Raw genomic sequence first — 1,138,486 nt, 5'->3', positions numbered from 1 at the left:
GGGACAACTGACGTCAGCAGTCTCCGGGGCCCTAGTTGGCTGCATCCGCCAACCCTAAAGTGCGATACTTAGGCACCCAGTTTAAGGGGTTTCCAGCTGTAACTGAAGTTTGCCTAGAGATGCTTGCGATCCCTGATGCCCCGTGTTCCTTTTTGGAGTCATACATTCGCTCAACAAGTATCTAGACAAGTATCCTGGGACCCATACTAGGGCCCGGTGCAGTCGCCCCTGGCCCTTTACACCTCTTACAGTCTCACGGGGGAAGGCAGACGCCTGCAGAGGAGTCTTCTGTGAAAACGCAGACTTGGCCACCTTAGGCATCCTTCGGATCCCGCAATGCTTCATGCATTCCTAATTCAGCCAGGGCCCCCTACAAAAAGGTGGCAGTGTCTGCACACTGCCATCATTTAATAATTATTGAGCGGGAGAAAACAGACCCTCCCTGGTAGAGCTTACGGTGTACTGGGAGATGCGGACAGGAATCAAGTAACATTCTAATAAATACATACAAAATTACATCTGTCTCAAGTCCCGTGAGGCACTGTTGCCCAGTGACATGTGTAGGGAGTGTGGCCCCCCTAGGGTGGGAAGCTTGTCTTCGTACCCACTGTCCAGCCTGGGGCTGCAACAGATATTAGCCCAACTGTCACATGACTGAATATATGGGTACAAACAGAATTAGTGCTTGGGGGGCAAGTAAGACATTTTTACAAGAAGCTGTAACGGGAGAACCTACTTGAAGGTGGAGGAAGACAAAAACGGGGTCAGGGATCTCTTCCCTAAGGAGTGATACTTGAACTGAAGTCCAGCGATGATTAGGAGAGGGGGTTGGAGTCCGGGGATGGCATTCCAGCCAAGGAACAGCACGTGCTAAGGAACGGGGCGTGGTGCCTTCCCAGGATTGACAGGTGGAAAAGAGAGAGTGACCACACCAGCTGAACAGCATCAGTCGTGTAACTGGGGTCTGATCCCCAAAGCAATGGGAACCACTGAGGGGCTGTAAGCAGCATGGCAACATGCAGACCCACATATCGGAATTAGGATCACTGGCTGTCGGGCAGAGCCTGAATCCGAAAGGGGTCTGCGTGATCATAGGAGGCCAGCTAGGAAACTCGTAGACCAGGCCAGGGGCTGAATTAGGGAGATGGGGAGAAGTTACGGGAGTCAAGCAATATTTATCTCAGACAAAGACGTTTACAGACGCATTGCTGGCGGGAATGGAGAACGCTGCAGCCCCTCTAGAAAGCAGTCTGGTGGAAAACATACGATCATCTGATTCAGCGATTCCACTTTTCGGTCTATACCCACGAGAACTGAAAGCAGGGTCTTTAAATAAATTTGTTTATTTATTTTGGGCTGCGTTGGGTTTTCATTGCTGCACGCGGGCTCTCTCTAGTTGCAGCGAGCGGGGGGCTACTCTTCGTTTCCATGCATGGGCTTCTCATTGAGGTGGCTTCTCTTGTGGAGCACGGGCTTTAGGCACGCGGGCTTCAGTAGTTGCAGCACGTGGGCTCAGTAGTTGTGGCTCGCGGGCTCTAGAGTGCAGGCTCAGTAGTTGTGGTGCATGGGCTTAGTTGCTCTGCGGTACGTGGGATCTTCCCCGACCAGGGCTCGAACCCGTGTCCCCCGCACTAGCAGGCGGATTCCTAACCACTGCACCACCAGAGAAGTCCCGAAAGCAGGGTCTTGAAATGACATCTGTACACTCACATTCATAGCAGCGTTGTTCACAATATCCAAAAGATGGAAACAAGCCAAGGGTCCACCGACATGTCTGATGGGACATTATTCAGCCTTAAACACAAAGGCAGTTCTGACACCTGCTACAACGTGGATGAATCCTGGAGACATGGGGCTAAGAGAAATCAACTGGTCACGAAAAGAGAGGTCCTGTACGATTCCGCTTATGTGGGGTCCCTAGGAGAGTCAAGTTCACAGAGACAAAAAGTAGAAGGGTGGTTACTTCCCAGAGGGACAGGGAATGAATGGGGAGTGAGCGTTTAATGGGGACAGAGCTTCCATTTTGCAAGATGAAAACGTTTTGGAGATGACGATGGTGATGGCTGCCAATAATCTGAATGTACTTGACGCTACCAAACTGTACACTTAAAATAGTTAAGATCGTAAATGTTGGGTTACGTGTCTTTTACCACAATGTTTTCTTTAAAGAGAGAGATTTACATAAAACCTCCAAAGTTCTTTCCTCTGGCTCATCTGGGGTGACTTCTCTCTTGTTAATGACAGGTCTGTTTGAGAACAAGAGGGATATATGTGCTTCCACGGCCCTCAGGCTTGACGATATTAAATGTGAAGACTTCTGCGCATACTGACAGACCTGGACAGTTCTTTTCCTGACCAGCAAGAACCTGTACGTGACAATAGCAGGAGCTCCCAGGGCTGACTCACGATGACCCTGCAATCCTAGACACCCACTGAACCTTGCAGTTCCTTTCCTCTTAAACAGCAAGCCTTCGATACACTGACAGCTTCAACAGAGAGGTCCAGAAAGGGGGCAATAAAAAGCCATTATAGAACCAGAATCGGAGAAAGTGAATTCTTCTCACACTCTCTCCGGGTCTAGAGGGCCTGCTAAAGCTGCTTCACGATGCATTCGCTCAAAAAAGGAAAAAGAAAAAATTTGCGAGGGAGAACCCAGTCAACTGCTGGGAGCCCACGACACCCAGGCTCTTACCCTGATGGAAGCCTCTGGAGCTGGTCGCAGGAACAAAAAGGAACAGAATTAACTACCAGACACTAAACCGTTTACAAGAAAAACACACCGTACTGGGGGGTGACGATGAAGGCCATGTTAAAAAGAGGCCATGAAATATCTGGAGAAACAATCCATTAAAAACAAACACACGTGGGACTTCCCTGGTGGCGCAGTGGTTAGGAATTCGCCTGCCAATGCAAGGGACACGGGTTCGAGCCCTGGTGCAGGAAGGTCCCACATGCCGCGGAGCAACTAAGCCCGTGCGCCACAACTATTGAGCCTGTGCGCCTAGGGCCTGTGCTCCGCAGCAAGAGAGGCAACCACAATGAGAAGCCCGCGCACCGCAACGAAGAGTAGACCCCGCTCGCCGCAACTAGAGAAAGTCCGTGTGCAGCAACTAAGACCCAACACAGCCAAAAACAAAAAAAAAAAAAAAAAAGATAATTAAAGTCTTAAATACAAAACAAAAAAAACCACATGAACAGATCCTTCACTAAAGATACAGGCGTGAAAAACAAGCCCAGGAAAAGATGCTCAACGTCATTCATTGTTAGGAAGCAGGATAAAACCGCGCTGGGATTTCTGGGAAAATTGATGAGAAGGTCTGGAGTTCTCCCACGTGGCTCGCAGAAGTCAAGACGGTACTGCCACTTTGCAAGAGTCTGGCAGTTCCTCATACAGTTCAACGACCTTACCGAATGACCTGCAACCCCATCGCTAGCTCTTTATCCAAGTGAAATGAAGACTTGTGTGGACACAAAAACTTGTACGTGATTACCTGCAGTGGCTCTTTCCCTAAAGACCCCAAACTCGACAACCCAACAATCCAAACGCACCTCACTTGGGGAGTGGAAAACAAGCTTAGGTACAACCGTGCAAAGGAACATCACACAGCACTGCAAAGGAGCAAAGGACGCATACAGAGGACAACACGGAGGACCCCAAGGGCATCCTGTGTGCTTTCATTTGGAGGACATCCTGGAAAAAGCAAAACTAGAGAGGCAGAAACAGATGAGTGATTCCAGGGACTGGAGGTCTGCGGAGAGGCTAGCTACAAAATGACACGTGGGAATCCTGGGTGGGAGGTGATGGTTGTGGTGGTGATTATATGACCCCACGTATGTGTCAAAAGAAGCAGAATTGTACCCAGAAAAAGTGAATTTTACTCCGTGTACCTTTCACTCTATGTGCATTTAATTTAAAGTTAAAAAAAAATATATATATATATACACATCTCTAGAGAGTTTGTGATTATAGACCCAAAACAAGGATTAAGGGCCATATCGTCCAATTCAGAAGCCGCTAGTCACATCTGGCTATCTACACTTATACTCTAACGAAAATGAAATAAAATGAAACCCTTCCTCGTGAAACGTGGCACGAGCCACATTCCAACAGCTGGATCTGGAGACCCACGTGGCCAATGGCTGCTGTACAGAACAGTGCAGGTGAAGAAAGTTCCCATAACTGTAGAAAGTTCTGGACAGTGCTGCTCTGGGGGCGGGGTGTGGCTGGGCTGCGTCTGCCCCCTCCTCCCCTCATCCTCCAAAGTCAGGGAATCACACCAACGTGGTCCGGGCAGAGCCGTACAAGACCTCCGCAAAAAGCGCCGACGGGGTCACCCTCCTGCCCTGAGCCGAAGGGGTCCTCGTTTGGCCTGCTGTTCCCCATCACAAGACAGGGGCCCGGTGGAAACCCCTCCACCTAGTCCTGGCTGGGCCTGAAGGTGGGCGGATGGGCTGAGAAGCCTCAGAATCTGAAAGCGGCGGGTCCACACTCACAGCTTCGAGGGCCTGAAGCTCGACGTGCACCTGGCAAATGAGTGATGAGCCCAGAGCATTCTCTGTGTTTTCAGCGTCCCCTTCCTTTTCCTGTCTGCTGAATGTCACTTCCTGCTGCTTCGATATCCTTCTCGGGTCCTCTCTGCATCCCCAATGCTGCTTCCTGTCTGCTCACTGAGTCCCTGGGGCGTTACATCACACAGTGATGGGCCTCTGACCACTACCGAGAAGGACCGCATTTTTGTATCACTACAGAAGATAGAGACAGACAGACAGAATGATCCTCCAAGAAACTTCCTCACCCATTTGAGGCCCCCCAAACCTGAGAGAGACATGGCCCCTGTGCCCTCAGCTCACTTGGAACAGGTGGGCTTTTCTTTTGCAGCCTCCCCTGGCCACCCTGTCATTTAGAACCGATCATATTTCTTAAACGCTAATTCAGGAAAAGACATGTCTGACTTCGACACCACAGGAAACTTGTTCAAACAAAGCCGGGGTGAAAACTACTCTTGACAGAACACTCGGGTGTTGGCGCTCAGGAAAAAAAAAAAAAAGATGTTCTGTGTGTTACTCATCCATGGCTGTGTAACAGCAAACGGTTCCAAAACGTAGCAGCTGAAACCAATCAACGTGTACCATCTCACAGTGTCTGTGCGTCAGGGATTTGGGGGTGACCCAGTGGGGTGGTCCTGGCTCGGGGTCTCTCGTGAGACGCTGGCAGGGCTGCGTCTTCCAGACGTTCGCCTGAGCCTGGAGGATTCTCCATGTCAAGACAAAGCGGAACGAAGGTGCCGGGGGAGGGGCGCCAGCCCCACTGCTAACCAGCTCTGTGCCCTCCAACGAGTTACTTGGCCACTGGGCCTCAGTTTCCTCTGCTGTGAAATGGGCTTAGGGCTGTTGGAGGACACTGAGAGAGTCACTCCTGTGACCTCAACAAAGGCAGAGTGCTTTGTAAAAATAGACTTGGAAATAAGGAAAGCAAGACTCTTAGCCCGAGGGCCAGCTCCGCAGAAGCCCCCAGAAGCTGCTCAGCCAGGCGAGCCTCACAGAGGATGGAAAGAATGCACGATGCCTGTTTTCCTCCCCTGATGGAAGGAAGCTCAAGGGGATTTGGTTTTTTCCTGATCTTTACTGTGAAAACCTGGCAGGGCTTCGAGTGGTAAAACTCATGGCAGTGTCAGGGCCCCCAGGACGGGTGCCCAGGGGTGTGTGATCTGTCCACCCAGCCCTAGATCCCCCCCACCGTTTCCTGTTCTCTGGCTTCGTGCATCGTGACTCTGCATTCGTCCGTCTGTCCAAACAACCTAGGGCGGTGGTTTGCCCTGTGACCTCACTGCTCTGGCAGATCTAAGACGAGTTTTGATTCTTCAGCTCGTCTAGCTTTTTTCTTGCGTGGCTGGGAGTGGTGTGTTATGGACCAATGCAAGCTCCGTGCGTGCAGGAATGGAAACAGAGGTCATTCCAAGCAGTAATTCAGCAGCTCTCTTTCTGCTTCTCCGCAAAGGTTTCTGTGCTGTTATTGCCACCACAAACAGGCTCAATCCTCTAAGCGCTCAGGGGCCCGCTCTTCTGGAGAGACATCCGATGGGCTGCATAAATCACCTTTGTACCCGGTGAACAGGTCACGCCAGGTTTTTAAATCAGCGGCTTGAAGTCGGGCCCTCCGAGCGCCCAGTCAGTGGTGTCATCCCAGTGGAGGGTCCCCACTAGCAGACAAAACCAGCCCCTGACTGATGAGCCACTGGGGTTGTGCCCTCGGCGGGAGCCTTTGCTACAATCCTGATGCAGCTGGGCAGAAGTGATGGTCCTTCTAAGGCTTCACGATCCAGAATACACGCAGAAACCCCAGACGGATAATTTATAGCCGCTTTATAGTTTATAGCTCTTGAGCACAGGAAATATGACTCAGCCAAAGTGAGATGTGCTGTCCGTGTAAAACACACTACACACCGATTTCAAAGACCTAGTTTAAAAAAAAGGGGCAAAAGGTTATTAATAGTATTTTATATATTTATATTGGTTATAGTTCGAAACGATAATTTTTTGGATATATTGGGTTAAATAAAATGTACTACCCGGATTAATTTCACCTGTTTCTTTTTACCATCTTAATGCCGTTACTAGAAAATAAAAAATTACCTCTGTGCCTCCCATTTGTGGCCTATACTATACTTCTATCAGACGGGACTGTTACAGACCAAGGTAACTTTTTTGTCCCAATAGATGTTTCTGTCTCAATTATGACGGTGCTCTGAGTTTGTGTTTTAGCAGAGCTCGGGCTGACCCCTGTCAATCTGGTGTCTTTGTATCATGTGGATTCCTTCCTCTTTGGTTATCAGAGCACTCTGTGGGAGTTTTAACGTCCAAAGGGTCTGTGTTTGTGGCTGGATCAGACAAGGGAGGTGGAGAGATTTAAAAGCGCACATCGACCACTTGGTGAGCTTCGCTGTCTCCGCCACTGGGTGCTTCGGTTTTCTGCCACGGAAACCGACTCTGGCCAACTTCAACAAAAAGGGAATGTGTTGGCATGAACTGGAGAAAGCCGAGATCCAGCTTTCAGAAAGGTCTGGAGTCAGAGCAGCCCTGGGGATTTAGCTGCAAAAACCGCAAGGCTGGTCTCCCAGGATGCCCGCGCTGGGATTAACCAACTCCAAGCTTTCCCCTTTCTTGCATCATTCCATAGGAGATTGGAATTCCCAGGAGAAAGCAGCTGACGGGTTTAGGGAGGCTCTGTGCCCGGGCCTGGGCCAAAGGAGGGCAGGCACCAGGCGGGGCCGGCCCTGGAAGGCGTCATGCAGCCCATGCTGTGGGGCTGGCCCGTCCACGAAGCAGTCTGGTTACTGTTAGCAGAAGGGGCGGGGACGCAGAAAAGGCAAACAATAGATGTCCACCTCCTCATTCCAACTGGATTTCGTCAGGGACCCGCCAAGAACTCAGCCAATTCAGCATTTTTTCAAAGACTCTTGAGCTCATCTTTTAAAACTTTTAATTGTGGGAACGTTGAACACATAGACAAAAGAAGACAGAATAATACAACATACCTCCATGTACCCAAAACCCAGCTCCAGCGGGGATCCGTATACACAGCCTTGTTTCATCTATAAGCCGCCCAAATCCTCTCTTATTATTTTGAAGCCAATCTCTCAGGCATTATATCATTTCCTATAATTCAGTGCGTATCCCTAAAAGATAAGAGTTGGTTTTAAAAAAAAATCACCACAATAATCCATGAAAGAATCCTAACCCTTGCCTTAACAGTATACAATTTTTGGCCAGTGTTTAGATTTTCATCTTTTCATAACCTTACTGAGGGATAATTTACCTCAATTGAGGTATAATTCACATACCACAAAATTCACACACTGTAACGTAGTTGGACAAATTTTTGGAGAATTGCACATTTGTTCAATAATCACCCCAATCCAGTTTCAGAATATTTCTGTCACCCAAAAAGTTCCCTCACGCCCATTTGCAGTCAATTCTCACTCTGACCTTCAGCCTCAGGCAAACACAGATATGCTTTTTTCTCTATGGTTTTTCCTTTTCTACCAATTTCCCATACACAGAATCACACACTATGTGGTCTTTTGTGTCTGGTTTCTTTCATAAAGCGCAAGCTTTTGGGGTTCATCCATGTTGCACGGATCAGCAGTTCATCCCTGTTATTGCTGACAATGCTTTGTTGTATGAATATACCACCGTTTAAAAAAAGAAATCAGTCCACAAGTTGAGAGACACACGTGTTGTTTCCGGTTTGGGTTTTAGTAAAACTTCTGCTATAAACTTTTATGTACTACTTGTTGACATGTGTTTTCATTTCTCTCCAGTAGATTTATAGGGGTGGAATTGCTGGGTTACACGCCGAATGTATACTTAGCTTTTAAAGAAATTACCAGACCGTTTTCCCAAGTGGCTACAGAATTTTATGTTCCCAACAACGAGTGAGGATTCTCTTAATCTCTTTTAGTCCATGTTTTCCCTCCACCTCCTTTCTTCCCCCTTTCGATTTATTTTTAAAAACGGGGTCACTTGTTCATTAACGTTTCCCAGAGTCTGTTTCCCACTTTTGCTGATTGCATCTCATGGAATCTAAGTTCATATGAGCTAAAACAAACAAACAAACAAAAACAAGATTAAGCCGCACGTACAGTCAGTACACAAAGTGCAAACCTTAAAGTTTAAGAGAGTTGGTAGAGATAAATCCCGGTTTTAATTCTGAGCTTCCTAACCGCCCAAAGAAGGAAGGAGGTTTGGTTACAAGAGTCACTGTCCATAAGATAAAAACAAACTGATTGCTCTGAGGAAGCTGGCATTTTTCCTGCCAGAGACGAAAGAGAAATTTCCACCATCATTCCCTCTTCCTTATTAGGGACGTGGTAGGAGTTCGTGGGGCAGCACCCTGACTGGTGACCCAGCCAGGGCACGACAGTGTTCTTTGTCGGAGGATGTCAATGATTAAAAAAAAAAAAAAAAAGCCAGTAGGCTCCTTTGGGATCTGATGAGGTAACATAACAAGTCAGACTCCCAATTCCAGGTCAAAAAAGGCAACTTTTTTTTTTTTTTTTTTCCTTTTTTGAGGTACGCGGGCCTCTCACCGCTGTGGCCTCCCCCATTGCGGAGCACAGGCTCCGGACGCGCAGGCCCAGCGGCCACGGCTCACGGGCCCAGCCGCTCCGCGGCACGTGGGATCCTCCCGGACCGGGGCACGAACCCGCCTCCACCGCATCGGCAGGCGGACTCTCAACCACTGCGCCACCAGGGAAGCCCCAAAAGGCAACTTTTAACCACAGAATTCAGGTCCTCACCTGAGTGTCCATCATCCAAGCCCCAGTGCTGTGTTGCTGGGAAGAGAAAGAAACATTGTTATAACATAAAGATAACTCCCAACAAAGTACCTACTATATTAGCTGCCCTTTCAGGTCTGTACCAAACCTCCCCACAAAACACAAAAATACACGAACAAAAACAACCCACTGTCAATTCATCTTTTTTTTTTTTTTAAATTCATGTAGAGTTGATTTACAATATTGTGTTAGTTTCAGGTACACAGAATAGTGATTCAATTCTTTTTGATTCTTCTCCATTATAGGTTATTACAAGATATTGAACATAGTTCCCTGTGCACTAAAGTAGGTCCTATGTTGTTTATCTATTTTATACACAGTGATGTGTACCTGCTAATCCCGAGCTCCTAATTTATTCTCCCCACCCCCCTTTCCCCTTTGGTAACCGTAAGTGTGTTTTCTATGTCTGTGAGCCTGTTTCTGTTTTGTAGATAAGTTGATAAGCAACCTTTAAATGAAGATCGTAAGCACAGTCCTCTGTGCCCATTCTCTCACCCTCAAGTGACAAACGGGCAAGTGTCTGAGATGTAGGGGGACAATGCCCAGCAGATAAGTGGCACCTTCCTGAGGAGGGTGACTTCCTCGACCAGCTTCCCACGCGGTGGACCTGCCTCTCCCCACGAGGCCACATTTGGCCAGCTTATCTCGGAGGCCCAAGAAGAGGCCCCCCCCAGTAAAGGAGACGTTTGGCCCTGACCTTGCTTGTTGCAAACCTGGCTTAGATAAACTCACGTCCTTTGCATCCTGTTTTTCTTCTAAGTGTCAGCTGTACATCAGGGTCCATCTCAGCAATTTTCTCTCCCTCCTTTCTCACTGCCCACGTCACGCCTTGGGGGTCTCCACGGTGATGAAGGGCACTGGACAAGAGCGACTTTTCACCCCAAGAAACTTGAACATGGAGTTGCTGGCTTACTTGAAGCCTCACTGTTTATTCCAAGTCCGGACTTCCCGGCAGGAGCTAAATAATTTCAATATCTTATGTTTTTGTAGCAATTTATAAATGTAAGATGTGAGAGAATGAATTCGAATCCAAGCCCCAGGAGGGCGGGGCCCGTCTTTTGTTTGCTGTGGCTTCCCAGCACCCATAACAGAGTTCGTGCTCAAACTGTTGTTTGAATGCATGCATGACTCTGAATGTACAGCCATTCTACGGGATGTAGGAGATGTCCCTGTGTTTCTACAAAATTTAAAAATAATTCTTTGAGTGCAGAGGGGGTGCAAAACTCAGTTTCTCTCTTGCTGGCATCCTCCCTCTAACCCGGAGGTGTGCAGAGGCCTAGATGTCCCGCAGGAGGGCTCAGGCCTTTAGCCCACACTGAGCTTTGCTGATACGTCCTTTGACCAAGACCAATGCGCTCAAGGACCCCGCAGCTTTGTGGCCAAAGTCAGACACAGCAATTTCTGCAAGGCTGGAGGCCTGGTTTGTGGGGTCCAACCTTCGCATGTGTGGCCCTGATCCCTTCTTGGGGCTCTCCAAGAGAGCAAGACTTGGGTCCCCGTGGCTCACAGCACCCCAAAATCTGGCACCTTCCTTGATCTTGGTTTGTGACCCCTCCTCTGGGAGGGGCTGGGAGCCACCGCTTCTGGGAACTTTTCTCTCTCCTTCTCCCTCTTCGGAGGCCCTAGCATAACCCCTCATTGAAAACTTAGGCTTCACTTCTGCAACCCAAGCTCACCTAGAACAAGAGGACGCAAAGCCTGGCTACTTTCAAAGATAAACACAGAGAGGACAAAAATACAAATTTATATATCAGGAAACACCCTGCCGCAGACATTTTGAGGAGCCTGTCTTCATGTCTTATCATTTTCAAAGTTGCTGTTGTTCTTTAAAAAAAATCTGATTTGCTCGCAGAGGCCAACACAGAGGGAGGCGTCATCAGTTCCATTTTACAGGCTGGAGGCTGAGGTTCCAATAGGACTGGTGGGGTGCCCTCGCCTTGCAGAGGTGGGCCTGCAGCCCAGGGTTCTCAGGGTCTTTCCCACCCTCATGAGGGGATTAGAGACTGCTGTCATGGCCACGCAGGCTTGAGTCTCATCTAACCTCACAGAAGCTGCTAGTGAAACATTGACCAGGCTCGTCCCCGCAGATCTTCCCCTACCAGAACCCCAGCTCTCCCTTCTGGGTCACAATTTACTTTAGTTGACATTTATTGAGCACCTATTGTGTGCCAGGCACCGTGCTGGGAGTCTTGGGTATATTATTTAATTCTCCAAGCAACCCGGTGAAAGGCGTTATTAGAAGCTCCATCCCAACAGGGCCCAAAAGTGAAACTAAGATCTAGAGAAGGGAAATGACTTGCCTGAGGGCACGCTGCTGGTGGGACAGGCTGAACTGAGGCTTAGCTCTCAGGCCATCTGATGCTAAAGCCCCCTCCAGCTCTTGGTACTCCCTGCTCTTTGCAAAGGGATGGAAACAATTAATTGGAGGAGAAGTTACTAAAATACTTAAGCAAAAGCTTTCCCTTTGTACTTTCTACAAAATGCTCTGTAACGCATGCAGTTGATACTATGCCTGTGTCCTCAGGTTAATGGAGCTGACGGCACACGGGTGTGTTGGGTGCATGGACAGGCCCTGGAGTCAGAGCCCCTTAGGGTCCAAATGCAGCTCCAACACTTAGTAAGTGCAGGGCCCTGGGCAAGGCACTTAGTCTCCACAGGTCTCAGTTTCCCCTCTTCACACGAACCTCCAGACCACAGGAGGGCCGTGCGTCCAGGGCATGGTGCGTAGCCCACAAGGTAAGCAAGCTCTCCACACGTGCTACTGAGTGTCAGGACGACCCAGACGCAACTGCCGTTCAGAACTGGGCAAACGCGGTCCATCGGATGGTGTTCCTTTCACATGGTTCAACCTAAACCTATAATCGAAACTGAAGTTGAGGGTCTTCCCTGGTGGTGAAGTGGTTAAGAATCCACCTGCCAATGCAGGAGACATGGGTTCGAGCCCTGGTCCGGGAAGATCCCACATGCCACGGAGCAACTAAGCCCGTGTGCCACAACTACTGAGCCCACGTGCCACAACTACTGAAGCCCACGTGCCTAGAGCCCGTGCTCCGCAACAAGAGAAGCCACTGCTATGAGAAGCCTGCACAGTGCAACAAAGACCCAACACAGCCAAAAATAAATAAATATAATTAAAAATTAAAAAAAAAGACTTTGCCTTCCAATGCAGGGGGTGTGGGTTCAATCCCTGGTCGGGGAGCTAAGATCCCACATGCCTCGCAGCCAAAAACCGAAACATGACAGAAGCAATATTGTGACAAATTTAATAAAGACTTTAAAAAATGGTCCACGTCAAAGAAATCTTAAAAACAGAACAAAACAAAACAGAAGTTGAAACAAATAGGCCCAAGGGTGGGAGTTGAACTGGAAATCTTCAGAGCTCCAAACAGGGAAGAGGATGAAATAAAGACAGTGAGAGAAAACGAAATTGGGCTTCGGTGACTTATGCGCTGTAGGTAGGAAATGCTCATTTCTCATTCTGCTCTAGGTATATACGTTCCTAGTTTTGAAGTCGGAGAAAAGGAAAAAGCAAATGTAGCTTCCCACATCTATGGGGAAACCTGTATCCGAGAGAAGGCAAGGGAATCCAAGAAGTCCTAGCTTTCAGCCCTGCTCCGGCCGTGTGTAAGAAGAGCAGTTGTACTAAACACACACGGCGCTAGGGTTAGGGAAAGCAGAAGAGACGCGGCCTCCTGTTTCGGGTGGACCTTGCGGATACCTAAGCATCGTCTCGTCCCCATGCAGTTTAACCTACCCATGCTTCAAGGGAAAGAACAAGTCGGCTAAGAGAGTCTTACGAAGTTTAAGTTAATCGAAAGATCAAAACGTCAGGACACAATGTCGCCTCCCTCTTTTTATGTTTTTTTGTTGCCATAAAGAACAGGCAGCGAGCTGTTGAGATTCAAGTGAGTCAGCATACTGACTTACCGGCTTTGAAATCCTCCCTAGCAAGTGTTTTCCTACCAAGCCAAGAGTAGTAAATGCAGGTACCGAAGGATATTTACAATAAACCTAGGATACGATAATTTCCATCTGAGAAAAGCGCCAAATACATATAAGATTTATTAAAAAAGAAAAGAAAAGAAATACAGGACCCAAGATTCCTGAACCCCTCTCAAAAGTAAGAACTGAAAACCCCGATTCCCACTCGTGTAGAGCCTTATTGGACTGTAAACACAGAAAGGAAAATAAAACTTATGTAAAACTGCCACGTCTCATGTGGTGGGAGGGGTCACTGCCCAGCCCCTCGGCTCTAGGATTTAAGTAGCCCCTGAAGATTTGAAACACTGAAGGATGGGCGTGATTCTCCCCTTCGGGCTGCCAGAGAGGAATCACTGTTTGAATGAGGAAAACAGGCAGCATGCCCTAAGGGAGACCACCGTCAGAGGACGGCTTCTCATCACAACCCTGATGACAGCTGTGTCTCAGGCAATGCTCGCGGGCAGTCAGTGGTTACAGCCTGGAGTTAAAAGGGCAAAACCACCAGCAGCCTCCCCTATGGCCATTCTGCCCTTTTCCCTAATTTTTCCTGGGATGGTAATGAGCCCAGCTAAAAAACTACATTTCCCATCCTTCCTTGAAGCCAAGTGCGTCCATAAGACGTAAGTAGGGTTAATGCATTTGATGAAGACACAGGGTTTAGGACGACCAACTCATTGCCTATACGTTCTGAATTTCAGCCACGAAAACACTGCATCCCGGGAGACTCCTCAGCCCTGGACAAACTGGGACGGCTGCTCATCCCAGTCGAAGGCTCTGTGAAAGGCGAGATGGCAGGTGGCACGTGCCGGCTCCCGTCTGCCCATCCCCGCTTGATGCACGGGGTGTGGACTCAATCCTAGAGGTGACGATGAATCGACAGACATGAAGACAAGAGCCACCAAGTTATGTCAGCAGCAAGAGCTTGACAGGAAGAACCGTTAACTAGGTCCAAAGCTGTTACCAGCTAACGGAAAGGGGACAAAGAGAACTCTGTCTCTTGGGAGGTCGGGACTAAACGAGGTGGATAATTTGGTGGTGGTGATGGGGGCACGACAGGAAGGGCTTGGGATTATGGAGATGTAGGAAGTCAGAGGAGCTGAAACTCTGGTTCCCGAGGGGTGGGTGGGCTGGCTGTGCTGGTGGTCCCGAGGGGTCACAGTGAGTCGTTTCCATAGGCGTTCGAAAAGCAGAAGACAAGAAGCTGCTGCTACCCAACGGAACTGACGATGCAGCAGTAGAGAGGCTTTGCTAGAACAGAGTTTATGGGAGTAAGGAGCTGGTGCAGACCTAACGCGGAGGAACCCTTCTTTCCTTCCTCTTCCCTGCCTCTCAGGCTTGGTCTAGCGCCACCTATTGGCAGATCCTGCCAGGGAGCCGGCTGGCTAAACAGAAGCATGGTGTGCAGGTCTCAGCCGCAACTCCACAGAACCCCAGGCTAGGACGATGGGTTTGGGGCTGAGAGGCCGTAACTTAATAACTGGCACCCCTCCCCCGGGCACATCACCTCCCCTCCCCCCCAGGAGGAAGCCACGGCACCAACTTTTCAGTTGTTTTCTTGCTGTTCCTTAGAGTTTTATCACATACCCATGCAACCCTGAATGACCTGGCTTGATTTTCCTGTTTTTAAACACTTAATGATGGGAATTCAACTGCCTATGATCTATCCTGTCTGGCTTTTTACAGTCAAATTGGAGATGCACCCGTATTTTGCAGGTGGGGGTAGTTCATTCATCTCCAGTGCTTTACCGGATTCCGTTGCGTGAGCGGGCCGCACTTTATCCATTCAACTGTCGATGGACATTTTTGGCTACGACTCTGAGGACAGTTCCTGTACGTGTTTCCTGAAGCCCGTGAGCACACGTTTCTCCAGGTGGTTCCCAAAGTGTGGCCCCCAGGTCAGCTGCATCAGCGTCACCTGGGAGGGAACTTGTTAGGGATGCAGATCCTGGAGCCCTACCCCATACCTACTGACTCATTCTGGGAATGGGGCCCAGAAGCCCTCTGGGGGATTGTGACATCGGCTAACGTTCGAGAACCACTTTCCTAGGTTACACATCCAGAAGTAGATTTGTGAGTCATCGGACGTTTTTCTAGACAATGTCAAACCATTTTCCAAAGTCACTGTGCCAGTCTGTGCTCCCACCTGTGCTATCTTAGAGTCCCCGTGGCTGTCTTGTCTTTGTGACCACTTGGCTGGGTTTTGCCAGTGTGGAAGGTAAAGAGGTCTCTCACAGTTTTAACGGGCACTTGGGTAACTTCCAATGAGGGTGAACACCTTTCTCCAAAGTTTCTTGGCCCTTTGGATGGCCCTTTGTGTGAAGTGCCCATTTTTTCCTATGGGGTTGTCTATTTTTCGTTATCAGTTTGAAGTTCTTTACATATTTGGAAAACTGGTTTTTCTTGGTTATATTTGTTGCAGGTATCTTCTACCGCTCTGAGACTGGCCTTCTCACCTCAGTTTTCTCTTTGTTGCCATTCTTTGATGAACGACTTCTTGATTTTAATTATCGCTATTTTTATGATGAATGCTTTTAATGACTTAAGAAATCATTCCCTACCCCCAAATCCTGAAGATGGTCTCCTTTAATGTCTTTTAAAAACTTTGTAGCTTTGCCTTTCACATTTAATTCTTTTTTTTAATAAAGTATTTTTAAAAATATTTTTATTTATTTTTGGCTGCGTTGGGTCTTCGTTGCTGCACGCGGGCTTTCTCTGCTTGCGGTGAGCGGGGGCTACTCTTCGTTGCGGTGCGTGGGCTTCTCATCGCGGGGGCTTCTCTTGTTGCGGAGCACGGGCTCTAGGCGCGTGGGCTTCAGTAGTTGTGGCACACGGGCTCAGTAGTTGTGGCGCACGGGCTTAGCTGCTCCGTGGCATGTGGGGTCTTCCCGGACCAGGGCTCGAACCCGCGTCCCCTGTGTTGGCAGGCGGATTCTCAACCACTGCGCCACCAGGGAAGCCCCACATTTAATTCCTGAATCCATCTGCAATTGATTTTTGCGTATGGTGTGAGGTAGGGGTTCCATTTCGTTCTTTTTCCATGTGAATACCTAATTTTCTCAGCACCATTGATTGAAAACTACGCCTCTGCAGTGCCACTTCTGTCGTCGTTTATGCACATGGATCTGCGTCTGAGTGCTCTGCTGTTTCACTGGCGTATCTGTGTGTACTGGAATGGATACCACGCTGTACAGGATACCCTGTCGCCTCCTCTGCTGCCGCTCTCCGCAGAAGGATCCATCCTCTCAGAGGAGCTCGATGCCCTCAAGTTGAGTTGTTCCTTTGTGCCGATATCATTACACCCGGATGAGGTTAACAGCGTTGTCTGTCATTTTGCTTCTGGCTCACACGTTTCCGTGGGTGTCTCACGCCCTCTCCCCACACGGCATCCCTGGCTTGTTGACACCCTACCTTTCCTCCAAGGCCCCTGCAAGGCCGACACCGCTGATCACCTGCGGCCAGAAGGGAGCCCTTCCTCCTCAGACACACCTGCAGTAGGACGTCTGTGTGAGTTTGCTGGGGCTGCCGTAATAAAGCACCACAGACAGAGTAACTTAAACCACAGAAATATATTATGACGGCGCAGTTTGGGAGGCCAGGGGTCTGAGATCAGGGTGTCGGCAGCGTCGCGCTTCCCCTGCAGGCTGTAGGGAAGGGTCTGTCCCGGCCTCTCTCCCAGCTGCTGGCAGTTCCTTGGCTTGTGGCAGCCTAACTCTAGTCTTCCCAGGGCATCCTCCTGTGTGCCTGTCTGCCTCCATTTCCCCCTTTATATGAGGACACCAGTCATCTTGGATTTGAGGCCCACCCTCCTCTGGTACAGTTTCATTTTAACTAATTACATCTACGACCACCCTATTCCCAAAGAAGGTCCCATTTCGAGTTACCAGCAGTCGGGTTTCAACAGGTGAATTTTTCAGGGACACAATTCAACTCGTAACAACAACTGATCATCTGAAACCGGGACACTCTGGAGAGTGAACCGGGACACTCGTGAGGATTAATTATCCCAGGATCACAGCTTAGACCGTGAGTGCTGGGGATGGTCCACGATGCGTGGGTTACCCCACGAAGGGGGAGGCCAGGGGATCCCCATCATGCGAACCTTCAGCATCGGCACTGGCTCACGTGGGAGGCTTTGACTGCAAATAACAGGAAGCCCAGCTTGACGTGGCTCCAGCACGGAGCGGGATTATGACCTTACAGACGAGAACTCAGGAGCAAGGGCGGCCCTAGGATGACTGACTCAGTGGCTCAGGGATGCCATGAAGGACTCAGCTTCTGGCCAGCACGTGGCTCCTTTGTCCCTGATGGATCGACTCTTGTGATTTTGACGTGGCTGCAGGGGCCTGAGGCCCCTCATCTTCCCAAACCAGGATCTGGAGACCGTCTCTGCTTCGTGCATCTCTTTTCTAGGAGCAAACACTTCTCTCGGGACCTCCCTCCCCCAGCCCACTTCCCCTCACGTCTCATTCGCCGAAAAGACACCACATGCCTGTGTTTAAACCACTTCCAGGCAAGGGGTTTGCGACCACCATGCTTTTCTTAGCCCGATCATGGGTTTCTCTTAGGAGCTGGGCCCCAGCTCTCCTGAAGCCGATGGAAAGATGGTACAGGACAAGAATCTGGGTTCTCGCGGCAGGAAAAACAGAAGGGTGGAGAGGAGGCTGCTAGGTTGGCACCTACAACGCATTTGCTGCAACAGGAGAGAGAACAGCGTCCCGGAGACCAGCAGCATCTCAGGGACAGGTAGGGGAGGTTTTCACGGCTGGGCATGGCAGCGGAAAGCCAGGAACCATGGATGTTTAAGGCGGTGTTCTTTCTAGTGCATTTATTAAATGTAATGTTCGGGGAAGTTGGCAGCAGTACCCACGTCTCCTAAGGTGGAAAGTGGGATAATTGAGGTCAGATCGTGTCGTTCATTGCCCTGGTCTGAAATCATTTCACACCGATTTACTATGCAATTCAGCGTCACTACAGAGTACCAATGAGGAAAAGGCAATCCGTAACAGTGACTGTTACCAAGCAACAAGCAGCCGTAGCAAGAATCAGATAAAAGGAACGTAAATGGACCCGTCAACTCAATCACCAGAAAAAGGCAGCATACGGCAGGAAAAGAATAGGAGCAAGTTTTTCCAGTTTCTGTTCAATTTCATTGAGAAAAACGACATGCCACGATGCGACATGCGGTCGCTGCAGGAAATTAGGAAAATATGTTTCAGAAAGAAACTAATCACAGGCATGACTTTACCACTGACGGCTTTTAAGAGTTGGGTGCAGTTTCCTATCTCGCTTTTTCCACTTCACTTTATATAGTGTTTCCCCACGTTATTAAAAATCCCTAGTGGACATCATGTTAAGTAACTGCATAGCACAGGCATTGATCCATTACTCTTTGCAAAACACTATAAATTGGTGCTTTGGAAGGACGGCGCAGGGGAAAGGAGGTGAGTTGAGAACCTACGCGCCAGCCCTTCCTCACTGTTCTCCTTGTAAGGCCAACCGGCCCGAGGCAGGGGAACAGGTTGAAACTGCCCTGGAGACTTTCCACCCGGCCCAGCCTTCCCGCCTTTCGAGGAGCGGGACTAACGCTCCCCCACGATACCCGAAAAGACCACCAAATAAGGAATAATCTGCGCCCTCCCGGATTCGCCACACGCCTTTCCCTTCTTTCCCTATAAATTCTGCCCAAACCCTCGTCCGGGGGCGACTTCTCTGGCCCCTTTCTCTCGGACCAGTGAACCTCGCCCGGGAACGTTCCCAAATAAAGCTTGTTTGGGCTCTCCTCTGTCTTTGGTGCCGTTCCTTACACTCCTGTGCTGAGTTCTGACGTTACGTCAAAGGTGTGACATCTTGCTAACCTCCAGTTTGGGAAAAATAAAAACCTGCGCTGGGGATGGGGTGGGAGGGAGGTCTCTGAATTTTTGGGGGGCACCCCGTGCATTGCTTTGTGCGGCAAACCATAAAGCCAGTACACAAAACTTTCCAATTATTAGTGGCATATATATATATTTTTTAAGGTCAGCCATCAAGGGCCTCAGCACTCCCTGGAATCACAGCCTTCAGCTGTACCTTAAATTTCCTACCTTCACTGGTGTGATGGCTCCTTCGGAAGCTCTGGAGAGCTATTATTATAATCATCTCTCCTGTTAGAGGGTCATTTTATTTAATTAAAAAGAAAAAAAAAAAAACCCTCACAATAGCGAAGCTCCAGAAGTACTTTTTAGCCGCCATGCTGGCAATTTCCCCCGCTGCGTGATTACAGCGCCAGAGCCAGGCAAGATCGTCCACATTCTAGTCACTCAACTCCGTTAACCTCTGAGGGATGAGCAGGCATTACCCGTCGCAAATCAAGTCGCAGAATCTGCCTCTCAGGTTTTTCTTTCTGAGAAGAGCGCTGCTAACCCTCTAGGGTTGGAGCAGTGCCTTGGTGGTGTCACGTGAGACTGTGCTCCCCTGGTCTCCTGGGCGGTAGCGCGTGAGAAGCACCCGCCCCCGCGTCCCCAAGTGTGTTCTCGTAAATTATCCAAGAGGCCAAGTTCAGGCGAAGGAGCATGGACTCTGGAGCAAGACAGACCTGGGTTTAGATCCCAGGTTTACGCTAAGTGGCCTGTTCTCGTGACTAGACCAGGGCAGCTGCTTGGCCCCTGGGAGCCCTGGTGTTTGTTCTCACCTGTAAAACAGGAAAAGAATACAAGCTCCACGGAACCCAGAACTCAGCAAGGGCTCAGGACTGGACGAAAATGGCTAGTGGGAGGCTTCTGTGCTCAGAGCCCAAGGTCGTGTTCAAGGTGAGACTGGCACGCATAGGGAGGCCGTATCCCGGGCAGGCCAAAATCTGTACCGTGAATCACACCCCTGCCTTGCGAGGCCAAGGCTGATGCTTTTTCAATAAACTGCTGTCTCTTTATTCATCTGCTTTTCCAAGCTCATCTCTGCGTTGCTTTTGGACGGACTTCTGCCCTCAAATCTAAATGGATGACATGCCGATGCTCTTTGAGCCAGCTTTTTTTCTTTCCTTTTTTTCCTTCAAATTAAATTTTAACAAAGAGAACTTGCCTGCACTCAGAGGCATAAATGTCTAGGACTGTCGCTCCTGCCGCCTGATAGGGGCCCAGCACCTGAATAAAAAGGCCATTTCTCTCTGTAACAGGACAATTCGGACACAGACACGGGACCAGAGATAACATGCCCCCTGGTCCCTGGGGGGATGAGGGCTTGCTGGGGAAATGCCTGCCTGGTGTTCTGGCCTGGGCCTTCTGTTTAAAAAGAGAAGCCAGGGCTTCCCTGGTGGAGCAGTGGTTGAGAGTCCGCCTGCCCATGCAGGGGACGCGGGTTCGTGCCCCGGTCCGGGAGGATCCCACATGCCGTGGAGCGGCTGGGCCCGTGAGCCACGGCCGCTGAGCCTGCGCGTCCGGAGCCTGTGCTCCGCAACGGGAGAGGCCACAACAGTGAGAGGCCTGCGTACCGAAAAAAAAAAAAAAAAGAAATGAGAAGCCAAACTTCCTACTTATAGATGAACGAGTAATGCAGTATCAGTTATTGGTTAAGGCAGGACAACAACATGGGAAAAAAATAGACAAAGGGGTTGAGTTTCAAGGTTATGTCGGAGAAAGAAAGCAGATGGGATTTTTTGTTTCATCTCTCCCATCCTCCTAGTATGTGTCTACTTTTACAAAATACCATTTAATTGGGTCTTGTTGGTTTCTAAAATAAAACAAGGCAGGGGCTGCGTGCAGGTGAGACCCCTCGCTGGCCATGCCTGCACAGCCTTTTGGGGGCACAGGTGCAACCGGTTGAGGTCCAGACCCCTCTCCAGGCGGCTCCTGTTCGTGTGTGTGTGTGTGTGTGGGTCCGGGAGGCCGCGGCAGGCGTCTTGTTAGTGTTACGCTGGTGAGAGGGGCTGGGGACTCTCTCTGTTCAGTTCTTTCTCTCTCTCTACAAAGCTCTGTCTGCTTAGAAAAGAGGTTTTGTTCAACTCCTTTTTTGGCCTTGGAGGCACCAAAGGGAGTGATTAATAGGGAACCACCTCGAGGTTTCCATAGGCCACAGCTAGAGCTCCAGGGTCTCGGGGCCTTTGTTCCCCGGGCTGCGGCCTTGCGCTTCGGGTGGGCCCAGGGGGCGGTGGCTGGGCCTCGCCAAGCGCTAGGGCCCGCTGGGGCCTGGAGACCAGGGTTTCTCTTGTGAAATCCAGCAGACAGGAGGCAGGGCTGGAGACGAACCTACCGATTCCCGGGGGGCAGGTTGCAAGGAGGGCTCCTCGGTGGAGGCGGCATGGCGGTCTGGCCTCCAGGCCTGGGGACAGGGACGCGGCACTGGGCCAGGCTCGGCTAAGCTGTGGGCAGGCTGAACGGGGCTCCTGTGACCACACAAAAGCAAGGCAGGCTTGGGATGCAAGCGGAAGGTGACCAGGCACAGGGCGGGGAGTGAGGGGGCGGGTTAAACGGAAAGGAAAGCAGCCTGGCCTGCCCAGGCCTGGAAACCATTGTCCCTGCGGCGAGGGGGCACATGGCTGGATGCTTCCTGGGATTGCGTTTGTCCCCGCGGTGGAGCAAGGGGATTAGAAGGTTCTCCTGTGGAGGTTTGCCTTCCTCAGGCCCCAGGCCCCAGGCCCCTTCCCTTCATTCATTTGACAACTGCCAGGCCCCCATTAGGATGGGAGCATCCTTGCAAACTCAAGCCGGGCGCCTGGCAGCATCTGTGGAGACTGTGCCAGGCCCTGACCACGTTCGCAGGCACAACGCAGAGGGGAAACGATGACACGGCTGACGGCGACCTCCCTGTAGCACGGAAGTGTTTCACGGCATGTTTTCAGAGGAGCTAGAGCATGGTTGATGCGGGGAGTGTCTCAGTCAGCTCGGCTGCTGTAACAAAGACACCACGGACTGTGTGGGGCTTAAGCAACAGACATTTATTTCTGACAGTTTGGAGGCTGGGAAGCTCAAGACCAAGGTGTCAGCTGATCAGATGTCTGGTGAGAGCTTGCCTTCTCTCCGTGTCCTCACGTTGCATGGTGAGAATGAGAAAAATTGCTCTTGTGTCTTTTCTTATAAGGGCACTAACCCCGTCCACGAGGACTCCACCCTCATGACCTGGTTACCTCCCAAAGGCCCCATCACACTGGGGATTAGTGTTTCAACAAATGAATGGTGGGGGTGTGTGTGTGTGAATAAACATTCAGTCCACAGCAGGGAGTAAGGCTACCTGGGTGTGAGCCCTGGCACTGCTCCTTATAAGTCACGTGGCCTCGTGCAAGAGGCATGGCCTCTATTTCAGCGTCCTCAGCTGTAAAGTGGGCGTTTGTTGTGGCTGAACTGCATTTTCTCCAAATTCATATGTTGATGGCCTGAGCCCCAGTGCCTCAGAGCGTGACCTTATCTGCAGACAGGCCTTTACAGAGGTGAGTAAGGCAAAGTGAGGGCACAACATGGACCCTAATCCCATGGGACTGGTGCCCTTATAAGAAGAGGAGGTCAGGACACAGACACGCACAGAGGGATGACCATGTAGAGACACAGGGAGAAGACGACCATCTCCCAGCCAAGGAGAGAGGCCTCAGAGGAAACCAATATTGATCTCAAACTTGCAGCCTCCAGAATTGTGAGAAAATAAGTGTCTGTTGTCTAAGCCGCCCCATCTGCGGCATTTATTACAGCCGCCTGAACTAAGATGGGGTGATAACAGTACCTGCCTCCCCCCAAGGCCGTTCTGAGCATCAAGTGATGGAACACCTGGGGAGCAGCTGTAGGCGGCATGTCGCACGCCACAGAGGGCTTCAGCCCTGAAAACATGCGACCCCTGTGCCACGCCCGCCCATGTCTAGGCGGAGCTGCAGACACAGCATCCAATGGCCACTGTCCCTCGTCCCCATCCCCGTGTACGGACCTGGTTAATGGCTTTACATGGCGAATGAATCAGGATGCGGGTTCAGCCCATCAGGCACCACAAAACCCAACTCAGGATGGTCTAAACAATGGCGAAGCGTGTCAGTCACATACCTGGGATCTGGGTACGGATGGCATTTCGGTGTGGCTTGACCCAGGGCTCCAGCTTCCTCGGTTGATGACGACGCCGGAAGCCTGATGGTTGCAGCGTCCCAGGCTCTGCACTGCTCATCCTCTGTCACCGTCCCTGGAGGGGAAAGGCCATTTCTTCTCACGGCTGCCTCGTCGAAGATGGGAACGTTTCTCTGGAAATGCCTACCAAATGCCTGTTTCAATTGGACGCCTGATCTTTCCTGAATGGCAGACGGTGACTCAGAATCGTTTGCTGGTGGGTCACCCTGTGTGGTGTAGACTCAACCGGACCCACCCCAGAGCTGGGGTCAGCACCTCTTGCCCCTTGATGGCTCTGTAACGGGTGAGGGCTACAGGAACGCTGGCCACTTAACGATGTGATCCGCTGAAAGGGGCCATCTCACCACATCCTGACGCTGTCCCACAAGGCAGGGACCACTGTCATCTCCAATTTAAAGGTAAGGAAACAGAAGCTCGTGGACACAGGTAGGCAGGAGGTAAAAACTCAGGCACTGGAATCCAGCTCTCAACCTCAGACCCGCTTTGCAGTGTAGACAGGCCACAGAGTCAGGACAGTGAGATCACAGGGGCAAACAAACCCACTAAGACCCACTGCCAACCTTCCTCAGAGTCAGACTATCCGAGAGCGTTCTGCTGCAGTTATTTCCTGCTATTTTTATTGTACTTACATTTCCTCCCCAACCTTTAAAAATTGAGACATGTAACTCACATACAAAAAGACACATACGCGCAGTGCTGCAAAACAAAGGACCAGGAGTTTAGCAGCTAAAACGTACACACATTTCCAACCTTGGTGTCTGTGGGGCAGCAGTCCCGGTATACTGCTCAGCTGGTCCCACGTGGCCACAATTGAGGTGCTGGCCCAGCTTCTTCTGGGCTGCTGGCTGCCCTCAGGTCCCAGAAGCTCCATGGTCCCCTGCCAAGCGTCCTTCTCTGGGGCCGTTCACAACACGGCTGTTTGCTCCTGAGAGGCCAGCGGGAGAGTCTGTCTCCAGTTGTCATGGGGTCCTGGGAGTGATGGGCGTGACATCCAACTCCCTTTACATACGATGCGACCCGAAGGGAAGGGATGACATCACAGTCCTTTCACCAAATTCTACTGATTAGAAGCACATTGCAGGCCCCGCCTACACTCATGGGGAGGTGATGATACAGGGCATTGACTCATTGTGGGGGGGGGGGCAGGGGTGTTTCACCTTCCCATGTGTCTAAGTGTAACCCAGAAACAGAACATCGCCTACCCTCCCAGAAGCCTGGCTTACCCACCCCCAGGTCCACTTAGAGGTTAGACCAGTGTGGAGTTAGAGCCAGTTAGAGCTGATTGTTAAATATTCAGGAATTCCATGAGCTAGCTGTTAAACACAGATGTTATAAAAAATTGAATTACATAAACTTAGAGTGAAATCAATTCTATCAAAAACAAGGTCTCAAAACTCACCGCTTCATGATTACTTTACTAAAACCCGTGCTTTTGACGTTACTCACATCTCTTGTACCTGTATGGTGAAAATACTTTCCCTAACTGTGCATTCAAGGTATTTCAAGTTGGTTCAGATACTCCCAAGTTGGCCATTAGAGAAACAGTTACACTGTGGAACTCTGAAAATGCTACAATTCAGAGATTGAAGGCCAAGTGAGGCCCTTGCTCAAGCTAAGAATGGCTTTTACATTTTTAAAGGTTGGTAAAATATAAAACAAAGAATATGCGCTAGAGACCACTGGTGTCCGGCGAATATGTATCTGGCCCTTTGCAGAAAACATTTCCCAACCCCTAGCCTAATAATGGAGAAAATTAACAGCGCAGCTAAACTTAAAATTGTGTCCAGTTTTTAGCCATTATATTATGACTGGCACAAAACATTCGTCCAGTACTGGAAAAACGATCCAATACGGCAAAGAAGTTGCCCACATCACTGATGAACAAAGATCTATGTCTTTTTGGTTCATTTCTGTCTCACTCACTGATGTGATTAAATCAACCAAAGTTTGTATCACATATTACACTTAATGACAATAAATTTATCGGAAAAACAGTGGGTTGGGAGACAACTCAATTTGATAGATTATGATTGAATTTTAACCATAGGCTGGCCATGGATACAAGAGTTCAGCAAAAATAAGAGCAACATCTGAGAATCAAATGGCTCCAGGGAATTTACAAGAAAGAGTACTGTGTTTTCCCATTTTTGGTAGGCTGTGTACTGCACATGCTTTATACTAGTTAAAATTCATAATAAATGTATGTGTCTACATATGCACTCCTCCCCCTGCCAGCTGTTAAACATGTACCATCAGCCTGAACTGTGGGCGAGAAACTTCCTGATTTCCTTTATAACTTAACCACTTTTAGGTTTCCTCTTACCTAGGTGTGGCCCATCTTCCTTAGGACCTGTGGCAACGTCTGGTACATACTAGGTATTTTAAAAATACGGAAGTGGGTAAACTTCTGAGAAACACTAATTTTACACAGCAACCAGCAGTGGCAATGCAACTGTGAGCCTTTAAGATAAAATGGCAGGAAAAAAAGGTGGAAAGTTTCTTTGCTTTTCAATCTCTATAAGGCCCTGCTCAAATCTTTTTTTTTTTTTTTTTTTGCGGTACGCGGGCCTCTCACTGCTGTGGCCTCTCCCGTTGCAAAGCACAGGCTCCGGACGCGCAGGCTCGGCGGCCACGGCTCACGGGCCCAGCCACTCCGCGGCATGTGGGATCTTCCCGGACCGAGGCACGAACCCGCGTCCCCTGCATCGGCAGGCGGACCCCCAACCACTGTGCCACCAGGGAAGCCCACAAAGGTTTGTTTTTTTTAAGGCCCTTTTCAAATCTTTTTATACTTAACGGAATAAAGTCAAAGGCCAAAAAAAAAAAAAAAAAAGGCAACAGCCATAACAGTAACTACCACAAACTCCTTGCTTACTATGGGCCCAACGGTGTTTCTCACGTAGAATCCCATAATTCACCCTCCGTTCATTTATTTCACTAAGCATTTTACAGCGCGCCTATAAGAAACCAGCGGTGTCGGCCCTCTGGGAACTTAAACTCAGGCTGGGGAGGAGCAGCCGGCCTGCAGCCACCCCCCCCCCGGCCCGCGCGGATGCCCCCAACGCGCGTCACAGCCCGGCTGCCGTGCACGTCCGGCCGCGGGCCCCACTTGCGCGGGGCACGGTCTCAAGCCTCCGCCAGCCCCGCACGTGTGCCCCCGGAGGCTCGCCCCGCCCCGCCCCCTTGGGGACCGGGGCGCCGCGGACCCGCAGCCGTCACGAGGACGCAACGGACCTACGCCCGGCTCCCGCGCAGACCGGAAGGCGCGTCGTGACGCGTTGTGCGCAGGCGCGACGTGCAGCGCACAGCACCTGGCCGCCGCTAGGGGGCGCTGGGGCCGCCAGCGCCTTGGGGGAGGGGAGGCCGCCGTGCCGGGACCGGACCACGTGCGCACCACGTGGCGCCCCCTGCAGCCCCGGACTGCGGTAGGGTCGCCGGACCGGCAACGCCGCGCAGCCAGCAGCCCGCAAAGGCGAAGGGCTGGGTCTCCCCGCCGGCGCCCCCGTTGACCTCTGACCTCTAACCTCACTACCGTTAGGGTCACCCCTTGCCGGTGGCCGCGCGGTGTGTTTATAAACAGAACTCCCGGCGGGGCCAAAACCCCGGATCGCGGATTCACGCCCGGGGGAGCGGAGCTTTCCGTGCCGTTTGCCTTCTGCGCATGCGTCCTGCGGGGCGCCGGCCTGTTCCTCCTGCTTTTGCGCACTGGCGGGCGGGGCGGGCCGCCGCGCCGGGCGGGGTCGCGCTGCCGGGAAGAGCTGGATGAGGCGGCTGCAGCCCTGCCCCCGGCTCTGCCCGGTCCTTCCCCACCCTTCCTGGCTGTGTGACCTGGGCAGGCCGCCTGCCTGCTCTGAGCCGGGTCCTCGCCTGAACGGCGGGTCACAGATGGGTGGTCGCGCAAGTGAAATACTGACCTTCCCTGGCTGTGTCCTTGGCCCGTGTTGACCCCTCGGGGCAGTGTCGCCTGGCCCTGAAGCGAGCCTTAAACATTTCCGTCCACCCGTGTTGACGAGTGGGTGAACAAAATGTGGTATCTCCCCGCAGTGGAATACTATTCAGCCTTAAAAAGCAACGGAGTAAAATTTGTGTTATGCATATATATATATAATTTTTTTTTTTTTTTTGCGGTACGCGGGCCTCTCACTGCTGCGGCCTCTCCCGTTGCGGAGCACAGGCTCCGGACGCGCAGGCTCAGCGGCCATGGCTCACGGGCCCAGCCGCTCCGCGGCATGTGGGATCTTCCCGGACCGGCATACGAACCCATGTCCCCTGCATCGGCAGGCGGGCTCTCGACCACCGCGCCACCAGGGAAACCCTGTGTTATGCATATTTTAACCACAGTATGACATGTGCTGTAGAACATGGGTGGATCTGGAAGAATACTCCAGACACAGAATGACACGTGCTGTATGATTCCACTTACAGACATCTCTGGAATAGGCAGATGCACAAGTAGCCAGGGGCTGGGGAGGGGACCAGGGAGTATTGATAGGGACAGAGTCTCAGTTTGGGAGGATGAAAAAGTTCTGGAGAGGGATACTGGTGGTGGTTGTACAACAATGTGAATGTACTTAATGCCCCCGAATCTACACTTAAAACCGGTTAATGCGGTAAATTGCATGTTACGTGTATTTTAAGCCCCGCCCCCCCATCAGTTCACGTTGTGCTTGAAAATATCCTTCCCATGTTTTAAAAGGCCTGGACCTCTCTCACCCTGCCTGTGTCATTTTGAACCCCTCTAGCCTCAACCTGGTGCTTTTTTTTACCTGGAACACACCACCCTCCTCATTTCTTGCGGTTCTCTCTGACAGAAATGTTTGTCCCTCTCATGGATGTGTCCTTCTTTGTATATTCATTCGTTTAATCAACATGTATCCATGCTTACCTTGTGCTAGACTTTATACAAGGAGCAGGGGACACACAGGTGATCAAAGCAGGGAAGGGCTTTCCTCTCACAGACTTTGTATCTGGCAGAGGGCATAGTCAATAAACACAAACAGAAAAATATCAGATGGTTGGTTAAGTGCTTGTGATGTGATAGCAGCTGGGGATCAGAGATTTAATCTAGATCAGGTGGTCCTGAGGGGCTCCCTGAGCGCTGACTGTTTGAACTGAGACCTTACAAGATAAGGAGGCGGCCATGGAAGATGCGGGGAGGGAGGGGAATTTCCAGGGAGAGAGAGGAAGCTAGTGGAAAAAACCCTGAGGCCAGAACCATTTCAGTGAGTTTTAGGAACTGAAAAAAGGTCAGGTGGTAGGAGCCCGTGAGCAAGGGAGAGGTTTAAGAAGTGAGGGCAGGGGCTTCCCTGGTGGTGCGGTGGTTGACAGTCTGCCTGCCCATGCAGGGGACATGGGTTCGCGCCCCGGTCCGGGAGGATCCCACATGCCGCGGAGCGGCTGGACCCGTGAGCCATGGCTGCTGAGCCTGTGTGTCTGTTCGCAACGGGAGAGAGCGCAGCGGTGAGAGGCCCGCGTACCAAAACAAACAAGAAAAAAACAAGTGAGGGCAGAGAGATAGGTGCACCCATTACTAAAACCATGGAACAAATTACCCTCAAACTTGTAGTGTAAAACAACCAACTTATCTGACTCACGATGGCTCAGCAGTTCGTTTAGGGCTCAGCCGGGCAGTTCTCGCTTGGCGGGGGTGGGGTGGGGTGGGGGGGTGGTCTATGCGGAGACCATGAGACAGTGGTGAAGGCTGGACGGGGCTGGATGTCCCGGTTGGCAGGCGACACTGGCCGTCAGCTGGGAGCTCAGATGGGGCTGCCCGTCTGTGAATGCCTCCACGTGGTGATCTGAGATGAAGTGCTCTTTTCTTGCAAAGCAAGGTTACCAGGGGAACCAGGTGGAAAGGACACCGACTTTTTTTTTTTTCGTTGCGGAGCACAGGCTCCGGACTCGCAGGCCCAGCGGCCATGGCTCAAGCCGCTCCGTGGCATGTGGGATCTTCCCGGACCGGGGCACGAACCTGCGTCCCCTGCATCGGCAGGCGGACTCTCAACCACTGCGCCACCAGGGAAGCCCCTAGGACACCGACTTTTAAGACTTATCCTTGAAAGTCACGTAGTCTCATTTTTGTTATACTTGGTCGGAGCAATCAGAAACCCACACAGTTTCAAGGAGAGGGGGAAAAAGAAAAGATGACATGAATGCATTTCTACCCTAGATTCCTAGATTCTCAAACCAGTCCATAAGCACCCTCTGGGAAACGTACGGACTGATCGTCCTCAATAATGGTTAAACACAGCTGTACCCAATCTAGCATTATGTATTTACTCTTTTAGACTATAACTAATTTAGTGTTACTTTAATATTGCTTCAAGAATAGCTCACGTAATGTTGGTGGAGATAGGGAAAAATAAATAAATAAAGCAGAGGGGACGGAGACCCCACCTCTCAGCGAGAGGAGTGTCAAAGATTTTTGGAGCCAGGTTTTAAAATCACAGCACAGGTGATCTTAGCTCTTTGTACAGGTGGAGAAAATGATGCTTCCGGGCAAAGTGACTTGCCCCGGGGTTACAGGACAGAGCAGGGCTGGGCTGAGTGAGCCAGGCCCCTCCCACATCTTTCCGACCCTCCTCGGCTCTAGCCACAGGGAAGGGAGGCTTCAGGATCAGAGTCTCACGACCCGGTTTTGGCTCAGACGTCTCCTCAGAGAGGCCTTTGGAACACTGCCCCGTTCGAGTAGCGCACGGCCTTCTGGTTCATGACCCTGATTTAGTGCCTTCACAGCCCTTATCACTCGGATTATGGGTTCATTGTCTGTCTCGCCTGCTCCCGGGAGCCTCGTGTGTCTCTCACCGCTGCCTTTGCAGCCTCCAGCCGGGGCTTAGCCCGCAAGAAGCATCGATGAAGCTCCCGCAAGGAGCCTATGGGTTTAACGCAGGGTTGGCTCAGCCGGTGCACCCGGCCTTCCTAACTGCCGCCTGAGACAGCCATATAGACATCAACGTGGTCCTCCCAGCAACCCTTAGGCCCATTTTATAGAATAGGAAATAAAGGCTCTGGAAGGGAGAACCAGGATTGGAGCTGCGGACTGGATCGTTTTTCCACTGACGACAGCCCTCTCCCCTTCTCCCAAACTTGTCACGGGTTAAAGAGGCAGTAAGTGGGGGGCTTTAGTCAACTGTGGGGTCCGACGGGGATGGCTGTGAGCGGTCTTTATTAAAATGTGTGTCTGGGGACTTCCCCGGCGGTCCAGTGGTTAAGACTCGCGCTTCCACTGCAGGGGGTGAGGGTTCGATCCCTGGTTGGGGAACTAAGATGCCACGTGCCCCGCAGCGGGCCAAAAAAAAAAAAGAAAAAAAAAAGTGTGTCTGTTTACATCACATCTTATCTCTGAAAGGACAGAGGCTTGCCACACCCTTTGGTGGCATCGCCTTCCTCAGTGGCACCAATGGTTGATTTTAGAAGAGGACCCTCGGGGAGTCTAACTGCAGCGTGTCGGCAAGTTTCATCACTGGCCAGCAGGATGGGTAGGCCCGGCCGGGCCCATGGTCCCCAGGATCCGGCAGGAAAAATCCTCGGTCTCCCTACCTCATGTGACTTGTCCCCCTGCCAGCAGAGTGGAGCAACTGGCAGAGTCCCAGACACCACTCCTCTGAGTGTGCCACAAACAGCTTGTAAGACATGCGGGGGCCAACGCGTGATTACGGGATCCCAGACCTGGAGACAATTCTGCTGGTGCAGGAGCTGTGAGGCCACTAATGCCACTTGTGACACGAGTCCACAGTAACAGGAGACAGCTTCACTGAAGCATCTATTTTTAAAAATTTAGCTTTCCCTACCCACCAAATTGTAATTTGTTCAGAATTTTTTTTTTTTTTTTTTTGCGGTACGCGGGCCTCTCACTGTTGTGGCCTCTCCCGTTGCGGAGCACAGGCTCCGGACGCGCAGGCTCAGCGGCCATGGCTCACGGGCCCAGCCACTCCGCAGCATGTGGGATCTTCCCGGACCGGGGCACGAACCCGTGCCCCCTGCATCGGCGGGCGGACTCTCAACCACTGCGCCACCAGGGAAGCCTCAGAATTTTTAAACATTATTTTTTGGCTCAGTTTTCTCCGGCTCTGCCTCACTCCCCCAAATTTGGAGAAAATCTATGAACTCCTTCAATATCAAGGTATATATCTATCCCTGGAATGGTATCCCTTTTTTCTGATTTTCGACAGAAAAAGTCCATTACACTTCACACACACACACACACACACACACACACACACACAGTACAAGGTAACTTTGCATAAGTAGTATGATCTTGTAGTAATAAAGAGTTCGGTTGATGAACATGTGAGAACACATTGTAGGGTATAGGTTTGGAATTCTAACATTTAATAACGTTGGAGACAATGTCTAAAGCAATGATCCTCCAAATGAAGCCTGAGGACCACTCCTGGTCTGTCCAATGTTTAAAGGACAGAAATCGGAAATAAGCATCTAGAAACTTCTTTAGCAATTTGACCTTTTAATGACATCCAGGAGTGGATTCTGTAGACGTCATTTATTTTACAAAACACATTGGGAAGAAGACTGAAGCCTGGTTCTTCAGCACACATAGAACTCACCTAAAATTTTTCGTACATGATGTGAGCTCTACCTAGAAACCCAAGACAGTTGGAAAACTACCGTAAGAAGGGTGGGTACACAGCATAAAAAAAAAAAAAAACGACAGAAGCTCTATATACAAATAATACCTCCTTATAAAATAGAAGATCCCTTTTACAGTAGAAGCTAAAATGAAAATATCCAGGAATAAATGAAGAAGTGTGCAAAATCTTTATGACTGATTTTTCTCCCTTTAAAAACCGGAAGACACAAGGAATTTTCTTGACAAAATTGAGGTGTTTTAGCTGATTGAGTAGGACTCGGACCACTTTGCAATAGTCCAAAAGAAAGCCAAGGTGTGAGTCCAGGAACTCATGGCTTCTTGAAGAGACTGAAAAACACACGTCTGCCACTATGAATGTGCCTATTCCAGATGTTTCATGTAAAGGGATCATACGCTATTATTCTTTCCTGTCTAGCCTCTCATTTAGCTTATAATGTTTTCAGGGTTCATCCGTGGTGTAGCACGCATCACGACTCCATCCCTTTTTATGGGCGAATAATATTCCATTGTGTGGACAGACCACATGTTGTTTATCCATTCATCTATTGGTGGACACTTGGGTTGTGTCTAGTTTTTGGCTCTTGTCAATAATGCTGCAATGAACATGCATGAGCAAATATCTGAATTCCTGTTTTCAATTCTTTGGAGTGCATTCCTGGGAGCGGAATTGCTGGGTCATATGGTAGCTCCATTTTAACTTCTGGAGGAACTGTCAGACTGTCTTACAGCATTACACCATTCTACGTCCCATCGGCAATGTGCGAGGGTCCCAATTTCTGCCCATCCTCACTGGCACCTGTTACTTTCCACTGTTACCATGAGATCCATCCCGGTAGGTGGGAGGTGGCATCTCACTGTGGTTTTCTCCTGCGTTTCCCTACTGATAGTGAGGTTGAGCGTCTTTTCCTGTGCTTGTTGGCTATTTGTATATCTTCCCTGGAGAAAACAATCTCCAATAGATATTAAGAAAAATATTAGCAAAACTTAATAAAATATTGATAAAGTATTCTTGTAGAAAGCAAAGTGCTTGAACTTTTCTATTAGAATCACCTGGGGAATTTTTAAAAATCCCTGATATGCAGGTCGCAGCCAGTACAGATTAAATCGGGGTCTGTAGGGATTCCCACATCAGCAATTTTTTTTTTTTTAAAGCTTCCCGGGTGGTTTCAATGTGCACCTGAGCTTAAGGACCATGGTTCTTGAGCAGAGCATCTCAGACTTTACCATGTCTATGAATCATCTACAGATCTGGTTCAAATGCAGGTTGTGATCCAGAAAGTTGGGAGTGGAGCCTGAGACTCTATTTTTTTTTTTTGCGGTACGCGGGCCTCTCACTGCTGCGGCTTCTCCCGTTGCGGAGCACAGGCTCCGGACGCGCAGGCCCAGCGGCCATGGCTCACCGGCCCAGCCGCTCCGCGGCATGTGGGATCCTCCCGGACCGGGGCACGAACCCGCGTCCCCTGCATCGGCAGGCGGACTCCCAACCACTGCGCCGCCAGGGAAGCCCCTGAGACTCTATTTTTAACAAGCTCCCAGGGGGTGCTGATGCTGTCCAAATGGGGACGGCATCATGAATAGCAAAACCCTTCCAGGAATGCTGATGTCGAGGCTGCTGGCCTTGGACCACATTTTGAATATAGCAGATGGACTGCTGCATCACACCACAGCACCAGCATCTGGCATTTGCTAGGAATGCAGACTCTCAGGCCCCACCCCAGGCCACTGCCACGGAATCTGCATTTTACACGATTCCGGGTGCTTGCCGGGCGCGTCACCCTGGGATCAGCGCTGATCTGGCGCTGTGGTCTCCCCAGCTGGTGGAGTAGGAGGCAGGCAGTGGGTGTCACCACTGCACAGCAACGATGAGCAAATGCTTCTCTAGAGCTCTGACCTTTCTCGGATCAAAAGCTCTGATTATGAGGGTGATTTTGCGGTTCCAGCCAAGTTGGCCGCGCCCTTGATCATCTCGGAGCGCCCTGGTGCCCTGGAGATGGCACTGCAGGACGGGAATTGAACAGGACCGAGCTGAGAAGAAAACGGCAGCAGCTCCTCCCTGACTTCTTGCCAATCGGTGCAGCTGTAACTGCCAGGACTGGCCGGGGCTCTTCCGGGGGGTCCTCCCCTGACCTCTGGCTTCCCAGATAAATGGGGAGTGTGAGTCACCCCAGCACCCCTCCCTGTGCGATTCTCTAACAGGACGACTTGGACGGACCCTGGTAGGAGGTTCGCGTTTATTGGCTGGAACCGGAGAGCGTTCATTCAATTACTCAACCAGCATTTACTGATTGATTACTGTGTGACGGGCAGCCTGCTAAGTGCTGGGGACACAGATCGAGGGCAAAGAAAACAGTCGGGGACGAAGCGTCACCCAGATGCATGGAAACTATGAACAAGTGCTACCGAGGAGAGCCGCCCGGTGCTCAGAACGGAGAGAAGAAGGGGCTTTGACCTTGCCTGGGAGGAGAGATCTAAGGGATAAACAAGCAGACAGCTCTGCGGAGTGGGCTGGGCAGGAAGCAAGTGCAGTGATTGTAAAACATAAAGCACGGCTCTGTGTGTCTGTACGAACGACAGATTTCCTCAGTTTCCCCTTCTCCCTGGGGACAACGGGTCTTGGCCAAGCAAAGCTGGAGTTTATGGGCCACTGCGTCACTCGGAAAGTGCCATAATCTCTTCTATAGGGATGGCCCCAAACTCCGGGGCAACCCCTGACCTCAAAGCAATCAGCATGTGCTCCCTGAGTGTGTATCTTGTGCAAGATGTGGCTCCGGGTCACCCCAAGAAGCGCTAGCTGGGCTCTTATCTGCAAAGAGCCACTGCTTTTATTGCAAAGGTTGGAAACTACCAAGGAAAAGAACAGGAACACGCAACATGGTTTACAAAACGGCCGCTTTGGGAGTTCAGAGGAAAGGAGGTGCTGAGGGAGAATGGAGTGGTCTCGTGGGGTGGGGGGGGCAGGGTGGGCCGGTACAGACAAGAGGACTAAGGGGGGCTGTGAGCCTGACCCTGGAGGGAGGGGTGGAGTGCCTTGTCTCAAATGCACACACCTGCACAGGTGTAGAGATAGATGGGAACCCAGGTACGACTGGCTGCAGGGACCCCGTTCCTCCCACACAACCAAACTGCTCAGTTGTACACATGTTGAGTTTGCCAAGATGGCGGGCTTCTAGATGGATACGTCCAAAGGGCGCTCGCAGATGTGAAGGGATTGTAGAGGCTGTTGTCGTACCCTTTCATCCAGGACTGGACTCTTGTGTTCCCGTTCGTGGAAGGTGGTCATCCAGGGGCTGCTCAAACACACCCGGTGATGGGATTCCCCACCACAAAGGGCCTCCCAGTTCTTCTTTCAGAGACGTTTCATTGCTTAAGTTCTTCTTTATCCTGAGCCAGTATCTCACTGCGGTGGCTTCTCTTGTTGCGGAGCACGGGCTCTAGGTGTGAGGGCTTCAGTAGTTGTGGCACGTGGGCTCTAGCGCAGGCTCAGTAGTTGTGGCTTGCGGGCTTAGTTGCTCCGCGGCATGTGGGATCTTCCTGGATCAGGGATCAAACCCGTGTCCCCTGCATTGGCAGGCAGATTCTTAACCAGTGCGCCACCAGGGAAGTCCCCCCCCCCCCCGCTTTTTTTAATGATAAACAGGACAGAGCCAAGAGGAGACCCATGAGATCTCACGACCTTTCTCTGGCTTGATATCAACCCATTCATCAAAACTTTGCATCTAGTCCTTCAGCGTCTTCTCAATCAGTCTCACTCAACTACCCTTGGCCCACAGTGGTCTAACCCGCCCAGAGGGGCATCAGGAGGACCTGTGTCAAATGTCTGGCTGAAACCCAGACATGCAGTCTCTTTAGTCTTATCCTAAAGGGAATAAGGAAGGGGAATGAGTTTCCTCTGGTATGAACAGTCCCTGTGGATCCAAGCAGTCTCCCAGGGACCATCTATCTGTGCCTTCTCCCAGAGCCTACAAGAGTGTAGAAGTTTTGCCCAGCCAGCCGTCCAGCTGTGCAGCTTCTAGAATCTACCCTTCCTCGCTTTTTGGCAAAGTGCGACAGCTGTCTGTTCATTTCTCCTCTCCTGGCACCTCCCCAGCCCTCGCGGCTCTCTGAGGATGGGGACTACATCTGTCTTGGTCACTGTCCTGTTCGCTGCAGCGCCCCCAGAGCCTGGCAAAGAGAAGTGCTCAGTCAGGGTGCGGTCCGTGCTGAACTGAACAAGCTCCGATTCTGCAATCTCGTTCCCGAGTTCTGTCCATCCTCACCTGTCTCCTGCTGTTGCTCTTCTTAAAAACAAAACAAAACGAAAAAAACAACCAAACAAAACCCAGCATACTCTCTTTTGTACCTAGACGAGAAACACATGCCCGCTAAGGATCCTAAAAATAACCAAACAAAAATCATCCACAGTTCAATGCTCAGAGGTTATGACTGCCAACATTCGCTTCCTGAGTTTCTGACTGAGATTTCCAACTGCCGGTAGAATACTTCCATCAGGATGTCTCTCAGACATCTCAAGCCCTACCTGACCCCAATCAACCTCATCATCTTCCCCACTCACACTGCTCCTGAGTTCCCTAGATTGGTGGATAGCTTCACCATTCACCAGATCACCCAGGACAGAAATCTCGAATTATTTTCCTTTTGACCCCCAACATCCAATTATTCATCGAGACTTGTCCAGTCTAGTTCCCTGCAACGTGGTTTTGCGTTGTTAGCCCGGCTTCCCTGGTCTCCAAAGCAGTCCCTTATCGTGGCTCATCTGAATGACTGCAACAACATTCTTACGCGTCTCCTAACTTTTAACCTTTGCCACTGGGGCAATCTAATCTCTACACAGCTGCTGAGATAAGACCATATTATCTCTCTGCTCAAAAGCCTTCAATGACACTCCATTTTCCAAAGGAAACTTCAGCATGACATTCAAAGCTCCACATCCTTTGGTACAAATCTCTGTCTTCATTCTCATCTTCTACTCAAATGTCACCTCCTCCAGGAAGCCTCCTCTGATCTGGAGGGTCAAAAGTAACAACCCCCTTTCTCTGTTCTCCCATGGTGCTCTGGTCGGGTACCTTTAATAGGTCTTAGCAATCATCTTATGGTTTATCCCATGTATATCTTGCTCCCCCTCTAGATGAGGGACTCATTGATGCTGGGGACCACTTCATTTATCTTTGTGTGACCTGAGAGAACCACAGCGGTGTTCAGGTTGATTTCAAGATTCATCTGGGCATGAAAACTTGAACTCTGTAAATTTTAAATTAAGTTTTCTTTTTTAAAAGTTTAATTTAAAATTTGCACATTAAAATGTTTTTAAATATATCTATTTCCCAGGTATCCATTTTCTCTGATCTCCCTTGAGGAATCGCCAATCCCTTTCCCATTGGATACAGTTCAGTGGAGGCGGGGTGGAGTTTATAAATAGGAGTCTGCCCTCCCCAAAAAGGGAGTCTGTGACCCACGCTAGACCCAACTAGACTCTTCTTCCTCTGGAAACTGAATCTGGGGCAAAAGAATGAAGAGGATAAAAGTGAGTGAAGTTCTTGTCCGTCCTCCCCGGCTCTCCTTGTGGGACCTTCTGTCTTAGGGTTAGGGCCCCACCCCTTGTACGTTAGGTCACACTCTGATTCTTTTGCTAAGTACCAGATGGAAATTCCAGGACTCCAGAGGGCTTTGCCATCCACCCATTCCCTGTCAAACACTACGTTAAGCCACATTCAGATCTACCCCGTAGTACTTCCAGTTCTGCCAGGGACAGGCTTCATCAACTTGTCTAAACATCCTGGACCTCTGAGCTGGCAAGGCTCACCTGGTGGAGGTGTGGGCGCCAGCCATTGGTCACAGTGTACAGTTCAGCACAGTGGAGAAATCGTTCACAGTGGAGAAACGTGGGCACATCTATTCATAGCACTTGTCTTACTTGAGACACTGAGAGGGTAAGTTTCTCTCTGGAAATATAACAGTAGGCAAGCAAAATCTCCCAAGAGGGACCTTTTAGAAGGCTAATTTATAGACTGGTAAGTTCTCTCTCCTCAACCCAACCTATAGCTTAGCTTCCAGGAAAGGGTGTGGTTTGTTTTCACATACCAATGACTGTTTACTAAGCCAGCTGCTCCCTGGAGAAGGAGAACCACGTGATGGTGATAAGATCACCCATAACTTTGCGGATATGGTTCTCGCTTCTTAACTCTTGAGCCGCCTTGGTTCTTGCTCATTTCCAGGCCTGGTTCTCCAGATTCCTACTGCTCCTCTGAGCCCTGGATTGGTTAGGGATGAGTTTGCAGGCAGCAGAAAAAGAGTGGCTTAAATGTCAGAGGTAGACAGCCCAGGTCTGGTCTGTAGCTCCACAGAGTCACCAATGTTCCAGACTCATCCTCTCTGCTCCAGCCATCCTCAGCACGTGGCTTCCATCCTCAAGGTCTCATATGGTCATAATTGCTGCTGTGGCACTGGCCATCACAATGATATTCCATACAGGAGAAACAAGGAAGGGAGGATGGTCAAAAGCACTTTGCCAGCATGGCCAACCACTTAAAAAAAAAGCTTTCCCAGCATTCCAACCCAGTGATTTCCATTTATATCTTATTTGCCATAACATGACAATCCCTAGTTTTAAGAGAAACTGAGAAGGCAATTTAGCTGGACACATTCCTAGCCTGAAAATCAGGCTTCTGCTAGGAAGGAAGAGGTAGACGATGGGCGTTGGGTGGGCAGGTCTTGCGCTTTGTCTCAGCCTCCCATATTCTTCCTTCTTTTTGCCTAGATTAGAGTTACTTTCCATGGTTTTCAAAAGAAGGCTCACACTATATTTTCCTTCTTATAGAAACAATGCATTCAGATTTATTGTGGGAAAAAACAGGTTAAAAAAAAAAAGGAAGATCAAAATCACCTATAATCCCACTATTCAGAGATAAATATCATAATATATTCATATTAATAAGTATTCTACTAACTAGTGGTTTTCTAGCTTGAAAAAAAATAAAATCTTAAAGGGATGCTCAGTTCACAAAATAGATAAAATGGAGCTGCTCTGGTCGATGTTGGAATGGGAGGCCCAGACCCCTCCCAGTGAGGCCCCTCTCCTCTGGCTAAATTTTGGATTTAGCTGGGAAACGACAGTTTTAAAGGACTTCCCACTGGCCACTGCACGGATACGTTGTCATTTACTCAATCAGTCCCCTATTGATGAGCACGTAGGTTGTTGCCAGTTTTCCATCGTTATAAACAAACTTTGTTATAAACAAACTCTCTGAACTTTCCTTTCCAGGTAGCCAGGTTTGTTGGAGCTCATTTACTGCCTTGGAGAAGGTGGCAGGACAAGGGGAAAGATGAGTCCTTCTTCTGCTTCTTTCTCTGCCATCTAGTCGCCTTACACCAAGGAAGTGTGTCCCTTTTCTTCCCTCATTTCCATCTTGACAGGCACCAAATCTTTTCAGTGCATCCCCTCCTGGGATGCAGCCTTCCATGACACCTCCATTCAGTTTCATCCTGGGGTCTGTGAGAGGTCTATATGCGCCAGTATGGGGGTGACCACGCTGGCTGTGCCTGGGCTCTCTTCAGACTGGTTAGCGTCCAGGCAGTACTGGCTCTTCAGCTATTTTAAAAATGCTTTTTATTTTTAAGTTGTTCTAGATTCACAAGAAGTTTCAAAAAATATGCAGAGGTCACTTGTTCCCTACCTCCAGCTTCCCCCAATGGTAACATCTTGCATAATTATAGTACAACGTCAGAACCAGGAAATTGACATTCGTACCACAGAGTTTATTCAGATTTCACCAGTTATGCGCGCGTGTGTGTATAGTTTTATGTACTTTTGACCGCATGTGTAGATCTGCATAACGCCCACCACAATCAAGATACAAAACTGGGCTTCCCTGGTGGCGCAGTGGTTGAGTCTGCCTGCCGATGCGGGGGACACGGGTTCGTGCCCCGGTCCGGGAAGATCCCACGTGCCGCGGAGCGGCTGGGCCCGTGAGCCATGGCCGCTGAGCCTGCGCGTCCGGAGCCTGTGCTCCGCAACGGGAGAGGCCACAACAGTGAGAGGCCCGCGTACAACAACAACAAAAAGATACAAAACTGATCACCGCCACCACAAGGATCCCCCTAATGGGAAGGATTGGGAGTTTGGGGTCAGCACATGCAAACTCTTATATACAGGATGGATAAACAACAAGGCGCTACTGTCTAGCACAGGGAACGATATTTGATATCCTGTGATAAACCACAATGGAAAAGAATATGAAAAAGTATATATATATGTATACATATATATGTATAAAACAGAATCACTTTGCTGTACAGCAGAAATTCACACAACATTGTAAATCAACTATATTTCAATAAAATTTTAAAAAAAGTCTCCCTTGTGCTGCTCCGTTATAGCCTCCTATCCGCTCACCCCCACGCCTAACCCCTAGAAACCACTAATCTGTCTCCATCACTATAATTTTGCCATCTGAAGAATGGTATATAAATGGAATCATATAATATGTAACCTTTTGGGACTCACTCCTCCCTTCCCCCCAACATAATCCCCTTGAGATGCATACAAGTTCTTATGTGTATCAACAGTTTGTTCCTTTTTATTGCTAAGTAATATCCCTGGTGTGGATGTAACAGTTTCCTTAAAGGCAATTAGGTTCTTTCCAGTTTGGGGCCCTACGAATAAAATTACTCTGAACCAAAGTTTCTGTGTGCCATAGTTTTCATTTCTGGGTAAATGCCCCAAAGTGTAATTTCTGGGTTGTATGAAAAGTGCACATTGAGTCTTGTAAGAAAGTGTCAAACAGGGAGTTCCCTGGCGGACCAGTGGTCAGGACTCAGCGCTTTCACGGCCGTGGGTCCGGATTCAACCCTTGGTCAGGGAACCAAGATCCTGCAAGCTTCTCAGCGCAGCCAAAAAACCAAACCGAAACAAAATAACTGTCGAACGATTTTCCAGAGTGGCTGTACCATTTTACTTTCCCACCAGCAATCATGTACAATCCGGTTTCTCCACATCCTTGCCAGGTTCGGGCGCTGTCCCTATTTTTCATTTTAGCCGTCTGGATGCAGTCACACCCCACTGTGCTTTTCATTGGCATTTCTCCTGTGGCTGACAATGCTGAAGTCTTTTCATGGGTTCATCTGCCATCTGTATATATTTTTCAGTGAAATATCTCTTCATGTCTTTCTCCCATTTTCTAATTAGGTTGTTTTTTACTATTGACTTTTTTTTTTTCTTTTTTGCGGTACGCGGGCCTCTCACTGTTGTGGCCTCTCCCGTTGCGGAGCACAGGCTCCGGACGCGCAGGCCCAGTGGCCATGGCTCACGGGGCCAGCTGCTCCGCGGCATGTGGGATCTTCCTGGACCGGGGCACGAACCCGTGTCCCCTGCATCGGCAGGCAGACTCTCAACCACTGCGCCACCAGGGAAGCCCTACTATTGACTTCTGAGAGTTCTTTTTTTTCTTTTAAATAGATTCTAAATACAAGTCGGTTGGTAAATAAATGGTTTGCAAATATTTTCTCCCACTTTGGAGCTTGTTTTTTATTTTTTAAACCTCTTAATGGGGTGATTTTTGTTTTCGATTGAGATGTAATTGACATACCATAAATTCACCCTTTTAAAGTGTACAGTTGGGTAGATTTTAGTTTATTTGCAAAGTCGGTGTAGCATGTGTCACTACTGCATTCCCTCCCATGGCTGGATCGTACCTCATCGTGCAGATACACCACATTTCATTTATCCATGGTTAGGAGTTGAATTGTGTCCTCCAAAAGCACAAATGAAACCCTAACCCCTAGTTCCTCAGAAATGTGACCTTTTTTGGAAATAGAGCTGTTACAGAGGAATTAGTTAAAATAAGGTCATCCTGGGGTGAGCCCTTAATCCACGATGACCAACGTCCTCACAAGATACATAGAGAGAAGGTGGCCATGTGACAACAGAGACAGAGATTGGAGTGACGCAGCTACAAGCCCAGAAATGCCAAGGATTGCCAGCAAAACCAGAAGCTGGAAGAGGCAGGGAAGGATTCCCCTACAGGTATCAGCCCTGCCGAAACCTTGATTTCAGACGTGTGGCCTCCAGATCTGTGAGACAATATGTTTCTATTGTTTTAAGTCACTTGGTTTGCTGTAATTTGTTTCAGCAACCCTAGGAAACCCAAACACCCATTCCTCACGTGATGGTTATTTGGATTGTTTCCACCTTAAGGCTGTGGGGAATCATGCCGTTATGAACATTCCTGGGCAGCTTTTCGTGTGGACACGTGTTTTCAATTCTCTGGGCTCTACACTTCAGAGTGGAATCGCTGAGTCATATGGTAACTCCAGGTTTTTGCACAGCAAAATGCACACAACATAAAATCTCTCATTTGAATCATCTTAAAGGGTACACTTCAGTGGCATCAAGTAATTCACAGTGTTGCGAAACCATCGCCGCTATCGAGTTTCAGAACTTTTTCGTCACCCCCAACTGAAACCCCACCCATGAAGCACTCACTGCCCCCCAGTCCCGTCCTCCCCCCTCCCCCACACCCCTTGCCCTCCCGGCCCCTGGAAATCATTCACCTCCTTGCTGTCTCCGTGGATTTGCTATTGCACTATTTCACAGAAATGGAGTCACACCACTGTGTGTCCTTTTGAGTCTGGTTTCTTTCCCTTAGCATCCATCATGTTTTCAAGTTCAACCACATTCTAGCATGCATCAGTACTTGATTCCTTTTATGGAGGGATAAAATCTACTATACGACAAATGAACGTAGCTACGAAACGGAAACAGTCTCACAGACGTAGAGAACAGACCTGTGGTTGCCGAGGGGAAGGGGCTGGGGGAGGGATGGATTGGGAGTTTGGGATTAGCAGATGCAAACTCTTATACGTAGAACGGATAAACAACAAGGTCCTACTGTAGAGCACAGGGAACGAGATTCAACATCCTGTAACCAGAATGGAAAGGAATATGAAAATGAATATATGTATATGTGTAACTGAATCACTTTGCTGTACAGCAGAAATGAACACATTATAAATCAAGTATACTTCAATCAATTAAAAAAATCTACTGTATGAGAGTGAAATAAGTCAGAAAGAGAAAAACAAATACCATGTGCTAACGCATATATATGGAATCTAAAAAAAGAAAAATGGTTCTGAAGAACCTAGGGGCAGGACAGGAATAAAGACGCAGACGCAGAGAATGGACTTGAGGACACGGGGAGGGGGAAGGGTAAGCTGGGATGACGCGAGAGAGTGGCATGGACATATATACACTGCCAAATGTAAAACAGATAGCTAGTGGGGAGCAGCTGCATAGCACAGGGAGATCAGCTCCGTGCTCTGTGACCACCTAGAGGGGTGGGATGGGGAGGGTGGGAGGGAGACGCAAGAGGGAGGGGATATGGGGATATATGTATATATACAGCTTACTCACCTTGTTATACAGCGGAAACTAACACAACACTGTAAAGCAATTATACTCCAATAAAGATGTTTAAAAAAATCACATTTTGTCTATCCATTCACCAACAGATGGACACTTGGGTTGTTTCCACCCTTCGGCTGTTGTGAATAATGTTGCTACGGCCATTAGCGTACACGTTTCTGTTTCAGCTCCTGTCTTCAGTTCCTTTGGGCACCTACCTAGGAGTGGAATTGCTGGGCTGTGTGGTCATTCTAGTTAAAGGCATTTGCAACCTAGAAGAGGGTCCTCACCAGAACTCGGCCATGCTGGCGCCCTGATCTGGGACTTCCAGCCTCCAGAGCTGCGAGAAATAAATTCCTGTCGTTCGCAGCCACCCAGTCTGTGGCGCTTTGTTCGAGCAGCCTGAAAGGACTAAGACAGTTTTGCCTGTCTTTGAACTTGATCTGAATGGACTCGTACAGTACATACACTCTAACTTTGCTCAGTGTGGTGTATGTGAGGCTCACACATGTTGTCGGAATGGGCTTTGTTCACTCTCACTGCTGTATCGTATTTCATTGTTACAGCCTATACACCCATGCTACTTACCCATTCACCGTTGACAGACATTTGAGTTGTTTCCAGGTTTTGCCTGTTGTAAGGAAAGCTGCAGTGGCACGCTTGAATGGTCCTTTGGGTGGGTCCATGCCCTTCTTCCTCTTGCGGATTAGTGAGCTGGCTGGGGCATGGGGAACGTGTATAATTAGCTCCGGCAGGCACTACCAAACAGACTTCCCATGTAGCTGTACCGTGCTGTGCTCCCATGTGATGGGAGAGAGTTTACTTTTGCCCAACCTGGTATCGCATTGTAATTTTTCTTGGCGTTTCTTGGATGGTTGGTGCCGTGAAGCACCTTTCCATATGCCAATGTCCCATTTAGTAGTATCTGCAACGCTCACTATAATCCTGAGAGGTTAGTGTCCTCGGGGCCATTGCACCGAGGACAGAGGCCGGTGGCCTGTCCGAGGGTGGGCAGCTGGGAAGCCCTGGATCCCGGGTCTATTCGGATAACAGAGTGAGTTCTCACTCTCTGTCCTGTAGAGGAGCCTTGATTCCAGGAGAGGACAATGTTCTTTTCCCCCGTCAAACTGGAGGAAGAACTCAGGTGAGCACTTGACAAATTCAAGTTGGGCGATGCACGGGATAAGAAGGCTTTTCTGGGGAGCGGGCGTGGTCAGCGGTGGCATATGGATACTGATGTTAGCCGTCGCTGTTATTTTTATGGGAAGATGCATCCGAGTTCCACGCTGGGGACTAGAAATGAAGCCTGGGGTCTGGCCTGGGGGAGCACATCTGTGTTCCCAAAGAAAACAGCACAGCTTGAGTAAGAGCAAATCCTGGAAATGATGACAGCCTCTCGCAAGCTTGTTGCAAGCGACTCGCTCTGTTTGCAAAACCGGATCCACAGGCATGTGTGGAAGACAGGAGGCGGGCAGCTCTGGGTCTCAGGTTTCCAAAGCTCCAAGTTGATGGAATCCATTCTCTCCTCCGTTTTAGGTCCGGGTCCCCAGAAGCAAACCCTGAGATGAGGGTTTATGTGCAGGTCATTTACGTGGGTCGTGGTCCCAGGGAGGTCTGCAGGGGAGACCCGGAGGCCAAGCGGGCCAGGTCTTCTGGGCTGGCGTTGGCAATTCGAAAGCATCCTTGGCCTCGTTTTCCAGAGGAAACCAAAGCGATCAGCACATCGTGTAACGATTTATCAATGCCTTGGAGCCAGATGAAGTTGATGTGTGATTCCAGCGAGGCGGGCAGCCTCCCATCTCCCCAGTTCTGAAATGGAGACGCCTGGGAAAAGCTAGGAGGTCAAAGTCTAGACTCGAGGTCCTCATGTCGCAGTAGGGCGAGGCTATCCGAGCTCCCCCATGTTCCCGCCACCAGGTCAAGCACCAGAACCTTACCAGCACCCCAGCAGTGTCCCTGTGTGCCCTTCTGGTCACCACCCAGGCACCCCCAAGTGCTACCCGGACCTCTGACACCATAGCTGAGCTTTGCCTGCCGTTTACATTTCACACAAACGAAATCACACAGGACGTTCCTTTTTGTGGCGGCCTTCACGAACCTAATATTACTTTCATGAGGTTTGTCCATATCCTGGTTCATTTGCGTTGCTGTCTAGTATCCACTCTGTGAATATACAGTTTATTTATCCTTTCTGTTACTGATGGACACTGGAGCTCTTTCTAGTTTGGGTTCTTACAAAGGGCATGCCCACCGATGTTCTAGAACATGTTTCCGGGTGCATGTATGCATGTGTGCTGTTGGGCACACACCTAGTGGAATTGCTGGGTCACGGGTATTTTTTTTTTAAGTTTTTTTTTGATGTAGACCGTTGTTTAAAAGTCTTTATTGAATTTGTTACAGTATCGCTTCTGTTTTTTTAAAAAATCATTTATTTATTTATTTTCGGCTGTGCTGGGTCTCCGTTGCTGTGCGCGGGCTTTCTCTAGTTGCGGCGAGCGGGGGTTACTCTTCGTTGCGGTGCATGGGCTTCTCACTGTGGTGGCTTCTCTTGTTGCGGAGCACAGGCTCCAGGCGCGCCGGCTTCAGTAGTTGTTGTGGCGCACGGGCTTAGTTGCTCCACGGCATGTGCAGGTCATTTACGGACCAGGGATCGAATCCATGTCCCCTTCATCGGCAGGCGGATTCTTAACCACTGCGCCACCAGGGAAGTCCCATTGCTTCTGTTTTATGTTTTGGTTTTTGGCCACAAGGTATGTGGGCTCTTAGCTCCCCGACCAGGGATCCAACCCGCACCCCCTGCATTGGAAGGCAAAGTCTTAACCACTGGACCACCAGGGAAGTCCCATGGGTCATGGGTATTTGTATGTCCAGCTTGGGTAGATGCTGCCAAACAGTTTCCAAAGTAGGGGGTGTATCCATTCTCACCCCGCCCCCGCTCCCCGGTAGCGCATAGTTCCTGGTTTCTCCATAACCTCACTGACCTTGGTATTTGGAACTTCCATTCTGCAACCCGATCAGAATAGATGGGATCTTTCACTTGAGTATTCTGCACCCTCAGGGCTGCTGCTGGTCCTTACATCCCTTTTGTATGAATTAGAAGAAGGACATCCCTGCCTTAAGACACTTTACATCCGGCTGTTGAGAATTTTTGTGAGGTGCTGTGTTTTCAGAGCGTGACATGCTACTGCCCTCTGCTGGACAACGGTTGACATTCATAGTACAAATCTTGGATGCCTGGGATAGAAAAGGCAGCCTCTCAGGTGGGGGGCCCTTGGGCAGTGCACTCCCTGGACGACCGCACATGGTGACCCTGGCCACTCTCCTCTCCTGTTCACACATGTTGGAGGTGATGGTGAGGGCTGGCTGGAGAAGGCTTAATGAAATCTCACAAGGTGATAGCTCGTGAGCTGAATCTGGTGTGCAGTTTGTTTTACTTGACTCAGTGTAAAAAAAAAAAAAACAAGCTAAAATTATTTATTGATTTTAAAATTTGGGGGATTTTAAGTAACAATCTGAAAAAAATCAGAGAAACTAGAAAAAGTGGGCCCTCATCCTCAAATTATGACCTAGAGGCAGATCTGCTCGGGTCTCCAGTTAGCCTCAGTCTCTACCACGCCCTGCTGTCCTCAACCCCAAAGCCTCTGTCAGTTGGCAGCAGCGAGACCAAAATAGCAAGCCAATGCAGTGCCAGATTCCCAGCCCCTCCACCCAAAGCGCTGTCCCTCATTTATGGTAACTGCCTTGCTGCTGTGCGGATATACCTTTGTGATCACTGTTTTGACATCGATAAGGGAAGGAAAACCATCCCAAGCTGACCATTAGAGTGTGAGATAAAATAACTCCACTCTTCTGTGAACCGGAGTAAAAACCCCCTCTGATAAGGTCTCTATGGAACAGTAGGGTCTTAATGACTAGAGTTTACCGACAGCCCTGCCCAAAGGGGCTGGTGCTTTATGAGCCGGTGGCCAAGGAATGAAGCACGAGGGGTGGGGCAGGAGGGGCTGGGATGAGCAGGTGAAGGGTGAGCAGATGGCATCTAGAACTTTCTCAGAAAAGCTCTGGTGTCCCAGGAATCAGGGCTGGGGCGGCAGCCTAGCAAGTTAGGGGGCTGAGACTGAGTGGAAAATTCTTTATCTGTATGTTACATAGTTAAACTAGTTTCTTGATTAACTCAAGAATTTTTCACTTAATTGTATATCTCAGCAATGTTTAAAATCTAGTGTCTAAACCAACTACCTGTGAAGTAGCTGTCTATCAGTTTTGTTACACGTGAATGATATCACCCGTGTTTATTGGGCATTTACTCTGTACCACGTGCTGTATCACCTCATTTAATCTTCACAATGATGCTCTGCGCCCTCATGCGGATACTATTACCAGCTCCCTTGTGTAGACTTATTTTACAGACAAGCCAACTGAAGTCCGAAGAGGTTAAACAATTTGCCTAAGATCACACCGCGTGGGAGGGTCTGGGTTTGAGCCCAGATCTTCCTGATTGCAGGACTCAAGCTCTGGACGCTTCTGCTCAGACGCCATCTGACGTGGAAGGAGAACCTCTTCCTGGGCGGCGCCAGATAAAGTCTAGGTTGGAAACCAGAGCTTTGTGACCATTACAGACGTGTTAGTGCGTTGTCTCTGCCCCTGTAACGTCTTTCTCGGAAACGCGGGTCTTTCTGATCGTTGAGACCTCGTGGGCGGAAGACCACTGATGTGCTAGCCCATCTTCTTCTTACAGGAGGCCCCGGGGGGCAGGGGCTGAGGCTCTGTACAAGGTCACAGGGCCCGTCCGTGGAGGAACCCGAACTGGGAGCTTGGGTCCTGACTCATGGATTTCCCCGCCCCCCCCCCCCCCCCCCCCCCGCCATGCTGAGTCTCAGAGCACACGCAGCTCTTTAGAAAGGAGGGAAGCAATGACATCCCCACCATCAGGACGCGGGCTGCCCCTCCCCTCGAGAGGCCGTTGTCACACTGGCGGATGCCAGCAGCCCTGATCCACGCGCGGCTTTTCCACGTGGTCCGTCTGCCCGGGGAGCCTCAGCTCGTGTCTGATTCCGGCCACGGGAGGCGGCCCCCGCCCCCCTGCACACTTGCTCGGGTAAATACACTCCTGTCCTGCCGCTGGGGCTCAGCTGGGATGTGGCGGGATGATCAGAGCTGCATTCCGCCCTCGCAGGGGGTACGGTAAGGATCACAGGAGAGTTTTGGAAAAACAGAACAACTCCGGGCAGGCACACAGCGTTATGAGGACAGAGGAGAGAGGCGGGGAGAGGCAGGTGGGAGGGTGCTTTGGCTTTTCCTGAGGAGTCGTGTCCAGAGCCCAGCGGCCTCCGCTTCTCGCCCCTCTCACCCTGCAGGGGCTCACGGCTTCTGGGCCAGCAGGTGCCTGGGTCCTGAAGCTTCGCTGCTTCACTTTTATTTGCACCGGCGCCTTCCATTTAAGACAGCTGCCGCCCAGCTCAAACAAAAGCTTTTCTACGGCCACGAGAAAGTGATTATTTGCATTGTGTGGGAGTGGCCATCCATGAGCACGAGCTTTCCCTCTGAGCAGAGAATGAGAGACGTCTGAGCCTTTGGAAGGAGGGGGGCCACTAAGTGTGCGAAATCCTCCCGGGGGCAGAAGTCGAAACAGGTCGGATGTGCTTATTCATTTATTTCCTCCTTAAAAAAAATCACTTATTGATCACATACCTTGTCTTCTGTATGAACCCAACCCTCGGGGCCCAAAGTATAGGCAGAGATGGACACTCATACTAGTGACAAAGTACTGTAGGGGCACAGATGCGGGAAAAGCCGACCCTGCTGGGGAGGCGGGTGTTGGAATGTTCTGGAAACCAGGTAACATTGCACTAGGTCTTAAAGGATGTATGATTTTTTCCCAACTAGACAAAGAAGGGACGGCATTTATGATGGAGGAACAGCATGTGCAAAGGCCCTGAGGCTGGAAAGTGCAAGGAGTTTGGGGGCATAAGGGTCACCTGGGTAACTAGAACATGGGGCGCTTGGGCAGAAGAGGGGCAGCCCCCTGCAAGGGGGGAATTTTTCTCCTAAATTGTAAAAGTAGAGTCTTAAGTGTTTAAAATCTGAGTGAGGCTGCCAGGCACATAGGTGGTGCTCAAGAAATATTTACAAAATAAATGAATGAGGAGAATTCCCTGGCGGTCCAGTGGTTAAAACTCCGTGCTTCCACTGCAGGGGGCCAGGGTTCAATCCCTGGTCGGGGAACTAAGATCCCGCGTGCCTCGTGGTGTGGTGAAGGCAAAAAACAAAAACCCAAACAAACAAAAAAGCTCCACCAAAACAAAACAAAAAAACTCCAAACAAACAATCAAAACCCTAAAAAAAAATGAATGAGTACATAAGTCTAGTCTTTCAAACCTGCCCAGGTTCAAGAGGAAGGGACACGGCCCCCATCACTCCACAGGAGGAGTGTCAAGGTAATATTTTAAGAAGAGCAGTTGGGATGGGAGATACGGCTGTGGCCACTTTTGGAGAACAAAACCTGCCGTAACACTGGAGGGAGGTAGTTACATGAGGGGGCCAAAAGATTTGGAAGAACCCTCTGCCAATCCCAACGAGGTCCCGTGTTTATGATTTATGTAAAGAGAAGGCAGGAGAAGGAGTGTGGTCAGTGGTCTAAATCCCAGCTCATTCACTTATTCCCGGAGTGACCTGCATCTTCTCGCATCCATGGCAACCTGCGTGTGTGACGTGCCCAACCCAGACGGGAGCTCACGGAACAGTAGTTAGGTTGCCTGTTAGTGTCACCAGGACTGGTTACAGGCGGTCGGGTCGGCTGCAGAGCGCTTTGCACAGCTTAATAGTTGGGTGTGTGGTCTGTACCCCACGCATCCCACGTTGCTCTAAAGGCTGACCCTGTTTGGTGCTGACTTTGTGTGCTGGGACAACGTATTTCCAGAAAAGAGGAGAATCTGGGACAGCCCAACAAGCCAGAAGCCCTGTGTTTGTTGAGAGAAAGGTTTGGATCCAGAAAGCTATTGGCGGTGGTGGTGGTGGTGGTGGGGGGGGGGTTGGCTGGGGAAACAATGCCCAAAGGTGCCCCCGTAGGGTGGGTCTTGTCTCCAGACCTGCCCCTGGGTGGGAGGGGGTACTGTGTGCTCACAAAACCATAGTCAGGGGACTTAGCAAAGGCAGCCTCTGGATTTGGAGAAATCCCTTACTTCTCTCCAGGTAAGCGCTGTGTGCTCATGACATTTCCATCTTTGGTCATTTTCTACCCTAACCCTCAGGAAGAGTCTCTTGTGTTAAGTGGGGAGGGGGCCGATTTTGTGCTCCACCTTGTGAAGAGAGAGGTCCAGTCTGGCTCCCACCCAGAGGTGAATGGGGCTGACTCTAGATTCTCCCCGGCTTGGAGGGGGCAGAGGCGGGAGCAGTGGGGTGACGGGGCCACACCCTTCTTGGGATACGAAGCTCTGAGCTGAGCTTTGGCCAACGTTCAACGCCATCTTCCGTGACTTGTGCCCTGCACAGCGTTTTGTCCCGATATTTATCCATCTGCAAAATCTCTTTTCCTTCCCTAACTACCTCCCAGGGATATAAAATACCTTCAAGGTACATTTTTGTTCATCAGACAAAAAGAAAAAAAAAAAAAAGGCACCACTGAAATAGAAGAGATTACTACTACTGTACGACCGTAAAAGTGGTGATCAGGGAATTGGGAATTCAGGCGTGATGGGACAGCCGCGGTAGTGAATATTTTAGAAATAAAACATACATGATAAAAGAATGATCAGAGCGGACTAATTATAGAACGGAGCCTATTAAAGGAAGCGAGGAAAATCTATGCTGAGGGGAAAATGGGGAGGAAATGGGTGAGCAGAGAAAGTAGAAAACGGAGCGGCAGGGAGATATTTGTGTTCGCCGTCTTTTACAGGAGCGGCCTCTGAAATGGGACGAGTGAAAGGTACGGGAGCATTTGAAGAGGAAAGTGGTCATTGTTGAAATGACCGCGAATGATTTATTCTATATTTCTGTATACTGAAGGCACTGACGTGTAATTTACACCGAGTGAAATCCGTCCTTTTCAGTGTGCACTTCTGTGGATGCTGACAGACAGATGGAGTCATGGAACCTCTCCCGCAATGAAAATCTAGAACACTCCATCACCTTCAAAAGCTCCGTCTCCACACCCTCCTTCCCGCCCACTCCTCAGGCTACCACAATCCATCTTACTGGCCCCCCGCGCCCGGGAAGGTTCTGCACAAGCCCTGGGATAACTTTTTTTTTTTAATTAATGAATTAATTTATTTTTGGCTGTGTTGGGTCTTCGTTTCTGTGCGTGGCCTTTCTCCAGTTGCGGCGAGCGGGGGCCACTCTTCATCGCGGTGCGTGGGCCTCTCACTAACGCGGCCTCTCTTGTTGCGGAGCACAGGCTCCAGACGTGCAGGCTCAGCAGTTGTGGCGCACGGGCTCTAGTTGCTCCGTGGCATGTGGGATCTTCCCAGACCAGGGCTCGAACCCGTGTCTCCTGCATTGGCAGGCAGATTCTCAACCACTGTGCCACTAGGGAAGCCCTGGGATAACTTCTTGATGACCAAATCCAGGAGCCATATTTGAGACACTTCAGATGTTGATTCAGCGGAGTACGGTCCAGAAGGAGGTGTGACGGAGGCACAGGTGTGGGTGCAGGTAGAGGACAAATGGCAGAGCTCAGACCTGCAGGTCTTAATCATCGAGGTGAAGGCGAGGAGTCTGGGGCATCGGATGACGGTCTTGACGGGAGCGGTGAAAATCAGGAAAGATCAGGAAGAAAAAGAGGGAGATTAGAACGAGTCTCCGGGTTCCCTTTACTACCTTTGAGATGTCGTCATGGAGACGGAGAGGCCCTGCAGGGGTGGGTGTGGGGCAGCTACCAGTGACTGAGTCAGCTTGCCCGCCTGACTCTTCCCTGTCGGGGGCTTTCTAAGTGCAGTGGGGCAGCGCAGGGATGGGGCTCTGATCCTCAGCTGTGCTCTCTAGAGCCTCTTTTGTTGGCTGTTCAAGTTCACCCTGAGCAAACGGTCCAGCGCACCGCTCCCTCTGCACCCGTCTCATGTCCCCTGGGGGTGAGCGGACGTGTGCGCCCAGCTCTGACAAGGTCACGTCCAGCGTTTTCTGTCTGCAGACCCGAGTGTGGTCTTCCGCTCCAGGAAGGCTCAGGACTGAGTACAGAAGCCAGGCTTGAGCCTCCCTGTTCTGATAAATTGAGACTCCAGCTTCTCCATCATTTTCTGAACTGGCAGGGCGGCTCCCACGTCTGGGAGATCTGTTTTGCCTCCACAGTGTTGGAAGGAAAAAGAATCCCCCTGGCATCTGACGTTCGCTTGGAGTCTGCCAGGAGAATGAACGGACCATGAGATAGAGTGTGAATGAGGGTCCTAGGATGGAGGCTGAACTCAGATGACCAAGCATCCCAGGAGGACCTGTGGAGTCCTGGAGGGACCTGGTGAGAGATGACGTTGCTGTCTTGACTCTAAGACTGGAGAGCTGCTGACTTCATGGGGGAATCAGGCAGCTTAAGAGCAGAAATACCAAACGGTCACTCATTTAAAGCGAAAGCTCCAGGTTTTATCTCTCGTTGTGCTGGCCGCTCTGGACTAGGACCCTGCCTCTCCTGGGGGTTTGCACTCACCCTTTGCCCTTGGGGTACCTGAATGAAGACGTTTGAGAGAAAGGGCATTTCTGCAGGGACGTCGTATCTGTCCAAGGGCCGCGCACATCTTCAGCAGAGGCTGCAGGGGACGCTGCGTTGCTCAGCCTTTATCCCTTGGGGTCCCGGGTATGGTTTGACGGGTCCCTCTCAAGATCTGGTGCACCTGTGCCCTTCTGCAGAGGGCGGCCTCTGGGCCACTGGAACTGCCCCCCACCCCTGCCCCCCAGGCTTTACTGAGCCCCATCCCCGTCTCTGCGCCCCCTTGCTCCCTGGCTTCTTCTGAGAGAGAGTCCTTCATGTGTCCTCCCGCTTGACCGAGCTCTTCACTGGTCCCTCCTCACACCCTTGACCACAGAATACCGGCATTTCCCACCGCCCGGCCTTGGCCTTGCTTTTCCACTTACACTCCCTTCCTTGGTGATCTTGGCTACACTCAGAGCAGATGTCTGTCCAGCTAGAGTTCTGTCCAGTGCAGCTCCTGAGAGCATCTCCCCACCCGTGCTCAGGCTCCCCTGCCGGATGCCTTCACACCTGTCCACCCCCGACCTGGGCCCCTCTCCTGTGTCACTGTCACACCTGTGCACTGTCCCCTTCCCGGTAGATCTTTGTGACGCTACAGGGATGCCCTCCCATCCACCTCAGCAGAGAGGGTTCACCAGGTGTCTGGGAGGCCAGGCGGGTCAAAAATCCAAGGTCAAGGTAGAACTGTCCCTTTGAGCCTCGTTCAAACCAGGTCATAATGAAAAAGAGCCAAACTGACAAATGACACAAAGCAACTTCCTGCAAATCAGACTCAGGGCCACTTAACTAACGTTCCTTGCCTGCAAATGTCTATTAGGATACATCAGTTTGATCTTAACTACTTTTCACAGACAAATGATATAATGTAGAACAGCGTTTTGTTCAGTTTTAAACAGATTGTTTAGTTTATCTATAATTCAAAACACTAAACAGATTCAGTAGGTGCCACAGATTCAAGAATCCTTGTACCATTTGTCCAAGTAGCACAGCCTCTCCTCACACAGGGGATGGTCAGCTTCACCTTCGAATTACAAACAGCTCATACTCAATGCAAAAAAATTCAAAACCAAAACAAAACAACCAACACACAGAAAACACAAAGATTAAACATCTTTCATGCATCCTGCCTCTCAGAGATAACCACTACTAATATTTTGGTAATGATCTTGTGGTTTTAAACATATGTATATACCCACCCATACCCACATAAACTATACGTATTTGTAACTTGTCAATGATTTATAGATAATTATAAAATTATATATTCGTGTAAAACTACGAAGTACACACATTTACAAAATTAGTGCCATGATCAACAGCCCACTTGGATACTCCTTTTTTCTCTTTGCGGTATAATACGAACTTTTTTGCATAATAAATATTCTTCCTCAACACCTTTTTTTTTTTTAGTGGAATCGATGATGTGAATTGCCCAATTTTTTTTTTTTTTTTTGGTAAAGGGAGATTTTCTTGTGCATTCTTTCTGTCCTTGGGCATGTTCCCAATTCCTATCTCATTAGGTTCTCATAGCAGCCGGTAAGGAACTCTTACTGTCATTTTGTAGGAAATGCACTCCAGTGGGCACGGGTGGCTCCTGAAAAGTGGTGTGTGTGACTAAGTAGCCTCAGAGGAACTGGGACGAGGCCACAGGGGCTGGAGCAGAGGGGCCCCACAGCCATGGTGAGGATTTTGGACTCTGTCTTAAGAGAAATGGAAGCAATGCACGGTTGTAAGCAGGGGAGCTGGAAGGATGGAGTGGGAACAGAATGTGCATGCGGAAACTGGTGAGAAGGTCCCTGCAGTGGGTCAGGGAGAGAGGCGGACGACAGCCCAGGCCAGGATGCCTGGGGAGACAGAGAGAGGCCGATGGGGTCTGGAGGTATTGGGGTGGTGAAATCAACAGGTCTTGGGGTGGGTGTGGTTACCCTGATTTAGTGAGAGGGGATAAAAGCGCTTTGTAAATGTTGAAACTGAACCGAGATCATATTGATTATTATGAGAATTGGGGGGGGGAGAATCTTAGGGCAATGAATCTTGCAGTCGTGTGTGTTTTTCCTACAACCTCATGAGAAAACCAAGGCAAGCACAGCTTGCGTGTTTAGATGGTTTTATGAGTCAGCATAAGGACCACTAGCTGCTACAACAGATAAAGCTTGAGCAAGGTTCTCTCTCCTTCAGGTCACAGACGGATGTAAGCTGGGCAGCTTTCTGGAGTCAGGTGCCTTGTGGAGGGGCGGTTCTGTTGAGACAGGGTGCCTGTCTTGGGCACGCTAAGGCCAGGCGAGGTGACCCTTCAGTAGAAGCTGGTGTGACACAGCAGGTTTTCCAAAGATGCCCCACGTGTTCTTCTAGAGCCTTGCTTCCTTCCTCAAGGTCCTTCCCCCACTCCTGAGCCCGGACAGACCCTCAAGACAGCCTCAACCAACAGAGCAGAGAAGTGATGCCACGTGACTTCTAAAGCGGGGTCATAAAACTACGGTGCATCTCCTCCTTGTTCCTGTGGGATGCTTGTGCCTGGACGTAGCCACCATGCTGCGAGGAAGCCCAAGCAGCCACACAGAGACCTTGCAGAGATGCCAGCCATACCTGTTCCATCGACGGCTTCCTGAGGTCAGAGCCAATAGACCAACCGCCAAGATGTGACCGAACCGAAGAGGATGGTTCCAGCCCCCTCAACTCCTCTGCCACCTCTTTTGGGTGAGGGAGCCTGTGAGGATGGCTGCTATAAATGGCTTTATTTATTTATTTTTTTTTGGCGAAACGTGGGCCTCTCACTGCTGTGGCCTCTCCCATTGCGGAGCACAGGCTCCGGACGCGCAGGCTCAGTGGCCATGGCTCACGGGCCCAGCTGCTCCGCGGCACGTGGGATCTTCCCGGACCGGGGCACGAACCCGTGTCCCCTGCATCGGCAGGCGGACTCTCAACCACTGCGCCACCGGGGAAGCCCCCTGTTGGAAGATTTTTAATCACAGTTTCAATTTCATTACTTGTGATTGGTCTGTTCATATTTTCTATTTCTTCCTGGTTCAGTCTTGGAAGGTTATACCTTTCTAAGAATTTGTCCATTTCTTCCAGGTTGTCCATTTTATTGGCAGAGTTACTTGTAGTAGTCTCTTAGGATGCTTTGTATTTCTGCAGCGTCTGTTGTAACTTCTCCTTTTTCATTTCTAATTTTATTGATTTGATTCCTCTCCCTCTTTTTCTTGATGAGTCTGGCTAATGGTTTATCAATTTTGTTTATCTTCTCAAAGAACCACCTTTTAGTTTTATTGATCTTTGCTATTGTTTTCTTTGTTTCTATTTCATTTATTTCTGCTCTGACCTTTATGATTTCTTTCCTTTTGCTAACTTCGGGTTTTGTTTCTTCTTCTTTCTCTAGTCCCTTTAGGTGTAAGGTTACATTGTTTGAGATTTTTCTTGTTTCTTGAGGTAGGCTTGTACAGCTATAAACTTCCCTCTTAGAACTGCTTCTGCTGCATCCCACAGGTTTTGGATCTTCGTGTTTTCATTGCCATTTGTCTCTAGGTATTTTCTGATTTCCTCTTTGATTTCTTCAGTGATCTCTTGGTTATTTAGTAACGTACTGTTTAGCCTCCAAGTGTTTGTGTTTTTTACTTTTTTTTTCCCTGTAATTCATTTCTAATCTCATAGCGTTGTGGTCAGAAAAGATGCTTGATATAATTTCAATTTTCTTAAAATGACTGAGGCTTGATTTGTGACCCAAGATGTGATCTATCCTGGAGAATGTTCCATGCGCACTTGAGAAGAAAGTGCAATATGCTGTTTTTGGATGGAATGTCCTATAAATATCAATTAAATCTAGCTGGCCTATTCTGTCACTTAAAGCTGTTTCCTTATTTATTTTCATTTTGGATGATCTGTCCATTGGTGTAAGTGAGGTGTTAAAGTCCCCCACTATTACTGTGTTACTGTCGATTTCCCCTTTTATAGCTGTTAGCAGTTGCCTTATGTATTGAGGTGCTCCTATGCTGGGTGCATATATTTTTATAATTGTTATATCTTCTTCTTGAATTGATCCCTTGATCATTATGTAGTGTCCTTCCCTGTCTCTTGTAACATTCTTTATTTTAAAGTCTAGTTTATCTGATATGAGTATTGCGACACCAGCTTTCTTTTCATTTCCGTTTGCATGGAATATCTTCTTTCATCCCCTCACTTTCAGTCTGTATGTGTCCCTAGGTCTGAAGTGGGTCGCTTGTAGACAGCATATATATGGGTCTTGTTTCTGTACCCATTCAGCAAGCCTGTGTCTTTTGGTTGGAGCATTTAATCCATTCACATTTAAGGTAATTATTGATGTGTATGTTCCTATAACCATTTTCTTAATTGTTTTGGGTTTGTTTTTGTAGGTCCTTTTCTTCTCTTGTGTTCCCCACTTAGAGAAGTTCCTTTAGCATTTGCTGTAGAGCTGGTTTGGTGGTGCTGAATTCTCTTAGCTTTCGCTTGTCTGTAAAGCTTTTGATTTCTCCATTGAATCTGAATGAGATCCTTGCTGGGTAGAGTAATCTTGGTTGTAGGTTCTTCCTTTTCATCACTTTAAGTATATCATGCCATTCCTTTCTGTCTTGTAGAGTTTCTGCTGAGGAATCAGCTGTTAACCTTATGGGAGTTCCCTCTTATGTTATTTGTCGTTTTCCCCTTGCTGCTTTCAATAACTTTTCTTTGTCTTTAATTTTTGCCAATTTGATTACTATGTGTCTTGGCGTGTTTCTCCTTGGGTTTATCCTGTATGGGACTCTCTGCGCTTCCTGGACTTGGGTGGCTATTTCCTTTCCCATGTTAGGGAAGTTTTTGACTATAATCTCTTCAAATATTTTCTCTGGTCCTTTCTCTCTCTCTTCTCCTTCTGGGACCCCTATAATGCAAATGTTGTTGCATTTAATGTTGTCCCAGAGGTCTCTTAGGCTGTCTTCATTTCTTTTCATTCGCTTTCTTTATTCTGTTCTGCAGCAGTGAATTCCATCATTCTGTCTTCCAGGTCACTTATCCGTTCTTCTCCCTCAGTTATTCTGCTATTGATTCCTTCTAGTGTAGTTTTCATTTCAGTTATTGTATTGTTCATCTCTGTTGTTTGTTCTTTAATTCTTCTAGGTCTTTGTTGAAAATTTCTTGCATCTTCTCGATCTTTGCCTCCATTCTTTTTCTGAGGTCCTGGATCATCTTCACTATCATTATTCTGAATTCTTTTTCTGGAAGGTTGCCTATCTCCACTTCATTTAGTTGTTTTTCTGGGGTTTTATCTTGTTCCTTCATCTGGTACATAGCCCTCTGCCTTTTCATCTTGTCTTTCTGTGAATGTGGTTTTTGTTCCACAGGCTGCAGGACTGTAGTTCTTCTTGCTTCTGCTGTCTGCCCTCTGGTGGATCAGGATGCTTTTTAAAATCCTATTTACCCTATTCCCCCAATCTCTATCTACATATGAGAGAACTTTCTAGGCTTCTGGGGTCCAGGTTTTTGAAACCAAAAGCCAAGAAATGACTGTCTTAGTCTGATCAGGTTGTTATAACAAGACACCACAGCCCCGGTGGCTTATAACATCAGACATTTATTTCTTACAGTTCTGGAGGCTGGAAGTCCGAGATCAAGGCCAGCATGGTTGCATTCTGGTGAGGACCCGCTTCCTGGTTCATAGCTGGAGCCTTCTCAATGAGTCCTCACGTGGTGGAAGGGGCAGGGGATCTCTGTGGGACCCCTTTTATAAGAACCCTAATCCCATTCGTGAGGGCTCCACCTTCATGACCTAATCACCCCCAAAGGCCTCACCTCCTAATACCATCACCTTGGGGGTTAGGGTTTCAACATATGCATTTTGGGGGGAGGGAAACATCCAGACCACAGCAATGGCTCATTTTCTTTCTGCACTTCTGCTTTGCATTCTTTCCTTGAGGCACCACAAAGCAAGGTCAAAGGAGATACCAGGCATGAAAAAAAGCCAGTTACGATTTGAAATTAGAGGTGAGGATTGTACAACGTTGTGAATGTACCAAATGCCACGGGACTGTACATTTCCAAAAAGAAAGTTCATTTTGTGTTATGTGGGTTTCGATAAGAATAAAGAATAAAGAAAAAAGGAGGAGTTAGTTAATTGTTCAAAGACATGATCACACTGCATTACAGCATCATCTCAGAGTCAGGTGGAGGGTGAACTCAGCACCTTTAAATCTGTGCTCGCTAATTGGAGTGAGCTCAGGCTTCTGGCAGTGGCGAACGGACTCTACGTGATTAATTCAGCAAATGTCATGGTCAAGGGGACAGGCTGTGGACGAGACTGGGGGCCAGCGCTTAGGGTCCACTGCCTGGCTCTGCCACTTATGAGGGGTGTGACCTTGGCAAGACTTTTAATTTAAAAAAATTGTTCATTTATTATTAGTGGCCCAAGAGGAAATAGGTGACAATGATCCAATATTCTATGTTTAACTTCTAATGTCTTGTGAACTTTCATCCAAGGAAATGTCAAATCCAACCATGGAACATCCAAGAAAGAGGGTAATCAGAAGTCACAATGTCCCCAAATGTTTCCAAATGTTAGAAAAATGAATCACGGAGGGACTTCCCTGGTGGTGCAGTGGTTAAGACTCCATGCTCCCAATGCAGGGGGCCCAGGTTCGATCCCTGGTCAAGGAACTAGTTCCCACACGCATGCCGCAACTAAGGAGCCCACATGCCGCAACTAAGAGCCAGCGCAACCAAATAAATATATTTTTAAAAAAAGGAAAAATGAATCACCGGCCGACTTTACAAACACTTCTTGGAGTCACAGATACTTAAATTCTCCGTGCTTTGGTGTCTTTATTGGGGAATCGGCAGTAATGATACCACCTGTCTGGGTAAGGGTGTGGTGGGATAAAGGTTGTGTAACACCCAGCTCGGCAGATGTCAGCTTTGCTGCTGTTGTTGTAATTATTACTACTTTTAGTTCACCTATTAGTTCTGTGCAAGTTCAGTGACGGCGGGAAACGTGCACCGTAGACTTGGCCATGGATAGCATGCCCAGCACTCAATAAATAGTTCAATGGGTAACTGAATGAATTACATTCATATTCAAAATCCCCGAATTCTATGTTCCTTGGAGTTTGAGATTGGGTCATACCCTCTGCTGTGCTCATTCTTGGGTTCCTAACCCCTCATGGTGCCCAGTAGAGGAGCCCCCCGCAGGAGGCTCTAAGAACATGTTTGCTGGATGAATGGCCACATCCCAGAAACTGATTCGGGCTCACTAAAGGTAGGAGATGGTGACGAGCATGACTGTCATGGTCGGAAAGAAATCTCTCCTGGGAGTTGAGCTTGGTGCCCTAGAGCCAGCAGTGCTCAGGGTGAATCCAGGAGACTTCGGGTCCGGTGGAATCCGGCCAGCTTTGGTCAGCAGCAGCTTGAGGAGGCAAACAAGGCTAACTTGCTCCTGTCAAGTCCCGTGACTCGCAGACCCAAGTCAGCCAGAGCTGGCGGGAGAGGAAGAGTCAGTCTCTGTCTTTGATCTCTGGCCGACTCATCGGAACCCTGCAGCAGGAGTCAGTCCACAATGTGGAATCCTGCCTGATCTCAGGGCTTGGCCGAGAGGGCCAGCCTGGGTAGGGTGAGTCAGGACTCCTGACTGGCGGCCCACGGGGGCAGGAGAGCTCCGAGGGGCCAGTCTGGACCAGGAAAGGCTGTGGCAAACCCGTGGCTATGAGCATCTGTAGCCAGGAACATCCAAGCAGATGAAGCTGGTGACCCAGCAGGACCCATGCAGGGAAGCAGCCGGGGTGGCTGACACACACGTTGTCATCTTCTGTTTGTAAACCAGTCTCTACCTCCTACTCCTTCTGTTACTGCCATAAGTCTGACTCCTGGGGCCCCCCACTTTCAGACATGACTCAGGGGCAGCCCTAACAGACGTCCTTCCCCTACAGTGAGTCCAAACGTCCACCTGTCACCCAATCAAATGACCTACTGCATGCCAGGGGCCCTGCCCGGTCATTCTGGGCAGTGCCATCTTTGTTTTCTGACCAACAGGGCATGTTTGACCAATGATTTGAACACCTTATTGCATTTTGCCCTAGTATTTCATGATAATACTCTTGTAATTCTGTAGTGCTAAATCTAGTGGTAAGAAGAGTGTGGAGGTGACCCAAATTGAGACGAAGAGAGAAAGCACTGAGTATGGGGAAAATGGTGATCTTTTCCACAGGTGGATTCAACTGGGAACAAGAAAAATATGAAAGAATGTGTAAAATGACCAGAGTCTAACACTGAGGGTTGTCTCGACAGGGCCTTCCCCTTCAATTTTGCAATTATGCTCACAGTTATGGTTTATTACAGTAAGAAGATACCGATTAAAATCAGCAAAGGTAAAAGAATCACAGGACAGAGTCCAGGAGAGACCAGGAGCAAGCTTCCAATTGTCTTTTCCCAGTGGAATGGTACAGACAGCTCTTAATTCTCCCGGTAATGATGTGTAATGACACCTATGACATATTGTCATCCAGGGAAGCTCACCCAGGCCTTGGCTTTCAGGTTTGTTACTGGGAGTCAGTCACATAAGCACGGACTGTCCATGTGGCTGACTTTAGCTATGCAGTCTCCAGGCCTTCCAGAGGTCAAACTGATACAGCAGGGCCCAAGACCCCAACCATGATTCACACTGTTGGCATAAACTATCTGGTGTGGCCCATGGTCCCCATGCAACACAAAGACACTCTTATCAGGTAAGATATTTCATGACCTTAAAGGTTATCTCCCTGGAGCTGGTCAGGACCAGTCCTTTCTTTGCAAGGTGCAGGGTTTGGGCATCTCAGGCCTTCTGAGCAGTCATTCAAGACCCAGTACATGGGAAAACTGTAATTTAATTACATATAAAAGAATGAATCTAGAACATTCTCTAACACCATACACAAAAATAAACTCAAAATGGATTAAAGACCTAAATGTAAGAGTGGATACTATAAAACTCTTAGAGGAAAACATAGGCAGAACATCCTTTGACATAAATCGCAGCAGTACCTTTTTGGATCTACCTTCTAGAGGAATGAAAACAAGAAAAATAAACAAATGGGACCTAATGTAAAAGCTTTCTCACAGCAAATGAAACCATAAACAAAAGAAAAAGACAATCCACAGAATGCGAGAAAATATTTGCAAACTTTGTAACCAACAAGGGATTAATCTCCAAAATATACAAACAGCTCATGCAGCTCTACGTCAAAAAAACCCAACCAAACAACCCAAGCAAAAAATGGGCAGAGGGCTTCCCTGGTGGCGCAGTGGTTGAGAATCTGCCTGCTAATGCAGGGGACACGGGTTCGAGCCCTGGTCTGGGAGGATCCCACATGCCGCGGAGCAACTGGGCCCGTGAGCCGCAACTACTGAGCCTGCGCGTCTGGAGCCTGTGCTCCGCAGCAAGAGAGGCCGCGATAGTGAGAGGCCCACGCACCGCGATGAAGAGTGGCCCCTGCTTGCCACAACCAGAGAAAGCCCTCGCACAGAGACGAAGACCCAACACAGCCAAAATAAATAAATTAATTAATAAACTCCTACCCCCAACATCTTCTTAAAAAAAAAAAAGTGGGCAGAAGATCTAAATAGACATTTCTCCAAAGAAGACATACAGATGGCCAAAAGGCACATGGAAAGATGCTCAACATCACTAATCATTAGAGAAATGCAAATCAAAACTACAATGAGGTATCACCTCACACTGGTCAGAACGGCCATCATCAAAAAATCTACAAACAATAAATGCTGGAGAGGGTGTGGAGAAAAGGGAACCATCCTACACTGTTGGTGGGAATGTAAACTGGTACAACCATTATGGAGAACAGTATGGGGGATCCTTAAAAAACTAAAAATAGAGCTATCATATGATCCAGCAATCCCACTCCTGGGCATATACCTGGAGAAAACCATAATTCGAAAAGATACATGCACCCCAATGTTCACTGAAGCACTATTTATAATAGCCAAGACATGGAAACAACCTAAATGCCCGTTGACAGATGAGTGGATAAATAAGATGTGGTACGTAACATACAAGGGAATATTACTCAGCCACAAAAAAGAATGAAATAATGTCATTTGCAGCAACATGGATGGACCTAGAGATTATCATATTAAGTGAAATAAACCAGAAGGAGAAAAACAGGGACTTCCCTGGCAGTCCAGTGGTTAAGACTTCACCTTCCAATGCAGGGGGTGTGGGTTCAATCCCTGGTCAGGGAGCTAAGATCCCAAGTGCATCAGGGGCCAAAACACCAAAACATAAAACAGAAGCAATATTGTAACAAATTCAATAAAGACTTAAAAAAAAATGGTCCACGTCAAAGAAAAAACTTAAAAAAAAAGAGAAAGACTATATCATATGATATCACTTGTAACAAATTCAATAAAGACTTAAAAAAATGGTCCATATCAAAGAAAAAGCTTAAAAAAAAGAGAAAGACTGTATCATATGATATCACTTGTATGTGGAATCTAAAAAAATGATACAAATGAACTTGTTCACAAGACAGAAAGAGACTCATAGACATAGAAAACAAACTTAAGGTTACCAAAGGGGAAAGGTGGAGGGGAGGTATAAATTAGGAGTTTGGGATTAACAGATATACACTAGTAAACATAAAATAATCAACAAGGACCAATAGGTGTTAATAAACTATACTCCAATATAAAATACAAATTAAAAAAACCCAAGACCTAGCACAAACACGACCTCCTCAGAGAAGCTTTTGCTGACCAGCCATCCTGAACTACCCTCATCACTTCCTATCGTTTTGTCTAGGTCTGTTGTCATCATTGCTCTTGGTCATATTTTTTCTTGTTTGTGTATCGTCTACCTTCTCCGCTAGAATACAAATTCTTTGAGGGTGGAGACTTTGTTGCTCATGCTGTATCTGAAATGCCAAGCACAGAGAATGGCAAAGAACAGGCAGGTAATAAACACTTTGATGAATGAAGAAATCTGGACCACCACGGGCTGATTTCTAATATCTTTTCTAGCTTTAAACAACCATTAATCAAGTTAATGTATTCATATTTTTTAAAATAAATTAAAAAATTTTTTTCTTTATTTATGGCTGTGTTGGGTCTCCGTTTCTGTGCGAGGGCTTTCTCTAGTGGCGGCGAGCAGGGGCCACTCTTCATCGCAGTGCGCGGGCCTCCCACTATCGCGGCCTCTCGTTGTGGAGCACAGGCTCCAGACGCGCAGGCTCAATAATTGTGGCTCACGGGCCCAGCTGCCTCCGTGGCATGTGGGATCCTCCCAGACCAGGGCTCGAACCCGTGTCCCCTGCATCGGCAGGCAGATTCTCAACCAGTGAGCCACCAGGGAAGCCGTGTATTCATATTTTTTAAACTAGATCTCTAGTTCTTGTGGAGAAAGACTTTTTCCTGTGATTTTTCTACCTGAAAGTTCTGAAGGCTGTTAGGCAAGAACAGGTGCTGAGAAATGCTTGTTGAATGCATGACTCTTCTTTCCTTGAATGTCCTACACCCTCATGCTATCCTGGGGTTTCCCCTTCCTCGCCTTCCTTTCTCTTCCCCCGTTTCGCTAATATGACTTGTGAATCGGGCTGCTGACCTCACCTGTGGGTTCTCCCGTTATTCGGGGCTCTTTGGTAATGAGTTGGCACTTCCTGAGATGACAAGCATGTCTCTTCCTTAAGAGCTGTGCTCTCTGACAACTTCACTCCAGCAGGAAGTTCAGAAGATGCCCAGTGGAAGCCAATCTTATTTGAACCCTCTTATTTTCTTTTTGCCAGGTTTGGATGGCACGCGTATTAGTGCCCTAGGGCTGCCCTAGCAAGTTACCAGAAGCTGGTGGCTTAAGGCAACAGACATTTATTCTCTCACAGTTCTGGAGGCCACAAGCTGGAAGTCAAGCTGTCAGCAGGACCACCTTCCCCAGGAAGGTTTAGGGGAAAATCCTTCCCTGCCTCTTCCAGCTTCTGGAGGCCCCTGGCATTCCTTGGCTTGTGGCTGCAGCACTCCAATCTCTGCCCCCATCTTCCCTGCATCTCTCTGTGTCTCAAACCTACCCCTTCTTTCTCTTCTAAGGACACCGGTCTTCGGATATGGGACACACCCACAATCCAGGATGATCTCATCTCAAGATCCTCAACTTAATTACATCTGCAATGACTCTATTTCCAAATAAGGTCACATTCACAGGTACTAGGACTTAGCACTTGGACGTATGTTAATGGGGGATGCAATTCAACCCACAGTAACACTCACGTTGCCTACAACAAGGAAAGCACCTGAAGAGTCCTCTTTCAGTGTCTGGCTGGCAGCTGGGTCGAGCGGGCTGGAATCATGGAGCTGCACAGACGCCAAACTTCCGCCTAGGATTATGCCCACGACTTCGGTCGGCTAATGGGGTCTTCTTCCCCACCTTGACTGTCCTGTTTATAAGCTTACAGATGTCTTTGCAGAAAAACCTCGGAAAATTAGCTGGAAATGAGGTGGTTGGAGAACCCAGGAGCTGGTAGGTGACGTGGGGTGGAGGGGCGGGGAGGTTGGGGTGCATCCAGCGCTGGGAAGCGGGCGTCGGGGCCCCCTGTGCAGAAGGCGTGCGCTCAGCCCCTGGAGGTGACTATGAACATCTCACCGGGAGATCCAGGATTTCTGTCATCCACACCATGGAACGCCGTCTGGTAGAAGAAAGGGATGGTGGTGGACATGTACCCAGGAGTGAGAGGAAGTCTGGGGGACAGATGATTGACGAAGAGATATTGGTCAATTCCTTCCTTTAGCTGAAGCTAAAGTTGTTACAAAGCCAGAGGCTCCTTCCCTTCCTCACCTACTCCTAGGTCATGGTGATCTTCATGTTTGTGTCTCAGTGGCTGACTCATTCTTGATTCTTCGTGAAACACCATTCATTCAGGAAGGCCTAATTTGGTTATGGCCTCTATTCTGTTATTGAAATTTAGCCCCCCTTGCATTTCATTCGGAATTCAGAAGGCCAGGTAAGCTATACACTCCCAGTCCTGCCTTTTTTGCTTTAAATTTACTGTCAGATACAGCAAGAGAGGATGCAGCCTGCGGATCCCTGCTCTCAGCCCCAAGGCTCTGCATCAAAGTTCTCAAAAGTCAAATTCAAGCATCCGCTCTCCAAATTCAAGGACAGTGGCCTTGAGCAAGCCTGTCATCTTGTTTTTACAAGGCTTTATCTAAACCTCAGACTCGGCAGAACATTTTTCAGATTATAACTCTAAAATATGCTTCGTATGAAAATCCCTTTTTTATATCAAAATATTATACATATTTATAATTATTTTCCTCTCTCCAGGAAGTCGCTCCCATTTCCCTCAGAGCTCACAAATGTTCAGTTATTTCTTAGGTTACACAAATGCATCTCAAATTTTGTGTCCCCTCCCCCCTCCCATTTTCTCATATATTTTTTTGCCTTTTATTAATGTTGGTTCTCCTCCTGAATCTTCCACACCCACATGGGCTTTATTTCTCTGCCTCGAGCCATTATCTCTGAGCATTGTACTTTTTCCTTCCCTTCCCCATTTCCCTTTGGGAAAGGCTCCTAAAACTGTTTCTCAAGGCGTGACTTGTCTACTCTCTCTTTCTTGTAATTTTCGCTAACCGGCTTCCACAGCCCATTTATTGCGAGGCTTTCATGGACCAGACTTGGTGATTCCCAAAGAGATACTAAGACCACTTAGAATGAAAGACGCATGCAATAAGAAGATGGGAAAAGAAAAATAAATCAAAACCATAAAAAGGAACAAATATCGTCTTTCTAGGACTAAGTTACTGGGATGCAATTTTACCTTTGGCTCTGGGATTCCCGTTGGTCTGGGCATTGAGGGAAAGAGGGCTGCCTAAGTTACACTGTTTAATACGGAAGAATGCTGGTCCACTGGTTATTAAAGATGTTTTCTGGTTTTAAACTACAAAAGGAATTTTTCCGGTGGGTGTCATGCAAGGGACACTGACGTAATGGACGAGGCAGAGATTATCTTGACCTAGAAGATTCCTGCCCCTCCAAACAGGAACCTGGGCATGCCCTCCTCAGCATGCTTGTGTGTGACTTAGTTACAGAATGCCCCCATGGGACTGAACAAGTTGACCCCCTGAGCAGAGGTGAGAGAACTGACCATCTCCTTGCTGGAAAGCACCCGCCCAGGTCCTACTCAGATGCTGGTGTTGATACAGGTTCTGCTGTGCTATTCACACTGCTTGTGTCGGATTCCCAGCCAATTGTTTCTTTTTTAAATAATTAATTAATTTTTGGCTGCCTTGGGTCTTCGTTGCTGCCCACAGGCTTTCTCTAGTTGTGGCGAGCGGTGGCTACTCTCCGCTGTGGTGCGCGGGCTTCTCATTGCGGTGGCTTCTCTTGTTGCAGAGCGTGGGCTCTAGGCGCGCAGGCTTCAGTAGTTGTGGCGTGCAGGCTTCAGTAGTTGCGGCTTGCAGGCTAAGTAGTTGTGGCTCGTGGGCTCTAGAGTGCGGGCTCAGTAGTCGTGGTGCACGGGCTTAGTTGCTCTGCAGCATGTGAGATCTTCCCGGACCAGGGCTCGGACCCGTGTCCCCTGCATCGGCAGGGGGACTCTCAACCACTGCGCCACCAGGGAAGCCCTACCTCACCTTTTCTGAGAGCTTAAGTCGTGAGTCACTGGGCTAAGTGTTGGTCATGTGTTTTCTCATTTAATTTTGACAACAGTCTCATGAAGCACGTGTTGTTATCATTTTGACCTTCATGACCCAGGAGATCGGAGGCCTAAGATCTGGCTGGGCTGGACAGTGACCATATTGGCGTCCCAGGGCTGCCGTAACGAAGCTACACAAACTGGGTGGGTTAAAACGACACACATCTATTCTTCCATACTTCTGAAGTCCAAAATCAAGAACTTTGATATAGCCATCCAATTTTGTTGAACACCTACTGCATATCCAATGCTGCTTCAGATATGAGGGCAAACTAGACAGACGGGGTCGTGCCCTCGAGGGGCCCACATCCTCGTGGGGAGAGAGAGAGCCAACAGGAGGACAAATACAGTAACTACACATTCACTTAAGAGCCAAGACGGAAATGAACATGGTACTGAGATGGCAAGTAACGGGGGACACGATTAGCCCCGATGGTCAGGGGAAGCCTCTCTGAGGAGGCAGTATTCTGAGCTGAGACATGAAGAATTAGGGGAGGAGCATTCCAGGTGGTGGAAACGGCAAGTGCAAAGGCCCTGAGGCAGGAAACGTCTTGGCTTTGTCTGACAATAACAGAAGACCAAGTGTCTGGAGGGCCACGAGTGAGGCAGGTAGTAAAAGGAGATGAGGCTGGAGGGGTGGGCAGGGACCTCAGGGGCCAGTGGCAGGAGGCTGACTTTTAATAAGTGCATCTGGAACCCACCGGTGGGTCTTTAGCAGGAGAGCAACACAGGGTGCTTCCCCTGCAGGGGCAGTGGGGAGACTGGCCAGGAGGGGGCAGAGTGGAAGTGGGGGGCTGGCTGGGAGCTGCCCAGGTATTCAGGTGAAAGATTCAGGAAGTGGAGGTGGTTCAGAGCACAGACAGCAGAAATGCATCCTGTGGGAGGAATGGACAGGCCTTGAGGATGGACTGGAGGTAGGGGTGAGAGAGAGGAACCCAGGGTCCTGGCCTGGGCAGCCTGTCGTCACTCACAGTGGCTTCCCTTCCGGCCTGTGCCATACATACCTGCTGTGCTTTGGGGACTCAGGTCTGACTCTTTGGGGCTCCATTATGAGAGATTAAAGCTCAGAAAAGCGGAACAAGAGGCCAGACAGGGGAACTGGATTGCCCACTTCATGCCTTGAAGTGATTAGTTAGTGGCTTCTCAGCCTCGGTTGGGTAACCCGAGCTCTTTGAGTTCAGTCTTGGCAACTGACTCATCATTTCCCAAATCCTCCAAGATGATGTCTGGTGTGTAGGGAGGGGTTGGGACTTTTGGGAATACGCAAGTGGGCCTCGCAGGCCTCCATGGTAAGGGGTGACGTTCACTCGAGCTCTGCCCTGGGGCTTCCACCCTGGAGGGAGGGTCCTCCAGGCTGCAGGGGAGGTGGGACACTGAGGGTCCTCACTTAGATGTCTCGGTGGGGGAAGAGGCTGCTGGGCAGGGTGAGCCCCGGCTGCACCGAGACGTCTGGAGTGTGGCCCTGCACGCAGAGCCTAGTCTGCAGAAAGCCCACGGGTCTCCCTCCCCTGCTTGCCCCCAGGAACCTCTGCTCCAAGTGTGGTGACGGGGGCCCAGAAGTGCCCCCCGGGGGAAGAGATGTGGATTGGCTTGTGAGGACTGTCATAACCAGTCTTGCCCAAGGTGAGAGTGCCGGAAAGGGCAGAGCCCTCCAGACCCGGGGCCTTAACCGTTCAGCTGTGCCGTTTCCAAACGACCTCATTCGTCCCCCTGCTGGGATGAACCACCCAAAGGGCAGGGGGGGCTTTGAGGCTAATGTTGGCACCGTGAGTGTCCTCTCAGGGCCCAGCACACTGCAGGCCCTCTGCAAGGACAGCTCCCGGCTGTTCGTGAACCACCTGATGGACGCCCGCAGGCACCGCTCATCCTTATGCCATTTGGGGACTTCCCAACACCCCCCTATCGGGAGTTTCATCTGAACCTCAAACACTTCGGGGAGTTCAGCAGGGGGTCATGTCCGGGCTTCTGTTTGGATCCACAAAGACTTCCTGGGCACCTCTCTGGGTCAGGCATGAGACACTTCCGGTTTGGTGGGGAAGCGTCAGACCCATGAGCAGACTGGTTCAATATGGCGGGAGGTTGGTCCCAGTGCTTTAGGAGCAAGAGACGGACCATTTAATCCCAAAGGGGTTTGGGAGGAGGTGACAGCTGATCGGGGATTTAAAAATTTATTTAAAAAAAATCAAATTCATATCGTACATGCTTGCAAAAGTGGAACAGTCCTACATGGTTTACAACAAAATTAGTGGTGCCTTGCTCTACCTGACCCCACTCTAGTTTTTCCCTCCAGTGTCCATTTTCAACCCATTTAGAAGTTTCTTCTGGTGTTTATAACCGTGTTATTAAATGACACACTTATCCTACTGTTTCCTGATGAGAGTTCAGGTTTCTGACAACCTCCTTGCCTCACAGCCACTTCCCGCCTTCCCAAATTGACCTCGAAAGGAAGGATTCCCGTTTGGCGTTTGCATTATCATGACCTAAGTTCTCGTCATTCACGCTGGAGCCACGCACGCTTCTATGCTTCCGTTTCTGTTCTTGACATTTTTTCATTTTCTCTGGATTCAACAGTTCCTTCTGTAATCTGATGAGTTCTCTCTGTTCCATCATCTGTTTTCCACCAGCACCCTGGACCTGGGCACCTTCTTCTTTTTCTTCCCAGCTTTACTGAAGTATAATTTACAAACAATATCGCGTAGCTTTAAGGTATACGAGGGGATGATTTGACACACGTATGTCCTGTGAAATGTTTACCTCGGTAAGATTAGTGAACACGTGCTTCACCTCCCATCTTGCAGCTTTCTGAGGGATGATTTTGGATAGGGATAGAATTTTTTAAGCTGTGTACACTACAGTCAGGCTTTCCTGTTGGTAGCACGAGCTCCGGGTAGCCTTTTTTCCCCTTCCTCCTGGATGGATCGGAAATTTCAGTTTCTAAGGCAGCCCGAGTATTCACCATCGGGTAGCTTGCACACACTTGGATTCTCTTAAGAACTGCTAATGCCTGCAGTTTTTTCCACCATCTACTCCACCACTTGTACCTGTGACATCTTTTGGGATTTGAGAGGCGGAACAAGAGATTTCTGCTTTGCATCTGTGCCATCAAAGGAGGCACCTAGTGTGTGCGTCAGAGCACGAGTGAGTGTAACTGAGGCAAGGTGGTGGTTGCCTATTGACTTCAGATGTTTAACCACTAAATAAATTGTGTTTTCCTTTTTTTTTGCGGTACGCGGGCCTCTCACTGCTGTGGCCTCTCCCGTTGCGGAGCACAGGCTCTGGACGCGCAGGCTCAGCGGCCACGGCTCACTGGCGCAGCCGCTCCGTGTCATGTGGGATCTTCCCGGACCGGGGCACGAACCCACGCCCCCTGCATCGGCAGGCGGACCCTCAACCACTGCGCCACCAGGGAAGCCCTGTTTTCCTTTTTTAAAGAACAAAGCAGAATCATTTATACGAGACCACTAGAAAGGAGATGATTTGACAAAATTATTAAACATTTAACTGAACGGAATGTACTGGGTGACACTGAATCTGGACTGAGCCTTTGTGGTTCACGATGTCTCCTCCAGGGGCTGGCCCCTGAGCTGAAGGTCATGAGCTGCATCCAGATGACCTTGCAAGCAGGCTGCTCTCTGCCTCGGATTTCCTTTCCTGCAGATGTGGAGCTTATATCTCAGATCCTGATTCTCCCGACGGAGGTCTTCATTGTCTCCTTACTGCCTAAGAACTTCCTGAACGCTCTCCCCTCTGCAGAAGCAATAATTTCCTCTCCACCTTTTCCAGAGGAACTCCTTAGTGGATGCGCACCAAGACCCACATTTCTGGGACTCTCTTTTCCAAAGTTAAAGCATCCAATATCACAGCAGAAACTCAGCGACAAGATCTTTTGTTTTTTAAGTTACAATAGTGAAAACTCGGGGTGAGTGTTTTCATCTGCACTGTCGTTTGCTGAGCGTTTGTGGCGTCTCCCCATCTTTTCGGGGTTGAGCTGGAAAACTGGAAGGGAAGTCCGCTCTGTCACTCACTCACTCACCACACACCCCTGAGACTTCACATTTGCTAGACCAAAAGAGGCCACGGGTACTTTAACTTCCTAATTCTGCTAGAATTCAAGAGAGGGCTCATGAGATAAATGAAAAGGTTGCTTAACTAGGAGATCAAAGTGTGTGCGGGCCACGCTAATTTCCCCTCACCTGTCCATGCAGGATTAACTGAGAAGGTTATGACATTTTAGAGATAACACAGGCACAAGCAAAAACCCTCCAGAAAGACAAGGAGCTACTCAGTATTCATTGCCAAGGGTGAGTGTTTAGTACCTACAATACTCAAAGAAAATTCAAGAGTGATTTCAAATTCTGTTTCAAACATCTCCTCTATTTTCTCTCCTTTCCTCTAAGCCATGTCTGAATAAGAGCTTCCCTCCAACTGCCAGGGAAAAAGAGTAAGTCTGATCTCACGGGAGTCAAGTCATTTTTGCCCCTAGTGGAGGTAGCGTTCAGGACGTTTAGATAAGTCAATTTTTATTTCGTTTCTGCAAAATTTTATTTTGCAGAGTTTTGGGGATTTTTGACAAGAAGTGTTTTAAAAAGTATAGAAAAATGGACCTAGAGATTACCATACTAAGTAAGTCAGAAAGAGAAAGACAAATACCCTATGATATCACTTACATATGGAATCTAAAATATGGCACAAATGAACTTATCTATGAAACAGAAACAGACTCACAGACATAGAGAACAGACTGGTGGTTGTCAAGAGGGAGGGGGGAGGGAGGGACTGGGAGGCTGGCGTTAGTAGATGCAAACTATAATATACAGGATGGATAAACAACAAGGTCCTACTGTACAGCACAGGGAACTATATCCAATGTCCTGTGATTAACCATAATGGGAAAGAATATGAAAAAGAATGTACATATGTATAAATGAATCACTTTGCTGTACACCAGAAATTAACAATGTAAATTAACTATACGTCAATAAATTTTAAAAAATGTTTGGGAACATGTGGGGGGTCAGTATTCTGGAAGCTTCCATCACATAGACTTGTTACGATGTGGCGCCCCCTTGTGGTGTGGAGGACCATCTCAGGCCAGAGCTTCTTGAGATGAAGCCATCTATCGTAAAGCTTTGGAGGCTTGTTCTACCAGGGATCCCGGATGCCAGCAGGTATCCAGGTCCACAGCCTGAATCAGGCCTGGAGAGCTACAGGTCATCACTTTTCTCCAGACTTTGAGGCCCAGGGACCCCTGGCATCACTTTCTGTCCAGTGTCTCACTATTCTCCTTTCCTCCATTTTCCTCCCTTAGGGCACCTTTAACTGCATAAAATGCATTATTCCAGAACATTCTAATATGTGCTCATAAATGCCTGCCATTACCCCTTTCCCACGTGATCCATTTCTAATTAAAAGCAACAGCCCTTCTACAGTAATCACAACAGTATGGTAATGGTGCACAAACAGATATATAGGTCAATGGAACAGGACAGAAAGCCCAGAAATAAACCCATGCACCTATGGTCAATTAATCTATGACAAAAGAAGCAAGGATATACAACGGAGAAAAGACAGACTCTTCAATAAGTGGTGCTGGGAAAACTGGACAGCTACCTGTAAAAGAATGAAATTAGAACATTCTCTAACAGCATACACAAAAATAAAGTCAACATAGATCAAAGACCTAAATGTAAGGCCGGACACTATAAAACTCTTAGAGGAAGACACAGGCAGAACACTCCATGACATAAATCACAGCAATATCTTTTTGGATTCACCTCCTAGAGGAATGAAAATAAAAACAAAAATAAACAAATGGGACCTAATGAAACTTAAAAGCTTTTGCACAGCAAAGGAAACCATAAACAAAACGAAAAGACAACCCACAGAATGGGAGAAAATATTTGCAAACAAAGTGACCAACAAGGGATTAAACTCCAAAATGTACAAATAGCTCATGCAGCTCTAGGTCAAAAAACCAAACAACCCAATCAAAAAATGGGCAGAAGATCTAAACAGACATTTCTCCAAAGGAGACATACAGACGGCCAAAAAGCACATGAAAAGATGCTCAACGTCACTAATTATTAAAGAAGTGCAAATCAAAACTACAATGAGGTATCATCTCACATCATCCCAAAGTCTACAAACAATAAATGCTGGAGAGGGTGTGGAGAAAAGGGAACCCTCCCTGTTGGTGGGAACGTAAATTGGTACAACCATTATGGAGAACAGTACGGAGGTTCCTTAAAAAACTAAAAATAGGGACTCCCCGGTGGCACAGTGGTTAAGAATCCGCCTGCCAATGCAGGGGACACGGATTCGAGCCCTGGTCCAGGAAGATCCCACATGCCACGGAGCAACTAAGCCTGTGAGCCACAACTACTGAGTCCGCGTGCTGCAACTACTGAAGCCCGCGCGCCTACAGCCCGTGCTCTGCAACAAAAGCCACCGCAATGAGAAGCCTGCGCACCGCAACGAAGAGTAGCCCCCGCTCGCCGCAACTAGAGAAAGCCCACGCGCAGCCACGAAGACCCAATGCAGCCAAAAATAATTTAAAAAAACAAAAAAGAAAAGAGTTTAAAAAAGACAAAATAAGCCCCCCTAAAAATAGAGCTACCATATGATCTAGCAATCCTACTCCTGGGCATATATCCAGACAAAATTATAATCCAGAATGTCCATCAACAGAGGAACGGATAAGGAAGACGTGGTACATATATACAATGGAAAATTTCTCAGCCATAAAAAAGAACGAAATAATGCCATTTGCAGCAATATGGATGGACCTAGAGATTATCATACTAAGTCAGACAAAGGAAGACAAATACCATGATATCATTCATATGTGGAATCTAATTTTAAAAAATGATACAAATATTTACAAAACTGAAAGAGACTCACAGATTTTGAAAACAAACTTATGGTTACCAAAGGGGAACTGTTGGGGAGAGGGATAAATGAGAAGTTTGGGATTAACGTACACACACTACTATATATAAAACAGATAACCAACAAGGACCTACTGTATAACACAGGGAACTCTACTCAGTATTCCCTAATAACCTGTATGGGTAAAGAATCTGAAAAAGAATGAATATATGTGTATGTATAACTGAATCACTTTGCTGTCCACCTAAAACTAACACAACATTGTAAATCAACTACATGCTAATAAAATTTTTTTAAAAATAGCGAAAGTCCTTCATTTAAATTTTGGATTTAAGATGTCCTTTCTAAAGAAGGCCTTGGGGGTTTAGGTAAACAGAAGGGGAAACCATTTCTGCTCAGTTTTTGTAACTTTCTCTGCAAGTGTGGAGTTTGCTTCTTTCAATTTTAAGTGAAGACTTTTCAAAAGAAGTATAAACAATTATTGCTTTATCGACGCTGTTCCTCTGACTTTGAACAGACGTGGGATATTTCTAACCCGGAGTGTTTCCGGGGGGCTGACGGCCTTGATGATTCTGTAGAGTGACCTCAGCTGACCGCAGAGGCTGCTCCCTTTCGGAGCTGCCGCAGGTCTGGTGAGCTCAGGGGAGAGGTGTGATGTGGTGCCCGTTCACTAAAAGCCAGTGGGAGGAGGTTTTACTTCCCTTCACCTTTTCATCTTTGCTCAGTGGACAAAGCTGGGGAACCGGATATGTTTAAACAGAACTGAGAATAAAAACATTTCATTATCTATCCACATCCAGTGATGTAGACAAGCTTGTTCTCAAAAAAAAAAAAGACCTGATGTATAGCTTATTTCTGTGACATAAATACTCTCATCACTATCAATTTCAAGCTACCAGTGGTTTGGCAACCAGCTCACAAAATTCCTGAATATTTAACAATTGGTTCTAGAGAATAGGGATGATATATTTACAACATACCACTGTCTCTCTCTTTTTTTTTTTTTTTTGGCAGTACGCGGGCCTCTCACTGTTGTGGCCTCTCCCGTTGCGGAGCACAGGCTCCGGACGTGCAGGCTCAGCGGCCATGGCTCACGGGCCCAGCCGCTCCGCGGCATGTGGGGTCTTCCCGGACCGGGGCTCGAACCCGTGTCTCCTGCATCGGCAGGCAGATTCTTAACCACTGCGCTACCAGGGAAATCCTGAAGAGAACATTTGGGATGACCCCAGTTCCAGCCTGTCTGCAACCACATGGCAGACCCCAAGCAAGAGCTGCCCAGCTGAGCCCTGTCAATACCAGATTCATGAGCAAATTAAAGGTCACTGCTTTGGGTTGGTCTGTGAGGCCACAGTAGACAATTGGAAGACTCCTCCTTCACTTCAGAGTAAGAAGTGTAGGGCCTAGAAGAGAGAGGAGGACAGAGGGGACTGGAGGAAGTGATAAACCTTCATATTTAACACTTGATGGAGGCAGCAGTGGGGTAGTGGGTCAGCTCGGAGGAAGGAGTGACAAGGTCTAAGCAGGGATGACCCTTGAGGGTCACACGGTCAGGACGAAAGGGAAAGAGAGGGTACTGACTTTACTGAGTACCTATCATGTGTTAGGGTCCTTCACCCCAAGCCTTCTACCCCTAGCAGGGCTTCCAGTAGGGCAACACTGTGGCTCTAGGCTGTGGCAGCCGGCTTTGAACAGCACCCCAGTGACTCTCTCCTCCTGGCATCTGTAACAGGGAAGAACCTTCGTATTCTATTCCAAGCTAATCACCAAAGGGATGTTGCCTATAAGCTTAAATGATACATAATGGTCCAGCTCTGGGAGCCCTGCTTCCCAGGTAATGAGCATTACGCTGAAATGCCTTTGATGAGCTCATGGGAAACATCCTGACCAGGCCCACCTGTGAATGACTGCAGGGAGGAAGAAATTAACACATCCCTTCCGAGGCTGATGGAAACCAGGAAGTGCGTGACTTTACTCTCTCCCCTTTTAGTACAAAAGGAGCCTGAATTCTACATTGGGCAAGATGGTTCTTTGGGACGTGAGTCTACCATCTTCTCGGTCTGCTGGCTTTCCAGATAAAGTCACTATTCCTCACCCCAACAGCTTGTCTCTTGACTTACTGGCCTGTCATGAGGCAAGCAGTACAAGCTTGGACTTGGTGACACATTCACACCCTTGTGTGGTCTCCTCCCACATGGTTAGGGCTGAGCTGTGAAGCCACAGGGATCCTGTGGACATGGTGTTCGGTGACCACTGGGGCTGAGTCAGAAGAGACACTGATGCTTCCACCGTCCTCCCTCTGGGGGGTGAGGATCTCAATATACACATTTTGGGGGGACACAAACATTCAGACCATAGCACCGTCTTACTAAATTTAGAAGGTGGTCTTGCAAAATGGAGATGATTCCTTCATTCCCGATTTGCTTCAAAATCACATCGCCTGCTGGGGCACGTGCAAGACCCCAGGAATGTAGAAATGAACACACTGCGGTTCCCACCGAGGAGGATCTCACGTTTAATGAGAGAGAGACGTGGAAATGTTAACTACTGTACAATCACTGTGACGAATGTCACCGGAGGTACATTCATGAAACGCCACCAGGAGCTCAGAGGGGGAAGTCAAGAGGGGCTTCCCGGTGAAGGGGACATAAACTGCTCCCCTCTGGTCCCATCCACTTAGGAAAGGGCCCACACGGTCATGTGCTAACGGCACTTCTCCACCTGAGTATTTTGCTTTGTGGGATGTACCAGTGAACAGGGATAGAATTAACAATCCCATGTCATAAGAGATTGTGGCTTGATGTTTCGAAGGCGTTTTTGAAATATCAAAAAAACAAAGAGGGGCTTCCCCGGTGGCGCAGTGGTTGAGAGTCCGCCTGCCGATGCAGGGGACGCGGGTTCGTGCCCCGGTCCGGGAAGATCCCACATGCCGCGGAGCGGCTGGGCCCGCGAGCCGTGGCCGCTGAGCCTGCGCTCCGCGACGGGAGAGGCCACAACAGGGAGAGGCCCGCGTACCGCAAAAAAAACCAAAAACAAAGAAAAAGGTAACCAGCACTATGCCCTATTTCTCAGAATCCAGAATTTAAACCATTAATATGTTGTCATTTTTATTTCAAATCACTATTTTTTAACATTTAAAGGAGCTAGAATAATATAATAAAGATGAAGTACCCCGTGTATCCATCCCCAGCTTCAATCTCCTTTTTCTCTCCCCAGAGGCAATATTATCATAAATTTGGTATGTATTTGTCTAGTCTATTTAAAATGAGTTTATCACGTTTCAATGAATATATATCTCTATACCATATTGCAGGGTAGCATTTTATGCATTTAAAACTTCTACAGAAGTTCTATGTTATGCATCACATAACATCCTGAAGCTTGATTTTTTATTCAACATTATGTTTTCCAAGATATAGCTGTCTTGATACATATATGAGCTTATTAATTTTAAATGCCGTAGGGCATTCTTCTACGGAATGACCATTCCATGATTTATTTACACACTTTCCTACCGATGAACATTTAGGTTGTTTCCACTTTTTTGCTCTTTCCAACAATGCTGCAAGAAGCCCTGTGTACACATCTGGTAGAAAACTGCAAACATTTTTGGATTGTAGACTACAAGCATCACCACATAAAGCCAACTTGCTCACCAAAGTGGATGTACCAATTTTCACTCCCACCACCATTTAATGCATCTTTATATTAAACACTCAGTATTGCCAGGCTTGTTGATTTGCCAGTTAGTTGTGTGAAGTGGCATCTCACTGCCAGGCATGCGCTGGAATTGGTTTGGGCTGCTCAGGAGAGCTGATCGCATGCATCTCTTCCCAGCTCTGGGTTTGGTGACATCATGACATTAGCTTGAAATGAGCCAGGATGGGAGTATTTACACCATGGAAAGTGGCAAACACGACAAACCAGGATTGTCCCCTGGAGAGCAGTTGTTAAGCGTGTACGGGCACACCCCTGCTTACAGCACCCCTGAGGTCCACTTTCCTACCCTGAATTCAACTCACAGACTCCCCGGGTTACCAGATTGATGCGATTCTTACCGTCTGTGGCTGTAAGTCTTTCACAGGATAGTTGAGGCAACTGTTGCTGTCATGGAATTTAACATGGTCTTAGATGTTCCAGACTCAAGGGGGCACCAGGAAAGAGGCGCTCCTGTAAGCAAATTTAAAAAACATCTGTGAACTTCAATGGTTTCTTTATTGAGAGGGTATGCAAACAGGTATTTAAATACATTAATACATTCTATTTGTATAACTTTTGGGCAAAATGTCTATTCAACTCTTTTACTCATTTTCAGTTGGGTTATAGAAGGTCCTTAAATATCCCGTTATAAAATGTTACAAGTTAATCAGATACATGATTTGCAAATATCTTCTCAGTCTGTGGCTTGTCTTTTTGCTTTCTTAATGGTGTCTTTTGAAGAGCAAACGTTTTTAACTTTGATGAAGTGTAATTTATCACTTTTTAAAAAAGATTATGCTTCTGTTGTCGTATCTAAGAAAGTTTTGCTTAATCCAAAGTCACACAGATTTTCTTTAATGTTTTTCTTCTAGATGTTTCATAGATTTAGCTCTTACACTTAGGTCTCTGATCCATTCTGGGTTAATGTTTATATACAATGTGAGTCAAGGATTAACTTCTTTTTTTTCCCCTGTATGGATGTTCAATTGTTCCAACACTATTTATTGAAAAGGCATTCTCTTTCCCTTTGGGTTGCCTTGGTACCTTTGTAATGAATCAATGAACTGTGCATATGTGGGTCTATTTCTTTCTTTCTTTTTTGGCCACAACCCATAGCATGCAGAACTTCCCTGACCAGGGATCGAACCTGCACCCCCTGCAGTGGAAGTGCGGAGTCTTAACCACTGGACCGCCAGGGAAGTCCTGTGCATCTATTTCTGAATTCATTTCCTCCTTCTATCTATATTTCTATCCTTTCAATAGGTTCTTAAATATTCCTGGGGATATCACTTTTAAAAAATGGATTTCCTTGGCTGCTTCCTAAAGAATCTCTTTTTCTTGGGAATCTGGCCGAAGTATCTTTTTTTTTTTTTTTGCGGTACGTGGGCCTCTCACTGTTGTGGCCTCTCCCGTTGCGGAGCACAGGCTCCGGATGCGCAGGCTCAGCGGCCACGGCTCACGGGCCCAGCCGCTCCACGGCACATGGGATCTTCCCGGACTGGGGCACAAACCCATCTCCCCGGCATCGGCAGGCGGACTCTCAACCACTGCACCACCGGGGAAGCCCCCCCTTTTTTTTTTTTTTTAATGAGTATGGACTTGACTGACGTCTGTCAAGGTTTGATTCTTTGGCTATCAACAAGTCAGTGAGGATCATGTCCGGATCCTGAACTATCAGGTGGTATTTTCGTTACAGATCTCACCAGATGTGTTCTCTTGCCCTGGCCAGCGTCCTGACTGCTGCCGCTGCCGTGCGCCTCACTGTATGGACCCTCGCCTCCCACTCCCACCCCCTGGTCTCCTGCAACCACGGACCAGGACAGCCTGTCAAACAAAGGGAGGACAGGAGGGAGCAGATGAAAGTGGGGAAAAATGAACTCATTTCTGAGGTTTCCACTGAAATCTGGGCCCTCCTGTTCCCTTTCTGTCTCTCCATTTTCCTTCCGTGTGTGGTGTGCGTCCTTATCTCCCTCTCATCGGGTTACAGGCTTGGATGTTCTTGACAAGCTCACGGGCTGTTATAAGGATCAGATGAGATTAGAGATGGGAAAGCACTCACGTCTGAAACTGCTTCATCAATGTACAGGATTATTATTAATCTCCCATTGATCTCTTAATACAGGGAAAAAAATACCCCCAAAAAACAACTAACCTTCTCCCGTGGAGTTTCCACGGCAGAGAGATGGCTGTGCCTCTCATCTGCCCGGCCCCTCTCCTCCCTTTCTCTGCTGGATCCAAAGTCCCGGCCCTGGAAATTTCATCACCCTTGTGACTTACCACTGATCAGCCCTCTCCGTAAATCAGGGGTTGCACGTCGGTCCCGAATCAGGTGCATATATTACTTTTGCTTGGCTCATAGAAGGTTTAAGAATTATTTTTATTTTGTGGGCAATGTACAGAAATCAGGAAGAACAAGAATTCAGGTTTCTGACTTTTGGGGAAAAGTTAAAAGGCTTGGCTACTCTGGGAATACCTTTCTACCTGCTAACAAGGGTCCTCTCCCCACCTGCCTGACTCACTCTAGGGATTTCAACTGCAACTCTGATGGGACCGAGTAACCCGGTGTGACGATGGCAGGAATCAAACGCACCAATACTCTCTTTTGGGAATTCGTGAGCAACGCTGAATGGATTTGGAGAATGTTTGATTTGGGGGTGTGTTTGTGTCCTTCCCGGGGCCTGTAAAATCATCACCCCATGCATGTGGCCATCCTCCCCACATTCTGGTGAATTAAATCCCTCCACAAAGCCGGGCAGGAAAGTCCATGGGTGGATAACAGTATCAAGACAGGGAGACTTTGAAAAACTGCGATTCTAAGTGTAAGCCTACGTGTGTTCTGTTTTAGGATGAAAACATCCCAGACGAGCATGACGTGTAATCAGATAAAAAGATCCAGCATGATGGATGAGGAGATCTAGAACCAATCTATGAAATGAAAAATCCCGGGGTGCCGTCAGCAAGATGGCTGAATAAGACGTTCCTCACGTGTATCCTCCCACCTCAACAACAATTTGGGGTCCATCCACCTACAGAAATGCTCTTGTAGGAGCTTTGGGATCCAGGTATGAGACTGCAAAAGCTCAATGCAGTCCTTGATGAAGGAGAGGATTCTGAGAAGGCAGGCTCGCATTCCGGCAGCAGATTTGCTGACCACGGTCCCAGCTACAGACCCAGAGACAGCTCTGTATCCCCTGAGGACTCGGCTACAGCCCCGTTTGGTCCTGTCATCGGCACCACGTGCTAAGGGAGGAACCGGGCCCACCCACAGGTCGGGTGTTAGGTGTACAGACCTTGGTCCTGGCTCTGGGCCCTGAAGTGGCCCGTGAACTGGTCCCAGCCCCTCTTGGCTGTGGTCCAGGAGCCCGTGGAGATGCGTCCTCTAAACTAAGTCAGACTGTAGATTCTGAAAGGGCCCTGTAACTGGGCTCCAGAAACAGAAAAAAAAAAACAAACCTAAAATTCATATAGAAGCACAAAGGATGCTGAACAGCCAAAAAAATCTTGAGAAAGAAGAACAAAGGTGGAGGCTTCACACTTCCTGAGTTAAAACTATACACAGGGCTTCCCTGGTGGCGCAGTGGTTGAGAGTCCGCCTGCCGATGCAGGGGACACGGGTTCGTGCCCCGGTCCGGGAAGATCCCACATGCCGCGGAGCGGCTGGGCCCGTGAGCCATGGCCGCTGAGCCTGCGCGTCCGGAGCCTGTACTCTGCAACGGGAGAGGCCACAACAGTGAGAGGCCCACGTAACGCAAAAACAAAACCAAAAAAACTATACTACAAATCTGTAGTAGGTCAAACATATGGTTCTGGCATAGAAACAGCCACATAGACTACGGAGCGGAATCTGGAGCTCAGAAATAACCCCACACATATGTGGTCAACTGATATTTGACAAGGGAGACAAGGATACTCAATGGGGAAAGAAAGGATTTTCAATAAACTGTGTTGGGAAACCTGGATATTCACATGCAAAAGAATGAACCTGGACCCCTATCTTACACCACTCACAGAAACTAACTGAAAATGAATCAAAGACTTAACTATAAGACCTGACACTGTAAACCTCCTAGAGGAAAACAGAAAACGGTCCTTGACATTGGCTTTGGCGATGATTTGTTTTGGATATGACACCAGAAGCATAAGCAACAAAGGGAAAAATAAGCAAGTGGGGCCTACGTCAAACTAAAAAGCTTCCGCACGGCAGAGGAAATGATCAACGAAATGAAGAGGCAACCTATGGAATGGGAGAAAATATTTGCAAACCACCTAGCTGTTTAGAGGTTAATATGCAAAAACATATAAAGAACTCAAACAACTCAATAGCAAAAACCCCAAATAATCTGATTAAAAAAATGGAGGAAGGACCTAAACTGACATTTCTCCAAAGAAGACATACAAACGTCCAACAGGTACATGAAAAGGTGCTCAACATCACTAATTACCAGTGAAATACAAATCAAAACCACAGCGAGGTACCACCTCACACCTGTTAGAATGGCTTCAAAAGACAAGAGATAACAAGTGTCTACAAGGATGTGGAGAAAAGAGAACCCTAAAGCCCTGTGGTGAGAATGTAAATGGGTGCAGCCACTACGGGAAGCAGTATGGCAGTTCCTCAAAAAAATAACAGTAGAACTAGCACATGATCCAGCAATCCTACTTCTGGGTATATATCTGAAGGAAATGAAATCACTGTCTCAAAGAGATATCTCTACCCTCATGTTCACTGCAGCATTATTCACAATAGCCAAGACATGGAAACAAGTGTCCATCAACGGATAAGTGCATAAAGAAGATGTGTACACACACACACACTTCGGGGTATTACTCAGCCATAAAAAAAAAGAAATTTTGCCGTTTGCAGAAACATGGATGGACTTGGAAGGCATTATGCTAAGTGAAATAAGTCAGACAGAGAAAGACAAATATTGTATGATCTCACTTATATGTGAAATTTTAAAAAAAGTGCCGAATTCATAGAAACAAAGTAGAATGGTGGTTGTCAGGGGCTGGGGGTGGGAGAAGCAGGGATATGCTGGTCCAAGGGTACAAACTTCCAATTATAAGATGGATAAGTTCTGGGGAATCTAGTATTCAGCATGGCAACTGTAGTTAAGAAAACTGTATTACACACTTGAAAGTTGCTAAGAGAGTCGATCTTAAGTGTTCTCACCCCAAAATGAAATAATTATGCAACTGATGAATGTGTTAACTAACTCTATTGTGGAAATCATTTCACAATATATACTTCTATAAAACATCACATTGTAGGGCTTCCCTGGTGGCTCAGTGGTTAAGAATCCGCCTGCCAATGCAGGGGACACGGGTTTGAGCCCTTGTCCAGGAAGATCCCATGTGCTGTGGAGCAACGAAGCCTGTGCGCCACAACTACTGAGCCTGCGCTCTAGAGTCCACAAGCCACAACTACTGAGCCTGCATGCCACAACTACTGAGCCTGCGTTCTAGAGTCCAGAAGCCACAACTACTGAGCCTGTGCGCCACAACTACTGAAGCTCGCGTGCCTAGAGCCCGTGCTCTGCAACAAGAGAAGCCACTGCAATGAGAAGCCCGCGCACCACCACGAAGAGTAGCCCCCGCTCGCCGCAACTAGAGAAAGCCTGCGCGCAGCAATGAAGAGCCAACGCAGCCAAAAATAAATAAATTAATTTAAAAAAATCACATTGTATAACACCTTAAACTTACATAATGTTATATGTCAATTATACGTCAGTAATGCTGGAAAAAATTTTAAAAAATCTTTACCCAGTGTGCTGAATAAAACCTGATTCCAGACAAAAATCAAAACATACCTTTCAAAATTTTTGTTGTTTTGGTGACTTTCCTGTCTTCCAGTAAAAATGTGGCTAGTCCATGAGTTTTTGGTTCATTCTTACATGACAGACATTCCCAGGTCAGTTTAAGAAGCAAAAGCAATCTCAGATCAACATATCCGACTTGAGATATTCATCAAAACTCCAAGCCTGTTTTAGCATTGAATCTCCATTCTGGTTTGGACCTGCTTCAGGCTGGGGGCCTGACGTGGAGACCCGACTGGTCTCATCTGTTCCCTGGCCTGCTTTCTCACAACAAGCTACCTGTAGCTTGGAGAGAGACGAGGGGAAAAAGGCGAGAGCTGGTGCTATTGTAAGCCAACTCTGTCCTCTCTAAGCCTGTTCTCTAGGTCCACACAGAATGCATGTTTCCTTTGGGTGGCTGTTCCAGTTATCCGTTGTTAGTTAACACATTAACCCCTAACTTAGCAGCTTACAACCACCATTTTATTTTGCTGGTGATTCTGTGGGTCAGGAATTGGGGAAAGGTTGGGATGGGCGGTATTCCCTGGAGCCTTTCGTGGGGCTGCCGTCACATGGTGCAGGGGCTGCATCATCTCCAGGATGGACCAGGATGGACATCCAAGATGGCGCACTCACACAGCTGGAGCTCAGCTGGGTCTGTGGATTAGAGCGCCCCCAGGTGACCCTTCAAGGTGCCTGGGCTCAGAGAGGGGTGTCCAGGAACCAGTGCTGAAGTCCAGAGATCCAGATGACCTAGTTCTTCAGATTCTCCAGCACATAAGTCAACCAGCTGGAGAGTTAGGACACACCATAGTCACGAGAATTGCTGGACCCACCTCCCCCAGGGGATTTCCTCTTGTTTTATATTTTTTTCCCCAAAGACTGTCTTGGCAAATATTTACCCTCTGCATTTCCACATAACTTTAAGAACATTGTTAATTTCTACAAAAATTGTAATTTTGATTGGAATTCGAATCTGTAGATTCAACCAACATCTTTGTATTGAACAAAGGCAATTGTAACAGCTTTACAATACTGAATTTTCCACTCCATGAACATAGTATTTAGGTTTTCTTTACTTTTTCTCAGTAATACTTTTCAGTTTTCTTTAGAGGTAACCTGTATGACATTTATAAGATTCATTTCCAGGTATCTGAAATTTTTGTGTTATTAAAATGTTATCTTTCTACAGGCTTTATTTTCTTTTTGTTGCTGGTATGGGCGAATAGATTTTTATGTATCGGCCTTGTTTCCAGCAATCTCGTTAAGCTCATTTACTGATTGTAATTATTTTCTGTAGACTCTTCTGGATTTCTACAAACCACTGATCTGTGAATAATGCCCTTTTTGTTTCTTCTTTTCCAAGTCTTATGTATTTTGTTTCTTTTTCTTGCCCTATTCTTATCTCACAGGATCTTCATTATAATGTTGAATTGAAGTGACAGCTGGTATTCTTGTTCCTGTCCTTAAAACTTTTTTTTTTCAAAATTTCATTAAGTATTTCATGTAGTTTGGTATTGCTGTAATTTTTTAAAGAAATATATCCAGGATCATATTGAGGGAGTTCCCTTCTGTTCCTAGTTTGCTGAAAGTTTTTAAAATCACAAACAGATGATAAATTTTATAAAACTTTCTGCATCTATTGAGCAGATACTATAGTATCATTCATTGATTTTTTTTTTTTTTTTGCGGTACACGGGCCTCTCACTGCTGTGGCCTCTCCCGTTGCGGAGCACAGGCTCCGGACGCGCAGGCTCAGCGGCCATGGCTCACGGGCCCAGCCGCTCCGCGGCACGTGGGATCTTCCCGGACCGGGGCATGAACCTGCGTCCCCTGCATCGGCAGGCGGACTCTCAACCACTGCGCCACCAGGGAAGCACTCATTCACTGATTTTTGAGTAGTAGATCCACATTGCATTCCTGGAATAAACCCAGCTTGGTCATTAACTGTTATTCTTTTTGTTTTTCTTTTTATTTACCACTGGGATCAATTTTGATATTTTGCTTCAGAATTTTGCATTCAAATTCATGAATGTAATTGGTTTTGTCAGGATCTGGTATACTAACCTCATAAAACGAGTTTTGGAGTGTTCCTTCTTTATTCTATTCTCTATTAAAGTTTGTATAAGATTTGCATTATTTATTCTCTAAACATTTCATAGAAATTCTCAGTGAAAACAATCTGGGCCTAGAGCTTACTTTGTGGCGAGTTTTTAAATTATAGATTTAATTCATTTAATAGTTATAGAACTATGCAGATTTTTGATTTCTTCTTGTGTCAGTTATGTTTTTCTAGGTATTTGTAAACATCTAAATTTTGAAGTTTATAACTGCTCATATTAGAAAATTTGCTCTTATTTTTATTTTAACATCTAAATATCTATAGAAATGTTACCTTTTTCTCTATTTATTCCTTCTCTTTTTCTTGCTAGAGAACCACTGATTTTATTAGTCTTTTCAAAGATACAACTTTTGGCTTTTTCATCCTGCCTATTGTATATTTGTTTTTTAATGTCTGCTCTTTAATATTTCCTTCTTATCTACTTTCTTTAGTTTATTTGCAGTTTAATTTTTTTTAAGTTTTTGAGATGATTAGATGATTTTTGGTCTCACTGATTTTTGGTCTTCGTTTTTAATTTTGGACTAACATGAACAGGTTTTAAAGTTATGAATTAGAAATATTTCCATCTTACTCCACATGTAGCTTAAGTAACACACAGTAATTACCTGTTTTCTTAAGGTTAACTGGAAGCCATCTTCTTGTCATCTCTTTATTTTCAAGCTTTCTGTGTCATTTGTTTCAGGTGGTTTGTTTTAACTATATGTAGCTGACTATCGTTTGATACATTCTGAAAATGTTTGTCTTGTCTCTTAACAGAACTTAACTGGTTTTTTACTTGTGATTACCAATATGTTTTAATACATTCCCCTGTCTTATTTTATGTTTTATTTCCTGTCTTTCGAGGATTGATCATGTTATTGTTTTATTATTATTCCTCCAGCAGTTTGAAATCAAGTTATATGTATACTTCTATTTTTCTACTAATTTTTCTTAAATTTAAAAAATGTCTAGAGTTAATCAGAATTCTTATTTTCTCCTAAGACAAGACCTTTCATATAATTTTACTGCCCTATTTTCCTACCAGGCTTCCCCCTCTTCTTGCTAACACACCTTTCCCAAGTTGAATTCCTTTGGAATGTTTTCAGCTTAAAGTTTTCAATAACACATTTTAAAATATTATGCATCCTGAATTGTCAACAGATAATTTTTTTCTCCCCTCCATTCTCTCAGCTGTCTCCACGTGAAACTCATGAGATGACTGTTAGAGTGACTTTATTTTTTTTCTCATTTTGGTTACTTGCATCTTAGGTCGCCTACTTAAATTCATTATTTTTGTCTGTTTTGGTGGAGCAAATCCTTAACTATTTGTTCAAAAAAGATTTATTGGGTGGTAAATGCTTTGAGTCCTAGTATGTCTGAGAGTGTCTTGATTTTGATCTCACATTTAAGTATTAGCTTTGGATGGTGTGTAAGATGCTGGATTCAAAGTAATTTTTATCCTTAGAGTTTTGAGGTTGCTGCTCCTTTGTCTTCTACCATCCACTGTTGCCAACAAGAAGGCAGAATCCAGTTCCATTTTTGTTCCTTTGCGGGCAATCTGTTTTCTTCTCTCTCTCTCTCTCTCTCTCTCTCCTGCTTGCTTGGTATCTTTTAGGACTTCCCCTTCCTCCTCTTGTTTTGCTTATCTGTCTCACTCATTCTGATCAACTTTCAGTGAACCTATTCAACCACAATCCTTGTGTCTTTTTTTAACTCTGGATAAGTTTATTATTAAATTTTTTCCTCTCCTCCATTCTTTCATTCTCTACTTAGGAAATTCATCTTGGAATGGTTCGATTATTCAGGAAATAATCAGTTTTTAGCTCCATCAATCTACTATTCATTTGATCTGTTGAGTTTAAAATTTTCAGTATCATATTCAATATTTCTAAGACTCCTCATCGGTTCTTTAAAAAAAAAAAGTCATCCCCCCTCCCCCCCGATCTGCTGTAATCTCACTAGGCATTGCTTTATCTGGGGCAATAAAATACTTCAGGAAAAAACAGAAACCTTGTCAGTGTTACCCAGTATTTCAAATGGCTTGAAAACTATGCATTCATAGTTGACCTTAACCTTGGTCACGTGCAGAAAGATCTGAAGAAAGTAACACATCCACAAGTCATACTGTTAAAAACAAAATGACTCCTGTCAAGGGTAAAGTTAAAAATCTTGAGATTCATTTTTTTTTTTTTTTTTTTTTTTGCGGTACACGGGCCTCTCACTGCTGTGGCCTCTCTCGTCGCGGAGCACAGGCTCCGGACGCGCAGGCCCAGCGGCCATGGCTCACGGGCCCAGCCGCTCTGCGGCATGTGGGATCTTCCCGGACCGGGGCACGAACCCGCGTCCCCTGCGTCGGCGGGCGGACTCCCAACCACTGCGCCACCAGGGAAGCCCCTTGAGATTCATTTTAAACCAGAGCAACACGGACTTACTGTATTCCCCAAAGCGGGACAAGCAAGCTGAACAGACACTGAAACACTTTAAGAACTCTGCCATTGCGATTCTAACTTGTCACAGAGCCTGATCTGTAGCCCTAAATTTAGACCATTCCTTGTTATGAAACCAGGACATTCCATCTTTGTTCAAAAAGGAATGAAGCAGAAGTCAATTCAGCTGCTTTTAATTCATGAAACAGATTTAAATTCAGCTGAGGACACAAAGATGTTAATTACGGTATTATTGATAATAGCACAAATTGGAAACAACCCAAAACGTCAAAAAGGAAAAAAAATAAATCATAATCAAAGTATATTATGTAGACATTAAAAACGATAGTTATGAAGATTCAGTGGCAAGATGGGAAATACGTTATATAAGGTTAAATGAAAAACAGGACAAATTCGTACGTGTATTCCTCTTACAATCATGCATATGTAAAATATACCTGAAAATAGGAAAATATAAAAGAAATGTTATTTGTGGTAATGAGCTGGGATGCTTTTTCTTCTTTTTGTTGTAATTTTATTGTTATTTGTTATTATTATTTTCTTTTCCATTATGGTTTGTTACAGGATATTGAATATAGTTCTCTGTGCTACAGAATAGGAACTTGTTGTTTATGGGATGCTCTTTTATGGGGCAACTTTTCTGTTTGTTTTTTAAAGCCAAAGTTTTGTAACTCGAGATTACTCTTAAAATATTAAATTATTTAGGACAACATTTGGCAGAGATAGGGAATGTGATGGAGAAATCAGTGGACAGAGCCAGGAGTCCTGGGTTCTAATCACAGCTCTGCTCTGGCCTTGGAGCATCCTGGAACAACATCACCTTTTCTGTTGCTTTTGGGCTGTTATTTTTGTTGTCTTTTCTCCCTCCATAGATCATATCCTGTGTACTTTCCTACTTCAAAAAATCTTCTAGTTGGGGAGGGAAGGATTGGGAGTTTGGGATTAGCAGATGCAAACGATAATATACAGGATGGATAAACAACAAGGTCCTACCGTACAGCACAGGGAACTAGATTCAATGTCCTGTGACAAACCATAATGGACAAGAATATAAAAAAGAACGTATATATGTATAACTGAATCACTTTGCTGTACAGCAGAAATTAACACATTAGAAATCAACTATACTTCAATAAAATTTAGAAAACTCTTCTACAGTCTAGTACTATTATATATTTGTTCTCATTAAAATTATATTTTCTGCCATTTTACAGAAGTTGCAGTCAGAGGAAAGTGATTCTTAGTCCAGCATTTTGTTATGTCTCTGGTGTTTATCTTTTGTTAACTAATCAATAATTCTAAAGACATGCTTATTCACAATCTTTGTTCTCCTCGTGTTACTTCTCCCTTAAATCTTTGTTAACCAGTAAATCTCATCCAGTTGTTTCTAGAAACTTAATCCATGAGGCTGGCACAGAATATCGTATGTTAGTTCTGACTAACCTTTAAGATTTATTTCAGGCTTTAACAATTGCTTGCCTCTCAGAGTTAAATAAACTTCATATCACTCACGGTATTGATTACGGATCTCGCATCTTGCCCCTTGCTCTGCTGAGCTTGCTTGGGAGGAAGTGTTTAGCATCGATTATGTAACATCGCATTGAAAGTCACAATTCATGGGCTCTGCTTTCAGCTGAGCCTCCAGGTTATGGACCAACTGAATCTGTTTTATTTGCTTGATACATATTTCATTATGCACCATCACCTGTGCTGGTCAACCTGGATCCGTTCATAAAACAGCACCTGTGGGTAGGTATTCCTGGTCGACTAAACTACGAGTTATTAAGATGGCATCCCAATAGCTGCCTGCCTTTTAAAATGTGGCCACTAGAAAATTTAAAATTACACACATAGCTTACATTTATAGCTTGTGTTATATTTCTACTGGGCTATGTTGGAATAGAGTCTAGAAATAGATCCATGCATATATGATTAATTTTTGACAAAGATGCTGGAGCAAATCAACGGGGGGAAAAGTCTTTTCAACAAATGGTGTTAGACCTACAGACACAGAAAACAAACCTATGATCACCAAAGCGGAAAGTGGGGGAGGGATACATTAGGAGGTTGGGATTAACAGACACACACTACTATATATAAGATAGGTAACCAATAAGGACCTACTGTAGAGCACAGGGAACTATATTCAATATTCTGTAAATAACCTATAAGGGAAAAGAATCTGAAAAACAATATGTATGTATATATATATCTATATCTGAATCACTGTGCCGTACACCTGAACCTAACACGACACTGTACATCAACTATACTTCCGAAAAAAAGTTGAAGAAAAAATGGTGCTAGAATAACTGGATATCCATGTGGGGAAAAAAAAGCATCAACCCTTACAGAAGGCCACACACAATGTTAACTCAAAATGGAACATACAGCTGAATGTGAAAGCTCAAACAAAGCTCCTAGAAGAATGCACGGGAAAAAGATATTTGCAACTTAGGGCATGCAATGATTTTTTCTTTTTTGAGATGTGTATTATGATTTCCAGTCAGAGAAATAGCAACGCAGTGAGACCTCATGGAGAATGGGGAGTTTTAGATACATAAATTTCATCAAACAGATAAGGAGGCAAATAATATATTGAGAGGCAGCAATGTACCGGTCCATTTTTTTTTTTTTTTTGGCCATGCTGCGTGGCTTGCGGGATCTTAGTTCCCTGACCAGGGATGGAACCTGCGCCCTCGCAGTGAAAGCGCGGAGTCCTAACCACTGGACCACCAGGGAATTTCCCATGCAATGTAGCAGGTCCTTGCTGGCTGCACTTTACGTCTGTGACGTCATCCCAGCCTCACAGCACCCCTGCATGGTGGGAAGGATCGTCTCTGCTTTATAGAGAAGACAGACAAGAAAACGGAGTGACCTGCCCACATCACTTAAGCGTAAGACGTGAATCTGGAATATAAACCCAGTCTGTAGCCAAGTCCTATCACCATATCATGCTGCCGCCTTTGAGCTACCAAATTTTTTTCATTCAATAGTCAATCATTTATTAGCCAATAAATGGTCATAAAATGGGAATGAATTTTAGATGTGAATTTCCTTTTATTTTTTTCCAAAGAAGACATACAGATGGCCAAGAGGCACGTGAATAGATGCTCAACATCGCTAATTATTAAAGAAATGCAAATCAATAAGGTATCACCTCACACCAGTCAGAGCAGCTATCATCAAAAAGTCTAAAAATAATAAATGCTGGAGAGGGTGTGGAGAAAAGGGAACCCTCGTACACTGTTGGTGGGAATGTAAATTGGTGCAGCCGCTATGGAAAACAGTATGGAGGGTCCTTAAAAAACTAAAAATAGAACTACCATATGATCCAGCAATCTCACTCCTGGACATATATCTGGAAAAGATGAAAACTCTAATTTTTTTTTTTTTTTTTTTTTTGCGGTACGCGGGCCTCTCACTGCTGTGGCCTCTCCCGTTGCAGAGCACAGGCTCCGGACGCGCAGGCTCAGCGGCCATGGCTCACGGGCCCAGCCGCTCCGCGGCATGTGGGATCTTCCCGGACCGGGGCACGAACCCGTGTCCCCTGCATCGGCAGGCGGACTCTCAACGACTGCACCACCAGGGAAGCCCGAAAACTCTAATTTGAAAAGCTACATGCACCCCAATGTTCAGAGCAGCACTATTTACAGTACCCAAGCCATGGAAGCAACCTAACCGTCCATCAAGAAATGACTGGTTTAAGAAGTTGTGGTGCATACATACAGTGCAATATTACTCAGCCATAAGGGAGGAATGAAATAACGCCATTTGCAGTAACACAGATGGACCTAGAGATTATCATACTAAGTGAAATAAGTCAGACACAGAAAGACAAATATTATATAACTTACATGTGGAATCTAAAACATAATACAGGGAGTTCCCTGGTGGCCAAATGGTTAGGATTCTGGGCTTTCACTGCTGTGGCCTGGGTTCAATCCTTGGCTGGGGAACTGAGATCCCGCGAGCCAAACAAATTTATTTACAAAACAGAAACAGACTCACAGACGTAGAAAACAAACTTACGGTTACCAAAGGGGAAGGGAGGCGGGTAGGGAAAAAAATAGGGAAAAAAATTAAGACTATGGGATTAACATACACACACTATTATATATGAAATAGATAAGTAACAAGGATTTACTGTATAGCACAGGGAACTGTATTCAATAGCTTATAATAACCTATAACGGAAAAGAATCTGAAAAAATATAAATATATATTTAACTGAACCACTTTGCTGTACACCTGAAAGTAACACAATATCGTAAATCAACTATATTTCAATTAAAAAACCAAGAATTTCTTAAATAGGATACAAAAAGCAAATTATAAAATGTTTTCAATTGATAAACTGGACTTTACAAGATGTTGAAAATCTTATTGAAAACATCATTAAGTATACAAGAGAGCAAGTCACATAATTGGATTTTTTTTTGTTTGCCGTATCTGTAATACACGTATCTTGCAAAGGACTTGTATCGTATATATGTGGATAAGAAGAAGATGAATGGCCAAATAAAAAATGGGCCAAATGTTTGAAAAGACAATTCACAAAAGATGATACCGTTGGAAGACAATTCTCCATGGATTTCCTGTATGCTTGCAGGGTCCGGGCCTTCTGAGCAAAGGACACATTTCAACAGCGAGCCTGTACTGAAACCTAGAGCTAGAATATTCCACCAGAGAAATTTAGAGGAGTACCTTCCTAGAGATGTCCCAGGGTCATCAAGATAAAATCTCCTTCCTCTCCTGGAAATATCTGCTTGCATCCCAGGGTAGTGATTAATCTCCCTCTCCAGAGGGGAAGGCTAGCAGATATGCCAGAAATCCCGTAAGAGTTCAGAATCTCCCCATGTTAGGGTCCTGGGGTGCACCCCACTGCCTGTACAGGTGACATCTGGCCCTTCACGCATGGTGCTGTGGGGTTTCCGGTGCGGGAGAACACATGAGATGCCACTCTACTGTTTGTGCCATGAGTGAACGTAAGTCGTGTCTCTGACCCATGTCTAGGGATATAAAACGGTACATGAAATGGTGGGCAGCTAAATCCTTAGCGCGCTGGTGGGGAAAAAGCCCAGGCCCTTCCCAGATTCTCATTAACCCTTTTGGTAACGAGGCTGGGGTCCTGACCTGGCCTCCTGGACACGGCAGACGAGGGGCCCAAAGACCAAGTAATGGGACCTGAGGGAAGGTCATGGGAATCGGTACTTGACATGTTGGCCGAAGTCCACGATCAGCTGGGCCGTACGGGCTTCTCCACTCGGTCGCCCGTTAGTACTGTGGCTTGGGAAGGAGGCTGTATGGTCGAAACAAGTAGTCCAAATGGTGATTTTGGGTTTTGCTCTCTCCTCCAGGTGGGAGAAGAAAGGGTGCTGAGCCCCCAGAGCTGGCAGAGGGCTTGGGGTGGACTCGTGACGTTGGAATGTTGTTCACTGGACCACGAGGAGAGGCTGTCACGCTGCTGAGACCTGCGCGTCAATGTGACTCACACACAGTCTCTGGGTCCCGCTCTACAGCTTTCAGGATTCAGGGTGAGGCCGAGTCTCCCTGTGCCAGAGGAGGACTGAGCACCCCGGACGACTGTAAATACGTTGGGAGGAAGGACCTCAAACGTCGATTTCCCCATTGGATACAGGTACCCAAGTGTGTCCCTCCTACCTGGTCCTGCGGGGGATGGGACGCTGGGCGCAGCGGGGGGAGGGGTAAACGTACTGCGAGGGTTTATTTTGTGCGTCACCTTGGAGGCTGTTTTGGAGTGAGATGAACGTTTCAGTTGGTGAACTCTGAGTTAGCAGACTGGCCTCCACACTGTCAGGGCTGCATGCGGAGAGCCGGAGGGGGTGGGCTTCCCTACCATTTGCTACCACTGATGATGGGTCAGGATTCTGTGCGGGGCCCCAGCACCCTGGCGACCTCTCCAGATGCTGGAGGCTGAACAAGCATGAGGCTCTTGCTTAACTGGAGCCTCTGGGCTCCACAGCGAGGCAGCCTCCACCAGGAGGTCCCTTTGGGGTTTATGGACTTCTTTTGACACAGCTGTTAGATAACATGACTTTCAAAAAGCAGGTACTAGCTTGCTACCGGGCTCTTGGTGAAACAGAGGCCTGGGTCGTCTGCGTGATCTTCCCATTTTGGGGGAGTGGGTGTATTGGACTCTATGACTGACTGGTGGGAAGGGCCCAAGAGCCTTTCGTGTCCAGTGGGCCCGGCGTCTTGGGGACTGTAGTCAGCCTGGCCCCAGAGCAGCTCAGCTTTACAGGAGAAAGTGGCAAAGCATGAGTTACTCGCTCTTAAGGGTCCTTCCTTCACAAAAGTTCCCCTAAATGCCTGGGCCCGGCCGAGCTGACACCTATGCCGTCTGCTCTGGCCGGCCAGCATGCAGGGCTGGGATTGGACAGCCTGCTCAGCGGGGGGGAGTGCAGACCCTCAGACCAGGGAAGGTCAAGGACACCCCTCTTTGGGGCCATGAAGTGTGGAAACAGATCATGGCTGCTGACTGAACGGACCGGCCACGGTCACGTACGTGGCATGACAAAGGCGGGGTGAGGCCGTGGGTAACGAGGGCTGCAGTCACTGGATGCCTGCTCTGTCCTCTGAGGGGACCCAGGGGAAGCACATGGCCGATGGGGCCCGAGAGCTGTTTTCAACTTTTCACCAAGTCGCTACGAACATCCAGGCACATCCCTTCTTACACACGAGACAGGTGGTGGCAGGTGGATGTCCAGGGAGACAGAACTCTCGCATCGGAGGGTGTGAGAATTCAAAACGTTTACGGATGCTGACAGATCGCCTTCCAAAGCAGGATACAAGTGACAAATGCTCTCATTTCCCTCTACTTTTAATACAGAGTTTAGAAAATATTTTAGTAAAATACAGAGCATCTGGCTTTATCATGCTGTTTTTGTTTCAGAAGCTCTAGTTCTGTCTAGCGCCTGAGGCTTTTCACTGGGAAACACATACGGGGCGCCCACTCTCTGCTCTAGGTGTGAAAACACAGCCAGAAGCAAAGCAAAGCCCTTTCCCCATGGCTGCAGCTTGGAGGGGAAGAGACCGCAGCCCAGCCGACAAGCACACACAGAGTAGGGTTAACAGGCGGAGGCTGCAGAGCAGGGGGTGGGGAGTGGGCGGGGCCGGGTGTGTGCGATCCTCGATCGGATGATGAGGAAAAGCCTCTCCAACGCCGATGCCATTTGAGCCGAGATCAGGACGAAGCAATCCGTATCAGGGGATCAATAAATGTTGACTAAGTGAATTGATGTCGTATATAAAAAATTTCCACTCACGGCACCGCCTGGCCGGATCATACAACTGGTCCTAGGCTACGGCTGCTGCTGAAGGACCACGTGTATGGACTGACCCCTGACCCCGACTGGCCCAAACTGAAGATGTTCGCAGGACCCGTGAATGACAAGACTCGTGTTACCCCACTGTGCACACACCTCTGGACTTGTTCTGTTTACAATGGTAGCTGTCAATCTTTAATTAGCACAACTACCAGGGTCCCCTCTACAATCTAAACCGTGCATTTCTTTTTTTTTTTTTTTTTTTTTTTGCGGTACGCGGGCCTCTCACCGTTGTGGCCTCTCCCGTTGCGGAGCACAGGCTCCGGATGCGCAGGCTCAGCGGCCACGGCGCACGGGTCCAGCCGCTCTGCAGCATGTGGGATCTTCCCGGACCGGGGCACGAACCCGCGTCCCCTGCATCGGCAGGCGGACTCTCAAGCGCTGCGCCACCAGGGAAGCCCTAAGCCCTGCATTTCTGCTCAGCACTTTTCTTCAGGGACACCTGCCCCTTTGTCTGCACTGGAATGGACTCGGCTTTGCGTGTCTTGTCTAAGCTCTGATCATCTTTATTCTTTGACGGCATCCATTCCGATCAAAATAAGTATATAAAGAGTCAGAGATGTGAAAAGGCCAGTGAGGATAAGTTTCACTTTGGTTTATTTGCCGTCTATGCACTGTTGCTGATACCAAGGAAATGTGGCACCCAGGGACCCTTACATCTTTGGTGCCCTTACCCTGAAACTGAGCCATGAACAATGACAGCAGGGAGAAAGTCACTCCCAGAGGACTTCATGCAGTGGAAGGGCAGGAAAAAAAAGAACTTTGAAATTCAGGAAGCAGGACGGAATTTACTTTCCCTAGCAGGTGAATCGCTGGAGATGTCTCCTGCCCTTTGGGCCGTCTAGGTTTCTAAGGATGGTTATTTTGGTGCTGATCAAGTGTCCAGTGGGCTGCTCTGGACACTCAGTGAATGGAAATGTATGAAGGTAAGAGCTGAGCCATCGCTCACCAGCTTTTGTTTAGGACGCTGACAACCCTGGTTAACAGAATCAAGGATGCAATTCAATAAAGACATAACACGTACAAAAGAATACGGTCTGATGCCTTGTATTCTTCAAAGTGGAATCCATATACGATACTACACTCTAATGTGAATTACTACTGACGTATTATGTCATATGTAAGTATAATATAGTAGAGTATAATATAGTATGATATTATTATGTCATAGGATGACTCGGTTGTCTGATCTCAGTCCTGGATCTCAATCCTTGGAGGTATAGCTTTCGATCAGATTAAGCAGAAACTCAATTTGATTGTTAAAAGAGCTAGGATTCAATCCACCGCGACTTTCCCCGCTAATGAGGTTGGAACAGTGCTTAATGTCCATATGAATCAATGGGGATCCTGTTAAAATGCCGAGTCCGATTCAGAAATTCCAGGGCGGGACCTGGGAACCGGCATTTCTGACCAGCTCCCAGGGGATGCAGCCGCTGCTGGCCCGGTGGACCCCAGTCTGAGCAGCGGGGGTAGACAGTGGAGGCACGGTCTGCCAGGCGTGCGCCCCAGGAGTTAAAAGACGTCGCCCTCTGCAGACGGGTAGAGCCTGGGGCAGCCTGAATCTCTGGACTGGTTCCCTCTAGCCAAGAACAGCCTCATACTTTTACTCCAGTGGTTTTTTTTTTTTTTTTTCCTACACTTACCGGTACGGGGTACGAGCTAGCTTTGACTTTATAGACCCTGAACTATCTGTACCTGTTCAAATTCTTCAGATTTCTGGGGACGAAAACCCACAATCCAAAATGACTCTGACAAAAAGGAGATGTATTGGTTCGTGTACCGGGAAAGTCTAAGAAGAGTCCTGGCTTTAATGACTCAAATGACATCACCTGGACCCACTGTTTTCCTATCTTCTCTGGTCCCACTCACCACCAAGGGGAGGGGGGTTCCCTCATATTCTTGGACTCCTATTCCCTCTGACAGGCCGGAGAAGGCTGGGGCGCCACCAGACCTCATATCCCCTCAAGGTCAAATCCAGAATTCTTAGCTGTAATCTCGCTGCATCCGATTGGTTCCTACTGGGTCACACGCTCATTCCTGCATTAATCACTACTGTCAGCGCCTGAAGTACAGCTGAATTGTGCTTCCCCCGGAGATGTTGCAGTCGTGACCCCAGCACCCATGACGGGACCTTATTTGGAAATAGCATCCTTGCAGAGGATGAAGTTAAGATGAGGTCATTAGGGCGGACCCTAATCCACTGTGATCTATATCCTCATTAAAAGAGGACATTTGGACACAGGGACAGAAAGGCACACAGGGAGAAGGAAGAGGTCGGGGGTGATGCATCGACAAGCCACAGAACGCCAAAGACTGACAGCAAACCACCTGCAGCACGGAGAGGAGTGCAGAAAGGACTCTCCCTCGCAGCCTCGGAAGGAACCCACGCTGCCCGCACCCCGATCACGGACTTCTGGCCTCCAGAACTGGGAAACTACAAATTTCTGTTATTTCAGCTGCAGTCATCGCTTGGGGATGGCAGCCCCAGCAACCCATTGCCCCAGGGTCACGCAGTGCCCATCTGTCTCTGTTTACGCTGTTCCCTCCCCCCAGCTCACCCCACCCATCACCCCGGGAATGCCCATCCTTCTCTCCTCTACAGACTGTCCTTCTCCAGTGACTCTCCAATTTCAATCACCTGGGGGGCGGGGCTTGTAAACAAATGTGTAGCTGGGCCCCATCCCCAGGGTTTCTGATTCAGCAGGTCTGGGGTGAAGCCCGAGAACCTGCATTTCTAAGTTCCCAGGGGATGCTGAGGCTGATGGTCTGAGAACCCCCTGCTCTGATCCATCCTGTTTTCAAGCCTCCCTGAGAGGCTCTAGATTTTCCCATTCACTGCTTTGTATTGTTTTTTAGACTTTCCTGTTTTCCTCTCATCCCGGCCACATTTAAGCCTCAGGGAGTTCTGTGTGCCCCTCCTCGTTTAGGACACAATAGACACGCCAAGTGCCAACTGGTGTCTAGACTTGGGAGGAAAAAGAAGAAAGCCTCCCTGACGTTTGTCAGTCACCAAAGGCTGCAGAAGTACCGTGTCGCTCGCACTTTCTTTCCTTTCAGCTTTCCTAATATTGTCCGCGTTTGTGTACATCCTGATGTACACCTCGCCACAGTCCCCAAGAACCCAGCCTAAGTTAAGACTTCAGAGAATAACACTGCACACGCTTTTCTTGGAGATTTAAAGCAAGGAGTTATTGGTGTGAATGCTGTTGCTACCCAACAATTCAAGGGACATGGAAATACTCCTTGGCTGGTGCCCAGGCAGAGCTGCAAACACGGGGCCTCCTCCTCTTGCTGCATGTCATCTCACTTGGAGGGAAATGGACTCTAGTCTCCCCTCAGCCCCCAGGACGCTCCCTGTACACGCTGGGAAATCCCTTTGTGCCCCTACAACTAAGAGATGAGAAAAGCCATGCCTACAACAGCTTGGAGAGTGCCCTTCCCCGCCAAAGAACCTCCTAAGAGAATAAGGCCTTGGTCAGTTGAATAACTGGTTATGGTTTCCTGTAATGCACCCTTGTGTGGGCTTTCCTGCCCACGGTTGTTGGGCATTGGCTTTGGCCAGTGGGATGACACAGGCAGGGATTCAAAGTGTGCTTGCAAGGCTGGGCATGTACTCTTGACCTTCTATCACTGACAAAAGAGGAGCTTCCCCTGAATAGCTTCTGCGTCTTTAACCTGGATCCAAAGTGAATCCACACGGCACAGACTAGAGTCTTAATCCTAGATGGGGAAGGGGGAAAGCCGAGCTAGACTCGTAGCCTGAAGCAGCAGAAACCCCCCAGATGAGCCCAGACTAGATCAACAAACACATGCAATTTTTTTTTTTTGCCGCTGAGATTTTTGTGATTATTCCTTATGCAGCGATAGCTGACTGATGCAGAAGGCAACGACAATGGTGAGGAAGCTGGGGATGCAAAATATACTTTTCTCACCTCAAAGTTGCCCAGCTAGGCCCTGCTCCTGGATCAGAAATCACAGGTCCATGCATGGCTTTTTCAAACACCTGATTCACTTTTGTCTCCCTCGTTATGATTTGCAGAAAACGATATCGTTAAACATCTTTAAAAACTCTTCCATTAGTAGAAGGCTGGGATCATAATCAACACTTTGGCAAGATTTCAAAACTGAAGGAGAGTTGTGGGGTGGGTTCATTTATAATAAAATGAAATGCATTGAACGTTTTAGTTTTCAATTATGAAAGTTCGAGTGCCAAAGTCTCAGCTATGCAGTTCAGTTCTTAGCTATTTTCACTAACATCTCCTCAGCCCTTCACATCTAAATACCCAGTCAGTCAACAGCCATAATGGAGTTGTTACCTGCAGGGCTGTGTATGGAGCTGCTGGGAGAAGAGAAGAAAAACACTCTCCCACGCTCTGGGAATTTATAACTTAGAATTATAATTAGTTATTTAGTGAGCCAGTAAATAGATCAATTATTCATTTAAATGCCAAGAGAAATTTATCAATGCACTCTTTAGTAACTTTACTTTTGTAAGTTATTATAATCATTTGTGTTTACTTCAAATACTTTACAAAGTATGAGAAACAAAGAAAAAAATACATTGCAAGTAATCCTAACTTTCAAATAACCATTCTTCACATTTTGATCAATAACCTTTCAGACATTTTTTCCAAGGCACATGTATTTTCTTTAAAGAATTTTTTTGACGTGGACCATTTTTGAAGTCTTTATTAAATTTGTTACAATACTGCTTCTGTTTTATGTTTTGGTTTTTTGGCCGTGATGCATGTGGGATCTTAGCTCCCTGACCAGGGATCGAACCCACACCCTCTGCATTGGAAGGCGAAGGCTTAACCACTGGACCACCAGGAAAGTCCCAAGGCATGTGGATTTTCGTACACATATTTCTTTTTCAAAGAAAAATAATATCATATTGCTTTTTTCACTTAATATTACATGGCCAGCCTTCCATGTCAATGATTGCTGAACTTCAACATAATTTTATAGCTGAAAAGTATTCTTTGCATGGCTGTGTCGTGACTTGCTAATCAAGTTTCTATCAATAGTCTTTTAGGTTATTTTCTCATTTTCTCTAATATAAAGAGTAATGCAGGGACTTCCCTGGTGGCGCAGTGGTTAAGAATCTGCCTGCTAATGCAGGGGACACGGGTTTGAGCCCCGGTCCAGGAACATCCCACATGCCGCAGAGCAACTAAGCTTGTGCGCCACAACTACTAAGCCTGTGCCCTGGAGTCCACGAGCCACAACTACTGAAGCCCGCGCGCCTAGAGCCCGTGCTCCCCAACACGAGAAGCCACCGCAATGAGAAACCCGTGCACTGCAACGAAGACTAGCCCCCGTTCGCCCCAACTAGAGAAAGCCCGTGCGCAGCGACGAAGACCCAATGCAGCGCCCCCCCAAAAAAATACGATGTAACATTAAAAAAAAAGAGTACTACAGTTAGTAATATCATATATTCACCTACGTCCAACGGTCCCCTTTTGACCTTAAGACAGGTTCCTATGTGTGGAATTTTCAGGTCGAATGTATGCTTTTTGAATAAAGCACTTGATATATTCAGGTAAACTGACTTCCAGAGTTTCAATTTTAAATGTCTTCTCTAACACTTTAATTATTTTGATAAGATGATCGTGTCACCATTGAAACATATACTGTATCTGAGTCTCTCTCTTGATGTTAAAGGCTATTATTTTCAAGTCTGTAAGTTGGTTCTAAAAGCTTGATGGCCTTGTGACTCAATCAAAAACTTTGAATTTTGGTCCTTTCAACTCAATGTTCATTAGAGGGGAACATCTACACATATGCAGGAAAAAAAAAGAGAGAGAGACGGTGCTACTGCATCTCTCCTGAGACTCAGCTCTCACATGCTCTGAGTACCTTACTCATCCCCTCCCAGCTCAGCATCCCTACGTCAATAATTGCTTCCAACAAACCAGTACCGATCTCCAATCACTAGACACCTCCCAACGGCTAGGAAATTCCACGAGTTGGAAACTGGCAGCCTCTAGGTGGGACCAATACATCTGTTCACATAGTCTCCACTGTTCCCCAATGATTAAGCCTGGTTGCTTCACTTACTTTCCCTTCCTTGTTTCTATGGCCCTATTGGAGCAGGACCCTGTGGGGCTCTTGGGCACAAAAGCCTTTCTGTGTCCCCCGTTTCTTGTTTTTAGGAAAGAAGCTTCATTCAGCTTCCAGGACCTTCCCTGAGTTCCGAAGGGCAGGTTCCAACAGTGGCTAATCAGGGAAGGGAGGGGATGCGGAGACAAGGGAGGAAGAGTCGAGAAACAAGAGTGCAGCCTGGGGGCGGGGTCCTGTTCCCCTCCAGGGATATACATAGTACCTTTGAGCTGTTCTGCAGATACTGAAACTCCCACCAGGTGGAAGAAGTTAACTGCATGCTGCCCACAAGCACGTAGACCCCAGACCAGCTGGAACCAGAAGGTTGATGATGCCGACTCCCAATTACCTCACCACCGACCAATCAGGAGAATGTCCATGAGCTGACCACGCCCTCCTCCTTGAACCATTCCTATAAAACTCCTCACTACCCGCTCCAGGTCGGGACACACAGTTTTGAGTGGTTAGGCTGCTGTGTCCCCCTTTGCCTGGCAAAGCAATAAAGCTATTCTCTTCTACTTCACCCCAAACTCTGTCTCCGAGATTCAGTTCAGTACTGGTGTACAGAGGCCAAATTTTCGCTACACTCTGAATTTTGTTCTAAATCTCTTCTGGTTTAGAAGAAAAGGGTCTTACATGCAAATAAGGAACTTGTGAAGTGACCTCACGTGAACCCTATTTCACAGAGCTTGTAGAAGGAATGGACCTGGGGAGGGGGCACTTTCTGCCCAGATTGGGGGGCGGGGTCGCTTCCCACTGGCTCTCTTGGTTCTTCCTTTCTCTGTGGGTCCCCTTCTGCCTCTGGTCCCCAAGTCCCGTGTCTGACCTCATGGAAAATGAAGGCAACTAAAAGAAGTCAAAATATAGGAAAAGGAAAGAGACTGAGCTGCCGTCTCCTTCGGTCTCCACCCTTCGTGTGACAAATGGGCTCCTCTGGCCCTTTCAATGGTGCACATGAAGCTGGCTCTTCCCCAGCCGCTCCTATGATTCCATCTGGGAAGCCAGAGGGCAGGCTGGGGCAGGAAGTGAACCCCTTCCTTCAATCTAAGCAGTGTCTGCAGAAGAAGTCAGGGATTGTATAATTTGCTCTGGGAGAGGGGAGACGTTACTATGACCCCAACCATTCTCTTCTACCCCCCGTCTCTTGTTTTTAAGAGGTACATCTAAAGCAAAAGGCATGCAGAGGTCGAAACTAGAAGGATGGAGCAAAAGACCCGTCAGTAATATGCTACCCCAAAGACCGCTGCTCTTCAATATTAGACGGATTAGTCTTTAAGACATAAAGCGGGATAAGGCATGGCGCTGGTGTCTGCAAAATGGTAAGAGGTTCCATTTGGCGAGAAGATACGGCTGTTCAAATCATGAATGCACCCAACAAAATAGCCCTACACGGAGGAAGCTAAAAATGGTTAGAACTGCAGGGGAAATGGATAAATCCACCCTTACAGTTGTTTCGGTTATTGATAAGGTAATCACACAAAAAATGAACAAGGATTTGGGAGATCTGCACAAATGACAACATTGGCTGAATGGACCCACGTGGAATCCTGCATTCAGTGCTAAAGATGGACAGGACCCTCGGGCACCCACCAATGTTAGCAGCGTCATTACCAGGCCACACAGCATCCTCTGTAAATCTCACAGGATAGTTTACATACAGCCCTCGTTCTCTGATCACGTATTATTAAGTTAGAAGCTAATGTGAAAAGACAATCAAAAAATGCTCAGGGGCTTCCCTGGTGGCGCAGTGGTTGAGAATCTGCCTGCCAATGCAGGGGACATGGGTTCGAGCCCTGGTCTGGGAAGATCCCACATGCCACGGAGCAACTAAGCCCGTGTGCCACAGCTACTGAGCCTGCGCGTCTGGAGCCTGTGCTCCTCAACAACAGAAGGTCGCGACAGCGAGAGGCCCGCGCACCGCGATGAAGAGTGGCCCCCGCTCGCCGCAACTAGAGAAAGCCCTCCCACAGAAACGAAGACCCAACACAGCCAAAAATAAATAAATTAATTAAAAAAAAAATGCTCAGTAGTTGGGAATTTTAAAGCATGCTGCTAAACAATTTGTGGGTTAGAGAAGAAATCTTAAAAAGCTGAAAGTTGATTCTTAAAAAAAAATAAAACCCAAACCAAACAAACCCATACAAAGTTCTAGCAAGACCGATCGAGAAAAAAGAGAGGAGGCCCAGATAAATAATGTTATAAAGGAAGAAAAGAATCATACGTATGGATAAAGTCGAGATTTAAAAGAGAACACTATTACCAAATACAGTTGATTTTTGTTACTCCTGGCATCTATGTTTTATAAAGTCACCACAAACTCTGAATTAATAGTTGCTCCCGGGAATTTTGGGGTTAAGTTCCCGCCAGCCTCTGGTCCCAGCATTTTCATCAACGGATCAGTACATAACTTTGTTTTATGTGTGTTTCTGTTAAAAGATACCTTATTTTATATTACTGATTCATTAATATTGAACTCACAGCCAACCGCGCTGCAACTCCGGCATTCATGAAGCTCATCTAACACACGTGTTTTCTCTGAAACGCACATCACAGCCTTTATACCCTTAGGAACCCTAGACCACACTCCAGCACCATGCTTAGGGGGTATTTTCAACAGCAGAGAGCATAAAAATGCAAAACATGGCGTAAACGTACCGCAGGAAGATTGCCTGTTTACAGCACAAGAACTGGAACACGAAGGCAAAGGGTCGCATCGGGTGCATCAAGTTTTTCTCTGCTTTGCACGGCAGCCCTGCAAGTGCTGATACGGGGATTACCAATAAGTTTTAGGGTGAAGGCACGTTCGGAATTATGGAACCCGCGAATAGAAAGCATCAGTTGCAGCTGCCGGTGGTTTTTTTTTTAAGACTTGATTTTTTAAAAAAGCAGTTTTAGGTTTATAACAAAATTAAGGGGTAGGTACGCAGATTTCCCGTTTCCCCTACCCCTCACACAGCCTCCCCCATTATCAACATCCCCAAGCGAATGGTACATTTTTTACCAAGGATGAACCTACATTGACACATCATCACCCAAAGACCACAGTTTACATTACTGTTCACTCTGGGTGCTGTACATTCTACGGGTTTGGACAAATATGTAATGACATATATACAGCATTATAATACGATAAAGAGTATTTTCACTGCCCTAAAAATCCTCTGAACTCTGTTTATTCATCTCTCCCTCACCCCAGAAACCAGTGCTTTTTTTTTTTTACTGTCTCCATAGTTTTGCCTTTTCCTGAATGTCATATAGTTGGAATCACACAGTATGTCCTCTTTTCATGAGTTGATAACTCATTTCTTTTTAGCACTGAGTAATATTCCATTGTCAGGATGGACCACAATTTATTTATCCACTCACCTACTGAAGGAGATCCCGGTTACGTCCAAGTTACGAATAAAGCTGTTATAAACATCCATGATGCAGGTTTTCGTGTGTACGGACGTTTTCCACTCCTTTTGTTTGCAAACCAGGTTCATTTTGCCTGCCGCGTAGCAAGCCACAACGCTGAGAAGCCAAGGTTTGCAGCAAAGGTCACCTGACACTGGCACATGCCTGACTGCAGGGTGGGTGGCCCTATCCAGTCTTAACCAGTCTTAACCAGCTCAGCTCGAACAAGACACAGCTGACTCCAAGCGCCTGGAAAACAACTCCAGGCAAACACCTTGTTGTTTAGGCTTCGTGCAGCTTGGAGGACGTGCAAGTCTTTTGCAGCAACAATTAAAACGACCTTGATTGGTGAAGGCGGGTCACAGGTGAAATGGATTTAACTAAAGATTACGCATGGTTTCACTTTGGGTAAAACCAAGAAGCGCCACTGCTGGATTCCCACGGTACTATGGTAAAAGTATAGTTAAATTTTGTAAGAAGTCATCAAACTGTCTTCCGAAGCGCTGCACCATTTTGCATTCCCTCCAGCAATGAATGAGTTCCTGCTGCCATACGTCCTCCCCAGCATTCGGTGCTGTCAGTGTTCAGGGTTTTGTCTGTCCTAACAGGTGTGTAGTGGTATCTCACTGTTTTAATTTGCATTTCTCTAATGACATATAATGTGGAGCATCTTCTGTACTATTATTTGACATCTGTATATCCTCTTTGGTGAGGTGTCTGTTAATATCTTCGGCCATGGTCCACTCTTTTTTTTTTTTTTTGCGGTACGCGGGCCTCTCACTGCTGTGGCCTCTCCCGTTGCGGAGCACAGGCTCCGGACATGCAGGCTCAGCGGCCATGGCCCACGGGCCCAGCCGCTCCGCGGCACGTGGGATCTTCCCGGACCAGGGCACGAACCCGTGTCCCCTGCATCGGCAGGCGGACTCTCAACCACTGCGCCACCAGGGAAGCCCCTATGGTCCACTCTTATAGAGACAAAGTGAAGCACAGAGCTGAGATGATCTGAAGATTCTAATCTAATTCCTGCAATCGGCTAGAATGTAAACTTAATGAGGCCATCAACTTGTGTTTCTAATCACTGCTAAATTTCTAGCACGAGAACGGTGCCTAGCACATGACAGAAGTCCTGTGTTTGCTGAGTGAATCATCGAATAAGACATTTGTATGGATTTGTTCAAGAGTCAGCAAATGTGGTCTCTGGGCCAATGAGGCCCTCAGCCCATTATTATAAATAAAGTTTTATTGAGATACAGACACACCTGTTTATTTACATAGTCTAAGGCTGCTTTTGCATTATAATGGCAGAGTTAAGTAGCTGCAAATGAAACCATCTGGCCTGAAAAGCTGAAAACCATTTACTCTGCGGCCCTTGACAGAAAAGGTTTATCCAGCTCTGGATCAGGTTGTCAGTTTACCAGTTGCCCAGAGGACAGCGGCACTTCGGGGCGGGGAAGGACATCCTTTGATTCCTCAGCAGTACCTTTAATTTCATTCAGCATTTTCTTGGTCACACATTGTACTGAAGCTTCAAATTTTATGGATGGCTGGGGAGCCAGTGTCTCCCATCCTCTGTTCAGTCTGGTGGGGTAGCAAGGTATGTAAACACAGGCGCGTAATCCTTACATGCCGCTCCAAAATTCAAAAGTTCTTCAGAACCTGACCTGACCTGATGAGAGGCTATTTATAATCATTATTTTCCCTGCTTAGTCTGACTATTCATGTGCTTTTCCGGCAGAAATATTAAATGGGTTTGATTACTGGTTGCCGTCCCTGGATCCTTCTGTGTCTTTAATGGGACAGAAAGCCTCGGCCGTGCATTCTTTGGAAAGCTGCAAAGTTCTCAATGCGAAAGCACGTACGGCCCCAAGGGTGTTGGATAAGGCGCGTTGGCCTCTCCTGGTGCTATGACACGATGCAGTTTCAGTTCAGCCTACAAGCAGAGTGCTCGACTCTGGGCGGGGGAAGGCGAAGGGCTGGGGGACTCAGGTGGGCAGCGCTTCGTGGGTATCTGGTAGCAAAGCCGGGGCCATAGACGTTCATGAGGCACTCGGGGTGGTTTGGGGAGAGGGAAAGGAATGATGGGAGAGTTCTAATGAAAGCAAATTTCTAATGGGCTGTCTCACAACAGGAGGTCCTGATAAGGAACGTGGTGCTGCCCCCGAAAACTACCCAGGAGAGTTCGGGAGGGGCCAAAGGAGGGAGGATACGCCAGCCCATAATATACCCTACCAACCTCCCAGAATCCTTCACGCTGGGATCCATCTTGGCTGACAGATGCACGTGCCACCGGAAGGACCCTGAATCAGACCAAACATGGGCCACGCAGGATGGCTGGCCAGAGATAACCTGGAAGCTAAGCCCGATAGCGTACAACCGGAGGCTGCGAGCCACGTGGCAGAGTAGATCTCCCGGGTTCCCTCACCCTGCTGCTCTCCGCCCGGGCGCCCCTTCCCCGTAAAGTCTTTTGCTTTGTGAGTGCGTGTGTCTCCTCGGACGATTTGTTTCTGAGTGTTAGACGAGAGCCCGCTCTTGGGCCCTGGAAGGGGTCCCTCTTCCTGCAACACTTGTCTGATTTTGAGCTACAAGGGAGGCTGGGAAAGTGAGTGTCTGGCGTCTTCAGCCCTGGGCTCGAGAGCTGTCTCTTCCACACCCCCCCACCCCAAACACACACCAAGAAGGGGCCCTTGACTGGAAAACAAAACGGAAGTAGAAAACCAGTGAGATCATGGAAATTCCTAAATCGTCTATCATTTGGTTTGAGTTTTTTTCCTTCTCATGGATGCCAATCTTTGCTTCCCGCCCTCCTCTTCTCACTTGAAATCAAGTTATGCTTTCAAAAACTAGTCATTTTTTGTGGACTGATTGAATGACTTCATTGACTTGAAAGAACTTTCTGCCAACTGCCTTTAATTGATTTTTTCCCTTTAAGTCAAAGGTGCTTATATTCAGTCCTGGATCTGCTCCAAATTAAGTGATTATATGTTGTCGCTGCCACACTCTCTCTAATTTCTTCAGAGTAAATGGACTATTCACATCCCTGCCGAAAAGTAATAATCCATTCACAGAGGGAGCACCTGCCATGGTGGGTGCTTGGTTTCCTGGGGAGAGGTGAATTTTCTCTGGCAGGCAACCCCCTTAGAAATCTTACAAAAAGAGCTAAACGAAAAGGAAAAGGTAGAAAAAAATAAGGGAAACAGTTGATCTCCAGGATGACAAATTAAGAAGAATGGTGACTGTGATTGAGTTGCTTTTCTCATCTTTGGATTTGAGTCATTAAAACGTGGGAGGGACCGAACACCTCTTCTGTGCGGAGTGCTTCTGCAGAAGCTTTTAGGAAAGACCTCTGTGGCTTAGGGAAGAGGACGGTACAGGGGGGAGGCACAGCTCAGCAAAGACACAGGCAGCGATGAAAAAAGGCATGATTGGCTCTAATTCTGATGTCCCAAGCGGCCAACATGAGGTCTCTGGACCCATGCCAAGTTTCCTACTTTCTGTAGGAATAGCTTCCTGTGACATACAAACCCTTTGCAAATTCAGTTTCTGGGGCACCTGAAAAGCAATGATACAAGTTGCAATCATGAAATGGAATCTAGTTAGAATAAATTGCCCAGGCATGAAGGTGAATTAGCTACGGAGGCACTGACGGGCAGGGACGGCTGGATTTGGTGATGGCCATCTGCTCAGTTATCAGGGTGATAATTATTTGAAACGACCTTTCCGCCCATCTCTAGGCTAGTACAGAAGGGTAAATGTATTCCCCAATCCATTAACTGTGTGTATGTGTGTGTGTTTTTAATGTTTGTGTCTTTGTTCAGTTTGAATGAAGGGAATCCAGAACAAATTGAGGTGGGGGTGTTTAGGAAACACACAACTTTTCCTAGATGTGATGACTTTGATAAATGGGATGCAGGAGAGAAGAACCCAGGAAGGCACTGCAGAAGGAAGGAAGGGAGGGGAGGGAGGGGAGGGAGGGCGAGGGAGGGAGGGGGAGGGGAGGGAGGCAGGGAGGGAGATAGGGTCTCTCTGGTTTAGCAAGGCCACCTTCTTCTCTTTTTGTTGGTTTGCCTCATTGCTTTTGGTTTTAGAAATCAAAACAGAAAATTCTGTGAACTCCCACATGTGAATCTAGCAAGACTTGACCTGCTGTGTCTGGGGCTGGGGTGAGGGAGGGGGGCTGAAGCCCCCCAACGTGGTCCCCTTCCCCGCTCATCTCCATTCATTCACTCAATCACGTGTTTATTCCTTATCTATTTATTGAGCATCTACTATGTGCTAGGCCCTGTGCAGTATGCCGGGGAAACAGTGGTGAGCAAGCAAGCAGACGTTATCCCCGGGAAGCTTCCAGTTTGGAGGAGGAGACAGATAAGGATGTAACCATGAGTGTGCATCGTGTCATTACAGATTGTGAACAGGGCTACGAAGGAAACAGAATTTGGTGAAACAGACCAACAAAACGAAAATACCTTACATAGTTGCTCAGGGAAGATCTCTCAAGCCAAGACCTGGAGGATGAGAAGGAGCCCATTCTGTAAAGAACAGATTGTTCTGAGCAGGAGAAAAGGCAGGTGCAAAGGTCCTGAGGCAGGTCGCTGCTTGATGTGTTCTAAAAGCTGAAGACAAGTAAATATGGCCGCAGTGACACTTCTGAAGTGCTGGATTCATCTGGAACTCATTTCTTCTGTGGCTGTAAGTTCCCTGAGCATAAGGGTTGGGTCCAGTAATTTTTTAGAATTTCTCAAATAATTTGCCATAGCAGGAAGAACACAAGGTGGCGATGAGGAAATGCTCGTGGAAGGGAATTGTCAACACCTTCTCAGAAACTCGAGGCCATGACTTGGAAGGCTGCCAGGCCCACCTTTGGCTTTTCCCGAGGGTGAATGATTTTTCTTGTTTAAGTGTTGGAAAGAGAAAGAAATCAAGTTAATAACCCCGCAGGAGCATGCCCCAGGCCTTATGGTTTATAAAGATTTAACATCACCCATTTATAACGACTTCATTCATTTATGAGGTTATAATAGTGCTCTCAGTTACCTAAAACCCTTTTAGGAACATCGTAGGATGTAAATAAATAAGTAAATAATTACAATGATAATGTCTTCCGAACCTGAGGGCTGTGAAAATAAAGCATCCGCTGTCGCAGGCTGTTTGCTAGGCTGGCTGCAAACTGCTGCTTCGTTGTTAATAAATTCGATCATGGAAGACTTTGGAGGTGTCAGAAATCAAACGCCGCGCTGGGTGGAGAATTTCATTTAACGAACGACATCACGTACCACGGTGGTGAAGTGATCGATAAGTACACTATATAAACGGACGCAGCGTTAAAGGTGGGGTCTCAGAGGCAGACACGTCTGTCCCGCTCGCTGCCCTGTCATCCTCAGCTGTTTCAATTGAGGAAATCACTTAATATCCCCAGGCTCAGTTTCTTCATCCACAAGGGGACGATTACGGTATTACCGCCTCCTGGATTGCTGTGGCCTTTATATGGCTTAATGGGGCCTGTTGGCTAAGTCTGACTCTACCCATACAGCCTGTGAGCTAAAAATGACTTTTATATTTTTATTATTTTTAAATTTTGGGGCTGTGCCGCACGGCATTGCGGGATCTTTTTTCCCCGACCAGGGATCGAACCCGCACGCCCTGCATTGGAAGCGCGGAGTCTTAACCACTAGACCGCCAGGGAAGTCCCTACCTTTTTAAATGACTGCTAAAAAAATAAAAATAAAAATAAACACCAAAAAACCAAACAGAATAATATTTCAGGGCACATAAAATTATGTGAAAATCAGATTTCGATGTCCATAAATGTATCACTGGTTTATACAACATCTCTGGCTACTTTCAGGCTACACAGCAGAGATGGGTATTTGGACAGAGACCACGTGGTGGCCAGCAGAGCCTAAGCTAGTTTTTATCAAACCCAGTGGTCCTGTCACTTGAAGTTTCTAACCAGCATTGTGCTACCACGTAAGCTGGATTTCTATTGACAAATCTCTTTTCGTGCCACTCAAAGCTACAACAAATGTCGATGTACAAATCATGTTGTGAACGTTTAATTATCATCAACACAATAAAGGGTAAGAATCACGCCAGGAAAAAAAGTAAACTTGAGAAAAATACATGTATGGATTTAAATAGAAATATAAATGTTAATTCCAAATAATTTTCATGGGTTCATTAAATCAAGTTCAGTAGGGCTTCTGCTGTTCAGTGGTTGCTTACTAAATGTATATCCTGTTAATATAACCACATCTTCCCCTAAATAAATCAGAATGAAACTTTTCATTGCATCAGGACCTACCTTTCTTTCTCACCCATCCTAAGCACTCTTTGCTACATCATTTAGCATTTATCTGTTCTGTAGATGCTGGAATGTTATTTAGAAGTTACCTTTCAGGTAACTCTATTTCAAGGTTATGAGGCAGAGGTAGTACTCATTTCTGGTATTTTTGCCACAACTTTCTATTCTTGGGTTTTTCTTGACTTGCAGGAATGCTACCCAGCCCTGTAGGACATTCAAAGGTGGGTATCACTGGGGTGAATTTCTTTGATGCTCTTCGAACTGTAATGGCCTTTCAATAACTTAGGGCTGGAAAATTTCTCCTTCTTTCCCTAAAACACGTGTTAGGTAACTCATGGGCTTGTGTTGGAAGTTTGAAATTCTATGATCTTAGGTTTTCCAAAAATAGGTTCACGGCCGTTGCCTTTCAGCAATCTGGAGGATGTGGGACTCATTTGAAAGAAAGAGTGGTTCTGCTGCTCTGGACAGTTATGTCCTTTGAAGGGTTATTTTCTTAATGTATATGCTCTCTGGGGTTTTGACACAGATGGGCAAGTCCCTTGAGCATTTTAAAGTATTCCTAATCAGCCAGAAATGGTTATAAGATGCTCATGGTTACATAGTTCAAGATGCTAGAATTTCTACTGTAGAAGAATCACTGTCTCCTTTCCCACATGGCTCACAGTTCAGAGGGAAAGAAAGGGTACAGACGGACTTTATTCTAAAGAATAAGTCATGGAGTTGTCCCAGGACAGTGACCTGGAAACCTGTCTGTCTTGGAGTTTGGCAGGGAATTTGTTACGGGGGCTCAGGAGACTGGAAAGGGAGGGTTTCTTTGGAGGGTGCCTTTGAGAGAACACTTTGGGGACTTGCCATGAAGCCCGTGTAGTCAGAGATGGAAGGCTTGGGGATCAGACTCATTCCGAGAGCTGTAAAGGTGGAGGGCTGTGTGGAGCGCCCCCTGGTGGCAGCGTAAAGAAATGAAGGCTGCCTTGGGAACAGGCGGCACCACCATCAATGGGACCAAGTCCTTGTTCTGGCGGTGATGGGGGAGGGGCGGGGGGAGTGACCAAATGTAGATTCCAGGCAGTGAGTCATTCTGAAGGTCGCTCCCAGACTCTAAAGACTGCCCCGCAGGCAAAGTGACTCAACTGACCTGTGAATTGCAAGAAGCCTGGGATTGTTGAAAGCAGTCAGATGAAGGAGGTACCGCTTTATATCTGGGAAATGTAGTCAGATTCCCAGCAGGGATTACCTAGGGGGACCCCAAAGACACCAGATCACAAGTGCACCAGCCAAGTGACATCTCCTCCCTTGTCCTCCTTCCCTGCCTGACCCTGGGGATTCCTCACAGCAATAGCTACTGAGTGTAGGAAACAGAAGACCATTCTCCTTTCCATGGGAGGTTTCTAGCCCCAAAGCCAGCCTGAGCTGATGGAGGAAAGAAAATTGGAGATTTAATAAAATTAGAAAATTCAATCCCTGAATACGATACTTGTCTATATTTTCTGGAAGTGATCCAAACATCTCTGTGATCTGCCTGAGATTTCATTAAGGGGTGAGAAGAACTGGTGAAGAAAAGGGGTGTGAAGAGTCAGTAGCGGGAAAGAAAAAAGGTGATTTGTTTGCTACTCAGAGGCCAGCTCTGTTGATAAATCTCTTACGTGGGTTTTTCTCAAAGGAAAGGAAAGGTTAAGCCAAGTCAATACTTCATTTTCCTAATTCAAGAGTCACCATCACTTTCATGGCTTATCTCAACTCCTCAAACATCTACCTTGAAAGGCAAACTTTTACCACTCCATATGCCTAATAACGCCCGGAGTCCAAGGAATTTTTGAGAGCTTTACTCACAGGAGGATTGGGTGGGGATTTTAACACTGGGGGTTGTGTCTCTCAGGGTTTTAGAGGTACTCCGAATTCCACGAAACTGCAGGCAAAATTATAAGTGTTTATGTACATTTTTCTGGGGGGAAATGTAAGCATCGTTTTTTCGAAAGGGTTTTGAAGTTTCTAGGCCCAAGAGAGCGCCATTCCTGTCCCCGGATGCTGTGTCAGCAAATGGAAACTTAGGTAACTTTTGTGTCCCGGTAAATGCTCCCCTTGACCTGAAACGCCAGTCCACAAACGCCAAGAAAATGTCATGATTTCCTTGCTTTAAATAAGTCCAAATGTGCAACCCCAGCCAATCAAGCTTAAGCCAAGTTCTCTTGCCTTATTCCCTGAGCATCCAGCCTTATGAGGAAGGAAATCCCACCTCCCAGCCACCACTGCCAGCTTCCATTGCTCCATAAACCTCATGCTTGCCCAAACCCCTCGGGAACGGTGCTCCCCTGCTTGTGAGGCGCTGTACTCCCTGAGTCCATGCACTGTTTTCCTTTGAATTAAGGAACACTGAACTCACTACTAAGTTGGTTTATTTTTGTCATTTGGCGAGGGTCTCAGACCTAAAAGAGGTCGCGAACTACTGGTTAGACTCTTGGGCTCTGATGAACCATTTAAGAGAACAAGGGCTTCCCTGGTGGTGCAGTGGTTGAGAGCCCGCCTGCCGATGCGGGGGACACGGGTTCGTGCCCCGGTCCGGGAAGATCCCACATGCTGCGGAGTGGCTGGGCCCGTGAGCCATGGCCGCTGAGCCTGCGTGTTCGGAGCCTGTGCTCCGCAACGGGAGACGCCACAACGTACCACAAAAAAAAAAAAAAAGAGAACACTCCATCCCAGCACCCAGGCGAGCGACTTGGGTTCTCTGGAAGCTTGAGTTGGAGATGGATACGTGGGTGGCGATGCTCATTAGGGACCAGTTCTGGAGAACAGAACGGGAGGAAGCAGGAAAAAGTGACGCTGCCCAAGAGGCCAACCAAGCCTCAGCCCGCGCAGCCGGGCCCTGCAGTCAGCACGTCCATCAGATGCTATTTCAGAAGAGCCTCCAACCCTGGTCCGGGAAGATCCCACGTGCCGCCGAGCAACTAAGCCCGTGCGCCACAACTACTGAGCCTGCGTGACACAGCTACTGAAGCCCACATGTCTAGAGCCCGTGCTCCACAGCAAGAGAAGCCACCACAACGAGAAGCATGTGCACCACAACGAAGACCCGACACAGCCAAAAACAAATAAATAAAATAAAGAATGCTAAAGATGTGGAATCTAAAATATGACACACATGAACTTATCTACAAAACAGAAACAGACTCCCAGACATAAAGAACAGACTGTAGTTGCCAAGGGGGAGGGGGAGTGGGGGAAGGATAGAGTAGGAGTTTGGGATTAGCAGAGGCAAACTATTACATATAGGATGGATAAACGACAAGGTCCTACTGTATAGGCACAGGGAACTATACTCAATATCCTGTGATAAACCATCATGGAAAAGAATATGAAAAAGAATGTATATATATGTATAACTGAATCACTTTGTGGTACAGTCGAAATGAACATAATATTGCATATCAACTATACTTCAATAAAACAAAATTTTAAAACAGAAAAAAGAAAGAAGAGCCTCCTCTTCTTTAAAGAGAAACAAATCTGACGTCCAGTTGGACCTTTGTTACGATTGTCATTTCTGGAACTTTTCCATCACAATTTCCGAAACGCCCACGTGACAAACAAAAGAACACAAAGAGTAGTCGACATACTGTCAATAAAGAAGCATCCTTGGCGCCCGTCTACACCGACTTGCTCAGCCACTGGTAAGGGGAACCGTGCTGAATTTCTGGAATCGGGCTTTGTTACCGAACCAGATTTGTTTTGCCCGCGCACACAGCAGGTCAAAACGCTGAGACGCCGAGGTTTGCAGCAAAGAGGGGCGTTATTTGCAAGGAAGCCATGCGAAGAAGGAGAACAGGTCCCAGATCAGCCTCCCTGAAGCCAAGGGTCTGGGTACATTATGGGATGAAGCATAAAGAAGCAGGGTGGTCGGCGGCCGTGGGGAGCCTGGGGAGAGGCCATGGGAAAAGGTGGGGTCGAGGTCGTTCTGCGCAGGCGTAACTAAGCCACGGCCCTCAGCACGGCCTGAGGGTGGAGTGTTCCGTCCTCTGACGTCAAAAGGTCACGGAGCGGACACTCGCACATGCCCAGTTGGAGGGTCGGTGGTCCTATCCAGTCTTAACCCGCTCAGCTAGAAGCAGACACAGCTGACTCCGAGCTCCTGGACCACAACTCGGGGAACGCCTTATCGTTTAGGCTCCGTGCTGCTTGGAGGACGTGCATCGTGAAGGCCTTGATTGGCGGAGGCGGGTGCGACGGATTCGGCTAATGTTCGGCTTCACCTGATCACACCACCCTCCCAGCCTTGCCCACCTCGCCCCTTGGCAAGTTTTACCTTCACAGACTGGAATCCTCTAAAAGATGAGGCTCGAACCACCCAGAAGAACGCTCACCTTTTCAAATGTCAAGCTCTTAGCTCCCGTTTAATCCCTTACAAGTTGCAGAAACAGGAATGAAAAACAGGTGTCCAGCGGGCCGGGCGGCTCTGTGTTGGCAGCCCCGGACCCTTGTGGCTATTTCCCGCAATTAGAATGTTTTCTGGACAGTTTGCTTGAGAACTAGGTCATAACCTGTTCAGCTTTCTCCATTTGAGAAGTCCCACTGATGCTCTCTGTGTCTAAGTGTTAAAAAAAAGTCCCTATTGTATAAATTCAGCTCGATTCAACTCTGGAAACACTGAGTTTATCCAAAGAATATGCAACATAATTACTTTCCTAAGTGTATTTATGACTCAAGTAGTTTATCATGTTCAAGAACAAACAAAGAGACAGGAAAAGATAGGCATTAACTTGGCCCTTGAGTTTTTAAAAAGGTATAAATCCATCTAAAGGAAAAAATACAAAAGTGAAGTCCGGGAATTTTCAGTTTTTTTGAATTGGAGATGAATGGAGTGATCTGGAGCTCACTGGAGAGACTGATCTCTAGATGGCTTTGTGATAAAGGTCCCATTTTGATCAAGTACTGCCGATGTTTATTCTGTTGGGGAACAGATGTTGATTTTGCTGGAGGGCAGCAAAAAAAAAGTCCCCGTCTTAGATGAGCTAGGATCACAGGGAACAATTTAGAAGATGGGGTTTGTGAAATCTGCACCTGACTTTGGGGTCAACAGGGGGCTACTTGGCTACCGCATTGTCTCTTCAAGGCCACTGTGATGATGCTTCCCTAAAGATGGTCTTTGTGGATCCAGCCCTCCTCCACTGGCGCTCAGACACAACTGACAGTACCCTTCCCAAGTAACTCCTAGGTTTTGGTACTTAAGACTGAGTTCTATTTTGTAAACAAGTCCATCTTTTTTTTTTTTTTTTTTTTAGATTCCACATAGAAGTGATATCATGATATCTGTCTTTCTCTGTCTGACTTACTTCACTTAGTATGATAACCTCTAGGTCCATCCATGTTCCTGCAAATGGCATTATCTCTCATTCTTTTTTTACGGCTGAGGAATATTCCATTGTATATATACATATACCACATCTTCTTTATCCATTCATCTGTCAATGGCCATCTAGGTTGCTTCCATACCTTGGCAATTGTAAATAGTGCTGCAGTGAACATTGGGGTGCATGTATCTTTTCCAATTATGTATAGCACAGGGAACTATACTCAATATTTTGTAATAACCCATAAAGAATATGTATATTATATATTTATATAACTGAATCACTTTGCTGTACACCTGAAACTAACACAACATTGTAAATCAACTTATACTTCAATTAAAAAATAAATTAGAAAATACTGAAAGGAAAAAAAGAGACTGAGCTGTAATTGGTAAGACTTATAACCACTTCTTCAGGAAATACTTGTAGGGCCTGATTTCGAATGTTCCACTATGAAGGTTGAACATATGTGTAGGGTAACCTCTGTCTTCAAGGGCTTTGTATGCTCTCAGGGAAGATAAGGTACGACTGCAAATAGGTATTACACAAGGTGGCATGGGACAGATACCAGCAGAAAGCTGTAAGTGTTATGGAAGTTTGGGAAGGCAGCGCTAACATCTAGCTATGTGCAGTATTTGTGTGCATGGACTCTTACGTGATTACATGAGGGGTGCATGTGAGCCATGTGATGGTATCTCATCAGGAAACGACTCTGAGGGCAGAGGGACAGGATTTACTGATGAACCCGCATTCTGGGGCCTGAGCAATGGGAGGACGGTGTTGTAGTAACTGAGACAGGAGCCCAGCGAGAGAGAGCTGAGGGGCAGGGCAGCCGAGGGTTCCATTCTTCAGCCCCATGAAGGCGGGGAAGCCTGTTAGGCAGTGGGTGGGGAGAAGGGAGTGGGATTCTGAGCCCGAGGATTGGGAGAGGACCGGGCTGCGGATGTACACTCGGGGCCATCAGCTTCAGCCTGGAAGAGGTGACGGCTAAGGGACAGAGCCCTGGAGACTGGAGGGAGGGGAGAAGAGGAGGAAGCAGCAAAGGGGTTCCAGGGGAGCAGCCAGAGAGGTGGGAGGGAAACCCAGAGGGTTTGGCATCCTGAATCCGAATGAAGGAAGCAGCTGGATGTCTCAGCAGGTGATCAGCTGTGTCAGGTGTCACTACCTGACACCTGAACCAACAGGATGCAGGCTGAACACCAGGCGTTAGATGGAACAGCGTGGAGCTCTTGGTGGAATCGACACGGCGCCGTTGAGACGGAATGGTCTTGAAAACTCTGATTGGAGTCTGCCTGAGAGATCTTAGAAGAGGGCAAGTGCAGTGGTTCCAGAAGCAACATCGGGACCAACGGGTGATGGTTTTGTAAGAAAGAGCACCAGGCAACTGGGGTTGCCCACGGTGGACGCTTATCCACAGGAGCCTCCCCTCTATGGGAGCCGGTCCAAGGAAACAGATCTGCACATTTATCAGGAGGGTTTCTACCGCACGAGGAAGGCCGCGTGAGACGATTTATAAGGTCACTTGCAGCTCTAAGACCCCATCGTTCACTTTGCCGTGGGCTCTGTGACAGTCAACCGTGGTCACATAATCTGAGGGAGTGAGCATACCTCATCCTGGTGATAACATCAAGGCAGACAGATGCTCCAGCAGGAGACCTGTCTTTCCATCGTGGGTTCTTTTCCTTTTCACAATTGTATTCACATTCCTAGCCCCTCTTCTTACAATGTTGAATATAGACCACCTCCCCAGAGAAGTCCGAGAATTCTTCATAGGATCAATGAGCAAAATTGAAAGAAAACTGTTAAAAAGAAACCTGCACAGGAAGCAGGGCCTCCCCATGGAGAGGGAACACATGTTCTTAAATGAATAATGATCATGAAACTCATTCATAAATAATGCTTCACTGGGTGGTAGAGTATAAAGGGCCTACAAAACTTTGTATAAATGAAAGGGACATTCTGGGTAGTGGATAAGCACAGTCTCAGGAGGGAAGCAAAGTCACATGATCACTTTCAGTTAGGAAGCAACCAGAATTTTGAGAAAAACACTTGGTTCTCAGTATCATTTTTCACCAGTGTTATTTTATATTTTGGCCAGAATGATTCACATTTCCGGCATCACTCTCTACCTCTTTACACTCTTCTAGTTTCTCCACGGTGTATATCACCATTTAAAACCATCATGTTTACTTAATTGCATACATGTTTCTTGTCTACTTTCCTTGAGGACTGGAATCTTCTCTGTCTCGTACATTGCTTGGTGTTTAACAGATGCTCAGTACGACTGTGTTTACTAACCCTGACTCTCTGTGGTTGTGGCTATGACACCAACCTACTTTACCAGTGTTTGGGAGTCGCTGCATCTCTGGCATGAACCCTAATTAAAATAGATGTTCACTGTCAGACAACAACCATCCCCAGCTCTCTTCCCTTTTGTTTACCTTCCACTTGAGAGAATGTAAAATGGCCAGATGTTTGCTTTCCCGGGTTTTTGTTTGTTCGTTTATTTTTGGCCACAAGGGATTGTCATATATCATAGTCCCAAGGGAACGTGCTGAAGTGCTTCAACAAAAGTTTTTCTGTTGGTGATAGTAAAAGAGAACCACTAGAGAAAACGACCTTTTGCCACTGCACCCATTGTTTCCTGATTTCAAATAAGGCAACAATGCCTGGAGCTGCAGCAGCCATCTTGTGACCATGAAGCAACAAACATCAGATCAAAAAGCTCACGTTGTAAAGACTGAAGGAAGCAAAGAATGGAGTGATCTTGGATCCCTGACAACTCTTTTAAGCTAAGGGCAGTCACCACCTATCTCCTTGCTAAGTAAGCCTCTATGAGTTCAGTTTTCTGTTACTTGCAGCTAAGGTGCTCTAAATGATACCATAACCGGCACAGAGTATCACTAAACACCTGTAAGGTAAACACTTGGTTTTCCAGACTGTCTCCAGGATGTTAATGAGTCATGTTCATGGTTGATTCTTGTCTCTCCTGTATCTGGCGCCAAACAGAGTGAGGCACAAAAGAGTTTACTAACTTGTTTAAGTTCACCTAGCTAGGACTGGGGCACCAGAACTTGGACTCAAACCCAAGTGTTCCAATTCTAAGACCTCTAGTTCCCTCTATACTCTCCACCCATTGGAGGGAGCTGATGAAGGCAGTGCAAGCCTAGTGGGTTGGGTGAACGTAGACTTTAACAAACTTACGGGAACTGTTTTCCGAGGCATGGTTTACTTAGTGACAGCTACCTGTACTATAAAGAGATCTGTAAGTAGTGTGATGTAGTGATAAAATATATGTTACTTTTAAGAAATTTTAGAAGTGATAAACCTCAAAGAGACATTTTCCCAAAACATACTTGTTCACGATTAGCATTATTCAGATCCCTGGTGATAAAACACTGGCTGGACTTTGGCCCTCTAATAAAATACTCACTCACCCCTTAAATTTTTATTTCTTGTTCACTGATTCTACAAATAAAATAGGTCATAGTGAAATTCATGTTCATTGGCATGGTAAATCTAGAATAATTATTTAAAAGTTTATGACATGCTACATCAGCTAGGATACTTTAGCTACAAGTAACTGAAAACTTGATTAAATGAATAGGATGTTTAGGATGACTAGGGTTAAATGATACAGGAGTTGAGTCTCTCTCATTGGAAGAAGTCCAACAGTAAGTTGTTCCAAGACTGGTTATTTCAGTGGAACCATGAAGACATCACAAACCTGGGTAGTTTCTCTCTTTCTGCTCAGTCATCCTCAGCTTTCTCCCGTAGATAATTTTCCTCATGGTCACGAGATGGCTACCACAGCTCCAGACATCACATCTTTACCCACTCATGTCCAAAAGAATAAGGAGGACTTAATTCTCTCATTTCCTGCTTGAACAGGGAATTTCTCTCAGCATATGTCCTCTGATGATCCACTGGACAGGAGTTGGGCCAGCCTAGCTGCAAGGGAGGCTGCAATGTACATGTTTTTCACTTTCAGCTGCTATGGCGGGAGGAGGCTCTGCCAGCTGGGAAGAGGGCGGAGGAAGGAACGGCAATAAAGTCTGCTCCACAGGCCCATCTGCACAGGACAATATTGTGAATTGTCATCAAGGGGCTGGGAAAGGAACAGTCTTCACCAAACAATCTCAGAATTTGATGCAATCACTCTTTTTCCACAGGATGGCATTGCAGGGAAACAAGTCACCATGATACCTTTCAATGTGTACTTTGGTTTGAGACCGTAGGGACCCGCTCGGGGACTCCTGCTGGTATCCTTGTATATTTTTTCTCCATTCATTTCAAAAAAGGTTTTAAGTTAAAATGAAATTTCCCTCCTATCACATCCCCCAGTCCTCCTCCCTAGAACCAGCCTGTTACCAGCTCCCTGTGTATCTTTTTAGAAATATTCTGTGAATCTGCAAGCAGACACACATGCACCTCGCATAACGATGCCTCAGCGTACGAGCTTTGGCTGTGATGGCTCTCGGGAAGTTACAACACTTTTTAAACAATGATTCCTTGTGTGTATATATGTGTGTGCACCATGACTTTTTCACTAAAATCGCACTAAATAAATATGCTATAGAGATGCCATATTTTGATATGACAGTTTCAAGCAAGGACATACAACTTACTTGACCCAGTTTCTTGATGGAGAATGTCTGTATAATAAACTTTAGGGACATCCCTGGTGGTGCAGTGGTTAAGAATCCACTTGCCAATGCAGGGGACACAGGTTCAAGCCCTGGTCCAGGAAGATCCCACATGCCGCGAAGCAACTAAGTCCGTGAGCCACAACTACTGAGCCTGTGCTCGAGAGCCCATGAGCCACCACTACTGAGCCCGTGTGCCACAACTACTGAAGCCCGCACGCCTAGAGCCCATGTTACGCGACGAGAAGCCACCGCAATGAGGAGTCCCACGCACCGCAACGAAGAGTAGCCCCCGCTCGCTGCAACTAGAGAAAGCCCGCGCGCAGCAACCAAGACCCAGCGCAGCCATAAATAAATAAACAAATAAATTTAAAAAACCACTTTAATTTCATGCCAGCGTATTTTGCTTTCCTATGTACGCCAGCTGAGAGGTGGTATTTTCAACAAGCCTTCAGTCTGTTTTGTGGACGCCCTATTTCCACATTTTAGCTTTGAACACTTCTCTGTTTTGCCTTTATTTGGCCCTCAAGGCGATTTTATGCGTCGTTATTTTTAAGTTCGCTTTGAGTCACCAGGCACTCCCCCAAAAGCTTGAAAAATTGGTGAAGGAAGTGCTGAACACAAAAGAGCAAATGCAATAAAACTTTATTACATTTTATTTTATGGCCAAACTCTATTTACTTTAAGAGCGTTACTATTTATGACCTTGTTTTCCTTGCTCAATTTGTATTTTATCTGTGAAAACTGTTTGGATATTTTAAGTCGGGATGGAACACATCACAATTTTTACTTTGAATAATGGAAACATTTTTCTCACTTAATAGCTCTTCACTCAGGGGTAGGGTTTTTCAGAAGTAAATGAAGATTGCTAAGTGAGGTGTAGATGTTATAGATACATATTGCTTCTTAAACCCACAAGAACTACACATTTTGCCTCTGCTCTTAACCACTTGCTGATTTATTCAGTGGGCTGAATAATGGCCCCCCCCCCAAACAATACTGACATCCTAATCTTGGACCTTTATTATAACGCTTAGGTATGCAAGGAAGTTGTGTATATATCGGACTTTGATTTTTTTAATTGAAGTATAGTTACTTTACAATGTTGTGTTAATTTCTGCTGTACAGCAAAGTGATTCAGTTATACATATATACATTCTTTTTACATATTCTTTTCCATTATGGCTTATCAGAGGATATTGAATATAGTTCCCTGTGCCTATACAGTAGGACCTTGTTGTTTGTCTATCCTGTATATAAAAGCTTACATCCGCTAACCCCAACCTCCCAGTCCATCCCTCCCCCAACCCCCTCCCCCTTGGCAACCACCAATCTGTTCTCTATGTCCGTGATTCTGTTTCTGTCTCATAGATAGGTTCATCTGTGTCATATTTTAGATTCCACGTATAAGTGATATCATACGGTATTTGTCTTTCTGACTTCCTCACTTAGTGTGATCATCTCTAGGTCCATCCATGTTGCTGCAAATGGCATTATTTCATTCTTTTTTATGGCTGAGTAGTATTCCATTGTATATATGTACCACATCTTCGTTATCCGTTCATCTGTTGATGGACATTTAGGTTGTTTCCGTGTCTTGGCTGTTGTGAATAGGGCTGCTATGACATAGGGGTGCATGTCTCTTTTTGAATTAGAGTTTTGTCTGGATATATGTCCAGGAGTGGGATTGCTGGATCATATGGTAGCTCTATTTTTAGTTTTCTGAGGAAGCTCCATACTGTTTTCCACAGTGGCTGCACCAACTTACATTCCTACCAGCACTGTAGGAGGGTTCCCTTTTCTCAGAGTTTGATTTTTATTTATTTATTTATGGCTGCATTGGGTCTTCGTTGCTGCACGCGGGCTTTCTCTAGTTGCGGCGAGCGGGGGCTACTCTTCATTGCGGCCTGCGGGCTTCTCATTGCGGTGGCCTCTTTTGTTGCAGAGCAGGGGCTCTAGGTGCGCGGGCTCCAGTAATTGTGGCACGCAGACTCAGCAGCTGTGGCTCACGGGCTTAGTTGCTCTGAGGCATGTGGGATCTTCCCAGACCAGGGCTCGAACCCGTGTCCCCTGCATTGGCAGATGGATTCTTAACCACTGCACCACCAGGGAAGTCCCTCTCGGAGTTTGATTTTAAAGTCGGTAAGTGTGGTTCAGTCAATAGTATGCTTGGAAATGTCCTACGTGAGGGTGAGTTTGATGTGTCAGCCTGGCGGGGCTACAGGACCCAGGTATATAATCAAACACTAATCTAAGTGTTGTCACAGAGGTTTGGGTAGTTGTGGTTAATATCTAACAGTCAGCTGACTTTAAGTAAAGGAGATTATCCTCCATCATTTGGTCGGCCCTCTCCAATCAGCTAAAGGCCTTAAGAGCACAAACTGAGATTTCTTGGAGAAGGAGAACTTCTGCCTCAAAACTGTAGTGTCAATTCCTACTTGAGCTGCCAGCCTGCTGGCCTCTCCTACAGATTTTGAACTTGCCAGTCCCCACAACTGTGTGAGCCAATTCTTTAAGATAAATATAAAAACCAGTGTATCTTATATAACTGTAATTTGCATAATCAATAATGCATATACGTAAATGTAACAGTCAATATATTATTTATAAAATGATACTAACTCTATTAATTACATTGTATATCATATCTAATGTACGTATAGTAATATACCCATAATTGATAACATAGTATCCATGGTTTCATGTACACACAGAGTGGTTAGCATGTGCAGGCTATAAAAAATAAGAATCTTTAAAAGTGAGGATCACACCCTCTCATAGTTGGCTCCACTACCGTATGAAGGCAAGTGTTCGTAGGACGCAATTACACTGTTTCCCAATCTATTTGGTCTCAGCCATCTATTGAGTTTCTATCCAGTCACAGGCACGGGTTGGGTTCTGAAATGTTACGGTGACCAGGAAGCAAGTCCAGGGAAAGTGCACAAGGCGTTTATGCCGCGGTCTCAGGGTAACAGAGTTGGGTGTCTTTGAGGCACGGAGAGCCCCCCGCCCCACCCAAGAATTCCTGCAACCAGTGGGACCACACCCTGGACAAGCAGCCCCTTGTCACCACCAGTCCAAGCTCCTCCCCGGTGAGGAACTGGGAAGACGTGGGAAGCAGTGCTCCCTACATCCTACAGCCTGGAATCTTCTGGTGGGCTTTACTGAGAATGTCCCTTGAGCTTATTACAGAAAATGTCAACTTCTAAAAGATATATGTGTCAGAGAACTTATTTTATCAAACGTCAAACCCAGTCCTCTGAGGAGCTACTTCAGGGACTAAATTAACATACTGCAACCCTGAATCATTCTCACACATCTTTGTCCCCAGTGAACAATGACAACAATGACAGTTCCTGCCCTGTGACAAGTCGCACACAGAGGGGCACCCATCTCAGCCTGGCACGCAGGGAGAGAGATGCTTCAGAAGAGGACTGATGTGAACAGGTGGAAGGGGGAGGAAAAGGACAGACATTCCAATTCCAAGTAGAGGTAAATGCACACGCACAGGCTCCTGGAATGTTCCAGCAGCTGCCAGGAAGTGGTGCTTCTTAAAATCTGCCACAGAGGGAGGGAGATGCAAGAGGGAAGAGATATGGGAACATTTGTATATGTATAACTGATTCACTTTGTTATAAAGCAGAAACTAACACACCATTGTAAAGCAATTATACCCCAATAAAGATGTTAAAAAAAATAAAACAAAAACAAAAAAACTGCAACAGAACCCTCCTGCACTGTTGGTGGGAATGTGAATTGGTACAGCCACTATGGAGAACAGTATGGAGGTTCCTTAAAAAACTACAAATAGAACTACCATATGAGCCAGCAATCCCACTACTGGGCATACACCCAGAGAAAACCATAATTCCAAAAGACACATGCACCCCAATGTTCATTGCAGCACTATTTACAATAGCCAGGACATGGAAGCAACCTAAATGTCCATCAATAGAAGAATGGATAAAAAAGATGTGGTACATATATACAATAGAATATTACTCAGCCATAAAAAGGAATGAAATTGGGTCATTTGTAGAGATGTGGATGGACCTAGAGTCTGTCACACAGAGTGAAGTAAGTCAGAAAGAGAAAAACAAATATTGTAATATTAACTCATATATGTGGAATCTGAAAAAATTGGTATAGACTATCTTCTTTACAAAGCAGAAACAGAGACACAGACGTAGAGAACAAACGTATGGATACCAAGGGGGAAAGGGGAGGGGGGGATGAATTGGGAGATTGGGATTGACATACATACACTATTGAAACTATGTATAAAATAGATAACGAGAACCTACTGTATAGCACAGGGAACTCTACTCAATGCTCTGTGGTGACCTAAATGGGAAGGAAATCCAAAAACGAGGGGATATATGTATACGTATAGCTGATACACTTTGCTGTACAGTAGAAACTAACACAACATTGTAAAGCAACTATACTCCAATAAAAATTAAAAAAAGAAAAGCTGCCACAGATTTCTGTCCAGATAGGGAAATGGGCAGTGACTGGAAATAGCTCAAATTTAAAAATCACAGTTTTTTCCTAGTTGGTGCAAACTGCCACTCTTTTTGTCTTGGAGCTGTGGAGCTGCACGTGAAAATCTTTACCAGTTTGCCTCTTTAGCACCTCTGGCAGCAGCCTAAATGGGCCAAGTTCTTCTGCTTAGGAGAGGGAAATATTTATACTCCTTGAGGGGAAAGCAAACAGTTAGCCAACACCCGACGCAGGTCATGAACAGGTGATGCAAAGGGAAACGGGCACTGCACCTCGCGGGACGCTGATGGGAAGTATGCACAAAGAGTCCACCGAGAACATAGGTGAATGTTTACTGGGGCACCTGGTGCATACTCTAGAAAACTTGCAGGCACAGGACGAGCAGAGGGTGCTCCAGACTCTCACCTTCCCATTTTCCAAACACGCCTGCTGCAGTGCTTCCCGCCCTACGTGCTCCCCTTACCACTCTTCTGACCAAGTGGAAGGATCTGTGTCCCCTCCTCTAGAACCTGGGTGGCTCCTGGTACAGCCTCCACCAACGGAGTACAATGGAAATGATGCTCTGTGACTCCCAAGGCTGGTTCATAAAAATGCTTTCCTGTCCTGGAACCTCAATCTTGGAACCCAGCCACCATGCTTAAGGAAGCCCAAGTAGCCTACAGAGAGAGGGAGTGGGAGAGGGAGAGGGAGTGGGAGTGGGAGAGGGGAGGGGAGGGAGGGAGGGGAGGGAAGTGGGAGGGGAGGGGAGGGGAGGGGAGGGGAGGGGGAGGGGGAGGGGAGGGGAGGGGGGGAGGGGGAGGGGAGGGGGAGGGGAGGGGAGGGGAGGGGAGGGGAGGGGAGGGGAGGGGAGGGGAGGGGAGGGGAGGGGAGGGGAGGGGAGGGGAGGGGAGGGGAGGGGAGGGGGAGGGGAGGGGAGGGGAGGGGAGGGGAGGGGGAGGGGAGGGGAGGGGAGGGGGAGGGAGGGGGAGGGAGGGGAGGGAGAGGGGAGGGGGAGGGGAGGGGGAGGGGAGGGAGAGGGGAGGGAGAGGGGAGGGGGAGGGGAGGGGGAGGGGAGGGGAGGGGGAGGGGAGGGAGAGGGGAGGGGGAGGGAGGGGAGGGGGAAGGGGAGGGAGAGGGGAGGGGAGGGAGAGGAGGGAGGGAGGGGAGGGGAGGGAGAGGGGAGGGAGAGGGGAGGGGAGGGGAGGGAGAGGGGGAGGGGAGGGGAGGGGAGGGAGGGGGTAGGGAGGGGGGAGAGAGCGCACTTGGAGAGGAACCAGGACCACCTCGCCCCCCCACTCCCCAACAACAGCTCTGGCTGAGCTCCCTGCCAACCACCAGCCAGCACCTTGACAGCCATGTGGCTGTGCCATCTTGAAAGTGGACCCTATGGTCCCCAGTTGAGCTGCCCTAGCTGAAGTATTTGGAGCACAGATGCGCTGTCTCCTCTGAACCCTGAGGATTGTGAGCAAAATAAGTAATTGTTAAGGTGTTAAGCGTGGGGTGGCTTGTGGGGCAGTAACAGATAACTGACTTTGAAATTAACCTCCCTCTTGCCACGACATCATCTCTCACTCCATGTCCTCATCTTACAGTTTGACATTGAGGCTCTTCCATCAAGTCACAGGACCTACGTTCCCTCCCCTTGAATCTGGGTCTGCTTGTGACCACGGCATGAGTGACACTACGTGACTCCTGAGCCTAAGTCCTGAAAAGTGACACAGCTTCCTGTTGGTCTCCTGGGGGTGCTCAGTCTTGGAACCCCGCTGCCATGCCACGAGGAAGCCCAACTAGCCCATGCAGAGAGACCCCATGGAGAGGTCACCCAGGCATTCCAGCCACCAGCCCAGCTGAGGTTCCAGCTGACAGCCGGCGCCAACTGCCAGACGCATCAGCAAAGTCGACGCTGTATCTGTGCTATCCAATAGGGTGGCCATTTACACTGAAATTAACTGGAATTAAACAAAGTTTAAAATTCAGCTCCTCAGCTGCCTTAGCCCCATCTCAAGTGCTCAAAGGCCACATGCATACAGTTAACATCTGAAGGTTTTTCCTTCCATGCAGATATTTAGGTGGTTTTTACAAAATTAGGATTATACTCCATATCTAGTTCTGTGATCTGTTTCTCTCGCTTAAATATATATTCTACTTTCCACGCAATTTTCTTCTAATTCAAATGAACTTTCTAACCTGAGCTGAAGAAAAGAGGATGAATTATCAGTGTAATTTATGTTTATTTGCTGGTTGAAATTTTTGCATTTATGGCCTCTTAGGTGAGTGTCACAGGATACAAACCTATTGCCTGAAAAGGTGTTGTTAGTTAGAGGATTTAAATAGGTTAAGCAAGAGAAAGAACTGACAATGTGTGTTTCTGAAGGATGTTATCTGTGAGGCTGGGCCAATTCTAAAATGACTCTTTGAAATTAACCAAGAGTCGTGAATTTAGCTGATGGAAGCAAAAGGCAGTCTATTTATAGTAAATGTTATCTCCAGGATCTCTTTATTGCAATTTAGGAAATTTTGGCTGGCTCCCATGGGGTTTAGACCCTGGCATTTGGGGATGGGGGTGAGGGACATCCATGATTAGTGGTTGCTATGGATTGAATATGTGTTCCTCCCGATTCATATGTTGAAGTCCGGAATGTGATGGAATTTGGAGATGGTGTCTTTGGGAGGTGAGTAGGTCATGGGGTGGAACCCTCATGGATGGGATTAGTGCCCTTACAAGAAGAACAGGAGATAGTCTGTTTCCTCAATCTCTCTCTCTCTCTCTCTCTCTCTCTGCCATGTAAGGACACACCAGGAAGGCATCCATCTGCAAACCAAAGAGAGGGCTCTCCCCAAGAACCCAACCATGCTGGCACCCCAATCTCTGACTTCAGCTTCCAGAAGAGTGAGAAACCAATGTTTGTTGTTTAAGCCATCCAGTCTATGGTATTTTTGTTACAGCAGCCTGAACTGACTAAGACAGTGGTAACAAAGGTTATGTAGGAGTAACAGGACCTCAGTGCATCTGCAGCCTGCATTCATGCTTCGTATGTGTGCACTGCATGGTGTGAGGTCCAGTGCAGGTTTCTGCCAGACCATCCTCAGGTCCAGTGACTCACTAGAAGGGCTCACGAACTAGAAAAGATGTTATGCTCACAGTTATGGTTTATTATAGCAAAAAAAAAAAAAAATAGAGGTTGGAGTGAGCAAAGGGAAGAGGTGTGTTGGGTAGAGCTCCATCCCCATGGAGGCAGCAAGGACAATACATATGGAGCACTGCCAACCAGGGAAGCTCACCCACGCCTTGGTGTCCAGAATTCTTACTGGGGGTCAGTTGCAGAGGTGTGGCTGACCACTCGTGTGGCTGAACCTGGTCTCCAGTCCTTCCAGTGGTCAAGCTGATACTGTGTGGCCTGAAGTCCCACCCTAAATCACATCACTAGCGCAGACTCTCTGGCACAGTTTAAGGCCCCGGATAAACAAAGGCACTCATATCAGCTAGAACATGCTAAGGGCTTAGACCACATCCCGGGAGCCAATCAAGAGCCAAACCGTTAATGTGCAGGTTTAGACAACTTGGACCTGCTGACTTAACCCTTTGCTGCCCAGACTCCCTTTCACCAACAGTTACCTATTCCTTTAAACTGTGATTTAAACTCTGCTGTGCCATTTGTGCCCTTGATCTGAAGTTCATTCCGGGGCTGAGATGACACAGAAGAATGTCCTTACCTGGATTCCCTCCTGCTCAGCTGCTTCTCTTATCTTGCTCTTAAATCTAATTAAGAAACTAAGAAGGGGTTTATTTATGACAGATGGTGATGTTCTTCCTGATATGTTGACAGTGGAAGAAGAGATGGATTAAAAGGGAATGCTAGCTACATATGACAAGAAAAATCTTGGATTGTCATCAAAGTATAAGGTAACCATTCAGAATCTGATGGAACCATGTAGAACCGGTTCTGTTTAGACTCCCTAGGTAATTGCATGGTTTAACGAATACAAAAGTAGGTTAATATTTAATAACAATGAGATTTCAGTAAATGTGAAGGAATTGTGATGGTCGTATTGGGGGACATGACTATTTTTATCAGGATGTTATTATTTATAACTTTAGTATTACAGTGGCTTGAGTCATTATGAGGGTCTCCAGAAAAACACTATTTAATAACTGTCACAAATAGCTTCCCTAGGGAGCTTGAAGAATTCTGCTTGACAAAAATCCTGAGAGTGAACAAAGGCTCCCCCAAACCAACACACACCTTCCTAGACCACACACATGGACACAGGGGCTTAAGGAATTAAGCATTCAACAACAGACTTTATTTAACAGCTTTATTGGAGTATAATTGCTTTACAATGTTGTGTTAGTTTCTGCTGTATAACAAAGTGAGTCAGCTATATGTATACATATATCCCCATATCCCCTCCCTCTTGCGTCTCCCTCCCACCCTCCCTATCCCACCCCTCTAGGTGGTCACGAAGCACCGAGCTGATCTCCCTGTGCTATGCGGCTGCTTCCCACTAGCTAGCTATTTTACATTTGGTAGTGTATATATGTCAATGCTACTCTCTCAGTTCGTCCCAGCTTACCCTTCTCCAGCCCTGTGTCCTCAACTCCATTCTCTACGTCTGCATCTTTATTCCTGTCCTGCCCCTAGGTTCATCAGAACCAGTTTTTTTTTAGATTCCATATATATATGCGTTAGCACACGGTATCTGTTTTTCTCTTTCTGACTTACTTTACTCCATATGACAGACTCCAGGTCCATCCACCTCACTACAAATAACTCAATTTCGTTTCTTTGTATGGCTGAGGAATATTCCATTGTATATATGTGCCACATCTTTACCCATTCATCTGTCGATGGACACTTAGGTTGCTTCCATGTCCTGGCTATTGTAAATAGAGCTGCAATGAACATTGTGGTATATGCCTCTTTTTGAATTATGGTTTTCTCAGGGTATATGCCCAGTAGTGGGATTGCTGGGTCATATGGTAGTTCTATTTGTAGTTTTTTAAGGAACCTCCATACTGTTCTCCATAGTGGCTGTATCAATGTACATTCCCACTAACAGTGCAAGAGGGTTCCCTTTTCTCCACACCCTCTCCAGCATTTACTGTTTGTAGATTTTTTGATGATGGCCATTCTGACTGGTGTGAGGTGATACCTCATTGTAGTTTTGATTTGCATTTCTCTAATGATTAGTGATGTTGAGCATCCTTTCATGTGTTTGTTGGCAGTCTGTATATCTCCTTTGGAGAAATGTCTATTTAGGTCTTCTGCCCATTTATGGATTGGGTTGTTTGGTTTTTTGATATTGAGCTGCATGAGCTGCTTGTAAATTTTGGAGATTAATTCTTTGTCAGTTGCTTCATTTGCAAATATTTTCTCCCATTCTGAGGGCTGTCTTTTTGTCTTGTTTACAGTTTCCTTTGCTGTGCAAAAGCTTTTAAGTTTCATTAGGTCCCATTTGTTTATATTTCCATTTCTCTAGGAGGTGGGTCAAAAAGGATCTTGCTGCGATTAATGTCAGAGCGTTCTCCCTATGTTTTCCTCTAAGAATTTTATAGTGTCTGCCCTTACATTTAGGTCTTTAATCCATTTTGAGTTTATTTTTGTCAACACCAGACTTAAAAAAGAAAAAAGAAAAGGCATCTGCTAGACAAAAACATATGAACACATGATCAACCTCATTAGTAATCATGCAAATGCAAATGAAAGCCAGAGTTAACCAGGTTAGCAGTACTTAGAAAGGCTGACTCTAGGAAACGTTGGTGAGAACGTGAATCAGTAGGAATACTCGTATACTGCCGAGACGATGACAGTAAGACACAACGGTCCTGGAAAGCGATCTGGCAATATCTGGTGCTGTTAATGACACCTGCCCTCTGCCAGAGAGCAATTCCAATCCCGGGTACATCCTAGAGAAAACCTTGCACAGATATTCACAAGGACTTGGTTGAGAACGTTCATAGCAGCAGCGTCTATAAAGACAAAATGATGGGAATGACGTAAACAACTGTCACCAGGAGACCAGACGAATGCACTATGCCACACAACGGATGCCATCTTGTGGGCACGGACCCCCAGCTTCCGACTGAACCTGTGATGGGAGCCTAATCAACCCTTGTCCAGCAAGGCTGGACGTTCTGGGGTGTTAACAGCCCCCAGCCCCTGAGAGCCATCTTCAAACAATGACTGGTGGAAGCTGGTGGGTAACTCACTCTGGCTCCATGATCCCTCTGAGGCCTCTCCCAGAGCCAGGAGGAGAGGACACTCCCCCTCCAGGCAGTCTCCCAGAGTCCTCCAGTGGGATGGAGCCCCAGGGTCCATGATGTAAGCTGCTTTCCTTTCCACGGTTTATTTGGAGGTGGCCCGAAGAAGCAAAGGGATATTTATTATCTACTATTATTTTCACATTTCCTTCCAGGAAGATGATGTGGGCCCCAGTCCTTGCCTCAAGGCTAGCCTTCCGGGGAAACCAACTCTAAGACTTGGCTTGAAACAAGCTATCTTTGGGAACAGTCCCCAAATTCTTTGTAAGTGTCCCAGCAGGCTTGCCATCTCTCCAGTGGTAGCAAGAAGCATGAATTGTCCCTTTAATTCACTCATTTCTCTCAGCTGACTCCCTGTACCCTCTTCTCTGTGGCTCACGGGAAAGAAGGAAAGGCTCTGACCTCTGGGATATGTTCTCATCGGTTTCCCAATGGCCTGGCTAACTCACTCGCTGACCGTGCTGAACAAAGTTTATCCCCATAAAATGCCTCTTCTAAATCTCAGGAGCTCCTGCTGTCCTCACACAACTCATGCCAGAGGACAATGAGAGACAAGATTCCCTTTCCCACTCTCAGACTCTGAGATACCTTAAAACAAATTGGACTTTTTTCTGAACAAAATCACACAATTCTACCCAACCGTTTTGATAAAGGACTTTGTTATACACTTGTCTCCCCCATCGTTGTATTCTGGAAGGTCATGCTACCCTACAAATCGGGGTGGGGTTCCAGTAACTGCTGGGTTGATTGACCTTCAAATTAAAAATGTATAAAGTAAGCTACCTGAAGATGGACGTTCTCTATGCTATATATGTAATTTGCTTCTTGGTAGGAAGAAGTAGTCAGATAAACGATTAAATATGAAATAACATAAAAACGATTTAGTCCCCCTAATTTTATTTACCATAAAAGCTAATCAAGGTAAAATCATTCTAGCTTGAAACTGGTTACTTTAACTAAAAGCAGGATAAATCCTGAAAAGAGCTTTAAGCTCCCAAAATCTTTAGTGAGGTTTAGTGATTTAGTAAAGTTAAAAGGTGGGATGTTCCATATCTTTTTATGTTGCCTTAAATCTCTTCCAGAACAAGAAAGGTTACAGGATGGGGTTACCATATAGTTTTTTTGGTCCCAACTGGAAAATTTTTGAAGCTAAAAAGTGAAGCTAAAATATAAATAAGTTTAAAATTATTTATTTATTGACTTACAAGTTGGTTTCATGATATTGGTACAGCTCTAAAGTAGTTCTTTCAAAAATAAATATTTAAAAAAGTAACCAAAATCTACATGCATTAAAGGAAAAAGAATTTTAAAATGTTTATATTAATCATCTGAACACTAGATAACAACATGGGAAGAATAATTATTCTTGGCAGCTATTCACGTATTCCCTCAGTTTTTTTCTTTTTTTCCTTTTTTTTTTTTTGCAGTACGTGGGCCTTGCTGCGGAGCACAGGCTCCGGACACGCAGGCTCAGCGGCCATGGCTCACGGGCCTAGCCGCTCCGTGGCATGTGGGATCTTCCTGGACCGGGGCACGAACCCGTATCCCCTGCATCGGCAGGCAGACTCTCAACCACTGCGCCACAAGGGAAGACCTCCCTCAGTCTTTTTAGCCATCTCTACTTCTAACACCATCTCACTGGTATTTTTCTGAAAAAGAAAGTTTTTCAATATTGTTCTATTTTATTTTTTATAAAATTGCCTGCAATCTTCCTCAAAGTGGTTTTTATGACTAATGCATTTGAAATCGCTGACACCTTCCATCGATTTTTCTCAGTCAATCATACTATTTTAAGTTACAAAAACATTCTTCTCTACAGGTGCTGAGGTATCTGGTAGGCTCAGAACAATTCTGATAAATGGAGGTTATTATCAATTTTATTATTTTTGTGTTAAAATGTGTAACTATTTCAGTCCAAAATTTTACAGAGCCTGTCTTTTTTGCTTCCATTCAGAATACCTTCTGTTATTGAACGGTGAAAAGCTGAAAGCATTTCCTCTAAGATCAGGAACAAGACAAGGATGACCACCCTCACCACTTCTATGCAACCTAGTTTTGGAAGTCCTAGTCATGGCAATCAGAGAAGAAAAGGAAATAAAAGGAATCCAAATTGGAAAAGAAGAGGTAAAACTGTCACTGTTTGCAGATGACATGATACTATACATAGAAAATCCTAAAGACACTACCAGAAAACTACTAGAGTTTTCAATGAATTTGGTAAAGTTGCAGGATACAAAATTAATACACAGAAAGCTGTTGCATCTCTATACACTAACAACAAAAGATCAGAAGGAGAAATTAAGGAAACAATCCCATTTATATCACATCAAGAAGAATAAAAGACCTAGATATAAACCTACCTAAGGAGGCAAAAACCTATGCCCTGAAAACTATAAGATGCTGATGAAAGAAATCAAAGATGACACAGATGGAGAGATATACCATGTTCTTGGATTGGAAGAATCAATATTGTAAAATGACTATTTTACCCAAGGCAATCTACAGATTCAATGCAATCCTTATCAAATTACCAACAGAACTTTTTTTCTTTTTGCAGATCTAGAAAAAAAATCTTAATATTTGTATGGAAACACAAAAGACCCTGAATAGCCAAAGCAATACTGAGAAAGAAAAACGGAGCTGGAGGAATCAGGCTCCCTGACCTGACTATACTACAAAGCTACAGTAATCAAAACAATATGGTACTTGCACAAAGACAGACTTATAGATCAACGGACCAGGATAGAAAGCCTAGAAATAAACCCACGCACCTACGGTCAATTAATCTACAACAAAGGAGGCAAGAATGTACAATGGAGAAAAGACAGTCTCTTCAATAAGTGGTGCTGGGAAAACTGGATAGTTATATGTAAAAGAATTAAATTAGAACATTCTCTAAAAACATACATGAAAATAAACTTGAAATGGATTAAAGATCTAAATGTAAGACCAGATACTATAAAACTCTTAGAGGAAAATACTGGCGTAACACTCTTTGACATAGATCAAAGCAATATCTTCTTGGATCCACTCCTAGAGGAATAAAAATAAAAGCAAAAATAAACAAATGGGACCTAATTAAGCATAAAAGCTTTTGCACAGCAAAGAAAACCATAAACAAAATGAAAAGACAACACACAGAATGGGAGAAAATATTTGCAAACTATGCAACCAACAAGGAATTAATCTCCAAAATATACAAAACAGCTCATGCAGCTCAATAAAAAACAACCAAACAAACAGACAACCCAATCAAAAAATGGTTGGACATCTAAATAGACATTTCTCCAAAGAAAACATACAGATGGCCAAACGGCACATGAAAAGATGCTCAGCATGGCTAATTATTAGAGAAATGAAACTCAAAACTACAATGAGGTGTCACCTCACACCAGTCAGAATGGCCATCATCAAAATGTCTACAAACAATAAATACTGGAGAGGGTGTGGAGAAAAGGGAACCCTCCTATACTGTTGGTGGGAATGTAAATTGGTACAACCGTTATGAAGACAGTATGGAGATTCCTTAAAAAACTAAAAACAGAGCTAACATATGATCCAGCAATCCCACTCCTGAGCACATATCCAGAGAAAACCATTCTTCGAAAAGATACATGCACCACAATGTTCACTGCAGCACTATTTACAATAGCCAAGACATGGAAGCAACCTAAATGCCCATCGACAGATGAATGGATAAAGAAGATGTGCTGTATATATACAATGGAATATTACTCAGCCATAAAAAAGAATGAAACAATGCCATTTGCAGCAACATAAATGGGCCTAGAGATTATTATACTAAGTGAAGTAAGTCAGACAGAGAAAGACAAATATCATATATCATTTATACGTGCAATCTAAAAACAGATAGAAATGAACTTATTTATAAAACAGAAACAGACTCACAAACATAGAAAACTTACGGTTACCAAAGGGGAAAGGCTGGTGGAGGGATAAATTAGGAGTCTGAGATCAACATATACACACTAATATATATAAAATAGATATTCAACAAGGTCCTACTGTATAGCACAGGGAACTCTACCCAATAATCTGTAATAACTTACATGGCATAAGAATCTGAAAAAGAATGGACATATGTATGTGTATAATGGAATCGCTCTGCTGTACACCAAAAACTAACACAACATTGTAAATCAACTCTACTCCAATATAAAATAAAAATTAAAAAAATTTCTGTGAAGTTTATTCTATTTATGACTCTCTTAAGCATGTCACTAATCAAAAATGTTGAGAAATTGTAAGTACTGTCACTTTATCAAATGAAAAATAGAAGCTCCATCAGAAGATTCTTTCTGCAAGTCTAGATATTTCCAATCACAATTTTAGAATTTTAAAATTAAATCCTGTAAATGGTTTGAATTCTCACATCATTTATTTCCTCGCTTACTTTTGTGGCAACAAATTTCAATACCTTCCTGATTGCAGACTTTATTTTCAATAATTGCATTTGGCTAAGATCTTCAAGTGCTGAAGATCTCTTGGCACTCCATGATTACTTTAAAATTTCCAACGTATTTGGAAAAAAATGGGCCCCAAATTTGGAAGATTCATTTATAAAAAGGCAAAACAAACGAAAAATATCACTACCATTGCAGGATGCTTCAATGAGATAGTTTTCTCTAACAGTGGAAATGTTTCTAAAATGCATTGATGATGGGAAGCAAAGATAGAAAGTGTTGAAATTTTTTCTTTAGAATTTAGCATCAACATCATTTAAATAATTTTGTAGTTCAGTTACTCTGTGCATAAAAAGCTATCTGTAAATGGTGACAGGCAGAGTTTCTGTTTCTACTGTTAGAATCTTACTTCATATTTGGGAACAATTATGTGGGCACCACAACCAGTTCCAAGTATGTTTTTGCTCCACAGATTTTAATAATTTAGTAAGAATGCTATTTTTATCTCAACAATTTTCTTCATAAAATTTGGTACTGTAGGATTACAGTTCCCTAAATTATTTTATCTTCAATACTGAACTTTTAAACTGAATTTTCAATAGTATTTATAACACTTTTAGAGGTTTCACCTTCAAATAGATGAATTTTCAAAGGCTTTACTTTGATAATGTGAATTGGATGAAAAAGATCACACTATTACTGGAATGAACTGATTTTCTACTAGTAACATCTCATGATGTTGATACAATACTGGCATCATTTAACTGTTTGTGAAATTCTTCTGCCAATGAAGTTGACAACTTAACAGCTAATTCCTTCACGTTTTATACATATGCAGTAAAATTTGGGAGTAAAATTTGGGAGTAAAATTAGCAACACTGATTTAGAAGAACAGTCATTTGATCTAAATGAAAAGTCATGCTCCATGGAGTGCCATAGAAATGGACCTTCTGCAGCTGCACGTTTTGTCGTCATCTTTGTCATTTTAAGAAGGCTGTGCTCGGGCTTCCCTGGTGGTGCAGTGCTTGAGAGTCCGCCTGCTGATGCAGAGGACACGGGTTCGTGCCCCGGTCCGGGAAGATCACACATGCCGTGGAGCGGCTGGGCCCGTGAGCCGTGGCCATGGAGCCTGTGCTCCGCAACGGGAGAAGCCACAACAGTGAGAGGCCTGCGTACTGCAGAAAAAAAAAAAAAAAAAAAAGAAGGCTGTGCTCAATTAACTTTATTATAAAAATTTTTTTAAAAAATCATGTCCATTTTAATTTATTTTTGGCTGTGTTGGGTCTTTGTTGCTGCACGCAGGCTCTTCTCTAGTTGCAGCGAGCGGGGGCTACTCTTTGTTGTGGTGCGTGGGCTTATCATCATGGTGGCTTCTCTTGTTGCAGAGCACGGGCTCTAGGCACACGGGCTTCAGTAGTTGTGGCTCGTGGGCTCTAGAGCGCAGGCTCAGTAGTTGCAGCGCACGGGCTTAGTTGCTCCGTAGCATGTGGGATCTTCCTGGACCACGGCTTGAACCCATGTCCCCTGCATTGGCAGGTGGATTCCCAACCACTGCGCCACCAGGGAAGTCCCTCAATTAACTTTTAAAAAATTTTATTATTTGGCTGTGCCAGGTCTTAGATGCAGCACCTGGGATCTTTGTTGTGGCATGTGGAATCTTTATGTGGGCTCTCAGTTGTGGCATGCGGGCTCTTAGTTGTGGCATGCGGGATCTAGTTCCCTGACCAGGGATCAAACCCCAGCCCCCTGCATTGGGAGCACGGAGTCTTAACCGCTGGACCACCAGGGAAGTCCCTCAATTAACTTTTGAAGTAGATACTGAAGCATCTTCAGGAGGTTGGCCTTTCTCTGGTTTTCGTTGGGGGGAGTGCTATCCCCATGGCCCCCGGGTGAGTGGTAAATGTCAACAAGCATTTTGTGCCAATTATGCATTTGTCATCAATTTTCTGGAGAAATGGAAATTCAGTCCTTAGTTCTTATTAAACATGCACTTTTGCTTTTCATTTCCAGTTTATTACTACTGTAGGAGTTTGTTGTGAAATAAAAAGGCATTATCTAGCCATAAAATACATAACTAGCTGTTGATTTGCTCTATGCAATAAATGTCCGTACTACTACAGCAAGAGCGTTCAGATGTTTCTGACACACTCACCAGCAGGGGCTCAGTCTCTATTTCCCACATAAATTCCACACGCACCTACACATATTTTGCCCCGTTGCTTACCAGCCTCACCAACCGCTGGCCTGGTCGTTTCATACATTTTGCAGGTCAAAGCACAGGCAGCTCTACTGAATACTTCCCCCTCATTCCCAAACTGGAAGGAGTTAGCCGTGTCCAGCCTCTCCTGACTTCACACCATGGGTCAGCAAGCCTGCTTTGTTTTCTCAGTGGGTCCCCTACATGCTGTCCTTGAAAGACAGGGATCCGTTTCTGTTGGAAATACGGGGAAACAAGGGATGGGTGATCTCAGTTTAGCTTTCAGATTTCGTCACATGTGAGAGTGAAAACTCCATCTCCTGCATGTATATCACACACACCACCAGACGAGGTGAGGGCCGAAGCTCCACGTACACAAAGAGTGCTTTCCATCTGGGCTTACGCTAACGTGGTGATTACAGCCCTGGGCGCTCAGAAATGAGAGATCTAGACAAGTGCTGACCTGGAACACAGGCGTAAGCTGGTACTATTTCAGGCAAGTCGGGAAGTTGGGTCACTCTAGTGATGGTAGACAAGAGACTGATCCATATCTGTATCTCTATATCTATGATAAATAGATAAGTGATAGATGATATATACACAGATGACAGATAATGAAACCAAGTCCCTCTAAAGCCCAGCTCCTCTGCCGAGGTTGTGATTAACCTCTCTAACCAAAAGGTTATTCTCTTTCTCGTCCAACACCTGTTCCCCTCTACATAGAGGAGAGTCAAAGAAAACGGGGGACTGAAATTGAGCAGGACCCTGTGGGGCCCTCCCTGGCATAAAAACCTTTCCACGTCCCCCGTTTCTCGTTTGTAGGGAACAGACTTTCAGCCTCCTAGACCTTCTCTGAGCTCCAAAGGGCAGATTCAGTTACCAATTAGGGAAATGCAGAAAGATGCATCTCCTGGTTCCTCCTGTGGGCATGTGCATGCCAGTCTGATACGTGTCTCTGAGCTCTTACACAGCAACGAAGGCCCTCACCCAGGTGGAGGACGTTGCTTCAGGCTGAGCGCAAAGACGGGGACCCCAGACTGGCTGGGACCAGAAGGCTGATGATTGAGGTCCCTGTTACCTCACCACCAACCAACCAGAGGAGGGTTACACACCCTGCAGCCCTCCCCCCAGATTTTGCCTATAAAAAATTCTTCCCTGAACTCATCAGGGATTTCAAGTCTTTTGAACATGAGCTGCCCATTCTCCTTGCCTGGTCCTGCAATAAACCTGTCTCTGTTCCAAACTCTAACGTTTCCGTTTGCTTGGCCTCACTGTGTATCAGGCACGTGAACTTGGGTTCAACAGCAACGATACACAGATGACACACAGATAAATGATAGATAGACAGGTGATAGGTAGATAGAGAGAGATGCAAAGTGACAGACGATAGGTAAATAAATAATAGATAACACATAGATGATAGATGATAAATACATGATTCATAGATGACACATATGTCCAATAGATAGATGATAGTTAAGTGATAGATGACAGGTAGATAGATGATAGAGGATGATAAACTGATTGTTTTGCTAATTGTCAACGAATTTTAGAGCCAACAATGCTCAGGCTGACCACTCATATCCGGCAGATTTACTATTTCGTGAAATGTTAGGTGCAGCGTGGTTCGACTGTGTACTGGGAAGCCTTCTACTCTGGGAACTTAGAATTAATCTAAGTTTTAGTTTCCTCATTTTAAAAATGAGGGTAACAAGCACTTCTGGCTCATAATACAAACGTGGGATATTGAATAAGGTGGTATCTGTGAGCACACTTTGAAAAATGTGAACTAAAAGCACCGTCTTTTCGTTAGAGAAGGATCTCTGATGTAAAACTCAAGTCATTCCAAACTGCTTCCGAGTTTCTGCCAGTTCCATCAGGGAAGAAAAATACATTATTTCTTCTTCTGGCGAGATAAGAGACATGGAATAGTGATGATAGTTTATATTCTTATATAGATTTTCTTTTCTTCCAACTAAAAGGTATCACTTATTGTGTTTGATTTTCTAATTAAAAATATTTATCAAAGTATCATGTGCTGTATTAAAAAATCAAATAGTATCACAAGGCTTATAAGGAAAATCAGTCCTCCCATCCCCAAGTCTACACTTCACAGATAATTGCTTTTAACTTTTTTTTTAATGGGGGTAAAATATATGCACCACAAAATTTATCATTTTAACCACTTTTTTTTTTTTTTTTTGGCGGTACGCGGGCCTCTCACCGCTGTGGCCTCTCCCGTTGCGGAGCACAGGCTCCGGACGCGCAGGCTCAGCGGCCATGGCTCACGGGCCCAGCCGCTCCGCAGCATGTGGGATCTTCCCGGATTGGGGCAAGAACCCGCGTCCCCTGCATCGGCAGGCGGACTCTCAACCACTGCGCCACCAGGGAAGCCCCATTTTAACCACTTTTAAGTGAACAGTTCTGTGGCATTAAGCACACTCACGCTGTTGTGTAACCATCACCACCGTCCATCTCCAGAACTCATTTCATCTTCCCAAACTGAGACTCTGCCCCCCATTACACACTGACTGCCCCTGCCCTCCCAGCCCCTGGCACCCACCCTTCTACTTTCTGCCTCTATGAATGTGACTCCTCTAGGGACCTCACAGATGTGGAATCCTGCAAGATTTGTCTTTTGTGTCTGGCTTATTTCACTGAGCACCACGTCCTCATGGTTCATCCATGCTGTAGCAGGTGGTAGAATTTCACTGCTTTTTAAGGCTGAGTAATATCCCATTTACGTATATCTTCATGTGTAAACGGAATACGCTATTAATAAAATACCATATATAAAACGTATAGACCACTTTTTGGTTATCCGCTCATCCGTGGCTCGGTTACTTGGGTTGTTTCAACCTTTTGTCTATTGTGACCAATGCTGCTCTGAACGTTTAGGCTTACCGGGAAGCGCTGCACTTGAAAACACCGTTCTCGCTAGAGCCCTCCCACTGACAAGGTAACTATTCTTTCAATCCCGACAGAAGCTGATGCTTGGACACCCAGCCTTGCTTATTTGGCTGCCTCTGCAGGAGAATTCGTTACTGTGAACAAAGCCCCATTGCGGTAAATTAATCCTTGCCGAGAGGTTGGCAGCGTCAGGAGGTGTGAGTCTAGGTGGAAACTTCTAGTTGCTTCGGGTGAAGAGATCAATCTACTGGTCACTGACTTCCCTTTCAGGTGTTGGAATCCTACCTCCGAGGTAGGAACCCAAGTGGTGCCGTCGAGACTCTGCCTGCGTGGCCCCTCCACCTGCTGGAAGACAGAGACATGGAGAGAGGACGCGGTGCAGCCGTCGGGGAGACCAGCGAGAACACTCCCTACCCGCGGGGCTGCGTGTGCCGCCTCGCCCGGGAGCAGAGTCTGAGGAGATGCACAGGACCACTCCAGCTTCAGACACGGGGGGCAAAGGATGTTGCCAGCCCTCCCTTCTGCCCTCTGGTTTCCAGGAGCAGCCGCGGCGACACCACCATCCGCTTTGCAAGATAAAGCTCGGTGGGCAGTGGTAATGCCACCCTGCATTTCCAAGAAGAAACCCCTTCGCCGATGAGCCGGGGAAAATGGACTTGGAAAGGCCAGGGAAGCTCTGATGCTCGGAAGACAGAGGCGTCGTGAGCTGGGTCTTGAACATCCGAGAGGACGAAGACAGGGAGTCCTTCGTGGGAGGTGGCAGAGGACGGATGCTGGGGGCCGGGCCTGGTGCCTATGAGCACAGAGGGCATGGTGACCCACCGATCCCTCAACAAGAACACAGTGTTTCCAACCCCCCTGCAGAAGTGCTCCTTGGAGCGATGGCAACCGTGGTCAAACAACAGAGACGTTTTCTCCTGGAAGCTTCCTTGTCTGTTGGCTTCTCAGCACCATCTTCCACAGCATCTCCCACCGCATCTCTGTGCCTTTGCCCGTCCCTCCTCTGCAGTGCATCCCTTAGACATGGGTGTTGCCCATGGCTTGGGGCTCGGATCTCTTTTCTTCTTGCTCTGGTTATGTGGTATCCCCCAACCTCGGTTACCCCCCAAAAAAAGAAAAAATGTCCTAGGGGAAATGAATGTAGGCGGGAACAGTTACACACCGTAAAGGCAGTTTTCCCCGCAGACCTCCATCTGCAGTGCGAACGCTGAGTGCCCCCTGGAAGCAGCCTTCAAGGAACCAGCTGACCCGGCAAGCCCAGTGGCCACTCGGACAGTCCCCTGTCCCTGACTCTGGGTGCCCCCATTCCTGCCTCTCACCCTTTTCAGATGGACTGTTACCATGTAAAACCTGCAGCGTCTCAGGTGTGACCCCTCTCAGATGTGGAAATGAGATGCAGCTTCTTTGTTTCCTACCACGGGTCTCATTTTCCTTATTAGGTGCCCCCCCTTGAGGATGGAAGGGTGGGAGGGAGACATATTTGCCCAGTCAGCCTTTGCTACCCCAAATACCATCTTTGGGGCAAACATTCAATCTCCCGGCATTCAATCTCCTCGCCAAGGAGGCAGCTGTGGGTCCAGGGGCATCCACGTCCTTAGGGCACTGGGTCTGGGAGAGCCTCTGGCCTCAGACAGGCCGGTCTCCAAGAAGAGGGGCTGCTTTGTCCTTTGTGGGTCCTCTGGCTGCCGTCCACTAAGTGGGGTTCCTTGTCCCATTCCTGGGTGTGTGAAGCTCCTTCCTATTAGGACAACCATGGTTTGTTTTCTTGTCCCCAGGAAGCTTGGCCATTACTAGCAGGGTCCCGCCTTGGTGGTGTTGGTGCCGAGGACGCCAGACGTGTGGCCGAGACCCCCCACCAGATGTTGGATCCTAACAGCATCTCCCTTTGACATCACTTGCTCCAGGAACTTCTTCAAAATCAACTTATCCGAACCATGGATTTCCCCAACAGACCCCTTCTAGGACACGCGACTGCTCAAATGGGCAGAGCATTTGCCCACCAAACAACTGTGTCTTTATCAAAACTCCTCCTAGATCCTTGCCTTAGTGGCCCCGTCAGACCTAAGCTGTTATAGTGAGAGTTTTGCCTGATCGCGCTATGATCTCCCCATTGAAAGACCCACCTTAAACCACTGGTGACACGTAATGGGCTGAAGGGTGCCCCCCCGCAAAGATACGTCCAAGTCCTAACCCCTGGACTCTGTGATTGTGGCCTTGTTCGGAAAAAAGGTCTTCGTAGGTTTATTAAGGATCTTGAGATGAGGAGATCATCCTGGGTTAGCTTGGTGGCCCCCAAATCCAAGAGACACAGAGACAGAAGAGGCGGGAGCAGTGTGACACGAGTCAGAGGCTGGAGTGATGTGGCCATAAGCCAAGGAGCACCGACAGCCACCGCAGGCTGGCAGAGGCAAAGAATGGATGCTCCCCTGGCACCTTTGGAGGGAGTGCGATCCCACCAACATTGAATCTGGGGCTTCTGGCCTCCAGAACCGGGAGCGGAGAAATTTCGGTTATTTTGAGCTGCTCAGTGTGTGGTGGCTCGTTTACGGCACCCACAGGAAACTGACACAAGCCTAGACCTCAAAACCGTACACACGTCAACCCCTGACCCTCTCCCCTGAGAAGCAGTGAGACTCCGACGAGCTGGGGTCAGACTTAACCGCTGTGGGTGAGAAGCCCAGCTCTGCTTGGTCAATGGGTAAGTCGTCTTCCGGGGAGGTGACAGTCAATACCTCTCTGCTCTTGGGTCAGACTCCTTCCCTTCAGCACTGTGTTACAGTGTCTCCCCAGATTCCGCAAAGAAAATACCCAACAGTGGAGTGAAGGGCTCTCTCTCTCTCCCTTCCTCCTCCTCTGTCTCTGTCTCTCTATCTTTCTTCATCTCTCTCTCTCCAGCAAGCATGAACGCCTTAGGGTCACACTTTTTCATAAGGATTCTCTTCTTGGGATATGTGGCGTTTGTTCTGTGGCATCTTGGCCCAGCAAACATTCATTTGTCCGTTCTTCATGCATTTGCCGTATGTTTTTTTTGTTTACATAGTATTTTTACCAAGGTCCTTGGGAAACAAGAGTTAGTGCAGAAAAATTGTCGATAGCGCGTAGAGTGGGGAATACTGAAATAAAACAGATTAAGTGGGAAGAAAATACACATCTAAAATGTGTATTACAAGTGTTTAATGCCCTACTGCTGTGTTAGCATTGATGCTTTACCCAGGACGGAGCCAGCTCCTGCTAATAGCAGTCACTCCAGACGACAAAAGAATTACAGCATGCTTAAAAATACATAGAAAAGGAAGAAGAATCACATTTAATAGTACTCAACATGGATGCAATTGTATTAGTATTGATAAAGCCAGCGTGGCACCTACGTGCCCCGGGGTTTACAGGACAGCTCTGATTTCAAATATTCTGGTTTTTGCTCAGATTCTATGTTGTAATTTGAGCACTGAGCTACAGGGACAAGACCAGTCAACCATGAAAGCTATCTGTTCATCTCTTCAAGAAATAGCTGAGTGACACAAAGTGGAAAATCACAGATTTTGGACTCAGGTACCACAATACCCGTGGCCTTGGGCAAGTCACTTCACCAGTCTCTGCACCCATTTCTTCACCTGTAAAGTAAGGATGGTAACTAGTAGGGAGGAAAGGAGATCATCCAAGTTTGGGGGCGATATTGTGAAGAATATACCATGTTCTTTTTTTTCTTCTGTTAAACCCTCAATGGCGTCACTTGTAACTAGAGGGCTTCCCTTGCAGCCCTCAGTCCAAGGTGGGGGGGACAGGAACACCAAATCAAATTACTGAATTTTAAGTTTGAAAGAACCAAGGCTTAGATATAAGACAGAGAGTTTTGGTATAAGCACTGTGGCATCAACACCCCCAAACTTCATGTCACTCCAGAGGAAATAAATCTTCCCTGCATTTGTGGAGGAGGAGACAATTGGAAAGACAGCAAAAGTTTAGATGCTGGCGAGATTCCTGCCCCCTGCCCCTCACCAGGTGAAGGCTGCAGGAAGTGGGTGGAGGGTCTGCATGTGTGAGCTCAGCAAAGAAAGAGGACACACCATCACATCTTATTAAAAACTCCCTCAGAGCACAGAGATTTGAATTTTAGATATTGCCTTTTCAAAGGGCTTACCCCACCCCACCGTGGGAACACTGACCACATATAACAAAAAGAATATGGTCATTGCAGTCAGGAAAATTCAGGCTCAAATTCTATCTACAGTAGAGAGAGATACTGCACCAAGCTGGCCTGGGGGATTAGAACACAGCAGAAGTGATGGCTTGTCACTGTCTAGATCAGGTTATAGAAGACACTGCCTTTTCCATCCTGATCTACCCCTCTGAGATCCCACACGCCGGGGGAAGCCAGCTGCCTTGTCTTGAGCAGCCCTTTGGAGGGTCCCACCTGGTGAGGTGCTGAGGCCTCCTGCCAACAGCCATGACCAAGAACTTGGAAGCCCATCCGCCAACCCAGTCAAGCCTTCAGACAACTTCAGCCCTAGCCGACAGCTTGACTGCATCTCATGAGACCCCGCCCAAGCAAGAACCAAGCAGCTGAGCCACTCCCAGATTTCTGATCCTTAGAAACTGTGTGAGATAATCAATGCAAGACGCTTAAAGCTTCAAGGTTCGGGGATAATTTGCTACGTGACTTCTACACCATCTCTTCCAGGTACTGTTTGGTAACCTTGGGCACCTTGCTCCCCGTTTTTCACCTGTAAGACAGGGACTGGGCAGTCAGTGCCCACTCCCATCCCCTTAGTTCTTCCAGAGATCCCTGAAAGGGGGGTCTTATACACACCAGCAGCTCCCCATGTCTCCTGCCAGAGTCCATTCTCTGGCGACGGGAGCATCCCTGGCCCGAGCGTGGAGGCCAGGCTGGAAGTGCCAAGGAGTTGATACCCCGGGAGAGACCCTCCACCGGTGCAGAAAGGGGCTAGGAGGACAGATACCCCAGCTCCCACGCCCATGTGAGAGGGCAGTTCTGAGTATCCTACACTGTCTCTCGTGGTGATACCCTTCATTTCCCTTCCTCCCTTCCCCGTCTCATCCTCCCACGACCTCACTGTGCTCCCTGGGACGGCTCTCAAGGACGATGCTTTGTACCCACGTCCTTGTCTCAAGGTTTGCTTTAGGGACAATCCGAACTAAGACAGGGATAATATTAACTAAGTCAGCTTCTGGGTGGCCAACCTGATGCACTGGGGTGCCTCCTTTTCCAGGAGACTTGCAATGAGAACTTCGTCGAAATACCTCGTTCAGAGGTGCTTCATCCATAGGAGGCTTAGTTATGGATTATTCGTGGGACACAGTCTTCCTTCCTTCTTTACTTCCTTCCTTTTTCCTCCCTCCCTCCCTCCCCTTCTTCCTTTTTCTTTCTTTCTCTTTACATCACGTACTTTTTCTTTCTTTTCTATGGAAGAAATAGTACATAAACATAGATCTTCCAATCTGAATGACAATTTGATGCGTAATTACCATGAGCTCAAGAGACAGATTCTAAAATATCTAAAATTAAAGCCCCATCTTTCCTTGGTGGTCCCTCTTCTGAAGAAACATCCTGGACCTGAATGACGGTAGAGAAGGCTTTGCAAGCTCCATGAAGAAAGTTATGAAAACATCTGGACACCCAGGCCACCCCATGGTGAGGAGAATTACCTCAGGGGGCGGGGGAGGAAACAACTAATAGAATAAGTAAGCTAAAGACAGGCCAACGCAACTCCTTCAGACCAAACTGGGATCAAGCTTCGGTTGGTTTTAGTTACTCATGATAGTTACATCCTATAAACTCGCCGCGAACGTGGAATTAGTGAATATGGAACCATTTCTCACAGGGGAAATACAGGGTCAGGTTCCTATGAGCCTGCGGTCAGAACACTCTTGCCAAACCATCAACACGTTCCTTGGTTTCATGTGTGTTTCTCCTTCAGGACACCTAATTCAGTGATAGTTTTGATTCATTAACGTCGGACTCACGACCAGCAGTGCTGTAACATGCACCTGAACATAGCTCATGTAACACGTGTGTTTCCTCCACGGGGCCCATCACAGCCTTCCTGGGCTCGGGAATACCAGCCAGCCCTTCAGCATCAGACTTGGGGCCTTTTTCAACAGCAAAATCACCACCAGAAAGCACAGAGAGGTGAACAAGCTTCACTAGGTAGACCGTGGGAGGCTTGTTTGAAGCGTGAGCTGAACGGAGAAGGCACAGCATCACCTGTTCAACCTCAGCTGGAAACGTGTCACCAGGTAACCAGCCTGGGCTGAACTGTGTCCTCTCCAATCCACGTGTTGAAGCTCTAACCCCTGGGACCTCAGAGCGTGACTGTATTTTGAGATGGGGTCTCTAAAGAGGTGACCGAGTTAAAATGAGGTCGTTAGGGTGGCCCTAATCCAACAGGACTGGTGTCCCTATAAGAGGGGGAGATTAGTATGCAGAGGGACTCCAGGGGCACTTGTGCCCAGAGGAAAGGCCAGGTGAGGACACAAGGAGAAGGTGGCCGTCTGCAAGCCAGGGAGAGAGGCCTCAGGACAAAATAACCCCGCCAACACCTTGATCTTGGATTTCCAGCCTCCAGGACTGTGAGACAACAGACTTCTGTCATTTCAGCCCCCAGCCTACGGTATTTGGTTCTTGCAGCCCTAGTAAACTAATACAGAGACTCAAGTTTTTGCTGCTCACAATGGCCGTGAAAGCACTGCCAGTACTGGCCTGGGGTTTCACGTGCATCTTAGCGAGTAGGCAAACTCCCAAATACTGAATCCATGACGTGGAGGGCGACTAGACTGTCACCAAGCCCAGCGTCTGGTCTATCCCTCACATCTACAATCAAACATCCGGATTTTGATCGAATCACAGCCCCACCCTGCGGAGAACAGGCCCTGCATCTCAGAGGCGTAAGTGCGTAAAACAGAGACTGAGGAGAGAGATGTCTCACCGAGAACCCAGCTCTGTTCATGCTCTGTGGGCCGACGTTTTCTCAACTCCGTTGTACCTCAAATCCCTTACACAAGTTTCACTGGCTCCTGGTTTTAGTGCCGAACACGTTAAGAAGGCTGACGGAAGCAGGGAGGATGACCGGAAGCCACTGGGGCTGCCCGGGCTTTGCTGCCTCGCTGTGTGAACCGGTGCCCTGTGATAGATCAGTGCTGCCGTCGCAGAATGAAGCAAAGCCCATTAAAACCGTGACACCACTGACCCACATCAGTGGGACCCAGAGCCTCTGTTCTTTTGCCAGTAATGACCAACGATTTACACTGAGACATTTGCCCTCTTAACGGGCGACCCCTTGGATCACTGGCTGGGATTTAAAGGATGGCTGGAAGGGGTGAGCAGTCCTTCTTACAATTCCCCGAAATACTGACCTCGTGACACTGGCCTCGTTAGCAGCATGCCGTAAAACCAAGGGTGTGGCCCAGACAGAATCCCTCCTTAGCAAAAACTGACCATTACATGTCCCGAGAAAGTGAAGAGGTGTTTCCTTTATTCCTCCTGACACCACCTCTTAACACCGGTTTTTGATAGAATGGTACCTAATGTTTTAATTGATTATTGGGAAGTTCATGGATTCTCATCCATTTAGTGAGGGTCTCTTTTATGGAAATCATTATGAACGATAATTGTTTCACAATCATGGAGATACAACAACCTTAAATATATATTTTAAAGTTAAAACTTTTTCCTCTTCGAAGTTGATAACAGCTTTCTCTTTTTTCTTTTTTCAGCGGCCATGGCTCACGGACCTAGCCGCTCCGTGGCATGTGGGATCTTCCCGGACCGGGGCACGAACCCGTGTCCCCTACATCGGCAGGTGGACTCTCAGCCACTGCACCACCAGGGAAGCCCGATAACAGCTTTTTGAATAGATAATACATTTACGTGGTTCAAAATTCACAAGCTACAAAATAGGACAGAGTGAAAATCTTCCTTCCACGCCCGTCTCATGCTACTTAGTTCTTTTCTCCAGATGCAACTTATCTTATTTGTCATCATACACGTGTACGGTCAGCTCTCCGTATCTGCGGATGCAGAACTACAGATACGGGGGCCTGACTGTACAACAGCACTTATACAAGGGACTTGAACATCCGTGGATTTTGGTATCCTCCGGGGGTCCTGGAACCCATGCCCCGTGGATACTGAGGGACAGCCGTATAGATTTCCAGACATATTTCCTATGTACAACCAACCAGGTGCATGTGTGTGTGTGTACACGTGTATACGTATATATGTGTGTATCCACGTATGTGCATGGAGATATATATACACATGCATACACGTGTGCATATAGTGGCGGGCAGAGGGGTTGGGCTGACATTGAGAACGTGCTGGTGGGAGCTGGTGGGAAGGAGACCCTGGCTCCGGGCTGGCAGAAAGCTTAGCCGAATGGTTGCTGTGGTAACATGGGAAACAGGAACTGTCTGTAATGAACGGATGGATCTGGCTAAGATTTCCAGGCAGAATGGCAAAAGTGTCTACTGGTTTCTCTGCACTAAATTTCCTCTTTGAACTGTCTCTTCATAGCCTTTGTCCTTTTAAGGTTTTTGTGACTAGTGTCTTCTTATTAGGGAATTTAGACCCTTGGGATACAACTTGCAAATATATTTCTAAGTTTGTCTCGTGAGTCTGCTTAGGGTGGACTGTCATACAGAAGTTGTGATTATTATTATGTGATCAAATCTGTTTTGTTCTCTTACGGTTTCTGAGTTTGTATCGTAGATATACAGCTCCCCAAATCCAAGATTATTTTTTAAACCTAGAGTATTATTCTTTATTACTTTTGTGGTTTCCTTTTAAAAAATAATTTAAACCTTTGTTCTAACGTGTTATTTATGTGGATGTGAGAACGGCTGTCCAGTTGTTCTAAAACCATTGATCGAGATGCCAACCTTGTCATAAATGAAATTCTCATAAATGTTTGAGTCTATTTCTGGACTTTTTATTCTGTCCCATTGATTTTTCTGTCCATTCACGTGTTAGTGCCACACGATTTTAGGGAAGGTAAGTTTAAAATCTGTTTTAATATCTGGTAGGACTGATTTCCCCCTTCTTTTTCAGATGTTCCTGTCTGCTTTTACCTGGTTTTCCACATCAACTCGACATCAGCTGTGTATACTGGACACACGCACACACCTTCTTGGTATTGTTATTGGGGTTATGGTAGATTTACACACTAATTTTGGAAGTATGGGCATCTTTTTATGTAGATCTTCCAATGTACGAATGTGATATATTTTCCCATGTATTCGAGGCTTACTTTGTGCCCCTCAGGAGCATATGAAAGTTTTCTTCATAATGACCTTGCATATTTTATCCTTAGGTATTTTATCTTTGCTGTTGACGTTCCTGCTTTTTTTAGGGAATTACTTCTTCTGTTATATAGTCTAACTAGTTGTTTTACATGTTAAGACATTTTTAACGTATTAATACTTTTTCTTTTCTTTTTGCCTGCAGTTTTATACAAAGCAAAAGTCTCTCTTCTCTTTGTGATTTCCACTTTGTCCCACCTGCCCCGCTTCTCGCGTTCAACCTTCCCTTTCAGGGGGCCCTCTGTCTCCAGGGCAGGTACCTGATTTCTGTTGCTGCAAACAAGGGAAGGCCCCGCTTTTGCCAGAAGTGTTCTCGGAGGCTCCTCCTGTACCATGCAGCAGCTGTTGCTCAGATGTCTAGTTATTTGCAGTCAAAGACGATTCTAGTCAATAGAGAAGATAACACGGTCAAAGTAGAGCTTAGCAGTGGAGCCGGGCTGGGCCTGATGACACCAGCCCTGGATCAAGGTGAGGTCTCCCCTTGGATTTTTGGTTATACAAAGCAATAAATGCTGTTTTGTAAGAAGCCAGTTTGACTTGAGTCATCTGGCCCCAGATCTTCCCCTGTGACTCAGGGAATGACCCCCCTCTATCTTCTCAGTCACCATTCACTGAGTGCCACTTCATGATGGGCACGTGTCACGGCCCATGGACATCCACGGTCAGACACCGGAGATTTATTTTGTTCTCTTGTTTTCCTGATTCTTCGTGTTGCTTGTAGCTTTGAATCGGTGTCTGCGTGTTTGAAGAAACAGCCGCCTACCTCAGGTGTTATGGACTGGCTTTGACCGGTAAGACCTTTACCGGTCAGCCTGGTAGAGATCTGGGCCTTTGTTCCTCACTGCCCAGATGTCCTGTCTTTTTTTTTGAGGCGGGGGAGGCTATAATCTCTCGTTCCGGTTGGTGTCCGACTGCCAGCTCGGCCAGTGCCTCGTATGAGGCAAGGTAGAAACTGGCCCCTCAGGTCCCCTGACGGGCAACCGGAGCTCGAATGACTGTGGCCATCTCTCCTCCGTCTGCTTTGTCAGTCGTGGAATGACTCAGGCCGCCAAGGCAGGCTTGACCACTATAAAGCTTTAAATGGTTTTAAAAGTTTTCATTGTGTAATTTTACATGGCTGTTGTCCTTAGCCACAGCTTAGAGCATACACGGACCAGACCACTGTTCAAAGATGGGATGCATACTGAATGCTTAATTTTAAACACAAGTTAAATAGGAGAATAAAAAAGAAACAGGGAGACTTCCGATTTGTCTCTAGATGACACTCGGTAGCTCCTTACAAGAGCCATAAATTGCTATCTTTGTATCGAAAATGACACAGTGAGATTCCTTTCTCTTTTAAAAACGTGTCACAAAGAGTGAAGCAAGAGTCCCGCCTGCCTTGACTCTTCCTGGGAGAGTCTACCCATCTCTCTCCGCTGTGCTCTTTGTGAAGAGATGCCAGCAGCAAGCACCTGGAACCATCTCTCTCATCTTTTCACTTGGAGAAAAGGGAACCCTCTTGCACTGCTGGTGGGAACGTGAATTGGTACAGCCACTATGGAGAGCAGTATGGAGGTTCCTTAAAAAACTACAAATAGAACTACCATATGACCCAGCAATCCCACTACTGGGCACACACCCTGAGAAAACCATAACTCAAAAAGAGTCATGTACCACAATGTTCATCGCAGCTCTATTTACAATAGCCGGGACATGGAAGCAACCTAAGTGTCCATCATCGGATGAATGGATAAAGAAGATGTGGCACATATATACGATGGAATATTACTCAGCCATCAAAAGAAATTGAGTTATTTGTAGTGAGGTGGATGGACCTAGAGTCTGTCGTACAGAGTGAAGTAAGTCAGAAAGAGAAAGACAAATACCGGATGCTAACACATATATATGGAATCTAAGAAAAAAATGTCATGAAGAACCTAGGGGTAAGACAGGAATAAAGACACAAACCTACTAGAGAATGGACCTGAGGATGTGGGGAGGGGGAAGGGTGAGCTGTGACAAAGTGAGAGAGTGTCATGGACATATATACACTACCAAACGTAAAATAGATAGCTAGTGGGAAGAAGCCGCATAGCACAGGGAGATCAGCTCGGTGCTCTGTGACCACCTAGAGGGGTGGGATAGGGAGGGTGGGAGGGAGGGAGATGCAAGAGGGAAGAGATATGGGGACATATGTATATGTATAACTGATTCACTTTGTTATAAAGCAGAAACTAACACACCGTTGTAAAGGAATTACACTCCAATAAAGATGTAAAAAAAATAAAAATAAAACGCCACCCCCCAAAAATAAATAAATAAAACACAAAACTTGTTTTTAAAACCGTTAACGAGTTTGAAATCCAAGATTCAAGAATTTCAAACATCCAGCCAACTTTTGTCCATTTTTAGGATGTAACAGGTAGTTGAAATTCAATGTAGATTTCAATATTCATTTTTTATTTTAAAATTTTAAGTAAACAAATCAAGCTTTTTGTACAGCTTATTGGAAAACCCCACCTACTTCCCTATATTTTATGAAATAAATGTTTATAAAATAACTTGTGTTAAATATGCTTTCAAAATTATACTGACCTAGCTCTCCATGAAATTCCCAGCCAAGTCTGCTAAAGTTGCCACGTGTGTTTGACTTCTTTTATTTCCCCCAAGGACCCACCTTGCCCACTGCTCCGTGTTCCGGGGAAACTGCTGATTGACTTTTCTGTAATCTCCCAGAAGCACCTTCCAAGCCTTCACTTCCCAGGTGTGTAAAGGTCCAACGTCCAGAATAAACCCCTAGTTCCAAAATTCTCATAGTGGCCCTGCTTCCCTGATTGAACCCTGACAGATACACCAAGAAAAAGTTCTGAAATGGTTAAGACCCCTGCAATGGTTCTCACGGTGACATAATACTGTGAAAAAGGCTGGTATTCAGAACACACAGGGAAACCCTCAGGTAAATTCATAACTAAATGCGATTTTGTTTTTATCCCTTTGTATGATACTTCTACAAACCCCAAAGCAGCAACACCCCCGACCCCCAGATCCCACAAAGCCACATTTGGAGGAAAACATGGTCACCGTATCTGTATTTTATTCTCAAGACCTGGCACAGATGCTTCACGAATACTTTGAAGCCAGCTGGTACCTCCTGCTCTTGCCTTTTGTGTTCTCCCTCCCAAGGTTTTACAAAGCCTTTCCTAGTCTGACTCTTAATGCAAAGGAGGCTTTGGGATTCCTGGTAAAATCTGGCTCTTTCTGAACTCCTATGCTGTGGCGAGCCCTTCCACACCCCTTGGGATTTAAATGAAAACTTTCAACTGCCGGCCAGCAGTTGGGACTTAATCTTTCCGGGTTTTTAACTGGACACATGCAGTACTTATCTGTTGTTTGTTTGTTTTAATTTGAATTGTCAACAGCTTTTACACAGCTTTTAAGTGAATCCTGATTTCTGACCCCTCCGAAAACAATCAGAAGATGTAGCATTACAGGGTCCTCAAGCCCGCCTGCCCACAGGTGGGTGGGTTTGAGCAGCAGCTGCCCGTCTGGGCTGTGAGCCCCAGTCCCCACCAAGCCCTATTGTCCTAACCTGAGCCTGCTCCCTGCATTTATTCTGGCTGCCGGGCTCCCCTGGTGGGTGGTGAGTCTGTGCCTCGGTCCTTCCCATGGACACCCTTCCAGGCGTTGACCCTGGACGTAGTGAACTGCAAGGTGCTCTTCTTGGGCTGCAGGATCCTTCAACATGCTGTCCTGCGACCAGCCCTGGGAGCTCTTCAGCTACTTAACTGCTGTCATAGACGAGACAGGGTGAGCAGGGGACATCGCACCCAGCATGCAGAAGCTTAGATCTCAGTCAACTGACACTTTTTCTGTCTGGGAGATTTCAGCCCACTTATAAAGCTTTTTATCCTTTTGGTGTTTTCCTCCAATTCTTTGTTGACTTTCACAGCCTGTAGGTCTGGATGACATTTTCTGCTTCCATGACCCTCAGTCTGTCCATCATCAGGCATAGCTGAAAAATCAAGTCTCATCTGGAGATGCCAGCATTGTCTAAGGTTGCTATTTCATTTATTATTATACTCATTTCACATTGAATTTTTCTTTCACTATTTCAAAGTCTCTTTTTAATCATTTTCAGGTCTTTACATCAGATTTTTTCCACAGGACTTTAGAAGCGGCTACTGGTCTGGTTGCAATGGGTTGCAGTGTGGTGTACAGGGCCCCAGTTCTGGCCCCATTTGTCAATCTACCTGCCCCTAACATCCCATACTCTGGCCAGACTGAACGCCAGCAGACCCACGGACACTGCACCCACTTTTTCTCTTTGCTTAAAAGCTCTTTCCCCTCCCTTAGTTGCCTGATAAATCTCAGTTTGCACCACCTTCCCAAGGAAGGGTACCCTGATTGTAACAGGGAAGAACAAATCTGACTCCATACTGGATCTGTTTCTTTCAATTTAACCTTTGTACCCTATTGCTCTAGCTTCCAGTTAAGAATGTTGCCTGTAGCCTGAAATACACAGGAGAGCCCATTCTCAAGGCTCTGACCTTTAAGGGTATAACACTTTTCCATTTAGATCGAGATAAAAAGTTGCAGAACACAGAAAGATATTCGTCCTGTTGGAGGTTTACAGGAACGCGGTGACCTGACCTACGTGCACGGATTCTCGACACCAAGAAGTCTGCCGCGACCAGCCACATCACCTTCCCTTTTTAGTATAAAAGGAGCCTGAATTCTGACTTGGCTAAGATGGTTCTTTATCTTCCAGATAAAGTCGCTCTTCCTCGCCCCAGCAACTAGTATCTTGATTTACTGGCCTGTCGTGTGGTGAGTAGTACGAGCTTGGACACGGTAACGTGATCTCTTGGAAGGAGCACAGCACCCTGCCCTGCCTCTAGGTTCCTACGACCCTGGCTCATACATTTGTAATAGCACCTCTGTCCGTTTTGCATCAGTTTACAAGCCTGCACCCCTCACTCGACTTCAAGCCCCTTAAACACTGGGATCTTCTTTTATAAAACTTTTTTCATCTTTGCACCCTGAGTTTGAGAGTACTAAAGGAGTGTATTGGTCCGCTACTGCCACAATAACGCTGTGTAACAAATCAACCCCAAACTCACCGGTGAACAATGGCAAGCATTTAACAATAACAAGCACTTATTTCTGGCTCCCATGTCTGCCAGTTGGTGGGGATTTGGCTGATCTAGGCTGGGTTTGGCTCTGCTCGGCCAGAGCTTGCCTGCTCTGTGCTTCCTTATTTGGGGATTAGTAGGACACCAGAGGCATGCAGCATGTAGCCCAACTGGATGAGCACATTTTAAGCCTTAGCATCTCGCCTGCTAACACCCTATTAGCCAAAGCATGACATACGGCCAAGGCCAGTGTCCAGTGGTGGGGAAATACTCTGCCCACCATGACTATTTGGATGTACAATACAAGGGAGGGAAGAATTCACACCAGTAATTCAGTCTACCCCAGGGTATGTAAATATTTGTAGAATCAGCAAATATGGTCTATTCAAGAAATTACGAAAGATTCCTCGTTAACTGTGTAGAATTTAGCAACTGCATGTTAACTCACACGTGAGAACGAACTTTGGGAGGCTGCTTCCCACATGTGCCTCTACGTCACCCCGCCCATTTTTAAAAGCAGCACCGACTGTTTCAAATCCACCTGGAGGGTCCACGTCATAAACGGACAGCAGCCTTGACTGGGATGTTCGGTTTCCTCGTGACCTGAGGCAACACGGGGCCATCTGGGTGAACCCACCTCCGGTCCCCATCCCCGTCTGCTGTATTAACATTCACTCACGCGTCAAAAGGGAGCAAAAGGCTGAGACCTTATGAAATTCTTGTCGACCGTCGTGTTTTATTAAACCAGCACTGTAGGATGAGCGTGGGCGTATACACGGGAATTATTAACAAAGCTTATGAAGGAGGAAATATTTTGGCCCATTATTGTGCCTCATGTTTGTTCTTTTGATTATTTTCTGAATTTCATTACAGAAACCCGAGGGAGATGGGCCCTTTCCAAGCTCTTGCCCATGGAAGTTAATCCTGGGGATTTTTATGCAGTGAAATTTGTTTTCAAGGTTCGTCTTTGTCAGGTTGGTGCAGAATTTCCCTTTAACATTTGAAGAGAGGCAGAAGTCAGGAATAATGTGCGTAAGTATTTGTTTCCTAAACAGTTAATTCCTTCCCTTAAGATGATTTGGGAAAGTGGAGGGGAATAAATTTTCATTATGTAGCAGAGAACGTTGAATAATTTAATGGGCATTTTCGAATACCTGCCTGTGAAATAAAGGCGAGGCACAAAACGTGAAGGGATGCTTGGAATCGTTCAGGTAGGGACATGTACCCAGCACAGAGGGGGCAGGAGAGCGACAGGAAATGACAGAAGGGCACTGACTCAGTGAGGGACTGTGGTCTGCAAATCCCACTGACCTGGCTCTTATCACCCAAGGCTGGAGATGCTGAATTACATGTGGGCAATCGCACTGCTAATCACCGTTGATAGGAAGTCCTCACTGCCATCGTGGCTTGTGTACTTCATACTAGAGGGCAGCTCTCCAACGCTCGTGTATGGAGATGAGGTTTTGCTGAGAAATGTCTCATCATCGTCATTTTCTATAAAAACCACACGCCTTGTTCTAGGGCGCGCTCAGTTCCAGTGATAGGTTTCGTACACTGTATTTGCCTTCTCCCTGGTTTCTCAGCTTTGGCCTCACTGACCTTCTTTGTTGTGGGGTGTCCCGTACACTGTCGGATGTTCAGCTGCATCCCTGGTCTCTGCCCACTAGATGCCAGGAGCACTGCTCCCCCAGCATGACAACCAAATGTGTCTCCAGACTTTGCTACGTTGTTGCTGGAGGGGATACAGTCACCCCTGGTTGAGAACCACTGCCTTCATCCAATCCACAAACAATTATGTGGCTTGTCATCCAGGGAAATGGAGATGAAAACAACAATTCAGAACTGTTTTCCTCACGAGATTTGCGATAGCATCAAGTTGGAGAACTCAGGGTGTTGACAAAAGAACAGGGAGACAGGTTCTCCTAGGGGCGTGTTGGGACAAGCACTGGGGAGGAGGGGGGCAATTGTTAGATTCTATTCAAACTAAAAATGCACATTGCCAGTGACTGAGACCTCTTTCAGAGTCCACCCAGCAGAAATCGTGGCACTTTTACAAGAGGAAGCGTTTAAATGATGTCTGTAGCAAAATGACTTGGTAGAGTGAAAAATGGAAAACCTCCTATGTGCCCATCAACAGGAGAGGAGCTCATTAAGCAGCAGTGACTGGGACGCAGGGCGATTTTGCAGCAGCTAAAAATAATTAAGTGCATCTGTGTGTACTACTGTGGACGGACCACTGAGACAAAGCGTTAGGAAAATAAAAAGCAAATTACCATATGAAAGGTCCAGAATCATTTCATCGGTGTTTCCCTCTCACTCCCTCTCTCTCATATAAACACAGTGTTTCTTTCAGTTGCACGTTTGTGTATGTAAATAGAAGTACATAGAAAAAGGTCTGGAAACACTGTCTGCGAGCGGCAGGGCCACTGTGACTCCATTCTCCCTTTCCTCAGGGCTTGGCGGGGGCGTTGGTGGTAACTGGGCTGGGAGTCTGGAGGGGATAGAAGGACAGGGTGGAGGTGAGTGGAGAAGTGGCACCGGCCAGTGTTTGTTCAAAAGTAGGGCGTCTACACGTGTGTTCACAGCGTCGTTAGTTACAACCCCAAAGGTAGATAAACCCAAGTGTCCAACAGATGAGTGGATGATATAGTTACACACCCAATGGAATATTATTCATTCATACCAAAAAAAAAAATACTGATTCACACTACGGCATGGATGAACCTTGAAAACATGTTAGGTGAGAGAGGCCAGACACAAAAGGCCACATATTATATGATTCCGTTTATATGAAAGGTCCAGAATCGGCAAATCCATAGAGACAGAAAGCAGACTAGCATCTGTCATGATCTGCTGGAGGAGGGTTCGCGGTGGGGGTGGGGGAACGGGGAGGGACTGTTTAAGGGGACAGGGTCTCCTTTTGAGATAAGTTCTAGAATCAGAGGTGGTGGTTGCACAACCCTGTGGACGTACTAAATACCACTGAACCGTTCATTTTAAAGTGGGCAATTTTATGTGATGTGAATTTCACCTCAATAAAAAATAAATTTTAGGGCTTCCCTGGTGGCGCAGTGGTTGAGAGTCCGCCTGCCGATGCAGGGGACGCGGGTTCGTGCCCCGGTCCGGGAAGATCCCACGTGCCGCGGAGCGGCTGGGCCCGTGAGCCATGGCCGCTGAGCCTGCGCGTCCGGAGCCTGTGCTCCGCAACGGGAGAGGCCACGACAGGGAGAGGCCCGCGTACCGCAAAAAAAATAAAAAAATTAAAAGAAAGTAGGGCAGCACTTCTGAGAACCAGGCAGAATCAAACGTGAGCACAACTGCCCAGATCTGTTCCTCCAGAAACGACTCTTCGTCATGACACCAGGGCCGGGATGACCCCTTGACGAAGTGCGTGTCTGCCGTCAAGGACGTGGGAGAATGTTCACTCCTAATTGACGAAAGTCAAATACTTGGATTTGAGACAAAACGCTAAGGTAACAAGTCACCTCTGCCAGACACTTGGTATAAAAATACGAGGCGGCACTGAGCTGGCCCTCAGGGCCTCTCGGAGCCGAAACGGTCCCCAAACAAATCATTAATATGTGTGAATCAGTGCCAGAAGGATGCTTACCATTTGGGGAAAACACAAGGAAGGGAAGAAGCACATCCCTGAGATGGTGGGTCTTTCCGGCCCCACTCCCGACAGGGGAGGGGAGCTCAGGAGGAAGGAGCCTAAAGGCACCTTTAAGATGCAGATAAAGGGCTTCCCGGGTGTCCAGTGGTTAAGACTCTGCGCTCCTAATGCAGGGGGCCTGGGTTCGATCCCTGGTCGGGAAACTAAGATCCCACATGCCACACGGCACGGCCAAAAAACAACAAAAACAGATGCACATAAAGATGCCCGTTTCCAGAGGGTGTGAGGTACAGACTTGCTGCGTCTGCACGCGGCCAGCATGACCAGCTAAGGACCAGGCCCTCCGTGCCCCCAGCACGTCCACCAGGTCCTCTCATCAGCTCCCGTGTCTGTGATCCCATGTTTGCTCTGACTCTCAAACCCCGCATCCTTCCCCCCCCACCACCCCGCCCCATTTTAAGACAATAACTTTGCATCCTTCTCCACCTAGAAAACGGAAGCCGCCAGTGCGAGACTCCTTCACTTTCCCAGGCTGTGCCCACAAGGGCCCTACACCTGGGCTGCCTCCTCCTTTCCAGCTGCTGCCCCTGGTGGTGGGGGGAGGCCCAGATCAGGGCCTGACCCTCCCCTGTGCCCTTGAGCCCCTCCTTCATTCCCCCCTGTTGTTTCCATCTTATCTGTGCGAGATGTGTGCTACAACTGATGGACCAATATTGCTGCCTCGTCATTAACTGAGTGCACAGTTTCACTGTGTATCAAACAATCCATGGGTTTTGACAAATGCATCCACCGTGACTGTGTCGGAGTCCTCTCCCTGCCCTGAAGTTCCTCTGTGCTCACTTATTCATCCCTCCCTCCTTCCTGCTCCCAACCCCTGGCAACCACTGATCTTTCGACTGTCTACAGAGTTTCACTTTTTCCGGAATGTCATGCGCTTGGCCTCACCGTCTGTGGCCCTTTTAGTCTGGCTGCTTTGGCTCAGTGATACGCATGGAAGGTTCCGCCACGCCTGTCCACGGCGTGACAGCTCATTTCTTTTCTGTGCTGAATAATAATCCGTGGATTGGATGAACCATGTGTATCCATGCACCTGCTGAGGGCACCGTGGCTGCTTCCAATTCTCGGCGACTTCGGTGAAGCTGCTGCGAGCATCCAGGGGCAGGTCTTTGCATGTAACGCAGGCAAGTCTCGACGCCTCATTCCGTGCCCTACGGCTCCTTCTCCATTTCCTTCCTTGTCTCTGCCTTTCTTCCCTCACCTCCCACTCGCTTCTCAACTCAACCCACTCTTGCTTCCTTTCTCAAAGCTGTTAGCCGACTAGGTTTGTTTTGCCCGCGCACAGCAAGCCCAAACGCTGCGGTGCCCGGGTTTGCAGCACAGACAGGGTTCTTGGCAAGGCAGCCAAGCGAGGGGACAGAACAGGTCTCAGATCAGCGCCCCGAAGGGGAGGGGCTGGGGTGTCTGTGGGACGAAGAATGAAGCAGCAGGGCAGTGGAGGCGTGGGGAGCCTGGGGAGAGGGGACGGGCAAAGGTGGAGTCGAGGTCGTCCTGCGCAGGCGTAACTAACCACGGCCCTCAGCACGACCTGAGGGTGGAGTTTTCGGTCCTCTGACGTCAAAAGGTCACGGAGCAGACACTCGCGCATGCCCAGTTGGAGGGTCTTAACCGGCTCAGCTGGAACCAGATACAGCTGACTCCAAGCTCCTGGACCACAACTCCGGCAAACACCTCATTGTTTGGGCTCCGTGCTGCTTGGAGCCACCCCAGACCTGCCGAGTCAGACAGTGGAGTAGAGCCCATCTTCTGCATTTTAACCTCCCTGCGTGACGCTGACGAGCGTTCAGGTTTGAGAACGGTAGCACTAAACCACAGCCCTGGACGGTCCTGGCATCTCTGAGCTTCAAAGCACTCAAAGACAGTGGGATACCCCTCACACCCTCCAGAACAGGTAGATCGAACAGTCTGACGACCAGTGTCCACGAGGGTGCGAAGAGGCTGGAACCCTCATCCACTGCTGGTGGGAACGGACCACGGTGCAGCCGCTGAGGCAAACAGTCTGGTGGCTGTAGGACGGACCACAGTTACCGTACGACCCGGCAGTTGCACTCCTGTAGACCCATAAGAAATGAAAATGTACATCCACATGAAAACTCGCACACCCGTGTTCACAGCATCAGTCACGGTGGCCTAAAGGTAGAAGCAACCCAAGTGTCCACTGATGGATGAAAGGATAAACAAAATGTGGTCTATTCATACGACGGAATATTATTCAGCCATAAAAAGGAATGAAGAACTGACACACGTGCTACAACACGGATGAACCTTGAAAACGTGATGCTCACCGAAAGAAATGTCATAAAGGACCGCACACTGTATGATTTCATTTGCAGGTAATGTTCAGAATAAGCAAATCCATAGGGATGGCAAGGAGATTAGTGGTTGCCAGGGGCTACGATGGGGGCGGGGAAGCCATTGATCCTGTACACTTTAAATGGATGAATTGTAGCCCAATAAAGCTGCTTTGAAAAAACACACAGGGATTCCCTGGTGGCGCAGTGGTTAAGAATCCGCCTGCCAATGCAGAGGACACGGGTTCGACCCCCGGTCCGGGAAGATCCCACATGCCACGGAGCAACTAAGCCTGTGCGCCACAAGTCCTGAACCTGCGCTCTAGGGCCCACGAGCCACAACTACTGAAGCCCAAGCGCCTAGAGCCCGGGCTCCGCAGCGAGAAGCCGCTGCAATGAAAAGCCACCGCAACGAGAAGCCCGCGCTCACCACAACTAGAGGGAGCCTGTGCACAGCTACGAAGACCCAGTGCAGCCAAAAATAAACAGATGAATTTATATACGCACACACACTCCATCCCGTTGCTTTTACTATCAAGTTAGGAGTCTTTCCAGCAGGCTACGGAGCCCTGAATGGCTACAGAGTGACCCAGGGGAGGCTGTCTCCCCACTGCGGTGCTTTTCGGCGCTCAGACTTTCTCTCAGATGCAGCTCACGTGGGTCTCCGCTTGGGTCTGCCCCTCCCCCAGCCCCACCCTCTCAGGGTGCCCTGGCTTTTCCTTCACCAGGCTTATCACAGTTTGTGAAGCATCTTTGTTTTTGCTTCATCGGGCGTCTGGTTCTCTCACGAGACCCTAAGCTCCACTAAGCCCCGCACCAGATCTCTTCTGTCTGCAGCACCGAGCACGGGGCCTGGCACAGAGAAGTAAATATTAATCACGTTAACTAATATTAATGGAAATGCTAATTAGCTTCCATACACCTGTGGGGAATGCATCAATATTCAAATGCATGCAAAAATCATTATAATTGCTTTTCTTCTTAGCTGAGCATAAATTTCGTATAATTGCCCATCTCTTTTGAGTTGCAAGTAAACTTGGAGAGGTCGCTGGCGTTGATTGCATTAGGTTAAAAAGCCCATAATCCCAGCTGACCTTTCGTCTATCAACCCCTGCTGTTGGCGGGAGGGGGAGGATTAAGTCAGAAGCTTCGTAGAAACCCAGACAGAACTTGGGAAGATCCACCATCATTATCCTGTCTGCAAGGCAGGCCTCTGTCGGTATCTTGACATAAATTTATCCAAGTTGTCCACTCATGTCAGTCTTGGGTTTCAAGATATTTATTATTTCTTTAGGGGTTTGTTACAAGAAGGTCAAAGGAAAGCATGACAGTGGGAGACTGATGTGAGGAGAACAAGATTCTCCAAGGATGCAGCCAGGTGATGCTTACCAATGATGTTCTGTGACGGGGGCCCCGCCTGTTTGTTCGGGCTCAGACTGGTGGCTGAGCCAACAGAAATTGATTTCCTCACGGTTCAGGAGCCTGGAAGTCCAGGGTCAAGGTGTCAGCAGGGTTGGTTCCTTCTGAGGCCTCTCTCCTCGGCTTGCAGATGGCCGTCTTTTCCTCGTGTCCTCACGTGGTCACCCCTCTTTGTGTCTGTGTCCTAATCTCTTCTTATAACCAGTCACAGTGGGTTAGGGCCCATCCCAGTGGCCTAATTGTACCATCACTGCCTCTCTAGAGACCCCGTCTCCAAATACAGTCATATTCTAAGGAACTGGGGGTTAGGACGCCCCAATTAATTAATATGTTAATTAATTAACATATTAATTTTGAGGTGGGAGCGGAACACAATTCAGCACATCACACCATCCATGTGAATAAAGGACAAGTTCAGGAGGACTCAGCATTTGTAACTCTTTCCAGAGTAGTAATGCCAACGTTAGATATTCTATGAATGATATTTTGATCAAAAGTAGAGAAAAACCACCATTACTCACAAGGCACACGCTCTCTTATCAGTATCACGTTTACTTATCGTCTAAACAAATTTGAGACTAGCTCTCGCAGTTTTGATAAATCTGACCACATAGTCCTGGCACAACACAGATGCTTAGTGATGACAGCCATTCCAGCAGGTGTGAGGTGATACCTCCTTGTGGCTGTGATTTGCATTTCCCTGGTGATTAGTGATGCTGAGCATCTTTCAATATGCCTGTGGCCATCTGGATGTCCTCTTTGGAACAGTGTCTATTTCATTCTCCTGCCCATTTTTTTTTTAATTTAAAATTTTAAAAATTTATTTGTTTATTTTTGGCTGCATGGGGTCTTCGTTGCTGTGCGCGGGCTTTCTCTAGTTGTGGTGAGCGGGGGTTACTCTTCGCTGAGGTGCGCGGCCTTCTCATTGCGGTGGCTTCTCTTGTTGCAGAGCACGGGCTCCAGGTGTGCGGGCTTCGGTAGTTGTGGCATGTGGGTTCAGTATTTGTGGCTCACGGGCTCTAGAGCACAGGCTCAGTAGTTGTGGTGCAGGGGCTTAGTTGCTCCGCGGCATGTGGGATCTTCCTGGACCAGGGCTTGAACCCGTGTCCCCTGCATTGGCAGGTGGATTCTTAACCACTGTGCCATCAGGGAAGCCCCTCCTGCCCATTTTTAATCAGACTTTGTTTTTTGTTATTGTTCTGTAAGTTCTTTATCTATTTTGGATATAGTTATCTATTAACTCCTTACCTGATATATGGTTTTCAAAAATTTCCCATTCTGTCAGCTCTCTTTTCATTTTGTTAATTGTTTCTTTTGCTGGGCAGAAGCTTTTGAGTTGGATGTAGTCCCATGTATTGATTTTTGCTTTTGCTGCTTGTGCTTTTGGAATCATGTTAAAGAAAATCATTCCCAAGACCGATATAGATGAGCTCTTCCCTACATTTTCTTTAGGAGCTTTCATGGTATCAAGCCTTACATTTCAGTCTTTGGTCCTTTAACGAATTAATCAAAGCTGTTTTTCATCAGCAGCTGTTTTATGCTATTATAAACAAAGACTGCTCCTCCCTCATCTTATGGTAGGGCTTGATGCAGTCCTGTTCTTTTCCATCAGGCATTCTCATGTACTTTTTTTTTTTTTTTTTTTTGTGGTACGCGGGCCTCTCACTGGTGTGGCCTCTCCCGTTGTGGAGCACAGGATCCGGATGCACAGGCTCAGCGTCCACGGCTCACAGGCCCAGCCGCTCCGCGGCATGTGGGATCTTCCCGGACCGGGGCACGAACTCGTGTCCCCTGCATCGGCAGGCGGACTCTCAACCACCGCGCCACCAGGGAAGCCCCTCTCATGTACTTTTAGAGACAATTCCTCCCTCCTTACTTTTTAGCCCACTGAGTGGTGAGAGTTTTCAAGCCCTGAAGATTGACTAAGAGATATTTTTGGGCAAACGGGGCCATTGGACTTGCCTTTGATCTTTTCTCACCAGGATCCTAAGAGCTGCCTTCATAAATAGCGCTTCATCTGGCTAGTGGCTGGGGCTAAACTACCTTACATGACATGTTATTAGTTGTTTTTTTAATAATAATTGTTCTTTTTAAAAAATAATTAATTCGTTAATTTTATTTTTGGCTGCATTGGGTCTTTGTTGCTGCATGCAGGCTTTCTCTACTTGTGGCGAGCGGGGGCTACTCTTCATTGTGGTGTGTGGGCTTCTCACTGCGGTGGCTTCTCTTGTTGTGGAGCACGGGCTCTAGGGGCACAGGCAGATCACTTGCTAGAACTCCCGCATTGTGAGGTGAGGAGGCCCAGAGACATTAAAAACAAGGATGTCGTTTTGTTATTGACAAGGATCTCGTTTTTGACATCTGGTTATTGACAAGGATCTTGTTATTGACATCTCTGCCACGCTACCTTCAAACCCAAGGGACCAACCCTCAAAGCAGAAGAGTGTTCTGGGTGAGGGGTCTGACTCACAAGCAACAGAGACGGAATCTGGTTCACGCCCCGGAGGCTGCTTTGGCGATAACAACACCCCAAACTCCAAACAGCAAGGACCTCCTGACAGCACAGGGAACTATATTCAATATCTTGTAAGAACCTATAATGGAAAAGACTCTGAAAAAGAATATACGTATATATAACTGAATCACTTTGCTGTACACTTGAAACTAACACAACACTGTAAATCAACTCTACTTCAATTAAAAAACAAAAACAGGGCTTCCGTGGTGGTGCAGTGGTTAAGAATCCGCCTGCCGATGCAGGGGACACGGGTTCCAGCCCTGGTCCGGGAAGATCCCACATGCCGCGGAGCAAGTAAGCCCACGCACCACAACTACCGAGCCCGCGCTCTAGAGCTCGCGAGCCACAACTACTGAGCCCACGTGCCACAACTACTGAAGCCCGTGCTCCTAGAGCCCGTGCTCTGCAACAAGAGAAGCCCGCGCACCGCAACGAACAGTAGCCCCCGCTCGCCACAACTAGAGAAAGCCTGCGCAGCAACGAGGACCCAACGCAGCCAAAAATAAAAACGAAAATAAATTTAAAACAAAAAAAAACAATGCCCCCAACTCGCACCGGAAGACGCCAAAGTCCCCACGCTGGGGCACTGCTTGGATCCCACACGTCGGGGTTGCCTCTGTGGTTGGCTCCGGACACTGGACAAAGCTGCTCTACCGTGGCCACTCTTGGCAGGAGGGACCCAGGACGTCCCTTTTCCTTGGCCTCCTGGCATCGACTCCAAGACTAGAGAAACTGCAGCCCAGGCCACAAGCCCTCGCCCACTTTCCAGTCTGTCTGCGGGAGGTCGAGGCCCTGTGCCCAGTTCCCCAGACACACAGGAGAGGCGCAGGTGGGGCGACCAGAGTTCACGGCCATGTTCACCGTGAGAAGCGGGATGCGCCCATGTGACACAGTGACAAACACAACTATCTTCCTCAACTCCAGGCAGACCCTGGAGCGACCGCGGTCCGTTCCCGACCACTGCAGTGACGCACGTCACACGGACTCCGCGGTTTCCCAGGGCACAGAAAAGTGATGTTTACACCACACTGATGTCTATCAAGTGCAAGAGCATTACGTCTAGAAAAACAATAGGCATACCTTAATTTAAAAAATACTGCTAAAAAATGCCAGCCATCATCTGAGCTCTCAGCGAGTCCTGAAGTTTTTGCTGGTGGGGGGGGTCTTGCCTCTGCGTTGGTGGCTGCTGACTGATCGGGGTCGGGGGGCTGCTGACGGCTGGGGTGGCTGCCGAAATTTCTTAAAATAGGACAACAGTGAAGTTCGCCGCATAGACTGACTCTTCCGTTTACGAACCATTTCTCTGTAGCCTGCAGTGCCGATTGAGAGCATTTTACCCACAGCAGAACTACTTTCAAAATTCAATCCTCTCAAACCCTGCTGCCGCCTGATCGACCGAGTTTATGTAATATTCTAAATCCTTAGCTGTCATCTCAACAACGGATTAAGTTCAGCCTCTTACACGGGCACGGTTCCTGGCGCCCCACAACTATGACAATAGTTAACATCGAAGACTGACCACAGATCACCGTAAGTACAATAATAATAAAAAGTTTGAAGTGCTGCCAGATCTACCACCATGTGACGCAGGGACACACAGCGAGCCCACGCCATTGGAGAAATGGCACCAACAGACTTACGGGACTTGGGGTGGCCACAGACCTTCGATGTGTGAAAACCCACAGTATCTGCAAAGTGCAATGACGCAAAGCCCAATAGGACGGGCTGTGCCTGTGCAGCGTCGGTGGCGTCCTGCTCTTACACTAAAACTCAGAGCATCCCTTGTAATGCAAACCAGAGTCCCGTCACCCGGTGACGGCTCGGGGTGGGCTCCAGCCGGTCTGCCGGGGCTCACCTCTCGCTGGCACCTCCCACCCTCACTCTGTTCGGCTACAACAGGCCACTTGCTCTGCCCATGCTCAGCCCTCACGCTCCCTGTTTGCTGCTGCTGCTTCTTTTTTTAGGTAACATTTACATACAGTGAAATGCACAAGTCTTAAGTGTTAGGATTTGAAGAGCATTGACAGGTACACACACCTGTGTGAGCCAAACCCCTCTCGAGACAGAACTTTCCATCACCCGGTCATTCTCTCAGGTCCCCCCCCACCCCCGTCTCCATCCACCCCCAGAAGCAACTACTGATTTACTTCTGTCACTCAGGATTTGTTTGGCCCGTTCCAGAATCTCACATCAGTGGATGCAACAGTATGTCCTTTTGGTGCCTAGCTTCTGTCACTTGGCAAGACGTTCGTGAGATTCATCGCTGCTGCTGTGTGAATTAGCAGCTCGTCTGCGACTTCCACTCACTGCGACAGGATCAAGGGGTCCATAATGGACCCACAGAGAGCCTGGGAAATTCACTGCTTTGAACAAGGATTTTTCTGATCCCGGAGACTGGCTGAGGAACGGGGGATGGGGGCCATTGTGCCCTCCAAACCCATTACAGTCAGACCCACTTTCGTCTCTTTTTACACAGTGACGCTTTGGCTAAGGCTGTGTTTCCGGAGAAAAAGAAGAGTTTCTCCTCCAGAACATCATTTGAGAAACACGGACTGGAAACGTCAGGTCAGCTCTTTTTCTCTGAACCAAGCACATCCTCCAGCTAGAAACCATTTCACAGTCAAGAGCTTGAGATTTTAGAAAATCAACGAACAAACGTCTGGCCGCCCAGCGTGGGCGCAGAAGCCAGTGAGGCTCAGCGGAAGGTCCCCCAGACCCCGGCACAAGGCTGTACCTGCAGGGGCCGCGGTCCGGCCGGTGACGCCGCTGCCCGGAATATTGCTGCTTGTCCCTGGCGAGCTGCACTCGTCCTGCTCAGAGAGCTCATGTCTCGCGGAACATTCCGGAAGCCTGAGGAGCCCTCCCGGAGCTGTGAGATGGGAAAGGCGGGGAGATTAGAGGCAGCTGACAGTGTAGTGTTCACAGCGCGGGTGTTGCAGAGGAAACACTTGCGCGTTTCTAAACAATTTTGAGGCTTTCTGGTCAAACATCTCTGAAACCTGGGATCCTGATTAAGAACAAGCTTTGGAAGTTAACTGGCAACTGTGTAGAGGGTGAGAGTTTCCCCTAATCGTGCAGGGGGAAGAGGCGGGCTCCAGGACCTGGAGACGCTGGGCTTCCGTGGCTCCTGGAGGGGGGATTCCACGCAGAAGGGCTGGAAGGAGGACCCGGCTCGCCCCACGCCCCTGGGGCCCCTCCCAGGCACTATCCGAGGTTTTCGCCATGGCCGCACCCCACTTTTGGGTGCACACTTATATTAAGGATGTATCACGTAGGGTGTGGGCTGAGGATACAGGAAGCATGGCTCCCGTGAGGGTCTCTCTTACACAAGAGTCCGCGGCTATCAGTCCTGGCTGCTGCTGGGGGGTGGGAGAGTTCTCCATGCTCCACGACGTCACTCGGGACCCAAGGTCCTTCCGTTCTGTTGCTCCCTTCCCCTCAGATTCCGTCCACATCCAATACCGTGGAAGCGGCACTGCTCCCACGTCCGCTTCCCTGCCTTTGGAGAGGAAGGAAAAACACCAACCTCCGAAACAGGTGCTTTGCCTTAGGCCGGAGCCATGCACGCCCCTTCTGCTCACACCCCATTGGTCCCTCAGAGTCACATGACCACGTGGAGCTGAAAGGGAGGCTGGGAGGTGTAGTCTCCGCGGGTGGCCATGTGCTCATGGCTAAAGCTCCGTTTACACGGGAAAAGGAGAGAGAATTTGGGGAGACAGGCAGCGGTCTTTGCAGGAAGTCCTTGAGGGACGGCCGAACGATGTCAGCCCCAGGCAGGTGTTTCTTCTCTCCTGCCAGAGTGAAGCTACTTCTTATCCATTCTTTTTTTTTTTTTAATTGAACGAAAGATTCTTTAAATTCTACAGTGCTTTACAATTTTCAGAAGTTTCACCCAGATGATTTCATATAATCTCATAATAACCCCTTTTCCCTTCTACCCCTATACTGCTCCTCCCCCTTCCCTCTCCTCACTAGTAACCACTAGCTTTTTCTCTCATCTGTGAGTCTGTTTCTTGTTTTATTCACTGGTTTGTTGTATTTTTTAGATTCCACCTATGAGCGAGATCATACAGTATTTGTCTTTCTCTGTCTGACTTATTTCACCAAGTATAACGCCCTCCAAGTCCATCCATGTTGCTGCAAATGGCAACATTTCATTCTTTTTTTATGGCTGAGTAATATTCCATTGTGTGTATGTCCCACACCTTCTTTATCCGTTCATCTGTTGATGGACACTTAGGTTGTTTCCATCTTGGCAATTGTGAATAATGCTACAGTGAACGCTGGGGTGCATGTATCTTCTCAAATTAGAGTGTTTGTTTCTTGTTTTCGGATACATACCCAGGAGTGGAATTGCCGGGTCATATGGTAGCTCTATTTTTAGTTTTTTGAGGACCCTCCATAGTTTTCCACAGTGGCTGCACCAGTTTACATTCCCACCAACAGTGCAGGAGGGTTCTCTTTTTGCCCCATCCTCTCCAGCATTTGTTATTTGTGTTCTTTTTGATGATGGCCATTCTGACCGGTGGGAGATCCTGTCTCGCCGTGGTTTTGGTTTGCATTTCCCTGCTTCTCACCATCCTTTACAGCCCTGCCTCCTCTGCTTCTCTGAACAAAACTGGGGCTGAGGGAGCTTCCTCCACCGCCTCCTGCCCCAGCTCCCATGCTCACTGTTGCCAACATCGGTGCAGCTGTTGTGTTTCAGGGCGAACCCCTCATCTTAGGGGTGCATTCTGCACAACTGGTGCATTCCTCCACTGCCCCTGGTGCCCCCGCACTTCTTCACTTCCTTCCCTCCTGTCAGGTCCTGCTCAACCCCGGCTGCTTTGTCAGTCTGTACACGTACTTTCAAGTCTGTGGACTGTATCTATTTTCTGGTTTCTCCGAACGTGGAGTTTATGGGGTTTTATAATTCTCCTTGCTCCTTATGCATGATTTCCAGGAGGAGATGCAGAAAAATGTTCTTATGCAACCATGTTCATTCTGAAAGGCAATGGGATAGTTTAACAAGTCACTTTATTCTGGTTCGAAGGAGCCAAGGTCTTGGCCTCTTGAGAAACGGCAGTAGAAGGGATTTCTCTGGAGGGCAAAGAGACGGTGGCAAGTAGCAATATAGGCCGGTGACTGAGAATCAGCTTGATTGACGACAACAAGAGCAGATGAGGAGGATAGGATGCGTCTGGGTTTGTGCCTCCCTGACTGCCAGCCCCGGGCACAGCCTTGAAAATATTGCCCTGGGCAAAATATAAGCCTGGGCTCTCCACAGACAATGGCCCAGACGCACTCTGGAGGTGGGTACTGATTCTACAAAAAAAGGAAAAACTCCAAGGAAATCAATGTTCAAGTGCCACTGAGTAAATGCAAAGAGGGATGTCGGTGGGCACAGCCGTCCCCTGCTGGGCATCGTAACCACGGGAGGTAAATGAACTGAGCACAGAGAGCTGACAGAAGTGCTGTTAGGGCTGTAAGTCTGCCTCCATCTGGGGTCTCCAGCCCGATAAAGACAGAGAAAGTGCCGCTCACTTCACCTCCTTACATGATTGTGACTTGCAGCACTAAGGTTTCTCTGGAGCATCCAATTTTGTTGTTTTTTCCCTTTTGAAGCAGATTGCTGGTCTCAGAGCCAGAACTGTGAACACTTCTGTGTCCCCACAATGTAACCCATCACCAGGTTAATTCTGGACAGTGTGTGATGTATTTGGATAGAGGACACGGCCAGGCTTTCTTCCAGGGATGCCTTCATTCAGGACATCCTTCGAAACCCAGCCACCCTGTTGGGGGCTGAGGACATGGTGTTGTTCCGTTTCATGGACAAAGAACAGGCTCACAGGGCTCAAGGGTCTTGCTCTACGTCATTAAGCCATAACCTGGTCAGGTGGCTCGAGTGGACACTGCTCACTGGACACCTAAAACTTGTCATCCCATGCTTCCTTGCTAAGAGGAACTTCAGTTTAATACTGCAATGCACCCAGCCCCAAGTGATGACTTACGAGACATGATTAGCTAAGATGATCATGGGAATCAGCTGTTTCCCAATCCCCCAGCCTCTCCTGCAGCTAGGGGAAGCCATGTGATCCAATTCTGACCCATGAAACCTAAGGAGAGGACTGCTACATGGACATCTGGGAAACCTTTTGCTTTTTTGTTAAAGAGAAAAAAAAAAAAAAGGAAAGATGTGGCTAGCATGACTTCTCAGGCTTCCTCCCTTCTCACTGCCTTGTTAGCAGAAGTGATATCTGGTGCTACTGCAGCCATTTTGTGACCCTGGGGCAAAAAAAAAAAAAAAATCACGAGTCTAGGAGCTAACATAGCCTGAGCCCCTGATGATGTTATTAAAGCAGCTGAAGCAATGCCAGCAAAAGCCTACCTCCAGATTTCTGTGAGAAAAATAATTCCCTCTTTTAAAAACCCTGGTTATTCAAATTTTCTCTTAACTGCAGCCAAAACGCATGCCTGATGAAGTAGCAGAGCAGAGCTAAAATGTTTTCAGAGCTGTGTGCCTCCAAAGTCCTGTGGTTGTCACTTTACCATGGAAGCTCCTTGGCAAAAGCCTCCTTCCCCAAATCCAATGGAATACGGCAAACACGTCACGCAATGAGGTCGGGCATAAGGATTCACACGCACGATGCTGAGTCTCACCTCGCTGGGCGAGAGTCATCTGTGCCCTTTCTGCTCATGTGCTGCCATCAGACGGTGGGGATGTTCAGTTGTCTGGGGACTGGATTGGGATGGACTTCCAAGATGGCGCACCCAAGTGGCTCGCCCATGGTCTGGTGGTCGTCGGGGCCGGTGGCCTCTTCAGCCTGGTGGAGTTTGTCCTAACATGGCATCTGGTTTCCTCTAGATGCCTCCAGAGCAAACGTTCGAAGAGAATGGTCTTTTTCTGCCCTGACCTTGGAAGTCACCCAGCATCACTTCTGTTTCGTCACAAAGAACTCACCAAGGTCAACCTCGTTCGTACCGGAGGGACAAGAATCAAAGAATTCTAATGAAGTGTTTTAAAGCCACCACAATCATCTGGAAGGAAATCCTGCTAGAGAACCACCTAGGGACAAGAATCAAAGAATTCTAATGAAGTGTTTTAAAGCCACCACAATCATCTGGAAGGAAATCCTGCTAGAGAACCACCTAGAAGGGCAGCGTTCTGCCAGCCACCAGTGCTGTGTTGGAGGCACAGATGCCAGTAAATTGTTGACCATTTTTTGAGCAGCTGTTGCCTCTTTGCTGATTAGAAAATAATACATGTTAATGGTAGGAGCTCTGGAAAGCAGAGAGAAACCTGAAATCATGCCATATATCATCTCATCAGAGATAAGCCACCATGTTACCAGTGGTTGTATTTCAGTTCTTTTAGTTTCAGATCACACTTAGTTCTGTGCAAGAAATGGAACAGGATAAGGGCTAGAACAGGCCTGGGGTCTTGGGATGCACTGGCTTAGATGGGGTTGTCAGAGAGGACTCCCAGAGGGGGTGATGTTTTTACTGAAACCAAAAATGGCAAAGGACTTGAGGAAAGTGCAGTCCCGAGGAAGGAGTGAGCTGGTGCAAAGGCCCTGAGGTAGCAAAGGATCTGGTACGGCTGTGGGTAAATAGGGCGTCTGGTGAGCCTGGAGTGTACTGAATTTCAGGGAGAGACAGAAAATGGGGTAGATGTCAGCAAAGAGCAGGCTTTGCGGGGCTTGTCTGCCTTTGTAGGGAGGGTGAATTAATTCCTAAGTAAAATGGTAAGTTTGAAGTGGCAGGGAGAAGGGATCTGATTTAAAAACCGTTTCTCTGGGTGTATTAGTTTGCTAGGGCTGCTGTAACAAAATACCACAAATTGTGTGGCTTAGTAACAGAAATTTAATCTCCCCCAGTTCTGGAGACTCCAAGTCCAAGATCAAGGTATGGGCGGGGTGGGCTCCTTCCGAGGCTGTGAGGCACCGTCTGTCGCAGGCCCCTCCCTGAGCTCCTGGGGTTTTGCCTGCAGTCTTTGGCGTTCCTGTAGAAGCACCACCCAGCTGCTCTCCACCTTCGTCTTCACATGGAATTCTCCCTGTGTGCGAATCTGAGTCCAAATTTCCCCATTTTATGAGGACACCAGTCATATCGGATTGGGGCCCCACCCTAATGACTTCATCTTAACTGGATCCTCTGCAAAGAACCCATTTCCAAATAAGGAAATGCACCGGGGTTAGGACTGTAACATCTTTTGAGGAGGAAAGCACAATTCAACCTGTAACATCGGGGCTGCCTGGTAGGTGAGTTTGGGACCAAGAGTGGAAGGCAGAACTACTGACTGAGTTCACGGAGAAAGTTCTCCGCCCTTCCTCCAGGGTCTGAGGCCCAGAGGTGGGTGGAGTCCCTGCCCTAGGCTGTGGGCATCCCCATGGCGCCCTCACCCCCAGGCTGAGGTTACGAGGCTCCTGCGAGCAGATCGGGCCTATAAAGGTCAATATCCATCACCTGCAGGGCCGCCCAAGGACCCGGGGTCCAGGTCTTCCAAGCAGACGTGGCCTTGTTCTGGTCCAGCCTGGGATGAGGCTGCTTTTCCTGGTCTCCCCAGTGACTGACTTGCACGGGAAAAGATGCCCGACGCTTTGCTTGGACGTTTGTTTTGTCTGCTTTGCTTGAGATCGTCATCTTCATTATGGGCCCAAACCTGGTACCCTGATCCCAACTCTGATTAGAAGGAAGTCTGTTCTGCTCACACTTAAAATTCAACACAGTAGCTCTGGGAGGGGGAATATTAAGATCCTGACATCTTAAATTGAGACGGTAAATGCACGTGGCTTAGCAGGGACTTGAGGGAAGGGACTGTCATGGGTTTAACTTTGTCCTCCCCAAATTCACATTTTATGGTCTGAATCCCCCAGCATCACAAAATGCACTGGTATTTGGAGATGGGGCCTTAAAAGAGGTCATTAAGGTAAAATGAAGTCATTGGGAGGGCCCTAAACCAGTAACATGGGTGTCCTTAGAAGAGAAGATTAGGACACAGATACACACAGAGAGAAGATGGCGTGCAGACTCAGGTCGACGACAGTCGTCTGCAAGCCAAGGAGGATGGCTTCGGAATGAATCAGCCCTGCCGGTACCTTGATCATAGATTTCTAGCCTCCAGAACTGTGAGAATATAGCTTTCTGTTGTTAAGCCACCCAGTCTGTGGTGCTTTGTTATGGTGTCCCCAGCAAACCAATACGGAGACTCAAGATGGAGAGATTTGGATAAGAAAGGTATAAAGAGGTTTAGGATACAGAATTCCTCCTCATTATTCACGGATTCCAGTTACAAATTCACCGACTCCTTAAAATTTATCTGTAACCCCAAAGTCAACACTTGCGGCACATTCATGGGGTCATAAATGGCCCCAACCTTGGTGCTTGTCCCATGTTCCTAAATGCAAGTAGCATATGTTAGGTGAGCTTCGTCCAGGCATGAGATAGAGGGCTGTTGGCCCTCTATTCAGTGGTAATGAATAAACAACATACGCGGATTAAATAAGGTGTCTTTAAACGGAAATGCACCTACACTAGGTTTTTTGTTTTTATAAATTTATTTATATTTTATTTTTGGCTCTGCACTGAGTCTTCGTTGCTGCGCGTGGACTTTCTCTTGTTGTGGCTCGAGGGCTCTAGGTGCTTGGGCTTCAGTAGTTGTGGCGCACGGGCTTAGCTGCTCCACGGCATGTGGCATCTTCCCGGACCAGGGCTCGAACTCGTGTCTCCTGCATTGGCAGGCGGATTCTCGGATTCTTAACCACTGAGCTACCAGGGAACTCCAAAGGCATTCTTTTTTTTTTTTTTTTTTTTGCGGTACGTGGGCCTCTCACTGCTGCGGCCTCTCCCGTTGCGGAGCACAGGCTCCGGACGCGCAGGCTCAGCGGCCACGGCTCACGGGCCTAGCCGTTCCGCGGCATGTGGGATCTTCCCGGACCGGGGCACGAACCCGTGTCCCCAGCATCGGCAGGCGGACTCTCAACCACTGCGCCACCAGGGAAGCCCTACACTAGGTTTTGCATTGATCTGTTTTGCATATGCTGTGTCCAGAGGCTCCCTGGGGATGGCATATTGCCCCTGGGAGCGATGGTTCCATACTGGCGGAGACTTTACAGGACGTAATTACTGGGAATGATGAGAATCAGCTGTAGATGCTTCTAGGCTAAGTTGGTAAGATGCTAACGGGGCAAGGGTTTGAGGGGCACCTTAGGGGTGCTTCTGCTTAATGGTTTTTTGGGAGTTGGGCCTCAGAAGGTGGAGATAGGATTAGAAAAGGGATCAAGGGGCATCTCGTGACTCCCGTTTGTGTGCTGATTTCATCAACCTTTCTTCACGGCCACGGACAACCGAGATGGCAACTTCCCCTTCCTCCCCATGGAGTCTAAGTCCCATGACCAACATTTTGGGCTTACCTAGTGGCCTTCATTTTCTCTTAATGACCATTAGTGGAGGATAACTCTTGCGCCAGGCTGGAGGCGGGCACATCTTCATTTTCAGGTGGCCACGAACCCATGGCACTGCATAGTACATTTGGGGAATAAACACCCGAAGTTCTGGGAAAGTGGAGGCACCTGACACCTATTCTCTTTCTAAATCGGACAAAAAATTATTTTCTCTTTAAGAAAAGGGGTTTTGGGGGGAAGTTATTTGTTTGAACTTGACTCTTACTTTTGGGCACCTGGAGGCAACGTTCTATTTCCATAAGATGAACCATATAAATTCCCAGAAGATGGAAGACACGTAGCAGATTTCTGGAAGGGAGGGCTATTTTAAAACGAGGAGGGCATTTCATTGAAAAGGGATGGAGAATAAAGTCCTTTTATCCGTACATTAACTCTAGATTCTGAAGTCTGAAAAGAAAGTACCGCCAAGGTCTCCCCATCTCTCCCAGATAAAGGACCGGGAACCGCATGACTATTGATTACAGACCTTGGCCAGACGGGGAGGGAGCTGAAAGTCAAAATGAAGGAAGGTCCAAGAAGGAGAAATACATTTTTCCGCTCTGTATTTTAGTCCCGCACTCCTCTGGAGACATAATTAACATTGCGAGGGAGGACAAGACAGATCACAGCAAAACGATTCAGCAGAAATCAGAGCTGGTTACTGACCTCATAAGGGGAGAGAAAAACAATCAGGGAGGCTGGTAGGAGCCAGCAAGTGCAGGGAGCCTCCCAGCCCCCCGCCCCCATATGCGGCCCTCCACCTGGGAGAGCAGTTGTCCATCGGCACGCAATAAAATAAGAACCGCACATAAACAATACTCATATCTTAAAAAACGAAACCATTAGTGTAACTGCTTACGTTGCTCATCCTTCCCCTCCTGAAACATATGAAAAATCCCTTCGCCGGGGCCAATTAGGATCCTCCACTGTCTGCGCAAGCAAAGCCACTTATTATAGGTGACAGCAAAATGCTAAAAAGACGCTTAGACATAAAACCCAGGCTGTAATCATTTGGCCGAATAAGACTCCCTTGGCTTTGGCAGCCTTGTACATCTGCTAAAAATTCTTCTTTCCACAAAGGTTATGTCTCTGTTTACTATTTATTATCGTGCGGGTGGGGCTGGGAGTGGGAGTCTGGTGGAGGGGAATCTCCATCCACCGCTCGGGTGTGCCAGAAATGTCTATGCCTTCAGGGTCTTTACATCAACTTAATTTTGCCTATGAGTCTCCGTCCTGCTTGGCTGGGTGGGAATACAAGAGGCGCTTTGATGACACGCTCCCACCCGGGCTTCTTTTGGAAATTGAGCCTAGGATTTGGAGTTCCAGTTGGGGCAAAGACAGCTGGGGTGTTGCTTAAGTCAGAGACGGGTGAGAAGAGAGACCCCCCAAGTACCAGCTCCTATGGACCCTCCACGTCTGGAGCTCTCTTTGCTGCCTCTGAACCAGGTTTGGGGAAGCTGGGGGTCCAGGCTGAGATCCACACCCCAGGGATATCGTGAGGCCGTGCCTCTGGGGTCTGGGCACCATTTGGGGTATAAAGGTCTGACACAGGCCCCCGCTGTTGAGGGGAACTGTAGCCACTCCTGCACATGCCCAGGAGCTGCTGCTTTTTTATCTGAAACGCTCCCTCTGCTTCTGTGTTTCCCCCAGAAACTCACTTCTCTCTTCAAACTATATTATCAATGAGCTTAAGCTTTTGAAACTAAACCAGGAACAGAGAGAATGTATCTGGCAAACACCTCCTGTCTCCCTCCCTGCCCCAAATCTTCCGAGGCTGATAGCATCAATAAGGGGAGAAAATCAGTATTTTAAACAATATTCTCTGACGTTTGACTGGGGGAACTATGGTCTCCGCCATATGAATTCTGCATTTCGGTGAGGTGAGGGCTGAGCGAGGTGAGCGAGCTCTCCTTGTGCCTTGCTAGGCCAACTCTTAAAGAATCAAGAGGGGGTATCATCCATATGCCTCTAATCAATGTGATTTCGTGTTTTAAATTCATGTGTTTGGAGTTAGCCTTGCCATCAACTTTATCAATCATGGAACTCAATATTTAAGACAGTGGGTTGAGATAATCCCTGAAGAACCCCAGCCGTAGAAATCAGAAGAATCCTAGAGTATGCGGGCTATGAAACATCTTTTAAAAGAAAGTCTCCAAGAGTCATTTATTTATTTATTCAACCTAGTCTAGGAGCAGCTGGAAATTTCAATGAATTTGAATATTCTTTCAAATAAGGCAAAAATAGATGAAGATATGCTGGGGGCATAAGATTTAGGTGGTTAACGAAGCTGTCCTTTGCAGGTGAAGATGACGTTGTTAACCTACCACCAGGAAACAATGCACTTAATTATCTTTCTAGTAAAAATAGTGGATTTGTGCTAATCTGTTTTTTTAGTTTTGGTTTCTAAAATCCAATTCGGATTCCAGTTCTGGATACGACAGAATAATATCTCACCCCTATTTTCCACTGTAGGTAATTATAAAACCTGGACAGAATGCAGAGCAGCTACTGGAGGACTTTGAAGAGAAAGCAGTAGCCGTCAGGTTGGGGAAGAAGACCAGAATTTAAAGTACCACCAAAGGGGTGGTGGATTTACCATTTTCCCCCTCCAGTGTCCTCAGCCTGAATTTAATGCAGCTGTAAACCCAGAAGTGCGCTGTGGGGAGAGGGGGATGGGGGGAGGGGAGAGAGGGGGGAGGGAGAGGGAGGGAGAGAGGGAGGGAGGGAAGGAGAGAGGGAGAGCGAGGGCGAGGGCGAGGGCGAGGGCGAGAGGGAGGGAAGGAGGGAGAAAGAGAGAGAGAGAGAACCCAGGGAAAGTGGCTGATTCCAGCTCAAAGACAAAACAGGAACTCCTATCCTCAGACAGAGAGAGAACATAAATCCCCAGGGTTTCCTTGCCTTCCTTCTCCCTTGTTTTCTCTATCCTCTCACACCCCAGCTCTCAGACAGCCCCAGCGGGAGCCGAGACTCCCGGAGAGGGGAGCTTCTGTTACAGAACCAGCTTCGTTTCGCCTGATGCCAAGATGCCCACGTTTGCAGCAAAGAGACGGGCTCTTGGCAAAGTAGCCAAGCGAGGAGACAGAACAGGTCTTAGACCAGCGCCCCGAAGGGGAGGGGCTGGGGTGTCTGTGGGATGAAGAATGAAGCAGCAGGGCAGTGGAGGCGTGGGGAGCCTGGGGAGAGGGGATGGGAAAAGGTGGGGTCGAGGTCGTTCTGCGCAGGCGTAACTAAGCCACGGCCCTCAGCACGGCCTGAGGGTGGAGTGTTCCGTCCTCTGACGTCAAAAGGTCACGGAGCGGACACTCGCGCATGCCCAGTTGGAGGGTCGGTGGTCCTATCCAGTCTTAACCCGCTCAGCTAGAAGCAGACACAGCTGACTTCGAGCTCCTGGACCACAACTCGTGGAAACGCCTTATCGTTTAGGCTCCGTGCTCCTTGGAGGATGTGCATCGTGAAGACCTTGATTGGTGGAGGCAGGTGCGATGGATTCGGCTAATGTTCGGCTTCGGCTTCACTTTCCTCTACTTGGAGGTGTGATCCTAAGAGGAGGAACCAACCAGGATTATGTGTTTCTCTCTCTGTCTTCCCACCACTTGGGTCCAGATGCAGACCTGGTCACAGAAGTGCCCAGCAGATGGTTGTGCCTGGAGCCTTAAGCTCTGGACAGAGGACCTATAAAGGCAGCAGCAGGCAGATGTAGGAGCCGGGAAGTGTCTCCAGTACACTGTGAGCCCCAGGCTCCCCTCGGGGTCTGTGGGGGGATGCCTATTCCTAGTTAGCATATCCCAAAACCTGAGACGTGAACTGGTGGATAAGCCACCTTTCAGGCCCCAGACTGACCACCCGGGGGGAACACACCCAGGACAGACAGACGACGTGAAGAGCATGGTGAAGGCTTTGAAAGCTGAACGACATCGGAGCTGTGGCCCCCGGAACTTGCATCTTGAACCTCATGAGGCTGGTTGTTCACTGAGCGAAAATATCAACATTCTCCATAGGATTTGAACGAATCCAGAGTCTCACAGCTTATGGTCAAAAATGTCTGGGATATAATCCAGAGTTATTTAGAGTATGAAGAACCACAGAAAGTTCAACTCTCATGATGGTCAAATGAGCGATCGCAAGTATTCTTGGAATATATATTGAAATAGAAAGTCTCAGTAAAGAAATAGAAGACATTTTAAAAAATGGAAATTTTAGAAATGAAAAAGTTACAGTCACTGAAATAATTTCACTGGGTGAACCCAGTGGCAGAACGGAGATGACGGAGGGCTTAATGAACTGAAGATAGATCATAGAAATAATCCAATCCCAGCAATGGACAAAATAAAGGGTTGGAAAAAAAATGAATACGGCCTCAGGGACCTCTGGGATAGTAACATGTTGAACATTCACGTCATCAGAGTCTCAGAAGGAAAGGAGAAAGAGGGTGGTTGGTGCTGAAGAAATATTTAAAGAACTAATGGTTGAAATTTTCCTAATTTTGGAGAAAGACAAACACCTACAGATTCAAAGGCTATGTGAGCCCCAAACAGGATGAACCTGAAGGAATTCAGACACATCATAATTGAAAAACCCCTGAAAACTAAAAACAAGAAGACACGTTGAACGTAGCCAGGAAAGCCAACAATAAAACAATGCAGGGCTTCCCTGGTGGCGCAGTGGTCGAGAGTCCGCCTGCCGGTGCAGGGGACACGGGTTCGTGCCCCGGTCCGGGAAGATCCCACGTGCCGCGGAGCGGCTGGGCCCGTGAGCCGTGGCCGCTGAGCCTGCGCGTCCGGAGCCTGTGCTCCGCAACGGGAGAGGCCACAACAGTGAGAGGCCCGCATACCGCAAAACAACAACAACAAAACAACAACAACAAAAAAAACAATGCAATACCTATAGAGGAAGAAGGATTTGAATGATGACAGGTTTCTCATAAGAAAACATGGAGGCCAGGAGAAAGGGCCAACACCTTTAAGGCATATTGCTGAGCCTACGGTATATACGAATACGGTGCATGTAACAGCAGCAGCACAGGGGAAGCAGTGGGAACCATGCTGTACTGGGGTAAGGAAATGGCACCAGGTGACACCATGAGACTGCAGAAGAAATGAAGACTCGTAAGTGGTAAATAAGGAGGTTACTGTCACAAACTCCATAAATATATTATTGATTCTCGAAGTTTCTTTAAAAGACATACAACCACAGAGAGTAAAAATTATGACAATGTTCTGTGGAGTTTATAACACATATAGACACGGTGTATGTAATCATAGTGCAAAAAGAGGGGAGAGAGATTAGAACTGCATAAGAGTAACATTTCTGTATCTCAGTGGAATTGTTAGTATAAATCTGAAGTAGATTCTGATAGGTTAAGATGTAAGCCCATGAGAAATCCATACGAAAATAACTTTAAAAATTGGGTAAAAATTTCTCAAAGGAATTAAAATATTTTTGAAAATATTCACTTAACACAAAAAAAGGGGGGGGAGGAGTAAAGGAGTTTAGTGGAACAAAAATACAGATGTATAGAAAACAAAAATCAAAATGGCAGACGTACCCCAATCATATCAATGATAATGTTGACTGTTAACGGATGACGCAAGCCAGTCAAAAGGCGGAGCTTGTCAGACTAATATACAAACAAACAAACAAACAACAAGCTGTGTTCTCAACAGGAGACATATTCCAAATCCAAAGATGTGAGAAGAATGAGAATAAAAGGATAGAAATAGTAATACCATGCAAACAGCAAGCACGAGAGCTGGAGTGACTATCCTAATAGATAAGATAGACTTTAAAACCAAAAATGTTACTAAAGATAAATAGGGACGTATTATAATGATAAAATGATCAATCCACTAGAAAGATATATAAAATTATAAACATATATGCTTCTAACAAGACAGAGTCTTAAAATATATGAAGCAAAAAATGATAGAATTGAAGGGAGAGGGACTTCCCTGGTGGCACAGTGGTTAAGAATCCGCCTGCCAATGCAGGGGACACGGGTTCGAACCCTGGTCTGGTAAGATCCCACATGCCGTGGAGCAACTAAGCCGTGCGCCACAACTACTGAAGCCCGCACACTTAGAGCCCGTGCTCCACCACAAGAGAAGCCACTGCAATGAGAAGCCCACGCACCGTGAGTAGCCCCCACGTGCAGCAATGAAGATCCAAAAAAAAAAAAAAAAAAGGGAGAAATAGATAATTCAACAATAATAGTTGGAGATTTCAATACTCTGCTTTCAAAAATGGATAGAAAACTAGACAGAAGATCAAGGATCTGTAAGACTTGAAAAACACCATAAATCAACAAGACTTGACAGATATCTATAGAACACTGCACCCAATAGCAGCAGAATAGACATCCTTCCCGAGTACACATGGAGCAGGATCCAGGATAGACCGTGTTCTAGGGCATAAAACAAACCCCAATACATTTAAAAGTTGCACTCATACAGAGTACACCTTCCAACAACAATAGAATCAAACTAGAAATCAATAGCAGAAGAAAATTTGGGAAACTCACAAAGACTTAGAAAATTAAAAACATACGCCTAAATAACCAATGGGTGAAAGAAGAAATTAAAAGCAAAATTAGAAAATACTTTAACATGAATGAGAAAAAAATACAACCAGCCAAAATGTATGAAATGCAGCTAAAGAGGTGTTTAAGGAAATTTACAGTAGTGGGCGGGTCGGGGGGAGAAGAAAGATTCAAATCAATCACTAACTTTTCAACCTTAAGAAACAAGAAAAAGAAAAGCAAACAAAACCCAAGGCGAATAGAAATAAGGAAACTATAAAGATTAGAGTCGAAATATGATAAAGACGAGACATCAATACAGATTACCAATGGAACAAAAGTGGGTTCTTTGAAAAGGTCAACAAAATGGACAAAACTTTAGCTAGGCTGACCAAGAAAAAAAGAAGTCAAATTCCTAAAATCAGGAATGAAGAAGGGGATATAATTAGTTCCTCACAGAAATGAAAAGGATTACAGGGAATTCTATGAATAATTATATAAATAACCTAGATAACAGGTGAAATAGAAAATTCCTAGAAAGACACAAACTACCAAAACTGCCTCAGGAAGAAATAGAAAATCTGAATAGACCTATAACAAGTAAAGAGATTGAATTGGCAATAAAAACATTTCCCATGAAGAAAAGCTCCTAACCAAATAGCTTCACTGATTAACTCTATCGAACACTTAAAGAAGAATTTACACTAATGCTTACCAAGCTCTTCCAAGAAACAGAAGAGGAAGGACACTTACTAATTCTGTGAGGCCAGTATCACCCTGATACCAAAACCAGACAAAGACATCACAAAAGGAGACCAACACTACAGACCAATATTCTTTATGGGTAGGGACGCAAAAGTCCCAAACAAAATATTAGTAAATAAAGTCTAATAACATATGAAGAAGATTATATACCTTCACCAACTGGGATTTACCCCCAGGAATGCAAGGTAGTTTAAGAAATGAAAATAAATCAACATAATAAAAATATTAATAGACTCAAGGACATAAACCACGTGATTACCTCAATAGACACAGAAAAAGCATCTGACAAAATCCAACACCCTTTCATGGTGAAAAAACTCAAGAAACTGGGAATAGAAGGGAACTTCCTCAATCTGATGCAGAACATCTATGAAAAACCTACAAGTAACATCATAATTAATGGTGAAAATTTAACGATTTCCCACTAAGATCAGTAACAAGACATGGATGCCTGCTTTCACCACTTTTGTACCATTTTGTACTGGAAGTTTTAGGCAGGGCAATTAAGCAACAAAAAGATACCAAAAGCATTCATGTTGGAAAGTAAGAAGTTAAAGTATCTCTATTTGCAGAGATATAATCTTGTATTTACACAATCTCAAAGAATGCACTTAAAAAAAAAGAGAGACCTATTAGAATGAATGATGAAGTTAGCAAGGATTCAGGATAAAAATCAACACACAAAAAGTCACTTGTACTTCTACGTTGTGACTATTCCTTCAGTTGCCCAAACAAGCCTCTGAATCATTTCATTTTAAAAAATTTCCATCATAGAACTGGCCACTTTCTAAATATGTCAAAGTCTATTGTTTTTTATTAGTGTTACTTCAGCCTTAATTCACATTCTTACCACTTTCCTCCAATTACTGCAATAATCACCTGAATGAGTTTTCTGCCCTATTCCACTTTCTCACTTGTATTTCTATATACTAGCAATGAACAATTCTAAAATAAAATTAAGAAAACATTTCCATTTACAATAGCACAAAAAGAATAAAACACTTATGAATAAATTTAGTAAAAGAAGTGCAAAACGTGTACACTTTAAACTGTAAAACATTGTTGGAAAAAGTTTTAAAGATCTAAATAAATAGAAAGACATCCCATATTCATGGACCGGAAGACATGTTGTTATGACGGCAGTACTCCCCCAACTGATTTACACATTCAGTGCCATCCCTATTGAAATCCCAGTTACTTTGTTTTGCAGAAATAAACACACCAATCCTAAAATTCATATGGAAATTCAAGGGACCCCAAATAGTCAAAACACTCTTGAAAAAAAAGAATAAAAATGAGTAGTAACACTTTTTCACCTCAAAGCTTACTACAGAGTTACAGTAATCAAGATAACGTATTGGCATAAGGACAGACATAACTCAATGGAATAGAACTGAGAGTACAGAAACAAATCCTTACATTTATGATCACTTGATGTTTGAAAAGGGTGCCCCATTATTGCAACGGGAAATAATAGTCTTTTCAATGAACAACGCTGGGAGAACTAAATAGCCACAAGCAGGAGAATGAAGTGGACCCTTGCTCACCATCATACATAAATATTAAACCAAATGGATTATAAACCTAAACGTAAGAGCTAAAATTATGAAACTCTTGGAGGAAGGCACAGGAGTAAATCTTCATGACCTTTGGTTAGGCAGTGATTTCTTAGACGTGACACCAAAAGCACAAGCAATAACAGGAAAAAGAGATAAATTTGACTTTGTCAAAATTAGAAACCTCTGTGCTTTAAATGAAACCATCAAGAAAGTGCAAAGACAACCCATAGGCTGAGAGAAAATCTTTGTAAATCTACATCTGAAAAAGAAATTGTATCCCAAATACGCAAACCTCTTACAACTCAGTAATAATGCTTTAAAAAAATAACACAATTTGAAAAAAATGCACAAAGCATCTGAATAGACATTTCTCCAAAGAAGATATATAAGCGGCCAAAAACCACATGACGTGATGATGCTTACCGTCAGGAAATGCAATTCGTAACCACAAGATACCAGTTCTCACCCTCTACTATGGCGGTGATCAAAAAGACCGACAATAACAAGTGTTGGTGAAGATGTGGAGAAACTGGAACCCTCAAGCATTGCTGGTGGGAACATAAAATAGTCGCATCACTTTGGAAAACACCCTGGCATATCCTCAAAATGCTAAACGTGTGACTATCCTATAGCTCAGACGTTCTACTCCTGGATACAGACCCAATAGAAACGAAAACACAAAAACTAGTACATAAATGCTAATAGGAGATCATTTGTAATAGCTGATAAGTGAACACAACCCAGATGTACATCAACGGATGATGTGTTCAACAATGTGTGCTATAGTTATGCAGTGGAGTGTTTTTCAGCAACAAAGTGGAATGAATTACTGAAGCGTGCTACAGTACGGGTGAACCTTGAAAACACTATAATAAATGAAAGAATTCAGTCACAAAATACCACATATTGTGATTCCATTTATATGAAGGGCCCAGAACAGGCAAGTCTATGGGGTCGGAAAGTAGATTAGTGTTTGCCTAGGGGTGGGGTTGGAAGGGAAATGGGGGTGGTTGCCGACAGGTACAGTGTTCCTTTTGGGGGTGACGCGACTGTTCTACAGTTAGATCTGTTGATGGTTGCGAAACTGTGCCTCTATTCAGAACCATTGAAAGAGGAGAGGAGAGGGATAAATTAGGAGTTTGGGATTAAAATATACAAACTGCTATACATAAAATACATAACCAACAAGAACCTACTGTAGAGCACAGGGAACTCTACTCAATATCTTGTAATAACCTATACTGGAAGAGAATGTAAAAGAAGAATATATATATGTATAATTGAATCGCTTTGCTGTACACCCGAAACTAACACAACATAGTGAGTCAACAATATTTCAATAAAAATGTTTTTTAAAAAACCCGTTGAATTGTGCACTTTAAATGGTGAATTATATAGCACATAAATTATATCTCAATAAGGCTCCTAAAAAAAAAAAAGACTCAGCACACGATTCTAGCTGATTCACGTGACCACTCTACTGCTGTCATCTCTGACACTGTTGTTTGTGAGTGTTGAAAGGTTGTGATGTTCTGGGGTAAGTTCTTCTCGGTCAGCTCGTAGTTTGGTGTGTGTGACGTTGGCTTTGGCCCAATGTACTCATCAGAGTGGAAGCCTCAATCCACTTGAGAGCCAGAGTCAAGCCCCAAACACCCCCAAACCCTACCCTGGTTTGACGTGCCACCCCTGGAGATGGACATAAGCACAGACGCCAGCTGGAATACAGGAGTCACATCTTCGGGCTGTCCTGAGGCAGAACTCCAGGGGGCAGTGTTCACAGTGTGATCTATGTAGAGGGTGCCCTCTTGTGTGAATAATTCCCCCTGGAGTGGTGCCAGGCGTAGAAGCTCACGAGCCGTGCTCTTACACACTCTCCATGAATTCTCACAGCCAGCAACGGGGGACACTTACTTATTCCTGATAGTCCGGTGGCCATTCCACACTGAAAAAAGGAAGACAGGAGACTATATGAATGCTCATGGAGCCTCTCCAAACGGACGATTCCTGAGGACGACTCCTCAGATTGCCGTCACCCAGCAGTGCTGGGGGCTCCTCCGTGAAAGGTTCTCATCTGCACAAAGAATGAACAGCATGAAATGTACTGAGTGCGTCTCCCTCTGGGGGAGCTCCAGTCCCCACCAGGTATCTCACCAATGCCTTTGGGGCTGGACCGAGTGTGTGAATGTGGGAAGCAGGCAGACAGAAGACCAAGCCCCAGGGGAACTGCAGGTGAAGGGTCCACAGTCACATTTGGGTGGCCAGCTTGCAATGCCCTGTTCCGGATGTCATATGGGGCTCCTCCCGGGGAGACGTGCACAAAGGGACGTAGGGAACCCCTACTTCAGCACCAGTATTTGTGTCAAATCTGGCTCAAGGTCCTGATCTTCAGGGGCACAAACAAGCACCTGGAGCAGAAGGAAAAACGCCACCTTGCAAAGAGATTGCAACCCACCAGCAAGCCTCGCTGGGAGCCACAAAGAGGTGAGATGCCAGTGGTCTACCAAGCATCTCTTTGAAGTTTAATTCTGACACAGCCCTCCCCCAGGGTGGGTCTCGCGAATGACCCTGATTTGTCACCCCCTAGGAAGAAGGCTGCCTGTTGCTATGCTATTTTACATTTCCCCAAATATCTCGGCTTTGAAACCGTAGTTTTAGGACCGTGAATGTAAATCTGAGTGGAAAGAATAATCTTCTGGAGTAGGTATCGGGATAAACGAGACAGAATGACTCTGGGTTCATACAGCAGCTCGTCAGTATGAATCACATTGTTTTGTTTGGCTCAAAAATGATCCCAGATCTTCTCTATTATCTGTGCCTCAGCTGCTCTCCAGAGACATTTTAGCTGCTCTTACAGGCAGATTATGAGAGCCTGGCTCTCCTACCTAAGAGGGTTTTAGGATTTCACTGTTACATGTTTATATCTCTACTCCCTGGAAATCTGGGTCATTTTGTGCATTACTAAGGACTTTCGCTGTCCGTGTTCATTTGCTGTGGTTATGCTGGTGGTCAAAGGAATCCAGCCAAATTCACAGGTGGAGGAAATGGTCTCTGTCGAAGGCGACTGGCCTTGGAGGGCCAGCACCTGCGCCGTGTTTTACACAGGGGCACACCTGCCTCTGAAACACTCCTGTGATTTCTGACAAAGCAACTGCAACCTCCCACCTCTTATGAGCCACGAGTGACAACCTGTTCTGATGACAGGGACAGTCAATTATGGACTGGGCCTCAAACAGTAAAGAAAACCCACTGAAATGTTTTTGTTGTGGGTAACAGTTTTGGCTTTTACTCCACACAGGGACAATGCACTGAAAATTCACTCGAAACTAATTTTTTATAAATCTAAAGGGTAAAGAGACAAAGAGCGAGTGTCCTTCCTCTGCCCCATCCTCTCTCTGTTCCGCTTTTGTTTCGTTTGAACTTTTGACTGTGTTCACCTCCTTGTTAAATATTTCACTTGACATCTCTACAGCCTTTTGTGCTCGAATTACTGTTATTTTCTGATTATAAGGTTGATTCATGTGGATTTTAGCAACTTTGGGAAATGCAGAAAAATCATGGACAAAACAAATACCACCCCAAATCACACCTCCCCAAAGCCGGGCCTCGTATCTCGATGTATTTGTTTCATTAGAATTTTCAAACGTCCCACTGTATTACTGAGAGCTGACTATATGTCGAGTACTGTTCCTTTCAGTACTTTTTTCTGTGATTATATGTCTCTGTATTTACGTATTTCAGAATTAAGACGTACTGCACTTTTAATTTTGTATCTTGCTTTTGTTACCTAATGTTTTAGTTCTTGCATTTCCCCATGCCATTCAGTAGCTCTTTAACTGGCACATATAATTTGTTATACAAATTTATCATGGTTTATTTAACGGTTTACTTATTTGTACATATTTAGGTTTCTGGCTGTTATAAATGAATATCTGTATATAATTCTTTGTGTGTTTATTTAACTGCTCTTTGAGAATGAATTGTGAAGTAAGATTTGTAGCCAAAGGTATAAATACTATGTAAGTTTTGGACGCTTTTTTCTAAATGGTGCTCCAGAAATATTGGGAGATTTTCTCTTCTATGAAAAGTTGAATGGAAATGTCTAGTTCATAGTTCTTATACCAACACTGTATGCTATTTGCAGGAGGGAGCTCAAATATTGGATTTTTAATACCTTATTTTGCAGTGTTTTAAGTTTTTGATGAATAAGTCAGCTATTGTGTATGTTTGATAGCTAGTTATTTTTCCAGTGTCAGAACTTGCTTTCAAAGCCAGTTTTTCGTACACATTGCAAATATTTTTCCTAGTCTGCCTTTCCACTTTTAATTTTGCTTGTGAGGTTTTTTTTTTCTATTTTCAGTATATTAGTATGATTTCATTCATCTCTGTTGCCGTTTCTTTCATGTTTTTATACCCAGAAAGTCCTTTCTACCTTGAGACTCCTTGTATTTCTTTCTAGTTGTTGGCTCGGTTTTTAGGTTTAACTCTTTAAAGCACGCAGTTTGTTTTAATATATAACGCAAGGAAGGAAACTCTTTTTATCCAATTAGTTAATAATCTTGCTTCATTCCTCAATGAGGAGTGGGTGGTGTGAAATGCTCTTGGAGAAACAGAAATTATGAAACAGAATCTGGGCTTCATCTCCTGAAACTTCTCTGTGCTTTGGTCTCCCAACCTCTAAAACGCAGAGAATAGTAAACTAGTTTTAAGCATTAAATTACTATTTTTAAACAGTTCTGCTTTCAGATGTAATTCACATACCTATAATTCACTGGCTTAAAGCATACCATTCAATGGTTTTTTTTTAGTATATTCACATTGCTTTGCATCCAGCACCGGGAACATTTTTATCACCCCAAAAAGAAACCCTACACCCCTTAGGCAACCACTGACCTACTTCCTGTCTCTATAGCATTGCCTATTGTGGAGAGTCCATATAGATGGAATCACACAAGAGGTGGTCTTTTTGATTAGTTTCTTTACGAAGCATGTTTTCAAGGTTCGTGCAGGTTCTAGCATATATCAGTATTTCATTCCTTTTCATGGCTGAGCAACATTTCATTTCATGGACAGACCACGTCTCATTTATCTGTTCACCAGCTGATGGACCTTTGAGTTGTTCCTGCTTTTTGGCTCTTATAAATTATGCTGCTGTGAACATTCCTGACAATTTTTGTGTGGGCATTTTTTTTTTTTTTTTGGTACGCGGGCCTCTCACCGCTGTGGCCTCTCCCGTTGCGGAGCGCAGGCTCCGGACGCGCAGGCCCAGCGGCCGTGGCTCACGGGCGCAGCCGCTCTGCGGCATGTGGGATCTTCCCGGACCGGGGCACGAACCCGTGTCCCCTGCGTCGGCCTGGGCATATGTTTTGAGTGCTCTGGGGAGAAGCATTCTCTCCACTTTCAACCCAGTTTGATTCAAAAGAACCATGGTCTTTGGGTTGTGTCTGCAAGAAGCCAGCCACTTTGGAGATGCAGGTTAGGGAAGAGTCCCTAAGACACCCTCACTTTCGACATCAGTTGCAAGTTCAGGAGTCTCTAAGACCACCTTCGGGTTCCATGATTCTCTAGGACTCACAGGACTCGATGAAAGCTGAGCTCTGGTTATGGTCACGGTGTAGCAGTGACAGGATGTGGACTGAAATCAGCCAGGGGAAGAGGTGCCCAGGGCAGAGGCCAGGAGAGTTCCAACGTGGCCCTTCGAGGAACGCCAGCGCTACTTTCCCGTGACAACACACACAGAGCACTGCCAGCCCGGGAGGCTCCTCTGAGCCAGGGTTTTCACCGGGCGCCAGCACGTGGGCTTGCGACTCCCCGTGTGGCCGAGCTCAGCCTCCAGCCCCTCTGGAGCTTGGACTAACGTCACAAAACCCAAAGCCCCAGGCCTAATTCATATTTTGACTACTTGCTGTGACCCAAGACCCCCAGCAAAACAAACACTTCCATCAGCCATGACATTCCAAGGGCTTTGAGATCACTTCCCAAAGCTGAGGGCAAGGGTCAGACTTCTTTGGGGGCAAGGCTAAAGTCTCTATGACACAGTGAGGGACCCACACAGATTTCCTAGAAATGAACCTGGAAGACTCCTGTCTCATACCCCACATTGCGAGGTAAACCTGTTACAAAATACGGTCTAAAATCTGGATACATCATGCCCCTAATCGTAGGACTTTGGAATTTGGGAAGAACTTTAGAAACCAACATTATTAGCCATCAGGGAAATGCAAATCACAGCCACAGCGAGGTACCGCTTCACACCAGGTAGGATGGCTAGGATCAGAAAGTCAGATCGTAAAAAACAAGAGTTGGCGAAGATGTGGAGAAATCAGGACCCTCATACACCGCTGGTGGGAATGGTGTAGATGCTGTGGAAACAGTCTGGCGGTTGGTCAGACAATTAAACACAGAGTTACCGTGTGACCCAGCCATTCCACTCCTAGGTATATACTCAAGATTTCTGGGCCTGTCCTCTTTTCTTTTCTTTTTTTTTTTAAAATGTGCTTTTTATTTTTTTTATTCTGTTCTTTTTGGGCACGCCGTGTGGCCTGCGGGATGTCAGTTCCCCGAGCAGGGATTGAACCTGGGCCCTTGGCAGTGAAAGCCCAGAGTCCTAATCACTGGACCGCCAGGGAATTCCTGGGCCTGTCCTCTTTTCACTAGAGCTGTAAAGAGAAGTCTCCATCCTGGGGTTCAAGGTAGACAGGAGGAATGTCTCCCTACCTGTCATGACCCGTTATTGCCCAGGAGCATGGAGGGAGGAGAGCCATGTTTGCCAAAGACCACACTTAGCAATTCTGTCTTTACCATGAGTCTTGGCCTCAACTACAGATGAGGCAGAACTCATGTGTAGACTTGTCTGGGCCACGGAGCTGACAGAAGTGGGTACGCGTCCAGGAACAGGCTGGAGCGGGGTCAGGCTGCATCCTGCAGGGGCCATGTGCTCGACTGCATGGCTGCTCTGACCAGGGACAGGCTCTGCTCCATCCTCACTCCAGGTGGACACAGGATGAATTCCTGCTGTGCCCGAGCTGTGGTGAAAAGCCAGCTAGTTAAATAGGTTCCAGGGGATTCTGCTTCCCTTGATTGTGCCCGTGAGGATTTATGCAGAGGACGCAGACTTCTTGGGGGCTGCGCTCTGTACAGATCGAGCCACGCCGGGGCCGCTGTGTCCTCCCCGCTCTGACGCGTCCTCCAGGCCGGCCTCATTCGTTGGGCTGTGACCCCATAGTGAATCTGGAAAACGGCTTGCTCGTAACCACAGCTGGAAATTTAAATTTTATTTTCGACACACCTTTACCCTTCTTGCTGCCTGATGTGTCTGGCTCCCAGCCAATCTCCCCACGGCTTTGGTTTTAATATGTGGCGATAAACCCCTCAGTGTTACAGCCGCTCTAAGTCGGTCCTGGTGTCACTTTCCTCAACTCAGTTAATTGCGAGCACAGCGTGCAGATGGAGATGATAGAACCCCTTGGCTGGAGAGAGTGGGCTGGATGCATCTGGGCGAACACTCGAATTATCTTTCTACAATGGTGTCAACACAGAGTGGGCGGAGGCCATCTGGGGTTGGGTGGGAAGTGGTGCTTGTACGTTCCTTTAAAAAATTCTACGATGTGTCCACTTCTAGAGATCAATGCAAGAGAAATGGAGACGTAGGTCCACAAAAGGCTTTTTCAAGAATGATGATAGCAGCATCATCGGTTTTAGTCCCAAACAGGAGACAACGCGAATGTCTGCCCACAGGTATGTCTGCCACAGTCCATACCGGGGACTATTGCTCAATAGTAAACGGGAACAGACGACACGAAAAGTACATACTGGATGATTCCATTGTTTGACATCCAACGGCCAGTAAGACTAATCTATAGTCACAGAAATCAGAACAGTGGTTCCTCATGGGGGTGTGCAGCCTGGCTTGGAAGTAGCACAAGGGAACTTTCCAGGGTGATGAAAATATTCCATACCTTGAGTGGTGCAGTCGTCCCATTGGTATATATGTTTATCAAAGTGCATCCAAGTTTGCGCTTATGGCCTGGGCGTTTCACTGTATGTAAGTGTTATCTCATAATCAAAAAAAGTTCCAAGATGATACACCCCCGAGAGTTACCAGAAATTTGAGTGTCCAGCCCGCTTACCTTTCAGAATGGAACTCCTCAGGCTCCGGCCAGTGCTTGGGATCGGGGTGAAGGATGCAGATGGGGATCATTAACAAGTGTTCCCTTGGGGAGGGTCACCCCGTGGATCTCTGGAGTTTTCTTACAGACCCTCTTGAGACGTCCGCTGAGGAGTAGAGCCTGAGGAGCTCATTCACCTCCAGGGGTCCACCTGCTGGAAAGAAAGGTGTTTATTGAGTGGTTACAGAATGCGTCCAATGCTGGACGCTAAGAAAAATAACTCTGTCTTTCAGAATTCTACTAGGCACCTCTGCTTGCTCAGGGCCAATGGAATGACCGCCACAAGAGAAGATGCTGTGAGCTGCGGTGAGATCGGGCTGGACCGTCCCGTACGTCATTGGCTGTCATCATGTATTTACCACCGTGTCTCTTGCACTGGGCTAGGGGTGGTTACTTTTAGGCTTCTTTTAGCGTTGGTATAACCTTTCCTTTCTCAGAACAGACCGTGCCTGTATGTGTATGGATATCCGAAGTCTACTGGGATTGCTAACTCAACATGGTCAAACAAAATTCTCTTTCCCCACCAGACGGTTCCTCCCGACTCCCCTCCTGTCTTTCTGTCAATGGTCCTGCCCTCCACCCACTTGCTCAGACACAATCCCTAAACATGCCCTTGGTTCTTTATTTTTAAACACACCCTGTCCAGTCCAACAGCAAATCTCATCCATGTCACCTCCCAGATCTCTCAAATCCAATCAACTTCTCAGTGTCCACTGCTGTCCTCTTTTCCACCTGGACCTCAACATCCTCACTGGCCTCCCTGCCTCCGTTTTTGCCCCGTGCATGTATCCCATCCCATCCCCCCCCACCGCTCGGTGGTTTCCCGCTGCAGAGAGATCAAAAGCCCAGCTCTATCCCATCCACAAAGCCCTATAGGGTCTGGACCCTGCCCTCCTCCCCGGCCTCCCCTGAACTTTCTACACTCCAGTCACCCTGGCCTTCACTCTGGGCTCACGGAGCCCATCGCTGCCCCAAGGCCTCTGCACCTCCTGCCCCTCCACCCGGGACGCTCTATCCTAAGGCTGCCTCCTTGGAGATGCCTCCCAGAACACGTGACCCCAAGTGTAACCTCCAGCCAAGCCCGTCCCCACCCCCTCCCCCGCCCCCAGTCCCTAACCTGTGGTCCTCCGTGCTGCCTTCACCGAACGGCTCACTGTTTGCGTTAATCTTGCTTCTTTGTGGGTCGGCTTGTTTGCTGCCCTTCTGCCACCTCCCCACCCAGAAGCACTTACACAATTTGCAGGGCTCAGGGCAAAATGGAAACGCAGGTCTCCTTGTTCAAAAATTAATAAGAATTTTAAGCAAAACAGCAAATCAAGCGTGGGGCCCCGTGCGTCTGCCCAGGCCTCCCACCTGGAAGCCAGCCCGTGTCCGCCCATCACACCTGGAAGGGGAGCGTAGTGAGGCTACAGCTCTCACCCTGCTTGTCCACCGCTGGACCAATGGCGGCACAAGGCAAGGGAACACCCTAGAAGGAATGGAAAAAGGACACGGTCGGGAGACCCCTAGTGCAGTGTGGCAGCCGGAGCGGGATCCAGCCCTGTGACATGATCCCTAAATGTGCAGTCAGTCCCCCGGGGTCTCCCAGCCCTGACCTCCCCAGCTTTCCCGCAGTCGCCCACGATGCCCATCTACACAGCTGGACGTGTCGCCACGCTTCACGGCCTGGCCCGCAGGTGCCTGGAGCCGCAGATGACTGAGGCCTCGGGTCGTAACTTCCAGCTCCATATTTTCATACCGGTTCTCAATTCACGTGGGCTCTGGGCCTTTTAGGCCATCCTAATGATGTGCAGGCCTGGGAAGAGGCAAATGGGGCTCACCTGGCTTCCCATGATAGTCTATAAAAAGAAGAGAAAATCGTGATCATTTATGCCCAGGCTCCTGGACCAGAGCCCCTTCCATCCACGTGCTCCAGCTCTAGGACTCTCTCTGGAAAGACCCAGATGCTGCCTCTCTCCTCCCCAGCGGTCACACGACGCTTCACCCTCTCCAACTCTTTCCAAGCCCCTTCCTTCCCAATGTTTTGCACCAGAAAGTCTCCCGGGCATTGGACAAGGGGAAACGTCTGAAGCACAGTCACAGCCATTCAGTGTTTAGCCATTGGTGCAACCAGTGCCCAAAAGACATTTGGGTGCATCTAGTACAAAACCTCTGTCGACCAGAATTGCTGAAGCATGGAGGGTGGGGACTGGGGTAGGGGCTGGGGTTCGGGTGAACCGAAAGAGGCAGGAGATACTCTGATCACTTAAATTGAACAAGAAAAGGACTTTCATTTCACGATGCTTCTAAAAATGTTTCTGAAGCTTGAATTGACTTTCCTGTTTTTGCAGGTCCGGCCTCTGAATATAAATCTTTCTAGGACTTAAAGATCATGATAGTTGAAGCCATCACCGTGCAGGAGAGGAGACTGGCTTGAATTCTAGGTGGAGGGATATTGTTGCTGGGCAGGTACTGACTCTCCAGGGAACAAGCTCTGGTTCGGGGTGTTCACCAGTTTCCGTGGTGTGAGTCCTCCTTCGGGAATGACCTCCGGCCGCAGTGTGACATCCCTGAATGTGACATGGGGGTGAGTTTGGCACAATTGGCTCTGACAGGGGGTACAAGCCAGTGGTTACACTCCCAGGAGACCTTTTAGTTTTACTTTTAAAAATTTTCAGCTGTGTGTTTACTCTGCTATCTTTGGCCCCTTTTGCCTAAAAGGCAAGTGCAGGTGAAAAATTGAGGGATGAGAAGGTCCCACGTGGGGCCTCCCATTGCCAGGCTCCGTGTCACTGGGACCCGTCAGCAGGGTTCCCAAGACGCCACTTCCCCATGTCCCTGCTGGGGGGTGGGTGGGAAATGGGACAGATTAATAGCCAAAGGTAGAAATGTAGTTATCATGACCAGTGGACAGGAGAGAGAGTTTGGGGACAGGTCTGCCTGGGACCTCTCACATCCCCTATGTAGGAGGCTGCCTGCTGGTGAAGGCCTGTAATCTTACACATGGAACCCACTCAGATCCTAGCTGCCTTGACATATGACTATTTTAACTCCAGCAAAGAGAAAAATCGTGTTACTCTGGGCGCCACCATTGGGTGCAGTCATCTTCCACATTAACTTACCAAAATGATCGCCAATTCCCAGGCAAATTTTCCACGTCTTAGATGCTGGCAATCGCAACGAGACAAAGCGTATTTTTCAAAGCCATCTGAGTGTGACGTGGACAATGAATATGAAGAAGGGCTTTGAGCCTGTTAGCTGCCGATCATTCCTGTCTCGGGTCTAGAGGGAGGGAAAGGGAGTTGCCGGCTCACAAAGCCCGTGTTGAACTCACTTCTGGTCAAGAACACGAAGGGAAGGAGCAACTGCACATTGGAAACTACCCTTCGGTTGGTACAAAGGGTGCGAAACTCCTGCACGAGAACTTACTTGATGAGGACAGGACCCAGGACGACCTGGACGGGCTGTCTGCCTTCACGGATGCTGCTACAGACACAAGACCAAAACAAAACAAAACGGGCAATGGCTATTTAAGAAGCCGAGATGTCCCGGTTGGCGAGCCCGGCATTTCCTCTCTGAGCACTTTATGATTAAGCAAGTCCCCCATTTCTTTTCCCCCTTACAGTATAAAAAACCCGAGTATGAATTTTAAGGGCACCACCTGATAGGATTTCTTCCACGATCTTACCTCCACTCACCTCCCCAGTGCTTTAACAAGCATCATGAAATCTTTAGTCTTTGCTGTATCCAGAATATTCCTGGGATTCCGCCCCCCCCCCCCCATTCTGCTTTGGGACATGTAATCGGAAGAGTTCAGTTTTGAGACTTTTGGCAGCTGTGATCACCGCCACCCAAAATAAGACGCGGACGTGTCCACCAGCTAGAAAGTTACGGTCAGTTTGCCACTCAGCTTCCTACCCCCAAAACTACCTTCTGATTTCGACCACCATAGATTCATTTTTTTGTCTGGTCTTGGACTTCAAAAGGCTGACATCATATTATACGTATTCTACTGTGTCTGGCCTCCTCTGTACAACGTGATGTTTGTGGGATTCACGCACGTTGGTGAGTGTATCGATAGTTTATTTCTTCTCATTGTTGAGTAGGATTCCATTGTATGGAACGTGTCCGTTTTCCAAACTAATCCATAATTTGTTGATCCATTTTGTACTGATGAACATTTAGATTATGAAGGAGCCTGCTGTGAACATTCTTGAGCGAGCTGTTTGTTTTTGACACGTTTTCATGTCTCTTGGCTGAATACCTAGGTGAAGAACTGCCAGGTTACAGAGTAAATGTAGGATTAACTTTATAAGATGCTGTTCTCCAAAGTGGCGGAGCCATTCTACACTCTCACCAATAATGTGAGCATTCCAGTTGCTCCACATACTCACCAACATTTGACGATGCCAATCTTTTCTATTTTTAGCCATTCTATTGGGTGAGAAATGGGTTCTCTCCTTTTCTGTTTAACCAACTCCTATTTGCCCTTCAAGTGCTCAGACACCACCTTTTCTATGTGGCTTTGTCTGTGTTCCCCGTAGAACTAGAATGGGCTTCGTGTTGACTTCGAATCATCTTTCCTTCATGGAACCATGGGATCCCTAAAGACAGAAGTTGTGCGTCGTATGTCTCTGCCCCTCTAGTGCCTAGCACTGTGTCTGACCCACAGCAAAAGCCCCCAAAGAGTCTGATGAATGAATGAGAAGCAGAGAAGGGGTTCGAAGCTGATTTCTGGTTTTGAAGTCTTGGCATTTCTGATTCTTTTAAAATGGGAATTTCAAGAGACGTCGAGGTCAAACCGCATAAAAGTGTTATCAAGACACTGATGGATGGTGTCCTATATCATGTCCCCTGCCCTCAAATTTCTTAGCAGAAGACATCGGGCAGCAGCACTAAAATTTGTTTTGCTTGAATCCTGAGAGGATAGAGGGAGAAAGGGAAACTGGGGCAGGGCCAGGCACAGCATACGAAACGTTGCCTCGGTTGTGGCTCTCACAGGGAAGGATTTTAAGAACATTTCCGCCGGGACCTGGGCACACACACTGGAGAAGGGGGGTCCTCTTGGCTGCAGGGAGTGGCGGCTTCTGCTCATCCTTGAGGTCACCCGGGGCCAGCTGGGCTCCCGGCTCACTCAGCACCCTCTGTATCCCGCCTCCGAGTGCTGTATTTGCGTGGCGCCATCTTCCCCAACGGACTCCAAGATTTTCTACGTTACCAGCTTCTACTTACTCCTACGAATTTCTCAAGACCTTACTCAGATATCACCCAGTCCAAGAAGATTCTGGAAATATGAGCCCTTGCCCTGTACCTGATTCAGGGTCCTGCACGCAGTTGTGGTCCAAATACCGGCTGATTAATTTTCAAACTGAGGAGGACACGGCAATGCCTCTGCATCCCCTGTATGAGTGAGACCAGGGTATTACACAGCAGAGACGACAGTGGCCACTGTGCTTGCACTGCGAGTTGGACAAGGCCCCGCCCACCTTATCTTGCTGCAATGGAGGGAGAAGGAGTCACGGTGAGAGGCTTACCCCATATTTTGCCGTATTTCTTAAAAGAGTTCAGATTCCAAAATCCCCCACAGAAGAAGGAAGACCGGTTAGACAGGTGATCCCCTGCTGAGTCCCCATGGCTCAGACACTCGGGGACCCTTCTCCGTCTCCCCATCCACTGTTTCCCAAAGTGGCTGCAAGATGATCTGGGTGGTACATGGACTAACATCCATTAGGTTAATAGTAACTATTTTAAGGTAAGTTAGAAAAACATACAGCTAGTACCTGTCGTCCAGAATTTCGAAGCTATTATTTCATAAGATAAAGCTACATCGATTTAGGTTTAAAAAATGAAAGGTCGACTTAAAGAAAATCAGGTAGCGAATTATAGTACAGATAGTATTTGAAGATGGGCAAAAATAGTGATGATAGTAGGTGAATGTCAAAAATGTGGAAAAACACTGAACTACCCAAAGCCCCTGTCATGCCCAGAAGGAGCTCAGGCATGAATGGAAATCAGCAGATTCCCACCCAGGGACTAGAAAGGAAGTGTTCTCCAACAGTTCTCTGTGAGGTCTGGCTACTTTTCAACCTGAAAAATTAGCACCAGTTGGCACCTGCATTTGCAAACTAGTCCAAGAAGTGGAACTGAGCTGCAGTGGACGGGTTTATCTTAGAAACGATCTCCACGCTCCTGGCTGTGCCTCTGCGTTCTTGGTGCCGAGACAGCTTCGGATGGAAACAAAATGCTGTCTCCCCAGAGCACAGAGGACAGACATTGCTTTCAGAAAATGAGAAAAGACAAACCCTGGAATTCCAGGGTGTGGATCCACCTGGGCCAAGGGCTTGGAAAGGCACCATGTTTCCATCTCCAGCTGGTCAAACCTTCTTCCCCTGCGGAGACCCGATAACCACCTCGGGTCCCAGTTATGGCTTCTTTCCTCTTTGCCTTCCTGACCCCACCTCCCCATTAGAATTAGGTGGACAGGCCAAAGGGTCCCAACCACTGGGGGAAAATGACTCTGAAACACACTCACCTTTCAATGTTCCAAAAATGTCCCAGTGAATGATAGAGGCCTGGGTCCAGGAATACCCAGTTTCTTAAAAAAATTATTCACCCATATCCCACACCTGTGATGGAGAGAGAGACTGTATAAAAAGGTGTTCGGTCCAACAGAATTTCCCCGGTGATGGAACTGTGCCATCATCTGTGCTAATACGGTGCCCTTTACCCACATGTGGTACTGAACCCTCGAACAGTGACTAGTGTGACCGAGGAAGTACATTTTAAATTTTCATTAATTTAAATTTAAGAAGCCCCATGTGACCGGTGGCTTCTGTGCTGGAGAGCACAGCTCCAGACTGAATGCATTTAAGGGCTAGTGAAGTGAGTCAAGACACCCCCTCCGTCCATCTGCCCCCTTTCTTCCTCAGCAGTGAGGAATCAGGGGGATTTGTGGACATGGTAGTGTCATATGGATGCAGAGAGAGAGTGGGATTTGAGGGAGGAGAGCCAGTTCTGTCTAGGCGGTGGGTGCGTGGGGAGGGGGCATGAAACCAAAAGTAGGGAGGGGTATGGTCATCTGTCAAAACTCATCAGCCTGCCCACGATCGGGTTTTCTCAGCCCTCAGTGAAGCGCACGTTCACCCGACAGAGAAAAACCCCTAAGATGTCACATTAGAAAGATGAATGTGGAGGTGAAGACGTGCCGCTGTCCAGCTGGTGCCTGGGAGGCACGGGACACAGAGGCAGGTGAGTTTTCAGGCGTGTTGTCCCCTGAGGACGGTGGTCTCTCGCACATCTAAAGCCACATTCAAAGTTCGATCATCTTTTCTATTTCAAAGACAGAATGCGTCCCATCTTTCAACTGAAACTGCCTCTCAGACGTCCTTTGAAGAAAGAGGCGTTCCGCCTTCATCTGTGTTTTCGGCCCCATCGATGAGAAACTGGGAAATTACTTGTGTGCTGAAAGAGAGGCGCTTCCCTCGAGGTCTCCTGGGCTCGGCCGTCCTCCTTCTTCCCTGGCAGGTAACCATTCCCAGGGAGCGATTTGGTCCACTTCTCTGGAGGTGGGTGGGTCACGGGCTCTGAAAATCAGGACCCTGTGATTGCTGTGGTTCCTCCGGGGCCGGGAGCCGGAAGGAAGGGCTGGGGTTTGCTGAGGCCTGGACTGTGAATTAAGAATATGGTAGGAATGAAAATTCCCCAATGGGCTGGAAGTTCCCAACTTCTTGACATGATCTGGGGCTGGGGAGCGAGATGAACTTCAGCCACATCACTTAAAAATTTGAATGTTGGGACGACAAAAGAAAAAACCATGAGAAAGGGCATCTCTTGCACAATCTCCCTGCCGAACAAGAAGAGGGGGAGGGTTTGCACCCTCTCACAGGCGGGATGTGTGCTCTGGTTTCAATATGCTGGGCTTGTCCCCGAGGCAGGAAGCGCTCGATGCCAACAGCCCACCCCAGGGACACCCCTGAGTCCCGTGAGGACCACACGCCTCCTGCCGGCCCGCAGGTCACAGGGCCCTGAGGACCAGGCTTTGCACAGACCCGCTGTTGCTGGTTCCCCGCTAACAGGACCACATACAGCATCTCGTGGGCAGCGTGGTACCCACCTCCCTCGTTCCCACTCTCACCTTCCTTCCCTCCCTAGGGGTGTCCCCGGGGCATGAGCACGGGTCTGTGCGGTTAAGAATGACATTTTTACACGTCAATGCGCCCTCCTCACCTTCCACCTTCTCCCGTTTTCACAGCGGCTGCCAATCGTGACACAAGAGCCGGGTGGGCAGAATGTCCGTGGGGAGAGTGGCTCTCAGAGGTGGGGAGGTTTGAAGAGGGATCAGGGCTCTGGTCACATGGGACTGGCTCCCGGAAAACAGGGGGGAGAGATGCACCAAGGACCCGAGCGCCGTGGAAGTGGCCCGTTAACGGGCAGAGCTCACACAGGGGCGGCCACCCAGCCCATCACTAGGAGGAATGGTACTGAGGCTTCCCTTCAGTTACAGAGAATAAAGTTCCATGGTGGCCCCCGTCCTTTGCAGCTGCCACTCTGAGGTTCCGACCTCTACCCGATTTACAATTTGCCAGTGACCTCAGGGCCACGCCTCGGGCCACAGAATTGTGGTGGGCAGCCTGGGTGGGAGCAGGGGGGTAGGGGGATGCCACCCTGAACTCTGATCTAGCATCAATTCTCCCTAAAACATATCTTCTTCCCCCACTTTTTACCACTACACATATAATCCATAAATATATTTTCTGTTTTTCAATATGCAGCAGCTTTATTGAGGTATAATTGACATACAATAAACTGCATGTATTTAAAGAGGACAATTAAGAGATATATACACATACACATGAAAGCATCACCGCAATCAAAATGTTGCCCCCCAAACTTTTCTCTGATCACTCCCTTCTGCCCTCCACAACCAAGGACCTGCCTCTGTCACTCGCCTGCATTTCCCAGGATTTTATATAAGATGAAACCATATGGTATGTTCCTTGCTCTGTCCGGCGTCTTCATTCACGGTGCTTTTGTGGTTCGTTTGTGAGGTCCCCTGTATCAGCAGAGTCCATTTTGTTGTTTTTGTTGTTGCTGTGCAGCCTTCCACTGTATGAATGGATACATTCACGGATAATTCGCTTTATCAATTCCCCTGCGACGCACATCAGGTTGTCTCCTACTTTGGCAACTGCAAATAAAGCCACGATTAACATTTATATATAAGTCTTTGGATAGGCACCACCTTCCATTTCTCTGGGGTAAATACCTCGAGTGTAAGAGCTAAATTACACTGTAGGTGTACGTTTAACGTTTTAAGACCCATGCTGATGCCAAGGGGACACCCCAAGGGAGGGAAGGAAGGCGAGAGTGGGGACAAGGGAGGTTGAAGTTCATTTTGGCGTGTGGATGTCTAATGGCTCCAGCACCATTTCTTGAAAAGAATTTCCTTTCTCCATTGAACTGCTTTTGCACTTTGTCAAAAATCAGTTGGCCACACAAATGTGGAGGTATTTACGGGTCCTTTATTCGATGCCATGGATCTATGTATCTAAACCTCTGTCAATAGTACACTGTCTTTTTTTGGCCATGCCTGTGTAGCTTGCAGGATCTTAGTTCCCCTACCAGGGATTGAATCTGGGTCCTTGGCAGTGAGAGTGCAGAGTCCTGACCACTGGACCACCAGGGTAGCATGCCATCTTGATTACTGCAGCTATATAATGTCTTGAAGACACCTAAACTGGCTCTTCCTGTTTACTCTTTTTCAGAAACTTTGTGATCTGGGGCCGGGCAACGAGTATTTTAAAAAAATTTTTTAGTCATTTATTTATTTATTTTTGGCTGCATCGGGTCTTTGTTGCTGCGCGCGGGCTTTCTCTAGTCTCAGCGAGCGGGGGCTACTCTCCGTTGCGGTGCATGGGCTTCTCATTGCAGTGGCTTCTCTTGTTGCGGAGCACGGGCTCTAGGCGCATGGGCTTCAGTACTTGGGGCGTGCGGGCTCAGCAGCTGTGACTCACAGGCCCTAGAGCACAGGCTCAGTAATTGTGGCACACGGGCTCAGTAGTTGTGGCGCACGGGCTTAGTTGCCCTGTGGCATGTGGGATATTGCCGGACCAGGGCTCGAACCCACGTCCCTTGCATTGGCAGGCGGGTTCTTAGCCCCTGCGCCACCAGGAAAGTTCCTGGGCAACGAGTTCTTATGTAAGACACCAAAACCACAAATGATAAAGGGAAGATAGGTAATTGGACTTTATCTAAACTAAAAATGTTTGTGCTTCAAAGGACATCATCAAGAAAGTGAAAATACAACCCCAGACTGGGAGAAGATATTTACAAATCCTGTATCTAATAAGGGACTTGTATCCAGAAAACATGAAGAACCCTTAAAACTCAGTGATAAAAGGAGAAATTGCTGAATTTAAAGTTGGGCAAAGTATTTCAATAACCATTTCTCAAAAGAAGATGTATGAATGTCTAACAAGCACATGAAAAGGTGTTCAACCATCAGTCTTTAGAGAAATGCAAATTAAAACCACAAGATACCACGTTTAAGATGGCCAGAATGAAAAAGACATACAATCATAAGTGTTGACAAGGATGTGGAGAAATTGGAACCCTCGTATTTTGGTGATGGGAATGTAAAACGGTGCAGCCACATTGGAAAACCGTCTTGGCAGTTCCTCAAAACGTTAAATGTAGAGGTACCATATCACCCAGCAATTCTACCTCCAGGTATATACTCAAAAGAAGTGAAAACCTATGTCCACACAAACCCTGGCAAACGAACGGTCATAGCAGCATTATTCATAGTGGACAAACCCCGAGACAATCCAGTTGTCCCTTAACTGCTGAGTGGATAGGCAAAATGTGGATGTCCATACAGTGGAATATTATTTGGCCAAAGAAAGGGAATGAAGTACCACTACATGCTATATAGCATGGGGTCCTGAAAACGTTATGCTCAGCGAAAGAAACTGGTCACAAAATTCCATGTACGGTATGATTTCATTTACATGAAATGTGCAGAATAGGCAAATCTGTGGAGACAGAAAATAGATTTGTGGTGGCCCAGGCCGGGATGGGGGCGGGCTCGGGGAAAATGGCGGCTGACGGCTAATGGCACGAGATTTCCTTTGGGGATGAGGCAAACGTTCTAAAATTTGAATAAGGTGATAGTTGTGGCTCTGTAAAGGGACAAGTCAGAATCGCTGACCTCCACGCTTTAAACCCACGTGAATTATTTCTCCATAAAGCCCTTAGAAAAACATTAAGCGGCAGTGGGCGGCACGTGGCCTGTGGCTGCTGTCTGCACCTCCTGGGACCACCCTGACCCCACTGGGCAGTGGTCCAGCCTGTGTCCCACTCTTCCTGGAAGAAACCTCTGTCTCAAATTCTCAGGGTTTGTTGTACGAACCAAATAGCACAAGAACTATGCCCCGGATTTTCAAAGGTTTTCTCTAAAGGGCCATATTTACCTTTTCCCCACTCCTGAACTCTGTATTCTGGAAGACTGTATCTCTGTAGCAGATTCGTTTACCTTTCCTCAAAGAACAGCAGCTCCTTCAGATTGTTGGCGGGAAACCACTCTTTCACCGAGGCCTACACTCACCACCTTAGTTAAAGTGACAACTGCCCCCGCCTGCCCCCACCTCCCCTCCCCCGCTCTATTTCTGCTCGTCTTACCACCACCGAGCAGCCTACACACTTCACTTTTAATTACATCTACTGCTCATTCTTTGCTCCCCTTACTTCAAAGTCAATTCCAAGAGGGGGGCGGGTTGGTCTTGTTTGTTCACGGATGGATCCCAAGTACATGGACCGTTGTAAAGAGCTCGACACTGATCTCCTGAATGAATGAATGATTACTAAGAAATACTTAGCTTTCCTTTCATTAATATTTTAGGAATCGGGTACAGTAACAACAGCTACCATCTAGAGTATTGTAAGTGTTTTACAGACGGGAGAACTGACCCCAGGTCATGCAGCCAGTAAGGATGGGTCCTGGGTGTGAATCCGGACAGTGGCCTCTGCAGGTCCCAAGGCGGCGGCCCCGGCTCGGGGCTGTAATTTCACACCGATGTTATTTCAGTGGAAAGCAGAGAGACTGTACAGCCGAAGTTAGGGGAAACAGATGACTTTTTGTTGGGCATATTGAAATACTGAAAATATCTTGCGAAATCCCCTCATGGTACCTCTTTGGGCCCCTGGACGGGCTGGTGAGTAGAGCTTCCAGAAGCTCTACTGGAAGGTGAGAGTATACGGCTGTGGAGAACAGAGCTCAACGCGCAGGTGCATTTCGATTTAGAGAAACGTAAACAGCTAATCTACACGCTCACAGTCTACCCTCGTAATCATCTGGTGCAAGCCTGGGGGGTTCTGATAGCATCTGATGTGGGATTTTAGCTCCAGGAGATCCGTAAACTGGGAAGACAGCCATGCACAGCCCGTGCCTCTCAGGGACACAGACAGTCCCGCACAGCCTGCCGTGCCACTGTCCTCTGTTTAGCTGCCTCCTGTTCAGCTGTCTCTTTCCTAAGCCCTGGCACGGTGATCAGTCTCTCTTCCCGTCGGCCGGATGGAAGCGGCACGTCAACGAGGGCAGACACACTGGCGGGTGGTCGATCTGGCTGAACAGCCGCCTTTCTGAGAGCAGACATGGGCATCGGGAGCTGTGATGACCGTGAACTCATCGAACGTGAGCTTTCTCCTGCCCGACGTTCATCTTCCTGCTTTCCGGTCATCTCTGCTGACAGCCACCCGGACTCTCTGTAGTCTCATTTTGATTCCAGTGTGTTTCCAGTGTTAGCACAAGCTGGATTCTGATTCACTCGGAGGCAACAGAAAATTCAGACAACAAATTCAGTGGTGATTGTCCTTGACGTGGTGGAAGACAGAATGAAAGGGTACTCAGGAAGCCAGGATGTGATGGGCCAAGAGAAGAGACAGGGGCTTAGCCCCTTAAGTTTTCAACTCACGAGCTAGTTTTCAACTCACGAGTTAGATAAGTATGTATTTCCAAAACTTCAAAAATAATTTTAAAAAATGTGTGACACTTCCCAGTACAGACAGGATTCTGAATGGAAGATGGGACTGCCCCAAGGCACAATTTCTTAGCCAAAAGACTGTTAAGTTGCCCCGAAATGAAACACTGACCGCGGTTCAGTTTCAGTGGGAACTGGCTGAAACCAGCGTAGTGAATTCTGTTTTGAATTGGGCTACTTTTCTCTAATACCTACGAGCAGGAATGGCGTGTTTGAGGTGGGGAGCCTGGGCCTGTCTTCCGCTTCGGTCCCCCTGTGAACACTGGGCGGCCAGGCCGGGACGGCTCGCACACCCTGGGGTTGGCCTCCGTTTCTCACTCAAGGTGCCCTGAGATGGTGGCGGTGGTGACCACGGGAATAAACCGACCTAACATATCTTTGGAGTCCGCAAACCATCTTCCCACCCATTCTTCACTTAAGCCTCAAAATAACCCAGTTATATTAGGAAAAAACAAAAACAAAAAACCAGAGAGGATTAGTGAGTTTCCCAAGAGCACACAGCTAGGAAGTGGCCCGTTGTCTTCAATGCCTGTTGACGTCCGGCGCCCTGATGCCGAGAGAGAGTATGGGCCCTGGGGAGCGGGGATGGGGAGAGGCCCAGTCAACTCAGAGCTCCAGCACTGCTCCATTGTTCTCTTTTTTACGTGAAAAGATAATATATGTACCTGGTGAAAAATACAGAGGGTGCCAAGGTTAATCTCACTCCACCCTGGTTCCCCCCGTTTTCATCCCCTCTTTAGAGGTAACTGTTACCAAGTTCCTGTCCATCTTTCCGGAGACAGTCTCTCCACGTTCTGCACCGGTGTATGTGCACGTCTGCACGTGTGCAAACACACACACACACACAAAGTGGGAGCATACTTATGTTTGCACAGCATGGTATAACTTGGAGATTGCTTTGCACCTGTGTGTGTAATGTCATCTTGTTGCAACAGCTGCGTAGGCTCCAGTGTGCGGACGTAGCGGGATCCTTTTCCTGCTTGGGTGAGTGGGTGCCACTGAGGTCGATGATGAAAGGGGGGCTCCCTGAGATGCAGACGAGGTCCCCCTCGCTGGGGTCCCCACGAGGCTGTGTGGCCCCCTTTATCCATCACAGATGCCCCTGGAGGGCTTGCTGGGTTTCTGTCTGGTTTCTGTCACCCCTCATCTCTGGAGCTGCAAGTCCCCAATCTTCCTGCCCTCGACATTCTCGAAAAAATGTTCCCGAAGACCGAGAGGGGTACAGGACTGTCCCCCACAGGCTCCGGGGCTCCATCAGGTTTCTTCTTGGGCTCCCTTTGGGGGCCCCATGGGGCTGTCTGGACCCCCAAGTCAGCAGACCAATTATGCTGTTTGCCGGTTGGAGAATCCCACAGAAACATTTTCAGGATGCCTTAGAAATCGGCATTTCTTAATGAAAATATTTGAGTCTGGATTAGATTCAACCCCATAATGTCGTTATTTGCTTAACGACTGCAGAATATTGTCTTATCTGAGGAGAAGCAGGACGTTTTTAAGACTGCAGAGCCCAAAATTAACAGCTTGGAATTTTCGCCCATGCTGGCTGTTAACTGACTCCAGCTACTAAAGGGAAAGAGACTTTGGCAAACCCTAAGGTCCTTGCACGAGCAAAGCCACGGACATGTTCAAATCATTTAAAAATAGGCGTCTGGCGAACCGATCGTGTTCGGAAAACAGGCCGGTTGATCAGAAGGTTTGCAAAAGCTTCTGCGGCTTCCAAATGAAGTATGTGAACATGGTTTCAGTTCACGCCAGAACGAAACCTCTAAAACTTACGTGCCAACGCCACAGAAATTGGCAACAACCACGTCAAACTTCAGTTTTCTCCCGGGACGTCCGGGGAGGCCTCGTCACCAACCTCAGAGCCCCTCGTCGCTCTGCCTGTTCTTGGTGCTGGGGGGTCTCCGGTGCCCACAGGCGGGTGCTCTGGGAGATTATCACTGGTGGAGGAAGAGAGAATCACTGCCTCCGTCCGGGGAGGAGGGTTCGGCTGCGGTGGAGGAAGGGGCACGTGTACACAGGGGGCAACGGGTCCCTGTTAACCATTTACCTGATGTTCTGGGTGGGTGGGCACAGCGATGCTGACTTAGAGGACACTTCAGGCTGGGCCGTTTAAAGATAGTTCATGAAAACTAAAAACAGAGCTACCCGATGACCCAGCAATCCCACTCCTGGGCATGTATCCAGACAAAACTCTAATTCAAAAAGAGACATGCACCCCTATGTCATAGCAGCCCTATTCACAACAGCCAAGACATGGAAGCAACCTAAATGTCCATCAACAGAGGAACGGATAAGGAAGACGTGGTACATATATACAATGGAATACTACTCAGCCATAAAAAAGAATGAAATAATGCCATTTGCAGCAACATGGATGGACCTAGAGATTATCATACTAAGTGAAGTAAGTCAGACAGAGAAAGACAAATACCATATGATATCACTTATATGTGGAATCTAAAATATGACACAGATGAACCTATCTATGAAACAGAAACAGAATCACGGGCATAGAGAACAGACTGGGGGTTGCCAAGGGGGAGGGGGTTGGGGGAGGGATGGAGTGGGAGGTTGGGATGAGCAGATGTAAGCTTTTATATATAGAATGGATAACCGACAAGGTCCTACTATATAGCCCAGAGAGCCATATTCAGTATTAGATACACCACAATGGAAAACAATATTATAAAAAAGGAATGTAAAAAAAAAAAGTAAAGAACATCAATCAATCAAAAAAAAAAAAGGATAAAATGTAGTTCATGATTTTCACAGAGTGTTTCCCCCCCCCAGAAATGCTTTGTTTTGTGGAAAACACACGTAAGGCGACGTCCACAGCTCGCCGTGCACTAGCCCTTGCCCGCTTGGCACATCCTGTCTATAATGGGGACCGTCCCTTTGTCCCAGCTGGAAACCAGGCCGTTCTGATTTGCTCCTGAGCCCAGGCAGCCGAGGATGTGACTGCTCCCCTGGGGCTGAGGGCCCCCAGGTGTTGCTGCAGGAGCCCCCGGGGTGGCCTTACAGGCGCCCAGAGCTCGGCCTGGGGACCAGGACCCCTCCAGCTGCCAGCAGGGGCGTGGTTAAGCTAAGTTAAACAGGGGAACTTACTGAGAGGCTGTTGGGAGCCCTGGAATTGGCCAGGAAGCAAGGCTGCTCTTGCAGACGGGAGGAACCTCAGAGGCGCCTCTGCTTCTTCCCCTGCTTGGGGGCCTCATTCCCAGGAGGGGCACCTGCCCCCTCAGCCCCGCTTGGCTCACCTGTCTCCTGGGAGGTCGTCCTGCCCCAACAGGATCGCTCGGGGGACAGGCAATGCCCCAGGAGCAGCGAGGGTGCGTAGGGCAGGAGAGACACGTTCTAGGGCCCCCTCAGCCCCGAGCTTGCCCTGGGGGCCCAGCTCGTCTCAGAGGTGCCCTGCTGAGGGCGATGCCCGGGTCTTCACCTGCTCATGGACTGGGCTCTCTGTGGAGGAGAGGACCCAGACCTCCAGTTCCTTCCAGAAGAAACCCGACCTCGCGGAGACGCAGGGACCACCAGCCCGTGACGCCCACCTTCCACAGTCTGGGCTGGGCTCCGCGGGACTCAAAGCCCGGGAACAACGTGTTTCTCCCAGGAAGGCGTAGGCATCAAGGTGATGGCTCCCTCCCCTCCTGCAGAGAATGGAGAGGTCACACTGAGCTCACCCAGCCGGCTGTGTGCAGTGAGGGCTCCCCCCGAGTCATTTTTCCTTCTTGGGGAGGTCCATCTAACTGTCATCCAACAAGGTAATGGAGATTTCTTTCCTCTGTGATCACTGGCTGCATTTCTAAAGTTTTTACATTAACTTTTCAGTAATAACAACAGTAACAGTAAGAACGGCCAGGCTTTGCCTAGAACAGGCCAGATTGTGCAAGTGAACTCCTGCTTTTCTCTTTACTAACAAAGGAGAGACCCATGGGGGGGAGAATAACTTCTGAGCTCCATGCCTTTTTGTGCAGGTGTGGTCGCCACGCTGGACCCTGTGCTGGGCCCCTGCCTCCCCGAGGCCAGCTGTCCCTGATGGGAGGAAAGCTTGGGGAAGGCAGATGGCCTCTGGGAAGGCGGGCCGTGCAGCGGTTCTACCTGCTCTGCAGCCCTTGACCACTTGGTCTGGACCCTGCCTCTGCCCCGTGTCCACCTGGGGCAAATGGCTTCACCCTGGGTGTGTTTCCTCGCCTGCAAAACGGGATCCTGACAGACCCACAGGGCACCTGGACCCTGCGGAAGGACGAAAGCCGAGCAGACTGCGCCCCCCGGAAATGGCACCCTTCACACGGCAGCTGCGGTGTCCAAAATACTGCAACGTGGGCTGACCTTAAGTGCATATTTATGGGGGCGGAATGTAGGCAGACAATGTGGAGAACAGAGAGAAAATGAAACGTTCTCACCTCTGGCTTGTCAGTGTTTGCTTCTGGAGCAAAAGGGCCAAGTCGGAAGCATAGGCCCCCTTCTCCCTCCTTCGACCCAGCCCCCGGGCCCCATCCTCGCAGCGCATGTCCTCCTTGGTGGCACCTGGAATCACTTGGGCAGCTTTTCCCCCGAAAGTTGGATGCCTGGGCCCAACCCCCAGAGGTTCTGTCTTCCTGGGCCTGGGTGTGGCCGAGCACTGGGATTTTTAAGCACCACGTGGAGAGTCGCGCTCTGAGGCTGGGAGGACCTGAGGCTGAGGGCAAAGCCAAGCCCCTCCTGGACCCTGGCACCCACGGCACCTTGGCCCCAGGGCACACGGGCCCAGCTGGAAGGGGCGGGAAGGGCCTCAGGCTCCCGGAACCTGCTGGGCCTTCATGGAGAGGGGAGGGGAGGGTCCACTGGAGTGGGCAGTCTCCCCCCAGTCAAGGCTAAGTTTGGCAATGAGCGAGCAGTCTCCCCTCCAGGCACCTGTGGAGTCTTTGTGGGGTACTCCAGGCGGTGGGGGGCTGGTACTGAGGATGGCTGCTGGCCATGCCGGGGTGTGCGGGCCCCAGGCTGCTCGCCTCAGGCCCCTGGCCACCTGGCCGGGCTGCTCCCCGGGAGATCTAAAACTGAACCCCTCTGACCTCACCTCCGCTGTGCGTCCACACCTGCATCTCCAGGAGGGGCCAGCGCGGCACTGGGCTGACGTTTCAGTGTTCGATCCTACAGCCCTAGAATTCATGAGTCACTTCATCAACACTTGCTGAAGAAAATCACAGGCGCGTAAGGAACAAAATGATGCTTTTATTAAAAATCGTACCCATAGCACCTCCCTGTCTTCCTACAATTTTTTTTTTTTAAGGAGGTCTCGTTTTCTGCACAATTCCAGAAAATTGCCGGGAAGACTTCAGGACTGACCTAAGCCCCCGATAAACCAGCACGCACAGCAGACCAGCTCAGTTCCTAGATTTCTACCTGCTCCCACCTTCCGGAGGGTCCCCGCTACAGGGATGCTGAATCAAAGAGCCGCATCTGGATACGTGGATATGACCGCTCACTGGCACAAGGACTACAGTGTGCCGGGAATTCGTAAAAACGGAAAACCATGCTACAAACCCTTAGAAACATTATGCAAACACCATGCTTCAGTCCCGGCGCGGTCCAGGGCAGGCACAGCGTCACAAGGGGTTTACGGAGCGCGCGCCACCCTCCGCGGTCTCCCCCGAAGCTGCCCCACATCACGTCTCTTCCGCGACGACATTTACCGAGCGCTCCTTGAAAGCATGGCTGAGAAGGGGAGGCCTTGGTTTGGACCCATTTATTCAGAGGAGGAGGTGCAATCAAGGAGATGTGCCCCGCGGCCCGCTAACCACGGGGACGGCCCACAGCCCCGCCCGGCCGCTCACTGGCCTGGAAACCTGTGCGCGGAGTCCCCAGTGGGGACGGGAGCCCCGCGCAAACCCATCCCTGCCGCTCAGACAGAGAGCGCGGCCCCGCGGCTGCTTCGCTGCGGGTCCTCACGCGGAAGGGGCAGCTCGCCTGCCCATCACGGGGCCTTCGTCGGGGGACTCAGCGACAGCTGAGCGCGAGACACCTGAAGGGCACCATGGCTCGGAAGGCGGCAGGATAGAACACTCCTCCTTGCCTCGGTTAGAGAAATGGTGCTCGTCCTTTTTTTCAGAGCCGAGATTAAAATCCAGTATCCATTTTCCTATCCTGTGATTTTCTTTTTTCCTCCCTAAAGATGAGAGGTTAGGAATCGACGCTTCTCAACGCCCACACTACCTGGAGGCTGAAACCTAACCAGAGACACCCCACTCTTCCTCTGGTCCAGTAGCTCCCACGGCCCACAGCGCCGGTGCCACTGGGCGGAGCGCGGACGCCAATGCCCGTCGCCGCCTCGGACCGCCTGTTCCGTCCCAAAGAAGTTCGCTCAGGGCAGAGAGAACACAGGAAGTATAATGAGCCTGGGGAAAAAGGCGTCATGTTGTCACAAAAGCCCAAAAGCCAGAAACACGCCTCAAACCAAGCCGTCCCCGCGCTACGACGTTTCAGCACTTTCCCGTATATAAAGCAACGGACGTATGGCTTAGAGAGCAGAGCGCGGAAGGCAGTGTTTCTCCACGTTCTCTGTCCGTCGCTTGTCTTCCGAGAAATTCGAGCTGCAGCTTTGGGGGTTCCTGTCCACTTCCCCGTCTGGGACCGAGAGGACCGAGGTGGCTGGTCCTGTGCCCTGGGTGGGTCCCGTCCAGGGAGCGATTCTCATGCAAGAGAGGCTTTGGGCAGAGCGTCTAGGATTTTTGGTTTAGAACGTTTCCCCTCTACACAGAAAAGGAAGGAAGGAACGGAGGGAGGGAGGGAGGGAAGAAGGAAAGAGAGAAGGAAGGAGGAGGAGAGAGAGAAAGGAACCTTTCCACACCTCCTACTTCTACTTTTAGAGAAACTGAAAGGGTTTTTTTTACCCAGCACAAACTCTCAAACAGAAGAGGCCTTTTCTCAGCAACACAAAACTCTCCTTGGTCTCCTGGGGATACCGCACCCAGCAACTCTGAAATCAGAGGGTTAAGACAGCCCTCTGCCCGGAGGAGGCGTGGGAAGAAGGGACCCCACAGACCGCGTGACCCGCGGGTGGCCACGAGACTGGCTCCCCGCGGCGTGGGTGGCTGGCCCAGCCCTTCCCCGCTTGGGGACCTGCAGGCCCGTCCTGTGCCCTGGGGGGTGTGGACAGGCTCCGGCTGACCGGGCTGCCGGGGGCAGGGTCCTTCTGCAGTGCCCACCCCCGGAGGGGTGGGGCACACCCCCCGCTGACAGCAGCAGCGCTCCCGGTACATCTGGCCCTGGGACCACGGCTTGACCACGTGTACCTCACACACCTTTTGCAAAAAATGATGTGATGGGCTAGAGGCAGAGCTATGGTTTGGAGTTTCAAAATAGTTCACGCTATTTCCATTTAGCTAAGAAACGAAAACAAAACAGTAACAATTAAAGTAAAAAACGGTTTCCAGAAAATCCATTAAGGCTAAGAGCTGGCCTGGGGTCGGGGAAGGGACAGCCACACCAGTCATGGCAGCGGCGGGAACCCGGAGGCCCCAGGCCGCGCGCGCTCCAAGGAAAGCCGCGGGCCAAGCGCACGGCAGGGCCTGGCAGGCACGGGGGGCGGGGGGAGGGGCTGGGGACCCCGTCTTCTCAGAGCCGTTTTGCTATACTTGGAGACACTGTCGTTCTTCGTCTTTCCCATGTACAAAGCTAAACAATTAATAAAAAGGCACCTGGAAACAGCTGAGACTCATTCATTTCATGTGACATATTTTAAAAAAAGATAAAAAGATTTTAAAAATACTCTGGTTAACAATGCACACCTCTTAACACAGCGAGCGATTCTGCAGCCGCTGCCTCGTTCGCTCGGGTCGGCGGGTGGGCCGTGTGCTGTGCTGTCAGGGAAGGAGCGAGCTTGCCGAGGGCCACGGCGGTGCTGGGAGCAGGGGTGCTTCCTGCTCCTGTGCTGCGAGGTCGAAAGGAAGAAAGGAAGGGGGAGCCCCGAATATTTCACCCCTGGAAGGACGCCGAACGGAACCTTGGAATCTGTGGCCCCACGGCCTGGAACCTTAAAGCCGATTCCTCGCCTACAAACTGCCGAGTGAGGACATTTCAGAGATGGACGCCCTTGGGTCCGGAGGCCCTGAGCCTGGGTCACACACATGCTCTTCGCACGCCGGAGACGGAGACAGTGGGATGGAGCCCCAGGCGGGCCGCTGGTTCTCAGGCAAGGGTTAGAGAAGAGAAGGGAGTGGCCTGCAAGAGGCGCGGCCTCCCTGGACCCCCGTCTCTCGCCACCCGCCCCCGGCCTTCCTAGTCGGCGCAGAATGGAGAAGCCCGGGACCCGAGGGCTCAGGTCTTCCCAGGTCGGGGTGACGAACCCTTGCACCAGTGAAACACACCTTCTCGTAAAAAGAAAAGAAAAACAAAGAAACCCGCTTCCTGCAGCGATGTTACAAAAAGCCAGTAAAAAAAAACTTTCCTAATTGCAATCTCGCGTTCGCAAGTGGGTAAAAAATCAACCATCAGGCCTCAGATCCTCTTAAACCCAAGCTGGAGCCCAGTTCCCGGAGCTGTCTTAACAAGGGTCGCCGCGGGGTCGGCGCCGCTCACACGAAGGACGAGAAGCCGGTGAGCGGAGTCCGGGCGCCGTGGGCGGCGGGCGCGAACACGGCGCTCTGCGTGGTGACCACCGCGCGCGGGGCCGGCCCGGCCTCGGCCCCCGCCACCGCCTCGTACCTGTGCGGGGCCGCGCCCGCGCGCCGCTTCCAAGAGTTGTAGTAGGTGGGGTCGCTCAGGTAGTGGTTGACGAAGGAGTGCTGGGGGAGCGCGTCCTCGGACTCGGACTCGGTGCCCTGCGGACAGACGGATAGACAGCGAGGCGTCAGCCGGGGGGCTGGGGGGCTGGGGGGAGCTCAGGGGGCCCGTGGACACGGGGGGTGGAGCTATGCGGGAACGTGGCCGTGGGCAGCAGGGCTGAGCGGGGAACAGGAAGGGCCAGGAAGGGGACCAGTACTGGCCGCCCACGGTGGGATGGTGCCGGTCACCTGTTTCCTCCCGCTTCCCCCACCCCAGACCTCCTACACTCCACACAAGCCGCGCACGGAACCCCCGGACCACCCGCCAAGAGACCCAGGTTGAGCTTGTGCCAAGCCGGGCAATGTGCTGTCTCACTGCCCTTGAGCCTCTGCTCCCCAGCCCGTCACTGTGCCTGAGCCCGTCCCAGGAGGGTCTACATTGCACTCGTGCTCCAGGAGAGGTCTACACTCCATCTCCCACCCCAGGAGAGGTCTACACAGCACTCCCACCCAGGAGAGGTCTACACAGCACTCCCACCCAGGAGAGGTCTACACAGCACTCCCACCCAGGAGAGGTCTACACAGCACTCCCACCCAGGAGAGGTCTACACCCCATCTCCCACCCAGGAGAGGTCTACACCCCATCTCCCACCCAAGGAGAGGTCTACACCCCATCTCCCACCCAAGGAGAGGTCTACAGCCCATCTCCCACCCAAGGAGAGGTCTACACTCCATCTCCCACCCAAGGAGAGGTCTACACTCCATCTCCCACCCAAGGAGAGGTCTACACAGCCTCAAGGGGATGGTGTGTATCCTCGCAGTGCAGAGTACAGAAGAGCACGGGGACGTGGAAGGCCTAGGGGCCACAGCCGGCCCAAGACCGTGACGCAGGCTCCCACAGACCAATGGGATCCCATCCTGAGCTTGAGAGGGGGTGAGGAGGAGGTCTGTCCTTCATGGGACACACATTTCCAGGGAATGTCACGTCCATGCCGATCTCCGAGGGGAGGTTGCCAGGAAAGGACACCGTAAATGAACATGGTGTCGTGGTGTCTGAAGTGCTACGGGCCCCTCCCTCTCCAGGCACTGAGGGACCTGACCCCTCACCATGCGGCCCCCGAGCAGCTGGTGGAGGAAGTGGGCCACCCATTGACGGCTCAAGATCAGTCCCTCTGAGGGTCTTTCCCCGCTTTTCTTTCTACAAAACCAAGCAGCAGTTTCTAGTAAGAGCATTTAGCCCGCACAGTTTCTATGTTCATTTTCTTGAAGTAAAACTCTATGCCGTGTACTGTGTGGTCCTGGGAGCGGATTTTCAGTGCTGGAAGGTCGGCTGATCCAGACAGTGGAGGCCGAAGTGTTTTCCCAGAGCAGGGAGGGCTCCCGGTTCCCCTGTCCCAGACCTGCCAGGTGGTCCCGGGGCCCCTCCCCTGAATCCTGGGAGCTTCCTGCCCCCTGGTGGGTGGGGATGGCACCCAGGCTGGCCGGGCTCTGCTGTGAGGACCCACACCCAAGACGCTCCCCAGACCCTGAAAGCACAGGGGTTCCTCCCCGCGCCCGCTACCCCGGACATCAGAGGCCACCTTCCATGTGCCAAAAATGGGTCTGCAGGCACGGTGGCTTCCGGCCTTTCAAGTTCAGGGAGGGGACAGGAATCGTGGCCGAGTAAAGCCCCTCCCCTCGCAGGGCACCCTGCCAGGTGAAGGTCACCGTGGGCAGTGGGCGGATGACTGGCTGGTCCCTCACACTCCAGCCGCCCACGGGCAGGGCGCCTCCCCCCTGGGCTCCAGGGCCGAGCCGTCAAGGGTTCAGCCACACCTGCCCTTTTTCCTCTCCCCGGAGGGTGACGGAGGCCTGGGTGGTATAAAGGACTGAGTGTCCCCCTAATGCTGGCTCAGAATCTCCGGGGAAGTCTTGGAAGAGCACAGCGTCCTGGGCAGCGGCTCCCGCTCTGCTCTCCTGACTCGGTGGGTCTGGGACGGGGCCCTGGAACGTGTATTCCCTGGAGGCTCTGGGAGGATTCCGAGCAGTGGCCAGGCTGGGGTGGGGGCAGGGCAGGGCAGGAGGGGACAGTCGCCTTCCGGTCTTTACCTGGGGAGCAGCATTCTGTGGTGTGAGAGCGGGCGGCCTCTTGGCTGTGCAGACACCCCTCGTGTACATACGGTGGAGCCAGAGGCTTCTGGGATTTTTCAGACACAGACTGAAACCCTTGCTCTAAATGGAATATTTACATAAAGTAACGACGGTGAGTCACAGGTCTGGGAATTCTCAGGACGTTAAATGTAAACCATTTGTGTTGTGACATCATACATGGCTGAGGCAGAGCTCCTGGAAACGGGGGCTGACAAAAATGCCCTCCCAACACATCCCGGAGGTGGAGGACGGCTCCTCCATCACTGGACAGCGATGCCGAGAGGTAGCCCAGGCTTCTCTCTTGTGGACACTGCTCCCAGGAGTAGCCTCGTGCCACCTCTGTCGCTGCACCACGATCCTGCGAGGTGGGAGTTAGGATTCCGGTTTATGGATGAAAAAGGGCTGTGTGGGCCCTGGGCGGCGTGGGAGCCTCCCCTGAGCCTGGCCACCCAGGCCTCGGGGTTCCCGGCTCCAAGCCCCTCCTGCACGGCAGCTGAACAGGCTCACCACCCCCTAGTCGTCAGTCCCATGATGCTCTGAAAACCAAAGCCTGTTTTTGCAACTTGTTTGGAGGCAGAGCCTGACCTGCGTTGAGCTAAAGCGCGGCGGACCCCGAGCTGAACTGCTGGGAGGCCACCCGGTGTGGATGGCCTCAGGGGTTGCTGCAGAAACACGAGTGGGTTCCGCGAGAGTGCCCCCCTGGCCCCGCTGGGGATGTGACCCGATACAGGACTCAGCCCCAACCTGAGAAACGCCCAGTTCTTGAAAGTGTATCTTTTTCAGATAAGAGATCAGGTACCTGCATGTGTGGCTGGCGGTTAAGGTTTATCCTTCATCTGTTTCCTAGAGGCCTTGAGGGGCTTACGAGGCCAAGCTCTGTGTAAACTCAGAGAAAGGAGGACAGAGATCATGGAGAGAAGCTGAGGAATCTGTTATCAGTCCCTGAGTTGGGTCTGTCACTTCTTCAGACACTGATTTTGGTTCTAAATTTCCTGAAGCTCAGGGGAAGGAAGACACCGGAGCCCTCTTTCCTCATGAGGAACTCACGGAACGTTCAGGATGGGACGACAGCGGTATGGCTCCTGGTTTCACAGACGGGGGTCAGGGTTTATGACGATCTGAAGACAACTTTAAGATTCAAGATTTCACCCTTCAGTGTTTGGGGTCCTCCCCACCCACCGTCCCAACCACGTGAGGACGAACGTGAGAAGTCGCGATTGGGTTCCATCTCATTTTGTGCTGGAGAGAATGGAGGCCCCCAGAAGCAGTGACCGTGTCAGGGTCACACTGGCTGGGGACAGAGTGGGGGCAGACCCAGCTCTGGCATCGCAGCCCAGGTGGCAGAGACAGAGGCGTCTCAGTAACCCTTTGGGGCCACCTTCAACCCCAGCTGTATAAAAGGTTCGAGACACTTCAACGGGTGGGTCTCACACCAGGTCTCTCCAGTGATGGAAAGGCCATCATTTGCGGCGGTCACTCGTTTTATAAACACGTCCCACACCCAGAGGATGTCCCGGGGCACTTCTCTCCTCTCTTTCTACCCTTGTCCCCCCTCCTGCAGCTGTTCAGGATGTGGGGAAGCCGGGTTCGCAGTCACCGAGGGACCGAGGGGCGGCCTGGAAGGGGGCTCTGAGTTCTCGCAGGAGCCAGCACTTCTCAGAGTATGTCCAGCGCTGCTTCGGGAATGAACACATCACGTGTCCCACACTCGTGTATGTTCACGTGATTAACAAAATGTAGTTTCACTGGAGACCTCTTAGTAGCTATGTGTCATTATGCATTTTCTCAACCACAGATCTGTGTCCTCTAAGCCTGCGACAAATGTGGGCACTAAGAGGCCCTGGCAGGAGACAGTCGGGGTTGGCTGTCCAGCTCACAGTGATGTCCCAGTGTTTGCGTCTGAAATGTGACCCTTTGAAGGAAGTGACCCTTGTCCCACCTTTCCCTGTGACACGGGCTGAAGGGCTTGACCCTCAGAAAGCAGTGACTGGCTAATGGGTGGGCACGGGACTTAAGCCGAGCCAGTCTGAACCTGCCCTGGGATTTCTCCCACTTCATCTGGAGAGCAGAGGGCTTCATGTGGGGACCAAGCTGGGCGGCTGGCAGCCTTGAGTGGCAGGGCTGCAGGTCCAGCCGAGTGGTCCCAAAAGCCACTGTGAGAGAACAAAACCATCGTGCAGAAAGGAGAGGAGAGACTAAGAGCTGCTCCTTTAGCTTCTTCCTGTTCATTTAGGGAGAGTGAGAGCGTACCCAGGTCTCATGACACACGAGGGCGGGGGCGGGGGCGAGGGCGGGGCGGGGGCGAGGGCGGAGTCGGGGGCGGGGCCGGGGCGGGGCCTCCTGGCTCCTGCTCAGGTCTTGCCTTTGCCTTCACAAGAAGGCACCGAATTAAAATGCCATTCGTCCTTCTGCTGCCTGCCCTGCTTATTGTTTATATGACATTATTATTTTTTCATGAGGATGTATTTTAGTGATTTAGAATTATTGACACAAAGGAAACACTGCAGGGTCTTTTTTTTAAGCTTCCTGTGTGATAATGAAATAGCGTTGTGTGTTGGTTTCCCAGGGAACCGTAGAAGGCCAGCCTGTGATTGGATGTGCTGGCAGACGGACTGTGAGAGTTTCTAAAGGTGCATGGATGCCTGGCAAGCTGCTAATAGAGATAATCCCAGCACTTTGGGTACTATATGGGCAAGATGAAAGACTCAAATATTATTAGGGAATTAATTAAGCAGGAGGGGGTTGGTCTAAGTTGGTTGGAGGAGAGATCTTGAAAACTGTTTCTTTGGATTTCGAAAACAATTTTTAAGATGCGATTTGAACAGTAGCCCTGGTGTAATTCATGAGCATCTGTGCGATAAAACAGAGACAGAGCCTCTTTTTCCTAAACAGAGGTACACAGAGAGCCACAGCACGTGTCATGTGGCGCTGACGGCCTCATTCAGAGCAACCCGCATCAGTCAGGTCGCTGTGCACCTGTGAACGGATTCTTAGAATTTTCACTTGAGCAATGTTTCTGCAAATTGGGAGAAAAGGATGGCATCACTATTTTGTTTTAGTGAAATATTAGCTTCGCAAAAGAGCTTCCGGCCAAGACCTCATAGGGTTTCTGGCTCTGGAGGAGCAGGTGGACAGGAAGGGAGGTCAGGAGACCCCGCCCCAGTCAACCAATCATCAATACAAAGATCCTTCCAGGACGGTCACGGGAGCCAGCAGGTCCTCTCCCTAGTGGAACAATGATTTAACTGGGGAAAATTATCTTATAAACATTTAGAGTCCCTGGAATTGGTGCCAAGGGCATATAGCAAAGGGGGGAAGACTTACTCCAGAAAATCTAAAATCACTAAAGATAGCAAGCGTCTGAGCCATTTGACCTATGACTTGCCCCCCCCACCCCGCCCCTCAGCCCAGGGTGACAGAAGCTCCACTCTGGGCACATGTGGCCAAGAAGACCCAGCCCCCTAGTCCAGCAATTCAGTTCGACCTGGAGCAGGAAGCTGCCGGCATTTCTCATCCAACTGCCCGCCCCCAGCTCCACAGTGCAGAACTCTATTCCAGGCAGGTATGGCCAAGAGAACTGGGCCTCCTTCCCTCACGCAGCCTTTGCTGGGAGGCTGGACGATGTGCATCAGGCACAGCAGGTCGAGAATACTGAGCCCTGATCGCCCCCACCCCAGCTGGCTAGGACGGAAGAAGTTCCACACTGCCCAGAAGACCAGGGGCTACCGTCTCCACCCAGCGCCCCGCTGGTTCAGCAAGTGCGTCACTATGGGGAAGAGGGCTGTTGGCCCCACTCCAGCTTTGGTGCTGTGACACAGAGGTCCTGCTAGGGGGAGAGTCAGTCCTTAAGAATAGAGAGCTCCCCTGCTCTGCCCGAGGGGAATGGCTGTATTTGGACCGGAGCAGGCCTAAGGGCATTGTTGGAAACAATGGCGACCACAGGGGTGAGAAATTGAGAGGAAGCTGGCAGCTCCACGATAGCAACAAGTGAAGTGATAATAAACCGCCCAGAAGTTTAGCAGCGAGAACCAGGCAAAGAGACAGCTAAGGAGAGCCCTCTTGGGGGTTAGAGAAAAACTCAAAGGTTAACAACGTCCTGCCACTGCAAAAGGGCTGGGCTGTAACTGGATCAAACTATGGAGTAATTTATACCCTGGAGCACTGTCAGAAATGATAGAGCTAGCAGGTAGTGGAGGTTAACAGCTGGGTGTGGTACCCGTGGTGGGAGACAATCCAGAATCCTCACGAGAGACAAGGGGACCCTGGCTAAGACCGGTCATCCCTGGTTGTCAGGGAAACTGCACGTGTGCCCAAGGCTGCACCTGTGAGGGGTGACATCGGAGGGTATACACTGCTGAAGGAACGGACGTCCCTGGACCAGTCCAGGCAAGTCACTAAACAAATAAGCAGATAAGCAAACAACAATGACAACAACCAGCGGGGGCTGAATATCAGTATTCTAAGTTGATACAATGTATTATCGAAAATGAGCTCTTTTCAAAAAACAGGAAAGTGTGATCCATACGGAGGGAAAAAAGCAGGCAGCCTCTGGGGAGCCCCAAATATTGGCAGACAAAGACTTTGAAAGTAGCTATTATAATATGTTCAAAGAACTGAAGGAGGTTTTCGAGAGAAGATGGCAGAAGAGTAGGACGTGGAGACCACCTTCCTCCCCACAGACACACCAGAAATACATCTACACGTGGAACTGCTCCTACAGAACACCTACTGAACGCTGGCAGAAGACCTCAGACCTCCCAAAAGGCAAGAAACTCTCCCACGTACCTGGGTAGGGCAAAAGAAAAAAAAAAAAAAACAGAGACAAAAGAAGGGACGGGACCTGCACCAGCGGGAGGGAGCCGTGAAGGAGGAAAGGTTTCCACACACTAAGAAGCCCCTTCGTGGGCGGCGACTGCGGGTGGCGGAGGGGGAAGCTTCAGAGCCGCGGAGGAGAGCACAGCCACAGGGGTGCGGAGGACAAAGCGGAGAGATTCCCGCACAGAGGATCACTGCCGACCAGCACTCACGAGCCCGAGAAGCTTGTCTGCTCACCCGCCGGGGCGGGCGGGGCTGGGAGCTGAGGCTCGGGCTTCGGTCGGAGCGCAGGGAGAGGACTGGGGTTGGCGGCGTGAACACAGCCTGCAGGGAGTTAGTGCACCAGGGCTAGCCGGGAGGGAGTCCGGGGAAAAGTCTGGAGCTGCCGAAGAGGCAAGAGACTTTTTCTTCCCTCTTTGTTTCCTGGTGCGCGAGGAGAGGGGATTAAGAGCGTTGCTAAAAGGAGCTCCAGAGACGGGCGCGAGCCGTGGTTAAAAGCACGGACGCCAGAGACGGGCATGAGACGCTAAGGCTGCTGCTGCCGCCACCAAGAAGCCTGTGTGCGAGCAAAGGTCACTATCCACACCCCGCTTCCGGGGAGCCAGTGCAGCCCGCCACTGCCAGGGTCCCGGGACCCAGGGACAACTCCCCTGAGAGAACGCATGGTGTGCCTCAGGCTGGTGCAACGTCACGCCGGCCTCTGCTGCCACAGGCCCGCCCCGCATCCGTACCCATCCCTCCCCCCAGGCCTGAGTGAGCCAGAGCCCCCGAATCAGCGGCTCCTTTAACCCCGTCCTGTCTGAGCGAAGAACAGACGCCCTCCGGCGACCTACACGCAGAGGCGGGGCCCAATCCAAAGCTGAGCCCCTGGGAGCTGTGAGAACAAAGAAGAGAAAGGGAAATCCCTCCCAGCAGCCTCAGGAGCAGCGGATTAAAGCTCCACAATCAACGTGATGTACCTGCATCTGTGGAATACCTGAAGAGACAACGAATCATCCCAAATCGAGGAGGTGGACTTTGGAGCAAGATTTATGATTTTTTCCCCTTTTCCTCTTTTTGTGAGTGTGTATGTGTATGCTTCTGTGTGAGATTTTGTCTGTATAGCTTTGCTTTCACCATTTGTCCTAGGATTCTGACTGTCTGGTTTTTTTTTTTTACTTAAAAAATTTTTTTTCTTCATAATTATTTTTTATTTTAATAACATTTTATTTTATTTTACTTCTTTCTTTCTCTCTCTCTTTCTTTCTTTCTATTTTTTCTCCCTTTTATTCTGAGCCTTGTGGATGAAAGCCCTTGGTGGTCAAGCCAGGAGTCACTGCTGTGCCTCTGAGGTGGGAGAGCCAACTTTAGGACACTGGTCCACAAGAGACCTCCAAGCTCCATGTAATATCAAATGGTGAAAATCTCCCAGATATCTCCATCTCACCACCAGCACCCAGCTTCACTCAATGACCAGCAAGCTCCAGTGCTGGACACCCTATGCCAAACAACTAGCAAGACAGGAACACAGCCCCATCCATTAGCAGAAAGGCTGCCTAAAATCATAAGGCTACAGACACCCCAAAACACACCACCAGATGTGGACCTGCCCACCAGGAAGACAAGATCCAGCCTCATCCACCAGAACACAGGCACTAGTCCCCTCCACCAGGAAACCTACACAACCCACTGAACCAACCTTAGCCACTGGGGACAGACACCAAAAACAACAGGAACTACGAACCTGCAGCCTGCGAAAAGGAGACCCCAAACACAGTAGGATAAGCAAAATGAAAAGACAGAAAAACACACAGCAGATGAAGGAGCAAGGTAAAAACACACCAGACCTAACAAATGAAGAGGAAATAGGCAGTCTACCTGAAAAAGAATTCAGAATAATGATAGTAAAGATGATCCAAAATCTTGGAAATAGAATAGAGAAAATGCAAGAAACATTTAACAAGGACCTAGAAGAACTAAAGAGGAAACAAGCAATGATGAACACAATAAATGAAATTAAAAATACTCTAGAAGGGATCAATAGTAGAATAACTGAGGCAGAAGAACGGATAAGTGACCTGGAAGATAAAATAGTGGAAATAACTACTGCAGAGCAGAATAAAGAAAAAAGAATGAAAAGAACTGAGGACAGTCTCAGAGACCTCTGGGACAACATTAAACACACCAACATTCGAATTATAGGGGTCCCAGAAGAAGAAGAGAAAAAGAAAGGGACTGAGAAAATATTTGAAGAGATTACAGTTGAAAACTTCCCTAATATGGGAAAGGAAATTGTTAATCAAGTCCAGGAAGCGCAGAGAGTCCCATACAGGATAAATCCAAGGAGAAACACGCCAAGACACATATTAATCAAACTGTCAAATATTAAATACAAAGAAAACATATTAAAAGCAGCAAGGGAAAAACAACAAATAACACACAAGGGAATCCCCATAAGGTTAACAGCTGATCTTTCAGCAGAAACTCTGCAAGCCAGAAGGGAGTGGCAGGACATATTTAAAGTGATGAAGGAGAGAAACCTACAACCAAGATTACTCTACCCAGCAAGGATCTCATTCACATTTGATGGAGAAACTAAAACCTTTACAGACAAGAAAAAGTTGAGAGTTCAGCACCGCCAAACCAGCTTTACAACAAATGCTAAAGGAACTTCTCTAGGCAAGAAACACAAGAAAAGGAAAAGACCTACAATAACAAACCCAAAACAATTAAGAAAATGGGAATAGGAACATACATATCGATAATTACCTTAAATGTAAATGGATTAAATGCTCCCACCAAAAGACACAGACTGGCTGAATGGATACAAAAACAAGACCCGTATATATGCTGTCTACAGGAGACCCACTTCAGACCTAGAGACACATACAGACTGAAAGTGAGGGGATGGAAAAAGATATTCCATGCAAATGGAAATCAGAAGAAAGCTGGAGTAGCAATTCTCGTATCAGACAAAATAGACTTTAAAATAAAGACTATTAGAAGAGACAAAGAACACTACATAATGATCAACGGATCGATCCAAGAAGAAGATATAACAATTGTAAATATTTATGCACCCAACATAGGAGCACCTCAACACATAAGGCAAATGCTAACAGCCATAAAAGGGGAAATCGACAGTAACACAATCATAGTAGGAGACTTTAACAAAGAACTGAAGGAGACCATGCGTAAAGAATTAAAGTATGCTGACACTACCACACCAAGTAGAGAATATCAATAAAGAGACAGAAATGACTTAAAAAGAACCTAATGAGAAGTTCTGGAATTGAAAAATATCATAACCAAAATAAAAAAGTTTACTAGGGACACTCAATGGTAGATTTGAACTGACAGAGGAAAGACTCAGTGCACTTGAAGACAGAATGATAGAGATTATGCAATCTGAAAAACAAACAGAAAAAAGAAGAAGAAAAAAAAATAGAACAGAGCACCCACCAAATGTGAGGACGTACTGAGTGGACCAACATAAGCATAGTGAGAGTACCAGGATGAGAAGAGAAAGAAAGAAGCAGAGAAAATACTGGAAGTAATAATGACTTAAAACATCCCAAATTTGGTAAAAAAAAAAGTCTACACACCTGACAAGCTCAATAAACCACAAGTAAGAAAAAAGGAACAAGATTCACACCCAGACACATCATAGTTAAAATTCTGAAAGACAAAGACAGAAAGAAACTCTTGAAGTCAGCAAGAGAAAAATGACTTAACCAGAACAACCGAACTCAAATAATATTAACAGCTGACTTCTAATCAGAAAACATGGAGGACAGAAGACAATGGGGGTCACACATTCAAAGTGTTGAAAGAAAACTGTCAACCAAGAATCTTATATTCAACAAACTATTTTGAAAATGAAGGTGAAATAAAGACATTCTGAGATAAACAAAAACAGGAAAATTCATTGCTAGCTGACCTGCCTCACAGGAAACACTAAAGGAAGATTGTCAGGTTGAAAGCAAGTGACACCAGAGAGTAATTCAAATCCACATGAAAAAACAAAAAGCACCAACAAAGGTAATTACATAGGGAATTGTAAAAGACAGTATAATTACCTATTTGTTCTCTTTTCTTCTCTTATCTGATTTAAATAGCAATTTTATAAAGTAATATGTATATAATTGTATTGTTGGGCCTATAATATATAGAAATGTAACATACTTAACAATAGCTGTGCAAAGAGGCATAAAGAAATGAAGAGAACCAGAAATAGAAAATAAAAAGGTTAAAATGGTAAACTCTAAATAGATACTTGCTCACCTTTCTTCTCTCAACTTCTTTAAAAGACACAAAATTCTATCAAAGGATACCTATAAAAATGCATTCTTGGGGTTGCCACATATATGGACTTAATATGTATAATAAATAACACAAAGAGGGGAGGAGGGAATAGATCTATACAGAAATATAGAGATTTAGTATAAATCCGAAGCACATACTGATACTAGGGCAATCACTATAAACAATAACTGAAAAAATATATAGCAAAAGCAAAACAAGGGAGTTAAGATGGTACACTAGAAAATACCCACTCAAAAGAGAAGATGACAGCAAAGGAAAAAGAGAGAAATAGAGATATGAGACTTATAGAAGGCAAACACCAAAGTGGCAGAGGTAAATTCTGCCTTAGCAGTAATTACATTAAATGTGAATGGATTAAACAACCTGGTGAACAGGTAGAGATTGGCAGAACGAACAAAATAACATGATCCAACTATATGCTGCATGCAAGAGACACATTTTAGATCCAAAGATTCAAATAGGTTGAAAGTGAAAGGATGGAAATGATACACTATGTGAACGGGAACCAAAAGAGAACTGGAGTTGGCTGTACTAATATCAGACCAAATAGACTTTAAGACAAAATTGTTACTAGAGACAATGAGGGACACTCCGTACTAATAAAAAGGGTCTATCCATCACGGAGATACAACAGTTATAAACATATATGCACCTAGAAACAGAGCCTGCAAATACATGAAATTAAAACTGACAGAAATGGAAGTGAGAAATAGACAATGTTAACAATGATAGTTGGAGACTTCAACACAGCAGATGGCAGAAGATTGGAGAGAGTGTGGAAGCCTTGAACAGACTATAAATCAACCAGGCGTAACAGACACACACGAAACTCACCACACAGCAACAGCAGAGCTACACGCCCTTTTCAAGTGAATTCACAGACCAGATGCTATGCCATAAAACAGGGCTCAATAAATCTGAAAGGACTGAAAATATACAAAGTATGTTCTTTGACCACAATGGAATAAAATTAAAAATCAGTAACAGAAGAAGATTTGAGAAGCTCATAAATCTGAGGAAACTAAAACACACACATCTAAATAACCAATATGGCGAATGGGTGACTTGTGTGGTATGTGAATTACATCTCAGTCTGGTTGTTTAAAAGATGTGGTTGAAAGGAAATGTTCCCATTGGAGCTGGCACTTCCAAGATCCCTCTGTTGGGATCCCACGCATCTGCCTACAACTCTCCCAAATCGTAAGGGTCAATGTCGGGACCCAGCAAGATTATAGAGCACAGAATTCTGGAAGAAAGATGGGCCTCATCCTATCTACCTGAGAACCCAGGAGCACACAGAGAGCCCAGACACGCGAATTCTTAGCCTGGACTCCACGGGGCCTTCACTGGAGGCGACCACCACAGGCTTCAGGGGGGCCTGGAGCCCCAGATTCAAGGTGAAAATCCTGGGTGGAGAGGGCATCCACACCTTTGATCAACTTTCTTGAACCAAAAAGCATTAGGACCCAAAAAGCATCTGTGGGAATCAGAGAAGGAACCCCTTCCTCCAGGCACAGGGCTTGCCAAGGCCCCTCCTTCACTCAGCCACATGTCCCGGGGTTAGTTACCACAGCTCAGCTCTGCACAGCAGGTCTGGCAGGAGAGACAGAACTGCGAGCCCGAGGCCCATCAGTGTGTGTCTGGGGAAGATGTTCAAAAGCCTCGTCAAGGGCTTCCCTGGTGGCGCAGTGGTTGAGAGTCCGCCTGCCGATGCAGGGGACGCGGGTTCGTGCCCCGGTCAGGGAAGATCCCACGTGCCGCGGAGCGGCTGTGCCCGTGAGCCATGGCCGCTGAGCCTGTGCGTCCGGAGCCTGTGCTCCGCGACGGGAGAGGCCACGGCGGTGAGAGGCCCGTGCACCACACGTACACACACACACACACACACACAAAGTCTCGTCAAGCCTCGGCTCTGATCTATTACGTGAGGATCTGAACCACCTCCTGGCAGGACGTACTGTGGATTCCACGTCCCTCTCCTCCCCTCCCCCGCGTCGTCCTCCCTCCCTGCCTTCTTCCCCCACGTGTGTACACGTGTATGCACTTAGGAATGCGTGTACGTGTGCACGTATGCATGTGTGTATAAGCCTAGCTCAGTGCCTGCACGCATTTAATAATCCTCCATGCAAATCAGCTGAAATCTGAATCTCAAAACACCCACGTGTGTGAGAGGAGAAACAGACTGAATGCCTCCCAGCAACCCATTCTGAGAAGGCTTTCATGAACAAAGAGTCCAGAACTGATGAATCCAGTCCTGGCAGCGCTGGGAGTGGCCACAGGTGCCTGGGAGTTGGGCTGCAGGAGATGGTGAGGGCGGGGGTCAGTAAGCTCTGGACACATTCATGGGGGGGGGGGGGGTTGCGCGGGTGCGCGTCCAGCCTCAGCACCTGCACGTGGGACGACCTTGGCCTCAGGCTTGTTGTGTGAACAAGGACGAGAACCGCTCTACCTCGCAGGGCTGGTGTGAGCGTTGAACGAGCGTGCCCGGCCCAGAGCAGGCACCCAATTAGTTCTCAGCACACGCGGAACCGTGAAGAGCGCAGCCTGCAGAGCTAATGCCCAGTCACTGTGAACACCACCCGTGAGGCCTGACGGTCTAAGAGCCGCAGGCCCAGGAACCGAGGACAGATCAAGGCACGTGCTGGTGACTGTCTCTCATCGCTGCCCCTTCCCAGTGAGCTGCTTTTGGTACAAGCTGCGGCTTCCTTATCAGGAAGGGGCAGGTCGGTGTCTGCAGCTTTTCACTTGAAAATCTACAGCCCCTCAACCGTAGACAAATGTTCCTTCTGAACGTGTGCAGTGCTGCTTTTGCTGTTTTCCCCGTGCCCACGGCTACGGTTCTGACGGGGGACCCGGCGTCCTTGTCAACAGAGCACATGGGGCCGACGGAGCGAGCTGGTGCCACCCTGCCATGCCCCTGCTGTCCCGGTCCCACAGTGAGCTCATACACAAGCCACAATTTAAAAGAAGCCGTTCTATTGAGCCTCAGGGCTCAATAAGGCCTGAATTCAGATCAGAATGAAGGTGAGACTTATTTTAGATTAAATATTGATTTAGAGTATGAACGCCAAGGGGTGGGGCGGGCCTGCGTGTCCATCAAAGAGCTTGGTGAATTTCATCCCTGTCAAGGCTCAGCACCGCTGAAACCAAACAGTCCAGGACTGACCGGGCCCCAGCTCTCTACCGGCTGCTTCAACTGGTTTTGTTCGTGAACGTGAGAGACTGACTGGGGCGCTTGTGGGGGAAGCGGGGCCCCTCCTGGAGACGCCGCCACGGCTGCCTCCAGGGAATGCCCCCCGCCCACCCCCGACGGAGGCCTCACCCAGGACTCGCTCAGCTCCACGGAAAGTGCCCAGGCGCAAAGGAGGCCTGAGACGTGCAGGGCAGAGTCCCGGGGGTCTCGGCTGGAGGCTGACAGCCCCTCGGGGCGTGGTCTCCCTGGTCCCAGGGCTCCCGTGCTGCTCACCTGACCCTGTTAACTGACCCAGCGACGCTGTGACCACAGTCCCCTCTTGAGCAAAAGGAGGCAGGCAGGGAGGCTGGCGGGAGGGGAAGCCACCACCCGGGGTGGGGGTCCCAGGCAGTACCAGTCGGGCAGGCTCGGGGCCCCCCTTACCCAGCCGGGGTCTAGAGGCCACCAAGTTCCACGGTGACCTCCAGAAAACTCTGGGTCTCTTTCTGAAAACAAAATGGAACGAGGATGGTTTGCGGATCTGACGTCCACTTTGGGCGAGTGACTGACCTAGGAGCCAGCCTCGAGCCACGGACCTGGGGGCCAGAGACGAGCGAGGACCTTCCTCGTCGGGGAAGGGGAGCCGCTTGTCCCGGCTCTGCCTGCCCTGTGCGGTCACGGGGCCCCCGGGGAGGGTGGGGGCCCCGTGGAACAGGCACCCACCTCAGACTCCGTGGCGTCCCCTGACTTCTCCTGGAGGGTCGCGCCCTCGGTCAGCGCGGCACCGTTGTACTTGTTGCAGATGTCCTCATCTGAGTAGTGTAGCCCGCCGGGGCTGGGCCGAGGCGGGGACCTGGGCGGGACGGGGACACCAGTTACCCCCCGACTGAGGCCTCCCGACCCACCCTCTGGCCTGCTTCGAGGCTGAGTGGGAGAAACCCGCCGCCTCTGGTGCCATTTTGGCCCCCAATGCGAACAACTCGCAGTCCCCCTGCGGCTTCGCGTGATGCCTGCCCCGTCTGGGGCCGGGAGATCTCGCGAGACCGCGTCCCTGCACCTGAGACCCGCCCTCTTCTTCTGTCTCTGGAAATGTCTTTACAACATCCCTAACTCCCCACCACGCTGCCCCCCCCACCCCGGCTCGGCGCTGCCCCACTGGGGGGCCCGTGGGCGTGGGCCCGGCCGAGCGGGTCGTCAGGGGGAGGCAGCGCCGGGGGCTGGAGCTGTCGCAGCCCTACCTCGTCCCGTTCTTCTTCGAGAAGGTGTTCTTCACGTTGAGGTGGCGGCTGCTGAGCTCCAAGGTAGCAAATCCCCCGTTGTCCAGGGTCACGGACTCCTCCATGTTGGAGATGCTCTTACCTAAAGCCGGACGGGGAAACGAGCACAGATGCTTCAGCAAGCTGCTCCCCGATGGCCTGCTGGACGGAGCCCGGGGCCGGGCCGGCCTGCGTCAGCCCACCAGACAGGCAGAGTCAGGCTGCGGAGAGAGGCTGCACGTCAACCCCGCAGCAAAATGGCGTTCGCAGTTTGGTGTTTATTCTTCTTGGCACCAAACTCCGAGTATTTTGATCCGTATTTTGTTAAAGAGCACTCAGAACACGTGAACTCTGTAAGCCATTGAGGACATTAAAGATTCAATACATTTCAAAATAAAAGCCTCACAGTCCTAGAACAAGACAGCAAGTGGAGAGTAACTGTATAAGGGGTGATAGCTAGAGGGTGCAGGGTTTCTTTCCGCGGTCATGAAAATGCTCCAAAGCTGACCGTGGTGATGATGGTCACACGTGTCTGTGAATGTAACTGAAAACCACTTAAAATAAGTCTATAAATACATATCAAAACATACTCTAAAATACATCAGCCGGCCAAAGTTACAAGTAACTCGAGGACAGGAAGAGGTCCCGGTGGCTCCGACCTCGTCTGGCATGAGAGTTGGTGTGTCCTCACAGCTGTCCCTCTGCTCGGGCTGGTCTACCCGCCTTCTCCCTCCCCGACCTTGGGAGCCCCTCCCCCAGCCATCTTCCTGACTTATCACGCACCCCCTCCTTCAGGTCACAGCTCAAGGGTCGTGAGACCAGAGAGAACTTTCGGACCCTGAAGTCTTCGCCCTGTGTTTTTTCTCTCCGTGGTGCCGTCACCACGTCTGCATTTTTCCTGTGCTGGCTTGTTCTCTGTGGTCATCTGTCTGTCTTCCTTACCGGACTATAAACTCTTGGAGCACAGACCCAGTTATGCTCGCACAATTACGCTCTTAGTTACGTCCCAGGCCCCGGGACGCTGCCCGAGCACACACCGGGGGCTCCCCGTGTGTCTGTAAAATTCATCAGCCTTTCTAAACCGCAAGGGTCCTCTCTGCTGGGGATCCCACAGCCCTCACCTCACCTTAACGTACTGCTTGTGTGCAACGGGGAAAAGCCAGCAGAACACACAGAGTGGTGAATGCAAGATGAAGCTGCTTGCGAGTAGGGATTTGGGTTGATGGGAGGGGAGCAGGTGGAAACCGTGATCGGAAGGGGACTCTGACGTCGTACGAGGCGGCATGGTCACGCAGCAGGGTTAGAACGAGGCTGCAGCGGCAAAGGTTTAGGTTCTGTGCGTCTCCTGGGCAGGCAGGGGGACATGCTGGTAGACAAGTGTTTCTTTTCTTTTTTCTTTCCCCCTGGGCGTCAATGATGACGTTAAATTAATGCTCCAGGGTGAGGCTGAGTATCAGAAGCTGCAGGTCAGATCGGACTTTTCAGGTCTGTTTCCCAGATGGAGAAGGAGAGTGAAAGCGGGGAGATTTTCTCTGCACCAGACATAGGATTCTGGAATAGCATTAACTCAGTAAAATGACATGCCATTCATACACCGTAAATCCCGTAGGAATAAAATCTGATTTACGGACACTTGTTAGAAGTGAATGTATACAGAAAAAAATAAATCCTTTCTTGGAGGGATGAATGGCTTAATGTTACAAAAGCAAACGGCAGGCACGTCAGGTGCCTGGTTTTATGAACCCTTTTGGTGCCGTGACAATGGTGCTGGGGGCTGGGGTTGGGGGATCTGCTGGCCCCCGCTTCACAGAGGTATCAGAGTGTTCCCAGCACCCCGTAAGGTTCCCTCACGGACCCTCGCTGCTTATACTTCTCCACTAAGAACACCCACCATCCTGCCTTCTAGAAACATCCATTCATTAGGTTGTTCCTGACCTTTCTGCAAACGGAGTCACACTGTATGGGCTCTTTTGCGGTCGGCTTTGCCCAAGTCTGTCCATTTCTCTAATGACGGTGACTCCTTTAGCAACGGACGCTTGCACCTACTACACGCCACGCCAGGCTGTGCTGGGAACACCGGGGACCCAGCCCACAGAGGGCTCAGAGCTGCGATGCGGGACCTAAGGCAGGTGCTCACCCTGTGTTAGTGAGAAGCGCTGGGCCACAGACACGATTCTGTACCATCCCCGAGCCACACCGAATGCCTGAGACGTGCCCCACTCACTGTCCTCGTGATACTGGAGTGAGATTTTTCATCTGTTTAACGCTTTCCACTCTCTAATCATCGCTTAACAAAATACGCCTGCATTTGAGCAACAGTGCAGATGAGGAAACAGACTCACAGAGGCCAAATGACCCAGAGGCCCACTTGAGGGCGGAGCTGGGACAGAATCTGGTGGCCGAGGTCCAGAGCTCCTGTTTCCCTGCACCCGCTGCCTCCGAAGGGATGTCTGTTGTGCCTGTTTCATCGAATGAAATGGAATGTGGATGTGGGCACCCCGGATCCAGGAGGGAAGCCCCAAACATTTCAGCTCCAGAGTTCCCCCGTGGGGAGACGGGGAAAGGCAGGCGCTGTCCCACCTGGGCCGCAGCTCCCGTACTTCTTGTTCTGGCCGTGCAGGACCAGGGTGAACGCCACCAGCAGGATGCCGAGCAGGCTGGACAGCGCCATCACCAGGAGGAACCACCACTGCTCGTAGAACGGGGCCTCCACCTGAGCTGAAGGGCGACAGGGTGCACGGTCACGTGGGACAGAAACTCAGTCCCTGCCGTGAGCGGGGGAGGGGAGGGCTCGAGGGGCAGCCCCAGGCACGGGGAGGGTAAAACCCCCTGCCTGGGCTGGGTTGTCACGGGTAGACCGACCCAGAGACAAGGCTCTGGTTCCACCGTCTCTTTTGGGCCCAGGGTCCTGTCACCACCTGACCCCCCCCGCCCCCCGCCCCCCGCCGCTCCCACCCCAGAGACTTCACTGTCCTGGACCCTGGCCATCGTGTTTATATCCTCTCAATTTCATCTGCTTACAAATGTCGTCTGGGTTAAAGGGAGGGAGGAACAAAAGCGCCTGGGTTTGCTCGTCTCTCCCAGTGCCGGGGCTTCCCTCCCAGACAGCCCCCAAGTCCCCCGGCCACCTCCATCCCCGCTGCCACCCCCCGGGGCCACCACCACCGCTGCCCGGGCCACCGGAACCACTGCTCAACTATGTCGCCTCTTCCCGTTGTGCTCAAACCCTTGACATCACAGAGAGCGTTCTCAGGTGGGAAGTCGGCCCCTCCTAAAAGGCCTCAGTGCTGCCCCTACTGGCTTCGGGGTGCGGTCGGTCTAAGCCTGGGAACCCCGTGACCCGAGCCCTGCCCATGCCGAGCACTGGACCCTTCCACACCTGCCCGCGAACCTCTGCTTGCACCCTCCGGCTGGGTGGGCCTGCCTGACTACCTGTCAGCCTCCTCCGCTGCATCCGGGCCCCCAGCCCCGGAGGCTGGGCTGTGTTTTATTTATTTCGATCCTCCCGCAAAACTGAGCCGAACAACGGGCCCCCCTTAGATAACGTTCTCCCAGAACGAACAGAAAAGGTTTCACTTGAAAGCTGCTTTGAAGAAGGATCGTCTTCCTCATGTTTTATTCTGTTTAGCATTTATTCTGTTTACCCATTTACGAGAAAAATGGGAATTGCTTCTCGGTAGGTGTCGGATGGCCCTGGGGTCCCACTCGCGCCTTCCACGAGCTTCCCTGTTTCAGGGCATCGGACGTGAGGGACGGAACAGGAAGCCCATTACAGGTGGAGCCCAAGGTCTGGCTCCCAGGAGCAGAAACCCCCAGAAAACACCTCTCCCTTATGCTAAATACCTCACTGGATGGATGCGAAGTGTGTGCACCCTGGGAACGAGGGGGACGTCTGCTCTGGATCACGTAACGGCACAGGGAGGCTTGACAGGTGACAGCACTTTAAATCCAAAATACATGAGCCGGATTTCGGGCTGTACGTTAAGTCTTCCATCTAATAAGGCCAACACGTCCAAGCCGACCTCTGGGCAGTGGCGCAGAGCAGGCCTGGGCAGAAAGGCCTGGATTGGGCTACAGGACTCCGGCCCCGGGTCGGGCTCCCCAAGCCCGGTCTGCACAGCGGGGCCTGAGGGGTGCCGGCAGGGGACGGCCTGCTGGCTTCTCGAAACCATGAGATGAGCGGACTGCCGACCAGCTGGAAGCCGAGGCCAGCGCGGGGATGCGATGGATTTCAGAGGAACGGTCCAGCCACGGTGCCCCGTGACCTCAAGGGCCAGATCCGCGTGCTTATGTAGGAACTAGCCTTTGCCACCGGCTGCGCGTGTGCGGAGCTGAAAGCTCTGTGCATTTGGAATTGCTTTCTAGTGATTTCTTGCTCATGGACCGAGGGAGGCGTATCTCGAATTGCTGAACTGGGGTGATGGGTGCTGGGGGTTCCTTATTCTATTCTCTCTACTTCGGGGTGTGTTTACAATTTTCTTAATAAAGATGAAGGAAGCGAGGAAAATTTGACTTTTCTACGGACTGTTCGTTAAACACGCGAGTGGTGCCCGGGTCCTTCCTGCGGCCCCTCTCACTGAGCGCCCCTGGGATTCATGCTGCTCCTAGACCAGGGGCCTGAGCACCCAAGACGCTACCCTTCCCCCAGACTCACGACCAGGAAAGGATGAAGGATGCTTTCAATCTGAACAAGTGCAGTCAGCGGCTTGAACAAATGCGACTGCAGGGAAGGGAAACAGATTTGTCTTGATTGGAAGGAAGGCTCTCGTGGCTTCTGGCCCGGACTTGGCCTGCTCCCTTGTCCAGATGACCTCCAGTGGCCAGCCCTCACTCAACCCCTCTACAGCCCGGCTCGCAATCCTGGCTGCATGGAAGGACCGCTGCGGAGCTAGACAATCATCAAGCCCAGACCTGTGCCCCGGGCGATGCAGTTGCTGTCCAGGGTGGGGCCCTGCGTGGCTGTTTTCTAAGCATTCCCGAGGGGTGACCCTAAGGTGCAGGCGGGGTGGAGACCCGCTTGTCACGCGTACCTGGGACCAACCAGCCTCACCTGCCCTCCCCTCCCCACCCGCTGGTCCTCACTGGGCTCCTCACCCGCTACTTCCTCTGCCTCGTCCCAGGCTCTCCTTCCCTGCAGCCGCCCCCCTGCACCCTTCAAGACCCAGACCCGGGCTCCCTCCTCCGAGAAGCCCTTCCTGATTTTCGGGCAGTCACTTTGACCCCCAGCTGCCACACCCCTTGCCACGTCACTGGTGAGGACAGAGTCTGTCGCCGCTGACACTCGAGCTCTGGGAAAGGGAGCCTGGCCTCCCCGTGTGCTCTGCTCCACCCAGAGCAGGGCGGGGGGCGGGCACCTCCCACTTCAGGCGCAGGGCTCACTGGGGCCCCCGTCGGACACGACCGCGTGTCAAGGTCTAACACACCCCCCGGTGGCCGCTGGGGGCGATCTTTGCTTTTCAAAACCGGCCCGTGGCTCCACAGTGAGGTCGCGTCCCCTCATGGAGGGTCTTGGGCTCCACTCTGCCTGGGAAGCCTCCTCCCCGCGGGGACCCTGCCTGGCTGGAGCTGGTGGCTCCGGTGCTCAGGGAGAGAGAATTCAGAACGGCTGGAGCACAGCGTGGTCGGGAGTGCGGAGCGCGCGGGGCCCGCGCCGTCCTCCCAGCTCCTTGGGAGGCGCGCGCCGGTCCTCCTTCCGTCACCGTGGCTCCAGGTCACCCTCCCTGCCCCCGAAGGAGGGGCATCGCCCCGGGGTTCCTGCAGGGCTCCTACCTGACACGGCAGCAGGGGGGCTGCTGGGCTCCCCGTAGCCCACCTGGTTCACAGCCATCACCCGGAACTCGTAGGTCACTCCTTGCCTGAGCTTGTCCAGGCTGGCGGTGTAGGATGTGGCGCCCCGAGGAATGTCCTTCACAAACATGTCCCACAGGCCTTCATCTGCAGGGCAGCGAGAGCAGAGGTCAGGGCGCCTGCGCGTGGATGCCCACCCTGCCCTCAGCTCCCAGCTCCCTCCCCTGCGGACGGATGTGAGCCGGAGGCCGGGTGAGCTGCGGGGGCCGGGGGCACAGGCAGGAGAGGGGCCTCCCCCCAGTGACCAGACTCTGCTAAGGATGCAAGCTGGGCGGAAGCATTTCCCCCAGTGCTCCCCGGGCCTCTGGTTTCTGACCGGATCTCACCTTTGGTGTAGGGTTCCGGCTGCCTACCGACCACCTCCTGCCACGTGTCCCTAAGCCCACCTTCCAGACTCACCGAGGACACCCGCTGGCCCAGTGGCGCCTGCGCGCACCGGCCACTGACCTGAGTTCTCAGTCCCACTGCTTTCTAACTGGAAACGACAATCCCGCCCGCGGGTCAAGGAGAAAACTTTGAACGACACCTCTTGTGCCGGCCAGCTTGCCAGCCGCGCGGTGACGCTGCCGCGCTGTCCCCACCGCCTGGGGTGGTCGCTGCAGTGTGCTCGGCGCAACTTTCCATAATCGATAACGGGTCGTGTGCTCTCGTGGGGTGAGGGCGCCGAGTGGCAGCTGGCATGGGGGTGCACGTGCTCCGGGACAACCCGGCCGGGGCCTAGTTCCCTCACCCGGGGACCCTGCCTTAACCTGCCAAACCGAACTCCCGAAGTGCCGCCCTTGAGTCTGAGCATCCTTTGGAAGCGCTGCAGCATCAAACCTGCCCTAAGACCAGTAGTTATTTAAGCTATGCCCAGGTGCTACCGAATACAGGTATACATTAAAAAATATACTGCATTTTGAACAGACACCGACACATCTATGTCCATAGAGCATTATTCACAGTAGACAGAAGGTGGAGGCAACGCAGATGTCCATCAACACAGGAATGGATAAAGAAAAGGTGGTCCGTCCATACAATGAAATATGATTCAACCTTAAAAAGGAAGGAAACTGATACCTGCTACAACATGGGTGAACCCAAGGACAGGATGCTCAGTAAGTCAGAAACAAAACGGATAAATACCATATGATTCCACTTACAGGAGGTCCCTAGAGCAAATTCATAGAGACAGAAAGTAGCAGGGTGGGTGCCAGGGGGCGGGGGAGGGGGGTGGGGGGTTAGGGTTTGACGGGGACAGAGATTCAGTCTGGGAAGATGGACAAGTTCTGGAGGTGGTTGGTGGTGATGGTTGCACAACAACGTGGATATACTTAATGCTACTGAACTGTACACCTACAAATGGTTAAAATGGTAAGTTTTATGTTATGTATTTTACCACAATAAAAATACATATTGGATTTCTTTAAGCCCTGACGTGTAGGAAAACATTAATAAAATTGAAACTGAAGCCAGAAAATCAGGTGCAGGGAAAAAGGAAGAAGCTAGACAGCCTTGGTGTGAAGCCTGCCTCATCGCACATTAGCTGTGTGACCTCAGGGAGAGTCCTTAACCTCTCTGTGCCTCGTCTGTAAAACGGTGACAACAAAGGGCACCTACGTCACAGGTGTGTTGTAAGGGTTAAACAAGTTAATATTGATAAAGTGCTTGGTAAGCAGTGCACTCCGTGAGTGTTTGCAAAATAAAATATAAATCCAATCTCTAAGGAGGTCTTTCGGTAAAAAGTGGGCTCAGGGCCCAAAACGTTCATTTGAAATAGTGATCCTTCATGAATTATAAATTCTTCTATAGGCACAGGTTTGCGATCTTTTACAAACAGCAGGAGATCTGGAGAGGAATCTCCATGCACACTTGAATATGCGTACATACGTGCAGACAGCTTTACGGGGGCGGGGGGTTATCTGGAAACCAACCTTACCACACACCTTGGAACACCAGGTATGTTTGAGAGGATCACAGTAAACAGAAAGAGACAGCTAGTGTGTAAGTTGTATTTGCATAGGGTTTAGAGTTTGCACCGGTTCAGCCCTTGTAGTCACAGGTTAATGAAGGAATGGATGTGAATGAGACCTGAAAGGCATAAATCTCCGTACAGGCAAAAAGGGGGTACGACGATTAGCTATTGCTAAATCTTCACACTTATAGTAGTTTCTCACCAAGCTACCCATTACCCCTAATAATGTCCAAATGGCAAGTCATGGCTTAAGCCTTTCTTTCCTTCTAAAAATATTAAGGTTTACACTCGTGACTGTCATATGTGATTTATTTCTGGTTTGGCAAGAATGATCGGGGAATAATAGGCACGGAGGGTGCGTTTTCTCTGCACGTGCCACTCCCTCTGCCTGAAGTCCCCGGCGTGGTGGCGGGCATCCTTCCCCTCTGCCCCCTCTCACTCATCCACGCATTCGATCCACAAATACTTAATGCTCCCCCTCTTCCGTCAGGCCCTGTTCCAGCCAACAGGGGATCAGATGAGATTTCTGTTCTCAGTGGGCTGTTTATAAGTCTATGGGGGAGGGGGGTGATGGAGGAAAATCAACAAGCTCATTGCACCCTTTCAGACTCATCTTTCTGAGGCCAGCCTTGACCCTCTCCTACACCCCTTCTGCCAATGGGCCTCCAGAACACTTCTTCACATCTACCTGTCTGTTTAAAGCCATTGAAATTAAGGGACTTACGAGTGCGAAAGGCATTCCCAGACCATCTGCAGCAGGCCCGAACACTGCTGCAGTGGGTTCTCTGGATGGCTTCTACACTACTGTTTCTGTAATGCTTTCCTGCTACTGAAGAAGAAGAATTACTTCCCCTGCCTCTACTGTCACCTAAAGTCCACCTTTTATTTTAAGCGCTCTGTCACAGCTCCAGGAATTACGTGCATTTTTCATAAAAACATTTAAAAATTTTGATACAGAATCTCAACACACGATTTACTTCACACTGAAAAGCGCTGCGAGGGGAGGAGTCATACCAAGAGAATTTCCTTCTGAAGGAAGTTCGCACTTTTATTCTGCTTAATTCTGCCTTTCCAAAATTAACATACGCAGCATTTCGGGCTGCACTTGTGATTCCCCGGGCCGTTCATCCACACTAATATTCACACCGCGATCACGGCAGGCAGGAAACCCTGGCGGCTGCCGGAGCACCCGCTCTGTCTCCCCACTGTGCATCGTTTTCCTCGCTTGTATTATGTTGTTAAATATCTCAATAAATCAATGATGGAGAAAAGTATGTCTACAAATTAGGGGGAAAAATAACATTACAGAACTATTAAGCATAATGAGATTTGTGCAAGTGATTTTCCACGCACCAGGATAATCCCCGGGCCTGGACTTACATTCTCAATCAATACTTGAGGGGAGTGCGGGCGCTTGTGTTTTTCTGGGGATGCGTTCAGCCGGCTGTCAGACTCCAGGCGAGGTCACCCTGCCGGGTACTCAGCAGACCCCAGCCTGCTTTCCCTCCCCACTGGGGGCGCTCCTACCCCTACATCACCCCCGTGTGGGGAACTCGTGATTGGCCCGAGGAGAGCAGTCGCTCGTGTTTCCCAAAGCCACATCCCTGGATGGCCGATGCCAGAGGTCTGAGGACCAGCCCTGCGGGCGGTGCCAGGACTTCGACCTTCCTGGGAGTCACGTCGACCTTCAGGCCAGGGCCTCTTGATGTCTGTGGCGGGGTGTCCGTGGCATCTGGCTGGGCTCGGTTCCCCTTCTTGGACTCCCAGCACCTTCTCGGCCTCTCCTTACTGTGACACTGCTGGGAAAACGCCACCTCGAGGTATGAAGGTGGGGGAACCGTGGAGAAACACACGTGGCAGAATGCTGCTCGATAAGCCGCACTCCGGTCACACACCTCCACCCCTGCCGGGCTCGGAAGGAAAGCTGCGTGAGGGTCCACACACGCACGTGCGTCCCACTGGCTGCTTTTCCTTTGAAGATATAAGCTCTCGGTCCTGGCTGCCCTGTGGCAGTATTTGTTTACTAAAAAAGGAGAACGGCTAACACTGAATTTCCTCGAGGAGAGCAAGCACCTCCAGTCCACACGGGTCACTGCCCCGACCGCACTTGTTTCTCGCGCTTGGCGCAAGGCAGCTTCTCTCCTGCGGGGCCAGCACCTTGCCGCCCAGGCCCATCTGCTCCCGGCCATGCCCTCGTAACTGGGGAGCAGGGACAGCGCCCTCCCAAATCCCAGGGTCCACGCTCCACTTACCCTGCCGACGCCCAGAAGCGTGTGTCTATGGCAGGTTTCAAGGCAGACGCCAAGAAAGACGTTTGACCTCGTGGACAACCCAGCAGGGTCTCCACGCTGAGTGAAACTGTCATTCACGGCCCAAGGGTTCTGGTTCCACTAAACTCATAACCAGCGCCATGACGTCGGCTTGCAGCTCCGAGCCTGGGAGCTGCTTATGTCTTAAACGCTGCCATTTCTCTTGGTGTAACTGGGCTGGGTCGGAAATTGAGCTGAAACAGGTGGGGCTTACACCCGAGGCTAAATACATCTGATGATAAAATAATTGTATGTTATCCGATCCTTGTTGAAGGCAGGACACCAATGAGATGAACGCAAAGGATGGCCTGGGACCAGGACCCAGCCCAGAGAGAAACAGCTGCAGAGCCTGACAGGCTGTCAACTCGGGGCGGGGGGCGGGGGGGGGGGGGTCATACAGGAGAGAAGAAGTGAACACAGGCCAGTGACAGAGTCAGAACTGCAGCTGCAGCCCTTGGGCTGAGGCGCTGACTTGGCAAGTTCCATGGATTTTAAACCTTCTGAAAAGCACTGATTGTTTTTCTTTGTTCAGTTGAAAAGTCCCGCAGGCAAAGATCAGAAGCGGACAGAGCGAGTGGGGAGGGGCCTGGGGGGCCCCCAGGAGGACCGCAAGTGGGCAGGGAGGGGCCCACGGGGACAGGGGCCCTGCTCCATGTAACCCCCTCTCCTCTCTGGGCTAAACACATTACACGTGAAAAAAGCAACACAATGTCTGCCCTGCGTTGGGTACATCCTAAATACGTATTTCACGGCTGCTGTGGAGAGGAAAATAAGTTCCTTCAGTGCCATTCTGGTCTATTGTGTAAATATGTAAATTAGGATTCCTGATCTATACAGTAAAATGCCTCGGGACAATTTGTGTAAATAAATCATCTGCCCACTGCATAGTTTCCACTGCCTTCCTGGGAGCTTAGCAACACCAACTGGGAGGAAACCTTCACCCAGCCGGAGAAATGAACCTTCGGCAAGGCCGCGTCCACACTCGCTGACTGCCCTTCTCCAGGAGTGACGGGGGTGTGTGTCCTAGTCCGATGTGAATTTCACCAGCTGCCGTTCAATTGGGTGTTTTCACGTTAGGGCACCTGCAGAATTTGCAGGGGTTCAAGTGAAGATGCACAAAGCTGCAGGGCCACCTGCCCGGGCCGCTGGAGCCTGCTGGCCACCGTCCCCGTGCCAGCCAAGCGGACGAGCTCCATGCCTTCCAAGGGCAAGATGCAGATGAGGCCTGGTGGGGAGATGGCAGGCAGCCTGGGGCCCCCAGGGCCACCCAACAAAGGGGCTCAGTCTTTCCAGACGCCCGCGGTGACGGGAACCCGGGCGGCCCCCTATTAAAAACTACCCCTCCCAGGGCCCAACACCACTACCAAGCTCCCTTCAGACACCGCTGCCCTGCCCGGAGAGGGTGTCGCCAAAGAGCCTCGGGGAGAGAGCGAGACGATGCAGCGTTTACTGGTCTGTGTAATGAGGCCTGTAATAGATGACAGCTGAGATCCGAAGCCCAAGGTACTGGCAGGGTGTTTAAATATTGACAATCCGTAAATGCATTTCATCTGACTCCAAGCAGGCCTCCGTTAAGGGGGGAGGGCGGGGGGGGGGGGCGAGGGCGTCTCTCTCAACTTTCAGCGGCTGGACGGTGAGGCCGGCGGGCTGCTCTGGCCCAGTCGAAATCGCTGGCAACCTGCTCTCCAATGTTGAGAAAGTGAAGCGGAACCCTCGGGGCTCGCTGGAAACGACAGCGTCCTCCGGGTCAGCTTCCTGGCATGTCTTGGTCCCCGTGGGTCAGCTTCCACCTTCTGGTGGTGATCCGGGGAGTCAGACCGCCAGCTGCCGGCAGAAGGCTCGTGTCTGGGCGAGGCCCTCGGGTGTGGGGCGCCACCCCATTAGTGCTGCATCACCTTCCAGACTCCCTGAAGCTGCCCTTGTGACCACCAAGCACCCCGTTTCCTTCATCACAGCAGGTGGATGAGCGGCGCAGCACGAGGGGAAGTGAACCAGCTCCCCAGGGAGCCTGAGAACGCACCCTCCAACCCCGGGGCGGCCCGAGTGCTCACTAGGGCTAGGATTCCCGCGCGCCTGCGTCTGGCTGGTTCCCCGCAGGCCGATCGCTGACATGGAGGTGCTCGTTTCAGAGGGACGGTGCACCTGACGGGCCAGGGTGAGGAGACCATCCGTGGAGATTAAAAAAAAAAAAATTGAAGCTCAGCTTTTTCTTTTGAGATAATTGTGGATTCCCACGCAGCTGTGGGAACTAGCACAGGCATCCCAGGTGTCCTTTATCCAGTGTTCCAACCCCCCGTTCCCCCGCAAGGGTGTCATGTTGGGAAACTACGGTACAGCGCGACCGGGAAACTGATGCTGACACAGTCCTGACGGGACCCTTCGCTGCAATGCTTGCACCTGGACACGTCTCTCCTCGAGAAACAAAAACCAAAGAAACGGTATGAGACTAAAGGTAACTACGTGCTTGCCCAGTGGGGACAAATTCTGGACCCCAAAGATACAGAGACCCCAAAACCCGACTGCCGCTTTTGAAGAGACTGGAGCAAAAACAAGGTACTAAGCACGCCCCCTGCACATTACATCACCTAAGAGGTGGGCAAAACACCTGAGTCTCCCCTCCGGCCCGACTCCTGGACACACCCCTACCCTCACCCCATGTAAGGAACAAGCTCGCTCCCCCCTGCCCCGCCCCCGTCAGGGAGTGAAGCAAGGGAAGCTGCTGCTTGCTCTCGAATGCCCCTGCTGCAGCAGGGGCCCCAGTAAAGCCTTGCCTGAATTTCCCGTCTGGCCTCTGATCAATTTCTATTGAGGAAGGAGGCCGAGGACCCTGGTCGGTAACACCGATCCACAGCGTTTCCATCGCCTCAAGGGTGCCTCGTGTGGCCCTTTTACAGCCACGTGTCCACTGGGTCCTTAACTCTTGTCGGGGAGACAAGCTTTCAGGTAGAAGGAAACGACTCGGCGGGAGTCTTGGGTGCGTGTCCTCTAGAGCAAGGCTTCCTAACCTTTTCTTGGTGCCGTGGACCCTCGGCCAACCTGCTGACTCTGAAGGACCCCATCTCAGAATGGTTTTCATGCATAAAATAAAACTGAAAAGGAAACCAGTTACATGGGTGGTGCTCACAAATGCCTGGCAGTAACCGCAAGTTCACAGTCATGTCCGTCTCCTGGTTACGTGGAAAGTCTGGATCACGTGGGTTTTCTCGGCACCCTTGTTAAGCTACGTGGTCTTTGGAAGATGTGGTGGAGAGACAGGCATTGAGGTGACACCCTCATCCCAGGGAACTCAGAAGTCTTCGCTTCTTCATGAACGCTTTCGATAAGAAGGTCTAGCAGGGTCTGCAGACGACCGTAATGTCGACGCCGTGGTGAGAATGAACGATCCCGGGAGATCTCTGCACACCTGGCACGTGATGTGAACGTAGCTGTGATTTCTACCGCTGGTGGTTTCACAGGTTCTGCAGTTACTTACGTGGCTTCTCACCTACGGTTATGGGTTGAACTGGGTCCCCTCATCATTCATACCTCCAAGGCCTAATCCTTAGTATATCAGAATGCGACCTTATTTGGAAACAGGGTCTCTGCAGACGTAATTAGTTAAGATGAGGTCACGACGGTGGGCCCTAACCCAGTATGACTGGGGTTCTTCTAAAAGGGGGAAGTTTGGACACAGGAACGCAGGGAGGAGGCCACGTGAAGAGGAAGGTAGGGGTCTGGCTGACGCTTCTGCTACAAGCCAAGGACCCCCAAAGGCTGTTAGTGACACATCAGAAGTCAGGGGACAGGCCTGGACCAGATCCTCCCCGATGGCCCCCAGAGGGAACCCACCGTGCCGACACCTTGATCTGGGGTTCCAGCCTCCAGATCTGAGAGAGAACACGTTTCTATTATCTAAGCCACCCAGTGTTTGGTACTCGGTTACAGGAGCCGAGCAAACTAACACGTGTTTATAAGTGAAGGAAAGCTAAGTTTCAGTTAGAGGGCTAGTGAAGATAAACACGTATTTTTTCCCGTCGAAGCTGATGGAGCCCCTTGGTGGGCCTGAGCAGGGCAACCTTTGCAACAAACGCTCTCCTTGCATTTGGGGAGCAAGCAGCCTGCCTCCTGAGGCCAGTGCAGCCTCCACTGCCTCAGTCTGGGCACAGACCTCACAGGGCCTTTCAGCCACGGCATGTGGTTCTTTTTTGTTTTTTTTTTTTTTTTTGCGGTACACGGGCCTCTTGCTGCCGTGGCCTCTCCTGTTGCGGAGCGCAGGCTCCGGACGCGCAGGCTCAGCGGCCGTGCCTCACGGGCCCAGCCGCTCCGCGGCACGTGGGATCTTCCCGGACCGGGGCACGAACCCGCGTCCCCTGCATTGGCAGGCAGACCCTCGACCACCGCGCCACCAGGGAAGCCCGCGGCACTTGTTGATCTCCGCAAGTGCCCCGGGTCAGATGTCGCCAGCAGAGAGCTGGCTGGCTCTTCTGGGTCCACTGCTTTCAGAGGTACGGGGGGAACAAGTGACCACAGAGGCCTCTGGCGAGTCCAGCCCCGTCCGTCACGGATTTGGGACCCTCCATTTCCAGAAAAGGCCAGATGCCCTGCTTATCAGAAACTGTCGGGATCCCCCAGGCCCGGGGGCTGAACGTGGGCATTCTTGAGCCAAAGAAGTATTCACATCACCTTTACGTAGAAACTGTTTTGGTTTTATGTACTAGGTTTCTCCTTAGAAGTTTCTAGAAGGCACTTCTAACCAGTAATCTTTCAAAAGCCATTTGGTGGGGAGGAGGGACGCCTGTGACGTCTGCAACTTTGGGGATCTTCCCTCTTGGTCTAATAGCTTCTTTAAACATCACACTGAAGTGCTCGCGGCGCTGTGGTCCATCTGGAGGCAGGGCCTGGAGATTCGCTTTCCCAGTGCGTCCCCGGCACGCCGTGTATTTTCACACTCGGACGTTCACGCTGAGCCGTACGGCCGTCTGAAGGTCGCGGTGAACGTGCCCGGGGCTCCTGCGAGGGTGATACCCCCCCAGCTCCAGCTGTAACATCCGACTCAAACCATCCTTCACCTTCCAGTGATGTCCGCCCTTAGGTATTACTTGAATAGAGAGAAGGCGGAAGCCCTCTTAGGGTGGATGGGGTTGGGGCGGATCTCAACCTTGCTCCCGGCGGGTGACGTGTGGGTTTCACTACTGACAGGAAGGTCCATGACGATCCGAAAGGAGCAGGACACTCGCCACTGAGACCTCGAGCGGAGCCTCTGAAAACACTCGCGGGTCTCACCGCTAAGCTGAGAATGTCCTTCAGTGACCCTAAGTTCTCACGCACGTGTATCTGAGTGACAATCACCCTCCCCCTAAGCCCGGGTAACGTGGCCAGGACACCATGGGCCTGATGCCTGTGAGGCTGCTAGCGCAGCTGTGGTTATGAGAGCGGGGCGGTGGGGGCTTCCCCAGTGGTCCAGTGGGTAGGGCTCCGCGCTCCCAATGGGGTTCCATCCCTGGCCAGGGAACTAGATCCCGCAGGCCGCAACGAAGAGTCCGCAGGCCACAACGAAGATCCCGTGTGCCGCATCGGAGACCCGGCGCAGCCAAAATAAATAATAAATATTTAAAAACAACAACGGGGGGTGGGGGAGTGAGAGGGCACCTCTCATTTCAAGTCAATGCCCTCTGTCTCCACGTCATCAAGGAGATGCTGGGCCGGGGAGGCCCCAAGCTCTGACACATCCCCTCTTTTACAGATGCAGAGACACCGTTTCGGGGTTTCGCGCGCCCTACCTGAGGGCCTGGCCTCGATGACGTAGCCCGTGGTGGGCGTCCTGCCCGCGCGGCCCTCCGTCCACTGCAGGGTGAGCTCAGAGGCGGATCTGGTGACCGAGACGTCTCGAGGGGAGCCCGGGGAACCTGTGGACAGAGGAGAAAAGAGCGGGTGGGCTTTGGCCTGGGACTCCGGGGCCTGCAGAGGGGCCAGCTCTGCTGCTAGGTCTTCAGGCGGGGCTCACCCCCGGTCAGTCCCGGTCCCTCATCTTGAAAGTCAGGGTGGGGCTGACACTGGCCTCACAGGTCCATCAGAGCATCAAGAGAGCTGAGGCGTGGAGGTGCCCTCTCCATCCACTGCCCTCTCCTCCAAAAGCGCTTAAACAGAGGCCAAGGGCATTTGTGCAGTGGAAACCACGAGGCTCCTCTTCATGCCAGGAAAACTTCAAATTTTTCTTACGTATCTTATTTCAAAAATTGAATGCACTTCTTTTCGCTTTTTTTCCAGAAAACAAATACAAACTGGACAAACTCAACACCTAAGAACTTGCTCGCCCACACTGAATGCGTCCGCCTGCAGACGTTCAGTTAACACACGCCTTGGAAGGCGGGGCCAAAAGAGTCCTGAGCTGATGCCAGCTCTGAGCGTCCAGCACGGCTCGTCGGGAGTGCAGACCAAGCCCTGACCGGACGAAGGAGGCCCGATACTCACCCTCGGCCGGCCCGGCCGTGACGCTGGCCCGCAGCTCGGGCCCGTAGGCGATGGTCCGTGCTTGCACTCGGAAGAAGTAGGTCACCCCCTTGGTGAGGTCGCGCACCTTCAGCCAGCGCTGCCAGTTCCCCTTCACGTCCACCGTCACCACCTTGCTCACCCCTAGAGCCGCAGGGAAGGGCAAGAGGGGCCCTGAGCACCGTCTCTTCAGCTCTAATAACCAGGAGGCCGCGAGGTTTGCTGAGGAAGCGTTTCTTACCACTGGGACTGTAAATGGTGGTAATGGCCGATTTTCAGCACACATAAGTGCCATTAGAGTCTAAGCTTGGTAAGTGGGTGCTGACACGGGGAAGAACCACCCTCACAGCACACGGGAGGAGGCCCCGGCTCACTGGCCACGCTGGGGTGGGGGAGAGAACCCCGGCGACAGGCACCAAGGTGGGGGCAGGCCCCTGACGTCTGGAGGGTCCCTCCCCACATGGCTCGGAGCCGCACAAAGCCCTGTGTCACGTCGGAGGCGACCTCGGGCTTCCCAACTTAGTCGGGGGACAGAATGTGGAGGAGGAAGATGGAGGAAGGCTCTGCATGGGCTGCAGGCGGCCCCCCCACGGGGCCCACTCTGCCGCCTAAAGGCTTTGGCAACGCGTGACAACTTCATCCACAGACCCTGAAACATGACGAACCTGTCACCACAGAGAGTGGTGGTGACGCAGCTCTACAGACCTGTGCCAGCACAGAGACGCTTCCCTCACACCGAGCAGATGTGATGCTGGGTGTACTAGGTTTAATTAGAAAATAGAGGTTGGACACTTTGGCAGGGGGATACAAACTGAAAAGTACACAAACGCAGCATTTTCCAGAAGGGAAAATAGGGTTCTTTGGTAAAACAAGTCTGAAAATGAAGCATTCAAACAAAAAAGCTACATAAGCTCTAGACTGCGGGACTTCTCAGAGCCTTCAACACACCGATGTCTGTCGGGCACCTCTTGGAGGAGGGTGTCAGGCTGGGGCAATTCCAGGACTTGTGAGTCAGCAGAGGTCGTGCGGAAGAGCCGCGCCGGGTGCCTGCTGTCCTGGGTCCGGCGTCTGCGCCACCGTGTCCCGTACACAGAGAACGGCCGTGCTTCCCAAGACCAAGGGGCCACCTGCCCTCGCTGCGACCGGCCGGTGTTATCTGCACCTTGAATCCTAGGGTGGCCTTGACCTCAGAAGAGCCCAACAACGTGCGTCCTCGCTACAAAGTGGGTCCAGCTTTCAGAGTCATCAAAGGAGATTCCTCTGATCCTACAGGCCTCTAGAAGCCCTTCTAGTGGGCTTACCGTCTTCATGTTGCGCCTTTTATGAAACATTTGTTCAGTGACCTGATTCTCTTCCAAGTTGTTTCGGAGCAATTTGGGCCGCTCTTGCGTGATTGGAGCTTTTCGGTAGAGAAGCAGGGCCATTTCTGCACAGAGAGGCCGCCCCTCAGCTGCATCGCTCCAGAACGGGGTTTCAGGGATGAGTCCGCACCCATGGTTGACCGTCACCAGTGAACACACGCGGGATCCTGCCAGATAGTTTTCCTGGAGAGCAGCCCCTTCTTTTGTTGAAAAATGCCCTCCTTCTCCTCAGAGCAAAACCAACCCCGTGCACAGATCTCGTGAACTCTGTCCCGCCAAGAGGTGGAGCTAGTCCGCTTCCCTCCCCCTCCCCCATCCCAACCACGTCAGTGTCTTATTTATTCAGTCAACTTTAAAACCACCCTCTACTCCAAACCTCAGGGTGCAGTTGCCTGAAATACTTCCATTTCAAACGCGTAAGAAAACAAAAATAGCTCTTCTATGGAATCAGATTCCCAAGAACACGGCTCAGTGTTCCGAGGGCCTGGGGGCTCCCCATGCAGCCAGGCCTACTTTCCTGGTGGAGGGACCCGGGGTCCACAGCACTGCAGTACCACATCGACGCCCCTGTTCCCGGGGCCTGGGCTGCAGGCTGCCCGACCAGGGTCTGCAGGTGTCCCTCCAGACGCTGCCCGGGCCTGGGGGAGGGGGCATGAAGAAGGGTCACCCCAGGGGGAGGTCACTGCTTTACAACTGCTTTCTTACTGTCTTTACCACAGACTTGTGCATGTGTATATCAACGTAAATATCATATCCTCGGTGATCTTCACAAGGGAAGCGGCGTTACCACAGAGAGTTAATATAAAGATGCTCGAGCTTCTCCCTACGTTTGCAGCCATATCTCTGGGAGCTGCTCGGGTCCTCTGAGGCATATGAGAGTACTGAAATGGTCCGGAGTCCCGCTTCCCACTTTCATGTTTCCCTGCCTAAATCCCAGATCCAACCGCGAAGGGGGTGAGGGCCAGGCTTCTCCAGGAGACGCCCTCCAAGAGGCCTGCGCACCCATCAGATCAGCCAGCCGCCCTGAGGGGAGGAGACATAGAATCGGGGCACTGGGGGCCGCTGGGGAGGGATGGGCCCAGGTGTGGGGACGCAGGGCAGCCAGGGCCGGACCAGGGCCCGAGGTGCCGGGCAGCCTGCCCTCAGCGGGTCCGGGAAGCTGTGTGGTGCTTTCACAGCCACGGCCTGGCGTTCAGCCTCTCTGTTCTCACCCACGACTCTGTCCACGGTGTCGGGCCTGCTCAGCTAGGCAACGGTGCGGTCTTAGGTGAGAACGCCCCAAAGAGCCCTGGCAGAGAGGCGCCCAGGGCGAGCGCCGCTGCTCCATGATCGGCAGAGGGCGGGTTCCCTCTGAAACTCGCAGGGTCGGCCCGCGGGATGGGGAGTGCGGACGCCCCAGGATCTGGAGCCTGTCCCAGGCCTGTTACTTCTTCCCTGTGTGACGCCGGACGATGCACTGGACCTCTGCAGGCCTCCGTTTCCCGTCGGTCCTGAGTGGGCAGTGCCCACCTCACAGCAGTGTCAGGAGGGCCGGATCCCAGACCCTGCGGTGACTGTTCGAAAGCACGTCGAACTCCGGGCGCTGCGATCCACCTGGGTCCCCGGCTGCAGCTCTCCCACTCCACGGTGGCCACGCTGCCCCAGCACCCAGGGCTTATGGCGGCCACCGTGGAGCTCAGCTCGCCATCCTGCTGGTCAGGCCTTGGGAGGCGTCTGGCGTGGCCGATCGCGGCCGGGCTCCTGCGTGCAGCTGTGGCTGGTCCTCACGTGCCCGGCAGGTGGCTGGCTGTCCGCCAAGGCAAGAGGACGGAGAGGTCACGTCCCCAGCATCTCCCCGAGGGCCGGCTCAGGCGTGTCCACGAGAGGACAGGGTGCCTCCCGCGTGCAAATGCTCTCCACCCCTCCGCCCGCCCCACGACGGCTACTGCCCCAGTGGCCACTGCGAGTCACGCGGCCGAGTCTGGAGGAACGCAATGGGCTTGATCTGGGGCCTTCCTGTGCTCGACCCATGACACCCCCCAGCAGGACCGCCACTGGCAGCCACTGCCCACGCCCCACGTGACGGCCTCCTTACGGCCCCACTGCGGCCGGGCCGTGCTCCTCTCGGGCTGCCAGCCATGGCTGCTGGAAGGGCCCAGGACTAGTGTACATCTGGCTAAGTCAGGGGTTCTGGCAGAGGCCGTGGTCCAGAAGGGCTCGTGGTGGGATCCTGGGACGTGATGCCGGGTTGGCCGTGAGTGGGGCACTTCGGGAAGGTCATAGGGTCACCAGGGCGGCACCAGGGCAGTGGGTCGGTGAGCTCTGCTCCTGGGGAAGGGGTGTTTGCTGGTTGCCACGGAGGCCGGGGGAGGCTCGAGGCCTGTGGCCAGCCTCACCCCAGCGGGAGCAAGGCTTGAGCTGTCAGGGGGCAGGGTGGCCTGCGGTTGGCGGCCCGGCTTAGTGCCGGCCTGGTGCTAGAGGCAGCCCTGCGACGCCTCAGGCGGGACTGGACGCTTCCTGTCACCGTCACCGTCACGTGGGGTAGCCCCAGCCCTGGACCGGCCACTCGACAGGCAAGCAGGCGTCAGTGGGTCTGGGATGTGCACAGCCAGAGCCTGGCGTCTGGACAGTTTGCTGCTGAGGGCGCAGGAGCCGGGGCGGCGGCTGAGTGAGCGCAGGGCTGAGCCCCCGTCCCTGCTCCGATGGCAGGGCTGGCACACTGGCCGGAGACCCAGGCTGAGAGCAGCGGGCCTCCCCACAGACAAGGGACGCTGCTGCGGACGGCGGGCGTCTCGCTACTTGTGAAACGAGGCGAAGACTGCTGTGACCGAAGCGACTCCACCTGTTGTCACTCCAGGGAACGGCAAGCCCCACCCGCGGCTGGGAAGCAAGACGATTTCCTGACAAACTCCGGACGTTCCCCATCACGTGACAGATAAGACCTCGGCTCTTGAACCTGCCCGCCTGGGTTCGAATCCCTCCTCTCCCCCCGTTCCCCCATGGTAGGCCGTGGACAACGTCTTAAGGTCCCGAAGCCCGACTGCTCTTTTTTTTTTTTGCGGTACGCGGGCCTCTCACTCCTGTGGCCCCTCCCGTTGCAGAGCACAGGCTCCGGACGCGCAGGCTCAGCGGCCATGGCTCACAGGCCCAGCCGCTCCGCGGCATGTGGGATCTTCCCGGACCGGGGCACGAACCCGTGTCCCCTGCATCGGCAGGCGGACCGCCAACCACTGCACCACCAGGGCAGCCCAGCCCGCCCGCTTTGTCTGTGGCGTGAGGACAGATGCGGTGCACCCTGCAGGGCTGTGCTGAGAATGAGGAGAGAACGCACGAGAGCGGTGGGTGCGGCCTGCTGTGTAGCCAGTGCCGGAGGGGCAGCGCCTACCGGTCGGCGCGCTCGGTGGGGTCGCGTTGACGGGGGCACCGGGAGAACCCTGTGAGCTGCTCGTGGTGAACCTGAGTGTCCACACAATGTGAAACAAACGAGCGGCCCCGAGGACACCGGGAACCGGAGCTGCTGCTGCGCCCCCGGCGATGAGGCGGGGGCGGGGGGCGGGCGTGGGGAAGCTCTGCAGCAATTCTAGCGCCTGACCGTGCAGAAGAGGGTAACGGGGGGCACAGCCAGGCCCCGCTGCAGAATCCGGCCGGCGGTGGCCTCGCCGGGAGGCCAAGGAGACAGCTGTGGGCCGTGGGGTTTCTGGAAAGACTGTGCAAACCCACCCACACAGATGGTCTGCTCAGCTGTCAGTCACTTGCCGGAGGAAGCGTGGGAAACCTCACTCACGGTCTGGGGTGAGGACGGAGGCGGAGGCCAGTCAGGCACCGTTCTTGGCAACCCTTTCTCATCTGAATGGCACCAGTGGGTTAATATCCTTGAAAAGGTGTTTGGGACCTGGGCTCGTGGAATCTGTGCGCGTGCATGCATGTGCAGGGAACGCCGGTGAGCAAAACGGAAGCCTCCAGCAATTCTTGGCCCTCCCTCCCTACCTAACGGGCGGGAATGTGGCCCGTCTCCTTCCGGACCTTGACCCAAGCCACGCCCAGGCCACCTGTCCCCAGACAGGCGCTGGGTCCTGGAAAGATACAGCAGAGCGCGCTGAATCAGTGCGGGTCCCCAGCCTCTTGGCTGTTCTACAAACCGTTTCCACACGTCGCCTCTACTGTTATTTACCTAAGTTCATGTGAGAGACAGGAAGGACCCTCTGTCACCTCTACTGCTATTTACCTAAGTTCATCGATTTTCTGAGACGCGCTTTTTCCCCCTCGCATTTTTACATCTCTGATTTGGGATGCAGCTTGGAACTGATGCTTCAAGAGGACTGGGCTGTGGTTTAGTGGAAGCATTTTTTCTTTCTCAGCGCTTCATAAAATAACAATGAACCTCCCAGGCCATGGCGGTGTAGACTCGATGAAATAAAATCTAGGGCTTAACGTTTCTTCTTCGAATCCACTCCCTGTATTACTTGAATGTGCTTGTTTTAAAAGGAAACTTTTATCACGGCTTTAAATGGAGAGCCAATATCATTTGATGTGTTGGTGATATCTTTTCCTCCCAGACATTAAATAATCCATAATTTCTACAGTCTGTCTGTGTCTATGACCAGGGCCTCACCTCCCTTCTCTGCACCACAGTGCCGGGCACACAGTGGGGACAGAGAAGAATGCCCGCTTGGCCCTCAGTGTGAGCTCTGGGAGTGGGGCAGCGGGCAGAGATGAGTGGATAAGAGATCAAATCAACACAGAGCTGGCGGCACCAACTACAGCAGGGGCGCAGGGACAGAGCCATGCCGTCACGGCCCAGCTCCTTCCCGCCCACCCTGTCCACCCCTGCACCTGTCGTCTCCTCTCCCGTCCATTATCCCCGCCCGGAGCCCCCTGCCAGCTCCCCTGGTGGCGCTGGGGGTTGATTCAGCCGGGGATCCCGGTCTCCTGTAACTCAGACCCGGTGCCTCTGGCTCCACCTCGGCCCCATGTCACTGGCCCTGCAGCCGCCCGGACGACTGACATTGCCCCCTCCCTGCAGGCCCCGCGTGACCGAGCCACTGTGGGCCAGTCTCGCCTCGGACGCTGGGCGCCTGGGCCCTTCCTGTCTCTCAGCGCCTGTCCCCGCTCCACGCCCGAGGCTCTCACACAGTCCCACTCTCCTCCTCGTGGCGCTGATCACTATCAGACTTGTGTGTGTGTGTGTGTGTGTGTGTGTGTGTGTGTGTGTGTGTGTGTGTTGCTCTTTCCTCCTTGGAGCGTAGCTCACTGCACTCAGGAAAGCAAGGATCTCGATGAACAGGTCAGCTCAGATCCCAGCTTCCCTGGATCCACAGACTCCAGCATCTAGAACGGCACCTGGCACACAGCAGGCGCTTAAAAAAGACTTGCTGAGCGGAGTTCCCTGGCAGTCTAGTGGTTAGTGCGTGGCACTTTCACTGCGGTGGCCCGGGTTCAGTCCCCGGTGGGGAAACATCCCGCAAGGTGCGGGCCCAAAACCCCCACCCCCGACACAAAAAACAAACAAAAACCTCGCTGAGTAAACAGAAGAATGAGGGCAGCCCCGGAGGAGCACCGAAGGGAAGCGTCCGGGCCCAGCTGCCCACGTGGCTCCAGCTTGCGGCACCCAGGGTGGGACGAGCGCTGAGATGGCAGGCGCAGCAGGAGAGGCTTGGGTAATAAGGAGGCCGGGTCAGGGGCCCTGCGGAGGGGCCGTGTGGAGCCCCGGACGCGCTCAGTCGGTTCACCCGCCCCTCCCAGAGCCGTGCCATGTGGACGGTAGGTGTCACGCAGCCGGGAGGCTTACCTTGGACAGGTGCTAAGGGCTCGTACACCACTCGGTAGCCCTGCAGGACGCCATTGGCTGCCGTGGGCTCCCCCCACGAAACATTCAGCGTGGTGGAGGTTACTTCCGAGAATGCCAGAAAGCTGGGGGTCCCGGGAGCTGGAGGACAGGACAGAGAGGAAGTCACCAAAGCCCCGTTACGTCGTCTACATACGTGTCTACGCCTCCGTGTGGAATAGGGATCTTATTAGATGGTAACTCCAACTTAGTGAGGTCTCAATGCCGTGGATGAAAAGGAGATTTATTGGTCATCTCCGAACTTCCCAGGGTCAAAATCAGAAACTCAGAGCCTCCCGAGAAGAGCAGAGAAAACGGCAGTGTTTAAACACAAAGGAGCCTGAGAGGTGAAATGACAAAGGCATAAACACGAATAATGGAAACAGAAAATGAGGTGCAGACAGCGCCATCTTCTAGCACCTGCTGGAGGTTTCCACGGGCTCCAGTTCTGCTCCTCCGCGGGGGTGGGGCGGTGGGCTCTCCCCTCCCCTCCCCTCCCCTCCCCTCCCCGCCTAGGGGGCCCAGAGCCTCTGAGGACACCCCTGCACACTGGTCCTCATCTGAAATCCCACGGGCGCCCGGCCATCTCCCAGTCCCCCTTGGTCTGGGGATGGGGGAGCTCACGCGCCACCCTGAGCTGGAAGAAGCTCCTGGCAGACTCAGAGGCAGGCTGTGTGGCCGGGCAGGATGCCGACCCCGCCCGCGGCTCCCGTCTGCCTGGGCCCCGTGGGAGGGCCGGGTGGGTGCTGGCACCCAGAGCTGCCCCTACCCCAGTGGGCACTGACGCCCCCCTAGCTGGGTTCCCCTCCGTGCTCAGAAATGCCCACTATATCGGCCCCACTTGCCCCCCTTCCGTCCTCCCCCGTCCCTGGGGGCCCTTTGGCCCTGTGACCCGCCAGGCCCGCAGCGCCCGAGGGCCTCCACCTCCTACCCTCGGCCCCACAGGTCCGCCCATACCCTTCCCGCTCAGAGCCCACAGTCTACAGACAGCCCCTCCCGGGCTGCTGGACGGGCCCCGAGGACGCAGTCCCTGAAATGCAGTTATGGTCATCTCCCAGGGGGCCTGACTCTCAGGAGCCCCTGTTCCCGGGAAGGCTGAACCCACAGAGGTTTGGGGATCCCGGAGCCGGTGGGTCTGTGCCCCACGGGCTCCCTAACTTACACTGCCAGCCTTCCACTCCCTGCATCTCAAGAAGGCCCCAGAGCTCCCGGGACCCAGGGCCCAGCCGCCGTTCCCTCGGGAAGCCTGGTCAGCCTCAGGAAGCGCCCCAGACCACTAGGGATTCTGCGAGTCGCCAGGAGAGTGAGTGAGCGGCTCAGAACGTACCCCAGATCAGGAGAGGAGGTCACGGGCAGTGTGACCCCCAGCAGGGCAGCCCGGCCACGCCCTAGGACCTGCGCGGGGCGTGTGTCTGAGAGACGGCCTGCCAGCTGCTTCCAGGGGACTCTGTGGCCCAGAGGCCCGGGGGGGCTAACACTGCGGCCTGGGCTCAGCACATCAACATACAAGGAGCTCCCCCTGCCCCGGGATCTGGACCCAGAGAGAATCCCCCGGGGGCCTGGAGCAAGTCCTGCCGGTGACAGATGAGGCCTTGTGCAGATGGAAGCCCGGCCCCCCACTGCCCACGCTGCTCACACTGGTGAATGTTCACGGGGCAGCTCCACGCAGCAGGCCTGGGCTGGGCGCTGGGGACACCACACGAATCGGACCCAGAAATTCCCAGCTACGCGGGATCTGGCTTACAGGACAGGCAGAGCGGAGAGCCGAGGGAATGGAGAGGGAGGGTCGGGGAACAGCAGGGCAGGGAGGTGACCCAGGCTGTGGAAAGGAAACACGTGTCCTCCTACCGGCCTGGTGGGTCCGGCCCTGCCGGGGGTCACTCCTGGGCCCGTCTCCAGCAGCGTTGAAGGCCGAGATGCTGACCAGGTACTTGGTGTGGCTGGTGAGGTTCTTCAGCTTCGCCGTGGTCTCGGGCAGGAACAGCACCCTCATCTTCTCCGTTTCGTTCCGGCTGTCCGCCTCCCAGTAGTAGATCTGCCAGAAAGAGCCGGAGGCTGGAGGCCAGCGTGGGAGGGAAGGGGTGGCGCCCCCTCTGTTCCTCAGCCTGGGGGCAGGTGGCCACTGAGCCAGAGGGGACCTGAGTGCTCCCGGGGGCCGAGCTGTGCTCTGCAGAGTCGGGGGTGGCTGAGGCCAGGCCAGGGTGGACGGGGCCTGAGGATGGAGGTGGCATTTCGGTGGCATCTCCTTCGGCTGCCAGGAAAGTGCCTTTTCTCTCACAGGGCTGGCTGTGGGGGCCCTGCCCCTTCCCCCAAGCTTCTGGACAGAAGGGAGACCAATCTACCCCCTGCTCCAGCCTGTGGGTAGAACAAGCCCCCAGCTTCTACCCTATGCTCCCACGTTTTCTTTAAGGCTGAGATCGAAGGCTTGGATCAATGTGACCCCATACTCTGGATACTAAAACAGCCAAAAATAACGTGGAGATGAACCACGTAGGGCTCAGCCCTGCTGGAGCAGCCCTTGTTTCTCCTGGGTTCCGTTTCTTCTCGTCTAGTTTTTAATGCGCCCGTGGGCGAACATTATGCCCGCGTACAAAGGTTTTCTAAGGTCGTCAGAACTGTTTCCCTAGACAGCTGGCCGAGAACCGCTGCCCAAGCCAGTGCCATCCAGGCCACCCACAGACAACCCCCATCCACGGATCCACCTCGGCTCTGTGGGCCTACAACAGGCCGGGCCGTGAGAGCCGCTGGCCCACGCGCAGGGCAGCCGAAGCCCGGGGCCTGCTCTCCCGTGCCCCCATGCCCGGCCAGGCTGGAGCGGAGCTGCGGGGGCGCCTCGCCGTATCTACCTGCAAGACGCAGTTCAGCTTCTGCTCTGAACTGGCCAGATGAGACGCTCTGCTGGAACAGGCCTTACTAACCTGAACTCAATATCCAGGTTCAATGTCTCTGTCATTAGGAAATTAGGAAACATGTTTTGGACATACATAAATAGCACCTTGGCTCCGGGCTCAGGGGACTTTCCGTTACCTCATTCATCACTGCAGGTGCCCTGCCATGGAGGATGGTATATATTTTCACAGAACACCTACAAATGTCATTTTTAAAGGGACACTGAATTGGTCCAATAGTCTTCAGGGTAGGCTAGCCCATGGATTCTGATGACTGTTCAACTTGGGCTCGACAGACCGGATTCACTCCGGAGGAAGGTGGGGAATTTTCAAGGGACGGCACTTCCGGACGGTTTTAGCTGATCTCACGGGGTCCGAGCCCCCTACGCAGGGGTGATGTTGGAGGTGGAACACTGCGGGGGGCTTCCTGCCCCCGCCAACTCTGTGTCATTGTTCATCACCTGATGCTCGGACTGCAACGGCTGCTGCCTTCCTTGGATCCCACCTCTGGGATATTTAATGTGGGCTCATGACAGTGCAGTGTAAGGGTTCTCAAAGTGAGGTTCCCAGGAGCACGCAAATCCTGGGACCCCATCCTGCACCTACCAAACAAGAGACTCGGACCCAGGGCAGGGCTTGGTGCGGGGGGAACCTGTTCTCCTGAGGGCTTCCCTTTTACTGTCAGCAAAGGCGGTGGGGACTCCCAGAGGGGGTGCAGGGGGCGGGAGGTGCTGCTGGCCGCGCGGGGAACTGGGCTCCGCTCTCCCAGGCCAGAGGCAAGGTCAGGCTGAGCCCGTCCCAGCCGCCCGGCTGGGGGCCGAGGGCCTGTCGGCCTGAGTCAGGACGGGAGGCAGAAGCGGCCAGGGTCTCAGCGGAGCCCTCGGGAGATCTGGGGATTCAGGCCACCGACCCTGGCCCGCAAGTGACCTGGAAGGAAGAGGCAAACCAAGCGAGAGGGCGCCTTGCCTTGTAGCCCTGGATGTTTCCGTTCTGGCTCTCGGGTGGCGGCGGGTCCCACGTGACCTCCAGCTGGCTGGCCGTGAGTGGGTCCACCTGCACGTGCTGTGGAGCCATGGCTGGGGCTGCGGAGAGAGCAGCGGGGTCCGCTGAGAAGTCCCGAGACCCTGCCCTGGACCACCCAGCTTGTCTGCCAGCATGACCACAAACCCTTCTCAGAACCGCGCCTTTAAACGCATGAAATAAAATCTGGAGAATCCCAAAGAAAACCGATTATATCGAGACACAGCAGAGCTTTGGAAACGAAGGTGTGACACGGCAACCCACGCGCTCGTGCTTGTGACTGAGCCCTGAAGCCAGGCTTAGGAGCTGCTCGAGCGACGCCTCTGAGGTCAGGTGGGATGAACAGAGATGGCGCGGCAACATCCAACCTCGCCGGGACGGGGGCACACCCGGGGGCACACCCGGGGGCCCTGCTGCTGAGAGAGTCCCAGGCCCCAGTGATGTGTCACTGGTACGTCGCCACATTCATAACTGAGGGAGATGCTCAGTTCCAGGTGGAACTCGGAGCAAATAAAGGCATTTATGGGCGCTCCCTGGCGGCCCAGTGGTTAGGACTCTGCGCTTTCACTGCCGAGGGCCTGGGTTCGATCCCTGGTCAGGGAACTACGATCCCACCGGCCTCGCGGCCAAAAATAAATAAAGAAAGGCATCTGTGTTCCCACCACGAGTCCCGGATCCTGGGTACGAAGCCGTGCTCCAGGTGGAGCTGACGCCTGCAGACCCGGGTCTGCCCCTTCCCAGGAGCGGAGCACAGAGGCCACAGCTCCGCGCCCCCCAGGAGGACCCGGTCCCACTCCTTCCCTCCCAACCCCGAGGGCCCCTGGGTGCTGTGTTGGTGTCAGCAGGGCCACACTCTGCAGACCAAAGGTGAAAGGTGACTGACAAGGCGCCATGGCCATGGCCTCGTGGCATCGCAGGCAGCCGCGGGTAAGTTGGGAATGACGCAGAGGACGCACGTGTACATCTGGGGACATTTCTCCCCTCTGGCCCACCTGTCCTCTGCCTCCCAGGAGCTACTCCTTCCTCCCACCTGGGTGACCCCTCCCCCAGTGAACTTCACGCTGGGCTGGACCCTGCGGAGCTCCACGGAGCTGTCGGGGGACATTGCAGCAGGGCCAGGGCGCCAACCCAGCACCCTCACATTCCACGGCCCTGCCTGCAGCCAGGGCGCTGCCTCTTGACTCAAGTCTATTGAGGGCCATGAATGGAAAGGACCACGCGTCAGTGGTCAGCGCTGGAGGGAGACCGCCCAGCTCACGGTCTCTCTGGAGAGGCCTCCTGGGGAGAGGATGACCTCCTTGAGGCACCCCTCCCCCGCATCTTCCCCACCACCAGTGTAGAATAAAATAGTAATTAACACCCACTCAGCCTGACACCAACTATTTATTTTGCTCTAACTGCGTGGATCCTGTATCATCACTGCCCACCCTGCCGTTAATGGAAATGTTAATAACCCACACCAGGTTGTTGTGACAGATGCTTGGCCTCATTATCAGAAATTCTGATTTACCACTCCATTAAACAACAGAATCGCACAAAAAAACAATTCAATCAAAACTAGCCGGAGAAATTTTAACAGCCACATTAATAATCCAAAACATAAATAAAGTTAATGTCTTCTGCATGTTTGCCGTGGGCGACTCTATCACAAAATTCCTGTTGTACGATTAGAACGTGAAAGGCAAATTTGAGCACAGCCATTACCCTGGTGGTGGGTTAGGACCATCTGTGCGGGGTCGCCCCAGTCCCCCAAGTTTCCCTCTCGAAGCACAGCCAAACCCAGGGCCCACGACGGCTCTGGGGTCCACACGGGCTGGACAAAGCCTCCCTCCACCGCCACCCCCGGTCCCGTCCTGGGCGGCTGAGCCCCAGACGCCACTGTCCCCAGGCTGAGCTGTCTCCACGCCCCCCAGCTGTCCTACAGCACAGCCCCTTCCTGCCAAAAAAATGCTGCAGGTGACAAGGACTTTTGTGATGCTAACACAGCAGGGGAGGGAGAAACCTAGGTGAACACCAAGCAAAAGCACGTCAGTTTCAAGACTTATTTTTTTTTTGGTTCCTGAGATCCTCAGGGTCTCCACCCTGACGGGAGACCCTGACTTGCAGGAAGGCCGTCTGTCTACACCCCCAGTGCAATCCTTTTCTGTCACGAAGGTGCTCAGTTTGGAAACCGATGGAGCGTCTGATGGATCGTGATCCTCTTGTTCTCCAACCTTAGCATTCGTGGAGTACGGCGCACGCGAACATCTGCTCAGAATGCTGTGTTAAAATGCATGAAATTCGTTTTTAAAAGCACGCTGGCCTGGCCTGGCGGTCCCTGGCGTTTGCTGATACGCAGATTGCCCACGGACAGCGCTGGAGGGCGGGTGCAGGGTTAGGGCACAGAGCGGAGATTCTCTCCATCCGGCGTCTTGGCCCAGGCAGACGACGCTTTCCCACAGCTGTCACCCACCGGCCTTGAGGGATCGCTCCCGCCACCCCAGCCCCGGAGAGAGGTCCGGGCAGGGCGGTGATAGAGAAGCTTCCTGGACTTCTGGGGGCTCCTTGCACCTGATAGCAGTAGTGGAATCCCAGTGGTTTCTGGAATCTTCTGGGATTCTGGCTGAGCGCTGGGAGAGGCGCTGCACAGCTGGGTGCTGTGGGCTGGACCCGGCGGGCGGGTCCCACGGAGCAGCGAGGGCAGCACTTTGGCCGGCTTGCTCGGCCCCGACGTGGCCACCAGGCATCAGGGATACACGGTGGCTGCCCTGACCCGGTGTAGACTTGCTGCTGACAGGGGACGCTGGCCCACGGGCTGCTGGCTCTGCGTCCCGCAGACCCTGGGCGGCCCTGGGCTCACGTCAACCTTTCAGAACCTCTGCTCCAGGGAGGCAGCTGGACAGGCACCCGTGTGCTGAAACCACGGCAAGGGGAGGAAACAACGCCTCAAAGGCATTTGGTAGACAGCCGAGGCTGGGAGGGCAGGGGCTTGTCAGTTGCTCGAGTGGGACCGTTCACCATCCGGCCCCCGCTCGCCCGCTCACTCTGCCCCTGTGGTGCTGCGGGGGGCGCCCACCCGCCCTGCAGACAGTCCCCCCTGAGGGAGCTGCATGCCTCCGACACCGGCCTGGCTGACGACGGGGGAGCAGTACATGCAGGGCACTTCCCAGCAGGAGCTTCCACAGTGTTCCATAGCGCCGACCTCTCCCCACCCCCAGACCAGCGGGGCCCCCAGATCCCCATCTGTGTCTGGGAGCACGAGGGATGTAGCTGACCGTGAAGGACAGGGACGCGCAGGAGAAAACATAGGGGGTGTTTCAGGTGCTGAGACTCGGGGGTGATTTGTCGCCACGGAGCAACTTTGCTGACGTTTTCCTGAATATCAACCAGGCCCTCGGCTTAGCTCGGCGGGGCGGGTGGACACAAGGCTGGACAAGACAGGTTCAACAGGAGACATAATTCACAGTAGTCACAGTACCAGGTGGGATGTGAGGACAGGGTCAAAGGGCCACGAGGGGTCACCTCTGTGGCTGGGGGACGTGGGGCCTTTCCTGGAAACAGAACACCTAGCTGGCTCTTCAGGAATGGGGGGGATTTCACACGGGACCATGGGCCGGGGAGGCAGGGATGGAGCAGTGGAGAGCTGCGGGGCGGGGCGGCTGCCGGCGTCACGACTGACAGGCGTCCGGGGGCTGGAACTGCTGCTGCTGGACCAGGCCAGACCATGCTCGGTTTTGCCTTTCACTCTTTGTAAGCCAGTGATTTATTACTTGGGTAGAGCAAGATTTTAACGGATGATCTGAGGATCGTTGTTAATGTTTTAATATAAGGATATAAGAATTTCTTTATGTGATCGTTAAAATATTGTACATTCATCAGTTCTCTTTAATTACAGCAACACTTCTCTGGTCAAACACTGTTTCTGATTTCCTGTCAAAGTGAGTAGGAGGGGCTTGCCTGGTGGCGCAGTGGTTGAGAGTCCGCCTGCCGATGCAGGGGACACGGGTTCGCGCCCCGGTCCGGGAAGATCCCACGTGCCGCGGAGCGGCTGGGCCCGTGAGCCATGGCCGCTGAGCCTGCGCGTCCGGAGCCTGTGCTCCGCAACGGGAGAGGCCACGACAGGGAGAGGCCCGCGTACCGCAAAAAAAAAAAAAGTGAGTAGGAAACAATTCTCAAATGTAATTTCACCTTCTCAGCAAACTTTGCCAACACATCTGTTCCCCTAAGCAAGGATAACCGGCGGGGAGGGACTCCAGGTCTCGGCAACTGTGTGGCCTCTGGGCCCCCTCAGTCCATAAAGGAGGTTTGCATGGGTGGTGGGGCTTCGGCCCCGAGGGACAAGCAGCGACTCGGCCCAGGAAGGAGGGAGGGGGCAGCTCTCAAGGATCCAGGAAGGAGCCACGTCCGAGCAGGCGTGCAGCCCCTCCTCCTCCAGAAGAAGGCTGTGAGTCACTGCTGCCACCAAACGGGACGTCCAACGCCTGCTCACCCAGGACGCCGGGCAGCTGTGAGCCCCGCCCGCAGGTACTCAGGCCCGTAAATGAGCATTTCCACTGACATTACAAAGTAATTTTTAACAGAGCTTACAACAGACAAAGTGAGATCACATCTGATAAATCTGTAACACACGAGGGACACGCACCACCCTTCTCTCAACCGACAGCCCCCATCTCTCCAGAACCCCCAGGACTCGTGAAGACAAATCCAGTGGTGCTAACGTCTGCTTTAACTTCCGGTTAACGCAGGGATCCGTCAGTGGGGTGTGAACAGCGCGGATGCCGATATCGATGGTGCGCCCTTCATACAGGGGATCAGGCATCTCTTGCAAACCCTTCATCTGGCCTCACTTCATCCTCATAACCTGGGGCGGTGGGTACAAGTCACTGCCCATTACATAGACGGGAACACTAAGGCCCAGAGAGACTCGGTAACCTGCCCGAGGCCACACACTCAGCAACCGTGTGGATTTGGCCGTACAAACCCAGGCAGCCTGGCTCTGAGCCTCCCTCCCTCCCTCCCAGGGGAATTCCTGGGGCCGGGGCAGGGGTAGTGGGTGGGGTGGGTGGGTAGGGGGGGCAGGGAATTCAGCCCCACGTGCTGTGCCTAGGTTCCTGGAGCAGCCCCCTCGGACTAGCACGTCTCGCCCCTGCTGCCGTCTTCCCCTCCGAGCTCCGGTCCCCAGCCTGTCGTCCATCACCTCACTGCTGAGCCAGGACCAAAAATGACTCCAAAGAAGCTTAGCAAGAAGAATCAGCAAACTGGTCACAAAAAGTATTTTCAAAAAACTCAACGCCATGTACTCCAGGCTACAGAAAACATAGCTGGGAGGCTGTGGAAGAAGCCCCGGCTGGCAAGTTTAAGGTCTGGGCTCAGCTGGTGGGACCTGGGACTTTGCTCCATCTCTGAGCTGCAGTTCCATTGTTTGTAAGATTGGAGAAAATATCAGACGTAAAGGGTTTTCGAGCTGAAATGAAATGGGTGGTGTGAGAGCAGAGCAAGGCCCGGCCAGGGGGGCGTGGTGCCCCCAAGCTCGTCCCCGAGGTGACTTCTCTGTCCAGATAATCGCCCGAGGGTTTATCTGGGCACTGGGCACATAGGGCACTGCTCTGTGTGGGCTCTGTCCCCGTAGAGATGGTAGGTAATCGAGTCACCACATGCTGACGCGTGTAGACGTCCGTCTCCCTGGTGCTTCCTGTATGAACCGAGAGCAGCCCAGGTGTGTCACCACGGATCCTGGTCGCAGTTCCAGGGACCCCACTCCTGGTGCTCACAGCCTCACGCGATCCTTCTGACACACAGGATATGGCAGACGCGGTGGGGTGGGCAGCCTCCCGCAGGCAGGTCAGGGAGCCTGAGCCGACCCTCCTGCTGGTGCCCCCTCCTGGCTCCTCTTGCCGCCCCCCCCACCCAGCTCCCTCTAAGGAAGCCAGCTCGTACGGTGACGCTCCACGGAGAGGCGGCCAGGCGAGGACCTCGGGGAGGCCTCTGCCCATGAGCCCAGGAAACGGGGTCCCATGCACAACCACCCATGAGCTCAGAAAGGGGCCCTCCCTGGTCAAGCCCTTGGACAGCGCTGCAGGCCTGGCGACACCCTGTGAGAGACCCAAGGTAGAGGACCCAGCTAAGTTGAGCCTGGATTCCTGACCCACAGACTCTGCGAGGTAGCGGGTGTGAGCTGTCTGAACAGCTACGTTGGGACAATTTGTTACCCAGCAGCAGATGACTGATGCACCCCGACCAGTGCGAGCTCCTCAGGGAAAGCACCCAGCCCAAGGCCAGACTGCACGCTCTGGGCTGCCAGAGGCTGTGGCCCCTGTTGTAAATGCAGGATTTCATGGTGTTCCAGTGAAACACCCTCTGTTAAGGTCAACATGTCCTCTTAACCAGCCCAGACCCAGCTGTGGCCTTGGCCCCATGAGTTTGCACAGGAAATCGAGGGTAAGCTCCCGGCCTTTTCACTGGTGGATGTCCTGGCAGAACTGCAGAGTCCTGGAGCAGTGTAGGAGCTTGAGCGGTTCTGATTACAGGTGCCTTGGACCAAGGACGGGGTGAGTTAATGAGTGCTCTTAGCTCTGACAGAGCACGTTCACACGTGTGGACAGCATTAGGGGTGCTCCAGCTGCGGACCAGGCAGCGGCAACCCTAGGACTCCGAGCGTCCAAAGAGTATTTAAAAAAACCCAGTGGTTTCAATCTGAAAGGAGGTGGAGGCCAGAGAGCTCCAGACTCACAAGAACAAGCACATTTTTTCTTACAGATGTTTCCGTGGTAAAGGTTAGTGCCGAACAAATCCAGCATTTGGTTTCATCCAGCAATGACCTCTGTTTTCCCATCATCACCACCGCTCACACCATCTTATCTGCTTAATCACTGCTACCGCCGTCACGAGACGCAAAGTTAGAAGCCACTCAAGCAAACCAGCTACATTGCTCGCGACTGTGGTGGGTTTTCTTTTTTTCCTCTTTGCCTGTAGAGTGAGTTTCCCATCACGGCAAGATCCAGGTCCTGACAGACCACGACTGTATTGTAGCCGACCTGGTCCGCAAAACACAATTCACGGTCCCTAATTAACCAACTGCATCCCATGTGGTTTGTATTCACGAGATTCAAGCTGTAGGGAAAAGATCTTATTCTCATTTTCCCCCTTAGAAAACTGAGGCTTAGAGGAGTTAAGTCACTTGTCCCAGGACGGACTGGATTTGAACTTGGGTCTGCTGACTCTAGGGCCCAAGCTACTTCCCAAGGGCAGAGTTGGGAAGCTTTCCATAAAGGGCCAGACACGTGTCTGAGAACAGGGGAGCAGAGACGCAGGTGGGTGGCGAGACGGGGGAAGATGGTCGTGGTGCCTGGTGGTTGAGCGCTCAGCCTCTGTATCCTAGTCTGTCTACTTGTCTGTCTGTCTATCCCTCATAGTCTGTCTGTCTATCCCTCATTTCCCCAAGTTAAACAACATAAGACAAGTGAAAGCAAGCAGGTTCTTTCACGAAGAGATTGACTGGGAAGCAGAGGCAAGAGCTGGACCAGTGTTTGGGGTGGGACACAGGGTCACGGCACGTCTGGAGCCCGGCGGGCAGCGTCAATACCCGACCCTGGGTGGCCGTCTCCCTAGCTGCCCACATGGAGACGATGCCTCCCTGATGTGGACGATCCAGCGTCCACTCTGCCTGCAAAGCTCAGCTGCAGCCCCGCTCCTGTCCACCCCGAGCTCTGTGACACTCAGGGGCCCACCCCGTGTGGCTTGACCCTGGATGGCCTCAGCCCCTTCCAGGACCCATGGGAGGCCATTTCCCTTCTGCCCAGAGGGCGCCCTCGTCCAGGGCAGGACTGGGGTCTCCCCGCCTTCAGGGGCCTAGCGAGGGGTGTGCTGTGAACCACCGGTCGGGTGAACTGCAGGGTTCTCTGGAGACTCCGGCCGAGGACGTGGACTCCGAATGGTGTGGCGTTTGCGATCCTTTCCAAATAAAGAGCTACGCGCTAGAATATTCTCTATAACTTTCCTACATTGATGGAAATAAAGTTACGAATAATGTCATTTCTCTACCAGTGCTTCCTGGGCTCCCGTGCCTGCTAGGAAAGGCCGGGACCCAGGCAGGGCGACGTGGGGAGCCCGGGGGGCGTGAGAGGGATGCCCGGGTTTGGGGGAGCGGCTGACCCCACCGTGGCGGGAAGAACGCAGGTGGACCTGGTGCAACTGAGGTGCTGCTGGGGGGCGGACTGGGGCGGGGCCGGAGGCTCCCACGGGCCCCTCGGGAGCACATCGTGCTTCCCTACAGACACAGGGACGCACTGAGGGGAGGGACCAGAAAAGCGACGGGATGGGGTTTGGGCCCAGGAAGGGTCAGTCCAGCGGGGCATGGAAGACGGGGGGAGGGTGGCTCCAGAGGCTCCTAGGGCTCCTGCGGGAGGGGCTTGGGGGCCCGCTCATCCCCAGGGGGCCCCTGCCCCGCCCTCTGTCCCAGCATTAACGAGGCGCTTGCAGGGCCGGCCGCTTTCCCTCTTCCCCGCCCCCGGGGCCGCATCTGACTGCTCTACTGGCCTAGTCCCGGGGGCACCCCGAGTTCTCGGCTCATCTGCTCCTGTTACCCTGCCCCCACTTGCATGCAGAGCACTTGAAAACCAACGCGGACGCTGGGCTCGTTGTCTCCTTCCCCACGCGGGCCTCAGAGCAGGTATCCTGGGGTCAGGGGTGCAGGGGAGAGAGCCCGGAGGGGCGGCAAAGGCCCAGCGGTATCTTGCTATCCTCCCAGGCACGGCGAGGGGACGGGCAAACTCTGCACCCACTCCACCTCCGGGCCCCGCGGCCCTGGGTCGGGGGCTGCAGACGCTCCACCGCCGACCTGAGCTTTCACGGGCACTGCCCACTGGACGCAGAGCGAGTCCTGCCTCCTTCACTGAAGAACCGACAACGTTCTTCCTCCTGCTGGGTCTCAGGGACAGGGCGGACCCCGGCCCCGGGTCTAACCAGGGGTGAGCTGTTGGGACATCTGGGATCACAGAACAACACAAGGAAACGGCGGGCTGTGGCTCAGACCTGCACCGAGGGACCCACCGACTCCAGCAAGAGATGCAAAGGGAGAGACAGGCCGGCGCAATGCCGAAGTCCCTGCGTGGGGACCTCTGTGATGGTGACTTCCCACGGCAGGAAGGTGATGGCCGAGACTGGCCTGGGTCTCTGCCTCAGGAGCAAGGCTGTTTCCCTGTGAGGCTCGCGCACAGGCACCCCCACTAGCAGCCTGCCGTGGCCCCCAGACCCCCTCTTCCCGTGTGTCCAGTGAGAGCTGGAGCCCGACACAGCCACGCAGCCGCACACCGGGCCGCGGAGCCCACGTGCGCTTTGCTGGGCTGTGCGGAGCTCCCCCTCCCTACACCCCAGACCCGCAGCCCTGGTCCCGCGACAGACTGGGCGTCAGGTCCGGCCCAGGCCCAGCACTTGGCTGACTCAGCCGCTCCCTGGCCCGGAACTGCCTCTGTCCGACGGCAACCTGTCTGGCCAGACCCGCCTTGGGTTCGCACCGGGTTTCTTCTCCTCCGCCCGGATGGTGAGCGTCTCAGCTCTGCAGACGGCATGGTCTGAATGTGGACAGAGTCCATCCGCTCTGGCTTTAGAACTGGGCCGAGGTTCATGGGAAACAGGATGAATGGGGCCAGGGGCCGCTCACCTTGGCCTCCACCCCGGCCCTCCTAGGTCGGGTGGCCGGGAAGGGAAGCCACTAACAATCTTCACCGTGACCTGTGACAGGGGCCCCGGGCCTTGCGCCTCAGGGAATCAACCCCGACTCACGGGGGCTGCAGCGGCACCTCCAGGGACCGAGCACTTGGCTGGAGCAGGGACTGCTGGTCCTCCGCAGAGGCTGGGAGGTGCGGGTCAGGGCAGCCGCTGACGGGGTCTGGGAGGGGGTCCCTGCTCTACGAGGATGGGTGCTGTCACCCCCTTCCCCCGGGCGAAGAAGCCGGCAGCAGGGTGGGGTGTGGCCCCTGTCTGCTTCCACGGTCCCCACCCCCAGAGCTGGCAACACATGCTCTGTCCTCATGGTTCCCTACAAGGCGCTCAGGGAAGGATCCGTTTTTGACCCAACTGGAACAAGAGCCCAGATGGAAGCCTCAGGCTTTGTTCTGAGGGGCTGAGTCTGCTCTGCTGCTGCGGGGCCCCTCGTGGTGTCAGAGCCTCTGGGGATTCTCCGCCACCATGCCCCCTGAGAGGGCAGAGGCTGCAGGGCAGGCGGGAGCTGGGGCTGTAGGCGCCTTGGGCAGGAGCCCTCCCTCGGGGGTCTCCCCTCACCTCCCCGGGCCCGGGGGTCGGGCAGGCTCCCCTCCTTCCTGTCTGAATCTGCTCTCCCCCTCCTTCACTCCCCCAACATTACAGTGTTTGCAGTGCTCCAGGCAACCGCGAGGACCCGAGCACCCTGGACACTGGGGTGAATCAGCGGGGTCTTTGCATCACAGACAGGAGGTGCAGAGAGCAGAACGGGTGGCGTGTTCCGGAGCAGAGGGGTCCCTAGTTCTGCCCGGGCCGGGGACAGGGCGGCCAGGCCTTGAGGGGCTGGCCTTGAAGGTGGGCTGAGCGGAAGACTGGAGGGTCTTCCAGGGACTGGAGTGAAGAGCAGGGGTTCCGGGCAGATGCAGCGCGGTGTGGGTGGGATGGCGTTATGTTCTGGGGGAGCAGCCTGGGAGGTCTGGAAACACAGACGTGTCCCAGGCAGGAGGGCAGCCTTATCCTGAAGGTGGGGCCTGTCCTCCAGTAGTAAGTGTCCCGAAGGCCGGGATATGGGCTCCTCTCAGCTGTAGAAGCCCGAGAACACAGAGCTGGGCCTGGAGGTTTCACAGGGGCGGGGGCAGGGGCGGGGGTGACTGGTACAGAACATCTCCCAGAAGCAGCTCTGGCCCCTTGGAAAGCTCTGCCGTGAGTGCCACACTGACAGCTGAGCAAACACCCAGAGTCCCCTTCTGGCCGCAGCAACCAGATCTCCCCTGGGGATCTGGGGATCCTTCCTCCCATTCGGTCCATGTGGTCCAGGTAGAGATGACATCATCCCCTGGCTTTGGGACCTCAGTCCATTGGCTGTAGCAGATGGGCGTGTAAGGCAGGCTTACGGGGGCCAGTGGACTGCCACTGGAGGCACCGTAGAAAAAGGAAACTCTCTTTCTGCCGCCTGAAGCTACAGGGCCACCTTGATGAAGAGCCCGCCCCAGACAGGAGTGAGCTGAGAGGAGAGTGGAACCACGAGGGGACATGGGACCAGCCTGTTAGGGTGCTGGATCCAGCCATGCCTGAAGCTGTACCCAGGCTCTTCAACTCTTCTGTCATGTGAATTGATAATTGATTCTTTCAGTTTAAGCCTGTTTGGGTTTCTATCTCTTGCAAACTGGAGTCCTTACTGATATATTATTTTTACCAATTTGAAATGCCTGGACTCAGAAATCAATCTCAATGAGAAATCGCCTAAAGATTACACTTTCTCTCTGAGGTTGAAAGGATTTAAATATTACATATTTGGACTGGAGGGGACCCGAAGATCATTAACTCTCAACCTCTCATTGTTCTGTAGATGGGCCAGACCAATCCAGGAACCACACAGGGTCTCAGTCATTCACTCACCACTTACTGACTGACCAGTCCAGGCGTGTCCTGGACATTTATCCTGCAGGTGGGACAGGCAAGTTGGGGGCAGAGTTGGGACAAGGACTCCTAGCCCACAGCTTTCCCCTCTGCACCACGGTCCTCAGGGCCAGGGCTCAGAGAGGTGAAGTAACTGGCCCCACATCACACAGCCGGAAACCGGCCGAGCCGACACTCAGATGCTCAGGGCGGTCTAACTCGGGAAACCGTGTTGTTTCCAGGCTGTTTTCACACAAGTCTGAGTGTTTCATGCCGACCAGTTTGTGACATGATGAAGCGTCTGGCCAGGTGAGTGGAAATTGGCCCCAGTGAACTTTATTTTCTGCAGGCCTGGTTAGCAGCACTGCTCAGCATGGGAACGAAACCATCATAAGGGACCCTTGGGCCGTGAGAGGCGGAGACTGGGAGGGCAAAGGGTAAGTGGCAGCCACGCTGGAAGTACTGGCATCCTCCTTTCGGAACGCTCTCTGCAGCGTAAACACAGATGGCAGAGCACCGCGCTGAGGGCTGAACATCCGCCTCTGTGCCCCGGCCCCTGCTTTTCGTGTTCCCGATGGAGCCTGTTTGGAGGCTGCCGCCCACGCCGCGGTGGCAGAGCCAAGGGACATCCATCCCTCTCCGCGACCTCCCCCGGGGAGAGTCAGCATGGGGCAGGTGTGTGTTGGCAGAGGGGCCCCCGTGGAGGGGGCGGGAGCGGCCAGCACCCTGCATCATGGCCAGGCCACACGGGCTCAGCCTCAGCTCAGCTCAGCACTTGGGAAAAACGCCTGGTCCACCCGAGTCCACAGCAGCCCCACCACAAACCCGAGAGGTGGAAACAGCCCAGGTGCCCACTGATGGGCCCACAGGTAAAGAAAACGTGGTGCCTGCCCACAGTGGACATGCCTACGGCATGAGAAGGAGCAGAGTCTGCCGCCTGCTACAACGTGGATGAACCAAGAAAACACGCTGAGTGAGAGGAGGCGGGTGCAGAGGACAAATGTGGTGAGTCCACGCCTAGGAGGTACCTAGACCAGGCAAATTCACAGACAGAAAGTAACTTAGAGGCCGTCCGGGGCGGGGGGGAGGGGAGAGGGAAGGGTCTGCTGACGGGCGAGGGGCTCCTGTTTGGGAAGATGAAGGACCCCAGAGGAGATGGGGGGCAGTGGCCGCACAACAGGTGAGTGTGTTTCACGCCCCTGAGCTGGACGCTTGCCAGTGATGAGGTCGGCACGTTTCACGTTAACTGTGCTTTACCACAAAACAAACAAACAAGATCCAAGAACTGCGCACACCCCACGGTCGCCCACTGGCTGGCTGCGGCCCCCGTGCCGGCCGGGTCTCCCGCCCAGGCTCCAGCCCTGTTCTCTGGACGTCTGCTCTGGTCCTGGGCCTGAGGCCCTGTCCTGAGTGCCTGGGCCCCTGCAGGCTGGGTCCTTTCCCTGGAGTGCAGGCTGGCGGTGGGCAGGTCAGCTCTGCAGGTCGCAGCTGGCTGGCCGTGCGCCCCTCAGTCCAGCGGTACGAAGGCCCGCACTGATGCCCAGCGAGGTCCCAGAGGTACGAAGGCCCTCACTGATGCCCAGCGAGGTCCCAGAGCTCCTGCTCTGACGGATGGCACGTGCCACGTCCCCCATCTGCCCGCGTGGGCTCTTCTGTGGCCAGGCCCATGTCCTCTTGGAACGCTTGGCCCCTGCCCCACCTGCTCCAAGGAACCTCCACCTCCCCCCCAGACAGACTTTTGTGTAGAGGCCAATGTGACCTCCTGGTGGCTCACTTGGTTTATCCTCGCTTACACGAAAATACTGTGGGATCGTTCCAGAAAAATCCTGCTAAGTTAGGCCCTCAGTGCTGATTGGTTTACGACGATAACCTCTCCAAATAGCAAAAGGTCACCTGATGTGTTCTGTGCACCGGCCGAGTGACCAGAACCCCTCTGTCCTCCGGCAAGCCTGGGTCTCTGTCCTCAGAGGGATTCCAAGCATCCTTCACCCTCCCAACCCCGCACCAGCAGATCTGAGCAGAGCCCTCAGGCCATCTGCCAGGCTCAGAGGAGACGGCCGTCGGCGGGGCGGTGGGCGTCGGGGGGAGGGGTCGCCCTGTGGGCCAGAGGGCAGGCGGCAGAGCTCGCTGCAGGGCAGCTGGGGCCAGGCGCACTCTGGCCTCCACACAGGACACGACGTCTCCCTGTGGGTTAGCCCCACAGAAGGGACGGTCCTTGAAACATACCCAGGGGCCACCTCTTACCTAAAAGGGGTACAAACATGGATCCACGTGGCTTTTCGAGACCTGGGAAGGGCCTGTTACAGATGGTCAGGCTGACTCAGTGCCGGGGCCACTGCCCGGGCCCAGCCAGAGACGGCAGCTGACAAACATCCCCCCTCCACACACGGAGGTTCCCGCACACCTAGGTTCCCGTGGAGGCGACAGCATTGTTCCCCTAGAGCAGGTCCTGATAAATCCAGACGTTAAACACCCCTGAATCTCAAAAGCAAGACTTGGCCGCTGCCCCCGTCAGGACACCCAGCCCTCGGCCTCTTTCCAGCCATGACCGGAAGCCTCCTGCCCCACCAGCAAAATGACCTTCATCGAGGGGGACGCTGCTGGCGCCTGAGCTCCGGGCTGGGGGTGGAAACGCGGGACCTACCGGCCTCGCCGACGAAGACCTCCACGGGCGCGCTGGCCGGGCTCTCGCCGATGATGTTGTAGGCTGTCATGACCACTTCATAGCGCCGGTATTTCTTCAGATCTGCAAGGGCCAGGGGACAGGGGTCAGCTGGCGGGACCCCCTCCCTTTCTTAGAAAACTCCCTCCATGAGCCACGCTGAGGGACCAGTGCCCCTTGAGAAGACGCGGGGGAAGAGCTCTTTCTTGCAGAGAGTGGTCTGCGAGGGGCCTGCCACCCTCTGTCCCGGCATTAGTGACACTCGTGAGGTAAAGACGCAACCCATCCTGCACTCAGGGGAAGGCGGCAGCAGGCTCGTCTTCTGAGGGAAAGAAGCTAGGATACAGGGCCTGACCCGGGCTTGCCTTTTGGTCCAGAATCTCTCCGTAAGCGTAGGCACCGACGGAGTGAGACCCTGGCCCAGTAGGGCAGGCAGAACCTTGACCACCTTCGAGGGAGGGCCTGGAGGTCGGATCCACTGCACCCCTGCTGAGCTAGCCGCTCGCCGGGAGGCACGATTTGCAGGAACCATGCACCCAGGTGGTCCGGCACGCACCTGGGGCCTCGGGAAGGCCACGCAACGGGGAGAACCTTCCAGAATGTTTTGGCTTAGAGGTCAGCTGCTCTCATCATGTTGGCTAGTACAGAGCTCGTGCCTGGCTACGGGGCCTGGGCGAGGTGTCTGGATTCACATGTCATTTTCTTCCCAGGACATGGCCACTAAAACCTCAAAGGCCTCGGTTTGCCGATATGTGTACATTTCATGGTCAAGGTTCTGTCCACGTGGTCCAGCCGTGCTGCCAGACAAACAACTAGGCTTCGTCTCAACCCCGGGACTCGTGTGCACCGGGAATCCACGGAGACACACCAGAGTGGACGCTGCTGCGTGGTCGGGGCCGCCCCTCCCGCACTGCATAACCATGGTTGGAGGGCCTGGACGAGACCCCGGGAGGGAGCCCTCCTCACTGGGGCCGGGCCTGCACTGGACCCTTCACCTGGCTGCTCGGGGAGGTCACATCTGGGGGAGCACCCGGCCCAGGAGGGACTTGGCGGAGAGACAAGGAAAAAACCAGGGAGCGATGGGTGGGGGGGGTGAGCGAGCACACGACGGATGGACGGACAAGGTGACGCTTGGGGAGGTGGGACAGCTCTGTGAGCCCCGCCCCGGCTGCCAGGCTGGTCACCCGGCCCAGGTGGTGGCGGGATGAAAGGGCACGGGCTGGCAGCCAGTGCCGGCACACCTGGGGCCGGGGGAGGGCCGGCTCCCCCTCCCCCATTTATCCTCTTTCTAATCCAGCCCCTTCTCTGTGCTGAAGTGAATCGCATCGGGGCCCCTTAGCCTTGCACTTGGTTGCTGAAACCCATCCCCTGACAGGAATCCGAGGGGAAGCAGTTTGCTTAAAGAGGAATGGAGGACGGATGGATAAATAAATGGGATGTGTGCATTCAGTGGACTGTCCCTCAGCCTTGAGAAGGAAGGAGACCCTGACGCTACAGCACGGATGAAACTAGGAGTGAACCCAGCAGACACAGAGGGGCCAACGCTGCGCGATTCCACTTCTGTGAGGTCCCCGCCGGAGGAGCCAGGGTCACAGAGGTGGAAAGCAGGGGGTGGGGGCCAGGGCTGGGGGAGGGGACGGGGCGTCCGTGTTTCACGGGGACAGAGTCTCAGTCTGGGAAGATGAGAAAGTTCTGGAGACGGACGGTGGGGATGGTGGCCCAACAGTGTGAATGCGCTTAATGCCCCCGAACCGGACCCTTAAAAATGGCGAAGACGGCAATTGTGTGTTATGTGTATTTTACCACAATAAGAAAGGGGCTTAAACACTACGTCCAAGGAGCCAGAGAGGAGATCTGCCCACGCTGCCTTTCCTCCTGTCCCAAACTCGAAGACCAGCTGCCGGTACCCCGCACTCCCAGCCTCTGCTTCTAGAAGTTGCCTTTCCTGTCTCCCTGGTGGTTCCGGCATACTGCGAAGCAGTGTTTGAGGGGGAACCCCAGAAACGAGAGCTACGAATCCACGCTGCTTCCACTGGGCCCCGGAGAGGCCATGCGGCGCCGCCTGGCCGCTCGAGGTCACGCCGCCACACGAGGGCGCTGCCACTTACGTAATAGCTCGTATGTCGTTAACGTGGAGCTGCTGTTCACGGTCTGGAAGCTGCTCTGGGCTGTTAGGGGCAAGCAGAGCAGAAAGGCGGTCAGCGCGCAGGGAGCAGCTCTCGCGTGACGGCCTGCGGGCGCGGAGCCGGGGCCCGGCCGGGAAGCCTCTCCACCCCCCGCGTGGCGGGGTCCGCTCGCCGGGGCCCCCGCGCTGCCTGGAGAACCTGCCAGGCCCCCTGGCCCGCGAGGGGGTGGCGTGTGCTCACCCCTCAGGTTAAACGGGTCAAGTTCACGTCTGGCGCGGGGGAGCAAAGGCAGCACAGGGGCAGATGGAGGTTGGCGTCTCCCGGGCGGCGCCTCGTCGAGCTACCTGGGCTCAGGTGGAGCACCGGGCCGAAGGGGACGAGCAGACGGCACACGGGGGCCAGGAGCACAGACCCCACTGCACCCTCTCATTCCACGGATGTGATTTTGTGACACAGCCCAGGGAGACGCTCGCTGCGGTCTGGACATCAGCAAGGGACACCCGGGGTGATGCTGAGACTGGGGCTCACGACTGAGCCAGTCCTCCTGCTGGGGCTGGGGCCGAGCTGCAGCCCCGAGGCCCCAAAAGGCGGGCTGGGGAGGGAGCACGGAAGCTGCCCATAGCACGCGTGAGCCTCGCCGAGACGCGGGGCCCAAGCAGGCCTCGGCAGAGCAGGCCCCGGCTCCCCGGCCGGCCTGCCCCAACGCCGGCGTGCAGGGGTTAAGGCTCAAGTATCTCCTCTGACAGCGTGTGGGACGCCAGGAAGAGAGAGGAGGGGGGAGCGCGGCGGCCTGCCCAGCAGCTCCAGAGCTTCCTGGCAGGCTGCGGGAAGGACTGCCAGAGTCCGCGGAGGGGTCTGGTGGGGTGCAGGCGAGCAGACAGATGAGCCGGGACAGAAGGCGGGGCTCCCTGCAGCCGCCCCGGCGCACCCCAAACCTGCTCCACTTGGGGCAGCCCTGTGCGGCACACGCCGCGCACTGGCCGGCTGACCCCTGGCCCACCCGAGCCCCTGCCGCCCTGCTTGTCCACCCGCACCGAGCTGTGCTGGGCCCTGCGTCCCCCGCTTCCCGTCACATCCTCGGTGACGCCCTTTTACCCCGACAGTCACCTCAGATGGCTCCTCCTCCGGGCAGCCTCCCCGGTCCCCCACCGGCCGGGGGCCTCTGCTCACGGCACCTCGCCACGCCCTGGGCCGTGCGCACCGGCGGTGGGAGGGGGCAGAGCCGCACCTCCTCCAGCCCCCGTGGCCCAGGCCTGGGGGGACGGATGCACTGTGGTCACAGAAACCTCCCTGCTGCCGGGCCCGTGCAGGGGGAGGAGAGGGCTCACCTGTGAGCTCGGCCCGCAGAGCGGAGAGGGTCTTGAGCGTCTTGGACTCAGTGGCCGAGGCCGCCTCGTACTCTAGCTCCCGGTAGTAGATCCTGTATCCCTGCAGGAGGCCGTTCAGGCTCTCGTCCCTCGGGGGCTGCAAAGACACCACAGTCAGGGGACCTGGATTCACGTGTGGCCGCCTGGCTAGGCGGGATTCACCAGTCCACACGGAGGGCCCTCAGCAGTTTGCAAGGAAACAGGCAGGTGTCACACTGATGAGGGAACTCGGGGACAGAGCCTGCTGTGCGGCTGTTTCCCTGGAACCTGGGGCTCCTGGTGCCAGTGAGTGCGGCACGGGCGTCTCATCCACGTCCAGCCCAAACCCCCGAGCCCCAGAGCTGAGGCCGGAGACCATGGCCCAGGTCACAGACGGGCGAGGAAGCTGCCCGTAGTGGGCCAACCCAGGACCTGAAGGGAGCCGGGGATGTGGCCTGGCTCTGCATCATCCACCGCTGGCCCCACCCCGGCCCCTCAGTCCCTGTCCCTTCTGTCCACCCAGGCTGTGGCCATCTCACTAGGACCCTCACTGACCCCTCCACGTGCCCGGTCCCCCACTCTGCCCGACTCAGGCGCAGGCTGGAACCCACACCTCCCTCTTCCATGTCCGTCAGCGCGTGACGGCGGGGCTCGTCTGACTCTTAAGAACCTGGTGGAAGCCAGGTGACGGGTAGCTCGGTGGCAAGGCTTAGCTCGAGGGAGAATGTGAGCCCCATGAGTGTAAACCCAGGACCCGTGCAAACCCACACTGGGTGCAGGGTCTGGTCAGGCAGGGCCCAGCCGGCTGTCCCTTTCCCTGTGGCTGACAGATCTGTCGGGAGAAGAAAGGTCGTCTCGTTCCACACGGAATCCCAGTGAGGCCGCAGCACCGCCCTGGTCTGAGGGGCTTCGGGCTCCAGTTTCCCCTCTGGGATCCTCAGCGAGTAAAGGATCAAACCTCCCAAACTGTGACCAGACAGACGGGCCGAGAGCATGCCTGTGATCCCTGGCTGGAGGGGTCCCGAGGCCTTGCCCGGGGACAGGGACGCTCCCTGGATTCCTGTGACCCTACAAGGCCACTGCCTAAGTGATACCACTGTGCTTGGTACACAGCATCCCGGTGCCTGAATGGAGGCCACAGCTTTGGTAGGAAAGCCCCTCTGTTGCTGGCTGAACTGCGTCCCCCCAAGAGATATGCTGACATCCTAACCCCGGGTACCTGTGGACGTGAGACCTTGTCTGGAAACAGGGTCTCTGCAGACGTAATCAAGTTAGGAAGCGGTCACACACTGGTAGGGAGGCCCTGAGGAAATGACTGGCTTCTTGGAGGGCAACTCCATTTTATTTGTCTAAGTCTTTAATGCACTTGCCTTTTAATCCAGCAGTTACACGTCTGGAAATCGATGCTACACAAACATTTGCAGGTGTGCAGTCCTGAGTCCTACAAATACAAGCTTGGGACTAACCCCCGCCCTCCCCCCCCACCAAAAAAGAAAAAAAAACCCAATGCCTAAACCAATCCTCTCTGGGTCTTTCCAATGACACGAAGACAACAGGATGACCTTCCAGCTTGAAGGGCACTGACAGCAAAATTGCTTGCAAACATAATCGCAGACTTTGGACTCGTGAACACCATCGGGCATTATAATAGCTATTTCACACAGGCACCTAAATGTTCAACGTGATGGATTCATGAAGACAAAGCACATTTTAGGAGGCAATATACAATCTAGCAATTATTTGACAAATGCTGAGACTATAAAAAGACCCAAAGATTCTTATAAGATGAGGACATTTGGACACAGGGAGGCCGTCATGTGGAGGCACAGGCAGAAGCTGGAGGGATGTGTCTAGAAGCCAAGGAGCACCAAGGACTGCTGTGGCCACCAGAAGCTGGGGAGAGGCGGGCAGGGTGCCTCCCTGTGTCTTCAGAGTTCACCGACACCTTGATCTTGGACTCTGGCCTTCAGAACTGTGGGAGAGTAGATCCCTGTTGTGCTAAGGCGCCCAGTCTGCGGTGACCTGTCACGGCAGCCCCAGGACACCCGCATGCTTTGCTGTCCAAACTCTCACCCTTCAATCCCAGTCCCTGGACTCAGGTGCCCGAGGACCTGGATGTTCAGATGAGTCTGTTTCTCCGTGACTTCTTGCTACTCAGTCCCAAACCCAGGAACCAAGCGGGTGTGGACAGTGCAGGCCCCTCTGCTCCCCACACTCTCCAGCAGGACGGCGCAGACAGCAAGCGTAGTTCCCGAGACACAGGGGGCCCTGCACACGCTCGCGCACGTGCCAGAGTCACCGCGTTGTCACCGGCGAGAGCTACTGCATGCTCCCTCGAGCCCGGGCGCTGTACTGCGGCTCTGCTGCAGCCCTGACGTCCTCACGGTGCCTCCCGGGTCCTCGGTGACGCCCTCGCCTCAGGACAGGCACCTCGGCAGGTCACTTTCCCCATCAGACGCAGACACGCGTGCCTGGGAAACTTGAGTGGACTCGCCACGTGGACGATCCACGCGTGTCCGTCTTGTTGGAGGAGCCCAGCAAATCCAATCAAACGACAGTCCTCCTGGCTGAGGGGCGACAGACCCCAGCGTGAGCTCAGGGGCAGAGAGCCACCAGGAGGGCCGCGGCGGAGCCGCCAATGGCCCCGAGCACGTCTCCTTGAGGAGCCTGTCCAGGCTCCGCCCACCGGGGCCGGCTGCTGGGCACGTGTGGGCCCTGGCTCCAGACCCTCCACGGGTGTACGGGGAGCTGTGTCTCCGGGGCAGGACTGTTCTCCGGGAGGGGCTGTTTCCGTTTGCCTCCCGACCTTTCTCGGCCACCACACCCGGCACAGAGGACCTGGGGGCTGGCTCGCCTCCAGCCCCTTCCCTGCTGGTTCCGGCCGCCTTAGCAGGACCCTGGGGCCCCCTCTGAACGCTGCGGACTGTCAGGCCAGAACCGCAAAACCAGAGCCCGGGGACTTCCAGGTCAGGTGAGTCTCCCCTGTTGTGCTTTTCGCTCACAGGGTTGCCGGATGTAGCCAATGCGAACACCGGGCACCCAGCTGAATTTGAATCTCAGAACCGTCATCGATGTGAAGTTACGTGAACGGGACACGGGCGGGCTACAGGCGCACCTCGCTTTACTGCGCTTCAGGGATACTGCGTTTCTTACGAATTGAAGGTCTGTGGCAGCCCTGAGCCAAGCAAGTCTGTCCGCGCCGTTCTCCAACAGTGTTTGCTCACTTCACGTCTCTGGGGCACGTTGTGGCGATTCTCACAACAGCTAAAGCTCTTTCATTATTGTTGCATTTGTTAGGGTGGCCTTTGGTGTCACTGCTGTGACTCACTGAAGGCTCCGATGGTGGGTAGCGTTTTCTAGCAATGAAGTATTTTTCGTTCAATCAAGTACATTGTCTGTCACGACATACGGCTATTGCACACTTACCAGACTACGGTATAGTGTAAACATCACTTTTACACGCACTGAGAAACCAAAGAAGGCGTCTGATTCACTTTGTTGCCAGAACCTCTTCATTGTGGTGGTCTGGAACCAGACGCCCAATATTTCCAAGGTGTGACCGCTGCCGCCCCTTTGCCTGAGTGCCGGCCACTGACACCCACAGGTGGAAACGTCTTTAAAATCAACTCATAGTCACAGAGTTAATGACATGAAAGGCAAGGTGGACCAGCGCAGACCTGGTGTCTCCTGGATGGCGGGTGTGGACAGGCGACCAGCAGGGCACACAGGGTCCCTGGGACACACGCCTGTCCGTCCGGCCCCGGTGGCTGAACCACGACCTTGACCACTTTCTCCAGCGTTGGGCCCTCTGTCCTCTCCCTCAGCAGTTCCCAAAACGAAGCCCAAACCGACAGAGAGCGAGGAACTCGGGAAGCTGAGTGCTCTCAGGAAAGGAGGTGAGAACAGGGTGAAGCCCGGGGGTCTGCCCGGGGGGCAGGAGAGAGGCTCTGTTTCTTGCTATGGTTTTTATTTTATTTTACTATATTTTGTCCTTTTCTTTCTTACCAATTTTGACGGACAAAACCTCAGTGTTGGAGACGTGGAAGCATCCCTGTGAGAGGGCCCGTCACCGGGCGTCCTGGGATGTCCCTCTGCTTTCTCTCCAGCCGGCCCAGGCTTTGGGCTCCTGTCCTGGTTGCTGTCCCACTCTGAGGACTGCAGCGTTTCAGATCCTTCCCTTAGTACATGGTGTAGCTGACGTGTTGTTTGTTTCTTTTTTCCCAGATTTCTCCCTTTAGAGTTCACAGAATTATTTTCAGAATCGCTTTTAGGGTTTTTATTTCGTACCACCCTCCCCTATTTGAAAATTGGTTCCTGTGGTAAAGGCAGACACCGTTCAGTGTTTAACGCTAATTGATGCCAGAGACAGGGTCGGTGCTAACGCCTCACAACAGGGGCTGAGACGCAAATCGCGTGTGTGTTTGTGCATGCAACACACGCACATCTATTCGTAAGGACAGAAGGCGGCAATCTGCCGCGTCAACTCTAGTCCTGTTCTCTTATTGGCTACAGTGGAGACAAATTACAATCCTTATTCTGTGGGGCTCCCTTCAAACACAACTCTTATAGCATGTGCCAGAACGTTTATTTCACCCCCTTCTTTAAAAAATGCAACGGATGGAAAAGTTGGAAAAGTCTACGTGTAAGAATAAAAGGAGAGACGTTTCTCCACCCAACACCTAAGTTGTACAGGGAAGGTCCAGCGCACGGCGATGCGTTCTCCATGGCCCTTTGCCGACTAAGGCCAAGCAATTCCAGGGCCTCTGACCCTGGGGACCCCAGGTTGCTCACAGAGGCGGCCCCTGGGGGAGGGGGGAGGCCTGGACCCCACAAGTCCCCCCGCAGTGGAGGCACGAGGCTGAGGCCCAGCAGGTGGTCAGCGGAGCTCCTGTGCTGCAGGGGGGACCTGCCTGCACCGCCGAGCCCTGCGCCACCACCGGGGAGCACCGCGCTCGCCCCAGCCCTGTCTTCCAGCGCTGACCCGCTCGGCAGGTCGATGACACGTCCTGAGTTATGACACACGAAGTGCCAGAGAGGGAGGGCTCGCCGCAGACTGGAGCATCAGAGAGAAACGCACGGGGCACGCAGCCGTGGAGCTGGCGCTTGCGGGAGGAGGGGCTTTGATGGGGGAGAAAAGGCAGCCCACCTAGCGGAGGTGCAGGGATGGGCGGGGCTCAGGCGGCAGTGTGGGGGGGCGGTGTCACCAGGAGCAGCTGGCCAGGGCATCGATCGGCACCGAGCCAGGCCAGGCTGGGTCCTGCCCCGTTGTCCACATGGGCGGCCCTCCCAGGCCCATCTGGAGCTGAACTCTAGGAGACGGGCCTGAACCGAGAGTCCTCAAGTCCACGGGAGCCTGTTAATCGGGAAGATGCCCGGGTACGAGAGACAAGACCTGGGGGCTTTTGCTTCCCCTCTCCTGGGAGACTGTGCCCCGCATCCAGGCTCATATGCGGCACCGGCTGCGCACCCAGGGAGGCCCGGTCCACCCAGATGACACCAGTGTCCTGCATGAGAGTCCCAGGGCACCGTTGCTGAGGAGGGGGTGGGAAGGGAGAGGTGGTGATGATGAGAAATCCCAGGCTTCCCTCTCTGGGGTCTGAGCTGAAGACAGGCAGGTGGGCAGAGCTGTCTCAAGTCCCAGCGCAGCAATGTCACCCTGGTCACCTTCCAGGCCTCTACACAGGCCCAGATTACGGTCACGGCAGTTGCAGGCACCCAGACCCCAGCAGGGAGCCTGCAAAGGCCCAGGCCTGACCCTACAGACACACAGGCCTGAGATGGGATGACAGTGAGAGAAACTGACTTTCAGGGAGTGGGGAGCTTGGGAGGAATGGGAAGGACTGGATTCAACTCACCCAAAATATCAAACAGGCAGGATGCTGGGAGTTTGGGAAAATAACAACGTCCTCCCTGGGGACCAAACGTGGCTCTGGAACCAGCAGCAAACACCCGGTCCCCAGCCTGCGCCCACACCTAGGCGGGGTGGGGTGCGGGGGACGGGGGAAGGGACAGAGGCTGCCAATCCCAGGCTCGAACCCTTCCGGCCAAGGAGGAGAAGATGCGGCAGGGGTGTGAGGAGAGGCCAAGCCCCAAGTCCCAGGCACACCTGCTGCAGCTGCGGGCAGGTCCACATCTGGCCACACCAGAAACCGCGCCCCCCCGTGATGCCCTCCCAGCAGGAGCCGTACCAGCCCGGGGAGGAGGGGTAGGTGGTCGCATAGCCTGGAGGGCGGCCTCTCTGAAGGCCTCACTCGGCGAGGCTCTCGTGACCCACGGCGACGCACAAGGCCTGCATGCCTTCGCGGGATCCTGCACAGGGTGTAACCACACTTTCTATTCCTCGAGCTTGGAATAAACCATCTGTCATTTGTGAGAGGCCTCTGCGACTCTGGGTGTCCTGGGAGGTCCCGGTAGGGCAGCTCCACGTGACCCACAGAGAGTTCCAGAAGCAGTGGGCCCAGTTCAAGTCCTGGCTCTGCGACGGCCTTGCAGGGCAGGCTCAGGCTGGTGCACAACCTCTGGGGCTCAACCCCGTACCTGCTACATGTGGAAGCCGGCCTAGGTGGTCTCTCGGGGGTTTCTGAACAGAAGTCTCCCTTCGCACGTGCAGACCTTTCTCCCAGCCCTTGGCCCTGACGACGCGGTTCCTGTGGTGTCTGATTTAGCACGTGCCCGTGGAGGCCGGGCCTTGTCTGTGTCGTGTTCGCTTCTATCTTCCCACAGCTGCTCTGCCAGGCCTGGGACACAGCAGGTACTTAGTCAGTGCTGGTGGAGGTGCGCTGGGTTTGCTCAAGTGAAGGTGACACCACCTCTGGCTGAATTCATCCTGGATCAGCCATCTGCACGGGCAGACACTTGAAGGGACCGGGGTCCCCTCTAAAAACACCTTCACTCTGCCTTTCGCACGTCAGAAATTCTACCAGCAGGCTCTCTGGGGGTCCAGGGCAGTTCTTCAGTTTTCGAAGCCCCCGTTAAATGAGCTGGTCAGCGTGCCCTGGCCTTGACGGCCCACTCCAGTGGGCGGAGTGGGAAGGGAAGGGAACCGAGAGCTGGGGACGGCCGGGAGGATGAGGGCGGGCGTCTTGTAGGCGGCAGCGCTGAGCGGAGGGAAGGGCCCGGGTGGGGAGGGGGCAGGACTCCCACCATGAGCCTCAGTCCTGGCCGAGCACTCAGGGATGGGCTGGAGTCGGCGCAGCAGGCTTTCCCAGACCAGGCAGGCCTGGGGTGGGGAGGGTCCACGTGGAGCCTGAGGCCTCACGGCGAGAATGAGACAGAGCTGGAACTCAGCTGCTGTCGTCCTGAGGCCTGAGACCATGACTTCCCATGACTTCTGTTTCCTGGAGCGCAGAACAGGGATTCCCTCTGACGCCTGTGGGATTAAGTCCCGATGGCTCAGCGGAGCACAGGAGGCCCTAGAGAACCCGGCTCCGTCGTGCCTTCCCTTGAAACGCGGCACCAAAGCCCAGTAGCCTTTGCTCTGGCTGTGCGTGATGCTTGTATAGTCGTCTCCCCGCCTTTTACTGGGGGAGTGAGGCAGGAGATAGATGGGCCCCAGGCTGAGCAGCTGGAGTGTGTCCCCTGTGGGGGGACAAGGGCAGAGAGAAGCTGAGCCCTGCCCAGATAAAAGATAAAGAGACCATGTATTTCTCATTCCTGAGGTCAAGGAGACCTGCCCCGACTACACATGTGCAGAAAGGCCCCTTGGAGGTCAAAAGGGACGGGGTGCCACCCCACAGTAGGTGATGTCAACCTACCCGTAGGCCTCTTCACTAGAATCCATCTTGGCTAAGAGATGCGTGCGCACACATGGGAGGACTCCGAGATAAACCAAACACGGACCCAGAACCAGGCAAAGCAAGATGATTGGCTGAAGGAAACCCGGAAGAAATGCCCCATATAAGTGACTCAAACTACCACGAGGGCGCAAGTCTCTCTCTGAGTCCACCCGTGTGAGTCTATTCACACATATCCTTTTTCCTCCTAATAAACACTTTACTTGTTTCACAACTTTCCATCTCTTTGTGGGAATTCATTTCTATAAAGCCGATGGGTCAGGGCCTTGTCCCTGGCCACTGGTCTAGTGGCTATAGGATTCAGGACTCTCACTGTTGAGAGTACTGAAATGCTGCTTCAGGCCGCCGCAGGCCGAGGCCCCCTGAGATCAGGAAGACCGTTCATCCTGTCACCTCCCACCTCCCTCTGGCCAGAGTCAGCTGTTCCCCTCCGCTGGCTTCGCACTAACGCGTGTAGAGCTCAATGCACTAGATGGAATCTGTCCTGCTCACCTCAAGGCGCTCAGCGCTCCAAGCCGGAGCTGGTCCTCTGCAGACAACAGAGCACGCGGTGAGGAAAGGAACAAAGGCCAAGAGCTGTCCTGAAGAGGCCCCGCCGCCCTGCCCCCTCTGCCCAGGCAGCTACAGCACTCCTCTTAGGAAGGCGTCCTGTACAGCGCTGAGTCCCCCCTCCCCCGAGTCCATCGCACATGATGGGATCTGTCCCTTAGGATGTTTTCTTTCAAAATCCACTGCAGCCGCACGAGGGGAAGTGCCTTTGGGTGACAGACTGTGTGACCCGCTGGAGGTTTCAGAAGAGCCAGCTTAAACGTTGGGATCAATGCAGAGACGTGAATGCCCAGTAGGAGCTGCACTCAGTGTGGACACAAAGCCACCGCTGTCTAGAACGTACACGCAAATCCTTAGGGATGAAATCTGACAGACAAGCCCGTTCAAGTGGGTCAACGGCCTGGACATTACAGGCGGTGTTTGCGTTTTTAAACAAATTACAAAAACAAAAAAGTTTACAGGTGAAACATACAAAAAAGTTTACAGGTGAAACATTTCATGTGGAACGCAAATCTATATTTAACCGTAGTCCCTTTGTTCCGCTCACTCTGCTTTAGTAAATTACTCGTGATTTTAATTATACTTCAGTTGCCCAGCAGTTGACGGGCGTTTATTTCCACAGTGCATCTTACCGACCACCTCCTGTTCAGGCTTCCTGGAATTAGTTTGTTCTGCTGGGGTCTGAAGGGGGACAGCTGACACACACACGTGCCAAGCGCCTTTGGTGCGGCTCTCGCCACTTCACAGAGCGTTCTAACTGCAACTGAGGTCTTGCGGCCCGGTGGCCAGAGGCGGGATGGCCGGGCTGACAGCCAGCGCCTCGTCCACAGCCATGTGTTCGGAGGCAATGGGGTGACATAGCCCCGAGCCGCCGCCTTCGCAGAAAAGGAGCTCACCTAGTCCCTGGACAGACAGACCCCACGCCTACAGACAAAGCACAAACCTGGCCGAATCCAGCACAGCCCGAAGGACCTACCTGCTCTCGGTGGATCATGGTAGTGGAGGGCGGGAAACAGAAGTGCTTGGGACCCTGAATTTCCATTTTGAACGTTTCCCACCTCCCATCAGAGACCCTGATGGAAGTCAGGGCTCTAGAGGTCTAACGGGCCTTGGATCAGAGACCTTGCGGTGACGTCGGAGGTCACCTTTGACCTCCTGTTTTTATGCAGGAGGAAGCTGGAGCCGGAGAGGCCTCTGGGGATCAGAGTCACGCAATGACAAACTGGGGCCTGCAGGCTGAGCCCAGGCCCTGGGCCTCTCCTGGGGCTCCCTGCCCCTTTCCGTCCCGCCCTTTCTTCCTGTGGCCGTGCAGTGCGCCCGGCCAAGGTAAGCCCTCACCACTCTCCAAGGCCACGTCCAGACCATTATTTGTGCTTGGTCCCCGCTGATTCTGGGTGTGATTCCGGCATTATCTGGACGATTATCATCGACCCGGAGGAAGCCTCTCATGCCCACACAGACCACTCCCTGGACCCCCAGCCCACAGAGGCCACTCCTAGGCAGACCTCAGCTCCCCATGGCTCTGAACCCAGACCACAGCGCCTGCCCTCTGTCTGCCCTCCCCACGGCCTGCTGGCTGTAGGCACTGCCCCCGCCCAGGACGGCAGCCCCCATTCTGGACTCAGGAACTTCCCTTGTTGGCCAGATGCTGTGCCCACGCTCATCACTGCCCTTGGCCCCTGCCCATGGGTCTGTGTGCCTGCCCGGCCCAGCTCCAGCCCTGCTCCTGAATTAGCCCCCCATGCCCTGGCTGGATACCTTGCCCTCCGCTGGGCTCGCCCTCGGGCAGGGCAGCCTTCCTTGGCGGCTCTGCCCCTCATTATTTCTGCCCTCAAGGCACCTCACTGTTAGCAAAAACGATCCAGAAGTGGAAATAAGGCCGAGAGGGCAGCAGGTCCTTTCAATGTTGTATTAGAGCACTGCTAACAGCTCACCAAGGGCTATTTGATTATTTAGGAGAAGGTTCCTTGGTTTGACTAAAGACCTGGAACTAACAAAGATTCATGTCATCCTGTTGATGTTTTGTCTGGCTGGAAATAATTCCTGTACCATCGATAACCCAGTAGGACGCGAACCAGTCTTGCCACAGAAGCCTTGCTCCGTCTGCATCCTTCTCCAAAGCTCAGTCCGTCTGCACTCTGGGCTCCCCCCTTGCCGTCCTGCTGGTCCCCTCAGTGCGCTGGGCACGAGTCCATTACGCCTGCCACGACAGTCCTGCATTTCCCGTCTTGGAAGTTACACTCACCATTTCCCTGTACAGTGTGCAAGCCCGACTGGCGCGTCCCCTTTGTCCCACTCCACCCCGATCCAGGGCCCGGCAGGTGCCGGCTGACCACGCGGCCGCATGAACGGTTTTACCCAACACGTGGGATGCTGGGGCCCTTACCTGCCACTGGATCAGAACAGACGAGGGGGTGTGCGGCGTCACAGAGACAGAGCTCGGAGGCTCTCCCGGAACTGCAACATGAGAAAGAAGGCAAGGATTAGGCGGCTCTGCCTGTGCTCGGCGGCTGCTTGGGCCACAGCTCTCTCCCGCCCCGGTCAGGAGGCAGGGCCGGGCCCAGCCCCCGAGAGCCAGGGAAAGCTGGCCAGCCGGCATCCAGCCTCCCTCTTCCCTGGGGATGCCCTGCCCCCACCTGCCAGCCTGTGTCCAGGAGACAAGGAACCTAATCCTGGTCGGGCGATCACAGCTCACGTCCCTGACCTTCCCCCCCAGGCGGACCCCCAAGACAGACACGCGAGTCTGGGTCTCTCCACGGGGAGCTGCTCGCACCAGAGGAGGTGCCCGCGGAGCCCCTGCGCTTCCCAGATCTCCCCGGGGGCCTCCCCTCCCCCAGAGGGGGAGCATCAGTGTTTTGAGGTACTCAGGTCAGAGTGACTCCCGAACAGGACAAGTGATCAAGCCAGGCCACGGTGCCCTTGGCTTTAAACACGGACGTGACTGTCAGGGACGGAGGCTGGCTTCTGGGGGCCGGAGGGACGCCTGCCCAGGTCTGGGTCTCGGTGGTGGCTCTGCTCTACTCCCTGGCGGACAAGGTCAGTTTGACCCCTGCCCACAGCCCCGCCCTGCTCTCTGGAGTGCCTGCCATGCCCAGCTGGCCTTCCTGACAGCCCTTCCCCACCTCTGCTCCCGCTGGGCCTGTGCGGCCCCGTCTCAGCATCGGATTGGCCTCCTTACGGCTGCCCCACTGTGACATCCTGACACCCGACACACAGTTAAGGTTCAGAAGTGGGCTTTGAGCAGAATGACTGAGGAGTTCTCCCCGCCCCGCCCTGCCCCAGGGTGTGCCTGGCACACCGTCCCGACGTGGCCCTGGGTCCCTGCTCTGTGAGTCTCCCCTGCACCTGTCAGGCCTCCCCGTCCCGCCCAGGGACAGCTCTCTACCCTGCGCCCTCCGACCTCCTGCTGTTCTATCTTAAGACCCTGATCCAGCTTTCCTGATCACACAGGATTACTATTACGGGGTGGTCTCAGTACCCTAAACACTGTTATAAGGAAACGTTTATTAGCAAACCAACCACAGGCTCCCAAGCCCCTCCCCCAGCACAAGGCTGCCCGCCCCTGGAGTCAGCCTCTGCCGAGAGCTGGACTTTGAGACGATGCAATGACAACACAAGGCTGTTCCAGGGCAAAGAGAAATCACAAATCTCCGAAAAACGCATCCAAAGGAGTGATCTGAATATGAAAGGGGTGAGAGAGGTCCTCTTCTGACTGAGCCCGTGAGGGGCGGAGGGAGGCGGCGGGGGGGGTGCGTCCTGCTTCCACAGTCCTTCTCAGAGACTCCCCCCAAAACCAGCGTGCTGCATTTTCTTTCTTCTAACAATCAGCGCTTAGCTGAAGTGGAACCTTGGTTGTGTTAAACGTGGGATTAAAGCGGGAGCCACAACCTCAGGTTCTCCAGGGCCAGGTCCCGCCCCTCCTCCCCGGGAGCTCGGCTGGGATTGCAGCCTCCCATGAGCTGGGCGGCATGTCCCCGGTCAGGACCACCAGGGAGCCCCGGTGGCTTCTGCTCTGTTGCAAATAGTCTCTGCGTGCCCCTGAAGAGCTAGAAGGGTCCCCGGAACCCCTTAGCTGGTCCTTCAGGTCACTGGCGGCCTGGTGTTGGAGAAGCCGCCCTCCCAGGTTACAGAAAGAGCAGAGCTGAAGGTGGGGGGGTCCCGGGGCGAGCAGGCCGGCGTGGGCTGGTTTGAGCCTTGTTCCCCTGCTGCGTTAACCGGGGGAGAGGTGCTCGGGGCAGGTCTGGGGATCATTGTAAAGCACCGCTGGGCGAGCTAAGGGCTGGGGTCTGCAGTCCGGGATCAGAGCCCAGCACCCTTATGCAGCAGCGTTCCCTTCCTACCCAAGCACCTGCCTGTCCGCTGGGTGGACTTGAGGTCACCGTCTCCCAGCTCCCTCCGAGCCTGGTTTGATTATCGATTGCCAAACAAACTCACAACGGATCTTCGGGCCCAATTCCTCTGAGCAGGACAGGGCGGGTGAAAAGCCACCTGGAGCTGTTAGGGGGGTCTCACTTCCATCACTTAACTGTGCTTTCGTCAAGTGACAGAACTGGGTGGCTCGTGAATGAGAAAAATGGGGAAAACCTCTTAAAACACAGCTACCCCACGACATCTATCTTTAATGACCCTATACATTATTCAGTCTCAGGGATGCTAATGGATGGTCGGGGTTTGGAAGCCAATCAAAGAAACCCCCTCCATTTGGAAGCCCTTGAAGTCTTGATTTACGGCCCTGGGCTGTACAGGAGCGCCCAGCTTCTGCTGCTAATTGAACTCCACTGCCCACGGCCACTCCCCCCACTCCCCTTCCTGGCTCAAGACGAGAGTGGGTCTCTCTAGGAGCCGGGGTTCTGGGGCGCAAAGGCGGCAGCGGGAAGTGGGCCCCTTGCTCACCGTCCTGCAGCGTGGTTACCGCCTCCGTCTCCGCGCTGAAGTCACTGTCCCCAATGTCATTGGTGGCCTTCAGGCGCAGCTTGTAGGAGGTGAAGGGCCTCAGCCTGAAACACGGAAGGGACCCGTGACCGCAGAGACCTCTGCCTGTCCGCGGGCCCCGGGCGGCGGCGAGGAGCGGGCATTCTGGGGCTGCGGCTGAACCCCCGGGCGCCCGGGACTGTCTGGGGAGCAGCTCCCAGCACCCAGCCCTGGCTCACTGGCCGGTCTAGGGAGACAGGAGATTCCCGGGGGCGGGGGGAGCCCAGAACTCCCCAGCAGGGGGAATGGAGCGCTTGCCTAGGGCTCCTGGGGAGGGACTACCGCTTCCTGCAGTCGGAGACACCTGTGCACAGCGAATCGCTGCTCTCCCAGCAGCTCGGAGGACTTCTCAGGAGGAGCCGATCTCACACCGGCGCAGGCACGGGGCATCGGAGCACGGAGAGCAGGCGCTCACCTCCTCCCGCAGCCCAGCGCTCCTTCGCGGAGCTCCGTGCCAGCCCAGCCGGGGCCTGGCTCCAGGGGCTGTCCCTGCGTCGCCCCCTCCCGCCGACTGAGCCAGACTCGAGCAGCACAGCCCCATCTAAGCCGCAGGGCAGCTCTGCAGGGTAGAGCCGTCAGGATTCCTGTTTCACGGCGAGCGGACAGAGGCCCCCACCCTCCGCCGGAGGACTGGTCAGTGGCTGGGGGGCGGAGGCTGGAAGAGGGGTCTCGCCCTGAAGTAACACTGCCTCCCACCTTAAGTAAGGCCAAGACAATGTTGGCTGTCCACGTGAGAAGATGTCCCCCTCGGCCCACGGAGGAGACTTTCGGGACATGAGTGCTCTCCTTGGTGCCGCCACTGCAGGCTTCCTCTCTCCCTTCCAGCCTTCCTCCCTCCCTCCCATCCATCCATCCATCCCCCCACCCACCCAGACAAACTCCGCTGTGTGGACGACACACAGACCTCCACCCAGTTCCCCGGCGGCGCTCCCCTAGCTCAGCCCCGCTCAGCACCCGGCTGGCTGGCCGGCCGCTGTCACCGCCCTTCGGGTTTTACTTCCAGAGGAGCAGATGAGGGCCCTGCGTCCCCCCTTCCCTCCCAGCAGCGGCTGTGTCTCAGGCAGCGGCCCCGCTGTCCTCTCCGTTTCCCGGACCCGAAGATCCGAAGTGATTCTAGACGCTCCCTCCCCGTCCCTCGAGTCCAAACCATCCCCAAGTCTCCTCAACTTGGTCTCAGCACAGCCCTCCCTGCCTCTGACCAACCCTTCCCCTGGCTCTGACCCAGCCTGTAGACCAGTGGTTTTCAAACTGAGCACTGAGGAACCCCTGAGACCCCGAGGGACCCTCCGGGCATCCAGGGCCTCCGTTCCCCCTGCACCAACCAACAGCAGCTCCACTTCCACCTGGTCTGTAACTGGTTCTGGGTGACACTCTGTTTAGAGAAGGGATTCTGCCTTTTGAAACACTGACAACCATTTTTGGAAAGCACGATCAGAGAGGTTTTCTCTACCTGTTTTCAGATCGCCTCGTGCGTAAGACTGATGGCAGTGGTCCCCTGTGAGCTGACACCTCGACAGATGCCGCTGCTTCCCGGCCCCCCAGAGCCGACTGCACCCTGCTGCCCGCTAGTCCATCGGCGCCCCGATTCCACAGGGCCTGGCTTTAGTGGAGACGCTTCCAAAGTCCCCCCCTGAAGGACGATCTGGTTTTTGGGCGACATTCTTTATTCAGTTAAAACAGACAGGTAAGTTCCCATCTGTCCCCAGCTTCCCAGGAGGGATTTCATGAATGGCGGAGGTAACCACGTCTTTCCTCCCCCGGCCTCCGTCTCTCCCCGTCTCCCCATCTGGGCTGATAGCAGTGCCCACACCGTGAGGCTGTTGCTGGGATGAGTTCGGGGAGACGGGCGGTGGGGGGGAGGCTGGCCCACGGCCGGCGCTCAGAACTGAGAAGCGGCCGCAGTGTTCTCGTCCTGCAGGTGTCACCTTCACCAGCTCCAGGCGAAGCCTGTCCCCTGCCCACCGTCCCCTACACCCCGTTCACTTCCTCGTCTCCTCCGTCGCAATTTGTAATTAACTGTTTCCTTGACGACTGTCTTATTTACAAGACGCAGGACTCCTTGGGGACAGGGACCGAGGCCTCATTTATTGCCTTGTCCCCAGCACCAATGGCAGTGCCTGGTACCCAGGAGGTGCTCAGTGAATGCCCGCATAAGGGATGAATGGCTGGGGTGACGTTATGTGTCTCTGAAGTTTCTTGGGAGGGTTGAATAAGAGGACACGTGAGTATCAGCACAGGTCCGGCACATGGTAGGTGCCCGGAAATGACCCTTGTCTTTATATGTAGCGCTTTTATTATCTAGTGCGCTGCCACTCAGAACACAGTCGTGCTCGTGACTTATTACGTTATATTCGGTACTTCACTGTTCTCTAATGATTTCGGACTCTGAGGCCAGACGTCTAGCTCTTTGAAGACCACCCTTTCTTTCCTGGCCTCCGGGGTCTCCAGAAGTCGGGGGCACAGCAGGGGAGCAGTAAAGGATGTCTGATGACGGGATGACATCTGATGACAGGCCCGTGACAGAGGGGCTGGGACGAGGAGACCGGGAAGCAGAGCTCCCGGCATCAGACCTGCACCGTGCGGGCTCTCCCCCTTCACAGGACCGATGACTGTCCCTGGGAGTCGCAGGGGACAGGAGGGCGTCTGAGCTGCAGGACTTACCCTCTCGGTAGGAAGCCCTGTCAGGAGCCTGAAAACAGGCAAAGAGAGACTCAGAGGCCGTGAAGGGAGTGGCCATCGCCCTGGAGACGTGACCACGGTTACCGTGTCCGCCTCCTGGTCTCCATCCTCTGCAGGTTCCTCATCTCTGCGGAGCTGCTCCTTTGGATTACTGGTCTACCTTCTACCCTGAGCACACCCTCATCGCCCATCCATCCCAGCCCATCGCTCCCTCTGGGCACAGCAGGACTTCATGACTACTTGATAAATGAATAAGGAACAAGCCCTCCGATTTCCGCCAGTTCTGCCCCCTGTTCACTCTTCCAGGCCCCCCTGAGCCTCTACTTTGGAGTCAGCCAAGCAGGAATTTAAACTCTGACCCCGCTACTCCTAACTGGGGCACGCCGTTTAATTTCTCTGAGTCTCACTCAGTTCATCTATGAAAACAGACGTAATGATACCCACGCTTCCAGGGGAAGTTACATGACACAACCCACCTCGTGAGGTCTGGCAATCGGTCACACAGTAGGCGCTTCATAAATGTTACTTTCTCTCTCCTGCCTTCCCAAAGGCTGCCGGAGAGGGCAGGTTCAGAGGAACAGCAGGGCCCACTGTTACTGGACACACAGCCATCACCGGAGCCCACGCCATCACTGCTCTGTCCTAAAGGGACGTCCAGGACGTCCACGTGGCTCTGTGCTCAGAGCTCTTCTCTTCAGCTACACTGCGTTTCTATGGGACGCAACCATCAACCAGGAACCGGCGATGCTGAAATAGGTCCCTCAGACCCAACCCCTCCCAGTGCCCTGGACCCACATTCACCAGAGGTAGGTACAGGCACGAGATGTGGATCGTTAAACGTTCTGTTTTAAACTTTTGTTTAAACGTTTTATGTTTTTTTGGCCACTAGCAGACTTCATGCAAATGTAAAAAGAATGTTTAAAAAAAAAAAAAGGAGAATGTAGCTGCCAGGACTATGAGGCAGGAAGGGGGATGACTCGGTGGCAGCGCACAAGACATCGCTTTCCCGGGATCCCGCCCGCGACATGTTTTCTACTGATAGGGGAGGAACCACGTGTCCTGGTTATGGCCCCTTAGGAAACTGACAACAGTCTCTCCCGCACCAAATTAAACTGTCTGTCCTGAAACACGGACCTCTCCTTTCCAACGCAAAGTCCCGAGCACACCATTGGTCTGTTGGAGGCTCCATGACAGGACAGGCAGTTGGATGTTACGGCTCTTCTTTCTCTCACGCGGTTACACGAGGACGTGGGGTTATTTACGGCCGGGCGCCCAGCACACTGGAGTGTGCTGTACCAAGTAAGCTGGGCATCCCGGCCGCGCTCGCCCGACCCCCACCCCCAGGCTGCACAAGAGAATCCTGGCCCGCGGGGTGTGTCCGCAGCAGGGGGAGCCGTGCCTTGCGAGTCCCACGGCTGTCGTAAGGCTGGCGGGCTCCGCGGGGACAGGCTTTGGCTATTCTGGGGGCCTTGTTACTTGGCCGTCCGTTCACTGCTGTCAGTCACCGAGGTAAATCTTCGGCCCGGAGCTGAGAGGAACCACGGGATGGTTCCTCCAGCCCCGTGTTTCACTCCTCCAAGGCCCCGTGGCCACTCAGGGGTAGACGGACTGCTGAGAGCTTGGGGTGTAGATGATAAACGCTGTTCACTGCATCTGGACCCGCGTAAATTAGCTGGGTGCTGGTGTGCATCCGTGAAGCTTTGAGCTACAGGCCCAGGGAATGTCCGAACCACAAAGGGATCCCCTCCCCCATTCAGAGAAGCTGAGGCCCCTTCGTTGTTTAAGACACGTCTGCTGCCCCGTGTCCTCGTCTGCACGACGGGAATCATAAAAAGTCTGGTCTGTACCCCACAGGCCTCTCTCTCCACGTGGACGACCTGTGGGACAACATGTGGGAATTGTTCTGGAACTGATGGAGGGCTGGGTGATGCTGAGACGGTGACGGTGGCGATGACAATGACAGCAGGAAGATGGCGCGGGAGGCTTCACCACCGGGTCGCCGTGGGGAGCGTCTTGGAGGTGCGCGTCCACACTGATGCCGTTCCAGCCTCATCTCCCCACCACGAGGAGGCGGTTACAGCTGCCGTGACTGTCACTAGTGTTCTAAAGCCCTACTCGCCAGCAGACGGACCTGAACAAATGTCGCCTCTAAGTAGCAGGCAGGGACCTCGGCTCTTCCGGAAGCAGAACGTGTGCATGGGGACCGTCCATCCCTCATCTCCAGAGCTGAGAGCTTTCTGGATCACGGGATGAGGGAGTCACTCAGACCAGGTATATCACTTGGGGTCCCAGGAGGCCGCGGCTATAAGTGGCGAGCTGCCTTCCTTCTTGGCCTGCGGCTGCCTCTGAAGTCACCTCCAAAGGGGGCGCCCGTTCTGTGCACCAAAGCGGAGCTGCCGTAAGGTCCCTGCAAGCTGCCCGGGCTGCTATGCTCACCCCGTCAGGGTGCAGGCCGGCCGCACAGCCGCCCGGAGCCGAAAGCACCCGCCGTGGGCACAGCCTCAGCCCCGTCGGTGCCGGCTCCTTGGACCAGGGGCGTGGTCCCCTTCTCCTTCAGCCCCGCTGCTGGCACGGGAGCGAGTGACAGCGCCACGCTCCAACCCCAGCCCTGAGCTGTGCCTCTGGGGGTCTCTGATGATGGCACAGCTCCTGGTCTCTGCTCAGTGGACAGCAGACTGGCGGCCTTGCGACGGGGAGGGTGGGGTGCCCAGGGAAGCCCGCACGTGCTCCCTGCTGGCTGGGCAGGGCTGCAGGTAAGGTACCAAACCGACCTCTGAGCCTGTTCCTCACCCGCGGAACTAGGACGGCAGTGCCCGGGGCTGTCGTGGGGATTCCACGAGCAGGTGGACGTGAATGCGGCACCCGGCACGGGGCTCGTTCTGAACGATGAGAGGACCTTGGTCCGCCTAGGAAACCATGGTCCTGGCCTCCTCCGTCCTCCTAGGAGGTCCAGGCGAGGGTTCTAGCACCCACGGGGGACAGTGGGACCCACGACTTAGTGGCCCCTCCGCAGCCCCGGAGCACGAGCCTGGCAGGAAGTGACAACGCCAGGGCCGGGCGGGAAGCACAGTGAAGGTGCCAAGGCGTCTCCCCGGGCCGCTGCCATCACCCTCCCAGGTCGGGGGCTTCCATGCGGGCGGACGTGAGGACGCGGGGCCCGAGGCCACTTCGTAGACCCGCCCGTCTAGACTGTTCCATCTGTAGGATTCTGGCGGGTGACGTAACCCCTCCCAGCCCTAGTCTCCTTCGCCGTAAGGAGGGGGGGCGGCCGAGAGAAGAGGCCCAGGTGGGATCACGACACAGCGGGTCCAGCCGCGGCCGGCGGTGCAGCCCCTCCCTCCTGCCCAGCAGTTCCCCAAAGAGCTGGCTCGGGGGCAGGGCTCTGCTCCTGCCCCATCAGCCGTCACTGTCGCTAAGGAAGGGCGGCCCCCAGGCGGACTCTGTCCACCTCGCTGACGCAGAGACAGCACAGAGAAGGGCCTCTCTCCGGCCTGTGACACGGTGACAGTGGCAGGCTGGGCTGCCCTCCCCGCCGCCCCCCACTCCGTGCCTCTCGGGCACTGGGGAGCCTCAGTCCCCCTCCCGGGCTCAGGGCCCCACCGCCTGGTCATCTGAGCCTCGTCAGTCCCCGGGGCCCGGGGCGGGCGGACCATCTGTGCTGGGCCGCTCGCAAGGACTGGCGGGGAAGCGGCCCGGGTGGGCTTTGGAAGCGGACGCGGGATGCAAGGACTACGGGTCCTGGTACAGGAGCGCTGACTAGAAGAGGAGACACGGGCTTTCAGTGGCGCGTCTCCGCGTCCTGCACAGACTCCCTACTCAGTGGGCAGGAGCTGGCTGGGGAGGGTCCCTCTGGCCCTCTGGGTACCTTTCAACGGCACAGGCTGTGGCCTCGTGGCTGATGGACGAGGAGTAGGTCTGCCACTGTCCCCGGGGCAGCTCGCGCAGCTGCACCGTGAAGTACCGGATGGGGGAGGCCCCGTCGCTGCCCGGGACCCACTGGAGCCACAGGCTGCGCGCGGTCACTTCCGCTTGGGGCACCAGGAGCTCCCTGGGGGGCGCCGGCCGCTCTGCAACCAAAAGAGGACAGATCAGGGACATGTGAGAGGCTCGCAGTGAAATTACGCAGGGGGAGGCACTGTGGCGGCCCAGAGAGTCGGACGCATGGATTACATGACCTGCAGACTGTTCCTGGCTCCGCAGGGATGTGAGGGTCTCTGACTTCGGCCGGGGCCCAGCTTGGATCTGACTGGAGACCCCTGCTTGCTCTTGGAATGTTCCATCCTCAGAGCAGAGAAAGACAGGCAGACAGACAGACTGGAGGTGAACCCACCCATGCTCCCCGACGGCACCGCCACGTAAGGCATCGTGAACGACACCTGGGCGCCCCGAGGACTCGCTCCCACTTTCTGATTTGGGGACGAGTGCATTTTTAACACCGATCTCCTCTCCCTGGAAGTCGACCTGGGCCTGAAACCGTAAAGGCATGTGGAGCAGGGGTGCCTGGGGGTTGTCACTGGCCACTCCGTGCCTGCAGGGATGGAGACTGGGATGCGGGCAGCAGGGCCGGGACCTGGCTTCTGAGTGGGGGTCGTCTGCCCGTCGCCCTGTCTCCTCGCCCCATTGATTTCAACAGAGCAGCTCCACAGATGGAGGAATCATTCCTTCACTGTTTATCAGGAAGAGTATCGACTCTGATTCGAAGGTGTGGCGTGAAATAAAGCAGCGGTGAGTGCCGGCCCCAGGGGATGGGCTGCCGGGGCCTCGCATCTAACTTAATCAGCTACCTTTGCTGAAGCGTACCCTTCAGCCGGGCGGTTTCTTCTCGCCCCAGCAGCCTGGGTCCTGCCCCTGCTTCTCAGGCCCCTCCCGGACCCACTGGAAGGGACAAAGCTCTCCTGGGCCCCCTCTCCCTGAGCCACGCGGGCCGAGGCCCTGCAGGCCCTGGCGGGGCAGGTGTTCCAGCTGTGGGGCAGGGTGCAGGCGGGGGCACGTTGCGGGCAGGGGACAGGGCTGCCCCTTAGGGGAGCTCATGTCAGTACTTGCACTCGGGTTTGGTTCAAGTCACATCAGACCGTGAGCAACACTCTTTCCCCCTCCTTCAGAGGGGCTGCATGGAGTCTAAGGAGGATGGCAAGAAACAAGGCCTGCGGCTCTGAGCTGCCTGGGGGAGAAACTCAGCCCTGCTGCTCCCCGCACACTGAAAGTGCCGGCCTGACCGAGTCCCCGTGGGGGAACCTGCAGGAAGCTCTGGAGGAGAAGAGCTCTCTATCTTTGGACCTGGGAGGATCAGGCCTGAGAGCCCAGGCTGGGGCGAGTGTCGGGCCGTGAGACCCGCTGTGCGTCCAGCTCCAGGTAGGCTCAGCGGTGCTTAAAGAACGCACAGTTCGCGCAGCCACCCTCCCCAGGCACGCGCGACCTCCCCTCCCCCCGCCCGGCAGGGAATTGGGTCTCCCCGTCTTACCTCTCTTTTCGGTGGTGATGACGGTGGCCTCCAGCGGCTCCCCCCAGCCCTGCCGGGTCTTGGCCGACAGCCGGAAGATGTACGCGGACTCCGGGGCCAGCTCAGTGGCCGTGAACTGCCTCACGGTGGCGCCGACCTCCACGGTGGTGAAAGTGTTAGGGCTGCTGCTGGCCAGGCGGTAGGCGATCTGGTACCCTGGGGGGGGCACGAGGGCTGCTGGTCAGCTGTGCCCTCACTCACGGGGAAGCCCTAGTCCCGCCACCCGGGAAACCCTACAGAGCCACGTGTTTCTGCGCTGTTTCCCTCTCCCAGGCCAGCATCTGAGCAGCAGGCTGGGGCTCTTGGGAGCGAAGCCAGGCTCAGTGATGAAGGGAGGGGCTCGGGGCACCAGGCCCCCTCTTCTTCCTTCATGGAACTAGATGTGAAAACAGCTTCCTCTTCCCCGTGGTCTTCAGCGCCCGGAGGACCCAGGGAGCAGCGCGGATGGCGGCTGCTTTCTCTGTCCCTGCCCCTGCCCGCCTTCCAGTGGCCCTGCCCTCAACCCCCAAGGGTCTTCTTGCCCGGAGCGCCCTTCTCCCTGGAGCCGGCTGCCCCGGAGGCTCTCACACCTGTGCTCAGACCATGTCTGTCTGTCTGTCTGCACACCCCGCTTCCTCCCGCCAGCCCAGCACTCCCACCCCTCCCAGAAGCCCCACCCCTGTGGCTCTGAGCCGGGGGCTCCCCTGAAACAGCTCGCCCCACTGTCAAGGACGCAGAAGGGAGTACATCAGCTCGGGGCAGGCTCCCGGCTCTGACCGTCTCTCAAAGTCCCCTGATCATCAAGGGTTCATGGTTGATCGGGCTTCATTAAGGACCAGGCCTCCCCCACCAGGCCCTGCTGGGGCCCCTCTGCCCGCATCTGAAGAGGCAGAGTGGACTTGCAGACCCGGCCCGAGCCTCCTGGGCTCCCAGACAACTGTGGTCCAGCCGCTGAGTCCTGCGCTAAGACCAGAAGGGGCGGTGCCGTGACCTCCACACCGCTAATGACAGCCAAGCCACTCAGTTCAACGGGGACCCTCAGGGGACCAGGCCAGCAGCGCTGAACCCAGCTCTGCCTTCGCAGGGCGTCCTGTGGGTGTGACGGCCCCATGGAGATGGGCTGCTGGCCCTCGGGACAGGCCCTCCGGGCCTCAAGCAGCTTGCGTCTCCGTGGCTTCCCTGCCCCGGGTGGGCATCTCTGCTCCTTCGGGCATCTCCTTGGGCTCCTTCGGTCCTCCCACTCACACAGCCTTTGGCCCCATCAGTGGCGAAGCTTCCTGGCACCTGCCGCCTGCATAAGGAGCCTCAGCCCGCCCCCCACGTGGGGGGCCAGGAGGACGATCCCGTGGGGACAGACACAGTGTGCCCTAGCACTCAGCCCCTAACCACTGCGGATCACTACCACGGCCACGCAGACGGGGGCCGGCAGCCCAGCCCTGTCCACAGTGACCACCATCACAGCGTGTCTGCAGGACCCTGGACAGGCTGGCACAGCTCTGTTCTGCCTCCGATGGCCATCCGCCCCGCTGTGGTGGCCAGCTGTCCCGGGGTGTCCTGATGGACACATGTCCTTTCCCACCCACTGACCGACGACCAGCGGCCCTTCTCCTGGACCTCCCCTAGCACCTCCCTTGCCCCTGCCTGGTCCTGGAGGAGGGCGCGCCTGGAGTTCGGGTGCATCGGGAGCCCAAGCCCAAGCTCTGAGACTCCCGGACACCTAGCGTCCTGAAAACGAGGGCAATGTGGTCAGCGTGGCCACCGCAGCAGTGCCCTCCTGCCGCACGCCTGACGGTCCGCACCTCCTGAGCCTCCGGTGGTCCTGCCAGGGAGCAGTCTGCCTGAGGTCACACAGAAAGTCGCCAGCAGAGCTGGCCTGAGCCCTGCGTCTGTCCGGCTCCAAAGCCTTCACCCTCCATGGAGTCACACTGTCCCGAGAAGCGAAAGCGTCCGCCCCAGGCTCCCGGCAAAGGGCCCTTGGCGTCCTGCCCCACGAGAAGAGCATGTCTCCCAGGGATGACGGTGCCCCGGCAGCCACAAGGTGTGGGAGCTTGTGTCCGGGCTGCGCTCCCGACTCTGGGAGAATGTGCCCCTCCTTGTAGCCCGCTCATTTCTGCGTCACCGCCGACACCTCTGCGGTGGGCATCTGCTTTGTCAGAGTCGGTTTCCCTTCCAATCCCCGGCCCTTCTGGCCCTCACCTCGGCTAGTCCAAGCTGACGCAATGAACTCGGTCCTCCGACTTCCGACAGCACCCGCTGGCCCCTCACCATGACTGTGGTGGAAGCACGAGACTCCCGTTCTGCTCGCCTCCCCCTTGTCTGTCACGCCATCTGTCCTGATGAGCTACATTGTTGCTTGTATTCTTCCCTGGCCTGGGCCTTTACACTTTAGATCCATTTTTCTCTCCGTTAGCCCCAGCTCTCTTCTGAAACTCACCCACTGCTACGAGAGTGATATAAATCCATGTTTTTACACCAGCTCTAACCTCAGTACATCTACGCCGGCTTTTAGGTGTCGTATTGTTATTTTTATGTTGTCAGGATTTGCAGGTGAAAAGCGACGCCCATGTTCGGCAGATTTCGAGGGGCACGGGGGGAGATCAGACGGCATGGAGGCAGCCTCTGTCCGAGGGCGGCGTGGTCCGCGTGGGCGTGTGGTTCATCCACAGAGGCTGCAGCAAGCCTCACGGGGGACTGGGGGCCTCTATGTCCCCCCGGCCACTGGAGGAAAGTCTGTCTGTGCCCCGTACGAAAGCAACTGACCAACGTCATTATCGCACGCACATTCCCAAACTAACGCAGGGAACTAAGGAAAGATATCTTGCACAAACCGAACTTTCCAACCCGGCACAAAGACTGCCCAGGCAGACACAGACCACCAATAAGAACACGATCAGACACAATACTTTAAAAACGTCAAGAGGGAGGTGTGGCCCCGGGTGAGTGAGTACGGCCATTCGAATACCACTCCTAGTGAAGAAGAGATACCAACCCTCCCCAAAGAACAAACAAGTAACTGCGTTAAAAACAGATGAATGTATGTATGTCTGAGACCCGGGCCCCGTCTGCGTACACACTGAATTTCCGTGTGGGACTGCGCTGACCAGGTTTCTTTTTCAGAGTGTGAGACAGCGTGCCTACAGCTGAGACGGCGGGAGGCGCAGAAACCACCTGACCAGCACGCCCAGGCGCCGGGAACGCCGGGGCGGCCGCTGCCGTGTGGTTAACACTTGGCGTCCCGGGGGCCCCCGACGTGCGTCAGGGAGCTCCCCTCACGACCCCCACCAGCCAGCGTTCGGTCCCTTAACTTGTCCCTTCGTATTTTGGAGAGTCATGTGTGTGAGTGATTAAGACTCCTCATTAATTCGAATCACCTTTCACCTGGTAAGCCTGAATTAAAGAGGATTTATACGCTTTTAGGGACAGGACATGACTGCAGCTGTGCTTTCTTTATCCTTTATCCTTTATGGTGTTTCATCGCTTCTCAGATTATCTGCCACTGGAATTCAAAATCCTGGGATGAAACTCAGATTTTGTTCAAAGGCACATCTTTGTGAGCTGGGATTTGGGAACGACATGGGAACCGGTCTCCCTGAAGGTCCTCCCCTCCCTTCCCCTTCCTGGGCTGGCTCAGGTCTGCTCTCCATCAAAGGCTCCACCTCTGCCCTCCCCTGCCGCCAGAGCACGACGCTAGGGTGACCCTTGACCTCGCCTCCACCTGGGTGGTTCCTTCACACGGTCCCTCGCTCACTCCCTGTCCTGTCTCTCGCCGGCCTCGCCATCCTGGCGTTGGATGGCGTGTTGTATGCTTCTAGATGATCTCTTGTCTGTCTGTCTGTCGGTCCGTCTCTCAGAAGCCCCTGACCATGTAGCAGGATGTCGTCAGGAGACCCGGGTCCTAACCCAGCCTAGCTTTTCTCACCTCGGGCAAGTTTCAACTCTCGACTTTTTGCTTCTAGCTACGAATAAAGAAAAACACCAGCCCCCGCTCATCAGGGCCCCTGTACTCCAGGCGCGTCACTCCTGCCACGTGCAGACCTCACGGTGGTCTACGGTCCACGGTCCATGGGGCACACGACAGCGTCTCCGTGTCACACCCGAGGACGGGCGCGCGGGGCACCCAGTAAACAGGACGGAGCTCCCTCCTGCTCTAAAATGATAGGATCCTGATGACGTCACGGAAAGGGGGACAAAATAGAAAACAACTTGGCCACTCAGCAGGATGTTTTCAGGGTGACTGTGGAAGAGCATCTAGACGCAGCGAGAGGCACGGTGCCCGGCCTGAGGCTGGACTCCAGCGCGAACCTCCATGGGCGACGTTCCATCTGGAGGGGACGCGTTGTTTCAGAAAGCAGCCGAAGAGATGGGGTGCGTGGAAGAGCCTTGGGGTGCCTGTGCAGGGAGGGGTTCAGGCGAGGGGCGGGTCAGGTCCCCTGCGGCAGGGCCTGGGGCCAAAGCCGCCACGTCTGAGGGGGGGACAGACAGGCAGCAAGGAGCAGGCGGGCTCACCCACGGCTGCAGAGACCAGCCTTCGGCCCGGCCGCAGCCAGGGTGCTGTGCTGGCTGTAAAGGCAGGACACGAGGACAGTAAGGTGTGCAGCGGGACGGCAAAGTGGATGTCCCAGCCCTCAGGCCTGCTGTGGGTCACCGAGGCCAAGCTGCCAGGAGATAAGCTCTGAGCTCCCGAGCAGGGTGGGCAGGTGTAGAGAGGCTGGGGCTCTGCCCCACACGAGATGCTTCCCATTCGATGGTTATTTCTGCCTGAGCCCCGAGGGCTCCCGTCTACCCAGAGAACTGCGTGAAATCTGGGCTGTTCTATCTGATCCAGGTCCCACATGGAGCCACTGGGAGAAAATTCCTCGGCCCGAGGGATATATTTGTATCTTCCTGTTATTTGCCCTAAAAGAGAGACAATACCCCTACTGTCCCCGTTCTGTGGTGTGCTGATAAAGATGAACACCCGCACCTCACCTTGACACGGACGTGATGAACAACGGAAGAGAGGCTTCTATACAGAGATGGCCAAGAGAAAACGCCGAGCGCGGGCTCGCACATCAGGAACAAGGATGGCGTTCGCGGGACGAGGCTCGTTACGTGACTCTGGGCCCAGGGAGCTCAGAAACACGAGCTGAATCTCAGCGACGTGAGGTCAGAGGCCGCAGCCACGCAAGGAAGGAACAGGGGGCGGGGTCCACGGCGGGAGGAGAGGCGCCCAGAGCAGCCTCTCCTGAAGGTCACGGTGAATCGCGGTGACACAGGCATTCGGAGAAGCCAGGCCACGTATGAGCCGCGGGGCCCCACCGCGAAGACGAAAACCGTGGGTGAGAGAAGGCTGAGCAGCTCCGAAGTGCCCGGGAGATGGGGAGACGCGGCTCATCCGGAAAATCAGGACCCAAAGAGGTCGAGGCTCCAAGCAGGAGACAGGTTCTGGGCCGCCCGCGGGGGAGGCGCAAACAGGAGAGTCTGAGAGATGCCGCTGAGGACAGGAGGCCTTTGTGGGGGGCCGGCGGGGGTTCTCGGCTGCCTCAGTTCAATGATCTGGCTGTCGAAGGGCCCCAGATTTATTGTGAGAGAATCGTGTAGACATTTTAGGTGGTGGCAGGCTTTTATCAAGACTGAACGCTTCCCGGGCAAACAAAAGGCGTCGATCTGAGAGCCGCCTGTGCGGTGACCATCCCCGGGGCCTCGAGGCCAAGGCCACGAGAGGGGTCCGGTGCTGCCGACCCCTCTGCAGGCACTGTCGGGGGGTGTGGCTGGTGACAGCCCCCCCAATGCCCATTCCTTGTTTGTGGAACCCACAGCAGCTGAGTCTCCCTGTGGGCAAGCGTCAGCCTAGCCCAGATGCCACCTGGCTCGCTGGTTTTATGGCTTATCCGTTTGAGGGCTGGGGGCTGACAAATGCAACAGTGGAGGAAACGACGCATTTGCGAACTCGGATCATAGTCGAGCCCCTACTTCCGAGCAGAGTCCTCGCACACCCTTGTGTGACAAGCTAAAGGTCAAGGTTCAGCCCTCGTGGGCAAGCTGACCTCTAACCGGGGATCTGGCGCGTCTGCCAGGGCAGACCCGCGTGGGTTTGAAGAGCACGTGCGTCACTTGAGTGTAACAGCATTTAAGGGACAGTGGAGCAGTTGGCAAGGGGAGGGGTGGCCACTGTCCGGTGGCTCCCACCGCGCCCCCCAAAGGGAGGCTCTGAATGCCGCCAGCTCTCCCTGGTGAAATATTTACACAAATAAGCAAGTGTTTTTCCTTCCAGGCGCCTCCAGCGTTTCCCGCTGTTGATGTCTTTTGGAAGTGTAAGAACACGTTTTGGTACAGATTACAAAAGCGCTGGCTTCAGAGGTGGTTATATACTCCGAAGGCCGCGCCGTCCGAGTGGGAACACGGATTCAAGGCCCCCGGATGCAAAGTGAGTCTCGAAGAAAGATGTCTTCCTTTGTCCCCTGCGGACACCAGTCCGAATCTTTAGAAACTGTTTTCCCGTCTTTCCTACGGCACCTGCCATTTAGTGCGCTGGCTGTAACGATATCCAAGTGACAGGTGACCCAAGACAGCGTTCGTTACAATGACCACTCAACGCCATTGCAGCCACAGGGCCTCAAGTGTGATGTCTCCCACTTCGGAGGGACACAGAGCATTGTCTCACTTAGCCTCTGTTTGGCCACGGCTGGAACCGTCACAGGATTAAAGTACGACCCCCTCCTTATCTGGAGTTCTGTGATCTTTCGGGCGACGCCCAGGGACTACAGATCCACACCCAAACTTCTCAGTGCCTTGGGGGAGTCCTGTGACCTGGCCCCATGCTGCCTTCCAGCATCAACCCTCCCTTCCAGCCGCCAGCGTAGCGGAGAGCAAAGCTGTGCAACACGCCCTTGGTGGGTATGGAGTAAATACTGAGTGTAAATACACAGTGATACAGAACACTCCCCGGTCCAAGAGAAGGGGTGAGATACCGAATGGCCACAGCGTTCCAGCTGGCGCTGACCAGGCACTTGCTGGGAGGCTGGCCCTGTTCTGGGTTCTCTGTGCACCGCGTACTGGCCCGACCAGGGAGGTACGTGCCGCCCCCCTGGAGGGTGGGGAAGCCCGGGCACACAGGGACTAAGTGACTGGTGTGAATTCACTCGCCGAGGTCGGCGCCCGGCCACGTGGCTGCCCCTCCACCCAGCCTGTCCGCCACACAGGGGAGGCCCAAAGGGGGCAGCCCGTGGTCCTGCCGGAGAGGTCGTGCAGACCGTGCCTGCCTGGGGATCCACGGGAGGATGAGGCCCGCTGCTCAGGGCTGTGTACGTGGGGCCACATCCTGAGAGACGAGCAGTTCTGGGCCTGCTTCCTGTCTCTGCATCACACCGTGTGCAGCCTGAAGGCGCTGGGCCGCGTGCGACCCTCTGTTGTGCCACACCTGCCCTGACGTCCCCGCGGACATGACGCCCGGCCAGTGCCCGTGGTGGGACTTCAGGCCATGTCCCTGTGGGTCCGGGGTGGGGAGGAGAGGGGAGGGCCGTCGTCACTTTTTAAATTAATTAATTAATCTTTGGCCGCGTTGGGTCTTCGTTGCTGCGTGCAGGCTTTCTCTAGTTGCGGCGAGCGGGGGCTTCTCTACTAATACTTTAGCTGTACTCTAAAGTATTTCAAACATGCAGAAAAATACTTGGAATAATATAGATCACACACCCATGTATTCATCACACACTGAACAAATCTTGAGATTTTGCCAAATTTTTATGGTTTTTGTTTTTATTTTTTTATTTTATTTATTTTTTTTTTTGTGATACGTGGGCCTCCCACCGCTGCGGCCCCTCCAGTCGCGGAGCACAGGCTCCAGACTCACAGGCTCAGCAGCCACGGCTCACGGGACCAGCCGCTCCGCAGCACGTGGGATCCTCCCAGACCGGGGCACGAACCCGCGTCCCCCGCATCGGCAGGCAGACTCTCAACCACTGCGCCACCAGGGAAGCCCTTGTTTTTATTTTTATAAGAGAGAAAATATGACAGAAAAAAGTTGAAGCTATTCTGGTGGTCTTATTGGATCCTCCTCCTCAAAGGTAACCCCTATTCTCAACTTACTGCAAATTCCTGCCGAGTTTTTACACTTTTACTATATACGTGTAGCCATAAATGATACACGGTAACGTCTGTGGAGTGCTTAAATGTACAGAGACGTTCTTAAGCTGGATATATTCTTCTGCAACTTGCTTTTCTTCACTCAACAGGTGTTTGCGAGACTTATCCACGTTGACACATGTAGGTCTTGTTCGTTACTTTAATTGCTACCGTGATTTCTGCTGTAAGGAATAGCCCGCGATTTACCTTTTCATTGCCTTATTGATGGACATTTGGATTGTTTCCAGTTCTTTCTTTTTAAAATTTTCTGTTCTTTAAAGCAGCTCTGCAGTGGATCTCCTTGTGCGTTTCTTCCTGTGAAGAGGCGTGAGGCTTTCTCCAGGGTTAAGACCTGGGGTACGGGGTGCACCCATGCCCGGATCGCCCCACCGCAGCTGTACCAGGTCACGCTGCCGACAAGAGTGTGTGACGCTGCATCCCCAAATCCTCTCCTCTGCTGGGGATCGTCAGACTTTCTGTGGTTCTAAACTGGATGAATGTGAAACGCTATCTAAATTATCTGCATTGTACACGTGCTTTTATGATCAGAAACACTGATGTTGAAGACACCCTTAAAAGCAGGTGGCACGATTCTAAAGTGAGCCGCCGGTCTCCTGTGGACGGAGGATTCGTGCTGTGACTGTGAGCGCAGGTGCTTTGGGAGCAAAGAGGAGAAGAGCCCAGCCCAGGTCGGGATGGGCGAGGGGGTAAGCGGCAGGCAGAGATGCCATCTGATGTGACTGTCAAAGGAAGAGCAGCGGCCCGGGGTAGGGGGTCTCTCCTGGCAAAGCACCAGGCGAGTACCACGGTTCAGAGCTGGTTGGGGCCAGAGCCTCACCGTGTTGGCAGGGAAGCCCTCGGATGAGCAGTTCAAAGTCGCAGCAACAAAATCAGAGCACACGGCTGTCTGTGCGAAGAGGGAATCCCACGTGAAGGGCACACTTGCCTTCTGCACATCCCCGTGGAGTCCTGCTGTCAGAACTAATTCTTATTGGCCCAGGAAGGCTGCGGAGAGCACAGAGATGATCCCAGAACCGGGACGAGCCGGGCTATCAGCAGAGGCGGTGGCGGGGGCCTGGGGCCTGGGGCCTCCTTCCCCAGCAGCCGGGGCGCCCGATCCTCACAGAGAACACGGCTCTGGAAGGCTCCTAGGGCTGGAAGTGACAGGTGGAACTTCGCGTCTTGTGCTCTGAAAATGTTTCCTGTTCCACAGCGTGCTGGGGCATGCCCTGGGTAAACAGACGGTTCGCCCTGCTTGTTCGCCCTGCTTGTCCCGGGAAAGGCTGTAGGCTGGGCACTGAGTCGGGGGCAGGCCCTGCCGGCGTGCGGGCTCCAGGAAACCTGGAGGGTAGCAGCCAGCTCCGCAGACCACTGCCGCCCCAGGGCCTGAGACCGGCCTGCGATGGTCCCTCAGCTGGACGGGATCTGAAATGTACACTGCAACAGAGGCTTCTCCGGCTGTTTGTCGTGATTTTAATAGCAAGAACCTGCGGTTCCAGAGGTCACCTAGTTCAGAAACACTGTCGTCACAGCAAAGTGGCTGCAGGAACTGCAGAAGGAAAGAGTGGAGCCGAAGGGCCCCTGGCCTGCTGTGCAGATGACTTGGGAGCCCCAGGCTCCGTCTTAATGAAGTCAGAACTCAATAAGCGTCTGCCTTTCTGTTCACCCGTTTCACGGCTGCCAGACATTATCCAAAAGACACATCCGATCGTGTCACTTCACTTCTCAAGGTCCTCAGCACAGATTTTCAATTTTTTTTAAAAAAATTAAGTGTAACCCTTTTCTAGACCAAATCTTATAATCCTCAGCTCAAAAGCAGGTCTAAGTGGTGCATTTTACTGCTGTTTGTAAGCCGTGTTTATGGTCCTACCGTCAATCCCCGATAACCCAAGCAGGCGTATGTGGGGTCTGCCGTGGGTGAGGAGGTTAACACCGCATCTCAGTGCTGCCTGCGTCTGGAGCTTACGCCGGGCCTCGTGCTTGGCCTTTAAAGGCCCAATTTGAAAGGTCCGGGCCTCTGGCCCCTCCTGCACGTGAAGCACGGCCTTCCCAGTGGTTCACAGCCCGACCCAGCCCACGTTTCCCTCTGGGAGGTCTGTGCTCCCACAGGCAAAAGGCAGTGCTCCATTCAAGGATTTGGAAACCACTATGCAACCGAGCGGGACCCTATGGGGCCTTCCCAGCATGGACCCTCCCCGTATCCTCTGCTGTAGCTCCTCTCTGAGGTACCCAGATGACAGTATCTGATGCCCTTACCCTGAGCTGTTTTACAGATGCTAAAACCTCCACCACGTGGAAGACGTTAACTACTCGATGACCTTGAGCACGAAACGCAGTCCCCAGACCTACTGGAGCCTGAGGAGTGATCCCGCGAACCCCTGTGCCACTGCCCTGTGACCTCACCGTCAACCACTCAGAGAGCCGCGCGTGAGCTGATCACACACCCCGTGACCCCCCCCCTCCCCCGCCTGGCCTTTAAAAATGCTCTGCTGAAACGCTTCGGGGAGTCGGGGTGTTTTGAGCACCAGCTGCCCTGGACGCCTTGCTCGTTGCCCTGCAATGAAGGCCGTGCTTTCCTTCACTGCAACCCAACGTCAGTAGATTGGCTTTACTGGGCGCGGGCTGGCGGACCCAAGTTGTGGTTTGTTACCACTCATCCTCAAGATAAAGCCCGACAATGCCTTCGGCGCACTGAGCCCCCTGGCCCAGGAGGCGTGGCTTGCAGGGCGTTTCCTGGAACCCCTACCGCATGGCGACCACGTGGTAGTGTCGCTGGTGTCTACCCTGCGAGGACGGCCCACCTACATCTTATCCACTCCTTACCTACCACTCTGAGCATTGAGGCCTGGCATATCTGAGGCCCTTAATCTGTCCTGGTGAAAGGGCGAACAAATAAAGGGGCTGATGATTTTTCAAAATAAAATTTGCTGCCTTTAGAAAACTAGGACAAGTTAAGGCTTTTCATCAAAGTTATCAGAGCTGGTGCTCTGAATGAAATGTTCTGAGTAAACCATTTCCCTGAGACCTAAGCATGCAGTTCACTCGGGAAACTTCCTCAAAGGGTTAGGTGCCGGCCCTGCAGCAGAAGACAGACGTTTCCGGGACATCGGAGCAAAGCCTGGGAGTGAATCCTCCATGAAAAAGAAGCCCGTGGTTTTCCAAACACACATCAAAATAACTGGGTTATTTCAGAGCGGATGGAAGGTCAAGTACAGATGGTACTGCCACGAACCACGAACGAACACGAAATTCTGGGCTAACAAAATGTAAATTTCATTCTGCAAAGAAACCTTAGTGCAGGACACAGTTAGAGGGCTGCAGTCTCTCAGTTCAGAAGACGCCAGGCTGCTGTAGACAGGATTTTTTTTAACCTCTTAGACATCTAATAAAAATAGATGAAATCGATCTGTTATCTCCCTCTAAGCTGTGATCTCTTTAGTCACTGCCGCTCCCTTACCCAGAATAACGCCGTTGGGCTCCTCTGGTGGCTGCCACACGATCCGCACAGACGTGAGTCTCACCTCTGGGAACACAAGCCTCACGGGTGGGCCTGGGGCTGGAGGGAAAAAAAGACCGGTGATTCAGGCGCCGCTGGGATGCCACGTGGGTACACGACGGGGCCTCACGGGGGAGGACTCTGTGGGCTGGCCGAGGACACCGTTCACGGGCGAGTGACTCTATGTTCTGGGAAAGTGACTTTTGGAATCTCCGTGTGTCTCCCTAATGATTTTGAGAAAATGCCTCATTTTGAATCCAGCTCATCTGCTTTCCAAGCGGTGTAAGCAGTGCTCACGAGCTATGCTGTGAGTCCCGTGAGCGTGTTACCTAAAGCTAGCCGCCCAGTCGCTAAACGGCATCGTAGAGGGTACGTCAAGTCACAGTCACCAATCTGAGCTGATTCCTCTCCTGGGCTGGACATCCACCAAGCAGGTGTCAGATAAATAAGGTGGCCGAGGGTCCCTCCCACCTCCAAATGGAGGTTACAATTACTGACCAAGTAACATGGCTATAACCAATGATTTTTCTCTTAGGCACACGACCCCTCTCCTGCATTATCCCAGAAAAGTAAGAGTTGATGTCCACAAACACACGGAATAGTGCTTCTGTGTGGTCTGGTGCACCAGTAATTCAAAAACCAGCCACGTATTCCGGCACCATTGAATAATAGGGTCACGGCCGTCGTGAAATATATTTACTTAAATGGAGAGGCGAGTAAGCGTGTGGCCAGCGTGGGAACTTCTTGTTGGAACTTAAGAACTGATTGGTTCCCAGGTAAGAGGCAATGAGCACACAGCAATCAATACACAAATAAAACGACGTGCGTTACAGTCATTCCAGGGCTGCCGAATTCTGCCTCAAGCTATTAGGTTGAGAAGAGTATTTTAAATTATAAACATGTGTCATGACCCCTGTGTTCAGGTAAAATAAATGAATGAAGGAGGCCACGGGCTCACGCACCACGACCAATTCACGAATAGGAAACTCTGACGTCGGTCTTCTGTGGTTTCTGCCCCCTCACTGTCCCCAAGGCCGATCATTTGCATCACAATGAAACGAGGGGAAGGAGAAACACGTTTATATCGGGATTGTGAGAGAGAAAGAGAAATCAGTCCATGACTCTCCCCAGCCTATACTTTGGGAAGAAACCGTGATAACTGCCCAAGTCTGAGGAACAGTTCCTAAAAGCTCCTGTTACTTTTTATGTGTGTGGCCCTCGACAGAGCATATAGTGTTGCAAAGACATGACCTTGAGGTTACACGGTCCCTCTCAGACTCGAGCCGCCCTGAGACCAGCTCCCAGGGAAGGACCAGGTTCAAGGCGCCCCCTCTTCTGACCCAGGGGAGGCCCAGCTACGGGTGTCTCCCAGGAACACGGAGAGAACGTTGTCAACTCAGCGGTCAGAGTGCGTCGGGGGCTTGATTTAATTACTTCAGTAAAGATGCTTAAGAAAATCTATGGGTGTTTCACTTCTGTCAGCTGCTTCTGAGCCTGGGTTTTTTGGGGGGGGGAGACTGGCATTTTCCCCCAGAATATTCATCGTGGTCTATTTAACACAGATCATGTAAAGCAGCTAACCTTTAAGTGTTTGACATCTGCAAAGTGGAGAAACGTATTTCCTGATGATTTAGACAATGCCGTCAAGATGTCCCCCGGGTATCCTGGGAGCCCATCACACACCACCCTCTGTGGGGCCTCTGATGATCCCTTACTATGCAAACGAGAGCGGGAAGCCCAGAGAATCTAGAATTGAGGCACGGGGTCTGCAGTGGGGTTTTTCAGCCAGGTTTGTGCCAACACCACCAGGCCTTAGGTTTTCCTGGCCCAGCTGCCCGGCCTTTACTGCACTGCCTCCAGCAGAGCTACGATGAAATTGTGCTCAGGCTGTTAGGCTGTGAACATTCACTCCGGCTGAAACTGGCCACAGAAGCGCTCAGTGACCAGAAAACAACTTTGTCTTGTTTTCCTGTGCTGAAACGAAGAAAAAAGAGTGTTTCGAAAAGTAAGTTAAAAATGACAACCATCCAAAGGGTTTGGATGGCGACAGCAAACCTGGGAGACGGGCAAAGGCAAGCCGTCGACGTACCGTCGTCTTTGGTCCGCTCCAGGATGGGGGGCGAGCTGGGGACCCCGTTCCCGATGCGGGTGAAGGCCAGCACCTGGAGCTCGTACAGCACGAACTTGCCCAGACCCGCCAGGAGCGCGGACTGCGTGTGGTTCCCTCGGACCACGTGGCTCCTGGGCTCAGGATCCAGATCTCTGGCGCGGTACAGGATCTGAGCATGACACACCGGGGGGGGGGGGGGGGGGGGGGAGGCGGCGGTCAGGAGGACGGTGTGCAAGGAGGGGCCTCGGCGGGCCTGGACCACGCGGCAAGGACCAGGCAACTGAGGGTCCTCCCCCTGGGCAGCTGTGTTGAGGGCTTAGGGATCTAATTCCTATCCACTGGCATTTTGCGGGAAAGATGGAGATGAAGCAGCTGGACTCCAGACTGGAAGGCAGCTGGAGATGTGCCCCATCCATGGCCAGACTGGGAGAGCCAGACGCCCCGCTGTAATTCACAGGGTTTCAGGTGCCCAGCGGCAGCCACTGAAACCAGGGCTCGCTAGGAACACAGAGACGTTCTGCTTCCTGTGCAAGGGGCCAGCAGCCACTCGTTTGCCCGGCTTATTGGGACATTAAGCTCCTGCCTCAGGAGACCTGTGCTCTCCCCCTGAACCTGAGGCCCCGCCCCTGGGCTATTTACTGCCCACGCTGCAGACACAGCACGCTGAGATGCCCCCTCCACAGCCCGCCTGCTCCCCCTCATTCCCTAAGCTCACCCTGTCGGAACTGGTCCCTCAGATCAGTGACCAGAGGACCGTAAAAGAGGGGGTCATCGGGGGGACTCTGAAAAGGGCTTGGCGAGCGCTTTTCTCCACGGTCCGGGTGGGGGGCGTGGAGTGCTGGTCACTGAACCCACTCAGTGGGATCGCCATGTCTAAAGGGGCCAGAAGGGAGCCATCAGAGTGCCGGGGTGGGGGGAGGGCATGAGAACAGGTCGGGGAAACAGAGAATAGGATCTAAATGATGGAGAGCGGGGAGGAGAAGGCGGCAGGGCATGAGGCAAGCGTGGCCTTGTGGCCAAATCCAGGAAGATCTGTCCTGCTTCTTGGGGGAGGGGACGGAACAAAAACAGAGTAGGTTTTTAAGGGTCTGGGTAAACACACACGAGACTAAACCCAAAAACGCCTTCCAGAGAAGCTGGAAGGTGTCCAACCCTCACCTCCGATGACACACGTGCAGACACACGCGCAGGGATCTAGTGATACGTCCTTAGCGTTTTACAGAAAAAGCCACTTCCCACACCAACCCTGGGAGGGAGCTACCATCACTCCTCCCACTTTACAAGTGAGGAAACAGGCTCAGAGCTTTTAGTGCCTTGTCTCGGCCCACAGGAAGAGGGAACACCGATGCCTCGTCTCCAGCCTGTGATGAAGGTAGATGAGACAAGGGACGTGGGATCAGGAGACAGGCCAGAGCTGCAGATCGGCAGGAAAGCACGGGCTCACGGGTTTGGGGAGACAGGTGACATCACCTTCACAGCGTGGGCGGAGGAAGGTCACCTGAGCACGTACCTTGTAGCCCAGTATGAGCCCGTTCTGGTCCTGCTCGGGCACCGAAGCCCACGTCAGTAAAATCTGGGTGGAGCTGACGGCCTCGGCTGACACATTTTCAGGGGCGGCTGAAGGAACTGCAGAGGATGAGTTAAATAGATTGGCACCCAAAGTCTAAAGGCTTCTGCTAATCAAGGTCTTGAAACAGCAGTGTGTTCTGAACTTTTGCAGTCCTCAGATTAAACCTGCACAGAAATGTAAATCTCTCTAATATTAGCAACAAATTCCACAGATCCTGGGTATTTAGGAGCTCAATTTTACCTGCGTCCACCCAGCAAGAAAATAAGCTTCGTCTGAGTCTTATATTAACTTGTGAGAACTGTGACTTTCATCCTAGATGGAAATCCTCACTGTCACACACCCGTTTACTGACATCTCCAAACGGGGCACTTTGTGCGGGGTAGGTGGGTAGAGAGGGGAGGGGAGGGGAGGGGAGGGGAGGTTTACCAAGTGCACATACCTGTGTGGGAGTAACAGGCCCCAAGAAAAGGGCAGCTCTCAGCACCCCCAGAGCCTCCACGGTCAAAAAGGAGAACACGTCAAGTTCACGAATCTCGTGGGTACATAACACGTGATGGGGCTGTGGCATCTTCTCAGTCACCCCCCAGGACCGCCCTGTGGGCTGGTTCACTCTTTCATCCATTCGCCCATCCATCCATTCGCTCACTCACGAGTAAGTACTTCCTCCTCATGGCACAGCCACTCTGAAGGTGACTCTGTTAGTCAGTTAGTCTGAATCCGGAAAGTAACGTGTGTTTGCACGACGACAGTGCTCCCAACCTGTGATTCCTAGAACTCCTACCCTGAAGTGATTTGGCCTTTGTTGTGGGTTGAATTGTGTCCCCTCAAGCTCGAATGCTGGAGTCCTGACCCCACTACCCAGAATGTGACCTTATTTGGAAACAGGGTTGTTACAGATGTAATTAATAACATGAGGTCACACAGGGGGAGTGTAGGTCCTAATCCAATAGGACTGGTGTCCGTATGAGAAGAAACAGATGTGCACGTGGGGAGAACCCCCTGGCAGGACTAGGCTTGTGCTGTCACAGCCCAGGAGCTTCTGGAAGCTGGGGGCTGGCTGTGACAGACCCTCCCGGCCCCTCTAGAGGGGGAGTACGGATCTGCTGACACCTCGGTCTCCATCTTCTGGCCTCCAGAACTACGAGAGAATATATATCTGTTGTTCGAAGCCACCAGTTTGGGTCCTTTGTTACTGCAGCCCCAGGAAATGAACACAGGCTTTAAGAAAAACCTGCCAGGATTCACGCTGGGCCTGGAAGAGGCGCTGCTCCGTTGTCGCAAGCTTGACCTGGTCGTTCCCACAACTGGCAGGTCTGAGATGGAGAGAAGAGGAGGCCCAGCAACAGGCTGCCACCTCACAGGGCGAGCTTCTGGGGGGACACTGAACCTGGGCTCAGCCACCTCTGTCCTGGGAGGGCTGCAAGCCCCCGGAAAGGGCGACTTCCCTGGCTCGATGCCCAGGAGGCAGTGGCCCCCCTCTCCTTTGTCCACTTGCTACACTGACTGTCCTCAGAACTCAGGCACCAGACCGGCTGCCAGTGCCCACAAGACAGAGATGCCACTGTTGGTGCCTGTTAGTCCCAAGCACAGGGGCCCTCCTGGCATTTCTGGAGAGAGAAGATGCAAGTCAGCCCACTGGGCCGATAAAAGTTTTTTCTTCCCAAATATGTCAGTTGAGAGTCATTCATTCCGTCATTCAGTCATTCAACAAAAGAATATTAATTTATTTGAGCAGATACGTGTCGCAGGAAAAGAATCTTCATGGTTTCCGGTTAACTCAGCCCCCTGAAGGGGAGCACGCTTGCCACACATGCCACCCTGTGCCCCCTGCCTCTGGCGGTGGCTCCCATGGCGTCACCTGTGCTCTCTGTGCCCCCACCGGGTGTCGTAACTTCCGAGGCAGTTACCAGGACACTGTTTACACCCATGCTTATTTTACAAAAAACCGAGGGATAAGCTGGCACCTGGAATCAACTGTGAATTAAAGGAGTCATTATCGTTCAAAGAGAAGGTAAGCCTCCCATTTATCTAACTTCGTTTTCTGACTTTATTTAGAATCAGGTGAGAGCAGAAAATATACTCTATGCCCAAGACACTAGTGCTATGTTCTAAACTCCCATCCCTGTCTGTGAAGAGAGAAGCCATTGTCATAGCAACACAAACGGTCAACCTCTCAATCCTTAACTGCTTCCTTCGGGTTAATCTTTGAAACCATAAATGCCCAATTCTCACTGTAGATCTACAAAGAATAGCTGATTTTCTAAGATTCAGTGACATGTGCATCCATTTACTGGCAGGCCATCCACATCTCCAGAGAATGAGGGCAACCCTGTGATCCCAGCAACTCAGCCCCGGCGCCTAGAACACAGCTGGTTTCCTAATGAGAAGACAGGCGGAGAAAATCGCAGGGTTGAGGATGAACATTTCAGCTGATTCGAGTCCCACCAGGATAAACTCTGCCATCTAATTACAAAGTATTTATGTTTTTAAGATTTGAAAAAAAAAAATCTTACTCATTACCTAACTTGAAGGAGATTCAACTTCTTTCCCAGCCTGATATCTTGAGTTTTGAGACCATCCCAGAATCTCCCCTTTCATTAAAAACAATACCACTTAAAATGCGTTTTTCCTTCAGTTGCTCTCTCTTCTCTACAGGGTTTCTCACCCCTCAGCTCACAGCTACTCCTCATGTAGTCTCTTTGATTTTTAGGGCCTCATTTACCCTTATAATACATTATAATATATCATAAGGGGTCATGAAACCAGCTTGACTACACTTCAAAACTGGAAACCTCATTTAAATGTGGTTCAAGACGTTCTGCTCGGTGCCTCCATCGCTGGCTTTCAGCGTCTGCGCACCGTGCTGTTTCTAAGCACTGATGGACGGCTATCTTCACGGAGGTGACGCTGGGTTCCAGAGGTGGGAGTGCAGCCCTCCTCTCCCCACCAGTTCTCTCCAACCCCTCTCCGTCCTCATCAGTGATGGTGGTAGCACTCCGCCAGTGGGCCCGTGTAGCCCCTTCACCCTCTTTGTCCAATGCTGGGCAGTGATTGGCAGGACAAGTCATCCGAAGGGGCTGAATTCTCTGCTGGGGAGGCTACCTGCCCAACCTCGGCAGCACCAGGGAAGGCAAGATATCAGAGCTGCCACAGCTGGGAGGGGCTTGTGGGTCAGAGGTGAGAAGCTTCCTGTGGCAGAAGGTTCTGGAAGCTCCATTTGGAGGTTGGGGTACTGAACCCCTCCAGGACCAGCCCCAGATGGAGGGGCCAACATGACAGCACCAGTTACCCTAGAGGAGAGAACAGCCCATAAGGGGTCCCAAGGAGCCCACTCTTCTGGTATTAAAAATATCTGAGGGCTTCCCTGGTGGTGCAGTGGTTGCGAGTCCGCCTGCCGACGCAGGGGACACGGGTTCATGCCCCAGTCCGGGAGGAGCCCACATGCCACGGAGCGGCTGGGCCCGTGAGCCATGGCCGCTGAGCCTGCGCGTCCGGAGCCTGTGCTCCGCAACGTGAGAGGCCACAACAGGGAGAGGCCCGCATATCACAAAAAAAAAAAAAAAAAATCTGAAATCTGAACCACCCATATCTTGAAATGAAGATCAATAACCCTATTATCAAGTTGTAATGGAAACACCTGCTGAACCAAAACCGTTCTCTTCTCCAAGAGATATGTGTTGGACCAAAACGTCTCACTGAACAAACATTCAGTTAAAAACGAAAGATAATTTTCTGTAAGCCATAACCCTCAAAAGAAGAAAGAACGGGATAGCTGGCAAAGCAAAGTGTAAGCTGTAGGAACAATTCTCCCTCGAGATCAGAAGCTTTCTCAGCAAGCGAACTATGAGTCTGGCCACAGTCAGCCCCGCTGGCCTGCACGTGGTCCTCTTCTGGCCACACGTACACACATCTGTCAACCGAGACAAAAGCGAGCCCACAGTGCTTTTCTGGATACAAAATCTATACCTCAGACAACGACACTGTTCGGCAAAGTCTTTTCAGAGTCCACGTAAGAGACGATCCAAGATTGTCTGAGGAGAGCAGAGGTAGAAGAAAACACTGGAGTGAGTTCACACATAGAGCGATGGCCTCTGACCGCCGGAAAGATGGCCGCGCGGCAGCTGGAAGGATTTTTACAAAAATAGAGTCTCAGTGCAGCAGTTTTGCCACTGGTTTACTTTGTTCTTTGAAAACTTACCCCAAAGTATTATTTTCTGTTTTGAATGACACTTTCTTCATCTTTACGTAACACTTAGTTTGTTGTTTTCTGAACAATATCCTTGGAAAGTGTAGCCAGGCGTACAATTTGAGGTTGACAGTTATTTACTTTCAGCTCCTTCAAGACCATTATTCCATTGTCTTCTGGCCTCTCTTGTTCTTGAGAAGCTGGCTCCAAATGGTCTTTGTGGGTAAGATGCCTTTGCTCCAGATGTCTTTAAGATTGCTCTTTGGCTTCCGCATTTGCAGGTGTAGTGCAGTGCATCTTGGTGCAGACTTATTTTTATTTATTCTGTTCAGGATTCACGTCTTCAGTCAGATACATAATGTCTTATATCAGTTCTGGAATTTCTCGGCCATAATCTCCACGTATTTCCTCCCTCTCACCCCCCCCCCACCACCTTTCTCTTCTGAGTCTCATTAAATGTATGTTGGACCTTCTCATTCTGTTCTTTATGTCTCTTAACCTCTCTATCATACTTTCAATCTTGATGTCTTAGCACTGTATTTTGAGGGTTTTTTTTACTCATTTGCAGCTTCCAGTTTGGTAATTCCCTCTTTATCAGTGTCTAACCTACTTTTTACCTCAATCAGAGTGGTTTATTCAATGACTGTGTTTTTCCTAAAAATAAAAACAAAACTGTTTAAAATGATATTTTAATCTCTACTTAAAGTTTTCATGCTTTCCTTTAATAATTAAATACTTTAATATTTATTTCCAGTTTTACTGAGATATGATTTGTATATAACATTGTGTAAGACTGAGGTGTACAACATACAACATGTTGCACATTTTAATCTCATACACTGCAAGATGATTACCACCATAGCATTTGCTAACGCCTCCGTGAGGTCACGTAATTACTCTTTGTTTTTCTTTTTTGTGGTGACAATGTTTAAGATCTATTCTCTTAGTGACTCTCTCTCTCTCTTTTTTTGAATTATAACTGACATACAGTATTATACTGGTTCCAGTTGTACAACACAGTGATTCAGTTCTTAATTTTCTATAATCACTATGCTGTACATAAGGTTACTCAGAACTTACTCATCTTCCTACTAAAAGTCTTTTATTAATTTAAATGTACTTATTACAGTTTGAGGTGTCCAGCGTGGAAACAGCTGCTGGGAGGTGCTGGCTTCCCCTGGCTGCCCTCGCGTCCCACACGGGCTTCCAGGGTGACCTCTCCGCTTTTGTACCTGTGGAGCCTTGAGAAGACAGGACACACCCTGGGCTCAGGAAGCCTCCGAGGAAACAGCTAAGTCACAATGGAGCTAGCTCACCGTCTCAGACTTTCTACCTTCTTCTCACCCCTCGTTGGGCGGAGGTCAGGAAGGTATTGAACAGCACCCCCCCCGCCCCTGCCCCCCACGGGATACGTCAAGCACTGGGAGAGCATCATGGGTAAGGGGATGGTGAGAGGAGCAGAGACGTTCTTCCTTTTCAGGAGAAAACCTCACTATTTCAGACTAGTGGAAAGAGCTGTCCTGTGCGTCCTTAAAGTGTTAGCAACACTTTCCTCTGTTTCTACAAACTCGAACCAGGCCAGTAAGGGTCCTGCAAACCATGTTGACCACAAAGCCTAGAAGAAGAGCATTCTCCAGAGAGACCACTGAAAGTTTTCCTTTCCTTCCTGACCGTGAGCGGTGCCCCGAGCCCTGCGGACGTGAGCAGAGGGGTGTGTGCCGTTTCTGGGCAGGTGTTAAGACACAGGTGCGCCCACCCTTTGCTCATTCTTCCCCTCCGGCAGCTGCATGCAGATGGCGGTTAATTTACAGGACAGCAGAGCCTGGGTCCTTGAGTCACCTCATGGACGAGAGCCACCCAACAACAAGAACACCCATCTTAGGCGGTAATGAGAGAGAAATAAACTACCGTTGTGCTAAAGCACTCGAACTTCTGAGGGTCTATTTTCTAGCGCAGGGGAGGCTCAACACATCACACGCATGACTTTATCAGGAGGAGGTCCCGAACACCTTGCGTTATAAAGATCTCCTTAGAGTCTCTGTACACTCCTACTTTTCATCACTGGTGGTGAGAATTACCCCTAATTAAAAAGGTAATAATGCGAGTCTAGCCCCTGGTAGAATTCATCATCAATTTCAAAGCAGCGTCATGGGCTCTAATGCAGTTGGACCTAATTACTCAGGAAAGTGTCAACACAGACACGGCAGGGGAGTGGGGGATGAGCCAGCGAGATGCCAGTGACAGTGCGGACGCTCTGCTCGGTCTCCAGGGAGACACGGGGAGGGCCCTGCCGGCCCTCGTCTCACCTGACTCCCGTGTCCGGCCCCGCACGGACTCGCTCCAGGGCCCGGCCCCGATGGCGTTGAAGGCCTGCATCTGCAGCTCGTACTCTGTCCATTCCTCCAGCCCCTCGACCGTGAGCTCCCTCTCCAGCCGGTCGCTGATGACTTGGGCCAGCGCAGTGGACGGGAGGTCGGGGCGCCAGCACGTAACTCTGTAGCCCACGGACTCGGGGTTCCCATTGTACTGTGAGTCGGGCAGCGGCTGGAAGTGGACAACAGCCCGCGGTGAGCCAAGGTCTTGGAGCCGCCCCCCGTGAGGGTCTCCATGCACGGGCCTGTCTTAGGGGGCCAAGTCCACGGAAGAGATGTTCTGGGGTGAATATGCTTATGACCTTTATTCTACTTTCCCCTGGAACTTTTCTTCTGTTAATTAAATGAAGTCCTTTCAGTAACTTTGGCTGGACATAATTTCTTTTAATGCATTTCAGCTTAATTTTGTGGGGAAATGTTCTGATTCAATATCAACCTGGCTCTCTTACAAATACTGAGTATTGGTTCCGTGTCAACCTGGCTTAAGGACTTAAGGGGTTCAGCCTGTAGGGCCAGCAGCTTTCCTCCCCAAAGAATATTCCTCGGTTCCAAGAAGCCAGTGAGTCGTGCTACTAATTAAAGACAGCTGGGGCTGGCCTGGGTCCAACACCGACTGTAAAATGCAGTACTTCCTGGTTTAACGGTGAGATTAGTTTGGACCGGGACAAGGCAAGACTAGGAAATGACTAAGCTCTGGGCTCCCACGCAGGTCCCCCACCTCCCAACTCACCACCCAGCGGAGCCGCAGGCTGGTCTCGCTTGCGGTTCGGACGGTGATGCTGGTGGGGGCCACGTCCGGGGGGGCCTGCAGGGTCTGGATGACCCGCGAGGACTGACTGAAGGGGCTGGCACCGACGACATTCACCTGCCTCATTCGGAACCTGGAAGCAAAGCCGACGACCGGAGTTACTCTGCGCAAGAGGTAATGTGGGAGGACGGAAACCCGCCCACAACTTCCAGGGCTATGAGGTGGGCGGGGGCAGATACGTGTCTGCCCGCATCACAGAGGCCATCGCTCAAGGCCGCGCTCTTTCCACCTGGTTTCGTTAAAAATGTGAATTACGTATATGGCCTCTTTCCCTAAAAGCCTCCACAGAATGGTAAATGCACCGCAACTCAGCAATTTCCCGTTCCAAGGGAAGCGTGACTGGATGGGTTACGTGGCCACAATCTGTGCCATCAGATGCCCTTGGCTGGTTCAAGTTTAGTGCGAGACCAGGGGACTAGAGCTCAAGTAGCTCTTTAACGGAAGTGGAATGTCACAATGTCGCTACCCGATGACAGCTTTGAAATTCCAGCGTCTCTTAATGACCAAGGGTGCCCTGCAACCCACTCTCTGTTGGTTCAGGAGACGAGCAACGGCCCCAGACTCCACACCCTGCGACTCTCACCCCATCGCTGACTTGCCTTTTTCCTTGTCTGTAAAACGAGGGTGGAATTAGATGTTCTTTAAGGTCGATGTTAATGTTCTCAGTTTTTCTCTCTTCTTTATTAACATGTACAACTCTTCGAATTGAACTTATATACCAAATACCCTAAGTAGACACACATATTAATTATAGGGGCTTCCTAAATTTACGTGATTTTAAGACAGGTTCGCTGATCTCTAATCACACTTTCTGATCTTTGAAGTAACTGTACAGCTTATACTAATTTCCCACGGCAAGTCTTGCATCCCAACAGGTCATTTTACGCTGAATGTTCTTCTCTAAAAACAAAAGTGTATCTTGATTCATCTGCTCTAGTCTTAGGAAGGATGGTAAAAGGAATGTAAGTTAAACAGCATCCCTCATCAGGTTTTTTCCAGAAACCCTAAGCCTGCTACATTGTACTGAAAAAGTGTCCTTCGCAAAAAGATGGAAAATCTCACCTTTTACTCCCTGAATTAGTGACTCTTAGTCTTTTGTTCCCCGATCTTATGAAATGTATCCATCCTGGCAGAACAGCGACTTTATCAAACTCAGCATCTGGTGATAACTGGAAATTCCACCTCCTTCAGTGACCTTATGGGGGAGTCACGATGTCTCTACCAGCCCATGACCACCCTACCCTTCGTTAAGGCCAAGGATGTACTGCCTGGATAGGTTTCAGGATCAAGGAGCAAAGGTTAAATGGCACATTAAGTGCTTGATTACTGCTAGTCCTGGGCGGGGAGGGGGAAGCAGAAGGGTACTCTGAGGACGCCTGCTTTGTGTACACACAGCACGGTAACAGTCCCCAGAGGTCGTGGAGTTTTGTAAGGAAAAGCACCACATCTCCAACCACGTGGGCCTTGGCTACTGAGCCTAATGTACCAGCCATGCTGCTGGCTGCCTGGTCAGCGGCGTTGGTAGTAGGGGGCGTGGCTGACCTAGCATCGGGTACCACCTCCCTGGAATAACACTCGACCGTGTCTCGTGCCCCGAAAGGTTCAATTTACTGTTACGGCCACCTGGAAGTGTCTCGCTTACACTCATGCAGCCAGGTTTCACTACTGCAGACGGGGCCACCTGTGGGGGGCACCCCCTTCCTTGTGCGGGGTTCACGGCCCGCCGCTCTCACCTGTAATGAGTGTAGGGCGTGAGGTTCGGGATCTGCAGCGTCTGGGCGTCAGGTTCATTCTCCTCCTCGTAGAGGGTAACCCACTCTTCCTCGTCGCCGACGGCTCCGACCTGGGGAAGGGAGGTCTTGGGACCAGCTGGACGACACAGGGCGGAGGCTGCCATTCATGTACGTGCGGCCGCCCAGTGTCCCCCACGAGTGGGGCGAGTTGAGTCCTGCGTGTGCACACCCCCAACTTGTGCCTCTGAGACGTGGGCTCCTCTGTCCCTGCCACTTGGTCTGGGGGGTTTCAGTCACCAGCTCACAGTCAGGACCTGGGCACAAGTACCCGAGCGCTCTGAGGCCGCGGGTGCAGGAGAGGACCTGGCCGTCGGGTCCTTCATTCCTGCTGAGGGGATAACTCGTCAGAGAAGACCTTCCCAGGACCCCACGGGACCTGGGTGGCCGGGTGTCCTCACGGAGGGTTCAGAGCCACTTCCACTGCAGCCGAGCAGGGGCCTCAGCCTTTCCCGCTCCCACCCTGACCCCTTCTGCCCAAACACACACCAAAGACACCGGCGCTGGCCGGGACACCGGAGGTCCTTCCGCAGGGGACTCGCTGCTGAGGTGGTAAGGACCCGCCTCGGGGCACAGCTGGGCCCTTTCCAAGTGGGGCGCCCTGCCCGCCCTCTGGTCCTGCCCAGGGACCCACTCCTGCTGACTTTATTCCCCGTCCGTGAACTTCCCGTCCAGTCGGCTGCCCTGGAGGTATTTTCACGTGGCTCTGACCCTTCCAGGACCACCCAGCCTGCCCCCGAGCCACACATCTCGTGGTTCTCGCCACCTTCTGAGGCAGCTTTGAATTCTGCCTGCCCCAGTCTCTGTGCCCCACTCGCGCCGCCTTGCAGAGCCCCAGGGCCTGTCCCCGCAAGAGAACAACGGAGGGACACGAGTCACCACGAGCCAGGGAAGCCTCTGAGTTCTCTTCATGTCCCTGCATCCCTGTCCCAGGCAGGCTGGCAGGTGGTCATGGGAGGGTGGCACGAGAATTCAGACGACCTTGGTAAACTGGAGAAACGGACGCGGAGGATGAGAGGGGGACAGCAAACGTGGGGCCGGGCGGCACGAGTCCCCAAGAAACTGAACGCAAAACTCCAAATACCCTCGACTAAACACGTGGAAGTGGCTTGGCAGCTCCTCAAAAACCTAGAACCACCACATGACCCAGCGGTGACCCAGAAGTGCAAACCGGTTCTCTCGCGAGTCCTTGTACACACACGTTCACGGCCGCTCTGCTCGCAGCAGCCAAGGGAAGAAGCAGCACGAGTGTCCATCAAGGGATGATGGAGAAGCAAACCGCGGTGCAGACACAGGATGGACGCCACTCAGCCGAGGCGAGGAGGGGCCCCGACACCTGCTACAGCGTGGGCAGGTCTCGAAAGCGTGATGCTGAGAGAGAGGCCAGACCCCAAAGGCCACGTACCGTATGATTCCACTTCATAAGATATGCAGAATAGGTAAACCCACGGACAGGGGAAGGGGCGTGGCAGCCTGACGGGCACGCGGGGCTGGGTGGAGCCCGGCAAAGGTTTCGGAACCAGACGGAGGCGGTGGGTGATGCCGCAGAGGCGCTCACTCGTGAACCGTACAGGCTAACACGGTTCGCTTTATGTTTATCGTGATTTCACCTCGGTTAGAAAGCATCAGAATAAAATATGGGGTGACCAGCCACAAACACATGGTGGGGAAAGGGCAGGAGGCCAGAGCGGGTAACGAGCCCGGGAAGCAGCGCAGCAGCGAGCCGCCCAAGGGACATCGGGAGGACGCGGCCGGAGTCCGGGGCCCCTCACCGAGGCGGCCAGCTCTCCGCGTCTGCAGCGCGGGACCCCACAGAAGGGGCTGCGGGTCGGCTGTGGGGCTTTCGCTCTGATGAGTGTAACCTACAAGTGTCGGGTGGGGACACCCGAGGTCACCCCCCCCCCCGCCCCCAGCAGCGCTCTGGCTTCTTTTTAAAAGACCTGGATTTGAATGGAGGCCGCATTCTGGGGGCTCAGGTGGGTGCCGCGTGTCTCCGCAGACCCCGCCTGCCGCTCTACCTGCGGGCCCAGCCGTCACGACCTAATGGCACCATATAGTCCCAAGCGCCCGCGTGTCTGCAAGACGCACCCAGCCCTCCGCTCCTTCACGCGGCCGGCGAGCTCCTTCGGGTCTGGGCAGCACCAGGCCTTTGGGAAGCCCCCATGAACGGGACCCCCTCGCCCCCCACTATCCCCCCCCACAGGCCGCCAGAAGGCTCCTTCCACGTGCCCCAGCGCAGGCAGGGCTGATCACACCCAGTTCTCGCTCAAACACAGCGCGTGTCGAAGATCCGTGCTGCTCACGGATGAGGGAAGCAGCAGGTGCGAAGGTGGCTCAGGGGAGAGCGCCCGAGGCGGAGTCTGAGTCAATGCGGGGAAGGAAGCTGCAAGGAGACGGCAACGTGCGACGTGAAACCGGTTAGAAGAGTAGCACAGCGGCCACCTCTGGGTGTGCGGCTTCTACAGGTTTGCAGCTCACTTCACAGGGTCTGGGCCAAATCCTAAACAGGAAGTCAAGCACAGTCAGAGTCCTTAAGGCAAAGGAGCCTTAGGCGGACCTACTCAGCAAGGCTCTAGTTCTGGCTGGCGCCTGCAACCTCCGGCCCGCAGGCCGAACCCGGCCCACCTCCTGCTTTGTAAATAAAGTTTCACTGGCGCTCGGCCTCGCTCGCCGGTTCGTGTACGGCCGGCCCCACGTTCATGCTCTCGCAGTGGAGCCGCGAAGCTGCAGTGGAGACCCCCTGGCCCCCGAACCTATGTGTTTACCACGCGACCTACCCTGCCTGCGTCCCGCCACAGGGCACGCGGTGTGCCTTCCGCCTCCTCCCGAGGCGTCTTCCACGCTTGCTGTCACTTGTCCCACGAGCCCCCAAGGTGGGTCCAGGGTCTGACTCGCCACCGCAGCCCCAGCACCTCCCCCAGGGTCCAGCCCAAACTCGGGGCCCGACCCGTTGGTTTAACGCACGAATGAACACACAGACAAACGTGTGTGTGACTTCCAGGGCAGTACTGAAAACGGGCCGCCTGGCACTGAGCTCCAGAAACAAATTATTACCGAAAACATGACTGTAGTTCTAGACCTCGGCGGCGGCGGGGGTTAAATTTCTACAATAAAAGGGTTACATTTGGATCTAAAGAGACAGGAGCCTTCTCAGTGCGGAAGGGGAGTCCTCTGATCCCTGCTGGGCTCCTTGGGCTCTCTGGTTGGATTTCAAGACCATCACGACGACGGACTTTCTAGAAGCAAGCGGCCGCTCCCTGCGATGCGCTAGGCAGAGAGTGTGGCCGGATTCTTTAAGGATAAAACCGACCCGAGCTCCGTGGGGAGGCTGGGATTTTAACAATTTCTTCCTTCTTTTTCTTTTAATGCTGACAAACAGCACTTTACAATACTTATTACAAGAGCAGAAGTGCCACGCGTTTCAAATGCCACTCAGCGGGGGTGGCCATTAGGGCCCACCGAGAGCCCGCTGTCCTCTGCTAAAGCCCCCGGGGAGGCTGCCCCACTGCCCACCTCTACAGGAGGGCTCTGGGCCGCTGCTCCCACGGCCCGCCTGCACTTGGCGCCTTCGGACACGCCTGCTCTTTTAGTTCCTGGGGTCCCAGACCCCGCCAGCCTCGCCAGGTGGTTTTTCCATCAGAGCCCGAGTTGCCACGGCCGCCGTTGCCACGATGAGCTCAGCAGCCGGAGGCCAGGGATCAGTGGCCACTCGGAGGACAGGCATTAACCTGGCCCACAAGGTAACTGCACGTGGCGACGCAGCACGTGGACCTGCAGCTGTGCAGGGAGACGACGAGCCGGACGGGGAGGGTGGGAGGCAGCAGCTCTCCTTTCATCCAGAGCTAAGGAGAGGGGAAAAGATGCGCCAAGAATCCACCCTATGGAAACCTGCCAAACGCCGGTGTCAGGAGGGAAACCTGCCTGCCAAGCAACCTGCACAGCTCCCGAGTCCCCTCGGGCTCTGAGCTGTGTCCCCATGCCTGAGCCAGTGGAGCCTCCCAGGGAGCCCCAGACAGCTGGGGCCCCTCCGCGTGGCACTGCTGGCAGATCGCGGCACAGCCAGGAGGGGACTCAGGGTGGACAGGGCTCGAGGCCAGTTCCCGAAGAGTCTGGACAGCCTGCGACCCTCGTGAGCTGGTGGGGGTGGGGCGGGGTGCCTCTGGCACTGACTGAGTTTTCCTGTTCCGAAACAGCCAGAAGCAGGGTCCCTGCCCTCCCCGCTCCCCGCTCCTCCCCAGTACCTTGCTAGTTGCTTATTCATTTACTTTTTAACTATTTAACACTCTTTTTTTTTTTGCGGTACGTGGGCCTCTCACTGTTGCGGCCCCTCCCGTTGCGGAGCACAAGGTCCGGACACGCAGGCTCGGCGGCCATGGCTCACGGGCCCAGTCGCTCTGCGGCATGTGGGATCCTCCCGGACCGGGGCACGAACCCGTGTCCCCTGCATCGGCAGGTGGACTCTCAACCACTGCGCCACCAGGGAAGCCCTTTACCACTCTTCTTATGTTCGGAAGCAGGAGGGCTGTGAAATGACCATTTGGTCCTCTGCCTTAAACGTCCCTCGATCTCAAATGCTCCTCTCCTGGGTCTGTGACCCTGGGTACTCCTGGCCCCGTCTGGCTTCCCAGCCACCTCTCCTCTGCTTCCTCCTTTGCCCGCAGTGACCCCGAAACAACATCTTCCCGGGTCTGTCCCGGCCCCTCCTTTCTCCCCTCAGCAGTGTCCTCCTTCCTCCTGGCATTTGGCGTCCTTCCATGAGGACGGCTCAGACCCCGGCGCGGCCTTCGTGCCTCTTGACCGCCGGGAGGACGTTCCTGCTTCCAGCCTCTGAGCCAGGGCCTCACCCCCAAGGCCTGCTGCCCACCCCCCTCCATCTGCCCGATGCTGGGAGGCCCCTCAGCCTGTCTTACCTTCACTTGATTTCACTGACAGGACCCCAGTTTAGAAGCTCCTGACCGGTCGCTTGAACTATTTGGATAGTCAAGCTCAGTGACTTAAAAGAAAAGAATGACATCTCTTAGAAAAGCCTCTCTTCCTCAGAACAGACCAAAGTTCAGGGCCGCCGGCTAGCCTGCCCTCGCGTCCGGTCATGGCCACTGGCCTAGCGAGCCTGCTTCCCTGATGAGCAGCTAGAAAGTCACAGGTCAGATGGAGCCCCCGGCTGTTGATCTCAGGAAGGCCCCCCTTCCCCATCGGTCACCCTACACAGCCCAGCCTACAATGCCCACAGCACTCAGGCCTCAGAAATTTCTGGGCCTCACCTGTTGCGGCCATAAAGTGAGAGACCGAGTCGTCATCCAGGCTCCACTGAACGGCCTTCACTGTCTGCAGACTCGAGGCCGACCCCCCAGTCTCGCCTCCCCCGCTGCGCGCCTGGGTTTTTGCCACCTTACCCACATCCCCTCTGAAATATCCGTCCAGGAACCAGTTTTTCCATAAAGTCCTCCCCTACCCAAGAAAAGGCTTCTCCTGGAAGCCACATGTGCACGCACGACTGTCCCTGCACTGGGGGCCCCTGGGGGCCTGCCTCCCTTGAGTCTGTGGGCCCCCTGTGACTGGCCCAAGCCCCACACACAAGAGCGGCTCCACGACACCTGGCGGCTCGGGACCGGTCTCGGCACCCCGCCCGCCCTCCAGCCGCAGTCTCCGTCCGTCCTGCCGTGGGACCCCGGACCCCTGGCTCCTCTCCTCCCTGCCTCGACAGCGAGGCTGGCCTCCTCCACGTCTGTCACAAGTGTGGGGGGACGGCATCTGTGTCTGTCCCTTCTCTCCCGTGAGACACAAGGCCTCTCAAGGACAAACAGGACTGCCCACGCCATCCTGCGCCCCGTGGCGGGAGTTGGTGCCACTTTCTAAGATCCTGCAGTGCCAGCGAGGAGCGGGGTGCGTGTGGAGGGTCGGGAAAGGGACTGGGACACCGGAACCGGCCCGACACATGCTCGTGTGATGCGGGGACCCGGCCCTGGGCTCCGAAGTGAAGGTCCGTCGGGAGACTCTGCTGGGGTGAAGCGTGGGGAGTGCCGAGACACCCTGGTACATGCTCAGAGACCAGGAGACGCAGGCTCTTGCCGACGTTTTCGGACACAGACAATCTCCACCCTTAGTAAAATGCTGCAGGCTGCTCGCACCGGCTCCTGCCTCCCCTCCGGTCTCGCCTCCCATCACCACCAGCTCACACGGGGCCCGACCATGCAGCTGCTCAGCCCTCACCACGTGTGTATCAGCCACAGTTCTAGTTTCTGTATTTCATGCCCTGACATCCGGGGCCTGGCTGACCCAGCTGGGACTGCCCCTCCCAGGGCAGCCGGGTCCTAGAGACAACAAACAACTCACCTGTGAGCACACCTTTCCAATGCAAACCAACCAACCCAGAGCCCTCACCCCACCCCCTCCTCCACGGGGCTCCCACACTCTGGACCACTGTCCCCCTGCCCTCGTCACCTAGGGCAGGTACCAGACAACCAGGGACGGGCCCTGTGCCCCAGAGCCTGCTGGAATGACCCAGACTAGCCAGTCCTCAGTCTGCCCATCCTGCCTTGTCCACTCCTTCCATGGAAACCACAGTGAAGTCTCTGGTCCACACTGCCCCCCTCTGCCCCCTGGGAGACCTTGGTGCTTCCTTGTGCGGCCCTGCCCGGCATCACGTGCTCCCTCCTCTTGGGATCTGTGAGAAACAAATGGTCTTTTCAGGGAGTTGTCTCCTGATCCATTGGCCTCACTCTACCTGAATAGAAGTGAAATTCACATTTTAAAACAGCGGGTGCCATGCCTTTCGCTCCGCTATTCTCCCTGTTTGGAATGCCCTGCTCCCCATCAAGATACTGTGCATCCTTCAAGGCCCAACTTAGAGTTCACCTCCTACATGGAGCCCTCCTTGATTACCCTGTTCTGTTACCCATTCTCTTTCTGCCACTGTCTTGGCAACATTTTTTATAACAATTCTCACAAGCGTCGTTTCTATTGGTTATTATATTACATCTCAATCATCCCTCCCACATTTCCGCCCAGATTGTGAGTTTCTGGAGGTGGGGACTAAAAGTTTTCCATCTTTGTAATCTAGTATGAAGCATGAATCCTGAAACCTATATGACAGTAGACGCTTAATAAACGTTTGCTGGATGAATGTATGACTAAATGAAACAAGTATAAAACCTAGTGACCAGAAAAATGAAACATACAGGCAGATCTAAAATTCCAACAAGAGAATTAGGATGGAAGAGTTTGAGCGGTCCTCAGAAAGAACAGGAAAATATCACTCTTGTAAAATTTAATTTAGTCTGACAGTTGTGATTTATATGTGCATTGACCTCTATTTTTTGAAAATGACGTTTGTAGTAAAACGCGTCCCTCAGTTGTACTTGAGTTGTCACTTACTCTGCAGCATTTTCTTCTCCTGTCTTATTTTTAAAAGTCCCATAATAGGACCTAAAAGGATCTGACAGGCTAATGAACAAAAAAGCCACTTCCAACCATTCGTCTTGTACAGATTTCCTACGCAAGTTGAGAAATAAAAGAGAAGAGTCATCGTAAGGGTGTTATTATGGACAATGAAGCCAACAATAAGCATTTTGGAATATCCGAGTGTATATTTCACCGTCACCTATCCCCTCGGTACCTAAGCGCTCAGGCAGAGACATTACACCAGAACAGAGCTGAAGCCCGTCTCGGCAAATTTACCCAGATGGCTGGGCCGTTGTTGAAGAAGCCATCAGAGGAGTGACAGCCCTCTCATGCATCTGTGACAGACGGTTCAGAAAAAATGTCACTCTTTTTCTTCCTATTATGAAAAAGAAATTCGGCCACAGTCAAGGCGTATTACAATCGAAATGGTGACAGATGCTTAGCGAAAGGGCCACAAGCAGCCCTAATGCCCACCCACACGGGGGGAAGGAGGAGAGAGAATTAGCAATCAGAAACCCCCAGCTCCAGACCTCGAAGTGAGGAGATAAAAAGCATCTGGCCTGTGACCCTGCCAGAGACCGAGCGCACCGTCGGAGGTAGAAGACACATAGACAAAGGGTGGAAGGTCTCTACTGGGAAAGGGGACCAGGGACGGCTGGACGCGGGATGGTTTTGGCTCCCTGTGACTACGCCCTTCCACCAGCAGCTCGCTGACCTTGGTGGGCCCAGCCTGGAGCTGGCCTGGCGGTCGGCTTGACTCTGCAGTGTCTCCCGGGGCTGGACCCTGCGTTGTCTCCATGGGCCTGTGCCAGGAACACTCCTAGTGCAAGGACAGTCCTTCCTCGGAGCCACAGCTACTCAAGCAGCTCTTTGAGTCCAAACATTTGCCTTGGCTTTAATATTTTTATTATGTGCTGTGTTTATTAAGTGCTTAATAAGTGTGAGTCCGACGCTGAGGCTCTCAAGGCGTTGTTACTCTCCCAACGTTTTCCAGAGGGAGCGAGGCCAGGAGAGGCCGCAGGACTCGTTCTGCGTGCCAGGTCCCCGTCCCTGTGGCCCTTGGCAGCGCGACGGGTCTCCTACACCCCCGGCAGCCTCGTGCCGAGGACGGCTCCTCTCTGATGTGCCCGGTTTCCGCTCTGGCACCGTCTTCGCTGGTCAGCCTGTCCCTCCCCGGCCTTCCTGGGGCCACGTAATTCCTGGCAGGCCCCAGCTGGTTCCATCCTGCGAACAGCCGAGCCCAGCTGAGGATGGAACACTGGATGCTGCCGGGCAGAGCCGGGCATCTGAGTATCTTGTTCCAGGGAACCTCCGATCTTCCTAAGCCTCGATGTTTCCCAACTTGCTATTTAACACTTTTATGGACTGTTAAAGAGAAAAAAATCACCGGGAATGCATACACAGCAAAGTAGACCGTTGAGAGCAACATTTCAGAGAGCTGCTTCCCCGACGTGGGCACACCTCCCCGTCCTCGTTCTAAAGGAGGGTCGTGAACGGAGCCTCCCCGGAGGCCCACGGCTGTCTGCTTCTCCCTCACTTGCCGTGAGGTTCCGGTGCCCTGTTTCTTCCGTGAGTCCCTCTTCCCTCCGCGCTGGAGATGGGGGCACCCAGAGGTCAGCTCGGGACTGGAACCCACCGGCCCTCAGCACGTGGGGAGTGGGTGCAGGCGTGGAGGGGACAGATGAGGCCTTGGACGGGCAGGAAGGCTCCCAACCTGGAACTCCCAGGCAGCGTGCTGGCTGCAAGCCCAGCAGCCTGGGCCTCAACTGTGACAAAACGAAGTGTTTTTCCCGAGAACTCAACGCCAGGAGAGATTTACTGGGAGAGGCCTGGACCAGGTATGATGGGGAAACACGGGGCCCCATACACCCCGAAAGCTTTCTCTCGGGGGAGCACGTCAGCAAAAGGAAAAGGAAACAAAGCCCGGCCTTCCACTCTTCAGCCCCTGATCCGGTCCCTTGGGGGGACATGTACTTGGGAGACAGAGCGTCACTCTACCCCGCACCCCGAGTTCTCCGCGGAAGGTGTGTCTCCAAATGCCACCGCCGCAGACACTGCTGGGCCACCTCGGGCATCTGTGAGCGCCTCGCCCGTGGCTGCTGGGCACTGGCCCGCCACCTCTGCTGCTCTGTAGTTATCTAGAGACCAGCACTCAGCAGCCCACGCTGCGTTTTATGAGCCCGTAACACTCCCTGAAACAGTGCCTGTTAAGAAAATGGCTCCTATTATGCACAAATAAGCACGAAATGGGCTTTTTCTTTACATTTTCGGATGGAACCAGCTTTATCTGCACCCAAGTGCTACCACCAGCATCTTCATTACAGAAAACCTTGCTCAGAGCAGCCTTTGGGGAAGCCCGGGTGTTATCTTGGCTATGAGACACAGCCAACAGCTGTGAACGGCGGGGCTCCCAGACTCACCGGGCCGGCAAGCAGGATCAAAGGAAAAGACGTCACATTTGCAATCGCCCCTTTTACCGCACTCCATGAAAGCGTGGGAGGAGATGTTTTGCTCACTCTACAGTCAAAGGTTACTAATTAAGCAAAGCATTACGGAACCAGAAATACCCATAAAAGCTGCTATTTATTTATTTATTTATTTATTTATTTATTTTTGCAGTACGCGGGCCTCTCACCGCTGTGGCCTCTCCCGCTGCGGAGCACAGGCTCCGGACGCGCAGGCTCAGCGGCCATGGCTCACGGGCCCAGCCGCTCCGCGGCATGTGGGATCCTCCCGGACCGGGGCACGAACCTGCATCCCCTGCGTCGGCAGGCGGACTCTCATCCACTGCGCCACCAGGGAAGCCCTGGTATTTAAGCTTTTAACCCACGTCTGAGCATCAGCTAATTACACGGCCTTTCAAGGGGCTCCTCCAGTGATGAGGATCTTTGGTTCCATAATTCACTGATGACAGCTCCAGGAACACAGCCTGCTCAGCGCACTTCAACAAACGGTCAGAATTCAAAGGAAACTTTTCTGCAAAGACGTGGATCAGAGGGGAGGAAAGCAAACGCCGTCCTGCCACAGAACGTTTTGGCAGGAGCCCAATCCTTGCTCCCGGGGGCTGCTCAGCCGTCCTCTGCCCCGGCTAACTGTCGAGGTCCCTGGGGACGGGGCTCAGATGTCACCCCCTTCGTGGGCCTCTACGGCCACCTGAAGGACTCCATCCCTCCTTCCTCGGCGTCCACCAGCACCCTGAGCAAACCTCTATAATCACCTCCCCACTTTCTACGTGATTAACCGCTAAGCGGCCGACTTCTTGCCGGCCTGCGTGCCCCCGAGCCTCACCCCTCCGAGGATCCCAGCCCGCGGCCAGGCACAGGGCAGGAGGCGACAACCGCTTCTTGGGTGAGACACTGGGTGAGCGAACGCTGGGGCTGCACTGCAGCACAGAGCGCCTGCCTGGGTGTGGCCTGCATCCATTTGAAGGGAATTGGGTGTGCAATATTCCAGAAGACATCACCTGTGCCAATCACGGTCTCTAGGGTCCCGTCGTGTTGAGTCTAGGAAAGTTGGAGCCTGCCTGGACCAGCAATGTGCCAAGACACCCTCAGAGGAGTAGCGGTGGTGCACTGAGGCTTCCCGGGGGACAACATGACATGGACATGGCCTCCCACTGCCCTGAGGGGCTGGCGGCCTTCTCAGAGGAGAGTTTACTTGTAAAGTACCTCATGCCTATAGAACGCAGAGCCATGCACATCTTAGATACATAAACATAACCAAATGTTCTAGTCCTCCAGCAGCCTGCAAGACAGGTGCCATCATTCCTGTTCTACAGCTGAAGGACCTGAAAGGGAGGGGCAGAGCTGGGGTTCAAGGCCCGGTCTCTCTGGCCCCAAAGCCTGCACTGTCTTTGTGTCACTGACAGTGTCGTTCTTCGTGCCACATGTCCTCAGGGACCTCGTCTGTGGCCCCTCCTGGGGGTGAGTCAGAGGACGATGCATGGAATGTGATGAGGCCAGGAGGGTGGCACAAGGAAAGATCTCTCAGAGGCTGCAGGTCTGTTCTCTACCTGGACGGGGCCATGTGCGTCTTAGGAGATGATGGGGGTGGGTCGAAGTATGCTCTGCCTTGAGTCTGCAGATAACTGAACACTGGCCTAGCAATGAAGTGCCTTTCAAGGCCTTCAAAGAGATGCCCATTCATTGATTTTTTTTTTTTTTTTTTTTTGCGGTACGTGGGCCTCTCACTGTTGTGGCCTCTCTCGTTGCGGAGCACAGGCTCCGGACGCGCAGGCCCAGCGGCCATGGCTCACGGGCCCAGCCGCTCCGCGGCACGTGGGATCCTCCCGGACCGGGGCACGAACCTGCATCCCCTGCATCGGCAGGCGGATTCTCGACCATTGCGCCATCAGGGAAGCCCCCCGTTCATTGATTTTTGAATGGACACCCTGCTGTAATATGCCTTCAAGGCTAGTAGGAACCGTTCACAGATAAAAGCAGGATTCGTTTGCCCCAGAATGGATATTCACGCTAACCTTTGCCACATCGTTGTGATATTTTCTTGGGATAACTTAGCATATGATTGAAAACCAGTTCCAACGAATTTGCCCGAGCGAATGGATTAGTACAACATAAACCAGGTAGCACTCTGTTGGTGGAGTCAGGGCAGAGGATGGAGGAAAGGGGCACCTCGTCCACGTGGCAGGAGGAGTCGTTACAGGGGCCGCGTGCGTGTCAGCTCTGGGGCGGGATCGGCTCGGGCCCCTACCCACCGAGTGACGGCATGCTCGACACATCCTCTAGTCTCCTCTTGGCCAGGAAACGTCTGTAACCCTCACCCCTGGGGTTTGGCACTAAGCTGCTTTTTATAGATGAACATTTATTCTCTAGGAATACTGAAACACAAATGGTTCAGATAACGAGTTTCAGGAGAAAAAAATCACCTTTTCGGTTTTGAAGTTCCAACCGTCTGCACCGCTAACGAGAATTTTTAGACTTGCTGAGCTAACGTTAAAATATTTTAGAAAGACTATTTCAAAGGGACCTCCAGTTCTGGAGATATGGCAGACTAGCTAATCCGAGAAGCCTCCGGCCCCAAAGCCAGAGCAGAGCTGGACAGAGTGTAACAGACGCAGAACGGATGCATGGCTGGGCGCGAGGGGAAGCAAGGTCCGTGCCTGGAGGCCAAGAGTGGGAAGTGAGGCTGCAGCTAAACTCGCCGTGAAAGCTAAGCAAGCACTGACTGTGAGAGAAGACGGTAATTGTCATCGGAGCCTTCGCGGATGTAGGAAACAAGGAAGAAGTGAACACTGGACACAGCCACGAGTATGACTTGGAATTACGGAATTTTAGAATCCTGTACCACTGGGAGGAAGATAGAGATAATGGTTAACTTCAGCTTTTGATAACTTAAGTTTGCAAGTTAAAAGTCTTAGGGCAGCCTTCATCCTTCCTTCCAGAAGGTCAAGGCAAAGGAGCTTATCCGGACCTGTGCAGAGAAGGTGTCCACCCGGCTCAAAGGACTGGCCGCATATGGGGGACCCGGCAAGTAAGTAAACAGAATGAGGATACTGGGAGCAAAGCAGGGCTAGTATAAATGTGGAAAGGGGGGTAGCCTGAGTAAATGGATGCGACCGCTTCTCAGTGTGTGCAGACAGATACAGAGACAGACCTGGATGTAGACCTGCATGCAGGTGAGCGCGTGTGTCTCCTAGCTCTGTGCGCTGAGAGGGCCCGGGAGCTACGACACCCTAGGAGCAAGGAGCACATCTAGTGCCCAGATCTTGCTTTCTAAATACCACTCTCCACTGAAAGGATCCAAGTTTCCTTGGAGAATGGCTGGGAAGGAAGGTGAAAGAATAAGATAATCCAGGAACATCTTGTGCCAGAAGGTAAGGAGGTATCCCTGTAACTGGAACATGTGAAAAGAACACAGATGCTGGCTGGAGGGCCCCCCACGGGTCAAACGTAGGAAAGTCTGAGCATCACTGTAAACAATGACAGCAACGGATTACAGCCTGTTACATAAAATAGGAATCCGTGAGTCCACGCCGATATAAACAAATAAATGAATAAATAAGTGAGAAGAGAAAGCTCTTTGGTTTTTTAACGATAAAAGTCCAATCAATAAGTGTAGAAGAAATGATTGAATTAGAAAGGTCACAAGTGCGTGCCACATTGTACTATTTGAATGACAAACTAGGGATGTGAGTGGAAAGGAGAATGAGATTTTCACATAATCTTGAAGTATCTCCCCACAAAATACTTATTCATCGTGAAAGGGAGAAAAGTAACTTTACAGCGGACAAAACCTGGTGGACTCCATTTTAATCGAGTGAGCAAAATTAACTCCACCAAAGATGGGGCATTTCGATATCACGTTAAACCCAACAAGACACAGTGTGAAGAACTCAGCATCGCTTCTGTGACATTCTGACCAAAAATGCATAATCTGGGTCTAATCGTGAAGAAATATACACATCCACATTGAGGGATATCCTAGGAAATGAATGGCCTGTGACCTCTGAAATTGTCGAGGTCATGAAATGACAGGAATGGCCGAGGAACTAATCCAGGTGAGGGGGATGGAGAGACAGGACAGCCGGGTGCAGTGTGTGGTCCTGGACTGGATCCTTTTGCTACCGAGGACATTTGGGGACCACTGACAAAACTTGGATAGGGTGTCTGGGTGAAGGGTCATTCTTTGTAGTATTCTTGCAACTTTTCTGTGGTTTTGAAATACTTTCAAGGTGAAGGGTAAAAATGAACTTCAGGGCCATCTCAAACTTTTAAGAAATGGCTACAGGCTGGCGGTGAGCTAGCTGTGAGCACGGCAGCCCAGGAGCTGCACAGCCGGGGGAGTCTGTGCCATCGCCCACGGGCCCCGTGCCATGGACCTGCACCGCCCTGGTCACTCTGAGACGCCAGGTGCAGGCCTGGGGAAGGGGCACGGCCACCTCTGGGGAAAGGCACGGAGCCTGCCCAGATCATCCTCCCTGGGGAATGGAGCCTCGGAACCTCTGGAAAGAGACGTGGGCAGAGGCCGGATCACTGACACGTCCTACTCCAGGCCCCATGCACGGGGCCCCCGAGGCAGGACCAGAGCAGCAAACGTGGTACCTTTTCAACCCCCCGTGTCACCTGGGAAGTTCCATACAAACAGGACGGACCCCACGCCCGGAAATGCTGACGAATTGATTTGAGGTGGGGTCTGAGCGCTGGTGTGTCCTGGAATCTGCACTGACCCGCGGCTGGGATGAAGAATGCCGGCTACCTTAGGAAGATGGTCACGAGGCTCCTGTCTGTGCCAGCAAGGCCAGGGCGTCAGCACCCCTCCCTCTCAGCTCCCCTCAGAGCAATCACAACCGAATTTATGAAAACTGGTGAGAAAGTGAACGCTTGGTCTTGAAAGCCAAACCAACAACCAGAAAAGCCAAGTTCACCTCCGAACATGAATACAAAAATCTTAAACCCAAACTAAAGCAAACAAAATGGCCATCACATTGTGTTTATCTCAGGAACACTGGGACGGGCGAACATTAGAATATCAACATAAATCATCTCACCAACAGATGAAAGAAGAAAAAACATGAACAACTCAGTAGATGCAGAAAACAGTTTGACAAAATTAAACTTCTTCATGATTTTTTTAATCCTAAAAAAAGGCAAAAAAAAAAAAACCCCTCCTAGCAAACCAGGCTTAGAAAAGCATCGTCTGAACCCAATACAAACTAGCTGCAAAAACAAAGCCTCAAGAATCCCACACAAAACCTCCCATAAGTCTTGTAAATGTCACACTTGATAATAAAATCTTAAAAGAATTTCTTTAAAGTTAGTAATAAAACAAAGGTTGTCCTAACGCTGCTCCAGTTCACTATGATACAGGACGATCTAGCCCTCCCATTAAGAACGATAAATAACAAGAAACAGAAAAGAGAAAGAAAGGTTTCACAGGAAGAAATAAAACTGTCACTAGCAGCAGGTGACGTGACTTCTTTACAGAAAACTACAGAAGAATTAACAGACTAACAAGACATTCTCCGAGCTTCTGGCCCTGAGGCCCTCACACCAGGCTGGGCGGTGGCACAGCTGCAGCCTCAGGTGTGGGCCAGGGGCCAGGCCGCTCAAGCCGGATCCCCTCCCAGGCTGAGCCGTGTGGTCCGGGGACGGAACTGAGTCCCTCGGGTCTTGTCTGCAGGAGTGGGTCACAGCAGCCTCCTCTCGGTCAGTACGAGGTTTAAATGAGTTAATGTTTGTAAAAGCACTTAGAACACAGGAGAGTTCATTAAATTAAAAAAAAAAAAAATTCAAAAATCAACCGTGATCTTATATGCCAGCAACAGAGTCAGAAAATGTAACAAAATGTACATACATTGATTCATCCTCCCGACCATCTTGCAACAGCACTACTGACCCTGTTTTACAGACGAGGATGCTGGGGCTTGCGCAGAAGTTAAATTATGTCCAGGACCACAGAGCTAGGAAAGGAGGGCAAGAAAAAGGGGGGCCAGGGGCGCTGGTGCACAGTCCATACTTTTCCAATCACAGTTTTTGAGGCACGCTGATGGCCCCTCAGTTTGCCTGCCTTTTTGGGAGCAGAGTGAAGGTAGGAATAGATAGCCCAGTGCCTTTGCCGGGAAGAAAAGAGCTGACAGAAGTAGGTTCAAACAAATGGAAAGATGTGTCATGTTCTTGGATAGAAAGACGATATCATCAGACAACAGCAAGGAGAGTAAAGCAGTGCGCACGCGTGCGTGTGCGTGCGTGTGTGCGTGTATGTTGGTGGGGATTGGGAAGACCTTACCAGACATTAAAACAAATTTTAAAGCCTCTCTAATTAAACAGTGTAGAGTTAGAGCACGAAGAGCCTGACTAATAGAACAGAATAAACAGTTCAGAAACAGACCCGAGTGCATATGGGAATTTAATACTACAAATCAGGAGGAAAAAATGGACTTTTTAATAGACGTTCTGGGGACAATTGCACAGCTATTTGCAAAGTGATAAAAGATGGACTCATACCCCACTCCATACAAAAGAACAAATTCCAGATGGATGGAGACCTAAATGCAAACATGAAACCATAGAACTGGTAGTAAAAAAATTGGGTGAATTCCTTTTTAACCTGAGAAGGAGGAAAATCTTTCTATCTAAGACTTGAAGTGCAAAACCTTGCAAGAAAAGATTGATAAATTAGACTTCAATTTTTTCTGGCATGGCAACAAATTATATATACTGCTGATGGAAATGCAAAATGTACAACCTATAGCAGAGGGATTTGGTAATGTCTAGGAAATTTACATATACATTCATTGCTTGATCTTGAAATCCCGTTCCTAGGAATCGATCCCAAAGATTCAGTGGCAAAAGTACAAACTGCGTATGCAAAAGGCTGAAAGCACCTTTAGGTAGAATAATGCCCCCTGCAGGCATCCTCCCCACCACCCCCCAGGTGTCCACACCTTAATCCCTGGGACCTGTGGGTAGTTACTCCACACAGAAGGGATTCTGCAGACATGATTAAGGTCAAGAGCCTTGAAATAGGGAGATTACCCTGGATTATAGGGGTGGGTCCTGGAAAGTGCGAGAGTGGGGCAGCAGAGTGGGTCAGAGGGATGAGACAGAAGGAGACAGTTGAAGCCTGGGAAGGACCTACCCGCCATGCCTGGCTCTGAAAGTGGAGGGAGGGACGTGGTGGCCGTAGAAGCTGGGGATGGTGACAGCCAGCTCGGTCCTAGGACCACCGGCAACAGCCTGAACGAGCAGGAGATGGTGGCCTTCCAGAGCCTCCGGACAGGAACGCAACCTGCCCACACCTGGACTTCAGCCCATGGAGCCCAAAGCTGTGAGATAACACACTTGTGTCGTTCCAGCCACTGGGTTTTGGCTGTTCGTTGTGGCAGCAGCAGGAGAGGAATGCACAGCCCAGGTGTCCAGAGGACCAGCTGAACACACAAACTTGCACGTCCACACAAGGGAAGACCATACGCCAGGCACGTGACGTTCACGTGTCCTCAACTGAAGAAAGCAAAGCACCTTCTGCATACGGAAGGGGGACACGGGTACGGGTATTGCTACCGCTGCAAAAGACAAAAGAGGACCAGCCGGAAACCTACTGTGGGGCTTCTGGGGAGAGAGGCAACAGCGTAAAGGGAGAACGACGAACACAAACGTCCCTGAACACAACTAGTAGTTCTGACTTTGAGATCATGCAAATGAGTTACGTGCTCGAAAGTCAATTAAATTTTAAGGGCTTCCCTGGTGGCGCAGTGGTTGAGAGTCCGCCTGCCGATGCAGGGGACGCGGGTTCGTGCCCCGGTCCGGGAGGATCCCACATGCCGCGGAGCGGCTGGGCCCGTGAGCCATGGCCGCTGAGCCTGCGCGTCCGGAGCCTGTGCTCCGCAGCGGGAGAGGCCACAACAGTGAGAGGCCCGCGTACCGCAAAAAAAGAAAGTACAAATGATATTTCAAGAAAGCAATCTCTAAAAATTGAAGCAAATCAACAAAACAAAGACACTGAAATGAATGAAGCTAATCTGTATTAGGTTGGTGATAGAAACACACAGAGAAGAATTTAGACTCAGTATTTTGACGGTACATTCACAGTGTAATACGGTCTAACGACAAGTAAGTCGCATTCAGCAGGCTCCTTAGCAATATCATGGACATTGCAATTTTGAAACTCTTTATAGAATAACAGGATAAAGAAAATAAGTAATTTTGTTAATATTTCTAGAAAGCACACTTTTAGTATAAAAGTTACTGAAAACGTAAATTCAAAATTAAGTAATCTTAAATTTGAATTGGAAATATCAGTACGAACCCACGATGTTTCCAAACACATGCGTTTCCTCTCTCTATCCGCTGGAAAAGTCGAGAAACAATGACCAGTCAGCAGCAATGAGCACCCTCCCCTCCCCTTAGTGCCCAGATCATGGCCTTCAAATGCGATTTGACGCTAAACGAAACCAGGTAGCAGCGGCTCAGTTTGAGCTTCAGCTCGGCGCGCGAAGGCGCAAGGTGCTCCCGGGAAATCCCCCTGCATCAGGAAACAAGGAAATCATCCAAGATCAGTTATCGTGAGGTCAAAACACCTAGAACGTGAAGGGCTGCCCACTGGCCAAGATGGGTCAGTGTTAGGTTCAAAAAGAATGATGACTGTAGGTGACTGAAACAGACTGAAGACACAAAAAAACCCGTCCTGTCCTACTGACACCCAGGAAAAGAGAGAGCAGGGCAAAAAAGGAAGGAAGAAAAACCTGTTCACGTTGGGAGTGGCTGGGAGCCGGTTCCTCACTCTGCAATGCCCTGCCTTCCTGTGTTCAGGGTAACGACCTGACCTGAGGGAGGAGGTAGCGCTGCTTCTCAGAGCTCCAGCTACTAAACGCGGAAAGACTGATAGAAAGTTGCCATTTTGAGTATCTGTAGATAACACTGAATTCAGGCAAAGGTCACTAATAGGTGAGAGCACTGGATACGAAGCTGACGGGAGGACAAGGCAGGGACCAGGCTGCCGATCGTGCGCTGTCCCTACGTTCCCTAGGGGGGATCCCGAGACCCCAGGTGTCCTGATGTGCCGCCATATGAAGCCCCCAGCCCCGCCCAGGAATTACTCTCCACCACAGTGACCACGACAACGCGGGAACGGTCCAATGGAGGTTTTAGAATGAACTTCCTGTTTACAGGAAACACGGGGGCAGGGGGACACGTGAAGTGACACTACAAGGATGCAGATGGGAGATGCTTCTCCGATGGAGGGCATTCCACGGGACAGGGGACTGGGGTTTGTAACAAGGCAGTGGCAGGGGAACAGAAGGGGCTCTGGGTGAAAAGGGCAACATCTCTAGTGGCAGAAGGCAGCTGAGTGGTGGGCGGGGACAGGGTGGGCTTGAGTGGGTGCTAGGGAGGATTGCAAAGGGCGCAAGGCAGCTAGCTCGTGGGGCCGATGGGCTTGCTCACTATCTAGACTGTGGCGAGGGCCTTACAGGTATACAGACGTGCATGTCTGGGTCAAAACTTAACAGACTGTACACTCTAGAAATGTCAAGTTTATTATATGCCAACTACACCTTGAGAAAGCTGTTAAAATTTTTAAAGAAATGATTTAAGAGACAACCAAATGCATAACGTGAACTCTGGATCCTGTTCTCATCAAAGCCACAGTAAAGAGACGTTTTCGGAAAATCTGGGGAAATGTGAATGTGTCCTGATTATTAGATGATATTAAGGAATGTTTATTAATTTTGTCAGGTGTGATAATGGCATTCTCATTATGAGAAAATGCATCCATAGTTTAACGTAAAGGTATCGAAGGAAGACAAGTGCATAGGATGAGAACAGGCGTGCAACCCAGATCCAGACCGAGAGACGACATTCCTACCATTCCAGAGCCTTCCCGTACAAGACCCCAGAGGGGGCCAGTGCTCTAACGCCTGGGACTTTGTACCTGTGGACTCAAATCACGAGCGTGGCTTCCCTTCCTCAACACCGTGCTTGTGAAATTTGTGCCCATTCAGTGCTGAATATGTGGGAATAAAATGACGTGTGGTCTGATACACGCAGTGGTCACCAGTGGAGAGAGGGTGGGGGGGCACGTGGGGCAGGGGAGTACGAGGCACAAACTAAGCTACAGGATGTGTTGTACCACACGGGCAATAGAGCCAATATTTTATAATAACTATAAATGGAGGACAACCTTTAAAGATCGTGAATAACTATACTGTACACCTGTAACTTATATAATTTTGTACAGCAGCTATACTTCAAGTTAAAAAGAAAAGGTGCAAACTAATAGGCATGAAATAAATAAGATATAAGGACTTAATGTATAGCACAGTGAATATAACCACTATTTTGTAATAACGTTAAATGGAGTATAATCTATAAAAACATTGAATCGCTATGTTGTACAATTGAAAATAATGTAGTAGTATGAACAGACGATACTTCAGTAAAATTTCTTTTAATTGAAAACAAAACCCCCAAACACTCCAGCAACAATAAAAAGTAGGACTAGATGGATCTAGATAAGAGAAGAGACGAGCCTGGGTGACGGGTGTGTGTGGGAGCTCGTCAGATCACGCTGCTTCCTTTTGGGTATGTTTAAAATGTTTTAGATTAAAAATATAAATAGGTCAGTCGTGGGACAGAAGCATGAAGCAAACGTAGTGTGGAGAGAAGTGCTATGTGTTCCCCCATCGCTTCCTCTCCTCGGACAGACAGAAGGAAGGACCCTTCCCAGACCCCCTGCGGCTGCCTGGAGCCCGCGACTGTCCTGGCGAACAGAACCCAGGGCAGAAGGAGTGTGGACGCTCCCAGGTCCGGCTCTGGAAGCACAAGACGCAGATCTTGAGTTGAGCCACGGAGGGGTGGGCATCTCCGCTCCTGTGGCCCCGCCTGGCCTGACTCCCACTCGGAAGCCCTCGGAGTTTGTGTCCTTGGCGTTCACCGTGCCCAGCTGTACTGCTGTCCGGTGACGCCAAGGACAGACTCTCGGCTTCTGTGTCCCTCCGAGCACTCGCCCGGCTCCGTCTGGCCGACTCTGAGACGCCAGGACTGGTTTCCAGGAGATCCCACAATTTTTCTCCTTGATTTTCTTTGATGCGTTTTAAAGTTCGCTTTTATTCTTTTGGTTTTCATTTCCAGGGGATTTATTTCTTCAGTTTGATGGGAGGTAGGGGCATACGGTGATTTTTTTCTACGTAAATAATTGTTCCAGCCCCATTGATTGATCAGTTCCAAATAGCTGGTTCCCACTGTCAGAATCCTGCAGAGGTTTCTGGAAACAGTTGCTTAATGAAAGTTTTGAAGATGTAGATGGAATTCGTGCCCTGATTTATGGCCAGTTTCCAAGAGCGAACTGTCTTGCAGTAGAGCACAAGCACAGTCATGAAAATCGCTAGGGTTTTACTACGGACAATAACTGTTTGGAAACTTTACCACCCGCGTCGTGCGGGTCTTTTGTCTGTTTTCTCAGCTCTTAGAACAAGGCGCTTCTGGGTGGGTGGGATTCACCGAGGCCCCTGTGACCCTCCCTCTGACGCACGAGCCCTGTGGGGCTTGCTATCTTGCTATCGTGCTTTGAGTCAGAGGCAAAGTTCTCCCTAAGGTCGACCCTCAGGATCCCCGTGACCTGCCCCCGGCTCTTCCCTACACGCCCTCACTCCAGCCATCCGGCACCCCTGCCGTCCTCACAGGTAAAGCGCATGTTCCTCTCCCAGCAACCTGAGGGTCCTTCTCCTGAGAGAGAACCTTCCTCCTTTACGGCACAGACTTTGTTTTTGTTTACCACTGTGCCCCTCGTGCCTAGAATAGTGCCTGGAACTAAACACGCTCTACAAACACTGCTGAGTAGATGCATATTCATTCATTCATTCATCTGAGAGAAAAGTTGTACCAAACAATCCTCTTAGTCTGTTCGGTAGCGAATTGTGCTATAGAATTAAAAGAAGAATCTCAACCAACAACGCCATCAAATTGGAGGAACTTACCATATATTGAACCACAACTTGAATTCTCACCCCATGATCACTTCTCCCACCCTCCAGTAAGAGCCCAGCCTAACACCCCGTTTTCCCCCATCTTCCCACACCCTAACCCCGAAATCCCAGCCGCCTCCAGTCTCTGGTTCTCCTCCTCCAAACATCACCACCTCCCAAACTACCCAGAGGCAGCTCCAGCTACGGATTCCTCACTCTGCAAAGGCATCAGTCAACCGCCTTTCAGCTTTAGGCCCCAGTGTTACTCTGTGGAAACTGCAACTCTCGGCTTCAAGGAGACCATACCTGTCCCTCCACGATCCACCTGGAGATGGATGTCTTCCCGTCATAGCCGGGTCGGAACTGCAGGGTGGCTGAGCGAGGGCTGATGTTGGAAATGACCAGATTGGATGGGGCACCAGGCAGTTCTGGAGATAAATGAAAGGGGAAAGGTGGAAGTTTAAATTCTGTCACAGCTTAAGAAGGGTATCAACATATCAGCAAGTAAACAGCTCCAAAATGCCTTTATATCAGAACAGGGCTTGTTTTCACAACCACGAAGGTGAGAAGCACAGCTTTCCAGGAATGTGCTCACAGCATGACTGCCACTCCAACGGGGTGGCCCGTCAGGCTCCAGGCCACGTGCCGTGTCACTGGAGACCTGTGAACGTGGCTCCCAGATGACAAACCATGAAGGTCGGGTCACGTCTCACTCATCATCTCCCTGAACAGCAGGTGACCAGCAGACACTTGCTGAGTGAAGAAAGGATGGATGAAGGTGGTTCTTCCAGGATCCTCAAAGAACCCAAAGGACCGACCGTCCCTCCTCCCTCTGACAATGACCTTGACGCCTTCGAAAGAGGCGGGGGGAGCGTGCACCCCGTGCGTCTCCAGGCAGCTTGACGTGGCGAGGTGTGCGGGTCCTGAGCCGTAGGCTTCCTGGCTCTGGTTTCCAAGACAACTGGATTCAGGTGAGAGCGCAGAACTCTTCCCGCTCTGCCGGTGCTCGGTTGCTCTGGCAGCTAAATGAGGGGCGGGTGGGTTCTGCACGAGGCTCCCCCCTCTCAGGCTGCCTGCGGCTAAGCCTCCTTGCTGAACACAGGCGGGTTGCCCACTCCCCCCAAGGAGCCCATCCCACTCAGAAGTGAGATACTGTGAGTGCAAAATGAGAGCTCTTACGTTATCGGGCGATGCAAAAACTCTAGAGAAAGACAGCAGGATGAAATGAAAGCGAAAAAGATGCAATGCGAGCAGGAGAAAGGCCCTCGGGCCACACCGTATCTGAGGAACAGCTTCTGAACTCGCCCGTGTTTGGGGTATTTAAGACCAGGTCTCGCACAGGGACAATAAGACCTCTTTGGCGATCAGTTCAGTATTTGCACAGGCAGCGTCGCTAGGCTCTCGAGGGTCCTTTCCACGTCACGTCTAATGAATTCGAAGAGGAAAATATTTAAATCGAAGGACAAGTGACTCTCTTTTGCAAATTTCTCCGCTCTCTGGATTCTTTAGCTGGTTCTTCAGTCGTTGATGGATGTAAACTTTAAGCACGGCAAATGGAACACAGCCCCCAAAGGGATCGTCATCACGTGATTTGGCTTGGCCTGCCCCAGGATGGACCCCCGGCTACAGGTGACCCGAACCGTCAGGGAAGCAACAGCAGCCCCGCGGCCTCCCCCGAGCCTGGGTATCAGGTTCACTCGGCACAGCCGGGCCCGTGTCCACTCCAGCGCTTCTCTGCGTCCAGGGCAGAGCTGGTCACGGTCACGCTGGGGGCGGAGGTGAGGTCAGCTCGTCCACTTCCCAGCCCCGGTTGGACGGTGTCCAAGCCGTCCAGGGAACAACCTGGTCACGCACAGGGACGTGCCCCCAGCGTTACCCCGGCCGCTGTACGTCAGCCGTGTCTGTCAGATGAAATCACGTGCCGTCGTCATCTCCTCGCCACTAGTTATTAAAGCACTGACAACATTTTAAATGTGTGCTTTGGCAGCTGGCTGTTTACGCAGAGTAACTGCATCTCTCTGGAAGCCAAGGACTTCTTTCTTAAGAAAGGATACGTGTATTTTGAAAATATCTTTAAAAAAACATCAGATTGCCTCAGGTGTGGTCCCCGACCAGCAGTGTGGGTGCCACCTGGGGCTTGTTCCACTGCAAGCTCTGCAGCCTCACCCCAGACCCAGGAGTCAGCCGTGCGGGAGTGGACCCAGCACCGATCAGGGGGAAGCCCACATCTGATGCTCAGGACAGCGCTAGAAGCATCACTGCCTGAGAGGGAGGGCAGCGGTGACTGCATATCAGTAGACAGGAAGCCTGGCTTCGGGACGCCGAGGGCTCCAGGCTCCCCTGATGGCCAGGAAGGTAGAAAGGGCCCCGTGGGGTCACAGCGCTCAGAGGACAGGATACACTCCCTCCTTCGCTACCACCCCACGGCTTCTCCCGAAACACAGCGCCTGTGCGGAGAGGCGGTTATTCCTCTGGGGAGTTTTAAAAACTGTATACATTTTATTTGTTTTGTATTCTCTTCGGGTCCCGTGTGGTGTGCCAGGCTTCCAAGAAAATAATTAGGTTACAAAACCCTAACTGGGCGTGGAGGGTGCTATGGGGGTAAATGCCGGTGTCAGCCCTTCCGGGCCTGATGAGCAAAGCCGTTTTGCTTTTTTCTCAAAGACCAAAACGAGGCCAACTGACCTTTTTAAAGAGCAAGAGACCTCTGGCTTTAATTACAGGACTGAACGGATGGCCCCATGACATCCTCTCACACCCACACGTATTTTGTGAATTCCTCAGAAAAACACTTTCGTTTTAAACATAAACTGTGGAGAGAAAAAGTTGAGTGCAATTTCCAAAGCTGGATGAGGGTGAACGTTTAGGAGGAGACTCTGACTTCCAGAAAGCCCCGCGAGCAGGGTCCCCTCGTCCCTGCTGTGTGTGGACAGACTCTTCACCCTTCACGCCCCTTCCTCGCTCCCCTCCCCCCCCCACCCCGTGCCTTTTCCCGCCACCTACCTTCTCCTCACTCCTTCCCTCAAACCCACATTTTCACTCTTTTGTTGCGTGAATGCAGTTTTGTGCTTCCTGGTCTTAAGTGTAACGTTCACTGACCCCCGGCCATCCGAGCCAGGAGCTGACACCCCTCTTTTAAAGGCCCCCAGGGACTTCTGCACAAAAGATGCCCATCAACTCCGAGCGTGAGAAGCGGCCCAGGGAAACGCGGCAGCGGGGACGCCAGGGCCCGAGCGCACTGACCTGGGGGCACCCCGGAAGAGATAGTGGACGAGGTGGCCAGGCCAGCGCCCACGGCGGTGAGGGCCGCCACGTCGATGGTGTAGGTGGTGAGAGAGGACAGCCCCTGGATCTTATACTCGTGCGTTGAGCTGTTGAGAGTGAGCTGCAGCCGCGAGTCGCTCTTCCCGTACACCTCCCAGGAGATCTGGTAGCCTGGAAAGCAAGCGAGGGCACAGGGTTAGTCCCGGGGTCCCGGGGACAGAGGCTGGGCCACCCGTTTATCTCGGAGAATCTGAGCAGGAGCAGGGAGCTCAGCCGGGCCCACTGAAGTCCACTGCGAGTCCACAGCCCCTGGAAACGAGAGCCCGGGCGGGGCCCCTCCATCCGGCCGCTGGACCACAGGGGCGGCAGGAGGACGGGGCTGGGATCTCTGCGAGCTCGGTCCCTGGAGCACGGATGGAGGGGGCTGAGGGCTGGCTGGCAGCCTGCGGTGCTCGGTGCCACCTTCTCTTGTCAAATGATAGACCTGCTTCGTCCGTATTTCCATCTTCAGAAGCTGATACTTTCATTACATGGTACCCTAATCAGCAGCTTGCTCCTGGCTTGCAACTAATTTGTGGCAACACTGCCACTTTTCCCTTTGCAAAATGGTTGAGAAAACACTTTTTGCCTTAAAGTTTCTCTCCCCCAGGGCACGAGTGTCGCTTCCAGCTCTGCCTTCCCCTTCGAGCCTGTTTTCCGAGCGACATCTGATCTCCTCTGTACTCGGATCGTCCGGCGGGGCCTCGTGATCACAAGTGATTCAGCCATTGCAGTTTGGGGCTCAGAGAAAAAAGACCCTGCCAGCCCCTGGGTCAGCCCCCTTGGAGGGGGCTTCTGTGATTAGAGAACATTTAAGAGTGTCTCCTAAAGAGGGAGGTGGAGATGGAGGGCGCTCCCGGGGCCAAAGGCAGAGCGCTGAAAACGCCTGTTCTTCCGTCTTCCCGGCCGATAAACTGGGGAGACAGAGGCACTGGGAGGCGTCTTCTCGTTCCTCTCCCTCTGATGAAAGCAATAAACAGAGTGAGAAACTCACACTCGCAGGTAAACAAGAATTTAGAGGAGAGCGTCCTGGGACCTCAATGTTTTGAAAACAATAAAATTTTAATGTCAGAAGCCGCTGCCCGTCTGCTGCCCCACAGCCTGGTGACCTCTGTGTGCCGGGGGGCTCCTGTGCTGGGGTGGGGCGGACGGGGCACCCGGCAGTGGAGGAAGCAGGGGGCCCTGCCACACGTCGGAAGCCCCTAGCTGCGCTCCTGGCCCGCGGGGACCACTAGGTCCGCGGCTCCAGCTGCCTCTCGGCGGGCCAACCGCTCACCATCTCCCGACTCTGGACCTTAGAACCTCCCTCCTCCCGGGGACCGTCCTGACCTCTGGCTTCCCGCATTCTCAGTGGGCCGGCACGAACACCACGATGCCCTAAAATCAACCCGCTCTGTCTTTTTGGCCAGTTCAGATTTTTGGAACTGATTGTACAATTAAAGAAAGAGAAACCTTCAGGGCAGGGAGGATTAATAACTTCAAATCCACAGAGTATTTATGATGTCCCTGTGATGCTCTGAGCACTTCACCTGCATTAATTCACTCAAGCTTGTGCCAGAGCCCTGAGGCTGGAGCCATCACGACCCCTACCTTACAAAGGAGGAAGCCAGTGCCACCAGAGGTTCCTGAACTGGCTGGAAACGGCCCAGGCTCTTCACCCTCCACGGAGCCTCCTTCCACACAACCTGCCCTCGGAAGTCTTGGCGTGCACAGGTAAACCTGGAAACCAGTCCCGGCCTTGGTGGGTTAGCCTGATAAATCTCTACATGGAGTGACGACACTCGGGGTCTTCCCTGAACGCACAGGAGGAGAAGGCTGTCGCTATGTTGTCGTACACGTTTGCCGTTATGTATGTTGTTAATGTCACGACCTTGTCTGTCGGACAATTTTATTTGTTTAAAAGCTGTTCTTCATCAAAATTTCCTAAAATACAGCCTTTTGTTCTGCACGGCAACCTGGAGCCCAAGCACGGCAATTACAACACCTTTAGCAGAAGAGAATTACTAGGATCTCCTGGCATCAAAACTGACACTCCAGTGTGCTGCCGTCATGGCTACAAACAGCACCAAACGGACGACTGAAGACGCCCGTGTGCTCAGGAGAGGGTGTGACAGACACCAGCAGAGAGAGGGAGCTGGCCTGGAGGCCGCGCACAGAGGGACCGAGAAGGGGCGTGTGGTGGGCAAGGCCCCGAGCGGGCCGTCCTGGCCGTGAGTGTCCCGCTGGCTCCGGTGCAGGAACGGGGGGCCCCCAGCCAGGGGCCGGGCCTCCAGCTGGCGCCCTACCTGCTCCAAACAGCTGCCCAACTGAGACTAGCGACCGGAGGAGCTTCAGAACTAATTCTGCGTGGATCCGGCGTGAACTCTCTGCGAGGGGGCAGTGCATCCAATCCCAGGCTGTCTGCCAGCATCCCGGCCCTCACAGACCAGAGCCGACGCAGGGAGACAGGAGGACGCTGGAATTTACAGGGAGCGCTCGTGGGCGATTTGTGCGCGCGCCTGGCGGCCCTGCCGCTCGCCTCTCCTTCCAGCAGCACAGGGAAGCTCCCGGCACCCCGTTTCCTGAGGGCCGTCTGCACACAGAGCGGCCCGCACGCGGGACCGACGTCACGCCGCCCGGCAGCTGCTCTAACAGCCTCAGGCACTGATGGAGCGGCTTCAGAGGGATGGTCACTGGTCCCCTGCGGACGTTTCCTGAAAGGGGCTTCTGGAGGCCAGGTCTGCCCACAAACACGGTTTTTCTTTTGCTGTACTTGGTAAAATTCTCTCCCTCCAGCCTGGAAAAGGCCTCTGGGGTGCTGCCGGTGTGCCCCACGGGAAACCCAGTCAACCTGGGGAGCGCCGCCCTGCGTGTCCGGGCAGAGCGTCCAGGGCAGGGAGAGCCCCACGGAGGGCAGGGGTCCCTGGCAGGTGACCACCGCCGGGCTCCCCCCTCTGGGGAGGCCCTCTTCCCCCACAGCCCATCGTACAGGGTGGGCGGGAAAGGCGACGGCACAGGCCAGACGTGGTGGGACAAGGCGGCCCCGAGAGAGGAGAGCGACCCAGACCCTCGGAGCTGCCACCGTGTACTCGCTCCCAGCCCAGGGGCAGGGCGAGCCAGCTCTGAACAGCCCGCGCCGCGAAGGCCAAGTTCCACAATAAACAGTAGCCGCTGCCTGTAACTACAGGTATTTGTTTAATAAAACACGAACTTGGGCTCATTAAGCTCCATTAGCTGGTGTGACGGGCGACCATCCATCGGGAGTGCTGGTGCCCGCCGCTCAGCCTGGGGATGTCGGCTCCCCTCGGGTGATGACGCCCGGGGGTCTCCTTCAAGACTGGAAACTGGAGGGGAGACCTCGGTGCTCCCAAAGGGCAGGGTGGGGCTGAGGGTGTGTCTGTAAGGGGGCAAGGCCTGCCTGCCTGCCTGCCTGCCTGGGGAGTGCGTCCACCAAGGGGTCCTGGCCAGATTTCTGAAACGCAGCACACTTAGGTGAACCCTGAAGGCTGAGCTGACGGAGGTGAATGGTCCACCTCTCCCCACCTCAGCCCCCTCTGAAATCAGCAGTAGGTACGGCTCTAATTCGCTCTAATTCAGCCACAGATGGTCCCCGAGGGGCCTGAGCTAGAAGGCCTTTTTCTTCCAGGTGGTAGAGCCTCCCGCTAAGCATTTGCTTCTGGGTTTGCCTTCCCTCTCACTCGTCTGTTTTTCCTCCCTTTGTGTACCTTAAAGTGACATCCTGCTGTCTGCAACCTCCCTCCTCCGCCCCTGCACCCGCCTGGTTTAATTCCTTCCGTTCCTGGCCACCAGAGGGCTTCTTCATTACATACTCAGCACTGCAGTCCTCTACTAAGAAGACCTCAGAAAGTGCAACAGATTGGGGTTTTGAGGTCCAGTTTCAACAGTGACTTTTCCCCATTCCTGGACTTAACATTATTTAAAGTGGGTATTTCAAAACATCAGCTTCTTGAGGGCAGAACTAGATTCGTAAATTTATTTTATTTAACAGTGAGGGTTAGAGGCGGCATCAGTTCTCAGGTACCATCTGGACCCGAGGACTCCACTCTGCGAGGGGGTCGGGTGGAGTCCAGGTGAGTAGAGGGCACCCAGCAGGTAAGCAGTGGGCGGAGCTGACGCTGGGAGGTTTCCTGAGTAACGGGAGAGAAAGGGGGAGTTTCGTGTAGGAACACGGTCCCCCAGGGCACTGCAGCGAGAGTGGTGCCCGCCCTCCGCCCGTGTCTGTGGGCCTCCGCAGCCCTCCAGCTCGAGCAAATCACAATTCAGGATCAGGGCACGCCGCACTCCTTTGGATGCACCCTGTCTTTGCAAAGCTGAGTTTTTGGTGGTTGCTGTGATAAGGACACAGGAACAATGTGAAAACCGACGTGGAACAGGAGATTCGGCAGGCAGGTCCACTCTGATTCCAAGTTGGAGAAGCTGGGCAGTACCTGGGGGCGCACACGTCCCATCAGGAACTAACTGATTATTTGAGAAGGAAATGCAAATATTCTTTTCTTTCAATTAATGTGTCTTCTCTTTTCAAACAGCTATTAAGGTGCTAGGATAGAAATACTTACTAAGTTGTGTGCACCTGACCACCTGGCAAGCAGAACTGCCGGGTGTTTCTCTGGCCTGCGGCGTGGCGAGGGACCCAGCGAGTCACCGAGAGCAAGGACCCGAGACAGGGACGCTCTGGGCTGGGGTGAGCAGCGCGGGTCGAACCCGCGTCCAGGCGTTGATGACGTGGAGGAGAGGACGTGGCCTCCCTGTCCTGGCTTGGCCACCTGCTGGCCGCGTGACCCTGGGACATTATCGCCCAAGGTCTCAGACGGGGTTAGGAGACGCACCTTGCCTGGTCGTTCGGAAAGTAAACAAGAGCCGGAACGCTAAGGGGGCCTGCACGCGGGAGGTGCCCACAGGTGGTGCTGCCACCCAGGACACAGGGCGGGAGGAAGGGGACCCTGACCCTGTGGCCAGGCCGGGGACAGCCGATCGCCCCTGGTCCACACGGCTCACTCCCGGACAGTTTTCTTGACCACGCAGCCGGCGTGAGTACGCTTCCTGGGCCACAGGGCTCAAGAGGGACCCCAGGGGCTTCGGTGGTCGGCTGGACCACCTGGCCAGTCACTGAGTGGCGGGCACAGCTCCGGCTCCCGAGGGGTCACCAGCGGACAGACGTGAGGTCCCCAGGAAGGGCTGCCAGAGCGGTGGGGCCTGCGCTGTGAGAACGCTTCGTGGCTGGCGGGACGTTTCAAGTGCTGTCTACTGAATGGAAAGGGCCGCCCGGGGCAGACCACGCCAGGCAGCCCCGTGAGGGTGTTTCGATGCCCGTGTGTGGGGCGGGGGGAAGGGGTGTGCGAGGGGAGCCCTGAACCTGCTGGAACGCGGTCCTCCCCAGCTTCCCCTGAGGCCGAAGCCCATGGGGATCTTATCAAGTCTGCAATTCTTTTCCCCCAAACTAGGATTTAAACTCAGCTTTAACCTGAAAGATTTTTCAGAAACCTCTTCTACAACATAAAATCATTAAAAGCCCTACAAAGGTGAGCTGTTCCCCAGAGACCCCGCCGCAGGAGAGGAGAGGTGGCCAGTGCCCAGCCCCGCGCCCCTGGGTCCCCGGGCGCTGCTCACCCTGAGGTCCCCCGAGGGTCCCGAGGGGGCCGGCGGCCTGGCACTGGCATCGGGGGCGTGGCCTGGCCACTCGCAGGCCGGGGCACCGGGGCCGCCGCGTGGCGGCGGGCGCCCAGGGCACAGCTGCTGAGGAAAGGTCACCCCACCCGCCTAGCCTCAGTCTCCTCAGCTGTAAACAGTCGTAATCTCAGCAGTCGCCTCACCGAGTTGCCGTGAGAACTAAGGGAGAGAAAGGCCCACGAGAGGACGCACCAGAAACACGGATTCCTGCTGACCGGAGGCGCTAGAGGCTTGTTCAGATAAGGCGTGGAGGCCAATCTCCAAACTCTGAGGCTGCAGCCCAGGCGGGAAAGGGGCTCTCGGTGGCACCGCCTGGGGGATGGCGAGCGAGCCCTCTGCCCTCCGCCCTGCGGCTAGTCACCCTGCAGGGGCCGCAGGCACCCGTGCGCTGCCAGCCGCGGTGCTTGGGGCTGGGTCCATCACTCTGTGTTGGGGCAAACGTGTTCCTCCTCTACCTGAAGACTGAGACCCTTACCTGTAACGATGCCGTTTTTCTCCAGGGGCTCCTGCCAGCTGACCTTCAGAGACGTGTCCAGGATCTCCGTGAAACTCAGGTGTCCCACAGCTCCGGGTTCTAGCAATTAAACACAAAGACGTCTGTTAGCAAGACAGCCCAATACTCTCTGGTCAGATTTGTGTGGAACGTTCTCACTGTGGAAGGGGGCAGGGAGCTGGGCCAGAGCCCGCAGGAAATGTCAGAGAAAACCCAGAAGGGACAGGGAGTCCGAGGTGTTGGAGGTGACCCGGCTACAGTCACATAAATTATTTCACCCGGCCTCATCCCGGCCTCGCCAAGAACTGCAGAGACTGGCAGCAGGAGAGGCAGACACAATCCCTTCTCTGTCTTTCTCCTGATCTGATCTAACTGGAACAACCAGGTGGCTGGATCCTGAAAGCAACCGCGTGCACCGCATCCCCAGAGGCCTTTGCCGCCGTATCCTGTGTCTGGCTTGTGTGGGGACAGAGCCAGGAGCCCTGGCCCGGAGGCAGTCCCGGCCACACCTGGCTGCAGGGCGATGCCTGCCGACCTGGTCCAGAATTCCAGGCCGCAACCCTTACTCACTCTCCCCAGGGGCCCCAGGGGCAGGGCGGGCGCGAGAAATTTCCAGCAAAACGGCATGTTTCCCTGGAGTTTCCCTGACCGTAGCCCCTCCCGTAGTGCAGGAGGGCAGAGTGGCGGAGCTGCGATTTAACGCTGGGCTCAGCGGGGTTCAAGCCTGGCCCCTCTGCTTGCTGGCTGTGCACTACTTAAGCTCTCTAAGCCTTAGTTTGCTCATCTGTGAAATGGGGAAAATAAAAATGACTCACTCTGCAAGGTAATCGTGAGAAGGAATGGAATAAAACACGGAAGCGCTTAGCGTGTCCTGACGCCACAGAAATGCGGATGGACGTTGGCTGCTATAGTTACTAGTTGTCAGTTATCGTACCATCAGAATATAAAGTTATTTCTAAGATGAACTTGCTGTCACTTTGAAGAACACCAGAGAGAAAAGGCCTGAGAGGCCACAACAGGAGTTCAACAGATCCAAGATCACGGATTCTCAGAGCCGGAGGGACATTACGAATCTGCTCGGATCCCTCCCCGGCTTTGCAGCCGTAAAATTCAACGCCAGGCCCAGGGCAGTGAAGCACCTGCCCGAGGATGCACAGCCACCAAGCCCGGAGCTGGGCCTGGCGCGGGGGCCTCCTGCTTGCCCTGGGGGGACCGCAGGGCCGTCCAGGGGCTCAGTAGTTGTGGCACACGGGCTTAGTTGCTCCGCGGCATGTGGGATCTTCCCGGGCCAGGGCTCGATCCCGTGTCCCCTGCATTGGCAGGCGGATTCCTGACCACCGCGCCACCGGGGAAGCCCGCATTTCACTCTCTGAGTGTGGAACGTGGTAAAGGAGAACGGCTGTCAGGACCATCTCATCCTCCCCCAACTGTGAGTTTCCAGAAAGACAGTCTTACGGATTTTTGAACTGACTTGTTCTTTTTTCAATCGATAGAGCAGCAAAGAAAGCTTTTGGTTCCTTTTCTATTCTCAGTGTTTCTGCTTCCTGGATTCCTGCCCAAATAGTCCTGTCCTCTAGCTCTGCTGGAACCAGCTGGCAATGTCCAGGCTTAAGTTTATATTCTGCTTCCTCTCTACTGAGCCTCCCACTCCCCACACCCTGGCCCCAAGTTCTTATTTCATCAGAGCTTTGGAGAAGGAGGCCAGCTGGATGTGGGGCTAACTGTGGCGCCGTCCGCCCCGTCACTACAGAGCGATGGGGGCCATTTCTCCAGCACCCAGAGTCCCAAGTCCTCTTTTAAAGGCCGCACCCCCCCCAAGAGCTGACAGCAGCCCTACCTCCCCCGTTTCAGTGAGATCGTCCCTACTTATAAGGATGCTCTATCTTTCTAAGTAGGATGAACAGGCTCCCTGCCTATCAAAAAAATGGTGGTTAAGTTAGAAAATTCTAAAAAGATGACATCACTGCCATTTTTCTCAGTTCCCAAGACATTCCTGATTTCTCTCTTCCTTACGAACGGCGGGCCTGGCTGCCCTTAAGGCTCTGTTTCCTGGCTGCACAGCACTGTGGGATGTTTCCCCATAGTCAGTGTCTGTTTAACTGGCAACAATAGGGCTTTTTTAGTAAAGAATTCAGCCAGGAGTCTTCTCTCATTTATCTGAAGAAGTTCTCTGCTTTTTGCCACTTTTTATTTTTAACAAATGTCCTCTGGAAAGTAAAACCTGATATCCAGTTGGACCTGGCTGTGGTTGTTGCTGAGATGCGGCCCTGGCCTCTTCTTTCAATAATGAAATAGAGGAAAACGTCCAAATGATGAAGGGCCGTGAGGGGTGCTTGACAGCCGCTCCTAGAGTTCACCACCACCTTCCTTAGTTATGGGGACTCTCCCCTCCCACCCTGCTTGCAAACGTAAAGCTGTTAGGCTGTGTTTTCCCACAGAGGAGTGGAGCACGGAGCCTCCGAGCAAGCAGAACTTCCCTCCTTCTTCCAGAGGTCCCTCTGCTCGCCACCCCCTGCACTGTCCCCAGACCAGCCTCCCCTCACACGACGGCGCCAGCGCCCAGGGAGCCTCCCGTTTCTCTTACGCCCACCTGATTCCCAAAGCGACTCCATCCACTTAGGTGGATGGCACTGATCTCAGATATTTCCATCTGTGGTTAGACCACGGGCTCAGTTATATTCCCTCAATTATTTTCCTCGGAAAATAAGGTCACGATCGCTAATTGCTAGGACTCCCAAACCTACGGCTTCAGACTCGCTGCTGCCCGTTGGCCACACCTGCCTCCATGTGAGCGTGATCCGACTAAACCCAGCGTCCTAACCCTGGACCTGTTTCCCTCCTTTCAGTCACGGGCATCACCATCTGCCCCGTCACCTATGCTGAAGTATGTGGAGTGATCTGCAGAGCCCCTTCTTCCCACCCCCTAAGTCTAACCAGCCCCCAGTTCTCTGTGACATGCCTCTAGCGTCTCCCCTACTGCTGGCTCCACCGCTGGTGTAGAGGTGCACATAATTACTTGCCTTCTTCCCAGATTGCATCACCTTTATCTCTAGCCCATCATCACAAAACCTCCAGACAGAGCTGTTGAAACACTCAAGTCACAGCCCTAAGGGAAATCCCTCTGTGGTTCCCCGATGCCTAGACTATCTCTGTCCAAGCATCTTAACTTAGCAGTTGAGACTCTCCTGGGTCGGCTCCCAACTTGTTCTCTAGGGTCACCCCCACCCCACAGACGACACTGAAGCTGAGCTAAATACCTCATACCCTCTCACACTCTCTTTGCCTTTACGGGTTCTATTTCTTCTCAACCATTCTCGGCATCAAAAGCTCACCCATCAGGGCTGACCTCAGTTCCCAGCTCCTCCACAGGACTGACCTGACTCCCCCAGGTATTTTCTGTCACTCCTCACTGGGCTGCCACAGCCACTGCTAACGACCTCCTTCCTTAGTGGCACTGACCTCAGTCCTGTCCACCTCAGATCTGATTAGGCTGGGAGCTCTAAAGGCTGAGGCTGTGCTTACTTATCTCTGCTCCCCCTTCAACACGTAGCTGGCTACCTCTCACATAATAGGTATTCTACAAACCTCGGAATGGAAGTACATATACATGTCTGTATGTTGGATAGACGGATGAATGAATCCCCTGTAATTATGACAGGCCCAGTACACACAGAACTTGATGAGGGAGCCTTAATATTTTTTTGAAAAAAGAGAAGGCTACATCTGACCAACTGTCTCTTTTTTTTTTTTTTTTTTTTTTTTTTGTGGTACACGGGCCTCTCACTGTTGCGGCCTGTCCCGTTGCGGAGCACAGGCTCCGGACGCGCAGGCTCAGCGGCCATGGCTCACGGGCCCAGCTGCTCCGGGGCACGTGGGATCTTCCCGGTCCAGGGCACGAACCCGTGTCCCCTGCATCGGCAGGTGGATTCTCAACCACTGCGCCACCAGGGAAGCCCCCAACTGTCTCTTTTAATCCTAAAATCTGATGAGGGCTATAGAAAGTTTATAATTATAAGGCAGATTCCAAAGCAGAATACACATTCTATTTTCAAGAACTCATGAAAACTTAACTGAGACTGATCATGTTCTGGGCCATAAAACAAACCTCAATAAATTTAAAAGAAGTGAAATGATGCAAAGTGTGTTCTTTGACTGTAATGGAGCCAAGCTAGAAGTCAATGGCAGAAAGACAACAGGAAAATCTCCAACACATGGAAATTAAATGGCACACTTCTAAATAATCCATGGGTCAAAGAGGAAGTCTCAAACGAAATAAAAATGTATAGAGCTCAGTGAAGATGAAACAGAACGTATCAAAATATGTGGGATGCAACTAGAGCAGTGTGAAGAGGAAAATTTATAACACAAAATGCTTACATCAGAAATGAGGACAGACCTCAAATCAATCACCTAAGTGCTTACCCCAAGAAATTAAAAACAGCAAAGCAAAATAAACCCAAATCAAGCAGAAGGAAATATAAGAGCAGAAATCCATGAAATTGAAAATAAGAAAACAATAGAGAAAAATTAATGAAACAAGATAGCGGTTCTTCAAAAAAATCAATAAAATTGATAAATTTCTAGGAAGAATGACCAAAAACCTCCACAAAAAACAGAAGAAAGAATGAAATAGGGAATATGACTACATATTTTGCAGCCACTAGAAAAACAATAAGGAAGTACTACCAACAACTTTACACTCAGAAATTCAACAACTTTGTGGATTGATTCCCTGAAAATCACACACTACCAAAATGAAACAGACGACTGAACAGTACTATAACCATTAAAGAAACTGAATTTATAACTTAAAAACTCCCAGAAAAGAACTCTCCAGGAACAGAGGATTTCACTGAAAAGTTCTACCAAACGTTTAAAGAAGAATTAATACCAATTTTACACAATCTCTTCCAGAAAACAGAAGAGTACGAACTTATTTTATGAGGCCAGTATTATGCTGATACCAAAACCAGACAAAGACAATAAATACAGTAAAGTAAAATTTCAGACCAATATCTCTCATGAACTTAGATGTAAAACATCTTCCATAAGGTATTAGCAAACTGAATCCCACAACATGAACAATAATTATACACCACGACCAAGTGGGATTTATTCCAAGCATGCAAGTTTGGTTCAACATTTGAAAATCAATCCACCTTATCAATTAACAAACTAAAAGGAAAAATCATATGGGCATATCAATTGATGCTGTAAAAGCAGTTGAAAAAATTCAACATTTATTCATGACAAAAACTCTCAGCAAGTTAATATCAGAGGGAAATTACCTCAACTTGATAAAGAACAGCTATGAGAAATATCATACTTAACAGTGGAAGACCAAATGTTTTCTCTCTAAGATCAAGAACAAGGCAAGAATGTCTGCTCTCACCACTCTTATTCAACACAGTACTAGAAATTCTAGTCATCGCAATATGGCAAGAAAAAGAAATAAAGGACATATAGATTAGAAAGGAAGAAAGGGAAGGACATGGATATGTCTATAAAAGAAGAATCTTTGTGGTATTGGAACCATGCAGTATCTTGATTGTGATGGTAGATACACAAATCTGCACGTGTGATAAGTTGCATAGAACTAAACACACATGTGCGCATGTGCGAGCGCACACACACACGAGAACGAGTAAAACTGCAGAGATCTAAATTGGATCGATGGGTTGCATCAATGTAGATATCCTGGTTGTGATGTACTATACTTTTGCAAGTGTTACCATTGATGGAAACTGGGCAAAGTGTACATGGGATCTTAGTATTATTTCTTACAAGTTCATGTGAATCTATAACTATCTCAATAAAATTTCAGTTAAACAAAAAGCAGATAGCAGATCAAAGTCAGAGTATGAAAAGAACATCAGGGATCAGTTAATAGTGGCAGAGTTACTTTTTATCTTTTTAATGGGAGGAATATCAGTGGTCTCAGAGCATCAAGAAATCCATTTCTATTCTTCCTGTGTCACTAATTTGACACAGACCTTGAGTCAATTCAAGGCGGTTACAGCAGAGTAGTGGAGTGAAAGCCAGGTGGCTATGGGTTATGGGAAGCGGGAGAGGTTAGGAGTCAGAGTAATCGTTTATACTGAGAGCTGGGTGACTCAGTGGGCAGCATGGTCAGGGAGCTGGCACTTCTGGGTGAGGGAGACCTGAGCATATTTGTGGGCTGAGGAAAGGTCAGACTCTTCACCCTCTGAGAGAGGAGGGAAGAGGACCAAGAGTGAGAACATAGGGAAACTCAGGTGGAAGGGGAGGAAGCGAGGAAGCTCAACTTGCACGGCCTTGACCTCTGTAAGTGTCATTGCTGGGAGGACAGTGAAGCTGGGTCTCAGGGGGCAGGACAGAGCGGAGCAGTGGATGACAGCACCGAGCAGAGATAAGTACAGAAGGTCAGACCACACCCAGAGCCCAGCTGAGATGGGAGAGGAGGAAGCTGGAGGAGAGACAAGTGGCAGCCTTTTTAAACTTATTTAAGTTTTAATTCTCCTTATAAAAGAGTACATACTCACTGTAGCAAAGAGAATATGCAGAGAAATAAGAAGAAAATAGTAAAAGATACCCATAATCATGTCACATGGAGATAACAACTGTCGGAAATGTGATATATTTCCTTCAAGGTCTTTTCTCAGCTAATATGGTCTTATACAAGTGTATTTGTATAAAATTTGGAACTCATATAGTTTTGTATACTGTTTTTTTTTTTTTACCATGTAACATGAGATCAAGGCCGTTTCCTCGCAAAACTTCTTTTTAATAACTACAAAATATTTAGTATATTGTCATTCCATAGGTTTTCAATTATCCCCCTTTGGAACATTTGAATGTTTTTCATTTTTTTTAATTACTAATAATTGTAATTAACCTCATTGTATATAAATCTTTATGCACATCTGTGATCATTTTCTCAGAAAGTGTTTTCCAGAAGCATCAGTTGGCCTAGGAGCAGAGAAACAGCTGATCTGAATTGACCAGCTGGAGACAGTGGAAAGTCCAGGGTCTTAGAGAGGCGCAGGTGAGATTCCCCTGGGGAAGGTCGGGGAAGACATGGGCTGGGAGGCTTTAAGGGGAGATTCAGGAAGAAGGTAAGGGGATTGGAAGTTGAAATCTGAGCGAAGAGAAGTCTAGCAAGACAAGACCAAAGGCTGACTGTACAGCTGGGACTGGACTGTCCCTCTTGTCCTCACAGCTCCTTCCTCTAGCCAGGCTTCCTTCCATACTCCACAGACCATCTCTCCAAACATTATTACTACTTTCAATGACTTACCTCTCCAGGGTGAGCAGACTGTGAACACACTGAGAACACGGAGCTTCCTAGAGACCCACCCTTGCTCCTCCCCTGTGCTGGATACGACAGTGGCCCAAACCTCTTTGACAATTGGCTAAAGGCTATCGATAAGAACTTGGAAAGGAGTGCTCACTGTCTTCATGTGTCCGTACGAGCTGAGGCGCGCTTGGAGGCCCGTCCCCCGGAGTGGTGAAACACAGAACTGATGTGAAGTAAGCAGTAAACTTCTTCAAGTTCGTTATGTACCCATGGTGGACTCCATGGAAATCTGGAGCAATGGTGACGACAGTGACGGCCTCGGGGACATCGGCTGGCCACGCCAGAAGCTGGGATGGAACAGGGTGAAAAAGAGATCCTTTTCATTGCATGTCTTCACCCTCAAGTCTGCACCAGAATTTTATTTCACAATTAAAATGTCTTCGAAGAAAGCAAAGTTGTAGTTAAGGAACCCCATACATCCTACATTTTATAATCTCACTGAAAAATACTGAGTTTAAAAGATATCTCATAGATTATTGAGTACAAATATGTATACTTATATATATATTTTATACATGTGTACATAAATAAAATATCTACTCTAACTCATATCGGGAAAATGGACACTCCTCAAACCTTCACCTTCTGCTCACTTAAACACGTTACAGAACGTATTTACTTTTTAACATTTAGAAATAATGGTGACATTACCGTCACTCAGCTCCATCAGTGCAAATCAAACGTCAGTACAAACGCTTTTCTAGTTAGCCACCTGCTGATTCAAAAAGAAGCCCCTGGTTCAATGGGAGCAACGGTAATTATTTATAATTTATAGGACACCAGTTTTCTAAAAAGGATTTTAGGAGACTGCTAATAATTTTAAAGAAATATAGTACATATACACGTTCCAAGGGAAGTTGTTTTAATGTTCTGGCAACATTACGTATGAGTGTGACTTTTAATTCCTCTGACACCAAACGCTTCTAGGGTTAATTAGGTCTGAAAATTGACACTGTACAGAACAAGGAGCATATTCATATACATTTTAGGCTGACAACCAAGCCATCGAACGAACACCCCAGTCTTGCCAATAAGACCTGACGGGAGAGTCAAGAAGGGAGAATCCACTTCGTTGATCAACATGATTTCCTTTCTAAGGAGCTTCTGACTGTAGATACCTCTGGGGGGAAAAAAAAGGCAGGACAAATTTCTAGCTACGTCTGCCTTTCTAGTGAAAACCAAGTGTTTTAGTAAGTTGAATCCAAATGGAAAAAAAATTGGAAAAAAAATTAACTGTGTGTCTGAGGCCATAACACTCTCTGAATCTGAGATGACCAAGTTTTCAAGCAAACTCTCTATACAGATACGCCCTGAGTTCACCTGCTGTCACAGAAGATTTGCGGACATGCTGCAGGTAACATTCAGATGGTCTCCCAGGCCAGCCAGGAGATGCTGATCTAAAAGGAAACGTAACCTGTACTTTTGGAAACTGCATCCAGGTACATCTCTGAAGGTAACATATTCTGGTACTCAGACAGAGGGCAGATAGGAGTCTGTCCTTGTCTCTAATTCAGTCCGGATGGGTGCCCCGAGTCAGCTGGTCCCAGTTCTACAAACAGAGCCTTCCCTAAGTAGCCAGAGGGGGACCTACTTATCCTTACTTGGTAGAAACATCACTCAGTTACACCCAGTGCGCTTTGAGAGGACGCCCTTCCAGGAAGAAGTGGTTTGTACATGTGCCGATTCCAATCAACGGGGATAAGTCTTCAGACTGGGTGTTCTAAAATGGACGGCCCTTCTCATAACATTGCTCAGTTCTATATGAACCGTCCTCTTTTTTTCTTTCTTTTTGTTTTTTGGCCATGCTGCGCGGCTTGCGGGATCTTAGTTCCCCCACCAGGGACTGAACCTGCGCCCTCGGCAGTGAAGGCACCGAGTCCTAACCACTGGACCGCCAGGGAATTCCCGTGCACCATCCTCTTGATAACCAATAATTTGAGTTTCTGAACCAGTATAGCTGATGAAAAGACCCTGGATAAAAGGTGACCCCAGAAGGTCAACACACTCTGTAACCGGATGCCGTGGGTTCCTGATGAAATGAGGGGCGGGCAGCCCCCTCACTCATCACAAGACCGTGACACACCACGGCAGCCGCCCAGAGGCTGTGGTCCAAGGCGCCTACCTTGTAGCCCTGGTTGATGCCGTTGATGAACTGCTGGGGTGGAGGGTTCCACAGGAACTGGATGGTCGTGGAGTTCACGGCTTCCACCTGCACGTTCTGCGGGGGCGAGGTCGGCACTGCTCCAGGGCAGCGGAGGGAGACAGCAGGACACGCGGCAGGAGGCGCGGGGCGGGGGGTGGGGTGGGGAGAAGAGACGCTTAGCTGATGCTCAGGACTCCCCGGCGATCGCAGCGCTGAGAACGGGGAGGGTGATGGGCGTTTTGGGAAGCTAATCGTGACGTTACAAAGAAGAAGAACTGGGCGACTTCTCATTTTCTGCTGGGGAATTTTTTAAGGCACACGCAGAAAAGTGAACCGGATCACCTTAGCCCCATGGGCGAGCCTTTCCTAGGGATCCCAGGATGGATAGCAAACAAAAGCTTTCTCTGATTTTTTTTTTTCAGTTACCCAATATTTGAGATCAAGGAAAGCTTTCATCCAGAAATCTGCCTTCTCTGTTATATGTCACAGTGTTTCAAGCCCAATTATTCTTCACATGAAAAAAAAAATCCTTTTTCATAGGTATTGTTATTTATTCATTTGTAGGCTAAATTTCTCTTTGTCTGCCATAGAAATTACCATTTAAAAAATTTCCACTTTCCACTTCTTTTATTGAACAGCTACTGGACCCAATTATATACCTGCCCAGTGGCCTGTCTTCAAGGAAGTCATATTCTAGGGGAGGCACTCATAGAACTGAAATAGGCAAGCTACTCTAGAAAACACACAGGGCAGAGCCTCTGCCCTAGGGAAGCATGGAAGGCCTCACATCAGAAGACACCTGCACGAGGTCTGGGACAGAACTCTGAGGAGGGAGAGGCCTTGAGAGAGGCATTCGCACCTGGGAAAATGGAGTGAGCAAAGGCGTGGTATTATGAAAAACCTGGTGAATGGTGAGAAAACAGTGAGCATGGCTGGACATGGGGCCCAGCGGGTAAGAGGGGCGGAGGAAGTAGACAGGTCACTGTGGGGATTGCCTCACATGCCAAACACAGTGGACAACAGTGTATACGGCAGGCAATGGGGAATCAAAAGCCTTGGAAAACAGCAGTGACGTGACATGGCCAGCTTTTTAAGGACGATAACCTCAGTGGCCCCTGGAGAGGGTACTAGTCCACTGGCTGTGCCACAGCAACCTTTTGCAGGATGCAAACGAAGGTCCTGGTTCTTCAGGAGCTTGTTTCAAAAGAAAGACACTGAATCCCAAAGGATCCTTTGGCTTAAGGTACAGAAACAAAGACGAGTCTCTTGGCACAAAACACGTGAGGACAGAGCATGGTCCTGTTAAAAATTACTATACACCTTTCATTACACCCTTCTTCAGAAGCTCATCTCATTAGGCAGAGGTGAAAAACATAGAATTCATCCAGGCCCCTCCAGTCACGCTCCAAGTCACCTGTCTTTTCCCATCTGCTCTGGCTGCGCTATCTCTGGGTCCCTCCCTCAGTAAGTCACCAAGAAGACTGTCCCACTTCTCACTCAGCACCCATCCAAAATTTGTGGACTAAAAATGGCCACGGGGATTGCTTTGCCTAGGCTGTAGAAAGTTGGAAAGAACATCGCAGCCATTAAGCATGAGAAAAAGCTGAACAAACGCTAGAGTCCGAACTTTTCTTGAGCCCGTAAGGAAGCTGAGGTCACAGGGCAACCAGTGTCTAAAATATAAGAAAAGACGGACCTCCCCAAGGAGTAGGAATGTGAACATGGGCTCGCCTGTGACAGAGCATGAGAGAAAGAGCAATGGACACCACACAATTGGGAAAATTCAGCGAAATTCTTAATGAATTGCTAAAGGCTGAATGTGGGCTAGCAAGGGAGTATATAGAAAGTCTGTGCTGCAGGTACACAAAAAGGTACAACGCATGTAAGACACAAAAACAAGAATAACAGCCCTTCTCAACAGAAACTATGTGAGCCAGAAGGTAATGGGGTGATATCTTTAAAATACTGATAGAAAAATCTATCACCCCAGAATTCTATATTCTGTGAAAATACCTTCTAAATATGAAAGCAAAATAAAGACATTTTCAGAAAGACAAAAACTGAGAGAATTCATTACTGGCAGACCTGCATGCACTATGACAAATGTTAAAGGCATATGATATCAGACACCAAAACTTTAGATCTATGCAAAGAATTGATGACTTCTGGAAACAGTTAAAATGAGGTGAATATAATGTACTTTTTTCTTATTTTGGCTCTCAAAAAATAGTAGCAATTTATTGTGGGCTTATAACATAGGTAAGAATAAAATGACTCACCACAATCGCACAAAAGGTGGGAAGAAGGGATTGAAGGTATACTGTTACAAGGGCTCTACATTATTCACACAATGGATTTCAAGATACATTGTAGTTAATGAATGATATATATATTTAAACTCCGGAGTAATCACTAAACAGATTTGAAAAAGAGATATAAATAAGGCAAGAGTAGAAAAAATAATGTAATTGTAAAAATATCTAATGAATCAGAAAGCAGGCAGGCAAAAGGAAGAGAAAAGGAAAAAGATAAGAGAGAACAAATAGAAAACAATTAGCGAGACGGCAGGTTTTAATCCCATCATATCGACAGTTACATTAAATATATAATGTAATATATTGTCAATATATTTTATTGTATAAGCCAATAAAAGAGAGATTATCAGTTGGATGAAGAGCGAGACCCAACTACACGGTGTTTAAAACAACCCCGCTTTGAATATGAGGACACAAATAGCTTAAAAGGAAGAGAATGGAGAAAAATACATGAAACGCTAATTAAGATGAACCTGGAGTGGTTATATTAATATCAGTCGAAGTAAATACCTTACCAAGGAATAAAACCAATGATAAAGAGGGATATTATATAATGACGACGTGATCTATTCACCAAGAAGACTCAGCAATCCTAAATGCAGATGGAACAGAGCTTCAAAGTACAAAAGGCAAAAGTGAAAAAACTGAAAGTAAAAACTAGACAAATCTATTAGTATAGCTGGCGACTTCAACACTCCTTTATTTAAAAAAAAAAGAGGTAGACAAAGAATATCAGTAAGGATCTACAAGAACCACATCATCAAGTAACTTGACCTACGTAATATTTCTTTTGAAATCTACCCAATAACAACATACTACACATTCTTTTCAAGCACCTATGGAACTTAACTGAGGTGGACATATTTGAAATATACATGTCATATAAAACAAACCTGAACAAGTTAAAAATAACTGAAATCACGAAAAGTATGTTTTATGACCCAACAGAATTAAACTTGAAATTAACGACAGAAAGATATGTGGAAAATCCCTAAAAACTTCAAGATTAAGGAGCACATTTCAAAATAACCCATGAGTTCAAGAGGAAATCACATGGAAAGTTAGAAAGCATTTTCAGTTTAATGAAAGTGAAAAACACGACATATCAATATTTGGGGATGCAGAAGTGTTAGAGGGCAATCTATAGCATCTAGATGTTTATATTAGAATCTAAACTTCTACCTTAAGAATCTGTGAGAGTAAATTAAACCTATGGAAAGAAACAGTAAAGAAAAAGAGCAGAAATCAATGAAATAAAAATAAACAATAATTGAGGAAATCAATGAATCCAAAAGCTGGTTCTTTTAAATATCAATAAACTCCTAGCCAGACTGATCAAGAATAGACAGAAATCACAAATTACCAACATCACCAGTATCAGGAGACGCCTCTATAAACCCTACTGAGATTAAAAGAATAGAAGAGCATTTTGAGTATCTTTATGCTCATTAATTCAACAACTTAGATGAAATGAACAAATTCTTTAAAAGAAACACACTTCCAATCTACTCAAGAAGAAACAGATGACCTGAGTAGTCAAAGAGCTATCAAATATTTGAATACAAAATTAAACCCTTCCAACAAAAAAACCTCTAAGCATATAAGGTTCACTGGTTAATTCTACCAAGCATTTGAAGAATGAAATAAAAGACATTGTAAAGCATTATCCTAACACCAAAATAAGAAACAGATGTTGAAAAAAAAAAAAAGAAAACTACAGGCCAAATATCCCTGAGAACACAGGTGCAAAAACCCTTAATAAAATATTAGAAAGTCAAATTCAGCAATATGTCAAAATCACAATTTATCCTAATCAAGTGGGGTTTATCTTATAAACATAAGGCTGGCTCAGTATTTGAATATCAATCAGGGTAATTCAACATTATCAATAGAATTTTAAAAATATAATCATCTTAATAGATTTAGAAAAAGAATTTGACAAAATTCAACCTCCAATAGTGGTTAAAAAAACCCCTCAAACTAGGAATTAAAAGGAACGTATTAAACTTGCTAAGGAGCATCTGTAAATCACCTACAACCAACAACTTATTTAAAATGAAACACTGAATGCTTTCCCCTAAGATCAGCAACAAAGCAAAGGTGTCTTTCTTGCCATTCCTATTCTGGAAGGGCAAGCTGGTGCAGTAATCCAATAAACAGAAATCAAAGGCATACAGATCGAAAAGGAAAACAAAACAAAACAAAACAAAAAAACCTCTCTCTTTTCACAGACAATATGATCATCCATGTAGAAAATTCCTCAGTCTACCAACTATATACTCCTAGAACTGAAATTAGCAAGATCATAGGATACAAGATCAAAACACAGAAGTCAATTACATTTTGAAACAGGAGCAATGGACAACTGGAAATTGAAATGAAAAATTTAGTGCTGGGGCTTCCCTGGTGGCACAGTGGTTAAGAATCCACCTGCCAATGCAGGGGACATGGGTTCGAGCCCTGGTCTGGGAAGATCCCACATACCGTGTAGCAACTAAGCCCGTGCACCACGACTACTGAGCCTGCGCTCTACAGCCCGCGAGACACAACTACTGAGCCCACGTGCTGCAGCTACTGAAGCCCACGTGCCTAGAGCCCATGCTCTGCAACAAGCGAAGCCCCCGCAGTGAGAAGCCCGCGCACCGCAACGAAGAGTAGCCCCCGCTCGCCGCAACTAGGGGAAGCCCGCGCGCAGCAACGAAGACTCCACGCGGCCAAAAATAAATAAATAAAATAAAATAAAATAAAGTCAGCACCATTTACATGGCAGTTAAAACTGAAATAGATATAAATTTAACAAACTGTATGCAAGATCCGTATGCTGAAAACTGATGAAAGAAATTAAAGCCCCGAGTAAATGAAGAGCCGCATATTAATGCACTGGAAGACAACACAACAAAGGTGTCAACTCTCCCCCAACTGATCTATAGGTTGAATGCAATCCCAATCAAAACTGCAGCTAGCATTTTTTAGAAATTGAAAAGTTGACTTTAAAATTTATATGGAAAAACAAAGAAATTAGAATAGCAAAATCAATTTCAAAAAAGAAGAACAAAATTGGACAACCTTTACTACATGATATCAAAACTAACTATAAATCTACAGTAATTAAAACAAAGTGTTACTGGAGAAAGGAGGGAGACATCGATCAGTAAAACAGAGTTGAGAAATTATTCACATACATATCAGCTGGTTTTTAACAAAAGCACAAAGGCCAACTGTGGAAAAAGACAGTCTTTTCAACAGATGGTGCTGGAACAAACTGGACGCCCATATGCCAAAAAAACCCACAAAAACCAGTCTGGATCCATACCTTACACCGTATATGAGAACTAACTCAAAATGGATATGGACCACAGGCTTAAATGTAAATCTATAATTATAAAAATTCTAGGGAAAAATAGTTTTGATGTCGGGTTAGGCAAAGATTTCTGGATATGACAGCAAGGGTACAACCCACAAAAGAAGAAAACGGTAAACTTCTGCTCTATGAAAGACACCTGCTGAGGAAATGAAAGGAGAGGCCTCAGATTGGGAGAAAATACTTGTAAGGCACATATCCAATAAAGGACTTTTATTCAGAATATATACAAAGAACTTTCAAAACTCAATAATAAGAAAACCAGAAACTCAAAAAATTGCCAAAAATAATTAAATAGCTACCTCAACAAAGAAAATAGAACGATAGAAACAAGCACATGAAAAGGCCCTCAATCGACATCACTGGCCACCAGGGAAATTAAATCGTGATGTGATACTGCTGTATACCTACTAGAAGAGTTAAAATAAAACAATGACCAGATTTTAGTGAAGATGCAAAGCAACTGAAAGTCTCATACTTTTACTGGGAATGCGGAATGGTAACAGGTACTTGGAAAACACTTTGGTAGTTTCTTACGGAGTTAAACACGCTCTAGCCACAGAATCCAGCAGTCCTACCCCTAAGTATGTATGCAACAGAAGTGAAAACTTCAGGTCACATAAAAGTCCGTACACCACGTTTATAGCAGTTTTAGTAATAACCACCCTAAACTGGAAACATCCCAAAGCCCTTCGACTGGTGGAGAGGAGAACGAACTATGGTCCGTCCATGGGATGGAACACTGCTCAGCCGTGAGCGGGAAGGAACGTCTCACGCTCACCAGCAACACAGGTGGGCCTCGAATGCATTACACTAGGGAAAGGGGCCTGACTCAAAAGGCTACATGCCGGGTTTTCCCATGTTTATGATATTCTGTAAAAGGAAAAGCTAAAGGAGAGAAAACGCGGATGACCAAGAGAATACAACCCAGGCCTTAATGAACTAGAAGCTTCTACACCTTATCTCTGGAACCGTCCTTTCTGGGAGCCCCGAGAGGCCATGGCAGGAGTCTGGTGACCCTGCAGCCCCCATGCTGGAGAGGCTGTGTGCAGGTGCCCAGGCGGACGGTCCCAGGGTGCCCGGCCTCACAGCCTTCCCTGCTAAGGCACCAACACGTGAGTGAACCCATCTCCCCTCCCCCGACACCCACCCGCCAGCCCAGCCCATCTGCCAACTGACCGGGCACAAGGCACTGCCCCTCCGGGCTCCAATTCCCAGCCCACCCAACCATGGGATATGATGCCTTCAGCCTCTAAGTTTATTCTACAGCAATGGATAACCGGGACGATCTCCCCCGGAAGAAAGAAGGAAAAGAGGGAAAGGGGAGGAAGGAGAAAAAGAGGGAAAGGAAAGGGGAAGGAAAACTATCAAGGGCTGTTTGGGAAAGGACTGAAAAGAGCTGTGGCGTTTTCTCTTAGAACCCACGCTCTCATTCTTCGCAGGCTTAGTTCTGGGATTTCATTTCCAATCACTGACTCTGAAATTCCGTACAACTTTCCAGTCAAATGTTGCTACGTTTCTCTAGACTAAGACCATACGGATCAAACACTTTACTAAAATGGCATTTTGCATAAATGAAATGAGCAGTAATCTCCTGCTGTTCTTTGCTTTGCTCTGCGTTGGTGCCACGTAACAGCCATGCCGAGAGGCTGCGTTGGTGCCACGTAACAGCCACGCCGAGAGGCGCTCATTTGCCTGGTTCTGGCCCCTCACCCCACCCCAGGACCCAGGACCCAGGCCTCCAGCCCTCCAGCCCTGGCTGACCCGGTTAAGAAGGCAATTCCCCCTCCCTTCTCATTACCCAAGACGGCACACAACCACGAGACTCGAGAACCGCTGTCTGTGCCGTCCTCACACCAAAGCTCACGGGGTCCGGCCCTTTTGCACACACTCTCCACCCCAAAGTCACAGGATAGAGGTTCTGAAGCCTCAGATTCCTTTCTCTTACCCATCCTGGGTTTTACTCCAAAAATCACCGATTTTTCTCAGCACTCTTCTCCCTCAGATCCTTCAGCTTCTCTTTTTCCTAATTATTGTCATCAAAAGTGACTCAGATTTGCGAACAACGGAATTAAAAATTCCCTCAAGTGAGAAGAAGACCTACAGCCCATAAATCCTTCTTGACAGTGCCTCAAACAAACGAGTCACTGTGGCTGAAAGGTCTTAATTAGCGGCGGTTACGTAACCCTGCCCTTCTGGGGAAGGCCGGGCTTAGGCTCTGAGCTGCCACCGGTCTGCAGAAAGGTGGAGGCCCATGTGTCCAGAGCCAGGTTCAGTCTTCACCAGGATCCTAGCTGGAAGCTGTGGCCTCCTGCTGCTGGGAGTAAGGCCTCCAGGGACCTTTTCTCCCCAGATAATTAGCATTTGAAGTGCCATTCTTTCCAAGCCTCTAACTGCAGGCCTTGAAGAGGCCTGGTGAAGTGACAGGTGTTATGCTTTTTTGTGATTTTCATTGCTCAAAAAAAAATCCATTTTCACCAGATAATTCCCCCACAGCACAGATCCCAGTGTGGCCTCGGTCTTAAACTGGATACAGCATTAGCTTACTGGATACTGTCTCAATTCTCACAGCCAAGGACAAGGAGCTCTGTGGTGAAGCACCCAGCACGCGAGGGCACCTAACAACTAGGTTATGTGAAAGGAAAACCACAGGAGTGGTTTCAGACACAGGAGTCTTTTTCCTTACGGAAAACTGTTTGCAACCTGAAACAAGGGCCATTTCTGGGAGCTGAGAATGGATTTCTTGGAGAGTGGCGAGTAGAGGGCACTGCAGGGTAGAGTGGTCCCTGGGCTGGGAGATACTGATGTCTGTCAACTTTTCACAGTAGTAAACCACTGTTTACAGCCACTCAAAAATTTACAACTGTTGAAACTACATTTGAAAACTATATGTGTGCATTACATACATTGCTAAGCGAAAAAAGGCAATCCGAAAAGGCTACATACCTTAGGAGTCCAACTATGTGACATTCTGAGAAAGGCAAAACTGAAGACAGAAAAAGATCAGTGGTTGTCAGGGCTGGGGAGGGAGGGATGAATACATGGAACACGGGATTTCTAGGGCAAGGAAACGATTCTGTGTGATACTGTAATGGTGGACACGTGCCATTCTACATTTGTCCAAGCCCACAGAATGTCCAACACCAAGAGTAAATCCTGAAGCGAACTATGGATTCTGGGTGATAAACGGGCGTCAGAATAGGTTCATCAACGATAACAGAATTACCGTCTGGAGGGGGATGCTGACAGTGACGGACGCTGTGGGAAGGGCAGGGGGAGATGGGAAATCTCTGTACCCGCTGTTCAAATTTGCTGTGAACCTAAAATCCCTCTAAAGTCTATTTAAAAAGTGAAACTATACATAGACTTGCTCTGTAAACCTCCTGAATCCGTCACTATTTTGCACTTTCTACAATATATAGTATCTGCGGCCGGGGGGAGCTGGGAGTGGCTAAGCCACGCCTTCCCTGACGCCCACTCGTCCAGCTTGTCAAGCTGAGCTTTACTTTAGCTGCAAGTTGCTTCTCATCAGTGAATCGCTGTTGTTGTTCAGTGTGTGTGGGTATTTTTCTCAATGAATTTGGTTAGTATTTTCACCTAGTCATATATACAGGGCATGTGTGATTATGCTTATGATTATTTTCTGGTATTAAGTGCTCCCCAATAAAACATGAATGATTTAAAATCTGTTCTTCTCCCTCATTCCCTTCCTTTCACCTTGGAGAGTGATGTAAACTCAGCAAGATCTGATTCTTGATGAAATTTCAAACTGAATCATTTTTTAGAAATTTAAAAACATGTTTAAAAATAATAACCTACAGAAGACATAGAAAATGGACTTGAGGACATGGGGTGGGAGGGCGAAGCTAGGGTGGAGTGAGAGTAGCATGGACATATATACACTACTGAATGTAAGATAGCTGGTGGGAAGCGGCAGCACAGCACAGGGAGATCGGCTCGGTGCTTTGCGATGACCTAGAGGGGTGGGGTAGGGAGGGTGGGAGGGAGGCTCCAGAGGGAGGGGATCTGGGGACATGTGTCTGCATGTGGCTGATTCGCTTTACTGCGTAACAGAAACTAAGGCGGTACTGTGAGGCAATTATACTCCAATAAAGGTCTATTAAAAGAAAAAAAAAAAGGATTCCTTGGTGCTCAACTGTAGAATCTGAAGAAAAGAAAGCAAATATGTGAAAGTACACGGTACTGGTCTTGGCAAGGGTGGCCATCGTGGCTTAGTAAGTAACGAAGTGGAGAATGAATGGGTCCATCCGAATTCCAAGCGGCTGCTTCCCACGGAAGAAGAGGAATCAGAGAAGGAAGCAAGGGTATGCTTCCCAGGGGGCTTTGGAAGGCAGTGAGGGTCACTGGCCACAGAGGTGACAGCCAGTGATGAAGGAGGAAGGGCAGAGAAAGCGGTGTGGCAGGGAGGCAGGGAACTGTGTGTGTGTGTGCGCACACATGTGCACGTACACGTGCATGTGTGCACACGTGTGTTTACATGTGTGTACATGTGTGTGTACATGTGTGTATGTGTGAGGAGAGAGAGGGAAAGAGAATGATTTTTAGCAGTTGTAGACAGTGAAAAAAGTCTGATAAAGAGAGAGTCTAAAGGGGATTCTAGGAAGATTTCTGTATGGTATACCTTGTCAATCCCATGAGCCACTTTTTCTCACCTTTAAGATTACCCTTGAAGAACTTGGTGCCAGATACACACTACTGTATGTAAAACAGATAAACAACAAGGACCTACTATATAGCACAGGGGACTATATTCTATATCTTCTAATAACCCATAATGGAAAAGAGTCTGAAAAAGATTATCTATATATGTGTATATATATGCATAACTGAATCAGTTTGCTATACATCTGAAACTAACGCAGCGTTGTAAATCAGCTATACTTCAAATTAAAAAAAGGAAAAAAAATAACCTACTTAATGAAATCAACTCATTAGAAAGGACTACAGGGCTTTACAGCTTCAAATAATTTACTTTTTGAAATATTTTGGATAAGAGATTACACAACTTATATATGTCATGAGCATTTCAGAATTTTAATCCTTTAATTAAATAAGAAAGGAATGTATCAATATTGCTTACTGCATGCATGTTTTTTGGATTTTCCAACTCGATTTATTTGAAAACTTTCTTATGAAGTTGTTCAACCAAAACTTTTTGAAAAGTTGATTTCTGAAGTTACTACATACATACATAGAGTCCACTTTATTGTACTTGATATTTAAATATGTAAATCTTTATTAAAATTATTTAGGTCAACATTATTAATACTATTTTGTATTTATAAAGATATATTTTCTCACCATAATGAACAACTTTTTGATTAAAGGAACATCATCAGGTATACTGAGTCAGAACAGTAGAAACATTTTCTAATCAGGGACTATGACGAGGCTGGCCTAGAACTCAGACTTGTGTGTTCCGATCATCTTCTTCTTCAGCCTAAATGTAGTATTTGATGGAAGCAAAGATACCAGGAAAATTATGCCAGCACCTTTCCCCAAAACATCACTCTTACACAAAAATATTAGAACTGGGAAAATTGTCTGCAGATACAAAGTAAGGAGGACAAGTATTTGTGAGTCTGGTTACAACTGTACCAGTCTGAGTACAAGAAGCTAGTTACAAAGTCCTGCATTTAATAGCTAAAGCCAAACTCTTCCTGCAATTGTGGAATCACTCACATTGCCAGGCTGTGTAGAAACTGTCAGCAATGAGTCTGAGACCAGTGAAACACAGGAAACAGGCAAGGTACCATTTCTGAAGAACACGGTTAGAAGCTGCACGGATGACATGTCAGATGACCCGGAGACACACTCAGTCTGGAAGATTATGAAATAAGAAAAGCTTCCATTGCCGACCGATGGGTACTGATGTTGGTAACTGCACTTGATGTGTAGTAGTAGTTTGACTGCCTCAGAAGAAATGCGTACAACATTATGTTTCAAAAACATATGTGTATTAGACCGAGCGCCCTGGAAACAGACTCTGGCCATGAAGAGTTTTCTGTATAAGATTTTTTGGGTGCTCCGTAGGCATACTGCCAAGGAAGAGAAGAGGCCAGGCTGGGCAGAAGGAGAGGCTTCCAGTGATGTCTCATTGGTCCCACAGGGAGCTCCAGAGCAGGGACGCCCCTTCAAGTTGTCCTAAACTGAGGCCAAGGGACTGGACTTTTCTGTGCCCATAGCAACCAGCCATTGGTCATAGACTGACCCATGGGAAGGGGTCCCCTTGGGAGGGGCACGTTCCCTTGGCAGTAGCAGTGCCCAGGAGGGCCACAGCTCTGAGCCTCAACAGACCAGGTGTTGGCATTGGGGATGGGTGTGTCACCTAGAGGAACTGTTCTGGATGGGGGCACCACAGTGTACCCCATACCAGACAGGCTGCTAAGGATGAAATCGTCAAAGCTAAATGGACACTGGGAGTAAACAAGACGCTAGAGAACAAATTTATAAGTTTTGTATACCAATGCTGACAGAAAGGTATAAAGACTTGGGTTGGAAGAATTAATATTGCTAAAGTGGCCATAGTACCCAAAGCAATTTACCAATTTAATGTGACCCTTATCAAATTACCCATGACATTTTTCACAGAGCTAGAACAAATAATTCTGAAATTTATATGGAGCCACAAAAGACCCAGAAGTGCCAAAGCAATCCTGAGGAAAAAGAACAAAGCGGGAGGTATAGTCCTCCCAGACTTCAGACAATACTACAAAGCTACAGTAATCAAAATAGCATGGTACTGGCATAAAACCAGACATATGGATCAATGGAACAGAACAGACAGCCTAGAAATATACCTACACGCCTATGGTCAATTAATTTCCAACAAAGGAGGCAAGAATATACAATGGAGAAAAGCTGGACAGTCTCATGTAGATCAATGAAATTAGAACACTCCCTAACACCGTACACAAAATTAAACTCAAAATGGCTTAGAGACCTGAACATAAGACATGACACCATAAAACTCCTAGAAGAGGAATAGGTGAAACATCTGCACACATAAATTGTAGTAATATTTTCTTCAATTAGTCTCCCAAGTCAAAAGAAATAAAAGCAGAAATAAACAAATGGGACCTAATAAACCCATAAGCTTTTTTTTTTTTTGGAGCAGAGGAAGGTTTATTGCAGGGCCATGCAACGAGATGGGTGGCTCATGCTCCAAAAAACCCCGAACTCCAAACCCATAAGCTTTTGCACAGCAAAGGAAACCATAAACAGAATGAAAAGACAACCTATGGAGAGAAAATATCCACAAATGATGCAGCCAACAAAGGCTTAATTTCCAAAATATATAAACAGCTCATGCAACTCAATATCAAAAAAAACACAAACAATCCAATCAAAAAATGGGCAGAAGACCTAGATAGGCATTTCTCCAAAGAAGTCATGTAGATGGCCAACAGGCACATGAAAAGATGCTCAACATCACTAATTGTTAGAGAAATGCAAATCAAACTACAATGAGATATCACCTCAAACCAGTCAGAATGGCCATCATGAAAGTCTACAAATAATCAATGCTGGAGAGGGTGTGGAGAAAAGGGAACCCTCCTGCACTGTTGGTGGGAATGTAAGTTGGTGCAGCCACTGCGGAAAACAGTCTGGAGATTCCTTAAAAACCTAAAAATAGAATTACCATATGATCTAGCAATCTCATTCCTGGGCGTATATCCTGAAAAGAAGAAAACGCTAATTCGAAAAGATACAGGCACCCCAATGTTCACCGCAGCAGTCTTCACAATAGCCAAGACAAAAGCAACCTAAGTGCCCGTTGATGGATGAAGAAGATGTGGTACATATACACAACGGAATATTACTCAGCCATAAAAAAGAATGAAATAACACCACTTGCAGCAACATGGATGGACCTAGAAATTATCATATTAAGTAAATCAGACAGAGAAAGACAAATATAATATGATATTACTCACATGTGGATCTAAAAAAATAATACAAGTCAACTTATTTACAAAACAGAAACAGACTCACAGACATAGAAAACAAACTTATGGTTACCAAAGGGGAAAGGCGGGGAGGAGGGATAAATTAGGAGTATGGGACTAACAGAAACACCCCACTATACATAAAATTGATAAACCAGTATTTATCGTATAGCACAGGGAACTATATTCAATACAGGTATCCTGTAATAACCTATAATAGAAAAGAATCTGAAGCTCTACACCTGAAGCTAACACAATACTGTAAGTCAATTATAGTTACATTAAAAATGCAAAGGATAAAAAAAAAGGCTTTATGGCAAAATTCAATCTGAAAAGCCTGAGATTGAAGAAATCCATTGTTTTAGTCACAGAGTTCTCGTCTGTAAGGGGTAGCCTGTACACCTGAACTCCTCATTAAATGACGTTTTCAGGAGGAAAATCTAACAAAGTCCAAGCCACTGTAGTCCCACCTGTCTTTCGCTTTGTGAAAGAAATGGAATCAGAATACACCACTTTGACAAAAGAATTTCGTTGGAGGGGTTCCAGCTGGTGCTGTACATTAGCCAGTACCCATCGGCCTGCAATGGAAATGTTGATTTAATGATCTCAACTGGGTCTGTCTCTGGATCACCTGCCATGCCAACCATTTATCTTCTAACAGTATTATTCATAAATGGAACTTCCCTATTTCCGATTGCAGTTTCAAACTGAAGCCTACAAGAGTTTTTGCAAGAGTCTGTGAACTGAACAAAGCATCACTACTGTCCTTGTTGTTAGTGTTTTTAGTGAATGGGTCTCACTTTGAAGGGTTGTTGAAGGAAAAGTTACTGGTACCAAAAATGGCCATTAAGTGACATTTTCAGCACCTGAATGGATACAACAGAGAACTCCCCAGGCCTTGTGACTGTATACTAACACGTATGCGTAAAATGGATGGATTTAAAGCAAAACTTCAACTTCCTTATAGGGTTAAAAATTGTTCACTTGTGACATATAATCAGCTTTATAATTCTGAAGGAATCAGTGTTTGAACTCCAAAGAAAAATTACTAAGACTGGTAGCAGTTATCTGTGCAGATATACAGAAATGCCCATTGTTTTTAAATACTTGATATGAAAAACAATTGATCAGATTCCAAATCCATTCACATTATCACAAAAACCGTTTGACATTACATTTGTCAAAGGAATAGAAGGAAGAACTGTTAACTTAAAGGAACACCACCCTTAAAGTATAATTTAAAGAGGCTGAATTCTCTACATTCTGGTTAATGGCAAGAAAGAAGTTTCTCCCAACTGTGGAGAACGCAATAAATAATCTCCAGGCGTTTGTGACCACCTGTGCAAATACTTTCTTGTCAATGGTAACGCAATAAATAATCTCCAGGCGTTTGTGACCACCTGTGCAAATACTTTCTTGTCAATGGTTACTTTCAAATATTTGAAGACGTTATCATGAAAAGTCTTGATGGTATCTGAATGGGACCATCTCAAGAATAAAACCAGACAGTGAGTAAGTTATGTTTACCCATCAAGGTCAAGTTTCTCACTAAAAACTTTGGGATTTTGATTGGAAAGTTTTATACAAATTCAGTATGTAATAGTTCCCCTAGCATTCTCCAAAGATGACTAATGAGGCTTTTTTTTTTTTTGCGGTACGCGGGCCTCTCACCGTTGTGGCCTCTCCCGTTGCGGAGCACAGGCTCTGGAAGCGCAGGCTCAGCGGCCATGGCTCACGGGCCCAGCCGCTCCGCGGCATGTGGGATCTTCCTGGACCGGGGCACGGACCCGTGTCCCCTGCGTTGGCAGGCGGACCCTCAACCACTGCGCCACCGGGGAAGCCCTACTGAGGCTTTTCACGTATATACTGTTATGAATCCATGCACTGAAATGTATTTGGAACACGTCAGTTCACTGCAGTTATTACTATTGGTTCTCACATTATCCCACCTTTAACGAGTGAGAGCCTCTTCAAGGTGGTACAGGAGTCTTCCTGACAAGCCCTCCCTAGTGTCTGATAAGCTTCTTTACTTTTTGGAATTACATATTATATTATATATTATTTATTGCCTGTCCCTGACTTGGAATCATCCATTTACCCAAGAAAGCCTGTTTATTTTGGGGGGTTACTGGGAAGCTCAGTGCTACTAGGTTGGTTCTTATTTCCAGGCCTTTTTACAAGAAATTCTTTTTTTCTTTGAAGATAAAATCATCGTACTGCCAATTCCAATTTCGGGCTTCAACTTTGCCAAAAATCTCAGTTCCTAACATCCACATAATCCTTATTTGCTTTATGTCACGATACTCATACAATTGTACCTTAAGAAACCAAAGCCAGCACTACCATTACCAACATGGCTGCTGAAAACAGCTTTTGACCTTTATCTTCTTCCTCCAGCTTTTGATTCTGGTTTTGTGCTAGGGATTGTCAATCAAACTGTCATGTTTTAAAGTTCCTTGAAGTAGTTACTTTCCATTTGGCTAAGTCACCAATTCAAAATACCGCTATGATCACTCGTTTCGTTTTGCCTTCAGTTTTTAAGAATTTCTCTTATAAATGTTTTAAAATAATTTAGTAACATCTTACGGAAAAAGATGGCCAACCCAATATTTACACGGTTTCAAAGTCAATGAGAAGCCTAATTTCTATTTCTGTACTCTCCTTTTCCTGGAGGTATACTTCCAGCACCGTGAGGTCCTGGGGTTCACCAACCTGTCCTTGCGGGAGCCCACCTGCCGCTCCTCCAGCAGGCAGCCACTCAGCTGCTGCCCGCACAGCTTCTTAGACGCCTTCCCCGCTCTTTAGTCAACTTGTGCCCTGGCCGTACGCTGTAAAGGGACTTTCCTTACTCGGAACTGAAACCCTTCCTTCCACAATTGCTGCCTATTGATGCCTATCTGTCTCCTTGCCCACAGAGCTGTTAGACTAAATGAAAATCACAAAAATATCCAGCTGGGCTTTGCTCCCATGGGCCAAGTAAACACCCCGCTTCTCTCCCGTTTCCCACATGACATGATTGACAGAGCACTGCCCATGCTGGTCATCCCCGTCTGCAGAGGCCCCGATTTCTCACCATCCCTCGGGGTGGCATCCAACCCAAACAGGATTCTGTGGCATTATGATCTGCCTTGATTTGGAAGTGTGTCATCTACAAGATGACGGTCAACGCTCTCCCTGGATCTGTGCTCAACTCACCTCCCTGACTCTTTTTATGGTAACTGTTGGCAAGTCCCGTCTTCCCTCCCTCTGTCACATGGCTGGTTGTGTGTATGTAAATGCAGTGTCTGGCTTATCCCTTTTATGTTTCAGCCTGATTTCAGCCATCAATCTAACACAGCAGTTTATTTTTATTTCTGATTCAGGGACAGAATATCTGAATGGCCCGTCTCAGCTGTGACACCTGCATGTTTGATAGGCATGTCCTCTCCATCCCCTCCAAGTCACTGACAGAAGTGCTGACCAAGAAAAGCCCAGAAGACTGATGGGTTTTGCAACTGGAGTCACCCTCACAGTGGTGGTCCGTCAAGTGAATGACACTCTTCGGGGCAAAGCTGAGCCCTTGGAGTCCATCTAATTACTTTATCACCCAATCCACATTCCCCCTCTTAGCCACGGGGTGCTGACTGAGTCAATAAATGAATGAATGAACGAGTGGAAATCAAGCCACCGAATGAATATACTATTTGGATCCATCGACTCGGTAACCCTCCCCCAAAAGGAAATGAGTTTGGTAGCATGTGGCCCCTTCTGAGTGACCAAAGGTGACGCCTAGTGACTCTTTTCCACCTTTTCTTCCAGGAACGCCTACTGCTATTTACAATGCACAGAATTTGAGACTCTGCCAGGCCAGCACCTTTCCTGAACCAGTCTCCGCAGCTGAAAAGAGAGACGCCAGTGGTTTTCATGTTTGCTCTTTCATTCAAGTACTCAAACAATATCATGCAGATTACGTAAAGCTTATTTGCAGGATCCCCGAGTAAATTCTAGTTGATCATTAAAATTCATCTTCTCTGTAATCTACGTAAACGGCAGAAACAGTTTAAAGTAACAGTTCACTGAAAGAAACCTACACCGACCATGGAGCTACCTGGTGTCTGGGAGAGTCACAACACGCCAAATAAAATTAATAAACGGAGGCTGTGACGTGCCAGCAGGGAATTCGCAACGTCTCATGGGGCAGGTGGGCGTGGCCTCTGGAGTAGGAAAGTGATTGACTTCCGCTTCCTGCTTGTTTCCCGTATCAACCTATAGATGCTAACGGCCCGCTGATAATGCTGCAAAATTAGCTGAATTTAGCACAGCACGGAATTACAGTGCATTGCCCGACACAATTTCTATATGCTGACATGCTCAGCTGCATCTCCCCGAGATCCCTCATCTACCTTATCTGTCACAGGTAAACTGTGGAATCTCAGTGTCCCACACAATAGCAGTTCATCTCTCATCGCCCTACAGGGCAAGGTCAGTCTTCCTGGTTGTGAGCAGCCTGGTAGGCGAGCATTCAGGGCACCTCCCTTGCCTAGAAGAGCATCTCCTCACTTCTGCTCAAATTCCACTCACTGGGAACGGAGCCGCTGGCAGGACAGCTGCTCCCAACAACGTCCACACCACAGAAGGGAGCGTGGGTCCTCAGGTCTCCACCACAAACCACACCCCCTGATTTTCCTCATCCTAAAAGCATATGATTGCTAGTATCAGGGACTGAAGTATCTACCCAGAATTCATAGGCATCTCCCTCTCCAGGTGACCCCACAGAATTAAATGCCTTTCAGAGAGGGGAGAAGCAGATCATTATGTGGAAGAATCACGGGCTACACTTTGCTGTGGGGACGAATATATTACAATTTGTGCGTCGGGCGTTATTGTTAATTCCAGATCGTTATAGGCTACGGCTGAGTTCTTGTGTTGTGACGGTTCTTGCGGTTTTGATACACGTAAATGTCCTAACTGCATTAAACATTCCTAACACATTATTAGGATAACAAACCTTGGACAAAGAAGCTCAAGGATCTTTTTTTAAGGGCCAGCGTAAGAAAATATCTTAGCGCTTAAAAAGTTTTGTGCGTCCTTTTCTGAACTTATTTTTCCCAATTCTTCATGCGCCAGGCATTGAGGAGAAAGCATTTGGGACCAGCTTTTAGGCTGCGGAGGTACAATGTGTGGGGCAAGGCAAGCAGGGACCCGGCTCTCCTTCTAAGACAAGCAGAAGACTCGGGGGAGAAGGCCACGCGGAGATTCAGGGATACGGATATAAATAAGACAAATCAGACGCAGCCCCTGCCCTTGAAGCGTTCACAGGCTTGTAGGGAAGCCCAGTCCGTAATGTGCTGGTGACAGTAATTTAAGATGGGTTTGATCGTTCCTTGTATCTTCCAGCAGCAGCTGAAGGGCAAGTCTTACCCTGGAAACCCCTTCTCTCCCATGAGGTCGTCTGTACAGATACAGGTGCTGGACTCAGCCTCCTCCATCCCCCAAATCTCAGCTCTGTGCCCAGGCCTGTCACCCCTGCCCAAAGCCCCACTCAGACCCCTGTTTGGTCTTTCAGTGTTGGTTTTAGCAGTATCTCCCTTGAGAAGCCTTCTTCAGCCCTGACCCTGATGTGTCCTACAGGCCAGCAGAAGCCTGTTCTGAAAGGGATTCAAGATCAGCTGAACCAAACAGCCTGTATTTTGCTTAAATTCAGTGTTTTTCAAAACTGCAGGTTAGAAATGCATTAGCAGGAGCCCAGGAAGTCAATTTAGTGATCCCAGCCTGCATCTGTTAAAGGAGAAGAGAGTGAAACAGAATGGAATACAATAGAAAATATTAAAGAACTTCACACACCGTCAGGGCAACTATTGTTCTATGAGCCTTTTGTTTCAGGGGTGTGTGTGTGTGTGTGTCCTGGGTGTCCCTGTAAAACAGACCTCTTATTGTGGACGGCAGTAAAAAATGTCCACGAGCTACTGCAAAGCCACTTGCCATGTGAACATAAGTACCAAAAATCTGGAAGTAATTTATGTCGTGTTTGGTATATGCAGAATGAAAAGCAAAAGCATAAATTCTAGCATTTTCCAGCCTTTTCGAGCTATGTGACCTTTGGAAAGTTAGTTACCTCTCTGAGCTTCCATTTTTTCTCTGTAAAATAGGGACAGTGGTGCTTTTCTCATGTGATGGCTGGGGGATGACTGACGAAATGATAATGCGTGTAAGTGGGGAGCATAGCACAGCGAAACTGGCATAGAATGGCTTCCCCTAAAACGCTCGTTTCCTATCCTTTCCTTTCCTGAAAGTTCTAAACGACCAAATGAAGCCCATACCTAATGGAATATCCCATATCACTTTGTTCAGTAGTGTTTTAGGCGATGCTGAGAGATTCTGAACATTATCCTGTTTTGTAGGCGCAGCTTGAGGTCTAGAGAGTCTTAAGGATTGCACAAATCTTTTGTGCAATGTCATTTATGCCACATTGAGAATTTCCCAAGAGGAGATAAGAATGGAGCTTGCAAACGGAGTGTTCATTTATAATCCTTACTTTAGAAAACCTTGCAAAGCCCAAGTGAACATTTAAGGGCTTTTACTAATGTTTTAGAAATGTGGATAACCAAATGTTTTTTTCCATTTCTCTTTAAATATGAAATATTTCTCTTTCATTAGAAGGTAATGGTCTGAAACCAGAATAAATCATTACAGCACAAAAATACCTGTTACAAGAAGAAAAATGATAAAGAAATAAAACCAGAAAAAATTAAAACCTTGGCATGCTCAAAAATGATGATTTATAGTATAATCTGTCTTTGGACCCTTTCTAGAAAAACCAACATCTGCATTTTTATGGATACATTTAAGGAATGGATAGGAGTTTGCTAACCTCACTGGCTTATTTTAGGATGGAACCATCACCTATTACATCCATATCCTAACAGTATGTAGGATTCCACACTGAGGCTCACCTCAGACCTCTGCGGTCACCTTACTTCTTCATGTGTCTTTCACCATTAGTCGAACAATTTTTAACAGAAACTGACTGGAACCAAACACTGCATCAGCATCAAATCTGAACCACTGATTGCTTCAGATGACCACAGTGCTTCATCCTCCCATACTAGATGATTAGAAAGTTGCTGAAGCAGACGTTGGCAATAAGAAAAATGCTTGTAATTATACTGTGCGTTTAGTCATGCAGAATTTAGACTCTACGGCTTTTTCTACTTGAAACTAAAAGCATATTGCTTTCTGGAAGGGGTTTGAAGGAAATTCTCGAGTAAACTTAAGCTGTTTTTCATTCATTTTGGGTAATCACAATGGAAATTTGACGAGTGGGTTCCCGTATTGTGGAACATTAGGCCACGGCCACTGTGACGAACGCACCACGCCCCATCTTCCCCCGACCCTGCCCGGAAAGTTTGCGTGGCTGGAGCTGTTATTAGAGTTTTGCTGCTCCGTGTGTAAATTAATCTCTCGCATTTTAAAATACTTCTCTAGAGCAGAGAAGGTCATGACCCTGCTAATAAAATCTATCAAATGGGATTGGCAGGCAAGATCATGGTGGGTGGGGGATGAGGGGGGGATGTGAAAAGTCGGGAGGTGAGAAAGTTTGTGTTAAATAATCCCTGTGTGTCCAAACCTTAAAGGACGAAAGCAGACAAAGCAGACGTTTTTATTGTATCTTAACAATGAATGGGACTGAAGAGAAACCCGGGGTGTGTGACAGGTGGAGCAGTGGGTTCAAATCACTTCAGGGATCAATATCACTCTCGGCTGAACTCAAGGGAGGAATAACTCACGTAGCTTCCTTTAGGAGCTTCCTGGAAAAAGATGCCTCTGAGGCCAAGCCCACGTGCTCCAGGAGCACAAGGCCACTGCGTCTCCTGGGCAGCAGCCTTCCCGTCCCCGCATTCCTGCCGCTGTGTGCCTGCACCCGGGCCGACCCTGCAATATTTATAAGTTCTCTTTGCGAGTGACGGTCTAACACGCCACACGCCCCCCTAATGGCAGGGGTAGCCCCACCAGCTCTCCTGGCGTTCCCATACCTTCTCGAGAGGAGGCTTATTGAAGTCAAGATAAATGACATCTCATTTCGCCTGATGGATCAAGCCTGCCACACGGTACAGGGAGAGCGACAATGAGTCTGGCTGGACTGCAGCTTCACTCTTCCCAAGGCCAGTACTTCCTGCTCCTCCGTGATTGACTCCTGATGGACTCCAGAATTATGTTTATATACATTCCAATAATTTCCCAAATTAGTCTGACAATTAATCTTATGAGTTATTTTTTTCTCCTTAATATACAAGCATTTTCATTATTCCCTTTTCAGCACCAAGGGCCAAGTCAGCCCCCAGGCTTTCTCGGCAATGGCCGCTAACTGGGACGCGCAAGGTGCTGGGAAGGGTCCCCGGTGGCAAATCCGCGCGTCCGGCTGTTGGCCGAGCAGACCCGCCGAGCTGAGGGCTGAGGCTGAGGGGTCCGGAGGGGCTGTGGGTTCGCAGTTTCTGCTAATTCCAACGTGCGCGATTATGAAGGATCATGAGACGCTCTTCATGCAGCAGCCATGAGACAGGTTGTCCCACAACTTTATATCTAGAAAGTGTAACTACATCCTCTGGGTTTGACTCCCCAGCAGGAGTCACCATACAAAGTGGGGCAGAAACTGCTAGCTGCCCTCCACTTTCCCCGCCCCTTTCCTTCCTTCATAATGGACAGAAATGTACCCAGCTGAAAGACCCTTCCCAGGCTCTTGGGCACAGAGACAGTCCATGAATTGTAAGCATACGTCTGCGGCAGATGGGACTTCTAGGAAAGCTCTTCAGAGGTGGGCACGCTTGATCACGAGGCCACAAGGCACACCCCATGCCTTCCTCCTACTAGGATGTGGATGTGACAGCTGGCATCGCAGCAGTCAGCTTGTAACCATGAGGCAGATGCTAATGATGGCAAAGCAAAAGGAAGGGACCTGACTCTCTGCTGACCATAAAGGTGCCAGTGTGACCCTGTAGCGCCCACTGCCCACTCTTTTGGTATGAGAGAGATAAAAACACACCTCCACCTCAGTTAAGCTACTGTTCTCTTGGGTCTGAGTCTAGCGGCTGGACTCCATTCCTAACCAAATCAGACGGCTACACTGACTTCCCTGGTGCAGTCCCAGTAAAGCCCCTTCTCAGGGATGCCTTCCCACCAATGGCATACTCCTCGGGGCATCTCGGCTGGAGAGCCTTTACGGCACGTTAGTAATGCCTATCTTGTGGGCAAATGGGGAGTCACTGCCTGTGAATGAGGCCGGATTCTGTTCTAGTTCTTGATCTTGTCTCACAAATGTGTCTTTGCTCCCGGGCGAGGCTGCAAGCCCGCAGGTTTGACAACGAGACAGGTATCCCCTCCACTCTCGTTGCCCTGGCCCATCGCCCAACCTTGAGCACACAGTAGGTGCTCACATCAATCCCTGAATGTGTGTTCTCGATTTTACTATTAGCAGAGAGAATAACCCCAAATTTCTTCCTGTACAACTACCAGTACAGAAACATTCAAACACCGCAGTACACACTGGTCATTGTCATGGTGGAAGGAGGAATACAGACAACAACATGGGTGTTTGTATCATAGCTTAGCGTTTTCAAAGGCTTTTCACGTGCATTGCCTTGTTTTCGCTTCACAACTGCCCTTAAAGCAGTCAGGGCAGGTAGACACGTCACAACTTTACAAATGAAAACAGCAGAGGCTCAAAAAAGTTATTGTGTTTCTTGAAGGCAGATAAGGAGTAAATAGTAAGAATCAGGCCTTACAGACTCCAGGAAAGGGCCGTTTCTGGGGCCACGTGTACAGAAAGGGGTGTGTACGCGAGCTTGCGTGCGTGCGTATGCATGTGTGTGCGAGCTTGCGTGCGTGTGCAGACATCTCACAAGCGCCCCAGCCTCATCTCCATCTCCCTAAGTTACTCAACGCCCCTCGATGGTGCCGTTTTCTTCCCAACGTACCACCTTCTAGTCAGAGGGCTCCTCACCCGGCTTACCAAGTCACTTGCTCCAGAGCCAGGCCAGCCGCACGTCCCCCCGCACTTGCCCCCATTCTTCCCGACCTTGTGTCTAAAGCTCTCCCGTGACTGTCCTGTCCTGGGCGGCAGCGCGGATTCAAGGACAGAGTTAACGTGCTTTGCTCCCTCTTGTTGAGCTGTGGGCGCCCGGAAGGCTCACAAGGAGCATGGACGATGAGCCCCGCGCGAGCGCGCCCGGGTCCCGCGTGAGCCCCGCGCGAGCGTGGGTCCCACTGACAGCAGAGGCTGTTGACGGCGCCCAGAAAACAGAGCTCCCGACTCAGAAGACCCAGCGTTAGCGCTGCTCGGCCGTGTGTTAGCCGAGCGACCTCAGACCAGCTCAATTCGAGCAGAACGTGTCCTGTCCTATGCCATAAACTGCAAGCAAGCTGAGGGAGGGGCTGGCCCCGGTCCTACCGGACAGGTCGCTTGGGGGAGGGCTCGCGGGGCCCCCTGCAGTCTGGGTGGGGTTCCGGGGGCACTGCAGAGGGAAGGCGTGTGGAGCTGCCCTGAAAACCAGGAAGCAGCACGTGAACACGCCCCTCGCCCCCCTCACGGCCAGCGCCAGAGATGGGGGAATTCATCACCTCACAGCCACGCTATCGCTCTTTCGTCTCTGGAGCTGCCGCCTCCTCCTCAGCTCCCCTCCGCCTCGCCCGCACCCACCGACAGGCCCCTCTTCTAATACGGCGCTTTGATCACGTCACTCACAGCCCTCAACCTTCCACGGGTCCCCAGGGCAGACTCTACAGCCTCGCAGCCCTTCTCCATCCAGCGGAGCCTGCGGCAGCACAGAACGCAAACGCACCGGTACCCCGAGGAAGCAGAGTCGCAGTGAACAGCCACGGGGATTACTAACAGCAATATCGTCATTTTAAGTGTTTCCAAATTTATTGTTATTTTATGAAACAGGCTAATTAAAGCAAGCATGGACTGTGCAGGGTTTCGGCTACTTTCATTTTTCAGTGAGTGAGCAAGGATCACCAGCACATAAACAGCCCCTTCCCGGTCGTCCTGCATGTTAAACATTTCTCCTATTCACCGTGAACGCAGAGGTGACGGCGCTTAACTCATAAAGGGGGATTTGTGGACTTAGGATGACAACAGACAGCCGATCAATACGGGACGGTAATGACAGCATGTCGTATCAAGGAACGTGAGGTCCCAGGCATGATTTGGGGAGAGAAGTGGGCAGTTAGAAACCTTACCGTTTGAAAAAGGTCAAGGCCTGGTAGCAATAAAACCGTCTAAGCAAATAAAATCACACCTGTGAGTCAGGAGAGGGTAAAATTGCTGAACGAAAAAGGGTTTCAGATTTTGTGGGAAAACTGCTTCCCTGGGCAAGGCTCTGGGCTGCTCTGGGGCACACCTGGTTGTGTTGAGAGAGGGTCTATTTATTACCGCTAAGAGCTTTGAAGGTGAAATGCAGACATGCAGGAGACTTCTGAGTGCCCAGCCCTTCCTGGCGCTAAGACCCGGATCCTCCAGAAAACCAGTGGAAATAACTGAAAATAACGGGGTTTGGTCTTAGCACAGAAATGTAAGACCCACTGGCTTTATGACATTCTGCCTGGTCATTTTGGAGGGGTGGATGTGGGGAAGAGTTTTTATTGATTTAGTAAATTGTTTGCTTGTATAACTGGAAAAGTAAACCAAAGCGGGGGTGGGGGGGGGGTGGAGAGCACCAAGTTGCAAATTCCATTACTAATAATTGTATTACACCATTAAAAGCAAAATACTAAATGCTCATCCTCTTTGAAAAACATTCACAGTTTCACACAGGACTCCACGGCCAGCTTCACTGCAAAATATACTGTTATTCCATTCAGGAAAAGCCAATTCCACAGACCTTTTACAGAATAAGTGGACTAGTTAAAGGATGTGTGTAGATACATCCTGTCCTTAGTAACCAGAAAAAAGCAGTTAGAATCGTATCTGTTTCCCTTCTGTGGTTTTGCTATAGTTTTGGAATAGACAGAGAGATGAAATCAAATACGTGGTCACTCTCCTTCCAACCACTCCCTAGAGGACTGGACGCTATCTTTATTGCGAACATGCCCCGGTCGAACTTTGCAAATCCTGCTCCCCAGCGACGATTCTGCAGCCTTGGGGGAAAGCAAGCTTACCTCCTTGTAAGGTGTACTCGGTCACCGCCCTGCTGAAGACGCCCAGGCCAGCCCCATTGTAGGCGGCCACCTGTATCTCATACTGCGTCCAGATGATGAGCTCCGTCACCAGGCAGTAGCTGACCTCGGGGCTGGTGATGTTCCTTTGCTGGTACTCTCCGGGCAGGCCAGCCAGGCGGTACCTGCGGCGGACCCAGGGGAGATGACTTGAGCAAGGAACTGGCTTTACCTGAAGTCACTCCACACGGTCAGAGGAAAGCGGAAGTAAAAACAAGAGTAAAGCCAGAGGTCAGCGTCAGACGACACTGCTTCTACTTCAACCGCTAAAAAAGGTATAACCTAATCTCACAGTGATTATAAGCTCTGGGCCCACAGAACTGACATTCCAACTATGTTAGGGTTCAGGGAAGATGGTCGCTTTTTAAGTGCCAGCTGTCCAGGGAGTACAGTGACTTAAGGCCCAAAATTCCAGACATGATTTCTAGCGGGTGTGGCTGTAAATCCGTCTGAGCGAGCCCTTCCTCCTGTGACTGGGATGAGGGAGGGAAGGAAACGAGCAGCGCGCGGTCTCTCGGTGTCCCTGGGCTGAGCTCCCCGCTGGGTTTGCTCACCAAGTCCCGGAGTCAGAATGAGTGCTTTCCAAAGGCATTCACCCTCCTAAAATACTAGGCTGGCGCTAAGTATGACAAGTGGCTTCTTAGGGGACCTGTAAGGAGTGGAGTGTATGCTCTTTAGTGGACTAATGGCAGAGATTTAAAGTTGTATTTATTTAAAACAGCGACACATACACGGCTCTGGACACAGAAAACGTATTAGCTAGGACATTGCCATTTGTACAGTGAAAGGGCTGCTGTAGTGTTGTTTTGAGTAGCGAGTGTTTTCCACGACTGCATGTGCAGAAGTGAATCAGTTGCCCTGGGTAAACCGAGGGGCGTGTGCAGTGGGAGTAACTTCCTCAGTCGTCGGGCAGCTTCCAAAAGCACGAATTTCTATCCAAGAGCTGGTTCTTGCCTCAGGAAGACGTGGCTCTGGTGCTCGGTGGGGGAGGGAAGAGAGCACGAGCCCAGAGTGGCAGCGGGAGACTGTCCCCTCTCCTCAGCGGGCCGGGGTCTCCAGGCCCCTCCCGGACACTGAGCAAGCCTGCGGAGTCCCGCTCAGTCATCTGCGCTGTCCCCAGGGGCGGAGGGTCTGGACGCAGGCGGACCAGCAGAAGGAGCCCCGGAGGTCAGGCCTGGAATGGAAAACAGCCCTCCAAAGGGAACAATGGCTGAAAAGGCAGTCCATGAAAATCAGGATTTTCTGAGACTAGTCTTTTGTCCCTTCCTGCTACAGGCCACTTGTACGCGGTGAGGACTGTGGAGAGGAGGCAGGAATGCCGGAGAGCAGGCCAGCTGTGAAAAGCACAAAGGCCCAAGGCCTCCCCGACTCCCGCCTGGAAGGAGCAGCGGGATACGGGCCCTGCAGGGCCCTGGTGACGGCCAGCGGCGCTCTGCGACGGGCCAAGATGGAAGTCAGGGGATCAAACCCCATTTGCGCTTCGTAGCCCATCAACTTCCGAGCCTACTCAGCGGACACTCCTCTTCTGAACTACCTGCCCCAAGTGTAGGTGCCATTCACAGCACGTGAGGTCCGTCCGTACAACGGGACGGTCCGTCTTCCAGGCAGGGGACAACGGGAGGAAGGCTTGGTGTGGAATAACCCGCGTACCAGACGCTTCCCAGCTACGAAACGTAAACTTTTAAGATAAATGGCACTGAGACAATTAGACAGCCATTTTGAAACAGGCCAATATTGGCTTCACACCCACACCAGACCCCAGAGTAAGGTGGCACGTGACTGGTGCCCAGGATCGTGGGTAACCAACGTGGCACAAGCCGGGCACGGCTACTGAAGAGCTCACTCCACTATCTGATACACATCCCAGGGAAAAGCAAAGCAATCAGCTCAGAAGACTTAGGCTGGGAAGAAGGCTTCGGAGCTGGGCGACCTCAAGCAAATTCTTAACGTCCCTGAGCCTTGCTTCCCTCCTCCCTAAACGGACATAATAATGATGGCACCTCACAGGCGTGTTGTAAGAATAATATGAAACAGTGGGGGCACAGGAGGGTGACAGTGGACAGCACGCCCTCCGCAGTTCTCCTTTGGAAACACTGCTCTTGTAGGAAGCACCCTAAGGGAGAACACTGAGCTGTGAGAAACCAAGTGCGCACACCTTCTCCCAGGCCCCTCTGTGTGAGGGTGTGTGTGACGTGCTGCAGAGTCCGCGTCTTGGAGGCGGCAGCTCTCCCTTCGAGGCAGGCAGCTTGGTCCACTCTGACCAGCGGCTCAGGGTGCTTTTGTAACATTCATGGGATGTCTGGGAAGGTCATAATTAATAACAGAAGTGCAGGGCATCGTCCTCTGACTGGCTGGATACGTTGCCCAGGAGACCGTCTCAGAGAGAACGAGATGGTTTTTCACACAGAAATAAACAGGAGAATGTTTTTAAAGGACGTAACCCCTATGCTCCTCTCAAAGCAACACCCTGCCCATTATTATAAATATTTTATTACTGTGAACACACTCTAACTAATTCTTATGGCCAGAGCGACAACAGTTATTTGTTTCCATTTTGTTCTTCCGTGGGTTGTGCTGTTTATCTGACACGGAGACTTGTGCCCCAGAGGGTACACACTTGCAAACAGAGCTGATCTGCAGATGGGAGGATTATTCGGAAACGTTTCCAAGCAAATTCATTTTGGCACGGGTCTTCGATTTCTGAAAACTTGGATATTCACAGGCCTTGGGTAGTGTACCCTCATCTTAGGGCTTTCTTGATTCAAGCCCCTGCAAACACAGATGCCCTCTTTTCCAGTGCTCGACTTGACTGATACCATCACAGAAAATCCTTTTAACGGTCGTAATCCCGCAAAATAGAAAAATGTGCAGTCCCCGATGGGGCCTCGTAACATCAGAGAGATTTCATTATTAAACTCCATGCCCCGGGTTCTGGTTCTGTGGGCTGACTTTTAAAGTCCTTACTTGGCAGCCGGAGCGCAAGGAAACTTTTCCCTCCACGTGCTCAAAAAAAGACAGGGGCGGCACGGATGACAAGCACGGGAAGGAAGGGCTGGGCTGGGAGGGGAGGCCAATTATCTTCATTAGTTGATAAGCACAGAACAAGGGCGACGGCTGGGGTGAGCAGTGAGGGGCAGGAACGTGACAGAAAACCCCAGCCTCAAGCAGGGGGAGGCACCAGGCTGCTTTCCCCAGGGAAACGGGATTGTCTGGAAGCGTCCACAGGACCAGAGTCCACAGGCGCCCCCTGCCCGCAGGGGACAGATCCGCGGTGTCCCCTTTGAAACGGGGAAGGACGGCCGGGGGCGCGGAGACCGAGGGGGCCCTGAGTGCTATCAGTCCTCCAGCCCTCGTGCACCCCCGGGGAGGGCCGCACTTGAACCTCTTCAGGTAGATAATGATCTGGCTTGTGTTCAGAGGATACTTCGTACGCTCGAGGAAAAACTCCAGAATAGCGGTGAAATGGTTGTGACAGGTAAATATTACAGGCATAAAGATAAACACGTATGAAACCATGAGTGGGTGATTATGTAAATACATAGGGAATGAGCTATCCCCCATACGCAAAGATACGGAGTTAAAGAAGCAACTCTTTCATAATCTCTTACATTGATCTAAGAGACTATATTTCTCCACTTAAGACCTTTGTTAACCCGGTATTTTCTGATCACACTTTTAGAAAGGGCACGGGCTGGGCATCTGGAGGACGGTAATGACGGCCACCCATGGTCCCTGCCCCATAAGGCTGGTAACAGATACGGCCACAGCTGCACGGTCCATTAGAAGAGGTTTAATAGTTACCCTTTTAATACTGCTTTACTGTTTTCTTTTTACTTGTGTCAACAAACCACTCAAATGATCACTTTTGCTGCAACCTTGAAATCAGCAGTGGTTTTGGCAAAGCAGGTTCCTTCTGTCAACCCAGTCGGTGCTGGGACAGTTCACTCAATGCGCTCAGAAGCCCAGCGCCCCTCCCCACGGGGGCCGAGACAGCAAACCGGCCACTCTTGGGTCACATCTGTTCTGTAGCTGTGAGGGTCTGGCCCGCCCTGTGTTTCAAAATACATTGATTTCATTCCCAATTTTTAAAAACGGTGAGAATGCGTGTGAAAAGCTGGACTTAAAAAGTTCTTTGTAACGGTGGAAAACCTGGCAATTCTGAACAACGCACTAGCGTGGCAAAAACTGGCTTATAATTAAATCAACCGCATCATTCCTAATTAAAAATTATTCTACTTAATAATGCACGCCCCTGGTAAAAACTTAAGAGTGAAAGGATTTACAATGAATAAGCACACCTTGCTCCCAACCCGTAACATTTCCCCTCCTTTCTTCTGCCAAAACGCGACCCCTGAGCGCGGTTTCTTGCATGTGTGCATCACGGCTGACTGCAGAGACTGTCCGGTGAGGCTGCCCACAGGCGCCTGTTCTCATTGGTCTGCCGCCGTCTCCACCAGTCCCTAGAGTCTCGCTGCTGGCCTGAGTCTCTCGATTACTGGCGGGCTCCTACAGACATTTGAGTCTGCGACCTGAGCAAAACAGACAACTGACTCTCTCTGAGGACAGTCTAAAAATGGCCGACCGCGGGCTACTTGCCTGAGGATGTACCCACGCAGCACCCCATTGTGCTCTGTTTCCGGGGGCGGCTGCCACTGGACCATGATGGACTGATTGGTGCGCCCACTGGCCACTATATTCTTCGGGGGAGCGCTGGGTGGCTCTTCAGGGAGCATCAACCTAAGAAAAAGAAGTCCGGGAGGGGCAGAGAGGTCAGCCCCGGAAGCGAGGGGTCCTCGCTCGCATTCTCTACCTTGCTGAACCTCGAGCCTAACTATTTACTCAAATCGAGCAACGAATACAGCAAAACGCACAGCTGATCAAACTGAAAGGACGTGCATGAAACAGTTACAAAAAACCAACATAATAGAAGATCAGTTCAGCAAGCAACAAGAAAGGCGTGGGAGGTGACCTTATGCTGTTTGCACGGCCCGTGGTACCGCCGCTCCTCAAAGGATCACAGGTGTGAGTGAGGCAGCTCACGGGCCGTAGTCCGAGGCTCCTTCCCGACTGTTTCCTTCGGCTCTTTCAATATTTCTCATATCAAACTCCCACATTTTGGAAGAAGTCATTTAGATCTCTCAACTCTTCTATAGCACAAGCCCACTGAGAGCTCAGGTGCGCTGGGGAGGGCACACTGAAACAGGATGAAGCCCTTTCCCCACGTCACATCTGAACAGGCTTGAAAGCAGCCGCCTGGCCCGGGGAGGTGGGGCTGGTGCGGGGGACAGCATCAGGACCACCAGGGAAACGCCAGAGCTCACTTGGCTTCCTGCCGACACCTGCTCAGTGTTTACCTGTCAAGACGGTGGCACCAGCTCCCACCTCGCTGGCAGTCAGGTACACGAAGGGCACGGAAACACCGCAAGCTCTTAATCTCACGTAAACCGAGGGCTGTGCGGTTGGGAATGATTTATGCTGGCACAGCCAGAGCACCGCAGAAGCCTAAGAAACTCCCCTCGGCAGTTAAGGACCCCCTGGCTAGCCCGGCGAGCCACCGTGCTTCCTCTCTGCTTCCCCCAATATGACTAAGGGGTGGTGGCTGATGGCCTAACTCGATGCTTCCTAGGCTCCCTGTGCCTCTCCAAGGGGTGCGTGTCACACACCTGCTCGTCTCTGCGCTGTACTGGCCCTTGCCCACTTGGTTCACGGCGCACACCCTGAATTGATAGGTACGAGCCGGGGTCAGGCCACGCACGGTGACGCCTGTCATCTCGGGGCCGACGTGTGACAGATGCACTTTCCATGGAGAGTCTGAAAGAAGGAGCAAAACAAGGTCAAGCCTCTACAAGCACATGTCTGAATGATAATAAGTGAATGCAAAGTGCGTTCCCCCAGATTAGCTCATTTGCTTACCAAGGCAGGTGGAGTGGTTGGCTCCACTGAACAGGTGGGCAAACCGAGGCTCATGGTCCCGTGGTGAGTAACCAGCGAGCCCGGCTTTGAACTCGGGTCTCCCACGCCGAGTCCAGTGTGCCTCCTGTTAACCCCATGCTGTTGTCAACAAGTAAAGGGATTTTTTGGTTCAACCTGCATACGGCAGTTTAAATGGAACCCAATATTCCTCATTCCTGTGTTCAGTATGTAACGGGAAGAAGTTCTCTGTCAGCTCACATGGCAGATTGCAGATTTGTCTCCCAGAAAAGGACGCTGCACATGTCACCAAATGATAAATAAAACCTACAGTCATTAACATTTTAATAAAAGAGGAAATGAGCGTGATAAAGACAGATGGGCTGTGCATTCTGCAACCCATCTGCGTGGCAACTCATTACACTGCCACACCCCTGAGCGGCTCTGGCTGGAGAGACATGGAATGAAATTCACAGCGGGTTTAGAATATCTTTGCTCCCAGCTTTCCGGCAGGCGTGGAAGAGTGACTCTGTCAGCCAAGTGGGCTCTTGCCTGCAAGGCTTCAGAAGGTTCTGTCGGCTCCTACACTTCAGTGGGACTTTCTCTATAGAGTTTAAACAGGCTTTTTGGCCCAATCGTTTCGTGCGGTGATGCCCTGGGATGAACAAGTGCCCTGTGTCAGTTCCGCTCAGAATTGCTATGACCCTGAACTACATTCTCAAGTTACCAGTGAAGTGAAATGTGGGTGCTGGGGACTGACCCGTAGGAAATCAAGCTGTCTTTCTTATTTCTTGGAAGCCGTGCTAGGCATTATGAACGTAACAGCGTTATTCAAAACAGCCAAGAGGTGACGCGACCCGAGTGTCCATCGACAGGTGAGCGGACAACCAGAATACGGTCCGTCCACACAACGACATGTTATCCAGCCTTGAAAAGAACAGAAATTCTGACACATGCTCCAACATGGATGAACCTTGAGGCCATGACGCTGAGTGAAATAAGCCAGTCCCCGAAGGACAGATAATGTAGTATAACTCCACTTAAATGAGACACCTGGAGTACGCCGGGGGCTGGGAGTTAGTGTTTGACGGGGACAGAGTTTCAGCTTTGCGAGATGAAAAGATGTCTGGAAATGATGGTGGCGATGGCTACACAGCAGGGTGACGGTACTTAACACTACCGAGCTGTACACGCCGAGGTGGCTGAGATGGGAAATCTCACGCTATGTGTATTTTACCACAATTAAAGACTTTAAATGGTGGGAATTGCATATAACACAAGGGGGATAACACATGACTCCCGAGAGCGCTGAGTATGAAACAAGGGAAGGGCGCCGATGCGTCTGGCGTGGGCCCGGCTCCGGCAGAGACTCTGCCGGGCGCTCCTGTTTTCACCGCAGGCCCCCTCTCCACCCTGCCCACCCTGCCTGTGCCCTGGACGGCCTGCCTGGCAGGGAGGGCTCTTCCCTACTCACTGGAGGTTGCCCCAGACTGTCTGCGTGCTTCACCCAAAGGTCCCTGCTCTTCTCACGGTGCAGCCCTGCACGACCCCTCTCCCCGGCTCTGCGGCTCCCCTCGGCCCTGTGACCACGGGTGATCCCGGCTCTGCCACTTCCCCTCATAAACTCCCCCCTTGATTATTCTGAGTCACGAGTGCTGCCTGCTCCTGCGGGCGCCCTGCCACCCGCGCTGAAGGAAACACGTCTTCCACCCCTGTCTTCCTGCAGATGACAGCGTCTGCAAGCGTACGCCGCCCACCTGCTCAGCCAGGTACAGAGTGAACCGCGGCAATTCCAGAAAGACGCAAAGTCAGGAGGCCAGTGGTCGAGCCCGTGGACTGAAACGGTTAATCGCACAGGGAAGGGGCAGAGAAGCGCCCCGGACGCCTCCTTCCCGCCCCAAGCGCCCTCCCTCCCTCCCACCCAAACTCAGCCCCACGCGATTCCCTGACTCTCGGCCATTTGTTCACGCGGAGTGTAAACAGCTCCTGAAAGTGTAGCCTGAGCGGTAGGAGCTGCTGCCCAGTTCGATTCGACAACCGGGCCTATTAATCTGCTCTAGACCCTGGGGCTCTGCTCAGTTCTCTGGTTGTATCGATAGGAATTTTTACTTACTCTTTTTCCTCTCCTACTAGAAGATAAAAGATCTGGCAGGAAGAGAGATTAAACTGAAAACTAAAATAAATGAACCCAATCCATGTCATGGGCACTCTGATTTGTACCAAATTAAAAAAAAAAAAAGTGGTCTAGGAAGGATTTGCTCACTAACAGACTTTGGAATTGCAGACTTGCTGAGAAGTGTTAAAATTTAAATAGCGAGTCTGTTCCTGACAGTCAACAGGCAAAATCCCTTTAAGAGATTCTTCTTCCAGTCCTCACAAAAGAGTACTACGAGATGCTTGTCTCAGGGCTGGAATGTAGAAGAATCTTTTGATAAAGGAACCCAACCCATAAAAGGTTCAATAGCTTTTTTGCACCCCTTCGGGGATGCCCCTTGCTCCTCTAATCTAGAAGACTAAGGGATTTTAGTCTTCCCCGGCCAGGCTATTAAACAAACCTCTGCTCCACAGACGGGCATCACTAATCTTTCTCTTGGCTTCAGGCGCCCAGAAACCACGAGGCATTAATCACTCCTTCACTCTGTCTGTTGGTTAAAAAGCTGGTGGCTTTCCATCTTCCCAAATGTACTGGAAGCTTTTTTCGATTTAAAAAAAAAAAAAAAGAGCATCACCATTTCCTCAATTAAAGGTACTTGAGGAAGGAGAATACTTTTCAAAGAAAATTTTCTTAATTGCCAAAAGAACCATTATTATTATTAATACCTAACATTTGTGCAGCTGTTTGAAGTCTGGACGTGCTTTCACATCCGTAACCACATGAGTCCTCTTGGGAAGGAGGTATTATCTCTCCTCTTAACAGATGGAGAAATCAAGACTCAGGAAGTTTAAATAACTCCTTCCAAGCCTTACGGGCTATCACCGCCTAGGCCCCTGGATGGTCCAACATCACTGAGAACAGAGTAGCCGGGCCTCCAGCGTTGCCCTGCGAGACGAGGTATGGGGTATCCAGAAGCACCCGGGAAGTGCTGGCACTCACACACACCCCAAGGAAGCACAGAAAACCAAAAGCTGAATGTGTCTGGGCAATGAAGAAGATGCAGGAACCAGTTAAGTGACACCAGAAGGAAGCGGAGAGCCAAATCCCGGACTTGGGATGTTCAACAAGCAAGTGCCCTGGGCTGTACCCCAGGCGAGAGCAGGTAGGAAGGCAGGCGGGGGCTAAAGGCAGGGAAAGTCGGTTAAGCTTTGCGAGATGAAAAGATGTCTGTACCGAACTGTACACGCCGAAGTGGCTGAGATGGAAAATCTCACGCTATGTGTATTTTACCACAATTAAAGGGTTCAAATGACGAAAGAGACAAAACCACCAACAAAAGTTTAAGAGACGAAAGAGACAAAACCACCAACACAACAGATGGACCTTGTCTGGATCCTGATTCAAGCAAATCAACTGTGAGAAGACGTTTTTAAAAAACGATGAGGGACACTTAAATGTGGACTGAGTATAAGATGGTATTAAAGACTCCATTAATTTTCTCATAGGTATACAATGTCCTCTTTTGAGCTATTTACTGAATCACTTAAGGATGAAATGACAAAATCTCTGGGATTTCTTTTAAAATACTTTAGCAAAAAAGGTAGGGAACTGATGAAACAACTGTGGTAAAATATTAATGGTTTTTGAAACCAAATACAAGAATACTCTGTACCTTTGTGCGTATTTAGTACTTTTCCTAACAAAAAGTTTTTAGAAAGTGACTCTTGTCACTACATTGCCAGCAGTGAGCGTTGTAACTGTCTTAAATTGTACATTTGATAGCTGAAAAGATATGATTTCACTGACGCTGTACCTTGTATTGTTTTACGTGGATGAGAATGAAGATTCTTTCATTCAAATCACTTCCCCCAGGTTACAGCGTGAGTTAAGTGGAAAATTAAGATGCAAATTTATTTTTCTAATTGTAATTCCACTGCTGATTTGGCTACAACTGTCTGCATACTGTGTCTCCTGAAATATGAATACCGTAAGTATTATAATAATAATGGCTACCCACGAGAGAAACTCCATTCGAATGCATTTAATTCACTGTTGGATCCTCAGCACCTAGAAGAGTGCGTGACCCACCGTAGGAACTGGATTCCTCCCTGTTCTGGGGAAGCACCTGCTGTGCCCCAGGCACTGGCGATGCCTCCATCGGGGCGCACCCAACCTCCACAGTTACCTGCGGCAGGTACGAGCTTCCCCATTCACACCCGAGAAACGGAGGCACGGACTACGGCCTGATCTTTCCACCTCGTGGAAACTCCCGGATAAGCCCGATGTTCTTTTGACTTCTTGTAGCTGCCTAGCATTAAAGCAAGGAAGCCGAGGGCTCGGTCACAGAGATGATTCAGAAGAGGAGCTATTCTCTCGGACCGTCGCCTTCGAGGGTCCAGCATGGTCACGCTGCTCAGACACTCTCCTTTCCCGCCCCGGGCTGGCTGTGTAGACGCTGAATGCGAGTGCTCTGGGCTTCTGAGGCCGACAGTGCACACTCAGGACAGGGGCCACAGAGAAGGCGACCGTAGGACAAACTCCGTCACAGCCCCCGACGTTTCCAAAGCCTGACCCACATGAACAGCAGCCAGCTGAGAACAGGCGCCTGGGGCGGGGGGACGTGAGGACAGGGCGCTTTGCCTCCGTGGGCTCCTCCCCCAGAGCCCCAGCTCCAGTCTAAGCACGAGAGAACGCTCTGACAAACCCCAGTGGAGTGGCATCCTGCAAGATGCCTGACCTGCCTTCTGGAGCTGCCACCGTCATCAAAACCAGGGTAAGTCTGAGAAACTGCCCGGCCAAGAGCAGCCTGAGGAGACGCAGGCCCTCAATGTGACGTGGTGCTGGATGGGATCCTGGGACAGAAAAAGGCATCTGCAAAACGCTGAGGAAACCCGAGTAAAGCATGGCCTTCAGGTAATAACCGTATGCCAATATTAGTTCACTGATTGTGACAAATGTCCCCCACAAAGGCAAGATGTTAATAAGAGGGGCAACTGAGCATGGGGTCCAGGAAGCCCTCTATCTCCACAATTATCCCGTAAACCAAGAGGTGTTCTAAATAAAACGTTTACCGAGGGGGGAAAAGGCCAGTCAGTTAATGAGTCGACAGGGCCAGGAGGAGAGGGGCAGGTGCGGGGCCTGCACTGGAGACCCCGGGTGTCCTGCGCGAGGAGAGGTCAGGGCTGGTGTATGAGGACACCAGCAGGCACGGCGCTCACCAGCTGCGTGCGGAAAGCCTGGATTTAAGCCACTGGGATTCTTCTGGGGTCGGAGCTCTGGAGGGCGGGCTGTCCCAGACGTGGCTCACGGGAACCTCTCGTGTTTGGGGACCTGCTGTCTTTGGGTGGAGTGAAAACAAGGGGCCGGGCCCTCCACGGACTGCAAACAGCAGTTACCCAATGCCCTCACGGTGGACCCTGTGCCCCCTCCAGAGGGACCCTGAGCTTGGCTCCCATCTGCGCCAGCCCTGCCCAAGGTCCCAGCAGGGGTACTTGCAGCTTTGAATGGTTTTTCTTAACCAAAGCTCCAAAATTACATAAGCTAGAAAACCTGGGTCTATCCTGTAGAACTGTACATCCATAGAGTAATACAAAAAGGTAAATTTTATTTTTATACATATATACACACATATATATGTATGTATCTCACGAAAAAAGTAATAGAAGTTCATTAACAAAAATTTTCTTTGGAAAATAAAGAGTAGGAGAAAAACGTGAAACAAAACAAGTACAGGTCAACATTACGGTTGTTTTCTAAACCATTCTCATGATTTTTCAAGTGCTTTGTGTAATTATTTTCAAGTTTTTCAGAGACTCTGACCTATACTTCAGTGTTTGGCTGAAAGAGTCACTGACGTGAGTTTGGCGGGATGAACCACACTCGCTCGTCTATGTTACAGCACCCTCAGATTACGGTCACCGTGTCAACAGAGACACGGCGTCAAAGCCCAGACACACAAATAATCTCAGCCTCCAGAGTGAGGCCTCTCGGGGGGTGGGGGGTGCTGTGGAATGGATCCCCACTCCAAGCCGCTCATCTGCTCCGGGCGGATGGGAAAACTCAGAGGCAAGCACACCCAGGGCTACGGAGCAGCCTCTCTTGGTTTATTCACAGCTCATCTGGACGTTAAAAGAGAAGCCCAGATAATAGCAAGCGCTGCAAGGTTAAATGAGATCCTTCTGCAGGATTCTGGATAAAAAATTATTAAAAGAATGAAAGGAATGTAATTTGTAGTGACACTTCAGAATTTCAAGCCTGAGCTGGCAGAAATAACATTTTTAGAACAGACCGTAATCTTGAGAGAAGGCCATGAGGTCTTCCACGATTCTGTCCAGGCATTAAACACACCTAAAATGAGCGAATTGAAACACAAGTTTGAAAGGATGTTGTGACCCAGAGCTACTCATGGAACCATGGGAGACAAGTCTGAGGTCACAGGAGGGCCGGGCCACTCCCCTAAGGATGGATGGGGTGAGAGACTCAGACTAGTCAGACATCGTCACTGGACCAGGAGAAAGAGCAGAAGTGGACGGGTACTTTCTGCCTAAGACAAAAGCCCAAAGAGCACAGGCTAAAATAGTTGCACATCTTTCACTTGGGGAAGGCTTTCTCTGCTGTATCTGTCTTTAGAGGAGGAATAAAAGTCTGTGGGGTTAGATTTACAACGTACCAAGCTTTGCCTTAAGAGTTAAGAACGAAAGAGTTGAGCATTTAAGGAACTAAATGAACTTCTCTGCTAAGGACTATGGCCAGAGCGATGCCAAGAACAGGCTTTGAGACCTTCGGCTGTTCACATCTAAGGGACTGGGCCTCCTGAGCTGTTGGTAAGACACCAAATGTGCCCCAGACATGGGTTCATGGGGCGACACAGTCCTGGGAAGAGCGTGGTCCCTGAACTGGAGAAGCCGTTTGCATCAGAGGAGACACTGGCCAGAGAGGTTGGACATGGGCACTGGACAAATGCAGAAGCGGAGGGCAACTCAGCCTGGGGCAGGAGACAAGTCTTGGTCGCAGGGAGCCCCACACGGTGGGCTGGGGACAGGTCCGACCTCGGCTGGCCGGCGACCCGGTGGAAGCAGCTGAGCCGGCCTCGGGGAAGACACGTGGCAGGGGCCACTCTGCTCTGCACCGGGTGTCCCCGCACGGGAAGCCGCGTCCGTCTGGGGGACGGGCTTGGGAAGGCAAGGACCCGCAGGGGCCTGTGCGGCCCCTCGGCTGCCCTGCCCACCTCCTCATCTTGCCCAAGGGCAGGGAGCCAAGGGGACAGGACCCCAACCCCCCCCCTCAGCCCCTCTCTGGGCCTACGACACAGCAACGCGACAGGGAACGACTGTGACGCGTGCTGTCCTCCTGGATGGATTTTAAAATGGGAGCAAGTGCTTTTAACGTGAGGTTCAACGTGAAAAAACCCACAGAAGAGTGAGCGAAGGCCGAAACCACTTCCTCACACTCCGAGGCTTTTAGCAAGTACCCGTGTGAGGCGTGTGTCACAGACGGATGAAAACGATTTGAAGCGTAAAGAACAAAGTCTCTTTGCCACTCCGGCAAGCAAAGCCGCGCAAAGCCCAGCATCAGCTCTGGAGCAGCTAACAGCGAGGGAGGAGAGGGTGTCCCATGCTCGCGGGGAGGGGCTGGCGGGCAGGCGGCAGGAGAGCCAGGAGAGCCAGCAGAGCCGCACGGGGTCTCCTCACCTCCCCGAGGATGCCCGGGGGCGCAGGCGTCGGGGCCTCCCAGAACCTTCTCCAAAAGCCAGTCTTGGGCCAGCAGGTGACACAAGAGGCCCTGCTCGAGAAAGGTATCGGCGCCAGAACGTTCCACGCTCCAGGAAAGACAAACTGCCCTGGGCCGTCGCTACCTGAACCCCCAAACACCATCTCAGACTCAGCAAGCGCCCGGACCACGACCTCGCGGGGCGCTTCCCGTTCCCGCGCCCGGCTTCCTGGCCATCCTCGGCCCCCTCTTCCCGGAAATTCACTCACCAGTTCAGGATAAGGGCCCTTCCCGCGCCGGGCCCTGGGCCCCTACCCTCTGCCGCTGGGACGAGAGCTGCCCGCGCGGCACCGCCGGCCCAGCTCCGCGGGGCAAGCTGCCAGGCTCTGCGGCCATGCCGTGCTGCTCGGCGGCGCTGGACGGCCCTCTGCGGCTCGCCCCTCAGTCTGGCACCATTCTGTCCTGCGTGAGTGTGTATGTGTGTGTGCGGAGAGACAGAAAGAGAGATCTCCTGCTGTTAAAGACCTGCTAAAGTGAAATATGCCTGAAACTGGATGATGAAATGAAAATTAAAGATAAACAAATCCAAAATCCCTAAGCAGAAGAAGCCAGAGAGATGTTCTAACACCCGGGGGACTTGGGGAGCTCAGCTAAGCACCCGGTCTAGCTTTGGGTTCCCTGTTGACTAAGGGAACAAAGCAACACTCTGGATGTGGGGTTTCAAAAGGAAGCCGCTAAGTCGCCCGGGAGAACCAGTAGCCTCTTGACAGCGGCGCTGCCTGCTGTGTGGACTTCTCCGCGCGTCAGAGGCGGCGAAGGTGCAGGGGATGTAGAAACGTCCTTCCAACCTGACAGTTCTCACACACCTTTGGAAAAGACGAAGAAAGGTATTAACTTATGGAAGACAGTGCTTCTTTCCGAGTTAAGGAAAAATACACTGATTTCAAGTCTGAGGCTCGGGAACCTCATAATGATGACCAAGTCCCTCAGAGCCAGCTCGGAAACCTGTCCAGAGGCAGGACCTTGGGAGTTCACGGCAGAGCTGCGAGCCTCCAGGGTATTCATACAGTGAATTCTCCTGCATAAATTGTAGGGTATTGCTAAATGGAATTAAGAAAACAAAACAAGACAAACTTGCTTAGAGAGAAGAAACATCCCTACATATATTTTAAAAACCCTAAGAACCAGGAATGGGAGGAACATATTACAGGATGAGAACCAGGAATGGGAGGAACGCATCACAGGATGAGAACCAGGAATGGGAGGAACGCATCACAGGATGAGAAAGGGCTGTTTCAAATCAGTGTCATGTTCATTTATATGAGGTTCAGATGGAAGTCGGAAGAGTGCTTGCCTTTGAAGGAGGAAGACTGGAAAGGGACACAGGGAACTTCCTGAAATGTTGAAAATGTTTTGCATCTTGTTTAAGGTATGAGCTACGTGCTGTACGTATATTTGTCAAAACTCAATAAACAACAAGACTATCGACATTATACACAACAGTAAAATCCTCGTAGACATCCCATTGAGATCAGATAAACAACGACTCTGCCAATCACCTTTACTTTTTAAAATTATTCTGACCGACCCAGTAAGATATAAAAGCAAAAGGAGGGCTTCCCTGGTGGGGCAGTGGTTAAGAATCTGCCTGCCAATGTAGGGGACACGGGTTCGAGCCCTGGTCTGGGAAGATCCCACATGCCGTGAAGCAACAAAGCCTGTGCGCCACAACTACTGAGCCTGCGCTCTAGAACCCGCGAGCCGCAACTACAGAGCCTGCGTGCCACAGGTACTGAAGCCCGCGCGGCTAGAGCCCGTGCTCCGCAACAAAAGAAGCCACCGCAATGAGAAGCCCTCACACTGCAACGAAAAGTAGCCCCCGCTCGCTGCAACTAGAGAAAGCCCACGCACAGCAACGAAGACCCAACGCAGCAAAAAAAAGTACACAAATAAGAGGATTAACATAAATTATTAAAAAAAAAAGCAAAAGGAAACAAAACCGTTTTACTATTTGGAGAAGATAAGATTGTCTACCTTGAAAACTAAAAGGATCAACTGAAAAATATTTATAATAATAATAAACAAATACTTAAACCTCAATAGCCTTCCTATGTTTCGACAATGAATAACTCTTTAGAAGATGAAATGGAAAGAAAATCCTATTTACAGTAGCAACAAGACAAAATCTTAGGGCAACTGTAACAAATAAAGTATAGAACCTATGGGTATAAACCTGCAAACTTCACTAAGCAGTATAAAAAAATAGCTGAAGAAATGGAGAAGCGCATTATTTTTCTGGATGGGAAGACAGAGTCACCAGGAAGTCAGTTCTCATAAGACTTATCATAGGTTTAACATGATTAAAAAGTCAATGTGATGATTTTAAACATTTGACAAAATAATTCCCATTTTTTTCTGGAAGACGAAACAGGTGACAAGAACCGACAAAACTTCTGAAAAGATGAGGGGAATGTCTTATCAGTCATTAAAACATATTTGGGACTAAAGCCATCAAAATATTATAGAACTGACAGATAATCAGGTGATGAATCAATGGGTCCAAACAAACTCCACAGACTTTGACATAAACAGGTCCCCTTAATATACGAGAAAGGCACTTCATAAATAAATGGATTATTTGATAAGTCATGCTGAAAAAAGTGGGGTCATTTGGAAGAAATAAAAGGTCACATGTCAGATTACTTACATCTAAATTCCAGATGAATTGAAGAGTTAAACGTATTAAACCTTAAAGCTTTACAAACAAGATGAAAACTTATAAAAATATATGTTATGGGGCTTCCCTGGTGGCGCAGTGGTTGGGAGTCCGCCTGCCGATGCGAGGGACACGGGTCCGTGTCCCGGTCCGGGAAGATCCCACGTGCCGCAGAGCGGCTAAGTCCATGAGCCATAGCCACTGACCCTGCACGTCCGGAGCCTGTGCTCCGCAACGGGAGAGGCCACAACAGTGAGAGGCCCGTGTACCGCAAAAAAAAAAAAAAAAATATATATATATATATATATATATGTTATGCTTGATAGTGTTGAAATATCCAAACATAAAAGTGACGAAAGAAGTCATAAAGGAAAACATCAATAGATTTACTACATAACAAACCCCTCTGTATGTCAAAAAGTAAGACACAAAAATTGAGGGTAAAAAAACAAATTGAAAACATTCTTGTCACAAATGACAGGAAAAACCCTAAGGCCTTGATAGAAAAATAGGGGAAAGGAAACTGACAGATCGTAGCAGGGGAAGCACGAAAAGCAGCCAACTTGGAAAAATGTGTTCAGCAGGACCAGAAATCAAAGAATGAAGTAAAATAACTACAAGCCCTGAGCTCAAGTCTCAGAGCCATAGATCTTCTCAGTGAAAACACCGGGAAATATCTTCACAAACTCGGAGCAGGAAAAAATTATTAAAGAGTTTCCTTCCAGACATTTTGCTTAGTTTTGGTATCCTGCCTGAGCTGATTCTCTAAGGGCCCACTTTGCCTGCCCGGCAAATCAGCACGGCTGCCCTGCACGTGGGGGCAGGAGTCTGGGGACGGCACTTCCCGGAGAGGACAGTTCCCCGAGGAGGTGCTACAAAGGAGCCAGCGGAAGACGGAAGGGCAGGACTGGGGAGCTGAGCAAAGGTGCAGCGGTGCCGCTGGGTGCGCTCAGGGAGCTTCGAGCTGAGCCCTGATGCTGAAGCCTGAAAAGCACAGCAATGAGTGGCTGGAGATAAATCTGGAGAGGCAGGCGGGGGTCAGGTGATCAATGGTGCTATTTATGTGCTAATAAGCCTGGAATCTACTCTCTAAGCAATAAGGGTTTCTATACAAGAAGGAATTAGGGCTGGCAATCTGGTTAGAAGGTGGCCTGGGACTAAGTCTCCGGGCTGCTAGAAGCACAAGCACACTTGGGGGAACCCGAGGCTCCCTGCCCAGCCCGGACGCGACGCCTGCTCTGGGGGCCTCTGCAGGGCTTCAAGCGGGGTGTGGACTCCGCAGACACGCAGAGAACGTGGGGACTCCTGGGCGGAGAGGGGAGGCCAGATGGGTGGCGTTGTATGGCGGGGCAGAGCCAGTCAGGGACAGGGCTGCTGAAATGCGGAGGGGCAGTGGATGAGACAAGACGCTTACGAGGTAAAACCAACCCAAAGGGACGTACTGATGCCTTTGAGGGGGGCGGGGAGTGGTGAGGGGACAGGAATGACGTCTCTGTTTCTAACCTGGAGGGTGATGAGGTCTCCTTTGACAGTTTGCATTTGGTGAACCTGGGGACGTCTAGGTGGGGACGTCTGCATGAATCTGAGGTCTGGGCTGGAAGCACATGACGGGGAGCTGCAGCCCGTGGTGGGAGGTGACCCTCGGGGAAGGGATCACTGGGGGAAATGTGGGGAGAGAAGACCAGTGTCCTGAGCAAGGAAAACCAAGGGACACCAACGCTGTAAGGGCAGGACTGGAAATGAAGTCAGGTGAGTCAGAGAAAATGGTCCAAGAGACAAAAGACTGAGACGTGAGAATGAGGAGGGAGATGGAGGTCAAGCCCAGGGAGCAGAGTTGTAAGTGGAGGGGTGAAGAGAGCATGGGATGCAGAGACGTCGGGGAGGAGGGGAACCGAGAAGTGCTCCCTGGGTCTGTGCTGTGGTAATGATGCCACGGCTTGGGCAGAGGGGAGCAGATGGCATGAGGGGGTGGAGATGATTCTCCTCTGAGGCAGAAGGAGCAGGAGACAGGGGGAGCTTGAAGACGGAGGGCCGAGGGATTCAGTGATGGAGCCGAGTCCTGGAATACGCGGCCGCAGAGGGACCGAGCACATGGCGGGTGGGTTGCTCTCCACACATGTGGGATCCTAGGGATTATTTGTATTCTTTGCGCTGTAAGTAATTTCTAAATCTTTTATTAATGAGCATATGTAACTTTAATAACAAATTACAAAGGTATTTTTAATATTTTAATCAAATTTAAATCTTATAAGGTATAAAGCTATGGACACTCATATCTGTTAAAAACTAACAGGAGAACTAAACAAGATGAAATACTCTGAAAATTTCATGTAAGTACGCTTGTTACCTGCAATGACGTAACAGGAGTCACGTGCTAAGGTTTAAATAAATTAATGCGGAAAAGACTTACTTTTTCTAAGTGGTCAAAGACCAAGCTTATTCTATTTTAGCAGTGAAATGCCCGAGTTAAACTCGTGAAAACAGGGAAGGGCTCGGTTTGGGGATTAGTCTGAGACACAGAGACGGCCTTCCCCGAATGTCAGGTATCGTGGAAGCTTGCGGCGCGTCTGTGCGTTCCTCACACTACGGGATGCCAACGCACCCGTGGTAAAGGATACATTTTTAGAAAGGGAAAATCACGGTTCTCATCCAAATATAAAATGAGCACCTGTCAAAGACTTTAGTTGCCGTTAATTCATGAGGGAACCAGCAAGATGTTACAACGCATCAAAAGAGACTCTGAGCCACACACACCGGCAGTGAGGAATGCTGAAATGGATTTACAAATAGATGCAAAACCGACCACTAGCTACAGAGCAATAACTAAGCACTGCAGTAACCGCTTATAACCAGGACACGACTCATCTGCATTTCTATGGACAAGAATGATTTGCGGCGCTACAAGTTTTCTATCATCTAGAGTTGTAAAAACAGCTCAAAAACAGTGAAAAGTGCAGGCCCCCGAAGCATCAGGGAACCCTGAAGGCTGCTCGATGAGACACCCAGCGACCTGCTTTGGGTCCACTTCAGAGTCCATCACAAGTCTTTTCTGGCAATCTCCCCCTTGTGATAATAATCTTAAAGAAAGATTATTCTTAATTAAACTCAACAAATATTTCAGCGAATGGGCCAAATCCTTTAGCTATGCAACAGAGTTTTCAGCCCGTTTACAGGGTCCCTGCCATGGAGACATCAAGAATCCCTGCTCTCTCTTAACACACGGATGCCCCAAGGCAGTCCCTTGGGGCACTGACCCCTGCTCTCAGCCCAGTAGGCTGGTACCTCGGGCCAGGCCTCGGAACGGTGCTGCCCTCTCCAGCCCCTGGCCTCCCGCAGAGACGCCTGGGACCAGAGAACTACCGGCTCCACAGACAGGAACTACAGGATGCCCGCAGGGGCCCGTACTCTCCATAAAGGGCTTCAGCTCCAGGCCGGTGCACAGACACTCGGCACAAGCTCCGGAGTTCTGCTCCATAAAAGCTCTAAAGAAGCCCTTTCTTAACAGCTGGCATGTTGTGGGGGCAGGTGTTACAAAGCGCCTGCCTCCGCCGCTAAACCCCTCCAGTCTGGTCCCTGCAGGATCCACGGTTTCCAGGAGAATGGCGTCCTACCCAGCCTGCCAGGAGGCGCTGACGGCAGCGAGGACCCTGAGTCGCTGGATGAGCGGGCTGTTGGGTGGAGCTGTTTAGAACTGTCCGCTTGCACGCCACTGAGTGTAGGCCAAAGAGCATCTCCATTTTACTGTACCTGCAGCTAAGCTGTTTTTTCTGACCATAATCAGCCAGCATGTTCAGCTGCTTCTTCAGGGCACTGGTTCCTAATAAAAATAAAAACCAGATCATTGGCCCAGTAGACAGTGACGGTCTTGCTGTCCGCACATCAGGGAGACGTGCGGCTAATCCACTGATAGCAGCATGAAGTGATTCGGCCAAGGCCGCAGACATGTTTTATACAATTGAAATCAGTATCAGCCCGGAGACACCCATGCTATCCACTTTAGATTCTCTGTGTAATAATCATTCTTGGTGCGATCATAACAATAGTGTAGAGTACTCTGGATTCTTCCACAATACTTTTCCGCTGAAGCAAAAGCATCTGGGTATCAGCCAGCTCCAGGTAGGTCCAGTAGGACAGCCAGAGGCTGATGAGGGACTAACGACGCCCCCGGTCACTTTCTCAGCATCCTGGCCTGCTTCCCCACATTGGCGTCACCTTGAAAGCCGGCTGTTTCTAAACGCCTCGAGGCTTATGCTCTGGGGCCTTTGCTGACGCTGCCCCCTTGTCGTCTGCTGGCCCCGGTCTCCTGGCATGCCTGCCCCTCTGAGGGAGCTGTCCACCTCCCAGCTGGGGCCTCCACACGCCGTCCCCCTACTGAACTCGGGACGTACCTCAGCGGGAGCGCCGTACGTGGCAGGATGTGTTGACGTGTCTGACCAGGTCCCTGCTGTCGGTGGGTTGAGACTGACCGTTTCAGCTCTGCGCCCCAGCACCCAGCAGGGTGCCTGGTGCAGAGCAGACGCCCAATCAGGACTTGGTGCTGAATGGACGGATGGACGGATGGACGGATGGATGGATGGAATAAATGACTGCACGTAAGACCTGCTTCTCATTTAGGCAGGACGTCTGACAAAGAACCAGCCGATCATACAAGCTGTTAAGAAAATAGTTGGTGTGGCATTTTGAAACAATGCCTTATTTTATGTAACCGGGGTGCCATAGAGCACTTCCCTTTTGGCAGACGGTCTGTGACTATAACTTACTTGAGTCCACCACTGGGGACTCTGCCAGGGACTGACCCAGTTCATCTGGTGAGCGCCTCTGAAGGGCACAAAGACAGACGAGCAAAACACAGTCCTGATCTCAAGGAGGTGACACCCAGCGGGGGTCACCTCTGCCAGGGCCCTGCTTCTGACACTTCTCTCCGTGCAGATCCCTGTCAGGTCCCGTTTTGCTCACTGGCCACGCGGCCCTGACATCCTCGGGAAAACCTTAACCGCCCAGAAAATTTACGTCAATAAATACTGCCAATCCCTCCCCTCTTTGATCAGAGCTGTTGAACTAAAACTAAGATGGGTGTTGGCTGATTTCCATTCACACCCTACCCTCTCCTTGAGGAAAGAGACCAGATCAGGCAACGCAGAGGACCACGGAGAGGGAGCGAGGGCCTGGGCCCCGGGCACCTCAGTCTAGGATGTGCTTGGAACCGAAGCCATTGTAGTCAAGGGTGAACATTTAGAAAGGCAGGACATGGGAGTAGCATACCGAAGGGGTTGGGGGAGCCCAATTCAAATAAAGGCAGGTCCACAGAGCGGCTTCCTTTAATCCCCGCAGAGACTGACACCCAAGTGCCATCCAGGGTCCACTTTCACCACAGTCACCGCTAAAGCACAAGAGGGAGGGGTCTGCCCCCTAAAGCTTCTCTGCAGTGGTCTGGCCGCCAGGAAGAGCACAGGCTCCAGGGGCTGACGGCTGGGCGGAGTCCCCTCCTCGCCTATTACCACCTGCGACCTTGGGCCAGGGGTTTACACTCGCACGTCACTGAATGACAGGGCCTGCTGCGGTCTGAGCATGCAATGATCGGAAGGGGGATCCATCGTGCGAGAGGAGGTGGAAGAACCAAAGGTAATTAGGGGAAACCCGTGAGTTCAGTCAACAGCCACTGGGACAGCGTACAGGGCGAGCGAGCTTGGGAAGATCTGTGGCAGAACCGTAGGCTGTCCTGCCTGAGGGAGTGGGTGGTGCCCAGTGCCTGTGGGGTCTCAGCAGGACAGCCCACTTTGGCTGGGGGGACACTGGGATACCACCACTCCCAGCTGTCCTGAAACAGAGACCCACTTATAATAACGTCACGATGAGACCGGCTGCCAGCCCAGGGAAGCTGACCATCACAAGAGCCCAGTGACCTATGGTCTGGCCAGCTCCTCCCTGGGGGAGGCCCCAGGAAGGAGCCTGGAGTAACAGTGGGATGACAAAGGCAGGAAGCCAGCTTCGGCAGGAAGCAGTTCAACGGAGCTCGTGTGTGGAGCCTCCAGGCAAGGGGCCGGGACAGGGGAAGCCTGGCCCTTAGGGAGACATCGTGAAACACGGTGGGTGGCACAGAGCAAAAAGCAGTGGCCTGGGAGGCTTCCCGGGGGCCGAGGCAGGGTGGGTTCTGCTCCAGGCCCTGCTGAATTCGTACGGGGGAGGGAGGATATAGTCCAGTTATATTTTAGGAAGGTCGATGTTTCGGCCTGTGTGAGAACGGTTTGGAAGAGGCTGTGGCACTTGTCCTGGTGAGAGGGAACCGTGCCCTAGAGAGACAGAGAGAGGAGAGCAGGTTCCTGCTACGTCCTAGAACACAGACGGGCAAGGCTGCTGATGCACTGGGGTGGGAGTGGGGTCGGGAGAGGGAAAAAGAAACCCAGGACTATTCCTGGGCTTCTGGCTTGAGTGATACAGGAGTCACCAAGGGGGCACACACTGAGATTAGAATGGCTGCAGTGATGAGGCGGGAACAGTTAGGACAGAGTTTGAAGAACCTAAGTTGGAGGCATCTGTGAGACAACCAGATTAGAGATGCCAACTGCTTATGTGGGTTCCATCTGTGGTCCTGGAGGCCAAAGATGAGGAAAAGACGCCACTGGAAATCACAGGGATGCATGAGATGTCCTAGGAAGAGGTTCTGGGAGAGTGGAGAGGAGAGGCCAGCAGAAGAGAGGAGGGGAGGTGGCCAGTGGGGCTGGAGGGGAGTCCAATGAAGGAGGAGACTGTCTGGTGAAGGATGGTGGTGACCGCTGCTGAGAGGCCGAGGAAGGTGAGGAAGGAGACGGCCCACTGAGCCCTTAGCATGACGTCTGCGCCCAAACCACCAAAACAGGTTAACTATCATTGTTGCTGACCCTCAGACCAGCCCCAGGCGGAGGCACTGTTCATGCATTTCCAAGCTCGTCCCATGCTGAACTGGGTAGTCTTGCTCAGGGCGGCCCCATGGGCACAGCCATCTGGGGCCTCGGCCCAAGCCCAGGCTCCCACTGGAGGCCCTCCAGCCGCTCCGCCCGCTGCCCGCCTAGGCTCCCATGCCGCCCTTTAATTTTCCCGAAGCCCGAGCTGTGGTTTTCATTGGAAACTCCGTAAAGCATCGTAACGTTTTACTAGCTGTTCTGGGACTGGGCCAGAAGTAAAGGTTAAGGACGTCAAGAGCACAGGGAGAAATGTGATTATTGTCCATGGCGACAGTGCTGCTTTGTTACTTACTGTTTTCAGACAGCTCCACAATGTAGTAGAGAACAGGGCTGTTTCCATCAAAGGGTCGGACCCAGGAGAGCATCACGGTATGGCTGTGGGAAGAATTCAGGCTGGCCAGGAGGTTCTGGGGTGAATGAGGCAGTTCGCTAGGATGCAAAAGAACAAAAAAAAAGAAAAGAAAAGAAAACGCAAGTCAGAATTGTGGGTCAGCCTCCTCGTCCTCGTTCTTATGTTGCCTCGTCCTTGTGTGCAACGTTTTGAAAATGGAGAACATCAAACACGCCTCGAACACAAATACTAACTACTCCCTGCCCCCAGAAAACCCTTCAGCATTCACAATGTGTTTTATTTTCCAAACATAATTTGATTTAATCCCTCTGGTAGGGATTAAACAACTAATGACTCTCACTTAAATCGAGTGGGGGGGGCGCCGATTTTATACAGTAGACTATTTAATTGAGAAAACTTGGTCAACAGTTTGTTTTTACAGCTAGAGGCTGTTAGTGGGAAGGCAGCAAGCCATAGAATAGGAAAAGGCCTGGGAAATAGAATTTACTGTGGAAGTTTCTGACACCAGCCATTTGGAGTTACCAGCCAAAATGCCCGTATGTATTCTTGGACAACGGAGCAGCCCCGTTACTGAGCTGGCGAGGTTATATTGTTGTTCTGTCTTCTGTTGGATAATGGAGATTTGGGGAAAGCACTGGAAGGGAAATGCGGTAAAAACACTAACCGGAACCCCACGGAAATAGTAAACAATGCATCAGCAAGGCTATAAAATGGAAACAAAAAGCAAATAAATTCTGGAAAGAAGTTACTAACACAAAGGGTCTTCATTGGGATTTACTGGTGACGAAGCGTCAAAATCCAACTGCATGGTTTCTACCACCGACGGGTCAGCAACCTTGCAATCGTGAGCTGCCCAGCCCATATTTAACCTTTACATCTCACGCTCCGGGAGCAGGACCCTGTCCTGTGGCCACTGAGAATGGCTTCTTCTCCTACAAGGAGTGCTGGGAAAGGGGGGGCCGGGTATCACCCGCTTCACCCACTAACAGCTTCTGGTCTCTCTTAGACATCAATTATTGCTAACCCACATAGGTCAGCACAAAAAGCCATAATTATCCTTGATATTTTTAATTTAAAAATGTACTCATTACACTTTGAAATTTATTAAGCTGTTATGTGCTTGCAGCTACCTAAGAAACACAGCTCTCTCTAACCCACCACACCATTTATAAACAAACTAATATTTCTAACATAGACTGCAACTTCATTTATTTAACATCTTTACTGGAGTATAATTGCTTTACAGTGTTGTGTTAGTTTCTGCTGTATAACAAAGTGAATCAGCTGTATGCATACATATATCCCCATACCTCCTCCCTCTTGCGTCTCCCTCCCACCCTCCCTATCCCACCGCTCTAGGTGGTCACAAAGCACTGAGCTGATCTCCCTGTGCTATGCAGCTGCTTCCCACTCGCTATCTGTTTTACATTTGGTAGTGTATATATGGCCATGCCACTCTCTGGCTTCATCCCAGCTTACCCTTCCCCCTCCCCGTGTCCTCAAGTCCATTCTCTACATCTGCATCTTTATTCCTGTCCTGCCCCTAGGTTCTTCAGAACCATTTTTTTTTTTTAGATTCCATATATATGTGTTAGCATACAGTATTTGTTTCTCCCTTTCTGACTTACTTCACCCTGTATGACAGACTCTAGGTCCATCCACCTCACTACAAACAACTAAATTTTGTTTCTTTTTATGGCTGAGTAATATTCCATTGTATATATGTACCACATCTTCTTTATCCATTTCATCTGTCGATGGACACTTAGGTTGCTTCCATGTCCTGGCTACTGTAAATAGAGCTGCAATGAACATTGTGGTACATGACTCTTTTTGAATTATGGTTTTCTCAAGGTATATGCCCAGTAGTGGGATTCCTGGGTCATATGGTAGTTCTAATTTTAGTATTTTAAGGAACCTCCATACTGCTCTCCATAGTGGCTGTATCAATTTACATTCCCACCAACAGGGCAAGGGGTTCCCTTTTTTCCACATCCTCTCCAGCATTTATCGTCTGCAGATTTTTTGATGATGGCCATTCTGACTGGTGTGAGGTGATAACTCACTGTAGATTTGATTTGCATTTCTCTAATGATTAGTGATGTTGACCATCCTTTCATGTGTTTGTTGGCCATCTGTATATCTTCTTTGGAGAAATGTCTGTTTAGGTCTTCTGCCCAGTTTTGGATTGGGTTGGTTTTTTTTTTGATATTGAGCTGCATGAGCTGCTTGTATATTTTGGAGATGAATCCTTTGTCACTTGCTTCGTTTGCAAATATTTTCTCCCATTCAGAGGGTTGTCCTTTCGTCTTGTTTATGGTTTCCTTTGTTGTGCAAAAGATTTTAACTTTCATTAGGTCCCATTTGTTTATTTTTGCTTTTATTTCCATTTCTCTAGGAGGTGGGTCAAAAAGGATCTTGCTGTGATTTATGTCACAGAGTCTTCTGCCTATGTTTTCCTCTAAGAGTTTTATAGTGTCTGGCCTTACATTTAGGTCTCTAATCCATTTTGAGATTTATTTTTGAGTATCGTGTTAGGGAGTGTTCTAATATCATTCTTTTACATGTAGCTGTCCAGTTTTCCCAGCACCACTTATTGAAGAGGGTGTCTTTTCCCAATTGTATATTCCTGCCTCCTTTATCAAAGATAAGGTGACCATATGTGCGTGGGTTTATCTCCGGACCTTCTATCCTGTTCCATTGGTCTATATGTCTGTTTTTGTGCCAGTACCATACTGTCTTGATTACTGTAGCTTTGTAGTAGTGTCTGAAGTCTGGGAGCCTGATTTCCTCCAGCTCCGTTTTTCTTTCTCAAGATTGCTTTGGCTAGTCAGGGCCTTTTGTGTTTCCATACAAATTGTGATATTGTTTGTTCTAGTTCTGTGTAAAATGCCATTGGTAGTTTGATAGGGATTGCATTGAATCTGTAGATTGCTTTGGGTAGTATAGTCATTTTCACAGTGTTGATTCTTTCAATCCAAGATATGTCTCTCCATCTGTTTGTATCATCTTTAATTTCTTTCATCAGTGTCATAAAGTTTTCTGCATACAGGCCTTTTGTCTCCTTAGGTAGGTTTATTGCTAGGTATTTTATTCTTTTAGTTGCAGTGGTAAATGGGAGTGTTTCCTTAATTTCTCTTTCAGATTTTTCATCATTAGTGTGTAGGAATGCAAGAGATTTCTGTGCATTAATTTTGTATCCTGCTACTTTACCAAATTCATTGATTAGACCTAGTAGTTTTCTGGTAGAATCTTTAGGATTCTCTATATATAGTATCATGTCATCTGCAAACAGTGACAGTTTTACCTCTTCTTTTCCGATTTGGATTCCTTTTATTTGTTTTTCTTCTCTGATTGCTGTGGCTAAAACTTTCAAAGCTATGTTGAATGATAGTGGTGAGAGTCGGCAACCTTGTCTTTTTCCTGATCTTAGTGGAAATGGTTTCAGTTTTTCACAATTGAGAACGATGTTGGCTGTGGGTTTGTCATATATGGCCTTTATTATGTTGAAGTAAGTTCCCTCTATGCCTACTTCCCACAGGGTTTTTATCATAAATGGGTGTTGAATTTTGTCGAAAGCTTTTTCTGCATCTATTGAGATTATCACATGGTTTTCATCCTTCAGTTTGTTAATATGGTTTATCACATTGATTGATTTGCGTATATCGAAGAGTCCTTGCATTCCTGGGATAAACCCCACTTGATCATGGTGTATGATCCTTTTAATGTGCTGTTGGATTGTTTTCTAGTATTTTGTTGAGGATTTTTGCATCTATGTTCAGCAGTGATATTGGCCTGTAGTTTTCTTTCTTTGTGACATCCTTGTCTGGTTTTGGTATCAGGGTGATGGTGGCCTCGTAGAATGAGTTTGGGAGTGTTCCTCCCTCTGCTATATTTTGGACGAGTTTGAGAAGGATGGGTGTTAGCTCTTCTCTAAATGTTTGATAGAATTTGCCTGTGAAGCCATCTGGTCCTGGGCTTTTGTTTGTTGGAAGATTTTTAATCACAGTTTCAATTTCAGCACTTGTGATTGGTCTGTTTATATTTTCTATTTCTTCCTGGTTCAATCTCAGAAGGTTGTGCTTTTTTAAGAATTTGTCCATTTCTTTCATGTTGTCCATTTTATTGGGATATAGTTGCTTGTAGTAATCTCTCCTTTGTATTTCTTCAGTGTCAGTTGTTACTTCTCCTTTTTCATTTCTAATTCTGTTGATTTGAGTCTTCTCCCTATTTTTTTTTGATGATCTGGCTAAAGGTTTATCAATTTTGTTTATCTTCTCAAAGAACCAGCTTTTAGTTTTATTGATCTTTGCTATAGTTTCCTTCATTTCTTTTTCATTTCTGTTCTGATCTTTATGATTGCTTTCCTTCTGCTAACTTTGGGGGTTTTTTGTTCTTCTTTCTCTAATTGCTTTAGGTGTAAGGTTAGGTTGTTTATTTGAGATTTTTCTTGTTTCTTGAGGTAGGACTGTATTGCTATAAACTTCCCTCTTAGAACTGCTTTTGCTGCATCCCATAGGTTTTGGGTCATCGTGTTTTCATTGTCATTTGTTTCTAGGTATTTTTTGATTTCCTCTTTGATTTCTTCAGTGATCTCTTGGTTATTTAGTAGCGTACTGTTTAGCGTCCATGTGTTTGTATTTTTTACAGTTTTTTTCCCTGTAATTGATATCTAGTCTCATAGCATCATGGTTGGAAAAGATACTTGATACAATTTCAGTTTTCTTAAATTTACCAAGGCTTGATTTGTGACCCAAGATATGACGTATCCTGGAGAATGTTCCATGAGCTCTTGAGGAGAAAGTGTATTCTGTTGTTTTTGGATGGAATGTCCTATAAATATCAATTAAGTCCATCTTGTTTAATGTGTCATTTAAAGCTTGTGTTTCCTTATTTATTTTCATTTTGGTTGATCTGTCCATTGGTGAAAGTAGGGTGTTAAAGTCCCCTACTATTATTGTGTTACTGTCAATTTCCCCTTTTATGGCTGTTAGCATTTGCCTTATGCATTGAAGTGCTCCTATGTTGGTACATAAATATTTTTTTTATTTTTTTATATTTTTGGGGTACGCGGGCCTCTCACTGCTGTGGCCTCTCCCATTGCGGAGCACAGGCTCCGGACACGCAGGCGCAGTGGCCATGGCTCACGGGCCCAGCCACTCTGCGGCATGTGGGATCTTCTGGACTGGGGCACGAACCCGTGTCCCCTGCATCAGCAGGCGGACTCTCAACCACTGCGCCACCAGGAAGCCTGGTACATAAATATTTACAATTGTTATAAATATTTACAATTGTTATATCTTCTTCTTGATTGCTTATTATGCAGTGTCCTTCTTTGTCTCTTGTAATAGTCTTTAAAGTCTGTTTTGCACTGACATGAGAATTGCTACTCCAGCTTTCTTTTGATTTCAATTTGCACGGAATATCTTTTTCCAGCCCCTCACTTTCAGTCTGTATGTGTCTCTACGTCTGAAGTGGGTCTCTTGTACACAGCATATATACGGGTCTTGTTTTTGTATCCATTCAGCCAGACTGCAACTTTAAATCATAAATCAGTACAATAAAGAATAAACTTGAGCTTGAAATGTTGTCTTGTTTTCTATTTGTGAATTAAACTTTAAATCAGAAAAGGAACTTTTCTTTCTTTTTTTTTTTAGTGGCTTTTAAAAAAATCAGTTTACAGTATGTATTTTTAAAAATATTTATTATTTATTTATTTATTTATTTAGTTATTGGCTGTGTTGTGTTGGGTCTTCGTTGCTGTGTGCAGGCTTCCTCTAGTTGCAGCGAGCGGGGGCTACTCTTCGTTGTGGTGTGCCAGCTTCTCATTGCGGTGGCTTCTCTTGTTGTGGAGCATGGGCTTCTAGGCACAGGCTTCAGTAGCTGTAGCATGCAAGCTCAGTAGTTGTGGCACACGGGCTTAGCTGCTCTGTAGCATGTGGGATCATCCCGGACCAGGGCTCGAACCCGTGACCCCTGCATTGGCAGGTGGATTCTTAACCACTGCGCCACCAGGGAAGTCCTGAGCTGTTATTTCTATCTGAGTTCTCCAATAATGGAACCTCCCTTGGATTTCCAATGAAGGCCAATATGAAGAAAATGCCAGGATGAAAACATCTTTTCTGCTTCTCCCCATTTCCTGCTGGAATTGGTTTGTTCTGAAACCAAACCAAACCAAAGTTGTTGAAACAGTCCCACCTGAAGACAAGCTAAGAATAAACTTGGATAAATTTTCCAAATAAGACAAGTTTCTTCTTTGTCCCAGGATGGAAGTAAACCCTTGGAATTTCCTGAGTGACAGGGGTGTCTTTGCTATGCATGGTGGGCCCCTCAGGCCAGACCTGAGTTTGTGCTAAAGGTCGCTCGTTGGGGGGCCCCTGCATAGCTCCAGGAGGGGGGTATACACGCTGGAGAGACCGACCATGTATCAGAGGGCTGGGGCTCTGAGACAGTGACATCGGCCTGACCTTCTGATCCCCCGGGAAGTGGAGGGGTGGGCGCTGGAGACGGAGTTCAATCGTGTGGCCAAGGATTCAGTCGTGACCACGTAATAAAACCCCATAAGAACTGGACACCAAGCTCAGATGAGTGTCCTGGTCGGTGATCAGACATGTATGTGCCGGGAGGGTGGCGTGTCCTGAGGATACGAGCTTTGTGCTTGGGACCCTCCCGTTCCGTGCCCTGTGCATCTCCTCATTTGTCTGGTCCTAACTTTTACTCTTTATGATAAAACTGAGATAGTAAATAAGCATTTAGCTGAGCTCTGGGGGTCTCTCTAGGGAGTTACTGAGTTGACAGGGGAGTGAGTCTGTCAGGAGCACGGGGGCCTGTGAGCCCTGGAGCGAGTGGCTGGCGCTGGAGCGAGGACAGTCTTGTTGGGGACAGTGCCCTTCACCTGTGGGGTCTCTGCTAACTCCAGGCACTCAGTGTCAGAACTGCGCTGTAAGGACTTGCCCTGAAATGGAAGATTTTCTGACATGAGGAGGGTTAACTTAGCAGGCTGACAAGGGTGGTTGGGGTCCGGGCCGTTTTCTACGTGCAGACACTGGCCGTGCTCAAAAAGGCCCCCCGATGGCCACCACAGTCTCACTTCTAAGTCAGGAGGAGAGACGTGCAGGCGACCTGAGGCCTTGGAAGCAGATGCAGAACCCACGAGCCTGAAAAGACCTGCGTGATGTGGACGAGACGCTGGCGGGGGGGGGGGGGTCCTGAGTGGCACCTTACAGCAGCCACAGGAAGAGGCTCCAATAAAACATTCCGGGGGGTTTTGCCTCCCAGTTGACAGCGAGTCATGAGCCTTTCCTCCCGCCAGAACTAGTGATCTTGTCTGCCCGTCCCTCCTTCCCGTCGGTGGTGACGCTCCAGGATCTCCACTCCATCCACTGTCCACCCTGCACACGGGCATCTCGTGAGTCACCGAGTCCTACGTGCTGGACCTTAGAAAGGCCCACGCGCCAGACCCTCTGCTCCGTCCACCCCCCAGCCCTCCCAGAGCCGTCGCACTCAGGCCGCTTGGGACCTTCTGCACTGCCGGGGTCACGCCACACCCCTGCACCGTCTGCAGCTCCCTCTCCATGCTCACGAGCTCCGTCCCCACACCGGGTGCGTGGAACCGCCCGGCCGTGACCAAGGCCATCACCAGTGACTTGCAGCTCCCTGAGCCAGGCCGTTCCCACCTGTGCCGGAAAATCCAGCTCAGCCTCCAAAGCTCCGAAGCTCAGTCTCTCCTCTGTGAAGACTTCCTGGGCCTCCCTCTTGCCCTTGACGAACTTTGGAGCAGAACTAATCACGTCTACCCCTCGACTCCCTCTGCAGCTCGTAGCCCTTTCAGTTGAGGAAGTCCTTGGAGCAGCTTAGGCCAGTCCCTCTGTCCAGCCCTCAGAGCTCGATGCTCACCCAGGGTGTGAGTCTGGGAAGAGTGGCTTCCGACGTCCCCCGCCCAGTGCTGAAAAGCCACCAAGGAGAATGCCACAGGGCGTGCCAGAAGTAGGTACCTGAACAGCAACAATGGCAGCCCTGAGCTTGGTGTGGAGGGGTGAGAAAAGACTTAAAAAGATTGACGAGACTTCGGAACTTAACAGGCAAAGTGGCCTTGAGGCATTTAGAACAGGAACCGAGATCTAAAGCCCAGTGGTGCCCAAGGACATCACTGTCCGTGATGCAGCTGGAAATAACGAGCCCTCGTCCACTGCTGCCCCAAAAGAGTCCATGGTCGCCCCTGGAGGGTGGCCCACACAAAGTGTGCTCTTTACAGACATCACAGGACTCAGAGTTGGAAGGAAATTTAGATTTTTTTCCCCCTAGTTCCAGCCTCTCCCCTCCATGGAAATTCCCTCTAGCGTACCTCGTGTCCAATATTACCTGTTTCCTAATGCAAAGAACTTTTTAATATGCATTGGAAGTGTACACTATTTCTTTAAATGATGTTTCGGTTATCTGGAAAATTAAGCTTTGCGAGATACTTGACTAACCCATCAATAGCCGATAAATGAGGCTTTAATATATTCTGAATCCATCTCAGAGAAGCTCATCTAATAGCCGGAGATTGTGTCCTGGCACCTTCTCCGCCAAGTCTGAAAGGAGATAAATGATCAGCCAGTGACTCACAGACAGTGATTTGCAGACAGGGCGGCAGCTGAAAGGCTCTGAGAACAACAGGGACAATGGGGACGAGGCCAGTGCTGTCACTTAAGTGAGTTAAAGAGAAATCACCATCAGGAAAATGACACCGCCATAATATCAGAAATTAACAACAAAACCTGGGCCATAGGGGACGGCGATGAAGCGAGGTGTGTTTGAGAGGAACGGCTTGGGGAGAGGCTCGAGAGAAGGCAGTTGGGACAGTGGTGGCCATGGGGAGCTGCTCTGGTGGGAGAGGATTGGGTAAGCATTTCCTACGCAAAAGCGCTGTCCCTCTAACGCACAAATGACACCTTGGTCAAACCCATCTCCTCTGGCTTCACACTGAGGATGAAGGCGACGGGGGCCTGATAACTCTCGAGAGATGGTATTAAATTGTTCGCTCCTTATTATGGCTTTGTCGGAAGTGGTTTTATTGAAAGAAACCTCTCCCACTGCCTCGGGGTCCGAGTTTTCCAGTCGCTCTCTAAGTCAGGTTTTTCTCTGTACTCCGGGCTCAGAAGAATTAGTCTCTGATCTCAGAAGGAATGATGCAATGCTAATTGGGTCTTTAAATGATTAACAATCAATCCAAAAAGCCTTCGCGCCTGGTCCCTCACAGCAAGAAGCTTTGGGGGTCTGGAGTCACCCCAGAACCAGTTCCTTCCTGTAAGGCCCTAGCAAACTAGCAGGAGAGACACAGCTAACACAACTGGTGACTGGCATTAATGATGACCGTGTGTTGTTAATTTACCAGACGCATAAGGACACCCTCTGGGATTGCAGACGCCTCTCCTCTCGGGGAGAGGATGAGGCAGACGTCTCAGAAATCAGTACCTCCTCGGCGGTACCAAATCCCAAACCCATTTCAACCTGGTAAGTGGAGCAGGGCTTCCTCAGACACTGATGGGGCACCTGCTATGCACCTGGCGCCGTTCCATGCACGGTGGGCTGGCTCCGCAGCAGACAGACACACCTCGTGTGTCAGAGGATGAAAGAGAGAAACTTCCTGGCCCTGGGTGACGGGGAGGGTGCCGCGGATGAAAAGAGGAACATTTTTTATAAGATGATGAGGAACAGTAAGAGCTGTGACTGATTGTCTGCCCTAAGCTAGGCTCCCGGCCAGGATTTACAAACAGCGGTCCACTCAAACCTCACGGCCACCCTTTAAGGTCAATGGCAACGTGCCCAGTTTACAGGTGAGAAAACTGAGACTGAGGTGCGAGGTGACCTGCCCGAAGTCACACAGTCAGGGAGAACCGGGGAGGGGTCTCCAGGCCAGCCTCGCTCCAGAGCCGGTGACCCTGCGGGGACTGTGGCTTCTGCCCGCACGGTGCCCTCCCCCCCCCCGCCCCGCCCCCGGCTGGCACTGCACCAACTACCGAGCAAACCAACAGGAGAGCTGCCAGCAGGCGGCCTGCTTCTGAAAAGCCCACTTGTGACGCTCCTAATTTCTACATTTAACAAAGTAGCTTTTAACTCAAGTGGGGAGGCTGGGGAAGCAGGCTTTCAGGTCCTTCGGAAGGACACTATTTAGCCACAAGTACCTCTCAGTCACTCCTGCAACGGGACATTCTTTGTTGTCATCTGAGTGAGTCAGGAAAATGTCCCTGGGCTGGGTTTGTAAGTTCTCCGAGAAGCGCAGAAGACCCTACAATCCCGAGCCGTGACTGTCATTATTGCTCTCGTCATCACTGATGTCTCAGAGTTAAGACCTTATTGGATGTGAGGGTACAGCGCGCTCTAACCTACACCCTTCCCCGCTCACCCTGATTTGGGAGAGTGGAGTGCTTGTTACACCAACAGTTCACAAGGAACCAGTCTTCCAAACCAGCTCCGTAACCAGCTGTACCTAAATTGGTTTGAATCACGAATCTGCAAGTATTTCTAGATTTAGAGATGAGGTGTTTTACCATCACACAAAGCCTATTATTTTATAGATACAGCAACATTTGCTGAAAAATGTATTTTACTTAGAGGAAATCAAATAAGCAAATACTAGGGGAGATGTGCAAACCAGTAGAACATAAAACGTTGTGCAGAATAGGAAGAGTTCACTATATTGGAAGCACACAATTTGGCTTCTGCGGACAGAGTGTTTATGAAATGCTAACACTTATTTATGTGGTACCAATGATGGATGATCTGAGAGTTCTCAAAGGTAGTTTAAAAATTGTGAATAGCACAGCGCGTTATGTGAATTCACTGGTCATGGATGCCAACGTCATCAACAATTTTTAAAAAGATCCCCACGTGAGCTATGGATGGAGGAGGAAAGCCAGCCGATCAGAGCTGAGCAAGGGTTGGACGTCCAGCTCCCGACGGTGGGGGGAGCCCAGGGCACGTGAGCATATAAGGGAAGGTGACCCGGGAGGATCGCCAGGAGCCTGCAACAAACACACATTCATTCAACCAACCAACGTGTATTTATGGAGCGCCTAAGGTATATCAAACACTGCCAGGCACTCACAATGCAGAGCTGTGCCATCCTTCTACTTCAAGAGGAAAGAAGTCGCCCGCGTGATCGGTGCTGACGAGGGCGGAGCAGGTGCTGGGAAGCACGGGAGAGACAGCCTGCATCCCGGGGGCAGGAAGGGATCCTGCACTGATTCCCAGAGGAGGGGCGCGCCCTTCAGGGGGAGGTGACAGAAGAGCCAGGCCAAGCCTTGGAGGCAGCAGAGGCTGAGGTGCCCTGGATGGGGGCCCGGGGGCCCAGGAGGGCAGGAAGAGCCCAGGGTCAGCGGGTCCAGTGGCGAGAGGCAGGGTGGGGAGACCCCCACTGGTCCTCTAGGGCTGAAAGGCAACTGGGTGATCTTTGATCACAACAGGTGACTAACCTCTGCGGCGCACAAGGTCATCCTGGGGAGGCCAGCCTGGAGGTAGAACGGCGCTTTCCCAGGTGCCGCAGCTCCGACAGCCGGCCTCTCTGGACTAGCAGCTGCCCGTCATTAACCCGTCAAATCCCACGCACAGGCGTGTGTGGAACAAACACGGGGGCCCTGGTGCAACACAGAGCAAGTGTTTTTCCTTTTCCTTTTTAACTCCCTCGGCCAGGGCCTGGGGATTCAAAGGCAAATGAGACATGCCCCTGTACTCAGTGTTCACAGCCTACTTCAGGGAATGAATTTTGCCTATGGAAGCCTTCCTGCATCGCAGTGGGCAGAGTCCCATGAGAAAGACCTCTCAAACCTCTCAAAGGCCCTTCCTGACGGCCAGCGTGCCCCTGTCGACCAGAGGGGCTGCTGCCCGGCCAGCCCTACCCTGCTTCTCTAGTTTCCGGTTTTACTTCTGTGCGTATGGGCTGGGGGAACATTTTGGGGGGCAACATTTTTAAAAAGCAGATAAATACATGTCAGAAAAACACACCGGGTCAGCAGGCTTTTCAGCTTCCTGCCCGTGCGGAGAGGGAGCTGTGGGAGGATGAGCTCGGAGCACAGAGGTGGACGCAGCCAGGGCTCCCACGGCCCCCACCCACAGGAAGGCCCAGGGAGAGGGAACGGGGCTCACGGAGAGGCCGCTGGCTTTCCTGGGACCTGGGCCAACCCGACACTGACCGGAAGCTTCTGACGGGCATCACTTGGAAAAGTGGACCTGCTGTCACTTACACACAGTGTGGTAAACAGTCTACAACGATATGGGCTCAATGCGGAGAATGTGATAAAAGGGATCCATGAGGAGGAAAACCAATAATTAAACCATCTAAACCGAGGCTGAACATATTATCATTTTAAGGTTACCAAAAAAAACCCCAACCCTGTGAGCGTACATGCCTGAGGCCCAAGGCGGTGGCCTCTGACTGCTGGCTTGCGACCCATCGCGCGTGTTACGTGATGGTCACGTGGGGGAGGGTTGACACTGTGAACACGGAGCAGCCGCGATACTCACATCACCTCCAGGCGGGCTGTCCTGGAGTCGTTCCCGCCCTCAGAGATGACTCCACAGGTGTAGTCTCCGATGTCGCCCGACCACGTCTGGCTAATGAGGAGGGACCCGTCCTTCTCCACCACAACCCTGGAGCTGCCAGATGGGGTGATGATCACGTTGTCCTTCTTCCACACGTAGCTGTGGGTCAAGCAGAGAGTCCTGACTTAGGACCCCGGTCGCTGATCCTTCCCTGTCTGTTAAAAAGCAAGCAGCTGGGGCTTCCCTGGTGGCGCAGTGGTTAAGAATCCGCCTGCCAGTGCAGGAGACACGGGTTCGAGCCCTGGTCCGGGAAGATCCCACATGCCGCAGAGCAACTACTAAGCCCGTGCACCGCAACTACTGAGCCTGCGCTCTAGAGCCCGTGAGCCACAACTACTGAGCCCACGTGCCACAACTGAAGCCCGCGTGCGTAGAGCCCGTGCTCCGCAACAAGAGAAGCCACCACAATGAGAAGCCCGCGTGCCGCAAGGAAGAGTAGCTCCCGCTCGCTACAACTAGAGAAGCCCGTGCACAGCAACAAAGACCCAACACAGCCACAAATAAATAAATATATTAAAAAAAAATAAAAGCAAGCAACTGATGACCTTGTGAGTACAGTAAAAACTGCCAAACTGTGCTCTTAAAAGGGTGATATTTAATACTATGTGAATTACATCTTAAAAAAAAAAGGAAAAGTGACCAGATGTCTTGTCACAATACAAAGATAGATGCTGAAGTTAAAACAGGACAAAAAGACAAGTGCAGACATTCGTCTGTCTTTGGGTTCAGGACAGGGAGTCTGAGGGCTCCTGACCACCCGTGTCACCACTGCAACTGTACCTCCTGCTTCTGCAGGAAGGTCTCTGGGGGACAAGAGTGTAGCCTGGGCAGGGGGCAAGGTCCCCAGGGTGTCCCTGTACACGTTTTCTTAAAATCCAACCATTCTGGGGACTTCCGTGGTCGCAGAGTGGTTAAGAATCTGCCTTCCAATGCAGGGGACGTGAGTTCGATCCCTGCTCAGGGAACTAGATCCCACATGCTGCAACTAAGAGTTCGCATGCCACAACTAATGAGCCTGCCAGCCGCAACTAAGGAGCACACGTGCTGCAACTAAGAGCCGGTGCAACCATAAATAAATAATATAATATAATGTAATATAAATAAAAATGTTTAAAAAAAAAATCCAACCATTCTGGCAGACTTAAAACTTCATTTCTTTCTCTTTTAATTCCTTATGACATTTTAGCACATTTTTCTTTTCAAATGTAGACTCCACTAGGAGCCAGTCCAGCCCCTCACTAGTCACGGCTGGATGAGATCAAAGTGCTGGCTTTCCTTTCCCAAGTACTGGACTGGATTTCCAGAATGCACCCCGTTCCTTAAAGGCTTAATGCACACAGAGCACAGACATTTACAAAATTACCGCCGGACAGAGCAGGACTGTCTCCACCAGAAGGAAGTGAATCAGCTGCTCACTTGGGGGGCAGCATTCGGCAGCCAGTGTCCCTTAGGGCCAGGTGCTCCTTGGGGCAAAGGAACCCAGGACAAAGGGTGCCCCAGAGTAAGCCGCCTACTTCCTTCTCAGGAGGGAAGCTCCGATTTTGTCTAGTTAATCACACTAAAGAAGTTACAAGAAAACCACAAAGGTCTGAGGGGGGTTTCTGGTGTGCCCTTAGGGTAGCAGAAAACTGGCTCATGTGTCCTTCGTTCGGTGACACTCCCAAGTCCTTTAGAAACGAATGAATTCCTTCCTAGAATCCTAGATTTCTCCAGGTAATCTCTAACTTGCTGGCTTTCGTTTCTTCGTTTTGCATTCAACTTTCTTGTAACGAAAGCAAACTTGGTTTCTGAGCTCTGGGGAAACTCCAGAGAGACAGGTAGAGACGTGGAAATTCACGATTTGTCAAACACCTGCCCAGGAAGAGTGAGGAAACAGCTTAGTCTCCGAATCCGGTGAGTAACGTATGTAAACGTCGACAGCCACCTCCCTCTGCTCAGTGTGAAATGTTCCAGAAAGAAGGAGGGCATCTTGATTCTATCATTTGGCTAACTGCATGCCTTTGGGGCTAAGGCCAGAGTGAAAATACTAGGATGACTGCATCTTTCTTTCTAGATTCATTTTCAAGGCTGGTTCTGAAAATTAAAAACTATTCTGAAAGTGGCAGTCCTTTGGGAAGAAGCTCGCCACCGACAGCCAGCTGTGTCTGCTGCCGCGTGTCTACCTGGGCTGTCACGTTCTTCATCACGACCGTCCCCGTCTGAGTCAAACAAAGACAGGTGTCACCACCCACTTCGTGGCCCTTCACGTCCTCTGGGTCCCCTGGCTCCCCGCAGTTTCCTCTAAGTGTGTTAGATAACCGCAGGTGCCTTTCTTCCATGCGGAACTCCCTCTCCCCATGACACACTGGAGCCATCCTTGGAGTAGAGAAAACCCCTCGAGGCTAGCACAGCCCCAGCACAAACACTGCTGAAATCCCATTCGATCCCTCTGGATTTTTCTCTCATTAAGTATCAGCCTCTGACAAGTACGTTTTACAGATAGTGTATTAACCTTGGCAGAAAAATCATGAAAAGCTGTATTGAAGTCATGAAGTGGAACATAGCTCACTGTAAATAATACATAAGGCTGGAGTGGAAAATGGGATTTGTGTGATTAATGATGGAGCCCAGAACTGTAAGATGCTCTAATCAGGGATCTGTGGCTAGAATCAAAGTTTCTGAAATTCTCCCTTCTCATCTCTACTTCAGTTCCCCAGCTCCCAGAATACTAATGAGCCCCAAATGTTGTAATTGACCGAGCTGACCGGAGAGAAGTGCGGGGGTCGTGGGTGGTCCCACAGTGCAGCGTGGCCGTGGTCCCCTTAATCACCACGCGGTCCTCCGGAGGGTTCACGATGGACGTTCGATCTGGAAAGACACAAGTCGCGACTCAGACAAGATTACGTGCCTGAGCGTTTCCTCCCTCAGGGCGTGACGAATTGGTCATCTGACATCAAAACCTCCTAGTTTTCTCTTAGCTCGGCAAAACCAGTGCACACGGAAAGCACCCAGAAACGTTCAGGGAATTGAAAGCAAGCCTGTCCGCCTCCCCCAGCCCGTCTCGGGTCACTCCCGGACCTCAGACACTCCGGAAGGAAACAAGAAGGAAGATGGTATGCAGACGGTTAGCAGGTTCTACACCCTGGATTCTTTCCCAAGATTGTCAACATTCTGGTAATTTCTACCGTCTACACGGCACGTCATGACTTTGCAAAGTGCTTTCTTTTATGCTGTTTCACTTGATCCTCACAACAGTCTTGTGAGGGTTGCGACAATCCTTTTCCCAGTCACCAGGAAGGAAAACTGATCCAAGTACAGGGTCTTGCCTGATGCCACGGGGTCGGTAAGCAGTGGGGCCTGGTGCCAGGTGCAGGCCTGCAAGATCGTCCGGACCTGCGGCCGCCCGACACTCCACAGCTGCCAGGGCCAAGGCCCTGGAGACGGCCCTGGGGTGTGTGTCCCCACGCTGCCCACCTCTCGGGAGGGCGCCGCTCTGGCACAAGGAAAGGAGACGGAACTTGGAGCCATGAGACTGGGTTCAGGGCCCAGCCCGACGGCTTACCGGGGGGGCATCCAGAGAAACGCCTCTGAGCTTACTAGTTTTCTTGTCTATGAAAGGCGGAGCTGCTACACTCACGCTGGGACAGAACAGAGTAGGTGACGCCTGGGAAGACCCCTGCAGGCCACACAGCACTGCACCAACCAGTCTAGCGCTATTATAATTTTGAATCTCAGCAGATCCACAAAATTTTCCGGTGAGGGACCTACAGAGATGCAGACATCAGTTTTCCACAAGCTTTTAAATTTATGGTTAATTTTGGGGGACACTGGATGCATCAGATGTGGTGGATAGAGTAGACCACCAAATGGAACAAAAGCTCTTTTTCAGTGCTTATAACAATATTGGAGGATTTGGATCCATTCCTTTTAAACTTGTGATATTTTTAGAACACCTAACAAATGAGAAAGGGTCATTTATCGAAGAGGACCAACTATTTCATAGGAAACACTAAGCAGACATGAGACAAAGCACACTCTAGCTTTTCCTCAAGGATGGCATTTTAACAAGTTAGTCACTCAGGCAAGTTAAAAATTCCTCTCCTCGTTTAGATGGCTTTACAAAAATCTATTAGTGAGCACTGACTGTCTCTTGCTTCTTTGAACAAGACTATTTTAGTGATATAGGTATGGATGAAGCAGAGAGAGAAAAGTTTATCAGCCAGTGAAGCTAAACACTTGGTAATCCAATCCTTATGTTCTGGAAGACAATTTATTCTGCATTTCGGAAACCCGTGTTATAGATAAAATAAAGAGAAAGAAAAGCTGGAGGAACCACAAAGATCCTTCAGTTCACTCCTAACATAGAGGAAACATCCATATTTAATAGATGAGGAATGTTTTAGTTGGCTATGATGATAGTACAGAAAAAACGCTTTCTCTGGGATTTTCATCCTGGGTCCACTTTTCTTACGTGATGCTTATAAGATTAGCCAACCTATCAGGTTTTTTTTTTGTCTGAGCTAGTTTTGGGGGTCATATCCCTACTCTACTGAGGTTAAAAAGTTAATCTTTTCTCTCTCCTGAAACGTCCCCATTAAATCTTTGAATACATTTTCTAATTATTCTTTTAGAAGCTGAAAAATTAATTACTCAACAGATTTCTCCAAATTAGTTGTAAAAATAATGATTCTCCTTTGATTGGATTAGCGAGTCCAAGGGCATATATTGACATCCCCGAGCACAGATGACACGCTGATTAAACCATTATTAACAGAGAGCTGCCCACGGGCTGTGGTCCTTACTCCACACGGTGAGCGTGGCAGACGCGTTCAGGGAGCCCTCGGAGTTGGCCGCACAGCAGGTGTAGTTGCCGGCATCCTGGATTAAGACAGGGGTGATCTGCAGACCCCCAGACTCAAGGAGCGTGAACCGGGGAATCCGCACAGAGCCGCTGGCCAGAATGTGGTTCCCTGGGGACGACAGACAAAACAGCAACGTGAGACGTGCAATGTTCGAGACGAGGTAATGCTCTGGCCGCACCCAAGAAGATAATGTGAGGAAATAATCAGAAGGAAGCGGAAACTTTATGCACAAGAGTAACCAAAGAAGTTCGCTTTAGCGTTAATTAGAATAACAGAAACCAAGAGCGTCCTAATCGTCCAATGTTGGGAGAGTCGGTTACACAAGTTATGATCCATGTATGTGACTGTTTCCTTTGGGTGACTGATTTTGAGTTTTCTTTATACGTGTATGCATTTGAAAAATTTCTCTATAAAGCCATTATTACATTCTAAATCAGGAAAGACAAAAAGAAAATATATAAAATGAAAGAACCCTTCTTTCTGATTAATCTGTAGGTTCCCAGATCTTTAAAAGCCACGGCCCCAGTGCACGAGTCATACCTTTGAGAGTTGGGAAGCCACCGACTGGTTTTCTGGGAGTGAAAAACGATGTAAGTTTTGACGTTTCACCCAGATACAGTCCACTAAGCATGACCAGCTAATCTATGAGGATGAACCCAACTCAGCCGCGGTTCGTTAAGGACAGACCACGTGTGCTGTTCGTTTAGTGGCAGGTGTGCTGAACGTGTCGACAGGGCTGCAGGGGAGCTGCAAAGAGCCCAAGATGTGACACCACTCTTCACAGGAACTGAAACTACAGTCGGATTAAGAGCCACACATGTCAAGCTGTGGAGGAGGCAAGCGATCCTGTGATAGAGCAACTTTCTTAGAAATGAAGGCGGATGTAGCCTTAACTGTGACTATTACCAAGGAAGCACTCCTTCACTCACAAAGGGGAAGCTGTAGCTGAAATCCAGAGCCCGTCAGGCCCGGGGCACCCGGTGAAGGGCTTGACGGAGGAAAGCACCATTCGCACGGTGTACAGAAATGTGCTTCCTCTTCTAGGCTGTGAGCTGCATGGAGCTTAAGGGGTCTCGCTCGTCTGACCCCTCCCCGTGCCCCTAGCATCGGCCCCTGGTGGGTGCTCAGTCAATGGATTTTTACTCTTTACCGAACGAATGAGTGAGAATAACCGACACCACGCGGGGCCGCTGGGCCCACTTGCTGCGTCGGCCGCGCCCTGCAGCAGGTGCGAGCGCTTACCTCTCCTCCACGCGATGGCCGGCCTGGGAGCCCCGGACACCTCACAGCTCAGGACGGCTGTCGTCCCGTCAGTAACCGTGGTGTCCACCGGAAGCTGGGTGAAGGCTGGGGCGACATCTAGGCAGAGGAGGTGAACAGTGAAATATTCAGTGTGTCGTCCCTCGGAAACGCTCAAGCCAGCCTGGTGGAGTCATCCACCTGGGCTTTTACAGAACTAATCAGAGAGATAACTAGGCGATGAAAAATGAAAACCTTTCAGGACGACGACAACCCTCCACTACCCGTCTCCCAGGCATCACCATCTTTGTTCACAGCCTGAAGAGAAATACGGTCTCGTGACGTAATGGACACACAAGTGGGGAAGAGCAGGAAAAACTGTTTTTGACCGACGTTAAAGAGAAGAGAGATGTTTATTTAGATAAATCAAACAAGCTGCTTTCACTATGTAAAGAAAAAGGAAAAAGCTAGTTTCTGAATATCCTACATCGTCCTGAAGATGACACTTTGACACTTCCTAGGATCCGTTCTGAAAGTTCAAACGACCAGAGAAGAATTCCTGGGGGGAGCATTGGGTCTTCCTGTTCACGGGGGACTGCCCGGGCCTCCAGCTTCCAGCAGCCCTGAGTCAGACCCAGGAAGACAGCGGCAGCTCGGGCCGGTTTGTCCGCTGACTCGGCGCTACTTTGCGAAAGATTAAGCCGGAACCCCTGAGTCCCAGCTGTGACCTGCAGCGCCCAAATCCTGTGTAGGGGGTCCCTGGGGTGCCTGGGCCAATGCCCCCGGGGCAGAAGCGGGTGGGCCCAGTGGACCCCGGGGCAGCCGCCCGCCTCTGCCCTCCCTCCCCGCCGGGTGTCCACCTCTGGTGCGAACCCCTGGACGACGTGGGGGCCCCCCGACTGGTCTCTTCCGCTCGTCCCCTCACCGTCCCCCCACACCAGGTGCGGAGGCCCTCTGAAAGCTTCAGACGACGCCCGACCAGTGCCCATCTCAGAGCCGCGAAGGCCCCGCTCACCCCCTTCGTGCCCGCACACACCTGGGCCGGCCCGTCCCTCCACTCATCTGTCGGGACCCTGCAGCTCCCACCTGCACCGTGGCACGCACCTCTCCGAGGCCGTGCAGGGCAGTGTCCTCCACACCTGCAGGCCTCAGCTCCAGTAAGAACCCTCTCATCTCAGAGAACCCAGCCCGCTGCGCCCGCCCTCTAACGAGCATCCCTGGCCGCTCTGGGCCTCGCCTAGTCTTCCTGTGTAGGGCCCCCAGCGTCCTCTGCCGTCTCTCCCCTCCCCCAGGACCCTCCGTCCTGGAAGCACGAGACCCTCTCCTTCACAGCATCCTCTTAGCTCTGTCCCCGCGCCTCACGGGCCCAGAGTAACTGACACAGATGCTCAATAAACGTTTGTTAAGTGAACGAATAAATATGGATTGTTTTACACAGTATTTTTCTTTCATTAAAAGTACTTTAATTAAAAAAACATCCATTTTGCCAAACCCTGTACTTACAAAACAGATATGCAGCGTTACCATTATCACGCATTTATTTGTTCACTCTCCAGCTGTCACGGTAACCAGGTTAAGTAGCACTTTCATTTAGATTTCCAAACCGATCCCCCTAAGAACCCTGTGAACTGGGCTGGTTGGTTCCATTTTGAAAAGAAAACTGAGTCTGAGAGAAATCGGGTGATCTGCCCTGGGTCTCTCCGGAGAGCAGGGTCTGCAAACCACCAGCCTGGGCCTAAGCCAGCCTGTCCCTGCTTTCGTAAACGGAGCTCTGTGGAACAGCCACGTTTGCTCAGAATCGTCCGCGCTGCCTGCAGGCTACGACAGCAAGGTGAGGAGTAGCAAGGGAAACCACGTCCTTCAAAGGCGAAAACAGGCACCATCTGGCTTGTTACAGAAAAAGCTTGCCCATCCCTGCCCTACAACAGCCACTATTCCAAACAGGCTGAAATAATTCTAACTGATCAGAACTCAGTTTCTGGCTTAAGTCCCCAGTATTACCTCCGCTGCTTGAAGCGACACTGGTTTCCGATGCTCCACAACGGAGGGGAAATTTGACCCCCGGCCACGGCTGGAGGAAATGACCCCTAGTTTACCAAAACATATGCGTGACTATTTCAGGATCGCGTCGGTCCCTTCCTACTTCTGGCTGACGAGAGCCACTGGCCACGCACACGCTGACCAGTTTGCTTTCTCCGATGGCTCTCAGCATTTTGCTTCCAAAAGGGCAGACGTGAAAGGTAGGGTTCCCTAGCCACTAAATTCTACTTCGTTTTAGAAGAACAACATTGCAACGATGGGAGATTAAAGAGAAAACCCGCAAATATAATAAAAACCTTTACCTTTACTTCATTTTTCAGAGTGCCAAAGTATTTCTGTTTCTGGGACAATAAAAGCAAGTCACGAAAGAACTATAATTGTTCAATAAAACTAAAATAGAGAATGAATATAAAAAATGGAGAAAAGACCCAAAGAAAAAGACTCGGGATGAGATGCTGTTCACTTAACCGTCTTTCCAGTTCTGTCCAGGAAAATGGGGAGTGTGTTCCTACGTTTCAGCAAAGCAGTGTGTTCAAGGGCTGGGAAGGTCGAGGCTCCAGAGGGCCGGGGGAGCGCCGAGATGGGGGTGCTCGGGCTGGACGGACACTGGCGTTTTCTGCCATGTCCGTGGGGCGAGGACTGGGGAGGCCGGCTCTGCAGGGGGTAGTACTCACTGGTGACGTCCAGGTAGGTGTAGGTCTGGACCTCCCCGCCCTCGTTACTGGCGAAGCACTGGAAGATTCCTGAGTCCTCCGGACGCAGCTTCTGGACGCGCAGGCCTCCACTTGCCAGCACTTGGTATCGAGGGTTCTGGAGCTTGTTGATGGAGACCGCGTCCTTGAACCACCGGAGGGTGGGACGAGGGGCCCCTGTGCAGAAGTGAAACAAAAATCATTAAGCTTCGAGAATTCCTTACGTGAGGACCAAATGGCAGTATTTCAACGGGCATTTTCTCATCTAGTCGTCCCTCCAAGCACCCTGTGAGGCGTCATTTTTCTCATCGTATGTGAAGACGGGGAGGGAGAGGCCCGAAGGGGGCGGTGTGGGGCAGCTGCAGACCCTTCCGGCTCTTCCCACGGCCTGTGCTCTTGTCCAGACGGTTCTGGCTGCGACTGACCTCAGGCAGGGCTGGGAGGAAGGTCTCTGCCTCTGCCTCTCGGGCTCGGGGAAGGGTCACCAGGGCGGAGAGTGTGCCACTCGGCAGAGCACTTAACCCCGCCTTGTCCCTGCAGGGAACAAGGGTCACAGCGACCTCAAAGGTGGCTGTGAAGGTTAACCGGGTCAGTACACGAGTACCTCCTGGGGCCTGGCCCATGGCGCGCGTTCAGCGGACAGCGCCGCTCGCTGCTCGTCGTCACAACTAAGGCCAGTGCCAACGCGCACCGGCTTGGCAACAGCTCCGTCTAAGGAGCGGGATATCGCTGACCACCCGCTAGCGCGCCGTGCCGGGGCAGTGAGTGGTTAGGTAAAGGAATAAGCACGGGAGGAGCGGGATATCGCTGACCACCCGCTAGCGCGCCGTGCCGGGGCAGTGAGTGGTTAGGTAAAGGAATAAGCACCGGAGGTGCATCTGGTTCAGGCTGGGGAGACACGAGAGGTCCAGGCTGTGGCTGCAGGAAGAGTCACCTTGGCCCCCGACCCTGTACCCAAGAGCGGAGTGAGCTGAGATCACAGCCAAGACTTCGACCAAGAGGGCGAGGGTCACGCTGAGGCCTAGGGCCCAGCTGCGCCTCCTGGGCGCCCCTTCCTCATCCTGATGATGTTACGGGGCAGACCTAGGCCTCCAGGCCGTGAGACTGGAGTTGCTCGCGGTCTCGCCACCTGGAAGGAGGTTGAGGCTGGGGTCGGATGGGGCGTATGCGGCGGACAAGGTCACTGGGGCAGAACCCAGGTTGTCGATGAAGGGACTGTCCTTAGTCCCGGAGCACGAGGACCTCTGTTGCTCGTCCCCTAAATGGGTGTGGTCAGTGCAGGCGACCAGGCGATGATGCACTATTTCCTGGAGGCCTCACTGCGTGGGACACACCGGGCTCCTCCTCTTGGTGGCTTTCCCGGGAGCCTTGGGGAACCAGCTGAGGGAAGACTGCTTCCGTTCTCCTTTCCTGAACCTGAGCAGGGGCGGGTTACCCAGGGAGGGTGGACAAGAGAGCCCGTCCAGGGAACGAGACCACGGCACTCAAGACAAGAGTTCTGGGCTCCGGGGGGCACAGTGTGTTTGTTGTGGCCCTGCGGGAAGTGCAGAACGTCTGGGCTTATTTCTAGATCTCAGATGGCGCTGTGCCTCAGTTTCCCTAAATAGAAAATGAATTTAAATAAAATATCTTGATGTGATTCATGCTGAAAGGCGCACCCAAATCCCTTGACGTAAGATGCTATGTAGGTATAAGGTGTCTTCCTTAATAAATAAAGTTAATGTCGTGGAATATTTCAAGAGAATGTATTCTCAGATTCTGTTCTTTGCCTAAATTATGCTTCCTGTCACTTTTCATTAAATCAGGAAATTAAAAAAAAATCCATTGCAAGGTAAAAGCATAAGCAACCACGTAAACTCTCATAATCGCAATCGCATGATGTGGTTTTCATAAAGAATAACCACTTCACATGCTGCTGTAGCTGCACCGTCAAAAGAAAGAAGTAAATTATAGGATGGCAACGCAAGGCTGAAAGAGCCGTTCAGCGTATATTTATCGGCCTGTACTTAACAAGCGGTTTACTCTGCGGATATCATGCCGGAAAAGCAACCTCTTGTCAAGGGGAGAGCCTAACATTGCCATTTATTGAAAAATAATTGTTAGTATATAGGGGAACTAGGAGTATATCTATTTTGGGGCAATTTAATGTCATAAACAGGAATCTTAGCCCCACAGTATTGTAGATTCTCGTTTCTAAAATACAAGCGCTCTAAATATTTCGTGGCTTCACTTTCACAGAGTTGTTGGCCTTAAAAAGCTGGTGTTCATAGAGAAGAGAGAACAATGCAGCAAAGATTTCCACTTGAACTTCATAGGACTCTTCTCCTTCCTGTCTTCTCCCGCCCTGAGCCCCGGCAGCGGAGAAGAGAAGCAGAGCAGGGATGGAGACTGCACCCTGGGAGCTGGCGGGACTGGGAACCAGAACCAGTAAAGAAATGACTCTTCCGGGCGGGAGCAGCTGTGGCAGAGGCTCGGTGGATGGAGGGGAGGGGAGGGGACGGGAGGGGACTCTTGGCCGGACGCCCCTCTCTACACTGACACTCAACACTGTCCTGAGTGGCACTCACACTCCTTCCCAGAAATGGAAAGCGACCTGCAGATCGGTGGTATCTGTTCCGAGTCCCAGGGCCTTGGCTTGGCTCTCGGGGTCCAGGCCTAAGCACTGGCTTTGGAGCTGGTGCCTGTGGGTTTGGATCCCGTCTCCACCAACACGTGGCCCGAGGCAGGCTGCCTGTCCGGGGCTCAGTGAGCAACGCCCCGGTGCCAGACCGCGGGCGGAGCTGAAGGTGTCTCCTTCATTGTCCTGACTGCGCCTCGAGCGCGTTACTTAGCTTTGCTTCTTAAGGGGTGTTTTCCTACGTATAGAGGGACGTAACGATCGCTCTCTTACGCAGCTGTCATGAAGATTTACAGAATTGTTAGGAATCCTCGCCCGCCAAACTCTTAGAAGAAAAACCCCACCCTTAAGATGAACAGGTGTTAACATAAAGGGTCCTTTTCCTTACTTGACAATCTCCAGAGGACTCGTGATGTTTTGTTTGTGAAATCGCGGCAGACAGCCGGTCTCTGTCGGGGCGTTTAGCGTAACTACTTGCACGCTGGACACGAAATGGGAACAGGGGACAACGGGGGGGTGGGGGGGTCGAGGCTCGGGACGAGAGGTAGAATTCCCTGAGTAACAAAGGAAAAGTCGACTCCAAGCTGAGAGGGTGGAAAAATAGAAGATTTCCTATCCGAGAAGTTGGAACGATCTCTCTTCTCTCGAGTGGGCGTGGTCACCGGTCCCGCTCACCCCACGGATGAGAATGAACTTCCTGCCGCAAGTCTTAGGGCTCTTGCAGAATCAGAGCCTCTGAAGGGAGTCAAGGGGACAGGACTTCATCTCCCTCTGTTGGGACGGACAGGGTTAAGGCTCCCTTGCTGTTCCCTTGGGTAAGTATTATCATCCCCGCTTTGCAGGTTACACGCCCAGCAACTGAGTTCCACTCCACGCCAACGGCCCCGTTTCTAATCACCACAGTCAACCTGTCGCTGTCCAGAGGACGGCTCTGCCCTGGAGACGCCATTTCTGTTCCTACACCACGTCGCTGCTTGCCCTGTGGCTCCCGCACTCACCCATGGCTCCGCACACGATGTCCACGGTTTCTTCTACTTCCACTAAAATCCGACTCTCAGGTTCCGCAGTAAAATACGGTGGCTCTTTAAACAAGAAAAAACCAAAACAGCCCGTAAGCCAAAGAGGTATATTTCAGAAGACCCTTACAGCCTACAAGGGTTTGAGCTCCTTTTAAAAACTATTTTTGAAAACTTCATTAGTTACCACCGTGCACCCAGACTCAGAATTCGGTGCGCAGAGGCCAAAGGCAATTTACAGTCTAAGGTTCTGGAAAGCAAATTACTACTCAGGGCACTGGCTACTTTTCAGTTCACGGGCTTGAATAATGGAATATCTTAAGTCACATTTTAGAAGGACCATCCCGTGAGGTTCATAAAGGTTTATATTTACAGCACAGTATTTTATAGTCTAGTTTGCTTCAGTATCTAAACAACAACTCGTGAAGCATGTTAAATGAGCACTGCAGACAGGCGCCCGGCCTGTTTCAGGGAACGGGGCAGCCTATGAACATATTTTTTAAAGTCTTAGCAGCTCTTCTTCTCCAAAATATAGATTTAATACTTCAGTGGAATGCAAAGTAATAGCTAAGAGAAGAAGAAAATGGGCCTCTCGTCCATCTTCAGTAGCAAAGGAAACCCAGCCACTCGCACAGCTCCAGACACCCTGCTCGCTTGCCTGTTCAGCGGCAAGACAAGCGCGGTTGTCTGTATTAAACGATGAATCTCCTTGGAGACTAAACTGCAGGATTTTTCTCAGTTTATTCAGCGGGAATTCAACGGTGGCAAGGCCAAGTTCGAGGAGTATTAAGGTAGTAGTGATGTCACTATCGTGATAACAAAGGGCCGTTGTATTCACTTTCTGTGTGATAGTTTCTGGGCGCTGTCTTCCAGAGTGGTTTATTTCCACTGTAATTGTGTGGAATGTGGATACTATAGCTTGGTTATATCTTGTATTGACTGTATCGTTAAAACAGGGTGGGACCTAAAAGACCAAAAAGAGAAACGAAAACTTAGCATTTCAAGGAGATGATTAAGGAGACAAGGCTGAAGGTTCCTCGCTGGAAGCAGTCAGGTATCCATCCCGCAATTACCTGCATCGCTCAAGCAGAAACGATCTGCTGAAGGAACGAGTCTGGCTGAGGCCACGGCTGCAAATTCACTGGATGGAGGCAGACGCTCCACTTAGGTGTGTGTGTGCAGAGACCAGGCCTCAAGAAATACCGCAGAGATCCCGTGTCTCTTTTTCAAGCTGGTCTTCACTGCACACTCCCTCCTGCGTGCACATTCAGACGCGTCCCCTTCATCCCTAACAATGACGACAGCGCTGCTTACGCTCCAACGACACAGCAGCTGCACCCTGCCAAGGCCCCGGTGCGCAGGTCACGCCCCATTTTCATCAGCAAATGCTGAAGTTGGTATCTACCCCTGTGGTCTGGTTAAAGGGACGTGAGGGGAATGGAAAAGAACTCAGTTAAAACATCAACATCTGCTGACGGATTACGGTTTTCCTTTCTTAAACATTTTATTTTGAGATCACTGGAGAGTCCCACGCGTTTGTAATAAATAATAAAGAGCCCTTGTGTCCCCTCGGCTGGGACATCTTGCAGAAACTATAGTCCAACCAAGATACTGACAGTGAAACGTGTAGCCTATTGTATTCAACGTTCCCGGGCCCCCCCCCCCCCCCGCCCCCGTCTCGGTTGTACTCGTGTGTACAACTCAGTGCAGGTCTGTGCACCCACACCACCGTCAAGATGCAGAACGGGCCCAGCACCACCGGGGTCCTCCACGCTGCCCTTCTGTAGCCATGCCCACCCCAAGGTCCCATCCTGAACCTCTGGCAACCATGCATCTGCTCTCCATCTCTATAATTCTGTCCTTTCAAGAACGTTATATAAATGGGACGATACAGTATGTAACCTTTGGAACTGGCTTTTTCCACGCAGCATACTTCCCTCGAGATTCTTCCGAGAGGAGTCACACTTCGGTGGGAAGAATCCATACCTATAGATATGCTCCACATCTACAGGACCAGACAATTCCCGAGGCACTGATTACGGAGGCTGTCTGGCACCCTGGCCGATGTCCTGGTGCCGCTGTCCCTCGTCCTGCAGTGCCCAGGTCTTCCCCAAGTGCTGGGGGGGAAGCCCCCAGGGTCAGAGACAAGGGGCCCTCCTCACATGGTGACCCGAGGCTGGACCGAGCTGACTGAATTCGGCCTGGCTGTGGGGCTGCAGGTGCCTTAGGGACCCCCGGGCCTGCTCGGGGCGGCTCCTCTGCGAGCGCCGTCAACCCCGCCCGGCCAGTTCCCCGGGGCGCCCGGCACGGGCTCACGGCTCCATATCCTCTGTGGCCCTGAGCTCAGAGCCGCCAGGCTCCCTGGGCACGTCCCGCCGGGCGGTCTGCCAGAGCTGGCCGAGCGCTGTGTGTCTCCCCCGCAGCCGACACCCAGGCAAGTTTCAGTGGCCAGGGAGGCCAGGTCTGCTCGCTCACGTACTGGTTCTCCTGCCTCTTCCGGAAAGCCTTCCAGGTGCTGAACCTCAGCGCAGCCGTGGGGCGGCCGAAGCCCTCACAGACGCACGCGGCTTCCGACGGTAACGTCATCTCTCCCACGTCCGCACGCTCCCACTTCTCTCCCTGCTGACCCCGTATTCCAGCCCAACTCAGCAGTGCCCTCGGCTACTTCCGCGTACACTTGTCTATAAGGAGAACAGTGGGGGAAAGTACCGGGCGGTTCAGCCAAGAAAGACCGAGGTGACTGGTGGGGAGAACCTGCTATGAACGAGTCATCCCCGCCACGGACTTTTCAACCACTTCATCTTCAAAGGGCAAGTGCGCGTCTTAGCTCATCGGCAACCACTCTGTCCGGAAAGGGTACCCTGCCCACGCAGGCGCACACTAGACTTCTAAAGAGTTATCGCAATTGCGGCCAATAAAACCCGGGACTGAAACTAACACTTTCACCTCTTTTGAAACAATACGAAGCCGTCAGGAAAACGTTCTCATCCCGTGTGACACCGGCGTGTTAAGAACGGGCCAGCCACGTGGGCTGTCCTCCACGCGTCCCCTGGGGGCCACGGGCAGCTCCTCCAGTCCGCACGGCAAACCTCCAGTCCCCCGACCTCAGAGCTTGAGGCAGGGATACCTCCCAGGCAGCCCCCAAATTAGGATCCCTCAGGCTCTCCTGCCCTTGATGCTGGGCTCTGGCTCCTGCACCATCCACCCCCCAACCCCGGCTCACGGCACAGCCCGGAGATGCCCCCTCTGCCGTCTGCCCTTCTCCCAGAGCGGCCATCTCGGGAAGCGGCAGGGCCCGTGGTGTGCCCTTGACTCGCCACTGTCATCCATGCTTGCGTGCCTTTGTCCACTGGGGTGGGCGGAATGCCCCCAGGAGATGTCCAACCCCAGTCACCGGTAGCTGTGAACATGCTACGCTACGCGGCAGGGGGACTCTGAGGACGTGACCGAGGTCATCGACCTAAAAACGGGGAGATGATCTCAGAGCAGCGGGGCGGGCCCAGTCTCATCACAGGGACCCCTAAAGGCAGAGAACTTTCTCCAGCTGGCAGCGGGAGCGACGGCAGGAGGGGAGGCCAGAGACCCGCGGTGTGAGGACTCGGCCTGCTGCTGGCTCTGCAGATGAAGGTGGCCACAGCCAGGGATGCCGGTTGTCTCCAGAACCTGAGAAAGACCCACCAACAGTCAGAAAGGAAACAGGCGCAGTCCCACAACCGCATGAACTGGGTTCTGCAGCCCCTGGGTGAGCCGGGAAGTGGATCCTCCCAGGGCCTCGGGAGAAGAGCCCAGCCCAGCCACAGCCTCGGTTGCAGCCTTGGGAGGCCGGGAACCGTGAGGCGACACATCTGTATTCTTTTAAGCTGTTGAGTTTGTGGTCCTTTCTCACAAGAGCAACACAAAGGCCGTCACTGGTCCTGGCTCCTCCCCGTGGACCAGCCTTTCTCAAGTTGCCTCGTTGGCAAATTCATACCAATCTGCAAGGCCGGTCCTCGTGTTCCTTCTCCTGGAGTCGGGCTGGCTCTGCCCCAGCCACGTACCCCGTGGGACCGATGACCCACGTCTGTGTGATGCGCCCACCATGCTGGAGGCTGCTTCAGGGAAGAGCGTGTCTTGGTCATCTCTGTGTCTTAGCGCCTGCCATCATTTCCGAGAAGACACTTAGAAACCGCCCACTGGAGAAGAGAGAGAGGAGACGCCCACAGACTTTAGGACCCTGAAACTCCTTCAGGGGCGGAGACACATCTAACTCCTCTTCATGCCACCCAGGCTGGTACTCCCACTGGGTGCCTGGCACACGCTCTGCGCTGGTGAATGACAGGTGGGTGAGCAGAGAAGCAGAGGACGGCGGGGGAGCCTGGAATTGGACGGCGTGTGCAAGCGTTTACACCCTGCTCCCCAGACAGAATTCCTGCTCGTCTCGGGGCACCAGGAGCTGCCGATGCTGCATCCAGGGGCAAGTCACCCCAGCATCGCTTGAGGTTTGTCTCATACTTCCTTTGGTTTTAAGGAACAGCTCTGTGATAGCTCTTTTCTGAGCTTTAATCAGTGGTAAGATGCCATACGGTAAGTTCTACAGTTGGTGATAGGATGCCGATAATTCATTTTGGTGCTTCTACTATGGGTCGTATGTGAAAACTGTAAAAAAAGACATCTTGGGCTTTTCTTAAACCCATGTGAACGAGTTAGCAGGCAGGTGCTCTGTGAATCTCCACGAGAAGAGGACTATATGCCCCCTGCAAGATTCTCTTCTGATCCGAATTGCTGTGAAAGCCCCTCTCCTGCCAACCCCAGGGGAGCCCCCTCACCCCCCGCCTTGCTGAGGGTCTAAGCACTCGCCGTGTGCAACCATAACAGCCGCGTGAAGGGACTGCCTTCCGCATAAGACCCTGGACGCCGGGACCAGCACAGCTTCGGGGAGGCCGACTCAGTAAACACCTCCGTGTCGAGTGGAGGGAAGGAAGGAAGGAAGGAATCTGGGTTGCAAACAAACGTCTAAGAGATGCTCAGTCTCAGCTCTAGGGGAACAACTTCTCCGTAGCGGTGCTGCTATCAGCAGAGAGCTGTTACGGGTAACTTGTTATTTTCATAGTAGTTCAGATATTGGAGTTTCTGCATGATGTATGTATAAAAAATCAGAACAGACTTGAGGTTTACAGAGAAAGCTCTGTACAAGTGTCATGCCCACCCACCCGAGTTTCTGAGCGGGGGTGAAGGAGGCATCGGGCAGGACACGCGTATGCATGGCCGCGCTGTGTGTGGGACCAGATCCATCACTCTGGACGGGAGATGGACCCGCCGTGCTTCACTGAGGTTGAGACGTTGCAGCATTGGTAAGAGGCGTCGTTTTGTTTACACCCAAGAAAGAAGAGATGCTTCCGTGGGTTGAGACACACGCTGATTTCAGAGGCTGCAGGCGTGGAAGATGTGTCATGTCACCACCGTAGGTAAAGCACTAAGGGTGACGTGTGTCACCGCGGAGTCCTACCAACGGCTCCCAAAGCTGCCATTTCAGTCCTTCCGCGCCCGTTACTTCATATCGTCCTCACAACACGAGCCGGAATCACCTTCTGCGGCGCCCACATCTCACAGCCGTGGACGCTGAGGCCCGCAGAGGCCAGCGAGTGGTGCAGTGAGAACCTGGGCCCAGGCCCGTCCCCACAGCCTGTCCCGTCATGCATGGAGCATCAGTGACCCACTAGAGTGTCCACTCTGTAGGACAAGAGCTGGGACAGCGTCACTCCTCTGCCTGGTGAAAAGTCTGAGAGGTCAAAGAGGCAAGTGGTGACGACTGAGGGAGTCCTGAGGGACACGCAGACCCACAAGGCAGGTAAAGAGTGACCCGGGCGGGAAAGGCCATTCATCCCAAGCACAGGTGCTCGGGGGTCTGAAGGGCGACGGTCCACGTCTTGGGTAGGCCTCCCTGAGAGGCAGACCTGAGACAGGGTTCCCTGCCGGTGGTTTATTTGGGAGGTGATGGGGACACCATCGGGAAGGCGGGAGGCCGGCTGTAAACGAGCGTGTTGCCAAGGCGGCCCCCGCTGTGGGTGACTGAGCTAACCCCGCGGGGAGACTCTGGAGGCCAGCGAAGACCCCAACGTCCAAATCACGTCCCCACCTCGGGGCTTAGGACGCTCCGGTCCACGTGGCGCTGGACTGACGCACGCCGGGGGGGGGGGGGTGGATGTCAGCACTTCCAACCTGCCACATGGCGGGTGCCCTGGCCTCACCCAGGGGCAGCCCTGGCTCCAGTGGCCAGAGAACGCAGTCAGGAAACGGGCCCTACGGCGTCTGTCCCATCGCGTGGGGTGTGCGGTGTGTGGGCAGGTAAGCAAACGAGCGGCGAAGCAACAGCTGCAGACTCCCCGCAGGGCAGGTGGAGGAGACCGTGGACCGCCGAGCCCAGGAGGCCGCTTGCCCTGCCGTGTGGAGACCTCAGAAATTAAGCAACGCGGCAGCCGACTTGACAGGTGGGCTGGACAGCCTGTCTTGTCTCATCAGTAAGAAGCAGGAGTAAATGGAAGCCAGTCTGTCTGCTTTCTTTCATCTGCATGTTCGTGTCGATATTCGCTGCACGGTTCCACCAGTGACGGGGCCGTGGAACTGGGACCAGCGTTTCCTGGGGATCCCTCTCTCCACGATCGCTGGGCTCGGGGCTATAATCTCCCAAATCACTCTGAATTGACAGAGGCTCTTGAGGGCTTTCCCAGGATGATTCAACCACAAAATCCTAGCTGTCACAGCAAATTCTTATGAATAAAGGGGATTTAAATGAACATCATAAAGGTACACGAGTGTGTCCGTGTACCTTTAAAAGCCAGAACACGGAGAGATAGCAACTCAGGAGAATACAGAAACAATCTGCTCTGGAATCCAGATGGAAGTGCAAAACCCAAGTTCACGTGACAGATTTAAAAATGATTTTTTTCAGTAAATTTATTTATTTATTTTTGGCTGCGTTGGGTCTTCGTTGCTGCACGTGGGCTTTTCTCTAGTTGCGGCGAGCAGGGGCTACTCTTCGTTGCGGTGCACAGGACTTCTCATTGCGGTGGCTTGCAGAGCATGGGCTCTAGGTGTGCAGGCTTCAGTAGTTGTGGCACGCGGGCTCAGTAGTTGTGGCTCGCGCGCTCTAGAGCGCAGACTCAGTAGTTGTGGCGCACGGGCTTAGTTGCTCCGCGGCATGTGGGATCTTCCCAGCCCAGGGCTCGAACCTGTGTCCCCTGCATTGGCAGCTGGATTCTTAACCACTGCGCCAACAGGGAAGCCCTTAAATATTTTAAAAAGGGAATTATAATGGAAACAAACATTCTAGTTTACAGGGAGATAGATTTCTTCTCTTGCTTAAATTACCTTGGAATGTTTTAACACGATATAGTCCTGTCTGCTGGAGATTTACACGTTTACAGTTTTAATTTGGGTTCAATCTATAATGCGCTGTGCTCATGTAGCTGTAGGTCACCCCCGACAGAAAGGTCCTTGCCGGGAATGGGGATGGGGTACTGACATCTCTAAAGCGTGGATGAGAAAGGGAGCAGAGAATCAGCTCAGATCCCTAGTGGAGAAGCAGCAATGATTTGTGACTCAAAACCTGCCTTCTCTGACGCTTTTAAAACGCGTGCACATCTTTCAGAGGGGCTGACAGCTTTGTATCACGTGAGTTTGGCAGTCATTTTCAGGCCACAGAGCCATTTCCTAATGATTTAAAGGAATGTGACACACTCAAGGCAAACTGCCTTTCATGCAGCATTTCTTCACACTCTTGCTAATTTTTTAGGAAAACACAAGCTTTTATTTTTCTTAGTTTGCAAAGCGGCAAACTGCAAAATATGTTACGTGAGGGGTGACTGCTCTCAAGGGGCTTTCTGCTTATGTGATCCTTCCTGTTCTCAATCTGCCTTGTTCGCATTGAGAGGAGAGAGGCAGAGATTCTCCCACCTGGAGTGGACCCTGAAGTCACCTCTTACCAGCAGTGGCCACTAGACGGGTCACTGCGACAGTGACCACAGCCACCGAAGAGGTCTAAACACGTTGTAGGAGCTGAAGAGACAAGAGAAATAAAGGCCTGTGCCTCACAATTTAATGTAATCTTATCATCATCGGAAAATAGGCTGAGGCTTCCCTTAGTCTGTGTACGGTGCACTCTGCCGAACGTGGAGATCCCCAGCGTTTAGAGCAGCTCACATGTGCCGAATCTTGTCTCCCTTCTCCCTGGTTTAAGAATAACACATGATTCTAGGAAGCCTCTCTGTCCTCACTTTCTAATTTAACAAAAGGTTAACACCCAAGACTTTCTGACTTTCTTCCGGGTCACAAAATAAAAAATAATGGTCACAGGTTAATCTCTCAACATTGATCGTAACGGCCAAGTAAGAGTTATAGAAAAGCCAGAAAGGCCAGCACAGGGAGGTTATAAACATGCCAGGGATTTCGACTCTGTTTCCCAAGCTTTACGACTGGAAGTTTGCAGAAGGACGTTTCTTGGGAGTATTCAGAGCATCAACTCTTTGGACTTAACGCATTGATATTCTTGGGAAAGAAGACTAGGCTGGATCTGGGAGAGAAACTCCACTTCACTTGCATGTGCTGAGTTAAGAGTAGGTGGTGGAACACAGGTGTTAGCTACGTTGTTTCCATGGCCTGGGGTGTGCCCCCGCCCTGCCAGGATGCCGACGCCACCGAGTCCCAGTCTGAGCCTCACCTATGGTAGAAAGGACACCGCGTCCCAGTCTGAGCCTCACCTATGGTAGAAAGGACACCGCGTCCCAGTCTGAGCCTCACCTATGATAGAAAGGACACCGCGTCCCAGTCTGAGCCTCACCTATGATAGAAAGGAAGGCTCTGGCTCTGGCGGGCTCGAAAGCGCTCCCTGGCAGCGCTGCCTCGCAGGCGTACTCCCCGATGTCCGAGGAGGTCGGGGTGCTGATGGTGAGGCGTCTCCCGAAGCTGTGGAGTCCACGGGTGACTCTCACCCCGTTTCTCTTCCAGGTCACACTCAGCTCCTCGACGGGCCTGTGAGAACGAAGGGCTTTAGTGACAATAATTGTGGATCATGTAGACGGCAATAATAATCATTCTACCAGGAACCATGGTGGGTTGAACAGTGGACATTTAAAACTCAATCCAGATATTACTCTACTCCCTTAAGGCACGCGTCAGCGACACAGTCTGCTCAAGGGCTATTGAGCAAGGATAGCTAATTGCGGCAGCAATGGACCGTAAGTGATAATGATTCCATTTGCTCAGGAAAAGAATGCATAAAACAAATACTGCTAGGGGACGCGCTACATGGGAGGCGTGATCACGGGAACTCCATTCTGGAGCGACCACTAATGGGGCTGAGAACACCTACGACGACAGGGGAGAAGAGAATTAACTCTTTCCTTTGCACCCAAAGGAGAGCAAAGCTCCTCTCTGCTCCTCAGCCAGAATCTAAGAAGAGACCCTCTACCATGACCCAGAGCTAAAGCGGAAAGCGCTGCTTTCCAATATAAATATTACATTCAATGTAAATACTGCAGAACAAGGCCCGGGAAAGGTCAGCACACCCAAGTCCTATCTTCCCATACGCGCTGCGCCCACAGCCCAGCTGGATGAACAAGACCACCGTTGCTGGAAGAGCCAGCCACACGCAGGAGGGGTTGTCATGGGTTGTTACTCCCCGCGTGGGGGACCGGCACGCACCTGGCATTGGCTATGCATTCCAAGGTGGTCTCACTGGAGCCGGCCACCACGCTTCTGTTGCTCGGGGGGATCACGATGACGGGGGCCACGGCTTCAGGTGTGCCAACATCTCCTGCGGCAGAGAAAGCAGAAGCCCATGGAACTCTCTGAAGTACAGAAGGTGTGAGGATTGGAACGTGACACGAGAGTCCCGTCAAGCTGCTCCGACAGGACACCCAGCACCTCGGGACCCGGCCCCAGCCCTCGAGGGGCACTCGGTGTGGTCCTGGTCCATAAACACATGTCCCGCCCAGGAACCACGGGAACAGAGAGCTCCTGCTGCTTCTCCTCACATCGTGCCCATAAAGGGCTTCAGACTGTCGTGCATTTTCCAAAGTGCTTGCTGACTTTATCAGTTTTAGACTTTGCTGATTGAGTTACCTGGTCTACCCACTACTTTCAAACCCGTTGAATTCCACAAATATTTCATGCATCAGGCCCTCTGCTGGGCATGCGTGTGTTTGGAAGGCGGCTGCTCTCTGACTTGGGCCCGAATGTGGTCCCCGGAGCAAAGACATCCCATGAACCAAGTGCTCGGTTCTGTGCGTGCATGTTTAATCCCTTCTCTCTGAAAAGTAACTATTCCGACTCCGTCTCTGTTGTGTGAGTATCAAACTATAAATAACGTAGCTCATACCTCTGGTGACAAGGGAAAAAAAAAACACTCGATCTTTTTGCCACTTTTCTCTCAAATACAAGTCGTATCAAAATTAAACTACGTGCGCATTACTACTGTTTATTTAGGGAAAATGAGGACTGATCACACATTTCGAGAACAGGACTTTCAATAAAGGGTGGAGATGCAAGAGGCTGGAAATAAATAAACAGACATCGCAGCAGATGCCCAGTGCTTCCTGGAGGACCTCATACTGCAGAGAGCCGCCACCAGTGAGAGCAGCTGAGGAGAACCGTGGAAGGTTCCAGCTGCTGGCAACGTGGTCAGGGCATCGAGAGAGAGCAGGGGGAGAAAAGAGGACTGGCCTCTAGTCAACTTCCCACAGCTCTGAGTCCGGCTTTCACTGCCTAAGCAGTATGAGATTCTGGAATTAAAGGTTCACGTGAATTTAAAAAAAAAAAAAGCCTGAGGCGGGCAGAGCCAACAAATCAATTTTTTAACCCTATGTATCGACTAGTTACTGCGAGGCCGTTTCAGGCCCTCGGGGCTCCGGGCAAGCGCCGGGCAGCCTTCCGCTCCCCACGCCCGGCAGGGCCTCCCGGGGACCTTCCCAACGCCCGACACCCTCGGCTTGTGAGGCTGGGGATCGTGGGGCTGGTTATCAAGCCTCGGAGGATGCCGGAGTACAGACACGTTCGTGACAAAGGCTGAATGCCTGCCTGTCATCTGTGAAAGTCGCTGATGAGGAGAAATGACCTGAGCTGCTAATATTTGCAAACAGTCATGTGAAGTGAAGGAAAGCAGCGGGGCGCACAGAGGTCGCCGAGCAAGGTGCTAATTTGGCATGAATCAGCGCTCCGCCTGGCGCGCCGGAGAGGAAGCCCTTGCTCAGCGCTTGTAGCCGCCCAGAGGGCAATCCCCCCGCCCCCCCACCCCGGCGGGCGGCTCAGCCTCGCCTGCGCGCTGACCCCGAGAGACCCGCAGGCGACAGACAGGTCAGCGCCAGGCCCGAGTTCACAGCCCCGGGGACGAGCGAATTGGAGGTTGCGCGCGGAGATTCCAGCCGCCCCGAGGAAAGAGGAAGTCGTTCGTAATTGTGATTCATACGGAAAAGCAACTTCTGTCTGTATTGCTCTCGTGGCCCAGACCGTTACCTGATTTCAAGGACCCTCACCCATGGGGTCGACAGGACAAGTCGAGCGAGCAGCTCGACTCGGGACTGGTAAATGTCAGCCTGCCCTCAAACCCGACCACTTTGTTCTTTCTGGTGATGCGTGAATCACACATGACGCTTGGAGAAGTAGGTCCCAGAGATGCAGATAAAATGTGACGGTTCCTAAAACGTGCATTTCTAACACACACACAAGGTACACACATGCTGGCAAAGTGCCCTTGACTTATGGAAACTACAACAGGAAGATCAAAGCAAGGTCTTGTAATTGAGGAGTCTGTGCGTTTTCTACTGAAACTTAACATTTCAGTAAGCTTTTACGTAAGCTCCCAGAATCCACATCTCTCGGTAGCAAGGACAGTGTGACAACTCACCCCCTCCCCCAAATGTGACTTTTAACTTGTCAGTGGGCAACTTTGCCTCCATCAGGCGGGAAGTTCAGTGTTGTCCCGAAGGGACCCTGAACCCCACAGTGCAGGGCTCTTTCCTCTGGGGCCATTCATTCTGATGGGGGGGGGGGGTGTCCTTACCTGTCTGTCTGTCTGTCTACTCGCCTTAGCTGCCGAGTACTCTACAGTGGGAGGTAGGCAGCAGACTGTCCCAGACACAAACCATTAACTACCCCGGCTCTAGCTCTGGGTCATAACTAGTCCCACGGTGGCCAAGGCCGCTCCCCAAGCCGAGACCTCCTCCGCCCACCCCCATGCTAATCATTCCTCCATCCAGACCCTTGTTTCATCTCTCAGTCACTAACAGCGCCTTCTTGTCCTGTGGACCTCGGTCTCTTCTCCTGTACTGCATTTTGTAAGGCCAACTGGCCCGAGGCAGGGGAACACAATCAGATTCACAGGTTGCATCAGACCGAAATTCTCCGGACCACCCAGTTCCAGAAACTGCCCTGGAGACATTCCGGACCACCCAGTTCCAGGAACTGACCTGGGGACTTTGAACCCAGCCCAGCCTTCCCGCCTTTCGAGGGGCGGGACTAACGGTCCCCCAGGATACCCAAAAAGACCACCAAATAAGGAATACCCTGCGCCCTCCCAGATTCACCCACACCCCTTTCCCTTCTTCCCCTATAAAGTCTTGCCCAACCCTCACCCGGGTGCGACTTCTCTGGCCCCTTTCTCTCGGACCAGTGAACCTCGTCCGGGAGCGCTCCCTAATAAAGCTCACTTAAAGGTTTCCTCTGTTTCGCGGTGCCGTTTGTTAAGATCCGACCTTACACATTTTAGTGGGTTTTTACTTCTTTTTTAAGTGAGAGGAAGTCATGGATGTGTATTTTTAACCTGCCAAGCTGACTTTTCTACCAATTTTTTTCCCACGTTCAATTTTTAGAAGAGAAATGCAAAGAAGACTATCTGGGCATTTTTAAAAGAATAAAACGACCTCTTCATTTCTGGTACTCTCACGGTGTCTAAGATACAATAATCACTGAACAAATACTCAATGATTGGTTAATTTTTCATAAATATTCTATAATAATGAGCCACTACTACCACCACCAGGAAAATTACCCTCTCCTTCAGGGTTCCGCATTAAAAAACGTTTTTAAAATACCACATGCCAATGTATTAAGAATTATTTCTAAGAAGAACGAAAACAAAATGGGAAGTGGGAGGGAAACTGTACTTCACCAAGTTCCCACACAGCCGCTCGTGTTTACATTTACAAATGTTGCCCAATTTCGTCTAACAACAAGCTATTAGCATCCCCCTTTTATAAGACAGCCATTAGCATCCCCCTTTTATAGCTATTAGCATCCCCCTTTTAGTCAAAGTCACATGACTAAACACGGTAGAGAATGGGTTTTAAATAGAGGAATGTCTTCATCCAAAGTTCATAAGCTTTCTTTTATATAACGATGTTTCCTCCTAATAAAAACTTTGGTTGTGCTCAGTTAACCAGAAATTAAATTAACTAGAACACTCCTTCCCCCGAGCATTTCCTTAATTGAGACTTTACTGTAGCGTTTTCAACTGAGCATTTCCCAGGTTGGTTTAGGTGGTTGGGAGGTGCAGACATCGAAGCAAAAGAGGATTTCTGCCGAGGTCAGCAACAGTGGGTGCTAGGTGGCTTCAAAGGCAGAAAGGCGAGTGCTTTGTAGTTCTGGGAAGAAAGGCTCCAGGCAGAGGGAAATGGGGTCTACTCCTAGTCAGTTTCTCCCACATGAACCCCTTAATCACTGGAGAGGCTGAGTAGAGAGGAGCTGTCCAGCTTACATTTAATTAAAAAGTATACTTAAAGCATATCAAATCTCTCAGACAGAAAAAAAAAAAAAAAGTTCAAAGTCTACCAGAACTGCTAAGCTGTGGAATTACTGCAGATAAAGTAGGATGAATGGCACACAGCCTGCTTCCCTGCAATCAAGACAGTGCCGGTGGTGGGACAGCAGCGTTAAGGATAAAGGGCATGTCACCTGGACCCAGGGTCAGAAGCACAGGGACAGGCGGGAGGTGGTGACCGAGACCTGGAAGGAAGGAGCCAGCCCCGCGGTCATCTGGGTACAGAGTCAGAAAGTCAAGCTCTGGAGACAGAGGTGGGCAAAGGAGGACACAGGAGCTCAACCAAGTGACGGCAGGAGCCTGGGGGTTGGGAGGAAGAGAACTGCATTTAGAATCCAGTGGAAATACCCTGGCTCCCAGCGGGAAGCAAGTTACTCAACTTCTCAGAGCCTTATCTTCCTAATTTGTAAAATGATGCCCGTCTCACAGGGCCATTCAAAACAGGAGTATACTTTGACACTCTCACTTTCGACGTATGTTTGTATGTTACACGACACACATCAGACGGCGTGTGGCACACAGGACGTGCTTCGGAACTCGAGGCCGCAGCACCGCGGTGAAGGGGAGACTGAGGCCCTCAGTGCCTGCTCTGCTCCAGGGCTTCCCGTCTCTCTGCCAGGACGGCCTCCCCGCAGACGCTCTGAAGGCCCGTGCGCCCTGGATGTGAGGCTGCGGGGTGCTGGACCTCGAGGGAAGGCCCGCAGCCCTGCTCGTGGCCAGGGAGGAGCGAGCCCGCCTGCAGGCTTGGGGCCCACACGTCCCCACACGCCTCCTCATGAAGGTCTCCACAGCTCACTCAAAACACAGCCTCTTTCTTTCTAAAAAAGAGCCTATGCCCTGAAAGTGGAATTTTCCAGAACATCTGAGAAAGCAAATCCCTCGTTTGGGCTTCCTCTGTCAGAACCGTCATCTTGCCCGTCCGGCTTGCTAGGCGAGCGCTACCGGCCACGCGCCTCAGGGGATCTTCGCGGCCAAACCGGCGAGGCTGCGGCTCCCCGCTCTGTTCCCTCCGCGGAGCCGGGTGCCGCCCTGGCCGCCCGGAAAATAACGAGCTCAAAGGCCACCTCCACCGGGAGATGCTGAGGCACGTCTGCCCGGAGACACACAAACGTGCAAGATGAGCCAACCACACGGGCACACGTATTCAACCAGGGGCAACCCCGTTCCGGGAAAGACGGGGCGGCGGCAAAGGCCACGGCCCCCAAGACTCCAAAGAACCTCGGCTCTCCAGTTCCTAGTGGGTCCAGATCTACAGGGTTCTCACTTAGTTCAAAAGAGGGTCCCGTCCAGAAGCAGCAGCTAATGGCGCCTCCAGGACCTTTCGAAACCTCCAAATGTTGATGCTCCAAAACAAGTGGGTCTAAAACTTGTAGGAACAAAAGAGAAAAATAAAGTTGAGAACACACACGGGAGTAAAAGGCCTTAGGAAAGCCCTCAGCGCTGAGCTATAGGTTCCTCGGTGTTTTCTGAAAGCTTTTTTCAACATCCAATAATGATAATATTTATTGGTTGCAGTGACCAGATGACGTAAACAATTACAGACATGCTTTAAAGTTAAGGCAACTGGCTATCTGGGCAGAGCAAGAAGTGACCCGTCTCGAGCCAGGGCCACGGGTGCCGGGCTCCTCTGGCACCTTTGGTGCCAGCTCTCACCTCACTGCAGTGTCCCGATTTGCGGGGAGATCTGTCCACCTTCTGGAATAAGGAGGGGCGGATGTGTTGTTCATCTTTGCACGGAGCAAAGTGCCTGGGCTATAAGAGCCCTTCTGTGAGCGCTTGTTGAAGGAAGAATTAAGTCTTGTCCAAACAGAGCACGGCTGGTTATTATTATCCGCCCTTTATCGCTACAGGATGAGAACGACAGTAGCAAGTACCTCTTATTTCCAGGCACTGCGCGAGCGTGGGGAATATGAGAGTTAACTGCAGGGGGTCAGAGGTCAGCGATGTCAAGGAGGTCTGGGTTTAGCAGAGGAAGAGAGTCACGTCAGAAGAACAAGCAGCTGGTGGTGGGGTCAGGAGAGCCGAGGGGAGGGACGCGGCAGGATGCGGGGTCGGGAGTGCTGCGAGATTGATTCTTCCAGGGGAATTAGGAAGGGCTTGAGCCCGGCCCTTGTTAGATGGACAGTATTCACCAGGCAGAGGAGGGAAGGAAAGGCATTCCAGGAACAGGGAAAAAAGAAAGTGGAAACCGGGTTGGCTTGTTTGGAAAACTGTCAAGTGGTTCTTGAAGGTTGAGGGGAAACTGGGGCCTGGGGGTGACCCCAGAGGAGGCTGTCAGGGGAGGGGGGCCATGCTACCAAGTTTGGACTTTATCCAGTAGGGAATGGAGAGCCACTGAAGGCTCCTGAGGAGGAAAGTGGTGACGGAGACCGTGCGGGGCTGTTGCGGGCGTCGGTGGGGGGAGAAGAGGGGCCGACGGCAGCTGGGTGTGCGCACGGAAGCTCTCCCGGCTTCTGGCTCGAGTGGTTTGGGTGGATGGCGGAGCAGCTCGTAAGAGTGAAAGCTCAGGAGCGAGAAGGGTTGGGGTGATGATGTGGGCACGTGAAGCCGGCGGACAAGGAGGCCTGGGGGTGTCCACGTGGGCAGGGGCACTGGCTGGTCAGCGGCACGAGAGCTCGGGGATGAGCACGGAAGACAGGGCTTGGAGGGGCCCCCAGGCGGCTGCAGTCTTAAAGGGCAGGCACAGGAAGTGCACGTGGATGGGACAATTGGCGGTCAGGGCAGCGGAAGAAGGAGGAGAAAGACATGATGACACTAAGGAAAGAGAAACTGTTGTTCCTTCCAAATGAACAGGAATTTTCACACGGACGATCAAGGCTGCTTCTGCTCAGTTTCTGAAGACGAATCTTTGAGTTTCCCTCGCAGGACAATTACTAAGGAAGGCGGAGCTATATGTAAGTAAAAATCCTGACCTTCCCCAAAAAGCGTTTCATTGTGCCACGGAGCACACTAGTAGACACTGCAGAGCTCGAGCCACTCTTCTGTTCGGTTCTATAGCTCAGCTTCTGCAAACAGGCTGCCTGGGGCCATTCTCAACCGCTTTCTGGCCATAAAAAGCACAATTGAATTGGTCAGTCTCTTACGATTCTTGACCTTCTTCCATGCACAGCAAGGTACATTCGTGCCCTTTTGGGGGATGGGTGAAAACAGCTCCAAGACACTTTACTTGAAGAAAATCAAGTGGCTTTTCTCTTCTTTCTTTTTTTTATTAATAAATAAATTTATTTTAAAAAAAAGAAGAAAGCTCTACTGCTTTCTGCTCTCCCACTTATTAGCTTGGTGACATCATAGGCATGTTACTAACCCTCTCTTGTGCCTCATTTTCCTCACCTGTAATGTGGGGATAATAGTACCGCCTCACCTACTCAAGCTCATCACTGAGTGCCCCAAAGTGATTATTAACATTGAGACCCAACTTAATTACTTAGTTCATATAACACAGCCAGAAGAGACCAGTTATATTATATAGCATCACTGGGTTTATAATAATATATAAGTAAATATCAGAGCCACACCAGGGAGCACAAAAAGTTAGATTTATTGTTTCTGACAACTGCATAGCGACTTTTAGTTTGTTCATTATTTCCAGCATCACAAATCTGAAATAGAATTTTGCTCCTCAGTTACAGACAAATACTCTGAAAAGTGATTAGGCAGCTTTTAAAAAATCATCATTATTCACTTAAGATAGAATATCTTAAAAATCTTTGCCAGGCAAGATATTAGCTTTACCTTTATAAACCTCTGCATAAAGTGAAAATCCAATCAAGGCATACAAATTTCATTTTGTTCTATGTTTTTAAATACCGTCCTTTGTTTCCCTTAAGAGATTCTGATCTATTCATTCAAAAGTATTCTGAAGCTCTACTGCCCGTTTAAGAAAGAAGGAAGGCATTTTAGAGCATCTGAACTGAGTGCTGTCTTGACGGAACCGAAGCAGGAACTCGATCAGGGTCCTTGCGGGCCTCCCAGCCATGCCTTTGCACAGATGAGGAACCATCTTTGTTGGTCATCACACCTGCTGTGTCTACATGCGCCCACTTAGGACAGTCACAAATTCTTTCCGAAATGCTGCAGCCGTACATGCTGCTGCAGATCTGTATTTCCCAATGCTATTAACATCAGCAAGTCGGCAACGTACAGTCTCTGTTGTGTAAGGTTCAAAGACAGGCATCCTCCAGACACGGTCTCCCGTTTCCATGCTGGCCGCAAATAGTTCGTTCCACAGCCAGGAAGAACTGGTAAAGACCCCAGGGGCACCGGACCCCAAAGCTACATCCATGGCACCTGTCAGGGTGGCGGCACTGATGACGACCTTTGGGTTAAAAGTGTGCGTGTAGCAGAGCACATCGGCCAGGATGAGTCTCCCCTCAGCATCAGTGTTATCCACCTGTATGGTCTTCCCGTTCTTGGCTCTAACAACATCCCCAGGCTTGTTGGCCTTCCCGCTGGGCATATTTTCACAAAGAGGGGCCAAACCTAGGACTCTGAAAGGCAGGTCGAGCTTGGCAGCAGACACGATGGCTGAACAGATAGTGGCGGCTCCTCCCATATCAGCCCTCATGAGGTCCATGTTTGCAGCAGCCTTGAGGGAGATGCCACCACTGTCGAAGGTAATCCCCTTCCCAACAAACACCAAAGGAGGTTCACTTGCATTGCCTTTGTAGTGAATTTCCAGGAAGACTGGAGGCTCTTCGGACCCTTTGGCCACACTGAGGAATGATCCCATTTCCTGTTCCTCAATCCAAGGCTTGGGTCTGATGTGGACGTCTGTTTTACTACTAGCACTTTTGAGATTCTTCTCAGTAATTCCGGAAAATCTGGTTGGCATCATCTCATTGGCGGGTGTCTCCAACCAAGTGGCACGCCAGGTTCTGCCCAGAAGCAAAGAGGACTCCCCTTTGCCGGGCCTCCTGATACCCACTTCCATGGAGCGTCACTGACACGGCCAACTTCTTTTTCTGCTTCAGGTCGTCACACTCATAGAGCCCAGGCACCACTCCTCACACATGGGCGTCTCCGCAGGGGTCCACCTCCACGGACGGGATCTCCGGGTCCTGAACCTGTCTGCACCCCGCTGCAACAGCGGCTCTGATGTTTTCTTTGGCTTCGTGCCAGTTTTCCTGGTCATCAACTCCGGCCGTCTTTTTGCCGAGGCCAACCACCACCATGCTGGAGAAGCCCTCAGGCAGACCATAAACGGTTTGGGTTTTGCCTGCCTTCAGGGGTGGTCCAGATATGTTCAAGATCTCTCTCAGCTTTCCAGATACCAATTTGTTAAAATTCTCTCCTGCGCTTGTAAATTGGGGGACATCATCTTCTTTTTCTTTGCCACTGATTCCTAAAACAAGGCCCTTCGTCTTGTCTGCGGCGGCTGGACCGGGTCCCCAAAAGTGCTTCCCGCTCAGATGTCGGACGGGCGACTCTCGCGGCAGCCGGAAGAGGCAGCAAGGGCATCTTTTCGGCTCGGCCCCCCGGCACCGCCCTCCACCAAGCACGTGGCGCAAGGAGGGCGAGTGCGCGCCTGGGAGCCCGGCTTTCGTGGGCGGGGTGGGGGGGGCGGCGGGGGGCGGTGGTTGGGCTCAAGTGGCTCTTCCATTCATCAGTTGCTTTTGCAAACCCTCGGAGTCTGTCATCTTTCTCGGCATTATTAAAACGGCCTGGCAAAGGGATTAAGTGCTCTCCTGCCTGCAAAAGCATCTCAACAGGTGTGTGTGATCGCTTGCCACCATGGGAGCTGGCGTCTTGATAGCTCAAATCCTGTAGAGCTGAACCCTCCAGGGCACATACGTTTTAAGAGACTAGGAGAGATATATGTGTGTGTGTGTGTATATATATTATATATATAATCTCCAAGAACCCATAGAAATTATTATTATTTTTGTTGTTAACAAGTGCTACAGTGAAAGGTGTATAGGCAACAGGCAAACCAGGTCATTCCCTCAGATTCCGAGAGGTGAGTTTCTCAAGGCAGAACCTGGGCAATTTTAAGACGCACTTGATCGTGAAAAGTGAAATGAACAGCATGAATTTTCTCCTGATTGGAAAAACCTTGTTCACTAAATAGAAAGTTCCTCCCACCTTTCACTTTCCCCAAACTCACTTTTTAGTTTCTGCCCCCCCAGCTCCTGAACGGGCGAAGCAGGCGTGTAAATTTCTGCGTTAATAATCCCTTGTGTGTGGAGCTGCCGAAGAAGACTCTCCTATCCTTCTAAATGCTGTGCCCTTAATCGCTCGTTAGCGAGAACCCGCTCACAGCCGCGAAGGCGCTGGGCAGTGCCGCTGGACGAGCCCAGTCACAGAAGCCCTGCTGCTCCCTGCGAGGAGGGTCTGCACTGGCCGACTCACTTCTTGTTTACTGTACAACAGTGGGAGGGAATACAGCCGTATACCCCATTTACAATTTTATCTTTACGTGTACTGCCATTTTTATCTCAATACACTTCTGGACTTTTCTATTGACAAGAGAGGATAAATAAAATAATGTGACAGCTTGACAAACGATCCAGCAGTTTCTTTTCTTCTCATTTATAACATGTTTGAAAACTTGCACATTTGGAAATCAATGGAACGTTACAAAGAATTATTTTCATCAGCAGAGAAAAATGAAGGTGATAAAAGGCAACTCTGCAGCAGGCTTATTCGTTTATTTATTTATTGGTAAAACACAGAACAGGAGTGTGGATTTAGGAACTGCATGGTTGGACCCTGGAGTGATCCAAACGTACAGAGACAGCAGCTTTCCATTTAAGCATATAAATGCAGAACCTACCGTTTAATGCAAAACAACCACAACCAACAGAGAAACTGGGGCCATGTGTAGTTTGGGTGGGACAGGGAAGTAAGAGGGCGTTCTTCAGGAAGTTAGGTCAATTTCCCAAACGGCCTACTGAAATTATTGAGAAGGTACCTAGGCACAACAGCAGATCACTTTTAGCTTCAGTGAGAAATGCCCTTGAATAATTTTGCCAAACATGCCAACCTGGGCGTGGAGCCCAAGCCCACCGGGGCAACTGATGCCCATCTGAGGCTATTAGCAAGGACAATGGGGAACTGCAGGACCCCTTGGCAGGGCCCTCTGAAGCCTTGGTCCCTTCCAGCCGCAGTTGGAGGAGTTCCAAGGAAAAAGTTTTTCTCAAAGTTCCCATGAGACACAAAGTATTTAGAGGTTGGTAGATCTGCAGGAAGAACACCACCGCCTTGAGCAACCTCGAGCAGAGAAATCAAAACCACATCTGGTTTCTTTAGTGACCATAAAGCCATCGTTTGGAGGACCGGAGCTACACTGACGGGGGCCCTCTGCCTCCGCAGGCTGGGGGCCCCTCTGACAATGGCGAGCCCACGCCTCCCAGCCGAGCTCTTCCCCTTGCTCCGCGCTCCACGGGACCCTCCACTCACTATGCTTGTTTGGTTTGTGTCTGTCTCTCCCCGCAGGAGACCAGGAGCACAGGCACTTTCGTCTGTTCTGCTTTAGCCACTCTCTCCAGGCCTGCACAGTGCCTCGTGCACAGCAGGTATCCGGTAAGTATCTGTTGACTGAACACGGAGAGCAGGGCTTGGCTTCCCGTGCTTCACCCGCCGCGTGGCAGGCGCTCTCTGAAACACCCCAGCCGCCCTCCTCTGACCTGAGCGCCTCCGCCTGCGACAACTTTCCCCATTCCTACCCCCCGCCTGCACTGCAGCCTGCTGAAGTCCACCCATCCATCGGGGCCAGGGAGCATGCCACCTCCTCCAGGAAGGCTTCCCAGGCCCTCAGTTAAAGTGCCCTTCCCTCTCGGTACCTGCTGCATGCTTTTTAAAAATTGTGGCTAAATATACGTAACATGAAATTTACCATTTTAACCATTTTTAAGCGCACTGTACCGTGGCTTCCATTTACACCGTAGTGCAACCGTCACCAGCATCCCTTTCCAGAACTTCATCCCCCGAAACTGAGACTCCGTCCCCGTTAGACACCTGCTCCTCATTCCTTCCTCCCCAGCCCCCGCCCCCTCTCCTGCTCTCTGTCTCTGCGAGTTTGACTCCAGGTACCTCAGTAAATGGAATCACACAGTATCTGCGAGTTTGACTCCAGGTACCTCACGTAAATGGAATCACACAGTATCTGCGAGTTTGACTCCAGGTACCTCACGTAAATGGAATCACACAGTATCTGCGAGTTTGACTCCAGGTACCTCACGTAAATGGAACCACACAGGATTTGTTCTTTCATGACTGGCTCAGTTCACAGAGCGTAATGCCTTCAAGGTTCATGTATGTGGTAACACGGATCAGAATTTCATTCTTTTTTAAGGCTGAATAATGGTCCATTGTACGGACGGACCACATTTCATTTATCCATTCATCTGCGGATAGACAGGTGGTTGCTTCCGCCTTTTGGCTGTTGTGAATACTGCTGTTACGAACATGGGTGTGTGAGTATCTGTTCCAGTCTCTGTTTTCAGTTCTTTTGGGTATATATCCAGAAGTAGAACTGCTGAATCAGATGGTAATTCTGCGATTAAGTGTTTAAGGACACATCATACCATTTTCCACAATGGCTGTGCAATTATACACTCCCACCAGCAAGGCAAAAAAGAGTTCCAACTTCTCCACACCCTCACCAACACTTGTTGTTTTCTCTTTGTTTAGATTGTTTTCAAAGTAGCCGTCCTAATGGGTGGGAGTGGTGTATCATTTGATTTGATTTCCCCACTGATTAGTGAAGTAGAGCATTTTCCCATGTGCTCAATTAGCCATTTGTGTATCATCTTTGGAGAAACATCTATTCCAGTCCTTTGCTCAGTTTTGTTTTTTTTTTTTTTTGTGGTACATGGGCCTCTCACTGCTGTGGCCTCTCCCGTTGCGGAGCACAGGCTCCGGACGCGCAGGCTCAGCAGCCATGGCTCATGGGCCCAGCCGCTCCACGGCCTGTGGGATCTTCCCGGACCGGGGCACGAACCCGTGTCCCCTGCATCGGCAGGCGGACTCTCAACCACTGCGCCACCGGGGAAGCCCCTTTGCTCAGTTCTTAAATCAGGTTGTTTGTTTGGTTGTTGAGTTGCAGGAGTCCTTTATATTTTCTGAACATTAATCCCTTATCAGGTGTAGGATTTACAAGTACTTCCCCCTATTCCACGGGTTGCCTTTTCACTCTGTTGATAGTGTCCTTTGATGCGCAAAAGTGTTTAATTTTGATGAAGTCCAATTCATCTATTTTTTCTTTGCCTGTGATTTTGGTGTCATATCTAAGAAATCACTGACAAATCCAATGTCATCAAGCTTTCCCCCCTATGTTTTCTTCAAGGAGTCTGACAGTTCTCAGTCTCAGCTGTAGGTCCTTTGACCCACTCTGACCCTGGACCTGGGGTACGCGGTGTAAGGCATGCAGTGCACTTTTCACGCTTGGTTAGTATCGCTCTGGAGCTGGTGTTGCCCATGCCCTGCCCACAGTCTCTGTCACTTGCCGCTTACTTACAAACCCACGACTTTCTGCAAACACCTGCCAGTTCCTATCTGAGGTCATTCTCTGGCCAGGGGTATGACTGGCCTACAAGGGTGAGGTGGAGAGATAAGCCTGCATGCCTGGACGTTAACGTCCCTGGAAGTCGTTCTCAAGGAATAAAGCACGGGAGCTGATGAATAAATCCCTGCAGTTTCTCCCTCAGTCAGCGACATTACAGTGGCTTCCAGCCAGTCTCCCTGAGGCTCCTGGGGGACCCAGGACAGATGTTCACTGAGGGGATGGGCTCACTCACTGATGTACCTGCACTGGTGCCTTTCCCTTCTCTGTCTCCTTGGCCCACTCCTTTGCCCATGGTTCCTGGGACCACCTCTAAATAAACATTTTCACTGAACTCACACGCTCTGCTTCTGGGGGAAAGTGAGACAAACCTTGGTCTCCTTCAGACCAGGGCATATGTACAAGCACACATCTGCCCCACCCACTGTAATCTCCTTAAGGTGTGCGACCCTTAGCCTTCAGAGCCTCTGGCAAAGTCAGTGCCTAACAGATGCTTGCCAAATCGAATTTCCAAACAGACACCAATGTCTGTTCCTAAAATAATCAAATCTCTTCCCAAGACGAGAGTTTTGCATGTAAGTTTCTGGAGAGCGGCACAGCTCTGCTCCTGACACGTGTTTATGACCCTCTGTCAGGCTCAAACCCTGCTGAAGATCAGACTGTCTTCACATAGCACGAATCACAAACGGAATCGGTAACTAGGAAAGTGTCTCACAGGTAAAACCAAGAACAAAGAAATGCAATCCTGAGTCCCTGGAGAAAACAGAAAATTATCTTAACAAACGCTGTGAGCACATGAGAGAAAGAAAAGAGAAAAAAAAGGAGATAAATAAGAGAGAAAGGGGCCACAGTACGTTAAGTAGAATATATCAGGAAAACCACAGTTGTGCCCCTCTCCTTAAAATACAATAAAGATCTTTAGAAAACCAGACTAAATTGAAGTTATTTTCCTTGCTACAGATACCATTGTTCAACTCACAGACTGGAAAGTATGGCAACTGAAGCTGAGAGTAAATTCATGGTCTAGTTATAAAGACGCCGGCTCGGGAAGCCAGACCGCAGGTGAACACTCCCAGGGCTGTTACTTTTGGAAGACTTTGTTTGACCGGAACAACATAAAACTGAAAGCTTTGTATTTTACAGCTCCCCCAGCCATGTGAAAACACAAAGAGCTGAGGGGCCAATAGCTTGAGAAACAGGTTTCTCACTGTTTCAGCTCCTTCCCAGAAGGGGCACCCCACAGACCAACAGATGACCTTTTTATTTTTTCACGTAAGACTGATATCCTAAATAAAACCAGAGCTTCTCAAATGAGAAATCCAAGACCAATAAAACCTCTCACTTACATATTTAGTGTTTCATAAAACTGCAATGCCGCAAGGTGGTTATACCCAGCACTGGAGAAATATTTTATCGATCGTGTGGCATTTTCTTCCGCGTTCCCACCTTAAATGCAAATGTCCATACGAATATATTGATGAACACTTCCTCTGCTGTGTTTTTAGGTAATCAATTTCGTATTTATTTCATCTTAGAAGAGAGCAAATCTGAGGCAGGAAATCTTGCAGGTGTCCTAACCGGCACAGAGCAACCCAGAGTACTACACGTTCCAAAACAATAAACGGTAAGTAAACAACCTGATGGACAACCATGTCCATCAACCATATTCATTCCAAGCTAATTCTAGGAATAGAACCGTATTCTGTTTCCTAACGTTAGGATCAAGGAGCATTTCTCTCTGGAGGATGGAGTGGGGACTTTACCCCAGCTCATCTCTAGGTGGGCCAGGCAGGGCTGTATCTCTACCAACATGGCGGGGCTGACCGCTCCCAACGCACCGGCGCAGGTTCTGGGCTCGGCCTATTTGGAGATTCATCATTCTGACTGGAGAGCGCTGGCCCCAAGAAGAATAAATAGTCAGGCTGGGGACATCCAGCCAGAGAGCAGCGCCACACACAATCTAAGCGCACAAGTGAGACAGGAGTGGGGGTCTTGGCTTGTTTCTTGGTCTAACTCTCTCTCCCTCTCACTCCTGCTCATGTGTGCGCTCTCTCCCCTATCTCTGGAAATTAGGTGGGTCATTGTCCTTGATGGGGAGCACAGCAGACAAGACCACAGAATGAGCAGGGGCACAGGGAGGCTTCGATAGTGACGGATGAGAGCTCGTAACTGTGGAGGAATCTCCCCTTCTGTTTTCCCATCTCTTTTCTTTTTGTTAGCGTTGCTGTATCAGAATTACCCTTGGGTGTCACAACAGAGGTACAAAGAAATCAGGAAATCTTAAGAGAAGAAAATATTTCTTTTCCTGTCTGCCCTAGCTTCCTTTAAATGAATAAAGTCAGTCCCACAGTGCAAGAAGAGAGTCCTCAGCAAGAACAAGGCATTTTCTGATATGACCCGAGGTTATCTATTTAAGCCAACTGCTCCCCTACTCAATCTGCTAGGAAGCAAGTTTTTTTCTTTTTTTTAAATGTCAACACAATCTCATTTATATTTTGGTCTAAAATCAACACCGACAATAAATCTAAGGTTGACGACAGAAAGAGGGAGAGTATATAAAGAGCAGAAGCTGTGTATATAAAGAATTAAGCCTACCAAACGCAGCTAAGATCCCGCTTAAGACATATACTTAAAATTAATTATTGCAGGTGTTATGAGAGGGGAGTGCGCTGCTGGTAGAAACATAAGACGTCTGTTCACATAACCGGGAAGGCAGGTGAATAAAAAATAAACTCCTAATCCCATGTATGGGATTGTTCAAATATACTAAGAAAGAAGCTGGTCATTGTGGGCCTATTCAAACCGTGGAAGGTTGATGATTACGCAGCAAATCTGGACAGTGCAAACTATCAATTCAAACAAGTAAGCACTTAGCGTGTTTCACACACTCAGCAATCTGTTGTAGTTTTAAAGCAGCATGGCCACTCAGCTTTCTGCGTGACAGCACGAATAACAGATTTATGGAGAATTTATAGGAGATCCAAAAGTAATTATGGCAAATCTTTAAACAACAGGCACTTCCACCAAACCTCTCCCAAAGCGTCCAATAAGACGATCCATCTGTTTATTTAAAAATCTACCTTGGTGTCTGGTCAATCCATGGAACTGCTCATTTACTGGCAGTGAAATGCCCCCACAAGCTTGCACAGAGTGGGAGACAGAACGGAACTGGAGCTACGACAGTGTTCCCTTTAACCAGCACGGGATCAGTCAGCACACAGATGTGGGTGGCACTCACCGAGGAAGGCAGAGGGGAGCTTAAGGAACTCAGAATCCACCCCACATGCCTGGATAGAGGCAAGAATCTTCCCCCAAATTACTTCCCCCCAAAGTGGGACCTTCGGTTGAGTCCTTTAGAAGTCCCTCAGATGACAAACGCTCCCTTTCTTTCTTTGTTTTGAAAATTAAGTACTGCTTGGGAAAGACACATTAGCCTAAAATAACCCCAATCGAAACATGTGGTGGTTACCTGGAAGGAATCGGTTTTTAGAAAGATGTAGAAATTTAACATAGGGTTAGTAACTTGCTCCCACTTATGAGTGTTGGTTATTGTTCTGAAAGGCCTTTTAAATATCATTTGGAAAAGCAAAATGTTAATGGGGTACATCCACACTGTTGGATGCTACCCGGAAGTAAAAAACGCCGAGGAAGCTCTTTATAGACTGATGTAGAAAGACCTCTAAGATGTACTGCTAAATGAAAAAGCAAAGTGCCGAAGAGCAAATATGACACGCTCCTTTCGGGGTAGGAGAGAAGGAAGAAATAAGACTATGCGTGCCTATCTGCTGTTATTTACATAAAGAAAAATAATGGAATAAAAATAAAAATAATTCAGTAAGACAGATGCAGGAATCATTTTTCTTTTACAACTAGGCTTTTCTAAGAAATGGCTATAGATAAGACCTTCTAAATGATGATAAAAATACAAATCAAATACATTTATAAACACACTTTTCTTCTTCTAAACCTGGTACAGAATTTATTTTCCTCAGAGTGTCTTTTCTGATCAATTAATTTCAACCCACTCACGCATTAGCTTAATTTGACATCAATATTTTCAGTTTCCAAAACACCAAAAAAAACCACATACAGTTTTACAAACATTCTTAAGACCTTTTTATTTATATCTTCTAAACTGGTGCTTCTCAGACCTTCATATGCACACAAGTCATGTGGGGAGCCTGTTCAAAAGCAGACTCTAGAGCAGCACGTCTGGGTGGAGCTAGATTCCACTTCACTCGGCTCCCGGGTGAAGCCTGTCCTGCTGCCTGTGCTCTGACAGCAGAGCTCTCACCAGTTAGAAGGAAAAGATCACGCTTCTCAGCACACGGGGAGTTTTCAGTACGTATCAACCAACTCATTGCTCCTCAGAGGGGAGCTGGGACCTGCAGTACAGACCTCTCCTGGGAGCTGGTTAGAGGGGCAGTGTCTTGGGCCATAACCTGGGCCTACCGAATCAGGACCTAAATGTTAAACTCTCCGAGTGACGTGTAAGCTCATTCAATTGGAGAAGCTCTGTGCTAGGTGGTCTTACTCTTCGATTAGGATTATTTTCCCGTGTTTATCAATTACATAAAAGAAAACATATAAAAAGACTCTGTATTCATGAATGTGGCTCAGCAGGAAGTAGCCCCGCTGGGGGTGGAAGGACGCAAGGTCTGGGACAACTACCGGGGAAAAGAGGCAGGAGGAGACGTGCGGTGAGTCCGAGGATTTCTGTGCAGCACTGCCATCTCCAGAGATTCTAGAAGCTGCCAGTCTGGTGGAACTTCAGTCCTGCGGAGGAGGAAGCAGGTGGAAGGTGGGCTGAGCCTCAGCGATCTGGGTATGCTGGAAGGTCAAGAGAGGACTGATACCACACGGGAAAGATTAGAACGTGGACACCGTGGTGTGGAGGAAGGAAAGGATGCTAGGAGAGGGCTAACAAATTGGGCAGGAGAGATGAGCTAGGGATTGACGAAGTAACGAGGACAAAGGGCAGGAAGAGTGGAAGGGAAGGATGACCATGAACAGAATTAAAGATCCCAGAGGCAGAACATTTTCGGAGATTATAGGGATCACGGCACATTTACCAACTGCTTAGTGCGGGCCAGACTCGCTGTGCTACTCACTGTGTGTCCATTATCAGGTCTATTTCTATCGTTCACATTTTGACAGATAAGGAAACAGACTCACAAGGTAGCTTTCCTGCCCAATGTCACAGCACAGAGCTGGATATACACCCAGGGCTTTATGACTAGAATCTGTGCTCTTAACTCCTACCCCATCCTAACCCCAACGAGGAGGTCCCAGGTGTGGTCACACACAAGTAGCAGAGATAAAAGCCCATAGAGAGAAGGCTGAGAAATCCTGTAGCCAGAGTGGTCATTTCAAATGCTGAACTCAGGCCAATCTTCCTAGAACCCAGGCTCGTCACACTCAGACCCTGATAACTGCTCCAGGACCTGCCGCTCTGAGTCTACACACCCCTACCTTGGGTGGGAGACATTATCATGGTTCATAATATGTTGCGCTCCCTGCTCCTTCTAGATGTAAGGGGAGGATCCTTCTCTTTTCCCAATGAGTTAGGTGTAGGTACCAGTTAGCCATGTATCGATAACTGGTTTTGGCCCATGAAATGTGAGTGGAAGGGATCTGCGTCATTTCCAAGCAGGTGCATTCAAGTGCCTCTGTGCGACCCCCTGTGCCCCTGCAGCGAGCCTGCGGGCACGCCACATCTTAGAGCAGTGACACGCTTGACAGCCCGGGTCTGAGCAGACTCCTCTCCCACACGGAACCTCTGCTGTACGTGCAACATGAGTGAGAAATGAACTGTGCTGTTTAGGTCCCTGAGACCTTCAGCTTGTCTTTATTGCAGTGTTCCTCTGTCTACCCTGACGGATTCACTTGGCTTCCAAGAACCCCTCTAATCCATTCCCCCCAAATAATCCGACTGTATTCTCCACTTCTCCCCAACATCCCTCCTCAACTCCGGTCATGCTGGTTTCTTCGCACCTGGCCCATGTCTGCTGCTCTGCTCCTGGCCCGTATCCGCCCCTCCACCCCTCTCAACCGATCTACGAATGACCTCATAGGCCATCTAGTTCCACAGACATCCTTCAAGGGCCAGATCAAATTCCCCCACCTCTGAAATCTTCCCTAATCGCTCTGACCCCTTCTTCCAAATCCATAAGACCCTCACAGAACCCATTACACAAGGTAACACTTCAATAAACATTTCGTTCAAAGGAATTTAGAAGACCAGCTCTGCTGCCTTGTCTAAAAATGCCAGCAGAATCCTGAGATTAACCTTCAGAACATCCCTGGGAGTGGGGGAGACACGGCACTGCTTGTATGTTCCTTGTAGGTTAAGGCACAAATCTGGAATGCCCTTTTGGTTGCTGGTCTCCAGAAAAGAAGGGCAGAAAGGTTTGAGAAGGACACAAAACAGCCAGGGCGATGGCACAGGCGGGGTCGTCTGGTCTGTGCAGGGCACTGCGTTCAATCTGGCAGATGCAGGCTGGACAGATGGTCACCATCCATAAAACCCTGAAGCCTGTGTACAGGATCAACAGGGACGGCGCCATCAAGTCTCAGTAACGAGTGACAGAATTCAGGGGCAAGTCTGGACTTTAAGGACACGTAAGAGTGCAAGTAGAGGCCAACTCTGCCCAGATCATAGTTTGACCAAGAGTGAAGATAAACACAGTGGTTCCTAGCCCATAATAAACTTTTAAGGCAGCTTAGACTCCTTTGAGGAAGACTCCTGTGTGTCTAGAGCTGACACTGGCAAGGACAGCTATATCTAATGTCTCCTGATGACACTGAGACAGACCGTCAGATGGGACACAGAGTTGGGTCCAGCAAGGCAAATTTTATCTTCTTAAAAGAAGTCAGGGCGTCCCTGGTGGCGCAGTGGTTAAGAATCCACCTGCCAAAGCAGGGGACACAGGTTCGAGCTCTGGTCCGGGAAGATCCCACATGCCGCGTAACAACTAAGCCAGTGCGCCACAACTACTGAGCCCACATGCCATAACTACCGAAGTCTGCGCGCCTAGAGCCCGTGCTCCACAACAAAGAGAAGCCACCGCAATGAGAAGCCCGCGCACCACAATGAAGAGCAGCCCCCGCTCGCCGCAACCAGAGACAGCTCGCACGCAGCAACGAAGACCCAACGCAGCCATAAATAAATCAATAAATAAAAGCAACTTATTATTACTTAAAAAAAAAAAGAAGTCACCCTCCACACGGCAGTCCGGCCCAGTGGCTGACAGGGCATGCGGGGGTAGGTAGGGACACCCCACCTGAGTCTAACTCTTGGCTTCCCACTCAGCTGTGCGAACGTGGACACATTCCCGACCGTCTCCAAGTCCTAGTTTCCTCATTTGGAAAGTGGAACAATAGCTCCTGCCTCAAAGGTTGCTGTAAATGTGAAGATGAAAGTGCATGTGAAGCACGGGATCCGGTCCCAGGTACGGACTGAGGGTGTTTTCAGTGTTAGTTTCTGCGTTTCTATCTGCTGTTGCTGCTGCCGTCATTCTCTGTATTATTGGTCTTTCCGAAGAAAATGTGTCCACTTCTGCTGCTGGGTAGAACCAAAGGTTCATAACACTGTCTTGCAGCTTGATTAGTTTTGGACCTGAACTGTTCTTGGCCACTTTTGAGCAGTTTCTTTTATTTTTTACTAAAAAAAAGTTTAATCATCATAATCAAATAACATTTGCACATGTAGATAAAATGTGCATATACTGATAAAATTAACTTGTGAAAGGTTTTTAATTAAGTCGTAGAATTGAGGCACTTAAACTAAGTAATAGTGTTAGCTAACTACACGGAATTCTATACTGAAAAAGTAAAGATCTGTTCAACAATCTAGAGAATTCGACTAAAAAATCCACTTGCTCTTTAATCAACTAGCCTAGCAGCCCTAATGGCTCTGGATACAGTAGATAATGACTATAGTTTATGTTAGGGGGGAATTCTATTAATTTTCCTATACCTTTTTGAAGTTATATCATTAATGGCTATTAATGCTTCCTAATCAAGACAGAGCCAGTCACTGAAACAATTAACCTATTTCTGAAGGTGCGAATAGAAAGAGAATTCATCCATTCCCTATTTTTTCCCTCTGCTGCAACACTAGGCTGCTTTTGTCACTAAATACGCTTCTCCTCAGGACTCACAGCAGCTGCAGTCAGCAGTCGAGGACACACGGAGCATGTGTTCGTTTAGAAGGGTCATCGCTATAGTTCTGCGGTGAGGAACAGTCATTTGTTAACTCAGGTACGAGCCTCAGTCACACCACGATTTCCACCATCTAAAGACATTAAACGAAGCTAGATTCCTGCAAAGAAATACACCTCAAAATCCCATCTACTTATGAAATTAGAGGGTACTGTTTTTACTGCCGAGCAGATCTCTCTACAGTGACCTAAGGCACGTCCAGACAAGCACGTTGGACAGGACAGCAGAAGACGGCGCAGATGGGGCACTTCCTGCGCCAGCCAGTGGCTGAACTTCATCCAGAGCCCTGGTACACCACACGCCCGCGGAACGACGGTGTCACAGAAAGAGCTCACGCTTGGCCTCCAAGGGCCTTATGGCTTGTTCCGGGTTTGCTGCCCACTCTCTGACCCTGGCGAGCTTGTTCCCCTCCAGCTTCCTCTTACTACAGGAGAAATGGGGCTGCGCTGCTGTGAGGACTAAGTGAAAGAACGCATGTAGGTGCTTATAACAGCGGCTAGCACGCAGTAGGTGCTCAATAAAGCGAGTGCCTCAAAATACCTAACTACAAAGCGGGAGAAAAACTAAAGAACCCACATTTACTGGATTAAAAAAGTTTTTTTCCGCTAAGTCACGTGACTGCTTTAGAACGTCATACATTTTTTAAAAGATTCTCAAATACCAACATGTTTATCACCTTTTCCATATAATGTTTAGTCAGACCTGGTTCATCAAGACCTCAATTTCTGAGCCTCCCAAATCCAAACTATGAAATCTGAGGAACAAAATGGTGTGAGCCCCTACCTGCCCCTCACGCACAACGTGAGCCGATGGAGAGCCATCGGTGGACGGATCAGGGGCCTGTCTGAGGCCTGAAGCCCAGGACTGAGGACCCCGCTTAAGTCCTAGGAATGACCAGGCTATCGAGACTGACCTTTATGTAAGTTCAGGTCCCCACATGTCCTGTGGGAAATGGGGCTTCTGCCTACTCGCTCCCTAAACGGATTAATCCTGAAAGGATTATTGTTCCTGCTTGACATAAGGGGAGAAGTCAAGTAAGTTGGCCTAGTCACCGAGTTACGAGGTGGCTGGGACGGAAGGTGAACCCAGATCTGTGTGACGCCGCAGCCCGTGTCCTGGACCACCACGCCTCGCTGCCCCTGAGACACACATGGCTGGTATATGACAGCCTGTGCTCTAAGGGGTGACTCTGAAGTCAAAACAATTTAGTGCCATCTCCCTGGAACCAGCCCCAGAGCACCACTTGCAGAGCACCTACTCTTTGCCAGGCCTCAGGCTACGTGTCTATTCACACATCACCCAGTCACTGTTGACATCCACCGTGTTCTCCCGCCTCCGCGGGTCCTATCATGGCGAGGAAGGAGTACCATCTCCAGGTGTGCTCAGCGCCGTGGCCAGCGTTCTTTCTGCCGTAACGCGTGCTCCCGTGACCTCCACGCGTGTGTGTTTAAAGAGGCGCTTATTCGGGGTCTGGAGGATTAGAAAAGACGCCGCGACTGTGCATGGGCAGAGCTGATCCACTCCCCCTGCAGAAGCTCCAAATGCTCGTCACAGGCTCGTCTCGGGCCCCTGTACTTTAGGACGCAGAAAGGGGTAAAGTGTTTGTACCGTTTATTACCGTACAAACCTCTAAAACCGTGGAAACACAAAGGACTGCTGAAAACACAATTCCTAAAGGAGAACTTCCACATCATGAATGGGAAGAGGTGGCACGACGACAGCCCGGAAGACAGGGAGTGCAGGTGACGTGTCCGTGCACAGGGAGGCTGCGCGGGGGGCCCCTCAGCAGACGGGGCGGCACGCGCGGCCTTTCCTAGCAGGCGCTCCGCCCAGTCACCTTCTATTCCGAGACAGCAGCGACCCTCAGGACACCTTCCCTCGGCTGAAGACAGAAGCGAGGTCCTCGTGCCCGAAGAGTCCCTGCAAGGAGCATGGGCCGGCCCTTCCGAGTTTTGCGGGGCACCCACGGGGCGCAGGGAGGCCCCCTCCGTTCCGCCCCGACCAGCACCGCAGCCTCGGCGACTGGAGTTGGACCGCGGTGGCTTCCGCGCAGGGGACACGTCGAGCCTTGGGGCGCTGTAGCATCGCTGGCTGCCATCCCGCCCAGCAGAGCGGGGCAGGGCTCCCTGCCCAGAGTCCCCACAGGGCTCTTCCTCATGTCTAGTGCTGGCCACGTTAAGAGAAGGTGAACCGTCCTCGAGGTCTCAGTCCTCTGCTGCAGTGATGTCACCATCCCCACGGCAAGGGGGTGGTGCCTCCCGTTCTCACGTGGGTCTGAAGCCTCCCGGCCCTGCGCCGCGACACTGGGCTGCTCGCTTTGGTCCGTCACACGCTCAGGAAGAGCGGGTGGCCTCCGAGCTACAGCGGGACAGGGAGAAGCGGAAGGCGGCTGGCAGACCAGACCTCGAGGGTCAGTCTGGAGGGCAGCATCTGGCAGGTTGTGGAGCGAGTGACAGACTCCAGCTCCCATCCCCACAAGACCAGCGAGGAAACGACAACAGCCGTAATGAGGAGTGAGAGTCTGGGACCTGAGGTCCCAGACAAGTGGGCTGTTTACGGTTAAGGCTGTGGCCCCTTCACCATAAACTGTCACAAACACGGCAACAAGAAAACAAACATTTTGAGCGGGAAGAGTTATGACAGACAGGAGGAGGGCAATGGGTGAAGAAATTCATTATTATCTTTAGTGCCACTTGGTAAACCTGAAAATTAACACACCACAGCTCCCTGCGGGATGGCTGGTGGGACACTGCAAACTAATCCACAGAGTGGAGGGACCGTGCGCCTAGGGAAAAGGGCTGCCCCTCCTTGGTCGCTTGTCAGCGCCCCTGGAGAAACGTTCTGAGCACTCTTCTCCTCAGCAACAGGCTGAACGTAACAGAACTGAAAGGGATGTGCCGGCATCGGCCTGCGTCCTGCTTGCATCCCGCTTGCTGTCCGACAGCGACTGTGCGCGTGGCCAGGGTGGCCCGGGATGCACCACTGGCGGTGGAGGCTGCACCCCTGTCACCACGCTACGGCACCCCTGGTCAGGAAGGGCCTCCTTTTTCCATTCCCATATGCAGAGCATCGTTCTGTCCAAGCCAAGTACAACTGAATGTCTTCCAAGAAATCATCCAGGAGCCAAACTGCACTTTCTAGCACACGTAGCCATCCTCAGCTCCATCCTCTCTCACACTCCTCACAGGCCACTGCCATCAAGTTGAGCCACTGTTGCTCAGAAACACGTGGGAGCCCAACTTCTCCCCGCCACCAGCATTGCTCACTGCCACAAAGGCCGGCCTCACTGACCACCTGGCGGATGCGGCAGCTTCCCGGGTCCTGTGAGTCTCTGTGGTTACACGCCCTTGGGTCACCCTGAATGCTGCCGTTAAAAAAAATCAAACTCCTGCCCCTAGGTGATTTGAACTCACCCATTTTGTGCTTCTTAAATCCCTATAGAAATTTCCAAAGGAACAAAATAGGGAAATAACTGTATCAATACTGAAACTCAGGATTGCTTCCATCCGCAGGAGAGTTTTTGCAAGGTGGCAGGAATGAGCCCTGAGGGGCAAGGGCTTACTGATCTGAATTCCCATCTGCAGAAGAAAAGTCAAAGGGACTCCCACCTCACCCCCTGGGGAACTGCATAAGTGTGGCCAAGGTCAGAAGGAGCGGTCTTCATTTTAAAGCACGTGGAGGAACATCTCCTTTATGAAACAGAACACTTCAGGAAATTTCTGAACCACACTGATTTAGATGGGTCAGAAAATCTGAATCGAATAAAAAACTCATTGAGAAGAGTCAATATAATATACTGTAAATTTGAAAACGGAATAATCTGAGATCAGGAAAGATTGTTTTTAGATGAGAATACAATTGCCAAAATGAAAAATGCAACAGAAGCCCAGAAGAACAGATCGAAATAGTGCATAAAATCAAATCAGTGACTTTGGCTGGGATTGAGAGTTCTTCCTAGAATTCAGAGAAGATAGATTAAACGAGCTATGAGGAGAAGATAAGCAAAATGGAAGACTGGTCCACTATAAGTACAATAGGAATTCCAGATGGGAGAAGTAGAGCCAGTGAAAGAAAAATGTTAATCACATTAACAATGTGGAAAAATTCCCTGACATGAACACAGAAGATCTGCGTCTTAAAAAAAAAAAAAAAAAAAACAAAAGGGCTTCCGGAGTACCAGGAAAGAGAGAGCCACTACAGTCACGTCCCAGTAGAATGTTGGAGCTTCATGGAGAAATAAAACTTACAAGAGTCAAGATAGATAAAGCAAGGTATCAACCCAAAGGAAACAAAAACAAAAACCGAAAACCTCCAGACTTCTCCTCTACAACATTAAATGCTAGAAGAGGATGAAGTGACATCTACAGAGCTTTAATGGAGTTAAATTGTATCGCAAATATCCTAAAGATGTCAATCACGGGCCATCCCTTCTCAAGGAATCTGACGGTTTTATCCCATGTCACACCCAGTGGTTTTGTGATAAACATTTAGCAGCCGCCCCGATCTGCAGTATTTGCCAATGACTCCCACCCTGGCATATCTCAGGCTACAGGTACGCCTACAGTCAGCACCCACCAGCACAAGACTGACTGAAACCCCACCCTCAAGCCCCCAACCCAAGGCTGCCCAAAGTTACCAGGCCAGGACTACAACGGGTAGGAATCTGGCAATCAGACTTACCTTCTCAGGAATTTTAGCAAAGAAACAGAGACGACTGTCAGCCACTGAATCTGAGTGGTCATGATGTAAAACTGAGGCTGGTGGCAGAAGTAGGCAAAACAGGCTGGTGAACCAGAGGAGGGAGCCAGGAGGCACAGAGGAGCAGAGGTGAGGCCGCCCAGCTCCTGAGGAGCTGGGAAGTGCTTTGGGTCCAGGGAGTTTGTACTTTCAGTTTCTCAAGAGGCCTGCAGGTATCTTGTTCTTGAGCTCCATGAGATTCCCTCATTCCTTTTGTTCATATGAACCCCATTTTCACACTGCAGCCAGCAGGTTTTTATGGGTATCTATTTCTTGTGATCAAAAAGCTCTACTAGGGCTTCCCTGGTGGCGCAGTGGTTGAGAGTCCGCCTGCCGATGCAGGGGACGCGGGTTCGTGCCCCGGTCCGGGAAGATCCCACATGCCGCAGAGCGGCTGGGCCCACGCGTCTGGAGCCTGTGCTCCGCAACTGGAGAGGCCACGGCAGTGAGAGGCCCGCATACCGCAAAAAAAAAAAAAAAAAAAAAAAAAAGCTCTACTAGAGCACCCTTAAAATAACAGCTCCACTTCTAGGAATTTAGTGTGAAGAAATAATTTTGATATTCACATAGATGCAGCTAAAAGGCTATTCATCATTCTGTCTACAATGGTGAAAATCTGGAAACAATCTAAATGTCCAACGATTGAGAATTAGGCTGATGAATAATGATGCTTACTTAAATAAAGAACACTAGGCAGCTATTTAAAATGATAAGGTAGATAGCTAATACTGTATAAGTAATAAGATACTAAGTGAACAAGTTTACAAAATAGTACATACAGTACGATCTAATTTCACTAAAAATGTCTATTTTTTATTTGTATGAAACATATACTGGCAGACCTTGGAGATATTGCTGGTTTGGTTCCAGACCACCACTATAAAGGGATTATCACAATAAAGCAAGTCACGTGAATCTTCTGGTTTCCCAGAGCATATGGAACATAGTTATGTTTACGCTGTGCTGCGGTCTATTAAGGGTGCAACGGCATTATGTCTTAAAAACAATGTAATATCTTAATAAGAAAATACTTTATTGCTTAAAAATGCTAATCATCGTCTGAGCCGTCAGCAAGTTGCAATCATTTTGCTGGTGGAAGGTCCCGCCTCGATGTGGACGGCTGCTGCCTGATCAGGGCTGTGACTGCTGCTGGCGGGCGGCGATCTCAAAATGAGACAGCTAAGAAGTCTGCTGCACTGATTGATTTCCTTTCACGAAGGATTTCTCTGTAGCCTGCAGTGCTGTTTGACAGCATTTTACTCAGAGCAGATCTTCTTTCAAAATTGGAGTCAATCCTCTCAAACCCTGCTGCTCCTTTATCAACTAAGCGTGTGTACTACTCTAAATCCTTTGTCTCACTGCAACCATCTTCACGGCATCTTCACTAGTAGATTCCAGCTCAAGAAACCACTTTCTTGGCTCATCCATAAGGAACACCTCCTTATCCGTGAAAGTTCTGTCATGAGATCACAGCAATTCAGTCCCATCTTCAGGCTCCACTTCTAATTCTGGTTCTCTTGCTGTTTCCACTACATCTGCAGTTATTTCCTCCACTGTAATCTCGAACCTCTCAACGTCATCCGTGAGGGTTGGTATGAACTTCTTCTAAACTCTTGTTACTGTTGATATCTTGACATCGTCCCATGAACCGGGAACGTTCTTAATGGAATCTAGAATGGTGACTCCTTTCCAGAAGGTGTTCAATTGACTTTGCCCAGATCCATCAGAGGAATCACTGTCTCTGGCGGCTACAGCCTTATGAAATGTATTTCTTAAATAATAAGACTTGAAATTTGAAATGACTCCTTGATCCATGGACTGCAGAATGGATGCTCTGCATGAAACTGGCATGAAAACATTAATCTCATTGCACATCTCCATCAGAGCTCCTGGGTGACCAGGTGCATTGTCTGAGCAGGAATATTTTGAAAGGATTCTTTTTTTCTGAGCAGTAGGTCTCAACACTGGGCTTGAGATATTCGGCACATCACATTTTAAACAGATGTGCTATCATCCAAGCTTTGTTCTTCCACTTACAGAGCACGTGCAGAGTAGATTAATTATAATTCTTAAGGGCCCTAGGACTTTCGGATGGTAATTGTCTTCAACTTAAAGTCACTAGCTGCTTTAGCCCCTAACAAGAGACTCAGCCTGTCCTTTTAAGCTTTGAAGCCAGGCATTGACTTTTCCTCTCTTGCTATGAAAGCCCTAGATGGCATCTACTTCCAACATAAGGCTGTTTCACCTACACTGAAAATCTGCTGTTTGCTGTGGCCAGCTTCATGAATTGTCTTACCTGGATCTTCTGGGTAACTTGCTGCAGCTTCTACGTCAGCACCTGCTGCTTCACCTGGCACCATTTTTTTTTTTTTTTGGCGGTACGCGGGCCTCTCACTGTTGTGGCCTCTCCCGTTGCGGAGCACAGGCTCCGGACGTGCAGGCTCAGCGGCCATGGCTCACGGGCCCAGCCGCTCCGCGGCACGTGGGATCTTCCCGGACCGGGGCACGAACCCGTGTCCCCTGCATCGGCAGGCGGACTCTCAACCACTGCGCCACCAGGGAAGCCCCACCTTACATTTTTATGTTATGGATATGACTTCTTTCCTTAAACCTCATTAAACCAACCTCTGCTGTCTTCAAACTTTTCTTCTGCAGCTTCCTCACCTCTCTCAGCCTTTATAGAATTGAAGAGAGTTAGGGCCTTCCTCTGGATTTGGCTTTGGCATTAAGGGAATGTCGTGGCTGGTTTGATCTTCCGTCCAGACCACTAAAACTTTCTCCACATCAGCCGTAAGGCTGTTTTGCTTCCTTACCAGTCGTGTTCACTGGAGTTGCACTTTGAATTGACTTTCAAATTAAAGCAAGAGGTGCAAGAGGCCTAGCTTTCGGCCTGTCTCAGTGTCTGACACGCCTTCCTTACTGACCTTAATCACGTCTAGCTTTTGATTTAAAGTGACAGAGGTGCCACTCTTCCTTTCACTTGAACTCTTAGAAGTGACTGTAGGATTATTAAGTGGCCTAATTTCAATACTGTTGTGTCTCGGGGAACAGGGAAACCCGAGGAGAGGGAGAGAGATGGGGGAACAGCCGGTCAGTGGAACAGTCAGAACACACAGCGTTTATCAGTTAAGTTTGTTGTCTTATGTGGGTGTGGTTCGTGGTTTTGTCTGTATAGCTTTGCTTTCACCATTTGTCCTAGGGTTCTATCCGTCTTTTTTTTTTTTTTTTTTTTGGTTTATTTTGGTTTGTTTTTCTTAAAATTTTTTTTCTTAATAATCATTTTTTATTTTAATAATTTTATTTTATTTTATCTTACTTTATTTTATTTTATCCTCTTTCTTTCTACTTTTTCTCCCTTTTATTCTGAGACGTGTGGATGAAAGGCTCTTGGTGTTGCAGCCAGGAGTCAGTGCTGTGCCTCTGAGGTGGGAGAGCCAACTTCAGGACACTGGTCCACAAGAGACCTCCCAGCTCCACATAATATCGAACAGGGAAAGCTCTCCCAGAGATCTCCATGTCAACGCTAAGCCCCAGCTCCACTCATGACCAGCAAGCTACAGTGCTGGACGCCCTATGCCAAACAACTAGCAAGACAGGAACACAGCCCCATCCATTAGCAGAGAGGTGGCCTAAAATCATAACAAGGCTACAGACACCCCAAAACACACCACCAGATGTGGACCTGCCCACCAGAAAGACAAGACACAGCTTCAGCCACCAGAACACAGGCACTCGTCCCCTCCACCAGGAAGCCTACACAACCCATTGAACCAACTTTAGCCACTGGGGACAGACACCAAAAACAATGGGAACTACAAACCTGCAGCCTTCGAAAAGGAGACCCCAAACACTGTAAGGTAAGTAAAATGAGAAGACAAAAAAACACACAGCAGATGAAGGAGCAAGATAGAAACCCACCAGACCTAACAAATGAAGAGGAAACAGGCAGTCTACCTGAAAAGGAATTCAGAATAATGATAGTAAAGATGATCCAAAATCTTGGAAATAGAACAGAGAAAATGCAAGAAACATTTAACAAGGACCTAGAAGAACTAAAGATGAAACACGCAATGATGAACAACACAATAAATGAAATTAAAAATACTCTAGATGGGATCAATAGCAGAATAACTGAGGCAGAAGAACGGACAAGTGACCTGGAAGATAAAATAGTGGAAATAACTACTGCAGAGCAGAATAAAGAAAAAAGAATGAAAAGAACTGAGGACACCCTCAGACACCTCTGGGACAACATTAAACGTACCAACATTCGAATTATAGGGCTTCCAGAAGAAGAAGAGAAAAAGAGAGGGACTGAGAAAATATTTGAAGAGATTATAGTTGAAAACTTCCCTAATATGGGAAAGGAAATAGTTAATCAAGTCCAGGAAGCACAGAGAGTCCCATACAGGGTAAATCCAAGGAGAAATACGCCAAGACACATATTAATCAAACTGTCAAATATTAAATACAAAGAAAACATATTAAAAGCAGCAAGGGAAAAACAACAAATAACACACAAGGGAATCCCCATAAGGTTAACAGCTGATCTTTCAGCAGAAACTCTGCAAGCCAGAAGGGATTGGCAGGACATATTTAAAGTGATGAAAGGGAAAAACCTACAACCAAGATTACTCTACCCAGCAAGGATCTCATTCAGATTTGATGGAGAAATTAAAACCTTTACAGACAAGAAAAAGCTGAGAGAGTTCAGCACCACCAAACCAGCTTTACAAAAAAAGCTAAAGGAACTTCTCTAGGCAAGAAACACAAGAGAAGGAAAAGACCTACAATAACAAACCCAAAACAATTAAGAAAATGGGAATAGGAACATACATATCGATAATTACCTTAAATGTAAATGGACTAAATGCTCCCATCAAAAGACACAGACTGGCTGAATGGATACAAAAACAAGACCCATATATATGCTGTCTACAGGAGACCCACTTCAGACCTAGAGACACATACAGACTGAAAGTGAGGGGATGGAAAAAGATATTCCATGCAAATGGAAATCAGAAGAAAGCTGGAGTAGCAATTCTCATATCAGACAAAATAGACTTTAAAATAAAGACTATTAGAAGAGACAAAGGACACTACATAATGATCAACAGATCGATCCAAGAAGATATAACAATTGTAAATATTTATGCACCCAACATAGGAGCACCTCAATACATCAGACAAATACTAACAGCCATAAAAGGGGAAACCAACAGTAACACATTCATAGTAGGGGACTTTAACACCCCACTTTCACCAATAGACAGATCATCCAAAATGAAAATAAATAAAGAAGCACAAGCTTTAAATGATACATTAAACAAGATAGACTTAATTGATATTTATAGGACATTCCATCCAAAAACAACAGAATACACATTTTTCTCAAGTGCTCACGGAACATTCTCCAGGATATGTCATATCTTGGGTCACAAATCAAGCCTTGGTAAATTTAAGAAAATTGAAATTGTATCAAGTATCTTTTCCGACCAAAACGCTATGAGACTAGATATCAATTACAGGAAAAGATCTGTAAAAAATACAAATGCATGGAGGCTAAACAACACACTACTTAATAACGAAGTGATCACTGAAGAAATCAAAGAGTAAATCAAAAAATACCTAGAAAAAAATGACAATGGAGACACGATGACCCAAAACCTATGGGATGCAGTAAAAGCAGTTCTAAGAGGGAAGTTTATAGCAATACAATTTTACCTTAAGAAACAGGAAACACCTCGAATAAACAACCTAACCTTGCACCTAAAGCAATTAGAGAAAGAAGAACCAAAAAAGCCCAAAGTTAGCAGAAGGAAAGAAATCATAAATATCAGATCAGAAATAAATGAAAAAGAAATGAGGGAAATGATAGCAAAGATCAATAAAACTAAAAGCTGGTTCTTTGAGAAGGTAAACAAAATTGATAAACCATTAGCCAGAGTCATCAGGACAAAAAGGGAGAAGACTCAAATCAATAGATAGAAATGAAAAAGGAGAAGTAACAACTGACACTGCAGAAATACAAAAGATCATGAGAGATTACTACAAGCAACTCTATACCGATAAAATGGACAACCTGGAAGAAATGGACAAATTCTTAGAAAAGCACAACCTTCCAAGACTGAATCAGGAAGAAATAGAAAATATGAACAGACCGATCACAAGCACTGAAATTGAAACTGTGATTAAAAATCTTTCAACAAACAAAAGCCCAGGACCAGATGGATTCACAGGTGAATTCTATCAAACATTTAGAGAAGAGCTAACACCTATCCTTCTCAAACTCTTCCAAAATACAGCAGAGGGAGGAACACTCCCAAACTCATTCTGCAAGGCCATCATCACCCTGATACCAAAACCAGACAAGGATGTCACAAAGAAAGAAAACTACAGGCCAATATCACCGATGAACATAGATGCAAAAATCCTCAACAAAATACTAGCAAACAGAATCCAACAGCACATTAAAAGGATCAAACACCATGATCAAGTGGGGTTTATTCGAGGAATGCAAAGATTCTTCAATATACGCAAATCAATCAACGTGATACACCATATTAACAAATTGAAGGACAAAAACCACATGGTCATCTCCATAGATGCAGAGAAAGCTTTGGACAAAATTCAACACCGATTTATGATAAAAACCCTGCAGAAAGTAGGCATAGAGGGAACTTTCCTCAACATAATAAAGGCCATATATGACAAACCCACAGGCAACATCGTCCTCAATGGTGAAAAACTGAAACCATTACCACTAAGATCAGGAACAAGACAAGGTTGCCCACTCTCACCACTCTTATTCAACATAGTTTTGGAAGTTTTAGCCACAGCAATCAGAGAAGAAAAAGAAATAAAAGGAATACAAATTGGAAAAGAAGAAGTAAAGCTGTCACTGTTTGCAGATGACATGATACTATACACAGAGAATCCTAAAGATGCTACCAGAAAACTACTAGAGCTAATCAATGAATTTGGTAAAGTAGCAGGATACAAAATTAACGCACAGAAATCTCTGGCATTCCTATACACTAATGATGAAAAATCTGAAAGTGAAATCAAGAAAACACTCCCATTTACCATTACAACGAAAAGAATAAAATATCTAGGAATAAACCTACCTAAGGAGACAAAAGACCTGTATGTAGAAAATTATAAGACACTGATGAAAGAAATTAAAGATGATACAAATAGATGGAGAGATATACCATATGCTTGGATCGGAAGAATCAACAATGTGAAAATGACTCTGCTACCCAAAGCAATCTACAGATTCAATGCAATCCCTATCAAACTACCACTGGCATTTTTCACAGAACTAGAACAAAAAATTTCACAATTTGTATGGAAACACAAAAGACCCCGAATAGCCAAAGCAACCTTGAGAACGAAAAATGGAGCTGGAGGAATCAGGCTCCCTGACTTCAGACTATACCACAAAGCTACAGTAATCAAGACAGTATGGTACTGGCACAAAAACAGACATATAGATCAATGGAACAGGATAGAAAGCCCAGAGATAAACCACACACATATGGTCACCTTATCTTTGATAAATGAGGCAGGAATGTACAGTGGAGAAAGGACAGCCTCTTCAATAAATGGTGCTGGGGAAATGGACAGGTACATGTAAAAGTATGACATTAGAACACTCCCTAACACCATACACAAAAATAAGCTCAAAATGGATTAAAGACCTAAATGTAAGGCCAGACACTATCAAACTCTTAGAGGAAAACAGGCAGAACTCTCTATGACATAAATCACAGCAAGATCCTTTTTGACTCACCTCCTAGAGACATGGAAATAAGAACAAAAATAAACAAATGGGATCTAATGAAGCTGCAAAGCTTTTGCACAGCAAAGGAAACCATAAACAAGATGAAAAGACAACCCTCAGAATGGGAGAAAATATTTGCAAACGAAGCGACTGACAAAGGATTAATCTCCAAAATTGACATGCAGCTCAATAACAAAAAGACAAACAACCCAATCCGAAAATGGGCAGAAGACCTAAATAGACATTTCTCCAAAGAAGATATACAGACTGCCAACAAACACATGAAAGAATGCTCAACATCATTAATCATTAGAGAAATGCAAATCAAAACTACAATGAGATATCATCTCACACGGGTCAGAACGGCCATCATCAAAAAATCTAGAAACAATAAATGCTGGAGAGGATGTGGAGAAAAGGGAACACTCTTGCACTGCTGGTGGGAATGTGAATTGGTACAGCCACTATGGAGAACAGTATGGAGGTTCCTTAAAAAACTACAAATAGAACCACCATATGACCCAGCAATCCCACTACTGGGCATATACCCTGAGAAAACCATAATTCAAAAAGAGTCATGTACCAAAATGTTCACTGCAGCTCTATTTACTATAGCCGGGAGATGGAAACAATCTAAGTGTCCATCATCGGATGAATGGATAAAGAAGATGTATATGTACATATACATATGTATATGTATATACACATATATTCCACTGCACGTATATACAATGGAATATTACTCAGCCATAAAAGGAAAAGAAATTGAGTTATTTGTAGTGAGGTGGATGGACCTAGAGTCTGTCATACAGAGTGAAGTTAGTCAGAAAGAGAAAAACAAATACCGTATGCTAACACATATATATGGAATATAAGAAAAAAAATGTCATGAAGAACCTAGGGGTAAGAAAGGACTAAAGACGCAGACCTACTAGAGAATGGACTTGAGGGTGTGGGGAGGGGGAAGGGTAAGCTGTGACAAAGCGAGAGAGTGTCATGGACATATATACACTACCAAACGTAAAATAGATAGCTAGTGGGAAGCAGCCGCATAGCACAGGGAGATCAGCTCGGTGCTTTGTGACCACCTAGAGGGGTGGGATAGGGAGAGTGGGAGGGAGGGAGACACAAGAGGGAAGAGATATGGGGACATACGTATAGGTATAACTGATTCACTTTGTTATAAACGAGAAACTAACACACCATTGTAAAGCAATTATCCTTCAGTAAAGATGTAAAAAAACCAAAATCACTGATGGCAGATGACCGTAACACATTAATAATAATGAGAAATCCAGCTAGAAGGTCATACAAGACACTTCCCTCTCTTTAGCCCCATAAACTAGTGTATGATAAATCCTGCTGACTCTACATTCTCCCCCAAACTCACAAGTATGATCCGTTCCCTCTACCCTCTTTGCCACTCGTAGTTCAAGCCCTTGTGTTATCTCATCTGACATACTGCAAAAGCCTTCTTCCAGTTTGCCCAAGTGCTGCAGCCGGCATGGTCTTAAGACACTCACAGGTCTGAAGCCCTGAATGAGTTACCATGACCCACGGAGTAAAGTCCAAAAGTCTCAGTATGCACAGCGTGATCTTCCCACATTGAGCCCCAGGCCCGTATTCCATCACCTCCCTGAACACAAACTGGCCGCCAGCTACGGCGGAGTGACTGCCATTCCCGGGGTGTCTTTCCCGCCTCTGCAGGCGGCTCCCTGCCAGCACTGTCCTTTCACCTGGTCCTCCCCACTGCTTCCTTTTCATCCTGAAAGGCTCAGCGAATTGTCCTCTCCTCGGTAAAGCTTCCTCAGAACTGGCACCCCCTCAGGCTAACTGGGGGCCCCCCTGTGACCTCAGAGCCCCTGGGGCTTACTCTAGGGGTCAGTAGCGCTGGTCACCTAACTGTGGTTCTGCTTGGTCTCTTCCCGGCAGGACTGAGGCCTCTCTGAGGTCCAGTCTGCGTCTGGGATGTGAGGCGTGTGTGTAGCCCGGGTCTCGTGCAGTCTCTGACGTGCAGTGGGTCCCAGTGAATTACACCGTGAGGTCCTCGACTAGACTGTAGGTTCCGTCAAGTCAGCAGCCCCCAGCCACCCCACAGGGCCCAATGCGACAGCACGCTCGCCGTCAGGTGTTCACTCAGAACTTTAAGTGCCCTGAAAGCCGATGCTGCGCTCAGAGGCGGACTCCATGGGTGAGAAACACAGGGGGACGGTCAACGCCTTGATGTGATCAGTGCTCCCTGCTGTCTCGGTTCACCAGCGAGAGTGAGAAAGCCACTCTAGCGCCTCTGCCCCCCACCTCCCCCTCCAGCTGCCCTCCGTTCCGTCCTCACTGGATGGGTGCGGAGGGCCGGGCACGTGACCCATCTCTGCTTCTTGACCTGCACCTTCAGGTGGGCCCCCTGGCCTCAGCAAAGACCAAATCCGACGTGAAGGCAAGGGCAGTACTGGTGCACACCTCCGGGCCGCACAGCCAGCGTTCACCCTAGGTCTTGCCTCTCTGCGGACGAACTAACCGTCCACTGGTCAGTGACACACATCGTTATGTCCCGGGGAGGGAAGGCTGAATCTCAGGATGTGCTAGGAACCCTAGGTGGTCTGGTTTGTCAGGCAAGGCAGGGAGAAGGTAAAAGGGGGTAGAGGGAGGTGAGGCACCAAAGACAGATCGTGTGAGATGGGATATAGTTAATAATAGTAATTATATTAGTGAGAGCTTCAATTATTCATATTTAGTTAATAGTCATTATATTAGCATTGATAGTAATAGTTGTGAACTCATGGGCTAATGATGGTTGCATTGAATGTTGTAATAATAATGGATAGGAGAATAATTCTATGCTAACAGATCAATCTGAAAAGAAGTAGAATATAACACTGTAAGTGGTACAGATGTATTCATGAGAAAAAGGGTGTGAGAAACCACGTATGTGGAAAATTATTAGAGGATAGATTGGGCCAGCTAAAAAGGGAAGGCTTTCGGTAGAACTGATATCCAATGTCCTTTCCTACAGACGAACTTGAGTAACCCACAGATGCTTCCCGAGTGTTCCCAGTCCGCATGGTGTGGAGATGGGGGACAGAGGGGCCCCCGCTACTTCTGGGGTTCCCAGTCGTCCCCTGAGTTTGGGCTGGGAAGGCAGTGCCTGGGGCAGCCGATCCGACACCCAGCCAAGGAAAGTACTGGCGTGATCTCTGCCTAGACGGGAACTCCTACAAAACTATGGATTCCTTAGGAGGCCCGCCCTGAAACAGAAAACTAGAATTAAAAAAGAAGCTGTTTCTGCTTTACTGAGGCTTTGCTTAGAATCCCTGAGCCCTAAATCTTCTCATCTTCCAATGGTGACCATATACCCTGAGTGCAGGAAGAGGTGTGTGTGTGGTGGTGGGGGGGGGTGCGCAGAAAACACCGTCGGGGCAGACCTTCATAGTGGCCCAGGGAGGCTTCAGACCAGGATGGTAGCACCAGTGCGACAGAACAGTGCAGTCAGCTAATACCTTTTCGTGACCTTGGAAAGCTCAGGCACCTTTCCGAATGCTAAGGAAACAGATTCCCTGGCCAGAAGAATCTGGCCTCTTGAGGCAGTGCTCGGCAACACGCAGCGGTTTTTTCCTACACAGGCGAATTCTCCGACACAGAGAGCCTTTACAGACAGAGTACGGCTTGCGAAACGTACAAGAGACAATTCTGAACAGAGTACTGCGCTGTGGTAATGTGGCAGCACAGCAGAATAATCTGTTTTTGTCTCGCCTCTCTTTGAAATGTCCCGATCGTCTCTCTGCTGAGGCTCTGTGAGCTGCAGAGAGAACAGAGGTACCGAGCTCTGCACATTCCACCGGAGAAGAGCGCGACTGTCTGCTGATGCAGCGAGAGGGGAAGGCATCGTACACTGTGTCATTGTTTTCCCTGCAAAGAAACACAATGCTTCCACGTCGGCAGCACCAAAAAGTTAGCAGTCCCTTCAGATGGCCTGTCAATCCGTGGGCGTTTTTATCATTTTTATACATGTTAAATGAACCTTACCCTCGGCTTCTACTTCTCCTATAAAAGATTTACTTCCCCCGGGGTGTCCATGCACAATGATCCTTACTGCTCGTTTATGTTTTCAAGGCTGCGTTTCGAGCCTGTTGCATTTAACGTTTATCCAAAAGAGGCTGATTTATGTATTAAGAGGGACTTGACTTTAAGCAAGTGAGGTATACGAAAAGATAAAGCCACAGATCACGTGAATTGAGAGGATTCTTTACTCACTGAGCTTCTCTGTAGTAAATTTTAAAATATTCGTACTTAGAAAGTGTGTATTTGTTCGAAACCTCACACTGCATAGCGCATATAGAACAAATCCACCTGCACACCCTTGATGCCTGGAAGACACTGCACCAGGCCCTGTGGGGACCACGCAGATGGTCCCTGGCCTCCAGGCGTTTCCCAGGTTTATCATCTCTGGGAGGGCTGGGGACACACTAAAGTATTAAGGGTCAGTCAGTGCCGTCAGTGGCCACGCCACCCTCAGAAGAGGCCACACAGGAGGATCCAGGCCCATGCCCGCTCCACCAGCTGCACCTAACACCAGCCCACAGCGCCACCCACAGAGTAGATGGAGAGCTGGCTCAGGGCCGAGGCAGGAGTTAAGACTAGAGTTTCTGGTGGCCGTCGGGTCACCACCTGAGAGCTTGAGAATGCAGCCAAACTGGAGGACAGCAGAGGCAGACATGGAAAGAAACCCAGTCCGAGGAAGTCAAGCATGCAGGTACAGCTGTGTCCGAAGACAGTCTGCCCCTGGACCCCTCCATTACCTGTGCCAAGAAATTCCCTATTCATTTGTAAAGGCAGTTCCAGGAATAAATAACCTACAGGGGAACCAGGGGGAAAATGGGCCAAGAGGCACAGTCAAAGGGGCCACCTGCCTAATCTCCTTCCCGCCCCCCCGTCCACCTGAGTAGAGAAAGACCATCTAGATGTGGCCTCACTCTCATCTCCTGACGGACCACCCTAGAGCCCCAAGATTACCTATGTTGGTGGAAAGGACACCTACAATGCAGCGGACCTCAACCCGTGCCTTTCAAATACGGCTCATTCCTTCTTTATTCGAAGGCATCCAAAAAATGACTTCTTTTCCTCCTGAATCCCCCAAAGAATGCTGCCTTTCCCTCACCCCTGCTCTAGAGACCAGGGAAGACACAGGTAAAACACAACTATGTTTTCTCTTACGAAAGAGCACGATTTCCTCTTTGACATCAAAAATATCTTAAAGGGGATCTGGAGGAAGAAGACAGCCGTCACTATAAACCTAGGGGTGATAAGCGGCTGAGCTGACCAGATGCCAGGGTACTTAAAGGAAGGAAGGGCTTGCTAATGGCCAGTTGTAGCAGACGGACTAGGGGTCAGAACACCCTGACGCGTCCACCACACGCTTTAGGGGTCGTTCCCCTAAAGTCATGATTTGTTTCCATGTGACCCACCCTTTCTGCTCACAGCTGACTGGGCCGTGGGTGGGCATCTGGTCAGCGGTCTATGAGGGGCTCTGCCAGTGTCACCCGGGCACGAGGTCACGGTGGGGACCTAGACCAAGAAGACCTTCACCTGGATTGGGTGACTTCCCTCAAACCCTGCCTTCCTTATTTCCACATGGACCTGAGCAGTGAATTCTCTGTCACTCTCTGGAACCCAAATGAGTGTTTGTTTTCTGCAGCCCCATGTGTGGACTGCGTTAGACACACAGCAGGCATTATCTGGGTTAGAAATCCAGTTCTACGGACATTCCATGCTTCTTCTATCACCGCCTTCACCACACTGCACTATAACCTTCTGTCTCTGTCTCTGTTTTCGGATCCACGTCTTAACTCACTGATAGCACAGAATCGAGTGTATTGTAGACACTCAATGCATGTTTAAGGAAAGGAAAGCTAAGCCGCAGGGAAGTGATGAGAAAGGTCAGGGGATAATTGTGAAGGGGGACTGAATATGGCACTAATTCAGCATCACCCCAAGCCCTAAACAAACAAACCACCCCTCCTGAAATAGGAATAGAAAAACGAGCAGTATGGACACAAGCACTCACTCACATTACTGTAGCTCCACAGAAGATCACTGGCTGCACATGGCCATACGTAACAGTGACTGGGCAACTCCAGAGCTAAAAAGTACTGGTCTTAACTCTGAAGATCATAAATGTTAACCCAGACAGAGGAAACTTGAGAGAAGACCCTCACTATCTCTGCTGTTTGAGTGCTACATCTTTTGTGATTTATTTTATTTTGCTAAGAATATATTTAAAAAACATAGAATTACCATATGGCGCAGCATTTCCACTCCTAGGTGTAGACCCCAAAGGATCGAAAACAGGGACTAAAACACACGGCGAGTGTTCGCTGCAGCGCCGTTCACAACAGCAGAAAGGGGGAAACAACCCCAAAGCGTACTGACAGGTGAATGAATAGACAAGTTGTGGGACGTTCATTCAACAGAATAGTATCCAGCCAAGAAAAGGAATGAAGTTCCGACATATGCTACAGCGTGGATGAACCTTGAGAACACTGTGCTAAGTGAAATAAGCCAGATACAAAATGACGAATATTGTATGATTCCACTTTGATGAAATATCTAAACTAGGAACATTCATTGAGATAGAAGGTAGACTAGAGGTTACCAGGGGTGGAGGGGTGGGGGAGGAGGGAACGGGGAGTTAATGCTTAACAGGTATAAAGTGTCCGTCTGGGGTGATGAAAATAGTTTGGAAATAGGTATTGGTGATGGCTGGACAACACTGTGAATATAATTAATGCCACTGAACTGTACATTTAGAAATGGTTAAAATAGCAAGTTTTATGTTATACATATTTTACTACAATAAAAAATCTATTTAAAGTTTTTTTTAAAGATCTATTTTTTTTAAGATCTATTTTAAAGATCCAGCAATCCCACTCCTGGGCATACATCCAGAGAAAAACATGGTTTCAAAGGATACATGCACACAATGTTCACCGCAGCACTGTTTACAATAGCCAAGTCACGGAAGCGACCTAAATGTCCAACAACAGATGAATGCGTGAGGAAGATGTGGTACATATATGTGATGGAATACCACTCAGCCATAACAAAGGATGAAATAATGCCATTCGCAGCAACATGGATGGACCTGGAGATTATCGTACTAAGTAAGTCAGACAGAGAAAGACAGATACCCTATGATATCGCTTACATGCGTAATCTTAAGAAAAAAAGGATACAGATGAACTTATTTACAAAACAGAAACAGACTCACAGACTTAGAGAACAGAAGTTATGCTTACTGGGGGGAAGGGTGGGGGAGAGGGATACCTTGGGAGGTGGGGATTGACGTGCACACGCTGCTGTATTTAACATAGATAACAAACAAGGTCCTACTGTACAGCACAGGGAACTCTGCTCAGTATCTGTAACGATCTAAACGGGAAAAGAATTTGAAAACGAATGGTACATGCACACGTCTAACTGAATCACTGTGCTGTACACCTGAAACTAACACGACATTGTTAGTAGACTAGGCTCCAATGTAAAATAAAAATTAAAAAATACCTATTTAAAGATTTCTGATTTTAGCTACCTGGCAGAATGAGCTAGCATGGACCCACTCCTGCTATAAGCACATAAAGTTCTAGGTGAAATATAAGAAAGAAATTTAAAATGCAGAGCTAAGCCTGATAGAAAAAAAGAAGACAATTAGTAGACGCCAGAAAATAAGAAATATCAGAAAGACAAAGAAATGTTACTTGTGTTTGGTAGGACTCCTTAATCTGAAAAATTAATTTAAACCGTTTCCAGAACAATGAAACCAGTGGGACAATGACACACACAATGCAAAAACACTCCATAATAACACTTCGTAGAATTCATGAATAGGAGAATGAAGGACTAATGAAGATGAGCTCTCACACACACAAAATACAGCCACCAGCAGGAAGAGTCAGTACATTAAAAAATAAGCTTTCAACCTCCTGAACATGCGGCAAGAGAGTAATTTCAGAGAGCCTATAAGATAAGAAAGCTTCAGATGATTAAACATAAAAGAAAAAATGGAAATTCTAACAAAATATTATGAAAAGAAAAGGCAGATTTAAAAAGTAGCAAATAGAACTTCTCCAAATGAAAAATAGTGTCATTGAAATTAAAAATTCAGAGGTGACGATAAATATTAGTAAGACAGAGCTAAAGTGAAAATAATCAAATGGAAGAGAGATCAAGAAAATTTCCCGGAATATAGCAAAGACAGAAGAGATAGAAACGATGAAAATGAGGCTTAAGAGAAAGTAAGGTAAAAGCAGAAGGTTCAATATATGCTTACATAGGAGTTCTAGAAAGAGAGACCACAATAAGAAAAAGAAAAACGATGTCCACGAGAAAAGAACCCTAAGAATTTTGGAATTGATAAAAGATGTGATTCTTCAGACTTATGAAACATAGTGTATCTTCAACAGGAGGAAATAAAGTACCTAGTGAAACTGCAGACAGCAAAGGTGACGGGAAAGATATTAAAAACAACCATAGAGAAAGATTACCCACAAAAGAATAATTGAGCTGGCAGGAGGTTCCTTATCGGAAAAATAAGGTGGCTAAAGAAAATGGAATACTAGCATCAAGGGGTTGAAAGAAAATAAACTATCAACCTAGAACTTTATACACATCCAGACTTCATTCAAGACTGAAGGGAAAATCACCCCTAACGATACCCAAACATATGCACAAATATTCACTGTGGCATTACTTATAATAGAAAAATAATGAAAATAATTTAAATGTCAATATACAGGAGACTGTAGAATAAACTATGGCACAATGAATTTGTAGCTACTGTTAAAAAGGAATGGTGAAGGTTTTTATGAATTGATTTCCAGGATATTAACTGAAAACAAAGCAAGGTGCTCATTAATATATAAAAAAAGTTTAGATTTTTATTGATATAATTCATATACCATAAAAGTCACCATTTTCAAGTGCACAATTGAGTGGTTTTTACTATCACAAGGTTCTGCAACAATCAATACTACCTAATCCCAGAAACCACAGAACTCCTAGAAGAAAACATAGGCAGTAAGCTCTTCAGCACTGGTCTTAGCAATATTATTTTGCACATATCTCCTCAGGCAAGGGAAGCAAAAGCAAAAATAAACAAATGGGACTACATCTAACTACAGCGAAGAAAACTATCAATAAAATGAAAAGGCCACCTACCGAATAGGAGAAGGTATATGCAAACTATGTATCTGATAAGGGGTTAATATTCAAAATATGCAAAGAACTCAGAGGATGCAACTTCAAAATAACAAATAACCCAATTTAAAAACGGGCAGAGGACCTGAATAGACATTTTTCCAAAGAAGACATACAGATGGCCAACAGACACATGAAAAGGTGTTCAACATCCCTAGTCATCACGGAAATGCAAATAAAACCCACAAGGAGGTATCACCTCACACTTGTCAGAACAGCTATTACCAAAAAGACAACAAAGAATAATTGTTGCAGAGGGTGCGGAGACAAGGGATCTGTCATGCATATTGGTGGGAACATAAAGTGGTATAGCCTCTGTGGAAATTGGTATGGAGGTTCCTCAAAAAATTAAAAATGCAACCACCACACGATCCAGCAGTTCCACTTCTGGGTATTTTTCTGAAGAAAAAAAAGCCACTAATTTGAAAAGATATATGTACACCTACGTTCACTTCAACATTATTTACAATAGCCAAGACGTGAAAGCAACCTAAGCATCCACTAATAGACAAATGGACAAAGAAGATGTGTTATTTATGTAAAATGGAATATTAGTCATAAAAGGGGTGAAATCCTGCCAGTTGCCGCAATGTGGGTGCACTCAGAGGGTATTACACTGAGTGAAATAAGTCAGACAGTGAACGACAAATACCGTACAATTTCACTCAGACGTGAAATTAGAAAAATAAAACAAATCAACAAAACAGAAACAAACTCACAGATACAGAGAACAAACAGGTGGCTGCCAGAAGGGAGGGGCTTGGGGCATGAGTGAAACAGGCCAGGGAGATTAAGAGGAGCAAACTTCCAGTTACGAAATAAATGCGTCATGGGGGTGAGATGTCCAGCGTGGGGGATCTAGTCAATAATATTGTAAGGACTTTTTGCGGTGACGGACTAACTAGACTTATGGTGGTGATCATCTGGTAACATACAGCAACATCGAATCACCATGCTGTGCCCCCGGAGCTAACACCGTGGCAGGTCAATAATATTTTGATATAAACAAAAAAACAAACACTTTGTCCCTTCTAAAATTAGGTTATTTGTATTTTTATTGTTGAATTGTAAGACTTCTTTACCTATTCTGGACGACACACTTTACCAGATATATGACTTGCAAATATCTCCTCCTATTCTGTGGTACACGCTTGTTATTGCAAAAAGAAACACCGAAAGGATATAACAGAAACTTAGAAAAATGGCTGTTTATGGGGCATGGCTGAGAATGGAGTACGATGTAGAGACAGGAAACAGGATTGGGCTTCTCTGAGTGTATCTTTTCATGGAGTTTTACTTTTGAATTATGCTAATGATTTACATATCCAAAACTGTATTACTAAATCAACAGAGACAGGAAATTTTCCTACAGTTGATTCAGACAGAAACTAATCAACCTAACTCTACATCAAATAGATAATTATAATATGCATAAGAAAAAAAAGAATTAATCCAAGAAAGTTTGGAACCCAGTAACTCATTGTAACTCTTAATGGGATATCTTTTTTTTTTTAATTTTTATTGGAGTGTGGTTGATTTACAATGTTGTGCTAGCTTCAGGTGTAGAGCAAAATGAATCAGTTATACATATACATACATTCACTCTATTATTTTTTTAGATTCTTTTCCCATGTAGGCCATTACAGAGTATTGAGTAGAGTTCCCTGTGCTGTGTAGCAGGTTCTTATTAGTTATCTGTTTTATATACAGTAGCGTGTATACGTCAATCCCAATCTCCCAATTTATCCCTCCCTCCTCAGTGGGACGTCTTTTATGCACACACACAAAAAAAACCTAGAAAGAAATCCTGAATTGTACTTAATGACTTTAAAGTAGGTAGTGGTATTAGTATAGCAATTGCAAACAATTTAGTGTGAATTACAGAATTGAGAAAATAAATAAATATATTAATTTTGTTGGAAATCAGTGTTCTCACTGTGGCATAAGGGAGATACAAATATGTAATGCAGGGAGGGGAGAAAGAGCCCTGTGATATCAGTACTAAATTGAAATTCAGAAGTGCCAGTATAAGTGCATGGATTTATATATAACTTATATATATATATAATATATATAAATATAAATATATTTTTCAGTGGATAAAGGAGATACATATATCTTATATAATATGTCTTATATTATATATCTTATATTATCTTATTATGTATATCTTATATATCTCCTTGCTCTGTCCACTGAAAGAGCTTAAAAGCAATAATACCTCGGTAGTAATGAGCACACCTAGTTCCCAGATCTTGGTTTCTAAATACCATACTCTACTTAAAGGAACCATGGCCTCTTGGAACCTTGGCTGATTCCAGGGCCGTGGGCAGGGAAAATACAAGGTGAGCACCTTCTTGTGCCAGAAGGTGAGAAATTCTCAAAATCAGATGAGAACGTGTTGAAAGGATATAGGACACACTTTGAATGGCCCCTCGCCAGCCAAATGTGGAACAATTTGAGCATCAGAATGAATGACTGAAGGATTATATTATAACATGTTGAATTAACACAGAGAGCACGAGTCCGTTCTAAACATTTTTTTAAAGGGCGGAGGTATGGAGAAGGAAAAGCAGTTCTTTACAGAAGAATGCTAACTTTAAAAGCATAGAATGGTAGACGTTTAAAAAATCACTGGCATTTGACCAAAGCAAGAGTCATCAATAAATGTTAAAACCATTGGGAAACAGAACAGTCACATAGTTTCAAAGTATTGCCACACAGATTTTTAACTAATCACAAAGGAAAAGAAATGCATCTTTACATGTGGAAAAATCTGTTGGCCTCCATTTAACCAAATAATCCCTTAATCAAAAATCATCAATAACGAGACAGACATCCAGTGGCCTCTGATGTGGTGCACTGAGAAGGGCATAGTATCATCAAAATGTTTAACCTGAATCTAATAAAGGTAAAACAATCAGATAAACTCAAGACTGAAGAACATTCTACAAAACAGCTAGTCTGGAGTTTTCAAAAATGTCAACGTTAAGTCGAACAAAAGGCCAGGAACTCTTAGATTAAGGATAAGGAGATGAAGAGGACATGAGAACTAATGCAATGAATAATCATTAATTGGATACCAGAACAGAAAAAAAGCTATGAACTTCTTTATTGTTATAATAAGGGACATTTGGATACGAACTATGTACTAGATAATAGTGCTAAATCAATGTTAAAATTTAAAGAGCGATATTTCTACCGTGATTATGGAGGAGAACGCTCCTACTTACAGTTGATAGGTGTCGGAGTACTTAGGGGGAACAGCGCGACAAATTTTCAGATGCTTTAGTCTAAAATAGGTGTGTGTGTGTGTGTGTGTGTGTGTGTGTGTGAGAGAGAGAGAGAGAGAGAAAGCATAAGTGGAAAACACTAAGAATCTGTAAATCTAGGTGAAGGGTGTAAGATACACATTTTATCATCTTACGTTTCTGCAGGTTACAATTTTCCAAAATAAAAGTGGGAGAACCAAAGAGTGAAGTGAACTAAAGATATTGTCAGACTTTCAGTAGAAAATGACTTCCGAAGACAGTACTCGTGTAAGAAGGATACCAAACCCAGGAGGGGCGGGGGCAGAAGAAATGATGCGTAATCTGAAAAAGCACTAACCGGGAAAAGGAATTCTGTGTCATCATTGTAACTAACTTGGGGATTGAAAACAGGACAGAACCATACAGGAGGCCACGCAGACGTGATATGTGGAGGGGAAGTTGGCCGGTACTGAAGTCGGTCCCCTTCTGTTCAGAACATGCTGCCTGATCCCCATTAGGTCAGTGATGCCGTTAGACATTTGAGGGTAACCACTATAAAATGGAAATCTTCACGTAAATTTAAAAATACACACATTCTATATTCTACAGAATCTGGGGGGAAGTAGATGTGTAAGAAAACAGGAAAACACGGATTAGAAGGAGTAACACCAAGTTCAAGTTACTGGTTCCCTCAGCAAAGAGGGGAAGAGGGGGCAGGGGAGAGTGATATTTACAGTTAACTTTTTATAAAAGAATCCATTCGAATACATAACAGTTTATACGGTGAGGCACCACGTGAGTGAGGGAACCAAAAGCCAAGGGAAGAACTGCGCTTTGCGGTGACAACTCCTGCAGCTGAGATGTGCACAAAGCCTGGGGCAGGGCCGCTCGGGGGTCAGGGAGCTCCCCCTGCAGCGGTGTCAGCCTGCACTGCCGCCTGAAAACACTGACATTGAAGACAAGGGTGTCCGGGACAGAGAAACGGGGTGGCAGAAACACAAAGATGCAACAGAGCACGGCGCGGCTGAGCGTGACGGAAGTGCTGGTGCAGAGGGGAGGGTGTTGCTGACCGGCCTGTGAGGGAGTGTGGAGGCAGTGACACCACGTCTGGACCGGATGAGCTGAGGGCTTCACCTGCATTCTCATTCAGTCTCCCCAACGATCCTCTACGGGAACCTCAGTTACTCCCATTTTACAGACAAGGAAACTGGTGCTTCGAGAAGATGAGCATTCCTGTAAGTCACACAGTACGGGGTAGGCATAGGATTTGCACACAGGTCTTTTTGACTTCGGAGCTCCGTTCTTAAAAAGATGTTAACCTGTAGGTGATGGGGAGATATGAGAGAACCTTAAACAGAGGAGGGCATGGACAGATGTGCCATGGGAACAGCGCTGTGAAAGTTTTAAAGCAGAACATCACTGTAGGGGAACTGAGGGTGAGCTGTTAAAAAATCAAGGCTAGTTTGGAGGTCTCTCAACACCAGACCAAGGAGGTAAGTGTCTTTGTTTTCCAAGACAGTTTTCACACACTGTCCCACTTGACATTGACAGTAAATCTGGGAGGACTGCAGGAAATAGATTTTAATAAATTTCTCATGATTAAAGTTGAAATCAAAAAGACACCTAGAACTATACTGATATAATAACAAAATGAGGTACATATGGGCTGTTTTATCTCACTATATTATTGGAAAACGGTTAATTCAGAACTGATGATAACTCATTTAGTAGGGATTGGGTTAAAAAATCGACATTTGTTTAAAGATAAAACTTCTTCTCAGCAAATCAACAATATAAACAAGATGTCGGGAATAACCTCTTTGCACTTACAAATGAAAGATGTTCGCTGTGATAAAATTACCATCTATTTATTAAAACATGTTCCCAAAGAGCTCTAATTGCTAAGACTTAGTTTGACAACCAAGGGTGACAAAATGCCTTCAAAATAATAAAACCAGAACCCTAAGTTAGTCATTCTAACTTTTTACTAATTCAGATGACTCATCGTTAGTCAGAATACTGCGAGGCTGCTCTTTTGTTCCAGAAGCAATTATTTTCTTAAGAACAATAGGATGTAAAAAGCAAATGACAAAATTGAACAGATATGTGCAATGCACAACATCTAAAACCATTCAAAAAATGGGCAAAGCGCGTGAGGAAGAAACAACTTAATTTTCATGGTCCAATTTAAATTATCGCATACATATATTTTCCATATATCGCTTTGAAATTTAGCTGAAAAGAATTCTTGGGATAAGAGAGCCGAATGACATAATGACAAGGACATTGTACAAGAAGGCAGAAGGTTTTCAGCTTTTGCTCACATCATTTCTTCAACCCAGAACAGCTCTGCCATCATCGGTAAGCCCGACTGCGCCCAATTCCTAGGACACAAGTCAACTGTCAGTACTTCAGTGAAGCCTTCCTGGATCATCTAAAGCCAAAAATAACCTCCCTCACTGAATAACTGAACTGCTACATCTGTACTTCTTTTCATTTCAGGCTGCAGTCACTGATACTCATGCCTTCTGTTCCCTCCCGGAATGTGAGCTGCCTCCTGTTAGCACGTCGGCCTGTCAACGGTGTTGACTGGTCTCCGCGCACAAAGCGGCTTCATGTAGCCACACCTCCACCGCAGGAAGAGAGGGCAAAGAGATGGGCTAAGAAGAGGAAAGGAAAAACCAAGAATGAGGGAAAAAGAAAAAGAGAAAAAGGAGGGAGAAAGGGGAGAAGGTGATAAGGAGAAAATGGAAAGGAAAGAAAAAAACTGAAAATGGCAAGGAAAGGGAACTTGATCAAGGTTGGCTAATGAACTCTATCCATTTATTTATCTCTTCTTCTTCCCATGAGCATTTTATATAAGAAAATATACACACTCACATGCACCTGGAAAAACAAACTGGACAATCTGGTGAGATGGCTATCAATACCCGAAGAGTTTTAACAAGCTTGTGGCATGTCACGGGTCCTAGAGAATAGCAGCGTTATCCACAATGGCCAAGAGGTGGAAGCAACCCAAGTGTTTGCCGACAGATTAGTGAATGAACAAAATGTGGTCCATCCGTACAATGGAAACTTAGCCTTTGAAAGGAAGGTAAATCTAACACGCGCTACAACATGGATGAACCTTCAGGACGTGACGCGGAGCCAAGTGAGGCAGACACATGGTATATGATTCTACTCATATGAGGGATCTAGAAGTTATCGAATTCATAGAGGCAGAAAGTAGAAGGGTGGGTGCCAGGGGCGGGGGAAGGCGGAATGGGGAGTTAGTGTTTAGTGGCGACAGAGTTTCGATTTTCGAAGATGGAAAAGTTCTGGAGACGATGCTGGTGATGGCTGCACAGCAACGTGGGTCCAGTTAACACCACTGAACTGTACACTTAAAATGCTTAGGGTGGTAAATTTTATGTCTTGTGCATTTTCCCACAATTAAAATTCTTTTATTGAAAAAGTAGATGGAAAGGACTTTTGCTTTCAGCTGTGAAGGGCTTAGAGGAATCAAATTTATTTCCTCACCTGAGACAGCTAGAAAACCAAATGAAACGTGTGACACAATGAGTTTCAGATGTTGGCCCACAGGCAGCGAAGAGCACTGATCCCTGGGAGAGACGGAGTGCGGCTGCCCCAGCTCACTGCTTCCAGAGTGTCCATCCCAGGGCGAAGGACCCAAACACATCCCTTTGGGTCTCCTGAGTTGAGAAGACAGACTTCAGACTTTGGGGAGGCGAGGAGGCTAAAGCTTGTGGGCCCGAACCCCAGAGAGGAGGTAAGAGCACAGACACAAGGTCCAGAGAGCTGACGGGGAGTCCCCTCCCGTCTTCTGCTGAGTGCTGGCCTGTGCATCTGTGGTCCGGGTAAGACCATCCAGGCCAGGGTGGGGCGGGGGCAAGGAGCAGGCAGTACACCCCCAGGAGCCCAACTAGGCCAGAAGGAGTTTGTGCTCCATGACAGCCGGCATTGGGCAGACTTTATCACCAGCAGACCAGCTCCACCAGAAAGGTTAAAGCAATGCCTCAAGGAGAAGGAAAAGGATGCCAGACAGAAAGTTGAATGTACACAAGAGAATAAAGAGCCCCCCAGACGGTAAGAATGTGAGTAGATCTATATGACTTTTGTTTCTCATTTAAAAAAATTTCTTTGAAAGAAAAGTTAGAGAAGCAGTAAAGATATAGAAGACTTCAAGAATATTATAACCTACTTGACCTAATTGATATTTATAGAGCATTCCACACAACAACAGCAAAATACAAAGTCTTTTCAAGTGCACACAGAACATTTGCCAAAATATTGTGGGCCATGAAACAAATGTCCATAAATTTAAAAGGACTGGAATCATGCAAAGTATGTTCTCTGACCACAACAGAATTAAATCAGCAATCAGTAACAGAAAGACAATCTGGACAATCTCCAAACAGTTGGAATTTAACAACACACGTAAATAACCCACAGGTCAAAGGAGAAATTACAAAGGCTATTAGAAGATATTTTGTCATGAATGAAAATGAAAACCCAACATATCAAAAACCTGGGATGCACCTAAATCAGTGCTTAGAGAGCTATTCACAGCATCAAGCGTTTACGTTACAAAAGAAGAAAGGTCTCAAATCAGTGACCTAAGAATCCACTTTATGCAAGTTCAGAAACGGAGTACACGAAGGTCAGCAGCGGGAAGTGGTGAGGGGCGGGGCCGGGAGCCACTGGCTCTGCCGGGGCTGTGAGGAGGTGTCGGTCCAGCGTAGAGCACAGAGCTTCACGGGGCCGGAGCCAGCAAGCTTCCAGGCCCAGGCTGGGCAGCCCCCAGCCCCAGAAGGCTAAAGCGGAATCCGTAATTTAGCTGGAGCCATGAATGTTTTTAAACTGCTCCAGATTTAAGTTACAGGGAGAAGTAAACGAAGTTTTATGAAAGCTTTGACTTTTAATACTATCGGCAGTATATTAAAATGTTCTGAAGATGATTTATGGCACATAGTTTCCCAAACTGGTCCAACTCCAATGGTGGAAAGCATGGAAAGTTCCCAGCTTAAAGTACTTAAAACACGCCCGGCCCTATCTAGAGAGGAATCTCAGGAGACATGGCTTAAGAAAGTTCCCCTGTCTTTTAGTGAATTTATTCCCAAATCTTCTTTTTTAATTTTTATTTTTTAATTTATTTTTGGTTGCACTGGGTCTTTGTTGCTGTGCACGGCCCTTCTCTAGTTGCGTCGAGCGGGGGCTACTCTTCGTTGCAGTGCCCACGCAAAAAAGACAATGGGAAGCATGTGGGGAGAGCCCTGTGGGGAGTTGCGACACCACCACTTACAAGCGTACCTTAAGCCAGGCTCAGCAGAACTGCAGCTGACTTGCAGGATTCTTAAGTGAAAAATAAATGTTGGTTGTTGGGATGCCACAGAGATTTGGGGGCTGTTAGTTACTGTAGCAAGAGCTGACTAATGCAGAAACCGGTGCACGGAAGGAGGGGCTGCCATGACAGAAAGCTGAGACCGGTGGCATTGGTCTGGGTCTAGGTGATAGGGTGCCAGAGAACTCTTGCAGGAAGTTGGCAAAATGGCAACCCAAGGTACGCGGCACCAACACACCTGGCCACAAATAGCACCTGTGATAACTCAGACGGTAAAAAATGCACCCACTAAACTTGTTTTCAGAATGTTACCAGTGTGAATTGATTGTTACGGGATACCTTTACATCCTATGCAGGGAAGGAAGCCCCCCACCCCAAAACAAAAACAAACAAAAAAAACAACCCACTGCTTTGCAACTGAAAGGGAATACAGAAAATCCAAAAATTCCAGGACTTGAAGGATTTGCAAATGGAACTATTATACTTCTCACCAAATCAAGGCTGGTCATTAAGGCACAGACTCCTGGTAAAGACTAAATCAAACGTTATGACTGTTAACTCCCTTTATCGAAATCCCCCAGTGGAATCTTCTCGGTTGCACAAAATGGCCCCGGGAGAAAGACCCGGAATTTGGTCTCTTGGAAGCACCAAAAGCTCAAAGTACTTGTGACTGAGCGTAGAGAGAGGACCTGGGATCAAATATTAAAAACAAACAATGGTTTCACGAAGCGCCAAACACACTTTGAACCTGAATGAAAACAGACTGTGACCATTTGCCGTCTACAATGACCCTAAGCTTCCACCTTTCCTATGGGTAGGAGACAAGTTAAGAAATCTGCTTGCCATCGGGGAGGACATTTCTTCTAGTGCCTTCCTCAGAGGGAGGCGGGGAGGATGAGAGAAGAGTGTAACTTCCAGAGGGTGATCCAGAGTCGTGCAAACGGCAGACTGGGGCGCTCTCCTCATCAAGGAACACCCGAACCCTTGCCTCGGGTCTGAAGTATTTGCCCAGCAGGATATCAGGACTGGCGTGGGCTGTGGTGGGTCTCCTGCCCTTCCTCTTTCCAAAGTGGGGAAGCAGTGGGCCTGCCTTTTGGTTCACGAGACTCCGCGTCAGGAGGGGCTGACTGGACACAGTGTGGACTTTGACCGCGTGACACCATAAACGTGTGATAGTCTTTCATGCGGGGGAGAGTGAACACGCGTAACCGGCAGGGCGGAATGTGGCACGGCACATCACATGCTCACAAGCGCTCGTGATCTCCCTGCCCTGGCTGTGTCTTTCCAGCAGGCAGGTACACAGCCCTGCCACGTTTACTGCGGACTTGGACACACGAGCTGCTTTGACCGAGGGAACGTGAGAGAAGTGACGGCGTACCAGTTCCCAGCAGAGGCTTCAAGGGGCACTGTGTGTTTCTGCTCCGGTGCTGGAGCTTCTACAGTGCGGAGAACGTGCCCCAGCGAGTGGCTGCTCCACCAGAGCCTGGGTCCCAAGTGAAGAGCACGTGCAGCCTGGGGTAGAGGTGCCGAGCCTGGCCCAGCCCGGCCAAGCCACAGCTGACTGGGAGACCAGTGAGAAACACGTGTGTGCTGCTGTAAGCCCCTGAAATTGCTGCAATATTTGTTACCACAGCGAAAACTGACTAGTATTCAAGCATAATAACCACAGACCCAAGGCTACCCCCAGAGAATCACATGTCATCTTCTCTCATGGTTGTATTCAGCAGCTTTGTTCAAGAGAAATATACTCCAGCTCACACATGTATCTTTAGTTTTACTGGCAGCCACACTGAAAAATTAAATGGTAAGAAGTTTAAAAATATATTCTATCTCATCCAGTATGTCTAAAATATAATCATTCAAAATGTGACCGAGGGGCTTCCCTGGTGGCGCAGTGGTCGAGAGTCCGCCTGCCGATGCAGGGGACACGGGTTCGTGCCCCGGTCCGGGAAGATTCCACGTGCCGTGGAGCGGCTGGGCCCGTGAGCCACGGCTGCTCAGCCTGCGCGTCCGGAGCCTGTGCTCCGCAACGGGAGAGGCCACAGCAGTGCGAGGCCCATGCACCGCAAACAAAACAAAACAAAACAAAATGTGATCGATACAAAAACGTAAACTTGAGATAGTCTCCTATTTTTGATACTAAGCCTTCAAGACCTGACAGCGTTTTGGTACAGCACGTCACAACTTGTATGAGCCACACTTTAAGTACTCAATAGCCACACGTGGCTGGTGCCTGCCACACTAAACAGTACAGGTCTCCAGAATGACTCTTCTTCCTTATTAGAACTTCCACGAGTGAAAAGGAGAGAATGCCAGTACCAGCTCCAGCTGCCGACTCTCTACAGAACTCTGAGCAAGGAATATGTCTGGGAGTCATCTTAAAATGAGAGATCAGACCATTTCCCGAGTTTCTCTCTGCTTTGAGCACTTCGGAAATGTCAAACCAATACTGACGGCTCAATCACTCGGGAGTTCTTGGTTATAAACGATAGAAACCATCTCAGGCTAACTTATGTAAAGCAAGGGGTGGGAGGTTCCAGGAAGGTTCTCAGGAGTTCACAAAACCAGTAAGAGAGGCTGGCCAGGCAGTCTTAGAAGACAGACAAACAGGAGCTAAGGTATGTCTAAGACAGCCTACAGTCAACACCTTCTAGTGGGCACGGTCTGGCCAGGATGTCAGTGGCACTGCTGTAGGACTTGCCACCTTTGGGCACAGCCACGGTGAGCTCTAAAGCAGCTTCAGCGCCTTACGTAGAGGAACCCAGCCCTCCCTTTGTCCTTGTGTCACCCAGGCTATCCCGTGTCCTGGGAGAGCCGGGTTCCTGGGTGCCAGGTGGCAGGACGGGAGCGTCACGTCCCTACAGGGTCTCACTGCCATCTTCACCAGTGCAAGTGCTTTTGGACACAAGGCACTTGTCTTAGTATTAGGAAGTATGCAAAAATTCAACTACATATTTCCTATCCTCAAGGATCCTGGTGGCATAGATTAGACATCACTCTAGTGGGTTTTTGAATTCCCAGGTCCTAGAGGACAATTTTGTCAGGATCCCTGAAGTCGTCTCAATGCATCTCATTAAAAAATTAAGAGCAGCAAGATTATGCTATTCCCATATCGCCACTTAAAAAAAATCAAATTTCACTGTTCCTTTTAAAATTCTTGCAATTATCAGAAGTGTCACAGATTCATTTTTAGATAAAGTGAAAGAACTAAAGTGAACGTAGCTTATCATACAGAATACGAAGAGAATGATTCAAAAGATATGGAAACCTTGCCGCTTCTGCACCAATTCCTTATTACGGAAAACACTGGCTTCTCACAATACGCGCGAGATTGTTTTGCCTCTGTACAATGCAAAAATGAAGTCTGCTGCTCCACAAATCCTGATAACCCCAAATTAGATCTACACTAGAATTCTAAGATCCTATTAGCGTATAATTTATCAGAGTCATTTCCACTGTGGTGATATCACCATTGTTTTGTGATGATATACTATACAAAATGCTATTATCAAGGAATTACATTCTGTGAACAATGAATTCCGTAGCAGTCTGTAATGCATTACCATTGATTTATTGGATACATTTTCTCTTTGGGTCCTCAAAAGCCTCTGTAAATCCACTCTACAGCAGGGCAAGTAACAGCACAAACCCTCCAGAGCGGAGTGGGGTTCCTGTCCTGTCCTGCTCTCAGGGGCCAGAGACCAGGCTGTAGGATGGGGCACACTTATGAAAACAGCATCAGACTGTGAGAGGAGCCCTTCTCACTCAGAGCAAGGAATTATTTCCACAGTTTTCACAACAAATCGCTGAGTGAGGACAGCCTGGGAACAGCTGTAAAAATACGGTTTCCTCCCTCAGCAGACAGAATCTGTGCGTGTCCGCAGGAAAGAGAAGTAGAGCCACAGTTGTAGAAGACAAACCTACGGTTACCGGGGGTGGAGGGGTGGGCAGGGGGATAAACTGGGAGATTGGAGTGGACATATACACACTACTATACGTAAAACAGATAATCAGCAAGGACCTACTGTAGAGCACAGGGAACTCTACTCAATACTCTGTAATGGCCTATATGGGAAAAGAATCTAAAAAAGAGTGGATACGTGTATACGTATGACTGATTCACTTTGCTGTACACCTGAAACTAACACAACATTGTAAATCAACTATATTCCAATAAAAAAAAATTTTTAAATGTGTTTTTTAGTTGTTTAGGTTTCAAAACAGTTGTGAGAACAATGGTTTATTACTACCCCACGATGATATTTCGTGCCAAGAAGATTTATTTCCAAGCGTAACTTGGAGGGATAGGAGAGAAAAAGATGTTACAACTAAGACGACGTATAAAATGAAGAGAACACATCTGCTTAAAGAACCATGAAGACGAGGGAAACGACAACATGCTCCTTTGAATTTTTAAATAACGACATGCTTTCTTTGATTTGTTAAATAACCAAACAAATATATCTTATGAGCAAGATCAACCTCGTCTCTGGGCATTTCTGAGGAATTAATGAGCAACTGACACGCCCAAGGCGAAATTCTTCCAGCCTTTCAGAAATGCCCGGAAAAGGCCGTAGGCGGGCCTTGATCACGACTGCTTAATTAATGGTACTTCTCTTACTGGGGAAGACGTTTCTGGGTTTCTGGGGTTCACTAAGACCCAGCAGTCCCTCCCCTGCCCTTGCTGGGCACTCGGAAGACTGCACTTCCCAGGCTTCTTGTAACTAGTTGGGCCATGTGACAAGATGTGGTGAGTACAATGGAACCAGAAGCGGCATCTTCACATCAGGGCTGAATCGGTGAGAGGCCCCAGTGGGAGCGTCCATTCATTCCTGTGACCTGCGAAGGCCCGATGAGCTTGGGGCAGGGCAGCCACAGGATCGACACTGCCCGGCTCCCCGAGTCACCACGTGGGCCCGCAGGGGACTCTGTGTGGGTGGGCAATAAACCAGTGTTGTTGTCAAGCCACTGAGACCACGGGGTTGTTTGTGACAGCCGTGGAAGCTAGCCTACTTACTACTCGACGTTTAAATTAAAAACACATCACTCCAGCAGAAGTATTTCCCCAGCCTCACCCGTTTCTCTTCAGAGTAGGCAAGTCCTTCACTGAAGCAAGTAGGCTCGGCATCTCAAGAGTCAACTTTTGGGTCAGGGTCAGGTGGAGAAGACCCCCAACCCAGATGGAGGAGGTACCAAGCCCATGAAGCCACTGTGGAGCTGTTGGCAGGAAGGAAGGGCAGTTTCCACAGAGAAGAGAACACGAACGACCTACAAGCGTCACCTAAAGCAAGTCACTTAGGCCATTAAGACTCAGTTTTACTACAGTAAGTCCCGTACATACGAACGAGTTCCGTTCCAAGAGCGCGTTCGTTAAGTCCAACAAAGTTAGCCTAGGTACCCAACTAAGAAAATCGGCTACACGGTACTGTACTGTAATAGGCCGATAATACTTTTCACACAAATCATACACAAAAAACATACACAAAAAGTAAACAGTTTTAATCTTACAGTACAGACCTTGGCAAGTCCAGCAGTGCAGCACGACAGCTGGCACACAGGGGCTGGCATCGAGGGAACAGGGAAGAAGAGTTACTGACTGGAGTGGGGAGAGGAGGCGGGAGACGGTAGAGCTGAAGGGTCGTCAGCAACGGGAGACGGAGGGCAAGCTGCAGTGTCACTCACGCCTGCCGCTGATGGAACGCACGTGCGCACGTTTGAAAGTTCGCGACTCGAAGGACTGTGTGTAGGGGACTCACTATATCTGTCAAATGAAAGTGACATGACGGCCTCATGCAGCAGATGCTGTGGACCCCTGCCGGCATCCATCCCCTCCTCCCTCCGTGGCAGTGCCCACCGGCAACCTCCCAAGGCCGGTGTCTGTATCCCTCCCCGACAGCTTTCTCTGGGGGCTGGAGCCTGCTCTGCCTTCACCCACAGTGGCCAGACGTGCCAGAGAATTCGCTCCCCCCACGCACCGCTGTCAAACCGACGATCACGAGTTGTATACACGCCTCGGCCCCCTCCCTCTCCCCTGTGCACGTTTTGCACTGACTCCAGAGTCCCCAGAGGGCATAAGCTCTGCTCGTCTCGTCTACGGCACTACCTGCTACTGTACCCGACGACAAGCCTCTGCTGGCCGCTTCCCTTAGCTGTGTCACACGTCACCCCGTCCTAGGACTGCCTCTTGGATAAACCACTTGCATTGAAATCCTCGTCTCAGCGGACGCCTCTGGGACATTCAAAACTCAGAACTCAGCTTAGGGTATAAGAGGGAGAATTCAAAATAAAACGACACACAAAACGCACAGTCCCGTGTCCTGTCTCCAGAAAGTGCTTACTAGATGCTAGCGTTTATCACTGTCATCGTTATTTACTATGAACTCTGGGAGGAAATAAGAGAGAGGAAAGGCTCCGATGAAAGTGTACAACCAATGAAGGCCGGCACTGTGGAATGATGGGGGAGGAAGTAGGCCAGCAGCACCCATCCTGTTTATTGGAAGACATAATACATACGCTACAGGCTTCACCAACGTAGGAGAGACAACAGGCACACAAACGCCCCAGCTCCGTGGAGGGCTGGGCGCGGCTGCCAAAACGATGGCCAGGGTGCGAGGCACGTGCTGACTCGATATAAAAGCCGTCGCAGGTTCTCAGGAAGTGACACATGCACAGAAAGCTTATGAATAAGAAACACCCAGCGTGAAGGGGACAACCATCAGAGGTCTGCACTGCATCCTCTACAAAATGCGAGGGCGTGCCATAATTCCAACCCCACGCCGGTGCTGTCGGCCCCAGTTACTGCACTGGGGGACCAGCCCGAAGGGCACCGGCCGGTTTGCATGTGTTAACTCAGGAAGCGGCCAGCCCTGAGGACCTGCCGCTCGTTTGCATCTCCAGCTCTCCCTGTGCCACACACGCACTGCACTCCGGCCAGCTGCAGCCGTCTCGCCTGCGGGCAGGTTCAGGCTCAGGTACGTCAGGTTCAGGTATACCTGACCCGCCCCTCCCACCACCCCCAGGGCCGCCCCTGGGGTTGCTGTCGGAGAAGCCTGGGGGAGCAGGAGCTCGAGGAGAGCACCTTCCTTCCCGCCCTTTCTGATTTTCCCACCTGGAGTGGCAGGGGCCAATGGCAAGGAGAGGGGACAAGCTCTCACCTACCCAAACCCAGGCCTCGAGCCCAGGCCTGCTCATGAGTACGGAAGCCTCCACCCCATCTGTAATGACCTACGTAGGGTGGGGTCGCCTTTTCCTCTGCAAGTCTGAAGGAGCCACAGCACAGGTGCACTTACTTTTGGAGACTAAGCATCTTGCTTCACATTAAGTGGGGAGCATGCCGGCTGCCCCACGTGCCCCGTACTTCCTCTGCCTCAGAGCTTCTCCCTCTGTCCCCCCACCAGCCTGTGAGCCTCCTGTGTCCCCAGCAGGGGCCTGGCACCCAATCGGTGCTCCCAAATGGCTCAATGAAAGGATGTTAAATAAAGATAGGCAGGCAGGCACTGATGTTTCCTCATCTCAGAGACGGAGTTAGCCACTCCACTGCGCAGGGATCTCGAGAGGAGTTAAAAAGAGGCCCAGGTCCCTAAGTCAGAGGCCAGTACACAGCAATGCCAGGGAACAGCAGCAAAGCAAAGCACTGGGGAATGCCCTTCAAACATACCGAACACCTTTTATGCGCATGGCATAGGGACTCAAATGCAGGAGGCCCTCAGGGAGCCTCCGCCTAGTGGGATATAAAAGACGCACGGCCAACAAAAGCTGTCCACAAAGGAAGCCCTCAGAAGAAGACTGCGTACCTTGGGAGGAGCCTTGCACACCTGGTTAAGAGGCTTGGACAGTATCTGGCAGTATGATTTTTAAGGGTGGTGACTTGATTGCATCTATTTTTAAAGTAGGATTCTTGAGGCCACGTGGAGCTTGAGGAGAGGGAAGAGGCCGGGACAGTAGAAGGACGAGCAGCTCACATCCTGAGGAAGATTAGATTCGGGGCGTCTGGAGCAGAGAGGAGGGGCCCGGTTCTGGACCCAGCGCCTTGAATCACTAGGCAGAGTGACCACCACGGGGGCTGACAATGAGAATGGGGCCTGGGGAATAACTCTCAGGCGTCTGGCTCTGTCTTCATGGTAAAGTCTACATTTCTCAGCAGGGAGATGAAAGGCCTTCGTACCCTGGGGTCCTCAAAGTCTTCCACTGGCTCCCAGGAGCCCCGGTCAGCCTTCAGGGTGAATTTCTGAAACTCACTTTTGCAATGAGACAGCCTCGGACAGCAGAGCTTCACACACCCCTCACACCACACCAGTCCCCCCACCACACACCACACACCCACACACACACACACACACGAAGTGTGTGTGCTGGACATGCCTGAAGCCCTGCCCGATGCCACCGGGAAATCTGCTTTATGCCTGGGGGCCTCTTGGCGCCTTCCCAGGACCCCTGGGCTCTGCAGCACCCCGCAGAAAAGCCCCTGGGCTCCATCGGTCACGCCACTAGCTCAGATGAGGGTCACATCTGTGTGGCTCCTCCAGGCCGCCCTTGCATTGACCTATGGAAATGGGGCAAAAGCTGCATTACCGAAATTGCACTTGAAGAGAAAAGCCGGAACCATCTCTTAGGAACGCATGACTAAATTGTTTTCTGCATCAATACCGTACAGTAACTCAGAGGATGCAGAGGAAGTCTAAATTAGAGAATATTTTCTCGTAAATTAGTTTCCTTCATTTTAACGGCTCAAATGAATTGCTAACGCAGTGGTTCCAAAAAGAGGCCCTGCCGAGGCCACTTGAATAAAGAGAGGAGGTTCAGCGGTAAGAGTGACATCAGTGGCGCCTAAGCCCTTAAGAAGGGTCTGTTCCGGTAAGCGGGCAACAGGTGCCCCTGCAACGCTACTTACAGTCCAAACTGGCTCTCTGTCTCACAGATGGGGCCAGGGGAAGTGTCAGCCCAGGCCAGGCCAGGTGACCATAAACCCTAAACGTGAGGCTTACGGAGTCTGAGCACAAATTCCAGGAGGACAGAATCAGGGTTTGGGGTCAGATTACGAAGGAGAGAAGAAAGACGAGAGCCCTGACAGGACGGTGTTTCTTGGTCAACGCTGGCCGGTCAACCTGCCTGCACCACCCCAGGAAGGGTCTTCTGCTGCCCCCCTGCGCCGCCTGGGTCCACGGCCCACCCCTAACGTGGAGGGTAACCGAACAGCGACGTCTCAGGACAAGGTGAAGCTAACGTTTGTAGAGACACGTTGAAAAGCCGTGTACATTAACCGCGCTGGTGGTGGATCCCTTCAGAACCTCCCCCTGAGCCACGCTGGGATCCTGGCGTCTGCAGCCGAGGTGCCGCTCTCTTTTATTCTCGATGGTGAATGGCAGCCAGTTACTCATGTCTTTCCGACCCCCTCCCAGTCTGCGCTCGGGCCTCCCTCCGCCTTTCTCAGCAGGATGAATGACCCGCCCCTGCGGCCCGAGCTGAAGCCCCGGCGCTGGACTTGCGCTCAGCTGCCTGCGGCGTGGGCGTGACTTCCTGTCGAGGCTGTGTCAGCTCCCTTCGGGCCGCCTCGACCGAGGGGACGGGTTTTGGGGAAAACCAAATAAGAGGGGGCGTGGGTGCAAGTAGCAGCAAGCAGCCGTCTGGGAATTTAGCTCGGGTGCTTCTGAGCTGAAAGGATTTCTGATTTCACCTGTCTGCATGTTCTTAAAAAGAACAACAGGGCGTTGTTTTAAGATGTCACCACACATCTGTGCGTTGCTGCACTTGTATTTTGATCTTGGCAGCCCCCCGGGGAGGTGGCAGAGCGCACGCAGGGCCGGGTCCCTGCTGCCCTGCGCCTGCAGCCAGCCGGCAGTGCGGCCCGACTGCGCATCACCTGGTCAGGCCCTCCTCGCCTAGCAGCCGGGGCCACTCACCCCCCAGTTCTTCCCTCGCCCGCTGCTGCGTGTGGCTGGGCTGCAGCCCTGACCAGCTATTAGGCATTCATTTCTAATAGGGCTAACACTTAACAATTATTTTTGCCAGGAATGAAGGCCCCCCTCACCATCCTGGGGTCGCAGAACACACCCTTCTCTCTGCGAAGCACGGCAAGAATTACGTTCATTAAAATCTTTTCCTAATGACATCCTTGCTATCAGAGGGCACGGAGGTGATTGACCTTGGCATCTGGGATTAAGGCGGCATTATTTTTCTTGATTACCAGCAGCAGAATAGAAGGGAAATTATAAAGCCATTGAGAGGATTAATACAGCCTCGATCTCTGTCTCCTGGCTCTTTATCTCAAGTGATTAAAATTCTACAGGAAAAAAAAAAATGACCATGTGGCATACGCCGGCTGCCACAGACAGATACAGTATCAGCTCCGTGCATCAGCTCTCGGTGACAGCCGCGCAAAGGTTAATCATGCATGCTGTATATAGTTTTAATCACTTTAATCAGAGCACTGTTCCGCTACAGACCAGGCAGGGGAAGCAGTGCAGGCAAGGCGGTGTTCGCGCAGGAGAAAAGAGAAGAAAAAGGGTACATTCACCACAAAAAAGAAACATAATGCAAAAGCTACTGACTGAACAACAAGATTAAGGCGGGTGTCCATCCTGAACAGGCAGGGAAGGGTGAAGGGAGGCTGGAGGGGCTGGGAGGTGAGGCCGACTTCGAATCTTCTCCGCGCCAGTTGTGAGGCACAGCCTGGCACCTGGTCCAGGAGGCAGGCTATGGCCTCCGCACCCATCGAGCACTGCGGCTGCAGGCAAACGGCTGAGCTCCCAGGCCTGTGTTGCTGGCTGCTGCACCATATAATCTCACAGGCACTTCTAATTCCCTGCCACGTTCCCTGATGCAAAGTGCACAATTCCTTATTGTACCTCCACCTTTACCCAAATAATAACTTCTGCTAAACGGTTCATATCTGGTTTCTGGCCAGCATGTACAGCAACGTACCTTCAATTACATGCTTCTGCATACTGCCGTGTTTTGCCCTTACAATTTCGTGGTCTGGTTTCACTGTCAAAGAGTAAGAATACTGAGAGCTTTTCCAGTGCTGTGGATAATCTAAAAACCAGGCAAGTTACTACACACAGAATATTGAGAATTAATCACCCCCAGAGAAGCACAGAGGAGGGGAGACCAATTGGGTACATCCTCTCAAAGAGAAATTATTGACTGTCTGATGTCAAGGTCACAGTTTAAGGAATACGCAGGACAATTATACATTTTTCATTATGGTCACCTGTATTAGAAAATGTTAATAAAAATTTTTTTTGTTCTTGACCTGGGTGGTGATTACACAGGTGTGTTTACTCTGTAACAATTCATTCAGCTGAGATTTTTATACTTTTCTGTATGCATGTTATACTCTTCTATTAAAACAACTTAAATGTCACAGGGCAGCCCTGAGGTTAAGAGAAAAATAATATTTCATCTAGGAGTAGAAGTGATGACCGTTCCAAGATGAGGAGGCAGGTGACAGGAAGTGACAAGGAGGATTTAGGACACTGTCCGACCCTCTGACTTCAGATCTCACTCTGCTCATCTCTAAAGAGAGATGCTCCTCCAAGATGGAATTAAAGACCCCGCCACGATTCCGATGAGTACCGTTTTAATAGTCACTGTGACCGAAGGATTCGGTTTGCAGTTAAAAGCTTTTATTTTTTAGATAAGTGAATTTTTAAAAACTTTAATATGAAAAAAATTTTTTTAAATATGCTATTTGATTTCAGGGAGAAAATGTGAAGAAAATGCTCTCACTTATCGAAGAATACAGAAATATTTTATTTTATTCTAAAACTCTCAAATGTGGAGATCTGAATGCTACATATGCTTTAATGGGAGTGTAACTTACAACAGCCTTTCCAAGTGAATTTGATAATATGTCACATTTAAAATATGCTTTCCTTCTGTCCAGCAAATCCACTTCTAAAACTGTTTTCTGAGAAAATAACCATATATGTATGAAAAGACATACGTATAAGGGAGATCACTGCAGTTCACTGGAAGTAAGCTAAATGTCCACTGATGGACATTATAGTTATTTGGACATTTATTTAATTTGGAAAATCCATATAATGACATTCTATGATGATGTTATATACTGACATGGAAACATGTCTATGATATAGCATTAAGTGAAAAGATTATAAAACATTGTATTTCATATAATACCATTCCTGTACCTATTTGTATATTTTCAAAAAAAATTTGGAAGGATATACCTCCAAAGTTGACAGTGGCTGATTCTCTATGACAGCATACAGGTGATTTTACATTTCTTTTTCTTACTTTTTCTGTATTCTCTCATTTTTTCATACTTTTATAGCCATAATTAAAATGAGAAAATCACCTAAAGATTCCTAATTGGAAAACAGAGAGAAGTCTCCATCAGATATAGTTCACATCTCTAAGGGATTAACCACCCCCCAAATGACATGGACGCAGGGCAGGCACACAGAGGTCGGAGGTAGCTGAGGAGCATTTGCTCTTTATCTCCTTGAGATATCTGACATCTAACAACGCCATAACAGCTACCTTCTGCTGAGGGCCTACTGTGTGCAGGGAGCCACTGTCCCTCAGTTAATCCTCATAACAGCTCTGCCAGACAGAGATTATTGTCCCCACATCTGGAAGAAACCAAGGCTCAGAGAGGCTGAGTGCAGGGACAGTAGAGAAGGGATGATGCCTAGCAGCTTGAGGCCACAATAGCCTAAGGGTTAGGGGCTCTCTGATAGGTCAGGTGACCATTCTGATTAGTCAGAGTTCATTCTGATTGGTTACGATCTGTTCCTGGCTGGAATTTGAATCTAGTTCTCTCTAATTCTGAAGCTGGATCTTTTAACTGTGCCGTTTCATCTATGAACATGCTACCTCTCAATCTAAGAATTAAAATTTACACATAAGACCAAGGGAAGACAGAGAGAGAGTTTATTTACCTTATCCAATAAGTCTTTGTTTTACAGAAAGAACAATGTATAATTTATTTTTACCAATGCCTGTTAATATTAAGATATATTTCAACCCCCCAAAATTGTTTTGGGGACACAGAGTAAAGTATTAAAATGCTAAGGTTTGGTGAATGCAGCTCAGTATCTATATCCCACCTTAGCTACTTCACGTGGAAGCATGGTCACTTATCTTGATTAGAAGTGCCACCATGTCAAAAGAAAGTAAGTATCCACGCCCCTTTAAAAAAATCTTTCCTTTGGCCACTGAAGATCCACTATAGCACTGTATTTTGAGTTTTGAAATCCGAAATGTAATCTTTAGTATCTTAAACTTGAAGTATCTTAGGATGCTATGAGTCATCTATTTCACATTTTAAAATCTTAAAAATAACATCCAGAGAAAAAGTAATGTCCTGCAACCAGTTACTAAAAGCATCCATTCTCTTAAATAGAATAAGTGATGATAAGAGGATGATAATATTGGATTCTTCCTGTCTTAGTTCTATTGAGGCCCCAAGAAATTTAAGTAATGGTTCCTTCCGTATCCCACAGTGTGAGATCTCAAAACCAGACCTGCAACATTGGATGTAAAAAATCTGTTCTGCAACTTTCAGCTGCAGAAACCTTTTCTGCAGATTTGCAACCTAAAGGAGACTGGGGAAAGTAGCACCAAAAAAGCTGGAGATTAGAAAAAAATTTGGAGAAAGTTATCAGAATGCTGGGAATCTAACCTTTATCCCAGTTCACCTCAAGTCAAGCGACTGGGGCTGCAGCAGACCCCCGGCAGAGTTTGGTCATGTGTCCCTGGCAATTTGAGGGTAAACAACAAGCTGGTGTCCAGCTCACATCAGGCCAGGCAAAAGGACTGGAGGAAGTGCCTACGGTACAAGAGCTGCCCCTGGGAATGTAACTACCCTCCCACTCCTGGCAGTGTGGAAGTTTCCCATGGATCGTGTATGAGCCAGTTTGGCATCTTCTTGGACCTTGCCCAAGAGAACTGCCTGGAAAGGGAAAGAAGGTAGCACTGGGTACCTAGGGGCTAAGGAAGGGAACACAGGGACCTGCAGGCTGGAGGAGGTGCATTCTTCCATATTAAGGGATCTATAGCTGAAGATTCCCAATGTGAGTTGGTTTCAGGATTCACAAGGGCTCTCACGGGAGAACTTCGCTTTTTTAAACACCTATGCACGTTCAAGAAAGTACTAGTCAAATAAGAACTTTCCTGCACCCTCTTTATATCCCTTCCCCAACCCAACCTCTAGTCAATCTTTCCTTCCTCTGTCCGCAAGTCCGCAGACGGGGAGGGTTGAGCTAGCTGGGAGACAGAGAGGGGAGAAACAGAAGTGGGGAAACGGGAGAAGCCAGCCACGAACCCCTTTCCCACTGCAGGCTGCCTGTTCCACACAAGCCTGAAAAGAGCAGAGGGAACGAAGAGCTTCCAGAGCGTTTCCTGTGTGTTCTGTCAGTGTAATTTCTGAACTGGGGATTATCTGGGGTATTAAAGGGAGGGAAGGAGTGTTTATTTTTCTGAGAGTGACTTGGAAGGTAAATGGTAGAAACTGGATATCGTACAACTCTGGCGTCAGCTCCTACACGTAAAGAGCGCCACCTCCACGATTAGAACAAGAAAAATGCTGGACAAAGCGCAAACTAATGACTTTTCTTGAAACTGCCAGAGAGCTGAAGCTGCAGGGCCCTGTGAACCTGGGGCTCAGGGTTGTGGCCCTAACAGGTGTCCCTGTTCCTCCCCTATGCGCCATGCTGGCCTGGCATGTGTTTCTGTCTCTCCCCCAGAGGGAGAGCCCCCCAACCCGACTAGGTTCCACAGTGTTCTCCTGCTACAGTTTCGTTGCTCTTTCACATGAAGAGTAAGGCTTTTGTTTTTTAGGGGGATTAGAGGAGATGGGTATGGGAAGCATTGACGGTGACTGCCATTTGCCTCTTCCGGCTGCTGTAGGTTTCCACCAGTGCCTAAAGGCTGTGGTTGTGCCGTCCTTCCCCCTGCAGGTGAGGGGTTTTGTTCTTGAGGGAATAGAAGAGATGGGTCTGGGCAGAGTTTCAGCAGCAGCTGCTGTTCTTCTCCCCCAGCCAGCCCCAGGAGGGGAGCTTTCTTAAGACTCCCGTCGACCTTCCCTGTGAGCGCCCTGTAGGGCTCTGGAGGAAACTCTGCGCTAGGCCGTGAGCGCCTGCACGCCTGTGGCCCTTAGGGCTGCACAGTCACACCAGGCCACACTTGACCGTAAACAATTTATCGCAACTTGCAGCTGAATCTTCCTGTGGGCTTCAGTCCTGTCCAGTGGCGTCTGTCCCAGGTAAGCAGTGCAATGCTCAGGTACTATTTCTCCCTGGAGGTGCCTGTCTCTTTCTAGATTTGGAGTTAGTTGTTTGCCCTGCAGCTTCAGTTCTCTGGAACTTGAATACACACAAAGAAACGAAGAGCATCAGGAAAGAAAGAAATGAAGGTAAATTAAAATACTTTTCTTTCTTTAAAGTTAATTAATTAAATATTTTTGGCTGTGTTGGGTCTTCGTTGCTGCACGCGGGCTTCCTCTAGTTGCGGCGAGCGGGGGCTACTCTTCGTTGCGGTGCGTGGGCTTCTTGTTGCGGTGGCTTCTCTTGTTGTGGAGCACGGGCTCTAGGCGTGCGGGCTTCAGTAGTTGTGGCTCACAGGCTCAGCAGTTGTGACTTGCGGGCTCTAGAGCACAGGCTCAGTAGCTGTGGCGCACGGGCTTAGTTGCTCCGCGGCATGTGGGATCTTCCTGGACCAGGGCTCGAACCTGTGTCCCCTGAATTGGCAGGCGGATTCTTAACCACTGCTCCACCAGGGAAGTCCTAAAATACTTTTCTTATTTTTAAATTATGTAAAAGACTACTGACTGTTTAAAGCTGTAATGGTAAGAATGTATTGTGTGTTGTAGCATATTTAAAAGTAATATTATGATGATAATAGTAAAAGAGATGAGACAGAAGAATTGGAAATATACTGTCAAAAGATCTTTATACTATACATGAAACAGTATAACACTGTTTGAAGGTAGATTCAAATTATTTTCAAATGTGTATTATAAACTCTATAGCAGTCATGATAAGAGTTTTCAGAAAAGAGGTACAGAGTCAATGAAACCAAAAGTTGTTTTTTTAAAAATGTATATAAAAAAAGTAATAAACGTCTAGGCAGGATGATTGAGAGAAGACACAAATTACAAATACTGAAGAGAGAGGGAACATTACTACTGACACCATATATACTAAAAAGATAATAAAGAAATACCACAAACAATTCTACACCAATAAATTTGATAACTCAGATGACAAGGACTAACTCCTTGAAAGAAACAAGTTACCAAAGCTCACTCAAGAAGAAAAACATAACCTGAATAGTCATATATCTTTTTTTTTAATGCTTATCATATTAATTTCATTTAAAACTTAAAACAAAGCGTACTTCAAAACACGGCACGGCATATTACCACAAATAAAGGTGGACATTTTATGATGACAAAAGTATTAATTCATCAAAAAAGTCATATATGTATTAACAAAATTATATTTGTAGTTGAAACATTTAAAAATAAAATGAAACAAAATTCCAGTCCCAGATAGTACCAGTGGTGAAATCTTCCAAACACACCAACTCTACAGCAAACAGAAGGGAAGGGAATACTTCTCAACTCATTTTATGAGGCCAGCATTACCTCAATACCAAAGCTAGATAAACACATTACAAGCAAAGAAAACTACAGATGAATATCCTTCATGAATATAGATGTATATATTCTCAAGAAACTATTTAAAACTCGAATACAGGAATATAAAAAGTGTACAAAAGAAACATCCATCATTAGCAAGTGGAGTTTAAACCAGGATTGGAAGGTGGGTTCAATGTTGAAAAAAAACAGTCAATGTAATTCATCTTATTAACAGATTAGATAAGAAAAACCATATGAACATCTCAATAGATGCAGAAAAAAAGAATTTAATAAAATTCAACATTCATTCATGATAAAACTCTCAAAAAATGGTAAAAAAAAAAAAAAAAAAAAAGGAAAGTTTCTTAACCAAACATAGGATATCCACAAAAAACCTACAGTTAACATCATACTTAACAGAGAAAGACTGAGGACATTTAAGGTCAGGAATAAGGAAGGGATGTCTTCTCCACCACTCCTATTCAACAGCCCATTCAATCCTAACCTATACAGGAAGGCAAGAAAAGGACATAATACAGATTGAAGAGAAGGAGAGAAAACTGTCTCTGTTTACAAATGAGATGACCTGTCTATGTGGAAACTCTTAAAGAATTTATGAAAAAGCTCCTAGAATAAGTGAGTTTCACAAGATGACAAGGTACCAGATCAGTTTGTGAAAGTCAATTGTATACCTGTATATCAGCAATAAACAATAGGAATTTGTGGGAAAAAAAGAACCCACCACTTACCCTAGTACCAAAAACGAACAGAAAAGAAAAGAAATACATAGGTATAAATCTAACAAAACTTGTGCAGGATCTGTATGCTAAAAGCTATAAAACACCGATGAAGGAACTCAAAGAACACCTAGATAAATGGAGAGGTATACCATATTCATGGAAGATCAACGTGGTGAAGATGTCAAAGTCTCTCAAGTTTGACCTATAGATTCAGTTCAATACCAAATAATCTCTTCAAAATACCTGACCCTTCCAAAATGTCAAGGTCATGAAAAACAAGGAGAGAATGAGAAACTTTTACAGATTGGAGAATAAGGAGACATAACAACTAAATGCAACATGACAGCCTAGAGTGGAGACTGCAGCAGAAAAAGGACCTAAGTGGGAAAACAGGTGAAATCTGAATAAACTCTGTAGGTTAGTTAATGAGACTATACTAATGTTAATTTCTTAGTCTTGATAAATGTATTACGGCTACAAAAAATGTTTATGTCATGGGAAACTAGATGAAATGTACACAAAGCTTTCTGTACTATGTAATTCTTCTATAAATCTAATATTATTTAAAATTAAAAGTTTAGTTTCTTTTAAAAAAAGGTAACAGCACCTGCTGGAGATTTCTCCCAAGGGGTCAGGGAAAGACTGGTCTAAGGAGAATGTCTTGAAATGACAGTGAGAGACAAGAATTAAGATATTTATTTAAAAGCTATTGCATCCTTCTATGTCCAACTTGTCCAGTGTAACAGTTACGCCCTCGCTGAGCACTTATTTTATTCCTGATAGCTGTCAACTTCCCCCAGAGATTGGCACATAAGGTCAGCTGCCTTAGCTTAAACGGGGCAAAGAGCTGTAAAAATGAGAGGTGGCAATCAATTGATAGATTAGAATAAATTTATAGAATAAGAGAGTTAAGTTTAACATATCAAAAACTCATAGAAACTCTGGCCTCTAGATTGTAATATCTTTGTGGAATCTTCAAAGCAAAGCATTATACAGCTTTACATAAACTTTTCTGAGTGCTGACAAAGGCTCTGTATTAAAGAATAATGCATTTTTAAATGCCCTCTATTATTTTGATCATTTTTACTTCTAATGACACAACGACAGTACGTACTCCATTTACACTGAACCTTTCACGTTACACTCAGATGGATGATCCGGAATAAATCCACGAGACACTTAAGTTGTAATACTCAGGGAATGATAAATATCAGATGGCATTTCTTTCAAATAAAATTATTTAAACAGCATTTTCTTCTTCTACCCTGTGGGACCAAAGGAATCCCCGTATGATTTGTTAAAGGTTGCATGCGATGAGCTATGTTAGCTTCTGGTCTGAACTGTCCATGTGAGCCCTTCTCCCTTCTGCTGGGCAGCATGGCACTCCCAGGTCCAGGTGACTGCCCGAGACAGCCCATGTCCTCCTCCTGGTGAGGTCTCAAAATCTTCAATTTCAAAGAGTCAAAAGCAGCGCGCCTACATCTTCTCATCGGCAAGGAAAACGCACCTGGCCTGTGGAGCTCGGAGCACGCACGAGAAGTTGGAGGAGTTCTCCAGGAGAGGAGGTGGGGCTTTGAAAAGCTCAGAGCCGACGCTGACTTCCTGCCGCCCCACTTCCCTCTGGGCTTTGCTCCCCCGGTGGAAATCTTAGACAAATGAAAAACACAGCTGTGCCAAAATGCACACCGTGTTAGTTCCCATTTATGTTTTTTAAAGAAATCTTCAACTGAAAATGCTCTGCAGCCAATCAGAATCCCCTATAAGAACCACCAGAGTTAGCTTTGTTTTTCCCCAACGAGAAATGTCAATCACCCTCATATTTCCCTTCTGTATTACTGCCCTTCGACAATGTAATACAGTAATTTACATTTTCTTGAACAGAGCAATGATACTGTACACATCATTTATTCATCTCAGGATACTAGGCAACAAAAGCAAGCAATGTAGATGTTTCTCACTCTGGAGGCTAAAAGGATACCTTTTTTTATAAACAGTAGCTCTTGAACGTACATTAACAGAAATGTTTGCAATTTAAATTCTGTTATGGAGAAAAAGGTATATGCTATATTACATGTAACTTACGTGCCCTTAGAGGTGCCCTTAGTTTCTGAAGAAACAGAATAAACAAGAGTATAGATTTGTATTCATGCTAATTCTAAAATTAGAATGAAAGTCTAGGCTGTTTATCATGGTAGAATGCACTATTAAAATATTGGTACATTTTTGTGGAAGGAAAATATAGAGGAAAGAACAGGGTTTGACCAGAGTAGCAGAGCATATTACATTACCTGGTTGTGAAGACTTCCACATATTTTATTTCGTCTAATAGTAACGCAAATTGTGTTTTCCACAAAAAGAGCAAATTTATTAACCAGATGCCACCCAGTCTGTAAAGCCAACTTTGATAAGGTGGCTTTCTTTTCCTATTTCTTTATTAATAAAGTCTAGTTCCCCTGTACAGACAGTTTTAATCTCATTATATCAAGGGCCTTCTTGATGGTATTTAATAACCACAGCGCTTCCCTGAGACAAATCTCCTTGCTCAGATGAGACCAGTCACTGAAATAAACCAAGCAGTGTATTTTTTTCGGAATCAATGATTGGTGACAGGTTTGTTTATTGTTCATTAATAAACAATAAATGATAACATTCCTAGTGGGTGATTGTCAGGTTACTTGATTATATTTCCTTCCGATTCATGAGGCTGACCTATGACTTAGCAGTTTGGGCATTTCTTCTACACTTCACACGCCACAGAGAAGCAATCCTTCGTCACGGAAGCTAAATATGCCAGAATTAACATTCTGCTAAACGTTCAAACCAAAATGACTCTCGAGTTATGGAATAGGGTTTTTATGACTCTCGAGTTATGGAATAGGGTTTTTATGAGACATTTTATGTAATTTGTGAACTCCGATCATCTCTAGGAAGATATAAAGGATAAGTAATGGTCTGCCAGAAAGCATTTATCTCTTCCATGAAAGAAAAACAAACACAAAAGAGAACACACAGTGCAGTGGAAAACCATGAACAGCCAACGGATGACAGCTGGAAATAAAACACGCCGTTATTTCCGAAGAAAATTCTGATTATAAAGACCCCACTATCTCAAAGGTGGAAAATAACCTAGAGACCCAAAAGTGTATTTTAAGGGTTTTCTTTAACATGTGTTAATCAAAAGGACCCACGTTTTCATATATCTTCACACCAAAATAATCAAAGTCTAATTTCTTAACGTGATTGGGGAAAATATGCTTTCAATTAAGAGTTCCTTTTTTTTTCTCTCCTGTGTTAAAGGCCCCTCTTTTTCCTTCAGCCAGTTTGAGCTCATCTCCTCAGACCGATCGACCAAGACCAATCCTTATTTCATCTTAATCCAACACAATAAAATCACCAAACATGCTTTTTCTGTGTTTGGCTGAAACTTAATTTCCCTTAGTTCTCATGTCATCACTTGGAGAAGTAGGACATTTCCATCGGTGCCAGGGATGAAAACCCACTTACAACAGCCAGCTCTACAATCTCCCACTGTTCCTTGTTAATTCGCCAGGAGGGCAGAGGAAAGGGGATGGCTGCGTCCTCCAGCCCGAACCCTTCAGGGAACTCAAGGCCGTTCACTCTCTTGGCAAAACCCAGCTCCCGTGACCAGTGGGGTCCAATCCCAACTCTTCAGCTGGGAGACTGAGTCCTTCACGGTGCGTCCTGATTCTTTCTCTCACACTGTTTCTCCATCGTCACCGCCCTTGAAACGCATCCTGTGTTCCCACGCAGGGGACGGTACGCTCCCTCACTCTAACCAGCGTGGTCTCCGCATGCCCCCAGTCTCTCTCCCGCACTAACCTGTGGTCCATGGATTCTGGGTGGCAGGTGTGGGGCATCCATAAGCTCCCTGGGATCGTGTGAACCATTGTGTGAGTGTGCGCCTTGCTTCGGAGAGCTGGTCTGCAGCGTTCACCATCTCACGCTACACTCCCCCTTGATAGTGACGCTCCAGCTACTCTGGCCTCCTTCTCCTAAACCTAACAAATCCCTTCCTTCCTAAACTCTTGTGCTTGTTCTGTGCCCCTTTCATCATTCAAAGCACACATCAGCCTCTGGAAGGGCTGCAGAGAGGCGCCTGTTTGCTGTCTGTCTTCCTCTCGGAATGGGGCTCATCAGAGCAGGGTCACAACTGAACTCCCAGAGCCTGGAACAGGTCTAGGCAGAGAGAGAGAGAGAGAGAGAGAGAGAGAGAGAGATAGAGAGAAAGAGAGAGAGATAGAGATAGAGAGAGAGAGATAGAGAGAGAGAGGCCCACTCGATATTTGCTGAATTAATGAATATGTGAATGAATCAGCCTTTCGAAGTGGTTTGAGACCGAACAGAGGTTCTGATGTGGCTGTACTAGATGAGGGCAATCAGCTTCCCAATAATCCAAAGGGCTCTGCGTCATTCATTGTAAACCATCTGACTCCACTAATAAAGTACGATCATGGTGTTCTGTTCCCTTTGCCTTCCGCTCTGTTACTGTGGTCCCCTTTCCTTTCAGGCAGGTATCAAATCTCCTTGCAGGTGTATGTAGTGCCGTGTTTGCCGCTCTTCTCTCCGTTTTTCCAAATGCATATTTAAAGCTTGCTGACTTATGACTGCAAAGGCTTCCTTTCTCTGTGAACCTCAAAATACTTTCTGGAAAGGCATTAGTGGTAGTGATCTTGGGTTGTATGTGGGTTACACGGAAGAAAACCCATAAAACTGATGTGTTGAGAACTGAGGTGACTAGTCACCTGGCTTCTAGCTGGGGGCTGTTCCATCATTTCTTCATGCAGACAGAATTTTGGTAAAAGGCACATCACATGTAAGAAAAATTTCTGAGCCTGTGGTCATACTACTACCACCTTCCAACATCCCTTCAAAGGGAGAAGGGTGAACTGCCCTACCCCATTCTCTCTCTTTGTCAGACTCACTCCCTTAAGGCTAATTCCAACCTCCCTTTGTCAGGAGGCTCTGTCTACCCAAACCCCACTTTCACCCCTCTTTTTCCTCCCCTCTCTCTCTGCCCGCTTCACAGTGGCTCCAACATGGCTTCCTGTAAATCTCATCTCCTTGGACATACTTCACTCCCCAAGACCAGCAGCCAGGGTATGTTCTTTCTATTCCTGTCTGATGTCTAGGGGAAGGGGTTTGAATGATGGAAAGCTGAATAAATGCCTGGAAAACGCTAGCAACCCCAGCAGCAGGAGATGAAGTTCAAGTAGGAGCCAAGGAGACTGCTAAACCTGGAGGGTTCCTTCTGGGGAAGATGCTTCTGGCTCACTTCCGCTTCCTTGTTTGTAGAGAGACATCCATCCTCATCTCTTCCTCTGTCTCTTTCCTGGGGAGGCTACCCAGCCCACAGAGGCGCGCCTGCCCCGCTCCTTCCTGCTCCTCCTGGAGCTTCACGCGTGCTGCCCAGGGCCGCCCAGGACTGAGTGGCTAAATTCCACTCTGGTTTTGGTGTTAGCAAGCCCACCTTCCTGCAGATCCCAGTCACACCTCCAAAATCTGCTTTATTAGTCATAAAGATACGACTTTCACCTCCTGTCTGCCTTCCCCTTTTGTCTGACTCCATAGGTTGAGAACTCAGGCAGGAAAGGGGGTTATTTTTTATTGGGCTCCTCAAACCGTAACAGATGTTAGCGTATATTTACTCTCTCTCTCTCCCCAAATGCTTCTAAAATGACAGTAAAAGATTTTTTAAAAATTATTGCGCTCTAAGTACAGGGCAAACGGAAGAGGAGATACAACAAATTCTTAGAAGAAAGGAATTGATAGCGAGTTACAACTCAAGTGCTGGTTATTAAAGATACCTTTAAAAAGTGAATACTGTAGAACCCAGAAAACGAGGTAGGCCCTGGAGGCTGCAGGTATCACAGAAAGTTCGGTTGAGTTTAAGGGTGCAAATGGAGAATTGTTGCCTATCTCTATACAGAGCTATTGGAACCCCTCCCCAAATTTTACCTAAAAAGAGTATCATGTTTGTGTGTGAAAATTTTAGAAGTAAGCCCATTCCAGACACAGTTGTACTAAAAATGGGACGGCCAACTGCTTCACACCCATTAGAATGTCTACTGGGATAAAAAACAAAACAGAAAATAAGTGTTGGCAAGGATGTGGAGAAACTGGATCCTTTGGGCCTTGCTGTTGGGAATGTGATATGGTGCAGCCACTGTGGAGGACAAGACGGCATTCCTCGAAAAGTTAAACATAGAACTCTCATATGATTCAGAAATTCCATTCCTTGGTACATGACCAAAAGAACTGAGAGCAGAGACTCGAGGAGATATGTGCACATCCACGTTGACAGCAGCCAAAAGGTGGAAACAGTCCGAGTGTCCATTGACGGATGAATGGATAAACAAAATGTGCTCCATCCACACACTGGAATATTAATCAGCCTTGAAAAGGAAGGACATTCTGACACCTGCTACAACATGGACGAAGCTTGGAAACGTTATACTGAGGAAAAGAAGTCTAACACGAAAGGACAAACATGGTATAATTCCACGTAGATGAGGCGCCTGAAGTAACCCAATTCATAGAGACGGAAAGTGGAAGAGAAGTTACGGGTGGAGGCAGTAACGGGGGTTAGTGTGTAATGGGTACAAAGTTTCAGTCTGGGAAGATGGGAAAGCTCTGGAAATGGACAGTGGTGATGTTTGCACAAGCACACTGAAAACCCAGTAAACTTTACGCTATGCATACTTTATCACAATTTTTAACAAAAGGGCCTGCTGGCCATGGGGTGCCGAAAGGGGCACTAAGACATCGATGGAAATGTTGAGAAGAGTTTCTACCAGAACTTCTCTCAGAGGAAGTCGTCTGCTAAGTGCACTGATGTGAGAGGCAAGGCGCCCTGCAGATGAGAGCAGGAGTGATACTATCTACTCCCTGCATTCCTCCTAAGGTGTCTGGGTCACACTGCCAAGGGGAACATTCCAGTTTGAGACAGAGGTGAATGGTTGAGAATGACAACGAATTGGCTGGGTGTTCTCCCCAGCACTTCCCTGCCCCACCCCCAAGGGGCTCTGGAATACGGAGCTAAGAGCAGACGCCCCAAAGGAGCCACCAGTATCTCAAATCCTAGTTTTGTCAGAAAAAGGATAACATTTCTGGTAAATACAAGGAAGAGACGAAATGAAAGTCACCGATTATCCAAGCTTTACCTAACAAATAATTCAGGGGACCACATTTTCCAAATCGAGAATTAGAAAGTATCTGAGAAAGGAATCTCTCATTTGTAAATATGGGGGAAAGAAGCCTGATAAGGTCACAAAAGTTACCTTTCGTTATATATTTAACACACACCCTTTACGGAAAAGAACTGTCAAAAATTATTCTACTCGAAAAAGACACGGCCGCTATGTCACAGCGACGCAGACTGACACTGCACTACCCGGCGAACGCTGTCTCAATCAGGGGTTCTCGATCTTGGCTGCAGACTGGAATTGCCCGGGGAGCTTCAAAAAGTGCCTATGCCTAGCGTCCTCCCCTCACATTCTGATGGAATAGGTCTGGGTGGGTTCTGGGACTTTCCAAAGCTCCCCATGTGATTCTAATATGCAGACGACAGCTGAGCGCTTGTCTAAATAAAGGAAACCAATTTCCTAATTGCATAAGCAGATAGATCTGCAGATGTAGTCATTCAAATGAGATGTCGGTGCAGGAAACTCCCACCACCATTGGCAAGGAGTTTTTGGAAACTTGCTCTCAAAAATGTTTATACAAAGCAATCCCCAGGAGCCTTTGTTTTGTGCTCAGTCACTAAATAAAGCTGAGAGCTTGAGTGTCCTGGATGCCAAGTCAATCCTCACTCCCAGTAGGTCTGCATAAAGGAGAGGCTCCTCCACAGTGAGGCTCCTGTACCCCAGCAGCTGCTGGGATTGTTTTCCACAGAAGATGCCCACCTTTACACTGGGACGGATAAACACAAACTCTTCTGATTCAGTAATCAGGACAGATAATTGCACCCTCTAATTGTTTTCTTTTTTCAGCTTAGGTTCACTTTGATGGGAGAGGGTAAAATTAGTCCACAAGCCCTGTGAAGTTTCCTTCTTTGCTGATTAAAGCCTTAATTGATTCAGAATGTTTTACAAATCAATCTCTGTGAATTACTTCAGGCACATGAAGGCATCTTATAAAAAAGCGTTAGCCCCAAATAAGGTCTTGAACCAGCACCAAGTTAACAGACAGCCCTTCTGGCGAAGACATTCAAGTTCTCCATGGGATGGAAATGAGTCTTGCTTTCTCCCATTTGTGTTCAAATTACTCATTCCATTTCTTTGGGTGGCACCCAAGCAGCAGGGGGCCAACTAAAACTCTTCAGTTTGAAGCACGCAACCACTCCCCCAAACCCAAAAACGCCTTTGTGGTATCACTACCCCCCTGTAAGCAAGGGAGCAACACGGCGTACAGGAGACGATCCGATTTTACAAACATAAAAGAAAACAATGGGTGGATCCCATTTAAACAAACAAACAAAAAATGACTTAAGTAGCTAGTGGAAAGACATTGAATCAGCCTTCTTTCCTGATCCTTATGCAGGGTGCTGCCTTGCCCTCTATGCGTAACACGGCACACTGGTCACACAGAGGGTGCTTAAGCAGCCCGTGTCAGGACTGTTTCCAGTTTACACCAGTACAAACATCCTCCTGTGTACTTCCTCGTCATCACGAGCAAGTATCTCTCAGAGCAGTGAAAAGAAGGGTTACAGAGCAGGGGCTTAGTCATTTTAACAGGTATCAGCGACCTCCTCTCCAAAATGGCTATATTAACTTATACATTAGTTAACAGCATTTGTAAAATTCCATTATTCTACACCCTGCTCAACACTGGATATTATCCAATTTTTCAAACGTTCGGCAGTTTGACGAGGAAAACTTATATTTTGTTTTCATTTGGATTTCCTAAATTAAAAGTGAGCTTGCCCATGTTTTCCTAAGTTTACTGGCAATATGTATTCATTTTCTCCCAACTGCCTTGTCATATGCTTTGTCCATTCTTTCCACTGAGTTGTCTTTTTTTTAAAATATTGATTACCTCTAGAATATTAAACCTTTGAAGATTAACTATGTTGCAAACATTTTCTTCCAGTCTGTCTCTTGTCTCTTAACTTTGTTTATAGGGCCCTTTGTTACAGAGATTTAAAATTTTGATGCAATAAAATATTTTATCCGTTCTCTTATTGCTTTAAGTTTTTGGCTCCTATAAAGGCCTTCCCTACACCAACATTTCCTAAGGCTTTAACAGTTTTATATTTTACCTTTATGTGTTTGGTCAATTTGGAATTTGGTAAGTTTTGTAAGACGTGTCATGGACACTGTGGTTGACTCATCAATGCTGATTCGACCCCTGGAAATCGGTCCAAGCCAATGAGCTCTCCCCTGGCGGCTGTAATTGCAGTTGACTGAAGGAGACAAAAGGGAAGGAATTTTCATGGTGTGACTCTCTTTCTCTCCTGATAATGTAACAAGGAAGCACGAAGCCCAAACTGCCACCAGCAGTCACCTTGCAACTTCAAGGAAAACCAGATGTGGGATGAAGGTGACGCTGAGGATGCTGAGAAAGGCAGGAGGAATCTGGCGCCCTGATGACATCATGGGCCTCACCGGGCACTGCTCTGCTTTTGGACTTCACGTGTGATAATACATCACCTAACTGTTAAAAGCCAGTTTGAGTTGAGATTTTTCTGCTCCCTGAAGTCCAAAGTAACCTAACTGATTAGTGGATTTCACCACAGAAGAGTGCCACTACCCTGAAGACACCATAAGTAAAGGTCCTGGAGAATGAGTCACCACGAGGAAAAGCCACCTTGGAAGGAGACTTCTAGCCCAGGATCTAGCTTGACCACGCGTGGGCCAGAGATAAATCCTCTAGCTGAGTCCTTCCCCAGTTCATAACCCACAAAATCATGAGCGAGAGAGAGAGAGAGAGAGAGAGAGAGAGAGAGAGAGAGAGGGAGAGAGAGGGAGAGAGAGGGAGAGAGAGAGAGAGAGGGAGGGAGAGAGAGAGAGAGAGAGAGAAGGAGAGAGAGAGAGAGAGAGGGAGAGGGAGAAAATGGTTGTGTTTAGCAAGTAAATTTGGGGGTAGTTGTTACAATAGATAACCAAAAATAGTACATCTGTTCATTCCTGCTCCAATATTGAGAATTTATTACTTTATCTTTATGATATGCTTTGAGACTCCAGGGAAAAATTTTCCTCTTTCTTTAGTCCTTATAAAACTTGTGTTTTGAACTTCCATTTCCAGAAGATGGCATAGACATAATTTTCCTTGTTCCTCCACTTAAGCACAACTAACCCCTCTGGGTTTTATATATAAAGCAAACATAAGACTCTGAAAGGTGGATGCAATGAACCTTAGGACAGTTTTCTACATTCTGTCCCAATCCTCCCTCTCCTGAGAAAGCCATGGTTAAGAAACAGTTCAATGTGATTCTTTTTTGTATGTTTTTCAATTGAATTAGCTGTATATTCGTGTACTAATAAAATGTATAAAGTATTGCTTTGTGTTTTCTAATGAAGTGGTATCATACTATATGTATTGTTCTGAAACTTTCTTTTTTCCCACACAGAAATATGTTTCGGGGGTCTAGCTATACTCATATGCACAAATCTACCTCATTATCCTTAACTGATCCATTGCATTCCACAGTATGAATATACTAAGATTTATTAAGTCATTTCCTCATTGAAGGCTTACATCTTAATTATAAAATCAATTTGATATGTTTCATGATTGTACTGAATTTATAAATTTGAGGACAGTTGATATCTTCACATAATTGAGTCTTTCCATCCATGAACATGGTACATGACTCCATTTGTTCCTATTTTTAGAATCTTCAGTAAAGTTCTACAGATTCTTGTGTATCTTTTATTGGGTTTATTCAAAATATTTAAAAGTTTAGCTTGCTATAGCCAATGGTATATGTTAATTTTTATTACATTTCTACGTAGTTACTCCCAATGAACAGAAAAACTGCTAATTTTTTCCATGTTGATCTTGTGTCCAGCCATCTTTCAGAACTCTCCTATAAATCCTAATAGTCAATTGATTACCTCAGATTTTCTGTGTAAGCAATTACATTGCCTGAAATGATACTTTGACCTCTTTCCAATATCTATAACTCTTTTCTCCCTCCATTCATCTCTCTCCCTCTCTCTCTCTCTCTCTCTGGTCTTATTTCATTTACTGTGCCCTTAGTATTGATATAATGTAACAGTGGGCATCCTTGTCCAGATCCAGACTTTAAACCCAAAGTATCTCATAATATACCAGTAGGTTGTTTCTAGTAGATTTTTGTTAGATACATTTTATTTTATTTTTTTGATTAAAGAAAGAACTCTGGTTTTAGTAATTTTGATCATTAAGAAAGTTTAAATCTGCATATCAATCATTTAAAATATTTTCTTTTTCTATTCCCAGTTGGCTAAGAATAGTTTTAGTAATTTTGATCATTAAGAAAGTTTAAATCTGCATGTCAATCATTTAAAAATATTTTCTTTTTCTATTCCCAGTTGGCTAAGAATATTTTTTACAGTGAATGGGGGCTGAGTTTTTTTCATAGTGTAATTCTAAACCTTCCTTACATTTTTATATTCTTACATCACTACTTGGTGATGGTATATTAACTGTGATTGTCATAATGTCTGGGTAGATGCTTCCCTTTTCAACATGAAATATCCCCCTTTGTCCTTTATAATACAATTAGCCTTGAATTCTAATTTATCTAATATCTCATATATTCTAATTAATATTGCTAAACCTAACTGACTATGGTTAACATTTGTCTGATATGTTTTTATATTTTTTATCTTAAGCTTCTTAATATTATTTGAGAAAATAGTTCCTGTAAGTAGCATATATATATGCTACTGTTTTTTCAAAACCCAATCTGAAAGGCTTTGTCTTTTATAACAGGTGGGTTTAAATTAGTCACTGAGATTACTAATCTTTGGACTAATCCTGATATTTTACATATTTATTTTGCCATGATTCTTAGTTGCTTGTTTTTTTTAAAAAAAATTCTCTTTTCTGTCCTTTCTTGGATTGACCCAATTGATTCCAGTATTTTTTTCTCCTGGAAAAGCTATGCATTCAATTTCCATTCTTCTAGTGACTGTCCTTAAAATTTTAACATTTACTTAAACTTACTTTTTCCTTATATCTGGGCTAAATCAGTAAGAATCTCCTTCTCATGAATAAGATTAAAGAATTATTATACTTTTTCTTTATTTCTCCCCTACTCCATCTTGCTTCTGGGGCCCAAACTCCCAATACCTCTCAGTGTTGATAACGCTTAGAATCTTAGTTCTATGTTGATAGTATCAACAATAAACATTATTTAGACTTAAGAGTTGGGAAGTTCTTTATTCATTATTAGTTCATTTGTATATAGTTTTCTTCCTGCTGGAGTATATCCTTTATTAATTCTTTCATAGTCTGTGTAGGTGGGGAATTTCTGAGACATTGAATGTTTGCAATGTCTTTTTATTTTGACAGTTAAAAGACAGTATAGAGTTCTACAGCCAAAGTTATTTTCCCTCAGAAACTTGACTAGAAGTATTTTATTTTTCTTTATGGGATATTTTAGGATATTGTGTTGGGAGGTTTGTCTGTTTCTGTTTTTATTGGCACCCAATGACTCCTTTGTCTTTCTACAGTTATGAAAGTTCCCTAAGATTTCTTTACACATAACTACACCGAATTATCTTATTATAAAACTCCTGTTGTTGAATAAATGCTGGCTTTATCTTCTATAACCATTAACTCCCATCCCCCGCCCAATATCTCATAGTTTGTTATTGATATATTCTAGGAGGGTCCTTAAGCTTGTTTCCCAGTTGTGTTCACTTTTTTCTTCAGTCTATTGAATTTTTATTTCAGCAGTCAATCTTTACTTTCCTGGATCTCTAGTTTTTTACTGATGAAAGTTTTCTTGTATCTTTGCTAAAGTAATACATTTATCTTCTTTTTCACTTGTTCTCTTCGATGTTTCCTTGCATAAGTATCCTTTGTGGAGTCTGGCGTCTCTCTTTCATGGTGTTTCCTGGCTCTCTAGTGACTCTTGGTGTTGTGCTCATCTTTGTATTTGAGATTCCACAGTAGCATCTACTCACTGCGGTGAGAGGAGGGAGGCAAGTGCTGCTGACCGGGATGGTTGTCTAGATAATCTTCTGGGAGTGAGTTCTCACCTTTCCTCCTGGCTTTCTAGAGGATTGACCTCTCTCTTTCACTCGAATCCCAGTACTCATAGCTCTCACCTGTAGGCAAATATGTCTGCAGCCACAGCAGAGGAGGAGTGAGGAAGTACCACGTGAATACCATAGGTGGAGCTCTTACAGATCACCCTCCGTTTGCACCTGGGCCGTCTTGCTCTCCGCGTCACCCACCTCTAGCGCTGCTCCACCTTCTGTAAGTTTCCTGTCAACCCACTCTTGGTCGCTCTTCCTCTTTAGGAATTCCTCATAATATATCCCTTTTCCTCTTTTCTGTGTTGTCTACCTATTTATTTCTCTATTACCTATGTATTTATCATGCCTTTATCTATCTATCATCCATCTATCTATCATCTATCCACCTCTGTTCTTGTTTCTATTACTTACAGTGAGACGAAAAGGCTATGGCAGAATCTTAGTCTGCCATTTGACCAGAAGCCCCTCAAATAGTCTTCTTATATTTTCAGAAGAAAATATTGTAGAATAAATCCAAATTGTCACTTTTATGTATTCTAATAAATACAGGCCCTCACGTACAGCTGTGTGACTCTTTATAAAATTTCATGAGCAAAATGTTTCTTGAATTTGCATTCCGTTCTCATGGAAAGATCTTCTTGTCAGCATTATGGAATATGGCCGCTATGTTCCCTATAATAATCAGATCATCTCTAGCAGCTAATAACAGATACGGGTAATAAGTACATACTGAGGGTGTGGGTAAGGAAAGAAGAAGGGGAAATAATTAACATTTACTGAGTGTCTGCCATGTTCTAGGAGCTCTTTTTATATTATCTGATTTAAGTTGCACAAACCCTCTGTAAGGTAGAGACTGCTGTGTTTCTTCACGTTTTACAGATGAGGCATCTCTTGGTGGTGTGCTCATCTTTGTATTTGAGAATTCATGCTAGAATACAGGCTGTATCTGTTCACTGCAGTGAGAGAAGGGAATGAGTCCGCTGCTGGCCGGGACGCTTATCTAGATAACCTCTGGAGAGAATTCCTGCCTTTCCTCCTAGCTTAGCAGGAGTCTGAAGGTAATCTTCCCACAGTCACAAGATGAGGAAGGAAGAGAGTTGAGATGTGAACCCCTGCTCCCAGCATATCATGTATCATGTATCATATTTGGCTCCAACAAGTTTTCTAAGAAAGTGAGATTTACTATATCATCCTGAAGTACTTTATTCCTCAGTTATAATCCCTATTCCATATTCTCAAATTAAGAAATTTGTTAAGCTTTATTTTTTAAAAAAAGGAATGCATACATACACATGCGTATATTCAAAATCTAATTACAAAAATTTTATAGCATAGTTTTCAATATTTAAATTCAGTTGATTAAAAAAAATCTAAGGATTGTAAAACATAAAACAGACTAGATTGTGAGGTTTTGAAGGACAGTCATATTTATTGCTATATCCTCAACAGCTGACACTTCATAAATGCCATCCGGAATTGTTAAATAAATGAGCAAACTCCAGAATCTACACTCAGAGCTGCAAACTGTTTGCAAGATTAGTCTGAAGAAGAGATTTCCTTCCATCTTTCCAATCAGCAAAATCAACATACACACTGGGCATCACCCAAATGGAAAACGCCCTCATCCAGGCTGCTATGTAGGAAGACAGACCCAATCAGTATAACCACAAATGAACATTCTGCCTTCACAGGGGCTGACCCTCTGGGGGTGGGTGACTTCTATGACAAAGGCATATGGTATTTAAAGACTAAGAAAATATGTTTTTCTTTCCTTAAATAGCATGTTTTGAAGTAAATTTCAAGAAACGTATTTTTTAAACAAATAGCACCTCTCTCACATTTTGCCAGACCCATAAAATGGATGTGTTTCCAATTGGGATGGCTGATGACAGCACCACAACCACATCTTCCAAACACACGCACTGGCCTTCAAAGACTTTATACCATCCAGCCCTCGGGGCTGGTCAGCTTTCTATGCTTCCACAGGACACTAGCTAGAACCATTTTTGTAATCAAAATTTCAAAATGACTTAACAATCCCAAGAACAAACAAGAGTAGACCCACACCCTGGCACACAGTTCATCATGAACATGAGGCCTGGGGACCAGCAGTGGGGCCCGACCTCTACTTTGTCTATAAAAAGGCAGACTCTGCTCCAACTCTTCCTTCTCATTTCGTTCACTCAGATTAACTCACCTTCAACCCCACAAGCAACCTCTCAACGCACTGGCAGCACTAAATGGTTTAAGATACACTTCAAACACATACTTCCTATGAGAAACACATATTTCTCTTACTTGTCAAAATCTGTCAGGGATATGAGAGTGTGCTACCTCATTTACAGGTCGCATTCTTTAACAATCATACTTTAAATCTATTTTTTTCCTCCAGGGGGTGTCCAAAGCCATTTAGCCATTTTGCTTCAATGTCCAGTCTTTCTCCAAAGGGCACATCCTCTGTGTTCACAGTGGCTCCCTGTGAGGAGGGTTTACTGGTGGGCTGTGGGCAATCACTCTGAGACTTTCCCATAAATCACCTGTACCAAGTGCCTAACGCCAGCAAAGCTTACCTAGTAAATGAGGCTCATTTTTTAAAACACGCATCCTCACGACACCTGTACGATTAGCAAGTTCTTACATCAAAGATATTACTTATCTAGGGCTTCCCTGGTGGCGCAGTGGTTGAGAGTCCGTCTGTTGATGCGGGGGACGCGGGTTCGTGCCCCGGTCCGGGAAGATCCCACATGCCGCGGAGCGGCTGGGCCCGTGAGCCATGGCCGCTGAGCCTGTGCTCCGCAACGGGAGAGGCCACAGCAGTGGGAGGCCCGCGTATCGCAAAACAAAAAAAAAAGATATTACTTATCTAAATTATTATGCTCTAGGGATTAGTATTTTCAAAATACAGCTCCACTAAAGGGAATGCTGGTGACAAAGAAATAATACAAACACATAATACAATGAAGCATATTATGCTTCTATCTTTACGGAAATATGAAGTATAAGTTAGTTCTAACTGAGATTTAAAATATGTTAAATACTTATTATTCACATGAAACAGAAATTAAATATCAATTTCTGAAGAAATATGAAAATAGGATAATTCCTTCATTAAAATGTTAATATCACCAAACAATTCAATTAAAAAAAAGACGATATCATGTCTTCAAGAGAGACATTGTCTCCTAAAAGCTTATTATTTGTGGTAGATAGTATCTTTGTCTGCTTTTAACAAGCTTTAAATGCATTTTAATAAAATGATAATTTTCCCTCTAACAAGTGGAAATTCCAAGATGCAATCATGCACATGTGGGATTGTTTTCAGTTAGTCCATCAGATTTGGTCAAGAGCTCAGACACTTTTTAGAAATTAAAAAAGATGTCTTGTTCTTATTAATAATAAAAATATGTGATAATCAATTAAGACAATAATATAAGAAGTGTCACTTTACTTAATTAATTATTAAATGAGGCAATAGGGACTTCCCTGGTGGCACAGTGGTTAAGAATCTGCCTGCCAATGCAGGGGACACAGGTTCAAACCCTGGTCCAGGAAGATCCCACATGTTGTGGAGCAACAAAGGCCGTGCGCCACAACTGCTGAGCCTGCGCTCTAGAGCCCGTGAGCCACAGCTACTGAGCCTGCGCGCCACAACTACTGAAGCCTGCGTGCCTAGAGCCCGTGCTCCACAACAAGAGAAGCCACCGCAACGAGAAGCCTGCGCACTGCAACGAAGAGTAGCCCCCGCTCACGGCAACTAGAGAAAGCCCGCGCGCAGCCACAAAGACCCAACGCAGCCAAAAATAAATAAATTTATTAAAAGTAAAAAATAAAAAAATAAGGCAATAATAATTAAATAACCATAATAATTAAAATACGTATCACCTTACAACATGCCAGGCACTCTCTTATACATACTTCACATGTATTTATTTAATACTTAAAAGGTTCCGGCGAGCTAGGTGTCATTGCTGCTTCCTTTAGAGCAGGGGGAGACTCAGGGGCTGGCTCGGGGCCGCCCCAGCCCTCGGTGCTGCCAGACTCCAGGGCAGGCGGCCCGTGCCCAGGCTGGCGCTCCTCACTCCGCAAGGGCCAGCTCTCCTAACTGGCTTTTGTCACAGGACAGCAACACACATATGTGGAAGGATGTGCCTCCATATTTTAAACTGCTAGACAACATCCCAGAAATTCTACTCTGCCTCTAGGCCCTTGTCAACTTGTGAATTAAATACACATTATCATTCCAAACGTCTGAATTCTCCCTCTACTAAAGCTAATATGTCACCATGGTGCCAAGCGCTGCATTCATAGCTAAAGTCTGTCGGCTTTTCTATTATATACTCCCTATTTTTAAAATAAATCTTTTAAAGAAGATTTATTTATGATATTTGAAAGTTACGTAGATCGGTACAATAACAAGAAAAGGAAAGAAACAAATGATCCCGCTACCCAAAGGACTGTGCGTTGTAATATAGGTAATGGCCACTATCAGAACATTCCTATCTATTATCAAAATGTGCTACCCTGTCAGAATCGTCCATCAAAATGAATTCTGCATCCTGCTTTAAACTGAAATTCACCAGTCAGCCTAAGACCCAAAGATCTTCCAAATTCATATTTTCTTGTGATATTTTCTGAAGTCAAAATTTACTCTCAATAAATGAATATAATATCAAACTAAACAAAACAAATTTTCCTCAAAGATGGTCTTTCTAAAGACTAATAAGCCAGTTTCCTACAAATATCCGAGAAGTTTAATTTCTCAGCATCTGAAACTCTGGTTCCACTCCCAGCTCTATACCGGGCATTGTGCTCGAGCTGAGGATACAGGGTCAGAGGGAAGTGCTGTCTGGAAGGGGCTCTAAACCTATTCCGGTGAGGCGGAAGCACCGACAGCGTGAGCCAGGCACCAGGGCAGAGGCACCCAAAGTCCCGGGGACCCGATATGGCTTCAGAAAAGCACCCTGCAGATGGAGAGGCAGAAGTAAGGGGAGTTGAGGGCACTCCCGGCCAGGGGATTTGTTCAGATTAGGACAGCGGGGGAGCGGTGGGGGGAAAAGTTGGGATGGAAAACTGAAACTCTAAACATAGGCTGGGACAGGTGTGAAATGTCTTAAATAGGAGGCCAAGCAGTGAGGATTTTAAGTTCTGAAGAGGAGTGGCACGTTTTAGCAGGAGGACTCTACTGTCATTACTGAAAGTCCTCTGCGGGGGACGTGGTGGCTCAGGTACCTGCCAGGGACTGCAGAGGAGATGCCTGCAGCAGACCTGAGGGGGCTATCTGTGTGCTGGGGAAGGGGTACCAAAGGAGGGCTGCTCTGAGCACACACAGTGTAAGGAATCAATGTCCAGACCCTCAATTTCCAGGCATACTCTTCCCTAGCACTGTCTTCCAGAGACGTCTCCCAAGCTCCAGGTCTCCCTGCCCCACCTTCCCTTTCACAATCCTCCTTCTCCTGCTTTAAACAGGAATGGCATACCTCTCACCATGCTGAATCTTAAGGACATTCCACACTGGATAAAACCCAAAGAGGAAATCAAAAAATACCTAGAAACAAATGACAATGGAGACACGACGACCCAAAACCTATGGGATGCAGCAAAAGCAGTTCTAAGAGGGAATTTTATAGCAATACAGTCCTACCTTAAGAAACAGGAAACATCTCGAATAAACAGCCTAACCTTGCACCTAAAGCAACTAGAGAAAGAAGAACAAAAAAACCCCAAAGTTAGCAGAAGGAAAGAAATCATAAAGATCAGATCAGAAATAAATGAAAAAGAAATGAAGGAAACGATAGCAAAGATCAATAAAACTAAAAGCTGGTTCTTTGAGAAGATAAACAAAATTGATAAACCATTAGCCAGACTCATCAAGAAAAAAGGGAGAAGACTCAAATCAATAGAATTAGAAATGAAAAAGGAGAAGTAACAACTGACACTGCAGAAATACAAAAGATTATGAGAGGTTACTACAAGCAACTCTATGCCAATAAAATGGACAACCTGGAAGAAATGGACAAATTCTTAGAAAGGCACAACCTGCCAAGACTGAATCAGGAAGAAATAGAAAATATGAACAGACCAATCACAAGCACTGAAATTGAAACTGTGATTAAAAATCTTCCAACAAACAAAAGCCCAGGACCAGATGGATTCACAGGTGAATTCTATCAAACATTTAGAGAAGAGCTAACACCTATCCTTCTCAAACTCTTCCAAAATATAGCAGAGGGAGGAACACTCCCCAACTCATTCTACGAGGCCACCATCACCCTGATACCAAAACCAGACAAGGATGTCACAAAGAAAGAAAACTACAGGCCAATATCACTGATGAACATAGATGCAAAAATCCTCAACAAAATACTAGCAAACAGAATCCAACAGCACATTAAAAGGATCATACACCATGATCAAGTGGGGTTTATTCCAGGAATGCAAGGATTCTTCAATATATGCAAATCAATCAACGTGATACACCATATTAACAAATTGAAGGAGAAAAACCACATGGTCATCTCAATAGATGCAGAGAAAGCTTTGGACAAAATTCAACACCGATTTATGATAAAAACCCTGCAGAAAGTAGGCATAGAGGGAACTTTCCTCAACATAATAAAGGCCATATATGACAAACCCACAGGCAACATCGTCCTCAATGGTGAAAAACTGAAAGCATTTCCACTAAGATCAGGAACAAGACAAGGTTGCCCACTCTCACCACTCTTATTCAACATAGTTTTGGAAGTTTTAGCCACAGCAATCAGAGAAGAAAAGGAAATAAAAGGAATCTAAATTGGAAAAGAAGAAGTAAAGCTGTCACTGTTTGCAGATGACAGGATACTATACACAGAGAATCCTAAAGATGCTACCAGAAAACTACTAGAGCTAATCAGTGAATGTGGTAAAGTAGCAGGATACAAAATTAATGCACAGAAATCTCTGGCATCCCTATACACTAATGATGAAAAATCTGAAAGTGAGATCAAGAAAACACTCCCATTTACCACTGCAACAAAAAGAATAAAATATCTAGGAATAAACCTACCTAAGGAGACAAAAGACGTGTATGCAGAATATTAAAAGACACTGATGAAAGAAATTAAGGATGACACAAATAGATGGAGAGATATACCATGTTCTTGGATTGGAAGAATCAACATTGTGAAAATGACTCTACTACCCAAAGCAATCTACAGATTCTGTGCAATCCCTGTCAAACTACCACTGGCATTTTTCACAGAACTAGAACAAAAAATTTCACAATTTGTATGGAAACACAAAAGACCCCGAATAGCCAAAGCAATCTTGAGAACGAAAAATGGAGCTGGAGGTATCAGGCTCCCTGACTTCAGACTATACTACAAAGCTACAGTAATCAAGACAGTATGGTACTGGCACAGAAACAGAAATATAGGTCAATGGAACAGGATAGAAAGCCCAGAGATAAACCCACGCACATATGGTCACCTTATCTTTGATAAAGGAGGCAGGAATGTACAGTGGAGAAAGGACAGTCTCTTCAATAAGTGGTGCTGGGAAAACTGGACAGGTACATGTAAAAGTATGAGATTAGATCACTCCCTAACACCATACACAAAAATAAGCTCAAAATGGATTAAAGACTTAAATGTAAGGCCAGACACTATCAAACTCTTAGAGGAAAACACAGGTCGAACACTCTATGACATAAATCACAGCAAGATCCTTTTTGACCCACCTCCCACAGAAATGGAAATAAGAACAAAAATAAACAAATGGGGCCTAATGAAACTGCTAAGCTTTTGCGCAGCAAAGGAAACCATAAACAAGACCAAAAGACAACCCTCAGAATGGGAGAGAATATTTGCAAATGAAGCAACTGACAAAGGATTAATCTCCAAAATTGACAAGCAGATCATGCAGCTCAATAACAAAAAAACAAACAACCCCATCCAAAAATGGGCAGAAGACCTAAATAGACATTTCTCCAAAGAAGATATACAGATTGCCAACAGACACATGAAAGAATGCTCAACATCATTAATCGTTAGAGAAATGCAAATCAAAACTACAATGAGATATCATCTCACACGGGTCAGAACGGCCATCATCAAAAAATCTAGAAACAATAAATGCTGGAGAGGGTGTGGAGAAAAGGGAACATTCTTGCACTGCTGGTAGGAATGTGAATTGGTACAGCCACTATGGAGAACAGTATGGAGATTCCTTAAAAAACTACAAATAGAACTACCATATGACCCAGCAATCCCACTACTGGGCATATACCCTGAGACAAGCGTAATTCAAAAAGAGTCATGTACCAAAATGTTCATTGCAGCTCTATTTACAATAGCCGGGAGATGGAAACAACCTAAGTGCCCATCACCGGATGAATGGATAAAGAAGATGTGGCACATATACACAATGGAATATTACTCAGCCGTATAAAGAAACAAAATTGAGCTATTTGTAATGAGGTGGATGGAACTAGAGTCTGTCATACAGAGTGAAGTAAGTCAGAAAGAGAAAGACAAATACCATATGCTAACACATATATATGGAATTTAAGAAAAAAAAATGTCATGAAGAACCTAGGGGTAAGACAGGAATAAAGAGACAGACCTAGTAGAGAATGGACTTGAGGATGTGGGGAGGGGGAAGGGTAAGCTGTGACAAAGTGAGAGAGTGGCATGGACATATATACACTCCCAAACGTAAAATAGCTAGCTAGTGGGAAGCAGCCGCATAGCACAGGGAGATCAGCTCGGTGCTTTGTGACCGCCTAGAAGGGTGGGATAGGGAGGGTGGGAGGGAGGGAGACGCAAGAGGGAAGAGATATGGGAACTTATGTATATGTATAACTGATTCACTTTGTTATAAAGCAGAAACTAACACACCATTGTAAAACAATTATACTCCAATAAAGATGTAAAACAAGAAAAACCAAAAACCCTTTTGATGTCAAAATGAAAACACAGTTTGAGTTCATTTCATCAGGGCACCAAAACATAAATGCCTCTGAATCCATCTCATTAAGAGATGTGTTTCCAATTAAATAATCATAATAGTCATATTCCAATAATCCAACCATAATAATAACTCAATACAGAATCAGATTTTTAAACAAAGTTTACGGTCACTGGAAATAAAAGCTTCAAACGCGATTTATAAACGTGCGCATGCGTGTTTGTGCGCATGTGTGTACACACATGTGCACATGTATGGATGACTATATGTATCTATGTTGCAGGAAAGTATGACAGGGTAATCATGAAAACTTTTGAAGCATAAAAGAATATTCCATTAGGATAAAATTCTGTGTGTGTGTGGTGGCAGGGAGGGGCAGGGAAGAAGAATTCAAAAAATGTACCAGCACTACCTCCAAATAGTAAAGAAAATATTTTTCACATACTTTTGAAACAGATGACAGTATTAAATCACTATGGTATTCATATAATCAAGTGGATCCATTCAGAAGAATGATGTAACAACTCTATTTTTAAATGTCAGTATTTATAATAGATATTTCTTTAAACTGTTTACACTCATGAAAGTTTTAATATCTTTAAAAAACGTACGCAAGGAGGTACCCAGCTTTCTAAACTTCTTTCCACAGGAAGAGGAGCAGAAGCCTCTGCAGAGTCCCATCCAGGTGAGCTGATCGGGGCGTGGTGGCGGCAGTAGACATGAGAGGCCCCCGAGGGGGAAAGGAGAAAAGAGGGCCAAGCCTCCGCAGAAGATGGGCCCCGGGAAGCGCGGGGATTTCAGGTTTGAACAGAAGCAGGCAGACCCTTCTGAACGGGAGGGAGGCAAGCTAAGCAAGTCGACATGCACCGATTTGGAGGGAATTTATAGAGTGGTAGCTGGCTTCCTTTCCCTCAAAGAGTCAGGGGTGTGTTGAGAGCGAGGCATGCAGGGAGCTGGGGCTTGGGGAGAGCGGTTCGCTGAAAACATCGGCCGCGATCCAAGATGAATATGTTGTGTAATTTTCCGAAATGACCTATCAGTAGGTAATCAAATTCCTTAAACAAATGTCCTTGTCTTTTTAAAATCCGAGGCCAGAATTCCCTGAGCACATTTAGAACTCACACCTTATACTCTACTTACTTTATGCAATAAACATAATTTACAGGAAATCTTTATTGAGATCCCTTTAAACAGTGTATTAACTGCATGCCCTAAGGGGTGCCAGTGTATATTTCGTTTCCTCTGTGTGCACGCACGCACACACATGTGGCTGGGTGTGTGTCCCCCATGAGCCCTTTTATTATTCAGTTCATGGAAATAAGAAAGTGTCATTTATCAGCAACCTAAACCTACCGTTAAAATTTCTGAGGCTTGCTTTCTTCCTGCTATATGCAAGTTATTCTCATTTACTTCAAACAGAAATACATACGTGTTATCAAGAAATGCAAACGCAACCTTCTTCAAGTAATTGGGAATATGGTCTAAAATTATTAAATTGGATTTCTGTAAAGTTGTATATAGGGGAGCACGTCAAAAAAAATATCATTTCCACTGAACTTATTCCAGAAACCACAATTTCAGTTTGTTCATACTGATGATCTGGTCACTTTCTGAACCTAGCCAGTAATTTTACCTATTCATTCAAATACGTTATTTTACTTTTACTATTTTGGGGCTCGTACAGCAAGCAGCCTGTTCGGTGTTAAATAAATATTCACTGCAAATGGAATTTCTTTTTAATTGACTAGTCTGCACTTGTAAAAAAATTTAAGAAGAAAAAATTGTGCATGGAGAGAATGGCATCTGAGTGCTGAAGGGAGGCCCATTGCCTAGGGAACACAGTCAAGAACTAGTTTCCTGTCGGGCAAGTTTGTGACCTGTTTTCTGCACAACCAAATTTCAGGCCATCTGACCAGCTCCAGAGCTCGAGCTTCCCTCCTTTCTTTTGAAGGGTCTGGCCAACAACTTACAGTCTCAGATGACGTTTTCACTCTCGCGCACCCGGCAGCCTGAAGTAGCTTTGCCCCCCAGGCCCCCACAACTGTCCCCAGCTGGGCACATCCACGAGAACTTGATGGGCTACCTCTCTTGCCATCCCCCGGCTCTCGGACTTCCCTCCTCTGAAGCTGCACTGGCAGCCGCCCTGCATCCCTGGGCCAGGCCGCTCAGCCCATGTATTCATTTTCTGTATCTTGTGTGACAGCAGATGGTCTGCTGAAACACATATCCTGGCTAATAAAGTATTATGTTAAAAGCCCCTTTCTTGAGGGAAAAAAAGCACACTTATTTGTTGAGTAAAAACTGGATTCATTCAGGAGGTTTTACTCTTAATAGATTTTGAACACACACTTGCATATTTTACACGAGTTAAGGCTCTTGTTTAATCAGACCAAATCAGAAACATGGTAGATAAGTAGGTTTGGCTTTTGTCTCTAAGGCTTTAGACAGACAGCGATGTCCTACGTGTGGGACTCATGCCGTGGAGCTGCTGTTGGCATTAGGTGGACTTTCAAAAGTGATTCCCTCCAAATTCTTCACTGTTGAAATTATAGTTGAAGAAGTGGATTTTTCTTTGGTTTGGTGACATTTGGTTTCACGGTATTCTGTTGCAAAAGACAGTCAGCGTAGGAAGCTGAATATCTGCGGAAGCCCAGCGAAGGCGTAGAGGCCAAGCTTCAGTGTCCCGAGAGCCAGGTCAGCACGTGCGAGGCTCCCGAGGTCTAGGACCTGACACCTGACGGGGTCCCCTCCTCCCTCCCATCTCCTCCCCCTCTGTTTGAGCAGTTCCCCCTTTCCCTAGGGCGGTACTAGTTAGAATTTTGATTGGTATTCTACACTGAACTAAGAAAATGTTTAATCAGCATAATACCTACATAAACCTTTGTATATATTCCTCCCTTATCTATTCTATAATAAAGTTCACTTAGTTGTGTTGGGCTCATAAAACAAAAGTTTAGAGTTCACCTGGTTCAAACTCCTTCTCGTTTTACAGATGGAACAACGGAGGCCCAGATGCTCAGCGGTGCAAAAGCCAAAAAGCCCGCACGACTCCATCGTGAGGTGCGTCCTCTATGAAACAGACTCCCGTCCTCAGGCCGCAGGCCAGCTTTATAGTAAGGCCTTTTTGGTATAACAGTGTCTGAGTGCCTGTGATAATATTGTTTCAGTTCTAAAAGAAACTAATTAATTTTCATCAGAAGCATTATGAATAAAAAAATCAGATGTGCTGAAAACTGAATTAAAACTAATGAAGGCACGTCACCAACTGAAAACAGGTTGATTTTAGTTAATTCGGAGAAGGAAGAGGAAGTACTATTTTGCAGAATTTTAACAATTTCTTCTCCACAGTAAAAGCTCCTTTTTTAAAAAATAGCTAGAGACAACGTTAATAAATCACATCCCATCTGTAGTCATAAAGAAGACAATTGGAAGCCAGAGTATTCAACCTGGTCCGGAACACAAAGCAAGATGAGCCCACGCTATGCAGGATTCTGAAGTAAACGTAAGTCAACAGAACGTGCTGGAAAGTGGCTCAGTTCTCCCTCTTGGGTTGGCCCCACGCCGCATGCTAAGCCCAGCGTCCCAGAAGGCAAGAGCCGGGACGGCCCGGCTGCCCCAAGCTGCACAAGTTCCTCCACTGCCGAGTCCCACAGGCTGCTCCCGGGTGGACCCCTGCTTTCCGAAGTCCCCAGGGACTGATGAGGGGCTCACGCATCTTCACCCCGTAGGTATGCGAGCTGGGCCACCTTCCTCCCCTTGCTGACATACGCTCTTCTGAGTTGGGCCTCCACAAATACTGCAGTAATTTCTTGGCTGTACCTGTGGTGACACCACGTTCTCTTTGCCATGTAGACTCAGACACCCTGTCTGAGCCAGGGTTAAGGGCTGTCCGGGGGTCGATTCCAATGATGCAGAGTGAGGAAGACAGGGGTGCGTTCCTCACGCTTGGCCAGCACGTCAGCTGGACTGGGCTGCTGGTCTGGTGGGGTAACCGAGACCTTCCTCAAGGTGTTTAGGTGACTTTCCCTGCTTGTTGTATGTGACACGTACGCTCAGGGCCCATGGCAGCACAGGTGCCCGTGGGCTTGCGATCCCGGTTTCAGCAGCAGGTCTCTCATTAAGCGGCACAAACTCCCAGCCGGCCCCCTGAATTAACTGGAGGCTCACAGCTACTGAGGTCCATGTGGGTTCTCTCTAGGGCAGTCCTTCGCCGGTTTAGTATCAGAATCACCTGGGGAGCTGGCTGAACCACAGGCTCAGGGACCCCGTTCCCAGAGACCCCGCTCAGTAGGTCGGCATCAAGACTCAGGCTCTGAGCATCTAACGGGTGCCCAGGTGATGCCGAAACTGCTGGTCCCCAGACCATACTTTGAGCGGCTCTGCTCTAGAGCCTCTGAAGAGCGCTACTCTCTAACTCTGCTGTTCAACCAGCAGCAGCAACTGGGAACTTGTTAGAAATCTTGGTTTTCTCTGTGCGTCTGAATCACCTAAGTGTCTGGTTAAGATGCAGAATTGGATAAAGTAGCAATGAGATGGAGCTCAACATTTTGCATCTCTAACAAGCTCCCAAGATGATGTGACAATTACTGGACCGAGGACCACACTTCAGGTCTGGCCCCATCCTCTGCGGCTATATAGTAACATCATCTGGAGGTTTAAGAAAAAGTCCTGAAGCAGCCTGGGTGAGTTTCATGGGCATCTAGGGTTAAGAAACAGTGTCATGTACTTAAAATATTTTTACTCTATGTCGTTTTCCTATGATTATGTGAAGTGTATTGGCCCAGCACTTTCCTGAGTTTCATGCTACTTGCCCTCTGCCAGTGTATCTCCCATTTTCCCACAGTCCAGGCACCCTTAGTAGGGCAGCCAGGGGTCTTCATCTCCACCCCTCTGCCACCTCCTTCCCTGTTTCAACTTTCATTTCCAAACTAAGCATAGACCTCTCATTACCACTTTCGCTGAACATATGGGCTTTATATATTTTTGCCCATATCAACCATAAAAGAATTTTGAAAAACCATATCCCCTTCACATATTTTAAGTTTACATTTAAATAGGTAAATTTAATTTCTGGTGTATTTTATAAATTTATTTTGGCTGCGTTGCTGTGCGCAGGCTTTCTCTAATTGCAGCGAGCGGGGGCTACTCTTCGTTGCGGTGCGTGGGCTTCTTATTGCGGTGGCTTCTCTTGTTGCACAGCAGGGGCTCTAGGGGTGTGAGTTCAGTAGTTGTGGCTCACGGGCTTAGTTGCTCCGCGGCATGTGGGATCTCCCTGGACCAGGGCTTGAACCTGTGTCCCCTGCACTGGCAGGTGGATTCTCAACCACTGCGCCACCAGGGAAGCCCCTAGTGTATTTCAAACAAAACTTCAGATCACTATTTTCAATGAATCTAAAGAGACCTGGATTCTACTGTGAAATGATACCTACCGTCACTCGTTTAAAAATCTCCTTTTAATACCTAGAAATTTTACATCCTTCAATCCACGGCAGAATTGTTTTCCACTGTAATATGTGTTATGTCTGAAAGCCTTTTATCACTGTTCCACACTTCTCTACATAAGAAAGGAGAGCTATTTCATTTTTTCAAATTCCTGTGATCCTAAAACTGTAAATGTTCAAAAAAATTTCTGAGTTGGTTATCCATTCTAATTATTATTAATACTTAATAATCAAGCCAATATACATCATTACAAATTTTGAAAAATATTGAATATAAAAAGTAAACTTAGGGGCTTCCGTGGTGGCGCAGTGGTTGAGACTCCGTCTGCCAATGCAGGGGACAAGGGTTCGTGCCCCGGTCCGGGAAGATCCCACATGCCGCAGAGCAGCTGGGCCCGTGAGCCATGGCCACTGAGCCTGCGCCTCCGGAGCCTGTGCTCCGCAACGGGAGAGGCCACAACAGTGAGAGGCCCATGTACCACCAAAAAAAAAAAAAAAAAAAAAAAAAAAAAAAAAAAAAAGTAAACTTCTACTGGAAATGCATCTCAGTGAGATGAATGAGACTGTTGTCTGTTTAATTAGTTCACGGCTGAATATCACTTCTGGCTAAAATGAGAAAGTGCTCCGCATCAGTTTTATTTCTAGTTTTGTTTCTATAAATGTACGCACTGAGAAGACTTATTTTCATAAATAAGTAGACGGGAATGGAAGTTTTCTCGTAACAATGTCAGTCACTTCTTTGACATTATTCCTATGGTTATGCCCAAAGTCACATAGTAATTTATCATCAAACATTATTTTTAATGATCCACGGGCTGACAGCTTGATTAGGTCCTCCTTCCATTTTGTTGAAAGTTACAAGCTGTAAGCCACCTGACTTGCAAGAGGATTTCTTACCCAGTTATTAAAGGCATCCACTTTCTCAGCACTGACCCCAATGTTTGAAACGATCCTTTGTCTGGCAGGTGGAGGGCTTGATAGTCCAGAGCAAGGCACCAAAGAACGGTTATTAGCGTTTGGTGGGAGGGATGCTTTCCTTTTGCAACTGAGAAAGGAAGGTGAAGGGTCTGCCCCTGGACTGCCGAGGCTCCTCAGGCAGACCAGTCCAGGAGACAGCACGTGTGTGCGTTTGCGGGTAGAAACTGATTCCCCGAAAAGCATCCATCTCTGAGGGTCCCTGGAGTAACTGAACCCTGAGCTGAAGATCCCGGATCTAGATTAACCCCATCTGTTAGTGGTGAGCAGAGGGGACGTGCCTTTGCCCAAACTAATGCCTGCAGGGACCAGGCAGCAAAAACGACTTCACTGAGCAGTGTGAGATGCTCTCCAACTTCTCTGTCTGCCTTTCATTCACTTCTCTTTGGTAGAGACTGGGCATAGCAAAAGATTTCTCTGCTATGAGAAAGAGAACAGGGCAAACACTATAATAAATGGCACCTGGCTGGTGTCCTTGTTGGGGCCACAGTCCGGGGCGGTTGGGACCCTGGCCAGGTGAGTAAAGGCGCACAGGGCGTGAGCAACAGCTACTTAGCTTCAGCTCACCGTTGTCCTGAGGGGATGTGCGTCCCGCGCCACCAGCTCTTCAGTATTTACATGGAATCTCCTGGTTTCTGAAAGGTTGGTCACATCTCCTGAACAGTCCTATCTGGGCCTCTGCTAGGGCAGAGCCTTGTTCTTGTCTTGGAAGTTGCTATATTCAGTCTGTGAATGGAGCAGCGTCTGCTGACTCCAAGCACTGCTGTTCCCCCCTCAGGGCGGCCTCCTCCCCAGCTCTTCAGCCATCTAAGTCTTATCCAACATGTAGGTCTCAGTTCAGCATCAGACCCTCAGGAAAAACCTTCCCAGTTCCCCCAGACGTGGCTGGGTGCCCCAGCCTGGGGTTTCCATAGTGACCCGTGCTTCTCTCTATCATGGCTCACATGCTTGTTTTCATCATTTATTTAATGAGATGACCCTCTCATCCTTGGCTTCCCTGTCCATTGCCTAGCACAAGGCTCGGTGCATAAGAGGTACTCTATAAATCACTGTGGAATGGTCATTAGCATTTGCCGTGCACACCACGCAGGCCTTGCATTGAGCACGTCTTTCGGGCACCATTACTACAGATTATTATAGACCCTGGAGATGTGCAGTGCAACTGCCCCAAAGGAAAGACTGACCAGTTACGTTTGCTAAAGGAAATTCTCCCCCTACGAACTGCTGCACAGCCACAGACCTTCGGTAACTGAACCTTAGGTATGTATCCCGCTCATACGAACAAGGGGGCCTGGAGTCAAGGTCTTACTGGTCACTACCAGCCCTCACCACTTCTAGACAAGTCCAGGAGCACGCAGAGATCAAAGATGGGTCACGTGGGTAGTTTCAACGGGAGTTCTTTTTGTACACAGAGTGTTAGGCATTCGTACAGAACTGTCCTGTTTAATATGGTAGTCTCTGGACACATGGGGTACTAAAATTAAAATAAATCGAAATTAATACAATTAAAAATCCACTTTCTCGATCGCACTAGTCACATTTCAAGTACTCAATAGCCCCACACTGTACAGTTCAAATAGAGAGAATCCCCCTCATCACAGAAACTCCCACTGGCTCATGGGCCACAGCGCAAATGCTCCCAGCTCGGTAGCTAATGTGAAAGAACCAACATAAGATTCAGAAACATTTCTCTCCAAAGAGGGCCGTCAACACGAACACCCAATTACCTCAAGAACGAAGAACCTTAATCTCTCGGCTAAAACACCTGCCCCTCACGTAGCTCTAAATCTGCAACAGTTTAACGTTCCACAGTGAATGTTTTCCCAAAACAAAGATCAGTGGGCTCCCCAGGAAGACTAGAGCCTCTGCCTCAGGAGCATGAGCTCAACTAAACAAACTGGTCAAACTGGGGAGGTGGCCAATTCGTCCAATAGTTTTTGAAGCCAGAAGAGTTTCTCTCCACTTTTAAATAGCGGCTCATGTATTTTTAAGGTATCGTGCAGGCTAACGGCAACGCAGTCAAGGAGTGAACATACCCCACGGATGGCTGGTTTGGACCTCTGACCTAGAGTAATACCCTAGGAAAAGAGCCACAGAGGAGGAAGCAATGGGGAGTGGTTATGGACTGAACCGTGTCCCCCTAAAGTCCATATGTGGAAGCCCTAACCCCCTTGTGACTGGATTCGTAGACAGAGCCTCTAAGGAGGTAATTAAGGTTCAATGAGATAATGAGGTTGGGCCTCAAATTGACAGGACTGGTGTTCCTATTAGAGAAGGAAAAGACGCCAGCCGTCTCTCCATCCCTTTCTCTCTCTACTCTCCTCCCTTTCCCGCTCTCCCCACGGGTGCCCAGAGGACACAGAGAACACGGCCCTCTGCAAGCAGGGAGAGAGGTCTCACCAGAAAGCAACCCTCTGGCACCTGGCTCTTGGAGTTCCAGCCTCCAGAACTATGAGAAAATAAAAGTTATTTAAGCTGCCTTGTCTGTGGTATCTTGTTATGGCAGCCTGAGCTAATACAAGAGCCTTAACTTATATATCTAAGTTACTTTATGTATATAAGTTATGTATATAACTTACACGTAAGTTGTGAGGAAATCAATTTCTACAAATCACATATTGAATGGCTTAGAGATGAAGAACTTATTTTTAATAGTCCATTGGTAAAGCAACTCGTTTTTAAAATTACCGTCTGACATACGGGGCTTGCAGAAAACGAGCACTGCATTATTTCACACGGCTCAGTCAGTTTTGGCCACAGAAGGGCCCCACTCATGAGAATGATGACGCCTACGGCTTGAAGGCTATAATTCCACTGACTTGTTGTATTTATTTCCGACATAATCCATCTCTTGAAAATTTTCCATATTTTCTCTATAAAAGCCCACACTAATAGTCATATAAATAAGAACCATTGTGAACTCTTTCCAAAAGTTGTTTCAGAGACTTCCCTGGTGGTGCAGTGGTTAAGAATCCACCTGCCAATGCAGGGGACACGGGTTCGAGCCCTGGTTCGGGAAGATCCCACATGCCACGGAGCAACTAAGCCCGTGCGCCACAACTACTGAGCCTGCGCTCTAGAGCCCGCGAGCCACAACCACTGAGCCCGCATCCTGCAACTACTGGAGCCTGTGCTCTGCAACAAGAGAAGCCACCACAATGAGAAGCCCGTGCACCCCAACGAAGAGTAGCCCCCCGCTCGCTGCAACTAGAGAAAGCCTGCGCACAGCAACGAAGACCCAACGCAGCCAAAGATAAATAAATAAATAAAATTATTTTTTTTTAAGTGTTGTTTCAACACACATTTTGCATATATTAACTTCATCTTTACCAACGCTATTTTTATAGCAGGCGAAGGACTAGAAATGGAAGTGGCAGAAACTCAGGGTGTGTGGGAAGACATCCATTCCCCAACTTCCCCATATTAAAAGTGCTTGCTTGTCTTCTCGTCCCACCAAAGTAGGCTCTGATGGCAGAAACCAGTCTGCCTTAACAATCAGTATATTCTCAATGCCCTGCATAGTGCTGGCACTTACCAAGTACTCAATAAGTATATGTTGAGTGAAGGAAATAATGGATGATGGATGGATGAACATTCTGGAAGAATCCGGGACTTAGTACATGTTTTGGGATAGGTAAGAGCTGGGAACACAGAAAGGCAGTGAGATGACTTTGTATGGAACTGAGAAGAAGAAACTGCATTATAAATTAGCCTGTGTCCTTGTACTCCCCAAGGGGCAGGGAGTACAAGGACACAGGCTAATTTAATTTCCAAGTGAAAATGTCCAGCAACACCACGGATTCTGTTCTCAGGGCCCGACGTCCCGATTGCTGGGTCAGACGGGCAAGCTTTGTCCCCTGTCACCAGGAGCTGCATAATCTCTTGGAGGAGGGAGAGACAGACACAGAGGGAAGCCGGAGACCAGTGAACCAAACAAAGTCACTAAACAGAGAAAAGTCAATAATTGAAGAGATGCACAGGGGCAAGTCTCCCATTTTAGGGCATCTTTGCTAAATCAGGCAAAGAAGTTAAAAACTTAGAAGATAATCCGGATTTTAGAGTCACAGTGGACTTGAAATGATTCATCCAACTTTCCACTTCGCAAGGACTGAACACCGAGAAATGTCTGGAGAGAACATCTGACCGAAGGTGATACTTAAAGTCACAGAATCGATGAGTCCTCCAAGGAGAAGTAAACAGCAGAAAAACAAATAAAACATTGCACCCAAGGACTAGACAATGGAGAGTCCTCACACGTGGGGGTGAGGAGAACCAAAAAGAGCTAGAAACACCCAAAGAAAAGGAGCTGGAGGGAGAACAAGAGCACAGGCAGTGAGACGGTACCTGAGAAGCCAAAGGTGGGGAGAGATGAAGGAAAGGAGAGTACAAATAGTGGCCCATTGCACAGGGCGAAGAATGCAGACAGGGAAAAAAGCAATGCATTTGGTTCCTAACTGCTTCATTCATTCACTGAATGAGTCTTTACGGAGTCCCTATTACTTTTCATGTATCCTTCTAGCTGCGTGGGAAAACAGACAAAAATCCCTGGCCTCGTGGAACTTCCGTTCTGGTGGAGATAAGACAGTACACATAAAGAGATGAGGTTGTGGGAGATGCCGACTTGCTGGGCGACACTCAAAGCGGAGACCAGGGGAGCAGACAACAGGACAGAAGTTGCGATGGTCCTCAGTCACACCGAGCCCCGTCCTACGCCAAATCTCCTCTTCTTAATTATCTCACTGGTGCCGCACCTCTCCATACACGAAAGGGAAGGTGAACGTTCGGCTAACAATGCTCTTCTGACCTCGGAAGCAAAATTAATTGCGCCCTCGCCTGTGCTTCCACGTTTTCTACCGAAGTCCGTTTCATTCGGCATTTAACACACTGTATTCTTGTCATTTGTTCATGGATCTGCCTCTCCTCAAGAAAAAGCAAGCTCAGGAAAGGCAAGAACCATGTGTCTCATTCATTTAGTCTCCTCAGTGTCAAGCACAATGCCTGGTAGATATGAGACGCTCAGTGTTTCTGACCAAATACCAGAAAGGAAATCTGAATTTTTTTAAATGGGGGGGTTACACATTTTGGAACAAAAATGAGACATGAAGACCCTAAAAGTCAAAGGGAACGACCCTGCAGCACTTCTGACTGCTTTTCCTCAGGTATACAGGGATGAACACAGAAATGGTGTAGGGGTGACTCCAGAACAGAGAAGTATGCAAGCTGTTCCCATAATGATGGTAAGGCTACTTTTCTATGCATCCTTGAGTGTTCTTCCAGGCTAGGGTGATATTCAAAATACTCAATGACCACCATGCCCACATGGTAGTGGTACCAACCAATTAACACAGAAGCCAGTGGAGGCACAATGGTTTCATATCCAGTCCTTCAGGTGCAGACTTCAGAGGTGGATACAATCCAGCTAATCTCAATGCCAATGGAGAGTTCAAGGCTTTTCATCAAGGACATGCGTTCTGTCACAATTTTTTTAAACGTTGTAACTCAAATGAACAAAGAAATGAAAGGCTCTAAATATTTCCTATTCATTTCTTTATGATAGTAATATTTCTGCATAATTTTTTTCTGAGGCCATTTTCTCTATTCGGTTTGGTCTTCCTGAGTAGACCAAAGACATGTGAAACCCCTGAAACTCTCTCAAATGAGCTAATAACCAAAGGTCAACCTCTTTGTATGGCTTTTCTGCATAGATCATTCTGACTAATCAGTGTGCTTCCCAAAGTCGTAAGGAAAGGAAAGGCAGAAGGCTGGATCCTGGAGCACATCTGTGCTGGAAACCTTCCCAAACGAAAGCAAATCTTTGTGCGATTCAGCCCTGTCTGAATTAATATAGCCATGGAGTGACACGCTGACAGGGAGATATACTAGCGTGTGCAACAATCGTTCAAGGAAAGTGAAAGGACGATAGTGTGGGACACTTAATACCAGATGGGATGCAGCTCAACAAACTCCATTATCAGTAAAACAGGCAAACAAACGACCAACCCGCTCCACGGGGTCAGCTGAACGCGTTGCCACCACTGACATTTCAAGTTCTAACTCCTACTCCGAAGTCCAAGTCGGGGACCAAAATGAAAAAATTGTCGTTCTTTCAAGTCTTTCACTAGAGTTTATGTACTTCTGGCTTTTTGCTTGTATCTTGTTCTCTCGGAAAATCACACAGTGCGGCCTTCAGACTCGCCAGAGGGTCGTTCATGTCTATAACTAAGGTGAACCAGAAAATCCCCAGCTCACTTTTTTATGATTTTATAAAACTATGCAGAATAAGAGTCCTCAGGATCCACCTTAAGAAGCTACACTTGCCAGATACTCCAGGGCCAACAGCAAGTTACACTGACAATCAGAAGTCACACTTCTTAACGCTCTCTGACGACCTGCTCTGCCACATATAGAGCTACACCAGGCTGTGAGTGTGGGAACTGATTTTGTGCCCAGAAGGATATTTCTGAAGATCACAAAAGGTAAGAGGGTATAAGCAGAATAGTCACCTGAAATAACAGAGACTCACAGGCAGAGACCATTGCTAAGAACTCACTGATCGGAGCACAGAGAGTCTACATCTTAAGATAAATTCCTGGCTTCTATTATTTCTCATATGAATTCCATCTTTTTTTTAACATCTTTATTGGAGTATAATTGCTTTACAATGGTGTGTTAGTTTCTGCTGTATAACAAAGTGAATCAGCTATACGTATATCCCCATACCTCTTCCCTCTTGCGTCTCCTTCCCACCCTCCCTATCCCACCCCTCTACATCTCAGAATCAAAGTGTTCTTGGAAAAGTGGGGAATCCGGCACTTTGGATCTGGTAATGGTCTTCACAGGAGCTAAGTGGACTTTCACTTTAACAATACTTTAAACAATTTTCTTAAGGCTTGATTTAATCTTCTCAGCTACCGTGCAAAGATCTCCAATTTTACTTACGTGCTGTAATTGCCTTCTGTAAGAGCCTTCTAGAACATCATTTATTGTGCTCAGTAATGAAACATTATGACTAAGCGGTAAAGGTAGGTCTGAGCCGTTATCAGAAGGTGACCAAACGTTAGTCTGCATACACAAAGCAGCAACCAGACTGAGGACTTTCAACATGATTTTAAAGATCGAAAACAATTCTGCACTAAAGTAGTCTACAAGCTGGAGTTCGAAAACCTCAAGAACTCTTAAGGAAGAGAAGCTAACCGGATGCCTCTGAATGAACAGATTCAGAACATTGAACTCGTTCATAAAAGCAAAGAGTACTGGGAAGTGTGCGTCATTTGTATTCGATGACTGAGAAAATTGTATTTACAACTAACAGCTAGTTCTGTGGTCTCATCTCAGCCGATAACCATTACTTTGCTCGAGGTTTCCCCAAACAAGATGTATAAAGAATAGATGTTAAAGTTCATAAAATGATTGTAAGGAAAATTCAGTTTTCTATCCCCTTTGTCTGTGCCCTCTAAATATTTCTTATCTTTCCATATCAATTATAGTGTCAGAGAAATCAGACAAAGTACTTCAGGGAATGTAATATCCAAGGTGATCAGAGCTAGGAAGATACTTCCTGCCTGAGTAAGTGAAAATGCTGGGTCACTCTCCATATAAGGTTTGAAATGTTATGCTTCCGTATTATGAGCCTAGAGTGAGATGATCTTGAATTCTCAGGCACCTAAATTCAGGATGTGGCTGAAGACTGGACCCAGAGCCAAGGGTAAAAGTCGTTAGGGTCACTTCTATTCACGGTTCTAAAACCGCCACAATTAAGACAGCCCTGCGTTTAAATATCTGAATAGAATTGTTTAAATTGGTGTGGTTAACAAAGGGGCAGGAGGAGAGGTGGTCTGGAGAAATTATGAAAGTTGAGTTCTGGCATCAAAACAGAAGCTCTCGCTTTCTAAAGCACAGCCAAGCTCCTCTGAGGCCGGGTGGGTAAGAGCTCTTGATGGAGAATCTCCAGTGCAAAAGGAGGGCTGACTCGGAGGACGGCTACTCTTCCCGAGTTTGGCCTTTTCCTTGGGCTTCCCTCATCTGTACACATGTTGGCACCAAGGGCTCGCCCAGCCTCCTTCCAGGAGAAACGAGGGGGTTTGGGAGGCAAATAAACCTTGACTTGAATTCTCAGCTCCCCGTTTACTATTCTTGGGATTTCCATCACTAACCTAACTTAGGGCCTTGGTGCCCTCAGCTTTGAAACAGGTTGGTCATTAAGGCACAGGACTAATGTGGAAGGAAGGTGCACGTGAACGCCTGTCACCAGCTCAAAGAGCACCAGTGCCCTTCCTCTACCTATGCCCTTGGGGAATCACTTAACGGCTTATTTGTAAATTCTCTTCAAATCTGATACAGCTTAGAACAGCTTTGCTCTTATATCACCTAAAACTCTCACTTCCACAGTTCAAGGTGACATATAAAGGTTTTCAACACAGATTTGAAGAACCGCAAAGAATATAATTTCCAGTGTATTTTAATATTCTAGTATATTTTAGTAATATAAACTACTGCAGCACTCTTTTACATGTATCCGAAGGAACCTGAGTATTTGCTAGAGCAGGTCTAAGGATCTGATGCAGAGCATCACCCATTTAAACGATACATGAACAGGCACGGATTTTTAATATCAGGAAGTTTCCATCATTTCTGTTTTTCTTCCTGAACTGGTATTTCCATTCTACTCCTCCCACAGAATTTTATCTTAATTTACTATATCTAAGGATTCGAAGTATTTTATTGGTCACCCTACCATAGCCTCTGAAAAATATATGTATATCAATTAAAAATTCCCAGCAACCATATGACTCTGCGCTGGGGTTAAAAAAAAAAAACCTTCTTGGATTGAGTTATTGCTACAATTATTATTTGCAGTCTGTAAAAGATAAATACGTGTATAACAAATTTTCACGAATATTATATATAAAAGAAAAAAAATCACTGGAAATGCATCTCTCCGTGAGACGAATGCAAAGTTTACCCTAATTCTAATCCTACTTTTCTTTTTTGTAGAAATAACTGCTGGGAAATTTTGCTCATAGCAAAAAGTAGATGAGAACGAAGGGACTTTTGTTATAGAAATATCTCTTAATTGTTTAAACACCTCTGAGTATACCAAAAGTCACAGGGTAACTTATTAGTTAGGATAGACCACTTTTTGTTCCGATAACAAATAAACCCTGAAATCTCAGTGCTTAGCACACCACGTTTTATTTCCCACTTATATTGAGTCCCGTTCAGCCGGGGTGATTCTCCAGGGCTGTTCTTTCCATGCACTAATTCAGCCTCTGGGCAGCTTCTACCTGGCGGCCTACCATCTCCATGTGTGGCCCGGCCACTGTGGGCCCCAGGGGGAAGGCAGAGCATGAAGGTGACTTGCTGGCTCTTAAACACATGGCCTGGAAGTGACACACTCCCTTCTACTCCACATTCAGTGGAGTTAGTCAGTGGCTCCAAACTGCAGGTGGGCTGGAAATGTCTTCTTCTCCTAAGAGCAAGGGGACTTTCTGTCACTTAGCAATCAATCACCAGAAATTATCTGTAATAAAACGTCAGCTGACAATGCATTTGGATGTTGCCTCATTTGGTAGACAGCAGGGAATTGAAAACTCCCGATTTATAAAATGATTTATTTCCCAGTTACTAGAGCACTTCACTTTCCCAGTTCTGACACTGATATTTAGAATTATCCCTTTGTTTGGCACCTGGAAGTTTGTAGCCTCAGATAATGCCTGTACTAAAGATTCGGGATGGATGTGACATGTGCCCATAAGAGAAGAGCCCCCTGACACACAGCCATCCTCAGGATGATCTGATTTTAATTTTTTAATTTTCTAATTTATTATTATTTTTTTTGGCCTCGCTGCAGCTTGCAGGATCTTAGCTCCCCAACCTGGGATTGAACCTGGACCTCGGCAGTGAGAGCGTCAAGTCCTAACCGCTGGATCGCCAGGGAATTCCCAGGATGATCTGATTTTAGAAAGCGTATAAGAAATCACCTGGAAACAGATGTCCTGAGAATTATACATGCCTGCTCACCCTCTTGGAGACCTGTGTGCACCCTGAGGGGTACTCATAGCCCGATCTGAAGAGTGTTGCTTTGGGAGAGTGAGGACGTTGGGCATCTTAAATGTGTTCAAAAGTTGAGGGCAAATCACAATTCATGGTTTAACCCGATGCCCTAAGATTTACCAAGGGTGAAATCAGGCTGAAATGTCACAGAGGGGAAAAGAAAGACAGACTGGGATGAGGAGAGACGGGAATTCCATGGAAAGAACATGAGTAGAAAACAAAAATAACCCAGTTTTGTCTTATGGAGGTGGGAAGAGAATTAGGGCCTCATTATTTTTTAATCACTTTGTCCTTTTTTTCTCAAGTCTGGTTGAGAATCCCCAGCTGTACTCTTCTTCTGAACCTCATTCACCACCATTTATACATACACTGGGTTCGGAAACAAACTATTAGGACTGGCATTTTCATTTCTGTCTTTGAACTGAAACCATAAGAAGAAAACAAATCCCTAATGCAGATGAGGTCTATCAGTGGGATGGCTCCGTCACATTTTGCATGCAAGCTGCCCCAAGGGACATCTAAAAATTCTCATTTTCAAGGTACATAGGATGCCTTCCTACATCTGTTTGCTTTCAGAACTTTCCAATGGGCTGTGGTTTCACTTTTGCCCGGTAGGTGGATTTACGTATTTGTGTACTTAGTTTTAACTAAACTAACTCTCACAGGGTAGATAACTGGATACAAAAGTACACCTGGGAAGAAATCACAGATGTGAGTTACTCACAAGTCTAGCACAAATGAGCGACACAGACACAAATGGCAACATTGACACCTGTGCTCTTTATCAGCCACATTCCAGGACAAACGGTCCTCTGTAATCAGATGTTGGAAGAACTTGTCCAGAGAAAAACTATCAGGAAGACCAAGTAAAGTATGGATTTTCATTCACAGACCGTATATTGTGCTGTGAGACATGAACTAAAGACAGAATGAAACTTTCATGATTAACAAGATACCGTTTATTTCACCTTTCAGTATTTCACCTTTTTGTATGATAGCTAAACACTCATACTTTATAAACAGCTCAGTACGCATATACCAGGGGTGAATGTCAAGGCCTCCTTACTGATGGTGTGCCTATAAGAAGGCATCAGAGACCACAGCCTAGACTTAGCTCCTTCCATAAGCAGCTCCGGGAGGTCTGGGCAGAGCATGTCTTATGCTTCATTACATACCCTACTTAGCAGGTCGATACACGCTAAATGATCAAACTCATTATTCTACTGTAAAGTACACGTCCTGTTTATGTTTCTGAAAATTCTGGCAGTAAAGTACCATTTACCCTATAAAGCCATAGCTGGATCTGAAATCGGTCATTTATAATATAGACACTGCCTCAGGATTGCTCTTTAATAACATTTCAAACCGTTCCTACGGCTTTGGCCATCCAACTCATGTCAAAGAACAACTGAAAGGCTTATGCCTGGCCCTTCTCTCGCTGTAATGTTAGAAGCATGAAGAAAATAAGACAGAATTTTATCCGGGCACACAAAAGCCATGTTTTACAGGGCAGTCCTCTTGGACGACTGTTCCTAGACATTATTCTCAGGAATTCACTTTCGACTACTAACCACACATGAGGTCTGCAGTTAAATTAGAATTATAGAGGACAAAAGAATGTTAAGTGGTCGTCAGAATTGAAAGCAAAGGTTTGCCAGCCTGAAGGAGGATCAGTTGAAATGATACCCCATCTGCAAATGTTGTTTGAGGAGCAGACATTTGAGCAGTCATTTCTTTTCTAATTTAAGCTTCGTCTCCAGCAGAGAATCTCATTACGCTGGACATTCCGAAGATTGGGTCAGAGCTGATGATGTGTCTAAGGTATGTACAATGGCATTTAAACAATAATTAGTTAATCCCTGTACAGAATTCTTCTCGTCTTCAAAAGGAAACTCTCATTTACATATTAATTCAGTTCGGAAGACCTGATCCACACAAGTTAACTCAATGTAAAATCTTTAAAGTGAAAACCAAAAACAGGTTGGCAGGTGCATAAAGCTTCCCTGAGTTTGACCTCAGAATGGAAATGTGTACTCTCAGGCGAGTTCACCCCATTCTTTTTCTGGTGTACAGCTGAGCCACGGGAGCCAGCGATGAAAAATTCATGCAGGGTCCTTCGGCAGTCCCACCTATGGCCTTAACATCTGCTGGCTTCACGTCACATTAAAACTTCAAAGTGAATCCACTCCCGCGATGGTGGCAAGCTTTCACTGGGAGCAGGAGAATGGATAGCTCAGAGAAGTCCTCTCCTTCCCGACAGGAAATACCTGTGCAGAACATGCTGTAACTTACCCTCTTAACCATATAAAAGGGCGAGGGGGGAAGTTAAGGGATAGTAATGCACAAAACAGCAGGCGGTACCATGACGGGGCTGCATTTCGCTTCTAATTGTCATGCATTTAAAACATTTTATTTATTTTTATCTCAACCGTCTTTATCTTTTGCTTCCCATAAGCGTCAAGTGCAGCCAGAATATTCAGCAACTGAAAAGGTGGTGAGGTTTTGAACTCTCAAGTACACAGGGGGTTGGGAAAATCTGTCATCTCCTCCTGTCAGCTGCGGGATAGCGCATCACGCACTTTGATGTCTCGAGGCAGGGCTGGCCCTGGGTGCTACTCCACCTGACGCTAGGCTGTCCCTGCAGGAGGAGCGGTTTACTACGACGACTGCAAACAGGAGGCGGGCCGCATAGCACTTTCCACTTTGAAATTAATCACAGTGCAATCCACCAGGAGTTTAATTTCCAGTACCCTACCACCTTGATCGCATTCACTACAGAGATGTTCCCTACTTTATTCTCCTGATGCCAAGGGAAAATTTATCATTGTTAAACGATAATTGGCTATAATATCTTTAGCTTCTTCAGAATTGCTGGCTGGCAAGTTTTTAAAATTTTTCATCAATCTTGTTTGGTGTTTTTACAAAGCCTACATTAGAAAAAAAAAAGATGTCTAAGCCTGCAGAACACACTGTATCTTACTACCTGCGTGAATAGGTCTTGAGAGTACCTAATTTCATAATAGATCTGGTGGGGCTGTGCACCCTCCGTATTTCACGGCCTCACACGGTGCTGGCAGGGAAGTCCTGAACTGCAGTTTCCCCCCTTACAGCGTTCGTTGCAGTCCAGAAAGGGGCAACTTTAAACAATTAATTCTGGGGAATTCCCTAGCAGTCCAGGGGTTAGGACTCGAGCTTCCACTACAGGGTGCAAGGGTTCAATCCCTGGTGGAGGAACTAACATCCCACAAACCGAGTAGCATGGCCGAAAAGATGAAAACATAAGTAAATAAAAATGAAAATAAATAAACAGGGACTTCCCTGGTGGCACAGTGGTTAAGAATCCGCCTGCCAGGGTTCGATCCCTGGTCCAGGAAGGTCCCACATGTCGCGGAGCACCTAAGCCCGTGCGCCACAATTACTGAGCCTGCGCCCTAGAGCCCGTGCTCCACAACGAGAGAAGCCACCGCAATGAGAAGGCCGCACACCGCAACAAAGAGCAGCCCCCGCTCGCCGCAACTAGAGAAAGCCTGCGCACAGCAACAAAGACCCAACGCTGCCAAAAATAGATAAAGTTTAAAAAAAGAGACTATTTAAAATAAATAAATAAATAAACAATCAATTCTGGGGTCTTCTGCAGATTTATCAAGATTTCTGATCTTTAGAGGTTTTCAAAATAGAATTTTAGTGAGAAGATGCATGACTGGGTGCCCTTTAAATTTTAGGTAAATCTAACACATCCACAGTGAGGTTCACCCAAGAATTAAAATAAGGCCGTTTCCTCAACCTCCTTACTTGTCACATTTTACCTGGTCCCCATAAAAAGCAGAGAACACAGACGGGGACAGAATGCAGGTTTTCTCCTAAGATTTAAAATAAGTCCGTGCATACCATCAGCTTCTTTATATCTCACCTTCTACACATTTTACCCAGCACCAATGAAAAGATAAAACTACACAAGGAAACGAAATGCAACGCAGTTAATTATAATATTTATGAGGTGCTTCCAATATGCTTCTTGCTTAGACGCTGAAATTATTAAAAAATTTACATATTCCAATTACCTAACGCATGGTATGGCGTTAGTACGGCAACTTACAAATTCACTGTATTCCTTTTATTTTCTACTGGCTTTGTAGAGTGGCCATGTAGGAAACTACTAGGTGCAGACTATTTCATACCTTCGTGATGCTAGCATCAAGCTAACCAGAATGTTCGTGGAATTTTTTTCCCCCTCTTCTAATAGACTAAGGTCAATTTTTGTGTTTCTGACTCAGAATTCCACCAATTTGACCTATTATTATCCTGGTATGTATATTACAACTGAGTGCTGAATCAGATTTGCTAAACAGAATAAATGGCTCTAATTATAAAAGTTGGAAGTCATTAAAATTATCACAATATATTTAATAACAAAATTTCCATCTTTTATTATTAATGCTGAAAAACCTCCATAAATCACTATGATTCTTGATTCATAGGGTCCTTTAAATAGCAGTACAACACGCACTGGACTCTGTGTGCCCTACACCTAATCAGTGGACACAACTCTCTGAAGTACCGCAAAGGCCCCGCTGATGGCCAACCTGTACCGCCTGCGGTCTGGGGCTGAGGACTCAACTCCTAGAAATTAGGAGCTGGTGGCAGGGCAGTGGCCACCTAGGAGCACTTGCTGGGCAGGTGCGGGGCATGTGGGAGCACACGCAGTTAATGCCCACCGTCTCCTGACCGTGGTGCTGTTAACCCAGTAAACTCTATTAGGCCTAAAGCAACTGTATCCCTCAAGGACCAGGAGAAGCAAACACTACGGTCTATCCCGCATATGAAACAAAACTTTTCAAACTACCCGAAGAGGAAAGCCATTCTTTCAAGGTGGTTTTTAAAAACATGACATCTACCTCTATACAGACAAATCCACTTAACTCACTCTTGTATGACATGATCATAATATTTTGAAATCTACCATGACTATTTCCCAACTGTATTTTCTCAACAGCATAATCACTGCATTTCATACCATGAAGCTTCACGCTGCAGACATTTGGTGGCATCTCTGAGACGCACCTTTTGCTCTCTTTTAGCTCCGAGTTCTTGCTTCTGGTCATTTACCCCTTCTACGGCAATCAACTCTTCCTAGTAGAATTTCTGGAGCCTTCTTTCAAAGGCCAAATATTTAAACTAAGTTGCCTAAACCAAAACATCCTTAAATCAACTGAACATTTAACTGTGATGTGTGTGTATTTTCTTCATGATCCGGGCTTTTAGTTACTCTTAAGATATACTCCTAATTTTAACACAACTTAGAATATATATTTTTTCTCAAAGATTTTTTTTTTAATTAAAGTAAAAGAACATAACCTGTGGCCTAATCTAGTCTCAAGTTTCATGGATACAACTCCTTATAAGCCAGAAGATGTTTTGTTGTTGTTAAAAACCATACACATTAACAGAGTACAAAAGCAAAAATGTTATTTGAAATTCCCCCAAACAAATAAGATCCTGTATTTAGAATTAGTGGTCAGATTCACATTTTCTGCCTATCAGTTCAAAGAAAGCAACTATAGACATTGGATCAATACTGAACCATAACCACTAACCCAGAGAGGCAAGATTTATTGCAAAATGCCCCATGAGATGGTGGTTATTAATTAAATCCAGAATTCACTGCTTTCACAACGATCATGTGGGATTTGGGCACTCACCTGCTATGCTCAGGTGAATGAGAGGGCTGGTCTTGTTCTCCCCGTTCCTCTCGTTGACGGCCTGCACGTAGTAAGCCCCTGCGTCGCTGGCCGTCGCTGCCAGGATCACCAGCTGGTTCTCCAGCGTGATGGCTCTGCGTCAGGGAAGAAAAGAGACAGTGTCGAGGCCGGTCCATGGAGCTTCGTATTTGTAAGACAGATTAATTTACCAGGCCGACCATAAGGGAATGTCCAGAGTTGTTATTGTTGTTGCTGTTTTAAAGGTTAAAAAAAGATCTGGAAGGACAAAAACAAATCCCCAGGCCGACCTGAGGAAAGAGGTGGCGGCTGAGCCTGCTGAGGTCCAATGCTGCGCTGGCTTCTGCCAGGGGCCTGGGAGCCCCAGGCGCCATGTCCGTACTACCCTGGTTGTGCAGAAGACGGCCTTTTGGAACATACACATCCAGAGTTTGTTGCAACTCAAAGGTTCCTCTGGGAATTCGTAACAAGGCAGGTTAGAAGAAACTCTGGAAGAGCTGGCCTTTTTCTTTCAGGCAGGGCTCCGTGATCACACTGGACCACCAAACCCTGGACCCAGGGCGACGAAATTTATTGTGATTTCTCCACTCCCAGGGAGCCTCATTAGAGATTTTGTACATCTATTTATAGACTGACGGGCAGAAGAAAATTTGTTAGTGGGCACAGTGCTGACCTCTTCAACTCAATTTCCCCATAATTACTAACCCCAGGGCTGCATATTCTCCACCTCTGCTATCTCTCCACGCCCTCAGGTGCTGACCAACAGTCTAGGTGATCATCCCTGAACCCTTCTCATATATTCCAATTCTACCGTGAAAAGGAACCTCTGAGACACATTTGGCCCACCCTCCTTCTCTTAAGAGATGAGAAAACAGAGGATCAGAGAGGTTAAGTTGTTTTTCCAAGGTAAAACAGCAAGGTAACAGTACCAGAGGGAGGACTAGGTCTTCTCACGGGTAGACTGGTGCTCTGCCAACCATACCATACACAGACTCTCGCCCTTACTTATTTAAAAGAAGAAGAGGAAGAAGAAAAACAGCAAAGACACAAATTCCATAAATCCAAATAATCTTTCAGTAAATGGGTGCCCCAGTATCCTTTGCTCATGTTATAGTTCTATATTCTTTTTACTAGTTAAGGAGGTTGCGGGGTAGAACCTGCTAAAAATCGAAAACAAAAAAAACAAAGGTAAGTGATCTTCTCCTTGGCTGGTGAAGTGCACTTTGAGGGTCAGACACATTCTGAGCACCAAAATGTCATTTAGCCTACACTCTCATGCTCAAAACACTAGGAAACTCCTGGGACCCGGGAGTCCCACAACTGCGTCACTCTATGGATGAACAGTTTTGTTTGTTCATTTTTAATGCTAGATAGTCATAGCCCTTCTAGAGTCAGCTAAACTAAGATCTCTATTCTAGTAACATAAAAAAAACATGCAGGATGTAAAACCGGGGCCTCAGATGTAAATTCGGTGCCTCAGACGTAAAACTGGGGTCACTGATGTAAATCCGTGACCTCGGATGTGAATCCGGGACGCAGATGCCTGTCAAGCCCAGGTGGAGTCCCTGGAGCGCTGGGCGGTGCGGGCAGCACAGATGGCCCGGCTCTGACCCTGAGGACACCAGTCCGCCACTCTGCCCCTCCGGCAGCTCTGGGTCCCCATTGCCACGCACCAGCCAGGTGGTTCCAGGGATCTGGATGTCCGTGTCTTTGGGGGACCATTACTTCGCCTGCCACATGCTTGTGGGATCTTGGTTCCCAGGCCAGAGGTTGGGACCGAGCTTCTGTGGTGGGAGCTCCAAGTCCAAACTGCTGGACTCACAGAGAACCTCAGACCCCAGGGAATATCAATCGGAGTGAGGCTGCCCAGAGGTCCTCCTCTCAGCACCAAGATCCAGCTCTACCCAACTGCCTGCAAACTCCACTGCTGGACGTCTCAGGCCAAACAACCAGTAAGACAGGAATATAGCACCATCCATCCAAAAAAAAAAAAAAAAAATGAAACAACAAAAAAATATGTTACAGATGAAGGAGCAAGATAAAAACCTACAAGACCAAATAAATGAAGATGAAACAGGCAACCTACCTGAAAAAGAATTCAGAGTAATGATAGTAAAGATGATCCAAAATCTCAGAAACAGAATGGAGAGAATACGAGAAATGTTTAGCAAGGATCTAGAAGAACAAAAGAGTAAACAAACAGTGATGAACAACACAATTACTGAAATTAAAAACACTCTAGAAGGAATCAATAACAGAATAACGGAGGCAGAAGAACGGAGAAGTGAGCTGGAAGACAAAATGGTGGAAATAACTGCCAAGGGGAAGAATAAAGAAAAAGGAATGAAAAGAACTGAGGACAGTCTCAGACCCTCTGGGACATTAAACACACCAACATTCGAATTATAGGGGTCCCAGAGGAAGAAGAGAAAAAGAAAGGGTCTGAGAAAATATTTGAAGAGATTAGAGTCGAAAACTTCCCTAACACGGGAAAGGAAACAGTCAATCAAGTCCAGGAAGCACAGAGAGTCCCATACAGGATAAACCCAAAGAGAAACATGCCAAAACACATATTAATCAAACTATCAAAAATTAACTACAAAGAAAAAATATTAAAAGCAGCAAGGGAAAAGCAACAAATAACATAAGGTTAACAGCTGATTTTTCAGCAGAAACTCTGCAAGCCAGAAGGGAGTGGCAGGACATATTTAAAGTGATGAAAGGGAAAAACCTACAACCAAGATTACTCTACCCAGCAAGGACGTCATTCACATTCGATGGAGAAATTAAAACCTTTATAGATAAGCAAAAATTAACAGAATTCAACACCACCAAACCAGCTTTACAACAAATGCTAAAGGAAGGAAACACAAGAGAAGGAAAAGACCTACAAAACAAACCCAAAACAAATAAGAAAATGGTAATAGGAACCTACATATTGATAAGTACCTTAAATGTAAATGCATTAAATACTCCAACCAAAAGACACAGACTGGCTGAATGGATACAAAAACAAGACCTGTACATATGCTGTCTACAAGAGACCCACTTCAGACCTAGGGACACATACAGACTGAAAGTGAGGGGAGGGAAAAAGATATTCCATGCAAATGGAAATCAAAAGGAAGCTGGAGAAGCAATTCTCGTATCAGGCAAAATAGACTTTAAAATAAAGACTATTACAAGAGACAAAGAAGAACACTACATAATGATCAAGGGATCAATCCAAGAAGAAGATAGAACAATTGTCCAAGAAGAAGATAGAACAATTGTAAATATTTATGCACCCAACATAGGAGCACCTCAATACATAAGGCAAATGCTAACAGCCATAAAAGGGGAAATCAACAGTAACACAATAATAGTCAGGGACTTTAACAGCCCACATCCACCAATGCACAGATCATCAAAAATGAAAATAAATAAGGAAACACAAGCTTTAAATGACACATTAAACAAGATGGACTTAATTGATACTTTTAGGACATTCCACCCAAAAACAATAGAATACACTTTCTTCTCAAGTGCTCATGGAACACTGTCCAGGATAGACCATATCTTGCGTCACAAATCAAGCCTTGGTAAATTTAAGTAAACGGAAATCGTATCAAGTATCTTTTCCGACCACAATGCTACGAGACTAGGTATCAATTACAGGAAAAAAACTGTAAAAAATACAAACACATGGAGGCTAAACAATACACTACTAAATAACCAAGGTATCACTGAAGAAATCAAAGAGGAAATCAAAAACTACCTAGAAACAAATGACAATGAAAACACAAAGATCCAAAACCTATGGGATGCAGCAAAAACAGTTCTAAGAGGGAAGTTTATAGCAATACAAGCCTACCTCAAGAAACGAGAAAAATCTCAAATAACAACCTAACCTTACACCTAAAGCCATTAGAGAAAGAACAACAAAAACAAAACCCAGGGTTAGCAGAAGGAAAGAAATCATAAAGATCAGATCAGAAATAAATGAAAAAGAAATGAAGTAAATGATAGCAAAAATCAATAAACCTAAAAGCTGGTTCTTTGAGAAGATAAACAAAATTGATAAACCTTTAGCCAGACTCATCAAGAAAAAAAAGGGAGAAGACTCAAATCAACAGAATTAGAAATGAAAAAGGAGAAGTAACGACTGACACTGAAGAAATTCAAAGGAGAGAATACTACAAGCAACTCTATGCCAATAAAACGGACAACCTGGAAGAAATGGACAAATTCTTAGAAAAGCACAACCTTCTGAGACTGAACCAGGAAGAAATAGAAAATATAAGCAGACCAATCATAAGCGCTGAAATTGAAACTGTAATTAAAAATCTTCCAACAAACCAAAGCCCAGGACCAGATGGCTTCACAGGTGAATTCTACCAAACATTTAGAGAAGAGCTAACACCTATCCTTCTCAAGCTCTTCCAAAATATAGCAGAGGGAGGAACACCGCCAAACTCATTCTACGAGGCCACCGTCACCCTGATACCAAAACCAAAGATGTCATAAAAAAAGAAATTATAGGCCAATATCTCTGATGAACATAGATGCAAAAATCCTCAACAAAGTACTAGCAAACAGAATCCAACAACACATTAAAAGGCTCATACACCATGATCAAGTGGGATTTATCCCAGAAATGCAAGGATTGTTCAATATACACAAATCAAGCAATGTGATACACCATATTAACAAATCGAAGGATAGAAACCATACGATCATCTCAATACATGGAGAAAAAGCTTTTGAAAAAATTCAACACCCATTTATGATAAAAACTCTCCAGAAAGTAGGCATGGAGGGAACCTACCTCAACATAATAAAGGCCATATATGACAAACCCAGAGCCAACATCATTCTCAATGGTGAAAAATTGAAACCATCTCTTCTAAGATCAGGAACAAGACAAAGTTGCCCACTCTCACCACTATTATTCAACATAGTTTTGGAAGTTTTAGCCACAGCAATCAGAGATAAAAAAGAAATAAAAGGAATCCAAATCGGAAAAGAAGAAGTAAAACTGTCACTGTTTGCAGATGACATGATACTATACACAGAGAATCCTAAAGATGCTACCAGAACTCTACTAGAGCTAATCAATGAATTTGGTAAAGTAGCAAGATACAACATTAATGCACTGAAATCTTTTGCATTCCTATACACTAATTATGAAAAATTTGAAAGAAAAATTAAGGAAACATTCCCATTTACGATTGCAACAAAAAGCATAAAATACTGAACCTACCTATGAAGGAGACAAAAGACCTGTATGCAGAAAACTATAAGACACTGCTGAAAGAAACTAAAGATGATACAGACAGATGGAGAGATATACCATGTTCTTGGATTGCAACAATCAACACTGCGAAAATGACTATGCTACCCAAAGCAATCTACAGATTCAATGCAATCCCTATCAAATTACCAATGACATTTTTCACAGAACTAGAACAAAAAAATTCACAATTTGTATGGAAACACAAAAGACCCCGAATAGCCAAAGTCATCTTGAGAACGAAAAACAGAGCTGGAGGAATCAGGCTCCCGGACTTCAGACTATACTGCAAAGCTACAGTAATCAAAACAGTATGGTACTGGCATAAAAACAGAAATATAGATCAATGGAACAGGATAGAAAGTCCAGAGATAAACCCATGCACATATGGTCACCTTATCTTTGATAAAGGAGGCAAGAGTATACAATGGAGAAAAGACACCCTCTTCAATAAGTGGTGTTGGGAAAACTGGACAGCTACATGTAAAAGAATGAAATTAGATCACTTCCTACCACCATACACAAAAATACACTCAAAATGGATTAAAGACCGAAATGTAAGGCCAGAGACTATAAAACTCTTAGAGGAAATCATAGGCAGAACACTCTATGACATAAATCACAGCAAGATCCTTTTGACCCACCTCCTAGAGAACTGGAAATAAAAACAAAAATAAACAAATAGGACCTAATGAAACTGAAAAGCTTTTGCACAACAAAGGAAACAATGAAAAAAGACGAAAGGATAACCCTCAGAATGGGAGAAAATGTGTGCAAACGAAGCAAGTGACAAAGGATTAACCTCCAAAATATACAAGCAGCTCATGCAGCTCAATATCAAAGAAACAGACAACCCAATCCAAAAATGGGCAGAAGACCTAAATTGACATTTCTCCAAAGAAGATATACAGACTGCCAACAAACACATGAAAAGATGCTCAATATCACTAATCATTAGGGAAATGCAAATCAAAACTACAATGAGGGATCACCACACACCAGTCAGAATGGCCATCATCAAAAAATCTACGAACAATAAATGCTGGAGAGGGTGTGGAGAAAAGGGAACCCTCTTGCACTGTTGGTGGGAATGTAAATTGATAGAGCCACTATGGAGAACAGTATGGAGGTTCCTTTAAAAACTACAAATAGAACCACCATATGACCCAGCAATCCCACTATTGGGCATATACCCTGAGAAAACCATAAGTCAAAAAGAGCCATGTACCACAATGTTCACTGCAACACTATTTACAATAGCCAGGACATGGAAGCAACCTAAGTGTCCACAGACAGATGAATGGATAAAGAAGATGTGGCACATATATACAGTGGAATATTACTCAGCCATAAAAAGAAACTGAGTTATTTGTAGTGAGGTGGATGGACCCAGAGTCTGTCATACTGAGTGAAGTAAGTCACAAAGAGAAAAACAAATACTGTATGCTAACGCATATATATGGAATCTAAAAAAAATGGTTCGATGAACGTAAGGGCAGGACAGGAATAAAGACACAGACATGGAGAATGAACTTGAGGACATGGAGAGGGGGCAGGGTTAACTGGGTTGAAGTGAGAGAGTGTCATGGACATCTATACACTACCAGATGTAAAACAGATAGCTATTGGCAGCAGCTGCATAGCACAGGGAGATCAGCTCAGTGCTGGTGACCACCTGGAGGTGTGGGATAAGGAGGGTGGGAGGGAGACGGAAGAGGGAGGGGATATGGGGACATGTATATGCATATAGCTGATTAACTTTGTTATACAGCAGAAACTAACACAACATTGTAAAGCATTTATACTCAAATAAAGATGTTAAAAAAACATGCAAAATAAATAACTTCTCATAAGAAATTTTAGCATAATAAAACCTTTTCTTCCTGCTACCTCCTAAAACCTTTTTCAAAACCTCTTGATTTTCAGCCATTTTATAAGATTATCTTAAGAGGTTACTACTTATTCAGGGTTCCCTCAGGATATATTACATTTTGAGGTCTCTACGACTAACTTACCTCATTTCTCATTTAGGAAAATTTCCCTATTGAGAAGTTTTCAATTTTTATTCCCATAAAAATATTTCAAAAAAGCTTTACTATAATTATTTATGATTCCTTTATAGATTCCTTTATAGAACCATAGAAATTGTTCCATTTTATTTTAGTATATGTTACACTGGCACCTAAAATTAAATATGAATATTTATTACACATGAAGTTACACATTTAATAGTACAATTTAAAAACTGAAAATATCATAACTTTTTTCTTTAACATCTGATTTTTGCCATACTAATTTCAAATATGCCTATTATTCCTCAGAATTATTCTCCAAAAAGTCCATTAATTCTCTGTATTATTTATGACGTTGTTTCAAGGGTATTGAAAATTAAAAAGTACATAAAGAATAGAAATATTAAAGTTTACATCTGTTATAATTTATAGATTTAAGCTCATTTTTTCTTTTAAATTTCAGTAGTAAAGTCAAAAGTCATGAAGAAAAACCTATCTATTGCCAAAAAGAACACCACAAAAATGCCCAAACTTTAGAGAACATTAGATTGATGAGGATCAATTCCCCAGAAGACTTTATTCTTTTTTCCTATCCATCTCTTTCTGAACAGGGCATTTCTACAAAAGAAACAGATTTTCTTAAAGAAAACTCAAATATCTGAAAACATTCATCAAATTCAAAATTCTGGTGATTGTTGTAATGCTTAAGAAGAAGAACAAGTGTTAAAGATAATGAAGTAGGTACCAAGCAGTGTGTAAACACAAGGAGGAGGAAGGACAGAATTTTGAGAATCGGAACAAATTAGACCACAGCCTGAATGTAATGATGAGAAGTAAGCTAAGAGATCCTTTAAGACGACCCTTATATTTGTTCATAAAATATTCAGTGATAACTTTAGGTTACTACGTTGGGGCTGACTTCCAACGTCAACTCCACATTCCACCCTCTGACAGCAGCACTGTGGTGTGAGAACTGACCCCACGTGGGGGTCAAGGTTATCCAATCCCTCCTGCTAGTGACTAACAGAGGAAACAAGGCTTAAGCCAGTCAGCCTACAGCATATACCTGGGGACTGTCATTGGTCTGGGGTGGCCACACCTAAGTTAGTTCATCAGATCAATGGGCAGGATCTCCATCCCACGGCTGGGGCTCAGGCTTTTTCTCCCTCCACTAGATATGAACAAGGAAGCATGCTACCCCAGATGTTCAAGGTGACAATTTTATGGCTGTGAGGGGAACAGCCTTAATATGAAGCTGACAATGTTAGTGGCAGGACAAAGAGAATGGAAAGCACCCAGGTCCTTGACCTTGAGAACCTGGTGGGATCAGTAAACTGTCCTGCAGGCCTTCTTGTCTCTGGACTTCTCATTTCATGAGGTAATAATGTACGTTACTAGCGCTTAAACGTGTTAAGTTAGGGCTTCTGTTACTAGAAGTGAAATACATCCTGATACAGATTCAAAACAGCACACACAATAGCATCAATTTAGGGTTAAAAAAAAAACCCAAAGAACCTAAAACGTGTATACTCTAGAGTGCATAGAAAAATAATCCCATATATCAGTCTATCTATATGTGTACATGAAATGTTAACAGTGGCCAGCTCTAAGTAGAAAGATTCCAAGTTATTTTCTTTCAATTTGTTTTTTAAAATATTTTTCCAATTTTTCCATAAGAAATATCACTTTAGTGATCCAACGAAAAATTTTCAAATTGAATGCAAGGGTATGCTAAGTAATTATGGTAGCAAAGTTTAATAATTTGTCCGTATTGATGAACTACATGTCTTTTACTATAATGTAATTCCAAAGTACTAATTTAAAACTTACACTGATTTTATAGGAAAATTACAGTATTAAGCCAGAGATTTTCTTTTAACTTTATTAAAATAACTATGTATGGTTTTATGCAAAATTATTTCCTTAGTATTTCCCATCTTAATTCTACATTTCAAAATGAAATCTTATAATTCTAACTTTTAATTCCATGGAATAATAATAAAGAAAATAAGAAAAAAAAAATGAAAGCACTTAGTCCAGTATGGGTGAAATGTGCTGCAGCTCCGGAAACCAGAGTGCTGGATCCATAAAGAGGAAGTTAGAGGGTTACCAGCTATGGACTGTGAGCGCGGTTCATGTGGCCAGTTGCCCTTAATAGTGGGGATTCCTGACCAAGGAAACACTGCAGTTCCACAGAAGAAGACTCGTTCGAATGGACGTTCTCTAAGTGCTTTGGGTTAACACTTGATTCTCGCAGCACTTTCTTGAGGCAGTGGGCTAAATAAGAACTCTCCGTTTCAGAAAAGATGAAACCTCCTAGGAGCTACTGGGGGTCTTGGACCATCAGCATTGATCAAAAACACCTGTGGGGGAAAAGACCCTTGGGAGCTGGGCTCCTACCCCCAAAGCTTATGCATTTCGTGTACGGGGCTGCGGGGAGGGGAGTGGGCACCCAGCTGGGATATGGTCAAGCGTGCTTCCCCCAACACTAGCCAACACTGAGGAGACGAGGCATTCCCCATGCCATACAGAGCATCTACTTTCAGAGCTGTGACACTGACATATTAACTCTTGAAGCACCAGATTTACGGTTGATGAGAACAGCCCAGGGTGTGCCTGCTCCAGATGACGAAGGGAAAGTCAGGGTATGTGTTCCCTTGGATTGCCATGGGGACAGGACCAAACACCTGTATTCACTATTTAGCGACTACCTGCATCCCCAGGTCTGACTTGAGTGGAGGGAATACAACCTGAAACCAGGTACACACTGCCCATGTTCCATGGCGCTTAGATGTGATATGCTTACAAACCATGAGAAGTAACAGGAAACAATAACTTTCCCTTAAGAACAGTTTTGGGCCCAGAGGGAGGAGTTCCAGGGGGTACCACCCAAAATTTCCATGATGTACATCAAAACTTTCAATGTAACCCGTATTTTTGCTTTCATAAAAAAATAAAGTGTCTTTGGTATTTAATCTTTGACACTTTTTTTAAGTTTTTATTTATTCATTTATTTTTGGCTGTGTTGGGTCTTAGTTGCTGCACAGGCTTTCTCTAGCTGCCGCGAGCGGGGGCCACTCTTCGTCGTGGTGTGCGGGCTTCTCATTGCGGTGGCTTCTCTCATTGCAGAGCATGGGCTCTAGGAGCACGGGCTTCAGTAGCTGTGGCTCGCGCGCTCAGTAGTTGTGGCTCACGGGCTCTAGAGCACAGGCTCAGTAGTTGTGGCGCACGGGTTTAGTTGCTCCGTGGCATGTGGGATCTTCCCAGACCAGGGCTCGAGCCCGTGTGCCCACCATTGGCAGGTGGATTCTCAACCACTGCACCACCAGGGGAGTCCCGATCTGTGACACTTTTAACACACAGCAGGATGGTAATACAAACATTGATACATACATTATGATGAAAATTCAGTAAAGGGTTCAGTAAAATAAGGACTTTGCCCATAAAATATAAAAGTATAATTCGGGTCTGTGGTTTTACTATTACAAATGTTAAAGCAGCATTTGATTAGTTTGAATTGTCATTTGATTACATCTTTAAAAAAATCAGAGTGCAGAAAAACGCAGAACATTAGTTCTTAAGCCCTTAAAAATGAAAACAAAACATTTAAAATATTCCCCATTTTAATTAAACAACTTTTTAATGGGCTGGTTCTGAGGTTTAGTGCTCTGAGGATAATCAGGATCTCAGGCCTCGCAGTTTAATAGCAAAGGTCAAAGCAGACAACTTCAAAATTGATGAGCTTCCCTTACTTGTGCAATTACGAGGTCTAAAATTGCTTCCCAGTAGTTCCAGCCGTAATGAGTCTCTGGATACTCAATAAATGTTAAGGCACCGGAATGACGTGTTTACTTAGTCAAGAAGTAAACACTTGTTGCTGACCATTTGTTCTGGGTGCAAGAAGAACATTTTATTTATCTATCTATCTATTTATTTATTTTTGGCTGCATTGGGTCTTCATTGCTGCGCGCGGGCTTTCTCTAGTTACGGCGAGCAGGGACTACTCTTTGTCGCGGTGCATGGGCTTTTCATTGCGGTGGCTTCTCTTGTTGCGGAGCACGGGCTCTAAGCGCGCGGGCTTCAGTAGTTGTGGCTCACGGGCTCTAGAGCGCAGGCTCAGTAGTTATGGTGCACGGGCTTAGCTGCTCCATGGCATGTGAGATCTTCCCGGACCAGGGCTCGAACCCATGTCCCCTGCATCGGCAGGCGGATTGAACCACTGCGCCACCAGGGAAGTCCAAGAAGAACACTTTAAAAGCAAGCGAAGAAGGGCTTCCCTGGTGGCGCAGCGGTTGAGAGTCCGCCTGCCGATGCAGGGGACACGGTTTCGGGCCCCGGTCCGGGAAGATCTCATGTGCCGCGGAGCGGCTGGGCCCATGAGCCATGGCCGCTGAGCCTGCGCGTCCGGAGCCTGTGCTCCGCAATGGGAGAGGCCACAACAGGAGTCAGAACCTGGGAGACGTCTGAAGGTGGTGGGCGGGCGTGGAGGAGGGGCCAGGGCCAAGGGGTGCAGGTGCCCCAGGAGGCTGCAAAAGGCCCGGAAACAGGTTCTCTCCGCACCTTCCAGAAAACACAGCCCTACTGACACCTTGATTTTAGCCCAGTGAGACCAATTTCGGACTTCTGACACCCAGCCAGAACTGTAAGATAGCAAATCTGTGTAAAGTCACTATGTTTGTGGTAGTATATTATAGCAATAATGGAAAACTAATACTCCTGAAAAACTTCAGTTTTCTGGGCTCCCGTTTCTTCACCTCTGAAATGAGAGATTCCCTACCTAGCTCACAGAGTTGCGTGCACTGAAAAAAAATCAGTGGAAGGTATGTCTGTATGCTAAGCATAGGGCCTGACACTATAAATATTCAACAATGCTCTTCGCAACAGGACACAAATCCAAACTTACGGCAAAACTGATCAGAGCTTCCTCTGACAGACTCTTGGCAGCATTTATTCAGTTATTTGTGATAAGAATAAAAGAGAAGATTTTTAATCAAAAGCATTCATAATCTTCCTGTTCCTGTACTTTAGGGCCCTAGTGTCTGGGGTAACAGCAGAGATCTAGGAAGGAGGAGGGCCTCGGGGACTCACACTGAGAAGAGAAACTGAAATCCAGAACTGACCCAGAGAGGAAGGGGAGAGGCGAAGAGGCCAGGCTGGCTACGAGGAGAGAGGATGTGAAGTGACGACTGCGGTACATCTGAATTTTGTAATTCCTGGAGAGACTGGTAGTGATTACAATTGCTGTGACGATATTTCTCTTTTGGATGGGCTGTATTATATTTTTTGGCTTTGCCATCAAGCAGGGATAGCACAAGATCTGTTCCATTCACGTGTTCATTCATTCGCTCACTCATTCATTCAATCATGTGACAAACAACTATTGAGTCCTTACTGGAAAGTGTTCGGACAGATCGGAGAGTATAAGGGAGGGTTCATCGGTCTCCACACTCCAGTAGGGGCTGTGTGGTCAGGCGTCTATCACAATGGCTTAAAGTGCTGGCTCCAACCCTAACACCAGACCGTGGTCTCTAAATGCTGTTTCCACAAAAAGGAACCAGGGCGTTTTGGAGAAATGATTAATTATGGGTCTGGGGCAGGAAATGTACAAGATGAGCCTTGAACATCTGGTATCACATAGGGGGGAAACAATCAAAGACAAGGTCACATCAAAAGGACTCGGCAATCAACCTGAAGAAGCTCCCCCTGCCCTAAAAGGGCACAATTTGGCATCAATAAGACGTCCCACAAATCAGAAAAAAAGAAATAAACTGTCTCAACCTCTGGATAACATAGTCTCCATAGAAAATACCGAGAAATCTACCAAAAACAAACCCCCAAACAACTCATGGAACTAGTAAGTGAGTTCTGCAAAGGTTTCAGAATACAAGACAGGTATACAAAAACCAACTGTATTTCTATATAGCAGCAACAAGCATGCAAAAATCAAAATTAAAAATACAATACCATTTATAATGGCTCAACAGAAATACTCAGGTGAAAATAGAAACAGGATTCCTATGTGAAAAACTACAAAAAACACCAAAGAAAGAAAACAAAACTCTAAATAAATGAAAAGACATACGGAGCTCACAGACTGGAAAACTCAGCAAAGTAAAGATTTTAGTGTTCTCCAAACAGGTCTATAGATTTAACATGATCCCTAACAAAACCCCAGAAATACTTTTTGTGGGTGTAGGAAAGATATTTTTAAAATCAATACGGAAGGTAAAGAAATTAAAATGGTTAAAACAATTTCGAAAAAGTATGAAGGATCACTCTACCTGATGTCAAGATTTACTATATAACACAGTTACCAGAACAGTGTGGTACTGACAGATGAAAAGACACATAGATCAAGAGGATACAGACAGGGGCGCCACGTGCAAAGGCCCTGGGAGGGGACAGGCGTGTTGTGTTACCACACGGCAAAGGAAGCCATGAAGGCGGGAGCAGACACAGCAAGGAGACAGGGAAGGAGATGCGATGGGAGCAGCCATGCTGTCTGGAACTTTGCAGACCTTCCTTACTCAGGAAAGCTTATCAATGGGAAGGGCCTGCAGTTTATTGCTCTGAGGTCCTTCTTCGTCCTTTGGTCAAGCTTGGTGACCAGAGCCTCAGGGTTGAGGAGGAAGGAGGAAGGAGACGGGGATACTGACGACACACTGACGATGCGCAGTGGGAATCAATAAGCTATATAAGTGTAGCCCCAAGAACTCAAATGCAGAGCTGAGGCCAGTCAGGGAATTTTGCAAAGAAGGATGAAACAACTCAGTGGACGCTAAGGACCAGGGAACAGGAATTTATGCTTTTAATTATAACCGTGCAGTGATGCTGAGAAGAGAATAAATTACATACCCTATTCTCTAAAATAAAAGTAGAGACGTTTAAAAAAAGTTTCCATTAAAGCTACCACGGTGTAAAAAGCAAGAAACAAACAAACAAAAAAGGTTATGATGATAAAATATTACTTCAAGCTATAAAAAACAACCTGTGACATGAAACAGCTAACTACATAATAATGCCTCATAAATGAAACAGTAATGTGTCTTATATTACCCTCTGCATCCCTGTCTTCCTCTGCTCAAAAACGGTCGGCTTGGTGTGGCTAGTTTAACTGTGCCTCGGGATGTGGTAGTAAAATAAAAGGAATTTGCTAAAAACTAGATTTCATGGTGCAAATATCTGACTTTGGGCCATTTCGGTTAGTTAAGAACAAAGCGGTCAGTTGATACGAAAAGAAAGTTGAAGGGCGTTAGCTCAACGAGAACCAAGAATTCTGACAGTAACAACTCTGCCAAAGCAAGAACGAACCAGGCTGGCCTGCTGGTATAGCCAGGCTTCTGACACGCCTGTGCAGGTCTGTAAGATAACTCAAATGGTACAAAGGACTCTTCTCTTTTGATGCAGGAATAGGGCGATCGTGTATGTAGGAAAGACACACGTGAAAAACTGAATGCTGCTGTACTTTTTGAGTCATTTGGGATGTGAAGAAAACTACAAGTATAGTGAAGAGCACATCAATACAGCTAGAAGTTGTCCTCGATGAATTTTATACACACACACACACACACACACACACACACACACACACACAATGTCATTATCCAAATACCAAGTGATTTAAAGCAATAAGAAAATAGAATTGCTTCATTCCCTTCTAAGAGTAGACACACAGGCTAGAAGTTTTCTAATAGAGTCCACTAGGCTATAAAGTAGGAGCCCTGATCAACTGAAAGGTTGGGGACGGGGTGCTAAACAAGAAACATCTGGTTTTTATTGTGTATATTTGAAGGTTACAATGAATCCTGTGCCGGGACCGAAATAGTTACATAGTTCTGGAAAGGTATATTGTTCCATCACATCCAGACAAGAAACCAAACCTAACCTAGAAAAGGAAGAAAGTGTAGAATTAACTAGGAAAAAAAAAAAAAAAAGAACCAAGCATCCAGGTTATAGTAACTTAGTAAAGTAAATTTTAGAACAAATACCAAAAGCAAAGAATTCCAAATTTTCCATTCTGAAGAACGTGTAAAAGGCAAGGGTAGAGAGAAATTCAGGGTCCATATCTGTCAATTTCAGAATAAATGGTATCTAACATATTCATATGCCATTAGCATGGAGAAGCCAAGCGAATACAGTGATTAGGAAAACGGAGAGGAATGCCACACTTCCACGTAAGAGAATTACTGGGTCCTAAAGATATAACATTTCTTTCCAGGTTTAGTTGTAAAGTTTAACAAAATTCTAAAGAAAACCCCAATTGAACCTTCTGAAAATGGAAAATAGCTAAAATTAGTGAGCAAAACCTTAAGAAGAAACAGGGTATTTGTAAAACCTCAAAGTGTGTACCCAAAATACTTATCAACTTTTTGTGGTGGTTTTAACTTATGTCCACAAATCCTTTGATTCTCTTCTCTCCAGTAGGTGAAGCTTACTCTTCTCTTGGGTGTGGGCTAGGCTGTAATTGGCCTCTAAGAACAGAACAAGGAAAAGGAAAAATCCTAACTTCCCAGTGGACAAACCCGCTGACAGCACCTTAACCAACTGACCAAGACTAATGTCACCTCGTGACTGATGTTGACATTACGAGGCCCTGATAGGATGAGGAGAAGTTCACCTCCCTGGGATTTTTCCCCCCAAATCTATAACCCCAAACTAATCATGAGAAAACATCAGACAAGCCCAAATTTTGGGGCACGTTACAAAACAAGTAACCAGGGCCCTTCAAGAGTGTAGAGGTCATGAGACACAAGGAAAGACTGAGAAACTGTCAGAGGTTGCAGGAGACTAAGGAGATGTGACGGGTACATGAAATGTGGGATCCTGGAGCAGAAAAAGGGCATTAGGAGAAAAGCTGGGAAAATGTGAATAAAGTCTCTAGCTTAGTAAATAGCACTGAAGCGATATTAATTTCTTAGTTTTGATAAATGTACTGTGGTCATACGAGATGTCAACACTTGGGGAAGCCGAGCGACGGGAACACCGGCACACTCTTACAACTCTTTCACAACTCTAAAGTTATTCCAAAATACAAAGTGTTTTAAAAAGAAACTGAACAAAGACAACAACAAGAACTTGACATCTGTACTGAACAGAGAGCCTCAAGACATACCATGGAATATATATGATTAATATGAAATAAAAGGAGAGCTATAAATCATAGGACAGGAAGGGATAATTCAACAGAACATCAGGGAAATACTGGCTAGCCTGTCAGAAAAAAAAAAATTTAGATCCTTATTGCATGCCACACAGCAATATAAAATTCCAATGAGATTCTCCAATGGAAAAGACTATAAATTATGACAAACACACATGGGATATCACACAACTGCTTAAAAGAATGAATTAGAGCCCAGAAGTTGAGTTCAACGGTTTTGTGTACGTATCGTTGAATATGAAAAGTGATATAGAAAATCATATAAAGTGTGATCCAGTTTTTAACAAATGGTGGCAATAAAAACTGTGCATGTGTGTTTGTTTGTACCTGTCTACATGGAGCCACATGACTACAAAAAAGAATAAGAAAAGATACATATTAGGCTACTAACATGGGTTGAATGAAAAGTTAAAAAGAAGAGAAGGAAGCAAAAAGGAAAAAGTTGAAAAGAGGAACTTTAAAAAAAGATGTACATGGGCTTCCCTGGTGGCGCAGTGGTTGACAGTCTGCCTGCCGATGCAGGGGACACGGGTTCATGCCCCAGTCCGGGAAGATCCCACATGCCGTGGAGCGGCTGGGCCCGTGAGCCATGGCCGCTGGGCCTGTGCATCCGGAGCCTGTGCTCCGCAGCGGGAGAGGCCACAGCAGTGAGAGGCCCACGTACCGAAAAAAAAAAAAAAAAAAAGATGTATATGATCACATTTACACATATTTAAAATGACAGTAAATGTGAATATATGTTTAAAGAAATTAAGTCTTAAGAATTAAACATTATAAAACAAAAATAAATTTAGGTCAGTATATATCTAATTGCTAAATGTAAATGTGCTTTCCTAAATGTGAAAACTATGTAATAAATAACAAAGGTTAATAAACAAAGATTAATAAACGACTACATAATGTTTATAATTTTAGTTTACCTAAAAAACAAGAAAACTGAAAGGCAAACTGGCAAAAATGTAAAAAAAAAAAAAAAAAACCATAAAATTCATTTAAGAATTAAAACTGAATAATGCACATTTGAAAAAAGCTCAGCATTATTAATAGCCAAAGGGAAACAAACAAAAGCAATGAAGGCTGTTTTGCTGTTTTTATCAAAGCCAGAGGTGCGGAGAGTAACCCAAGCGCTTGGACTATGGTGGTCACGGGGAGACAGAGAGACGTGGTTGCACCCTGGATATTTATAGCAGGCAGGGTCGATGGGAGACCTCTGTGCTGGGTGTCAAGGATGAAGGGAACCTGCAACACACAGGACAGGAGGCATAAAGGTGCAGCGGTCTTTAAAGGGGAGCTCTGCTTCCAGGGAAGGATGGCAACTTGCAAAGCAAAAGGAAAATAGCCTCCAAGCCTCCGTCTGAGACCCACTTCTACGTTCTGTTACCTTCTTGTTTAAGCAATTCTTTTTCACGGTCGAGGAAGCCTCTCCCTCTCTATTTAAGCCTCTTCTGTTTTTATCTGGCCATCTGTGGGCGCTGGTAGAAACTCTTCAGACATCCCATTCACTCACAATTAAAGACCTCATTAGTCTTTCCTCTATTAGCCTGTAGAAACTCAAGTCTCCCTTTCATTTTACAGAACTACGTCCTATCCCTTTTATCTTTTCTTTTTTTCTTTTTTAAATTTCCTCTCCGAAACACTAGAAGCAGAACTTACACCTCTAAGAAAATGGAGAGAGGCAAAGAAAAAGACTACACACAACTGTAGGGCTCCATCTTACTGGTTTCCAGAGCAGGCTGGTCGAGCTCACAGAACAGTCCATGATTTTGAAAGCCAAAGGTTATGACTTCTATTTCTTAGCTCTCTCGTGATGTCTGCATGCAGCTGACCATGAATCATCACCTTCCCAGAAACACGTTTTACGAGAGCTAAAGTTAGAGTTGTTGTCCTCACCGACATTATTCTGAGTATAATCAATTTCACAGATGTTACTACCTGACTCAAGGAAGAATACAAACGGGTACATACCCATTCTTGTGACTTTATCCTATAGCTAAATAACATGGGGAGAACACAGACTACTTTCTGGACTGGATGCTTCCGAAAGGGCACACGTGAGGTTAGATCTCAGCTCTCAATCTAACGTGATGGGTTGTAACACATCAGTGTCACTTTTCAATTTAATGTAATTTAACTCTTCATGAAGGGAGAGAATGTCAGCTGAGAGACAGACATTTAACAACCAGATATGGTGAGGCGCAAACGAAAGATGTCCCGAGTGCAGCCAACCCTCCTCCGTTTGTGCTTTACAGAGCCCAGCACTCCTCTCAGGTCCCATTTCTGAAGGAGTTCTGTTCACTTTATATTTGTTTCTATTCCCTTCTCTGTCATAAACTCACAAAATAATCTGTAAGACCTCACCCCTTCCGGCAGCACCGCAGGAGGTGCTAGCAGTACACTGAGAGCCAAGTCTTGTTTGGCCTGGCATGCGAGGTGGCATCAATCTACAAGATGACCATGGCCAGCACTCCCGTACAGAAAAAAAAAAAATTCACAGCCAGAGGACACTGTCCCATTGAAGGACGAGGCAGGACTGAGCTAGCCAAGTCCTGGCTAACAAATCCCATCTCGTGTGCTAGGACGGTACAGCGTGGTTGACGGATTCTGGGGTCAGTCAGCTACGCCACCAACCTTGGACAAGCTCCCTGACCTAACGGCAGCTCCATCCCCCATGGGAGAAGAGGAAGAATGATGCCTTACAGGACGGGCACAGCGAGTGAAAGAGGGAACACGCGAAAAGTCTCCAGCAGGCTCCCCAGCAGAGTTCACTCTTAACGGTGTAATAGTAACAACGATAGCAATATCTATCATAATTTTTTATAATAAGCCCTTTTCTTAAAGGACACATTTAGCGTCCAAGAATTCATGTAGGCAACAGACAGAAGTTCTAAAGCAGACGTCTGGCCAGTCAAGTGGCGGAGAGGACGATGTTGACTTCTGAAATAGAGCATGGGTGCACCCAAAGCCAGTCCCGCTGCTGGGTATTATTTTCTTGCTTTGATAACTTAGTTTTTATTTTTTTTAAATTTCCAGCCTTACTGATACCTGATTGGTATATTAAAATCTTCCTTTTGGGCTTCCCTGATGGCGCAGTGGTTGAGAGTCCGCCTGCTGGTGCAGGCGACACGGGTTCGTGCCCCGGTCCGGGAAGATCCCACGTGCCGCGGAGTGGCTGGGCCCGTGAGCCATGGCCGCTGAGCCTGTGCATCCGGAGCCTGTGCTCCGCAACGGGAGAGGCCACAACAGTGAGAGGCCCGCGTACCACAAAAAACAACAACAACAACAACAAGTCTTTCTTTTTATTTTGAAAAATCATACTAAAATTTTAAAGAAAAGCAACAGCAGCTAAAATGGGAATGTGAAATATAAAATTCAGGACACCGTCTACAACTTGAGGAAAGGGATAGGCAGGAAGGGCCCTTCAAGCACACGGGTAATATGCTAAGGCTTCAGCTGCAAGCTGGGTAGTTAAGGCATTCAGGACACTCTCCTTTAAACATTTTTGTATATATGAAATAATTTATACTTTAAAAAAATAAATTTATTTATTCTTGGCTGTGTTGGGTTTTTGTTGCTGCATGCGGGCTTTCTCTAGCTGCGGCGAGCGGGGGCCCCTCTTCATTGCAGTGCGCAGGCTTCTCATTACAGTGGCTTCTCTTGTTGTGGAGCTCTAGGCGCGCGGGCTTCAGTAGCTGCAGCACGCGGGCTCGGTAGTTGTGGCTCGCGGGCTGTAGAGCGCAGGCTCAGTAGTTGTGGCGCACGGGCTTAGTTGCTCCGAGGCATGTGAGATCTTCCCAGACCAGGGCTCGAACCCGTGTCCCCTGCGTTGGCAGGCGGATTCTTAACCACTGTACCACCAGGGAAGTCCCTATACATTTTTTTAAAAAGGAGGTAAAAGTTATGAAATGTCAAATGAACTCAAAGAACATATTAGAGTAATTTTATAAAGATAGTGGGTTTATTAAAAATAAGACAAATTTGGCTTGTGTTAAGTCGGGGGACGCCACTCCCAAACAATGGGATTGGGGGAACACCCTCAGAGCAAGAGGACTTCAGAAATAGAGGATTTTAGGACTCTCCAGACAGAAGGCAAGGAGGACTCTGTTCCCAGATACCCCTTTAAAGAGACGGGGATGGACCCTAATCTGGCTCAGGCAGATCCAGCTACCTTTTCCAAGGGGACTGCAATTGTGCAAAAATGCGGCTCCCTACTCCCCAACCCCCGCCCGGGCTCAGCACATTCCCTTCCTGTGATTCCAGAATAACCCCACTGCACAGCCATTAAAGAATCAGTATTCTGAATGCTGACACCCCATTCAGTCTTTAAATCTCACTTCCAATAGCTAAGTGGCAGAGGAGTGGAAGGTTAGAAAAGGTACAATTTACGGCTTCCCAAACCCAAAGAAAGAACAAGATTGCTTAGTTGCTGACAGTAGCCATAGAAATGACTGACAAGAAGGATGCAAAAGCTGGAAAGGGCAGACGGAGGCTGGAGGGTCTGCTGAAAGCCTGCGCAGAGAAAGAGACCGGAAGACTACCCGAGGCCCAGGAGCCTTCCCCGATCTAACGTGACCACCACTGTGTGGAACATTCAGGGTTAGTCATGTCAGTCACTGGGCAGGCTTCTCTTTGTGGGGCATGAAGATCTTCAAATACACAGCTTTTCTGTCCATTAGAAAATACATCTTATGTGTAGCTTCATTATTAATAATGACCGTGTCTTTTCAGAGGAATACGAGAAGACATGGTTTAAAGTCAAGTAAATGAATCATTTACAGGATCTTATAATAGTGGCGGGGTTGCCTTCAAATTTAGAAATGTATTATTTGTCTTTTATAGAAACAGACCAAAGTATTGAACTTACAACCCTTACATGTTATTATAATTTTTTTAAAAGGGACATCTGGGTAGATACTTTTCGTAACAGCACATCACTCTTCTTAATGGTGCTAATTTTATCATCGTCCCATTTGGAGGATTCTGGAATCCTTTGACCTTTTTTTTTTCTTCCCATTATCACCCTCACAATTCCATGTATCCCTGTGAACTGAATCTTTTTCCCTCCCATGTATAAAAGCCTTGAGTTATTACAATGTTAACATTTCATCGTGTCGAAGCTACGATAAATGCACTTATTAAGCTTTCTGTGTTAAAAGCTAGGCTGGTATGTGTGCTAGAAGTTACAGAGAATCAGATCCTAAGCAGGAGCCAGCAGTGGCCCTGATGTTAAGTAAACGAGCTTAGAGTGAGATGTATAGAGACCCACAGAGGATGGATGGATGGATGGATGGATGGATGGATGGACAGGTGGATGAATAAACTGGTGCATGAATGGCTAAGTGGGCGGATGAATGAATGGTGGATGGATGGGAGAGAGAGAAGCGATATTCAGGTCCCTGATGAAAGACGTTCAGTGAGGCAGTGGCAAAGAAAGTGAGAGCATAAAAGGCCTGGTTTGTGTGATTCATTTATTTGTCAGCTAACAAGGGTCAGCTCTTTGCGGGGCCTGCTTGGCAGGGGAACAGTGAATATAAAGATATATAAGATACACTGCATACATTCAAGAACATACATCTTAGGAAAATTTAAAAATTAATTCTTCAGTGTTCACTAGAAATGACTGAAGAAGAAAGGAAAAAAGAAAGCCAAAAGGGGAGGAATAAACACATACGCAGGCCCGTACTCAGGTCCTCTGTGGCTAAGAGAAGCAGGACTCCCACAGTCACAGGCTGCTGCCCGTCAGGATCTGGCCACTAGGGATGTGGAAGTGGGTGTCTAGGATGGTCTGGACCCTGCTTTAGGGTCCACGCAAGTTTCCAAGCAATGCCAGTGTATCGGGAAGCTTTGTTCCATATTTGGCCAAAGGATCCCAGATTGAATTGCGTCCCTAGAGGACATCCCGGGCTGATCACCCTTGATTAAGGTCTATTTCAAAATCGATCCCCCTTTCAGAGATAGAGAATTGGAGTCTTCCTGCCTCGGAGAGGGCACTTGGTGTGAGCCACCCCTTCCCCAGGTTCCCTTCCCACCCAGGAGAGCTCCCGGCACCATCCCACTCAGCCTCGGATTGGGTCCTGACGGAATGAAGACCAGGCAGGAGTCATACCAGCAGCCTTTTCCCACTAGCTAGTAGGATCTGGAACATTGCACTGCTTTGGGCTCATGACCCATGGGCTGGGGGAAGCTTTAGAACAACCAGTTGCCACCAAGTCAGACTTTCCTCATGTCTGTACCATGACTTGGCCCACATGACATGGTTTCTGCAACAGTTCCCTTATAATATCTGAAGCTCTGGCATCTAAATCGTTCCAGCCAGTTCCCAGGGGTTAAATCTGCTTCTGGACTCCTATTTCACCAGCTGTAGCCCCACTAGCTGGCTTGATCTCACAACATTATGTTCCTACTCAACTAAATTCTGGTTTTGCTCACCAGCTCAGCCATGAATGGTACAAGCCACAGTCCAGGTGTTTCTGTTTAACAAGCACTTATCTAATGTTTACTGTAGGCCAGACACTGTTCAACTTTACAATTTACAACTACTAAATAATCCTTCTAACACCCTGGGAGCTAGGCACTGTTATTAGAGACTGAGGCACAGAAAGGTTAAGTAACTTGTCCAAGGTCACACAGCTAGTGAGAGTGAAGCTGTGATTGAAACCTGAGCGGGGGGACTCCAGAATCAAAGCTCTTTTGACGACTGTGAAAGCTCAAGCTAACGTACCCACACGGTGGTCCTCCCTTATCCGCGGGGGATATGTTCCAAGACCCCCGGTGATGCCTGAAACTGGATAGTACTGAACACTATATAGACCATGTGTTTTCCTATACATACGTACCTGTGATAAAGTTGAATTTATAAATTAGGCACAGCAAGAGAATATCCTAATTGCCAGCATCACTACTCTTGCGCTTTGGGGCGATTATTAAATAAAATAAGGGTGACTTGAACACAAGCACTGCGACACCATAACCGTTGATCTGGTGATCAAGATGGCTGCTAAGTGACTGACTGTTGGGTGGGATATTGCTGGACAGAAGAATGATTCCTGTCTCAGGTGGGACAGAGCAGGACAGCACAAGATTTCAGCACAGTGCTCAGAAGAACACTCCATTTAAAACTTATGAATTATTTACTTCCAGAATTTTCCATTTAATATTTTCAGACCACAACTGACCACAGGTTAACTGAAACTGAGCAAAGTGAAGCCACTGCCGAGGGGCGTCTGCCGTGCTTAAAGTTCTCTCCAAAGGCACAGCAGTCCCTGTGCCACCCCTGCGTATCTCCCCAGCCCCACTCCCAGACGCAATCACTTTCACATCTTTGAGGCTTGTTACCTGCCCTTTGCCTCTGCGTGGGCCATGCACCGAGCTCCAAAGCCACTGTCCTACCCTGTGCCGGGATACCGGGCTGTTGGCTACTTTGCTCCAGCGTCCCCCTTCTTCGTACGCTCAGGGCAGGTCCAAGCCCCCAGCAGCCGCCAGATGGCGCCTCCCCCTCAGCCCTCTGAGCCAGCTCTGAGGGGTGGTCTTCGCAGCGCCTGGGCTCCATGGTCTCAGCCTTGTCCCTCGTGTCCCCCCAGCCCTAGCAGTGGCAGCTGCTCCTACAGTTGCCAGCTCTGGGTTACCACCTTTCTGCTTTCAGCCTTCCACCGCCTATGTAACAATCAATCGCACCTGTTAAATCCCTTCTGCTGAGATACCTGGCCTGACTTCTATTTTCCTGACTGACAGATAGCAAATATCTGAAAGTCTTTCCCCTGAGTTCATTTGGCTTCGTCAGAGACAACCACCCTCCCACCCCCGGCTTCTAGACTGTGACGTAAATGTCTGGTTGCTGGTATTTGGGGGAACAGGGCAGGAAATGGGCAGTGGGTCCAGCATTCAGCATGCAGACTGTCACTCCATCTCCTCTCAGCCCACCCTCTGCTACACCCCATGTGCGGGTCTCTCTCTAGGTCAACCTCCCCCTGAAAAGACAACCGGTCCTGGGGAGTGGGGTGGGCAGTGGTGGGAAAATTAGTAAAAAGCCTACTTAGGAACTTTCCACCAATTCCGCCACTTCCGTCCTGAACCTCCTGGCATCCACAAGACCTGTCCTGCAGTCTTTACAGGGCGTGTGGACAAACTGATCTCAGTCTGTCGTAACTGCCTCAGTTTTGCTAATCCAGCTCTGGCTCCTCCAAACGCTTTCTATCCTGCAAAGGTCTTTGCAGCTCCCACATCTACGGAACACTGCCGTCTCTCTCACTCCTTCCCTTGTAGTTTATACTTTCTTATTCTCTCACTGACATTTTCTTGGGCTTTCAAGAGGAAGAGGAGAGATAAAGGTGTAAAGTTAATGTTCCATGTTTAACCAGAAACTAGATGGTACATTTTTTCAAGCCATTATCACTTTCCTTTATAATTCAGAAAGTACATACAAATGGCTTCATCAACACTTCTAAAATACTCAACACAAAAAGTACTATTAAAATGATTAGCTTTGAAAGGGATTTCGTAAGAACACTTATTTGCACGTTATGTAAACTAGTAAAAGCAGCCAGAAGCAGAATTAGCTTCTGGGGTCAACAGACTTCTCAAGGGTCAATCAATGTCATTCCTTCAGGATCCACCCCTACAAAACAGTATCATCACATCCAGCGTAGGGCCAAGCTCTGTCTCCCTCAGAGAAGACCTCGTGGTACATAGCCGACCGGTGACAAGCCATGTTCAGAGGGCAGAGAGGAAGCCCTGGCAATAGCTCCGCTCTACCTCCAACCCCGCCCGAGCCCAGGCCTTGTTCCAAGGACAGACCAGGAGACCCAAGCAGCCCAAGGATTCAGGCCTGAGTTCCAGCTCCTCGCCGCGCACTGGGAGATGCCATGGCCTTGTAAAGCGATGCTTCCTGAGGCCCTGGGGAGGACTGCCTGACACACCATATAATTGATCTACAGGCACAGAAATAATGACATTAGAGCAGTGCAAAGTGCAGAATTCTAACAGAAAACATTCCAGGGCTCCCCTGGGGGCACAGTGGTTGAGAGTCCGCCTGCCGATGCAGGGGACACGGGTTCGAGCCCTGGTCCGGGAAGATCCCACGTGCCACGGAGCAACTCGGCCCGTGCGCTGCAACTACTGAGGCCTGAGCACCTAGAGCCCGTGCTCCACAACTACTGAGCCTGCGCTCTACAGCCTGCGAGCCACAACTACCGAGCCCGCGCGCCACAACTACTGAGGCCCGCGCGCCTAGAGCCTGTGCTCTGCAACAAGAGAAGCCACCGCACTGAGAAGCCCACGCACCGCAATAAAGAGCAGCTCCCGCTCGCCGCAACTAGAGCAAGCCCGCGCGCAGCGACGAGGACCCAACGCGGCCAAAAAAAAAATAATAATAATTAATTAATTAAAAAAAGAAAACTTTACAAAATATGACACATTTGCCTGCAGGAGCAAACTGCATGCAAATGCAGACAGGGTGGCTGACACCACAGCATGGCCTGCTCACCGCCATCCATCCCCCTTGTGGTAGACCATCCTGGACGGCAGAAGCTAGAAAGCTCACGGCCATGTTTGCAGACCCTGCCTGGGGTTTCACACATTGACTGCACGCACTGTTGAGGCAGGGGAGGGAGAGCTGAGGGTCCACGTGTCTGCCATTTCTCCTGTCAAGCACAGGCACGGGGGTGTCTGGTGTATGGGCAGCAGTGACCACAGGGGTTCCGGTGACCACGTCCTCTACTTCCCAAGCGCCAAGTGGCAGGGTATGTCGCTGCCTGTGATAGCACGCGTGGTGCTCTATCCAGAAGCCAACGGCCACACAGGTGGCTTCCTGCTTCCGCTCCCCGCAGAGGGAGTGTGGTCCTGGGGCCAGCACTGGTGGTGAAGCTTTGAGACTGCCGACCTCCTGCCCTCCTGCTTGTACCAGGGATTCCCCCCTGCTCCTAAGAGTGGGCCAATTCCTCAGCATTATTCGGGGAGTCATTCCCCAGCTCGGTGCAGAGCCGCCCTGCATTTCTCCCGATGGCTCTGTGAGCAACAGCTCACATTCCACTCCTGCGTCTGCAGACTTGCTGAGAGAGCAGGCCCTGTGCCATCTGCCTCTGACACTGATGGCGGAAAGAACTCCACTGCTCCTGAGGTGTAGGCAGGCCCCAATGAAATGACCTCTTCTGTTTAGGAATGCTTTGATGCAGTGGTTCACAAAGCTACTAAATGTACAAGGGACAGCAGAGAGAGCAGATATGTTACTTTTCTGCCAGTGGGTCAAATACACAGGGGTTTTAAGAGTGCATCTCTGAGTGAACTGTATTATGGTGAGCTGGCCAACATTACATTTAAAAAAAACGACACCTGTGGATAGGGCCGGCTTAAAAAAAAAAAAAAAAAAGGAGTCATCATCTAGAGGAATGATTCTTACTATTTATACAAAGGTACTTTAGGAATCCCTGAGATACAGAAATTGAGGGAACTAGATGAGATTTTGCAACAATGCCTTAGAAAAACGAATGTTTTAAAACTAGTTTCTGCAGGTATTTATTTCTTCTTCTTACATAGGTTCATCTCTAGCGTTAGAAGACGCTCTTCAAACCAGTGAAAGAGCAAGAGGAGCACAAGGTCTGTCTTCAATGGCATCATTTTTACTTTGTTGTTGTGCTTTGTCACCTTTGCCTTTTTACAAATGAAATAAATACTTCACTTCTGCGACTGAAATAACCATTTTCTTTGTGTTTTCCCTAGTTAATCAGAATTTAGATGAATATATTTAGAAAAAGGAATTTTGTCAATCATAATTAGCATTCAAACAATGCCAGAAAATTAAGTGGGCAAGAGAAGAACGAAGATGAAGGACTGTACTCTACGGCACAAAAGTTTTCCTTATGGGATTTTTTTTTAAATTTATTTATTTTATTTATTTTTATTTTTGGCTGCCTTGGGTCTTTGTCGCTGCGCGCGGGCTTTTTCTCCGGTTGCAGCGAGCGGGGGCTACTCTTCGTTGTGGTGCACGGGCTTCTCATTGCGGTGGCTTCTCTTGTTGCAGAGCGCAGGGTCTAGGCGCGCGGGCTTCAGTAGTTGTGGCACTCGGGCTCAGTCGTTGTGGCTCACGGGCTCTAACGCTAGTCTCAGTAGCTGTGGCGCACGGGCTTCGGTGTTCCGCGGCATGTGGGATCTTCCCGGACCAGGGCTTGAACCCGTGTCCCCTGCAATGGCAGGCGGATTCCCAACCACTGCGCCACCAGGGAAGCCCTCCTTATGGGATTTTTAAAAAATGATTTCGATAATAAGTCTTTCCTGGGATGAAAGAATTTTAATGATAATGAATATACTGTCAAGAGGAGTTGCATTTCTTATTTGCAACCTGCAAACAAAAGCAATGTTTATGCCAAGCACCACTGAAGTGTAAGGGAAACAGCATCAACCTATTCGCTTTGAGCAACGGAAGAGAACAAGGCTTGTCCCGTTTCTTCTCCCTTCTTTGTTATTTTTTAAATAAGTTGACGTGACGTTCCAGTGATGTTACCTTTAATGAACGAGCATGTTTGTCGGCGTGGAGGAGAGCAAAAAGAGCCACAGGAGCTGCAGGGTACTAGTCATAGGGCGGCAGGACTCACGTGCGTTCAAAACAAAATTTTCTTTTAAGGAAAGGCAAACTGTAAAGCACTCAGGCACCATTAAACTTCCCTCTTCTGTCCTTCTGCTCCTAATGCAAGCAAACATTCACTACGTAACAGAAATAAAGACCAGAAAAAGTATTTATTGTGTAAAATTCATTGTTATCAGGGCAAATAGGTGGTCATGGACCCCAAAACGTGACACGGAAATAGCTTTGCCCCTGGGAAGACATCTGATGGTATCCTTTGCATTTCTAGCTGCATTCTTTCATATGGACAGGCTTATAGAACCCTCTCTCCTTCTTTTGTGTTTCACATACATGACTGTCACTAGGCCAGAATTTAAGACCCTGAATCCAGAACTATCTGGTATGTCTTTAGGTGGGAGAGAGGAGAAAGACTCCAAAGTGGTGGCTATGGCAGAGGTGGCCCATGTCAGTGTCGCTTCCCTTATCCGAGCACGACAGCACTCACTGGAAGAGCCCGTCTAACCTGCAGCAAGTCGACAGCACCAGTTATTGATTTACGCATAATGACGGCAGTTGTAAAAGAGGACCGTGCCTAAGTCAGCTGGAGATGCTCTGTCCAGCACGTGAGTGCTGTTTACTAGGAGGCGGGAAGGAAGGAAGGAGAGAGGCAGAAGCCAACAGACAGACAGAACTCAAAGGAAGAGAAACAAGACAAAGACGAGAGGTGCTTCAGGAGAGCAACCTGCCTTCTCTGCTCCACTGTGGTGCCAGCTTGTCCTGTTCTGAAAGAGATCACATTCGCGTATAACATACATAACCACGACTGTACCATCCGACACAGATGACGAGACCCATGACCTAATACAAGTAAGCAGTTCTCTAAAACTGTGTGTATCTGAAACATACACCTTATTTACTCAATACGTCTTCATCTCGCAATTTTGTGTGGGGAAATAAGGTAAGGGTACTCTGAACAGGGTTGTGACGTGACTAACAGGGTGAACACACAACAGCTGTGGACAGCTGCGTCTGAATGTGCAACGCTTTGGGAAATTTTTAAGAGACCGTCGCCTCTCTCCTCACACTCTTCAGACTTAGAGCTTGGAAGGGCATTTACAACCATGGGCAATTGTATTTTTCAAATTAAATGCCTGTACTTACTGGGTGATTTCCCATATGTGTTCTGTCTTCTCTCTTTTCCCTCCAGGAGACAACTACTTTATGAAGAATTTACATCAACAGTCTGTGAAAAAAATAATCTCATTTGCAATGTTTTCCTGCATTTTGTTTTCTGTTTTCACGTTTTCTAAGCAGACTGGCCTCACCTTCTTAACTATATACTGTTTCCCCCAGATTCTGTTTCAGTTAGAAGATTCCTTTCATCTTAAATGGCATTTCAAAGGAAGAGATGCAGTATCAAGACCAAATTCAAAAACTATTTTTCACTCACAGATGTTTTAAAAAAATCAGGTCTGATTCGGCTAACTCTGTCCGTGATTCTAAAATGTACAGGATGCTTGCTTTTGCCACACAAAAAAGAGCATGACTTCACCAACCAACACCGACTGCTGCTCAGTGCCTCCCATCTGTCTTTAGAATCATTTGGAGCTCCGGTAGCTGCGACACAGAAGATGGATCTGCCTGTCCTTGCCCACTCAGGAATGGGGATCTACTGCGGGCCGTTATTAAACTACACCAGCCCTAAGGGGGCTCCTTTCTGAAGCCTGGGAGAGGCAGCCTGGGCAACTTCAACTCCATACGCATTCTATTCCGAGTTTCTTGGACCAGATGGTACATACCTAGTCTTAAAGATAGTGTGTTTATTTTTTATATCAATCAGTTTGAAATAATACAATTAGAAAAGAAACTGGGCACAACTGTTGGCCAAAAGATAGAAAAGGAACATCCATCATTTAATACCATCTTTGTTAATTTCATTTTGCTCTGAGGCACTCAATTAAGTGTCTGCAACAAAGGCTGCAGCTACGCTGGAATCCCAAATCCCATCAAGTGTCAAGGATGTTGAACCTAGAAAACTAACGGATTCTTCAGTCTGAAACCAGCTTGCCTCCCACCTGAACAGTGTTTTACCAGGAAGGCAGTCTGTAATGTGTAATCACAGAAGCACTCTGAAGTAATGGACCCCACTGGGCCCTTCAACCTTATTCAGTTCACATTAAATGATTATGAACTCATCATTTTGCTTAAGCTTACTTTTAAAGTCAGCCATCCTGCCAAGTCTATTCTGTTAAGATGAAATGTATTTTAGCTTATGGATCACACTCACAGCGTCAGAGCATAAATACAGATGCAGGCGGGTCACCTGCTCATGTGTAGAGATAACTGTTAGATGAAACAAAAACATTCTCTGACTATATTTTTCAGATATAAAAATGTGAACTGCAGCCCAGTCGTGTAAAGAACCATGATGCAATGGGAAATGGAGTTTCTCAAGGAGACTTTTTGTCCAAAGTCCAAAACACTTAACAAGGCATTATTTTAAAAATCTAAGTCATGAGGGCTTGTTCTAAAATATATTATCACCTTGTTTTTTCATGATTTTCTTTAGGCAAATGCTATAAAAATATGGACTAATGTTAGTACAGAAAATTCCAGCTTCTTATTAACCTTTGTTCTTAATAGGGAAAACAAAATTTGCTTAAAGTAGAAAGACTTTCATATTATACACCACTGGTTGTTACCAAGATGGCAGTCATAATGGCACGGAAAATGCATGGTACCCGTTGATTTCTATATGCACAGATCAAAACCACCTCTTTTGCCTAAAGGTAGATGAGAGAATAATCAAGAAAGACTTCAAGCTACTTACGTAAAGTAAAATCATGTTAGGAAATGTCAGCTACCAAATAACAATGTCCGTCATCCCCTGCTGATCCTTTCTCTACAGGAAGCTGGTGCTATAGAATTAATGCGTAGAATTGGGGTGGGAACTGGGGAGGAGACCACATCTCCTTTCACAATCGCCACAGTGCTTTTAGAACAACGTTCTGCAAAGCCCCTAAGATGAAGGAAATTCGTGCAAAATAACATGTAAATGCACTTTGTAATGTGGCATGAAAAGCTGCAAGCTGGTGGTCAATCAAAAATCTCCGGAAGTCCACTCTGAGCTCAGGCTAAATATCACATGAGAGGATGTTTCCTCGTCTGTAAAATGACCGTCTTGCTACCTGCCTTGGCTACCTCACAAGGCGAGGAACAAGTTGGGTTATATGAGTAAACACTTTGACAGCCGTAACGTCTTACTCAAACATTAGACTATTTGTAAAAAGGCTTAGGGATATCTATTAAGCATACGAATGAGGGCAAATTAGTGCACGGCCATCTGCATATAAAGGGTGGGACAAAGGTCACTTGAAGATCAAACTCGTGCTTCATTCAGGTATGCAGTTAAAACATTCATTTTACGTCTCGAGTGTCTTTACCATAACGCAGAGTTGCCCCCTACAGAGACACCTTCATCTCCTCCCGTGTAAGTGCCGAGGCGGGTAGAGAGTAGAAGCAGAAAGGGTGAGTTATGGAGTAGATTTTGGAGGAAGAGATCATCACGATTAGCAATGAAGAAGCAGGTGGCTGAGGCACCGGGAAAGCACGGAGGTGAAGCAGCCAGTGGGATGTGGGGAAGGATGCAGACCTCTCGCTGGATCAGAGTTCATGCAGGTATACACTGCTCTATGTGCTACAGTTCTCTCTGCATGTTACCATGGAGACTTCGAGAAGTTTCACTCTATGGCAGATTAGGAAAGGCTACTGCGTGGCCTCCTTAAGTCTCTGTAACAAAATCAAGGTCAATTTCTGTCATATGTCCTTTCCAGATTCATCCTTGTCTAGGAAACCACCTTATTGGTACATTATTTAAGTCTCTGCTTTCATTCTTCCAGAAAAAAATCTTAGCAAAATATCTCCTTTTCCAGTGATTGTTTCTCAGGTAATTTACTGTGGGCCGTTCACATATTTTGCAATGATTATTAACTATGGTACATGGTGACTGCATGTTTAAAATCCATGCTGCTGGGGCTTCCCTGGTGGCGCAGTGGTTGAGAATCTGCCTGCTAATGCAGGGGACACGGGTTCGAGCCCTGGTCTGGGAGGATCCCACATGCCGCGGAGCAACTAGGCCCGTGAGCCACAACTACTGAGCCTGCGCTTCTGGAGCCTGCACTCCGCAATAAGAGAGGCCGCGACAGTGAGGCCCGCGCACCGCGATGAAGAGTGGCCCCCGCTCGCTGCAACTAGAGAAAGCCCTCCCACAGAAACGAAGACCCAACACAGCAAAAATAATTAATTAATAAACTCCTACCCCCAACATCTTCTTAAAAAAAAAAAAAAAATCCATGCTGCTTGCATAGTGGTTTATACACAATCACATATTATTCCCATTTAAGCCTTGCGACACCTCTGCGAGATGGGTGAGGAGAGCACCCAGCAGAGAAATGTTACACAGCAACGGGCCTGGCCGGGTTCATTACATGGAGCGAGACACGTCGGGTGAAGTGTAGGAACCGGCACCATTTGCTCCGGTGGTAGTGATACAGGCCCTGAATTGCCCGCACATAAATCTGACAGAACATCTTTTCAGGATGCAGTTGGGAAGCAGAATGTGGACACAGCACGTATGAAAAACAAAAGTCTCCCTGGTTTTCCCAAAGCCCCTCAATACATACATCCACGACTGTCCTCCGCACACTGAAACTCTGTCTCCCGAAGATGGGAAGCTCCACCAAAGCTAATACCACTCACCCTCTTGGTCTCTCTCTCCTATGTATTCACTCAACAAACATTTACTGAACACACGTTCTATGCGATCCACCATCATACCCATGACCCGAGGGCCTGGCACTCAGCCCGGGGCACAGCAGGTGCTGAATGAAGGGTGCTGTGGAGGACACAGGGTGGGAAATAGATCACACTTGAGTAGGACATCAAACGGGAACTCCCTCAGTGAACTGGTGCAAATACTGGTGGCGAGCAATTAAGTTGTAGGAGAGGGAGAGTCAGAGGCATTAACCAAAAGATTATAACATTTAAAGAGGCAGTAATGACTGAGCACAAGAATTAAACAGGAAAAACACGAAAAGAGTAAAAATGTTATGCAAGGCTGAAAATTACTTTAAAAACATCGGCCTGCACGAGCAGGACAAACGTGTGCGTGTCACGGATGGAAGACCCTCAGGCCGTCTGCTCTGCAGACAGGAAGGAAGGCCGCCCGGGAGTAGGGACGGCCGCTGAGCAGACCACAGCGACGCAGGGTGTTGAACCGAGCGCTGTGGCCAGGGCTGAACTGCTCTGACCTACCAAATGGCAACGGCACAAGGTTCGACCTGACAGGAATCAGGACGGCCTGAAAAAGGCAAAGCAGTGAAGAGAGACCACGGGGAGCTCATGAAAACGAACGCCTTGAACTATTTCCAAACCTCTTATTTGACCTGTATGTACTGCAAACCAGCACATGCAGAGCAAAACCCCAGGTGATCCCAAAACAACTGCGACTGAAGATTGGTGAAGGTGATCTTCTCCAGGAACGGCAGTGGAAGAGAATGGGCAGAGCTCCTGGAGGAGCTGACCCTGCTGCCCACCAGCACCTGGGTGTCCAGCCTCCGCGAGTCCTCAACCAGTGGACCCTCCGGAGAGGATGGACCACGGAGGTAAAGGTGTCCCTCAGAGAAGAAAGCATGAGTTTGGTAATTAACAATCTCATCTAGAAGGAGTCCCATCATGGTTTGCCAGACTCTGAGGATCAGAGTTACCTGAAGACTAATACCACAAATTAATTTAGAAGAGGTAGACAAAGGGTAGAATTCAGAAGAAGATCATAAATCCTGAAAAAAACCTCCAAATTTTATAATTGTTTTTAGATTATAAAAACAATACACACTTTTCTTAGGAAACTTGGAAAATGCAGAAAAATGTCAAGAAATAATCTGGCAAAGATACAAATTTCTGAGAAGTTAAAGCATATTGCTTTCCAAGGGGGTTGGCTTAAGCTGGGTTTGTTCAAAAACCAAATCCATCCTATGAAGCAAAGAGAAATGACACAGATGTCTCGCTTTGACGCAAGGGATGGCATACCAGCTCCAAGCCGAGGTCCCAGGGGCCCTGTGCCCTTCCCCACTCTCGTGGAACATTGCAACTGACACACAGACAAGCCCAGGCTGGCCTGCTGACGGGTCAGAGGCCACAAGGAGGAGAGCACGGTGGTCCAAGCTGAGGCCATCCTTGTTCAGCCCAGAGAAAGCTGATCCCCAAATGTGAGAGAGAGGCCCGTCTGGCTCAACAGAGACACTTAGCTGATCACAAACACATGGCTGAGCCCACCCAAGACCAGGAAAAGCACCCAGCTGACCCAGAGACTGATGAGCAACAATAACTGATAACTGTGAACAGGCAAACGGGTCAGGGACCCCAGAGCTGGAGGAAGATGGTACCGGGTATTCATGACCGCCCCCAACCAACAGAAGGAAGGACTCGGGCCCAGCACGGCGGCAGGAGAGTCAAGGAAGGCTCCTTCCTCACCTGAACTGAACAACAAGACGCGAGCCCAGCAGCACAGACAAGGGGGCTCATCAATCCAGGGTCCGCTACACACAAGCAGCCAGAAGGAGGGGTTTCCTTCCCCGCTGGCCTGAGACTCCTCTCCTCACCAAGAGATGCCACGCAGCCACGGCAAAGGGGATCTCTCTACAAGTGCCCGGGCCGGGAAGCCTGTTTCTGCAGGCCTGAGACTTCACTAGGCAGCCAGGTGTCACTAACCTGGGACGTGCTTTCTACTCCCCACAGGCAGGGGAATCCAGCCAAAAGCCCAGAACCAGAAGCTCTGTCCTTCCCCTCAAGCCTGAGGACGCCCTCCCTCCCCGGAGGCACCAGGCACCTCTGCCTGTGGAAACTTCTGCCCCCTTCAAGAGCAACAGAGGACTGGAAGGAAACCCAACCGCACCAGATAAACAGAGCAGGCCTAAATGGCATTAAAGAGCCTCTGAAAATTGTCAATGTCGTAAATTAGACAACGCAAATGAAATGGCCCAATTCTTTGAATTACAAACTTGCCAAAACTCAACCAAGACGAAACAGATAACCTGAATAGTCCTATCATTAAAGAAATCAAATTTGAAAAATAAAAAAAAATGCTCCCCAATAGAAAGCTCCCAGATGAGGTGATTTCGCTGGAGAATTTTACCAAACGTTTAAAGAGTAATTAACACCAATTTTATGTAATCTCATCAGAGAGCAGAGAAGGGAACACTTCCAAACTGACTTTATGAGGTCAGATTACCCTGATACCAAAAGCAAAGGTGGCACAAAAACGTAAGCTACAGATACGTATCTCTCATAAACTTAGATGTACAAATCCTCAATAAAATATTAGCAAATTGAGCCCAACAATGGATAAAAAGAATTATATACACTATGACCAAGTAGGATTTATACCAGGTGTGCAAAGCTGGTTCAACATTTGAAAATCATTCCATGTAACCCATCATATAAACAGGCTGAAGAAGAAAAATCATATCAATTGATACAGAAAAAGCATCTGACAAAGTCTAACATTCATGATACAAACCCTGAGTTAGCATGGAGTGCAATTACCTCAACTTGATAAGGAATATTTACAACAAACCTACATCTAACATCATAGTTAAGCATGGAAGCCAATGTTTTATCCCTAAGGTTCAGAATAAGGCAAGGATGTCTGCTCTCACCACTCTTATTCAATATAGTACTGGATATTCCAACCACCACATAAGGAAAGAATAAGGAAAAATTGGAAAGGAAGAAGCAAAATCGTTCCTATTTTCAGGTGATATGATTGACTATGTAGACAATCATAAGGAATCTACAAAGAAAAACCTCCTGGAACCAATAAATGAGTTGAGTAAAGTCACAGAATACAAGATAAACACATGCAGGGACTTCCCTGGTGGGGCAGTGGTTAAGAATCTGCCTGCTGATGCAGGGGACACAGGTTTGATCCCTGGTCCAGGAAGATCCCACACGCCTCAGAGCAACTAAGCCCATGCGTCACAACTACTCAGCCCACGTGCTGCAACTACTGAAGCCCCCACGCCTAAAGCCCGTGCTCCACAACAAGAGAAGCCACCGCAATGAGAAGCCCGCGCACCACAACGAAGAGTAGCCCCCGCTCACCACAACTAGAGAAAGCCCGCACGCAATGAAGACCCAAAGCATCCAAAAATAAAATTTAAAAAAACAAGATAAACACATGCAAAAACATAAATAAATAAAATTTATTTCCATGTACTAACAAACATGTGGGAATGACAATTAAAAGCATAATACCATTTTACACTTACTCCAAACAAAATGAAATAAGTAACTAAAAACTTAGCATATATAGACTCTGTATGCTGAAATTACAAAATGTTGATGAAAGAAATCAGACACGACCTAAATAGATGGAGAGACGTACTGTTCAAGGACTGCAAGATTCAACATAGTAAAGATGTCACTTCTCTCAAACAGGTCTGTAGGGTTAGTGCAACTCCTATCAAAATCCCAGCAAAATTCTTTCTATACAGAGAGAAGATTATTATAAAATTTATATGGGAAGACAATGGCACTAGGATAGCTAAAACAATTTTGAAAAAGAACACTGAAATAAGAGAAATCACTTTACCCTATGTTAAGACTTACCGTAAAGCTACAGTAATCAAGACAATATGGTACTGGCAGATGGACAGACACACAGATCAATGAAACAGAAAAGAGAACCCAGAAATATAGAAATATGAACAACTGATTTTTGACAAAGGCACAAAAGCTGAATAGAGGAAGGGCAGTGTTTTTAAGAATTGGACATTCATAGGGAAAAAGAAAATTAACCTTGACCTAATCCTCACATCTATACACAATTAACTCAAATGATCATGGACTTAAATATAAAATGTAGGGCTTCCCTGGTGGCGCAGTGGTTGAGAGTCCGCCTGCCGATGCAGGGGACACGGGTTCGTGCCCCGGTCTGGGAAGATCCCACATGCCGCGGAGCGGCTGGGCCTGTGAGCCATGGCCGCTGAGCCTGCGCATCCGGAGCCTGTGCTCCGCAACGGGAGAGGCCACAACAGTGAGAGGCCCGTGTAACGCAAAAAAAAAAAAAAAAAAAAAAAAAATATAAAATGTAAAACTACAAAACTATTAGAAAAGATACAGGAAAAATTCTTTGGGACCTAGGGCTTGTTGAAGAGTTTTTAGACTTGGGAATTCCCTGGCAGTCCAGTGGTTAGGACTCAGTACTTTCACTGCCGGAGCCCTGGTTTCAATCCCTAGCTGGGGAACCAAGATCCTGCAAGCCGAGGTGTAGCCAAAAAAAAAAAAAAAAAAAAAAAAAACCCACCTCAAAACTAGAATTAAAAAGAAAAGGCATTTTTAGACTTGATTCTGATAGCAAGATCCATAAAAGGAAAAACTGATAAATGAGAACTCATCAGAATTTAAAACCTTTGTCTGCAAAAAAGCTCGTTAGGAGGTTGAAAAGACAAGATACAGACTGGGAGAAAATATTTGCAACCCACATATCCAACAAAGGACTAGTATCTAGAATATATAAAAGGTCTCAAAGCTCAACAACAAAAATTCAGTTAGGAGATGGGCGAATGCTGTGAAGAGATATTTGAAGGGAATATACAGATGGCAAATAAGCAGATGAAAATATGTTCAACATCATTAGCCATCAGGGAAATGCAAGCTAAAACCACACTGCGATACCACTACAGACCTAGGATGGCTAAAATAAAAAAGGGACAACACCAAATGCTGATGGGGATGCAGAGAAATGGATCGCTCATACACTGCTGGCTGGAAAGGGAAACAGTACAACCATTCTGTAAAGCAGTTTGGCAACTTCTTGTAAAACTAAACATAAGCTATCACGCAATGCATCAATTGCACTCAGACATTTATCTCCGAGAAATGGAAGCTTGCGTTCACACAAAAACCTGTACACAAATGTTCACGGCAGCTTTATTCGTAATAGCCAATAGCTGTAGATAACCCAGATGGGTGAATGATTAAACTTACTGTGGTATATCCACACCGTGGAACGTTACTTAGCCATAAAAATGAGTGAGCCATGGATACACACAACAGCCAGGATGGACTTCAAGGGAATTATGCTGAGGTCCAATCTCAAAACTAATATCTAAAGGTTATCTACCGTCTGATTCTATTTATATAACCTTTCTGAAATAATCATAGAAACGGAGAACAGGTTAGTGGTTGTCACGGGGGTGGAGGTCGGGGTGATGAGGTAGAGTCAATGCAGGTGAGTGCAGCTACAGAAGGGCAACAGGACGGTCCCTTGTGGTGATGGGACTACTCCGTATCCTGACTGTGGTAGAGATACATGAACCTACACGTGATAAAATTACATGGATCTAAATACACAGACACACACACAGGATGAGTACAAGTAAACGGGGAAATCTGAACAAGACGGGGGAGTTGTTGTGTTGTTTTAATCAATGTCAGTAACCTAGATGTGATACTGCAGTGAACTTATGCAAGATCTCACCACTGTGGGAGCTGAGTCGACGGTATGTGGCATTTCTCTGTATTATTCCTTACAAGTGCATGTGAAACTACCATTATTTCAAAATTAAAAGTTTCATTTAAAAAGCTGTACTGTTCAAAATTCAATGGAAGCCACATTAGGGCACAAGAGAAATCAATATTACTGTAACCATTTTGCAGATGTTACTCAGCAATACACACAAGTTGTGGTCATGACATAACAAACCCATGAGGAACGTATGGCCCCTGACAAAGTGCTTCATTCTGTCCTGTATTCCCACAGCAGTTCTGCCAGCCAAACAGGATCCAAGGGAGGGGGAAGGGGAAACTGAGTGGAAAAAGCAGACAAGGACAATTTGGGTCATGGAGCCGGTAGAACAGAAGAGGGAAGAAGAGACTGCGAGGGACGAGCAGGCACTGGTGACTGTTTCTGGTCGATTTCTCAGTACTCCTACAGCAGCGAGCTAGGGCGTTAGGCTCTAGGCAATGCAAAGTGTGAAAACTTCTGTCAGCATGTGAGAATAGGTGTATAATTCACTCCAGACTTCCAGTGGCACTGGACTTTTCAAGAAGCAACTCTAGACATTCCAAATGTATGGCACATGCCTGCACGATCTAATCAAATTATTAGACTCAGCCACCAAAACTGCTGCTGGGCCAAGAAGTACTGAGAGTCTAATAATGAAGACTTGCTAGTTGATGAAATGCTGTCTTTGAAGTTATTGATTTTTATTTAGTTTCCTTGAAATTTAAGGCTCAGGAGTGATAGTGAAATACGTCATCAGCATGCTAAATCGACTGCCTTTGCCCAGTACAATGTCCTCCTGAATTCAGGGGCCTCTACCCTCTGCTTTCTGTAGAGTAAATCTGTACTGCTACAAATCCTTCAAAGCTACAGTTTTCCAGTTGAAACACAGCTGAGAGAGGAGAGGAATTTTTGCTTCTACTGCATTCACAGGTGTTTTAAAGAGAACAGTGAATGCAGTTAAAAAGCTGGTTGTTAAACTGACAACCAACCCGAAGAATAAATGGGACATCAGTGACGGTCAGAATGGCCATCCAGAGCTTGAGAAGGCTCCAGGCCTTCCGCTCTTCCTTGCTGTGTGACCTCAGGGAAGTTAGGCGCAGAATACCCACCTTTTAGGGTTGTGAGGATTAAAAGGGGGCAAGCAACACAGACGACTTAAATTAGTAACGGGCTGAAAATAAGTGTTCAATAAAATCACCTCTCCTTTCTTTGATAAGAAGTCATTCATGACGATCAATGACCTGAAAGGAGGAAAACAATAACTTTGTCTTGCTCTAGTTTTTGTTGCCTTCTAGAAAATTCTAAAGTTTGTCTTGTTTTGTTTCGTTTTATGAGGCAACACATCATAATTAAGAACAGAGAGTCAAGACTCAATCTGCCCGGGTCAGATCCGAGCCCCTCCTCCTGACCATGTCTCCTTGGGTCTGTCACCTCACATCTCAGTAAAGTGACAAGAAGGCCTCTCTGGGTGGCCAGGCGTTGAAATGAGTTGGTACATGTAAAGTATTTAGACCAGAACTGAGCCCGCATACGGTAAGCACTAAGTACCTGCTAGCAAGTATGGATTGCATTTTGTGTTAAAACAAGTAATTGCAATAAAATAATGAAAAATAAAAAAGAGAAAAGGCCTTAATTCTCACCCTCGTCAGTCTCCCATCCCCGGGGTCTCAGCACCACCGGGCACTTTCTTTCAAACACCTTTCTGGGCTGTTCTCATTCTCAGCAATAATCGTAAACCTTCTCCACCCAGACCCCAGGTCAGCTTCTCAAAGCCAGGCTCGGAAACCCCAGGTGTCCATCTGCAGCTGCGGCTGGTCCCCTGAGTCCACCGGCAAGCCCCCCAACCTCCTCTCCACATTGTCTCCCCAGGCCATCCCGCCAGCCTGTGCAGTCCGGGCCCCTCCTCTCCCATCCTTAAGAAAGGACCTCTCTGAAGCCCCTTCCATTCCATCCTAGGCAGACTTTCCCAAAAAGGATACACACTGTTTCTACTTCCTTTCTATCCCTGCACTGCTCTGGGTTTTCCTACTTAGACTAGTAATAGGATCCTGGAATCCAAATCCAAACAGCAACTGGAACCCAAGGTGCCCCCTCATAGGGCTACCGGGCTTCTGCGGCGTTAGATACAACCACCTCTGGGTATGTTATTGTGAAGGCAGTGGCGTGAGCTTGCTCTGAGGAGTAATCATCCCTCACGCATATCTTTAATTCCCGGGTGTCTACACACAACAGGTTAATCTGTATTTGTTGTCTACTGAGAAAACTAGTATCAAAATACTCATTAGAGGAACACAATTCCTAGTTTCACCATTTATTAGCATTCGTAATAAAAACTAATAATAACCCAAAGTTATTTTTTATTGATCACTACTAAAAGTCAGGCAGTATTCTAAACGTTTCACATTTAATAATTACAATAACCCTATTAAGTAGGTGCAATTGCTACGAAGTAGGTATAATTTATCCCACGTAAGGGATAAGAAAACTGAGGCAGACAGGGAAATGACTTGTCTGGTAGAGCCAGGATTAAAATCAAGGTAGTCTGACTTCCGCAGAGACTTCACCTCTAGCTACCATTCTACTTACTTCCCAAGGTGAAAAATAAGATAATATACTTCGCAATTCATGGTGGCTGGGTTATTTTCTTGGAATAAAAGATCTTCCCGAGGCATGAAATTAGAAAATGTTCAGACTGAGAAAAAAATGAATAGCTAGTTTGCTTATTTTACATTAACCAATGCAAATCAGATACCAAGGAGATAAATATAATTATATACAACAGGAAGAATTCCCTCTATAAATCAATATTAGAATCTTGCATAGAATTCAGGATGCCGATCCTTAAACATGAGGTTTCTATCCATCACTGCAAATCTTGGCCAACTGGCCAGAAATGTCATCTCTTGGAAAAATGCCATTTTTTAGTAAATGATACACTTAATAAAAACATGTTCTTATGAAACAATGATTAATTCTTTGCATTGTAACCTTATTGCTACTAGGTTCTATATTTCAGCAAGAATGATGAGCTAAGAAGAAAATAACAACTTTAAAACACGAGCCAAGAAGTATTCTCAACCCCTTGGGATCTAAGCCCCTTTTAAACAACCAATATTTAATAATGCCCACTTCACTCTTCTGAAGTGAAATTCATAGATGAAATAACCACACTTTACATACAATTTCAAACAATCAACGATATAGAGGACAAATAAAGAAAACAGTTTATAAAGACATGCATTTCAATACGTAGATGCTTAAGTCTGACTACACTGGAGGCATAATGAAGTTGTTAGAGCAACGCGTCTGGATGTGGAAATACAGGCTTAAAAGCCATTCCACAGACGATACAGGAAAATGGAAGAGTATAGGTGTAAGCGGACACCAGAACAAGAACTGGTGTTAGAGTGAAGAAAAAGAACCAACTGCTGTCACACGCGACACAGTAGACTCTCACAGGCATAACGCTGTGTGAAAGCAGCCGCGCTTAAAAGTGGGTACTCTTAACGGACTGTTTACGTCAGATTTGTAGATGTCAGAATCACAGTTACCTTTAGGGGGGCAGTAATGATGGAAATATTTTATATCCCCATGCGGATGTGTACATATATGTTAAAAAACTCACTGACTGTGGTATGTTCATATGATGGACTATTATTTATCAATAAAAAGGAACAAACTACCCGTAAACCAAACAACATGGATGAATCTCAAAACCACTATTTTGAGTAAAATAAACCTTAGACAAATAAATACACCTTCTGTATGATTCCACTTATATGAAGTTCTAGTACAGGCTAAGCCTGTGGCTCTCAAGGATTTTAGTCTCAGTAACCTCAGACAATCTTAAAACTATAATTATTGAGAACCCCCAAAAGCTTTGATTTACGTTGATTATATCAATTTCTATTTCTCATATGAAATTTTAAACCGAGACACTTAAAATATTCATTAATTCATTAAAAATGGTAATAGCAAGCCTTACATATTAACATATATAACATATTTTATGAAAAATAATATTTGTCAAAAAAAGTCAAAAGAATGGCAGTTTTCGTATCTATGAAAATTTCTTTAATGTCTGACTTAATAGAAGACAGCTGGATTCTAAATAGCCACTTCTGCATTCAATTTTCATATTAAAATACATATTCATTATGAATTACTTTCTTTTATTTCTCCTTTATAGCAGCACTAGGGCATTATATTGATTTTCTGAAATTATATGTGTAGGCTGGTTTTTTAATCTATGAATTTCATTGCAGAAGAGTAAGGGGGCATGATTAAATATTTGTTGTAATAAAAGGGGAGGGTAAAATGTAAATTGATACAGCCACTATGGAGAACAGTATGGAGGTTCCTTAAAAAACTAAAAATAGAACTACCATACGACCCAGCAATCCCACTACTGGGCATACACCCTGAGAAAACCATAATTCAAAAAGAGTCATGTACCAAAATGTTCGTTGAAGCTCTATTTACAATAGCCAGGACATGGAAGCAACCTAAGTGTCCATCAACAGATGAGTGGATAAAGAAGATGTGGCACGTATATACAATGGAATATTACTCAGCCATAAAAAGAAACTGAGTTATTTGTAGTGAGGTGGATGGACCTAGAGTCTGTCATACAGAGTGAAGTAAGTCAGAAAGAGAAAAACAAATACCGTATGCTAATACATATATATGGAATCTAAAAAAGAAAAAAAAATGGTCATGAAGAACCTAGGGGCAAGACAGGAATACAGACACAGACCTACTAGAGAATGGACCTGAGGATATGGGGAGGGGGAAGGGTAAGCTGGGACGAAGTGAGAGAGTGGCATGGACATATACACACTACCAAATGTAAAACAGATAGCTAGTGGGTAGCAGCCGCATAGCACAGGGAGATCAGCTCGGTGCTTTGTGACCACCTAGAGGGGTGGGATAGGGAGGGTGGGAGGGAGGGAGACACAAGAGGGAAGAGATATGGGGACATATGTATATGTATAGCTGATTCACTTTGTTATGAAGCAGAAACTAACACACCATTGTAAAGCAATTATACTCCAGTAAAGATGTTTAAAAGAAAAAAAAAGGGGGGCGGGTGATTTTGTCCAGTAGGATTGAGAATAACACTGCCTTAAAACATGTTTTAAAGTATTTATTCTTTCCTTCCTATCTCATCGTCCTCACTGAGATATGAAACCAAGCAGCAGTAACACTACAGTGCAGAAAGTTATGTATAACTGGAAAAATCCCAGCAGACTCCTAAGAGAATGAAATGGAAGAGGGCAAAGAAGATCTATGTAGTTTTACAAAAATAGTTTTGGCCCCATGGTCCCCCTTGAAGGTTTCCAAGGTCACCCATGAATCCTAGACCAGGGCTAAACTAATCTATGTCAAAAAAAAAAACCCAGAAGAGTGGTTTCCTCTAGGGGTGGAGGTCAGGTTTGACTGGGGAGGGTCACCAGGGAACTGTTCAGGGTGATGGTGATTTCCCGTGTCCGGGCTTGCACACAGACGTATGCATTTGTAAAAAGGAATCACGTGGTACACTCACAACTTATGTAGTTCATTGTATGCAAGTTTTATATAAAGAAAGTAAAGGGATATTGAAATGTAGTTAATGATATACACGGTGAAGTGTTTAGGGGTAAGTGTACTGATGTCTGCAACTCTGTAAAGCATCAAGCAATAAGATGGACTGGTGGGAAAAGAGAGGGATGGGTCAATGGAGAGACACCTGATGAAGCAAATACAGCAAGACATTAACTGAAGAAACTAGCGGTGGGTATAAGGCTGTTCACTTTTTATTTTTTCTACGTTTGAAAATGTTCATAATAAAATGTTGGAAAAATTCATTGAGTTGTACACTTAAGATCTGTGTACTCTACTATATGTAAGTTATACCTCAATAAAAAATTTAAACTATTACACAATCTAGGCTAAACAGTAATAGATGGCTTACTGGTAAATGGTAAGAGAAAGAGGAAATAATATTTACTGAAATAAAGTTTCAAGACAAATTACACGTGATTAAAGTGAAGAAAAAGAAATATATGACATTCTTAGGAATAATGAGGCTTATTTTTAAATGTTGTATCAAAATAATGTGCTACCTTGACATGGAATCGGGTACTGACAAAGGGTCCCAGAAACACACCTTGTGTCTCAAATGGCCATCACATGCCAAGTGATAGACGCGGCCTCTGAAACTTAAGAGGGAAAGAACCAAGAGGCTGTAACACAGGTTGTAGAACACAGGGGGTAGGATCAGGGTAAGACTAAAAAGCAGCAGGCAACCCTCCACATCAGTAATTAAATATGTAATTTTATATTATATTTCATAGGGTCATATTACAAAAATAAAGAATAGAGAGAGGATGACAATAAATGACATTAAAAAAAAAACTTGTATTACTAAAGCATGATAGCTTCACATTTAATAGTCCTCTACTAATTAAAAAACATTTGGTTCTAAGTCTCTTGCAATGAATCCCCAATTCCCTCTGTTATATATTTGCATGCCGTGGCTACAAATGAAGACTGATACAGGCGTGCCCTACGAGCAGCTCGGACACCACAAGGGCACTGCCGAAATGGCGAACAGCTCTTGGTAAAGTTCCCAACAAAACAAAGCACTATTTCCCCTCAATTTACTCAGTAATTGCATTTGTGGAAATTTTCAGTGTACGTTAAAACCCTGCAAAAATACTATGTGTTTATTTAAAAAATGGAGTACCAGGCTCAGATCATAATGTTTATTTATTTATTTTTAACCCATGTAAACATCCAGGGAGGCCTGGGAAAGACACGTGAGGGCACACAGCCGTTCTTCCTCATGCTGGGCCACCCCCAGCACCGCAGGCAGTCTTGCCTGGCCCCTGCCCTTTCTGGGACTGGCTGCCGTCCTTGGGACCAGAAATGCCCCACAAACATCCCGTAGGAGGCAGTCCCACATCCACTAGAAGCCACAGATCTAAGGTGATTAAAGGATTGTTTGAGGAACATTTTATATTTTAACAGCAGAAACATATTCCCCGAAACAGAATTAGCAGACTATTATGTGTTCATTCCTAAACTATTCAATGCAAAAATATTTTCAATTTCTTTAAACAATTCATGGCCAAGTTGTGGTTAAAAATAACACAACCCCACCAAGATATATTCAGATACACAGTCCTCTGCTGATGTTCTGTGACTATAGTTTCACTAAAAGAAAGCATTTCAAACAGTAGCTAAAGACTTGTCACATGGAAACAATATCTGCTCATTCCTGCCTAGGGCTGGATTTAAACCGCTGAGCCAGAAGTGAAAAGCTTCACATTCTGCTATTTAAAAATCGAAGCAAATACAAAAACTTCAGACTTGTTCTTAAATATTACTCTTGTGATTTTTTAATCAATTTTCAGGTTATCCACCCTCGGTGCTCCAGTGGTGTGTAACGTCATGACCTTTTTGTCTCCACTTCCAAGCGTCACCTGGCCACTGCAGTACTTGTGTGTTTTTACCCTAATCAGGCTGGTGTCACCAACACTCCCGAGGCTTTCCTGTGTCCTCCCCATTCTCCCCAGCATCCTAGATGTCCTTCTGCCTTTGCTGCCTCCTTTCTCTCTTTTTCTTTTTTTTTTGTTCTTCCCCATCAACCCTGTACAAAGATTAGGCCGATTTTTTTTTAAGCAGGAAAAGATGAAATGACACGTGAATTTGTTTGTTTAGAAGACGTGCCACCACATAATTAAATAGATCACTAAGTATGGACCGAAGGAAAAATGTTCTTGATCAATAGAATAGATACTGAATTTTTCAAAGAAATTAAGGGGGAAAAAATCAGTCAACTTTAAAAAGCCAAATGTAATTGGGCAATGAAAATGCTGACAAAGGAAAGGTGCTTTCACTCTATGTTCTACGTAAACAAACATTTTGCAAACACTTACATAAAAATTAAACATGTAATAGCTGACCCACTCCCAGGTATCTACCCAAGGGAATTGAAAATATATATTTACAAAAGATTAGGTAGGCAATGTATATATCAGCTTTATTCATAATCACCCCAACAACCAAAACGCCCTTCAACAGTTGAATGGATAAACAAATTGTGATACATTCAGACAATGGAAGATGCCTCAGCATTAAAAGGAATGAACTGTTGATTCACATAACAGCATGAATAAATTTTAAATGCATTTTGCTAGGCAAGACATAAAGATCCCGTTTACATGACATACTGAAAATGGCAAACCTGTGGGGTCGGAAAGAGCTCAGTGGTTGCCGGGGGCTGGAGGGAAGGGCTGAGCACAAAGGGCTCACACAGGGACCTGTGCTGTAGGTACTACGGTGGTGGATACACCGCTCTGGGCTTCTGTGGCTCCCACAGAAAGGTTCACCGTTTGCAAACTAAAAAGAAACAAACAAAAACCAGGGGACTTCCCTAGTGGGGAAGTCGTTGAGAATCCACCTGCCAATGCAGGAGACACGGGTTCGAGCCCTGGTCCGGGAAGATCCCACATGCCGCGGAGCAACTAAGCCCGTGCGCCACAACTACTGAGCCTCCGCTCTAGAGCCCGCGAGCCACAACTACTGAGCCACATGGTACTCAGTAGCCACAACTACTGAGCCACAACTACTGAGCCAACTACTGAGCCACAACTACTGAGCCCACAACTACTGAAGCCCACGTGCCTAGAGCCTGCAACAAAGGGAAGCCACTGCAATGAGAAGCCCGCACACTGCAACAAAGAGTAGCCCCCGCTCGCTGTGACTAGAGAAAGCCCGCGCGCAGCAACGAAGACCCAACGCAGCCAAAAAAAAAAAAAAAAATTAGCCAGGATACTGGAAGATCCCAGAATGGGGTTCAGACTGTGATAAATGAATGACTGATGAATGAAGTACAAATGTGTGACGTAACCTCACTGAAAGGAGCGAGGAAAAAGGCGGCGCCCTAACTAGCCTCGGAAAACAGTGTTTTGACTGTTATTTCAAGGCTAAAGGTAAGGGAGCCGTACATAAACAGTGCTCAGTTGGTGAATTTGTTTCTCACAGGGACATGAGTTAATTCTGAAACTAGCAAACGTGTACACTGGGGTTAAATAAGTAAGTAAACCGTAGGTGATGGAAGTTAGGTTTCTCACTGTTAGAGAAAGAGAGATTACAAATAAGGAACGGAAGAAAATGACATGAACCCACGGTCCCGGATTATGGTCAGAGATGCCTGTGTGAACTCATGCTTATTTTATTATTATTATTTTTTAGAATTACTGGGTTTTTTAAAAAATTAATTAATTTTTGGCTGCATTAAGTTTTCTTTGCTGCAGGCGGGCTTTCTCTAGTCGTGGCGAGCAGGGGCTACTCTTCGTTGCGGTGCACGGGCTTCTCATTGCGGTGGCTTCTCTTGTTGCGGAGCACGGGCTCTAGGTGCACGGGCTCAGTAGTTGTGGCACAGGGGCTCTAGAGCGCAGGCACTCTAGTTGCTCCACGGCGTGTGGGATCTTCCCGGACCAGGGCTCGAACCCGTGTTCCCTGCATTAGCAGGCGGATTCTTAACCACTGTGCCACCAGGGAAGCCCCATGCTTATTTTAGAATGTATACAGACAGACAGATCCAGGAATATAGACTTGGGTGTATATATGGGTTAGAATATTTGTGTTGATTTCCTAGCTCTGTCCACTAAGAGGCCTAGAAGTGTGACAATCTAGCAGCAACAAGCATACCCAGTACCCAGATCTTTCTAATCCCATTTCCAATAAAAGAAACCAGGGATCTTTTAAGAAATGGCTGATTCTGGGGCCAGTGCAGGTAATATACAAAATGAGCCCGGAGCATCTCATGGTGCCAGGGAGGAAGGAAAATTAAAGCGATACACAGAAGCCAACCTGAAAAGGCGCCCACGGCCCAAGTTGGAACAATCTAAGCTACGAATTAAAAATAGATTATAACCCAAGAGATGACATAAATACCCATGTCCATAATGATGTAATAAATGACTGGATAATAGTACTGACATATATACACGACCAAATGTAAAACAGATAGCTATTGGGAAGCAGCTGCATAGCACAGGGAGATCAGCTCGGTGCTTTGTGATGATCCAGAGGGGTGGGATAGGGAGGGTGGGAGGGAGGGAGATGCAAGAGGGAGGAGATATGGGGATATATGTACGCATATAGCTGATTCACTTTGCTGTACAGCAGAAACTAACACAACATTGTAAAGCAATTATACTCCAATAAAGATATTAAAAAAAAATAAAGATGGCGTATAACCAGAAGAAAAAAAAAAAAAAAACATGGGGAGAAGGGACAAATCTTTGTTACAGAAGAATTCCAAATAATAAATGTAGAAGGAATGAGGGAAACAGAACTTCAGCACAATAACTGCTACAAGCAAGATCCCCTGATGCTAAAATTTAAGGAGAAACAGGTATTTGTGTAGCTTCAAAGTACCTCCCCCAGAATATCAGCGGATTACTGTGGTGGTTTTAACACATGCTCACATATTATTTGATACTCTTCCCTCAGGAAGTGGAGTTTAATTCCCCTCCCGAGTGTGGGCTGGACAGAGTGACTGACTTACTTCTAAGGAACCGGAATCCATCTGGTCTCTGTCTGGGGTCCTGGCAAAAGAGTTCCTGAAACACTTGGTATTTCCTGAGTGATAAGGACGGTAGGAGTGTCTTTTGTTCTAAAGATGGGCTTGTTGGTGGGCTCCTATATAGCTTCAGAGATGGTGCCTGGTGGCAAAAAGACCAAGCCTTGATCAGAAACTTTCAACGTTCAGTTCCATTCCCCCAGTCTCTGGGGAGGGAAGGCGTTTGGGGATTGAGTTAATCACTGATGACCAAGGATTTACTCAATCGTGCTCGTGTTATGAAACACCCATAAAACCCTAAACTGAGGGCTTTGTAGATCTTCCAGGTTGCTGAACATGGGCAAGTGCTGGGAGGTGGTGCACCGGGAGCTCGGCTCCCCGAATTGAATTGCTGGACACCCTTTTGGTGTCAGAGAATTGGAGAACTGGTGCGGAAAAACATCACATATTTGGTTAGTATGCGGAAAAACCTTTCAGGAGTAGAGTGAAGGGAAAAAAACTAGGAACTGTACCTTGGAGAAACTTGTCAAGCACCACCTGCACCAAGTGATCAAGGTCCCCATCATCAGGAATAAGGCACGTTGATATCATGTAGCCCCAGACATGATGTCACAGAAGGGGCACTTCATCTCTTGTGGTTTTCCTCCAAATCCACAACCCCAGGCTAATCACAAGGAAACAGACATAACGTGGAGGGACATTCCACAAAACATCGGGCCAGTACTCTCCAAAAGTGCCAGAGTCAAGAAAATAAGGAAAGACCAAGAAGTTATCACAGACTGGAAGAGACTGAGAAGACACGAGGACTAAATGCAACGTGGGACCCTGGATGGGATCCTGGAGCGGGAAATGGACATCAGGAAAAGCTGGTGGGATGCAGATAAAGCCTAACGTTTAGATTTTCTTTTAAAGAGAATAAACAACTGATACACATAAAACAATATGAATGTGTCATACACTTTACGATACGTGAAAAAGCTCCATACTGTGTATATCCATTCATATGACATTTTGGAAAAGGCAAAACCATAGGGTCAGAAGATAGATGAGTGGTTGCTTTGGGTCAGGGGTGAGGGAAGGGGCTGGCCGCAAAGCGAAAGCACAAGGACGTTGGGAGGTGACGTTCTGTATCTTGATTGTGGTGTTGGTGATCAGATTCTATGTCCTTCAAAAAGAGTGAATTTTACTATATACAAATTAAAAAGTAAATTTTAAAAATAGCCTTCTCAATTTAAAATTTCCCACTTAACTATATTCAGTTCACACATGGCTAGATAAATCCCTCAGTACAAAATGAGAGACTGAATACACAGAGAGATCATGGATGACAACAGAGCTCCCACCCACATGAGAAGCCTGGGGAGACAAGCCACGCTCATCCTCTGCGCCATCGGCCTGGAGACGCCGAGACTTGGTCACTGACGGCTCCCACACCCTTCCCAGCGCAGGACCAGACTCGTGAACTGCTTCAGCCTGCCCGGGCAATGGCCTCCAATCAGGGCCCACCCGAAGCCCTCTCTTCTTTCCCTGTGAAGTTCTCCCACACTCCTCGGCCTACCTTTGAGTCTCTGCCAAAAGCAAGGCTCCCTCGCTACAGCGAGCTCCGAATCCATAGCCTCTGTTTGCTCCCCTTTGCTTTCCGTTTATTTCCACAGAAGCAAACCTACTTTATAAAACAAAGCCTTATCAGACATTAGATAAAACGTTGCCCAAGTGCTATGTAATCAGTAAGGTAAGAAGCTCTGTGCGGAACAAATGAACAGTAGAAGGGAAGCTGCTGAAGGCTCCCTGTGCTGCGAGGCTCTTTCAGAACCACCAAACCACTTCTGAACTCCTTGTACTCCCCTAGCTAACGCCATCATTACTGCACACTAGCTGTTCAGTGAAACAGGTACAATCTTGTCAAATGAGACTTTCTTTCATCATGTCTGAATTATTCACTGCGTATTGTTACCACTGACAAGGGATTTTTCTTTTCTTTTCTTTTTTCTTGGTTATTCAGAAACCAGGTCCTGCTGTTACTTCAGTCGGCAATCCTGGAAGAACTTCCTGGGATAGGAGGAGACAGGAAGGAAGGAGGGGCGTTAGGGAATGCAGGGGAAGAGGGGGAACTAAGAAAAGACTGGCTTTTTTAGTAAAAGATAAGTTTTCTTTTAAGGATACAGTGGAATTAGTAATGGAATGCTTCCAAGGACTGATAAAATGATTGCACTCCACAATTTAACATTTTAATGCTTCCTATAAAAGTGTTTTCTTTCTTACTACCTGTAGCAGCTTGCTGAGCTATCTGAATTTCAGGAGAAATGTTATATAGGCTAAATTAGATGGTGCAAAATTAAATGATTCTGACAGAACACCACCAAGCAAAATTTGATGAAGGAATTAATAAATTAAGAAACCTTCTTAAAAATTCAATATTCGGGCTGCCCTGGTGGCGCAGTGGTTGGGAGTCCGCCTGCCGATGCAGGGGGCGTGGGTTCGTGCCCCGGTCCGGGAGGATCCCGCGTGCCGCGGAGCGGCTGGGCCCGTGAGCCATGGCCGCTGGGCCTGCGCATCCAGAGCCTGTGCTCCGCGACGGGAGAGGCCGCAGCAGTGAGAGGCCCGCGTACCGCAAAGAAAAAAAAAAAAAAAAGCAATATTCAATTATAACTTAAATAAATCCTGGGGTACGAACCAAGACAATTGTATTAGAAAGTAATATGAATTTCTCAGAAAAAGAACTTCAGGTTGGTTGAATAAAAACTCTCCAAGGGCCAACTTCCTTAGCCAGCGTAACATCCAAGGCTCCTGGAGTGACCAGCTAATTAAAAACAACTTTTACAACCATTTCCAAGTGGCCTAGTCATTTATGTTTATGGTTTGGACAGAAGTCTTAAATGGAAAGCCAAGAGCAATGCCTAGAAATATCAAGTCTCTTTTAGAAAGATTTTCCTCATTAAATCATTAATTTTTTTGTATTTTACTTTCCTTCAACATTTTATTTTATAGGTGATACTGAATTCTCATCAACATATTTTATTAAATATAGTAAAAAGAAAAACGAAACGGACAATAAGTACCAAAGGGCCCAGTTCTAGCTACTTCAAAACATGCATTTTTAAATGTTTTATTTGCAGATCAGAGCCTGTTCAGCCCCCAAATGGCACTTCACCAACTTATGAGTGTCACCTCATGCATTTCATTAATGAGAAAACTGCGTGCAGTCAGACTTCTCAGACTTTCCCTGTGATGAACAGGTCTACAGGATGGCCGCTCACGCTTAAGGCCCCAGCTTTCCAGAGCCAACTGCAATAACCAGCAAGAACATTCCTGCCTTGGGTCACTGCAACCTGGCCAGGTTCATTCCTGCTTTCTCTCTTGCAATAAAGATACTTTAAGTGGCACCAACTCTGACTCTGCATTCCTTGTTTCTCTAATACTGATGGTGATTTTTTTTCCTTTTTATTGATGATGATGATTTACTATAATGAAATATGATTTGAACAGTCAAAGTTTCTAAGGAGAATTCAGAAACCAAGTTCACAAGATGACAGAGAGTTTGGATTTTTTCATTTTCATAAATTCAGATTATAAAAAGAGTAAAGAAATTAATATTGAAATTCTAATATTTCTAGATACAGTAATTCATAAGCTTGATATCATAACTAGTTTATAAATTACCATATCTGGAAATACTGCCCCACACCCTCTAATTCTTTCCATTTTTGATCCTCACCCCTGATATCTTATTGATCTGAAAGTAACAGAATTCAAAGACTCCTTGGGAGTTCAGTGCCTCTCCTTTTATTTGGTTACAGAACTACTACCCTTTTAGACTGGCAGAGAGAGCAACTAGGGAAAGCCAGAATTTAAAGCTGCGATAATAACAAAAACTAGATAGAAAAAATTGTTGGGACTTCCAACAAAGATAACAGACTCACTACTTATTTACAAGTTACAAATCTGAATTTTTCGTACATTGTTTCTCAATAAGGTTCTGACCTTGGAAGATGGGTCTCATGATTCATAGTAACAAAGATGCAAGGAAAGAAATGGATTCACAGAGTTTTAAGAATTGGGGGTGAGAGGAAAAGAGTATACCATACAGTCAGCCCTCCATATCTGCTGATTCCGCACCCACAGATTCAACCAACTGTGGACCAAAAATATTCAGAAGAAAAACATTTCATAAAGTTCTAAAAAGTAAAACTTGAATTTGCCACACACTGGCAACTATTTACACAGCATTTACATTGTATTAAGTATTATAAGTGATCTAGAGATGATTTAAAGCATAAGCGAGGATTCGTGTAAGTTATGTGCAGATATCACACCATTTTATATAAGGGGCTTGAGCATCCTTGGATTTTGGTATCTGTGCAGTCAGGGGTAGGTTAGGGAAGGGGTTCTGGAACCCATCCACTGTGGATACTGAGGGATGACTACAGTCCCAGATGATATAAATGCATGCTAGAATTCTAAAATCAGAACAATTTCTATAGATGTCTCTGAAGGCATCTCCCTTAAACACAGAATCACACTTTGACCTAGAATTTAAAACTTCTTTGAATGCTCAGTAACAAAGTTTCTCCAAGACCCTTGTTTTCTCATCTTGTTTGCATTTAATTCTATTAAAATCCTAAGGTCAAATGACATTAAAAGTATTGGGAGCTCTTGCAGGATAGTAATTATATATCAAAGTGAAGGCACGGAAACTGTGATGTTCAGGAAACTATTTAATTGAATGAAAATCAAAAGAAAAGGGTCTTTGAAGTCCTAAACATGCATTAAGATTAAAATAATTGATCTAAAAACTTCATCACATAGATTGCAGTCCTTAATAACAGTGAATAACAGCATATGGAAGACAAGTTAATAGAGTCCATTTCAGCCTCAACCATCAGACTGGGCAAGATGAAAACAAAAACTGTGACATATGTTCAATCATGTAGGCAGAGACTTAGAAAGTGTTTATTAGTTAACTTTCTCCCAAAATGTTGTTTTGAAATGTAAATCATAGAAGGCAAAAGAAATACTTTTTCCCCTGGTAGAGAGCTCATTTCATTCTCTGCTCACTGGAAATATGCCCCATATGAAACACTATCTTTAGTCTCTAGACCATCATTAGTGATGTTTTCAAAAATTAGACAGAACCACACAAATTTAGCAGCTGAACCAGGAAAGGAAATGGAAGCAGAAAACAATGTTCCCAGGGCTTTCAGAAGACAGCGGTCCTCAGAGGAAACTTAGGAGGAGAGCTGTCCAGAGCCCAAGCCCAGCGCTGGGTAAGGCCGCTTCAGGGGCCACAGTCAATGTCCTGCCTCGGCCCCTTCCCAGCTCCTGTCAGCTGCGTCTGATCAGAGCTTAGCACTGCCGGCAAGGAAATGTTGAACAATTTCTTGGGGGAAAAAGGACCTTTCAAGAGGAAGTCTGTATGGCTCAGAGAACCATCACTGAGGCTCAGTCCTTTGGAAATAGTCCACCTGAACACTTAATGACTGAACAGCACCCAGGCTTTCAGGGACTTGACCACAACCCCCTCCCCCATGGCCCCCTTCTTGTAGCCGGCATCTCTGGCCCTACTCTCACGCTTTGTTTGCTACATGCAGCGTCTTGGGCTGAGTGAATGTGCAGCAGTGATGAATTATGAATGCAGGCGCTGACCTCAAGGTTTATGGGACAGGAAGTCCATAGTTTTATGGCCCTCTTATTCGATACCTTGACAACTATCAGACCTTCAGAAGACTGAAGTGCGCGTGAAAACCACTTGCTGAAATTTAAGTTCCACGTTAGTGAGAGCCTAAATGTCCCATAATATCAGAAGCCAAGCCCTCAGGCTGGTAGCCACACAGGGCCCAGAAGGGGTGCTATGGACCAAGACAGCAAGGGTCCCCCAGCCTTCCTCTGGAACCACAGCTGCAAGGTGGATCCTCAGGTATCGCTGTGGGTGGCAGGCCTGCTCTGGAAGGAAAAAGCAAATTCTCAGAAGCGAAAGGCTCTGCACATGCAGGTACGTGAGATTATTACACAAAGAAGGGCAGCCTTGACATGTATCTCCTCTGCTCTGCTGTCATCACCATATACAGGCATCTTCCCACAATTTAAGCAGGAAAAAGTACAGAAGAGAAAGGTGTGAATAGATGGTAAAAACTGAACTCTTTCATCCCACATGACATGACCCTGTGGAGTAGCTTTTATTTCACTAGTGTTTATTTATAGACAGCATTACATATAAATTATATATTTAAATATTTTTATACTTGTTGATTTGACATGATAGTAGATGTCAAAGTTAAGTGGTTCACCTTACTTTTCACTCTTCTGCGACGCAATTAGCACCTCTTTCTCATTCACTGTTGTCTATCTAAGCACTTGAACCAAGCACCTTCTTTTAGAGATGGCTGTAAGATCTTATTAAATCTCTGGTCCCCCTTGGCAATGATAAACTGATACTCTTAAGTGATTTTTAATTGAAGCAGTCAAAATCACCATGTATTTTGGGAGTAAAACATTTTTGCCAATTTTGTTCAATAACTTAGTCAATTTTGTGGTAGGCAAATAAATCGCGTCTTGGTCCCTAAACGCACATTACCATGGTCTGTAAGCCTGCGTTAGCTTTGTACTAAAAAGTGTGGAAAATGCCTGGACGCTAACAAGAATGAAAGTCGAACCACTGTACACTGTGTGCAGTTGGGAGAGGTGGGGTTTTGTTTTCAGTTTTGTTCCTCCTTTGTAGTACTGACTTGGCCCAAAGTAATCTGCACTGCTGTTATTTCACACCAGGATAGCTCCAGCCTTGGGAGCTGTAGGGTACATTACCACCACCGGGAGGGAGATGGGAGGGAAATGGGAGACTGGAACTCCGCCCAATGCGTAAGCCAAAGAGGAACCTTATCCCCAGCTCCTGGTCCAGCAAGGAGGAAAGAAGGATACGAGGTACTTTTTCTCTGCCGGAACCAGGGTTTAGCTTTGAGCAAGCAAGGAAAGGGGAAAGGGCTTTTAGTTCTTTTTCCTATTTCAGTTTAAGAGGTGGTGGTCCCCTTAACCTTCTTTAATGCATTCATCTATCAGACCATCTGATTAGATTCTCAGAAACAGTGAAAATATGATCTGCTAAAATATTCTCATTACTGGTACGTTTCCATCTATCTGTGGCTTGATGTTTTTGTTCCCTGCTATACTGAAACTTATTTTAAACCAGAATATTATTATTAATGAATTTCTATAGAACAGAAAAAAAGTCTAGATATGACAAATCACATATACCCAAACAATTGTGGTACTGTGGATAATACTGAAAATAAAAGCATATAGTAGCTGAGATTCTAAGTTTATATAAAGTCGTTACATGGTTGCATCAAGTACTTTTGAATTTTTAAGATTTGTTTTTGCTCCCAGTCAAATAAAACAGGGATGAGATTTAATTCACCCTATGATACCCTATGGTAACAGAAGCAGAACTTTTACAGCTCAATACATGACACATGAAGAAACTGAACATGTAGTAGAATTTCGGAGGCAACTGCCCAAGGCTAGCCGGTTTCAGTTCCTCCCCCCAGTCCGTATGTTTGAATAATATATTTCAATAAAAAACACTGAAGCTTAAGGCTCCTTAGAGGAAAAGCGTACACTGAACGTCTCAAAGGGACAAAGCCAGCATTAGCCCTGACTCCATCCCATTTAATGGGTATTTCCCATGTCATGTCACAAGCCCATTTTAATATAGATATTCATTTAAGTGTTCCGAGATAAAACTGAATCTATCTTTCTGAAATAATACATATTTTTCCTAAGTAAATGGTAACACCTACTCATTTTAGAGAATTTAAAAAATAAAGGAGGGCTTCCCTGGTGGCGCAGTGGTTGAGAGTCCGCCTGCCGATGCAGGGGACGCGGGTTCGTGCCCCGGTCCGGGAAGATCCCACATGCCGCGGAGCGGCTGGGCCCGTGAGCCATGGCCGCTGAGCCTGCGCGTCCGGAGCCTGTGCTCCGCAACGGGAGAGGCCACAGCAGCGAGAGGCCCACGTACCGCAAAAAAAAAAAAAAAAAAAAAGGAGAATATGAAAAGCACCCTTCATCCTACCGCCCAGAAAACCACTGGAGTAACAATCTGGAGTAATTTCTCAGTTTCTGCATGTATATACATACAGTTTTTCTTTTTCAAAATTAAGATTAAACTGTACATGCTGTTTTGTGCCCCCATTTTTATAATTTCATATCATTAAATATTGTATCGTTATGTCATTAAAATTATATTATTTAATATTAATGATTGCATAAGTAATAATGATACACAGTATAATCATACAGTCATGATATACAATGTAATTATGACATACTAATACTGTATCATAAATTATATAATTTAACATTGTATCACTGTCTTCTTTGGAAACATTACTTTCGTATCACTTTCCTGGTTCAAACCTTAAACTGCCTGACAGGTCTGGCATGCTGTTTCCCTTCCTACCTTACCAGCGTCACCACAAGCTCCTCTCCTGTGTCTCTGTTTCATCCTCTTGTACCAGTCCTGCTGGCCTTCACACATGCCACTCCCCCATCCTCTTCTCCCTGATGCTTACTGTGGACTCGTTTAGCCTCTACCACTTCCCCAGGGAAAGCTTCCCATTCACTGTCCCCCACACCCCGACACACACACACAAGCACCCAAACCCAGTCCAGGTGAAATCCTCCAGGGAAGGCACTCATCCCTCTACATCGTCCTCTCTGAACACCAGTGATTACTTTACTTTCAACTTTTTTCTTACTATTTCTAGTTTATTTATCATCTTTAGGACTTGAGTATTATTTTGTCAACGTTCCACACGTATCTTCCAGGAATGTGACTGAAATTGCATTAAGTCAACCTGTGAATCAATTTAGAGAGAAATGATGTTCTCACAATGTCAAGTTTTCCCATTCAGGAAGAAGGTATGACTGATCGCACGGTCAAGGTATTATTTATATTTGTTTGTAAAGTTTTAGTTTGTCTCATAAAGGTCTTCTACACTTCTTGTTATATTTGTTCCAAATATTAGGTTGTTTTGAGAATTTCTTTTCATGATGTTTTCTGTATGGTTACTGCTAATTATTTAGGAAAGCTATCTAAAAGAATTTTTTAATTGTGAAATAACACACATATATATGGAACAAAAACAAACACTCATATAAACTATCACCCAGATCAAAATACAGAGCCTTGGACACTTTCCTGCCTGGTGCCCCCTGGGGTCATCACCTGTCTTCACACCACAATGAACATTCACCACCTATGTGCTCATCTCTACACACCATAATTTAGGTTGCCTATATTTCGAACTTCGTAAAAATGGAATTACAGAGTAACTATTCTAAGATACTGATTTTTTACATTATGAGTACAAAAAGTAAAATATTTCATGTTACTCTGTCCCCTCTATAATGCTCTTCCTTTCTTTATGTGGGTCAGAGTTTCTGACCTGTATCATTTTCCTTCTCTTTGAAGGGCTTCCTTTAACACTTCTTGCCAGGCAGGTCTACTGGCAACAAATTCTTCAGTTTTTGGCTGAGAAAGTCTTTCTCCTTCACTTTTCCTCCTTCAGGTTTCAAGGGTAATTTTTACTGGATACAAAATTCTAGGTTGGTGGGTTTTTTTATTTAATGCTTTAAATATTTCACTCCACTCTCTCCTTGCTTGCGTTATTTTCAGCAAGAAATCTGATGTATTTTTTATTCTAGTTTCATGCTAAGCATGGTGTTTTCCCTACTCTTGCTTTTTTCCAAGATTTTCTCCCGTCTTTGGGTTTTCTGCAGTTTGAATATGTTTTGCCTACTAGCAGATTTCTATCATTTACCCTCACTGGTGTTCTAAGAGTTTCCTGGAAGATTAGTGTGGTGTTTGTAGTTAATTTTGGAGAATTCTCAGCCATTATTACTTCAAATATTTCTTCTTTTCTTTCTTCTCCTTCTCGTATACGTATTATGCATATTTACATCTTTTGTAATTGTCCCATAGTTCTTGAATATTCTGTTCCACCGTTTTCATTGTTTTTTCTCCTGACGCTTCAGTCTGGAAAGTTTCTATTGACATACTTTCAAGCTTACTGATTTATTCTTTGTCTATGTCCAGATTACTAATGAGCCCATCAAAGACACTTTTATTTTTTTAAGAACTTTTTTTTCCTGTTATTCTCTTTGATTCTTTCTTGGAGTTTCTATCTCTCTGCTTATATTATCCATCTGCTGTTGCAAGTTGTCTTTTTTTCATTAGAGCCCTTAATATATCAATCATAGTTACTTTAAATTCCCTATCTGATAATTCCAAAATCTGTGTCATTCCTGGTTCTGGTTCTGACTCTGATTTTTCTTGCCTGTTGGCGTGCCTTGTAATTTTTTTTTTCGAGAACCAGGCATGATGTATGGGGTAATAGAAGCTGATGTAAATAGGCATTCAGTGTGAGGTTTTATGTTAGTTTGGCTAAAAGCTGGGCTGTGTTTAATGTTGGCTGTAGCTGCTTGTGCCAGAAACTTCAGTTCCCTTGTTGGTTTCTCTTCCTCCCCTGTTTTCTCTGGGTTTCCCTAAGAACTCCTCCTTAAATAGAGTCTGTGTCCTGAAGCCCTCTCAGTTGCCATCCACTATTATTATACTGGAGCCCTACTGACCTGGTGGTAAGGTGTTTGGGAGGGAAAACATTCTATAATCCTATGATTAAATCACAGTTTTTTAGTGGGCCTAAAAAACAGATTTAATCATTTAAATCTGATTATGAAGAGACCTTCAGAAGCACATCTTGGCCAATTTTCCTTCCCTCAGATGAGACAGGAAGGCTAGATGGGGCTAAAGCTGGCCAGCTGCCCTGCTCTCAGGTCAGATAAGGCTCTGGTCAGTTAGTTTCCCATGGAGGGCTGGCCTTTGTATGAAGAATGCCCTGGGTATATTATTCAAAATGGTTACTTTCCTTTTCCCTGCCAAGGACAAGAAGGATTTCCCCCACATTTTTACAGTAAGAATCTTGTGGGATTCCAGGAGATAAAACTCACAAAATTGTGGGAGTCCTCCCAAGACTGGGCATCCCGGAGTTCCAAGTCTCAGGTAGTCTACACTTAGCCTCCAGCAATTCATCAGAATTATGATTCAAACGTTCCTGTGAATTAGTGGGTCAGTGGCTTCTGTTTTAGGTAGCTGATCTCAGCTATGACTCTCTGTATTCACCTGTGTCTCCAGCTTTTGGGACTGAGGTTTGCCCTGTGACCTTAATTCTCTGATGGGTCTTCACCAGCGTTCTTTGCTTTTTCATGTGGATTCAACTCACCTAGTCATGTGCTTCTGGCTGGAAGAATTTCCTTCAGTGTTTCTTATAAGGATCTGCTAGTCACAAACTCTCTCAGTTTTTATCTGGGGAAGCCTTCACCTCACCTTCATTTCTGAAAGGCGGTTTTGCGGGATACAGGATTCTCGGTCGGCAGGGCTGTGTTTTCCTCTGAGCAGAGTGTGAACGTGTGATCCCACTGCCCTCGGGCCTCTGCTGTGTCTGCTGAGAATCAACTGCTCACCTTATTTAGGTTTCCTGGCAAGTAATGAGCCATTTCTCTTTCTGGCTGCTTTCAAGATTTTCTCCCTGCCTTTGACGTTCAGCATTTTTACTACGATGTATCTGTTTATAAAGATATAATGGGTTTCTTTGCAATTATCCTCCTTTGAGTTCACTGAGCATGCTGGCTGGAGAGGTTACCGTTCCTCAATAAATCTGGGGTGTTTTCAGCCACTGTTTCCTCACACACGTTTTCTGCCCCCCTCTCCCGCTCTCTTTCTCTCTGGTATTCCCACTATGCACGTGTCGCTGTGTTTCATCGTGTCTGACGCTTCTCAGCTCTCTTCATCTTCTTTCTTTCTTCTCTCTGCTCCTCAGCTTGCACAGCCCTATCAATGGGTTTTCAAGGTCGCTCATTCCTTCTCCTGCCAGTTCACATCTCCTGCTGAGCTTCTCCGGTAAGTTTTTAAATTTAAGTTATTATACTCTTTAACTTCAGTTTCCATTTGGTTCTTGTTTATAACTTCTGTTTACTGACATTCTCTATGCCACATTTTCATCACACTTTGCTTTACTCCTTTCATCATGGTTTCATTAGTTCCGCGAATACATTCCTAATAGCTACTTCGAGACTTTTCCTGATAAACGTGACACCTGGTCACTCTCAGAAGCAGTTTCTGTTGCCTGCTTCCCCCCCGCCACACACACACCCCCACCTCCAGTGTTTGGCTCATATGTTCCTGTTTCTTTTCATGCCTCATAATTTTCTTCTGGAAACTGGACATATATTGTAACAACTCTGGGTATTGGTTCCCCCAACTATGGAGCTTCTGTTATTTGCTTGTTTGTTTGCTTATCGACTGGCTGGATTATTTTAGTAAAGTGTGTTTCTCCTCCAGAATGTTAAGCCTCCAGTATTGCTCTTTGGACATGTTCCCAGTCACCTGGGGTGACTGGTTTTGGCAGAGCTCTCTTCCTTTCTTTCCCTGAGCACGCCCAGCTGTTAAACTCCGCTAACTGCCCACTAACTGCTCTATTGTTTTCAATAATGCTCTGAGGCATAAGTTGTTCTACAAGTGAATGCAATCAAATCCTGCCTCCTTTGAAGGAGTGGTTTTTGAGGCCAGTGTTTGATACTTGTTCTAACCTCAGGAGGACTCCCCCCTCCCCCGCCCAGGCAAAACTCTTTGAGCCAGGGCTCTGGAGCTGTGGGTGGGGACAAAGGCAAGTGTCACACCCCACCTGCTCCTCTAGGAGCCGAGCTCTGTGCTGGGGGGCGCGGCAGGGGAGAAGCCTGAGGTCCTCTCACCTTGCCTCTCTTGGCCTGGAACCACTGCCTCACGAGTTGAAGCAAAGGTGGTCAGGACGCCAGCATTCTTCACGTGCTGAATCCAAGGTAGAGCGTCCCATCCACAAGTGGAGGCTTGTGGAAGAAGGGAGCCTCCACCTCTCTACTGCAGTTGCTGGAGCTGAGACTCAGCAACAGGTAGTTGAGGCAGGATGAGAAACGCCGATGCTCTCTCACAGGAAGGAAGTCCTTCAACCGCGGAGGCAGAGGCATAAGGAGCCCTGTTCTAGGCTGAGGGGTCTCGAACGGACTCTCTACCTTGTTTAGCTGGGAGGTAGCAGGAAGGAGCAATGTTGATTCAAATTCCACAGACTCTCACCTTTCTTACAGAGTTTTTGTAGATTTTCTTGAATAGAAACTACATTTAAAAAACATAATAATTTTATCAGTTTCACTGGGGAGAGGGTCAGTGGAGCTCTTCATACTGTGATGTTAAAAGTTGATATCCTCTGGTTTTTTTCATATCTAATTTTTGACTAGTTGCCGTTACTGACTTCTCTTAATGGTGGTAACAACACTAATAAGAAAAAACATTTATATGTTACTTTCAGGTCAAACTATGTGACGTTGCCAATATCTAGCCATTCTGATGGCTAGAAAAAGCTATTTCATATAATTTAACCTATTATATGTTGAGTATAGTTCTAAATGCTTTACAGATATTATTTTCTTTAATCCTCACCAACAATTCAGTGAGGTAGCTATTATATTCCTATTCTACGGATGAAGAGAACCTTTACAGAGAGGTTAAGTAGTTTGCTAAAAGAATGACAGCTAGTTTGCAGTGGAGCTGAGATCCAAACCCACACAGCCAGGCTGCAGAGTATATGTTCTTAATCACCACAACCTACCAGCTTCCAAATTAATAGTTTTCAACCATTTACTTTGGATTTTTCTGAAAAGAAAAATATATCATTTCCAAACAACAATATGTTTTTTCTTTTCTCTTTTCTTTTCCAATAGTGTTATTACTACTTATCAGGTCTAATAACATTGGCTAGAAATTTTAGAACAAAGAGAGCATTAAAACTGGTGAAAACTGGGGCTTCCCTGGTGGCGCAGTGGTTGAGGGTCCGCCTATCGATGCAGGGGACACGGGTTCGTGCCCCGGTCCGGGAAGATCCCACATGCCGCAGGGCGGCTGGGCCCGTGAGCCATGGCCGCTGAGCCTGCGCATCCGGAGCCTGTGCTCAGCAACGGGAGAGGCCACAACAGTGAGAGGCCCGCGTACCGCAAAAAAAAAAAAAAAAAAAAAAAAAAAAAAAAAAAAAAAAACCTGGTGAAAACTGAATAAAGTTTGTAGCCTAGTTCACAGTATTGCATGAATGTCAGTTTCTTGGTCCTGCTATTTTACTACAGTTATACAAGATGTCACCGTGGGAGAAGCTGGACTCTATTATTTTTGCAACTTCTTGTGAGTCTATGACTATTTTAGAATAAAGAGTAGTGGCAGAAGCAGATATCTTCGTCTTATTCTGGACATTAACAGTAATGCCTTAGGATTTTACTGATAGCATAACTTTGGTTTAAGATACATATTATTTATGTACCTAAAGAGTAATATTCCAACAAACCAGAGAAACAGAACTGAGAGACGTCAAGATACCACAAGATCTTCATCTAAGCTAATCTGATATAATTTATATACCGGATAAAAAAAAATTCCCAAGGTTATATTTAGCAATGGCAGGGAACTTCAGAGCAAAGAGGAGAATCAATGATTTATTAAAATTTTTGCTTTTAAGACAACAGTAGAGCTAAGGATCCTCACTAGAAGGCTTATTACTTAACCTGACACCTGATACTACTTCCTCGTCACTGACTGCTACGGAAGCATACGAGAGGATTTAGCCTTCATGAAGAGAAGATACAACCACCAAAAAGAAACTGACTCTTCACTGTATTTACACTATTAGTTCATTTAGCAGATGTACTGAATGCCTATTAAACGTTTGGCAGGTGAAGCCCATGCCCAAATGAGACTTACATTCTAATAGAGCAGACACGGGAGACAAACATAAGGACACGCAGTGACAAGCGCTACAAAGAAAATCAAAGCAGGTAAGGTAAGGGGTTTAGCAGCAATTAGAGAAATGAAAGGGACCTATTTTGGATAAGGAGGAACTTTCTGAGGAGATGACATTTGAGAACACAACTGAATTAAGTGAGGGACCGAGCTATGGAAAAATCTTGGAACAGCACCCAAAGTAGAGAAACAGTAGGAAGGACCCTGAGGCAGCAACGAATTAGGAGGCCACTGCAATAAACAAGGTAAGAGATGGCAATGATTCAAGACATCCAGTAGGATGATTTTTGGATGCAAGTTACAGAATACTTGAAGAAAGGTGCTTAATGAATAGTTTTATTGTCATTGTTTTACTAATCACACAGAATAACAAATATGGAGGAACTGATTCCAGGGTTGGTGCTGTTGCCGAACAATGTCACCGTTTGGGAGACGCATCTTATGATCCACTCATGGCTACAGATGGCTCCTAAGTTATGGCTACTACAGTTCCAGGCATTGCGCCGCATACAGTGATATCCAAGCAGGACGGTTTCCTTATCGTGCCGCTGTCTTCATCTCTTTGTACGACACACACGGGTGAGGTATCCGCTCTTCCTTCTTCTCCATCTAATTACAATGGCTGGTACATAGCAAGCACTAAGCACATTCCTGGTGCATGGTAATTGTTTCTTAAATGTTAACTATTTTAGCTGTTTATGGTTGAGGTTATTTTGAGGTATTCGGGTATTTTGTATCCCAGCACATCCTGTAGTAAAATAAAGCAAGACTGGGGGGTGTGAGTGTTTGTTTTAAGAAGGCTTCTGCCTTCTCTGGGGCTGCCTGGCCCCTCTCCGTTGATTAAATAAATTAAAGGGTCAACTCTAATTGCTCTGATAATTCCAGCTCTGTAAACAGAAGGCCACAAAAGGAAAAAGGTGGAGGGAATGTGGCAGGGAGGACAGGCTGAATGTTCAGAGTTCAGAGAGCCCTGAGCGGGGTCCCCATCAGTCAGGTGTGCCCGGCTACGGAAGCTGAGTCAAAGCTCACCCAGAAGGCCAGACAGCCTGCAACTCCAAATGCACCCGCTGTCACCTCCAGGCGTAGACTTAACAAAGGACCGCTTTTAAACTATCCCTCACAGGCGTTCCCCCCTCACCCTTATGCTGAGATTTTCCCCACCTGTGTGTCTAAGTACTCCTCTCCTCTTCAAGGCACCCAGGACTTTTCTTATCCTTGAATAGACACAACCACGTGCACTGATGTGGGATCAATGTGATCCTGTACAATCAAATCTATACCTTTCGATAAGTAAAAGTCCTGTCATACCCGAGCTCAGCACAAATTACTAACGCTGATGAAGACAAATCATCCTGTAGAAAACCAACCTCAGTTTAATACACACAGTTTGCTGGTATTTTTTTGTTTGTTTGCAACAAATTTTTTTCTAGACTATTTCTCCAGGGATCTCTTGCCATTAACCAATCCCTGTGAACTCTGATCAAAAGGGCGTTGATCTTCTATGTCATGAACTTTGACAAATACAGAAGAGATTGAGAAGGAAAGAGGAGGAAGAAAAGGAAAGGGAAAGAAGCCAGGGTCAGAAGATTTAATGAAACCAGGATTAAAACTGCCCCCAGATTAGTGTTCTGTCCCTTGTATTTAAAGCACTAATTCTTCAATCACTATAAATACAGCATACATGTATACACACTAGAGTACAGGTACACAAACTACAGCTCAAGAAGATGGATGGGGTATTGGGCCTGGATATTGCTTGGTTCTCTAAGTCAATAGCTCTATGTACATATACCTTTGGAAAGTCATTTACTGTATGTTTTCCGGTTTACACAGTAGTAAAATTAAAATAATCAAGCATGTCAATCGCCATAGTTCATCTCTTTCTTTGGTGAGTTAGTAATATAGTGACACGGTACAAATGGGATCTTTTTTTGGCTGTGCCGGGTCTTTATTGCAGCCCACGGGATCTTCACTGTGGCATGCGGGATCTTTTAGTTGTGGCATGCGAACTCTTAGTTGAGGTATGTGGGATCTGGTTCCCTGACCAGGGATGGAACCCAGGGCCCCTGCATTGGGAGCGCGGAGTCTTCGCCACTGGACCACCAGGGAGGTCCCGGATAAATGGGATTATAAATGTAAATGTTAGGACTCCTAGCTTAAAAGCTTCATGTAATTTGCATAAATCTGCATGCTGAGTCCAAAAGGCACAAATCTGTAATATTAAAGTTAATAAGGGCAAACTACTATTTAATATAAATCCAATATTCAAGAATAACACAGATGAAATAGAGTAGTTTTTAAAAAAAACAGTTGTTCGAATCATTTCCTGATTAGGACAGCTAAAATAAGCTCCACACACGTATGGCACTGCCAGTGGGGTGTACAACGCCCACACATACCACTGCAGGGAAGCAGGGGAAGAGGGAGAGCCTCCCAGGACCTGCACATTCCTGCCGCACCTTTCAGAGCTCCAGTGAGGCAGGTGGGCTGACAGAGTCTCCCCAGAGTTCTGGTTGCTCTAAGACTCTGACCGGATAAACTTAAAACCCTGCAGACAGTCCCATGGCTGGTGGGGGGAGGACTGTCCCAGAAACTCTGTCACACCTTCCTCAGCGGCTCAGCAAGTACCTAGGACACCCACGTGACATGCAGGAGGTGGCAGGGTGGGGTGGGTGTTCAGGGAGATGTGGCCGAAGCCGCCAGTGTTCCTCCATAAGCCTTGTTCCACTCCGGGAGGTCTGTGGAGGAGCACAGGCACACGAACCACAGGGTCGGTCCCTGACGGCTTTGCTACACAAAGGGGCCTCTCCCCGTGTCCACATCTGACTGAACCACAGGACACTGCCTGAGGAGAGAAGCACCTCTGGAATGGCAGAGTAAAAACCTCAGACATTCAACTCCTCCATAAAATCAATTGAGAACATTGGCAAAAACTGTAATGTCAACTTTTTCAGAACTCTGGGAATTAGTCAGAGGCTTGCAACAATCCAAGGAGTGTTTATTAAAGAAAAACAGGTGACTCTTGTTAAGAACAGAAAACTTCGGGTGTTTTAACTTGGCCTATTCCCATATCCCTCTCCTCGATTCCACAGGATTCTTGAACAGCCTTGCAACTACAGTAGCCATGAAAACCAAGTCGCCCTGAAGCCACTAAGTGGGATAAAACAGGATTGTTATTATTTGGTCTGTCAAGGAGCTCCCTTGAAAAGCTTCATTCTTAGTATTTGCCTTTATTTGACCTGACTCAGGGCTCACTCTGCGTTGAAAGTCATGATGAAAACACTCAACAAAGTAGGAATGGAAGGAAGCTGTCCCAACATAGTAAAGACCATATATGAAAAGCCTACAGCTAACATCATGCTTAACGGTGATAGGCTGAAAGCTTCTCCTCTTTGATCAGAAACAGAAGAAGGATGCCCACATTAGCCATTTCTATTCAACACAGTATTGGAAGTCCTAGCCAGAGCAATCAGGTAAGAAAAAGAAATAGAAGGCATCCAAATAGAAAAAGAAGAAGTAAAATGATCTCTATTTGCAAACATAATCTTATAAGTAGAAAACCTGAAAGATTCCAAAAATAAAACTGTTAGGACTAATAAACAAATCCAGCAAGGCTGCAAAGAAAATCAACACACAAAAATCTGTTGCATTTTTATACACTAACAATGAACAATCTAGAAAGGAAATTAAGAAAACAATTCCATTTAAAATAGAATCAAAAAAGAATAAAACACTTAGGAGTAAACTTAACCAAGGAGGTGAAAGACTTCTTCACTGAAAACTACAGAATACTGCTAAAAGAAACTAAAGAACACACAAATAAATGGAAAGATATTCCATGTTCACGGATTGGAGGACTTATTATTACAATGTCAATACTACCCAAAGTGATCTACAGATTTAATGCAATGACTATAAAATTCCCCATGCTGTTTCTGCAGAAATAGAAAAATCCATCCTAAAATGCCGATGGAATCTCACTGCACCCCAAATAGTAAAAAACAATCTTGAAAAGAAAGAACAAAGTTGGAGGTGTCACACTTCCTGATTTCAAAATTTATTACAAAACTGCAATAATCAAAACAGTTTGGTACTGGCATAAAGACAGACATATATATATACCAATGGAATATAACAGAGGGCCCAGAAATAAATCCTTGCATTTGTAATCAAATGATTTTTGATAAGGGTGCCAAGACCATTCACTAGGGAAAGGACAGTCTTTTCAACAAATCATGTTGGGAAAACCAGATATCCACATGCAAAAGAATGAAGTTGGACCCTTACCTTATATCACATAAAAAAATTAACTCAAACTTACCTTATATCACATAAAAAAATTAACTCAAAATGGATCTAAGACCTAATACTAAGACCTAAAACTGTAAAAATCTTAGAAGAAATAGAAGAAATGCCTCATGAAATTGGATTTAGTAATTATTTCTTGTATATGACACAAGAAGCACAGGTAAAAATAGTGAAAATAGATAAATTGGCCTACATCAAAATTAAAAATTTCTGTGCACCAAAGGACACAACGAATAGGGTTAAAAGGCAACCCACAGAATGGGAAAAATATTTGTAAATCTATATTTGATAAGGGGTTAATATTTAGAATATATAAAGAACTCAACAACAAAAAATCAAATAACCCAATTTAAAAATGGGCAAAGGATTTGAACAGACATTTCTCCAAAGAAGATACACAAATGGCCAACAACATATGAAAAGATGCTCGGCATCACTAATCATTAGGGAAATGCAAATCAAAACCACAATGAGATCACTTCACACCCAGGAGAATGGCTGCTATCAAAAAAAGAGAAAATAACAAGTGTTGTGGTGATGTGAAGAAATTGGAACCCTGTACACTGTTGACGGGAATGTAAAATGCTGTGGCCATTATGGAAAATAGTATGGCAATTCCTCAAAAATTAAAAATTGAACTATCATATGACCCAAACATATGGGTATATATCCCCCCAAAACTGAAAGCAAGGTCTTGAAGAAATATTTGTACGTTCATGTCCATAGCAGCATTATTCACAGTCGCCCAAAGGTGGAAGCAACCCAAGTATCCACTGACTGATGAATAGATAAACAAAATGTAGTAGATGCATACAATGGGATATTATTCATCCTTAAAAAGGAAGGAAACTATGACACATCCTATTACATGGATGAAACTTTAGAATATCATGCCAAGTGAAATAGGCCAGTCACAAAAAGACAAATACTGTAGGATTCCACTTATATGAGGCACCTAGAGCATCACATTCATAGAGACAGAAAGTACAATGGTGGGTGCCAGGGGCTGACGGGATGGGGAAACAGGTAGTTGTTTAACAGGTACTAAGTTCCAGATGCATTTCCTCATGCTGATTTGTGTAGAGAACCTTCACATTCCTTTGACCTAGTTATGCCAAGGTTTATGTCATTCTTGCACAGGTCACAGAATGTGGGTGTCCTCCCTCTGTTGATTACAGGGCACCAGTTAAGCATTAAGGCCTCTGCTCCAGGAGCAGTAGAGTGTCCAATGATACAACTGAATTTAAAAACACCTATAGCTAAATATCAGCCCCATACTATAGGTGAGGAAGAGAGCTATTGCCCCTTAATTCCAGTACCTTACTTTCCACGAAGAAGATGAAATGGGTTGTAGGAACCTTCATCTTACTGGGAACCTGGGCAAGAGGAAGGAGCTTTCAGTGAGGGCACATCCAAGGCTGGTAGCAGGTGTGGACCAATAGTTCCCGGCATGGATTCTCAGGGCAGTTTTATTGGAAATGTCTTGGAACCTTTAGAAAAGAAAATTTTGGGGGCTACTCCTTGGAGGTCCTGAGTCAGTAGCTCAGGGCTGGGACTCCAGAACAAGTGCCCTGGGTGATTCCGATGTGCATTCAGATTTGAGAGACGTCTGTCCTGAGAACAGTCACTACAGGTTGTGAGAATCGGGATGGAACAAACCTCTCACAGGGAAGGCTAGGGACGTGACAGGCCTCTGAAATGCCTCAGAGAGAAGTCACCTCCAGTCCCCACTATGCCTTCCTTCGTTCCTTCCCGTCCAAGCACCGTATGGACTGGTCACCTCACTGCCAGTTGCTGTACTAGAGGCTGAGAGGCACAGGAGACAGACGCAGCTTTCAGAACTCACCGGTAGAGGCGAGCACAGGTCTTAAGAAAATTAAAGGGGGAGGAGCTAGAGAAGGCACCCAGGAAGGCCTGCCATCGCAGTCACTCACCGCTCAGCGCTCTGACCACCAGAGCAGGGAAACCGAGACCCTCCAGCTCTGGAGGGAAGACCCAGCGAATCGAATCAAAGCAAAGAGGGCGCTTCTCTTACTTGTAGTTTCTATGTATCAATCATGAAAAATAACTCATAAGATAGCCTCTCCTGAATGAAATACTATAATTTACAATGGCTGTCTAACTGCACACATTTAGATGTCTTCCCAAGGTAGTAACTATTTTCATGTCAACCTGTTAAAGTTCTTCAAGGGAAGTATCTTCTTGGAAACTGAATTTGACTCAAGTGGCCTACTGGAAGACACAAGGTGATAAATTAGCATACCCCTTAAAGACCCAACACATTACATAGGGAGCTGTTCCTAGTCATATAAGCCCCTTTTTCAAGAAATCTGTCAAACTCTTTTATGCTTATCACTGAACTGCCTAATGTCTGTTTTATTAATTGGGAAAAAAACACGGAGCTCAAGGGATGGATTCACTTGCCAATGTGCAAGCCTGGAACCCCTGAGATTACTTGCTAGAAACTGGATGCCTCCCTAGACTCCAGGAAAACTTCCAACGGAGATAAACTCATTTCCCGTGCAAGTAAGGAAGGACATTTTAAGAAAAGGTGAATATCACGTGGAGATACACTAATTCCCACATCTACGTTCCAGTAAAATGTAAACTTTGAACGGCCTCATGAGCATTGCCTTATGCTTATTGCAGCAGCTATGGAGCCTGAACTGAAGGTTTCCCATCCCGTCTGCCACTAGATTCCATGTCACTGAGGGTGTTCCTAGACACTCTGTGCCTCAACTAATCAACTAAAAAGACACATTGCAAAGATTAATTAGTGTTCGCCGCTTAGTCTCTCTGAATGCATCACATGGAGAAAGCAGAGAAATGTTGCCAAAAAGAAAACAAAAGTGTAATTATGAGCACTGAAAAAAAGGCAATGTATGAAAAGAAACAGTTAAGATTGAGAGGAGACCGATGGCAATGCTGTAAGTACAAACCGTATAAAGTAAAAACTTAGTGTACAAAGTTTTAGAAAAATCTTCCCTATCTTTTCTTGGAATTTTAGAAAGTTCCACTTTATTCTATCTAAATAAGCTCCAAATAATATGGCAGCTCTCTCCTGACAAAGTGCAAAAATGTATTCCTATTATTCATATATGTTTATAAATATTCCTTTATCCATTTGATCATAACAATTCGAAATCCAGCAGTTACATGCCCTACTGACAAAACTCACACATGGCTGGAGTGCCGTACTTCACTATTCTGCACCATCTACTCCAAAAAAAAGAGAAGGCCAAATGGAGCTTTATGTAGTCACAGCTAACAAACACTTCTTTCTTCATCATTTTATCTTAAAAATAAAATTACCAGGAAGTTTTTCTCCATGGGGATTCCATTCTGTTTCTTCTTAAATCTACACACTTCTATTATTTAGTTCCTCTGAACACGCCCTGTTAGAGTGGTATTTGTATTCCCGGGGTTTCTATCATCATCGTGTAGCTGACAGAATGACTCACAGATAGAAAAATGATCTACTTAAACCGCCTAGTCAAGATGCCTGCCGAGGTGGATCTCAACCACAAAGTAGATTAAAATACATGACATGTTTAGCTCCAAAGCAGCAATACCAAACATCAAAGAATATGCAGGAGAAAAGTCATTCTGACACCTGGTACCTATCAACTGACTTACTTGTATGTCACCAGTTCGGGGAGAGTGATGGCATCACTAGTCCCATATCCACCTGCCTGTATCCACTTTCTGGAGTAACGTCTTCCCACGTTGACTCTGAGCTTGGCTGTGTGACCTGCTTGACAGTGGTTCCATAGGAAACATAATACAAGCAGCAGCTTGAAAAAGCACTTGTGAATTTCCTTCTCTCCTGGACACACTGCTAGGAAAATGTGCCCCTTGAGCCTTACAGAAGGATGCTGGTGACACGTGGGAGAGAAATGAGGCCCCCGTCTGAGGCCACCCCTGACCAGCCACTCTCAGTCATCCCCCATCCGCGACCATGGATGCATAAGCGAGCCCAGATCAGCAGAACCACCCTAGCTAATCCATAGACTTGTGAGAAATAATAAAAAGTTACTCTTTGAAACCGCTAAGTCTGGAGGTGGTTTGTTACACAGCAGTAGCTAACTGACACACTACATGATGGAAATGTAGAGAATATGAACTGAGAACCAAAATCATCAAAATAAAACCTGTCCTGAGGTTCATCTAAGACCTTAAACCTGATGCTGTATTTCAAAGACTGATGGCAGCCATGAAAAGGCCTCTAGTTTGGGAGACAAAGCAAAATCTTCAAGGCCAGAGTTTGGTAAGGTACAGCTGCCAAAATAGCCGATTATGCGTCCTCTCCCACCCCTCCACCCTCTTACTACATCTGAGGCTCTTCCAACTGGCCGCCTCTTGATCTGTTTGCTTTAGCTAGTCTCCTGGAAGGAACGTGGACCTTAATTTTGTGAGTAAGAAAAGGTGATCTAAGATCTGGAACCCAAGGCACAACCCTTGCATGTCTTTGGCTTCCTTCCCAGAGCAAAAGGACATTTGTCACCTCATCCTCTCAGACCTGCTGCCAGCACACTTACTCTTTGGAGGGGCTCTTCCCACTGGCACCAGTCCTCTCGCTGCCTTCTTAGAACTGTCTCCTTCACGTCTCTGTTAACTCCAGGTTCTACCCTCCTGTCATTTCACAATCTGCTCTTTGAAAAAGTGGACACAGACAGTCCCAGAAGATTCAGTGTCTTGGCAACAGTCTCTTCTATCCACTGGCTTCATTCCAGGGCTCCTATCCCCACTGGGGCTAGAGAAAGCAGCCTGGTGCCTCAGCTGTCAGAGTCCTTTAATGATAGGTGATAAGGCATGAAAAGTACGGCCGAGCGCCCCCTATCATTAGCAGACAGTTAATGAGCGGTCACTGTACGTGGGGCTAAGACACTCCTCCTCTGTCCCAGACTGACCATTTGTTAAGCTCCAAATGTAAGGATTCTCCAAGTCGTCTCTGTCTCAAAGGAATACTCATTAACGATGGTTCCCCAGGTTGTGGGCCATTTTCCCCCTATGAGGACAAAGGTTTCCTTCCAGGGGCCATCAAATCCATATGCACCCAAGCACTAGCTGGAGACTGAACAAATAATGGGTCTCACACAGACACACAGGTATAATTGTTTTTCAAATGTCGTGTTGCCAAGACAGAAGTTACTGTAAATATCTCACTAACCTGCAGCCACTTTGTGGGTGTGAATGTGTGTGCTAGCATTATGATACATTTTCTCCATTACTGAATAATAATGGGTCAACAATTATGTGAGACTCCTTGAAAGCTCTAGTCATTAAAAAAGGTCTTCATATTTAAACAGGCTGAGTGGAAACCACTGTTCTAGAAGTCATTCTAGAACATTCTAGAAGGCTCATTCTTAGGTGGACCTAGGGTCACAGATGTTCTCTGGGGTTATTTAACACCGTTCGGACCAAACCAAACACACAATACGTCTCAGGGCCTAGGGAGGTGTGCCCCAGACAAGAACTGGAGACGGCATAGTCAGTCATGTGAGTTTCTCACCCTGGCACTGCTGACGCTGTGGGTAAGACAGCTCTTTGCTGGGGGAGTGGGGGCACCTGTGCATTGCCGGGTGTTTAGCGGCATCCCTGGCTTCACCCACAAGATATCGGTAGCACCCTCCCACCCAGTTGTGACAACCATAAATCAATGTCCCCAGGCGTTGTCAAGTGTCTCCCAAGGGAAACGCTCCTCCCCCGACCCTGGAACCATTAATCGAGGCTATTGCGAGCTGAAGCACTGAAGGCAGTGCTAGAGTGAACACTTCCACCGTCAAGCCATTAAACTGTTCCTTTGTGAAAGTCTATTTTCATTCGGGTCAACGAACAGTTTTACACCTGAATATATAAACGTTAATTTTGCTTCAAAATTGAAAACAAAATAGTAAATGATTCACTAAGATAAAAAACACTTTATTTCATTGGACCTTACAAACAAACTTTCATTAATACCCAAAGTAGGGTGATGTCATGTTAAAATAAGTACGAACGCTACCCAGGCAAGGAGAGTGATGCCAACAGAGGCTCAATTCAGTTGTCAAGTGGGATCCATGCTGTCAGCAGCTAATCCCAAAGGCTGAGGTCAAGAGGTCCAGCGGCACCCTATGTTCTCCCTCAAGTCAGTTTCCTTCATAATTTTTAAATCAAAATTTTCTTTGTATCTTTCTGACACTAATTACTGAATGTATTCATTTCAGTGGGAACTTGTGGTTGTTTCATACTGAATTTTTTCTATGAGCTATAAGGATTTTTGTTTCTGTTTACAATGCCTGTTTTGCTGGTTCAAGGGATCAAGAATACTCAGTCCTTCATGCACAGGCAGAACTAAGGAAATATAATATGACACGTGGTGGGAAAGGAAGAGAGAGCTTTAGGAACATATACGTGAGAGTTCAGCTCTGTGCTAAAGCTTGCAAGTTACAGAAGACATAAAATACATGGTCTCTGACTGAAAGTTAATACAGGGGAAATTTTTCAGATAAAATAAGAGTGAACACCAGAGGTTAAGAATAATTAAAAGCTCAGAGTTGTGAGGAGAGGGATTCCAGGGAAGTCAAGCTTTACGGCAGACGGAGCTACTTTCACGTATCCTGCCAGCTGGCAATGGCAGGCTCAAATCCCAGCAAAGTGACAGATCCAGGATATTCTTCTGGAAACGCTGTCTTCCTCTCAAGTACGTATTTTCACTCTTACAAACAGCCATTGCAGTTTGTTAACTCACGACTATGTGGTTTCCTCGCCCCTCACCTCAGTGTCACCAGACCCTTCTCCGCGGTTGACCACACAGCCATTCTTAGAGGAGTTCTGAGGTTTTACCCATGTATAAAAGACAAACTATAATTTTGATATATTATGGAATTGTAGTTGGGTCACTCAGCTAAGAGGTGGTGAGCACTTCTCACCTGCCTTCCTAGTGCAGCTCTCAACAAATAAGTCTTGTCTCAAATAGTAAGCCTATGGTCTAATAATCCACAAGACCGGTCAGGTTCAAGAGAAGATATCTAGAAGGAGGTGGATCCTGAGGCAGTCTTTGCAGTATAGGCAGAATTAAAACAGAAGTAGTATGGAAAGGGGAGAAAAGACTAACTTTCCAGCGGAGAAACCTGAAAACACACCTCAGCCAGGTGAACAGGTCAGTATCAACCGTGACAGATCACGTCGACAGCGTGTACCCTGGATATGCTGTGATGAGGACAGCATTTTTACCTCTGCACTCCTCCTCCCCAAGAATCCCAACCCTTGTTTAACGATGAGAAAAGTATCAGGAAAACCCAAATTGAAGGGAAATCTACAGAATATTTACCAGCACCTCCCTCAAAACCGTCAAGGTCACCACAAACAAGGAAAGTCTAAGAAACTGTCACAGACTGCAGAAGCCTAAAGGAGACGTGCGTGGTGACTAAGGTGATGTGGGACCCCGGATGAGGCCCTGGGACAGAAAAGAGACCAAGTAAAAACTAAGGAGATGTGAATAAAGTATGGACTTCAGTTAATGCATTTTATTCTCCATGAGCCATTTTTTAACTGTTGTCCTTCGCAAAAGGAGAAGGATGGGTAGGGCAGAAGCAGGCTTATGAGAGCACAGAAATAACGGTGTCTGGTGAGGACGGTGCCTGGCAAACATCAGTGGTAAATCCAACATCACACTTTCCTTCCAGAATAGAGAGCAATGGAATGAGAGCATTTCCTACTTAGGGATTCTGATTACACATTGGATCAGCAGACACAAACAAACAGAACTCTGATTAAATCGATATGGCAACAAGGTTGCTTTTACAACTAAAAGTGACTTGCTCCTCTATCTGCCACGTAAACAATGAGTGAGGGACACTCTTTCCAATGCCTACTTAGGATGCAAGTGAAATTTTAAAAATTAATTCCCTTTAATAGGGGGAAACATTGTCGTCTCTCTAACGCAAGCTTGCTTTCTTGTCACAAGCACGTCATGCCTGTAAAGACTGAAAGGTACATTCTCCAGAGCATGGCTCAGAGACCTACCTTATTCATGATCTATTTACCATGGAGACAGGCAATTACAGTTCGGTCAGCATGTATGAACGCTGTTTCTTTCCAATGTATCTAGCAAAGTGGGTGAGCAAAAACCTTTTGGTGGGATTTACACCCCTACAGACTACACAGTGGACTGAATAAAGGGAAGAATTGAGCTGGTAGTAGAAAATTTACTAGAAAAGTGGAAACCAGAAGGTCAGCTGGCTCTGCGGTCACTGCTGAAATCTGCTGTCGTGAGCTGTGATTTCCCCCAGCTCCTGACTATGTGAGAGAACCCAGAGTCTGATGTGCCCCACTACCCACATTTTAAAGTTTTTGAAGCATTAAAGGTTTAGATTTGAAAAAAAATTGATTTGTAATCTTGGAGCAGATTCAACGACAAAGAGTAAACTCAGAAACAATTGCATTGCCATGGATAAAACCAAATCGCAAATCAAATATTTTAGAAACCTCTTACTAAGACAAAGAATTCATTTACTCCCTTAAAGGAAAACACGTAGAGGGATAACAGTCGGGCCTCAAAACTCGCCATTAAGGCTACAAAAAATTAATTTCCTATACGTGAGAAATATCTACAGTGGAGTTACTGCTCCCGACTTCACTATGTGCATGTATCCTCTATCTTAATAACCAAAAGCATTAACTTTGTTCTTCAGGCTGATAGAGTTAATGGATTTTAGTAAGCACAACGCCTCTAAACCCACTCTTTAAGAAGAAAGTGTCTGTCAACTCAGCGGCTATCATATCCTTCCTGGGGTAGCATGAAGATTCTTACAAACTGGGTTCTAGCACTAGGCTAAAACGCACTTCGGCAAGGACTTCCCCGATCTGGAGCCTCTTTCTCTATGAAGTGGGAATTCCTGCTCCCCTCATCTCATTGGGATTCTGGGAGGACCGAGCATCAGGCGAACGTAAGGCGATGTGATGCCAAGCATACTTAGCCAACCTGCAGTTTATGTTCCCCTAAAGAATTTTAACAGTGTCCCTCTTGCTCCGAGCTACCGGTGCCTGAACACAACCTTATTTTTATCAAACCAGCCATTATTTTGTAATGTAAGCATGTTTTAGCCCAGAATCAATTGACCGTCCGATACAATTGAATTCCGACTGCAGTAATCTTAGAAACTTTATTACAGTAGTAAATTGTGGTTTCAAATCAGATGTCGGGCTTCCCTGGTGGCGCAGCGGTTGGGAGTCCGCCTGCCGATGCAGGGGACGCGGGTTCGTGCCCCGGTCCGGGAAGATCCCACGTGCCGCAGAGCGGCTGGGCCCGTGAGCCATGGCCGCTGAGCCTGCGCGTCCGGAGCCTGTGCTCCGCAACGGGAGAGGCCACAACAGTGAGAGGCCCGCGTACCGCAAAAAAAAAAGAAAAAAAAAAAGTACCCATCGAGGCCCAAATATCTGGAAACGGAATGTGGCTAAGGAGGGACATCTAAACCAATACAGCTGAAGAAAGAAAGCTTCCGGCAGTTGGGTGGACCATCCACCAAAATCCACTTTCTGTCTGTAAAATGCACAGCTATGTCTGGGAAGCAGCCCCCCAGCCAGAACTATATTCCCCACCCCTCTGCAGGTGTGGCCTGGCCCCGAGCTCCCTCAGTGGAACGCTGTTAGGAATGACGTGTGCTACTTCCAGGCCAGGCTCTGGCTGGCGAGGTGTGTAAACTCCTTGCTCTTTCCTCCTTCCGACCAGACGCAGAGCAGTGGTGGCCGGCAGGATGACAGGAAAGCGAAAGCCTGTGTCTCTGAACCCCCAAAGGAAGACAGCGATTCCAGGATCAGGAGCTCAGGAGCACCCATCCTGGGCTCTTTTGGGAATGAAAACCACTTCTGTTGTGTTTGAGTCCGTTTGTTACCCTAGCTTCGTCTTACACAGTGCACTATTCGGACCCTCAGAAGGTATAAACACAACCACATAAAAAGTTTTCCCTTAATGCAAATCAAAACCAAATGTCCATCATAGAAAAGTCTACAAATAAAAATGCTGGAGAGGGTGTGGAGAAAAGGGAGCCCTCCTGCACTGCTGGTAGGAATTTAAATTGGTGCAGCCACCATGGAAAACAGTATGGAGGTTCCTTAAAAAGCTAAAAATAGAGCTACCGTATGATCCAGGATTCCCACTCCTGGGCATATATCCAGAAAGGATGAACACTCTAATTCAAAAAGATACACGTACCCCAACGTTCACAGCAGCACGATTTATAATAGCCGAGACACAGAAGCAACCTAAGTGTCCACTGACAGATGAATAAAGAAGATGTCATACACAGTGGAATATTATTCAGCCATAAAAAGGAATGAAATAATGCCATTCGCAGCAACATGGATGGACCTAGGGATTATCATACCAAGTGAAGTAAGCCAGACAGAAAAGACAGATATTGTAGGACATCTCTTATATGTGGAACCTACAAAATAATACCAATGAATTGATATACAAAACAGAAACAGACTCACAGACATAGAAAACAAACTTACGGTTGGTTAGGAGTATGGGATTAACAGCTCTACACTACTATATATAAAAGAGATAAGCAACAAGGATTTACTATGTAACAGAGGGAACAATATTCAATACCTTGTAATAACCTACAACGGAAAATCATCTGAAATCATTTTTTATATATATATATATATATATATATATTTGCTTTACACTTGAGATTAATGCAACATTGTAAATCAACTATACGTCAATGGAAAGGTTTTCTCTTAATCTCACCCCTCAACACACAACAATTAAATTTTGCTCAGGCGTAATAAGCAGACGACACAGTAGAATGACAATTACTTCGTTTGCCACGTTTTTCTTTCTAAACGCATGAATTATCTTCTTCCAGGTCTTCAAATTTCATTCATGAAAAGCGTCTATGTTTGAAATTCAGGTTTTACAATGAAACGTATTATCATTAGGTCAAAAAACAGGTAAAATTCTCTCACTGATTCTCCTAATTTTGTTACTAACGTGTGAATAAAGAAAACTGAAGACGTAACCTCTTTCAACTTCCCTATTTGTTAAGTCATGAAGACGTGTAGCAGCACCCAGAAGTTTCCTTTTTTCAACAAATATATTTTTCAAAAGCTTGTATTTAAGATGTAAAAACTGTTATTCTAATATTTTAGGAAAGCGCTGAGTTCTATAGTAATCATCTGAATTTACGTCTACATCTTGGTACAGAGGCAACTTATTTATTTGGTCTTATCTACTCTCATTTTGAATTCTTAATTTATTACTCAATAGGGACAAAGCTAAAGCTTGAGTATGGAAGCTTTTCACTTGAGAAAGGTCTGAGAACGGAATTATATAGTCACAAATTCCTTCCTAACACAGATATGCTATCTGGCCTTGCAAAAGTTACTTAACCTCACTGTTTGTTTCCCAAGTGTGAAACTGAATATTACATGTTACTTCTTTCTTTTCCCACAGAGTCACGTGAAGTTTAAAATTTGTAATGCAATTTCAAGGTGAAAGGAGTTTATCAATACTAAGTACTTAGGCTGATTTTCCACTCTACCTTGGGAAGTATCTCCTGAGAGTGGAAGGGAAAAGTCCAGGAGGGGAATGTGTGTGCGGCCCTGTAGGTTAGAAGCCCACTCTGCTCCAGCGCTGGGCATGGCCCAAAGAACAGGCAGGGCTGTGTGCTGACCTACCACAGCTCAGTCCCTGTCTCCGAGGACCCTGAACCAGGGGTGAGGGGTACTTGATATCACAATGTGTGTGTCTGGGCATCTTGGGGTGGGGTGCTCGTGAACACACTTCGGCCCTTTATAAGCACCTCCTGTGTGTCCAGAAGTATGTGGTGTGCTGTGGAGTGTACACTGTGTGCCCATAAGAGGCTCCCGATTCTGAAAGAGACGTGGACGGAGATGAAGGACCGGAGGAATGCACAGGCCGACTGCTCCTGTGTGCCCACCCCGGGTGCTGTCCCCTGCGGTGAGCTGGACAGCCAGCTTTGTATGTGCTTCTCTGCCCTGGGCTGACTCCCCGGGGAGCCGCTTTCCTGTGGCTGACTTGCCAGGGGACAGAGATTGCTTTGTTTCTTCAGCTCAGCTACCTTCTCTGTTCTTGGAGTCCCTGTCTCCCTAAGGGTGGTGATGGCATGGGATGTGGTCCCCAGGCCTCCTCTTCTTCCAGGAAGTCTACCAGCCAGAGGTTCTTTTTGTGTAAATCCTCTTGGCAAGATTTATTGCTAAGAATGATGAGAAAATCAGCAGATAACTGACACAGAGGGAGAGTTTAAAGGATGGCAGACAGTTCGTGATGTTACTGTACTACCTGCCCTTAAGTCCTAGCAAAACGAAGCCGAATACGTTTCTAGTAGCTTCCAGCTCTGGATTCTCTCTCCTTATGGTCTATTTCTCCTCCCATTCTTCCCCTCAGGTAGAACACAATGCACCCCAAACCACGTCCTATCTTCCTCTGGAAATACCAGACACCCTTTGTGGCCGATGTTAGGGCAGAACAGACAACTGGAGTCGTTTGCGTCTTAAGGGAATCTCAACAGAAGTGTTACCAAATCACTGCAAGACCCTCTTTCCAGAAGTCAGAAGCTTATGCTTTGAAAGCTTGATCACTATTTGGTTTCTGCACATTCTAATTGTATTTTTGATTCGTTTTTTAAAAACTCTGATTCTGAAATAATTATAGATTCACAGAAGTTGTGCATCCTTCACCCAGCCTCTCCCAATGCTGGCATCTTCAGCACAGCCACAGCACAACATCAAAATCAGGAGAGCGACACGGTACAATCCACAGAGCTTATTCAGATTTTACCAGTATGGTGTGCACTCATCTGTGTGTGTGTAAATACACGTTGCAATTTTATCACGAGCAGCTTTGTGTAACAACCAAGATGCGGAACCGTTCCACCATCACCTAACTCCCTCCAGCCACTTCTGTACACCCAAACCCAGCCCTTTGCTCCCCGCCCCGCTCCCTAACTCCTGGTAAGCAATAATCTTATCTCCAATTCTACAACTGTGTCCTTTCAAGACTGTTATCTAGGGACCTCCCTGGCAGTCCAGTGGTTAAGATTTTGCACTTCCACTGCAGGGGGCGCAAGTTCAGTCCCTGGTCGGGGAACCGAGATCCCACATGCTGCGTGGTGTGGCAAAAAAAAAAAAAAAAAAAGAATGTTCTCTAAATGGGAATTCTACAGTACGTGTCCATTAGAGACTGGCTCTTTTCACTAGGCATAATCCTCTAGAAGTCCGTCCAAGTGGTATGTATCGGTGGTCGATGGCTTTTTATTACTGAGCAGTATTCTATGGTAGCACAGTTTTGTTTTAACCATTCACATATTGCAGGACATTTGGGTTGTTTCTAGTTTGGGGCTATTACAAATAAAGCAACTATGAACATCCGTATATAGACTTTTGTGTGAACATAGCTGCCATTTCTCTGGGATATGCCCGAGAGTGCAACTGGTACGTCACATAGTAAGTGTATTTTCAGTTTTAGAAGAAACTCCCAACCTATTTTCCAGAGTGACTAGACGAGTTCACATTCCCACCAGCAAAATGTACGAGTGATCCAGTTTCTCTGCATCCTCACCAGCACTGGATGTTATCACCGTTTTTCATTTCAGCCATTCTGACAGGTTTGTAGGAATATCTCATTGTGGCTTTAACTTGCATTTCCCTTATGGCTCGTGATACTGAATATCTCTGCATGTGCTTGTTTGCCATCTGACGTCCTCTTTGGTAAAACGTCCATGCATGTCTCTTGCACATTTTCTAATAGCAGTTTTTTTAAAATGTCAAGTTCCGAGAGTAGTTTATTTATTCTATATATCCTAGTATGTTCTAGTCATTTGTCAGATATGTGGTTTGCAAGTATTTTCTCCATCTCTGTAATCTGTCTTTTCACACTCTTAACATGGTTATTTGTAAAAGTTTTTAATTGTGATGAGGTCTAATTCATCTTTTCTTTTTTCTTTTGTGGATCACACTTTTGGTATCATCAAGTTTAAGAACTCTTCTCCTGGGACTTCCCTGGTGGTCCAGTGATTAAGACTTCACACCTCCAATGCAGGGGGCACAGGTTCGATCCCTGGTCAGGGACCTAAAATCCCACATGGCATGTGGCGTGGCAAAAAAAAAAAAAAAAAAAAAAGAACTCTTCTCCTAGTATTAGGTTCCAAAGGTATTCTCTGATGACTTTTTTCTAACAGTTTTAAAGTTTTACATTTAAATCTGTGATACATTCCAAATTGACTTTCTCAAATAAAGTAAAAGATTTAGGTCAAGGTTGTTGTTGGCGGTGGGTTTTTTTGCCTATGTCTAATTATTCTCACTACAGTTACTGTAAAGTCCATATTTCCTTCATTGAATCACTTCGGTCCTTTGTCAAAAATCAGGTGGACATATTGGTGTGGGTCTATTTCTGGGTTCTCCGTGTCTCCCCACTGGTCTATGCGTCTGTCCCTCCACCAATGCCACGCCATCATGATCACTGTCACTATAGAGAGTGAGACCACTGCATAGAGTGACTCCTTCCACTTTATCCTTTTCTTTTTTTTTCCACAATTGTTTTAGTTATTCTAGGTCCTTTGCCATGCCATACAAATTTTATAATGAGATTGTCTATGTCTACAAAAAATTGTTAGTTTTTTAATGGGAATTGTTAACCCAATAGATCAATTTGAAGAGAACTAACATCTTTACTACACTGAATGTTCTAATCCATGAACAAGTAGGTCTCTCAGTTGGAGGAGAGGTATTTTTTGATTTATTTCACTTCTCAGCATTTTCTAATTTCCAGCATATACCTCATGTTTGATTTATACCTAAGTATTTCATTTTCTTTGGAGCACTTGTAAGTAATACTGTGTTTTTAATTCTGGTCTCCATATGCTTGTTACTATGTAGAAAAGTGATTGGCTCGTGTGTTGACTTTGTATCCTGCAATCTTACTGGAATCACTAATCTAGGACTTTCTGGTGAATTTCTTTAGATTTCCTATGAAGACAATAATGCCTGGAAATAAGAACAGCTTTACTTTTCCTTTCCAACTGTTATGCCCTTTTTCTTGCCTTATCATACTACTAGATACAATGCTAAATACGAGTAGGAGAGCAGACATGCTAGCTCTGCTCCCTACTTTAAGGGGAGAGCAGTGAGTCTTTTACCGTTAAGTTCAGTGTTAACTGTAGGTTTCTGTACATGCTGTTAATGAAACTGAAGAAGTTACTCCCTGTAACAAGGTTGCTGAGGATCTTTATCACGGATGAGTGTTGAATTTTTTTCAAACGCTTTCTCTGTGTTAATGGATATGCTCCAAAGATTTCTTCTTCAGCTTGTTGATATGGTGGGTTACGTGGACTGATTTTCAAATACTGAACAAGCCTTGCATACCTGTAATAAAATCCACTTGATGATGGTATATAATTCTTTTCATACTTTGCAAGATTCAATCTGCCAGTGTTGTATTCGGGACTTTTACATCTATGTTCATTAGATATATTGGTCAATAGCGTCTGTTTTGTGCTCTTTCACTGGCCTCATAAAACAAACTGAGAAGTGTTTCCTACTCATCTGTTTACTGGATGAGATTGTGTAAAATTGGTTTCAATTCTTCTCTAAATATTTGGTAAATTTCTTTAATAAGATCATCTAGGCTAGGAGATTGAGGGGGGAGGGTTTAAATTTAAATTACATTTCTCTAATAGCTATAGAACGGCTACATTTATTTCTTTCACAAAGGTTGAGTTTTGGTACTTTGTAGTTTTTGAGAATTCGGTCCAGTTAGTCTAAGTTCTCAAATTTGTGAGCACAAAGTCTCCTGTAGTATTTCCTTAACATTCTTTTACTAGCTGCAGGTTCTGTAGTGATAGCTCCTGTTTCACTCCTAATATTAGAGTTTTGTGACCTTTTTCTCTTCTTTCTCTAGGTCCCTGAGGTTCTTAATGATTGATTTGAGATCTTTCCTCTTTTCTAATAGAAACATAATGCTATAAATTTTCCTCTCAGCACAGCCCTAGCATACTACAAATTGTGGTGTTTATTTATTTTCATTTTCATTCAGTCCTATGCCTTTCTTTTATTTCCTTTAAGATCTTTTCTTTGATACATGGATTATGTAGATGTTGTAAATTCACATATTTAGAGATTTTCCTGTTTTCTTTCTCATTAATTTCTAATTTGATTCCATTACGTTCACAGAATATACTTCGTATGATTTCAATTCTTTCAAATTTGTAATAAGGTCTGGTTTATGACCCAGGGCATATTATATTTTGGATACTGTCTCATGGATGCTTTAAAACAATGTGTGTTGGGTAAAGTTGTTCTATAAACGTCAATTAGCTCTTACTGGTTGATGGTATTGTTCAGTTCTTCTAAATCCTTGCTATCAGTTGGTACTGTCAGTTGGTGAGAGCCCCCAGATATAACTGTGAATTTGTCTCAGGTCAATTGGTTTTTGTGTCATGTATTTTGAAGTTCTGTTTTTCGGAGCATATACATTTAGGATTTCTGTGTCTTCTCAGTGGAATAATCCTTTTATCATTAAGCAATGGCCATTTCCCCCCCTTGTAGTTATCTTAGCTCTGAAATCTACTTTATCTGATATTAATGCAGTCAGTCCTGCTTTTTAAAAAATTAATGCTTGTATGATGTAACTTCTTGGCCTTCTACTTTCAACCTATATGTCATTATGTTTGAAGCGAGTTCTGTAGGTTTCTTAAATCCACTCCACCAATCTCTCTCTCTTTTAATGGGTGCATTTAGACTCTTAATTTATTCTGTTTCTTGTTCTTCCGTTCTCTTTTATTGCCTTCTTGTGGGTTACTTGAAGGTTTTCAGGATTCCATGTTGATTTAGTTATGGTGTTTTTTAGTGACTCGTTTTGTATGGTTTTCTTAGTGGTTGCTCTAACGTTACAATATACATTTATAACTTAGCACAATATCAATATTCTACTCCTGCAAATGATGTCCTGAGATTCCCCTTTCCCTTCCCCATGTTTTAAATATAATTGTCTTAAGTATTCCCTCTACACATACCTAGTACCACTTCAGATGGTTTTACAGATTTTTTTTCCTTCCAATTTCAAATATTATTTAAGAAATTCGTTGAGGAGGATAGTCTATTTTAGTTACTTTCATTTTCCAGTTCTTTGTTCTTCTTTCCTTTCTGTAGTTCTGAACCTTCTTCTTTGATCACTTTCTTTCTGTTTGGAGGGGCTCCTTTGGTTATTCTCCAAGTGTAGGTGTTGTAGCAACACATTCTCTCAGTTCCCCTTACTCTAAGTTTTCCCCTTCATTCCTGAATGATATTTTTGCCAGATATAGATATAGAATTAGCAGCTGACAGGTTTTTTTTCCCCTTTTTTAGTCTGAAGAGTTTTCACTTTTCTTTACTTTTTATAAGGTTAAGTATGATGTAGCTTTGAATAGGTTTCTTTTTCTTATTTGGGATTCACTCAGCTGCTTGAATCTCCAGGTTTGGTTTTTTGTTGTTGTTGTTGCTGTTTGTTTGTCTCCTAAGCTGGGGATTTTTCAGCCCTTATTTCTTTGAATGCTTTTTCAGCCCTCTTCTCTTTCTTCTCTCCTCCTGGGCATTCCAATGACATGAATGTTAGATCTTTGGTTATAGTCTCACAGGTCCCTGAGGCTCTGTTCTCTTTCTTTCCTTTAAGTATATTTTTTCTTTATTGTTCAAAGTGATTAACTCCTGTTGATTTGTTCTCATACTCAGTGGTTCCACCCTCATCACCTCCACTCCACTACTGAGCTCGTCCACCTAGCTTCTCCTTTCAGTTACTGTGTGTTTCAATTGGCTAATTTCCACTTGATATATTTTTAAAAATTTCTTCTTTGCTGAGATTTTCTATTTCTCCCTTCATTTAAACATAAATAAGAATGCGCTGTTGAAACACTTTTATACTGGCTGCTGTAAAGCCCTTGTCAGATAATTCCAACACCTGATTCATTGCAATGCTGTCCCAGTTGATTTTCTCATTCAAGTTGTGATTTTCCTGGTTCTAGGTACGGCAAGTGATTTTCAATTGTATCCTGGACATTTTGGATATTATGTTGAGGCTCCTAACCCTATTTAAATCTTTCATTTTAGCAGGCAATTGTCTGGTGGATTTCATGTATAGGATGTAGCCTACTTTTGTGGGCTGTGGTTCCAACGACAATTTATTTTTCAGAACTATTCTGGTCTCCTTTGTTCTGTAGGGTATGATGGGGCTCTTGCTCTGTAACCCTGTGGGGACAGAAGGACTTCCCTAGGCAGGCCTCCCTGTGTCACTGGGTATGAGGTGAGGGATGCCTGGCCCTCTGGACCGAGAGAGTTTCTCTGGGCCATCAGGTACTGGTGAGGTTCTTGTTCAATCTTGGCTGGTGCCATGCAAGGAGGGAAGCACCTACCTGGTCTATCTTCCAGGACCAGAAAATCAGAAAATGCTGGGAATGGATCAGAAAATGCTGCGTCACCACTTTTTCCATTTACAAGCTTCCAAGTGTTACATTCTGGGCTTGCTTGCTACAGTTTGAATGATCCAAACCAAAATAACACACATAGTAGAGGGGTAGCTCTTTAAATATTTCCCTTAGTACAAGTAGGCTGGACAGTGGAGTCAGCCTGAGTCCCCTCCTCCTTCTTGTGGCAACACGCTCCAGACAGCTTGAGACCAAGCACTTGACCATGACGCCATAAACAAACAAATGAAACTGGAGGCCCTCAAGCGCGGGACTTCGGTGCCTCGAGGCTGACTCTAATCAGGACGCCTGTGAGAACTCAGTAGCAAAGCCATGGGTGGGACATAATATCTTCAAATAAATTAGCAAACGATTATGGAGCAATTTCTCTGTGAGTTTCAAACCTCGGGACTTGGTCTCTGCCCTCAACGTACTTCTATTCCGCAGAGGACGTTCTGAGGAATCAGGATGAACGACTCTTCAGCTGACTTTGAGGTGTCAATAGTGGTACAAGGAATAAGAGGCAGACCTCTTCGTACTGCGCTTTGCAGATACCGTGCTTTCTTTACATATTGCAGGTTTGTGGAAACCCGTGCTGAGCAAGTCTATTGGCGCCATCTTTCCAACAGCATTTGCCCACTCTGCGTCTCTATGTCACGTTTTGGTAATTTCTGCAATATTTTAAACTTTTTCATTTTTATGTTTGTCATGGTGATCTGTGATCAGTGGTCTTTGATGTTACTCCTACGACTCGCTGAAGGCTCAGAGGATGGGTAGCATTTTTCAGCAATAAGGTATTTTTTAATGAAAAAAAAAAAAGAAAGAAAATGCTGGGTCAAATAGTTTTTAACAAGATTTCTGATAAGTACTTATGTCATTAATTCACTTATAGTCTGCAGTTCATCTGCAAAAAGTGAAATAAAACCTTAAGTTTACAATTATATTTGAACAATTTATGACAATCTAGTATATTTGTGATTAGGGTCGTTTAATATCTCTCATTAATGGATGCTAATTCTACATGCAATTATTTTGGTATACAGTGAACAATAAGGGCAATTACAATCTTAGCATTTAACAGATTTTTAAGTCATCATTTGAGAGGTTGAACCAACTGAGAGATGAGTGCTCTCTACTTGATTCTTCCTTTATTTTTTATTTAATTGACTTTTAATGCTACATAATATTGATTCAAAACTTAAAAGATTAGAATTATAATCAATCTAAGCCTGCACTGCAGTCTCTCAAAGCCCATTTTATAGTCTCAAAATTTGGTGTCATTTATTAATTTCATTGTAATTTGCACTTAATTAGACCCTCTCCGTATTTGAGACACACACAACACAACTCACTCTAGCATAACTGGGAAATGAGATATCCTACAAAAGCAAATTTCCCAGACGTTTGATGCGCAATGCTTCAGGCATGGTAACTTGTTTTAGAGTCACATTTTAGAGAAAATTTTCTGGAATTAATTATACAATAGTTCTTTTCCTTCTTAAACGAAGCATACCGAATGACATTTAACCCTTTCTTGAGGCCTCAGGACCATTTCCACAATGTGTATATTGTTCTGTAATGTAGTAATGACAGTATCAGCCACTTACGTAAGAATGCAAAGCTTACGGCATCGCAAAATTCTCTAATTCTGCAAGGCTTACAGAATGCAAAGCACTTTGCGGACATTATTTTACTCGTATGAAACGGGCAAGTAAAGTATAATTATTTTCTCAATTTAGGAGGAAACTGAGTCTCAGGGAGGTTGACCGACTAGTCAATAATTAAATCGCTAATCAAAAGAAAAAGCACTTGAAAAAGCTAAACTTCACGTTGTACTTTTATAGTGCCAAAGCCCTTTTCACACATATTATTTCATTGAATCCTAAGAACGATAATTATTATCCTTCATATCTCACAGTGAGGAAACTGCAGCTCAGAGACTTTAAGCAACTGTCTGTTCACAGATGGCACAGTCAAGGCCTCTGCCTCTGGGTCCCGTGCTATGTGTAGCTCGTGGGTTTTTAAGGCCCTCCTGAATCTGAGGCCAGAGCTATCCCGGACGCACCGGGTTGGCAGGGCTCTTTACACCTTCACGACTTGGCTTCAAATGGCTGGTGCTGTGATTCTGGTTCCACATTTTGCATTCCTCTGCCTCCTCCACGGCTGCTAGGCTGCTGGCTCTCTCTTTGCTGCTGCCTGTACGCCTGCCTCTCGTGGTTTCTAATCTGATACTTCAAATACGTTTGTGGACTGAGAGGAATGAAGCAGCCTTTGAATTAGGGTCCGAGGAGCTCTCTCCTTTAAATCCAGCCAGGAATTAACGTTACGTCCATTTTGGCTGTGTAAAGCCTGCTTTGCTGCTTCCTGGGTCTCAGTTTAGTTCTTAATCACAAAGGTTACTAGATATATGACTCGTCGACAAGTGACAGGCTGTGATTATAACACCTTAGCATAAACAAATTACACAATAATTAAACTGTTGATTGGCTTTGCTTTCAAAGCTAGTACATTCTCCAGATGAAAGCTCTAGCTCAGATTCCATGATCAATGACCAAACAGTGGGACAGAAAGCTGCTGAAAGATTCTGATGACTTATGGGATCTTATTCTAATGGAGTTGACATATGTTTGAAAAGATTCTTTTTGGCCCTTTTTGTTACAAATACTAAAGTCTAGCCGAGGCCCAATTCAATTGTAGAAGACTGCGCTGGGAAGAAACCAATAGGAGATATCTAAGATGACGAGAGCAATGAATGAAGCAACTCCTCAGGGGAAGCAAAGAGAAGACGTGTGACAGTCCGTCTATCCCCCACCCAGGTCCTTTCTTACTTCAAACTCTTTGGAAACCCTTTTCATTGAGGAATTGGATTTCTCTAGGTGTGGAGAGATAAACACCCCCAATTGTACTTTACACAGAACCTCAGTTCCCAGAGGATTCTGAAGTAAGAAGATCATGATCTTTCTTAACCTAACAAAGGAAGACAAGGTCTTCAGCATCAGTCTGTCGACCAGCCGGACTCGGCTTTGAAAGTAGGTGTTTATCTCGGGGAGGCACTCACCTCTCCCAAGACTGCTGGAGGGTTCCCTGCACCCTCTGGTAGTCCAAGATCGATCTCCTCCTCCTCCAGACCTGGACCCCTGCCACCGTCCCAGGGAACGCAGCCTGTGCCATGGCGTCCTTTCACCCCAGCTACATGGTATCCCCTTGGGTGGTTCAATCCCCTTAAGACAGGCTCAAGACTAACAGTCCAGTGTGTGGGTTTGCACCTTCACAGGGGCTTTTGGGAAACAGTGCTCTAACCCAAAGGAGGGAATCCAATGGTACCAGGGAAGGTCCACGGGGGAGAAGTTGTAAGGCACCTGGGCCAAATCACAGAGCCAGTCACCATATATTTAGCCATGTTTAGACAACAGTTTTATGTAGTCTTTTCTGAATTTTCCCCCAGAATAAACTTCTTTCCTCTGTGTCCAGGTGTGCCCTGGATATGTATTTCGAACGATGGAACTACTGCCCACTGCCGTGTGCTTCACAAAGGCAGTGAAGTGTCTTACTCATCTTTATAACGATGCGTTATAACAATTGCCACCATATTACTGAGCACTGACATTGTTTAACCGTAAGACTTTCACGTACATTTTCTGATAGAACCCTTACGATAACCTTATTACACAGATACTACCATTACTCTCATTTACAAACGAGGGAACTGAACTTCAGACAGACTCACACAAGACCACAGCCCAGGAGAACTTTCCTAGAGGATCAGCCACGGCAGGTCTCCTCTCCCTGGTCTTGGCTTCCATACAAATGCACAGAAGACCAGGTCGCACCCTGCTCAGAGGAGCTCAAAGGTGTCCCTCTGTGCTCAGAATAAAATTCCCAAGGACGGAGATGGTCTAAAGAGCCCTGCAGGATCTGGTCCCTGCTGAACCCTCCTTCCGCATCCTGAGACTCTTCCCACCACACGCATTTTCTTCCTGCTTCTTCAACGCACCCAGCTTTTCCGCTTCGGGCTCTCTGAGCCCGCCATCTCCACAGCCAGAAACGCTCTAACCACAGGTATTTGCTGGCTCACTCTTACACTTTAGGAATCAGGGCAAATGTCAACTTCTTACAGCACACTTCCTTGACCACCAACCAAAGTTACCCACCACCCCTAGTACATAAATCACTCAATTCCCTTCATATAATTTATAGCTATCTAGAATTACCTTGTTTATTCATTTGCTTACTTGTTAACTCCCTGTCTCTCCCATGTAAACTTTACAAGGTCAGGGACCTTATTTGTCTACTCTCTGATGTATCCCTGGAGTCTAAGTCCAGTACTCAAGAAATAGTTAATGACAGAATAAGTGAGTCCTTAATAGCAAAGATGATGGATAGCACAGTCTCCTAAATTAATGGAGATTATTCTTACTTTAAAGAAAAAAAGGAAATCTGCAAAGATATATAGAAAGAGCTCTGCGTTGTTTTAAAAACTCAAATCATACTGTTTCTTGTGATAAAAGAGAAAGTGTACCAACTTTCTTAAATTACATAATTCAGACTTCTCAACATAAAGCCATTCTACCTTCTGAACAATAATGTTAATTGCTACCAAATTATAGGTCATGAATTCATGAAAGTACTTCCTGAGAGTTCCCTGGAAATAAAATTTAAAGTTTGAAACTGACATAAATGTAGAAGAACAGCTTTCAAATGCACTGTATATTTTAGAGGAAAACGTCTGTATTACTACATGAAGCCACAGTAATAAAGATATCAACCAGGTACTTATTAATGACGCAGTATTCACTATGTTATTTAATAGTATACGGTAATTTGAAACCAGAAATAATCAAGTGCGCAAACATTACTGGGATACTTTCTAAAAGGGAGATGGGGGTTGGCTGCTAAGACTGTGGAAACATTTGCCTCTCTGTTGCTTTCCTAATCACCTGGGAGCCCCTTTAGTTCAGGCAGTGACACAGCTGTAGTTAAACTGGGGTGTGTAAGCACTCACAATATTTGCCTTAGATGCTACTGCTCTGTTTTAGGAGGTGAGGAAAAACAGTAAGTGTACAAAGACTCTGTTTAAGAAACAGTACACTGTGAAGCACTAAGACAGAAGAGAAAGATTTTCCCCAACAGCTTGTTCGTATATGAAAATTAGAAACAACTCCAGTCAGATCTCTGCCCTTGATAATTCTAACGTGAGAGCTTTAATAAAAAACAATCAGATTTGGGCAATGGATTTTTTTCCTGCCTCATTAAAACAGCATGGCATAATTGAAGAACCAGTGAATAAACGAGTTATTAACTGTGTGTCCGGCATGTGACAACCTCGCATCAAGCTGCTCGTTCTGAAGGATGCAGAGGTGTTTCACGTGACCCCTCCCTAAGAAAGCCAGGTGGGAAAGCAAAATGCACACACGTGGAACAGCAGAGCAACTAAGGGCAGCACATTACTGGCTGTAAGTATCACAGGACCTGCCACCGAGAAATGAGAGAGGTATCAACTCTCTACCTGTCCTGAAAGGATTTAAAATGTAAAAGGCATTATAGGCAATATCAAAAGTTTAATAAGAAATGTTTAAGGAGTTTTAATAAAATCTCTTTCTCTATACCCAATATATCAAATGATTTTAAAACAATGTATCAAAAGATGAAGAAAATACAAAACTAAGGAGAATGTTTAAGTCTTGGGGCATCTGGCACATGCTTTGCTCCCTTGAGCTTGGGATGGAGCTCATCACTAAGGTCCTTGATGGCAAACATCAAGAGGAGAGAGCCTGGAGTTTCTAACCTTTGCAAATTCTCCTGTGATATTAGAAGTTTAGTTCACCCTGCAAAGCAGCTAAGAAAAGTTTTGCAGAAGACCAATTTCACGACAAAGAATTTACTCTAAACAACAGGAAACCATTTGTTGATGCAAATGAATAAACAAAAACAAAACTATAACATGAGACAACAACTAAAGCAAACCACTTGGGAAGCCAATGACAAATGCGGGAAAATTATCTGGCAAAATGGTATAGCCTTTCGTGACCAAAACTATTACTAAACTATGAATGGAACTTCCTCAACTGGGTAAATAGCGCATACAGAAACCCTACAGCTGACATCATACTTCCTGGCGATGTACCAACTGCTCTCCTGTAGGCTCGGCAACAAGGCGGGATGTCCACTCTCACCACTCTGCTTCAACATGGTAGTGGAATTTCTAGCAAGCTCAATAACGCAGAAGAGGAATAACAGGAATAGAGACAGGAAAGGAAGAAGGTAACCGTTCCTGTTTGTAGGTGGCATGGTGATCTACCTGGCAAATCTCAAGGAATCTATTTTTGGAAAAGCTCATAGAATAAGTAAATTCAGCAAGGTCACAGGATAGAAGATCAGCATGCGATATCAACTGCATTTGTGATGAACATGGAAATTAAAAATTTAAACTACAATACTTTTTATAATTACTTTAAAAAAAGAAATATTCAAAACACGTTCAGGGCCTGCTGCAGGAAACTACAAAATAGAATAGGGAAATCAGATTTAAATATATGTTCCATGGATTGAAAGAAATCAATTTTCTTCAAACTGATGTATAAGTTTAATGCAATTCCTACCATAATCCTAAGAAAAATTTTTTTTAAGTTTAGAAAAGATTACTCTAAAACGTATGTGGAAAAGCAAAGAAGCTGAAACAAGTTTGAAAAAAAAAAGGATAAAATCGGAGGAATCACTCCACCCGATCTGAATTCTTGTTACATAGCTAAAGTAATAAAAACTCTGTGGTACTGGCACAGGGAAAGACACATAGATCAGTGGAACAGAGACCGACACAGGTACAGCCAACTAATTTTTGACAAAGGCACAAAAGCAATTCAGTGGAGGAAGAATAGTCTTTTCAACACATGGTGCTGAAGGGATTAAACACCCAGAGGAAAAAAAAATAAGCCTTGACCTAAACCCTACTCCTTATATAAAACTTCACTCAAAATGTGCTGGATTAAATGTTAAAACTATTAAACTTTCGGAAGAGAACATACAAGGAAATCTCCGGGGTTTAGGATTTGGTGAAGAGCTCCTACGTATGACCCCAAAGGCACAGTCCATAAAAATCAATACATTGGAATTCTTAAATTTTTAAAACTTTTGCTCTGCCAAAGAGCCTATTCAGGGAATGAAAAGACAAGCTATGGACTGTAATAAAATACTTGAAAGCCAATATTCTCTAGAATACATAGAGAATTCTCCTAAGTCTCCACAGTAAAAAAATGAATTATAAAATGGGCAAAAAACAAGAGGAGACGTTTTATGAAAGAGGGTGTGCAGATGGAAGATAAGCACATGAAAAGATATTCGGCACCACTAGCCTTGAGAGCAATGCACATTAAAACCATGCGGAAATATCACTAGGGAGCTAAGAGAACTGCTGAAATAGGGTCTGGAGAAGCTGGGTCGCTCATATGCTGCAGGTGGCAAGGTTTGAGGGTCCAGCCGCCCTGGAAAATAGTCTGGCAGGTTCTTAACAAAATTCAACATACAGTGGTGAGAAGACTTAGCAACAGCACTGCTGAGCATTCATCCCAGAGAAGAAACCTCAGTCCTTTAGGATTGCCATGTCTTGCTGGTAGACAGACCCTCTTTCGCTATGTTCCTCTGTGTCTCTAGTGATTTCCTTTGCTCTGAAGTCTATTTTATCTGATATTAGTACAGCAGTTCTGAATTCTTTTGATTTCTGTTTGCGTGGCATATCTTTTACTTTACATTTATTTTCAGTGTACCTACATCATTATTTTGAAGTTAGTTTTTTATAAACAGCATAGAGTTGGGTCATGATTTTTTATCTACTCTACCAATCTCTGTCTTTTTCCTGGTGTATTTAAGCCATTTACCTGTAAATACGATTTGAGGGCTTAAGTCTACTATTTTTTTATTTGCTGTTTGTTTTCTCTGTTTCTTTAATTTCTGTGATTTCTTTTTCTGCCTTCCTTCCTGATTGTCATTTGAATTTTTTTTTTTTTTTGCAATTCTATTCTGCTGTATCTAGTGTTTTCGAGTGTATCCCTTTGCATAGGTTTTTAGGCATTACATTTTATCTATATAAATTTATCACGGTGTGCTAGTGCCAACATTTTACGGTCTGAGTGAAGTATAGAAATCTCACCTCCTTTAAATCCCTTCCCCTTCCCCAGGTACAATACAATCATCTTAAATATTTCCTCTACATTCACTGTGAATAACATTTTACAGTGTTATACTTTTTACTTCAACCATCAAACATAATTTAGAAAACTCGTAAGGAAAAGAAAAATCTATCCTATTTATCCATATTTTTGTTCTTTCTGTTGTTCTTTCTTCCTGATGTTCCAAGAGTCCCCTCGTCTTTTCTTTCTTTCTTTCTTTTTTCTTTATCATTTCTGGGTTTTCAACTGCTCTCTATAGCCATTCTTTAAGGGTAGGTATTATAACAACACAGACTCATGGTTTTCCTTCAGCTAAGAATGTCTTAACTTCCCCTTCATTCCTGAAAGACAGTTTCACCAGATATAGAATTAGTGGTTGACAGTTCTTCTCTTTCAGCATGGGAAAAATGTTCTGAAACCTTCCTGTGGTCTTCACGGCGTCTGACGAGGAATCGGATGACGTTGGAATTGTCTTCCCCTTGTAAGTAAGGTGTATTCTGCCTGGCTGCTTTTAAGATTTTTCCTTTGTCTTTAGTTCCAACAGCTGGGCAGCTGCCTTTCTTAGTAGGCGTGTCTTCAGACTCACGCTGCTTGGGAGGCACTCGGCCTCTGGAACTGTGGGTTTGCGGGTTTTGCCAAATCCAAGACTTTCCCCAACCCCAGCCTTCTTCCTTTTCCGCTTCGGGGATTCTGATGACACCGTTGGGGGATCCTTTGTTGCAGTCCCAGAAGTCTCTGAGGCTCTGGTTTTGGTTTTGTTTCCGTCTATTTTCTCTATTGTTCAGACGAAGTAATGTCTGTTGTTCTGTCTTCAGGTTCATGGATTCTTTTCTCTGTCTTCATTCTGCTGTTAAGCCCATCCACTGAGATTTTTTGATTTCAGCTATTATATTTTTCAGTTCTAAAAATCTCAATTTGGTATGCTTTATGTCTTCCATTTCTTTGCTGAGATTTATGTTCTCTTTTTTCCCCTATTTGTTTCCAGTGTGTTCGTAATTGTTCACTGAAGCATTTTTGTGACTGTTGCTTTAAAACGTTAGTCAATTTCTAACGTCTGTGTTATGTTGTTGTTAGCATGTGTCTCTTCTCCTTCAAGTTGAGGTGTTCTTGGCTCCTGTTATGACAAATGACTTTCGGTTGGAACCTGGACATTTTGAGTGTCGTGCCATGAGACTCTGGATGTTAAGCAGATCTATTCAAGCAGGCCTCCTCCAACACTGCTCCCGTGGAGGAAGGGCAGCACTGCCCTTCACTGGCACCAGCTGTGGCGGGAAGTCCAGGACTCCCACTCGGCCTCTAGGGATAGCGGGAGTTGGAGTTGCTGCTAGGTTGGGGTGGGAGTCCAGGCTCCCCATGGGCCTCTGCTGACACCTCCCTGCTGAGAGGTGGAGGGGGTCTCTTGCTGCTCCTTACAGAGCCTCCACTGACTCTGTTGGGGAGGGGGCCCTGTTACCACTGGTGGAAGTGAAAAGTCCTGACTCTCCAGTAGGCCCTAGTGAGGAGACAGAAGGGCACCTCAACAGCCCTAGGTGCAAATACAAGTCCAGGATCTCCAGGAGGTCTCCCCTGAAACCAAGCAGGGAGCTCATGACTACTGAGAGGGGATGTAAGCCTTGGCTACATACTCAGCCTTCTTTCTCGCCACTCTGGTCAGGGGTAGGGGAGTGGAGCCACCTGTGACAGTCTGGCGATGTTGGAAGTCCAGGCTCCCCACTGGCTTTGCTGGTGGAGTTTGTGAGGGTGGCCACAGTATTTTCCACGGCATTTGGTTGGAGACTGGTTAAAGGTGTTCTGTCCTGCGAGGCTATCCCTCTTGTGGTCCTTTGCCTAGAAAGGGCAGGGTTTCTTGAGGACTCTTTTCTCTGTGCCCACTGGAATCTGGGTTTCCACCTTCTCCAGCTCCCAGCCCAACATATATGAAGCAAGTAGAAAGCTCAGGGACCCACCACTGCCATTCTCTGGGTCCCAAGGTTCCTAGGCAATCTGCCTTCTGCTTTCCACCTTCCAGGCTCTTCTTATGTTTTTCATATAAAAAGTTCACAGATTTTTAGCTGTACTTAGCAGGAAAAATAGGAAAAACTACATCTGTTCCCTCTTTCTAGAAGCATGAGTTGAGAAGATTGTTTTAACAGTCTTTCTTCCCCTTCCACAGACTGATGATCGGCAAAATAAGATTCAAGGATCATGGACACAGAGAAACGCCGGAAGAACAACAACAGAAAAACCTACCACGGGGGGAAGTGGGAAGAATAAACGGATAAATCATGAACTGTACACCAACCTCAGAAGTAGAAACAAGGCCCTCGTCTGTTTTGCTTTATGGCAAAAGATAATGACTTGGAGATGCGGACAGTCAAAAACTGTACGGGGCAACGAGTAGGAAGAAAATAATAATTGAAGAAAAAAAGGGAGCATTAAAGTTATGTTAATACACATGGCCTTAGGAACAAAAAACAGAAAACCTTTTTTAATGTCTCATGTCAACTTTTAATGAAGCAGAGCTGAAGAGAGATTCTCCATGTCAACCAAACGTCACTCAGTTCCATTAGTTGAAGATGAAACCTAATTGCTGAGAAAAAAGCAGAGGCAGAAGCTCCAAATCAGCCAGTGACATCCTAAAGACACACTGTAAATTATAGCGGGAGAGAAAGGAGTAATTAGCACTACACAAATTTCAAGATCTCGGCTTTCCTTATAATTAGCGGACAAGCAATTCAAAAACCAGAGCCCTGCACAGAATCATTATTGTTATTTTCCAAAGGTAAAAGAAAAGACCTAGCAAGAAAAGGTTTAAGTTCCCTTCACTCACTCCATCTAGTTTTATTATAAGAACTGGTCAAAACAGCTAGAGAAGGAAAATCTAGAAAACAAAAGATTCTCTCACAAGAACCTGAGAGTGTATATCCCTTTCAAGGTTTTTGACTGATTTTCAAACTAAAGGTTCACTCAGCACTGCCATTCTATATATGAAATGAATTTATCACACGTACCATGTTACTTCTGTTTTCTTTAAGAAATTACAGTGGTAAATATTAGGGGTCTCCTAGCTATTAGTGTTGGAAACCCCAGGGAATAAGAAGCAATGAAATGCTCTCGCTTTACAATTAATCACTTTCCTATAATTATATTTTAGTCTCTAAATTCAATATACTATTTAATACAATAACTAGAGAATCAATAAATTAGAAGATATTCAAATATATTATTTCTTTCATTCTTTAATTAATTTTCTTAATGTTACTTTAGAAGTTAGCATCTACAAAGGATTAGAAATGTAGACAATGATTACATTAAATGTAATCATCTTTGCTTTTTGAATAACCCTAAATACGGAAGATGATTCAAAGGAAGAGAGAACGCCATCATCAAATCTTAGGTAAAGAAAAGGAGAAGCATGTAGAAATAGAAAAGAGGAGATTTTCATCACCAGTAGATGGTCACATAGATCTGAGAAGAGAATGGACAGTCAAAATCACACAGAGGGGTGTGGACTTGAGCCAGGACCACAACGAATGGCAGGTGTTAAGCGAGTCCCAAGGCAGAGAGAGGAGGTTGGGATGCAGGATGGAGGGCCATCGTTCCTCGGAGGCAGTTACAAACAAAGGAGCAAGAAGAAACCACCCAGGGAGACTGTTTAGAATGGGAAAAAAGAGGGTCAAATAGAGAATGCACAGAAACACCAGCGTTTTAGCGACAAGGTGAAAAAGTAGTTAACAGGAACGGTCAAAGGAAGAAACAGGAAAGAGTAGCGTTGAGGAAGGCAGAAGAGGCATGTCAGGAAGCTGAGAGTCATAACAGCTCCAAAGGTTGCAAAAAGCAAGGTAATGTAAAAGGGGGAATTGTTCATCAGCTTTGATAACTGGGCTGTCACTGCGGAACCAAGAGAAAGCAATTCCACTGGTGTCTCCTGGAGGCTAATCCCATCTTCTTCAGGGCTCCCCACAGCACAGACTGGCTACTGCCTCATATTTGCTTCTCTTTCAGGGCTTTATACTACACAGATTAATAAATACAGTTTACAAGGGAAATGTATACATGATATAAATCTCAGTTAACTAAAGTATTTATTTGAAACACTTAATGCATTGGCAATGCATTTCTCCATGTTTTGTATTTCTGATTTTCTAGGAATATTCACATCCAAGTATGGTACCTCACATCCAAGTATGACACACTATTATACCACCATTAAAATGATTTTTACAAGGTTTTTGATAAAGGAAAACATCTATGATATAATCTAAGTTTAAAAATGTTTACAAATTATCAAGTAGGATCTCGATAATGGAAAACATACATAAAAGAAAGTAGGAGCATGACAAATGCTTGTAATTTTCTATAAAATAAAGTTAATAAAGTTATGGGTGATTTTTTTCTGCTTGCTCAATCTCTTCTGTACTTATCTGTTACAACGAGTGTGTGTTTTGTATAATTTTAAAAATCATGAAAGGCAATAATTAAATCCTGTTATAAAGACAATCAACTTCCTATCCTCCCGCAATTATGTTTAGTATTCAAGTTCTTGGAGGGAAATATAATTTTCTGTGTGAAGAAGCTAATATAGACCATACTGCCTTCTAAGAGAGCTGTCTTCTAAGAACTCTAAGACCATGTGCTGATAAATATTTTAGCAATCAATAAAGTGCGAGTTATACAGAAAAGTTGCGTTAACATAACAACCCTTTGTCTCTAATATGTACAGTTCCCGGTGAGCCACCTCTGTATCTGCTTTCTTGAACAAGGCATTTATATACTAAAAGTATTTCAGAATTTGGTGGATGAATGAGAAAACCCACGGAGATACACCAGAGCACTGACATGCCTAGTTTTCTAGGGTATGTGCTTGCATTTGTACATGTGTTTTTTTGTTTCATAGAAGAAATGATTTTCCACAAGGTCCGAGTATCACTCCCAAGAATCCTCTTGTTCTTCCTAGCACACGGTTTCACAAACTTGCCTGATGATGTGACTTACAAGGATGTTTGTAAAAATGTAGTCTCCCAGGCCCAACCTATAGCAGCAGAATCTCAAGAGATGTGGATTAGAAATCTGTATTTTAAAAAACTTTCCCAGGATGCCAAACACACTGAGAACTAAGTATTATTTTCCTGAGAGTGTTTTAGGGCATCTAAAGAATCGTGTGCTTTTCCAAATTCAGATTTTCCCTTCGCAACTATTCTCATCCATATACACACACCCTTTCCGGACCAATGTAACAGCCAGTGATAACCAGAAATCCCCAGGTCTGTAGTTGCAATTTCAAATTTGCTTACCGGGCAGCTTCTATGCACACTCCGAAGTCTGCTAGAACCCAGGTGCTATCCCCCATTTGCCAAGGTTGGCCACCCACTGAGTCAGTCTAACTGAGAGCGTCTATAGGAGGACAGCACCATGCTAAACTAAACCTGCCCAGGAATACTGGTGTGAAAAACAGGCTTTGCCTTAGGAACCTCCCAATCTAGGAAGGGAAATGACTGGCATGGTTATCAACTCCTAAGTTTGCATTTTCCAGACAGCAAAGTGCTTCCACGCAATCCTGTGAGGTAAGCAGGACGTAATTTACTATTCCCATGTAAGTCAGAAAACTGAAGCAAAGGGGTATTTAAACGATGTGTGCACTGTCGCAGAGCTTAGTCTTTCACAACCTGCTTTCCACGCTGTCACACTTTGGGGAAAGGATAGGTATACACATAAATCATCAAACACAGATACGAAAACTACTCTCCAGAGAGGTATGAACAAAATGCTATGGAGGCCTAGAGGAAGCAGTAATCGTGTGCACGCGGGACCGGCAAGAGGGCGGGGCCCGGGAGCCCAGCGGTGGGGGACGAACAGAGTGCTGGCAGGCACACGTGGGGGCGGGGCAGGTCACTGAAGGAACCAGGAGGAGGTACAGACAGGGAAGGGAAGGGAAGGGAAGAGCGATGCTCACAGAAACCAGGCGTTTGTCCAGTTCAGCTGCCCGGCTGGGGTCTACGGGGAGGGGGCAGTGAAGATCAGGCTGGTGAAAAGTACAGGCCAGTGCCGGAATCTAGAGGATGTTCCGTTCTTGAACAACTTACTTCAAGATGGTCTCCAAGAGAGAAACATAACAATTATAGTCAGGAAAGAAATAAAAACAAACTGTTAACAATAAAAATATATACAAAATTGCCAGCAAAATTAAAAAGTGTGGCACCCAGGAAAAAAAAAATTTACCAAACATCACTGGAAGACATAAAGGACAATAGAAATTAGTTGAGAGACAGACAATGTTTCTGGAGGAGAAGATGTAGTATTGTAAAGATGTCAGTTCTTCCCAAATTTAGCTTTTATTTTTGATGAATTCTAACCAAAATCTTTCAGAAAAATTTTCAAACATTCCATTGTGATTCTGAAACTGATCGGAAAAATTAAGAGGCAACACTGTGATACAAAAAAATTGAATAATTGAAGTAACTTGCAATAATAAATATTAAGACATTTTCTTATGCAGAAAAAGGAAATTAGTAAAAGGAAGACAGGGTCATAAAAGAACACAGATGAAGAAACAGATCCTGATGCATGCATAAATGCATGATCTATAAGTAGCATTACAAAGTAGTGTGGGATATTTTGTTATTAGCAGAAAATAAGAAATTGCCAATATCCTTAAGAAACAATATATATTAATAGACTATATAGGAAATATACTGTCATATTAATATAATATATAATGCCATCTATAATAATTTTATTTATCTAGACTATGTTCATGTATTTAATAAAAAAGACTAAAATAATAAAAAATTGGGAAATCACACACAAACACATGAAATACAGCAGGATGACAAATAACTGGGAATACTAAAGTAAAATATTAGGATAATACTTTCGCCCATCAAATTGACATAAAACTAAGATCTGCAAAACACTCAATGCCAAGGACATGGAAACTAGATACTCACTCCTTGATGGGGTGTGTAAGTTGATACAATTCTAGAAAATAGGCGTGTGCTTCACATTATATATTATATAAATTGGGTCCGAAGGCATAATATTTTCCTAATGCTTCACAGGTGATGTGATATGTATATGGTGCATTACAAAAATATACCCTTTGACCCAGGAATTCCAATTCTAGATTCTATTCTAGGCTAGCAACAAGAAATGAGACAAGGATTTACACTTTCATCATCACATCAGTTAAAATAACACAAAAAGCGAGTGTACATCATCAAAATGTATCCAAAGAAAAATAGTTAAATAATTAGGGGACACAAATAAAATTAAAAATTATTCAGCAAAACTGAAATATATTTTTAAAAGAGTACTTAATAATATGAGAAATTCTCACTACTTACTGATCATTTAAAGCAAATAGCAAAACTGAGCATACAGTGTGATCCCAAATGCACACCCATGTGGGCACATATGCAGGCGAACACACACAAAGAGAAGAAGTAAGGGGAAGGAAATACATCAAAATGTTAAGAACAGTTGTTTTGTTCGTTAGGGTTGGTGGGTTATTTTAGGTTATTTTTTCTTGATATAGTCTTATATTTTCTAAGTTGTCTATAAAGTTTTAGAATCAGAAATAATTTTTTAAGAAAAAAAGGAAATCAGAAATTATTTGGGGTCTCTGAACAGGAATTATAATTGCAACAAAAGTTCTTTACACAGTAACTCATTTAATGTCTGTCTCCCCACTGAATTAGCAGTTAAGTTAGAGTAGGACCCACAGCCGTGGTGCTCAACAGCTATAGTCTGAAGGCCTGGCACATTGTAGGAACTGAAAGAAATACTGATGAATGAACGAAGGGAAGGAAAGGGAGGAAGGGAAAGCCAGGTCACGGTGAATCTGGCAGACAAGGAGCCCCTCTAACCATCAACTTCCCAAGGACGTCTCAGCCGCACAGCATGTAACCTGCCTTGTAACACATGCCGAACACATGCTGAAGAAACGAGTAAGCAGACAAACCAAGATTTACTGCTTAGTTAAGGCAAGAACAAATACTACAAGCCCCTCTTTTTTTTCTGACACGTTCTGAACACCACTGAAAGCAGACCTGACAGTAACAGATACGCATCGAGGTCAGTGTTGGGTGACCAAGGTCAAAATAGGAAAATCCATAAGATCAGTTCCCATGGATCATGTCAGATAATAACCTTTTTATTTCTTTTTAAAATATCATACCACCGGAGAACATCTATCTTCTACCTTTTATTGTGAATACTACTGCCTCCTTACATAGGTTCCTGAAAAGAGAAGAAGGTAGGCTATTTTCTGAGCCATCTCCAACATGCGGCAGTTCTGCGAAGCTGCTGTTTGTGGGTTCCCACAGCCAAGTGAGGTAAGCTGTCCATTCCAGTGCAAAACCATTCCGAGGAGTAGCCTGACCTCTTCACGTCCGAAGACATTCTGCTTCCGTGGCATTTCTACTCTTCTTTGTGACAGTCATAAGCCTTAAGAAAATTCAAGCCGATTTTTTGTCCCTCGCAAGCCTGAAATTCGGAAATTTCTAATTGGTTTTCAAATACATTTGAAGTTATTCGTGCTGAAAGGTAATTCTAAGGTATGAAACATTGGTGTAATTGAGAGAAACTGGTGAGCTTCCTGCTAAACGATAAGAAAATGAGAGAAGTGTTTTTCTAACAGAAGTTGAAGAAATTTTCTTCCAAGTAATCTTCCTTGAAGAACAAAATCATCTGACAAAGACAAAACACTGTATTTGAGTATTTCTGGTGGGTCACACAGAGTCTCGTAAGGAAACATTAGCCCAGGGAATTGCCTGTAAATCCAAGCTAAAATATTAGTGTGTTTTTTTTCCTGAAGTGTTTCGAGACTACACATTAGGAAAGGTGTTATATAAATGCAAAGTATTACTTTTAAATTAAATTTTCTTGGAACTCAAAGACAAGTCATGTGGCTTGTATTAATGTAAAGTTTATCTTGACCTTGCAGTGGAAAGTATAATCAACTTGAAAAAATATTGGTACAATGTTATATGGGGTTAAAACTAACGTGGAATCTTAAAATGAAGAAGTGCTTTCCTACTTTCTAAACAAGGTTGACTGTGTGACGTTTGCTTGGTGATTTATCTGTAAAAGTCACACAATGATCTCATAATCCAATACTGGCAGAACTGCTCGATGCGTGATTTATTGGATTTCTCTTTATCCTAAATGCCAGCAAAAGGCACAGGCTATCCAGTGGGCTTACTTTTTCATTTACTACATGCAAAATCTGGAAGAGACACAATGTGAGAATTGTAAAAGAATAAACGTTTGCCACTGTCACTGAACAGTAACCGTAAAGCCTCAAATGAATTACTATAATTGTGGCCAAAAAAAAAAAAAAAAGTTATTTACTCACAGCCCTCAAAAAATTCTAGTTACAATAAACAGATCTATATTGTATGATGCTTGAGACATAAGTATAACACATCATTTAATTCTGGATTTGTGGCACTCATCACTGGAAGTCCAGCCAGCCAGCACTGGGGATAATGCTGGAGCTGTGGCGAGAACGCCAACCACTGCATTGACAGTAACCAAGCTGTCCCAGCTGCCATTCCCTACTTCTTTCAAAAGGTTAGATCTGCTATGGGTTATAAACTGTAAATCTCATCTAAGAGCGTAATTGCCACTGGCTGCTTCTCCAAGGCAATATTCTAAGAAATGAACAAATATATTTGCAAAAGCATTTGGCAAAAACATTTTGTAGCTTAACTCAAATATTACAAAACATTCATTTCCACACATGATCAAAACAAGTATTTTTAAACTGGAAATACTTTTGTTTGCAATAGAAACACATGTTCTGGCTGTCAAAATATTTCTAGATAAAACATGGTTTTTACAAAAGGTATTTAATTTGGCAAATATGTGCGTGTGTAGACACAGACTCAAAGTCTTTAAAATTATGTATAAATTCATCAGAAATAATAACTTCCAATTATTTGCTTATTTTATGGAAGGAGCTGAGCAAGAGCTTTATACTTATTATCTCATTTAATCTTTGTTGTTATTAAGTGTGAGAAACATATAAGAAATTTGAGGCCTGGAGAAGTTAAGTAATTTGTCCAAAGTTTCACAAATAGTAAAAGCCTATCATATTGGATTGCACTGAGTCATAAGCAGGAACAACAACCGTAAAAATGGTTTAAAGGGAAGAGGGTCCAGGACTAGGCCAGCAGCTCAGCGAAGTCTGTAAGGAATTCTGCCCTTCCATCTTTCTATAGTTGCAAGCGAAGCTAGGAAACCGAGGGCTGCAAGTACCATCGCTTTCTTAGAGGAGAGGCTGGCAAACATTTTCTGCAAAGCACCAGAGAGTAAACAGCTGAGGGTTTGTAGGCCATGTGGTCTCTGTAACGACTACCCAAGCCTGCCCACACAGCTGGAAAACGACCACAGACAATACACAAATGAATAGGTGACTATATTCCAATAAAACCATATTTACAGAAACACAGAACAGGCTGGGGTTGGGGGAGGGACAGAGATTTGCCCCTGGTTGGCTGCAGTCTGCTGACCTGTCATAGAGCAATCATGATTCAGGTCGGGGTGGGAAGCACACAGCACCACTGTCTCGAACAAGATCACAGGAAAGCCGATGTCTGGCCATGAGCAGTGCACACGCAGAACAGAGCGAAGTCTCAAATCTAAGGCCTAGAAGATTCCACAGTCGGTGCTCTCAACCACCATGTTGTGGTTTTTGTTTTTTTTTTTGCGGTACGCGGGCCTCTCATTGCTGTGGCCTCTCCCATTGCGGAGCACAGGCTCCGGACGCGCAGGCTCAGCGGCCATGGCTCACGGGCCCAGCCACTCCGCGGCACGTGGGATCTTCCCGGACCGGGACACGAACCCGCGTCCCCTGCATCGGCAGGCAGGCTCTCGACCACTGCGCCACCAGGGAAGCCCCTATGTTGTGTTTTTTTTTAACCACTATGTTGTTCTTATCATTTTATCTCCAACAAGTTCACCTTAGAATCCAAGAAGGTGAAAACTGGAAGATACTTTGCATATTATCTCCTCTGCTCTGCAAAGATTCTATAAATAGAAGAGTAAGCTACGGTCTGCAAAGTTAAGTGACTTTCTAGAAGTCACACCACTAGTTAGAAGCACAGAAGAAATCTGTCTCTTGATCCCTTTGCACCATCACTACTGCTCCCGCTTCTAATAACGCTAGCAACAGCAGCAGCAAAGCTCCCGTCTGCAGAGCAGTTAGAACTGCTTTACTTAAGTACCTCATTTATCCTTCAAAGACCCCTTCAATAGGGATACAACTCACTGCTCAGTTCTCATTCTGCATGTAAGAACTGAAGCCCAAAGATCAACCAATTTGCCAAAGGTCACGCAACCAGGAACTGGGGCCAGAATGAGAATCCAGGTCTGATTCTCAAACCACCAGGCTGAACTGACAGCAGCCTCCTGTGAGCTGCATTGCTCTCCAGGATTTTAGAAAGGTTTGTAACGCTCCTAAGAAACGTTTCGAAAGCCTCAGCTGTTCTGAAGTGGTAATAATACAACTAGTTTTGTGTATACAGCACTCAGGAAGGAGTTAGAAAGTGCCCGCATCATGACTGCACTAAGCATTGACTGTCTTAAAGCTCTTAATACACGGGCTGCCCTGAAGGCAGTTAAAAAACAGTTTCCAGAGCAGTTTCCTTTCGGGAACCTTCTAACCTTTGGAAATAAGACCTTTTCTAACAATCTCTGAAGGTGCCACAGCTCCCCTCTCATTCCCTTACTCTAAGCTCTCAGGAGCTTTTAATCGGCTTACGAACGTGCTGACCCAGTTCACGGAAAGAAGACGTGGTCTCTGTAGAGCATTTGAGACTAGAAACCTTAATTACTATTTTTTCCTTTTTTCCATACACCTCGAGAAGCCGCAGAAAGCCCCTTTTTGTCACCAAGGGGAGAGTCATCTAGAAGGCAGAATTCCTTCCTGTGGCTTTCTAGATGCCTCCACGCAAGACACTCCATACAAATTCAATTCAACACATACCCTGAGGTATGTTCCATGAGCATTCCTTCCTTTATTCATCCAATAAATAGTGTCCTAAATCAACCTCTTCATATTGAGATAACAGTAGATACCCATGCAAATGTAAGAAATAATAGAGAGAAAACCCGGGCATGTCTTACCCAACTTCCCCCAGTGGCGACAGCTTGCAAAACTACAGTCCAACCTACCATCCAGATACAGAGCATTTCCATCGCCCCATCATCCCTTGTGTTGGCCTTTTATAATCACAGCCACCTCTTTCCCTTCCCTGCTCCCCTGACCCCCTAGCAACCTCTAATCTGTTCTCCATTCCTGTAACCTTGTCATTTCAATAATGTTCATACGAATGTGACCTCCTAGGAGTGAATATTTTTCTCACCTTAATTCCCTGAAGATTCACTCAAGTTGCTGCACATATCAACAGTTTGTTACTTTTTACTGCTGTGTAGTATTCCACGTTGTGGATGCACCACAGCTTCATTATTCATCAACCAGTCCTGGGACTTTTTTCAATTTTTGTTGATTATGAACATTCATGTACTGATTTTTATGTGAAAATAAGTTTTCATGTCTATGGAAAAAACGTCCATATGAAAGAGTTTTCTTTTTAAAAATATGCTGTCTTGACCTAGTTTTGAGGCCGTGGCTAAAGGCCAGTCAGTTCCCATTTCTTGAGCAGTGGTAAGTCCACATCCCATCACCTCTCTTGTGGGGCTCTCACAAGCCAGACCACCCTGCACTAGCCCTAACTGCTCCAAGACCAGCCACCAGGGATGGTCCCTAGACCCTAGAGCTCACTGAAATTGTTCAAATTAACCAATCCACAAGGAGAGCAAGAAACCTAGCTGCCATATTCAAGCTCCCCCTTGCTGCTACCCCTTCCTAGGCTACAACTCCCTGTGTGGCCTTCTCCTTTGGACCTGTAAGTAACAAAGAGTTCTGCCTTTCATCTATCCCAGGGTCAGTGTGCTGTGTCCTGCCATGAATCGAATCTTTGAATCTTATGAAACAGCCCAAGAGTACGTTTGATGGGTTGTATGTAATTGCATATTTAGATTTAAAAAAAACTACCAGACTATTCCCTTAGTGGCCATACCATTTTACATTCCCATCAGCAATGCATGGATTAGCGATAGGAGAAGGTTTGGGGCTTTTTTTCCAGATGCTTTGATCAATTTGAGGAAGTTCCCCTCTGTATGTTCAGGCCACTCAAGACGGCTGTTCTCTCACTCTTGGTCCACCCCCTGCCCGACCAGGGCCTGCTTCACCTGCACCTGCTCACCTGACTGACCTTCCTAGTACTTGCCCCAGGCCCAGCTGGTGACTGCTCTTAAAGGGGCAGTGAGGGGGCATGCCCCTCTGCTGGTTTCCCTGGTAACTAATGAGCCCACCTGACATCAATTCCCCTATAACTGGTAATTGCCTCTTCCCCTCCCCTGTGGAGCGAAGACCGCCGCCCTGTGCTGTCCGCCGCACACAGTGAGGTGTCACTCGAGGACCTTGCTTCAGACAGGTAAGCGCTCCCATCCATTAAACCACTGATGTATCTGATACTGACTCCAGGCTCTTCCTTCGGTTCTAAAGCTGGGAGAGTGCAAGCCTTGTAGGCCAGTGGGCCAGCCCAATGACTGGCGGAGCAACCAGGAGACTGAGGAAAATCCCATGAGCACAGAGATGCCAGGAAACACAGGATGGGGAATGGAAAGTCTCAGGGGCCCGTCCACTAGTTGCAGGTGTAATCCCAGGGTGGCCATCCACTAGTATGTGGGGCCCTGTGGTGACTGTCCTTGATGAATGGGGGCTGCCAAGAGGTCTGGAGAACAGTGGTCCCTAATGGTTCTGCTACTGTATCAAAGGAGCCTTTGTAATTGGTTAAGCTAGCTTTCTAGAAGGAATGGTATTTCTCTTGTTCCTCTGAGATATAAACTATCTACCTGGTCTCTCTGGAACTTTAATCTTATGTGATCTCTAAGAGTAAAGGAGAAAAAAGAGCTTTTAGGTAAACTCTATAGAAATAATTATGTTTTGGGAATCTCTATCTAAAATAGTCTCTCCAGATTTCGGTAACTTGAAACTAAAGTTGAAAGTGTGATAGGGAAGAACCTTTTGTGTTCTACTACAAGTTAATCACTAAAGGGCTGTTGCCTATAAGCTTAAATGATACATAATGGCCCCTCTCTAGGAGCCCTGCTTCCCACATAATGAGCATTAAGCTAAAATACCTTTGTTTAGCTCACAGGAAACATCCTGACCAGGCCCACCTGTGAATAACTGCAGGGAGGAAGAAATTAACACATCCCCTCCGAGGCTGATGGAAACCAGGAAGTGTTTGACTTTACTCTCTCCCCTTTTAGTATAAAAGGAGCCTGAATTCTAACTCAGGCAAGATGGGTCTTTGGGGCGGAAGCCCACTGTCTTCTTGGCTTGCTGGCTTCTGAATAAAGTCGTTATTCCTTGTCCCAACAACTCGTCTCCCAATTATTGGCCTATCGTGTGGCGAGCAGTACAAGCTTAGACTCGGTAACAAAAGAAGAGAATTCATGGGTCATTTCAAACAGGATAAAATATCAGAACGTTAATTGCTGGGTGGGTCTAAATTAATCTACCTTTTCCTGCTTAAGAGAGGAAGACTAAAGCATTAAGTTTTCAATCAGGAAATGCACAATTACTTGCTTCTTGGTTTTTGCCAGAGATTGTTTTCAAGGGTTAAGATTATAATCAGTCATTATTCTTGTAGCCAAGTTTCTTTATCAATTACATTGTGATCAGGTGTTTAACTGTGACTTTTAAAGTTTTTTGTCATTTATAGACAGTTTTTGTTTTACTCTGATGCTTTTGCAAAAGTGCTTCATCTTCAAGATGATTCACAGGAAGAACTCTGTGACAAGTACAGGCATCTGATAAATTTCAGATCATACTGCCGAAATGGGTAAAAAAAAAAAGAGAGAATCCTGATGGAAAACCTGATGGCTTCGCAAAAAGTTAACAAAAGGACTGGCTACTGAGTGAAATGATGACTGTGGTTATATGTTTATGGGTTTTGTCTGGAATGTTACTGTTTTGATCTCTGTTTTCCAGACACAGGGAAGCCCTTCCCTTCAAGTTAGTTATGACTTACAGCAATTTGGTAAACTACACCTGTGGATAGAACTGAAGCATTTTTCTCTTCTCTCTGCCTGGCCACTCCAGAAATCAGAGACTTGGGTTCTCGGCAGCCTTAGCAGGTGAATGGGAAAAGCTGTCTCCTGTCTTGTGCAGGAATCTTGATACTTTGGGGACCTCTAGAAGAGGGAAGGCCACTGAGGTGGAGCCTGATAGCAGGCCTTCTGCGTGCCCTTCCTGGCCTTGAGGCCTATTGGGAATTCAGTGTGACACTCCTGAGGAGCTCTACCACAACCAGTTTGGAGGAGCCTATATGGTCAATTACCAGACTTGTTTTGCTAACAAATTAGTCTTGATTTGGCTGTATTTGGTGGAGATGTGGGTAATATTAGAGAGAACAATAATATGTTTCAGTGGATGTTAAATTCTAGTTCTTGAGGTCTGTATTTATGAAATTTACTATGTTAGCCATACTTCTGCCCTGATGCTCTGGATGGAAAGAAAATCATCTAGTGAAATTGTCACAGAGTATAACTACTCACGAAGTGTGACACTGCTTGCTTTAAGTCTGCTCCTAAAAGTACATGTACAATGCTTGTGTGACAATTGGGTATAAGTGATAAAATGTATAGCCTATAAAGTCTTTGCCCATTAACATACCCTGAGCCTGTTCATGAGATCTGATTAGTTTTCTCCCTACGTGAATGACGAGGTGAATGTAAAGAAGGCCTAGCAACCGAGGGACAAGGTCTGAACCTGTGTAGTAAAACAGGAGGGAAGGGGGCAGGGCACAACCTCTAAAAGAATGACATAGCCCTTGAGGACATGCATAAACTGGCTAGAAGCAACTAGGTCCAGGATAGCGGAAGATTCGACTTCCAGTAGACCTTGAGCCTCATTATATGCTCATTGTAATGCATTAGCATCTAAATGACATACCCGAGTTCAAGAGCACAGAGGAGAGTGTGATGAAACAGTGAGGCCAGAAGAAACTGTTCCTTGGCTCGGTGGCTGATAGGGTCTTGGTGCTCCAGCCGGGTGTCAGGCCTGTGCCTCTGAGGTGGGAAAGCTGAGTTCAGGACACTGGTCCACCAGAGACCTCCTGGATCCACGTAATATCAAACGGCGAAAGCTCTCCCAGAGATCTCCATCTCAATGCTAAGACCCAGCTTCACTCAACGACCAGCAAGCTACAGTGCTGGACACCCCATGCCAAACAGCTAGCAAGACAGGAACACAGCCCCACCCATTAGCAGAGAGGCTGCCTAAAATCATAAGGCTACAGACACCCCAAAACACACCACCAGACGTGGTCATGCCCACCAGAAAGACAAGATCCAGCCTCAGCCACCAGAACACAGGCACCAGTCCCCTCTACCAGGAAGCCTACTGAAACAACCTTAGTCCCTGGGGGCAGACACCAAAAACAACAGGAACTACGAACCTGCAGCCTGTGAAAAGGAGACCCCAAACACAGTAGGATAAGCAAAATGAGAAGACAGAGAAATATGCGGCAGGTGAAGGAGCAAAGTGAAAACCCACCAGACCTAACAAATGAAGAGGAAATAGTCAGTCTACCTGAAAAAGAATTCAGAGTAATGATAGTAAAGATGATCCAAAATCTTGGAAATAGAATGGAGAAAACACAAGAAACGTTTAACAAGGACCTAGAAGAACTAAAGAGCAAACAAACAATGATGAACAGCACAATAAATGAAATTAAAAATTCTCTAGAAGGAATCAGTAGCAGAATAACTGAGGCAGAAGAACAGGTAAGTGACCTGGAGGATAAAATAGTGGAAATAACTACTGCAGAGCAGAATAAAGAATTGAGGACAGTCTCAAGAGACCTCTGGGACAACATTAAATGAATGAACATTCGAATTATAGGGGTCCCAGAAGAAGAGAAAAAGAAAGGGACTGAGAAAATACTGGAAGAGATTATAGTTGAAAACTTCTCTAATATGGGAAAGGAAGTAGTCAATCAAGTCCAGGAAGTGCAGAGAGTCCTATACAGGATAAATCCAAGGGGAAACATGCCCAGACACATATTAATCAAACTATCAAAAATTAAATACAAAGAAAAAATATTAAAAGCAGCAAAGGAAAAACAACAAATAACATACAAGAGAATCCCCATAAGGTTAACAGCTGATCTTTCAGCAGAAACTCTGCAAGCCAGAAGGGAGTGGCAGGACATATTTAAAGTGATGAAAGGGAAAAACCTACAGCCAAGATTACTCTACCCAGCAAGGATCTCATTCAGATTCAACAGAGAAATTAAAACCTTTACAGACAAGCAAAAACTAAGAAAATTCAGCACCATCAAACCAGCTTGACAACAAACGCTAAAGGAATTTCTCTAGGCAGGAAACACAAGAGAAGGAAAAGACCTACAATAACAAACCCAAAACAAATAAGAAAATGGTAATAGGAACATATATATCAATAATTACCTTAAATGTAAATAGATTAAATGCTCCCACCAAAAGACACAGACTGGCTGAATGGATACAAAACCAAGACCCGTATATATGCTGTCTATAAGAGACACACTCCAGACCTAGGGACACATACAGACTAAAAGTGAGGGGATGAAATAAGATATTCCATGCAAATGGAAATCAAGAGAAAGCTGGAGTAGCAATTCTCATATTAGACAAATTAGACTTTAAAATAAAGACTATTACAAGAGACAAAGAAGGACACTACATAATGATCAAGGGATCAATCCAAGAAGAAGATATAACAACTGTAAATATTTATGCACCCAACATAGGAGCACCTCAATACATAAGGCAATGTTAACCGCCATAAAAGGGGAAATCAAAAGTAACACAATCATAGTAGGGGACTTTAACACCCCACTTTCACCAATGGACAGATCATCCAAAATGAAAATAAATAAGGAAACACAAGCTTTAAATGATACATTAAACAAGATGGACTTAATTGAAATTTATAGGACATTCCATCCAAAAACACAGAATATACTATCTTCTCAAGTGCTCATGGAACATTCTCCAGGATAAATCATATCTTAGGTCACAAATCAAGCCTTGGTAAATTTAAGAAAACTGAAATCATATCGAGTATCTTTTCCAACCACAACACTATGAGGCTAAACACATGGAGGCTAAACAACACACTACTTAATAAACAAAAGATCACTGAAGAGATCAGAGAGGAAATCAAAAAATACCTAGAAACAAATAACAACGAAAACACGACGACGCAAAACCTATGGGATGCAGCAAATGCAGTTCTAAGAGGGAAGTTTATAGCAATGCAAGCCTACCTCAAGAAACAGGAAACATCTCAAATAAACGACTTAACCTTACACATAAAGCAATTAGAGAAAGAACAAAAGACCCCCAAAGTTAGCAGAAGGAAAGAAATCATAAAGATCAGATCAGAAATAAAGGAAAAAGAAATGAAGGAAACAATAGCAAATATCAATAAAACTAAAAGCTGGTTCCTTGAAAAGATAAAATTGATAAACCATTAGCTAGACTCATCAAGAAAAAAAGGGAGAAGACTCAAATCAATAGAATTAGAAATTAAAAAAGAGAAGTAACAACTGACACTGCAGAAATATAAAGGATCATGAGAGATTACTACAAGCAACAATATGCCAATAAAATGGACAACCTGGAAAAACTGGACAAATTCTTAGAAAAGCACAACCGTCTGAGAAGGAACCAGGAAGAAATAGAAAATATAAACAGACCAATCACAAGCACTGAAACTGAAACTGTGATCAAAAATCTTCCAACAAACAAAAGCCCAGGACCAGATGGCTTCACAGGCGAATTCTATCAAACATTTAGAGAAGAGCTAACACCTATCCTTCTCAAACTCTTCCAAAATATAGCAGAGGGAGGAACACTGCCAAACTCATTCTACGAGGCCACCATCACCATTATACCAAAACCAGACAAAGATGTCACAAAAAAACAAAACTACAGGCCAATATCACTGCTGAACATAGATGCAAAAATCCTCAACAAAATACTAGTAAACAGAATCCAACAACCCATTAAAAGGATCATGCACCATGATCAAGTGGGGTTATCCCAGGAATGCAAGGATTCTTCAATATATGCAAATCAATCAATGTGATACAATATATTAACATATTGAAGGAGAAAAAACATATGATCATCTCAATAGATGCAGAAAAAGCTTTCGACAAAATTCAACACCCATTTATGATGAAAACCCTCCAGAAAGTAGGGATAGAGGGAACTTACCTCAACATAATAAAGGCCATACATGACAAACCCACAGCCAACATCGATCTCAATGGTGAACAACTGAAACCATTTCCACTAAGATCAGGAACAAGACAAGGTTGCCGACTCTCACCACTATTATTCAACATAGTTTTGGAAGTTTTAGCCACAGCAATCAGAGAAGGAAAACAAATAAAAGGAATCCAAATTGGAAAAGAAGAAGTAAAGCTGTCACTATTTGCAGATGACATGATACTATACATAGAGAATCCTAAACATGCTATCAGAAAACTACTAGAGCTAATCAAGAATTTGGTAAAGTAGCAGGATACAAAATTAATGCACAGAAATCTCTTACATTCCTATACATTGATGATGAAAAATCTGAATGATAAATTAAGGAAACACTCCCACTTACCACTGCAACAAAAATAATAAAATACCTAGGAATAAACCTACCTAAGGAGACAAAAGACCTGTATGCAGAAAACTGTAAGACACTGATGAAAGAAACTAAAGATGATATAAACAGATGGAGGGATATACCATGTTCTTGGATTGGAAGAATCAACATTGTGAAAATGACTATACTACCCAAAGCAATCTACAGATTCAGTGCAATCTCTATCAAATTACTAATGGCATTTTACACAGAACTAGAACAAAACACTTCACAATTTGTATGGAAACAAAAAACACCCTGAACAGCCAAAGCAATCTTGAGACAGAAAAACGGAGCTGGAGGCATCAGGCTCCTGGACTTCAGACTATACTACAAAGCTACAGTAATCAAGACAGTATGGTACTGGCACAAAAAGAGAAAGACAGATCGATGGAACATGATAGAAAGCCCAGAGATAAACCCACACACATATGGTCAACTTATTTTTGATAAAGGAGGCAAGAATATACAATGGAGAAAAGAGAGCCTCTTCAGTAAGTGGTGCTGGGAAAACTGGACAGCTACATGTAAAAGAATGAAATTAAAACACTCCTTAACACCATACACAAAAGTAAATTCAAAATGGATTAAAGACCTAAATGTAAGGCCAGATACTATAAAACTCTTAGAGGAAAACATAGGGAGAACACTCTATGACATAAATCACAGCAAGATCCTTTTTGACCCACCTCCTAGAGAAATGGAAATAAACAAATGGGACCTAATGAAACTTTAAAGCTTTTCCACAGCAAAGGAAACCATAAACAAGACCAAAAATCAACCCTCAGGATGGGAGAAAATATTTGCCAATGAAGCAACTGACAAAGGATTAATCTTCAAAATTTACAAGCAGCTCATGCAGCTCAATATCAAAAAAACAACCAACCCAATCCAAAAATGGGCAGCAGACCTAAATAGACATTTCTCCAAAGAAGATATACAGATAGCCAACAAACTGTGGTCAACAATGACCAATGATGATGGTCAACATCATTAATCATTAGAGAAATGCATATCAAAACTACAATGAGGTATCACCGCACACCAGTCAGAATGGCCATCATCAAAAAAATCTACAAACAATAAATGCTGGAGAGGGTGTGGAGAAAAGGGAACCCTCTTGCACTGTTGGTGGGAATGTGAATTGATACAGCCACTATGGAGAACAGTATGGAGGTTCCTTAAAAAACTAAAAATAGAACTACCATATGAGCCAGCAATCCCACTACTGGGCACATACCCTGAGAAAACCATAATTCAAAAAGAGTCATGTAATGTAGGGCTTCCCTGTTGGCACAGTGGTTGAGAGTCCACCTGCCGATGCAGGGGACACGGGTTCGTGCCCTGGTCCGGGAAGATCCCACATGCCGTGGAGCGGCTGGGCCTGTGAGCTATGGCCACTGAGTTTGCGCGTCTGGAGCCTGTGCTCCGCAATGGGAGAGGCCACAACAGTGAGTGACCCGCGTACTGCAAAAAAAAAAAAAAAAAAAAAGAGTCATGTACCACAATGTTCATTGCAGCTCTATTTACAACAGCCAGGACATGGAAGCAACCTAAGTGTCCATCAACAGATGAATGGATAAAGAAGATGTGGCACATATATACAGTGGAATATTACTCAGCCATAAAAAGAAATGAAATTGAGTTATTTGTAGTGAGGTGGATGGACCGAGAGTCTGTCATACAGAGTGAAGTAAGTCAGAAAGGGAAAAACAAATACCACATGCTAACACATATATATGGAATCTAAAGAAAAAAAAATGGTTATGAAGAACCTGGGGCAGGACAGGAAGAAAGACGCAGATGTAGCATGGACTTATATATACTACCAAAATAGATAGCTATTGGGAAGCAGCCACATAGCACAGGGAGATCAGCTCGGTGCTTTGTGACCACCTAGAGGGGTGGGATAGGGAGGGTGTGAGGGAGATGCAAGAGGGGGAGGAGATATGGGGATATATGTACATGTATAACTGATTCACTTTGTTCTAAAGCAGAAACACACCATTGTAAAGCAATTATACTCCAATAAAGATGTTTAAGTAGATAAATAAATAGATAGTACACCCACCAGCACCATGGCAGTTCCCAGGCCAACCATAAAAGGTTAAAAAGTGGGCGTGGCCCAATTCCTGGAAATCCCCACACCTTCCCCAAAATAGTTGGAATAATTCTCCCACCCATTAGCCTATGAAATTACCCAGTCCGTAAAAACTAACCACCCCATATTTCAGGGCCTCTCGCCTTCTGAGGTGACCCACACTCTGTGCAGTGTGTTTCTCTCTAAATAAATCCACTGCTTACATATCACTTTTTCTCTCACTGAATTCTTTCTGCTACGGGACATAAAGAACCTGAGCTTCATTAAGTCCTGAGACCAGGTGTGTGATCTCAATTAAAAGACCTTGGGTTCAAGTCCCAATCTGGGTTGTAAGGCTGTGCAGTTTCAGTAGGAGCCGGCACCCCAGCACTGAGGGATGGACATTTTGATCATCAATGCTTTCTACTGAAATATTTGCAATCAGAAGGGGAAATGATGGAAAAATCTGCATGGATTGAGGTATGGGGAAGTCATTCTGGCTTATCTATGGTTTAACTTAAATTTTACTGACCAGAGCAGCCTGTTTTATGGTCTTTCAGACGTGCATTGCACATCTGCTTTGGCCACTGAGGGGAATGCATTTGAAAGTCAAAATGGAGTAGCTGTGGTTCAGACATCCAAGATACAACTCGGTGGCCACTGTAGACGTGATTTTGGGTATGTTCTTGTATTACTGAAAACGTGAGTTTTCTGAACTGTACTGCAGATCAGGATAAAAGCCACAGGTCGGTGTGGTATTATCTCTGATTGCAGTCTCTGCTTGTGTGTTGCTTGGTTGTCATGATCTTCCCTGGGTCATGCCTGTTAGGTGTCTTACGTTTCATCCCTAGCCTGAGGGAGGAAACCTATGTGAGGACTGAGCAGCAACGCTGGCCTCTCTGCGGAATGAGTCTAATTGCTGGGTCCCCAGCGAGATGCCATTGTCGTCTTCCTCTGGACTTCCATGAAAAATTGGGTGGGCTACGGTGACTATGTGGGGACTACTGACCATGGGGGAAAAGCATTCACCATCTTCCTGTCCCGTAAGCCAACAGGTCAGAAGGACCCCGTCGGGAAACATTAACTATACCACTGACTGCCCCTGAGCCCCCCTGGGCTATGCTGTGTGGAGTAGAATAGGCTGGCTTCTGGACACACAATTCCAACTAGTGGGATGAACTGTGTTTTGTTTGGAAAGACCTAATGGGTTCACCCCTAATGGCACTCAACATAACATGGGTTGGCAGACCTGTACCGTGACTGCTGACTCCTGGCTAGGCCAACAGAATGTTTCTTTTAGAGCCAGGGCCCACCCCTCCCCGTGGGAGTGGCTCTTGGTTTGCTCTGGGTTTTGGGCCTGTCTGGATTGTATTTGTAGTATCTGGTTGCAGTGCTGCCTACATACCTGACCCCAGGGATATCACGGAAGATGGGAGGACCAAAATTGTAAGGGTCCTGCGGGGTGTGTAGGGGTGGAGCGTATGGTCAGGCCACTCAGGATGGCTGTTCTCTTGCTCTCTGTACATCCCCTGACCGACCAGGGCCTGCTTCACCTGCACCTGCTCACCTGACCGACATTCCTAGTACTTGCCCCAGGCTCAGCTGGTGACTGTTCTTAAAGGGGTGGTGAGGGGGCATGCCCCTCTGCTGGTTTCCCTGGTAACCAATGAGCCCACCTGATTTCAATTCCCCTGTAACTGTCCTGCCCACAGTCCGCCTCACATGGTGGGATGTTGTTTCAAGACCTTGCTTCAGACCTGTAAGCTTCCCCATTTATTAAACCATTGATGCATCTGTTACTGACTCTGGGCTCTTTCCTAGGTTTCAAAGCTGGGCAAATGCAGGCCAACACCCCCTACTCCTAGTTTGCTGAGAGTTTTTACCAGGAATAGATAGGTGTTGAATACTGTCAAACGTTCTTTCTGCATAAATTGATACATTTTTCTTCTTTAGCCTATTGATAAGATGGATTACATAGACTGATTTTCAAATGTTGATACCTGGAACAAATCCTAGTCATGATAATTTTCTATACACTGCTGGAATTGATTTGCTAATATTTTAGTGAAGAATTTTTATGACTAAGTTTATGAGAGATATTGGTGTACAGTATGTCTTTTTTTTAATATTGTCTTTATTTGGTTTTGGTATCAAAGTAATACTATCCTCATAAAATGAATTGGGAAGTGTTCTTTTCATTTCTTTGGAAGAGACCGTGTAAAACTGGTGTTAATTCTTTAAGTTTGGTTAAATTCTCTAATAAAACTCACTTCAAATGCAACGACATTAGAGATTGCATGGAAATTTTTTTCAGAAACTTTTTATATTGACGTATACTTGATTTACAATGTTGTGTTAATTTCTGCTGTACAGCAAAGTGATTCTGTTATACATATTGATATATAGATACATTATTTTAAATTCATTTCCATTATGGTTTATCACAGGATATTAAATATAGTTCTCTGTGCTATACAGTATGACCTTGTTGTTTCTCCATTCTATAAATAATAGTTTGCATTCAGAAACTTTTTAATTGCAAATTTAATTTCCTTAATGGCTATCGGGCTATTCAGGTTATCTATTTCATCTTGATTCAGTTTTGATGGTTTTTTTCCTTTTGAGGAATAGGTGCATTTCGTTTCAGTAATCAAATGTATATGTGCAAACTTATTATTCCTTATTATCATTATGATTTTTGCAGATTTTTCATTTCTGACGTTGGTGATTTGTACCTTTTCTTTCTTCATTGTCGGTCTTCCTACAGGTTTGCCAATTTTGTTATTAATCTTTTTTAAGTGTTTTCTTTTTTTCAAGAGTAAAAGCTGTGAATTTATTTTCTGTTAGAATTTATAGTAACTTGAAATCGGCATTTAGACCCTATATTAGTAGGCTTACATTTTGGTGTGTTTTGTGCTGCATAGTGGCTATTTTTCTTTAATCAAAGACTCTTGAACGGTATCAAGATTCTAAAAGTTGGCTTTTTTCTTACTATATATGAAATAAGTAAGATACAGGATGGAATGTACAGAACAGAGAATACAGCCAATATTTTATAACTTTAAAGAGTATAATCTATTGAAAAACATCTTTAATATTGACTTTTTCCTCATATTTCTGTTTTCAATTTCACGGTTTTTTGCTCTTTATTACTCCCTTCTGTTTCCTTTGGATTTATTTTGCTTTTTTTTCTAGTTTCTTGTTTTTAGTTTCTTGAGATGGGAATTTGGCTTGATTGAGACTTTTTTTTCTAATGTAAGCATTTTATGCTACAAATTTTCCTCTCAGCCCTGATTTAGCTACATCCCCCAAATTCTGATATGTTGTATTTTATTTTCATTTACTTCTGTATATTTTAACTTCCTCTGAGTTTTCCTTTTTTGACCCAAAGATTATTTAGAAGTGTGTTGTTTAATTTCCAAGTGTTTGGGGATTTTCCTGTTATCTTCCTGTTACTGATTTTTACTTTGATTCCATTATGGTCAAAGAAGATTTCTGTATGATTTCAATTTTTTTAATTTGGTGAGGTTTGTTTTAATGGTCCAAGATAATGTCTGTCTTTGTGAATGTTCCATGTGTGCTTGAGAAGAATGTTTATTCTGTTTCTGTTGAAGTGTTCTATACATCTTAACTAAGTTCTGTTGGTTGTGTTGTTTAGTTATTCTGTATCATCGCTGATTTTCTGTCTAGGTTGTTCTATCAGTTACTGAGATCGGACTAAATTCACAAAACTATAATGGTGGATTGTCTATTTCTCCTCTCAACTCTATCAGTTTTTGCCTCATGTATGTTGAGGCTCTGTTGTTCGGTGCATACACATTTAAAATTATTCATTCCTGGTGGATTTATCTTGCGTCATTATGTAATGTCCCTTTTTGTCTCTAGTAATTTTCTCTGCTCTGAAGACTACTCTTATGGGTTAACTGCCCCCCCACCAACCCCTCCCCACACATATAATGAAGTCCTAACTCCCGGTGCCTCAGAATGCAACCTTATTTGGAAATAGGGCCACTGAAGATGTAATTAGTTGAGATGAGGTCACACTGGAGTAGAGTGTGATATTCCAATATAACTGGTGTTCCTGTAAGAAGATGACCATATGAATACAGTGTGAGGACAAAGGCAAATTCAAGTTATGTAGCTGCAAGGCAAGGAATGCCAAGGAATACCAGAGAAACCTCTAGAAGTTAGGAAGAAGCAAGGGAAGATTCCCCTACAATTTTCAGAGAAAGCATGGACATGCCAACACTTTCATTTCAGGCTTTTAGTCTCCATAGTATAAGAAAATAACCTTCTGTTGTTTCAAGCCAGCCAGTTTATGGTACTTTCTTGCAGTAGTCCTTGTAACCTAACGTAACTGTTTTGATATTGATACAGACGCTCCTAATTTTTTTTTAATTAATAGTTCCATCACATATGGTTTTCTGTTCTTTTCCTTTCAGCCCACCCATGTCATTGCATTTGAAGTGAGTTTCTTGTAGACAGCAAATAGTTGGACCATGCTTTTATTATTCCCTCTACAGACCTCTCTCTTAGATCATTTACCTTTAATTATTGATATGTTATGGCTTAAATTTGCCATTTTATTTTTTTGTTTGGTTCCTCTGATTGTTACTCTGTTTTTCTCTTTTCTTATCTCCCTATGGGTTATTTAAACATTTCTTAAATGATTTATTTCTAGTGTTTTTCAGTATCGTGTGTAGTTTTCATAGAGGTTGATGTAGGTACTTAGGTACTATATGTATACAGAAAACTTACCACTCTGAGTGGAGTTTAGAAACCTTACTTCCATTTAGATCCCTTTACCTTCTCCACTTTTAAAAAGGAATTGTTTTAATTATTTCCCCTATATATACTGAACACCATTTCAGATGGTGTTATAGTGTTTGCCTCAACCATCAAATATGATTTAAGAAATTTAAGGGAGGTAGAATAGTCTGTAACATTCACCTCTCTTCTTAGGCATTCCAATGTTCTTCTTTCCTTTCTGGAGTTCTAAGCTTTCTTTCTGTTATCATAGTCTGTTTAGAGAATCTCCTTTAGCTGTTCTTTTGCTAGCAACAAATTATCTTAGTTTTCCATCACCCGAGTATGTCTTGATTTCCCTTTCTTCCTGACGGATGTTTTCACCAGATATAAACTCTGCCTTTGACAGTGCCTCTCTTCCAGTACTTAAATATGTTGTGCCAGTTCCTTCTACGCCGCATGACTTCAGACGACTGCTGTCATTAGAATTTATGTTCCCCTATAAGTAATGTGTCATTTCTGATTCTTTCAAGACTTTTTCCTTTTTCTTTAGTGTTCAGAAGTTCAATTATGGTGTGGCTGGGTGTGATTGTTTTTTACATTTATGTGATCTGGGGTTTCCTCAGCTTCTTGAATTCATAGGTTTATGTTTTTTGCCCAATTTGGGATGTTTTCAGACATTACACCTTCAAATACTTTCAGCCCCACTTTCATTCTCCTCTCCTTCTGAGCCTTGATGATACAAATATTAGCTCTTATCATTGTTCACAGGTCCCTATGGGTCTGTTCTTTTTTTTTATTCTATTTTTTCTCTGTTGCTCAGATTGGGCAAATTCTTGATGTCCTCAAGTTCACTGATTCAATTCTGTCATCTCTGCCACTGAGTCCATCCAGTGAGTTATGTATTTTGGTTATCATGTTTCTCAGTTCTTTAATTTCCATGTTCTTTTCTGTCACTTCAACTTATTTGCTGAGCTTTTCTACTTTTCTATGTTTTCCGTTTATCTGAGGAGAGTTACTAGCTACTTGTTCAATCACTTTTGTGATCAGCTCCTTTAAGGTCCTTTCCAGATACACTAGCAGCTGATTTATCTCTGGATCAGTGTCTCTTGACTGGCTGTTCCCACTCAAGCTGTGACTTTCCTGGTTCTTAGTATAAGTCCTCTTAACTTATGTCCTAGACACGCTGGATAGTACCTAAGACTTTGCAGCGTATGTCATCTTTTTAGCAGGCAGCTCCATGGTTGGTATGTAGCATGAGGACCACCTGTGTACATTTTGCTTTGTACTGGCCCCTCCAACACTACTCTGGCAAAGGTGGGGCACCAACTCCCACTACCTCATTTCCTGAGTGAGAGTGAAGATCAGCTCCATGGTGGGTCCCACAGCCACCCGGAAGGGAGAGGTGAGGCTGCCTGCTTTGTTTCTGCAGGGTGGCCTGGAGCTCCCCTCCCACTGGGCCCAGATGAAACAAGTGTTGAGTGTGACTGGTCCCCCCCCTTCACCAGCTCCCTAGGGCCTCTTGGCTGCTGAGTTAAGGGGATGCTCAGCTCTGTTCCAGCCCACTAACAGCACCTTGGTGGGGGAAATCAGAGCACCACCTCTTTCCTCTGGGCAGAGGATGGAGGATCAACTCCCTGCTCAGTCCTGCCAACACCACCCAATGGGTGGATGAGAGCACCTGCCTATTTGGGTGGAGCAGGGGTTGGGGTGAAACATCAACCTTCTCACGAGTAGGGGCTGGCTGGGGAGGGGGACACTTTTCATATTCCTGTGTGGCTAGAGTAGGAGAGAGTTACAAGGATAACCCTTGTGGAGACTTTTCCCAGTGCTCTGGCTAGAAGGAACAATCTTTTTTTCTGCAGCTCCTTGTCCAGGATACATGGGTGGCAGTGAGGAAACTCAGGGAACTTACCAACACCTTGATCCTTGAGTGCCAAGTCCCCAAGAAGGCTACCTCTTCTTTCCACCCGTCAGAGACATCCTATGCTTTTTTGTTGTGTCACGTCCAGGGAATTTCAGTTGTATGGGAAGGCGCTGGGAGCAGTGGAGCTACTCCATCTTGGCAGAACCTGAAGTCAGTGAATACTTTCTGAATTGCTACTGTGTGCCAGGCACAGATGAGTTTTCTGTGCTCATGAAGCTACCTAAATCTTAATGGGCAGATTACACAAAAATCATGATAATTTATGATGAGTGCTCCCATAGGGCGTGTCAAAATCTACTGACTCTACACAAAAATCCTCCTATCTGCTCCTTCCGGCCTGAAATTGTTTTTAACAGAGCTCAAAGGCATATAGCTATTAAAGATGAAAGGGGTCAAAAACCATTTACTTATAAGTAGATATTTAGCAAGTGCAGAGCACGTTCTGGGTCCTGTTAGAGGTATTAGAAAAGCATCAGAAAACAAAATAACGAAGAGCCTTGCACTGACGCAGCTTCCCGGCTACTGGAGTAGACAAACACAATACCCATAATCCACAAGAAGACTGAAATCTCCACTCACTCAGTCACTCAGCTCACTCAGTGTCAATGCCTCACCAGGCAATGCCCTGCCTGAAAATCCCTCCCGGTAAAATCTGCCGTTAAATTTATAAATTCTGGATGGCTGATGTCAGATCCTCCTCTGTTCTGAGGGGAGAGCAGGCTGGAGTGTAATGGGCGGCACTGTGGAGCCGATGTGGGAAGATAATTCTGCACAGAGGGAAGAGGGAGCACAGGAAGGCAAGCATCCTGGGGTGCAGAGGGTCAGTGCGTTCACTGCAGCAGACAAGCGAATGCGGACCCCGACAGTCCAGCGCACACTTGTGCCTCGGTGGGAGCACTGCCACAAGTTCTGTTCCGAATCTCAGTACAACTGTGCATGATTTATGACAGCTTCATTATGAAGAAGCTTTTTCCCCTCTGGAAATGTTAATTTACGAATCACAAAAACTGCCACTTCCGTGAGAAGCAGCTGTGGCATTGCTGAGAAAGTATTCGAATCGGAAGACAAGGTTTGTGTTTCAGCTGTGCTGTTTAGCAGACCCTGGGGTAAGATCCTTTTTTTCTAGTGAATCAATTATCTCATCTGGGAGGTGAGCATAGTCTTATCTGTGTGGCCTATCATCTCACAGAGCTGTAGTGAAAGGTAAAACAGTTTCATAAATTTTGTGGTATAATTTTTAACATCGTAATCTTCAAGTGATCTGACAGACGGGTCCTTTAAAATTCTACTACTAATCAAACAATTACTTTAACTGCTGTAAGTCTATTTAGAGTCTGTTCTTATTGCATTTAGTCTGTCACAGTTTCACTGCAGAGACATTAGCATGTTTGATTATGCAGTGCTCCCAGCGCCTACTTGGGGTATCAGGTAATATACAGCGTATGAATTGTATTACGTTTCTACAACAGGAAAAATTTAAAACTCTGCATTCCAAAATACATCGGGTCTCAAGGGTTCAGAAAACCACTGTGGACCTCTATTTTAATCTTTTTCAAGTGAAGGGAGGGTTAATCAGGGAAGAAAAGCTGTCTTTGGGATGTAACATTCATTCATCATTCAACAAACAACCTGCTATGTTTGCTGTGCCTGCCACGTCTCTGGCTCCGATACAGATACTGGGGATACAAAATTAAAAAAGCAAAACAAAACAGTATCTTTTTCTTTTTTTTTGGCCGTGTGGCATGTGGGATCTTAGTTCCCTGACCAGGGATTGAACCTGCATCCCCTGCATTGAAAGTGTGGAGTCTTAAGCACTGGACTGCCAGGGAAGTCCCACAAAACAGTATCTTGAAGAACATTTTGAAAAATAGGCATTTCTTCGTGAATTTGAGAACATGCCTACATGAACGTGACTCAGCAATTCCATTCCTAGGCAAAGACTAACAGAAACGTGTGCAAGTATAGCAGGGAACATGTATAAGGATGATTTATAACAGTCTAATCAGGAGAAAACTCAAAAGTCTATTAACACTAGAATGGATAAACACACCGTGCTGTGTGCAGACAACGGAAAATTAAAAGGTAATGAAAATGAATGTTTACTTTTTAGAACAAGCATGAATTTCATAAAATGTTGAGTGAAAGAGGTCAGACACAAAAAGGATATATACAATAAGATTTCACTTATATAAAGTCTAAATTATAGCACTTAGGGGGCACACTTATTATTAACTATATTAATTACTATAAGTTATAAAGCATTACGAACTGGTTAACATACTTATGAGTCAGGACAGCTGTTACCTTTAAGGGAAGAGAAGGGGTAGGACTGGGAAGGGGCAAGCCTAGGCTTCTCAGGGGCTGCACTATTTTATTTATTAACATGGTTTCTGCAAATATTTACTTTGTAATAATTTATTAAGCTTCACAACTATGTTTTAAAGCCAATCATAGATTTTAAATAATAATAGATTCATAGGAAGATGCAAAAAAATCTTATATAACTATAGTACAATTTCAAAACCAAAATAGCCATTGGTACAATTTCCAGAACTTATTTAGACTTCCCGAGTCTTATGCAAGTTTAGCATGTGTGCATCATTTGTGTAACCACCACAGTCAAGACACAGAGCTGTTCTGTCACCACAAAGGTCCCTGTGCTAACCCTCTGTACGCACATCCCTCCCTCTCCTGTCCTCTGCCCTCCCAAACTCTCCTGGATGTCTAACTCCAGAACCACCAGCCTCTTCCCCATCCCCGTAATTGTGCCATATTGAGAATGTTATATAAATGAAGTCATACAGTAACAGAACCTTTTGAGACTGGATACTTTTCTATCAGCATAATGTCCTTGAGATCCACTCAAGTTGTTGCCTGTATAAACAGCTCATTCCTTTTTATTGCTGAGTTATATTCCACAGTTATGGATGTACCACAGTTGGTTTAATCATTCACCCCCTGAAGAACAACTGGTTTTGTTTCTAATTTTTGGCTGATTTCAAAGATATGTCTAAAATTTGGCTATTACAAATAAAGCTGCAATTAATGTTTGTGTACACATCTTTGCTTGAACATAGGACTTCATTTCTCTGGAATAAGTGCCAAGAAGTACCAATGATCACTGGGTCCTCTGACAAGCTTGTTTGCCGAGTGCCTGTGCCAGTCTGCACACCTCCCAGCAATGCAGGAGCGATTCAACTTCACATCTTGACAGCATTTCACACTGTCACTACTTTTAATTTTAGCTGTTCTGATAGGTGTATAATGAAATCTCACTGTGGTTTGAATTAGCATTTTCCTAATGGCTAATGATGTTGAAAATATTTTTATATGCTTATTTGACATCTGTATGTCCTCTGGTGAAATGTGTATTCATTTCCTTTGTTCATTTTGTAATTGGATTTTATAACTGTTGTTTTGAAAATTCTTTATATATTCCGGATACCAATCCTTCAAAAGATATGTGATTTACAAATATTTTCTCCCCGTCTGTAGATTATCGTTTCATCCTCTTCACAGCACCATTCACATTGCAAAGTTTTCAGTTTTCATGAAACCCAATTTATTGATTTTTGTTTTTTCATCTATGACTCATGCTTTTGTGGCCACGTCTAAGAATTCTTCACTACTCCCTAGGCCCTGAAGATTTTCTCCTACTTGACAGTTACGTCTATGGTATGCTTTTAGCTTTGTGTTTCTAGTTTTGGGGTTTTGTTGTTGTTTTGGTGTGAGGTTCAGGTTAAAGTTCTTTTTTTTTTTGCCTATAGATGTCCAATTGGTCAAGCACCATTTGTTGAAAAGATTATTCTTCCTCCACTGAATTTTCTTTAAAATTGTGATTATATATACATATTTATATTTATATTATACATATAACTTAAAATTTATCATTTGAACCATTTTTAAGTTTACAGTTTAACAGCATTAAATACATTCACAAAGTTATACAACCATCATCACTATTTTTTATCATCCCAGACAGCACCTCTGAACTCATTAAACAATAACTCTCAACTCCCTCCCCGTCTAACCCCTGATAAATTCTACATTACTTTCTGTCTCCATGAATTTGCCTATTCTGAATACCTGATATAAGTGGAATCATACAATATTCGTGTTCAGCTTTTTTCATTTAGCATGTTTTCAAAGTTCATTGATGTAGTAGCATTTTTCAAAAATTTATTCCTTTTAGGGTTGAATAGTACTCCAATGTATATATACATCACATTTTGTTGACTATTTATCTGCTGATAAACACTTGGGTTGTTTCCACCTTTTGGCTACTGTGAATAATGCTGCCATGAACGTGGGTGTGTAAATAAAGTATCTATTTTCAATTCTTTTGGGTATGTACCCAGGAGGAGAACTGCTAGATAACATGGTAATTCTATGTTTAACATTTTGACGAACCACCAAACTGTTTTCCACAGCAGCTGCACCATTTTACATTCTCACCAGCCATACACAAGGGCTCCGATTTCTCTACATCCTCATCAGTTTTTGTCTTTAAATGATAGCCATCCCAATGGGCATGAAGTGGTATGTGTCACTGTGGTTTTGATTTGCATTTCCCTAATGACTAATGATGTTGAGCATCTTTTCATGTGCTTATTGACCATCTGTATATCTTCTTGGGGGAAATATCTATTCAAATCTTTTACCCACTTCTGAATTGTAGGAATTTTTAAAAATATATATTCTGGATATTAATCACTTATCCAATTCAATTGAATGTGAGTTATGTATTAGATTTCCAACTGGAGCTGTTTCATAGGCATGATAAAGTCTATAGCAGTGACTGGCAAATTATGGCCTGTGGGCCAAATCCAGCCCAAGCCTGTTTTTATATGGCCCACGAGCTAAGAACACTGAGGTCACTGTGCATCTATCCACAGTACTCGAGAGGGAATACCAAATGCTCCCTATACTTTCACAGTCTTGCCCGATTACTTGCCTTGTCCACCAGGATTAATTCTAGCATGCCCTTTACCCAGTGTGGGCCAAAGGTGGTGCCTGTTGACTCACAGGAACCAATTTTGTGCTTTTCTGTCCAAATTCTTATAAAATGATGCCAATGTTGGTAGGGAAATATGCTTTGATGGGTGTATTTACAACATGGAAATTCAAATGCCACAAATGAAGACATTTCCTGAGCCACTTAACTAAACATTTAACAGCACATCACTGTCTTTATTCCTGTTTACGGGTAAAGTCCCAGAATCTCAATTCATCTCTCATCTCTCATACTCAAATCCCCAGACATCTCTGAACATCTCCTGCTTCACTGCAGCCCTCAGGAATCCCAAACTCCTTAGCCACTCTTACTGTGCCTTTGAGAATCACAGCCCAGCCTCAGCGGAAGTCCCTGTATTGTCAACGTCTTCCCTGAATATTTCTTTCTTCATCTTGCTCCACTGGAAATCTGGTTCTTCCCTGTTGGCTCTCTGACCCTTGCAGCTCTCTCTAGACCCCCCAGACCTCTCCCACCACTGGGCTTGGAGCTGGAGCAGGTGTCCTCCTGGCTTCTCACTGCCACATCCAGGCCACTCCACCTCCTTCTTCTGCAACTGCCTCCACCCCTAATTTTGAATCTCATGTTATCCAACTTTATTTCCCACTATCCCTTCATCATTGTAGTGAACTTCTGATGCTGTCTCTCCCTTACTCTTGATGATATATCTCTTGATTCACAAATCCAGTATGTACATTGACAGTGTTCCAATCAACATATGATCAGTCTGTGCTATCCAGAGATATTTTCTCATTCTCTCTTCTGTGCCTTAATGGATTTCAAACCTTCAACAGCACTTAAAAATTCAATGATCAAACAAATCTCCGAATTGTTACCTATTAAAAAACCTCCTTGAAATAATCCCTTATTCTTTATAACATTTCTACTGTGAGTTTTAATGAGATAAAACTTGCTTTGTTCTTGTTTCTAAGAATAATGTATAATCATTTTATTGTTAATGATATCAATATTTGAGAAGAGGTACTTAGAACCCAGTTTTATGGTATTTTTCAAACGAAACCGACATGTATGTTTTCCTCCTTGGAGTGAAAACTATCGTCCATGATGTAAAGCAGTAACTACGCCGGCAGTAGAGAATGTGGGCCTGAAGAGAAGCTCCGTGTTGACGATAGATTCCCTGTCTTCCCACGGTAAAACTACCTTGATGCATTAGGAAAACATAATATTCAAAATCACATGAGACAGAGATAAAAGAGTAAGACTACCCCAAGGCATCTCACAAATGATGTGAATCAACTCAGATGTGGTAACATGCCGGCAGGACAGTGGTATGCCGGTATTTTTATTTTGACGTGTTTAAATATTTGGTTATAAATTATTAGGAGTTTAACATTCTCCTTTGAGCTGAGGAGCAACTAGGAAAAGAGAGCATCCTGAATAGACGAGCCACATGACAGCACATGCCACCAGGGAGAAGGCGAAGGCTTCCTTCGGAAAATGCATGCTTTCATTTCATCTTTCTTTCTTTACCGATACTGTCTAGCTCTCAGCTACGTCCACCTAATGAGTGATCCTGTTGATCATGAACGGCTCCCGCGAGACTTGTTACTGCAATGCTTCATTCTCGTTTCACACGTCCATTCTATCAAGTGTAGTCAATATTCTGTCCATAGGATGAGAGTTTTGCAGATAAAAACGATTCCCTTTGGAACTTATTTTCTGAAAAGCTTGGTGTATCATTGAAATGTAGAAACCACTACTTTTCAAATTGGGCAAATGCTACAAAAACTATCTTAGTACATTAAGCATTTATTACTATCAGTAAAAGCAGGCCCAGAGCCAAAAGAAGGGGGAAAAAAAGATATTTATCCTTTAAAAATGATAGGAAAAAAAGCAAATAAGAGGAATAAGAGGAAATTATTTGGAATCCTTCAAAGGGATGTTGAAACATGCCCCTAGAAAATACGTTCGACTGTTTCAAGAGCTGGAATAGAGCTCTTACCCCCACCCACTGCACACACTCAAAGGCAGGGCCTCAGGATGGGGCCTGTTTGGACACAAGTATACTCTCTACACACTTAGAGCTTTCTCAATCTTTCTCTCTTCTCCACATCATCTCCTTTGAGGCAGCTCCAGAGCCTATGAATGGGATTACTTCTGGACTTATCTAGGCACTGGTTTCCAGTTCATCTCTCTTCTTCATCTGTATATCCTACCTCTTTTGATGATACCTCAGTTATTCTCCTCAAGAGTTCTCTGTAGAAGGATAAGTTTTGATTTCGTTTTTCATGTTGGCCTATCTCCAATAAGGCCAAGAAACAGAAGGATATTTCGAGGTTTTGAGGGCTGGGTGGAGTAGACGAACTACTTTGTTACAACAGAATAATGCAGGGTAGGTGTTCATGATAGCCCAGCACTATGGAAACAGCACTGGTGTGGAAACCACTTGGGGGATGCTTCCATTCTCGCCAGCACTCATAGACAGACCCCCTCTTTATAATTCTCCCTGCCCCTCAATCCTACAGGTCAGAAAAAAAGTCACTGAACCATGACCCACCATTCCTCAGAGTTAACAAGAAAACTCTTGAAGCTCTCAGGTGACCGTAGGTCCTAAAGCATTGTTAAACCCTCCCAGAAGCCAAAGTGACTTCAGGGTAGCTACTTCTCAGTTTTCAGGGTCTTCCAGGTTTTAGCTCTAAGCAACGGCTATGTATGCCTTTATGAGCTGGAAAGGGAGCAGTTACGATCAGCCGATTTCCTTATATTATTAAATACAAATAACAAGCAAGAAGTGAAGCAAACAAAAAGTTTAGCAACCTCACAGACATACTGTGAGACTTAATTAAATTAAAAGAAAAAACCTTATGAAATAGTTTCAAGATTTCCCACTATGGATTTTATTTTCTGCTCTTAATGTCTACTTAATTTCATTAGAAAAATCAGTGGAAATGCTTTAGACTTTCCACAACACTCTTTCCTCAAGGAATATTTTATTCTGAAGGACAACGGCAACAAAAAAGGGTTTTTGATTGGCTAAACACCTGGAGAAAGACAAGTTTATTTTAAATAAAGATAACATTTTTTTCTATTAGCTATTCACATTCATATAGACTACATATTCTTCTCATATATATTGAGAAAAAATGGAGAACATCATATTTTACATATTAGGAGTCCACAACAAGGAAAAGGATAACAACTGGGGCTTTAGACAGCCTCATCCACCAGAGGGCAGACAGCAGAAGCAAGAACTACAGTCCTGCAGCCTGTGGAACAAAAAGCACATTGACAGAAAGACAGACAAGATAAAAGCCAGAGGGCTATGTACCAGATGAAGGAACAAGAGAAAACCCCAGAAAAACAACCAAATGAAGTGGAGATAGGACACCTTCCAAAAAAGAATTCAGAATAATGATAGTGAAGATGATCCAGTACCTTGCAAAAAAGAGTGGAGGCAAAGACTGAGAAGATGCAAGTATGTTTAACAAAGACTCAGAAGAATTAAAAAACAAACAGAGATGAACAATACAATAACTGAAATGAAAAAGACACTAGAAGGAATCAATAGCAGAATAACTGAGGCAGAAGAACGGATAAGTGACCTGAAAGACAGAATGGAGGGATTCACAGCTGCAGAGCAGAATAAAGAAAAAAGAATGAAAAGAAATGAAGACAGACTAAGAGACCTCTGGGACAACATTAAATGCAACAACGTTCACATTATAGGGGCCCCAGAAGGAGAAGAGAGACAGAAAGGACCCGAGAAAATATGTGAAGAGATTATAGTCAAAAACTTCCCTAACATGGGAAAGGAAATAGCCACCCAAGTCCAGGAAGCACAGAGAGTCCCATACAGGATAAATCCAAGGAGAAACACGCCAAGACACATATTAATCAAATTGGCAAAAATTAAAGACAACGAAAAATTATTGAAAGCAGCAAGGGAAAAACGACAAATAACATACAAGGGAACTCCCATAAAGTTAACAGCTGATTTCTCAGCAGAAACTCTACAAGCCAGAAGGGAGGTGCATGACATATTTAAAGTGATGAAAGGGAAGAACATACAGCCAAGATTACTCTACCTGGCAAGGATCTCATTCAGATTTGATGGAGAAATCAAAAGCTTTACAGACAAGCAAAAGCTAAGCGAATTCGGCACCACCAAACCAGCTCTACAACAAATGCTAAAGGATGGTGTCTAAGTGGGAAACACAAGAGAAGACAAGGACATACAAAAGCAAACCCAAAACAACTAAGAAAATGCTCATAGGAACAAACATATCGATGCTCACCTTAAACGTCAATAGAGTAAATGCTCCAACCAAAAGACATAGGTTCACAGAATGGATACAAAAACAAGACCCATATATATGCTGTCTACAAGAGACCCACTTCAGACCCAGGGACACATTCAGACTGAAATTGAGGAGATGGAAAAAGATATTCCATGCAAATGGAAATCAAAAGAACGCTGGAATAGCAATACTCATAGCAGATAAAATAGACTTTAAAATACAGAATGTTAAAAGAGACAAGGAAGGACACTACATAATGGTCAAGGGATCAATCCAAGAAGAAGATACAACAATTATAAATAGATATGCTCCCAATATAGGAGCACCTCAATTCATAAGGCAACTGCTAACAGCTATAAAAGAGGAAATCGACAGAAACACAATAATAGTGGGGGACTTTAACACCTCACTTACATCAATGGACAGATCATCCAAACAAAATTACTAAGGAAATACAAGCTTTAAATGACACAATGGACCAGATAGATTTAATTGATATTTATAGGACATTCCAACCAAAAAGAACAGATTACACTTGCCTCTGAAGTGTGCACGGCACTTTCTCCAGGATAGATCACATCTTGGGTCACAAAACAAGCCTCAGTAAATTTAAGAAAATAGAAATCATATCAAGCATCTTTTCTGACCACAACACTGTGAGATTAGAAATCAATTACAGGGAAAAAAACACAAAAAACACAAACACATGGAGGCTAAACAATACGTTACTAAATAACCAAGAGATCACTGAAGAAATCAAAAAATACCTACAGACAAATGACAATGAAAACACGATGATCCAAAACCTATGGGATGCAGCAAAAGCAGCTCTAAGAGCGAAGTTCATAGCTATACAAGCCTACCTCAAGTAACAAGAAATATCTCAAATAAACAATCTAACCTTACACCTAAAGGAACTAGAGAAAGAAGAAGAAACAAAACCCAAAGTTAGCAGAAGGAAAGAAACCATAAAGGTCAGAGCAGAAATAAATGAAATAGAAACAAAGAAAACAATAGCAAAGATCAATAAAACTAAAAGCTGGTTCTTTGAGAAGATAAACAAAATTGATAAACCATTAGCCAGACTCATCAAGAAAAAGAGGGAGAGGACTTAAGTCAATAAAATTAGAAATGAAAACGGAGAAATTACAACAGACACCCCAGAAATACAAAGCATCCTTAGAGACGACTAGAAGCAACTCCTATGCCAGTAAAATGGACAACCTGGAAAAAATGGACAAATTCTTAGAAAGGTATAACCTTCAAAGACTGAACCACAAAGAAATGGAAAATATGAACAGACCAATCACAAGTAATGAATTGAAACTGTGATTAAAAATCTTCCAACAAACAAAAGTTCAGGACCAGATGGCTTCACAGGTGAATTCTATCAAACATTTAGAGAAGAGCTAACACCCATCCTTCTCAAACACTTCCAAAAAATTGCAGAGAAAGGAATACTCCCAAACTCATTCTATGAGGCCACCATCACCTTGATACCAAAACCAGACAAAGATACTACAAAAAAAGAAAATTACAGACCAATATCACTGATGAATATAGATGCAGAAATCCTCAACAAAATACTAGCAAACAGAATCCAACAGCACATTAACAGGATCATACACCATGATCAAGTGGGATTTATCCTAGGAATGCAAGGATTCTTCAATATACGCAAATCAATCAATGTGATACACCATATTAACAAATTGAAGAATAAAAACCATAGGATCATATCAATAGATGCAGAAAAAGCTTTTGACAAATTTCAACACCCATTTATGATAAAAACTCTCCAGAAAGTGGGCAGAGAGGGAACCTACCTCAACATAATAAAGGCCATATACAACAAAACGACAGCAAACATCATTCTCAATGGTGAAAAAATGAAAGCATTTCCTCTAAGATCAGGAACAAGACAAGGATGTCCACTCTCACCACTACTGTTCAGCATAGTTTTGGAAGTCCTAGCCACAGCAATCAGAGAAGAAAAAGAAATAAAAGGAATACAAATTGGAAAAGAAGAATTAAAACTGTCACTGTCTGCAGATGACATGATACTATACATAGAGAATCCTAAAGATGCCACCAGAAAACTACTAGAGCTAATCAACGAATTTGGTAAAGTAGCAGGATACAAAATTAATGCACAGAAATCTCTTGCATTCCTATACACTAATGATGAAAAATCTGAAAGAGAAATTAAGGAAACACTCCCATTTATCACTGCAACAACAAAATATAAAATACCTAGAAATAAACTTACCTAAGGAGACAAAAGACCTGTATGCAGAAAACTGTAAGACACTGATGAAAGAAATTAAAGATGATTCAGACAGATGGAGAGATATACCATGTTCTTGGATTGGAAGAATCAACATTGTGAAAATGACTATACTACCCAAAGCAATCTACAGATTCAGTGCAATCCCTATCAAACTACCAATGGCATTTTTCACAGAACTAGAACAAAACACTTCACAATTTGTATGGGAACACAAAAGACCCCGAACAGCCAAAGCAATCTTGAGAAAGAAAAACGGAGCTGGAGGAATCAGGCTCCCGGACTTCAGACTACACTACAAAGCTACAGTAATCAAGACAATGTAGTACTGGCACAAAAACAGAAATATAGATCAGTGGAACAGGATAGAAAGCCCAGAGATAACCCCATTCACATATGGTCACCTTATCTTTGGTAAAGGAGACAAGAATATACAATGGAGAAAAGACAGTCTCTTCAATAAGTGGTGCTGGGAAAACTGGACAGCTACATGTAAAACAATGAAATTAGAACACTCCCTAACACCATACACAAAAATACACTCAAAATGGATTAAAGACCGAAATGTAAGACTGGACACTATAAAACTCTTAGAGGAAAACAGGAAGAACACTCTGTGACATAAATCACAGCAAGATGTTTTTTGATCCACCTCCTAGAGTAATGGAAATAAAAACAAAAATAAATGAATGGGACCTAATGAAACTTAAAAGCTTTTGCAAAGCAAAGGAAACTACAAACAAGACAAAAAGACAACCCTCACAATGGGAGAAAATATTTGCCAACGAATCAACGGACAAATGATTAATCTCCAAAATATATAAACAGCTCATGCAGCTCAATATCAAAAAAACAAAAACCCAATCCAAAAATGGGCAGAAGACCTAAATAGACATTTCTCCAGAGAAGACATACAGATGGCCAAGAAGCACATGAAAAACTGCTCAACATCACTAATTATTAGAGAAATGCAAATCAAAACTACAATGAGGTATCGCCTCACACCAGTAAGAATGGGCATCCTCAGAAAATCTACAAACAACAAATGCTGGAGAGGGTGTGGAGAAAAGGGAGCCCTCTTGCACTTTTGGTGGGAATGTAAATTGATACAGCCACCATGGAGAACAGTATGGACGTTCCTTAAAAAACTAAACATAGAATTACCATATGACCCAGCAATCCCACTACTGGGCATATACCCAGAGAAAACCTTAATTCAAAAAGACACATGCAACCCAATGTTCACTGCAGCACTATTTACAATAGCCAGGACAGGGAAGCAACCTAAATTCCTATCGACAGACAAATGGATAAAGAAGATGTGGGACATATATACAATGGAATATTAATCAGACATAAAAAGGAATGAAATTGGGTCATTTGTAGAGACGTGGATGCATCTACAGACTGTCATACAGAGTAAAGTAAGTCAGAAAGAAAAAAACAAATATTGTATATTAACGCACATATGTGGAAGCTAGAAAATGGTACAGATGAACCGGTGTGCAGGGGAGAAATTGAGACACAGATGTAGAGAACAAACGTATGGACACCAAGGGGGGAAAGTGGTGGGCGTGGGGTGGGGGTGGGGGTGTGATGAATTGGGAGATTGAGATTGACATGTATACACTGACGTGGATAAAATAGATGATTAATAAGAAAAAAAGAGAAAAAAGCAAGCAATGGCGATAATGATAATGTTTTTAGGAAGACCTTGCAATAACCATTAAATCAATTCTGAATTAAAAAAAAAACATAACGTGGAATTCAAGAAGCAAGACACAAAATAATATATTCTGTTTGATTCCATTTGTATAGAAAACCCCCAAAGCAGGAAAAGATATAAGCAGTACAACTAAGAACAACAAGGAAGTATTACCATAAAGGTCAAGTCTTCTGGGGGAAGAATGGAGGGGAAATGAATTGGAAGGGGGCCCACAGGAGGGTTCAGGTTGTGTTCAATGTTGGAATGAGAGGTGGGCACAAGGGTGTTTGCTTTATAACGTTTTATTCTGTACATTTACGATTTACGTACTTTTCCACATTTCTGTATATTTCATAATTAAATACGGCGGCATCAGTTGAAGAGGGACATTAATAGTATAGCTGGGCTGCAGAAGAAGGTAGATTTCAAAGTAACAAGTTCAAGATGACAGTGATTTATTTTGTAAACTACTTGTTGATATTTAGAAACACTGAAGGAAAAACAAAGATGTAGATATGGGAGTTCCACTAGAAAGTATGCACGTTTAATTTTTTCTCTTAATATTGCTGTATTGTGTTTATCATAATTCCACAGGGATGGTTTTCCAAAATAAATTAATTTATATAAAATTAAGCAGATAAGTGACACTTTACATATGTTGATTGTTAACATCTCAGTGCAATGTGCCTTTATATCTGAACTGAAAAAGCAATAATGAGAGTAATGCATTAAAGCTTGTTGGAACATTAAACCTTAAACTTCTTTTACTTACATGGAACGCCCAAAGTTAATGCAGGCTATGTGACTGCTACACTGTCAGTGACACTTCCATTTGCCTCCATCTGTGTAACCAGAAGTACCAATTCTTGTAAATCAGCTATTGATAGATTTTCATTTAGCCCCAATTTTTCAAAAATTAGCTTTAAAAGATCATTATAGGCCAAAATGTTGTTCTACATATTACTTATATGAAAAAGAAATAAATGTTATCATTTTAATAATGGAATAAATAGAAGCTGCAGAGTCCCAAGGATGCATTTTTGATAATAACATAGTTATAATAAAATTACATTTGAACAACTATATAAACTTCATGGATATACATTTCTCAAATGAGAATTTACCCATGGTGAGGTCAGAATAACCTGGCAGGGTGTACAGATATGCAAAAGAAATTGCATGTATCATAATTCATTGAGATTTTTTTAAATCATTTTTTTAAACATCTTTATTGGAGTGTAACTGCTTTACAATGGTGTGTTAGTTTCTGCTGTATAACAAAGTCAATCAGCTGTATGTATACATATACCCCTATATCTCCTCCCTCTTGTGTCTCCCTCCCTCCCACCCTCCCTATCCCACCCCTCTAGGTGGTCACAAAACACCAAGCTGATCTCCCTGTGCTATGCTGCTGCTTCCCACTAGCTATCTATTTGACATTTGGTAGTGTATATATGTCCATTGCCACTCTCTCACCTTGTCCCAGCTTACCCTTCCCCCTCCCCGTGTCCTCAAGTCTGTTCTCTACATCTGCATCTTTATGCCTGTCCAGCCCCTAGATTCATTAGAACCATTTATTTTTAGATTCCATATATATGTGTTAGCATATGGTATTTGCTTTTCTCTTTCTGACTTACTTCACTCTGTATGACAGACTCTAGGTCCATCCACCTCACTACAAATAGTTCAATTTCGTTTCTTTTTATGGCTGAGTTATATTCCATTGTATATATGTGCTACATCTTCTTTATCCATTCGTCTATCGATGGACACTTAGGTTGCTTCCATGTTCTGGCTGTTGTAAACAGAGCTGCGATGAACACTGTGGTACATGACTCTTCTTGAATTATGTTTTTCTCAGGGTATATGCCAAGTAGTGGGATTGCTGGCTCATATGGTAGTTCTATTTTTAGTTTTTTAAGGAACCTCCATACTGTTCTCCATAGTGGCTGTACCAATTCACATTCCCACCAACAGTGCAAGAGGGTTCCCTTTTCTCCATACCCTCTCCAGCATTTATTGTTTGTAGATTTTTTTGATGATGGCCATTCTGACTGGTGTGCGGTGATACCTCATTGTAGTTTTGATTTGCATATCTCTAATGATTAGTGATGTTGACCATCCTTTCATGTGTTTGTTGGCTATCTGTATATCTTCTTTGGAGAAATGTCTATTTAGGTCTTCTGCCCATTTTTGGATTGGATTGGTTGTTTTTTTGATATTGAGCTGCATGAGCTGTTTGTAAATTTTGCAGATTAATCCTTTGTCATTTGCTTCATTTGCAAATAGTTTCTCTCATTCTGAGGGTTGCTTTTCATCTTATTTATGTTTTTCCTTTGTGTGCAAAAGCTTTTAATTTTCACTAGGTCCCATTTGTTTATTTTTGTCTTTATTTCCACTTCTCTAGGAGGTGGGTCAAAAAGGATCTTGCTGTGATTTATGTCACAGCATATGTTCTTCCTATGTTTTCCTCTAAGAGTTTAATAGTGTCTGGCCTTACATTTAGGTCCTTAATCCATTGTGAGTTTATTTTTGTGTATGGTGTTAGGGAGTGTTCTAATTTCATTGTTTTACATGTAGCTGTGTAGTTTTCCCAGCACCACTTATTGAAGAGGCTGTCTTTTCTCCATTGTATATTCTTGCCTCCTTTACCAAAAGATAAGGTGACCATATGTGAGTGGGGTTATCTCTGGGCTTTCTATCCTGTTCCACTGATCTATATTTCTTTTTGTGCCAGTACTACATTGTCTTGATTACTGTAGCTTTGTAGTATAGTCTGAAGTCCGGGAGCCTGATGCCTCCAGCTCCGTTTTTCTGTCTCAAGATTGCTTTGGCTGTTCGGGGTCTTTTGTGTTCCCATACAAATTGTGAAGTGTTTTGTTCTAGTTCTGTGAAAAATGCCATTGGTAGTTTGATAGGGATTGCACTGAATCTGTAGATTGCTTTGGGTAGTATAGTCATTTTCACAATGTTGATTCTTCCAATCCAAGAACATGGTATATCTCTCCATCTGTCTAAATCATCTTTAATTTCTTTCATCAGTGTCTTACAGTTTTCTGCATACAGGTCTTTTGTCTCCTTAGGTAAGTTTATTTCTAGGTATTTTATTTTTTTGTTGTTGCAGTGATAAATGGGAGTGTTTCCTTAATTTCTCTTTCAGATTTTTCATCATTAGTGTATAGGAATGCAAGAGATTTCTGTGCATTAATTTTGTATCCTGCTACTTTACCAAATTCGTTGATTAGCTCTAGTAGTTTTCTGGCAGCACGTTTAGGATTCTCTATGTACAGTATCATGTCATCTGCAAACAGTGACAGTTTTACTCCTCCTTTTCCAATTTGTATTTCTTTTTCTTCTCTGACTGCTATGGCTAAAACTTCCAAAACTATGTTGAATAACAGTGGTGAGAGTGGGCAACCTTGCCTTGTTCTTGATCTTAGAGGAAATGGTTTCAGTTTTTCACCACTGAGAACAATGTTGGCTGTGGTTTTGTCATATTGACCTTTATTATGTTGAGGTAAGTTCCCTCTGTGCCTACTTTCTGGAGGGTTTTTATCATAAATGGGTGTTGAATTTTGTTAAAAGCTTTATCTGCATCATCAAATCTGAATGAGATCCTTGCTGGGAAGAGTAATCTTGGTTGTAGGTTTTCCCATTAATCACTTTAAGTATGTCCTGTGACTCCCTTCTGGCTTGCAGAGTTTCTGCTGAAAGATCAGCTGTTAACCTTACGGGGATTCCATTGTATGTTATTTGTTCTTTTTCCCCTGCTGCTTTTAATATTTTTTCTTTGTATTTAATTTTTGATAGTGTGACTAATATGTGTCTGGGCGTGTTTCTCCTTGGATTTATCCTGTATGAGACTCTGTGCTTCCTGAGCTTGACTGACTATTTCCTTTTTCATATTAGGGAAGTTTTCAACTATAATCTCGTCAAATATTTTCTCAGTCCCTTTCTTTTTCTCTTCTTTTTCTGCGACCCCTATAATTTGAATGTTGGTGCGTTTAATGTTGTCCCAGAGGTCTCTGAGACTGTCCTCAGTTCTTTTCATTCTTTTTTCTTTATTCTGCTCTGCAGTGGTTATTTCCAGTATTTTATCTTCCAGGTCACATACCCATTCTTCTACCTCAGTTATTCTGCTACTCATTCCTTCTAGAGAATTTTTAATTTCATTTATTGTGTTGTTCAAAATTGTTTGCTCTTTAGTTCTTCTAGGGCCTTGTTAAACATTTCTAGCATTTTGTCCATTCTATTTCCAAGATTTTGGATCATCTTTACTATCATTATTCTGAATTCTTTTTCAGGTAGACTGCCTATTTCCTCTTCATTTGTTAGGTCTGGTGGGTTTTTACCTTGCTCCTTCATCTGCTCTGTGTTTCTCTGTCTTCTCATTTTGCTTACCTTACTGTGTTTGGGCTTTCCTTTTCACAGGCTGCAGGTTCATAGTTCCCATTGTTTTTGCTGTCTGCCCCCAGGGGCTAAGGTTGGTTGAGTGGGTCGTGTAGGCTTCCTGATGGAGGGGACTGGTGCCTGTGTTCTGGTGGATGAGGCTGGATCTTGTCTTTCTGGTGGGCAGGTCTGCATCTGGTGGTGTGTTTTGGGGTGTCTGTGGACTTATTATGATTTTGGGCAGCCTCTCTGCTAATGGGTGGGGTTGTGTTCCTGTCTTGCTAGATGTTTGGCATGGGGTGTCCAGCACTGTAGCTTGCTGGTCATTGAGTGGAGCTGGGTCTTAGCATTGAGATGGAGATCTCTGGGTGAGCTTTCGCCGTTTGATATCACCTGGAGCCAGGAGGTCTCTGGGGGACCAATGTCCTGAACTTGGCTTTCCTACATCAGAGGCACAGGCCTGACACCTGGCCAGAGCATGAAGACCCTATCAGCCACATGGCTCAGAAGAAAAGGGAGAAAAAAAGAAAGAAAGAAAGAAAGAAAAAAATAAAATAAAATAAAAGTTATTAAAATAAAAAAAATATTAAAAATTTTAAAAATCTAGAAGTAATTTAAAAAAAGGAAAAAAAGTAAGAAAGAAGAGACTAACGAAACCAAAAAACAAATCCACCAATGATAGCAAGCACTAAAAACTATACTAAAAAAAACCAAATGGGCAGACAGAACCCTAGGACAGATGGCAAAAGCAGAGCTATACAGACAAAATCACACAAAAAATCATACACACTCACAAAAAGAAAAAAAGGAAAAAAATGTATATATAAAAGGAAGAGAGCAACCAAATCAATAAAGAAATCTACCAATGGTAATAAGCTCTAAATACTAAACTAAGATAAACATAAAACCAGAAACCAATTAGATGCAGAAAGCAAACCCCAAGTCTACAGTTGCTCCCAAAGTCCACCGCCTCGATTTGGGATGATTCATTGTCTGTTCAGGTATTCCACAGATGCAGGGTATGTCAAGTTGATTATGGAGATTTAATCCACTTCTCCTGAGGCTTCTGGGAGAGATTTCCCTTTCTCCTCTTTGTTCGCACAGCTCCTGGGGTTCAGCTTTGGGTTTGGCCCCGCCTCTGCGTGTAGGTCACCTGAGGGCATCTGTTCCCCAACCCAGACAGGAGGGGGTTAAATCAGCAGCTGATTAGGGGGCTCTGGCTCACTCAGGCCGGGGGGGGAGGGAGGGGTACGGATGCGGGGCGAACCTGCGGCGGCAGAGGCCAACGTGACGTTGCACCAGCCTGAGGTGTGCCATGCGTTCTCCTGGGGAAGTTGTCCCTGGATCACGGGACCCTGGCGGTGGCGGGCTGCAGAGGCTCCCGGGAGGGGAGGTGTGGACAGTGACCTGTGCTCAAACACAGGCTTCTTGGTGGTGGCAGCAGCAGCCTTAGCGTCCCATGCCCGTCTCTGGGGTCTGTGCTGATAGCCGTGGCTCACGCCTGTCTCTGGAGCTCGTTTAGGTGGTGCTCTGAACCCCCTCTCCTCGTGCACCCCGAAACAATGGTCTCTTGCCTCTTTGACAGCTCCAGACTTTTCCCTGGACGCCCGCCCGGCTAGCCGTGGCATACTAACCCCCTTCAGGCTGTGTTCACGCTGCCAACCCCAGTCCTCTCCCTGGGATCTCACCTCTGAAGCCCAAGCCTCAGCTCCCAGACCCCACCCGCCCCGGCCGGTGAGCAGACAAGCCTCTCGGGCTGGTGAGTGCTGGTCAGCACCGATCCTCTGTGCAGGAATCTCTCCGCTTTGCCCTCCGCACCACTGTTGCTGCGCTCTCCTCCGTGGCTCTAAAGCTTCCCCCCCGCCACCCCTGTCTCGGCCAGTGAAGGGGCTTCCTAGTGTGTGGAAACTTTTCCTCCTGCACAGCTCCCTCCCAGAGGTGCAGGTCCCGTCCCTATTATTTTGTCTCTGTTTTTCCTTTTTTCTTTTGCCCTACCCAGGTACATGGGGAGTTTCTTGCCTTTTGGGAAGTCTAAGTTCTTCTGTGCATTCAGTAGGTGTTCTGTAGGAGTTGTTCCACGTGTAGATGTATTTCTGATGTATTTGTGGGGAGGAAGGTGATCTCCACATCTTACTCCTCCGCCATCTTGAAGGTCTCTCCTATCATTTATTTTTCTTCTAAGAGCACTTAATGGCAAAAACAAATCCTTACCACACAATTTCCCAAACTATAAGAGCACCCAAAGTAACAAAGCAGAAGTCCTTAAAGAGGAAAGTTCAATTCCAAGTTCAAAAAGAGAGTGATGTGATTACGTCGGCCAGCACCACCAGATAAAAGTAAATGTGAGCATCTATCCCTCATTTCATCCTACGAGACCTGAGACAGGAAAGAATAAACCAACTTACCTTCCCACTGACACTCTTAAACCACACTGTCACTCTTTGATCTTTTTATCTCCACAAATGTACTTTAATAGACAGATAAGTATGAAAAGAAAATTAATATTAGTCATAAATCAACCAATTCACTCAAAGAAATCCAACAGCTTGCTATGCACCAGGTGCTGCTTCAGGGATACACCAGTGACTGAGACATGGCGTCCATCCTCAAGGTACTCACAGTGCAGAGAGAAACCAACAAACGGGCCATCACAGCTTAGAGCTGACAGGACCGACCATGAAGTAAACACAGGAGACACAGGACCACACAGACCTCACTGCACCTGGTCTCAGCGGGCAGCTGGGCTGAGGAAAGTGGCCGGGGAGGTGTTCTCAGAGAAAGATGAAATCTAAAGCCCAAAGCAAAAGCCAGTCTGGGGAAGGGCATTCGAAGCGGTGGAATAGCATGTGCAAGGGTCCTGTGACGAAGAGGGTCCAGCGCAGGTGGGGCAAGCTTTCCAGGTGGCGTCTTGTTGACGGAAAGGGAGAGGCAGGAGGAGGCCGAGGCAGGCAGTGCCCGCCGGGAGGACCGCTGGGAGGACCCCGGCTCAGACGTCATCCCGAAGACTGTGGGAAACCACTCAAGCGGGGAGTGGGGGGCAGGGGCGGCGTGTGACCTGCAGAGGGTGTCTACCCTCCAGGGTAGAGACTGAGCTGGGGAGGACAAAGCTGGAGACCTGGACGTGGGTGAGAGCTGGTGCAGGGACCTAAGCAGCACAGTCCGATGGCCTGAAGGAAGGCAGGGGCCGTGGAGGAGAACTTCTGACACCTGGGATTCGAAGGGAAAGGTGAGGGAGGGATCCCGCGAGACAGCACAGAGTGTTCTAACTTCCTGGGCCCTTTCATTAATGAAACCAACTGAGATTGGCCTCTATCACTAAAAATCAATCCAAGCCTGTTAATAGAGGGAGGAGAAAACCAACACAAATAATACTCAATATTTCAAATGTGAATAAACCGTTTACCACTTTCCTCTCTGACTCTCGGGGGCACTAAACAGACTGCGGACTGCTGAGGTGTGAGCACCAGGGAAGGGCCACATCCTGGGACAACCTCCAACACCACTGCCTGCGGCCTTTGGCTGCCGCAGTATGTCAGGGGAGGGAGGAGGACAATTTGTTAACTCTGGGATACCAACCACAAGACAAGCTCCATTCATTCATTCAACCAACAAATATTTCTCGAGTATGTGTGGTGAACTGTGCTGTACGCAAGAGGCGCAAAGGTGAAGAAAACTCAGTCCCTGTCCTCAAAGGATTTCAGCCTAGCTTGATTTAAGGTAGCAGGGATTAGAACAGAAATCAAAGCAGAATTATTCACTGTTTTAGTTGATGTTCAAATTCAGGTGAGCTACCCCTCATGGTAAAGAGAGCTTTGCAGAAGTTGCTCAAGCGTTCCCAAAGGTCAGGCCATCAGTCATGAAGTGTGGTGAAAAGGGGGAAGAGACGCTGGAGCCTGTTGTAGCTGCACGGAAAGGGTGTCCACGCACACAGGCTCGTGTTGGGAAACCATAGAGAACTCATACCTGGAATCTCCTTCCCAGAGGAAGGGCCCAACCACAAGCTCTCACAGGCTTGAGAAGAACAAGAGCCGTCAGAGAGAAAGTCCATTCTTTCTCAGAGATTTATATCGTTAATTCACTTCTCTACTTTCACGTAAATTCAGAGATCTCCAAGTTAGTCAAAAGAATCTACTCAAAGTTACAAAGGGCTTAATCATTCCACTGTTGATATGGCTCATGTCTATTCTTCCTGAAAATGATAAACTGCCCTTGAAAATCACTGCTGTTTTTCAAACATGAAGATATGAAGGTAACACTTTGTATTTCCTGGAGGCAGTGTTCCTTTGTCTGAGAGCCACGAGCAAGATGCCAAGTTGTTAGAACTCTTGCAGACTTCATCTACTTCCTCAAGAGAGCAAAAAAAAAAAAAGGAAGTTTCCCTAGAAAGAGATTCAAGCACACCAGAAGCTAGATTATACCACAAGAGCAAAGGCGTTAAGATGACCAGAATGAAATGTGCCTAGGAGAAAAGAGTACACATATGAGATTTTCTCATTAGACTTTCTCACAGTACGACTGCATTTTAGCTGGAGTTGCCCTGAGTTGTGGGAGCAATTAATAGCCTGGCATTTCTCATTATAACAACTGCCATGACTCAGGGTATCCCAGTGACGCAGTTGGTTGGCACCCCTCCTACTCGCCTTGTAGTTTACATCCCCTTCAAGGCACGTGTGTTTTTGACAAGCATTCCACCAAGAAGAAGGAAAAATGTCTCCCTGTGGCAAACTGGGAAATGCTCACCAAGCTAATTTGGACAGGTACGTTTCTGTAAGCACTGATGTTCAGACAGAGAACAAAGGGGGAAGTAAACCAAAATGCTTGTAAAAAGGTATGAGTGGTCATTTAGTCATTCTGTGAGACTCAAATGAGATGCTGGGGTCAGGGAGTATCTTACGGTTCGTTTTTCACAAATTGACAATGCCTAGCATACTGTGGAAGCATATCAACTTCTTCCCATGGTGACAATGATCTATTAATTTATTTTCAAAGCAAGTTCCGTTCATGAAAATAAGCCTTGCTTAGCATTTACAGGATAGTTAGCTAACGTGAGATTTCTTTTCCTACTGTCCATGCTTCTTTATAGATGTGGAGCCTTTGGCACTAGTAGGGAGAACACGTAATTATAATATGGCAAATTTCATAACCACAGTAGCCACAAACAACAGGTCGGGTGGCCAACCATCTTAGTTTGCCCGGGGACCTGCGGACTCTCGGTGCTAAAACCAGAACAGACCTGGGCAAACCAGCATGAGCTGGTCACCGTACATGTCACACACACACCCTTCCGCCAGACATGTGGTCTCAAGAATATGTTTATTTTCTCAACTTACCCAGTGTTTTGTTGTATAAATCCCTCAATTCCAGCATAAACCTCTAAGAAGAGAACATCACAGAAAATAAACAAACGAAACCATGAGAACAAGCCCCAAATCAAGTAGAGATGTTACAAGCGTAAATTCAACTTCCCTAAATGTTTTATTTATTTAAACACTCAAAAGAGAAAAAAATATTATGCAGGAAATAAACTTTCATTTTGTATAATGAAACTTATAATGCACGTATAATCCCCCTAAAATCACCCCATTCGAGGACAGAAACATGGATGTTCATTTCTCTGCTCTAGGATGTTTTATTATCATTACACATCTTACTCTAAATGTCAGTATCACAGTCTTACTCAGTTCAAATATGGACAAGTCAAATCTTTTTACCACTGTAATAGATTTAAAAATATGGAAACATTTGACTCAACTATATTTAGTCTGAGTATATTAATTAATACTAACTTAAAATAATCTAATTATGCATTCCTTCAAAGTCCAAAATGAAATCAAATATGCATAGTACTAGCTGTCTGATATATATAAGGTATATGTTATACACACATGCATATCTCGACCACCATGCACAGATACGTTTATACGTGTTGTATATTTATTTTATACATGCATGTCTCTCTAAATATGCGTGTGTGAGCATGCATGTGTGTGTGGATGCAGGCATGTATTCCCTTACACCTGTGAGACACACCTGGAGGACACAAGACCCTAAACATTGGCTGCCGCTCTGCTGTCTCTCCACGAATGCACCAGCCCCGACCCTGAGCCTGCGGGCTCCTGACCTCAAGTGTCCACATCAGCACCCCTGTTCTCAGGGCCCGGGAGACGTGTACCTCCTGGCAGCACCGCTGCCATGCTAAAATAGGGTCTTTCCAAGGACAAATGGAATCTTAGAGAGCTGTCCGCAGCGATGGCTTTGCTCCTTTCAGGACTAAGCTGAAAGGCATGGCAAGGGGGCTAGGAAGAGATGTGTCCCTTGCTCCAAGTCTCACCCTGCGAAACGTTCCGGGGCTATTTCCTGTAACCGAAGAGGATATCTTCTTGGAGATACTGTGACACATCGGATCACATCCCTAAAACCTGCACTACTTCGTTACAGCTAACCCCACAGGATCTACCTCACTACTGCTTCAACAGCTCCATCTTACCTGTTGCTATCGAGAACTTGGACGTTTGTTCACATGAAGGAGTAAGGAAATGATTTTCACACCTCTAGACGGGATGGAAGTAATCAGAAATACAAAATGCGATTTTGCTTTGCAAGATTTACTTGAAGGGAATTAACACCAAGAGAATAATACAACCACTGCCTCCTCCTCCATTTGAAACCCTCAATTAAGTCATAATAATGAGAGAAATAAGAACCACGAACAGTTATGATGGTCTTAGGTGATCCAGGAGCTGGTCCAAGCCCTCTAAATGGACAGGTGCTTGCACAGTCCTGTGAGGCAGGGTTTGTTGTTATTCCAGCCACACAGAAGAGGAAACTGAGTCACAGAGAAGCTGAGTTTGCGCCCAAGGTCACACACCATTAAAGGGCAGAACCAGGGTTTGAACTCAGGCCATGTGATTTCAGAGTTCACATTCTTAGCCACCATTTTATTTTGCTTCTTTTCACATTGTAGCTATTATCCTTCCTAACCATGTTAGGAAGAATAGGAAGATAACAGAAAATGCTAAGGACATTTTCCACTAAATATTTAGAAGCAGTACTTTTTAAAAATTTTAATCATTAGATGCTTTTCAAATGTTCCACCATTGCCACAATTCCTTATTTCATCATTAGATCAAAGAAATGACTAAAATTTATCTGGGGCATTTACAATTTATTTAAATTCATATAGAGTGTGTTAGATGAAAGCCAGGCACTAAACAGCTAGACGTTCCACTCACAACTAAAGACCAGAGATAAGCCATCGGCAGGCTGCCAATTCCTCCTTCCTCTCCAACTTTAATGAACACAAGTACTGTTTTACATCCATTTCCACTGACAAAATTCTTAAATCTAACTAAAATTTAATTCAATAATATTAACCCATACACAGCAGCTTCAAAACAGACGATGATTTCTCCATATATATCTAGTTTTAAAATAAGAAAAAGTTAGTAAGACTATTGATAGTAAATTAGTTGTGTAAAGTACTTGGCGTGACACAGGTTTCAGACAGAATACTGAACTCCACAGAGCACAGGTAAAGAATGATCTAGACCTTCGGAGTAGGCAATGATGATTGCCCAGTGATTTCACTGAATGAAAGGCATGTGTTAAAATGGGTAGACTTCACATAGGCAGTTTCTAAACACCCAAGATTACTCAGCACAGGTAATACACAAAATTGTTTCATGCATTAAACTATAGACTCTGACTACAAAAATAAAGTATACACATTGTACATATAACCAAAGGACATAATTTATCTCTTGGATATAATACTTTACCTTGCCTGATAATGAATGGGCATGTCTAGACTGAAGAAGATTCATGCTTTCAAAGATAAATAAGTTCTAAGGATTACTCCCCATTTATAATCTTCCAAGGTAAAACAGTACAATTCCGTCAGCGATGATAAAGACTGAGCACTAAAACACCGAGAAAAATCATCCTGGTGAAGCATGAACTAGGCTGTTACGGTTGTTTTGATCCCAAACTTTCTAATCTGTCCACAACACATTTTTTCCAGAGGGCCTTCTAATTTATGGCTATGGCAGAGAGGAAAACTGGACCTCTTCCCAACCAGGCTGCAGAACTGAGTCCCTTATGTGCGGTTTTACCCAAAAGGTGATGAAAGCTATAAAATGACAGGCTTTTCCCTCCTTCTCCGCTTTTCCCTTTTCTGCCTCACACTGCCTTTTCTCCTCCTCTGCTTTGCTAGAGCTTCTCCTGTGATCCCCTCTCCCCCTCCTCATTTTCTTTGTCCTGGAATTCAAGTTCTCTTGACTCAGACTACGTGTGGGCTGGATTCAGGTAAAATGTTCTTTCCTTGGTGATTCCATGACATCAGACACTCCTGGTTGCCTCTTCCCTTCCTGCTATCTTTCTGTGGGCATTTTATTTCTCTAAATGTTGAGAAATAATGTTCTCAGAGCTGGCTTCTCTTCTTTTCCGTCTAGTATCTCTCTCCCCAGAAGAGCTCACCCTTCTCATGGTTTTAAATACCACCTGTATACTGATGATTCCCAATTTTGTATCTCAAGCTTAGATCTTTCCTTTGAGCTCCACACTTGTGTACATCCAACTGTTGATCTAAAAGTTGACCTTTCTATGCTGATTCTTCATGAGCATCTCTCTCCAACTTATCATGACCCAAAAGCATTCTTATCCAGTTGTCATTATTTCAGAAAATATATACCCAAGTCTCAAATCAGAAACAGAAAGCCTGACTCCACTGCATACCCAATTCATCTGTAAGCCCTACTGATTCTACTTTTTTAATCCTTATTTTGTTATGACTTATTCACACTGTTGAATATAACTGTTGATTATATTTTTGACCAATAGCTCTAATTTGTCCACTTTCTCCATTTCCTCTGCCCTGTCTTAATCCAAGCTACCAGTACCTCATTTGTAAAATAAGATGTTTACCAAAACTTCCTAAGGATTCTATTCTCACTGTTACCATCAAGTCTTCACAAAGCAGCCAGATTTTTCTTAAAGCAAATCAGATCATGACACCCTCCAAGTCCCTCCACTGCACTTAGAATAAAACCCAAACCCTTTTCCATAGCCACATGACTGGGGCCCTGATGTCATCTGGGGTATTCCACCCACTGTCGCCACGCGGATGGATTCCTTTCAGATCTTAGACCACCAGGCTCTTTCCCACTTCAGCTTCTTTGCCAATGCTGCACCCAGAACATCCAACCCCATTTCTTCATGTCACTGGCTCCTTCTCTCTCTTCAAATTTTGGTCTCAATGTTATGTCCTTGGATAGGGTTGATTCTCTTGATGTGTTTGTTCGTGTGCCCATTTTGCATCTGTTTACCCTAACTGGACTGTAAATTCTGTGAGAATAGTGACCCATGTGGCATCATAACCTGCTAGAGTGTCTGACACAAAGGAAGCATCTGGTAAATATTTCTTAAAGAAATGAAGGAATGTCTTTTCTTTACCCACACAGAACTTAGCTCAAGAAAGTTACAGAAAAAAAAAAGATCTAATGAAATATTTAATGATGATCAGTGAAAGTAAAAAAGAAGATTCAATGAAATATTTAATGATTATCAGTGAAACGTCAAAAAAAAAAAAAAAGAAAAGAAACAACTGACTAAAGACTATACATGGTGTCAGGTGTCAAAAAGCCACAGAGTATATGATTCCTCTTATATGAAACGTCCAGAACAGACAAATGCAGAGAGACAGAAAGTAGATGAGTGGCTGCCAGGGTCTGGGGGGAGCGGGGGATGGTGCGCGACAGCTACTGGGTGTGGGGCTTTCTTTCGGGGTGATGGAAATATTCTGTCAGTGGTGATGATTGTCCAACTCTGTGAATACAGTTGACCCTTGAACGGCACAGGTTTGAACTGTGCGGGTCCACCTATACGTGGATATCATTCAATAGTAAACACTACAGCACTACGCGGGGTCCATGGTCAGCTGACTATGGATACAGAGGAAGCAGGTGTACGGAGGATCGACTGCACCCTAAATACCACTGATTCTACAGTTCAAAAGATATATTCTTTCTTTTAAAACAACTTTTTTCTAATTTTTACCTTTTGGCCGTGCTGTGCGGCACGCAGAATGTTAGTTCCCTGACCAGGGATTGAACCCGCACCCCATGGAGGGGAAGCGCGGAGTTTTAACCACTGGACCACCAGGGAAGTCCCAAAAGATATTTTTTAAAAAGAATTAATGATAAGTGAGTTACATCTCAATACAGCTTTTTTTTTTTTAAAAGAAAAGACTATGCAGGATGAACTACAATCAAATGCTATGATCCATTCACTAGAGTGTGAGCCCTTTTGAGCCAGAATCATTGTATTCATCTTTTTATCCCCAGACCCTAGCACAGTGCTGACTGGTGGACAGACTGAATGGATGAATGATGACCTTGACTTTAGGGACTGTCATCTGGATGCAAAAACTCCAGCAATTAGATCTAACTAGGCTTTGGTCAGATCTGATGACAGCGAAGAATGAGCCCTCATGAGAAAATGATTCCACATTACACAGACATGACACTTTGTAATTCACAAAAGGCTATTCTATCTGTTATCATATTTGAATATCACACACAAAAGTACAAGTCCTGTGAGGTGGGCAGGCTGCTATATCATCACTTGTGTTTTCCAGAAGAACAAAGGGAGCCTCGCAGAAGTTAGAGACTTGCCCTAGGACACCTGGCTACACGTGGCATCGTGGAGTCAAAGAACGGGTGGCAAATGCCCACTGCGGGCCCCTTTGCAAACCACTGCCGTGCTGGACAAGCTGAGATCAACTCTGCCATCAACATTCACAAAAAGAACCAGAAAAGCATCATTCAGGTGCTGAACTCCACCCTTGGCTCCATCGCTGAAGTAGATTCGACCTTAAATCACGGAGCCACTTTCTGCCCCATGCAGTCATCCACAACATTGGTGTGATAAGCCTTCCTCTGCCTTCTTTACTGGATGCCGTGAAGGTTCAGAGCAGTCTTGCACAAAGACAAGAGCTGGGCAGCACCGTCTGTAGCATCTGCACCGGCTGTGCTTCACCTGCCCTGCCCCGCAGACCTTCATCCCCAGGACAGCCAGCTCCCTCCACTTCCCGTCAGAACCCTAGCCAACAACTGGGGGGGCAAAACGTTTTCACATCAGACATTCACAGGACTGGCTTTACCCCATTCTATGTGTGAAAAAGCTGAGTCCCCCAGACGTTAAGTTAGGCCCGCCCAGAATCAGAAAATGATCACAGAGTACAGCTGGTTCTCAAAGTCGGCTCTTCTTGCTTAAACCCAGAGTGCTTTCCAAAGCCCATGCTGCCCCTCATACACCTTACACCCCCACAGGACCGCCCCTGCTTCTCCTTACGTTCCTCAACCACTTCCGTACACAGGATCTCCGGCAATGCTGCCTCTCCTCCCACAAAGAGGGCACCCGGTGGACGCGGGCTGCCAACTGTACCAGCGCCTTCTGACAAGTTCAGCTGGCCACTGCCCATCTGTGTGACCTCTGACCCTCTCCATGCCCCCACTGCCTTGATCTCTCCAGTTCTCAGCTCCTTACGGCCCCAGGACTGAGGTGCACGAAGGCCCTGGAGTGGGACACACGTCCTGTGGCTTTCTCTGAGCTCTAAGAACATCCCTCCCTTCCTGGGATTCCTTTCCCCTCCTTCTTCGTGTGGGAGAACTTCACGTTGGTATGCAATATTTCTGCCTAAAGACCCAGGGATGAGACCAGATGGGAGCAGGCTTGCCGGGGTTACAGAGCCCGCAGGTGCAGGTGAAAGCTGAACCACACTGTGACGGTTGGCTCCCCGTGGGTGTGCAGGCGATGTGCATCCTGGAGCATCACCAGAAGCTGCCCTTACAGGCCAGGCCCCGCCTCCAGGTTACGAATGGGACGGCGGTACAAAGTCTTGACTTACGCCGGCAGTACCCCTTGGCCAGAGCCCAGGGCATATTTCCTTCACAGGGAATGTGGTGCTTCAGGAGTAGCTTCCACAGGTGACACCAGTGCAATTCGGCACTTGTTCAGTGAACAGGTAAGTGAGTGAATAAATGACCTGTATTTAGGAAGAGTAACACTGATATTGCTAGTCTAAAAGAGAACCTAATAAAAGTCACTTATATTTGACTGTGTAATAAACTATACATTAGATGCACAGGTAGAAATGCCTCCCTAATTACCCAGCCAATATTAAGACTGGCTTAAATTTCCCAAGGACTTTTTTTTTTTTTTTACTTTATTAGAGTATAATTGCTTTACAATGGTGTGTTAGTTTCTGCTTTATAACAAAGTGAATCAGCTTTACATACACATATGTTTCCATATCTCTTCCCTCTTGCGTCTCTCTCCCTCCCACCCTCCCTATCCCACCCCTCCAGGCGGTCACAAAGCACCGGGCTGATCTCCCTGTGCTATGCGGCTGCTTCCCACTAGCTATCTACCTTATGTTTGGGAGTGTATATATGCCCATGCCTCTTTCTCGCTTTGTCACAGCTTACCCTTCCCCCTCCCCATATCCTCAAGTCCATTCTCTAGTAGGTCTGCGTCTTTATTCCTGTCTTACCCCTAGGTTCTTCATGACATTTTTTTTTCTTAAGTTCCATATATACGTGTTAGCATACAGTATTTGTCTTTCTCTTTCTGACTTACTTCACTCTGTATGACAGACTCTAGGACATTTTAACTGATGAAGGAAGGAAGGGGAGATGGGAGGGGCGTATCTCCTTGTATTCTGTACTACAGGTACCGCTAAGCAAGAACTGAAAATTCACTGCAAAACAACCTAAATGGGGCTTCCCTGGTGGCGCAGTGGTTAAGAACCCTCCTGCCAACGCAGAGGACACAGGTTCGAGCCCTGGTCCGGGAAGATCCCACATGCCGTAGGGCAACTAAGCCCGTGTGCCACAACTACTGAGCCTGTGCTCTAGAGCCTGCGAGCCACAACTACTGAAGCCCGCGTGTCACAACTACTGAAGCCTGTGTGCCTAGAACCCATGCTCCACAACAAGCCACCGCAATGAGAAGCCCACGCACCACAATGAAGAGTAGCCCCCGCCCGCTGCAACTAGAGAAAGCCTGCGTGCAGCAAGGAAGACCCAATGCAGCCGTAAATGTATAAATAAATTTATATTAAAAAAAACCCTAAAAAATCCATAGTTCCAATGAGCTGATGACTAGTAAGTTGCCTTTGAATACTAATGTATGTTCATTTATATAATTAGGATAACGAGCAGAAGAGGGGATGATAATAACACCACTACATTACATTTACTTTACAGGTTAGAAAGTGTTTTCACATCTGTAATTCTATCCATCAAACAAATGCTCCCCGTAATAATTCCAAGAGCGTGGCGGTGTAGGTATCCTTATTTCCATTTGAGATATCCCATTACATCATCTTTGTTGGCAACAGTCAAAAAAGACTTGCCCAAGCTCATACAGCTACTAAGGGACAAAGCTGAGACTGAGACCTTCATTTTCTGAGTCTCAGCCTAGTGTACGTAGTCCCACACCATCTCCCCAGAATGAGCCAAGTACTACTATTTATTTATTCATCCGAGAAATACTTATCCATTCATCCAATAACATTAAGTAAGTATGGCCAAGCACTGTGCTAAGTTGCTGGGCCTTCAAAGACAAAGAAATAATCCAATACAAAATGGGCAAAGGTATGGTTAGATTCTGTTTGCTAGTATTCTGTTGGTCACCAGAGTGGGGCAGCGGGAGGCAAGGGGTGAAGGTGGTCCAAAAGTATGAACTTCCAGTTATAAGACAAATAAGTCCTAAGCATGTGATGCACAGCATGGGGACTACAGTTAACAGTCAACTATGTTGTGTATTTGAAAGTTGTTAAGAGAGTAGATCCTAAAAGTCCTCATCACAAGAAAAACACTTTAACTGTGTTGGGAGGGTATTCGCTAAACTCCTTGTAGCATATATACATGCATATATATCAAATCACGATGTTGTGCGTCGTAAAATAATACAGTGTTATGTGTCAATTATATCTCAATAAAACTGGGCGAAAAAAGACAAAGAAAACCTTAATCTGCTTCTACAGATTATAATTAGTAGCAAACAACCAACTATATATGCAAGGGGGATAGACAGATACATGACAGCCATAAGGAAGCACATTATTTAGTAGTACATACTAATAAACATATTTTAAAATGTCTCCTGGACACTATAAAACTCTTAGAGGAAAACATAGGAAGAATACTTTTTGACATAAATCACAGCAAGGTCTTTTCAGACCTACCTCCTAGAGTAACAGAAATAAAAACAAAAATAAACAAATGGGACCTAATGAAACTTCAAAGCTTTTGCACAGCAAAGGAAACTATAAACAAGATGAAAAGATAACCCTCAGAATGGGAGAAAATATTTGCAAATGAATCAATGGACAAAGGATGAATCTCCAAAATATATACACAGCTCATGCAGCTCAATATCAAAAAAACAAACCCAATCCAAAAATGGGCAGAAGACCTAAATAGACATTTCTCCAAAGAAGACATACAGATGGCCAAGAAGCACATGAAAGAATGCTCAACATCACTAATTATTAGAGAAATGCAAATCAAAACTACAATGAGGTATCGCCTCACACCAGTTAGAATGGGAATCATCGGAAAATCTACAAACAACAAATACTGGAGAGGGTGTGGAGAAAAGGGAACCCTCTTGCACTATTGGTGGGAATGTAAATTGATACAGCCACTATGGAGAGCACTATGGAGGTTCCTTAAAAAACTAAAAATAGAATTACCATCTGACCCAGCAATCCTACTACTGGGCATATACCCAGAGAAAACCTTAATTCAAAAAGACGCATGCACCCCAATGTTCGCTGCAGCTCTATTTACAACAGCCAGGTCATGGAAGCAACCTAAATGCCCATTGACAGGTGAATGGGTAAAGAAGATGTGGTACATATATACAATGGAATATTACTCAGCCATAAAAGTGAACGAAATTGGGTCATTTGTAGAGATGTGGATGGACCTAGAGACTCTCATACAGAGTGAGGTAAGTCAGAAAGAGAAAAACAAATATCGTATATTAACACATATATGTGGAATCTAGAAAAACGGTACAGATGAACTGGTTTGCAGGGCAGAAATAGAGACACAGATGTAGAGAACAAACATGGACACCAAGCAGGGGAGTGGTGGGGTGGTGGGGTGGGATGAACTGGGAGATTGGGATTGACATATATACACTGATAGGTATAAAATAGGTAACGAATAAGAACCTGCTGTATAAAAAAATAAAATTCCCAAAAAATGCCTCTTGCTCATGATTGTTGCCATTTCAAAACATAATGTAGATACAGATTTAAGAGCTAAAACAGAGTGAGGTATGATTCGAACTAACACATTCTAGGCTTGGCAACTTCAGCATTTACTGTTCGTTAAAACTGTATTTTCGGGCTTCCCTGGTGGCACAGTGGTTGGGAGTCAACCTGCCAGTGCGGGTTCCAGCCCTGGTCGGGGAGGATCCCACGTGCCGCGGGGCAGCTGGGCCCATGCGCCGCAGCTACTGAGCCTGCGCTCTGGAGCCCGCAAGTCACAACTACTGAAGCCCGCACACGTGGAGCCTGTGCTCCGCAACAAGAGGCCACCACAGTGGGAAGCCTGCGCGCCGCGGCGAAGAGCGGCCCCCACTCACCGCAACTAGAGAAAGCCCGCGCACGGCAGCAAGGACCCAACGCAGCCAAAAATAAATAAATAAAATACATAAATTTATTGAAAAGAAACTATTTTCATGATCCTAGTTTTAATTAAAGTATTATGTAGAGTTGGTGAGATGCAATTATGTGCAACTGACTTAAGATGTATAATAGGCTAATATTTGTAGAGAAATCCATTATTGTCGCTAGATCTGCTCATGTAAAATGGAGTGGTATTTTATTTTCAAATGAAAACTTGGTACGTAGAATATTAAACTCTTGTCATTAAAGCTAAACACTACATTGCCAACTCAAATGGAACCCAGTAATTGTAAGATGCCCTGGCCCATCCGTCAGGCTACTCCCTTTGCACGGGAATGGTCCTCTGGCTGTGACGTACCCTGAATCCCAAAGCAGCAGGTGCAGTGTCAGCTGCCTGCACATGCCCAGTGACCTTCATTACATGCATCTGCACTGCATCGTGATGCAGGCCTCACACTTAAGTACCCGGCTGCTGCCAGGCGTAGCCCATAACCTGGTCTCCTACTGTTTATAAGGTAACCCTTCATACAACAGTGTCACAATGACTAACAGCCTGAAAGAAAATGTGAAGTTCTCACAAAGACCTTAGCCCTCCTCTCACTACGCACAGTCAGGCTCCAGGATAAAGCACAATGAGCTGGAGCCTTGGTCAGCACTCGGCACACCATTCAACAAAGAGATGCAGTGCTTCCAACCTTTTACCTGCTTCCGTGGACATTAATACTAGTCTCCAGGATAGTATCAGCTCAGAGGACGGGACTCCTCCTGGTGTGGTTAGAAGGACCACAACAAAAAGAACTTTCTAGGCCTTAGAAATCAGCACTTGGAAAAGCCCATGGAGCATGTATAGGAGCTAAGGCAGAGGTGCTGTGCCCCAGGGCTCCAGCACGTTCTCTTCCCCTGGGTCCCTCCTCCCCAGCTGGCTCTAACTCCCAGAAGACACCTACAGGCACAGCCGTGCACTCAGCCACATCTATACAGGACTTTTTGAAGCAAGCATCAGGACATGATTGCTACACGCAGTGTCATGCGGGTGACATGTAGCATGTACTGTCTTCACATCCTCGAACATTAGGTGGTAAATTACTTCTCACTCCATTATCTCTGGTTAAATGTCCTGACAACTCCAGGAGGAAGAGATCATTCTCCCGCTCCTAAAGGAAGCAGAGGCGCTGTGAGGTTACGTGACCTGTGCCCAGGATAGAGAGATGCCCCTGGGTGGGCGTCTTAGTCGATTCAGGCCACTGTAACAAAATACCATAGATTAAGTCATTCATAAGCAAAAACATTATTTCTCACGGTTCTTGAGGCTGGGAAGTCCAAGATCAAGGGGCTGGTGAGAACCCACTTCCCAGTTCACAGACGGCCGCCTTCTCGCTGTGTCCTCGAGTGGTGGAAGGGGCGAGGAGCTCTCTGGGGTCTCTTTTATAGGGCACTCATCCCAGTATGGGGCTCCACCGTCACGACCTAAGCACCTCCCAAAGGGCCCACACCCACATCCAAACACTCAGTCTACAGCGGTGGGATTCCAAGCTGCAGATGTTGGAGCCAAACGCCCAGAGGAGCAGTCCAAGGAGGTCTTCGTTGTGCTGGTCTACCCAGAGCAAGCCGCCTCCCTGCCACAAGCACGCGCTAACCATGTCTTCTCTTCCTCCTTGCAAACCCCAGCTCCTCTGAAGCCCAGGTGACCCAGCTACAGCACTGTTTATTCCCGATGACTGAGGAGGGAGGCTCCCGGCTTTCCATCTCCCCCAGCTCCTTCTGCTGTCATCCTGCACGGCTCAGCATCCACGTCTCCGTTCACTCTCACACTGTAGCCTCAGTCCTCCGTGGACATTTCCTCCACACCATCTCAGCCCCGTGCTCATGGTCACCCCCTAAACCTTGCCAGCCCCTACAGAAATTCCATTCTGAAGCCTAGCCCTCAAATGCCCCATGTCTCAGCCCAGTTTTTCTGGGAAACAGAGCCCTGCCTGATGTGTGTCATCACAGGTAAGCAGGAAGGAGGGACAGGAGGAGAGAGCACAGACCAAGGAGGGCTTGATCCCACTGACTCCAGCTGTGCAGCTGTGCTTGACCCTCAGGAGGACTTCCAAGAAGCTGCACGAAGCTGTGTCCCTCAAGAGTCCAGCTGGGGTCTGCTGGTCCGCACCCCTCACCTGCATACACCCATCCTGACTCACCAAGGGCCAAAGTCTACCCCCCAAGAATTTAACTTGGCCACCCTCCTGGACTGCATCACCTGGTCCCTTCCAATGGAAGGGACTGGCTGGAGCGGTCACGGTGAGGATAGGAGGGTCTGAGGTGCCCAGAGCACCCACTTCCTCTCAGTCCCCCACTCAGGTATCCTTCCACTTCACGGGCTGCAGTCCCCTGACTCTGCCGAACTGGACCACCCATCACCTCCTCCCTCACACGACTCGCGAACTGGACCACCCATCACCTCCTCCCTCACACGACTCGCAGACAACGAAGAGGCACCTCCCATTTGCAAACCCTCCATGTTCTTGTTCCTTGGTCCCACGTGACAGGCTACACTTCATCCTTCTTTGTAGAGCTGCCTTCTCTACAACTTTACTGCGACAATCCATGACCACAAACCGCAAAGGTGCCACTGTACTCAAATGGTCCCCTAAGACTAGCGTGTTGCTCAATTTGCTTTTGACTCTCCAGATAATTACTGAATATCTTCACCTCTCTTCTTGTGTCACACTTCACTCTAAACTTATAACCTCATCCCAATATTCACAGAGGAAATAAAAATCCACAAGAAAACCCTCAGTTTTCCACAAGCATGTCTGCCAGACAACATGCGTCCAAACCCATATCAGGCCCTGTTCTGTAGTGGAAGCTGCCCTTGACTCTCTCAAAGGCTGTCCCTTGATGGGCTGCCGTACAGAGTGGTGAAGCCTACGGACCACACCACGCTGGGGCCCTCGTGCACGTGCTGGTGATGCGGGCGCCCATGCCACCCAGCCTCTACCTTCTCCGGGGCTCTGCCCCTCACTCACACTCTACTGCATCCTCACACTCTCCTTCTCTAGGAGAGAATTTCCATTAGCATATGAGTATTCTCTGTTATTTCCCACATTAAGGAAAAAAAACAACCCCCTGACCTCATGGATCCTCACCACTTCTCTGCAGCCATTCTCGATAAAAATTCCCAAAGAGTTCTCATCTTGCTATCTTTACTTTCTTCTCTGTTATTTAAATGTATTAAAATTGCAATTACCAAACATTTCCTAACTAGAGAAAAATAATAAAATGAAGACCAACGTTTCTAACATTCTATTTCCTCCTAGGTTCAATATTCCTTTTCCTCAAGCCCACTCTTAGTAGATCTTCCAGCAAGTTCTCAGAGATGTAAATTCTCAGTCTGAAAATGTCTTCCTTTCTCCCTTACTTTTGGATATTAGTTTGGCTGGATATGAAATTCTGTGATGACAGTTATATCCTCAGGTACTATCATCTTCCCTATTATTGCTGTCAACTGTCATCTAATTGCTGTTCCATTGAGGAAATCTGAATTACATGTATTGTTGCTTTTACGGTCTCTTCTTTGTCTTTGAGGTTCTGCAGTTACACCACAATAAGCCTGGATTTGGATTTAGTTTTCTTTATCCTATTTGCAGCTTTTTCTGCTTCTTGACTCTGAGGGCTCCTCATGTTAGGAAATATTGTAACAATTATCCCTTTGAACATGATCTAGCCCCAACTCTCTCCATTCTTTCTTTCTGGGACCTGTCTTAGGTTTCTACTGATTATCCTCTATATCTCTTTGCCTGTCTTCTGTACTTTCCATCTTTTTATCTCTGTGCCTGATTCTGAGTATTTTTCTCAGACCTACCAGAACAATATTTCTCACTTTAGCTGCAATAGTGTCTGCTCTTTCACCCATTCAATTGATTTTATAAATAAATGATTGTAGCTTTCACTTCAAGAAGTTTAGTTTTTCCCTATTTGGTTTTTTTTTTTTAAGATGTTGGGGGTAGTTTATTAATTAATTTATTTTTGCTGTGTTGGGTCTTCGTTTCTGTGCGAGGGCTTTCTCTAGTTGTGGCAAGCGGGGGCCACTCTTCATCGCGGTGCGCGGGCCTCTCACTATCGCGGCCTCTCTTGTTGCGGAGCACAGGCTCCAGACGCGCAGGCTCAGTAGTTGTGGCTCACGGGCCTAGTTGCTCCGCGGCATGTGGGATCCTCCCAGACCAGGGCTCGAACCTGTGTCCCCTGCATTAGCAGGCAGATTCTCAACCACTGCGCCACCAGGGAAGCCCCTGGTTCTTTTTAAAATCAGCACATTAAAAGGTGTTCGACATCATTAGCCATTAGGGAAATGCAAATTAAAAACACAATGAGTTGTAATTAAATATCCATCGAGATGGCTAAAATTAAAAAAATAGTGACAACATTGAATGCTAGTGAGGAAGCAAAGAAACTGGGTCATTTGTACATCGTTGGTGGGATTATAAAATGGTACAGGGCTTCCCTGGTGGCGCAGTGGTTGAGAGTCCGCCTGCCGATGCAGGGGACACGGGTTCGTGCCCCGGTCCGGGAAGATCCCACATGCCGCGGAGCGGCTGGGCCCGTGAGCCATGGCTGCTGAGCCTGCGCGTCCGGAGCCTGTGCTCCGCAACGGGAGAGGCCACAACAGTGAGAGACCCGCTTACCGCAAAAAAAAAAAAAAAAAAAAAAAAAAAATGGTACAGTAACTCTGGAAACAGTTTGGCATTTTCTTAAAAAAACTAAACATGCAAATACCATATAACCAGTCACTGCACTCCTGGGCATTTATCCCAGAGAAATGAAGACATGTCCACACAAAACATGTACAAGAATATTTACAGCAGCTTTATCCACAAGGGTGAAAAACTGTACACAGCCCAAACGTCCTTCACCTGGTGAAGGGTTACACAAGCTGTGGTATGTCCACGCCATGGAAAACTACCCAGTAAAAAGGAGCCCCGGACTCACACATGCAGTAACCTGGACAGAGAACTGTGCGAGTGAAAGACGCCAATCCTACAAGGTTACAGACCGCACGGTTCCATCTATCACACATCCTCTAAATGACACAATTACAGACATGGAGAACAGATTCATGATTGCCAGGATTTAGGGTGGGGACAGAGGCTGGGGGAAAGTAGCTGTTGGTATAAACAGGCAACGTGAGGGGTCCTGTGGTGATGGGACTGTTCTGTGTTTTGAGTGCATCAACATCAATATCCTGGCCGTGATGCTGTACTACAGCTCTGCGAGGTCTCACCTGGCCGTGATGCTGCACCACAGCTCTGCGAGGTCTCACCTGGCCGTGATGCTGTACTACAGCTCTACAAGACCTCGCCAGGTAGGGGAACTGTTTAAAGGGCATACGGGATCTCCCTGTATTACTTCTTAACAACTGTATGTGAATCTACAATTAGCTCAAAATATTAAGTTTAATTAAAAATGAGGAAAAAACAAATACTGTATGATTTCACTTATATGAGGGACCCACTGGAGTCAAATTCAGAGAGACAGAAAGTAGAAGGGTGGGTGCCAAGAGCAGGGGCAGTGGGGAGTGGAGAGTTATCCTTTAATGGGGACCGAGCTGCAGTTTCACGAGACGGAAGAGCTCCAAAGACTGGTGGTGCGGCAGTGTCAATATATTTAATGCCTCTGAATTCACACTGAAAAATAGTTAAGATGGTAAATTTCATGTTACACATATTTTAGCACAATTTCAAAAATTTTTCCAAAAACTAAAACCACAACTCTACCAAAGCCGTCCCACTGTATATGGAATAAAACTCAGATTTCTTTCCATATTCTGGCACCTCCAGGATCCCATTTCCTTTCTCGGCCCCTCCTCTTTCCACTCTCTTTGCCCGCTGTTCACGAGGCCCTAAGCGCCAGACCACAGTTTAGCAAACACGACAGGCTTTGTATTTGCCTTTGCATGTATGTGGCCCCGGTGCTCAGAATATTCGTCCTCTAGATGTGTGCACGGCCAGACCTTTCAGACATGAGCCCGAGAGAGCAGGGCAGCACAGAGGCAAAGTGTGGGCTCAAGAGTCAAAGGCTCTAACACTAACCAGCTGCTGGCCTCTCTCTGTCGTTCCTTTCAGCAAAGTGACGATAATAACAGTACAACCCATGGGGCTGCTGTGAGGATTCAATGAATCATTATAGAGAAAACACTTAAAACAGTGCCTGGTACTCAAAAAATATTTAATAACAATCATTATTAATACCACCTCGAGAATATCACAGAAATTATGTCAAATGAAAGAAGGCAGAAACAAAAGAGTTCATATGCCATGATTCTATTTATAAGCAATTCTAGCATAAGCAAACTAACCTATGGTAATAGAATGAGATTAGCAGGTGGGGCGAGGCAGGGACCAGGGGTAAGAACTGCCCTCGGGAACTTGCTTAGGGTGGTGATTACATCCGTGTACACATTTGTTAAAATTCATCAACCTGTGTGCTTAAAATCTGTACATTGTGTTGTATGTAAATTACAACTCAATAACGTGTCACCTTAAAATGTCACCTGCATGGAGAGGTGTCCTTGACCACTCGAGGCAGAGTGCCCACCTCCCTCCCCTCCCGCTCAGTTCTCTCCTGTCCCGCCCTCCATTTCCCTCATAGATTTCATCATCCCCAAAAGAACCCTGGTTATTAACCTGTTTCCACACTGAACCATAACTCAGCGGAGGCAGAAGCTTTGATGTCCTCATGCTGCTTCCTGTCCCGAGCAGCTACAACAGTGCCTGGCACAAAACAAGTGCTCAGTAAGCATCTACTGAGTGCAGGAAGGAGGAAAGAGGGGGAGGGAGAGACAGGCCTGGCCCTGAGCACCCTCCCATGAGCATCGCTGGTGTGAACACCAGAAAGGACCTCAGAGGTCTTTCATGTCACCTTCTTCATTTTGTTGGGGTTTTTTTGCGGTAAGCGGGCCTCTCACTGCCGTGGCCTCTCCCGTTGCGGAGCGCAGGCTCAGCGGCCATGGTTCACGGGCCCAGCCGCTCCGCGGCATGTGGGATCTTCCCGGCCCGGGGCACGAACCCGCGTCCGCTGCACCGGCAGGCGGACTCCCAACCACTGCGCCACCAGGGAAGCCCAACCTTCCTCACTTTGGACATGAGAAAATTGAGGCAAAGGAGAGTAAGTTTCCCAAGGTCAGAATTAATGGTGGAAGCAGGTCTGGAGCCCGTTATCTCCTAGTCTTTTTTACTTATACCAAATATGGCTCGACTCACAAGTACAGACATACTCTATAAACATTCACAAAATGCCTACAAAACATAATATAAAAATTTTAAAAGCATATTATTTTGAAAACCCAGTTAACTATAAAAATATCATTACAACCAGATCTACTTCCTTCAAGCATTAAGCTGTGACTTCCAATACATGTGCTAATTTAAACAAATCTTTCTTGCAGCAATTGAAATGGTAATAGGTGAATGGATGTTCAAAGATTTAAGCATAGACAATCTTGAGTCAGACCGTTTCTAAGTCACCTGGGATGCTGTTTGCTGCCCATACTTCACAATTCAGATCATTCCCGGCAAGGCGTCTCACAAAGCTGACTGGAGGTTTGAAATATTTAATCTAGAAACCACGCATTCCTAGGAAAACACATGCCGGCACACTTGTGCTTACACATTCCTGTCAGGTAGGCTACAGGATGCCGTCTGAGCACAAGAACCTGCAATTACGCAAAAGAATGGAATTGCACAGGACGGGTTTCTACGTCCTAATCTGATAACTGCCCACACAAATTACCTCCTGGAGATCAGAGAAATACTGCATGACATCAACATTCACATTTCATATTTTGAGAAATGTAAGGAAACAAAGAACATCTATCTAAACTGAAATAACACAGAACAATTTTATTATCAAATTAGACTGTATTTGTAAGACAAGGCTATAATCATCTTTGATACCCGAAGACAGCAAACTAACTCTTCGGATTCAGTAAATCCGAAAACTAAACATGAACTTTTTTCATCTTCTCAGATAAATAAAACCTATAATTACCAATTCATAATTCTGAGTATAACTTATTCTCAATTCTTCCAAAATACTGTTTGCTTTCCCAAGATATATTTCTCCTTCATCAGCACCGTTTTCTCCTGAGGTTTGTTGTGCCATTTTTTTCCCTTTTTTCGTGAGGATGTTTACAGATATTACATGATTTTTCTTCACATTTCTTCATTCATTCATTCACACTTTCCAATATTGCATTTCTGCTCTGCATAACACCAGGCCAGACAGAGTTATAAAAACAAAGACATTTTAGATGGCCAATACCCAGGGGAGGTGAAAACCACTTGTGGAGACAGGACCTACACATACAGTACGGGGTGCATGACTCTCACTAGCTAAAGATTCAAGGTGAGATGTTGAGAGAAAGAGCTGCTGAGCCTGGCACGTGAAGGTCATGGGTGTAGAGACCCTCAGCTTAACTGCTCCTGGCCGGAGACTGCTGTTGTCCCACCTCCCCAACTTATTAGTTCCCTACGGAGTCTGCTACCTTCACCCGCTTTGCCATGTTACCTAACAAATTCAACTGTTCCAGGCATTAGGACCTGGATATCCTTGGGAGGCCATGAGAGTGCCGCCTTGGTCCCTGCTCCTTAGGCCTCGGGAGCAGCCCTGGTTACCACCCTGTCCTCTCCTTCTGGTGGTTTGGTTCTGTAGTTCTCTAAATACTCCAACATATTTTCTTTTTGCTTAGCCAGAGCCATCCTCTGTAACTTGCAGCTAAGGGCACCTGAAGTGAAACGATAGAACTCTTTGGGCTTCGCGAACTGGCTTATGTAGCCCATACACAGCTTTAAAGACCTATAAATATCAACACGGCGACAACCCCCAAGTTTAACCAAGATCTCTTGGCTAACCTTGAGTCTGATATATACAACTATCTAACGACTGGACCCCCTTGGCCACCTACTAGCACATCACACTTAACATGTCCGACACGAATTTCAGACACCACCACCAACCCCCCGCACACAGACACAGCACTGTTTCACCCCAAATCATCTCCCCATTTCAGAAAATGGTAACTCCATCCTATCAGTTGCTGGGGCCAAAATTCTTGAGTTACCCATGGCTTCTCTCCTCTCATACCCTACATCCAGTCCAATGGGAAATCCCATTGTTTCTACTTTCACCCTACATCCAGTCCAATGGGAAATCCCATTGTTTCTACTTTCAAACTATATCAGCATCCGACACTTCTCACCACCCTGATCCGAGCCACCTGAATTACTGCAGAAACCCCTCACAGGTCTCCTGGCTTCTGATTCTGTCACCCTATAGCCTGTTCTTAACATAATTCTCTTTTTTTTTTTTTAAATAAATTTATTTATTTATTTCTGGCTGTGTTGGGTCTTTGTTGCTGCATGCGGGCTTTCTCTAGCTGCGGCGAGTAGGGGCTACTCTTCGTTGTGGTGCGTGGGCTTCTTATTGTGGTGGCTTCTCTTGTTGCGGAGCATGGGATCTAGGCACGTGGGTTCCAGTAGTTGTGGTTCGCAGGCTCAGTAGTTGTGGCGCACGGGCTCAGCTGCTCCGCGGCATGTGGGATCTTCCCAGACCAGGGATCGGACCTGTGTCCCTTGCGTTGGCAGGCGGACTCCTAACCACTGCACCACCAGGGAAGCCCCTGTTCTCAACATAATTCGTAATAGAAGAACCCTAAGTGAGATTGCATCACTCCTCTGCTCAGATCCTCAGAGCAAACGCCCAGCTCCTCACTATGGCTAAGTAACCTGGTTCTGGAATCTGGCCCCAGGGCCCTGATCACCTCATCTCCAGCCCTCTCCCTGGCTCCACACCAGCCCCACTGGCCTCCCTGCTGCTGCTCAAACACCCCTCAAACACGGTCCTCCCTCAGAGCTTTCACACGTGCTCTTCTCACCAATACACCCCTGTGCCTCACTCCCTGGATACATTCAGGGCTTTGCTCATAGTCTAGTACCCGAGAGGCCTTCTCTGATTTCATGTCTAAGATGGCCACCACCCCATCCCGCGCCCCTACTCTGTCACCCTGCTCTGTGTTCTCCTCACTGCGTGTCATCAGCTGGCGTATCCTACACTCAGCAGGCTGGCATCTGTTTCCTTCCAGGTGGACGCAGGCTCCCTGAGGACAGGATCTTTCTTTTGTTTACTGCTGTCTATTCAGAGTATGCCCTGCACAAGGACCCGGTGAATGAATGGAAAACAATGCCCAAACTGCAGTCAGAACTTTGCTAGTTTTTCATTCAGCCTTTCTCATATGAAGGTGAAGCAGCTCAGGTGCCACCACTCTTCTGGAAATGATGATGAATTTCTGCTATTTTTCCTACACAGTCCATTCTTTTTTTTTTTTTTTTTTTTTTTTTTTGCGGTACGCGGGCCTCTCACTGCTGTGGCCTCTCCCGTTGCGGAGCACAGGCTCCGGACGCGCAGGCTCGGCGGCCATGGCTCACGGGTCCAGCCGCTCCGCGGCACGTGGGATCTTCCCGGACCGGGGCACGAACCCGTGTCCCCTGCATCGGCGGGCGGACTCTCAACCACTGCGCCACCAGGGAAACCCTACACAGTCTGTTCTTCATTCAACAATATGCAGCCGAAGAACAAGGAGCCCCTGACAGGGTGCCGCATTCTGCACATGGTCATCACCCCTGTGTCTCTCGCTGCCATCCACCCTGCGCTAAGGTAACCGATGATCCCTATATCGAGATAATTTCTGTCTCCATCTCCCACTAGACCTCTGAATTTAATAAAGTCCATGCCTTAATTGGAAGGCCACATTTGCCTTCTCTTTGTCAAAAATTTCTGAAGATAGGGAGCAACAGACCTAATACAGAAAGGATAAACAATGCACATGCGGGGATGCTCACTGTTTATGAGGGTGTGTGCGTTTGTGCGAGTCTGTGGCTCGTGGCAAACCCAGGTTAACCTATAGCATTTCAAATTGAAACCTGGTGTTCTAAAAAAGGAGAAAAAAAGTTGAAAGCAGTGTAAGGAGAAAATACATCAAAAGCACGAAGAAGGTTCAGCAAAGTAAAATGAAAAGAAGAATTAGCCTGATGCAGAAGAGAGCATGAGATTTATAGCCAGACGGACCTGGGTTTGAGTCCCAGCTCTGCCATTTGTCAGCTGTGTGCCCTTGGGTGGGTCATTTAACATCTCCAATCTTCAGTTCCGATGGCTAATTATACCTGCCTCAGAAGGCAAATGTGAGGATTATAGAAGATATGTTTAAAGTAGTACTCAATAAATAATAGCTGCTGTTAAAATTATTAATAGACTATTCAACTAATTTTTCAAGTTGAGGAACATTAAACTTACTGTTTCCCTTGAAAATGAAAAAAAAAGCCTAAAGCTCACAGTTTTAAGGTCACGAGATAATATTAAAAAATACAGGGGTGGGGTGGCAAGATGAGGTTCTCCCTCCCCATGACAAAGGTACGTCTCTCCCCTGCGTTAGGGAGCTGACCTCAGATAACCAGGCTAAAAGCAGGAGGAGAGGCTTGACCTGTTTCGACAGGCGCAAAACACTTTGGGCCAGACGTTCCATTTTGAAATGATACCTGGTGGCACAGAACAGATCTAATGCCATCTGAGTTCTGTGTGCCAACCGTCTGGGCAGAGGCAATGCATAAACGCCCTTCCATCTGATGTCCAAGCTGAACTTTATTAGATGTGTAAAGTAATACATCTTTGAATGATGCATAAACTTGTGGAGAAAACCATGCAAGTGCTGATTTATGGAATCTTGCACAGCAGGTACTTAAACAAATATGGGGGTGATGATGAGGTGGAAAATATGAAACTAAAGGACCTTGAGAAAGTGTAAATATCCATAATCGGCCTCATCTCATCTCTTAAATGAAAAAAGCTATACCGGCATATCATTCCACTGAGACTGGAGATTCATCAATAGCTTCATGGCTGTAAGCAGACCGTTTGTTTGCTATGACACCAAGTTAAAGCCCTACTAGCGTCTTTGCCTTATCAGCTCACCAGGAGTTAAACAGTCTTTAGCAAGAACTTGCAAGTTAAAAAGACACAAGCTTATAAAATTAAGAGTTATTTCATTCTGTATCCTTTTATACTTCTTGAGTAAATGTTGTCTCACGAACATAGCTAGACCACAGGTTAACAAATGAATTGCTCTGTAGCTGTACGCTGCTGAGTTAAAATAGTCCTTCCACCGCTGACATTAGTTAGAAGCTCCAGTGTTTGAGAGGAAGCCTAATTCAATCTACCCACCCCTCCTTGTACCAACCCTTCCCCAGCACTCATCCCACCTTTGCCCAGCCACACCGTGCTCCACACTGGGACCTTCCAGAATATCTCACAAGAATCTCTCTCAGCTGCTGTTTTTTTTCAGCCTAACAGTCTTCTAAGAGAATGAGAAATTGATCCTCGTCTTTGTTTCACCCCAACTCCAGAGGCATTTGTTATAGTTGGAATGAATATAAAGGTGGATACCTAAGCAACTTTTAATAAAATAAAGAAAAAGGCTAGAAGTTATCCCATTTTTTCCAACGTAATTTATATTTTTACTAGAATCTTAAAATACGGATTTTACATATTTCAATATTTTTCCTGTTTCCAATAACCAAAATAGAAACATTTGCTAAATAAGCTTAAGAACTGTGTAGGCTCAAGCAGAGTTCTGATGCCCAAGTGGAAGAGCGGGGATACCGGACTTAGAGAAGGGACTGCATGGATGCTCAGATGGGGAGAAAGCACATTTGAAAACTGTTCAGCAAATTTCCTTCACATATCCTTTTTGGGGGAAAAAAAGCGCATTTTCTTCTCACAATTTTTTTTTTGTCTGAGTGCAACCATCTGATGGCATAAATATTTGACGTTTAGCCCAAGCTTATAGCGTTTCACAATTCTTTCAGAAACGTCCATCCTCAAAGCCTTTATATTTGGTATATTATCTTTAAATTACATTGCTAAATGCCCACTTACAAAACATATACCAAATGTTCTTTTTAATCATTTAAAGCTCCAAATGCAGAAACTGTTTGGCATTAGATAAATATCTTAAATGTGAAATAGGCAAGAACACCTTGAAATAATGCTTAACTAATCACAAGGCAAATACTCCGCAGTAGACGGGTGAACCACTAATTAGACAAAAGGAAATAAAACTGTCACGGTAGGATAAAAGGACAGAGAGGAATAAGCAGCAATTACTGTCTTATCGTCAGAGAAAGTAGCATCAAACACGGCTCAGTAAGAGGGAAAAAGCCCCACAGCTCTATAAGTAAATACGAGCACTCGTTAAATTAGCACTTGGCGCTAAACACAACTCAGGATGAAAATGACATGTCAAAAAGTGCATTCAAAAAAGGGAAAAAAATACCATAAAGAGTATGTAAAGGTGCTTTAGTTAGGCTATGCGGCATATTGAAGAATAACATTACATGACAATTTTCTCAAACTGCTTAAATATTTCCAAGCCAGTCTTCGAATAGCTGTTTATTAAGGATTGAGGTAGGTCTACTAGACCAGGTTAGTCTTTTCCAAGTTTAATTGGTACACTTAATATGTAAATGGTACCAACAAGTGTCATGAGATGTATTTTAAACTTTAAAGTTTGGAACAACTTACATTCTGTTGCTTGGAATTATCTTGTGCCCTTCTCTGAACCAAGTCACTTGAGGTCTGGGGCAGCTGGTGATGGGCAGTAAGTTGAGTACAGCTGCATGTCCTTGAGAGACCATTTTTCTCTGATCTGTATCCATGAAATTTCCCATATCTGCAAAGAAAAATCAGACCTTTTAAGTTTCAGAAAATTCTTTTTTGAGGGGCGGGAGGTCAAAGACGGAAATAACTATATTTTATTGCAAGGTCACCAACGTTGCTATAATTAAGCAGTAAGACCAGAGGCGAGCAGTAACGCTGATGAGTGCAGACTGGGTGGTAAAGTGGAGCATAAGGCAAAGCCACGTGCCTCCAAAGTACCCATGAAGGCGTGAATCAGCAGAACTTCATGGTCTTTGTGTCGCTGCAATGATGCAATGAAATGTTGGCAACCAATTTTAACACTGAAATAAATTGTGGGAAAGCATCCTCATGCCACATGAAGCATTTTCCCAGAAATGATAATAAAATGATTTCAGACATCCCCCGGCTCCCAGATCTCTCCAGCTGGTTCTACCCAGGCACCCGCCGCTGTCCTGCTCAGTTTCTCCTTTTCTTTGTTTCTGGGGTGAATGCTCCCTAAAAGATCTTTTGGGAGAAATATTTAACCATTGATTAATTTTTAGAGGGTTCTCCAAACCCCATACTACTGACTTAATTGGGGGCAGGTAGGTTTTGTTCCAGTCTTTGTGCTACTGGTTTACAACATTTAAAAAATGAGATCACAGGAAAAAAACCCTGGTCTTTAGAATGTGGGTATATGTGGCCAATTTTTAAATCAGTACCATTTGAAAGTTTTTAAAAATTTCCATATTGTGATTAGCTACAGATATATGTATACACACGTTGATATGGCATATATACTACATTTTTGTCTGAACGCATGTAAATTTGGAACAGTCCATAAAAGGTCTCTATTATCAACGGATTTGTGATCCAGAAGAAATTATTGACTATATTACAAGCAGTGTTTAATAGCCTAGGAAAAGATGAAACAAATGAAACAGATTAGGAAAATATGCACGGTTATTTTAAAGTAAAGCGAAATTTGTTATCAAAGAGAAGGAGAAAAGAGATAAAATCTAGCGCTAGAGGTAAAGGATAGAAACAAGGATATTATATTAAACAATTTATTAAATATAATAAATTCTAAGCTTATTCAAATATGTTTTGGGTATTGACCTTAATTTTTTATTTATGAATTATGTTTTCAATTATTCAATTGAATAAAAGTTCTGAATTATTCTGAAGACAGGTTTAGTTGAGTGACTTCACCAACACAGTTCAGAAAAATGTAAGCCTCCCTAGTAATTAAAACTATAATTAAACATGTATAGCAACAGCACCTTACCCAGTCACTAGTAATTACCATAGAAAAGTAGAATAACTAGAAATTATTTTAACTTATACAGTAACACTGAAAACCACAAGACTTAACTGGGGTCAAAATGACATATGAGAAAATATTGTCATCATTGGTTCACACACCCCAATTTAGGAGCTTTTTAGAGTTCTCTAAATCTATTATAACATATTTATACGTAATTTAAAATTTCTTAACACTTCTTGCTTTCTTTTAAATGAAGAGACATTTTGGTAGTAAATTCAAAATATAATAAAGCCTACAGGCCATTTTAGATGGACCCTACCCATCACAGATTTTGGACTAGGAAAGTATTAAATGTTTTGCATCAGCCAACTTCCGTCTCCACATCCTCCTAAAGACTACACCAAAATTCAAGGCCCCTGCATTCTGATATCCCCTCCAGTTACTTTTAAAGGTTTCCTTCTCCAAAATGGCCTGCCCAGTAGAGAATTAATTCACTACAACGTTAATACATGCTATCCACGTACTTTTTGTTGTGCAGTTGAAGGATTTCTAAATAAATCATTGGAAAGAATTGAATATGAATTGATAAAATTTTAACTAATTGGATTTAATCTTTTATTTTAAAAATATCTGAACCTGGATATGATAAAAGCTAAGAGCAGCTAACTCATAAAACAGAAGGCATCTTGCTCATTTTCTAAATCCTCAACAGAGCCTTACCTATTGAATTGAAAACAGTGGCATTTACCTCATTAGCCCCAGATCATCGTCAGACCAGCTGCATTAGCTATTTACTTCTCTCAATCGATTTTAGAAACTATACTATTCCAAATAGAACCCAAGATAGAAGCTCGACTCCCACCATGGTTAAAGTGATTTTGCTTGTGTTTTGTTATTTAACATTTGTAGATCTTTTCAGTGTTCACATACATGCGACTTGAACTTCTGATCTTCTTTGCAAGAGGGCTCCCATTCTGTTTCGAACCACACAGCGGTAAAACCCAGCATCCAGCCTCTGTAAAGATGGAATAACATACCTGCCAAACACCAAAAAGCAGTGTTAATGGTTCCGTACCTAGGCAGCCAGCCCTGGCATCTCATCTAGTATACTTTGGTATCTAGTACCAAAAATATTTAATTTTTGATAAACTAATATCTATGCAAGCTTTCCCTGACCTACACACTTACTGCAACTCCAATTTATTTGTGAGATTATTTACTTGCTATTTGTCTCTCCAACTAGACTGTAAATATCACATGAAGCTAGGTTCTGGAACTGTCTTGCTCACCACTGTACCCCTGTGCCATCACGTAGTATCAACAGATATCACTCGAAACTGCCTGAATGGATAAGAACTGTTAAATAGCTAAAAATCATTACACGTAAACCAGACCTTTCAATGTTTTTTTTATAATTCTATCTCTCAGAATTTCTAAAAATTATTTCTAGAACTGGCAATGGTCTTAACATAATGTGTTGTGTCATTCTGCATCAAAGTTCAAACAATGCAGGATGAGACACAGGTGTCATTCAGGCAAAGCAAGCAGTGACATCAGGGCACAACTCCCCTCTCCAGTCCCCACAGCGAGCAGACATCTCCCAACACCATTTACACACTTTCCTTACTTCACATATGGCTTGACATTAACTTCTAAAACTTTTTTGATTGACTGGGAGGTTATTTCATTTGTATTTTCCATTCCTATGACTATAAGTATCCATCCCTCAAATCAAAGCCTTTCTAAAAACGTCAGTAAATTTTATAGGGGGGACAAAGTAGCTAGAAGATACAGTTTCCATAAAAGCCCTGGTTTAGGTTTATGGTTAGTTTTACAATTCAGGATATTTTAAAATCCACGAACAAGCAGGAGGTACAACCGAGGACCACTTCATGTGAGTTCTGCAGCTTCGGAGCTCAAACCTTTCGTGCTACCTAGAAGAGTGCATTTAATTGATTTCTAAGCCATATTCACCAAAAATCAAGAATAAGGGGCTTCCCTGGTGGCGCAGTGGTTGAGAATCTGCCTGCCAATGCAGGGGACGTGGGTTCGAGCCCTGGTCTGGGAGGATCCCACATGCCGCGGAGCAACTGGGCCCGTGAGCCACAACTACTGAGCCTGCGTGTCTGGAGCCTGTGCTCCGCAACAGGAGAGGCCGCGATAGTAAGAGGCCCGCGATGAAGAGTGGCCCCCACTTGCCGCAACTGGAGAAAGCCCTCACACAGAAACGAAGACCCAACACAGCAATCAATCAGTCAATCAATAAAAGACTACGGCTTGATTTTCACACATGGGAGAGTGCCTATCCTAAGAAAGAATAAGAGAGCTAAAACCCAATCAAATAGGAGCCTACTTTCCAAAAAAAGAGAAAACACAGTGATGCTATCCTTTCTAAAAACATGTTCTGATAATAGTTATCTTCAAGTTAAAAATATTTCCTCTTACAAAGTATAATCAGAGAAACCTAAAAAAAAAAAAAAATCAGGTAAAAGGCACCAAGTATGGTATGCTATATTTGCTCAGCTCTTACACATACCTTAACATCACTTATATTCAACTAATTGTGCCTCTTTTTATTCAAGTATGTCCAATTAGTCAACTGGAAAATGGAACTGATAGGCATAATTTTTAAATGAATGAAACATTTGGACAATACAGGTAATTCAGTATTAAGCAAATATCAATCAGAGCGTGTTTACCCTCTGATAACCATCTTGAGATCTTACGAGCAAGATTAATAAAATATTTTATGAAAAAATACTGCTGAGTCTCAGTCTTCAAAATTTTATTCTATTCTGAGGAATGGTTTATCTCAAACAAAAAATTAATTAGTGCAGACAATCAGGACAATACCAAACTGAACACAAAGAGTCAAAATGCCATTTATTTAAATTACAAATCAAGACCAGAAGGATGAGCAGCTTTGATTACACACTATGATTGTAATTAGGAGAGATTTTGAGATTAGGTTAAAACAAAGTCAATAAAAGCTTTTGGAAAAGAAATAACACAAGTTATTGGAGTACATATTTGAAAAACTACAAGAGCAGTTTCATCATTGCAAGCTAACCACATTTATACGATTGCTATTCATTTCATTTTTCCTTTTTTGCAGTATCCCGAATAGATTTTATATTCTGTTTGTTTGTTTTTGTTTTTTGTTTGTTTTTGTTTTGTGGTAAGAGGGCCTCTCAGCGCTGTGGCCTCTCCCGTTGCGGAGCACAGGCTCCGGACGCGCAGGCTCAGCGGCCACGGCTCACGGGCCCAGCCGCTCCGCGGCACGTGGGATCTTCCCGGACCGGGGCACAAACCCGCGTCCCCTGCATCGGCAGGCGGACTCTCAACCACTGCGCCACCAGGGAAGCCCTAGATTTTATATTCTTATAAATTTCTATAGTAATCCTGTGTACTAATGCACAAAAACAGCACTGCTTTCAAACAACTGGGAGAAACAGATACAAAACTGAATATTAGGCATATGCTGTTTTGTACTGTCTCTTTAGTCTAATGTCTCACCAGGGAAAAAATATACAAAAAAGTGGCAAAGTACTCCACCTATTACAGGAATTCCTACACAAATTATGTTTACCCAACAGATGGGAATATTCATTGGAAGCCTATTGCTTATAAATACACATTTTTAAGCAGAGAAAGTTTCCCGGCTCCTTATAAGTATGATCGAATCCTAGCACCATATGCCACTAAAATATAGAAACTGCCTGCTCCTGTTTCAAACAAGCACAGCTGGGAATGTTTGTATTCACTGTTTCAAGGCAGAATCTACTAGACTAACAGAACCTTTTCCAGGGCTAGTTCATTATCAGGAAGAGCAAATTAAAGAAAATCAAACACAAAGTCCCAACAAACCCAAGGGTTTAAACGCTCATTTCTGCCACGTAGGAGACTACCTCAGTTCCGAACTGCCACTCGGAATGGGCAACAAGAGCGACTCTAGAATTTCTCTAAGAAGCAGTTTTAGGTCCATTTCCGTCAGTGAACAATCGCTTGACTAGCCCTGCCTGGAGAGGATATCTGACATTTTTTGTGTGCCTGGGGTCTGCACCATGTTCTTATATTTGGAGGGTTCTCCATCGTGAGTCCTGGTGGAGGCGGACCCCTACGTCAGCCAGGGCACAGGAATGAGACACCACAGGACCACTGCACACACGTGCGCTGGGCTTTCAGATCTGGGGCTGGCGAGGCACAGGAGCGGGGCTAAAGGAGAATCTGTCCAACAGCAGCAGCGGTGGGGCGCCATGGAGCCCTGGACTGGGGAACGGTGCAAGCGTCCAGGGCCCATAGTGGCAGTGGCTCAAGCAGCGGCAACCAGGGTCCAGCAGTACCAGCAGCAGGACCCTGTGGGACTGGCTCCTGGGGCAACTTGGCTCTGATGGGCTCGCCTCCCTCTGTTCCTGCCCAATGTCCAGTCAGCCCAGTGACTGTAAGAGCAACCCAATGTCCAGGTGACAACTTCCTTTTTTGTTTCAACGAGAGAGGGCTTGTTTGGCTTGTCCTAGAACTCCCCAGAATGTAGCCAAAATAACTTTGGTTGAAAAAGCTTCTGAAGTTACTAGGTACTCATCATGGTCACAGAAAAACCCATATAACGCCTCACTGAATCATCTGTTTTTAAAAAATCGTGGCTTCCCAGCTAACCACTAAGAATCATTAAGTGGTAAACAGTCCCCCCAAAACTGAGACCAATTAATCTTTTATAAGGAGTATTCCTGCCATGAGCCACTAAAATTTTAGAAAATGTCTGACAAAATACTATCTGCTTTGGAACAGTTACCGTTGAGCAGTTCTTCCCAACGAGAGTTAAATGCTCTAAGCACACAGGTCTACAGAGACCTGTCCCAGTTCAGAATAACGAAACCACATCTTTGATATAGAAGAGAAAACCCATACTTCTCCCTCTAAGGTCAGTGGACATAACTCGATCCATGAGAAAGAATTTTCATACCCATTAAAATTAGATATAAGGTTTTCTTCTTTTTTGGGGGGTCTACATTCATTTTATGCCACTCCAGACAAGACTATTCCCCACAGCTTTAATTTTTTAAAAATTAAAGTATGAAAATATCTATTCCGGTATGAAAGTATCTGGTATGAAAGTATCTATTCTGCACGAAAATAAACAACCAAGTTCTATAATAAACTTTCATATCTTGGCCCAAAGCCCATTATTATCTTTAAAGTGAAAAAAATGTTTAAGAAAAAAAAAAAACAGAACTAAGCCCTTTATATCCTTCTTGGAACTAATTCCATCCTATTTTTGGAAACAAGATTACAAATAATTGTATTTTCAATTTTATTTTTATAAATTTCCTATATGAACATTTAAAATACAGCAACAGTCAAAAGTGGAATGAGTCCATAGCGGGCTTTTGCCACAAGCAAAGAGTGAAATGAAACATCCAGACTGAAACTTGTTAACAAAGAGACGGACACGTGTCCAGCTCACTAACAGGTCTTAGACGTTAAGCAAATTGACGGTTATGTTTTGAATCCTTTCCAAAGAGTTACAGTAATCAGTATGAAGTTAAAGTAAACAGCATAATAAAGATGCAAGTTAGCCGATGGGAACATCATACACACAAAAGTCCTTTAATCTCTATTTCATTTACTTAAAAGTCTGCATTAAGTTGAAAGAGGCAATAAACAGGTCCCTGCTGGGGATGGGCTACGTAAGCATCTACGGAATCTGTCTGGGAATATAAATCTGGGGACTGTAAGCCCTCCAGGGGTCAACTGGATGCTGAGTATCCACATACCAGGAATAACTACATTTAAATTTTATATTCACTTACAGACACCAATTCAAAATTTCTAGAGCTAACATTGAAAAGTTACTAAGAATCTTCTTCTGGGATTGTGGTTTATGTGATTTTTCTCTAACAGTAACAATGTTTTGGGATCATTCATTCTTCCTGCATTCCTACCTTCTATTATCAAACCAGGGACAGTAAAGGAGAAATTCACATTTTGGTAAACATGGACACATGACCGGAACTAGTCTGTCAGATCTGTCATTAGGAGAAAATGCTCTCTCAAGTCAGTAAGAATGGAGTTTCAGAAAATCTTTGTGAAAGACAGAGATTTTTTTAGAGCTAAAAGTCTTTTATTCATCTCTGTTTACTTAATTCTTTATATTGCCAGGTTCTCTAGAGATATTAAAAAAAAAACATCTAGAACCGTTATATGAAGGGCTAAAATATGAGGGGAAATGTTAGTTTCTACACAGTCAAAATGATCCACACCAAAACACAATGGAAAGAAGACCTAAGCTATTAAGTGTTGCAACATTAGCACAAGTGAATTAGAAACGTAAATGAAAAAGCTTTCACTTGTCTCATGGAAGCACTTGTTGAAATCATGTTACAGGCTTGTTTGGTCACTCTGGCTAAAGGTCTCCACTTAGAACCCACGAAGATCCTGAGATGAATGGCCCAAATGGAATCACTTCTTCAAATCCAAGTCATCTCCAGTAAGAACTTTTAAGAGTTCAATGTTGCTCTGCTTCAGAAATTCTCCAGGAACAATCATATCTGCTATGACCACATGGAGTTGAAAAGATGGTCAGTTAAAATCAGAAACAAGTACACAACTCTGTGGGACAGATATAAGCATTGGGACACACCACATTAATATTAGAGATCAAAATCGAACAAGAGAGCACAGAATCATGCCACTTTAAGCCCTGGAAATCAACGTCAGATACTTTGACTAGGAATGAGATGAGAATAGTCCACACACTTTTACCTGCCAAAGTTTATCTTCCCCTTCCTTATAAACAAATAGACAAAAGGACTTGATGCCTTAGGAATGAAAAATTCATTTGTTAATTCCAGGGCTCCCTAAATATAACCATGTGATATAGAAGAAAGGCCAAAATTAGGTTGAAAGCTTTACACCAAGTGCCCAACCATTCACATCTTGGGCACTAAGAAATAAGAAAGTTACCCCAAGCCTTAAGCAGCTTGGGACTGTAAAGGGTTCTACTGGGTTGGGTTGGCGAGAAGGTTCATTTGGTCTTTTTTGCAAGATGGCTCTAGTAGCACTTAGTTGTCTTTAACTTCATTTGAAACAATTTTGTCAGACTGTATGTGACAGCGGTCATATCAGCATGCACTTTAAAAAAAGACATCAAAATTGGTGAATTTTTGTGTAGCCATTTTAATATTGAAGATAGAAGAAAAAAGCAACATTTTTGTCATATTATGCTTTATTACTTCAAGAAAAGTAAAAATGCAACTGAAATGCAAAAAGATTTGTGCAGCGTATGGATAAAGTGCTGTGACTGAGCGAACGTGTCAAAAGCGGTTTGCGAAGTTTCGTGCTGGAGATTTCTCGCTGGAAGATGCTCCACGGTCGGGTAGACCAGATGAAGTTGATAGCAATCAAATTGAGACATTAACTGAGAACAATCAACGCTATACCATGTAGGAGACAGCCGACATACTCAAAATATCCAAATCAAGCGTTGAAAATCATTTGCACCAGCTTGGTGATGTTAATCGCTTTGACGTTTGGGTTCCACGTAAGTTAAGCGAAAAAACACCTTCTTGACTGTATTTCCACATGCGATTCTCTACTTAAATGTAATGAAAACATTCCATTTTTAAAACAAATTGTGACGAGCAATGAAAAGTGGATACCGTACAATACTGTGGAATGGAAGAGATCGTGGGGCAAGCAAAATGAACCACCACCAACCACACCAAAGGCCGGTCTTCAACCGAAGAAGGTGATGTTGTATGTATGGTGGCATTGGAAGGGAGTCCTCTATTACGAGATCCTTCTGGAAAACCAAACGGTTAATTCCAACAAGTACTGATCCCGATTAGACCAACTGAAAGCTGCGCTTGACGAAAAGCGTCCAGAATCAGTCCACAGAAAACGCATAATCTTCCGTCAGGGTAACGCAAGGCTGCTTGTTTCTTTGATGACCAGGCGAAAACTGCCAAAGCTTGGCTGCGAAGTTCTGATCCATCTGCCGTATTCAGCAGACATTGCACCTTTGGATTTCCATTTATTTAGGTCTATTACAAAATTCTCTTAATGGAAAAAATTTCAATTCCCTGGAAGACTATAAAAGCACCTGGAACAGTCCTTTGCTCAAAAAGATAGAAAGTTTTGGGAAGATGGAATCATGAAGTTGCCTGAAAAACGGCAGAAGGTAGTGGAACAAATGCGTGAATACGTTGTTCAATAAAGTTCTTGGTGAAAATGAAAAACGTCTTTTATTTTTACTTAAAAACTGAAGGCACTTTTTCGCCAACCCAATACTTAGTCAAAATGGGCAAGACTAGCTCATTTGAACCAAAATACAACCTGTTGTTGCTGTTGTGAGCTGGGCAGCTCCCAGAGGACAGGACCAATGAACCAGGAGAAAAGAATGACTGTAAACAAGGTTAAGAAAACTGAAGGTCAGCAACCTGGGGAACTCAGCACTTTGTGGGAAGCTTTAGGTGGGAGTTGCACTCAGTTTGGTTGGTTGATGAAGAAACCAACTGGTTGCGTTTCACTTAAGAAAAGGGTTCTCAATTAAACGGACCTTTCCTGATGAGTAGGGGACTCAGCAGATTCAAAACAAAACAAAATAAAAAAACAGGTATAGGAGTCTAACTCACGGCTTAGTGATGAAGTTCTGTCTCAGGGTCTCAAGCCTAAAGGATATGGCCAAGGGATCATTCTGGGAAAGTCTGACATGGCAGTAATACTGAATTTTCAGACACATGAACATGGAATGTCTGTCCATTTATTTAGGTCTTCTTTTATTTCCTTAGGCAACGCTTTATAGTTTTTAGTGTAAAAATGTTGCAAATTCCATGTCAGTTTTATCTCTAAGATTTTTGAAGATATTTTAAGAATATATAAGATATTTTAATAAAACTTATAAATTTAATAAGTTGCAGATTACTCTTTCCTAGTATACAGAGATAGAACAGATTTTTGTATGCTCATCTTGTATCCTGTGACACTGCTAAACACATAAATTTTAGCAGCTTTTTAAAGATAATATCACATTTTCTGCAATCACGTAACCCTAAGGAAAATACATTTTTACATCTTCTCTTACAATCTAGATGCTTTTTATTTCTTTTTCTTATTGCAGCGGCTAGTAACTCCATTATTGGGATCTGTTGTTGAGCTTCTTGCATTGATGAGTTTGTAGTTTTCATCAAATGTAAAAATTTTTCAGTATTATTTATTCAAATACTTTTCCACCCCTGCCTCCTTTGGGATTCCAGTTATACATATATTAGGCCATTTGACGTTGTCCTGTAATTCACTAATGGTCTTTTCATCGTGTTTGATTTCTTTTTCTTCCTATCTGCCTTTCATTTTGAAGAGTTATATTGCTGTATTTTAAAGTTTACTAATATTTTCTTCTGCATGTCTAATCTGCTGCCAGTCCTATCCAATGTGTTTTTCATCTCAGACATTATAGGTCTCATCTGATCACACGGAGTACAGTTATGACGTTTCAACGCACTTCTCTGCTAACTCTAACATCTGTGTCAGCTTTGGTTTGGTTTCAGTTGATTGATTTTTCTCATTTTGGGTCACGCTTTCCTTCTTTACATGCCTGATAATCTCTGATTGGATTCTAGACATTGTAAATTTTGGTGCTGGATATTTCTGTATTCCTATAAATATTCCTGAGCTTCCTTCTCCAGTGCCGCAAAGATACCTGGAAATGGTCTGATCCTTTCTGGTCTTGCTTTTAAGATTTCTTAGGCAGGACCAGAGCTGTTTTCGGTCCGGGGTTAGTAACCCCCACTACAGACCCAGGACACTTCTGTGTACCCTTATCCAATAACCCCATGGATTACAAAGTTTTTCAGTCTGGCTGCTGAGAAGAGGCACTGAACCCCACGCTGTGTGAACCTGGGGAACTACTGCCTCCACTTTTTGGGTCCCTGGCCCCTGGCCTTGGGCAGTCTCTTTACATGAACATGCTGGTGAATAATCTGCTAAATACTAGACAAAGAACCTCTGAGGACTCCAGAGCTCACTCTCTACACAGCTCTCTCCTCTCCAGTACTCTGCCTTGATCTCTCTGAACTTTCAGCTCCCTTCACCGCAGGGATCCCTCCAGGTTTCACCTGTGTTCTCCCTCTCTGTGCCACAGCCTGGAAATTCTCTCAGGGCAGTAAGCTGAGCAATCACAGGGCTCACCTTGCTGGTTTTCCATCTCTCAGCCACTACACCTTCGGTTGCCTGATGTCCAGTATCTTGAAAACAATTATTCCATATACTTTGTCCAGTGTTACGGTTGTTTAGATTACCTATCTAGAACTCTCCTTCAACTCTCTCAGTGAGGTTTTCTACTTTTCTTCGTGTTCTACTCATTTCTTATAAAGGTTATTCCCAGGTATTTAATAAATTTTACTGATATTGTAGAATTTTCGTCCTTTTATAGGACATAAGACAAAGTAAAATTTCCCTTCACCATTCCTATTTTTTACTGAAATAAAAAGATAAATATCCATCAAATGTCTACTGTTTACACTGTAACAGAAATTGAACCAAGGCAGATCATGTAAGGAGACTATAAGATTTTCTGCAGTTTAGGGTATCCAATTATTCCTCCTGCTGGAACGAGTATTGTGCCTACCACTAGAAATTTGGGGCATATATATATTTTGAATATAATTACAAAATATTTTTTATCCCAAAGTAGAAAAAATAATTTACAGTAACTATTTGCTGGGGGAAAAAAATGGATACAAATCTGCCTATGACACTTAAGCAACTTTGTTTAATTACTGAACTACTCTCATTTTCTCAGTGTAGCCACCTGTCCTAAACATGGATATAAGCATCAATATGAATAATATAACATTTGAAACTTACTAAAATTCATTGTGTAGTTTATAACACAAGCAACAAAGAAAATGTTATTTTTTGTCAAAGACGGAAAAGCTGAATTTATATTAAATATTTGCTTTTTTTAGGGTTAGCACTTTCAAAACTGACACCAAAGGGTGGACTTAGGAAACAGCTACCGTTTTTACAGAGTATGTTTTCCAATTTGAGACTTACAGCAAGCAGCCTCCTGAAGGTTAACATATGACAGCTGAAGGTGATTATTGGAAGGAAGCAGATGAAAGAGTAATTTGAAAAAATAGCGTAAGATCTTTAGACAGGTTTTATATCTTGAAAAAAATGATGACAAAATACAATGGATCCTTAATAACCCATCTCAGTGTCTGAAGCCTTCAGTGAACAGAATATAATTTATCACGTCTAACCTAAACCGTTCTTGCTTCAGAATAACCAATATCTTCTTAACGAGTTTCTGGTGAAATGGCAGTGAAGCATCTACCCTGTTTTAATGGTGCATATGAACCACCTTCTCAATCCTGCTTCAATCAAGCAACAATGCTTTGTCTTCTTGAGGATTATCCAGGGTGTGTCAGGTTAACAGGCAAATTAGCTGATGCAAAGAGCAAGGCAAAAAAGAGCTCAATCTCCTCGCATATTTTTTTTTTTTTTTTTTTGCGGTACGCAGGCCTCTCACTGTTGTGGCCTCTTCTGTTGCGGAGCACAGGCTCCGGACGCGCAGGCTCAGCGGCCATGGCTCATGGGCCCAGCCGCTCCGTGGCATGTGGGATCTTCCCAGACCGGGACACGAACCCGTGTCGCCTGCACCGGCGGGCGGACTCTCGACCACTGCGCCACCAGGGAAGCCCTCCTCGCATATTTTTAAGTTGACACCAAAATTGTTCTATCATATAGAAGTTTAAATAGTTGCATATATAATAATGGCATAGTATATGTTTTAAAATAAAACGGTCACACACTGTTTTAAATGTATCCAATGGAAGTTAATATAATGATTTTGATATACACACTTTCTATTTCTTAAAAATGAACTAACAGAGGGCTTCCCTGGTGGCGCAGTGGTTGAGAGTCCGCCTGCTGATGCAGGGGACACGGGTTCGTGCCCCGGTCCGGGAAGATCCCACATGCCGCGGAGTGGCTGGGCCCGTGAGCCATGGCCGCTGAGCCTGCGCGTCCGGAGCCTGTGCTCCGCAACGGGAAAGAGGCCCGTGTACTGCAAAAAAAAAAAAAAAAAGAACTGACAGAGCTTTCATACTGTTTCTTTTTACTCTTTGAACTTGAGTATTAAATCCATTTATCCCACAGAATTTTATTCTAATGTAACATTTTTCTATGCCTGAAAGGTATTATTTATTACTCAACATACTTCTCTGAAATAAAAATATACAAATAAATGGTAATTTTAAAAGAATTTCCTTTTGTCAAAATAGTCTAAGCACTTAAAAAAAATTTCATCTGGATTACCTGTGGATTGTAATTATTATTACCACACAGCTAATGAAAACATCAATGTATTACAAATTTTGAAAAATAATTATTAAACATTAAAAACTTAGAAGGAGATATGTCTCTTGAAAGTGGCTGTTTATTCAATTACTTCACATTTTATTGAATGGAAAGTTATTCACTATTAGAATGAACAGAACTGGATAGAAATTGACTACAAAAAGAAAAGAAGGCATTGGCCACATATTTGCATACAGTTAATTTAGATCTAATGAGTACACGAAGACATAAACAAGTAGAGAAGAGGCTGATGCATACCAGCAAGCAAAACACACTGAAGTAATAAAAATGAATATGGATTTAGAATATCAAATGGTATCTTTTTGCAAAAGTTAACGAAAGTGTCTTCCGAATGAATGAGAAAATAGAAAGCACAAACTTTCCTATAGTGCGTGGTCCTTCTACATCAGGAGAGCACATTGATCTGATGAAAATAAACAGAACTTTTCACCCCCTCCTCGTTGAGATCTATCACTGAAGCCTCCCCGAGCTCTTTTCACTTCTGGGTAGGTGAAACGAAGACAAGTGTGTTTCAGGGAAGAGTATTTCTCAAAGGGCTTTTTATTTCTAACACATCTTGAAAATTCTAATTCTATTATGTGGAAGTGTGTGTACACCACAGCGCGTTCCACTAAGTCTGCAGCCTGGATAAAACAAGGTGCCTCTTGCCTGCGGTAACTCTTGCAGATGTTTCTCTGCTTTGTTCTCATAAACGTTCCTTGAGGCACAATATATACTTTGATGATGGCTGGAGAAGGGAAAAGGGAAGGTTGTTCACAAAAAAATGGTACAGTTCTTGCTAACCACCTATACATCTGAATTAAGAAAACCCCAAGATTGGTCAAAAGATCCCATTTCTAGTGTCATACTCTGCCCTTAAAAGTAGTACGTATAGAGTGAAGGCAAGGAGCTCTTCTATGGGATGTTTAAAAGAGGCTTCTTCAAGCCCAATATTTTAAACTGTGCTTGTCTTGCACCCTGAAGGTGTAGTTTCACAGAAGACTCACTGGGAAAGGCGTGTCCTTCTTTTGAGAAGTGGAAGAGATAACACAAAGCAGGTATGAAAAGAGAACTGGCAGGTGCCAACACAGAAGCATGTTCTCAGGTAGCTCAATTTCAGAAAACATGCATGTGGAAACTGAAGATCTAGAAAACTGTTCCTTTGCCACTATCCATGGCATATACCCCAGTTTTAAGACCACTGTTATAGATCACCCACATCACTACTTCTTTTTATGAGGAAAAACAATATGGATTCTTTTGAAATCCCACTTCCTTCTTCCTGGGGCATACAAAACATGGTATCATTTAATTTTTATGAGAATCCTCTAAGATGGGTTTTATTATACCCATTTTACAGAGGGGAAAAGTAAGATCAAACTGGTTAGATAACTTCTCCAAAGTCAAACAGATAATAAGTTGAATAGAAGTATCTGAACTCAAGTCATCTGACATCAAAGCCCACTGCTCATAATGGTTCTCATTTCTAAGCTCCCTTTTTTTTTTTTTGCTTTCTAATTCCCCTTCTAACAAACCAAGCCCCATGTCATATTATGATAAAATAGAATTTAATAGAACGTATTAACTGATTGCTGGTGGGCCAGAAAATATGTTGTTCTACACACTAGAGCCTTTTAATGCTCACACCACCACAAATGAGGTTTGATCACCCCCATTTTGCAGATACTGAAAGTGGGGCTAACAGGCTTCTTGCCCGAGGTCATACCGCTAACACTAATTGTTGCTGAGCTGAGATTCAAACCTAGGTCTGTTTGATTTCAACAAGCTCTTAACTATTATGATAAAGTGTTCTCACAACAGCAGATCCTCTGACAGTACAGGCCTAATGATGAAAGAGGAGGACACAAACTCCTCTGTCTAAACAGGGCAGGTGGATAACGGGACTGGGCAAAGCAAGTAGGGCACAAGGTGGGGACCAGAGAGTGCTGAGAACTGGGTATCCATGCCTGTACCCCAGGACAGCACTGCCAGCGCCAGCTTCTGTGTGGGGCTGCAAACCCAGGAAGCCATGCCTGCTGACTGTTCAAGAGGGACTGAAAAGCAGATTTTTATGTGAAATCTTACAAGTGTTAAATTCTGGCAATCAATTAAGAAATATCTACTGTGCATATATCCACATATATTTTTAAACTGATTTTTAAAATACCCACACCATGTTCCAGGTAGGTTGAATGTGGTTCATGGACCACCATATTATAACTTCTGAGGTAAAGAGTGCATGGTGGGCTGTGCCCCATGTTGAGAAGATCATTACTCTATATAAAATATCTCTAGAGACTTCCCTGGAGGTCCAGTGGTTAAGACTTTGCCCTTCCACTGCAGGGGGCATGGGTTGGATCCCTGGTTGTGGAACTAAGATCCCACATGCCACACAGCCAAAAATAAATCAAGAGTGAAGATTATGTTTAAATGAATAAATAAATAAACAAAAATATCTCTAGACAGCCAATTCTCTTTCTTATTTCATTTAAATAAGAGCATGGTACTGCTGATTTCTGCTGATTTGGGGGCCTCTGGGACTGGTTTAGGCAGTTGCTAATTCTCCATCCCACTCAGAACTGGAGCATCCAGCATAATCCTCACATAGAACAGGGGGTAAAAAGATACAAAACTAGAAAAACATCAAGCACTGCAAGGAGGTAAGGCTGGGAAGCTGATCCTGATGCCTCCTGGGTGAAGCTGCACCTCAGATATAACCTGATCTCCAGTTTCCCCCATCTCCGTCCTCTGTAGCCAGTTCCCAATACCTAGCACATGGCAGGTGTTCAATAAATATTCATTTTTCCTGCTCAGTGTAGATGCTGTACTCATGCCCACCCTCCCATAGTTCCATTTTTTCCCACCCCAACTCTGAAAGTTAGCCAGGAAGGTATTTGTTGACTAATCAGAGCTCCAGCAGCTATGACCTAAAGGTATCTGTTTAAGCATTTACGCTCCTCAGACAGGAACAATACTGGTGGGTGGGAGAGCTGCCACAAGAAATCAAATCTACCAGGCTAAAGCTGCTACTTGCATTCCTCTGTAGCTATAGCTTCTTTGGTCTGGTGATTTCACTACCGGGCTTACTTTCACAAATATAACGACAGACTTCCTAAGTGTGCATACAACCTGTATCAGAATAGTAAATCACATTCTGATTATACGTTCAAATCTATGCCTTTAATCCTTAATGCATTACAAATTAAATCCAATATTTCCCCCAGCTTGCGCTATTATGGCCAATAGGCAAATATTCTAGACACATCAACCTGAGATAGAATCTTATTTTCAAGCAATCAATTACTTATATTCGCTGGTGTAGGTGGTGAGCTCACTGTCGTTGTGCATCCACTTGAATTCCAAGGGCCAGCTCCCTTCAGCAAGGCAGGTGAGAACGAGACGGTTCCCTTCCAGGTGAATCTGCGGAAGGCCCGGCTCTGTTTTAAAATACGGCACAACGTCATCTGAAATATTAAAGGAAAAAGAGAAAGAAAGGAAAAAAACTGAATGAGGTACACATGAAAATGTCATTCATCCAATTAATCAATCACTTGTTTAAACAGACCTAATTTTAAAAAGCAGAAATGATGGCTATTTGGCCCAATTAAGTAGCAAATTATCCTTGACCCCCTAGAAACCTGCAATATCCTAGACAATATTTCAAAAGGCTGAATGCTCTATGACGGCACCATGTGAAAGCACCTGACAAGTTCATCTGAGTTATTTCCACTTGTGATTAATACTTACTTATGGCATACTGGGCAATCTCTGCTGATGCAAGCCTTGGCTTTAACTAGGCATTATATTCTCAAAGTAACAATCAAGGGTATATACCTTGGCTCTAAAAGAAAAATATAACCTTCACTTAGTTATAAAAAAAAAAAGGTAACTAGGATAAGCAAGATTAACACATATACAATGACGTGAATCACAATCCAGCTTTGATCTCACACACACACTGTCTCTTTCGGTGACATCCAGGGGGCTATCACACTGGAAACCCATGTGTATTCATAGAGTGGAACAGCCTGCAGCAACAGGAACGAACCAACTATTGCTCACACAACACACAACACCACGGATGGAGACGTATGTGTAGTGAGAGAAGCCAGACAGGAAAAAATTATAGCGTATGCTTCCATGCAAAAGTTCAGAAAAGTTCAAAACCAGGCGAAACTAGTCTGTGGTGTTAGAGGTCAGTCAGAGTGAGCGTTGTTACCTCTGGGGGATGGGGATGGTGGCGGGTGTGTAACAGGGCAGCTCGTGGAGAGCACATCAAGATCCATTTCTCAACATGGTTACACGGGGCCATTCACTTTGTGAAAATTCATAGAAAATCATCCTGTATCTGACTTGTGCAATTTTTGTATGATGCTTCCTTAATTTTTAAAAAGTGTATGAACATAGGAGACTTATTTGCAGTTCTAGCTCTATCATTTGTCTAATAAAATCCCCAGGGCACACCCGCATAATCCGGTGTGTCTATCCTTCAGGCCTCCTACCCTCTCGACTCAGGAATGAACATTCCAGCACACTCTGCTTTGCACTCTTAAGCCAGGCTAAGCCCTTTCTCCCTGGGGGTGGGGGTGGGGGGGGCTTGCCTGTGTTCCTCCCCCACCCCGGGGTGCTCCTCCCCAGCTCCCTGCAAAAAGCTGATGCATTCCCATCCTTCAGGTTCACCAAGCTCCTCCCACCAACACGCCCTAACAAACCGTGACTTATACCCAGTGGATTCCCATGCACGATCTCAAACACTTCTGAATTTCTAAACCAATGCCAGGAACAAAGTAGATACTGAATAAATATTCGTTCGATGAATAAATACAATAATAACAAAATTAACAGTAATAGCTAGTGTTCACTGAGTATCTACCATGCCGGAAACTGTTCCAAGTGCTTTATATGTATTACTTGATTTAATTTTCACGAAAGCCCTACAAAATAGACGCCATTATTATACCCATTTTACAAATGGGTAAAGAGAGGCATAGGGAAACTAACTTGTTCAAGGCCACCGAGACAGTATGTGGTACAATCATGATTTAAACCCCAGATAATCTGTTCCAGAATCCAGATATCCTATATATTATGACTCTAAATGTCACAGGTTTCTCAATAGAGAAATGTTCTTCTCAAGAATCCCTATCTTAATGGGACTTCCCTGGTGGTCCAGTGGTTAAGACTTCACGCTCCCAATGCAGGGGGGCCCGGGTTTGATCCCAAGTCAGGGAACTAGACCCCGCATGTGGCAACGAAGATCCTGTGTGTCGCAACTAAGACCCAGCACAGAATGAATGAATGAATGAATCAATAAAAGAATCCTTATCTTAACTTCAAATTTTTGATAAATTTGTAGAATTATTAAACTGGACTTTTAAATTACTGTATTTTTCAAATTAATCATCAAATAGCATATTAACAGCGCCAAAATTGAGACTGTTTTTACATTAAATTGTACGTATAGCTGGTTTCTTCTGTACTGAATATATAGAATTTTAACACAGAGTTTATTTTGCCATTGTGCTGACCACTGTATTCCATAATTGGTACATTGGTAATACAATGTTACCCGTCTCTTACTAGTATTTATCCAAATAAATAAATGTTAACTTGTATCTGTGAGTGGAGTAAAAGCCTGTAATAAGGAGATTTAACCACCTCAATGAGATGCCGGGCAGGAGCTGAGAGCTAAAAGATCAGTAGTTGTCGATACTCCAACAATACCACGTGCAAAGGCCCTGTGGTGGTAGCAAACATGGCGAGTAACCGTGGAAAGCACAAAAGACTGAAACACCAGCCGTTCTGTAGGTTCAGAGAGAATGACTGGAAGCAGGGCCTCGCAGGCAAGGCAAACACAAGTCTTCTTTCCACATCACCCCTGTGTGATTTTCAGTGGTGCCCACTTCACATTCAAAAGCGTTCTTCTCATGTGAATGATAAACTATATGACCACCCTAGTTCTAGGCCTTGGTCAAAAGTACTGTCAGTATAATTACGATGATGACTAGCTATTATTATAAAAGGACAGCAGAAAGGCTTTGAAGGGGCCATGTAGTTAAACGTTCATTTTGGCTGCAACATGGAGAAGGAATTAAAAGGGGCCAGAGTAGTGGGAATAGACCAGTTAGGAGGTCACTGCAGTAACCCAAGGAAATGCTCTGAAAGGTGACAGTGGGTTGGGTCAAGGTAAGAGCAGTGACTGTGGTGGTGGAGACAAAGAGACACGGATGGCTCTAAGACAAGATCTAGGGGGTAAAAAAGGCTTAATGATGGACTGAATATGGGCGTAAAGGACTGAGAGGTTCAAGAAGGATTCTTAGATCTCTGACATGCACAACTTTCCGTTCAAGAAACACATCTTGATTCTGTAATCAGCATGGGGAATACAACAAGAATAAGACAGAGTTTCTGTCCCTTTAGAGGTTATAGTCTAAATCCGGCACAGGAATAGAAACGGTAAAGTGTCAGGCGCTGTGACCCTAACCCTAACGCAAAGGCAGGAAGTAGTCACCCCCGTCCTACCCCAAAAGTTCCACCTGCTTCTGTCGCACATCACCTACTCTAAGTTACAATTCAAGTGAATTCTTAGGTTTTGATTGTCAACTGTGTGTCCAATTTCCCTTTTTGCTATGTGCTGAAATCACGCACTCTCATGACCCAACCAGTCTAAGAAAGCTGAACTGTGATGGATATGGCTTTGATACCTTGGGATTGACTGAGCTACTGGCTTTATTAATGCCCTGCCATTCGTACTATATTCAACAACAGAAAAAGAAATGCCTTCATATGGTTCCAGTGTGCTACAAGAGTGAGTCATTAAAAAAACAGATATTTTTGAAAGAAAAAGGCTTCAAGATAGATGCTTAAGAATTTGAATTTGGTTTTACAGTTGACAGAGCATCACTGATTTAATACATGATGGTTCTGAATGTAAATAATACCATAATAATTCAATTTTTCCTAGAATTCATCGTTTACTAAACATGCCTACACCGTGTACAAATTATGCTGGGTATTGTGATCTAGCAGGAAAAAATATTTTCAAAAAAGAGAGGTTTCATAGGGCTGGCGAGCAAATACCTTGCGACAGTGAAGAATTACGGTTGGCACTGACTCTGACGTTAGTTATAGGGAGGAGAGAGGGTAACTATGGCAGTGTTCTGGAATGCTAAGGGTCTAAGTTAAAATTACTGCCACAAGTGTTTTAACATAGATTAGCCGACGTGCAGAATAACACAGTTAGCTCTCTGAGCCCAGAAATATTTACCACTGAAATATACAGAGTAGATCATGAAATTAAGAGGGCCTAAAGGTAACAAAACATAAAAGCTCTGGGAAGAGAAAGAGAAACAGAAGGAGGAGTATTCAGGTCTGCACAGACCCCTACAAAAGCATGTGATCTTTATATATCTTAAATGGAACAGAAAAGAGTTTGAAAAGATCCATAAAGACAAAAATGATTGAGGTACCTCTGAGATAAGATTATGAGACTCTGACCTGGGGACAAGTCAGTGGTCCACCTGATGCTCTTTGAGGTGTATGTGTGTGTGTTTTCCCCAAATAATAACTAATAGGAAAAATGAGCAGACATTAAGTATGCTTCTGTATTCTTACAATGAACATTCATGGAACCCTGAATGAATTACTAAGAAAAACTGTGAAATTTCCATTTTCACATACAATTAAATAGAACATAAATCATTATGAAAGAAAGAGTCTCGTCTGTCTGGATAATACAGATTTAAGGTCCATCCAAAGGAGAGGAATGGACTTGGTGTTCTCTCAAGACAACATCATAATTTTATGATGTATAAGTCACTTCCCTAAATGGATTTCTAAGGTTTTCAGATATAGCGTAAATGTATTTAACTTTACCTGTCCAATATGAAGAGAGTCCTCTGCTCATCCAGAAAGGAACCATGACCCATTTGCCACAATAAAAGTCATTTCCATGGGGAAGCCAGAGGATAAGACACTCTGAAGCAGAACCACGCCCTGGGGTTCCAGGCTTTCCTACCATGAGGAAGAGTGGCCTTGCCATGGGCTTTAATTATCTGCTCCCAGTGGAATATGGAGGATTTATTACCAGATACTCCTTCATGGCAGAATGGATAGGAATCACCTAGTCGGTGCCAGGAAAGTCAAACTTCAAGCGATTCTTACGATGCTGCCCATGAGAGAACTTCAGCCACGACCGTCAATAATTGTAATCTGTTCCGTAACTTCCCCTCTTCTCCCCCATTTTAAAGTGATAACGAGTAAAGAAATAATAATAATCACTTCCACTTAGTAGAGGAATCAACCTACCACAAACAAGGGGGGGTCTAAAGCAGAGCAGCCCCACATGTTCTGGTGACAATAAACTTTATTAAGCAATCATCATCAGTGCCGTCAGCCAGGTGAGAGTCCAGCGGGAAGGGTTGGGAGTCACAGCACGTGGGGACCGCTCAGCTGGAGCAGGGCCCTGTACTACTGAACTCTGCTTTCTTGACGGCTGAATTTCCCAGGGCAACTAATCTTTTGGTTTGAACCACTCATCTTCCCTTCAAAGCTTCTTTCATATCAAATTCAAACATTTTCATGCCCCAAGCTTATGAATTTACCACCAGCAGAAAGTTTTATTTTTCAAACCCCAGTGCAAAACAAAAGCACAGGGCATAATGCATCATCTGTGAACAGCTATTCTGAAAAATATGGGTAGAAGACTCCTTTTGGGTAAATACAGTCATTCAAATTTCAGCTGCCGGCAGGTCATAATGCACACCCATCGAAGCCAGGAATTTAATCTCACAGTACGTTGTGCTTTTTTCATAATAGTAGTATTAATCTTTTTAAAACAACTGTTGTGCATTGTAAATGCATTTCTGAGGTAAAATTTAAATATATGATTAGATACGTTCTCTTATAGTTAAAAATGCAAATATGGAAAGGTCTCACTACAATGCAGAAGGAGGAGGATCCTAGAAGATAACAGTCTCAGGACAAAGTCCTCTACATGCTTTAGGACAGGCTGTTTCAACCTGCACTTCCTGTGAGCACCTAATGTAAACCCTTCGGTGGTTAAGCTGAAATGAAGAAGGAAAGGAGGAGACAAAGGAGGAAGAGGAAGAGACGGTGGCTCTATCATCCCCGCTAATTCTCAAGCTTCATTCTTCTAGCTTATCAGAAATATTTGTAAAAATTTTCCAGTGATAGACTTTCAAATATAGTAGCATGTACCATCACATTCTGGGGCTAAAAAAGTCAGCCAACTTCTCTGTATGTCACTTTATATACTTCTACTACTGCCTTGTAAAATGAATGAGAATCAGCCATCTCAGGGCAAAAGGTGGCTACAATTGAACAAACGTATACAGATCTGACTTCAAACATCAGAACCTCTCACGACGACCACGAAGCACAGGGACAGGGCGCTCTCCAGTTCTCACTCTCTCGTAAGCACTTCCGACGGGGCAGGACTGGAGGCTGGGCTGTAAGCCAGGCTTCCGCTCTGCGCTGCAGCATCTCCGACCGACAAGCAGCCAGGCCCTCACCCCTTCCCAGCTGGCGGAGCTTCGCACAGAAGAGGGGACACAAGACTGAGGCCCACAGTGGCTCCCGCACCACATCACCAAGGCTCATCATCATCCCTCAGGCACTTGCTGAGGGTCTCCTGGCTGCTCTGGGGATACAGCTCGTCCCTGTCCTGAGGGGTCACAGCCCAGGGAGCAAGAGGCTAGTCAACGAGCCGAGGGCAATACAGGAGGTGAGAGCACAGAGGCAGGAGGCCATTGCCCGAGAGGGCCCTTGATGAGGTTCAGGACCGAAGACCTCCCAAGCTGAGGGTCCGCATATCAGCCAGGACAGGAGCGGAAGGGGCGCCAGTGCCCAGAGCAAGCTGACAGCCTCGGGCTTCACAGGGGCCGAGGCCCCAAGGCCGTACGGAGCCGTGAGGGCTCAGGTACATCTCCGTGCTGCTGCAGCTACGCAGTGGCTTCCAAAGGTTTCTGAAGGCTTGTTAAGGAACTGTCTCATCCCTTATGACAAATGAGAATCTTTTTAGATCAATGCACTCCTCCATCCCAACTAAGAAGGAAACTTCTATGAGTCATCTGTTTGTTTGTGCCTGGGCCCAGCTGTGAAAGGTGAGCAGGGCTGCAGGACCGTCCTCGCAGGCCTGGAGAGGCCTCTGAGGATGAGGAAGGGCCTGGTGGAGTGGCAGCGACTACTAAGCCTGCTTAGGGACGGAGTTCGGGAAGCCAGGGGACAGGACACCTGAGTACCCTATACGAGGAAGGAAAAGACTTACCGTTCATCCCTCTTGCAAGTGTCTGTCCCCCTGTCCTCTGGGGGGCACCGTCATCAGAGGCAGAAAGAAGATCAAACCATGCACCGCATATCCCTAGATCTCACGGTGAAGTCATCATTTTCTATTCAAAAGTGCATCTAGAAAGTGTGGCAACGTAGCCGGTCTGCAGTGTTCTCTTGGTATTTGGTCTGTGTGTGTGGAAAGAGGAAAGCTGGAGGGGTCCCTAAGATTCCCACTAAACAGCACTGTGAACAGCTCGCCAATGCATCCAGTCAGGGGCAAGTCAAACTGATTATCTCTGTTTTCTCTAAAATCGATGTGAATTAACAGCATATTTAAGGGAACTCATGGGGTAAAACTACCCTTCCAATATTTTCCGCTAAGAAACCATTCAAGCTTTCAGGGAGATTAATCTACAGTGAAGCTGATGGTAGAAACATAAATGGTTGTTATTTATGTACTGGTTTGATCCTGCACTGTGCTAGTCTATTTCGGCCTATAAATTAATAATCAGAGTCAGTGGAATAAAAGCAATTCCCCTCTTTCTCCAAACTGCAATAAGCTTGCAGTTCTCTAATATTTTATTTCAAAGTACAATCACACTGAATCGTCATTTCTATGGCTTGCCGTTAAAAAGTATGACCGACCAAAATAAGGAGAAGAGTTAACAGAAGTAACCAACATTTTTCTTGACTGTGGTACGGTATTTCTCTCAAAGATTCTTTCAAATAATCCTGAAACTCCAACTCAGGTTACATAAAAGGCCAAAAGGTAAAAGAAAAGAAACGCAGATGAGATTTATCTTTCCCTGATGAACGCAGACTGCCGAGTTTCTGTCACATGTGTACTGACATAAAAACTGGGATTCATCTGACAAGTACAGGTTTCTGGTAACTGCCTCTACTGCCGAGCTGAATGAAGAAGCATTTTCAGAACTCTAATGGAAAACTGATGAACTCATAAAAGTGCCAACAAAAGATCAAGATGAAAAAAGTAATTACATGGGACTGACATGATTATAATTTTTGTGACTTTCTGTTGGAATAAAAAAAAAATCCCACAAGGACTCAGAGGCAAAAAATATACAAATCAATTTTCACTTCAGAGTAAAGGAGCTGTTACCGTGGAGGATTCCTGGACTGAATGTCAATATTATGACACAGTGTGAGTGTGTGTTTGGTAACTGCAGTCATTGTTGCTTTTGTTGTGGCCATCCGTTTACAATGCCTGGTGTCAGTTTATTCATCTCTTGTAAAAATAAAATACACTGTGTGTGAGTTGTGAAAAAAAAGAAACAACACAAAACTGGAACTCAAAAGATACCTAAATGATGAAGGTTTAATTTTAGACCAGGAAAATTACATGGGAAAAGAACTTCTTAAGAATATCTAAATTCAAATAGACAAGGCCTATTGATTTCAGCAAAGTCACGAACCATAAAGGTTTCTCAAAGAGAAGTACTCGTACATCACAGCAGCTTAGAGCAAGGGCTCAGGAGCCAGACTGCCCAGGCTCAAACCCCGGCTCTACCCTGACCAGCGCTGTGAGCTTGGGTAACTCAACCTCCTACACCTGAGTTTCCTACAAAATAATGAAATTATCTCAAAAAGTTTCATTAAAACAAATGCACTGTTAAGATAATGAATATGAAAGCCACAAAGTGGGAGAAAATATTCTGGTTACATGTATCTTGAAAAGATTTGAAGTCAGATCATATAAAGAATGCCTACGACTCAATGACAGGACAAAGAAAACAAATAAAATGAGCAAAAGGCTTGAACATGCACTTCACAAAGGAAGAAATACCAATAGCTAAGGAGCACACAGGAAAGTGCTAATATCGCCTGACATTAGGGACTATAATGGCTAAATTGAAAAAGACAGACAACACTGAACGTGGGCAAATACGTGTTGCAACTGCAACCATCCTCCTCCATCACTGGTAAGGGTGTGAAAATAGTACAGCCACCTGAGAATAAGGTTTGGCAATTTCTTATAAAATTAAACACCTACTCAATGACCCAGAAATTCCAGGCCTAGATATTTCTTTGAGAGAAAAGAAAGCAAATGTCCACGCAAATCACTTCACATGAACAGTCACATTAATTCTAATACCCTAAACTGAAAACAACAGACACGACATCAATAAAAATGAACAAACTGATAAACTCAACACCGTGGAGGAGTTTCGCAGACATTATGCCGGGTGAAAGAAACTTTGCCTGTATTACGTGATCCCCTTTATACGAAATTCAACACAGGCGAACCTAATCTATGTGAAAAGAAATCAGAAAAACGGTTGCTGCAGGGGTAGAGATTGACTGGAATGGACATGAAGAAATTTGATGGAGTGAGAGAAACGTTCCCTTTCCCGACCGAGGTGGTAGTTGCATGCGTTTATACATTTGTCAAAACTCATTGACTTGTACACTTAATATCTGTGAATTTCAGTTTACAAATTTTACCTCAACCGAAAGTCCTTAAGGCATACATGTGCCCATTGTCTCAGAAACAGAGACACTCCTTTGTCAGTCACGGCCTCCAGCTGCTTTAGATCAATGACTGGCGTCTACCCCCACAGGTCACTGGCTCTTTAAAGACACACTCTCCTCTACTATTATGCTAATGAGATTGCCCGCGCGCTACTGAACTTTTGATCCTACTGCCATTTAACCCTTCAGGTGTGCCTTACCTCCCAGTCAGATGGATGAGTCAACACGATTATACTTCTGTTTGTACAATTGGTACTACCTACCAATTATTGAGTACTTACTGCACACCAAGGAAGACATGTTTTAATAAATAATATCTCAGGAATTCCCACGACAACCCCAACAGATAGATCATATTTTTTAATGCCCATTAGACAGGTGAGAAACTGAGACAGAAAGTGATTAGGTAACTCATTCACGATCACACTGATAGGTAAGTGGTAGAGTCAAGGTCAAACACCTCTGTCCCTAATTAATTCCACCACCACACTGTTGGCCTACTGCCCCTGTTTCAGAACGTAAACTAAAGGTGAACAGAAATACAATTGCTAATTAAATATCAACATTAGTGTTGGCAAGTTTTATATCAAGGGGAGTGGTTCATGTTTCTGTTTCAAAATCCGTAAAATATACAGACAAATATCCCCCTTACCCGAGATGAAGCTACGTGAAGGTAAGATTTATAGAAAAGCAGTTAAAGATAATCAGTGCCATAGCTAAATATTCCCTGCAGGGAGCATCCAATGGATAGGGTAAGCTGAGATACAGAAAAGAATATATATATGATTTCCTACAAGCCAAATTACATTAACACACCTATACTACAGAAAAATCACTACTATGTAGCTGATTGAAAACTTACATCATTCAGGAAAGATGAAAAAAAAAATTGGGAGAAAACTGGCTGTATCTGACTCCAATCTTCTAAGAGTTACCGAGCACAAATTGGAACTCACTGTGGTAGCAAAAAAGGCATTTTCCAAGTTACTAAACACCCATTTTTAAAATTAAAACACAAATGCAAGTACAGATGAAACAAAACAAAATGATCTCTCTATACATAAACGTATTAGGAAATGATTAAACTCTAAACATTAATGATGACTTTGCTTTATCTAGAGCTAACATTTCCTTAATGTTAATGAGATCCAGGTATGATTCTTTAAGTACGCGTGACTTAAAAACCATCCTCTCTCGCCATGGTTGCAAACTTTATTAAAGCAGGAACTGGTATTTCTTATATCTGTATTATCTCTAAAGCAGTAAGCACAATTTTCTTACAGTCAATGTGTTGAAGCTAACAGGCACATAAAAATCTCAACACCATCAGTCATTAGGAAAATGAAAATCAAAATCATAATGAGAGAACCTATCCCAGACCACCCACTATCATGGCTATTATCAAAAAGACAAATAATGACAAGTGTTGGCAAGGATACAGAGAAACTGGAACTCATACACTGCTGGCGGGAATATAAAGTGGAAACAGTCTATCAGCTCCTCAAAGTGATAAGCACAGAATTATCACGTGACCCAGCAATCCCACTCCTAGGTACACGTCCAAGAGAAATTAAGACACACGTTCACACAAAAACTTGTGCACGAACATTCACGGCAGCGCTAGTCGTAACAGCCAAAAGGTGGAACGACACAAATGTCTATCAGGCAATGGACGGACAAACAATGTGTGGATGGAGAAACAATGTAATATTATTCAGCAGTAAAAGGAAAAATATGATACATGCTGCAACAGTGGCTGAACCTTAGAAACATGAGCTAAGGGGGAGTGGCTAGTCACAGAGAAGCATAGGGTCTATGACTGCATTAATATGAATGTCCAGAATAAGGCAAATCGTTACAGACAAAGTAGATCAGTGGTTACCTGGGGACAGATGAGCAGAGCAGGGAGAGGGAAGAGGACGACAAGAGTGCGCTCGTAGGTACAAGGTTTATTTGGGAGGTTCAAAAATTAGTGTATGGTGATGGTTGGACAACTCTGTACGCATTAAAAACTTTGAATTTACGCTTCAAACAGGTGGATTTTATGGCCTTAAATTATCTCAACGAAGCTGTTAAAGTAGCATGTTTAGGAAATAACAATAGCTCTTTGTGCTAAGCATGTCAAGTACTATCGTTTTCACTGCCTTACAGATGAGGAAACTGAGGCACAGAAGGGGCAAGGATGTGCCCAAGGTACACAGCTGGGAAGTGGCAGAGGCAGGGCTTGTGCCCAGGGAACTTCATGCAAAGTTTGTGCTCTCACCCACTCTGCCTTACAGTCTCCTAAAAAGAGCCAGTTTCTGTCTGTGGGTGTCAGCAGTGGTCAGTGCGCAGAAGGAAGGGGAGGGAAACTGGAGGGGACATAGGAGAGGACAACAGGAGAAGAACGGAAGGACAGTTGGCTTAAGTTTGGACATAGTTTTTTTTTTTTTGCGGTACGCGGGCCTCTCACTGTTGTGGCCTCTCCCGTTGCGGAGCACAGGCTCCGGACGCGCAGGCTCAGCGGCCATGGCTCACGGGCCCAGCCGCTCTGCGGCATGTGGGATCTTCCCGGACCGGGGCACGAACCCGTGTCCCCTGCATCGGCAGGCGGACTCTCAGCCACTGCGCCACCAGGGAAGCCCTGGACATACATTCTTGAAAACCAGAAGGATCTCCCCTGCAGACAGGGGGACCTCTTTGCAAAAAGATCTTGGGCAAGGCTGATGGATTCAACTTGAGAATAAGAAGGAAAACCATCATGAGAAGGTGTCTTCAAAGTTTTCTTCAAAATAATCATGTTCTAAACAAGTAGAATTATGAAAACATGAGCTGAGTACTTTCAGAGCCTCCAAGCTCCCTGAGTTTTAAGCAAGATTCAAGGAAAGGGGCAGCAGACCCATGGCCATTGCCCACTGGGAGCACATGCCATTCCCAGAACTGAAGGGCAAAAGAAGGGAGGCATGGCCTGGTGGAGACGGCCTACACTGTCCCCGGGTCCTCTACACTCAACAGGGAGGCCCAGGGGCAACGGCTGGCAAGTAGAAATAACTGAAGGCAAATGCCCCTTTCAAAAGCCCTGAGGTGCTGAGAAAAAAGCATTACTACACAAGCATGTTCTTAATGTCAAGAGATAAGCCTTAAGATGAGTAAGACTTCTCAAAATAGTACCTAGACCCTAGCCTGCTGTCACAGATGCTGAATCACCTAAACTACCCTCCCCAACAGTAAGACCGAGGTAGGACTCTCTACCGCGGCCTCACCAGGTTCCAGCTGCCACACTGCTTTCCAACCACGTTTTACAGATGAGTTCTCTCTCCCCAGCTGCCTGTGGACAGAAGGCGGGCAGGAGGGAAGAGACTCTAGATTGCTCGCCCCCCACTGGCTACTCTTCACCTTCACCCCAAGGATATCGATAAGCAATGAGTTAGAAACCCCGTGCCAACCCAGCTGGTGTTTCAAAGTACACAGTAAGCAGATGCTTTCAAACTGCCAGATAAAACATCGAAATGGCGGCAATCTAAGCTGTTTCTAGAGGTGCGATTTAGCCCAGTTCTTCTTTGTCTAAAGCAGTGACATTTACCTAAACAGGGCTTCCACGGCAGGAGTCCCCGAGCTCCACCAGCCTGCTGTGCATTACACAATGGCATGGAAAGGAACGTCTGGTAGCAGTTCAGAAAGGAAACAGAATACCAAGATAAGTAGACAGAGGAAAAAATCCAGCTTAGGAAAAAATAAATAACCTTCACTGGGCAGAACTCAGCAGCAGCAGTACACAACCGGCATCATGAAAATGGCGCGAGAATGGCCAGGAGGTAGAGAGAAAGGAAAGGACAGGAAGTGGAGTTACAATTATCTGGACTATTAAAAGCCTTAAAATAGAGGCAGTTTCTCAGAGTCCCAAAGCTTGAACCTTGAATGCGCCTCCTCATTTTGCAAGGATTCTGTTACGCTCAAATGTTTGCATGTAAGGGGGAGGGGAGGGGGGCTGGCAGTTATATTTTAAATGGCATGTAATCTTTTTACAACGGATAGCTGACATTTTATAGTGAGACATCATTTTGATTTCAAACTGTTGGGTGATTCTTATAATGACTTGAGGAGCTCTAAGGAAATAAAGTATCAGCAAGTGGTCAGTCAAATAGAAGTTCCTCACTCCACAGGCAGTAATCAGGTTGAAATACTTCCTCCATTACTTCCAAAAATAGAGCAGAGGGTGATACACAGGCCTTCCCGGTTTCAAAACTATCATTTCCACAAATGATAAAAATACACTCATTTGTTTCTATATGAAACCATCAATAGACTTGTTTGTAATCTGTGTCAGGGCATCTAAGAAAAATAGCTTTGGGGGGAAATTCATTTAAATCATTGCCTCTCAAACTTTGGGCCCCAAATCTGATACTAAATCTGATCCTGATATGCCTACAAAAGTTTGAGAATCACCCATTTAAAGGTTTCTCTCCTTTTGCACACATTTTGCAAACATTTAAAAACTGAGCTTCATGTTTCAAATTTTTAAAAAACCCAGCAATATATGTACATCCCAGCACGCCCATGTGTGCACGGACAGACACACACACACACACACACACACACACACACACACACACACACCCAAATGGGTGCAGAGATTACAAATAGCTTCCAGTGCTGTGGCCTCACCATGAACATGCACCCTTTTTATCCATCAGCGCACAGTAGGCCCACTGCAAATTCTACCAAGAAATACACACCAGAAAGGCATTCAGTGCATGTTCTTTCAACGGAGGAAGCCCCAGCCGTTACCGTGACTTGTTTTTCTGAATGTCAGTACGAGCAGCCAGTGCACCATACTTCTTTAATTTCGTGACTTTCGCACCGTGCCCAATGCCAAGGCCTCTGGGCAAACACATAAAGGACGTCCAGAAAGGAATTAGTAACGGTAAGGCTTCCCCTAGGTGGTCAGTGATCCTACCCACGTCAATCAGATGAAAGCACTGAATTAACAGCCAGGTCCTGCCATACCCGGCAGGCTCAGAACAGTTTAAAAAGGGTCTATGGGGAGGTTTCAAAAACTTAGGTCCTGGCACTCAGTATTATGACGCTGCAAAAGGAAACGGGTAATCTTTACGGTAATCGTCATCTGAGATATAAAAGCCTTAAGGATAAAGGTCAAGACTTTGCATTGCCTGTAAGTTGGTCTGAGCTGCCTTCCTCAGAACTGTACAACTCTCAAGTCAAAATGTTAAAATACAGAGCTCTAACTTTAAAAAAACAGCCAAATGTGATGAAAGAATGATTGTAGTACAACCATGGTTCTCAACTTTGGAAGTACATTAGAATCTCCTGGGGAGTTTTAAAACATGCTGATACCCAGGCCACACCCCAGACCAAGTAAATCTGAATGCCTGGGAGTGGGGCCCATGCATCAGCATTTGCAAAGCTTCCCTTGTGCTCTTATTGCGCAGCTGACGCTGAGAACAGCTTAAAGGAAGTGAAGGCTATCACACACCATTATCTGACACTAGCGGTCTTCCCCAAAATATGTTTAGACTTTCAATTTTAATTAACAGAACTCTGCTGCTCAAAGCAAGAAACCACTGTGACTCAGTCATTTCAAACTTAGTAATATTCATCTTTAGAAGCTAAACAGAATATTTTCAATTATCAATTCACTCTTTCATTAAATTTGTTTCATTGTATTTCATTAAATTTGTTATACGATTTAAAAATAATAAATATTCAAAAGAAAGGCAAAGGAAACAGAAACAGGGAAGGAGGTAAAAAAGTCTAAATCGATCCTTTTTTTTTAACTTCAAACCAACCAGAATTCAGAATTCAAGAAACAGGATTTGTTTCTACTTCAAATCCACTGAAGTTCAGGTTTTACTCAGGAGTACCCGTAACAGGGGAAGAAACTGAACAAGTACCCTCACAGCTCTGGGAGCAGAGCCTGAAGCTACCTGCTACGAGCTCTACATGTCAGCTGTAGTCTTCAATTTTATAAACCCATGCATAGTTTATTTACCCTCTACCCCATAACATACTTATGCCAACATGAAAACAAACTTTCTACTCCGTATCACTTTTGTGTATATCCTGGCATAGCACCATATAACTAGTTCCAGAAGCATACGATTCTGGCTAAGCGGAGACTGTGATGAGCACAAAGACTGAGGGTGTGGAGAATCAAAAGATTCCATTTATCCATACTTCTTGTATTGCTCAGATAGTACAGTTATTCAAGAGATTTTGATGCAAATAATATCACATTGTCTTCCAAAAACAGTCGTCACAGCAGCTGACACTAATAATATACGTAAAAACTGGAAGAAGACATTCTGGCTGTGGAGACAGTGTTAATGTCCAAGAAGAGTCCAGGCACTGATGTCCAAGGGCCACGCTAACTCGGTGAGCAAGTCTGTTCATCCCTGAGTCTCAGGATCCGCAAAACGGGGCTAACAACACCCACCCCGCAGAGTTGTGAGAGTCAAGTGAGGTGATATCTGCACAACTGTTATCGAATATCAGTACAAAGTAACTCCTGTCCTTCACATCTGATTCACTGTCCCATGTCAGGAAACTAAAACCCCAAATGAAGAGGAAGCTTCTTTTGTAGTTAAGTGACAACTTCAAAATCATTTTTGACAAGCAGAAGCCATGGGAAAATGACCATGAAGAGAAAGGAGAGCAAATCAAACGCATGCTTTGATTCCTTTATTTCTTTGGTTTGGATCATCCAGAAGAGCGATCCAAAGAGCTTTGCTTTTTTCTCAAGTTTCTCTCATCTAGTAAATTACTTTATTCTAGAACACAGCAAGAAGAAACTAAATCAACGCAACACAGATGTTGATAAAACCTGATCAATTTTAAATGAATAATTCAATCAGTGAGGTGTCCAAAAGGTTTCACTAAACCTTTTTCAACATCTTTCTCACACTTAGCATGAAGTCATGGCTGCAAGGACTTTCATCACCTCAACAGAGAACCCAGGAACACACACTCATGACCCAGGCCATGCACCTGCCCAGCACGTCCACCTCCTCACACAAGTCACCAAAGAAAAACTCAGTGCTTTGAGTCAGGGGCCTTTTATAAGTGAATTTTCTCGGCTAGAAGCTTTTCCTGTGGGTTGTTTTTTTTTTTTTTTCTAATTAACCTGTCATAAAATACAAAACTGTTCAATATAGACTTCACTCATTAGTGTATTACTGAAATAATGTTTTACCTTAAACAAAGCTACTGAGTATCTGCAGACTCAAGATAAATACTGCTGGAAATATGCTGTTATCGATCTAATGCTATAAATCCCACAGTTGGACTTTTCACCGAGTCTCTCTTTACCTAAATAACAGGTATACTTTGCTTGAAGGAACCTTGTATTTGGCCAGCAAATCAGATTGGGACAAGTCACTTAATTTCTCTGCAAATCAGCTTCCTTATCTGTAAAATGAGAATAACAGAGTAAAGGACGCCTGGATTCCTAAAAATTGACTTAAGGTTCCTTTACATGCTTAAGATCCCTTGTACATTTGAAATAAGATTCAATTTACAAAGAATTGATTTACCCACAGCTTTTTAAGAGCAATTCTACATTGGCATAGACATAAGTTTACTGGATCAATGAACCACCCAACACATTTTTATTGGATATTTAGTACATGGAAAGCACTGTGTCAGCTACAGAGGAGAAGACAGGGACCCTGCTCTGGAGGAGCTCACTCCTAACTGGAATGTGGAGATCCGATGTGCACACATGGAAACCTAGGTCACCATCCAAGGAAGGCCATGGAGGAATGTGACAGTTAATTTCATGTGTCAACTTGACTGGGCCAACGGATGCCCAGGTAGGTGGTTCAACATTATTTCTGGGTGTGTCTGTGAGGGTCTTTTGGGAAGAGATGAGCATTTGACATGGCAGACTGAGTAAAGATGGCCTTTCTTGCTGTGGGTGGAGATCATCCAATCCATGGAGGGCCTGAATAGAACAGAAAGGAAGAGGAAGGTTGGATTCAGCCTCCCTCTGCCAGACTGCTGAGCCAGGACATTGATCGTCTGTCCTCTGCACTCCTACAGTTCTCAGGCCTTAAGACTCAGGCTGGAATGGACACCATCGGCCCTTTCCTGGGCCTCTAGCCTGCAGATGGCACACTGTGGGACTTCTCAGCCTCCGTATTCACGTCTCTCTCTCTCTCCTCTTGTTATATTCCATTGTTTCTGTTTCTATGAAGAGTTCTAATACGAGCAGCAAATGCTGAAATTCTCAAGCCCTCTAAAGCCCCTCTGACACCCATTCCCTGTCATCTGCTTCCTCTGCTCCCTCCCTTCTTCTCTAAGTTTGGCATCAGTTTGACTTAAATTCTCAATCACTTCCTCTTACCTAGGTCCACGAGCAGAGCGTGTGTTAGGGATTAGCCATTGTGTCTGGACCCATAACCAGCCCTTTCAACATGATTTCACACACGCCCAAGAATCCCCCCCTTGACGGAACGTCAGTCCATGCCCAGCACGCCAATCCCCAAATCTCTGCAATGGGCTCCCCACCCTCTCCTCCTCCTCTACCTCCTTCTGCTACGCCCAGCAGTTATGCCACTGCTTCGCCACAAGGCCAGCTAACCCTATTTGGACCCTCACTGCTTTAAAAAAACACATCTCCCGTGGAACCCTTATCACACTGACTGCCCAGCAGCTTCTCCAGCCCATGGCCCCTCTCTGCCGCCTCCACTGAGTGCTTCCCCGCTGCCTACACAAACAGTAAGAATCCCCCATGACATCCAGATGACAGCTAAGGTTACTCTGTCCTTGGACACTGTAATCAAAGTGCTTCTGCCGTCCTCTCCCACGTACTGTGGGAAGTCCAAATCCCTCCTCAGTTTTGCGGCTAATCTCTAAGAGACAGGCTCTCAAGGTCACATCAGCTGGGCACACTTGCTCCGGCTGACAGCTGCTGGCCCCCAGCTGGGCTCTTCTGCTGATGCGTGCTGACCCAGTAGAAAGTAGCCCTTTTTTCTCCGTATGACTTAAATTCCTCCTCTCCCTGCTCCATCCTGCCCAAGACACTGGCCCAAGGTGTTCTGTGCATGGCGCACGTCACTGACAGGGCAGCAGAGCAGTGGCGCTGCCGTCTCCCTCCCTAACGACTCCGCTTCCGTTGTACTCAGGCCTCTCTTCCAGGCCAGTCCCACCCCCAAAGTCAATTCCCCCCACTTTCTTTAGCACAGCAATACAGCTCTCGTCCACCCAATCAGTTGTGGAGCCCATATGTGCATACCCAAAAGTTCATTCTTGTTTCTTCTAAAACAAAGAGCCACAAACTCTGTTTCCTTTAGCAACAAGGGAATGGCAGAGGCCCTGCAATGTCAGTTTTCCCTCTAATCCCTGAGCCACCAATCTCTAAAGGTAGAGAAAAACAGATTTCTCCAATGATGAAAATTATACCACATCTTTAGAGGCAGAAGTGGCTATAATCTGTTTTGCTTTTAGTTTGCTTTTTCCCCCGTTTCATCTATCTTCCCTTTCCTCAACCCAGATGTACCTCCTAGCTACCATCCTCCTCCCCTCCACTACCCAACTTCCAGGCTTAATGCCACCCCTGGCAGCACCCGCTGCACCCGCCGGGAACCGTGATTCCACCACTGTGTGACCCCCGGAGTCCAGGGCCCTGGTCCCCTCCGTCGTCAGGACACGTGCTCTTCAGTGTTCTCAGGGGCTCCACACCCCGCTCCTGCTTCTGCGGTCATCCTCTCTCTCTCAAGAGCGTCTCACCCTCTCCCTTTCCATGCCAAGACAGTCCCACCTCTCACCTTTTTCTGCTCACCCACCCCCATATGCAGTCTACACCACCATCTTTTTATTAATCGTCTCTGAGAGACCTCCCCCAAGTCCTTTCCTCTGGCTCCTCTAGTCCCAGTTCTGAGTTACCTCATCAACTACCTGCTGGGCATATCCTCTCCTCCTCTCTCCTTCTTGGGCTCTGTTGGTCTAGACTACTGCAAGGCTGGTCATCCTTGGTGCTTGGTGCCCCAGCCCAGCCCAGCCCAAGCAGCCATCACACTGTTTCCCAAAGTGAGCCCTGTGAAACAGAAACAGGGTTCTGCCTTTGCCCAGGTCCTCCAGAAAGAGAGCCTGAGGCAGGAATTAAGTGCTGACATTTTATTTGCACAGTGCCAGCTAGGTCAGAGGACTAGAGAAACGGAGACCGGAGGCAAGGAGAGATGTAAAGTACTGGGTCGCCCCAGACGCTGTGATGGCACAGGCCCAAAGACGTCAGCTCACTTGGCAGACATGTCCAGGTACGTGTGACTTCTCTGAAAAGTTCTCAGGAGAAGCATACCATGGAACAGACTGTGAAGAGACAAAGGACAGGAACTCCACCAGCCCAGCTCCCTCCCAACGCCTATTGATCAAGATTAACCTCTTGGGAAGCTAACTCCCCCAGAAAGTCCAGCTTGCATCACCCCCACCCCTTGGTCGCCCCATCAGGAACACTGTCATGAAGCATTTTACCCAAGGCCAGGAGTGGAGGGGCAACTGAATCAGAATGCAGCCCAGACAGAGGGCCAGGCGCGGCTGGGGCAGGGAGTTCCTGGCAGAAGACAGAAGGAGGCAGCCAAGGGAAACCAACAAGGTGCTCCTGGCTTGTGTCCCACTCAGGTTTATGGTCCAAGACATTTGAAATGGCACAAAATACGTCCTCCATCCAGAAAGTCACAAAGCATATTGAAGGCACTAAGCAATCTTATAATAAAGACCTGCTTATTTCCCAAACTTCATTAAAGCACAGAACCTTTTTTTCCTCACAACACTCCAAACTACATTCAAAAAACATCCTTTGGAAAAATTATTCAACTCAATTTACTTTTCTTGCTCTATAAAATTTAGAAACTTCTCCACCATCAACCACTTCAGACCACCATTTGGTTCCTCCCGGGATGGTGAAGGATGGCCGGTACCTGACCCCAAACCAGGGTTCCAGCGTATTACTTAATAGACTGCTGGCATTTACTCCAACCAGACTAGACTTCACTCCAACCAGATTAGACTTCCCAGGGCTCCACAGGCCCCATGCTTTCTTCTGTCCTTAACAGCCCCTCCACCGGAAATGCCTGCCCCACCTTCTATCTACTGCTGAATGAATCTGCTGTCCCAGATGCCCCCTTCTCTGTGCCATTTCCTCTGATCTTGCAGGGAGATGTGGTCTTCCCACCTGTGCCTTCCTCTGCAAAGCATACCTCTCAGAGGGCACTTAGGACTCTCCGCCTCTCATTTAGTACTTATTTCCCCTTTCAAAGTGTAGGGGTTCAAGGGCCGGAGAATGGTTGTATGTTATTCATTTCTGTATCTTAAGGAGACGCCCAAGGGGAGGGGTCTTGCACATAATAGCGACTCAGTGAATGAATCAGAAATAAGTGTCATAAACTGGATAGAAACAACCTCTCAAAGACAAATACAGATGTGGATTCCAGTGTTTTAAGCTCCTCGCATACTTCTAGCGAGGGACTGCCGACTCTCTTGTGTTTTAAAACTGTTCTAAACAGAATCTTATTTCAAGGTAAGTAAAATATCCTTTATGAATCAGTCACCATTAAGAGCAATTTGGCACAAGAAGAGGAAAGTTTCTAAATGGTAACATAATAAACTGAAAACCTGTTTACTGAGAAAGCAGTTTACTCCCCGAAAGACGGCAAGAACTGCCAGGTTTACATACCCTCAGGCGTAACTGACGATCCTCGTAGACTGAGAGCTGTGAACAGTCATGCTGATGTATGGCTCACATGGCTATGGTCAGGGACCGAATGGAAGCGACAGCCAGAGGCTTGGAGAACGTTCACACCCATTTGTCCAGAGTCTCCAGCTTGAGTTTCTTTATCAAAATGCTTTCGATCCCCCACTCCCACCCCCTCGCCCTGCTTAGGCCTCAGTAACAGAAGCGGGACCTCGGGAGTACAGTCTCCCTCAGGCTCCTGGATTCCCGAATGCACACCCACTACCCCTGCAAGTCCCTTATTACCTGCCACGACCTGCCATGTGTGTCTTCCTCCCCAGCGCGGCGGAGGTCCTGGATAATAAAGTCCTTGCCACGTTCAGGCCACAGAGCTACATGAGAAAGAGGACGCTGGAAAAATGGGAGGGAGGGCTGGGCTGGGCACGGCTAAAGGCCTACCAGAGACCGAAGGAGCTCTGCTTCCTTTATTGCACAATCAGATCAAGGACCAGAACGGAAGGACTAGCCTTGATACTACTTTCATAAAGCCTCCCTTTTAGGGGAAAATAATGCAAACGACAGGAAAAAAAAATAAGATGAAATCAAGAGGGAGGGGAAGGAAAAGAAAGGCACCTCACCACCTCCCTCGTCAGTATAAGGAGAATCAAAAGGATCCATCTGACCACTTCTCTTGCTCTTTCTTTCTCTGATCGTTTCTCTATAGCCTGAGATTTCCTTTAAACTGAATTAATCAAGGCACTCACTGCAAGCCTCTTTGTTGTGTGGACATATTAGGGGTCGCCTGGGAACACGGAAAATGAGGAAATTACCGACTCTGCCCTCAAGAAGCTTGTGACATGGTTGTGGGACGATACAACCACATGAAAAGTTAATGTGAGCCAGGTCCCTCATTAGTAAAATAGGGAATATGCTTTCCCTGCGGCTGCAAGAATGAAATGCTCAGTTTATTTCAACTGAACCCAACAGACATAGAACGCTCTCAGCATGGGGTCTGACACAGAGAGAGATCAGTACATAGCAGGAGAATGAGAGACTCCCGTGGGGGCTACGCAGAGGGACGGAGACCTCCAAGAGGACCTGGCGCACAGAAGGTCACACTTGAGGCGGGAGTGGCTGCAGTGTGGGAGCCGGGAGAGCATGAAGGACCCTACCCCGCACACCAAGCCCCAGGAGCCCGAGGGCCTGCGCCGTGCCTCAGGGAAGAGCTCTGCAGTCAGACGGCCTGGATCAGGCTCACACCGGGACCTGCTGGTTGGGGACCCTGGGTTGGGCACCCTTCTCTCCCAGCCTCCTCCTCCTTGTCTGTAAAACGTGCAAGTAACGGCACCAGCCTTGGAGCTGTTATTACTGCCATGATTGTTACGAGGACTAGATGATGATTTGTAGAGAAGCGTAAGGAAGGGAAATGCCAAGCCGGTCTGTGGGTGTTGCAGGGGATCTAGGATTCCAGACGCAGGAGCCTCTGGACTTGCTGTGGAACGGGCTCAGGGGCGGGTGAAACCGTCCCGCGAGGCCAGTCCCCAGGGGCACTGACACGCGGCCCCGTCCCTGAGGTGGACTGGACACGAGGACTCAAGTCAGGAGGTGGCTACAAAGGCACCAAGGAAAGACGAGGAAGTCCGTCCGCAGCGGGTACATGCAAACAGATGCACACCAAGTCTACCCTCTGCTCAGATGCCCACCGGCTACCTGGGAAATTAATGTGCGCTTCCCCAGAGGCAGGTGTAGACAGTCCCAACAAACAGCAGCTGACTTCCGCTTTGCAGACACTACGTATATAGTTTAAGTGCACACCTTCCACCTGCATCAAGGAAGCATCAGGAACAAACTGTAGAAGCTCTAGTTTCCGGGGCAATAAAGAAACACCGTTTTTAGTTTGTTCCCATGGGCTTAAAGCACACAAAACACAGCCACATACATGACCGTGCACAGTTCACACAGACGTAAGTCATGTCTCCTACACGGGAGAAAACTGGTAGAATTGATTACGACTTGCTCTTTTCTAGCAAGTTAAAAGATCCTGACTGCTCTACTACCGTGCAACCCCAGTATCCAAGTAAAGGAGTTATTTGCTGGATAGCTGAGGGCATGGTATTCATTAACGGCATCAGTTCCCTCAGAGGCCACCGTATTAAGACACCAGGGGTCGCCCGTTGTCACCACTGCCGCCCGGCCGCCCAGTGGGGTTCCCTGCTCGATGTCTCCTGCGCTTGCTCACTGGTCCCCCAAGGAAGACGCAGGCTTTCTCTAACCAGGCAACAGGCTGCCTACCTGCTCCAGATGCCCCCAGCTAGTTCAGAGTCAGACCCCAGGTGTCTGCTGTGATTTCAGAAGCCTTCACCGGAGGCAGGACACCACCTACTCTGTAAACAGTGGTGGCCCCACTGTTTATGTCTACCTACTTGGGGGTGGTGGACATAAAAAGAGAAGTCTGAATAGCACAGCATGGCCATTCGACATTGTTCGTGATGACCTGTGAGCGATCCAAAGTACAACTGGTTTGATAAAAAACTGTGCAGAGAGTGGCAAATGGTAGGGTACCTGTCACTAATTACAATTTTAACTCTCTTCTGAAATGTAAAGTCAGATTTGTGATCTTCCTCATTTTTCCCTTTCTTTTCTCTTTACCTTTGAACGTGGTCCAGGTAAACAAACACATTCATAAGAGGAGCAGGTACACTGAATCACTGCTGACCTGGGTCACATGGGGTACAACTGAGCAGAGAGGAAAGGCTCCATCTCCTATTTCTCTTGGCTATTCACAGGCCTACCTCTGGAGCTTGCACCTTTAATAGAAAATAAATAATAGATTTACAGCCTCCTGGTTTGTAACAAGACAATGCTATTGTGCTTTGGCTTTCAATGATACATGATAGACTGGGAAGTTTGTTTTTAATTCATTCCCGTAGCTTTAAAGAACAAAGAAAGCTTGATGGGTTTGAATGCTATTAATAAGATGATCCCCCAAATTTTCTCTAAACAGAGTTATTGCCTTTACTAAGACGGTCCCTTTGAAGCTCCTACCTAATGGAATTTTATTGTTTGTCTCTAGATTCTTCTTGATCTTGAAATATCAAAAGCCAGCTGAAACCACTATTTATAGCCTATGTGGGGGTTTTCCTCCAGAAAATGTATAAATGTATTCTTTTAGCTTAAATAAACATTAAATGAGACGTTGCTATGGACTAAATGTTTCTGTCCCCCCAAAATTCGTATGTTGAAGCCCTAACCCCCCATGCAATGGCATTTGGAGATGAGGCCTTTGGGAGGTAATTATGATTAGGTTAAGTCATGAGAGCGGAGTCCTCATGAGAGACAGCTGAGAGCCTGTGCTTTCTCTACTCTCTCTCTTTCCCCGCCACGTGAGGACACAGCAAGAAGGTGACCGTCTGCAAGCCAGGAAGAGAACTCTCACTGGGAACCATACTGGCCAGAAAATTGATTTTGGATTTCGAGCCTCCAACACTGAGAAATTTGTTGTTTAAGCCTCCCAATCTATGGTATTGTGTCATGGAGCTAGAGCTAAGACAAATGTCAATTCAAACTTAAGGATGTGTCTTCTGAGAGGCAAAGGGGGCGTTTTTTGGGATCCTCATGAGTGTAAAGCAGTGATAATTCAAACAACCTGGAGGGCGCTGGAAGGAGCAACTCAGAAAATTACTCTCCTGCACTTGGAGATAAAGTGGCTCCAACACGACAGCTCACACTCAGACGTTTTCTACAATCCAGAGAAAGTGCCTTTCACATTATTAATCTGCGAGCCTGATAACTGCTTCTTTTCTCAGTCCTAGAACTCTAACTTATTCATCTCAGGAGACTTTCTTTCCAGCTTTCTTTCACCTTTTGTCACATGTTCCTTCTTTATTCCTTTATTTGGTTGAGTAATTGGTCTCTTTGTAACTTTAAGTGAAATGTCTTCCTTCTGATTTTCGTGAAACCAGGCTGTGTTGCACTAACTACTTTATAAGCTCCTTTAGCTGCGTGGAATGTGTGCGTGGAGGGAGACGGTAGGAGGGGAATGGAGGTCGCGCTTTGCAAATGGAAGGACCCTGGAGCCAGTGCTGGTGAGGGTCAAGGCTGTGGGGAGGAGGTCGGGAACCTTCCCAGGTTCATCCACTCTCAGCAACAGCACACTGGCCCCACCGGTTCCTTAAACCCAGGTTCTGGCAACAGTTCATGGCAGAAATTCACAAACCAGGTCAATTCAGGGACCACAGAGTCTGCTTTGGAAGGACAGCTGAGCCCTCACTGTGAAGCCAAGTCTGTTCACTCTTCAAAGTAAACTATTAGGAATCGTGCAACACACCCTATCTTCAGAACCCAACTCCGCAAAGAATGGCACCTAAAATACAGCCTGTCTTTAGTAAATATTCAATAAATGCATGTAGAATTGCTGAAGCCGTCAGGAAAAAAAAAAAAGATAAAAAACACAGTGACTAGGTTTGACCTGGTCACACATTCAGGTTTCTTCTCCTTTCCTTTCTTTCTTCTCTGTCTCTCTTTTTCCTCTCAATGAGCACTGGAACAAGGAGCGGCCACTGGGAAGAACTGCAGGGGCTTGAACGGTGCCCGGCTGCCGTAGAGAAAAGGAAGAGCAGAGATCACAGTGCTCGTGGCCGCAGCAACCACAGGCAGCTGCGTTCCCAGAAAGCCTTTGGTTTGTGGCTTACCTTGGGCCCGAAGCTAATCGTGATAACGCACCATCCCCGGGGGAGAGGAGCATTTGATTATTGTTCTTCCTATTCAAAGGCTGGCTTTGGAGGAAGCCCTCATTCACCAGGTGCTGGGTGGGGCTGAAAGACGCACTGTGACTGCACCTCTTCCGGGCTGTGCCCAGCGACTGCTCCGTTCTGCAGTGGACAGCTGACCTACTGTTGTCCAGTGACACTGGCTCCCTAAGGCCAGTTCTTCCCTGGGCCCTCGAGCAAACAGATCCACCCCATTTCCCACTGCTGGAGAGGATACAGAAGCCCAAGACCGGCCAACCGAGAAGGGCCCTCTGCTCAGCCTCTTCTGAGTCCTGACTCTGCCCGCTGTCCACACCCCTGTGGGACAAACTGCATCCTTCTGCCCCTCCTGGTCACAGGTGCTCAGTGTCAGCCCCAGGCCCAGTTCCAGCCCTAGTTCTGCCACTGCCTCTGGCTCTGCAGCAGCCCCTCCATCAGCCCAAACCATTCTCCACCTTGAGACCAGAGAAGTTTTTCTAAGTATTTTGTCAGATCCCAGCAATATTTAATCTCTAGCTCCCCCACTGCTCTGGGACAAAGCACAGACTCCTTCGGAGCAAGCTAGAGGCACTGGCCCCTGACGTGGGCTGTACACGAGTCCCGGGGGTGCTCTGTACTCTCCCTCACTTCTGGGTGGTCACGCTGGACGCTGCCTCTGCTGGAACAGCACTCCCCTCACCTCCTCCTCTCGCCAACTGCTACCCACCTTCCAGCTGAAACACCCCTTCCAGTGGGAATTCTTCCTGTACCCCCTCTTCAGGAGAACACATTCCAAATGGCACCGTGTATTCTGCCACCATCACACATGCTGTTTAGCCGGTGCACTCGTCTGAATCCCCCACAGAACCGCAAGTTCTATGGGAGCAATGAGTTGGTCTGTGTAGTTCGCAATGAAATCCTCTTTACCTGGTACCGTGCCTATCACATAACAGGCACTCCATAAGCAGCCATTAATGAATGGCTGTCTATCTTCACTGAAGAATATTCATCAGAATAAAAAATAATAATAAGCCACCATTTATTGAGCTGTGAGGCAACGTGCTAGGCCGTTTTATATGTGTGTCTCATTTAATCTGTGCTCTTTCTGGCACATTCCAGCTGTCTCGCCTATGCTCATTCAGTGGTCCACACACCTTATAGAGCATATGGAGACATTACTCCAGTCCAGTCAGACCTGATGTCTACACCAAGCCCAGGTCTTGATGCCCACCCACTATGCCCATAATCTTGCCCTCTGAGGGTCTAGGGGATCCTAATCCCAAATAAGCTCCACATCCTCTCCAATGAGGCATTTTTGCCCAGGATTGTCATTAAAAAAACTTCTTTACAAAAATACATGAGGGCTTCCCTGGTGGCACAGTGGTTGAGAGTCCGCCTGCTGATGCTGGGGACACGGGTTCGTGCCCCGGTCCGGGAAGATCCCACGTGCCACAGAGCAGCTGGGCCCGTGAGCCATGGCCGCTGAGCCTGCACATCTGGAGCCTGTGCTCCGCAACGGGAGAGGCCACGACGGTGAGAGGCCCGCGTACCGCAACAAAACAAAACAACAAAAATACATGAAATACCATTAAACAACTTAATAAACAGAAACTTCATTTAAATTGGAGTCAGGAGACCATAAGGGAGAGCTGCCACACCCTACTACTCGACATCAAATGTAGAAACAACAGGAAGAGACGTACATTTGCATCTCCAACAGGAAGAAGGTTATTACTTTACCACTCAGCAAGAGGAAGGAAGCATTTCTCCCTGCCCAGCAACAGCCCTGCCAATGAGAGACTGTCACAACTCAGCCAATGAAAATTCCCAGTTTCCTCCAATGGCGTTTTTGTTTGTAACAGCCCCTCCCAACTCCCCCTTCTCCTCTATAAAAGACTGTTCCTCTCCTCTGTCTCTGGAATTGCCTGTGCTTCCCCAGAGATCATATGTCCTTGATTGCAATTCTTCTCTGTTCCTGAATGAACCCATTTTGCTGGTAAAAATAAGTGGCTGTTTTATTGTTTTAGGTCAACAAGTTCTAGCAAAGGAATAGAAAAAAGCAAGAATGAAAGTTACTTGAAACTAGAAACTACTGACTTATTAGTCCTCTTATTATCCACAGTATTTTGAACATAGTAAGTACCTAGTAAATGGTTGTTGAATAAAAAAAAATCAGTCACTTCTTGCTGATCTAAAGGTTTAATTTAATGGGTCGAGTGCCCTTTCTTTGATGGTTAGGCATTGGTAGTTAGCCAGTAAATCCTATGGATGTCCTATGGATGTTGGATGTTCAACAAGTAGATTTTGAAGATTTTCCTAATAGAATAGTAAGGGAGTAACTTGGGTAAGAGGAGGGAATAATAGGATGAGAAGAGAGAATGATGACTTTTTAAGGGGTAGGTAGAGGTTTACCGATTAGCTTTAAAAAACGCAGACAGCAGATTTAACTCAACATTAAGAAAACAGGTCAATTTACACTTCCTCATAACTCATGCTGGAATTGCTTGTCCAAGCTAAAAAGTTGGCCCTTTTCTCTGACTACCAAGAATGCTGTATTCAGTGAGCTCTGTACACTCCTCAAAGCTGATTTTAAAAAGGGGTCTTAATGAGCTAATACTTTTTAAAAGACGTGAATTTGGGAATTCCCTTATAACAAACTCTAAAACAAAAAGCTACCTCATTAACAACAAAGATAGCCTAGAATAAGAACAATACCATCAAAACCAATATTTTGTAGATCAGTAATATAAAATATCTAAAATAAGTTTATGTATCTATAGAGAGAGAGAGACAGAGAGATATAGATACTCCAGAAATTACTTTTAAGTAAATAATCAACTTCAATAATCCAACTCTTAAATTGCTAAACATAGAATACTTAACTGGAATTTTAAAAATAAACATTTCAATGGGAAGATCCTAATTTCGTTAAATAAATATATTTGAGAAAAATATATTAGCTCCCTGGGGAAATGTAAAACAAATGAGTGTACTGTAAGTACAAATATCTCAGTACATATCCTGACAGAGAAATTCATACTACAGACGGTAAACACATAAATCACCATAGATTAAAGAAGCATGAAAGAAAAGCTCGCAAACTGTGATTATAATGAATTCTAAGCATTTATGTATTAACAAAAATCACCGAACAAAATAAAGAACATTAATTTGAGTTAAAATACAGCATTTTGTGGAGCAAAGCTTTTTAAATGCCTTTAGGGACCCACTGATGCAGTAAATCACACTGCTCTCACATGCCACGGCATGCCATGCTGCAGGATACGGCCAGGCCACTGCCATCTGTGACTGTGACAGAAGTTAATGACCGTGTCGTTATAAATAAAACCATCATTCGAAAACAAGAACTATCCCCAGATAAGAGAGAATTTGAGAGACCCTCACAAGAGCGATGGATTAAATGGGAACCTCGCCATGCAGTGAGAGGCAGAGAGTTGTTTGGGGAAACGGAACCATTAATTAAGTGATACTGGGGAAAACAAAACAAACAGGGAAGCGGCAGCCTAAGGCTTCTCCCAAAGCAACTGGATGCTCGTGCTACACAGAAGATGAAGAGCCACTGGTTTCTGAGAACTGTGAAGAAAACAGTGGTAAGAAAATAATAGTCCTAAGGCCAAAGGCAGAGAAGGACTCTGAGCCCCAAGGAGGCAGCATCAAAGGAAGATGGTGGTATATCGCACGTAAGACGCACAAGGGGACACAGTTCCCACTAAAACAGTAAACCAAGAGTCAACTGTATGGCACGAAGAACAGAACAGACCCTAACAAGTCTAAGGTAAAATTGTTCCTCCAAAAATAACAACTTTGTAATGCATGCTGACAGAGGGAAAATTTCCTTCCGTAAGTGCAAAGCAGAAGCCAATGATTCCTGGGTGCACAGGCACCCTGGCCTCTCTAGCAGAGGATCTCCGAGAACTGCCGGGCCTGAGAGACCATCCAGTGAAGAGCCTTCACTCCTCCTTCTGGCTCCCGTGTCAGGGGGACCTCACTGCCCACGTGGAGAGAGGCTGCACTGGATGCCCTTGGGACTCTTCACGAGGCTTTGAAAGGATGCCACTGAGACACTGCTCATTAAGCCCCAGTGTCCTCCACTTCCAGCTTCTCAAGAAACACAGCCTCTGGTCCTAGCATCCTGAATATCTGTGCTTCTTTGAAACAAAGAGCTTGCTTTATCTGATGAGCCTTGGGAACCAGGCAACTGGCTAGGATTCCCTTTTCCTGTTGGCTGCAACACAGCGTATCACTAAAATCAGGCAGTCATGGCGAACGACCCAGGCTCTGCGCGCTTCTATCTGCCTCACATCTGGCTCTAGTTTGAGGGCCTACTTTTCTTTTTCCTTGTTTTTCTTCACTTCTAACTGATACATTTGTTTTTGTACTCTCTGTATCCTTTTCACCAACTTTAAATGCATTTTAGAACTAAACAAGATATAAAATTTAAATGAGTAAATAAGTATAAAAAATACAAACATTAGGGCTTCCCTGGTGGCGCAGTGGTTGAGAGTCCGCCTGCCGATGCAGGGGACACGGGTTCGTGCCCTGGTCCGGGAGGATCCCACATGCCGCGGAGCAGCTGGGCCCATGAGCCATGGCCGCTGAGCCTGCGCGTCCGGAGCCTGTGCTCCACAACGGGAGAGACCACAGCAGTGAGAGGCTCGCGTACCACAAAAAAAAAAAAAAAATACAAACATTAATTTTTCCAGTAAGAAAATTAAGGTCTAAAGAACTGCCAACAGTAATGTGTACTAGAAAAAACATATGCCATGCTAAAATATTCAGTAATAAATTAGAGAAATTAAACTAAATGTTTGTATAGTGAAAAAGGATAATAAATCAATTTGTCTATAATTTCTTTTTTTTTAAATAAATAAATTTATTATTTATTTATTATTTTTGGCTGTGTTGACTCTTTGTTTCTGTGCGAGGGCTTTCTCTAGTTGCGGCGAGCGGGGGCCACTCTTCATAGCGGTGTGCTGGCCTCTCACTGTTGTGGCCTCTCTCGTTGTGGAGCACAGGCTCTAGGCGCATGGGCTTCAGTAGTTGTGGCACGTGGGCTCAGTAGTTGTGGCTCACGGGCTCTAGAGCGCAGGCTCAGTAGCTGTGGCGCACGGACTTAGCTGCTCCGCGGCATGTGGGATCTTCCCACACCAGGGCTCGAACTCATGTCCCCTGCATTGGCAGGCAGATCCTTAACCGCTGTGCCACCAGGGAAGCCCTGTCTATAATTTCTTTGGGAAAATACTTTCTATTTTATTAACAACATGAAATGGATATATGCTCCTATGTAGGAGCAAAACCTGTTGGAATATGGTGTTTGAAGGGACCTGGTGGCCAGCAGTACGCATCAAAGACACTCCAAGATGAGGTAAATTTAGGAAAAAATCATTTCATATCAGGGACCCTGCCAAAGGCCACATCTACATGTCACCAGAGGTGGAGTCATAAATCATAAAGGCTCTGTCTGCCAAGGGTCTGCTCTTTATCATAAACTGTCGGTGCAAATCATTTCTGAGGTCCTTTGGAATGTGGTAATGAATAACCTTGGGGGACATGCTGAACATTTACTATAATGAAGTCCAAAGGATACCAAGGGAGAAGGTCAAAATTCAATTCAACAAAAACTCCTTGAATGTTAACCACTTGAGGGATTCAGTGATGAACCACCCATAGTCCCTGACCAGAAGAATCTGAAATCTAGTGAGAGAAAAAATACGTACACTACATACAAAGAAGAATGGTGATTATCCCTTTAACAGAGGTACAAAGAGTTATGGAAGCACCACGAAGGAATGCACTTCCTTCTGGAAAGAAGCCAGAAATTAGGAACGGTCTATCAGAGCTGTCTAAAGTCGCTAACAAAGATTAACATAGTAAATAAATGGCCCATAGGCTGCCATTTATGACACTGGTTCAAACAGCAAATCTCTTACCCTCTTGAGAACCCTGGAGGATGTGATACAGGTGGCAGGTGGCCAAGCATTTTAACCCCCACCTTGACTAGGAAACAATGATGAATAAGAGGAAAACCTCAGGGGGTTACCATCTCTTGCTGATACTTGTGGAATGACAAAATGAAGAATGAAGTGATGAGTAGATGACCCAAGCGCTGAGCACACTTGAATCAGAGTACCATGAAAACTAACCACAGCTTTATCGTCATCTGTGACACTTATTACCATGTAACATATGCTATATTTTATTTATTTATTTTTGTTGTTACTGTGGTAATTTAGTTCCACTTTTGTCTGAGTACCAAGACATATTGTGGGCACTTAATAAATATTTATTGGATGAACAAATGAATGATGAGTCTTATAAAAAAAAAAGTTAACACCAATTAACCCAGTTCTTCTGCTTCTAGGAATAACGCCATGGTAATAAGCTACCATTTACCAAGCATTTATTATGTGTCAGACACTCCTCTAATCCTGTTACAGGTCTCACAATAACCCATGAAGAAAGTAAGGCAAAGGGGAGAAATATCTTGGCTGAGGTTACAGTTTGTAAATGCCAGAGCACTGTTCTTTCTCAGTAGATAACCTCAAATGTGACCAAATAAATATTTGCAACGATGCTCATTACACTGCTTTTTTAAAACCCTAAGACAATCTAAATACCTAACAATAAGGGGCAGCTTTCACAAATTGTACCCCATTCATGAAGGGAGTATCATATAACCACCGTTTATATGTATGGGTTGATTTATGTACAGATTCCCTCCTCAACCCATTCCCCACACTCGCACAAGAGCAAATGTAATGACAGTGGCCGCAGTGGTAGCACCAGGACCTTCCTGTCCTCTGTCCTTTGACTGTAAATGCAGTGATGTGATCTTGAACTCCTTCCCCCAAACCTGCTCCTCCGAGCCCTTCCAGCAACTTTTTAAGTATCTGACCCAAAATACTACCTCTCCTTCCACTTGACAACCTGGAACCACACATTATTTCCTACACTAAACTGCAACTTACAGCAGTATACTTGTCCTGTTCCCAGTATCAGAGGGAACGTATCTAATATTTCTCCATTAAGTGCAATCTTTGATACAGTTTTTGGTATGTAACCTTAAGGAAGTTCCCTTTCGTTACTAATTTGTTACGTGCATGTGTGTTTTTAAAATCATAAATAGGTGATGAAATTTATCAAATGTTTTTGCTGCACTGAAATAGTACTTTTTTCCTCCATTCTTTTAAACGTGCAGTGTTACGTGCTTTTTTTCCTCCATTCTTTTAAACGTGCAGTGTTACATGCTTTTTTTCCTCCATTCTTTTAAACGTGCAGTGTTACATGCTTTTTTCCTCCTTTCTTTTAAACGTGCAGTGTTACATGCTTTTTTTCCTCCATTCTTTTAAACATGCAGTGTTACATGCTTTTTTCCTCCTTTCTTTTAAACATGCAGTGTTACATGCTTTTTTTCCTCCATTCTTTTAAACATGCAGTGTTACATGCTTTTTTCCTCCTTTCTTTTAAACATGCAGTGTTACATGCTTTTTTTCCTCCATTCTTTTAAACATGCAGTGTTACATGCTTTTTTCCTCCTTTCTTTTAAACATGCAGTGTTACATGCTTTTTTTCCTCCATTCTTTTAAACGTGCAGTGTTACATGCTTTTTTCCTCCTTTCTTTTAAACGTGCAGTGTTACATGCTTTTTTTCCTCCATTCTTTTAAACGTGCAGTGTTACATGCTTTTTTCCTCCTTTCTTTTAAACATGCAGTGTTACATGCTTTTTTTCCTCCATTCTTTTAAACATGCAGTGTTACATGCTTTTTTCCTCCTTTCTTTTAAACATGCAGTGTTACATGCTTTTTTTCCTCCATTCTTTTAAACATGCAGTGTTACATGCTTTTTTCCTCCTTTCTTTTAAACATGCAGTGTTACATGCTTTTTTTCCTCCATTCTTTTAAACATGCAGTGTTACATGCTTTTTTCCTCCTTTCTTTTAAACATGCAGTGTTACATGCTTTTTTCCTCCATTCTTTTAAATATGCAGTGTTACATGCTTTTTTCCTCCATTCTTTCTTTTAAACATGCAGTGTTACATGCTTTTTTTCCTCCTTTCTTTTAAACGTGCAGTGTTACATGCTTTTTTTCCTCCATTCTTTTAAACGTGCAGTGTTACATGCTTTTTTCCTCCTTTCTTTTAAACATGCAGTGTTACATGCTTTTTTTCCTCCATTCTTTTAAACATGCAGTGTTACATGCTTTTTTCCTCCTTTCTTTTAAACGTGCAGTGTTACATGCTTTTTTTCCTCCATTCTTTTAAATATGCAGTGTTACATGCTTTTTTCCTCCTTTCTTTTAAACATGCAGTGTTACATGCTTTTTTCCTCCATTCTTTTAAATATGCAGTGTTACATGCTTTTTTCCTCCATTCTTTCTTTTAAACATGCAGTTACATGCTTTTTTTCCTCCTTTCTTTTAAACGTGCAGTGTTACATGCTTTTTTTCCTCCATTCTTTTAAACGTGCAGTGTTACATGCTTTTTTCCTCCTTTCTTTTAAACATGCAGTGTTACATGCTTTTTTTCCTCCATTCTTTTAAACATGCAGTGTTACATGCTTTTTTCCTCCTTTCTTTTAAACATGCAGTGTTACATGCTTTTTTTCCTCCATTCTTTTAAATATGCAGTGTTACATGCTTTTTTCCTCCATTCTTTCTTTTAAACATGCAGTGTTACATGCTTTTTTTCCTCCATTCTTTTAAATGTGCAGTGTTACGTGCTTTTTTCCTCCATTCTTTCCTTTAAACGTGCAGTGTTACGTGCTTTTTTCCTCCATTCTTTTAAATGTGCAGTGTTACATGCTTTTTTTCCTCCATTCTTTCTTTTAAACGTGCAGTGTTACGTGCTTTTTTTCCTCCATTCTTTCTTTTAAACGTGCAGTGTTACATGCTTTTTTCCTCCATTCTTTCTTTTAAACGTGCAGTGTTACGTGCTTTTTTCCTCCTTTCTTTTAAACGTGCAGTGTTACATGCTTTTTTTCCTCCATTCTTTCTTTTAAACGTGCAGTGTTACATGCTTTTTTCCCTCCATTCTTTCTTTTAAACGTGCAGTGTTACATGCTTTTTTCCTCCATTCTTTCTTTTAAACGTGCAGTGTTACATGCTTTTTTCCTCCTTTCTTTTAAACGTGCAGTGTTACATGCTTTTTTTCCTCCATTCTTTCTTTTAAACGTGCAGTGTTACGTGCTTTTTTTCCTCCATTCTTTCTTTTAAACGTGCGTTACATGCATAGATTTTCTGATAATGATTACAGCAGCTTCATAAAATGAGCTGAGCATTTTTTTCTTTACCTTCTAATTTCTGAGACAACTGAGAAAAAGGGACTGTTTCTTACCAGTTTAACAGAAATCACCTATAAAATTTCCCCTAGAGATTTTGGGAGAAAAGGCCTTTGACTACTATTTCCTTGCCTGGTTTAATCATACATTGGTCAAACCATGTTCTCTATTTCTTCTCATGACAACTTTGACCTTTTATGTTTTTTCTGAAAATGTATTAATTTAATTTAATTTCCCCCCTCCAAATGTATCAGCATATATTTGTTCCAATACTTTTTTCATCTGAAAATGTCTTTGGTCTATAGCCTAATCTTCTGTTTGCATTTTAATTTCTTCACGTTTAGTCTCTTAGAGGTCTATCTTTCAAAGATCCATTTTTGGATTTTCTTAACCTTCTCTATCATTTATTATTATCATTTTTCCGTATTTCATTGCCTTCAGTACTTTATTTCCTTCCTTCTAGTTTCCCTGAACTTTGTTTTTCTTTTTTTTTTTTATACCAACTTCTGAGTTGAATGCTTGGCTCACTTATTTTTTAACCATTCTTGTTTACTGATAAAGGTATTTAAGACCATAAAATCCCTTTAAGCACGGCTTGAACTATAGCCCACAATTCTGACATTTAATGTTTTCACTACTTTTCAATTCTAAATATACCGTAATTTCATTTTTATTTCCTTTTGAACCCAAGGGTTATTTAGAAATATGCTATTTAATTTGTAATCATAAGGGATTTTTTTATTGGGGGAGGGCTATCATTTTGTGAGGAATTTCTTGTTACATTTCACATATTCAGGGAACCTAATTTGTATCACTTCCATTCTTGGAAATTATTGAGCTTCCTTTATAGCATAATATATACCCATTCCACATGAGCCCCCTCCCCCCCCAAAAAAATCACATTTCTCTGTTAGGCATACAGCTTTAGGCATATTTCTAACAGCTCAAGCCTATTAATTGTGTTGTTCAGGACTTCTCCACGTCTGCTTGTTTTTTAACTTCAGGATTTAAGTTTCTGACAGCAGTGTGTTAAAAATCTTCAAATACAAGTGTTGATTTTCTCTCTCTCTCTCTCTCAGCAGTTGTCAATTTCTGCTTGGTGTATTTTCAGACTGTATTGTTAGATACCTATGTTTTTGATGACTATACCTTCTTGTAGTCTCGACGTTCCGACACTCCTTTTATCAGCATATACCATTCCTTTCTCCCTTATATTTACTTTGAGTCAGACTGTATTGTTAGATACCTATGTTTTTGATGATTAAACCTTCTTGTAGTCTCGGGGTTCCGACACTCCTTTTATCAGCATATACCATTCCTTTCTCCCTTATATTTACTCTGAGTCAGACTGTATTGTTAGATACCTATGTTTTTGATGACTATACCTTCTTGTAGTCTCGGCGTTCCGACACTCCTTTTATCAGCATATACCATTCCTTTCTCCCTTATATTTACTCTGAGTTACTGCTTTCTCTTGGATCATATTTGTGTAGTATACCTCTTTTCTATCCTTTCATTTTCAACCTTTCTCTGCATTTTTTTTGAAGTATGTTTCTTGTAGACAACTCATTTTCGCATCTTGTTTTTCTATTCAGTCTAAGGATTTATCTTTATAATGAATAAGCCAGTAACATATATTGTGATTAATGTCATATTAGACTCTGATCACTTTTTTCACATTTCCCACTTAATGTACTTTCTTTTTGTCTTCTTCCCCCACCCCACCTCCCTTTCCTATTTCTGATTAGGAAAATCAAGTTTTCTTCTGCTGGTTTAAAAGCTGCACCTTCTGTTTTCTGTATGCACAGTGGCTGCTCTTAAGATCCATTCTTATGTTTATCTAACCCTACTGTCAAGTCCCTTTGGTTTCCTCTCAATCAAATAATGCAGATAATGTCTAGAACTTTAGTCCTGGGTTATTTTGCCTGTTTCTCTCTCTTTTTATTTTGGTCCTTCACTTTGGTCCAGCCCACGTCACAAATCAAAACGTAAATCAGCCTGCACTTACAGGAAACACCTGTCAAGGAACCTAACACACACCGAGCGCAGTCCTCCAACTCAGTCTGGCTAGCTCACCTGACCCTAGAAAACAGGGCCTGCTAGCCTTACCAGGAACTCTCCAGCCTCCTAGCCAACTGTCCCGTTTCTGTTTTGCTGCCTCTAACACTCCATAAAACCTCGTTCTTACCCTGTACCCCTCAGGAACGATGTTCCCCTGCTCGTGAGGTACTGTACTCCCTGAGTCCAAGGACCGTCTTTCCTTGAACAAAGCATATCCAGCTCACTATTAAATCATATTACTTTTTGTCATTTACAGCTTCAGTAAACTCTCCAGGGCATCTGATTCCTCCTCACTTCCCTTATCTCTTGGAGCTGCTCATGTGTTTGTTACCCCACATATTCAGATACTTCTCCCAAGATATTTCAATGTGGGTCTTCATATGGAAAGTTTTATAAGGCCTTGTACAGCTGAAGGTATAATTCAAGGCGGTGGGAAAGGTGAAAGCACAACTTACCGTGAATGTACTTAATGCCACTGAACCGTACACTGAAAAACAGTTAAAATGGTAAATGTTACGTTATGTATATTTTACCACAGTTAGAAAGAATAGCTAAGAAAGCTTTCCTCCGTGACACCTCCGGCTGCCTCCCGCACGGGCTGCAGTCACAGGCTCCCCAGCTACACAAAAGTTCAAGCAGCCTTCCGTCTCCGCGAGGGGGTCCTCATGTCCGTCGTTAGTTAGTTCTCAGCACCGGGATTTCCCTGAGTTTCTGTGCTAGTTTACCCTTCGGCTGGCACTAAAAGCCCATACACCGCTTCTTGGACGTCCAACCTAAAGAAGTTTGTGCCGAAGTATTTTCTACAATGAGCGTATTTTACTTGAACAAACAGAAAATGTTATTTTAAAGGTAAGGGTCAAAGCTGATAATGGCAAGTTATTTTTGGAAACTTTGCACGATGGTCTGAAATCCTGGGCGATAGGATCTGCCTCGCACTTGGAATCATTTTTCACTAGGGCACTATGCAGTTTCCCAAACATAAAATTATATTCCCCGGGTGAACGCTGGCTCTGAGGCCGCATACTGTAGAGATACGGCATTGCATTCTGTCCTAGATCAACTACATGAACGTAGCCGTGGGTTGGTAAAAGACAGAGACCTAAAATATTTATTATGGCTGCATATTTTCTCTGTATTTCCCCCCACTGGCATTTTTTGTTAAAATTAATCTTTCTCAATCCATTTTAACAAGAAAATGAAAGCAAATGTGAATTTAAGAAGAAAACTTTGAAAAGAGAGTGAAATATTCATAACTTACAGGTTCCTTAGAAAAATAAGTTCCCAGTGCAAGGCCAGCCCTACAATGAATCTTGTTTATATCCATATTCAGAAAAACCTATTTAGTTTGCTCGTCAGAAACAGTGCATTCTGGAAGGAAACATGCTGTGTGTAGCCTGGCCTCTGATAATATCTCCTGGAGCTTCAGAATGTAAATATGTGAAGACCACGTGTAAGCTATACAGGGACAAACTAAAATCAACAAATTCACATTTAGGGGCCCTGTCTTGATTTATAAATGATGTACTGAGCACTTACTATGTGCTGGACATTATGTCTGACCAATAACTACCCTTTAGGAAAACACATACACATCCCGATGAGCAAGTCTCTCTAGGAAACACGTCATCAGGAGAACGTCTATCCTCTCGGGGACTTCCAGCTTCCACAACCACGCTTACTGTTTCTAACATATAGAACCGCACTGGGAAATGCATGTGGGAATAAAGAAGTGACCAGAAAGGAGACAGCGTCCTTCCTTTCTCCACTAGAAGCTCTGTCCCTGATGCCTGAAGAAAGCAGCAAGCACAGACAATTAGACGGCTGGCTCGGAAGTATTTCTGACACAAAGCTGGCCTACTACCCTAAAGACGTGATGCAGGCTTTAGACTCTGAGGGTGAGTGTTAGGGATCCGACTCAAGGAATGAGCGAGAGAGAGTTAAAAGGGTGCATTCCGCTAACTCTGGAGACACATCGGGATTAAATGAAGATTTCCTGGCTTGCCTGTTCTATGTAGCAGGTACCATCTTATCCTACCCTCACCAAGTTTACAGTCCTGGGCTGTATTCTGCAGGGGAGGGAAGCAGAGGGAAGAAGAGATAATAAGTACCTTCATCGTGTAAAATATATATAGTATGCTGATATGGTAAGTATAAAAAAAATAAAGTGGGAAAGGGGGATATGCTTCGTGGTAGGTGTGAAATTTTAGATAGGATGGATGGGATGACCTCACTGCAAATGTGACTTCTGGGTACAGACCTAACTGAGAAGCAGGAGCCAGCCATCTGGATATCTGGGGGAGAGCTGGTCCGGCAGAGGGAAAGCAACTGCAAAGCCTTGAAGAAGCACCAGCTCAGGCACGCTGGAGGAACAGCAAGGAGGCCAGACTGGCTCAGGCAGAGAGCCAGGAGGATGGGAGGCTGTAGGAGGGAGGTTACAGAGGGGTGTGCAGGTCACTCCGGACAGGGGGCGGCCACCGGAGAGTGCTGTGTCAAGTGTGGCCATGACCCGACCTGTGTGTTTACAGGGTCACGCGGCTCCCATATGGACACTGGGCGGAAAGGCGGGCGGGGAGCTGGGGGGTAGACACGGCAAGACCAGTTACAAGGCTCCTGCACAAACCCACGTGAGAGATGCTAAGACAAACTGAGCCAATATTTAAAAGGTTAAGAGTTTATATGAGCAAAAATCAATTTGAATCAGGCAGCCCAAACAGGAAGTGGTTAGAAGCACGCCACCCCAAAGGAGCCAGGGTAAAAACTTATATAGAGAAAGTGTAGAAGCAAAGGAAATCATTTGATTGGCTACAGTAAAGCCAAGCTGGTTGTTTGTGATCAGCTGTCCTTAGTGTTTTGATTTTGTAACCTTGAGGCATTTACAAGCTTAGGTTTTGGTTTGCTTACAAAGGCCACCAGCATTAGAGTCACTTCAGTCTAATGGATTCCTTGTTCAATTAATTTAAGAGATAATGGTGCCAGATGACGGTAGTAGTAGGGGTGGTTACAAGTGATCTAATTCAGAATATAGACTCAAGGCAGAGACAAAAATAATTCCAAATAGACTGGATGTAGACGGTGAGAGAAAGAAGCAAGTCATGGATGACTCAACAATTTTTTTGTCCAATGAACTGGAAAGACAGTTGCCATCAACTAAGATGAACTGAGGGGTAAAGACAAAAGACATACATTTGAATGTCATCTGCATACAGACAGTGCTCAAACAGAATGTAATTAATTGGACATTTGTATTTCTCAAAAGCAACAGAGATGTGTTAGTTAGGGGTATTCGGACACACACAGTGCATTTTCCAGAAGCATGATATTATTTTATGATAGATAACACTTAAAATAAGTTTTGCAATAGAGCAAACATTCCTAATATGAAGTAGAATTTTAAATGTGTATGAGTTTTTAAGATAAAACACCAGACTTCAAAGAAATGTACTTGTGACAGGTTGTTTTGAGCTATGTTCTGGTCTCCTGGGGCTGTGCATTTCTCTCTTCTGCCAATACAGGTTTTTCTGTGTTCTTTCAAGTTCTGAGGAGCTCAGTAGTTTTTAAGCTTATTCAACATCGATCATCTTGAAACATTTATTGAGTGCCAAGCACTATACTGGGAACTAGGGATACAGCAGCAAAGGCAAGAGTCCCTGCCCTTGTGAAGTCTATAGTCTATGTTGATACTAAGTTCATCTGTGCTTGTTTTTGTTTTGGTTGAGTTTTTAAAGGAAAACAGAGTGTCATCTCTATTTAAACGATGCAGGGTTATTTTGGAGGTTCAAATATTTATGATTGTGAAAATAGTTTAGAAATTGTAAGCAGATATGCAGGTAAATTGAATCGACACTTCTTTTACAACAGGGCTGCAGACAGATAAAGTAAAAGCTATTGCAAGACACTTAGAAATGAATCAGAATGGAGTACAAATGAATGACTTACACCTGAGGATGCCGATTACTACATCTGGGCACTAAATCGGTCCCCTAAGTGTCCTGGCACTAAAGAAAAACTTAAAGCATGTATCTTTTCGTTTTCTGGCAAAAGAAACACAAAAATTCACTGGCAGAGAAAATATTTTTCCTGGAAATGGACTGAAGCGGGGTTCACATGGGTCTTCAGGTAAGCCATACTGGATAACAGAGTGGACAAGAAGACTGTCCACTACCATTTTACAAAGGAGACAACAGCATTGTTCAAACTGATGCTTCTTGTGCTGATGAGTTATAAAGTCAGACTTCGTAATAGTAAATTATCCTTGCAAGAGTCATTATTCTGTACTGTTTGGGGTTCTGTTTCCAAGTACACATTTGACTTTTGTAATATTACTAAAAATAAATATTTATATATCATAGTTAGGTTCAGCATCTCAATTACAGACTGAAAGCTTCAAAGAAAACACCTTCAGTTGGAGAGGGCATGCTTTCTATTTTCATTCTTAAGTTTTCAAAAACATACATCCTGTATGTAACAGGAAAATTTAAAACATTCAGCTGTTGCTTCTCATACCCATTAGTCAAAAGCCTGCTTTCAAACAATCTTAGATGTGTGACTTCAAGTACCGTAGGAAAAAGTGATTATATGAATTTAGAGTGGAATTTACATTTGCCTAATAAAATGCATATTAAAAATATACCAATATTCCTTGTTTAAATGCTACTTTAAAAATATTTTTGATAGGGCTTCCCTGGTGGTGCAGTGGTTGAGAGTCCGCCTGCCGATGCGGGCGACACGGGTTCGTGCCCCGGTCCGGGAAGATCCCACATGCCGCGGAGCGGCTGGGCCCGTGAGCCATGGCCGCTGAGCCTGCGCATCCGGAGCCTGTGCTCGTCAACGGGAGAGGCCACAACAGTGAGAGGCCCACGTACCGCAAAAAAAAAAAAAAAATTTTTTTTGATAATCCCTAATATAGATTGGTTTGTCATTAACAGAAGGGGAAATGTCTACCGAACCCAAAAGCTATTACAATTAAGCATATTTTAAAAATTATTTTTACAGTCACGATTTAACTACCATTTAGATATCTTGCCCTGATAACTACCGCCATGGACTGCAGCAGCTCCTGGTTCCCAGTGGTCATGTCTGGGCTGCCCCTCAAGTGCCCTCCCCTCTCCCACCCCCTTCATACAGCAACAATCTCTATCTCCTGGTCCACGCTGCCCATGCTGCTTCGCCAATCACTGCCCTTCCCCAGTGATTGGAGAAAGTTGGGAATGTGACCCAAACCAGGCTAATCTCAATCTTCCCTGGGATCTTTTCAAAGAAATCCTCAAAGAGGGAGGTTCCCTTCTGACTGAAGGAGTTAGGATAAGACCCTAGAGGCTACCAATGACCCCACTGCAGGCGGTATAGAGAACCCAATATTTAAGAAGAAAAGATAAGAAATGGGTAAAGAGACTGTGTCCCAGGTTCCAGTCTCAGAGACCCCCAGAGCTCTCTTGTCCCCTCCACAATTCCTGTGATCCTATTACCTACTACAAGATCCTTCCAAGAAATCCTCTGTGCTCCAGCAATTTCTTCGAGCCATATGAAACTGCCATTTCTGTAAATCAAAACTGTCTAATTTGACAACCACATTGGCAATTTCAATTGGTTCTGCCTAACAGGTCATGTCAAATATATGCCACTTGGAACTTAAAGAGTCTTTGGTGACTACAGCTGCCAATACGGAATGGAATTTTCAAACTATGTGATAGAAAAAAAAAAAACAACTACATTATCTAGTATTAACCATTGCTAGTAAAGATAGAGATATATATGCAAATACCTATATACATATACACACACGTTTTTAAATTTACACATAGTATGAATCCATGTGATTGCATAAAACTTCTAGTAATGCAATGTCTCAAATCACGTGGCAGTGTAAATGTGTCACTGGGGGCACATGTTCTGGAATTACACTGCCAGGGGTCAACTCAAAGTAACAAGTTCTTAGCTTTTTTTTCAATTGAAAATTATATTGAGATAATTATACATTCACACACATCTGTAAGGAATTATAGAGATTTTTAGTACCTTTCACTCAGTTTTCTGCAACAGTAATATTTTCCAAAACTATAGAATATTGGGACCAGGATTTGACATGGATATAATCCACTGCTCTTTCTCAGATTTCCCCAGTTTAACCTGTTCTTGTGTGTGTGTGTGTGTAATTCTACAATTTCAGCACATATGTAGGTTCGTGTGTCCATCACTACAGCCAATATACTGAATATTTCCATCACCACACAGATCCCTGGTGTTGCCCTTTTGTAACCACAACCACTACCCCGCATCAAATTTCCTTAATGGTTATAAAACTCTTCAGATTATCTACTTCATCTTGATTGAGTTTTGGTAGTTTGTAGTTTTTGACAAATTGGTCCATTTCTTCTTAGTTGGCAAATGTATGAGCATAAAGTTGTCCTTTACATCTTTTAATGGCTTCAGGATCTGTAGTGTTATCCCATTTCATTCCTGATATTAGTGATTTGTGTCCTTGTTTCTTTCTCAGTCTTGCTAATGGTTTATCAATTTTCTTTTTTTTTTTTTAACAAAGAACCAGCTTCTTGCTTTACTGATTTTCTCTATTATTTTCCTATTTTCAATTTCACTGACTTCTGCTCTTTAATGTTCCTTTTTTCTGCTGGCTTTCGGGGTTTTTTTCCTCTTCTTTTTCTAATATCTTGAGGTAGGAACTTAGGTTGCTGATTTGAGACCCTTCTTCATTTTTGATGTGGAATTTAGTGCTGTACATTTCCCTCTCAGAACTGCATTAGCTGCATCCTACATAGTTCGATACGTTTGTTTCCATTTCCATTCAATTCTACACATTATTACTTCCTCCAAGATGTCTTTGATCCACATATTGCTTAGAAGTGTGCTGTCTCATCTTCACCTGCCTGGAGGTTTTCCTGTTGTCTTTCTGCTACTGAGTCCTTGTCTTACTCCACTGTGGTCAGAGAACACACTCTGCACGAGTTCGATTGTTTTAAACGTGCTGAGGTCTGCTCTAAGACATGGGATGTCTCCCATCCTGGCAAACGTCCTGTGAACTCTTGAGAAGTCTGCATTCTGTCACTGTTGGGTGGCATGTTCTAGAAATGCCAATCAGGTCATTGGCTGATTGTGTTGTCCAGTCTTTCTATACCCTTACTGATCTTCTCTCTAGGCAGTCACCCTGTCTAGGTTCAGCATACAGGTCATGGTCTCCCTTTATGTGCTGTGGCTTCAATGACAGTCTAATTTTCAGAGGCTTTGCAGTGTTCTTTTGGTCTGCTTCATTTATCTGGTGCCAGTGAGGCTCCCAGTGGTGCTGAGAGGATGGAAGGGGTTTCCCCAAGTATGGCTGCCTGCTGTCTCTCAGTGGAAGAGGGAGAATGCCTACAGGCCGGAAGGGGCTTCCCAGGCCTAGCACTTACTGTGGCAGAATCCCCCTTACCTGTGTCCTGGCTACCTTGTGTCTCTGGACAGGGGAGGGTAGTCTCAGACCCACAGTGACAAAGGAGCTACTTGGCTGGGCCATTTGTTGCGGCAGGACCCCTGCAGCAGGGACTACTAAATGCCCAGGCACCTCTCAGCCCCGTCAGGGAAGGAGAGGGCACACCCCGGCCGATAACTGTTGGAGGGGCGTCTACTGATCCCGCTTGCTGCTGATGCCGGGCTCGCTCCTGTTTGATCCAGGGAGGGAAAGGGCGTACTGGAGCTGCTTATGTTGCTAGTGTGGGGAGTCAGAAGACGCCAGGCCTCGCCGGCTCTTGTGTTGGCTGGGGAACGTATGAATAATAGGTCCTACCAGAATACGGTTCCTCCATTCCAGAGGTCCCAAACCAGTTGGCTTGCTTCTTACCACCTTTCAGAGTTCTCCTTTTTGGCCTCTTGCACTAGTTCTAAGGTTTATAGTTGTACTTAGTGGGGAGGAGGAGGGAGAAACAGACCTATGCCATCTTGTACAGACTGGGAATCTCAAATTTCCAATTTTTTGACATTGAGTAAAATCTCTCTAAGTCTCAGATTCATTCCTAAAAACTAACTGTCTCATAGTCTGGTGAACATTAAATAGATAACACACATAAAGCTCTCAGCTCACGGCCTTCTATGAAAGAAGCGTTCAGAAAATGTCACAAAATATAAAGCAATAATTAAATTTGTGAAAAGATATGAAAAGAAAGGGCAAGAATGAAATCCATTAAATAATTATACCTCTAGATGGTAGGATCATGGGTATTTTAAAATTTCCTTCTTTTATATTTCTCTGTATTTTCTAAGTGTTCTACAATTAACAGGTTATCGTTTGATGGTAAAAATTTCTAAATAACTAACCTAAATCTACACTTTGTCACTTCTTATTTAAATAGCTTCTGCACATTCTTCAGGTAAAGTGAGGAGGGGGATGAATACAACAATAAGATCCAAACTTATCTTTCACTTCCGGGTTTATGAGACGGCAGAATACAATGACTGGGCAAGAGCACTAACCGCTGCTGCTCTGTGCTGAGAATGGGATGATTACTTCGAAGTCTTTCACTTCCCTTAACCCCTAGAACGACTTCATTAGCAAACGGCATGACAGCTAAGATAAATGGCTTAACATGATTCACGGCCATGAGTAAGGCAAGATCCTTCTCTGTGGCTAGTCCAGCTCAGAAACAGTGCTCGGAATCCACTTCACTGCAAGGAGCTCTCTACAGTGTGATCCACCCAAATGAAAATAATTTCTTCCAAAGTAAAAACAGGGACCACAAACTAACGTAGTAGCAAATTCTGCCTTCCTTCTGGACTACGTCAGCCTTGATGTACGGGGAGCATAGGTAGGTAAAAAGCTAGCAGCCTCTGGAGGATGGAGTTGCTCAGTGAGCGTTCCTTCAACAGACATCAGCTGAGGGCTTGGGACCATGACTTCAGCAAGCGGAGGGTCCAAAAGGGCAAGACCTCACGTTTAGGAGCTGTGCCAAACTGAAACCTCAGTGAAACCAGCACTTAATGCTCTTGATTACAGTTAAGAGTTTTTTAAAGATTGATAACATGAATCAGCATTTCTAGGTCTAAATAATTCCCTTGAGAAAAATTTTCTTTAAGAAAACCTTTAAGGTTGTCTGTTATATAAAACTACTAAATTCAGGGGCAAAGTGAGATCAGCTAAACTGATACTTCTGTTTTTATTTTTGGAGAGCTTTAATTCCAGGAAAAAAAAAAAAAAGACTGAAAAGGCAGGCAAGAAAGCTTGAAGCTTAACTGACTCAAAAATTATTAACATAATAGTGTATAAATATATACATAATTAGCCCATCTTAAAGCAGGAAAACATCACTGAAGGTGGAGCCCAACTTTACGCTTTGCTACAAAGTGAGGGAGAAACACTGCGGCTGATTCCCCATATGGATTCGAAAACTTTTACCGGAATAATCTTGGCAGATCTTATTACATAGGAACATTAGATTTTCATTTTATTTCAAATACCATAAAATAGTACACAGATGCTCATTTTAAGTAATTCACATACCCATCAGGTACTGATATATTAAAGTAATATGACCTATATTAATAAATATTGCATTATAAACACAGATGTGGTTTTTTTATTGACTGGGTTGTACCCCCTAAAAACATCTACTCCCGGCAAACTGCCGTTACAATAAACATTAATAAAATGCAAAAGAATAAAAAAGAAAAAGATTTTTAAACAAATAAAAAAAAGGAAATTTAGTGTGCATGATTTGGAAGTAGGTGAGGCCCTTAAACAGGTTGCTCCATCTGCTATCCTGCTAAAAAATAGTGTCAAAAGCTGGCTGAGTTTACCCAACACTTACACATTTTAACCTTTACTTCTTCTAACAATCACAAATGATAAAGGAAGGTTTAAAATAAGCTAATATGTGCATTTCAACTAGGCTCCAGAGCAGTACTGCAAAAAAATTATAAGTACTTATCTTTAATAGAGGAAAACATTTCCTAGAAATACCAAAACATGAAGATAGAAGGAAATATGACGAGAGTTCTTATGAGGAATATTTTCCTTCTTAAGCTATCATTTGTCACAGCACTAATACATCACACAAAGCGTTTCAAATTTTACTTCATATTTTAATGACTACAAGAAAGTTTCAGAGTACATCTGTCAAGTGGATATCATCAGCACAAGAAAATTCCTGCCTTGCTTCCTACATGTCCTAAAAGTCCACTTTTAGGAGTCCTGCATCAAGTGTTAAGGATGGAGAAAAAGCAAACTAATATATGATAGACAGGCAAAGAAGTATTCCAATTTATACTATTCTAATAAAATCAGAGAAGGAATAATGATAAGTATCCAATAATAACTAAGGGGAGGTTTTAAAGGTAGAGGGGAGATGAGACGCTTTAAGTGGTCGTCAGGACTACTCTGATCTAATCCCTGGTAATGTATGCAATACCCATCCTTTTCACTTTGCCATAATACTTTGATTTTGAGTGTATTAATTCATCTGAAGAGTATTTGAGACAAGGGAAGAAAGCGCAAATCACTAAAATGTAAAGGTTAAAAAAAATTCCAGGCACTGAAATACTGTGAGTTTATTTAAACATCATAAGATACCTAAAATTTGTAACCCCCTTGATAAATCATTTGTTATTTGTGTTATCTCAATATATATGCAGATATACTAAGATATTCATACATGTTGAGGTATATAAAATACATAAACATATTGAGATATATACGTATGAATGTATATGTATATATATGTAAAGCTAAAAATTCACCTTGACTTTACAAATATCAATATCATTGCGCTGATGTTTAATAAACATATATACTTCATATATCTAAATATATGTTTTTAGATGCAGATTTAAGGAGACTGTAAATGAAGCTGCGTTGTTTTATTTCAGTGTCGCATGCACCAAACTAGGATTTTTTTCCTTTCTGGCTAAATCTGGCTGGAGGAAAGAACTGGACTATGCAAAGAAGAATGAGTCATGACTCAGATCTCCACTCACGTGTTAAATGATTTGCAGTAAAAAGAAGGGCAAGAGTAAAGAGCAGTGCCTTCATGTGCGTTAGTAAAGCCATTTACAGAAAGATGTCAGTGTCACTCTCTAGGGTCAACTTAAACAGTTCCTATAATTTTCACCTTATTTATAGTATAACCGTCTAAGTCTGTGCTAAAAAGTAAAACCAAAACCAAAACCCCCTCTTACCTGCATGGAGACCCGGTAACTCTGATCACAGGACACAAACGCTCTAAATTCAGCCCGGTATGCACTGTGATTGATGACACATCTCCATCCTATTTCACATTGAATACTGTTAGACGTAAAACTCCCTGCTCTGAAAAGAACTTGGTTTTCCTTCCGTACAAGGGATAATGTTTAGCACAATATATTATTTAAAATTTTTAAGTAAAATGGCAACACATGAGGAATTCTTATGTCATCAAATAATTGGTGAGATGTCATTACTTCGTACAAAAGGTACAAAAAGTGTACGGAAGAAAAATAAATAATACCGCATCAACCCTGTGGCGGCTTCCACAAAGAGAATGCATCCACACAGGAAGAGCAGAACTCATAGCAATCACATTTCATGGCCTTCAGAATTAACTGTGTAAATTCTAGATTCCATGGAAAAGAAGTGTATGCATGAAAGATAACTAAACGCAGGAGTAAGTCTTAATACAGCACGTTTCTATGCAGTTCGGAAATACACTGCACTTCCACTGAATAGATAATGGAGAGTGACAGAAATCGGGCAGCAGCGAGCTCTACCAGGGATGTAATTCACTGACAGTGAGAGGAAGGAGGGACTTCTGGCCACCACACGGTTTATATATTGATACTATGCAAAGTAAACCCTACTACTGCTGTTCTACGTGACTGAATCATAACAGAGGTCTCTGATTAATGCTACAGAAGATATTTGGGGTCAAAGAAGTGATATTTTCTTCCTGACCTTATTGATATGTTACTCTGTAATAGATGATAAAAAGGATAAAAGAATATTAACTTCAGATTTCACAGGAAGCCCTAAGTTAATTAAAAACTTGCCAATATAAAAAGAAGATGGGGGGAAAGTACGTCTCTATAACAAATGATGGTCTAGGAATAGAAAAATAGTAAGATATTGAATACAACACAAGAGCCAAATCATTAAATTGGCACGGCCTTTCTGAAGAGCAATTTGGAAATTCATTTCAAAAGCCTTCAAAAATCTGAGTATCCTTTGACTGAACTACTTCACATCTAGGAAATGGTTCTAAGAAAATAATCATGGATCTGCTTAACAATTTAGACAATTTATAAGCATTATTTATAAAAACAAATGATGAACAACAGAAAACATTTCTCTCCCCTGTCTCTCCTTCAGGGAATGTAACAGGACAACATCTGTCAATATTAAAGATGTAGCACACAAGCATGAGACAGACCTGGGTTCAAATCCTGCCTCTACAACTTCTATATCTGGAATGTTTAGAATAATAATGTAACTGAAATTTATTTTTGCACCGTGGAGAAGGATGTCTAAAATTATTTTCTTCTGGAAGTATGGTCAGTTGTGTCAATGACATTTATTAAATAAACCATATTTTCTGAACTGATTTTTACAGCTTTATCATATATCAGATCTTTATATATACTTGGACCTCTAATCTATTCTACAGATCTATTTCAATGTTAATTCGTACTGATTTAATTGTGAGAAATTCATAGTACATAGTACATGGTTTATAGTTGCCCCACAGTGAAATGTTCTAAGAATCTGGGGGGCAAATTCTTGGATCTATTCTTCCATTGGTACTCTAGAAATAAAAGTTATCTTTAAAAGAATAAAAGGAAAGAGGACGGTGGGAAAAATTGGTTACACTTTCTAATACGTTCGTCAACAAGAATATGTGGGTGGGCATGATCAGAAAAGGTTCTGAGAGGAGACAGCCAGGCAGAGGGAAAGGAGGGAAGCAAAAAGCCATCGTCTAAGGCTGAGGTGTATCTGAGTCTTAAGAGAGTATTGAAGTATCCTCACATCCTAAGTTAATATTCTTGGTTTTCCATCCTTGCTTCCTTTAGAGAAGATATAGTTCTAGCCAAAAGGCTAAGAAATATGTAAGAAACATATGTTACAAGGTGATCCAAACGGCAAGTCACGATGGAGGGCCACAATAGTATCATGGACTGGGTCAGAGATTCCCAATCTTTTTCAGGTGTGAGGATCCCCCTTTTAATGCCAAGAATCTAAACAGAACCCATATGGTAGCAACTGGCCTTTTGGTATCCACTGGTTGAAAAATACACAATAAAATCTACTACAATTGCAGTCAAGCTTTTATATAAACCTATTAATCATAATGGTAGCCAGCATATATAGTCACACCTCACTGTCTAGAGCTCAATCGACCGCTCAGATACTGTCTTTGCCCAAGATAAGTTTTAAAATCTCAATTTTATTGTCAAAAAAATAATTTTCATTTACCAGATGAATTGCTCTGACCTATAAAATTAGTCCATATTTTCTACTCAAATCAATATTATTAATGATAAATTATCACTTTAAACTTAAATATGAGGCTATTAAACCACTTAAAGTAAATATGCTAATATTCTGCATTCGATATTAATTTCTAAACCTACTATTAAGTATAATTTTTAAAATTAGAGTTAAACCATAATAAAGATATCTAAAACTCTAAGAATGGACAAGGTCACACATCATAAAAGAAAAATGTTAGTGCTGATCAACTATTATGAGCTACATGTTTAAAATTGAGATTTTCAGGAGTTTTCCTCACTCACCCCATTTGGCTAAATCAAGAGTTTTGGTAGACTGCTATAGACTAAATGTGTGCATCCCCCCAAAATCCACCCATTGCAATCTAAGCCTCAGTGTGACATTATTAGGAGGTGGGGGCTTTAGGAGGTTACAGGTCACAAGGGTGGAGGTTTAGTACCCCTATAAAAGAGACATCAGAGAACTCCCTTGTACCCTCCATCATGTGAGGTCATGGCGGCCAAAGGGTGGCTACCCATGAACCAGAACTGGGTCCCTCACCAGACACCGAACCTGCCAGTGCCTTGATCTTGGACTTGTCAGCCTCAGAACTGTGAGAAATACATGTCTGTTGTTTATAAGCCACCCAGTCCACAGTATTTTGTTACAGCAGCCTGAACGGGCTAAGAAAATGGCATTATATATCTTTCTGATATTTATATTTACAACTGTCTTACTGAGATGAGTTTTAAATGCTGGCAAAACAAATAATTTTATACTCTTAATTTCACCAAACTCTAAGAAGTAGGTAACCTGAGACTGAGTCCTTGGAAAGGATAAACCTCACTGAAAATGTGCCAACAGTACAGATTTCTAGGTTTCAGGACATTACCCCTGCGGTAAGACAGTTCTACAGCAAAGAACACCCAGTGTTTTCCTGTGAAATGACAGTCTTTGCACAGCAAACTACGGGCCAAGGTCACCTGCAACAGCCCACTGTAACCTCTCCTTCTCTGAATTCTTAACAGGCACTGCACATATTCAGCATTTGTGATAGCTCACACTTTTGCTGTTCTCTTTTGCTTTCTATGTCCTACACTCTACTGCCTTGCATAGTGTGCCCTGTATACATCTGACTGCAAATTAAATGTCTATGGTTCACAATATATAGGATATTCTAAGGTGGTATTTTCACAGAGCCTTACTCAAAAATAAAAAACAATGGCTCTGTTATACAATCTTATCTGATCCTCTGTGAGGTCAATTATGACCTTCATTTTCCACAAGAAGGAAACAGAAAGAGAGGGACTGAGTAGCTTACACAAAGCCAAACATTTGTTAAAGCAGCATCACAGAGACTCAAGTGCATCCATTTTCTTTCTCCATTTTCCTCAACATCAGTGCTTATCAACTTGTGGTTCCAGAGCAGCAGTCTCAGCACCTCCTGGGAACTACATATTCTCAGGCCCCAGCCCAGACTAACTGGACCAGAAACTCCGGGAGGTGGTGCTCTGCAATCCGGGTATTAGCAAGCCCTTCAGGTGACCCTGATGCACTCAAGTTGGAGAACTGCTGTTCTGTATCACAAGGAGTAAAAGTTAAATTATACGTCTAATTATGTTTAGTAATTTTGTAATAATAAAAGAATGTGAAGCCAAGAATACCGCAAGTTACAGAGTCTTTAAATGACCAGATCATATTAATTTACGTTTTCCTCCTTTTAATACATTTTGATACACTCAAAAGTAGGAAACAAAAACGAAACAAAAATTACATATTAGGTACAAATTTACTTTTTCCCTTTCACTTTTCAGCTCTCCAAATGCTACTTAACTACCCCTCCTACTTGTTCTGGCCCCACCAAGATGAATAGGGCAGAGGCCAGGACGCTCAGAAATGCCATCCTGCCCTAGCCGCTCCCGCCAGCGGCAACCCCAGTGTAGGTGTGTGAAATGCTGAGCCAGCCAAAAGGGATCGCAGGTACCTGGCACCGTGGGAGAGGGTTGCCAGATGGCTCTAATTCATTCGTTCAATAATCTCGCAGTGCCTGTAAACCATGTGCTAGGAACACAGTATACAAAAATGGCCCCTTGTCCCTGAGGAATTCATATTTGAGTGGGGAAAAAATATATGCAAATAAATAACTAATATTTGAATTAAGCCATGTAGGATGAGGAGTAAAGGATGTTGAGAGTTCTTGAAGCAAACAGCCATGAAGAAGCCTACAACCCTATCTTTCTGGAAACAACTCCATATTCATCTTTTTTCCCCCAAACGTGCAATGTCATGTTGGCCTAAAATTGCTTGTTAACACTAGCCCCTTTGGGCATTCTCTTTATTTGGTGCGCCACAACTATTTTTCCAACCCTTCATCAACCTCATGACACGTCTCTGCTTCCTGTCTAATGCCTTTTTCACCAGCCATCATCCTCATTTTGTACAATGTGGAAATGTCTTGACCAAAGATCTGTTGCCTATCAAAACTTTCTCCTAAAGTTGGCTTTGGTCGGAAGTTCGCCTCTGTAAAGTGGGGTTTTAATCCTGCTGCCCAGCAAACATGCCCAGTTCTCCCAGGCCCTGGTGGGTCTGCATATCCCTGCCCCCTGAATTGGGTATGGCACTGTGCTGCAGCCAGTGAAATGCAAGCAGAAGTCAGGAGGCTCACTTCCAGGCAGACGCTCAGGACCCAGTGAGCTGTACACACATACACGGGCCACACCGCCTTCCCACTCCGGCAGGTATCGGCATTAGAGAGGGTGGCTCCTCCACCAGCCTAGACTGTGCTGAGCAGTAGTTCCCCAGCCTTCCCACACTGGGTGGGTAGCCTAAGCATGAAATAAACTGACATTTTTAAAAGCCAGACTCCCAGTGCAGCATTCTCTGGACACCCCACCCTGCCTCTGAGGCCGCTCGAGGTCCAGTGCTGCTAGATCCACGCCGTCTCCTGCACTGCCTTTGCTGACAAAATGCTCTCTACTCTAAATTAAGTTGCAAAGGAAAAATGTCTTTTAAATTATTCTGGCAGTCAAACTGCTGGGAACCAAGACATATGGTCCTTGGAAAGTGAAGAATTCTTACGGAACTATACTAGAAACTTTATAAGCAGTCAAGCATGTCTCCGTAGACATTTAAAAATGAAACTGATGCTATAAAGGCCAGATAGTCAAAAGCATTTACTAAAGAGAAAAGCCTTTAGCCAAGGATAACACAATTTACGAGGAAAATAATTCAAATATAAAAACCACACAATTGTTACGGTTGAGGAAGGAATTACAAGTTGAACAGCAGCACAGATGGCTAGTAGTAACAATCTATGAGCAAACAACGATTTTAACTTTTCATTTTGTGTTGGAGTATAGCTGATTAACAATGTTGTGTTAGTTTCAGGTGTACAGCACAGTGATTCAGTTATACATATACACGTGTCTATTCTTTTTCCAATTCTTTCCATTTAGGTTGTTACAGAATAGTGAGCAGAGTTCCCTGTGCTATACAGCAGGTCCTTGTTGGTTATCCATTTTAAATATAGCAGCGTGTACATGTCAATCCCCAACTCCTTAACTATCCCTCCCACCCACACACACGCTTCGTAACCATAAGTTCATTCTCTAAGCCTGTGAGTCTGTTTCTGTTTTGTAAATAAGTTCATCTGTATCCGTTGTTTTTAGATTCCGAATATAAATGATATCATACGATACTTCTCTTTCTCTGTCTGACTTAACTTCACTCCGTATGTCTGGGTCCATCCATGCTGCTGCAAATGGCCATTATTTCATCCAAAAAATGATCATTTTTCAAAAATAAAATCAAGCCCATCTTAATGATAAAAACTAAAAGTTTATAAAACTCAGATTGCTATTGGTGTTTTTATTATCAGGTAACCAATAATTGAATATTTTGAGGTAATATGGACACTAATATTTATTAAATGTTCTGAAAAAAATCATCCTCTTATACAGAGTAAGCCAAAAATGAAATTCAAACCATATAAATAAACATCAATAGAATTTAAAACACATTATAATAGTCAAGGGCAGTAGCCTCTCACCTGACCTGCCTGGGGCCGCTTCTGCCCAGACTCCTCTCAGACTGGAGAGCTCATCTCCTCAGTAAAATGGCTGCGCCTACACGGCAGGAGTCTGGCCTTGTGGCTTTACCCTCACAATCACAACAGATAATGATCAAATTAAACACGAGGCCAACTGAAATGGGATCTATTTCTTCCAAAGGTCAAATCTTATCACAAATGCCATCTCAATGACAATTCCTCTATAGTGATATCTCAACTTTCTTCTTGTTAGTGGTAGAAACAGTCTGTCAGTTTAAAAAAACAAAATAAAAATGAAGCATAAGCTCAGTTCGCTTGGAGACATACACACTTTGGCAGAGAACTTTGAAACACAAATAGGAACTACGCCTAAGTTTGCCCAGCATGGGGGGATGAGAGCAACAGCTGCAAACTTACCATGAAGGTTAATCTCCCCCAGAGAGGCTCTCAGCATCAGGGGACAAAACAAGCAACAGAGGGAATGAAGGATGCCCTCAGCAAGGTCTGCCCTCCTTCCTTCTTGCTCCTCCCTTTTAGGAAGCTTCTGAAGCTAGGGTAAATCCATTTTTACTCTCCTTCTTAGAAAATTTCCTTTGTCCTTGATGTTTCTTCTTCATTTCTCCATTTACTCTTAAAAAAGGCCCCTTTCAGAGCTCTATGCCTTCTCTGAAGGTACTCCTCGTAAACAAAGAATAAAACTAAGCCTACCATGTCATTTCTAAGAGAGGTTTAAAGAGAAACAATTTCACATTGCCAATAGCTACTGCAAGGTGTTTTCATAAATTAAAATATCTTTTACTTTAAAACCTTAAATATTTCAAATATTTTTATTGACTACCATATCAATGCCATTTTAATCAAGCAATACTGCATAAACACTTACTAAATGCTAACCTACTATATATACGCCAGGCTGGGTAAACCAAGATGTTTCCCAGCACAGCCCCTATACACTGATGCTTCTCTCTTATAGACCCAGTGCTCTGCCCTGGAGCGTGGGAGCTACGGCCATGCTGGCAATACAGGTCTCTATAAAACGAGTCATGTTCATGATCTCTACATAAAGCAGAGGTTAAAAAGGATCATTTAGATATACTGGATCACCTTTCCAACACTGGTATTGGGAGAAAAATAATGTTCCAAGTTGTCTCATGTGAGACCTCCACAATCATTAGATTTCTGAATGACGAGTTTACTTGTGGTGTATCTAAACTATGTAATATCAAGCTATGACGTAATAGAAATATACTGCAGATTACTAGAGAAATCTCTATCATTCTGAGTGAAAATTCTAGAGTGTGCTTTGTCACTGACTTCTTAACCAACAATTAAATGTTTAAATCAATGTGAACCATCTTAAAATAAAATAGTGCCAGATTTTTGAGTTAATTAGTTTATGAAGGCTTAAACATATACCTAGCCCTTCTTCCCTTGAGCATTCTTATTTCTGTTCCTTTGTCTGAATTACATAATAATGACATGTGAGCTCATTTAGTTCATCACACTGTTAAGCTAAATATTTAATAACACATTGGGTTAATGGTTTATTTGCCTGAGGCATGCACTGGAGTGATACCTGTCCTAATAAATGGATTCAATCCAAGTCAACAATCATTTGTTGAAAAGTACCCCCAGGTCAGATACATGCCTAGATGCAGAAATAGTTTACACAAAGTGTTGTGGGAATAATGATAGGGAGGCATTAGGGACAGCTCTAGAGTAACTGACATTTTAAACTGTCCCTGCTGCGTAAGTAGGAATTCACAAAAAAGATTAGGACAGGAGACTGGAAGTGGATGGAACATTCCAGGCAGAGGGCAACACATCAGAAGAAGACATGGAGGTAAGGAAGTACAGAGAACGATCAGTGTGTGGCTTAGGCTACACCCTCTTTAGCATTATGATAACAAATCAACCTGCATGGCTTTGAGCATATGGGAGTACACGGAGGGAACTCAGTAAACGGGTTTTGTTTGTTCCCTGAGACAATTTCCAACTTGCACAAAGCACTCATTAGAGTAATTTATAATTAATTATAAACCTTCTATTTCAACAAATAAAAATGAAAACATCTTCTATTAGTCCAATACCTTAGATAGGATACACCTTGTTATATTCAAGGATGTACCTTGTTCAATTTTGATTTAAAATGCATATATTACTTGAAGAACACTGATGAAGTTCAACAAATGGAAATGATTTTGTCAAATATTTGAGAGACTTCGGAAATCTGTTCTTTGGTAGATAACATGACAGAAAATTAACATGGAGATTTTAACTGGGCTTCCCTCCAACAAAATAAAACCTCCTGGAATAGGATCTACTGTCATAACCTTACCCAGACAGACAAGACAAAGGCCCATACTATCATGGTGAAGATATAAAAAGAATGATTCCTTTGACAGTTTCATGTAAATCGCTTGAAATATTTTAAATACTCCATTAAAGTATTATACTATGGATACATGAATAATGGTTTTCAAAATGTCAATTTATATGAACTTGGACTCATTTTTTGTTAAAGCTTTAAGGAAATCACTTTAAAAACAACTTTGGTCAAACTGATACCTAAGTCACCGTCTGGACCATATTTATGCAGACCAAAAATAGCAGCATAATATTAATATGCATTCTCCCTGCGTTCATGAATGATTCACTGTGTTCTCTAATCACTTGACTTCTCCACAGCATATATCATTGCAGATATCCATCAACCTTGCCCAGATTTCTTGGGAGTCTTCCCTTCTTAAGATTCAAGTTCAGTGCTCTCCTCTAGCTCTTTAATTGCCCTTTCTCAAGCTTGCTGGGAATTCCTTTCCTTCCACCTGCCCCTTAAGGGTTCCTGGCGCCTTGCCCTCTTGTTTGGTTTTCTGGAGAGCGCAATGTGAAAGCCTACAGACCAAATCTGACCTACATGTGTGTTTTATTTGTTCCTCAAAATACCACAGATTTAAATTTAAAAATCAGAATAGTTCATGTTGTCTTCTGAAAAACTGGGAGGTTTGTCATCATATCTACTGGCTACAGCTGAGCAGCAACTGCCCCCATCAGATAAGGTGTGTGCTCTCCAGCCGGCCACTGCCTACCAACACTGAGCGGAGGTGTAGCTGCAGCTGGTCATCCTAGAGTGGCCGCTCTGCACTCACTCGTCTGGACGCTGTGCGCACAGAGCTGATGAGTCCTGTGAGGGAGACGCATGCAACAATTCTCTGTCACCTAGTGCATTCTAGGACTCATCTTGGCGTGGATGATCACGGTGATGGTAACATCCTCATTTAATCAATCAGTCTAAAATAATTTACTGAGCACCTATTACGTGCCATGAACTATGCCAGCTGTCAGGAGTTCAACAACAAATGAGATGTGGTCCTGCTCTAAATGAGCCTGCAGTCCAAGGTAGGGAGCCAGGCAAGTAAATCAGTCTCTGCTGAGCTCCAGCCCACAGTCTCTAGACCCCAGGGACCCCTCACGTGGATGCTCCAAAGCCAGCACAAACTCAGCTTGTCCAGCCTAAAACTCCCACAAGTAGCCCTCTTCTGAGCATTGTAGGCGGCAAGGGCAAAGGCCCCAAATTCCTCTTTCACTTTCCCATTAAAATGCCATACAAACACTAAAATGATGTTTTAAATCATGTATATATCAAGTCATAGAAGCAATTTCTAAAGATGACACACCAACTGGATAAGTTCTTCATAGCCAAGCTCCAACTTCTTGGTAAGTATAAGTAACAGGATGCCCTAGTGGCCCCCTCCCACACAGGCCCTAACTTGTGGAAAGATGCTTACCAACCTGGGAAGTAGATGACTTGAACAAAGAGAAAGGACCTACTGAAAAACCTCTCCCTTGGGTCTTCTTGTCCCGCTAATGGTGGTGGGGAGTATTCAACTCACAAACAACAAACCCAGAGCCATTTCTTACAAGCTGAGACACACCAGTTAGCGACCAGGTTGAAAAGGCAGAGGGAGATGATACCAATTTGGGAGACAGGACAGAAACAGGAAAAAGAATCCAGCAAAAACACCTCTAGAGGAATCCCTTCTGTCTCTTGGTTCCTACAACCATAAAATCATGCCAGCAGGATAATGAACTCTGGGTCTCTCTTCTTTCCCCCCTCTTCTGTTCCTTAAAACGTTATCCAGCCACCACAGTAATTTCCTCTCCAACAGGCTCGAACGAGCCTTTTTGCCCTCCTCCAAGTTCATCACATTCTGGGGTGAAAAGTGTCTTAAATTCCTGTGTCCTCAGCCTAGCACAGAAGTAGCTGGGCTGGCAGATATGAGGGGACCATGGGGACTTAGTCGATTCCCACATAAAAGGAATAAAGCAGAAATTCTTTAGCACGCCATCCAAAGTATTTCACAGTCCAACACCATCTTCCTTTCCAGGTAAGGGGGCATGTACCTTAAGAATGAATAAAGATAACTTGCTGACAGGGCAACAGGAAGGTGCTTGGAGTCAAAATTACATTGATTTTTGGAAAAAACAAAAATTCAGTATTTCTGAACCTGCCTCAGAATTAACAGAAGGAAACATTAATTAAAAAATTAATGAAAAAAGATCTGTTCCTAGATTGATTTTTTTTAAAAAGGGACTTCCAAGGTAAAGATGGCCGATTGAAAGTACATAGTTAACTCTCTTCTGAAACTTCATGAAATGACAGTAAAAGGATTTTCTTCTAAAAGTAAAGGGAACACAGGAGAGAATACAAAATTTGGACAGCTGGAAAATGTTATAGCAGTGGGAAATGCTACAGATGACACAAGAAGCCTGAATCCAAAACTGGCAAAAGGGAAACTTAACAGCAGAGATGATGATTTATAATGCAAAATCCCCAAAGGATTTTGGGTAGCCTGAGCTACCCCATAAAGGAGTGAAAAGGAGCTAGGCAAGGAAGATTACATGAAAGGTAGTTAAAAACAACCAGTATCTCGATGCTCTTTCCCACTATGCATAATCAGGTGCCACCCTCTGCCGTTCTGGGCAAGCACTGGAGGTTTATTCTCTGTAGAGGGTAGCACAAGGGTACAAGGACTCAGACTCTGGGACAGACATAGCCGAGTACCTTCCTGAAATCAGGGAGATGATCTGATTTTAAGCATATATGCCCCAACTCACCTTCCTGAATGCTGCAGCCAGGCTATCACCCTCTAGGCAGGCGACAAATAGAATCTTCCCTGGAGAAACTAATCTGCTCAAGGGGGAAACAAAAATGCCAACATCTAAAATCAAGTTCCCTGACTCAGCAGGTCACCACATCACCCCACAGCCAGGGCTTGGGGTCAGCAAGCTACTCAGAACAGTAGTGACTTGATGAATACTTACTGAAGGAAGACAGTAAGTCTTTTATATATATATAATATATATATAATATATATAAGATATTATATATATAAATATATATAATATATATTTATATATTATATATATTATATATAATATATATTATATATATTTATATATATATTAAATATATATCCATTGTATATATAATATATATAAAATGAATGCAGTTTGCTGTACTTCACAATCCCAAAGCATCATGGTATTGTAGTGGAGAACTCATTATAAGGAATAAAATGCACATTCCTTAGCATAACATTCAAGGTACTTCACAATTTGACACCATCCTCCTATCCAACTTTATTTCCTATCACAAGCCTAGGAAAGTCACAAGCATAGGGTCAGAGAAAAGAGCTCTGCGGTCACACAAACCTGAGACCGAGCCCTGGTTCCAGCACTTCCTAGCTCTTCAACTTTAGGCCAGTTACTTGAACACTGAGAAAAAGAATAGGTGTTTTAAAACAGTGATGAAGACACATGAAGATATGACGTATAACAGAATACTCAGACACAAAAGAGTACAGAGAGTGGGATTTCATTCAAATGACGCTCAAAACAGAAAAAAAACTAATCCATAGTAATAAATGCCAGACCAGTGATTGCCTGGATGGAGGAGAGGGGATGATTTTAAAGGGATTCAAGGAACTTTTATGGGATTGTTGGAATGTTTTATATTTTAAGTGTAGTGGATAAAAAACTCATCAAAATGTACAGTTAAAAGCTCTGCATTTTATTTTATGTAAGTTATACTTCAATTAAAAATAAAAAGAATAGGAAGAACGACAATAAAATATTCTAATGAGATGCTATTTAATAGTCAATAAAGAATATGGTTTTATAATTCAATTCAACAACTACTGACTGATAACTACCTCATAATAGCATGGTACTTTTTATTAAAATAGATTTTTTCCCCAATAAAACGTCAATTGTTACAAATATGAAATATACAGAAAAGCATAAAGGAAAAGATTACTTCAAATTTAGCACCCAACATAAGCATTATTAACGTCTGCTTTATATACTTTCATTTTTTTATTAGTCATCACTTTTATACACATCAGTGTACACAAGTCAATCCCAATCGCCCAATTCATCACACACCACCTCCACCCCCCGCTGCTTTCCCCGCCTGGCGTCCATACGTTTTGTTCTCTACGTCTGTGGCGCAATTTCTGCCCTGAAAACTGGTCCATCTGTACCAGTTTTCTAGGTTCCACGTATATGCGTTAAAATATGATATTTGTTTTTCTCTTTCTGACTTACTTCACTCTGTATGACAGTCTCTAGAACCATCCACATCTCAACAAATGACTCAATTTCGTTCCTTTTTGTGGCTGACTAATATTCCATTGTATATATGTACCACAACTTCTCTATCCATTTGTCTGTCAATGGGCATTTAGGTTGCTTCCATGACCTGGCTATTGTACATAGTGCTGCAATGAACACTGGGGGGCATGCGTCTTTTTGAATTATGGTTTTCTCTGTGCATATGCCCAGTAGTGGGATTGCTGGATCATATGGTAGCTCTATCTTTAGTTTTTTAAGGAACCTCCATACTGTTCTCCTTGTGGATATATCAACTTACATTCCCACCAACAGGGCAAGAGAGTTCCCTTTTCTCCACACCCTCTCCGGCATTTTTGTTTGTAGATTTTCTGTTGATGCCCATTCTAACTGGTGTGAGGTGATATCTCATTGTACTTTTGATTTGCATTTCTCTAGTAATAGTCATGTTGAGCAGCTTTTCATGTGCTTCTTGACCATCTATATGTCTTCTTTGGAGGAATGTCTATTTAGGTCTTCTGCCCATTTATGGATTGGGTTGTTTTTTTAATATTGAGCTGGATGAGCTGTTTATATATTTTGGAGAATACTCCTTTGTCTGTTGATTCATTTGCAAATATTTTCTCCCATTGTGAGGGCTGTCTTTTCGTCTCGTTTATGGTTTCCTTTGATGTGAAAAAGGTTTTAAGTTTCATTAGGTCCCATTTGTTTATTTTTGTTTTTATTTCCATTACTCTAGGAGGTGGATCAAAAAAGATCTTGCTGTGATTTATGTCAAAGAGTGTTCTTCCCATGTTTTCCTCTAATGGTTTTATAGTGTCCGGTCTTACATTTAGGTCTCTAATCCATTTTGAGTTTATTTTTGTGTATGGTGTTAGGGAGTGTTCTCATTTCATTCTTTTACACAGAGCTGTCCAGTTTTCACAGAACCACTTACTGAAGAGACTGTCTTTTCTCCATTGTATATCCTTGCCTCCTTTGTCATAGATTAGTTAACCATAGGTGCGTGGGTTTATCTCTGGGCTTTCTATCTTTTTCCATTGATCTATGTTTCTGTTTTTGTGCCAGTACCATATTGTCTTGATTACTGTAGCTTTGTAGTATAGTCTGAAGTCAGGGAGTCTGATTCCTCCAGCTCCGTTTTTTTCCCTCAAGACTGCTTTGGCTATTCGGGGTCTTTTGTGACTCCATACAAATGTTAATACTTTTTGTTCTACTTCTGTAAAAAAAATGCCATTGGTAATTTGATAGGGATTGCATTGAATCTGTAGATTGCTTTGGGTACTATAGTCATTTTCACAGTGTTGATTCTTCCAATCCAAGAACATGGTATATCTCCCCATCTGTTGGTATCATCTTTCATTTCTTTCATCAGTGTCTTATAGTTTTCTGCATACAGGTTTTTTGTCTACCTAGGTAGGTTTATTCCTAGGTTTTTTATTCTTTTTGTTGCAATGGTAAATGGGAGTGTTTCCTGAATTTCTCTTTCAGATTTTTCATCATTAGTGTATAGGAATGCAACAGATTTCCATGCATTAAATTTCTATCCTGCAACTTTACTAAATTCATTGATTAGCTCTAGTAGTTTTCTGGTGGCATCTTTAGGATTCTCTATGTATAGTATCATGTCATCTGCAGACAGGGACAGTTTTACTTCTTCTTTTCCAATTTGTGTTCATTTTATTTCTTTTCATTCTCTGATTGCCATGGCTAGGGCTTCCAAAACTGTGTTGAAAATAGTGGTGAGAGTGGACATCCTTGTCTTGTTCCTGATTTAGAGGAAATGCTTTCAGTTTTTCACAATTGACAATGATGTTTGCTCTGGTTTTGTCATATGTGGCTTTTATTATGTTGAGGTAGGTTCCCTCTATGCCCACTTTCTGGAGAGTTTTTATCATAAAAAACAGCTTTTAGTTTTATACATCTTTGCTATTGGTTTCTTTTGTTTCTATTTCATTTATTTCTGCTTGATCTTTACGACTTCTTTCCTTCTGCTAACTTTGGGTTTTGTTTCTTCTTCTTTCTGTAGTTCCTTTAGGTGTAAGGTCAGATTGAGATTTTTCTTGTTTCTTGAGGTAGGCTTGTATAGCTATAAACTTCCCTCTTAGAATTGCTTTTGCTGCATCCCACAGGTTTTGAATCATCGTGTTTTCATAGTCATTTGTCTCTAGGTATTTTCTGATTTCCTCTTTGATTTCTTCACTGATCTCTTGGTTATTTAGTAACGCATTGTTTAGCCTCCATGTATTTGTGTTCTTTATCTTTTTTTTCCCTGTAATTCATTTCTAATCTCATAGCGTTGTGGTCAGAAAAGATGCTTGATATGATTTCAATTTTCTTAAATTTAATGAGACATGATTTGTGACCTAAGATGGGATCTATCCTGGAGAATGTTCCATGCACACTTGAGAAGAAAGTGTAACCTGCTGTTTGGGGATGGAATGCCCTATAAATATCAATTAAATCTATCTGGTCTATTGTGTCACTTAAAGCTTCTGTTTCCTTCTTTATTTTCATTTTGGATGATCTGTCCATTGGTGTAAGTGAGGTGTTAAAGTCCCCCACTACTATTGTGTTACTGTCGATTTCCCCTTTTATAGCGCAGTTGCCTTATGTATTGAGGTGCTCCTATGTTGGCTGCATATATACTTATAATTGTTATATCTTCTTCTTGGATTGATCCCTTGATCATTATGTAGTGTCCTTCCTTGTCTCCTGTATCATTCTTTATTCTAAAGTCTATTTTATCTGATATGAGTATTGCTACTCCAGCTTTCTTTTCACTTCCATTTGCATGGACTATTTTTCTCCATCCCCTCACTTTCAGTCTGAATGTGCCCCTAGGTCTGAAGTGGGTCTCTGTAGACAGCATATATATGGGTCTCATTTTTGTATTCATTCAGCAAGCCCGTGTCTTTTGGTTGGAGCATTTAATCCATTCATGTTTAAGGTAATTATCGATATGTATGTTCCTCTTACCATTTTCTTAATTGTTTTGGGTTTGTTTTTGTAGGTCTTTTTCTTCTCTTGTGTTTCCCGCTTACAGAAGTTCCTTTAGCATTTGTTGTAGAGCTGGTTTGGTGGTGCTGAATTCTCTTAGCTTTTGCTTGTCTGTAAAGCTTTTGATTTATCTGTCGAATCTGAATGATATCCCTACTGGGTAGAGTAATCTTGGTTGTAGGTTCTTCCCTTTCATCACTAAGTATATCATGCCACCCCCTTCTGTCTTGTACAGTTTCTGCTGAGAAATCAGCTGTTAACCTTATGGGAGTTCCCTCTTATGTTATTTGTCGTTTTCCCCTTGCTGCTTTCAATAATTTTTCTTTAATTTTTGCCAATTTGATTACTATGTGTCTCGGCACGTTTCTCCTTGGGTTTATCCTGTATGGGACTCTCTGCGCTTCTTGGACTTGGGTGGCTATTTCTTTTCCCATATTAGGGAAGTTTTCAACTATAATCTGTTCAAATATTTTCTTTGCTCCTTTCTCTCTCTCTTCTCCTTCTGGGGCCCCTATATTGCGAATGTTGTTGCATTTAGTGTTGTCCCAGAGGTCTCTTAGGCTGTCTTCATTTCTTTTCATTCTTTTTTCTTTATTCTGTTCCACAGCAGTGAATTCCACCATTCTGTCTTCCAGGTCACTCATCCATTCTTCTACCTCAGTTATGCTGCTATTGATTCCTTCTAGTGTAGTTTTCATTTCAGTTATTGTATTGTTCCTCTCTGTTTGTTTGTTCTTTAATTCTTCTGAGTCTTTGTTAAACATACTTGCATCTTCTCAGTGTTTGCCTCCATTCTTTTTTGCAAGGTCCTGGATCACCTTCCCTATCATTATTCTGAATTCTTTTTCTGGAAGGTTTCCTATCTCCACCTCATTTAGTTGTTTTTCTGGGGTTTTATCTTGTTCCTTCATCTGGTACATAGCCCTCTGCCTTTTCATCTTGTCTATCTTTCTGTGAATGTGTGGGGTTTCCACCCCCTCACAGGCAGTGGGGTAGTTCTTCTTGCTTCTGCTGTCTGCCCTCTGGTGGATGAGGATATCTAAGAGGCTTATGCAACTTTCCTGATGGGAGGGACTGGTGGTGGGTAGAGCTGGCTGTTGCTCTGGTGGGCAGAGCTCAGTAAAACTTTCATCTGCTTGTCTGCTGACGGGTGGAGCTGGGTTCCCTCCCTGTTGATTGTTTGGCCTGAGGCAACCCAACACTGGTGCCTACCTGGGCTCTTTGGTTGGGCTAATGGCGGACTCTGGGAGGGCTTAGGCCAAGGAGTACTTCCCAGAACTTCTGCTGCCAGCGTCCCTGTCCCCACGGTGAGCCACAGCCACCCCCAGCCTCTGCAGGAGACCCTCCAGCACTAGCAGGTACGTCTGGTTCAGGCTCCCCTGGGTTCACTGCTCCTTCCCCTGGGTCCCGATGCGCACACTACTTTGTGTGTACCCTCCAAGAGTGGAGTCTCTGTTTCCCCCAGTTCTTTTGAAGTCCTGCAATCAAATCCCAGTAGACTTCAAAGTCTGATTCTCTAGGAATTCTTCCTCCCGTTGCCAGACCCCCAGGTTGGGAAGCCTGACATGGGGCTCAGAACCTTCACGCCACTGGGTGGACTTCTGTGGTATAAGTGTTCTGCAGTCTGTGAGTCACCCACCCAGCAGTTATGGGATTTGATGTTACTGTGATTGCGCCCGTCCTACCATCTCACTGTGTCTTCTCCTTTGTCTTTGGATGTGGGGTACATTTTTTGGTGAGTTCCAGTGTCTTCCTGTCGATGACTGTCCAGCAGCTGGCTGTGATTCTGGTGTTCTCGCAAGAGGGAGTGAGAGCATGTCCTTCTACTCCACCATCTTGGTTCCTATCTCCAGACATTTTTCTATATACAGGTTTCTAAAAATTATTGTTATTAGAATTCAAACATGCCGGGGGAAAATTAAGATTTAAGAAACAAGGTAAACAATTAAAAATTAAATTTCTTGTTAAATTATAAATTATAGCTACCAGATAGTGATTAAAAATAAATATGTACAGGAATATGTTTACATAAGATCATTTCCAAGACATAATGGGGAAAAAAGTAAGGTACTAAATAGTACCTGTATTATGATTTATATATATATACGCTGACAAACACATGAAAAATTTCTGCAATAATGTACAGAGACTGTTAGCAATTATTAGCTCTGTCACTGTAGACTTTTAATCTGTTTTGTTTTGAGTGGCGGTGGGATCCGACTTTCACTTTTTGTTTTACAGAATTTGATAATGTCCGAATTTTTCACCATGATACATATACATACATACATATGTACGTGTGTATGTATATAAAAATATGTTGTTTGCATTAGTTGATTATACATTAATTTAATAAGGAAGACCTATAATGACATAATTTGTCATATAATAAGGGAGTATTACAAATAGAGGAAACCCAAGGGCTCTCATTTCACAGCTGAGGAAACTTTAAAGCAGAGAAGTTAAGTAACTTGCATAAGGTTACACAGCTAAATAAGTAGTCAAACTGAACTTGGGGAACAGTTCTCTTGGTTCCCAGGCCAGGTTTCATTCCGTACTGTAGCCATAGGGTATAAAGTAATCAAATGTTCTTAAAATTAAGAATGAGAGTCATGAATTTATGAACGTAACATTCAACACTAATGCATATAATTAGAATAATATATGTTTTACTTTTAAATTAAACCAAGAGATAAGCAAAGGGACTCTTTATAGCCTACCATAGTTTGTTTTAACGTAATAAAAGAACTACCCACACTTAAACCCACTCATACTAATGAAAATTAATGTGCAAGCTTTTATATTTTATTAGCTTTGATAGTTCTGAAATAAACTGGTTCATTTTATTAATTTAAACTGTAAGGCTAAATGCATTTTTTCTCACTTTACAAGACCCTTAGCAACTATTAGTAAAATGATTTTCAGAAAATATCTATCACTGCTCTTTCTATGAAAACACTGAACTTTCTTTGTGATATCTGCCTATTTTTTTACAGTGTTTTAAAATATTTAAATTATTTTTACATGAAATAATTTCTCAACAACTAAGTATTTAAGAATGAAAAAAAAACATTATCTTATCCTAATTAAGGATCATAGTAATAAAGTATCACTTAGGAGGAGTTCTGAACCACATAAGTGGCTAGCAATTCTACCAGAAGAAGAAGTGTGTGCTGTAATTTGTTAGTGTAAACCCAATTTTACTACTGAATTACAGTGAACTTTGGGGAAGTAGAATTGTAATGTTCCTGCAAACAACACCCTCCTCACCCACAAAAAGACAAGGACCCTGCTCCTGATTCCCCCAACAAAATCTCCCACACTAAACACACTGCAAACAGATAACATTAATATTTAAAAACCAAAACAATAAGCTTTCAGAAGTTATAAAGCCTTCCATAATAATTCAATGCAATATCTAATATCCCTAGAATTTAAGTTTTTCTTATTCTTAATTCAAATAGCTTTCTAGGTTTGCTAGTTAAATGTGGAGAACTTTATGTAAGAGAACTATGTACACTGAGTTTTTCTTATTCTTAATTCAAATAGCTTTCTAGGTTTGCTAGTTAAATGTGGAGAACTTTATATAAGAGAACTATGTACACTGACACCTGGAGAACTCCACTGAGGTAAGACAGATCACCTTATAAAAAAGCATTTGGGTCCCATCCATGTGCAAGGAATTTATGATCAACAGGCATCTGAGGAAAGCCTCCAACACGAAGGACAGAGACCAAGCCAAACAAATGTAAAAAAGGACGCAAGTAGCAGCAGAAGCAATGAAGAAAGCCAAAGGAAAAAATGAATATCCTCAGATAGCTAAGAAAAAACTACTATGGAACGGGGCAGAGGGGGGCATGGAGCCGAAGAGACGGACGATAGGAAAAGAAAAACGGATGAAAATAGGATAATTATCCCAGCAAGTCCAACAGGAAACTATCAAGACTTCTAAAAAGAAATAAAAGACAAAAAGAGAGAAACTATCCAAGAAATAATACCGAAAGTAAAAAAAATTCCCAGGACATGAATTTCCACATTTTAGGGAAAAACAGAGTACCTGATACCATTAGTTTTCATTACAGACTTACAGTACTAATTGGTTTTATATAGTACATGTTAGGCCAATAAAAATAAAAATATTTAAATTCAAAACACTACTTATACCATAATCCCTTACTGTCTGGGGAATATATAGAATTTATTTTGGCATCACCCTCAGAATAATAAAGTTTATATATTTAAGTCACCTGTAAGTCACCCCTTAACAATTCCTTTTCAAGTCACAGTAATTCCATTTCCTTAAGTCTTTACCAGTGGGTGTTCTTATTCTACTTTGCAATTTAGTTACTAGAGCTCACGTTCTTCAGCCCTGTCTACACTTTTCATTTAGCATTACCCTGTACTGGAAATGGGATTCCAGTCAGAGCCTGAGCAGCAGTAACTTTAATCTCGAAGTACTGCATCTGATAAGCAAGAGGTCAGCGTGACGTGCCACTATGCATCTGGGGTTTTCATGGTGTCTTACCCCATATTTACCACAAAGTTCTGGTTAGCTGGGACACGCGAATCATTTCCTCTCACACCTCTATATACACAGTTCAATTACTTTCTACCTGTATTGGGGTATTTCTATTTTTCTACCCACTGGAACTCATTCTCTGCCCTCCAGGTGTCCTCAGCCTATGTCTGTTCAGAGTTTCTCCATCTCCCTCCTTCTCGCACATTTTCTCCGTTTACTGACTGTTTATACTGGCTGAATGGATGGTGCTTTTAGGGACAATGGCTCCAGAAGCAGGGTGCAGAACAAAGAGAGAAAAAAGACAAAAGATGACAAGGCATGGACCGGGCCTACGTAACAGAGATGGAGAGGAGGGACGATTCCAGTGAGCTTTAAACCAAACAAGGTTTCAGTAACTCTTGGAATGGATGGTGCAGAAAGGTCTAGGATGATTCTTTGGTTTCTAGTGTATGTAAGAGGGTGAGTAATACGAGTCCCTTCAAGAAAGAACACAGACTTTTTTTATTTATCAAGACTGACGACAATGCTCTTAATTACCTGGAGTTAAGGTCGCAGTTACAGTAGATAAGCACTGAGTTTGGAAACAAGAGTCTGAGACTTAAACCCAGGTTTCTGTTACTATTTAGTGTATGTAAGCTGGGGTGATTCCCAGGATACTCACTTAGTGCACAGTTTACTCACCTCTAAGGGAAGGTGAAGGTACCAGGTAGGACCTAACATACCATGAGTCAGTGACCTCTCAGTAATCAACCTTTCAGGACAGAGCTCCATGTCCAGAAGCGCTGCAGAAGTGTGAATGGCCGACCAGCTGAGGTCCTCACCCTGATCCTCCTGGATTCTGATTTACCATCAACAGTAATTCCTAAAAACGTTGGTTTCACAAGCCGTGGAGAACAAAAAGCAAAACCACGAAGAGAAAAAGAAAAGTTATTAGATGTGATACAAGAGCAGAGGAAATGGCAGCTTATTAATAATCTAACCAAGAAGAAAACACTTAAAAGCAGGCATAACACCTGACAACCTCATTTCTTTAAAATAGTGGTCCTCAAAGAAAGAAAGCTACAGGCCAATATCACTGATGAACATACATGCAAAAATCCTCAACAAAATACTAGCAAACAGAATCCAACAGCATATTAAAAAGATCATACACCATGATCAAGTGGGGGTTATCCCAGGAATGCAAAGATCCTTCAATATACGCAAATCAATCAACGTGATAAACCATATTAACAAATTGAAGGAGAAAAACCATATGGTCATCTCAATAGATGCAGGAAAATCTTTCAACAAAATTCAATACCCATTTATGATAAAAACCCTCCAGAAAGTAGGCATAGAGGGAACTTACCTCAACATAATAAAGGCCATATACGACAAACCCACCGCCAACATCATCCTCAATGGTGAAACACTGAAACCATTTCCACTAAGATCAGGAATAAGACAAGGTTGCCCACTCTCACCACTATTATTCAACGTAGCTTTGGAAGTTTTAGCCACAGCAATCAGAGAAGAAAAAGGAATCCAAATTGGAAAAGTAGAAGTAAAGTTGACACTGTCTGCAGATGACATGACACTATACATAGAGAATCCTAAAGATGCCACCAGAAAACTAATAGAGCTAATCAATGAATTTGGTAAAGTAGCAGGATACAAAATTAATGCACAGAAATCTCTTGCATTCCTATACACTAAATGATGAAAAATCTGAAAGTGAAATTCAGGAAACACTCCCATTTACCATTGCAACAAAAAGAATAAAATACCTAGGAATAAACCCACTTAGGGAGACAAAAGACCTGTATGCCGAAAACTATAAGACACTGATGAAAGAAATTAAAGATGACACAAATAGATGGAGAGATATACTATGTTCTTGGATTGGAAGAATCAACATTGTGAAAATGACTATAGTACCCAAAGCAATCTACAGATTCAATGCAATCCCTATCAAACTACCACTGGCATTTTCCACAGAACTAGAACAAAAAACTTCACAATTTGTATGGAAACACAAAAGACCCCGAATAGCCAAAGCAATCTTGAGAAAGAAGAACAGAGCTGTAGGAATCAAGCTCCCTGACTTCACACTATACTACAAAGCTACAGTAATCAAGACAGTATGGTACTGGCACAAAAACAGAAATATAGACCAATGGAACAGGATAGAAAGCCCAGAGGTAAACCCACACACCTATGGTCACCTTATTTTTGATAAAGGAGACAAGAATATACAATGGAGAAAAGACAGCCTCTTCAATAAATGGTGCTGGGAAAACTGGACAGCTACCTGTAGAACAATGAAATTAGAACACTCCCTAACGCCATACACAAAAATAAACTCAAAATGGATTAAAGACCGAAATATAAGGCCAGACACTATCAAACTCTTAGAGTAAAATATAGGCAGAACACTCTATGACATAAATCACAGCAAGATCCTTTTTGACCCACCTCCTACAGAAATGGAAATAAAAACAAAAATAAACAAATGGGACCTAATGAAACTTAAAAGCTTTTGCACAGCAAAGGAAACCATAAACAAGACAAAAAGACAACCCTCAGAATACGAGAAAATATTTGCAAATGAAGCAACTGACAAAAGATTAATCTCCAAAATTTACAAACAGCTCATGCAGCTCAATATCAAAAAAACAACCAATCCAGTCCAAAAACGGGCAGAAGACCTAAAAGACATTTCTCCAAAGAAGATATACAGATTGCAAACAGACACATGAAAGAATGCTCAACATCATTAATCATTAGAGAAATGCAAATCAAAACTACAATGAGGTATCATCTCACACCGTCAGAATGGGCATCCTCAAAAAATGTACAAACAACAAATGCTGGAGAGGGTGTGGAGAAAAGGGAACCCTCTTGCACTGTTGGTGGGAATGTAAATTAATACAGCCACTATGGAGAACAGTATGGAGGTTCCTTATAGAACTCCCATACGACCCAGCAATCCCACTACTGGGCATATACCCTGAGAAAACCATAATTCAAAAAGAGTCATGTACCACAATGTTCATTGCAGCTCTATTTACAACAGTCAGGACATGGAAGCAACCTAAGTGTCCATCGACAGATGAATGGATAAAGAAGATGTGGCACATATATACGATGGAATATTACTCAACCATAAAAAAGATATGAAATTCAGTTATTTGTAGTGAGGTGGATGGACCTAGAGTCTGTCATACAGAGAGAAGTAAGTCAGAAAGAGAAAAACAAATACCATATGCTAACACATATATATATGGAATCTAAAAAAAAAAAATGGTTGTGAAGAACCTAGGGGCAGGACGGGAATAAAGACGCAGACCTACTAGAGAATGGACTTGAGGACACGGGGAGGGGGAAGGGTAAGCTGGGACAAAGTGAGAGAGTGGCATGGACATATATACTACCAAATGTAAAATAGACAGTGGGAAGCAGCCGCATAGCACAGGGAGATCAGCTCAGTGCTTTGTGACCACCTAGAGGGGTGGGATAGGAAGGGTGGGAGGGAGGGAGATGCAAGAGGGAGGGGATATGGGGATATATGTATACGTATAGCTGATTCACTTTGTTATAAAGCAGAAACTTACACACCATTGTAAAGCAAGTATACTACAATAAAGATTTGAAAAATAATAATAAATAAGTAAATTAAATACTGGTCCTGAGTCATTAGAAAAAAAGACTGAATTACACTGAGTATCCTCTGACTAAGAAAACATAAGAAAGGAAGAAGGTAGAAAGTGTATGATAAATTTTATAATGATTTCCATCAAAAATGGTTAAATTTAAAAGAGTTTAGTCCTTGAAGGTGTAAGATTCAGTTATCTGAAAAACTAATTTATGATCAGCTACCTGGAAAATCCCACCTTATTCTGGAAAATGACCAGATAAATGGGGTGTTACTGAAGGTGCTACTTTAGTACAAATAAATGAATCACGTTTAAAACAAAAGCCTACTTAATTTCTAGACAGCTTATTTTACCTGAACTGCAGAGTATTTCCTGTGAATTCCTTATCTGTTTAAAATATTAATGTGTAACACTTTGCATTGTTCAGATAAGCATTGTAAGAAGTAAGCCAAAATCATTTCTTTTTCAAGAGTAAACTCTGCCAAGTATTACTTCTAACAAATGTCAATACCCAGTACAAATGGAAGAATCAAAGTAATGAGATTAATTTAATTATCTACACTAACAGAGATAAAATAGTATGGATGATCCAAATAATTTTAAGTATATTAAAATCACTTATATTTGACTGAGACATACTCAGATAATGACAATTTTAATTACTTAGCCATTAAGTATGTTTTAACTAACCTACATTCCCTTTTGGCTAGACTCAGAACATGGCTAGGAAAATATGAGTCTCTATGAAAAAAATTCAAAAGACAGATTAATGCTCAAATAGCTGGTAAACTCACTTTTTTTTAATTTTAAGAAAGTAAAAGTTAAATTTATCCTCAATTTAGCCTTCCCAAATACCCATTATTCAAATAAAGACTAAATCTCCATCACATTTCTCACTACCGTTAAGTAACTGAAGTCAAAATAATCATGAACATTTCAATACAAAATTAAGGGTAAATAAAGGTCTTACACAAAGCACTAAAGTAGGGAATGGATTAAGACCACTCCAAAATGTGCCCTTGGATTATTCAAGTAAAAACGTGGGCTTATCAAAAGGTCCACATTTAATACCAACTGAAAAGCATGCAGTTTGAGGGTAAGCACTTCGGTCTGACAATCAGGAGCGGATCCAATATGCAGAGTAGAGTTCACGTTAGTCCAACCTTGTTAGACTCTTAAATGAATCATTCGTTCACTGGTACACGAAGCAGAGCTATCTGGGTAAAACATTCTAACGGCATAATTCCAAATACCAGCCATATATTTCCAACAGAGACGATCAACTGGACGATAAGGTTTTTCATTGAGAAACAAATTTTAATAATATTTAGATTTGACCTTCTGGATAGCTGTCTATGTTTTTACACACAGAGAAATAATAAGGCAAGCAAATAATTCTTTCAGAAATTATGTTGTCACACAAATTTGTTCATAGATGTAATTTCACAGACCCACTAGTACTCCTCATGAAGTAAATGAATCCTAATATTCCACGTATGAATTCAGCTACCATAGCTTACATTTTTATTTCTCATTCATGCACATATGCTAACTTCATATTCAAGGTAATTTTGAAATAGATGCTTGACCTTATATACCTGTCTATTTGAAAACAGGTAATACACTGTCAGTAATATCACAACAACAGAAATACTATTTCCCTCTATTGTTCATTCTATCCATTTATTTTCCTTTGTAGAACTTAAAGATTCACTCATGCTTTATGTATCCCTTCTTTATTCTTTCTGACTTGGTTTTCTTATTTCTCGCATGGTTCACAGTCATTCTAAGAACTAGTCATTAGTAGATGTCTTCTATAAGCTACAATATAAGTTAATAATATGGTAAAAGATAAATTTCCTCTTAGTAACTTGAAAAGGCCTAAAATTTTAATAAGCATTTAGCCTTAAAAGAAACAAAATCCATGAAATTTCATTGGAAGTGTTTAAGCAGGAGGGTGATGAACATCTGTAAGGGATACTATAGAAAATGTTTTTAAACAGAAAGATCTAATCCTTGCTCTTAGGCAAGTCAAAATGGTCGTTCTAAGCCTATGGTTTATTGTATTATTATTTTTAGGGACTTCCCTGGTGGTCCAGTGGGTAGGACTCCACGTTCCCAATGCAGGGGGCCCGGGTTCGATCCCTGGTCAGGGAACTAGATCTCACATGCATGCTGCAACTAAGAGTCCACATGCCGCATCAACCAAAATAAATAAAAATTTTTTTAAAATCTAAAAAAAAAGACTATGGTTTATTGTACTATTATTTTCAAATGCATGCAAATAAACTCATTGCCATTTTGAACTGATACAATTGGTACTTACATACAAATCACTAGTGAGAGCATAAACTGATGCTAGGTTTGGGAATATAATTTAATAATACTTTTTAAGAGTCTTTAAAAGTTCTTACTCTTTCTTCTAGTTATTACATTCTCAGAACTCTATCCCAAGGAATACTCTTAGGTATAGAATTCTACCCATAAAAGTGTTCATCGCATAGTGAAAAGTTAAAACTCAAACTATATAGTGTTGAATTAATGACTCATTTATATGACGGAATACTATGTCGACATTAAACAGCTGCTTATAAATAATGTTTAAAAGAAGGTAAAATAGCTATGAGGTAAATTATGTTTAAAAAGCAGGACATACAGTTGTATATATAACATGATTTCAACTATGTAAAACTACAAATAAAAAGTAAAGAAGTATACCAAAATGGAATGCTGATTATTTGAGTGAATCACTCTTTTCTTCTTCATACATTACTATAATCTTTATAAGGTTTCTTTTAAACTTAGGGGAAAAAATAAAGGTAATTGCTATAGAATTAGTGACTTTTATTTTCTATTTTGGTGGTGTAACAGGGTACCTGAATGGCTGAGTAGGAAAAGTACCTTCATGCATCTATAACCGCCGAAATGCCTTCCAGGTCTGTAAGGTGAAAACCCCAGGTCAGAGCAAATGAAGCACTGCTGGAGAAGGGCTTGCTGCTGCCCTAGGCCTTGATGAGGTGCTCACCACCATGCACTGCCCGACAGACCAATCCCAACACAGGGGTCAGATTAAACACTGATTACCTACATTTCTCTGGAGCGATCCCATTATGCCCTAAATTACTAGTTTGGTTGGTTTGCTTATTTCGCTGTAAACTTCCGCCCACAAAAGAACTTCAAGCACTCTAGTTATCTGACATTATGCAAATTCTTAACTCCATGTAACCCTCTCCATGCAGTAAATGTATCCGAATTCTACCTGCTCTGCCCTCCACACCCTACCACTATGCCCTCTGGAATTCACCATCTGCCATGTCTCTACACCCTCAATTTCTTCTCTGAAGAGCCCCGTCACCTCTTCCTTTAACTGAAACCAGGCTGTCCCCAGAAGCCCCTTGTAGGTGGCAGCCGTTTTTTTCTCCACACCCCATATGCCATTGCCCTGAAGACAATATGTCATGGCTGGTTACAGATTTTTTTCCTCACTCAAACTTTCAACAAATTTAAAGAATTAGCCTTTAATCATTTGTATTATTTTCCTATTCCTGTTATAACAAATTGCCACAAAATCAGTGGCTTAAAACAACACAAATTTATTATCTCGCCATCATGGATGTTAGAAGTTCAAAAAGGGCTTCATTGGGCTAAGATCAGATTGTCGGCAGGGCTGCAGTCCACCTATTTCCTCGCCTTTCCAGCTCCTAGAGGCTTCTTGTGCTCCTGGCTGGGGGCCCCTTCCTTCATCTTCAAAGCCAGCAAGCAGCACAGCATCTTCAACCTCCCAGACTCTGCTCCCATCATCACATCTCCTTCTCTGACTTTACCTCCTGGCCACCCCTTCCTCTCAATGATGAGAATGCTAGCACTGAGGAACTGTCTTTTTCATACTGTCACAGTTTTTGTCATCATTCAACGTGCACACAGATGATCCATCCTTCACACTCATCTCCCATTTCTTTGCTGTCATCATATCTGAAGAACTTTTCCTCCATCCCAACTTGATTGCCTCCTTCCATGAGTATACTCTAGAGACCTTGACAAAATCTCAACCCCAAGTATCCTGCTATGTCCCAGGCTCACTTTCTCATTATCAGGGCCCCTGAGAGTTCTTTCCTGTAGTACAACTGGAGCTGTGCAATAAGGCAGTCCTGCCCACACACTGCCAAACAACCGACCTCCATCAAGACCTTCAAGCCATTGACCTCTATAACATCTTTACTGGTCATTCCTCTGTTCATATCCTACCTCAGCCCTACACAGTTTAGATCCCACTGTCCATCACTATAATCATGCCCTTATAAGCACCCCTAACTTCCCTGTCCTCTCGCCCTGTATCCCAGACAGCTGGAAACCCCCAATATCAATGAAACCAAATGCTCTACCCCCACCTCACCTGCACACAAACAGCTGAAGCTGGCTCAATCTCACTTTAAATGCCATCTTTGCAATGATAAATCCTAAAATTATTTCCAGCCATAATTTCTAGAAATCTAGATTTCTAAATGCAATGAGTACACCAAGTGCTTACGTTTTATTCTCTAAATTCCATCTTCCACTAAAAGAAAACCACGTCTCCTTGAAGGAATAGTTGATTCCAGCATAAACATAAGATGATCCTGGAAAATGTATTTGTGTCAGAAAGCAAGAAAGTACTCAGAATGATTGGGGCATGTCCAAAAGCTACAGGACCCAGCCTGAAGGGGCTCTCACTGTCTAAATCTTGGGCAATTTGAGCATCAAAATAAATAATGATGGTAACAGATACAAATAAACATATAAATAAATGGGAGAGAAGGAAAGTTCTTCCTTACAGCAGAATGACTGTTAATAAATGAGGAGGGAAAAACGAAGTAAAAAAAAAAAAAATCACCATTTGGCAACCACTGTAGTGGTGATTGATTGAGGTGGGAGTCATCAATGGATGCTAACGTTGGTGGGGGAGGTTTGATGAGAAACAGAATATTGGTGTAGTCTTGGCTTATCTCCCGACAAAATACTTAAATTACAAAGGGAAAACTGGTGACCAAGTGATCGAGGCAAACACTGGCAGTGGTGGGATATGGTGACGTCACGTGCCTCCTGATGAGCAGTACTGAAAAGAGAATAGTATCAATTAGGTGACATTTCCGCCAAAATTCCAGCCCTGGGCTGGACATGAGGAAACACTGGACAGACTCAGGTTGAGGGACATCCTGGAGAATGATAAACCTGAACTCTTTAGAAATGTCAACATCATGAAGACGGGAAAAGACTAAAAAACCAACAAAGACTAAAAGACAGGAGACACAGCAACTAAAGGTAACATGGCTACTGGAGCAGGAAGCAGAAAGAGACGGTAGGATGGTTGGTCAAATGGGAACAGGTTCTGGGGACAGGACTGGCAGTGTTATATTAACACTGACTTCCTGATTCACATGGTTAGATTGTGCTTATGGAGGTGAGTGTTCTTGGTTTTTGCTTCAGGTTTTTTGTTGTTGTTGCTTTTAACAAATGCAAGCTCACCACCCTTCCCTACAAAAAACTCCTCCATTACTTAAGGAGGACAGAGCCTCCACTTAAAATCCAAACTCTCTCCTACGCCTCTTAAAGCCTCTGGATCCCCCCTGCTGCCTCTCCAACCTCAGCTCCAACCGTTCACCCCAGCTACTACCAACCACTCCCCTAGGACATCCAGCTAGCTCTGCTCAGGGCCTTTCCATGTGCTGCTCCCTTCTCTAAACTGCCCTCATTCCATCATATCTGTCAGGACTCGGCTTGAATGTCACCTTTCCCAAGAGGCCTTCCCTGACCACACCAAACGTCTTCAGCTCCACGCCTGCACCCTGCTCTGTTTTCTTTGAAGCACTTAGCACTACCTGTTGCTCCATAAGGTTTGTATTTACTTGCTTATTGTCTGCCTCCTACGTGAGGGTTTAATTCTCACAAGGGCATCCTACACGTCGTGGTATCCCCATTACTTACATGCCTAATACGTGGTGGGCGTTTAATAAAGATTTGCTAAACTGACACATTAACAGAAATATACGTATAACAAATGTTTACAAAAGAGAAACATAATCATCTGAAGATGCGGATTCACTATAAATGGGAAAACAACAGGGTCAGTGACACTAACCACTAGCACCATCAGGAACAGACCACCAAAGCAGAGGTGTGCCATTCATAATAGAATTTACGTAATTATAGAATACTGAAACTGAAGACAGATTTATAGCAACTTAACTGGCAACCTGCCATGTGAACACTAGAAAAGGTAAGTGGAGAGAGTCTCAAGGAAGAAGCCTTTCAGAGCTGCTCAAGTATCTTCAGAATAATACAAAGTTAAATCTGGAAGACATACATAGGATTCAAAACTGCATACTCGGGCTTCCCTGGTGGCGCAGTGGTTGAGAGTCCGCCTGCCGATGCAGGGGACACGGGTTCGTGCCCCGGTCCGGGAAGATCCCACATGCCGCGGAGCGGCTGGGCCCGTGAGCCATGGCTGCTGAGCCTGCGCGTCCGGAGCCTGTGCTCCGCAACGGGAGAGGCCACTGCAGTGAGAGGCCCGCGTACCCCCCCAAAAAAAACCCCTGCATACTCCAGTGGTTTGTATATGCATCAAGAATGAAAATCAAGCAAATAAAGACCATCCATAGCTCTGCGTGGCAGTGAAAAACAGAAAAGAAACTGAACTGGTACACAAATGAGGCAGATTGATGTCATGAAGAACTTGACGAAAATAAATGGGACTGCAGGCAACAATCATGATGGTGAAAAAGAGAAACGAAAGTAACCATTTCGTCCAGCATTCCCAAGCAAAGTGATAGAGGAAAGTATAACAACTAAAAAGAAAACTGCAACCTAAAAACTATCTGCAGACAATGAAAATAATTCCATATATATTTACTATGTATGGAGTACATACACTCACATGACAACGCACAAGGAAAATATGTAATATAAAAAGGTGGCTGAGAAATTTTAATCTAAAAACAATGATCATTAAATAGAAGTTATGTGAAAATCACAGGGGAAAACACTGACTTTAAAAATTTTCTCCAATGTATGAAAAATACTGCCAATTTACAGTGAAATAGGTACCATAATAAAAATCCATGGTAAATCCTACAATGGAAAATTGGATGGTAAAAATAACAAATCCTATAAAGGCCAAAATGTGAATTATTTGATAGCAGAGATATATTATCTCATTAATCTCTATCCCAACCCCATCTTAAGTCCTTGGTAAAATCTGAATTTTATTTACATACGACAAGTTATTACTTTAAATGTGATAGTTTTTTATTGGTCAGGGAATAGGGAGTTAGGGAATTTCAGGCAGAAGAAATCTGCAAAGCAACTGAGGCAGAAAATAACAGGGCATGTGGGGAAAGCCATTTGGAAGACCAACTGTGAATATGGCTTCCACGTTGATATCACCTGTCCACACGCCATCCCTTCATCAGAAACGTTCCTCTAAGAGAAACAGAGGTGACAGGAATTCAGCCTGACCCAATGCAAGGATAGAGGCTTTTGCAATCAGAAGTATATTGTACACATAACAGCTACAAAAGCATTTTCCAGGTTGGGGTGCGGGGGACACTGCTGAGCTGGTTCTGCTCTCTTACTAACCAGCCACACTCGTAGTGAACGTACTGTGCCATCAACCTTCCAGAAGATAAGAAAAGGGAGACGTGGGGTCTGAACAAAATTAGGAGCGAAAAGGCATTTCCCCAAGTACGAGTGAACAGCCTGATATAAACTCACTAGATAAAGAAAGGGCAGGAGGCAGAAAGTGACCCGCTGTACCCAGAACCCCCTCCTCATGGCTTGAATCCATGGAGAGAGGCCCACCATCGCTACAGAAGCAGGCCACTCTCTTGCATGTGTGAACTCCACTTCTACTCCCAGGCAACTGACTGTGTTTGGACAAAGACACACAATCATATTGACCGGGCTCCCTTTAAACTCAAGATTGCAAACCTCAAGCGGGGCCCTTCCTGCAGCCTGGCAGAGTCCCACTGTCTGGTCTGTCCCGTCTCCCAGTCCCCTGCGTGACAACTTCATACACCTTTCCCCAAACCTCCCACATCACCTCCTCCTTCCTCATTTTCAGTTTGCTCCTGCTTCTCTAAGAAAAGATGTGATCAGAAGAGCACTACACAAACATCGCCATCTCACCTACTCTCCCACCTGTCTCTGTGCCTGTATATTCTGCCCTGTCACCTGTTACTACTGGCCATACTCCTCCCATCTAAGACCAAACCTGCATCTGCACACTAGATCAAGGACCGAATTCCAGCCGTCCCGCCCTGTCTCCCCGTCACTAACTCTTCCCTCCTCTCCTTTACAACAAACTCCATCTTCATTTTCTCCAATTTCTTTTTTCCCAGTGACTCTCTGGAGAGAGACTTAGGTTTGCATCAATATCCAGTTAGGTTTTCACCAGTATCCCTTCATCAAAACTGTTCTTCCAAAGTCTCCAATAACATCCAAGTGGCTGAGCCCAGTGCCCAAGTGCGTGTCCTCTTGCTGGACTCAGCAGCAGCAGCTGGCATGGTGGCCTCCTTTCCTCCCTCAGCTTCCGGGCCGCCAGGGTCCCTGGTCTCCTGCTGCTGCTCTGCTTGTTTCCTCTTCGTTGCCTAGATCTCTAAATGCTGGAGAGCCCAGCGTTCCGTTCACACAACCTCTTCTCCTTTCTATTTACACTTTCTCCCTCAGTGACCTCATCCAATCCCGTGACTTTCAGGCCTTTAGTTACACCGATGGCCCCCATTTTTACTTCTAACCTGGACCTCTCCGGAGCACAATTCCAGGTTTGTACATCCAGCTGCCTATCCGACAGCTCCGCGTGGACATGTTGTTGGCGTCTCAAAGTGAACATGCCTACAACTAAGCTCCTGAAATCCACCCTCCAACCTGCTGCTCTCAGTGACCCCATCTCAGGGGACAGAAACATAATTTCTCAGGACAAAGACTTTGAGGTCATCCTTGGCTCTGTTTTCCGTTTTTCCTTTCTTTTATGGGCACATATACGCATGCACGTGTGGGCGTAGACACACACACACACTCTCCATATCCAATCTGTCAGCAAACCTTGCTGGCACAACCTTTAAAATATATACAAAAATCCTACACTCCCCACCGCCTCTCCTGCTACCACTTAGTGCAGTTATCTCATTACCTTTGTTTGATCATTTAAATCACCTCCCAACTGATCCCCCTGCTGCCATTCTTGGCCCCTTCAACTGTTCTCAACACAGCAACCAGAGTAAGTTCGTTAAAATGTAAGTAGAATCTTGTCAGTTTGACCTTTACTCAAAGTTCTCCAATGGTTTGCCAACTCACTGCAAATAAAAGCCGAAGTCTTTAAAGTACTCCAGAAAGCCCTGTAGGATCATGTACGATCCGGTGCCCCTGACCTCATCTCTCGTATCTCGTAGCAATTACTTTTGCTGTTCCTTCCTTCTGGAAAGCCCCTCCCTCACATAGCCAGTTAGTTCACTCCCTTCCTTCCTGCAGGCCTTTGCTCAAATGTCATCTTCTCAGGCAATATTTACTGAATGAATGAATGAATCAATGCCGTTCACAAAGCTGATGTGCTGACTCAGGCCACGAGCTACAGGATTCTAATCCCAGTGATGGACTCACAGGCCAGGGGTGAGCATCCAGACCCAGAGGAGACAGGTTTGCATAGACACCAAGTCGTTAGCCAACAGCAGGGTCTGGACCCACAATCACAGTAATATTTTGCCACTAAGGTAAGTAGAAAACCAAACACACGACCAGTAGACTGCCTGGTGATGATAACATTACAACAAAGAGACTTAAATTATCTAGCAGAATACAGGCAAAAGTGACCATCCAGTCACACTGTGGAACTGCTGCTCAAACGCGACCCAGCACTGCCAGTCTGCACACTGTCAGGACAGAAAGAGCCAGCGCTTAAACTCTGAGGCAACTTGACTCCGCTGATTTGTCGATGAATGTGATCAAGGTACACCTCGTTTGGGTTCCATGTGGTGTAAGCTACACCCTGCTCACGTGCAGAAAGGCCACTCACTAGTCTGCAATGGATTAGAACTTTCTAGAAAAGAAAAAACTGCTCTTTCACCACGGATAGTTCAAGAAGCACCACCACACGGAGTGCCTTTATAACATATGCCTGATTACCTACTGGATAATATTTCTTCCTTTAAATATATACAGAAATATTAATACTTGCATTCCACCTTTTTTTTTTCCTTACGTCAAATTATTCAATTTTCTCTTGACAGCATATACCCATAACATATCGCGATTTGGAAATTTAAAATTTTTCTTTTAACTGGTATTGATAGGTTTACTACTTCCTGGTGACTACTTTTTTTGTTTGTTTGTTTTTTGCGGTACACGGGCCTCTCACTGTCGTGGCCTCTCCCGTTGCGGAGCACAGGCTCCGGACGCGCAGGCTCAGCGGCCATGGCTCACGGGCCCAGCGGCTCCGCGGCACGTGGGATCTTCCCGGACCGGGGCACGAACCCGTGTCCCCTGGATCGGCAGGCGGACTCCCAACCACTGTGCCACCAAGTAAGCCCTGGTGACTACTTTCTAAAGATTTTTCTTAGGGATCAACAATCCTGTCTTTGGCATATAGATTCTACTAACCATTTTTCAGAGAGATTTCCGGTATCAAAGAGTTTCTATTATAACATTATAATTTCTTTTCCCAGACCCCTCAGTACTCCATATGTCCCCTAGGACAGTTCCCATCTCATTACACTATAGTTACGAGTTTAATGATCTGTTTTCTCTATTGGAGCGTAAGTTCTGTAAGGGCAGGCACTATGTCTGAATTCTAGAAGAGCTTTATCCCCAGTACCTACAGTAGCTCCTGGCTCACAACAGTTGTCCGATAAACATCTACTGAATAAGTGAATGAATTCGTTTTATATAGGTAAGTGAACTTTAGGTGACAGAAAATCGGGAGGCCATCAACTGGAAAAAAGGAGAAAGAAGTACATGTTTCCTAAACAAGTGGACACAACACAATGGACACACCACTCTGAGTGGTGCACGTAAATGAGCTTTGTTCCAGAAATTCACATGCCTACCATCAGACAGAGCTAGTGAAATAGAAGTAGACTTCTGCAACAGAATACAAAAAAGGAAATGAAAACTAAGAAATCCAATCATTTATGATACCAGCAATAAGCACAATAAAAAGTTTCCTTCGAACTGGAATGCTTTCCCCCCACAATATTCCTGAACATTTACCGAGCACGTGCTAAAGCACAGCGCATGGCGGGGTGAGGGAGAAGGGTGGGGAGGCGGATGTGTTATCCCTGGAGCAGAGCTGACTCCTGTGTGAGCTAAAGGATTCTAATTTTCGCTTGTTTTTTCTAGCCTGATGGAAAGAAAAAGTTTTCACATTGCTGCAAATCAAAAGTCTGACTGGTTGTTAACAACTGTCACAGCTTATTTAATATTTGATGATTCTGATTTTCTGACAGTTAACAAGTTTTCCTCCTGCTCTGGGAGACTGGGCCCCTCAGGGCTCCCCACGCTGCAGGTGGCTATACCTGTTGGGGTATCATAAATTCCGTGACAGAAGCACACACTGCATAAAGGTGGTAAAGGGTCAAAAAAGACCCTCTAAGGGACACTTATGGGTCTTAGCTAAACCTCAAAAGCTTAGTAGCCATTCACCAGGCAGACACGTTTAGAAGAAGGGTCACCTTCATTCACTAATCCAATACTTAGTGATGCCCTACTATGTACTGAGTACTTACCATTCACCAGGCAGACACGTTTAGAAGAAGGGTCACCTTCATGCACTAATCCAATACTTAGTGATGCCCTACTATGTACTGAGTACTTACTGCATGCTCGCTCTGCACCCACAGTGAACCCCCTTGGAAACGTATGCCTGAGTCTGTGTCTCATTCCCCACTAGACCAGAAGCCCTGGGACAGCACAGGCTACATCTCTAGGACCCAGGGCCAAGCACAGTAGTAACCGTTTGTTAACAGAGAAGAAAACAAGCTGTTTCATTTATGATTTACAAACGCTTTTGCAAATTTTGGTGGCTCTTTAATAATTACAGCATTCAGGTCAATTGCATTTAGTGATTTTCAGGAGATTTCACTCCAAGTTTTCTCAAAAATATACAAATATTGTCATTTCTAATTCAAATGTGATACCTAAATTTTTCCCCTTTATTTAATCCTGACCTACATCACCTGTCTCACGATACAAATGTTCAAGGTATACCAATTTACCACTTTGTATTAAATTACCAATTTGCCTTGAAGAGGGTTTTTATAAAACTATTACCCAAGTTCTATACGGTATAATTAAATAAGTCAAACTAGCCCTTAGGGACCTCTTACTCTGAAATGAACTTTTAGAGCCAAAGAGTGCCTGTAACCTTTACTGAAGTCATGTCTAAAATGCTAGTTTGAATTTAACAAACTAATGAGATCTCCTTAGGAAAGGCTAGTCATACTCTCTGATGTGAATACTTGTGAATTCCCTTCCCACCAAAAGGGTCAACATGGAGATTATTTTAAAACAAGACTGTGTTTTTCAAAGGGTGCTGTGAGCCTCAAAGCTGGAGCCCATGCATCGAGCACTCAGGGTTTGGGTCTGGCCAGGCTGTCAACTGGAAATGTGGAAGAAAAGAAATAAGAAGCTTTTCAAAGGTGAGCCGAGGTGACCCCAATTATCAATCATTAATTTAATAAGCATCTCAGGGCTCCTTCTATGAGCCAGGCCCCATAATAAGCCCTGAAGCAACAAGATGATCAAGTCTGTGCATCCAACCAGCTCCTACGTATTTATCATATGCCTCATCTAAGATACCTGCTTAAAAACCAGTAACTAAACACATATATTTATTTAGCAGGAAAATTATACAGTTTACTTCAAACTGCGTATCTGAAGATTCTCTCCGCTTATCTCCAAGAACAGCTGCGGGATAGGGCACTGGATCAGAACTGATGCCCAGAATTCTACTTCTACTTGTGACACTGACATGTTGAATGACCTTGAGTAAGTAACCTCAGATTTCTGCATTTCACCTCTTCATACTCAAATAGAAAACGCAGTTCTTCCTATCCCATATGCATTCTGAAGACTATTATCAGAAAAGCATGTGAAACACTGGAAGTCTGACACAGGAGAAAAGTTTATCACTTACTGACTGACATCAAAGCCGCCAAAGACATAGGGAGATTTACTGTACACAATAAAACCAAAAGATAGCATCTTTAGTGAAGGAGTTAATGAAGTTGTCTCTTAAAGCTTTAAAATCATAACAAGTCTTGATGTCAGTATTCAAGGCTGTGCTTAGTAAGCGAGGTGCTTGATGACGATGGTCCAGACCCTGTGCCCCACTTGTCCAAACTCCACCTCCTCCACCATCAAGTTCATCCTGCATATTGCCTCCAGAATAATCTTTCAGAAACTCATTTCCTTATACTACTCTCTCACTCAAAACCAAGTGGCTTCCCATTTTAAGAAATCATACCTAGGGCTTCCCTGGTGGCGCAGTGGTTGAGAGTCCGCCTGCCGATGCAGGGGACGCAGGTTCGTGCCCCGGTCCGGGAAGATCCCACGTGCCGCGGAGCGGCTGGGCCTGTGAGCCATGGCGGCTGAGCCTGCGCGTCTGGAGCCTGTGCTCCGCAATGGGAGAGGCCACAGCAGTGAGAGGCCCGCGTACCGCAAAAAAAAAAAAAAAAAAAAAAAAAAAGAAAGAAAGAAAGAAAGAAAGAAATCATACCTAAATTCCATTGCATGACTCTCCAAACTTTATACAATTTGTACACATTATTTACTACTATTTCTAACATAGTCAGTGGAGCCTCTTTGCTGTCGCATAAATATACCATATCCAATCCAACATCACATTTGTTCAAGTTGATCAAGTTCTTCCTGTCTTCTACAACTCCACAGTCCTTAGAGCATGAACATTCAGTCTTAAAGGCTCACTCAGTGGCTTCCTCCTCTATAAAGCCTTCCTTATTTTCATCTTCACTGAATTTACTCCTTTAAAATCCTAAAATACCAGTATAAATGTTTATCACAAATCCTCAACTAGTTTTTACCAACTCATGTATTAGGACTCTTATCTCTTATTTTCTGGGTGCTCACTACTGTGGATAACAATGGTTAACACACAGAAGGAATGTGTTTACAGCCATGAAAACAAACAGCTCACCGTGGAAAACAGATCAGCCGCAAAGCACATTCACGCCCTAAATCCCTAGAACCTTTACATTACTATACAAGGCAAAAGGGACTCTACAGATCTAATGGGAAGATTATCCTGGATTATAATCTGGATGGGCCCAATCTAATCACATGAGCTCCTAAAGCAGAGAGGTGTAGCAGAAGGGAAGTAGCACATTCCCTTGAAGGAGATTCAAGCTGCTGTCCCTGGAGAGAGGCACATGGAAAACAAGAGAAGGAATGTGGGTGGCCTCTCTCGGAGCAGAGATCAGACACTGGCTAAGAGCCAGCAAGGAAACGGGGTCTTCGGTCCCACGACTGCAAGGAATTGATTTCAGGGAACACCTGAATGAGCTTGGAAGCAAATTCATCCTCAGAGCATCCAGAAAGAAACATAGCTCTGCTGACACCTTGATTTTGACCTTGTGAGACTCTAAGCAGAAGAGTAAGTCAAACCATGATGTACCCAGACTTCTAATCTACACCAACTGTGAAATAATAAATGAGCATTGTTTCAAGTTGTTAAATGTGTGGTAATCTATTAAGGTAGCAATAAGAAACTAATCTGCTCACAAATATGGCAGCGCAAGGTCAAACACAGGCCAAAATGCAAATTCAGACAAGCTATCCAAACAGAAGCTAAATGCAGGTAAGTTGGTTAAAGATAAACATGCCCACGTGAACAGAGCTAAAAGTAAAGAGCAGACAACATTCCAGTTTTTATTAAGGAAAACTTGAAGAGATCCCCATAGTCAAACTGGGTTTTAAAATAATTGGGTCAAATATATTAGAACTATAGTACATGATAAGGCTATTTGCTCCAATTGCTTTTGAAATAAAGTGAGAAGTTTATACAAAATTTCTAAACATTCAGGCAAAATGTTTCAAAGAAAAGGCAAAACCCTTTTCTCTGGCAGGATTAGGAGTACAGTCTGTAACACAAAACACAGCAAAGTTAAATAGCCCACAGAGAAACTGTTCACACAGCTTTGTTATTATAAATGCTATACTAACGAGATAACCTTCCAAAGGCTCAAGGGAGTAAACAGGTAACTGCATCTGATGTTCTTAACACACAAACTGGATATAGATATAGATAAATCAATGGGACCACAAAGCATTTACCTAGAAGCCCTAGAGGAACGGACAGTGAAACTATGAACTTGGTGGTCAAATCCTGACCCTGTAACTTACAAGGTCACTGTGCCAAAGGCAGGTAGAGTGTGAACACAACCCCCACAGTAAGGCTCTAGAGAAGAGTCTGATAACTAAATAAAAATGCTAAGTATCAAGTTAACTGGCACAATGGCAAAAATATAATCAAAGGTAGTAACTTTTAATCTAATAAAAACCTTTTTAATTTTAAGTAACCTTTTTTTTCTCCAGATGCAGAATAACATGCTCAATGGAAAAAACTTAGGAAACAGAAAAACTACATGCACAAATAAAATCATCAATAATCCCAATATCTAGAGGTAGTCAATATTAATATTCTATTAGATGATTTCCCAGTTTATTTATACAATATCTGTATTCAAATTTATGTGTATTAATACCCTTTTTATAAAAATAGTATCATACTTTAAGGTTTACCATTATGGAAGGCATTTTCCACAACTTGAATTTTTAATCTCCTCATAGAAATCTGTTGTATGATTCTTTTATTCAATAATAACCTCTATTTGTGGAAATACAGGTGGATTCAAAATTTTTCATCTTCTACACATACTTTAATGCACACCTCTGAGAGTAATAGAGGCAAAATAAAACAGTGGCTTCACCATTCACTAGCTAAGTTATACTGGACAAGTTACTTAACTTTCTGTACCTCAACTTTTTAATCTAAAAAATGGATATGACAACACTTCCTACCTCCTAGGGTTATGGTGAGTTAGATAAGTTAATCTATGTAAAATGCTTTAAAACAGCATCTAAAACACAGCAAGTGGTAGAGAGATGTTAGCTCTTATTGTTATTTCCTACAATAAATTCCAAGAAGCATAATTATTGGGTAGACAGGCTCACACTGTAAGAATTCTTAATATGTATTACTAATTTTTTCCCAGAAAGGATAGTATGAAATGTTATTCACCTAAAGAAATATATTCTCTTGCCTCATATCAACACTGGGTAAACTATATAAACTCAGCCCATCTTCTAGGCAAAAACAATACCCTAAGTATAAGCATAAATACCTCACTAAAGCACTTTGAAAGATTAATTATGCTTCGACAAAGCAAAGGCCTAAAACTGTAACTTTAATTTGGCTCTTTAAATACCCTGGTAGGCTTCTGCACCAAAAAGAGTGAGGGCACTAAAACAGACTAACAAAATACAAAATGAATTACCCATTAGATTAAGAAAAAATATTTAGTCACTGGGTAAAGGTAGCACAATAACAAGAAATTTGTTTTCTGTGAAGAGCGATCTCAACTGTAGTGTCAGGTGCTAGAAAAGTGGCCTTATTTAATGATGACCTAGGAGAAGAAATGCACAAGAAATTCTCTAGATGAGCTAGGAAGAGAAAGCAAGTTCCAGGCTAACAGATCATGCAACATAAGAAAGCTGACAGCTTTATCAGGAGAGTGGTGCGTGTCAACACGGACAACTTGCAGGTAAGACAGACCAGAGAATAACAACCTACTCCAGAGGTGATAGGCTCTGAGCTAGGAATCATGGAGGGTGACATATTCGTGGCTCCCTAAGTTGTCCTGGGCGTTTCCTATAATGAAAAGGGCTCAGTAAGTTCCCGCAGAAAGCATGTACAAGTGACGCGTATCATCAGGAAGAGTATCTGAGACACAGAACATTACTTGACTTCCTCTTCTGTGGAACCATGATGCATTTCTGTCTCTGACACTGTACCGAATTTGCATGGGTACAATTCAAGAGGAGACGTAGGAAATAAAACAAAAGTAAGCTAAAATAATAAAGAGGGCAGAAGAGACCCACATAAAGATAGACTAAAAATGTTAGTGCTCTACAAAATGGAAGAGTCAATTGGGCATAATGGAAGTTTTTATGTAAAGATGCTTGAATTACGGGGCGCTCTCATAAACCTAAAAGTTGTAATTTCCTGACCACCAGAGCAACTGCTGATATTCTTTCAGAAGCAACTGCTTAGGAATAAGTTTCTTCCAGAAATGGTTCAGACTAAAAATGTAAGTAGGCTCAGTAAGAGTTTTCATACATTTATGAATGATGTATACAATATAGGTCACAGAGAAATATCAGGGCTGTTTGCTTATAACCCTAATCCTCTGAGATGACAGAATCCATATGTTTGTTTTTGGCAAACATACCAAAACACAGTGTCTGGTTCTCAACATCCGAGAGCTACTAGCAGGCTGCTCTGACCCAACACAGCATTTCACAGCTCTTACTTAGAGTACGTCTTCATGTCCCCAAATTATGGGTGATGAAGTCTGTTACAACTAACGAATTCTTAAGAAAGTAAGCACTTTTCTTTGAATGATTTTTGTATCCATTTCTTTTAAAGTAAAAATATATAATACTGGATATATTTCAAATTGTTAACTGTCAGAAGATAACCAGTTTTTCACAAAAGTTTTCCATGAACTTACCCAAATTATCGTTTATACAAACGCACAATAATTCACTTGAAAGGCCATTACACCCTAATTAATATATTTTTAGAACACTTTGCAAAAGCATTGTTACTGGTACACTAAAAAATGAATTCCTTAAGAGGTCAGGGAAGCTCTAAAAAATACTTCATTCAGAACTCAGGAGAATGTTTTCATTAAAGGTTTGACAAGTATGTCTTCAATTACTTCTTAAAATATAAAATAGCTTTTTTAAGTAAAATACTTTAAAATTTCTTATTGTACTTTCAATTATTAGCCTGTGGCAAATAATTCCAACATATAAAAGTCAGTTTTGGGTTAAAAGAATATAGAATCATCCAGTAGGATGGTTTGACATAGGTAGATTTTGTGTGTGTGTGTGTGTGTGTGTGTGTGAGAGAGAGAGATTATTTATAGGTTCATGTATGTGTAAACATTATATATATAAATAATTTACAGTATACATAATATGTACACATATAATATGTATAAGCTATATAACTTTAGTATATAGGTGCCTAAATATATCATACAGGTGTATATATACATAGAGAGAGAGTTTGCATATTTGCATATATATCTTAAGCATTATACACACACATACCTATTTTGAAAGTGGACCAAAAAACAAGAATATATCTTTTGAGTTAAAGGGTAAGAAGAGGGACTTCGCTGGTGGTCCAGTGGTTGGGAATCCATCTTCCAGGGCAGGGGACACGGGCTTGATCCCTGGTCAGGGAACTAAGATCCTACATGACACAGGGCAACTAGGCCCTTGCGCCACAACTACTGAGCCCGCACGCTCTGGGGCCCACACACCACAACTAGAGAGAAGCCTGTGTGCTGCAATGAAAGATCCTGTGAGCCGCAACTAAGACCTGACGCAGCCAAAAATAAATAATAAATAAATATTTTTTTAAGAAAAGGGTAAGAACAAAGGAGAGTTCTAAAATTTTCTTACATTTTTCCAACTTTTATCACTGAAGACTTAATACTTTAGTTCTCATCTAATGAATTACAGGTATAAAATAACAATGAGTAATGAAATAATTACACGTGCAGAAAGCCCTTCTAATTATACTACATGAATATTTCCAAAGGTCAAAAATGAAAAATTTCAGCTAAGTCTCTTACACTCAGTGAAGTCTATTTTTCATTAGTTTTGCTTCAATCTTTAAAAATTGATCAAAATACTGTGATTTATAGCTTTGAGACTGTACTACTGGGATTTCTTAATAATGCATTTGTAACTTAAAGTAACTGGTAATTTGGGCCTTCTGCACATGGACCTGTGCTAAGCGATTCATAAGGATGCAATTTTTGCCCTCCAGAATTTTGCTGATTGGGGTACCCCTCCTTCTGAATTAAATTTAGACACAACAAAAAAACAGTAAATTTTCTTCTTTTCCTAATATACAGAAGTCTTTCCTCCTATGGGACTATTTCTCAGGATGGTCCCAAGAGTTAAGAGTCAGCTCTCAGTCCAAGATGTGCTCAACTTCCCAAGATCATTCAATAACACAGCAGAATGAGAAGTTGCTACACCTCTAGTTCCAGTCTCCTCCTGGCCAGTCCAGTGTGCCCCTCCTCTCACCTGCCCCCTGAACCCCCAGATATACAGAGATGTCAAGGGAACAACAGTGTTAAAGGTACCTTCCAAGCCTGATAATGTCTCATCCTGAATCTTTACATTTACTGGTGAAAATGGCCTACGGGATTATTTTTCTTATAAGGATTAGAAATGTTTCCTTTGCTCTTATTACACATGAAATAAATACTTCTTTGTATGTATGTAAGAAGAGAAACGTAAATAAGGTGGAACAGAGATGGCCACTTATCTAGCCCAATATCCATTCTTCCATTCCTCTTTAGCAATAACAGGCTTCTGAATTTCATCTGGGCACAAAACACCGTATCGTGTTCCACAGGCCTAACATTCAGCCAGTGAGAAAGAGTGCAAGTACTGTACAGCAACTTCCAGACACCTCCTTAACAGAAAGCTGAGCCTACAGCATTTGCTCTGTTTTCCTTGGCTCTCTTCCTTCCTGCAAGCAGAAATGCATGAGGGCTGGATGAGAGCATCCATCTATGACAACGATATGCTATTCGTGGCAGAGTGGTGAGTCACATGGAGCCTGAGTCCTAATGACTGTGGACCCACCACACCAGCCCTGGACGACCTACCTCTCACAGTGTAAGAGAAAATTAACCTCTCTCTTGTTGAAGCCACATGGATTGTCTATTGAAAGCAACCAAAGGTAATCTACCTGATATGTAAATTTTCTACAAATATATTTGTGAGTTTTAACCACATATTTGTTTCCTTTTTGCGTTAGCAGAAAATACACATTAACACGTAAAAACACGTCCAAGAAACAACGGAAGATTATACAACATATTCAACTTATAAAATGCAGAAATGTCAATTGTAAATCTCTTGCAGAAAAAAAAAAATCACACTTGGTAAAAAAACTCCAGACAGTAAGTCTATAAACATTTGCTCTGAAACCTATCTCATCCTTCTGCTCTTTCCTTATTTCTAAAATACTATTTTCTTTAGATTGTACACCATAATTTCATGTTTCAGTCATATGAGTCTTAAGTCTTCATTAAGAGACATTAAACACGACAAAGATTTAAATAAAGAGATTTGCTATGTATAGGAAGACTATTTTTTAAATGTCAGTCCCAAATTGATTTATAAGATTAACACAATTCCAAACAAAATCCCAGAATTAAGGGAAAATGCTGGATGATGTTTCTATGTTTCAAAGAAATAGAAGAAACCATAAAAGAAACAAGTTTATCTACTCAGACCATATTTTTTAAAACTGAAAATTTGCAAAGTCAACTTAAAATCCAAAAGCAAATCACAAACCTAGACAAAATATTTGTAACAAATATGACACAATATAGATAGGTTAATTTCACAGCAAGTTAATAACAAATTAAGGACATGAAAAGACAAGGAACAAAACAAGAAGTACAAATGGATAATACATATTTGAATAATTTTCCATTAATTTTTCAAAGTACACCAAAACAAGAAGCCGTGTCTCAGCTATAAAATAAGTGAGATTTTAAAAACAGAAACTTTATAGTATTAGCAATCTAGGGTTGAAAACCAGTGCAGTGTTCTCTTGCCATGCAAAGCAGTACAGCTAAGAGGATGCAAAAGCAAGGGCTCTGGAGGAGAAAGACCACCTGGGTGTGAATCCTGGCTCTGCTTCTGCCATCTTTTTGAGCTCCAGTTTCCCCAGGGATAAAACAGGGTTATCACAGGTACCCCCCCACACAGGGTGTTTAAGAGGATTTAATGAGATAAAACATCAGAAAGACTAGGAATAAAGGGGCTCAATGTTACCCGCTATCATTTTTCTTAGTATAATTATTGAAAAGCAACCTCATAATGTATATGTAGACCCTCAAAAATGTTTCTGTTCTCCAAACCAGTTACTTAATCTCTGGGAATGTACTCTAAGAAAATAATCCAAAATACAGGAAAGGTTTTTATGCACAGCTATTTTAATGGCAATGCTATTTATAATTTTTAAAAGGTGAAGATGACCAAGATTTCTAAGAAGAGGCGAATATTAAATCTCAGGACAATCACAGAGCTCTTACAATGACATGATGCATTTTCAACAACACAGGAAAAGAAGCTTTTATTGTGATGCTAAGTGGGGAAAAAAATAGTCACAAGATTATATTTACCCCAAATCTCAACTACTCATACAAATAAGCATGGAAATCACTCGGCTTTTCACTTAATCCTCCATCTACCATGTTAATGCTTTCTAAGCAAAACATCAGAATATCAGTACCCAGTTTCAATACCGTCACAGGACATAAAAAACCAAGCACTGCATTGTCAGCAAACACGGGTGAAGTGAAAACTTCGAGCAGCCAAGACATGGCCAGCGACCACCTGTGGTGTAACAGAGTCTTCTGTGCGAAGCGATTACACTTCGAGCACTCAGGCACTGCTTCCCTGTGAAATCTTACACTCCTTGATGCACTGGCTTCCTCTCCACCTCACACACTGCTCTGCACTCACCTCGCGATTAGCAGCACACAGTGGTCTGCAAAGCTGAATTCAAGCCGCAGTTAAAAAGAAAAATCCCCAGGTCCAAACACTGCAGAAACACTGTGAGATCTACTTCTGATAAGGCTGTCTCCTGAAAACCCTGGAGGCACAAGCTGTAACTGAGCCCCCTGCAGCCTGCATCAGTGGCTCTTCTCAACCAGGCCTGCACCTGGGGCCACCTGGGGAGCTCTGACAAGTGCTGGAGGTCCCGATCCCCACACGCAGCCTGCGTTGGTCTAACTCATTCTAAGATTCAGACTCCACAGGCTCACGCCCCAGTTGTACTGGGGGCTCTCTCTGCCCGTCCTGTTCCTTTTCTTACAGAAATCCGACCCAGGGCCAACGGTAGAGGACACATGCCCTGTGTGACGGCTGCCGTGGGAGCCTGCCCGCACTGTTAAGTGGAGGGTCACGTGGGGAGTGAAGAAGCAGGCGTGATGTGGGGAAAAGGACTCGGGGACAGATCAGCTCTGCTCCTTGAGAAACCCTGGGAACACTCGGCTGACGGGCCCATGGTTTTGGATCTGTAAAACAGAGATGACAGAAGAACCCCTAATATTGTGGTTTTAAGCATTTTATTTAATAAACCCTTAAACAGCCATGATTATGTGCCAGGCACCCTTAAGTGCTTTACAAATCAACATTCCCGGTTTTACATGTGAGGAAACTGAACATGAAAAGGTGAAGAAACGCCTCAGGTCACATCTTGGCTGAGCTGGGATTCAAACCCAAGTAGCTCTGGCTCCAGGGTCAGCCTGAGAAGCTCCCATCACTAATATTAGAAATACAGCACAGTTAGGGAAGCCTGAGAATCCATCCCCAAGCACATGTGCCAGTGCTGACACCTCGGGGGTCAAGTCACTGGGCACAATTCCATTACTTAATACGACTTAATCTTACTTAATATACTGACTGCTCCTTTAGGATGGATTGTGTATGTATATGTGCACATCTCACAAGCGTGCACACAGACACAATGTACACACGTGCACACAGACCTCATTCCTTAGGCTACCATAACATTTTGAGTTCATCACTGCTCCTGGCCTCCTATGACTGCCATCACTGCTACAGCTATTACTAGAACATTCGATTTACTAAAACATTCTAGATGTGTTTACTCTTTAAGAGCAAAAGAATAAACTACATGCCACATTCAATAAAAGAAATAATCACTTCCTATAAATCTTATTTCTTCCTCTGTTCACCGAATATATACTAAGTGCCTACTTATAGAATCAGTTCTTACTTACAACATAATTTGGGAAACAAACAAGTTTGGGGAAAGTCCAATGCAATACAAGGCAATTCCCATATACAAAAGCTCTACGTGTTAAGATAGAAAAAGTACAGAATGCTTCGGAGAACTAAGAGAGGATTCCTGGAATTAGATATCTAAGCTGCAATCTCAAGAATGATAATGTCAGAGGGGCAAGAGCAATGTTTAGTTCAATCTGGGGTAGACTAAGTTTGAAAGTCTGATGGACAGGGAAGGCAACAGCCAGTTAAGCTCAGAAAAAAGTATGGCCAGAAAAAAAATATTCAGAGAACACCAGCTTATGGATGATAATTCAAGTTAGTTAACTACGTGACATTGCTAAGGAGGAGTGTGCAGAATTAGAAGAGACAAAGACCATGGACAATACTCCAGCAACCACCAGAATTTTATGCCTGATAAAAGTAATCAGACAAGATAGGGATAGCCTTAAAGGGAAGAAGAAAAGTAGGAACTTATGATATCAAAAAAAAGGGAAGAGGGCTTCCCTGGTGGCGCAGTGGTTGAGAGTCCGCCTGCCGATGCAGGGGACACGGGTTCGTGCCCCAGTCCGGGAAGATCCCACATGCCGCGGAGTGGCTGGCCCGTGACCCATGGCTGCTGAGCCTGCGCGTCCGGAGCCTGTGCTCCGCAACGGGAGAGGCCACGGCAGTGAGAGGCCCGCATAGCGCAAAAAAAAAAAAAAAAAAAAGGGAAGAAAGGATTTCAAGAAGTGTCAAACGCCACCAGAAATTAAGTGAGATTAGTACTGAGACAGCCTGCTCGTTTAAGCAATAGGGGAGCCATGAGTAACCATGTGAAATGCTACTGCAGGAGAACTACTAGGTGAATGCAAGAATGAAACAGGTTGAGAATTAGGTGACAGCAGGTCCAGATGTGGCTGTTTAAGACAAGGGGAAATTAAAGCATATCTAAATGCTAATTGGAGGACATCAGCCCTGTAGGAGAAATAGACCATACAGGAGAAAGGGAGAGATCATCTATTCGATAGAACATTCAGCAAATATTTATTAAGCACTTACTATGCATTAGGCTTTGTTCCAGACTCAATGATACAAGAAAGACAGGAGAAAGTCTCTGCATTAATCAAGGTGACAAGATATTAGCAAGTTAAATAATAATAATAAAGGGACTGCTAAACATTTCAAAATAACTAGCATTAGACAAGTCTTCCTGGAGTTAAAAAAAAACTAGAAAACAAAACAAAATATGAGAAATGACGGTTTTCTGTCACAGACTATGATGCCCCAGAAAAAGGAAACAAATGAAGTGAGGCCTAGAGTCACCTTAGGTTTCTGCCTGGAGACATTTATTGGACTATGTTATGAGGGATGGGAGCCCAAGAATCTGGTCTTGTCAGCTGAGGAGACAGAGATCAGAGGAGTCTGTGGAGCAGAACACTAAAAAGGAGGAGATTTACAGAGAAAGAAGTCCAGAAATCTGCATACAATCCCCTTGACTCCGTGTCTGAATACTAAACTGTGCATGTGTAGGGCAAGGTTAGAAGAGACAAGGCAAAAAACAAAAACTGGGGAGGAGTAAGCTGGACACCACTGGAGAGTACACAGGGTCGGAGGACATCGGAGTCCCACTGGAACCTCCTTAAACACCAGAGGCATTAAGTAGAGACCTCTGAAGACCATGTAGAATTAGGGCTAAAACACTGCTATAGTACAGACCACTGTTCACCCACCAATCAAAACTCAGAAGCCAAACTTGAAGAGGTCAAGTTGACACACGTGTAATTTACCTTGCCACCAGAAATAAATAAATGCTTGTAAATGAAAATGTAATGAACCAGAAGAAAAATCAAACAGTATAAACAGACGCAGCAATGACAGAGATGATGAAATTAATAGACAAGGACTTCAAATGAGGATTTAAAGGAAAACAAACAATTAATTTATATGAAAATATAGGGGAAAAGAGTTGAAAAATACAACACCTGAAATGAAAAAGTGACTGAATGTGCTTAAAAGCACATAAACTTAGGAGAAGAAAAGAACAGTAGATTTGAAGACAGGGCATTAAAAACTGTACAGACTGAAGCACAGGGAGAAACAAAGCCTGAATGAAAGACATAGTCACAGTAATCAATCAATATGCTCTACCTGTCATTGGAGTCCTGGAAGAAGGTGAAGTATTTAAATTTGGGAAATTAAAAACATAAATCCACATATCCAAAATGCCTATAAACCCTGAACAGAATAAAAACCAAGAAAACACACCAAGGCATTAATAATTATATTTCTGAAAACTAGTGACAGACAAACTCTTACAAAGCAGCCAGAAGAAAAAAAGAGAAAATAGGTAAGAGGTATTACTGACTTTTCATAAGAGACAACACAAGTCAGAGACAATGGAAGAAGACCTTCTCTTTCAGAAAAATAAATAAATAAATAAAACCATGACCTTGGGATTCTAAATCCAATGAAAATGTCATTCAAAAATAGAACCAAAAAAATGTTGAGATAATCTGATTTCCAAAGACCTGAACTTCAAGAAAAGCTAAAAGAAGTTCTTCAGGTAAAAGAAAAATGTTATAAAATAAAAGCCTGGAACTACAAAAAGGAATAAAAAGCACTGTAAATGGTAAATATGGATAAATTTAAATTGAGCTTTTCTTATTCTTTTAATTTCTTTAAACAGAGTTAAAAGCAAAAATAAAAAAATAATTGCTGAGCTTATACATATGTAAACAAATACGTGATGGTAATAGCATAAAGGGCAGGAAGGGGGAATAAAAGTGTACTGATTTGGTTTATTATCTTTTACATGAAGGGATATAATATTTAAAGATAGACAATAAAATATGTGTACTGTAAACTCTAGATTAACCAGTAAAAATTAAAGAGCGTTAGTTAATAAGGCAAAAGAGAACAGGTAATACTGTAAAATTCTGAAACCAAAGGAAGGTAAGCAAAAAGGAAAATTTCTGCTTTATTTGTTTCAACTACATATAACCTGTGCTTTTTAAAGAAAATTATTCTAATGGTCAAAGGTCTTACCATATAGAAAAAGAGCCAAATTAAACATCTAGAGGTGTAACACCCCTTGAAATGTTATATATTTTACTTGTTTATTTATTTACTTATATTATTATGTGAGGCATATAAGAGGTGCTCAATTAATACTAGTTGAACGAATAAATCAAATTCTTATAAATGGTGGTTCATGCCCTAAATATCTACTCCCCATTAATTTACTTTTTAAAGCAGCACAATACATTTTCCAAACAAAATCATATGTGGAACTACAACCCATACAATGAATAAAAGGGGGACTTTGTTAGAAATTGGAAGAAGGCCTGGGGGCACTTGAGGTCCCTGTCACTTATCTTCCCTATCACCCATGGCAACCCCAAATACATCTCTGTGAAATAAAAATGGCCCATGACGCACAGTCCAAAAACTTCTGTTTTACATCATTTTACTGACAACTACGAAATAGCTGGGTTTTAAGAAAGGACTATTGAGATATGTCATATACCATAAATTTTAGCTGTTTAAAGGGTACAATTTAATGGATTTTAGTAAATTCTCTGAGTTGTATCACTATCACAATGCAATTTTAGGATATTTCATCACCTCAAAAGAAACTTCAATTCTATTAACAATTAATTCCCATTCCCCACCTCACTCCCACCCCCAGGCAACTAGATCTTTCTCTCTATGTAGATTTGCCTGTTCTGGACCTTTTATATAGATGAATCAAACAATACGTGGTCTTTGTGTCTATCTTCTACACTTAGTATAATGCTTTCAAGGTTCTTCCATGTTACAGAATGTACCAGTATTTCATTCCTTTTTACTGCTGAGTAATATTCAAGGGTACGGACAGACCACATTTTATTTACCAATTCATCAGCTGATGGACATTAGGACTGATTCCACTTTCCAGCCATTATGAATAACACTGCTAGGGACATCTGTGCACAGATTTTTGAATGGATGTATACTTTCATTTTTCTTGGGTACACATCTAGGAGTACAATTGCTGGGTTATACGGTAATTGTATCTTTGACATTTTGAAGAACTGTCGAACTGTTTTCCGAAGTGACATTCCCACAAGCAACGCATGAGAGATTGTTTTTCTTTTGTTTCCTGTGCTTTCAGAAACTACTGCCTAACCCAAGGTCTCAAGATTTACTCCTATGTTTTCTTCTAAGAGTTTTATAGCTATAAGAAAAACTTTGAATTATTTTTTGTACAGGTGTGAGGCAGGGATCTGAACATTCTTTACACATGTGTATACAGCTGTCTCAGCACAATTTCCTGAAAAGGCTATTTTTTCCTCCATTTAATTGTCTTAGAACTTTGGTTAAAAGTCAATTGACTAGGGCTTCCCTGGTGGCGCAGTGGTTAAGAATCCGCCTGCCAATGCAGGAGACACAGGTTTAATCCCTGATCTGGGAAGATCCCACATGCCGCGGAGCCACTAAGCCTCTGCACCACAACTACTGAGCCTGTGCCCTAGAGCCTTTTAGACACAGTTACTGAAGCCTGTGCGCCTAGAGCCCGTGTCTGCAACAAGAGAAGCCACCACAATGAGAAGCCTGCGCACTGCAATGAAGAGCAGTCCCTGCTCGCCGCAACTAGAGAAAGCCCACACACAGCAATGAAGACCCAACACAGCCAAAAATAAAATAAACAAATAAATTGATTTTTTAAAAAATCAATTGACTATAAATGTAAAGGTTTATTTCTGGACTTTCAATTCTATTCCATTGATCTACACGTCTTTCTTTATGCCAATCCCACACTGTCTTGATCACTGTAGCTTTGCAGTGTTTGAAACTGGGAAGTGCACATCCTCCAACTGTTTCTTTTCAATATTATTTGGTTATTCTGGATCCCCTGTATTTCTATGTGATTTTAGGATCAGCCTGTGAATTCTGCAACACTGACAGAAAGATTCAGCTGGAATTTTGATATGAATGTGTTTAATCTGTAGATCAATTTGGGAAACAATGTCACTTTAATAATATTAAGTCTTCTGATCTATAAACATGTCATGCCTTGCCATTTATTTAGATGTTCTTTAATTGCTTTTTAACAATGCTTTATAATTTTCAGTGTACTAGTCTTGCACCTCTTTATTCTTAAGTGCTTCACTCTTTATTGCTATCATAAATGTAATTGTTTTCTTAACTTCGTTTGTGGATTATTCATTGCTGTATACTGTGTTTGACAAGATTCAATCATCACTGGCTGAAAATGAATGTACTGAAATATTATGAATACCATAGGCCAAATAATCCAATTTTTCCAAATACAATTGCTGCACTTCCTGAATCTTAATTAACATTTTCTTACTCCCTGTTTTTCCCTACAGCTGATAAATTCTTCAGAAACTTGTAATTATGTATAATTTAAATAGTTTATGTTAATATTCACTTGCCATTTGCAGAGGACAAGACTGCGGCAAGCATGCCACTATCTCCATGTAATTTTAATGAAAAGAAATCCAAAACATTGGATGATACAATTATCTGGTCCACTGTACTGAACATAATACATAATATTAATGATAGTATCATCTATTTAGGTAATTCCAATTCTAAGAAGAGCAAAATATTTCACAAACATTAGTTCATTAATCCCTACAATACTGCAATGATTTGGTAGAATCAGGATTAACATCTTCACCTCAGCTTTATAGCCTAGAAAAGTGTGTTATAGAACAAATAAACAATTTGTTCAAGGCCTCTCAGAAAATCAGAAGCTGGAGCTGATTTCTATTTAAAAAGCCCTTTCATTTGTCAAAAAATATAGGTGTATGTTCATGCAACATATGCTGCCCTGAAAATGCATGTGAATCCAAGTTTTGTATATATAATCAGGGTTTAAATGCATTAAAGATACTATTAAAATAAATCATCTTATGAAACATTTTGTTAAAAAAATTTATTAAAACAATGAATGTTAAAATTCTGAAGCAGCTATCTCCAATTAATGACCCTTGTGTACACCTGAATTTTCATTTCATAGTTTTGTTTTAATGGCAGCGACTAAACCATAATTTTAACATTAATTGGTTAATTCATAGTTACCAAATGACAATGAGCTTATGCATAAATGGAATCTTTACTAAAGGTTTTTCTATCACTAGAAATCCAACTATATAAAAACATATGAAGTTATAAAGAAAAAACATCTCTGGCCTGGGAGGGCAAAACAACAAGCAAGAATAAGGATACGTTAAAATGGTTACAGAATACTTGAAATTTCCAAATGTCTGGAGATCAAAAGGAAATCATAATATGAACCTTGGAGAACACCAAAAGTAAGAAGCCCTTCTCAAACACAGTCTCCCATTACTTTTGAGAACTTGTAGATAGTTTATAATTGCAAAAAGTCAAATGACTGTTCTACTTCAACAAAAATAAAAGGGAGGTTATGATAATTATGGACCAGTAGTATTTACTTCAGTAACTAGGAAGATTAGAGAACAAATTAATAAATAAATCATTTTATAATCAGCTAGAAAAGTACACATACTGGATCAACTGAAATGGTTAAGAAAAAACAAATTACTCCAGAACAATTTGCATTAATACTTCATCTACTTAGAATTCTGTTACATGAATACATCATGTTTCCAGAATACATCCAAGGACATAAAATAAACAAAAACATGTTTCTAGGTCACCAAAATAGATGCCAAAAAATCCACACACTTAAAGCATTTTATGCACAGGCCAGTCCCTTAGGCTGTCACTCAGGATTCAATTGTTATAATTTCAAACAATCCTAATCAGGTTCTTCCCCCTGACTCCCTAGCTTATAGAAAACTGCAAACAGCAAATTAGAGAAAGGGAAAGGAAGAAAAAGTGGCAACAGCTAAAATCCAAGCAAGTGATTGAAGTAATCTTCTCTAGGGAATCTAATTAGTCCAACAGGAATTCTCTAAAGATACTAATGTCAAAGGTGACCCAAAAAGAGCTCAAGTAGATCACCCTGCAATGAAACTTCAAGTTAAAATGTCCCACCCACGTGCTTAGCACTTTCAATCAACTTTTTTAGCTTGCTTTTTGGCATTATAAACACACATATAGGATTAATAGTCATCTAAGGAAAGACTTCAACAGAGAAGTTAGAAATCAAAACAATCATTAAAAAAGAAAAGCAACTTTTGGAAAGTAAAGGCTATGGAGAAAGAAGAAAACGTCTTTAAAAATCTGTCATTAAAATTCTCAGAGATATGAAAAAAATACTACATCTAACCAATAAGAACAGGATGCTATAAAAAGGAAAAGAACAAAAAAAGAACTCTTAAAAATTAACAGCATGATAAAAGGAAGAGTTGGAGAATGAAGTTAAAGAAATCTCCCAGAAAGTAGAGCAAAAAGTCAAAGAAATGCAAAATTAAAGAAAAGAGAAGAAATAGAGGGCCAGTCCAGGAGGTGCAGCATCCAAATAACAGGAATCCCAGAAAGAAAGAACAGGAAAGAAAAAAAACGGAGAGAAAATTATTAATGAAATTTTTCAAGAAAACTCAGAACTGATTCCACCTAGGTATATCATTGTGAAATCTCAGTTCACTGGGAGAAAAGAGAAGTTCTTACAAATAGCCTAAGAAAAACCACAGGATCACATCAAAAGAATTAAGAAACTGAATGGCTTTTAACTTCTCAACAGTAACACTGGACGCGGGAAGACAATGGAGCAACACTTTCATGTTACTGACAAAAATTATTTCCAAATGAGAATTCTCTGTCCTTCCATCTAAGAATGAGGGTAGAATAGTGCCGTTTTTAGATATATAAGATCTCAAAAAAGTCATCTCCCATGCAGCTTTATCTCAAAAAATACTGGAGTATATGTTCCACCAAAAGAAAGTAAGCTAAAGAAGAGGGAAATGTGGGCTTCAGGAAGCACAAGATCTAGCATAGAGAAGAAGCAAATGGAATCATCAAAATACAGTGACGAATGATCATTGGATCAGAACTGTGAGACAAATGTACAGAGACCTGATGCAATTTCAGCAATGTGACTAATGCAATAGACATGCTGAGGGCTATCACCACAAACCCCACTCCCTCCCCACCCCTACCCCCCCTTTTTTTAACCACCTTTTCAACCTGAATACAAAATGCCCAGGTGAGCCAGACGCAGACTCTCATCTGTACTTTGGCTCATCCTAACCACATGTTAATGAAGTTCCTACTCAATTCCCCACCAACTCCCAATCCCACCTTGAAGCCTTTATCCACTGAGGACTTTCTTTTCACCCTATGATGGCTACTTTCATCTACTCTGGAGAGCTGTGGTGGCCATTGTGAACTTAGAAACAGAAAATAGAGAAGCACGCATCCTCTCTTACCATATTTCTGCCAGGCATCTGACACATGACTCACACAACAGCCCTGCCAATTTTTCTGATTATGGTAAAGCTTATGTTTCCCAGAACTCGTTCATGACCTTGAGCATTAACTTCCCCAGAAGGGGCTCTGTAAACTCCCAGGAAAAATGAAGCGCAGCTATGACCCAGAGACTCAGTTCAGTTTCTCTAATTATGGAGACCACAGCAGCAACACTGCCTTTCCCTTACACAGCTGGACGTACAAAAGTTACTCAGTTTTTCAAAACAACAATAAATTGTTTTATGCAAAATAACCATATGGTGGTTAACCTCTAAAGAAGAGCAAGGAGACACCTTGGGTTTACCTCTGGGTGTGAGGGAAAGGGAAAAAACAAGGAATGAGTCCACAGTGGGCCTCTAAGACATTGGTAATGTTATTTGCTTAACCTGGAAGTTGATTGCTTAGGTGTTCATTTTACTATTACTCTTTAAACTATAATACACATTTTACACATGCTTCCCCATATAGTATACGTCTCACAATTTAAAAAAAATAAAGTAAAAATAGAAAAAAAGGCTAAGACGTTAAAGAATAATTGGTTAATAAACTCCATTTTAACTAAGCAAGTTAGTGCTTTACTAAAATCACTGAAAAGCTACAATGACTGGAAAGCTATTGCACTTTCATATAAACGTGCAATGATGTCTGTAGCAGAGTTACAAAAAGAGTGATAAATATCTATCAAAAACAATAAAAAACAAAATGTAAAAAAGAGGAGGTAGCTTGACAAGGCATTTATCCAGGTTAATGTTGTATATATGACCATTGAATTAAATCAAGGCCTAAGATAAATTTGAAAAGATGTCCATCTTAGAGAACCAATTTAGTGCTGCACTGGGTACAATTTTAGCAATTCAGAAAACCAGGTTTTCCAGAATAATCGCAGAGGCGTCCTCGTAACCAGGAACTGTAGAAATGGAACACTTGACGAAAGTTCACTTATTTTATGGTGTGACACGCAACATCAGATTTTAAAAAACAAAGTACAAAACACCTGCATTTTAATTAAACTTTCGATTTCCACATATTCTTAATTAACCAGTAAGAGTTGGCTCCAGATCAATGGTATTCATTCCCGAATTGATCTCTGCCTGCCCTTATGGCCACTGGGTCCCCTGACGTGCCCTGGAAGCAGGATAAGAAGTGCCCTTCAGAGGAGCCCAAGAGAAAGGTCTGGGCTGGAGATAACCATGTGGGAGCTGTCAGCACACAGACAAGTGACAGCTGAGGTCTTGGCTGTGGCTCAGGTTATCAAGAGCGTGTAAACAAAAGATAACGCGTACAGGAGGAATTCCAGCACTGAACAGGCAGACAGATGAAGAGGCAGGTAAAAGACTGAGCCACTGTGTCAGTGATACTTGAGGAAAACAAAGTAAGAGGAAGATTTCAGAAGCAACGGATGGGAGAAGTCCAAGAAAGGCAGGCGTAATCAGTAATGGTACTCAGCAGGAAAGTAAACGTTTTCCTCGCACTGAGCTAGGCAGTACGGTAAGCACACGACATATTACTTCACTTAATTCTCCCAACGATGCAGTGAAATGGGTACTATCATCACCCCACGTTCTAGACTGAAGAGACTCAGGGAGGTTAAGTAATGAGCTCAAATCTAGAAAGCTGGTAAATAAGGAAGCCGACCCTAACACCAAGCCCCACGTATGTTTTCAGCTCCTGCAAAATCTAAAAAGAGACATAAACTCAAACTATAATGCACATTCGTATACAGTCTGCAGAGTACAAACTAGTATTCACAAAAGCTGATGTTTTTCAAGGCCAGCCACAAGTATTTTCACCCCCAAACCTCACACAGACAAGAAACAAGGCTTAATTTTACATATCAGTTCAAAACAAGTTTCAAGAATAATGACTTAAAACTTCAAATTAAATGTAGGCCAGTTTAGCCTCAGGGTTTCAAATGACCAACTTTCAGAGAGCTGGTTCCTTTAAATCAATTAGGATCGATATAAACCAGATGGCTGGACTGTCAAACTGGATAGAGCTGTCTGCATGATAAGGTCACTGCATCTGTCACTGGGAGACTTTGGAAAAAGTGTCACATCCAGAAACTCAAAAACCTCACAGCCCATATATCTGAGAAAAGTCCATCAGGGATTAAGATGTGCAGTGAGGGGATCAGATGAGGTTACAGCGTTTGACAGTGTTTGTCTGTCAAATTATTGTTTGCATTTTTATTTTGGGAGTAAAGAACGGAAACAAAATCAAAAGTTCTCCACAGCCTAGATAGCATCTAAGGCGTTTATCAAGGTATGTGATTTTATTCCTTCATCTTTAAGCCACTTTTTACTCCATCTTACTACAAACAATATAATCTTAACAGGCGCCACACTGTGTCTGATATCAGGAAGGATATTACCATAATTAAGCGTTATTTCTGTGAGGATATGTGTGTTACAGGTTGAGACAAGATCATATATAGTATTATTATATTGCAATTTGCAAAATCATCTCACTCCTGCTGCTTCAGAAACTCACTCTGGAATAGCAATGACCGGAAAGCTACTGCACTTTCATAATAAAGGTGCAATGATGTCTATAGCAGAGGGTTACAAATAGAGTGTTAAACATCATCTATCAAAAAATAAAATGCAAAGAAGAGTAGGTAGCTTGACATTTCCCACAAATACTATATTTTTTCACACAGATCTATAGCCCCATTCCCCTTGTCTTTGTTTCTATTTCACAGTTTCCGCCCTGGCGATGCCTATCTTCGGGGCAAAACAATCTAAAAAATAAAAAGAGTAACCACTGCGCTCATGTAGAGGTGACGTGCTCACGACAGGAGCATTATTCAGGATCTCTCTTTTAAGTCATAGATTAAAACGAAGCCTTAAGAATAAGCACTGCCTTGTCTGTTAATAAACATTCTGATCTAGAGTGATTTCAACTCACATATTTGTTGTGGACATTTTTTACTGGAAAAATGGCATGACCAAAACCAATAATTATTTAATTATCCCATGCTGAGAACCTAAAGGGACAGAAATACGAATACGGGGACTCAGATTGCTTCACACCCACAATTAGATCAGGTGACCTCTGAAGAGCAGTCTGGTCAGGCACTACTAACCTAACTGTGAGAGGTGAAAGGATTTTTGTCTTCCAGCCTGTAGAAGAAATTAGCCACATGTAGCTTGGATTTGGATACCTTCACTACGCTAAATGAATTCACCAACGGTCCACTCTTCATGCGCTCAGAATGTTAACAAATGAAACAGAACTGAAAAGCAAAATATTTGAAGCACAGATAATTCTTCACAAAACAGAGAAATTCAACATGTGAACATTCACTGTTTTGAAATTTATTGAGCAGAAATCAATGTATTAGACTTGACCTGAATCCTCACTATTTTAAATTTTCACCTTCACCATGCAACCTATATCCAATTAACTCATTCATTAATGTAAAACAGTATTATTTTCCGTATATATTATTATTAGGAAGCAAAACAAGATAAAGTAGGTAAGACAGCTTCCTTCCATAATGCTGAAAATATAATGTTAAAAATAGGACTTGATACTCTGACAAGTTATAGAAACTTTTAAAAAGTATGTATGTATACGTGTCGGTTTGAAAAAGATAGAACAGCTTTATTCGGAATCCCCATAAATGAACTGTGGGAATTATGAACACAGCTACAACCATGGAAACAGTAACAGCAGCAGCTAAAATATACAGCACATGACTGCATACCAGACATTATCCTTGAAGCTCCAGAAACGCTAACTTGTTCGTCCCTGCAGCAGCCCTGTGAGATACGTACCATACCACCCCCACCCTAGGGATGAGGAAGCAGGTCTAACAGAGGTTGAAGTCATGCAGCTACTTACTCTGTGCTAGAGCAGGAATTCAAAGCCAAGCCGTGTGGCTCCAGAGCCCAAGCTCTTAACCACTATGTTATACTGTCTCTATTCCTTGGAAAAAGTTTATCAGTAACTTTATTTTACAGTTGAGATCCTATTTGATCTTCACAGCAACAGTCCACTGAGAAAATATGATAAACATGTTCTAATCGTGTAGGAAAATGTCCTGGAATGTATGAACTGAAATTCTGAGAAGTATAGCTTAATAGATCCGCACTAGAAGATGTTAACTCAAGAGACAGTGGTCTGTTATTTCCTTGGCTTCAGTATTGTAAAAGAGCCTCCAGGCACTGAGAACAGAGCGTGCCGAGGCACAGGTCTGTGGTAGGACACAGCCCACTGGGGAGCCCAAGGTGCTGCACGGCGGGAGAAGGCAGTGGAGGGAGCCAGAGTGAAAGAGGGATGCAGGAACCAGATGACAGAGTAGTTAGTGGGGGTCTCTGCGGGAAGCGTGACATCATCACTACCATTTTAAAGGGAATAGTTACGTCAACACTGTGGAAAGCCGAAACAAAGGGAAAACATTTACAACTGTTACATGTTCCAGCTGCTGGCCTGAACTAAGGCAACAGAAAGGGAGAAAGGGGTCTCGCTGAGATGACAGTTCTGAGGAAAACATAATGTTGTGATCAACAGGCTGTGGATAGTAAGAAAAGCATTGAGAGACCCTAAAGCTTCACACCTGAGAGACCGATGCTGGTGTCCCCATTAACCAAATCAGGAAACACCCCTGAGTAGTAGCCCTTCAGGGACACAGAGAGAAGAAGTTTGTGTTCTTTGTTTTAAGTGCCTCTACTACAAATTTTAAATCTGGGGAAGCCCTTTTTCCCACCCAAAGAGTTCCTAAATAGAGACAGCAGAGCAAGTTCTGTATTTTAAAACATCGCTTATGAATAGGTAAAAGCTGACACTCACAGCCATCAGTCCAACTTCTACCAGGCAGTGCACAGTACCAAAGCTAGTAAGCCTGCCTCACCATCCAGAATTTATGGGTTAATTCCTAAGCTTAACAAGGAAGGATACATTTTATATAGTTCAACAGGAAAAAACTATTTCCAAAAGACACTCCTGGATCAGTCCCCAAGTTTTCCACCTGAGGTGATACTGAGTTTTTCTGTCCCACTGGCCCTTGGTATTCTCCCCATACATACTACTACTATTCTCTATCTCTTTTTACACAAATGTGTTCGAGTGACATTAAGGTTTCAGGTTCTCACAAGAGAGAAACATCGCTAAACATTAACCTATAAGAAACAATGGTCTGGAACTCAAGCAAGAGGTTGGGTTGCAGATGGAGAGAGAGACACACACATGAAACCACAGGACCAAGGAGTGGGCACCTGGTGAGAGGAGAAATCCCCACATCACTTCCTGCATATGATAAATGTTTCCCAAATAAAGTATATGGAGTAATCTCTGAATTATGCAGCATGATCAGTGAATGAGGTAATCCAAATAGGTGAACAGTACAAACATTTGCTCGTATCGCTTTAAACATTAGGTTAAAATTTTAATGACTTTGGTGGCCTTCCCAATATATTGTCTTCTTTAATAAAGTACATAAAACTTAACACTTTTTCATAAATTTATAATTTCTAACACTAATATTATTACTATAAAATTACTATATAATTTCTAACAATATTATTACTATAACATAATGTTATGATATCCTTATAAGTTATTATTGGCTTGGAGTTATTTAGCACCACCCTAAATATCTCTGGACTATTATAACTCCTTCCCTCTCTTCCAGATATGATTCCCCCATCATTTCTCATTGCCCCATCTTGCACTACTTATCACCTCCCTCCAAATTCCTATCTTTAATCTGGACTATAATAGAATAACATATAGCAAAGCTCGTTAAAATCGTATATAAGGTAAGTATACTGATTCAAGATAAAAAAGCATGAAAGTCTTCCTTATGCAATAAGAAAAGAAGTTTTTTGGTTTTTTGGGGGTTTTTGCGGTACACGTGCCTCTCACTGTTGTGGCCTCTCCCGTTGCGGAGCACAGGCTCCGGACGCGCAGGCTCAGCGGTCATGGCTCACGGGCCCAGCCGCTCCGCGGCATGTGGGATCTTCCCAGACCGGGGCACGAACCCGCGTCCCCTGTATCGGCAGCGGACTCTCAACCACTGCACCACCAGGAAAGCCCGAAAAAAAGATTTTATAATAGCTATTTTGAATGTTGAAGTGAGAAGGAGGTGTTTATTTGCTTCCTCCTAGGTCCTTGAAATATATCTGAATTCTAAATAAATGGGATTAAAGTTTAGTAAAAAATCTAACTTTTCAAAACTCACCTAGGGATAATACAGAAGCCTGAATTGATACTTCCAATTCAAACTAGAAGGCTGGACGAAGGATTTGTAATGGAACTTTGGTGCCAATTCAATCTGGTCATTCCGTGTACGGACAGATTCAGACTGATCTACTACAGGAAATCCAATGTTCCATAAGTCAGAGGCCATGTCATAAGTGAGAAAGGATGATCAAATGCAGGATTTGTGAGCTAACACAAGAATAATTCTCTTAAACTTGCAAGAGAGAAACAAACTGAAAAGCCCTAACAATGCAAAAGCCCTGACTCATGAAGATGAGATTCATAAAATTCTTCCTATAATCCCTCCTTGTCTTTAGTTAAATAAAAGAATTATCCCAAGAAAATCAAATTTCTTGATTAATTATGACTATTTTATCTGTGTGGGCACTTCCTTGTAAATATGTATAAATTAGAGATAAAGGAAACAATATTCTGTAGTGAGAACAGCACACTACCCAAGAAATATTTTTAATTTTCTTTTTTGAGAACAAAATCCATATGCATCATTAAAATACGATTACTACAATAACTGAATGAACAGAGCTCTAGACTTGAAGACTAAAAGCTCAGTTTTAGCTCTCAAGTAATGTCAAGGATGGATAAATAGATGTTAAGTAGGTAGGCAGACAGACACATACTTAAATCTTCTCTTGGAACACAGTACATGCATAAACTACTTATTATTTGAATCCCGTTAAATTCCCAGTGTTTTCCTGGCTCATCTAAAATATAAAAATTTTTAGTCATTAGGCAACTAAAGGCTGAATTAAGTTCTATGTTCAATCCAGAAGAGCAGGCTGGGCTTCCCTGCTGGCGCAGTGGTTGAGAGTCCGCCTGCCAATGCAGGGGACACGGGTTCGTGCTCCGGACCAGGAAGATCCCACGTGCCGCGGAGCGGCTGGGCCTGTGAGCCGTGGCCGCTGGGCCTGCGCGTCCGGAGCCTGTGCTCCACAACGGGAGAGGCCACAGCAGTGAGAGGCCCGCGTACCGAAAAAAAAAAAAAAGAAGAGCAGGCTAAACAGCTGCATCTTTCTGTCAATGAGTTGGGACTTAGTTTTATAATTACAGTCTTAACAGGATGTCAGGATGTTACATAACAAACAGAACATCAGTCAACCAGACAGCAACAGGGCGCTTGTTAAATGTGAACTGCTGAGATACAGGATGAGGTTTGCTGTGTTGAGGAGGGGGAGGAACTCTGATGAAGAACTGCCCAAGGCACGCCTGCTGGCCACCCATTCCTTTGGTAAGATCACCCAACTTCACAGACATCTGTCAGACACAAGCTTTCTAATTAGAGACATTACCCTTTAACTCACAAATCTGCCCTCACGTATAATACATTTTAGCAGGGAAGGAAGTATGAGATGAACAGAAAAGATTTTTGGAAATGCTCAGGATTTAAATAAGCAGTTATTATAGTTTCCTCATGTCTTAAGTTCCTAAAAAGAGTCTATTAGAGAAAATTTAAGTTTTATCCCGCCAAATGTCCAAATCACATTTGGCTTTGAAAATGAAATCAACACCTTGAGTTGTATCCAGAAACCAACAAGGAGTCAATGTAAAATGGAACAAAAGGTAGTGTGTTCCATATGGATAGAGAATTTTAAATGCCTATATGTTTCATAAGAGGACCTGTATTCACTGCATCAACTAAGTGGTGGTCAATAAGATACTTTTATCTATGCTAATTACTATTTCTAATTCTTAAATTTAAATTCTGTTCAAGAGTAAGAACTCTTTAAATGGCTACTTTATACTTCGATTACATAATTGTTGGCATATAGTAGTTGGCTTGCAAACAATGTTGGATTTATTGCTCTCATTCATTTAAAAAGCCGTAACACTCAGGTAACTTTCAGTAGAACAATATCTAAAGTTCTACCTCAGCTAAGAATGCCTAATTATTACTAATTATTGCCTTAATTAGTTGCTGCAAAAAGACTTCAGGAGAGATACAGCTATATGCTTATTTCTTTTTCTAAGTAAATCTCATCAGCAAAATTAGGTAATTCTGCAGAAGACTGCTATCACAATGGTTTATGAATGGGGGAAAAAAAGAAATGCTTTAATCTTTAATTCATTTTAGAGACAACATTTTTCAGTAACATCTACCCTAAAACTGCAACAACTGCATTATTCAAAGCTCTAAACCAGTGGTTCTCATATCTGGCTGCATACTGAAACCATCTGGACACTTTCAAAATACTGATGGCCTGGGCTCCACCCCAGAGGCTCTGACAGGGATCTACATACAGCACTCCACATTGTGGTATTATGATGTGAAGATACACTGACCCACCATGACGCAGTCTCATCGTACGGTGTCAACGTGAACAGAAGCCAATGTGGCCCCTTAGCAACCAGGGAGACATCCTGCTCACTGAGGGCCACATATGCCTGTAAAATGAAGTTCCATGAGCGTATGCTTGAACTTCTGTGAGGCAACCCAAACAAGATCCTTGTTATTTCTGTCCTGCAATCTATAAAGTAGGGTGATGTGAGGCTGAGAGCGAGAGAGCATAGAGCACAAGGTGTGGAGAAGCTGATCAACCTGGTGATGGTGGCTCTTTTCACATTTGCAATTTGCGGCCCCAGGATGAATGCTACACAGGAGTAAATGCCAAAGAGAAGAAAATTTGCCTGTGGGAGCAAGGGACAGGGGGAATCCACTATGCACCTAGTCTTCTCCTGAAGTTCCAAGAATGCCCCAAGAAGTGAGGGAGAATGCACTTCATCAAAGCCTAAAGGAAGCTCCATGCCTTGCAAAAATCTGGGAGACTGCCCCCAAATCGTAGGGAACAAGGGTTCCTGCAATATCCTGAAGTTGTCTGAAGAAGGAGTGCTCACAGAAGCCCCGAGTCAGGGATGTGGGCTCAGGCAGCGTGCTCCCCTCGCCAGCCATTCCACGCAGCTGAGTGTCTGAGCAGGCCGGGCTTCATGCATGTGTTCACACTGAACTGGATTCCTGACAGAGAGTTAAATGGAGCGGACGGGAAGTCCTAGCTTTCTACGTGGTAAATTCTTAACACAAAATAAGATCTCTAGAGAAATATAAGAAGAAGAGGAATAGCAACCTATCAAATGATGTACAGAACACATGAATGACTGGCAATCACAGATACTCAGTTGAATCAATGTATAAATTTATTCTATGCCAGATATGATTCCTAAGCCAAACTTCATACACCTTCCCCAAGAGTAACAAAACAATCCTGAAAGAGCTATTATGAAATATAAATCCTGGGAATTCATTTCTCTTTTCCTAATCAGTATCAGTGATAAGGACTATTAACTTGAAGTATGCCTATTTCCAATAAAAAGAATTTAATAATCCATCATTCATATTAAATTACCTGGATGCAAAGTAAAGAACCTAACAGTTACAAGATTAAACAGTTACAAGATACCTATACTAGTTGTAATAATTTTTACTAAAGACCGATTTCTTTTTACTTAATTGGTACCTACATCTAAACATCAAGAGAAATAATTCCAGCTTGAAGGCAAGTGACAATATATCATTTTTTGTATTCTCTCAACAAAACTGAAAATAAACAAATGAACAGTAAGCACAAGGGCGGTAAAAAAGCTCATCCTGACGATTAGTTATTCAAATATATTAGCCTTAGACTACTTTGTGTAATTGGCAACATCACTTCTTTATGACAGGACTCATGTAGTGACACTACAACTTCACATCAATTCAGCATTTTACAACAAACTTGAACTAGTCATTATTTGGCATGAATCTTGCTGCATTACCGTATACACTTTGTGACCAAATTTTAATAGGACTATCTCATCTGTATTCACACAATGTTGTTAAACCAATTATTTTTTATGTTGCCTTAAAATAAATCTACTGTATTTTTCATATTAGAAGCTTTATCTGGATTACAAATATGCAGGAAAAAAATAACATTTTAATAATAACAAACTAGGTAGCTAATCACATCTTGAGTTACATTTCAATCCATCTCCACATATGTACCTTTTATTATTACTAATAATGAGTTCCTGGAAATCCAGTGCTCACTGCTGGATGAACAGTAAAGAAGACAAAATGCCTGCTCAGAATCCTAAGATTCTGAATTATAAGCAAAATAGCAAAAAAATCTATATATGTATCTGACATACTCATAATAATAGAGAATTTTACAGGAATCCTTTTTTGGGGGCAGCAATTACTTATTAAAGAAAAAAATCACACCAAACCTTCCAGGATAAACTCAATTATTTATAGCAAAAAAAAAAGCTTAAGTTACACCCGAAAAAAATATTCCAAATGAAGTGTATGGATTGTTTGTGCAATCTTACGGCTGATAAAGTAGTGCACTGTGTAGACGATAATACTGGTTTCCCACCCAACCACCATCCCTGCACTCCCTGCCACACCAGCCTTTAAACTTACTTGTGGAACCCTGATTTTGTTCACTCTGGCTCAGGTTCTTTGGGAAAGGCAGCTGTCCTTCTGTGCCTCCAATCCGGACTTACCCTCCAGCAGCAAATTATTACTGCACTTACTACCCATGGTGGTCTAGTTCCCGATGACCGCTTTAGGAATGGGCCTATAACCCAATTCTGGTCGTTCAAAGAGCTTGCTGGAGCTACAGGAAGCTTCTAGGAAGGTCTTCCCCCCAACCCACCCACACACCACAGGCACTGAAATGAGGGCATTTATTCTTTATCTGGTCGCTATCTGGGAGAGCCATCCTGAAACCATGGGGAGAACCAGCCTAAGAGGATAAACCTAAGCTGAGAAGGGGAGAATGCAAAAATGGAAAGAACTTAGGTTTCCGATGAGGCTGTTGAAGCCCGCAGTTAACAAGCCCTAGAATTACCCTACTTCAGGGCTTCTTATTATATAGATCAGCGGTCCCCAACCTCTTCAGCACCAGGGACCGGTTTTGTGGAAGACAATTTTTCCACGGACTGGGCGCAGGGGGGGGGGTTTGGGGATGATTCAAGCACATTACATCTGTTGTGCGCTTCATTCGTATTATCGTTACATGGTGATATATGACGAAATACTACACAACTCACCATAATGCAGGATCAGTGAGAGCCCTGAGCTTATTCTCCTGCAACTAGATGGTCCCACCTGGGGGTGATGGGAGACAGTGACACCCGACGTGTTTTGCTTATGTCCAGTCTACTCTGTAGTCTCGTTTCGGTTGCCGTCACTGCAGAAAACCCTGCTTCACAGAGACAGGAAGTTGGAAATGGAAGCAGGCTTTTCAGTGCTTTTGTGTCTCAGGATATTCCGCCTTGACTTTAATCCAGAACGTACGGAGATTTGAAGTTGTCTCAAATATACTTTTAAGGTCACCGTCATTTGCCATCTCAAGCAGCTGATCCTCTTCTAGCACGGACAAAGTCGATTCACCTGGCTTATTCACAAATGGGTCGCAGATCCATTCCTTCCCAGTTCGGAGGTCTTTTGTGGTTGGGAAGTAACGCTCAGACTCTTCTGAAAGCTGAGATAGGTGATCACGCACCAGCTGGGAGAAAGAAGGCCCTGGCTCAGTCTCTTTGAAAACCTCTGCTAATGTTTGAAACACGTCAAAAATCCCAATGGTCACTCGTTGCCGCCATAATTCCAGTTTGGCTTTGAATGCAGCCACTTTACCTGCCAACTTGAACACAGTTGTCGTTCTCCCCTGAAGTGACAGATTGAGTTCATTGAGCAGGTTGAATATGTCATACAAGTAAGCAAATTTTGCAACCCGTTCTGTGTCACTGAAACGTGCTGTGACTGTTTTTCTAAAAGAAATCTCTGGAGCGGCTGTCGTAACTCAAAAACTCTGGCCAGTGATCTCCCTTTAGAAAGCCATCTCACTCTGTGTGTAAGAGAAGACATGTGTGCTCTGCGTCCATCTCCTCACAGAGCTGCGCGAACAGACGTGAGTTAAGGGCATGTACTTTAATGCAGTTGATAATTTTAGTCACATCCTGCAAAACGTTGTTAAGTTCAGGTGACATTTTTCGGCTAGCCAGCATTTCTCTGTGGATGACACAGGGCATAGGTTCACATTCAGAAGCCACCTCTTTGACCCGAGTAGTGAAACCAGAAAGCCGTCCAGACGTGGCAGCCGCCGCGTCATGCATACACCTACATGAACGACCAAGTCATTTCTTCTGATATGTATCATTCAAAGGCTTGAATAGTTTTGCCACTGTGGTGTTGGTTGGCAACAAAAGTGTACATAACACATCCTCATGCACATCCTCCTGAAAAATACATCACTCAAAAACAAGCATTGTTGCCTTGTTGTCAACATCTGCAGACTCACCAACCTGGATTGCGTACCATGGTGACTCATTAATCCTAACAATTGTGCCTCAATATCCTCTGCTGTTTCATCAAATCGTCTGGTTATGGTGCCAGCCGAAAGAGGAACACGTGCCACCTTTTGAACTCAGCCTCTCCTAAAAGTTCATGACAAACGTCCTTAGCAGCAGGCAGGACCAGCTCTTCACCAGTAGTAAAGGGCTTCGTAGCTTTAGCAATGCGGTTAGCCACTAAGAACCATGCTCTCAGTGCAGGCACATTTGATGAAGTGGTGGCCCTCAATAATTGCTTCTGTTCTTCGTGCTCACGTTTCTTTCTTTTGAAAAACTCCAAGGGCTTGTCTTTTGATGCGGAGTGCTTGGTCTCCATGTGGCAAAGCTGTTTTGAAGGTTTCCTGGCTTTGTTGGATAGCCGGTTGCCACACGTTACACAAAGCAGACTTGGAGAATGCGAATCACCTGTTGCAATGAACCCGTAATTTAAGTAGGACTCGTGGTGTCTTCTTTTTTTTTTCATATATTTTTTTAACATCTTTATTGGAGTATAATTGCTTTACAATGGTGTGTTAGTTTCTGCTTCACAACAAAATGAATCAGTTATATATATACATATGTTGCCATATCTCTTCCCGCTTGCGTCTCCCTCCCTCCCACCCTCCCTAGCCCACCCCTCCAGGCGGTCACAAAGCGTAGTGTCTTCTTTTAAATGCAGCTTTCTTTTTGTTGGCAGTCTTAGAGTCTTCTGCTGTCTCATCATTGGGTCTTTCTCCCTTTTTCAAAGAAGCTCTCCAGCGACGTTTGTTCTTTACTCATTTTGTCTAGGGTTAGCTTGTGGGCTTACCAAAACTGTGATTGAGACAAGTGTGCAGTGCGGGAAAGAGGCACGGATGGAAGTGGTAAAGAAAATAATGGGTGGGCCACTCGTGGACTAAAATAAGTTTCGGATTCTGACTTAAAGCCTGCACCAGATGCAGCTATACAATTGAAGTAAATCAACTCATTTGCCACTATAAAGCCTGCAGATGCAGCTCAATTGTCACTGATAGGGTTTCGATATGAGTTTGCAAGCAATTGATTTATATAGTCTCTGGGCAGTCAAACCTCTCTGCTAATGATAATCTGTATTTGCAGCCCCTCCCCAGCGCTAGCATCACCATCACCACCTCAGCTCCCCCTCAGATCATCGGGCATTAGATTCTCCTAAGAAGCGCGAACCTAGATCCCTCCATGTGTAGTTCACAGTAGGGTTCGTGCTACTATAAGAACCTAATGCCGCCGCTGCTCTGACAGGAGGCGGAGCTCAGGCAGTAATGCGAGTGACAGGGAGCGGCTGTAAATACAGATGGAGCTTCTCTCACTCACCGGCTGCTCACCTCCTGCTGTGCAGCCAGTTCCTATGAGGCCACGGGCTGGTACCAGTCCGTGGCCCAGGGGTTAGGGACCCCGACGTCGATAATAAATTTCCTTTCTGCTTAAGCCATTTTCAGCTGGTTTTCCATTACCTGTGGCTGGAAGCACCCTAACTGATTATCAATGTGATAGACTTCAAAAATCATTTTGTGATCATAGAACACTTATAAAACTTGATGGTTATGCCACAAACTAAGCCTCAGTTCAAAAGCACATAAATTACAGAGATCACATTCTCTGAAGATAATGTAACAAAAACTGAAATTCATGACAAAAATATAAAACAAAAATAGCTAAATAAGGAAAAGAAAATTTTTAAATTCTCCTCAAATACTAAATCATTTCTCAAACAAACGAGAAGCTAAAGATGCAATTATAAAAACTTCAGAAAATAATTCAAGAATACTGCATACCAAAAAGAGAAAGAAAGAAAAGATGGGGAAAAAAGAAATATAACCCGATTTTTATCAGAAAAAAAGATGCAGCATAAAACTAGGGGGAGGGGAAGTAGAAAACAAAGTAATCATTCAATCAGGGATATTGGAAAGCAAAAAGAAACAAGCAAAATAAAGATGAAAGATAAAAACAGATGAATATGGGAAAGAGTTGAATTGGAAAACTAAACCAAGAGTTCCTTGAAGGCACTAAGCTCAGATGGTTCTGGGAAGAGTTTTCCAAATCTTCAAGGAACAGATCGTTCGCATGTTATATGAAATGTCTTAGGACAAAGAAAAAGATTTCTTAAAGAACTACCTAACATATTTTAAGAGGCCAACATAATTGAATTCATCAACACAATAAATATGAGAACAGAAACTTAGATGGAAATAACATTTATGAACATAGATGTAACATTTTTAAAATAAAGCATTATTATCTTAAAGTATAAAAGTTAGGCAAGTGTTGTGACCATGTGGTGTTTCTCCAAGGTATATAAATATGTTTCGATAATATAAAAAAAAAAGGAAAGGAAATAAAGAGCCCCAATGAATTTACTGTAGTAATGTATTAAAGGGGGGAAAAAATCACAAAATTATCAAATAGATGCTGCAATATCATTTGATGATATCCAACTCTAATTCCTAACAACAATGCTTAGCAAATTCGGATAAAGGGTATACACCAGAAATTCAGAGAAAATTTTATATGCAATGGTAAAATATTAGAAGCATCCATTAAAGGAAAAGTAAAACAAGGAGCTGGGCTCTACCTGCTAATATTCCACATCTCAATACCTGATTGGGGTACTGCAATAAGAAACAAAAATATAGAGCTATAAATATTGGAAAGAGAAAGATAAGATTATCGTAATTCATAAACAGTATGGTCATTCACCTAGAAAATCAGACGCAATAGAAAAATAAGAAATTTTGGCAAGTGTACCACATACAAGGTCAACACAGAAATCAACAGCTTTCTTCCACCTCCAAAACAGCCAGTTTAAGAATCTAACAGAAAAAAGCAACATAAACACTAAAGTAGGTATAAAACTAAAAGAAACGTGCAAGATCTTTATGAAGACAACTGTAAAACTTTACTAAAGGACATAAACGAAGCCTGAATAAATGAAAAGACACACTCTGTTCAAGAAATGGTGAGACTCAGTATTATAAAAATGCCACTTTTTAACAAGTTCATTGATAAATGTAATCCCTATCTCTAACAAAATTCAAACATGATTTTTCAGGAACTTGACAAGTTAATCCTAAAACTTACATTAAATTTGAAAATATGGAAGAAAATTTTTAGAAAGAACAATGAAAGAGTTTGGGCTATATGAAATAATAAACAACATAGCACTGTATTTAATTAAAGAGTGTGATAGTAATACAGGAAGAGAGAAAGCAATTAAGAGAATTAAAAAGCCTAGAAATCATGAATGTCACATTGTTGCCATCGTCGTCATCATCATCATAGCTAACATTTACTTGGCACTTGTTAAGTGCCAGACATGGTTCTAAATTTATTGCATAGATTAGCTCATTTAATTCTTACAACAATCCTCGTAAGCAGTTATATTTTTATTATTCCCACTTTATAGCTGAGGAAACTAAGACTCAGAGAGGTTAAGTAAGTTGTCTAAGGTCCCACAACTAATGCTTGGCAGACTGGGACTCAAATCCAGCATATCCGACTACAGTAACCACCATATTATCCTGGTACAGTGCCATATAGTTTATGGAGGTTGAGAATTTTAAAAGGTAAAATTTCCAATCATTGGACATGCTTAACGTCTTCCACATACCTCTCTAGATGCGCCCTTCCTAATCCTGCTCTGTGCGCAAGACGCTGGCCTGTTTGGACTACATTAGTGGGCTCCTATGACTTCCAGTTGGTTTCACCCAATGGGGAATAAGGTCAAGATATTTATTCTGGCCCCTGAGCCCCAACTTCCCCCCCCCACCCCCGCCGCCACACACACATACACATCAGCTCCCTTTCCACAGGGTTGCCACAAAGCTCACTACATCCCTCGGCAAAATGTCACAGCTCCTATCAGGTGGCCCTCTCCACTCAGCCCTCTCAACATCTATTTTCCACTTCCATTGACCTTATCCCTAAAGGCCTAAGGTGGAAAAAGCAGTTGTTACTTGCTCCAGAGTATGGCAGAATTCCTTTCGGTTTCCCTCAACTGCCACACGTTTGTGAAAGTCTTTTTATTAAACTCTTCAAAAACTATCCCTGTTTACTTGACCAATCTGTTTTCTGCCAGGACCCTGACCGATACACTGAGAAAGGATCAGTTAATCAAATCAGCTAATCTTTGGGGGGAATAATGGTTAAAGCCTACCTCATATCAGTCACAAAAAAAAATTACAGACAAACTGAAGATCAATATATTCAAAATAAACTATATAAATATTAATAGAAGGTACAGGAAAATAAATATTTTATAACCCTGGGTAAGAATTCCTTCTTTAAAAAAACAAAATCTCAAAACACATAAGAGAAAAACTTATTAATGACACCAAAATTAAAATTTTTGTGTGACAAAAAAAAGCAACAGATTTGGCAGTCAGAACTTGTAAGAAAGGATTAATAATTAAGGCATAAAAAGGATGTCAAAACACCCATAAAAATGATGAGCCACACAATAGTAAAGTGAAAGAACATATTCTACCAGACATATTATAAAACGACAGCAATAAAATGTAAAAAAGAGACAGGTTTTATTTTACAGTATTATGACAGATCAGATGCCCTAAACTATGCACCTACTGACAGCAGTTTAAAATGTTAGATGAAATATTTTTTAAAAGGTGTTGCAAGATGTATGTCTGATCAGGCAAGAGGGTAAGAAATTGTCAGGGGGAAAAAGTGAGAGCTGGACTGTAGGACGGCAGTGAGATTTCACCATGTCTCTGCACCCTGGTGGCCGGGAGCCTCTGATTTGAGGACTGCATGGGGCATCAGAAGTAAGCAGTAAAGCCTATGGGCTCTACAAGGTGGGAAGCTCAAAGGAGACTTCTGAATACGGTTGGAATCACAAAGTCCCTCACCCACAGTGTACAGGTGAATGCGGAGTAAACCCTGTACAGAGGAAAAAGGCAAGGACAGGTCTGCCTTACTGGTTTAGCAGGGAAAGCTCTTCCCTGAGAATTTCTAACCACCAGGGGGCCTCTCGCAGGTCTGAGGTCCAAATTCCCACTGCACTACCAGGAAATCCAAAGCAACCTGAAGCTAACAATTTTTAAATGCGCCCTTCAGGTAGCTGCGCCCCCAGGCAACTGGCAAAGGCAAATACAAATCCTCTCTGGAGGCAGGCAGCTTCAACCCGAGATTCAAATGGAAAAACAGCTGAAGGATTAGCAAGCAACTCACACAAGATAAAGTGTACACCGCCAATTAACAGAGAACACGGAAAATGCACCATCTCGCCAGGTGCAAGAGACATGCAAATAAAAACGACACGCTACCACCACACCCACTTGATTGGCAAAATTTATACATCTCATAATACTAGCTGCTAACAAGGATGTGGGAAAACCGAACTCTCACATGTTGCTAACTCATTCATTATTCAACGAAATATTTATTGAGCTCCTATATATACCTGGTATTATTTTGGTGAAAACATAAAGTCTGTTTTGAAGCTCATATTATAGTGACCAGAGCCAAGTAATAAAGAATGATATGTTAAGGGGAGAGGGAAGGGCAGAGAGTTAAGGGCTATAAAGAAAAATAAATCAGGGTAAATATATAGAGCAGAGGTCTGCAAAGTTTTTCTGTAAAAGGTCAGATAGTGGGCTTCCCTGGGGGCGCAGTGGTCGAGAGTCCGCCTGCCGATGCAGGGGACACGGGTTCACGCCCCGGTCCGGGAAGATCCCACGTGCCGCGGAGCGGCTGGGCCCGTGAGCCACGGCCGCTGAGCCTGCGCGTCTGGAGCCTGTGCTCCGCAACGGGAGAGGCCGCAACAGTGAGAGGCCCGCGTACCGCAAAAAAAAAAGAAAAAAAATTTAGAATATACAGGACAAATGGCCTCAGTCGAAACTACTGGCATTCCTCATTTTATTGCTCTTCATGGATACTGTATTTTTTACAACTGAATCTCCATGGCAACCCTGAGCCAAGCAAGTCTATCTACACCATTTTCCAACAGCATTTGCTCACTTTGTATCTCTGTGTCACATTTTGGTAATTCTCACAGTATTTCAAACATTTTCATCGTTATTATATTTGTTAGGGTGATCTGTGATTAGTGATCTTTGATGTTACTACTGTAATTCTTTTGGGGTGCCACAAACCATGCCCATATAAGACAGTAAACTTCATCTATAAATGCCCATTGTGTTCCGACCGCTCCGGTGACCAGCCATTTCCCCGTCCCTCTCCCTCTCTTCGAGCCTCCCTATTCCGAGACACAACAATATTGAAATTAGGCCAATTAATAACACTACAATGGCCTCTAAGAGTTCAAGAGAAAGGAAGAGTGGCACCTCTCTCATTTTAACTTAAAAGCTAGACATGATTAAGCTCAGTGAGGAAGGCGTGTCAGACACTGAGACAGGCCGAAAGCTAGGCCTCAGTTAGCCAAGTTGTGAGCTCAAACTAAAAGTTCTTGAAGAAAATTACAAGTGCTGCTCCAGTGAATGAGGCCTCAACTCTGTTCAATTCTATAAAGGCTCAGAGAGATGAGGACGATGCAGAAGAAAAGACTGAAGCTAACAGAAGTTCGTTCATGAGGTTTAAGGAAAGAAGCCCTCTCCATAACATTGAAGTGCAAGGCGAAGCAGCAGGTGCTGATGTAGAAGCTGCAGCAGGTAATCCAGGAGATCCAGAAAAGATAATTCATGAAGGTGGCCGCACTAAACAACAGATTTTCAATGTAGACGAAACAGCCTTACATTTGAAGAAGATGCTATCCAGGACCTTCTTGGCAAGAAAGGAGAAGTCAATCTCTGGCTTCAAAGCTTCAAAGCACAGGCGGACCCTCTTGTTAGCAGCTGGTGACTTTAAGTGGAAGCCAGTGCTCATTTACCCTTCCAAAAATCCTAGGGCTTTTCAGAATTATGCTAAAGCTATTCTTTCTGTGCTCTGTTAATGCAACAACAAAGCCTAGATGACAGCGCATCTGTTTACAACGTGGTTTACTAAATATTTTAAGTCCATTGTTGAGATCTACTGCTTGGAAAAAAAGGATTCCTTTCAAACCATTACAGCTCACTGACAATGCTCCTGATCACCCAAGAGCTCGATGAAGACGGACAACGAGATTAATGTAGTCTCACGCCTGCTAACACAGCATGTGTTCTGCAGCCCACAGATCAAGGAGTAATTTCAACTAATTTTACTCTTTAAGAAATATATTTCATAAGGCTAGAGCTGCCATTGATAGTGATTCTTTCATGGATCTGAGCAAAGTCAATCAAAAACCTTCTGGAGGGCTTCCCTGGTGGCGCAGTGGTTGGGAGTCCACCTGCCGATGCAGGGGACACGGGTTCGTGCCCCGGTCCGGGAAGATCCCACATGCCACGGAGCGGCTGGGCCCGTGAGCCATGGCCGCTGAGCCTGCGCGTCCGGAGCCTGTGCTCCACAACGGGAGAGGCCACAACGGTGAGAGGCCCGCATATCACACACACACAAAAAAACCTTCTGGAAAGGATTCACCATTCTAGATATCACTAAGAACATCTGTGATTCATGGGAAGAGGTCAAAATAATCAATATTAACAGGAGTTCAGAAGAAGTCGATTCCGATCCTCATGAATAACTTTGAGAGGTTCAAGACTTCACTGGAGGAAGTAACTGCAGATCTGGCAGAAACAGCAAGAGAATTAGATTTAGAAGTGGAATCTGAAGATGTGACTGAATTGCTGTGATCTCATGATAAAACCTGAAGGATGAGAAGTTGCTTCTCATGGATGAGCAAAGAAAGTCGTTTCCTGAGATGGAATCTACTCCTAGTGAAGACACTGTGAAGATTGTTGAAATGACAGCAAAGGATTTAGAATAGTACATAAATTTAGCTGACAAAGGAGTGGCAGGACTTGAGGACTGACTCCAATTTTGAAAGAAGTTCTACTGTGGATAAAATGCTATCAAACAGCATTGTACACTACAGAGAAATCGTTCGTGAAAGGAAGGGTCAATCAAGGCAGCGAATTTCATTATGGTCTTATTTTAAGAAATTGCCACGGCCGCCCCAAACTTTAGCAGCCACCACCCTTATTAATCAGTAGCCAACAACACTGAGGCAAGACTTTCAACCAGCGAAAAGATAATGACTCTCTGAAGGCTCAGATGATTAGCATTTTTTTAAAAATAAAGTATTTTTAATCAAGGTATGTAATTTGTTAGACATAGTATCACTGCACACTTAATAGATGATAGTGTAAACAACTATTCCAAGCACTGGGAACCCCAAGAAGTTCATGTGACTCGCTTTAATGCAATATTCGCTTTATTGCAGTGGTCTGGAACTGAACCCGCAATATCTCTGAGGTGTGAACTCAACTCAACCCATGCAGCACAAAAGCCGCCACAGACCACACATAAGTGAGTACGGCTATGCTTGTCAACCCCTAATACAGAATGAAGAATAATTTGTTTTTGTTTGTTCGTTTGTTTACCCACTGTGAAAGCTACAAATATAAAGTATTTAAAAAAAACAGTCTAATGAATATCTATATACCCACCATCCAGGTTTAATATGAACATTTTGGTATACTTGTCTTATCAATATCTTGTTGAATGATTTTCGAGTAAATACTAGAAATCATGACATAGCCTCATGCATACTCCAGCATGCATTTAAAAAAATATCTTCCTACATGATCACACTATTGTCACAGCTAACAAAATTAACAATACTCCCTAATTTCATCTTACCCTGTGTCCATATTCAAATTTCTACAGAGGCTTAAAAAAAATTACTTTTACAGCTGGTTAGTTCAAATCAGGATCCAGTCAAAGGCAACAGAATGCATTCAGTCATTAGCTCACTCTTACATGTGAGCTAATCTCATTTTAATCTCAAGTAGTCACCAACATATTTTTTCATGACAGCCTTGATGAAGAGACCAAACCAGCTGAAATATGGAATGGCTCAGCTTACCAACTTAACTGATTTCATTTCCACTTTTAGTTACATACCTTAGAGAAACTCTCCCAAACATGCACAAAGAAATAAATGCATGAGAATATTTTTGTTTATAACAGCAAAAAAGTGAGAACAACCCAAATGCTATTGACAGGGAATGGATAACTAACACATCACTATTTATTCATAAGACAGAATTTCATGTAGCAGTTAAAAGGTATATACTATATCTATATGTATTTACATGGATAAGTCTTAAAAATATGATTAGTAAAACAGCATTTAAGAACACAGTATATTGTTTATATATTTTTTTAAATAACACATTCAAAAAGCGGCAAACACTGTTCATAAATGCTCACATTCTAAAAATGTATATATTATAAAAAATAGAAAATAAACTAATCTAGACCCCTCAAAAGCTTTTTGTTGTAATAAAATACACAAAGAAAGATGAATATTTGGAACTCCTTTTATGTGCATAGCTTAGCTTGCAAAGAAGAGAGGGAACTCCTTTTCAAAGGATAGAACAAATAAATATGAAACATAAAGATGGAGCACAGACCCCAAGGAGCTTAAATTGGTGGTCCCAGAAGCTAGAGCTTCTGTTTTCAATGACTGCACAAAAAAACAAGGACAAGACCTCGGGCCTATATAAGGTGGGAAACTAAAATAAAGACAGAGTCATTAAAGGTCCCTACATTTACTGCGAAAAGATAAAAAAAAACCTTGCCGTTTTTTGGTCTTAATTCTGGATACAGGAGGGAAAAAAGTCTGAATTCTAATCACAAATTGGCCTTAATGAATGACTGAAATTTAATTTTACCCTATCTGTACAGTCCAAAGCACTCCAAATAGAGAAATTAATGTGAAGTAGTCCCATCTTGGTAGCTGTTCCAAAGAAAGAGAAAACATAACTGCCTCTAAAGAAAGTCTCCCCGTGACACAACCCTCACAGAATTTTTACAATTAAAATCTCCATACACATGAGCTCATAATAAAAATGACAACATGTAAGAAAAGAAAGCATCACAGTGAGGGTCAACAGAAAGAGCAAATGTGATGAGACTCATTAAAAAACTTCAGATACACATAACACTGAGAAATAGAAAACAAAGTAAGGTACTCAATACGTTTTGAAAAATAATAGGCAATTAAAGTCACAGGAAAGCACCAAGAGACAATGAAAGTATGAACAAGCGTATTTTACAAAGTAAAAAATACACCTTCTAAAAATAAATAAAATTAACTAAACAGTCAATTAGATATAGCTGAAAAGAGAACTTTTGAAGCAGAAAGAAAATAACTGTTAACCTAGAATTCTATAGCAAATAAAACGACCTTTCAAATGCAATGCAAAAATAAAAATATTTTTTCAGGAAAACAAAACCAAACAATGTGAAAAGGAACTTCTGAATGATATATACTTGAAAAAGAAAGCAAACCCAGAAGGATGGTCTGAGAAGGCAAGATGAAAAGCTGGCCACAGGAAAGAGTAAACATGGGGTTAATCCCAAACACATATTACCATATAAAATAACAATAAGGATACTGCATTTGGGATTAAGAAAGAAGAGACAGAACTAAATACACTGGAAAATAAGAATGTGGAAAAGAAATGACCATTATTAAGAGGTCATTTAGAGGTCCTTAGATTGTTAGGGCAAAGTTGTTAAACTTTAAATATGTATGTTAAACCTTTATATGTTTATACATGTAATAATATGTTTAATACATGTTTAATAAATATAATTTATTAAATCTTAAGTCGTGGAGGAAAATATGAAAAGGAGAAAGTTTTTAAATCAAAATGGGGACAAAATAAAATGATAGCAATACAGTGGTAAAAATGGTTCCAAATATATCAGTAATCATAGTAAGTATAATTGAGTTCTCCAACTAAAAACAAATATTGTCTAACTAGGTAAAAAATTCAGAATCCACATACATAATGCTTACAAAAGACACAAAACACAAGCATAGTGAAATGTAGAAAGATAAAGAAAAAAGATACACCGGGGAAATACTAACCAGAAGCCTGATGCAAGTCTCACTGGGCTACAATCAGCAGAGCTGCAGCCTTCCTGGAGGCTGTAGGAAGAAGACATTTCCTTGCCTTTTCAAGTTTCTAGAGGCTGCCTGCCTCCTTTGACTCATGTCTGCTTCCATCTTCAAAGCCAGCAAAGCTGATGGAGTGTTTCCCACGCCACACCACTCTGACCTCTCCTCCTGCCTCCCTACCCCACATTCAAGGGACCCTGTGACTACATGACATGGCTAGCAAGTGGTGGAGAGAATCTGTCAACCCAAACCAGTCTGACTTGAAAGACCAGATCCTTCCAATACCCTTCACTGCTGTGCTAGCTAAGAACATATACGAATTTGTAAAAAATAGCCTAAGAAAAATAAATGAAGACGATACAATGGTCTAAAATGATCACCTAGTTTCTATCACACTCCTAAACATTATAAGTTAGCACCTTATTTTGGGAGCTAGGGTTTAAGAAGAAGCTAGAAGTAGAATGAAGGTAACTAGAAAGATAAAATGAAAAAAAAAAAGCAATAATTGAAGATATATTAGCAGCTGAACCTAGAGGAAAAATGTAGTGATCAATAAGCACATGGAAGCACACGGCTGAATTCAAAAGGCTTTTCTAGTCATTTAGGACTGCAAACATCCCACTTCATGCAAGAGTCCCATCTAGAGAAAAATGGTCCCTCGGGTTTAAAAACTCCACAAAGCTATTCTTCAAACCAGCCTAGATTTTTGTTTATACTATCTAACTACTAATAGTACATATACACAAATCTACAAAGATTATTAAAGAAGTAAATTTATAAAGCATTTTTAAAAGGCACAAGCCAAGTAATTACAATAAGCATTTAATCACAATTTCACTTCTCATTTTCCACATGTTCTAAATGATCCCCTGGTTTGGGAAAGGACTTGGGATGGAACCAGCTTTCTGAGGAGCAGTGGGAAAGGCTTGTAGAAGGACATTTGAGTTTGAGGTCTTGTTTCACTCGCTTCAACAAATTATTTCACTGATTTGCAGGTGTGTTTTCTCACCTTAGATCAGTCAATCTTGACATACCTCACAGGTTTCTGTTATGCTCGGGTAAACTGGTATATATAAAAATATTTTTTAAACCCTAAGGAGCCATTCAAATAGAAGGCATAATGACACTGATGTTGATAATGATGGAGAAAGAACAATAGTAAGAGGAAGAAGGAGAAGAAGAGGAGGAGGGAGGGAAAGGGTCAAATATAATGACCTTTCATTTATTACATCAGTAATGCTTATGAGAGTTTCCTCCCTAAGTATGGCCAACAACTCAAACTCATACGTTACCCCATGTTCTAATGCTGACACTACTATTAGGTAGCTGTGTAACTTAGGCAAGTCACTGGTCTTAATTTCTTCAAATGTAAATTGAGTAATTTAAGCTAAAGTTCTAAATTTTCAAAGCTTTCTGGTTCTCCAGAAACTTCACTTCAATAAGATAGTGATTCATTTTCTTTAAACTTCAAATGGTAGTATCCTGTTCATTTCAAGGCCCTGTGATGGGGAAGTAACCAATTTTAACTAAATAAAGAACTAGTCATTATCAATTACTATTATCCTGCTAAGACATAAAAATAATCTTATTTATTTGTTCTTTCAAAACACACTTATATATTATCTTTAGCTTGTATTGTTTTCTAACTTATTAGCCTTGTCCCTCTAACTACATAATAAAAAGCTCTTCAGGCAAGAAAGATTATTAATTCTTCTCATGTCCTTCACAGTACCTAGTAACACACTGGGCATATGCCAGACACTCAGTAAAATTTATGCAAAATGTGTAACATGTAGAAACTCAACTGTTCTTTACAATCCTTCCTCCCTCAGCAAAAGGTGTCTCAAAATTGTGAAAACATAATAGCTAAAAATGGAATTCTGTGTATATCTAAAAAACAAGAGATGCAAATATTTTTACAACCCTTTTTGCCAACAAAAAGTAATGGAGGGAAGTATGAATTTACTAACTCAAAACACAGTAGAGAAGGAGACATGGATAAAGGATAAGAAAGCACTCATGTTCACTGCAACACTGCTTTTACATAAGCCGAAATACAAAAGGATATAAAGGTTACAACAGTGAGAAACTGAAAAAATGCCCAAGACTACAACACATGCTTCAAGTAAAAGTGATTGTGGTTATGAACAATTTGAAGAGCTTGATATTCTTTAAGAGGAAAAAACGTCTTTTTCACAAATCAAATGCAAAACACTTCAATGTTTGTTTCAGAGACATTTTATGTTATAATTGAAGTTTAAAGTCCCAGAGTGTTTCAAACTAGCATAATATAATCAGGAAGTTTTATATTAAAAACAGAAAGCCAAAGGGACTACAAAAAGTAAAACCACACAACACTCATTTTGTTCTTGGCTAGTAAAAGGAGTATTTTATCTGATTCTTAGCAAAGTTAGCAGTCCTTCACTTGAACACAAACTAAATTGGTCTATGTAAGTAAGTTGACAACATTTCTTATTCTTGACTTTCTTCAAACATTTCAGGCAAATTGAAAACAAAGTGTACATATGTAAAATTGAATTTCATCTGAATTAGTTGGAGGATCTAAACTGACTGCTCATTTGTTAACTTTATTAATGACTCCTTAATTAGCAAGGTTTTAAGTACCTATAGTTTGAGGATTAACACATATTAAAAATAACAGTGTGAAATAACCCAATTTACAATGTCAGGAGATGATAATGATTTTGGAGAGAGAAACAAGGTCTAATAAAAATAATCTAGATTCCTAATACCACTTACTGACAATCACAGCTTTATACCATGCTAAAATTACATACTTGTCCCCTCATTAGCAACTAATCTCACTTACTCTTCTTGCCAAACCAATTATGAGAAATTTTTGGACTCAAAGGAATTAATAGGACACTTGGACCTCTCTCAGTCTTCTCATGACTCAAGTAATTAGCATGCACTTGAATATGAAATCCATATTGTTTTCCTAGACTAATTAATGAAATGAAGGACATCAAAATGTTATCAACTAATAGCAACTAAAGTCCCATATACCAATAGTCCTCAAACAGATATAACAGCTGCCAGATGTTGACAGGTTCTTTTTGGTCAACTCAGAGACTAACCTGGGGTGTAAATGAGGAGAAGGAAGCAGAGGTAGTTGCTTATCAAATACAGCAAACTATTTATGTGATAAAGGAATATTTTATAGGCAATGCTTTGTATATTAAACAGCTTCTGGACTCTCCCAACTCTTCAGGCACATAATACAAGGTGAACAAATTATTATAGTAGAAATTTGCATTTATATGACACTTTCTTCCAAGCAGCTCAAAATGGAAGAACATAAGGCTAAGCCATTTTCTCAAAAGTTCATAAAAAGCCTGGAATTTCTGAAAAGAAATTTGGAAAGCTTATTTCTCCTGTCAGTCCCTTATTTTCCATGTCCTTTCAACCATTCATTTCAGAAATCAGACTGTAACCGTTCATTAGACTTTCATATTGTTTCCTCTCCTTCCACAATCCTAAACTCAATAAAAAGTTTCCATTATACACAGTTATAGCTTCCTCCCCAAGGTTTTCTTACTGACTGAATGAGAGGCTCAAAGCAGACTTTTTTTTACGGACATGTTTTACATTATAAATTAACAGCTCATTAGCTGTCCCTAGCTCTAACTTTCTAAAAGGCTAAATTAACAGTAAGTCAGAAATTAAATTTAGTTTGATTACAGACTTTATATTTCTTTACTAAAACTGAGGCCCGTCAAGAGATCTTTAAATAGTCGTACACAGTGTTTTGAGGACAGTACTTTGACTCTCTGAAGCCCATTGCCTATTAGATCCTGTATCTGTTGGGTTTGCTCCTGGTAAATAGTACAAACCCAGAGTCCGGCACAAAATAAGCACTCTCTATATATTTGTTTAAAAGGAGGGAGCGGGGCTGGCATACACATTTTTTAAAATTATCAACGAGATTCAGAAAAGCTCAGCTGCAAATTCTTCCAAAGACACCAGGCCTCGACAAGGCTGAAAACAGACGCAACCTTGCTAGTCTCTTCCCCATGGACATGAGTAGTGTTAAATATGGTAAAAACTAATGAAAAGAAGTTGCTTCTGGCCGTCAATATTACTGCATGAATTTTGTGCCTGAGGTGAAATTTAAAATATTCTCTCATACCAAGTCAAACAAATCTCTGAAATCTCTAACCAATGATTAAACCACTGATCAGCACAGTTATTTTCCTAGGTCTTAATTCAGAGATGAAGCTTCACCTGATCTGAAATCTCAGGAGGCACTTTCAATTTCCTTGGGAAAATGCCTGACAGACTTCTTTTTAATCTTCCTTTAGATAAAGCTCTCTGAAGATCAAAGGGGCCTCACTCAGGCAGATGTGTTTTGCTGTCAATGGCTGTGGGGGAAAAACAGACTTTAAGCAAACTGCTCAGAGAATCCTTAAACAATTAGGCATTAAATAGAGAATACAAGCTCTTCAGAAATGTCAATGGATAAGGAAAAGCATGGCATTCACACACACAAAAAAAACTTTCCTTGGAAAACCAACCTAGAAATAAGCCCTACCTGGAAAACTAGTCACAATTAAGTAGACGAGCTCTTCATAAATATTTAAAAATACTGAAGCAGTATACACAGCCTGATGCTATTTACTGAAAGTCTTAATTTCTAAAGAATTTCTGATGGAATCACTTAATTGACACAAAATTCCAAATTTAAAATCAGCCTATACATAATCACATAATCAGAAAAATCAGTCTTTAAACCTCACAACATATTGTTACTCACTATTTCATAACTTCATGTAATTAGAGAGAAGCCCAAATTGTGTAAACAGCCCCCAAAATTCCATAAACTAATTTCTGTTTATATCCTTCCAGAAAACACATCATTGGGCATGAGAAAATATTTCACTAGTAGTAAAGGAAAACATTCTTCTCTTGGACAACATGAATATCACATGAGGTAAGAATAAAGAAATGTTGAACATTTATCTGAACTTTTTCACAACTTGAACTGATTCTCTATGCTTTATTTTTTCCATTCTAAAATATTAAGATAATTATTCATTTCTTGGATATACATCGTTATAAACGTCTGAGGCAAAGAACTGCTTAAAATCCTCAGCAAATACAGTAACAGTAATGATAATGTCATCTATGTATAACAGTTAGAAAGCGAGGAAGCCTAAAAATTATGCAAAAGCAAGATCTCTAATAAACTTGTGATGCATTTTCAGATTTTTCCAAGCACTGTTCCAGCATAAGCTAATAAACAAAATCTAATACTAAGGAAAAGTAACTTTTCATTTGGAGAGTAAGTTTTAATTAAACACCGTCCAATTAATTTTACTGTAAAATTAGATGTATCTTTAATCCTACCTCTATCTACAAATCCAAAAAATGTAGAAAAAACCACTAATAAGGAAACTGGTTATAAGACAAATTCTTAAAGGTTTCAGCAAACTTTGTTCTTTGTTCTTTGATAGCTACAAAACATGCACAATGATTTCCATTGTATTTTAGTAAAGATAACAATTTTTTTTAAACTTACTATAATAAAGAATTACCTGACAGCAAATAAACTCACTCAAGGAAAGGAACATCTAGCCCATCTCTCCAAACACCAATAAGATTATTGCTTTACCAGGTACAGTTTTTATGTATACCAAAAGTACAGTGGGCAACAATTCTTAAATGCCTGTGAATATGGCTCTTAAATTCATGAGTAAAAATATTCTCCTTTGGGGCTTCCCTGGGGGCGCAGTGGTTGAGAGTCCGCCTGCCGATGCAGGGGACACGCGTTTGTGCCCGGGTCCGGGAAGATCCCACATGCTGTGGAGCAACTGGGTCTGTGAGCCAGGGCCACTGAGCCTGCGCGTCCGGAGCCTGTGCTCCGCACAACAGGAGAGACCACAACAACAAGAGGCCCGCGTACTGCAGAAAAAAAAAAAAATTCTCCTTTTTAAGGGAATGTAAGTGGTACTTAGCTTCAATTCAAATGTTGCTCAATATACAAATTTTACTGTTTTCAATTATTGGCAATTTTTTAAAGTATTTTTTTCTACCGTGAAAGTAATATGTGCTTATAGAAATTTTTTTTTACTGACTTCACTAAAAATAACACATGGTCTCCATGAAGCATAGATCAAAGTATAAAGAAGTAAAAAGTAGCCTAAATTCTACCACCCAGGTATAAACACATTTATCAACATTTTGTGCCTTTCCTTACTAACTACATGTATTGTTGTTTTCACATAGTTGACTATACACACACACGCACACACACACACACACACACACACACAGACATACATATGGAGAGAGAGAGAGAAAGAGACATCTTTACCAGCATATTTGTCAAAGGAACTAAAGACACTAATGGTACATAATGTTTACCATGGATGATTCGTAAGTATTTCCAAGTTAAAAAACTCAACGCCTCCAGTCATTTCACATCAATTTAAACACACAGTAAACCATTAGTCAAAATCCTAAACTATGAAAATTCCCTTTATGTTGTTCAGTTCAACTCTGCTGCGGCAAATGGGGGTGGGGGGATACTCTGTGTAATCCTCTTGACAGATTATCATAATCGTTTGGATCGTTCTGCCATTACTACAAATGCTACAACAGAAAAGGAGTCAGTTATTATTTTATGTAATAAGAATGACAAGCAATTTCTTATGAACTGTGGATATGGAACATGGCTCAAAAAATAGATATACTCGGGCTTCCCTGGTGGCGCAGTGGTTGAGAGTCCGCCTGCCGATGCAGGGGACACGGGTTTGTGCCCCGGTGCGGGAAGATCCCACATGCGCGGAGCGGCTGGACCCGTGAGCCATGGTCGCTGCGCCTGCGCGTCCGGAGCCTGTGCTCCGCAACGGGAGAGGCCACAACAGTGAGAGGCCCGCGTACCGCAAAAAAAAATATACTCATTCTGAGATAAGAGAAACCTGCCAGAAACAGTGCAAGGCTGAGCTCATGGCCCAGGCTAAAGAATCCAACTGACAAGACACAACCCAACTGAATTCTTGAGGTTAGGACGCAAGCTAGATAAGAATCCTGTCTGTGAAAGAAAAACATTCACTTTGTTCTCCGGGTGAGCACCCAGAATTTATCCACTATCAGAGAGAAACTGTAATGATGTTGCCGTGCTTCCTATTATTCCCTCTTTTGGGAAGCAGCATCCATGATGGAACATCTCATTGTCTGTTTCATACCCTGCAGAACACAGCTCTCAGAACTGGCATATAAAGCTAAGAATCCGCCTGAGGACCCTCAGGCTCTCTCCGTATCCCAAGAACTAAACAAAAGTTAGTTTCCCGCGAGTTTTCACGCGTCAAATCATGACTGCCAATGTGTCCAACAGTCCCGTTCTATGAGGCAGAAGTCAAGACATAGCCAGTAGCAAACCCTCACCTTCTAACATAGTTGTCCGTTTGAGAAGAGAAAAGCCACCACACCTCCTGAAGATGGAATTCATTCAAAGGGACCCATGTCTATGACTTACTATCAGTCCAAGAAAAAAAGAGTGATGGAAAATTACTGCAACAACTTTTATTCAGGAAGGACTTGGCCCATGTGAACATGTCTCAGGTGTGGTGAATACAAAATTCTCCTCAACATGTCCCTATGGTTTGTTGGGTATTTAGACCTATGGCTAACTCAGTGTTGACTCCCTGAAATGCTCTGTCGTAGGGTGTAAAATGCTTCAGTAACCAGCAACACAGTGCTCTAAGCTGGCTCACCAGGCACTCCTTCCAGACCTTCCAAGTCCTGTGCCTGAATGGTCAGATAAGTGAATGATAAGAAAAAATGGGTCCACCTCCCTTTGTGGGTCTTTCCCATCCTCCATTAAATGGTTAAACAGGAAGAGTATGTTCTCAGTATATGGGGGGGCTTGATTCCACCAATAACCTAACATTATACAAACTTCAGCAATTAGAGCGATGAAAAGCCATTCAAAGAAGAAAGGAAAGTGTTCATAGTAATACCTATGACAGGAAAAACAACGGTCAGGGACACCAGAGTATCTCTACTAGAAATATCTCCTCTCAAACTTAGTCTTCAATTGCTGAGATCTCAAATTATGCTGAGGTTACTCATTATGTTTTATGTACCTATTTCTCCTAATTTTCATTTTTGGTTTAAATAGTTTTATTCATAGTTGAATTTGCATGTGTTACAAAAATGTTGGAAAAAATTATGATAATCTCTAGAGAATGCCATCCATTGTCACAAGTGACAAACTGGACATGAGGGCCTCTGCTTCATCTCAGAAGCCAAACCATATCACAAATCAAAAAGTCCACTACAAAGTTCATCCTTAGAATTCCACTAATCACTTTGAACTGGAGGCCCCAATATACCAATTTGCTGTGAGGAGCTCCCTACTTGTATAGCCTCACTTACAGAGTTGTCTCCACCACACTCAAATTTTCTGACTCAATTTCTGTAGGAGTTTGTGCCCTTCCTTTCCTAAGTCTTCCTCTAAGTGTACCTTCAGTTAGTAATAATGGCAGCCTTGGCGACACAAAGTATATTATTTTTAAAATACTCAACAGATACTATAGTTCAGTGTCAAATATTAAAGGAAAATCATATAAATGTATATTTCCTCCAGATAAGGACTAATTTAATGTACAATATAAAGTCAAGACTTATCTTGTAAAAATCTGCTATTAAAAACTTGAACTGAGAAGTGTCATAAAATTGAAATATATTTCAGCCAGAATACTTTATATGTGTGTATAAATATACACATATGTACACATACAATGAATGTTAAAAATGTACTATGAAGCAGGTATTAAGCAAATACTTATTATCATATTTTAAATGTTGTCTTAAAAAACATAACTTTTCTTAAAAAAAGTAATTGACAGAAGGAAAAGACATTTCAAGTTTTAACTTTCATATCTTGCTTTAACATAGGGAAACAGTTTTTCTCTGTCCCAAAAAAGTGCTTTATATACGTGAAACGTGCACTTATGTATTTCACTCAGAGAAAAATGTATCAGTGTAACAGTATACAGAAATAAGTATGTAAAATATTTTTAAATGATTTTTACAATTGGTAAAAAAAAAAAAAGTAATAGTTAAAACATACTAAAAGGCATTTGTTTGTTTTTAGATTAAAGCTACCAGAAAAAGAGAGGAACATTTTACATCTGCATGGCCCTCTGAGTCCAAAAGCTCCAAAGATGGGGAAAATGGCCCTGAGTTTTCAGATGCCTGGAGTGGGATAAAAGAGGAACTATGGGGTCCACATACCTGCAATATGTCAAAGTTCAGGTTTCTAAGCCACCATTAAATGCGAAAATTACAATAGAAACAATAATATACAAAAGTCATGGATTAAAAGATACAATACTGTAGAGATGTCAGTTGTCCCCAAGTTGATCTGCAGACAATATAATCCCATTCAAAATCTTTGCAGAGTATTTGTGTGTGTGTGTGTGTATGTCTCTGTGTGTGTGATTTGACACACTGATTCTACAAACTTACATGAAAATACAGAAAGGTCAATAATGATCAAAAAAGAACTAAAGAACAAATTTAGAGACTTTCATTTTCAAGTGTAAATCCTATTTATTAAACTACAGTAATTAAAATAGCGTGGTAATAGTGCAACAACAGACAAAAGAGAACAATGAAACAGAATCCCTATTTGCTTGAGCAAAAAGAAAGAGTTGTACACATATACAGTCGTTTGATTTAGGACAAACGTTGACACTGCAGTGCACTGGAGACAAGATGATCATAATGGCGATGTGCCAAACAGACATACATGTGGAAAAAAATAAATCTTGTACTCTATATCATACCATATATAAAAACAAATTTCAGACAGACTGTATACTTGTAGATTGTTCTATTTCCCATCAGTACTCTTCATAAAGGTGATTTACAAAAACAAAAATGAAGAAAATAGGAGGGAGGGCTCTTGAAAATAATACTGTATTAGCAGACAAAAGAACAGGTGAGTGGGAAGACGGATTAAGAAAATCTCCCTGTATACAGAACAAAAAGAAAAAGACTTGTACAAAAGAAGAGGAAAAACAGCTAGAAGATAAATCCAGATTTAACCGAAATATAGGAGAAGTTCATTTATTCCTTCATTCAACAAATATTTATTGTACAGAGTACTTACACTGTGAAGACAGTGTTCTAGGCACTTGGGATAAAACAATGAAAAAAAGAGAGAAAACTCACTCTAGTTTTAGAGCTTATATTCTGGCAGAGTTCTATAAAGTAAGAAGAGAGACACAAGAGGAAAGATATTACCAAAGAAATAATATTAGACATTTTCCCAGGGAAGAAAAACAGTTTCCAGATTAAAGTAGCCCACCAAGACCCAGCCCAATGCCACAACACCACATTGAGGTATATCAATGCAAAATTTCAAAACATCAAAGATAAAGAGACATCTTAAAGTATTAATCTTCTTATATGTCAAATACAAGAATCAGAACACCATGTGATCTCCCAAGATAATCACTGGAGGCTGGAAGGCAATGGCAACACTTTGAAAATTCTGAAGGAAAATAATTCTCAATTAAGAAGTTCATACCTAGACAAGTGTAAGAGTAAAACAGGTATTTTCAAAGATCAAAAGGGTCTAAAAATGAACATCTCACACATGCATTCTCAGGGAACTCCTAGAGGGTATGTTTCAACAAGCAAGAAGCAAAACAACAAAGGAGACATGGAATCCCGTGAACTAGAGACAACAAAGGAGACGGGTGAAGGAAGAGGGTGGAGTGGTGGTGATGTGAAGTTCTAAGCTGGGAGCTGCACAGAAGGCCCAGAAAACCACCAGCTCAGGTTGAAGTCTGGCTCTTGGGGGAACATCTCTAAGATGAAAAAGGAACTGATAAGCCACCTGATGTGTCTGCCTGTATTAAGCTGAATTTCATAGAGTTCAAGGACAAACCAGTAACAGGTACATAGAAAACCTGTGAAGAAAAGAACTATCCTCCTTAGTACACTGTGTGGGCCAGCTATGGACGTAATTATAGTCATAACAATGTAAGCACCACGTTCAGATTCAACCAAAAGTCGTGAAATTGGGAGGATGAAAGGAGGGGAGAGGACAATGTGTACAATACGTGTGGCAACAGGTTGGGGAAAGGCACAAGCATCGGCTAAAGGAGTTATATCCTCACCCCACAAGAACTGTGAAAGATAAAAAGAAACGAATTGGTTAGGGATGCCAGGACTGGAGGAACAGCAAAACGGCAGCGCATGCTATGAACACCCACCTAACAGATAAAAACAAACCAGGCCTGGTGTCTCCCGATCTCTAAACTAGCAAAGGAGGCAGCTAAGGTGGGCTCATTCCTTCCCTCGGTCAGTAAGAATCTCAGCAATGACACCAGGCAAGCACAGCAACACCAGAAAGGGGCTTCAACTAAGAAGCTCACTGAGAATAAGCAGCCAGAAGCAATGCTCCTCTTCCCCCTCAATTTCCCCAAAGCAACCATGAAGCCCAGACTGGGGAAACACCTTCTGTACCCTCAGTAGGCACCAGCAGGAATCAGTGCAAGTCCTGCAGGCATCAGAAGAACAAAATAGATCGAAACAGCAAGACCAAGGCTCTAAAAATTAAGGTGTCACTGGAACCACTAAAAAAAGTAGACTAGAATCTGAATGCTGAACCTAAACAAGGTGACTGTTGGCTAAAATAAAAGGTTTAAGCAAGACCAAGAGTCTCCCAACATGATATCCAAAATGTCTAAGACACAATTAAAAATCATACATCACACCAAACGCCAGGAAAGTCACAACTTGAATGAGAAAAGACTACTGACTGATGCCAACACTAAGATGCACTTGTTAGAATTACCTAACAAGGGCTTTTAAGTAGCCATCATAAAGATGCATCAATAAGCAATTACAAATTCTCTTGGAACAAATTTTCTAAAAAAAGAAAAGATAACCTCAGCAAAAAATAAAATAGAAGTTATAAAAAAGAAACCAAACAAAATTTACAGAATTGAAAAATACAGTAAGAGAAATACAACAGAAATACAATAATAGAAATACAATAATAGAAATACAATAATAGAAATGAAAAAAGAAACTTGCTGCAAGTGCTTAATAGGACAGCGTGGATCACAGGATAGAACTGGTGAACTTGAAAATAAAACAGCACAATTTACCAGTCAGAACAAGAGAGAAAAAAAATACACCAGGGGAAAAATATGACAGAGACTCAGGACCTGTAGTGAAATAACAAAAGATACAAAATTTGTATCATTGGAATCCCAGAAGGAGAGGTGAAAGCTTGTGGGGGCAGAAAAGAGTATATGAAGAAATAATGACTATTTCCCAAATTTAGCCAAAAAAACATAAAACCTACATTCAAGAAGCTGAATGAATCCCAAAAAGGATAAATGCCAAAAAGTCCATATCAAGACAAATTAATGAAAACTTAAAAATTACTGAAATCAGTGAGAGAGAAACAACACTTACCTACAGAGGGATAACAACTCAAATGACAGATTTCTCAGCAGAAACCATGAAGGCCAGAAGGAACTGACATATTTTTCAAGTGCTGAAAGAAAAAAACTGTCAACCATAACTTCTATATCAACAAAATTATCCTTGAGAAATGAAGAAAAAATAAAAACATTCTGAGACAAAGGAAAACTGAAAGAATTCATCACTAATAAACCTTTTCTTGAAGAATGTCAATCAATTCCCCCAAACTGATCTATTGGTCTAACATGACTTCTATCACAATCCCAGTACAAACAGACATTGCAGACATAGACAAGATTATTCAAAAAGTTACATGAAAAGGCGAATAACTACAATAATCTTGACAGAGAAGAACAAAATGAAAGGAATCACATTACCCAATATTAAGCTGTACTATAATACTACATTAATCAAAACTGTGTGGTATTGGCAGCAGGACAGATACACAGATCAATGGAACAAAACAGAGAACCCAGAAATGTATACACATAACTATGCCCAACTTACTTTTGACAAAGATGCAAAAACAACTCAATGAAAGAATGAACAGTCTTTTCAATACACAGAGCTGGAACAATTGGGCAACCATGGGTTTAAAAAAAAAAAGAAGACCCTCAACCTAAAGTGTCACATCTTATGCTAAAATTAACTAAAAATGGAACACAGATGTAAGTATAAAGCTTAAAACTCTGCAAGTTTTAGAAAAAATAGGGGGAAAATCTTCCAGAACTAATGGTAAGAAAATAATTCTTAGACTTGACTCTAAAAACACATAAATCCATACAGGAAAAACCGGTAAATTGGACTTCATCAAAATTTTAAACTTTTGCTCTGTAAAGACCCTGTTAAGAGGATGAAAAAAACTACAGACTGGGAGAAAATATTTGCAAACCCACATATCCAATAAAGAACAACAGTAGGGAATTCCCTGGCAGCACAGTGGTTAGGGCTCTGCGCTTTCACTGCCGAGGGCACAGGTTCAATCCCTGGTCAGGGAACTAAGATCCAGCAAGCTGAACGGTGGGGCCAAAAAAAACCAAAAAAACCTCAACAATAAAAAGAAAAAAAAGCCAACCTGATCATAAAATGGGCAAACAACATGAACAGACATCAAAAGATGTTCAACATCAATAACCATTAGAACACTGTGAAATCACAATAAGATATTACTACACACTTACCAGAATGTCTAAATTTAAAAAATGATTATACCAAGTACTGGCAAGAATGCAGAGAAACTGTGCCATTCATACATTGCTGGTGGAATACTAAAATGGCACAGCCACTTTGGAAAACAGTTTGATAGTGTCTTATAAAACTAAATATGCAACTACTATACAACACAGCAACTGCACATTTGGGCATTGCCCCAGAGAAATGAAAAGTTACGTTCACACAGAAACCTGCACATAAATGTTCACAGCAGCTTTACTGACAATAGCCAAAAACTAGAAATATCCCAGATGTCCGCCAACAGGCAAATGGTTAAACATACCATAGCAGATTAATATCATGGGATACTCCTCAGCAATAAAAAGGAATGAACTATTGATAAACACAACAACTTAGATGACTTCCTAGAAAATTATGCTGACTGAAAAAGAAACTCCTAAAAGGTTACATACTATAACATTTTTGAAATGACAACGTACAGAAATGGAAAACAAATTCATCATTGCCGTGGATTAGGGATTGGGGAGGGGATGGTTATGAAAGCACAAGGGACCCTTGTAGTAATAGAACTATGTATCTTGACTACAGAAACACAAACCTACATCTGTGATAAAATTGCATAGAATGTGCGCATGTGCGTGCACGCACCCACACACAACACAAATGACAAGTAAATCCGGGGAAGCTTGAAAAAATCTAAATACATTTACTAATACCAATAAAAGTTCATTTTTAAAGGGAAAATTAAAAGAAAAAAACAATAAAATGTAACATCAAAAAGCATGATAAAGATGAAACTCTAGAAAGTGAGTTGATTTTTATGATCTAGCTATATCAATTTTATCTTGGGACTTGGTTTTCTCTTATGCATATTGTATTTACATATTCTTACTGCCTCAGAGTTCTGCAGAAAAACATGTATAAATAAATGACAACCAACCAACCCTGGCTCCAGATTTATATAATAAATAAGAAAGCAGTTGTTAATTACTACAAATAGAAGTAAATTATAATGAAAAAGTTAGCATTTTAATGAAAATGACAAAGTTCTCAACATAAAAAAGTCACATAACCTAAAATTCTTAAATTTTCCCTTTCTTCCTCTCCTATCTCACAGCCATGCTTTGTAGCAAAATTGAATAATGAATGAAATTACTTTATAGATCTAGACTAATCCAATATACGTTAATCCAAATGTACCTGAATTACAGTTCTAGAACTGTCGAGTACACCACTGTCTCTCAGCTCTATTAAGAAATACCACAGTCCCAATGTCCACCTGAGATGCAAGGCATCATCTTACACTGGCTGAAGGTCAAAGAACACAAGCTGATAGTCCTTCCTAAGCCAACATGTGTCAAGTGTAGTGAGATGAACACCTGCATTGAAATTACCCAGGTGTTTGCTTAAAAATGCATATTCCTGGGCTCTACCCAAAGCTATCATATCAGTTCCTGTGGCTACCATAACAAATACCGCAAACTGGGTACTTAAGACAACAGAAATGCACCCTTTTAGATTTCTGGAGGCCAGAAGTCTGAAATCACAGTGTTGGCTGGGCTGCCCTCCTTCTAAGGGAGGCTGCCCTCCTTCTAAGGGAGGCTGCCCTCCTTCTAAGGGAGGCTGCCCTCCTTCTAAGGGAGGCTCTAAGGGAAACTTTGCTCCTTGCCCTTTCCAGCTTCTGGTGGCTCTCAGCCCTTTACACGTGGTAGCATCATTCTAACCTCTGCCTGGTCACACTACCCCCCTCTTCTGTCTTCTCTGTACGTCTCTCTTATTAGTACCTTGTGATGGCATTTAGGGCCCACCTACATAATCCAGAGTGATCTCCTCATCTCTAGATCCTGAATTTATTCACATTTGCAAAAACCCTTTTTCCAAATAAGGTAAAATTCACAGATTCTGGGGATCTGATGTGGGATATCTTGCGGGGGGACATTTTTCAGCCTATCACAGCTACTGAATCAGGATCTCTGACTGTGGGGAACAGGGGTCTGCATTCTTTACATGCCAGCAAATCTCATGCATAGTCAAGTTTCAGAGCCACTGTCCTAAGTACTAGGAAAGAGGACTCCCACAGCACCAAGGCACTCACCCTACTCAGGCACTGGTACAGGGGCTTCAGCAAGTTTGGAAGAAGTGGGCAGAGTACACTGGGTCTAAGCCCTGCCACAGTTCCAGACACCAGTAGTAGGATGTGGACAGAGGGGCAGGGACACAGGGTCAGTTCTATCATGGGGTCAGGATGGAGCTGAGGAAGCAATGCTGGGACAAAGGGAGTGGTGGCATTAAAAATAACAGTCGCGTGTAGTTTTCTCATGGTTGAATGAGGCAACTGACATCAATAAGGGCTTCACAATGAAACGTGCTCTGTGCTGGGAAAAAACAGAAACAGAAATAGCCAGAAAACAAAAACAGGGAGAGAAGGAAGGGATATCTCAGCAGGAATAGCAACAGAAATCTGATTCATCAGAAACCTTACAAGACTTTTGGAAAAAGTAAACAATGGGAAGTTCTAACAGGGTGATGGATGAAGAAAGGGAAATTCCCACAAGAAGGATAATTCACATAACTACATGTATTCCTTTGAATTCTAAATGTCACCATAAATAGGACAATACTGTAGGAAGTGTTTCTCTAATATAACACAGCAGGTTGGCAAATATTTTCATTATTTTAATACTTGCAAGACAGCATTATGAGCTCTAAGTATTGAAGCAAATATATACAAAATTAAGAGTTTTCTTAATGTGACATTTTAGTAGTAAATGTTTTGTTCTGTTATTTTTTTTTTTTTTTTTTTTTTTTTACAGTCATAATTGAAAGTTTTTTATTGATAACACTTTCATCCCCCCCTTTTTGGAGAAAAGTATATAAATTGAAAAATATTTGAAAAATTATTCCTTAAAGATAAAAATAGTAATATTCCTCTTTATGCTTTTTTTTTTTTTTTTTTTTTTTTTTTTAAACATCTTTATTGGGGTATAATTGCTTTACAATGGTGTGTTAGTTTCTGCTTTACAACAAAGTGAATCAGCTATACATATACATATGTTCCCATATGTCTTCCCTCTTGCGTCTCCCTCCCTCCCACTCTCCCCATCCCACCCTTCCAGGCTGTCACAAAGCACCGAGCTAATATCCCTGTGCCTTGCGGCTGCTTCCCCCCAGCTATCTACCTTACTACGTTTGTTAGTGTGTATATGTCCATGACTCTCTCTCGCCCTGTCAAAACTCACCCTTCCCCCTCCCCTTATCCTTAAGTCCGTTCTCCAGTAGGTCTGCGTCTTTATTCCTATCTTACCCCTAGGTTTTTCATGACATTTTTTTCCCTTAAATTCCATATATATGTGTTAGCATACGGTATTTGTCTTTTTCTTTCTGACTTACTTCACTCTGTATGACAGATTCTAGGTCTATCCATCTCATTACAAATAGCTCAATTTCATTTCTTTTTAAGGCTGAGTAATATTCCATTGTGTATATGTGCCACATCTTCTTTATCCATTCATCCGATGATGGGCGCTTAGGTTGTTTCCATGTCCTGGCTATTGTAAATAGAGCTGCAATGAACATTTTGGTACATGACTCTCTTTGAATTTTGGTTTTCTCAGGGTATATGCCAAGTAGTGGGATTGCTGGGTCATATGGTAATTCTATTTGTAGTTTTTTAAGGAACCTCCATACTGTTCTCCACAGTGGCTGAACCAATTCACATTCCCACCAACAGTGCAAGAGTGTCCCCTTTTCTCCACACCCTCTCCAGCATTTATTGTTTCTTGATTTTTTGATGATGGCCATTCTGACTGGTGTGAGATGATATCTCATTGTAGTTTTGATTTGCATTTCTCTAATGATTAATGATGTTGAGCATTCTTTCATGTGTTTGTTGGCATTCTGTATATCTTCTTTGGAGAAATGTCTATTTAGGTCTTCTGCCCATTTTTGGATGGGGTTGTTTGTTTTTTTGTTATTGAGCTGCATGAGCTGCTTGTAAATTTTGGAGATTAATCCTTTGTCAGTTGCTTCATTTGCAAATGTTTTCTCCCATTCTGAGGGTTGTCTTTTGGTCTTGGTTATGGTTTCCTTTGCTGTGCAAAAGCTTTGAAGTTTCATTAGGTCCCATTTGTTTATTTTTGTTTTTATTTCCATTACTCTAGGAGGTGGGTCAGAAAGGATCTTGCTGTGATTTATGTCATAGAGTGTTCTTCCTATGTTTTCTTCTAAGAGTTTGATAGTTTCTGGCCTTACATTTAGGTCTTTAATCCATTTTGAGCTTATTTTTGTGTATGGTGTTAGGGAGTGATCTAATCTCATACTTTTACATGTACCTGTCCAGTTTTCCCAGCACCATTTATTGAAGAGGCTGTCCTTTCTCCACTGTACATTCCTGCCTCCTTTATCAAAGATAAGGTGTCCATATGTGCGTGGGTTTATCTCTGGGCTTTCTATCCTGTTCCACTGATCTATCTTTCTGTTTTTGTGCCAGTACCATACTGTCTTGATTACTGTTGCTTTGTAATATAGTCTGAAGTCAGGGAGCCTTATTCCTCCAGCTCCTTTTTTCGTTCTCAAGATTGCTTTGGCTATTCGGGGTCTTTTGTGTTTCCATACAAATTGCGAAATTTTTTGTTCTAGTTCTGTGAAAAATGCCAGTGGTAGTTTGATAGGGATTGCATTGAATCTGTAGATTGCTTTGGGTAGTAGAGTCATTTTCACAATGTTGATTCTTCCCATCCAAGAACATGGTATATCTCTCCATCTATTTGTATCATCTTTAATTTCTTTCATCAGTGTCTTATAATTTTCTGCATACAGGTCTTTCGTATCCTTAGGTAGGTTTATTCCTAGATATTTTATTCTTTTTGTTGCAATGGTAAATGGGAGTGTTTTCTTGATTTCACTTTCAGATTTTTCATCATTAGTATATAGGAATGCCAGAGATTTCTGTGCATTAATTTTGTATCCTGCTACTTTACCAAATTCATTGATTAGCTCTAGTAGTTTTCTGGTAGCATCTTTAGGATTCTCTATGTATAGTATCATGTCATCTGCAAACAGTGACAGCTTTACTTCTTCTTTTCCGATTTGGATTCCTTTTATTTCCTTTTCTTCTCTGATTGCTGTGGCTAAAACTTCCAAAACTATGTTGAATAAGAGTGGTGAGAGTGGGCAACCTTGTCTTGTTCCTGATCTTAGTGGAAATGCTTTCAGTTTTTCACCATTGAGGATGATGTTTGCTGTGGGCTTGTCATATATGGCTTTTATTATGTTTAGGAAAGTTCCCTCTATGCCTACTTTCTGGAGGGTTTTTATCATAAATGGGTGTTGAATTTTGTCGAAAGCTTTCTCTGCATCTATTGAGATGATCATATGGTTTTTCTCCTTCAATTTGTTAATATAGTTTATCACATTGATAGATTTGCGTATATTGAAGAATCCTTGCATTCCTGGAATAAACCCCACTTGATCATGGTGTATGATCCTTTTAATGTGCTGTTGGATTCTGTTTGCTAGTATTTTGTTGAGGATTTTTGCATCTATGTTCATCAGTGATATTGGCCTGTAGTTTTCTTTCTTTGTGACATCCTTGTCTGGTTTTGGTATCAAGGTGATGGTGGCTTCGTAGAAGGAATATGGGAGTGTTCCTCCCTCTGCTATATTTTGGAAGAGTTTGAGAAGGATAGGTGTTAGCTCTTCTCTAAACGTTTGATAGAATTCACCTGTGAAGCCATCTGGTCCTGGGCTTTTGTTTGTTGGAAGGTTTTTAATCACAGTTTCAATTTCAGTGCTTGTGATTGGTCTGTTCATATTTTCTATTTCTTCCTGATTCAGTCTTGGCAGGTTGTGCATTTCTAAGAATTTGTCCATTTCTTCCAGATTGTCCATTTTATTGGCATAGAGTTGCTTGTAGTAATCTCTCATGATTTTTTTTATTTCTGCAGTGTCAGTTGTTACTTCTCCTTTTTCATTTCTAATTCTATTAATTTGAGTCTTCTCCCTTTTTTTCTTGATGAGTCTGGCTAGTGGTTTATCTATTTTGTTTATCTTCTCAAAGAACCAGCTTTTAGTTTTATTGATCTTTGCTATTGTTTCCTTCATTTCTTTTTCATTTATTTCTGATCTGATTTTTATGATTTCTTTCCTTCTTCTAGCTTTGGGGTTTTTTTGTTCTTCTTTCTCTAATTGCTTGAGGTGCAAGGTTAGGTTGTTTATTCGAGATGTTTCCTGCTTCTTAAGGTGGGCTTGTATTGCTATAAACTTCCCCCTTAGAACTGCTTTTGCTGCATCCCATAGGTTTTGGGTCGTTGTGTCTCCATTGTCATTTGTTTCTAGGTATTTTTTTATTTCCTCTTTGATTTCTTCAGTGATCACTTCATTATTAAGTAGTGTATTGTTTAGCCTCCATGTGTTTGTATTTTTTACAGATCTTTTCCTGTAATTGATATCTAGTCTCATGGCGTTGTGGTCGGAAAAGATACTTGATACAATTTCAGTTTTCTTAAATTTACCAAGGCTTGATTTGTGACCCAAGATATGATCTATCCTGGAGAATGTTCCATGAGCACTTGAGAAAAATGTGTATTCTGTTGTTTTTGGATGGAGTGTCCTATAAATATCAATTAAGTCCATCTTGTTTAATGTATCATTTAAAGCTTGTGTTTCCTTATTTATTTTCATTTTGGATGATCTGTCCATGGGTGAAAGTGGGGTGTTAAAGTCCCCTACTATGAATGTGTTACTGTTGATCTCCCCTTTTATGGTTGTTAGTATTTGCCTTATGTATTGAGGTGCTCCTATGTTGGGTGCATAAATATTTACAATTGTTATATCTTCTTCTTGGATCGATCCCTTGATCATTATGTAGTGTCCTTCTTTGTCCCTTTTAATAGTCCTTATTTTAAAGTCTATTTTGTCTGATATGAGAATTGCTACTCCAGCTTTCTTTTGGTTTCCATTTGCATGGAATATCTTTTTCCATCCCCTTACTTTCAGTCTGTATGTGTCTCTAGTTCTGAAGTGGGTCTCTTGTAGACAGCATATATAAGGGTCTTGTTTTTGTATCCATTCAGCCAATCTGTGTCTTTTGGTGGGAGCATTTAGTCCATTTACATTTAAGGTAATTATTGATATGTATGTTCCTATTTCCATTTTATATATTGTTTTGGGTTCGCTACTATAGGTCATTTCCTTCTCTTGTGTTTTGTGTCTAGAGAAGTTCCTTTAGCATTTGTTGTAAGGCTGGTTTGGTGGTGCTGAACTCTCTCAGCTTTTGCTTGTCTGTAAAGGTTTTAATTTCTCCATCAAATGTGAATGAGATCCTTGCTGGGTAGAGTAGTCTTGGTTTCAGGCTATTCTCCTTCATCACTTTCAGTATGTCCTGCCACTCCCTTCTGGCTTGTAGGGTTTCTGCTGAGAGATCAGCTGTTAACCTTATGGGGATTCCCTTGTGTGTTATTTGTTGTTTTTCCCTTGCTGCTTTTAATATGCTTTCTTTGTATTTAATTTTTGACAGTTTGATTAATATGTGTCTTGGCGTGTTTCTCCTTGTATTTATCCTGTATGGGACCCTCTGTGCTTCCTGGACTTGATTAACTATTTCCTTTCCCATATTAGGGAAGTTTTCAACTATAATCTCTTCAAATATTTTCTCAGTCCCTTTCTTTCTTTCTTCTTCTTCTGGAACCCCTATAATTCGAATGTTGGTGCGTTTCATGTTGTCCCAGAGGTCTCTGAGACTGTCCTCAGTTCTTTTCATTCTTTTTTCTTTATTCTGCTCTGCAGTAGTTATTTCCACTACTTTATCTTCCAGGTCACTTATCCGTTCTTCTGCCTCAGTTATTCTGCTATTGATCCTATCTAGAGTGATTTTAATTTCATTTATTGCATTGTTCATCGTTGCTTGTTTCATCTTTAGTTCTTGTAGGTCCTTGTTAACTGTTTCTTGCATTTTGTCCATTCTACTTCCAAGATTTCGGATCATCCTTACTATCATTATTCTGAATTCTTTTTCAGGTAGATTGCCTATTTCCTCTTCATTTGTTAGGTCTGGTGGGTTTTTATCTTGCTCCTTCATCTGCTGTGTGTTTTTCTGTCTTCTCATTTTGCTTATCTTACTGTGTTTGGGGTCTCCTTTTTGCAGGCTGCAGGTTCGTATTTCCCGTTGTTTTTGATGTCTGTCTCTAGTGGCTAAGGTTGTTTCAGTGGGTTGTGTAGGCTTCCTGGTGGAGGGGACTAGTGCCTGTGTTGTGCTGGATGAGGCTGGATCTTGTCTCTCTAGTGGGCAGGTTCACGTCTGGTGGTGTGTTTTGGGGTGTCTGTGGCCTTATTATGATTTTAGGCAGCCTCTCTGCTAATGGGTGGGGTTGTGTTCCTGTTTTGCTAGTTGTTTGGCATAGGTTGTCCAGCACTGTGGCTTGCTGGTCGTTGAGTGAAGCTGGGTGCTGGTGTTAAGATGGAGGTCTCTGGGAGATTTCCGCTGTTTAATATTATGTGGAGCTGGGAGGTCTCTTGTTGACCAGTGACCTGAAGTTGGCTCTCCTACCTCAGAGGCAGAGCCCTGACTCCTGGCTGGAGCACCAAGAGCCTTTCATCCACATGGCTCAGAATAAAAGGGAGAAAAAGTAGAGAGAATTAGTAGAAGTATGAGGAAAGAAAGAAGGAAAGGAGGAAAGGAAGGAAGGAAGAAAGAAGCAAAGAAGGAAAGAAGGGAGGGAGGGAAGAAGGAAGGAAGGAAGGAGTGAAAGAAGGAAAAAAGACAGAAAGAAAGATGATACAGTAAAAATAAAATAAAGTATAATATAGTTATTGAATTAAAAAATATTTAGAAAAAAAAAAGGGACGGATAGAACCTTAGGACAAATGTTGGAAGCAAAGCTATACAGAGAAAATCTTACACAGAAGCATACACATACACCTTCACAAAAAGAGGTAAAGGGGGAAAAATCATAAATCCTGCTCCCTGAGACCACCTCCTCAATTTGGGGTGATTCGTTGTCTAAAGGAGGGAGGGAAGGAAGGAAAGAAAGAACGAAGGTAAAGTATAATAAAGTTATTACAATTAAACTTAATTATTAAGAAAAATAATTTTTTAAAAAAAAGCCATGGACGGATAGAGCCCTAGGACAAATGGTGGAAGCTAGAGTATACAGACTAGATGTCACACAGGAGCATACACGTACACCTTCACAAAAAGAGGAAAAGGGAAAAAAATCATAGATTTCGCTCCTAAATTCCACCTCTTCAATTTGGGATCATTCCTTGTCTATTCAGGTATTCCACAGATGCAGGGTATATCAAGTTGATTGTGGAGCTTTAATCCGCTGCTTCTGTGGCTGCTGGGAGAGATTTCCCTTTCTCTTCTTTGTTTTCACAGCTCACAGGAGCTCAGTTTTGGATTTGGCCCTGCCTCTGCGTGTAGGTCGCTGGAGGGCGTCTGTTTTTTCGCTCAGACAGGACGGGGTTAAAGGAGCCGCTGATTCGGGGCCTCCGGCTCACTCAGGCCGGGGGTTGGGGGATGGGGGAAGGAGGGGCACTGCGTGCGGGGCGGGCCTGCGGCGGCAGAGGCAGCGTGACGTTGCGGCAGAGGCCGGCGTGACGTTGCACCAGCCTGAGGCCCGCCGTGCGCTGTCCCGGGGAAGTTGTCCCTGGATCCCGGGAACCTGGCAGTGGCAGGCTGCACAGGCTCCGCGGAAGAGGGGTGTGGAGAGTGACCTGTGCTCGCACACAGGCCCCTTGGTGGCGGCAGCAGCAGCCTTAGCGTCTCCCGCCCGTCTCTGGGCTCCGCGGTTTTAGCCACGGCTCGCGCCCGTCTCTGGGGTTCGCGCTTTCAGCCGCGGCTCGCGCCCGTCTCGGGGGCTCGCGCCCTCAGCCGCGGCTCGCGCCCGTCTCTGGGGTTCGCGCTTTTAGCCGCGGCTCGTGCCCGTCTCTGGAGTTCCTTTAAGCAGCGCTCTTAAACCCCTCTCCTCGCGCACCAGGAGACAAAGAGGGAAGAAAAAGTCTCTTGCCTCTTCGGCCGGTGCAGGCTTTTCCCCGAACTCCCTCCCTGCTAGTCGTGGTGCACTAACCCCTTCAGGCTATGTTCAAGCCGCCAACCCCAGTCCTCTCCCTGAGCTCCGTCCAAAACCAAAACCCGAGCCTCAGCTCGCAGCCCCGCCCGCCCCGGTGGGTGAGCAGCAAGCCTCTCGGGTTGGTGAGTGCTGGTCGCCACCGATCGTCTGTGCAGGAATCTCCCCGCTTTGCCCTCCGCACCCGTCGCTGTGCACTACTCCGCGGTCCCGAAACTCCCCCCTCTGCCTCCCGCAGTCTCCGCCCGCGGAGGGGCTTCCTAGTGTGTGGAAACTTTTCCTCCTTCACAGCTCCCTCCCACTGGTGCAGGTGCCGTCCTTATTCTTTTGTCTCTGTTTTTTCTTTTGCCCTACCCAGTTACGTGGGGAGTTTCTTGCCTTTTGGGAGGTCTGAGGTCTTCTGCCAGCCTTCAGTAGGAGTTCTGTAGGAGTTGTTCCACGTGTGGATGTATTTCTGGTGTATCCGTGGGGAGGAAGGCGATCTCCGCGTCTTACTCTTCCGCCATCTTCAAGGTCCCCCCCCTGTTCTGTTATTAATGCATTTTCCAAATAACTTTCTTGCTTTTTACTTTTGATACAACAATCACAAGGTTAACTTTATTCCAGGGATGTTTACTGTAAGAACTTCCCTATGATTCAAAATGAATTAATAAATCTATGTTATTGATACATAGGTACATAACTCCCAACCTGCCAGTTTCTAGTATCAATCACCTGCTTCTAAAAAGTGGCAGAAAGAAACCAGATGCCTAGCAAAAGCAATGTACAGCCAGCATCTAAGAATCTGAGATGGCAACATCATTCTAGAATCCTTAGGAAAGTAACTACTTATTCTGAAGAGCTTAGATGACATTCCACCTGTTCTAAAGAAAGCTGACATGACAAAGGCCCCAAATATGTTAAACAGATAAGATATAAAAATGTCTGTAACAATTAATTTTAATCATCTGAGTCCATTTCAATGACCCTTGACAAATTTACACAGTTTAACTCAATAAAAAGTTTAGTCCTCTGTTCCTGGTTCTAAGACACCAGTTTACTAACGGTAATGAGTTTTGAACAAATTATTTTTACTATATATGAAAAAAATCAATATTATTCACAGCTCATAAGCAGAAACACCTATACACTGTGTTAACACCCCTGCTTGGGGCCCATTTTCTTGGCAACTGCCCAAAGCAATGTCTTCATATACTGACCCAAGTTTCTTCCCTACTGCACTGGTTTGACTGGCCATATACAGTTGGTTCATAGTTAGAGAGAAAAACTGTTAATATTGGAAAACGCAAAGTAATCAGGTAGAGCAGAGTTCCTGAACTCTGATGGAACTATTTAATTTTATGTGTTTTGTTCATCAAATATTTACTTTAGCTTAAATTTCAGTAAATTACATTAAATATAAATTCTCCTACATTAAATATAAATTCTCATTAGCAAACATCTTATGCAGTGAAAGATAATGGAAATTAAATTAAATCTACTTAATTCCGATTCCACGTCAATACATTACGTGGAATATAAATTACATTAAATATAAATTCTCATTAGCAAACATCTTATGCAGTGAAAGATAATGGAAATTAAATTAAATCTACTTAATTCCGACTCCACGTCAATACATTACGTGGAATATAAATTACATTAAATATAAATTCTCATTAGCAAACATCTTATGCAGTGAAAGATAATGGAAATTAAATTAAATCTACTTAATCCCGACTCCACGTCAATACATCAACAGGACCGAGGAGACAGATCTTGTGCTGAGGCACGTTTGCTAGGCAGCTCCCCTCCCTGACCCAGAGTCCCCAAGCCCTCCATCTCTCCTCTCTCTGTCCTCAGATGGCATCTCTTAATTCACAAAAGAAAATGCAGCTGTCTTCATTCTTCCTCCTGCCTACTTCGCCTCTGACTCAAACTTGCCTGCACCTTACATGCTCATCTTTTCATTTGTCTCTGCAGACACAGTGGGAAAGGGGCCCCTATTTTTTAATAGAGCTCCATGCTCCCTCATCTCTTTAGGGACCTTGTGTCAGTTACCTCCGTCATCTCCTTTATTTTCACTCTCTATTCCCGAAACTTAGGACATTGCTCAAGTCTTGTTCATCTTTCTCTCCCTCTCTCTCTCTCTCTCTCTCTCTCTCTCTCACACACACACACACACACACACACACACACACACCCCTCCCTCAGCCCTACATCATCTCCTTCTTGCTATTGTATTGTCCACTTTTCTTATAGCCAACCTACTGAAATAAAATACTAGTATATTTGTCTCCACTTCATCTCCCATCCTCTATACAGTCCCTTTAAGCTACCATCTTTCAGTGCCACTTCAGGAACCTGGTCTGGCCTACACCACTGATAACCTCTTTGTTGCCAAATCCAACAGACACCTTTAAGGACTGAGCTGACGTGAACTCTCTGAGCCAAATGACCACACTAACTACTGCTTCCCCTTGGAAAACTTTCTCCTCCTTTGGCCTCCAAAAAACTGCTCTCCTCCTATTTTCTTACCTTTCTGACTATTCCATTTCAGTCAGTTTTATTTAGTAAATGAAAATGAACAAATTAGTCACACAAGTCTCTTTGCTACTTGGTATCTTTTGAGCTTAAATGCTGGATATCTACTGTAGATACTAATTTATCATGAAAAATAATATTGTGAGAATATTTATCAACTATAAATATTCATCAAAAATATAATATTTAATACTTACATACTGTTCCATCTAGGAATATAGTGTATTCTATTTACTTAGGTCCCTACTGCCAGATAGTTAAGCTGTTCAGTAAAGTGTTCTGAACAGACTTCAACAGTCTACTTCTAATTAAAGATGATCTATCACAATAATGTAATATATAACCAAATCTTCTCAAATCTGTAATTGATATGATTCTTGCTGCTGCCTCCTGATTAGAGATACTGAAGTCACCTCTGCCTCTCTTCATTCCTTGTATGATGGTGGATAAATCCAATCAGCATTCCTCAGCAGGAAGATTTTAGAAAGCATGATGTGGTAGCACCAAGTCCAAGGACTTATTTCTACAATGAATGAAAGTAACAGATGCCCAGATTTGACCTCTCTGTGCAGGGCACACTTAAAAGATGAGCCCAAATAGAACTGGGGGTAGAGGGCTTGCCTTCAGAACCCTCTGGAGGAGCAGCTTTGAGGTGCCCCGAGCCCAAACCGCAACCGTCTTTCTTGGAGAGCCATCCCTACGTAGCTTATGCCATGAAAGAAGAGAAAGGCTTCTGTGAACCTAACTTCTCTGTGTATGTGTGAAAAGAAAAAAAGAGATTTCATTCTTATATTGAATAAATTATTTTCTTTACTGTGCTTATGTGTTACTGCTTTTGTAGAGGCACTGAATGAATAGCTCAAATTTTCCCTTTGTTACCCAGGGTCTTTAAATTGTTAAGTTACATCCTGATTAGTGGATTTGTTCACAGCAGTAATCCTTCTTGTGCTTGCAATTTTAGTCAGCAACAATAAAGAGTTATCAGGTAGCATTTGACATTTGAGCACAGAGAAATAACCTTTCCAATTTACTAAATCATGCTTTTAAAAAGTCATTACCTTTCTGAAAATGGGTTAAGCTGGAGAAAAAATGTAATCATTTAAGTATTTTAAAAGAACACTGATGGCATTTAAATTTAGAGGGGGAAAGGATGGTTTATTTAGTAAAAGCCATTAGCATAATAAATGACTAGCTATCAAGAAAAAGGCAAAGGTTGGCCCTTGTATCTCACCATACATAAAAGTAAATTCCAGGACTTCCCTGGTGGCACAGTGGTTAAGAATCCGCCTGCCAATTCAGGGCACATGAGTTCGAGCCCTGGCCCGGGAAGACCCCACATGCCGCGGAGCAACTAAGCCCGTGTGCCACAGCTACTAAGCCTGCGCTCTAGAGCCCATGAGCCACAACTACTGAAGCCTGCGTGTCACAACTACTGAAGCTTGTGTGCCTAGAGCCTGTGCTCCACAACAAGAGAAGCCACTGCAATGAGAAGCCCATGCACCGCAACAAGAGTAGCCCCCGCTCGCCACAACTAGAGAAAGCCTGCACGCAGCAACAAAGACCCAACACAGCCAAAAATAATTTTTTTTAAAAAAAGTAAATTCCAGATGACTTAAAGATTTCCATATCAAAAAAATAAGACAGTAACATTCAGACTAGGAGAATTTAGGAGCAGAACTAGGGAAGACAGGAAACTCTCCACAATATAGATAGATAACTGTGATAACATATTTTTTGTATTTATTCTATAGCAAAATAATAACAAACCACTTCAAAAATTTATATACTGGTAAAAAATACTTCCAAAATAAATGATCAAAGAGTTAATACCTGATACAGAAAGCACTCCCACAAACTGAAAAGAAAAAGACAACTCAATGTAAAAATAGGCAAATAACATAGAGGAAATTCACAGACCAAACTAAAGTGGCCAATAAAAAATGTTGGAGATGTTCAACATGATGAACAGTCAGAAAATGTCACTTAAAGCAAAAATGAAAATCTCACAGGAAACTACTGAAATGTCCAACAATAGGGAATGACTGCATAAACCGACCATCCATACTACAGACACCATATACTGTAGTTAATTTTAAAAAACTTTGATGTATATCTATTGTCCCGGAAGAAGGAGATGAAAAAGGCAATCTGAAGACTCATGTATACAGAATGATCCCATTTTACATATTACTATTAATGAAGTCTGATACATTTGAAATGTATATGGGTATATGAAAGTAAGTATGTGTGTGTGTGTACTTGAACATGGAGAAAGATATGGAAAGATAAACCCTCCAATGTTAACATTAGTTGGGGAGAGGGAGAGAGGGTGAAAAGGAGGCTGCTGGGGAAAAGTAACTTTTCCTTCATTATATGTTAATCGCTTCAAATGTTACAATTATTTCACTCTTGTAATTAAAGAAAATATTAAATATAAAAATTGTTTCCTCTAATGTAGTTTAATATATAATATTTAATATATTAAAACAGATATAACTAATAGTGAATTACAAACCTGCTGAGAACACTTTTAAAATGAGATTGAGTCTATCTCCATCCTCTAAGATTTAAATAAGATTTCAAGTTCAGAGCTCTGTAACCTGTCACTTGCACAAAAAAGGGACCTAAAACCCAGCACACCAGATTTATTCATATTTCACATCACTTCATTAACTGTCCCTTCAAGAAATTCATCTTTTTCTCAACTTTTTTCTTGAAAGCTGTTCTATTGATTACATGGTCTCTAAAAAGATGAGCCACATGAAGACTTTTTGTAAGTCTGAAAAAGAATTTGAAGAGAATAAATTCATGGTAAAGCAATAATCTCATAAGCAAATACACTTGACGGTAGAGTTTAACATCCAAAAATACTGTACTTGTAGCTTAAACAATACCCTGGAATATTAACCTAATCCTACACAGTGCCACTGATTTAATATTATTTATTCCTCAAGGACTGAGTTCAAATACAGTTTAATCTTGTTTGAAAACAGGTATTGCTTAAAGTCATTGTTAACTTGTTCTACAAATGCTATTTTACAATACAATGTCAGGAATCTACTAGAGAAAATTAAAAACAGAGACTTGATAGAGTTTGAGTGGATCCAAAATATTTAACTTGATAAAGTTTCTGGAAGTTGGTTGTTCTCACTCATACTCTCTTCTTTACTCCTTTTTAAATTCTACTTTAATCGTAAGTCAAACAAAGCACTGAGGAAGTAATTTTAATTTCGAGGGGGAGGAAGGCTAGTGGAAATTTTGCTAACTCTAAGATTTTAATCCAATTTTCTCCAACTGTATGATAAAGGCAATGGGCAAATATTTTAGAATTAGACAAACTTTGGTCTGTACCTAATGCAACCATTTCTTCATTTTGTGACCTCGGCTAAGTTAATCTACTTCCATGAGCCTCAGCTCTTCATGCACAAAACAGAGATAATACAACCTAATGCATGGAGGTCTAGAGAAGATTAGAGATAGCACACAGCATGTCAAGCACATAGCAGGTGCACCATGAATTATAGTAACCGATACTGTGATTATTAGCAAAATTTCAGATTTATACCGAGGCTATTAAAAATTCCAAAAACAAAACAAAATACACACAAATATGCATAAAACATGTATAAGTTAAACTGGCTGAACATTCCTTTACCCTAAGAGTATATTCTGATTTAATGTGCAAACTTTATTTAAAAGAAATACAATTAAGGAAAGCTTCCTGACCTCCAGCTCCAAACCAAGATGGAGTACACATACTTTTCCCTATTCCTCCTGCTAAGTGCAACTAAAAACTCTGAACCTAATATAGAAAACAATCATAAAAGCCCCAGAAAGGTGGAAAGAACAAGTAAGATTGGCTAGGGACCCCAGGACCCAAAGAATGACACAGCAGTATATTCTTTTGGTTTTCTTTTCTCCTCATCCCAGATCAGACGCTGAAGATGGTAACCTAGAAAAACCAACGGGAGTAGACAAAAAAGTCTCCAAGAAAATCTTATCTCTAATACCAAAGCACAAGGAAGGACACAACCTAACAAGACAGAAAACCTTTAGACAATAACCACTCTACTCCGGCAAAATACCTCAGGAAAAAAAACCCCACAAACCACATTCCTGTAAGTAGAAGCCAAGTGGGCTGCCTAGATTGCCACTGTTGCCCTGTACCATGGTACCATTCCTCCCATCCCTCTGGGGTGGTCTCAGAGAAGACAAAAGACTTTCCTCACCATTCAGCAGTAACAAGTTCCAGCCTCCCCTCAATGAGTCATCTGTGCAAATGGGGATCGTTGCTTTACATAAGGCTGTATGTAATCAAGCTGGATATTGGCCTATTGAAAATAGAATATCCATCAAGGATAGCAATCTAACAACTGACTGTAGAATAGAAATATACACAGCTAGGGAGGGGAGCAAGGAAGTGGGATTATCCAAGGAGAGCAGGGGACAATAAGAGTGTGCCCAGTTCTGAGTGGCACACTTTTAAAAGAACTTTGGAAAACTACAGTTTTCTGGTAAAATGAATGGAGTTTTCTTATTCTTGGATGGAGTAAGGAAAGAGCCTACCCTCTTCTTAGAACTACCTACTACTGAAATTATATGTTGAATTCAGCCACTCAGTCAACGAATATGTATTACCCTAAACACAGGAATACAAAAATGAGTAAGAAAAAAAAAATGAGTAAGAGAGAAAAGGTGAGGAGGAGGTAGAGAAACCCGTTTGGGAAAAAGAAAATCAAAGGAGCACTAAGCACACGTGAAGCTGGAGAGCTCGAGGAGACATCCACGTGGAGACGTCGAACAAGCAAAACTCGCTGGCAGACAAGCATAAATACTGGAGGACTCCTCTACTGCAGAGACAGAGAGAGCCCACCCAAGGAAAAAAGCAAAGAGCTGGGGCCTGGGCCCAGGAGATATCAATCATCTCCATCTTATAAATCAGGGCAGAACTAGACCAAGTTGTCCTTTCCAGGGGAGAGAGTACGTAGAAGAATAGCAGCGCAGGGTAAAGATTTCTGCAAAGGTGAAAGCGCTACAGCAGCCTATTAGGGAGACAGAGGACACGGATGGGAAGGCTGCACAACGGCATCTCCTGAATCTTTTTGCTTCTTGTCAGGCTTCCATGCTTATTGCCAGAACAACTGTAATTGCTTCCTAACTGCTCTAGTCCACATCTACTTTGGCTCATTTCAATCCATTTTCCAATGCAGCCATAGAGACTTTTATCAAAACTTAAGTTTGATCATGTTCCCTCCTTTCCTTAACCCTTCCAATGGACTCCCTTTGCCCTTATTACAGCATAAAGACACATCTCCTGAAATTGGCTTTCTGGGCCCTGCAGGCTGAGGGCCTTACCTAACTCCCCAGAACCATCTGTACCTGACCTGCTCTCTGCTCCGAGCTTCACCGGTCTTCTCTAAGTGCCTCAAGTAAGTGCCTCAGATACTAAGTGCATTGGCTGCTCTCTCCCACCACAGGACTCCACGTGAGCTGTTCCTCTCCTGCACACTCTTCCCTCCCTTTTCACCTGGTCCACTTCAGATTGCAATTTAAGCGGTCCATCCTCAAGAAACCCTTTCTGGACCTCCAGCAGCAATGACAATAAAATGTCCCAGCCCTTCACAACACCCACCACAGTTAGCATCTCTGGAGTGACTACTTGCCCACCTCCCTCTAGAGTATTAGCTGCTTAGAGATACGGAACCCTCTGGCTCACTACTGCATCCCCAACACTTAGTTTAGTGCCTGGCATACAGTGAGCTCTCAATAATCACTGGCTGATAGAACAGATGAATGACACCCAAAGCAAGGGCTCATGATGGCTAGCGAGTACGTGCCCTGAAGTGAAACACCTAATGCAGCCTTTGGTTCATGCTTGGAATTTCACTCACCATCCGAACAGTATTTCTCTTCTGTGTTAAAAGTAAATGCCAGGCTTCCCTGGGGGCGCAGTGGTTGAGAGTCCGCCTGCCGATGCAGGGGACACGGGTTCGTGCCCCGGTCCGGGAAGATCCCACGTGCCGCGGAGCGGCTGGGCCCGTGAGCCATGGCCACTGAGCCTGCGCGTCCGGAGCCTGTGCTCCGCAACGGGAGAGGCCATAACAGTGAGAGGCCCGCGTAATGCAAAAAAAACCCACAAAAAAAAACAAAGAAAAAAGTAAATGCCACGTTATACGAAGATAATGAATAATGCTCTTTTGTTATTAAACTATTTATGTTAATTGCATTCAGGTCTTCAAGTCACATTGGCAGATCATGTTCTGCTTAATTGAACTTGACGTTATCTGTTTGCACTTTCTTCTAAGCTTCCAATGGTGATACCCCTAGCCTGATGACACTAAATTTATAAAAAAAGAATCTAAAAATAAAAGTCATTATGCTTGCTGAGCAAAAAACAGAAATAGATTTACTATCTTCAAGGTCACTCAAAGCTGAACTTAACAAATTCAGTTTTCCCCTTGACAATCACAGAGGAAGAAAGTAAGCACAAATCACACTAGTATCAGGGCTCTTATTTATGCGAGCTGTACGGGAAATACTTAAACTCGGTATTCATCTAGCACTACGGATTTGTAACTAGTCACTATCTCCTTCATTAACAAGCAGTTAGTGACAAAATCAGATCACATCATCTGTGCAGTTACTTACAAGCTGGAAAACATTCAGGGTATACAAATTTTATTAGCATGGCTGATTATCTGTCAACTATTTGGCTTAATTACTTCTGAATTCGGATTCTAGCCTTCAACTATTTCAAATTTAACATATTTGACATCAAGGGGTTTCAAGCTACTCTTACCTCTGTTTAGTATTTTGTCTTATTCCTATTTTAAAATTGTCAGAAATAAGTACTGTTAGCTCTTAAACTGACAATTCATTCTGCAGCTAAATAAATTATTAATTGGCAGAAAACTATCTACCACATGGTTAATTTTTTGTCAATGTTTATTAAATACTCTCAGCATTACTATATAGGACAAAAAATATTTTGAACTCTACGTTCCATGTTAAGGATAGAACCCTAAAACTTTTCTCTTTGCTTTGGAGTAGAAAAAAGCATTTGGCTTTTTATTTTTACAGGTTGGATATGGATAGGTTGTTTGTGTGGTTATGTAAGTAATAGCATAGACTCTAATCTATAAGTCATTTGTGGTACGGGAGGGCAGGCTTCCTGGAAGAAATTAGTTTTGAAGTGAAAGCGAAGGCTGACTGAGGTGAAAAGGTCAAAAAAGTAAGAGGGAATATAACAGGTGAGACAGGGTGAGTAGAACAAATAATTTACAGAAAGTAAAGCAAAAGCCGTTCACAGAACACGCAGTTCACATTTTCAGAGGTAGTCAGTGGCAACAAGAACATACAAAATGAAAGATAAAAAGTTGAAAAAATAGATTGTGCTAAAAACACAAAATGTACCAAGCACACTAAACCCAAATATTCACTTTTAAACTCTCCATTCTATGATTACAATTTTCTGTATCCTTTAAAGAAAAGAGGCATAGAGAAACTGACTCCCCAATGCACAAAGGCAGAATGGAATTTGAACCCAGGCAAGCCAACTTCATGCCCTCAGCCACAACACTACCCTAGTTCGAAGAGATGTATTCTACATGTAAGAGGACAGCATAAGCACATATTCAACAACAAATAGGTTCTGACCTGTCCTTGAAGAACTTGTGGTTAATTTGCAATGACCAGTCACCATTCCATTTGTTACCTTTATATAACTGACTAAGCAGGATTGTGGGTACCACTTATGGTGGTGATAAACAATCCCACTATCTGAGTCACAGCTTAGTCTCATACTATAATCAACACTCCTTCAGAAAAATGTGAAGCCCCAATATGAAAAGCTATATTCTATAAAAGGCACGGTTATCTAAATACTTGTGGTATCTGACCTCTTTCTTTCATAAACAGAATTATGTTGCTCTTATTAATAATAATTAATCTTTGTTGCATGTATTCCTTTGCCTTTCCTGCAGGAAATTCCCAAGAGAGGTAGCTGATCAAGGGAGGATTTGAATATTCTTGGATCTCTGGCTTAAATCCCTCTTAGTCTCACCCAAAACACTCACCATCTGGTGTGGCACCAGCAGGCTAGTTGAGTATACCTATTTATGTATGGGTGACTGGCATCTGTGGGACAAGGATGCTTGTGGAGGGCTTGAGGTTTCTACTGAGTAAGACAGCGAATATTTAGACATTTCATATTAAATGAAAATTCTGTGGAGAACTGGTCAAGCAAATTAAGCAAAAAGACCAATTCCCACATAAATCAAAACCACAATGAGATATCACCTCACACCTGTCAGAGCAGCTATTACCAAAAAGACAACAAATAACAAGTGTTGGTGAGGATGTGGAAAAAGGGAACCCTCATGCACTGTTGGTGGGAACGTAAACATAAATGAACGTAAATTGGTGCAGCCACTATGGAAAACAGTATGTCAATTCCTCAAAAAATTAAAAACAGAACTACCATGTGATCCAGCAATTCCATTCCTGGCATTTATCCAAAGAAAATGAAAACACTAATTTGAAAAGATATCTGCACCCTCATGTTCACTACAGCATTATTTACAATAGCCAAGATATGGAAGTAACCTAAGTGCCCATCAATAGATGAAAGGATAAAGAATGGAATATTACTCAGCCATAAAAAAGAACAAAATTTTGTCATTTGTGACAACACGGATGGACCTAGAGGTCATTATGCTAAGTGAAATAAATCAGAGAAAGACTAATACTATATGATTTCACTTTACATGTGAAATCTAAAAAAATAAAATGAACAAACATAACAAAATAGAAAGAGTCACAGATACAGAGAACAAGTGGTTGCCAGAGGAGAGAGAGATTAAAAAGTACAAACTTCCAGTTATAAAATAAATGAGTCATGGGTACAAAATGCACAGTGTGGGGGACACAGTCAATTATGTAATATCTCTGTATAGTGACAGGTGGTAACTAATCATGGTGAGCATTTTGAAATGTACAGAAATGTCAAATCACTGTGTTATGTACCAGGAACTAACATAGTGAGGTAGGTCAATTATACTTCAAAAAACAAACAAACAAATTCATAGAAAAAGAGATCAGATCCGTGGTTACCAGAAGCTGGTGGGGAGGAGGAATTGGATGAAGGTGGTCAAAAGGTATGAACTTCCTGGGCTTCCCTGGTGGCACAGTGGTTGAGAGTCCACCTGCCGATGTAGGGGACACGGGTTCGTGCTCCGGTCCAGGAAGATCCCACATGCCGTGGAGTGGCTGGGCCTGTGAGCCATGGCCACTGGGCCTGCGTGTCCCGAGCCTGTGCTCCACAATGGGAGAGGTCACAGCAGTGAGAAGCCCATGTACCGCAAAAAAAAAAAAAAAAAAAGGTATGAAATTCCAGTTATAAGATAAATAAGTACCAGGGATATAGTGTACAACATGATAAATATAATTAACACTACTGTATGTTACATATGAAAGTTGTTAAGAGTAAATCCTAAGAGTTCTCATCAAAAGGAAAAAAATATATTTTTCTATTATTTAAATTTTATCTATATGCAATGATAGATGTTCACTAAATTTACTGTGGTAATCATTTCATGATGTAAGTCAAGTCATTATACTATGCACCTTAAACTTATACAGTGCTATATGTCAATTATATCTGAACAAAACTAAGGTGAAAAAAGACCAATTCCCAATGTCCTGTTTAATCTAACTATGAGGCATCCAAGGTATCCCTTTGCTTTGTCTCCTGATCAGTGATCCTGAGTGTTTTACATTTTAAACTCAGATACCTGTTTTAAATTTCAGAGATCCAGAGACCCTGTTCATCATTTGAAAGGCTCAATATGTGTTAAGATGTCAATCCTCCCCAAACTGATTTATAAATTCAATGTAATCTCAATCAAAATCCTACCAGAACTTTAGGTAGAAAATGACAAGCTGGTTCTAAAAGTTCATATGGAATAGCCAAAACAACTCTGGAAAAGGAGTACAAAAGAAGAACAAAGCCAGAAGGCTAACGCTACCTAACTTCAAGAATTATCGTAAAACTACTGTAATCAAAACACTGTAGTACTGGTATACAGAGAGACAAATAGATCAATGGAACAAAATAGAGAGTCCCAAAATAAACCCATACACACACGGACAAATGGTTTTCAGAAAGTACAAACGCAATTCAGTGGAGAAAAAGAGAGCCTTTTTTAACAAATGGTGCTGGAACGAGAAGATAGCCATGGAAGGACAGAAAGAAGGAAGGGAGGAAGGGAGGAAAGGAGGGAGGGAGGGAGGGAGGAAGATCTATCCCTCACACTGTATACAAAAATTAATTCAAAATGGATCATAAGACGAAAACTAAAAAAATCCTAAAATAAAACTTAGGAGAATATATCTGTGATCTCGGGTTAGACAAAGGTTTCTTAGATATGATACCAAAAGCACAATCTATAAAGGACAAACTGGAAAACTGGACCACATCAAAATTAAAAACTTCTACTCCTCAAAAGACATTAAGAACATGAAAAGGTGCAGATTGGAAAAAAATTTCTGCAAAGTACATACCTGATATACTTGCTTTTAAAATAAATAAAGAACTTCCAAAATTCAACAAACAACCCAATTTCAACTAGACAAAGGATTTGAAAAGATACTTCACCAAAGAAGATATATGTATGGCAAACAAGCACATGAAAAGATGCTCAAAATCACTAGTCATTAGGGAAATTCAAACTAAGACCATAACGAGATACCTCTACACATTTATTATAATTGCTAAAATTAAAAAGACTGCCCATATGAAGTGTTGGCATGGATGTGAAGAAACTAGACTTTGGAAACAGTGTCCTTAAAAAGTATACTTATCATATGATCCCACCACCCATTCTTAGGTCTTGCCCAAGAAAAATGTAAACCTAAGTCCAAATAAACACTTATACAAAAATGTTCATACCAGCTTTATTTGTACTACCCCAGACCTGGAAATACTCCAAATATCCATCAACAGATGAACTGATAAACAAATTGTGGTATACCCACACAACGTAATATTTACACGGCAATAAAAATGAACAATGAACAGTTGATACACACAAAAGAGATGAATCTCAAAATAATCAGGCTAGAAGACATACCACATGCTTTCATTTTAAATAAAACTCTACAAAATGCAAACTATAGTGACTAAAAGCAGATCAGTGATTGTCTGATGATGGGGAAATGTGCAAAGAACCTGCTCGAGGGATTACAACTCAGCTCAATGAAACTTGAGGGGAGGGATATATATGTTCACCACCTTGATTGTGGTGATGATTTCATGATTGTATACATATCAAAACTTACCAAATTGTATACTTTAAATATTTTCAGATTGCTGTATGTCAATTACACCTCAATAGAGCTGTAACTTAAAAAAATATACACTATAGGTTTAGGAGTTATTTTAATTAATGTCCCATTCTGATCTACCTCAGATGCTTCTGGCATAAGAAAAGGGCCTTCTGGTAGGGAAGGAGGTCTTCATGTGTGTAGTTAGAGCTGTGCTGGCCATTCTGACAGTCTTCTTCTCACAAAACTGATAGGTTTAAGTCATGATAATAAAAATAATGTATGAAAAATTTTTTTTCTGTTCTATAAAGCAAACTCTGATAACTCATCCAAAAGTGTATCAGATCATTAAGAAACAAATTTAAAAGTAGGATAAACATTTTTTTTAACCCCACTGGAAAGTAGTAACTAAGCCAACACAGGACATTCCTGGCCCCACTGACTCACAGTAGCATTCCTGTACAGATTCAGTTTGAGTATTGACATGTGGAATTTTGGATTTCACTTACGTATCTTGGCACATAACTGATTTCTGTCCACCGAGTCAGTCCTGGGAAAGATTGACTACACCCCAAACGATCTGATATTGTTCATGACTTTCCCCACAGGTCTGTAAGGAGTGTAATCGTGGTCTCTAGTGGGAAGCTGGATCCAGAGCTTGCATGTTCCTCACGTATAATCATGGCTGCAGAAACATTAGTTTTACCGTTTTTTAAGCAAGAAAGTGACATATGTTTTGGATGGAATGTTTACTCAGGGGAAATTTAACGTCATTTATCTTTTGAAAAAATGGGTTCACTATATTGTATGTAACCAGTTGAGGCTCAACTGAAAACTACCATGAACTACACAGTCAAAAGGCTCAACAATTACTGCAAAGGGGAAACAGGACTGCTGCCAATGAGGGAATTAGTGAAGAATAAACTTTTCAGAACAGGGATATGATGGTTGTCTGAGGGGAGAGGAAAAGATTCTTTGGAGAGGAAGATTGAGAATTTGAGGGGGGAAATAAAAAATCAAAGATGAGCACTGGCAGTAAAGATGAGAGGCCCCACACCAACCAAATGACAGGCTAGGAGTGGAACCCAGACACAGCCTGCTCCAGAGCCAGACTCTTGATCACGACACTAAACCAACATATGGGCTAGCAGCCTTCCCAACAGACATTTCATGAGGCTGGCGCTGTCTCTGTAGCTGACCACACTGTACAGATGGCACAGGCAGCAAGGACACACTCAGCAACAATAGGAAACACACACATTTAAGAGGCTTCTTTCATATAGAAACCTGAGGGTCTAGAATATGCTATGACTAAAGAAAGAGAAATCATTCAGAATACGTGGCACATTCTATCTTCTGTCTTTAAATGAAGGCATCCAATTTAGCTGGAAGACAGATAACTATAAAATGATAACCCTCGTTACATGTTTTAGGCAGAAGTGATTATTCATTGAGAAAATGAAATAACAATGCCATATAGATCTTAGCAGCAAATTTTTGGCTTAGTGTTAATGACGCATAAAATCAAAGGAATCCAAAGACTATACGATGCAGCACCTTAAAAGTACTGTGGGGAAAGGAGGGTTTCAAAAGATCTGGAGGGAAGGTTAGTTGCGAATGTTGACCATGTAGCCTTGGATAACAATTATGCTAAGTCTATTTCTTCATCTGTAAAATGTAGAATAATTCCACCTGCCCTAACAATATTTCACGATTGAGAAGATCAAATGAGATGATAAAGAAAACTGTCAAGTCTCTCACACATTTGTAAGGGGGTATTCTCAACTGTCAACACATCACCTCTTTCAGGGGTGTCAACTATGTGGTTTCTTCACTAGTAACTTCCAGCACTACAAAAGATGAAGCTTCTATTCAGCCAAAGCTTCTCAAACCTATGTGAATAATTTTTGGTTCTGCTTAATCATATCCAATTTTTACTTTTTTAAAAAAATAGATCTTTATTGGAGCATAATCGCTTCACAATACTGTGTTAGCTTCTGTTGTACAACAAAGTGAATTAGTCATATGCATACATATATCCCCATATCCTCTCCCTCTTGAGCCTCCCTCCCACTCTCCCTATCACACGTCTCTAGGTCATCGCAAAGCATGGAGCTGATCTCCCTGTGCTATGTTGCTGCTTCCCACTAGCTATCTATTTTACATTTGGTAGTGTATATATGTCGATGCTACTCTTACTTTACCCCAGCTTCCCCCTCCCCACCTGGGTCCTCAAGTCCATGCTCTATGTCCATGTCTTTATTCTTGCCCTGCCACTAGGTTCATCAGTACCATTTTTTTTTTTGATTCCATATATACGTGTTAGCATACGATATTTGTTTTTCTCTTTCTGACTTACTTCACTCTGTATGACAGATTCTAGGTCCATCCAGCTCAGTACAAGTAACTCAATTTCGTTTCTTTTTATGGCTAAGTAATATTCCATTGTAATAGTCCATCTGAGCAATATTCCATCTTCTTCTATCGATGGACATTTAGGTTGCTTCCATGTCCTGGCTGTTGTAAACAGTGCTGCAATGAACACTGTGGTACATGCCTCTTTTTGAATTAATCATATCTAATTTTAACTGCTGACATCTGACAGGGAACTTCAGGTTTCATAAATTTCCATATTTTTTAAGTTTTACTTTTCATATACTATTAAACATTTGTGTTTTTATGCTAAATCATCCTTTTTAAAAAGTCAAATTTTAGCCTTGAAAATGTCACATTCATCTTTTATTCCACCTCCAAAGCCACCTCTCAATTCTGAGAAATAACTATAGAAGTTTTTTTTTTAAAGAATCATTTATTACTTATTATTCAGTTAGGTTTTTAGATCTGTTTTTTGCATTGGAATATCTCCTTTCACCCCTGAAGGGCACTGAGCAATAAAGGTGAAGGACTACAATAAAATGTCTTGTATGCATTTTTAAGGATTGTATTAATTGTCTTTTAGTGTCATGAGATCTTTGAGAAAGAAAAGCAATGTTATACCACACTGGGCTCTCTTGGATTGCTGGGGAAGAGGGGATTCTCTTCCTGGATTCTCCTGGAAGAGGGGCTGCTGCCCCTTGGATATCTAACCCAGGACATTTTTCATGTAACTGATCTAATAGACATTCTAAGCTCTACATTTTTTCTATCAATAAGTAATAATGAAGTAAAGATATACTTTCTTTAGAGAAAATTTTATTGTCTGTGCAGGTTCCTGGGGAGGGGTAGATGACTTTTTTAAAGTAGTCTAGCATTTTCCTGGTTTTTATTTGCAACTCTAGATTACAGGTTTCAGGGAAAGGGGGAAGAATGTGAGCACAAAGATTCTGTTCTAATTTAAATATTCTTCACAATTTAGAAATAATTACTTCGCTTAAGGTTCAATCATCTTCTAAATGTTACTCAATAAGAAGAAGAGAAAGATATTATGTTGGTCACAGACAAGAATATTAATAAAATAATTGCTAAAGTATAATCATTATTTTCATTTTCTATTTAAAAAGTTTCATTTTTTATCATCTCAGTTGCCAAATTTTAATCTTCATTGATTAAAACCACAGAACTCCTTGCCTACAAATTTATTCAGGTTTGCAAACATTAAATCATCATTAGATTAGAATGACAAGCATGACAAAATTAATACTTCAAAAGAAGTTCAGGGAAATATAAAACCTTAAAAGTATTGAATTAGGTTTTAAATTGAACTCATACAAGCTTAACTTCAGTGAAAACTAATATTGCATACTTTTTAATCAATTATTTCATAATCATCCCCCTAAATCCTTTAACTTACCAAGAAATCCTATCTAAAAAAGTTTTCTAAAGTCAGCCATAAAATACAACCGACATGCAAATTGATCTAAACTTCCACTGAATCCATCATATGTCACCTCACTTCAACTCATCAAATCACTTAACGTGAGTAAAACGTGTCCTCAGTGCTCATGTTACAATTAAAATCCATACTATACAGAAAATAAAATGATGTAATCCCTTGGAACCATTATGGGACTAACTCTATTTTTACTTTATTTTTATTTTCTGAATTTTATTTAATATTTTTATACAGCAGGTTCTTATTAGTCTATATATGTCAATCCCAATCTCCCAATTCATCACACCACCACGCCCCCTGTCGCTTTCCCCCCCTTGGTGTCCATACGTTTGTCCTCTACATCTGTGTCTCAATTTCTGCCCTGCAAACTGGTTCATCTCTACCATTTTTCTAGGTTCCACATATATGCGTTAATATACGATATTTTTCTCTTTCTGACTTACTTCACTCTATATGACAGACTCTAGATTCATCCACGCCTCTACAAATGACCCAATTTCGTTCCTTTTTATGGCTGAGTAATATTCCATTGTATACATGTACCATATCGTTACCCATTCATCTGTCGATGGGCATTTAGGTTGCTTCCGTGACCTAGCTGTTATAAATAGTGCTGCAGTGAACACTGGGGTGCATGTGTCTTTTTGAATTATGGTTTCCTCTGGGTATGTGCCCAGTAGTGGGATTGCTGGATCATATGGTAATTCTACTTTTAGTTTTTTAAAGAACCTCCATACTACTCTCCATAGTGGCTGTATTAATTTATATTCCCACCAACAGTGCAAAAGGGTTCCCTTTTCTCCACACCCTCTCCAGCATTTGTTTGTAGATTTTCTGATGATGCCCATTCTAACTGGTGTGAGGCGATACCTCATTGTAGTTTGGATTTGCATTTCTCTAATAATTACTGATGTTGAGCAGTTTTTCATGTGCATCTTGGCCATCTGTATGTCTTCTTTGGAGAAATGTCTATTCAGGTCTTCTGTCCCTTTTTTGATTGGGTAGTTTGTTTTTCTAACATTGAGCTGCATGAGCTGTTTATGTATTTTGGAGATTAGTCCTTTGTCTAGTGATTCGTATGCAAATATTTTCTCCCATTCTGAGGGTTATCGTTTAGTCTTGTTTATGGTTTCCTTTGCTGTGCAAAAGCTTTTAAGTTTCATTAGGTCCCATTTGTTTATTTTTGTTTTTATTTCCATTACTCTAGGAGGTGGATCAAAAAAGATCTTGCTGTGATTTATGTCAAACAGTGTTCTTCCTATGTTTTCCTCTAAGAGTTTTATAGTGTCCAGTCTTACATTTAGGTCTCTAATTCATTTTGAGTTTATTTTTGTGTTTAGAGTTAGGGAGTGTTCTAATTTCATTCTTTTTCTTTTTTTTTTTAAATTAAGGGTACTTGAAATAATTTATTTATTTATTTTTGGCTGTGTTGGGTCTTCATTTCTGTGCGAGGGCTTTCTCTAGTTGTGGCAAGCGGGGGCCACTCTTCATCACGGTGCACAGGTCTCTCACTGTCGTGGCCTCTCTTGTTGCAGAGCACAGGCTCCAGACGCACAGGCTCAGTAGTTGTGGCTCACGGGCCTAGTTGCTCTGTGGCATGTGGGATCTTCCCAGACCAGGGCTCGAACCCATGTCCCCTGCATCAGCAGGCAGATTCTCAACCACTGTGCCACAAGGGAAGCCCTAATTTCATTCTTTTACATGTAGCTGTCCAGTTTTCCCAGCACCACTTACTGAAGAGACTGTCTTTTCTCCATTGTATATCCTTGCATCCCGTCATAGATTACGTGACCATAGGTGCAAGGGTTTATCTCTGGCCTTTCTCTCCAGCTCCACTGATCTATATTTCTGTTTTTGTGCCAGTACCATATTGTCTTGATTACTGTAGCTTTGTAGTATAGTGTGAAGTCAGGGAGTCTGACTCCTACAGCTCCATTGTTTTCCCCCAAGACTGCTTTGGCTATTTGGGGTCTTTTGTGCCTCCATACAAATTTTAAGACTTTTTGTTCTAGTTCTGTAAAAAATGCCATGGGTAATTTGATAGGGATTGCATTGAATCTGTAGATTGCTTTGGGTAGTATAGTCATTTTCACAATGTTGATTCTTCCAATCCAAGAACATAGTATATCTCTCCATCTATTTGTATCATCTTTAATCTCTTTCATCAGTGTCTTACAGTTTTCTGCATACAGGTCTTTTGTCTCCCTAGGTGGGTTTATTCCTAGGTATTTTATTCTTTTTGTTGCAATGGTAAATGGGAGTGTTTCCTTAATTTCTCTTTCAGATTTTCCATCATTAGTGTATAGGAATGCAACAGATTTCTGTGCATTAATCTTGTATCCTGCAACTTTACCAAATTCATTGATTAGCTCTAGTGGTTTTCAGGTGGCATCTTTAGGATTCTCTATGTATACTATCATGTCATCTGCAGTGACAGTTTTCTTTTTTCTTTTTCAATTTCTATTCCTTTTTTCTTCTCTGATTGCCATGGCTAGGACTTCCAAAACTATGCTGAACAATAGTGGTGAGAGTGGACATCCTTGTCTTGTTCCTGATCTTACAGAAATGCTTTCAGTTTTTTAACATTGAAAATGATGTTTGCTGTGGGTTTGTCCTCTATGGCCTTTATTATGTTGAGACACGTTCCTTCTACGCCCACTTTCTGGAGAATTTTTATCATAAATCAGTGTTAAATTTTGTCAAAAGCTTTTTCTGCATCTACTGAGATGATCCTATAGTTTTTATTCTTCAATTTGTTAATATGGTGTGTCACATTGCTTGATTTGCATATACTGAAGAATCCTTGCATCCCGGGAATAAATCTCACTTGATCGTGGTGTATGACCCTTTTAATGTGCTGTTGGATTCTGTTTGCTAGTATTTTGTTGAGGATTTTTATATCTATATTCATCAGTGATATTGGTCTATAATTTTCTTTTTTTGTAGCATCTTTGTCTGGTTGTGGTATCAGGGTGATGGTGGCCTCAAAGAATGAGTTTGGGAGTGTTCCTTCCTCTGCAATTTTTTGGAAGACTTTGAGAAGGATGGGTGTTAGCTCTTCTCTAAACGTTTGATAGAATTCACCTGTGAAGCCATCTGGTCCTGGACTTTTGTTTGTTGGAAGATTGTTAATCACAGTTTCAATTTCATTACTTGTGATTGGTCTGTTCATATTTTCTCTTTCTTCCTGGTTCACTCTTGGAAGGTTATACCTTTCTAAGAATTTGTCCATTTCTTCCAGGTTGTCCATTTTATTGGCATAGAGTTGCTTGTAGTAGTCTCTTACAATGCTTTGTATTTCTGTAGTGTCTGTTATAACTTCTCTTTTTCCATTTCTAATTTTATTGATTTGAGCCCTCTCCCTCTTTTTCTTGATGAGTCTGGCTAATGGTTTATCAATTTTGTTTATCTTCTCAAAGAACCAGCTTTTAGTTTTATTGATCTTTGCTATTGTTTTCTTTGTTTCTATTTCATTTATTTCTGCTCTGATCTTTATGATTTCTTTCCTTCTGCTAACTTCGGGTTTTGTTTCTTCTTCTTTCTCTAGTCCCTTTAGGTGTAAGGTTACATTGTTTGAGATTTTTCTTGTTTCTTGAGGTAGGCTTGTACAGCTATAAACTTCCCTCTTAGAACTGCTTCTGCTGCATCCCACAGGTTTTGAATCTTCGTGTTTTCATTGCCATTTGTCTCTAGGTATTTTTTTACTTCCTCTTTGATTTCTTCAGTGACCTCTTGGTTATTTAGTAACGTATAGTTTAGCCACCATGTATTTGTGTTTTTTACGTTTTTTTCCCTATAACTGATTTCTAATCTCATAGCATTGTGGTGGTCAGAAAAGATTTCAATTTTCTTAAATTTACTGAGGCATGATTTGTGACCCAGGATGTGATCTATCCTGGAGAATGTTCCATGCGCACTTGAGAAGAAAGTGTAATCTGCTGTTTTTGGATGGAATGTCCTATAAATATCAATTAAATCTATCTGGTCTACTGTGTCATTTAAAGCTTGTGTTTCCTTACTAATTTTCTGTCTGGATGATCTGTCCATCGGTGTAAGTGAGGTGTTAACGTCCCCCACTATTATTGTGTTACTGTCAATTTCCCCTTTTATAGCTGTTAGCAGTTGCCTTATGTATTGAAGTCCTCCTATGTTGGCTGCATATATATTTATAATTGTTATATCTTCTTCTTGGATTGATCCCTTGATCATTATGTAGTGTCCTTCCTTGTCTTTTGTAACATTCTTTATTTTACAGTTTATTTTATCTGTTATGAGTATTGCTACTCCAGCTTTCTTTTGATTTCCATTTGCATGGAATATCTTTTTCCATCCCCTCACTTTCAGTCTGTATGTGTCTCTAGGTCTGAAGTGGGTCTCTCGTAGACAGCATATATATGGGTCTTGTTTTTGTATCCATTCAGCAAGCCTGTGTCTTTTGGTTGGAGCATTTAATCCATTCACATTTAAGGTAATTATTGATATGTATGCTCCTATGACCATTTTCTTAATTATTATGTGTTTGTTTTTGTAGGTCCTTTTCTTCTTTTGTATTTCCCACTTAGAAAAGTTCCTTTAGCATTTGTTGTAGAGATGGTTTGGTGGTGGTGAACTCTCTTAGCTTTTGCTTGTCTGTAAAGCTTTTGATTTCTCCATCGAATTTGAATGAGATCCTTGCCGGGTAGAGTAATCTTAGAGTAATCTTGGTTGTAGGTTCTTCCCTTTCATCACTTTAAATATGTCATAGCCTCCTTTCTGGCTTGTAGAGTTTCTGCTGAGAAATCAGCTCTTAACCTTATGGGAGTTCCCTTATCTGATATTTGTCGTTTTTCCCTTGCTGCTTTCCATAATTTTTCTGTCTTTCATTTTTGCCAATTTGATTACTATGTGTCTTGGCGTGTTTCTCCTTGGGTTTATCCGGTATGGGACTCTCTGCACTTCCTGGACTTGGGTGGCTATTTCCTTTCCCATGTTAGAGAAGTTTTCAACTATAATCTCTTCAAATATTTTCTCGGGTCCTTTCTCTCTCTCTTCTCCTTCTGGGACCCCTATAATGTGAATGTTGCTGTGTTTAATGTTGTCCCAGAGGTCTCTTAGTCTGTCTTCATTTGTTTTCATTCTTTTTTCTTTATTCTGTTCCACAGCAGTGAATTCCACCATTCTGTCTTCCAGGTCACTTATCCATTCTTCTGCCTCAGTTATGCTGCTATTGATTCCTTCTAGTGTAGTTTTCATTTCAGTTATTGTATTGTTCATCTCTGTTTGTTTGTTCTTTAATTCTTCTAGGTCTTTGTTAAATATTTCTTGCATCTTCTCAATCTTTGGCTCCATTCTTTTTCCGAGGTCCTGGATCATCTTCCCTATCATTATTCTGAATCCCTTTTCTGGAAGGTTTCCTATCTCCACCTCATTTAGTTGTTTTTCTGGGGTTTTATCTTGTTCCTTCATCTGGTACATAGCCCTCTGCCTTGGGGCTAATGGCGGACTCTGGGAGGGCTCAAGCCAAGGAGTACTTCCCAGAACTTCTGTTGCCAGTGTCCTCGTCCTCACGGTGAGACACAGACACCCCCCGCCTCTGCAGGAGACCCTCCAACACTAGCAGGTAGGTCTGGTTCAGTCTCCCCTGGGGTCACTGCTCCTTCCCCTGTGTCCCAATGCACACATTGCTTTGTGTGTGCCCTCTAACAGTGGAGTCTCTGTTTCCCCTAGTCCTGTCGAAGTCCTGTAATCAAACCCCGCTAGCCTTCAAAGTCTGATTCTCTAGGAATTCCTCCTCCTGTTGCCAGACCCCCAGGTTGGGAAGCCTGACGTGGGGCTCAGAATCTTCACTCCAGTGGGTGGACTTCTGTGGTGTAAGTGTTCTCCAGTCTGTGAGTCACTCACCCAACAGTTATGGGATTTGATTTTATTGTGATTGCACCCCTCCTACCATCTCACTGTGGCTTCTCCTTTGTCTTTGGATGTGGGGTGAGTTCCAGTGTCTTCCTGTCGATGACTCTTCAGCCGTTAGTTGTGATCCCGGTGCTCTCGCGAGAGGGAGTGAGAGCACGTCCTTCTACTCCGCCGTCTATAATTCCTTCGGGACTAACTCTTTAAAATAACTTAGTGTGCAAGCCACACGATGCTCAGCTCATTTACAACCTGAAACACAATTCAGACCTAATTTCCAAAGCTAACATTTAGCCAAGGGCAACAGTCCTTTTTTCATATTTCTAGTGGAGAGAAAACTCTGTCAGTTTCGCTACACAATGTCGTGGTTAACAAGTAAATATAGGGGAGACAGCCTAGAAATCTATGTTTGGGAGTAATCACCATAAATCCATGAGAAATGATGAGGTGCACAGAGAATGAATACAGAGAGAGGGGAGGTTAAGGGAGGGGAGGGAACAAACAGAGAACTAGTCAGAAAACACCTACAGAAGACAGACAAGGGTGAGGGTAGGGAGCATGTAGAATAGCACAGAGATCAGTTACCCTTGAGTCCCTCTTTGAATAGTATCCCCCTTAGTAAGTGTCAAAACACGTGGAATTGTAACTCAAACTGGAGAAGATTCTTAATGTAATCTGTTTTGGTTTTCTCCCAGTCATTGTCTTCCATAAAATAGTGAGAAAAACAAAATATTTATGTCAATAATAATACAGTCTTTTGTAGAAGTATTAAGAATCACAAAAATAAACTGATTATAAGTTAGAAATCTTTAATTCACATGAAGCCAAATAGATTGCAATTAACTGATCAGAGTAAGAATTATATAATTTGGTATTTTATTCTTTGGGATATAACTTCATATCTTATCAGTGGGATCCAAGTGGAGACTTAACAATTAGGAAAAGCCTTCAAAAACTGATCTATAATTTTAGCCCATCATCTTTACTCCAGAAAAATCAGCTATGAAACAAGAGAACATAAAATAATCAGTGCTATGAAATGGGTCAATTCTAACGTGTATCTGAGTTTGCCAAGGGTCAACATGGAAACAATGGGAGGCTCCACCAGGATGTGCTTGATTCCCATCTACTCTGCTGCCAGAACTACCACCCAGAAGGTGTTGCAATTCAGAACCCCAAAGCAGTCAGTTTGGGTTGGTGATGGTAGCAAGTCACACCTCATGGCGAGGACCATCTGTGTTGGGTCAGCTGACTTAGGATGGAATCCCAGCTTGGTCACTTGACTGGAAAAAATGACCTTGGATAAGCTACTCGACATCTATGAAATGGAAATACTTTTGTTGTTGTAAGAATTAAAATGGGGAAACATGTGGTCTTCAATAAGTGGTAGCTCTAGTTACGGCACACCATCCTCTCCAAGAGAACTGGGTGGCACTCATGGCTAAGCAAACTTCCTCAAGGTAAGTGCAAGGTGGCACAGCCAGGCCATTCATCCCTCAACAAAACTAACAAAAAGAGGACTTGAGTAAAAATTCCACCTCATACACCAAAATCAAGGGGAACAAAGTGCAAATTCTCTTACAGATCCTTGATAAAAGAAAAATCAAATTAACATACTAATCTTCATTAAATGAGTCTTTGAAAACGTGATTTCCTAATCTTCTCTCCATCATGCTGGTTCTCTCCTGGTAAGGTGAGTAGCACAGCATGCATAGTTTCTTTCTTTTCTTTTTGTGGTATGCGAGCCTCTCACTGCTGTGGCCTCTCCCGTTGCGGAGCACAGGCTCCAGACGCGCAGGCTCAGCGGCCATGGCTCACAGGCCCAGCCGCTCCGCGGCATGTGGGATCCTCCCGGACCAGGGCACGAACCCGTGTCCCCGGCATCGGCAGGTGGACTCTCAACCACTGCGCCACCAGGGAAGCCCAGCACGCATAGTTTCTAACTCTAGGTCTTCAAAGAGAAAAAAAAAAAAGTCCATCACAAAATAGGCCAAAATTACCAGCAAAAACAAATTATAAGATAGACCCACATCTATGGTTTTTGCTTCTTTTCTGTTATTATTCCTTTATTGAACTTCCTTCAACTGACTGCTTAAAAGGAACACCACTTTAAATTGTCAGATATATGGAGTAACAATTCTTAACTCTTCCTTAATGCACCGTAGTATTTATATGTAAAGTAACCTATTTATCAAAAGTTAAACTTATTAATAAATCACTAAGTACCCAGAAAACTGTGAGTAAAATTGTGTTTAAAACATAAATTTTTGAAGTCAACTGGAGCATACATGTAATCTATAAGGTTGTCAAGTTTGTGATACCTAAAAGCCATGTTAAAGATGAGAGTTTTTCAAATTTACAATAGTATCTCTTTTTTTTCTGCTAAGCACTGACTATTGCTCGTAAAATTTTTCTGGGTCAGTTGAGCTGGAACGGCAAAAAAGATTTCTAACATGTTTGTATTTGATGTTGGTCCCTAAAGGCTTTCATACAAAGAGTAATAGTTTCTTGGCCAAGCAATCTTTAATGTTGCAATTCGCTCAGTCATCGTGCCGGAAATTTTTTTTTCTGTTTAATATACACCTAAAGAAAAGGGAGACGAAATAGGGAAGAAGAGATAAAAAGAAGCGATGAAGATAAAAATGAAGACAGAGGGCATCCCTACCTAAATGCTAGAATTGACATTTTACTATATTTGCTTTAACACATCTCTATTCATCTACATGTTCTTCTATCCTTCCATCTATCTGTCTTATTTTTTGGATGCAATTCAAAGTCTTTCCATATCTGGGACTTCCCTGCTGGCGCAGTGGTTAAGAATCCGCCTGCTAATGCAGGGGACACGGGTTCGAGCCCTGGTCCAAGAAGATCTCACATGCCGCGGAGCAACTAAGCCCGTGCGCCACAACTACTGAGCCTGCGCTCTAGAGCCCATGAGCCACAACTACTGAGCTCGCATGCCACAACTACTGAAGCCTGCGCACCTAGAGCCCGTGCTCTGCAACAAGAAGCCACTGCAATGAGAAGTCCACGCACCACAACAAAGAGTAGCCCCCAGTCGCCACAACTAGAGAAAGGCCGTATGCAACATTGAAGACCCAATGCGGCCAAAAATTTAAAAATTAAATAAAATAAATTTAAAAAATAAAAATGAAAGCAGAGATAGAAACAGAGAAAGAGATGGCGATGGGATCCTTAGGAGAGGGGAGTTTATCAATTGAATACAATAATCTGAGAACCTACCTTACCTTTCTCAAGAGAAAAGAAGTAACAGAAATCTAATCCAACTAACCCTTCCTCCCAAGTATTAAAATGACTAAACCAAACATCAACTGGCACGCACTTTTTGAAGTGTGACTATGAACCAATGTGTGACTATGAACCAATAACTGCAATGGCAAAACATTTGTAAGTATCACAAAAGGCTACAAAATTTATCTCTGGTTTAACATTCATCTGATGCCAGATGAAATTGAGAATCAAAGCAGTTAACCAGATAACGTAGGCAAAAGACATATTCTCTGGCCTCCACCTCGTTTCACTTGGACTTGCTGAACACGGTGCTGTCACACTTGGAATCAACCGGTCAGCACGAGTTATGTCGACTGGAATCTCTGGGGATATGTTTTGCAACCAAGATGAAACTTTGCGGGAAACCTTCCTCTACAATGAATGGAAAACTAGCTTTAACTCAGAAATCTCAACAACAGTATAAAAGAACTCCAAGATTCTAGTCACTATTTCCTGTAAATGAATATTTCCACATTAGCAATAACATGCTATGAACCCATACAACAGGGAGGCTCAGCCATGAAATTCTTTCTGGAAAAGGTGGCAGCACAGTATCCGTCTTCAGACTGGTTTGGGAGAGTCTCTTTTAGCTGGAGGAAACCATTTTATTTGGGAGTTATAAGCAAATTTTGTTACCCTATGGGGAGGCGACTCCTTCCAAAGCAACTCAAATGCAAACAGCATTCTGTTTCACAAACCAATCCACCAACACCCTTCTATGACAGGCAGTTCAGGGTGCAGTCTGGACTGGGAAGGTAACAAACCTGGGTTCTTAATAAGATTCGGATACTGTGTCTCTAGCCACTGAATCTCTCAACTTCAGGAGTTTATGTGAAACCCGGCAAAATATACTTTTAAATAAGTATATACAAGCTTTTGTGATACTACAAACTGAGTTTTTACAAAATATACTTCTAAATAACTAAGACTGTTATGTAAATTCAACATAAATATATAACAATCTATTATGTATTTCTTCCTACTACTTTAATCCTTTGAGCTTGTTTTACATGTTACCCTAATAGGATACTCTGCCCTCTGGAGAAGAAATTCACAAGCAGGCATAAGACTGCCACAGTACAAATCGAACCTCCAGGCCTGCTACATCAAAATTCTCGTAGCAGCAGATAAACTAAAACTGCCTACGGCCATTCCTGACTAGAGCAAGATGACACGGTGCCAGTGTGAGTGTCGACTCAGCACCAGCACCAGCGTGCCAAGACCAACACGATGATGCCCGTGTCAACCAGTAGCAAACACACGGCAGAACTGGCACTAACGCCATTCTCAGACTGAGGAAAATTCACCCTGAAATCTAAGCTATGAGAATATCCTTTGTTTACTGCTGCCTGCAAAACATTTTTTTTGAAGTATTTCACATGGATTTACTGAGTTTTTATCATAACCCTACCAGAATTTTTTTTCTCACTCTATCCAATGGGTGTTTTTTTAAACTCATATATATAAACTTAACTTTTGTCAGGTAATCACAATTTAAAAGACTGAGAAAAGGCTGGATCTTAAATGAATTCTAGGGAGAATCTTTTTATAAACCACAGTCTTCTGATATGAAAACAAGTCACTCCTGATTTTTATAAAATCTTTCTTATTATTCAGTTTGCTCAAATCAGAATGTACCTATATTCTGATCTATTCTATCAGGTAGATCCCATTTCACATATGAGGAAATAGAGGTTAATGTGCTTTTTATTCAAGGTCACAAAGCTAGTCAGTTGCAAAACAGATTATATCTCACAGCTCCAAATTCCCCGTCCTCCCCTTAGCCCACTGGGCCATGCTGCTTCTCGGACTGAACTGAAAATAGATTACAATAAAAGATTACCATAAAAGTTTGATTCTTCCATTGACCACTTCATGGACTGCCTCTGCAAGTACAATACTGAAAAGGTGACTTGGCGTTCACCTTGGTATTTTTCCTTGCAATGAAGCAGTAAAGAATGTGACTAAAAGGCACAGTCTTACTCACAGACCAAACCACTGTCTGTGTCTTCAGATCACTCACCTAAACAATCAGCAGGCTAGTAGGTTTGTGATTAAGTAAAATAGACAAGTTTGCTTCAAAGTATCTCCCCTAGTTTTCGGAATAGTCTGCTCCTGGTCCTTGGTCTAATCACAGTTCTTTGGGAGCCCTTTATTACTAGGCATACTTCGGATGTGAATTTTAATTTGAAAATACAGAATATGTGGTGATAATTGTTTCCGTAATTTAAAAGTAGTAAAATACAGAAAGCCAGAAGCAAAAAAGCCAAATACAATTAATGAGTAACACACCACATCAGGCACCTCCCAATCGCCCTCTGCTCGTGTTCCAGTAGAGGACTGAGCCACAGCACTTGGGGAGGGCAGGACTCGGCCCCCCACACCATGGGCATCACATGGATACCTATCTAGCGATGGATACCTAACTTAGGGTGGGCCAATCAAAGTCACTCTGTCTTTGGGATTCTGGAATCAGGTCTCAGAGACCGGCTAGAATCTACTCATCACTGAAACTGAGAAGATATGAAACCATGAGCAGGGAGGCAATCATGTAGGACCGTGTGCTCAGAGGCCTTTAGCAAGCCAGTGAACGGAGAGAGAGAAGGAAGTCAACAAGCAAAGGAAAGGCTGCTTCAAGTTACCTTAAAACCAGAGAGGCAAAGGTAGAGACAGAGCAGAGCCTGAGAAAGAGAGAAGCTCCTCTGTGTCTGAGTTCCAGTCTCTGGTCCTTGGGGACCTTGCGATTCCAAATGTGAAAATACCCACTGTAGCCTTAGAATTAGTGTCTTTTTTAGTAGGCTAGAGTCTGTTTTTGTTACTTGCTATCAAAAGAACTTTAATTACTAATTAAGACAAGTCCCGATACAAAAAAACAATTTATTAAGAATACGCCAGGGGCCTTCACTGGCGGCGCAGTGGTTGAGAGTCCGCCTGCCGATGCGGGGGACACGGGTTCGTGCCCCGGTCTGGGAAGATCCCACATGCCGCGGAGCGGCTGGGCCCGTGAGCCATGGCCGCTGAGCCTGCGCGTCCGGAGTCTGTGCTCCGCAACGGGAGAGGCCACAGCAGTGAGAGACCCGCGAACCACAAAAAAAAAAAAAAAAAAATACGCCCATGGTAAGAAAAAGGGAACATAGAATGTATCAAGTAAGTGCCGTTTATTCTCTAATTCAGAATACCGGAGAAGTGATTCACTGGAGATGCTGCTTCTCTTATGAACACAGAGGTGAAGACAGCTGCCATTCCTGCACAGATGTAAACATCTGACAACTCACCAGGGCCCCTACTCCTCAACAGTGCTGTTGACAGGAAGGGCTGCCCTCCGGATGAGCAGCGGAGTTCCTAGGGTTCCTAAGTTGTACCTCAAAAATGTATTGTTTTATATAATAATTACATGTATTTTAAATAGCACAGAAAGCTATATTTAAAGAAATACATATTGAAACACAGAAACATAGAGTTATGCATATAAAATAGGTTTTTGCAGTATGGCCCACGTAACATCACAATTTAAAACATTATTTCTACAGAAACATGGATTCTGAAGTCCCTACAACAGGCTTCGTTCAAAATCAAAGATGAAACACATATATATGGAATCTTAAAAAAAAAAAAGGTTCTGATGAACCTAGGGGCAGGACAGGAATAAAGATGCAGACACAGAGAAGGGACTTGAGGACGTGGGGAGGGGGAAGGGTAAGCTGGGACGAAGTGAGAGAATGGCATGGACATAAACACACTACCAAATGCAAAATAGATAGCTAGTGGGAAGCAGCTGCATCTCATGGGGAGATCAGCTTGGTGCTTTGTGACCACCTAGAAGGGTGGGATAGGGAGGGTGGGAGGGAGACGCAAGAGGGAGGGGACATGGGGATATATGTACATATATAGCTGACTCAGTTTGTTATACAGCAGAAACACAACAATGTAAAGCAATTATACTCTAATAAAGATGTTAAAAAAAAAAAGATCAAAGATGAGACATATACTCCCTAAATGTCTTACTTACTTTTAATAATGTTTTAGTCTGGTATCTTTTACTTAAGAACAATGTGATATATTGAAATGGGTCTGGGTTTAAAAAGAAAACCTCAGCTTTACCACTTACTAGCCCTAGTACTTAAGTTACTTAACTTTTTTGAGTCTCAGCTTCCTTACCTCTGCAATGCCTGCTGACAAGATTTTTATAATCATGCAATTAATAAGTAAAAGCCATGCACAAGTCCTGGCATTTTAGAGGCACTAAATAATGTCAGTTTTTGTCTTTAATCAAATTTTTTCTCAGCCTTCATCTTTCCAGGCCTAGTATTAATCCTTTTAGTCCATCTCTGTACCATAGTTCTCCTCTACCCTGAATAACTTTAAATGCTCCAAACGGGACCTCCTCAGTTTTAGAAGCTGGACTGTATCTCAGAATCAGACTCACTCAGATTTAACTACTCAGTGTGGACTCCTGCTACCAGCTGGCCAATGAATGAAGCAGAGACTACGCTGAAGCCATCCCTGAATCCCAGAAGCTGAAGGTGAGGTCGGTCACTTAACATCCCTACCCACCCTGCTTATCTCCCAACCTAACCAGGGATCTCAACGGCTAAGTGTTTAGCCCACTTCTCTCCACTCAATTACTGGGATGTTCCTTTCCTCCTCAGGGATGTTTCATTTGTTCTAAGCTGGTCTCTCCTTTATTCTAAGACTAAGGACTCTTGATTCATTCCAGGAAACAATCTCATGTAAGGTCAAGTGTGTCACTAGCTTGCAGAAGCTTCGCATAATCACTGTACAATACTTCATTCTTCAGGCAAGCCCTGGCAATACTACATGGTCCGCCCAGCTAAGCAGGGACAGAGCTCCTAGAGGGCCGCAGGCCTGATTAGATGTGCAGATGAGTTTTTGAAGACAATCCATTAGTAATTCAAGCTCCATCAGTATGCTGACAGAAACATCAATAGACAGGTTGCGCATCCTTATAGCATTAAAATCCAGAGACATGAAAAAGTTTTGTTCATGGGTTGCTGACACTTCTTAGCTACGTGACCTTAGGCAGTTACCTAATCTTTCCAAAGCTCAAGTTCTTAGCTTGCAGAATGACTATAACGTACAGACAGCCCCTGCTTTGCATGGTTCTAATATGCGCACATTTCAGTTACCACATTTTAGTTAAATAACACCATTTCCTTAGTAACAGGGTTCAAATGTCAGTTACTATACCATGTTAACCGTGAATAATTACATAAAGCACAAACTTCTGCACTAGCTCTTCAGTCCACAAGTCGTTAAGTAAGTAACAGATGTGTATCATGATCCATGACCAATTAGGTCACTTCTTTCAAAGCCTGTCAGTGATCGGTCACTGTGCATCTGTTCGTTCACGCACAGACAGCAAAGTGCGTCCCAGTTTTGCCTCCTTGTCTCCCAATGATAAATGCACTGGACATCTTACAAAAATTGGTAACCCAACGAGGGTATTGGCCAAAACAAAGATGAAAATGCAGCAAAGAAACAAACAGTGGTAAAGCTGGAGTGAAATTTAAATCTAGCGTAAATGGGGGTTTATAGAGAGGCTGCTGACCGTGCAAGTATTGGCACCACTGCTGTTTGAAAGATTCTGGATGTGCAGCCACAGGGAGTTGGGGAGGCAACTTATCTAGGTAAACAAGCAAAAGGATGAAGATGCCCAAGAGGAAGTAATACCAGTGAAAAACTTCAGGTTGAAGGAACTCCAGGAGATACTTCACAACCACGAAAGCACAAGGGATAAAATATTGGAAGCTGATCCAAACTTAGAAAGGAGTATTGACAATTCACCAAGGCACAGAAGGCACTCCATATGTCACACAACAAGATGAAGGGAGAAACTGTTCACACTGCTCTTGATAAGTTTTTATTTCTCAACGTTTTACATTCAGTGTACTAAATCAATGTTCATTTTACTATTTTTTCACTTCCCTACACATTTATAACAGAGTAAGAGTTTTCAGTGCTTTAACAAAAAGTTTTAAAGGTCCTGAAACCACCGTAAGTTTTCCCATTGGTTTTATTTTTAACATCTTTATTGGAGTATAATTGCTTTACAATGTTGTGTTAGTTTCTGCTTTATAACAAAGTGAATCAGCTATACGTATACATATATCCCCATATCCCCTCCCTCTTGCGTCTCCCTCCTACCCTCCCTATCCCACCCATCTAGGTGGTCACAAAGCACGGAGCTGACCTCCCTGTGCTATGTGGCTGCTTCCCACCAGCTATCTGTTTTACGCTTGGTAGTGTATAATGGACATATATACACTCCCATTGGTTATTAAGATTGCTTCGCGTGGGTCCAGCTTGCACTGCTGTTGTTACAGTCCTGCACTGCCCTGCAAAGTGAGGATGTCTGCACAACCTTTGGGAGGTTGTAGTAAAATTAAATCATATGACATTCATAAAGTATCTGCTGGGAGATGAGGTTGGAAAGGCAAACAAAGCAAATTCTGAAGAATCTTGCATGCTAAAGATTAATTATAAATTCCTTAAGTATGACAAGGGACCATTGAAAGGGCTGAGGGAATTGTTAGGGCAAGATCTGCATTTAACTGGTCGTATTGAGCAGGATGGATTTTAGGAAATTCTCACTGAAAAAAGTAACTGAATTAATCTGAGAGATTAAGAGTCTCTAAGACTATGGCCCTTGGATGGAGAACCCATCTTTAGGAAATATTTAAATGCAGAATTGACCAAAGGTGATGACTAACGAGAGACGGAGTTGAGGACGGCTGCATATGTCTAACCAAGGTAATACCTGCTGCCATTTGTTGAATGCCACGCGCCAGGTACTGTCCTAGGGGCTTTACAACTATGTATTAACTCAGTCAATCCTCCTAACAAATTTGGGAGGTGAGTTCTCTTATTACCATTATTTAGAGAAAGGAAAATGAGGCATGGAGTCACACAGGTAATAAGTGATGTTGCTGGAACTGGGGTCAGGCTGTCCAACTCCAGAGCCAATCTGAACATATCCTCAACCCACTCATCCCGTGGGTCACCCACCCTCTTTTCACCCAGGGCCCCGTCACTGCACTTAGAGCCCTCTCTTGGTGTCATCCCTCCCACCAGGCTGCTTCTCTTCCTTCTGTCCTTCATCAAATACTTATTAAGCACCCACTGTGTGACTAGCACTGTCCTTCTCTTCTTACTGTAGTGAAAAGTCCCTTTAAAACAGCCAAGATCAACTGCTTATCTCCTGACCAACCATTTCTTCCATGTTGTTAACTGTTTTAAGTCATACAGCTGCATGGAACAAGAGGAAGATAAAGAAAGGGGCATTTATCTGAGAAGAAAATAATATAATTTCACAAAGTTTGTAATCCCTCCATCTACAGGTTACCATCTACAGACCAAAATTTTTTGTGAGGACAACAGTGTTCATGAAACTGTTTTTTAACCCACCTGATTTCTAGCTTTCCCTTCCATCTGAGCTCCTACGTCTCCCATCTTGTTTTTAGAAAGACTCTTCCTGAAGGAAAGCCTCTTGGGAAAGTGTGTTCAAAAGATCGTGGGCTAACATTTTTTTACACTTGTCTGGGACTTTCAATAGAAGTTATTTACTCTGCAAATGTCCCAGAAATGACTTTTTCTTTCTACTTATTTTCCCTAATTAATGGCACATTTTATCATAAGTACCTTTAAAATTCAACATATATTTCATTTTCCCTCTCCCACCTAAACCGTGGACATGGTTGCTTTGGTCAATCCCATGCATAGGATTCCCACTACATATTATAAATTTGTTTTCTACGCTATTAACTGAGATTATGTATTGAGTTATATGAGAAAACATACACCTAACAGGAAAAAAAAAAACAGATCTGTCACTGGTATTAAGTTATATTTTAGTTATTCAGTTTATGCCAAAATATAGAAAATTGGTCGAAAATGGTAATTCAAATGGGTTACAAAAAAGTTACTGAGAAATCAATCTCCAAATCATAGATTTATGCTCAAAGAGAAAAAGAGTCATTCAATTCTTGATCTACACCAGTCATTCATAAAAGTCTTCCACAGATAAGGGCCACAAATTTGCTCTCTATAAAAGTGTACATCATCGCCACACGAAGGGAACACAGGCCAGCCTCCCCGAGACCACACAGCTGTTGAGCAGCAGCTTATGTGTAAAAAGAAAAGGTGATTCTTAGTTCCGTAGCTCCGACACCTCTTCTACCACCTGCAAAAAGCTGACAATCTTACAACTGACAAGAATGGAAAATCAAAGGCCTCAAGGTTTTGATACCTTTTCCATATAGAGGATGTAATAACTATATTAAATAATTAATATACAGCTGATTTAGCTAGAAATAGTTTTAATCAGCCACGGCCATTTCAAACAATGAAAAATATTTTTCTGTTCGTCTTAAATATTTTAGGTTTGATTCATTTTGAAGGGAAATTCTTAGAAAGGTTAACCAAACTGCTTATCAGACTATCAGAAAAAAGAAAAATTAAATTTTGATGCATAAATGAAACATATACTCATAAATCTCCCATTTTTTTCCTTTCCACAATAATACTAGTCTCTTGTTTGCATCAGTGTGAAAAGATTTCCTGAAATATCCCACATGGTTCATAAATCCCTTATACTTGAGGGTGGTCTAGGTTTAAATGTTTAAGGACATGATACCAGAGAGAAGACTTATCTAAACATAGGTATTTATGAAAAGATACCAAATATCTACAGCAAATTACCTCGGTTAGCACAGGTCTGAGCGCAAAATAATGAATCTTTTTACACCTCTGATCAAAATGAACTATAAAATAACATCCTTAAAATTAAATTAATATATATTTGCCAAGAACCAGTTGTTTATTGTTCAGAATGTGTAGGGAGAAAAACAGAGTAATGGTTTTACTTACTTTTACTCTCTATATTATTTACAGAAAATATAACATTAGAAAAATTTCACAAGGCTGAATTATAATTTTCATAGCAAAGAAGATGACATGGTATCTGATCATCTGGTCCCTGGCTGCTCAAAAGGAATTTTCCTAATCCATTCAGATAACGAAAGCAAAAGTAAATTCAATTCAAATTACTGAGCTCTATAATACAATACCACCTAGAAATATATTTCCTTTGTATTTGGGATTCTCTGTATGGAAAATAAAAGCAAAAAAGTATAGAAAACAATTGACTCCATGATTAAAACACAATTCAGGGTCTTTATCGATTAACTTTTCATTCAGGAATTTACTGTTTTTATGTTCTCATTGCCCAAAAAAACCCATCATATGAAATCACAGAAACCTACTTATCTCCAGAAATTCTCCCTGTTGAAGATTCAATGAGCCTTGCTCTGTACTCCCTTTGCTCAGCCAATCTGTTCAAAAGTTCATTGTTCTTTTGATAGGGATCATGAAGATTAACTACATATTCTTTTTTCCCTAAAGCCAGAAAACTCGGGTCTCCTGGTTCCTCAATAAAAAGTTTACTCTTCTCTGCCATCTGATGTAAGCCAGGCCAACCATAGTGCCATAATAAAAAATGTAAATTATTGGCATCGTCTGTGCTTAAATTTTCTCATGGAAAGAATGACAGCTCTCACCAACCAATTTATTTTCTCTTTACATGCTGCATCTACAATAGTTTCCTTCAATTCCTTATTGATTATGATTAGCTCTTGACAGTTTAAAAAAAGAGAAAGAATTGAGTCAACAAAAGGACAAATACTGTATGATTGCACTTATATGTAGTAACTAAAGTAGTCAAATTCATAGAAATAAAAGTAAAATGTGCTTACCAGGGGCTGGGGGGAGGGAGCAAAAGAACTGTTGTTTAATGGGTACAGAATTTTAGTTCCTCCAAGATGAAAAAATTCTGGAGATCTGTTTGACAACAATGTAAGTATAGCTAACACTGCTGAACTGTGTACTTAAAAATGATTAAGATGGTATATTTTATGTATTTTTTCCAATAAAAAGAATTAATTGAAAAAAAGTAAAGGGGAAATAGTAAAAAAAAAAAAAAAAAAAAGACTTTAAAATTAAGGTGTCTATAATATTAATGAATGCTTTTTACACTTTAGCAGGTATATAAGATTGGCCTGTCCATTAATATCCCTGATAATATGCAGGGTAAAAAGAGATAACAAAATGAAGTACTTAAAACAAGACCCTGCAACACTTAATAAATGCTATTTTTATGAGTACTTTTGAAAGTCAGATCGTTTCTGGTATTTTTCCCTGGAATTCACAGTCTATCGTATTTGTATCATTTCCTCTCCCATAGTCTAAATATCCCCATTTTACCCCCACCTTTCAACCCCTTGGTCCCAGGTTTTGCCAGAGTAGATTTTTCAATTAATTAGAAATTCATGTGAACTCAGAGCTATAGAAAGGAATAATCTGAATTTTGTAAAAGAACTCCAGTGTTATTAAGAAAATAAAACTGGCTTTGTTCTACAGTATTTTCCATGCAATGAATCCACTTAGCTTCACAACCTATTAATAATTATTTAGATTCTTTTCTGATTTGGATTCCTTTTATTTCCTTTTCTTCTCTGATTGCTGTAGCTAAAACTTCCAAAACTATGTTGAATAAGAGTGGTGAGAGTGGGCAACCTTGTCTTAGTTCCTGATCTTAGTGGAAATGCTTTTAGTTTTTCACCATTGAGGACGATGTTGGCTGTGGGTTTGTCATATATGGCCTTTATTATGTTGAGGAAAGTTCCCTCTATGCCTACTTTCTGCAGGGTTTTTATCATAAATGGGTGTTGAATTTTGTCAAAAGCTTTCTCTGCATCTATGGAGATGACCATATGGTTTTTCTCCTTCAATCTGTTAATATGGTGTATCACGTTGATTGATTTGCGTATATTGAAGAATCTTTGCATTCCTGGAATAAACCCCACTTGATCATGGTGTTTGATCCTTTTAATGTGCTGTTGGATTCTGTTTGCTAGTATTTTGTTGAGGATTTTTGCATCTATGTTCATCAGTGATATTGGCCTGTAGTTTTCTTTCTTTGTGACACCCTTGTCTGGTTTTGGTATCAGGGTGATGGTGGCCTCGTAGAATGAGTTGGGGAGTGTTCCTCCCTCTGCTATATTTTGGAAGAGTTTGAGAAGGATGGGTGTTAGCTCTTCTCCAAATGTTTGATAGAATTCGCCTGTGAATCCATCTGGTCCTGGGCTTTTGTTTGTTGGAAGATTTTTAATCACAGTTTCAATTTCAGTGCTTGTGATTGGTCTGTTCATATTTTCTATTTCTTCCTGATTCAGTCTTGGCAGGTTGTGCATTTCTAAGAATCTGTCCATTTCTTCCAGGTTGTCCATTTTACTGGCATAGAGTTGCCTGTAGTAACCTCTCATGATCTTTTGTATTTCTGCAATGTCAGTTGTCACTTCTCCTTTTCATTTCTAATTCTATTGATTTGAGTCTTCTCCCTCTTTTTCTTGATGAGTCTGGCTAATGGTTTATCAATTTTGTTTATCTTCTCAAAGAACCAACTTTTAGTTTTATTGATCTTTGCTATCGTTTCCTTCATTTCTTTTTCATTTATTTCTGATCTGATCTTTATGATTTCTTTCCTTCTACTAACTTTGGAGTTTTTTTGTTCTTCTAATTGCTTTAGGTGCAAGGTTAGGCTGTTTATTCGAGATGTTTCCTGTTTCTTAAGGTAGGACTGTATTGCTATAAACTTCCCTCTTAGAACTGCTTCTGCTGCATCCCATAGGTTTTGGGTCATCGTGTCTCCGTTGTCATTTGTTTCTAGGTATTCTTTGCATACAAGCCACTGTTTCTTTTCTACAATGGTGTGTGCGTTTTTCACCCTTGATTTTGCCACTGCCTTCAATATTTTCTTAATTTTTTCTGAAAGGATTCATAGTTAAAACAACAGCATGTCTGCCAATATTGATCCTTTAACCACTTAATTGATAGTAGTTTGCCTGGGTGTAGAATCCTTGGGTCTGTCTGACTGTCTTCCACTTGAAGTTAACATGTATAAAACTGATTAGATACTTGTAGAATTTTCTGTTTTGAAATTCAGAAATCTTAATATAGATATATACATATATCTCATTATATCCCTGCTACCACTGTTAATCAGGCATTATGTCTCCTGATTTGCTATTTGATTTTGAGCACCATGCAGTCTATTTAATTCCTCTAATCTGCAACCATGCTTTACATCTCCAAGAATTCTCTTCCATGCTCAGATTATTTTTCCTATCAGTCTCTTGTAGATTTAGCACATTGAAAATTTCATTAAAAACTTAGTTATCAGGTTTCAGCTTAAATGTTATTCCTGAAGTTTAGATCTACATTGTATACTAAGACCTAAGCCATCTAGTTTTTATTTCAGGCTAGTCATAAAAAACCTAGGGAAGCTCTATGGAGGCAAGGAAGTAGTACTTAGATTCTACAGGAGAAGCTCCACTACCCTAGGGATCTTAACTTATCAATTCAGTCAACTTACCTTAAGAAAAACTTTGCCTACTTTCCAAAATAGTCTCAAGTACCCAGAAATCAGAAAGGAAAGATGAAGCTCCTGGAGCAGTTCTATTTATTTAAGGTTGAGAGCAGGTTCTCACAACTTGACAATGGATGTTATAACAAAAGACAACTCTCCCTTCCCCTAATTTAAAGGTGACATTTAAATGAGGTGTAGACATGGAAAGCTACACCTCATTGCCTAGAGGTGTTCTTTAGTTTTGGACATTCATGTAAAGTAGAAGATGTCAATTCTCCATTGATTTCATTTCTCAACATAATCAATTTACATATGGTAGCTCAGTACTAAAAATTAAAACTTCACACATCTAAACTAAAATCAATAATATGAAATTTTTAAGTATTCATAAAATATTTAGGTCAAAAGGTTTTCTATCATAAAGTAGCAAATGTGAAAATGCAATTTTAATAGCTTTAGTAATTGTGAACATCACAATTATTTAGTGACAAACACTAAATTTAACATTGTAACAACTAAAGGTGGGAGTACAGAGAAGGAAATTTCTTGTAAAAAAAAAAAATCATTGGTAAAAGGTTTTACTCTTTCTCCTTTGGACTACCACTTAAGCAACAATGCAGTAAAGCAATCCAAGTATTATGCTTAAAAAATAATTGTTCCTGAGATGTGGTAAATTCTCCCATAAAGATTCTCTTTATATTAAAACAAATACAATGAGATAACATTCAGATTCTCTAAAACAGTAATTTATTATAATCCTACTTATTCTTGAGCCATATACCAAACTCTGTAAAAGACAAAGTGTATCACAAAATTAAGCAAAACCTCTCCCATCCCTCCCCAAAACACTAGCAAGGCTATTAAGAGCTATGATAAAGCAGACACACAGACATAAAATACACAGAAGTTCATTAACACCTAACTACTTAAGCATCTCTTCTACATAAAGTAAAATATGGTCACTGCTCTGAAAGAAAAATTAATGAGAAAGGAAAAACGCAAAAAGAGGATCAGAAGGGTGTTGAAAACATCTGAGCTGTAAAGCCTTCCCTGCTGCTGGCAATCCATCAAACTGTGCAAAATAAATGCTATTTCATCTAACCTTTAAAAATCTCTTAGGTTAAACAATACTTTCAAATTCACCAAGCCAAAAAACCAATGGGAAAATTTTAACACTAATATGACAATACTGTTAATCCAGCTATAATATTACTACTAACACTTTTAAATGTAAAGAATACCAAATTGAATATTAAATAGCATTCTGTTTTGTTTTCACTCTAGGGCATTGCTTTTCTTTGCAATAACTCTGGAAGGCTCTACAGTTTGCCACTGACAAAGAGGTCTGAGTGTCACAGAAATACTTCAAACAGCCAATGCTTTGGTGACACGTTCACAGCCCAGGGGTTGGATGCATTTCTTTGTATTATCTACTTCTGAGTCACTGGCACATCTCTAACAGCTTTGCATATTTTCCAATTTTATTTATTTATCTTTGCTTTTCCACATTTTGCCCTTTTGATTGTGGAACTTCTAGGCAGGGATTAATACCAGACCACACTGAGCTTAGTTCTGTTCTTTAGAGAAAGCTGTTAATTCTTTTTTAATAGCGTAGTACATTTCTTGAACACTGGGAACTTCAGTACTTAATGCATACCCAGGTAGTTATCAACTTCAAAACAGATTATGTTCCAAAAGCGTACATGCAAAACTAGGAACAGAACTAGGAACATATTTTCCCGTATGATCAACACTGTGAAGGTTGACTATGATTCGTGACCAGCATTCAAAAATCGACTGAATCCACAATGAAGCCCCTACTGCAAAAGAATCATACAGAGTCAGTGACGGTGTCCGGGGAGCCTGATACGTTCCAAAACGGCGACTGCCCTGGTGGGAAAGCGTGGAAGCCTTTGCATTGCTGTTTCTCTAGACACTCACACTAGAAGTGAAGAAAGAACATGTGCTCAGCAAGAGGGCAGGACGGAGGCAGAAAAGGGAAGGGCAGTCAACTCTAGGTCCTGACTTCATAATTAGTGCCCTCAGAGGCACATTACAATAGGGGAGAACGTGGATTCGGAAGCCAGAATGCCTGGGTTCAAATGCCAATTCTGCCCTCTTGGGCAAGCTACTGAAGCTCTCTGAGCTTCAGTTTCCTGACGGATAAAAGAAAAAAAAGGAATAAGGGCAGCTTCCTCATAGGATTTGTTGTGAAGATTAAATGAGTAAATATACGTAAAGTGCTTAGAACAGGTGACTTGCCCAAAGTGTTGCATGTATTTGTTACTCATTACTTTTCAGAAGTAGAGCACACCAGGACTATGCACGGCATTGCCCATGGATCTGCCCATAGTACCCTCCACAATACAGTCTGGAAGATCTTCACAATAAATGTTTTCACAAGGCCACTTCCATCATATAAGGATTTTCAAATTACTTCATGCTTATGTGAAGAGTTGGTCTTCTAAGGTTCTGTTTCAAGTTCTATTGAGCACAGCAATGAAAGAGTACATATTTTTTAATGCCAGTGGTACTGAAAAAAAAAAAAACAAGACAGTACTTTTGGTTCAGTGACAAGCAGAGGGGATGAGAAACATCTGGGTTACTCTCTGCTCTTCTGGAGCAGAATGCTCTGAACTGCCTGCCTGTGGTTATCTGTACTAAAATGAATCATCCATTCTATCCATTATCCACTGAGAAAAGAAACCATAGTAGGATGTCTTGGGATTTATTTTTTATCTTATTATAATTTGGAGGATTCTGACAGTGTTTACTGAACTAGAAAAACTCAAGAAAAGGTGCTATCGGTGGAGAAATTATTTGCAAGTGTCCCAATGTTTTATAGTGAAGTCTTGCTTTTCTTTTTAACATATTGTGCAATCCTGCTTCTGTCCACCACCCCCATTCTACTAAAGCTATGCCTTCTAAAATATCTGGTGACCTCTACTTGCCACACCCAGTGGATCCCTCTCAGACGTTGGCTTGCCCTCCTCAGCAGTATATGTCACCGTTGGACGCTCTGCCCTTTTATTCACTCCAGGTATCTCTGTTAGGCACAGGAACATGTGCCAGGCACTGAAAACACATGGGGGTACAGCATGAACAAGACTATCATGAAAGGCAGAAAGGCAACAAGAAAATAACTGCACAGATATTTTATTACAATCGTGACAAATGTGACTAACAAGAAATACAAGGGGCAGTTAGTACATACACTCAGTATATTCGCCTTAGTGTATTACAGCAGGAAACCCTAGCCTGGAGGGTCAGAAAAGGTAATATTTAAGGGCAAGCTTGAAGAGTTAGTAGGACTTGACCAGAGGAAGGAGCCAGAAACGGTTTAGGCAGAGAAAACAGCATATGCAAAGGACACAGGATGAAAGAAGGTTGGTGAGCCTGAAAAACTAAAAGAAGGTCAAACTAAGTGTCACGAGAAGATGATGGGGAGGCAGGGAGAGGCCAGACTTGTTCCAAACTCTATGAGCTCTATCCTTTTAAAAGTAAAATTATATACATTTTCTCCTGTAGCCAAAACTAGAATCTCAGTCTCCAGACATTCAGTTCACCATTCAATGTTTCTTCACACCAACCTGCCCCTACGGAAGTATTCTGCAAATGAAGAGTCACTCATTTTTAAATCATTTATCCCATACCCCTTTTTTCTTTCGTACTGTAGTAACTGTGGAGTGGGGGGAGCATCTTATACCAAGCGGCAGCATCTTTTTTAGTGAGACATAAAATAGTGCATTTTTTTAAATCAGTGACATCTTAGATTTAATTAAATACAAAAGCTACATTTTTTAAGTAAAACATTCCTGTGCTAAGTAGGTATTTGTCTGAAGGAAGATAGACTGTTTTGGTACTTTCACAAGTAAAAATAAAAGGTTTCACCACCATAAAAATAACTATCAACAATGTGCTCTGTCAGGATCCCTTAGGATTTTAACTGCTTTGATGGGTTCAGATAGGTCAAATTGCTTCTAAAAAGCTGAGTAAATTCCTATAATGCCAAGATGCTGGCTGAAGGTCCTGTGAGACATAAAGAAAAAAGTTCCAACAATTGTAAAGGATGGAGAAAATCAAGACTATCATCATTACGGGGGCGGGGAGGGGGGTATACATAGGAAACATGTGGCTCACTTCTACCACCTTTCCTGGTTCTAAACAACTGAGCATAACCACCAATAGACAGATGGGGATCAAAGCATGAGCGTTAGCTACCTACAATGCCCTCACAGCTTCTGGTAAACTGTGCTGGAGAATGTAGCTTGAGCCTAAGGTCAAAATGAGGCTCCCTATTCACAGAGAGAGCCTTAATTGGTTTACTCACCCAGGGAAGCTGAGACAGGACCAGACATGTGCAGATCAGTCTAGGCCTCACAGGGCCAACCCCCTTGTTCTGCTTTCAGTACTGTGAAGCAGGCAGGGAGAAGAGAACATCTTTACCACCACGAAGCACTCCATGAAAGAGAGTCAGAACAGAGACATGGAGACCAGAAACTTCACCCATATTGTTGTCAAGCTCCCAACTTTACAATTTGTCCTTCTTTTTCCCGTGGGGAGAAGATAATAAAGAGAAAGGAGGCACAGACCCTAAGTGGAAGCAGAGTTGTCTTCCTGCATATAGACACAAAGAAGTGAAACCAACATATTCCTGAAAGGCAAAAATATTAGTAATACTACATCCAAGTCTGATCACAGATATCTATCTTTCTACAACTACCTGACTGTGTAAGCTGTGTAATCTGACACTTGATACAACAAAGCCATCAAGATTTATAGGATACATAATCATTACCTTGACAAGGAAGATAAAATCTACTGAGACACCATAAAATACTCCATACTTTAAAGGAGACCGCAATGACTTCTGCAGCAAAGATATCTTTAATCCTGCTTATTTGCACACACCATCTGCTTTATTAGCATGTCACGTCACAAAGAACTACTCTTGTAATTGCAGGCCTCATTTTACCACACTAGGGGAATATGAAGGTAAAGAAGAGACAATAAGCAGAAAGGGAGAGTGGCGAATTTAATTTGTCTTGCCCTACCTTCTTCCCAAAATAATTTAAGTGGCCTCGTGTTCAGCTGCTCAGCCATTCAAAATCATGTTTTTCTGCCCGTGTGCTGGGCACAGTGCGCTAGACAGTGCAAATACAACAGTGGAGAAAACAAGCCCTATTCTAAAGAGACTGGCAGTCTTGCAATGGAAAGAATCTGTTAAATAGATAGGAAGGAGTAATGGCAGGAATTTTAAAGCTCAGAAGTAGGGACACAAAGCAACCGCTACACAGACTGATGAATGTCCCCCATACCCATTTTTATACTTTTGCATGTGGGTAACAATGTATAGTATTTCTTTATGGTTTTCTTACCTTACTATCTATCATTCTGCAACTCATTTTTTCACTGGGCATTATATTCTTCTACGGTTTTAAATCTATTCCTGTTGAGCTGTATGTGTGTATATATTCTTTTTCTGCTATACAGATAAATGCTATACACACAAACCTATCTGCAACAGTCTTCTACTATGTGAATAGCACACATTTTATTTACCCTTCCTGACCAATATTTAGGTTTCAGTTCTGCCCTAAAGTAACCTCATTTTAAATATATTTTGAACCTCATTTTAAATATATTTTTGTGACACACGCAAGCTTTTCTCTAGCCCACCTAATCTTTCAGATCTTCAGTTTCCTTTCTCAGTCACTGTGATAAATAAAGGATACAAAGCACTTTGTAAAGTTCTACGTAACCTCAAAAAGTTAAACACAGGTTACCATATGACCCAGCAATTCCACTCCTAGATACATAACCAAGAGAAGTGAAGACATACGTTCACACAAAAACAGGTACGCGAAGATTCACAGCAGTATTATTTATAATGTCCAAAAAGTAGGAACAACCCAAATGTCCCTCAACTAATGAATAAATAAAATGGGGAACGGTATATCCATACAATGGAATATTACTCAGCAATGAAAATGAGAGAAAGTAGTGAAAGATGCTGCAACATTGATGAAACTTGAAAATATTACATTAAGTGAAAAAAGCCAGTCACAAAATGCCACACATTGTATGACCCCATTTATATGAAATACCCAGAATAGGCAAATTCACAAAGACAGGAAGCACGCTTGTAGTTCCCAGGGACTGGGTGAGGGAGGTGGAGGGAAAATGGAGAGTGATTTCTAATCAGTATGGGATTTCTTTCTGAGGTAATGCAAATCTTATGGAATTAGATAGCGCTGATGTTGGCATAAACTTGTGAATATGTTAAAGATCACTGAACTGTGTACTTTAAAATGGTGAGTTTTACGGTATTTTAATTATATCTCAAAAAGGTTCAAAGCTATAAGCTTTCCCAGGATACAAAATGTGCATTACACAGCTCTGCACTCCCCAAACTATTCTGCATACAGTAGGTTCTCAAGTTATATCTGCTACATCAATATCACGGGCACCAGGAATATTACAGGCACTCATCACGCGAAGTTCATTGGAAACTTCATCCCTAGACTATACCAATTCTTATCTAATCTTTGCCTTTCAGTAAGATGACATGTAGTTCTTATTAAAGAGGGTGGAGGCCATCCTATCATAAGTCAAGTGAATAGTCATAGTGTGCCAAATTATAATACTTGAGGAACAGTGTCTGAAAATCTGCAAAGAATGGGTCCCAGGGAGCTCAGTCAGGCTGGGGGTCTACAATCCCTGCCCTGCCGAGGGTCCTGAGCTGGGCTCCATAACCCTCCCACATACCACCCACACACATGCACAATCTCAACTGTGGAAAAGCCTCATTTTATTATATTAAAAGAAATTATACTTACTGGAAAATTACATAGTCTGTTTTCTATTTTTGGTTAATTTTGAAGCACACCAATTATGTACATCATTATATTGTGACATAAATTTTTTGTAAATTTTGTGACTATGAAGCTCCAAGGAGAGTTCATTCATTCCTTATTTAAATGACATTGATTAAGGACCTACTATGTTCCGGACACTATTCTAGGCAATGGGTTCATACACGGTGAGCAAAGCTCCAGCCCCATCAATCCCTCATAGATGTGAGACAAGTCAAACTGCAGAGTTCATTGCCTGTTGCTCTCAAAACATGGTCAAGTCATCTCACAATTTTTTGATTGTGGAGAAAGCAGACACAAAGAATTAAGAGAAAATGGGAAGAATTAGTATGAATGAGAGTAATCGCTGCATTAAAAGGGAGCTTCTCCAGGTTACCATTAGCACAGTGTTCATCATTTCATGGCAGTGTATCCATTGCATTTCAGATTTGTGGAGAACCATCAGAGATGCATGAGATAGCTGAGTTTTCCAACTAGATCTCTAATTAAGCTGATACATGTCAGACAATGTATGCTACTAGAATATTCTACTGATACAACTTATGAACTGGAAAGGGGGGGGGTCAAAAGAATAAATCTAACTCCAAAGTTTAGCTGATTCATCTACATCATTGGATCCTATATTTGTTTCTTATCACTGTATTTTTAGTCAGTTGTTTATAGCTCTAAGGGAAATAAATTTAATCTGTTAACACCAAAGAGTGATTCAGACTGCCTTTTCTCAGGTCTCATTCTCCTTGACCTCCATGCAGCACCTGACAATGTCAACCAACCGGTACTTTTTAAGCTCTCTTGTCCCTAAAGACAAAAGACATGTAGCAGAAACTACATGACCTTTCTCTACTCTCTCGTTCTCTCTGACTTTGCTTTGTCCTACACGATCTTCTCCCTTTTCCCCTTCATTCTTCCCCAGCAGTTCTCAAATGCCAAGCTTCATCTGCATCTTTCTGTAAGATTTTCTCTCTTACAATAACTGTTATTAAAAAGCTCTCCTTATAGTGTTTTGGAAGGGCATTGCCCGTTTAATACTTAAAACAACTTTCTGTGCATTAGGTATTTTGTCCTCTATCTTTTCTCTACACCATACAGCCTCTGTTGAAGAGTTTATTTTCACAAAGGAAGGAGAGAGACAAGCGAAGTTAGGAATACGGTTTGACCTGGGTTCAAATTCTTCTACCACTTACTAATTATGTGACCTCGAGCAGAGCAGTTAAGTTGATTGAGCCACAGATCCCTCTTCTATACAATATGTACAGCTGACCCTTAAACATGGGTTTGAGCTGCATGGGTACACTTATACACAGGGTTTTTTTTCGGTAAGTACATATATGTACTGTAAATGTATTTCCTCTTATGATTTTCTTAAAACATTTTCTTTTCTCTAGCTTACTTTATTGTAAGAATACAATATTTAATACATACACAAAATATATGTTAATCGACTGTTTATGTTATTGGTAAGCCTTCCAGTCAGTAGTGGGCTATCAGTAGTTAATTTGGGGGAGGTGTCAAAAGTTATATGCAGATTTTTGACTGAGCAGGGGTTCAGCTCCCCTAACCTCCGCATTGTTCAAGGGTCAACTATATAAAAATACCTTTCCAAACAAATGATGGATTAAATTGTGATGATGATAGCTGGCATTTTTTTCTTTTTTTTTGATAACTAGCGTTTAAATATTAGTTATTATGTGCTAGATACTGGTAAGCACTTTACACGTATTAACTCATTTAAATCTCACAAGAATGCTATTAACTCATTTAAATCTCACAAGAATGCTATTAACTCATTTAAATCTCACAAGAATGCTATTGTACCCTTTTTACAGATGAGAAAATTTAGGCTCAGAGAGCCTGTTTATATACCCCTTATCACAGTAGCTAACAAACATTCAATAAACAGGGGCTGCTATTATGATTACCTTTAGGCTGTGACTCTCAAACACACATCCCACCAAATATATACCTTCATTCACTTAAACTCTGCTAGGGGACTTCCACACCGTGTCTCACCAACATAAACCTAAGAATATCAAGAATCAAACTCCACATTCCATTCCCCTCCTCCCGGCCCAGCCCAACATAAAGCCTGCTTCTCCTGTCCATGCCTCTCAGGTCGGCAGCTGCCGGGGTTCAAGTCACAGTCGCCCTGACGCTCTGCTGTCCCGCTCTGTCTCAGTCCAGCGCCAGTCTGGGTTTCTCCCTACTTGTACCCCTCCTCTTCCCTCCATTTCTACTTCCTTCACCTCTGTCCTGCCGAAGTGTTAGATTCTGAAGCCAATCAAACTGTACTAAATGTATGCTCTGGAATTCCATAATTTATATGAAGTTTGATGAAAACAGGAAGCAGCAACACCTCAAACCCCACCCACAAAGGATGTCTGAAAGGCAACGCGGCAGGAGAAGCAGCAGAACAAGACCACCTACCCGACTGTACAGGCAACCAGACGGCACACACAGGGCAAATATGTGATCAGACTGTGACCTTGAATATTATTATAACACTCATGCTCTCAGAGTGACCATGAGTATTATCCAAATGGCCTTGAACGCACCCAAAACAAACACATATAAAATCTTAAAAGAGACCATCATATGGGAAAGGTGGGATGAAGGACATGAGGTTTGGTGAGACCTCAGCCAGGCAAAGAACTGGAAAACCACCAACCCACACTGAATGAAAAGGCCCACGTTATGTTAATCATGGGCAGAAGCGTCAGCTTACATTATCTGGTTCTGTTTTTATGTCGTGAAAAGGAAAGCCAACTCATCTCTCAAGGGTAGGGAGGGAACAGAGCTAACCACGGTAACTCCATTCTTACAGGTTCCATTTTAGCAGCCTGACAGGCCAGCACTGTGTGCCTCCAGCTGCCACTAGGGCTGACAGAATCACTTAAGCTAATTAACTAGCTAGGTCTTGGAAATGCAATGGGAACCGTACATCAGCCCTGCTTAATTATTTCAAAACTCGAAACTGCAAGATAAATATTGTAAAGCCTTGGTAAATAAATGGCACTGCCGTTCTATAATGCATTACTATTATCAAATGTTAGTGAATATAGCTGAGTATGCAAAAGCAAATAAAGTTCTAAAAGCAGAATTTAGAAATGTGTATTAAAATAAAACAACTTACAATTCATAAATAGAGCGATCCATAGTACTGTCTCTCCAACATATTAAATGTAAGCAGTTGATTCAAGTACAGGTCAAATCGATAAGCTTATACAAACAGGTAATTAAAAAGAATGATCAATTCAACATATAGGAAACAAAAAGTAATTGGCTAAAACCTCCTTGAATAACAAGATTAATGAGATACTCAAATATATTATTTAAATATTATTTTTTCAGTTATTTGTCAAATGGCATGCTGTATGGAATCTGTTCATAAACTCCTTTAGAAATAATAACCAGAGTATATTTTTTAAAAATCAATAAAGCCAATGCTCATAATTAAAGACTGAGGATTGATAAGTAGTAATATTAAATAGAGGAAAAGTAACATTTTAGCCATAAAGTGAATTTATTTGAGCCAAAATATGAACTACGGCATTCTCCAAGTCATCACAGTACACTGGCCTTGAGCTGATTCTTTGTAGGTTCTGTCTGTGCTTCCCATCCCCTTGCCTCTACCTTTCTCAGAACATTGATAGCGTTGGCTGAGAGCACGACTATGTCGGCCTCTTTCTCCAGAGCCTGGTACCATGCCTGGCCCATGGTAGTCACTCAATAAGGACTAGTTGTAGGATTTGTTACAATTATGCCACAAAAGTAGAAGCTCCTTGAAGGGAAGGACCAATTCTTACAGATCCCTGCATACCCAATGCTAGAACAGTGCCTGACATATAAACACCCAAGAAATGTTTGCTAAATGAAGAATTTTCATTTTCAATTTATATCCAGCTTGAAATTTTATAATATAGGTAAATAAATTATTATGATATACATCACTCACATAAAGCTGGTTTCCTGAAAATAAATCTCCTTTATTAAAGGAGACTGACACACACTGGAATAAACTTATTTCTGTATGTAAACATATTGTCACTATGTTTATTTTTTCCTCCATTTATCTGTTCTTTCATTCGCATCTTTTAATCACAGATATTTAAGCAGGTTGCTGAGGCCAATCAACCATGGCACTGGTCACAAAAAATACCACTTAGCAGGATGCAAAAATCTGTGAAGACTGGCACCGCGCAAAAGGGCTCAAAGAAGCTTTGTTTTCAATCAGTCATTGAAAGAACAAGTGTTTGGTAATGGCTATCAGCAAAGATTATGCTGTTTGAAAATTCCTTCTGTGATCTACGCAAATTTTAATATGAAGTTCCAGGAAGTCCAGTGAATTCTGAGTAGGTCATAAACTAAGGGAGAAACAAAAGCCAACTTGTAAGGACTTCTTTCACCCTGAGCGTCATTAGTGCAGACAGTACGCCCTGTCTCTGTTCATTGTGTGTTTTGTTTTTGTTTTTTTCTACCCATATGGAGAGAGAGAGAGCAGTTTCAGGTGAAAGGATAATCTCTGCCCTTTCCTCTAGGATTCTTGATCCTGTTGGCAGCCAATTCTCTGGTGCCTCACCAACTCTGCAGTTTACTCAATCTTGCCCACAAAGAGGTAAAATTAGAAGAGGGTATTTTCTGCTTTTCTGTGCTAGTATTACATTACAAATGTACTGTTTGCTCTTATTCTACAAAATGGAAGCTCCTCCATTCATTAACTTTCTAAATTCTTTCTGTGTTTATATCAATGTTTGTATTCATGCACACATAAATCTCCTTATGTTTCTGTGTGTGTGTTTATATGTGGATGTTGTGTGTGGTTTCTCAATCATTCAAAAAGTCTTTGATGACTTTCCCTTAAATATCTCTCCTTATGAAACACATCCAAACACTAGGAGATTGGCTTATATCCTTGTTTAGTACCCTAGGCCGGATGGTAAAGCTGAATGTTTTTATTACGATGTCCACAAAATGATCTATCAAGTAAGAAGCCAAATCAAGTACAAAACCAAAACTTAGGTACATTAATGAACTGGCCCAAGGAAGAGAGACAGGAGAGATCTGAACAAGGTGTGTCTGACTCCGGAGTATCTGATCTTGACTTGACAATAACACACCAAGGCAGTGCAGTAGGAGAGGAAAAAATAACCTAGCAGTTCTCCTCAGACACAAGCAGTACAGAGAGAGAGAAACACGTTTGCTACTTAAGTACAAATCTAGGGTTATTTATATTGTCTGGGCTATCTGAAAAACTTTCCCACAGATATATCTATATAGATATATACAGATATATCTATACATATATCTTTAATAGAGATTTAAGCCAAGAGTCCAGTGTAATACACACATCCGAGTTCTATGCCAAGATAAGCACAGTGAGATGGTAATTGACTGAGTTCGTATTTCAATTCATCAGCTTTTAAATGAGAGCAAAAAATTTCTGGATTAAGTTGTTCTATATTTTGTTTAAAAATTTTAACATTCAAAACTATTCTGAGGAAAACAGTACTGAAACAAAATAAAAAATACTGCTATTAAGTTTCTTACAGGGTTAGCTACACAGCCACTACCCTTCAGTCTGCGCTATCAACCCTGCACTGTTTCGCTAAAGTAAGCTTTCTTATAAGCATATCTGATGATGTCACTCTCCTCTCAAAACCCTTCTATGTCTACATATTACCCCAACATGGGATAAACTCAAAAAATTTCAAAGGCAAAAGGCAGGTACAACAGTCTAGTATGAGACTAAGAAAAGGTAGAAATCGTGGGGAATGGAGAGGGTATACACCTGTAAGGGTGTTTTGATACACAATGTTCAGGATAAGCATTAAAACCGGTGGTCAGCCCACTGGCTACTTGTTTCTAATTTGTGCACTTACGGTGTAAAATCTGTACAGCCTTGTTTAGCAATAAGGCTCTGGGTCCTCTGGATGTGGCATGTCCAAGTTTTACTCCTAATTACTCTACCCTCTCCCTCAAACTTCAAGTTCCCATGATAGCAGAATACTCATACAGCCACTAATACCACACTTATTTCTTTCAAAAAGAAATTCCAGGACTAAGGAAAGTTTTACAAATGAGAGAGTTGGAACAGATCCCCTTTAACAATGAGGATATTAAAACTTCCCAAAGTCATAAAGGTTGCTTATAGGTAGGCCATGATCAGAACCCAAGCCTTTTATCAACTGGTTCAATTTTTTAAATCCAACCGTTTTTGCTCAGGAAGTTTCACATATAGGCAATTCCTCTTATATAAAAGGCTCATCTGAATATTTTCATTTACTTAAGATAAACATTGAAACCTCAATCTTATTATATACATTACGGAACACTAAATTAACAAGTTACTTTATTTTGAATTTCTACCTTTGAAAATACTCCAAAATAGCTCTTCCATTCTTGTCCAGTCAAAACACATTATTTAAACACCAATTACAGCAGCACTTAAAAGGATCCTATATTGTACCACCAGGCAGAATTAAACCATTTGCCAAGGCTGCAATTGTTCTAGCTCTGAAGTAACTGAACTCAGTCATGTAAAAACACTGACAAGAATCAACTGGCTTTCAGCCGAGAGAAGCTTTCAAAACCAGTTCAGAAGTATTTAATAATTTTAATGATTTCAAACTCCTTTTCCACTGAATATTACTGTATCCCTAAAATAATGCCAAGCCTAAGAGCAGCCTAATCAGTTGTTTAGATAAACAAAAGTCAACAGACTCTGTTAACAGTAGTGCTATCAATTCTCTATTACCTGAGATAAACAGGTAGGTATAGATACACACACTCACACACACATATCGCCTTAACTCAACTTGAAATATACAACTCCAGTACCCACACAGACGTGTAGTACTCGTGCTCTCTCAGCAAGAGCACACCAGTGAGCATTCCATATGGAAACACACAACAGTATCAGACTATTTTAACAGAGAATAACCACTGGGCTATTTTACATCAAAAAACATATAATATTGAGTCTCCCTTTTTTAATATACCTGTGCTCTTTTCACACTTTACTCAGATAGGTGTCATCTGTCATTTTGCCCATAAGTACAAAGAAATGTTTGTTTACCTAAGTCATTTTGCTGCTACCTAAACAATTGCTCTTTATATTAGAACCTTTTTTCCAGTGGCATTTATGATCAGCACCACAAATCAAACAGAAAACACTGTCAAATAGTCATAGTATTAAAATAACCTACAGCAGGCAATAATAACTAAAGATGTTCCAGTATTAATTTCCAAACATCTGAAAGAAACAATCATTCATTATTATTATCGAGAGAAAAGTAAAGCAAAATAAACTCACAAAATTTTAGACAGAGGGAATCTTAGGGATCTCCTAATGACAGAGATACAGAAATGTTGGTTTACCTTATTCATAATAAACCAAAGTGTACATAATTATCAATCAGAAGCCATCACATTTACATAAGAACAAAATAATTTTAGTAAGTTTCCAGAGTTATAATAGAATCTAGTATTGAATTTAGAATAGTTTATATTAACTGTAAGACTCAATAATGTCGAAACTTAAACACATTGGTTTCTATTTTTAAGCTACACAAATAGTGAAGGGAAAATTGCAATCAAGAAGAAAACAACATAGTGATCTATTTAAACACCTCAAAATGTCATCATAAAATGGCCCATAAAAAAAAAAAACTACTTCAAATTATTTGCCTTTCACAATGCATATTCTTATTTCACTTGGAAAACTTAATTGTGTTTCACGTACGACCTTTAAAGCATCATTGTCACAGCTTGATAACATCCAAATAATTTCAATAAAACATCTACCACAGATGGGAAGTAATAAAATCATAACAGAAATACTCAAACTTTATAATAGTATCTAGGAGAAATTTCTTTTCTCAAACTTAGTCTTTGTCTCTTCAGAAATGAATACTGTGCTTCCAAGTAAATTTCTTGGGAAGACACAAGAAAAACTCTCTGAATAGGCAGACTTCACCATCCTTTATGTCTGATCATTCAGTTCTTCAGTCCTCATTAAATCCTTTCCTAAGAATCTCAGTTAGACCTTACACATATCCCCTGCATATCCTACTGAGTGCAAGACACTAAGCCACATGGAGCTTTCCCTTCTTTAAGGTCTTTTTACATTTATTTTCTGAATATTATTTTCTGTAAATGACACAACTTTGTCATTTATGATTCACCTAAAAGCAATAGATCATGCGCCAGACTGAGGTCCATGAGGGTAGGACCCAGTTTTCTGCTTCTTTATATCTCCCACAATAGCTGGTACAAGGTACATGTACAGCAGGTGTTCATACCTCCTAATTGACAAAAGTGGTAAAGACAACCACACAAATATATGAGAGCATCAGTATCAATTCCTAGCAAACACCGTGTACTGGTTTTCAAATCCAGATAGTTAAATAAAAATTGAATGGCTACGCGTTTGTACAAATGCCATTTGCTCTGACTTTGGTCAATATTCAAATGTTATTTTACATTTTAAGTATTTGAGAAACTAAGGGGTAATTGTTATATTCTAAAACTAGTAGATACAAAATCATTACAAATTGGCAGAACTATCCCCATAGTTCAGATAGGTAAACTAAGGCTCAGAGGAGTAATGTAACTGTCCAAAGTATAAGAAGTAAATCCAGAAATCAAAGTTGGGTCTTCACAACCAGTGAACTGTGGCTGGTTCAAGCTATTGTGGCCATGAGCAGCCTTGCTATTTTTCCCAACAAACCATAAAATTGCCATTTTCTCTGCATCCCACATGAAAAGGTCTGGGAGTACCACCTGACTCTACCAATACTGCCTCTCAAAAACGTTTTCCAGTAATATAAATTACCCAGCGGCGGTACTCCCATTATCAACACTCTGTGCTGACACTTCTATTTTGAAAAGTCATTCTGTAAAAGAGAAAAACTACAACTGCTTAAATTTTCATTTTCTTAGTTTCCTTTCCCTTCTGATCCTGTCTGCACGATATTATGCTCAAGTCATCTTGATGGCAGCTTTGGGTGTTCTCCCCAAATCTCCACTTGATTATTCTAAAAAATCTCTTGAATGCCTGAGCAACTGGAGAACATCATGCTTTAAATATGGATTTAATGAGGGCAGAATTCCCTGTATATTTATTGGACTCTTGCTGACAGCTCCTATATATTTATTAAACCCCTCAGAGCACATTATGGAGATGAGAGCTGTGAGATTGCAGATGGTGGCAGGGACCTAGGGAGGGGCAGTGTGAGACAACCATTTGTCTCAAAGCAGCAGTATGGCCATCACTTCTTTCATCATTACCCCATCTTGTCCTGATAATGGAGTCTGGGCAAGCTGAGGCAGCCCCATGTGGGACTGGGCAGAGATACCCTCCCTAAGTAATTCCTCTGGTCATAAAAATGGCTTTGAAAGCTGAGGTCAAACTCTTTCATGAAACTCCATTACATAATATTGACAGATTCCCCATCTCATGTGTTAGTGTGAAAGTAACCACAACCATAAAATTTTTTGTTTGTGTATATGTTTTTAATAATGTAATAAAACCCCATGAACCCATTATTCCAAAATAAAACTGGCCCTTATTTATAACATACATATTCCTATGTACCCCCATCCCATTCCTAGGCCTGCCTCCACCTTAGGAGACCACTATCTGGAACTACTCATGTATTTATGGGTGATGAAAATATTTTATATATGTGTGTGTGTGTGTGTATTATGTATATTATGTGCATTTATGTTCTTTTAGTTGTTTCTAAGTTTATAAAATGGGTACATGATATATGTAATATTCATGGACTTATTGTTTCACTTGCTATTAAAATTCACCCATATGGCAGGGGGGGAGGAATGGCAGTTTCATTGATGAAACTAAATGAAAACTCAAATCCAAGTAAAGAACACCAGTAAAGGAAACTATAAAGGTAAATATAAAAGACAATAATTATATTTTGGGGGGATAGAAAGTGTAACAACTTTCATCTATTTGATTTGAAAGGCAACTGTATAAAACAACAATTATAAAGACTTTAATGGGCTTACAATGTATAAAGATGTAATTTGTAAAATAAAAATAGCATAAGGGTGGGGGAAAGGGTTAGAGCTATATTAGAGCAAGATTCTGTACTACTGAAATTATGTGAGGATTAATATGAACCGGACTGTTTTAAATTAAGATGTTAATTGTAATCCCCAAGATAACAACTAAGAAAATAACATATATATGGGAGAAAAAACAATCTACCTAACACAAAAGGCATGAGAGAGCAATGGATGAACCAAAAAGATGACATGTAGAAAACAAATGGTAGACATTTATCTTACCTTATCAGTAATTATAATAAATGTAAATGGATTAAACACTAAAATCAAAAACCAGATTAACTGTATGGATTTTTTTAAATGACTCAACTATATGCTATCAAAAGAGACTCAAATTAGATTGAAAGACACAAGTCAAAAACAAAAGGATAATGATGAATCACGCTAACAGTAAGCAAAGTAGAGCTATACTAATATCAGACAAAAAAAGACTTCAAGAAAAAAATGTTACTGAAAAAAAGGGAAATTTTGTGACAAAAGGGTCAATTCAGAAGGAAAGATAACAATTATAAATGTTTATGAACCTAATAACAGAGCCCCAAAATACACGAAACTAAAACTGACAAAACTAAAGAGAGAAATAGACAATTCAACAATAATAGTGGAACATGTCAATACTCCACTTTCAACAATGGATAGAAACAAGCAGAAAGATCAACAAGGAAATGGAAGACTTGAAAAACACTACCAACCAACTTACTTTAACAAACATCTATAGCACACTCCGCTCAACAACAAAAAAAGAGACATTCTCCTCAAGTACACATAGTACATTCTCCACAATAAGCCACATGCTAGGCCAATTTTAAAAAAAGCATTAATAAATTTAAAAGGATTGAAATTATACAAAGTATATTCACCAAGCATAATGGAGTTAAATTAGATATAAACAATAAAAGAAAATTTAGAAAAATCCACAAATATTTGGAAATTAAACAACACATTTCTAAATAACAATAGGTCAAAGAAAAAAATTACAGTGGTAATTAGCAAGGATTCTGATATCAGCAGAAATAAAAACACATCAGGTCAAAATGCACGGGACACAGCTAATGCAAGACTTAAAGGAAACTTTATAGTGTTAAATGCCTATATTAGTAAAGAAGATGACCTCAAATCAATAATCTAAGCACTTCCCTTCAAAATGTAGGGGGGGGAAAAAAGGAAAACACATTGAAGACAATCATAAAGAAGGAAATAATAAAGATGAGAGTGGAAATTAAAGAACTATAAAACAGAAAAATTAATTTTCTAAGATAAATTTAAAGAACCAAAAGTAAGTTCTTTAAAAATACCAACAAAATTAACAAACCCTTAAGTATACAAACCCTTAGCAAGAAAAAGGAGAGAAAATACAGACCATAAAAATCAGGAATGAAAGATTACCTCTGACTCTTCAGAAATTAAAAGAATTATGAAGAAATACTATGAACAACTTTATGCCAACAAATGCAACAACTTAGATGAGAAAGTAAAAATAATACAAACAGGAAGGGAACATGGGCTGATCTCTTTGGATATGTCTTGTTTTACAATGTTGACACTGAAACCATGTAATCCTATTATGTAATTTAAAAACAAAATTAAACAAAAATAAGCAAAAGGCAGTCACCGAATAGAAAATGAACTAACCTGCACATCAGGTTGGTGGCATAACCACACAGAGAAAATAATTCCTTCAAGTTACTTTAAAATGCTGAATTTGGGGAGTTCCCTGGTGGTCTAGTGCCTAGGATGTGGCACTTTTAGTGCCGTGGCCCAGGTTCAATCCCTGGTCAGGGAACTGAGATCCTGCAAGCTGCGAGATTGCAAGCAGTGTGATGCGGCCAAAAAAAAAATGCTGAATGTTGACCACACATTTCTCCAGAGGGATACAGCCTAAGGCAGTGGTGGGGCAGTGGCGGGGGGATGGAGGAGAAGGAGCAGGTGTGGGGAGGAAGAGAACTGCAAAGAAATATCAAATAGCATTCTATAGTCTTTTTGTAAATAGAAATACTGTGGTATCATTGTTTTTTAACTATCATAGTTATATCATAGGATAAATCAAATGAGTAGTATCAGACTTTCCAATATAAAATCAAAGAAGAGCTAGTACTCTTGCATTTAATTTAGAAGCATAAGTTTTTCACTTTAAAATAAATATATGCTTATCATATTACTAAAAATACTTCCGTGTGTATATATGACCTCAGAGATAGGTATGTGTGTATTTGTATTTCCTAGCTCTAACCACTGTAAACACCAAAAAGCAATAACCCAAACTGTGGTTTTTAAACATTGTTTCCACTAAAGAGAACAAGAGCTACTTTCCAAAACGCTTGATTCCACAGTGAGGTGACAAAATGCACATGAGACTAAGACACTTGTTATTCCAGCAACCCACAAAACTACCAAAAACTAATGGGGGTCTCAAAATGAACACTAGCAAACTGAACCCAACAGCATATTAAGATTACACACCATGATCAAATTGGATTTATCCAGGAATGCAAGGGTGCTTCAACGTAAGAAAATCAATGTAACACCATATTAATAGAACAAAGGAATAAAACCACGTGATCATCACAATTGACAAGAAAAGGCATTTGACAAAATTTAATATCCTTTCATGATAAAAATACTTTAAAAGGTAGGAATAGAAGGAAACTTCCTCAAAATAATGAAGGGCATTTATAAAAAACCCACAGCTAACATCATTCCAAATGGTGAAAGACTGAAAGCTTTCCACATAAGATCAGGAATAAGAAAAGGATACCCACTCTCACCACAGTTATTCAACATGGTACTGGAAGTTCTAGCCAGGGCACTTAGACGAGAAAAAAGGGATCCAAATTGGAAAGGAAGAAGTAAACTACTCTCTCTATTCAAAGATGACATGATCCTGTATACAGAAAATCCCAAAGAATCCATAAGAAAGTTACTGGAACTTAATAAATTCGGGAAAGTTGTAGAGTACAAAATCAACATGGAAAAATCAGTTACATTCCTATACATCTGCAATAACCTATCTGAAAAGGAAATTAAGAAACCAATTCCAGGGGCTTCACTGGTGGCGCAGTGGTTGAGAGTCCGCCTGCCGATGCAGGGGACATGGGTTTGTGCCCCGGTCCGGGAAGATCCCACATGCCGTGGAGCGGCTGGGCCCGTGAGCCATGGCCGCTGAGCCTGTGCGTCCGGAGCCTGTGCTCCGCAACGGGAGAGGCCACAACAGTGAGAGGCACGCGTACCACAAAAAAAAAAAAAAAAGAAACCAATTCCATTTACAATAGCATCTAAAAGAATAAAATACCTAGGAATAAGTTTCATTAAGAAAGTGCAAGAATTGTACACTAAAAACTATAAAATATTGCTGAAATAAATTAAAGAAGACTTAAATAACAGGAAAGACATCTCATATTCATAGATCAAAAAGCTTAATATTGTTAAGGTATCAAGACTACCTGAAGTGATCTGCAGAGTCAATGCAATCTCTATTAAATGCCAGGAGTCTTTTATAGAAATGGAAAAGTCAATCCTCAAATTCATAAGGAATTGCAAGGCACCCAAAATAGCAAAACAATCTTGAAAAAGAAGAACTAAGTTGGAGGACTCACACTCCTAATTTTAAAACGTACTACAACACAACAACAATTAAAACAGTGTGGTACTGGCATGAGAACAGACATATAGACCAATGGGATAGAACTGAGAGTCCAGAAATAAATCCGTATCTCCACAGCCAAGTTAGTTTTGACAAGGTTTCCACATCCTATTCAATGGGGAAAGAACTGTCTCTCCAACGAACGGTGCTGGCACAAATGGATGTCCACATGCAGAAGAATGAAGTTAGACCTCTCTCTCACATAACGTACAAAAATTAACTCAAATGGATCAACAACCTAAATACTGTATAGGAGCTAAAACCATAAAACTGTTAGAAGAAAACATAAGGGTAAATCCTCATGACCTTAGATTTAACAATGGATTCTTAGACATGACACCAAAAGCACAAACAACAAAAGAAAAAACTGGACTTGATCAAAATTTTTTAAATTTGTGCTTCAAAAGATATTATCAAGAAAGCAAAAAAGCCACCTACAGAATGGAAGAAAATATTTGCAAATACACTATCTGATTAGGGTTTAATATCCACAATATCTAAACAACTCCTAAACAAGATGACAAACAACCTAATTTAAAAATGGGCAAAGGACTTATAGACTTTTCTCCAAAGATGATATGCAAATGGCTGATAAGCACATGAAATGATACTCAATATCATTAGTCATTAGGGAACTGCAAGTCAAAAATCACAATGAGATATCACTTCACCTACTAGAATGGCTATAGTTTAAAACAAAAGAAAGAAAATTAACAAGTGGAGAGGATGTGGAGAAATTGCTAGTAGGAGTGTACTACCATGGTGCAGCCACTGTGGAGAACAGTTTTGGCAGTTCTTCATAAAACTAAACATCAAATTACAATATGACTGAGCAATTTCACTTCTAGGTGTTTACTCAAAAGAACTGAAAACAGACTCATATTTGTACACCAATATTCATTCACAGAATTATTCACAACAGTCAAAAGGCGATAACAACCCAATTATCCATCAACAGATGCACGAATACACAAAATGTGGTATACCCATTCAACGGAACATTATTCAGCCAAAGGAAGGAACAAAATTTTGACGTATGCTACAATATGGATGAACCTTGAAAACATTATGCTATGTCCAATCATAAAAGGACAAACACTGTATGATTCCACTTACATGAAATATCTAGAATAGTCAAATTCACAGAGAGAGGAAATAGATAAGAGATTGCCAGAAGTTGAAGAAGGAGGGAATGGTGAGTTAGTGCTTACTGGCTATAGAGTTTCTGTTTGGAGTGATGAGAAAGTTTTGGAAATAAATAGTGGTGATGGTTGTACAACATTGTGAATATAAATTAATGCCACTGAATTACACACTTAAAAATGGTTAAGATGTCAAATTTTATATTTTATATGTTTTTTAAACCATAAGGTAATTTTTTAAAAAACTAATTGAGTCTTGCCAAAAGTTGGATCACAAGATCCAACTTAAAGGGGCCCAACTAGCCAAAAAAAGTGACAATTTGAGTGTCAGTAAAAACTAATGAGTGACATGGAATAAACACCAAGTACATAAAAATTCATGAATCAATAATCTTATTAGATTTTTTAAAATCACTGTTCACCAGTAGAATTTGCTAGGGTATTATGGTAGATTAAGATAGCTGCAAATTCTTTCCTGCTCCTCCCCTTAATTCCAGACTGGCCTTAGTGACTTACTTGACTGATGGAATGCAATAGAAGTAAAATTCTGAGACTTCAAGGCTAAAACATAAGAAGCTTTGCAGCTTACACAGGGGACTCTTGGAACATTCCCTCTGGGAACTCTGAGCTACCATGGAAAAAGCCCAACACTACCCTGGGACCATCATGCCTAAGGGGACATGTTTAGGCTCTCTGATAAGTAGTCCCAGGTGAGCCTATCCCAAGGTGCCAGACGTGTGTGAATCGGTCTTGGACCCTCCAGACCAGCCCATCCACCTTCTTCCACATATAACAGTACTACCAGCCAAGCCCTCCAAAATACCTGACCTATCAAATAACGATGTTTAATAAAACAGTTGTTGTTTTATGCCCCTTGAGTTGTGGGGTAATTTGTTATGCAGCAGCAGATAACCAAGCAGGCATCCGCTTATTACTCTGAAAATTGATAAAGGAAAAAAATCAAGCATTTAGCTGCCCTTCTAGGATAACTATTTCAGGGTAACTATATAGCTGATGAGGGAAGAATTCTAGCTAATAAAAGCATAAAGAATGATATCATTAGAAATGCACTGTTTTTCAACCCCTGAGGAAATCATGGCTCTAGGCAAAAATCATCAGCGGACTACAAAACCTCAGGTGCAAGGTTTTTAAGAGAAGGGATTAGGCACATACCACTGGAACACGCACACCTGCCAAACACATCCCCACGACCCCACACACAAAAGCACACACAACAGATAAACTGCAGGAAATAAAAAGTGGGAAGCCATTATACAACCGAAGAGGCTTAAAGGACATAATCGAATACAATGTAAGGACTTTTGTTTACATGCTAATTCAAATAAGCCAAGTGGAAAAAGCCATCTTTGGATACAACCTGAGACGTCTGAATGTGGATGGAAAATTAATGATATTAAGGAGTTACTATTCATTTCTTTTGGTATGATAATGGAATAGTAGTTATGTTTTTTAAAAAATAAGTACTTAGTGATGAAAACTGAAGTAATTACAGACAAAATGGCATGATGATTTCTAGTCCTGCTTTAAAATTCTCCAGGAAAATAAAACACACTCTTACCCTCAAATTCCTGCAATTATAACAATATTGCCAAAATGCCGCTAACTATCAAAGCTGGATGATAGGTACACGGGGGTTCACTATACCGTTCTCTTCTGTAAAGTTTGAAAATGTCTGCTATGAAAAATGTTGTAACTACTCAGTTATCGATTAGAACTGAACTTATGGGTTAATGTGGGGACAACTGCCATCTCTGTAATATTGATACTTTCCATGGTGAATATGGTACATCAGTGCATTTACTGATGTCTCCTTTTATGTCTTTGTGAAGGCTTTGCGTGTTTTTCTTTTTAATTTAGCCTTAGGTAATATATATATTATGCTATCTTGAATATAGAATATTCTTTACAAAATATTTCTATTGTTCTTTTATTGGATACATATCTACTTTTTAATATTTTTTAATACATATTGGGTACAATTATTTCCTTGTGGGAAGAAATCTTTTACTCTACAATAGAAAAACTAAAAAGAAGAAAACATAGCTTCACTTCATAGAATGTACTTAAAAGCAGAATTTCAAGGGACAACTTTATTCCACAAAATGAGGCATCCTTTTAGCTCCAACACTGCAATAAGCAAACTGCTTATATTCAAAGTGCATTTCTAAGTCCTGCACAAGGAATAAAGGTCATGCGGGGGTTGACAGGACAGAGGAAAAGAATGACAGGAAAGACATTTTAAGAGCTGACTTCCGTAGAGTCTGTTATTTCCCTGGCCAGCCCAGGGCAAAAATTACAAGAAACAAATTGCAAAAGACATGGTGCCACTGTATGCAACCTTCCTTCTAGCTCTTTCTTGTCCCTTCTCAGTTTGATATTAAGTTTGATTTTGTGTTCAAGGTCTTTTCACTCCATTCTAAATCTCACCTGGCACAAAAGGTTTAAGAAGTACCCACGGAGCTATCATAGCTAACTTAAACCTCCAGAATTCCAAATTTGGAAAACAGCCATCGTAGGCACTGGCTCTGTGGAAGAGTAACATTTTCTGTTGGGTTTTTAAATTAATTTGCTAGAGTCCCTTATCTAATTTTTACTTGTTAGAAGATGAATTCATTCCCTAGAGCTGCCATAACAAAATACCACAAACTGGATGGCTTAAAACAACAGAAATTTATTCTCTCACAGTTCTGGACACCAGAAGTCCAAGATCAAGACTGTTGGCAGGGTCCGTTCCTTCTTGGGGGCTCAGAAGAAGAATCTCTCCATGCCTCTCTCCTAGCTCCTGGTGGCTGCCAACAATCCTTGGTGTTCCTTGGCTTGTGACAGCATAACTTCTATCTCTGCTTCTGTCATCATGTGGTATTCTCCCTGTGTGTCCCTGGGGTCCAAATTCCCCTCATTGTATAAGGGAATGTCACTAGATTGGGGCCACCTAATCCTGTATGACCTCATCTCAACCTCATTATATTTGCAAAGACCCTATTTCCAAATAAGGTCACATTCACAGGTTCCAGGGTAAACATGAATTGGGGGGTGGAGGGAGGAGCACTATTCCACCTAGTACAGGAGAGACACCAAAAAGCTTTTCAAAATGAGAAGGCATAGTTTTTATATACTGGCTTAGATCACTGTAATTACATCAGTTACGTTATTGTCGGTGGTAAACATTTTGAAAACTGATGAGCAAATCCAAACTCTTGTACATATGACACGTTTGACACTCTAAATAAACAAACATGGTTCTCCACAACCTTGCTATTCAAAGTATGGTCGTTAGGGCAGGCTGTCAGAAAGGGCAGGCTGGAACTCTAGGGCATGCACTGAAGCTGCAGTCCACAGGCAGAATTTCTTCTCGTATTTTTACCATAAGCAGCAAGAAAAAACCTAACAGCACTTTCAACACTTTGCTCGGAAATGTCCTCAGCTAGATACTCAAGTTCATCACAAGTTCTGCTTTCCATAAAACTGCAGCAATTTATTCTCTTAACAGTCCTGGAGGCCAGAAGTCCAATATATGAGTAAAAAAGGGCAAAAGTCAGGCTTCCGTGGTGGCACAGTGGTTAAGAATCTGCCTGCCAATGCAGGGGACACGGGTTCGAGCCCTGGTCCAGGAAGATCCCACACGCCACGGAGCAACTAAGCCCATGCGCCACAACTACTGAGCCTGCGCTCTAGAACGCGCAAGCCACAACTACTGAGCCTGCGTGCCATAACTACTAAGTCTGCGTGCCACAACTACCGAAGGCCTCGCGCCTAGAGCCTGTGCTCCACGACAAGAGAAGCCACCACAATGAGAAGCCTGCACACCGCAACAAAGACCCAACACAGCCAAAAAATAAAAAATAAAATAATAAACAATTTTTTTAAAAAAGGGCAAAAGTCAGCCAGAGCCTCACTCTCTCTGGAGCCTCCTGGGGAGGATCCATTTCCCTGCCTTTTCCAGCTTCTAGATCTGCATTCTTTGGCTTCCTGCCCCTTTACTCATCTTCAAAGCTAGGGGTGTACCGTCTTCTGTCTCTGATTCTACTTCCCTCTGCTTCTGTCACGTGGCCTTCTTCTCTTTTGAAGTCAAATCTGCCTCTTATAAGGACACTATACTTGAGGCCCACCCAGATAATCCAGGATGATCTCCCCACTTCAAGATCCTCAACTTAATCACACATTCACAAGTTCCAGGGGTGAGGACCTGGATACCTTTGGGAGCCATTATTCAACCTTCCACACTCACCTAGCTCTTCTCCCCCGGATCCTTTCCCTCTGCCCTCATTTCTCCTAGAGTTGGCGCCTTCCTGTCCCTCTGTTAGCTTTTAGCTGAAGTGCCACTTCCTCTGAGAGGCCTTTCCACACTGCTCTATCTAAAAGTTGACCCATCTCTACCACAGCAGTGATTCTCTATCACAGCATGCTGCTCTATTGCTCTCCCAGGAGGTATCACACCTTCTACTGATTTTCTTTACTCATTGGTTTGCTTGTTGATTGTCTGCTTTCTCCACTGGAACGTAAACTCCATTTGGGCAAGTTACCTCCTCTTTACCATTCTCTACTGCAGCATCCAGCGTGATGCCTGACACACAGTATGTATTCAATAATATTTGTTGAATATGACAGAATTCCCTTTAATTATATATTTATATTCCATAAATACTACATTATATTTATATGATATACAAATATATGTGTAGCATGCATACTATTAAAAATTCTATCTTTATTTATAAACCTAAGTATCCATCGAGAGATGATGGATAAAGATGTGGTACATATATACAATGGAATAATACTCAGCCATAAAAAATGAAATAATGCCATTTGCAGCAACATGGATGGACTTAGAGATTGTTATACTAAGTGTAGTAAGACAAATATCACATGATATCACTTATATGTGGAATCTAAAAAAAATGATACAAATGAACTTATATACAAAACAGAAATAGACCCGCAGACATAGAAAACAAACTTATAAGGGAAAAGAATCTGAAAAAGAATAGATATATGTATAATTGAATCACTTTACTGTACACCTGAAACTAACAACATTGTAAATCAACTATATTTCAATAATTTTTTTTTTTTTTTTTTTACAAAAGAAGTTTCTGTCATCAAGTTTAGGAAACACTGAATTCGACGGTGCTAAATTTATTTATTTATTTACTCTAGATTTTCTCAGATATTTCAGTATGTTAATGTACCTTGTGACCTTTCTAAGGAGAGGATATAGTATGCAGTCTTTCCCAAAGTTACTGAAGCATGGAATCATTTCCGGAAAAGCATCTCTTAAAGGAATTAGTGTTCTTCAGACTGTCCTTTAGGATATATTGCTATTCAAAATAAAAATACATTCCAGTTAACTCCTTTGGAACTGGCTAATGACTGCAAAACACTAAAAAGTATACATTAAAAGGAAAGATTAAAAGGCAAAGATTAAGAAACACATAATGAAGTTTGGCATTTAAAATAAAATTAAAATATTAACCATATAATATTAAAGTTTTCTTCTGTAAATAGCTGCAAAAGAAGTTTCATTTCAGATATCCACTGTAATAACTGTGCATTAATTCTACCTAATTCTTTAAGGCCTGTGCTGAGTCTGCATAAATTTATTTATAAACATCAAGTAATGACTCAGCAGTTCTATGAAGTACAGTGTGGATAATAAATGATCATAATTACCTTTTGAAATGTAAACTGTCTTAATTTGAAATGTAAGAATCTATTGTGGCTCATAAGATTGACTTAAGTTCTCTACCTGAGGAGTTTAAAAAATGTTTCTCTGAAACATAAAAAAAAAGCACTATGGGGCTTCCCTGGTGGCGCAGTGGTTGAGAGTCCGCCTGCCGATGCAGGGGACACGGGTTCGTGCCCCGGTCTGGGAAGATCCCACATGCCGCGGAGCGGCTGGGCCCGTGAGCCATGGCCGCCGAGCCTGCGCGTCCGGAGCCTGTGCTCCGCAAGGGGAGAGGCCACAACAGTGAGAGGCCCACGTACCGCAAAAAAAAAAAAAAAAAAAAAAAAGCACTATGTACCGTTGTCCTTTGACTAGGACCATTTGCCCAAGAAGGACTAGTCTAGCTACTTATTCAAATGATATGGCATTTAATAGGTTCCATGCATCAAAGATATTTGACAATCATTGACCTTTTATGGCTACAGTCATTTGTGCAATTAACTTGCGGGAAATTATTTTTCTCAGTCACATAATTAATTCCCATGCCATCTTTTAAAAATTCTTGTACCTGAACTAAAAGTTATATGAAAATACTAAGGCTGTACAGTTTAAGATCAGGTCCCCAACATGGAGTACAATTAGTACCTTAAAGTGCTTCGATATGCATGCAATCTAACTGATTACGTATGGAAGCAGATAAAAGAGGTCGAATATCCTCCACCAGCTTGGTAAACCAAACACTGCCACAAGCATAACTTTTTATCCTTTTAACTAAGACTTTAATTTGAAAAAAGTAATCATCCAATTCCTAAGCTCATAATTTTAAACTGGAATTTTTAACTGAAGTGTAACAATACAATTTAAGAACTAATATTTTATTAGTATGAGAGAGTGGGTGATTTAATTAGTATCATTGGTACCTGTGGGTGTTTGCAAATTGGAGACGAAGTGAGAAGTTAGGAAGGAATTTCTTCCCTTTACCCAAAACAAGCTTCATAAAGAATCAGGTTGATCAGTCAACAAATACATAGTAAGTCGGAAACCTACTGAATTAAAAACTAATCCACGTTTGAGTGACTGCCACTCACTGAATCAGATGTTGTGGAGAATACAAATATATAATTATTTGACTTTTATATATATATATAATATCTGATTATATATAATTTATACGTATTTTATTATATATAATTTTTATATTTGATTTTTAACTTTTATATGAGCATGGATTGCTTTTATAATAAAAAAAGGTCTTAAACTGACATTTATTCTGTGGTTTGGCTTATAATGATTTTATATGCATTCATATACAATAGATAAATTATGGATATAGATAATAAATAATAGAAATGAATACTAAATAAGCAGGCTTACACCTATTCCAATTCAGTCAATTTTTATGTTGTGAGAAATTAAACTTGTAATGTTTGTTTTCTTCTATACTTTTGCCAATATTCCCAGCAGATCCCCAACACCACAAAATACCATTTATGTAACATCACTAACAAAATGTACTCATTTAAAGTAAAACAAACTGGGGAGTTCCCTGGTGGTTCCCTTGGTGTTTTCACTGCCGTGGCCCAGGTTCAATCCCTGGTCTAGTAACTGAGATCCCACAAGCCGTGTGGCGTGGCCAAAAAAAACGTAAAACTAAGGATGTTATTCAAAAATTAGCACTAATGTGATGATTTTAAAAATGAGGATAATTAAGATTATAAATAGTTCAGAATGTTACAGACTATGACAATTAAAATACTTAGGGCAACGCCTGGAACAAAGCAGTCCAGTGACCTTGGCAATTGTTTGGGTAAGTACTGAGTACTGGGTTGAACCATCAAATTGCCAATCTTCTGTCATTTTTTAACCTACAAAACAGGCAATTTTACATGGTTCAATCCACACAACACTAGTTAATGGCACCACTCTGGAGTCAATGAGACACAGGTCAAACCCTGTTGTTACTACTAACTAGCCTTGTGATCTAAGACATGTTATTTAATTACCTGAGCCTAGGTTCTGTCATCTTTTAAATGGCGACAATAATATAGCAGCTTCCTAGGTTTTTCTTGTGAAGTTTGCATAAATCATGCAGGTAACGTGCTTACCTTTTCATGTGGGACAGAGTGGAGCCCTCAATAAATGTCAGTTATTATTATTAAAAATTACTTGTCTTAGAGACAAAGAAAACTATTAAACATGTTCTAACAGCTTTTTGTACAAATCTATGGTTCTATACCTCTAAAGTGCTTGTAGGTATCAGTCAGAAATGTCAGCTAAATTTTTAAAAATACTTTCCCTGTAAGATAACAGCACTGCACAGGTTGGTACTACTGAACTCAATTTAATTCATGTTCCCTAACCATGACTGGGCTCTTAATGCAACCCACCTACCCCCACATTTCACTCTCCCAAATTCTCTACAACATTTATCAATGGTCTTTTCCATCCTCCTCAGTCTCCACGTCTGCCATCTCTCTCCTAACGCAAAGGATAATGTCTTTTCTCATTTCCTAGAAAAGACAGAAGCCATCAGAAGGTTCTCTCACATATCCCTGCCACCAAACTATGAAAGTCCCTCTGTGTCCATATACCTTTCCTTCCTTCAAAGCTTACCCTTTCCCCTGGGCTCTGGATCTCAACACCTTCCATGTCCCTTGAGAAATATAATTCTTCCATGGAAAATATTTCTAAGTATCTTCGACCTTTAACCACGCTCTAGGATCACATCACTTCTCGAACGCACACCTCCCTCCAATCACTCCTCTCCCTTCCCTGCCCCTCCATTTCACTTAGAACCCTTTGAGTGTCATTTACTTTCACCGTCACTACTTTAACCCCTCTTCACTCCATAGCCCACCGCCACCACTGAAACTGCTTTCTCCAAGGCCACCGATGGCTTCCTTTTGCCAAACCTCAAGTCCCTGCCTCAGTTCCTGGCATACTGGACTCACCAGCACACAGGGCAATATAAACTGTCTTCCTGCCTCTCCTCAGGCTTAGAAAACACCACACCCACCAGGTGATCACCCTCCTACCACTCTCAGTCATCCCTTCTTAACATCTTCATGACACTGCAGTTGATGTTCCCTTGACCTATTCACAAACTGCATTTCTTTTTACATATCATTATAAGCCAAACCGTAAGTTAAACATTAGTTTCTTTTAAGAAAATTTTTTTCTGATTATAAAAGCAATCCACACTCACAGAAAATTTGAAAATCAAATAGAAGCATAAAAAAGGTCATCAAATCATGCCATCCCACCTCCCAAGGATAACATTATTGGTACTGGTATAGTGCCTTCATACTTATATATATATATATATATATGGCATAACACATATAATATGTAAGTGTTTTATGATTTTTCATTTATTGCTTATATCATACATTTTTCCCAGGTTATTATTCTTTGAGGCTTCTTGGTTCAATCAAGACAGCTGATCTAACTTTTTCTCCCTCCCAAACTCCATGAAATGGGAGAATAAATATATAATGAAAACAAACGGGCAGCAATAGTAAATACCCAGCAGACCGTGTTCCCCTTCATCTGTAAGGGCTCCTCCCCTCCTGTTCCCTCCACATGTCCTCACTCTTCATCTCCCGGTCCTTCTTTCTCTTCCCATTGCTCAGGTCAACTGTCACTTACTCCAGGTAGAATTCCATGACAATCCCTCCTCCACTAAGTAGCCCCTCCATATGTCCCCAAAGCACAATGCAACTTTTCATCACAGAGCATGACCTTTTCTGTGAGGCGGTCGTTTAATGCCTACGTCCCCCATATGACCTGTATAAACTCCATCACGATGCACTGTTTCTCTCTTTGTTCACCTTTATTTTCTAATGCTCAGCACACTGCCCTCCACAATAAACATTTGTGCAACAGATGAGTGAACTTCTGGAAAGACTAAGATTGATGGTAGCACAATGGCAAATCCAAGGAAATACAAGGAACCTGTGACAGTTGACAAGTTTCCCCAGCAGAAGCTCAGAATAATCCCATTATCAGTACAGCACAGGCTAGGGGAGGGAGCTGGCCACAGACAATTGGCCAAATAATTAACTAGACGGTGGGCGTGCTGAGTTAGTCCCCCTACTTCAACTGCTGAACTCTGACGTCTGCTCCAGGGAAGGGGTGGGCGGGCATGAGCACAGCTTTCTAACAGGGAAGACAGCCAGGCCCACAAAGGGCCAGACAAAATGGAGCAGAGCCGCCTCACCCAGCAGGACAGCTAAGTGAATACCCTGCCCCAAAACATGCCCCTATCTGCCCCTGAAAAGTCATCTGAAGTCTAGCTCCTATACTGAACCTACACTGGCCAGTGGGGTGGGGGGAATTCTCACTTGAGCTGAAGAAATCCACTCCATCATAGATCCTTACCTAGAAATGTGAACAGAAATACAAGAAACACTGGATGTTTGAGGTAATCAAATAGCATGAAAGAGAGGCACCTAACTAACACCCAGAAAAGACAGTGAAGCAGTTACAAGGATGGGCCTTGAATTCGGCCAGCCTGGTCTGAATCCTAACGGTGACTTCAGTGTCTCCTCATGTGTGAGAGGGAGACGTGCACACTCCTAACCCCTCACTAAACTGTTAACACAGTAAAAGCAGAACAAGTTTTTAAATAATCACACTTAGACAACTTCAAGGAGATAACACACCCATAAAAAAACCAAAAACCAGGGCATATGAGCAAAAGTGTCTACTTCCCCTCCCACCCAAGGCCTCATGCACTGACAGAAAAGACTCTTGTTTTTAAAATTAAAGAGTCCTGGACACAAAAAATGGTGCCATCAGATTAAATATTTTATAGGATGCCTGGAAATGAGAAAAATTGCAGGACCAAAAATACGAGGGACTCCCGGAAGACAGAGCAGTGTTCACTGTGGCCCCAAACAGAAGACTAGAGGATTCCCAAAGTATCCAAGAGAAGCTTCCAGCTCAGAGTCAACAGTACAGAAAAGCAAGAGTAGCTCGACAAATAAGTTGATTACAAAGGAGACTTGAGAATAGCTGGACTCATAAGCACCCCACCCATAACCCCCTGCCCTCCGTGTAGCAGTGAAAAAGAAACTCAAAGTAGATGGTTTACCTGGGGAGAGCTCCAAGTGTGGATGTTACAATGTAAGAGAGAAGAACAGAGAAAGAAAACTCTGAACCTCTGGAAAAGACAGGGACTGGCAGTGAGGAAAAGTGGGGAGGGAGAGCAGCAGCTCTGCCTCATAACATAAACACCGACACACCCCATGACACAGTGACAACTTGGAGGGAACCCAGCTTGCTGCCTGGTTCCCCGCCCACACAGCACCCAACAGGGAAGCATGCCAAGCAGCAGTCCCCACCCCATGTGGAGGCTGCAGTAAACCCTCCCACGCAAAGGAAAACAGACCTATTCACCTGAAGAGGAGACCTGGAGCAGCTCCAGCACCAGTTCACCCAGTCCTTCACTCACAAGTACAAGTAGTTAGCCAAGAAGCACCAGGCCTTGGAGATAGTCTAATAGCATGGGAAGAAAGGAGCAAGATGAATACACACAACTAACTCTGGAACGAACAGCCATAATCAAGAAATCTGAAGAGAACTTTAAAAAGTTTCTAAATGGCATCCTCAGAGACACTCAAGAACTATTGTACCCATCATAGAATAGACTCCTAGAAAAAACAATTTATCAAGGACAATAAAGTATTTTTGGAAATTAAAACTAATTGCCAAAATAAAATCTTCAAAGCAGGGTTGAATGTTACAATAGACATGGAAGAAGAAGGAGTTGGCAACATGGTAGTTAAAAGTTAAGGAAATTACTAATATAGAGAAGAAACATTTGAGAAATAAGAGCATAATGTTGAGAAGCAGAAAGTAGATACAGGAGGACTCAATAGGAATTTCTGAACAGGAAACAGAATTCCTAGAGATGGAAGATAGAGACAAAGGCAGAAGGAAATTTGACTAGGCCACAAATCAGGCTTGGGGATTTCATAATATATACATCCTTCTGTACCTGAGGATAAACTCATGCAAGTAGAAATGTTTTTTATTTCCATTTTGAGACACGTCAGGCTGCCCTCCAAAAGAGTCAGACAAATCTATATCCCCACCCACATTTTCTAACCTTCCTGCAGATAAAGGAATCTTTTTAATCTCTACCAATCTGATAGGTAAAATGTGATTGTTCACTGCTCTTAATTACATTTCTCAGATAACTACTCATGCATTAATTAGCATTTCTACTTTGTGAACTGCTCATTCATGTTATTGGCCAACCCATCACAGAGAGAATCTTCTTATTGCTGATTTTCAAGAGCTGTCAATACTTAAGAGATAAAAACGTTCATAATACAGCTTGCTAACGTGTTTCCCTAATTCATAGTTTACCTTTTACCCTTGCTTATAAGGTTTCTTTGTCATAAAAAAAAGTTCTGAATTTTACCTTATGGTTTGGAAACTTCATATTCATAATTAGGAAATGCTTTTCTGCCCCAGAAGTATAAAAGTATTCAGCTTTATTTTCTCCTAAATACATTAATAGTTCCATTTTTTACAATGAAATCTTTGATCCACTTGGAATTTTCTTGATAAAAAAAATATAGTAAGAATGCAACTTATCTTTTTCCCCAAATACTGGCTGGCTGACTGGTTATCCCAACACCATGTATTTAAGAATCCATCTGATCAGTTACCTATTGCTGTATAACAAATTACCCCAATACTTACTGGCTTAAAACAACAATAAACATTATCTCACACAGCTTCTTTAGATGAGGCATTCAGGAGCAGCTTAGCTCTGTGGTTCTGGTTTGGTGATCCTCATGAGGTTGAGGGCAAGATGTCACCCAGATCTGCAGTCATCTACAGGCCTTACTGGGGCGGTGGGATCCGCTTCCAAGAGAGCCCACTCATATGGCTGGCAAGTTGATGGTGGCTGCTGACCAAGATCTCAGCTCCTCTCCACATGATCCTCTCCATAGCATTGCTTGAGTGTTCTCATGACATGGTAGTTGGCTCCCCCCAGAGCAAATGATCCAAGGGAACACAAGACAGAAGTTGCAATGTCTTTTATGACCTAACCTTGGGCACACACTGTCATTTTTAAAATGTTCTTTAGGTTATGTAGGTCAGCCCTATCCAATGTCAGAGGGTCTAAGAAGGATGACAATACTAGGAGACAAGGATCACTGGGGGCCATTTTATAAGCTGGTTACCACCTTTCAGTTTTCCACTAATTTAAAATGAAATATGTTGGACCTATACTAAAACCCCATATATACTTGGGTTTACTTCTAGACTTTATTTCATTTTTCTGTCTCTTCCTGGGCCAATATTGCAGTGATTTAATAATCACAGCCTTATCATAATTTTATTACATGTAAAGGCAAGTCTGCCCTCATTACTATTCATTTTCTAAAATTTTTTTCAACAACTCACAAATATCTATTCTTGAAAATGAACTTCCAATTTACTTTATTAGACATGAGAGACAGATTGGCCTCTGTGATAGTGTTAAGAGTTGTTGTAGAAGCTGTGTAAGTAAAATGCTTATACAGCATCATTAAACATGTTATGCTACTCATGAAACATGTTTTAAGTTATTGTACACTTATTCATTCACCAAATATGTACTGAATGTCTACTACGTGGCAGGTACCATCTAGGTGCTGGACCTAAAATGGTGAACTAAGCAGACACAGTCTCTGTCCTCTGACGAGCATGACAGACTATAAACAAAATAAACACATGATAAAGTGTTAAGTGCTATGAAAGAAAAGCTCAGGGACCAAAACAGTGAGCATAACAACAGGACCTACTCAATCTTAAAAGGTCAGGAGAAGTCTCTCTGCAGAGTTAATCAGAGACCTGAAGGGTGAATTAGAGTTGACCAGATGTGTGTGGAGGGAGTGGGGAGACAGGGAGAGGAGAATGGTCAGGAATTGGTCCAGACAGAGGGAACACCATAAGTAAAGGTCCTGGGATGAGAAGAGAACTTGACTTGGTCCAAGCACTGAAAAAAAAAAGCCAGTAAAGCTATATTGTAGGGAGAGTGGGGTGACCTGAGAAGTATAGCGGCCAAGGAAGTAGGCGAGAGGAAGATCATATGTTGCCTCAGGTAATATTTTGAGGCAAACTGCCTCAACTTTCAGAGAAAGAGCTAGACTGTATTGGTGCCAGGGTTATGATTGGCTAAGACATTAAAGTAAGGCAGCTAAACTTCCCAAAGAGAGTAGGATGAAGGTAGAAAGTCAATTGATGACAATCTGTCCTGTACACAACTAGGGGGGAAAAGGTCATACACCTTCCAGAGAGTTAACAAGTCCCAAGTAGAGAATTTAAGACCAGTTAATAGGTGGCCTTGCTCCTAAAGAGTGAACCACTTAAGGCAATAGTGGATTCTTGATACCAGGCTCAGATAATCTCCCCCAATCATCCAGCCTCTAGCTACCAATAAGTGGCCATGAATCTAAAGACTTTCATCATTCCAATTTCCATGGGTATCATAACATCAAGTTAAAAAAAAAAATTCTACTACAATTTGAATTGGGATTACACTGAATTTACAGACCAAGGGAAAACTGACATTTTACAAAGTTGGCTATTCTCATGTGAAAACAAGGTGTGACTTTTTTTTCAAGTCTTTTTGTCCCTTTAAAAAGTTTTATGGTTTCCTTCACATAAATCATATACCATTCTTAGCAAGTGTATTTCAAGTTTCGGGGTTTGTGATTGTGAATGGGGTTTTCTCTGTTATTTATTCTAAATGGTTACTGTTGGTGTAAAAGAAAGTGAAATTTACACACTTAACTTGTAAATAAGCACCTTAGTAAAGTGCTTCTAATAGTTTGTCAGTTTTCCTTTTTTTTCTAATCATATCTTCAAAATTACAATAATTTTGCTTCCTCCTGTCATTTACCACTTATTTTTCAGTGTCAAATAACATTATGTCACACTTCCAAAAGGAAACATTTTTTAATGGAATTGATAACACCCTGATTTGGGTTTTTTAAATAAGTGTTTCTAGAATTTCCACTATAATAAATGATGTTAAACTATTACTTTGAGACATCTTTAACAACGTTAAGATCGGAAAGCACCCTTCAATCCTTCTTTTCCTATTACTAAAGATTTTCCTTTTTAAAATAAGGAATAAATGTGAAACTATCAAATAACTTCACAATATCTATTTAGACCATATGGTTTTCCTCCATTGATTTATTCATAACTTCAATTATATTCTTAATACCAAATAATAAATTCCACTTGATATTTTTTAAATTAACTGTCGAATTCTAGTTTCCAAAATTTAATTTTCATCATCAAAATCCTGCAATTTTATTTTTCGTGTGTTTTCTTATTATAGTATTTTTAAATTGGGAATGTAACCAAAACATAAGAGGACATTTCCAGCATGTTAGAATTTAGGTAATTCTGTATTTTGAAATAAAATCCATCACTTTAATACATTTGCAATTCTGCCAATACAGCCCACAACGTATACCATCCTACATCATTTGCTATCTTCGGAGGTTAGTTTATTTCATTTCACTGTTTATCACTTAGGATGTATTCGGCTGCAAGTAACAAAAACTCCAACTCAAACTTTCACAAAAAGTAAACTGACCATCTCCTATAATGATCACTACAGAGGCAGAGCTAGTTTTAGGGTTCTTTTGTTCAGGAGCCAAATGATGTTCTCAAGAACTCATATTCTTGGAAAACAGTATGGAGATTTCTCAAAAAGCTAAAAATAGAACTACCATATGACCCAGCAATTCCACTCCTGGGTATATGGGTGTATAATTCAAAAAGATACATGCACCCCAATGTTCATAGCAGCATTATTTACAATTGCCAAGATATGGAAGCAACCTAAGTTTGCATCAATATATGAATGGATAAAGATGTGATTATACACATACACACATACACACACACAATGGACTACTACTCAGCCATAAAAAAAATGAAATTTTGCCATTTGCAGAAACATGGACGGACTTGGAGGGCATTATGCTAAGTAAAGTAAGGCAGACAGAGAAAGACAAATACAGTATGATATCACTTAGATGTGGAATCTAAAAAAAATAAAACTAGTGAATATAACAAAACAGACTCACTCACAGATATAGAAAACCAACTAGTGGTTACCAGTTAGAAGGGGGAGGGGCAATACAGAGGTGGGGGAGTGGGAGGTACAAACCATAGCGTGTAAGAGGCTCAAGAATGTATTGTATAACACAGGAAATATAGCCAATATTTTGTAATAACTGTAAATGGAAAGTAATCTTTAAAAATTATATAAAATTTTTAAATTTAAAAAAATTTCCAGCAGAAAAAAAAAAACCTCAGTTGCAAAATGGTAGTAAAATGCAACTGGGTGTGCTTTAAAGCACAAAAGCTTTTAATTTCAATGGAGTTCAATTTATCAATTTTTTTATCTCTTGTGCTTTTCATGACATAGGATTAGGCAAATGCTTTCTTAGCTATGTATTCTTCTAAGAGTTTTGTCATTTGAGCTCTTACATTTAGGTCTGTGATACATTTTGAGTTAACTTTTGTGTATGGTGTAAGGCACAGCTCTGGATTCATCTTTTTGCATGTGGATATCCAATCGTCCCTCTTGTTGAAAAGCCTATTTCTTTCCCACTGAACAATCTTTATAACAAATGGCACTGGGACAATTATTTTCCCATTAATTGGTTCTTAGACTAATCACAGACCACCCCATGGAGCTGAAGATGGAATGGATCCCTGACAAAAATCAGAAAACTTTTTAAAGGATGGCAAGGACAAATAGACGTTGAAAAGGCAACCAATAGGGCAGTAAAGAGGTTTAAAATAGTTTCCCGGGGCTTCCCTGGTGGTACAGTGGTTGAGAGTCCACCTGCCGATGCAGGGGACACGGGTTCGTGCCCTGGTCCAGGAGGATCCCACATGCCGCCGAGTGGCTGGGCCCGTGAGCCATGGCCTCTGAGCCTGCACATCCGGAGCCTGTGCTCCACAACAGGAGAGGCCACAACAGTGAGAGGCCCGCGTATCACCAAAAAAAAAAAAAATTTCCCATCTTTTTATGTTTAGGAACAATTTATGTACTGTAGGTATGATCTGTTTGGAAGAATTCACCAGTCGAACTGTTTGGGTATAGATTTCTGTGTTGGGAGTGCGTGGGGCTAACTCTCCAACAACCCTCACTTACTGCTATTAATATTGTTATCCTTATGGTTCTTCTCCTCTACTTCAGTCAATTTGGGTAATTTACACTTTACTAGAAAAGCATCCATTTCATTTGGGCTTCAAATTTATTAATACAGTCATAATATATATATTTTTGCCCTTTTTCGTATTTTGTTCTGTCTCAATTAGGTTACCTAAAGCCTTACCTATATACTGGAGCATTTTTCCCAATGAACTAACATAAATTTATCAATTGTCTGTTTTCTAGCACATATTTTCTAATAATTTTCTTTTATGTCTGTGCTGAAATGCTTTTTATTCCCTCTTGCTATGAAATGTCACTATTTAAGGACATTAATTTTCCTCTATGTACTGCTTTGACTAAATCTCAGTGTTAATATGCACTTTCCATTATACTTTTTTCTAGATATTTTTTAATCTTAATTTTGCTATTCTCTTTGACCCAATCAAGAGTTATTTATGAGATGGCTTGGAGTGGGGGGGAGGGGAAATCGGCGCTTTTTGTTTTAAATTTTCATGTACAGCATTTTTGAAATTTCACTGTGGTTAGAGAATGCATTTTCTATTATATTCAGTTTGTTGGAAGCTTAGGTTTTATGATCTAGAAAAAGAATTCCCTGGGGCCCTGGGAAAAGAAGGAATCATCTCTATTTTCAGGGTAAAGCTCTCAACATGTATCTTAGATCACCCTTAGAATATTCATGCCCTCTATCGTCCTGACTTCTTGTCTAACGATCTGTCAAAAATAAACATTAGTGTCTTGTTACTCTTTGTTTTCCTTTCCATTCCCAGCGATAAATATTTATTGTGATGTAATTTATCCCATAAAAATTAATGTCATTACTTTATTGTGGCTTGTACTTTTCACCTTCATGATTATTTTTGTCCCATGTTAATGCTTTGTCTTAGGGTAACAGAACTTCTATTCTCTTTGTTCGCATTTACCAATTTCTTTCCTTAAAGCCTTTTAGTCATAGCCTTTGACACATAGGCTATGACTCAAAGTCTTTGACACATAGCTTTTATAAAGGAAATATAGCTGGATTGTTTTTGGTTTTGTGTTTGGTTGGTGGGTTTCCAGTTGAGCTAGACTAGTCTGACGGCCTATACTGCTAACCTCCAATCAAAGGACATGACACATAAATATATTCCAACTTCCCAAAAGGTCAGGAAGCTATACAACTCCATGCTCTCCTTTCAAAGTCAGAGAAATAAGCTAAAACCCAAGAGTGGTCTCCTCCATGGATGAAATATGTATCTAAGCAGCTCTTTAAGGGGTGCAACATGAATGCTGCTGTTTTACATCTGAAAACAGTCATTTACAAACAAGGTTTTATATATATGTAAACTCAGCTGAACACAATTACTGAGCCACAGACTTAGTATGTTCCTTTGTAGGTAACCTGCTTTATTCCTGGGTTTGCTTTATCCTTAAAGTTCAAATAGTTTGCCAGAATAGGCCTAGGTAAGAACCTTTAGTCATTACTGTTGGCTGGTGCTCAGGACACCCTTTTGATCTCTACTCACACTATCTCTGGCATGGGAAAGTTCACTCATGATTTCCCTGCCTAATGCTTTCGTTTCCTGCTATGGAACACCTCTTGGGTTGAAGAGGTGTTATCTGTCCTCCATATCTACTTTTCATATTTACATAACTTTATCCTTTTCTTCTCTGCATTCTGTTCTCAAGCCTGTCATCCATGATACACTTCCCTGTTTTGGCATATCAAGTATTCTTTTGATTGCCTTAATTTTAAATTTTATTGCAATTCTGGTTTTCTTGCATTCTTTTATTTCAACCAGCTTTGACACTTCTGCTTTCATCTCATCCTGTTTCTCCTTAGGGCTCTCTGGTTTCCTTTTTGCCCGAGGCCATGATCTTTTAAGATCCCAGGAGACTTAACACTAAATTTGTTGTAAATTTATACTAAATGTGTTCCTTACATGTAATCATTTTTGGGGAGACACACTGTGTCTTCAAAGTCATTATTTCATTTCCCTTATTTTCGAGAATCTTTTCAAATCTACATGATAGACATCTTCCCTATACGTAGTTTTGTAGAGGAGAGGGCTATTTAAATCTAACGTTTCTGTAGACAAGGTAACTTGTCTTTAGTCTCCTCGATGCCCGCTAAATGTTGGCAGGTTCTCCCTCTCAGAATGAAATTCAGATTGAAATGAGATGCATTCTACTCTCAGCTCAACTGCTGATGTGTGACAGACATTCCTTCTAATGTGAGCATGTGGAGAGAGAAACTCTTCCTGCTCTGATAGGTACTCCTGTCAGCTGTCACACGCACTGTACATAATACATGGAACACATGGGCACCCACGGCTTTTCCTACTTAAAAAGCTTTCCTTTAAGTGACATGCATTCAAGAGTGTAGGGCACCCTCATCCATCTCCCTCTAGCTCCTGCTACTGGGTTGCATGTTGGGAGTTAGCTTTCAGAGGAAAACGAATGGAAATGAACCAGTGGAGATGGGGAAAGGGGGCAGGTTAAGGACACTGACTGACTGGCTCAAAAGTCAGCTACCAATGAAGTAGCAGGATACAAAATTAATGCACAGAAATCTCTTGCATTCCTATACACCAATGATGAAAATCTGAAAGTGAAATTCAGGAAACACTCTCATTTACCATTGCAACAAAAAGAATACAATACCCAGGAATAAACTTACCGAAGGAGACAAAAGACCTGTATGCAGAAAATTATAAGACACTGATGAAAGAAATTAAAGATGATACAAATAGATGGAGAGATATACCATGTTCTTGGATTGGAAGAATCAACATTGTGAAAATGACTCTACTACCCAAAGCAATCTACAGATTCAGTGCAATCCCTATCAAACTACCACTGGCATTTTTCACAGAACTACAACAAAAAATGTCACAATTTGTATGGAAACACAAAAGACCCCGAATAGCCAAAGCAATCTTGAGAAAGAAAAACAGAGCTGGAGGAATCAGGCTCCCAGACTTCACACTATACTACAAAGCTACAGTAATCAAGACAGTATGGTACTGGCACAAAAACAGAAATATAGATCAATGGAACAGGATAGAAAGCCCAGAGATAAACCCACGCACATATGGTCACTTTACCTTTGATAAAGGAGGCAAGAATATACAGTGGAGAAAAGACAGCCTCTTCAATAAGTGGTGCTGGGAAAACTGGACAGCTACGTGTAAAAGAATGAAATGAGAACACTCCCTAACACCATACACAAAAATAAATTCAAAATGGATTATAGACCTAAATGTAAGGCCAGACACTATCAAACTCTTAGAGGAAAACATAGGCAGAACACTCTATGACATAAATCACAGCAAGATCCTTTTTGACCCACCTCCTAGAGAAATGGAAGTAAAAACAAAAATAAACAAATGGAACCTAATGAAACTTAAAAGCTTTTGCACAGCAAAGGAAACCATAAACAAGACAAAAAGACAACCCTCAGAATATGAGAAAATATTTGCAAATGAAGCAACTGACAAAGGATTAATCTCCAAAATATACAAGCAGCTCATGCAGCTCAATATCAAAAAAACAAACAACCCAATCCATAAATGGGCAGAAGACCTAAAAGACATTTCTCCAAAGAAGATATACAGATTGTCAACAGATACGTGAAAGAATGCTCAACATCATTAATCATTAGAGAAATGCAAATCAAAACTACAATGAGATATTATCTCACACTGGTCAGAATGGCCAACATCAAAAACTCTACAAACAATAAATGCTGGAGAGGGTGTAGAGAAAAGGGAACCCTCTTGCAGTGTTGGTGGGAATGTAAATTGATACAGCCACTACGGAGAACAGTATGGAGGTTCCTCAAAAAACTAAAAATAGAACTACCATACGACCCAGCAATCCCACTACTGGGCACATACCCTGAGAAAACCGTAATTCAAAAAGAGTCATGTACCAAAATGTTCATTGCAGCTCTATTTACAATAGCCAGGACATGGAAGCAACCTAAGTGTCCATCAACAGATAAGTGGATAAAGAAGATGTGGCACATATATACAATGGAATATTACTCAGCCATAAAAAAGAAACAAAACTGAGTTATTTGTAGTGAGGTGGATGGACCTAGAGTCTATCATACAGAGTGAAGTCAGAAAGAGAAAAACAAATACCATACGCTAACACACATATATGGAATCTTAAAAAAAAAAAATGGTCATGATGAACCTAGGGGCAAGATGGGAATAAAGACATAGACCTACTAGAGAATGGATTTGAGGACACGGAGTGGGAAGGGTAAGCTGGGACAGAGTGAGAGAGTGGCATGGACATGTATACACTACCAAACGTAAAACAGACAGCTAGTGGGTAGCAGCCACATAGCACAGGGAGATCAGCTCCATGCTTTGTGACCACCTAGAGGGGTGGGATAAGGAGGGTGGGAGGGAGGGAGATGCAAGAGGGAACAGATATGGGGACATATGTATATGTATAGCTGATTCACTTTGTTATAAAGCAGAAATTAACACAGCATTGTAAAGCAATTATACTCCAATAAAGCTGTTAAAAAAAAAAAAAAGAGGTGACTAAGGTTAAATAAGGTCATTCAGATGGGCCTTAATCCAGTATGATTGGTGTCCCTCTAAGAAAAAGAAATGAGGACACAGACATACAGAGGGAAGATCGTGTGAAGGCATAGGGAGAAAACAGCCACCTGCCCTGCCAACACCTTGATCTTAAACTTCCAGGCTCCAGAATTGTGAGAAAATAAATTTCTCTTTTTTAAGCCAAACAAAACCCAAAAAACAAAAGTCTAGCAATGGCCAACTTTTGCCACTCAGCGTAACCCACATGCTTCCTGAAGTTAGGCGTGCTGTGCAAATCAACCTTTAGACTGTGTCCTACGTTGGGTGGGGCCATATGCCCTATGCCAGTTCAGAAGCAGAACATGTGCTACATAATCCGTAACTAGTCTCAATCCATCCCACCAACCATATTTAGGAAGCTTCTACCCAGATCTTAGTATATGGCATTGGCTTTATAGTGCAATTGCCCGTATTTGTCATCTGCATGGATGTTTTAACAGGAACTGGGAAGCAATGTATCAGGCTCAAGTAGTGTGCCACCACATTATCTCAGAAACGTCAGACCTAGGAGTTTGTTTCCTTTTTAAATTATATCATCTTCCACTGTTTTAGTGAGAACTGAGATTACAGGCTGCGCTTGTGCATCTAACGCATACTTTTCTTAAAAGATTTCTTTTCTCACATCGTTCTGAAGTCAAGCTACAGACTTATAAAGAACAACCGACAGCAACTGTTTTCTCACTCCCTCAGGGGTTAACATTCGTGTAGCTGTCTCCTTTGGTTGGCACACTCTGTACTGAAGAAAAAGAGCCATCTGCCTTGCTGTCTGAAAAACACCACTTGTCTGATATTCCCCTGCCAGTGAGGAGACTGCTCTGAAAACCCACATATTCAAGAAGCAGATTCACTTTTGAGAAATTAATGATCACACTATCAAAACCATACTCTCTAAAGTCATATACACATTTCAATTTAAAGTCAGATCTAAATTCAAATTTTATCTTAGGCCTATGTTTGTACTCTTTATTATGGCTTGAATCTAAGTGATTCAGGTAATAGTAATGACACATTTTAAAACAAAGTTTGGTTTAAAAGTCCTTCTCAATGGGTAGCAACATGCTGTCTCCTGTGGATGAAGGTGATACCACTGACTCCCCATGTTTAATGTTCTGAGTTGGTACTGTGAGCTGATGAGGCTCAGTGCTGCCTTGAAAATACTAATTCTTATGAAAGCAAACTACTGCACAGCATAAATGTAAGTATTTATTCTTAGTAAGTGGAAAGAAATGTACCACAAATTTTATAGGTTCAGGTTTTCATCTATTATGAAAGAAAAGGAACTTCAAGCATTTAAATTAATTCACATAGTTTACTGCAATTGGTAATGTTTCAATAATTTACAGTAATTCAAGACCAGCTCTTTGATAGCAACATAAATGAAAACCTGAATAAACATCTTACTTTGTGCTATCCTCTTTTATACAACATCATTTCTTTCAATTTGAGATTAAGAGAAATGAAGACTAAATGCTGGTTTCAGAAAGTTCTATAATTGAGTTCTTTCTACTTACTTTTACTTTGGATCAGAATACCCTATGTATCAGGTGTTCGCAAGCTTTTCCTATAACGCACAGATAGTAAATAATTTTTGTTTTGCAAACCACATAACCTCTGTCTCATCTATTCAACTCTGCCACTGTAGAGTGAAAGCAGATGTAGACAATACATAAATAAATGAGCATCAGTGTGCTTCAATCAAACCATTTACATTATTAAAGGAGGCAGGAGGTAGTGCAACGACGTATAAAAATGTGGGACAACACGACTTCATAGAATTACAGACTTCTTGACTTTTATATATGAAACAGAGAAAACAAGGGGCAATATTTATATTATTTATTCAAATTTGACATGTAATAGCAAACTTTTATTCAGCTCTTACTACATGTCAAGTACTGTTCTAAGTGCTTTGCATTAACTGTCTCATTTGGTTCTCATAAAAACATGAAGAAGTTTGAATCGGGGTGTTATGATATAGAGGAGATGCCAGGTCATACCAGGCTCCTTTTCACTTCTAGGAGTGGAAATGAATAGAAGGGAAGATTGGGATGGCAAGGTCCAAATGCCACATGCTTTGGGTTCAAATAACAGGCTGTCAAAGTCCTAGAGAGTTTCCAGTGGGTCTTCTCTCCTACTGTCCTTACTGCTTTATCCCTTCAACTCTACCATCCCATCCATGATCTAAACCCTTACATACTGCTTTTAATTCTCAAATTGTCAATTTCACTCAATCCTCTAATACCCTATTACTGACCGCCCTTCTGCAACACCATGAAAACTGGATGGAAACATGGTAGTAAGAGACACCGGATTTGCAATCCCTCTGATAAGATTTGGAACTGAATAAATGTTTCCCACAAAAGTGAGTTGGGAAATAGGTGATTTTAAATGTTCATTTAAACACTAGCCTAACAAGAAGACAAATATCTTTGTCAATAGCAGGTACACAAGACACTCTTTCAGGAAAGGAGAGGCATGGGAACACTTTCTTCTTTGTAATACCTAGAAATGATCAGGACTTACACAACTGACTCAATAGTTAACTAAGTTTTATGTATTTTATCTGTTTCAGATTTTTTTTTTACTCGTAGAAGCCATTATTACTAAGTTTACTTTTAGTTGAGGACAATAACACTGGCAATAATGTGACAAGACTCCTTCCCGATGCAGATCATTTTCCTCTTAGAATTATCACTTCTACAGAGAGTTCTGACAGTGTGATGGTATCACTGTCTTTCTACAAAGTTCATCCTCAAAGGGAGTATTGTCAGCAACATTAGCGTCCAATAAATAGGAATTAAAGCATGTTCTAGTTATTCTGATTTTCTTTAAAACTTTTTCTGCATATTTGTGCTATAATAATAGTGTATCAAAAATAAATAAAATCTTATCACCATCATCATCCAAACACTATACCAAATTCCCTGGAGGTTGATGACTCTATCTGATTTTATAGTTAAGGTTTTTTTTAATAGCTTTTCAATTACTCAAAATGATGGCAAGGAAGTGAGCAGTTAAACACGATGAGGGGGAGTTTAACTATAATGGCCTAGAGCAGGGGTCAGCAGAATGTAATCCATGGGCCAAATCTGCCCACTCTTCTCCCTCTCCCTCCACCATCACCTGTTGTTGCAAATAAAAATTTGCTAGAACACAGCCATGACATTCATTTACATATTGTCTAAGGTTGCCTTTACACAACAAAAACAGATTTGAGTAATTGTGACTGAGACTATATAGTCTGCAAAGCCTAAAATACTTACTTCTGGCCCTTTGCAGAAAGGTATTGTAAACCCCTGTTTTAAGCAAGAGATGCAAAGAACAAGACTATGGAAATGTATAACAAATACAGAGGGAAAAAGGGCATGAATGTCGTTCCACAAAAAGAATTAACATCACTAGGCAACTGTTTCACAAATGACAAGTTTATGATAGAAAAAAGCCAGTAGAGGCTTTCTGTGGTTTTCTGGTATACGGTGAGAAGATTAATCAGCAAAGGAGCTGGAATAATGCACTGTTATTGACAAGGTGGTTTGAAATATACCCCCAAAAGGTGAGCAGCTAGAGAATGCAGACATGAAAAGAAATTTGTAACTTCTCTATCCCATCTATGTGGAACATATGCATAAAGATCTAGAGCACATGAAATTACAACTTTAAAAGAGGTATTTTTCAAAACTTACACATGGGACTTCCCTGGTGGTCCAGTGGTAAAGAATCTGCCTTGCAATGCAGGGGACACGGGTTTGATCCCTGGTCAGGGAACTAAGATCCCACGTGCCGTGGGGCAACTAAGTCCGTATGCCACAACTACTGAGCTTGCGGGCCTCAACCAGAGAGGCTGCGTGCCGCAAACTACAGAGCCCACGTGCTCTGGAACCCACGCACCACAACTACAGAACCCACGTGCCCTAGAGCCTACGTGCCACAACTAGAGAAGAGAAATCCCGCATGCCACAACTAGAGAAAAGCCCATGCACCGCAACGCCGCGCACTGCAACGAAAGATCCCACATGCCGCAACTAAGACCTGACGCAGCCGAAATAAATTAAATAAATAAATAATAAACCTTAAAAAAAAACCTTATACATCCAAAAAAAAATCCTAAAACAAATGGAAAACCAGAATACAACAGTCACAATTCATCTCCCAAAGAGAGAATCTTTCTTTTTCTTCAAAAATAGAAGCAGTAAGTATCAAAAATCTGATAGACAAACAGGCAACACAGATGAACCAACAGTTTACAGAAAAGAAAGCTCTTAAATATTTTTAAAATGCTCAATTATACTCACAAGAGAAATGTAAAGTGAAACTACACTGAAACACTACTTCTAACCTACCTGGCAACAACCTTCTCTCCTGGCAAGGTTGAGAAGTAACTGAAAATGGCAAACACTGTTGATTAATAAAATAAAATCCCCATAAAGGGGAAGCCTACAATATCTAATAAAATTACACATGCAAAATTATCCAGTACTTATGCTGCCATAAAAAGGAGTAAGGAATATCTTTATGTACTATTATGGAGTAATCTGCAGGATATACTGTGAAATTTTTAAAAAGATGGAGAACAGAGAGAATACAATACTACCTTTCGTATAAGAAAATATGTACTTCCTTATTTGTATGACAAAAATTAATAAAAATGGAGGAGACACTGGGAATGGGTGAAGGGGTTAGAAATGGAAGTGAGCCATCTCTAAAGACAGCTTTTTATTTAATTTTGACTTTTGAACTTAATGTACTGATATATACGTGTGTATATATCTATACATACATATATACAAATATACATCTATGTACTTGTGTATATATGTATACATATAGATATATATACAGAATTAAATCAAAACAAATATGTAAAGAAATGGAATTAAATAAACCAATATTTATATCAAATTGGTAAAATATCTACACACTGATTTGTCTGAAGAAAATTTTCAACTCAGTACTCTCTCTGTACATCCTTGGTAGTATACACTGAAAGGACTCTAACCTTAAAAAAACACCTACAAAAAATCTTGAACTTTATTCAGTAGTTTTATTCTTAATAATATTGGTACTGTAATTTTAAAATGCTTTATGTATATTGTAGGATAAAGCAAATAACTTATTATTAAGGAACAATTATTTTCAATGTAAGAGAAAAAGGACAGAAATATAAAGTGAAAGAAACTAAAAAGTTAAAAACCATCTGCTGTTAAATTTGACTTTGAAATATTAATGTGAACTCATAATTATTTTCATTTCCTAGCTCTGACCATTGTTTTTTCTAGCTATTTTGAAGCAATGGCCACCTGTCACAATAGAGCCCAGATCTCGGTTTCTAAATATCATTCTCCCCTAAAAGAAACCAGGGCTTCTTGGAGAGAAGGCTGGCTCTAGGTCTTGGAAAAGAACAAGATGAAAACAGAATATATCCAAACTGAAAATAAATGAAACATTTAAAGTCTTCAAAGGTCCTTAAAATCAAGAGGCATTTCTACTACCACCATTCTCTAGCAAACCATCTACTCATTTCTAAAAAGAAATGAATTGGTGATATCTAGATGAATATCCAGAGAATTATGCTGAGTGAAAAAAGGCAATCCCGAAAGTTACATAGTGTGTTATTCCATTTCTATAGTTCTTGAAGTAAAATTATGGAAATGAACAAATTAGTGGTTGCCAGGGGTAGTACTGAGGTCAGCAGGAGGAAAATGGGTGTGGCTATAAAAGGGTAACAAGAGGGATCCTTGTGATGAAAATGTTCTGTATCTTGACTGTATCAATGTCAATATCCTGGATATGATATTGTTCTATAGTTGTCAAGATGCTACAATTGAGGGAAACCTGGTAAAAGGGGCAGAGGATCTCCCTTATACAGTATCTTAGAACAACATATGAATCTATAATTATCTCAAAATAAAAAATTAAGTAAATGAGACACAAATGTTTATTTCCTAAAATTTCCTAAAATTACCCAAGTTTTTCTTAGAAGTCTAGTAAAACAAGCATAGAAAACCGTAAAAGAAAAGTATAAACTATAAACAATCCCCTAAAGTACCTTTTAGACAGTACATGAAAATGTCTTCCATGCTGGAGAGGTATGGAGGGAAGGCACCCCTCCTACACTGTTGGTGGGAATGTAAATTGGTACAGAGAACAGTATGGAGAACAGTATGGAGGTTCCTTACAAAACTAAACATGGAACTACCATATGACCCAGCAATCCCACTCCTGGGCATATGTCTGGAGAAAAACATGGCCTGAAAGGATACATGTACCCTAATGTTCACTGCAGCACTGTTTACAATAGACAAGACATGGAAGCAAACTAAATGTCTGTTGACAGAGGAATGGATAAAGAAGATGTAGTATATATATATATATACACAATGGAATATTATTCAGCCATAAAAAGAATAAAATAATGTCATTTGCAGCAACATGGATGGACCTAGCGACTGCCATACTGAGTGAAGTAAGTCAAACAAAGACAAATATCATATGATATTGCTTTTATGCGGAATCTAAAAAAAATGATACAAATGAACTTATTTACAAAACAGAAAAAGACTCAGAGAATGAACTTATGGTTACGAAGCGTGTGTGTGGGTGGGAGGGATAGTTAAGGAGTTGGGGATTGACAGGTACACACTGCTATATTTTAAATGGATAACCAACAAGGACCTACAGTACAGCACAGGGAACTCTGTTCAATATTCTGTAACAACCTAAATGGGAAAAGAATTTGAAAAAGAATAGATACATTTATATGTATAACTGAATCACTGGGCTGTACACCTGAAACTAACACAACATTGTTAATCAGCTATACTCCAACACAAAATGAAAAGTTAAAAAAAAAAAAAAGTCTCCCAGGGAGAAAAACCAGTTGTGTATGCATATAATTGTTAATAAGTACTGTTTTTCTTAATTATATATTTCAACACTATAATTTACACTGCAGAGTGTTAGTTTAAAAAATAAATGCAAATTTTTTATTTTCTAAAAATTAATGAATTTTAAATCTTGTGTATTCCTTCAATAGTCTGAAAAGAAAAAAGTAATTATGCTTAATTTTTTAAACCTTAGTATTCTAATGGAGTTTATAAAGATACCAGAAAATATTAAAGATGGCATTTCTTTAGATATAATAAATCCAAGCACGATTATGAATTTGGTGGTGTATAAATTTTCTACTGCTGTATATTTATGTTCAAACACAGTCATCAAAATCCTACTCAAATAAGATTACCACAATGATAAAAAGAGAAGATTCAAGCAGTGTTCAATAAATCCTCTCTCTAAAAGGAGTCACCAGAGTCAAAAAAAAAAAAAAGTAAAGGAAGGTTGCATTTACACTCAGCTCACACACATATTTATGTACTATGCTGTGTGAAAACAGATTATACGAAGTCATAATCAGACACCTAATGCCTCAGGGGTATATAAGTTCTCTCAAGGTTAATTTCATCCAGGTTCTACAGTGAGAGTTATTTATCACAGTATAGTCCTCAGATCAAAATGCTATTGTGAGAACTAGGTCCTTTCACTCAGGAAAGTTATTTTTCTTTCCTTTCTAACCTGCTCTAAAATTGCAATAATAAACTTTAAATCCTTTAGGTCTGAGAGTTTTGCAATAAAGCGTGGTACCAAGTCATAACTCAATGTAGACAAGATGAGGCCTGTCATTGAAAAATTAATCTGCTCCAAGGTATAGATCTAGAATACTTAAAACAGACTTTCTAAAATGCCAGGTTGTGCATATGGCTTCGTTTCAGTATCTATTATCAGTATAGCACTTTAAATAATCACCCTGAAAAATTCACTAGTTATTTTTAATTGATTGAGATTAGAAACCTGCCCAGCTACATATCTTTCCTCTAATAAATATTAAGTAAAGGCCTATATACTTGGCATGACCAAAGGAGAATTCCAGCCAGCAGTTAAGTCTAAGAAGGAAGCAACCACAGCGTAGGTGGTCAGGAAGCATAGTAGCTCTTAGCCTATCTGAAACCTCCTACTGACACTCATGAATAATTTAAAAAATAAATGAGAGATTGTGAAACTGTAGATTTAAATGGAGTGAATCAAAAGCAAAAGATAAACAGAGAAGATGAGGAAATGAAGATGTGAGAGAAGTAACCTGAGGAAGGAAGACATACACGGAAATGCAGAAAAGACCAGACCTGGACATTGAAGTAGAAAAAGTGAGAAGAGAACCTACTACTACTAGTAGGTGGGACATAAAATGGACCCAAAGAATAAGTAACGCAGAGGTACAACAAAAGAAATACAAATATTCTTACCACAAACATCCAGAAAATTAGCGCTAGTTTCAATAAAGGTTTTTTCAATTAAGTAATTATGGGAATAACGACAGTATCAGAGATACCTGGCCACATATTATTTTCTACGACTCTGTTGTATGTTTAAGATTATCTTCTGATCCTATTAAATTTCTTAACGTTTGTCACTTTAAAATTCAACCAAAGCGAGAAGACGGCAGATGTGACTGCCAACTCATCATTTCGTGTCTTCAGGACATCTGCTATAAATGGCAACGGCAGGCCTTACTATTCGAATGTGCTGAATTGCTGCTCCACGTAAGTACATGGAGTAACACATAGGCAGAGCCATTTCCAGTATGGAAATTCCCCAAAGCAAAACCCGCCCCTCCTCCCGGTGGGCTCACGGCTTCACAGCAGAGGACAGACTTCCCTTCCTCGGGGGCTTCTCATGTAGCTAACCTGGCGGCTTCTCCCCCCACTGCTCCGGGATCGAGCAGCCTAGTGACTGGGGCTGTAGAGGGAGCACTGGGCCAGGGTTACAAAACTTGGGACAATCAACCCAACACTAACTTGTCACATACTCTTGACATGTTCTAAAACACACAGCAAAGAAAAGCTTATGTTTCAACAGGAATCTTCAGCAGTTATTCCCATTGAAGAATGTCAGTAACCCTAAGGAGACCTAATATTGATAAAGAATTGAGAGTAAAATCTGTTTTGCCCCCGGAACACCCCCCCTTCATTCACTCACATTAGGAGCCTGGCACCTGAGAGGCTACCGGGAGCTACACATCTGCATGACAGTGCTTCTCTAAGGTCTGACTGCTTTAAAATACCTGTTGTTTTCTGCACTGGTCTGATGAGAATCAGCCCCACCAGCCACTGAGATTTAGGTAACTGAGGAGCTTCATTCATCTAGTCAACAGATTGTATAATGAGCACCTGCTGTGCCAGGCACTCCACTGGATCTAGTGAAGAACGCTATCGTGAACAAAACTAACTGGTCCCCTGTCCTCTTGAAGTTTACATTCTAACACTGAAGAAACAAACTAACAGAAGTGGTGGGAATGTTAAAGGCTGCTTCATTCTAAGAGGCCGTGAAAGAGGAAGGAACACCTCCCCTCCAGCCCCTGATGTTATATGGCCTGCAAAGATGACAGCAGAATGGCAGAGCCAGAAGTAAAACGGAGAAAGTGTGGTAATACCTTGCTTAGAAAATATCTTTATGAAAGTATCTATTGTTCAAGAGGCAAAGCGGAAGCCTCAACATTCATTCAGCCAAAGAGCCTTCCTCGATTTGCCCTAAGACCCAAAGAGTCATGGCTGCAGTATAAATTCCTATCTCCAGGGCTTAATTACTGAGTATGATTCCTTTTTACAGTAACCTCCAGAGTGCCCTGAATAGTAGCATCCCCCAAAGAGTTCCATGAAGCCTCAAGATACTGTCTTGAAATTGCTAAACTGAAAGTGAGGTTCATAAACTGAAGAGTGACAGCAGGAACTGCTGTGGAACTGGTGCGTCTTCTCTATGGTTCTCACAGTATTCCAAACAGGGAGCCCCCAAATCCTCTGGAGTAGAATGTCAGCACTAAGGGACCACACAGTAATCTTGTGTTGAGAAGGTATCCAAAATGTTTTATTTAAATGTATTCCTAGCCAGATGTAAATTCACTCATTACGAGCAAAAAAAATATAATGATAGGGCTTCCCTGGTGGCGCAGTGGTTGAGAATCTGCCTGCCAGTGCAGGGGACACGGGTTCGAGCCCCAATCTGGGAAGATCCCACATGCTGCAGAGCAACTGGGCCCGTGAGCCACAACTACTGAGCCTGCGCGTCTGGAGCTTGTGCTCCACAACAAGAGAGGCGGCAACAGTGTGAGGCCCGCGCACCGCGATGAAGAGTGGCCCCCGCTCATCGCAACTAGAGAAAGCCCATGCACAGAAACGAAGACCCAACACAGCCAAAAATAAGTAAATAACTAAATAAAATTTAAATATATATATAATGATAAACTTAAAAATTAAAACCTAAAAGCCTAGACTATGATTCTTTTAATAACAATGGCCTGTAAAAAAACAATGAAATAATGCCATCTGCAGCAACACGGATGGATCTGGAGATTATCATACTAAGTGAAGTAAGCCCTACAGAGAAAGACAAATGTCATATGATATCGCTTATATGTGGAATCTAAAACAAAGATACAAATGAACTTATATACAAAACAGAAATAGACCCACAGATAGAGAAAACAAACTTCTGGTTACCAAAGGGGACGGGGGAAGTGGGATAAATTAGGAGTTTGGGATTAACATATACACACTACTAAATATAAAATAACCAACAAGGACCTACTGTATACAGCACAGGGAACTCTACTCAATATTCTGTAATAATCTATAAGGGAAAAGAACATGAAAAAATAGATATATGTATAACTGAATCACTTTGCTGTACACCTAAAACTAACACAACCCTGTAAATCAACCACACTTCAATAAAACAACCACAACGGCCTGACAGTACCATTCCTAATTTTCCATCTTCCTTAGGTTAGTATTGTTCATAGTTCTCAATTCTAAGTGGAAAAAAATCGCATAGCTTAAACAAAAAAGAGAACGTAGGGCTTCCCTGGTGGCGCAGTGGTTGAGAGTCCGCCTGCCGATGCAGGGCACGCGGGTTCGTGCCCCGGTCCAGGAAGATCCCACATGCTGCGGAGCGGCTGGGCCCGTGAGCCGTGGCCGCTGAGCCTGCGCGTCCGGAGCCTGTGCTCCGCAATGGGAGAGGCCACAACAGTGAGAGGCCCGCGTACCGCAAAAAAAAAAACCTTCCACTCCAGGGCTACTTGCTTGCATTGTGGGTACATTCTCTTTTTTTTTTTTTTCCCGGACCGGGGCACGAACCCGCGTCCCCTGCATCGGCAGGCGGACTCTCAACCACTGCGCCACCAGGGAAGCCCGAGTGGAAGGCTTTTACCTGTAAGGGACCCAGATTCCTAGAGTGTCATCAGGGCTTGAGTCCCTGGGCTCTGCTCCCTCCAAGTGCTGCATTCCTCAGAGGAGCTCTCCCATAGAGCCAAGAAGGCAGCCTCTTGGCAGCCCACATACGAGCAGCAATCCAGAAAGAGAAGGCAGTCTTGCCTTGCTAGTCCTGCAGAAAAGTACCAAACGGGATGCCAATCGACCTAGTGGACCACATGCCCATCCCCTGAACTCACGCTGTGTCTCCACGATGATGCTGTAGAGTTCTGCGGGAGGAAGAGGGGCCGGCGTGAGGGGACAGTTCTGCGGGAGGAAGGGGGGCCGGCGTGAGGGGACAGTTCTGCGGGAGGAAGGGGGGCCGGCGTGAGGGGGACAGTAACCAAGAGCTTCCACCGAAGAACTATGTTCAGGCATGTGCACGCAGTGTGGGAAAAAGGGGGGTTTGCAAAACAACAAGACAGAAGGAAAACCATTCCAGATAGAAAACTATAGCTGCCATAGCCCACTGTACCCAACTTTTCAACTTTTCATCTTTACAAAAGTAAGCCTTTCTTCAAGTTAAATCTTACATTTTATTTTTGTACAGAGGGCAAACAAAGAGAGAAAAGCAGAGCTGGATGGAAAATGGGGAGGAACAGTGTCTTCCCCCCACCGCTACATACATCCCTTACCCCCAGATTGATGCCTGAGGGAACTCCCATAACTCCTGGAGTTCTGAGGAGCAGTCTGAAAACCAGGGCTCTAATTTAGATGTTTTTGGGGAAAAGCTGCACTAATGTCCCAAACCATGCCTTAGAAATGTTGTACCATAGTCCTATATAGAACAATCATTATTTAACCCTTATTTGCAATTGCAAAGAGAAATTAAATAGTTAAAATGTTTAATGATTTTATTAAATGCTTAAAACCCACCACATTTTGGCTCCATCTAGGATGCATTCGTATTTACTGTAGTGCAAGCACATATAAAGGTCTCAGAAATCAAGTCCTCCAGGGATGACTGCCAATTGGTTTAATTTTCAAAATCAATATCAGTGCTCAGAGCTACTAGAATGTTCAAACCTACAGAAAATTCTAGCTGCATAGTATTTCCAGACAACATTTTGAGGTTGCTTTTATAGAAAAATTTTTATGAGTCATACCTTAGCTTATGCCGTAAGCCTGAAAGAACATTTTAATGATCAGATTAGCTAATTGCTCCAAATGTCCTCCCTCATTAAAGTAACTTACTAATGAAACACATTGCCAAAGATCACCATTTCTAGCACCAGAAATGAATAGGTACACTTACACGTCAATCTATGAACATCACTAATGATTTAAAGTTTTATTAAGCTACATTCTGTGTTACTAAATATAGTTTTTAAAGCAAATATAATTGAGAAGTACATCTGTCCATAACTACAACAGAGTGTGAAAGAGGAGGAAAAAAGATACACTTAATTACAAATCATAACTACAGCAGCAGAGAAAGTTCAGCTCATCTTTTTTGTTTTTAAGAAGGTACTGTCATCATAGAAGATCTGCCCAGTGGTCAGATAATAATATGTGCACCTCTCAGACCATCCTCAACATGCTAACACTTAACTCATTGATATCTGTTTGCTTTCTCTTCAGTCCCTCAGGTCAGAGCTATGTGACACCTATGTCATCTTAGCACCTGTGCCATTATATTTTAAAACTTGGTTCTGTGTTTTCTGGTTTCTGTATCATGTTCAAGTAAGAGGAAGAAAGAGGTAGGAGAGAGAAATGGACAGAGATGGAGGGAGGGAAAAAACAGAAAGAGGAAAGAGCCTGATAAAGAGGGGAAGCAAGAGAAAAAAACTTAAAAACATCACATTTTCTAGGACCACGAGTATCCACATGTACATCAACTACAAGAGTGTCCCGAGTCTCTCAAAGAGAGACTACATTCTGACTACAGACACATGATTTCAAGGAGAAAGAAATGGAAGAGATACTTAAAGAGATTAACATGATCAAGCAGGTATTTTTCTGATAAGCTCAGAAATGTTCAAAAGACAAAGACATGTCGTGTATAAAAGAATAGCATGAATCTCTAGAATTATTATCAGGCAACAATCTCAGAATAAGATGAGGTTTGTAAAAAATGAAGTTCCATTTAGTTATGCTACACTGTTAAGAATTACAGAAAACGTAACTCTACAAATACTTTCTTGGTCAAAGAAAATAATCTTCAGAATACATACAGAAAACTAAACACTGGAAAAAGGAAAACTAAAATCCAAAGATTGGTGAAGACAGTGAATTAGTGAATCTTAGATACTCTAAATAAACTGCAGCCTCCTAACTTGCATGAATTACAACGTAGGAACTTATGGATGAGCTCATGGAATACCTGCCTTAATCTTTCAAGAGAGGTAACAGATGTGAGTGCTTCTAGGAGCTGGCAGTGTCCTACTTCTTGATCTCAGTGGTGACTACACAGCTGTTTATTTTACAGTTGGATGAACTGTACACACCAGCTTTATGCACTATTTTATGTGCTGTATTTCACACAAAATAAAGGTTAAAAAATTTAAGAGGTACCAGATGGCTGGCGAAGGGCAAATGCTTTCAAGAACTATAGCTAGATATATTTAATATGAATCCCTACCAAGAGTCTTACAAACTAAGAGAATAGTTTGTAAAAGCTAATGAAGATGTCATGGGAATTCATACACTACAAGGCCATGAGACCCTCCTTTCACAACAATGTTACCTGTCAGCAACTACAGCTTGTAAGAGCTATGAGGTGTCCTACTCATACAGTACAGCCCTCATGGTAAGGGAGTGGGGGAAGGTAAGATGGAGAAGTGCCCTGAATGTTGGAACTGTTGTATAATTTCCTAACTTTGAAGAACCAGACATAAAGGGAGTTAATTATTGGATCAAATTCACTCCAGAGGGAGGACTCTGGGATGTGCTGCAAAGGTCTATGTCCTGTCCTCTCAAGACGTGCAGGTAAGAATATGGAAGGTATACAACAGCAGATTTCACGGATAATGAATTTGGGCATGATAGATGAATTCAGGGGATAGTTTCTGAAATTAGGACCAGAAGCCCTTAAAATACAGATGGTAAGGATGCATGCCTAAAAGTATAAACATGTGGACAGATGGGTAGGAAGTCAAGGGTGTTTCCACTAATGGCTTCTATCTCTTCTATGAAGGACACCTGTGAGGAGGGAGACACCAGGGGACTGAGAAGGATGGGGTAAAGTTGACGTAGAGAATGGAAGAGAAAGCTGACTGGAAACATAGTGGAAATTTTAAGATTTAAATTTGCAAATGGCAAAGAGTACATTTTCACCAATGGATGCCTATATTTTAAAAATAACTCCATATCCATATATCCACTATTTTTTGAGATTCTTTTCCCATATAGGACAGAGTATTGAGTGGAGTTTCCTGTGCTATACAGTAGGTCCTTATTAGTTATCTATTTTATATATAGTAATGTGTATGTATAACAGATTCACTTTACTGTACACCTGAAACTAACACAGCATTGTAAACCAACTATACCCCAATGAAACTTAAGAATAAAATTAAATTAAAAATTAAAAAAGAACTCCATTATTGATATGAATGACTCATTTATATTTTAACAAAGATTTTTAGCCCTAATTTCAGAGAAGATTCAAAATCAAATTTTAGATATGAGATATTCTGAAATCTTCAGTTACCTTAGTATTTTTAAAAACCTTATATCTTAATAAAATACATCAATGGATTTATCACATAACATGACTGATAAAGGACTAGATTTGGCCAGATAGGTCCCTTCCAATTTAAATCAAAGAAAATGAGGAAATAAACTAACTGAAACTTAGTTATAATCATATAATTAGAACTTCCCAATAGATAAAAGAAATTAAACCACTATCACATACATTAAGTGTTGCTTGGTTAATTATTTTAAGCATCTATAGTTACATAGCAGAGAGAATTCCTTAACGTAGTCAACTAAATATAGTTAAGTTCAACAGTTTCTTCATTTAACTTTGCTTCAGTCTATTTCGTTTTGAGATATTTAAGCACAATATAGTCAATAATATTTTGCCCTTATCCTTCAGGATATGTTTTTCATAAGGGCAAGGGTTAATGCCTTAGCTAACAGAGCTCAACAGTCTAGCCAGCCTTACAAAGCCAATGTGAAAGCCAATGAAATGTAATTAACTGTATGTGATTTAATAAATGTGTGGTTTTGATATGCATGAAAAAATATAGATTGATCATTTGAGTTAATTCTTTTCAGGAGCTTTTAAAGCATTAAATGATACAAAAAATGTTCCTGCAAATGAAATGTGAGGACTGTTAAATTTAACTTTTATGATGTTGCTTTTACCAACATTTTCCCCAGAAAATTAATTTCTAAAATGATAATTACCAGTGAAAAACATTGTTTTAAAAGACCTCTTCCTTATATTCATTTATGCAGGCATAAACATGACATAAAATGAAGTCATACTGTCCTGATTTGTTCACAGCTCTGGTTTTTTGTCTTAAAAAAATAATCTGAACCTTGGTGAAATGGACGGTGGTCTAAAATGTTGATTCAGAACCCAATTCTACCACAGAATGTGTTACTTGGGCAACTGGTCAACCTCGCTGTGGGCTGGCTCCCTATCTTCAACCTCATGGGATCACTGTAAGGACTACACAAGGCACCCTATGCCCTTTCCACCCTATGAAAAGCACTCTGCACAGAGGCTGACACAGGATCTGCTCAAGCACATCAGATTGATGCTTCCATTCATCATTTGTATGGAGTCCACTGTGAATGGTCCTTCACCCAACAATGACAAACATGGCCCGTGTAACTACGAATCACATGGTCTGTGTATGCTAACCTAGCTATTGTGGTTTCCATTCATGACAGAGTGATAATATTTGCAATAGGTCTGGGAGTGGTGGGCAGCCCCACTGGGCATTCAGAAATGGACTATAGCCAATTCTTGGGTGAACCATTAAGGAAACTACACAAAGGGCACAACTAATTAGAGCTACATACTTTTTGAATTTTATGGAGTAGAAACAGAGTATGGGTTAAGCTGTTAATTCCAAGTAGTAGTAAAATTTAACCTCTCAATTTGTGTTTTAATTTTTTTTAATTATGATTATTTCAAAAATTGGGAGTCATAGTCAGCACATTTTATAAATACAAATGTGGTCTAAGTTTATCAGCTTTTATTCTAAATGCCAGCAATTTTCAAAACAACCCCCAAATGAAAGATATTCACTAAAATGTGTAAGCACCAATCCAAGATTAAGCCAGGCACCTTAAGAAGAGTAAAAGAGGATATACAGCTGACCCTTAAACGATGCAGGGATTAGGGGCACCAACCCCAAACAGTTGAAAATTTGCGTTTAACTTTACAGTCCAGTTGGCCCTCTATGTGGTTCTGCATCTGTGATTCAACCAACCACAGGCTGTGTAGTAATGTAGCATGTATTTAGTGAAAAATATCTGCATATAAGTGGACCCGCACTGTTCAAACCAGTGTTGCTCAAGGGTCAACTGCAATCTACTTCATGGTCTTGAATTCTTCCATGCCATCATCTGCATCACTTAGATATCCAGCCTCTACTCAAAACAGGTAACAATAACAGGATCCAAATTAGAGAAACTGCCTCAGGAAAAGAAACTCTAAATTGGGATAATGTGGAAAATTTTTTAAAAACAAAAAACTAATGAGCCAATGGGATATAATCACCGGAAAAACGCATGTATCCACCTGACACTTAACCTACCCTTCTATGCCTTGTTTTTCAAGGCAAATCCTATTTCAACAAGCTGTTTCCATGTATAGTGTGTTCCTGCAACCATGACATGACAAATTAGTTCTTCAACCTCGTGTCTGTCCTACTTCAGATCTTTACTCTTTCAAAACATAGGCCAGAACTCATTTCCTTTTAAGAAGTAGTGAATCCCTGAATCTTTTCATGTTATTCTTTTTCTTTTTCTTTTTAAAAAGAAAAGGGGGGATGGGGGAGTTTCTCCAGATCACCAACAATCAGTAATAATCTGAAATGCCTCTTCTCTCTTATCCTCAGAAATGGACATGGGAAGGGATGGTTAAATCCCAAACTCGTGCATCTCTGAAGGCCTACAGGTGCCTCTGCTACCATCGTTTAAATATGGAACTAGAAATAATCTACTTCCGCCTGCCTGAGCCTCAAATTTCCTTCAATGTCCAGCCCACAGTCACACTATAGGCTCAGCTGGTCTCCAGAGCTCTAAGTAAATGAAAACAGGGACCACAGCCTGTGAACTAAAACCTTCATGTAAATACCCTGTTTCTGGTAAATCCACAGATTTCTTGGTCAAGGTACACTCTCCTGCCACCAGCAGGAATGATCTTTTCCCCCTTTAGCTCAGAGACTTACTTCCTAATCCCATTTAGATGATCACTAGCCGCTAGGGAAAGGAAAATTTTCAAAAATACTGGAGATCTCTGGAATACAGAATTATCAAAAATTTGGACATTAAGAAAACTACACACAGATGCTGACAACTTTTAGTTTCTAGGTTCAGCGTTCACAGTCTTTCAGGGAGTAGCAAGTAAAAAAGTTAACTGTAGACTTCGTTATCTAAAGTGAAACTTTCTCCAGTTTCTTCAGTAAAGAAGAATAAAGATTTCTCCCAGCTTTACCCCTAATTCTTTCCATGTATGGTCTCACCAGCTTTCTTCTTTTTACTGATTCTGATGTTCTTATCAATGTTCTCCTTTAATATTTTTGCCATATCTGATCTCTAACAAAGATATAACTAGCCTTACTTAGTATGGCTTGGTTGTTCTTTACCAGTACTCACTATTCTTAGGTTTCTTTCTTTTAAGACAGTCTCTTACTTCAATAATATTGCCGTTCTTATATGTTGCATGGTTTTAATTCTTCTACTCCTATTGAAAGACCAGAATATTGCCATAGACACGCAATTGCTCAGAGTCCACATTCCACTTGTTATGGGAAGCCCAGTCTTACCAAACCTCTAAGAATGTTTATATTCCAGAAATCCAGTACTCTGATATCCCTAAAGACCTACAGAAAACAATCTAGAAGGGCAACACTTCTTCCAGTAGGGGAATTGGAAGGAAAAGCCCTTAGCTTTTACTATGCGAAACAGTTTGGCTCCACATTCCAGTACAAGATCTTGTGTTCTTCTATGTAACCAGAAGACCTACTTAAGTGAATTTCCCAAAGCAGCATTTTGTCCTCAAAGGTGACCTCGGGCTCCATCTCTAGAAATGCAAAACTTCCACAAATTTTAATATTATTAATTTTTAAATTCTGATTGAGGTTTCAAAAGCTAATTGGGTCAGTAATCAAAAAATTTCCCAACAAACAAAAGTCCAGGACCAGATGGCTTCACTGGAGATTTCTACTATTTGAAGGAGAACACCAATCCTTCTCAAACTGTTCCAAAAAAACAGAAGAAGCAGGAACACTTCCAAATTCATTTTATGAGGCCAGCATTACCCTAATACAGTACCAAAATCAGACAAGGACACTACAAGAAAATTATACAATAACCCTAATGAGCATAGATGTAAAAATACTCAACAAAATATTACCAAACTAAATTCGACAATACATTAAAAGCACGATCAAGTGGAGTTTATTCCAGGGATGCAAAGACGGTTCAACATCTGCAAATCAATGTGATTCATCACATTAACAAAATCAAGGATAAAAATCACATGATCATCTAATAGATGCAGAAAAAGCAAGTGACAAAATTTAGCATCCACTTATGATAAAAACTCTCAAACTGGGTATACGGGAAACATAATAAAAGCCATATATTACATGCCCACAGCTAACAATATACTCAACAGTGAAAAGCTGAAAGTTTTTTCCTCTGAGATGGAGAATGAGACAAGTGCCTATTCTCACCTCCTTCATTCACTATAGTATTGGAAGTCCCAGCTGGAGCAATGAGGCAAGGAAAATAAAAAGCATCCAAATCAGAAAGGGAGAAATAAAACTGTCTCTATTTGCAGATGACATTATATATAGAAAATCCTAAAGATTCCACCAAAAACTGTTAGAATAAATTCAGTAAAGTCACAGGGTACAAAAATATTAAAATTCTGTCCCATTTCTATATACTAATCAACTACAGTATCACAAAGAGAAATTTAAAAATAATCCCATCTACGATTGCATCAAAAAAATAAAATACCTACGAATACATTTAACAAAGGAAGTAAAAGCCACGTATGCTGAAAATTCTAAGATATCGATGAAAGAAACTGAAGACACAAATAAACGGAAAGGTATTCCATGCTTATGGACTGGAAGGATATTGTTAAACTGTCCATAATACCCAAAGCAATCTACAGATTCAACACAACCCCTACCCAAATTCCAGTGGCATTTTTCACTGAAATCGAATAATCCTAAAAGTTGTACAGAACTACAAAAGAACCCAAATAACCAAAGCAATCTTGAGAAAGAACAACAAAGCTGGAGGCATCATGAATCCTGATTTCAAACTATATTACAAAGCTACAGTAATCACAACAGTATGGTACTGGCACAAAAACAGACACATAGATCTATGGAACAGAATAGAGAGCCCAGATGTAAACCTGCACGTATATGGACAATTAATTTACGACAAAGGAGCCAAGAATACACAAAGGGGAAAGGACAGTCTCTTCAATAAATGATATTGGGAAAACTAGACAGCCATATGCAAAAGAATAAAACTGGACCACTATCTTACATCACACACAAAAATCAACTCAAAATGGATTAAAGACTTAAACATAAGACCTAAAATTGTAAATCTCCTAGAAAACATAGGTGGTAAGCTCCTTGACATTGGTCTTAATGACGGCTTTTTAAATTTGACACCAAAAGCAAAGGCAACAAAAGCAAAAATGAATAAGTGGAATATCATCAAACCAAAAAGCTTCTGCACAGCAAAGGAAACCATCAACAAAATGAAAAAGCAACCTACGGAATGGTAGAAAATATCTGCAAATCATGTATCTGACAAGGGGTTAATATCCAAAATATATAAAGAACTCATTTAACTCAACAACAAAAACACCAAACAATTAGATTGAAAAACAGGCAAAAGTCTTGAATAGACATAGCCAAAGAAGACAACTAGACAGCCAACAAGTACATGAAAAATGTGCTCAACATCACTTATCATTAGGGAAATGCAAATAAAACCACAATGAGATATAACCTCACACCTATTAGAATGGCTATTATCAAAAAGATAAGAAATAAATGTTGGTAGGATGTGGAAAAAGGGGAATCCCTGTGCACTACTGGCAAGAATGTAAATTGGTGCAGCCACTATGGAAAAGAGTATGGAGGCTCCTCAATAAATTAAAAATAGAACCATCATATGATCCACAAATTCCACTTCTGGATATTTACCTGAAGGAAATGAAAACACTAACTCAAAAAGATATCTGCACACCCATGTTCACTAAAGCATTATTTACAATAGCCAAGACATGGAAACAACCTAAGTGTTCATCAATGGATGAATGGATAAAGAAAATGTGGTATATATACACTACTCCTCAGCCATTAAAAAAAGGAAATCCTGCCATTCGCGACAGCACGGATAGACCTTGAGGGCATTATGCCCAAGTGAAATAAATCAGAGAAAGACAAATACCGTATATGGAATCTCACACACACACACACACACACACACACACACACAAAAATACACATCTAGAGAAAGCCTGTGCACAGCAACAAAGACCCAACGCAACCAAAAATTAATTAATTAATTACAAAAAAAAAAAACAAGTGGTCAGTTTCAGGATTTAGTTTGAAGGTAGAGCCAACAGAATTTGTTAATGGACTGAATGTGAAAGAGAAGACAAAGGATAATGCCAAGGTTCTGGGCCTGAGTTACTGGGTAAATTATAATGTCATTTACTAAGACAGAGGACATTGGGTAAAGGGCAGAGCTGGAGCAGGAAAAAAAGTTTGGTTTTAGACGGATTTGAGAGGCCTATTAAATGTCTAAGAGGAGATCGGTGTAGGCCACTGAAAATATAAATCTAGACCTCTGGGGAAGATTGAGGCTAGAGACAAATTAGGCAGGTGATTACCCACAAAGAGAGAAGAAAAGAAAGGACTGAGCCCTGAGGCAAGGAGAGGATTCAACAAAGGGAAGAGAAATGGTTTCAGTCAGTGAGACAGGAGAGTGGGATGTCCTAGACTCTGAAGACAGGTTGTCAAGAAGCAAAGAGTAATCTGATGGTATCAAATGCTCCCGAGAGGCTGTTTTTGGAGTCTCTAGAATGTTTTTATTTTCCTCCTCATACTTACTCTTCTCACTTCCTGGACCCCAATTCCAAGAGTCTCTGTGTCCTTAGGAACTTTGCTGACTCTTGCTTCCTTTTTCCTACATTCCTTAAGTACTGCAAGCTACTCACAGTAATTTGAAAGGGACAGGAAAGAAGGTATAAGAATGATTAAGTCGAGTTCACACCACAGCTTCTTTTTCTTTCATGCCTGGGCTGTAGTATCTGCTAAGATTAAAAGGGACCAGAGTGAAGTAGAGTAGGAATTGCCACTTTAAGGAACAGAAGAATCACCCAATCAAGGACAAGTGAAAGGACAGTACAGCAATTTTGAAGAACAAGCTATGGTTAGAATCCACACACCTACGAAAAATACTGCAGATCGACTCACTCAAAGCTACTCCAGTCTACTTACTAACAATTCAGAAAGACACTTAATCCCCTGTAATAAATCCCTTTCTGTTTAAAGTAGAAAGAATTAGATCCTATTTTCTACAACTGAACCCTAACCAACACAGTCTTCAAAGTTGTTCTAATTCACCCCAAAGTGCTGAGCAATGTGGCCACAAGAGCGGATAACATGAGTTTATGTTGGGTTAGGGATTAGCATGACCGGAGAGATTTAAACAGTAAGAAATTCCAGACATCCCACAAGTAGATTCTGAGTATCATGATTCTGCCAGTAACTGGGCCCACCGGCTCAGTGCATTTTGACCTTCATTAGGAATCAGCCACCCTCAGAGCAACAGAACAAAGGCTCCCAATTTCTTAAGCAAGAGATCTGAACTCATTCACAGAGAGCCCACCCCTGAGAATGACACAGTCAAATATACTGCCTGAAGTAGCAGCCTCTTCTTTTCTTCTTATAAAAGATTATGACAGGGCTTCCCTGGGGGCGCAGTGGTGGAGAGTCCGCCTGCCGATGCAGGGGACGCGGGTTCGTGCCCCGGTCCGGGAAGATCCCACGTGCCGCGGAGCGGCTGGGCCCGTGAGCCATGGCCGCTGAGCCTGCGCGTCCGGAGCCTGTTACTCCGCAGCGGGAGAGGCCACAGCAGTGAGAGGCCCGCGTACCGCAAAAAAAAAAAAATGATGACATACTGACAAGGAGAAATATAAGAGCCTTTTCTGGACAATGAAACCCAGTCCCCAGCCTCAATTTAGCCTTCGGTTCTAATCAGTGGTAATGTCAAAGTGGTAAGCTGAATTAACTGTTTAACTTAAAATGTTATTATTATTTAGGCACCTTCAATGATACAATGAGTACCACAAAAAAGCTTCACAGATTTACCGAAAATACTTCTTACCTATTTAGGGGAGGGGGAGTTATTTGGAAATACAAACAACTTATTGGCTAAATGTCAGAATCTTTAAAAGTATTACTGTCTCTACAGCCTATTATGACATTCCCAGAAACTGTTCCCGCTTCTACTAACTTTAATTATGAAATGCAGAGTCTTTCTAGGGCCTAGAAATATATTATTTCTAAAATAAATGGTAAGCCATTTACATTTATTATAAAATTTGTTTTTCCAAATAGGTAACAGATGACATTATCATTCCTTTATAATTACTCTAACTTCACTTTAAAAGAGTTATTACTTATTAGAAGTGTGAAGGGGGGCAATTATCAACTTCTTGAATCCTATTGACCCATATCCCTTTATACCCACAAAATAAGAATTTATATCTACATAAGATATAACGTCAGAATAACAGGAAGAATGTGAGAACAATTTACAGCACTGACATTAAAGGATGGAACCCTGCTAGCATTCATTTGTACAACTTTAGTCATACTTATCAGTAAGCCATGCCCTGTGCGTTAATTATCCAGAAGAAAGAGATTTAAAGCTACAATAAAGAAAAAAAAATTTTAACTTTCTGTGGATGACCAAAAATAACTTAAAATCTCAAACGATTTCAGTATCAATTAGTGTTACTCAAAAAAGTTAGAGATATTAACTTTAAACATAATAGTTTGGATAAAGTGGTTTTCAATCTGCAATAAATTAACCACCATCTTCTTAGCTTAAAAAAGAGGCTTACTGCTAATCAAAACAAGGCATGAGAAAGCCGCATTCTTAAGCTGAAAACAGATTTTTTTTTAGTACCTATGAAGTAAGTAACAACAAGTGTTTTACCATAAATATACAGAACTACATTGCAAGGTCACATATTATAAAACCTAGATTAATTTTCTTATGAAAACGCCTTTAAAACACTGCCAAGTAAAATATCTAAGTCAACTTAGTTGATGCCGCCTTAAAATAGCCTGCACCTGAGATGTTCAAGGAATGTTTGAGATAACATGTTGCACCAGAATCCAAAGGAAAGGTGTTTCATCAAGCAAATTCATCATCTAAAAATGTATGTTGACATATGACACCAAAAGCACACGCAACAAAAGAAAAAGAAATTGTACATCAAAATGTAAAACTTTTGTGCTTCAAAGAACACCATCAAGAAAGTGAAAATAGGGCTTCCCTGGTGGCGCAGTGGTTAAGAATCCACCTGCCAATGCAGGGGACTCAGGTTCAAGCTCTGGTCCAGGAAGATCCCACATGGCGCGGAGCAACTAAGCCCATGCACCACAGCTACTGAGCCTGCGTTCTAGAGCCCACAAACCACAGGTACTGAGCCCACGTGACACAACTACTGAAGCCCGCGCGCCCAGAGCCTGTGCTCCGCAACAAGAGAAGCCACCGCAATGAGAAGCCCGCACACCACAACAAAGAGTAGCCCCCACTCTCTGCAACTAAAGAAAGTCCGTGCACCGCAACAAAGACCCAACACAGCCAAAAATAAATAAATAAATTTATGTTTAAAAAATGAAAGTGAAAACAAACCCAAAGTATAGGAAAAAATATTTTGAAATCATATACTAGTTAAGAAACATTACAATTCAAAACTAAATAATTTTAAAATGTGCAAAGAATCTGAATACACATTCCTCTAAAGATATGTAAATGGCCAATAAGCACATGAAAAGATGCTCAACCTTATTAGCAATCAAGGAAACACAAGTCAAAACCACAATGAGATACCACTTCCCACTTACTAGGATGGCTATAGTTTTTTTAAAATGTAAAATAACAAGTATTAGCAAAGATTTGGAGAAGTTAGTACCCTCATACACTGTTGGTGGGAATATAAGATGATGCAGCCACTTGGAAACAGTCTGGCAGTTCCTCAGAGTCATATGACCCAGCAATTCCACTTCTAGGTATACACCCAACAGAAACAAAAACACAGCCATACAAAAAGTTGTATGGCAGCATTATTCATAACCACCAAAAGGTAAAAACAATCCAAATATTTGTCCATCAACTGACGAATGGATAAAGCATATCCATGAAATGGAATACTATTCAGCTATAAAAAAGAATAAAGTACTGATACATGTTACAAGGTACATGAACCTTGAAAATATGATACTAAATGAAAGAAGCCAAACACAAAAGGCCAAACACATGCTACATGACTCCTTTCATATTAAATGTCCAGAATAGGCAAATCTAGAGACAGAAAGTAGATTAGTGGCTAATCTAACTGCTAATTAGATGAGATTGGGGTTAAAATAATTAACCCCACCCCCACCCCAGGACTCAAAGGATGAAGGGATTATAGCTAAGGAGTGTGAGGTTTCTTTTAAGGGTAATGAAAATGTTCTAAGATTGACTGTTGATTGGTGGCACAACTCTGAATATACTAAAAGCTGTTGAATTTTACACTTTGAATGAGTGAATTATGTGGTATGTGAATTATATCTCAATAAAGCTATTTAATTTTAGAAGTATATGAACAAGGAGCTCAAAACGAAGAGAGGACAAAGAATCTGTTTCTCCCCAATGTCATAAGAGTGCCTCAAGAAGGTAGTCCAAAGGCATGGGAGCTGAGAACCTACATGAGTACCAACCACTGTCTGCAACATGGCTCATAATGTAAATTTTTTCAAATTGGCATTAACAAAATATGAATTAATTTAAATGAAAAAAGTAAAACATACCTACATAAATAATACCTAGCAGCAGCGAGAGGGGATAAATAGCATTCATGAACACAATAAGAAGATACATCGGTGAGACCTTTTGTTTGGGTAATTCAACACTATCAGTATGTTTAAATGTACATATCTAGCATTTCCATGGTAGGAGTCAACTTTTTGGATTTTCTTGCAAAAAAAATATGTTGAACTACACATATAGCCAGTGCATGATCATGTCTAATAACAAAAAAGAAACAACCTAAAGGTCCCTCAAGGACTGGTCACAGAAGTTATGATATACACAGAATACTACACAGTGACTACAAGATCAGTGTGTGCACTTATAGAAAGATCTTAAAAGACACATGTGAAAAAGTGATGGTCAGTATAGAGAATATACAATCCTATTTGGATCTCTTTTTAAAAAATACACATATATACTAACATGAATAAAGATTTTCGGGGCTAAAAATACACAAAGTATTTTAGTAGCAGTTACCTTTGGGTAGAAAGATTAGGGTAAGGAGATATTTTTTTACGTAATACATTTTTTGGCTGTTTGATTTTTTTTCAACCAAGTGAGCTGTTGTTTTTATAAATAAATTTTTAAACCATACTGCCTTTCTGTGTGACATCTGGGGTGTGGCTTACAATACAAACAAGCTAGATTACTTGAACTAGGATGTTAGCATGATCTAAAATGAAATCACCATCATCATTTACAAGTAACTTCAATATATATGCCTAAAAGCAAATTCAAAGAGCTCATAAATGTAGACCTTAAAATAGGCCTGATTCTGTTTTATGATACATTACTTCATTTCAAACAATTCAAAGTAACATTATAATGTACTAGTCAAATAAGACGAAGTGAAAGCATTTTGAAATATGTCATTTGCCTCTAGAAGACATCTCTTTGCTCAACACCTGTAATATTTCAACTATACATTTCAACTTTATTCTTCCCATTTTCAGAAGGAATGTTAAACATGTACAGAATACTACTATATTTATAACACGTTATTTTTAGGTAATCCTATTCTGAATGTTCTATCTACATCTTAACCTTATTTTCACAGCCTCCAAAGGGATAAATGGGGATACTATTATCCTCTTTTTATATATGCATAGTGATCAGGTATCAAAATACACAGTATATCATTCAACGTATGAAAAAAACAACCATTATATTATAGGTACAAAAACTCTTTGGGCCAAAAGTGTTTGAGAATTCAGCTTTCTTTGGATTTTAGAACAGTAATAATACAGCACTACATAACACCCCCTAGGGTTTGGCAAAGCACAATATACTCTAACACATTACTCTTTCTGCAAAGAAATGTATGAATATTCACACCAAGTGGGGTAAAGAAAGACACATCTGTGCAGGTAGTTTTGCCTCCAATGAGTTATAAAAACATTTTAGAACTTCTATTCTGAAGTGACAGATATTAGATTCTGGGCCTACACTGGGCAGTTTTCTAGCTGGAAAAATTACTTTTTTCTACTCAAGTGTATTTTCTTGTATGACAAAATCACTTTAAATCTCAAAGTTAAATCCTTTTTTGGAGAGATGGGTGTGTGGAGTAAAACCTGACAAAGATCACCTCAGGAATCATTTGCGCCACATAACTAATCACTTGCTTTCATCAGCTGTATATAAACAAAATCAGTAAAATCTAAGTATGAGACCCAGAGAGGAGATGTAATTTATTGCTACTTAATTAGCAGCTTCTTCCTCTTTATCTCCCTGAAATCCTTCCACGTGACACATGTTGCCCCCATTCATCACCCTCTTTCTTCAGTTTTGCCTTCTCCAAACTAAAGATCCCCACCAGGCTCCTTCAACCATCCTCTGTGTGACACTATTCCCTAATTCTCCCACACTGATCATTCTCTTGTGGATATACTCATTTGTCAATATCCTTCTGAAAATGTCACGCCCAGGACCAAATGCCAGTGTTATCTGACCAGCACAAAATCTAGTTACTTTCCTGGAACTGAGTATTATCGTTACATCTAACATCTTAAGATTATTAAACCTAAGTGCTAAATCACACTAATGCAATTGGTATACAATCAGAGAGATGATCAACTAATTCACTACTAAATAAAAACGTATAAACACTTTGTACCCAATATGTATATAAAAGGATACTCATTCTCAGTAATAGAGAGATGTAAATAAAAATGAGGTACTATATAATAATTTGATACAGATTAAATGATAATGTCTGGAACTTGCTTCAAATGAATTGACAGAAGGGAAACAGGTGGGATGCAGACGAAACAAGATTAGCCATGAGATGAAATCACTAGGTGAAAAAACTGGATGATGGGTGCATATTCTAATGTTGCACATGTTTACATTTTACATGATAAAAAGTTAAAGCAATAAAAAAAGAAAGAAAAAGTGTAAAAGAAGAAGCCATCAGTTTGCCTATTTCTGATCTGTAATAATTTAAAAAGACCACAAAGCAGCGTTGGTGAGAAGATGTGGAAATGATGACTTCACTTAGTGACGTATAAATTAACACTACATTTTTCAAGAGCAACCAGGTGATAGGGAACAAAATGGAAATACTCTGGGATGCAGCAAACCTACTCCAAGGTATTTACCCGAAGTAAGGTGATTATCAGATGAGTAGGAAGAGATGAATACCTAACCATATTCATCACATCATGATTTAAAATGAAGAACTATCACAACTTCAATGTCTATTGATCGGAGAGTTACGGAAAATCTGACTCACACTGGAAGAGTATGCATCCATCCGCTGAAAATGACGGTTGCATGTCTACATTTACAGATTTGAAAATAGATTGATGGGTGAAAGGTAACAAAAAAGGACACAACTTGATCCCACTTCATTGGGGATATGTATACTTTTACATATGAATGGAAGTACAGAGAGATTTCTAGAAACCAGTTCATCAAAATGCTAACAACAGTTGTCTGTGCGGAGGAAGATTTCTGTTGATGTTTACATTCATTTCTTTCCCAGTTTATTTTCTTTTTAATGTTAGAATTTTATTGTTTTATACAGCAGGTTCTTTGGTTTTTTTTTTTTTTTTTTTTTTTGCAGTACGCGGGCCTCTCACTGCTGTGGCCTCCCCCGCCGCGGAGCACAGGCTCCGGGCGCACAGGCTCAGCGGCCATGGCTCACGGGCCTAGCCGTTCCACGGCACGTGGGATCCTCCCGGACCAGGGCACGAACCCGTGTCCCCCGCATCGGCAGGCAGACTCTCAACCACTGCGCCACCAGGGAAGCCCTATACAGCAGGTTCTTATTCGTTATCCATTTTATACATATTAGTGTATACATGTCACTCCCAATCTCCCAGTTCATCCCACCCCCCCCTCGCCACTTCCCCCCTTGGTGTCCATACGTTTGTTCTCTACATCTGTGTCTCTATTTCTGCCCTGCAAACCAGTTCATCTGTACCATTTTCTAGGTCCCACATATACGTGTTAATATACGATATTCGTTTTTCTCTTTCTGACTTACTTCACTCTGTATGACAGTCTCTAGACCATCCACATCTCTACAAATGACCCAATTTCATTCCTTTTTATGGCTGAGTCATATTCCATTGTATATATGTACCACATCTTCTTTACCCATTCACCTGTCAATGGGCATTTAGGTTGCTTCCATGACCTGGCTATTGTAAATAGTGCTGCAATGAACATTGGGGTGCATGCGTCTTTTTGAATTATGGTTTTCTCTGGGTATATGCCCAGTAGTGGGATTGCTGGGTCATATGGTAATTCTATTTTTAGTTTTTTAAGGAACCTCCATACTGCTCTCCATAGTGGCTGTTATCAGTTTACATCCCCACCAACAGTGCAAGAGGGTTCCCTTTTCTCCACACCCTCTGCAGCATTTGTTGTTTGTAGATTTTCTGATGATGCCCATTCTAACTGGTATGAGGTGATACCTCACTGTAGTTTTGATTTGCATTTCTCTAATAATTAGTGATAGTGAGCATCCTTTCATGTGCATCTTGGCCATCTGTATGTCTTCTTTGGAGAAGTGTCTATTCAGGTCTTCTGCCCATTTTTTGACTGGGTTGTTTGTTTTTTTAATCTTGAGCTGCATGAGCTGTTTATATATTTTGGAGAATAATCCTTTGTCTGTTGATTCATTTGCAAATATTTTCTCCCATTCTGAGGGTTGTCTTTTTGTCTCATTTATGGTTTCCTTTGCTGTGCAAAAGCTTTTAAGTTTCATTAGGTCCCATTTGTTCTTGTTTTTATTTTCATTACTCTAGGAGGTGGATCAAAAAAGATCTTGCTGTGATTTATGTCAAAGAATGTTCTTCTTATGTTTCCCTCTAAGAGTTTTATAGTGTCCAGTCTTACATTTAGGTCTCAAATCCATTGAGTTTATTTTTGTGTTTGGAGTTAGGGAGTGTTCTAATTTCATTCTTTTACATGTAGCTGTCCAGTTTTCCCAGCACCACTTATTGAAGAGACTGTCTTTTCTCCATTATATATCCTTGCCTCCTTTGTCATAAATTAGTTGACTGTAGGTGCGTGGGTTTATCTCTGGGCTTTCTATCCTGTTCCATTGGTCTATATTTCTGTTTTTGTGCCAGTACCATATTGTCTTGATTACTGTAGCTCTGTAGTATACTCTGAAGTCAGGGAGTCTGATTCCTCCAGCTCTGTTGTTTTCCCTCAAGACTGTTTTGGCTATTTGGGGTCTTTTGTGTTTCCATACAAATTTTAAGACTTTTGGTTCTAGTTCTGTAAAAAATGTCATTGGTAATTTGATAGGGGTTGCATTGAATCTGTAGATTGCTTTGGGTAGTATAGTCATTTTCACAATATTGATTCTTCCAATCCAAGAACATGGTATTTCTCTCCATCTGTTTGTATCACCTTTAATTTCTTTCATCAGTGTCTTATAGGTTCCTGCATACAGGTCTTTTGTCTCCCTAGGTAGGTTTATTCCTAGGTATTTTATTCTTGTTGTTGCAAAGGTAAATGTGAGTGTTTCCTTAATTTCTCTTTCAGATTTTTCCTCATTAGTGTATAGGAATGCAACAGATTTCTGTGCATTAATTTTGTACCCTGCAACTTTACCAAATTCATTGATTAGCTCTAGCGGTTTTCTGGTGGCATCTTTAGGATTCTCTATGTATATCATGTCATCTGCAAACAGTGACAGTTTTATTTCTTCTCTTCCAATTTGTATTCCTTTTTTTTCTTCTCTGATGGCCATGGCTAGGACTTTCAAAACTATGTTGAATAATACTGGTGAGAGTGGACTTCCTTGTCTTGTTCCTGATCTTAGAGGAAATGCTTTCAGTTTTTTACCATTGAGAATGATGTTTGGTGTGGGTTTGTCCTCTATGGCCTTTATTATGTTGAGACAGGTTCCCTCTATGCCCACTTTCTGGAGAGTTTTTAACATAAATGGGTGTTGAATTTTCTCAAAAGCTTTTTCTGCATCTACTGAGATGATCACATGGTTTTTCTTCTTCCATTTGTTAATATGGTGTATCACACTGACTGATTTGCGTATATTGAAGAATCCTTGCATCCCTGGGATAAATCCCACTTGATCGTGGTGTATGATCTTTTTCATGTGTTGTTGGATTCTGTTTGCTAGTATTTTGTTGAGGACTTTTACATCTATATTCATCAGTGATATTGGTCTGTAATTTTCTTTTTTTTTTATAGTATCTTTGTCTGGTTTTGGTATCAGGGTGCTGTTGGCCTCATAGAATGAGTTTGGAAGTGTTCCTTCCTCTGCAATTTTTTGGAAGACTTTGAGAAGGATGGGTGTTAACTCTTCTCTAAATGTTTGATAGAACTCACCTGTGAATCCATCTGGTCCTGGGCTTTTGTTTGTTGGAAGATTTTTAATCATAGTTTCAATTTCATTACTTGTGATTGGTCTGTTCATATTTTCTATTTCTTCCTGGTTCAGTCTTGGAAGGTTATACCTTTCTAAGAATTTGTCCATTTCTTCTAGGTTGTCTATTTTATTGGCATAGAGTTTCTTGTAGTAGGATGCTTTGCATTTCTGCTGTAACTTTTTCTTTTTCACTTCTAATTGTATTGATTTGAGTCCTCTCCCTCTTTTTCTTGATGAGTCTGGCTAATGGTTTATCAATTTTGTTTATCTTCTCAAAGAACCAGCTTTTAGTTTTACTCATCTTTGCTACTGTTTTCTTTGTTTCTATTTCATTTATTTCTGCTCTGACCTTTATGATTTCTTTCCTTCTGCTAACTTTGGGTTTTGTTTGTTCTTCTTTCTCTAGTCCCCTTTAGGTGTAAGGTTAGATTGTTTGAGATTTTTCTTGTTTCTTCAGGTAGGCTTGCATTGCTATAAACTTCCCGCTTAGAACTGCTTTTGCTGCATCCCATAGGTTTTGGATCATTGTGTTTTCATTGTAATTTGTCTCTAGGTATTTTTTGATTTCCTCTTTGATTTCTTCACTGATCTCTTGGTTATTTAGTAACTACGTTTAGCCTCCATGTGTCTGTGTGTATTTTTACATTTTTTCCCCTGTAATCGATTTCTAGTATCATAGCATTGTGGTCAGAAAAGATGCTTGATATGATTTCAATTTTCTTAAATTTACTGAGGCATGATTTGTGACCCAAGATGTGATCTATCCTGGAGAATGTTCCATGCGCACTTGAGAAGAAAGTGTAATCTGCTGTTTTTGGATGGAATGTCCTATAAGTATCAATTAAATCTATCTGGTCTACTGTGTCATTTAAAGCTTGTGTTTCCTTACTAATTTTCTGTCTGGATGATCTGTCCATCGGTGTAAGTGAGGTATTAAAGTCTCCCACTATTATTGTGTTACTGTCGATTTCCCCTTTTATAGCTGTTAGCAGTTGCCTTATGTATTAAGGTGCTCCTATGTTGGGTACATATATATTTATAATTGTTATATCTTCTTCTTGGATTGATCCCTTGATCATTATGTAGTGTCCTTCCTTGTCTCTTGTAACATCCTTTATTTTAAAGTCTAGTTTATCTGATATGAGTATTGCTACTCCAGCTTTCTTTTGACTTCCATTTGCATGGAATATCTTTTTCCATCCCCTCACTTTCAGTCTGTATGCGTCCTTAGGTCTGAAGTGGGTCTCTTGTAGACAGCATATATATGGGTCTTGTTTTTGTATCCATTCAGTGAGCCTGTGTCTTTTGGTTGGAGCATTTAATCCATTCATGTTCAAGGTAATTATCGATATGTATGTTCCTATTACCATTTTCTTAATTGTTATGTGTTTGTTTTTGTAGGTCCTTTTCTTCTCTTGTTTTTTCCACTTAGAGAAGTTCCTTTAGCATTTGCTGTAGAGCTGGTTTGGTGGTGCTGAATTCTCTTAGCTTTTGCTTGTCTGTAAAGCTTTTGATTTCTCTGTCGAATCTGAATGATATCCCTGCTGGGTAGAGTAATCTTGGTTGTAGGTTCTTCCCTTTCATCACTTTAAATATGTCATGCCCTCCCTTCTGGCTTGTAGAGTTTCTGCTGAGAAATCAGCTCTTAACCTTATGGGAGTTCCCTTGTATGTTATTTGTCGTTTTTCCCTTACTGCTTTCAATAATTTTTCTTTGTCTTTAATTTTTGCCAATTTGATTACTAAGTGTCTCGGTGTGTTTCTCCTTGGGTTTCTCCTGCCTGGGACTCTCTGCGCTTCCTGGACTTGGGTGGCTATTTCCTTTCGCATGTTAGGGAAGTTTTTGACTATAATTTCTTCAAATATTTTCTCGGGTCCTCTCTCTCTCTCCTCTCCTTCTGGGATCCCTATAATGCGAACGTTGTTGCGTTTAATTTTGTCCCAGAGGTCTCTTAGGCTGTCTTCATTTCTTTTCATTCTTTTTTCTTTATTCTGTTCCGCAGCAGTGAATTCCACCATTCTTTCTTCCAGGTCACTTATCCGTTCTTCTACCTCAGTTATTCTGCTATTGATTCCTTCTAGTATAGTTTTCATTTCAGTTGTTGTATTGTTCCTCTCTGTTTGTTCTAAATTTTTCTAGGTCTTTGTTAAACATTTCTTGCATCTTCTCGATCTTTGCCTCCATTCTTTTTCTGAGGTCCTGGATCATCTTCACTATCATTATTCTGAATTCTTTTTCTGGAAGGTTTCCTATCTCCACCTCATTTAGTTGTTTTTCTGGGGTTTTATCTGGTTCCTTATCATCTGGTACATAGCTCTCTGCTTTTTCATCTTGCTTTCTGTGAATGTGTTTTTTGTTCCACAGGCTGCAGGATTGTTGTTGTTCTTGCTTCTGCTGTCTGCCCTCTGGTGGATAAGGCTATCTAAGAGGCTTGTGGAAGTTTCCTGATGGGAGGGGCTGGTGGTGAGTAGACCTGGCTGTTGCTCTGGTGGGCAGAGCTCAGTAAAACTTTAATCTGCTTGTCTGTTGATGGGTGGGGCTGGGTTTCCTCCCTGTTGGTTGTTTGGCCTGAGGCAACCCAGCCCTGGAGCCTACCTGGCTCTTTGGTGGGGCTAATGTCAGACTCTGGGAGGGCTCATGCCAAGGAGTACTTCCCGGAACTTCTGCTGCCAATGTCCTTGTCCTCAGGGTGAGCCACAGCCACCCCCCGCCTCTGCAAGAGACCCTCCAACACTAGCAGGTAGGTCTGGTTCAGACTCCTATGGGGTCACTGCTCCTTCCCCTGGGTCCTGATGTGCACACTCCTTTGTGTGTGCCCTCCAAGACTGGAGTCTCTGTTTCCCTCAGTCCTGTCAAAGTCCTGCAATCAAATCCCACTAGCCTTCAAAGTCTGCTTCTCTAGGAATTCCTCCTCCCGTTGCCGGACCCCCAAGTTGGGAAGCCCGATGTGGGGCTCAGAACCTTCACTCCAGTGGGTGGACTTCTGTGGTATAAATGTTCTCCAGTTTGTGAGTCACTCACCCAGCAGTTATGGGAATTGATGTTACTGCGATTGTGCCCTTCCTACAGTCTCATTGCGGCTTCTCCTTCGTCTTTGGATGTGGGGTGTCTTTTTTGCTGAGTTCCAGTGTCTTCCTGTCGATGACTATTCAGCACTTAGTTGTGATTCCGGTGCTCTCGCAAGAGGGAGTGAGTGCATGTCCTTCTTCTCCACCATCTTGAACCAATCACCACCCATTGCTTTCCCAGTTTAGTTTTTACTTTCTTTATAGTTTTCTACACTCTACATTTTTTAATGAATGAGTAACATTTTCACAAATCCTAAGCCACTGGGAGGGAAAAACAAATCACCATATTGGAATTATATTAAGAGACGTTTAACAACATATACAAATGTCTAAGTATGTAATCTTTTCTTTGGTTGGCTCTCTCTCACAATGAGAATGTGTACGGATACAATCAAGTGAGGTGGCCTTTCCTAGGTCTCTCAAAGGGGATGTACTTGACTCATGCAATCTAGTCATGATTTCTAAAAGCCTGCCACTTTTATTATAACCACCATCTCTAAGATCATCCTGCTCACGAAAAATTAGTTGAACAAAACAGAAATTCAAGCAGTCTGAAGACTATTCATGTAGTTTTTTTAAAAATGTGTAAGACTACTCAGCAATGGTTCTAGTACACTTTCAAAGATATATAAAACTATATCATTTAGCAATATTAATAATTTTACGAGAAGCTAGTTTATTTTGTTGATATGCACTTTAATCTCTTAAGATGGTTTCGTGATAGAAATAGTTACTTTCACATTCTATCATCTACAATAAAAATCATTTTGGTCCCTGGGAACCAGGATTACATAAAACGAGCTTCTTCGTATGATTTTAATAAAGAGTTTTAGGTGTAATGTTGAAATTCACATTTTAAAATGTATCCATATTCTTCTCCTTTTAAAGTTAGTATTCTTTGAGTATTAATGAAAATAAGTAAAGTTACTTATGTATAGATATATGCAATAATTCATGAGGTTAGAGAAATAGAGTAATAGGTTAAGATGATACATACAAAGGTTAGGATATTATACATAAGATTGGGAATGTTATAATATATGTAATTAGAAAAACAGGCTATTTATGCTCAGACCATGCACCCTCGAGTATCAGTATGTATGACATGGTCTACTGCTTTAAGTTGTCAAATTTCTATGTAAGAATACCACATCAGAATCTGTGTTTTAAGATGGATCCATAAGACTCAAGCATCACCCAACTGTGGATAGGCAGAGAAGTTTAAGAAGCTGTCCTTCCCAAAGGGTCCAGGATTCTTTTGGTAATGGTGTCTAAGGACACAAACGAATAGGTATCCCATTAGCAAAGTCTACCACATCATACGGGGCTTGAATACAGCTTCCTAAAGCTTGTTCTCTTAAAAAAGAAAAGTTCAACATGGAAAACTTGCCATATATTAAAATAGAAAAATTAAAAATGGAAAAAGGACTTCCTTTTGAACGCTGGCCCCTAAGAACTTTCAAACGTATAAATTCTGTAATCTTGCCCTTTACTATTTTCTGGGCACAAGTTTAACAAAATTATAGAAGAGAAAAACTAAAATCTCTTGTCTTAAATATAAAACCAACCACCACTTCAAATTGACCCCATTATGTTGACTTTCCTAAAGAACAGTTTTCCAGTTTCTATTTTAGCAGCAAAAGAGCCTTACTACTGCTTTGAGTGCAAAGCTCATTTTTATAACTAAAAGTTAGTTATACAATGAGAGTTTATTTCCTATTACTGAGAAGATAAGGAACCTAGCCCCACATCACCTTTGGTCACTAAGTCCCATCGTCCGTAGCAAACAAACTTACAAGAGCTACCTCCTAACTACTCATATTCCACGCTCCAAGCAGTTTAAGGATTATCTTTCATACCTGCTTCTTTAATAAATTTTTTTAAGGATTAAACAAACAAAAAGCTCATCAAATTAATAGGCAAATAAAACACTGCTTTCAAAGGGGCCATAGGATAGTCAGGCTCATTGGAATACTGATACATGTTCTAATGCTTTGATTTGGGTATTAACTACATGTGTTCCATTTGTGAAAATTTATCAAGTGATATATTTATTATCTGTGTACCTTTCTGTATGTCTATTTCAATAAGAAACTTACTTTAGAAAAACCATGTTATGCTTATAATCAATATTATGCTTATAATCAAAACAATCTCCTCAATGATTTCAAATGCTAAGATAAAAGAGGAAAAGAAAGGCAAGAAAAACAATCTGAACCTAAAACTGCAATTGAAGAAAGGAGAGAAACATGAATCACATTTCCTCAGAACAATACATACTAGATTTCATTATGGGGACCAACAGTCCATTTAAACTCACTTCTCTCGAGCTTATTTCTACATTATGAGATACATCACATGATTAAAATCCTTATGCAGCAATATGAGACCAAGGGCTTGAAGAAATGGAAACAGGTCATATAAACCCTCAAGTTAAAAGGCAGGGAAAGGGCTTCCCTGGTGGCGCAGTGGTTGAGAGTCCGCCTGCCGATGCAGGGGACACGGGTTCGTGCCCTGGTCCGGGAAGATCCCACACGCCGCGGAGCGGCTGGGTCCGTGAGCCATGGCCACTGAGCCTGCGCTCCGCAACGGGAGAGGCCACGACAGTGAGAGGCCCGAGTACCCCAAAAAAAAAAAAAAAAAAAAAAAAGGCAGGGAAAGACGTATTTTACTGGCTAAAGCAGAACCTTTACCCAACCTGTCAAAACATCACAAAACTTTGAGCATTGCAGGAGGCATAATTCCAAAAATGTCCCACCCCAATCTCTGGAACCTGTGAATACTGTGACATATGGCACATTTAAACCTTCAGACAGGGAGACTATCCCTGCAAGGAGGCAGTGATCTGGGCACATGAGCCCTTAAAAGCAGAGAGTTTCTCTGGCTAAAAACAGTAGTCAAAGATTTTCAAAGCATTAGAAGGATGCGGGGTGCTGTTACTGGTTTGAAGATGGAGGGGCTCTGTGAGAAAGCAGGCCTCGAGAAGCAGAGTGGCCCCAGCCAACATGGAATAGGGACCTGAGTCCTACAAATGCAAGGACCTGAACCTGATCAACAGACGAATGAACTTGGAAGTGGGTTTTCCTCTAGAATCTCCAACTATATTATGAGCCACCCAAATGCTGGCCCATGTTAACCATATTTTTTCTTATCTTTTATAGCAAGCTCTGGAAATTCAATAAGCGCAGGCATAAATGGTGATAAAGGAAAAATTACACAACGTATTCATTCATTCAACAGGTATCTATCAAGTTCCTATTATACACTGGGCACTGTGCCAGGTGCAAGGACTATAACAATGAATAAAATAAAACAATCATATCTTCTGAGGTTCTCAGACTGGTGAAAGAGACTGACATAATAAACTATAATGAGGAAGGTACAAAGATAGGGAGATGCACAGGATACTGTGGAAATCAAGACGATTCTTTGTGTAGAGGACACAGAAATCCAAAAGGCTACAAGGAGGCCGTGATACCTGAGCTGAGACTCAAGGAATAAGCTGAAGTTTGCCTGGCCAAAGGTGGGGTGAGAGAGGGGGCTTAGGGGACAGCATTCAGGGCTAAAGGGACTTGCAAAATAAAGGCAAGGAGGTAAAAACAACACAGTGTGTTGGGGAGAAGGGAGCAAAGGAGTGGAACTACTGGCAATTCAGTGCTCTGAGAGTGCCAAATGAAACCCAGGAAGAGATTACACAGCAGAGGAAAACAAGGCTCAGATTATGATCTCCAAATGCCTCAATAAGAGCCACTGTAAGCAGAGACTCACGGTGAGATTCATGTTTTGGAAGCTATGTGGAGGATGGATTTGACCAAGAATTGGGCAGAAAATTCAGTAAGGATGATGAAAGATTTTAGAAATATTTAGAGAAGTAAAACCCTCAGAATTTCAAAACTGACTAACTGGATATGGCAGGGGAAGGGTCAGGAAGGAAGAGGTAGACTCAAGATGAGTCTCAGGTTTCTAGCTGAGGTGACTCAGTGGATGATGGTGACACCAAGACACAGAAAATACTGGCTGAAACACTGACTAGGTTACAGAAGAATAAGAGAACAGGCTGGAAAGGTGTTTAGTGACATCTAGAGGGAGGTGAAGAGCTTTTAACGCTAGGCTCAACTGGGTCAGCTTTGGAGAGCCGAATAAAGTTTCAAAGACTAAAAAGTAATCCCCAAGGTATTCACTGAAAAAATTCTTAGTCATTATAATAGCCCAGTCAGTAGGTGGAGTCCACATTCAGGCTGAGGCAGTAGAAAAACAGGGGATGTATATGAAATATTTCCATGTAGAAACAGTGGTATTATTTTTGTATATGGTGTGAGGAAACATTCCGATCTCATTCTTTTACATGTAGTTGTACAGTTTTCCCAGCACCACTTACCGAAGGGACTGTCTTTTCTCCAGTGTATAATCTTGCCTCCTCTGTCATAGTTTAATTGCCCATAAGTGCGTGGATTTATTTCTGGGTTCTCTATTCTGTTCCATTGATCTACATGTTTTTGGTGCCAGTACCATGCTGTTTTGATTACTGTAGCTTTGCAGTATAGTTTGATGTCAGGAAGCATGATACCGATACCTCCAGCTTTGCTGTTTTTCTCAAGACTGCTTTGGCTATTTGGGGTCTTCTATGGGTCCACATAAATTTTAGGATTGTTTGTTCTAGTTCTGTGAAAAATGTCATAGATATTTTATAGGGATTGCATTAAATCCGCAGATTGCTTTGGGTAGTGTAGATGTTAATTCTTCGAATCCAAGAATATCTTTCCATTTCTTTGTATCATCTATAATTTCCTTCAATGTTTTATAGTTTTCAGAATATAGGTCTTTCACCTGCTTGGTTAAGTTTATCCCTAGGTATTTTATTCTTTTTTAATGCAATCTTGAATGGGATTGTTTTGTTTCCTGTGATAGTTCATTATTAGTGTATATAAAAAGCAACAGAGTTCTGTATATTAGTTTTGTATCCTGCAACTACCTAATTTATTAGTTCTAATAGCTTTTTGGTGGCAACTTTACGGTTTTTTTTTACATATAGTATGTCACCTGCAAAGAGTGACAATTTTCACTCTTCCCTTCCAATTTGGATGCCTTTTATTTCTTTTTCTTGTCTGATTGCTGTGTCTATGAATTCCAATATTATGTCAAACATAAGTGGCAAGAGTAGGCATCCTTGCCTTATTCCCGATTTTAGAGGGAAAATTTTCAGCACTGAAAATGTGAATGACGTTAGCTGTGGTTTTGTCATAACTGGCCTTTATTATGTTGAGTTATGCTCCCTCGATACCAAATTCAATGAGAGTTTTTAATCTTAAATGGATGTTGAATTTTGTCAAATGCTTTTCTGCATCTATCAAGATGATCGTGATTTTTATCCTTTGTTTTGTTAATGTGGTGTATCACATTGATTGATTTGTGAATACTGAACCATCCTTCCAACTGTGGAATAAATCCCACTAGATCATGGTGTATGATCCTTTTTCTATATTGTTGAATTCTGTTTGCTAACATTTTGAGGATTTTTGCATCTATATTCAGAGATATTGGCCTATAATTTTCTTTTTCATAGTGTCTTTGTCTGGTTTTGGTATCATGGTATGGTGGCCTCATAGGATTAATCTGCGAGTGTTCCAGCCTCTTCAATTTTTTGGTAGTTTGAGAAGGACAGATATTAGCTCTTCTTCATATGTTTGGTAGAATTCCCTTGTGAAGCTATCCAATCCTGGACTTCTGTTTGCTGGGAGGTTTTATGAACTACAAATTCATTAATACTGCTAGTAATCAGTCTGTTCAGACTATTTCTTCCTGGTTCAGTCTTGTAAGGTTGTATGTGTCTGGAAATTTGTCCATTTCTTCTAGGTCATCCAATTTGTTGCCATATAACTGCTCATAGTATTCTCTTACGATTTTTTGTATCTCTGTGGTATCATTTGTTATTTCTCTTTCACTTTTATTTTGTTTATAGATAGGCAAAGCAAGGTCTGAGTAACATTTTTTAAAAGGAAGTTAGGAAAAGATGAAAAAAATGTGTTCAGTTATACATTTATTCCAAAACTACAAATGCTTGCTATATAGAGGTCAGATATGGTACTAGATAATGCCATGTCAACTCTGGCTTGAAGGATTACTGTATTTGAGGTTCTGGTGGGATGAATCAGACCCAAAGCTCAGATCAGAGGCTGGAATGGGGAGATACAGATGAAGTCATTTGTTTAGGAATGACAGCTGACAAAGAGTAGATAAGGTGAAAAGGAAGAAAAAGCCAAAGATGAAACCCTGGGGAACATCTACACTTATGCAGTTAAGAAGGAAGGAGAGGTAAAACCTTATACATAAATTCACTCAAAATGCTCAGCTACAACTGATTCAGCATGATGTAAGTTCACTGTTCTGAAAGATACACTCTCCAGTCTCAAAGATTCTACATAATACAATACAAATTTATGTGTACAATAACTACAATACTAGATGGATGGAACTTATGGGTACTATAGGGAAGTTGCCAAAAATGCTACGAAAGTTGGGGTACTATTCTAAATTGGGTAAATTAGGGAAGATTTCATCAAGGAGAATACATCTTAGTCGACCTTTCAAAGAGGGAAAGGAACAAAGAAAAGAAAGAATAATAAGGATTGGCAAAGATTTGGGAAAACTCACACATTGCTGGTGAGAATGTAAAATGGTTCAGCCACTCTGGAAAACAATTTGGCAAATATTCAAAAAGTTAAACATAGGATTATCACATGATCCAACAATTCCACTCCTAGAAATATACCCAAAAGAAATGAAAGTACTCAAACACATGTACATGCGTTCATAGCTACATTATTCACAATAGCCAAAAGGTGGAAACAATGCAAATGTCCATCAATGGAAGAATGGATAAACAAGTTATGGCACATACATACAACAGATTACTATTTAGCCATAAAAAGAAATGGAGTACCCTGAAAACACTGCCAAGAGAAATAAGCCATATGTAAAAGTTATCATATTGTATGACTCCATTTACATGAAACACCCAGAATAGGTAAATGCATATAGATAGAATGCGGATTAATGGGGAGGGGACAGCTGGGGGGCCCGGGGGTTTGCTACTGCTAATGGGTTTCCTTTGGGGGTGATGAAAATGTTTTGGAACTAGGTAGAGGTGGTGACTGCCCAATACTGTGAATGTACTAAATGCCACTGAATTGTTCACTTTTAAACGGTTAATTTTGTGTTATGTAAATTTTACCTCAATTTTAAAAATTACCTTTAAAAGAAAGAAGCTAATATGGTTTCCTGTGACAGGAGGAGGGGGCAAACAGGCTGGAGGGCAAGAGTATAAGCAAGACCTCTCTACACTCCTACATGGTTTGACCTTTGAATCCTGTAATATGCTCACAAAGTAGTCAAAAACAACTCCACATTCACTTTATTAAATCTAAGGTTTAAAAAATAACCTTTGTCACAACATGAAGAGTATTTCTTTGCATAAACTTCTTCAGATACCACAGACCTTTATAATACCTTTAAAAAAAGATGGTTTTGAGTTCTTCTTAACAACAGGTTCTGATATCCTCACCCGATCGATTCACATTCCTGGGCTGAGCCTCCAGAGCCAGGGGTAGCAGAACAGGCCAAAGCTCACTGCCTGCAGCCTAACCACCCAGGACCCCATCATTAGAACTGCACTGTAAGAAAGCTTACATGTGACAAAGAAATCAACACAAATTAAATGACCCAGGAAAATCAAAGATGATTTTCTAATTCATTTTGACTTTGATTTTGAGGCTTCTAAGCAATCTGTCAGAAAATTCTGTAGTATCATCTTTCTTCCGGATTTTGTTTTTTAAGATTTTTGAGTTTCATAAAAGATTTTTTATGTACAATAAATACTTAATAGTTTTCAAGAGCCTTCAGTAGACATGCTCTGATATATCTGAAAATTTTAGCACAGCAAGATATCCCTATACCCTATGTTACGTTAGCAAAAGTTACATTTCAGAAGAAAAATAGAGAAACTTCAAGAACTTTGTGATCTTCTCTGTCAAAGTCTATAGGCTACATTCAATTTTTATCAAGTACAAGGTTTAAAGTAAGACTGCTTAGGGCTTCCCTGGTGGCGCAGTGGTCGAGAGTCCGCCTGCCGATGCAGGGGACGCGGGTTCGTGCCCCGGTCCGGGAAGATCCCACGTGCCGCGGAGCGGCTGGGCCCGTGAGCCATGGCCGCTGAGCCTGCGCGTCCGGAGCCTGTGCTCTGCAACGGGAGAGGCCACAGCAGTGAGAGGCCCGCGTACCGCAAAAAAAAAAAAAAAAAGACTGTGGGAGGAGCTTCCCTGGTGGCACAGTGGTTGGGAGTCCGCCTGCCGATCCAGGGGACACGGGTTCGTGCCCCGGTCCGGGAAGATCCCACGTGCCGCGGAGCGGCTGGGCCCGTGAGCCATGGCCGCTGAGCCTGCGCGTCCGGAGCCTGTGCTCCGCAACGGGAGAGGCCACAGCGGTGAGAGGCCCGCGTACCGCAAAAAAAAGTAAGACAGCTTAGCCTTAGCTGATATTTTTAAGCCACACTGTTCTTTCAGTACCAAGGTACTAATTTTTCTAATTCCTGATATCAAAATTATTTTAAACATATTTTGTCAAGTTCAATACTATATATAAAGTTTGGTCTTATTCTATAAGTAGCAAAAGATATATGAAAGGTCTTATTTCCTCTCTTAACAGAGATAAGTAGTTGAAGAAATTCTGTACCTCAAGAAGGACTTATTCTGGGATAGTTGTAATTATTATTTAAACAGAAATTGCTTAAAATATGTAAAATATTTGACAAAAATCTACAAAAACCATAGACTGGCACCACAGATTCGGTTAGATTTCTGATGACTTATTTGTAAAGAACAAAAATTAGTCAAAAGGCTTCCTCTATCTTTAGGGTGTTCATACACCAACTGAGACCCCCCCCCCCAAAAAAAAATCAATATTAAACAAGGCCAGTTTGGGACTTCCCTGGTGGTCCAGTGGTTAAGACTCCACGCTCGCAAGCAGGGGGCATAGTGTCGATCCCCGGTCAGGGAGCTAAGATCCCTCATGCCGCACCTCATGGCCAAAAAAAAAAAAAAAAAAAAACCAGTAAAACAAGGCCAGTTTTTTTAAAGAAGGAACTCTGACTCTGAATGCTTATTCTGTGTACCAAAAATACCTATTTTTGATTTTACTTGTAGCTTTCTCTATAGAGTCCAAGGTACTGCCTGTAAAGTAAGAAGGTGGGATAGGAGCAAACTTCCAACTGCAAAGGAGGGCACAGATGTCTGGAGCTAGAACGCCTAACTCTTCCAGTGTACACGTGCAACTATGAGGGGTGAGGAGGGAGAGAGGGAAAACCGTGTATGAAGCAGAACCTTCTGGCGCTTCTTACCACACCTCAGAACAGAGATGGGTGGCAGGGAAAATGAACCCGAAGGAACTGCCTCAAAAGGCAGAAGAGTTGTGGCTCTGCCACATCACACCCTCCACCATTTTTGAGCGAGGCTGAGGTGGGATTCATTTCCTCACTTTCTCAGGCAACGCTGGTGCACAGTTGAGCCGTCATCTCTTTAAACGTTCAAACTTTCAGAAAAGTAAATGAAAAGAAAAAAGGACTTGTAAGAACGGGACATACCTAGACAAATGGAGGAAATCAGATTTTCAATATAAAGAAACAGTAACAAAAACGAACTCCTTGAACGGAACATCTCAATCGTGCTCTCGTGTGCCACATTTCTCTATATTGCCTTCAGTGATTACAGTTCTACGGCAGAAAGGCTCAGCTGGCAATACACAGAGCAAGGACATGCAGACCATCACCAGATACCTTGGGAGTGGGTAATAGATCCTCATTCGTCACCACAGCATATGATAGAAACTCAGTAGGGACGAAAACATTAAGGTGATCAAACAGTACACATACGTATCATCCAAGTAGTGAAAACCTATCAAGGCCAAGAAGCCGGAAAACACAATCTTGAAGAGAGGATAAAAGAAACCTCGCAAATGTAAGCCAGCTTGCTTAGGCCACACCAGCCAGTAGGTATAGATGAAATCACACTGACATGAACTAATACCTTCAACTAGCCAGCTAAGCCCCCAGATGCTCTTCCAGACGCTCAACTCCCTGGAAAGGCCCTACACCAGAACTCCCGGGCACACCAATCCTGAGTCCTCCAAGCATCACAGCTTGGCAGACCGCATCAAGTGAGACTCACACCTACCCTGTGGGAAAGGCTGGGGCTTCCCACAGCTAGACTGCTTGTACCCTCAGGAAGAACATTAAAACAGCTCAGTAAGATAGGTCATCTAGTTTATGCACACCAAATTTTTTTAATTTTTTTTAAACACACCACACCCTGCGTACTATTCCCCATGAGGACCCACCGCCTCTGACTTATCCTGACAGTTTTTAATGAACAATGTGTCACTGCACACCCCCCACCTATGCGCACACACGCCCCCTCATAATTAGCCCCGTGGACCAGCCTCCTAGGCGCTTCCAGACAGGCCCACAGCTGAAGTGCTCCTGTGGCATCTTGGGCCCACACTTAATTCTCTCTGCCAATTGCCATCTGTATCCAAATCTCATTTCTATCCCAGCTGAAATCCCAACCACAAAAAGAATCATCCTGTCTAGTGACTTGACTAAATTTGATTGCCAATATTCAATTCATTCCAGAGTATCATCAACAGAAATATCCCTTCTCTGTTGAGGTTTATACTAAACCATAACTGATGGTACCCAATGCAATGGCAGGAGGATATGATCCGTCAGTAAAGTCATCAACAAGCCAAGAAACCTCAAAAGCAAAAGAATATTATTTATTGGGGAGAGGGTGAGGAGGGAAGAAGGAGAGACTATAAACAACAGACTGGAAGAAAAGGACAACCAAGGTAAGTTAAGAGGTCAAGAAACATGTAATGCCTTCTGTGTATTTTATTTTAGCTGAGGAAGGAGAAACACATCAGGGGTTCACGTGATCTGATAAATTCATGAACCTAATAGCAGCTATGATTTATTAAGCAAGACACTGTGCTAAACGCTTTACATACGTTATCTCTTCTAATCCTTACAAAAACCTTGTGAAGAGATATTAACTTTTCATTTTATAAATGAGCAACTGAAACAGACAGGTTCTGTAACTTGCCCAAGGTCACACAGCTTATAAATGGCAGAGCCAGGATCTGTACCCAGCTCTAAGACTCAAGACACCATCGTGTTATAATGCCAATACACCACAGCCAATGGCTTAAAAGCACATTTTCTATGTACGTATTTAAAAACGAGATATATCTGTACTTGCCAATACAAAATGATATCTAAGATACGTCGTTAAGTGAAAAAAGAGCTATGCTGAGGCCAGTCTCCAAAGTATGTACCAGTAGGCCACCATCTGTATAAAGCTAAAGGATATACGTATATGGTTGCATTACACATATCACTGAAAGAAGACTCAAAACAGCGAACAGTGATGACCTCAAGTAGAAAGGACCAGGGGAATGGGGATCAGGAAAGTAGATCCCTTTCATACATATACTTTGGTATGATACAACTTTTTAACCCACTCATGTATTTTTTCATAGAGAATAAGTGCTACATAATAAAATATAACTGTAGACTAAAATCCTGTCATGAAAGGATACCTTAAGCCTCCCCGCTTACCAAAGCTAAATAAAATAAAGAGGCTTAAGAACCACAAAGCCACATCTATTTTAATAAAGCATCTTTTCTAGATGTTTCCACAAGGAAAGGGTACCTATTAACACTGCTCACATCCTAAATGTGGACCACACATGTTGCCACCCATAGAAAGTAATGCTGGTGAACATGGGAGGAGAGACTGCAGGTAGGAAACCTTGGTGAGGAAGGGAAGAACGGCCACTCAAAAACAGTAAGCCGAGAGAGACAGGAATAGGCAGAGGCAAGCCCACTCCTGACGAGCCCTGGGAAGCACAGCCAGAGAACGAAGCCAAGCCATAGAAATGGGCAAAGAAGACAAAGGCACATAAGCACCTTAAGCAAGGTAAGGGAAAGGCATTCTCACTTCCCAATCAGTCTGGAAAGTGGTAAGATGAAAATAACATCAATACACGCAGAGACCAATCCCCTTTGTTGTAATTCAAAGAATAATACTCCCATTCAGAATCAATATATGTTTCTTTGCTTGTCTTGAAATATTTACTTTTGGAACTTCTACAATTTTTTATTATTTATAATACAGTTCAAAATTATTGGCAGTGCTTATTAAGCCCTCCCACTTTAAAAGGTTTGGATGTCGTTTGCTCGAAGAAAAAGCTAGTCTGGCTAGCTTAAGCAAAAGGGAGACATACTGGAAAACACACTTGAGGAAAAGCTGAACATCCACACTTCGGGATCAGCAAGAACCAGAGAAGCTCTGAGGCTGCAAGACTTGTAGAATTCCACGAAAACAAGTCAAGAGATGACATAGCAGAGAAATGGCTAATGGGGGCCCCTGCTGTGTACCAGGGTCATTCTCAGAAAATGGCACCTTTTGTACACTATTGCATTCATTCATACATAATACTCTCCTAATTTGCATTTACATTATATTTAATATAAAGTTATTAATAATTCATAATTTATTTAAAACACAAATTTAAAATCACTAATTTTCATTTATAAACTACATGCTTCAAAATTTTTGTATATAATATCATTAAAACTTGAACTTATTAAATTTATGTGATATCAGAGCTGTTATTGGGAGAATGTGACACCAGAATCATAAAACAAAGATTAAACAGCACTAACTAAAACTCGATGGTACAAATGTGTTCATCAACCCACCTTTCAAAGGAGTTTTTGTTCTTACGATGAGCCTGTATTTTAGATACTGCATGCCTTTTTCAAGTAGATGAACAAAATAAGGCCCAAAACAGTAATTTAAGTTTCCTCAAACAGAAAAAACACACCAAAATCTCAAGTCCCCATTATTGCAATCTCAGCCTGAACCACTAAACTACTTTAATACCATATTCCTCCTAAAATCCACTAATATCACATTATGGTAAATAACAATTGCTTTCACAATTTTTTAAAAGTTATAAATGCTTGTTGCTTGAAACTTAGAACTTTCGGAAAAAAAGAAAAATTTCCCATAACGCAGAGATAAGCACTTTAAGCAGGCTGGTCTATTCCTTCAACCGCACTCGCTGCATATATTATAAAACAGTGATTCCTTACCCATTTCTGACTTAAAATTATATCCCCATTACTTTTTTAATCTATTACACTTTTCAAAAGCAATCTAAGCCCATTACAGAAAATCAGAAATTAGAGAAAAGGAAAAAAAGTCACCACGACACGGCTGCTACCAACATCCTGGTGCATCACCTCCCAGACCCTTTTCTATTGACCTATATATGGATGACCCTGTGTCAGAAATTTCCCACCACATGTGCTCACGTCACACACAACGGGCAGCACAGTGTAGGGACCAAGAGCAGGGACTCTGGAGTCAGCCGGCACTGCATTGAAAACCCAGCTGCACCACTTACTAAGTAGGTGACCTTAAACTCTCTGTACCACAATTTCCTCATCTATAAAATAGGGTTGTCACAAGATTATAGGATACTGCATAGAAAGACCCTAGCACAGTGCCTGATGCGTGAGAAGCACTCAATAAAGACACACTATTACACTGTACAAACCATGCTATAGCCTCATTTTTCACCTAGTATATTCTGAACAGCCTTCCATGTCAATTAGATCCACTTCTACAACATCTTTTTAATACCAGCATAGTACAGTAGTTTTCTCATGTGCTACATCAGCCACTAGAAAAGATGTCAGAAAAATTCAGATCCTCACCATTTTGGTCAGTGTCACCTGCTGCTAACTCTTACACACAGGGCAGAGACTCCAACCAAACCAACTTGTCCCCTAAACGGGGGGAATGGGAGTCAGAGCAGGTTAAGACTCCCAATGTTTCCTCAATAGCTGATTTGGGAGAAGTCACAGGGCAAATGGGGTTTGGCTGTTTGTGGGGGGGGTTTTTTAATGTTTTTTTTATTGTCAATAGTATCTATGATGAAATTCAGTTTATTTGCCCAAGAAAGAGCAAGTTTTAATGCAAAGAACTGTAGTTTTTTAAAACCGTCTTAAGCTGTATTTTCAGATAATAAAATGCTAAACTGCAGATTTTAAATTGCTACAAAGTATCCATCTAAATAGAATCATACCACAACTTACATTTCACACTTTTGATCCCACAGAGAACAGTAAAATTAGAGATGCAGATGACTGTTGTCTAACTATACTACTGTGATACTAGATGTAAGTAATTTTCAAAGTCCAGGAGTTGGTCAAAAACAACTAGCCAATCATATCAAGTTGACACAAAACAGCAAACGTCTACATTCTCATCTGCCATTTATCCTCATCCGCTGAACTTTTTCGTATCTTAACCACTGTCCTCCCTCAATATGTATGCTTTCCCTCAAATGTTGTTAAACGTAGTTTACCCTTGTGCACGGAATCTCTGATAGCTAAGATCCAAGTCCTATTTTTCCACAGCTAAGACCCCAATTCGGAATGTAAAGGAGGTCATTTTGGAATGTGTTGGCTAAACATGAAGGTCTTGATATTTGGTTCTATCTGGCAAGAATCTTGTTATTATCTACTATTGCTCAGTTTCTTTTACCTGAATCCTTCATCTTTGCGATCCCAAGTGCTAAGCCAAATCCCCAGACTCTAACGTGGCCTGCCTACTTGTAGCCCTACTAGGATTCTGTTTAAGCTGATCTCCTAGGTTCTGAACCCTGTCTGCACTTCACTATTTGTATTTCACTCCTTCCTTCGACTTTCAATTTCTTTCGTCTTGAAATACATCTTTTAGTAGTTCCTTCAGCAAAAGTCTACAAGCGATCAACTTTGTCTTTATCAACAAAGCTTTCATTTCACTTCTACTCTTGAATATTACTTCATATGGATACAGAATGCCAGGCTGATGTTTGTTTCTCCCCCAAAGCATTTAAGATATTATTCTATCATCTTCTGCTACCAACAAAATGTCTTCCAGATATTTAGACAATGACTTTCTTCGGGTTGCTTCTGTCTCGTTTCCAACGTTTCATGTACCATGTGTCTAGGTGTGGATTTGTTTTTATTTATCCTGCTTGGGTTCACTGTGCTTCTTGGACCTAAAAACTCAAGCCTTGCGTTTATGATGGAAAACTGTCAACTATTATATCTTTGGAGAGTAACTCTCCCACTCTATTTCCTCTTTCAGGAAGCTCACAGAAATCGGTAATGGTGAACTTTCTCATACTAAAGTGGGTCTTATCCACTCATTTTCCACCTCTATCTCTCAGTACTGAATTACAAGCAATTTCCTCAGAACTCCTCAAAGATCAATAGTTTTCTCTTCATTTATATCCACTCAGCTGTTTAACCTGTCTGTTGAGTTTGCTTGAGGTTTCTAGAAATTCCATCTGGTTCCTCTCCAAATCCATGTGTTTTTACAACCTGTGGTGTTTTTTCATTGCAGTCTTACCCCTTTTATCTCTAGTAATTTTAACCAAATGACTTCTGTCCTATGTCCCAGGAACACCTTTCTCCTATTTGCAACATCTGCCAAAGCTCCTCCACAGTGATTCATTTCCTCATGCGGCTGCAATGTTTTATTGCAAGTCCACCCTTAGCATGAGCTGTTTCTTCTGTGAGAGCCCCCAGGCTCATCTGCTCTGCAGGACAGTTGTACACTTACGTCTGAGGGCTCCACTGGCCCCCATAGTTCTAGGCCAGATTTTATGCTAACTTCTTGGCTTGAGGGTTAGTTGCACTGGGAGAAGTGTAAACTTTTAACCTACCACCAGTGTGAGGCACAGCTTTTCTCTTTTCTTATTCCTAATTATGCACAGTCCCAGGAGGACAGCACGTTCCTTTGCACCCCCTCAGACCAGTGGGCAAGGCTTTTCTAGTCTTCTTTTCACAGATGGGACAGCTTCAAGATTTTGTACAGGAGGACACCAACTCCACCTTCCTTCTCTACACAGACCTAAGACCACGTCTCCTGTTTCTCCATGAGACCCTCAGGTCCATGCCCTTGGGGCCTATACTCAGATCTGAAACCACCACAGGCCTTGAGTTCCCAATTACAGCCTCGCTTTGAATTCTCTTTTCACCTGTGGCACCTGGGATTTCCTGGTTTATCAGGCTCAGGAATACTTTTGCTTTCCCTTGTTCTACTTCGTCCGCAGTTTCGATGCGTCTGCAGCAGGTGGGAGTGGAAGTCCTCTCTTAACGGTTCTGGCAGCAGTGTCACTAGACGGCTCCAGGAGTTGCAGAATAGGAAACTGTGAAATGATCACTTCAGAGAATCGTGATGATTACTCACAATTTTGCCAGATGACAACAGCCCATATTTTTTTTCAGCCTCGGGAACAGTTTTTAAATTGTTTTTAAAATATTCCCAAGGTATTTCAAGATCATTTTGTCACTACACACTTCAAATGCCTTCACAGTTCTTTTCTTGAGAATTTTAACAGTAAGAGAAAAACGCCCGTTGACTCCATTTTCTCACTGACCATTCATTCTCTAATCAGCTTCAATCTGCTTTATAGTCCTACAACTCTAGTGAAATTATACTGAAAAGGATCAACATTTACCACCTTATCAACAAACCCAATGGCCTTTCCTTGGTCCTCATATCAAATTCACTCGCATCAATCCATGTCTTCCTCCTTCAATTTACCCAGTAAGTCGCTGCCACATTAACATGACTACACAGCAACTGTTCGCACTCCCCCTTCTGGCCTAGTGGCTTATTAATACCTAGTACTACGAGAAAAGACAAAATGAATGAGGCACGATTCCTGTTCACAGAAGTGTAAACAACGATACCACCACCTAACACTTACTAGCTACATACTGTGTACTTGGTAAGGTGCTACATACCTTATCTGCGATCGTATGAACTGATCCTCAGAATAGCTATATGAAGTAGGTATAATTATTAAGAAGGTAAAATTGTACAATTATACTTCAGGGATGAGAAATAATGCCTGAAGAAGATTAAGCAGCCCACCCAAGGAAGCACAGCTAGCTTTTGTGAATCAGTTTTATTTTATGCCAAGCCCATCCTCTTAAACATACTATCTCCACAAGTATTTATACCAAAAGCCCAGATTGCAAAACCCATGTACCCAAACATCTTCTCGACAGGTCTCTCTGGATGCCTCAAAGGTACCTCACATTAATACATTCAAACCCAAAATCATGATCTTGCTGCCCAAACTGAGGTGGTCTGACCTCAGTGAATTCCCCTAATCAACCAGTCATGCAAGTCAGAAGCCTGGATACCACCCGTGACATATTCTCAATCACCCTCCATATAGAACCTACTGCCAAGTCCTGTCCATCTTTTCCCCTGTCTCTCTCCCTACCCATCCGCCCTCCTCTCTCCACCTCCAACCCTACCACCCTGGCTCAAGCTACTACTTTCTCTCAACAGATGACACAGTTTAACTTGTCTACAGTCATTCTGGCTTCTCCCATCCCCTTCTCGATTTTGCAATCAAAGTGCTCTTTTCTTCTCAAGATAATGCTTTTAAAATGCAAACCTGGGCTTCCCTGGTGGCGCAGTGGTTGAGAATCTGCCTGCTAATGCAGGGGACACAGGTTCGAGCCCTGGTCTGGGAGGATCCCACATGCCGCGGAGCAACTAGGCCCGTGAGCCACAACTACTGAGCCTGCGCGTCTGCAGCCCGTGCTCCGCAACAAGAGGCGGCGACAGTGAGAGGCCCGCGCGCCACGATGAAGAGTGGCCCCCGCTTGCCACAACTAGAGAAAGCCCTCGCACAGAAACGAAGACCCAACACAGCAAAAATTAATTAATTAATAAACTCCTACCCCCAACATCTCTTAAAAATTTTTTTTAAAAATGCAAACCTGACCATTTCACAAATTTCACAACCAAAGCTTTAAGTCAATCTTTATTTCAGGATCTGAAGCAATAGGAATATAAAGGCTGGCAATAGCCCCATTTTAGTCACCAAGAGAAAGGCAATTTCAGTGAGAGTCAAGAAGGACCCCAACACAGGAACAGAAGCAGAGATGATGACAAAGAGGACAGCACCTGAGGGGTTTCAAATACTTGGCTCTAGTTACCCCTGAGATGGAGCTGAGTCCTACATCTGCCAAGTTTCAAAGTATTCTTCTTGTTATACTGATACCCCAAGATGCCTCCAATAAAAATTTTTTTAAAAAAAAAAACGTTATTCAGACTAAGTTTCTAGTTTGCAACCAAGAGAGTCTTAGCAAAGGGGGAGAAAATAAAACCCTTAGAAGAGCCAAGAAGACACTTAGAAAAAGGGGACATACCTACACAGCAAAAATAAAACAAATTCCACATAAAGTAAAAATACCTTTGGCCAGAAAATACATAAATATGTTCAATGTTTGTAAACTCATGTATCTGCTCCTTTTAAAGGTGTTACATAAAATGCTGGAGGGTAAGAGCCATGTTTTATGTTCTGCAAATCATCACAGCTTACTGTAGAGCTAAATGCTGAATTAAAAATTAGTAGTAAAAACATAACTGTACGATAACATAAATCATAAAGTTGCATCCTTGGAAACCCACTCCCTCTGGGAACAGTTTATACATGCACTCATGTAAATAAAATGTCTTTTTCTAGTAATACTTTACCACTACTCTATTTCCTGGTTGTGATTTCCATTGTAAGGTATTACAAACTCACCTTGCTCATAGACAAGAATTTTATATATTGCATGAAGGGCTGAAAAGCAGTGTACCATGGAAGGGGGAAAAAAATAGCTATGGAAACTAGAGATTACATCCTATATAAATACTTTTTCTGTTGCCATCTGGTGGTTCATGTATTAAAACAACACTGACACTCATTGTGCAGAAGGGCTCAGTCCACAAAATTAAAACCTCCTATTCTTTTTGCATCACATTTAACACCTAGGGGGAAGGCAAGAAAGAAGACCTTCACTTTGAAAATAGTCCCTCTTTCACAAAACCATAAATACACACACAAAATTAAGGATCACACAAAAAAGAAAAACCCAGACACCTGTGGATATAACCATCCTTATCTACATATGAATAGGTTATACCTATGTGATACAAGCTATGATATACCGCCTTACCCCAAATCTAACTTCTTCCTTACTAGCCTGCTTGGTTTGGTAAAATTCTTAATAAAGGCAACTAACGGCACTCTGAGAAGCCAAACTCCTCTTCCAGTTGCCATAGTCATTCTTTAGTTCCCTGCCTGTGCTCTTTCTTGGAGAGATCATTCATCTTCATAAAAATCAAGCTTACATATTTGAGAGCTTCCAAAACTCTCACAATAAAGAATCATGTCTAGAATACAGAGCAGAGTTCTGAAAGGGAGAAAAGGCAACAAAACATTGCACCAAAGGCTAAATTTATCTATGTAATAATATGGGCCCAGGAGTCCAATTCTCTAAAGTCCACATCTCCAAAGTTAAACACACACATGCGCACACACACACCAAACCCAAAAACACTGCAGAAACTACAGTCTTAGCTCATGTCCAACAAGCTAATCTCCAAAGATCAGTAAATTAATAGATTTACCTGGCTGACATATTTGTTATCAAGAAATTGGATCACTTAATTGATAGCTGCTATCTTCACTAGACATTGTCTGTATATCAACAGAGTGCCAGCTAAGCCTGTTAAAGTGTAGTTACTTTGTTAATTTTGAGGACCTTCTGATTTACTGAAAGTCCCTAATGAAGACAATTAACCAACATAACATTAGGTTGAGTCCAGAAACATCAAGAGAACACCACCTACTAATCTCTTCGATTACTGATGGTCACTGTCCTGTAAACATAAACATTCTCATATCACTACTTCATATCTTCTAAAATTTCTCACTGCATTAAGTACCTCCTAGATTTCAATTAGCCTTGCCCTTTCCCTTCCAGCCGTTTAAATAAATAAGGATCTTGCATTTTAAAGAAATTTATTTCCCCAAACTTCAGGCTTACACTGATAAATTACGGCACTAATTCATTTTACAGAACCTAACATTTTGAGCATGAACCACTTTCAGGCTAGAGTAAATATATCATGTGTAAGATGGCAGCCCCTAAGGAGAAATGTTAGACTGCATCTTCGTTGTTTTTGACATTGTAAATATCACGGTAAAGGTAAAATGAAGAGAATCGGGTTCTAAGAACCAAGACACATGGAGTTATCGAATCACCAGACAGAAGACACAGAGTCTGGTGAAGGGCAGAAGGATACGACAAAATACAGATCAAAGAATCAGAGCAGAACGATTTTGCAGATCTAGTCTAACCTCCAACTTTTACAGTTGAGAAAAGTCAGCTCAGAAGCTAACAGACCTGCTTATATTGCAAGTTAGTTACAGAATAAAATCGAAACCAGGTCTAGTAACACTTATCCCAATGCCTCTTCCATTCACCTCATCCCTGTTTCTAGAAAAGCTTTGTAAACATTCTCATTCCCACAACACCTACAGGAGACCCTGGGGATGGGACGCCCGGAGCCAGGCTAAGGCAGTGAGTCTCTGGCTTTAGAAGCTGCCTGCCAGAAGCCATACCACCTAAATACTAGAAGAGCAAACAGAGAAACAAGAGCTTCCTGAAGCAGTGCTCCCCTACATTTTTAATTTTTGTATTTGGATATGGTAAGAATAGTGTTAAAATAATGAAGCTGTGAGACTAATAATAATGTATTTCTCCAGAACAGGTCTCAGGTATGGGATCAATAACTGGCAGGTAGGTATCTATCAAACTATGACAGACTTCTGTAGTTCAGGGAATCATTAAAAAACATAAGACTAATTTCTATGCGTTACTACAAAAGGATGACATGAGGTGCCATCACTGTAGTCCCAAATGGCGAAATAGCTTCTCTCTCGGGATCATAGGTACAAATATTTATAATCTGTTTTATTAAAAGAGATTTACAAATTGAGGAGAAATTTTAAGAAAATGCCTTATAGAACTGATGAAGTCAAATTACTAATTAGAATGAAAGAGACTCTACACGTATTAAAATGCTCAGTTACATTAGGTAAACACTTATCATCGCTTACTGTATTAACCAGATCATAAAACTTACATCGACACCTTTACTTTTTTTTTTTTTAAAGATAATTCTACTTTAACTCCTTTATACTATACCTTTCACCCTGATTTTCATTCCCCACCCTCAGTTTTACTCAACTTTCATTGGACTTAAATGGTGTACTCTTAAAACTGCTTTTTTTTTTTTTTTTTTACTTCTTACAGAAATGTAAGTCATGACCTAGGCAAAATCCAGCTTCTGAGTTTTCACACTGTGTCTGTTCCATCTTCTAGATTTGGTCAGCAGACATTATGGTCTCCGACCTCAGGGACACCTGGAGGAAGGCCCTGAGTCTCCCAACAAAAACAATACAAGGACTCCAGGGGCTTCCCTGGTGGCGCAGTGGTCGAGAGCCCGCCTGCCGATGCAGGGGACACGGGTTCGTGCTCCGGTCCAGGAAGATCCCACAAGCCGCGGAGCGGCTGGGCCCGTGAGCCATGGCCGCTGAGCCTGCGCGTCCGGAGCCTGTGCGCCACAACGGGAGAGGCCACAACAGTGAGAGGCCCGCGTACCGCAAAAAAAGAAGAAAAAAAAAAAAAAAAATACAAGGACTCTTAAGAAAGGATAGACTATAAAGGCAACTGGGAGGTAGAATTTAACTACGATATCTTGTTTGATTCCACTCCATCACCTGCTTAACTTTTCAGAGTGACTTTGTTTTACTCCAGTATTTGACGACAAAGGAAACTTCCTGGCTAGATATAATCCCAATATATAGCTAAACTTAACTCTCGTTAGATAAAATGCATGTTAACAAAAGGTCAGTACCTTATGAACCCCACCTATTTCCATTTAAAGGACTTATGCATGTACTTGAGTGAGGATAAAAGAACTTTCCAAGTGCTCTTCTAACACGTGGTCACTATGCTCCTAGCAGTCAGTTCTGGGGAGTTCAACTCTGCCAAATGACTGCCACAACCCCATTCTAAGTTGCAATTTGACATTTACATTACGAGAAAAAAAAATTCTTCAAAAAGAAAAACCAAACTGGCAAGTCATTTTCTTATGGGAGAGGGATAGTTATATGCAGGGGGCTATGCATATTCTCCTGTATTTTCCAAATTGTTTAACCTAATTTTTATTGTTTTACGGTAACAGTAAATTAGGTGACCCGAACCTTGAGGCCATGTAACTCAATACAGCATTTGGAAAACATCAGCCGCCATCTTCCCTCTGGTGTTGATCAGATTGCTCTCCCTCCCCATATAAAGCCACAGGCTGCATGGGAGACACTCCAGCCCACTGGTTATGAGCATAAACTGTGGATTAGGTAGCCTGCTTTCCAATCTGCTTCCACCACTAGGCCTGAGGCCTCAAGCAAATCAGTTAACAGTTCAGTACCTCAGTTTCCTCACAGACAAAATGCTACTTGCCTCTCAGGGGTTGTTGTGACGAGTAAATGAGCCTACCTGTAACGCACTTAGTGCGTGGCACATAATAAGGGCTCAGTAAAGGTGAGGTACAGGTGGCCATACGTAAGACCGCAGAGAGGGTGATAATCGCTTATTGTCAGATTTACAAGACGGTTACCAACCAAGTGGCCAGTTGCCATCTGTTAAACATGGAGTGGTCTAATAAAATTTAATCAGCAAGCACCTGCACACTTACTAAGTGTAGTACTCTCTATGAAGACTCTCTAGTGAAGCTGCCAGCCTGGAGCTCAAGTTCCACTTGAAACTCAAATTACAAAGATGTGAGGAGAAGGGGGTCTAGGGGTAAGAGGAACAGGGGAAACAAACCACTTCAGGGAGAATGGGAAGCAACAAGGGCCCAAAAGGAAGCTAGATTTGTACTGAACCCAATTAGCACTGTTTTGAGATTTCTCCAGCAAACCAGTGGCAGAGAAGCCCAATTAGTAGAGCTTACTCAAGGCTGAGATCGGCACAAGAAGAGGGATCCAGGTAGGAGTCCAGGTCACAGCAAGTCAGGCTAAGGATGACAGAGAATTTGGTGAGATTATGGGATTGGCCAACAAGGATAAAACTGTAACACGAAGATACGAGAATCACGTGTGGAGTTTTTAAATGCACAAATTCTCCCTCCAAAGACCTCCAGGTTGGAGGTAGAGCCCAGATGAGTGTATTTTTAAACCGCACTGGCGATGCTGATGCAAACCCCAGACTAGCACAAAGCAGGAGCTCAACAATGTCAGTAGGAATAAATAGGAGCGACTGAAAAGCTAGTTAAGTCTGGAAGAAATTTCAAAGTTTGAGATCATGAACATGGAACAAGTGAAAATCAGCTCAAAGTGCAGACAGCTCACTGGAATTGGGGGTGGGGGGAGGTACACACACTATAGAACCACAAGACCAGCCAGAAACAAGGTTAAAAGAAAAATCAAGTCGTGTGATCTTCCGTAAAAAGGATTACAGCAATGGTTCTCAAACTTGGCTGAACACTGGAACCACCTGAGGAGTTTTTAAATCTCCTGATGCCCAGGTCAAACCGCAAGTCAATTAAAACAAATTCTGGGAATGAGATCCAAGCTTCGCTATTGTTTAGAGCTCCCAGGTGATTCGAATGCGCAAATATGTTTGAGAAACACTGGGAAAGAGAGGGCCCAGGAAATGCGCAGGTGAAGGGAATGAGGACAATCCAGGCAATCCAAGCTGGTAGTTCTCCAACTCTGGTGTGTATCAGAATCACCTGGAAGCAAGCTGGTGTCTTCCACGTGGCTCACTGAAGAACAAAGGGACCTGGCCCTGCACAGGTGCCCCCAATTCCCCAGGTAATTCTGATACACACCGAAGTTGGAGAACCACGGTTCCAAGTGGCTAGAAATAACTCCAAAGGAGAAACTAAGAACTATGAACCACCCCAAGCAGTAACTGAGAGCGTTCCTACCCCTCTGCACCTGATGAATACAACCTTAACATGAGGCTGTACTGAACATTACCAGAATCAATACACATGTAAAGGTCCAGCAGTAAAGCTAAGGCACCACAGGCCTCACACACATGACACTTGCAACCCTGCCATCCTCCGCCTCAAAAGGCACCTTCTATAACACTCACGTCTGGCTCCTAGTGGACAACATACCGAAAGCATGCATTGCCACCTGCCTTTCACAATTAGAAAGCCATCTAGAAAAGTTACAAACACACTAATAAGCAGAGTATATAATTCAAATTCCTATTACCAGGTAGAAAGAAACCCCAGGACTATTAAAGTTACATTGGGAAGACGTGAACCTGTTTCACATAATGGTCAATCACGCACTCTGCTTATAACTGGGGCTATGTAACTCTATGTAACTTTTACTGGTTAATATTGCACTTATTTTCTCCCAAGATATCATGACCAAGCCTCGCCACATGAAACGCCATTAGAAGGAAACACTTAAAAGAGAAATTAGGAATTGCTTCACCTAGCTACATAGTGATATAGTACTTACTTATGACCAGTTCCAACCAAGTGGTAGGTATTCCATTTAGAACGTTACACTTTATCTAGTTAAGATTCAAGAGAATACTTCCCTATGCATATGACCAACTCATCATCCTGTCAGAAATCTCTATAGCAGCACCAGAATTTTCATTTTCAAGATACATGAGCTTTTGTCAAATAGTGACATCTCCCCTGTAATATGAATTTTCAATATAATATAAAAAGTGATGGATATATTATGCATTTCACAGAGCACAGAGAACAGAAACCTGTCAATGAATTTAGAACTTGTTACAACCTATTTGAAATTTTACACTAAGAGATCTGTTCACTCTGTAACCCATGTAAAACAGGTACCCATGCTTTATACTGGTAACAAGGAATAAAATACTCCTGCCTAACAAAGTTTGTTGCCTTCGTACTTTTTTAAAATTAATTTTCATTAACACTACAATTGTAAAAAGCAACAAGCCGGACAGCCTTCAAACTGATAAAAAGTTGAAATCTGCATCATATACTTCAAAACAAAGCCAGATTTTTTCCCCACCATTTGAATTTGTGCACTAATCTTTAGATGTATAAATGTACAGGGCTTATTGCAAAGTGCAAGTCACTGTTTTAGAAAAAAAAACAGGAAAACTTAATAAACACCCTTTTCTATCTTAAAGGTCATCCCCTAAGTGATTTAGATTTCTTCACTTGAACCTGGCTTCTCTGGCAATCTACAGATCCCATTTTACAAAACGACTTAATGCTTTTCTACCAAAGTCTGTCAGTAAGCAAAAATGCACAAATAAGCGAAACGAAAATTTTCCAAGTAATGGAGGAGAGTTAAATTAACCAGAAACGTGGCAATTTGTTTCCATGTAGCAAAACATGAAAGCGGGCACTTAGGGAGAGGGCGGGGAGGACCTCAGTGCACATCGATTAGGTTAACCCTAAACAAAAGGATGAGTTAACTGTTAAACTATCGATGACAGTTTTGAGCTCAGACCTTTAAGATGTGATTCCACTTAAATCATTATCCGTCGCTACACACACATCACCTTCCCTGGACACTGAACACGGGTAATTTAAGTTTAGGGCTCCCATCTGCCGTCCACCTGTCTCCTTCCATATCCCACGACACTAAATACCACCAAAGCCAATTCCCCTGAAGCTGCCCACGCAGGTACACGCATCTTAAAAGACCACACCAAAAGGACGCGTGGAGCTAGCTAGCTACTTCCACCTTTTCGCCGCTTGCTTTCACCTTTATTCTTTCCAGACAAGCAAACTTCAGCGAGGAGGTATGCTCAGAGGCAGGGGGTACGTACCGGGTCGTTAAAAGAACCCAGATTTCGGGGACAGCTCGGCTCGGGAGAGACGCCACCTCCCTTTTCAAACGGCCATTTGGCACCGGCAGAGGGGCAGCACCCACTCAGAGACCAGCACCGACGCAACAGAAACCACAGGGGGCGGAGGGCAAAGCCTAGGGGAGAGGCCGCGGGCACCCAAAGTTCTGCTCTAGCAACGGCCGGGCTCCCCCTGGGGTCAGGCACCGGACCGGAGAGACGCGGGGTCTGAGACACCGGCTCCAGGTGCCCGGCACCTGGAACCCGACGAGAGTCAGCCACCGAGCCCGCAGAGGCGCGGCGGGCTCCCAAGTCGGAGGCTCGGCGCCCGGCTCCACTCAGGTCCCGCGAGCGGCACTCGGGCGCGCCTCCCCGCGTCCGCCCCGCTCCCCGGCCCGCGTCCGCCCAGCTCCCGGCCCCGGTCCGCCCCGCTCCCCGGCCCGCGCCTACCTTGAGCCAGCGCCCGGAGCAAGTGCAGCTGCAGCGCCGCGAGCGCCCACCACCCGCGCCGCCGGCCCGTGCTCAACTTTGTCGCTGGCCTCCCGGCGCGCTGCCCCTCGTCCTCGCCGGGGCTCCCGGGCGCCGAGCGGGCTCCCCGGGACCGCCGCCACCGCCGCTCGGGGCCAGGCAGGGACCCCCGCGGCCGCCCCGAGCCCGCCGCGCCGCCGCCGGCCGCCAGCCGCACGCCCCCGGCCATGCCGAGGAGCCGCCGCCCCCGGCCCCGGCCTCGGGCCCCGTGAGTGGGACGGCGGGCGGTGGCCTCCCGGCCGGGCGGCCAAATACGAGGGGCGCCGGGCGCTGAGGGGAGCGGCTGGGGAGAAGTTGTCAGCGGGGAGATGACAACCTGTCACGCCACCCCCACGGCCGGAGTGCCCTGGCCGCGCCGCGTCTCAAGAAGGTCCGGGCGGGCGCTGAGGAGACGCCGCCGCCCCCGCCGCGCGCGGAGGAGAAAGTGCACCCTCCCGCCCGCGCGCCGCCGCTCGCCCGCCGCCGCCGCGCCCCATTCACAGCCCAGCCGCACGCGCCGCCCGCCCGCGCCCGCCGCCGCCGCTGATTGGCCGAGGGGAGGGGGCTAGCGGGCCCCCCACGTCCCGCCCCCACGCCCTCGACTGTTTTCAAACTCGCCGCGCCCGCCCGCCTGGAATTTCGCGCCGGGCCCCGGCCTCGACTCGGGCGGCTTCCCGCGCCGGCTGCGCCCCCTAGGGACGTGCGGCGGGCACTGCAGGCCAGCGCCGGCTCGGCACGCGAGCCCCTAGCGGCTCCCGCTGGGGCGGCTCCGGCCTCGCCCCGCCCAGCAGTGCCAGCGCGCAGGTGGGCTCGCACGTGCGGCCGAGGGCCCGGCGGACTGCAGGCTGCGGGCGGGGACAACTGGGCGCGCCCCTCCCGGCGCCCTGGCCCGCCCTCCCCGCCGCCCGCGGGGGCCGCCCCTCCCACCGGCGGGCTCCGTGTTCGCGTGGCTATGCGCCAAGTTGCGGGGATTGCAAACGAGAAACACGCCTGATCGGGTTTTCAATTCCCAACAACAAAAGGCACCTGTGGGTGCAGATACGCAGCCTGTTGAGAGGAGTGGACGCAGGCTTTGTAGGGGCGTCCAAGGTCATGGGTGGCCTGCGGGGGGCACAGCGCCGGCCGCTTCATACCGTGGGGTGGGCCGGTCCCCTAGGGGATGAGTCCACTAGGGGAAGCGTCCCCTAGGGGGAGGGTCTCATGGGGGGGGTCTCCTGGGGGGTGTCCCCTAGGGGAAGGTTCTTCTAGGGGGAGGATCTCCTGGGGGAGGGTCTTCTAGGAGGTGGATCTCCCGGTGGGAAGAGTCTCCTGGCGCAGGGCCTGGGGCCTCCGCGAAGGGCAGTGGGCGCGGTCGCTGGAGCTCAGCAGCATGTGGTAAGCATTAGCGGAGTTTATGGAGTGAACTAAGCGCTCTGGAGGCTGGGAGGCCAGCATTTTTGTGGGAGGAGGGCCTGGAAGGTGACACACAGTCTGACCCTGGGGCGTGTGATAATTGAGTGAGATCACTAAGTGGTGATGGCAGCGGGTCAGGGCGTGCGCCTCGCTCAGCGCTGTCTCCCCAGGAAGCACTGGGTGCCGGTTTGCTGTTACTCCATTTATTGCCCTAGGCGGAAGAGTGGACGGCGGGTCACTGTGGCCCGAGGTTCCTGAGTGGGAGCTAGCTCCCGCTTCCAGAGCACCTACTGTGCGCTACCCAACCTCTGCTAAGTCTGAACAATGACCCTATAAAGGAAAGATGGGGAAACTGAGGACCGAAGACAGCAGCCGGTTGGAGGAGGTGGATTCTGAACTGGATCTGACCCCAGGGCCTGCCCTCTGCCTGCTTCCCACACCATGCCAGGAGGGTGGGAAGTGACAGGCAACCCAAAGCCAGCGTATTCTCTGGGACCGTATCGCACCAACTCCAACAGCACAGCAGAGCCCTGTGGGCCAGTGGTGTCCTAAGGACACGTGGACGAGGGGGCGGGGGAAGGGGTCTTGCAGTTTCCCCGGCAGCAGCCCTTGGCCTCTTCTGACTCGCAGGGTTATATGCGAGTCTAGAGGGGGAAATGAGCCATGCCTACCGTGTGTTGAACCCTCCTGTGGGCCAGCCCTGTGCGGTAGCATCACACTCACCCCCACCCCACCCCTGCTGTATGAAAGGGGCTGTCCCACGTGCAGTGGGGGGAACAGGACAAAGGGGTGAAGTGGCTTCACTGCTGAGCACCTCTGCTTTGGTCAGAGATGGGGGTGAGGCACCAGTGGGGCGGATGAGGGTTTTGACATCTTAGCTCCACTCTTTCTAGTCGTGAAATCTGGGCAAATTGCTGGCTCTATGTTCCTGTAAAAAATTAGGAATAATTCCCACCTCACAGGGTAGTTGCAAAGGAGTGAGGGAATTCACACTTCATAAATGCTAGTTTCCCTTTCCTCATACCACCTTGTTATGAAGCAAACTACCCTTGCTATGCCCACCAGTTGAGTCCAGTCCACATTTAACCTTTTCCTTTCATCTAGAAATATATGCCCATTACTTTCCTGGCAAATGGCAACCCATGCCCACATACCCTTACAGCATAGGCATGAATATGGCTCAGGCAACTTCTTGATATCAGGACACTCAAAAAATGCCCAGAGCCTCTTTTGCTGGGATTGATTTTGCTGTTCAGAGAAACCTTTATGGAAACTTGCTTGGAAATTGGAAAGCCAAGCCAGTATGCTGTAGGTTGTCAGAGAAGCATTGACATCACCATTACTCCGAAAGGTCTGGAGACACCTCTGCGAAATTTTTTATTCCAGTATCATCTTGGGTAAGTGAGGCTCTAATGGTGTCTCATTTTACAGTTGAAGGAACCAAGCCAGGGAAGTTTAATAGATGCAAAGTAGCTGTGATAAAGCCAGAGCAGGAATCCAGCTCTCCTGAGTGCATTCTAAGACTTCTTCCACACCAGATGGTGTTGCCTCTTACATGACCCATTAGGTTACTGTCTTAGGGAGTATGTGTGGACTGTAGGTATTCTTTCTCAAAAAAATAATACAGAGAAACCCCTTTTTAATGCTGGGGAGAGGAGGTAGCCAGCACAGAGCTGGAATATTTCTGCCCAAAAGGGCCAATTAACTTCTCAGTTTAATTTTATCCAGCCCAACAAGAAGGTCTCAAGAAGTGAACATTTTATACATGTTTAAAAATCTTCAGCCGTATACGTATTTTAAAGGACCATGAAGTGGAGGCATGTTACTCCATGAAAGCAGTCATTTTTCTTTCAAAAATGAGCTATAGTGGTTTACTATTTTCCAGAAGAAGAAGTTAGGGTTTCCCCTGCTTGCTTAGAGAAGAGGTTTTCAAAACAAATGATAATTTAAGTGGAGTTAGGACTGCTCACTGAGACTGGCCGATGTTTTCCAGTCTTCATAAATAAAAGCTCCTCCAGGTGTGGTCCATGGTCCATCAGCCTCACCTGGGAGCTGGTGAGAAATGCAAAATCTCAGTCCCTTCCTGGGCCTACTGCATCAGAATCTACAGTTTAACAAGATCTCCAAGTGATTCACATGTAAATTAAAGTTTGAGAATCACTCCCTGTCTCTTGGGAATTCAATAAACATGATGAATACGGCTCTCTTTATCTTCCTATATTCCTTCTTTGCTTCCTCTGTCCTTTCTCTTCCTTCTTCTTTTGCCCATAATGGGCCATGAAATAAAAGGGAAGCTTTTTTTAAAGATGGTATTATAATTTTACTTTTTATTTTAAAAGGAGAATATGCATCTTCCTAGAACATTAATAACCTCAACTGTATACAAATTAAAAACCAAAAAACACTCAGGCACCGTGAAAAAAAAAGTCAAGGGAAACAAACAACAAACTCTATACAAATGGCTTTTATAAGTCAGTATGAAAAATTGATGAACAATTCGTAATACAAAGTCGGGCAAAGCACATGAACCGGCAAGTCTGGGAGAAATACAAAGTGAAAATCAATGTTTGAAGAGTGCCCAAAGAAGTGAAAAATTTGAGTAATAGGACTTATAACAATGTTAAAGGACTGATAACGGCAAGTGTTGGTGAAGGTATGTGAAAATAGGTACTCATGTTATGGGTGGAAATATAAATTAGACAGCCTTTCTGGAGAGAACCCTGCAATCTGTAGCTAAACTTTAAATAAGAATTGTCTTTGGTCCAGACATTCCACCTCACAAATGCACAAGTGTGTGTCTAAGGTTGTCCATTGCAGCATTGTTAATAACAGCAAAACTGGAAAGCAACCTAATCCCCACCCAGGAAGGTTAAGTACAATACAGTGCACCCAGACAATAAAATCCCACGTGACTGTTAAAAACATGAAGGAAAGTATCAGTACAGAAATGTCCACAGTATTCAGTTAAGTGTTCTCTTACAAGGTTCTAAAACAAGTATAAATAGAATAATCCCTTTTATGTTCATTTTATTTTTTTCTGAAAGGATGAATGCCAAACTTTAATAAGTTTCCTTTAGGGGTTATGGAATTATATGATCTTCTCTACTTTAAAATTTTTCCAATGTGAATATATAGTTCATAATAAATAAAGCGCTTATTTTTAAAAAGCAGAAGGTGATGAGCCCAAGTCATTTCTTTCCTATCATTCATTAAGAAATGTCCCTCATGGGTTCTCAGTGGCTCTTCTGAGAAAAATATTCCCCGATCCTATTAGAGGCTGTAACATACAGCACGAACTTCTCTGCAAGGGGATACCGTGCCCATCCACGTGCAAATCAAGGCAAAGATCAAGGGGATTCCTTACATCTGGTTTCCACGGTCTTCTGATAGACACCCTCTGAATGTCTTAGTATCACTGGAAAATCCCCACCACCTGCTCATCCTACCCTCACCCTCACCTTTGTTCCGTTGCCTAGCAACCCATTAACAAACCACCAGGTGCTGCCTTTGATCCCTACAGGGCGTGTGCTTTGGTTACCTTAGAGCCTACCCAGTTTCCTGGGAATCTGTTCAAAGACTAAACTCTCTCATGAAATGCCCCTATCAAGAAAGCAGCAATGGGTTTCCCTGGTGGCGCAGTGGTTGAGAGTCCGCCTGCCGATGCAGGGGACACGGCTTCGTGTCCCCGTCCGGGAAGATCCCACATGCCGCGGAGCGGCTGGGCCCGTGAGCCATGGCCGCTGAGCCTGCGCGTCCGGAGCCTGTGCTCTGCAACGGGAGAGGCCACAACAGTGAGAGGCCCGCGTACCGGAAAAAAAAAAAAAAAAGAAAGAAAGCAGCAAAGAGAGGTACCAGAAATTTACCAAGCCTCCAAAAACTTCTACAAGCCTTCTTTAAGAGTAATTGTCCTTCACTTTTCAGACTGCTTTAAATTGTATGAAGCAGAAGTTCTTAATGTGTGGTCCCAAACCAGCATCATTATCATCACCTGGTTGGAAATGCAAATTCTGGGGCATCACCCCAGACTACAGGATCAAACTCCAATCAGAATCTCTGGGGGTGAGCCCAGCAGGCTGTGTTTTCACAAGCTCTCCAGGTGATGCTGGTGCACGCTCAAGTTCGAGACCCACTGGAAAGTAATTCCATCCATTCTTCTCAAAAAGTATTTATTAAATTCCTGATTTGTGCCAGCCCCAGTGCTAGGCAAGAGAGAAACAAACAATTACAATAATTGTATGATAAGCGAAAGCACTTACGTGAACAGCTGAGAAAAGAAGATCTCACCACCTTGGAGAATCAGGGAAAATTTTCCAGGGGAAGGCAAGTCTAAATGTAGACCTGAAGGAGAAGTGGGAATTGAATCAACAGCGAGGAGAAGAAGGAAGGGGGTTCCAGGCAGAGGGAGCACCACGTGCAGAAGCCCAGAGTGTGAACTTCAGCATGAGAACAACGAACATCTACTGAAGGTTTGTAACAGGCAACTACATAATCAGATACATTTTTAGAAATATCATTCAGGCGGTGGGTTGGATTGGAGTGGGGCAAGATTGGAAGCCAGGAGACCTGCAAGGAGACAGTTGCAACAATTGAAATAGGAAGTGACAGTGACAGTTGGAATGGGGGAGAAGAGGCAGATAAAGGAACTATTTAGAAGGTAGGATCCGTACTTGGGAAAGGGAGGTGTCAAAGATGACACCTGTTTTCTGGCTTGGGCAGCTAGAAAAACAGCCTTTTGTTTCTTAAGACAGTGACGAACACAGGTGGAGGAACAGAATTGCAGGGATGAAGGTGGGAGGAACACCTGATTCAATTCTGAATCTGTTAGATACGAGATGCCTGTGGGACATCTTCACACAGATACGATCACTAGGCATGTGGATTTGGGGGGTAAAACTGAGAAGGAGGGAACAGAGGTAGCGGGAAAGGCAGGAGAAGTTGGTGGTGTCCGAGTGACGGGGAGACGGGTGACTTCATGGAATCAACAATGGCAAAGACGACTGAGTGTCCAGAAGCTCAGGACTGAAAAGTGATCCCTGGATTTAGTGACAAGGATGTTCTCCCAGACCTGTGACAGCAGTTTCATTGGGAGCCCGTGCCAGCCCCAGGTGGTAGAGGAGTGAGTGGAGGATGGAGGTGACATTTTCGAAGGGTTTAGTGCGAAGGTGCCAGCAGAAGATGGCAAGAAGATTTGGGCTTGGGGGAAGTTTCTTTTCTGTAGAAAGGGAGACCCAGGAGGAAGGAGTGGTAATCAATAGCTCAGGGTCCTGAAGATCCCTGGGAATGTCCTGGCAAGCGAAGGTTTGATCTTATACAGGGAAGGGCCATCCACCACTCCACTGTAAAGGGAGGCTGGGGACAGGGGCAGTGGGCACAGCCTACTTGGTGAGCAGTTGGAGAAAGTTAAGGAAGATACAGTTGATATCTTCTCTCTCTCTCTCTCTCTCTCTCTCTCTCTCTCTCATCACTCTCTTCAACAGGGGACCTAGTTATTTTAGGGATGGAAAGAGGAGGGGAATTGGCCAACTTTGAGAGTACAGAGTGTAGGAATTTTGAGATATTTACTTTGGAGAAAGGGAGAGACTTTAGCAACAGATTCAATAGACATCTTTCCACCTGGTTTTCACATAAGCACTATATTTAATCCACAATCCCTGTGTGATAGGAAATGTGTTTCTGCACTTTACTGAGGCCAAGTAATCTTAAATCATTTGCCCCGGGGTACCCAGCCGGGTTCAAATCCCAGATGTGGGATTTGAACCTATGTCCTGATGCTGCCTCCTGCTTTGGGGGCAGGCAGAACAAATACTGTACAGACAGCATCATGAAAACTGATTAGAGGGGACCTTAAAGGGCATCTTGTTTAAAAGAGGAAGTTTTAAGTCAAATAAAAGAAAGCTCTTAAATCCCTCTGGGAAAAAGGCATGGAAGTGATGGAATCTCAGAGCTGAATGGGAGAGTTGGAACTGACCTTAACACATATTAAGTCCAGTCGTCTGCCCAAGGGACTCAGTGCCTCTCTGTCAACCCACAGGATCATTCCATTTGGAGAAAGCTCTGGCTACTAGTCTCACTTGCACTGAATTGTAATCAGCCTTTCTGTGATGTCCATCTGCTGGTCCTTGTTCTGCACTCGGGAGCTCTATGCAAGTGTCACTGTTTTCTCTCCCTGGTGCCCCAAGGTGTGTGTGGTTCACGTAAACAATAAACATTTGTTAAAGAGTAAATAGCGGAAGGAGCTCTGGACTGAAGGCTGGATTTTAGTCGAGTTCCATCATTTACCAGTGGAATAACTTCGAATATGTCACAGTCCCTCTTTAGGCTTCAGTGTCATTGTCCCAAAATGTGGTATAAAAAAATCACTTTGCTCACAGGTTCTGAGAGTGAGGAAGTTAATCAGGGTACAGCCGGGAAATGGCTGGGGACTGGAATCATCTGGAACTTCTTCACTCGACGTCTGGTACCTGAGTCGGGATTACGTGCAGGCTGTGCTCTGTTGGGACTGTTAACCAGACTGCATACATGTGGCTCCTCCATAGGACGTGGGCTTCCTCACAACCTGGCAGCTGGATTCCTAGAGGGAGCATCTGAGAGCATGTGTCTGGAAGCTGCATGACCTCTTATGACCTAGCCTTGGAAGGCATGCAGCATCACTTCCCTTGCACTCTATTGCTTGAGATTCACTAAGCCCGGTCCAGATTCAAGAGGAGAGGGAATTAGACGCTCCCTCTTTTTTTTTTTAACATCTTTATTGGAGTATAATTGCTTTACAATGGTGTGTTAGTTTCTGCTTTATAACAAAGTGAATCAGTTATACATATACATATGTTCCCATATCTCTTCCCTCTGACGCTCCCTCTTAATGGCGGTGGCGGCGGGGGGTGGGGGGGGAGTCACATTGCAGAAGAGTAGGCAAGATGGGAAATACTGTTGTAGCCATTTGGGACAATACAGTCTGCCAGAGATAATCCCTGAGGACTCTGGGAGATACTTGGAAAACAGGTACTTTGCAGGGTCAGAAGTCCTGCCTCAGAAAGCTGTGCTTCAAGTTAGAAATACACAGCCCTCCACATCAACCATTCCTTCTACTACTAGGCATTATGTGTCCCGCCAAAATTCATACATGAAGCCGTAAAATCCAGTACCTTAGAATGCGACCATACTTGAGAATAAGGCTTTTAAAGAGGTAATTAAGTTAAAATGAGGTCATTAGGGCAGGCCCTATTCCAATCTGACTGGTGTCCTTATAAGAAGTGGAAATTTGGACACACAAAGAGAAACCTGGCATGCACACACAGAAGGAAGACCATGTGAAGGGTTAGCAAGTGGGCAGCCGTCTGCAAGCCAAGGAGAGAGACTTCGGAAGGAGCCTGCCAACATGATCTTGGACTCCTGGCCTCCAGAACTGTGAGAAGATTAAATTCTGTTGTCTAAGCCACCCAACCTGGTGTTTTGTCATGGCAGTCCTAGCAAACTGATACAGTGAATGACTAGGTGTCACGGCTACGGGTACAATCTTGCTTCAGGGACATCATTGCCCACCTGTGCTCCTCGACATCTCAGCCCCAAATGGGACATTTATTATGTGTTTTCACCTTTCACTCTCCTGTGTTCTATTCAGTTAGGAAGTGAAGCTCAGAGTTGATCAACTCCATCCTTCTGAAAAGTTATTAAATGAAGGAGGTGCATGACTGCAGGGTCGCCTAGAGATTATGGAAAGTACTTTGGTGATACATGTATATGAAAATCCTTGAGAGAGTTCATATTCTTTGGCCCAAGATTACATTCCAGTAAACATATCTTTAAAATAATTGAAAATGCTGAGATTCATGCACAAAGAATGCTTATCTTGGCATTGTTTGCAAAAAAAATCAGAAGCACCCTAAATGTCTGAAAGTAGAAATTATTACACATTATGGCTTATCTACTTCGTGGGATACTGTGAAATTGTTAGATCTATATTTTCAAAGAATATTTAATGACATGGGAAAATGGTCAGGATAAGTGGGGGAAATTGTTTATGTCATTTTTCTTTCTTTTTTTTAAATGTGGAAAACACGGGTATACTTTGGATGGCTGGCTGGCTGGCTGTAAAGACAGATAAATACTAAAAAATGATTGGAAGAAAATGCCCCAAAATATTAATGGTGGTCATTCCTGTATAGGATTACAGGTGACTTTTTCATTAAAAATTCTAGGAATTCTAGACTGAATACAGTTCTCTTTATAATAAATAATAAGTAAACGAAAATAAGTTGTGTTTTAATGTGGAGATGGTACCCGCAGCTCTCTCCTCCCACACGAGGGGCGGACAGCATTTGTCCAACTCACACTGGGAGATGTTTGGAATTTTTAGTAATGCTGCTTTTTCCTACCTCTGCATCTTTTCTCTTTCCTCTCCCTTCTTTTCCTTTCAAAAACCATTACAACTGAGTCAGCTTCCTGGCCCAGTCGGCTTCATTCTGGGGCCAACAGTGGCACCGAAGAACGTTTGCTGGGAGGACCAAGAATCACAGAATTTGAGAGCTGGAAGGGGCCTCAGAAACCATCTAGTCCAACACAGTTATTTATCCTGTTGTCAGCTGGAAAAGCATGAAATGTGCAACAGAACATCCCAGTTTGCCATAATAAGCCATTATGAGTCTCTCAGCCATGAAGTTGTCCGAATCATTTTCAAAGCTATTTGTAGTTTCAAGTGTATCGTTTCCATAAATCTGCTCCCCACTGGAGAGGACAGGGTGGGGACATGGTTTAACAGCAACACGTGGCCGCAGGCTGTTCTCTGAGTGCCTGTGAGCACTATGGGGGAGGTGTGCGACATGTGGTGTTGGTCCTGGGCTAATGTGGGGTCAGTGCAGTGTGCAGAGAGCGGGACAAGCTGGCCAGAGCTGGGTCAGCCTGGCCACGGCTGCAGCAATGTGTTCATTTCTTGGTGATGCAGCTGAAGAGGGATGGCCGCAAGCTAGAGCCATAAATCTCCAGTGAAAATGTTGGCAGAACAAAGGACATGTAGACTAAAATGGGGAGGACTTGACGTGGATTTGGTGGCTGTTTTCAAGTATCCGACTGTGTGGACAAGTTATTGGACTTAATTTCAGCACCCATTGGGGGAGGCCTATCCAATGGTGAGTCGAAATTCGGTTAAGGGAGGACTTTCTAGCAATTGGAGCTCTCCCCACACTGAATAAGCTGCCTTGAGAGGTAGTGAGCTCCCTGTCAGTGGAGCAAGTGAAGACCAAGCAGCTGGATTTCAGGAATGTGAGAGAGAAGGAAGAGCGGCAGGCAGAGGGTTGGATCCGGCAAGAGTTAAGATTCCTATCAACTTTCCCTCCCAACTGTGGGATTCTGTCTCTTTTAGTTTACTTATGAACTCTGTGTCTTATCCACAAAAAGACATGGACACAAATGTTTACAGCAGTTTTGTGCAAAATAGACCCAAACTAGAAGCAACTCAAATGTCCTCAATACCTAAATGGATAAACAAACTGTATCGTAGCCCCACAATGAAATACTATACAGCGATGGAAAAGGTGCAGCTACTGATATAGGCAACAGCAGGGATGAATCCCGAAAACACACAGCTGGTGGAAAGACACTAAAAATACGTATGAGGTTCTAGAACAGGCAAGCTAGTCTACAGTAATAGAAAGCAGATAGGTTACATGGTTGTATACATTTGTCAAAACTCACTGAACCGTGCCGTCACAATGGATGTATTTAATTGTGTGCAAATTTTACCAAAACAAAGTTGATTTTTTAAAAATAGGATGCTTCGTTAGCCAGAAAGATTTAAGGCAGCTTTCTTTTATGTGAAACATTTTTTTAAGATTTTCTTAAACATCAAGTTGCCTCCCCTTTCCAATATTCTGTGATCTGGTGAGCAGGGCCCTCTATACTTTTCAAGGATTTCGACGTGTTACTGGCGTCCACTTTTGCTGTCATCTTTCCAGGCTGAAGAGACCTGCCTCCCTACTGTGCACCCCCCCCACCCCGAGGGTCAGAGTGGCTGACTTGGGACGTCTCCCATCTCCATGTGTCTGTCTTGAGATACACAGCATTAGGTCTGCTCTCCTTTTGTGCACCCCATAAATAGTCACTGATCACCTACTATATAAAACATTTCTCACTTTTAAGGAGCTCACCTTGCAAGAGGCCAACGTTCGGCAGATCATCTTTACACACTTTCAACAGGGGTCTGAGCAGAGAATGGAATGAACACAGAGAAGGCAAGATTAACTCTGAGCAGTGACAGGGGGACCCATAGTCGGGGGAGGTCTCAAGGCATCTGCGTCAGGATTACAGGAGTACCAGGAACTCACAAGATGGTGTTATACTCTCTGTGGAGGGCAGCACAACATTGCAAAGCATGGAGTTATGGAAGAGGGGCAAGGAAAGTTAAAAGGACCTCCCAGCAAAGGTGGATAGGGCACGGGGGGAGAACGGCAGGAAATGAGGGCTTTCATGAAGCAGTCCTTCAACGACCTGATTCCCCTCCTGGGAAGATCCAGTATTCTGTTTGTGTCTTGCCTGATGTGTTCCAGAAATAGTGCACAGTGCCTGCCCGGACCTTTCCCTGGGCCCTGGCTAACAGCTCCACGTTACTTTTCCCTGGCTGCATGACCAGGGTTTGCCCCACTGAAGCTCATTTGCCACTTCCCTGCCCACGCACTCAGCCCTGAAGACCTCCCGCCGTTCAACTCCATTGGCCTGACATTCTACCACCCAGGAAGGTCCAAGGTCACGTGCCGAGAGCTGACTTCACTGGGCACGTCTTCTTCCAGATCATTTGTAAAAACATCACAAGGGACCATTTCCAGGGCTCCTCGCCCGGGTCCCAGCAGTTGACACTGTTCCTGCCAGAGCTGTCTCTTCATTACTGTTCGTTCCTCCCTGTCTCTAAGTCACTTTCTCATCCCACACTGCCCACCCCATCCTACGCTAACTAAAGGTTTAAAAATAGATGTTGGGGGCTTCCCTCGTGGCGCAGTGGTTGGGGGTCCGCCTGCCGATGCAAGGGACGCGGGCTCGTGCCCTGGTCCGGGAAGATCCCACATGCCGCGGAGCGGCTGGGCCCGTGAGCCATGGCCGCTGAGCCTGCGCATCTGGAGCCTGTGCTCCGCAACGGGAGAGGCCACAACAGTGAGAGGCCCGCATACCGCAAAAAAAAAAAAATGTTGGTGCAGAACCTTGTCAAGGGTTCTTTGAAAATCTAAAATATTATTTCCATGTGTTCCCTCTTCTACTCATTTACTCCCTAACAGAGATGTCACCAGCTCGATTTCCTACATCAAAATAATGACATTTTCCCCCCAGGATCTTTCATTTCCTTTGGTTGGTGTTCGAAGATTATTACTATTTATAACTGAGACACCATCTTGCCCAGAGCAGAAGTGACATTCTCTTGGCCATCCTCAAAGTCCTGGCTAGAAGACCGCCCCCTACCTCGACATTTTAACAAATACCCTTTACCCCTGCCCTGCAGATCCAGGGGGTTCTCAGTCTGAAGATGGTCAAAGAGATCTAGGCAAGTCATTTGCCAACTCTTTTAATTAAGGAAGTTTGTGCAACAAAATCTTAGGTGGAAATGTATTCATTCAACAGAAAATCATTTTAGTGCCTTCTCTGTGCCAGGCCCTTTCCTGAGTCCTTGGAATATATCAAAGAAGCCAGCAAAGTTCTGGTCTGCGGAGCTGACACGCAGAAGGGTATAGGGAGGGGAGGAGAGGAGAGGCAAAGCAGGAAGCATAATCAATTACATCGTATATTCAAGGGTATCTCCCCCTGAAGATGGCATTTCAGCAAAGACCGCAGGGAGGGAGGGCTTAGCTGTGGGGATTATCTGGGGAAAAGTGTTCCAGGCAGAGGGAACTGCTATAAAGAGGGAGCCTGCCTGGAGGCTTCCAGGAGCAGCAAAGAGGCCAGTTTGGTGGAAGAGAGTGTGCCAGGGCGAGGTCAGCTGGTCCACAGGGCGAGGGGGCCATAACAACTGTGGTTCTGGGGAGTCGTGGCAGTGTCTCGACCCAGAGACAGCCATGACCTGAATGATGTTTGAAAAGGTTACTCTGTAAACTAGATAACAGGGAAGCCACTCTGTTTGGGGGGAAGAGGAAAAAGAGACCTCTCAATGGGGTGATCCCCAACTCCTGGGGATCTGCAAAGCCCTTATTGGTTCCATTCCTTATATCTCCGTTCTTAAAATATAGAAGATGTTTCTATTATTTAGGTATGGCAAGGCTAACAGATCCAGAGACAACTGCTATTGGAGAGACAGTTTTTTATACTCACAGTTCCCAAAAGAAGGGGCACGCCAACGCCAAGGGGGGATGGGGGAGCACAGGGAAGCACCAGGGCCGCTCAGGAGGCAGAGGGAGAAGGGGAAAACGTAGCAAAGGCCTTTATCGTTATTGTCTAGGAAAGAAACAGGTGAGGCAGGGTGGGCAGGCTTAGGATCGGCTGTTTTGGATCATTCCAGCGGGCTCAGGGGCACAGGGCCCATCCCTGGTTGTCTGGTACCTGCCCTGGCTGATGAGGGCAGGGGGACAGTGGCCCGGAGTGAGGGAGCCCCATGGAGGAGCCGGCGGGGGCTGGGCTCTGGGTTGGCTGGTTTGCACATGAAAGGCCCGCTCACAGGGGAGTTGTTTACCATCGCTAGGAATTGGTTAACCTTGGGAGAGCAGTCCCTCCAGGGTCTGCAAGTTCCCAAGATAGCAAAGCATCAAAAAGACAGAATAAAATATATGATTAATACACAATGGTTCTCATTAGTATCTGGGAGCTTTTGAAACACAGTGACCCCAGGCCAACTGAGTCAGACTTTGGGAGAAAGAGGTGAGTCTACTGTGAACCAGCACCTCACACCAATTCCTCGGAGATAAATGAGGAAAAGCAGTGGCAGAGGTCCAAGCTTGGCCACCCCCTGGCTGGGAGATCAGGGCCAGGTCACTGTCCCTCCGTGAGCCTTGGTTTCCTCCTCTACGAAACGAGGAATTGTTTCATGCTTCATGGTAGATGAGAATCCACATCCTGTCAAAATGCTCTGTAATTACAACCCCCACCAATATCGTTGTTCTTACTGTTTCGCCGATCTCTTATCCCGAGAGTTTCGAGATCATTTCAGAAGCAGGACTCTGGGTCATGTTTTCATCTTTCTTCTCGTAGCACTTATTTCTCTTTGTCTTGTCTGATTAGCGCTTGTGTACTTCGGTCCTCCTTCCCTAAGATACTGGGAGCTCCTTAAGAGCAGTCAATGGCTCTTCACGTTTTTTTCATTGGTCCTCACGAGTTCCTGGAACACTGGCTCCCAATAGGGTTTATTGAATGAAAGCAGAGGCCTTGGGCAGTAGCAGGTCAATAAATATACATTGTATTGAATCCTTCACTCTTCTTTCCCAGGCCCTGAGCCCAGAAAAATCCCCTGCAAACACCCCCTTTGCTTAACGATGGCATTGAGGCAGAGAGGTCTTTCTGAATTGTTAGCCTTTTGATGTCTAAGGGAAAATGGCTTGTTCCTTCTGAATGACTGTCCAATTAACAAGCGGTTATGATTATAGCTATAGGAATGTTTCTTTTATTCAACAGACGTTTGTTGAGTTCCTACTATGTACCAGACACAATTTGAGGGTTGGGGTTAGGGAATAAGACACAGCCCCTGGCCTCAAGGAACTTATAGCTTAGAGTAGGATACGTACAGAGAAACAATTAATTATAATACAAATGATTCTCCTGCTATCACAGCTCAACTAATACAGGTTCTATTACAGGAGTTTTAAAAGGTCCACCATTTCCTTTACGGGATTTTCCAAACTTAAAATAAAATGGGAGGAAGCCAGAAAGTGATAAGGATTGATGAGGCTTCTGTTATAGAGGCCAGGAGGGAAGCCTTGTAGCCTTCTTAAAAAGAATAAATGGAATAGACAGAAGCTGACCCATCGAATGAGACATTATATAGGCAGAGAGCAGCCAGATAAACAAAGCCAGATTATATATCCCAATGCCAGGAGCCTAAATAACAAGACAGCTCATATGGATCCTTGGCAGAAAATGGAGATCTTAATGTAGCTGGCATCTCGGAGACCCGGTGGCAGGGAAACAATTGATGAGATGGGCTTCCAGGCCAAAAATGATACAAGAAGGAGAGAGCCAGCAGATGGGAGTAGAAAAGCTGCTTGGAGAAGGATGATGCAGATAGCAGCGGGGCCCCCGGACTCACCTGGAAAAGGGTGTGCTAGGGAATCCCAGTGAGTGGAAACTCCATCTCGCGTGATAACGCTTTGGGACACTCACCACCGACGCACAGCCATGCCCTGGACGGGGATGACCAAGATTAGAAACAGTATTAGCAAAGAAGCCAATTTAGACCTGGAATTGATGGAAACCTTCCATTGCCCTGCATAGGTAGGCCAAATATCTTATTGAACAGAAAGTAAAGGTCAATGGCTTTGAAGGTCAGCGGCTTTACTGTTTTGGAAAAAAATTCAACTTTACAGCAAAGTTGAAAAACTAGTACAATGAACACATATGTAGCTTTCTGCTAGATTTATCTGTGTTAACTCTCTCTCCCTTGCCCCACCTCCTTCCCTCTCTCTCTCTCTCCCCATCTCATCTCTGTCTCTCTCCTTGAGCAACCATTCCTATCACCCAGCCCCCCACCAATTACTTCATCATGCATCTCTTAAAAATAAAGACATTCTCCTATTTTTTTTTACATGGAGTATCTCATTTAATCCTCTCCACCACCTGGTACAGGAGGTATTCCTGTCCATGTTTTACTGGTAATAGCCCTGATCCCAATTCACACCTATAAGAACTAACATTAATTCAGTTACCTAGTACATTTCCCCGTTTGTTCCCTGAATGTTTTCTTGCAGCTGTTTTGTTTTGTTTTGTTTCACCTGAACCTGGACCAATCAGGGTTAGCCTATGGTATGTGGTTCTTCTGTGTCTCCAGACTCTTTCAATTTAGAATAGTCCCCCACCTCTTTTTGTTTGTTTCTCATGACATAAACTGTCTGGAAAAGTTCAAGCCGGTTGTCCTTTAGAACTTTCTGGATCTGCTGCTTGTTTCCTCATGATGACATTCAGGTGAAACACTCTGACAAGAACATAGATGATATAGGTGTCTCAGTGCATCTCATCATGGCACACAACATCAAGCTGTCCCACCGCTGGTGATGCAAAGTTTGACCACTTGGTTAAGGTGATGCAAAGATCAGGTTTTTATAAGGGATGACCAGCTGACTGGCTCTTTTCTGACACAGGTGGGTCAGGACCCTGGCCTTGATTACAGTGACTGGACCAGGAAGCCATGGAGGAAAGGCACCAAAAAATAGACTAAAAAAACAGTAATAATAATAGCAGGAATTAACTACTGAGTACGCTGCCTGTAAGGCAAATGGCTACTGTTTTACACGGAGCATCTCATTTAACCCTCATAACTGCCCTGTACAGTAGGTGCCACCATCCACGTTTTACCATAATGAGGCTCAGAGAGGGACAGTGATTTGCCCAGGGTCACACAGTGAGGTAGCAGTAGAGTCAGGGTTCAAACACCTGGCATCTGACTGCAAATCCCATTTTAGCCATCAGGTTAGACCACTTCCTAATCACAGAACAAATTCATTGTCTGAGGGAAAGTGGGGGGAGCGCATACCCAAGAATTAGCTTGCCTACTTACCTGCTCCTTTCAGAAAGATGATACAGATCATACGGTCAAAAGTGGTCTTTCAGAAAACATGAAGGGAGCATTAAAAAGAATGAATAACTCTATAAAGCCAGAGCATTGTCTAAGTCAACTTACTGGAGGAAAAGTGCCTCATTACAGGAAAACACGCAATCAGAGCTGACCAATTTGCTTTAATCAAGTCACTTTTACCTCTTCAAGGCTCAGTTTACTCATCTTCAAAATGGGCTAGTACATCCTAGAGCAGAGGCTGATCCAGGTCTTAATGGATTTGAAGCTTATTCAATCTGGAACAAGAAAAAGGGATTATTAATAAAATCAGGAACAAAGGTGAATATTTATTTAGAATGAGAAAAAAAAATCATCACGAAATAACACATTTGAAAAAGTTGACAAATACCACACACAGCACAAAACCCGAGCCTTGGAGAGAAGCCCACACAAGTGAGGGCTCCTGAAGGCTGAGCTTCATCAATATCCCAGAAAGTCTGCCCTGCCGTCATTCTCCGTCTCTCCCTGTGATGTCTATGAGCCCAACCTTCGGAACGTATTCCAAACCTGCCCACTCTCACCACCGCCTTACCACCTTCGAGCAAGGCTCCCTCATCCCCCACCTGGACGGTTACTGCTGGTCTCCCAGTTTCCATTCTAGGCCCTTTACAGGGCTGTTCTTCACATAGCTTCCAGAAAGATCCTTCTTAAAGGTCAGGAAGTTCATGTCCCTGCCTGTCGTCCAGCCTACAGTGGTTCCCAGAGCACTTAGACCTGCCGTGTCCAGTATGGCAGCCACTAGCCACAGGCGGCTGTTGAGCATGTGAAGCATGGCTCATGCAACTGAGAAAGTCAGTTTTTAATTTAATCTAATTAATTTGAGCTTAAAAACTGATGCCCAATTCAGTTATTAGGAAACCTTTTCAGCGTGTTTGGGACAACCTGGGTATGTGCATCTACTTTCTCACTGTAAACATATGAAATCTAAACACTGATCAAGTATTTATGATAAAAATTCAGCACCTAAGTTGAGACGTGCAAGTATAGGTGTAAAACGTATACTGGATATTTCTAAATAGTATGAAAAAAGAACTTCAAATATCTCATTATTTTTTTATATTGATTGCATGTTGAAAGGTTAATATTCTGTATGATTGGTTAGATAAAATGTTATTAAAGTGATTTCACCTGTTTCTTTTTTGTTTTTTTAATGTGATTATGGGAAACTTTTGAATTACATATGTGGCTCATGTTTTATTTCTCTTGAGTAGTGCCGACTTGGAGTAAAATTCAATGTATCGGGATATCCTACATGATCTGGTTCCTGTTTCTCTGTGACCTTATCTCCTAAGACTTTCTTCATGACTGCCAGGTACAGTTGTCCAGGTTATGTCCTACACAATGACGGCTGGTGGGCTACCCAGAAGAGGATGCCTTTTTCTAAATAACATGAAGGTACTATATGGGCTAATAAATGCCCAAACTTGCCCCCCACTTTCACACCATTGGCCTTGCTTTCTTAGATTATTAGGAATCTCATTCCTGCTTCAGGGTCGATGGACATGCTGTACACAGCCCTGGAATCCTCTTCCCAGTGGCTTGCTCCCTGAGTTCATTCGTGTCTTTGGTTTAATGTCAACTCTTCAGAAAGGCCTTCTACAATCACCTAGGCACACCTTGTCTAACATGGCATCCAAGCCCCCAGTCGCTCTCTGACCTGATCTATTTTGTCTTCATAGGACTTGCTGCCACCTGAAATCATATTGTGTATTCATTCACTTGTCTCTCCCACTGCAATGGAAGTTCATGAAGGTGAGAGCTTTGTCTTATCCACCTGTGTCTTCCCAGTGCCAAGATCAACGACTGGGCGTAGTTGGTTTGTTGACCTAATGAGTAGATTTCTATCTCAAAAAGTGGCTGACAGCCTTTAAGGAGGCATAAGGTATAAAAGTGCTTTGTAAGTAGTTTGGATCACTGAAAGAAAAAGAAGAAGGAGAAAGAAAAGCTTGCCCAGGTGGAAGTGGAGAATCCACTGAGGCATAGCCAGGCACAGTTGGGCCTCTAGGATTTTGTTGTGTAGTTTGCAATAGACTCTCATACCAGTCCCATGAAAAGTGGCCTTTTAATGATATTAAAGAGGAAAGACTTCTAGAGACTCAGTAAACTCATTTGGGGGCTGGATTAGTCTGGACACATTGGTTGCAATCAGTAGGACCCCAACACGTAACAGCTCAAGAGGGAAAGAAGGACCCATTGACTCATGTAACTGAAAGGCAGGTGACGCTGCTGGCTCTGGAGACCTCAGAAACTGAGCCCTAGGGGGGCCAGACTCTCCTACGCACTCCCTGTTTCCCAATTCCTCCCCGTCTCTTGATTCTCATTCTCTGAGCTTGTCGGCAGCACAATCACCTACTTCAAACAGACCCCTACAGGAGAAATGAGAGAAGGACCTTAGCAGCTCTGGATTATATGTGTAGAAATGGCCTCCCCAACAGGCTCTGCTTAGAAAACTTCAGGGAAGGATTCTGGTTGACCCATCCCTGGACCAATCACCGCGGCCAAGGAGATTGTGTATCGTGATTGGCAACCCCAGCACAGCCACTGTGATGGAGTGTGGAGGAGTAGCTCCCAGATGGGAAGTGATGGGACCAGGGCTTCAGCCCCGGTCAGTGTGACTCCGTAGTTGATACTCTCAGTCACTAGGCAACACAACTTCCTGATCACAGACAAGGTCAGCACCCTGCTAGGAGGGCGGCACAAACCACCGGCCCCGTTGCTTGCTTCGTTTCCGAAAATGATGGAATGACTAATAGATGTTCTTGACGGGGGAAAGGATGAAAAGAAAATAGCTAACAGGTTGAATGGACTTCCAGCCTTGGTCTACAGAGGCTATTAGAATGACTTCTACAGCAGACAGGTACTAGATCAAACCGTGGTCAATACCAGGATGTTCTAAGCCAGATTGGAGAGAAGTAAGGGCAGATAAATTACTGCAAGCAGATGGCATCCACCTGAGAGAGCTGCAGGAGCTCATGGATGGAATTGGGGTGGTTGGTTGGCAGGAGTGTGGGTCCGCTGAGCTGGAGAGGATGTCAGCTCACAGATGTGACCCCGGCCGTTAAGAGCGCCACGGCAGGGCCCGGGGAATTACAGCACAGAGGAGTCAGCCCTCAGCCTCCATCTGGACCAAGCCGGTGGCGACTGGAATAAAGAAGAGAAGTCTGTGGACTCGGAAATAACCCACAGGGGAGGGAATGAACGGGGTGTGGGAGCAAGAGCAGCCACCCAGGTGTTGCCCAGAGAAATCACACCTGAGGGCTGCGCTGCGGACCTCCGAGGCCGAGGGGGCGAGTTGGCGCGTGCGCAAAGAGAGCCGAAGGCTCTCGTTTCCATGGGGTGATGCACAGCCAGCAGCCCACTTAGCCGGGGGAGAGTACGTTTTCTGAGTCACGCCGTCCTGGCTCCAAGCCCAGCTCTGCCACCAATTTAGACCGGGTGAACTTGGGCTGGTTGCCCTGAGCCTCAGTTTCCTTACCTATAACACGAGGATAATCACACCTCACTCCAAAAGCAGCGTTGAGGATTTAAATTGATTTCTTTAACATCCAAAGACAATTTACTGCAACTTCCGTTGAATTGAATTTGTGCTGCAAGGCACGTTGCATTTTTACAGAAGTACCCGGCAGGTAGCAGGTAGGTAATAAGCAGTGGCCAGTAGATTGACTACACCTGGAACCAAAGGGTTTTTCATCTGAGTTCTACAGCGCCTAGTGTATTTGGGGGCAAAGCCTTCAGAGCCACTTTGGAGCGTCTTTGGGAAGGTCTTTAACAGACTCCAGGCCTCCTTACCTGTTCCTCCCAAACAGCTCTGCTTGTATTTATTTTCTACCTAAGGTTCTTCCTGAGAAAATGTGTGGCATAGTGGGGTTCTCGGTCCCCTCTCCTCACATCGCATCCTCACTGCTGGTGGGGTCATTTAACATAATTAATGATAGCTCGACACAATACTAATACAAGTTCATTTGCTTCTAGATTTACCACCCCAAAGTCTGAAGCGTCTATACCTTTAGTGCAGTGGCTGAAAGCAGGAGCTCTGGAGCAGACTGCCTAGGTCTAAATCCTAGCTCTGCCTTTGCTGGCTGTTGTCACCTTAGGCAAGTTACTGAGCCTCAATTTCCTCACCTGTAAAACGGGATCGATCATAAAAAACACTTGGCTCATACGGCTGCCCTGAGGATTGAACGAGTTAATAAATGCAAACTGCTAAGCATAGTGCCTTGCATTCTTAGCTACTGATGCCACCATCACATCAGCATCAACATCATCTCCACCACCACTACCACCGTCATTATCACCACCACCATCACTACACCCACAGAAAACTGTGATGCTTTCTTTAGCCCTACAGGATAGAACACATATTCCCTGACTTTGACTGTGCAGGGAGCCAGAAGCTGGAGATCAGGACTCTGGACTAGGGAGTGGGTTGAAAAGGGAAGATGGAGGGTGACCTATGAAAAAGATAGGCTCCCCTATAGCCTATATCTGAGGCCAATTCTGCAAAGACTGAAAGGTGACCCAGGCAGGAAAGGGCTGTTTTCTGTGTTGCACCGTTCCCTGGGCTCCTTGTTACTATTCGTAATCAAGCTACCCATTGACTGAGTGCCTTTCCTGGTCTTGATCAATACACTCACACCCTTCTAGATGTCCAGGAGTGGCACAACAGTAGGGTAATTAAGGATTTTGCTACTACAAAGGTTCGAAAAACACCTACGTAAACTTTCAAGACTTCAAGGAATTTTATTCACTAAAGACCTTTTGAAATAATTGAGCCACTGACCAGTTGAGATGGGGCTATATTGACACAGTCAGGGAATGATGGAGAGTAGGGAACAAATGCCGATAATAAAGGGACAGAGGCTTTTCTCCACAGGGAGGTGTAAAGGGCAAGACTCCTGGAAGATCAGTGCCAGCCCCAGTTGTGTTTAATATTCTCTTGCAAGGCCTGCAGGAAGTGGGTAGGGTGTACGGCAGAGAAAGCTCCGGGTTAGCAGATAAAAGGACAAGGGCTGGAAATTGATGGCAGGAAAACAGGAAGATCTCAAGACTCTGTGCAGGTGAGCAGGAAGGAAGGAGGTGAGATGGAATGTGAGCACGTCCAAGGTGATACTCTTAATAAAATGGGAGGTCTTGGACTGCTTTGGAAAAGTCACCATGCTGCAGACATCACCAAAAGGAACGTTAAAAACAGCATGGGAAGGTTGCCTGTCACTTACACGCTATTTTCATTTCCACATTTCCCCCACATTCCCTGTGCTTGGGGGACGTTCTGAGCTCCAGCACGGTAATACCAAGGCTGGGAACAGCTGAACTGGGGGACTGGATCAAGGTGGGGGTCTGCTATCTGCTGAGTGGGCCATCTGGCTTGTTCAAGTGCTAACAGCCTTGTTATCTTCCAGAGGATGACCTACAGAGAGGAAAAGGCCATAATGCTGCTATCACTCTTCAAAATGCCCTATCAACTCAAGTGGTAGATGACTGTTTTTCTCTCCAGAATGCTTGTGTGCGACCAGCGATCTCCCAGTCCCGGTGGCAATATCTGTGAGCCACAAATGCTTAGGATGAGCTGGCTACAAAGCTACTTCCTCTAGCTTGTGCCCTGGAGTTCAGTACCCAGTGTCGAGTTCCCTGTTGTTTAGATTTCCAGTGTGAGCTCATTGCATGAATGGCCCGAGAGGACCCTCCAGCCAGCTGGCTCTCCCAAATGAGCTCCTTCTACCTTTTTCACTCCTCCATTCTCTTCCATAAGGCTGAGTATAAGAGCAAAGCAGGCTGGGCTTTTTAACAGTATTATATGTCATCTAAATAAATACATTTCACTGGGGAAAACATGCTAAATATGATATTCCCATGAGTCACAAAACAGCTGTGCTAGCTTTGCAGTGTGACTCTGCTCCCCTATCAGTGCTAACGATTGGAGATCACATTTCAGAACGGGCGATCCCCAGAGCCGCAGAAGGGGTCAACTCCTGGCATTCTGAGGGGGCCCTCAGAACTGCTATGGAAAGTTCATTAGCCGTAAAGACTAACACCCAAATAAAATATGATGAGGGTCTGAGGAGCTGGACACAGATTTGAAGTTCACGGAGAGGGCAAGAGATGGGCAGAGACAGTTCTACAAAGCGAAATGATTAGATCTCCCTTTGCTTCAATTCCTGTTACAATGGAAAAAAATAAATCAAGCCCAGCATGCCTCCCACCCACCCTCCACCACCACTGCCAACCACTAAGGATCTCGGTCACAAACAATTGAGCTAATATTTACAAAGACACTTTGTAAAATTTAGAGACTATCGGTGGACAGGGGAGACAGGCTTTAGAATAAAGTTAAACCCCAGATTTCTTACTTTCAAATGTCAGAGGGTCTTAAAGGATGGCTTTGGCTGTGGCCATGTTCAATACATTCAAAATACAGGACGTAGGGAAAAAAGGAGTGTTTCGTTTTACTCTCCCCGAATGGCAGTTTGGTTCTGCATTTCTGTAACCTAATTAATGGGAGAGCACTCGTGTCGCAGAGGAGGAAGGCTCGCTGTGACATCACCATAGTTTCCCGATGCGCTGTACAGAGGGGAGAATTCGGGAAGTAATCTCTAAATCACACTAACAGATTGCCTATTTTCTTGAAACACTTTTTTTTCAAGAACGTTTTGAGACCACTCCCAGGAGAGAGCCAACGGGCAAAAGGTATGAGGATATTACTGTCAACTGTTTATAGAGAGTTTTGAGGGAGGTTATCCTAACAGGGCTTGCACCTTCGAACCTTAATCCTTTTTGGACCTCTGCAAACAGCCCTACCAGGCTCCTTTTTCTTAAGTCTGAGAATGCCTCTGGCAAAGGTAGACTAAAGACATTTCAGAGGGAAGGAGCAATAAAGGGAACAGGTCTAAGATGCTGTGAAGCTCTCCGCGGTCCAATTCTTCCCATTGCCCTGGCTTTGATTCTTAATGTTCATTCCAACTGCTTGGGAATCTCTGAAGCCTGTCAGTCCCGATCCTGTGCCGAGAATCACATGTGGAACCACTGCCTTCCAATAAAATATCTGAAATTACATCCTTGTGTCCTTTGATAGCATCTTTCAATAACAGAATTGCCTGCTCAGTTGTTCAGAGAGCAGTTTCTGCCTATGCAGGGCAACAAGATACACAACAGAGTTAATATGTTTAATATTCTATTTTCGGAGGCCTATACCATAGGATATCTTTGTTAGTATAATTAATTTAATTCAGTCGTGCCTACCAAGAAATTTTTTTTAATCGTATTGCTATTTGAATAGGTGATGTGATTATAATAAACTAACTTTTTTTAACAAATGCATATTTATTGTCAGATGATAGGAAGATATTGAGAGAGGCCTGGAAACCATTACTGTGAAGGCTTGAACAACCACAGTTTACCGCAAAGAGATAAAAACCAAACACCTCAGCCATATTATCGCCATAATTGTCTGCTGTTTACCCATCTTGTAAAACAAACGGATCATGAAATGTGAGAGCGCGTTTCAAAACATACATGGAAGGTGTTAGAGCCATTATGCCTAGGCTGGCTGACTTAATTGTAAATTGTTTTTCTTTCAGCTGGAAGTGAGACGGTATTAATTAGTAGCGGTTTTGACAAGATCGGAAGTCCATGGACTTCCTTCAGCGAGAACTCTGCAAAGGTGCCTGCATCCCTCCGAGGGTTTAAAAAGAAATTTTTTTTTTTTAGCTTTTAATGGCATTTTGTTGTTTGTTAATCCCTGGTGTGGGCACAAACCAGAAAATTCGAGATGTGATAAATGTACAAGTGGCTCGAGTGTTAACAAGGAGCTTTTCTCTCTGAACTCCAGGTGGCAAAGACAAAAGCTGGACTGCATCGGGTGGCCCCAGGGAACTGCCGACGAGGATTCGTGCACAGCCACCGCGCCAGCTATCTCCTACAACTTTAGAGGTGCTGGCACCAAAGTGAAATCTGACTCGACACTCTTCTCCTTCCTTCCCAGTCACTCTGTTCTTTGCCTTTTCCACCAACAGATTTTCATTCTCAGCAGCCAGAATAATGTATTGGTTTCCACTGTTCTCCTTGGCTGAATCCTCAAGTACGCCAACTCCCCGCTTTTCTGGACGGACTCTCCGTAGTTCAGCTGGCGTCTCATCAGCCCCTTGCTGACCCTCCAACCTTCCTCCAGAGTCGTGGTTCTTCCCTGTCCCTCGAGTCGGAGAGGAATAACAAGCAAACAGACACCATCCAGTTTGGGTTAAACCGAATGGGGGATGAACTCTACCACATTTTTGCTTTGTTGAGAGAAGCTCAATATGGCCCTTGTACAGAGAGCAAATCGGCTTCACCAAGGCAACAAATGTTGCCCTTTTTCTCCCGGTCCACAGTTCTGCATTTCCCACTCACAGCTGAGGCTCTTAATTTTGTCCTCACCGGGAGAGTTTTCTGAGCTTTAAGATGCCCCGTTTTACCTAGATAATCAGTGCCATGCTCTTGTTTGGTGCAAAAAACAAAACCATTATGGTATAGATTCTTTAGGTAAGTCAGGAATGGGGTCTAAACATGTAGGTAACGGGTCTGGTGATCAAATTCAGACTGTCATCGTGGCGATCCATCTTCCAAGGAAAACCACACAGAGTGTACGTAACTCTGATTAACCTCACTGCTGCAGACAAAGCAAAGTGATAATACGGAAGTGAAAAATGACTCCTTTAAAACAGAAGTAGAATTCTGCTGGGCTCTATGGAGTGTGTGCATGCATGTGTGTGTGTGTGTATGTGTGTTTCACACCAACCTCCATTATTTTTCTAGTCTTAAGCAGAGACTTCCAACAGTCCATTAATTTCCATGACAGGTTCCAGTGAACTGAACAGTCAGTGGGAGCATCTGGATGGTCCTCTCACGCCTGGAAGCAGGTAGATGGAGCACAGCCCGCCAACATGCAACACCAGGAAACAGATCACGTGTCAGGAAACTTCAAAGTGCTGCCTCCTTCCAGTCCAGCTGCGAGACCCCACCAGCATGCATCTGAAGCCTCTCCCTTTTAAAATAACATGCCTCCGAGTTCTGTTGTGTAAGTGAACATTTTTGACAAAAATGACGTGAAGGGTTAACGTTTAAAAACTCTGGCTGTGAGTGAGGGATCTGATTGGGGCACTGAAGAGAGGCAAACCTTGGACATATGTCTAAAAATAACATCTACATCTCCCTTTGCAGCTATAATTTTTTTCACGTCCCTGGAGAGCTGTCTGAAGGCTGAGATGGGAAGCTCTCCCAAGCCTCTCCCTCAGTCCCTGACACTTGGTTCTTACTTTATTTAAAGCAGACATCAGGCAAGGGGAACAGGAAACAGAGGGCCAGGAGGGGGTTAGGGAGCATGGCCAAATCCACCTACAGCCTTTGGCGGGACACCAGCTCCCTAAACAGCCACAGGTACAGAAGGATTCTGAAAACAATCCCAACCTTAGGTCTACCTCCCGCTGCTTTGCAGGGCCCAGGAAGTGAACAGTGGGGCTCTTTCTCACGTTAACACGGAGCCCCTGCTTTCTGATTGGATCAGCACCGAGGAATTTTCGAAAACAGTGCCTCGGGATGAACCTCAAAGATAACGCTGAGAAAATGAAGTCAGCCGTTAAAGAGAATAGCCTGTAGGATTCTGCATGATTCCTTGATACAAACGTAAAAAATCACAATTTACTGATAGTGATGGACGTGACAACAGTGGTTATTCTTTGAGGTAGTCTGTCATTGGGAGGACCTTCTGCAGTGCTGGACTCTATACTGTGCTCCGGATGTATTTACCTCGTAAAGATTTATCAAGCTATAAACTTGAGATGGGTTAATTCACTGTGTGTTAGTTACACCTCATTAGTTATGCCTTTATATAATTTCTCTCTCCTTTCAGTTCATATAAAATGAAAAACGTCAAACGTACAGAATTGTATGGGGAACGATAGCTTAAATGCTGTGTATTCACAATTTAACTTTTGTTTTTTTTTTTTTGCGGTACGCGGGCCTCTCACTGCCGTGGCCTCTCCCGTTGCGGAGCACAGGCTCCAGACGCGCAGGCTCAGCGGCCATGGCTCACGGGCCCAGCCGCTCCGTGGCATGTGGGATCCTCCCAGACCGGGGCACGAACCCGTGTCCCCTGCATCAGCAGGCGGACTCTCAACCACTGTGCCACCAGGGAAGCCCCACAATTTAACTTTAACAAGACTTAATATTCTGTTGTTTCCTCCAAATTTTTTTCTTTTCTTTTTGAAGAAATAAAGCATTACAGGTAGAACTGAAGTCCCTGATGTGTCTGTTTCTAATCCCACTGCTCTGCCTCCCTCTCCAGAGGTAAGCACCATCCTGCCTGTAGTGTTATTCATTATATCTTCCCAACATAAGTATTTTGTATAGCCATAAAAGATGCATTGTATTGTTCTGTAGGCTTTTAAACTTTACGTAAGTGTTATCATATAGTTTGAATCGTTTTGCAATCTTTTCTTTTCAGGCAAGAGGTTTTGTTTGGGGGATTATCCGTATGGATTCATGTAGCTCTATCTCCTTCATTTTAACCACTATGTAGTACTCCATTGTGAAAATATACTGCGATGTATTTGTCCATTCTCCTAAAGATAGACATTTGAGTGACAAAGGCTGTTAGTTGCTTCCCAATGCCCCTTCTTCCTTTCTTAGTAACAGACCCCACATTTATTCAGAGTAGCAATGTGCCTAGTTAAAAGGATAGATTTCCCCACGTTTCTTGCTCCCAGGTCTGGCCCCTAGAATGTAAGCAGGGGTTCCTGGGTAGTACTTAAGAGAAGACTCCTTTAAAGAGGGACAAGCTGGGGCATGCCCTTATGCTCTTCCTCCCCTTCCCTTTTCTTGTTGCTTGGAATGTGAACTTAATAGCGGGAGCTCCAGCAGCCACCTTAAACCATGTGGTGATGGTGAGGATGGAAGCCACTTGCTAAGTCTGACAAAGCAGGAAGACACAAGAGAACTGGGTCACTGGTGACTTTGTGTAGTCTTCACCCCAACCCTGAGCTTTTCTTTCAATCTGAGAAAATAAACCCTTACATAGATAGGTCTCTATTTCTACCAGCTGAACATCTCATTGTCGTTACTAACTGGTAGAATTTGGGGGTTATTATAAGCAATAATGCAATGAATGATCTTGGACCTGTCTTACCGTGCTCTTGTGTGAGAGTTTCGGTAAGGCATCGTGATACAGTAAGAAATACATATTTGGTCTCATTCCAGGTTCCTGATGCAGAACTTCTAAGATCCTTAGAATTTCCCGAGTGACAGGGATGATAGGAGCATCTTTTGGTATTCCTAACAAGCCCCTTTCAAGCACACCTGAGTTTACACTAATAAGGGGACTCAGGGTGGGTCCCTCGATAACGCCAGGATGGGGGCTGGTTGCCAGAGGGACCAATCAAGTAATTAGAGGGTTGGAGTTTTCGCCCCTACATACAGACCTCCCGGAAGGGAAGAGGGGCTAGAGATCGAGTCAAATCACCAAAAGCCATGATTTAATCGGTCATGACTATGTAATGAAACCTCCATAAAACCCCTAAATGATGGGGTTCAGAGAGCTTCGGGGAACACATTGAGGAGGGTAGCGCACCGAGAGATAGGGGACATGGAAGCTCTGCTCCCCGTACCCTGCCTTGTACATCTCTTCCATCTGACTGCTCTGAGTTGTATCCTTTATAACAAACAGTTACAGTAAGTAAAGCTGTTATCTGAGTTCTGTGAGTCATTCTGGTGAATTATTGAACCTGAGGAGGGGATCACGGGAACCCCCGGTTTATAGACAGTGGCTCAGAATTACAGGTGGTAACCTGGAACTTGTCACCGGCATCTGAAGTGGGTGGGGGCCATCTTGAGGGACTCAGCCCTTCACCGGTGGGTTTCTGCACTAACTCTGGGTAGTTGGTGTCAGAACTGAATTGAATTGTAGGACACCCAGTTGGTATCAGAGAGTTGGAGAACTGATTGATATGAGGGAAAAAACCACACATTTGGTGAAAACATTTCAGGCACACACCTGGAAACAGACCTGGAGGGAGGTAGGGCGTGCCCGTATCCAGTTTTATAAGACACCGCCAAATGTTCTCTCAAAGCTTGTGCCAAGTTATATTTGCACAGCACATATGAGAGTTTGTGTTTCTCTCCATTCTTGACGCTCTGAGTATTGTCAAACTTTAAAATTTTTGCCTATCTAATGGGTGTGAAACATTCTTATATATATATATTTTAGTATCTTGGGTTTTTTTTTACATCTTTATTAGAGTATAATTGCTTTACAATGGTATGTTAGTTTCTGCTTTATAACAAAGTGAATCAGTTATACATATACATATGTTCCCATATCTCTTCCCTCTTGCGTCTCCCTCCCTCCCACCCTCCCTATCCCACCCCTCCAGGTGGTCACAAAGCACCGAGCTGATCTCCCTGTGCTATGCGGCTGCTTCCCACTAGCTATCTATTTTACGTTTGGTAGTGTATATATGTCCATGCCTCTCTCTCGCTTTGTCACAGCTTACCCTTCCCCCTCCCCACATCCTCAGGTCCATTCTCTAGTAGGTCTGTGTCTTTATTCCTGTCTTACCCCTAGGTTCTTCATGACGTTTTTTTCCCTTAAATTCCATATATATGTGTTAGCATACGGTATTTGTCTTTCTCTTTCTGACTTACTTCACTCTGTAAGTATCTTGTTTTAATTTGCATTTGACTGATTCCTAGTGAGACTGACCTTTTTTCCCCCCATACATTTATTTGCTATTCAGTTTTCCTTGTCGGTGAATTATCTGTTCATTTTCTTTGTCCATCCTTCTATTGAGTTTTTTGTTTTCTTGTAGGAATTTTTCATATATTCTGGAAACCTCATCTCAATCAGTTATCACTTCTCCTCATCCGTGTCTTATATTTTCACTTTGTCTCTTGTTGTCCAGAGATTTTATTGTAGTCAAATTTATCCATCCACATTTTCCCTTACAGTTTATACTTTTTCATGTCTTGCTTAAGAAATCCTTTCCTACATGGAGGCCATAAAAATATTTTTCTGTATTTTCTATTAAGAGTTTTCTAATATTGTTTCTTACATATCAGTCTTTAGTCCATCAGGATTTTATTTTTGTATACATTGTGGAGAGGCAACTAAGTTTTATATGGATTATGAATTGGCCTGTATTCTTTCCCCACTGATGCGAACATTAGTTTCCACATATGTTGGTTTGTCTCTATCCTTCCTTTCTATTCCGTTGCCCTATTAGTTTATTTCTGTGTTACTATTGCACTATTTTAAACCCCAAAGCTCTGTTTTATACCTAGTAGGGCAAGTTCCATGTTATTTGTTTCCTTTCATCAAAAAATTTGTAAAAAAAAAAAAAATTTGTAGACTATTCTTGGCCTTTTCTCCTTCACATGACATTTTGAATAAGTTTGGGAAAGTTCCTTGAGAATTCCTTTTTGGATTGAATTCAATTCATAAATTAAATTGGAGGAGAATTAATATCTTTATTGCATTAAAGATTCCCAACCTTTTATATGATTTATCCATGCTTTAAAAAAATTTTTTTCCTCTGGTCACGTTTTGTACTTTCTTCATAAAGTTTTTGTAAAATTTATCTATTCACAGTTGGTGTAAGTCATTTGTTTGCTGTTGTATTTTTCTTCTATTACTTTTTTTTTAATTAATTAATTTATTTTTGGCTGCGTTGGGTCTTCGTTGCTGCACATGGGCTTTCTCTAATTGTGGCACGGAGGCTACTCTTAGTTGTGGTGCCCGGGCTTCTCATTGCGGTGGCTTCTCTTGTTGCAGAGCATGGGCTCTAGGTGCCTGGGCTTCAGTAGTTGCAGCATGCGGGCTCAGTAGTTGTGGCGCACGGGATTAGTTGCTCCGGGGCATGTGGGATTTTCCTGGACCAGGGCTTGAATCCGTGTCCCATGCGTTGGCAGGCAGATTCTTAAGCACTGCGCCACCAGGGAAGTCCCTTCTATTACATTTTGTGTGTCTTTTCCTTCTATGAAATTTTCTAACTGGTTTCTATTGTTATACAAAAATGCTATTGATTTTGCATTTTGATTTTATATCCCAAACATTACTGATCTCTCATTAGTATGGGATCTAAGTTTTCTGGCTTACACCTGTTGTCCTGGGATCCCATCAGGTTTAGCATTAGTCCCAGGTCTCTCATTTTTAATGTTATATTATTAGCAATTGCATTTACATGAACCAGAATGGACATGGTAGACCTCATCTTTGTAATTCCAGCTTCTGCAATGGTCTTGCCGACATCTCGTCTGAGAAATCCCGGTCTTTCTGCAGTAAACACAATTCTCACTTTAACACATGGTGTAGCGTGAGCAACAACCAGTGAGAACCCACCTTTTTTTTCCTGACTCTTTTTACACGCCAGGTAACTGACACCTCCCTTTATAGGATAACAAACAGGGCACTGGCTGGTAGAACAAAAGTGCTTGAACCTTCTTTGTTTGTGGCATCACAAGGATCTGGTTTGCCTATCGTGATTACACTAAGTTTATAAAATTGTTTCAGTAGCTTACCTTCTTTTCCTAGTCTCTGTAATAGCTTTTATGAGACGAGGGCTCTCTCTTCTTTGAAGTTTTGTTAGAACTCACCTGTAAAACAGAATCCAGGCCTTTTGCCTGTGTACGGTGTCTGGGGTATGGTTTGTGGGGGTATTCTTGATTGTCGATTCCATTTCTTTAATAGTTTTGGTGTATTTAAACCTTCTTGAATCAATTTTGGTAGTCTATATTTTTCTAGAAAATGATTCACTTCATTCCAGTTTTCAAATTTGTTGGCATAAGTTATTCATCGTATCCTCCTGCTTAAAAAAAATATCTCAACTGTATCTGTGTTTGTTTACCCCTTTCTATACCTATTGTTTATTTATGCCTTTTTGATCCACTTTTAAATCTTGCTAGAGGCTTGTCTATTTTGTTTGATTAAAAGGGCAGCTTAAAAACAATACTTTCTCCTTGATCCCAGTTTTCTGTTTCACGTATTTTCATTAAAAAACTTATTAATTTTTCTCTGTTAAAACAAAAAAAATAGCATTTTTTAAAAAGCAGTAGTTCATTGCATTTTCCAATGTACTTCATGAATTTTTGTGCTGTTTCTCATTTTTCATGCCTTTCTTCTTTGTTTGCTTCCTCTGGTATTGAGAATCTGCTGATAATAAACTCTCTTATTTGTTGTATGTCTGAAAATATCTCTGTTTAGCCTTGACTGCTGGATAGTAGTTTAGCTGGGTATAGAATCCCAGGGAAGGCGTTTTAAAGAAATTTTCTTTATTGTGTTCATTACATTTTATAATAATACACATTGTGTGATTATCTGAAAAATGTCTATCTCCCACCGGAATGATTTTTGTTTGTTTTGCCCACCACTGTGTATCCTAGTCTCTAGAGCAATGCCAGGTACATAGTAGGCACTCAATAAACAGTGTGCAATGAGTGAATGAATGAATCCTTCACTGGGCCCTCTGTTCTCTGACAGCAAGGTGGGTGTCTTCTTCTTCAGGGCTGAGTCCCAGTGCCTTGCTTCGTGCCTGACACAGTAGTAACTAAATAAACATTTGTTGAAGGAATAAATGAATTCACCCTAGTTCTAAAACAAGAGCCTAAGGACAGTAGTCTTAGAAATCAGTGCCTTTTGAAAGGCAATCTTTGGAGTCCCCCGGGTTCACATTTTCTTTTTGAAATTTCTTCTCTGGGGTTAGCTGCAAGGGATCTGGGGGTAGAGAGGAGCTTTCATGAAAGCGAAACCCGCCTTCGAAAGGGAGTGTTCCCTTTTACCAAATCTGCACAAACTTTCAAAGATCTATTCACAGAAAGGAGAATGTTCTCCACCTTAGCTGGGAGCCCGGCAGAGTCCTCTTTTCTAAATGGACTACAATGCATCATCACTGATGGCTCCTTTAAAGGAAAAGGGTGTCACACCAGGAAAGATGACATCCGGATGCAGACTGCACGGACTGGCACGGCAGCTAATAAAATATGCAGCAGCCACTGCTGTGGTGTCAGCGAGGACAGTGCAGCCAGTGCACTAGGATTTTGCAGAAAGGCCCGTTTAGGACGGAGGTAGGGGCCTTTGAGGCCATGGTACAGGAGGCATTTAAAGACAGCCCCCTGAGAGCACTAATGCACTTCGATTTGGCCATTTATAAAGTAGAAGGAACTATTAGGACTCGGAAAAGACGCCTGGTCTGTACCATTTGAGGACGCGGGGGTCACCTGTGTGTCAACAGCGTAAGAGGGTCATTCATAAAGCCTTTAGTCCGTTCATCGGCCCTAAAACCCTGCTCACCACTCCCAAGTAAGCTGCCGTGTTTCGCCACGCTCTGGTCAAGTCTAACAATTCTCAAACGTCTGGTCTCACACACGTAGAGTCCCAACTGCAGGCGGTTTCTATAGACACAGGAGGCATCCCGTCCCACTCAAAACACCCCCTTTAGATCGGAGGGCAGTCACCTTGTAACAGACACCCTCTACCAGCGGGTGGCAGGCCTCCAGTGCACATCTCTGCCCCGGTCACTCTCAAGACCACCCAGTTCACGGACAGCCATGTTGGAGAAAGACAAAAGGAGGAGAAAAATGAGTTTTAAAGACGCCAAAGCTAATGTGTTAGCGAGATTTTAAAAACATGTGTTCCTTGGCTCGCCGAACAGGCCTTTTCTCAAACTGCGTCTCCTTCAGCCATGACGTCTTCTCTGAAACACGGGAGTATAAACAGAGGACAACACCCCTTCCAAATAGTGGTGCAGACGCAGGCAGGACACAGCTGCCAAAGGAAAAGAACAGAATCAGAAGAGCGAATCGGTTTTTGAGGCATCAAAGTAGGTTTTCCAAACAAAGGAGAGTGGCTATTTCTTTGTTAGGAGGGAAAAAAAGCCATCCTGGGACATACTTGACAGTCACCCTTTAATGTTGATATATGACGAAAATGTTGTTTTGATCTGCAGCCCGCCATTAGGCCTTGCCTTCCAGAGACTCTCCAGCTTCTGCGTCCTCGAGAAAGGGACTTACTGAGTGGCTTAACACATCTTTCAAGTAAAGATTAACAACAATGATAATAATAAAGTGACAAATTGGCTTTGAATCTTGGCAAAACGGAAAACCATATGTTTTGAGAGTTGCTTCATTCACTGGCAATTAAGTTTTCTTTTCCCCCACAAAAATTAGACTTCTTTGGACCCATCACATAGCTTGAGGCATGTAAGCCTCTTAATAGGGACCTCTCTCCTCTTTTGAAGATCAAATCCTGGCTAGTTTTGTTTGAAGTTCAGAGCCCTGTATGGGATCCGAGGCTCATTAATTAAACAGCAGTATATATTTGGAATATTTCTGCAACCCCAAAGACTTCATCCTAGGAGGGAGATGTAATAAGGACTCACTGACTTTAACCAAAAAAAAAAAAAAAAAAAAAGATGGTCTCCAAGTTCCTCTGACATTATGGAATTCAACATATGTCTTCATGCCCTGGGCCACCCAAAGGACTCAGGCATGAGGATGCCAGTGTGCTATCTGCATCTCTTCTAATCAACGCCCAGCCCAGACGGTCATCAACCCTCTCCTCCGCAAAAGTCACTGAGCCTTTGGGTATATACACAGCTTGTTTGTCTTGAGTTAGAGCAGCCTTGCAAAACACAGATGTTTTCCTCTTAATCCTGTTTGCACTTTGCAGCGGTCACACTCGAAGTTATCTGGCTGCAGGAAACCCCTCCAAGACTGATCCAAGAGAAATGGCATCTGATTTGGGGCTGGTCCCTGCCTCTCCACGTTGCTGAGCGCGGTTAATTCATCTGAAGAGAATGGCTTATGAGGGTGGGGATGAACATATAAATACCTCTTTTTTTTAATGGTAACGCTATAGAATCTCATCACCAGGCCCTTCGAGGTCAGTTTGTGACTGTGCTTTATGTACTTTTGGATATTTGCTCCTCCACCAGGATTTGCAAAGAGCCTTCCTGGCTTTCCCGAGAGTGATGGTTCAAGAGCTCGGGCTGATGGCAAACACTCTGGACTCAGCAAGTCTTGGGCCTGCTGCTTCCTTGGCTGTGTGACCTTGGGCAAATTACTTTACCTCTCTGGGCTGCTTCTTTATCAGTAAAGAGGAGCTGAAACAAATATCTACGTCACAGGGCTACGGCCAAAATTAAGGGAGATACTGCGCAGAGACACGTAAACATGCAGTACATGTTTGCTATTCTTTGATTTAATCTCTGTCCCTTGGGCCTTTTGTTCCTCGTTTCGGGCCCTTGATCTCATAAAGAGCCAGCTCGAGGATCAGAGCCTCGGAATGAAGTAGACCGTGTGTGTATTTCTCCCCTGCCCGCGGAAATGTCCAGTTTGCTCCCTCCTTTGGATCAAGGAGCAAAGGCTGCTACGAAACACGATATTACCACGTTATACACACACCCTGTGGATACCGTGATCCAAGATTTGGATCAGCTCCAGAGAGAGGGTTGCTCTTAGATGAATAGGACGTAGGGCAGATAAAGGTCCAGATTCAATAAGCGTTAACTGAGAGCCAATTATGTGCCAGGAAATTTGTTAGGTCTATTCTTATGTCCAAAACAAAACTCTAGGACAGGTATCACCATGATCTCCATTTTACAGAAGTAACGGCATTAGGGGAAATAAATCATTGGTCCAAGACCCAAAAGTCCCCCTCTGCCACCGGGATAAAGAGCCAAGAGGTGACCCAAGAGGGTCATGCTGTGACCCTCTATCCATCCACCTCATCTCCATCCCCTAGCTTATACCTCACTGTAACCCAAGGCAAATCCAGTCTTCTTTTCCTGCCTTAAGGGAGACTAAGCTCCAAAGGCCAGCAGCACAACCAGCGGGAGATCCAACCTCCCCAAAGCACGGAACTCTAAAGACAGCCTTTACTGGCAATATCTGGCGGACGGTCTTAACACACGGAGGAAAATCCTAAAAACCCACTTTCCCTACCTCTCACCGCAAGCCCTCATCCTTACGGGAGCTGCTCATCCCATCTCCTTTTCTCCCTCATTAATTCTCAAATGTCACCCCCTTATTCTCCTCCCCCTACCATGCGCCTGCTCTCCTTTCTCCAGGGAAGAGTGTGGCCAGCCCTGGCGTCCTACCCTGTCCTCTCTACTCCTTGCAGCCCAGGGGGGAGGGAGGTGTGAAGATTGCAAACAGCGATGCTGACAGTTTTTGTCTTTATCCCATTCACACCGCATTTCCAGCAAAACAGAACCGCTGATAACTTCCCTGCAGAGGCCACGCCACTTAAAGTCTTTTCTCACGCAGTCCTCTCTGCCCCAAGCAGCCTACTTCTCCCATGACTCTCCTCCTCAAGCCCTACTGCCCGCTCAGGCCCAAGGAGGAGGCCTTCTCTGATTGACCCACCCCTTCACCTGGGCGAGAGGCTCAGGGGCCTCTTCTCTGGGCTCCCGAGCATCCCCAACCATAACTCATGTAGAGTGGTTACCACGCCATACTGCCACCCAGCTGTCCCCTCTTCTCCTTGGTTTCGCTTTCCTTGGCTTCAAATGCATGGTCAACTACGATCCAAAAATACCAAATGGAAAATTCCAGAAATAAACGATTCCTAAGTTTTCATTTGTGTCCTGTTCTCTGTAGCGTGATGAAATCTCTCGCTGTCCTGCTCAGTTCCTCCCGGGACGTGAATCATCTCTTTGTCCAGCGTGTCCTGCTGTTAGTCACTTAGTAGCCGTCTCTGTTATCAGATCTACCATCACAGCATCACAGTGCTTGTGTTCAAGTCACCCTCATTTTATTTAATAATCGCCCCAAAGCGAAAGAGTAGTGATGCTGGCAATTAGGATATTCTCTTGCTGTGTCTAATTTATAAATTCAACTTTATCACAGGTACGTATGTATAGGAAAAAACATGGTCTATATAATGTTCAGTACTATCCACAGTTTCAGGCACCACCGGGGGTCTTGGAACATATCCCCCGCGGATAAGGGGGGGACCCCTGTTTTCATTTATAGATCCATCTCCCGCCATATTGCGAGTCTCTTGAGGGCCCAACAGCAAGCTCTCTCCAGCTGATTGCTTCTGTTGTTTTTGTTTGTTTGTTTTGTGGTAAGCGGGCCTCTCATTGTTGTGGCCTCTCCCGTTGCGGAGCACAGGCTCCAGACGCGCAGGCTCAGCGGCCACGGCTCACGGGCCCAGCCTCTCCACGGCATGTGGGATCTTCCCGGACCGGGGCACGAACCTGTGTCCCCTGCATCGGTAGGCGGACTCCCAACCACTGCACCACCAGGGAAGCCCACTTCTGTTGTTTTTTAAGAGTGCCTTAAACAAATAAGAATTGATTCTTCTCAACACCAAAAACACAAGAGGTGTCCTTACTAGCACTGATTCCGCAGCACAGAGGCGGGGCCAGCCTCCCCGAGGTCCTATTGGGCTTCCCCTCCTGCTGAAGCCCCATCACCGCATAATGGCTCCTGTGACTCTAGACAGTGCAGCCACGTTCAAGGCAGGAAGAAATAGGGAGCAGACGTAAGGTCAGCTGTCTGAACTTTGACCGGGGATGCAACGGCTTCCCTAGAACCCAGCCCGGTCTTGAACCTGAACCAAGGTGTCTTACTGGCCATTGCTGGGAGACAAAACATTTCCCCAGCTTGTTTAATGGACTGTTATGATCTGATTTGTTTTGCTTTTTTCTTTTTTGGGCTAAAAGTCATATAACACAAGATAACCATTTTAAAGTGAGAAATTCAGTGGCCTTTAGTACATTACAGCTGTTGTGCAACCCTCACTTCTATCTAGTTCCAAAACATTTTCGTCCCCCCAAAAGGAAACCCCATACCCACCAAGCAGTTATTCCTCATTGCCCCCGCCCCCTGCCCCTGGTAACACCAGTCTGCTTTCTGTCTCTATGGATTTCCCTATTGTACACATTTCATATAAGTGGACATATACAATACATGACTTTTTGCATCTGTCACCTTTCACTTAGCATAAAGTTTTTGAGGTTCACCCACGCACCCACGTACCAGAGCTTCATTCCTTTTCGTGATGAATAATTTTCTGTCGTGTGGATATACCACAATTAGTTTGTCCATTCATCCACTGACGGGCATTTGGGCTGTTTATCATGTGATTTGAGCCCAGGCATCCTGGCTCCAAGTCCCTGCCGTGGACCCCTGTAGAATGCCAGGGCCTGGTCCTTGGGGTGAATAAGGGCTTCAGGGTTACCCTTGTTGCCTGGAAGGAGTGAGCTTGCTCCTGAGATGGGGAGGGGACACTTGGGGACCCACTGGAAACCATCTTTGTCTGCTTCCCAGCCCTGCATGGCCCTGTGAACATCCGCCTTTGAGGAGCCTCTGCCGTCCATACCCACTTAGGGCTGCCACCAGGGAAAGCAGTAGCTGTCTTCACCTGGGGTCATCCAACCCACAACTGCATTGGCTGGTGCCCAGCCAAGAATATTCCTCAGCACTGGGGTCATTTAGGTAGTTTTTATTAGTAATCAGGTAGGATTCATAGCTGGTTGACTATTCTTGCCAGAGGCTGATAAATTGGCCAGACGCAGGAATCATTCTTCAATAATTAAAAGCCTTTATGGCTTGCGGAAGGAAGCAAATTTGGGAGCACCGACCATGAGCCTGGGCAGCACTCCGAAGACTATGTCCACCACGGGCTGCTGACGGCTCACCTCTGACGTGGTCTCTGGGATCTCAGTTCAGCCACCCAAAGGCACTGCTCTCTGCGGAGTCCGGCACTCTCAGGTGTCCCCTGGGGTTTGAGTTGGACCGATTGGTCCAGGGAAGCAAAACGATGGCCCTGAATGGGCTCAGCATCCTGGAGGTTTGCATGGAGGTACCATTTCAACCCCTTTTAATTTCTTGCTCTGGAGACATATAGGTATCCCCAGCACAGGAAATAAAACCTGGCACACTGTCCTCAGCCCCCAGGGAAGGACTCTGTCTTCCTAGGAAAGAACCCAGGAAGGAAATGCTCAGCCATTGGCTTTGGACACGAGTGAAGGAAAGATTAAGGGATGGTATACAAAGGCGCTCAGTGGACAAGCACAGCCCAAGCCACGTTACTTTCCTCAAAAGCAGAGATTTTATTCCAGCATGAGCCTTTAAAACATCATGCTTATGATGGCCAGCTTTTGAGTCAAAAAGCCCTGAGTTTCACAGATTTAGAGAATGAGCTTAACGGGGGGAAAGAGTTGGGGGGAGGAATAGATTGGGAGTTTGAGAAAAAAAAAAAAAAAAAGACCTGAGTTTGAATCCAGGCTCTGCCAGTTAGTAGCTGGGTGTCCTTGGGTAAGTTACTTAACTGAGCCTCAGTTTCCTCATCCGTATAACAAAAATAATGTCAACTTCATGAGGCGTGAATAGGAAAATCCTGTGAAGTGAGTGTCTGGCACAGGTGGGAGCTCAGTCAGCCGTAGCTGTTAGATTACCTGTGACTCGATTCCCCACTTCACTTGCCCCTGTCCATGCAGACAGCGCTACCAGGACCCCTACTTTCCAATACCTCCCCTATTTCAGTCCTTCAAATCCAAAGTTTTACAGACTCAAATCTTGTCAGGGCATTTTTCTTAGGGGGCCCTCTATGCCAGAATGGGCTGAGGATTATAAAGTGTGGTTAAAAGTTTCAAGGTCAAACCTAGTACTTCCTATGAAAATAAAAAGAGAGCAGTACATTACATTGTCAGGTTAACACAGTGTGATGGAACATCTCCAGACGGCACATCCCGGAAGACTGTAAAAGTCTAATAGATTTAGGGAAACTGTACCACGGGGAGCGTATTAGACAGCGCTCATCAGTGGATCAAAACTGTCTTGGAGGCTCCCTTCCCAGGGAACAGCGGTGCCCCTTAAATGATTGCTTTCTCTCAACAACCTGGAGATGAATTGTACTCCATACGTTAACTATACACAAATGGGGCACTTATTCTGAATAGAGAGTGCACCTTGTTTTACCTCAAATGAAAAAGTATATCCTTTGAAAGCCAAATTCTGCTTTCTTCTAAATTACTGTAAAATGACATAATGCCATACTGATTTCCCTGGCTCCAACTCTGCTGATTTCGGATGTAGTCGGACGCATTTCTATGCCTCTACTGAAGTGTCTTTAATTATTCCAAAGGATGTCTTTATGCATTTAAGTTTTAATCAGATATAAAATTAGCAGAGTGTACACTTTGCACATATGCTCCTAGGAAGGGATCATTTCAATGAGCTTTTATCCTGGGAAGAAATGCCATTTTACAATGAAAATGTTAACAGAAATAACATAACTGAACTCTTCAGACTTTTTAAGGGTTACCACACGAAATCATCAAGTTATTTTACCCAGTTTCTGCAGTCCTAGAATTGCACATGCTTTCACAATCTGAACAGTCACTTAAGAGGCATTGTTCTAACGAGCTGAGGGTTGGTGAGGAACAGCCCTGTTGACAGATGCTTGCCCCTTGTTTCTCGTGTATCTTTCTGTTCGTTGGGATTTAATCTCTTCCATGGGGAGGACTGTTCGCGTTGAGTAATTTAAATACGCTCAGTGACTAGACAAGGCATCATGGTACCCTCAGGGACCAGGCCATCGGATGGAGCATCTATCACCGGAGTCTTGACTCCTTTTCAGGGGCCAGATGCTGCAGGAGGGAGTTATGCACATCGCTTCTCCCATAAATTGTTCATCAGAACAGTCAAAGGCCAGCCTGGATCTCAGGGGAAGGGAACGAGGCCCCATCTCTCCATGAAAAGCTTGTCAAAGAATGTGCAGCCATCTTTAACCACCCGTGGCAATCAAGAACACATGCAACGCGGTGGCTGTTTTGGAGACTGAATGGTACTGTTTGAGGCACATTGTCACACTGCACTAGGAAAAGCGGGTTAACAAAGATGCATGTTCAACTAGACCAAGAGGAGCTTAAGGACATCACCAGACTTTTTACAAAATACATTTGATTCGTTCCTGTTTCTCATTCTCCAGTTCTAAGTGATTGCCAAGAATCACTAAATCTGGTTCAATTTACCTTCTAAATATTGTGCACATTTCCGGTTTTCTCCATCTCCACCAGCACAAACACTGTCACCACCACCACCATCACCATCAAAACCACCACCTCCACCACCACCACCATCACCTCCACCACCACCATCATCACCTCCATCACCTCCACCACCATCACCTCCACCACCACCACCACCACAATCACCTCCATCACCATCACCTCCACCACCACCTCCACCAGCACCACCACCATTGCCTCCACCAGCTCCACCATCACCACCTCCATCACCATCACCTCTACCACCGCCACCATCACCTCCACCACCATCACCTCCATCACCTCCACCATCATCACCACCACCACCACCATCACCTCTACCAGCTCCACCACCATCACCTCCACCACCATCTCCATAACCTCCACCACCACCATCACACCACCACCTCCATCCACCACCATCACCTCCATCACCACCATCACCTCCACCACATTTGTCCAACCTACCGTCATGTTACCCACAGTAGCCTCTGACTGTTCCAGCCACACCCACCCTGACTCCTTCCAGTTCAGCTGTTCCACTGTAGAGTGATCATTTCCAAATCTGATCATGTCCCAGAGCCACTTATAATTCTCCAGTGGCTTCCTGGCACTCTAAAGATGAGAACCAAGTTATTTATCACAGCACACAAGGCCCAGCCTACCTCTCTAGCTTCATCTCTCATCAGCTTCTCCTTTTGCTCCAAACCAATCTTTTCAGTTTTTTGTTCTTGCCGTCTTTCCTCAACCCACATGCTGACCTCCAGCCCAAATGCCCTTTTCTCCTCTCTTTGAACAGGTAATTCTCAGTTCATGTTGCTCTAGGTAAGCTCAGCGCTCCCACTGTAGAATCATAGAGCAGCTCCTTTACTTTGTTTGCCGAGTGTGTACTTTCACATTTGCTGGTGGGACTGTTTGGTCAGTAAGCATCCACCACCCTAAGTGGTAAGTTCCATGTTGGTAACAGGAATGTCACCAACATGGGCCCCCGAGCCTGGGAAGGGGCAGCCCAGAGGAGCTGCTTAATAAACATTTCCTTAATGAAGGAATGAACCTTATGTTCACCAGGAACCGTCCCATTTACCTCTTTCAGGTTGTGAAGTTGCTTTGAGGGTTTAAAATTGGAACAAAGTAATGGCTATGATATACTGCATTTTAGGCTCGAAACAGTCATAGACTCATATCTCAGTCCCCTTGCTGTATTCATATCTCCACTGAAAGACTTGTTATATATATTAACACTCAACTACTTTAAGCATGTAAAAAATTACTTTAAATTGTGATGCACTCCTAAAAACAACCCTTGAAGAAAGAATATTTTTATCAACTAAGTAGGAGAATCTGAATATTTTTATAATCCCCGTGTACTTAGCTGATCACAGAGATTAAGCAGCAGTCCATTCTTAGCTGTATTTTTATCATTTTCTTCAAAATTTTAATAAAGAAAGAAAGCATTACAAGTGAAAATAAAGTTAGCTTTACCTCCTTTACTGGTTGCATTATTTCCCTCCCCTCTCTGGAGGCAGCCACCATCAAAAATTTGGTATAAATACATTAAATTCTTGATTTTATATTTTTCTACATATATGTGCAATCATAAATAACGTAGGTATTGCTTTGTGTGTCTTACAATTTTGTTCAAATGGCGTCATATATTTCACATCATTCTGAAATATTTGTTTTATGAGATCTATTCATTCTGAGAAGCATGGATCTATTTACTAACCGCTTATGATATACCATTCTATGCGTATTCTACAATTTATTTATCTATTCTTGTACTGATGGTCATTTAGATTACTTCCAAGTTTTCATTAAGCAAACTCTGTTGGGATAGACGTGGAACAGAGATACTAGAGTTTCTCTATAGTCAGGTACAAATTATACTCAGTAGAGACTTTCTAATGAGTAGAACTGCCCAAACATGAGATGGGCTGCTTCACGTGGAATACACTCTACACTCCCCATGCCTGAGCAGAAGCTGGCCAACTACTCCTTACAGATGTCTTAGAGACAATTAAAAAAAAAATTTTTTTGAAGTATAGTTGATTTGCCATGTTGTGCTAATTTCTGCTATATATATATATAATCTGTATATATATATATATATATATATATATATATATATATATATATATATATATAACTGAATCCATTATGGCTTATTACAGGATATTGAATATAGTTCCTTGTGCTATACAGTAGGACCTTGTTGTTTATCCATCCTATATATAATAGTTTGTATCTACTGATCCCAAACTCCCAAGCCCTCCCTCCCCCACCCCCTTCCCCCTTGGCAACCATAAGTCTGTCCTCTATGTCCGTGAGTCTGTTTCTATTTCGTAGATAAGTTAATTTGTGTTACATTTTAGATTCCACACATAAGTGATATCACATGGTATTTGTCTTTCTCTTTCTAACATACTTCACATAGTATGATCATCTCCAGGTCCATCCATGTTGCTGCAAATGGCATATTTCATTCTTTTTTATGGCCAAGTAGTATTCCATCTCATACACATATACACCACATCCTCTTTATCCATTCCTCTGTTGATGGACATTTAGATTGTCTCCATGTCTTGGCTATTGTCAACAGTGCTGCTATGAACATAGGGGTGCATGTATCTTTTTGAAATATAGTTTTGTCCAGATATATGCCCAGGAGTGGGATTGTTGGATCATATGGCAACTTAGAGACAATTACTATAGGGAGTTGAAGACTTATCTGGTTCCTTCTGATTCTGTATGTTCTAGGTATTGCGGGTATGATCTTTTTGAATCAGGTGTTGGCAAACTATAGCCAGAAGGCAAAATGCAGCCTGATGCCTGTTTTTGTAAATAATGTTTCACTGGAACACAGCCATGCTCATTCATTTATATACTGTGTGTGGCGGCTTTCATGCTAAAAGAACCCAGTTGAGTAGTCGCAAAATCCACAACATTTATTATCTTTGCCCTTAAAAAAAGTTCTGGGGTGGACTTCCCGGGTGGCGCAGTCGTTAAGAATCTGCCTGCCAATGTAGGGGACACGGGGTTTGAGCCCTGGTCCAGGAAGATTCCACGTGCCGCAGGGCAACTAAGCCCGTGTGCCATAATTACTGAGCCTGTGCTCTAGAGTCCGCGAGACACAACTACTGAGCCCGCCTGCCACAACTACTGAAGCCCGTGTGCCACAAATACTGAGCCCACGTGCCACAACTACTGAAGCCCACAAGCCTAGAGCCCATGCTCCACAACAAGAGAAGCCACCGCAATGAGAAGCCCACACACCGCAATGAAGAGTAGCCCCCGCTCGCCGCAACTAGAGAGAGCCCACGCACAACAACGAAGACACAACGCAGCCAATAATTAATTAACTAATTAATTTTTTAAAAGTTCTGGGAGATTTGGGCTTCGCATCTCACACTCCTTTAAATAAGTCTCCCAGCCTCTCTTTGCTTTGGGAGTACACTCCAGTGCAATGCCTGGAACACAGCTGGTGCTCAGTAAATACTTGTGTTACAAGCCAGAGGATGACTGAACCACTGGCAAGGTAGCCTCTTACAGCAAGAACATTGGAAAAATCTGTAGGGTCCGTGAGGGCAGAGACCTCCTCTTTGACATTCCCGCCTGACACACCGCCCACCACAAGGTAGACCCTCACCAAGTATTTGTGGAATGCAATCGAACAGGTCTGCATCGGTGGCATTCCATTCGTTAAATAATGGACCTCCATTTCCTCAGTCTGCGCCCTGTCAGTGAACCAGCAGTCTTGGTTGGCTTGGAGAAGCTTAAGGGAAGAGGCAGTTCCTCTCTTGCCTTCAAACAGATGTCCCTGTTCTTAGTGTGTAGGTCTGGCTGGTCCAACTCAGGAGCAGTGACACTGCCAGAGGCATGAGTGAGTTGGACTAACTGTTCCATCAGCAGAGCCATCATCTCTTTGTCAGGAGTTGGCAATGCGGAGCGGGCTGGCATGTTGTCTTCTCAGCACACAGCGCTGAGGGCTTACCAAACCCACAATACTCAACACCCATCTAAGGGCGATCCAGGGTTTCAGACTGTTTAAATGTATTGCATCCCATAGCTCGTAAACACATAGAGATCAAAATCAAGGTTTTCACCAGGGTTGAGCATGATGGATCTGCTCTTTAGGAACCAAGACTGTTTCTGTTCCCATGTCTCCTTTGGCTACCTCATCCTTCAAGAAGCAAGTCACTGTCACCCCCTCCAGGAAGCCTTCCCTGAACTCATTTGTGAAACTACCTACCTCTCAAATTCATGGTGATCCTACAAAGGACTTCTGACAAGCAAGCGTGAAATTCTGAGTCATCCTCCATGCTTAATGGCTACCTAGTCCTAAATCAGAGAAGAAGGATGCCCGTGGACTGGAAGATGAAAAACTCTAATCTCACTTCTTTTCCTAACTTAACACTCAGGGCCTTCATCTGAGAAGCGGAAGAATTCCTGCCTCATCTTGACAGGGAGAGAATTCAGCTTCTCACCCCGTATAGCCTTCCTCGAAGCTTCCTGAATTCTAGCTTCTCATAACCCCCATTTCCATCATTAAAAAACTCCAGCTGCAATGAACTGAATATTTATGTCACTCCAAAGTTCATATGTTGAAATTCCACCTCCCAAGGCAATGGTGTAAAAAGGTGGAGCATTTGGGAGGTGATGAGGTCATGAGGGTGGAGCCCTCATGAATGGGATCAGTACCCTTATAAAAAAGACCCCAGAGCTCCCTCACCCCTTCCACCACGTGAGGACACAGGGAGAAGACAGCCGTCTGTGACCCAGGAATTGGGTCCTCGCCAGACACCGAATCTGCCGGCACCTTGACCTTGGACTCTGCAGTCTCCACGACAGAAATAAACATTCGTTATGTAAGTTGCCCAGTCTACGGTAACTTTGTTTTAGCAGCCCGAATGCACTAAGACACCAGCCCAAAACAGTATTGCGTAGACATTCACTAATGATTGCTCACTAACAATTTCAGGTATTTCAGATTTCTTGTCCCAGAGGAATTTTAAAGCTTCCTGAGCACAAAGACTGCATCTTTCATTTCTCTTAAATAACAGTGACATAAGAGAGCTTTCTGGTGGGCTGGCAACATTCATCACTTGATCAGGGCGGTGGTTACATAGGTGTGAACATGTGTAAACACTCACAGGGCTCTACTCTGAAGCTTTGTCCACTGTACTATCTCACACTCCACCTCAGTAAAAACTGAAGACAGTAACAATGAATGAGCACTGATTAAACACTCACCATGTAAGGCACTAGGATAGGGACCTCACGGACATTACTTTCATCCTCACAACAAATGGGTGAGTTTGGTACCATCCTCCCCACTGAACAGCTAAGCAAACTGAGGCTCAAAGAGATAAGGCCATTTGTCCAGGGCCACATACCTTCTTAGTTCTGCATTCAGGGCCACACTCAAGCAGAGAGGATTGTGAACCTTGTGTTCTTCTCAGCTGAGGTCACCAGGACCTCAAGAGAAAAAGAAACACACACATATGCATGCACATAGGATGCTCGCACATACACACGCGTGTGTGCGCACACGCTTATTCAAGATAAGCTTTCAACTGCAATTCCAAAATACATTTTATAAAAGACAATGAACAAATGTATGCCTCCCAAGGAAATGCAAATACAAGAGCATCGGAAAGGGCTTGCCGAGGATGAACCCAGAATGGTGCTTCCCAAACCCTAATGTGCAGTGAGCCACCTGGGCACCTTGTCAAAAGGCAGGTGCTGAGTCAGGACAGCTGGGGTGGGACCAGGGCATCTGCATTTCTCACAAGCTCCAGGTGATGCCAACACTGCTGATCTGTGATCAAACATCCGAGCATATTTCGATGCACACGGGATCGACTGGATTATTAGCAAAACACAAGAACTTGCTTAAAAAGTTAGATAGTTCCTGCCAATGGAAAATATTGCCATTGCCCCAGGTCAGGTTACAGATTTCATTTTCATCTAAAGTGATGCATTTGAAACGCCCCTCTGAAGGTTCCAACCTGAGGCCTGAAGCTCTCAGAGCCCACCTTGCTGCCAGGTGTCAGGTTCTGTCCCAGTCCTGCCCACCCCAGCTCCCAGTGACACCAGAGGCCATCAGCCACAATCTTGTTCTGTAGGAGGGAGACCCCGGGGTCTGTTTAATTTCCCTCCAACGGCTTGTACCCCTGCAGCTCCTGGTGTGTCATCATCATTATAACCAAACCCTGAGAGTCTGCAGCTGAAATGAACGGGACTCACAACTTCCTGCTGCTCCCCTGCCCCCCAGGTTTTGATGAAGCCAATTCACGTGTCAGCAGCACACCAGCAAGGGTACGGGGAGCTTTCAATTTGCAAAGTCGCAGCCCTAAGTTCAGACAATGTGGGATTCTGCTCCCAGTTTACCAGCAGTGGTCGTCTCGTTTATTACTGAGAGAGCGAGATAGCTGATGGTAGAGACGCATCTCACCTAGCTTTGTGTACCTGCCGGCCATGACAAGAAAGTTCCTATCCAGCCAGCTCTTCTACCTTGATTGACAAATTTGCTCCCTGAAATCACACAGTGGCTCAGCAGAAAGGAAAGCTGTGTGTGTGTGTGTGTGTGTGTGTGTGTGTGTGTGTGTCTCCATCTATCTGTAGAGAGAGGCACATAAAGGTGTTTTGATTCTGGGCACTGGTGTCGTGCTACCACATTATCTGAGCACAGCCCTGAGACCTCATGGAGAATGTGATTCTTCGATTTTTGCTGCAGTTTGGTGAAATATATACAGAGGAGTTTTCGTTGTGTGTTTCTCTCTGTGTGTGCATTTTTAACTGTCCCAGGCAGCCCACAAGGGAATGGCGATCTGAAGGCTTTGTGCATGTGAGGAATGTAGGAGAGAGACGGGGTGCTGGGCCTCCGTTCAGAAATGCAGCAGCAGTATCAGCTGCAAGTTGGCTTTGGAGCTGCCAAGAAGCGTTCGCCCCGATAGCTGTCTCTTTTGTGAGTTGCTGATATGCAGGGTCTGCGCGGCATTGCCAGCAGCTTTGTGGACAACCCTGTTATAAGCCCTCCACAAAGCTCCAGTCATTTGGCTGTTGTTATGGGAACAGTACAATTATGGCCAAATTGGAGTGGCAACGGGGGACAGAAAATAAAGTGCATTGGGGGTGGGCAAAATTGCTATGTTTGTTCAAACGCATTTTGGCTGATCACCTGGACTGAAGGTGAACAGACAGGAAGACCAGGGAGCAGAAACCCTGCCCGGCTTTGGGGATTACAGGCCTGAGGATGTGCTGGCAAAAGAAGGTGCCTTTCAGAGAGAAATATCACATCCTCTTACTTTCTTTGTAATTTTACAAAAATACTATAACTGTGTACCAGAGCAGGAACTTCAGTGATGTTCAAAGATTCTATGCAGCCTCTTTACTTTTGTTACCCAAGCTAATACATGCCTGAAATATGTCATTTTGCAATGTAAGGTTTTTGATTGAAAAAGCTAAAGTATCAGTCAATAATCTTTTAAAAGGATTGTTATCTTTGTTCGGCTTAATACAGTTATTAAGCCAACACCTGCCTACAAGCTAATTAAGATAGCAACTGAAACGTCAAGGCAATCCATGCTCCGTGAAGCCGAGCTGCTTTTTCAAAGCTGTAGGTGGGGAGAGGAGTTTACCTCCCATAAAAATGGCAACATGAATTCACACAACGCTTCCCCCTTCCATCTCCAAAATCACAGAAATAATGAGTAAAGTGTAAACATATGTTTTAAGACCTAACTTCCTTTGAAAAACACATCGATTCTTTGGGAGCCAAATCCTGCAAGGTAAAGAAGACAGCAAATTGTTTCCACCTATCCCAGGATGGGGTCCAGTCTGGGGAGGACTCTTCCACCCATGAATGGAGGCTGAAGCATTGCAACCGTAGCCCAGGGTGATTGCCTGAGGTGGCAGGAATCAGCAGAGGCACCTGCAGAACTTATGCCAAATCACACCTTGTCAATGTCCCTGTAGGACAAAAACCCCAAGCCCCCAGTATAAGCCCCCTTGTTACTCAGAAACCCAGTGGGCTTGGTGGAGGCCCCTGCAAAACTGCTGGTCACAGTGGGGCAATCCCAGGGAGGGGAAATATACCGATATACACGCAGAACTTCTCTTCAAGATGAGTTTTCAAACTAAAATTCCAACGCACATCTTTTACAACGGGGTTCTCCAACCCTGGGGACTGGACAGGTACCAGTCCTTGGCCTGTTAGGAACCGGACTGCACAGCAGGAGGTAAGCGGTGAACAAACGAAGCTTCATCTGTATTTACAGCTGCTCCCCATTGCTCGCATTACCACCTGAGCTCTGCCTCCTGTCAGCATTATTGTGAATTGTATAATTATTTCATTATATATCGCCACGTAATAATAATAGAAATAAAGCACACAATAAATGTAATGCGCTTGAATCATCCCCAAACCATCGCCACCCCAAGTCCATGGAAAACTCTTCTTCCACGAAACAGGTCCCTGGTGCCAAAAAGCTGGGGACCGCTGTTATATGAGATGACCAACAAATTCATCCGTCCCAAGGAGATGAAAACATTAGGGTAATCCGAAATGGTTTTGAAATAAGTATGATTACAATTCTCAAAGATAAAAGGAGGAACAATACCCCTTGAACAAGACCAAGATAACAAAGAAAAACAAAGCTGAAAAGAATGAACAAAAAAGCAAGACTTTAAAAAATTAAAAATCCTGGAAATAAGAACTTCCACTCACAGAAAGATGGGATTCGTGTGCTTTTTCCTAAAAACCCTGGAGATCATACATAAAACAAACACAAAAAGACGTTGAGAGGTGCAGAGAAGATGGCAGTGTTCCGAGGAAAGAAGAAATGAGACAGAACTGAGTTCTTTAGTTTCCTTTTGCCTCGTTTATCCCTCATACATCCCATCAGAAAAGCTAGCAATTTGGAAATACCAAGAGGCACAGACAAAAAAGAAAGTCTCAAGGAAAGCCTGCTTTCTCTAGCTAATGAACCAAGAAAACACCAGCCTAGAAAGACGAAACTTTTAGACAATAGCCGCTCTACTGCAGGCAAACATCACAGAAAATACTGTGACCTCACCTACACTCCCACCAGCAAAGGCTGAGTGAAAGTCAGAACTTTCATCCCCACTGAATGGGTATGAGGCCCCACCCAACGGTGTCAGTGGAGACCACAGCGCGGGGGTGGGGGTGGGGGCTAGACTTCCACCCATACCTGGTAGGATAACATGCCCATCCACCTCCTTGCTGGAGTGTGTCCGAAGATCCAAGTGGAGAATCAGACCACTCAGCATTATCCAGTGGAAACAAGGCAACCTTCACATAACAGTGGACACCATGTAGAAAGTAGTAAGGAAGTACCCATGTGCCCACCAGCCAGGGTGGTATCAGTGGTGGCTGGTGGGGAGCCTGAAGCCACCCCTCCGCTCAGCACTAACGAGGAGCATGGCTCTCTCTCATGTCCCTGGAGACGAAGTGGGGAACCTGCATCCCCTCCCCCAACCCCAACACCTGGAAATAACAAGGGGAGGACCCCCTCCTTCAGCCGAGGAAGTGTAGAAAAAAATGTTAAAACAGAAGGTTTAAATAAAATCCAGAATCTCATAACAAATACTCAAACGCTCATTTCAATCAAATATTACTAACCATATGAAGAACCAACAAAACTCAACTTGAATGAGGAAAGTGAATCAGCAGATGCTCTACTGTGTTGAAGGGCATCCCCCTAAAGTCCATGCCCACCTGGAACCTCAGAATGTGACCTTATCTGGAAATAGGGTCTTTGCAGGTGTCATCAGTTAAGGAGGTCAAGATGAAGTCACCATGGATTTAGGTGATTCCTCTCCTATCCTTATAGGAACAATGACACAGATAGATAGACCAAAAGAAAGCCAGAGGCAGAGACTGGAATGGTGCATTGACAAGCCAGGGAATGACAAGCATGCTGGTAGCCACCAGGAGCTGAGAGGGAGGCCTGGAACAGACTCTCCCTCAAACCTCCAGAAGGAGCCAACCCTGCTGACATCTTGATCTGAGACTTCTAGCCATCAGAACTGGTTTATATTTCCTGTGTTGTTTTACTTGAAAAATAAAATCAAATACACACATACATACGAAACTAAGCATATTTTAACATTCTTTTGCACTTTGCTTTTTTTACATAACAACATATTCTGGAAATCACTCTATCAGTTCTTGGGGATGTTCCTCATTGGTTTTTCCAGCTGCCTAATAATCTATTGCATGGATGTATCCTAATTTATTCAATCAGTCTCCTATGGATGGGCAATTAGGTTGTCCCCAATATTAGAAACAAGGCTGCGATAACTGGTTTTAAATCATATGTCATTTCATATTTGTGGAGATGTGTCTTCAGGGCAAATTCCTAGAAGTAGGATTGGTGGGTCAAAGAGTAGATGCTTGGTATTAGGTTGAATATAGTCCAATTCCTTTCTGGAGGGCTTAGTTATTTTGCACCCCACTGCATCTTCCCATAGAGTGTTGTTCAGTTGTTCTTGAATTTTTGTTAAAGTGAAAGGTAAGAAATGGTACCTCAGTACCATTTCTCAGTATAGTTTTAATTTCTATTTCTCTTATTGAGGGTAAAGTTGAATACCTTTTCATATGTCTAAAAGGGCTAGCTGTGTATTGATTTTTATGAAGTATGTGGTTATGTCTTTTGCTCACTTTTCAGTCAAGTTTGTGGTCTTTCACCCCTCCCTTTAAAAAAGCTTTTTAATATATTAGGAATATTAGCCCTTTATCTGTTATACAGGTTACACTCCTGTTCCCTGGTTTCTCTTTGTTTGTTTTTTACTTGGCTTACATTGATTTTTTAACCATAGAAAGTATATTTTTCATGCAATCAAATGTACCAGACTTTTTATTTATTGCACCTAGATTTTTTCATCATGGTTAGAAAGGGTTTCTCCACAGCCAGGTTGTAAAGGAATTCACCCATAATTTAAAAAAAAAACACTTGTGTGGTTTCATTATTTACATTAGATTTCTAATCCATTTTGAATTTATTCTAGTTTATGGTATGAGGAATGGATTAAATTTTGATTCTATGTCCAAATACCTATCACAAAACCATTTAGTTAAAAGTCTGTCTTGAGAAAGACAAATACTGTATGATATCACTTATATGTGAAACCTAAAAAATACAACAAACTAGTGAATATAACAAAAAACAAGCAGACTCATAGATCTAGAGAATAAATTAGTGTTTACCAGTGGGAAGAGGGAAAGGGGAAGGGACAATGTTAAGGTAGGGTAATAAAAAGTACAAACTATAAAGCTTAAGTATAAAATAAGCTACAAGGATATATTGTATAACACAGGGAATATATCCAATATTTTATAATAACTATAAGTGGAGTATAACCTTTAAAAATTATGAATCACTATATTGTACACCTGTAACTTATAAAATATTGTACAGTAACTATACTTCAAAAAAAAAAAAAGAAGTCTTTCCTATCCCCAGTGATCTGAGATACCACATTTATCACATAATAAATATTCATGTGTTCTTGGGTCTATTTCCAGATTTCATACTGATCTTTCTTCCTGTTTATGCGCCAGCACTACATTCTTAGTTATAGAGGCTGTATAATGTTTTAATATCTGGAAGAGTAGTTAGCCTTTATTGCCCTTTTTGTGGTTTCCCTATTTTTTGCATGTTTGTCTTTCTATCTGAACATTCAAATCAACTTGTCTAGCTGCAGAAAACAAAACAATACTTGGTATTTTTATGAAGAATTGACATCTTCGTAATGTTGAGCCATCCTGTACAAGAATAAGAAATGTCTTTCCATTTGCTCAAGTTTATTTTTGCAGAAAGATATTGGATCCTTAATTAGAAATTTCACATCTTGCGCTGAGTAGGATAAATACAAACGAATTCACACAGACAATTTTAGTGAAACTGCAGAGTATTAAGGATAAACAGAAAAAGATTCATAGCTGCCAGGGAGAGGATATTTATTGCCCACAAAGCAAACACAGTTAGGAAGACATCTCATCAGCAACATCAGATACCCAGAAACATAAAACTGCTGAGGAAAAAAACATGTCAATCTAGAAAAATATACCCGGATAAGCTATCATTCAAGCGTGAGGGCAAAATAAAGATACTTTCACACACCAAAATGATTAAAAGAGTTTGTTTCCACAGATGGTCCCACCCTCCCATAAGAAAGCTACTAAAGGATGTACTTCAGAAGAAAGAAAATTACATTCTGATGAAGGAGTGGGACAGGGGAAACAAGAGCAAACAAAAACATCATTAAATAATTTGATAAGTCTTGTTAACTACTGACTCTAAGAAAAGGTATTTTTGTGTTTACAAAAGATAGATATGAACTTCTATAGAGCAGTGACATGGAAAGTGGGAGGGAAGAGGATGAATTTGCTAAAGCCCTTTTCTTGCTTGAGGGAAGAACAGAGACACTGTATACCTTTAGGCTTTTGAGAAAAATACACAAAGTAATTGTGTTAGAAACTTTTGTGAGTAACTTAAAAAGAACAGAAATATAAGCTATCATTTCCATCACAGTGAAAGAAACGAAAGAAAATAAAGAAAACTTATCAATCCATAGCAGAAAGGAAAGGAAGGGGCAGAAACAAGGCCAATAGAAAAAATACAAAATAAGATGACAGAATTAAATCCTGATGTATCAGTAATCACAATAAACGTGATTGGGTTAAACTCACATATTAAATATCAACTTGGATTTAAAATAGACTTATATGCTGCTTATAAACAAGAGGCACACTTAAAACCAAATGACTCAGAAAGGTTAAAATCATAGGTGGCTGTTAATTCTTTGTACCCTGTAGTTGCTTTTACTTTTCTTACCCCCAGCACAGAATTTTATTTATTTTGGAAAACAACAGTCTGTCCAACAGACCTATCATTCCAGTCTGTTGGGGTTGACTGGTCCGATTCTGTCCTGCTTCATAACACGTCCCTCTGTGATCAGTCTTGAATGGTTTCAGAAAAAGGCTAAGGATAAAGCCCTAAGGCACTCCGCTAGAGATACCAACTCCCTGATAGTCCTTATCTGGATACTTTCATTCTAGAAGTTGCAAAGTCACCTGGTCATCTTCTCATTCATCCTGCTATTTTCCCAGCTTATCCAGATATCTTAATATGCCAGGGCTTTGACCACCAAGACACCGAGAGAACTTTTGCTAATAACAGACTTAACCACATCACAAGCTGTTTTGCTGTAAAACCCCAAACAACTCAAACCCCTTTCTTAAGCTGGAGAAGGAAAACGTTGGCTGATGGAAGATACTGCATTCCTGCTGCTTGATTTAGCACATCCTGTACGTCCAAAATGCCTCTTGGGCTTCCCCGGTGGCGCAGTGGTTGAGAATCCACCTGCCGATGCAGGGGACACGGGTTCGAGCCCTGGCCCGGGAAGATCCCACGTGCCGCGGAGCAAACTAAGCCCATGTGCCACAACTACTGAGCCTGTGCTCTAGAGCCCACGAGCCACAACTACTGAAGCCCACACACCTAGAGCCCGTGCTCTGCAACAAGAGAAACCACTGCAATGAGAAGCCTGCGTGCCACAACGAAGAGTAGTCCCCGCTCACCGCAACTAGAGAAAGCATGCGCACGGCAACGAAGACCCAACGCAGCCAAAAACAAAGAAATAAAATAAATAAATTTATTTTTTTTAAATGCCTCTGATGTCAGTTCTTCTGTTTTTCATTTGCAGTAATTGAGAAGCGAAGGTTCCAAGTCAAGAAACAGTATCAGAACAAAAGCCATAGCTGCATACCAGTCATTTAGCATGTTTAAGTGTAACCTTCTTTAAAAGTTCATTGAGAAGTCCAGGCAAAGCAGGCCAGTGGTGCACCTGTCTCTTTCAGCTGATATAGGAATAATTAATTACGTGAAAATGACTTCCATTGGAGGTTAATTTATCTTGGCTGACAGTCACATACACACGCAGATATGTCTTATGCTGCAGTAGAGCAGAGATTTATTTAGAGCATTTTATTTATATCTTGGGTGATTTCATTCCTAAGAAATTGAGGGCGAGAAAGAGGAGACGGTGCAGGAATGCAAGAAGGGAAGATTTCTCACCATTTTTTTTTAAACAAAAGGGAAAAGAGGCCAATGTCACAACTAAGAACTTGGCTTTCTCCCCAGGATGCAGTAGAATTCAGACACACCGAAGAGAGGGGTCAAATGTGTGTTGGGGGCAGGTAAGCAGGGGAGAGCAAGGGCAGGGGTGGTGGATTTGGCTGGTTGTCTGTGGGACCTGCCAGGTCTTCGTTTATTTACTTCCTCCTGAGAGGAAGGAGGCGTGAGGCCAAAGTTGCCACCATGCTGTGCTCGAAGATAAGACAACGCGAACACAGTGCCTCAGAATCAGCCCACCCCCACACAAATATGACCTCAGCCTCCCTGGGAGCCGAGAAGAACCTGTCTTTCCAAATAATGGCTAAACTTTATCATGGGTTTGGTTACGTACTGGGCACTTAACAAGCAGTAAGTCATTCCATCCTCACCCCAACTCTGAGTGGTAGTTACTTTTTATTGTCCCCATTTATGGATGGGGAAACTGAGGCTCAGAGAGGTTAGGGAACTTACTCAAAGTTGCACAGCTAGCCAATGATGGAGCCAGGTTTTGAACCCAGGACTGGAGCTGACTCTCCCAGTCTATACTTGTAACCAGTGCACACACTGCCTCTCTGTCATTGTTGTTATTATTATTCTTATTATCAAGACAAGTGGTCCCACAACGTCTCTGGAAGATCTAATGGATTCCTGACGTGTATCCCTGAGTACGTGTGCTGTGTTTTTAAATTTCTGGCGGGGAGGGCATCGTCACCTCTGAGGGGTCAGGTGAGCTTTAGCCTACCCTCTGGTTCACTGGCACATAAAGAGAACAAAGCAAGGCGTGAGAGGAGATCGTTTTTAATAATCACCTTGCAAGCCCCATCTGCATCGGCGCATCAGCGGTGGTTATTACCATCAGCCATAAGCCTCACTCTCCCAGCTTGTTAGTCACAGTGGGGTGTCAGCTCAGGTTCCGGGGACCCCAAGCCACCAGCTTGTCGTAATAATAATACTCACCATTACCACCAGTACTCTCCCACTTGCGAATCGCTTACTGCGGCCAGAATTCAGATCCAGATCTGCCCATTTCTTCTCCACCACCGACTAGCTTTGCGATTTGGGAGCATGTCCTGTCCCTTCTCTGAACTTTGGTGTCCTCTTGGGCACAGTGAGGATAGCTATGCCCACTTAAAAAATAATGTTTATTTATTTAGTCATTACTTTATATGCATGATTTATTTATATGCATGATTTTATCAATTCTCACAAGAGCCCTGTTAGGCAGATTCTATCAGGATGCCCACCTTTAGATGAGGAAACTGAAATTTACGGTGGGGTTTGTAACCTACAAAGGCCACAGCTTATTAAGTGGTAGAGCAGAGATTTAAACCAATTTCGGGGTGACTCCAAGGCAAGGCTTTTAATCATAATACATCTCCAGGGTTATTGTAAAAATTAGATACAATGTATGTTGAGGGCTTAACCCAGTGCCCAGCACATAGCAGGACTCAATCATCAATATGTAGACACTGCCATTATGATTGCTGTCCTCACGCTGGCCCTGCCCATCTCCAGGGCGAACCCCAAATCATGGCACTGCAGGCAGCAGCCACAGTGACACCCCCTCCTAGCCAGGTTTAGGAGAGAGGTGATTGCCTGCAGAGAGAGGGTCACCAGACTGAAACTCATCTTATTTTAAAATAGTATGCTAACACATATATATGGAATCTAAAAAAAAATCGTTCTGAAGAACCTAGTGGCAGGACAGGAATAAAGACGCAGACGTCGAGAATGCACTTGAGGACATGGGGAGGGGGAAGGGTAAGCTGGGACGAAGCGAGACAGTGGCATGGACATATACACACTACCGAATGTAAAACAGATAGCTAGTGGGAAGCAGCTGCATAGCACAGGGAGATCAACTCGGTGCTTTGTGACCACCTAGAGGGGTGGGATAGGGAGGGTGGGAGGGAGACGTAAGAGGGAGAGGATATGGGGATACGGGTATACGTCTAGCTGACTCACTTTGCTCTACAGCAGAAACTAACACACCATTGTAAAGCAGTTATACTCCAATGAAGATGTTTAAAAAAATAAAATAGGTACTTCTTTTAAACAAAACAAAACAAAACCAAAACCTGTTCAGCCAGACTGCCCAGTTTCCTTACACAATAGCTATCTTAATGAAATCTCAAGCTCATTTAACTCTATCTGAGAGCCTCTTGAAAGGAAAAGCACCCAGGTTCCCAACTCTGGTCTAGAAAGAGTGCATTGGGTAACCAGACACTTCTGGTATCAGCCAGCTTTAGGGAACAGACCCGCCCACTTGCCTCAGCAACAAACACCCGGCCCTGACTTTACAGCAGGTAATCCTTTCGCTCCAGCTGCCAAGAAGTGGAAAATAATCATTTATGCGAAACAAGATGGTGCTGCCTTGGAGCCCTGAGCATGGCGGAGGGTGGTGGTGAAAGGCCCACCGTGGGGTCAGGCTGCCTGGGTTGAAACCCTAGCTCAGTAACAACCTCCCTGTGCCTCAGTCTCCTGCTCTGTAAAATGGGAATAGCAAGACTACCTACCTCTGCAGGGCTGTTGCTTGGATCTGATGAATCAGTTCACACGTGTAACGTGCTTCCAGCAGCACCTGGCACGTAGTCACGCCCATGGGACTTTCAGGAGTTATATTATTTATCCTAATAATGATAACAATGAATATTAGTTTTATTGAACTCTCCACCATTCTGTGGCAACCCAGCTCCTGGCAGTATTTTTACAGGCAGGTCTGCACAGTCAAGAAGCTTTCGGGTTTGCAACAGAACCTGGCAGGGAGGGTCAGAGTCTGCTGTTGGGGAAAGAGCTGGTGAGAGATTAGGATGAAAGAGGGTAGGAGGCGGGTAGAGACCGAGGGTCCCCTCCTTACAACAGGGCCTGAGATGGAGTTAGGGATGGACGGACTCCAGGAGGATCCTCCCTCAAACTCCAGGGCAGCCTCTCTGCTCAGCCCTTGTTTCCTGATGCCAAACTCTTCCACGATTTGAGGGACCAGCTTGTTTGGGGGGACAGGGTAGGAGGGAAGCTTCTAGAAGGGGTAGGCCCAGAGGACCATCATGGGGCTTTAGGCAAAGGTGACAGTATTCTAGAGTATCCATAAGCCATGAAGTGTTTGAGGTAACCCCTGGGGGTGGAAATGTTGAATTTTATCTGAGCCCTGTGCTCTGGGAAAACAACATGATTAAGAAATTCCCCGCCCTCTTGTGCTCCGGAAACAGCTTACTGAAAAGAAACACCCTCCCCCAATATGACTTGGATAAGACTCAAGGATGCTGCTGCCTTATTTGCCAAACACAAGGCCAGACTCAGACCCTCCCCCCACAAATTCCCATCTTCTGCTTCGTAAATGATTTGCTGGCTTGCTCGTCCCACTAATCAACCAGGACGAACCCCCGTTAACAGAACCTGGGTTAAGCGTCTCTCCTTCCTCAGGTGCCTGAACCCTGGCCCACCTGCAGGTGAGCGGGCAGACAGCTCCTCCGGAGAACAGGCTGTCCTTGGGGTAGGACGTTTTCTGATCTGCTGCCCCTTCCTCTCCCGCCCACTCCCATTCAGACGACTTCCCCACACCCACTCTTCCTAGCCTTGTTCACTCTCTTCCATAAAAGAAAAACCCTGCGCCTAACCCTTCCACACTCACAGATCTATGGTCAGAGCTTTCCCCAAACTGCAAGGGTCCCTGAGCCCCACCTTCCCGCTCACAATAATCCTGCCAAATACAGCCTCGCCTTACAAAATCTGGATTTGTTTCTCATCGGACAGAGGGGAAAACCTTTGCGTGGGACCTCCCGAGCCGTGGTTTTTTAGAAGGCTTAGGTCTTTCTCTGCTCCTGATGGCTTTCTCAATCTTTAAGAAACAGAGGGTCCCTCCTGCCCCCCAGTCTCCTCAGAGGAGCCGTCAGCTGTCAGCTTCCCTCTGGTCTGTCATCAACTTACACGACCTGGCAGATTGCTGGTCACGCTCTGGGTTGGCTGCCTGCGGTCAAGTCCTCACCTCTAGTCCCACCTGCTAAGCCAGGTGAGGTCACCTGGCGAAAACCACAGATGCTCAGACAGCCATGCCCCAGGCAGCAGGAGGCGTTTCTCTTCAAAGGGGCCCAGGCAGGGCCAGAGATGATGGATATTTCCACTCCAGCTCCGCAAGGAGGCTACAAGAAAGCCAACGGGCCTCTTATCAACTGAAAACCGACTATTCTTTGGAAGCGAGCACGAACTCAACCCCCAGTTGCTTAATTTGTTCCTTTCTCCACTTTCCCAGGATACCACTTGTTTCATCCTTTTCTCTTTTACGTGGTGCATTAAGAGTAACTGAAAGTGACTTGGCAAGGCACAGAACCCCCACCTGCAAAATTCCGCAGTTTCACCAGGAGCCCAAACAAGAGGAAATCTGTCCACTGGCTTTCTCGGTCTTGAGTAATTATTTGTTTCAAGTAAAAAAAAAAAAAATCTGTTTTTCTTTTTCACTGGTGCTGCGGCAGCAAACAGAAGCCCCTTTGTTCTTTTTTTAGTTTCAGCGGCTCAGGACGCTACACCGTGCACAGATGTGGAGGAGGCCCCGCTCACTCTGATGGTGTCAGCGGTATGTCTGTTGAATAATATAAAGGCGGCCGCCAGGGTGAAAGAACGCGATGAGCCCGTGTGAAGGACTGGCCCTGCAGGGACCAAATCAGAGAGTCCCAATTAGGGGTTCACAAACAATGGGAAATGCCACGTTCGGGATTGACTGCTGATAAGAAGTCCCAGCTAATTAAAAGGCCAGGGCTCCCCGGCTCCCCACGATTTAAAATCGGCCCGGGAGGTAACACTTGTCCACTTGTCAGTTCCTGTTGATAAGAAGTTCTGCTTGACGGTTCCTGAGGTCTTGGATAAATAAAATAGAGGAAAACAGATGGATTATGACTTAGTAAATGCAGTGTTGCTGGGGAAGTTTTTAAGGTGCAGAGGTCGTGACCAGCATTGGCATCACCTGTGAGCTCGTCCAAAACGCAGAGCTTGGTCCCTGCCAAAGGCCCATTGGGTCAGAACCTGCACGTCCACGAGACCCCCGGGTGATTTGTGCGCACGTTACAGCTGGAGAAACCCTGGGACAGAGTACAGTTGAATGCGAGCAAAAGAGGCAGAGAACAAGGAGGGAGAGGGACACAGCATCCTAAACATGCAGGGCCACCACTGCAGAAGGGGTGAGACGGCCCCCCACGTCCTTCGCTGCTGGTGTTCATTGATTCCAGTCACCCCAAAAGTATTTATGGAGTGTGCCCTTTCAGCGAGGTACTATTGTAGGCACGAGACACAGTGGTGTACTGGTTAGTGTTTAACAACTGGCTCTAGGGGAGGAATTCCGTCATGATTGGTGTTAGTATCTTCGTTTGTGTTAAGACGAAAGTAAGACAACAAACGCACGTACCAGAACTTTACTTCTTCACCAATGACCTGAGCGACTTCTTTGCCGAGTCCGATAACGGTTACCAAATATTGGAAGAACATCTCTGTGCTATTTACAATTTAACGTGACATACCTACATTCATAAGTTAATCTACATTATTAACCTTTTCTCCACCTGTCTTAATCTAGACAATCAACCAAACAGTAAATCAAGTTCTGATTTGTGACGTGTGCGATCCCTGCAGTGTAAATACCCCCACTGTGGCCACCATGCCAGCACGATGCCACACAGCACACCTCTACACGGTGTGTCCCCTCTACAGATAAATAGACGCGAACGGCCTCGAGAGCAGAGGTAATAGTACAATCACTAGAAAGGGATGAGTTTTGAGTATTCGTTACCTTTGCAGCATGATTTGTTTTTGTGATCTAATTTTTAATAATGTCAGCTTACAATATTCCTTAAAATGTAACAGTTGGCTCTCCCAGGCTGGTAGGAGCTGGCTCCCATGCGGCACCGGGTAGGGGTATTAACCACGCACAGGGCAGACGTGGCCCCCATCTTCTGAGCTTGCAGTTTAGTGAGGGATCTTGAGCTGCATTAAACCCAGCTTCCCTTAGACTAAAGGCAGAGGGTGGGAGATGCAATTGGCCCTCGGTTTGCTCTGGCACCCACTCTGGTCTAGGAAAGCCCCTTCCCCAGGTGCAGCCCCAGGGACCGGGCCTCCGGAGCCCCCCCCAGAGTGAGGTCGGTGGAGACCCACCAGGAGAGGGGAGGAAGAGGAACCAGGAGGCTGGAACAAAGAGAATTTTGGAGAGGAGATTAGGGAAGGGTGACCTTGGCTTGCCCTTCCGAAATCTGGGCCACCCGTGGAAGAAACAATGGCAGAGCAGGTAAGCTCTTGAAGAGGTGCCTCCAAGAGCTAGAGCCCAGCCTAGACTGAGGCCAAAACTCCTGGGCCTGGAGCCAAGAAGGGAACTACCTTATACGTCGGTTCCCTACTACGGGCAGGTTGGATGACTCATACTCTCCCTCACATTTGACCCTCACACAACCTGGTGGAGTTGGCACCTTTGCCAACGTCAACTGATGGAAGGAGAAACTGAGGCTCAGAGAGGTCAAGGAACTTACCCCAAATCACACAGACACAAGGTGGCAGAGCTGAGACTCAAACACAGGAGGTCCACAACTCTTCGCCTGCCTGGAACGGGGACCAAGGCCACACGAGACCCAGGTCACCCTGGTTGATGATGTTGCGGCCGCCCCCAGCCCTGTCCCATGCCCCTAAGTGAGGCAGGGCCATTCTTGGCCATCCTGAATGGCTATCCCTACCCACTCTGGGTCCCCTTTATGACTTGTTTCTTCCCTCCCAGGTCCGGCGTTATTTCTCTTTTGTGACTGTTTTCCTGGTAACAGTGCTGCAGACACGGCCCTTGTCCCAGCCACGGTCCTTACTACGTGCAGCTACCCTGGTTTATGAGGCTGTTTAAGCTACTTTGCTGCTCTCTCCTTGCTACACCCCTCATCTTCGCTTTTCCTCTAGCTTCCTCCAGGGTTATTGATCGTCAAGACAAAGGTCGTCGCAGACTCGAAAGAAACAGGGCAACAGGCAAGAGAAGGCTGACTTCTGGCTGTCAAGTTTGCTCTCACCAACATTAAACGGAAAGATGGAGGTGGAGGAAGCCCTACTGTGTCACCTGTCTCTTCTCAAGCTACATCTTACCAGAACCTAGATTCAGAAACAACAATCACTATAATCGCGTTCTTTGCTAGCATCAGGTTCACCAGGTGTACTTTCATACGCTTGAACATCTTCGTTAATTCTCAAAACAGTTCCGCAGTGTAGGCAGAGCAGGTATTATTACACCCATTTTACACATAAAGAAACAGAATAGAAGGGTCATGTCACAGCTGAACTTCCAGCTCTGGACGAGATGGCATATCCCCAACCCTCCCAGGCCCTCCTTCCCACAACTGAAAATCCCTAGACATGACAGAACAAAGAAGCAGAAGACAGAGTTCCCCCTCCCCTTCCCTTGTGTCAGCAGGGCTTCTGCCCCCTACCCTGCAACAACAAAGCAGTAGGATTCAGAGCTCCACCTCTCCCGTCCCTGTGTCAGGGGAGCCTAGCGTGGGGGGGGGGGGTGGTGGTGGGGGGTGCTCAGAGACAATAAGATGGTGCAAGGCGGTTCTCCACTTTCACTGGAAAGGTGTCAGCAGAGCTGAGGGAAAAGCTAACTGCTGCCTACGCAGCTGCAGTGAGGTAGAGTCAGCACTCACTTCTGCTAGGATGCTGTCAGGGGCTCAGTGGGAAGTGATCATGCAACCCGTCCAGCCCTCGGCCATAACATCTTATGGAAAACCCTGAATGAACTTTTTGGCCAGCACAATACATCTCAGCAGGGAGACTGCCTGCTCAAAAAGAAAACTGGAATAGGATCCAGGGTCTCGTACTATAACACTCCCAACGTCCAGGATAGGATGGAAAAATCACCCCTCATATCAAGAACCATGAAAATCACAACTTGGATGAAAAAAGACAGTCGACAGGCATTATACAGAGATGAATCAGAGCTTGGAATGGTCAAGAATTTACAAGCAGCCATGGTGAAAATGCTTCAACAAGCAATTATGAATTCTTTTGTAACAAATAAAATAGAAACTCTCAGTAAAGAAATAGACGCTATTAAAAAGAACCAAATGGAAATTTAAAGACTGAAAATGACAATAACCAGGAAAAAAACCCAAAACCTCACAGGATGGGCTCAGTAGACTGGCAATGACAAAGGATAGAATTAGCAAACTTGAGGATAGAGCAATAGAATTTCCCAATCTCAATAACAGACAGAAAGATAAACTGGAAAAAAAAAGAAAAGAAAATATTTTCAGGGACCTCGAGACAGAAAGAAAAGAATTAACGTTTATATCTTCTGGGTCCCAATTAAGACAAAGAAAAAATATTGAAAGCATTCAGAAACAACACATTACTTATTTGGGAAACATCATATGGGAATGATAGCAGATTTCTCATCTGAAACTATGGAGGCCAAAAAGAAGTGGTCCAACATTTTCCAAGTGCTGTAAAAAGAACTATCAACTGCAAATTCTACATTTGATTAAAATATCTTTCAGAAATGAAGGGAAAGAGAGACATTCTCAAATGAAGGCAAACCAAGAGAATATATTGTTGGCAAACATATCCTTAAAGATTGGGTAAAAGAAGTGGTCTAAACAGAAGCTTTTTAAAATATAACTTCTGTTTCTTTACTGAGAATTTCTCTTTTTTTTATTTGTTTCAAGAAAGCTTGGAACTTCAGAAAGGATAAAAAAAAGAACTATGGAATGTATAGAAATAGGGCTAAATATAATGACTATACTTCTCATGAATATCTTAAATTGTATTTGATAATTGAAGCATAATTGTGACATCTGAAGTGATATTCATGTATGCAGAGAATATACTTAAGGCAATTATACATATATGAGTATATGTATATGTACATATTATACACACACACACACATATATATATATATATATATATTTTTTTTTTTTTTTTTAATGAGGAGGTTAAAGGGACCTAAATGGAAGTAAGGTTACATTTTACTCAAGTGGTAAAGCATCAATACTACTAGACTGCAAAAAGTTGTTTATATATAGTGTAATCCCTACAGCAACCAGTAATTTTACACAATCTCTCCCAGAAAATAGAAGAGAAAGTAATGCTTTCAGCTCATTTTATGAGGCTAATATTACCCTGACACCAAAACCAGATAAAGATAGTTAAAAGAAAGAAAAACGCAAGCCTGTATCTCTCATGAATTTAGATTCAAAAATCCTCAACAAAAATTTTAGCAACTTGAATTCAGTAATATAGAAAAAAGAATTTTACACCATAATGAAATGGAATTTTATTCTAGGGAGGCAAGCCTCGTTCAATATATTCAAAAATCAATGTAATCTACCATACTGACAAGCTAAGGAAGAAAGATCATATGATCTTAACAATTTATGCAAAAAACCCCACCACATCTGGCAAAATCCAACACTCATTCATTATAAAAGCTCTTGGAAAACTAGGACTAGAGGGAACTTCCACAACTTGATTAAGAGCATCCACCAAAAGCTTTCAACTAACATCATATTCAATGCTGAAATACTCAATGCTTCCCCCCTGAGGTTGGAAACAAAAGAAGGATATCTTCTCTCACCACTTATTCAACTTAGTACTGGAGGTTCTAGCCAGTACAATAAGGCAAGAAAAGGAAATAGATATATAGCTCGGAAGAGAAGAAATAAAACTGTCACCATTTACAAAAGGCATGATTGCCTTTATAGAAAATTCTAAGGAGTCTATCAAAAAACTCACAGAACTAATAAGGAAGTTCAGCAATGTCACACAATGAAAGATCAACTCACAAAAATCGATCACATTTCAATGTACTAACAATGAACCTGCGAAAAGTGAAACTGAAAACATTTACGATTGCTTCAAAGAAAATAAAATATGTAGGTATAAACTGACAAAACAGGTACAGGATCTGTATCCTGACCGTTAAAAAATACTAATAAAATAAATAGAAGAAGACCTAAATAAATGGAGAAATACACCACATCCATGGATTGGAAGATTCCACATAGTAAAGATGCCAATTCTTCCCAAACTGATCTAAAGGTTTAATGCAAGTACTATTAATGTCCCAGAAAGATTTTCTTTTATAGATAAGCTTATTCTAAACTTTCTGTGGAAAAGCACAGGACTTCAAATAGCAATAGCTAAAAATGTTCTTGAAAAAGATTAAATTGGGAGAAATTTCTCTAATATTGAGGCTTACTATATGGTTACAGTAATCAAAACAGTGTAGTTTTGCCAGAGGGATTAGACTCATACGTCACTGGAACAGAATAGAGAACCCAGAAATAGACTCACACAAATGCCCAACTGATTTTAGAAAAAAGAGGAAAAGCAATCCAATGGAAGAAAGGACAGTCCATTCAGCAAACAGTACTGGAGCAACTGGACACCCATAAATAACAACAACAAAATGAACCTCTATCTAAGCCTCACACTTTATACAAAAATTAACTCAAAATGGGCCACAGACTTAAATGTAAAACTACAATTACAGTTGACCCTTGAACAATGCGGGGAGTTAGGGGCACTAGCCCTCCATGTATTTAAAAATCCACGTATAGAATATCCACTTACAGACAGCCCGTTGTACAGGCGTTTCCTCCCCATCTGTGGTTTTGTCATCCGAGGAGTCAGCCAAATAAGGATGTGTAGTCCTGTAGTTTTTACCATTGAAAAAAATCTGCTTCTAAGTGGACCCACACAGTTCAAACCTGTGTTATCCAAGGGTCAACTGTATACAATACTTAGGAAAAGAAATAGGAGAAAATCTTTGTGATGCAGGGCTAGATAAAGAGTTTATTGGAAACACATTTTTTTAAAGCTTCTTTTTTGTGTGTAATTTTTATTTATTTTTGGCTGCATTGGGTCTTTGTTGCTGTGTGCAGGCTTTCTCTAGTTGCAGCCAGCGGGGGCTACTCTTCGTAGCAGTGCGTGGGCTTCTTATTGTGCTGGCTTCTCTTGTTGTGGAGCACGGGCTCTAGGCACGTGGGCTCAGCAGTTGTGGCACGTGGGCTCAGTAGTTGTGGCATGCGGGCTTAGTTGCTCCATGGCATGTGGGATCTTCCTGGACCAGATATCAAACCCATGTCCCCTGCATTGGCAGGCGGATTCTTAACCACTGCGCCACCAGGGAAGCCCTGGAAACACATTTAATAGAAGGAAAAATTGGTTCACTGGAGTTCATCAAAATTTAAAACTTTGCTCTGTGAAAGACTCAGTTAAGAGGGTGAAAAGGCAAGCTCTGGATGGGGGCGGGGGGCGGGAATATTTACAAATCACGTATCTGACAAAGGACTCATATCTAGAGTAAAAAAACATCTCTCAAACTTCACAGGAAATAAACAATCCAATCAGAAAATTGGCAAAAGGCATGGACAAACATTTCACCAAAGAGGATACACAGAAGGCAGATAAGAACAGAAAAAATGCTCACCATCATTAGCCGGTAGGGAAATGCAACTAAGGCCACAATGACCTGTCACTACATGCCTATCAGATGGTTCGAATGAAAAGTAACGATAAGATGAAGTGCTGGTGAGGATGTGAAGAAGATGAAGCACTCATACAATGCCAGTGGGAATGTAAAACAGTACAACCTTTCTGGAAAAGAGTACAGCAGTTTCTTATAAAACGAAACAGGTGCTTATCATTCGACCCAGATATTGTGCTCCTGGGCATTTATCCCAGAGAAATTAAAACTTACGTTCACACTAAAACCTCTCCAGGAATGGTCATAGCAGCTTATTCATTATAGCCCCAAATTGGAAAAAACCCCAGCGCCCTTCAAAGGGTGGATGATTAAACAAATGGCAATACCTCTATACCATGAAATACTACTCAGCGATTTAAAAAAAAGAACAATCTATTGATACATATGATAACTTGGACGGATCTCGAGAGAATTGTGCTGAGTGCCAAAAGCCAAATCTCAAGAGATTACATAGCTTACGATTCCATTTTTATAACCCTCTTGAAATGAAGATAAAATTAGAGGTGGAGAACAGATTAGTGGTTGCCAGGGACTTCCAGGGGAGTGGGGGAAGGAGAGGTAGCTCTGGCTGTAAAAAGGCACCACAAGAGTTTTTTTTTTTTTTGGCTGCGCCGTGTGGCTTGTGACGTCTTAAGTTCCCTGACCAGGGATTGAACCTGGGCCCTCAGGAGTGAGAACGCAGAGTCCTAACCACTGGACCACCAGGGAAGTCCCATGAGAGATCCTTTTGATGGAACTGTGTCTACTGTGGCTGGTAGTGGTCACAAAATCCACACATGGAGCTGAATACACACATTTACACACCCAAATGAGAGCCTGTGAAACTGGCAAAGCTGAACAACGTTGGTGGATCACACCGATGTCAATTTCCTGTTGGGATATTGTAACATAGTCACGCAAGTTGGTATCATTAGGGGAAAGTAAGTGAAGGGTATACAGGATCCTTCTGCTTGCTTCTTACAACGATCTGCATATTTACTATGACCTCAAAATAAAGGTTTTTTAAAAGGTCACACCTCAGTAATACACAGAGAGGACCCAAAGTTACATCATTCCTGACGTTCCTGCTAAACGGAAGATATGATTCTGGGTGAGCCAGCGGACACGGAGTTGGAACAACGCCCAGAACTTGTGTTCCAGTGTCTTTCACGGGGAAGGAGGAGCTGGACTGGTCGGTAAGGAAGATCTCACGGGAAACAGAGGGAGCCACCGAGACCGGGCCATGCCAAACACAAGATCAGCTCTTCCTGGAGGGACGTGAGAAATGCCAAGTGGTAGCACAGGCTCCAAATGCAATGGGGTCAAAGGGAGGTCCCCAAGGCAGGAGGTCCAAGGAAGCTTCATGGAAGAGGCAGTTCTCAATGAGTATAAGAATGGGCTTGACCCTCTGACTCACTTCTAATGACTAGATTACAGTAAAAGTGATGGATGTTGGGCTTCCCTGGTGGCTCAGTGGTTGAGAGTCCGCCTGCCAATGCAGGGGACGCGGGTTCGTGCCCCGGTCCGGGAAGATCCCACATGCCACGGAGCGCCTGGGCCCGTGAGCCATGGCCGCTGAGCCTGCGCGTCCGGAGCCTGTGCTCCGCAACGGGAGAGGCCACAACAGTGAGAGGCCCGCGTACCGCGAAAAAAAAAAAAAAAAAGTGATGGATGTCTCTTCTGAGATGAGGTTACAAAAGTCTGACTGCCGTCTTGACCTCTCTCTCTTTTTCTCACTTTCGCTCACTTTCTCCTTCTGACAAAGCCAGCTGCCATGCTGTGAAACCACCCTATGGCAAAGTTATGTGGCCAGAATCTGGGCCCTGGCTCTGGCCAACAGCCCCAGAGGAACTGAATCTACCATGAACTGTTAGCTGAGCCGGTAGCGGCTTCTGCCCCAGGTGAACTTCGTGATGACTTTGGCTTCCCTGACACCTTGAGTTCAGCTGTACGAGACTCCAAGCCAAAGGACCCGGCTCAGCCGAGCCTTGATTCCCCAACCACAGAAACTGCGAGATCATAAATGCGTGTTGTCTTGCTTAGTTTGGGGGCCATTTGTCATGCAGCCCGCGATAACTGATACAGGTGGTGACGTCTCTCATCATCCAGCGGGCTAGCCCTGGCCTGTTCACACGGAGGCTGCAGAGCCCTGAGAGCAGAAGCATGTAAGACCTCACGGGCCCAGGTTTAGAGTCAGCACGTGTCACTTCCACCAAATTCTATCGGCCAACGCAAGTCCCGGAGGATTCAGGGGGTGGGGAAATGGATTCCCCCCCTGTGGATGGGAAGAGCCTGAAAGTCACATTGCAAAGAAGGGTGCATACAGTTTTGCAAACAATCAAACCTCCCCCGCCCCCGGGGTCAGAAGGTGGATGTCACACAAGGTAACACCAGGCTCAGAACTGGAGCCCAGAGTCCAGCGGGTGGGGTGGGTGGGAACGGGCTACAGAGTTCCCCCAGGAAACTGCAAACTCTCCACACTCCCTCCATACCTTCCCCACCACGGCCTGAAATGAGCTTTCAAACAGGCCACCTTTGCACCCTCTGCGGCTCCCCAGCCAGACAGGACAAACCTCTGCACCCAGCCTGCAACCGACACCGCGGTCTGGCCCGTGCTGGCCTCTCCTGCCTCCTACCAGAATCTTCCCACTCTCAAGCCCCAGCTGTCCTGGACCCCTTGCAATGCTTTGGGGTCGCTCTCTGACCTCCAGCAGCCCCTGGACCTCCCTCATCTGTCCCAAGCACAGCAGCCTGATTTCCAAAGGCCAGACCCTCATCGCTGTTGGATAGTTGTTGGAAAATGGCAGCGAATTCCCAGGATTACCTGGGAATCGATATCCCCCCAGGGATATTTTTATACCCACATCGGGGTACAAGTACCCCAGCCCCTCACTCCACACCCAGGACCATCTGAGGCAGGTGCTGTGCGTCATTTCCCAGACCTCCCTGCAGGGCTAGGAGGACAAAACCCCCCACGAGCAGGTTCCCGTCCACGTTGATGGCATGAGAAGCAGGTCCCCAGCAGAAGGCTGCTTGCCCGCTCTCAGCACAAAGGATGGAAACATTCAGCAGCTTTTGGTTCAAGATGCCCAGTGTCAAGGCTCCCGTGCCCGCAGCCGCGTCTCTACACGCTGAAGAGTCCTGGGCTCCTTCTCTGCCCCCAGTCCCATCACCCGGAGGCACCGCCATCCAGCCTGTCGGATCAGCTACAGCTGGGCCCATGCCTGTGAGTTAATATGTCCAGGATCCACCTCCCCACCCTGCGTGGGTGAAAACATGCGGGGCCTCTGACCTGGTCCTGCAGGGTGGAGAGAAGGCGTGAGCTGAAATCACACATGCTGGCCTGGGTTTGTGATGGCACCAGAGGCTCTGATAAAATCACACCACGAGGGTTTGACCCAGGGCTGGGGGGTGGGACGTGGAAGAGGGTGGTCCTTGGACAACCCCAAGAAAGAGGTCGTCAGTGGAGGAAAGTTTTCGGTTCCCCGGGCACTTGTGCTCTGTGGAAATTCAGCAATTTTAACTGTGCAAAGCACAGCTCTGCGAAGGCTGGCCTGGGAGGACTGGCTGGACAGAGCTCCAGGTGAACAGGCCACGCCGTCCACACTTGACATCTACACCCTGTGGGCATCTCTCCTCCTCGCTGCTCTATGATGAAGACACCCTTGGAAGCTTTGCTTTCCTCTCCCTGTTCTCCGCTCCAGCGGTCCTTTCCCCGACTCTCCCCGCAGCTTTGTTTCCTTCTCTGCCGCAGAAACAGACGGGGCTTCCTCCCTTCTCTCTCCTTACGTTCTTTCCCCGTCTAGTCTCCACCCCTGGGGGTCCCCTATTGCTCCCAGGATAGCGATGTCTGTCCCCACAAACCCTGAGCTCCCCCAAGTAGGTCCCACGAGTCAAGTTCACGGAGCTCAGATCTGAACTCATCATGTCCCCCTCTCCCTACCACCCCTCCCCCCTGCCCTTCCAGGTGCCCCCGCACTGCTGCACTGTCCCTGCCTCGCCTGCTGACTGGGAAGGAGGGTGGGAGGTGGGAACCCCACCTCATTCCTCGCTGTGCTAGTAACAGTCTCACTCCTTCATTCACAAGTGTTGATCGAGAGCGTTCTCTGTGTTGGGTCAGGTCATGGGACGCTGAGCACGGAAAATGACCCATTACTGTTCTCGGGGCTCACGCTGGGGAGTAGATGAACAAGTGTGTGAATCCCCGAGTGCCCAAGGGGCCTCATGAGTCCTGAGTCGTGTGGCTTTTGAAAACCACGATCTTGCAGTCTGGGCTGTCATACGTTGGTTTCTTGGTAATCAATGCATCTCAGCACGGTATGGGGGTGAATTTCGTTTCCACTCGGCTTCCCTGAGGGCGATAGACAAAATTGCAGTTTACATCCAATCAATGAATGTTTGTTGAGAGTCTATTGTTTGCTTGCAGATCGTGGGCATTGTGGGGACCCAAAGGGAGACAACGTGGAATGAGCTCACCATGGAGACGTGTCCTGTCTGCTCTGTGGTGTTCACCATGGCCAGGAAAACAAACAGGAAGGGTTTTGGTGACAATGGAGGCGGGAAAGTGAGAAAACAAAAAGGACGTCCTCGGTTTCCACACAGGACAAAGTTCTGAGTGGAAGAGGCAAGTCTTATTTGATGGTATCATGTAGACATCCCTTCTCTTGCCCAAACTTCTGCTGACTAAAATTCTACCATTAGAGATTTATTCCTCTGATTAAACGTTGCCCTCCCTAAGCCAGTTCTTTTTCTCCAAATGAAAATACTTGTAGAAAGAGGATACCATGCCCTTAATCTCTTAAATGACACATAAGTTGACATGCATGCCAACCTGTCAGGCCAATCTACCACCGATGGGTAGTACTTGCCTGAAGCATTGTGGTGAGAAAGGCTCTGAGGCTCTATCTGGCCTCTGATGCAAAGAATGTCCATTGATTAGTTACGGTCTGCCATGGGTGCAAGAAGGGAAGAGAGTACTTTCCCTGCCTTAGGGCAGAGGAGCTTAAGGGATTTTTTTTCCCCCTGCTGTAACAGGAGGGGCTGGACAAACACGGAAAATCTGATGGCAGGGGCCCCTGGAGGAGGGATGTAAGAAGAAAGGGCTGAGACTGCTAATCTCATCATGTCACCTCCTGGTCTGTCCATGGCCCCAGGCTCTCAGAACCTGCGGCTGGAAGCCCAAAGCCCTGTCCCTGCTCTCAGAGCCATCTCAGATGTCAACCCACCTAGCCTTCCAGCCATGTGTTTGACCATACTCTTGGTGCTTTTGTGTTCCAACCTCATGGAACTCTTTTTTACCGAGCTTTTCAATGTATTATGATACACACACCCCAAACTGTTAAATATTTAGGCTGTACAATGTGATTGTTAAAAGGTGTATAATGCAATGATTTGATATATATATACACAATGTGAATTGATTACCACAATCAAGTTAATGCATCCATCACCTTACATAGTTACCATTTTGTGTGTGGTGTGGTGAGAACACTTAGAATCTATTCTCTTAGCGACTTTCAAGTATTATTAACTATACTCACCATGCTGTACGTGAGAGCCCCAGAACCTACTCATCTTATAACTGGAAGTTTGTACCCTTTGACCAACTTCTCCCATTTCCCGTGGTAGCCACTGTTCTACTCTCTGGTTCTGTGAGTTTGACGTTTTCAGATTCTACATATAAGTAAGTGAGACCCTACAGTAATTGTCTTTCTCTGTCTGGTTTATTTTGCTCGGCACAGGTGTCCTCCAGGTTCCTCCTGTTGTTGCAAGTGGCAGGACTTCCTTCTTTTTAAAGGCTACATGGTAGTCCGCACTTTCTTTATACATTTATCTGTCAGTGGACACTTAGGGTATTTCCATATCTTGGGCAAGGTGTGAATAATGCTGCAACGAACATGGGAGTACAGATATCTCTTCAAGATACTAATTTCATTTCCTTTTGGTGTGGGATTGCTGGATCATATGGTAGTTCTATTTTGAATTTTTTGAGGAACCTCCATACTGTTTTCCATAATGACGTACCAATTTACATTCTTATCAACAGAATACAAGGGTTCCCTTTTTGCCACACCCTTGCCAACCCTGTTATTTCTTGTCTTTTTGATAATAGTCATCCTAACAGGTGTGAAGTGATATCTCATTGTGGTTTTGATTTGCATGTCCGTAATGGTTAGTGATGCTGAGCATCTTTTCACATACCTCTTGGCCATGTGTAGGTCTTCTTTGGAAAAATATCTATTCAGGTTCTTTGCCCGTTTTTTAACTTGGGTTTTATTTTTTGCACCACTGAACTCTTTGCAGAGCCAGGATGTGCCTTTATCTATGCCTTTCCTAGACCACTTAGAACATCCTTGCCCATTGTCTCCGCAGGGGAACGCTTATGTAACTCCATCAAGACCTGATGCGAACATCACTTCCTCTGAGAAGCCCTCCCTGATTCCTCCACCTGGGTCATCACTCCCTCCTCTGTTTACTCACTGTGGACCCAGCCTCTTCCTGGCAGTCTTCACCCTCTATCACCCTATCCTTCAATGTGTCTCACTTTCTCATAAGGCTGAGGGTTCCACTGAGGGCAGGGCTACAGTTTGACTTCTGTGAGTCCAGACCCAGCACTGGGCCTGACACACAGCTGGTGTGCGATGACCATTGGCTAAATATATGAATGAGTCAGTGAGTGAATGAACAAACTTCACAGATGTCATACTGGCACTGAGACTCAGCTCCACAACCACGCTCCGTGTTTTTCCTTTTGTTCCTACAACAGTGCGCTGACGCGGTAAACCAACCTCAGATCTCCACGACTGAACGTCATGCAGGTTAATTCCCTCCCACAAAGCCCAATGTGAGTGTCTTTATACTAACCGTGTCCTTTATTTTCTGTTCTGATGCTGTCACCTCTGGGGCCTTGCTGACTCTCCCAAGGTTATCTACTTCCTAGAAATAGTAAACAACTCACCTGTGAGCACACCTTTCCAATGCAAACCAGCCAACGCAGAGCCCAGCCTCGCCCCACCCCCCGGCTCCTCCATGAGGCTCCCTCACTCCGGGCCACTGTCCCCCTGCCCTCGTCACCCAGGGCAGGTACCAGACAACCAGGGACGGGCCCTGTGCCCCAGAGCCTGCTGGAATGACCCAGACTAGCCAGTCCTCAGCCTGCCCACCCTGCCTTGTCCACTCCTTCCACAGAAACCACAGTGAGGTCTCCGGTCCACACTGCCCCTCCCTCTGACACCTGACCCACCCTGGTGCTTCCCCCATGTGACCCTGCCTGGCATCACGTGCTTCCTCCTCTTGGGAACTGTGAGTAACAAACGATCTTTCCAAGGCAGTCACCTCCTGATCTGCTGACCTTCCCGTACCTCGAATTTTCTATCAGTGCACAACTTTCTAGAACAGTCTTCCATTCAGTGACTCAGCCTTCTGGGGTGCTCCCAATACAGCTCCACCGCTTCACCACGTCACGTGGTCCCCACATTCTGTGGCAAGGAAAAGAGAGCAGGGACGTCACACGCCAGATCTTACCTACTCCTGCTCGCAAGTGGCACAGGCCACCCCTGCTCACCACCCATTGGCCAGAGCCAGTCACACACATGGTGCCACTTGGGCACAGGGCGTGTGGCTGGGAAACCTGGGGGTGGGGGGTGTTGCTCTCTGCACTTCTGGTCTTGATCTCCCCCTCCAAGTTAAGAACGGAGCAGCAATCTGAGGTCAGTATGTATTTTGTTTAATGATGATATGATGCGATTGTAGAGTCCCCTTTGCCATGGATATGACCTAGTTTGTCACCAGAAAATATGGAAGCTGAACGTTAAAAAAGCAGAGACCGCAAGGAGATAGGGCAAAGGACTGATTGGGCCATAAACGTGCTCCGGCTTTAGGGCCGTGAGTGAGATTAACGGGCCGAGGCCCTGAGAGCTCACCTGCTCTCACCTCTGTGGGCCAGAAGCAGATGGGGGCCATTTGGGGATGGCTGGCTTAGGCTGGGACGTGGCAAAGAGGAAATGTGTGTCTGTTACCACCCTGTCTTGTTGACATCCTCCGGATGTGTGTCTCTGGGACCCATAAGCCAGTTTCCCCCAGGTGTTTGCTTTAAGTGGTTGCATTAAGCAACCTGACCATGGTCAGGCTCTCGAACATTCACGACCGGGGAGGGGTCAGCAGAGGAGAGAGGCATTGGGAATCCTTGAAAGCACAGACCTGCACGAGATGATAATTCCATGATAACTCCAGCTTCCTTCTCTCCCAAATATTAACTACAGCTGCCCAGAGGTTGTAAAATGATGCGGGTTTCACCCCTCCCTTCTCCTGCCCTGGGAGACACAGAGGTGATGCACCGGGTGGTGGAGAAGGCTGACGAGAAGAGAGAGCCTTTCTGGAGGCAGGAGAGGAACCAGACGTCCGGTTCAGACCCGTGCATAATTGTATTTAGTCTTCAGAAATGGAAGGAGGTTCTCATTTTTACAAATGAGGACGTAAGATTCAGAAGGGGTAGGAAACCAGCCTGGAATCACACAGGATTTGAGTGGGTGATTTTGAGCCAGGGCCCCTTCTCCTGCCGCAGTCCTACACAGACAGGCCCAGCCTGCAGCTCTGGGATCTTGACATTAAGGCATCTCACTCCAGACCCATCGCCCACTTTCGAGATGGCCATTAACGGGGAACAATGGCTTTAACCTCATGGAGGATGCGATCCGGAGGCTGGCGAAAGCTGCACATTCTTTCTGCAGAAAAACGCACCTACCCTCAGGCAGGCACGTGCACCGTGGTTCCGCCCACAATTTCAGGGTGTCTGTGGGTGTCCCGGATGGAAGTGTAGCTGGTGGGCTGCAGGTGAAGCACCTTCTCCCCAGCCTGGTATACTGCAAACACCTTCAAGGTAATACGTTGGCACACCTGTGGTTCGAGAGCTGATAGACCACCGTGAGAGGAAACAGTGTGCCCAAAGGGCAGGGGACCCCGGACAAGGAATCGGAGAGTCACGTGTTTGTCTCATGTGCTTACTCCCCCACCTCCAGGTGTGCCCCCTCCCCACCCCATGTTAGACCTGGCCTCACCTTTGCTCGGTGAGCCCCTGTGAGCGGAGGCTGTGTGTCACCCCCCAGCCTCGGGAGAGGACCTTTCCTCCTCGGTATCACACGACCGCTTCTCTTCTCTTCCCACAGACCCTCTCTCGTGACCTTCCATTCTACAACTTGGTTGTCGACATCCTTGATTCAGAAAACTGGTAAGGAAGCTGAGCCGCCAGCTGCAGAGGGGCCAGGACGTGGAAGACCCCACTTGGGTTTCGGCAAAAGGCCTTCTGGGGCTTCCCTGGTGGCGCAGTGGTTGAGAGTCCGCCTGCCGATGCAGGGGACACGGGTTCGTGCCCCGGTCTGGGAAGATCCCACATGCCGCGGAGCGGCTGGGCCCGTGAGCCATGGCCGCTGAGCCTGCGCGTCCGGAGCCTGTCCTCCGCAACGGGAGAGGCCACGACAGTGAGAGGCCCGCGTAACGCATAAAAAAAAAAAAAAAAAAAAAAAAAAAAGGCCTTCTGCCTTCCACGAATAGGAGGAGAGAGCTGGGGCTTGGGGAGATAGCAGCGGCATTGTTTGTGTTTACTTGGCCTCCCGTGCCTCGGTTTCCCCATCTGTAAAATGGGGGCGATGGTAATTCTAACCTCCGAGGGTCATTAACCTGCAAAGCATGGAGAACAGCACCTGGTGCACAGACCTCACAACATACGCGGGAGTTGCTGTCACTCCAGCCCCTGTGTCCACAGAGACCGGGAGACAGGGTCCTGGGGTTGCAAGGGAATACCTGTTAAGTAACAGCCCCTCCTTCCCCTGGGCTCTGAACAAGTCGAGTGAGACCAGTGAGACAGCAAAGCATCCCCTTCATTCTGCATGCCCTTAAAGTCCACCCCTCCACCTCCCCGGGGCGTGGGGAGACCAGGAGACCGGGATGCGGGAAGGGCAGTTCTCTCGGCCACGGTCAGGCACTGCTCTCCGTGCCATCGTGCCAGCCACAGGTCTGCGTGGCTCCTGGTCGCGCCTGTGGTCTGAGATGTGTCTGCATATTTGTGACCAGCCCCCTGGGGGTTGGCTTTGCCCTCTAGTGAACTCACCAGTGGAACCTTCCAGGCGGACCCCGTATAGAAACACAACGTCAGCTGCACCTGGTTTTTCTCTTTTTCAGTTCAAGTTCTTTAATAGTGTCCAATTCATTGGTTTGTTTGCGGCCAATAAACCGGCAACACAAGGAGGGGCCGAGGGCGTACTCCCCCACCAGGTCCTGGGTTTGGGCTCGGGCAGCAGACCCTGCCCCGGGGCAGGTGCAGGACAGGGTTCAGCCACCCGTGCCCCCAGGATGGAAGGAAGGGGCCCCTCACTTCTAGGAGAAGGCCTGGGATGGAGACAGTGGCCGACAGGGCAGTTTCTTCTCCAGTGTTGCCCCGCTCGTGTGGCTGCAATGGCTCTGTCACTACACTGTCCTCCGGCAGCGGCAGGTGATGCAGGAGTGCGAGGCTACCTGCAGCCCCCAAGTGACTGAGCTCAGCTCTGGTGGGAAACATCTAGAGCCTGAAAGCCAATAATGAGGACCTCACGACCTCAGCTACCTCCAGCTTTGATTTCCAGCAAGAGAAAAGCATCCGGAACATTAGCGAAGTCAAGATTTGGGGAGAAAAAAAACATATGATACTTCCAGCTGAGTTCTGGCCTTACATGTATACAATCCACTCAAAGAAAAGCAACCGACGAGGAAAAATATTGCCAACACCCGTCACACAAAAAGGATTACTTTTGATAATATGTAAAGAGCTCCTACCAATCAAAAACCAAAAAGACAAATGACCCAGTAGAAAAATTGACAACGAGCATTGTTGCAAGCAGTGCTGGCCGCCTGCTGGGACAGCCACCCCCGTGTCCCCGTGCCAGGGCCCAGGTCTGCTCAGGCCACCACCTGCACGTGGACACGTGCTTGGGGGCGGGGCCCATCCCCAGTGCCCTGGAATCTGGGCTAGGCTCCTTGCCTGTGACCCACAGACAGGAGCGAAGGGCTGTTGACGTCACCTGTCCCGTCTGCTGGGCACCGTGGGGAGGACGGGAAGGGGGCTTCCAGGAAAGGTCTTCTTCAACCTTCAAAAGAGATGCTGAAAGAGAGGGCCCCTTTCCTGCTTGCAGTCACCGTCGTGAAGACGTAAATCCTGAAGAGGCTGCGGAGATCTTGGAGTCGGAGAGGAAATGGCTAAGAGGAGGATTTCTCCGAGGATATGTCAGAGCAGAAAAATGGAAAGAACCCTGACATCACTGGACCGCTGAGCTTACCAGTCTGGGAGCTACTTTTAGTCTGCACTTTTTTTTGCTTAAAATATTATTTTTAACTGTGGTAAATGCACGTAACATAAAAGGTACTGTAGTAATTAAGCGTATCATTTTTACGTGTTTGGTTCAGTGGCAATAAGCACGTTCACGTTGTGCAATCATCACACACCATCATCTCTTCCCAAACGGAAACTCTGCCCCCACCCCACCCCCTCCCCCTCCCCCACTTCCTGTCTCTATGAATCCGACCCCTCCAAGGACCTCGTGTGACGTCATACAGTATTCGTCCCTTTACAACTGGCATATGTCACTTAACGCCTTCCAGGTTCATCCATGTTGTATCACGTGTCAGAATTGTTTCTTTTTTTAATTATTTGTTTTATGTCCTCATTTATTTATTTATCTGGCTGCTTCGGGTCTTAGTTGCAGCGCGTGGGATCCTTTGTTGCGGCACGCCGGCTTCTCTCTAGTTGTGGCGCGCGGGTTTTCTCTTCTCTCGTCGTGGTGCACAGGCTCCAGGGCGCGTGGCGCACGGGCTTCGTTGCCCCACAGCGTGCAGGATCTTAGTTCCCTGACCGGGGATCGAACCCGTGTCCCCTGCATCGCAAGGCGGATTCTTTACCACTGGACCACCAGGGAAGTCCCTCCCTTCCTTTTTAAGGTTGAATAACATCCCATTGTATGGATGGACCCCATTGTGTTTACCCATTCCTCCATCGATGGACACGTGAGTTGTTTCCACCTTTTGGCCGCGGGGAATAATTCTGCTGTGAACGTGGGTGAACGAAGATCTCTTTAAATCCTTGCTTCAGTTCTTCTGGGTATAAACCCAGAAATGGGAGTGGCCACATCATATAGTGACTCTCAGTATATTTTTTTGAGGAGCAGACATACTGTTTTCCAAAGCGCCTGCACCATTTTACATTCTCTCATCTCCAGCTCTTTCAATATGAGAAGATAAATTCCGTATCATCCAAGCCAGTCGAGTCATGGTTTTCTGTTCCTTGCTCCCCAAACACCCTGATTACTACAGATAGAAACAGGCACTTTTATAGATGAGGTATGATTGGCCAATAAACATATGAAAGTATGCTCGGCCTAAGTAGGTACATCAGGAAATGCAAATTGCAAGAACTGATATATCGATAGTTTGTGCCCTTTAGATTGGTAAAGAGCAAAAAGATTGATAATTGGTAACATCAGTGATGCTGTAGTGTAGGAGCTCTTATACACGAGTGGAGGAAGTGGCCCCTAGAACAGCATTTGGGGAGGGCAATTCAGTGTCAGTAAAATCTTTAAAAAAAAATTTTATTGAATAGATAGCTAGTGGGAAGCAGCCGCATAGCACAGGGAGATCAGCGCGGTGCTTTGTGTCCACCTAGAGGCGGGGGGATAGGGAGGGTGGGAGGGAGACGCAAGAGGGAAGTATCTGTATACGTATAGCTGATTCACTTTGTTATACAGCAGAAACTAACACACCATTGTAAAGCAATTATACTCCAATAAAGATGTTTAAAAAATTATTGGAGTATAATTGATTTACAACGTTGTGTTAGTTTCAGGTGTACAGCAAAGTCAATCAGTTATACATAAACACATATCCACTCTTTTTTTAAAGATTCTTTTCCCATATAGGTCATTACAGAGTATTGAGAAGAGTTCCTTGTGCTCAGTATCACTAAAAATTTAAATGCACCTACGTTTTAATCTCACGATGCCAAGCCAACCTGTTTTGTAGGAACACTAGCACAAATACACAAGGAAGTAAGGAGAAAGAAGCAGATGGTCTGGAGCAATGGTAATAGGAAAAAAACCAGGAAACCGTCCAATGGCTTCCAAGAACTTGGTTAAATAAATCATGACGCAGTCCCACTGTGGAAAACTATGCAGCTGTAGAAAGAATGAGTTTCTCCACAACTTGTGCAAGCGTGGAAAAACCTCCAAGACAATCAATTTTTAAAGTCCAGTGAAAATCAAGTCACAGAGTAATGCGAATAATATAGTTGCATTTAGGTCAAACCTTGTAGCTGAACATGTATATGTACGTGTGTGTATACATACACAGATTCATAGAGAAAAGGCCATAAAGGAATAGACTACAGGGTTAACAATGGTTCCTCTGTAGAGAGAATGTGGAGAGCTGGGAATGAGAAGAAACTTTAACTTCTCATTCTATGTTCTGTTTGAAAAGCATTTTTTACAGTGTATTGCCGCATTGTGCGATTTCTTTAAAATGCGAGACACTCATGGTGTTCAAAATCAATATATAAAAGGGTTGTGTTATGGAAAGAAAGGGTTTCATTGTAAGCGGGGAGGTTCTGCCTGCCCCCTACTCCTCCGACGCCTGACCCCATTTCACAGATGCGGGCGTTTCCCTGCAAGTGAGGAAGCTGCGGCAGCTCCGAGGCCACCAAAGCAAGGCCAGAGCCTCCAATTTCTCAGCCTGGGCCCCCAAGGAGCCTGAAAACAGAGTCGTTGTCTGCAGCCCCCAGGCCTCCACCTGAGCAAACGTCAGTCACTCCCCCACCCCCCATTTCTTCCTACCTGGTGTCTCCCATGGAGCTCTGGCCTCAGCCTGTACCCAGCTGCCCCAGATCCAAAGGCTGCAGCCACCGCAGCCACGTGTCTGAGCCACGTTCCCGGTTGGCTGCCTCGTGGCTGGAGATCCACCTTCTCACCGTCAGGTTTGCTTTTGGAGGCCCCTGACAGCTCTGGGGGGCATCTTACCTTGTGGGAGGGGTGCTGAATTCAGGGGGTGCTGTGGGCTTCATTCGCCTCTGTCCGGGGTCCTTAACCAAGAGTTCCACAGGTACAAGTCAGAAGGTCCAGAACCTGGTACCGGGTAATCTCCTGTAATTTATTTTACGTATTTCCACATTTTTCACAGCCCCTCCAGCTGTAAGACCCGGCCCTGACGTTTAGCAGCTGTCGACCTGGACAATGTCCCCTAACCTTCCAACCTTCAGCTTCCTCATCTGTAAAACGGGGCTAGTGAGACCTGGCTGGGAGGAGTCGCTGTGAGGATTAATGCACAGTGTAAGGGCTGTGATCAAGGAGCCTGGGCCAAGGGGGAGGGGGCACAGAAGAAGGATGATTTGACCCAGCCTAAGCATCCTGGAGGGCTTCTCGAGGGAGGGAGCAGAAGTTGAGTTTTGAAGGCTGTCCAGTTACCTCTGCTGTGTAATTAAAAAAACACCCCAACTTAGTGGCAGAAAAGAATCGTTTCGTTGTGTACACAGACCCACGGGCCGTCTCCGCTCCACCGTGTCTGGGACCTCACCTGGGGGTACGTGAAGGCTGGGCTCTACGGCTGGGTTCGGGACCATCTGGAGGGATCTTCACTCACATGTCTGGCAGTCGGTGATGGCTGTCGGCTGGGACCTTGCTGTCCTGTCAGCTGGAACGCTGACCCAGGACCTCTCTGTGGTTTCTCTACATGGGCTACTTGGGCTTCCCCAGAGCATGGCAACTGGGTCCCAAGAGAGAGCCTCCCAAGAGAACCAAGAGGGAGCTGTATCACCTTTGTCAACCTAGCCCCAGAAGTCACATAGCACCACCTCTGCCGTGGTCATACACTCTCCCAGATTCAAGGGGATGGAACATAGACTCCACCTCTTGATGAAAGGACTGCCATTGTAAGATCATGTGAAATGGGAGATATCGTTGCTGTCATTTTGGTGGGGGCGGATAGAATCTGTCACAAAGGCCGGAGCAAACAGGAAGTGTATCCTCTAGACTAAGGGGAAGGGAACGTGCTTCCAGGAACATGTTTCCTGGGTCAACTGGGACTGTTGTGCAGGTTGTGCACTGTACAAAGGCGCCCAAATGAGAGGGCAAGTGGGAGCTGAAGTCCATGCAGCCCTCCGTTCAATGAGCTCTGTGTTCATGCACGAAGCTGCATCTCCTCAGGGGAAGGGCAGGCTTTTCCTTTTCCAAGGGCATTGTCCACTTGCTAAGGTGAGCACCCACAGAGCTGTGTGCCCCCGGAGGGGTTACACTTTCTTAATACCCATAAGATAATCATAGGGACCGGCCGGGGTCCTGGGGAAGGTGAGGCTGGAACAGGAGGTGAGGAGAGGGGAGGGGAGACCCAGGCTGAGACCAGGGGCCGCGCTCCTCTGCCATCATCCCCTGACCCTTCCCCAAACACACACACCCAGAGAGTCATTTTCCGTCTTATTTTGGCATCCTCTGGTCAGGATTCTAGTTTTGTTCTGGTCCCCAGTCCAGTGCGCCTCAAGTTGATGGAGGAGGTCCTGATGTCACCAATGGGTCAACATAAACATGGAGCAAACCTTCAACTCAGAAGAGAAGCAGGAGGCAGGACTTGGGCCAGACTCCAGGCTTCAGTGAGGATGCAGCCTCTCCTGGAGAAGAGAAGGAAAGAATCAGGACATAAATGTCCCTCCTTAGAAGGTTTGGAAGAGCATCTTTCAGGGGCCGAGGTGCTAAAGCAGGAGGCAAGGACTCCAAGTTAGATACAGCAAATGCCCCTTTGCTTAGCGTTTAATTTCTTTTTTTTCCAATTTCCCTTTATGGAGATGGGGCTATTTTGAAGAATGCTCAGCGCTATAAAAATAAAGCCAGAATTGCATATCTGGGCTTCCGGAGAGCCCGCGGTAGGAAATGTGGAAGGCGAAAGCTATTTATACAGTGAGGGAGCGTTTCAGCTAGAAACTTACAACCGGTGTTTAGAATTAATTCAGCGCGTTGTCTGCTCCGAGGACATATGCTATGTGTCTAGAATGGTTACACCTCCAGCACCATATGTGTCTGTTTGATGTGACCGCGAAGGATTGTGGAGCCTCCTGGCACACAGGCTCCGTGTGTTGGCGACAATCACACCTCCCTATGCCTAGGTGTCTAGAATCCTAGAGTCTTTGGAAATTAGTGGACATATGGCGTGTGTCTCAGGTTTCGGCACCAGAGAAAATAAAAGGTGTGTGAAGTCCAGGGTCAGGCAGGGGGTGACCTACGCATCTTTGCTGTCTCAACTTCACATGATGTGGTAGGTTCCCAGCTCAGAGGGGGCGTCCCCAGGGTTTGCATCTGGACGTACTGGAGCCCACAGTGGGGCTGCTGGAATCCGGGGAACGGGCACCCACCAGTTCCGAAACTGGCAGCCCTTGGCAGTTTTCACCTTCGAAACGCTGAAAAGGTAACTGGTACATCTGGTGACACAGAGCTAGAGAATCGGAATTAGCCAGAGACTCAGCCACTGCCCACGTGTGGAAGAAGGGAGACAGATTCGTGGCAACAGATGTGGGGTCACAAGCCAGACCTCAAACGCTGTTCAGGAAGGAATTGGGAAAAGCAGTGATTGTCACCAACCAAGTATGGACTCACTGTACCCATGGTGCCCAGACACATTCAGAAGCCCCAAGACCTATCCCTACTTTCCCTGTAAGAGCCAGAAACAACCTCACTTATGTCCTCAAAGAGAAATATCTATTAAGCACCCATGTAGGAGTTATCCATACGAAAGAGACAGGAGATCCAAACTCCTGTCTTCACGGAGCTGACATTCTTATGGGGTGATGGGCATTATTGGTGACATATTAGTTGGCTCCGGCTGCCATAACAAGAGACCACGGACTGGCGGCTTAAACGACAAACATTTATTTCTTGCAGTTCTCAAGGCTGGGAGTGCAAGATCAAGGTGGCATCAGGGTTGGTTTCTGATGAAGCCTCTCTTCCTGGCTTGCAGATGGCTACCCTCTTGCTGTGTCCTCTGGGTGCCCTTTCCTCTGGGCAAGGAAAGAGAGAGAGATTTGGTGTCTCTTCCTCTTCTTATAAGGCCACCAGTTCTATTGGATCAGGGCCCCACCCTTACGACCTCATTTAACCTTAATTACCCCCTGAAAGGCCCCATCTCCAGATGCAGTCACATTGGGGGTTGGGGCTTCAACATAAATTTTAGGGGGGACACAACCTAGTCCATAACAGGGGAAGAGAAACACACAAAAGAGTAAGTCCATTACATCGAATATTAGAAAGAAACTGCCGTGAAGAAAAAGGAAGCAGGGGAGGGGAGCGGGGAGGGCAGGGTGGGTTTGCAAATTTAATGAAAGTGGTCCTATGGGCCTGGCTGAGAAGTGACACCTAAATGGAACAAGCCACTCAGCCTTGCAGAGACCAGGAGCGCAGGTGCAGAGCACAGGTGCATGTCAAGGAGCAGCAGGGAGGCCAGTCGACAGGAGAGGTGGACACACAGGCAAGTCAAGTTCAGAGAAGACAGATGAGGTCAGACCAACTATGGGGGACAGGTCGTGTGTGCCTGCAGAGCATGGGGAGGACTTGGCTTTCAGTCCTGGCGATGAGGAACCTTTGGGGGAGGGGGTTCAGAGCAAAGCAGCAACATGACCTGACCTCCTGGGTGCCTGCCTTGTGGAGAATATTCTATAACAGGGTAAAGCAACATTTAAAAAAAAATTTCGAACTCCATGAGTTCTTGCCGGAAAATTAGTTTTTGATTTTCCAATTCCGTTTTGGAACCCGTAGAGAAAGCACAAAGTCATAGTCAGGGGACCCAGGTAGATGCCCTCACTCTGTGATGTGGACACGCCACTTAAATTGCCCTGCCTCAGTTTCCCCATCTGTCAAATGGGGATAGTCTGGCAGCCCTCCCCGCCTCACTAGTAACCAGCATGAGCTGAGATTACACAAATGCAGACGTGCAAAGTTTTGAAGGTAAAGATGCCCTTCAGCTCTTGGTGGGGCGGGGCGGGGGGGGGGGCAGGAGTGAAACCAACACTCCTTGCCCTTATGTTTCCTTGTTTGAGCCAAGACAGGGTGTGGTGTCAGAGCATCTGGAGTAACCCCACACGAGGCTGTGTCTGGAACATGAGTTGAGCTGCAAGGAGAGTTGTCAAGCTAAACAGGGACGGTCTCACAAGTAGGATGACATGCATGGTGCTGTCTCTGTGGACTGTCCCCACAAGGCACCCTAAACCCTCCCCCCAAGCCCTGCGGCTAGCAACTTGCAAGAAATCGTTTTTGCTTTTTCACTTAACAATCACCAAATTCATCTTCAAATTGTGCAAATTGAAAATCAGCTCAGGAACCAAGAATAATATTACCAACCAGAGAGGACAAGAACTTAAAAAAAAAAAAAGTTAGTTTAAAAAAATTAGGTACTACTCACAGAAAGGAAAGATTTCATCAGTACAAGGCAGGCGGGCGCGGTTCAGGGAGAGGTCAGTCATCACCCTTCCTGATACCCATTCCTCCTCCCCAGAGGCAGAGGCTGTTACCAATGCTCACGTGTCCTTCCAGAAGAGAGAGCCCTACCTGTAACTCTGCCTTGAAATGCTTTTTATACACACATGCATATATGTCATCCCTTTAATTCCAAAATGGACAGTGAATTATACTTCCTGTGGCACCTTGATTTTTTTCATTTAACAATACGACTTGGGTACTGTTCCAACTTGGCACTTAAAGAACTTCCTCATTCATGGGCTTCCCTGATGGCGCAGTGGTTAAGAATCCGCCTGCCAACGCAGGGGACACGGGTTCAAGCCCTGGTCCAGGAAGATCCCACGTGTCGCAGAGCAACTAAGGCCACGCGCCACAACTACTGAGCCTGTGCTCCAGAGCCCGCGAGCCACAACTGCTGGAGCCCATGCTGCACAACAAGAGAAGCCACCACAATGAGAAGTCCACGCACCGCAACGAAGAGTAGCCCCCGCTCGCCGCAACTAGAGAAAGCCTGAGCACAGCAATGAAGACCCAACGCAGCCCAAAATGAATAAATAAATTTATTTATTTAAAAAAAAAGAACTTCCTCATTCTTTTTCATTTCATTTTGCACACTCTTTTTCATAGAGTAAAAGTACCATAATTTAGTCAAGCAGACTCCTGTTGACTTGGGCTGTTTTCCACTTTTGGCTAATTTCTACAATGTTGGAAAGAATATGCTATACAAATGCTCTGGTACCTGTGTGAATACATCTGTGGGATAAATTCCTAGGAGAGGAAAAGCTGGGTCAGGAAGTAAGGGCTTTAGGCATTTGGATAGGTCTCCTCAAATAGCCTTCCCAAGAGCTTGTATCTATGCCACGATTCCCAGGGTACGAGAGCCATCATTCCCCAGATGGAAGTTGTATCAGTTCCCTGGGGCTGCTGAAAAAAAATGACTGTAAGCTGTGGCTTAAAACCATCGAAATGCATTCTCTCACATTTCTCGGGGTCAGAAGTCCAGATTCAAGATGTCTGCAGGATTGGTTCCTTCACGGAAGCCCAGGGAGAATTGTGCTGTATCTCTTTCCTAGTTTCTGGTGGCTGCTGGAATTTCTAACATGCCGTAGCCTGTAGCTGCATCGCCCCAATCTCTGCTTCTGTCTTCACACGACCTCTCTCTCCTGTAGGTCATGTGTCCAAATCTCCCTTGTCTTCTACGAACGCCAGCTGATGGATTAAAGCCCACTCTAATCCAGTATGACCGTGTCATAAACTGATTACATCTGCAAAGACCCTATTTCCAAATAAGGTCTCATCCACAGGTACCAGGGGTTAAGACTTCAATGTACCTTTTGGGAGGACAACCTGCAACACAGGTATGATGGGATGTTTCCGTCTTTGATACTGCGAGAGACCCCCAGCAATTTTTATGGCAAAGAGTCAAGTCAGTGGTGGAAATCCCAACAAGTCAGCCGCTCCACCTAACCCTACTGGCTGCCTCTTCAGCGCCATTGACACCTGAAGTCCCCTGTCTGCCTTTAGCAGAGGCCTCCCGAAGCTCCTTCCTGGGTGGGGTGGGGTAGAGCGGTGGGAGGAATGCGGAGATAGGGAGTGCTGTCCTAAGGTGTTCCCACACAGCTCCCAAACCTGGGACCGCCTGGGGAGGTTCGCCAACACTGATGCCTGGTCCAGTGGAGTCACATTTAATCGGAGCTTAAATTCTAAAGTTCTGCAAAGTAAAAATGACATGTAGTCAAAGTTATGCTTGGGAAGGCCCCTTAGATGTTCAAAAGCCACTACCCAACTTTTGTTTGTCTTTGCGTTTGGCAATGCAAAATGGTCCACGGAGGCCAAGGTCTGGCTGGGGCCCCCTTATGCGTGACGGGGCGATGGGATGCTTCTTCTCTGTACTCAGGGAAGGATGCTCCCGTCCAGGGAAAGCCTTGAACTCTGCCTCCGGAGAGGAAGTGCACTGTTCAGACTCCCTCTTCCCTTCAGCTGAGCTTTGAAAGCGCTTAGTGCCTGGAGCACAGGCTCGGCCAACAGGGAATCCCCACCCGCAGTCTGTCAGCAAGATGAATGTTCCGGAAGCGGACTGGTGACCCCAGGGACACAGAGGGTGCCTCTGACCCTCTCGGCAGTCCCGCTAGCCCTCTTCCCATTTTCTGTCAACGGAACAAAGATTTTCTCTAGGGCCAGCACCCTGGTGATGAGCCTGTGTCCCTCAGCCTTGCCAGCACCTTCACATCGAGGGCAAGTGAGGGGCAGGGTTGTGGGAATCCTCCCCCATCCCACCCTGCTTGCTAATCCAGGAAGATGGCCGTGACTTGGGGAGTATAAAAGCAGGAAGAATGAGAGCCTCCCTGGGGCTCTGACAGAGATATAGAGAACCCCACGTCCAATCGAAGAAATATGTAATGAACTGAGGGAATTTGCTTTGGGAAAATCCGCCGTCCACTCCATCAGATTATCCCGTCTCCTAACGAGGATCCTAAGTGTTTGACTCCATTTAAATGATATTTAAAGACGCGCCTTCGTGACGGAGGAGCAGGGTGGGCTCCCCAGCGCACGGCAGCTTACGTGGAGCAAATGCAAACGTTGTGCACACTTCTTGATTTATTGACTTACTTCTCCCAGGCGGTCTCCCACCCGGAGCGGCATGGGGCTGGAAGCCGTGAGAAAATCTTCCAAACGCTGCTCAGAAAACAGGGGGTCACCCCCTGAACACGTTGCCTGCTCCAGAGAGACGACCAGAGAGAAAAGTCCTCCCACCGCAGAATGCATCGCTGGGGGTTCAAGGTTCCTCCCAAACACCAAACGTAATCAAGCTCACAACCAATGCCTGATGAACGTACCAAGGTGAGGAATTCGATTCGCCAGAGTTCCCCATCAGGGAAGTTGTTTATTGATTTTCTTAAGGGTTTTTTTTTTTTTTAAAGAAGGCTATTACTGCTCACAATTTAATTTCCTTTAATATTTTCAAGAGAAACGTGATCCGATATTGGAATTATTTGTAATTAGTGTTATTTGATGGCTTGTTTCTGCCAACATGACCCTACACTGAACAGAGCCCTGTGGGGCACGGGGGGTTACTTGAGTTACATTTTGCGGGTCACATCGGGATTCTGGTAAAAATGTGTTGTACGCAGTGTGGACCTGGGCGAAGAGAGTGTTTTCACCTCCTGGCTTCTGGACTTGTGAGGTCTGGAATTAAAGGTCCATCTGATTCGAGCCGTTCTGGTTCTTGGAATGCAACTGCAAATTCAGAGAGGCGTGACAGAGAGGACCCTAAAAAGGAAACCACGCTTTCTGTGAAAATGCACGTTGGGGGCAGAATATTTCACGTGGAGACCCTGAGAGTAATAGGTGAGTTCACTGAAATTGCAGAAGCTTTAAAAACCTCTTCTGGAAAACTCTGAAGGTTTAAATTTGAAATTGGATTCACATCCCCCACCTCCTAATGTCCAAAGACACTGAGAGTTTTCTTGTTTTGTTGTTAAAATCAGAGTCCTTCTCAGACACTGAGGAAAGTTCACCATCAGATTAGCTAAAAATTGCTGTTCAAATTTTAAAATAATTTAAAAATTGTCTTCCAGGAGGCATCTCTTCCTTCGACCGTAAGTTATAAACTTAGGGAATTCCAAATGTTTGAGTGAATAAAGGAATGAGAAATTGTCTTCTCATTCCACAGGACCTGACACTAGAAGGTTCATAGTAGACATCTGCAGACCACCTGAACCGCTGGCTGGTGGCGGCCCAGGGCAGAACCGGTCGGATGGAGGAAATCACTGAGTTCTGCTCTCAGAGAACTGGCAATCCGGTGACTGGAAAAAGAAACAGAGGGTGAGGAAGGAAGGGAACCGAGGGACGGAGCTGACCAGGTAGATCCACGCTCTGGTGGGGAGCCCCCAAGTCCTATTTCATGCCTGCCTCTCTGCCACTCACCCACCACTGGCCCCTCACTGTATCCCTGCCCCTCACCGTGGGACTCTGAAGTTCCTTGCATCAAAGTGGGGGAGAATATTTCCCCACACCCCGTCCATGGGTTCACCTGTGGGACCTGCTTTGCCCAATAGAACGAGGAGTGTATGAGGCTTCCTTCCCAGCCAGCTGCCAGCCTGGGCCTCGAGTGTTTGCACGTTTGCGTTTGTCCTTTTATCCTTCTGCCAGCGTCATGAGAGGACAGGCCTGGCTAGCCTACTGTCTCCAGAGGAAAATGAGAGACCCGTGGATCAGAGCCAGCCTTGCCAAGCCCAGTCTGGGCCATCCACTCCTCAGCTGACCCTCAGCCCCGTGAGCATGAATAACGATGGTTTCAGGCCACTGAGCTTGGGGGTGTTTTTGTTATGCCACAATTTTATGTCAATAGCTAATCGACCCACTCCCTTCCGTGAACTGCTTGGTCCTCCCCATTCCGCACATTTTAGCCCATCTGCAGCTTCACACCTCCCACACCAGTTTCTGCCCTGCATCTTGTGTGCTAATATCGACTCCCTAAGACCCTCTGGCACCACCATTGATTTTGCAGTCCACCTGTTTCCCGTGTATTGATGTTTCCATGTTTGAATCTTTCCCAGGTCTACAGCACTCCCCGTCTCTCCCGGCCTCCTAGCACGGGGCAGGTGCTCACCTTCTCCCTGGAATCTCTGCCGCCTTCTTTGCAGGAAGGCGTTTAGAAACACTCTGTGCGGGCATTATTCATACACGAGATACTGTCGCCGCTGATGGGGTAGGTAAGCCCCACAGCGGGCTTGGTGACCTCCGGTGCCAGATCTCCTGGCAGAAGAAGCCGGGCTCTTGTGGAACAGACGCAGCCTTGTCTGGCAGGAGGCAACCTCTGCCAACAGCAAATTCCGTCGGCTGCAACTGTTATTTGACAGCATTTGTTAACATATTAATGACGGGAAAAGACTTTTGGCAGAAATAGCTCATCCCTGGGTCCTCCACTCTGAAATGAAGGAATGGGGCTGTGTGGGGAGGTGAAGCGGACACAACAGAACCAATGCCCCCTGGAAAGATCCCGGGTTTCGCCAATGTTGTTTCAGAGTGTGAGGTCTTAGAGGCAGACACACGTCTGTCTGTTGAATCCCAAAGTCACACCATTTGGGTGCAGGGAACAGGGACTCACACAGGGTAACTCGAGGAAAAGGAATGTCTCCATCAGGACCCTCACAGCAAAGATGGCACGCTCAATTAAGATGACTCAAGGCAGGCTTAAGGAAAGAGATGAGACGTCTCCTGGGAAGCCACAGGGGAAATGAAGTATCCCAGGGCTAGGAACACTGGAGTTGCCGCCACGTCCAGGCCCAAAGGGGCAGAGAGGAGCTGATGACAAGGACCAAGGAGGAGAGAGTCATGTACAGAGCCACCTCGAGGTGACTTATAACTTCAGTTGAGGAGCTCAACTGGCCCGAGGCAACCACACAGGAGGGAGCTGGGGAGACTGACACGCCAGCCTTACCCTCTTCTGTCCCTCAGAACCCCCAATGGGAAGCCAAAGACAGGTTAGTCCGTTGACATCATCTGCACAGATCAGCCTCCCGGGCTGAGAGTGACGGGAAGAAGAGTGGAGCGTGGATCCGGACACTTGTAGCTCTTCTGAAAACCCCAGGACCACTATCCAGGGCTGGGCTCCACAAAGTATGAGAAGGATTTCTCCACAAAGTATGGAGAAATGCATGGTGTTTCCTGAAACATCTAAAAAACAGAGCTACAGAGCATACAGCACTTTCACTCATGGGTATATATCTTGGGAAAACCAAAAATCGACAGGACACAGGCACCCCAAAGTTTAGCGCTGCTCTGTTTACAAAAACCTCGACTTGGTTACACCTTAAATATCCCAGGAAAGAGAAAAATGATAAAGAAGTTGTAGTACTTAGGTACAATGGAATCCTTAATCCTTTGTACTTATGTACGAAGGATCCTTAGAATGATTCAAAGGCACTTGAAACACGCAGACACGGAAATGACAGTCATGAAAGGGGAAGATTTTATACTCACATATCCCCAGAAAGAGGAGGCTTATGCCAGACAAGGCCACGCAGGGAAGCACCAGGGTCTCCCAGGAGGCAGAGGGAGAGGCAGTGTGGACCAGAGACCTCACCGGTTTCTGCAGAAAGAATGGACAAGGCAGGGTGGGCAGGCTGAGGACTGGCTACTTTGGATCATTCCAGGGGCCTCCGGGCCACAGGGCCCATCCCTGCGTGATGAGGGCAGGTGGGCAGTGGCCCAGAGTGTGGGAGCCCCATGGAGGAGGGGGTGGGGTGAGGGCTCTGGTTTGTCTAGTTTGCATTGGAAGGTTGTGCTCACGGGTGAGTTGTCTGTTATCTTTAGGAATTTGCCAGCCCTGGAGGGACTGTCCCTCCAGAGTCAGCAAGTCCCCAAGATGTCGAAGCATCCGAAACAGAAAATGAAAGAAATGATTACTATAAATGGTGAGACCAGAGAAGAAGAATAGAGGTTCAAAAGGGGAGGATGTACTGACAGCGACTTTTTAGTAGAACCTCCTGTGTATAAAGACCTGCGCTGAATGCAGAAGAATTCCAGGAAGCACTTGGGTGCCTGCCACCATCGTGCGTACGATGTGGACACGGGGACGTCAGCTCAGAGCAGGTGGAACGTGAGCCCCCGTGTGTGCAGGCATCGTTCGCTCCAGGGAGGGTGCCTGTGGGCCTATATCTCGTCAGCGCCGGGAGTGGGCACCGGGGGTCCTCTTCCAGAGCCAATTCTCAAGGTGGCTGAGCACACACACCGCCGTTCCCTCTGCCAGAGGAGGCCAGGGAGACACATCCGCTGGCTTTTCAGGACACGATGTTTTCTGCTGAATGGCCACTACAAGGCCATTCGGGGAATCGGTGGAGTCTGCATGGGAGGTGGGAAAGCAGGCATAAAAGGTGCCCTGGGGGACATCGGGGTGGGCAGGACAGGGTCGCACCTCCTGGAGGAAGATCCTTCTAGGAGGTGGGCTCTCGTTGCTGGCTTCTTTGCATTAAAAAAAAATTCCACATTAAAATATAGGAGCCTCCAGAGAGGAAGCATCAAACATTTTCAAACAAGGCAATTAGTTTTCCTGTTCAAACCCCATCCCCAAACTACGAGAGGTGTCTTTCAGCGAACTTGGAACATTAACGTGACTGGAAGTCAGTCAGTCCCTGGGTGAAAATAACAGAGCAGTACACCGAAGGGAAAGTAGAAAAAAGTCATAAAGCCACGAGAAATGCCCCAGTTTCCAGAGTGTCCTTTGGAAAACGCTAATGGGCCCAGCGAGGCTGCTTGTCCCTCCTCTCCAGGGCGCCCTCTCCCCAGCACTCCTGGGGGCCCCTTCGACACAGATGAGAGCCAGCCCCGCTCTCAACAGCCCTCCTTGTCAGGGGGACGAGCGGGGATCTCTGCATCAGGGCAGGGTGGCCGGGAACGTTTCAGGCCGCAGCCTCCTACAACTCAAATGCAGCATCGTAAGAAACGCTCAAAGCCCAGGACAGTTGCCAACGCCTTTCTTCATTATGATTTTTTTTTTCCTTGAGCTCGCTAATTAAATCATTAAAATTTTATCTTCACTATGGATAAGAACCCTTTGAAACATTTAATTAGTAGGCTGCAGGAGGTACACAGGAGTCCAGACTGTTAGGACGGGAAGGTGGATGGGGTGACAGAAGGAAGAGAGACGCGGGGAAAGCGACAGGAAGAGAGTGGACCGTTCATTTACAAAGGCCTCTGCAAGCCTCTCCTGCCCCTCTGCCTTTTCTCAGGAGCTCTGGCGGGTAGCCAGGTTCTCGCCCAGAGAGACATCCCTGTGTGTGTGCGTGCCTGTGCGTGTGTGTGTGCACATGTAGAGACAGACAGACAGGCAGAGACAGACAGACAGGCAGAGACAGAGTGAGAACACGATGGAGTGAGAGGTCCAGGGCTCTTGGCTAAACTGCATTTCCAAGTTTGCATACATTTACAATCAGGGTCTCTGAGTTGCCTGCCCTTCTCTCACTCCCATCCAGCAAAATAAAACATCATGAAATAAAACTGAAGTAGTGCAACTCCAAGGTCAAGCTCATACTTAGCAGGTTGGGAAAAAGGCCCCTGGGCTCCCAGGGAACAGACACCGCCAGTTCTGAGCCCTCCCCACTGGCCAGCAGCTTGCTAGGTGTCTTCCAGAGTCTCGCACGATCCCACGACAACCCCAGAGTCGGTATTATCACCTCCTTAGCCATGACGGATCCAGTCCTCTGGCCGCCGTCACAAGGTACCACAGTCTTGGTGGCTGAGAACAACGTTGATGTCCTCACAGCTCTGGAGACCAGAAGGCCGAAGTCCAGGGGTCTACAAGGCCCTGCTCGCCCCCAAACCTGCAGAGAACCCCTTCCTTGCCTCTTCTGGCTTCAGGAAGCCCCAGATGTCCTTTGGTTTGTGGTGGCCTCAGGCCAATCTTCACACTGTGTCCCCCACATCCGTCTTCACATCCTCTTCCCTCTTCGTGTGTCTCTGAGTCCAAATTTCCCCTCTTATAAGGACACCTGTCCTATTGGATCAGGGCCCGCCCCAATGACCTCATCATCTCAACTTGACTACCTCTGCAAAGACCTCATCTCCCGATAAGGTCACAGTCACAGGGACCGGGGTGAGGACCTCAGCATCTCTTGTTGGGGACACGAGTTGAACCATCACGAGGACTGGGAGAGATTTCGGAGCTTATGCAAAGGTCACACAGCTGCTAAGCGTGACAGCTGGATTTACAACACAGACCCGACCTCAGCGCCAGGTGGCTAACTGCGGTACTGTTTGGGGAGACTCTAGGTCTTACATGCAGGGGCTTCTGACCCCGGGAGTGTCCCAGTCCTGGGGCCAGCCGGGGCGGGGCAGGCGGGGCAGGCCACGCATAGCCGGAGCCTACAGCAAGCCTCAGCGCTTCTCTCCTGGAGGCTGCCGTCTCCGTGTGTCACTGGTGTTTTGTGGGATTTCAGGGCTCACTGCACGTTTGAACAATCTCCAGGGGCAGGTTTTCAGGGCGATTCTTCCTGGAACGGCCAGGCCCTCCCTCCAGATCCCCCAGCTGCCCTGCTCACCCCTGGCCCCGTGGCAGCCAGCAGAAGAACGTGAGGCCAAAGGATGCTCCCCCAGCAGTGGCCTGAGGACGTCGGGATCAGAGGGCTTCTCAGACCCTCCTGGTGTCCTGAGCCCGGGATCGCCAGCCCAGGCGCCCTGGTATCACTCAGGGTTTGTCCAGAAGGGAGGGGCCTGACGTGCCTTCTTGGGGCCCCCATGGCCAGTCCCTACCCTCCCATGGCTTCCTCTGTCACCCCAGCCCATCCTGCGCAGGGTGGAGCTCCCGGTGCCAACCAGAGAGGAGGCTGGAGAAGGCAGAGGGAGGGGTGGTCTCGGAGAGCCAGGAACCCACCCATGTGTCCTGCCCACTCAGGTCATGTGGATTCTTTCTTCGGGGGGCTCCACGCTCATTCCTGTCGTAAATAAACGAGTCAAGGGGCTGCCTTGCCAAGATGCAGACGAGCCCCAGGCATGCTGGCGCCTCCACCAAGTTTTCTGCAGGAGGGGATTAAAAGAGGGGAAGGATTCCCCATTAAACACTGTAATTACTAAAACCCTTTGGGGCAGCACACAGGAGAGAGCATGCAAAACATTTAAGGAAACTTCTGGTACCAAACGGCTATTATACTGTCAAGTTACGGATACGGGGGAAGAAAAGCACCCGATGCCGGCGTTCAGGAAACACAATGATACAGGACCGCATGTAAAGCGGTGGGGACAGCTGTGACCCTGCTCTGTGCCCTAGGAGATAATGAGAGCGTGCAGGTCTTTGCTTTCGCTCACTACCTGGGGAGTTTAACCCTTCA

The 1,138,486-nt window shown here is 45.3% G+C and overlaps 1 protein-coding gene and 1 pseudogene across 1 annotated transcript; both read right to left on the bottom strand.

Annotated features, from left to right (window-relative positions):
• Positions 1 to 215,370: 215,370 nt before the first annotated feature.
• Positions 215,371 to 755,135, bottom strand: SDK1 (sidekick cell adhesion molecule 1). The gene is made up of 45 exons (XM_065892294.1): positions 754,940 to 755,135; positions 748,816 to 748,975; positions 734,082 to 734,188; positions 731,789 to 731,936; positions 561,389 to 561,522; positions 447,521 to 447,632; positions 446,658 to 446,848; positions 437,825 to 437,908; positions 434,192 to 434,386; positions 431,481 to 431,597; positions 430,179 to 430,346; positions 428,142 to 428,244; positions 425,320 to 425,496; positions 412,756 to 412,892; positions 394,756 to 394,903; positions 393,689 to 393,829; positions 389,036 to 389,217; positions 363,237 to 363,352; positions 361,209 to 361,401; positions 353,761 to 353,859; positions 347,559 to 347,750; positions 344,622 to 344,743; positions 322,439 to 322,548; positions 320,628 to 320,778; positions 319,832 to 320,069; positions 313,280 to 313,395; positions 311,749 to 311,938; positions 309,621 to 309,719; positions 298,046 to 298,240; positions 296,450 to 296,651; positions 289,828 to 289,931; positions 287,321 to 287,391; positions 276,575 to 276,710; positions 275,229 to 275,288; positions 273,103 to 273,204; positions 258,831 to 258,946; positions 256,825 to 257,011; positions 254,941 to 255,078; positions 247,795 to 247,956; positions 247,104 to 247,229; positions 237,004 to 237,168; positions 233,815 to 233,952; positions 231,217 to 231,337; positions 230,702 to 230,831; positions 215,371 to 215,616 (listed from the first exon to the last, which is right to left on the bottom strand). The coding sequence occupies exons 1-45, from the start codon at positions 755,133 to 755,135 to the stop codon at positions 215,371 to 215,373; spliced, it is 6,525 nt and encodes a 2,174-aa protein (XP_065748366.1).
• On the bottom strand, positions 455,473 to 457,088 carry LOC136134563 (cytosol aminopeptidase-like; annotated as a pseudogene).
• Positions 755,136 to 1,138,486: the final 383,351 nt, after the last annotated feature.

This window comes from Phocoena phocoena, chromosome 15 (genome assembly GCF_963924675.1).
Source record: "Phocoena phocoena chromosome 15, mPhoPho1.1, whole genome shotgun sequence".
NCBI classification, from domain to species: domain Eukaryota; kingdom Metazoa; phylum Chordata; class Mammalia; order Artiodactyla; family Phocoenidae; genus Phocoena; species Phocoena phocoena.
The sequence above is the reverse complement of the archived record's forward strand: the minus strand, read 5'-3'. Positions and strand labels throughout refer to the sequence as shown.

Excerpts from the sequence above, each read along its gene's own strand:
- SDK1 (XM_065892294.1), bottom strand. The coding sequence starts at position 755,135 with ATGATGAGCCTTGGTGATGTGGTGCGGGAGCCACTGTGGGCCTCAGTC. Across the intron at positions 412,893-425,319 it reads ACAGCCCGCCTGGAGGTGAT|CGAACTGCCTCATTCACCCC; the intron begins GTGAGTATCGCG and ends TTTGCATCCTAG. Across the intron at positions 389,218-393,688 it reads CTGCGTGGGTACATCCTCAG|GTACCGCCTGGCTGGCCTGC; the intron begins GCAAGTAGCCCG and ends GGTCCGCCGCAG.